At 38.7% G+C, this 1,015,646-nt stretch overlaps 3 protein-coding genes, 2 long non-coding RNA genes and 1 pseudogene across 18 annotated transcripts; all 6 read left to right on the top strand.

Moving 5' to 3' along the window:
• Nucleotides 1-18,728: 18,728 nt before the first annotated feature.
• On the top strand, nucleotides 18,729-19,509 carry LOC110127498 (thyroid transcription factor 1-associated protein 26-like). Its single transcript, XM_020877738.2, is given in 1 exon segment — nucleotides 18,729-19,509. A coding segment is annotated over 1 exon segment (726 nt). The 3' UTR covers nucleotides 19,455-19,509.
• Nucleotides 19,510-75,745: 56,236 nt separating this feature from the next.
• Nucleotides 75,746-168,871, top strand: LEPR (leptin receptor). 7 transcript variants are annotated; one of them, XM_070468018.1, is made up of 20 exons: nucleotides 75,746-76,171; nucleotides 76,482-76,526; nucleotides 96,104-96,175; nucleotides 99,753-100,082; nucleotides 102,246-102,369; nucleotides 120,271-120,479; nucleotides 125,549-125,694; nucleotides 129,226-129,370; nucleotides 135,666-135,956; nucleotides 136,116-136,233; nucleotides 138,929-139,128; nucleotides 141,529-141,677; nucleotides 142,763-142,922; nucleotides 143,039-143,121; nucleotides 146,759-146,975; nucleotides 148,716-148,898; nucleotides 150,303-150,398; nucleotides 152,186-152,288; nucleotides 153,142-153,217; nucleotides 165,761-168,871. In XM_070468018.1, exons 3-20 carry the CDS (start codon nucleotides 96,136-96,138, stop codon nucleotides 166,586-166,588), a joined length of 3,498 nt encoding a protein of 1,165 aa, XP_070324119.1. In that variant the 5' UTR covers nucleotides 75,746-76,171; nucleotides 76,482-76,526; nucleotides 96,104-96,135; the 3' UTR covers nucleotides 166,589-168,871. The 7 variants fall into 7 exon arrangements, with proteins under 7 accessions (XP_070324119.1, XP_070324121.1, XP_070324116.1 ...); XM_070468020.1 differs by lacking the exon at nucleotides 165,761-168,871 and adding an exon at nucleotides 162,206-164,723 and having other exon boundaries at nucleotides 75,753-76,171; XM_070468015.1 differs by having other exon boundaries at nucleotides 76,129-76,171; nucleotides 96,120-96,175.
• On the top strand, nucleotides 90,501-90,665 carry LOC139035392 (U2 spliceosomal RNA; annotated as a pseudogene).
• Nucleotides 168,872-270,097: 101,226 nt separating the features above from the next.
• On the top strand, nucleotides 270,098-907,021 carry PDE4B (phosphodiesterase 4B). 5 transcript variants are annotated; one of them, XM_020877728.2, is made up of 17 exons: nucleotides 270,098-270,259; nucleotides 395,263-395,375; nucleotides 399,489-399,727; nucleotides 756,803-756,997; nucleotides 767,646-767,682; nucleotides 767,815-767,885; nucleotides 780,514-780,563; nucleotides 863,038-863,150; nucleotides 887,876-887,969; nucleotides 893,476-893,654; nucleotides 895,036-895,134; nucleotides 895,281-895,445; nucleotides 897,756-897,855; nucleotides 900,000-900,154; nucleotides 900,280-900,402; nucleotides 901,117-901,299; nucleotides 904,736-907,021. In XM_020877728.2, exons 2-17 carry the CDS (start codon nucleotides 395,334-395,336, stop codon nucleotides 905,099-905,101), a joined length of 2,211 nt encoding a protein of 736 aa, XP_020733387.2. In that variant the 5' UTR covers nucleotides 270,098-270,259; nucleotides 395,263-395,333; the 3' UTR covers nucleotides 905,102-907,021. The 5 variants fall into 5 exon arrangements, with proteins under 5 accessions (XP_020733387.2, XP_020733390.2, XP_070324115.1 ...); XM_020877731.2 differs by lacking the exon at nucleotides 270,098-270,259 and adding an exon at nucleotides 270,814-270,900; XM_070468014.1 differs by lacking the exon at nucleotides 270,098-270,259 and adding an exon at nucleotides 293,352-293,372.
• Nucleotides 907,022-931,419: 24,398 nt separating this feature from the next.
• Nucleotides 931,420-974,975, top strand: LOC110127517 (uncharacterized). Of its 4 annotated transcripts, XR_011487834.1 has the most exons (5): nucleotides 931,420-931,706; nucleotides 932,578-932,763; nucleotides 938,176-938,277; nucleotides 957,557-957,745; nucleotides 973,051-974,975. It is a non-coding gene; the product is annotated as an uncharacterized lncRNA (long non-coding RNA). The 4 variants fall into 4 exon arrangements; XR_011487836.1 differs by lacking the exons at nucleotides 957,557-957,745; nucleotides 973,051-974,975 and adding an exon at nucleotides 941,795-941,849 and having other exon boundaries at nucleotides 931,424-931,706; XR_011487833.1 differs by lacking the exon at nucleotides 973,051-974,975 and having other exon boundaries at nucleotides 931,429-931,706; nucleotides 957,557-957,778.
• Nucleotides 942,275-943,757, top strand: LOC139035217 (uncharacterized). Its single transcript, XR_011487837.1, has 2 exons — nucleotides 942,275-942,608; nucleotides 942,748-943,757. It is a non-coding gene; the product is annotated as an uncharacterized lncRNA (long non-coding RNA).
• Nucleotides 974,976-1,015,646: the final 40,671 nt, after the last annotated feature.

The following is a 1,015,646-nucleotide window of genomic DNA, read 5'->3' as shown; positions in this document are numbered from 1 at the left end:
TTTATGAAAGCTAATTAGAGGCATAATTAGCTACAGGGTTAATACACTTCCTACAAATCTAATGTGGAATGTATGTTGCCTTTATTGTTTAGTCGCTAAGTCGTGTCTGACTCTTTGCAACCCCAGAGACTATAGGCCACTAGTCTCCTCTGTCCATGGGATTTCCCAGGCAAGAATACTAGAGTAGGTTGCTAGTGCTAGCTGCTTTTATAACACCTATATATGTAAATCATACGTAAATGGTAAACATCATTTGTTCAACAAAAATATTTTTGATTCTGTATAAGATTTGATGATCTCATGCTATTTCCTGGCTTTAGTTACTTTTCTAAGCAGCTGACTCATGCGTGTTAATCTCTAGCCCAGACTTCACTAAATCCCAGAACTGTGTATCTGACTGCCAATATCATCTCTCTACTTGGATGCTTAACAGGCATCTCAAACTTAGCATGTCTAGAATCAAAGCTCCTGACGCCGCCTATTTTTTTTTTTTTTTTTTTTGAAGTGACTGTTCATGCACCAGCAGGCCGGGCCAGGGTGGAGGAGTATCTGCCCTTGGGCTCAGGTTATCTGCCATCCCTTGTGCCGGGAACAGCTCATGGAAGGGAGTAAGGGTGAAGTGAAATGAAGTCGCTCAGTCATGTCCGACTCTTTCGACCCTGTGGACTGTAGCCTACCAGGCTCCTCCGTCCATGGGATTCTCCAGGCAAGGATACTGGAGTGGGTTGCCATTTCCTTCTCCACTGACGCCTCCTATTATTCCTGGTTCTCCAGAACAAAAGACCTAGAGTATTTCAAAACATCTCATTACTGCACATCTCCCAGGTACTCCATCAGGGAATCATATTGCTTCTATCTTCAAAATGTCTCCTGCATCAAAACACGTCTTATATTCTTGCTGCTACCAATGGTTCAAGTCACTATGGTCTTATTTAGGTTATTGCTCTGGCCTCCTAACTGGTCTCCCTGCTTTTGTGCTTCCCCACCCCACTTACGGAGAAGGCAATGGCACCCCACTCCAGTACTCTTGCCTGGAAAATCCCATGGACGGAGGAGTCTGGTAGGCTGCAGTCCACGGGGTCACGAAGAGTCAGACACGACTGAGCGTCTTCCCTTTCACTTTTCACTTGTATGCATTGGAGAAGGAAATGGCAACCCACTCCAGTGTTATTGCCTGGAGAATCCCAGGGACGGGGGAGCCTGGTGGGCTGACATCTGTGGGGTTGCAGAGTCGGATACGGCTGAAGTGACTTAGCAGCAGCAGCACCCCACTTCAGACTAGTTTCAACAGAGCCGTAAGAGTCAACCTGTAAAATGTAAATCAGATCAAGTTATCCCTCTGCTCCACTGACTTCCCATCCCACTTCAATAGTAAAATGACAATCCAGTTGTGAAATGGACAAAGCTTCTGAATAGGTATTTCTCCAAAGATGTGCAAATGGCCAATAAGCACATGAAAAGATGCTCAACATCACTAGATATCAGGGAAATGGAAATCGAAAACCGGTATGAGCTTTCATTTCACACCCACTAGAATGGCTAGAAACAAAAAGACAGGCAGTAGCAAGTGTTGACAAGGATAGGATACAGTCAGAGCCCTTGTAAATTGCTGGTGGGAATGCAAAATGATGTAGCCACTATAGAAAATTTTGAAAGTTTCTCAAGATGTTAAACATTGAGTTACCATCTGACCCAGCAAATCCACGACTAGGCATATATCAAGAAAGATGAAAACATATATCACACAAAAACCTGTATACAAATGCTCATAGCGGCATTATTCATAATAGCTCCAAAGTGGAAACAATCCAAATGTCTATTAACTGATGAATGGATGATGTGGTCTATCCATAAAATGGAATATTTTTCAGCCATAAAAAGAGAGGACGTATCAACAAATGCTACAACATGGGTAAAACTTGAAAACATCATGTTAAGTGGGGAAAAAAGTCACAAAAGCCCATATATGATATAATTCTATCTGTATGAAATATCCAGAATAAACGAAGCCGTAGGAACAATGTAGATATGTAGTTGCCAGGGGCTGAGGGAAGAGGGAATGAGGAATGACTGCTCATGGGCATGGGCTTGTTATTTGGGGTGATGAAAATGGTTGGGAATTAGTTGCGATAGTTGCACAGCTTTTGAATATACTAGAAACCAGTGGACTGCACACTTTGAAAAGGTGAATTGTGCAGAAGGTAAATTTCATCTCAACAAGAAAACACAAAAAACAAAGTCAAACAAACAAATGAAAAGAGGAAACAACCTTTCAGGTCTATCACCTGAAAAGTATGGTGCAGACTTATCTTGGGTGATAAAAATATTCTAGATTGATTGTGGTGATGTTTGAACACCTTGTTGACTATGCTGTAAACTCCCTAACTGCACTCTTGAAATGCATGTTATGGTATGTGAACTGTATTTTAGTAATCTGCAAAACATAATGAATGAGTCGATGGACTATGAACTACAGAAAAAGTAAAGGTGTATCAGTTATTCCCATGCTTACCTTTAGGAATACCTTTTAGAAATCCAGCTAATAATAAAACAGTTCAAATACTGAGCTTTAATTTACCAGCATTATAATTTTTCTAGATTTTATAGTATTTGTTTTACTTATCAGATTCTTAAAATTTGAAGTTTTTTGGAAAACACTTTCTTTTTAAAGGAGAACCCCCAAATTGTGTGTCAGGAGCCATAAAATGTAGGATTGTCTCTGGTCATACATAGGACTCACATTTCAGTGGGAAAAGAAAATTAAAAGTTAGATAAAAACAAAATACATGATATGACAGGTGCCATGGAGAAAAACACAGAAGGGGAGGGGTATAAGTAGTATGTGGGTCCTTGCAATGTTAGATTGGGTGACAGGCCTCACTGAAAAAGGCAGCTGAGTTCAGACCTAAGTTCAGTTCAGTTCAGTCACTCAGTCATGTCTGATTCTTTGCAACACAATGAATCACAGCACGCCAGGCCTCCCTGTCCGTCACCAACTCCTGGAGTTTACTCAAACTCATGTCCATCGAGTCGGTGATGCCATCCAGCCATCTCATCCTCTGTTGTCCCCTTCTCCTCCTGCCCCCAATCTCTCCCAGAATCAGGGTCTTTTCCAATGAGTCAACTCTTTGCATGAGGTGGTCAAAGTATTGGAGTTTCAGCTTCAGCATCAGTCCTTCCAATGAATACCCAGGACTGATCTCCTTTAGGATGGATGGGTTGGATCTCCTTGCAGTCCAAGGGACTCTCAAGAATCTTCTCCAACACTACAGTTCAAAACCATCAATTTTTCGGTGCTCAGCTTTCTTCACCATCCAACTCTCACATCCACACATGACCACTGGAAAAACCATAGCCTTGACTAGACGGACCTTTGTTGGCAAAGTAATGTCTCTGCTTTTTAATATGCTATCTAGGTTGGTCATAACTTTCCTTCCAAGGAGTAGGTGTCTTTTAATTTCATGGCTGCAATCACCATCTGCAGTGATTTTGGAGCCCCCCAAGAATAAAGTCTCACAGTTTCCACTGTTTCCCCATCTATTTGCCATGAGGTGATGGGACCAGATGCCATGATCTTAGTTTTCTGAATGTTGAGCTTTAAGCCAGCTTTTTCACTCTCCTCTTTCACTTTCATCAAGAGGCTCTTTAGTTCCTCTTCACTTTCTGCCATAAGGGTGGTGTCATCTGCATATCTGAGGTTATTGATATTTCTCCCGGCAATCTGAATCCAGCTTGTGCTTCTTCCAGCCCAGCATGTCTCATGATGTACTCTGCATATAAATTAAATAAGCAGGGTGACAATATACAGCCTTGACATACTCCTTTCCTATTTGGAACCCGTCTGTTGTTCCATGTCCAGTTCTAACTGTTGCTTCCTGACTTGCATACAGGTTTCTCAAGAGGCAGGTCAGGTGGTCTGGTATTCCCATCTCTTTCAGAACTTCCCACAGTTTATTGTGATCCACACATTCAAAGGTTTTGGCATAGTCAATCAAGCAGAAATAGATGTTTTTCTGGAACTCTCTTGCTTTTTCCATGATCCAGTGGATGTTGGCAATTTGATCTCTGGTTCTTCTGCTTTTTCTAAAACCAGCTTGAACATCTGGAAGTTCACGGTTCATGTACTGCTGAAGCCTGGCTTGGAGAATTTTGAGCATTACTTTACTAGCGTGTGAGATGAGTGCAATTGTGCGGTAGTTTGAGCGTTCTTTGGCATTGCCTTTCTTTGGGACTGGAATGAAAACCGACCGTTTCCAGTCCTGTGAACACTGCCACAGGACTGAGTTTTCCAAATTTGCTGGCATGTTGAGTGCAGCACTTTCACAGTATCATCTTTCAGGATTTGAAATAGCTCAACTGGAATTCCATCACCTCCACTAACTTTGTTCATAGTGATGCTTTAGGAGATGAGAAAGAGAGCTGTATGGATGTGAGGGAGGAGTCAATCTTTGTGCAGATCGTTAATTAGCTCTTTAAGATACTTTTCTAGAAGAGCAAAGTTGGGTTGAAGAGTAAACACATGTTTCATGTGCCAAAGCATCTTCCTGCTCAGCAGCTCTTGAGAATGCTCTGCCCCTTTCCTAAAAAATATGCTTTTATACTTTAACAGAATTGCTAATTTGTTCAGAAAAAAAAACACTCCATTGTTATTTTTAATTGAATGTTTAATATACAATAAAATTATATATTTAGAAACTGGTGATGTTGAATTCTTTTTCATACTTTTTTTATAAAACCTTGCTTTCTCTTTTATGAATTGCCTACATGTCTTTTAGGACATTTATCTTTTTTATTAATTTGTAAGAGTTCTTTACATACTAAGAATCTAAACACTCTCTTTTATATTACATATGTATATTTTTAATCAGATGGTATCATATAAAAGACTAGCAAGAGATAGTCCTGTGAATTTCCTACCTGTAGAAATTTCTGAATTTTGTGTAGCCAAAGATATTAATTTTTCCTAAAAATCTGAATTTGTATGTATTCCTAGAAATGTCTTCTCTACTCTAAGAGAAGAAAAATATTCCCTCCTAGAGCTAGCATAGCTTCATTCATTCACTTAGAATTTACTTTGCTAAATGCTATCAACCAAGAGTATTTTTCCTGATATTTTTAGCTAGGTAGCTCTGCTGGCTAATAAGCTGGTTAAATGATTTAATTTCAAATATCACTTTTAACATATAGTAAAACTTTATATCGATTTAGCTTATTTCTGGGGCTTCCCATGTGACACAGTGGTAAAGAATACACCTGACAATGGTGTATGTGCCAGGAGATGTGAGTTTGATCCCTGGGTCAGCAAGGTTCCCTGGAGAAGGAAACGGCAACCCTCTCCAGCATTCTTGCCTGGGAAACCCCATGGACAGAGGAGCCTGACGGGGCTACATTCCATGGGGTCACAAAAAGTCGGACACAACTTAGCAGCTAAGCAACAGAAGTTTGTGTCTAGAGTTATCTCTTCTGTTCTTTTTGATTGGGCTTCCCTCCTAGCACAGTTGGTAAAGAATTCGCCTGCAATTCAGGAGACCCCAGATTGATTCCTGGGTTGGGAAGATTCCCTGGCTACCCACTCCAGTATTCTTGGGCTTCCCTTGTAGCTCAGCTGGTTAAGAATCCACCTGCAATGCTGGAGACCTGGGTTTGATCCCTGGGTTGGGAAGATCCCTTGGAGAAGGAAAAGGCTTCCCATTCCAGTATTCTGGCCTGGAAAATTCCATGGACTGTATGTGTAGTCCATGGGGTTACAAAGAGTTGGAAGCGACTTTCACTTTCACTTTTTCCTTTTGACTTATCTATTCCTGAGAGAAGGAAATGGCAACCCACTCCAGTATTCTTACCTGGAAAATCCCATGGACGGAGAAGCCTGGTAGGCTATAGTCCATGGGGTCGCAAAGAGTCAGACAGGACTGAGCGACTTTACTTTACTATTTTCCTGAAATGGTGTGCATGCATGCTGTTGCTTCAGCAGTTTCCAACTCTTTGAGACCCTATGGATTATAGCTTGACACGCCCTTCTGTCCATGGGATTTCCCAGGCAAGAATACTGGAGTGGGTTGCCATTTCCTTCTCCAGTGGATCGTCCCAATTCAGGGATTGAACCTCTATCTCCTGCACTGGCAGGCTGATTCTTTACCACTGAGCCGCCTGGGTCTGGTACTACATTTTTAAAATGTGTAGCTTTATAATAAGAACATTTTTGGGACTTCCCTGGCGATCCAGTGGCTAAGGCTCCATGCTTGCTGATGCAGGGGACCTGGGCTGGATTTATGGTCAGGGAACTAGATCCCATTTGCTGCAATGAAGATTAAAGATCCTGTGTGCCACAGCTAAGATCTGGCCCAGCCAAATACATAAATAGTAAATTTTTAATTTTTTTTTAAAGAGCACTTTTAAATTTGATAAAATAAATTTGCATAAGGAATCTGCCTTCAATGCAGGAGATACGTGTTTGATCTCTGGGTTGGGAAGATTCCCTGGAGAAGAAAATGGTGGCATTTTTTTCTGGGAAATCCCATGGACAGAGGAGCCTGGTGGACTACATAGTCCACAGGATCACAAAAGAGTCAAATACGACTTAGCGACTAAACAACAACAATAATTCTTCTTCTTTTTTTAAATTAAGAAAACAATATTAGGTAGCTTTGACATACACAGTTTGAGAAATTAAAAGTATGAATACAATCGTTCTTAATCTAGGAAGTGAAGCTACATGCTAGTTGGGAGTCTGACCAGGTTACCGTCATTGATAAAGAAGAGAGGGTCTAGTTGGAGAGGAAGTCATCCATCTATAGATGAATGAGGCTGTGGCACCTGGTACCTGAATTGTAGCAACTGCTAAGTTAGAGGACTAATTGAAGCAATGTCAGGATCTTTTTGTTTGTTTTCTCTGTCTTCTTCGTTTTATCTTAATATATTTTTTCATGATCTGAAATTGTCCCCGTGCAATTTAAAAATACTGAAAACAGTCAATTCTTATAGGCTTTTTTATTCTAAACCAAATCCATTGGATTACAGATCCCACTGTATTTGAGAAAGCCCAAGTGATAATCCAGGTGCTCAAAAGTTTTTAGAGAATTGTTGAACTCATGTATTTCTGGGCAGCATTAGCAATTATTAATAGAAAAGTTTAATTTTATATGCTTTTTCACATAAAATTGAAAAATTAGGTGAAACTGATTTTGGCTTAGATTTATTTGGACTGAGAAATATTTTAGTTTGGACAAATATAGCTAGCACATAGTAGGAACTCAGTATGAACTAGCAATTTAATGGATAAGGGCTTTCTTAGAGAAGGGTTAGTGGAGTAAGATTAAGTAGCTTTAGCTAAAAATAGGTTTATTTTGTTTAAAGAGATTAGATTGTGACCTATATTTGAGCCTCTGCCTTTCAATCTTTGGCAATTTAGAACTGTGGTTTCTTATTAAAAGTATTTTTAATTGATTTGCAAGTTTGCCTCTTTCACCCCAGTGAGAAATTCTCAAGTTCTTTCTTCTAGCTTGTTTGGGTTTGACACACTCTTAGCAACATGGGAATAAACAGAGTCTGAGTTGATAACTGAATTAAATTAACACACAGATAGACTGGTTTGAATACATGATTTGTTGTACTGTCTTTTCAATTTTCTTAAATAAAATTTTATTGAGACATAATTTACATATCATACAATTTGCCTATTTAGAGTGTGTAATTCAGTGGTTTTTAATCTATTCACAGAGGACTACAGCCAACACTGCAGTCAATTTTAGACCATTTTCATCACTCCAAAAGGAATCCTGTACGCAGTAACAGTCACCCATCCCACACCCCCACCACCACTCCATTGAGCCCTAAGAAACCACTAATCTACCTTCTGTCTTTATGGATTTGCCTATTCTGGATATTTCATATAGATGGAATCATACAGTACATCATCTTTGTGACTGGCTTCTTACACTTAGCAAAATGGTTTCTTTCATTTAAAAAATTTGTGTTGACAAATAAAAATTGCATATATTTAAAGGTGTTTATATGATGTCTTTTTAAATTTAAGCTTTTTATTTTGTATTTGATTAACAATATAGTTTCAGATGAGCAGTGAAGGGATTCAGCCCCTCCTATACATGTATCCATTCTTCCCCAAACTCCCCTCCCCAAAAGGCTGCCACATAACATTGAACAGAGTTCCATGTGCTATACAGTAAATCCTTGTTGGTTATCCATTTTAAAAGTAACCGTGTGGATGTGACCATCCCAAGCCTCCTAACTATCCCTTCTCCCTATCCTTCCCCTCAATAGTCATAAGTTTGTTCTCTAAGTTTGTGAGTCTCTTTCTAGTTTGTAAGTTCATTTGTATTTCTTTTTAGATTTCATGTATAAGGGATGTCATACAATATTTCTTCACTGTCTGACTTACTTCACTCAGTATGATAATCTCTAGGTCCATCCATGTTGCTACAAATGGCATTATTTCATTCTTTTTAATGACTGAGTATTATTCCATTATATATATGTACCACATCTTCCTTATCCATTCCTTTTGTTGATGGACTTTAAGTTGCTTCCAACTTGGCTATAAAATATGATGTTCTGATACTTGTATGCATTATGCAATGATGACCACAATCAATTTAATTAATATATTCACCACCTCACATAGCTAACCATTTGTGTGCGTGTGGGCATATACTGAGAACAGTTGAGATCTATTTTCTTACTGAATTCCAAATATATGATACAGTGCATATGCTCTCAGTTGCTCAGTTGTGTCCAACTCTTTGTGACCTCATGGACTGTAACCAGCCAGGATCCTCTACAAGGAATTTTCCAGGCAAGAATCCTGGAGTGGGTTGCCACTTACTACACTGGGGGATATTCCCAACCCAGGGATCGAACCTGCATGTCTTGCATCTCCTGCATTGGCAGGTGGATTCTTTACCACTGTGTCACCTGGGAAGCCCTATACAATGCAGTAGTATTAACTAGAGTCACTACGCTATACCCTCAGTCTTTGGAAACTGTTTATATTATAACTAAAGGCATGAACCCTTTTATCAACGTATCTCAATTTCTTCACTACACTCCCTCCCCTGCCCCACCCCCAGGTCATGGTTACTACCATTCTACTTTCTCTTCCTATGAGTTTGACATTTTTTTAAATAAAAAAGTCCACATGTAAGTGATACCATACAGTAGTTATCTTTCTCTGCCTGGCTTATTTCACTCATATCATGGTTCATCAATTCTGTTGCAAATGTTAGGACTTCCTTTTTTTCTCCTTGCTGAACAATACTCCATTGTGTATTTATCACATCTTTATACGTTCATCCATTAATGGATACTTAGCTTGTTTTCATATATTAGCCACTGTAAATAATGCCACAATGAACATGGATGTGCAGATAGCCCTTTGAGATTTTGATCTTATTTCGTTTGGATATGCATCCAGGAGTGGGATCGTTGAGTCATCTGGTAGTTCACTTAATTTTTTCAGGAACCACATACTATTTTCCACTATTGTTGTACCATCTTACATTTCAATCAACAATGGATAAGGGTCCCCTTTCCTCCTCATCCTCACCAACATTTTTTATCTCTTGTCTTTTTGATAACAGCCATCCTAACAGATGTTCAGTGATATCTCATGGTGGCTTTATTTTTAATCTATCATTTATCTACTTATTTATGTTTTATTTGGCCTCACTACCCTGCATGTGGATCTCAGTTCCCTGACCAGGGATTGAACCTGTGTCCCCCTGCAGTGGAACTACAGAGTCTTAACCACTGGACCACCAGGGAAGTCCTTCATGGTGATTTTAATTTGCATCTCCCTTATTAATGAAGTTGATTACCTATTGGCCATTTGAATGTCTTCTTTGCAAAAAAAATGTCTATTTTCCCTCTCTCCATTTAAAAAATCAGATTATTTGGCTTTTTTGCTATTGAGCTGTAATAAGCTCTTTATATATTTTGGATATTAATCCCTTATCAGATATATAGTGTTAATCTAAAACAAAAAACCCCCAGTTACTTTATCAACAAATCTGGTTTATTTGGGAGCAGCAGAGAATTGCAAATTGGGACATACAACTATGGCAAACCACATGCAAATCTAACTCTTTTATAGAGGAGTATGGAAAACTGGGAGGGGCTATTATAAACTAAAAGTCCATGGGAGGAAGCTGAGAGTGCATTGGCTGAGGTGTGACAGTTTCTCATTGGCAAAACAGTTGCCAGGCTGAGAAAAGCTCTTTCTCCTGCTAGCTATAGTAAAGGACTGTCACTTCCTGCCAAAGATGCAAGGTACATCTCTTCCTGTTGGGCCCTAAATTGACTTGTGGTACATACATGAGAGCTTCTGCTTCTGGCCTCCTGACCCTGTTTTAGTCAGGTTTCCCTCTGTTAATTTTCATGATGGTCTGCAATTATTTTCTCCCATTCTGTAGGTTGCCTTTTCAATTTATTGCCCTCATAATGTTTAAGATAAATTATCTATTTAAAGTAAACAGATATTTGAGAAATAAAATTTGACAGTGGTGAAGGCTATGAAGAATAAATCAGGAAAAAGGCATAGGGAATGACTTCCAATAAGGGCTGCTTAGTGTGGAGAGAGATGATTATTGAGTAGAGACATGGCTAATGAGAAGGAACAGACATGATGGCTGAAGTGAGTACTTCTGTTTTTTTGTTGTTAATTTGTTTATTCATCCTTTCAATAAACTTTTGTTGAGTTCCTACTGTGTGCGACATATTATTCTAGGAGTTGGAAATAGAGCAGTGAATAAACTATATTTAAAAAGCCTACCCCTAGGCAGCTTACAATTTTTTTGTAAAGTAACAAGGAATAAAGTACATAAATAATTAAAGGGCATGGAATGATAGTGGAAATGCTAAAGTAAAAAACATAAAGAAAGGAAAAGGATAAAGAGAGTGAATGTGCACATAGGTATGGGTGAGTGATGGTTTTCATTTAAGGTACAGTGGCCAGGAAAGACTTACTTAGAAGATGATGTTTGAAGGAAGTGAAGGAAGACTTACATATTTTTGCAGGTGGCAGTGAGGAAAGTTGATCCAAGAAAAATAGCAAGCAGGTACAGATGTCCTGAGGTAGAGCATGCAAGGAGCATGGCTAGGGGAAGAGTGGAAAGAATAAGACAGTATGTATACAGGCTAGACAGATCCTATGGGCCTGATGTATTTAAGGAAATGATTTATGCTTAGAGAGGAGAAGCCATTAGAAGGATCTGAGCAGAAGTAACATGATATGACTTAGCTCTTAATGGGGTTGCTTTCATTGTCATTTAATTCACGCTTTTCTTTTTTTAAAGAAAGAGGAATAAACAGCTTTGCTTTCCCAATAACTGTGTCGCCTTTAAATGAAGAAAAAAAAAAAAAGATCAAAAACTTCGGAAAGCATAAATAAATGCATTTTATTCAGGGACAGACTGCTAAAACAACAAGGGTGAATCACAGTCACAAAGTCAGTTAAGTGCTCAGGAAATGGCTTGGTCCCTAATTAATCACTCGGTGTTGTTAAACGCTGTGGAGATAAATTTAGCTGGCAGTAGGTGGAATGAGATTGGTTCTCATGAAAACATGTTTTCAATAAAGTTGGCCAAAAATGCTGTATAAAACTCAAATAACCCAAACCATGTTCTAATAATGTTGCATTTGGTGTTTCACGTTCCCAGCAGCGACCACTTGAGGCAGGAAGACTGAGGATAACATTTGATTTAGCAGAAGGGGCAAGGTTGCTGCGGTGGGTGAGGGTAGGAGAGAGTCCTGAAATATACAAATGCTTTGGTGTTACCGCCCTCTGGTGGCGATTCTATAAATTGACTTCCGTGGGATTCCGGCCTATTTGCTGTCTAGGCTCACACTTGGTCAAATTCGAACTGTCAATAAAAGGAAAGTGATTTTTTAGTATTAGTCCTTGGATCGCATATATTTAATGCACTTAATAAGTAGGCGGAAAGTCTCTATTTTAATGACTGGCAGCACAATTTTTTCTGAGGAAAAATAACTTTTCGTTTAAACTCAGAGGAGCCTTTTAAGTGTCAAGGGCAGGGACCCTGGACGACGGGAAGGGTTTGAAGTGTTTTGCATAATAAAATTTTGAGAGAAAGCTGGGCTTTGTGGAAGAAAGAGGAAGGAGGTGCAGTTCTAGGGTTGAGGGTGTGGTGGGGAATACATCTGAGGAGAAGGAGTATCCTGGGGAAGAAGACAGAAATCCTGCCTGGAAGGGCTGGAGCTTGAGGTTAAAACAGTGCCCGTGAGACCCTCCTTTGAAGATGACAGTCCAAGGACTTTTACCACAAAGATAGTGAATAATACTGTTTCAGTCATTTGCACGTCAGAGGTGAAACCCTCTGACTTCCACACTGCCTCTCCCTCTGTTGCCTAGACTCACAGTCAAGCCTATGATATACATTGTGAGTGGACTTGTGTTCGGGTACATCCGAGAAGTTGGGGATTGAAGAAAAAGAGAATGATTGCATGCTGGAGTAAACGTGGGCCAAGTGAGGGTGAGAGCTGGTGTGAGTCACAGGGTAAAGATAAAGAAGTCAGAGGTAGGGGATATTTGTATCCTAACGACTGGTTCATGTTATTGTACAGCAGAAGCCAACACAGTGTTGTAAAGTGATTATCCTCCAATTAAAAAATTTTTAAAAAAGAATTCAGAGTAAAATGGACACAGTGAGGCCAGTGGAAGAAGTGTTCAGTCGCTCAGTCATGTCTGACTCTTTGTGACCCCGTGGACTGCAGCATACCAGGCTTCCCTAATCCTCACCATCTCCTGGAGCTTCCTCAAACTCATGTTCATTGAATTGACGATGCCCTCCAATCATCTCATCCTTTGTCCTCCTCTTCTCCTGCCTTCAATCTTTCCCAGCATCAGGGTCTTTTCCAATGAGTCAGTTCTTCGCATCAGGTGGCCAAAGTATTGGAGTTTCAGCTTCAACATCAGTCCTTCCAATGAGCACCCAGGACTGATCTGCCTTTAGGATGGACTGGTTGGATCTCCTTGCAGTCCAAGGGACTGCCAAGAGTCTTCTCTAGCACCGCAGTTCGAAAACATCAATTCTTTGGCACTCAGCCTTTCTTATGGTCCAACTCTCACATCCATACATGACTACTGGAAAAACCATAGCTTTGACTAGATGGACCCTTCAACAGTATGAGAATGAAAAAGTATAAGTAACCCCAAATGCCTTAGAAATACTTGTTAGAGAAAACTCTGCTATACATGGTTGTGAAATAGAATTTATATTTTGTAGAAAGGCAAGAAAAATTTGGGGCTTCTCAAGTGGCACTAATGATAAAGAATTTGCCTGCCAACTCAGGAGACATAAGAGACACAGGTTCAGTCCCTGGGTTGGGAAGATCCCCTGGAGTAGGAAATGGCAACCCACTCCAATTTTCTTGCCTGGGAAGTTTCATGGACAAAGGAGCTCCATGGGCTACAGTGCATGGGGTCACAGATAAAAACTTTTCCCTGCCCTCTTGCCTCTTCTCTCCAGTCTACTGTGCATTGTTTATCTGCATTATGTATTGACCTGACCTTCCCGTTGGCAGAAATGCCTGCTCAATCATAAAAAGCAATATTCTCCTAGCATCAATAAGACAACTCCTTAAAGATAACATTCCTTCTTGATAAGGGGTCACAGGAGCTTAGATCTGGATTAGATGGTTGGCTTAAAAAAATGCACAACGTGAGAATTGTGAATTAAGTTTTATTTGAGGCAAAATGAGGACTGCAGCCTGGGAGATAGCACCTCAGCTAGCTCTGTGAAACTGTTCCAAAGAGATAGAGGGGAAGGACTCTATATATGTGATTTCAGTGAAGGGGGAGTTCATGCAATCAAGCATATATTTTTCCAAAAGGTTTCTGCTGTTCTTGTGAAGCTCCTACCAGTCACTAGAATAGTACCTGGTGCATAGTAGGGACTCAAAAATATTGAAAGGAAGAAAACAAAGGAAGGAGGGGAGAGGAGGAAAGGATGAGTCACTTTAAGTAAGAAGCGTGGTGTTCTAAGTTGCTTCAGTCATGTCCAACTCTTTGGGACCCTATGAACTGTAACCTGCCAGGCTCCTCTGTCCATGAGATTCTCCAGGCAAGAATACTGGAGTGGGTTGCCATTTCCTTCTCAAGGGGAACTTCCTGACCCAGTGATCAAACCCGGGTCTCCTGTATTGCAGGCGGGTTCTTTACCTTCTGAGCCACCAGGGAAGCCCCTGGCTTTGGGGAAGAAGTGTGGCATTGGGTCAAAAAACTATTAAACATTTTAAATTCTTTCATTCCATTGCAGTTTTCACTTTTGCTACCACCCACTTGCTTCATTGTTGTAATACTGTGTTTGCTTCATCCTTTATGGTTTACAAAGTTCTTGCATTTCCATGTTTTCACATAGTCCATGTAACACTATGTGAAAAAGCAGCAGCATCCTTGGGAAAACTCTGGGCTCTCCAGCTTTAGGTAAGAAATAACCTAACTGTTTTTCGGACTCAAATTTTCTAAGTTCAAGAGTAGTGATTTTCCGCTCTACAAATGCCAACTTATATGGACAGTAAGCTAGAAGTGTGGGTTATCTTGCCCTCCCAACTGGTATACTTTTGATAGTGGAAATAGGTGCCGTTCATTATTCTTGGACAGCAAGTGTTGAGACTGTCCGAATTACTATATCTGAGATACAGTAACTATATGCTGTTGTTCAGTCGCTAAGCCATGTCTGACTCTTTGTGACCCCGGGAACTACATCGGGCTTCCCTGTCCTTCACTATCTCCTGGAGTTTGGTCAAACTCATGTCCATTGAGTCAGTGATGCCATCCAACCACCTCATTCTCTGTCGTCTCCTTCTTGTCCTGCCCTCAGTCTTTCCCAACATCAGGGTCTCTTCCAATAAGTTGGTGCTTTGCATTAGGTGGCCAAAGTATTGCAGCTTCAGCTTCAGCATCAGTCCTTCCACTGAGTATTCAGGATTGACTTCCTTTAGGATTGACTGGTTTGATCTTGCAGTCCTGGGGACTCTCAGGAGTCTTCTTTAGCACCACAATTCAAAAGTATTAATTCTTTGATGCTCAGCCTTTTTTATGGTCCAACTCTCATTTCTGTACATGACTACTGGAAAAGACATAGCTTTGAGTATATGGACTTTTGTTGGAAAAGTGATGCCTCTGCTTTTTAATATGTTGTCTAGGTTTGTCATAGTTTTCCTTTCAAGGAGCAAGCATCTTTTAATTTCAAGGCTGCAGTCACTGTCTGCAGTGATTTTGAAGCCAAGAAAGTAAAATCTGTAACTGTTTCCACTTTTTTCCCCTTCTATTTGCCAGGAAATAATGGGACCAGCCCAGATGACTTAGTTTTTTGAATGCTGAGTTTTAAGCCAGCTTTTTCACTCTCCTCTTTCACCTTTATCAAGAGGCTGTTTAGTTCCTCTTTACTTTCTGCCATTAGAGTGGTATCATTTGCATATCTGAGGTTGTTGATATTTCTGCCACAATCTTGATTCCAGCTTGTGATTCATCTAGCCCAGGATTTCCCATGATGTACTCTGCATAGAAATTAAATAAGCAGGGTGACAATATACAGCCTTGATGTACTCCTTTCCCAATTTTAAACCGGTTCATTGTTTCACATCTGGTTCTAACTGTTGCTTCTTGACCATGTATAAGTTTTTCAGGAGGCAGGTAAGGTGGTTTATAGTCCCATCTCTTTAAGAATTTTCTACAGTTTGTTGTAATGCACACAGTCAAAGTCTTTAGCGTAGTCAATGAAGCAGAAGTAGATGTTTTTCCTCAGTTCCCTTGCTTTTTCTATGATCCAACGAATGTTGACAATTTGATTTCTGGTTACTCTGTCTTTTCTAAATCCAGCTTATACATCTGGGAGTTCTCTGTTCACATACTGCTGAAGCCTAACTTGAAGGATTTTGAGCATTACATTGCTAGCATGTGAAATAAGTGCAATTATGCAGGAGTTTGAACATTTTTTGGCATTGTCCTTCTTTGGGATTAGAATGAAAACTGACTTTTTCCAATCTTGTGGCTACTGCTGAGTTTTCCAAATTTGTTGACATCTTGAGTGCAGCACTTTAACAGTGTCATCTTTAAAGATTTGAAATAGATCTGCTGGAATTCCATCATCTCCACTACCTTTGTTCATACCAATGCTTCCTAAGGCCCACTTGACTGCACATTTCCAAGATTCTGGCTCTAGGTGAGTGATCACACCACCGTGGTTATCCAGGTCATTGAGACCTTTTTGTACAGTTCTGTGTATTCTTGCCACCTCTTTTCCATCTCCTCTGCTTCTGCTAGGTCCTTAACTCTACGTAACTCTGTAGACAAATTAACCCTCCTTACAGGCAGCACAGGCCAGAAGGCCTTTATCAAGGTACAGAGATTCTAAATGCTGTCCCTGTTTATGTTTACTGTGTTTCTGAGGAACGCCAACAATAAATAGCTTAATAAAGGTTAGTTAAGATTGAAATTTGCTTTGGTTTTTTGGTAGAAGAAATGCCACTTGCTTAGAGAGGTTAAGTTGCTGCATTTAGGGCCAGGTTGCTGCTGAGTATTCTTCTCCCTGTTGTCCTCATAACCCCAAATGGCATTTCTTTTTTGTGTGCCTAACACAGTGTGGGTTAAGATGACATGGGGAGCTGGCTGTAATTTTACTGTCTTTCTTGAAGTCTTTTATAATGTGAAGATACTAAGTAGATCTGTGGCTGAACTAGGAAGAGTTAGTACTTGTTTTCCTGTGGTGCTTTTGGTGATTACAGTAACCTGATAGAGAATTTTCTTTGCGCCATCTTCACTATATTAGCACGTTTAAGGTCGGCAGTCTCTAACCTGAAAAGGAGCTTCCCTGGAGGTTCGGTGGTAAAGAACTCACCTGCAGTGCAAAAGACATGGGTTTGATCCCTGGGTCAGGAAGATCCCCTGGAGGAAGAAATGGTAACCCACTCCAGTATTCTTGCCTGGGAAACCTCGTGGACAGAGGAGTCTGGCAGGCTACAGTCCATGGGGTCACAAAAGAGATAAGACTTAGTGACTGAACAAGAACAACCTGTCAAGATGTTGACAAGATGTTTTTCTAAAACACATGTTCCATTTCTACAAATAAACAAGAAAATGTCAACTTAAGATTGAAGACTAATTGCTTAATGACATAGTTCATATTAACCTCCTAAGAAGTGAAACTCTTTTAACACTATAAGTGCATAAAGTCTCCAATATGAAGACTTAATACAAAAATGTTAATATTAAGGAGCTGATTCTCTTCAACATTTCAATGCCTAACTAAATATTCTGAGGATAAGTTGTTTTCCAGATAAGAAAAAAATTATGTCATCTCAAGTAATTTGGGGAGAAACTATTTAGCCAAATGAGATTGCATAATGACCAGAGGTATTAGCCGAGGTGCTGGCTGTATTCTTGTCTGGGATACCACTGAGTCTTTTAATTTGGTTAAAAACTTAGGGCAGGGGGATGGGAGAGGAGGCATTTTCTGCATTGAATAGTGTGTGTTTAATTTTGTAATAAAATGCAATTTTGTTATCCAAAGTGGCTGTACCAGTTTGCATCCCTGTCAACAATGTATGAGAGTCCTAGTTCTACATCACTATCAGTACAAGGAATTGACAATAAATAAAAATGTATAATATGGATGATAGGCAACCAAATCTCATTTTCTAATACTATTCTCCAGTAAAAAGAATCAGGTCTTCTAGGACAAATGGTTGATTTTAGCATCATGGAAAGAAATAAAAGGTAATCCTGCTATAGCTGAAGATGTGCCTGAAGTGTCAGAAAGTAAAGAAGTGCTCAAAACAAAGAGAAAAATCCCACAATAATGCAGATGTGTTAAAGTGAAGCTGGAGCTAAGAGAAAGAGCTCCCAATGGCCAATTTTGAGTAACAAACAAACAAAAAAAGAGTAAAATAATAAAGTAATAAGATATTAGATTATAATCCAAAGGATAAAATAAGTGTCCACTGATATACATAATTGATTAAATAAGCAAACAAGCAAATAAAGGGAGAATAGACAAATCTCCTGTATGGAACTCCAAATTATTTCCTTTGTCTTTAGGTCTTTTGTCCTCAAGGAGGTGGGAACATAAATCCTACTCCTGATGCATGAACTGTACATAGTGACTTCCTTCCAAAAAGCACAGTATGGAAAGGAGAGAAAAAGAGAAGCAGCAGAGCTGAAATCTGATAAATACAATCTCAGCCAGGAGGTCAAAGTTTACGTTCATCAATAGTTTACACTCTGGACATGATGCAGTGAGGAAGGTATTTGTCTCTCTGGTCCTCCTCACTGAAACCCACAACCCCAGTCTAGTCTTGATCAAAAACTTCAGTCATCTTCCAGTTTAGGGACATTCTCTAATGTACCTGACCTGCACTTCTCAAATCTGTCAAAGTCATAGAAAACAATGAAAAGTCTGAGAAATTCTGAACCAAGAGGAGATTAAGAAGACATGATAACTAAATGTCATGTGGCTAGAATCTTGAGAACTTCTAGAAAAAGGGCACTAGTTTAAAAGCTAAGGAAATCTGAATCAAGTATGAACTTTAGTTAATTATTCTGTATTAATATTGGTTTACAGTTGTCACAAATGACCCATGTTAATGTAAGCTAGTAATAGCAGTGAAAACTTGGTCTGGGGAACAACCTGTATTATCTTGGCAACTTTTCTGTGAATCCAAAACTATTCTAAAATAGAGGCCTTGGTTGGTGTGCCATGGCGCCCGTGTGGCCGGCACAAAGAGGATGGGCAGGGAGTTTGGGGACGCGTGGAGGGGTTTCACCGGTTGAATTCAGAAATAAGAATGTGAAACGGAAAACGTGGCGACCTAATCATCTGCAAGCCTTCTCGGGGAGCGTTCGAGAAGGACAAGGCTTTGCATTTCGAAGAAAACTCAAGATTCAGCAAACTTATAAGAAATTACTCCGGGGGGAAAAGAAGTCTCAAACACCAAGTGAATCCCCCTTCACAGATTGGTATCCAGATCATCTGAAACATCTTTATTTAGCTGAAGAGGAAAGACTCAGGAAGCAGCTTAGAAAAGCTGACCAGCCTCTGTCAGAAGAACAAGTTGATCAGTCTTTGCCAGAAGACCAAGGTAGCAATGACCAGGCTTTGTCTGAAGACCACTGTAGCATTGAGCAGCCTCAGCCAGAAGAACAGTGTAGCATAAGAATAAACTCCATTAATATTCCAAAGAAAAATAAAAAGAAAACATCAAATCAAAAAGCTCAGGAAGACTATGAGCAGATACAAGGCAAGCGAGCTGCTAAGAAACAAGAATTTGAGAGGAGAAAATAAGAGAGAGAAGAAGCCCAAAGGCTCTACAAGAAGAAGAAAATGGAAGTGTTCAAAATACTGAGCAAAAAGACTAAAAAGGGCCAACCAAATTTGAATTTACAAATGGAGTATCTTCTAAAAAAAATACAAGAAAAAAATTAAGTCAGTTGTTGCCTGACTAATCAACTGTTAAAATATATGCTTGCTATTGAGTTCTTTTGTACATGGGAGTGTCCCTCCTAACATGTAACTAAATTTGTCAACATAAACTAAATGGCCAAGCTATAAAAAAAAAAAACTATTCTAAAATAGAAAGTTTACAGTAATAATGGGTAGTAGAAAAGGAGTAATATAAAAAAAAAAAAAGAAAAGAAAAGGAGTAATAGTTTTGTCTCACAATCTTGGAAAAAAGAGAGTTGGAACACAGTTCACATTGGACTAGTACCTATATTTCTCTCTGGTGTGGGAGGAAGGAGATGACCTTTGTTGGGACAAGGACTGAACCAAAATAGGGTGTGCAGCTTGTTTTTCTTTGCTTTCTCATGGCTCTTCCTGGGAAGGGCTGTAGCTCTATAGAGTCCAGTGTTTTGGAGGATGACATTTAACAGTTCCTTGGTGCAAAAGTTGGTGATGTTCAAACTCAAATGCCTGTAACATCCAGTTAGGTGGACTAAATGAGTAAAGCAAGTTGGTTATAAGAAATTTTGGATGGGACTTGCCTGGTGGTCCAGTGGTTAGGAATCTGCCTTGCAAAGCAGGAGACATGGATTTGACCCCTGGTCAGGAAACTAAGATCAGACATGCTGGGAAGCAGCTTGGCCCACATGTCACAGCGACTAAAGCCTGTGTGCTGCAACTAGAGAGTCTGCTCGCCACAAAAATCCCATGTGATGCAATGAAGGTCTTGCATGCTGCAACTAAGATGTGACACGGGCAAATAAATATATAAAAAAGGAATGTGGGAGCATGAGGAGCTGTAGCAAATAAAAGAAATGAACCAAATAAAAGAAAAAACAGTGGCTACTCAGTCAGTGCTGGCTGATTTTTGCTATTCAGGAAGCTAAGCTAAGATGCCTTCTTTCCTGATATTTTGAAAGAAGCTGTAAATTCAGGTTTTAAAAAGAATAATGTGGAATGGTCTACCTTTTTAACACTGGCAACTAATTTAGATAGTTTTTTAAATATCATGCATACCCAAATTGTGCCCAAGGAAGTAATTCTGTAAATATGGTCATCACACTGCCAGTTGGCAACCACTCTCTATAAACCTGGGCTCCACTGAGCCAGGTGGGTTAATCTAAGGTAACCAGAGCTTTGTGTATAAAATGTGGAGCTAGTCTATGTCCTGGGCTATGACGAGATCAATATGTGGGAATAAATGCCTAAGCTTCTTGAAAGATTTGAACAATGTTGAAGATAGCTGGATGGCCCTGATGGCTAGTAGAGCGAGTAAAGGTCAAGAACTATAACATCACAGGGTTTGTTTAGGGGACTGGATGATTGAGATTCATCGAGAGAAGTTACTGGGCTAGAAAGTTATGTTGGAGCTAGATTATGTTGGGACTGGGCATTTGGACTTGAAGCTGCAGGCAACAGATGACTATCTCTAGGTCATCTCGAAAAAGCACAGAGCAGAAATCAGGCACTATACAGAGAAATGTGACATTAACACCTGGAATTCCTAGACACAAGGAGAAAGCAGAGTATATTAATATATTGAGTCTAGTTTCAATAATTGGGTTTAGATGAGAGTGTTCATTATTGCAATCAGCCAAATTGTGTGTGCGTGTATGTGTGTGTGTGTGCACGTAGTAGTCTCTAGATAAGTGCATAACCTTTCTAACTGGGCTATGCTGGCACATGTGGGCCCTGTCAGATCAGCTCCTGTGGGCAACGCCAGCTTTATAAGAGTAAGCAAACTGTACATTGATTCTCATTCTCACTCCTCTCTTGGTACCTCTTGAACCACTCCAAGGATTATTTCACTGATCCAGAGCTGCCAAAAGGGAGAAACCCATGCCTGACCTGTGCACACAGCACACAGCAGTGATATTTGATGTAAGATTAGGTCAGACTCAGCCAGGAGCCTTTTGAAATACAGCACAGAGCTAACAAAATGAAAAGTTTGTTTAGGGGCAAAACATTTTCCTCTCTTCCTGGCTGTCCCGTCTTACCCTCCCTCAGGCGTCCTTTCCCCTAAATTCTAGTCCATAGTTTTCATTTGAAACTCTTCACATTCTACTTGGCCATTAGGCGAACATTTCTCCCTAAACAAAAGGATTATATTTCAAACTCATTGTTCTAATGCTTTTTTTTTTTAGTATGAATAGAATGCTAGGTTTCTTTTTAACGCTTGCTTTTTAATAGCCCACAGGACGTTGAAATAATACTACTACTACTAATAATAAGACAATAATACTCTCACCTTACCACCGCCATTAAGGAGATACTATATCATTTCTAGGATTTATGATAAGCTCCTTCCATTGTGATTAAAGCACAAAAGCTGGAGGCCAAGAAACTGGCAGCTACGTATTTTAAGTAGAATTTTGCTAATGGTTGGCTGGTCTTTTCTAACAATGAATTAAAGTAGGTGTTTTCCACTCATTGGTTCTAGTTCTCCAGTGAGGCAACTCAGAGCAGCTCTAATTTCATTTCCACACTACAAAAGAGCATTTACTAATAACAGCAACTATTAGCAATCTTCATAAAGTTCTAAAGGAATAGGGTAAGTCCCTAATGGGGCTCTCTCTAATCCCTAGGTTCCTTAGCCAACAAGCCAACAGAAAAAAACATCTGATTTTAGTTGTGGTGATTTACCACTGATAATCCAAAGTTGCTTATGGTTTATAATGAAGATTAAAATTTATAATGAAACCTTTGTATATAATAGGAATTAAATTTTACATGAAAACTTAAATGATGATCATCCCTGATATCGAAATGAGTGTTTCCTGTGTTCAAACAACAGCATGAGGAATGGGTCCTACTCTCACTACAAAGATGTCCAAAGTATTTTGTAATAATTGGATAATTGGCAACATTATCAAGGACAATTTGAAGTCAACTATGATGACGAAAGTGGGTAATTGAGACATCTGATAATCATTTGGGGCAGTAAACAGGATACAAGTGATGATCAAGACAGTCTTTCCAAAATGAGGTTTAGAAACAGCTCTTGAAGACAATTCATATAGTGTTCTTTGTAAGTGGTGATTAAAAAAGACAATACTTGTGATGACTGGTAACCAAGTAATGTTGGGTTTAAGAGCTACCATTTTATAACCAAACTTCCCACTGATATAAAGGTTTCTATTTATTTGTTGCTTTTTTAGAATTATTATTTTTTATTGTGGTATAGTTAATTTGCAATGTTACATAAGTTTCAGGTGTTCAATATAGTGATTCACAATTTTTAAAGTTATCTTGATTTATAGTTATTATAAAATATTACCTATATTCCCTGTGCTGCATAATATATCCTTGTAGCTTATTTATTTTATACATAGTAGTTGGTACCTATTAATTTCCTACCCTTACTTGCTCCTTCTCACTTCCCTCTCCCCACTGGTAACTACTAGTTTGTGTTCTGTACCTGTGAGTCTGTTTCTTTTTTGTTATATTCACTAGTTTGTTTTAATTTTTAGATTCCACATATAAGTGATAACATATAGTATTTACCTTTCTCTATCTGACTTATTTCACTAGCATAGTACCATCCAAATTCATTCATGCTGTTGCAAATGGCAAAATTTTACTCTTTTTTATGGCTCAGTGATATTCCACTGTAAATATATGTAACACATCTTTTTTGTCCACTCATCTGTTGAAGGATACTCAGGTTGCTTCCATATCTTGGCTATTGTAATTAATGGTGCTATGAACCTTGGAGTACATGTGTCTTTTCAAATTTATGTTTTTGTTTTCCTTCAGATATGTACCCAAGAATGGAATTACTGGTTCATTTATTGCTTTGATTACACTTACTTTGCTTCTGTGCAAGGAGAACTATACTTATGGTAGGATCCATTCATTTATTCAGTGATTGCTTATTGAGCACCTTCTCTGTGCTAGGAAGAAAGAGTAAGATGAAGAACACTGTGGACTTGGTCCCTGACCTCAAGAATCTATAGTAAGAATAGAATAACGGGGTCAGCATGCTGAAAAACCAAAAAGCAAAATAGAGATGCAGACATAGAGAACTGGATGCCATGACCTTAGTTTTCTGAATGTTGAGAGCTTTAAGCCAACTTTTTCACTCTCCTCTTTCACTTTCATCAAGAAGCTCTTTAGTTCTTCTTCACTTTCTGCCGTAAGGGTGGTGTCATCTGCATATCTGACATTATTGATATTTCTCCTGGCAATCTTGATTCCAGCTTGTGCTTCCTCCAGCCCAGCATTTCTCATGATATACTGTGCATATAAGTTAAATAAGCAGGGTGACAATATGCAGCCTTGACGTACTCCTTTTCCTATTTGGAACCCATCTGTTGTTCCATGTCCAGTTCTAATTGTTCCTTCCTGACTTGCATACAGGTTTCTCAAGAGGCAGGTCAGGTGGTCTGGTATTCCCATCTCTTTCAGAATTCTCCACAGTTTATTGTGATCCACACATTCAAAGGCTTTGGCATAGTCAATAAAGCAGAAATAGATGTTTTTCTGGAACTCTCTTGCTTTTTCGATGATCCAGCAGATGTTGGCAATTTGACCTCTGGTTCCTCTGCCTTTTCTAAAACCAGCTTGAACATCTGGAAGTTCACAGTTCACATATTGCTGAAGCCTGACTTGGAGAATTTTAAGTTTTACTTTTTTAGCGTGTGAGATGAGTGCAATTGTGCGGTAGTTTGAGCGTTCTTTGCCATTGCCTTTCTTTGGGATTGGAATGAAAACTTCACTTCATGGCAGATAGATGGGGAAACAGTGGAAACAGTGGCTGACTTAATTTTTCTGGGCTCCAAAATCGCTGCCAAAATCATGGTGATTGCAGCCATGAAATTAAAAGACACTTACTCCTTGGAAGAAAAGTTATGACCAACCTAGATAGCATATTAAAAAGCAGAGACATTACTTTGCCAACAAAGGTCCGTTTGGACAAGGCTATGGTTTTTCCAGTGGTCATGTATGGATGTGAGAGTTGGACTGTGAAGAAAGCTAAGCGCCGAGGAATTGATGCTTTTGAACTGTGGTGTTAGAGAAGACTCTTGAGAGTCCCTTGGACTGCAAGGAGATCCAACCAGTCCATCCTAAAGGAGATCAGTCCTGGGTGCTCATTGGAAGGACTGATGTTGAAGCTGAAACTCCAATACTTTGGCCACCTGATGCCAAGAGCTGACTCATTGGAAAAGACCCTGATGCTGGGAAAGATTGAGGGAAGGAGAAGGGGATGACAGAGGATGAGATGGTTGGATGGTATCATTGACTCGATGGACATGAGTTTGGGTGGACTCTGGGAGTTGGTGATGGACAGGGAGTCCTCGTGTGCGGCGGTTCATGGGGTTGCAGAGTCAGACACGACGAGTGACTGAACTGAACTGACACAGAGAACAGACATGTGGACACGGGATGCATAGGGAGGGTAGGATGATTGGAAAATTAGGACTGACTTATATACACCACCAGGTGTGAAATAGAAAGCTACTGGGAACCAGCTGTACAGTGCAGGAAGCTCAGCTCGGTGCTCTGTGAAGACCTAGATGGGCAGGATGTGGGAGGAGGTAGGAGAGAGACCCAAGAGGAGGGGACTTATGTATAAATATAGCTGACTCCCTTTGTTGTACAGCAGAAATTAACACAACACTGTAAAGCAATTATACTCCAATAAAACAAATGAACAAAAAACCAAAAAGCTAATCTTTGAGGCAAACTGGAAACCACTTCTATTTTTTAAGTATGCCCACAGTCTGGTTTAAAATTTCACTTTCCATTGTCTTGACAATACAGGCCCAGGAAGTATTAGGGAAAGCAGTAATGAAATTGTGGCTGGTCTTGTGCCTTTATGATGTTTGCCTTGCTTGTGACCTTTGGGCATGAATGCTTTTGCCCACGTGGCTAGTAAAAAATGATCTGGTTGACTTGTTTTTCTGAAAGACCTTTGCCCAAATCTTTGATGGGCAAACAGAGAATCATGTTTTCAAACAGAAACTATTTACAAATAAAATTCCATATTGTCATACTTTTTAAGTAAGATATGGGCCAAAGTTGAAAAGAGCAAAAGGCAGTAGTGAGGAGCTGAGTTGGACTTTTAATGTTTAGAGGAGACATAACCTATTAGAAATTTAACACTGAGTTATTTTTCTTTGATTTAAAGTCATGAAAAGTTAGAGTGCACGCAGTCATTCAACATATATTTATCAAGCACCTACCATATGCCAAACTCTGCTTATTCTTTATTAACATAACTATAAATATTGAGGAGATAGAGAAGAATAATGCAAGAGTGCTAGGAAGGTCTGGGACACAGCTTTAATGCAGGGAATACAGGGAAGGCTGTATGAGGAAGTAATATCTTTAGGCAGAGACTTGAAGGATAAGTAGAAAATGGTCTTGCCAAGTGTGAAGAGAAGACATTTCCAGGCAGGAGGAGCAGCATGGGACAGAGTATATTTTGACTTTAGTAAATTTCATACTGTGAAAAATTCCCAAAGTCCAACACAGAAATTCAGAAGCCCGTGATATGAGAAAAATCTCATCACTTTACCTGAGGCTGGCCAGAAGTGTATTAGGCAGAGAACATCAAAGAGGTAGATTTCATCTCTCCGACTGGTAAACAAAATGCTTGGAACTGGTCAGTTTGCAATTACTCTTTTTCGTCATCCCAGATGAATTCCCAGACTTTAGTAATCTAGTAAAACTTTTTTCTGCCTTTGTAAATAGAGACGCTACTATGAAATCTGGCTCAGAAGATAAAGCAAAGAGCAGCTAAGGTCTTCAAAACATGGTGTAAATATGAGGAACTCCCAAACAGACATCAAAAACAAAAGAGATAAAAATCAGTTCACCAATGGTGTGTTAGTGTGAGGTAGTAAAATGAAGCAACTCAGACCAGATGCTGTAATTCATAAACAGGGCTGTCATCTAGGAGAAGGTGAAGGGGCAGAGGCCAAAGAAGTTAACATGCGGTCATGCCTTCTGTCCTTTTCCATTTTCACCCTATTCAACTATATTTCTCTGGGTCATTTAGCTGTGGATATCATATCATCTATCGATCTATCACCTACACACACACACACACACATATATTTGTAGTTGTTTAGTTGCTACGTCATATTTGACTCTTTTGCAACATCATGGACTGTAGCCCACCAGGCTCCTCTGTCCATGGAATTCTCCAGGCAAGAATACTGGAGTGGGTTGCCATTTTTTTCTCCAAGGGATCTTTCCGACCAGGGATCAAACCTGCATCTCTTGCATCTCCTGCATTGTTGGCAGACAGATTCTTTTCCAATATGACACCAGGGAAGCCCACATTTTATTTATATATATAAAACCATCATTGACACAAAAATCATCTGCTTAATGATACAAAGATTTCTTGCTAACCTGGAATTATAAATAGTCCTTTATTTTGCCAGATTTCTGAAAAGAGTTCGTCTTTGAGTCCATGGGGAATGGGTAAGATGGTGACAGACTTTCTCCATGTGCTTATCTCACTCCACTGTTGCAGCTTAAATCATGGGGCCTACTGCACCTTGGGAGAAGGAAGAAAGTACGTCTGTTCTTTTTTTTTTTTAACTTTTAATTGTATATTTAACTTTAGTATAGCTGATTAACAATGTGATAGTTTCAGAGAGACAGCAGAGTGATTCAGCCATATATACACGTGTATCCATTCTCCCCCAGACTCCCCTCCCATCCAGGCTGCCGCATAATATTGAGCAGGGTTCCCTAGCACAGGTGTTCCTATTCAGAATCTGAGCTTTAGAAGGGGCGTCAGACACGTGCACCCCAATGTTCATTGCAGCACTGTTTATAATAGCCAGGACATGGAAGCAACCCAGATGCCCATCAGCAGACGAATGGATGAGGAAGCTGTGGTACATATACACCATGGAATATTACTCAGCCATTAAAAAGAATTCATTTGAATCAGTTCTAATGAGATGGATGAAACTGGAGCCCATTATACAGAGCGAAGTAAGCCAGAAAGATAAAGACCATTACAGTATACTAACACATATATATGGACTTTAGAAAGATGGTAACGATAACCCTATATGCAAAAGAGAAAAAGAGATTCAGATGTATAGAACAGACTTGTGGACTCTGGGAGAAGGCGAGGGTGGGATGTTTCAAGAGAACAGCATCGAAACATGTATATTATCTAGGGTGAAACAGATCACCAGCCCAGGTTGGGTACATGAGACAAGTGCTCAGGGCTGGTGCACTGGGAAGACCCAGAGGGATCGGGTGGAGAGGGAGGTGGGAGGGGGGGACCGGGATGGGGAATACATGTAAATCCATGGCTAATTCATTTCAATGTATGACAAAAACCACTGCAATGATGTAATTAGCCTCCAACTTATAAAAATAAATGGAAAAAAAAAAGAAAAAAAAAGGGGGGGGGCGTCAGAGAACACCTCATCTGATGCAGTGCCGTATTTGCCTAAGCACGTATATATTAATAAACTGACCAAGTGTTAGTTGCCCCTCCCCAGCCCGGTATAGCAGTTCACTATTTCTTGAGGCAGCTAATTATCTTTCTGACAGCTGCCATCTTTAAAGGTTCTTAGTATCAAAGTAAAGCCCATTTTCCTTTAACTTCTGCAAAGAGCAGAAATAAGGCTATCTTCTACTTCTAGGGAGCAGAGCTGTCCTAAGGATTTCCGCATGCATTGTTTCCAGTGCCCCCAGTAGCAGTGGCAAGAAGGAATCAACATGCATATTTTATAGATGGGGAAACTGGTGCAAGGTCACACAGTTAAGAGGGGTGGGTCCAGTCTGGTTAAATCTAACATCTAGGCCTCTTCCTCAATACCAGGCATTAGTCTTTTTTCAAATTTGTGTATTTTAAGGCATCTCTTAAACTCTTCTTAGTTGCTTAGCTTGTATCTTATATGCATGCTTTCAAAAGCTCTCTGGAGAAATTGTTACTGTATCTTTATAAAAGGTATATAGAGATCAAAATAAAAATTATTCATTGCCAGAAAGATGCACATGGTACTGCAACAGAGATGTGAGCATTGCAAAGACACTTTCTCGAGTCTTTTATTAATGGAATTTATTCTTTAAAATAGTAGCATATTGATTAAGGCATGTATTTAGGTAGGTTTAACCCCTGGTTTCAACACTGATAAGCTGTTGGACTCTGGACATTTTATTTCTCAAATTATTTAGTTTTCTCACACATAGCATGAGGACTATGATAATGATGTTGTTGATGAATTGTTAGAATTGTTTTAGAACTGTTGTGAGAATTAACATAATATATGTAAAGAACTTACTATGATGCCTACCACTATTTCCAATAAATGATAAACATATCATCTTTTTAAAAAACTTTTTACTTTGTATTGGGATATAGCTGATGAACAATGTTGTGATAGATTCAGGTGAACAGAGAAGGGACTTAGCTATACGTATGTATTTATCCATTCTCTCCCAAATTCCCTTCCCGTTCAGGCTGCCACATAACATAGAGCAAGAGTTCTATATGTTATACAATAGGTCCTTGCTGGTTACCCGTTTTAAATAGACCAGTGTGTACACGTCTATCCCAGACTCCTAACTATCCCTCCCCCGCCCCCATCCTTCCCCCTGTCAACCATAAATTATTTCTCTAAGTCTGTGAGTCTCTTTCTATTTTGTAAGTAAGTTCACTTGTATCATTTTTTTTTTAAGATTCCATATATAAGGGTTGTCATATGATATTTCTCCTCCTCTGTCTGACTTTCTTCACTTAGTATGACACTCTCTAGGTCCATTCATGTTGCTGCAAATGGCATTATTCATTCTTTTTAATGACTGAGTAGTATTTCATAGTATATATATACCCTATCTTTTTATCCTTTCCTCTGTCAGTGAACATTTAGGTTGCTTCCATGTCTTGGCTATTATAAACAGTGCTACAATGAACTTTGGGATGTATAGATCCTTTTGGAAAATATCAGTATTATTACTTCTTTATTTGCAGTAATTCCAAATCCCTATGACTGTTGTCAAGCCAGGCTTACCCTGCACTGTGTCTGTAAATATAAATTTTAGATATACATAAGAGAAAAAATTTTAAATCTGTGTTAAATTTCATCTAGCCAATAGTTCCACCTGGAATCTTGTTTCTTTCAATTCATAAATTAGTAATCATTAGTAATACTTTTCAGTTTTATGTCACCTGAAAATTGTTAAATGTATTTTCAGTGTTTCATCTGAGTTGTTGCTAAAAGTCACTACACAATGAAATCTATGTTTATTTTGATTTAGTTGAGCTATGCTGTTCTGTGTTTGTTCCCATTTAGTTACATGGGTCTCAGGATTTTGAGCTTGTTCTATAGCTAGGTACGGAATTTTCTCTGTGCTTTTCTGTCTGTATCATATACTTGTTCTATCTCTTACTGACCCCTTGAGTTTTAGGCTGCCTATGACCTATGATTCTGTAGATCTCCTGATACTGACATAGCTGAATCTATTAACTAAATTCTGGAAGGGAAATCAGGACACTTGGGGCTGAGCACTCACTTTCCCATCCATGTACTTTCAACTCTCTGCAGCTCCCATCTGTATTCTTGTCAAACTCAGAAAATATTTGTCCTTTCCTTTCTTGCAGTGTTACTGTGAAGAGGAAATAAAAAATGATAAAAAATTAAAGAACACTGTGTCCTTTTAAAAAATGGCAGCATACTATTTACAGAGAAATTCCTCATCTAGTAATTATCAAATCAGCTAAACAACTAAACATTTGCAAAATAAATGTTTGAGCAGGGATGCAGAGATGCAGATGACACCAAGTCTGTGTTTATCATGCATATTTTACTCATAGACCTATACTCACGTGCAGCCTCATTAAACACATATCTAACAGGCTTGATTCTTTCATTTCTTAGTCCACAGCCAGGCAGAGGAGGCAAGTAAATTAAAAGTAGTGAGGTAGGTAAATTGGAAGTACCCAAATCAGGTAAACTGAAAGTAGCAAGAAACAAATGATCATTTTAAAAGAAAAAAAAAAGGAAAAGAGAGATAAAAGAATTATAAAAATTAGAGCCCCCAGAAGTACCAAAGTCTGGGACCATTAAGTAAAGGGGAAAAGTTGTCTTGAATAGATGACTAGGTTTCAAAAACATCACTGGATTATAATCTAGTACTGTAATTGATGTACAGAATGATCACTAATTCCTGTGTTGGACCTGTGTGTGTTTACCTGCCCAGCTTTTATTGTGATTTTCCTTTGGAAATCTACCATTCCCAAGTTTTACTCGGTTCCAGTGGAACCATCACTGAAATGTCCCCTCCCCTCCTGGGTAAGGTTGAGCATATGTTTCAAGCCAGGTCAGTTGAATTGTTTTCTTGCAGGAATTTGGGGGTTGAGCAGAGTAACTCAAAGTTAGGAGAATTGTTTTACCCAGTGGTGGTACCCTGAATAGATGGCCCGTTCTTCCATTCCGCATGGACCCCAGCTTCCTTTGAGATGTAGAGTCCCTAATTCTTCAAGGTTGGTCTTCCAGTTTCCCTTTAACTTGGGGTACTAACCCAAAACACTCCAATAAAGTACTTTTCTTGCTTAAGTTAGCCAAAGGTATTTTGTTTGCTGCTCACAGTGTGTGATCTGTGACTGACTCAGATTCATTTAAGGAAAAGCTCAGTTTTGTTTTATATGCTGCAGTATTTGTAATAAAAATTTAATAATTTCCATATAACTTTGCTAAAATAAAATTTAAGCATTTTAGCATTAAAGGAATATTTTAATAAGAATTTACTAATTTCCTAACCATGTCAGATAAATGAGTTTTAATTTCAGATAGGGTTATAGGTTGGCTCAGGCATTAAAGCGTCTGCCTGCAGTGTGGGAGACTGGGGTTCAATCCCTGGGTTGGGAAGATCCCCTGGAAAAGGAAATGGAAACCCACTCCAGTACTCTTGCCTGGAAAATTCCATGGACTGAGGATCCTGGTAGGCTACAGTCCATGGGGTTGTAAAGAGTTGGACACAACCTAGCGACTTCACTTTATTTCAGACAGATCCAACGAATGATTACATTTTATTTTGATAGCTTGAGTGTATCTTGGTTAATGCCTTTTCTTCTCTGGTTAGCACCTTGTTTAAATGATGATGTCATAGAATGATTTTAGGACACAACTAAAATGGACACCTTTTAGTTGTGGTCAAAATACTTTGAGCACTCTACAAATAATCTGCATCTCTTTTGTGTCCTGTACTAAGTTCTAGGATAAAGCAGTGAACAAGGTGGATGCAGTCCCAGCACTTGAAGAAATTTGTGATCTAATAGCCTCGTACTGTATACAAAATGAAAGGAAGAGCTGCCTTTGCTCACGATCAGCGCATTGTCCATGTCTTTGGCTGGGCATTTCTCCTGCCTAAAAGTCCAATATCTGACCTTTAATCACATCGTATGGTTTGATCCCTAGATTGGGAAGATCCCCTGGAGAAGGGAAAGGTTACCCACTTCTGTATTCTGGCCTGGAGAATTCCATGTACTGTATAGTCCATGGGGTCGCAAACAGTCAGACACGACTGGACAGCTTTCACTCATACCCATCCTTATCCCATTCTTTTTTCAAAGTCTGGGTCAAATAGCTTATTCTCCATTAAGAGTCATACACTAATAACAACTGAACATTTATTGAGGAGGCTGTCAACCTCTTCATTAATTTATTTGTCACAATGCACTATGAAATATTTATATGACTCTTTAGAACACTATTTTATGGGAGTATCAGAAAGATTTAAAGTATCTTAAATGAATTTAAAATATTGAATTCAATATGCTCAGAATTATTGAGATCTTTATTTAGAATTACCTAGAATCTAATTATCTAGAATCTAAAATGTAAGGTGAGAAAGAAACAGTTCTATATCTGACTGTGCATCAGAATTGTCTTGGAGGGCTTTTAAAAAAGAGAGTTATCTGATATTCTCAAAAATTCCCATTAAAAAACACAGGCACACAGACAGAATAGAGCACACAAAAAATTCACCCTAAATCCCACCTTCTTTTTTTTTTTTAAGCATTTATTTATTTATTTATTTGACTGCTTTAGTTCTCAGTTGCAGCATGCAGGATCTGTGTTGTATAATGAGGGATCTTTTGTTGAGGGTTTCAGAAGTTGCAGAACATGAGCTCTGGAGCATTTGGGCTTAGTTGCTCTGAGGAATGTGGCATCTTAGTTCCTGGACTAAGGATCAAACTCAAGTTCCCTGCACTGCAAGGTGGATCCTTAACTACTGAACCACCAAGGAAGTCCTCTATCTTCTACTCCCCTCCCCCTCATCTTAATGATAATCACAAAGAGCACTTGTTGTGTTTCCATTAGGTCTTTCTTTCTTTTTGTAACTATAACCGTTTAAACATAATTTTGGGATAAATGTTACCTTATCCTTGAGATCGCCCCTGACTTCCTTATATTTAAAACTATAACCTACTTTCATTCCTTCTCCATGATGCTTAAGTTATTTTTTCTATAGAATTTCTCAGCTTCTGCTTATTAATGACAATTTAATTCATTTATTTTTCTCCCCCAAAGTGTCTTATTTCCCACTGGCCCTCTCATCTCTGCTGCTAGAATGTCAGTTCCAACAGAGCAGAGAGTTTTGTCTGATTTGTTCATCGCAGTATCTACAGCCCCTAGAAGAGTGGCTGGCATGGAGACAGGGCTTAATAGTCTTTGTCAAATGATAGACAGATGAATGAATGAAATTGCCAAATTGTTCTTCAGAAATGCCACGCTATTTCCACTCCTGCAAGAAGTACAAGGCAGTGTCCACATTAGATATTTTTGTTGGGTAGGACCATGAGGCCTTGCTGGAATCCTTCCTAGGAACTCTGTGGAGGGTATTAGGAGCCAGGAGCCTTGTAATCCTAAAGTAGCTTGCAGTGCCTGGGAACACTTGGCCAACAGCAGGTTGAGGGCAATGCCCTGCAGGAGACTACCTGCCCTCAAAGAAGTTCAATAGGAATATTTTAAAAACATGCCCAGCCAGTTATTGGTTTCAGCATTTGGGCACATAACTTGTCCATGTAAGTTTGGAAACTTGTTTAGGACTATGTCCTGGTTCCTTTAGTTTACGTCTTTCTACCACCACCCAGACTGACTAATTTTTGAACTTTGATGAGTAGAGTACTGCTTTCAGTGCTATTTAGTCATTTCCCACAGCTCTCTATCCCTTTAGAATAGCTTTTAGAGTAACTTGGACCATTTTGGGTAGAGTACATTGGATGACTATTTTTGTGCAACTAAATAAATGGAAGGCTTCTTGGTATTAGTAATGTTCAAAACATGCAATCCACATTCATATTATTCAACTGCAGGTTGTTTTGAAGTCATTCTTTAATTACAGAATTTCCAAATCAGGACCGATATCTGAAAATAGATATTTGGAACTCATTACAGAAAAGATCACGAAGGGCTTTTTATAAAAATGAAGAGGGGAAGCAAAGTTGAGTGGAAAAGCACCAAGGCTAGGACTCAGGAGATCCGAGTCCCACAGGCATCTCTGCCCATTATTAGCCCTGTAAATCCACCTAATTGGTTGGGAAATGGGGTTCATCCTATTTCACAAGCTTTGTTGTGAGGAACTTTATAGTTTCCCACATGCGTATTTTATATATGTGAGTCACAATGAAAACTGTAAAATTATATTACATCTAAAAGGCTGCAAAAATTTTCTTAAACACTGGAGAATGATGGTAGGCCAGTAGAGAAAGAGAATTTGAAGGGTGTTAGAGCTCATTTTCTCAAACTGTTTTGCATAACACACTACTTTAGTGAGAGGTGTTCAGTCAGTTTTTGCTGACTGCCAATAGTACTTCAGTGTCTTATCCTCCATACACATTTATTTTCATGCTTAAGGCCTGCAGTTCAACAACAGTTAGGCTGATCTGGACCAGGCTGCAGTGGGTGGTCTATTTCGAAGTTCTGATCACCAAGAGTTCATTCCAAGTTACTGACTGATTGGGCTCTGTTTGTCATCTTCTCTGTTTGTCATCATACTGGAGAAGTGGCTAACCAGGACAGGTCCTCAAGGCAAAGAAAGAAGTGAAAGACAGAAATTGGTCTGTTCAAGAATATCTAAGGTCTTTGTTCTAGTCATATCCTTAACATTGCATTGACCAAAGCAAGTCATATCTCTAAGCCCAACATCAAGATTTGGAAAGTACATTTCATCTACAGTAAATAGAGAGGGAGTGACTCTTTCCTATATATTAACTCAAACTTTCACAGATGTCCTTTGGAAAAAAATGGGGCATATTTAAAAGAGCTTGGGAACTCCTTAGATATTCTGGACTAAATAAACTTGTTTCTTTTTGCTTTGCATAGTGGATCCAAATTTTTCTGGCCATAGTATCTTTCACCTGCACTTCACGAAGCCTATTTATATTTCATGGGCTAGATGCTTGCTGAATGCACTTTGCAAAATGCTATTCCCAAGTATCAATATCATCAGTTCAGTCACTGAGTCGTGTCCGATTCTTTGTGACTCCATGGATTGCAGCACTCCAGACTTAACCTGTCCATCACCAACTCCCAGAGCTTACTCAGACTCATGTCCAGGGAGCCAGTGATGCCATCCAACCATCTCATCCTCTGTTGTCCCCTTCTCCTCCTGCCTTCAATCTTTCCCAGTATCAGGGTCTTTTCCAATGAGTCAGTTCTTCGCATCAGGTGGCCAAAGTATTGGAGTTTCAGCTTCAGCATCAGTTCTTACAAAGAATATTCAGGACTTATTTCCTTTAGCATGGACTGATTGGATCTCCTTGCAGTCCAAGGGACTCTCAAGAGTCTTCTCCAACACCACAGTTCAAAAGCATCAACTCTTTGGCGCTCAGCTTTCTTTATTGTCCAACTCTCACATCCATACACGACTATTGGAAAAATCATAGCTTTGACCAGACAGACCTTTGTTGGTAAAATAATGTCTCTGCTTTTTAATATGCTGTCTAGGTTAGTCATAGCTTTTCTTTCAAGGAGCAAGTGTCTTTTAATTTCATGGCTGCCGTCACCATCTGCAGCCCCCCAAAATAAAGTCTGTTACTGTTTCCATTGTTTCCCCATCTGTTTGCCATGTATGCAATTAAACAATTGTCAAGTACACTAGCTTTGGATCAGATAGATCTTCCTTTGACTCCTGGCTTTGAAATTATTTTAAGTATCTGGAATTCTTGTGGTAGACAGTAGGTTGTAGTAGAGTTGAGGGTTTTGTTTTTGTTTCAGAACAGAGAATGATTTATTGCAGAGCCATGCACAGAGAATGGGTAATTTTGCTCAGAAAAATCCCAAATTCCCTGAAGGGTTTCAGCAAAGCATTCTTACAGGCAAAGTGAGGGAGTAGGGTTAAGTTTGATTTGGGGAAGTGAAGATGGCTGTGTAACCTATGCTAACATGATGAAAAAGAAAAGACGTGAGCTCTGGTAGGTTAGACCAGAGTGTCGCTGACTGTTTTCATGACAGGTTCTGCACAAACCTAGTAACAAAGAACATTCTGCCATCATGGGGTTAGGTCCTGACTTAGATAATGTAGAGGATAAAGCTTCATCTTGGTGGGAGACATTACAAATGCGTGATTTGTAAGATTTGTTTTTAACCTCTTTCCATTCCCAAATATTTTTCACACCTATTTAATGATGCCTGAGATCTCCACCCAGGTGGCTCAGTGGTAAAGAATTCACCTGCCAGTGCAGGAGACACCGGAGACATGGGCTCGATCCCTGGGTTGGGAAGATTCCCTGGAGGAGGAAATGGTAAACCATTACAGTATTCTTGCCTGGAAAATTCTGTGGACAGAGGAGCCTGGCAGGCTGCTGTCCATAGGGTCATGAAGAGTTGGACATGATTTAGTGACTGAGCACACACACACCAGGTTCTTTCACCAGGAAACAATGCTGTACATTGCATAGTGAGTTAGAAAAGTTTGATTTACTAGTAGGACTAAAACATTCATACCATATACAGAAGTCTAGTCAATGAATCAATTGATACAGGGATTAACTCAAATTGCAGAAGAAGAGTAGGATATTGATAAGAAAATGGACCCAGGAATCTGAAATAGAGTGTGGTATGGAGTGTTTAGATGCCCTTGAAATCACTAAGTTAAAACCCTATGCTCCTGATGTGATGGTATGATGGGGTGGAGGCTTAGGTAGGGAATTGGTATTTGCTGAGATCATGAGAGTAGAACCTTAGTGAATGGGCTTAGTGTCCTTTTAAGGGTCCTAAGAGTCCTAAGAGAGCTTGATTCTCTGCTGGATGCAAGAAGAGGTTGGTCGTCTGTTATCCAGAAGGCCCTCACCAGAACCTGACTGCACTGACACCTGATCCCATGCTTCCAGCCTCCAGAACTGTGAAAAATAAATTTTTATTGTTTAAAAGCCACCCACTTTACGGTATTTTGTTACAGTGCCCCAAGCTGACTAAGACAGAGGGAAAAAACCTCAGATAAAGCATAAGAAAAAAGAAACACACACTGAAAGAACATGTTTGCAGGGCCAGTTGAAGACAAATAGAACTTTGTATTAAGGTGCTTGTCCCAGGCCCAGGCCTGCTTCATGGGATTTAAAGACTTATATTTGTTTAATACTGAGTTCTTTTAAAGGCTCTCTGTTTCCAGAGGATGCATGATGCAGAGAGTTGCTATAGCTTCACAGCATCTTAGTATGTCGGAATAGGTAGGATTTTGAAGACTCTGTATCCCAACACCATAATTTTACAAATGAGAAAATTAAGACACAGAGAAGGAAATAAAGCTCAAAACAATAAGGTACAAAAATTTCTACTTATAAAATAAATTTAAGTACTAGGGATGTAATGTACAACATGACAAATATAAGTGTATATTTGTAATTATGACCAACCTAGATAGCATATTAAAAAGCAGAGACATTACTTTGCCAACAAAGGTCCGTCTGGACAAGGCTGTGGTTTTTCCAGTGGTCATGTATGCATGTGAGAGTTGGACTGTGAAGAAAGCTGAGTGCTGAAGAATTGATGCTTTTGAACTGTGGTGTTGAAGAAGACTCTTGAGAGTCCCTTGGACTGCAAGGAGATCCAACCCATCCATCCTAAAGTAAATCAGTCCTGGGTGTTTATTGGTAGGACTGATGCTGAAGCTGAAACTACAGTAATTTGGCCACCTCATGCCAAGAGTTGACTCATTGGAAAAGACCCTGATGCTGGGAGGGATTGAGGGCAGGAGGAGAAGGGGACGACAGAGGATGAGATGGGTGGATGGCGTCACCGACCTGATGGACATGAGTTCGAGTAAACTCCGGGAGTTGGTGATGGACAGGGAGGCCTGGAGTGCTGAAATTCATGGGGTTGCAAAGAGTCGGACATGACTGAGTGACTGAACTGAACTGACTGAACTGTAGACATATTATCTTTCAGATATGTACCTTTCAAAATAATTCTACAAATAAAACTAATAGAATAAAATATACTAACAAGAAAAAGAAATAGAATTAGAAGGAAAGATGAAATTATAATTATGGGGAATTTATGATAATTTGTACAGAATACAAATTCATTACTAAAATTGATTACAAGTTTAGATAAGTTTGGCAAAAATTAATATATAACAATCTATTGTACTTTTGTACAATAGCAACAAAAACTTAGAAAATGGGCTGAAATTAAGAGGTACAATTCTATCTACAACAGCAATTTTATACACAAACACACTCCTGGGAACTATAAACAACTACTTACAGCATTTAATTCCTTTATAAAAGAATTGATACAATATTATTTGTCTCATAAAATCACACTGACACAAACTGTTACAGGCAAATGTTGTACATAATGTCATATGTTATAATAATGTGTGGGACTTCCCAGGTGGCTCAGTGGTAAAGAATCTGCTTGCCAATGCAGAAGATGTAGGACATGCAGGTTTGATTCCTGGGTCAGGAAGATCCCCTGGAGGAGGAAATGACAACCCATTCTGGTATTCTTGCCTGGGAAATCCCATGGATAAAGGATCCTGTCGGGCTACAGTCCTTGGGGTTGCAAGAGTTGGACAGGATTGAACAATTGTGCATGCATACTAATGTGTAACTTCATCATATATACATACGTGTGTGTGTGTGTGTGTGTGTGTGTGTGTGTGTATATCTCATGCCAGGTCTCCCTGTCCGTCACCAACTCCTGGAGTTTACTCAAACTCATGTCCATTGGGTCAGTGACGCCATCCAACCATGTCATCCTCTGTTGTCCCCTTCTCCTCCTGCCTTCAGTCTTTCCCAGCATCGGGGTCTTTTCAAATGAGTCACTTCTTCACATCAGGTGGGCCAAAGTATTGGAGTTTCAGCTTCAACGTCAGTCCTTCCAATGAACACCCAGGACTGATCTTCTTTAGGATGGACTGGTTGGATCTCCCTACAGTTCAAGGGACTCTCAAGAATCTTCCCCAACACCACAGTTCAAAAGCATCAGTTCTTCGGCACTCAGCTTTCTTTATAGTCCAACTCTCACATCCATACATGACCACCGTAAAAACCATAGCCTTGACTAGATGGACCTTCTTTTGGCAAAGTAATGTCTCTGCTTTTTAATATGCTGTCTAGGTTGGTCATGACTTTCCGCAGTCCATGAGGTTGCAAAATGTTGGACACGAATAAGCGACTGAACTGAACTGAACTGATACATATCATTCATACATATTTTCAAATGTATTTGTGTGTGTGTGTATCTGGCAATTAATTGCATGATTGATATTCAGAATACACACTATTTCTAAAAATCAATGAGGGAAAGACAAAAACCATGAAAATGTAGTGTATTTTGAGTGCTTACTATGGTTCAGGCACTGAACTGGGCTAAGTGCTATGGGTATATTATCTTTCTTAATCATCTGTGTTGTGATTATATTCATTTTACAAATGAGGAAATAGGCATGGAATAAGAGATGAGGAAATCAGGACTCAGACTCACATCTGGTGGAACTGAAGTCTGCATGTAAAAGTCTTGGATTTATTGTCTCCCACTCTTGCCGTAGGAGAGCATTGCACCTTCGGGGGACGTAGATGATCTCCGAGGTTGCTTACGTAAATCCTTTATTGCCATTGCAGGCACACGCACACACACACACACACACACACACACAGAGCCTATTTCCCTTTCTGGTTAGAAATTGCGTCATTTTGCGTGTTTTCTAAAGAACAGATTAGTGTCAATAGATCCTATAGTGCTTCTATTACCAGTTTGTACAGTCAGCCTACAACATTACTCATAAAAATGTTCTTTTGGAGCCACTGTGGATCATTGAGAATATCTGTAATTCTGTCTGTACAGAGAGTACCTCAGAGAGGAATGAGGATGGGGAACAACATAATTAAGCCTGTTGGGAAGCCCTCTCTATGAGAGAAACTGGAGGTTCAGATGTGGGTATTATGATTTTGAACTCTGTTTCCTGATGCTCTGTTTTGGAATCTCAGAGTTGTAAAGGTCCTTAGCCAACATCTTGTTTAAACTTTTCTCCTCTGCCAGCATCACTTTGACAGTATTCCTGATAGTTATTGCCACTTGTGAGAGCTGGGGAGGGAGGTGTAAGCACATATATTTTTCATTTCAGTTTTTGAACTCCACTAACAGTCATTTCCTGACCTTGAACATGCAGTAGCTCCTCTTCGGCCCTCCTGTGCCCACGCAGCAGCCACTCCTTGGAGGTGGAGTATCTCCTCTCGGCTGCCACCCCTGACCTCCAGCGTGGGGTAGTTCCTCTCAGCCACTGCCCCTGACCTCGGACCATCCTAAAGGAGATCAGTCCTGTGTGTTCGTTGGAAGGGCTGATGCTGAAGCTGAAACTCCAGTACTTTGGCCACCTCATGCAAAGAGTTGACACATTGGAAAAGACCCTGATGCTGGGAGGGATTGGGGGCAGGAGGAGAAGGGGACGACAGAGGATGAGATGGCTGGATGGCATCAGCGACTCGATGGGCATGGGTTTGGGTAGACTCCAGCAGTTGGTGATGGACAGGGAGGCCTGGCGTGCTGCGATTCATGGGGTCACAAAGAGTCGGACACTACTGAGAGACTGAACTGAACTGAACAGTTATTTCATTCTTCTGTCTTTGTTTCTGTAGCTTTCACTTTCTGATGAGTTCTGACTTCTAAAGCAGCATAGAATAAATATGTCTTTTATACATGACATATCTTTAATCTTTGAAGAGAGCAATCAGGTTTCTATCCTGAGGCAGGTTTCCTACGGGAGAAATTGGGTCTCATTTTGTGTTCCAGTATCCCTGGAGGAGGGAAAGGCAACCCACTCCAGTGTTCTTTCCTGGAGAATCCCACAGATTGAGGAGCCTGGCAGGCTATAGTCCATGGGATCACAAAGAGTCAGACACAACTGAGAGACTGACACTTTGTGATCCGGTATAACCACAGCATCTAGAACGGTGTGGGAGATAAAGTAGGTACTCATGTCATTTCCTGGTGAATAACTGCATGTTTTTCTACACTAACAGCTTCAAAATCTTGAATAATTCTTCATGAGATATGGCTTCTAAATTTCTCATGGACTTAGTGATCCGTCTATGAACATGGTCTACTTTCTTGAAATCTATTTCTTTGAGTGTGAAACATGACATATGACTATTAACTCTTTCTAAATGTGATCTCTTGGTGGTCATGGACCACATATTATCTGTAGACAGGTAAATGAGTGATTGAATGAATAAGTGCTAAGGGTTGCTTTTGGCAGTTATGGGGAAACATTTGACCCCATCACACTTTGCTACAACTGGTTGGAATAATGGTAAATATTTGATTTCACTTGGGCCAATTAGATTCCTCTCCTGGGGATATGGAATAAAAACCTAAATCTAGGGAGAGGACTTGAAAGGTCTAGCATTGAGGCTAGTTACTACCTCATGGAGCAGAACCAGGAGCAACAGTGCAGTTCCATGGGGAGAAAAACAATCCTATTGAGAAAGGACCACATAGCTGCCTACAAACCACGTGGCTCCCCAGTGACAGGCTCCAGTTTCCATAAGGGTTGGCTGTCTCCACTTAGTGAGATCTCTGAATCCTTACAGTAATCACTGTCCCACTCTGACAGAGGGACACGCGCGCGCACACACACACACACACACACACACCCCTTTATTAAAGGTTGCTTAAGTTAGTTCTATTCCTTCCAAACTATCACTGCATAGAACAGTTTATTCAAGCTAATATAACACTAATTCTTTTTAAAAAAATTTTTATTGGAGTATAGCTGATTTACAATGTTGTATTAGTTTCAGGTATATGGCAAAGTGAATAGTTATATATATACATATGTCCCTCTTTTTAAGACTTTTTTCCCGTATAGGTCATTGAAGAGTATTGAGTAGAGTTCACTGTGCTATACATTTGGTCCTCATTAGCTACCAGTTTTATGTATAGTAGTACGTATGTGTGCATGCTAAGTCACTCAGTCATGTCCAACTCTTGGTGACCCCATGGACTATAGCCTGCCAGGCTCTTCTGTCCATGGGATTCTCCAGGCAAGAATACTGGAGTGGATAACCATTTCCTTTTCCAGGGGATCTTCTCAATCCAGGGATCAAACCCAGGTCTCTTACATTTCCTGCATTGGCAGGTAGGTTCTTTACCACTAGTGCCACCTGGGAAGCCCACAGTAGTGTGTACATGTCAATCCCAATTTCCCAGTTTATTTCTCCCCCTCCGTCCCTCTCTGGTAACCACTGTTGTCGTTGTTCAGTCGTTAAGCTGTGTCTGACTTTATGATCCCATGGGCTGCAGGATGCCAGCCTTCCCTGTTCTTCGCTATCTCCCCGAGTTTACTCAAATTTATTTTCATTGAGTCAGTAACCATAGGTTTCTGTAATATTAGTTCTTGAGCCATATTCTGCACACAGATAACTAAAAGGCCCAGGTGTTTTCACTTGAAGTGCTTCTAAAATGATTGTGTATTTGATCATTTGGGAAAGTTTGGTCATTCACCCACTCTTTCAGCAATAGTGTATTAAGTAACTACTATATGCAAATATGGAGAAGGGAATGGCAACCCACTTTAGTATTCTGGCCTGGAGAATCCCATGGACAGAGGAGCCTGACAGGGCAAAGTCCATGGGGTTGCAAAGAGTCGGACACAGCTGAGCGACTAACACACACACACACACACACACACACACATATGTGAATATACTGTTTATAGTTCAACTATTTCCCTGTTGGTTGTTATTTGTTGTTGCTGACAAGGACCGTTGCCTCTAATAATCTTCCCTTTCTATTCACTTCTTATCAGCAGTGGAAAAACAAACAAACAGGTTACCAAATACCAGGATCGCGAGCAGTAACCAGAAGGATAAGAGTTCTTAAGCTCTTAATGTGGGCATGTACAGGGATAACGCAGTACTCAAAGTACATGATGTTTACTCGATCTATTTTGGGTACAAAGAGAACATTTTGCCTACTTCCTGTTTTTCTCTTAGATTTTGGCTGTTGAAGGTGTAGTAAATAAAGAGTGGATAACAGAGGGTTATGTGTGATTATATATACGTGTGTGTGTGTGTGTGTGTATTTATGTACACACACACACACACACACACAGGCTTTCCAGGTAGCTCAGTGGTAAAGAACCCACTTGCCAAGGCAGGAGCTGCGGGAGACTGGGGTTGGATTCCTGGGTTGGGAGGATCCCCTGGAGGAGGAAATGGCAACCCACTCCTGTATTCTTGCCTGGAAAATTCCACGGACAGAGGAGTCTGGCAGGCTACAGACCATGGAGTCAGTTCAGTTCAGTACAGTTGCTCAGTGGTATCTGACTTTTGCGACCCCATGGACTGCAGCGCACCAGGCTTCTCTGTCCGTCACCAATTCTTGGAGCTTGCTCAAACTCCTTTCTACCAAGTCAGTGATGCCATCCAACCATCTCATCCTCTGTCAGTCCCTTCTCCTCCCACCTTCAATCTTTCCCAGCATCAGGGTCTTTTCCAATGAGTCAGTTCTTCAAATCAGGTGGCCAAAGTATTGGAGTTTCAGCTTCAGTGTCAGTCTTTCCAATGAATATTCAGGACTGATCTCCTTTAGGATTGACTGGTTTTATCTCCTTGCAGTCCGAGAGACTCTCAAGAGTCTTCTCCAACACCACAGTTCCAAAGCATCAATTCTTTGGCACTCAGCTTTCCTTATGGTCCAACTCTCACATTCATACATGACTACTGGAAAAGCCATAACTTTGACTAGACGAAACTTTTTTAGCAAAGTAGTGTCTCTGCTTTTTATTGTACTGTCTAGGTTGGTCATAGCTTTCCTTCCAAGAGCAAGCGTCTTTTAATTTCACGGCTGCAGCCATCATCTGCAGTGATTTGGGAGCCCAGAAAATAAAGTATGTCACTGTTTCCATTGTTTCTCCATCTATTTGCCATGAAGGGATGGGACCAGATGCCACGATCTTAGTTTTCTGAATGTTGAGTTTTAAGCCAAATTTTTCACTCTCCTCTTTCACTTTCATCAAGAGGCTCTTTAGTTTTTTTTTTTTTTTTTTGCTTTCTGCCATAAGGGTGGTGTCATCTGCATGACTGAGGTTATTGATATTTCTCCTGGCAATCTTGATTCCAGCTTGTGCTTCATCCAGCCCAATATTTCGCATGATGTACTCTGCATATAAGTTAAATAACTAAGGTGACAATACACAGCCTTGATATACTCTTTCCCAGTTTGGAACCAGTATGTTGTTCCATGTCCGGTTCTAACTGCTGCCTCTTGACCCACATACAGATTTCTCAGGAGACAGGTAAGGTGGTCTGGTATTCTCATCTCTTGAAGAATTTTCCACAGTTTGTTGTGATCCACACTGTCAAAGGCTTTGGTGTAGTCAATAAAACATAAGTAGATGCTTTTCTGGAATACTCTTGCTTTTTTGATGATCAGTGGATGTTGGCAATTTGATCCCACGGCTACAAGCTCGTCAATGTCTTGGGCTTTCCTCATAGCTCAGTTGGTAAAGAATCTGCCTGTAATGCATGAGACCCCAGTTTGATTCCTGGGTTGGGATGATCTGCTAGAGAAGGGATAGGCTACCCACTTCAGTGTTCTTGGGCTTCCCTTGTGGCTCAGCTGGTAAAGAATCCGCCTGCAATGCGGGAGACCTGGGTTAGATCCCTGGGTTGGAAAGATCCTCTGGAGAAGGGAAAGGTTCCCCACTTTAGTATTCTGGCCTGGAGAATTCCACAGTCCATGGGGTCACAAAGACTCAGACATTACTGTGCAACTGAGCACACACACATGCACGCAGGTAACTACCACTAAGTGCTGTGGCCTATTGCCTATCTCCACATATTAATATATATAAATACATATTTCATATAAATTTCTGGGTAAATACATATACAAAGCTAAGGAAAAACTCAGTAAGGTTTCTACTATACCAGAAATTACCAGTGAGGAAACTTCAATTACATTTAGGGAAATTCATTTGGTTACACTTATGGACTAGCAGCTGTAGTTCTGAAGACTTTTTCCTCTCTGGTAATGCATCATGAATAAAACCGAAGATTAAACTTGGCCCTCCATCTCATTAGTTATTTTAGCCGAATTAACCAATACCCGTATCCAAGTTGTTTTTCTGAAATTTCAACCTGTATTGGACTCTCTTGGCCCCCATCACTGGTAGATTCAGTTTTAGGGGTAAGAGGGGACATGAAGAAGAAAACTTCTTGTAGTCCAAATGGTAGTGTGGTGTTCAAGTTTGTGCTTGGTTCATCCTCCATTTTCATTAGCAATGAAAGCAGTTAGGTCTCTGGGATAAGAGATTTGAATCCTGCCTTTGTCACCTCTTAGCCATACTGCCTTTCTGAAATTCTATTCCCTTTGCATTTCAGTTTCTTTACATCTAAAATGAGATTAACACTACCAGCTTACAGGAATTGCTGTGAGGGTTAAAAGACTTCATATTTCTAAAATAGTTAGCATACTGCCTGGCACCAGCAAGTCTTGAATAGATCACAAGTGTCCACAGTCAATGCTCCTAAAGAGAAATATAGAAAACATTGTATGAGATAGAGGACTGAGAGAAGCATTTCATAAGAGCATGGCACATTTTCTGACAGTTCTCATGTTACTTTAAAAATTCTTAAAAATTTGTCAATGTTCATATAATTTATTCAGAGGCCTATTCTTGGGATAATATGAATTCTCCTATGAGGACTATCCCAGGCTTCTTCTGTGAGAAAAAAATTCCCTTGTGCTTCTTAAATTTCTGTTTTCTTGGTAGAGAAACTGTTTTCCCTAATGCACCATGGGTTTTCCCAATGTTTCTACTTTCAGTCTTAGTAGTTTTAATCTGAGCTGTGGCCAGAATGGTATTTACAGGAAAGAGAAAAGAGAAATAGCAGTTCTTAACAATGAAGAGTTTGAAGACCCTAGATCATTCTACAATAATCTTTTATCCCTTCTTAGGCATTTTGTAGAAAATGGCCCATCCTGTTTATTTTAAATCCTTGGATCTAAGAAAAAGTTATTACTAGCCAACTGCTAAGTCTTTCAAGGTAGAAATGCTTGTATTTAGGTTTGCACCCTCTTGGATGCAGAGATACTTTGACAACAAATGTCTATATAGTCAAAGCTATGGTTTTTTCAGTAGTCATTTACAGATGTGAGAGTTGGACTGAAGAAGGCTGAACACCAAAGAACTGAGACTTTCAAATTTTGGTGCTGGAAAAGACTGTCAAGAATCCCTTTGACTGCAAAGAGATCAAAGCAGTCAATCCTAAAGGAAGTCAATCCTGCAAATTCATTGTAAGAACTGATGCTAAAGCTGAAGCTCCAATACTTTGACCACCTGATGTGAAGAACTGACTCATTGGAAAAGACTCTAATGCTGGGAAAGATTGAAGAAGGAGGCAGCAGAGAATGAGATGGTTAGGTAGCATCATTGACTCAGTGGACATGAGTTTGAGCAAACTCCGGAAGATAATGGAAGACAGAGGAGCCTGACATGCTGTAGTTCATGGGATCACAAAGAGTCAGACATGACGGCGACTGAACAAGAGCAATAAAACAACAAACTCTAGGATGACTTGTGTAGGTACTTTCCAACCTCCCCCCTGAGTGAGTTTCCTCAGACTTAAACTAAGAATCAGAAAGGACTGTGATGATACAGTTGATTTCAGGAGTCTAAATAATTGATCAAGTTCTTGAAATACTGGGCTGAAGCTGTAGAAGAGGCTGAGGAATCTGGATGCCCATCAGTTTTTTTTTCCCCCATCAGATTTTAATAATAAAGATCAAAACAGGGAATTGGATAGACCGGATAATCGCAAAGTTACCGTTCCAAGATAAAAACTGTTGACTGAACAATATACACTTGTACACAGGGGTATGTGATATATTTGTGTTTCCTTACCCCAAATAAGTCTCACTGCTGGTAGTGAGGTCAGCCTGGCTTTCATAATTTGCTGCTGCTTGTTCAGATGTTAAGTGGTTAATGTTTGCTAGGTACTTAAAATATCTTTATGGTATTTCCCTGGCAGTTTACCTGTTAAAACTCCGTGCTTCCAATGCAGGGTATGTGGGTTTGATCCCTGGTTGGAAAACTATTAATAAGATCCCACATGCCAGCATGGTGCAGCCAAAAAAAAAAAAAAAAAAAATCTCTTTATGGTAAATGGTACAAGCAATTAATTTCCAAGTAACACAGAATGTATCAAGAGATTAAAGACTTTAGAAGAGGTCCCATTTCCTAATGCGCCTGTGTCTGTTTGAGCTTAGATTGTAAAAGTTCAGAAAAACCTCAAATTCTCATGTTATTCTGGAGCAAGAAATGCAATTTCTTGGTGAATATTTCACTAAGCAACTCACTTTTGCTATTAATAAATAATAGACTATTAAGATAACCAAATATCATCCTTTACCTGTCCTTTAGTTTAAGATTTCAAAGAGAACTGTTGTCAGATTTATCAATGTGATTCATTCTCTAACATTTTCTCTGCTAGGAGAGAGTCCCTTTCTTTTCTGATTGATCGCCTAGGGGACTCTCTGGTAAAAAGAACAAGCATCCTTTTTAGTAAATAGCCAGATATGACAGTAGGCGTATGTAGATCATCTTGCTTATTTTACCATCCCTCAGGATGGGAATGTTGTGAGCTGGGAACTTTGAGTTTCAGTTTTACCAGCATTTTGCCTTTTAGAAGGTCTCTCTTAGGAGCAAAGTAAAATGGATCGCTTCTAAAATTGTGAGATGAGCTATAAGGCCGCATTTCTATTTAATTAGCTTTTTTTTTTCTTTTTTTCTTCTATTTTCTGTTGAGAGGAAAGGAGTGGGATCTAAGCTATCTATTCATTGATGCATTCAGGTTGCTTAGAATCCTTTTAGGTTAAAAGGATAGGTTCTTAGGGAAGCTATGAACACTGTTTGTGGGCACTCGACAAAGTCCAACTAGACAATCTGTAAATTCAATTTCATGTCAATTATAATCTACTTTTATGCTTCTTTCTGTGCTGTTGGTGTTTACCAAGCTCAACAATAGAAAGACCTCTAATAAGAAAGACTGGCAATAAAATCTTTTCTACTCACAGGTGGAGGTGTGAGACACTATCTTCTTCTTTCCTTCTCAAAGCATCCATAATCCTAATTTCAAAATCATATATTTTTTCCTCCACTTATAATCTAATATCAAATTATATTGATTTTGTCAGTATTTTTTCTATTTGTTCCCCACTTTCCATTACTGTTGTCGTTATCTTAGCCCAAGCTCTCTCACTTCATTCATTCAGTGTTTGCCATTGAATTAGTGCTGAGCCTCTGATGTGCTCAGTTGTCCAATTCTGTGACCCTATGGGCTGTAACCCACCAGGCTCCCCTGTTCATGAAATTCTCCAGGGAAGAGTATTGGAGTGGGTTGCCATTTCCTACTCCAGGGAATCCTTCTGTCCCAGGGATTGAACCAGCGTCTGTTGTGTCCCCTGCATTGGCAGGGGGATTCTTTACCACTGCACCACCTGGGAAGCCCTGATTAAATTTACTTTGGAAAAAAAAAGTTTATTCTGCATTAATTTATTCATTCAACAATATTTATTATTTATGTACTATGTATTAGGGATTAGCAGATAGAAATACCAGCAATGATCAAGATGAAACTTTATGTCAGGTACAATCTTCTTAACTGAGTTACTGCAAAATCCTTCAAATAGGTTTTTTTATGCTGTCTCTCTTCCTACATTACATTAAAAACACTACTGCCAGTTTAATCTTGTTTAATGCTTCATTCTGGCTTGCAAGACTGAGTGTGTGGCCCTAGTCTTCTTTCCAGGGTCATCTCACATTATTCTCTTCATTTTCCTACATTTTGGATAAATCCATTCATCTGCTAGGTATGCTACCATCATCCGTGGCCTTTCCTGGTTTCAGCGGCTCCATTGTTTCTTTTATATGGATTCACCTGCTCTCCCCCTACCCTCCTGCCCCTGTATCCCATATGACAAACTCCATTTACTTTTAAAGCTCACTTTGATGATCATTTTCTTCAGGAAGATTTTCCTGATCTTCCTCCTTCCTCTTTAGCTGATCTTTGGGATTTGTTCTCCAGCATTTATTTTTATTACATAGATACCCAGACTCCCTCTTGACACATTCTGAATTGCTTACCTAACAACATAGAAAGGGAGCTAGACTTGCCCTAAGCAGTTGTTAGCAACTCCCCCAGCTGCTCTCATTTCTGGTACACTCTTGTTCTCTGCCAATTCTCCTTGGACTCTGCCAGTTCTTTGCCCATCTCTGTCCTCGTTTCTCTGCACCGCCACACCAATTCTGGTTTTTAGGTATTCCCACGTGTTCTTTTTGCATGTGATAATTGATTCTTCTTAGTGGAACTTGAATTAGTTTGTGTGTCATGTTTTTCTTAAAGTGGATATTCATAGGTAGTAGTGGTGGTTTAGTTGCTAAATTGTGTCTTTAGTTGAAGCTTGTGACCCCATGGACTATAGCCCACCAGGCTCTTCTGTCCATGGAATTTTCCAGACAAGAATAATGGAGTAGATTGCCATTTTCTCCTCCAGGGGATCTTCCCAACCCAGGGATTGAGTCCATATCTTCTGCATTGCAAGCGGGTTCTTGACTGCTGAGCCACAAGGGAAAGATTCTGCTTTCATTCTAATTCCTTCAAAATCCAATCTTGCCTGGAGCCAAACCAATGCCGACCTTCCACTTTCTATTTCCCCAAGGTGAGGAAGTGATCAATAAGTTATCTTTTCCTCACACTCATTTTTCTTTTTCTTAATTGTGAGAAAAAGCATGTAACATCAAATTTACGATCTTTATCATTTTAAGTGTACAGTTCAGCCGTGTTAAGTATACTCATATTGTTGTGCAACCAATCTTCAGACCTCTCATCTCGCAAACTTTATATTTTTGTATGGCTATTTATTTGCTTGCCTTACCTTGCCTATTAGACCAAAAACTTCTTGAAAGCAAGGCTGTGTTACTGACTTTCATATTCCTTATCAAACTGTCTATTATAATCAATGAATAATTGCTTCACGAAGTTGAATTGACCCAAGTTTCCCCCATGTTCTCATCTAATATGCTCTCCAAGGAAACTCTGACAAACCCTGCTAACAGATCTGGAGTCTGCCATAATGAAATAGAGTGCATCTTGAAAACATTTCCTCTTATGTAAGCCAGGGAGATGAACAACAGTCTGAAGTTGGCCTAAGCAGTGTTGCATCTGCTCAGGAGGTTTTGCTTTTTGGCTTAACAGTTACAGGGCACTGTTGTTTTTCTTCTGGGAGGTGGGAGAGCTGTTTTATTTATTTTAAGAAGGAAGAAAGCCAGGAACACATAATTGAAAGGAAGTTTCTGTGCTGGCATATTATTATTGTAACTAAGATGGTAACACATAAATTGCAACCTCCTTTTGTTTGAAGTGGTTGATGTGAACTGGAGCTTGATATTTCATACTCATAAATTTGCCAAGTGACAAATACTTTCATGATCCCTGTTTTCTAAAAAAAAGTCTCTGAATTTACACTGTATTAGGAATGCGTTTCTTTCCATAGTAGCCTCACAGAATTATACCGTACACGTCACTCAGGTTCTCCAGACTTAGGGAAATCTGTTCTCTCTCTGCTCCCTATCCATATCTCTGAAGGCACTCAGAGGTCTTATGTCTCTTATAGATAGCTCTACTTTCTGATTTCCTGCTTCTGGAATTCTTTTTCTTGTTTGCATTTTGCTTCTTGTGGTTGTTTTCAATCTTCTATCCAACATGTGCCTCAAAGCATTCCATTTTCCTTGATTTCTCAAAAATCCCACTTATGTAAGACAGCCGTCCAGGAGAAATATTTGAATGGAGAAAGAGATAGCACAGAGGCAGAGTTTACTTTACATAATAATGGTACAAAATTTTTAAAAATCAGATTTTAAGTGCTCAGGCCTGGTGCACTGGGAAGACCCAGAGGGATGGGGTGGAGAGGGAGGTAGGAGGGGAGACCGGGATGGGGAATACATGTAAATCCATGGCTAATTCATTTCAATGTATGACAAAAACCACTGCAATGATGTAAAGTAATTAGCCTCCAACAAATAAAAATAAATGGAAGAAAAAAAAAATCAGATTTTAGGTACCTTGTCTTTTAACTTACTTAACCATTTTTCACCACTGGAAATATTCGGGGGACTGACTTCACTCTTCAGTTTCCAGTCTCCTGCAGTATCACTGATTTCTCTCCTCTTTCTTTATTGCTCATCTCTGGGCCCTAACTCTGCTTCTGCATGTTGGTTCTTGGCATATCACAATCCCTCCCAATTTTGTCCTCTGTTGCATCTTTTCCAAACTTTTATCTATCTTGCCCTGGGACTATCATTCCATAGTTAGAATGGCAAATAGCTTTTTGTTTATTTTTACTAAAAAGGTAATTATCTTCCTGAAAGAAATTTAGTTTCTTAAAAAACCTTTTGTTTTAGAACAGTTTTAGGTCCAAATAAAAATTACAAAGATAGTACAGAGAGTTTCCATGTACCTTGTACCCCGTTTCCTTTATTACTAAGATCTTACATTAGTATGGTTCCTTTGTCACAATTGATGCACTGATATTGATATGTGGTTATAATTAAGTCCATACTTTATTCAAATTTCCTTAATATTTTTCTAATGTCCCTTTTCTGTTACAGAATACCATCAGGATACCACATTACATTTAATTGTCACGTGTCCTTAGACTTCATAGCTGTGATAGTTTCTAAGACTATTTTTGACGACCTTGCCAGTTAAGAGAAGTACTGGATAAGTATCTTGTAGAATGTCCCTCAGTTGAGATTGTGTGATGTTTTTCTCATGATTACACTGGAGGTATGTGTGTTTTGGGGGAAAACCATAAAGGTGAAGCGTGATTTTCCAACACATGACTTATCAGTGTGGATGTTGACCCTGATCATTTGGCTGAGATAGTGTTTATTAGGTTTCTCCACAGTGAAATTATTCTCTTTTCCCCCTTTCCATATTGTATTCTTTGGAAGGAAGTTACTATGTGCAGCCTACACTTAAGAAGTGGGGAATTACGCACCATCTCTACATAAATTATTAGAGTCCTTTTGCAGGGTAGATTTGTCCCTTCTCCCTCATTGATTTATTTGTTCAATCATTTATTTTTATCAGTGTGGACTCATGGATATTTATTTTGTGTTCTGATTTATAATCCAATATTACTTTACTTATTTTGTTGCTTAAAGTTTTCCATTTTTGGCCACTGGGAGCTTTTTTCATTGACTTCTGGGCTCCTGGTTCTCTTTGACTTGCTCCTATCATTGTGGGATTTGTAGTTTATTTGTTTTAGAACTTCTTTACTTCCTGGCACTATAAAATATTCTGGAATGTCTTATACATTTCCCACTCTAGCTCTGGAATTATTCATTTCTCCAAGGCTTCTTGGTTCCTTTTAGGTGGTGCAGTGGTAAAGAATCCCTCTGTCAATGCAGGAGTTGAAGGAGATGCAGGTTCAATCCTTGGGTTGGGAAGATCCCTTGGAAGAGGAAATGTTAACCCACTCCAGTATTCTTGCCTGGGAAATTCCATGGACAGAGGAACCTGGTGAGCTCCATCGGGTCACAATGAGTCAGACATGACTGAGTGATTGGGCTTGCATGCATGCATTAGAAACCAAGATCTAGGTGCCAGGTGTGTTCATTGCTACTGGGTTATCATGGCTTCTACGCCGTTTCAGCTGACAGATCAAGGAAATATATGTGTGTGTGCCAACATTGTGTATTGCTGTCATTGTTCAGTCGCTAAGTCATGTCCAACTCTGTGATCCCATAAACTGAATCATGCCAGGCTTCCCTGTCCTTCACTATCTCCAAGAGTTTGCTCAAACTCATGTCCCCTGAGTCAGTGATGCGGTCTGACCATCTCATCCTCTGTCTCCCCCTTCTCCTCTTGCCCTCAGTCTTTCCCAGCATCAGAGTCTTTTCCAATGAGTCGGCTCTTCATATCAGATAGCCAAAGTATTGGAACTTCAGCATCAGCATCAGTCCAGTATACTTATATCTATAAATATTTCTGTTTGTATCCACCTATATGTGTATTAAGCTAAACATGAGTTCATACTAATGTCTCCAGCTCTAATCCATTACCGCATGGATCATCCTAGTCTTCTCCCCTTTATTGTCTGTTACTTCTCACTCAGACATCGAGAAGCCTGGCTCTCACTATCTTCTGTACATTTACTTAATTGTTTAGTTTCAGTATGCATGTAGAGTGGACTTCTCTGGTGGCTCAGATAGTAAAGAGTCTGCCTGCAATGCGGGAGACCCAGGTTTGATCCCTGGGTCAGGAAGATCCCCTGGAGAAGGAAATGGCAACCCACTCCAGTATTCTTGCATGGAAAATCCCATGGATGGAGGAGCCTGGTGGGCTACAGTCCGTGGGGTCACAAAGAGTGAGCGACTAATGCATAATGCAAGCATGTAGAGTAGTTCCAGAATTGTTAAACTGTTCCCCTGGAATACAACTTTATCAGGTAGAGCACAATGTTTGTGCTCAATTTCTTTTGCCTTTTGTATTAAGCCTCCACTCATAGCCAAAGATACTTTAAGGCTGCACCATTCTCCTTAGGAGAAGGCAATGGCAACCCACTCCAGTCCTCTTGCCTGGAAAATCCCATGGATGGAGGAGCCTGGTAGGCTGCAGTCCATGGGGTCGTTAAGAGTTGGACACGACTGAGCGACTTCACTTTCACTTTTCACTTTCACGCATTGGAGAAGGAAATGGCAACTCACTCCCGTGTTCTTGCCTGGAGAATCCCAGGGACGGGGGAGCCTAGTGGGCTGCCGTCTATGGGGTCGCACAGAGTCGGACACGACTGAAGCGACTTAGCAGCAACAGCAGCAGCGGCATTCTCCTTAACTCGATTCAGTGAGATTGTTTCACATGTCTGTAATGTAGTTAGATTGTTTTTGTTCTAAATTTATTTATGAGATTCTCTAAATGATTTCCTAAGATTTGCATACATTTCATTTATCATGCTTAAACTTCTATGGATTTTGACGAACACATAACAAAATGATATTCACAAGAACAATATTGTGAAGGATAATTTTAATGTCCTAAAAAAGACCTTGTGCTTCACCTATTCATTTCTTCCCTCTCTGCCTCTGAATCCCAGGAACTACTGATCTTTTTAATGATCTTTATATTTTCGCTTTTTCCAGATGTCATATAATTAGAATATAGTATATAAAATTTTCAGACTGCCTTGTACTGAACAATATACACTTAACATTAATCTATGTTCTTTTTGTGACTTTATAGCTCATTCTTTTTTTACTGTTGAATAGTATTCTACTGAATGGAGGTACCTATATAATTTTCCTTTTCCCTTAAAGAACTTGTTACAACATTGTTTTGCATCTCCCGTTCTACTGGAGATGAATTCATTCCGTTTTGTTCATTTGAAGTCTTTATTTCTCTTTCACTTTTGAAGTATAATTCCACTGGATATAGAATTCTAGGCTTTGGTTTTTTATTTTCAACACTGACATATTTCATTTCACTCTTGGTTGCATGACTTCTGGTGAAAAGTCCTTTGTCAGTCTTAACTTTTGTTCCCCTGTCTAGGTAGATTGTTTTTTCTCTTTTGGCTTTTTAAAAAATTTTGTCTTTGTCTTCACTTGTCTGTAGTTTGAATATGATCTGCCTTTTTTTTTTTTTTTAAAGAAAAATGTTTTCTTTTTGATATTCACCCCGAGTTTCCTGTGTTTTGGTCTGATGACTTTCATTACTTTTGGAAAATTTTTACCCTTTAGTAATAATGTCTTCTGTTCCAGTATTTCTTTCTTCTCTATCCCCTATTACAGCTTCACAATTATTACCCTTTTGAAGTTGTCCCACAGAAGATCTCAAATATTCTAGTTTTTCATTCTTTTATCCCTTTGAATTTCTGTTTAGGGAGTTTTTATTGACCTGTATTCAAGCTCATTCTTTGCCTGGCTAAGTCTGTTGGTGTGCCCTTTGAAGGCATTCTTCATTTTTACTACAGTGTTTTTGGTTTCTAGCCTTTAAAAAAATTCTTAGAGTTTCCATCTCCCTTCTTACATTAATGACCTCTTACAAGTTTTCTGCTTTTCTTTTTCTTTTATTGCCCTTAATATATTATTCACAGTTGTTTTAAGTTCTTCTCTAACAATTTTAAAATTTGTGTCATATCTGAGTCTGGTTCTGATAATTGTTTTCTCTCTTTAGACTGTGTTTTTCTTGCTATTTGTCATGTAATTTTTTTCTTGAACACTGGGCATGTTATATTCAGTTCAGTTCAGTTCAGTCGTTCAGTAGTGTCCAACTCTTTGTGACCCCATGAACTGCAGCAGGCCAGGCCTCCCTGTCCATCACCAACTCCCAGAGTCCACCCAAATCCGCGTCCATTGAGTCGGTGATGCCATCCAACCATCTCATTCTCTGTCGTCCCCTTCTCCTCCTGCCCCCAATCTCTCCCAGCATCAGGGTCTTTTCAAATGAGTCAGCTCTTCCCATCAGGTGGCCAAAGTATTGGAGTTTCAGCTTCAGCATCAGTCCTTCCAATGAACACCCAGGACTGATCTCCTTCAGGATGGACTGGTTGGATCTCCTTGCAGTCCAGGGACTCTCAAGAGTCTTCTCCAACACCACAGTTGAAAAGCATCAATTCTTCGCCACTCAGCTTTCTTCACAGTCCAACTCTCACAGCCATACATGACCACTGGAAAAACCATAGCCTTGACTAGACAGACTTTTGTTGGCAAAGTAATGTCTCTGCTTTTTAATATGCTGTCTAGGTTGGTCATAACTTTCCTTCTAAGGAGTAAGCGTCTTTTAATTTCATGGCTGGGCAATAGCAACTATAATAAGTAGGCCTTCAGTGTGAGGATTTATATTGATCTGGCTAAGATTTGGGCTGTTTTTATTTATTTAAATTAATTTTTGGGGGGGCTGTTTTTTATATTTTCCACAGCACCATGTACCAGAAACTTCAAATTCCTCTAGTAGTTTCATTTTTGTCTCTACACTCAGTTTAGGGCTTCTCTAAACACTGCTTTTCATAGAGTGTGCTGAGCAGCCATGCCTCTGTGAGACCAACCATAGACGTGAAGGTCAGTTCATTATATCACAGTTCTTTCACTTTAGAAGGATAACGACTACATATTTACTGTAGCTGACATATAGTGGTACTGGCTGACACCCTATAGGCAGGTGTTAGTCTGTTCTTCCTGCCCATAGTGAGGCACTCTATGAGGGCTTAGAGAGTTTTTGATACGCTGACACAGCAGCTGATAAAACACTACATTGGATGAATAGATGCACTTTACAGTAAAGAAGATGTGGAGGTGGGCGTGTAACCATGGGAGCCTTAGTTCTTTCACATTTTGTGCCATTCAGAGGCTGCTGGCCTGATGAAGTGATGCAGTGGCCTTGCAAGCGGCAGGGGTGGTGACAGCGTAGAGATGATACTTTGCAAGGATGGAGTGCTATCCTCTGGGATATACCCTGGATAGCCTCCAGTGATCACTGATAGACCCCCTGCACTAATGGCTTCCTGGGCAGCTCAGTGGGTAAAGAACCTGCTTGCAGTTCAGGAGACATGGGTTTGATCGCTGGATCAGGAAGATCCCCTGGAGAAGGAAATGGCAACCCACTCCACTATTCTTGCCTGGGCTATCCCATGGACAGAAGAATCTTGTGGGCTACAGCCCGTGGGGTCACAAGAATCAGACACGACTTGATGACTAAATCACCACCAACCACCACACCACTGTACTAATGATTGTTATATAGTGCTGTGTCCCCAAATGGTAGAAGACATTAGATGCAAGAGATAGAAGCAGGGATTTCCCAGTTTCCTGTCGCTCCCAGTAGTTGATTTGGTAAATTTATGCTTTTACAGGGCTAGAGTTCCTGTATGTCATGTGTGGAACAATTTTTCAGCAAATCCCACTAAATGTTATGCTTCAGTTAGCTCTGGCTACTTTAGGCTCCTCCTACCAGGAGACAAGCAACAAAAACAAGACGCTGTCCTGGTAGGGATGGTTAATGCCTGGGAATGGTGGGACTTTTGATATTGACATCAGGGAGAAATAAATTTAGCACCCAGATAATCCACTAAGTAGTCTCCTGATGCTCTCCTGCCTAAGTTCACAGTAAATGTCAACTGAAATATCCATGGCCTGAGAAGGAGGGCATGGTAACCAGGGGCTCATACATAAGAATACAAGTCTGGGTCACTCATAAGTTTAGCTCCATAGATCAGCAGAGATGCTAGTTGAGTAAAGGAATTGAGAATAAGTAGAGGAGGGTACGGAGAAGGCAATGGCACCCCACTCCAGTACTCTTGCCGGGAAAGTCCCATGGATGGAGGAGCCTGGTGGGCTGCAGTCCACGGGGTCGCTAAGAGTCGGGCACGACTGAGCAACTTCACTTTTCTTTTCACTTTCATGCATTGGAGAAGGAAATAGCAACCCACTCCAGTGTTCTTGCCTGGAGAATCCCAGGGACAAGGAGCCTGGTGGGCTGCCATCTATGGGGTCGCACAGAGTCGGACACGGCTGAGCAACTTAGCAGCAGCAGCAGCAGCAGGAGAGGGTAATGATAAGAATCAGCTGTGGTCCAGAGACCAGCTGCACTGGTTAGAGCTATAGTTTGTCCCGCCACCCTTCATCTTGAAAGTTTTTCCTAAAGAAAGGACTAACCAGAATCCTGGAAGAGTTCTTCCCAGGTGAGGTAAATTTATTACATGAAGCAAATAGATTCAAGCAGCGCAAGATGTGGATTGTAGTAGATGCTGTGGTACATTGCTCAGATTATACCTTGATAAACAAGACTCTCATCTCTCCAGGTGCCAGGAGTGTTGACATCCCACTGCTGAGTCCAACCTGAAGACTAGACATTGTAGAGAGAAAGCCAACTCACCCAAGACTATGCCTCCACCTCAGGAGCAGCCTGCATCCATGACTGATCACCATGGGCAGTCCCCTCCCCTTGCCTCTGTTAGGGACTTCTCATATGGATCATCCCAGCTTCAGAGTTCTTTATGAAGTTGTCTTGGGCATCTGTGGCAGCTGAATTGCCTTTCTTCTTTCCCAGCTGTCTAACCCGGTTTCCCTCCTTGCTTTACAGGTGATGGTCTGTGGATCACTCCCCAGTAAACCGCCTGCATGTCAGTCTCCATCTCTGTGTCTATTTCCCAGGAATCTCAGTCTTTAACACACAATGAGGGGACCTGAGAATATATAATGATATTTCAGCTTATCTCAGTCTTTTCGTTAATGAGTGAGCTTAAATCTTAAAGGGACAGAATGGTGAGTTGAAGGACAGAAAATCAAGATGATACAGGGAAATGATCAAAGTATCAGAACCTGTGGTAAGAATGAGACAAAAGTAAGAGGATGTTAATCCAACATGGGTCCAGCAGTACTGAGTCCAGACAGATAAAGTATGATGCAGGTCATTCAGGAAATTATTAAGGGTACTGAAAGAGAGTAATAGTGAGGTGAAATATGGACTAGATTGTTGAAAGAAATTTCTGGATTAACTTTACACTAAAACTGAACATGCAAGTGATATCAGCCTGCAATGTCTTGGTGGGTATTTATTTCCCCCAAGGTCTCAGTCTGCCTACTTCTGCTATATAAAGAGTTCTAAAGGGGTATAATGGGAAGCCTCTGTTCCATCCTACATTATTGGGGATAGAAAGGGTAAGTCAGCTGGTGAGGAAGTGAGTATGGGGTTTGGAGAGTTTCTACTTTGTTTGTAGACATTGGAGTGATTTAATCCTTGCTAATATCATGCTTTCTTGGAGTGGGGTGAAAAGCTGGCTCGTCAAAGATTCAGGGTCATGTTGTCCATCTTAATAGAGCCAGAAGTGCTTGGAGAAATCAGCAGTGCTTTCTTCTCTGGCACTTGACACTTTAAATGATGGATTGTTTCCCCTACCTTTTTAATCTCACTATCATTGTAATCAGTTTCTCCTGATCTTAGAGTCTTTGTCTGACAATTCAATAGGCTAATAGAAAATGAGATTTATCACATGGGTGTGTTTTGTGTTGTTCAGTATGACTGTAACCTTCAGAGGGCAGGAATCATGTCTGTTTTGTTCATTGTTGACTGTCCAGCCCTGTGCCAGACTTGGCTATGAGTAAGTAGTCAATAAATTCATTATAAGACACAAAGAATTTAGGCAAGTCATTTAATGTCTAAGATCTTCTGTTTCCACATCTATTGAAGTGGGAGGAAAAGAATTATTTTAACTTCTTCATTATCTATGTGCAGTGTTTTAATATTTGGAAGAAATAATCACATGTAAAATTAATTCTTTTATAAAAAATCTGAATCAAACCATCTAGATTTGAAAGGAAATACCTAGCTCATTCTCGCATGTGGTACAGCAATCTCTTCTGTTGTATTCCTGACAAATAGCTATTCAACTTCTCCTTATATAATTGCAGTGTTTGGCAACCCAGTCTGTTTTAATGAGCTCCCCTGTCAGAGAACTCTAGAGTGGTGATACATGAGATGTGGTCTTAGGACCAGGAGCATCAGCACAACTTGGGATCTAGTTAGAAATGAAGAATCTTGGGTCTCACACCAGGCGTGAATCACAATCTACATTTAACAGGATCCCCTGGTGATTCATCTGCACTTTAAAATTTGAAAACTATTGCCCTAAAGTTTTTGTTTACAGTATCCATCTGAAAGTTTATTCTTTATAGTAACCTCTCATTAATCTCAATTCTGTTTCTTGTAATTTTATATAAATTCAGTCTTTTTTATTCCACGTGACACCTGATCAAATATTTGAAGGCAGAATCCAAATTGTTCTTTGACTGGACTCTTCTCAGATTGTGAAACTTGGGACCCTTCTTCCTGTCCTGAGCTATCTCAAAGTACGTTTGTCCTGCAGGATGGTTTGAATGGGAATATTAGTCTGTAACTGCAGCATTTATGAAAGGAATGGCAGGCTACCTCATCCGTTTGCCCTCAAGACTGGAAGAATGCAATCAACAAGAAAGCACATTTGAGCTGATTATTTACACACAAGCTTCAGGGCATACAAACAGGATGAAACCACTTCTCTTACCAGTACTGATTGTTTCCTACAGATTGTGGCCTTTTCCTAAATTTGCTATCTTTTCAGGGATAGTTCTTCAAGCTCAGTCTTCTCTTTTCTAAACTAAAAACACCCTGTTTATTTAACCACATTTTTTTTTCATTTATTTTTATTAGTTGGAGGCTAATTACTTTACAGTATTGTAGTGGTTTTTGTCATACATTGATGTGAATCAGCCATGGATTTACATGTATTCCCCATCCCGATCCCCCCTCCCACCTCCCTCTCCACCCAATCCCTCTGGGTCTTCCCAGTGCACCAGCCCTGAGCACTTGTCTCATGCATCCAACCTGGGCTGGTGATCTGTTTCACCCTAGATAATATACATTTAACTACATTTTTTATGACAGGAATGGAATGGAAACTTTTTGAGAGAAGGGATGATGTCTTACTTATATATATATATATATACATATGCCCACCAGATTCCTTTGTCCCTGGAATTTTCCAGGCAAGAATACTGGAGAGGGTTGCCATTTCCTGGTCCAGGAGCTCTTCTTGACCAAGAGATTGAACCTGCATCTCTTGCATCTCCTACATTGGCAGGCAGATTCTTTACCACTGCACCACCTGGGAAGCCATATTAACAAGGTGGAATTTGCTTTAAAGGGCATTTAAAAATCTGAGGGGCTTTTCAAGATTTGGGTTGCTCTCCTGGCTAAATAAGCAGTTGAGTATTTCCCCTTATCTCCTTTCCATCAGGCTTTGCTTCCAGATTCCTCTAACTCAGTGAAACCACTTCCTTCATCTGAAATTACTTCTTTGCTAAGTATTAACTATCAAAAAAACTGGGGAGAGTAGTAAGTGTAGAGCAGATGGGTAAACATAATGATCCAAAAGAGAAGGTGGTGAAATACGACATTTTCTCATGTTGGGTATAATAAAGGAAAAAAACAGAGGAATGTGAAACAGAATGGCTCCTTTGCCATGGCAACAATAAATGCATTTATTATATAAACAGAAGGAGAAAAGGCAATTGTTTGGTCCCTGTGCTTTTCTTTCCTAATCCTGTGGTTCTCTGATTTGGGGTTTAGTTTAGATCCCTAAAAATGGCAGTCAGTTACTTGCAATAACATTGATCATTTGCTTAAATAGCCAAGGTGTGCAGGTATACATTTGATTTTAAGATTTTACTATTAAAAATAAATAAATCAAGGATTTCTCTAAAAGCTCATCAAAGAATAGCTTGTTTCCTATGTTGTCAGGCACAGAAGAGTGCCTTCTTAAAAGATTCATATCTTTATTTTATACAATAAACTTACAGTCAGGAATCAATGTACCATTTTCTTCCCAATTCAGCATCATTAGAAAATTGCCTGATTCATTCACATAGGTCTCAAGGTTAAATGGTCACCCGTGAGTGTGTGACAGAGAAACACTAAGTGATTCTATAGTTTAAAATGGAAACCGATGTGCACTTCATAGAGAGTTCGCAAAGGTACTTTCCTTTGCTCTGTCAAAACACACCTGATGTCTTCTGCTACCCGTGGGAAAATGAAAGCTATTAAATGTTTGTGATAGTGAAACATTGTATTTTAGCAGATAGGATAAATGGAGGGGGTGGGGGTAAGGCAGGAAATAGATGGCAAATGAATTGCAATCCAAGAATATAGTACATTTCCCAAAGAGAATGGCTGTGTTTTCACAATGTTCTTCTCTTTCTGGAAGGGATTGTGCAAAACTGGAAAATGTAGCTAAGTTGTCTGAAGAATTCAAATTTTGAAACATAAGCTATAGGATGTATTGGGGTGTTTCTTACACACCTAAACATAATGCTACCTTATGATCCAGAAATTGATTTCTAGGGATTTGCCTAGTTAATTTGAAAATTCAAGTCCACGGACTTCCCTGGCAGTCCAGTGGTTAAGGCTTCACCTTCCGGTGAAGAGGGTGTGGGTTTGATCCCTAGTTGGAGAGCTAGGATCTCACATTCCTTGAGCCCAAATAACCAAAACATAAAACAGAAGCGGTATTGTAACAAATTCAATGAAGACTTTAAAAATGGTCCACATTAAAGAAAGAAAATTCATTCCCTCACAAAAACCTGCCTGTGAAATTTTATAGCAGTTTTATTCCTAATCAACAAAACCTGCAAATAACCAAGATGTCCTCCAATAGGTAAATGGATAAACAAACTGTGTATGAACATACAGTGAAGTACAATTTGGCAATAAAAAAGAATGAGATATTAAGTCCTACAAGATATGGATGAGAATTAACTGCATCTTTCTAAGTGAAAGAAGCCAATCTGAAAGGGCTGTGTACTCCATGACTTCACTGACATTCTGGAAGGACAGAACCAAATAAACAATAAACAGGCCAGTCATTACTGGAGTTTTGGGAGGAAGGAAATTTGAATAGGGGAAGTACAGAGAGTAATGGTGGTGAAATCATTCTGTGTGATACTGTAATTGTGTTTCCTGACACTATGAGTTTGTCAAAACACATAGAACTCTACAGCACAAAGAGTGAGCCTCAATGTATGTGGATTAAAAAAAAACTTACAAGTTTGAAGAATCTCAAGTGGAATACGGATCATGGCAAAATAATATATTTTATAAATGTATGAATAAAACCTCAGTGTAAGGGTTAGGGGAAAAGTTGATTAACCTAAATAACTTTGGAAAAGAGAGGAGTTAAGAAAAACAGTTGTGCATAAACACTGTACTCTAGTTGATGAAGTCTTCCCTGGGTGAATGGGTTCACAATTCTGAAACTACTATAGTTGTATAATGGAATTAAAAAATTAAGTAACTGGATGTCAAATAGTAGGAGCCAGGTTTCTTACTATTGGAGTGAGAATTTATAGGCAAGGAAGGGGAGGAGGCAGGAACCATCCCTATGGATATGGATTAGATTTAGAGACTTAAGTATGAAGTAACTCATGCTTACATTAACATAGAGATGTTTACATATACATATGGGGACATACACACAGACATACACATGTTTATTTTGATTTTTTTTGTCAGCTGAAATGGCCTAGAAGCAAAGTCATATCTATCACCTATATAATTGATTCTAAGACTAATTTTCCAGTAAAAAGAACCAGGAATCCTTGGAGAAATGGATGATTATAAGGAAATTTACAAGATGAACTGGGAGCATCTTACAATGCTATAAAGTATAGAAGTGGTAAAAAAGAATACCCATAGTAATGGGACTTATCAAAGGGGACAAGAGCCAATGGAAGAATTCCTAATGGCCAAAGATGGAACAATTTGAGCAATGAAATAAAGTAGTATTTGATTATAATCTAGAATATGAAATAAATATCCATGAGTCTGTGCCAATATAAATAAGTGATTAAGTAAATAATTGTGAGAGAATAGACAAATCTCCCATGCAGAATTCCAAATAATTTGCATAGATCCTCTGTTCTTAAGGTGGTGGAACAAATCTCTAGTTATTTAAAAAAAAACTTGTTACTTTGCATTGGAGCATAGCTGATTAACAATGTTCTGATAGTTTCAGGTGGACAACAAAGGGACATAGCCACACATATACATGTATCCATTCTAAAGTTCTTTAATTCTTAAGTGTGGATTGTGCATGTCGACTTTCTCCCTAAGAATGCAGTATGGAAAGGAGGGAAAGGGAAACCTTACAGTGGAGAACTCTGACCAACCAGGTGCTCAGGACGGTGATAAGTCGTGTTGGTAGTAGATACTCTTGGTATGATGTGATGAGAGCTTTTTACTTGTGATCTTCCTCCCCACATAACCTACAACCATGGTCTAAGCATGAGAAAAATATTAGACAGATCTGAATTGAGAGATATTGTACAAAATATCTGACAAATACTCCTCATTAGTGTTAAAGACATCAAAAACAAGAAAACTTTGAGAATTTTTCTCAGCCAAGAGGAGCTAACAGAGACATGGTGACTAATTGTAAAGTCAAACCCTGCATGGAATCCTGGAACAAAAAGGAACATGAATTAAACACTAATGAAATCTGAATGAAGTATGGACATTAGTTAAAATTTGTGTATCATAGGGTGAAACAGATCACCAGCCCAGGTTGGGTGCATGAGACAAGTGCCTGGGCCTGGTGCACTGGGAAGAACCAGAGGGATCGGGTGGAGAGGGAGGTGGAAGGGGGGACCGGGATGGGGAATACATGTAAATCCATGGCTAATTCATTTCAATGTATGACATTGAAATTTTGTATGACATTCATTTCAATTTTGTATGACAAAAACCACTGCAATGATGTAAAGTAATTAGCCTCCAACTAATAAAAATAAATGGAAAAAAAATTTGTGTATCAATATTCATTCAGTCACTGTGACAAATGCATCATACCAATGTAAGATGTCAATAGGGAAAAGTGGATATGAGGTATATGGAAACTATAAAGATAGTTCTTTATAACTTTTCTTTAAATCTAAAACCAAAAGAGAACATTTATTTAAAAATTCCTATTCCAAGTTTCACCCTACAATGTTAAATCAGAATATCTGAGATGTGAGCAAAGCATCAGTATTTTATTTCTTTAAGATCCCAAGTGATAACGATATGCAGCACAGTTTGGGAACATCTAGGGCAGACCTCTCTGAGACATTGAGGCTATATTTTGGCATTCCTCAATTCATTTAAAATGGTTCAAACTAAATAAAAGTGTTGCTTCTATTTTATAGGTTTGTGAGGCTGAATTTTTAATAATGAATGTGATAAAAATAAAGTACTGGAACAAGTTGCCCATTTGAGCACCACTTGATGCTACACCATTGACCATGGAGCCACTAATTGACAAATGTATCAAGCATATAATTACAAACAATATTATATCTTAAAATAAAATTTCTCTTGTAATTTTCCTGAAATTGAAATAAAAAAAATTCACACGTGTACTCTTTCCTCTATCTAGTCTCAATCCCCCTCACCAGAGTATATCCTGATGTTCTAGTGGATCCATTTTCCACCGCTTTTTGACCTATTCTGTGCTCCCTGAGGCTGACTCTCTGGATTGCAATATGCAGGGTCCCATGCCCTTTGACTTACAGCTGGGTTCACGCAGGATGGAGGGGATGGACTCTTTCCCTTCCTCATCATAGTTCTAGCAGTGGCTGCATTTGTCGTCGGTCCAGTTCCTGTCATCTCCAGCTCTCACTTAACTCTGGAGACACTGTTCCCTTTCCTTAGCCCTTCAGGCCCCAAGGAAGTAATGGTTTCCTGCTGTGGCTAGTCTCTGGGTAATTCACCCTCTTTTTTGTTGGATTTTTAAAAATTTGCCTAAACCTCTATAAATAGTCTCTTCACTGAAATATTTTTAGTTTCACCCTTAGAAAGTGCCATCTGTGCCCTGTCAGAATTGTGATGGAAACAATCAGTGTATCATTGTCTACTCTTGGTACTTGGAAATGACAACCACTCCCTTAAAAAAAAAAAAAAGTTGAGATAATGGTCTGCCTACTACATTGGCCTTAAACTGTCCTTTATTTTGTGAAGGGATGTGGCTAGGAGAGTACATTATTTTCCCTAAATCTTTACTTGGCAAAGAAAAAGTTGGCAAACATACGCTGGTTCACAACACATTTTTGAAATTTCACTTTTGAAATCCAGAGTGTGGGAACCATTGATCTAAATGAGTATTTGACTTTGAAACATTCAGGGAATTCAGCTGTAACTCATTTTACCACAAGAATCTTACAAATCCAGTGAAAGACGCCAATGTGAAAGTTGTCATGGCAGGCACTCAAGTTACTGGGCTTCAGTTGTTTGTATAACTGATGGTCTCACTCCTGGTAAAGAGGGAAATAGCATCAGGGGAAAACAGAAGGAACTACACAAATTGAAGTGGTTATTTCCTGCATCTTTCAGTATTGCATGTCACTGGAGATCTGATTGGGGAAGGGCTAGAGGAAAAGATATGGGTGCATCTGGAAGTTTTAGCAAGAAGTTGAAGAGACTCTTCCATCATTTGTGCAGTTTTGGTGAGAGTGACCTAGAACTTCTAAATTCACAGATCCAGAAACATCTGATTTTGAACTATTCAAATTCTTTTTTTTATTATAAATAATTACAGAGGCTCATTTATAGATGACTCCATTGCTAAGCAACACATAACTGTTATTAGACGTTTGTGTTTACTGGTGTTTCAAATAAAATGTGTTTCATAATGTCAAGAACAGTCAATTTATAACTGAAACAAAATCTCTGAAGTGCCCTGTTCTTGGTAGAGGAAATAGGGTATATATTTATCACAGTTCAGTCTCCTTGACTTTAAAATTATTCTATGTTGGGAATGAGATATCCTTCTCTGCTGTGTTTTATCACATTTAATTTGGACTGCGAAGGCACTGACATGTTTGGGGTTTGCTTGTTTGTTTGTTTTCATCTGTCTAAAATTATTCTTTTTTTCTTTTATCTTTTTTTTTCCATTTATTTTTATTAGTTGGAGGCTAATTACTTTACATCATTGCAGTGGTTTTTGTCATACATTGAAATGAATTAGCCATGGATTTACATGTATTCCCCATCCCGGTCCCCCCTCCCACCTCCCTCTCCACCCGATCCCTCTGGGTCTTCTTTTTTTCTTTTAATAGAATTTTTATCTTATTTTAATTAATTTATTTTTAATTGAAAGATAATTGCTCTACAGAATTTTGTTGTTTTCTGTCAAACATCAACATGAATTAGCCATAGGTTTTGTTTTTATACTCATTACTTTCTTCTTCATTTAACACAAGAAAGACAAAGCAATCTTTTAAAATTCGTTCTTTCCTTTATATACTTTTAAAAGAGAGTTTTAGAAAGGTCAAATAGCTTTGTCATAGAGAGGAATTTTTTTTTTTTCTCACACAGCCAAAATCCAGACACAATCTATTGTGTACACAGCATGAAACAAGAATTGGTAAACTCAAGGATTTTCTTTCTCTTTACATTTATACACTGAAACAAATTAATATAGAAACTTTAAACCTTGGTATATTTTCTCCTTTATCTGATGGTAAAGACTGATTGATGAAAAGCCTGGTGATGTCAGTAACTATGTTTTCTACCTTGTGGAGAGATTCAGCTGGTAAAAGGGAAGTTACTGATGGTTTCAAGGTTCTTGAAGACCAGCAACACGTCTGCTCTTCCTGTTGTTTGACCATTCAATTTTATCTGATTCCATGGAATAAAAATCCCTCCTTTTGGCTATTATGTTGGGGTAGCTAATTACGACTGAATTAGCTCAAGTAAAAAGAGGGAATTAAGGAGAGATCCTAAGGCAGCTCCAGACTTAGAAAATTCATCAGTGGGGCTTCAGGAAGATGAGAGTAGGCACTCATGCAGGCACCCAGAGCCTAGGACCAGGAGTTAGGTACCATACACACTTTTCCCTCATGTGGCTTCTGTGGAGCAATCATTTGACATATTACCTGCTATATTTTCTTCCCAGTATTTACCCGTTAACCCTCTTCCATTCACGGACATTGTTATGTCCATTGCCATAGAAGGAGATGGTATAGCAGACTGTGTTTGAGTCCCAGAAACAGAAACCAGGAGGCAATTCAAGTTCTGAGCACTAGGAAAGCGTTCCCAAGGTCAGTTCAGGTCAGTCGCTCAGTCGTGTCCGACTCTTTTGACGCCATGAACTGCAGCACGCCAGGCCTCCCTGTCCATCACCAACTGCTGGAGTCCACTCAAACCCATGTCCATCGAGTTGGTGATGCCATCCAGCCATCTCATCCTCTGTCATCCCCTTCTCCTCCTGCCCTTAATCTTTCCCAGCATCAGGGTCTTTTCCAATGAGTCAGCTCTCCGCATCAGGTGGCCAAAGTATTGGAGTTTCAGCTTCAACATCAGTCCTTCCAAGGAACACCCAGGACTGATCTCCTTTAGGATGGACTGATCGGATCTCCTTGCAGTCCAAGGGACTCTCAAGAGTCTTCTCCAACACCACAGTTCTAAAGCATCAATTCTTCGGTGCTCAGCTTTCTTCACCATCTAACTCTCACATCCATACATGACCACTGGAAAAACCATAGCCTTGGCCAGACAGACTTTTGTTGGCAAAGTAGTGTCTCTGCTTTTTAATATGCTATCTAGGTTGATCACAACTTTTCTTCCAAGGAGTAAGCGTCTTTTAATTTCATGGCTGCAATCACTATGTGCAGTGATTTTGGAGCCCTCAAAAATAAAGTCAGCCACTGTTTCCACTGTTTGCCCATCTATTTGCCATGAAGTGATGGGACCAGATGCCATGATCTTAATTTTCTGAATGTTGAGCTTTAAGCCAACTTTTTCACTCTCCTCTTTCACTTTCATCAAGAGGCTCTTCAGTTCTTCTTCACTTTCTGCCATAAGGGTGGTGTCATCTGCATATCTGATGTTATTGATATTTCTCCTGGCAATCTTGATTCCCAAGTTGGGGGGGGGAAGAAGAAGGCCAAGAGGGAAGAAAGGAAAGCTAAATTGGTGTACCACGGAGAAAGAGGCCCTGCACCCATAGATGATTCCATCACTAAGCAGCACACAGTGACCATTTGTATTTATTGGTGTTTTAATTGAATATTTTTCATCCTATCCAGTACAGCCAATCTATAATTGAAATAAAAATTTTGAAGTATCCTGTGAAGTTTGTATCAGAGGACTGAATCCTACGGGGGAGTGGTAACAGGCACTCCCAATGAATCTAGGGGAACTCCAAGAGTTGAGAGAATCACAGAGTAGGAATGGCCACTGCCCTTTAACTCCTAGGTAGAGATGGGGATGGAGAGAAGGCCCTCAACCTATTGGCAGCTCGAGGCCGCATGGGGCAGTACCTAGGAATGGCAGTACAGTACCTAGTACATGTTGTAATGACAGTACAACAGTGACGAAGGCAGTCAAACCTACAGCAGCCTTGTAAAGTTCCAACTTGACTCCCTTAAGGTAAAGGAACAGTAGGATAATTCCTGAGAGGAGCACACAAATGGTTCTGGGCCCTGGAAAGCCTCACCAAGGTACCTATATCCCAGAGAGGTGTTGGTGAGCACGTCAGGGTACTTCAGGAAGGCTTCAAGGGCAAATACGGAGAGTCATTAATCCTGAAGTGACCTTTGGCATGAACTCATGCAGGTCAGCACCTGAAAAACAGACCAGATGAAGAGTCAGATGCCAAATTCAACAGATGACGAGGATCAGTGCCTTTGTTTATCCTGGGCCCTGCTTTCCCTTCCCCTCCACTGTCCCTTGCTTGGAAGTTAAGAGAAAAAAATAGGACCTGGCATTCACTGAGATTTAGTTTCTATCAATTGGTAAAACAGGATTTCACTGAAAAAATTAAGCTCATTGGTGTAAAAAAATATATTGACATTCTTTCTCAACACCTGCTTATATGGTTTGAAATTCAAATTCTGTCTCCTACTGCGGACGATGCTTATTCCTGTGGTAGAGTCTGGCTGCTGGCAGCTGCAGCTCACAACCACAGAGAGTCATATCTGAGGGGACAAGCGCTTCATCTCCCCTTCGACTCCCACCCCAGGGACCCATCCCAGCTTTTATTGGCAAGGCCTCAGGACGACAGCTTTGACTGGCCTTCCTCTAGTCATGGTCCTACCTCAGTGGCCAGTTACAGAGCCAGGAGTGTACGATTCTACCATAGATCTGGCTTGGACGACATGCTTCTGTAGCCTCGGAAGCCAGTGTGCTGTAACCGGCAGCCCCAGCAGGGTCCACGTGCCTGGAGTCAGGGATGAGCAGTTCCTCTGCCAAAAGGAAACACTTTGACCAGAAGAAAAGGAGAAGGGGAGGCGGCTGATGAAATAGTGCATATCCTTCATAATCTGTTTGTATTGGGTACCAGTTTGGTGTCTGTGTGTGCTCTGTGTTCAGATGTGTCCGACTCTTTGTAACCCTATGGACTGCAGCCTGCTAGGCTCCTCTGTCCATGGATTTTCCAGGTAAGAATACTGGAGTGGGTTGCCATTTCCTCCTTCAGGGGTATCTTCCCGACCCAGGGATTGAACCCACGCCCGCATTGACTTCTTTACCACTGAGCTACCCGCTAAACCCTATTAATCTGGTAGGATGATGCTAATAAAGGTTTCCTTAATGCCACATTGGTATGATCAAGGAAGGTAACTAAAATAATCAGCAGGATACTTTGTCATTTACAGCCTAATAGTTTAGCATTAGAACCAGGCCTCTGAAGGGGGAAAAAAAAAAAATAAAGACAAAACCTCCCACAACACTTAGTTTTTTCATTGTAAATGTGTAAATTTTGCAACAGTTTAACTATGAGACTTGGTTTATAGGCTAGCGAATATGCCCTGGTGCTTTTTGCTCCCAAATCCCATTACCCTCTTGCAGAGAACAAAGTGCTTTGTGCTATGGGAAAATTATAACACATGTATACCAATCACCGGGCTTCCCAGGTTGCTCAGTGTTAAAGCATCTGGTTGCCAATGAACACAGGGGATGTGGGTTTGATTGTGGGTCAGGAAGATCCCCTGCAGGAGTAAGTGACAACCCACTCCAGTATTCTTGGCTGAAAAAAATTCCATGGACAGACGAGCCTGGTGTTCAGGCTGCAGTTTGTAGGGAAGCAAAGAATCGGATACGACTGAGCGACTGAGCACACGTGCTTGTACAAATCATCAGGATTATCAGAAATATTGACCACTTTCTCTTAAGATCCATAGGACTTAAATCTGAAAAGTATTTCTATGAAAATTTCATTCAGCTGCATGATTCTGAAGTGATTCTAGTTCATTCACAGCAGCATTTTCGGGCAATGCTGAAATATTGCCAGCACTGTCTGGCAGTAATTTCCCCACATTTATTCTCTTAGTTTACTTGTAGTCTTTCAGATCGAAGAAATAATAATTAATTTGGATTAAGCATGAAATTTGAAGAACTTTGTAATTTCTTTTACACCTTGACGCCCAATTTTGGTAAAGAGGTAAATAGCTAATAAATACGAAGATATAGCATGAAATACTGAACTAATGTAATAAAAGATAAATTCCTTGAGGAAAAGTCATATTTTAGTCCAGGTTCTGTTACTAATTTTAAGATTGGAATGAAAGAAGTTTTATTCTTAGTAGTAAATTGTAAGCAAATAACCTGACTGATTCACCTTTCAACTAGAATTAGATTCTTGGATGAAACTGGAGCCCATTATACAGAACGAAGTAAGCCAGAAAGATAAAGACCATTACAGTATACTAACACATATATATGGACTTTAGAAAGATGGTAACGATAACCCTATATGCAAAACAGAAAAAGAGACTCAGATGTATGGAACAGACTTGTGGACTCTGGGAGAAGGCGAGGGTGGGATGTTTCAGGAGAACAGCATGGAAACATGTATATTATCTAGGGTGAAACGGATAACCAGCTCAGGTTGGGTACATGAGACAAGTGTTCGGGCCTGGTGCACTGGGAAGACCCAGAGGGATCGGGTGGAGAGGGAGGTGGGAGGGGGGACTGGGATGGGGAATACATGTAAATCCATGGCTAATTCATTTCAATGTATAACAAAAACTAGTGTAATGATGTAAAGTAATTAGCCTCCAACTAATAAAAATTAAAAAAAAAAAAATAGAATTAGATTCTTGGTCACAGTTCAAAAGCCACTGAGAGGAAATTCCTTGCTGGTCCAGGATTAGGATACCACGCTTCCACTGCACTAAGATCCTTCATGCCACATGGCATGGCCAGAAAACAAACAAAAATGGCTGCTGTGAAGCTACTGGGTGTTTAGATAGGCTCAAGAATGTATTGTACAGCGTGGAGAATATAGCCAATATTGTGTAATAACTGTAAGTGGAAACTATCCTTTCAAAATTGTGTAAAAATAAAAAAAATAAGACTAAATAGCTGCTATGACTTCCATTGGTATCGTATACCTTTTTAGGTAGTCAGGACTAAAGCAATTTTCCCTTATTTATGTTGGCAGCATTCTAAAGAGCAAAAAAAAAAAAAAAAAACAGGGGGAGGGGATGTTCCAATAGATTAGGAGCTCATTTAGATGAGTTACAGGCAGGGCCTGCTGGCCAGTGAACAGCCCCTGACAGTACCTGGGTTGCCCCAGGCCTTAAGGAGTATCTGAACAACTCTAGTTCCTAGGAACAGATTTCAAAGAATGGATGATTTTACATAGATATTTTCTAATAACTTTTTCCTCTATGAAAGTAACATATGATCATTTTAGATAACTTAGAAAGAGACAAATAGCCAACAAAACAATCTCCGAAATTAGATAATCTAGAGACAGCTACTGGAAACATTTTGGTATATTTCTCATCTTTTTTTCCTGTGCCTCTATAATTTAAAATCCACTGAGATTGTGTTATGTATTTAACTCCTATAATATATATGCCATGGAAAGTTAGAATAAAATTCTCTTTGGTATATGGATTTCAAACAGATTTCAAACAAAATAATCATTGTGAAGTACTTATTCATAAACAAGCTTTTGTTTGTTTTTGTTCTTTTAATTATGCAAATGGAAAACTACAAGATTTGCTTCTTATTCTTCAGTCAAATGCATATTAATTGAGTAATTTCTACATCCAAGATAATGTGATAAACACATGGCCGATTAAAAACAGAATCAAAAATTTAAGACACAACTTTGGCTCTCAGGGCATTTTATTTTACAGATACAACTAACCACTAGATAAATCAGAGAGTGCTTCATTATAAAAGAGACAAAATAAATTTCCAAATGATCATGGGCCAGAAATAGATGAGTTCCAATTTGGGGTTCGGTTAACTGACCCAAGATGGGTCAGTTAAGTCGGTGTATTGGTCAGTTGATCTTGGTATATGGTTAAGATTTCAACCAGCAGATGATGACAGTAGGTAATGGTTGAGGGAAAGGTGATGCAGAATGGAGGAAGAACATTCAGTATGGAACAGAATGAACACTCTAAGTTATTTCGTTAGGGTGAAATCAATTCTCTTCCCATTTCCTGTTTTCCAGTAGTGCACAAGTGACTCACACCTGTCTGGTCATCATATTCTAAGTCACTGGCCATCATGACTGGTTCAGATACGGGCTTGTGACCCACATAAGTCAATGAATGAGATTCAGTTTGGCAGATATTAATACATTGATTGATGCTTTATAATTGTAAGAATAGAAGAATAAGAAGGAAACCTAAAGAGGGAAGAGGTGAACCAGGAGAGAGTGGCATCATTGAAATCATTGTTTGTAAAGAGTTTCAAGAAGTGACAGCAAAAGAGACCCAGATGTATAGAACAGTTTTTTGGACTCTGTGGGAGAGGGTGAGGGTATGACGATTTGGGAGAAGGGCATTGAAACATGTATATAATCAAAAAAGAAAAAAAAAAGAAGTGATGCACCAGTATAATGAAATTAATAGTTGAAACTATCAACCAAGATACTTGGACAAAATATTTTATTCATTTTAACTATGACTTCAGTTATGATTGTTCCCAGCAGGATTTGTATCTGTGTAAATAGTCATATAACGATTTTTTTTTTAAAAGATGAGATAGGTGATCTCGTTATGTTCTTTTTTAAATCAAAGATTTCTTTTTAGGGATTTTTTTCCTTCACTTAGGAAAATACTGAATGAGTCAGGGTGTTAATCTGTTTTGCAATAGTAAATCCTATCTTCTTATTATGGAGATGTTTTTCACTGTGGTGATAATTGCTTAGTTGATTGGTAGTGATTTATTTTTACTCATCTATTTATTCAACAAACTCTTTATCAAGCTTCAGATATGCATCAGACATGGTGCCAGAGGAAATGAGATTCAAATGTGTCCCCTAACCTAGACTGTAAGCTCCATAGGAGCTCATGACTCAGAGCTTGCTGCCTTGCAGACAATCAGTATTGGATCACAGTATCAGAAATCCATATATATGGATGTGGGATGTATTTATATATTAATTTAACAATGGAGAATCTATGCTTGGCTTTCAAATATTGCCTGTGACTCAAACACGAAATAAAGGCTTGGGTCTTTGAACTTCTTTTCCTTACAACAGTTATTCCTCATGAACCCAAGTTTAATGACACTTAATTTTAGCATTTCACAGTACAATAATTCATTATACTTAGTATTGATACAATTTTAAATGGTGGTCCTGGAATGATACTGTGATACCACAGTAGACAATAATTTTGGTACCTATTAGTTAACTAGTTTTAGTGTGTTGAGTGGTGGCTTCTCCCTAACATATGTCCACATCCTAAACTCCAGTACCTGTGACCTTATTTGGAAAAGGGTCTTTGCTGAGCAAATAGGTAAACACTTTTGTGTGTGTGTGTGTGTGTGTGTGTGTGTGTGTATGTGTGTGTGTATGCATGACTACACTGGGTCTTCTAGTTGCTGCACGAGAGCTTCGTTGCTCTAAGACATGTGGGATCTTAGTTCCTGGACCAGGGATCGAATTCACATCCCCTGCATTGGAAGGCGGCTTCTTAACCACTGAATTGCCAGGGAAGCCCCAAGTGAAGATGAGTTGAGATCATCCTGATCATCTGGGTGGTTTCCATATCCAAAGACAAATGTCTTCACAGGAGACAGAAAAGAAGACACAGATACAGAGGAGAAGGCCATGTGAAGATGGACAGAGACTGGAGAGATTTAGCTGTAAGCCAATAGAGTTCTGGAGCCACCAGAAGCTGAATGAGCAAAGGAAGGATTCTCTCCTAAGGCTTTGGGAGGAGTATGGACCTGATAACACACTGACTTTGGACTTCTGGCCTCCAGAACAGTGAACGAATACATTTCTGGTGTATTAAGCATTGAGTCTGTGGTCATTTGTTAAGGCAATCTTAGAAAACTAAAATGCTAGTTCATATAAAATAATTTAGGATTCTGTTGTATTGTTTTATTTTGCAACAATTTGGGGAAGTCAGTATCTCTACTCTAACTCTTGTTTTCATCCAATGAAAATGTTTGTCTCCATTAAAGTGACAGAGGTCCTGGGAGGATATTCCTCTCTGGGGAAAGTTCCATTTACAAAGCTCCTGGCGTTGGCCAAGTAAGAGGCTGGGTCGGGGAGCAGGGAGGCATTGCTCCTGGCTCTACCGGTCTCTGGGCTAAGTTGTCTGTGTCTCTGATGATCCTGTGAGCGTGTTATGCAAGTTCATTTCTAGAGACTTTTGAAAATGAGCCATTCACCCAATCTAGAGTAGTCTACTCCCTTTTATTCTTTCTTCCGCACTCTGTTGGTTTCCTTCATATACTCATCACAATTGGTAATTAGATGAATACTTGCTTGTCATAGCTTCTAGTTCAAGGAAGACCGTAACTGCACTTAGCATGTTGTGCGTCACTCTTAGGGTCTCAACGAAAAATGTATTAATAAATAAACAAATCAGTGAGTGAACACTTTGACTGGAGAACAAAAAAGTGCTTATTCCTTTAGGGTTGGAATCAGACTGGTCAAGGACGGATTTTTTTAAACTTACTATGTCATATGCCATTGAATTTCAAGATTGAAAAGAATCATGCCTTCCTGAGAAGCATGACCAAAGTGCTTGGTTGAATCATTCTTGGCGACAGGAAACTCACTACCTCACCACTTCTGATCTTTCCATTTCGCTCTTCTTTCCCACTCCCCTCAGTTATAGAGATCTTGACTGTAGCATTCTGCACACCTCATGTCCAAAGGCCCGGAAGTCTGGAAGTAGGAGGGACAGAGAGAATCTCAATGCCCAGCCCAGGGTCTGAGAGTCGCGGTTCAGCGTCCGCACGGTAGCTGACTGTTGGGTAAAGTAGCGGTGCCACCTTTCTCGTGGGTTTGCCTGGCCTCTAGGCTTCCCTGCGGGCAGGGGGTCCTTCTTTCCAAACTCCTCGCTTTTCCTCCTCGTGCCAGCCACCAGGGGCAGCCGCATCTCCGCTGCCACCCCCGTCACCTACGCGGCCGCCCTGGCGGCTCGGGGGCCGCTCCTCCGGCCCGGGGAGCGGTGGCGGAGAGCGCTGGGCGCGCAGGCGGCCACCCGGCTCTGCCCCGACCTCTCTCTTCCGACTCCCGCCTCTCTCTCCGCTCCCCTTCGGCCCCTCCTTCCACCCTCCGCTGCCTCCTCTCCCCAGAGAGCTTCCCGGCACCTTCCGCGACGAGTTTGGAGCCGGCCCACCGCAGAGCGCACGGCCGTCCGAGCGCGAGCCCCGCGGGTGTCCGAGCCCCGCGCCGCCGTCATCTTCGCCTCCGCCTGGCTGGGACCTGGGCCTCGAGGTGGGATCCCACCCTCTCTCCGCCCCCCCACCGCCCCCTCTTCCCGCACCTGGCCGGGCGAGGAGCCAGGCGCTCGGGCGCGCGCGGGCGGCCGGAGCCCGCGAGCCACCTGGGGTCCAAGAGGCCGGGGCGGGTCCGGCGGCGTCACCGGAGGGTCGGCGGGGACTCTCGTTCCCCCGGGGCAGGCGCCCCGGAGTTACCCTGGGCGAGGAGCATCGGGGCGCGCGGCCGAGGGCATTCGGCCCAGCCTGGGCGTGAACCTGCCCGACGCCCCCGAAAGGACTTGCCATCCGGCCAACTTCTTTTCCAGGTCTCCTCGCTACTTTGGAAACTGAAGGGACTGCGACGGAAACCAGTAAGCCCTGGGGCCCGGAGGAGGAAAGATTTGTTGGTTTGGATGACAAAAGAAAAATGTGCTGTAGGGGTGGTTTAGCCCAGAGCTTCTGTTTCCACCATCTAAGCTCTCCCCAAGCATATTAATAGAGCAAAACAAAACAAAAAAACCCAATCCCAACAAAAGCACTTATTTAAAGGAACTTGTAGGTGTGAGAAAAAGAGACCCAGCTGAGGAATCACTTTGGAAACCCCAGGTAGGATGAGGCCATTTGAGAAAGTCGTTATTTGGGGTGCTATTTCTAGAACTTGGGTTTGCAAGGACAAGAGGAAACTGGCTCTTTTAAGCCAGAGGGGGTTCATTATATTGAGGGGCTGCCTCGAGTGTCCTCTGTTAACCTTCATTTCCTCTAGTATTAAAGTATGTTGAGACAAATGCTCTTTCAGAGCTCTGGACTGGAAGCCAGAAAATCTGGCTTTTGGTATGATTTATATTTACCGTGACAGCTGTGGTTCATTTAACCTCTTTCAGTCTCCGTTTCCTCATCTGTCAACTTAGAGGGTTGGATTACAATTCTGAGGGTCTCTTGATAATATCTAAGATGTTTCCTAGCTTAAAAATTTATAACTCTTTGACTTTTTAACATTTGCGAACGTTACTAAGTTTATAATTTCATGAAATTAAAAAAAAATCTGTATTGATCTTGGCATTTTTTGTAATATGCACTTATGGTTTATGCGTTTAAGGCTTTTCAACCAAAATTTGAAGAGAAAAACACTTTTTTAGCTTAGAAATATATAGTTTATATGTAATATTTAGATCATCTTTCAGTCTAGCTTAAAGAATCACATTCAACTTGAAGTTAATATTTGCAACACTGCAACAAAAACATGTGGCTTTAGCATAGTACCTATTTACTTTCAGCATGGTATATTTGGAGGAAATAAAAATTGTTTTGGAGGACACCAAAAATTGCAGCTTTCCTGTCAGTTTCTGTTCTTGAACAATGTTTGTTGCTTTTTAGCATGATATTGTGTGCAGAATATTAAAAATTGGTTTCAGAACACTTTAGAGCCTGTCCGAAATTAAGCTCAATAGCATAGATGCCAATTTTAGTAATGGATTTTACTTGTCTTGGAATGAATCCCAGAAAAATAGCAGAGGTTAACTAAACAGATAAGCTAGAAATTAGGAATTGACACACACACAAAGTTGTACAGGAAGTGTGTACTATAAAGTGTCACTGATATTTTTATTTCCTTTTGATAAAAAGCAGACAACAACCAACTGTCTATCCTAACAGACAGAATGTTAGGATAGCTTTTGTTGTTACTTTTAATTCAAAACTATTTGAGGCTTAGTCATCAGTAGTTAGGATAGGTTTATAAATGTCTGTGGCTCTTTTTGATGGTGTTGATCTAAAATAAAATAATGTGCTCACACCCTGCACATGCTCTTTATTCTGTTTGGAAGAGTGGAATAAATGTGAGGCAGTCTTTTATGAGGGCTCCCCAGGTGGCTCTAGCTGTTAAGAACCTGCTTGCCTGTGCAGGAGACATGAGATGATGGCTAGTTCCCTGGGTCAGGAAGATCCATTCAGGAGGGCAGCAACCTACTCCAGTATTCTTGCCTGGAAAATCCCATGGACAGAGGAGCCTGGTGGTCTATAGTTCATAGACTCAAAAAGAGTCGGATTTGACTGAAGTGATTTAGTATGCACCTACTCTTTTATAAACACATTTAAATTTATTTTCCTTGCCTTTTCACCTTTGGACTGGAAGTGCTATCAATTATTCAGGCATTTGTCTTCCATCATAGTCTCTGGTGAAGTAGATGATCATCACCTTTGAAAGAGATACCCAAAGAGTTAAGGAAATTGGTTGTTGAATGAACAGAGAGTAGTAGAACTCAAATATCCTGGCTTCCAGTCTCTTGGAAAACAACTGAAAACAGTGGATGGATCTGCTCACAGTCCAACTCATTCATGGTTTGGGAGAGCCATTCTAGTTGGCAGAAGCTCTACTTCTCTTTTGTAATGAAATTACCGAGAGAAAACAGCCGTGTCTTCAGTTAGATCACTGTTATATAACTAAAAGGTTTGTGTTTGTGAAGGGCAGTATCCCAAGGGGGTCTTAGAAATAGAACTTAAAAAATATCCAGAGAAAGGAAAGAATTGCCTTGGCAGATACTGTACTGCATTTTTCATACTGAGAGCCAAATGCATACTAAAAAACATGTCCTGTGGAGTTAAAAATGAAGAAAAGGGCTTACCGTCTGCTCTAATTCTTCTAATATTTTTATGTGATTTACAAATTCCATTTTTAATTAAATTACAAATGTTCACCTCCTGGACAGACCTAGTACATATAACCTTTTGGTGTTTCAGTTCAAATTTGGTCTGGTTATAATTTGAAGTGTTCCTCCTCAAGTATTTTTTAAAGTTTCTGTAACTCCATAGTGATATTACTTGTTGTCTTTTCACACACATGATTTTATTAATCTGTAAATATTTTGAACTATGACGTATACAGGGAGAAGAGTACATAAAACAAATGTTGGTACTGGTTTACAAATAATGTAGCAAATCATTGTAATCAGTCAGTTCAGTTGCTCAGCTGTGTCCGACTCTTTGTGACCCCACGAACTGCAGCACGCCGGGCTTCCCTGTCCATCACCAACTCCTGGAGCCTGCTCATCTCATGTCCATTGAGTTGGTGATGCCATCCAGGCATCTCATCCTCTGTCATCCCCTTCTCTTCTTGCCTTCAATCTTTCCCAGCATCAGGGGCTTTTCCAGTGAGTCAGTTCTTGTATCAGGTGGCCAAAGTATTGGAATTTCAGCTTCAGCATCAGTCCTTCCAATGAATTTTCAGGACTGATTTCCTTTAGGATTGACTAGTTTGTAATTGTAACTGTTTTTTAATTGTAACAGGTAATTCAAGGCAAATACTCATTATTCACCATACAAATAAGAGAACATGCCAATACCCAGAACCTTTTTGCTTGTTTCTTCCTAATCACAATTTTCCTTTTATTTAAAAAATTATATGCACACAGGAGGCATCCTTTCATAGATTCTCTTGCTTAACATCATGTTTATGAGACTAAGCCATTTCCTCTCCCTTTTAAAGCATTAACTTTTAAAAAGAGATGTCTATATTCCCTATCATTTGATTCCTTTTTCACATTCTCTCTTAAACCTACTTCTGTCACTCTTGCTTTCAGTACTCTGCCCACTGTCACTGGTGACAGCACCTTTCCCAAATTCAGTGGTCAGTTGTCACCTTTGATCTTACGTCACCTGTTGGTAGCATTGTCAGTTATCGCCCTATGCTCTTTGTGATATTTCCTTGTTGGCCTCCAGGACACCATATAGTCTTGATTTTTCCTTCTTCTTCACTAGCCATTACTTTCTGTCCCCTTTGCTGGTCTCTCTTCTGCTCTTAGATTGTCTTCAGCTCTAGTCCTTGGGAGTTCTTTTCTGTCTACACTCTTTGATGATTTCATGCACTCTCTTTATTTGTGCACTGATGACTCCAAAATGATAGATGAAACTTTGAGTTATGTCCCTGAACTTTAGACTTCTGTGTCTAAAGACTTGCCTGCTCAACATTTCCACTTGGATGTCTAGCAGACGTCTCCAGTTCAACATGCTCCAAATGGAATCTTCATCTTACCCAAGCCCTCTCTGCAGCCTTTCCTATCTTCAACCTTCATGTCGTTCAGGCCAAAACCTGGGAGTCATCTTTGATATCTCCCATTCCCTCATATCTTAGATGTACTATGTCAGGAAGTCCTCTTTGGTCTATCTTCAAAATAATTCCTGAATATAGTTACTCTCATCACCTCCATGGCTGCCATCCAAATCTGAGCTGCCGTCATGTCCCACATGGATTATTGTAAGGACTTCCTCACTGGTCTCCCTGCTTTCATCCTTTGCCCTCCATAATCCAGTCTTAAATTGTAATCAGAGCTCTGCTTACAACATGTTGCAGATCATGTCACTTTTTTTCTCTAGAATCTCCAGTCTCAAATGTTCCTTAGAATTACCTACAAAGTGCTATTTTTTTCCTCTTCCTTCTATCTATCTGATTTCATTTTCTTTGCCGTTGCTCTTATTCACTCAGTTCCAGCCACACTGGTCTCCTTGCTATTCTTTGAGTATATCAGAGACCATCTTTGCTCTGACTGGGATACTCTTCTCCCAGATAGCCACGTGACTTAATCTGTTACTTTCACTTCTTTCCAATTTTTGTTCAGTTGTCTCCTTTTCAATGAGGTCTACTCTGGTAATCATATTTTAAATTGCACATCTTACCTTGCAAAACACTTTCCCCTTTCTTAGCTTTTCCTCATGTTGTTACAACATTTAAAAATACTTACTGACTTATTATTAATCATTTTTTTCCTGTCTTATTTTTATTTGAGTGCAGAATTAGAATTTATTAGAATTTATTCACTGTTGTATCCCTAGTACCTGAAACAGAGCCAAGCTGTAAGGGGAGCTTAGTAACTTTTTTGTTGTTGATTGAATGCTGTTGCTGACAGTGACTGTTCATTTTTATTATTGGATATATTTTGTTTTATGAATATAATACTTTTATTTTTTACTCATTGTGATTAAGGATATTTGGATCATTTCTACCCTCTCCTTCCCTTTCTCCCTTTTTTCTTTCCTTCTTTTCTTTTTCTTTTTTTCTCCCTTCCTCCCTCCCTGTCCCTCCTCCCTTCCCCCTCTCTCCTCCTTCCGCCTTCCTCTTCTCCCTCTCTTCTTCCCTCCTTTCCTTCCTTCCCTCTCTCCTTTCTTTCTTTTACTGTGATAAATAAACCACCTATGATTCTTCTTCTCCAAGTGTCATGGTGCTTAGATGTAGGAGTTTCTTTTTGTTGTTCAATTGCTCAGTGACTCTTTGTGACACCATGGACTGCAGCATGCCAGGCTTCCCTGTCCTTCACTATCTCCTGGAGTTTGCTCAAACTCATGTCTGTTGAGTTGGTAATGTCATCAAACCATCTTATCCTCTGTGTCTTTAGAGTAAAAAACTCCTGGTCAAATTACTGTATCACAGGGCTTGCAGATATCAGCTTTATTAGATAATGCCATGCTTTCCCAGCATGTTTCTACCCATTTATATTCCAACTTTCATTCCTCTATATCTCTCCCAAAATTTAGTGTTATCAGAAACTTTAATTTTTGCCCATCTGGTGGGTGTGTATTATCTAATTGCCTTTTGTTTCTTCAATTACTAGTGAGATGGAGCCTAGTATCTGTAAAAATAGACTAGGTTATGTTTTGCTAACAAATTATCCCCAAATCTCATTGACTTAATGTGATAAAGATTTATTTGTCATTCAAGTAAAGTTTCCTCTGGTTTAGGACATCTCTCCAGCACAACTAGTTTCAGAAACTTAGAAGTCTAAATTCAGGAAACTGCTATCATTCTGTATCTGGAACACAGGACTTTCCCAGTTGATGTAGTATGGAGAAAATTGTGGATAATCGTTAACTAACTTTAAATGCCTCCATCTAGAAGTGACATGAATGATTTGCACTCACATTTTAGGTGCAAAAGAAGTCCTAACTTCAAGGAGACAGGGAAGGTTAATCTTCTGTGCTAAAAGGAAAAATAAAGGCGAATAATGTTATCTATTTTTGTGTTAATAAGATACCCCCAAATTTAGTGGCTTAAAACAACAAATACTTACTATTGATATTTTCAGATACCAAGTGTTGACATATGTGTGGGTCTGTTTCTGAGCTTTGTTCTTTTTGTCTCTTTCTGTAATAACCATAGGTTTAAATTGTCTTGCTATCTGGTAAATAGGGGAGTAAATCCTCCCTCTTAGTCCAGTTTTTTCAGGAGTGCTTTAGCATTTCTTGGCCCTTTATCTTTACATATATGTTTTTCAAATCAGCTTATCAAGTTCTAAAAAGTTTGTTAGGAATTTAATGGAGATTCCATTGAGATTGTTTTGAGTCTATAAACAATTAAAAGGAAATTGATACTTTGTAAATATTCAGTTTTAGAATACATGACTGTCTCTCAATATATTTAGATCGTCTCTAACATGACAATATTATAATAATATTATAATAGTATAATTTTTCTCTTAAGAGTCCTTGAACATCTTGTTCTGTTCATTCAGAGAAACTGCGTATTTTTGAGATTATCTTAAATGATATCTTTTCAAACAATTCATTGTCTTTTTGCTACCGCTATTGAGAAATAAACTTGACTTCTAGAAGTATTTTAAAAACAATAGCTTTATTGGACTATAATTCATATATCATAAAATTCATCCTTTTATAGTATACAAATCACTGGTTTTCAGTACATGAACACAGTTATGTAACCGTCACCACTATTTAATTTTAAAGCGTTATTATCATTCCCAAAAGCAACCCCATACTCCTTAGCAGTCACTCCCTATGCTCCCTTCTCTGATCCCTGGAAATTACTGATTTACTTTCTGTGTCTATGGATTGTCTATTCTGGACATTTAATATGAATAAAATCATAAAGCCTTTAGTGAACAGATTCTTTCATTTAGCATGCTATTTTTAAGATTTATCCGTGCTGTATCAGTACTTCATTTATCCATGCTGATCAGTACTTCATTCTTTTTTTTTAATCATAAAAGAATATTTTCTTGGGGTCTACATTAAAAACATGGTTCCATGGAAGTGCTTCATTCTTTTTATGGCCAAATAATAAAGACCCTGATGCTGGGAAAGACTGAGGGCGGGAGAAGAAGGGGACGACAGGGGATGAGATGGTTGGATGGCATCACCAACACAATGGACTTGGGTTTGGGTGGACTCTGGGAGTTGGTGATGGACAGGGAGGCCTTGCGTGCTGCAGTTCATGAGATCGCAAAGAGTCGGACACAACTGAGAGACTGAACTGAACTGAACTGAATATTTTATTATATGGATATACCACATTTTGTTCATTCAGTCATCAGTTGATGAATATTTGGGTAGTTTCCACTTTTTGACTATTATGAATAGTGCTGTTACTAATATTTGCATACAAGTTTTTGTGTGAACATATGTTTTCATCTCTTGGGTATATACCTAGGAGTAGAATTGCTCAGTCATATGGCAACATGATTAACATATGAAAATCTGCCTGTTTTCCAAAGCAGTTTGCAACATTTTATATTCCCACCAGCAGTGTATTAACAGGGGTTTCAATTTCTCCACCTCCTTGTCAACACTTGTTACCATCCAGAATTTTAAGCTATCATAGTGAATGTGAAGTGATACTCATTATGGTTTTGACTTGCATTTTCTGATGACTGATGATCTTGAGCATTTTTTTCATGTGCTTGTTGGCCATGAAAAGATATTTATATATCTTTTTTGAGAAATATTCTTTTCCTGTGTATTAATTGGATTGCTTGTCTATTTTTGTGGTGGTTATAATAGTTCTTTATATAGTGTATGATCTCTTTTAAGATACAGAATTTCAAATATTTTCTCCCATCCTGTGGGTTTTCTCACTTATTTGAGGTATCCTTTGAAGCCCCGAAGTTCTAAGTTTTAATTAAGTCTAGTTTATCTATTTTTATACTTAATTTTGGTGTCATATCTAAAAAGCCATTACCTAATTCAGGGTTGAAGAGTTTTACTTTTATGTTTTACTTATAAGAAAATTATAGTTTTAGCTTTTATCTTTGGGTTTTTGATTACTTTGAATATATAGAATAAAGGAAAGGATCAGTTTCTTTCTTTTGCATGTGGATATCTACTTGTCATAGCACCATTTATTGAAAGGACCATTCTTTCCTCATATCTAGATGTCTTGTTAAAAACCATTTTGCTAAAAATGTAAAGGTTTATTTCTGGACTCTCAGCTTTATTCCGTTGCTCTATTTCTGTCCTTTTATGAGATACCACATTGTCTTGATTCAGTTGAGTTGAGTTCAGTTCAGTTGCTCAGTTGTGTCCGACTCTTTGTGACCCCATCGACTGCAGCACGCCAGGCTTCCCTGTCCATCATCAACTCCTGGAGCTTGCTCAAATTCATGTCCATTGAGTCAGTGATGCCATCCAACCATCTCATCCTCTGTCATCCCCCTTCTCCCGCCTTCAATCTTTCCCAGCATCAGGGTCTTTTCCAAAGAGTCAGTTCTTCACATCAGGTGGCCAAAGAACTGGAGTTTCAGCCTCAGCATCAGTCCTTCCAATGACTATTCAGGACTGATTTCCTTTAGGATGGACTGTTTGGATCTCCTTGAAGTCCAAGGGACTCTCAAGAGTCTTCTCCAACACCACAGTTCAAGAGCATCAATTCTTTAGCACTCAGCTTTCCTGATAGTCCAGCTCTCACATCCATACATGACTACTGGAAAAACCATAGCTTTGACTAGACAGATCTTTGTCAGCAAAGTAATGTCTCTGCTTTTTAATATGCTGTCTAGGTTTGTCATAACTTTTCTTCCAAGGAGCAAGCGTCTTTTAATTTCATGGCTACAGTCACCATCTGCAGTGATTTTAGAGCCCAGGAATATAAAATCTGTCACTGTTTCCATGGTTTCCCCATATATTTGCCATGAAGTGATGGGACCGGATGCCACGGTCTTAGTTTGATTGTCTTGATTACTGTAGCTTTGAAGCAAATTTTGAAATCAGAACTGAATCCTCTAACTTTGTTCTTCTTTTTCAATATTGTTTTAGCTATTCCCTTGTGAATACATATGAATTTTAGAATCAGCTTGTCAATGTCAATACAAAATGTCACTACAAATTTGAAGGGATTAGATTGAACCAAATTCGGAAGTATTACCATCTTAATAAAAGTTCTTTCAGTTTGTGAACATGGGGTGTTTTTCCATTTATTTAGGTATTCTTTAATTTCTTTCAATGATGTTTTATAGTATTCATTGTATAAATAATTGCACTTCTTTTGTTGAAAATGTTCCTAAGTATTTAATTCTTTCTGATGCTATAGGAAATGGAATTGTCTCTTAATTTTATCTCAGATTGTTCATTGTTAATGCACAGAAATAGAAATGATTTTTGTGTATTGATTTTGTATTTTGCAACTTTGCTGAACATATCCAGAAATAGCAAGGATCTAACAGAAGCAGGAGAGGTTAAGAAAAGGTGGCAAGAATGCACAGAACTATACAGAAAAGGTCTTAATGATCTGAACAACATGATGGTGTGGTCACTCACCTAGAGCCAGACATCCTGGAGTCTGAAGTCAAGTGGGCATTAGGAAGTATTACTGTGAACAAAGCTAGTGGAAGTGATGAAATTCTAGATGAGCTATTTAAAATTCTAAAAGATGATGCTGTTAAAATGCTATACTCAGTATGTTAACAAATTGGAAAACTCAGCAGAGACCACAGAACTGGAAAAAGTCAGTTTTCATTCTAGTCCCAAAGAAGGGCAATGCCAAAGAATGTTCAAACTGTCACACAATTGTACTCATTTCACATGCTAGCAAGGTAATGCTCAAAATCTTTCAAGCTAAGCTTCAGCAATACATGAACCAAGAGCTTATAGATGTACAAGCTGGATTTAGAAAAGACAAAGGAACCAGAGAACAAATTGCCAACATCTGTTGGATCATAGAAAAAGCAAGGGAATTCCAGAAAAACATCTACATCTATTTCATGGACTACCTTATAGCCTTTGACTGTGTGGATCACAACAACTGGGAAATTCTGAAAGAGATGGGAATACCAGACCATCTGACCTGCCTCCTGAGAAATCTGTATTCAGGTCAAGAAGCAGCAGTTAGAACTGGACATGGAAAAATGGGCTGGTTCAAAATTGGGAAAGGCGTATGTCAAGGCTGCATATTGTCACCCTGCTTATTTAACTTCTATGCAGAGTACATCATGTGAGATGCTGGGCTGGATGAATCACAAACTGAAATTAGGATTGCAAGGAGAAATATCTACAGTGTCAGATATGCAGATGATACCATTCTAATGGCAAAAAGTGAAGAGGAACTAAAGATCCTCTTGAGGGTAAAAGAGGAGAGTGAAAAAGTTGGTTTAAAACTCTACATTCAAAATACTAGGATTATGGCATCTGGTCCCATGACCTCATGGCAAATAGATGGCGAAAAAGGAGAGGCAGTGACAGATTTTATTTTCTTGGGCTCCAGAATCACTGCGAATGGTGACTGCAGCTATGAAATTAAAAGACACTTGCTCCTTAGAAGAAAAGGTATGACAAATCTAGACAGTATATTGAAAAGCATAGACATTATTTTGCAACAAAGATCCATCTAGTCAAAGCTATGGTTTTTCCAGTAGTCGTGTATGGATGTGAGAGTTGGACCATAAAGAAGACTGAGCACTGAAGAATTGATGCTTTTGAATTATGGTGCTGGAGAAGACTCTTGAGGGTTCCTTGGACAGCAAATAGGTCAAACCAGTCAATCCTAAAGAAAATCAACCCTGAATATTCATTGGAAGGGCTGGTGCTAAAGCTGCAGTACATTGGCTACCTGCTGCCAAGAGCCAACTCATTGGAAAAGACCTTGATGCTGGGATAGATTGAGGGCAGGAGGTGAAGGGGTGACAAAGGATGAGTTGGTTTGGTGACGCAGTGGACATGAGTTTGAACAAACTCTGGGAGATAGTGAAGGACAAGAAGCCTAGAATGCTGTAATTCCTGGGGTTGCAAATGGTCAGACATGACTTAATGACTGAACAACAACAGAAATATTTTTTGTGTGTGAATTCCTTAGTATTTTCTACATATAAGATCATGTCATTTGAGAATATAGTTTTACTTCTCTCTTTCTAATTTAGATGTTTTCTATTTCTTTTTCTTGCTCAATTGCCCCGGCTGAAACCTCTAATTGAATAGAAAGTGCAGGTGAGTAACGTTATCTGATCCTGCTCACTTAGCAGGGAAGTGATCAGTCTTTTCCCATTGAGTATGATGTTAGCCGGGGCTTCCTTGGTGGTTGAGTGGTAAAGAATCTGCCTGCCAAGCAGGAGAAGTGGGTTCTATCCCTGGATCAGAAAGATCCCTTAGGGAAGAAAATGGCAACCCACTCCAGTATTCTTGCCTGTGAAATTCCATGGACGGAAGAGCCTGGCGGGCTACAGCCCATGGGGTCGCAAAGAGTTGGACATGACTTAGTGACTAAGTAACAGCAACAATAATGATGTTAGCTGTGGGTTATTCACATGCAGCCTTATCAAGTTGGAGAAGTTCTATGTCCTGTTGAATGTTTTTGTCATGAAATAGCATTGGAATTTGTCAAATGCTTTTGCTGTTGACTTGTCATGTCTTTTATTGTATTATTATGATTGATCAAACATTGATTTTCATATTTTAAATGGAACTTGCATTCCTGAGGTAAATCATATTTGATTACAGTGTATAATCCTTTTTATACATTGAAGGGCTTGGTTTGCTAGTATTTTTTGCATCTATATTCATAAGAGATATTGGTCTGTAGTTTCTTTTATTGTGATGTCTTTGTCTAGTTTTGGTGTCAGAGTAATACTGGCCTCATATAAGAAGTTGGGAAGTGTTAAAATACTTGGTTTTATGTTTTTCCCCAGCAATTTTAATAAATTTTGTAACTAAGTTAAACAATTTACATATACTTTGGAATTTTCCACTCCTGTTGTCATTCATGAGTAATGGCAATTTTGTTTCTTTCTTTATAATCCCTAATCTTTTCTTACTTCTCTTTCTGCCTTGCATAGGACCTCAGGTATAATGTTGATTTGAAGTGCTCACAGAATAAATCATTTCACATTAAGAATGATGTTTCTTTCTGACTTTGAATTTTCCTCTCAATACTGCTTTCTCTGCGTGAAATTAAGTTTTGAGATGCTTTTTTCATTATCATAAGTTTAAAATGTATTTTAATCTTGATTATATCTTTTTTTGCCCTGTAGATTACCAAAACCAATTTTTCTTATTGTCTATTAGGACATGGCATTTGTGTAGCTATATTTTTGTTATTTTTTTCCTGCCTTAAAAACACTGTGGACAGAGAATGTGGTCTGTATCTGTATGATTTTAGTCTTTGGATTTGTTTGTAACTTGCCTTATGTCTTTGTACGTGATCAGTTTTTGTAAATGTCCCACTGGTGATTAAAAATAATGTGCCAATTGCAGTTTGGAGGAGCTGAGTTCAATGTATGTCAAATTTGTTAATGTTTTTGTTCCAATGTCATTTGTTAATACTATTTCAGTCTCATATATCCTCACGTATTTATGTTTGCTGTTCTATTTTTTTGTTTCTATACATCAATTGATATAAATTTGTTTTATCAGTTCAAATGCACGCACTTAAAAACTTAAATTTAGCACACAATCATTTTATTATTTAGTCACTAAGTCTTGTCGGAGTCTTTTGCAATCCCATGAACTGTAGCCTGCCAGGCTCCTTTGTACATAAGATTTCCCAGGTAAGAATACTGGAGTGGATTGCCATTTCCTTCCCCATCTATTCATTCTTTAAGGAGAAAGTATTAAAAATTTCTACCATATGTGTGGTTATCTATTGTTTTCCTTGTGATACTCTGAGTTTTCACCATATATCAATGTACTTTGAAGCTACATTGTAATAAGCATATGTTATTTTAAAGTTATACTATATGTATGCATTTAAAATTATTATATATTCCTGCTGAATGGAAGCTTTCATTAATTTGGAGTGATTCTCTTTGGTTATATTTCTGTTTCTATAGGGTATTATTAAGGAGATGTTTAAAAATACATATTTATGTGTTTAACAACCTTTTTCAGTAGTTCTGACTTATGGTTATCCTCATGCTTCCAGTTGGCTTTAAAATGAAAACCAGAAACTTGTAACTCTTAAAACCATATTTCTGAGCTTAAACGTGTAATTAAAGTGAGATTTTGTGTTTGTAAGAAATACCAGACACAGAAATGCTGAATTTGCAGTAGAACATCAATGTCAAATTTAAGTACTATGAACTTGTAAGTTTAAAATCTTTTCTAGGATGCAAACACTCAATATCTCTAAGGTAGGCTATGTGAAATGTTTGTGATATTGATTCTCACTGAATGAAAGTCAGCAAGTTGCTTGTTATTTCATAGAACTGCTAGGCTAGATTCATCCCACTTATACAATTTTATGGTACCAATAGAGTGTCTTCTGAAGTGAATACAGGCCACTGTCAGTGTGGGACAGTATTTGTCTGGCTTTGGTGTCTTTAGGTCTAGTTGACTGGGTTAAAGCTATGACTCTGCTTAGCATAGCATGGAGACTTGCTGAGGGGAGAACAGGGTTATGGGAACCATTGTCTGTGTGCCGTGGATGGTCTTTAAGGAGAGAGTCATACATTTGAGAACTATTTTAGTGAAAATTCCTAGTCCCTGTGGTGGTGATGGTTTTAGTCTCTTAAGTCGTGTCGGACTCTTTTGTGACCCCATGAACTGTAGCCCACCAGCCTCCTCTGTCCATGGGATTTCCCAGGCAAGAATACTGGAATGGGTTGCCATTTCCTTCTCTAGGGGATCTTCCTGACCCAGGGATCAAACCCAAATCTCCTCCATTGCAGGCAGATTCTTTACCGCTGAGCCACCAGGGAAACCCTTTCTGGTACCTATCAGTTCAGTCGCTCAGTTGTGTCTGACTCCTTTCAACACCATGGACTGCAGCACGTCAGGCTTCTCTGTCCATCACCAACTCCCAGAGCTTGCCCAAACTCATGTCCATCGAGTCAGTGATGCCATCCAACCATCTCATCCTCTGTCATCCCCATTTCCTCCTGCCTTCAATCTTTCCCAGCATCAAGGTCTTTTCCAAAGAGTCAGTTCTTCACATCAGGTGGCCAAAGTATTGGAGTCAGCTTCAGCATCAGTCCTTCCAATGAATTTTCAGTACTGATTTCCTTTAGGATTAACTGGTTGGATCTCTTTGCAGTCCAAGGGACTCTCAAGAGTCTCCTCCAATACCACAGTTCAAAAGCATCCATTCTTGGGCACTCAGCTTTCTTTATAGTCCAACTCTCACATCCATACATGACTACTGGATCACTTCTTGGCCTTTTGGCTAAGATCAAGTGTAGTATCTGGTACCTGTGGACCTCTTTATTCAAACTAGGGTAATATGGACTAGTAAATAAAAATGACCCAGCTGAAGACACTCTAAAGGGGCATTGTGGCATTGATATTAATTTTAGTCTTTGCCAATTAGAAAATCCAGAAATAGCACAGACTTAAAAATCTGTATATATATATATGTGTGTGTGTGTGTGTGTTTAATAGTGAGTGAGACAGATACAGAGAAGAGGAGGAGGGGAGGGAATGAGGAGAAGAGAGAGAGAGACTGACTGACTCTACTCTGGGGCTAATAATTTCGATAAAGTTTATGGAAATATATAAGTGCTCTATCTGTTTATGCTAGATAATAGCTAAAGATGTGAGCCAAGTACAGATTCTCAGGAGCATCTATAATGGTATTATAATAGGCTTTAAAAATGTGAACTCATGTTTAAGAACAGCTGTTACCAAATAGCTGTTTAGTGAAGGCGTAGGACAACTTAGTTTTTCTCAGAATTATATTTTCTCATTTTACTTTAACTAGCAGCTGTTATTTGGGCGTCTCAACCTAGAAGATAATCAAACAATTGGATTTCTGTATGCACCAACAATATTTCTGAACCAAACTGGTTTCAGCATGAAGGAGATGAAAGAGAAAAAATAGTACACACGCATGTGTGTGTATGTGTTTATGCATAAACATATAGAGAAAACATACTGGCACATACATAGTAAGCACCTGATAATTGCAGTTGCTGTTAGAAGTGGGTTGCTTTGTCCTCCTCCAGGGTATCTTCTCGACCCAGGGATCAAACCCACATCTCTTAAGTCTCCTGCGTGAACAGACGGGTTCTTTACCACTAGTACCACCTGGGAAGCCCAGTTATATTGTTAAGATGTTATCTGTTAGGATTATGATACCCAGGAGGTAGCTGAGTATTTCTCTAGTGACCTGGGTATTTTACAGTGACACTGTTGCTTAAAGCTCTGCTTTGGGGAAGAAAAGCTTTTCATACAGGACAAACAGTATGTAAACATGTTCTTCCTATAAAAAGTAGTCATCTGGAAAAGGGTTTCTTGGTCTTTTGACTAATACTATTCTGAACTTGCAAATCAGTTCTTATGCAAGAATTCCTATTGTCTTTTATCCATACTTTTGGCTGACCTTTGTTTTAACTTTTCGAAGGTTCTGTTAGAAAACCTTTTTAAAAAATGATACTTATGATATGCTTCATATTCCTCCTCATTCTTCAAAGGGCAGTTAAATCCTCACTCCCCTCTGGAATCTGTTATGATTTATCCAAATTAAGAGTAATCTTCAGTTTCTACTAATTACCACTCTTTCTGGTTGTAATTCTTTAAATCTAAGACATTGTGGATTTCTAAGATACACCACCATTTTTGTAGAAAGGAAAAACTCTGCCTATTTATTTTACAGTGCTTTCTTATCATTTAGAATTCTAGGTTTATACCTACTGAAAGAACTCTTTTAGAATTATTTAGATAAAGATTTTTGTTTATATCATACCACTTTCATAAGGAAAATAAAAGCCAAAAGAAATCCATTAAGGAATTCTTTTTCATATTCAGAATCTGGTTTTTCTGAGTCACTTTTCAATGCAGTGTTGTTGATGTCAATATTTTCTTAAATGGTAGCATTCTCTGGATTATCAAGACTATTTGTGATGTTGAACTTCATAAAAGAGTGATTCACCATGGTTTCTGAGATTTTCTTTTATGTTTGTCCATTTTGCAGATTTTATGCTGACTCTATATTGATCTTAGTAAAAGATGTCCACAAAAGGTTTTCAGACAATACTCAGGGCTCATATTCCTTCCTTCCTCAAAAGGTTTTTAAATAGTCTGATGACTGAAATATTGATGGCTAAAAATTGTCTAGTCTGTCATTAGGAAAGTGTTCCAGTTTGTATGTATGCAGTCAGTGACAACTAGATCACAGCTGCTACCAAGCCATAAGTGGTTATAAGATGACATTGATTTTAACAAAGATCCTGGTGTCAGAAGTGTTAAAATATTGTGAATCTTAGAAGAAATATGACTCTACTCTCTCCCTTTTGTATTTCTTGGAGTTCAACTAATATTCCACTTCTGTGAAACTTTAATAAGCTCCTAGGGCTTTGTTAGTAGCTATTTTCTTTGAAATCCAATAGCACCTTTTAATTTAATTAAAAGGACAAAATAATAAGTTTGCATGAAAATAATCCATGCACCCAGTTACAGAAACTTACTGTAATAAAGCACAGCAGTCCCTTACCCCACTCCCTTCACTTTGTTATTCCTGGTTTTGAGAACAACTGACTTGAACCATTTCTGGTTTTAGCTTTTCCTTTGGCTAACTCTGTAAGGCTAAATAATATGCTTATACTGACTTTTTTCTTTTCATTTATAATCTTTAAATAGATACCATGGTAGGAAGAAATTTATCTTAGTAATTTCACCTTTCTCTCTCTCTCCTCCATTATAATTATATTAATTTTCTGACATCTTTTATTGGTTACATTTAAATTCCACAACCTTTTTTTGCTTCATTCACTATAGATAGTTTCTCTTGACTCCTTATTTCAAGAAGTTGAGCTATTTCCACCCTTTGCCTTCTCACCATCTCTCCTTTTATAATTATACCACCCCAATTTTTTATACTACTCCAACTTTGACAACTGTACAGTGAGAACATTGATGATATTTATGTTTAATATTTGTAAATAAATCTTTCATTTTTGTCTATTTATTGGGCCAAAAAGTTGAAAAATCAATAAATAGCAGCATTAATGCTTTTAGAACTCTGTAAGTATTACTCATCACTAGAACCAAGAAGAGTCCTAGAATCATATTTTGCTCAATATGACTCCTAAGCCACCCAATGGAGAATATTCCTAGAATCAAAGTTAAAGGGATCTCCCTTCTTTCAAGTGGATTAATTCCAGCATTTGCTTAAAATTACGCCATATTTTATTTCAGTTCATATTTAGATCAGGAGTTTTTATAAAGCTTTTTTTTTCAGCTAGCTTATTTTTTCTTCTTGGGAGAAGATTTATGAGTCTTATTTATTAATTCTTAATTTTCAGTGTTTTACTCATACTCTTTATTTTTTCGTAATCCATTCCATTCTTCGTTTTGAAGTCTATTTTGAACTCATATTCTTATTTGGACTAGTGGCTTCAATTTTAGACTATGACTTTCTTTTTTCCCTTGTGTTATTCTGATTTCTTGCTTTATTTTCAAATTTTTGCAGCTTCAGAATCGTAGTATGTTTTGAGTTGTCTTCCATTCTCACTGTTATCTGGCCTTTTCCTTCCAGGGGTCACCTGTACTCCATCTGCTATCTGGACAGGTCATTCTCAAGACTGCAGAGCCATCAACTGGCTTGTAGTCAAGCTTTTCAGGATCCCGAATCCCCAGTCCTTTCCTCATTTACTCCTCATTTTGCCAGAACACAGCATAAAGTTACTTCCGAGAAAGAGAGTCACAGGATGTAAATTTTCTAAGTCATTGTGTTATTTAAAATTTATTTGTTTTGTTTGGATACCTTCTTGATTGGCTAATAGAATTTTAATAATTTTCCATCAGTCATTACTAGATAGTTTTCTGTAATTCAGTGTTTTGAGATAAAACATTTGTTTTAATTAGGTTTCATTGCTTTGGTGATTTTTTTCTTCTCCGGAAACGCTTCTTTTCTCTCTGCAATTCTTAAATGATATGTTTAGGAATGGATTTTTGTTTTCCATTCCTTTTTCTTGGAAGTTGCTAGATTTTTTTTTTTTTTTTTTCAGTTTAAAAACTTGTGTCTCATCAGTTCTTGGAAATTTTCTTATATTATTTCACTGATTATTTTCTCTTTAGTCTGTTTTTCTGGAAATGCTATTGGTTTGTTATGAATCACTTGATCTTATTCCCCACCTCCCACCTTGGGGAGGAATTAATTATGCAAATGTGTTTAAATAAAAGAATGGTTATCTTATGTAAGGAAGAACAATATGATCTGTTGGTCACTTAACTCAGTGAATCAGTTGAATTAAAGTGAGTCAAATCAATTATTGGGCTGAATTACTTAGTCATTAGTCAGCTCAGTCAAAACACTTAGTCTAGTGATATGTGTATTTGCAACATACCCTGATTATGAAATTGCCTTCGGGTTTATTCTGTGAGACAATGTTGTATCAGAAAGAGGTAGCATAAAAAAGCTGGGAGGACTTTGCACACATTTAATACCGTTAGATAATGAAGATGCCACACTGAATTGGTTTCTAGAAATCCTTAAGATACATTGTGGGATCAAGTGTGTAAAGAACCAAAATTCTGGTGAAAAACTCAGAGTCTGACAAACAAATTTACTAGACTACCAAATGGTCATACTCACCCATCTTTTTCCTAAGAGTTATTTAAGTTGTGAACTAAACAGGCATGTTTTTCTGTTTGCTTGTCATGTGCTACTGGTTCTCAGATACAATTTATAAGACATGTTTCTCACTTAATACTTTATAATATTCTTTGTGATCAAGCTGTGATTTCTGTTTTAAACTAAAGCCTCTCAGAATCATAAGCAGCTCTGAAAGGGATTGTAGGGATTGATTGTTCTTGAGTCTGATGAGGAAACTGAGATCAAGAATGGTGATGTCCCAAGTCCTACACCTGATTCATCAAAAGAGCCTCAATTGGTATCCAAGACTTCTGATACCTAATTCAGGGCTTTTTACCTCAGATTAATTTTCATATAGTGAACTGAATCCCAAATATAAGATAATAAAAAAGACTGGAACACCAAAAACCTTTAATGTTTCCTTATAAATCTAAGCTAATGTATTTAAATTACACTCTCATTTGATTTCATGACATAGTAGTAAAAATAATCTTATTTGTGGTATATTTCAAATTGGGTAGAATTCATGGGAAAGTTTGAAGTCAACCCTATCATCTGCATGTATGAAGCTGTCAAACTCTCCTTCAATTACCGATAACTTGCTAATGTTAATATTGTATGTGAGCTAGGTCACTTCAGTTGTGCCCGACTCTGCGACAGGGGTTTCCAAAACCATATTGCAAAAGTTTCTCCTCTTCATTGAAAATAAATATGCAGTTCATTACCTATGCTATAATCACTCAGCTTTGTGGTATCACAGTAAAGATAAAGACTATAGGAAATGAAAGGAATTTAAGAATTGAGCGCACACACACACACACACACACACACACACACAAAGTGTGATATTTATGATGTTAGGTCGCCTCTACATATTTAACTGGCATTGTAAGCTTTTTTTGTTTAGTTAAAAATTCAGTCTCATCTATGATCCCTGTCCTGGTTTGTCATGTCATGAAGGAACACTGCCATTTTTTTGATTAAGCCATATATGAATGTATTGCTTATGTTTTAACTCTATAAAGTAGCATGTGCATAGGAATGAACCTATAACTTACAGTTTTACATTCATGTTAAATGCTGATACTGATCCAGAGTATTATTATTGGATTACAATTTAAAGAATTCTTAATTTTAATCCTTTTCCTTTTATATTTTCCCATAGAAGGCTTGTGTACATGTCATTTTTTTTTAATGTGTGTGTACTGGTTTTAGATTTACTGTTTTTTAGGTGTACTTCTCTGAAGATGCTTTGTCAAAAATTCTGTGTGGCTTTGTTACATTGGGGTAAGTTATTTACTTTTAAAATGTCCATATATGAGGTAGAGATTTCACCCTTAAAGATGTTGTTTCATTTAATGGCTGACTAAATTTCCCATTTACAGTTAGGAATTCTCTTGCCCTTGACTAAAAATGCAAACCAAACAAAAATGGAAGTGTGAAAGTGAAAACTCTTCCCAGCCTCCTGGAAACAATGTGATTGGTGTCCTTCCAGAAACATACTCACCCTCCCGACCCCCCACCCCCCCCACCACACTCATATCTCCAGTCACAAAAATAGAATTGGTCTGTCTATTCTGCTTTTTTCCTGCTTAACAGTTTTTCAGTTTATTCTCATAGCTTTTCTTGTTAGTGTTCATTAATATACTTATTTGTTTAATGATTGCATAACAATGAACTGTATGAATGTACCTTATATTATAAACTTATTTGAACAATTCCCATTGTTAGACATTTCTTTTCCTGTAATAAATAATGCTACATTGAAATTCATATACATACATCTTTGTGTATTTGGGAGAGTATTTCTATAGATTAATTTCTGAGGAGGAATTTGTTATGTTGAGTAGTAAACACAAGTTTGAATTTGATGGGTACTGTGAAATCTCCTCCAAGCTCTTTGCCTTTTGCAGTCTGACATGAGTATATGTAAGTGGTAGCACAGACAGTAGAGAACCTGCCTGCAATGCAGAAGACCCGGGTTCAATCCCTGGGTTGCAAAGATCCCTGGAGAAGGGAGTGGCTACCCACTCCAATGTTCTTGCCTGGAGAATCCCATGGACAGAGGAACCTGGTGGGCTACAGTCCATGGCATGGGATCACAAAGTGTCGGACACGACTGATTAACACACATTTGATTGCATTCCTGCCAAAGATACGTGTTATCATTCCTTTACTTGGAAATAACATACAATGACATTTAAATATTTTGATTTTATTTAGCAAATGTAGCATTATTAAATTACAAATATATATATATATATATCAGATGATCATCAAAACTTTAATTCTCTGTATCTAGGACTGGTTTACTTGGTGATAATATTTAAAATGAATGGCTATCATATAGAATAACAGATTTATTCTAAAATGGAAAAGAAATTTCATTTAAATGGTATTCCCCATTATGATTCTGGTAAACAATGACAAGAAAATGTTATAAGGGGATATTATCAAGGGATTGTGTATGCCTTGAGAATTCCCACCTTGACTACCACCAGAAGATTATGTTCAAAAATTAAATGTATACTGGTCTTCCTCCTACTTATTGCGGGAATATCCTGGAGAGAAAGCATTCTTTTAAAATCTTGTTTTAACTTTCTGTGAAGCATAGCAGGCTTCTGTTTGAAAGTAGTCACACAATGCCAGTAACTTTTGAGTATATAGATATGGTTTTCTCAGGTCCACTTATACTTGGGATTTTTTAAAATAGTGAATACCATGGTACTGATGATCCAAGCTTAGTTGAATCTGCAGATGCAGAGGAGTTGTGTATACAGAGGAACTGTGTATAGAGAGGACCAACTACAAGTTAGATGCAGATTTTCCACTGCTTAGAGGGTCAGTGCCCTGAACCTGCCCATTGTACTATTCTCAATGGTTTCTTACAGCATTCTAGAAATATTTTGACTTTTTAAACTCAAATCATCTAATTTAGATTGTGTTCCAAGTCTTTGAAATTAAAGTCAGGCTGTCTTTAACAAAACCACTTCTCCCCCCCCCAGCAACCATTACCTCTGTATCAACTGGTTCTGAGCATCTCTTTGGTTACTCTAGTCTTTAAAGGTGCCCTGAGAAGCTTTCCTATGACTCTTCTATCTTACACATGCTATTGTTTGTTATTGTAGCCATCTATATAGCTACAGAAAATATCCAGGATAATCCTGCTGTTACAAAATTCAGAAAAACTGGACCACAAGGGACTATGAAAGAAAGATAACCTTCTCTCTTATATTCTCTAATTTTTATTAGGTTCCATGGTAATGTTTTACATTGGTTTTTCAAAAGGTTTGTGGTTTGGTCAAGTTTTGTGAATCAGAAGATGTCTGGGGCCTCATTGTATAACATATGACAATACATATCATATGATAACATAAACTTATGCCTTTAGATGAATACTCTGGACTCCTTGCCATTTAGGGTTCATTTTTTGGGAAAGAAATATCATTTGAAAAGGAAGCATGTAAACAAAATAGAATCATCTTTTAATTAAGCTGATTCAGTAGTTACCATGTGACATTCATTATTACATTTTAATTTTCAAATACTTTGAGGGTTTTAGTCTAATTTCAGTTTAGTCAACTGAATCTTCCATGTGCAGCTAGAGAATATAATGTTTTTAATTAGTATTTATTGTTTTGTAAAATGAAAGAAACACCCTAATTTCTTTTCAGTGAGAAGTTCTAATTTCAAAAACACATGTTAGAAGGATTGAGTCCAAAGGATCACAATTGCAATGACAATTCACTTTTGATGATCTTATGATACCTAATTGTTCAGTGTGGGAAAAATAATATTAGTTCCTGTCAGTCATTTTTGTCTTAATTTTTATATCTGATACATATTTTGATTAATATTTATAGAGAGCTCTAGAAACCAAAGTAAGAGTCATTACTTGTGTATTTGAATATTTTTACATGTTTTACTTTTGTAATTTAGCACTTTTGTGACTTGATTTTAAAAATTTCTGTTTTCTTACATTTTAACATTTACCATAGTCTAATTCAAAGGTCTCACTCTATAGACTCCATGCAAAATTCTTAGAATTCTCATTCTGCATTGCTTTGTATATGAGGCAACACAGTTGTTGGATGATTAGAATAACTTGTAAAAGAAAGAATTATGGAGAATTAATTATTTTATTTTCAAACAATTATTTAAAAAAACAAGTATCACTTTTAAGGTTTTCTGTAAGGGTACAGGTTTATAAAATTGTTCTTAATTTTATGGGTGAGTGTTACATTATCTTTAATCAGCAGTGAATGTTTCCTGTAAGAAGTCTGTCATGGTTCATCAATTATTGGAGGATACTAAGGACATATCTTACATGATACCGTATATCTGGAGAATCATGGGCATATTCAGGAAATGATCCAGCTGTTCTGATGTTGAAGACAAACCCTTTCTAAAATCACTCATTGAAAGTAGTGTTAACATTTTGGCATTATTCTCCTTAAGAAATATTAAAACATCACTTTAATATTTGCTTATTTAATTGCACATCCAGATGCCGTTATGCTGGAAGTCCGTTAGAGTAATTTATTTTTTTTGGAAAAGGAAATTGAAATATTTAGCTGTAATTTACTTTCGCTAAAATATAAATATGAGTTGTTAGATTAATGGGGAAAATGAAGTGTGAATTTCCATAAAGGGTTGCTAAAGAGTCAAGTTATCTCTATAAATAAATGTACCCTCTTAAGTATAACTCATTGTTCAGTGGAAGCACAGAGTTATGCACTAGGCACTGATTGAGCACTTAGAAAGTTTAACAATAACTACATCATTTAATCTTAGATACTTCCTATTGATATCATAATCAAAATGATTAATTGCTTTTTTCTGTGTCTCTTAAATGTCCTAACAGAATTTATTTATGTAATAACTGCGTTTAACTTGGCATATCCAATTACTCCCTGGAAATTTAAGTTGTCTTGCATGCCATCAAATACAACATATGACTTCCTCTTTGCTCCTGGAATCTCAAAGAACACTTCAAATTTGAATGGACGTTATGAGGCAGTTGTTGAAACTAAGCTTAATTCAAGTGGTACCTACTTATCTAACTTATCATCCAGAACAACTTTCCACTGTTGTTTTTGGAGCGAGGAAGATAAAAACTGCTCTGTATATGCAGACGACATTGAAGGGAAGGCATTTGTTACAACAGTAAATTCTTTAGTTTTTCAACAAACAGGTAAGTATTTTAATGTTCCAAGCATTAGTTGTTACTTAACTATATTGGATAAAATATTTTCATTCTCTGAAACTTATGTGAAATAGATGTCTCTGGATGTGATTCTGAGCAAATATTACCATTTTTTATTAGTAATAAAATTAGAATTATCATGTGACCAAACTAATAAGTCCCCAATTTTATGTCCCATGAAAATAAAAATGTAAATGAGGGAATTTTTTAACCTTAAGATATATTTTTATAGTCTTCTAAATTTGCTTTAAAATAAAAAAGTATACCTTATTATTTTTAAATAGATAAAATATCAAATGGCAGATAATCCTGTTGAATTAATTAAATTCTAAAGTAAGTAAGGAATCTCAGTAGCCAATGCATATATTTTAAATCACTTTTTTTTGTTGTTTAAGTGTAATGCATACTGAACGTAGCTAACTAATTAATAATTTTGCATCTGGAAATATAAACAACGAAGTTATCTCCAAGCCTTCTGGAAGAGCTAAATAGAACAGAGACAATTGACTTAGCACGATAAACATCTATAATATGAAAATAAAGGCATACATTAATATAGTACTCCTATGTAGGGTTCATCAGAATTTCTCAACCTCAAAATTTTTGACATCGTGGGCCAGGTAATTCTTGGTTATGGGGGACTGTTTTGTGCATTATGCCAATGGCTCAGTGGTAAAGAATCCACCTGCAATGCAGGAGACACAGGAGCCATGGATTTGATCCCTGGGTTGGGAAGATTCCCTGGAGAAGGAAATGACAACCCACTCCAGTGTTCTTGCCTGGAGAATCCTATGGACAGAGGAGCCTGGCGGGCTACAGTCCAGAGGGTCGCAAGCAGTTGGACATGACTGAGCTGCTAAGCTCAAGCACAGGTTGTTTAGAAGCATCCCTGGCTTCCACCCAGTTGATGCCTGTAAAACTCACTCTGCAGTAGTGACAATCAAAACGGATCTCCAAACTTGGCTGCATGTCCCTTGGAGTGCCAAAGCACCGCTGATTAGATGGAAGAAATACTTTGTTGAGATCAGGTTAGGAGTAAGGATAAAGCATAACTGTGCAATAAAATCAGAGTTTTAAAACAAGTTAGAAGTAATACTTCCTAGTGTCTCTGTCTTTAGGCATTTAATTTTAAATGAACTTTTAAAATTTGTAATGGAGCTTAACTTCGCCATTCCAATGATTGTTGGATATATTAAGAGTGGACTTAAAATGTGAAGGTCCTTGTGACTAGCCTTGAAGTGATCCAGAAATGTTAGCACTTTTTTCAGTTATCAAGTGAAATGATTATGATGCTGCAGATTTTAATTTATGTGTAGATCACAGAGTTGGACACAACTGAAGCGACTTCGCAGCAGCAGCAGCAGCAGCAAGGGCTATTAACTATTAGTGAGTTTAATTTTGTGTAACTAAAGTTACTAGGTTAAGTGGTGGTTACTGAGAATTTCCATGTAATTTTCTGCCACATGGGCTATTTACTTCATAAGGCTCAACTTATGCAAAGTCACTACTAGCTAGAAATTCTCCAAATGGGGAAATATGTTAGTATTGCTTAAGATGCTTTAGGTGTTGTATTAAATTAGTCATAATTTTTAGCTGTTGCTGTGCGTGCTTTCTAAATTACAAATCACCAATAGTTTGTCATTGTCAGGTGAATTTTTCAGTATACAGTGAAATATACTCTCATTATTTGTATGTGGGGCCTATAATATTACAATAACAAAAATTTAAGATATGCATCATATTGGTGATTCCAGTGTGAATCACCATGCTTTCCTGCTAATGCAGACACAGAAATGCTGCACTCAATTTGCTGTACTTTGATAGTTCATGTTCTCTTGTCTCTTGGAAAGTGGGGATGAACTGAACGAGGTGAGTTTTGGGGTCTTCTGTCCTACATAAGTGGTTTAAGATTTAAAAAAATTTGAGAAGCAATAATTGAATTTAATTCTCTTACTTTACGAAGAAGGAAACTGAAGGCCAAAGGGACTAAATGGGCACAGACATATGACCAATTAGAGCTTGTTCTTTTTCTCTCAGAATGGACAGTGGTAGTTGTATCAGAACACTGGTAAATTTAATTTAGCCCTTCCCTTTCATTGGGCTGTTCAGAATGTTTTTTTTCAGATTTAATTTAGTTTATTTTTAATTCAGGTGCAAACTGGAACATACAGTGCTGGATGAAAGAGGACTTGAAATTATTCATCTGTTATATTGAGTCATTGTTTAAGAATCCTTTCAAGAATTATGACCTTAAGGTCCATCTTTTATATGTTCTGTAAGTACCAAATAAATAAATTTGGACATTCCCATGACACAATTTTTTTCTGAAATACAAGAGCTTCCATATACAGAAGTAGACTATGAAAGCTCTCCTATCCCTGTATTTGCTTTTATATCAGTGTACATTTCTATATTTTTTGTATGACTTCCTGCTCCATCAAGTTTTCTCTTTACTCCTCATATTGGTTCAGGTAGCAAGACATTGTAGATGTGGATGGGCATATATTTGCAAAAAAGTGTAAACTCAACTCAGAAGTCTTAGGTATTTGACTGAAGAAAGGGGGAAAGTTTATATTTATTTTTCTGGTAGATTTTTCTTTCATATTTGATCTTATTATTGTCTTGAAAATGTATGTGCTTAATATATGTTTGTGCTAGGTAGAGAGCCACAACAGTGGTTTTGAACAGCCATACTTACAATTCTTACAGTAAATACACCATTCAAGTTTTTCTAATAATTCCAGTGATAATACCTACCACTCCTATTTGAATTAAAATAAAATTATTTGGCTGTGCTGCATGGCATGTGGGATGTTAGTTCTGCAACCAGGGACTGAACCTTCAGCCCATGCAGTGGAAACATGGAGTCTTAACCAATGGACATCCAGGGAAGTCCTTGAATTCTAAGTCTTTAAAATTCTTTCTCATTTGTTGTTACTCGCCTCCCTCAGTTCTGCTGTTATTGAGGTGCTATAAATAAGGGGCAAATTGGGGCCTCTGGTGGTCCAGTAGTTAAGACTCTGTGCCCCCAGTGCAGGTGGCATGGGTTCGAGCCCTGATCAGAGAACAGGATGGTGCATCCTAAAAAAAAAAAAAAATTAAGGGGCAATGTGCCAGAAACTGTCCATATAAAGACGAATAGAGACAGAAAGCAGAATGATGGCTGCCGGGGACTAGAGGAGGGGTAATGAAGCATTCTTGTTTAAATGGGTGTAGAATTTCAGTTTGGGAAGATGACAAATGTTCTGAAGTTGAATGGTAAAGATGGTTACCCAACAGTGTGAATGTTCTTAGTGTCACTGAATTTTGTACACTTAAAATGGTATATGTTGTGTACATTTTATCATAGTAAAAATATTTAAAGAACACAGATGTCAAAAAAAGGATGTATTCAGACACTTTACTAAATGTGTGTTTTACTTCAACTTTTTAAAATAACTGGAATAGTTGACTTATATGTTTCTTCTCACTATTTTGCCATATGTTGTCCTATGTATTTATAGACTCCATAGTTAGATAGATCTGTGTTCATAACTGTTACATCTTCTTGATATACTTGCCCATTAACCTTACACAACACTATTCTTTGTTTCGCCTCATGCTTTTAATTTTGAAAATGTATTTGTCTTATATTTAAAAAAAGAATAGTTATAGTCTCTGCTCTTGAGCCATTCATAGGTTAATGATTTGGACAGATAGGTACAAATATGTCTCAAAATAGGGTTTGAATTTTAGTGATTACTGATGTGGGAGCACAAGACTGATGTGAGAGCCTCAGGTGAGGAAGTCTAGTGTACTGGTGGGAAAAGAGAGGGGTGAAGGTTTCCCTGGGAAGGAGACAGCTGCATTGACATTGCAAGGATGAGTGAGCTAATAACCAAATATGAAAAATTTCTGGTGTAAAGGTAAATAAGACAAATTTTAGAAGAACCAAAGCTACTATCATCCTTATTTTTCTACTGATTATCAGACTGTAGTTAATATTTACAACTTAGGTCAAACTGCTGGACTGATTTTTTCTTTTGGCCCTGCCACGTGGCTTACAGGATCTTAGTTCCCTGCCCAGGGAGCAGACCAGCGCCCTCTGCAGTGGAAGTGCTAGATCTCTAACCACTGGACTGCCAGGGGATTCCCCCAACTAATTTTCAACGTCACCCTAGGAGTAGAACGGATAAGAGCCCCCCTGCTGTCTCATCTGGACATTGAGTGTGATCATTTTCACCTTTGATGCTGGTCACTAGATAAGTCTAGAAGTCCCTGCAAACCCCTGCTGCTTTAATGAGTGCAGTTCTCATTGGGGCCAGTGTCTTGAATGGGAGTATCTGATTGGTGAGAATGTGTTATATCTATCTGCCAGTGTTTAAGTCAGTCTAACAGAAGAGTAGCTTTTCCAGGCAGGTGCTGGGGGCAGCTAGTAGGTAAATGTCCACAACAGAAATGACTGGGCTGCAAATCTCGAGAGGCCCAAGAAGCCTAGCTGAGTAGTGAAATGGGGAAGGTGGAGGAGTAATGGGCAATGCACAGCCAAAGAACATCTGAAGAATGGGAAAGAATGAGCTTGCTTTTAGTTTATAGAAAATGACCCAGCAGAGAGAGAAAAATTGAAGATATGGTAGAAGGTGACACATTGAATATTTGTGACAGAGAGTGAATAGTTGAATAAGCAAGTTCCAGAAAAAGATTACAGATGAAGGGTTGGTCTTAAAGCAAAGGAGACTCGCCACAACTTCTGGGTCTTGAGCGAAGAAAGGAAGCACTGTGGTTGATGAGGATATATTTGACCTCTGGGGCATAAAGTTTCCTGCTTTATTTAACCAAAACACATTTTAGCTCAGAGGAACTAATTACAATGAAGTACATTTTTGTGATGGTCTGAATACTTTGGTGGTGATCAAAATCTCACTAGGTGCCATTCGAGAGCATTTCAAATATTATCAGTGAGGTAGGGTAATGTGCCAGTTTGATAGCTCTATGACCATGTGTAAGGATTTATATTTTATAATGTGTAGGTCATAGTTATGTCTGGAGGTCTGCACTTTATGAGAAAGATATTATATATGAATATATCAGAGCATTTCAAAATTGCATAGTAAATTAGTGATAGCTGATAATTTGAACTTTAGTCAGCTAAGTGGTCTTTGGTCTGTTCATCTAAATGGACCCAGAAAAATGAGAAAATTATAATATTAAATAGATTTTTCAACTTGGTCATATGATGAATTTAGTAGATTCTTTCAACTTTCTTTTATTTTGAACACAGGTTACTAAAAATATCAATATAGGAAAACCTGGCCTAATTGCATACCTTTTGAGAAATGTCTTGGTTTTTTTTTCTTTCCACTTATTAAAATAAATAATTTTTATTATTTTTGGCCATACCACGTGGTATGTGGGATCTTTATTCACCAGCCAAGGATTGAACCCTGGTCCCCTGAAGTGGACATGTGGAATCTTAACCACTGGACTGCCAGGGAATTCCCATTTGCCACTTTATTTGTACTCTTCACTGTATAATTTGGTTAATATGTCCATTTTATCAACTGTCATATGCTGTTTCTGGCTTGAATGCTATTTTTGTGTACATCTTTGGGCAATACATCTCCAAATAATTTAAATAACACTCTTCAGCTCAGGAGGAAGAACTGGCCAATATAACAGATGAAACCTCTATGGAATAGGAAATCTATAATGATGATTACTATAGAAAAGTTTTTCATCCAAATCACCTCCCCAAGGCACTAGAGAATTCACAAGAGAACTCTTTCAAATGCTTCTATGTGTAAAGTATATTTTTAAAGGGAACTAAAATCTATTGTTTAAAAGGAATTTAAAGCCTTATAAATATGTCCCTTAAGGAAAAGCATTGTTTGAACTCAGATATTAATGTTTGTCAGAGAATCCAAAAGAGAGCTACAACAGATATTTGCTATTTTGAAATTTTCTCTTAAACCTACAAAGGAAATCTCGTCTTCTTTTGTGAAGTCCGCCTATGAGTACATCAGACACTGAACTGAGTATAGGGAACAGTGTTAAGCAATTCAGACTCAACCCTTGCCCTCTTGGACCTAATAGTAAAGATAAGGAACATAAAGTTTGAAAATGCTGTGATGTAATACATATGGGGACTTGCAGAAACATGTGCTAGGAGTATCTGTTTAGATTATAAAGGAGGGAGAGAAGAATGAACCAGAGAGAATGAAGAGCATTTGCAAAAAACACAGTCAAGTAAAGACATGTGAGAACTTGAAATTCCCAAATGTGTGGCTGGTAAGCTGGGGAATGATGAGAAATCAAGGTGGATAAGTAAGCTAGGATCATGAGGGAGTTTGGGCTTTTGTAACTGCTAACACCTAGTTTACCTTGTCTCTTCAGAATCACTCTTGTCAGCATTCTTGGTGATTTCAGCACCCACCTGGATGGTCTTCAATTTCTTGAAAGCTTTATTTTGACTCTTCTTGTTTTCACCACATCTAGTTCACCCCTTCTCATGGATCTTGCCACTGCTGATAAGCTGAATCTTTTTTATAATTTCAGTTTCAAGGATCCTACTCTGACCATCTCTCCCCCAACCTCTCATATTAGGCTGACTCCCTTTATTACCTCAACCTCCTTCAGTCTAAGCCAAAGTGTTTCTGCTATAATTCTCTCATAAGATCACACAGCCTCCTGGGAATCTTACTAGGGTTCACTCCGTTAGATAAAAGCCCATAGATCCCTTAGAAATAAGCTCTTCCCTGCCTTCCCTTTGATTTTTACTCAGAAGCCATTTCTTAGATTTAACATTGTTTGCCAACTGGAGAGGCTGAAAATTTCACAACTCTCAAGTACTGTTAATAGTTCTTTTGTCTAACACCCCTTTCTCAAGGATTCTCTCTCCTCTTGCAGCAAGAAGGAACAAGAGGCACTTTCAACACTTGTTTGGAAATGCCTGTAGAGAGATCACCAGTTCAGTGGACACCTTCTATTCTGTCCACAGAACTGCAGATGTGTTATGTAGCTTTCGGCCACAACATAGGAAGATCCTATTTCCTCCAGTCTCCAATCACATATTCCTCACTTCCTTTCATGACCACTGGCAGTGTCCTTAAAATGTAGATTTCTGCCAATAGTCTCTTCAAGGTATTTCAGGCTTTCTCCACATGCTTCTCCAAATACTTCCAGCCTCTGTCCATCACCTAGTTCAAAAACCACACCCACATTTTTAGGTATTATAGAAGCACCCCACTTCCAGGTACTGGTATCTTTCTTGGCTATCTATGCCATGTAATAAATTACCCCAAATTTAGTAGCCTAAAACAAAAATCATTCATCATTTCATAGCTTCTATGGGTCTGGAACCCAGCTGTAACATCTGGAGACATCTGCTTCAATGTCTTTCACAGGCTGCCATGCAGATGTCAGCTAGGACTGCAGTTATTTTAAGGTTCAATTTTAGGAGGATCTATTTGCAAGCTCACTCCCTTGGCTTCCAAGTTCCTCATGGACCACTGGTCAGAAAGCTTTGTCTCTCCCTGGCTTTGACAGGAGGCCTCCCTCAGTTCTTTGTCTCATGGATTCTCCATAGAGCACATCACAGTATGGCAGCTGGCTTCCCTTAGAGAGAGCCTGAGAAACTCACTGATGATCTTGCTTCTGGTTTTCACTGGGAAAACAGGAGTGGGGGTGCGAGTTCACATTTTTGCTTTTCTCACCAAAATCTAACAGCCTGCTGATGTCTGTGCCTGTGCAGTTTTCCTAGTCATCTTTAACTGCTAATGTGTTCCACTATAAAATGAACCCTTTCTTCTGTGTTTTGAGTCCCATCCCCTGTTGTCACTCAAGGAATTTGTTCTTGCAATTATTTCCTCTTGTTCCTGCATCATCAAGTTTTCCTCTCAGCCAATACATATGCTGCAATACCTCTCATTTACTTTTGAATTTCTGTTTGAATTGGAATATAATTACTTTACAATGTTTTGTTAGTTTCTGCTGTACTGCAATGTGAATAAGCTCAAATTATAAATATACCTCCTCCCTCTTAAGCCTTCCTCCCACCTCCCCATCGCACCCCTTTAGGTCATAACAGAGCACTGAGCTGAGCTCCCTGCCATATAGCAGCTTCACCCTAGCTATCTCTTTTACACACGATAGTGTGTTTATATCAGTGCCGCTGTCTCAATTCATCCTACCCTCTCCTTCCCCTCCTGTGTCGACAAGTCCATTTTCTACGTCTGTCTCTATTCCTGCCCTACAGATATGTTCATCAGTACCATTTTTCTAGATTCCATATATATGCATTAATATACAATATTTATTTTTCTGTCTCTGACATACTTCACCCTGTATGACAGACTCTAGCTTCATCCAAATCATTACAAATGACTCAATTTCATTTCTTTTTATGGCTGAGCAACGTTCAATTATGTAAATGTGGTATATATATTATATATACCAAACCAAATCAATAACTCCCATTTAAAACATAGATTTCCTTGATCACAAATTTCCAACAAGTAATTACCCAGTCTCACTACTGCCTTTAAAGAAAACCAAGTTTTGAACTATGTAAATACAATTTTCAGAAGTTAATACAAAAAGGTCAATAAAAGTGGCTTCTGGCCATGAGGGAATAATATATTCTGGAATCACTCCTCTGTTATAAATAATTAGAAAACCTGATAAAAGAAGACACATCTATTTTCAGATACTGGACAAAGTCAAAACAGAACAGTGATTCCTGAGAGAAGGAAACAAAGCAAGTTCTATATTATTCAGGTTTTCTGGGCTGGAGGCAACTTCCAGGACATGGTACAAGGTGGGGGAACTCAAACAGAAGCCTACAATATTGCTGAACTGGGGAGACAAGAGAGAGGAGTTCAGAATAAAATGGGGCTTGATTAATGGAGCAGAATACTCAAAGCAGAGAGGTACAGAAGAACTAGCATTCAGTTCAGTTCAGTTCAGTCACTCGGTCAAGTCTGACTCTTTGCAATGCCATGGACTGCAGCACGCCAGGCCTCCCTGTTCATCACCAACTCCCAGAGTTTACTCAAACTCATGTCCATTGAGTCGGTGAGGCCATTCAACCATCTCATCTGCTGTCGTCCCCTTCTCCTCCTGCCTTCAATCTTTCCCAGCATCAGAGTCTTCTCAAATGAGTCAGTTCTTCGCATTAGGTGGCCTAAGTATTGGAGTTTCAGCTTCAACATCAGTCCTTCCAATGAACATTCAGGACTGATCTCCTTTAGGATGGACTGTTTGGATCTCCTTGTAGTCCAAGGGACTCTCAAGAGTCTTCTCCAACACCACAGTTCAAAAGCATTAATTCTTCAGCACTCAGCTTTCTTTACAGTCCAACTCTCACATCCGCTTTCTGCCATAAGGGTGGTGTCATCTGCATATCTGAGGTTATTGATATTTCTCCCGGCAATCTTGATTCCAACTTGTGCGTCTTCCAGCCAAGCATTTCTCATGAGGTACTCTGCATATAAGTTAAATAAGCAAGGTAACAATATACAGCCTTGATGTACTCCTTTCCCTATTTGAAACCAGTCTGCTGTCCCATGTCCAGTTCTAACTATTGCTTCCTGACCTGCATACAGGTTGCTAAAGAGGCAGGTCAGGTGGTCTGGTATTCCCATCTCCTTCAGAATTTTCCACAGTTTATTGTGATCCACACAGTCAAAGGCTTTGGCATAGTCAATAAAGCAGAAATAGATGTTTTTCTGGAACTCTCTTGCTTTTTTCATAATCCAATGGGTGTTGACAATTTGATCTCTGGTTCCTCTGCCTTTTATAAAACCAACTTGAACATCTGGAAGTTCACGGTTCACGTATTGTTGAAGCCTGGTTTGAAGAATTTTGAGCATTATTTTACCAACATGTGAGATGAGTGCAATTGTGCGGTAATTTGAGCATTCTTTGGGATTGCCTTTCTTTGGGAATTAGCATTGGGGTTGCCTTGATTCTTTGTCGAAATACTAGTCCATCCATGATCTTGGGAAAGAAAACTTCTTGAAAAAGAAGTTACTAGAACTGTAAGCTAAGGAATTCCCAGAATTCACACAGGGCCAGGAATAATTAGTTTCTTATAAAGAGATTTGGAGAGTTCTTATTGAAAGGCAAAGGAGAAAAGGAAAGATATAGCCACTGAATGCCCAGTTTCAAAGAATAGCAAGGAGTAATAAGAAAGCCCTCCTCAGTGATCAATGCAAAGAAATAGAGGAAAACAATAGAATGGGAAAGACTAGAGATCTCTTCTAGAAAATTAGAGATAGCAAAGGAACATTTCATGGAAAGATGGGCACAATAAAGGACAGAAATGGTATGGACCTAACAGAAGCAGAAGATATTAAGAACAGGTGGCAAGAATACACAGAAGAACTTTACAAAAAAGATCTTCATGACCCAGATAACCATGATGGTGTGATCACTCACCTCAAGCCAGACATCCTGGAATGTGAAGTCAAGTGGGCCTTAGGAAGAATCACTATGCACAAAACTAGTGGAGGTAATGAAATTCCAGTTGAGCTATTTCAAATCCTAAAAGATGATGCTGTGAAAGTGATGCACTTAATATGTCAGCCAATTTGGAAAACTCAGCAGTGGCCACAGGACTGTAAAATGTCAGTTTTCATTCCAATCCCAAAGAAGGGAAATGCCAAAGAATGTTCAAACTACCGCACAATCGCACTCATGTTACCTGCTAGCAAAGTAATGCTCAGAATTCTCCAAGCCAGGCTTCAACAATACGTGAACCATGAACTTTCAGATGTTCAAGCTGGATTTAGAAAAGGCAGAGGAACCAGGGATCAAATTGTCAATATCCGTGGATCATTGAAAAAGCAAGAGAATTCCAGAAAAATATCTACTTCTGCTTCATTGCTTACGCCAAAGTCTTTGACTTTGAGAATTTTGAGCATTACTTTATTGTGTAAATCACAGCAAACTGGCAAATTCTTCAAAAGATGGGAATACCAGACCACCTCACCTGCCTCCTGAGAGATCTGTGTGCAGGTCAAGAAGTAACAGTTAGACCTGGACATGGAAGAACGGACTGGTTCCATATTGGGAAAGGAGTATGTCAAGGCTGTATATTGTCACCCTGCTTATTTAATTTATATGCAGAGTACATCATGTGAAATGCCAGGCTGGATGAAGCACAAGCTGGAATCAAGATTGCCAGGAGAAATATCAATAACCTCAGATACACAGATGACACCACCCTTATAGCAGAAAGTGAAAAAGAACTAAAGAACCTCTTGATGAAAGTGAAAGAAGAGAATGAACAAGCTGGTTTAAAACTCAACATTCAAAAAACCAAGATCATGGCATCTGGTTGCATCACTTCACAACAAATTGATGGAGAAGCAATGGAAACAATGACAAATTGTATTTCTTGGGCTCCAAAATCACTGCAGATGGTGACTGCAGCCATGAAATTAAAAGATGCTTGCTCCTTGGAAGAAAAGCTATGACAAACCTAGACAGCATATTAAAAAGCAGAGACATTGCTTTGCTGACAAAGGTCTGTCTAGTCAGAGCTGTGGTTTTTCCAGTAGTCATGTATGGATGTAAGAGTTGGACCATAAACAAGGCTGAGTGCTGAAGAATTGATGCCTTTGAATTGTGGTGCTGGAGAAGCTCATGAGAGTCCCTTGGACAGCAAGGAGATCCAACCAGTCAATCGTAAAGGAAATCAACCCTGAATACTCACTGGAAGGACTGATGCTGAAGTTGAAGCTCCAATACTTTGTCCACCTGTTGTGAAGAGCCAGCTCATTGGAAAAGACCCTTAGGCTGCAAAGATTGAGGGCAGGCAGAGAAGGCGGGCAACAGAAAATGAGATGGTTGGATGGCATCACTGACTTAATAGACATGAGTTTGAACAAATTCCAGGAGATAGTGAAGGACACAGGAGCCTGGCATGCTGCAGGCTATGGGGTCACAAAGAATTGGACATGACTTAGTGAACAACAAACAACTTTTTCTAGAAGTGAGAAATCTTGCTTCCCTTTCCAATAATATATTACCCTAGTTGCTTAGTCCTAAAATACACACAAAGTAATTTTGGAATAGCTAAGTTGCCAACATCTGCTGGATCATAGAAAAAACAAGAGAGTTCCAGAAAAACATCTATTTCTGCTTTATTGACTATGCCAATGCCTTTGACTGTGTGGATCACCACAAACTGTGGAAAATTCTGAAATAGATGGGAATACCAGACCACCAGACCAGCCTCTAGAGAAACCTATATGCAGGTCAGGAAGCAACAGTTAGAACTGGACATGGACAACAGACTGGTTCCAAATAGGAAAAGGAGTACGTCAAGGCTGTATATTGTCACCCTGTTTATTTAACTTATGTGCAGAGTACATCATGAGAAACGCTGGGTTGGAAGAAGCACAAGCTGGAACCAAGATTGCTGGGAGAAATATCAATAACCTCAGATGTGCACATGACACCACCCTTATGGCAGAAAGTGAAGAGGAACTAAAAAGCCTCTTGGTGAAAGTGAAAGAGGAGAGTGAAAAAGTTGTCTTAAAGCTCAACATTCAGAAAACTAAGATCATGGCATCTGATCCCATCACTTCATGGGAAGTAGATGGGGAGACAATAGAAACAGTGTCCGACTTTATTTTTTTGGGCTCCAGAATCACTGCAGATGGTGATTGCAGCCATGAGATTAAAAGACGCTTACTCCTTGGAAGGAAAGTTATGACCAACCTAGATAGCATATTAAAAAGCAGAGACATAAAAAAAAAAAAAAAAAAAAAAAGCAGAGACATTACTTTGCCAACAAGAGTCCATCTAGTCAAGGCTATGGTTTTTCCAGCGGTCATGTATGGATGAGAGAGTTGGACTGTGAAGAAAGCTGAGTGCCGAAAAATTGATTCTTTTGAACTGTGGTGTTGGAGAAGACTCTTGAGAGTCCCTTGGACTGCAAGGAGATCCAACCAGTCCATCCTAAAGGAGATCAGTCCTGGGTGTTCATTGGAAGGACTGATGCTGAAGCTGAAACTCCAGTACTTTGGCCACCTCATGGAAAAGACCCTGATGCTGGGAGGGATTGGGGGCAGGAGGAGAAGGGAACTATAGAGGATGAGATGGCTGGATGGTATCGCCGACTCAATGGGCATGAGTTTGAGTAAATTTCGGGAGTTGGTGATGAACAGGGAGGCCTGGCGTGCTGTGATTCATGGGATCGCAAAGTTGGACATGACTGAGCGACTGAACTGAAGCCATACTACCGTAGGAAACAAGCAGGGTAACTAGAGGACAGTGTTTGTGTTGACTCATTTTGTCTTTGCTAATGACAAAGATTACATGATCAAAATACTGTGTAATTAACTAGGATATCCCCTCCCCTTCCACTTCATGTAGTTATGTTGTTAACTTGATATATATTTAGATGCCTTTGCTTTTGTTTGTATTCCTTTTTTATTTTTTTCTTCCTCCATCTCATCGTTGTTGATTTGTTTGGTAGTATCATACAACTGAGAAGTACTTTGTGTTATACAGAATGCTTCTTAAATTTGTCTCCTTGATGAAATTTGTCAGCTTCTCACCTGGACCTAATTCATGAGGTCCGGGCTGGGTTTGCATTTCTCTCAAGTTACAGATGATGCTAATATTATTGGCTTGGGAACCATATTATGAGAGCCTCTGATCTCTGACACTTACGAAACACAGATTCCTATGCTGAATTCCATGGAGGGTCCAGGAATCTAGTTTTAACGAGGCTCCAGGTGATTTTTATGATGAAACTAGTCTGGGATGCTAAACTGTTTCTTGAAATTCCTTTTGATGGGTAAAGTAGATTTTTGGGAGTAACATTTGTATAGTTTACCAGTCTGAGATTTAAAATGTGACTTGATTAAATTATTCACAAAACTAATGCTAAATTTTCCAGTTCATTTTATGGTTTGCCGACTGTGTATTGCTTTCAGTTTATGTTACAGTAAAGAGCATTCATTTGGTGTTACTCCTATAATAATTCAGTGTAGATCTTTCTTAGAGAAGTTTTAAAATACTCATAGAAAAATTTTGGGGGGAATAAGTAACATGACCAAAGTTCAGAGGATAGAATGTGCTTTCTATAAACCACTGTGACTAAAAGGTGAAATTTCACTACTAATTATATATCTAGCTTCTAGTAGAAATATTGCCTGAATTGTGAAATTTGCAAAGAAACCAAATTTAAAATTTATCTGACAACTTTTTTATTATTTTCACTTGCAAGTACAGTTTATTCATATATAGAGGGATTAAATAAATAGTGGCACTAAATTTATGTATGTGAGTACTGGCAATGCATAAAATATTTTGCTGCATAAACATTTTTCAAGAATGACCCAATCAAAAAATGGGCCAAAGAACTCAACAGACATTTCTACAAGGAAGACATACAGATGGCTAACAAACACATGAAAAGATGCTCAACATCACTCATTATCAGAGAAATGCAAATCAAAACCACAATGAGGTACCATTATACGCCAGTCAGGATGGCTGCTATCCAAAAGTCTACAAGCAATAAATGCTGGAGAGGGTGTGGAGAAAAGGGAACCCTCTTACACTGTTGGTGGGAATGCAAATTAGTACAGCCACTATGGAAAACAGTGTGGAGATTTCTTAAAAAGCTGGAAATAGAACTGCCATATGACCCAGCAATTCCACTTCTGGGCATACACACCAAGGAAACCAGATCTGAAAGAGACACGTGCACCCCAATGTTCATCGCAGCACTGTTTATAATAGCCAGGACATGGAAGCAACCCAGATGCCCATCAGCAGACGAATGGATGAGGAAGCTGTGGTACATATACACCATGGAATATTATTCAGCCATTAAAAAGAATTCATTTGAATCAGTTCTAATGAGATGGATGAAACTGGAGCCCATTATACAGAGCGAAGTAAGCCTGAAAGATAAAGACCATTACAGTATACTAACACATATATATGGACTTTAGAAAGATGATAACGATAACCCTATATGCAAAACAGAAAAAGAGACTCAGATGTATAGAACAGACTTGTGGACTCTGGGAGAAGGCGAGGGTGGGATGTTTCAAAAGAACAGCATTGAAACATGTATATTATCTAGGGTGAAACAGATCACTAGCCCAGGTTGGGTACATGAGACAAGTGCTCGGGCCTGGTGCACTGGGAAGACCCAGAGGGATCGGGTGGAGAGGGAGGTGGGAGGGGGGACCGGGATGGGGAATACATGTAAATCCATGGCTAATTCATTTCAATGTATAACAAAAACTACTGTAATGATGTAAAGTAATTAGCCTCCAACTAATAAAAATTAAAAAAAAAAAAAGAAAAAAAAGAAAGAATGTCAGAAATTCTCAAGTTTTGATTATTTTAAGCCAATGTATCGCTTTCTTATTTTAAAAATTTGATCCCCATTTTGATTTACAGTACTTTGAAATTTTGATAATTTAAAAGTAGTATTATCAAAATTTTAAAGTACCTTTTGAAACTCTGTTTTCTGCTTTGAAATGATTTTATTTATTTATTTATTTTATTTTTGGCTGTGCTGTGTCTTTGCTGCTATGTGTGGGCTTTCTCTAGCTGTGGTGAGTGGAGGCTTCTCTTGTAGGTCATGGGCTCTAGAGCATGAGGGCGTCAGTGGTTGTGGCTTACGGGCTTACTTGCCCCTTAGGATGTAGAATCTTCCCAGGTCAGGGATTGAACCCATGTCCCCTACATTGGCAGGTGGATTCTTAACCACTGGGCCACCAGAGAAGTCCTTCAAGTATCATTTGATGTACGTAAATACTCAAAACTTTAAAGAGACTCAGATATATAGAACAGACTTGTGGACTCTGGGAGAAGGCAAGGGTGGGATGTTTCAAGAGAACAGCATTGAAACATGTATATTATCTAGGGTGAAACAGATAACCAGCCCAGGTTGGGTGCATGAGACAAGTGCTCGGGCCTGGTGCACTGGGAAGACCCAGAAGGATCGGGTGGAGAGGGAGGTGGGAGGGGGGACTGGGATGGGGAATACATGTAAATCCATGGCTGATTCATTTCAATGTATGACAAAAACTACTGTAATGATGTAAAGTAATTAGCCTATTTTAAAAAAAAAAGAAAAAAAAATCTTTTGGAAGATAAAAGTAGTTCTTATGTTTCCTTTGACACGTAACAAGGCTGTATAGTCCAGGTTTCACACAAACTTGGAAAAACTTCTACTCTTATAAATGTGAGAAATATCTAATGTTTTCCTCAAGGAAAAAATAATTCAAAATAATTCTGTAATTTTCTAATTTTTGATTTTTTGAAATATTAACAATTCAGATTATAATTATTCTTTAGTTGTGGCCATTAAAATCTTTATTAATCCCTTAAGTAAAATGATAATGGTAACAGTGAACTACTCTTGTGATTATAAGGCATCTTGGATGTAATGAATTGAGTACTGAACATGGAAGCATGAGACTTAAGATGAATTCCAGTCCATGTTCTCTCTGAGCCTCAGTTTTTTACTTGTAAAATAGGTGATATTAGTTCCCTCATAAAGTGGTTTAAAAAATTGATGTAGATAGTGATCCTCAAGGTATTTTGTGTGCTTTATCAGTTCAGTTCAGTATATTATGCTAAATAGTGAAATGTGATGATATATTTAATGTGGTTTCTATATTTTTGAGTCCTTTTTTCATCAAGTAGTCACCAGTTCAGTTCAGTCGCCCAGTCGAGTCCGACTGTTTGTGACCCCATGGACTGCAGCACACCAGGCCTCCCTGTCCATCACCAGCTCCTGGAGTTTACTCAGACTCATGTTCATTAAGTCCATGATGCCATCTAACCATCTCATTCTCTGTCATCCCCTTCTCCTCCCATCTTTAATCTTTCCCAGCATCAAGATCTTTTCAAATGAATGAGGTGGTCAAAGTATTGGAGTTTCAGCTTCAACATCAGTCTTTCCAATGAATATTCAGGACTGATTTCCTTTAGGATGGACTGGTTGGATCTCCTTGCAGTCCAAGGGACTCTCAAGAGTCTCCTCCAACACCACAGTTCAGAAGCATCAGTTTTTCAGCGCTCAGCTTTCTTTATAGTCCAACTCTCAAATCCATACATGACCACTGGAAAAACCATAGCCTTGACTAGACAGACCCTTTTTGGCAAAGTAATGTCTCTTCTTTTTAATATGCTGTCTAGGTTGGTCAAAACTTTTCTTCTAAGGAGTAAGCGTCTTTTAACTTCAACTGTAGTCACCATCTGCAGTAATTTTGGAGTCCCAAAAAATAAAGTCTGACACTGTTTCCACTGTTTCCCCATCTATTTGCCATGAAGTGATGGGACCAGATGCCATGATCTTGGTTTTCTGAATGTTGAGCTTTAGGACAACTTTTTCACTCTCCTCTTTCACTTTCATCAAGAGGTTCTTTAGTTCTTCTTCACTTTCTGCCATAACGGTGGTGTCATCTGCATATCCGAGGTTATTGATATTTCTCCCGGCAATCTTGATTCCAGCTTGTGCTTCCTCCAGCCCAGCATGTCTCATGATGTACTCTGCATAGAAGTTAAATAGGCAGAGTGACGATATATAGCCTTGATGTACTCCTTTTCCTATTTGGAACCAGTCTATTGTTCCATGTCCAGTTCTACCTGTTGCTTCCTGACCTGCATACAAATTTCTCAAGAGCCAGGTCAGGTGGTCTGGTATACTGGTAGTTACCAGTAGGGAGTATAAAATGTTTTTGGCCTATAGCTGGGATAGAAAATCTTTTTTCTTAAAGGTGAAGATAATAAATATTTTAGGCTTTACTCTCCATTCTCTCTGTATCACAACCTTGTAGTCATAGTTACTAATGAATGAATTAGTAAATGAATGAGCATGACTGAGTTTATGGACACTGAAATGTGAATTTTATATAATTTCCATGATTGTGGGATATTCTTCCTTCTTTTTTTAAGCCAGTAGATAATGTAAGAAATGCTTCTTAGCTCATAGGCTGTACAAAAGCAATTGTATTTGGTTTGTGGGGTACAGTTTCCTCACCCCTGAGTTTCATGATGGGGTTATCTGTTGGAGTGATTTGGGAAATTACTGTGTGGAGATTTTTACTAAAAACCCTACAAATTATGAAATACTATGATATATATTGTGGAGTACATGTACTCTATAATACATAATCATTATATATCATTATTATGAATATATACTATGTATACTTTTGTGTATACTGAAATTATAAAGTAAATGAAAATGAGATTGATTAAATAGAACACAGCAGTAAAATGGTAGAGAAACCAGAGTTAATCTCTTTAGGAATCATCCCTATTCTACAAATGTCAACTGTATTTAGAAAAAAATGGCATTGGTGAGACCATCTAAAGTAAGAGTATAATTCTAACTTTTCTTTTTGTTTTAAGAAAGAAAAAAATCACCAGAATTTCCTCTTAAAAATTATTAGTGGGGAATATGTTTTCTGTTCAGTTTTTTTTTGCTTTAAAATTTGGAAGTTTTTCAGTCAAAGCATAATACAAGCTGCAAGCATATTCCTGACATAAAATACTGCATTTATTCAATTTGTTCCATACTCTTTTGATAAAAGATTTTATTTTAATATTTGAAAAACACATAGAAGCGGTGTGATATTTTTAAAAATCACATTTTATTGGAATTGTTTAAAGGTTTAGGTGAAGTTGAAAGTGCTAAGTCATTCTACCTTCAATTCAAAATGGAATTTTGAGTGTATAGCATTTTGAAGTTTTCAAAAACATTTTTTTTTGGCACAGTATTTTTATTTTAAGGTAAAATTTACACATAATAAAATGCACCTTAAATATAAGGTTGATGAATTTTGAGAAGTATGTTCACCTATGTAACCAATATCTTAATCAAATATTTTGCATTTCTCTAATAATTAATGATGGTGAGCCTCTTTTCATGTGTTTTTTGGCCATCTCTATGTCTTCATTGGAGAAATGTCTGTTTATATCTTCTGCCCATTTTTTCATTGACCCTTTTGTTATCTTTTTATCTTTCATAGCATCTTTTGAAGAACAGAAGTTTTTAATGTTGATAAAAATCCAATTATCAATTTGTCATTTTGTGACTCATGCTTTTGTGTCGCATCTAAGAAATTATTATTTAAAACAAAGTCACAAATTTTCCTCCACAGTTTCTTCTGATTCATAGCTTTAAATTCTGCATTTAGATTAATCTATTTTGAATTAATTTTTGAATCTTATGTGAGGTATGGATTAAAGTTGAATTTTTGTGTGAAGGGGGGCATATAGATTTCCCACTGTTTCAGCACAATTTATTGAAAAGATTACTCTTTCTCCACAGAATTGTTTTTGTACCTTTGTAGAAAATTAATTGTCCATATAGGTGTTGGTTTCTTTTGTTCCATTAATCTATTTTTTTCTCTTTACATTCATACTCCTTTGGCTTGATTATTGTAGCTTATTAGCTGTGATTTCTTGTTTTATTATTTTAGTGGTGGCTTTAGGATTTAGAATATAGGTCTTTAACTTAATAAAGTCGAACTGATGTTATACCTCCAACTGACATTTCACCACTACATGTATAGTGGAAGAAATTTATAGCTGTATACTTACACATCTCCCCTTTCGCCAAGTTTGGTATTAATGTCATACATTTTATTTCCACCTATGTTATAAACCCCACACTTTATGGTTATTATTTTTGCTTTAACTAGTCAATAAATATTTATCCTTTAAGTTAAATTTCATTTCTTTGTGTGGAACCAGACTTCTATTTACCATCATTTTCTTTTTGTCCAAAGGACTTCCTTTAGCATTTTTTTTCTCTAAAGAAGTTTTTGCAAGTTTGATTAATGATAAATTCTTTCCATTTTGGTGTGCCTGTAAAAAGCCTTTATTACATGTTTATTTTGAAAGATATTTGTATTGAATATGTGATTTAAAAATCACAATTTTTCTTTCAGTACTTCACTTGCCTCATGTCTTCTTGCTTATATTATTTCTAACTTGCTTTATTGATTCTAACTTATATTGATTGCTAACTTGCTTTAACCCTTATCTTTGTGTCTCTGCTATAATGTAGCTTTTTTTCCCCCGAAGCTCTTTAAGCTGGGTGTGCAGAACAGTTTACCTCAATTTGGATTTTGTGTCCTACATTTTAAATATGTCCAGTGCTTTCACATCTATGTTAATACATAGCTCTTCTTTTCTCACATAGGCTTGACGTGCTAGAAGAGTCACCTCTGCTCCCCCAGACAGGCAGTTTTCAGATTGCTCAGTGTAACTGCAGCGTTCGTGAGTGTTGTGAATGTCGTGTGCCCGTGCCGACAGCCAAGCTCAATAGCACCCTTCTTATGTATTTGAAAATCACATCTGGTGGAGTTGTTTTTCCCTCACCTCCAATGTCAGCTCAGCCCATTAATGTTGGTAAGTTGTGCCTAAGAAAGATAACATTTTTAAATATCAGTGATATAAACAGGTTGAAAATTGTTTACGAGATGTTTCATTAGCGTATCTCATTTTGACCAACACTGTAAGGATGATAAATGTAGTTTTCAGTTCAGTTCAGTTCAGTCGCTCAGTCATGTCTGACTCTTTGCGACTCCATGAATCACAGCATGCCAGGCCTCCCTGTTCATCACCAACTCCCGGAGTCTACCCAAACCCATGTCCATCGAGTCGGTGATGCCATCCAGCCATCTCATCCTCTGTCGTCCCCTTCTCCTCCTGCCCCCAATCCCTCCCAGCATCAGGGTCTTTTTCAGTGAGTCAACTCTTTGCATGAGGTGGCCAAAGTTACTGGAGTTTCAGCTTCAGCATCAGTCCTTCCAGTGAACATCCAGGACTGATCTCCTTTAGGATGGACTGGTTGGATCTCCTTGCAGTCCAAGGGACTCTCAAGAGTCTTCTCCAACACCACAGTTCAAAAGCATCAATTCTTCAGCACTCAGCTTTCTTTACAGTCCAACTCTCACATCCATACATGACCACTGGAAAAACCATAGCCTTGACTAGACAGACTTTTGTTGACAAAGTAATGTCTCTGCTTTTAAATATGCTATCCAGGTTGGTCATAACTTTCCTTCCAAGGAGTAAGCGTCTTTTAATTTCATGACTACAGTCACCATCTGCAGTGATTTTGTAGTCTTAGGGGGTATTAAAAGCAGCTTCTAGAATGATTTAACAACAGTATAGATATTTCTGCAATTGTAACAAATTCATTTTGAAACCAGTTTGATTTCTTTAAATCCTAGGTCAGTCTAATGGATATGTTTTGTTTGATTATTACTTTTTCACATCTCGATAACTATTTCTGAAAATAATTAAAAGCTCTTTTTTAACTTTATGCCTTCAATAAATATTTTTTAGAGACTCATGGGTATCAGTCACTGCTCTAGGAGCTGGGGGAAACAATGGTGAGTGAGACAAAATGCTTGCCTCACGGAACAGGGGCAGACAATATTGGGCAGAGAGAAATAATAAAAACATAAGCAAACTAATTGGCTATACAAATCTTATTAGAAGAAAAACTTATATAATAGAAAAGTGCCCACATTATTAGTGCACATTATTATTGATCAACTTGAATATATAATTATAAATATTCAGTGTATTCAGTTATATTATTCAATGTGAATAATATAGATGAATGTTAAATTATAATTTATTAACTCAGTTTTGTGTGTATGTGTTAAATTATATGTTACATATGATACATAATTTAATAGTGTTACTGTTTTACATTATTGCAAATTCTTTGGGTACTTCTCTTCATCATTGTTTTTGCCATCACTGGAACCAGTTTTTCAGATATCTGACACCATATTCTTTACAACTTCATCCTCACTTCTCTTTAAATACTAAGGGTATAGCATTTTTTGAATCTACATGTGATATCATTTTCAACATTAGAACTTTTAAATAACTTGTCCTTTAGGGGTATATTTGTGATTTCCACATGATTACTGTGATATCCAAGCAATTCAGTCATGATGTTATACCATAGGGAAAAAACAAAAAAAATCTATAGAATGTCATCATCTTCTCTTTTTAAAACCAGTTCGATCAGGTGACTTTTTAGAAGTATTTAGAGCCAACATTGAATTAAGTTGTTTTTAAAAATAAGGTAGTTAAGACAAGGTGCTGTAATAGACTTTATAAGAAACTTTAAAAAATTTGTCTTATTTCAGATAATTTTGGGAAAAAAATCTCTCTTTTTTTTTTTTTTGTATTTGGGTATATGTGATTAAGATCTCAAAATTGAAAGAAATAAAATAAGACAAGTTGTACGATAGAGAATGTCAGGTGTAGGGGTCTATTATTTCAGCTGTGGAAGTCCTCTTTTAGGAAATAGCATTTAAACTGAAAGAAAAAGAGGTAACTATGCAAAAATCCAGAACAAAAGGTGCTCTGAGCAGGAGGAGTAGCACTCACAAAATACCTGGGATAGAATGAGCTCAAAATTTGGAAGAACCAAAGACAGGAGCCTTTTGCTTGGAGTAACTAAGGTAGGAGAACATTCAGAGATGTTGTTAGAGAGTCATCTACATCCAGGTCATACCACAGGCTATGGTTACAAAGTTTGGATTTTATTCTAATTGCAGTGGAAGCTTTTGTATCAGGAGAGTGATGTGATCAGACGTGTGTGTTTGTGTGTGTGTGGGCACATGCAAGCACACATGCGTGCTCATGCACATGTTTAAAATGTATGCTATATTGAAGAAGTAAATTGATGGGGAAGGGAAAAAGGATACTTGCAAGAATGGAAGCAGAGGACTCAGATAGGCAGCTGCCAGAGTTGTCCAGTTGGCTTAGGGTTGTTGCAGTGGAGAAGTAAAGAAATGTTCAGGTTTGGGATCTATTAGGAGATGGTGCTTCCCTCATACTCAGTTGGTAAAGAAGCCGCGTGCAATGCAGGAGACCCCAGTTCAATTACTGGGTTGGGAAGATCCACTGGAGAAGGGATAGGCTACCCACTCCAGTATTCTTGGGCTTCCCTTGTGGCTCAGCTGGTAAAGAGTCTGCCTGCAATGTGGGAGACCTGGGTTCAGTCCCTGGGTTGGGAAGATCCATTGGAGAAGGGAAAGACTAGCCACTCCAGTATTGTGGCCTGGAGAATTCCATGGACTGTATAATCCATGAGGTTGCAAAGAGTTGGACACAACTGAGCAACTTTCACTTTCACTTTTCAGGAGATGGTGCAGACTGAAGGGGATTGGGTATGAAGTGTGAAGGACAGAGAGGAGTCAAGGATGACACTTAGGCTTGGTGTAAGCCTAGGATGACACTTAGGACCTGGTTAGTAGCAGAATAGTGTTACCAAATGGGGATATTGGAGATAATTAAGTGTGTGACTAATTATATTTGAGATGTTTATTAGAAATCAAAGAGACGTTGAGTAGGTAGTTAAATATTTGATTCTAGAGTTCAGGGGAGATACATATTTGGGATTCTCTAGCATCAGATGTTTATGGGATTGTATGAGGTCACGCATTTAGAGTCCAGTGAGAGAAAGATTGAGAGGCAATCAGAGAGAAGAGGAGTAAAGGAATGTGACGGCTGGAAACCAGGTGGACAAAGTATTTCTACTTGTCCGCTACTCAAAGAATAAGCAGTTGGGACACTGCTGAGAGATGGAGTAAAATGTATCAGACAGTTGATGCTGAATTCAGCAAAAAGTAGTAACCTTGGTAAGAGTAGTTTTAGTGGACTGGCAAGAAGGAAGACCTGATCAGAATAGGTTGGTTAGGAAAATGGGATGCAAAATGGAGAGTAAGTAATGCCAGCTCTTTGGAGGAATTTTCCCCTGAAAGAAACCAGTATGTGTGGTCTGGGACTGAGTACCTAGGGGATCCAGGGGAAGATTTATTTTTAGATTTCTAATACAAAGGTGTATGTGTATGCATATAAGAAATGTAAAATAGTTTATAATTTTATGATTTCACTTCTGTTTGGTGTCTGTTTTTTTCTATCTTTTGGGTCATGAATTTCACCTGTTATTTCTAGACTTTAGAGTTTAGCCATTCTTGCTTTAAAGTAACTAAAATTTGTTGTATGTCACAGAGAGTAAAACTTCATTAATTTTGACTTGAGGAAAAGGAAAAAACTGTGACTGAATTCTTGAAATTATGGAATGTGGAAAATATTAATGTGCCATTATTTTTTGAAAATAAAATACAAGTCAGTAAATATTTCAATGTAATGATGATGTCTATGTTTATGAGTAATTCTTGTTAATCGTAAAAATCTTGAAAGCATAGAGATGCACACAGAAGAAAAATGCATCATTTATTTTCTACTATTTTGACATTTTTTCTATTTTAATGCATATTAACACATATCCTTTTATTTGTTCAAATTTTAATGAATTCAAGTATATATGTTGCTTAATGGGCTTCCCTTTAAGCCCATTAAGATGGATTGGATGGTAAAGAATCTGCTGCAGTGTAGGAGACCCGGTTCAGTCCCTGAGTTGGGAAGATCCCCTGGAGAAGGGAATGACTTCCCACTCCAGTATTCTGGCCTGGAGAATTCCAAGGACTATATAGTCCATGGGATCGCAAAGAGTCGGACACGACTGAGCGACTAACACTTTCACTTTCACATTGTTTAATAAACTTTCAAAACTAGCAATATTAAACTTTTTCAACATTCTTCTCTAATATGATTTTAATGACTATAAATTACTCTTAAGGGTATGAACTGTTACTTGTTCAATCAGTTCTTTATTGTAAGATGTTTGTGTTGTTTCTACAGATGATTTAAAGTTTGTTGTATGTTTTAAATTGTATGTTTTAAATTCCACAGCCATAAATCTCCACATATGTATTTACACAAATGCATATGCATACATAAAACACATAGACATATAAACTCAGAAATTAGATGCTGAGTTAAATACACCATTAGGATAAGAACTCTATCTCCATTTCTGGTGACAAGCCAAGTCCTGCTAATACTGTGTTTACTGCATGTAAATTGTGTATGCTATGGGTTATTTGAGTAGGTATGTCTCGATTTGTTGAATTTGAAAATTAATGTTTACTGTTTTACGAACAGATTTACATGAATCTGCATGCGTATATGCATTGATTTTTGCATGCAAAATTTATGTGCATTTTCCAAGTAGTGCTCTGCAAATGCTTGTCCTTGTCATTCACTAAAACGGTGGGTTTCATCAGGGGAGGCTTCAAATAAGTGGGAAAAGCTAGGTTCAAAGTTAAAGTTAAGCAGGGCTTTTTTAATAGCAGGAATTCACATTTGTCAAAATAACATCATTTTCTGATTTATAGTTTTTACCAGGTAGGGAGAAGGAAACGAAAATATATGGATTGCTATGGTAAGGTATAGTAGTAGAATATCTTGGTTCTGTAATTAGCCTTTGGATAAGGACTCCTTAGTTTAAAATATAGGACATGCTAAAAATTCATTTTGACTTCATTTCAAGATTATCATGAAAATAACTTGACTTAAAAGTGTTCTTTTTTTTTCTTAAGTGAAGCCTGATCCACCACTAGGTTTGCGTATGGAAATCACAGACACGGGTAGTTTAAAGATTTCATGGTCCAGCCCAACACTGGTACCATTTCAACTTCAATATCAAGTGAAATATTCAGAGAATTCTACAAAAAATATGAGAAAAGTAAGTATATTTTAGTAAATAAAATGAAAAGTTGAGAAGCAATTAAAGAAAAGGTGAGATGCCCTCCAAGTCCCATAGAGAATGCCTCTGCCTATCAAATGTGTATACTGTTTTTGAGATGATTCAGTCATACTTCAATATCGTACCACTGGCTTTCACTCAAGATCAGCAAAAGAAATGAGCATGTACACAAAATTTCTGTATCTTCTATAAAATTATTTTAGAAAAGCTCTTCAGTGTTACTAAATATCTCTTACATGTGGATCCATGTTGTATTTTGATAAACATGACAAATTTCTCCTAGAATTTACTGCCAGAAAAAGTTCCTTTTCCAAAAGCTTATGTATACTAGATTAATTCTCTTTTTTCCCCCTCACTCTCCTTCTGTCTCGTTAACACAGACAGACAGACACACACACATGACTAGTGACTACAAGAACTCCAGATACAGAACTATTGAATTCATAATCATAGTATTTTCACTTAAAGACCTTCTCGGGCTTTTGATTTTACATGCTGTCCTTATTTTTCTCATTACTCAATATATTTGTTTATATGCAGTCCATGCATTTATACAGTATAGTCTGTCAACCTTTTTTTCAGGAAGTGTTGTGTACCCACTAGGTGTCAAGAACTCAGGATACACTAGTAGAACAGGATAAGGGAAGCTTGGAAGTGCAAGTGGTAGAGGATGGGTTGTAATAATTAGAGGGAGGGGAAGATCTCTTTAAGAAAGTGATATTTGAGCAGGGATCTGAAAGAGGTGGTGATGCAGGGAAATTAGGGTCTAAATAGAGGAAATAGCAATTTAGAGGACCTTAGTTGGATGGGAAGTTGGAGATCAGGGCAGTGAGTGAGATTAAGAGCAGTAGTGGAGGGGTAGGAGAGAAGGAGGAGTCGTGAAAAGCCTCATGGGTCATAACTTTGGCATTTTAATTTGTAAAACTAATTGTTATATAACTTAGAGGTAGAAACTTGTCTTTTTTGATCTGGGCTAATTTTCTAAGACTTGCAGTTTAGTCATTCAGTTGTGTCCGACTCTTTGCGACCCCATGGACTGCAGCATGCCAGGCTTCCCTGTCCGTCATCAGCTCCTGGAGCTTGCTCAAATACATGTCCATCAAGTCGGTGGTGCCATCCAACCATCTCATCCTCTATCATCCTTGTCTCCTCCTGCCTTCCATCTTTCCCAGCATCAGGTTATTTTCCAGTGAGTCAGTTCTTTGTATCAGGTGGCCAAAGTATTGGAGTTTTAGCTTCAGCATCAGTCCTTTCATTGAATATTCAGGACTGATTTTCTTTAGGATTGACTGATTTGATCTCCTTGCAGTCTAAGGGACTCTCGAGTCTTCTCCAATACTTCAGTTCAAAAGCATCAATTCTTCAGCACTTAGCTTTCTTTTTAGTCCAACTCTCACATCCATATATGACTACTGGAAAAACCATAGCTTTGACTAGATGGACGTTTGTCTGCAACGTAATGTCTCTCCTTTTCAATATGCTGTCTAGGTTGGTCATAGCTTTTCTTCCAAGGAGCAAGTGTCTTTTAATTTCATGGCTGCAGTCACCATCTGCAGTGATTTGGAGCCCCCCCCCCCCCCCCAAATAAAGTCTCTTACTGTTTCCATTGTTTCCCCATCTATTTGCCATGAATTGATGGGACCAGATGCCATGATTTTAGTTTTCTGAATGTTGAGCTTTAAGCCAACTTTTTCACTCTTCTCTTTCACTTTCATCAAAAGGCTTGTTTGTTCTTCTTTGCCTTCTCCCATAAGGGTGGTGTCATCTGTGTATCTGATGTTATTGATATTTCTCCTGGCAATCTTGATTCCAACTTGTGCTTCTTCCAGCGCTGCATTTTGCATGATGTACTCTGCACATAAGTTAAATAAGCAGGGTGACAGTATACAGCCTTGACATACTGTTTTCCCTATTTGGAACCAGTCTGTTGTTCCACGTCTAGTTCTAACTGTTGCTTATTGACCTGCATACAGATTTCTTAGGAAGCAGGTTGGGTGATCTGGTATTCCCATCTCTTGAAGAATTTTCCAGTTTGTTGTGATCCACACAGTCAAAGGCTTTGGCATAGTCAATAAAGCAGAAGTAGATTTTTTTTAGAACTCTCTTTCTTTTTTGGTGATCCAAAAGATGTTGGCAATTTGATCACTGGTTCCTCTGCCCTTTCTGAATCCAACTTGAACATCTGGGAGTTCATGGGTGACGTACTGTTGAAGCCTGGCTTGGAGAACTTTGAGCATTACTTTGCTAGCGTGTGAGATGAGTGCAATTGTGTGGTAGTTTGAACATTCTTTGGCATTGCCCTTCTTTAGGATTGGTATGAAAATTGACCTTTTCCAGTCCTTTTCCAGCAGTGGCCACTGCTGAGTTTTTCAAATTTGTTGGCATATTGAATGTAGCACTTTAACAGCATCATTTTTTAGGATTTGAATTAGCTCAACTAGAGTTCCATCACTTCCACTAGCTTTGTTCGTAGTGATGCTTCCTAATACCACTTCTGGATTTTAAATATAGGCAATCTGATATTGTTTAATGTATTGCTGAGGCTTTTTGCCATTTTTGATCTGTGTTGCCCCACAGTCGAATGGGCCAGGAAGTTCAATAACTTCGGAATACCTCATTGGTTGTTTTATGAAGTTACGTCTCTTATATGTTTTCACTCTGGTTTGTAAACTGTATTTTGATTGACTGTAGCTGATCATCATGGAGAAGGAAATGGCAACCCTCCGCAGTATTCTTGCCTAGAGAATTCCATGGACAGAGGAGCCTGGCAGGCTCTAGTCCATGGAGTTGCAAAGAGTCAGACATGACTGAGCAATTAACCCACACAGCTGATCATCAGCCCAGGGTTCTTAAAATTATTCATGCCCTCCTTCTGTGCCCCATTGCTCTAGGAAGGTTTATAGCTCTCTGCCTACCTGTACACCATCTTTTTTTAAAAAAATATTTACTTATTTATTCAGCTGTGTCAGGTCTTAACTGTAGCATGCAGAATCTTTGCTGTGTCATGTGGGATCTTTCATTGTGCTGTGTGGGTTTAGTTGCTGCATGGGATGTGGGATGTTAGTTCCCCAACCAAGGATCAGACCTGTGTCCCCTGCATTGCAGGCAAGTTCTTAACCACTGGATGATCAAGGATGTCCGTGCATTGTAGTCTATTAATATCTTGTATGTTATTGATGTCAGCAAAGGCGTGAAGCTTCCCACTGATTTTAGCTGTTCCTCTCAAAGTTTGAAAAGTCAATATTCATTCTCATTCAGTTAAAAATATATGCTGATTATCACTGTGATTTTTTTTTCCCTTGAACTTACAGGCTTTTAAAAATACCATTGACTAATGTCAGTCAGACGTTTGTTACTGGGTTATTGATCTCTGTTAAATTCCACTGTGTCCAACTAACTCCTCTGTAAGATTTTAATTCTTTGAAATTTGTAGAGGCCTGCTTGTAATCAATTTTGGCAAAGGTTTCACATCAACCTGATGCTCTGGTGTTTTCAAATGATATTTAACAGGCTGATGAGATTGTCTCAGCTACATCTCTGCTAGTAGACAGTGTGCTTCCTGGGTCTTCATATGACGTGCAGGTGAGGAGCAAGAGATTGGATGGCCTGGGACTCTGGAGTGACTGGAGCGCCCTTCTTACCTTTACTACACAAGGTAGGTTTTGTAGGAGTCACTTCTGTTCATAGGGGAGTATGATTCCTGAATTGCCTTTGACATATTATACTTGTCTTAAATTTTGTGGTGGTAAACCAAAAGGAGGAACACTGTATTAACTTCTAATTTAAATTTTGAACAAGGTAATCCTTTAGTGAAAATTTGTGCGAGAGTTCTCTCATTTATGTGCATCCATAACAGTATCTTGCTGAATTACTCTTTCTTACTCAAAAGACAGAGTTGATATAAAAGTTCCAAATTCACAAATTCAGAACACTGCTTGTACTTATGTTTCCTGAATTTACACTTGAAAATCAGATATATTTATTTGGTATAAGTTTTAAATATTAAAGTTTTATTTGAATATTATATGTTATATAATTAAGCAATTCTTTTCACTCCAGATGCTTGCTTTTCAAAGCGTTTACTTTCAGTTTTCATGTTTTTAAAATAATCTTTAACATCAGAAAAACTGCAGTTTATTCACAGCTTCCTCATGGAGTTGAGGTGCAATGTTTTACATAGAGGCCCAGGAGTCTAATGGTGGTAAGCCCTGACACAAGCCAGGCTGTGAATGTAGGAAGGTGGTTCATAGTTCTTTGACTAGTTTTCAGTCTATCAAATTTTCAACATTATTCCCACTCAAACTCACTTAGGTTGATAGTAGATATATGGAGAAAGCAAGTACCGTGTAAAACACTAAACCATGTAAACATGTAAAACACTAAACAGGCTTATTTATTAATTGCTTACTAGTTAAAAATCATTGATTGTTAAAGAGTAAGTGTTAGTAGTAGTTTATTTATTTATTTATTTATTTTTATTATTTTTTTTGTAGGTCTTTGTTGGTTATCCATTTTATTTTATTTTTTTTTCCATTTATTTTTATTAGTTGGAGGCTAATTACTTTACAACATTGCAGTGGTTTTTGTCATACATTGAAATGAATTAGCCATGGATTTACATGTATTCAAGCACTGACTTTGGAGTCTGACAGAATTTTGTCAGAGTCCTGCCCACCTCCCTTATTTGGAAAGTTTCTTAACCTCCCTATACCTCAGTTTCCTCATCTACAGAATAAGGAATTTTTATATGGATAGAATGAAATGATGCACATCAAGTGCTTACTGCAGTGCCTGACTCTTAGTAAGCACTTGTGAAATAGTGGATCATAGTTGATAAATATCAAGCTTGTAAATTGACAAACTCAATATTCAGAATCTCAAAGTCTAATGAAATTTAGAGGCTGACATGATACATACCTAATTGCTTAGCACACATAACACTGTGGGAAGAGCTAAAGTAAGTGCTAAGCATTAGAAGGGATTAATTCTCACTGGAAAAGTCAGGAACTATGAGTGAACAGACTTAGAAGGCAGGAATTTCTCATCTCTATTCCTCAAATAATTATTGAGTATCACAATGTGTGTAATACGATGCTGAAAATTCAACTTTTGTTCTATCTTGAATTGTATATCACTGACTAATAGGTCTTAATGACCAGCTGTGAGATACATAGAGTGGAATGAATTAACAGCATCAAATTTCAATGAATGTCCCATGGAGGTTTTTATATAGTGGGATTGGGTGAAATGGGTGGTGGGGTAGGTAGATGACAGGGGAGGTGGAGGCAGCAGCCCCTGCTCCCATTCTGAATGGCCTATAACTTGTACCTTTATTTTGCTGTCTGGTGAAATGTTTTTCTCTTCCACAAGAAAATGGCTTCATTCTTTGCTGTTTTCTTCTTAATAAGATCTGAGAACTTACCCTCGCTGAAGAAAAGGGAAATTCTAAAAGAATCATGATTGTTTTAAAGTTTTCTGGTGTTCAAGTTATACGTTTATACCTTCCTAGTATAATGATTCTTGGCAATGTTATGTATTCAGTTGGATTAAATGAAATCTTTGATCCAGAATAATTTAATAACTACTTGTATCACATTTCATATAAGGTTTTATTTTGGGTTGTTCAACTTAGGTTCTTAGACCTTCATTGGACATATTTTTAGTTCTGTTTTGCTTTATGCAAAACCCTTTTATACTTCCATTTCTTTCCTAGTTCATATCAGTATCTGTAGGATTAAATTTACTTAGTTTACTAAGATGTTGTATCATATTTTGCTTTCATAATAAACCAGGTATTTTAATATATACTATAAAACACATAAGTACACATGTATATGCCCTTCCATAGGCAAATATTATGGGTTTTGTTTATACGAAGGTGATAAAGGTATGTTTTGTTGTAAACAAGCATTGCCAATTTATTTGCTTGTGCAGTATCCAGCAATTGTTGTTCTTCAGTCGCTAAGTCATGTCTGACTCTTTGTGACTCCAGGGACTGCAGCACTCCAGGCTTCCCTGTTCTTCACTGTCTCCCAGAGTTTGCTCAAATTCGTGTTCATTGAGTTAGTGATGCTATCCAGTCCTCTCATCCTCTGCCACCCACTTCTCCTTTTGCTTTCATTCTTTCCCAGCATCTTTTCCAGTGAATCAGCTATTCTCATCAGGTGGCCAAAGTATTGGAGCTTCAACTTCAACATCAGTCCTTCTAATGAGTATTCAGGGTTAAATGATTTCCTTTAGGATTTACTGGTTTTATCTTCTTCCTGTCCAAGGGACTCTCAAGAGTCTTCTCCAGCACCAGAGTTCAGAAACATCAATTCTTTGGTGCTCAGCCTTCTTGATGGTCCAACTCTCACATCCGTACATGACTATGGAAAAATCATAGCTCTGATTATATGGACCTTTGTCGGCAAAGTGATGTCTTTGCTTTTTAATATGCTGTCTAGGTTTGTCATAGTTTTCCTTCCAAGGAGCAAGCATCTTTTAATTTCTTGGCTGCAGTCACCATCTGCAGTGATTTTGGAGACCAAGAAACAATATTATCATTAATAGCTAGCCTTTTACTTATTCAACACAGATGTGTCCTTTTAGTGACTGTAGACATCCAAACAGAAAAACCTGAAAATGAGGAACGAATGTAGACAGTGAGTAAACAACTACCTCAAAGGCCAGAATTTGTTGATGTAGCAGTGAATGTGAGGTTAAGCTTACTAATGTAACCAAACTTGGATAGCTCAGATGCCATGAGTGATACCATGTGATAATCAAGGGAAAGACAGAAACTTGTCAAATAGAAAGTAGATTAGGACACCGGTAGAGGGGAAGAGAGCTTATACTCTTCAGCATCTCCCAAGCACATTTTTCTATTCCAGTATTATCTGCTGTAATGATGTAATATGTATTAAATCCCAAATAAAAGGTAGAAGTAGATTGAGAACTCCTTCTTGAGTAATAATAATATTGACAATTATAGGGTGCTTCCTGTGTTTCAGGCACTAAGTACTTTGCACATACTAACATTTTATCCTTTCAATGACCTGTGGGATAAGTACTGTTATCCCTCTTTTATATACAAAGAAGTTGAGAATTAGATAGGGTTACGTACTTGCAACAGTTGATAGAATTACAAAATAGCCTAACTCCAAAGTTCATGTTTATAACCACTAGTAAGGCAATTAAGTGCATAATGTATAATTATACAAGATTTCTGGTAGCCCTAAAAATTGACCCTCAAAGGTAGTAAGCAGTAAATTTAATTGTATAGAGCGTTTTATTGGAACACCTCATTTCCTTCATGATTCCTGGTAAATGAGGTTTTAGCATTGCTTAGGTCTTTTGGTTTAGGTTTGCTGAGTTATGCTGGCTGCAGTGTCTGCACTTTATAGTGCTGACTACACTTGAGGCTCATTTCCTGAAAGCTGTGCAACAGCAAAATATGTCTCCAAACTCAGGGACTTCCTATTCCTGTGTAAAGAGATTCGAATCCTTCTCCCCTAAGTCTAGCTACCATTGTCCACTGTCCAGCAAACAGAAACATTCCATGAGATTGAGGCATTAATTTGTTTAGAATGTGTTAGCACACCTGTTTTATTATTTCCAAACACTTATAACAAAGGTTACTTGATGTAAATATTGCTGCAGGCAAAAGACTAATTCTCAGGACCTTTGTAACTGCTACATTTTATTCATTAATGCATTTAAGCTGTACCTACCAAGTGCATAGTTAATAAACATTGACTATTCCTAGTCAAGGAATTCTTAGGGATTCTTTTAAAGTGAATTTAATAGGTTCTTTCTCTATAGCTGCTGGGAGATGCTTTTCAAGGAAAACCCAAGACCTTCCCAGAACTCATGAATATTGCAATTTACATACTAAAAACAACTTTAGAAGTGCTGAATTCCTGTAGTAACTTTATTAACTGCATTCTTGTTGCTGTGAAAGAAGAGGAGAAACAGATATTAGATAATATCTACATTTCTTGTGCAGCTCTTATACCAGGTTAGAGAAAATACTTTTTTCTTAAAAAAAAATAGGTAATCTGCTCCAAGAATTAAAAAATCTATTTTATGGAGCTATGATAAAGACACACATTTTAAAATAATTTAAAATGTTTGATTCATGATTTATGTTCTTTTGAGTAATTTACTAATATTTGTCAATAGAATTTCCTTTTTAAATAGAATTCATTAATGCATATCCTGTAAAGGTATTGATATTTGGTCATGAGAAGAAAATCATTGTTGTCTTAATTAACAAACTGTTATGTAGTAGTATCTCACATGAGAGTAAAAGATAGATATATTTATATTATTTTGAAAATTAAATAGTCAACACATATCAATTTCAATACATTTGTTCAATGTAAATTTTATAGATCATCAGGTTTTTAATAACTTGTTTTTTAAGCTATGTTAGCATTTAATTATATGAAAATGCTGTGACTTTAATTCTGTTTCTCAATTAAGTCTTACTTAGGCTTCAACTTCAAAGTGAAATGCTTTGAGTTTTTATTATCTTTCAAATTAAAGCTTCAATTTAATTTTGGAAATCTTATTTGTACTCTTTTTTTAAAAAACTGAATTGAGACTTTTGAGGCAGTTGGTAATGAGGTGTATGGTAAGTGAGCAATCACCAGTGAAGCCTGAGTGCCACCCTAGGTGAGATTCATAAATATAAGGGCTAACTTCTGTCCAGTAATTTCATGCTATGAAGTTTTTTCCTGTTTATACTTGACTGTAGACATAGCAAATGCAAATATCTTCTATGGATTGTAGATATTAAGACAATGGAGTTTAACATGCTCTTACAGAAAAGATAAAAATAGTAAGAACTAATCAAAGTTTTTGGATTTGTTTTGAGGGTAATTCAAAGGATATATATGGACACAGATATTCATATTCCATCAGCATAAAATAGCTTACCTTAAATTTTACAACTGAAATATCCTGTTTTCGTAATGCACTATGGCAGAAATAATTTCTTCCTGTGTAAACACTCATTTACTTTTATTCTGTTTCTAATTAAAGAAAAGAGAGACTTAACTATGGCTTCCCAGGTGGTGCAATGGTAAAGAATCCACCTGCCAATGCGGGAGACATGGGTTTGATTCCTGGATAGGGAATATAAGTGGCAACCCACTCCAGTACTCTTGCCTGGAGAATTCCATGGACAAAGGAACCTGCAACTGTCCATTGGGTCATGGAGTTGGAGATGACTGAGCACACAAAGAGAAAGAAAATGTTTCCAATAATAGGAGACTGAAATAGCACTAGGGAATAGTGTATAGATGTTAAAAATAATATTTTAGAGAAATATTGATTCCCCTTGTCCTCAACCACACGACACTGGCACTAAATAACTTAAAATGATGTTATAGAACAGTATTTGCAGTTTTGCCTCCTTTATTTACTGGTGTATCATTGATTTTTCATTTCCTAACAAGTTTTCTTATTTAAAGCTATTTCTCTACTTGCTTATTTGAAATTTTCATGTATTTAAATGAGAGAAGGGCTATCACCATTTCTTCTTCAGGATTTTGCTTTGTAGGGATTTGATTCGGAAACTTGCCGAAGGTTCACTGATTCTGAAACCAGAGTCTGATGGAAGACATGCCGTGGTAGAATTAGACGATATTTCATCTTCACTAATTTTCTGCCTATCAACAAGTGACAGTTATTCACTAAAACATATTTTATAATGAATAAATATCTGTTCTTAGAAAATTTTGAAGACATTTATGGACACTAAAGTCATTTGAGAATGAGAATGCTTGGGATGCTTACTAACTATACAGAATGGGCAGCTACAGTTCTGCAGTCTCTCAGCACACTCATTTTATTTGGGGCAGTATAATCCTGAATTCCTGGTGAATCCTTTTTACGTGGTATCAATTACTTACGTGATGGTTTCTTTCTTGATCTTATATCATATCTTTCTTTCCCCATTACAGATGTCATATACTTTCCACCTAAAATTCTGACAACGGTTGGGTCTAATGTTTCTTTTCACTGTATCTATAAAAATGAAAAGAAGATCGTTTCCTCAAAAAAGATTGTTTGGTGGTTGAATTTAGCTGAGAAAATTCCTCAAAGCCAGTATGATGTTGTGGATGATCATATTAGCAAAGTTACTTTTCCCAACTTGAATGCAACCAAACCCCGAGGAAAGTTCACCTATGATGCAGTGTACTGCTGCAATGAGCAAGAGTGCCACCATCGCTATGCTGAGTTATATGTGATTGGTAAGAGCCCCAGGCTTGTCTTCTTTTTTTCCATGAGATACATTTTTATTATAGACTCTATCTTAGAGTCCCATTGAAGATGCTAAGGAAATTTTATTTTCATTAAAAAATGTTTTGGTGTTTTTGCTTTATAGTAATATTTTAATGTGTTTTAAATAGATGTCAATATCAATATATCATGTGAAACTGATGGGTACTTAACTAAAATGACTTGCAGATGGTCACCCAATGCAATCCAATCACTTGCAGGAAGCAATTTGCAGCTGAGGTATCATAGGTATGTATTATTTTTGTTATTTTATTTTTCTGTGGATATGGTGAGATAAACATTTCTTATAAAAATGTCATGATAGTGATAGTCTTGTAGGTTTATTCCTGAAAGAGGAAAGTAGAATATACTTAATTAGGAAATTTTTGAGGAGTTAAATAAATTGGTGATTCTTGAAAAAATTCACACACACAAAGTTGTAATTTGTTTTTACTTCAGATTATTTTTTCTGATGATCAGTTAATTCTCCACAATTGCTTTTAATGTGGGAAAATAATTAATATGTAGTTAATGAATGAAATCCCCAAAACTAATGTCTATACATCTTTAATTTGACTTGGAGAATTGACTAGAGGAAAATATGAAGGATTATAGAAGCCTCATATCATTTGCTGAAGATTAAGGTTTTAGAAAAAATTGGAGGTAGAGAGATTGTGAGAGACAATGTGAGTGGTTTTTATAAATAGGTAAGATTATTTTTTAATTGAACTACAGTTGATTTACAGTGTTGTGCTAGTTTCAAGTGTACTGCAAAGTGATTCAGTTATGCATATATATGTGTGTGTGTGTGTGTGTGTGTGTATTCTTTTTCAGATTCTTTTCATTAGAGGTTATTATAAGATGCTGAATATAGTTCTCTGTGCTACATAGTGAATCCTTGTTGTTTATCTATTTTATAAACAGTAGTATGTGTCTGTTAATCTCAAACTCCTAAATTATTTATTTCTTCCCTCCTTTCCCCTTTGGTAACCATAACTTTGTTTACTTCACAATGCTTAAGCTATTCTAGTAAAGAGTAATTTCATTTGTTTTTTACCCTTCTCTGTTTTAAAAAGAATTCAAGTTCATTGTCTTCCTATAATATTCTCCTTCTCTTTGTAAATGCTTTTATCTAAAATGTGTTGATTAGGACAAGATAGACATATTTTCACTTTTGTAATACTCTTTAGTAATTTTCAAGAATCTGTACTACTCTTAAACTCCCTGTCTCCATTTGTATCAGGACTTTCAGTTTTATAGCGTGTGCTCATTTATTCTTAAAATCTAAAGTTTCTACTTGAAAAACAAACCCATTTTCTCAAATAATGTGTTCTGATCTATTCCTACTGCTACCAATCTATTCTGACGTAGTATTAGAAAAAACGGGTCAATTTCTCCATCTCTCATGTGGGAATAATAGCTGTCTTTATCTTACTTGATATGAGTACTTTAAATCAATAGGATGTTCACTGTATACCACATTACTTTTGTAATCTCTTTACTTTCTTTCCATGACATTTTCAGCGGTGTGTGTGGATGACTGTTCTCTAAGCATTTTGAGTCATTTATCTTCCCTAGTATTTTCAGAAGAACCATGAAACTAGCTGCATATGCTTGGTCGAGTTTTTTTTTATCTCTCTAAGCTTTATTTTCCTAATCTGTACAATGGAACGAATAGTAGGACTTGAAGGGTTTCTGTGAGAATTAATAATATTTTATTTAATTATAATTAATTGATATGATTTCTTCTGGTAAACATTCAATAAATGTTTATATCTATCATAATGATAGTGATGCTAATCTTTGAATTCCAGGTGGACTGCTAATGTGCTTCTGTACCAGATGATGATTCCTCATCCCACTTTCTCATCTAACCTCACCCATCACAGTCTTGCACATATACAAACACATACACAAACTCACACATGGTTGTAATTTTGAGGAAATAGGAAGAAAAAGGTGTCACAAAAAATGGAAAATAAGGGACAGAAAAATATAGATTTTCCATTTTTATGTAACCTCCTTACTCCCATTCCTAAGGAAATAGTAACTGCTACTTTTAGCACTTAACTACTATACTTAAAGCAAATAATGGCAGAAGAGCTATTTCAAAGAAGAGGTGAAATGCTTTATATTCTTTAAGGTAGAGTGTTGATTGGGATGTAGTGATAAAAATATTTTCTTAATTTTCTTCTCTGAGAAAATAAGTGATATACCTGACTATACGCCTGAGTGCTCATTCGTGTCCAACTCTTTGCAACCCCATGGACTGGAGCCCACCAGGCTCCTCTGTCCATGGGATTCTTCAGGCAAGAATACTGGAGTGGGTGCCATTTCCTTCTCCAGGGTATTTCTGCACTGTCTCCTCTGCACTGGCAGGTGAAGTCTTTACCACTGGGGGTCACTTGGGAAGCTCATCTGACTATACGATCCATATATAAGTCAAGAATTGGTATTATTTTAATTATATTGCTTTGAACTAGAATATATTAGGGCCATGTCAATTAAGATATAATTTACTATCAGTTGTGTTTTCAATTTGTGGTAGAATTTAAAGTGCAAGGAATTTACCTTCCTTTCCATCTCAGGAATGTCCCATTATCATTTATGATCTTTATTTTAAAAATGTGATCACTGAGCTATATTGGCATAGCTTCCAAAGTGGTATAAGCCTTATCTCTAATTGGATCCTTCTCTCCTTATTAGAAAATTGTCATTTATTTCAATTGCATACCCACTTACTGTCAAGTGAAATATTTAATAAGCATTTTCTATTTTTATGGAAAGATTGTAATATAGCTGGGAATTAAAAAGTGCCTTTCCAGTAAGAACAACTACTTTTAGATGGAGCAAAAACTGTCTATTTTAAACAAGAAGTCTTCTCAGATATCTTATTGCTTTCATCATTGTTGTGTACTTATTGATTGTTTTTGTGTCTTTTAAGGAGCAGCCTTTACTGTTCTGATGTTCCATCTATTCATCCTGTATCTGAACCCAAAGATTGCCACTTGCAGAGAGATGGTTTTTATGAATGCATATTTCAGCCAATCTTTCTATTATCCGGCTATACAATGTGGATTAGAATTAATCACACGTTGGGCTCACTGGACTCTCCACCAACTTGTGTCCTTCCTGATTCTGTGGGTATGTCAAAAACTATATGTATGTCTTCATTTTTATTAGCAGATTTGGATTCAGACTGATTCAGGGTGACAGTTGAAATTTGCTACTTTCTGATCACACTAGATTAAAAAATTATTTTCCTATTTTCAGTGGGATTGAAAAGATAATCAGCCTTAGACAATTTTACAATTTTTATTTTACTTGTAGCACAATTTTAGCAATAGGAATATGTTTAGCACATAATTTGCTGAGTTATATCAGTTACTGGGTTTGAAATTTGGTACTAATATTATTCTAAATAATACACTATTTTATGTTTTTTCTGAATATATATATGACAGCATCTGATGTTTTTAATCTAAAAGTTTAATTTGGATATTCTGATGGTTTTTGAAATCTGAGTAGTCATGACTCAAGGCTTTAATTTGTAAGGCTGGGTAGGAAGCAGAAGGATTCAAAATAACTCAAGTGAAATAAAGAGAAAATAATCAAGATGATGACATCCATCATAGTATTTTAAAAAGATATTTTAATTTCGAAGGACAAAGAGAACCCTTGGAAATTTTGGTATATTGCTCTAAGTATCACTGTGAAATCTTTGAAAAATGGCCCACTTATGATTGTCCGGCAAAGACAGAAGAGTATCTTTTGATGCTGTATACTATTTTGTTGGGAAATTATACCAAAAATTAATATTAGTCCATTGTATTTTCAGATAATTAATACATATCTGACTTGAAATCTAAATTTTGTTAGATATAGGATGAAATTGTCATAATCAAAAAAAATTTTCTTTCAATATGAAGTCCCAATTAATTGATCTGCCCTCTTCAGGCCTCTCACTAGTTTGGTTCCATTTTAAGTGATTTTATTGTAAGGAGTACTTCTCTGATACTAAATATCCTAGGATAGCAAAGAGTTCTTCTACATCCCTTCCCACAAACATGCACAGATACACCCTCACATCTATTATGTGACAACTGCAGCTTGGATTCAGTTTGATATCTGAACAATATTTGATGTTACTCTTTTCAGTACTAATATAAGGCATTTAAATTGGACTTATATTGCCTACTAAATATTAGAAGACACTGTGAAAATTCAACTTTGGGAATGACAGCTCCGCATTTTACTAGCTTTGTTAACTTGGGCTAGTTGCTTAAATGCTCCGAGACTATTTAATCATCTATAAAATGTGGAAAACTCCTTCTACTTCCCTAAGGTCGGTATTCTGGGGATCACATGAACTATTGTACTTCAGATCATTCCTTGTACAAACTAGGCATTCGTGGAATATATAGATGTGATGTCCATATGATTCAGTCAAGTGCAATCACAGATTTAATGCCTTAGGGTCTTTTGGAAGCTCATACTTCCTTTCTTGAGGAGGAATTATTAATACCTTTTCAAAAGGTAAAAAATTTGTCATCATACTTGTTGGTGAAGAATGTCTTCTTGGCATTTGAGGAATTGAATAAGCATGAGATATTGAGTAATAATAAAACAAAGTTTAGGAGTTTTGGTTATCCACAGTCTGAAGAAGTATTGTTGATGAAGTCTGGAGCTTCAAAGGTTGACACTATTGTGGTTATGCTTTGAGATATTAGTTCCCAAATACACTGAGTTTGAGTATTGTCTTTTACTATTTTTTAAAAAAGCTCTTGCCATCTGGTCCTCTTTGCCTTTGTTTCTACCTTTAAAAAGCTTATTTTCCTCAGACTGTGAGAACCAAGGCTTTACTCTGCAAGACTACCTCTGACCTTAACTAGAAATACCTTTTAACAAACAGTAGAAAAGTTTGAAACCACATGTGTGGAAACGGATGCACTGTATAGTTTTTTGCTTTTAGTTAAAGTTCTATATAGAACAGAGTTTGCTATTAAATTTCTTATGAGTTCAGTATGGTATCTTTTGCATGCAAAGACAATAGCTCCATTTCTAATCAGGTCTTACTATTAATGTGCAGAGTGACATGGACAATGAAATGACCTTTTTTCAATCAATAGCTCTATTTGCAAAATAGACAATCTCTTTCTTATGTATCACATAGAGTTATAGGGGATAAAATTAGACAATGAATAAGAAAATTATGAGAAAGAGATGTTGCTTTATAAATAGAAGGTATGGAAGATTATTGTTGCTAAGTCATGTCTGACTCTTTATGACCCTATGGACTGTAACCTGCCAGGCTCCTCTGTCCATGGCATTTCTCAGGCAAGAATACTGAATTGGGTTGCCATTTCCTTCTCCAGGGTATCTTCCTGACCCAGGGATCAAACTCACATCTCCTGCTTGTTAGGTGGATTCTTTACCACTGAGCCTCCTGGGAAGCCCAGTGGAAGATTATAAAATCATAATAACATTTAAAAACATTGTTACTGTTTAAATTACTGTTACATAATACTTTAAATTTTTTTCCAGTGAAACCACTGCCTCCATCCAGTGTGAGAGCAGAAATTACTGGAAAAATTGGATTATTGAAAATATCTTGGGAAAAGCCAGTCTTTCCAGAGAATAATCTTCAGTTCCAGATTCGCTATGGTTTAAGTGGAAAACAAGTACAATGGAAGGTATTTTTTACCTGGAAATTTCTTCAACTTGCCTCACTAAATATTATTTCTTATAACTGTTTAAGAATTTTATTGCATAAGCTTCATTTTACTGGCATAAAAATACATCCTCCTGTGTTCTCTAGTTCTTTTTGTTAAATTTTTGTTGTTGTTCAGCCGCTCAATCATGTCCAACTCTTTGCGATCCCACTGACTGCAGCACAACAGGCTTCCCTGTCTTCCACTATCTCCCAGTTTGCCTAAGTTCTATCCATTGAGCTGCTAACCCTTTCAACGAATGAAATGTCTTGTGATTGATCATTTCCCAAGGTGTGTTTTATAGAATATTGATCCCATAAAATGTTTCTTGAACAAAGATCACATTAAATAAAGTTTACAAACCTTGCATCACTACATGTCCCTAGTGTAGCATCATGATACTTTGCATGTTAAAGATTTGGAGAAGTCTTGAATTTAAGAGACATTTGTGACTTTATTTCATTCTGTTTCTCAAACTCGTTTTACCAAGGAATCTTTTTCCCTCTAACACACATGTTCCATGGAACACATTTTGGAAGCTGCTTTTATCGAACAACCAGAATGAAACCACAGTGGCAAGTGAATATATGAAACATTTTGTTTTGGTTTCCTGACAGCAGCCTGAAAAACCTAGAAATAACAGGAGCTCCTGTTATATCTAGATCACAGTGATTTCAGCTGAATGTGACAGTTTACCTACTTACTAAAGAGACTGAATATCAGATAGGCCTTATACAGTAGGCCCTATCTAACCACTAGGTTAAAATTATTAAAAGTCTGTGGACAGAGGTTAGCAATAGGGTAAGAGGGTGATTGGGAAGTGAGGTTGCAAGAGAACTCTTGTCCTAGTCTTGTCGTGAGATGGAAATAACAAGATGGCTAAGGCAATCCGTAACTTGAAGGAACTCACATTGCGAGCCTAGTAAATGTCTAAAGTCAGAAAACACAAAGTCAGTTCTCTCTTAGTTTTGGAATAGTGTTAGAGTTTAAAATAAAATGCACCTCAGGGTCTTTTAGCTACATATGTGTTAATAATGATCAATCTAATGATTTGACTTGTTTTACAGATGTTTGAGGTATATGATGCAAAATTAAAATCTGCCAGTCTCCCAGTGCCAGACCTCTGTGCAGTCTATACTGTCCAGGTGCGCTGTAAGAGGCTAGATGGACTGGGATATTGGAGTAATTGGAGCACTCCAGCCCACACAGTTGTCATGGATGTGAAAGGTCTGTAGAGATTTTGTGAAGTGCCTTAAAAATGCCTAAGTGTATGCTTCAAATATGACTGAAAGATAATCCTTCTAAGATCATATGTAAAACATAGGCTCCTTGCCATTTTGCAGTTCCTATCAGAGGACCTGAATTTTGGAGAATAATTAGTGAAGACACCACTAAAAAAGAGAGAAATGTCACTTTGCTTTGGAAGGTATTCCTGATTTTCATGTTATTTAAACTTTTACTTTTATATCTTGAAAGATTTGCTTCATTGTAAAAAGATTTACTCAATAATACCATCTTTATAAACTTTGCAACCCACATTTTTTTCCGTTTGAAGATGTTGATTATAGAGAGCCGAGATGTGGAGTGAAGGAAGCACTGATCTGGAGTTTGGAGACTTTAATTCTGTTTTTTGTTGACATGGTGTAGTTAATCAGTGTTATTTTGAGAGTCACTTAGACCTTTCACCCTCAGTTTCCTCATCTCTATCAACATAAGATTGGACTGGATAATATCTAGTGTTCCTTCAAGTCCAAAAAATTCTGTTAGAGTTTAATCCTAACCTGAGTAAACGTGGCCTTCCCTACATACCTCAAGGACATTGAGATTGTTCTTTCTGTATGATGGCAAATATACAGCAGATATTTCTAAAAACAATGAGTATAGAATTTAGCAATTTTGAAAGCATTCTTTCTCCCAAATTAATTGATTTCTGTCCCAAGTGAATGTATTTATTTTTGTTAGAATTTTCAGGGGATACAAACATTCAATCCTTACAAACATCATTTGTCATTAGGGAAATCCATACTGGAACAACAATGAGATACACTACATACTTTTTAGAATGGTTAAAATCCAAAAAACTCACATAAATTGTTGACTAGAATGTGAAGCAACAGGAACTTTTATTCTTTGCTGGTGGTAATGCATAATTGTACAGCCACTTTGGAATATAGTTTGATAGATTCTAATTGAAAAACCTTTTGTACTTTCATATAATGGAATAATGTCTATGTGTGCTAAGTCGCTAGAGTCCTGTCTGACTCTTTGTAACCTATGGACTGTAGCCCACCAGACTCCTCTCTTCATGGGATTCTCTAGGAAAGAATGAGTTGAGTGGGTTGCCGTGCCCTCCTCCAGGGGATCTTCCTGACTCAGGGATCAAACCTGCATTTCTTACCATTGACAGGCAGGTTCTTTACTACTAGTGCTGCCTGGGAATAATATTCAGTGATAAAAAGAATATAAAGCCACAGAAGGTATGGATGAGTCTTAAATGAATGTTGCTAAGTGCTAGAAGCCTGTGTAAAGGGCTACATTATGATTCCACTTAGATGACATTCAAGAAAAGATAGATGTAACTATAGAAACAGCAAAAAGATCAATGGTTTCCAGCTGTTTGGTTGATAGGGATAGGTTTGAATGGGTGAAGAACAGGGGATTTTTTATGACGGTGAAACTATTTGGTATAATATTGTCCTAGTGAGTACATAGCCTTATGTATTTCTCAAAATTCATAAATCCTTATAAAAAGAAAACTTTAATGTATGCAAATTAAAGATAAATTGTTAGGAGGTTGGAGAATCCTAGGATGGAGTTCAGGCTGCAACAAGAGAATCTAACTGTACTACAAGTGTATGAAACAACCTTACTGAAGGAGTTGGGCAAAAAAGGTCCAGGCCTAAGTAACCTTTTTAATGAGTAGATTCTTAAGAATAAAGTCAAAAGGAACTGTACATAACCATTGTATTCTAGTTGGTAAGTCATTTTTCTCACAAGGTATGGGTTAACAGTTTTGGTATTATTAGATATATAAATTGGAATTGAACAATTAAGTATTGGATGATGGGTGGTAAGAAGGACTCAAGTTTGTTACTGTTGAATTGATTATAGATAAGCAAAGAATGATCCATGTGGTAATGGATTAGGGTATGAATTCATGTTTAGCTTAATGTGGATACAGATAGATTCACTTAGAAATTTTCAGTGGGAAGAACCTCCAACCAAGAATACTCTACCCAGCAAGACTCTTGTTCAGATTTAATGGAGAAATCAAAAGCTTTCCAGGCAAGCAAAGGTTCAGAGAATTCAGCACTATCAAGTCAGCTTTATAACAAATGATAAAAGAGGTTCTCTAGACAGGAAACACAAGTGAAGGAAAAGACCTACACAAAATATAAGCCCTAAACAATTAAGAAAATGGTAATAGATCATACGTATCAATAATTACCTTAATGTAAATGGATTAAATGCACCAACCAAAAGACATAAACTGGCTGGGCGGATGAAAACATATGCATGCATGCACTTCCACTTACCATATCACTCTACTTAATCCCCTAAATTGTATGTGATTATTTTATATTGTTAGGTTAATTATGTTTCCATTACAGCTTATAATTATAGTTCTCTTTTATCTTTTGTGTGGCTATTGATTGAGAAATTTTCGTAGATATGTGTGTATATAGATATAGTACACACACATGCATTTCCTTAATCTGTCAGCTGAGAAAGCCATATTCTGATAGTAAGCAACATTCTCAGATTTGTTTCTAATACTGTTCTCCAATAAAGAAACTAAGGCTCTGTGAAAAAATGCTTGGTAATAGGTCTGGGGCAGGAAATACACAAGATGAGCCTAGAGCAACTTCCAGGACTAGATAGTAAAGAAGTTTATCATCAATTTTACTTGAGGGTTTCAAAAGTAAGCATTTGTATATGAAAACTGACAGATTGTTTAAAAACAAAATGCAACATTTGTATGATTTTTCATTTATTTCTTGCTGTGCTGTGCTTAATTGCTTAGTGGTGTCCAACTCTTTGTGACCCCATGGACTGTAGCCTGCCAGGCTCCTCTGTCCATGGGGATTCTCCAGGCAAGGAGTGGGTTGCCATGCCTTCCTCCAGGGGACCTTCCCAACCCAGGGATTGAACCCAGGTCTCCTGTGTTTCAGACGAATACTTTACCGTCCAAGCCACCAGGGAAGCCCTTATTTTTTGCAGTGGCTGCTAATATCTTCTCACCACCTACCCAGCTTCTTCCAATACTTGCAGCGCTATAGTTATGTGTGTTTGTATTTATGTTTCTCAATTTCTCACTTAGAAGAAGAATCTCAATGACAAAAAAAATGAGAAGCACTGCTCTAGTCTGTTGTATAGTGACAAGCTTTCTAAAGGTTGACAGGGTATTAGTAGCACTTAAATCTTACCTGAAACAGGTGAAGGTGGTGGGGAAAGTGGAATGTATTGTTATGCTGTGTAGGATGGGAGGATAGAATTGTACTAAGAATGTATTTTACACTGGCATCTCAGTGACCTGGTATGATTTTTTTAACTACAGGAGAGACGGTCTGGGGTGCCTTGTACACTGTCCTGATGCTGTCTATGACTTGTAGGGTCAGCATGTCATGGGAAGAAAAAAAATGACCAGTCTTACTAAGATTAATAGAAGTGATTAATTTCATTTTAGCTCTTTCTCGTTGCTGCTTTACAGAAACAGAGGGTTATTCCTTTTTTTTTGCTTTTTAGATGAAGAAACTCTCAACTCCCTATTAGAAAAGTATCCTGTTTATATCCATACTTCATTATCTTCAAATGATTTATTCTCTGAGTCTTAAAGAAAAAAAAAAACATAAGGAGAAAACAAGTTTCCGATGTTCCATAGTCACCCAGACAGCTTCAGGGAGACTGTCAGAGCAGCCCACACCTCAGCCTTGAATTCATCAGGGCTTGCTCTGGTCTGGCCCCTGCCTACCAGTGGGAAATGTTTAATTGGAGTTCTAGGAGCTCAGCTGGTATAAAAGCACTGTAGCCCTTCACCTAATCAACTTTTGTGTTTACTGTAGCCCCTGATGAAAAATGACTCACTGTGCAGTGTAAGAAGATATGTGGTGAAACATCATACTTCCCACAATGGAACGTGGTCGGAAGATGTGGGAAATCACACTAAACTCACTTTCCTTTGGACAGAGCAAGCACATTCTGTTACGGTTCTGGCCATCAATTCAATTGGTGCTTCTTCTGCAAATTTTAATTTAACATTCTCATGGTCTATCAGCAAAGGTAAGAAAAGGTATAGGGTATTAAACCTGTGCTCCTTTTAATATTTAATCTTTGCAAACCCCTCGCATTCTAAATGATCTTCCAAGAAGCCTATGATTCTCTGAATCAGTCTCTTTTTTTACCTTTTATCTCTGCTTTGTCTAAAAAATAATGTAAGAGTATATCCTGATTATGTGATGTGGTCCTTGGCTTTTCACGTGGTAGAACGTGGTAGAACATTGTTGAAATCATACTATAATAAATGTGAATGTTCTGATAAATCTAATACTTAAAACTTCTGGGCCAGTGCAGGTTGTAGGTGAATAAATCTCTCTCTGTCTCTTTATATATGTATATACATATGCATATAATGTGTCCATATATATACACACACATATATTACTAGATAAAATACACATGTGTGTGTCATATATACTACCTATATGTATGTGATAGTATAACATTAGATAGGTACAAGTAATTGCTTAGATTTGAAAATAACTTGTATTTTATTTAATATGTGATGAACCCTCTTTTATTAATTTTGATATATTTGATTAATCAAGGAATTAAGAACCACTTTATATAGGAGCTTGTAGCTTGTATGGTATATTCAAAGTACAATTTTTAATGAAAAATTAAAATTTCACTTCCCTCTACTAATCATGTACCTTCCTGAAATATTTGCTTATTGCTTTACTTAGATGTGTCCTATCATTTATTTAAATCTCAGAATACTTTCTACCTTTTCTAGAGTATTTTATATCCTGCCTTGTATTGTGATTACTTGTGTACATATAGTGTAAACTTTATGTAAGTTTCACAGCATTTGCACTGTATTTTACACTAAAAATATTCTCAATCAGTATGTTCTATTAATAGAAATGTTTGTTTAATGCTGCACCATGCTAGGTGGTAGAAATTCCAATGTGGGTAAAATTATAATGGTCTCACAGAGTTCAACAGATGAGACAGATTTTAATCAAATAATCATATAAGTTAATGCCTATTTACAAACTGAGATGTATGTTCCTAGGAAAGAAATATAATTTTATAAAATAAAAAAAATAGGAGCCTAAACCAGTATTGAAGTTCAGAGAAGTTTTCTTGAGGATGCGGTATAGGAATTGAACTTCCATCAAAAGTGGGAAGAAGTGCTCCCCTGAGAGAGGAACTGTCTGACCAAAAATCCTGCAGCCTAGGAGAGGACTTGGAGGAGGATTGCTAGGGGCGTGTGTGTGTGTGTGTGTGTGTGTGTGTGTGTGTGTGCGTGCGTGCGGGCAGAAAAGCCAGCAGATGTGCTGAGACATGGCCCTTAGGGCATTGTGGGCATGATGAAAATTTTGTCCTCACTTGTGGAAGTCTGGAGGCTTTGCAGTGGAACTCTGTGCAGAGGGTGTTAAAATGATTAGTTTTGTGCTTTGAAAGCATGATTCCATCAGTGGGAGAGAAGAGTTGGGGGGAGTTAGGATGATTAATAGGCTTGTACATTACTACAGAAGAGAACATCTTATGACCATATCCAAAAATCTCTTTTTTGGATTTTAGGTCGAATCTTATTTATCAATAGCATGTATTTGCACATCTCTCTGCTTATATGACTTCTGTGATACAAAAATAATTGCCATGTTTTATATTTATTTGTGTAAATATCTGCCTTCTCTTCCTTCTTCCTTTTTCACTAGGTTGTAAACTCTAAAGGCAGTTTGGAGATTTTCATTAATGTTGAAGTTAAAAGTAAATTTCCTTCTTTCCCCTCAGTAAATATCGTGCAGTCACTCAGTGCTTACCCCTTAAACAGCAGTTGTGTAATTCTTTCCTGGACGCTCTCACCCAGTGATTACAACCTGATGTATTTTATTCTTGAGTGGAAAATTCTGAATGAAGACAGTGAAATTAAATGGCTTAGAATCCCTTCCTCTCTTAAGAAGTATTATGTCCATGGTAAGCTTACTGTATTTTGATAAGTTTTTCCTATGGGTTAATATGACCCTACAGATTATTAATTCAAATAACACAGTCAGTTAATGAAAACTTCAAAAATATAGATAATGCATCTTACTACCTTTAATTCTGTCACCTTGTCACCAGCATTTAATTCTATTTCATTGGTTTTTTACTTAAATATTTATAGTTGTAATCATATTGTATCATTTATAACTTTTCTTCTGGTTGGTTCCTTTGATATATCACAAACATGTTTCTATTTTATCCCCAATCCTTTAACCATTGTTAATGATTATATAGCATTTTACTACAAAATATACTTAAACCATTTATTTGAGAACATTTATGTTGCTTCCAGTTTAATCTTTTTTAAAAAAATGAGTTTTAATGGCTTTTGATATCTCCTGCCAAATTGTTTTCCCAAATTGTATACCAACTTAGGATGCCACTAGCAATGAGTAGGAGGGCCAGGCTAGAGGTCTGATTAATAATTTCCCAAAAGTAGACCAGTTACCCTGTAAGGTGATTAAAGTACAAAATGTAAGTGCACAGTACAGAATCTCCAAGTCTGAGGAAGCTTTGAGCAGGCAAGCGAAGGATTGCTATAGTACTATTTACAATGTCATCCCAAAGGATCATACTTTTCATTCCAGAGACCCTAGAATTTAGCATCAGAGTAAAGAGAAACAAATGACTGATGGAGAGCTAAATTCAGTTCATTATTACCATTGTCTAGGTGGTTACTCTGTGCTTCAAAGGGATTTATCTCTCATGGAGTAATATTTGTGTGTCATTAGCATTTGTGAAAATGATAGATCACCAATAGATCCATTTTGAGCTTTGCTATGGAGATGGCCATTTTCCATAGATCTAGACACTTGGATATGTACAAAGATTCCTGGTCCCCATTCCCAAGTTCTTTACATAGGATCTCCTAAGACTTTAATCTCCCAACTCCCTTGAATAGGGAAGCTGAGTAAACTGAATTCCTATGGAAAGGGAATATTGCTGGCTTTGATCTTGTGGGAAAAGAGGGAGAGCAGATTGTCCTGGAAAGGGAAATGGAACAGCTCATACTCCCCGAACTTGAACAAACTGACTGTCGCTGGAACATGCCTTTGAAAAATTGCAATTTTCTGTCTCTGGGTAAGATTTTTAAAACATTATTTGGAAAATTTTTGGTGTTACTAGGAGAATTCAGAGTGCTCAGATTGTCTTTGAAACTCCTCAATTATATTTCAGTCCATAGATAGCAGTCATCAGTTTTCAATCCAATTTCAATCCATAGATCATCAGTTTTATGTGCATGAAAATATGAGTCACTTAAAACTTTTATGTAGATTTCACTCATTAATATTAATTCAGTAGGGATGACTCTTTAAAATATTTTTTTCTCCTCAGATCATTTTATCCCCATTGAGAAGTATCAGTTCAGTCTTTACCCAATATTTATGGAAGGAGTAGGGAAACCGAAGATAATTGATAGTTTTGCTCAAGGTAAAAATTTTTACTTTTAGTTTCCTTTTACACAGATATGTGGCTTCTTTCTTAGTTAGCAATAATGCTGCCATCTGATTATTCTCTTTCTGATGGAATCATGGAAGAGCCCAGAGTCTTCTATAGATGTGTCATGGGTGACTGTGTTAAGGGTATATGGTCACATGGTGTCATTAAGAATAATCAGGCATGATATTGTGCTCTTGTTATTGTAAGTAACACTTTCAGTCTCAAATTGGGTAGAAAGTTGATTGTTGTTTGGTCGCTAAGTTGTCTCCAACTCTTTGCAACCCCATGGACTGCATCATGCCAGGCTTCCCTGTCCTTCACTATCTCCCAAAGTTTGCTCAAATTCATGTCCATTGAGTCAGTGATGCCATTCAATCATCTCATCCTGTTACCCCCTTCTTCTCTTGCTGTCAGTCTTTCCCAGCGTCAGAGTCTTTTCCAGTGAGTCTGCTCTTCACATCAGAAAATTGATGGAAACAAAAATGGAAATACCCATCTATGCCACAAAATATATCATCACAAAGGTTAATTGAAAAAATATTAATTTGCTGCACAATTAATATAAGCACACCTACCCCGAACAATAAACTTTGACATACTTATGGAATCTTTAAATTTTCATCATCTTCTAAAGGAAAATTTTTTGAAAATAAAACTGGAGAGACAGTTATAGAAAAAATTTCACTGGGTGTCATATTTCTGATTCATCTTACTGTACTTGGAGCGGGAACACTTTGATTTTACTATTATTTTTCAAGTTGTTTTAAAATCTAAGCGACCCAATAATGAAGTTTCAAGAGAGAAATATTTTACTTCGTTTTAGAAGTAAAATAATTATATAACTTCATTCATGTATTGTTCAACAAATATATATTGAACACTGTTCTAAGCATTGGGGATTGAATATTGAACATCAATCTGTGCCCTACATGGAGCTTAAACTCCAGTACTCAAATGACAGATGATAAACAAATAATATAGTGTCATATAGAAATAAGTATATGAAATACAAATAAAAGTAAAATGAAGAGATAGAGTTAAAATGTGGTGCTTTAGTGTGTGTGTTAGTCGCTCAGTCATGTCCTACTCTTTGTGACCCCATGGACTTTAGCCCACCAGGCTTCTCTGTCCATGGAATTTTCTAGGCAAGAATACTGGAGTGGGTTGCTGTTTCCTTCTCCAAGGGATCTTCCCAATTCAGGAATTGAATCCAGGTCTACCCTGCAGGCTTATTCTTTACTGTCTGAGCAGTAATGATGGCCAAAAATGATGGTCTTTTTCTCTAAGAAGGTGATAAGTCCTGCAAGGACAAAGGGGAAGAACATTTGAGCAAGGGGACAGCAAGTGCAAAGACCCTGAAGAGTGAGCATGCTTGGTGGTCCAAGAAGCAACAAAGAAGTCAATGTGTCTGAAGTGAGCAAGATAGAAGTTGATGGGTCTTGTAGATTGCCTTCTCCAGAAGCAGATGACTGATGCAGAGAGCCATCATAACAACTTTAATTGACACTTTGACTCATATAATTGAAAAGTGATCAGATGGAGAGAGCTGGCAGATAAATACTTTTGAGAAAATGTTTTGCTACATTATGAGAAGCATAATTCTGAACAAAATAGTAATTATTTTATGATCAAAACTATACTTACATCTTTCTGATTTTTGTATCTTTAAAGGTCATTCAGATTTATGATAAAATCAGAAAAAGGTCTGTTATGATTTTTGATACAGAAAGATATTACTTCCTCAAGATTCTGAGTTGTGTGAATTTTTTCTTTTTTAGATGATGAAAAACACCAGCATGATGCAGATCTATATGTAATCGTGCCGATAATAATTTCCTCCTCAATCTTATTGCTTGGAACATTGTCAGTATCACATCAAAGGTATTGTATATGGTGTTAAAAATCTCGAGCATATTTAAACCATTTTAAACCCAAATCAGAAACACTAAAATATGCTAAATATTTTATATGTATTCAGTATACAATAAGATGGCATAAGAAGAAAAAGGATTCCTTATTTCAGGAATCCACACTGCATTTTTCTGTCACACATAAGCCTCAGGGAAGAAATTAGATTTTTAAAAAATGTATTTACATTCATGAAATAATAAGCTTATAACAGAAAAGCCTTGGCAGCATATTCTTAGAGGTGACAAGAATGACTTTCAGAATTGTAAATCTAGGTTGAGGACTTTTAGTTGCAAAGATTTATTTGGAACAGTCAATTCACTAATGGTTAGTAGGCATCCTGCTTTTTAAATTTTAGCACTGTGTGGCTCCATTCTGTCTCATTTGAACTGCTTGAATGGTTCTTTATGTGCCCCATCACTCTGTTCTGAGAGGTCCAGACCATTGAGGTTATTTCACACGTGGCAAATCTCTACAGAAATTTTTGTCTTCTAGCAATGAAGAGGGAAAAGTGATTTTAGAATCTGAATTTATCTTCCAGTCAAGTGAGCTGATGGGGCCTGTGCAAAGTATTTAGCACAGGGCTAGGCATACAGTTTTCAACAAATGTTAGCTATTTTTTTAAATTATTATTATAGTGATCATTAACTTTGGTTTAGACAGAAAGTTGGTAGAAATTCTTCCTTGGATAGCATATGAAAGTAAAATTGATCCTACTGTGGCATAAACAGTCTTGTAGACTTCATTTCTAGTTGTTTGCTTATTAACTGTTAACGTTTTCAATGTGAATGTTCTCTAATTCTAATGCCTTGTTTATCCTTTGTAGAATGAAAAAGTTGTTTTGGGAAGATGTTCCAAACCCCAAGAACTGTTCCTGGGCACAAGGACTTAATTTTCAGAAGGTCTTTTTTTCAATTTTTTTTAACCTAAGTATATAATATTTCATTTTAGATGTTGTATACCTTTTAGAACTTCAAACATTTTTAAGGTTCAAAACTTTTTTTTTAAGGATAAGGTTTAAATTTTATTTTATTCAATTCATCTTAGTATGAATCTGTCCAATTTTTTACTTATTTTCATGAATAGGAAGATGCAGGGATTTGAAAACAGGACAAAACAAAATTCAATAGGAAGTTTATCATCTGAATTAACAATATACTTACCTTTCTCCTGTGTCACAGTATATCATAAAACAAATATTAGAATGTTAGGTCAAATCTGATGGAGAACAAATATTTATATATATGTTTTGGGTATAAATTGATTGTCCTTTGGAAAAGGCTGGAATCAATATTTTTAACCCTTGTAATTATCTTCATAATTACTTAAATCAATTACAAACTACATAATCCTTTCCTAAAACACTGCAATCTGAGAGATGCAATTATCATAGTAAAGCTTACATTTTGAAGATAGTCCCTTGCAAGCTACTTATGAAACAATTAGTCAACTCTAATAAGATAATTTGCACTTGTGTCTATTATAGATTTTCTCAGAAAACTCTAGAAGTTAACAAATATATCATTAATTTCCCAAGTTTTCCTTGAAGCAGGCTTGGTTTTCTACCTATAAAACTGGGAAAATAGAATTCAGTTTCATGGCAAAATATCTAAATGATGTTTTGAACAATAATCACACGCGGGTTATTCAGTCTCAGTAATTGTGTCATCGTAGTCACTGTTACAAGTCTTCAGTGGTTTCTTTTTTCTACAAGATCAAGGACAGTCTGTTTAAGCTGGTTCTCCATGACTCCTCTCTACAATCTGTTATCAAGTTATGTCCATTTTTCCTGTCCATGGGCCTTAGTCATGCTGACACTATTTCTCTCATCTCTGTAGACCCCTCTACGTCAGTGAAGAGTTTGCTTTAAGCTCTTTCCCCAAACCTTCTGTGAACAAATGTAGTTCAGAAGAAATTCTGCCCCCTCTAAGTTTTCAGAGCATTTTATTAGTTATTGTGAAGAGTGTTCTGAGTTCTGGGGCTGTTTTTTAAGACCACATATATTATTGAGCTCCTCCTGCTAAATGCAAAATACTAAAGTCAAGATTCACAAAATGCTGATATCTTATAGTTTGTCAATTTATTTATGTGTAGATCATTGAGTTACATATTCTTACATTCATTAAGATTTTTTATTTCAATTTTTGGTATCTTGGTTTCCTCTCCTGTAAAATGAGGTTTAATAGAATTTACCTCATTGAGTTGTTTCAAGGAGTAAAGAAGATGGTACTTCCAAATAGTAGTATCTCAATAAATTATCATTATATTGCATATTTACATGTTTTACATTGTTATTCTTTCAATTACCCCACAGAATAAGTATTAGCATCTCCATTTATAGAGGAAAAAACCCTAAAACTTATACTGGTTAGGTAGCTTGTTTTTGAGTCTGACTTAGTTTACTAATTTGTCTAATTTTTAAGCCTATTCTATTAGTAATTGTTCTCTCTGGCTTTCCTTTTTTTGACCATGACCCTTGGTGAGAAATATGCTTTATCTTACAAACTATTAAATGTATAGATATAAATAATACGCATTTGCAGTGCCCTCTATCTTCAAGATTTTATTTCATTTAAAAAATACTGGTTACAACCCTCTAACTTCATTCACATGCTAATGAATATGATTTGCAATAACAAAATCACTGCTCTACAGTTTACCAATGAACAAGTGAGTGAACAAAATAAGTAATATTGTGGGCAAAACAATGCAAGCAACTAAATTGTAATCTTTCAGCGGAAGAGACAGTGTTTTATCTTCAGACATGGTAGTACTGTAGTTTCACATGTTTACGTGCATACATTATCTTTACAGAAACTTCACTTTGCCTGAATCTAACCAGCCCCACACACATACACTTCTCAGCTATGCCTTACTATAAGCCACAGAATCTCCTTTCATTAAAACAGTCCTGATGATTTTTCAATTAGTAAAATATTTATTCCTCTTCTTTCTCTTCCATTATGAATTCTAACAGTGACATTTATTGTAGTGTTAGTGACATTTCAGCCATGTATATTTATTTGTCATTCATTCATTCCTTTGTTCAACAAGCACATAATGAGAATGAATATTTACATGTAAGTCTAGGATGTTGCTAGGCTCTGGGAAAACAATTTTTAAGATATTGTTCTTACCATCTAGGCAGTGACAGGGAGGTCATAGAGGAATGACTGGTTAAAAGCAGTATAGAATGAACTTGTCTTCTTTTCTCTCTCTAAAATTGTTCATTAATTCATTCCATGCATTTATTCAAGGGATATTTATCAAATAGTTATCCTAATGCCAGTCACTCATCTAGGCCTTGGGGTTAAAATGACGGGAAAATAAAAACTCTTGGAGTGTACAGTCTATGGGAAAGATAAGATTAATCAGTTTATAACTGAAATAACTATATGTGTTATATATAACATATACTATGATAATATTACAAACACTAATAATGATAAACATGTTGTGAAATAAAGGGACCCAGTGTGCTGAGTGTATTGTGTGCGATGGGGGTGGTGAATGAGTGAAGGTAAGGAAGTGACAGTTGAGCTAAGATCTGGCAGATGAACAGTGATCCAGTAGGATTTGTGGTGGAGGGTGAGAGCCCAGGCAAGTCCACCCATGAAAACAATGCCCTGTGGTAGGAAGGACCTTTGCACATTCACAAACTGAAAATAGGGAGGTTAAAAGACAAAGAGTAAAAAGGAGACTATTTTCTTAAATACCGAGTTTTTTTCCTTCTTTGAATATGAGAGGAGTTTTGTAAAAAAAAAAAATCGAAGTACTTATCTAACTAAAAATGTAAACACTTCACCATGTCAGCATATATAAATTCTGGAATAACAATCTTACTGTCTCAGAGAAGCTGAAACACTCAGTCTTCAAAATGGTGAGCTCTGAAATCTCTACGAACCACCAGGAATAATGGCTTCTAAGTGTTTACCAGGGCAGGGAAATGGTCAGCCCACCTCAGCAAAATGTAGTTTGGCCCTGCATCAAGTTTTTCCATTTTCCAGAAAATGCTGGACACAAAAGAATGGAGACTGAGTCAGTGACTCTAAGCTACATGCTACCCCGCTGTGTCATGTAGCTCCCTAAGGAGGAGCATCATGCCACAGCAGATCACCTGGCAGACGTGCGCAATAGACAGAAATATCACCACGTGTCCCCAGGCTCTGGTAAACTGAGAAAGTGTGAAGAATTTCTAAGTAGGGTGGGGGAATGATATTATTTGTAAGATGGATTTTTTTTTTTTTTACTTTTGCAAATATTAGACTTTAAAATCTTGTAAGATATTAAGCATAACTAGCCCTCAAGGTGCTCAGTTTATTACTTGGCTTAACAGGTACTCAGTTAGGAATAGATCAGTTTTTGGAATGTATCAGGAATATTTGAAGAGTAAAGAAGAATGTAATTTCAAAGGTTTTACTGATGATAAAAATCTAATCTGCTAAAAATCAATAACTTCTTAAAATCTCACCTTCTACTTTAATCTCCTAACTAAAAGTACTTTTTTGGGGACAAATAATACAGTATAATTCACATTATATTTCTAAAGAGGACAAGACAATTTACTATCTGATCCAAACTTTCATATTCATATTATTTTACTTAATTTGGTCATAGACCTAATAGCTTTATATTTTCTGATTACAAAACTGAGGTGCAGAGTGATGCAGCAGTTTGTCTTGATCAGACAGCCTGTAGGTGTGAAAACCTTGGTTAAACTCAGGTTTATTGTACTCATTGATACCCTTCCCATCAAGTCCTTATTAACAATGGATTGCTTAATATACTTAATGCCACTAAATTGTGCACTTAAAAATAGTTGAAATAATAAATTTTATGTATATCTTAACACAAAAAAATTGGCAAAGAATCTGAATAGACATTTCTGCAAAGAAGGTCTACAAATAGGCAATAAGGAAAAATGAATATATGGTCAATGTGATAAGGAAAAGATTAGGGAAATGTAAACCAAAAACACAAGATAGCACTTTACACTAGCTAGGATTGTTATAATAAAAACCACAGGTAATAAGTTGGTGAGAATGTGGAGAAATTGGAACTTTCCTGTACTGCCAACTTGAACGTTAAAATGGTACAGCCATTTGCTCTTAATTTTTCTGGCAGGTCACCTTTTTATTTCTAAAAATAAGATATTTATGCCATTATGAGATGTAAATATTTAGCAATTTCTGGCTGTAATGAGGATTTACTTATTATATACATACTTTTTTGCCCCTTCTTTACCCATGCTATTACCATATCATATTGTTAGCCACTTTTTTTTTCAGTTCCTTCAGTAATCAGTCTATAATCTCAGAAGTCTTCTAAAACTCCATTTGTTGTTCCATGAAATACGGACTGTTTCTTAGAACTCCCCCTTTATTAAAATAAAATAAAGACATTAATACTCTTACCTTTCCCTCCGTTTCTCCACTTCCCAATCTTTGTCAACTTTTACTTTACATTTTTCACTTAAGTCAGGGTAGATAACATGTTCTGTGCTATAATTTGTCTGTGAGTTAATTTTAAAAAGTAAAAACCCAATAAACTGTATTTTAATTGTTACGAGTTTATAAATATTTTTCCTTGCAGAGCCAAGTAATATAATGTGATTATATTACCACATTTTGTGGTTCCAGTGACACAAAATAGTTTAAAAAGGTATTTTAGAAACACTCCAACCTGTTGATCTGAATTTTGCCAAATTTTAGTTGCCTTCATTTTTCATTTTTATGTTTTATGTTTGTTTTGCTTTTCCTAGCGCTTCTAATTGCTTCTTATTTTTTTTTTTTTTTTAGCCTTCTTTGTGCTGTATGTGTATGTGCATCTTCACTGCAGATCTGTTCCCCAGGCACTCTGTCCAGGAAATCCTCTATCCTCCTACTGTGATCTGGATTAGGCCTTTTCTAACATTACTACAAGCCGTCCCTCTGAATTTTCCCTTAACTGGTTTCTAGTGGGGGCTTCCCTGATAGCTCAGTTGGTAAGGAATCCACCTGCAATGCAGGAGACCCTGCTTTCATTCTGGTGTCAGGAAGATCCCTGGAGAAGGGAAAAGTGGTTTCTAGTGGAAACTGTTCTCTAGACTTTTTTCTTCCTCTTTTTGATTAACTACTTCCTTACATAACCTGCCAGGAAATATTGTATAAGTTGAAGTCTCTCCAAGCCTGAAATTCTTTTTATTGTGCCTTCCTTTATCGATATTTTGGTGGAATAGCAAGTTCTAGGTTGACAAGCCTTTCCAATAAAACTTTGAGATGATTCCTGCCTTATCCTCTAGAATCTGGTATCACTTCTGAGAAGTCTAGTGCCACTCTGATTTTTACTCCTCACTGGTATCATGCAGTTTTCTTGCTTTTAATATATTATCCCTGTTATTGATGTCCTAAAATTTTAGTGGTAGGTCTAAACCTATTTAGGAAGATTGATTTCAATCTCCTGTCAATTTTAAGAAATGATATTATTTCTTTGATAACTTCCTCTCCCCTTATTTCTTTGGATGTCATTCTAGAATATGTATTAGGTGGATGTTGGACCCTCTGCAAAGATCTATACTTCTTATCTCTTCTCTAATATGTCCTGTTTCTTTGTCTTCTTTTTTTTATGTTTGAGACCTGCCATATCCTGTTCCTTCAGTGCTTCTATTGAACATTTGCTCTTTATAGTTGTAAATTTCTAACTAATCATTTTCAGTGTATCCTGTTCTGACTTTATGCGTGCAATATTTTCTTACTGGAAATACCAATTTAAAGGATCATTCTTTGTTTTAAAAATTCTCTTTCCTTTTATTCCTTGAACTCTCTGTGTCTGCTAGGATCATATTCTCCTCCTGTTTATCTTGGCTTTTTAAAAAATCTCACACTTCCCACACATATGTGGTAACCCTTTGTTTTTCTTTCATATTTAAGAAAGGGATTGCTGCCCTGGATGGGTTAGAAAGGGCTCTGCTAGATGAGGAAAGACATGCTCATAGACACCAATACTCCTCAGCTGCTAGATTCCTCCCCGGATAATTTTTCAATTACTTTTAAGAACAAATCTTCAATTTGAGTGTGGGGAGTATGAAACCTTTTCCATGTGTACTAGAGGGAGTAGAAGAGTCCCATTCCATATAAAGAATTTCCTGTTTTCAGACAAAGGTCTCATTTCTTCCTGTGTTTTTACCTGCCTTTTCTTCACCCCTCCCCCCATCTCCATTATATCAGTTCAGTCAGTTCAGGCATTTGCTTGTGTCCAACTCTTCGCGATCCCATGGACTTCAGCACTCCAGGCTTCCCTGTCTGTCACCAACTCCTGGAGCTTGCTCAAACTCATGTCCATTGAGTCAGTGATGCCATCCAACCATCTCATCCTCTGTCACCCCTTTCTCCTCCTGCCTTCAATCCTTCCCAACATCAGGGTCTTTTCCAGTGAGTCAGTTCTTTGCATCAGGTGGCCGAAGTATTGGAGCTTCAGCTTCAACATCAGTCCTTCCAATGAATATTCAGGACTCATTTCCTTTAGGATTGACTGGTTTGATCTCTTTGCAGTCCAAGGGACTCCCAGGAGTCTTCTCCAATACCACAATTCAAGAGTATCAATTCTTCAGCGATCAGCTTTCTTTATGGTCCAGCTCTCACATCCATACATGACTGTTGGAAAAACCATAGCTTTGACTAGATGGACCTTTGTTGGCAAAGTAATGTCTTTGCTTTTTAATATCCTGTCTAGGTTGGTCATAGCTTTTCTTCCAAGGAGCAAGCGTCTTTTAATTTCATGGCTGCAGTCACCATCTGCAGTGATTTTGGAGCTCAAGAAAATAAAGTCTGTCACTGTTTCCATGGTTTCCCCATCTATTTGCCATGAAGTGATGGGATGGATGCCATGATCTTTGTTTTTTTGAATGTTGCATTTTAAGCCAGCTTTTTCACTCTCCTCTTTCACTTTCATCAAGAGGCTTGTTAGTTCTTCTTTGCTTTCTGCTGTAAGGGTGGTGTCATCTGCATGTCTGAGGGTATTGATATATGAGCTCCACTGTATGCAACAGGGAAAACTGTCTTTCTCTTCAGCTAGGGCTTCCCTAGTGGCTCAGCTGAGTAAAGAATCCGTCTGCAATGCAGGAGACCTGGGTTCGATCCCTGGGTTGGGAAGATCCCCTGGAGAAGGGAAAGGCTAGCCACTCCAGTATTCTGGCCTGGAGAATTCCATGGACTGTATAGCCCACGAGGTCTCAAAGAGTCGGACAGGACTGAGTGACTTTCACTTTCACTTTTCACTTTCCCCCCATCTCCACTATATGCAACAGGGCAAACTGTCTTTCTCTTCAGCTATAGCCCACCTTGGAGGTATTCCAGTCTGCAGCTCATCTCCTTTGGTCTACACGGTCTACGCTCCTCCACTTGTTTTCCATATGTTAGAAATTTGAAATCTCATTCCCTGTTAACCTTCTCAGATTATCTCATTTGATTTATTCATGTACTTTCATTCTAACAGAGCCTCTATAGAGATAAGAAAGAAACATGCAAGCTCAAACTGGCATCTTGAACCACAATACTTTCCTACACCATTTCTCACAATGCTTTAAAAACCAGAATCTTTAACAGCATGCAATCAATTATACTTCAATAAAATAAATGAAACAAATCAAAATTTTTTTAAAAGTTCTGAAATAGGATAAAAAAAATTTTAAACAATGGTTGAAATTCTTGTTGTAGGAAAACATATTGCAGTAAGTAAATAGCCTTGTTGTTCTTCTAATTCAAAACTTTTTTAAACCTCTTTCTTTAGCATTTTGTCTAATCTGTTAGTTTCTTCCTCTAAATCCAAACCATCTACATTTGAGGTGTGTGTGTGTGATCTAACCCTGCTTCTTTGTTGTCTACATTTATGTCTATTTCCACAAAGTGTACTCCCACTTAACAACCTGAATACTTTGGCATGTTTAAACTAAAATCAAATGGATTTTTTTCTTTTGAGTCGAAGACTATCCTAGATTCCACCACCTGTTCTAGTTCTCAAAAGAAGTAGCTTAGCAACCCATAAACTCCTAATACTGTTCTCTTGGATCTGAGGCAGATTGTCCCTGAAATTGCTAGAACAGCCTTGCAGAAGTGTGAGAGAGCTGATGTAGTTTCCTAAAATATGATTTCTGTTTTCTCTATTTTCTTGTCCTTCTTAATATCTATATATGTGCCCTTGGGTCATAATGAACCAGAAGAGATGATAAATTAATCTGCTCAAATCTATCACAGCAAATAGAAAAAGCAAAAGAAAGAACATGTTCTCCTCCCTACTGTGTTTAAAATGTCTTTTCATCTTCCATTGTATTTTAGACATTGTTGGATTAGAAAAACATTCAGAGTCCTCCCTCTAGTTAGCTGTGCAACTTTAAGCCTTGATCGTTTTGTCTATAAAAAAGGGAGAAATGTGGACCAGGTGAAAGTTCTTAGAACTTTTTTCTAGATTAAAAAAAATCATGATAATTTTATTCTTCTTTACTATTTCAAGTCTTCTCTATTTTAATTGAAAAAATTATTTTCAGAAATCTACTACTTTACTCTTTCTTGTTCCAAATTCTCTAATATTTGCTGTAGTTCCTCCGCTTGCTTTTAATTTTCCCAGCTCTTTGTTCTTCTTTGCTTTTACTTATTCTATTATTCCTCTATAGATTTTCTTTTCTGGGATTGCTAAGGCTATCCTTAGAGTGTGATGTTAAGGCATGCCTTAAGAAAATGATAGAGACCACCTTAGTTCAAAATGTTATCGTTTCGTAAAAACGTGCATTACTGTAGTTTAACACAAGAATTTATGATCCACTACCCATGCCTGAAAGAACATCTTTTTGATTTATTTTTTGCTTTCTGAATGTTTTTTATTTTGCTTCCTTATTTTGTTTTATTTTATCTGAACAGAGAACGGACATTCTTTGAAGTCTAATCATGATCACTACCGATGAACCTAATCTGCCAGCTTCCCAACATTCTATAGAGTATTAGAAGATTTTTACATTTTGAAGAAGGGGAGACAATCTAAAAAACATTGGTGAAACTATTGAGAACTAAAATATGGTGGATTATGTTGATTTAGAACTTAAAACAGATGGGTAAATTTGGAGTTCAAGACCTTGATCTCAGTCCAGTTCAGTTTGGATGATGTACTTCTCAGGTCATCTCAAAAGTAGTATTTATGATATATGGCTTTTGATTTGTCCTTTGGTCATGAAACATTAAAAAATATGACTGTTGCTCTCAGCACATATCTATTAGATATCATCAAATTTATTATAAACAGTACTGTAACTACAGCTTCTGACACATAACTTGGCAAATACAATGACTCTAAATATAAAATGTAGCAAAAGTTTTTAGTTTACATCTTATGTCTGAAAATTTCCATTTTATATCCTTTTATAGACACATCAGCCTATAAATTGAACCATTTGGGTATTCTTTATAATGTCTTGGAGCTCTTATATTTACCTAACTCTGATCCATATGGGAATTTTCATTTTAGCCTTGAAAATGACCTAAATGCTAACTTCCATTTCAGATCAAAGACAGTTTGTTCTGGTCGAAGGCCAGTAGAAGTTACAGTTCATTTTGGGATGACCTGATATATCCAGGTCAGATTGACCAGATAAGAAAACACATCAGCTTCCAATTTGGCATCTTTGTGAAATTCTTGACTAAATTTAATTTATTTACACTGAACCACCCAAAACTTCTAGCAGGCAGGGAAATGGGCAGTGATGCAAAAAGGGAGACTCTAAAGCTTTTAGAAATAGCTCAAAGCAAACCTAGGACTTCCCTTCTTGAAAAAAAAGACCACCACTAATGCTAGTGGTGAATTACCCTGTGTGCCTTGCTGCTCACATTCAAAATAAACCAAAGCCTATGTTTGATTAACCCAAATAATATTTAAATATAGGATACATATGCATTACTTACATTTAGATTTCATTCACAGTTTTATTTGAATGTTAAAAAACCTAAAAATCAGGAAGAAGGTGTCCTTTCCCCACTTCATTGACTTTTAATAGATGTCATTGGAATGTAAAATTGAAGTGTGAAAATATGAAAGGATATTAATTCCTTCTAACTGAGTACATATTTAATATGCTCTCAGACTGTTCTAAAATCTTGAAATATTAGACGCATATGGTAATTGAAATGATTTTTTAGTAAACATACTCTTAATAAATGTCTGTGACCCATTGATAAAATATACTTTAATAATATATGGATATGTGTTTGTTGTTGTTGTCTTCCATTATTAGTGAACTCTTTCATCAAATGCATTTGAAGAAGTAAATTGTTTGGTGTAACAGATTAATTACCGATTATGAAGTTTTAGAGGGCATGAAATATGTCAAACATGTCATTTGAAGAACATCTGTGAGTTTGCATGCTATGTGCTATTCTTATTTTTGTTTTCAATGTTAATAGTATGCAGTTCCTTTATTTGTAGATCTTAATTTCTTGGTTCATTTAAATTTTAAGAAAATCAATACATAGATAGTAGGAACCTTAATAAAAAATAAAATGAGCAAAAAATTTTGAAGGAAATTATATAAATTTAATTATATATTTCTCTCAGAAAACAGGAAGAGAAATAGTTTTCTCTTTATACATTATGTTCATATAATAACAGAAAACTTTGTATTAATACAGTATTTGTTATTATGTAGTATTTTAGTCTCTGTATAAATCTATTCCATTATATTTTGTATATTTATTCCTTTATGGTTATAATCACCCATATATTTCATTGAGTTCAACATTATGTTAAATGAATTGTGTTTTTATATGGAATATATTTGCCATTATGAATGTTGATTATATTGTTATTTCAAGCAATATATCTGAATTCATTCTATTAGCTTAAGAATTATAAAATTCAAAATTTTAATTATACGTATAGCATAAAATTGAACACATTTTCTATAGTACTTCATTTAGTTGTGTTAATTTTTCAATCTGCTGTGTCTACAGTTTTATTTTGCATTTATTTTTTCCATATGTTTACACTGTGTGAGTTGAGCTTTTTTGCACATAGATGCTTGCTTGTAGCTGCTTAGCAGGGTTTATTGTAATGTAACCACTGTTCTTATAAAAATATGATGTGCATTTGTTTTGTATCTTTGTCTTCATTCCACATGTCCTTTAGTTTGTATTTTTATGTGAAGTTATTTATAAGGAATGGTTATTTAAAAGTCTGTGATCATCTCTTTCACCTTAATTGTTTTTAGCAAATAGGTATTCTTAGTTCTTATTTTCTGATAGTCATAAATAGATTTTTAGTATGATGTAAGGTAGATAAGATCACATATGGTCTCCTTCATATCATATATTATGTCATGGAGTAGTTATTTTAGCTATCTGTAGCCAAGTTGTATTGCTCCTTTGATTTTTTAAAAAATTTATTTTTTCATTTTTGTCTATGCTGTGTCTTCATTGCTGTGTGGGCTTTTCTCTAGTTGTGGTGAGCAGGGGCTACTCTCTGGTTGTGCTAGGATTTCTCTTTGTGGTGGCTTCTCGTTGCAGAGCATGGGCTCTAGGGTGAGCGGGCTTCAGTAGTTGGAATAGTTGTGGCTCCCGGGGTCTAGAGCGCAGGCTCAATAGTTGTGGCCCATGGGCTTAGCCGCTCCATGGCACGTGGGATCTTTCTGGATCAGGGATGGAACCTGTGTCTCCTGAATTGGCACGTGGATTCTTTACCATTGAACCACCAAGGAAGCCCCGCTCATTTGATTTTGTATCAATTTACCTTTTAAACTTGATGTAAGAGATTTCAGTTTGTGGAAGTGTAATTTGCTATACAAAATTAGAAATTCTTCTAGAGATAACACTTTCTAATTTCAGTGTCCTCAGTCACATCTGACTCTTTGAAACCTCATGGACTATAGCCCATCAGGCTCCTATGTCCATGGCATTTTCCAGGCATGAATACTGGATCCCCTTCTCCAGGGGATCTTCCTGACCCCGGAATCGAACCCACGTCTATTGTGTCTCCTGCACTGGCAGGCAGATTCTTTACCACTAGCACCACCTGGGAAGCCTTTGAGAGCTATGCACTTTCAGATACTATTTAATGTATTCCTTGTACAAAGCTATGAGATAAATATTGAACACAATTTTACAGATGAGGAAATTGAAAGGCAGGGAGGTTAATGTACTTGTCCATGATCACAGAAATGGAAGGACTCAAGTCTTTCTCATCCCTCTTTTAAACAGTATCTTATACTACCCATCCCTTATGACTTTTGATCTATTTATTTCAGTCCAAAAATCAGTTAGTTTGTGGTTTATGATTTAACCACAATTAGTATTTGGTTTATGTGGTTATGATTAGTTTGTGATTTATGTCCTTTCATATAAACTTTCACACTTCCATTTCTTCCATGATATCATAGTGAAGCAAAACAAAAATCAATACAATTGAGGATTAAAATGTGTCTTTTCTTTTAGCCAGAAACATTTGAGCATCTTTTTATCAAGCACACAGAATCAGCAACCTTTGGTCCTCTTCTTTTGGAGCCTGAAACCATTTCAGAAGATATCAGTGTTGATACATCATGGAAAAATAAAGATGAGATGGTGCCAACAACTAGAGATGCTCTACTTTTGACGACTCCAGATCTTGAAAAGGGTTCCATTTGTATTAGTGACCAATGCAGCAGTGCTCAGTTCTCTGAGGCTGAGAGCACAGACATAACCTGTGAGGATGAACGCAGGAGACAGCCCTCTGTTAAATATGCCACCCTGCTCAGCAACTCTAAGTCAGGTGAAACTGAGGAGGAGCAAGAGCTTATAAATAGCTCAGTCAGCAAATGCTTCTTGAGCAACACTTCTCCACCAAAGGATTCTTCCTCTAAGAGATCATGGGAAGTAGAAACCCAGGCATTTTTTATATTGTCAGATCAGCATCCCAATATAATTTCACCACACCTTCCATTCTCAGAAGGCCTGGATGAACTTTTGAAACTTGAGAGAAATTTCCCTGAGGAAAATAATAATGAAAGGCCTGTCTATTATTTAGGAGTCACTTCAATCAAAAAGAGAGAGAGTGATGTGTTTTTGACCAATGAGTCAAGAGTGTTGTCCCCATTCCCAGCCCGCTGTTTATTCACTGACATCAGAATCCTCCAGGACAGTTGCTCACACCTTGTAGAAAATAACTTCAACTTAGGAACTTCTGGTCAGAAGACTTTTGTATCTTACATGCCTCAATTTCAGACTTGTTCCACTCAGACTCAGAAAATAATGGAAAACAAGATGTGTGACCTAACTGTCTAATTTCATTTCAGAAACATCTAAGATTTATGATGTAATTGGGTCATATGAAGGTTAATACATTTCACCATTGGTTAGTAGAGTAGAAAAGAAAACAGAGTCAAGTTTGAAAATGATTGTTCCAGAACTAATGGTAGCTCTACTCACTCAAGTAATACAGACAGAGGGTGGGAGAAAGCCTTCAAGAGCCTAACAATGTAGACTGACTCTTCTAATGATTTTGCTAATCAGCTACAGTGCGACGGTCTCCAGTGACTTTTGTCTAGCTAGCCATAAACCCAATAGTACTATTTTTGGGGACATCGAACCCATGTAGAAGGAGCTGATCATCTGAATTACATTCACATCTGAAAGACTTGACACTAACACTTGTGAAAATGTAAAAAAAGGGTGTGGTTATTTTACCTTGAGTTGTCTTCACTGTGTGCTCAATTACACACACACACACACACACACACACACACACACATGCAATCATACCCAATAGGCATCCTTGTGCATTTTAAAAGTACGTGATGTGTTTGTATTTTTGATATTAGACTGTGTGATTTGAAAGTGTTTTTATTTAACAGACTTACCTTGAGCACTTACTCTGTGATCCACACTCTGCTATATGTTGCAGTTAAATACAGGATATTGCCCTGGGCTAGGGGATATACTTGTAAAGATACACAGGAAATCAGTCTTTATGTATCAAAATTAAGATCTGTACCATAGAATGAGACTACCTATTAGAATGATGATACCCACAAGTATTTTGATAGCAACACGTATTTATGAAAATATACTGTCTGCCTTAACTTTTCTTTGGCTGCCCTGATAGGTCAGTTGGTAAAGAATCTGCCTGCAAAGCAGGATACGCCAGTTTGATTCCTGGGTTGGGAAGATACACTGAGAAGGGATAGGCTACCCACTCCAGTGTTTTTGGGTTTCCCTTGTGACTCAGCTGGTAAAGAATCTGCCTGCAGTGCGGGAGACCTGGGTTCGATACCTGGGTTGGGAAGATGCCTGGAGAAGGGAAAGGCTATCCACTCCAGTATTCTGGCCTGGAGAATTCATGGACTGTATAGTCCATGGGGTCGCAAACAGTTGGACACGACTGAGTGACTTTCACTTCACTAACTTTTCTTTATAAAGATGTTGACATGCTCACTTTCTGATACAGTTAGATAGTTAAATATTACTGTATGTGACTCTGGAGTCCTTGTCTTCCTCATTCCCACTTGCACATACACTATTTTTTTCTCATTTACTGAGCATTCTCCCTATATGTAAACCAACCACTATGCTAATACTTTCCTTACTGCTGTGCTGTGCTTAGTCACTCAGTCGTGTCCTACTCCTTGCGACCCCATGGACTGCATCCTACCAGGCTCTTCCGTCCAAGGGCATTCTCGAGGCAAAAATACTGGAGTGGGTTGCCATACCTTCCACCAGGGGATCTTCGCAATCCAGAGGTCAAACAAAGGTCTCCCACATTGCAGGTGAATTCTTTACCGACTGAGCTAACAGGGAAGCCCCAATACTTTCCTTACTTTAGGTAAATTAATTATCGAAATAACTGTATGAAACATATTCTACTATTGCATTCCTTTTAAAGATTAGAAGATTAAGTAATTTTCCCCAAGATCACAGAGTTAGTGGAATTCAGTTATAAACCCAGAACTTTTTAAGCTAGTGATTATGCTTTTAACCTGTACCTTACATTGTCATCCATTAAAAAAAAAAGATCTGCCTGTTATCTAATAAAATTTCTTTAGTAGAATTCAGACTTAAATTGAAGAAAGTAGGGAAAACCACTAGACCATTCAGGTATGACCTAAATCAAATCCCTTATGATTATACAATGGAAGTGACAAATAGATTCAAGGCATTAGATCTGATAGAGTGCCTGAAGAACTATGGATGGAGGTTCATGACACTGTACAGCAGGCAGTGATCAAGACTATCCCCAAGAAAAAAAAAATGCAAAAAGGCGAAATGGTTTCTGAGGAGGCCTTAAAAATAGCTGTGAAAAGAAGAGATGTGAAAGGCAAAGGAGAAAAGGAAAGATATACCCATTTGAATGAACAAGGAGAGATAAGAAAGCCTTCCTCAGTGATCAATGCAAAGAAATAGAGGGAAACAATAGAATGGACTAGAGATCTCTTCAAGAAAATTAGAGATACCAAGGGAACATTTCATGCAAACATGGGCACAATAAAGGACAGAAATGGTATGGACCTAACAGAAGCAGAAGATATTAAGAACAGGTGGCAAGAATACACAGAAGAACTATACAAAAGAGATCTTTTTTTTTTTTAATTTTATTTTTTTTTCCATTTATTAGTTGGAGGCTAATTACTTTACATCATTACAGTAGTTTTTGTCATACATTGAAATGAATTAGCCATGGATTTACATGTATTCCCCATCCCAGTCCCCCCTCCCACGTCCCTCTCCACCCGATCCCTCTGGGTCTTCCCAGTGCACCAGGCCCGAGCACTTGTCTCATGTACCCAACCTGGGCTGGTGATCTGTTTCACCCTAGATAATATACATGTTTCAATGCTGTTCTCTTGAAACATCCCACCCTCACCTTCTCCCAGAGTCCACAAGTCTGTTCTATACATCTCTTTTTCTGTTTTGCATATAGGGTTATCGTTACCATCTTTCTAAAGTCCATATATATGTGTTAGTATACTGTAATGGTCTTTATCTTTCTGGCTTACTTCGCTCTGTATAATGGGCTCCAGTTTCATCCATCTCATTAGAACTGATTCAAATGAGTTCTTTTTAATGGCTGAATAATATTCCATGGTGTATATGTACCACAGCTTCCTCATCCATTCGTCTGCTGATGGGCATCTGGGTTGCTTCCATGTCCTGGCTATTATAAACAGTGCTGCGATGAACATTGGGGTGCACATGTCTCTTTCAGATCTGGTTTCCTTGGTGTGTATGCCCAGAAGCGGGATTGCTGGGTCATATGGCAGTTCTATTTCCAGCTTTTTAAGGAATCTCCACACTGTTTTCCATAGTGGCTGTACTAATTTGCATTCCCACCAACAGTGTAAGAGGGTTCCCTTTTCTCCACACCCTCTCCAGCATTTATTGCTTGTAGACTTTTGGATAGCAGCCATCCTGACTGGCGTATAATGGTACCTCATTGTGGTTTTGATTTGCATTTCTCTGATAATGAGTGATGTTGAGCATCTTTTCATGTGTTTGTTAGCCATCTGTATGTCTTCCTTGGAGAAATGTCTGTTTAGTTCTTTGGCCCATTTTTTGATTGGGTCATTTATTTTTCTGGAGTTGAGCTGGAGGAGTTGCTTGTATATTTTTGAGATTAATCCTTTGTCTGTTGCTTCGTTTGCTATTATTTTCTCCCAATCTGAGGGCTGTCTTTTCACCTTGCTTATAGTTTCCTTTGTTGTGCAAAAGCTTTTAAGTTTCATTAGGTCCTATACAAAAGAGATCTTCATGACCCAGATAACCACAATGTTGTGATCACTCACCTAGAGCCAGACATCCTCGATTGTGAAGTCACGTGGGCCTTGGGAAGCATTACTACAAACAAAGCTATTGGAGGTGATGAAATTCCAGTTGAGCTATTTCAGATCCTAAAAGATGATGCTGTTAAAGTAATGCACTTTTATGTCAGCCAATTTGGAAAACTCAGCAGTGGCCACAGGACTGGAAAAAGTCAGTTTTCAACCAGTCCCAAAGAAGGGCAATGCCAAAGAATGTTCAAACTACCACACAATTGCACTCATCTCACACGCTAGCAAAGTAATGCTCAAAGTTCTTCAAGCCAGGCTTCAACAGTATGTGAACTGTGAACTTCCAGATGTTCAAGCTGGATTTAGAAAAGACAGAGGAACCAGTGATCAAATTGCCAATATCCGTTGGATCATCGAAAATGCGGGAGAGTTCCAGAAGACCATCTACTTCTGCTTTATGGATTACGCCAAAGCCTTTGACTGTGTAGATCACAACAAACTGCGGAAAATTCTTCAAGAATTTGGGAATCTTGTAATACCAGACCACCTGACCTGCCTCCTGAGAAAACTGTATGCAGGTCAGGAAACAACAGTTAGAACTGGACATGGAACAACAGACTGGTTCCAAATAGGAAAAGGAGTATGTTAAGGCTGTGTACTGTCATCCTGCTTATTTAACTTATATGCAGAGTACATCATGCAAAATGCCAGGCTGAGTGAATCACAATGTGGGATCAAGATTGCCCAAAGAAATATCTATAACCTCAGATATGCAGATGATACCACCCTTATGGCAGAAAGTGAAGAGGAGCTGAAGAGCCTCTTGATGAAAGTGGAAGGAGAGAGTGAAAAAGCTGGCTTAAAACTCAATATTCAAAAAACTAAGATCATGGCATCTGGTCCCATTACTGCATGGCAAATAGATGGGGAAACAATGGAAACAGTGACAAACCTTTATTTTCTTGGGCTCTAAAATCACTGCAGATGTTGACTGCAGCCATGAAATTAAAAGACACTTGCTCCTTGGAAGGAAAGCTATGACTAACTTACACAGCATATTAAAAAGCAAAGACATAACTTTGCCATCAAAGTTCCATTTAGTCAAAGCTATGGTTTTCCAGTAGTCATGTATGGATGTGAGAGTTGGACTGTAAAGAAAGCTGAGTGCTGAAGAATTGATGCTTTTGAACTGTGGTGTTGGAGAAGACTCTTGAGAGTCCCTTGGACTGCAAGGAGATCCAACCAATCAATCCTGAAGGAAATGAGTCCTGAAAATTCATTGGAAGGACTGATGTTGAACCTGAAACTCCAATATTTTGGCCACCTGATGCGAAGAACTGACTCGCTGGAAAAGACCCTCATGCTGGGGAAGATTGAAAGCAGGAGGAGAAGGGGGTGACAGAGGATGAGATGGTTGGATGGCATCACTGACTTGACGGACATGTGTCTGAGCAAGCTCCGGGAACTGGTGATGGGCAGGGAAGCCTAGTGTGGTGCAGTCCATGGAATTGCAGAGTCGAGCAAAGAGACACGACTGAGCAACTGCACTGAACTGAATTGTTAATACTGGATAAAAATTAAGTGAGAATTACACAGATGTTGTCTTTGCCTTTAAAGACTTTAATGTTTATTTTTTTACTCCAGTTCTTGGTATGGCAAAAAAATCTCAAGAAAACATATTGAGTAATAAACTAAGAAACCTGCAGAGACAGTTGTTCAATGGCAGTAAGAATTTCCAGATTATCAGTATCATCAAAATAAATACTTCAGTCCTCAAAACTTTCCCCATGGGCTGTTAAACATCACTGTAAGTGAAAGTCATTCAGTCATTCTGACTCTTTGTGATCCCATAAACTATACAGTCCATGGAATTCTCCAGTCGAGAATACTGGAGTGGGTAGCCTATCCTTTCTGCAGTGGATCTTCCCAACCCAGGAATTGAACTGGGGTCTCCTGCATTGCAGGTGGATTCTTTACCAGCTGAGCTACCAGGGAAGCGCCTGGTAGTCCATGTCTAGTCCATGGGGTCACGAAGAGTCAGACACAACTGAGCAACTTTCACCTTCACTTTCAAACATCACTAGTTTCGTACTTAAACTGAGAGAGGATTCTGCTGATATACTATTTCTGAAGATAAAATTCTACCCCCTTCTCTATTCCGGTTGTGGCCATATGAAATGAATGGTTCTAAAGAGTGACAAAGATCTCAGACCCCAATTGATATTTTTTCACACATTTCATGATCATTTGCCAACATGTAATCAATGAAGCTGTTTCATGTCATAAGCACTATTGAGATATGTCAGGATCTCACATACTCAACCAGTGGCTCTTAGGAGAGAAAGGTAGAGGGCCTGTATCAACTCACTGAATGAGAAATTCTGTACGAAGATAAAGAGAGAAACTTTTTTTCAATTATCTTTAATTGGTTTACAGTTTCAGGAACAGAATTATGGAAATTTTGGTAAAATTAACCATTATTTTTAATACTTCTCATAGAATATACATATATTAAAATTAAATTTTACCCCATTCTGCATGTAAATAGAGATTAAACACCAATCAAGTCTCCTGAGACATGACATCCTCTCATTCTCCCGCGGTTTGGGACCCAGAACAACAAGAAAGAGAAACTGATAAATGCTCCAGTCAGCCTGAGGTTTTGCCATGTGTATGCTGAAGTGAATTCAGAAGTCCCAGGACCACTGGAGTGCTGTAGGTCTGAGTTAAAGGAACTTGGTGACAGCACATTAACCTAAGATCACTGATTCCATTCTGATGCAGCTTTAGTTCCCCAAACAAAAACACTTTAGAAATTGAAATTCCAAGGGAGCCTCCTTAATAGAGAGTGTCCAATGGGTGCAGTTTGGCCTATTGTTATATATAGATTTAGATTAGATCATATTTACATATGGGAAAGAATCTGCCTGCCAATGCAGGAGTTGCAAGAGATGAGGATTCGATCTAGGTCAGGTAGATTCCCTGGAATAGGAACTGGCAACCCACGCCAGTATTCTCACCTGGAGAACTCCATGGACAGAGGAGCCTGGCAGGTTACAGTCCAAGGGGTTGCAAAAAGTCAGACATGACTGAAGCCTGGCATGTTATATATGCTATATATATATATATATGCTATATATAACATGTTATATATATGTGGATTGTAGATTGTGCTGTGTGTGCAATGTCACTTCAGTTGCGTTAGCACCACGTGGGAAACCCAGATTATAGATTAGATCATATTTATTGTCAAGGCTCTAATTTTCATTTTCAAAAGTTCATTTCACTCTACATATTACTGTATATTATTGGGTCTTTATGAAAATTACCATTCAGATGAAAATTTTTAATGTGTATTTGTTTGATTAGATATTCCCTTTTTCTTTGCAAACATTCTGTAAAAAGAATTTTTAAGGGAGAGAGAAGCTGAAGTATAGGTTTGGACTTTTAAACTTAGGATAGATCTCGAATTTTGAGTATTTCATTTAAAGGCTTAAAATTTCAACACAAGCTATGAATCCGTCTTTAAATCTGAACTTCAAGAAAATAAACTCAGAAATTAATAATTTGAGCTAACAGATTAAACAGTTTTGTTTGAAGATAAATCATTTGTCAAGGTTAATGAGATTATAGATCTCCTAGGTTAAAACCCCTAAAAACAAAGAAGGGAAAAAAGACGAGGTATACTTACAAGTATGAATCGTGCATGAGCCAGTTAATGTCATGTCTGATTCTCTGCGACCCCATGGACTGTAGTCCACCAAGCTCCTCTGTCCATGGAATTCTCTAGGCAAGAATACTGGAGCAGGTTGCCATTTCCTTTTCCAGGGGATCTTTCTGACTCAGGGATCAAACCTGAGTCTCCTGAATTGACAGGCGGGTTCTTTGTCACTAGCGCCACCTGGGAAGCCCAATGACTATGAGTGAGTGCTGAGTCACTTTAGTTGTGTCCGACTCTGTGTGACCCCATGGACTGCAGCCTACCAGGTTCCTCTGTCCATGCTATTATCCAGGCAAGAATACTGGAGTGGGTTGCCATTTCCTACTCCAGGGAATCTTCCCAACCCTGTGTCTCTTGTGTCTCCTGCATTGGCAGGCAGGTTCTTTACCACTAGCGCCACTTGGGAAGCCCCAATCAGTATGAGTACAGGCCTCCTATTGGAGCCCTCTGTTCTCCTTTAGAGGTTACATGGTGGCAAGAGGAATAGGAACAGAGGTCTTTTATTTTTAAACCTAGTCTCCAGTAGTAAAAAGACTTGGATGAAATTCCCAAACCAGTGGGTGATGCTGGACTGAGAATAATGTTTTATGACATTCTTCTACCTCCTCTTATTCATTTCCAATAAAATGAACTCCCTCTTTCCAAATATCAAACATATGGTCATATTCTCTTAGGAATATCTGTTTTAACTTCTCAAAAGTTGAGTGGGAAGGTAAACTTCCTCCACAAATTGATACCAGACCCAAAGTTACTTTGGTTGCACAGGATAGAGATGAGGCAGTAAGAGTTGTGGGCTCATGCAGGCTTTGGCAACTTGCTAAATGAATTGAGACATATTGCAACCATATGTCAGGTAGACATGGCTGAAAAAAAAGACCTCTCCAGATTATCTCCTGTAGTTTTTAAAAGATACATGCTCTACTTGTCATCTTTCAAGGGTCATCTTGATAGTTACAGACTCTTCTAAAGTATTTACTATTAAGAAAACACATTCTCAAATTTTAAAACACAAGATTAAAATTGTCCACTCTATTATGTTGAGAAGAATCACATTGGAGAAAAAAATTAAACGTAGTCACCAAAAATGTGAAGAACTGTTTGTAAAAGGAAACTAGGTAAGTCAGTAGTTTTACTTCTTCTTGAACAATTGTTTAAAACAAAAAAGTGTTCCTGCACCTCATTATGATGTTGGGCAAGCAGCTTAGAACACAAGAGACTAAATTAAAACTGAAATATTGTTGCATACATTTGTATGAACATCAAGAAATGGTTTCCATGTGTTTTTATATTGAATGAATTATTTTTATACAAAGTTTATCAATCAATATTGTGGAAAGATGCTGATGTCTGTTTTTCAAAATTAAATATACTTAAGATGTATGGCATTAAATTCAATTTTGTCAGGATCTTTGATAGGATATTTTAAATAACATGCCCATTCAAAATGTCTGAACTGAGAAATAATTTGGGAGATATTTAATTTTATAGTGCAATACTTATATTGTAGATATTGTACTTGTAAAATTTGTCATTAAGTATTTGGCATGCAGTTAACACTTTCTCTTTATTTACAGTTGGTGTTAATAAATGTTATAAACATAAGTGCTGAGATATGCATCACCAGTTGTTCTATACAATTTAATTGTCCTACTTCACCTTTTTGCCCCTAAGTTCATAAAGAAAGATGTGTAAATTCTGATTACTGTGAATTTTTCATCACTATGAATCATAGTGTTGAAATTGATATGAGATCAAATATGAAAAATGGAAAGTGAAAATACAATTCTTATGATTTAAGTTATTTTAGGATTATTTTATCTATTACATGATCACTACTTTCAGGAAAATTTGGAAAATATGACGAAATAATCCTTGTAGTTTATGTGAATAGGTAATATATTAGTTTTATTCATTGTTGGCATTTGTGCTTTTAAAATTCCTACAAACATGTTTTGCCTTTGGAAGGGATTTGAAAGCATTTCAGATCCAAGCATCTCTCTTTATGGTTATTCTCTCTGTATTCTCAATATAACCCCCACACCAAATTCTTGCTGGCATTATAGCCACTTACATGAAAAATTACTCATTTTAAGTAGCAAGAGCTCTTTAGTTTGACTCTTTATTTCCTTAGGAAATCTTAATGTACTGTGATTTGTAGCATTAGTTTCATCACTTAGCTTTCTGGCAATTTGAGTTTGGGTCTAGTATTTGGGTTACTATTCATATATGTTCTCTTTCTTGCTTAATTTTAAAATGTAAATAAAACAAACACATACAAAACATTTCAAACAGTACAGAGAAATATAAAATAAAAAGTGTCGTCTCCTTCCACTCTCAGTCTTTATTTTCTATTCCTCAAAATAACCTGTTATTATTATACCACATACTTTTAAAATTTTATATAATTGGGATCATATTCTTCTTGCTGCTATAAAATTACCCTTTTCCTTAATATTTCTTGGTGATATTTCCATATAAGCTCAAACATACTTCATTATTTTAATGTTTGTTTAGTATTCCATTATATCAAAATACAATTATTTAAGTAAACAGTTCAAAGTTGGTGAACATTTAGGTTGTTTCTTTTACTTTTGGGGGCAACATTGAAGTGAGCATTCTTTTTTTAAAAAAAAAAAAAGATTTATTTATTTGGCTGTGTTGGGTCTTAGTTGCTCCATCACATGTGGGATCTTAGTTCCCCAACCAGGGATTGAACCTGCATCCCTGCATTACACGGCAGACTCAATCACTGGACCACCAGGGAAGTCCCTGAAGTGAGCATTCTTATATATAATTATATCTTGGCATACTTTTTCAAATATACTGTTAGGACTCTTGGTTACAAGTGTAAGAAACCAATTGTAAGTGTCTGAAGTACCTTTTTGCTGTTTTAATTTTAACTTGATGAATGAAATTGAGCATATTTTCATGTTTATAATCCATTTGTTTTTCTCTACCTTCCTATTCATTGCCTAATTTTCTACTGAATTGTTATAATTTTATTGCTTTCTAATCTCTTTTTTCATATATGTGATCTAAATTTTCATAATTGAAATATGATTTATGTACTGTAAAATACACATCTTCACTGTAAGCTTAATGAACTTTCACACATTATCCCCTGAGTAAATACCTGAGTAAAATAGGTAACACACTGCCAAGTAATGGCTGGACTAATTTACATTGCTCTTCTGTTGCTTCATATACCAATTCCTAGTCAGCATTGATATCATCAGTTTTTTAATTTTAGCCATTCTGATGGTTGTAATGGTTTCTTATGGTTTTGGTTTGCACTTCTTTGCTGTGTAATGATTTACAAATCCCTCTCCTACTGTTGTTGCTATTTTGTCATATATTTTATTTCTGTGTATTTCATAAACATCTAAAATATTGTTATACTGATGCCTTAGGCAGTACCTAGTCTTTTAAATTTCCCCTTTGTAGTGTTTGTTTATCACTTCTTTCTTCTTTCTGTTTCCACCTGAGATAATTTTCCTTCATCCTAAAGAACTTTATTGTACTGTGGATCAATTGTGACAAGGCGTTGTTTGGGAAGGTCTATATTTTATCTTCAATTTTGATAGATATTTTTTCTGACTGTTGAATTCTAAGTTGGCAGTATTTTCCATCTTTGCCAGTTGTCATTTTGCTGTCTTCTGGTATGCATGGGTGTTGTTGAGAAGTTAGCCATCATTTAAATTGTTATATCTCTTAAAGTAATATGTCTTTTTGTTTGTTTGCTTGCTTTTAAAATTGTTCTCTTTATCTTTTTTTTTAAAAAGCTTGACTATTATGTGTCTAGATGTGCTTTCTTTTTTACTTGTCCAGGTTGGTATTCACTGAGTTTTTTCAGTGTGAGGGTTGGGGTGTGTGTGTGTGTGTGTGTGTGTGTGTGTGTGTATGCGCGCATGTACACTCAGTTGTGTCTGACTCTTTGTGTCCCCATGGACTGAAGTTCACTAGGCTCCTATGTCCATGGAATTTTCCAGGCAAGAATACTGGAGTGGATTGCCGTTTCCTTCTCCAGGATCTTCCTGGTCCAGGGATCGAGCTTGTGTCTCTTGTGTCTCCTGCATTGGCAGGTGTGTTTATTACTAGGTGAGCCACCAGGAAGCCCATGTATGTATGTATGTCTCCTGAATTGGCTGGCAGGTTTTTTTTTTTTTTACCACTAGTGCCACCTGGGAAACCCTTTTATACCTTGAGGATTTCATTAAATTTTTGTCCAGCATTAGATGTCTTGTGGATGGGGGAGTGTCTATTTGTTCAAGACTCTCTAGCCTACACTCTTTTTCAAAAGAGAACCCCCACTTCCACTTTATATAATACTTTATGTGGTTTTGGACCCCATCTGATTACTTCAAAGTGTTTTATATTTGAGTTGGAGAAGCTCTTTGATTTCAAAGAATAGTTATGTGAATTTAAGGAGACAAGTGTTCATTTTAAATGGAAATAAACTTAGCCAGATAGATCTTCTATGGGATGTTTTCCAATTATTCTGGGAATAATGGAACTGCAAAAGAATCACTTTATAAACCTTACTATTTCAAACCTAATGTAACTTTCCTATACTCAAGAAGTTTTTATATGCAAGAATCTTTCCGGTCATTTGTAGTGAGGTGATGAACCTAGAGTCTGTCATACAGCATGAAGTAAGTCAGAAAGAGAAAAACAAATATTTTATGTTAGTGCATATATATGGAATCTAGAAAAATGGTACTGATGAACCTATTTTCAGGGCAGAAATAGAGATGCAGACATAGAAACATGGGGTGAGGGGAAGGAGAAGGTGGGATGAATTCAGCAAGTAGCACTGACATATTTACACGACCATTTATAAAATAGAGAGGTAATGGGAAGTTCCTGTATAGCACAGGGAGCTTGGCTTGGAGTTCTGTGATGACCTAGAAAGGCGGGATGGGGCAGTGGGAGGGAGGCTCGCGAGGGAGGAGATAACTTCACACGTATAGCAGATTCACGTTGTACAACAGGAACTAACACAACATTGTAGAGCAATTATCCTCCAATTTAAAAAAGAATCTTTCCTACTTGCTTCTTTAGTTTGCTCCAACTGAGCGTAAAATCTTTCATCTTTGCAAAATTGATGTTGTTTGAATGAATGGAGATACTTTAGATTTAATTTTGAAAAATTACACTCTTAGTAGTTACCTGAGGACTGAGTCCCTGGGCTCTAAGCCTGCCTCTTTTTATTTCCCACTGATGATCCATGAGCAACTACTTATCTAGTTAACTACTTCTGCTTGAGATTGGCGCTGGCACTGGAACTGGGAACCTGTCAGAGCCCAAGGCAGCTCCTGGGGATGCTAATTTCATGATCTTTGTCCCAGCACTGGAGCAGGGTGCCTCAGACACCTCTTTTTCTGAATACATGTAAATTCAAGCTCTCCTCTGTATTCCCCTGTCTGAATAACATAGTGACAGAGTTTGACTGGTTCACTAGTTTCCAGCAGTCCTATTAGGCAGTCCTTCGCGCTTGTATGCATGTTGCATACAAGCATACACTTGTATGCCACTGATAACAGCCATTGGATATCAGTGTGAAAAGAATTACCTGTTGCTTCTTCCCTGGGCCAGGGATGGGACAAGGCTTAAAAGTAGAAGGTCACTTTGAGTGCTGTGCACACTAAAGCTCTCTATGCCACTTACGCGTAACATTATCACACCTTTTACACTTCCTAATATCATTGAAACATCAAGTGAAAGGATGGCTGTATCTAACAAATGAGGTTATTTAAATAGGAAAATGCTGAAAGGAAATGAAAGCTTGGTGAAGTGGAAGAGAGGTGCACAGCAGGCAGTTATTCTAAGTTGGGAGGTGTGGGTCTGCAGTCGAGGGCGCTTGAAGTGAGAAATGTCCATTAATTTCTCCAGGGCAACTGTCCATTAATTTCTCCAGGGCAACTGGCCCGTTAGAGTCCTTGCAGCAAATGGACTGCCTCAAATTCCCTAAATAGTCTCGTTTCAGTAACTTCGACAACGTGTGCTCAGCACTGTCTGGTACAAGGCTCTCTGCCCTGCATGCTCTGGTCATGAAAACTGAGCAGAGAAACTGCTCCCAGCTGAGATGTGCAGCTGGACTGAACAGCTCCATCAGATGTGTAGGCCAGACCTGCTGGAGAATAAGGGCATCAGCAGAGGTGTTATAGGGAGTACCTGTCTATGGGGTTGCACTGACGTGACTTAGCTGCAGCATAGCAGAAGAGAGAGAATATTTAGGGAGAATAATCAGGCCTGGAAGGAAGGCATTCATGTGGTGTAGTACCTGAGAGTATAGAGAAGCAGGTCAGCCATTTTACCCTTAACTTCATCAGAAATATGCACACTTAAACCTGGAAAAATATATGATTCTAAAAAATTCCATAGGAGAAAATTAGTTTTCTAAAAATAAAAACTCCTTACAGATATGTAATGTTAATCTTATTTCAAATAGATAATGTATTATATATCATTGTATTATGTATTATGATCATTACTTTTGAAATCTTACCTAGCAAAAGGCTTTCATCTTATCCACCAGGAGGCATATGCCAAGGAATTTACAAATTGAAAAATGAAGCCTTTGGCTTTATAGTGATGGCAAAATGTTAGCTGGAGCTAAAATGTAGCTCTGAATGACTTCATGTGAATCAGGCTAAGATGGTGTTTTTGTAGGTTCATATTGTCTGCTTTATTCCAGCTGGGATATGCATCAACTTCTAGACAACTCACTTGTACCTCTTGTGTCTGCCTTAGGAGCTGGCTAACTAGGTGAGTATTATGACTCATGGCTGGGAAGCCGAGAGGCTGATTCAGTGCCCATGCCCTCTGTCTAAAGTGACTAGTGCAGGTAGTTTTTAAATCCTAAATGGAAAGTATAATTGTTCATTTTGTATAATAACACCAATTCTGCAAAGACTAAAAAGTTTACATACAGTTGTGATGAACTAAAATTCTAAGTAGGAAAGATTATGGCATATACAAATTTGTTGAGCTTCGGAGCTTTGTATTAGATTTGAAAAACTGAGGTTGATAAAGTGACTCTTGCAGCTTTAATATTCTCAGAATATTGAAAAATGCAAAATATTTAGATTATATCCTTTTTCTCCCATGGGTTTTTTGTAGTCAAATAATGATGTAGTCATTCCTTTCTTCCAAAGCTTTGCTATACTAAAAACATCCAATATCAACCAAGGGTGTTCTCTCTACTTAGAACTGTTAAAGGTGGAGATAAAGCTATAATACACAGCTGGACATTTACAAATGGACTGGATATTAGATGATATCTGGGAATTGTTGTTCAATGTTCTTAGGTTATGTAGGAAAATGTCTTCACTCTCAGAAGAGGTATATTGACATTTTAAGGATGAAATGTCAAAATGACTACAACTTACTGTCAAATGATTGCATGTATATGCATGCATACATGTATATAATCTCCTTAGGGATACATATCATTTAAAATGTAGAAAAGTGTAAACAATTATTGAATCTAGGTGGTGGATTTGTGGTGGTGGTGGTGGTGGTTAGTTGCTCAGTCATGTCCTACTCTTGTGACCCCATGGATTGTAGCCTGCCAGGTTTCTCTGTCCACGGGATTTCCCAGGCAAGAAAGTGGAGTGGTTGCCATTTCCTTCTTCAGGGGATCTTCCCAACCCAGGGATCGAACCCACAGACCTGCTTTTACTGCACTGCAGGCAGATTTTTACTGCTGAGCCACCAGGGAAAGCCTGGCGGATTTGTGTGCATTTTATCATTCTTTTAACTTTCTATTTGAAAATTTTATATATATTTTAATAAATATTTTATTTATATTTTATATAAAATGTTGACAGAGAAACATATTTTAAAAAAGAAGATGCTTTTTAAAGCCAGAAGATGCTGGCTAATTACCTTATTAGTCAGCATATTGTGAACCTAACATACATTTTCTTCCCAATAATTTCCTGAATTCCTTATTCCACAGCCATGTACCTATTAAAACTAAGTCATGTCTAAAGTTCATTAGTCCAAGGAATCAGAAAGATATATGTCTCTCAGATGAAGAGGTTATGTTTCAGCTTTGACTTTCTATTAAAAAAAAAAAATTAAGATTGTGGCCAAAACCAGAGTCTGGGAAGCCCGAACTTCATCCAAAGGAGTCATGCTTTGTTGGTGGGGATAAAGTGCTATATGCAAAGAGTCATAGCTTAGAGGGTTAACGTTAGAGATTATTTTCTAAATCATACAGAAAGAGGTCTTGCCTCCCACCATTAGGGTGGGTGAAATAAATTGAAAGTTTCTCATATTATTAAAAAAAAAAACTAGAAATGCTCATTAACTATTGATAATGTGTAACTAACCACACAAAAATGAAAGCATATTTTCATGGGGGTAAAACAAATAGGAACTGAAAACCAACACCATAAGCCCCTGGACTTCCACTGCTGATTCTCTGTGCTGTTTGCTGGTCTAAGTAACACAGGAGCTGTGCTTCACTAGCATCTTGGGGCAAATGAGACACCAGGCCTTTATTCAGTTGGTGGCTCAGACGGTGAAGCGTCTGCCTACAATGTGGGAAACCCAGGTTCAATCCTTGCATCAGGAAGATCTCCTGGAGAAGGAAATGGCAACCGACTCCAGTATTCTTGCCTGGAAAATCCCATGGACAGAAGAACCTGGTAGGCTACAGTCCATGGGGTCGCAAAGAGTTGGATATGACTGAGCGACTTCACTTTCTTTCTTTCTTTCTATTCATTTCAGTTCAGTTGCTCAGTCATGTCTGACTCTTAGTGACCCCATGGACTGCAACACGCCAGGCTTCCCTGTCCATCACCAACTCCCAGAGCTTGCCCAAACTCATGTCCATCGAGTCAGTGATGCCATCCAACCATCTCATCCTCTGTCATTCCCTTCTCCTCCTGCCTTCAGTCTTTCCCAGCAATCAGGCCTTTGGGAGATATATATTTAGAATTAAGTTCAGGTTCCTTGAAGGATTCCACCCCTAGTCAAATTATTAGATAAAACCTTGCTATCACCAATGGGAAAATAACAGTATTTGTTATTTGTCCTAAGATCCTCTATTTGTCCTGAGATCCGAGTGGAAAAGATATTTCCTCTGACAGTTTACAACCAGAGTTCTGTCATTGCACAAGTTTGGGAAATAAATTTCCTCCCTTTGCAAGGTCTGGAACCAACAAGTCAGATGTTAATGTGCATGTACGTGCATGCTAAGTCGCTTCAATCGTGTCTGACTCTGCGACCCTATGGACTGTAGCCTGTCAGGCTTCCCTGTCTATGGGATTTTCCCAGGCAAGAGCACTGAATTGGGTTACCGTGCCCTCTTCCAGGGGATCTTCCTGACCCAGGTATCGAATTATGTCTCTTTTGTCTCCTGTATTGGCAGGCAAGTTCTTTACCACTAGCACCACCTGGGAAGCCCCTAATATGCATGTGGGCCTGTGTAATATTCTCACCAAAATCAAATTCAAAACTACTCAAGAGATACCATCTTCAACACAGACTCCACAGGACTACATAGATTTAAATCAGCCAAACATGAATTCACAGTCCAATATTATGAAACACATGAGGAAACGGCCTTCCAAGAATCGGAGAAAGAAGACAAACATCAAAATTGGACCATTCTTAGATTCCCAAGAATCTCCAGGAAACCTACGGTCTCCTTTAAAGTGACAGATATCACTCTAGACCCTCAAACCTTCATGCGTGTGGATGACTTCATGAAATATAGACATCTTTCCACCCAAATTTGTTGAACAAGTCATAGTTTGTCTTGCTTGAATCTTCATTCTTTTATTCTTTATTTCCTAGCTATCTTCTCTCCTCATTTTATAGTTCACATATACCATTAAACACTCAGAATAACTTGCTGTTTGGGCTTACAGTAGCATTTGTGTCATTTTATTGCTTTTATTAGACTTCCCAGGTGGTACTAATAAGAACCCATCTGCCAATGCAGGAGACATAAGAAATGTGAGGTTGATCCCTGGGTCATGAAGATCCCCTGGAGGAGGAAATGACAAGCTACTCCATTATTCTTGCCTAAAGAATCTCCATGGACAGAGAAGCCTGGCAGGCCATGGTCCACAGGGTCACAAAGAGGCAAACATGACTGAAATAACTTAGCACACAGGCTGGCACGCTGCTTTTATTAAGTGCTGTCTCCTGGTCTCTTCCACACCCGTATCTATTTTTCCCATATCCATTTTGAAGTCAGGAAACCAATTGCACGGCATCACACTGCGTGGTCATTTTCATTCCCAGAGTCCCGTCCCCACTGAGTGCTTCAAGGATGCAGGTGCCCCTCGTGAGGACTTGGTTAGTGCCCTGACGGTCCTCAAGTCCTCTGAGGAGGGTGTGACAAGACAGGGCTGAACAGGTCACCCATAATAGATCCATTCCAACCCATCCATTCCTCTCAGATGTTGGTCTCCTTCTTCAAAAGAAGGTCAAGAAAGTAACAGCCAAACTGTTACCATCCTGAGTCCCAAGAGCTGAGGGGATGGAGTTCCCACCAGAGACCATGTGTGAGAGAGAGACAGACAAACAGACAGAGGGAATTAGCTGCTTTGAGAGGAGCAGTGGGGTCACTGAGGGACACAGAAGGCTGAGGCCTTGCAGCATCCATCAGGGAGGGAGCCGGGGAATAGCCACCTCAACATCGCTCTCCTCACCTCCCTCCACTTTCCTCCGAGAGTTTCAACCAGCCAAACCCAACCTGAGAAAGAGAGCTTGGAGCCCTGTAGATGCTGTCACGTACCTCAGCCTTCGGGGGCAAAGAGAAACCTGGGTGAGAGGGGAGCCTGGATGAGGAAAGGCAGAGAGATGTTTATATCTTCTCTTCAGAAAAGAAGTATCTTTGTAGTTAGTGTCTTTGTTGAAGAAAAAGGTTACATTCCTTCCAGCATGGCAATAGTATTTAAATGTTCAAGCAAGCTGCACTAGTATTTTTTGCTCTTCCTAAAGAAAGCTATATGCAGGTCAGGAAGCAACAGTTAGAACTGGACATGGACCAACAGACTGGTTCCAAATAGGAAAAGGAGCACATCAAGTCTGTATATTGTCACCCTGCTTATTTAACTTCTATGCAGAGTATGTCATGAGAAATGCTGGGCTGGAGGAAGCACAAGCTGGAATCAAGATTGCCAGGGGAAATATCAATAACCTCAGATATGCAGATGACACCACCCTTATGGCAGAAAGTGAAGAGGAACTAAAAAGCCTCTTGATGAAAGTGAAAGAGGAGAGTGAAAAAGCTGGCTTAAAACTCAACAGTATGAAAACTAAGATCATAGCATCTGGTCCCATCACTTCATGGCAAATAGATGGGGAAACAGTGACAGATCTTATTTTGGGGGGCTCTCAAATCACTGAAGATGCTGACTGCAGCCATGAAATTAAAAGATGCTCACTCCTTGGAAGAAAAGCTATGACCAACCTAGACAGCATATTAAAAAGCAGAGACATTACTTTGCCAATGAAGGTCTGTCTAGTCAAAGCTATGGTTTTTCCAGTAGTCAAGTATGGATATGAGAGTTGGACCATAAAGAAAGCTGAGTGCCAAAGAATTGATGCTTTTGAACTGTGGTATTGGAGAAGACTCTTGAGAGTCTCTTGGACAGCAAGGAGACCCAACCAGTCCATCCTGAAGGAAATGAGTCCTGAATATTCATTGGAAGGACTGATGCTGAAGCTGAAACTCCAATACTTTGGCCACTTCATGAGAAGAGCTGATTCACCGGAAAAGACCCTGATGCTGGGAAAGATTGAAGGCAGGAGGAGAAGGGGACGACAGAAGATAAGATAGTTGGATGGCATCACTGACTCAATGGACATGAGTTTGAGTAAACTCTGAGAGTTGGTGATGGACAGGGAGGCCTGGTGTGCTGCAGTCCATGGGGTCACAAAGAGTCGGACACAACTGAATGACTGAACTGAACTGAACTGAACAGCTTACATAAATTTGACCAGTTCCTTGAAAGACACAAATTACTTAATTAGTCAAAAAGAAATAGTTAACCTGACCAGTTCTGTATGTATTAAAGAAATGGAATTTGTCATTGCAAATGTCCCCAAAAGAAAACTCTAGGCCCAGATATTTCCATTGATGAATTCTGCCAACTTAAAGAAAGATATAATACCAATTCTGCACAATCTCTTCCAAAATTTAAAGGAGGAAGAAATATTTGCTGACTCATTTTTATGAGGCTAAAATGCCCCAATACTGAAACAAAAGACATTGCAAGGAAAAAAAAAAAAAAACCACTACACACCCAATATCAACATAAAATCTTCAAGAAAATAGAAACAAATCAAATGTCTTGTGTTTGTACCTTCAGGGTCTATGACAGTATGTGTTACCTAGTAAATCTTTGGTAACTTTTTATTGAATGTCATTTGTTCAGTCACTCAGTCATGTCCAACTCATTGCTACCCCATGGACTGCAGCATGCCACGCTTCCCTGTCCTTCATTATCTCCTGGAGTTTGCTCAAACTCATGTCCCTTGAGTTGATGATGCCATCCAACCATCTCATCCTCTGTGTCCCCTTCTCTTCCTGCCTTCAGTCTTTCTCAGCATCAGGATCTTTTCCAATTACTTGGCTCTTAGTGTTGGGTGGCCAAAGTATTGGAGCTGCAGCTTCAGCATCAGTCCTTCCAATGAATATCCAGGGTTGATTTCATTTAGGATGGACTGGTTTGATATCCTTGCTGTCCAAGGGACTCTCAAGAGTCTTCTCCAACCAAAGCATCAGTTCTTCAGCACTCAGCTTTCTTCATGGTCCAGCTCTCATTGCTAATGCTGGTGTTAGTTGCTCAGTCATGTCTGACTCTTTGTGACCCCACGGACTCTATGGACTGTAGCCTGTCAGGTTCCTCCGTCCATTGGATTCTCCAGGCAAGAATACTGGAATGGGTTTCCATTTCCTTCTTCAGGGGATCTTCCAAAGCCAGGGATCGAACTTGGGTCTCCTGCATTGTAAGCAGATTCTTTACTGTGTGAGCCACAGGGAAGTCAACTCTCATTAGACGTCATTGAACAAGACAGTTTGATGTATTGACATGCTGGCATTGCACAGCAGGGTTAAATTAACAAGGAAAATACTGGTTTAGAACCATTTTCTCTAACTCTTTTAAACTGTTTTAAATGACACCTCTCCCTGTAATAGATGATCTCTTTACTTACCTTGCCTCTCTGTGGTCTTGGCTAGAGCATCATAGCAGGCACTTACTGAGAACTTCCTGTGTGGCTGGTGGTGTACTGGTGATTTATCTCTGTTCTTGTTTTAATCCTTGCAATGGTAAAATCACCAGTGAGAAAATAAATGTAACTTTTCCAATTAAAAACTAGTAAGTGGTTGAGTTAAAAAAAAAAAAAAGGAGTCCAGACCTAATATATAAAGATTGAAAACAGATTGTCAAATAGTGTGATTCTTATAGGAAAGATCTGTCTTGGAATCACAGGATCCCCGGACTCCAAATCTCCAAAGAGTTAGAAGACAATGATGGGAAGATATCTTCAGTGGGCTTCATCAAGTTATCCATGAGGCGAAAGAAGTCGCAAACAATAATATATATAAATATATGATGGTTCCAACCCCTGGCTCTCCCAGAGTCTCCCGCAGCCCTCGGGATTTGAGTTGTTCTCTGCTACCACCTGGTGCTCATCTGTGGGAAGGCAGAAGGAAACCACACTGGTTCTCACTCTGCTGACAATACCAGCCCAGCATTGCAAAGTGACTGCAGCGTCTCCGTCACCTGCAGCTGTTCTCAAGGGGATGGTTTGGAAATCCCTGGCTTGTCTCTATTTATCAGGTGGTTCTGAAAATCCCTGAGTGGAGGGTTTGCTGTTGTTTAGTCCCTAAGTCGTGTCTGACTCTCCTGCAACCCCGTGAACTGTAGCCTGCCAGGCTACTCTGTCCATGGGGTTTCCCAGCAAGAATCTATAGTGGGTTGCCATTTCCTTCTCCAGGGGATCTTCCCGACCCAGAGACTGGACCTGTGTCTCCTGCATTGGTGGGTGGATTCTTTACCACTGAGCCACCAGGGAAGCCCTCTTAGTGAAGGACCTCTCCCCAAAGTCTGATGTTCCGGTCTTCAAACAAGGTGCAGGCAGAGGCCTCTCCCTTGGGTCCCCTGAACCTTTGATATACAGGATGCTTCACCCAGCAGTGCCTGAATGGAGCATAGTGAACATTTTCCAAATAAGAGTTCTTCCATTTTCTCCCCGCCCCTCCCACCCCCACAAAAGAAACAGATAGCCCTTGTAGTCCTCCCCATTTAGAGCACACTTAGACCCTGAAATAGACCCAAGAATCTGGAGCATTCTGCTTGGCATTTAGGACTCCCTTGGCTGAAAATATGTGCCATAGAAGAGAGACTCCCCCCATTTGAGGTGCCTGCCCTACCAGTCTGCAGGCAGCTGACCTGGTGATGCCAAGACTTCAGCTAGGAGGGTTGTTGAGGCCAGCAGGGGACTAAGACTCCAGATGGTGCAGAAGGACTGAAAAACATCCATTAGTCACTTTAGAAGACTGCCTATTATTTTTTCCACCTAAAATCTGGGAGAAACATTATGAAGTAATGTGTGAATGCATATATTCACACGTATACAAAGAATGTAACAGGTCTAATAAAAGACCAAATATCAACAGTACTTATTTGACAAGACAAGGTGATGTGATTATTATTTGCCCTTACTGTATTTTATAGTTCCCACCCTGCCCCCCCCCCCCACAAAGTGAACATTTATTACTGGTGTAACATTTTTTAACCTACCAAAAAAAAAAAATACTTTTTAATCAGAGACCCAGGTACCTTAGGTATTTTGCTGTGGGTAGAATGGATACAGGTCTCCCAGTCAGGAGATGGGAAAGGAGAAAAGAAAAGGCAATTCTGGGGAGTTCCTTGGTGGCCTAGTGGTTAGGATTCTGAGCTTTCTCTGGATTGCCAGGGCTCGGGTTCAATTCCTGGTCTGGGAACTGAGATCCAGCAAACCAGTGCAGCAACCAAAAGGGAAAAAAAAAAAAAGCATTCCTTTTTTCTGATTGCAGCTCTCACATCAGCAGCAGCCTTTCTTATGGCAACACCAGTTTGGCTTGGATGTCAGGTTGCTGGTTCTGGAATCCAGAGAGTTGGCACTCCTCCGTGTCCCCATCCATTTTCATTTCTGCTTCACCCATGATTTCCTACCACTTCCTCGTTCCTAGCCCTCCTTGCTTCCGGTAATTGTTCTGTCCTCACTATGACATCTCTTTCCACTACCTGGTAAAATGATCACGAACAAGTGGCTAGAGACAGGCATTGTTCATTCAGTATTAAGTGAAGGGAGAGAGAGGGGGGGGACAACAAGGACTTGATTTTTTTGCCATTGGAGATGTTGTGAATATCAGAGTTTAAGACTTAATAACCTATACAGTTTAACATGAACTGAGAGGGGCTGAAATCTAGGCTCTCCCTATTAGTAAGTGAAATACCACATGAATGCAGTCAAACCCAGCTTCTCCTCACTCACAACGAGATCTTTTGTTCTCCTCTTCTCCTTTCTGAAAACAGGGCCGTCGCCCTTCCAGAAACCTAAACATAACACCTGAGGGTTATTTTCGTCCCTTCTCCCCATCTAAACAAGTGTTCAGTCTTGAAGATTCTGTCTCTGGGATGTTTGCATCTTCTCTCTTTCCCACTGTGTTTTCCCTGCTCCATCCCAAAGCCTCTGCTCACCCTGTAGCCCTGGCCTCTGAAGACCTTTCATGCTCCCAGTCTGCTCTGGTCCACTCCATCTGACTAAGACGAGGGGCAGTTTTCACCATGCAGCCAAAAGCATTCTCAAGTAGGAGTACCGAAGAATGTCGCCTGCCACATCAGTAAACAAAGGATGCTGCGGCCATCAAGCCATCAGCCACTTCAGACACCCCAGACTGCACCCGGAGGGGGTGAAGAATGAAGGAAGGCAGGATACTGGCCCTAGGTGCACCTCAAAGGAATAATTTCAGTGAGCCTGAGCCCAGTCTCTTGCATCCTCCCATACGTAGAAATGCACTATATTCATTAACTTGAGATGCCTTCTTTAATTAACAGTAACCTTTTTATGTTCCTGTGTTTTCGCTTTTGCAAAATCTCCTTTATATTCTGGCTCTTCCCTCACTTCTTTAGAACAGCCCCTCAGAACTTTCTGAGAGGATGCCTTCTGGACTTAAGTCCTCAGAAGTCTGCCAAATAAAATATAATCTCAAGTTTTAGGTTGTGTATTTTTTTTATCAGTGGACACCCAGTACTGACCAAATACAATCTGAATTTCAAAGCTTGGCATAGATGTCCCTCCACAAGTCAGTCTCAGGCTTATCATCTCCACTTCCCTCCTTGTGACTTTGCTGTTGTTCAGTCTCTGACTCTTTGCAACCCTATGAACTGTAGCATGCTGTGCTTCCCTGTCTCTCACTGTCTCCCAGGGCTTGCTCAAACTCATGGCCATTGAGTCGGTGATGCCATCCAACCGTCTCATCCACTCTCGTCCCTTTCTCTTCCTGCCTTCAATCTTTCCCAGAATCGGGTTCTCTTCCAATAAGTCAGCTCTTTATTGTCCATCAGGTGGACAGAGTATTGGAACTTCAGCTTCAGCCTCGGTCCTTCCAATGAATATTCAGGGTTGATTTCCTTTAAGATTGACTGGTTTGGTCTCCTTGCTGTCAAGAGACTTGAAACTTAGCAGTTAAAATTTAATGATTATGTTCCAGCCACTCAACTTGACACTGAGTCTGTGGACATGAGTGCATCCCCATCAGCAGCATCAAGTCCCATTAGAGAAGCAGCCGCAGTGTAGTGAGTTTTCCAGAGGGAGGCCCAAGGCTAGGATGGAGAGCAGCAGGCTAGGGACAAGGAAGGAATGGAAGTGGCTTGGCAGCTGGAGTGGGCTAAGGGGCTGGGGAACCGTGCACATTTCAGGCGGAGGCAGCAGCTACACAGATGCATGGACTTGCAAGTGTACATGGCAGGTTTAGAACGACTAAAGCAGTTTAAATTCCAGCTGCTTTCCTACTAGGCTTTACCAATAGGAGGCACTAGAAAGGGCTGGAGAGAGAGAAGCGTAAAACTGATGTCTCCTGTTGTCCCTGTTTCTCAAGAGTCATGGACAGCTGGCTCCAGCCTTTCCATGCCCCTTGGGTTCCAGCAGCTGCTGGGTAGTAACCCCTTCAACAGTGAGTGAAACAGCCCTGCTAGTCCTTCACCAGATGAGCCTTAAAATTCCTTGATAAATAGTCCAGGTGGCTGCTGGATTCTCCTTCCGTGGCGGTCTGTGTGCCAGCTTTGCAGAGCTTCCGCTAAGAAGTCTAAATTCCAGGCTCTCAGAATTCCTGCAAGCTCTCTGGTCCTGGAAACACCATAGGTTCCCCAGTTCAAGGAGGAGCTGTGGTTTGCTTCCTGCATTTCTTACTTTCTGGTTATCATCCTGTTCCCCTCTATACTCTCAGTCTGCTGATGCTTGAGTGATCACTCCTGGAACTAGGTTCTTGCTGTTTAAGAAACTTCATGTGTCCCATTTTTATATCATGTTTATGACTAATTCTCTGTAGGGAAAAGTGAATCTTTGAAGGCACTTAGGTAGAAAACTGACTCTTTGATGCAGACCCTATTTTATTCTGTCTTTTGGCAGCATTTGACCCTGTTGATGGGCTTCCCAGGTCGCGCTAGTGGTAAAGAACCAGCCAGCCAATGCAGGAGACGTAAGTGATATGAATTCAATCCCTGGGTCCCTCCAGGGAAGATTCATCTGGAGGAGGGCATGGCAACCCACTCCAGTATTCTTGCCTGGAGAATCCCATGGACAGAGGAGCCTGGTGGCCTATGGCTCTATTGATAACTTTTCCTTCATTTAAACATTACATTATCTTGGCTTCTATCCTGTCATACTCTCATGGTTCCTCAATAGTTTGACTAGATGGATCCAGATGGCAATGGATGAAACTGGGTTTGACTTTGTTACTTCCAGTGATTCAAGTGGGTTATGGTACTTTTGTCCTCCCAGCCTTAAGTTCTGCTGTGAGAGGGCCCAATTCCCACATGAGTGGGAGATTCCTCTCCCATGACATGCCTGTGCACAGTTTTCTGAATTGGAGGCTGTGGCTGCCGCCTTGCCACGCTGGGCTCCTTGTGCACATAACCCATCCAGTAAATAAAAGATTTACTGTGTTGGTTGTCACAGTGGATCCTGATCACCACGATTGCTGCTACACAGTGGGCTGTGGGTACAAAGAAGTGTGTTTGAATTCAGAGAATTCATTGAATTTGTTCAAGCCTCTAGATCAGAAATTAACAAAAAAGTTTTCCTGCAGGGCCAGATAGTAAACATTTTCAGCTTTGCAGAAACATGGTCTCTATTACAACTATTCAGTTCTACTGAGGTAGCTGTCATAGACGAGACATAAATAGACAAGCATGGCTGTGTTCCAAAAAACAAAGTTATTTACAAAAGCAGGCAGCTGGCCTGTGTTTTGGCCTACAGTTTGCTGACTTCTGCTCTAGACTTAACCTCAAGTAACTGAGAGACTAACACACACAGACACAACCAAGAACAAGAGAGCATAGAGGAAGATGTCAAATGGTACCGTGAAGTCAGCATCAGCCAAATCCAGAATGTGAGCAATTTCACAAAACAAATGACATGTTTTCTTCAACAGACACATGATATGAAAACAAAAGAGGAAGACCCTCTCTATATTAAAGTCTAAGAACATGTTAATAAAATTCAATATGTGGAGCTTCAATCATAAAAATTTTTTTTTAGATTATCAGGGAAAATCAAACACAGGAATTGGGAATTACATGATGCTGAAGAATTGAAAAAATTTTACTGGTATGATATTGATATGTGGCATATATGGTGAGGCTGCTGCTGCTAAGTCGCTTCAGTCATGTCCGACTCTGTGCGACCCCATAGAAGGCTGCCCCCCCAGGCTCCTCCGTCCCCATATGAAAAATTTCATAAGATTTTAAAAAGCAGCAAAAATAATTTATATTGAATGAAAATGTTGAAGATGTTTCCACGCCAAATTTCCTGTCACTTTGCACAATCATTATTTAGGTACGCACCAAATGAATAAAAATGTTAGGTGCTCCATTCTTCAACTCCACAACATTCTCAGTTTTCCCAGATGTAGTTGGTTTCTAATCTAAGTCTTTGGGTAAATAATTTATTCTACTAAGTCATAATTTCCACAAGTTTAATCTTTTTTTTTTGAAGCTAAAATTTGCCTGCTGAATATGTAATAAGAGGACATGATAGATGATATCTACATGATATAGATGAGTCTCTCGGTGAAAAATTTAGGGAAAGAAAATGTTCATTCATTTGTTTTTTTTTCCATTTGAATTTCATACACACCCCTTTCTCTGTTCCACACTCCAGACATCCAGTTGTTTTACAGTTGTCTGTTTCCAACATTAATCTTACAGGCCTGGTTCCTAAAAGCATTTGAGCTTGGAGCATTCTGTGACACCTCCTTTCATATCTATAAAGTATTTATCTGTCCTTGCTGAGCTAGCATGTGTAGTTCCATCTCTTGTGTAAAGTTCATCTCTTGTTATAATGTCATCTTTAGATTAGGGAGAGTCTTCAACTTTACCTCCCCTCCCCCATCTTTTTTAAAATTAATTTTTATTGGGGTACAGTTGCTTTACAATGATGTGTTAGTTTGTATTGCACAGCAGAATGGAACAGTTATGCATATACTTACATCCACTTCTTTTTAGATTCCTTTCCCATATAGATTACTACAGGGTAGTGAGTAGAGTTCCCTGTGCCCTTCCCCATTTTTTTTCTTTTTTAGTGTATTGTATTGACTTTTAAGTTTTTAACACCCATGATGAAGATAATAAAGCCCCAGGCCTATGGATTTTTCAAGGACATATCCTGTGGAAAGTCTAGCCTTAAAGGTTTTAACCTTATTCATTATTCAAAACCAGCAAAAGCAGAGAAAAAAAGACTTATTAATTAGAAAGTTGGGTCTGGGCTGAGAAGTTAATTGCCCTCCCTGAATATCCTTTAGTCCAGGTGGGGAGTAGCACAGGCCTCCCCATCTTGAACCTTTAAACTTAGCCCACACAGAACCTCAATCCAACATCAGTTCTCCTTGGCATAACAAGGCAGCTTCTTAGCTCTGAAGCCTCTCTTCCTACCTTCTATCACCTGCTTAATCCTGGGTGGAAGAAAAAAGGCCTTCATTTAACCCAAGAAGGGTGAACATTTTTAAAAATTCATTTGCCTAGAGGGAGACACCTTTGTTTAATTTTGTAGGACTGTCCTAAAGCCAAAAGCTCTAGCTTGCCCAGAGCTTATGAAAATAATCAAGGCCTGAGGAATAAAACATACAGGCTTTAAAATACACAAAGAAAACTGCAAAATTAAAATGAATAAATGAGTAATTAAATGTCTTCTCAGGAAAAGTTCACCACTGAACTGAAAAAATCTTACATATATATTAAATGTAATGTGTAATAATGATAGACCCTCGGGAATCAGAACAGTGACTGGCCTCATAGCACACTCAAAGTGAGATTTTACTCCGCCCTGGAGTTTTGTTGTCCTTCACTCTTAGTGTGGCCCTGTCTTCCCCTTTCTGAGTCTCCATTTCCTCCTCAAGGAAGTAGAAGAGGTTCAGAAGGAAGTCAGAGCCCTGGGTTCAGGAAGACAAATCTTTTCAAGGTCAGAGTTCAGAGCAGTTCTACAACCAGTGGAAGAAGGCTCCTCCCACTCCCACAAGGAACGTCAAGGAGCAATCTCATTCTCACACCTCTGAATCTTAACATCCACCTCACTGGCCCCCACACACTCCCAGAAGTCCGTTAAGCTCTGGGTGCTGTGCAAATGAATTGTCTTGGCTAAAATTGGTTTAAAATTCTGCACAGGACTCTAGCCAGGAGACTTGAATCATATCCCAGAGTGATATTCTGGTTTCATTTGTCATCTCAATGAGTGGCTACCAGGTGGTGTCTTGGTGAAAGAAAAAGAATAAAGCAGTATTTGAAAACAGCCTGTACTTTTTAATATCTCACTTAACAAACCAATGGTAACCAAACACCTACACTCTGCCAGGTTCCTTGTTGCTCCTGTCCCTGCTTTTCCCAAGGCACCAAACCTCTCCTTCCTCAGCCCTTTATTTTCAATCCAAGTGTTTAACACATTGGTTCAGACTGTATCTGAAAGAACAACGGAAAAAGACTGAAGTATCTGCTAGAGTATGCTTGTGTGGAATTCACCTTTGGGTATGTCTCCATTTCATGGAGGCAGTGGGAATAGGATGGTTCTTAGAATCCAAGAGTGTGTGGGGGAAATGCCTGCTTTCCAAGTTATCTGCTGCAGGATCAACTAGGTCACTTAATCTTCTTGAGTTCCAGTTTCATTCTTTAAAAACAGTGATAATTACAATAATACATATACATAATACAATAATTACAATAATAATTACCTAGACAGTATTTGAGGCACTAAATAATATATGTAGGCAAATTGCTGGTCCATTATAGATTCTTAACAAACATTAGATTCTTCCCATCCCTCCAACCTCCAGTATGATCTCACTGCGTATTTCCCTAGGGCTACATAAGTGCTTTTTATTGAAAAACCCAAACTGACTTAATTCTGATGTTACTAAACTCAAGTCCAGCTGCTCACTGCTTGCAAGCCAATACTTGAGAGATAAGTGTTGGCTGGAAAGGAAAGTTTGCTTTGTTCAGGAGACTAGCAGCTTGGGGAAAGGTGGACACGTGTCCATTCTCGTACACATACTACCAGTGGCCAGTGAACAGAAATAAGACAGACAGTATTGTAATCACTAATGGGAATGGACTGGGGGAGACGAAAATGAATTGACCAAATGGAAGGAAAATTGTGTCAACTAAAAACTATAGTCACAACCTGAAAGTAGAGGATTATTTTATTTGGTGGAAATGTTTAGCACTCTGAGCACCCAGGAGACAACATCTCAGTAGTGCTGAGAAAACTGCTCCAAGAAAGTGGGATGGGCAGCCAGGGTATATACAAGTTTGCAACAAAGGGAGCAGGAAGTCTGAACATCAAAGATTAGATATCAAGTTAAAGAATTTAGCATTCTGTTTATGAGAAAATGCAAGACTTTGGGCTCACTGAATTCACTGCTTTCATATGTACCCCAGCTTGCTGTTGTCCAGTTGCTCAGTCATGTCTGACTCTTTGTGACCCCATGGATTGCAGCATGCCAGACTTCCCTGTCCTTCACCATCTCCTGGAGTTTGCTCAAACTCATGTCCATGGAGTCAGTGATGCCATCCAACCATCTCATCCTCTATTGTCCCCCTCTCTTCCTGCCTTCAGTCTTTCCCAGCATCGGGGTTTTTTCCAGTGAGTCAGCTCTTCACATCAAGTGGCTGAGCTATCATGGGCCAAATCCTGTTTCCTCATTCATAAGGGATGACAGATGGCTGCTTCTTGCATTCCTCCAGCTCCTCAGCAATCACTCTCGGGGTGGGGCGGCAGTGGCAGCATCTGTTGGATTGCACTTTTGGGAGTTGTCATTTACTTTTGGAGGTCAGAAATCGCTGATGACTGTGATATTTCTTGTTTATTGATATGGCAGGAGATATTTTCATTTCACAATTGTTTTATGAAAGAAATATATGATCAATATCTCTAAAATAGATAGTTAATAAGGACATACTCTACAGTACAACGAACTCTATCAATACTCTGTAGTGACCTATATTGGAAAAGAATCTGAAAAAAGAGTGGATATGTTTATATGTATAACTGATTCATTTTGCTATATAGCAGAAACTAACGCATTGTAAATCAACTCTTCTCCAATAAAAACTGAAAAAGTATATATAACCAGAAATACCACCAAACATTTGTATTATTTATCTCACCTCTTGGCTTTCACTAGACATGGAATTAATTGCTGTATCCCCAGTTATGTATACATTCAGATTTCACTCACAAAATTTCCACTTTCCAGCAAATGTCTGCATTATTATTACCAAAAGAGACACCCAGGAAGTTCCCTATTTCTAACACAATTTTTCTGAAGAGTAGCTTTGAAATCAGGCAGGACCCTCCTGGTACAAATTTGTTTTTGCATCTCCCATTTCTTGCTTGCAGAAAAAAAGAGTTCTGCTTCCTGGATATTCCCAGAGTATCAAAGGGCAGATTTAAAGAGTTGTGAAAAAGAAAAGGAAGGCAATGCAAAAACAAAGGAGCAACCATTGAAAAACAATAGTGTAGCAGTAAAACATGATCCTAGTTTCTCCTCAAGGGATATACATAACAGTATCTTTGAGTTCTTCAGCATAATCCCAGATGGCTCAACTGGTAAAGAAACTGCCTGCAATGCAGGAGACACAGGGGATGCTGGTGTGATCCCTGGGTCTGAAGATCCCTTGGAGAAGGAAATGGCAACTCACTCCAGTATTTCTGCCTGAAGCCCGTAGGGTCAGGTCACAGAGTTGGACATGACTGAGCCACTTTCACTTCAGCAGGAAATAGGCACCACCACCCCCGCCCCCGCCACCCAAGTGGAGGATGGTAACTTTGGGCCAAGCACAAAAGTCCTGGAACACTGTCCTGTTACTTCACCACTGGCCAATCAGAAGACAGTCTGCTGCTGCTGCTAAGTCACTTTAGTCGCGTCCAACTCTGTGAGACCCCATGGACAGTAGACCACTAGGCTCCTCTGTCCCTGGGATTCTCCAGGCAAGAATAGTGGAGTGGGTTGCCATTTCCTTCTCCAATGCCTGAAAGTGAAAAGGGAAAGTGAAGTCGCTCAGTCGTGTCCGATTCTTAGGGACTCCATGGACTGCAGCCTACCAGGCTCCTCCGTCCACGGGATTTTCCAGACAAGAGTACTGGAGTGGTTGCCATGTCCTTCTCCAGAAGACAGGCTACACAGGGTGAAAGATAGTGAAGACTCTAACCCTCTCCCCAGATGATTAACTGTGATTAACTTCCCCTTTCTCCTTTTAGAAACATTCATGGTTGAGCAGAATCTTCAGAGTTGGTTCTTGGACATGAGTCCACCTTCTCCTGAGATTGCAGGCCTCCTGAGCAAAGCAACCTTTCCTTTCCAACCAACACTTGACTTTCAGTTGGCAGCCAAACTCGAATTTGGTAACATCTTGATTGTACATATGTTGCAGGAAGGGGACCCCTTTCAGGGCTCAGGAACGGTTTCTTGTCTAACACTCAGAAATGAATTATCCCAGCAGACACACATGCTGACAAAGTAAAAGATTTTATTGGGGAGGGGCCCCTGGGTGGAGAGCAGGAGGGTGAGGGAAATCAGGAGGACTGCAGTGCTACATGGCTCACAGTCTCAGGTTTTATGGTGATGGAATTGGTTCCCAGGTTGTCTCTGGCCAATCACTCTGACCCAGGGTCCTTCCTGGTAGTGCGCACATCACTCAGCCAAGATGGATTCCAACAAGGAGGATTCTGGGAGGATATATGGACTGTCATCTCCTATCTACTTTTGACCTTTCCCAAATTCTTCCAGTTGGTGGTGGCTTGTTACCTTACCAGGATCTTCTGTTGTAAAATAATCCATGAAAATGGTTACTGTGGTACCTGGCCAGGGTGGGCATTTTCAGTCAGTGTTTCCCCTAACACATATACATCAAAAGCCTTAAAATGGACATGCTCCTTAACTTGGCAATTCTAATTCTAGGAAATTATTCAAAGGAAATCATAAATGTGCTAAAAAAAATGTATGAACAAGGATGCTATTTATAAATTGATATGGAATGTTATGTAGCTATTAAAAATGTGTTAAAGAAGAATCATGACATAGGAAAATAGTCATAATTAATTTCTATTCTGGAAAACAAGTAGGCCATAAGGCATTTTGATTTTTATAACTCATTGCTTTAAAATCCGGGCTTTATGGAGTCTAGCAAGAAATAGGCAGTTTGTTTAATGATTATTTCTGGATAGTAAAATAGGGAGAAAAGTTTTCCTCTGTCCTCCTAGGTTCTTCTGACTGGTCTAAGAATTGAATTGACAAGAGACTGACTAACAGAAGAAAGTAAAACAAAAGCTTAATAACATGTATATATGGGAGAGTGGGGCTTCCCAAGAGGCGCTAGTGGTAAAGAACCCATTTGCCAATGCAGGAGATGTAAAAAATGCCAGTTCAAGCTCTGGGTGGGGAAGATCTCCTGGAGGAGGGCATGACAGCCCACTCCAGTGTTGTAGCCACGCGTTCCAGGAAACAAAGTCACTCAGAAGCACAATGCAGATAGTGGAGTGCAGTTTATTACATCGGCAGGCCCAAGGCAGAGTCTACTCTTAGCCAAGGACCCCGACCAGTTATTGTGAAAACTTTATATACCCTAAGTGTTCATGCTCAAACCCACCTCCCCAAATTCCTTGAAACTAGTCTGGACAACTTAAAAGAGAGATACGATCAAAGTTAACCCATGATTCACATGTCATAAGCCTAGATAGTTAAACAGTGGACATTTATCAATAGGCTTGTGGTCATACCCTGATAAGCATAATGGGATTTACGACTTTGTTCTGTTACAGAGATAATTAGCATATTCTTTTAGGCAAAGGAGAGTCTATGTACAAGTCCTGAGACTCCTTCATCCGGGGGGATCTTGTTTTCCAGTTTGCATGTCATTTCCATAGATACAGGGCACATAGCTCAAAGTCCATAGTCTGGCCCAAGATGGAGTCCTGTTTTCAAGATGGAACCTGTTCTGTCTGTTTCCTCCTTCACCAGTATTCTTGCCTGAAAAATCCCATGGACAGAGGAGCCTGGCTAGCTACACTTTCATTTTCACTAACTTTCAGTTAGTTTCACTTTCACTAACTTTCACTAGCTACAGTCCATGGGGTCTCACTTTCGGTTAGTTTCACTTTCACTAACTTTCACTAGCTACAGTCCATGGGGGCCTCACTGACTTCCGGTTAGTTTCACTTTCACCAACTTTCACTAGCTACAGTCCATGGGGGCCTCACTGACTTCCGGTTAGTTTCACTTTCACCAACTTTCACTAGCTACAGTCCATGGGGGCCTCACTGACTTCCGGTTAGTTTCACTTTCACCAACTTTCACTAGCTACAGTCCATAGGGTCTCACTAACTTTCAGTTAGTTTCACTTTCACTAACTTTCACTAGCTACAGTCCATAGGGTCTCAGAGTTGGAGCTGACTGAAGCCACTTCGTGTGCACGCACATATATGGGGGAGCAGTAGTAGTAGTGGTGTGTGCTCAACCCTGTCCGACTCTTTTCGCCCCCATGGACTGTAGCCCACCAAGCTCCTCTGTCCATGGGATTTTCCAGGCAAGAATATTGGAGTGGGTTACCATTTCTGACTCAACGATCAAGCCTGTGTCTCTTGAGTTTCCTGCATGGGTAGGCAGATTCTTTACTATAGAATTTGTCATAAAATATGTTTCTTTGGCATATTAATTTTTTTAATATGATAATTTTCTGAGAAACAGCAGACATGGGAAGGACTCTGAAAACCTACTAGAATTTGCTGTTTTGTAAGAAACACATGTCAGGGAAATCACTTGTAAGGGTGTCTCCCGCTCTGTACTTGGAAGAAGAGGATGACCAAATCTCTAGAAACTCTTACTATGAAGAAGACTACAACTTAAATCTGCATTTCAGTCACCCTCATCTGCCACACTTTTCCTAGAAATCTCCTTTAGGTGCTCTCCTCACCCTCAACACTCTCTTTTGTCTTTACCTGAAGATGGTATTTACTGTGAAGGCTTCAACCATTTTGGAGAGTTACTTAGTTTTCCCAAGTATCTTCCACATATGAAAGTGAAAGTGTTAGTCACTCAGTTGTGTCCAACTCTTTGTGACCCTGAGGACTGTAGCTCATGAGGTTACTCTGTCCATGGGATTCTCTAGGCAAAAATACTGGAGTGGGGACTTCCCTGGTAGTCCAGTGGTTAAGATGCTGGCTCCCAATGCAAGGGGCCTGAGTTCAATCCCTGGTCATGGAGCTAGACCCTGCATGCCAAAACTAACAGTTCACATGCTACAACTAAGACCCAGTTCAGCCAAATACATAAATAAAATACAAGATAGATAGATAGATATATAAAGAATATTGGAGTAGGTTGCCATTTCCTTCTCCAGGGGCTCTTCCTGACCCAGGGATCAAATGCATGTCTCTTGAATCTCCTGCATTGGCAGGCTGATTCTTTACTGCTAGTGCCACCTAGGAAGCCTTCACTTACCACAACCTGTTAAAACTGCTGGTTTGCTTCTGTGCACTTTACTCCCTCCTGCACCTTGAGTTTTTGAGGACAACAGGGACTAACTCCTCAGCACTAACCATTCTCAGAGATAAATATTTGCAGAATATATAAAATCGGTCAAGACTTGAGTCAGGAAATAGATGGTATCCAGGTTATACATTTACAATTGGCCTCCTGTTTGCATTTCATGGGGGCACAAAGAAGTGGGCTTCAGCCTGGATGCTTACAACAGTTAGCATTTCTTTAGACAAGAGATAGGTGGGCTTCAGTTAAGGCATTTACAATCAGCCTCCAGCCCTCTGAAATGGAAGCAACAACAGAAACACGGTAAATAGCCAGCCTTTGTCTCTTGCAGAGATCTTAAGGTAATAGTCATAGCAAGGACAAAGAGGGACAAACCCTGTTTGAATAAAGGATTAATGGATCTCTGCTACCCCCTCTTTTGGGACAAGGGATACACTACACATGCACAGAAAGGCTCCTTGTGAGTCAAAAGTCAAGGGATAACATAATGAGTCTTGTTCATCCCAGAAGCCTTCATTTCAAGATCCATCTTGGCTGACGGGTATGTGCACACCCAGTGGAGGGCCCCAGGGTATGGGACCAGAACCCAGATAGTTGGCCTGGAAGAATACACATACCTGGAAGAACTGGCCTATATAAATGACTTAAATACCTTTTTACAATACTTCTCCTCACTGGGGGTGGGGGTGGGGGGATGTCCACACCCTTTCTTTTTTGGGTGTGTATCTCTGCCTTGCTTCTGTATTAACTAAACTGTTTCTCTCTCACCTAGAGCCAGACATCCTGGAGTGCAAAGTCAAGTGGGCCTTAGGAAACATCACTATGAACAAAGCTAGTGGAGGTAATGGAATTCTAGCTGAGCTATTGCAAATCCTAAAAGATGATGCTGTGAAAGTGCTGCACTCAATATGCCAGAAAATTTAGAAAACTCAGCAGTGGCCACAGGACTGGAAAAGGTCAGTTTTCATCCCAATCCCAAAGAAAGGCAATGCCAAAGAATGTTCAAACTACTGCACAACTGCACTCATCTCCCATGCTAGTAAAGTAATGCTCAAAATTCTCCAAGCGAGGCTTCAACAGTACATTCACTGAGAACTTCCAGATGTTCAAGCTGGGTTTAGAAAAGACAGAGGATCAGAGATCAAATTGCCAACATCTGTTGGATGAGAATTCCAGAAAAACGCCTACTTCTGCTTCAGTGACTATGCTAAATCCTTTGATTGTGGGATCACAACAGACTGTAGAAAATTCTTAAAGAGATGAAAATATCAGACCACCTAACCTCCCTCCTGAGAAATCTGTATGCAGGTCAAGAAGCAACAGTTAGAACAGGACATGGAACAACAGACTGGTTCTAAATTGGGAAAGGAGTATGTCAAGGTGGTATATTGTCACTCTCTTTATTTAGCTTATATACAGAGTGAAAGTGTAAGTCACTCAGTCATGTCCAACTCTTTGCCACCCCATGGACTATACAGTCCATGGAATTTTCCAGGCCAGAATACTGGAGTGGGTAGTCTTTTCCTTCTCCAAGTGATCTTCCCAATCCAGGGATCGAACCCAGGTCTCCTGCATTGCAGGTGGATTCTTTGCCAGTTGAGCCACAAGGGAAGTCCATATGCAGAGTACAGAGTACATCATGCGAAATTCCCCGGCTGGATGAAGCACAAGCTGGAATCAAGATTGCTGAGAGAAATATCAATAACCTCAGATATGCAGATGACACCACCCTAATGGCAGAAAGCAAAGAGGAACTAAAGAGCCTCTTGATGAAGTTGAAAGAGGAGAGTGAAAAAAGTGGCTTAAAACTCAGCATTCAAAAAACTAAGATCATGGCATCTGGTCCCATCACTTCATGGCAAATAGATGGGCAAACAGTGGCTGACTTTATTTTGGGGGGCTCCAAAATCACTGCAGATGATGACTGCAGTCATGAAATTAAAAGATGCTTACTCCTTGGCAGGAAAGCAACCTAGGTTATGACCAACCTAGACAGCATATTAAAAAGCAGAAACATTACTTTGCCAACAAATTTACGTCTTGTCAAGGCTATGATTTTTCCAGTGGTCATGTATGGATGTGAGAGTTGGACTCTAAAGAAAGCTGAGCACAGAAGAACTGATGCTTTTGAACTGTGGCATTGAAGAAGATTCTTGAGAGTCCCTTGGACTGCAAGGAGATCCAACCAGTCCATCCTAAAGGAAATCAACACTGAATATTTATTAGAAGTACTGATGCTGAAGCTGAAGCTCCAATACTTTGGCCACCTGATATGAAGAGTCGACTCATTGGAAAAGACCATGATGCTGAGAAAGATTGGAGGCAGGAGGAGAAGGGGATGACAGAGGATGAGATGGTTGGATGACATTACCGACTCAATGGACATGAGTTGGAACAAGCTCCAGGAGTTGGTGATGGATAGGGAAGCCTAGCGTGCTATAGTCCATGAAGTTACGAAGAGTCAGACATGACTGAAATGCCTCTTTACAGTGCTTCTCCTCACTGGGGGAGGGGAGTGTGTCCACACCCTTCTTTTTGGGTGTGCATCTCATCCTTGCTTAATAGTTAATAGACTTAATAGTTAAATAGACTTTCTGTATGTGTTCTCTGACTTGTTGTTGTGCTATGTCTCTAATAATAAACTTTGTACTTGAATTTATAGTTTATGCCTTTTTGATAAATGCATTTTTCACTGGTGGCAAAGGTCCAGAGAAAAATAACTTCTAGCCTCTGGTCTTTGCTGGTCTGGTGGTTAGGATTTCTGGTTCTCATCCAGACTACCCAAGTCTAATTCCTAGACAGGGAATTAAAATCTCAGTTTGCACCACTGCTCACTACTGTCTTCCTGAGTTCAGACTTACCAGTGCTATTAAGTACTGAATGAATATTTATTATAATAGAAAAGAAGTGGAAGGAAGGGGAGGAGAAGGAAGAGAAAGAAAAGGAACAAACAAACAGGAAGAACAGAAAAATGGGTTTGCAGAAATAGTAAAAAAGTATCTGAGGCTTTAGGGCCATACAACAGATGGCCTACTCACCTCCATTTGGTAGAAATCCAATTCAGTGATTTAGAAACAATTTTTTTTTAAAAAAATCAGACTTAAAAAAAAATAAGTGAAATATTGTACTCAAGACAAACATATAAAACAATGACATTAGGATGGAACTTGCTGTATTCATCTGGATAATTCCTAGTCTCATTTGGCCCTACTCCAGCTCTGAGACAGTTCTGAAGAATTGTTAGGATCTGAGAACATTTGAAGCCCCTGACATAATTCATTTCTGGATGAGGGTCACAAGTGTGCCTTTGTGAGTAGAACCCTTATCTCCTATAGGATTAATGTTACAATTTGTGATCTGTTTTTTGAGATCCCATTTCAAACCCTACTAAACCCAAAAACAGTCATTAAAATAAGGGTAAAGAAGATGAAAGAGTTATGTAACATAGTGTTTGTATTAAATATGTTTTCTTTGGAAGATTTTTTTCCTATGTGAGTTTTATTGTCTGACGAATTTATTTAACTTGAGCCTGATAAGCATTCCTACATCAAGTATAGGCCATCTCATCGTTCCTAGGATTTTCAAACTGCTTTCAAAATTAGTATTATTTATGCTGAAATTTTATACAGTCATTTGATATACATGAATGCCTTTGAAAAGCTTCGAATGACATAAGAAAAGGTGTGGAAAATTTTCCAAGGTCACTATCTTCTTCACTGATACCTTACTCAAAACACAGAATGTATCTGACTTCAACCAGCTGTTTTTTTCATTGCTTCAGTAGGCTCCATAATAGAATTATCCAAAGTCATTAGCAAGCATACTTCAAAGTGTGGATCATTACAGTGGGGTTTTATTTATGATAAAGAAGATTACAAAAGCAAGATTTTTCCAGTCAAATTAATATACTGGCTTCAGTCTGCATTTTAGTCTATAGCTACTCTTGAGTGAACAAGTTATAATGTTATTATCAGCCACAACAGGAATGGGTAGGTGTTGAGAATGGTATTTATAGATGATGTGGAGGAGATATTTGTGGAACATAGGTTATGTTTCAAATATCTTCTCTACAGTTTACACATCTGGGATAGGATGTGTAAAGTATAATAGAGCTAGTACAATGACAGGAGGCTAGCTTGTGGTAAATTCATGCCATTAATGAGAAAGGACTCTTCAAGTACCTACCTTATAATCACATATCCTTTAAATAAGGATTGCATTTGTAAATAAAACAACTTTGATATATCTTTGATATTTCAATTGTTTGGTGAATTAGGAAAATATTAAAAACTATCTAAATGCAATCATCATTATTAATTTGACATGCATCAGCAGATTTTTATCCTCAAGAGAACTCTATGAGTAGGTACCATTAATGTCCATTTATAAAACTGGCTCAGAATCTTTGACTTGCCCAAGGTGACACAGCTGGTAAGTGTAGGCCTGGAAAAATTTTACCTTCTTCCCTTTTATGTTCTTTGGCTGGTCTAGTAATTATATTGACATACAACACACTAACAGATGAAAAGTAAATTTAATTTTATATACACGAGAGTCCCAAAGATATGAGACCCAAGGGGACATTGATGCAAGTTGTGCCATCCTGAGCTAAGAAATGGAATAGGGGCCTGGAGTTTAAGGCAGGGAGGAGGAAAATTCACAGTACAATAAAATGAGCAGATGTTTGGTAATTAGATGTCCATCCTACCATTTCAGATTAAAAAGTTAATCTCTGGTCTTAGCTCTTTTTCCCAGGCAGGCCCCCAGTAAAAATTCTTTTAGGGAGTTATGGGAGAAGTAGACATTTTTTCTTGACTCTGCTGATCTTGACTGCCTTCAGCACAAAATAATCCACTGCCAAAGTGGCATATTTTGGGATTGCATATTCTGCTCCCCTTTAGAAGCATGGTCAGAATTCAAACCAGTCCATTTGACTCTGAAGCCCATGCTCTCAACTGCCCTGCTCAATGGATATTTGCAGTGTTTTCCAATTATATCTGTATCTTTATTCATTGTACTAATTCTTCCACAGTCTAGCACATATGCATTTAATAAATGTTTGTCTAGAGAATTAATGAATAAAAAGTGAGTTGAGAATAATCAAAATAATACACCAATTACTTCTTAAATACAACTAGGCTCTACTTACATTTTTTCCATTGTATTGTCAGTAGTAGGTCAAGCCCCCAACTGTTTGGCCTAGACAATTTAAAAACTTGATTGCCTCCAGTCTATTCTCACTGTAGCAACCAGAGACAGCACTCTGAAATGCAACGCTGTTGCCCCTTCACCCTCAGAAAAAAATCTTCGGTGGTTTTCCCTTGCTTCTAGGATCCAGTCCCAAATCCTTAACACTGGATACAAATGCCTTCCGGCCTTATCTCATACTGTGTCCCCCCCGGCCCTCAGCAGTCCCCTGATTGGGCCTTCAGTTCTCACAGTGCTGCTTCTGGCCTCAGAAATTCGCCCATGCTCTTTCATGTGTTGGAAATATACTTTCCCCTTCCCTCCATCCTCTACCTCTAGTAATTCTTCTTTATCCTTTAGATCTCAGGTCAATTGTTCTTGCCCAGAAAAGACCTCCCAGATCCCTGTGTGGTAGTTCCTCAGTGGGATCCAACTCTTGGCCACCTCATGGACTATAGCCCACTAGGCTACTCTGTCCTTGAGGTTCTTTGTCTATATCCATCCCCTTCTCCGGGGGATCTTCCCTTCCTGGGGACTGAACCTGCGTCTCCTTCGTTGCAGGCAGATTCTTTACCTTCTGAGCACAAGGGAAGTGCCCCGCCCCCCACTCCAGACCTCTAAGTCTAGATGAAATCCTAAAATTCCTGCCTTTGGCACCTGGAGATTCTTATTGGCACTGATCGTTACTACAAATTCACATTCATTTGATTTATTTTCCCCATTTAAATGTAACTTCCATGGGGCAGGTCTCTGATTGTTTTTACTCTTTTTTGTGAAGATTGTCAGTGTCTGCCCCACAGTAATCACTCAATAGCTAGTTAACGTTTAAAGGTTTGTTTGAATGTATGAATACAATTAGGGCCTTCCTGATAGCTTAGTTGGTGAAGAATCCACCTGCAATGCCAATGAAGGTGATCCTGGTTCCATTCCTGGGTCTGGAAGATCCCCTGGAGAAGGGATAGGCTACCCACTCCGATATTTTTGGGCTTCTCTTGTGGCTCAGCTGATAAAGAATCCACCAGCAATGCGGGAGACAGGCTTGATCCCTGGGTTGGGAAGATCCTCTGGAGAAGGGAAAGGCTACCCACTCCAGTATTTCTGGACTGGAGAATTCCACCCACTCCAGTGTTTCTGGCCTGGAGAATTCGTGTCGCGTTTGATTCTTTGCAGCCCAGGGGTTGCAAAGATTCAGATGCGATGTGACTTTCATGAATACAATTGGGATATTTCTATTGGACTTTCTCATGTTCCCATCCTTTATTTTTATAATCTAACATTTCTGAAGCAAACATTTTGCATAGGGCACAGTGATGTTTAGAGTGGATTTAAAAACTATTTGCACATCTGTTACCAGGGCTCAAGGCTAGGGAAGCTGCAGAATTAGGATTAGAAAAAGCAAAGCAAAGTGTGACAGGAAGGCCATAAAGGTAAGCCACAGTCCCAGCACAGCTGGATCAGTGTCCACCTGTGAGTTGCCTTCATTCTCTTCTCATGACCACCTTCCATTTTCCTTCAAGTGAGAAAACAGGCAAGTACAAAATGCAGACAGCCTGCTGGCTGCCCAGAGAGTCACTGATTAAAGCTGGAGATGGAACTCTTTTTCTCAGTTTCATTTTCTTGAACCTGATACCAGCTGGGTTTCAAGCTGAGCTACCACACACATTCTGGGAAACTGTTTGCTACCTGATGCTTGAAAAGGATGCCCTTTACTCCTTCGGGTGTGAGAGATGATCAGCTCATTAGGAGGCCAGAGGAAGAAAAAGAGTTTTTCAAATTAAGTGTGCGTCTTTCACGTTCTGCCCAGTTAAAGGGTTAAGAACAGAAGTGTGTGTGGGAGACGGGTAGTGAGGGGTATATGTTGAACAGTGTTGATGCGAAATTCTCTATTTCCCAAGCATCTATCACAGCAAATTTAATTTCACAAAATTCAAATTGTGGATGTCATGCTGGCTCTTGAAGGTGCCACTGGCCTGAAGCTCTGGAGTCTCCCCTCTGCTCTGTCTCTGACCCTTCTGGCTCCGTTTGGAAAAGTAGAATTTAGAGAAGCAGAATGTACATTCCTTCCTTGACTACATTTTTAAAAAGCAAGATTTCTTACCAAAAAAGAACAGGCAGAAGACAAAGAGAAGAAGAAAGTTTTCCTGTACTGGGCACAGAATGTTTATTTTCAAGAACCTTTTAGAACTTACCCTAGAGGGAAGAAAAAATTCAATATGCCGTTATCTTTCTAAAGGGAAAAATGAAATGTGGTAAGATGGCTATTTCTATTTATATATGCACATCATATCTGCCCTGCATGATTAGCACTCTCAAGGAGTAAGAATTTTATTTTTACTTTTTAAAAAAATCCTCTTTTATGATTTGGATTTACAAGTATTAGAATATTAGGTGCTGCCTGGGGTTGAGAGGTTTGGAGTCAAATTATAAAATTTATAAGCTAAATATTTCCTACTCTGATTTTTAGGATACCAGCCAAACAAATTTGTGGAAGCCAGCAGCTCCCCTTCAAAGTAAAGAACATTTACCTTTCTACATTGTCATTATATGTTTTTAAGGGTGATACATTTGGCACATAGCAAAGAATTCATCTGGACCTGCTAGACCATGTCTATCTTGTTCTCTATTGGATTCTCATTATAAAGTATAGAGCCTAGGTCATAGTAGGCCCTCAAGAAAATGTTTTGATGAGATGAGTAATTGATTCAAAGAAAATGATTCTTTCATCATCATTATCACCATCAACACTATCCTCCTGAACACCCAGATTTCGTAAGGGACTCAGAAAGGTCCTTTCTTCCACTCTGCTTAGCTATAGCATCAATGATCATCATCCCGTAGATGAGCACCCAACTCCATCCCTCAGTCTGTGGGTTAGAAGACTTTGTCATATATCATTTCCTCACTAGTGGGTGAAGTCTGGAGTAAATCATGTTGCTCTAAGTCCAGCATCTGTTGTATCTGGATGAAACCTCAGTGTGAAATGCCAGGAGATGCTTAGACCTCCCAGCCTCATTCCTGTGCTTTGGCATCTGTCCCTCTGATACTGTCTTGCAGGGGTTTTGCTACAATAATAGTCAACTGATAAACAGCCTTAGACAGTCTAACTGCAAGTTTCACCTCTGTCTGGTGCCTCCTACCATGCTGGGTGCACAAACTTGACCTTGTAACTCACAGAAATTAACAAATATAACCAAAGCTCACTGAGCATTTATGTACTTGGTATAATTCTAAATGTGTGTCTATTCTAGAATATTTCATCTTCTTAACAACACTGTGAAGAAAGTACTATTTTTACATACTCTTCAAAGATAAGGAGATTGGGTACAGAGAGTCAAAGAAAATTTTCTGTGGTTAAACAGCCACAAGATTCAATGCAGTTTATTTCATTGAAGAGCACATGTTCCTGTATTAATGTCCTAACTAGTATCCTCTTAGGCAGGGAGAATATTCAGCCAATAGTTGCAACCATTACAGGTCGTGACCATTCTGACTGGTTGGGAGTCTGCTCTGCTTCAGTATTTTGAGTATCAGCTCTTCCCTTTGTGAGGGAAGTTGTTGGCCATCTTTTGGAACCTGCTATAGAGCTAAGTTCCATGATGCTTCTCCATCTGGCTCTTGATTTCAATCTTTCTCAATTTGTTCTACACAGTAAGGGTGTATGACTATAGACAATATGGAGAGGAACAAGGCAAGGTCCTTGATCTCAATCTTGTTAAGAGAGGCCATGAGTATCATATAATAGACAGTGCCTAGTTAGAGGTATCTACAAGTGACAAAACACCAGCTCAGAGGTATAGACAAAGCCACACAGAAGCCCAGAGAGGGAAATATCACTGAGACTTCTCATAAAGGAGGTGGACTCACTCACTCAGGTGAGCTGAGTGTTGAGGGAAAATTTGAGTGAATAGTATGAAGAGAGATTGGCATCTTTGGCATCAGCCATTTCTTTTTTTTTTTTTTTTTTTTTTTTTTTTTTTTTTTTTTTTTTTTTTTTTTTTTTTTTTTAAATTTTTATTAGTTGGAGGCTAATTACTTTACATCATTACAGTAGTTTTTGTTATACATTGATATGAATTAGCCATGGATTTACATGTATTCCCCATCCCAGTCCCCCCTCCCACCTCCCTCTCCACCCGATCCCTCTGGGTCTTCCCAGTGCACCAGGCCCGAGCACTAGTCTCATGTACCCAACATGAGCTGGTTATCCGTTTCACCCTAGATAATACACATGTTTCAATGCTGTTCTCCTGAAACATCCCACCCTCGCCTTCTCCCAGAGTCCACAAGTCTGTTCCATACATCTGAGTCTCTTTTTCTGTTTTGCATATAGGGTTATCGTTACCATCTTTCTAAAGTCCATATATATGTGTTAGTATACTGTAATGGTCTTTATCTTTCTGGCTTACTTCGCTCTGTATAATGGGCTCCAGTTTCATCCATCTCATTGGAAGTGATTCAAATGAATTCTTTTTAATGGCTGAGTAATATTCCATGGTGTATATGTACCACAGCTTCCTCATCCATTCGTCTGCTGATGGGCATCTGGGTTGCTTCCATGTCCTGGCTATTATAAACAGTGCATCAGCCATTTCTTAAGTAACTTTAATCCAAAGTGATCCATATGTGCTTGAGACATATTTAGTGGTGGGCTATCCCAGGCCCAACACTATCATTAATTCTGCCATTTTTCTCTTAACATTTTTTTTTCTTTTTTTGAGAGGAAATAATGTCCTTTTCTTTCATAAAACTTCATCTCTGTCAGGTCCCAAGAGACAATTCTGTCTCATTAACTTTCAGTCTGGATCATAAGTTTAAAATATCCAATCCAATATTGATTTTCACTTAGATGATAATTGAAAGGTTGGACTTTGTCTAGTTTATGAGCCACCAGCTTTCAGGGTCTCTACTCTCTGTTTGCCTCCTGACCAAGGAGCCCCTGCTGTTTCTGCCCTTGGCACAGGGCTTCATGATCTTCAAGGGGACTCACTTTTGGGGGGCTTTTGTGGCCTCAATGCAGCGCCCCTGATGCAGGCAATGCTTTGGTGTTTTCTCTCCAGCCCACCTCATCATGCTATCCTAGCCCCTTGTTTCCCAGCTCTCTCTTCAGCAGATTCTCCTTATTGGCGTTCTTCACTCTTCTAGATATTCCTCCAGAAGAGGCTTAACATAGCTCCAGCCTGGCCTTCTCTCTTGTCTGGTTCATATCAGGCCCACAAAGAACAGGCACTTGTGTCTCACCGTGACAGCCTGGGAGTGCTGGCTCCGAGCAATGCAGTGGCTTTTATCTTCTACCGGCAGTTCATTTTCATCTTTCTCACATGAGACTTTAAGGCAACCTTTCTTACTGTTCTTCAATTTTAGATACCTAATTGAAAGCTCTTGTGGAAGCCAGTGAAATCCCCTTCAGTAACTAAAGGGGACAGAGATAAACCGTTTTCTCATTTGGTGGTGTAGGTTGGGGTTTCACAGGAAAGCCAAACTTTTCCCAAAGAAATGTTCTCTATGAGTTCTGTCTTTATATCCACCCTCTCACCCTTTTTATAGGCTGAACTTGCAGTTTGATATCTGCTATGTACCATTGTAGCCAAAATCGAGTTAAAAGATCTCATTTTAACATTATGTTACTATTATTTTTAAAATTAATTTATTTTTAACATTTATTTATTTATTTGGCTGCACCAGGATCTTTAGTTGTGCATGTGAACTCTTGGTTGTGACATGAAGGATCTAGTTCCCTGACCAGGGATCAAACCCGGGCATTGGGAGTGCAAAGTCTTAGCCACTGGACCACCATGGAATTCTCACTATTATTTTTTAATCACAATTGGGGATGGGAAAATCTGCAAAAGTTTACTTTTCCCTTTTGCCATATCAAGGACCTAGAGATTCAGCTAAAGAAAATGTCTGATAATCTCTCCATTTTGAAGAATATTGGTGAAGAATCACCTATATAGAAACAAAAAAGCTGGGTCAAGTTTCAGTCAGAAGAGGGCAGAAATCCCATGTCTTAAATTGGCAGCTCTACTTAAGCTTCTTTTCTATGTTGCTTATTTCATTAACCACTGGGAAACGATGCCAGTATTCAGCCTTAGGGACTTGGTTAAAAGCTTTTTAGATTGATAATTGCAGGATCTTGAAATGAATAGTAGTCTCAGCTTTACCAGTGACTTTGCTGAAAACAAACAATTCTTAATACATATCATTTAACTACAGAAATAATTAGAAATATGCATTTATATTAATTCAAGTTAGAGATGGTTATGAGGCTCCATGATGTTTCAGTAAGTGGAGAACAACCCATAGTTCTTTCATGATTCTCAAAACTGATATTGATCTCTTTCTTTGTCCTTTTAACCCATAGCAACCTCTTTGGTAATAAAAATATGCCCTTTAGGAGTGAATTAGCATAGTATGTAAATACTTGGTATTGATGGAACATAAGTATATAAGAGCTTTTACATAATCCAGGTGGAAGTATAATTGTCATAGCCTTTTCAAAGAATAATTTGATAAAAAAGGCATCAAAAGCCTTAAAAATTTCCTACTCTTAAATCCAGTAATTCTCTTCTAGAAATCTATCTTATAGGAAAAAAAAAAAAAACATGCAAAGGTATTTTTTAAAAGACATTTTTATAAGTTGAAGCAATCTTAATATTCAACAATAAAGATTTACTATATTAACACATATGTATGATGAAAACTTATGGAATCTTTTAAAATTAGAATATGAGTCCATGTTTATCAACACAGACAATGTTGAAATGAAAGCAGGTACAGAGGAATATGTAGAATCAAATATCATTTTTGTTTTACATTTTATATGTTAATGTATGATACACAGGTCAAGAATAACCAATACTGAAATAGTGGTTATCTTTTAGTAGTAGAATTTTGAATGTATTTACCTTTTCTTCTTACTTGTATTTTATAATTTTTCCATTACAGATATGAATCTTGAACACTTAAAAAGAAGAAAGTAATTAGAAGAGGTTTCATGTGGTCCAGAAGCAAGGAAAAAATCCAAAGATAAAAAAATACATCTACCCAACATTAAATACAGATGAGAATAACAGAAAAACAGAGCTTAGTGCTAATGGAAAAGACAAAACTGTAATCTTCTCAATGAATGTTATCGATCTCCTGCTAACCTCATGCTTATGTGCAGCAGAGAGTCCCTGAGATACCTAAGGCAAAAGGATAAGGTAAAAGGAGCTTTAAAAAAAAAAAAATGACACATTTTATATTTGAATGAAGAGTTCAATTAAATTTCCTAGATTCTGAATAAATATCTGTCCCCAATAATTCACCTATTAATGTCAATAGATTTTGAATTCTATTTTATTTTTTAACTGAATTAGGTAAAATTGGTCTTTTAGTTTTTGCATGTTTCTCTTCTAGAAGATATCAGTTATCTTCTAGATATTATCTATGTAATTAACACAGAGCACATGGTGGTTTCATTCTATTTGGGTTCGTTCAGCTAAAGTCTCCTGAATGATCTTTATTCCAAACCCCCATTTGCCATGCAAGTGTATTCTTCTGCAAGGCAAATGTTTCTACGGAAACTATGGAAATGAAAAAGTTCCAAACAAATCATCTCATATCCAAAGGAGAAAATGACACACCCATTAATAACAAATGTGATTATCTCAGGCTCAATGAAGTAAGTTTTCGATGTTACGTTCACAATGGAGACCAGTAATTAAAAGGGATTCCCTAGCTCTGTTCTATATGCCAAAAGAGAAATGTGTTCACATTGTGAGCTGTAAACCATGAAAGGGAGAAAGTGTTTGTGGGAATAAATGGAAAGTCACTAGTAAGTCTCTGTTAAGAAGGTAAGGAAGCTAATGAATTAAGGCCAAACTGACTTCTCAGATTATGTTTATCAAATCTGTTACCTTCCTGCATCAACCCTCTCACCCTCCTTGCTTTCTCTTTTCAGTTCATCTGAGCCTTGGCCTGTAAGAGAAAGAAGTTGTTAATACTTAAATTCTATGGGTAAAATAGCTGACCAACCCAGAATAGGCAGTACAATATAACAGGAGAATGACTGACATCACCTATCAGCAAGGCTTACTATTAAGCCACAATAATCAGCACAGTGCAGTATATGAATAGACCAAAAAAAAAGAATATAGGAAAAGATCAATGGAACAGATTAGAAAGCTCAGAAATAGACCCTCACAGATATAGCCAGTTGATGCCTGATAAAAAAGCAAAAGCAATACAGTGAAGCAAAGACAGTCTCTTCAATAAATGGTGCTTGAATAAATGATATCCATATGCAAGAAAAAAAAGAATCTAGACACAGACCTTACACTCTCATAAAAATTAACTCAAAACGAACCATAGACCTAAATGTAAAGCACAAAAATATAAAACTCCAATCTCTTATAAGGTAATATAGGAGAAAACCTAGATGACCTTGGATATGGTGATGTCTGTTTATGTACACCACCAAAGATATGATACACAAAAGAAACCACTGATAAGCTGGATTTCATTTAAAATTTAAAATATTGCCTTTGTAAAAGACAATGCCAAGGGAATGAGAAGATGAGCCATAGACAGGGAGAAAAATATTTTCAAATGCCATATCTGATAAAGGATAGTTAGCCAAAGTATATACAGAGTTCTTAAAAGGGCTCCCCAGGTGGCTCAGTGGTAAAGAATCCTCCTGCCAATGCAGGAAATGCAGGAGACATGGGTTCAATTCCTGGGTCAGGAAGATCCCCTGGAGAAGGGAATGGCAACTCATTCCAGTATTCTTGCCTAGAGAATTCCATGGACAGAGAAGCCTGGCAGGCTACAGTCTGTGGGGTCACAAAGAGTCAGATGTGACTGAGCAACTAAAGAAAATAACTTCATTGAAAAATGAGTCATAGACCTTAACAAACAGCTCACATGGAAGATACACAAATGGCAAATAAGCATATGAAAAGATGGCCCATATCGTATGTCATCAGGAAAATGAAAATAATGAGATACTGCTGTGCATCTATTAGAATGGCCACGATATGAACACTGACAGCAGCAAATGCTGGTGAGAATGTGGGAAAAGAGTAACTGTCATACAGTACAGTCAGTGCATGCTCAGTCGTGTCTGACTCTTCGGGACTCCATGGACTGTAGCCTGCCAGGCTCCAAATGTAAAATACTATAGTTACTTTGGAAGGCAGTTTGGCAGTTTCTTACAAACTAAACATACTCTTGTCATAAGATCTAGTAATTTTGCTCCTTGGTATTTACTCCAAGAGTTTGAAAACTTATGTCTCTATAAAAATCTGCATCAGGATGTTTATAGCCACTTTGTTCATAATTGCCAAAACTTGGAAGCACTTGAGATGTCCTTTAGTTATTAAATGGACAAATAAATTGTGGAACATCCAGACAATGGAATAGAATTTAGTAATAAAAAGAAACAGTTATCAAGTCATGAAAAGATATGGAAGAATCTGAAATGCATATTGCTAAGTGAAAGAAGTCAGTTTGAAAAGACGGGATGTTTTGATTTCAACTATTTGAGCTCTATGGGCTTCACAGGTGGTGCTGTGCTAGTGGTAAAGAATCTGCCTGCCAATGTGGAACTTGTAAGAGACTCCGGTTCGATCCCTGGGTAAAGAAGATCCTCTGGACTAGGAAATGGCAACCCACTCCAGTCTTCTTGCCTGGGAAATTCCATGGACAAAGGAGTCTGGCAGGCTACAGCCCTTGGTGTCACAAAGAGTCTGGACATGGCTGAGAAACTGAGCACACAAACATTAGATCTCTGGAAAAGTTTAAAATGTAGACAGTAAAAAGATTAATGGTTGCTAGGGAAGAAAATATGAATAGGCAGACCACAGAGGATTTTTAGGGTGGTGAAATAGTCTATATGATATTATAGTGATGGATTCATGTCTATATATGTTTGCCCAAACTCATAGAATGTGCAACACCACTAATTATCTCTAAGGTAAACTATGGACTTTGGGTGATTGTGATGTATAATATAGGTTCAACCTCTGTAAAAAGGTACCACTATTGAGTGGTGTTGATAATGGAGGTGGCTATGCATGCGTAGGAGCAGGGAATGATGGGAAATCTCTATATCTTCTTTTCATTTTTGTTTTGAACCTAAAACTGCTCTGAAAAAGTAAATTAAAAAAACAAAAAGGGAGAGAGAGAAAACTGAACCACACAATCTGGAGCTAAAGTAGGAAGAGAGAACCCTCTCTGTAGAATGGGCTCTATACCAAGTAATATATTCTAAGATTAAAGGATGAAATGACTGATACTTAGTATGTTCACTATATAAACAGTAGCTGAAAAATAATTTGAACAGTTTTTAAGATATATGACAGTTTACCTAATGTTATTTTTGCAAATAAAGTTCATTGGAATGCATTTACTTGTTTATATATGGTCTGCTGCTCTACAATTGCAGAATTCAGTAGTGTGACGGAAACCATTAGGCCTGTAAAGCCTAAAATATTCACTATTCATAGAAAATGATTGCAAGTCACTGATTTAGAAGGGAAAAAATGGTAAGAGCAGATAAGAATACATTGAAATAAAAATGAGAGGGTGCATACATTTCCACATTTTAATTCACAATAAACAGCTCTAAGATCTAAAGTTTCTTGTTTCCCAGAAACACGTATTTTCTCACCATTTTTCATGCCCTGAAATTAATGTGAATGTTACAACAGACTCAAAATAAACTTGTCATCTATCAGATAGAATAAGTGCCACAGTTGTTGTTGCCTATACTTGTATAAATTTAACGTTATGCAGAAGGACTGATGTTGAAGCTAAAACTCCAATACTTTGACCACCTGATGCGAAGAGCTGACTCATTAGAAAAGACCTTGATGCTGGGAAAGATTGAGGACAGGAGGAGAAGGGAATGACAGATGATGAGATGGTTGGATGGCATCTCTGACTCAATGGACATGAGTTAAACTCTGGGAGTTGGTGATGGATAGGGAGGCCTGGTGTGCTGCAGTCCATGGATCACAAAGGGTAGGACATGACTGAGTGACTGAACTGAACTGAGAAAAATCTCTCTAATCCCCTCCACCTTATTGAAGTTATGCATGTGGTTAACAGTATACACTGCGGATGGTGTCTGCAGCCATGAAATTAAAAGACGCTTACTCCTTGGAAGGAAAGTTATGACCAACCTAGATAGCATATTAAAAAGCAGAGACATTACTTTGCCAATGGTCTGTCTAGTCAAAGCTATGGTTTTTCCAGTAGTCAAGTATGGATGTGAGAGTTGGACTGTGAAGAAAGCTGAGCGCCGAAGAATTGATGGTTTTGAACTGTGGTGTTGGAAAAGACTCTTGAGAGTCCCTTGGACTGCAAGGAGATCCAACCAGTCCATCCTAAAGGAGATCAGTCCTGGGTGTTCAATGGAAGGACTGATTCTGAAGCTGAAACTCCAATACTTTGGCCACCTCATGTGAAGAATTGACTCATTGGAAAAGACCCTGATGCTGGGAGGGACTGGGGGCAGGGGGAGAAGGGGACGACAGAGGATGAGATGGCTGGATGGCATCACTCACTCAATGGACATGTTTGAGTAAACTCCAGGAGCTGGTGATGGACAGGAAGGCCTGGTGTGCTGTGATTCATGGGGTCGCAAAGAGTCGGACACGACTGAGCCACTGAACTGGACTGAACAGCACACACTACTCAGTTGTAAAAAAGTGAATTCACTTCTTTACATAAAAATATAAACATTCTAGGAATACGTCCTAAGGAAAAACTGACACATATATAGAGATGAATTTGTAAGGACAGTAAAACAAATGTTGCAGGCTATAAAATAGCAAATGTGATCCAACTTTTATAAAATATATATATGCCTATTTATACATACACATTTCTATCCAATCATCTGTCTGTATGCTCTTCTATCAAATCTGGGAGAAAATACAGTAAAATCTTATCAGGTGTCTCCAAGCTGGGAAATTACTTGAGATTTCTCACTTTTTTTCTTATACTTTCAGTTATTTTCCAATATAATAAAAAGGAATAAAAGCTATTTTCATTAAAAAATAAAAGGCAAATGAAAAATTGAAAATTTTGGTAAAGGATATAGCAAATTATTATCATCCTTCCATATCATGTATTGCAAATCAGCTCCAAGTAGCACTGAAACGTGTACATTACCATATGTAAAATAGAAAGCCAGGGGGAATTTACTGGGCTTCCCCGGTGGCTCAAAAGGTAAAGAATCTGCCTGCTATGTGGGAGACCTGGGTTTGATCCTTGGGTCAAGAAGATCCTCTGGAGAAGGAAATGGCAACCCACTCCAACATTCTTGCCTGAAGAATTTCACGGACAGAGGAGCCTGGTGGAATTTACTGCCTGACACAGGGAGCGCAACCCGGTACTCTGTGACAACGCAGAGGAGTGGGATAGGGTGGAAAGAGGAAGGGAGGTTCAAGAGTGAGGGAGCAAGAGTACACTTATAACTGATTACATTGATGTATGGCAGAAAACAATACAACATCGTAAAGCAATTATCCTCCAATTAAAAGTAAAAATAAATTAAAAAAACCTGACTCTCCAAATAAACACAGTTAAAAATCTTGAAGAAAAAATTCACAAAAGAATAAAAAAGTTAGCTTTCTAATAACCAAAAGAATGCATTAAAATAACCTTTTTCCTAAGGTTTCTCATCACAAGGAAAAAAATATATATATATTTCTATTTCATTAATGTTATATCTATATGAGAAGATGGATATTCATTAAACGTATTGTCATCATCATTTCATGATGTATGTAAGTCAAATCATTATGTCACACACCTTAAGTTTATGCAGTGCTGCATATTTCTCAAATATTGTCTGAGAAATCCCATGGACAGAGGAGACTGGCGGGCTACAGTCCATGGGATTGCAAAAGAGTTAGCCACTAAATAACAATGTCAACTATATCTCAATAAACCCAGACAAAAACAAAATAATAAAATCAAATGAGACTCTTAGTTTTCCCTATCAATGTAGAAAATTACTTTTTAAAGCTAAACAATTCCATGTAGAATATTAGCAAACATTTGGGTGGAACCTCCATTTTTTATTTACACATGGAAGGATTTTAACTCGATTAACACTTCTGGCTTCTTTCTCCCAGCTCTCTCACTGTCCTCTGCTTCCCAAGGGAGAAGGGGTGACTCGGTGTACTTTGGAGAACCAAGAATGTACGTCTAAAGTCTTTCTCTTTTCTGGTTCTGAGCAGGCTCACCTGCAGGAAGCCTCTAATCTTCTATATGTTCAGCTTGCTGGGCAGGACCCCAAAGGGCAGCTTGTGGAAGTGTACTTGGTCCAGGGAGGGAGGCTGTAATCTGACTGGTTTAGAAATCAGATAACAATCCAGTTTGACTGCAAACCTTAAGCATCATCTTCCAGTTCAGCTTTTATCAGTAATAAAACTGATGTTTTTTGTCTTCATTTGTCTGAATCTTGCATCTCTTAAAAGTCTCAGGAGCAAGGGTGAATGGAGAGAAGAACTCATAGACACCACTCAGTTCAGTCAGTCAGTTCAGTCGCTTAGTCATGTCCGACTCTTTGCAACCCCATGAATCGCAGCACACCAGGCCTCCCTGTCCATCACAAACTCCTGGAGTTTACTCAAACTCATGTCCATCGAGTCAGTGATGTCATCCAGCCATCTCTTCCTCTGTCGTCCTCTTCTCCTCCTGCCTCCAATTCCTTCCAGCATCAGGGTCTTTTCCAGTGAGTCAACTCTTCGCATGAGGTGGCCAAAGTATTGGAGTTTCAGCTTCAGAATCAGTCCCTCCAATGAACACCCAGGACTGTATCTCCTTTAGGATGGACTGGTTGGATCTCCTTGCAGTCCAAGAGACTCTCAAGAGTCTTCTCCAACACCACAGTTCTAAAGCATCAATTTTTCAGCACTCAGCTTTCTTCACAGTCCAACTCTCACATCCATACATGACCACTGGAAAAATCATAGCCTTGACTAGATGGACCTTTGTTGGCAAAGTAATGTCTCTGCTTTTTAATATGCTATCTAGGTTGGTCATAACTTTCCTTCCAAGGAGTAAGCGTCTTTTAATTTCATGGCTGCAGTCACCATCTGCAGTGATTTTGGAGCCCCCCAAAATAAAGTCTGACACTGTTTCCACTGTTTCCCCATCTATTTGCCATGAAGTGATGGGACCAGATGCCATGATCTTACTTTTTGAATGTTGAGTTTTAAGCCAGCTTTTTCACTCTCCTCTTTCCCCTTCATCAAGAGGCTCTTTAGTTCCCCTTGGCTTTCTGCCATGAGGGTGGTGTCTTCTGCATATCTGAGGTTATTGATATTTCTCCCGGCAATCTTGATTCCAGCTTGTGCTTCTTCCAGCCCAGCGTTTCTCATGATGTACTCTGCATAGAAGTTAAATAAGCAGGGTGACACTACTAGGGGCAGCTTAAGACAGCCATCTTTCTGGAGGGCAATTTCACATTGTGTTACAAAGGGTTTACCTATTCCTGGGCCACTCTTCTTAAGAACACATGCTAAGAAAGTAATTAGAGGAATGGATGAAATATGTGTATACAAATGTTCGTGAGTGAAAGTCATTCAGTTGTGTCTGACTCTTTGTGACTGCATGGACTGTACAGTCACAAAGAATCAGACTATACAGTCCATGGAATTCTCCATGCCAGAATACTGGACTGGCTAGCCTTTCTCTTCTCGAGGGGATCTTCCCAACCCAGGGATCGAACCCAGGTCTCCCACATGGCAGGCAGATTCTTTACCAGCTGAGCCACCAGGAAAGCCCAAATACAAATGTTTAGTATCATTTTATTTATAATAGCTAAAATTGTTACCAAGAAAAGGGCCCACTTGTCAACACCCATAGAAGCCAATAGTACAGCACTAGCTTTTGAGAAAAGAAAGAGTTATATTGCAAGGTTGACCAACAAGGAGAAAGGATGCAGACTCTCCATCTGGCATTTAGTCAGGTTTTTATAAGAGGAGGAAGGTTGACACATGGAAGTGCTGGTGGACAGGGTTTTGATTGGAAGATTTGGAACTCTGTTATTAATGGTATGATTAAGGGGTTTCAGCACCTGATCTTCCTGGCCAGTGAACTCTTTGCTTCTGAAAGATTCCTGCCTTTAGGCTCTTGTTGTGTCCTAGTTCTTTGGTTACATGGTTGGGGGTGGGAGGTGGGGAGAAGACTTTGGTTCTTGGCATTATTCAAGGTCAAAATTTTCCTCTGTGCATGCTTTTGCTGTATGACTTGCATTTTTAAAAAAATTGTTTTCTCTGAAAAACAGCTCAGTATCTTATTAGAAACAAGAAGGACCAGTTTGGGCTTCTTCTGCAGTTACAAAATTGGAAAAAAAAAACAAACCCAAATATCCAACTACATAGTATAATTAAGAAAAATATATTTGTATGTCATACAATGATATGAAAAATCATATTAGGGAAGAGTATTTTTGGTGGGGGAAGCTGTTCACTATATATTGCTTAATTTTAAAAATGAGCTACAGAATGGTGTATGCAATGTGATATCAACTTTGTAATATATTTATAAATCTTGTAAGTTTGAATTTAAAAATACTGGTAGACTATGGTATTTTTCAGAGAACTAGAACAAATAATTTCATAATTTGTATGGAAATACAAAAAACCTCGAATAGGCAAAGCAATCTTGAGAAAGAAGAATGGGACTGGAGGGATCAACCTGCTTGACTTCAGACTCTACTATAAAGCTACAGTCATCAAGATAGTCTGGTACTAGCACAAAGACAGAAATATATATCAATGGAACAAAATAGGAAGACCAGAGATAAATCCACACACCTATGGACACTTTATCTTTGACAAACGAGGCAAGAATATACAATGGAGAAAAGACAATCTCTTTAACAAGTGGTGCTGGGAAAACTGGTCAATCACCTGTAAAAGAATGAAACTAGAACACTTTCTAACCCCATACATAAAAATAAACTCAAAATGGATTAAAGATCTAAATGTAACACCAGAAACTATAAAACTCCTAGAGGAAAACACAGGCAAAACACTCTCTGACATAAATCACAGCAGGATCCTCTATGACCCACCTCCCAGAGTAATGGAAATAAAAGCAAAAGTAACAAATGGGACCTAATTAAACTTAAAAGCTTTTGCACAATGAAGGAAACTATAAGCATGGTGAAAAGACAGCCTTCGGAATGGGAGAAAATAATAGCAAATGAAGCAACTGACAAAGAATTAATCTCAAAAATGTACAAGCAGCTCATTTCCAAAAAATAAATGACCCAATCAAAAAACTGGCCAAAGAACTAAACAAACATTTCTCCAAAGAAGAAATACAGATGGCTAACAAACACATGAAAAGATGCTCAACATCACTCATTATCAGAGAAATGCAAATCAAAACCACAAAGTACCATGTCATGCCGGTCAGAATGACTACTATCAAAAAGTCTACAAACAATAAATGCTGGAGAGGGTGTGGAGAAAAGGGATCCCTCTTACACTGTTGGTGGAAATGCAAACTAGTACAGCCACTATGGAGAACAGTGTGGAGATTCCTTAAGAAACTGGAAATAGAACTGCCATATGACCCAGCAATCCCGCTGCTGGGCATACACACCAAGGAAACCAGATCTGAAAGAGACACGTGCACCCCAATGTTCATCGCAGCACCGTTTGCAACAGCCAGGACATGGAAGCAACCTAGATGCCCATCAGCAGACGAATGGATAAGGAAGCTGTGGTACTTATACCCAATGGAATATTACTCAGCTATTAAAAAGAATGCATTTGAATCAGTTCTAATGAAATGGATGAAACTGCAGCCTATTATACAGAGTGAAGGAAGTCAGAAAGAAAAACACCAACACAGTATATTAACGCATATATATGGAATTTAGAAGATGATAACAATGACCCTATATGTGAGACAGCAAAAGAGACACAGATGTAAAGAACAGACTTTTGGACTCTGTGGGAGAAGGTGAGAGTGGGATGATCTGAGAGATAGCATGGAAACATGTATATTACCATATGTGAAATAGATTGCCAGTCCAGGTTAGATGCATGAGACAGGGTGCTCAGGGCTGGTGCTCTGGGATGACCCTGAGGGATGGGATGGGGAGGGAGGTGGGAGGGGGGTTCAGGATGGGGACACATGTACACCCATGGCGGATTCATGTCAATGTATGGTAAAAACCACTACAGTATTATAAAGTTGTTAGCCTCCAATTAAAATTTAAAAACTAACTTACAAAAAATATACTGGTAGAATACATGAAAATGATGGTAGTAGTTACTTTTAGATTACAAGAGATAGTTGTCTCTTTTTTGGCTCTTGATTTTCCAAGTTTTGTAATGTACTAATAAAGTAATTAGAAAAATATTATTCAAGTATAACTGAACAGTAGCTGCAGCAAATCAATAACTTTATTATTATTATTTATAAAAAACTCTCTTCCCATTGAATGCCAGTTAGTTAATAACTGTGTTCATGTTTAAAAGAATTTTTAAATATAAAGAAGAAAATTTCTAATTGAAAAGAATGAATTTACTATGGGTCAAAAAGAAGTGGGTTAATGTCCTGGCTTTGTTATTTGTGTGAATTTATATCTTCTAAATCTCAGGGGATTATAATATATATCTTGCAAAACTATGGAGGATGAAAGATCATTTATAAATCAGTGAGCCTGAGATGAAATATGATCTCAACAAATGGTTAATATATTGTTATGAAAGCATGATGATGGCATTTAGAGGAATGGTGGCTTTCACCTGGGGTCTTAAGAAGATGCAAATCCTTTTCCCATAATTCTAGCAGACTTCCTCTTATATTTTATTTGCCAGAGAGATTACCTTTTCTAAGCCTATGTTTGGAAAAAGGAATGAGATGATTTCAGCTGGATTGCACTAATTAGAGTTTACTGAAGACTTTTGAGAGTCCCTTGGACTGCAAGGAGATCAAACCAGTCAATCCTACAGGAAATCAACCCTAAATCTTCATTGGAAGGACTGAGGCTGAAGCTGAAGCTCGAATACTTTGTCCACCTGATGCTAAGAGCTGACTCACTGGAAAAGACCCTGATGCTGGGAAAGACTGAAGGCAAAGGAGAAGATAGGAGCAGAGAATTAGATGGTTAGATAGCATCACCGACTCAATGAACATGAGTCTGAGCAAACTCTGGGAGATGGTAAAGGAAAGGGAAGCCTGGCATGCTGCAGTCCATGGGGGTCACAAAGAACTGGACATGACTTAGTGACTGAACCACAACAACAACTGGAGTTGACTCTCAAGTGGAGTTTCTTCTGAAGCACATGGCTTGGTGGAGTCATGGTGGTTACTTGTACTAAAGCAGAGTTGTTCTAGAAATTAAAAAAAAAAAGTGAGAGTAGTGGGGATTGGGTAAGCAAAGAATAGTGTCTCCTGAAACTTTTACAGAGCTAAACATTTAGCTCTTTTGTTGGAGGGAAAATTATGAGAAAAATTATTCCTGTTAAGATTAGGAGATATACTGAGGAATGAGGAAATACCCAGATGCGAGGGGGAAAGAGGAGAAATTAGAAAAGAATGAGAGAATATAGAAGGGAACTCTTGACACAAGAATGGCTCAACAGAAGTGTTTGCACAGAAGGTGTGAGCCCTGATAAAAGTGGTTCTGGGAAGCCCTCTGGAGAGGAATCAGGGCACAAAAAATTCAAGATTTACAGAGATACGGGGTGCATTTGGGGGAGTATCTAAAGAGAGACGAGAAATAAAGTGGCAGGTAAGAAACAAGAAATAAAAGGGTGAGAAGCCCTGCTGGTCTGTAATGATCAAAGGAAGGTGCTGTTGCTGGGATACCTGTGCAAGGGCTGCTGGGAATCAGATCTCTGGCAGCTCGGCTCTGAAGAGAAAGAGTGGCTCTTAAGTGGCTGACATCCTTTGCGCCTCTGGTCATTACAAATGCAATTTAATGATGAGGAATTCAGCAGAGCTGTGCTTCTGAGGCTATGCATTGTGACTGATTCTTCTGCTTACTGCCTGGTAAGAAAAGTTTCCCATTCTGTTTTACTCCTGACTGAACTTGAAGCTGGAGTACTTAAGTGTGTGAGGTCTCAACATTGCAACGAATAGTATTAGTTCCTCTTCAAATTTTCCCAGAATGTCTGTGTTCAGTTCAGTTCCAGTCAGTTGCTCAGTTGTGTCTGACTCTTTGCAACCCCATGGACTGCAGCATGCCAGATTTCCCTGTTCATCACCAACTCCCAGAGCTTGCTCAAACTCATGTCCTTTGAGTCGGTGATGCCATCCAACCATCTCATCCTTTGTCGTCTCCTTTTCCTCCTGTCTTCAATCTTTCCCAGCATCAGGATGTTGACCAATGAGTCAGTTCTTTGCATCAGGTGGCCAAAGTATTGGAGTTTCAGCTTCAACATCAGTCCTTCCACTGAATATTCAGGACTGATCTCCTTTAGGATGGACTGGTTGGATCTCCTTGCAGTCCAAGGGACTCTCAAGAGTCTTCTCCAACGCCACAGTTCAAAAACATCAACTCTTCATTGCTCAGCCTTCTTTATGGTTCAACTCTCACATCCATATATGACTATTGAAAAAACCATAGCTTTGATTAGATGGATCTTTGTTGGCAAAATAATGTCTCTGTTTTTTTATATGCTGTCCAGGCTTGTCATAGCTTTTCTTCCAAGGAGCAAATGTCTTAATTTTATGGCATCAGTCACCATCTGCAGTGATTTTGGAGCCCAGGAAAATAAAGTCTCTCATGGTCTCCATTGTTTCCCCATTTATTTGGGATGAAATGATGGGACCAGATGCTATGATCATAGTTGTTTGAATGCTGAGTTTTAAGACAGCCTTTTAAGTCTCCTCTTTCACTTTCATCAAGAGGCTTTTTGGTTCCTCTTCACTCTCTGCTATTAGGGTGGTGTCATCTGTGTATCTGAGGTTACTGATATTTCCCCCAGCAATCTTGATTCTAGCTCATTCTTCATTCATTCCAGCATTTCTCATGATGTACTCTGAATATGTTAAATAAGCAGAGTGACAATATACAGCCTTGAGGTACTCCTTTCCCAAACGGAGGCAGTAAGTTGTTCCATACTCGGGTCTAACTGTTGCTTCTTGACCTACATACAGATTTCTCAGGAGACAGGTAAGGTGGTCCCATACTCCCATCTCTTGAAGAATTTTTCAGTTTGTTGTGATCCACAAACTCAAAGGCTTTGGTGTAGTATGAAAACAAAAGTAGATATTTTTCTGGAACTCTCTTGCTCTTTCAATGATCCAAATGGTGTTGCAATTTGATTTCTAGTTCCTCTACCTTTTCTAAACCCAGCTTGAACATCTGGAAGTTCTTGGTTCATGTACTGTTGAAGCCTGGTTTGGAGAATTTTGAGCATTACTTTGCTATCCTGTGAGATGAGTGTAATTATGTGGTAGTTTGAACATTCTTTGGTATTGCCTTTCTGTGGGGAATGAAAACACGTTTTCCAGTCCTGTGGCTACTACCGAGTTTTCCAAGTTTGCTGGCATGTTGAGTGCAGCCCTTTCACAGCATCATGTTTAGGATTTGAAACAGCTCAACTGGAATTCCATCACCTCCACTAGCTTTTGCACAGTGATGCTTTCTGAAGCCCACTTGACTTCACATTCTAGGATGTCTGGCTCTAGGTGAGTAATCACACCGTCCTGGTTACCTGGGTCATGAAGATCTTTTTTGTATAGTTCTTCTGTGTATTCTTGCCACCTCTTCTTAATATCTTCTGCTTAGGTCCATACCATTTCTGTCCTTTATTGTGTCCATCTTTGAAACTCTCCCTTGGTATCTCTAATTTTCTTGAAGAGACCTCTAGTCTTTCCCATTCTATTGTTGTCCTCTATTTCTTTGCATTGATCTCTGAGAAAGGCTTTCTTATCTCTCCTGGCTATTCTTTGGAACTATGCATTCAAATGGGAATATTTTTCCTTTTCTCCTTTGCTTTTCATTTCTCTTCTTTTCACAGCTATTTCTAAGGTCTCCTCAGACAACTATTTTGCCTTTTTGCATTTCTTTTCCTTGGGGATGGTCTTGATCACTGCCTCCTGTACAGTGTCATGAACCTCTGTCCACAGTTCTTCAGTCACTCTGTCTATCAGATCTAATCCCTTGAATCTATTTGTCACTTCCACTGTATAGTCATAAGGGATTTGATTCAGGTCATACCTGAATGGACAAGGGATTTCCCCTACTTTCTTCAATTTAAGTCTGAACATTGCAATAAGGAGTTCATGATGTGAGCCACAGTCAGCTCTTGGTCTTATTTTTGCTGACTGTATGGAGCCCTCATAGTCAACAAAAGAGCCCAAAATGCAGTACTTGGGTGCAATCTCAAAAATGACAGAATGATCTCTGTTCGTTTCCAAGGCAGACCATTCAATATCACAGTAATCCAAGCCTATGCCCTGAGGAGTAAGGCTGAAGAAGCTGACTTTGAACAGTTCTATGAAGACCTACAGGACTTTCTAGAACTAACACCCCCAAAAGATGTCCTTTTCCAGGGGACTGGAATGCAGAAGTAGGAAGTCAAGAAACACCCGGAGTAACAGGAAAATTTTGCCTTGGAGTACAGAATGCAGCAGGGCAAAGGCTAATAGAGTTTTGCCAAGAGAATGCACTGGTCATAGTAAACACCCTCTCCCAACAACACAGAGAAGACTCTACACATGGACATCACCAGATGGTCAATACCGAAATCAGATTGATTATATTCTTTGCAGCCAAAGATGGAGAAGCTCTATATAGTCAGCGAAAACAAGACCAGGAGCTGACTGTGGCTCAGATCATGAACTCCTTATTGCTAAATTCAGACTTTAATTGAAGAAAGTAGGGAAAACCACTAGACCATTCAGGCATGAACTAAATCAAATCCCTTAGGACTATACAGTGGAAGTGACAAATAGATTCAAGGGATTAGATCTGATAGACAGAGTGACTGAAGAACTGTGGACAGAGGTTCATGACACTGTACAGGAGGCAGTGATCAAGACCATCCAAAGAAAAAGAAATGCAAAAAGGCAAAATGGTTGTCTGAAGAGGCCTTACATATAGCTATGAAAAGAAGAGAAGCAAAAGGCAAAGGAGAAAAGGAAACATAAACCCATTTGAATGCAGAGTTCCAAAGAATAGCCAGGAGAGATAAGAAAGCTTTCCTCAGAGATCAATGCAAAGAAATAGAGGAAAAGAATAAAATGGGGAAATCTAGAGATCTTTTCAAGAAAATTACAGATACCAAGGGAACATTTCATGCAAAGATGGGCACAATAAAGGACAGAAATGGTATGGACCTAAGAGAAGCAGAAGATATTAAGAAGAGGTGGCAAGAATACACAGAAGAACTATAAAAAAAAGATCTTCATGACCCAGATAACTAGGATGGTGTGATTGCTCACCTAGAACCAGACATCCTGGAATGCGAAATCAAGTGGGCCTGAGGAAGTATCACTATGAACAAAGCCAGTGGAGGTAATGGAATTCAGGTTGAGCTATTTCAAATTCTAAAAGATGACATTGTGAAAGAGCTGCACTCAATATGCCAGCAAATTTGGAAAACTCAGCAGTGGCCACAGAACTGGAAAAGGTCAGTTTTCATTCCAATCCCAAAGAAAGGCAATGCTAAAGAATGCTCAAACTACCATAAAATTTCACTCATCTCGCACGCTAGCAAAGTAATGCCCAAAATTCCCCCAGCCAAGCTTCAACAGTACGTGAATAGTGAACTTCCAGATCTTCAAGCTGGATTTAGAAAAGGCAGAGGAGCCAGAGATCAAATTGCCAATATCTGCTGGATCATCAAAAAAGGGAGAGAGTTCCCAAAAAATATCTACTTCTGCTTTATTGACTATGCCAAAGTCTTTGACTGTATGGATCACAACAAACTGTGGAAAATTTATCAAGGGGTGGGAATACCAGACCACTTGAACTGCCTCCTGAGAAATTTGTATGTAGGTCAAGAAGCAGCAGTTAGAAATGGACATGGAACAACAGACTGGTTCCAAATCGGGAAAGGAGTACATCAAGGCTGTAAATTGTCACCCTGCTCATTTAGCTTACATGCAGAGTACATCATGAGAAATGCTGGACTGGATAAAGCACAAGCTGGAACCAAGATGGCTGGGAGAAATATCAATAACTTCAGATATGCAGATGACACCACCCTTATGGCAGAAAGCAAAGAGGAACTAAAGAGCCTCTTGATGAAAGTGAAAGAGGAGAGTGAAAAAGTTGGCTTAAAACTCAACATTCAGGAAACTAAGATCATGGCATCTAGTCCCATCACTTCATGGCAAATAGATGGGGAAACAATGAAAACGGTGATAGATTTTATTTTGTGGTGTTCCAAAATTACTACAGATTTTGACTGCAGCCATGAAAATAAAAGACGCTTGCTCCTTGGAAGAAAAGTTATGGCCAACCTTGACAGCATATTAAAAAGGAGAGACATTACTTTGCCAACCAAGGTCCGTCTAGTCAAAGCTATGGTTTTTCCAGTAGTCATGTAGGGATGTGAGAGTTGGACTATAAAGAAGGGTGAGTGCTGAAGAATTTATGCTTTTGAATTGTAGTGTTGGAGAAGAATCTTGAGAGTCCCTTGGACTGCAAGGAGATCCAACTAGTACATCCCAAAGGAAATCAATCCTGAATATTCCATGAAAGGACTGATGCTGAAACTGAAACTTCAATACTTTGGCCACCTGATGCGAAGAGCTGACTCATTTGAAAAGACCCTAATGCTGGGAAAGACTGAAGGTGGGAAGAGAAGGGGACAACAGAGGATGAGATGGTTGGATGGCATCACCAACTCAAAGGACGTGAGTTTGTGTAAGTTCCGGGAGTTGGTGATGGACAGGGAAGCCTGTCGTACTGCAATCCATGGGGTCACATACAGCCAGACAGGACTGAGCAACTGAACTGAACTGAACTGATAGAGCTTCTCCATCTTCAGCTGCAAAGAATATATTGAATCTTAATTCAATATTGACCATCTGGTAATGTGTGTGTGTGTAGAGTCATCTTTTGTGCTATTGGAAGAGGGTGTTTGCTATGATCAGTGTGTTCTCTCGGCAAAAGTCTGTTAGCTTTTGCTTAGCTTCAGTTTGTACTCCAAGACCAAAGTTGCCTGTTATGCCAGGTATCTCTTGACATACTACTTTTACATTCCAGTCCTCTATGATGAAAAGGACATCTTTTTTTGTTTGTTAGTTCTAGAAGGACTTGTAGGTCCTCATAGAACCATTCAACTTCAGCTTCTTCGACATTAGTGGTTGGGACATAGACTTGGATTACTGTGATATTGAATGGTTTGCCTTGGAAATGAACAGAGATCATTCTGTCATTTTTGAGTTTGCACCCAAGTACTGCATTTCGGGCTCTTTTGTTGACTATGAGGGCTGCTCCATTTCTTCTAAGGGATTCTTACCCACAGTTTTAGAGATAATGGTCATCTGAATTAAATTTAATTCAGATATTCAAGAGTATTCATTCTTGCCATTTCTTGTTTGACTACTTCCAATTTACCTTTATTCATAGACCTAACATTCTAGGTCCCTATGCAATACTGTTCTTTACAGCATTGGACTTTACTTCCATCACCAATCACATCCACAGCTGGGCATTGTTTTTGCTTTGGCTCAGCCTCTTCATTCTTTCTGGAGTTATTTCTCCACTGATCTCCAGTAGCATATTGGGCACTTTCTGACCTGGGGAGTTCATCTTTCAGTGTCATATCTTTTTGCCTTTTTATACTGTTCATAGGTTTCTCAAGGAAAGAATAATGAAGTGGTTTGCCATTCCCTTCTCCAGTGGACCACATTTTGTCTGAAGTCTCCACCATGATCCATCTGTTTAGGCAGCTCTATACAACATGGCTTATTGTTTTATTGAGTTAGACAAGGCTGTGATATGTGTGTTCCTAAATCATAAACCACCATTGTGTTCCTCTGGAATACTTTCTGGGAATATTACAGATGCAGATGCTTTCAAGGAGTCTTCCAATCCTCAGATCGTCATCTCCTGTAATTTCTTTATGTTGTATTTTTAGCTTTATAGTTGTTGTTGTTCAGTTGCTAAGTTGTATATGACTATTTGCAAACCCATGGACTGTAGCCCACCAGGCTCCTCTGTCCATGGGATTTCCCAGGTAAGAACACTGGAGTGGTTGCCAGGTGTTTGCATTCAAATGTAGCTGACTTGTCTAAGCATGAGGTTGCAAAAAGATGGAAAAAGTCAGCCTTAGAAAACAGCCCTTTTCTGGTACCTGCTTATTCTATCATTTTGTGAGTTTTTGATTCTCACACATATATTCCCACTGCTATCTCTTGGCTGTTCTTCCATGTTCTGTAACCTGTTTACATTCTATAGATTATCTTTATATCTCACTTCTGTTTTCAAATTTCCATTCAAAATTTTCCTCTACTTCAAGCTCCCATGGATGTCTATAAAAAAGTTTACTGTAACAGCTCTGACTGTCCTGGCCTTAGATGCAGATACTGTAGAAGAAAGCCAGATAGCTGGTATAAATGTTCCAGTGTGGAAAATCTCTTCACCTTTCAGGAGCTAAGCACTGAATATATCCAGAAGATGTGTTATGCTGATTGTTCCTGTTGTTGCTTGTTTATAGGATGTATTTAAATTAGGATTGAAGCACATGTACTACCTGTGAGCTTGGGGAGAAAGTGGGAGAGAGGCTAGTTTTCCTTTGGAAAATCAGAATTCATTACCAGAAGAAGAAAGCACACATGCTGGGCATCCAGAATAATAGGTAATTACCATAATCATCCTCATAGATGTTTCAGTAATTTAGTGGGTTATCAGCTCCAAGTGTTTACATTTCAAACCTGCAATTAGATTTTTGAATCTTGAAATAAATTTCAGATCATGGAGCCTGAGGGTCTTCCCAGGTGGCACTAGTAAAGAACATGCCTACTAATGCAGGAGGCTGTAAGAGACTTGGTGTTCCATCACTGGATTGGGAAGATCCCCTGGAGTAGGAAATGGCACACCACTCCAGTATTCTTGCCTGGAAAATCCCATGGAGAAAGGAACCTGGTGGGCTACAGTCTTCAGGGCTGCAAAGTGTCGGACATGACTGAAGTGACCCTGCATGCACAGAATCTGAGAAACCCTAGTTGTTTTACACTACATGTCTTGGAAACCTCATCTTTCCTCTTGATTTTAAAATTATGTATCTGAAAAGGGCATTATATTTGGCTGACTTAAATTTTAAAAATAAAAAATCATGTTACATTTTTTGAGAGACCAAAGCTATTTTTTCCCTAGATTACAGTATCAAGGAGAGCCCTCACTACACCTCAGTATAAATTACACAAGTACATCAATTTCCATACTTAATTGGAATAATTCCCCAAAATGTAGAATACCAGCCAAAGTGACAAAGCAAGTAGTTTAATATGTATTTAAACTTTACCATGCACGTATAAAGCAATCTAAAGTTTAACTTTCATGTATAAAGCAATCTTTTGAAGAGAGGTGTGGGGCTCATTCCAACCTGTGACTTAGTTTCACTGTATAACAGGGTATAACAGGTTATATTTACTGCAAAAGAATGCTTTAACTAATATTGGGGTGTTATTACACAGAAATTTGTAGTTCTGATTAGAGAACAAATACCATGTGTTTACCTGCTCCACCAAAACATTCTAGTTGTGCACCCTGGACACATACCCTGCTACATGCTTGGCAGTACTCAATCTGGAAATTACTATTATATTAGATAGTCCCCAGATCTGCTCAATAGGAATGGAAGAGATTGTCAATCACATTCAGTCTTGACAACCCTCTTTGCACATTCAAGATTGAGAACTAACGGTCGTAACATCCCTTCTTTGCTAAACACTCAAGGTAGACTAGGTTTTAGTGGATAAGGAAGTCTGTAATCTCAGGTACTCCTTGTTCTTACCCATGGTTGTTTGCAGAGGCCAAAAGGACTCCTCTGAAAGCTGAAAAGCTTGGAGATAGTTTACAGATAACTACTTAGTTAATGGGCTTCCCTGGTAGCTCAGTGGTAAAGAATGCAGGAGATGTGGGTTTTATCCCTGGGTCAGGAAGATTCCTTGCAGAAAGAAATGGCAACCCACTCAAGTATTCTTGCCTGGAAAATTCCATGGACAGAGAGGCCTGGTGAGCTACAGTCCATGGGGTTGCAAAAGAGTAGGAAACCACTTAGCAACTAAATGGCAAACACTTAGTTAATAAAGTAGAATTTCTCTCTCTTCCTTTTTGGGCAACCTGCACTTGGATATCAGACTGTATCTCTGAGGCTTATACCAACTACTTTTATTGTTATTTGTGGTCTCAGTTCTACAATTTTAAGAACTAACGGCTTTCCTTTCTGGTACGGAGATCATTCTTATTTTGTCAAAGCTTTTGAAGGGGATAAGAGAATAGCAGTAATCTGCTGATATAGATTTGGGATATGGATGGTTAACTATGGAGCTTGAAAAGTTTGTCAGTTGCTAAAGTGATAAAATCAAAAGTACTAGCTGATATAGCTTGGAGAGGTTAGAGAAAAAATATCATGCAAATTTTGTATCATGGAAATTTTTTCTTTTCTGGCTTGTGGGAGTATAGCTGCATTACTTGGCACAAAGTAAGTGTTTCATAGATATTGCATGTTGAATGAATGAAATATAAAAACACCATGAACATAGAATAGTCTTATTTTCCACTAAATATGAAAGCATAAAGATGAATCACATAATTTCCTTCTTACTTATTAATCAAATGAGGGAAAAAAGCAGTAAAACAAATAGAAATTAGAAATTAGCAAAAAAATCTAACAGGTAAATAGGGATGACATAACATTTAAAAATATATGGAGCCATAGAAAGAAAGAAGACCTGAGCCTTGTTTTGTTGGCTCCTGATCTGGCTGGCCCAAATTCCACAAAATCACTTCTACTGAAAGAAAAGAGGTCAGTCAAATTCTGATCTTTTATTTTTCCTCTCTTGTCTTGGATAGAATAGAATTAACTTCAAGGACAGGGAGAAAATAGGTAAAGTTAATAACTAGCATATGCTAACTCTGATGAAGTGTACATGCTTCCTATTAAATGGTGGCAATACTAAAAGGCCTGAAGATACCCCTGGTGAATAGATTATACGCCCTCCATGTCAAGTAAATAATGATAAGAGATAGTTGACAGAATGCCAAAAAAGAGGACAAAACTAAGACCATATTACAAAAACTGTGTAAACCAAGATGGTATTTCATGAAACCCATTCCCTATTCTCAAACCACAGTTCAGATAATGTGGGAAGATAATTTTAGAGAATTTGTCAATAGAATATCAGAGAAATGAAATACATGCTCAGAGTAGTCAACATTAGCATTGGATACATGTGAAAAAATTGTGTGGCAACCATGCAAACAATTTATAAATTGGAAGTTTAGAGGAATGAAACATGAAAAAGAAAAACGGACAGCTGAGATTGGAAAGCATATTACTCCAGGGTCAGAAGGCAATCACCTGTGACCATTTTTTGCTATAAAAGGATTAATAAAAGCACACATTTGGTAAAATGAGAGTTCTGGTAAATCAACAGAATAAGATGACACAAGAAATGAGAAAAAGAAAAAAAAAGTGCTACCAAAATAACACCATTACATAATGAGTAAATAAATGGGAAACACCAAGAACAGAATATATATGACTCATATTCAAATTACTGATGTAGAGAAAAGGGAGGAAATGATCACACTGAAGAGAAAAAACATGAAGAGTTTAAGGCAGTTTTAGAGATATTTAGAGGCAAAGAAAAAAGATGACAAAACATAGTTACACTTGGTCTTTTTGAAGCAGAGATGCCATCAAAGAAGCAGAAAAGACCTTCAAGCATTAATGGAAAACAATTTTTGAAATGAAAGAATTAAATCTGAAGATTAATAGGAAAATCGAGTTAGTGACACAGACTGTTTTAAGATCCCTCAAAAATTTAGAAAAAAAGGAAGTAAGAAGTTGAAACCAAAAACCCTTAGAGTTTCTATGCTTCTATAGGATATAGGAGTACTTCTCATGTATTGTTTTCAGCTTTGGGTCTTTGAAATGTTGACATATAAAATCAAAAGTTCTGCTCTTTAATTTGTCCCTGTACATAGGCACAAGAGCTATAGAGTATGACGTAAATCTTAATGGGTAGAGGAATGTGGCTCAGATATTGTAAACAATTCCCTCTATTTTTTATAATTGGTCTGTATTATGTTACAAATTTAATGCCATTATTCTTTTAAAAACTTATACAGAATATAAAAATTTCCCTATTTTCTTATGTATTTATGTATAAAACAGTATCTATTTACAATATCCTTTAAGGAATCCTAAACAAGACAAAAGAACTGAGTTCCTGTATCTATATCTGCCAGCCTTCTGATATGACCATGGACAAGTCACTTACTCTTCTTGTTCATTTTCTTTACCTGTCAAATGGATAAGTATTACTATCCTCTCTTTATAGAAGAGCAAACATGCTTGGAGAGATTTAATGAATTGTCCACACATAGCAAACTTCCTGATTCAAGACGTTGTGACTTACCCATTGTACTACATGTTGAGATAAAATAAATTAATGGTTTGAAAACTGCTTGGAAAACTGTGTATGCAAAGCTTATAGTATCAGTTTTGTGGTGGCATCATAGATGTGGAACTTAGAAGAAGCTTCAAGGATTTTACCTTTTACTTTATTATTTTTTAAATATTAAAGTCAAGTGCATGTTTCTATTGCAATGAAAAAGGATATCTTTCCTATCATTTTAAGGTGTTTTATGTTCTAAACAAGGCTTCCCAGGTGGCTCAGTGGTAAAGAACCTGCCTGCCAAGGCAAGAGACTCTGCTTTGATCCTTGGGTCGGAAAGATCCCCTGGAGAAAGAAAGGGCAACCCACTCCAGTATTCTTGCCTCGGAAATATGGACAGAGGACCCTGGTAGGCTGCAGTCCATGGGGTCGCAAAGAGGCAGACACAACAACAACAAGAACAGTGTTCTAAACAAATTTTGGGGACCAAACACTAGTAATACAGGCGAAAGATGATTTCCTCCTTGTTTAAAAGTGGTAAATAAAGAAACATTTTATTTCTGCCAGGCTCATTTCTGACTCCACGTAATCTTTACACCCCAGCTTTAGCCTTGTAACAGAGGACATGCTTATTTGTCCTCCTTCCTTTGTTTGTTTGTATGAGTGATCTTCATTTATAGTTCTGAGCGCAGAGAGCAGCAAAAGTACATTCACGGGCACAGGGGAAATGATGGCTCTTCCTGCTCCTTCTTTCCACTCCCAAATTGTAGCTGGTTCACCCAACAATAAGAAGGGAAATATGAAAAAAAAAAACAATACAATATAAACAAAAATAAATAAATAAAATTTAAATAAAATAAAATAAGAAAAAAAAAAAAAAAGGGAAATAGAGCTTACTAGCACATCAGTTGGAGAAGGCAATGGCACCCCACTCCAGTCCTCTTGCCTGGAAAATCCCATGGACGGAGGAGCCTGGTGGGCTGCAGTCCATGGGGTCGCGAAGAGTCAGACATGACTGAGCGACTTCACTTTCACTTTTCCTTTCATGCATTGGAGAAGGAAATGGCAACCCACTCCAGTGTTCTTGCCTGGAGAATCCCAGGGACGGGGGAGCCTGGTGGGCTGCTGTCTATGGGGTTGCACAGAGTCGGACACGACTGACGTGACAGCAGCGGCAGCAGCGGCTGCAATAGCAGCACATCAGTACGTGGGATGGAAAGAGAAACCACCAGGAAGAAGGCTTCCAGAAGAAACATTATGATAGGACATTTATTAAATAAAAGTAAACTGAAATGTATCTCATCCTGGGAAATCCAATTAAAATATCCAGCTTGAATGAACTGGGCATTTCCAAGCCAATTCTTGCTTACTTTCCTGAAGCTATCCAGACAACACCAGTTTAAGATCTCTGCAGTGTTGCAAACAAAACAAAACATCACCACTAAAAAAACCCCTATGCTTTCTGTATTCCATTTAAAAACTGTTGTTGTTGAATCATTCATTCATCAATTCATTAATTCATATTGAATTCCATTCATGAATCCATCATTCAGTTCCTACTGTGTGTCAGGTACTAAATTAAATAAGAAATGTTCATTTGCAGCAACATGGATGGACTTAGGATTGTTATACTAAGTGGAGTAAGTCAGACAAAGACAAACATCATATCAAATATCATGTGTTTCCATTATGTGGAATCCAAAAAATGGTCCAAATGAACTTATTTACAAAACAGAAACAGAGTCACAGATTTAGAAAGCAATTTTTTGGTTAGCAGGAGTATGAGGGGGGAGGGATAAATTGGGAGATTGGGGTTGACATATACACACTACTATATGTAAAACAGATAGCTAATAAGGACCTACTGTACAGCACAGGGAACTCTGCTCAATACTCTGTAATGACCTATATGGGCAAAGAATCTAAAACAGAGTGGATATGTGTATATGCATAGCAGAAATTAACACAACACTGTAAATCAACTATAGTCGATATAAATCAACTCCAACAAAGTTAAAACACACATGCGCAAATAATAATAAAATACTAACATAGGCAACAAGGCACTCTGCCTGTTGCTAATGGATGAGACTGATTAGTCTCATAGGACTGATCAATCAGGACTGTCTTGGGTCACCCATGAAGGGCCAGGCTGGCAGGAACTCTGGTGTGGGGTGCATGTAGGGACTTGACTGTTGAATTACCTCTTCCTTGCTCTCACTCTTGCACTCCCTTTCTCCTTTTCCATCTAAACAGCTCCTATTTCTCTCTAGATATTTACTTTGTTCTCCTACTCATGGTCATATACCCACCTCCCCAGGCCAGGAAACTGGGGTCTGTTACCAGGGTAGGAGACAAGGAGAGGAGAAAAGGATACAGGATTATGTAAAGAATAGTTGTCTCAAAGGCAACGTTTCACTAGTGTTCTGTTCAAAGACACGCCATGAGAAAAACCATCTAAAATTATACATTGCCTGTTTAAAAGCAGATGCAATTTCAATTAAAAGCGTGAAAAGCAAATAATCATGAAATCTATAAATGAGGGGAAAAAACTGTCGAAAACAATTTTTCCAATGTCTCGCCAACTCACACTAACCACCAAGACTCAGCTTAATGCCCTGAAGACTGAGTGGGTCCCATCTATTATACTGGTACTCCCAAGCAGTACTAGTACCCTTCTTTCCCCACAATTGACACAATAATAGCTAATTAGTTGCTTGTTTAAAATCTTTCTCGGGTGAGATTAAAATCTCTATGAAAGCAGGGATAAATTCAGAGTCTAACACAAAGTCTGACAGATAGTGAGCACTCAGTAGATGTTAATTTAAAGAATGAAATGAGATGAAAGCAAGAGTTTGATGTAATTCTTGCTAAACTTTGCAAGGAGTTTTTTTTTTTTTAAAAAACTTTATTTTGTAGTGGGGTATAGCAGATTAACAATGTTGTAATAGTTTCAGGGGAACAGCAAACGGACTCAGCCATACATACACATGTAAGGAGTTTTAAACTGATCATTTTCAGTGTTAGCTAAGATACTGAAAGAGGATGTTCTTTTTTTTAAGATTTATTTAGTTATTATATTTTTTGTCCGTGACCAGTCTCTGTTGCTGCATGTGGACCTGCTCTAGCTGTGGCAAGCAGGTGCTATTTTCCTTGCAGTGCTTGGGCTTCTCATTGTGGTGGCTTCTCTTGTGGCCTTTGGTAAATAAGGCTCGTGGGCTCTAGAGCATGAGGTCAGTATTTGCGGTGCAGGGGCTTAACTGTTCTGCTGCATGTGGGTTCTTCCAGGACCAGGGACCAAACCAGTGTACCTTGCATTACAAGGTAGATTCTTAACCACTGGACCACCAGGGAAGCCTGAAAAGGACACTCATATATACTGTTGTGAAATTGTAAATTGATGCCACAGTTCTAGAGGATAATTCGGCAATTGTATCTAGACATCAAAATGTTCATAGCCTTTTATAATTCAGAAATATATCTTAAGGAAATCATCTTATACACAAGGCTATTCTTGCAAATGCAGTAATATTCTCCTTGATATCTTCTTAACCACTCCCATCTCCAGCTTTAAACCTATTTAAATAGAATTTGTCATCCACTATCACTTTTTGTGCAAGTTTTTAAAGATTGTGAATTATTCTCTCTTCCTCTTAAAGATTTGTTCTCCTGACTCATTACCAGTATCTCAAGCACTGCTCTTGCATTGAATCTTAGTGACTTCAATATCTGTATTGAAAAGTCTTTCAAAACCCTGACCTCTCAGTTACTAAACCTCTTCTCCTCCAATGGTTTCTGTCTCCATCCCAGCTGAGATGCCCATTTCCAGGGTTATCTTGTAGACTCCGTCATGCTGCCCAAGAGCATAGTCTCAGTTCTGAGCATCCCAATTCTTTGAATGTCACTTTTGTCTTTACAATTAATTTCCTCTAAGATAGTCTTAGAAAGACTGTGAGAGTTAAAATAATTCTATTCTAACAATTCATAAGCCCCTCCAGGACCTACAACCCACCTGGTCCTTTTCATGGCCTAATTCCTTCATTATTCTGTTCTATTCAATGTTGCTGCATATAGGCATTCTCCTGACTTTTTCTCCCTCTGCTGCACTCAAGTAGCTCAAATAAAATTCTGGTTAAAGCATCTTCTCCAGGTATTCCATCCTTGTATTTGAGCTGCTGAACTGACTGGAGAAACATAAAAAGTTTGGTGACTGACTACTCTCAGTTTAATTTTATGACTTGCAGCCACAAGGGGGCTCTTATTACCTGGCAATTCTACGATTTTACACTCCGCTTTTTACTTCCCATCAGCTTGTTAATCTGTATCATCCTCTCCTTCCTCTTCTCTCACATCTGCTGTTCTTGTTTTCCATATTTGCTTTTGATTTCCCTCCAATGGGGGCTTTTCTTTCCACTCCACAGAAACAGCTTTTATAAAAATCATCAGTGACCACTCTCTCTAGAGCGAATGATCAATTCTTAGTCTTCAGCTTATTTAAGCTGGGCAGGAAGCATCTGATACAGTTAATCATTCCTTTTTGAACCACTTTTTTCACCTTAGCTTCAGAAATAATCCTTCTTTGTGGTTTTCTTCCTACTTCAGTGGTCATGCTGGTCTCTTTTACTCAATTCTCCTCATCTCCTGACTTCTAAATATTTGCATTACCCAGGGACTCAATCTGAACACCTTTTCTCTTTTCTATCTATCCTTGCTTCCAAGGTTATTTTTTCCATCCTATTGGTTTTAAATATCATGTTAATGCTGGTGACTTTTGAATTATTTCTTTATGCCAGACTAGTCCCACAAATTCCAGGCTCAAATACCCAACTGCCTACTCGACCTTTCAGCTTGGGAGTTTAATTTGCATGTCAGTTTTAACAGAACAAAACCTGACCATATGATCCACCTTGCTACTCCCAGTCTCATTAGATGATAGCACTATTTTTTCAGCAGTTAAGGTCTAGCCCTTAAATTTATCACTAAATTCTCTCTTTTCTTCAAATGATTTATTTAGAAAATTGACACCACCTTCAATACCCAGAATCTGACTCCTAACTGGTCTCCCTGTTACCACTGTTATCCCATTTTAGTCCACTCAATACAGCATCCAGAGTGATCTTTTAAAAATGGAAATCTGGTTATATCATTCCTCTGTGTAAAACTCTCCAAGTCTTCCCATCTCCCTCAGGTTGAAAATCTTAGTTTTCACCAATGCTCACTAATATCTGGCCACTAACTCTGAGACCGCTCCTCCTACCATTCACCCATTTGATCCATTTATCATTTACTCCAGTCATTCTGACCTCCTTGTTACTTGAACACATGAGTAAAATCCTATCTTAGGGCATGGGCACTGGCCCTGCTTGAGATGCTTCCCATCAGCTATACAAATAGCTCCTTCCTTAACACATTTTTAAAGTTTTCTATGCAAATAACACATTAGATAAGGCCTTACATTACCAGGCTATTTAAGTTATAACTGATTATTTTTAGAAAACTGTGTTCATATTCTCTACCTTCTATCTTCTGGTAAGGAGAAATGTTATATATAATTCTTACATAACATATTTTTTGCTTGCTTATTATATACTTCACTGGAAATGTAATCTTCATGAGACAGGAATTTTGTCAAATGAATGAATGCAAGTGCTTTAAAGAAGTTGAAGAGTTAGAGATATCTACATATCCAATAATATGATAAAGACTAAATGAATCATGGTGTAACTAAATGATTGAACAAACACATTCATCAAAAGTAAAATTAGAAGACTATTTGGTGAAAGGGAAATGCACTATCTGCTAAATGAAGGAAAATAAAATAATCAAAAATTTCTGTAGAATAGAATAAAAATTCTGTTAAAATTTGCAAACAAAAGTAGTTTGTAAAATAATTTATAATATATAAGTTGTATTAACTTTACAAATACATAAGAATAAAAAGATTGAAAAGAAATACAGCAAAATAATAATGGTGACTACTAATTCTATTGTTGAATATTTCTGCAAAAAGATTAGTTAATGCAATTGGACAAGGTAATTATATTAACAATATAAAATGAAGCAAAAGAGAAAGGAAAACTATCTTTATTGGAAAATGATATGAGTATATAAGGTAGAAAATCTAAGTAAATCTGAAAAACCATTAGAGGCAAGAAGATCACTAAGGTGATGGATTGAAAACTTGTTAAACAAAAATAAATAGCTTTGCAATATATATATTTTTAAAACCCTGTCAAAAAGAAAATAGAATAAAAGCATGGAGATCAGAAGAACGAATATCTAGAAGTAAATCTTAAAAGGAATGTATAAGACCTGTACAAAGAAAATGTTTATGCTCTCTGAGGGAGATAAAAGAACACTTAAGTAAATGAAGAACAAAGATTATGCAATATAAATACTAATAGAACAACAACAAATTTGGAGAATGAAGAAAATAATACTAAAATTTATCTGGAAAAATAAACATTCAAGAATATGCTGAAAAACCCTGGGGAAAAATCAGTGAGGATGGCTTTGACTTGTTATTTAACAAAATATCAAAACAAATTAGACTACAAAAACAAAATCATTTCAGATTAAGAAATAGAAGTTACGTGGAATAGGGTCCATACATAGATTCAAATATATATCAGAATTTATTTTAAGTAAGTTATTTCAAATAAAGTGGAATAAATGGGCTTATTCAATTAATGGTGTTGGAGAAGTTGAATGATAATTTTTAAAAAGATCTTTTACATCAAAAATCAAAAGAAAATATCCACACCAAAAACATTTCAGATGAACCATAATTTTTATATTTATGAAATGATAAAGACTTTTGGATAACTGATGGATAAATTTATTTTAATCTTAAAACTGGGAAGGCTTTCCTAAAAAGGGTATAAAATAAAGAAACCATAAAAAAATAGGAATGACACAAAAGACTGACAAATGGTTGTTTTTTGGGTGTTGGGGCAAACCTTGTAGTTTGCAGGATCTTAGTTCTGCAACCAAGAATTGAACCTTACTCTGAGCAGTGGAATCATGGAGTCCTAACTATTGGACTGTCAGGGAATTCCTACAAAGGGTTTATTCCTTGAATCACACAGCACATCCAAATCAATTGGGAAAAAGAAGAAATATTTAATGGAAAAAGTTAAATGGGATAACAGGAACAGAATGCTTATAGAAAAAAAATTTCCAGTACACATACTGAAAAATGCTCATTCTCACTCACAATAAATTCAAATCACAGTCAAAATAATAATAAGATCACTTTTATTCAACTTTCACAGTAGGATAAGTTACAAACTTTGATAAGACCCAGTGCTTGAGATGGCATGAAGAGTGCTATCATACTTTTGGTGAAAAAGGACTTTATTGTAGCTTGTTTAAATGACAATTTTATAGTCAAACAGCATTTTACGTAAATATGCCTTGTGAATCTAACTGCCAAGAATTTACTCAATGAATATATGTACAAAATTCAATAATATACATAATGATATTTGTAAAAATACTATTATTATTAACAAAATAAAACATAATCATAAATGTCCCTCAGTGGGAAATAAGGTAAATAAAATAAATTTCAAGCAGTAGAATATAATGTTGCTAGGAAAAAAGAATGACATGGCTCATTCCATATATTAGCATGAAAGATCAGCAAAAAAGAAAACTATAGGAAGTATGATGCATTTCCTAATATCAAACTATATCACAAAGTCACAGTAATTAAAATATGGTATTAGTATAAAAACAGATACATAGATCAATGGGACAGAATAGAGAAACTAGAAATAAACCCATGCAACATGGTCAACAAGATTCAACAAAGGCATCAAGAACGTGCAATGGGGGAAGGACAATCTCTTCAATAAATGGTTTGGGGAAACAGGATATTCACATGTAAGAATGAAATTGAAACTTGTACAAAATTCAAATAAAAATGAATAAAAAAAATCTATAGGAATGTTATTGTTTTAAAAATTCATATGTATATTTTGTACAGATAATGAAAAAATATGTATGGAAATATGTACCTTAGTGTTGGCATAAATTTTTCTGAAAATAAACAAAGTATTCCTTGGGAAGAGCAGTTTGTGGGAAATGTATGAGAGAACATAAAATTTTCAATTTCTATATTCTGGATTGTTTGAATATTAAAACCACTTTCATGTTTTATTTTAGTTTTCTTAACAATGTCAGCATACGTTATCTACATTATGGAATAATGCTCTTATTTTACTTTTGTTTTTTCATATATGTAAGAGTTAAAATAATATATCTTCCTTATTTTTTTCTTTTAAATCCCAGTAGCTTTAGTTTGTTTTTGTTTTTCAGTCACTCACTCACTTCTGACTCTTCGCGAACCAATGGACTGAAGCATGCCAGGCTTCCCTGCCCTACACCATCACCCAGAGCTTGCTCAAACTCATGTCCATTGAGCTAGTGATGTTATCCAACCAACTCATCCTCTGTTGTGGCCTTCTCCTCCTGCCTTCTATCTTTCCCAACATGAGGGTCCTTTTCAGTGAGTCAGCTCTTTGCATCAGGTGGCCAAAGTAATGGAGCTTCAGCTTCAGCATCAGTCCTTCCAATGAATATTCAGGACTGATTTCCTTTAGGATTGACTGGTTTGATCTCCTTGCAATTCAAGGGATTCTCAAGAGTCTTCTCCAACACCACAGTTCAAAACCATCAATTCTTTGTTGCTCAGCCTTCTTTATGGTTTAACTCTCACATCCATACATGACTATTGGAAAAACCAAGGTTTTGACTATATAGACTTTTTTTTTGGCAAGGTAATATCTCTGTTTTTTAATATGCTGTCTAGGTTTGTCATAGCTTTACTTCCAAGGAGCAAGTGTCTTTTAATTTCATGGCTGTAGTCACCATCTGCAGTGATTTTGAAAAGAAAATAAAGTGTGTCACTGTTTCCCCATCTATTTTCCATGAAGTGATGAGACCAGATGCCATGATCATAGTTTTTTGAATGTTGACTTTTAGGCCATCTTTTTCACTCCCCTCTTTCAACTTTATCAAGAGGCTTTTTAGTTCCTCTTCACCCGCTGACATAAAGGTGATGTCATCTGCACATCTGAAGTTGTTGATATTTCTCCTGGCAATCTTGATTCCAGTGTGTGCCCCAACCAGCCTGGCATTTTGCATGTATTCTGCATATAAGTTAAATAAACAGGGTGATGATATACAGCCTTGATATACTCCTTTCCCAATTTGAAACCAGTCTTTGTTCCATGTTCGGTTCTGACTGCTGCTTCTTGACCTGCATACAGGTTTCTCAGGAGGAAGTTAAGGTGGTCTGGTATTCCCTTCTCTTTAAGAATTTTCCATGGTTTGTTGTGATCCACAGAGTTAAAGACTTTAGCATAGTCAGTGATGCAGAAGCAGATGTTTTTCTGGAATTCTCTTGCCTTTTCTATAATGCAACAGATGTTGGCAGTTTATCTCTGGGTCCCCTGCCTTTTCTGAATCCAGCTTGAACATCTGGAAGTTCTTGGTTCATGTACTGTTGAAGCCTAGCTTGGAGGATTTTGAGCATGACCTTGCCAGCATGTGAAATGAGTGCAATTGTGTGGTAGTTTGAACATTCTTTGGCATTATCTTTCTTTGGGATTGGAATGAAAATTTACCTTTTCCAGTCCTGTGACCACTGCTGAGTTTTCCAAATTTGCTGGCATATTGAGTGCAGCAGTTCAATAGCATCATCTTTTAGAATTTGAAGTAGCTCAGCTGAAATTCCATTACCTCCACTAGCTTTGTGTATGGTGATGCTTCCTAAGGCCCATTGACTTCATACTCCAAGATGTCTGGCTCTAGGTGAGTGATCACACCATCATGGTTATCTGGATCATTAAGATCTTTTTTTGTATATTCTGTGCATTCTTGCCACCTTTTCTTGATATATTCTGCTTCAGTTAGGTCAATACCATCTGTGTCTTTTATTGTGCCTATTGTTACATGAAGTTTTCCCTTGGTATATCCAATTTTCTTGAAGAAATCTCTAGTTTTTTCCATTCTGTCATTTTCCTCTATTTCTTTGTATTGTTCACTTAAGAAGGCTTTCCTCCTTGCTATTCTTTGGAACTCTGCATTCAGATGGGTATATAATTCCTTTTCTCCTTTGCCTTTTGCTTCTCTTCTTTTCTCAGCTATTTGTAAGGCCTCCTCAGACAACCATTTTGCCCTTTTGCATTTCTTTTTCTTGGGGATGGATTTGATCACTGCCTCCTGTACTATGTTATGAACCTCTATCCATACTTCTTCAAGCATGCTGTCTATCAGATCTAATCCCTTGAATCTATTTCTCATTTCCACTGTAAAATGATAAGGGATTTGTTTACAGACCCAGTAGCTTAGGGTCTGGCTAATTCTACATCCTGTATACCCTTCAAGAAAACTCTATAAAATGCTTATCTATGGTAAATGAGTAGGGGATTCTATGGTAAATGAGTAGGGGATTTTATTCTAAAGAATTTTAGGAGATAGATACCAAAGCAATCAATCTTCAATTTGAAAATTGCTCATCAGTAGCTGCTCTTTCTTTTAATAATCAGATAACAGGAGTAGCTGATGTAAAAGCCACTTGTACATAATGGTATAAAATAATTTTCTCTGTGGTAAAGTGATGTGAATCATACTGTTCTTTATAGTAAAAGAATATGCAATCATCTTATCCAAATAGAATCCAGTTCACTTAAGAACAATTTAAAAGATATAGAATTCCATGCTAGAATATTTTCACTGCCAATTTTTAACTTCTTTTTATTAAAAATAGGCACTAAAAAAAAAAACCTTCACTGATCACATGTTTGAAAGCTAAAGAAAGTGTATTTACCTGGATTTATTGTGGTTTCATCAATAATATGGAAATAAAGGTCTCTCACACACTTTAATTCTTTTAGATTGTCAGAATAACCCTTTGAAATTGGTATTATGATTATTATTTTGTTATCATATTGTTTTTCTGGATGACACCCCGGGGCTTGAAGGACATTAAGTCAATAGGGGAAGGTTTCAGCACCAAGGACAGTGCATGGAACCACAGCCATCAGTAGCACATAGTGAATGAATAACCTGCTATTATCATGCATGCGTGCGCAGTTGCTTCAGTCGTGTCTGACTCTTTGCGACACTATGGACTGTAGCTCACCAATCCTCTCTGTCCATGGGATTCTCCAGGCAAGAATACTGGAGTGGGTTTCCCTTTCCTCCTCCAGAGACTCTTCCTGACCCAGGGATCGAACTTGGGTCTGCCTGCATCTCCTGCTCTGCAGGTGGATTCTTTACCCACTGAGCCCCTGGGAAGCCATAAGGATAAGTAAACCTAGGTCAGAAATAAGGAATATATAATGATCACTGATTATGTGTTATTAACATAATAAGCCTTTTACTTGTGATAACTCATTCAATCTTCATGTAAATCTCATGAGGTGAACACCATTATTACATGATTTGACAAACAGGAAAATAGAATCTGAGTGAGGTTAAGTGAGTTGTTTACGTTCGCCCAGCATAGCCAGGAGCTCCAGGCAGCCCAGATCACCGTTCCTGACATCTCCTCAACCCAGTGTGCACATACCCCGGGCGCCCGTGGAGCAGGCTGTCCAGCAAGCCAGCCGCCTGACTTTTGTCTTGTGCAGCAGACTAGAGATACTGCAGCCCAAGCCATACACAGAAGTTCACTAGGCTTGTGAAGAGGGAGGTCTTTCTAGTTCCCAGTTCCAGACGTACCCACAGGGCCCCTTACTTACACCTCTGCATCCTTATTCATCAGCCTTGGATTGACTGCACCACCGGAAAGTTACTTTTATGGTCTTCTGATGCAGACACCATGTGCTCAGGTCATGTATCACAGCGGTGCTTGTTCCCCTCTGAACTCACTTCCTCTGTGTACCTGCTTCCAGCCTCAGCTTGCCTGCAACCCTTTAGGTTGTTTGTGCTTTATCAGAGACTATGAGCAGTGAAACTCAGGGAGCTTCTTCATTACTTTCTTCACTAAGGTATGAATCACCCTTCCAAGTTTTTCCTTCCTTGATTATTCTCCCTCAAACCTAAAATATCCTTCTTAGTTCTCTTTCCAACCTTATACATACTCATACATGATAGCTGAATAGTTCTTTATGTTTAAATGTGCCTGTTTAAATTACTGTGTAGTTTTTGGCTTCTCAAGGAAATGTACCTATACAGAGGTCTTCAAAGGAGAGTAAAAGCCTAAAAAAGCAGTTGAGAACTCTCCCCAACCATTATTTTAGAACTCAAATATTCAAACTTGACTCACTGGTTATTGGCTTTAAATATTTCTTTGTCTTCCAAACAACTAAGGTAGAAACATATTGATTACTACAATTTACTTACTTTTTGTGAGATGATATACATAAAAATGAACAATAAATAAATAAGGCCTTTTAATCTTATTATATACAAATTATGATTATATTTCTTTAACACAATTCAGGGTTATTTTTTATTTATATTTAAGACAGACATAATAATTAGATATGTTTCTAAATAGTAAGTAAATAGCAAGACAAGAGCTTGCAAATGGCATCCCACTTGATAAGTTTGTTCTACTTCTGTTTTGACAGAATTAATGACATTTCTCATTAGCCAAGGTTGCTGAACTGCAGTCGTGTTTAAGGAATCCCTAACAGTTTAACCTGGTTTGACTTGGATTAATGTAGCATAAAGTATAACATGGGGTCACAAAGAGTTGGACACGACTTAGCGACTGAACAACAACAAAAGTACAAGAGAGCTAAACAGCTTGCTGAGTTTTTAAAGATCACCTTTAGGATATTTAAAGTAGAATGTTTTATTTACTATGGTTATACCCTGCAACTCCTTTTATGTCAATTGTTTTGTTGACCCGTGCTGTAATCCATCAAAAAAAAGCCCCAAGACACTGAGAAAGAGGTGCAAACAAGCAAGGCAATATGTAAGCTCCATTTATTGGAAAGTCCATGCAATGAAGATGACTTAAAGCACAGAACAGTCTAACGTGGGGTCTGTGCTATGTGTCCAGCACTGTGTTAGCTCTTACAGGAAAAGCTCTTATCTCACGGAATCCTGAAAGTCTCACTTATTGTACAGATATTTCTGAATTTTCATTTTGTACAAGACACTACTATTCTAGGTTCAGAAGATATAGCAGTGAACAAAATAGTTCTTGATGCTATACTTGATGCTTCTTGGTGAAGTATGGCAAAGTCAACCAGCTGTCTACCAAAGACTCAACTCCCATTCTAGAAGGCAGAGATATGATTGAATGTTGAGAAGCGGTTACTCAGAGAATGTCTTCCAATTCTCCCTCCTACTTCAACCAGTAGGGTTCATGTGACTGAGTTTTGCCAATAAATGTGGGTATAAATATTGTGTGCTTCTTCCAGGCCTAAGTCATAAAAACCTTCCATATATCCTCCAAGTGCTTTCTCTTTCCCAAGTGACTGACTAGATGTTGTAGTCCAGAACAACCATTAAAGACTACAAAGGCTTCAATGACTGGGTTCTTAAATAAATAATTGGTAACAAGGCATTATCTGATGCAATGTTATCTGACATATTTTATAATGTTCACCTGAGACTTTGATAGAGAAAAGAATTAGAGAGGTAAGGTTGAAAGCAGGAAGACCAAGCAGAAGGATATTGCAATTGTTAAAGTGAAAAGTGATGGTGACTGAGTCCAGGAGGTAGTGGCTAAAGTAGTGGTAGAAGTGATGTGTTTTATTCCTGAACCTGACCTATAAAACCCTCACATTAATTCTACTTGCTACTCCTCCGCAGTCAGATCTTTTGAAGGTACACTTGACTATGATTACCCTCATTTTATGGACAAAGGTATATAAAGGCCCCTCTGGTGGCTCAATGGTAAAGAATCTGCCTGCAATGACAGATTGGGTTTGAGAAACAAAGACAGAGGTTTGACCCCTGGGTTGAGAAGATCCCCTGGAGTAGGAAATGGCAACCCAACCCATTCTTGCTTGGTGGACAGGGGAGTCTGGCAGATTACAGTCCAGGGGGTCTCAAAGAGCCAGACATGACTGAGCATGCATGTGCAGAGATAGATGGTTACATGGTGATGAAAGTGGGACTTCAACATAGGCCAGACTGCATAGCCTGTGTATGGCAGATGATCCTTGAATGAATCACTGTGAGTCTTTTAAAAGCGGCAGTTAAATTTTGGCAAGAAAATGTCTATTTTATTTCATTGTCAAATTGGGAACACTGCAGTGAGTGTAATATACTCAAGCATAATCTTGCTGCTCTTCAGCTTCTGGATCCATCTGCAAAGGCTGGCCAGAGAAACACTTGACTCTGATGTGATTCGATGCCTTAAAACAGAGACTGCCATGAAGAAACTAACACAAATCTTTAGTTGAGCATGGTTTCAGAATAGGCAACCACTGCACTTACTAATGTATGAAAAGAAATATTGATAATGTATGAAGCAAATGGGTTACTTTTCCAAAGGTTTTGAGGCAATTCTGGGAAGATAATATCACACTGGAAACTTATAATTCAGCTCTTTGAGAGATGTGCTTTGATCAAGGAATCTTTTGGTGTCTCATACTTGAGAGTCCTTATATTTATGTAGCAAATTAAAACTTGGTTCTTTGCAGTTTACTGGTGTTACTATGTGGATTTTCTCTCTTTAGCTGTGAAAAATAACATGAAGTAAGCTGGAGGGTATTCCTCCATAGAAGAGGAAATGAAATTAAAGAGAAGTTACAAATTTCGTCTAAAAGAGACCAAATAGAAATGGTACTCGTGTCTGTAAATTTTTACCCCTGAATTCTTTCCTCTATACCACACTGCCTCTCAAATACCACCACCTGGGAATCAGCCTGGCTTTCTTTCTTATGTGGCAAACCAACTCTGATTGCCAGAATCATCCCATGGTAAATGACTTATTATTGTAGAGGAAAATCTACATTATAAACCTCAGAAAATATGAAGAAAGCCCTGTGACTTCAAGAAGTGTTTCACCTTTTTCTTGGTTTATTATTCATACTCAGAGACTATGATCTATACACAGTATGAATCACATTCTGTGCAGTTTTCTGTCTTATTAATTTTATACTCAGTCACCTTTACCTTTTTCACTGCATGCAATAATATTCACTACTGCACACCCAAAATTATTTTGCCATTGTGCTGTGAAATCTCACCCTTTTGAAAACATGGTTGATTTTCAGTCACTAACTGTTTCAGTCACTAACTGAAGTGAAAGTCGCTCAGTCATGTCTCTTTGTGACTGCATGGACTATAGAGTCCATGGAATTCTCCAGGTCAGAATACTGGGTATTCTTTCCCAGTGGGTAGCCTTTCCCTTCTCCAAGGGATCTTCCCAACCTAGGGATTGAACCCAGGTCTTCTGCACTGCAGGCGGATTCTTTACCAGCTGAGCCACAAGGGAAGTCCAAGAATACTGGAGTGGGTAGCCTATCCCTTCTCCAGCAGATCTTCCCAACTCAGGACTTGAACCGGGGTCTCCTGCATTGCAGGCAGATTCTTTACCAACTGAGCTATCAGGGAAGCCCTTTTCAGTCATTAAGTTGTGTCCAACCCTTTTCTCAAGCTCATGTCAATTTAGTTGGTGAGGTCATCCAACCATCTGTCCTCTGCTGCCCCCTTCTCCTTCTGCCTTCTATCTTTCCCCAAATCTCTTCGCATCAGGAGGCCAAAGTATTGGAGCTTCAGCATCAGTCTTTTCAATGAATATTCAGGATATTCACTGTTTTCCTTTAAGATTGACTGCTTTGATCTCTTTGCAGTCCAAAGGACTCACAAGAGACTTCTCCAGCACCACAGTTCAAAAGCATCAATTCTTTGGCACTCACCCATCTTGATGATCTAGCTCTCACATCCATACATGACTACCGGAAAAACCATAGCTTTGACTATATGGACTTTTGTTGGCAAAGTGATAGCTGTTTGGCAAAGTGTTGGCAACTTTGCTGTTGGCAAAGTGATTTGCTTTTTCATAGCTGTCTAGGTTTGTCATGGCTTTTCTTCTAGCAAGCAAGTGTCTTTAAATTTTCTGGCTGCTGTCACTGTCCACAGTGACTTTGGAGCCCAAGAAAATAAAAATTGTCACTGTTTCTACTTTTCCCCCTCTCTGTTTGCCATGAAATGATGGGACCAAATGCATGATCTTCATTTTTTGAATGTTGAGTTTTAAGCCAGCTTTCTCACTCTCTTTCACCTTCATTAAGAGGCTCTTTATTCTCTCTTTGCTTTCTGCCATTAGGGTGGTAACACCTGCATATATGAGATTGTTGATATTTCTCCCAGCAATCTTAATTCCAGCTTGTGCTTCAATCAGCCTGGCATTTTGCATGATGTACTCTGCATGCGGGGGGCTTCCCAGGTGAGGCTGGTGGTAAAGAACCCACCTGCCAATGTAGGAGACATAAGAGATATGGGTTCAATCCCTCGGTTGGGAAGATCCCCTGGAGGAGGAAATGGCAACCCACTCTAGTACACTTGCCTAGAGAATCCTATGGACAGAGAAGCCTGGCGTGCTACAGTCCTTAGGGTTGCAAAGAGTCAGACATGACTGAAGCGACTTAACACGCATACACACACTCTACATACAAGTTAAATAAGCAGCATGACAAAGTTCACCCTTAACGTACTCCTTTCCCAGTTTCGAGCCAGTCTGTTGTCCATGTCCAGAGACATTAGTATATTACTGTTAAAAACTCTGGAGAAGATTCGATAGTATACATATAAATCACATAGGCATTTGTTAGGAATTAATTGCTCTCATATACCAGGAATGTTCAATAAACAGCTGATGAAAAATTGAAGGGTATCTTAGCAGAGATGAATTATCAGAAAAGTGGGATCTTAACTGTGTGACTGGTCTGTTATGAAAGCATAGTGAGCAGTTTACTTCCTTATAAGATCTGACTCCAAGGGAATAAGAAACATTAAACATTTATTTTTTGAAAATAACAATTCTTACAAATAGATCCTGAAAGGAATCATATAATCTTCTTGCTTTTTCCACTGACAAACCTGATACAACATAAAGAATTAACCCAAAACTTATCAATGTCTTTTCTTAGAAGCAGAGGTTAAAACTATAAGTCTTGTTTTCTAAACTCACCAGTCATCATTTTAACTTTCTTTTATTGGCCTATTGGCTTTCTAAGCTTCCAGAGATTTTTTTTTGAGATTAATTTTTAAGCATCTAATCCTTAAATATAATACATAATTTACTGTATAGTCATTGTTTCAAACATTTATAAGGGGCTGTTCACAATATGAAACCACATAAGAACATCACAATAACTCAAAGTAGCCTTTCAAAACACAGCTTTCTTTTATTTTCTTTTCTACTATGCTCTTTCCCTACCCCCGAAGACCATTTATGAAGTCACTTCTTATAAATATCTTTGGAATAAATTAGTGGAAACACTGGCTAGATCTTTCCCTCCTAAGCCTTTTTGACTATATAATCACCAAGAGAGCAAAAATTTTCACTGACTAGGAACAAGAGTCACAAACCACCCAAGCATAGCAAAAGACAGACTATAGGACAATAAAGTATGAGAAGAAAATTACATTTTAATATTCTTTTTATGTTAATAGTCTCTAAACTATTACTGACAATAGTTACAAGGAATTTAAAATGTATTACCTCTGCACATTTATGTTCCCAATGGTTTAGTATAATATGATCTTAATTTTACAGAATTTTTCCAATTCAGTCCTCCAAGATACCATTACTTTGCAGAACAACTAAGAAATAGGTAAGTGCTTACCCAACATACTCTAGATGTTCATCATTAAGCTCTGAAGATCTGCACCTGGAAAACTGAGCTCACTGTACTTAAAAATTAACTGGGTGAGAGGAAAAGTAAGTGTAAGTGCCTTAGAAACAGCTTAGGCGTTTTCTAGAAGAAAGGCCTTGAATTAGGTGTGGGTCAGGAAAAGTTAAGGAGGCAGGTTCAGGATATATGAAAAGGATGAAGAGGAAGCAGAAAGAACTAGTGTCCAATGTTGCATATCCCTGAGTTTGCTTATGCAATTTCATGTTTCTAAGTTTTAAATATCTGAAAAGCCCTGCCCTCTCTGTGGTCTTCCTCTCACAGGTGATTGATTCTCATTTTGCTATAGTATTACTGCATGTATTGAACACTGAAACTGCACCACTCATAGCTCCTTACCTAAGAAACACTCTCCACTCACTGCCATTGATGTCCCCTGGCTTATAGCTAATGAGACCAGGAGAAGAAGAGGGATCTAAAAGATTCCATCCACAGCCCAGCCAAACTCTCTGATGTCTAGTGAAAGTATAGGCCAGGGATTTGGGGTAGAAATCTAGTTCTGGGAGAGAGAGAGCAAAGATGGAAAATAATAAAACTCAAAGGTTGAGTCTAGATCAAGAAAAGACTTGAATACTTATTAATTTTATACAAGGTAAAGGGAGGGGTATCAGAGCAGAAAATGGGCAATCAGAAAAACCATCTAAAATATAGAAACAGGCAAAGAGATTACTGGACATTCCTTCAGGGTGCCACTGCTATGGCTTTTTATTGACTAGGGTATTTTACTACTCAGTGGGAATAGAAGTTAGCTTGTAGCTTTTTGTATGGTATAGAGGCAAATAATTTCCACCAGGGGAACAGATACAGCAAAGTTTACAATCTGTTACCCTGGAAGACATTAACCACTCTTGTATCTAAGCCAGCTATCTTACTCTAGAAATTTTGATTCAATTCCCCATATACATATTGCTCTTCAAATGTTCCTTGGGCCAGTTTTAATATCTTTAATATCCTTCTCATTAATTAACGCATTAAACAACAAAACTTAATATGCTTTTGCTTTGTATTTGTATGAAATCGTGATTTTTTTATCTTTCGAGAATTAGACTTTAACAATTTTGGAGTTCAACCACCAAGGTGTCCAATAAAACTTGCCTGGCAAAAACAGGTGAATTGTGTTGATAGAGGTGTACCCTTTATGGGCTACTAAGCCCACACATATCTCTTCTCGGCTCCCAGAGTGAATTCCCAGTGACTTTGCTGACTCTGTTACCTGTGATGACTCTGTCTTTTTTTCCTATCTAGTTTTGTCCCTTTAATATCCTCCCCTCACAGCTCCACTTGGAGATGATACAGGTCTTTTCTCCACTACCTGAAAGATAACAGAATCCACTTTGTCATTTATGTCTATTAGTGATCTCAAATTAATTAAAAATTTCATGCTAACCAGAAAGAAAAACAGTTGCTTGAAACATAAACCAGAGAGGTTTTGTATTTTTATGTTGACATTTGAGGTGTGACTGACTTGTTAAACAAGCTTAAAATTCTGTTTCTGTGCGCCTGTGATCAGAAAAGTAACTTTCTTGACTGTAGAATATGTTAATAAACTAGATGATTGTCTCTCAAAATACAGGAGCTTTGTTTGGATTCATTTGCTGAGATAAATAAGTGCTTTATGAACTAAAATATTTATCAGATTCACAAATGAGAAACTGAATTTCTAATGAGTGTAAGTGTGTTAGAAAGTGAAGAAGAACTAAAGAGCCTCTTGATGAAAGTGAAAGAGGAGAGTGAAAAAGTTGGCTTAAAGCTCAGCATTCAGAAAACTAAGATCATGGCATCTGGTCCCATCACTCCATGGCAAATAGATGGGGAAACAATGGAAACAGTGGCTGACTTTATTTTGGGGGGCTCTAAAATCACTGCAGATGGTGACTGCAGCCATGAAATTAAAAGATGCTTACTCCTTGGCAGGAAAGTTATGACCAACCTAGACAGCATATTAAAAAGCAGAGACATTATTTTGCCAACAAAGGTCCATCTAGTCAAGGCTATGGTTTTTCCAGTAGTCATGTATGGATGTGAGTGTTGGACTCTAAAGAAAGCTGAGTGCAGAAGAATTGATGCTTTTGAACTGTGGTGTTGGGGAAGACTCTTGAGAGTCCCTTGGACTGCAAGGAGATCCAACCAGTGCATCCTAAAGGAGATCAGTCCTGGGTGTTCATTGGAAGGACTGATGTTGAAGCTGAAACTCCAATACTTTGGCCACCTGATGCGAAGAGCTGACACATTTGAAAAGACCCTGATGCTGGGAAAGATTGAGGGCAGGAGGAGAAGGGGATGACAGAGGATGAGATGGTTGGATGACATCACCAACTCAATGGACATGAGTTTGGGTGAACTCTGGGAGTTGGTGATGGACAGGGAGGCCTGGCGTGCTGCGGTCCATGGGGTCATGAAGAGTCGGACACAACTGAGAGACTGAACTGAACTGTACTGAACTTCCTAAATGTTATTACTTGTAAATAAAGTCTATTTTCCTCCTTTGGGAGGAAATACTACTAAACACAAAACTAGAATTTGACTATCTCTCTAATATAATATTTGGTGTTAGAGCTTTACTATTCAGATAGTCTCCCTAAATAGCAGAAACTTCATATCTCAACAGAATAAACTCTGCCTTTAACTCATCCTTATTCAGCTGTATCATATCCTTGTTTTGTTGTTTTTTTTCTCTTTTTTAAAAAGCCTTATTTATTTTATTTTATTCATCATGTTTTGGCAGTGCTGTGTGCAGGCTTTCTCTAGTGGCAGCGAGTGGGGACTACTCTTCAGTTGTGGTGAATGGGCTTAGTACAGACTCTAGGGCACGGGGGCTTCAACAGTTGTGGTGTATGGGCTTAGTTGCCTCATGGTTTGTGAGATCTTAGCTCCTGGACCAGGGATCAAACCCATGTCCTGAATTGGCAGACAGATCCTTAACCATTGGATCACCAGGGGAATCCCTATTGGTGTTGTTTGTAAAGAACAAAATTTCCTCACTTGTAAAAGAGCTAAGTTTTCATAATGTGCTGATTTGACTACATATATAACCAAGTGTTATTTCTCAGGGATCCAAGATTTAAATTTTATAATTGATGCAAAATCTTATATCTGTTTCAGGAGCACAATATAATGACTTACTGTTTATATGGTCAGTAAAGTGTTAGCCACTCAGTAGTGTCCAACTCTTTATGACCCCATGGACTGTAGCCCATGGGGTTACAGTCTCCTCTGTCCATGGAATTCTCCAGACAAGAACATTTCCTTCTCCAGGGGATCTTCCCAACTCAGGGACTGAACCTGGGTCTCCTGTATATATTGTGAATACTCACCATAATAAATTTAATTAACATCTGTCACTGAACATAGTGACAAATGCTTTTCCTTGTGATGAGAATTTTTAAGATTTACTCTTAGCAGCTTTGAAATGTGATGAGAACTTTTAAGATTTACTCTTAGCAGCTTTCAAATGTGATATAGTCACTGTGCAGTCCATGGGATCCCCTTGACTTATTTATTTTTAACTAAGAATTGGTACTTTTGGACCACTTTCACCCATTTTAACCACCTCTAATTTGTCTTAATCAAACAATCACATCTCTATAGATTTTTTCCTTCTCAAAACTAGATTCTTATTGGAAAAAAAAAAAACAGAAAAGAATCTTAGGATATTTTTCACACCTGAAATTATGTTTGCATTTTCTCAAAAGCCCCTGGAAATTTGCAGAGTTTGTTACTTGCCTCATAAAAATAGGAAAGCTAAAAACAGGTTTGTTTGATTTGTCCCATATTTCTTGTTTAGATTAATACTAGTGTAATTGTTGACTGGGAAGAATTAGAAAAGATGACTAATCTTTCTCAGGTTAAGTGTATACAGAAAGCATGCTATTAATAGGGATATTTCACCAAATTTACAGTTTGTGGGAAGGCTCTGGAGATTTTTCTATGGTTTCATAATGTATAACATGCTCTTATCCTAAAGGAAATTGTCAAATAACTTCCTGAGAAATAGTATTGTACTATCAATAGAAAATTGTACTTTCCTCCATTCTGATATTATTGGCCTTGGGATTAAAATAATCATAACCACTCAGTCTCATTCTCAAACAGGTTTTTGCATCCCTCTGATACTGGCTTAAAGATCCCGCTGTACAAGCGTCAGTATACAATTTATATCTTCAACATATATAGACAGTCTCAGAGTCTTGCAGAAAGGACTGTTCCAGGTACACGGAACAACTGATGCTCTGAAAAATAAAATGTGGGGTAAAGGCCCCCTAGTCGACTTCAGTTAGACAGTTTTCAGACTGCACCAGTGTACTAAGTCAGCATCTTCAGGACTTTTTTCCAGTTCCAAAAGCTGACTACTGACACAAGATCTAGATCCGTAACAGGACTGAAGAGGGAAATTTAATTGTAGTCTGTTTGGATTATTGTTGACATTACTTTTAATATACCATTTTTAAATGACTATATGAGGAAGTTCTATTTCTTTCAATTTAAGCAATTGCTAACCCATTTACTGGGCTTACCTGGTGGCTCAGTGGTAAAGAATCTGCCTGCAGATGCAGGAGACACAGGAGATGAGGGTTCGATCCCTGGGTTGGGAAGATCCCCTGGAGGAGGGCATGGCAACCCACTCCAGTACTCTTGCCTGAGAAAATCTGGGGGACAGAGGAACCAGGTGGGCTATGGTCCATGGGGTCACAGAGTCAGACATAACTGAAGCGACTGAGCATACACAACCCATTTAGTAGACTACAATTTTACAGACTGAAATGAAACATTTAAAAATAGTATTTAATTCTCACTAATCCCTCATACTTTAGCAATAAATATTTTTTGAGTCTTATTTTTCATAGCAATAAAGTTTATATAATCAATAAGAACTTATCCTTTTTTCTATCAGTATATGCTTGACTAATCAATTATGCAACCAAGACTGCACCTGGAGAGCCACATTTGACAGTTCAGTTCAGTTGAATCAGTTCAGTCGCTCAGTCGTGTCCGACTCTTTGTGACCCCATGGACTGCAGCACGCCAGGCCTTCCTGTCCATCACCAACTCCCGGAGTTTACCCAAACTCATGTCCATTGAGTCGGTGATGCCATCCAACCATCTCATCCTCTGTCATCCCCTTCTTCTCCTGCCCTCAATCTTTCCCAGCATCAGGGTCTTTTCAAATGAGTCAGCTCTTCGCATCAGGTGGCCAAGGTATTGGAGTTTCAGCTTCATCATCAGTCCTTCCAATAACACCCGGGACTGATCTCCTTTAGGATGGATTGGTTGGATCTCCTTGCAGTCCAAGGGACTCTCAAGAGTCTTCTCCAGCACCACAGTTCAAAAGCATCAATTCTGTGCTCAGTTTTCTTTAGAGTCCAACACTCACATCCATACATGACTACTGGAAAAACCACAGCCTTGACTGGATGGACTTTGTTGGCAAAGTAATATCTCTGCTTTTGAAAATGCTGTCTAGGTTGGTCATAACTTTCCTTCCAAGGAGTAAGCATATTTTAATTTCATGGCTGCAGTCACCATCTGCAGTGATTTTAGAGCCCCCCAAAATAAAGTCAGCCACTGTTTCCATTATTTCCCCATCTATTTGCTATGAAGTGATGGGACCGGATGCCATGATCTTAGTTTTCTGAATGTTGAGCTTTAAGCCAACTTTTTCACTCTCCTCTTTCACTTTCATCAAGAGGCTCTTTATTTCTTCTTCACTTTCTGCCATAAGGGTGGTGTAAATCTCATTTAGTCAAGTATGACAGGCTGGATGATAAAGAACAAGGGTCAATCTTATATGAGAGGCAATGTGTATACACAGCCCTAAGAAAACTGGTTTGGTACATGGATTAGAGAATTGAGTGACAAAAGGACACTTCTTGGCAGACCACTCTTTAGCAAATTTTGAGGGCCTCAAAAAGAGATGCCACCGAAATTTATAGGCACTGTAGATAAAATCTGGTGAATAGAGTATCCTGGTATTTTTTTTAAGTCTCAGGATAAAGGGCAAATAATAGAGACTTCTAAAAATTCAATACAAGATGCCTTATGAAAATCCCCAGACAGAAGTCAATGATTTTGCATTGGCAGCTATTCAGTTCTGTGCAGCTCTAGATTGGCAGAATAAACTCATGGAGGTCAAATGGTTATTAACATTTTTGTTGGATCTATGTAAATAATCAGACTGAATTTTATGAAACTATCTACTTTGTGATCATGAATGTTATTTTGAGATTATTTATAATCCTCAAGGGAAGACGGTCAAAAAAATCATCTAAAATTTGGAAATAATGATTATTCTGTGTATCAAAATAATCAGTGTGGCGCTGGGTTTGACCATATCTTGACCAAGCTGTCTTATAGTTTGGGAGGAACAGAGATTAATTTATAGACTTTTTTCCCCGTATACCTTTACTAACTGAATTAAATAATATATTTGACACACACATATTTTATATTTGTATGAGAATACAAATTTTTCTAACCTCTTGAAAACTATAGTTTAACACTGATAGTGATAATAAAAGTTCTAGAACAGATCTTTGGTATTGCAATATATTATATTGCTAAATGGAATGAGACTTAACTATGGTCTTAAGAGGCACTTGGCTAACTGTTTAAGGATACAACTTATCAAGAATATCAATAATAGTAAGAATTTTCTTTAAAGAGTACTGTGGGATAGTTAATAGTCTTTGCATATATTACCTATTATTCTCACCACAGCCTACATAGAAAGTATATTCCCACATTCACTGACCAAAAAAAAAAAAAAAAAATTTGAGCATGTGGGTTCGTATTTTTTCAGCATCATAGGTCTAACCTTCTGGCTGTGAAAGCTACCTTACTGCTTCTTGTTCTAGGTCACCGCTGTAGACTGAATTTTGTCCTCCCAAATTCATATGTTGAATCTGTAACCCCAAAGATGATGGCATTTGAGGTGGACCTTTGGGAGAACTTAGGTTTAGATGAAGTCATGAGAATGAGGACTGCATTATGTGACTAGAGATCTTACAGGAGGAGACATCAGAGAGCTTGCTCGTTTCTCTCTCACTCTCCCTCCATTTCCTTCACACATGGTGGAAAAGTCATGTGAGGACATTTGTTTCAGTAAGGAGAGTTCTCACCAGACACCAGCACCACTGCAACGTGATCTCAAACTTCCAGTCTCCAGAACTATGAGGAATAAACATTTAAGTCACTCAGTCCATGGTATTTTGTTGACACCCCAAGCTGACAGTCATCATATAGATACAGAAAACTAGCGCCCAATGACCAGAAATCTGGGTTAGCTTTTGCCATGTCTTAATTCACAGTTGAACTTGGACCTTAACTATAAGCTGCTACACAGACAAATTATAGCTATGCTTCCTCTAGAAGAGTTAGCAGAAGCCAGATGCTTGGCCCAAAGTCCCTCGGCAGATTCTATTTTGGATTAGGCAGAAGCCAAGTGTGACACATGATGGTCACTGGCAGTCTCGGTGCTCATCGTGTTCAACACTGTATTCTACTTACTCTGCATTGTTCACGGCACATGGGAGCATTCAATATGTGTTATTTGTTTGATGAATGTTGACTGAATGAACACAGAGCAAAGTCTCCTTTTCTAATATTAGCCATTAAATAGGCTGATAATATATATTTTCTTTTTTTATTTTTTGAAGGTTTACTTTTCAGTGCTACCATTAGAAATGAGGATGTTTTCTGCCCTTTCCTGCCTACATAGTTAATATGATGATATGTAATTGAGCTCTCTGGGGCTAAATATGCTACATTCAAATTGATTTTTTCATACTACTGCTTCTCATTTGTAGGATTAATAGTGCTTTTGTCCAGACTAAAAATAACTATCCAAAATCATTTGGCAAACATGTATTACTATAAATTCTCATGAAAACGCAAAGAATATGCAAGTTTTCATAAATGTCAGATCATTAGTTAATAAATCCTGTTCAGAATTCTCCATATTCTTAAATAATGACTTATTGCTATGTAGAAAATGGGAGGATTGGGTTCATTTAATTATGGCTAAGTAAATTGATTCTGTTCACTAGTCTGGAAATAAGTGAACGACTCAATTCATGCCAGATGCTTTTCAAGTTTTTTCTCACTTAATTTTCCAATAGTCCTCTGGAGTGTGTATTATTATCATACATATTACAAATGATCACATACTATAGATATCCAAACTCTCTACAAAATCCTGGCAAATTCTACTACCAGAAGACTACTGTAAATCTCCATATAGAGAAGACTGACAACTTTAATGACATTGCTATTGTTCTGGTTCTTCTTGGAGATGAAATGAGTGCACTTACAAATATCAAGTATCATAATCTAATTAGTGCCTTAGAAACCAGGAGGAACTGAAGTATATGTATGAGATAGGTAGTAGAAGGAAACTTGAAGATTGAATTGCCTTGAAGCATGTTTTCACTGTAAAATAGGTCATTGTCTGTTTATACTCGCTTTCCCAAAGAATGGGTTGCAGAGGTGAAAACAGAGCAAGTCTGCAGTTTTCCAGAACACAATATGTTTGATTCTGTTCTTCCAATACTCACAATGACTTTAAGTTTTTGCTGTGTGATTCTCTATGAGATAAGCTGGAGATTCTCCTATGGTTGACCTGATCCGAGGACGATTCTTATTTTCTGCTTAAGAGCCAAGGTTTGAGAACCGCAGACTTGAATTTGTACATTCTTCAAGTTCATTAAGTAGCTAGGTTCACACCTTCTTGCTTTTGAAGTTCATGCTTCAGGCAATTTTGACCTGTAAGTCTAATATAAAAGAACTTTTAAACAGGACATGAGTAAATATATCATTTCTTTAGACATTGTCATCCCTTTTGATACTTGAATATATGATTAATTAATAACAAAGGAAGATTACGCACCTGAAATAACTATGTGAATCATGCCTGCTAACATGATTATACCCTGCATGTGGAAATTAGCTTGACCTATTCATAGAAAGAAAGTACTTGTGGTACTATTATTTTTCTGTGGCACATCACATTTTTTCCCAAATTTAAAGAGAAGATGGCAGATAAACATAATTCACATTGTATCTAATGATTTTAAAATTTATTTTACTTAATACAGACAAAAATTATCATGGTTTTCAAATCAAACAGTACTAAAAATTCACTGAAAAGCTTGTTATCATCTCCCAGAGTTAACTACCTCAGCTTGTTGAATATCCTTTCAGAGATTTTTAAAATGCATATTCAATTCAGACAAATATATATTCTCAATTTAGCCCTTTGTTATCTAAAGGTAACCTAGTGCTTTTTTAACTTAATGATGTACCTTGGAAAAATTTCCATTTCATTACACTTCCTCTTAGGCTTTATATCTGCATAGTAACATACCATTGTATGACTGTGTCTCTGTTTAAAATAAATAAGAAAACCAAACAACAACAACAACAAAAACCCCACATTTGAGTTGTTTCCAGTGTGTTATTTCAAATAATGTAACCACAGATAAATTTCCATATATACTATTTTATGAGTCAGTTTTAATAACTGTCAGTGTATTCATACATATGTTCAGTTTACTTAGTAACTGACATATATTAAAAAATGAGATTTGTGAGTCAGATTGTACATGCATTTTTGATGTTAATTTCTGTGGCTAAATAATTGCCTGCCAGAGTTTAATCTATTTATACTCCCACCACTAATGATTGAGAGTCTACCAAATTCAAATAGTTTATACTAGTTTGTCCTTTACCTTTACTGATAGTGTTTGTTTAATGTTACTTTTCCCTTTTCTTTTTCTTTTTGCCATACAAAACTTTTCTTTTTCTGGGTCAAACTTCAATATACTTGGAATGACTTTGGAATTCGAGTTTTGCCCAAATTTTCCTCTAAATCTTTTCTTCTTAGTTTATTCCACAAAAAATTTAGAATCTGTTTTCTGGTTAAAAAAAAAAAAAGAAAAAAACCAACTTGAGCGAAATTACTTTAAATTTATAAGTTAATTAATGATTTATTTAATTATTATTATAATTAAGGATGTTGAATCTACCTATTTAAAACCATGAAATGTTTTTCCACATGTTCATACTTTCTTCTGTGCCCTTCAGCAGTCTACCAAAGTTTTCTGTCTATAGATCTTATATATTTCCTGCCTAATATTTTTCAATTTTTCAGCATTTTTGTTGCTAATATAAATGAGATATTTTATTCACTATTTTATCTCAGTTCAGTTCAGTTGCTCAGTCATGTCCGACTCTTCACAACCCCATGGACCGCAGCACGCCAGGCCTCCTGGTCATCACGAACTCCAGGAGTCTGCACAAATTCATCTCCATTGAGTCAGTGATGCCATCCGACCATCTCATCCTCTGTCATCCCCTTCTCCTTCACCTTCAATCTTTCCCAGCATCAGGGTCTTTTCCAATGAGTCAGCTCTCCGCATCAGGTGGCCAGAGTATTAGAGTTTCAGCTTCAACATCAGTCCTTCCAGTGAACACTCAGGACTGATCTCCTTTAGGATGGTCTGGTTGGATCTCCTTGCAGTCCAAGGGACTCTCAAGAGTCTTCTCCAACACCACAGTTCAAAAGCATCAATTCTTTGGTGCTCAGCTTTCTTTATAGTCCGACTCTCACATCCATGCATGACTACTGGAAAAACCATAGTCTTGACTAGACGAACCTTTGTTGGCAAAGTAATGTCTCTGCTTTTTAATATGCTGTCTAGGTTGGTCATAGCTTTTCTTCCAAGGAGTAAGCGTCTTTTAATTTCATGGCTGAAATCACCATCTGCAGTGATTTTGGAGCCCCCCCAAATAAACTTAGCCACTGTTTCCACTGTTTCCCAATCTATTTGCCATGAAGTGATGGGACCAGATGCCATGATCTTAGTTTTCTGAATGTTGAGCTTTAAGCCAACTTTTTCACTCTCCTCTTTCACTTTCATCAAGAGGCTCTTTAGTTCTTCTTCACTTTCTTCCATAAGGGTGGTGTCATCTGCATATCTGAGGTTATTGATATTTCTCCCGGCAATCTTGATTCCAGCTTGTGCTTCCTCCAACCCAATGTTTCTCATGATGTACTCTGCATGTAAGTTAAATAAGCAGGGTGACAATATACAGCCTTGACGTACTCCTTTTCCTATTTGGAACCAGTCTGTTCCATGTCAGCTTCTAACTGTTGCTTCTTGACCTGCATACAGATTTCTCAAGAGGCAGGTCAGGTGGTCTGGTATTCCCATCTCTTTCAGAATTTTCCACAGTTTGTGGTGATCCACATAGTCGATGGCTTTGGCGTAGTCAATAAAGCAGAAGTAGATGCTTTTCTGAAACTCTCTTCCTCTTTTGATGATCCAGTGTATGTTGGCAATTTTATCTCTGGTTCCTCTGCCTTTTCTAAAACCATCTTGAACACTGGTTGTGATTTGTATATGTAAAGACTACTTTGATTTATATTGATATACTGTGTATTATTTGAAATAGTTTTCAACTCATTTGATTGGGTTTTCCAGATACTCTTATATTTCCTACATTGTGATGGTTTTATAGCCTTAATTTATGAAAAATGGCCATGGATGAAGCCACAAAAAAAGTTTCAATAAAATCTGAAAATAAAGAATTATGGACACCATTCTATGATCACAATACAATGAAACTAGAAATCAATAGAAAAATCAGAAAAAAGCCTCTCCAACTGGAAATTATAAGCAAAAAATTCTCTTAATACTTCTGAACAAAAATTGAAGGATTTTTATGAAATAATGCTAAAACACTACTTCTCAGAATTCTGTGACACAGCATTAACTTAATTAACTAAGTAAGCACCAACTCAAAAATATAAAAAGAATACTATTAAATAAAAGGAAGCAAAACAGAAGAAAAGAACTAAGTTCTTTAGAAAAAGAAATAAAGGACTTAGGAACAGGAAATGATCTGAATTAATACATAATTCCAGAAGTTGGGTTTTTTATTGTAAAAATAAGATATCTAAAAATATTGTTAATCAAGAAAAAAGATGTAAGCTACTATGTATAAAATAGATAAGCAACAAGGCTACATTGTACAGTACAGGAATATGCAGCCATTATTTTACAATAATTTTAGAGCATAATCTGTAAGTGTACTGAATCACTGTGTTGTAAACCTGAAATTAATATAATGTTGATAATCAATTACACTTCCATTTAAAAAGTAAGAAAAAAGATACAAATATAAAAATTAGAAATAATAAAGGGGTAAGACATAGAAAAAAAGAACGCTAATATAATCCTAATGATTATTCTAATCTACTATAATGGGGCCCCATAATTTTTTTCATTTTTGCACCCTCTAAGAGAAAATTTTATTTTAAGTTCTTCCCAGGGAGAGAAATTAAATTCTAAGGAATAATCTGTCTTGCCTTCACTATCATAAACCAAATTTCTTTATTGCATGTTGTGTACTTTCAACATGTAGATTCAAGTCTTTTTTTAAAATTTCATGAAAATTGTTTCCTAATTTTGCTTGAAAATGTTTTCTCTGTGCCATTGCTAAGGTTTTCTTCTTTAGAGACACTTTATAGGTATGTTGGCTCTGCATTATATTTCTTCAATCACTGTCATTTTTATGAAATACTTTAGAAATATATATCTCATTATTTTCATTTAATTTTGGCCATTCTCTCATATCTGTCTTCCCTGTTTCTTAATTATCCACAGTGCTAATTTCTTTCTGTGTTTCTTCCAATTTGTGCTGTATTCATTTTTATGACAGTTTGTTTTTCTTTTCTTCTTCATACCTAATTTATATCAACTCATTTCAAGTCTCATCTCTCTTCCGTGTTTCTTCATTTATGTTTTGTTATCATCCACAATAGATCATGTTGCTTTTTTTAACATAATAGTAAATATATTTCATTAAGGGAGGCAATATAACTTAAGAGTTACAAGCTATAACTTAAATAAGAGTACAGATAGTGGAGAAAGAATGAGCGAATTTCAATACTGGCTTCTACTCTGTGATTAAGCAAATTATTTAATTTTGTGTACTTTAGTTCCTTTCATATATATATTAATAATAGGAATAACAATGATGTCTAATTCATAGGGTTTGGTTTTTGAGATTCTGTTGAGTTCATATCTATAAAGTGGTTAGAATATTGCCTGGCAATAGTAAACACTATTTAAATTATGATCTATTGTGGTTTTTTTTTTTTTTTTTTCAATTTTCATTGGCTTTTTGGCAACTTTTTCCCTCACCTCTTGGTAAGTTTTGATGCTTCTTTTTAAATTATTATCTTTGTATCCTTTTTGTGTCAATTTCTTCTTTATCATTTCTCACTACTGAATGAATCATATTTTTCTGGTCAGTCCTTGTAGAAAGTTTCTGACATGGAGAATTCAAGGTAGCTTTCCTATTCTCTCAATCAAAAAGTTCTTGCTTTCTGTGGTAGATTGTTATATTAAAGACTTCCAACAATAACACCATTCCATATCCATGCGCTCCCATGTTGACTCTAGTCTTAGCTATATAACTTGCTTTAGCCAATGAGACATTAGCAAACATGACGTGCAGAATTCTGAAAGGGTGTGAACACTGGGGCCTGCCTTATCTCTTGCTGCTGGGAACTCTTCCACCTCCACGTGGAAAAGCCTGAGCTAGCTTTCTGGAAAGAGGCTCCAGGTGTCCAAGCCTTTCTTGTGTGTGTGTGTGTGTGTGTGTGTGTCTGATGGATCATTACTCAGCCGTAAAAAGGAACACATTTGAGTCAGTGCTAATCAGGTGAATGAACCAAGAGCCTATTATACAGAGTGAAGTAAGTCAGAAAAAGAACAAATATTGTATATTAATGCATATATATGGAATCTAGAAAGATGGTACTGATGAACCTATTTACAGGGCAACAGTGGAGATGGGACATGCAGACATAGAGAATAGACTTATGGACACAGAGGGGGTGAGGGGTGAGGAAAGAGAGGGTGGGACAAAGGCAGAAAGTAACATGGAAGCATATACACTACCACGTGTAAAACAGATAACCAATGGGAACTTGGTGTATAACTCAGGGACCTCAAACCCAGGCTCCGTAACAACCTAGAGGAGTGGGAAGGGGTGGGCGGTGGGAGGAAGGTTAAAGGGGCGGGGGGACACATGTATACCTATGACTAGCTCATGTTGAAGGATGGCAGAGGCCAACACAATATTGTGAAGCAATTTTCCTTCAATTAAAAATAAGTAAGTTTGAAAAAAAAAAAACCCAACAGACAGCTTCCAGTAATTATAGGTCTTCTGTAAGCATACTGTCTTTGACTATCTGAAGTAAGTTTGGCTTAGGAGACCTTTTGCTAACAGTTCTGTGCTCCCCAGTTTTTGCAAACAAAGGAACAAGGCTTCTACATCTCACAGTAATTACCTTATCTTTAAGGATTATAGTTTTGCTGACCCTGAGACCTGCTACAGGGTTCCCTGGAAATCCTCTATGCCTTTTATCCCCTCCATGTATGCCTTTTCTGCCTTACATAGTAAGGTTTTGCTCTGGTTCTTGAGTGACAACTGCTTTTGTATTTTATGCTAACTAACCTCCCCCTAACGCCCCACCCAAACTCCCAGGAAATACACCTTTTCTGATGTTTTCTGATATTCCTACTACTGGTTTCCTCTGACTCTCCTTGGGCCTTTTCCATGTGACTTCTGCTCAAACTCAGCTGGCTTTTAGCAATCTTTACAAGTACTTTGGAGTTTGTGAGTAAAATCTATATGTTTGCTGAAAATGGCATTTAACATTTTTTCCCATTCTTGTTGTTAGTTTATATAATTTCTAAGGAGAAGTGGGAAAGACGTTTAAATAGATGACATCATCTTCATACTAGAGTCCATTTAGTTCTTTTTTTTGCAACAATAACCCTTTGGACATATGTTTCTGAAGGTGATATAATAACCTTGTGTGCTTTAGTAATTGTTAATATTTTTCAAGGTTCTAACATTCAGAGAGGGGGAACCTGTCACTCAAACTGGTTCTTTTCTTCCTAGATTGAATCACAATTTAGTTTCCCATCCCACACTATTCGGGCAACAGTCTCTTTATATTTAATAAGTCTGACTAATTAATTGTCACTGAGTTCAGGAAAAAGATTATACTGTCATCATTTTACAGAGACCGTGTCAGAACTAAGACAGCATTGCAGGATTTATTGGCTTCCCTCCAAATGCTCATTGCTTCCATCATATTAATTTTGGCTTTGGGCTCAATTTCAAGCTAGTAGATAGGTAGACGATATAGGATTAAAAGCAACAGGTCCAAGAAGACAGCATCTCAAGTGGGGACGACTGGGTGTTCTACACTGCAAGGGCTAGTGTTTGAAAATGTTTGCTCCAAAACTGTAAAGGGGAAACAGTATAGAGCAGGAATTCATTACGTATCTACATTGAAAAGTTTCTCAAGTACGACTTTGAATGAATGGGTATGTAAAGCTGGTTTGGGTTAATGGATGAATAATAAAAGGTTATATTGCTACTTCTTCGGGATGCCCCTATTTGCCCCTTAGTGCACAGTTCAAAAGGGATCTAATTCCCTAAACCCATTTCCCTTCCAACTAGAAAAAACTCTTTCCATTAATGTAATTTGTGTGTGCTTCTGTTGTGTAATACTGGTCCATTCTGGGCTTTCATATTTGCTTCTCCCACTAGGCTGTGGGCTCCTTCGGTGCAGGAACTCTATCCTAATAATCTCTGGACCCCAGCATCTGGTGCAGTATATTTTGCTTAGTGCAAAATGGGCGTACCCTAATGTTTATTGGAATAAACTGATAAATAGGCCAATTTTATCCATTAGTCTTTCTGGTCTCTAGCTAATTGTAGTGGTTCAACAGGCAAAGTTACTGCATCCTTAATCTTTCTTTTCCTTGCCAGCTTTCTTCTCCCTTCTGTGAATGCAAGGGTAGGACAACGGGAAAAAGAAGACTGTCCTCCCCCACCTCTCTCTCTCTTTCCCTCCTAAGACCCCCACAGCTGGCAGGCCTTCACCCAGCTACGTTCTTTTAAGGTGGGACAATCAGGCTCCCACCTTAAAGGTGCCTGTTGCTCAATCATAGAAAACCTCAAATTGCGCGACCCCCTCCCAGGGCATCTCGATGGGCCACCTCCGCGGTGGTGATCCGACCGGTTGCCTCAACGGCACTGCGCGGATCCACTCCTAGAGCTCCTTTGTGCAGCAGCCGGGCAGTGGGCTCTCACGGTCACACGGGCTCAGTCCACGCAATTGCCCCACTCACTTCCTCGCCTCCCGCTACCCCAAGCTCTGAGGGCTCTCCCTCCGCATCCCCCTTTGTGTAACCTTAGGCTGTGGAGCTTCTAGTACTGTATTCGTGGCAGATGTAGAGCGGGCGACTGACACGTTCCAGGGACGGCGAATCGCAGCGAGCGCGGGCGGTTGGGGGAGGGCGCGTAGTGGCAGACGGCCGCTGGGATTATGAATGGGGGCGGGGGGGGGGGGGCGGCGAGTGTGGGGTTCAAACCAGGATTTTCGGCATCCGGCTTTGGCTAGGCACGCAGGGACTGTTCGTGATCCTTCAGCCCGGCTGGGAAGGGAGATGCCGTGAGCTCCTGGCTAAGAGTGAGGGTTATTTTGCAAAACTCCCTTGGTCTCGTGCCGGCGGAGTACTGCGGGCGGTCGGCGAGGTAGGTGGAGAAGGAAAACAAGCGGGGTGGGGAATCCGGGAGAGGCCAGCCCGCTGGGGACCGTGTGACAGGTGGTGGCCTCAGCAGTTAGAAGCTACCACACTAGAACACAGTCCGTGCAATACGATCCAATTGTTATTCCCCGCGCCGGGCTGAAGAGCGCAGCGCGGCAGACCCAAGTGCCGCCGGCGGCTGTCTCTTCGGAGGAGGGGGCAGTGGGGGGTGGGGGGCAGAGGGGGGATTTAGGGGGCCAGAGGAGGAGAGAAGAGCTCCTGGGCGCATCGCGGCCGCCCGTGCCACCCCGGCGGGGTCCTCCACGCCAGCCGGTCCGCGCGCGCTCCGCAGCCGCCCCCGGCTCGTGCGCCCCTCTCCCCGGCCGCCAGCCCCGCTTCAGCGAATGCGGTCTCCCAGTGGCCGGCCGGGCGGCACGCGAGCGGCGAGCCAGCGTCTCCCCAGCGTCTCCTCGCCGCCTCTCGCGCCCCGTGCAGGGCAGCGCCGGAGGCACGCTTTGCCTCGCACGGAAGAGCTGCGCCCGGCGGAGCTGCGCGGCCGGAGCCCGGGAGTCCAGAGCGCGGCGGCTGCGGCGGTGCACCCGAGCGCCCCGGGCAGGACGAGGGCAGCTTCCGTCAGGGTAGCCTGAGGTAAGGGCTGCCGCGGAGGCTGCGGGTTTATTCCCCTCCTTCTCTTACTTCGTCACACAGGGAAGCTGAAATGGAGAGTGTGGGTACCGTGGGGTTGATAGGGAGCGCGGGGAAAACGGGGCGGCGCGAGGATGGTCTCCTTGACCGTTACGTTCCTACCGCTGGTAGGAAATCCGCCAACCGGCCCTTACTCTTCGCTCGCTCCTTCTCTGCCTCTGCCTCCGGCCCTAGACTGCTTGGCAAGTCCCCGGGAAGGAGAGAGCCAAGGGAGGATGGAGAGAGTCAGAAAGATTCGCTCAGAAGTGGGCGATGAATTGGCGCGCGGTGCCCCGTGATTGACAGCGGGCACGGGGGGAGCTTGAAGTACCCGAGAGTTTCCAGGGCTGCGGCCTCAGGATGGTCCTGCCTGCCTGGTGGTTGGGGCACCAAGTGGGTGCAGTCAGGCCACGGCTTCACGAAAGCTCCGCTCGGAACTTTTAGGAAGCTCCTGTTTGGGGTGGGGTGTTGGATTGTGCTTAGGGCCTGGCCGTTTCTATCCTGTGAGTGTGTGTGTGTTTATGTGCCTGTAGGGTTCCCCCCTCTTCCTTCCTGCCTTCCCTCCTTTACATCTTCCTGTTTTGCTTCCTTCTTTCTCTTTTTCACAGACCACCCCCGCCCCTTCCAAGTGCTGTCTTTCAAAATAATCTGAACCTGCTGTAGTCAATAGCTTTAAACCAAGTATAAAGAAGAGAGCATAGAGGAATAGCTCTTAAATAGTGTGGCGCGTTTTAAAGGCGAATATGTGTATATAAATAGCATATACTAAATTACATATAGTATAATATGTAATATACACACATGCCTGGGTTAGATGTAAAGAAATACTTTGGGACTCTTGCCTAAAGTTACATTACATTTACATTAAGTTTATATCACATGTATATCATGTTACTAAACAGAAATGATAAGTCTGTGCATTTTATGTCTTTAATCTGTTTGAGATACAACTGTTCTTTGAATCAAATTCATCTTTTTAAATTCAGGGGTTTCTGGTTACTTGAAAGCTCTGAGCTACAGTGTAAGAATAAAAGGCATATTGCATTATTTTTGAAGTACAGATGCTGTTTTTTTTAGTGGACCATCCACCCTCCCCATCTTCCTTTTACTAAAAGCTGATTGTTATGCAAATAATATTCATGAAAATAAAAACAATCTGAGGACTTCAAAATGTTTTTAGCTAGACCTGAGGTGTAGGGAGGGGTCTGGAAGTTATCTATGTATGAATTTGACATAAAGTTTGTAAGGTAAATGATTTCACTTTGGGTGAAAGGAAATTCAGCTGTACTTCCCTCTAAGGGTACATCATTTATCTTATGATCTCCCAAGAGAGGAATCCTCTTAATGTCAACATGTGTCTTTAGCATCACAATAGTGTATTCAGCTCTTCAAACCATTAGTTGGATTTGGCATATTTGGCTGTTTCTGTTATTTTTCAACAACAGAATCCCAGTTACACAAAATAAGTAAAGTTGTTAGACTGGCATTTTTGAGAAGGTATGATTGATGCATTGAGGCTATCTATCTGTATATCTATCATCTCTCTATATTTCTCATTACAATTGTGAGGTAATCAAGTTTGCAATATGTCTACTCATGTTTTTCTTCTTAGCCCATTTTCCTTTTATATTTCTGATGACATATTTTACAAAGATAAGTTATATTGAATTTCTCTAGAGGGTAGCCACGTGCATGCTTGTTTCTTATGACTAGACCTGGTTTTGATATGAGGTATAAGATATCAATCATATTTAGTTTTCTGACCTTGGAGTCTTTTGCCTGTACAGAGACAGATATTTGGTAATAGTAGTATAATAATATTAGTACTAATATTATAGTGCTAATAATATAGTACTGCTACTAATAATACTATAACCCAAGTAAGGGTTTGTGTTTGATCAAAATATTAGACACAGAAATGATATTTTCATTTTGGGTTACAAACTGAAGCTTTAACATTGTGAAGGAATAAAGAGTCCCAGGTTGCTCTTGATATCTTATTTGATTTACTTTAATTTGGAAGCAAGAAGTATATGATATAGTCTAGAGTTAGAAAGATTTGGGGGTTTAGTAATTTGGATTATCTTTTATTATTATGGCGTAAAACTTCATTGCTCTTTCTAAGAAAATTCTAGCAGCGGATTTTGGAGAAGGTGTGGGGATGTTGATCACAGGACCCATGCGTTTCCTTGAGCATTGTTTTTTTGCAGTCACCTTGCGGTAACATGGCAGACACTATGATGTGCCAAGTCCCCCTTCAAGGAAGAGCATGTTGCCCCAGCTCTGGGAATGCTACCAGCAGATGGTCTTCAAAGGTCAGTCTCTTTGAGGATTGCCCATTTGGGTCCAGGGTGGCACCACTTTCCAGGGCAGGTCACATCCAGTGACTGATCCACGTGGGAGTAGAGAGGCCTGACCATATCAACCCAACCCCCAGTCAGCCTGAAGGATCATTCGGGCTCTGGAACCACTCGTGGGACTTGCTTTGCAGCACCAAATCTCTCAGCTCATTCTGCTTCCTTCTCTGTTCTCAGATGTTCATAGCAAGGCAGTCCTTAATAAAATTGCAAGCTCAACTTCATCTTGAAGTCAGCTGCCCTGGGAAGCCATCCTGTAGCAACACTTCCTCCCTGCATATTCATTTTGCCAGTTTTAATCTTTTATCTTTTAAAATATAGCATCACTTCTCATTGGAGGACATTTCTGTGGGCCTGTTCCTCTTCTGTCCCTCCTTGTTTTATCATTCTTTCCTGTTAGCGGATTTATAGTTTCTTTAGTCTCTTTTCAGTCCACTGATTTGAGTACTATATACATTTCTATACTTTCGGTAGTAGGTATTTTTATGTTTTTAACATTCATGTTTTAATCAAAATATCTACTGTCTTCTTGGGTAATAAGAGAGTCTTATAATGTTATAATTTCAATCATATGCCATATTTCATAATATTGTTTACTGATATAGTTGTGCCATATTTTTTGCAGCCACTGTGTCATTTTTATATAATTTTTCTTAAAAAAATTTTTAAGGTCAATGCTTATTTTAATTTACCCACATTTTCTGTGTTCACTGTTGCTTCTTGCATCCTTCTTCCTTCTGGATTCAAATTCCTCCTTATAGAAGTGTGTATCTATTTGGTAAGCATATGTAGATGATAAAACTCTCTTCATCTTTTTATTGTTGTTTGTTTGAAACTGTATTTGAACTTAACACTTGAATACTAGAGCAGAATTCTATGTTGACAATTATTTTTTTCATCATTTTGGAGATACTGTCTCTCTTGTTGATCATTAGAAGTTTCTTCATTGCTTTAAGATTACTCTATAAATTAGAATTTTGAGATTAACAGATACACACTACTGTATGTAAAATAGATAAGTGACAAGGACATACTGTATATCACAGGGAATTATATTTAACATCTTGTGATAATGTATAATGGGAAGGAATATGAAAAAGTATATATAAATATAACTGAATCACTTTGCTGTGCATCTGAAACTGACACAACATTGTAAATCAACTGTACTTTAATTAAAAAAAAAGATTACTCTGTCTTTGGTGTTCTGCAGTTTTACTATGGTGTGCACAGGTGTGGGTTTATTTACTGTTTCTTCTTGGAATTTCTTACCTTTAGTCAGATGACTCTTGTGTTTCTTGAATTAAAAATCCACAGTGTATTTCATCATATATTATCTTACCTTTTTTTTTCCCTATTCTTTCCACTAGAATTCTTATGTATATGTTGGACCTTCTTGTTTTATCTCTCATGTCTATTACCTCTGTGTTATTTTCAATTAGGAATTTTTTTTAAAAAAAGCATTTGGGTAATTATTCATAACTATTATTCCTTGATATTTATTGTTTTAATTTCCATTGAGCTATGACTTATTTTTTTATTTCTAGAAGTGCTCTTTGATGCCTTTTCATATGTTTCTGTTTTTTTCCTGAAGTTTTCTGTCATTTTATTATGAACTCTATCCATATTTTGTCTTTTTAATAATTATTGTGTACTTATTTTATAATAAGTCTCAGGTTGTTTTCTTACTTGAAATTCTTCTGGGAGTTAGTTATCCCAGTTGGGTTTGCTGGTTCTTCTAGAACTATACATCCACTTAAAGGGGGATCCTTTCCTCATGAGGTTTGTTATTTGGATTATGAACTCATTTTCAGCTGGGTTTCTGCTTTTGGTTTTTCCCTCCAGTAGCCATATTTTAGCCATATTTTTCCTAGTTTTTGAAAGTTTCCCTGTAGAGTGGTTCTGTGTTTGTTTCTGTAGATTAGCCTGGGAAATTTGCTGGTCTGGGCTCAATAAGATTAAAAAAATATATTAAGTTATAATTGACATGTAATATAATTGACATTTTATTAGTTTCAGGTGTACAACATAATGATTTGATATTTGTGTATACTGTGAAATGATCACCATGTTATGTCTAGTTAACATTTGTAGAATCAGCTTTTACATTAATTTCCTTGCTTGAGATTCCTATATCATGCAGGTGATATAAATTCAAACTGTTTGTGGGGGAGGTGGTTAATTCAAAGAATCCTTTTTCCCCCCTTTTGTGCAGAGCCCCAGGTGACACTTAATGGTAAAGAACCCACCTGGCAATGCAGGAGATGCAAGAGGTGGGTCTGATCCATGGGTCAGGAAGATCCCCTGGAGTAGGAAATAGCAACCCACTCCAGTATTCTTGCCTGGAAAATCCCATGGACAGAGGAGCATGGTGTACTATAGCCCATGGTGTTGCAAAAAGTCAGACAGAACTGAGAGACTGAGTACATGCAGAGCCCCAGGAAGAGACAAACTTTCTTGCTGCTTCCAGAACAAACTTCTATTTCTTATTAAACTGAAAGGTTAACTGTCTCAGGGTTCTTTAGGCAGAGATCTCCGTTCCTTCTTTCCATGGGCCCCAAATAAAATTTATTGTCCCTGAACACAGGTGACATCTCCAGCCTGTAGGCATTCATGCCTGCGTCTAAGTTCTGTATCACTTTGGGTTGCTGTATTACCAGTTTATGTGCCTGCTGGTCCTGTATCTGTTTCCTTTCTTACTAACAGCTACAGATTACCTTTTTCTCTTCAAACTTAACTATTTAACCTATTTAATTTTCCTGGTCTTTAAAAAATCTAAGTATATATGTGTTTATAGCAGAAAGGAGTTTGGTTCATATGAAGTCAGTCTGCCACGCTAGTGGCATAAGATGTCTTTCTGTGACTATATACACTGTGAGAATCAACCCTTTTCAGTTACTTTCTTTTTTCCCCCCACAATATCCTCAAATTATTTTAAAAAGCTTAATTATGCTAGTCCACTTATTTTGGTGACATTAACATTTGTGTTGAGTCCAGGGAAATTGTCTTATAGAGTGTCTCTGAGTATGGATTTGTCTAATGGCTTACTCATTCAATTGGGTTCAGGGTAAACATTTTTAGCAAGAATACTCCTACATCTGTGATGTGTACTTCCTGTTGCGTCACAGCAGGAGAGTCTGTTTGTCCCGTTACATGTGACTAAGATCACTTGAAAGATGGTACCTACAAAATTATTCCTTTTTTTCTTTGAAATTAATATATACTCTGTATATATTATAGTCTCAAAGTATCAGACTATGTGAAAACTAGCTTCCCTACAAATTCACCCAATATTTTTATTAGATTTTTATTTTGAGATAATTATAGATGTACATGCAGTTTGAGAAATAGTACAGAGAGATCCTGTGTACTCTTCATTCCGTGTTCCCCAAGAGTAATATCCTGGATAACTATAATACAATATTATAACCAGGAACCTGACATTGACAGAATCTATAGCTTTTATTCAGATTTAGCAGTTTTATGCTTGTTTGTGTATCAGTTTTTTTTTTTTGTCATCTAGTTACGTCTGACTCTTTGTGCCCCTTGGACTGCAGCATGGCTTCTCTGCCCCTCACCGTCTCCCAGAGTTTCCCAAGTTCATATCCATTGCATCAGTGATGCCATCCAGCCATCTCATGCATTTGCTGTGCTGTGTTTAGTCACTCAGTTGTGTCCGACTCTTTGTGACCCAATGGACTGTAACCCACCAGGCTCCTCTGGTCATAGGGATTCTCTAGGCAAGAATACTAGAGTGGGTTGCCATGCCCTCCTCCAGGCGATCTTCCCAACCCAGGAATCGAACCCAGGTCTCTTGCATTACAGGCAGATTCTTTACCATGTGAGCTACAGGGAAGCCCAAGAATACTGGAATGGGTAACCTATCCCTACTCCAGGGGATCTTCCTGACCCAGGAATTGAACCAGGGTCTCCTGCATTGCAGGTGGATTCTTTACCAGCTGAACTACCAGGGAAGCCCCCTCATGCATTTAGTTCTGTGTAATTTTAGCACATGGGTAGGTTTGTGTATTCACCACCACAGTCAAGATATAGAATAGTTCCAACACCACAAGGAGTTTTTTTTGCTGCCCTTTTAATAACTGCACCCTCCTCCCTTGCACTCACGGCTCCATTCCTAACCTCTGAGAATCACCAATCTGCTCTTTATCTCTACAGATTTGTCATTTCCAAACTGTTATATAAATGGGACCATAGATTATATAAATTTTGAGGTTGTTTTTGTTCTCCATTCACCACCATAATCCCCAGATATTTCAAGATTTTGTACATGTCAATGGTTTATTCCTTTTTTATTGCTGAGTGGTATTTTGTTGTGTGGGCATACCACAGCTTGTTTAGGCATAGAAGGACATTTGAGTTGTTTCCAGTTTTCAGCATTATGATTAAATCTGGTATGTACGTGTATGTGGAGGTGTGTGTGTAGGTGTAAATTTTCACCTCTCTGGGATCAACAATGCCCAGGGTGTGACTGTTGGGTCCTATGTAGTTACACATTTAGTTTTATAAGAAATTGTTTTCCAAAGAAGCTGTCTCTTTACATGCCCACCAGCAATGTATGAATGATCCAATTTCTCTGCATTATGTTTGTCTAACATTTTATTTAATATTATGTTTTCTGTTAGTTTTCTCAGTTTCTTATTCCTTTGTTCCTCTTTTTCTCACCTTCCTGTGAGTTACTCGAACATTTTATAAGATTTCATTTTGATTTGTTTTTAGTGTTTGTGAGTGCATCTCTGTATACTTTTCTCAATGGTTGCTCTGGCTATTACTATTTTTGTTTGGATCTCTTTCCTGTTCCTTCTTTTATAAGTGCTGTTGTTTTGAACGTAGGACAGTGTTATAGTTTTTTTACTTCACTTACTGAATATAAATTAAGCATTTCATATTGGGAAAGAATTTGTGGTTGACAGTTCTTTTCTTTCAGCACTTGAAAAATATGCTACTTCCTTCAGGCTTCCATGGTTTGTGATGAGAAAATTGTTGTCATTTGAGTTGATGGTCTGCTAAAGGCAATGTGCCATTTCCCTGAAGCTTGTTTTAAGATACTTTCCTTGTCTTTAGTTTTTTAGAAGCTTAGTGGTGATGTGTCTTGGTGTGGATTTCTTTGGGTTTATTCCATTTGAGATTTGGTCTTATATCCATAGGTTTGTGTCTTGTACCAAGTTTTTCCTAGCATTATTTCTTCAAGTACACTTCAACTCTGCTGTGTTTCTCCTGTCCTCCTGGGATGTGATGATATGAATGTTGGATCATTTGTTACTGTCCCACAGAACCCTGAGGCTCTCTTTGTCATCTTCTTTTTTTTTTTTTTGGAGGGAGTCCTAAGTTTCTCTCTGTTGTTCAGTTTGGATAAATTATATTGATCTAGTCTCAAATGCACTGATTCTACCCTCTTATCATCTCCACCACTGAGCCCACCCAATGGGTGTTTTATTTTGTTTCTTGTATTTTTTAGCTCTGTAATTGCCATTTGGTTCTTTCTAGCACTTATGTGTCTTTGTTGAAATTTTCCTTTCTTTTTTTTTCCAGAGAATTTGCTTGTTGAAGCACTTTTATAATGGATGCTCTAATATTCTCACTAAAGAATTCTAACATATGATTCATTTTGGTGTTGGTTTTAGTCTATTTTTTTTTTCATTTGAGTTGTGATTGTATCCTTGGTATTTTGGCTACAATATCAAGAGGTTCTGGGTCCTGTTGAACTCTTATACTTTAGCAGACAGTCACCCTGTTTAGATTTAGGACACAAGTCCTGAATTACTTTTGTGGGCTGTAGTTCCAATGACAGTTTAATTTGTGGAGGCTTTGTGGTGCTACTTCAGGTTGCCTGACTTTGTCTGGTGTTTCTGGAGCTCTCAGTGAGCCCTGCTGATGCCCCTGGAAGGGGCAGAAGGGATCTGCCCAGGCCAGTCCTGCTGATGCTTGTAGGTGAGGGAAGGGACTTTTCAGCCTTCAGGGATAAGGAGCACTGCTGGGCCTGGAGCTGGTTGTGGCAGGATTCCCCCTGCCAGTGTGGTGAGGCCATCTGGTGTTGTTGGCTGGACCCCAGTTAGATGTGAGGGAAGAATGTAAGCCTACCTATATCACCTACTGCTAGATTGTGGAGCTGCGGGGGTGGGCTGGAGACTCAGGGCCCACATGACCTGCTGTTGGGTGGGGAGTCATAAGACACCTTCTGCTCTGTTGTTCCTCTAGTCCAGGGCCACTAACTAATCCACCTCCTTTTCAGTGTTCTGAGTACTCCTCTGTTTGCCTGTTTCCTTATTTTCAACATTCATAGTTACATTAAGTGAAGAGGAGGGATGTGTGCTCCATCTTGCCTGCTTCAGAAGCATATGCTTTTTAAAAGCACTCTAACTCCTCAGCCATGTTATCTGTTAATATAGTTGAAAATACTGGTTTGAATTGTGTTTTCCAGTAATTTGCATTTTGTTTCAGTTTAACCACAGTTTAAAAAATCAGCACATATTTTATATTTTGTTTAATTTTAATTTAATTTATTGCTGTAATTGGATAGTTAAATGTTATGTCACATCCTGCCAGTGAAATCTAAGCAAAAATCTATGTATGAAGTATTTTCTATGCTGAATCTTTTTCTCTAAGTTGTCTGAAAGCATTTGAAAAATATCAGTACTTATTATCTGTTGCCATCTCTAGGCAATGCTAAAAAGATCCTATATTAGATGGACTTTAAACAGTAGAGAAAATAAATGATGTTATTTGCATGAGCAACTTGCACAAAAATGATATTTTGTGCAGATTAAGGAAAAGATAACAGGATTCTGTTTTTGACTGTCCTGGTTTATACGACAGTGCTCTCATAGAATTACAACCTTTCTAAACTGAAAGGGAGCTTAGAGATCACCTATTTCGATCCTATTGTTCTATAGTTAAGAAAACTGATACCTTGAAAGGCTATAGGGAGCTTAAGTTCCTTTAATTCAATAATGGCAAGGCTTGTTTATTATAAGTTCTTAGTGTTTCTTAATTTTATATTTTCTTTAAGAAACCAGAAGCACTTTATTTTGAGAAGACAAAATTTTCTATTGAGGCATGGTTTTTCAGTACCTTTTTCTAAAGAGAAAATAATACTTTCATAAGTTGGGATGGCATGATGATATCTTTAAAAAATAAGTATGTTTGAAAATCAGATGAACATATGGACCAATTATCTAGCAAAATTAACATAAACCCAAAGTTTGCATATAATCTTGGAGGTTTATGAAGTCCTAAGGAAGATGCCTAGATTCTATTTTTGTGTTGTTTGTACTGAGTGATATCGGTGGATGGTCTTTCCTGGGACAGCTGACTTGAATGCCTCAGATTGTAGACAGGCTCCCCTTTAAAGGCTTGTGGCACAGTGCATTCTTGTGCTGAGGAATTTTTCTTCCTGAAGGTTCTAGAGAGTCAGGAGGTGAGAAGGCTATAACAGGACCAGCAGATGTTAAAACAGACTGTTGGAGATAAAAACAGGCAACTCAGCCTGCAATACTGCTCCCACCTCCCCCCACCACACACATACAGAGATCTCATGATTCCTTGGAAAGACTCTTTTTCTGCTTCTGTCTTCTTTCACTCTCACTGTATGGAGAAACATTGCCCTTGGAGGTATTTTCACTTCCTCTAGTAAGGCTGCTCTGGTGGTCATTTAAACCTACTTTTACCCATATCACATGTTGTGGGCTCAAAGAAGAGAGCATAGAGTGGCATTTGAAGTATTGACTGGGGACTTTTAAGAGTAAGAACAAAATGACATCCATGGTTTTCTTATATTATGCATCATAATAATTTAGGAGCATAGAATGACGAATGTCTCTAAATTCAGAGATAAGGAAGTGAGAACAGTATTAGAATAGTTATAATTACTTCTAGGAAGCTACCTATATATATTTAAAGTAAGCTACTCTATACTTCTCTGTAACTGGTGCAACTCCGTGGATGAGAAATAAAACCCTGAAATGACTTGAAGTGCCACGATATATACTAGGTGAAAAACTTAATACAGAAAAAGGGGGAGTTGTAGAAAAACAGATAATAGAGTAACAGATTTTTTTCCCTCGTGCTTTTATCTTTTTTACTTATTTATTTAAACAATTTTTATTGGCGTATAGTTGCTTTACATTGCTGTGTTAGTTTCTATGTTACAGCAAAGTGAATTGGCTATACATATACATACATCCCCTCTTTTGGATTTCCTCCCTATTTAGGTTACCACTGAGCATTCAGCAGCGTTCCTGTGCTATACAGTCGGTTGTCATTCGTTTAACAGTGTGTATATATGTCAATCCCAACCTCTTAATTCATCCTACCCCACCTTCCCCCTTGGTATCCATATGTTTGTTCTCAACATCTGTGTACATCTTTTAAAGGAGTTTTGTTATCAGGGTTGCTTTTTAAATAACTAAACAAGTGAGAACTGGGAATCAGAAGCCCTGAGTTTCTGTTCTGCTGTGTCGCTAAGTTGGGTACATGACATCCCTGTGTAAGCCTCAGGGCATAATTAAGACTTTGAACTATGATAATAATTTCTAAGATTCTTTTCAGCATTATAATCTAGTGAAACTTTAGGGAGTATTATTTGATACAGCATTAGGGGAATTTTTGGATAAGCCTGTGCAATTAAGTATAGTCAGTATCTGTGGGTTCTGCATCCATGGATTTAACCAACTGTGGTTGAATGAGAGCTGACCTACTACATGGATGTGGAGTCTATGGATACTGAAGTGCCACTGTACTATGCTGTTATATATGAAGGACTTGATCATTCACAGATGATTTTGGTATCTGTGGGAGTCCTGAAACCAATTCACCCCTCTTCCCCAAACTGAGGGACCACCGTGTTATTCACCCCAGGGAACAAATATTTTTTTAATTTGAACTTATTGTAGTACCTTGATTTGGTCTGAAATTTGCAATGATTAGAGAGGTCATGGTTGAATGAGGACTGCTCAACTATAATTTTTTTAGTTTGAACTTATTGTACCTTGATTTGGTCTGAAATTTGAAATGATTAGCGAGGTCATGGTTGAATGAGGACTGCTCAACTATAATTTTTTTAGTTTGAACTTATTGTACCTTGATTTGGTCTGAAATTTGAAATGATTAGAGAGGTCATGGTTGAATGAGGACTACTCAACTATATGGGAATAACACACCACAATTTGTAGAACAAATACTTTAATGCTGATGGTGAAAATGACAATAGTGATGATACTAATGTGCATGGGTCTAAATATGGTTGGTCTGTATGTGTAATGATATTATAGGTTGCTCATGAAGTGTCCATTCATCATCTTTCTCTTTTATCTGTTATACACATTGAAAAGGAAATTATTAAACTTTCCAGTCTCCCATGAAGCTAGGATTGGCCCACATTACAATGATTAGATGGAGATGTCTGGGGATCATGTACAGTTTTGAAAAGGCAGTTTCTCAAGGAGAAGGCTCTTGCCCTTGACCCTTATAACCTTTTTGCTTTGAGGTGAGCAGCTATCTTGCTAGCATGAGGAATAAAACCACTCACTTAGGATGATGAAGCAAAAAGGAAGAAGTAGCTTGAAGTTTTGATGACATCTTAAAGTAGATTTATCATCTCTGCACTGCCTACCTTCACTTTTATTATTCCATGAGAAGAAAAAAAAAAAAAACAACTCCTATTTATTCCACTATTTATTAGGTTTCCTGTCACTCCCAGCCAAATAGATTCCCAACTGAATATGTAAGCTGATTGTCATGAATTTGGTCTTACATTTTTTGAAGGATAAAATGAATGTTTCTAGATCTTTGTAATTCCTGATCTCGGCCTGCAACATTTAGTATATGGTATAAATATTCTCATTCTGAGGAAGTTTGGGTGTGAAAATTTTGGATAATTTGTAAAATTTTTACTTTATTGTTGATAGCATGAGGAATAGCATAAGACTCAAAGAGTCTCTATTTTGTCTTGCTCAGAGAATATTTCAGATTTTATTCAATGGGTAAAATTTATGTGAGGAAACTATTTCTGTGAGTCACACCTCCTACTTATCTATAATCTTCAGTAAGATGAGGATACAGCTGGAGAATACCAATGAGTCTTAAAATTTTTTTTCCTCATTTGGATTTATAGGCAAAAATGTATAGCAGAGTTGGTTACCCTTTTTAGTCTAGGTTTGTTTTCTTCTGACTTCACACTTTCACATGACTGAGAAATATTTTAAAGCTGGACTTTAGAGGTCAAAGAAGGATAGCCATTCACAGTAAGTGTATATAAAAGATGCAAAATAATTTTTGTGTGACATAGAATCTGTCCACCTTTCATTTGAATTTGCCTTTCTTACGTGTAGGGGATTAATTTTTCCTTACATCATATGATGAGAGAAAAGAATTCAATTGAAATATACTTGTTATTTAATCAAGATTGTATTCATTTAGGAGTAAAAAGTAAAATGTAATAATACAAGTAGGAGTTTATTTGTGTTTTAAATGAAAAAAAATGTTTTATTTTGTATTGGGGTGTAGTTGATTCACAATGTTGTGATAGTTTTCAGTGTACAGCAAAGTGATTTAATTATGCATATTCATATGTGTATTCTTTTTCAGATTCTTTTGCCACATAGGTCATTACAAAGTATTAAGTATAGTTCCCCGTGCTATACAGTAGATTCTTGTTGATTATCTATTTTGCGTATAGTAGTATGCATATGCCAACCCCAACCTCCCAATTCATCCCTCCCCTCCATCTTTCCCCCTTGTCAACCACGCATAGTTTATTTTTTGTATGCCATGAGATATCTGGAGGGAGATAGTACAAAGCTGGAGCAACTGCACCATCCTTGAAGTTATCAAGAATTGAGGCTCGTTGTTTTTAACTCTACCATCATTAGCATATAATTTTCCTTTTTTTGGTGAAAAGACAGTTAGTGAACCTCCAGAATAGCTGCTGTACTATAGACAGGAAGAGGGGCTGGACAAAAAGATAAGGCATGCATCAGATGATAGTCCTTTATTAAATTATTTATTCCACCCTGTAGCATGTGAGATCTTAGTTCCCTGACTAGGGATGATACTGTGCCCCTACATTGGGAGCATGGAGTCTTAACCCTTGGACCACCAGGAAAATCTATAGTCTTTTTAATAAGGAAAATGATAGCACCCAGGAAGATGCATTTGATAGACTTCCACTAATATCTTATTGACCAGAACTGTGTCAGTGGCCATCTCTAATGGCAGGGAGGTCTGAGAAATAAAAGACTTAAAATTTAAAAAAATTTTAACCTGGGAAAATCAGTACCTCCCCAAATGCCAGGATCCCTTTATTATTAAAAAAGAGGGGGAGAATGGATATTGGGTAGTCAACCATCACTGTCATTGCATATGAAGAATATTTTTCAGCTTTAAAAATAATATTCATTGTGTTATGTCAATAATGTATAGCCTGGTGATTTCTTAAAACATTACAGCTTAAAAATAGTTATTAATTATTACTTGCCTTAAAGTCCTAAAAGATTCAGTCCTAGAAGATTCAGTCATTTGAAGTTTTGTATCAGTTGTCACTTTGTGTCAAGAATGGCTGACTGACATGTAAAACTCAAAGTATATATTAATAGTCATTAGGATTAAGCTAATTGTGGGCAGAAAAGGTCATAATTTCCTTCTGTAATGACATCTATAAGTATGCAATTCTGAGATATCAGTGAAAATATGTAATAATATAATTATACTATTATATACTGTAAGATATATTCTTACAATATCATATACAGAATATATATAATTCTATTCATTCATGAAATACTGTTCTTTATTTTTTGTTTAGATTTGCATTTATATACTTAGGGCTATTTTGTTGTCCCAAAAGGTTTAATGACATATATGAATAATATCCAAGAACAGGCATTTATTTTAAAATGAATAAAATTGGCAGAATTGCAGTATTTCTACTTTGCTGTTCTCATTCAGGATATTGACAGAGATATTCTGTAATTGAGGGTTTATTCTTCAATTGATGTAGATACTCTTCATAGAAGCTGTTTATCCACATCAAGTATAATGGATCTTTTCTGGTTAAGTTTTTTCCATTAAAATAGGGTGAGGCAACTGTTCTCACCACACTTCAGAGGAATGGAACAAAGATAAATGGAATAATGGATGTGAAGTGCATTTTTTCCTTTGAACAAGGATGTTACATAAATTCTATTAATAGTATCAGTAATGTGTAAATAAGATAATGGGTGAGCGTTTCCAAAAGTGTGTATCATAACCAGGAATTCTGAGTGTGGTCCTCAGTGCCTGTTTTTTCAAAGAAGAGCAGCATAGCAACACACTCTTACATCCTTGCATTGAAATATCAAAGGTAAGCTTCATTGTGAGGGGAAGAGAATGTATAGAAAGAGTTTAAAAAGAGGGATTTATTAAATAATGCAATATAGTAATAGGTTTTTGTCTAGCTGTAAAAGGTCTTATGACCTACCTAGATAGCATATTAAAAAGCAGAGACATTACTTTGTCAACAAAGGTCCATCTGGTCAAGGCTATGGTTTTTCCAGTGGTCATGTATGGATGTGAGAGTTGGACTGTGAAGAAAGCTGAGCGCAGAAGAATTGATGCTTTTGAACTGTGGTGTTGGAGAAGACTCTTGAGAGTCCCTTGGACTGCAAGGAGATCCACCCAGTCCATCCTAAAGGAGATCAGTCCTGGGTGTCCATTGGAAGGACTGATGCTGGAGCTGAAACTCCAGTACTTTGGCCACCTCATGCGAAGAGTTGATTCATTGGAAAAGACCCTGATGCTGGGAGGGATTGGGGGCAGAAGGAGAAGGGGACGACAGAGGATGAGATGGCTGGATGGCATCACTGACTCGATGGGCATGAGTTTGAGTGAACTCCGGGAGTTGGTGATGGACAGGGAGGCCTGGCGTGCTGCAGTTCATGGGGTCGCAAAGAGTCAGACATGACTGAGTGACTGAACTGATTGAAAAGGTCTTTGGGTCTTTTAAATGGTTAAAGAAATGGGATAACTTGGATTAAAATGTGAACACTGGTTATAACCTAGAATGGAACTTTCAGTGGTTCTATCTGGAAAATAATGAGGCTCTGCTTGACTCATAAAAATCTTCAAAAAAGTTTTTTGTAATATCTCTGTAAAGGTTTTTGTCATCCTGTGGCCCACAATTTTTTTTTTTTGAAAGGGAAGTTTTCCCTTATTTCTGACTTAACCATAATGCTTTTAATGTGCTGACCCCCATTAAGGATGAATTGCATTGTGTGATGATAAGAACCCTTAACTTTGAGCCAGGACTAGGGTTCCTGTCTTAGGTTTGCGCCTAATTTATTTTTGTAACTGGGGAAGTTTTTGAATTGCTTTGTGTGAATAAATACCTTTAGGTTGTATCCATCTTCTCTTGGCTGACCAATTGAGGTCATGGGAAAAAGTCATATTTCTCTGGGAAGAAGGGGCCTTTCATGTCAGTCTTATGTGAAGTGTGTTCAATCGTGAAACTGGCGTGAAAGCTGGTCTGGAAATGGGTACGAGTAAGGAAGTTTGCTTGTTTCTGTCTTATTTACTTGGATGATTTGCGGAAGGTAATGTTTAGGTGTGGGCTCATTGGTAGATGCTAAAGAGACAGTGACTGAAAGTGGAACAAAGTTTGCCTTTTCATTCTGTTCATGGGGTTCTTAAGGCAAGAATACTGAAGTGGTTTGCCGTTCCCTTCTTCAGTGGACCACATTTTGTCAGAACTCTCCACCATGACCTGTCTGTCTGAGGTGGCCCTACGTGGCATGGCTCATGGTTTCATTGAGTTAGACAAGGCTGTGGTCCATGTAATTAGATTGGTTAGTTTTCTGTGATTGTGGTTTTCATTCTGTCCACCCTCTGATGGATAAGGATTAGAGGCCTATGGAAGCTTCCTGATGGGAGAGACTGACTGTGGGGGAAACTGGGCCTTCTTCTGATGGGTGGGGCTAAGCTCAGTAAATCTTTAATCCAATTTTCTGTTGATGGGTGGGACTGTGTTCCCTCCCTGTTGTTTGACCTGAGGCTGAACTATGGTTGGGATAATGAAGATAATGGCAACCTCCTTCAAAAGGACTTGTGGACACACTGTTGTATTCAGTGCCCCTGACCCTACAGCAGGCCACTGTCAACCCACGCCTCTGCTGGAAACTCCGAGACACTCACAGGCAAGTCTGGCTGAGCTTCTTGTGGGGACACTGTTCCTTTCTTCTGGGTCCTGGTGTGCACAGGTTTTGTTTGTGCCCTCCAAGAGTCTGCTTCCCCAGTCCTATGTAAGTTCTGTAATCAAATCCCACTGCCCTCCAATATAAAATTCCATGGGGGTTCTCTGTCCCTTTGCCAGATCCCCAGGTTGGGAAATCTGTTGTGGGTCCTAGAACTTTCTTAACAGTGCAAGCATTTCTTTGGTATAATTGTTCTGCAGTTTGTGGTTCGTCTGCTCGGCAGGTCTATGGTGCGGCTGATGGAGACCTTCTCCAAGAGGGCTTTTGCCACATGCTGTGTGACCCAGGTCTGCTGCACCCAGAGCCCCTGCCTCTGATGGACAGAGCCCCTGCCCCTGCTTTCCTGTTGGACAGGAAAGCCTGGGGTTGCAAAGAGTCGGACATGACTGAGCGACTGAATTGAACTGAAAGTCTGCCAGTTAAGGAAAGCATGTCCTACTTTGTAAAGATTATTCAGGTTATTTTATCTGTGTATCTGTTTATCTATTTATTTACTGGAGCAGTAACTGGCAGCCCACTCCAGTATTTTTGCCTGGAAAATTCCATGGACAAAGGAGCTTAGTGGGCTACAGTCCATGGGATTGCAAAGAATTGAACGTGACTGAATGCGCACACACACACATACACACACATCTATGTATCTATTTATCTATCTATCTTTATTCTAAATCTGTAGAAAGTCTTGTTGTCTTACCTGTTTTATGAAAATTCAGGGGACTGTCCAAGTTTGGCAACAGCTATAGTAAGAAGAGTACCCCCATCTCAAACCAGTGCGGTAATAGCAGTAGCAGCAACAATGATTAACTAGTATGAATTCTCAAGAGAAAGTGTGGAGGAGATTATAGTGGAAAATGAGCAACTGTGGTTGTCAAACAACACGGGAGGTCTAGCTCCATTTTCCAAATGAAGGCTCCTCTTCCACTGCACTGTCAAAGCTTGAGGTTTACTTTTCTTGACGATGGTAGCAGATTCACGGTAGGGTTGCAGTTTTCTCATCTAGAAAATGAGAGGATTAGGCCTGGTTAGTTTCACAGCCATTTTAATTCCTGCCCCTCTCCCTGACTCCCTTATTTTGAAAATATTTTGTCTATCAAACTATTTCAATAGTTGTATCTTTTTAAAGTAATCAGTAACATATAAAGCAGCCCATTAGAGCTTCCAGTTAACATGAGATAAATAGTATTACCTTTTTGGAGAAGTTATAATTCACCCTAAAGCAAACAAATTTTATATTTTTTGTTCATTCAAAAATGCAATAAATGTTGAAACAATTATCAAATTGCTTACTAGCAGTTAAACATGTTATCTCAAAGCAGTGGTTCCCATTGCCCTTCCCCATCTCTGATTCCTTGTTTCTAGAGGCGTCACTGTTTCGGGTAGTTCACTGTTTCATCGTGTTTGACTCCATTTTGTGAGAACAAGATGCTCATGATGCTCTTTCTGGATTTTGTTAGTTTTCTTCTTTATATAGTTAGTTCCTGGTATGACTGATGATACACGTACATTCTCCTACTTTGCTTCCTCAATTTAATTTTTAAATTGTTCTGACAGTAACTTTCACTCATAACTGAATCCTTTAGCATACGGCTATTGTGATATGATTACATTTCCTTTCTTACAAATGTTTTTATTTTCCCATATTTTATGACTGTTTTAATTATTTTATTTTGTTCAGTTTTCAGAGTCTTTCTCACTATTTTACCCTCCAAGTCTCCATCTAAATTGTAAATCTCTTCTTAATATATTTGGTTGAATCTGGCAACATATACGTTCATATTTTTCTTGGGCACATGCATCCTCAAGATGTTCAAACATTGGCTCACTGTTGTCATTTTGGAATCTTTCTTTTCCATCTAAATTAGTTAGGGTAATCTTAGGCGGAAGTAACCAATAGTCCACAAATGAATAATGGTTGAAACACAGCATAAATACATTTCTCACTCAAGTAACACTACTGAGCTCTTCCCGGTGAGTAGGGTGGGGTGCGTCTCTCTTTGCTGCAATCGCTCTGTAGTGCCCTGATGAGAGGCACTACTGTTCTCAGGGTGTGAGCTCCACAGTAGTCACAGTCAACTCCATTTAGTCAAGGCTAGTACATGGAGGCAATCTGGATGTCCACTGGCAGATGAATGGATAAGGAAGTTGTAGTACGTATACACAGAAGAATATTGCTCAGCTATAAAAAGGAACATATTTGTGTCACTTCTAATGAGTTGGATGAACCTACAGCCTATTATACAGAGTGCTGCTGCTGCTGCTGCTGCTAAGTCGCTTCAGTCCTGTCCAACTCTGTGCGACCCCATAGACAGCAGCCCACCAGGCTCCCCCGTCCCTGGGATTCTCCAGGCAAGAACACTGGAGTGGGTTGCCATTTCTTTCTCCAATGCATGAAAATGAAAAGTGAAAGTGAAGTTGCTCAGTCGTGTCCGACTCTTAATGACCTCATGGACTGCAGCCCACCAGGCACCTCCATCCATGGGATTTTCCAGGCAAGAGTACTGAAGGCAACTGGGGTGCCATTACCTTCTCCAATACAGAGTGCAGTCAGTCAGAAAGGGAAAGACAAACATCGTATATTAACACATGTATGTATATATGGAATCTAGAGAGGTGGTACTGATGATCCTGTGTGCAGGGCAGCAAGGGAGACACAGACATAAAGAGCAAGATTTTGGGCTCAGTGTGAGAAGGAGAGGGTGGGATGATTTGAGAGAATAGCATTGAAATGTATACATTACTATATGTAAAATAGATAACCACTGGGAGTTTGATGTATCTTGCAGGACATCTGAAGTCGGTGTTCTCTGACAACCTGGAGGGATGGGCTGGTGAGGGAGGTGAGGGGGAGGTTAAGGAGGGAGGAGACACACATATGCCTATGACTGATTGATGTTCAGTTCAGTTCAGTGCAGTCACTCAGTCATGTCTGACTTTGCAACTGCATGGACTGAAGCACACCAGGCATCCCTGTCCATCACCAACTCCTGGAGCTTGCTCAAACTCATGTCCATCAAGTCAGTGATACCATCCAACCATCTCATCCTCTGTTGTCCCCTTCTCCTCCTGCCTTCAAACTTTCCCAGCATCAGAGTCTTTCCCAATGTGTCAGTTCTTTGCATCAGATGGCCACAGTATTGGAGTTTCAGCTTCAGCATCAGTCCTTCCAATGAATGTTCAGGACTGATCTCCTTTAGGATGGACTGGTTGGATCTCCTTGCAGTCCAAGGGATTCTCAAGAGTCTTCTCCAACACCACAGTTCAAAAGCATCAATTCTTTGGTACTCAGCTTTCTTTATGATTCAACTCTCACATCCACACATGACTACTGGAAAAACCATAGCTTTTACTAAACAGACTGGCAAAGTAAGGTCTCTCCTTTTTAATATGCTCTCTAGGTTTGTCATAGATTTTCTTCCAAGGAGCAAACATCTTTTCATTTCTTGGCTGCAGTCACCATCTGCAGTGATTTTGGAGCCCCAAAAAGTAAATATCTCAATGTTTCCATTGTTTCCCCATTTATTTGCCATGAAATTATGGGACCAGATGCCATGATCTTAGGTTTTTGAATGTTGAGTTTTAAGCCAGCTTTTTTACTCTCTTCTTTCACATCAAGAGGCTCTTTAGTTCTTCGCTTTCAGCTGTAAGGGTGGTGTCACCTGAATATCTGAGGTTACTGATATTTTTCCCAGCAATCTTGATTCCAGCTTGTGCTTCATCCAGCCCGGCATTTCGCATGATGTACTCTGTATATAAGTTAAATAAGCAGGGTGATAATATACAGCCTTGATGTACTCCTTTCCCAATTTGGAACCAGTCCGTTGTTCCATGACTGTTGCTTCTTGACCTGCATACAAATTTCTCAGGAAGCAGGTAAGGTTGTCTGGTATTCCTATCTCTTGAAGAGTTTTCCAGTTTGTTGTGATCCACAGTCAAAGGCTTTGTTGTAGTCAATAAAGCAGAAGTAGATGTTTTTCTGGAACTCTGTCTCTTTTTTGATGATCCAATGGATGTTGCAATTTGATCTCTCGTTCCTCTGCCTTTTCTAAATCCAGTTGAACATCTGGAAGTTCATGGCTCCAGATGTTCAAGTCTGTGTTTGAGAATTTTGAGCATTACTTTGCTCGCGTGTGAGATGAGTGCAATTGTGCAGTAGTTTGAACATCCTTTGACATTGCCTTTCTTTGCGGTTGTAATGAAAACTGACCTTTTCCAGTCCTGTGGCCAATGCTGAGTTTTCCAAATTTGCTGGCAAATTGAGTGCAGCACTTTAATATCATCATCTTTTAGAATTTGTATTAGCTCAACAGGAATTCCATAACCTCCAGTAGCTTTGTTCGTATTGATGCTTCCTAAGGCCGACTTGACTTTGCACTCCAGGATGTCTAGCTCTAGGTGAGTTATCACACCATTGTGGTTATCTGGGTTATTAAGATCTTTTTTGTATAGTTCTGTGTATTCTTGCTGCCTCTTTTTAATATCTTCTGCTTCTGTTAGGTCGATACTATTTGTTTCCTTTATTTTCCCATCTTTGCATGAAATGTTCCCTTGATATCTTTAATTTTCTTGAAGAGATCTCTAGTCTTTCTCATTCTGTTATTTTCTTCTATTTCTTTGCACTGATCATTGAGGAAGGCTTTCTTACCTCTCCTTGCTATTCTTTGGAACTCTGCATTCAGATGGGTATATATTTCCTTTTCTCCTTTGCTTTTAGCTTCTCTTATTTTCTCAGCTATTTGTAAGGCCTCCTCAGACAACCATTTTGCCTTTTTGCATTTCTTTTTCTTGGGGATGGTTTTTATCACTGCCTGTTGTTCAATGTCATGAACCTCCATCCATAGTTCGTCAGGCACTCTGCCTATCAAATCTAATCCCTTGAATCCATTTGTCACTTGAGAACCCTATGAACACCATGAAAAGGCAAAAAGATAGGACACTGAAAGATGAATTCCGCAGGTTGGTAGGTGCCCAATATGCTATGGGAGATCAGTGGAGAAATAACTCCAGAAAGAATGAAGGGATGGAGCCAAAGCAAACCAACGCCCAGTTATAGATGTGACTGGTGATGGAAGTAAAGTCTGATGCTGTAAAGAACATAGGAACCTGGAATGTTAGGTCCATGAAGCAAGGCAAATTGAAAGTGGTCAAACAGGAGATTGCACAAGTGAACATTGACATTTTATGAATCAGTGAACTAAAATGGACTGGAATGGGTGAAATTACCTCAGATGACCATTATATCTACTGCTATGGGCAAGAATCCCTTAGGAGAAATGGAGTAGCCATCATAGTCAACAGAAGAGTCTGAAATGCAGTACTTGGATGCAATCTCAAAAATGACAGAATCATCTCTGTTCATTTCCAAGGCAAACCATTCAATATCACAGTGATCCAAGTCTCCGCCCCGACTAGTAATGCTGAAGAAGCTGAGGTTGAATGGTTGTATGAAGACTTACAGTATTTTCTAGAACTAACACCCCCAGAAAAAGGTCCTTTTCATTATAGGGGACTGGAATGCAAAAGTTGGAAGTCAAGAAATACCTGGAGAAGATTTGGCCTTGAAGTACAAAATGAAGCTAGGTAGAGGCTAACAGAGTTATTCCCAGAGAACACACTGGTCATAGCAAACACCCTCTTCCAACAGCACAAGAGAAGACTCTACACATGCACATCACCAGATGGTCAATACTGAAATCTGATTGATTATATTCTTTGCAGCCAAAGATGGAGAAGCTCTATGCAGTCAACAAAAACAAGACAGGGAGCTGACTGTGGCTCTGATCATCAACCCCTTATTGCCAAATTCAGACTTCAATTCAAGAAAGTAAGGAAAACCATTCAGGTATGACCTAAATCAAATCCCTGATTCATGTTGATATATGGCAAAAACCATTGCAATATTGTAAAGTAATTATCCGCCAATTAAATTTTTTAAAAAGTGAAACTGCATTAAATAATGATGAAAAAAGAATAGAGGTAGTCCTGGAAGTGGCTTACATTCCTCTCACCTGGATCTTTGCCTAGAACTCAGTCTTGTGGCTAAGTCTACAAGAGTGGCTGAGATAAATTTGTCTAGCTGTGAGTCCAGAGAAGAGGGAATGGATTTTGGTGAAGAGCTGATAGTGTCTGCAGTGTAATCATTCTGCAGATTTCTTTACCTCCTTGTTATATTAGGTCCTTTGTTTCCTGATTTCCACATCTCTTGCTTTAACTTGATTTAGTTTCATGTTTTTAGGAATAGAGCATATCCTCCAGTATCTTCCTAAGAATGGGTATCTTGATGGTGAAGCTTTTGAGATATTTTATATCTGAGGATATTTTTATTCTGTTTTACACCTGATGGATAGTTTAACTGGATCTAGGATTCTTTTTACAAGTCATTTTCACTCAGCATTTAAAAGGAAAATTATTGGATTATAGGTTATTTACAATGTTGTGTTAGTTTCAGGTGTATATCAAAGTGAATCAGTTATACATAGGCATGTGTGCTAAGTCACTTCAGTTGTGTCTGATTCTTTGCAACCCTATGGACTGCAACCCACCAAGCTCCTCTGTCTATGGGGATTCTCCAAGCAAGAATATTGGAGTGGGTTGCCATTTCTTTCTCCAAGTTCTACATATAGGTATGTCTATTCTTTTATTTTTTTTTCAGATTCTTTTCCCATATAGGCCATTGTGGAGTACTGAGTAGATTTCCCTGTGCTAGACAGAAAGTTATTAGTTATCTGTTGTATATATAGTAGTATGTATATGTCAATCCCAGTCTCCCCATTTATCCCACCCTTACTTATCCTGGTGACCATAAGTTTGTTTTTTACATCCATGACCCTACTTCTGTTTTGTAAATAAGTTCTTTTTTTTTTTTTTTGATTCCACATATAAGCCATATCATATGATATTTGTCTTTCGGTATCTGACTTAGCTTCACTCAGTATGACAATGTCTAGGTCATCCATGTTGTTGCAAATGGCATTATGTTGTTCTCTTTTACAGCTGACTAACATTGCATTGTATATATGTACCACATTTTCCTTATCTATTCTTCTGTTGATGGACATTTAGGTTACTTCCATGTCCTAGTGCTTCAGTGAACATTGGGGTACATGTATCTTTTTCAGTTATGGTTTTCTCCATGTATATGCCCAGGAGCATGACTGCTAGGTCATATGATAATTCTATTTTTAGTTTTTTAAGAAACCTCCATACTGTTCTCCATAGTGGCTATACCAATCTACATTCTCACCAACAATGTACGAGGCTTCCCTTTGCTCCACACCCTCTCCACCATTTATTGTTTGTAGATTTTTTTGATGATGGCCATTCTGACTCGTATGAGCTGATACCTCATTGTAGTTTTGATTTGTATTTCTCTAATAATTAGTGATGTTGAACATCTTTTCATACGCTTTTCGGCTATCTGTATTTCCCCTTTGGAGAAATGTCTGTTTAGATCTTCTGCCCATTTTTTGATTGAGTTAATTGTTTTTTTGATATTGAGCATGAGCTGTTTGTACATTTTGGGATGTTAATCCTTGTCAGTTGCTTCATTTGCAAATAGTTTCTCCCATTCTGAGAGTTATCAGTTTGTTTTGTTTATGATTTCCTTTGATGTGCCGAAGCTTTTAAGTTTAGTTAGATCCCATTTGTTTATTTTTATTTTTATTTTCATTACTCTAGAAGGTGAATCAAAAAAGATCTTGCTGTGATTTATGTCAAAGAATGCTCTGCCTATGTTTTCCTCTAAGAGTTTTATAGTATATGACCTTACATTTAGGTCTTTAATCCATTTTGAGTTTATTTTTGTGTATGTATTAGGGAGTGTTCTAATTTCGTCCTTTTACATGTACCTGTCCACTTTCCCAGCACCACTTATTGAAGAGACTGTCTTTTCTCCTTTATGTATTCTTACCTCCTTTGTCATAGATTAGATGACCACAGGTGTGTGGGTTTCTGTCTAGGCTTTCTATCCTGTTCTGTTAATCTGTATTTCTGTTTTTGTGCCAGTACTATACTGTTTCGATGTCTAGCTCTCCAGGAAAACATTAAACTTGTCAACATTTGAATCATAGGGATCCCTTAAGAAAAAGATAAAAGGCCTGAGAAAATATTTGAAGAGATCATAGTTGAAAATTTTCCTAACATTGGAAAGGAAATAGTTACCAAAGTCCAAAAAGTGCAGAGAATCCCACACAGGATAAACCCAAGGAGGAACATGCTGAGACACATATTAATCAAACTAGCAAAAGTTAAATACAAAGAAAAATATTAAAAGCAAGAAGGAAAAATGATCAAATGACATATTCAATACAAGAGATTCCCGATAAGGTTATCAGCTGATTTTTTAGCAAAGAAACTCTGCAGGCCAGAAGGGAGAGGCAGGCTATATTTAAAGTGATGAAAAGAAAAACTTACGACTAAGAATATTCTACCCAGCAAGGTTCTCATTTAGAGTTGCCAGAGAAATCAAAAGCTTTACAGACAAGCAAAAGCTCAGAGAATTCAGTACCACCAAACCAGCTTTACAACAAATACTTAAAGGAACATCTTTAGGCAAGAAACACAAGAGAAGAAAACAAAAGAAGGGAAGAAAAAAAAAAACCTACAAAAACAAACCCCAAAGAATTAAGAAAATGGCAGTAGGAACATACATATCAATAATTACTTAAAGTGCAAATGGACTAAATACTTCAACCAAAAGACATAAGACTGGCTGAATGTATACGCAAACAAGACCCATATATTTGCTGTCTACAGAGACCCACTTCAGACCTAGGGACACATACAGACTGAAGTGAGGGCATGGAAAAAGATATTCCATGAGAATGGAAATCAAAAGAAAGCTGGAGTAGCAATGCTCATATCAGATAAAATAGACTTTAAAATAAAGACTATTATAAGAGAGACAAGGAAGGATACTACATAATGATCAAGGGATCTATCTAAGAAGAAGATACAACAATTGTAAATATTTATGCACTCAACATAAGAGCACTTCAATACATAAGGCAAATGCTAAACAGCCGTAAAAGGGGAAATCGACAGTAACGCAATAATGTTGGAGGTCTTTAACACTCTACTTATGTCAGTGGACAGATCATGAGACAGTAAATTAATAAGGAAACACAAATCTTAAATGGCACATAGACCAGGTAGGCTTAATTGACATTTAAAGGACATTACATCCAAAAGCAGCAGAATACACTTTCTTCCCAAGTGCACTCGGAACATTCTCCAGGATAGATCACATCTTAGTTCACAAATCAAGCCTCAGTAAATTTAAGAAAATTGAAATTATGTCAAGCATCTTTTTGGACCATGATGCTATGAGATTAGAAATCAATTACAGAAACAAAACAAAACAAAACTGTAAAAACTCCCTCAGCATTTTGCTGGAGTATTTCAGAGTCTTCTTGGTGCCATTTTAGCCAAAGGGAAGTCTGATGCTATTCCAACTCTTGAGCTTTTAAATGTGAGCTTTTTTTCCTTCCCTAATTTGAAGCTTTTATTTTCATCTTATTATCCTTGGGATTTTGAAATTTCAAGATGATGTACCTGACATGATTTTTAATTGATTATGTAGGGAAATGCTATGGATATTTTCTTTCTGGATATTTGCCTTTCAGTTTTGAGATTTTTTTCTTGTAGTATTTATTTTATCAATAGTAAAGTCAACTTCCCCCTACAATTTAACATCTCAAATTTAGTAGTCAGGATGCATATTAAATTGATGGTTTCTTATAATAACCATCAGTCAGGTGGCAGTAATGACATGGCTGTGTAAAAAAAAAATTCTGTTGACACTTTCTTATTTGATCAGCATCAAAGAATCTTGTGTTCCATGAAACATTGTAAATTCTTTCATTTGGTTTTCTTGATTCTCTTTTTCTAGAAGATCTGCTACTATATTTTATCTAATTGAATCTGCTTTCTGTTGTAAGGTACACCATTATTTTATGTATCACGAAGAAAAATATACTTTCAATTAAACTATAAAATTATTTTATTGTGTTATCACTTGCAATGTTAATTTTATTCTGATTCAAAGAATATGTTTAAACTTAATTAAATATAAAATGTATCATATATTTCTCTGGTGGGTACATAAAACAGAACACTCACTAAAATAAATTGGATAAGTTTCCCTGAAAACGTATCCGTATTCAGAATTCATCTCTCTGAATCCCTTTTGAATTCCAAGTCATTAATGTCTTGGCTCATTCATGAGCATCACTTTGTGTGCCACAAATAGTGCTGGTCCTGAAAAGATGCTTAATAATCATGTAGAGTGAGCTTGCTTTGTGATTCCTTCTTTGAGAACATTGTGAAAAATCCTTTGTTCTCTATTGTTCCTTTTGCTTCCTCACAAGCTTATGGTTTCTAGATGTTAAAAGAGGGTTCCATTATTGTCTCTTGAGTTTCTTGGAACCAAACTAATACGAATTTTGCAGGCTTTCATAAATGTGCAAGTCATGACAACTAGTTTATTACTGGCAGCTTCTCTGAGAATAATTGTGAGATGCTATCGATTCTGAGATGTGTCTGATTTCGTGGCTATAATAATTTGGAAAATGTGCATTGTATTTAGATGTTGAACCTCTAAAAATGTCTTATTTTTTAAAATCCAATTTTCACATCTTATATATTTATATTGTTATAAATTTCCTTAATTGTAAGGAAGAAGAACTTGAATTTTGTCAAGATGAAATGGTAAGGATTCCTGGAAATCTTTGATCTCTAAAAGCAGCACATGTGCCAGAAGATCTACCTGAACTTAGAGGTGATCAAAAAATATGAAGTACCATGTTTATGGTTCAAGCATCCTTTTATAGGTGCCCTGGGGAACTATGCCTAAAAGCAGCAGGAAACATTTTTCCAGCTGTCCTTCTCTAGAGGTTCACAATCATAGTGTACATGCTATAGTGTAACTGGATCTATTCACCCAAATGTAGATTTCCTGCAACTTTATGAATTACTTCATGGTAGTCTATTGAATAAATGCACTGTGCTTTATTTAATCCTTTCTTTAGCATGGATCACTAAACTGCTTCCATTTTAATTTTTGCATTAATCAATGATGTAATAAACATCCAAATATAAATGTTTGTAATTTGTTGAGTTAAGGGCTATACACATTTTAAAGTCTTTTTTACCGCCAAATTGCCTTTCAGAAAGGTTATACCAATTTATATTTTCACCAACTATCCATCAGAATGATCATTTCCACACATCCCTTTAATTCTGAGTTTTGTCAGTCTTTGTTAACATGAGGAGAAAGAAGTGATCTCCTTATTGTTTTCATTTTTTAGAAATTACTTGGAGCCTGAAGAACTTTCTTATGTGCCATGGTGTCCTGTGAAAGAGAAAGAGGCTGCTCGCTCAGGTGGTTGGAGCACAGCAGCTGGAGGGGCTTTGGGGTTGATGTCAGTAGAAGGTATTTGGAAGGGAATGGGTAGTTTCTACTTGCAGGAGGCTTGCAGGGTCTGGGGTACTGTGTGGTTTAAATCCTGTTACCTTGCCAGAGACCCTTGTAATCACCCTCTCTAAATGGCTAGATGCCTTCCAGGTATCATAGGTTTTGTTACTGTGACTGTGATGTTTGTGAGAATATATAGCTGCAACCTTCAGACTGTATGGTCCCCACTAATCCTGAAGAGCAAGTGGTCTTAGGGCAGTAAGTAGGGGAGGTGTAAGTAGGGCTTTGAGTCAATGGAGAGTCCAGAGAGGGTCTACCAAGCTGGAGAAGAGTGCAGATGATATAAAGCAGAATGAGAGAAGTTTGACTCCAGACAATTGTCCATATAGGAGAGGAAGGGCGAGTGCATTTGAAAGGTGAACTGAGGTCACATTGTAGACTTTGAGGCACCTTAAAAGTGAGTTTGTGGAATATGTTCTTTATGTTGAGGGCAGTGAGGATGCCAGGTATGGTGAGTCCTAGTATGGTGAAAATGGACAAATGCCATGATTAGGAAAGTTAATAGCATTAGATGGCACTGGAGATGGATGCGGGCAATCAAAAGGTTGTATTGCTGGGCTTTACATGTATTATGCAGTTGATAAAGCCTAGAACTTTTTCCATTGTGACTGACTTATGTTTAGTGGGACACAGAATCAGGTGAGTGCTTCCAGTTCAGGATTGTTGTTATTCTCTATTTCCCAAAAATGAAAGTAGGAAGTAGTTCATATTTTGACAGACAGGTCAGGCCTTTGGAAGAGGCTGTAACAGAAAGTAAAATAGTTTTTGAACACATCATATGGTAGTTGGGTAGATTCTGGACATATAAAAAGGCAAAATGAGTTCAGAAACTGCATTAGAGAACCCTATAGACTTACCATAAGATCATCTACTTTGCCAAATGGCAGCTAAAGTATAATTGCAGTGGAGCATGCACTCATTAAGCCATTTAGACAAGGAAAGTTTACATGTGTTTCATTTATTTCATTTGTATGGGCATATCTTTTGTACTTGAAATTTTAGACTAAATGACATCTAAACATTGCCTTCATTTGATTGGGAAATCATCTTAAGCACATGGTACAGGATATTTAAAAAGGCCTTAATATTAATAGCTTGTAATTAGATGGTTTATCATTATTTTCATTAAAATTTAAACTGTGTTTTCTGAAATAACATTTATTATGCTCTTAGATATAATCTGCCTTAGCAGTCAGTAACTGAATAAATAATTTCACCTCTGGTATTACTGCCTGACAAACAGTGATTTTCAGAGATGATCATAAAATCTCATTACTGATTATTTTTTAGAGGTAGAATGGCAAATATCTTCTAATAAATTATGCCTTACTCTTGGCTCATTTATGAATAGTTATTGATAGTTATTGCTGTGGATTTATTTTGTGCTCATAAAATGCAGTTACATTTGTAGTTGAAGAATTCAATTTTATTCTTCCAGTAACTGCAGCCAAGAGCTTTATTCTCTTTCAGTCTAGCTAAGTCACTGTGGCATTCCTTGGCCAAAAGGAAGATATTTGTTGAAAGCTGGAGGCTGGTGTGAAAGAAATGCATTGTATGTATAACTTTCCTTTCAAATGCAGAGGACTTCTCCGAGGTGGACTGTTTGTAAATTATGGAGTATTCTAGTCCTTCTCTGTCTAGACTTTCTGCTCTAGCAAAGGCAATTTTTATTATTTGTTTTGACCTCAGTACCTTTATTAAAACCTTTTAAAAAACTCTTTGGGGAGAAGATGGCTAAAATTTATTGAATACCCCTGCCCTCCCCCCAACCCCATAAGCCAGGCACCTTATTCAGTTCTTTACAATGTTGATTCATTTAATTCTTAGTATAATTTTACAGTACAGGTTTTTTATAAACATTTGAAGATGCAAAGAATGTCTGCCAGATTAAATACCTTGCCTAAGTTTATATAGAAATAAATGGTTTATTTTTCCTTTCTCTAATCCAAAGTCTGTACTTCATGTTTTATTATGATCCGGGTACATAAATTATCTCATTTAATCTTCACCCAAACAAAAGAGAATTTTATTTTCACTTGAAAAATGAGGAAACCTAGAGATTCAAAGTTTGAGTAATTTGTTCAGCATCACACAGATCTGGTATTCAAACCTGGGTTCATCAGATTCCAAAGCCTTTGCTCTTACCTACTACATTGCTCTGTTAAATCTTGTCTTTAAAGGTTATGTTTTAAAATTATTATTCCTTTTCACCATTATTTTGAAATTATTGCTATTTTGCTGCTCAAATATGTACACTGCTCACATTTTATGTAGGTGCAATAAGAGCTAATATGGAGGTGCTACAGACTATTAGCGTTCTGTTATGCACTTTTTCTACAATGGGGTTTCTCAACCTCACCACTATTGACATTTAGGGCCAGATGATTCCTTGTTGCTGGGGAGAGAGGGACTGTCCTATGCATTACAGGATGCTTAACAGCATCCCTGGCCTTTTCCAATAGTACCCCACCCCTTTTCTACAGTTGTGACAATCAAAAATCCCTTCAGGCATTGCCAAATATCCTTCGGTGGGGAGAAAGCACCTGAGATGGAGAACCACTTGTCTGCATTATCTCATCTTATCCTCTGAGTCCCCTGTGAAGCTCACACCCTTATGATCTCAGTTTCACACTGGCTGAATAATTGCTCAGGGTCGTTTTGCTGGGCACCTCCAGGATTCAAACTCAAGGCTTACATATAACATTGGGCTAATTTTTGCTTTGTTTCATGGATTATATCTTTAAACTTAGCTTCAGAGTTCTAGAAGGCTTTGGGTGTATAGGATTTTCCTTTTGCCCCAAGGGTGCCTGGAAAGTACTTAATATCATAGTGCTTTGACAGCTGTTCATTAACCAAATGGCCCATTTTATGTGGGGCATATTTAAACAAGTCTTTTAAACAAAATTTAGCTTTGTGCAGTAATTAAGAACAGGTTTGGAATCAGACACATCACAAATTTAAATCTCATCCCTGCCATCTGTTAGTTCTAGGATCCAGGGAAAAGTTTCTGACCTCTTTTAACTTTGGTTTCCTTGTCTGCTTTGGGACTGATAATTCCTCCTGTAGATATTGTGAGAAATAAATATCACCTAGCACAGTACATGGCACGAGGTTTAAAAAATTTTAGTAAATGGTAGCCACTAGTAATACAAATAATCATAACATTACTGATAGAAACACTTTGGATTTTTCCTTTATAATATGAGATTGTTACATATACTTAATTTCAATCAGGTTAAAAAAACATTTTCTTTTGTGTCTGTGGAACAACTTGAAAGTTGCTATTGCATTAGCATTAAATAAAAATTACATAAAATAAACAAGCATTTAGAAGAGAAATGAGGAAAGTAGGGAAGAAACATAAAGTAGAAGAAACAAAAAAACATAGAGCCGTTACATAATATGACATACTGAATTATTTAGGTTTCAACAAATAATTAAGTTTAGTTCATTTTATTTCGGTAAAGGATGATTAGCCCTCTTGGTGGCTCAAAGGGGAACTCTCTTTAGGTGTCAAGAACAGCTGACTTGACTCATCCGTGATCTCAACCCTTAGCCGTCTGCTGGTTTGGCATCTCTTGTTTCCTTCCCCAAGGTTTGACCTTTAGCCGCATTTCCTCTGACTCATTTTTGGGTTCATCTCCTGGCTTTCAGCTTCTGCTCTGAGGATTCCTTCCCTAGGTTCCCAGGTCCTCCAGTTAATTCCCAACTGGGTTTAGTTTCCATACCGGACTCCTTCCTCCATGGAAGACACTCCAAACCCCACCATGCCTGAGCCGCACCAGCTGCTCAGGGCCAGGCTTCCTCACCTTCCGCCACTCCTGTTGGCCCTAAGCCAACTTTAATGAATCCCTTCGGAGCACGATTGCTGTAGTCATTTTGGTTTTAACTATAGGTTGGTGGCGTTGGATTCCCCAGACAGTAATGCCATGATGCAAATTCATTGTTTTTAAGACTCTTGAGGGTATTTTTGTGCTTGCAGTGCTTCTCATTTTTTCACCTTTTGGCACATTTGGGAAATATTGTTTTTTGGGAATGCTGAGATACATAGGTGAAGCTGTTCTTTGTTCCAGGGCCTGCATGTTTATGGGGGGTGACTATCTCAGCCTGCTATACAAAGTGATATTTTATACTGGGAAATCGATAGCACTGGGGATGGGGTGGGAGAATGTAAACAATTATTCTCTAGCCTCTTCACTTTCTATTTAATCTTACCTGCTTTCTGAAAGGCCTAGTCAGCTCTGGAAAAGCTGCCCCAGGAATAAAAAGACCTAAGAATGAGAGTAAGGATACAAATTCCTATAGGGGGCAGTGAGGGGAAAGCTAAATTCACTTGAAGGCATGGTGGGAGGTGTTAGAACTGGAAGGAGACTGGGAACAGGGAGAGTGAGATAGCTACCGATGGAGTCCCAGAGTGAGATCTTGAGGACTTGGAGTATTGTCTACCAAACTGGAGAGGAATGAGCCACTTGTTTTATTAATACAGAAACAACTTGCATGTATATGATGGGCCAGCATTAGAAATACATTTGTGGGCCTGTGTGCTAAGTCGCTTTAGTCTGACTCTTTGTGACCCCATGGACTATAGCTCCAGGCTCTTCTGTCCATGAAACTCTCCAGGCAAGAATACTGGAATGGGTTGTCATGCCCTCCTCGAGGGGATCTTTCTGACCCAGGGATCAAACCCTGAGTTTGATCTATAATATCTATGATATCTCTTATATTGGCAGGTGGGTTCTTTACCACTAATGCCACCTGGGAAGCCTGAGACATACATTTATAACCTCGGCAAATAAAGCTGTAATTACCCCCTTGTCGAATTTTGTCAGGCTACCATTATTACCATTTAGATGTGAGGGGTGTGGGGAAAAAGGAGGTAACAATACTATTCAAGTTACTGTGTTAAATAATTGGGGAGATGGTGTTGTGAGTCACTAAAAAACGGAGCAAGAAAAAGATGCGGTTTTGAGTAGGGAGATGGTGTGTTGAATTTTGAACATCCTGAGTTTGATGTTTGTGCAACATAAAATAAATGTTGTCTGGAGTGTACTTGAAAAGTGGTTCTGGAACTCTCAAGACAGAGTCACATCAGAGAATCCATATTTTAGAAATGAACAATGTAGAGATCCGTACATTTTTGGTTAGGGGTTGGGGATGGGGGGTGGTCCGTGAAAGTGAAAAACTGACAATGCTGCGTGCCAGTGTGGTATTTCAGAGGCAAGGGTCTGCTGTGGATTAAAGGAGTCACTACCTCAGACAGCAAATTAAGACCTGGAGAGTAAATTGGCAGAAATTATTATTTTTAAAGTAAAAGAGGTGAGAATGAAAGATGACTTTTAAAGTTTTTTTTTTCTTTTTTTTTCTTGGTAGTAATGCTAGAGTGTGAAAAGGAATTGGCTTGGGGAAAATATATGATTAGAATATTGAATATGAGTTGGAATTGAACTTTGGAAACTAGTATGTCCCACAGGCAGGAGTGATTGTGGCAGAGGAAAATGAGAGATCTGGAATTTAGATTTGTTAGTGTTCCACATCACAGTGATGTTGGAAGCTGTGTGTGTGTTTGAGTTCTCAGCAAAGGTTTCTAATAAAGAGAGAATCATGCAGAAAGCCAAGTTTTGAGCTCTGGGTAATACCAAGAGTAGAGAGCCAGGTGAACAGAAGGATGAGGGCATTCCGGGCACTTGATGGAAAATTCAGTCGTGAAATGACTAAAGCACCTGGCTTGCCAAATCCTTGCTTGACACAGCTGCTGTTTGATAGAAACAGCTCGAGAGACATATCATCATTCTTTTCCTCCGGTTTTCTAGATTGCTAGTCTTTAAATCTCCTTGCTTCTTTGTCCTTATAATTAATTAAAGCACACTGTCCCAAACTAATAAGTTAGGAATTTGGGGTTAACAGATAAACAGTACTGTGTATAAAATGGATAAACAATAAGGACTTACTGTATAGCAGAGGAAACTTGTATTAATCTATCATGGAAAAGAATCTGAAAAACTTACATATATGTAACTGAGGAAGTATATATATATATATATATATACATATATATATATGTACTTTTATATATATATATAAAAACTGAAGATGTATATATATGAGTCTTATATACATATATATATATATATATATACATTTTGACTCATTTCCAGGGATTCCTGGCTGGTGTTGCTTGAGGACCATCGTGCCTCTCTGTGCCAGGAGCAGAACTTAGCAAGACCTGAGTGAAGTGATGTTGTTCCCAGTTTAGCTTCAGTTCTGGTTCATCAATTGCCCTGCCAGTGGTCTTAAAAATTAGCAGGCACAAATCTGAGAGGATTAGATTAAGGTCAGGGGAAAGCTCAGTCATTGCATGCTTTTTAGTAATAGGACAATCAAATCTTAACACCTAGAGGAAAGAGAAAGAGATGAAGGTGTTAATTACAGAAAACCTGTGTAGGGAGGATACTGGAATAGACCACAGTATCACTGAATTTCCCTCCCTTGTGTGAGGAGGGATCAGAACACAGGGTGACATGAAGCTCTCCCAGAAAAGCCAGAGAAAAGCCTACATCTTTGGAGAGGCTCTTTTATTCCAGGAGTCATCTGGCTGAAAAATTTTGCCCAAAGGGAATAATTCTAGAATGAGATTTCTCAGTGTGGGTCCCAAGTCCTGCACGGCTCCACCATCCACAAAGCTTGCCGGGAAATCAAGGCAAACCTTCATTTCTTCAGCGATCACCTCGAGAACTGCTTTGGAGTTCTCGGAGTGATCCCGACCAGGTGGAGGAATAGACACGTGGCTAATTCCGGAACGCTAGAGCAAAATTATTGACCACAGGGAAAGACCGGATGAAAACCTGCCTTTGCTCCCTGAGGGAAAAGTAGAACCACCGCATCACCATGGGGCTAGAAAAGCCTGTTTGTCAGTTAGTCAAAGTGTCAGAACAACCTCTGCCCTAGGGCAGCATTCACGTGGGCATCTCAGATTATCCTACACTTTCTGACCGGTTTTCTTGCCCAGAGCTGCCCTAGACTGCTTACTGCCTCACAGCAATCAGATGCCCTGCTTTTCTGAAAAGCAGATGTTCAAATCTCCCGGAACAAATGCTTTGGGAGCTGGTGTGGCCTGACTGTCCCACTTGCCAGTACATTATTTGCAGCAGGTCAGCAATGGGGGCAGCAGGCACCCCACAGCCTTTCTGATACTCTTTCCAACTCCACGTCCACGACTGGTGAAAGGTGACTGGTAAAGGACCTAGCTTTTGCCCCTCCCTAAGGGACTGAAGTGACTTAGCAGCAGCAGCAAGGGAAAAGCCAGCCCTGCTTCACATCCTAAAGGCAACTTAGTTTCCTCTCTCATTGACTTCTGGAGCCGGGGTCTCACCCTCAAGGAAGTGCTAGTCACATCTTATCTCTTAATGGCTGAGATGTTGCTATAAACAGAGGCTGACTTTTGGAGATGTTGCCTGGTGTGTAGCCTCCTCCTGGTCACCTCCTGGAGTTGGCATCTCTGAAGGATCCTGAGAGCAGGCATCGCTAGGTCAGTCTGTGGACCACTGTACCTTCTGCTGCGGAGATGAAGGCTCATCCTTGATGCCTTGTGGTGCTGCAGCCAGGAGCGCTGTGCTGTGCATTTTTCTTGTCCTTTTAGCTAACATCTGGTGTGTATCTGCGGGCTCCTGATCACTGAAAGCAAATTGTTCCCCTGAATGAATTTATCAGTGGTTAACTTCAAGAATAATATCAAAATAAGTGAAAATGTACTCATTTTGATGTACACCTGAAACTAACACAACACTGCAAATCAACTATTACTCAATATAAAAGAAAGTTATTTAAAAATTAAAAAAGAGTTCATTAAAAAAGCATGTTGTCATATGTGTCTGTATATAAATATGTGTGTGTGTAATGTAGAGAATACATGAAAACAAAACTTTATAAAAATGAAATAATTCATAAAGAATGAGTTTAATATATATGCTTATAACCAATGGATTATTTGTGCACCTTCTGAAATGTTTTTAAAGCAACTCTATTGAGGTATTTCCTGTATATGATAAATTGCACTCATTTATAATTTGGTGAGTTTTGACAAATGGATTCATTGTGAAACTACCACGGCAATCACAATATTTCTGTTATCTTCAAAAGTTCCCTCCTGCAGTGAGTTGTCCCCCTGCCCCAGTTTGCGGCAACCACTGATCTCCTTTCTTACACTGTAGCTTAGTGTGTAGTTTTAGAATTTGGTATAAATAGAATCACACGGATGTATTCTTTTTGTTTCTTTTTTTCCCTCCACTCAATGTCTTTACTTTTAATTGCTATATGGATATACCATACTTTGTTTATCCATTTACCTATTGATTGGAATTTAGGTTGCTCTCAACAATGGGCTATAACAAATATGCCAGCTACAAACTTTGAAAAAATAAGTCTGTGTGTGGACATATGTTTTCATTTGTCATGGGGAAATACGTAGTCATGGAATAGCTTAGTTGTTCTAGCTTATCAGAAAGTGTATGGCTATACTAAAATTATCACATTTCACATAAAAAAATGTTCATTCATTCTGCATTTGACACACATTTTTGAGCAAACACATTTTGTGCTTTGAGAGCCAAAATTAAATACTGCATCTCCTCTTTTTAGGAATTTAATTTAAGAAATACCAATTTGGAAGTCACTTATAAGATTAAGTTGGTGTTTCTAGTCACTGGAGAATGCAATTATTACTTGTCAAATGATTGGTCATTTTGGGAGAAGAAATTTAACATTCTTGGCTCTGTAAATTAAATAAAAAAGAAGTATAACCAAAATTAAAAATCAAACTGAGATTAAATGCAATATGGTATCCTGGATTGGATCCTGGAGCAGTAAAAGATGTTAGTGGGAAAATGCGTAGACTGTATGTAGGAACTCTGTGCAATCTTTGCCAATTTTCTGTAAGTTTAAACTTATTAGAAAATTTTAAAAAATATTTTAAAGTTTTATTGAGAAATCAAATGCATAATTAAGTTTCTGCTAAATAAAATTATAAGCTGAGAAATAGTGAGCAAAATATTTGATGTGTATATGACAAAGATAGATCCTTACTGAGTAAAAAGCACTTACAATTTAGTAATAAAGTATTAATCTCCTATAAGAAAAATGGGCAAAGGACATAAAGGCTGTCAATAAAATAACTTGTTCATATGGCTTATGTACTGAGTAGCTCATACTTCCCTGACTCATGTTTCCATAGGAACGCATCAGTTTTAGGCCATTTCCCCACGTCTCAGTCCATTTTATGTGGGGAGAATTTACTTATCTGGTTTTAAGGACTTGGGGGGCAAATATCACACGTGAATGGCTTGGCTGTTTTTCTCTTTTCTTTGGATGTACCTCTGCTGCTTTGAATGTGAGAAGAATCTTGGGATACCCAATTGTTATCTAAAGTTAATCCTTTTTTGATCAGGCTAAATATTAAGGAAGTTATTTTTAGGCTAGTTTGTTACACTCCTGCTTAATTTTTAGTGATTATTAACGTGTGTGTGGAAAGTGTTATTAGTTATCCAAAACCCTTATAGCTGATAAACACCTGAAAATATATCAATTCTACATAGTAATTAAAGCAGTGCAATTTAAAACAAAAGGGTACCATTTTTTCTGCTACTAAATTGATAATTTATGAAAGGTTTCATAGAGCTCATATTGAGGAAATTGTTATGAAAGCATCTTTTAAACTGTAGATAGGAATAAAATTTGATATAGTTTTTTTTTCAAAAGCAAATATGTCATTGATTTGTATCAATAATCATAAAAGGTTCATCCTCATTATCATTTTTAGGATAATCTAAGGTAGTAATCTAAGATTTATAAACAGGAATGTCAATCACAGCATGATTTATAATGGGCAAAAATGGGAAGCAGCTTGTCTATAATAAGAAAGTATCGTACTACTTATGATTAAAGTAAAAAAAATGCATTCTTTGAGGCATATTTGAAGATTGAGAAAATGCATATGATCAAGTATAAATTAAATAAGATATAATACCATGTATGTGATCCTACTTTTGTAAGTAGCCTTTGTGAAATAAGTTCTGTAAAAAGCATTTTTCTAATATTGTAATTTGAAAAAGAATTTTGGGACTAAAGAAAAACAAACATTCAGAAACATAGTCATAGAATATCAGGTGAACAGCAGGTATCAGTATCTTCTTTTCTTTTTGTAGATAAATGTGTATATTATATATATGTCTTTTCAATTATATTTTATGTTCTGCTTCTTAGTATAAGGTGTCAGGATGTTGACTATGTCACATGTAGTGGAGAGGTATTTATAAGAATGAAGTGAAGTGAAGTGAAGTCGCTCAGTCGTGTCTGACTCTTTGCGACCCTGTGGACTGTAGCCCACCAGGCTCCTCCATCCATGGAATTCTCCAGGCAAGAATACTGGAGTGGGTTGCTATTTATAAGAATAAAGGAGAGTAAATGTTGAAAAAAAAAAAAAAAAGAATATCAGGTGAGACTATTCTTGTTTTCTGGATTTCCATTTGGGGCTCCAAAACTAAGAACAAAGGTGAATTACAAGGTACCCTGGATAAATGGTTTTCTTTGAGGAGAGTTCAAGTGTTTGGGAAGAGAGCCCAATAAAAGGGATGTTTATGAAGACACCTGCTTCATGGAAAGCATCTAAAGCCAGGTGTCATTATTAATCAGTGAAACAAAATCCAGGAAAATATTGGGGGAAGGATACCAGTCTCTCCCAGCTAACTTATGAGAGATTTGCCCCTTTCACCCTCCTTTGGAGGAGTTAACCTTCAAGAGGAAGGAGGTAGAGTGTCAGGATGCTTCATTTCACTTTACAGCTTTTAAGAGTCAACTCAAATCTAGCTTTCACCAGTGGCCTGGAATAGAAGAACTCTGGATGCAGTTTAACACTGAAATTTTAAAATGAAAGGTTGCTGTTGTTGTTGTTCAGTTGCTCAGTCCTGTCCAACTCTTTGTGACCCCATGGACTGCAGCATGTCAGGCTTCCCTGTCCTGCACTATCTTCCAGAGTTTGCTCAGATTCATGTCCATTGAGTTGGTGATGCCATCCAACCATCTCATCCTCTGTAGTCCCCTTCTCCTCCTGCCTTCAGTTTTTCCCAGCATCATGGTCTTTTCCAATGAGTCGGCTTTTCACATCAGGCGGCTAGAGTATTGGAGCATCACTTCAGCATCACTTCTTGCAATGAATGTTTAGGGTTGATTTCCTTTAGGACTGACTGGTTTGATCTCCTTGCTGTCCAAGTGACTGTCAAGAGTCTTTTCCGGCACCACAATTCAGGGGCATCAGTCCTTTGGTGCTCAGCCTTCTTTATGGTCCATCTCTTATATCCATACACAACTACTGGAAAAACTATGACTTTTATTATATAGACCATTGTCAGCAAAGCGATGTCTCTGCTTTTTAATACACTGCCTAGTAACGATAACCCTATATGCAAAACAGAAAAAGAGACTCAGATGTATAGAACAGACTTGTGGACTCTGGGAGAAGGCGAGGGAGGGATGTTTCAAGAGAACAGCATTGAAACATGCATATTATTTAGGGTGAAACAGATAACCAGCCCAGGTTGGGTGCATGAGACAAGTGCTCGGGCCTGGTGCACTGGGAAGACCCAGAGGGATCGGGTGGAGAGGGAGGTGGGAGGGGGGACCGGGATGGGGAATACATGTAAATCCATGGCTAATTCATTTCAATGTATGACAAAAACCACTACAATGTTGTAAAGTAATTAGCCTCCAACTAATAAAAATAAATGGAAAAAAAATATAATACACTGCCTAAGTTTGTCATAGCTTTCCTTCCAAGGAGCAAGCATCTTTTAAACTCATGGCTGCAGTCACTATTCACAGTGATTTTGGAGCCCAAGGAAATAAAATCTGTCATTGCTTCCACTTTTTCTCTTTTTATTTGCCTTGAAGTGATGGGACCAGATGCCATGATCTTAGTTTTTTTTTTTTTTTTTTAATGAATTTATTTTTTATTGAAGGATAACTGCTTTTCAGAATTTTCTTGTTTTCTGTCAAACCACAACATAAATCAACCATCAGTTCAGTTCAGTTGCTCAGTCATGTCCGACTCTTTGAGACCCCATGAATCACAGCATGCCGGCCTTCCTATCCATCACCAACTCCCGGAGTTCACTCAAACTCATGTCCATTGAGTCGGTGATGCCATCCAGCCATCTAGTCCTCTGTCGTCCCCTTCTCCTCCTGCCCCCAATCCCTCCCAGCACGGGTCTTTTCCAGTGAGTCAACTCGTTACATGAGGTGGCCAAAGTATTGGAGTTTCAGCTTCAGCATCAGTCCTTCCAATGAACACCCAGGACTGATCTCCTTTAAGATGGACTGGTTGGATCTCCTTGCAGTCCAAAGGACTCTCAAGAGTCTGCTCCAACACCACAGTTCAAAAGCATCAATTTTTTGGCGCTCAGCTTTCTTCACAGTCCAACTCTCACATCCATACATGACCACTGGAAAAACCATAGCCTTGACTAGACAGACCTTTGTTGACAAAGTAATGTCTCTGCTTTTTAATATGCTATCTAGGTTGGTCATAACTTTCCTTCCAAGGAGTAAGCATCTTTAAATTTCATGGCTGCAATCACCACCTGCAGTGATTTTGGAGCCCCCCAAAATAAAGTCTGTCACTGTTTCCACTGTTTTCCCATCTATTTGCCATTAATTGATGGGACCAGATGCCATGATCTTAGTTTTCTGAATGTTGAGCTTTAAGCCAACTTTTTCACTCTCCTCTTTCACTTTCATCAAGAGGCTTTTTAGTTCCTCTTCACTTTCTGCCATAAGGGTGGTGTCATCTGCATATCTGAGGTTACTGATATTTCTCCTGGCAATCTTGATGAATGGTTTGCCTTGGAAATGAACAGAGATCATTCTGTTGTTTTTGAGATTGCATCCAAGTAAATGGATGACCATGATGGCTACTCCATTTCTTCTAAGGGATTCCTGCCCACAGTAGTAGATATAATGGTCATCTGAGTTAAATTCACCCATTCCAGTCCATTTTAGTTCGCTGATTCCTAGAATGTCAACATTCACTCTTGCCATCTCCTGTTTGACCACTTCCAATTTGCCTTGATTCATGGACCTAACATTCCAGGTTCCTATGCAATATTGCTCTTTACAACATCGGACCTTGCTTCTATCACCAGTCACATCCACAACTGGGTATTGTTTTTGCTTTGGCTCCATCCCTTCATTCTTTCTGGAGTTATTTCTCCACTGATCTCCGGTAGCATATTGGGCACCTATCGACCTGGAGAGTTCCTCTTTCAGTATCCTATCATTTTTGCCTTCTCATACTGTTCATGGGGTTCTCAAGGCAAGAATACTGAAGTGGTTTGCCATTCCTTTCTCCAGTGGACCACATTTTTCAGACCTCTCCACCATGACCCAGGCATCTTGGGTGGCCCCACATGGCATGGCTTAGTTTCATTGACTTAGGCAAGGCTGTGGTCCTGTGATCAGATTGGCTAGTTTTCTGTGATTATGGTTTTAGTGTGTCTGCCCTCTGATGCCCTCTCTCAGCGCCTACCGTCTTACTTGGGTTTCTCTGATCTTGGATGTGGGGTATCTCTTCACGGCTGCTGCAGCAAAGCGCAGCCGCTGCTCCTTACCTTGGATGAGGGGTATCTCCTCACGGCCGCCCCTCCTGACCTTGAATGTGGAGCAGCTCCTCTTGGCCCTCCTGCGCCTGCGCAGCCACCACTCCTCCGACTGGAGTAGCTCGTCTAGGCCGCGGCCCTTGACCTCAGACGTGGGGTAGCCCCTCTTGGCTGCTCTTGTGCCATCACATCCTGGCGCTCTCGGTTGCCACCCCTGACCTTGGGTGAGGGGTAGCTCCTCTCAGCTGTGCTTCTGCGTGGTCCATTGCAGCCGCAGCGCTTATACATATATCCCCACCCTTTTGAACCTCCCTCCCATCTCCCTCCCCACCCCACCCCTCTAGGTTGATACAGAGACCCTGTTTGAGTTTCCTGAGCCTTACAGCAAATTCCTGTTGGCTATCTATTTTACATATGGTAACGTGAGTTTCCATGTTACTCCTTCCATACATCTCACCCTCTCTTCCCATCTCCCCGTGTCCAAAAGTCTGTTCTCTATGTCTGTTTCTCTGTTCTTGCCCTGTAAATAAATTCTTCAGTGTCATTTTCTAGATTCCTTATATATGCATTAGAATACAGTATTTATCTTTCTTTTTATGGCTTACTTCACTCTTTATAATAGGTTCTAGATTCATCCACCTCATCAGAACTAACTCAAATGCGTTCCTTTTTATGACTGAGTAATATTCCATTGTGTGTATGTACCAAACTTCTTTATCCATTCATCTGTTGGTGGATATCTAGGTTGCTTCCACATTCTAGCTGTTGTAAATAATGCTGCAATGAAAATGGGATACATGTGTCTTTTTCAATTTTGGTTTCCTCAGGATATATGTCCAGGAGTGGGATTGCTGGATCACATGGTGGTTTTATTCCTAGTTTTTAAATGAATCTCCATACAGTCTTCCATAGTGGCTGTATCAATTTACATTCCCACCAAAAGTGCAAGAATATTCCCTTTTCTCCACACTCTCTCCAGCATTTATTGTTTGTAGACTTTCTGATGATGGCCGTTATGACCGGTGTGAGATGATACCTCATTGTAGTTTTGATTTGCGTTTCTCTAATAATGAGCAAAGTTGAGCATCTTTTCATGTGTTTGCTAGCCATCTGTATGTCTTCTTTGGAGAAATGTCTAAGACTTTTTGCACTTTTTGATTGGGTTGTTTGTTTTTCTGGCATTGAGTTGTATATTTTTGAAATTAATCCTTTGTCAGTTGTTTCATTTGCTATTATTTTCTCCCATTCTGAGGGTTGTCTTTTCACCTTGCTTATAGTTTCCTCTGCTGTGTAAAAGCTTTTAAGTTTAATCATGTCCCACTTGTTCATTTTTGTTTTTATTTCCATTACTCTAGGAGGTGGGTCATAGAGGATCTTGCTTTGATTTATGTCATTGAGTGTTCTGCCTGTGTTTTCCTCTAAGAGTTTTATAGTTTCTGGTCTTACACAGAGGTCTTTAATCCATTTTGAGTTTATCTTTGTGTATGTATGGTGTTAGAAAGTGTTCTAATTTCTTTCTTTTACAAGTAACTGTCCAGTTTCCCCAGCACCATTTATTGAAAAGGCTGTCTTTGCCCCATCATACACTCTTGCCTCCTTTGTCAAAAATTAAGTACCCATAGTGCATGTATTTATTTCTGGGCTTTCTATCTTGTTCCATTGGTCTTTATTTCTGTTTTTGTGCCAGTACCATACTGTCTTGATGACTGTAGCTTTGTAGTATAATCTGAAGTTGGGAAGGGTGATTCCTCCAGCTCCATTCTTCTTTCTCAAGACTACTTTGGCTAATCGGGGTCTTTTGTGTTTTCATATGAATTGTGAAATTTTTTGTTCTAGTTCTGTGAAAAATGCCATTGATAATTTGATAGGGATCACAATTGAATCTGTAGATTGTGTTTGTTGGTAGTATAGTCATTTTCACAATATTGATTCTTCCTACCCAGGAACATGGAATATCTCTTCATCTGTTTATGTCTTCTTTGGTCTTTTCATCAGTGTCTTATAATTTCCTGTGTACAGTACTTTTGTTTCCTTAGGTAACTTTATTCCTAGATATTTAATTCTTTTTGTTGCAATGGTGAATTCGATTGATCCCTTAAATACTGTTTCTGATTTTTCATCATTGGTATATCAAATTGATTTGTGTATATTGAAGAATCCTTTCATTCCTGGAATAAACCCAATTTGACCATGGTGTATAAGTTTTTTGATGTGTTGCTGAATTCTGTTTGCTAAAATTTTGTTGAGGATTTTTGCATCTATGTTCATCAGTGATATTGGCCTGTAGTTTGTGTGTGTGTGTGTGTGTGTGTGTGTGTGTGTGTTGTCTTTGGTTTTGGTATCAAGGTGATGGTGGTCTTATAGATTGAGTTTGGAAGTGTTCCTTCCTCTGCAATTTTTTGAAAGAATTTTAGAAGGAAAGGGATTAGCTTTTCTCTAAATGTTTAATAGAATTCTCCTGTGAAGCCATCTGGTCGTGGGCTTTTGTTTTCTGGGAAATTTTTTATCACAGCTTCAATTTCAGTGCTTGTGGTTGGGTTGTTCATAATTTCTGTTTCTTCCTGGTTCAGTCTTGGGAGAATGAACTTTTCTAAGAATCTGTCCATTTCTTCCAGGTTGTCCATTTTATTGCCTTATAGTTGTTCATGATAGTCTCATAATCTTTTGTATTTCTGCATTGTCTGTTGTAACCTCTCCTTTTTTATTTCTAGTTTTGTTGATTTGATTCTTCTCTCTTTTTTCTTGATGAGTCTGGCTAAAGGCTTGTCAATTTTGTTTATCTAATCAAAGAACCACCTTTTAGTTTTATTAATCCTTACTATTGTTTCTTTCATTTCTTTTTAATTTATTTCTGCTTGGATCTTTATTATTTCTTTCCTTTTACTAGTTTTTTTGTTTTTGTTCTTTTTTGTCCAATTGTCTTAGGTGTAAAGTTAGGTTGTCTATTCGATATTTTTCTTGTTTCCTGAGGTAGGATTGTATTGCTATCAACTTCCCTCTTAGAACTGCTTTGGCTGCATCCCATAGGTTTTGAGTTGTCATGTTTTCATTGTCACTTGTTTCTAGAAATTTTTTGATTTCCCTTTTGATTTTTTCAGTAACCTGTTTGTTATTTAGAAACGTGTTGTTTAATCTCCATGTGTTTGTGTTTCTTACAGTTTTTTTTCTTGTATTTGATATCTAGTCTCATAGCATTGTGGTTGGAGAAGATGCTTGATATGATTTCAATTTTCTTAAATTTACTGAGGTTTGATTTGTGACCCAAGATGTGGTCTGTCCTGGAGAATGTTCCATGTGCACTTGAGAAGAAGGTGTATTCTTCTGCATTTGGATGGAATGTCCTGAAGATATCCATGAGATTCATCTCATCTAATGTATCATTTAAGACTTGTGTTTCCTTATTAATTTTCTGTTTTGATGATCTTTCCATGGGGTGAGTGGGGTGTTAAAGTCTCCTACTATTATTGTGTTACTGTCAGTTTCTCCTTTTATGTCTGTTAGTGTTTGTCTTATGTATTGAGGTGCTCCTGTGTTGGTGCATAGATATTTACAATTGTTATGTCTTCCTCTTGGATTGATCCCTTGATCATTATATAGTGTACTTCCTTATCTCTTGTAATACTCTTTATTTTAAGGTCTATTTTGTCTGATATGAGGATTGGTACTCCAGCTTTCTTTTGCTTTCCATTTACATGGAATATATTTTTCCATCTTCTCACTTTTAGTCTATATGTGTCTTGAGGTCTGAAGTGGGTTTCTTGTAGACAGCATATATATGGGTCTTGTTTTTATATCCATTCAGCCAGTCTGTGCCTTTTGGTTGGAGCATTTAATCCATTTGCATTTAAAGTAATTATTGATATATATGTTCCTATTGCCATTTTCTTAATTGTTTTGAGTTGATTTTGTAGATCTTTTTTCTTCTCCTGTATTTTTTGACTATATAACTCCCTTTAACATTTGTTGTAAAGCTGGTTTGGTGGCACTGAATTCTTTTAACTTTTGCTTGTCTGAAAAGCTTTTTATTTCTACATCAATTTTAAATGAGATCCTTGCTGGGTACAGTTATCTTGGTTGTAAATTTTCCCCTTTGAATACTTTAAATGTATTCTGCCATTCCCTTCTGGCCTGTAGAGTTTCTACTGAACGATCATCTGTTACGCATATGGGGTTTCACTTGTATGTTACCTGTTGCTTCTCCCTGGCTGCTTTTAATATTTTTTCTTTCTGTTTAGTCTTTGTTAGTTTGATTATTATGTGTCTTGGTGTGTTTCACCTTGGATTTATCCTGTATGGGACTCTTTGTGCCTCTTGAACATGATTGACTATATCTTTTTCCATGTTGGGGAAATTTTCAACTATGATCTTCAAAAATTTTCTCATACTTTTCCTTGTTCTCATCTTCTTCTGGGACCCCTAAGGTTCGAATGCTGGTGCATTTGATATTGTCCCAGAGGTCTCTGAGAGTGTCCTCAGTTCTTTTCATTCTTTTTACTTTATTCTGCTCTTCAGAAGTTATTTCCACCATTTTATCTTCCAGCTCACTGATTCATTCTTCTGCTTCAGATAGTCTGCTATTGATTCCTCCTAGAGTATTTTTAATTTCAGTAATTGTGTTGCTTGTCTTTGTATGTTTATTCTTTAATTCTTCTAGGTATTTGTTAATTGATTCGTGCATTTTCTCTGTTCTGTTTTCAAGGTTTTTGATCATCTATACTATCATTATTCTGAGTTTTTTTTTAGGTAGCTTGCCTATTTCCTCTTCATCTATTTGGACTTCTGTGTTTCTAGTTTGTTCCTTCATTTGTGTAGTATTCTCTGCCTTCTCATTATTATTTTTTTAAACTTATTCTGTTTGAGGTCTCCTTTCCCAGGCTTCAAGGAAAGTTGAATTCTTTCGTTGAAGAAGGTTGAATTCTTTCTTCCTTTTGGTTTCTGCCCTGCTAAGATTGCTCCAGTGCTTTGTGTAAGCTTGGTATAGGCTGAGGTCCGTGCTGAGCTTTTGTTTATTTGTTTGTTTTCCCTCTGATGGGCAAGGCTGAGTGAGGTGGTAATCATGTCTTCTGGTGATTGGGTTTGTTTTTTTGTTTTGCTTTTGTTGTTTAGATGAGGTGTCCTGCCCAGGGTCCTATTGGTTGTTGGGTGATGCTCAGTCTTGTGTTCAAGTGGTTTCCTCTGTGTGAGTTCTCACTATTTGATGCTCCCCAGGGTTAGTTCTCTGGTCGTCTAGGGTCTTGGAGTCAGTGCTCCCACTCCAAAGGCTCAGGGCTTGGTCTCTGATCAGGAATGAAGATCCCACCAGTGGTTTGTTATGGCATTAAGTGAGGTTAAAACAAAGATCCAAAAATGAGAAACCAAAGATGAACCCCAGACACATGGCAACTACAAAATCAGGCAAATAATATTAAAATAATGGAATATGTACATATACATCTATGAGCAAAGTAAAAACAGCCCAGCAAAAATAGTGTATAGTAGATTGACCCAGCAAACAAAGGAAATAAAAAATTATATTTACCAGTTAAGGACAAAACTAACTAAAGTACAAACTGGAAAACAAAACTAAAGCAAGGTGCCAAGTGGGGAATAAAGCAATGAAAACAAAAACTAAAAAATATGTTGAGAGGAAAGGAAAGGAAGAAAAGAAAGAAAGAATAGATATGCAAAGTTAAATAGAGATAGATAAAGATTTATATACATTAAAGATTAGCTGCAAGGGGAAAAGAATAGTAGGAAAGGTAAACAAGGGAATAAATGTAGAAAAAATAATAACAGGTTTAAAAAAATTTAACATTATAAAAAAGAGAAAAGAAAAAAAAAAAGAAAATTCCACAGAATTGCAAAAGCCCAATGTAGAGGTTTATAACAACAGTAAAAAAATGTAACTGAGGGAAAAAAAGGCTCAAAAGATTAATTGGCTTTCATAGTGCCCATGAAATCAGAGGAGAAACAAAAGAAAAAAAAAAGGAAAATAACCCAAAAGAATCTGCAGAACAAGTCAAAACATAAGAATAATAACTGTTTTTCTTGAGTCACTGCCTTCAGAGTCCTTTTCCTCGCTGGGAGTCACAGTCCACCTCCCCTCCCCAGGATGCCCTCCAACACTGCTGATCTCCGACCTGCTGTGGGGGCAGCTCAGATTCTAATCTGGTCCTACTCCCGTGTGTTCTTGCCTCCAATGTCCACAGCTCAGAGCTAGTGCATTTTCTTTTGTGGGAAAATCCTTGTATAGCTGGTGGGAAGGTTTGGGGTGTTCTTCCTTAGCCACACTGCCCCTGGGTTTCAATTGTGGTTTTATTTCCACCTCTGGATGTGGATCATCCCCTGGGGTTTGCTCCTGAGGCTGCCCCGGAGGGCTTGGGTTTGCCCCTGTGAGGGCCAGGTGTGGAGGTGATGCAGCTGCTTGGGCCGCAGGGGTCCTGGCAGCACCAGGTACTCAGAGGGGTTGGCAGCTAGGGCAGCAGGAAATATGGTGCCCTAGAAGGGTATGGCAACCAGTCCTGGCCAACACACTCCAATATTCTTGCCTGGCGAACCCCCCTCCCTGACAGAGAAGCCTGGCAGGCCAGAGTCTACAGGGTCACAAAGAGTCAGACACTACCGAAGCGACCCTGCGCGCGTAGATGTAAGACTTCTTTTGCCTGTGGCAGCTCTGCCCCAGTGAGAGCCGAGCGTGAGGGTGGAGCAGCTGCTTGGCTTGCGGGGACTCTGGCGGCGCCTAGTGTGCAGGGACACAGACTGCCTCTGCTGCAGGAGCTGTGGACCTATCAGAGTCTTTTTTTGAGCCTCCACTAGCTGGCGATCAGAAGGCCTCTTTGGCCAGTCTTTCTCGGTAGCTCCGCCCATTCAGGCACATAGAGGGCCCCGCCCCCCCCAGCTGGGGTCTTACTCTGTAGTTTGGTGAATCAGTCACTTAAAGGGGCACCCTGGGTGGGGTCCTACTCTGTAGTTTAGTACCTCAGGCGTTTGATGGGCCAGCCTCTCTATTATTCAGCTGCTGATGCTGTCCGAGTTTTGCGTGGTTCTGTATTCTTTGGCCACCTCATAAGAAGAGTTGACTGGAAGAGACCCTGATGCTGGGAGGGATTGGGGGCAGGGGGAGAAGGGGACGACAGAGGGTGAGATGGCTGGATGGCATCACCGACTCGATGGACATGAGTTTGAGTCAACTCCGGGAGTTGGTGATGGACAGGGAGGCCTGGCATGCTGCGATTCATGGGGTCGCAAAGAGTCGGACATGACTGAGCGACTGAACTGAACTGAACTGAACTGAATGTATTCTTTCCCACTGGTCAGGTACTTCTGTCCACTCTCAGCTGGGGTCTGCATGCACTTCTGTGTCTGAAGGTGTATTCCTGATGTATCCATGGAGAGAGATTTACTCCACGTCGACCTACTCCTCCGTCATCTTCCACCCTACAAGTCTATTATTTAAATAAAGATACTCCTAAGTAGTATCTCATGGATTATGAGCTGCACCTTGTTCCAGGTTGGGGTGTTTACAAACTTAGGGGATCATGGACAGGCCTTGTCCTTTCCCAAAAGCCATGCTGGGGGACTGGTAGGACTCCACTGACCAGGTGACCTTTTGCCTCCCAGCCCCAGCAGCCTGCAGGTCATCCTTAGTCCTTAGTTTTTTTTAAAATCTTGAGTTTCAAGGACTGAGCCTGAAATATCAAAGCAAGGCTGTTCTAATAATTGAACATTTATATGTGTGTATCAGTGGATGTCTAATTTTTTGAGGAATACTAGTGCTTTGCAGTGTACACAGGTATTGATTTTATTTTTTGCAATACCAATTGGAAAACTCTAGCCTTCCTTTTTTTATTGCAACTTATTATGTTGGCTGGATTCTATATAAAAATTTACTTTAAAAATAAAAAAAATTGTGTTTGTGCTTTGTACACGTATGAATGAGCAAAAAGGGCTAGAAGAATATACACTGTAAGTAATGATCGCATATCTGTTGGAAGTGGGATTATTTATGCATTATATTCATATATTTAGTCTTCTCTGTATTTTCACTAACAAAGAAGTATAATTTATAATCTTACCATTATATATAAGGATATGTTGTTTGCAAAATTGTAATTAAGCACGATGCTCATTGTGTTACTTTATTTGCATTTTAGAAGGATCCATATACTACTGTCACTCTTAAAAGATTAATACCTCAGGAAAATAAGCTTGTAAGATTCAGATAAACTTGTAAGATTTCTTCTGTCAGATAAAAATATAGGGCCTCTTCTGCTTTATTTACCAGAACTCGAAGCTAAATTCATCACTGTGCTGTCACTGCCACTGCTTTTTCTCTCATCACATCTCATCTAGAATGCCTTGGCTGCCTTCTAACTAGTGTCTGCTCTGGTTTCTTCCACCCTCAAACCTGCCTTCTGAGGGATGTTTCTGGAATACAGGTTTGGCTGTGGTTATTTTCCTGTTAAAGACCAAATCTGGGTCTGGCACATGGAACCCTTCCCCCTTTGACTCCACCTAAACACCATCCTGGGTGTCTGGCTTCTTTCTTTATTAGAATCCTATTCTTTAGGTTTATTAAACTATTTGTAATTTTCCTAGAGTGCTACGATGTTTTTTCATACTTTCTCTTTGCTTCTCATGCTCTTTTTCTCTTCCCTCCTTCATTCTTGCTACTACTGTCTTTCTCTGTGGTAAAAATTTCAGTTTTTCCTTTAATGAGCTTAGGTTTACCTGGCAGAATAATCTATTCCTTTCTTGTATTCCCAGCACCATATGTGCAAAACTGAAGTTTTTTGTTTCTATGTGTGTCTTCCTTATAAACCTGGAGAAGTACTCAAAGGCTAGAACCATGTTTTCCTCAACTAGCTGAGGGCTTGTTATGTAATGGGTGTTTACTATATAAAAGTTAGAAACTTTGTGAACATTGTCTTTTTTAATTCCTAGGAAGTGGAAGCTTAGAGACACATTTGTTGTGTTGTTATTTGCTCATAGAACAGCCTTTGTCTGGAGCATTGCCAGTTGTCACAGCAGAAATAAAAGGCACATGGAGTCACATGGTGGTTTTTGAATATCTGCCCATTTCATTGGCCAAAACAAGTCACATGACCATTCCTAATCACAACAAGATGGGTATATATAATCCTTCTATGAGGATGGCACCCAAGAGAGAAAAATGAGCTATTTGGCAGACATTAATAAAATCTACCACAGGGAACTTTGCCTTTTCAGCACTTACTGCTCTGCCTGGTATGGTGAAGAGCTCAGTATTTGGTGAGTGAATGACTGACTGTCACAAAGCTAGTAGTGTTCCAGGGCTGTGATTGGTTGGTCCCATGTCAGAATGACATGACTCTGAATGACTCTGCTATTTGTATTACTTAGTCTCAGGTACTTACTATTATCTTTTCCTCTAATATATCTCTGCTCCTTCTCTCTTTTGTTTACTTTTATTCTGTCAATAGTAGGAAAATATTTGCATTGATGATTGAAGACGAGAAAGAATGACCTCAGAGGTAGAATGAGGCCAGAGATGCATGGTTTCAGAGAAATTACATTAAGAAAAAAAATTCAGAAAGGAAAGAACAAGAGCAGGATCAAACATATTAATAGAAAGATTGATTAGAGAGAGACTGTAAGATTTGGTTAGAAAAGGTCTTTGCTGTCAGATACTTCAGAGAGGCCAAGGGGGCAAATAAGTGAGTATTTTCAGATTTGATCGGACTGTAAAAGGCAGAATTGATAGTGACAGCATTTATCTTTCAGAGCATTTGGAGACAGAGATCGGGGAGGGAGTGCTGTCAAGATCCTGTATCGGAGAGATATAGGTTTTTCTCTCTGCAGTAAATTCTAGTGGTCTAGTTCTTCATTTTCTCAGGTACACAGAAGAAAATGTATTTAAAAATTAAGAATGGCTTCTATCCATGAATAACCACATTTATCTCCTTGAATGAGTGAAAGAAATCTCAGTAATTCTCTACAGAAAAAAAGTGGACCTTTGTATGTTGTAAGTCAGATAGGCACTTTTTGAAATTCTAGGAATTTATTTTATGGGTAAGGTAAAGTATGAAATCATGAAGATTCATCAAATTCATTAAATTGCTTTCTCACTTTTAAGATTAGATTGTGTATAGTGAGAAGTATGTATTAATACAGGAGATTCAGTGAGGGCAATGAGAATTACCTGATGAGATCTAGGGCAGAGGAATAGCACATGATTTAAGTAAGATGAATCTAGGTTGTATAAAATTTTTCTTAACTTCTTGGATTTAGATTTTAATTCAGCCTGTACTCCTTGATAGCAGAGACTTTGGGGAAATTAATCTCTTTGATTCCTACTTTCTTAATCTACAAATTATTGGAACATTTACCTTGGTATTTTATTTTAGTAAATAATAATATATGTGAAATATTGACAATCAGTGGTAGCTCTGATGATGTACTAATGGGAATAATTGCAGTGATAATTACTCATCCACTTTTAGTTCTTAGGAACTTTGCAGTATTAGAGAGGTTAGAAAGACAGAATTTGATCAGCACTGATTTATTTTTGGATACTTCCTGTATCCCTGTAAGATAAATCAGGGTTAACAATGGTGCATGGAGGTCCCCGGCAAGGGAAATTTCTTTCCCCAGAGCCTCAAAATCCATTTAGCTATTTGAAAACTTAATAAAAAATTTCCGATACCCTGACCATAATTTGCAACCCTTACAGCTTGTGTGAATCCACTGAGGAAAGACATGTTCAGAGCAGTAGACAGGGCACTCTGTCTCTAGTGATGACTCCAACTTGACCACAGCTTGGTCAGACACAGGGAACGTAGCTCATGCTGCCCTTGAAATGAATAAAGTGGTATGTCATTTATAAACAGCAGCCTTTTTATTCTTAAGATTGTGGCAAAGTAGTTACCATAGCAACAGCTATCCCCTCCAATGCAGATAAGTACAAGAATATCCCTTAGTGGAGAAGACTAGAAATTTGGGAGATTCTAATCCTGTTATTATTTATTTAAAAGACTTTTAATTTTAAAGCAGTTTAACAAGTCCTTTTGTCATGTGTTCCTGGAAAGTATCATAGATCCCATAGGCTAGTTTTTGAGGCTGGAGGTTACCTCCTAAAGAAATCTACTTTCTCTAGTCCCGGTCTTCAGTCAGATAAAGATTCTTTATTTAATGAAAATTAACGGCTTTATCCAGTTACCTTCAACAAGTGGTCCTGGTCCTATCTGTACCTTAAATTTATCTTGTTCATGGTTCTCCCTGATTCAGTTCTCCTTCTGAATTCCCTGTTCTGGTTAATGGTACCTCTTTCTCTCTCTAGAAATAGAAGTTCACAATTGAGTGTCATTTGGTACTCCTATCCCACAGCCTAAAATTGTTGACCAATTTTGTTGTCCTAATACAGTGATTCCTAGAATGTGTTGAGAGTCAATTGTGGAGCCTTTTAAAAATACTGCTTCTAAAGTCCATCCCTGGATATGTTGGAGTATGAGTATCTATATTTTATGTTGGGAAGGTTTCATAGATATTGAAGAATCAATACACTATAAAATACAAAAATAGGATGTGGATATAATATACTAGCTTTCTTTTTTCCATTTATTTTTATTAGTTGGAGGCTAATTACAATATTGTAGTGGTTTTTGCCATACATTGACATGAATCAGCCATGGATTTACATGTGTTCCCCTTCCCGATCCCCTCTCCCACCTCCCTCTCCACCCGATCCCTCTGGGTCTTCCCAGTGCACCAGCCCCGAGCACTTGTCTCATGCATCCAACCTGGGCTGGTGATCTGTTTCATCCTTGTTAATATACATGTTTTGATGCTGTTCTCTCTAAACATCCCACCCTCGCAATATACTAGGTTTTTAAAGCTACCATGTACTTCAGGAAGATGGAACATTACCAATAGAGCTGAAGTCTCTTAAGTACTACTGGCCTCCCATTTCTTTCTCCCTCCCTTCAGGGAAATTTCTATTCTGAATATTTGTTTTCCCTTTAGATTTCATTGTAGTTTTCTTACAGATACACATCTTCCTAACCAACATATGTTAAATTTTGTTTGTTGACCTTATATCTATACTATGTGACTTGCCTTTTTTATTCTCCATTATCATTTTGAGATTCATCTATGCTGTTACCTACAGCTGTGGCTCATTTAGTATGCCTCTTACCAGTACAGCCCAGTTTATCCATCCACTGTCCCATGGATAGATATTTAGGTTGTTTTTTTCTTTTTTCCCAGAGGCACATATTATGCAACTTTTAAGGGCATATACCTAGGAGCAGAATTATTGGACTGTATCTTCACATTTACATTTTCAACTTTCCAAAGTAATGCCACATTATTCCCCCTCCATAGTGGTTGTATCTATTTAGTTTCAGCCATACCTGAGAATTTGTGTTGTTCCTTGTTTCTGTCTTCACTTGTTAATGCCCAAGTTTTGGGTTTTGTTTTTCATTTTCATGCCGGAGGATGTAAAGTTGAATCTCACAGTGATTTTAATTTGCCTTTTCTTGATAACTAATGAGGCTGAGCATCTTTTCTTATGTATATTTGCCATTCTTGTTTCTTCTGCAGAATTTGTGTTCTTCTCTTTTGTTGTGCATTTAAATTTTTAAAGTTCCACACGTAATTTGGAAAGTAGACAGGAGTGAGAGTAACTGCCTCTGTGCCTGTCCCTTCCTTATTGTTCAAACACATGTGTTTGCGCGTGTTATACCCTCACCACCTCAGCACATCGCATCTATTTGCAGTACTCCTTTCACTGATCTCTGGGGCATCCAATCTCCCCACCATTAATTCATCTGACCAAGTTCTTTTTCCAGGAACTTGGTTCTGACTGATTATCCAGCTTCTTTGTAGAAACTGTTGCTGACTTCATATTAGCTGCAAATGAAGTCTGAAATTTTTGTGTCTTTTTGATTAATACCTACCTACACCCTGGGTACCTCTACTTTTATCACATACCTATTACTTCTGTCGATCCTAATATCTTGTTAATATCAACATGAGCACCATGATTTCTTCTTCCCATGGCTGCTCCACTGTTGTAATATTTTGTTAATTGTGTATATTTTCTTCATTCTACTTATCACATTCTACCTCGTGTTATCATTATAGGTAATAGTAATTTTTTGTGGATGAATGGAATTGTGGAGTGGAAATAAAACCAAACTTTTAGAATTTTGTCTCCTTTTTTTTCTTTTTTGTTAAGCCAGTCAATTTCTCAAGGTCAAGGACTGTGTGTTATGAATTGTGTGTTTGATTTTTCTTAACTAGAGTATCTTTCACATGTTTAGTGTGAAGATAAAAGAAGGTTATGGGCTTCATTGTTGACAAATATATATATATAAATATTATATAATTTATGTAATAAATTATATATAAATAAATTTATATACATTATATGTAATATATATTATATAATGTTTATATATTTATAAAATATGTTATATACATAGTATATAATATCTAATATATATATTTGACAAATATATAATTTGTCAAAATATATTTTGGCAAATATATTTAAAATTACATAATAAACTGTACCCTTAAGATAAAAGATACTTTTATATATTATTATATACTATATATAATATATATATAATTATATTATTATTATATACAATATATAATAAATAAATATATAATAAAATATATAATATATAATAAAGTAAATAATATCTTAATATATAATATAATTATATGTATGTAATTATAATATATAATATATAATATATAATATATAATATCTTAATATATTATAAATATAATATATATATCTAAAAATATATAAAATATAATATATATATGGGCTTAATTGTTGACAAATATATATATAATATTATACATATATATTGACAAATATATAATTTGTCAAAATATATTTTGGGAAATATATTTAAAATTACATAATAAACTCTACCCTTAAGATAAAAGATACTTTGGAAAAAATTCTCAGTGATGAGAAATAGTAAATATTTTAATGTGTGTTTGTTTAAAGAAAACAGTTTAAATTTATTAGGAATTAAATCTGGTGACTAAGCTTTTTAAGTAATGGGCAGTTTTACTTATAAAAATACTGACTGAGCTCTGTATGCAAAAAATATTGAAGGATTAATTGTGAAGAAATATAAGGGAATAAGCCTCAGTTTCTTATGTGACTTATAAACTGTCCCTAAAGTCATTTATACATACATGTTCCAAAAATATTTCGAGAGATGACATCATCATTGCAATATATATATTCTCCAACAAAACAATCCATATATGTATCTGAAGTGAAGTGAAGTGAAGTCGCTCAGTCATGTCCAACTCTTTGAGGCCCCGTGAACTGTAGCCCACCAGGCTCCTCCGTCCATGGGATTCTCCAGGCAAGAATACTGGAGTGGGTTGCCATTTCTTTCTCCAGGGGATCTTCCTGACTCAGGGATTGAACCCAGCTTTCCCACATTGCAGGCAGGCACTTTAACCTCTGAACCTATATGTCTAATTTATATGAATAGATTCTCTTGTTTAAAACCTTTCTTGTTTTACAATCTCATTTTACAGTGAACATTTCTTCGTAGATTTTTTGTGCTCTCTATCTTGAATGCGACTTCATTGCTTCCTCCTTGGGTCTTCGAGTTGGGTTTGTGTGCACGCCGTGAGGAGGACCAGGTTCAGAAGCTCAGATGAATCAGACTCCTAAGTGATACCCTGTATCATTAGAATGGTCATTTTGAGTGATACCAAAGGTCCAGTAGACCTACCCTATCTCTCAGAGCAGAAGTTGAAGAATGTGAATATTTTCTTTAATGAAATCTCCCAATATCACTTAGATCAGTAGCAGACCTGATTGGCTGGTGACTCCAAAGTATTTCTGCCCCTTTCTTCTTTTATGTCTTGTCCCTTTATATTAGAAGTTAAAATCCAGATGTGATCCAAAGACACTTGGTGGAAAGACTATTGAGAACCTTCTAAGAATGATAATATTCTTCCCGATGAAAAAGATAAGCATAGGAAGAGAGGTCTTTGGCATTCCTTTACTTCTTTCTTGCAATACTGTTGAGATGATGCTATATATGAAATTGTAGCAGTCATCCTGTGACTCCAAGGGCCAAAAGCCTGTGCATGAAGCTCAGGTATGGAGCACCAGAAATGGAAAGAGTCTGGCTCATGATGATTCTATTAAGCAACAGAATGAACCTGGGACATGCCACTTCCACTTGGTAGAAGTAAAAAAAATTGTCTTATTGTTTACTGTTCATTGGATTTTCTGTTATTCGAAGTTGAATACATCCTAGCTGATAGAATCATCCATCTTTAAATCTCATACCTTCTTGAAAACATCTATCTGTCTTTAATTTTAACAACCTCTTGCTGAGGTTTTTGCTATTTGTCCTGAAATGAGCTTCACAAGACTCTCCTTTAATTTCTTTTCCTGAGATTTTATAGCAACTTCTTACTCATTCTTACTTACATCTTTCTGGCACTGGTTGTGAATACTCTTATGATGATGATATTATCATCATTATGGAAATCTGACTCATTAAAGTTTCATCATGTTTTACATCTGGACTGCCATAAAATGTTCTGTTCTCATCTACATGTAGGAATGCCTGGTTTACAAAAGAATTGCTAATTTTACCCCTTTACTGAGATTTAACAAACTCTTCACCTACAGAACAGCTATCTTTCCTGAAGTTCACATTTCTGAGGAATTCATGTGCTTCTTACTTTGGAAAAGTTACCTTATTGGGGCTAGGTTTACTCAGAAATCTGTGTAATACGCCCTTGCAAAATAATTTTAGTAGTGTAAGTGATTATTTTTGTGTCCATGCTTCCTTACTTTCTGTTGGAGTTGAATGGAATTATTGAACTTAAACCAAAGATTTCCAGAGAACATGGGGCTTTTTATTCTAGAGCAGGAGCAGGCAGATTTTTCCTGAAAAGTTTCAGAAAGTAAGTGACTTAGGTTTTGCAGGTCATGCATATGGTCACTTTTGCATATTTTTGTTTTTTGTAGCCCTTTAGAAATGTAAAATTCTTAGCTCATAGTTCATACAAAAGCAAGGCATAGGTTGGATTCTGTCCATGGATTGTAGTTTACCAACTCTTTTTCTAAAAGGTTATCCTGGTATTTAAGGGTAGAAATTTCTGCAACCCTCACTCCCAAATAGAAGTAAAATAGCTGACAGTACTTAATATAAAAGTCAAGAGAGGGAGGAGAGAAAGAAGAGAGGATATTCTAGTATTTAGCATTTATTGAATGTAATAAGCATGAGGTTAACTTTGGGTTCTATCTAGGAATATTGAGACCTGGAAAGAGTATCATTCTCCTCCTTACAACAAGAATAAAGCTTGACAAGCTGCACATTCATGCCTTTTTCTTTCTTTTGTATTTAGACATATTTTCATGGCTTTTCCCATTAGTCATTTTTCTTGGACTTAGAGGTCCCTGAGTAGACTCTGGTGTATATCTTTTGGAGGGGTTATTTCTACTGAGAATTATTTTTGCCATTTGTGGTTTCTTTCTGAAGGTTTAATTCTCAGATGGCAACATCAATTCCACTCATGGTAGTCATAGACAACCTCTTTGAAAGTGTTAGAAGTCAAAATCAGAAGTGGTGGAAAGGTATGTTTTCTTCTTCAGCCAGTGATTTTCAATAGGGAATAATAGGTGAAAGTAGTGGTAAATGTCAGAATTACATGCGGTACTTTTAAAGATCTAATTTTGTACACTCCTGGTTAAAGTTATTAGGGCCATATAAATAGTCTATAGTCCATTGAGAAGAAAGTGTAGTAGCCATAAATACAGCTCATTATTGTTTTCAGTTCTGTTCTTTCTGGGCATAGGAAGTATCCCCTTCTCTGCATTTTCCTTTAACGTGTACCTGTGTCACTTTTGAGGAGGAGTGAAACAAAATGAGCAATGTCATCTGAACTTGGAGAACACTTCATGCGTAAGAAATAAAATTCTGTCCCATTAAACCACTTAGACTTTGGGGATCATTTGTTACTATTGTGTGATCTAGCCTGTCTTTACTAATATGAGGTTATTATAGTGGTGAAAATTTATAAATCGGTCAGTTCAGTTCAGTTGCTCAGTCATGTCTAAGTCTTTGAGACCCTGAGGACTGCAGCATGCAAGACTTCTCAGTCCATTACCAACTCCTGGAGCTTGATTAAACTCATGTCCATCGAGTCGGTGATGCCATCCAACCATCTCATCGCCTATCGTCCCTTTCTCCTCCTGCCTTCAATCTTTCCCAACATCAGGGTCTTTTCCAGTTGAGTCAGTTCTTCGCATCAGGTGGCCAAAGTATTGGAGTTTCAGCTTCAGCATCAGTCCTTCCATGAACACCCAGGACTGATCTCCTTTAGGATGGACTGGTTGGATCTCCTTGCAGTCCATGGGACTCTCAAGAGTCTCTCCAACACCACAGTTCAAAAGCATCAATTCTTCTGCACTCAGCTTTTTTTATAGTCCAACTCTCACATCCATACATGACTACTGGAAAGACCATAGCTTTGAATAGATAGACCTTTGTCTGCAATGTTATGTCTCTGCTTTTTAATATACTTTCTAGATTGGTCATAGCTTTTCTTCCATGCAGCAAGCATCTTTTAATTTCATGGCTGTAGTTGCCATCTCTAGTGATTTTGGAGCCCCCCAATATAAAATCTCTCACTGTTTCCATTGTTTCCCCATCTATTTGCCATGAAGTGATGGGAACCGATACCATAATCTTAGTTTTCTGAATGTTGAGTTTTAAGCCAACTTTTTCACTCTCCTCTTTCACTTTCATCAAGAGGCTTTTTAGTTCTTCACTTTCTGCCATAAGTTTGGTGTCATCTGCATATCTGAGGTTACTGATGTTTCTCCCAGCAGTCTTGATTCCAGCTTGTGCTGCATCCAGCCTGGCATTTCACAAGATGTACTTTGCATATAAGTTGAATAAGCAGGGTGACAATATACCGCCTTGATATACTCCTTTCCAGATTTAGAACCCATCTGTTGTTTCACGTCTGGTTCTAACTGTTGCTTCTTGACCTGCATACAGATTTCTCAGGAAGCAGGTTAGGTGGTCAGGTATTCCCAACTCTTGAATAATTTTCCTCAATTTGTTGTGATCCACACAGTCAAAGGCTTTGGTGTAGTCAATAAAGCAGAACTATATGTTTTTCTGGAACTTTCTTGCTTTTTTGATGGTCCAGTGGATGTTGGCAATTTGATCTCTGGTTCCTCTGCCTTTTCTAAATCCAGCTTGAACATCTGGAAGTTTGTAGTTCACTTACTGTTGAAACCTGGCTTGGCGAATTTTGAGCGTTACTTTGCTAACATGTGAGATGAGTGCAATTGTGCAGTAGTTTGAACATTGTTTGGCACTGCCTTTCTTTGGGATTGGAATGAAAACTGACCTTTTCTAGTCCTGTGGCCACTGCTGCGTTTTCCAAATTTGCTGGCATATTGAGTGCAGCACTTTCACAGCATCATCTTTTAGGATTTGAAATAGTTCAACTGTAATTCCATCACATCCATGAGCTTTGTTCATATTGATGCTTCCTAAGGCCCACTTGACTTTGCGTTTGAGGATATCTGGCTCTAGGTGAGTGATCACACCATCGTGATTATCTGGGTTGTGAAGATCTTTTTTGTATAGTTCTTCCGTGTATTCTTGCCACCTCTTCTTAATATCTTTTGCTTCTGTTAGGTCCATACCATTTATGTCCTTTATTGTGCCCATCTTTGCATGAAATATTCCCTTGGTATCTCTAATTTTCTTGAAGAGATCTCTAGTTTTTCCTATGCTATTGTTTTACTTTATTTCTTTGCAATATAGGAAAATTGGTGGAAGTATATAATATGCAAATATACAAAGTAATATATAAATAAAAAAATATATATAGTTATGGGATTCCCTGGTGACTCAGAAGTAAAGAGTCCACCTGAAATGCAGGAGACCCAGTTTAGTCCCTGAGTTGGGAAGATCCTCTGGAGAAGAGAATGGCAACCCATTCCAGTATTCTTGTCTGGAGAATTCCATGGACAGAGGAGTCTGATAGGTGACAGTCCATGGGGTTGTAGAGATGGTTGACTGAGCAACTAAGACTTTCACTTTCATATATAGATATAGAAGTGGATTTCATTTAGGTTTTAACAATAAAAATATTTTCTCAACTACAAATTTAAGGAGATTTCTCATAGCACCAGTTCAGTTCAGTCGCTCAGTCATGTCCGACTCTTTGTGACCCCATGAATCGCAGCACGCCAGGCCTCCCTGTCCATCACCAACTCCCGGAGTTTACTCAAACTCATGTCCATCGAGTAGGTGATGCCATCCAGCCATATCATCCTCTGTCACCCCCTTCTCCTCCTGCCCCCAATCCCTCCCAGCATCAGGGTCTTTTCCAATGAGTCAACTCTTTCAATGAGGTGACTAAAGTATTGAAGTTTCAGCTTCAGCATCAGTCCTTCCAATGAACACCCAGGACTGATCTCCTTTAAGAGGGACTGGTTGGATCTCCTTGCAGTCCAAGGGACTCTCGAGAGTCTTCTCCAACACCACACTTAAAAGAGCATCAATTCTTCGGCGCTCAGCTTTCTTCACAGTCCAACTCTCACATCCATACATAACCACTGGAAAAACCATAGCCTTGACTAGACGGACCTTTGTTGACAAAGTAATGTCTCTGCTTTTTAATGCTATCTAGCTTGGTCATAACTTTCCTTCCAAGGAGTAAGCGTCTTTTAATTTCATGGCTGCAATCACCAACTGCAGTGATTTTGCAGCCCCCCAAAATAAAGTCTGACACTGTTTCCCCATCTATTTGCCATGAAGTGATGGGACCAGATGCCATGATCTTTGTTTTCTGAATGTTGAGCTTTAAGCCAACTTTCTCACTCTCCTCTTTCACTTTCATCAAGGGACTTTTAAGTTCCTCTTCACTTTCTGCCATAAGGGTGGTGTCATCTGCATAGCTGAGGTTATTGATATTTCTCCCGGCAGTCTGATTCCAGCTTGTGCTTCTTCCAGCCCAGCATTTCTCATGATGTACTCTGCATATAAATTAATAGGCAGGGTGACAACATACAGCCTTGACGTACTCCTTTTCCTATTTGGAACCAGTCTGTTGTTCCATGTCCAGTTCTAACTGTTGCTTCCTGACCAGCACATAGGTTTCTCATAGTATAAAAAGGTATAAATTGTGCATTTACTTAGAGCAGAATGGCTCTCTCTAGCCAGCCTTCCCATCGTTCCCCTCACCAGACTTTGAGGTCTCTGTGATCTTTGGGGCCTATTTTGAACTCCTGAGTCTTAAGAAAGCAAAATTTATAAACCAGCTCAGTAAAAGGAAATACTTTCTCCCAGTCAGAAATATCTAAAGATGGAGGCAGCACTAAAGAGTGAGATGCCATCATGGAAAGTGTTAAAGCATTGATTGATTGTACGGAGTATGTGGTAGAAGACATTCTGTCATCAGCTGGCCATTTCTAGCCTCAGGGTTTCTGATTCTTAGGTCTCTTCCAATGGATAACTGCCTCTATTATTCTTTATATCTTCCTTATTTTTCTTTATGTAATCTATCACTTCTGTTTTCATTCTATTAGAAATCCATCTAGCTATCAATCTATCCAGTACTGTGTTGGAGCCAGCTTATACTAAGTCTAGAGAACCAAATTTTAAATTCAGGAATTTTTGGAGCTAGTTGTTAAACACATACATTATTAAGAGCTAAATCATGTAAACATACAATGAAATGATTTATATTAAAGAACAGGGGATGAGACTAAAAACTCATCATTTCCTAGTTACTTTGCTGTGTTTTACTATTATCAATATTTATGCTTGAGGTTATTTTTATAAATCACATTTGTTGGTGGAAACATACAAAGGTGTGTTACTAAACATCTTTCTCAATTTTGCCTTCAGTGATGTACATTGGTAGCTTGAAATCAGCATGGTGGGAATATTTATAACAGAACTCATCAAACACTACAAGTCAGTCTTCTCTCTGGAGAACGCTAGTTCAACATTTACCATACCCACTGTACCTATCTATATCTCTGCTTCTAGAATTTAAGCTCTATGAGGATGCAGTCTACCTTTGCTGTTGTTCGTCCTCAATGAATGTTTATTTATGGAATGGATTAATGGCAGGGCCAGTGGGAAGTTTAGAACAAGCAAGATGAGAGAAAGCAGGGAACACGCGTGGGAAGGTTTTGATGAGGTGAAAATTGCTTTGTGTTCTTTCAACTGTGCCTGCCTGGGCTATATTATACAGCCAGTACATAGGAAATGAATGGCACCTAACATCATTCTTTTGCAACAAGAATTATCCCACCCAGCCCTCTGAAGAGATCATCCCCAAAGTATCTCTGCACCATTCATAAGTTCCTAAAGGAACTTTGTCATCTTTTCTTTGCGGTGCCGCCGAATGCAGTTGCATTTGCAGGTAGGAGTGCTGATTTTGAGGGCAAGAGACAAAGTCTTCTCTCAGAAAGACCTTAATTCCCAAAACTCATTCAGAGCAAAATCAAAGAAGATAAGGCTGTGAAGTGGATTGCCTGTCAGTGCAGAGAAGCCAGTACAATTAGGTGGCCATAAAGGGTAGCAGAGCAAGGGAAAATAAAGGCAAATCACACCAACCACTTAAACAGGTTTCACTGAAAAGTTCCCTGGCCTGAATTCTATTGGTTATCTTAATGAAGTCAGTAAAGACATCACTTTTGGACCAATTGACCACATAAAAAAATGTTTTCTGAGGATATTTGGACTGCTGTTGACCACGATTCGTGAGCTAGCAATCTGTTAACAGTGTCTGGGCTGCAGACATATTGAATCTGTGTGGGAGTTAAAAAACTCAAATTAGTTTCTCACAATTAAATATCAAGGGATTTGCACTAAATATATGGATTTCTGACTTCTCTTGAAAATTCAGTATATCCAGTAACACCAGATCTGTATTCCCACAAGGCAAAAATCCACTGAAGAATTGGGTTGACCAAAAAGTTCATTCAGATTTTTCTGAAGGTTATGGGAAAACCTGAATGAACTCTTGGACCAACACAGTGGTTTTGCTCTCTTGAGATGGGTCATGCACTCTCCAGCTCATCACCTTCCCTCCCAAGTCTGTGTTCTGACGTCCATATCTGGCCTGCCCTGTTCCATCAGGTTATTTGCTTGGTCCTTGTATTCCTTTGATATTGTTGGATAGCCATTTTCCTGTGATACTGATAACGTTTGATGGTTGGGTGGCTAACAGAGGCTGCGTTCTGTTGTTCAGGAGCCAGTAATCCTGCTAGACAGTTCACCTTCCTGAGTCTCACTGGTCTTAAGTATAAGTGAAATGGTTAGCCGGCATGATCACTAAGGCTTCTTACTGCTCTGACGTTCTGTGCTCGCACTGGATAACCTAGACAGTTATCCTATTTTCTTGCAGTTTTTGTTTCCAACTCGTATTTCTATCTCTATGCTCTTTCTCCATCTCCATCTCTATCATATCATCATCCAAAAGGTTATTTTTCTCTTGCTGTGTATTTTAGACCACGATGCCTAAAGGTTATCTGTGGTAAAGAGAAAGCATGTGGAGCTTGAAGGAAGTAAAGAAATGTGCCGGACTATCCAGTCTATGTTCTCTCTTCTAAGAGAGACGTTGGCTTTGTTTATTAGTGTCTGTATAGGGCTTGAAGCAGACAAAAGTGCTCATTCAAAAAGAGGATTCCAGAACTCAGTGAAAATACTTCTTTTTAAAAAAAATTTCTGCTGTATTTTCTAAGTATAATTTTCTCAAAATATTAAAGAGTTCAGTTGCTAAAAATGTGCATTATATACTTGCCTAAGTTGATATAACAATCAGCCAAGTTTTTGCCATAAGCTGTATGGTGATAGATACCCTGCATGTGTGCTTGCGAAGTTGCTTCAGTCATGTCTGAGCATCAGGCCCCTCTGTCCATGGGATTCTCCAGGAAAGAATACTGGAGTGGGTTGCTGTGCCCTCCTTCAGGAGGTCTTCCTGACCTGGGGACCGAACCCACATCTCTTATGTCTCCTTTACCATTGAGCCACGTGGGAACTCATTTGGATGTAAAACATCCTTATAGAAATGAAATACTTTTTTTTTTTTAGTTTCATAGCTAAATGATATATGCATAAATTAGAAGTGTAACTTTAGCTAGTGAAGACTCTGTATGTAATTTGTATTTAAAATGCCTAGGAATTGACACTTTCTTTCTTACGAAGAAAGATATTTAACCAATGCTTTTGCTATTTTGCAGATTGTTACTATAATTTTCTAGATTATTAAATAAATGTTTATAATGACAAGAAATGTAATTCCTTCTGATTGCAGTGGATAACATTAGAGAATATCTGGAAATAAAAGCTATAGCAGAAATGCATACTTTTAAAATTTAATAAGGTTTCTAATTTAGAAATAATTTTGTTTGCATAATTTACAGTTCGAACCCACTGATTCTTTCTTCTTCCTCTCGATCACTGCATTTTTTTCTTTTCCATTTCTTTATTGCTGGAGCATAACATGCTAGTGATTGATCTAGTCCTGAGAGATGACTGGAAAATACCAGAATACTCTAATTGTATTCATTCCTTTACTTTCTTTTTCTTTTAATAAGAAGAGCATAAAAAAAAATTCTGTTTTTCCTTTTTTTTTTTGAAAAGCTCTTCTAATGTTAATCATTCCTACTGATTTATAACCTTTTGGGTTTCTGTTACTTAAAAATGACCAGTGCAAGCAAAGGTTTGTGCAACCAAAAAAGACCTTATAGCCGATAAATGCTTTTAATAATTTCATTGTGTTGAGTGATGAGCTTAAAATAATTGTACTAGGGAAAATAGCTTATCTCTGAAGACTAGTTGTAACTAGTAGCTTGTGTAGTAGGCATATGTAAGATATGAAATATTGCTCTATCCTTTGGGATTTGGAGGGCTTCCTTGGTGTCTCAGACAGAAGAGAATCTGCCTGCAATGCAGAAGATCTGAGTTTGATCCCTGGGTTGGAAAGATCCCCTGGAGAAGTGAATGGCTACTCACTCCAGTATTCTTGCCTGGAGAATCCAATGGATAGAGGAGCTTGGCAGGCTTCAGTCCATGGGGTCACAAAAAGTCGGACACAACTAAGCAATTAACCCTTTTACTTGGGATTTGTACATAACTAAAATAGCTGAAGTTAAAATCTCATACTTTTGAAGTAAGTCAAAAAGAAAAATACCAATACAGTATATTAATGCATATATATGAAATTTAGAAAGATGGTAATGATGACCCTATATGTGAGACAGCAAAAAGAGACACAGGTATAAAGAACAGACTTTTGGACTCTGTGGGAGAATTTGAGAGAATATCATTGAAACTGTGTATTACTATATGTGAAATAGATCGCCAGTCCAGGTTTGACGCATGAAACAGGGCTCTGAAAGCTGGTGCACTAGGACAACCCTGAGGGATGGCATGGGGAGGGAGGTGGGAGGGGGTTGTGGGGATGCCAAAGCCATTACAATATTGTAAAGTAATTAGCCTCCAGTTAAAATAAATCAATAAATTTTTAAAAAATCTCATACTTTTTACCTTTAGCTTTCCCAGATTAGGTCTCAGTTTGTTTGTTAGATGCTTATTTTTTTGTGATTTTGAATATAGTAAAAAAAGAAGCAAACAAAATGAAGGTAATGTATGTATATGTTATAAAACATTAAACAGAAAAAGGTGACCATCAGAGTTAATAAAGAACTAAACTGGGACATTACCTGGCTGTCCAGTTGCCTGAGTTCAGTACCTTGTCAGGGAACTGACACCCTCAAGCCATGCTACCAAGAAAAAAAAAGAAAAAAGAAAGTTAAACTGTGAAATAATATCATGTCCTTAACAGTCAGTTAGTAAATAGTCTAACACTCAGGAAATAGGAAGAAATTCAAGGCATCAGAATTGGAAATAAAGAAGTAAAATTGTTTCTATTTGCTGATGACATGATTGTATATTTAGACACTCTTAACAAGTCTATCAAAAAACAGTTAGATATAACCAATGAATTCACTAAAGTTGCAGGGTACAAAATTAACATACAAAAATCAGTAGTGTGTGTATATACTAACAGCAAAATTGCCTGGAAAAAGAAGCAAATGATTCTATTTACAAGAAAAAAACAGTTCCATTAGTGGATTTTTCATCAGTAAATATGGTAAAGATTGTGGCTTAAATATATATATATATATATATATATATATATATATATATATATATATATAAATAAAACTATAGAAAGAATGAAAAAGTTGTAATGTAAGCAAAGAAGCTATATCCAGTGTGAAAGTGAAGTCTCTCAGTCGTGTCTAACTTTTTGCAACCCCATGGACTATAGCCCACCAGGCTCCTCTGTCCATGGGATTTGCCAGGCAAGAATACTGGAGTGGGTTGCCATTTCCTTCTCCAGGAGATCTTCCCAACCCAGGGATTGAACCCATGTCTCCCGCATTGTAGGCAGACGCTTTACCGTCTGAGCCACCAAGGAAGTCCTATATTCAGTGTAGCATACTTCAAAATAATTAATTTAAAAGAATAAAAGTTTAAAAAAAAGGAACATGTAGTTATGGTTTTTAAACTTGATGTAAAAAATAATAACTAATTGGATTTTTAAAGAATTATTTTCTTAGGATATTAAAAACATTATCTTGATTTTTTAAAATGAATAGCTATTTTTATTGTAACCTCTTTAAAGTTAAGTTGGATTGTCTTTAGAATTTTTGAATATTATGATTAGCATTAATGATACTAAAATTATTTTTAAAGGCAACAGATTGATGATTCAGTCTAGGAATCAGAAACAGAAATAACAATCTAGGAACAGAAATAACAAGGAAAAAAATTTTCAAGAAAATATGAGACATTTAAGGACATGTGCCACATCTTCTATTGTTTTCAACAAAAACCTTAGGAGTACTCATTAGTTACCACATCCTGTGCTGGGCATCAGATGAATTAGACACACTGTCTCTAAGGACGGATGAACTGACTAGCTTTGTCTCTTGTATGTATATTATTTATCTCTGTGCTTTCAGCACCTAGCACAAAGTTCAGCACCTAAAAAAGCAATCAATATCTGCTAGTTGCACTGAATCAAATTTTTGTTGCCAGAGTGAGAAACCAAGGTTTTGGACTCACTGAGTTGAGTCATGTTTGTTCTCAGAAATTTTGTAAATGGAAGAAAACACAGGTGTAGGATCTCTTGAACTTGCTAGGATGCAAATTATTTGACAGTATTCAAATAATAGCATTGCATTTAAGCATTGATGGTATTAAACATGTCTATTTGTTTTAACACTTAGTATAGTGGAAAGAGCAGGAGTCTGAGGGTAAGATACCTTTGATCTTTGGTCTTGTGCAAGTGCCTACAATCTTTGAACCTGGGAATTTTCATCTCTAACATGAGGGTCAAAGAAAGTTTTTTAATCTGAAGTCACAAATGACCTTAAGGGAGACTTCGAATGACTTTATATGGTATAAAAGATATGTTGATATTTGAGAATATATGATTTTACCTGGAGAATAACTTCAATAGATTCTCAGGAGTCTACACCTAAGTTTTCTTTTTACCATCCAAGTTTAATTTCTGGTCTAAATTATTGCTTAAGTTTATTTTACTTTAAAAAATAGTCTTTAGTGTAACATGCAAAAATTTTGTTCAGCAGATTAAAATTAGGAAAGAAAAAATTTGGCTTGATATTGTACAAGATAAATCCTATTTTGGGTTGTTCTCTATTTCCTACCCTAATTGAATAATTAACCCATCAAGTACCAATGAATATTTATTGATAACCATTATATATTTTTGCTTCCCAAGTGGTGCTAGTGTTAAAGAACCTGCCTGACAATGCAGGAGACATAAGAGACACTGGTTCGAACCCTGGGTTGGGAAGATGCCCTGGAGAAGGAAATGACAACCCACTCCAGTTTATTCTTGCCTGGAGAATCTCATGGACAGAGAAGCCTAGCAGGCTACATACAGTCCATGGGGTCGCAAAGAGTAGGGCATGACTGAAGCAACTTAGCACATGCATTATATATTTTGAGCTGTTGTAGCAAAAGGAAATAGTAAAGTGTTCTCCAGTATTCTTGCCTGGGAAATCCCATGGACAGAGGAGCCTGGTGGGCTTCATGGTCTTGCAGAGAGTCAGACACAACTGAGCACACAGCACATACCATTATCAAAGAACCCAGACTAAAACCCAAAGACTATATCAAGCTAATCTTTCATTTCAGTGTAGTCTTGCAGATGAATGTTACACCATGGAAAATTGCAGGGAAGCTATATTTAAGATATACTGGCTATAAGTGAAGCATTATTTATTCTAACTGAGGTATTAAGGAGATATTTCCAAAGTTTAACCCATTGTGTTAATCCATTCATGCAAGGCAAAATTATGGACTATATATCAAGCACAAAAATATGCACTAAAAAATAATATATGATCTTTCAATGACTCACTCCATGCTAAACATTATGCAAAATAATGAGAACAGAGGCCGGTAAGAATAACCTGTGCCCTCACATAGCTCACAGTCAAAAGGTTATGTGTGTTTCTGTGCTCAGAAACTTACTCATTCCCTTAAGACAGTCCCAGGAGAATCCTTAAGGAAGATACTTAAAAAAGATTAATTTGCTGGCTTCTCCTCCATTATTGGGCTTCACCTTTTGGAGCTAGATACCCCAATTCTTACATGGGAAACTTCACCCATATAGGAATTAAAGTCGTATGTAAAGTACCTAGATACATTGAAGAAGCCTTCACATGGCATCCTCAGAAAATGGGTAGCATCTAGTAGGATGCATGGGAGCTGTGCGAGAGGGCTGAGGAAGGTGGAGGAAGGTGTTCCGGACAGAGGGCATTGAATGTTTTCTAGGCATGGATGTGTGAAAGTACATGATTGTTGGGGAGATTATTAGATTCCTAGGATCTCAATGGTAAAGAATCCGCTTGAGATGCAGAAGACACAGGAGACCCAGGTTCAATTCCTGGTTGGGGAAGATTCCCTGGAGGAGGGCCCAGCAACCCACTCCAGTATTCTTACCTGGAGAACCTCATGGACAGAGGAGCCTGGCAAGCCACGGTCCATAGGGTCTCAAAGAGTCCGACATCGCTAAAGCCATTAAGCACACATGCACAGGATCTATATATACATAAAGAAGCAGGGAAAGATGAGACAGGAGATTTAGGTGGAGGCCATTTCTTAAGGAACCATATCTGTTGTGCTGAGAAGGCCTGGGGATGTCCCAGGGAAATCCCTAAGGAAGATACTTAAAAAGATTCATCCACTGGCTTCTCCTCCATCATTTGACTTCACTCCTGGGAGATTGCTTGAGTGCATACTAAGTTGTGTCTGATTCTTTGTGACCCCCATGGACTGTAGCATTCAGGCTCCTCTGTTCAATGGGTTCTCCAGGCAAGAATAGTTGCCCTTCTCCAGGGGATCTTTCCGACCTGGGGATTGAACCCGTGCCTCCTACATCTCCTGCATTGTCAGGTGACTTCTTTACCACTAGTGTCACCTGGGAAGCTAAATGGGAAACTTTGAACTTTCCTTTCCAAGGTACAGTTATTTAGAGTGCCCATGAAAATTTCCCACCGCTAAAGTCATGGGTGGCCATGAGAGGCACCTCATGTTAACAGTTAAAAACATAAGCTGTATTTTGGACTTGCAGCTTTTTTACTTCCTAGTTATCTGACTTGGGGCATTGTCTGTTAGTATATCTAAATTAGACTTTTATCATCTTAAAAAATAAGGGTAAAATGTCATAAGAAAATACATTTAATCACTTTGTTAAATTATTTTTAAGTCACTAAATGTTGAAAGAGAGAATATATTTTTTCTAAGCTGCTTTTTTCTCCCTTACATTTGCAAATAAGAAGTTTTGTACCCAAACATCATTCTTCCACATTTTTTAAGGATAGAGATATATATTTTTGAAAGCAGTCATCTAAAATTTTCTTTCAGTTAAATATAATTATTCTAAAAATGTCATATCTCTGCATATGCTCGCATGGTAAAATTGAATATTACTTGCTTGTTTCTAGAGTGTGACATAGTGGGAGTAAGACAATTATAGATAATTCTGGTAACAACATTGCCATATAAGGTTTATATGAGTGGATGACTTAGTTAGGTTTTTTGTTTGTTTGTTTCAGGTAGTTGAGTTTTTTTTCTTGGTTTTTATTTTCTGTTTCATCTTGAGGGAAACAAAGTACCATCAAACTGCATGTACCTCAAACATTTCTTGTCTATGTCTTCAATATATAATCACAATGCTTGCTACATCTGAAATACCTGACATCTGACATTCATAAATTGCTTTATAAATGTGGATTTAGGCCTTGTGGACAAGAAGGCAAAAGCAGTCGATAGCGTATGGACATTTATTGGATACTAATGAATGTACTGGTGCTGGAGGGGTGCTGCAGGAACTAACAAAATTGAGAAGGAAGTTTTTTTCTATGCTTTCAAGTAGCCTACAATTTAGCCAGGCAGTCCAAGCACAAGTACTTTTTTGAAGAGGCATAAAAGTAGTGCCCATGGGAATGTGTTCAGAATTGCCTTGGTTATGGGTTACTGAAGAAATGTGTTCTCATCTGGAAACTTGGAAACTGTTGTATTCTCTTAGATAAATGGAAGCTGTCCACTTAAACTGGTTTACTCCTTACCATTAACTGGCAGCTGAAGATGGTTTGCAAACTCATTTTATTTTGAATTTGAAATTCAAAAAAACTGAAACAAAACAAAAACTAATTTGGGTTTCTTATAATCGCTTTTATCATAGGAGTTTTGTTTCAAGACCGCCTAGTAACCAAACCCAAAAGTCTGCTTTTTTTTTAACGTGTATTTAAAAACATGCAGTTATTTTCCATTTGACCATATTCCTTGAAAGAACAGCAACTAAAAAAGGGAAATAAAAAAGAAGCAGAGGGGAGACCCAGAACATTCTATTTTGCTGCTTCTTGGCTCAAAAGTCAGAAAGAAGATGTGTATAGTGGTGGTGGTTTATTTGCTAAGTTGTTTCCAACTCTTGTGACCTCATGGACTGTAGCCTGTTAGGCTCATTTGTCCATGGGATTTCCCAGGCAAGAATGCTGGATTGGTATTTCCTTCTCACTTTATATATATCTCATGTTTAATATTTATTTATACATATTTACATATTAATTTTATATATACACATTTTATATAATGTTTTATATATATATATATATAATGGAATATTACTCAGCCATAAAAAGAAATAATTCCATTTGCAGCAACATGAATGGACCTAGAGATTTTCATACTAAGTAAAGTAAGTCATCCAGAGAGACAGATATCATATAATATCACTTATATGTGAAATTTAAAATATGATACATACTCACAGATGTAGAAGATAAACTTATGGTTACCAAAGGGTAAAGGGGGAAGGATAAATTGGGAATTTGGGATTAACTGATACACACTGCCATATATAAAATAAACAACAAGGACCTACTCTGTAGCACAGGGAACTGTATTCAGTATCTTGTAACAACATATAATAAAAAAGGATCTGAAAAAAATGTGTGTACATATATATATATATATATATATATATATATATATATAATTGAATCACTTTGCTATACACTAGAAACATTGTAAATCAACTATACTTCAATAAGAATTTGTTTTTTGGCTGCACCATGTGGCATGCATGGGATCCAAGTTCCCCGACCAAGCGTGGAACCCTTGCCCCTGCAGTAACAGCACAGAGTCCTAACCACTGAACTGCCAGGGAGGTCCCTAAAAAATATTTCAACAACAATGGTGTGACCAGTTGCACAGCTTTTCAGATTCATAAGCAGAAGAATGGACCAGGTGTTGTTTTCATTATAGAATTGTTAAAGAATTCTGAGGTGAAGGTGATGTGTGAAGCAGCTCTGTTTTGGAGTAGTTCTTAAGTCTTCAGTGGGTTGTAGTTTGACATACACAGTGATAATAAGCCTGAACAATCCCAGTTGTTGAATTTGCAACTGCAATGGAGAGTTCTGCTCAAGCCCCCATCTAACTAAGGGGCTTTTCCACCTATCATTTCTGTGTTCTGTGTTTCTCTGAAATGACAAATTGTTTTCTATTTGTACTGAAACAATTTCTCCTTATCTGGATAATAAATATCTTGGCATCCAACAGAACCTCCAACATAGCATCTTTGGCAATTTTCAGAAGTGAGTTTATATGACAAACTTCTTTCCACAGTTGTCAACACTTGTAAATGATTTGTTAAAGAATATACATTTATTGCAGTATAAATATGAAATACTTTTATTTTCCAAGTCTAAATATTTAACTGTGCTATGTAAAATCCCTGTTAGCATCCCTTAACAATACCTTGAATAAATTCTGTAGCTTTCTATTCATTTTCAGTTATTCGATTTAGTTCAGTCTAGTTTAAAACTCTACTTTCATATCTGAATCAAAGCGCCCTCCTTCTGTACTGAGGACTGGAGCTGTCACCCTTAATTTATTGTAGAGGTGAGGCACATCTGTTTCAGAGAAACCTTCTCCACTTTTTTTATGCCAAGGTTGAGCTCTTTTGGTTTGGGGAAAGGTGGGCAGAATGCAGGAAGGCTGAGATCTTGTTGCGTAGCTGGTTTTATTTTGGTGATGCCATGAAGTGCCTTTGCAGTCATTGTAGTCCATCTTGGATCTGACTGATCCTGGTAGCCCATTAGTTTGCAGGGGTGTCTACACCAGTGCTGTGCATGTGGTCTTTCTTTGGTACTTTATGCTTGTTCCTTTTATCCTCAAGGACCCTTTCAAACTGAGGAAGTCTTATTTTTCTTGAGTTCTACATCTCGCTTCTTTGGATGTGTATCCCATCAGAAAAATCCACGAGAACCCTCAAGATCCTCTCCAGTGCTTCTGATGAGCTTAGAGAATAAAGGGTTCCCTTCTATTCTTCAAAATGCAGAGTACCATAGTGTCTTTAAGCTTTGCTACTCTGGCCACTTCAGTGGGCTTTCTGGCTTCAGAAATCTCTTTTCCAGAAAAAGGTGTCAGACTCTCTGGTCACCTATCCGTGTGACTTTGGGGACTGTGTTCCCTATCATCTTGTTCAACTCTGTGGCAACCCTCAAGCTAGCCTGCCTGTTCCTTTCTCCATTCAGCCAGGATGGATGTCAGGACTTTCTGATCTCTTGTTCTTCCTGAACAAGCCTCTGGGAGCCTCTCTTACTTAGACCCACAGGACAAGGAGAGACTGGCCTCTCTCTATGAGCCCTGCACCCTTCAAAGCTTCTGGGGACAGATAGCAAGCATCAAGAGACTTGGTTGAATATTTAAATATTTGCTAAAGTATATTTCAACAAATGGATATAGGGGAAGATTGTGAGCTTTTAGATCGAGAATGAATCTTCAGGTGAGAATGTATAGGACATGCTTGGACACAAAGAAATATTAATCATCCAGTTTAGTTGTGGCATAGGGAGGTAAGTTGTAGAAAGGAGAAATATTTGGGTTACATTGTTGACAGTCTCGAATGCTAGGTTGAAGAGCTTCAAATTAATTTAATTTAGGGAGAGTAATGAAGACATTAGGCTTCCCTGGTGGTTCAGTAGTAAAGAATCTGCCTGCAGTGCAGGAGATGCAGGTTCGATCCCTGGGTCAGGAAGGTCTCCTGGAGAAGGGAATGTCAACCCACTCCGGTATTCTTGCCTGGGAAATCTCATGGACAGAGGCGCCTGGCGGGCTCCAGTTCTTGCGATCATAAAAGTTTTAGACATGGCTTGGTGACTAAACAACAACAAATGAAGACATTATTTTTAACCAGGAGGGATGAGAATTATGGTTTTTTAAAAACTATTATTTTGTCTTATTATTATTTCCTCAGCCTTCTTCCTACTGGCTGTCCCTCAGTGACGGAATGTAGCAAATGAGACACCTCTGAAGTGGGGGCCTTGTTGAGGCGTCATGGTTTCCCTCAGGTCTCGGTAGCCTGTATGTGCGGGACACGCTGCATTCCCATCCCTGCTTTATTGTCCTTCTCACATCCCTGTAATTATAGCACGTAGGGAGAGAGAGTATTAACAGAAATCCAGAAAGTGCAGCTCCTTTCACATGATGCTGTGCTCTGCTTAGTCATGTCCGACTCTTTGGACCGTAGCCCGCCAGGCTCCTCTGTCCATGGGATTCTCCAGGCAAGAATACCGGAGTGGGTTGCCATTTCCTCCTCCAGGGGATCTTCCTGACCCAGGGATCGAACCTGAGTCTCCTCCATTGGCTGTCGAATTCTTTGCTGCCGTACTACCTGGGAAGCAATATAACATCATCACTCAGTACCAAGTCCTTAGCTTTAAACATCGGGAAACTCAGTTTTGTCATATAATAAGAGTTGAATAAACTCAAGGGGACAACCTCACTGAAATTGAATGAACAGAGACTAAATTATTAACAAATTTTGTGAACTCATTAATTTTCAAATCAACTCTGTTATAATTTTTAAATAGTAAAATGGACGCACTTTTAATGTACAATGTGATGAATTTTAAAAGTGTGTAGACCTGTGAAAAATCAACCAGAGTTAATGTGCAGAACTTTCCATTATCCCTCAGAGTCCCTCTTGCCAACTTCCAGTCACTTCCCACGCCCTACTCTCAGCCTCAGGCAACCACCGACAGGCTTCCTCTCACCGAAGATTAAATCTTCTTTCTAAAGTTCGGTATAAATGGAATCATGTACTATATACTCTTTTGTGGGTGGCCTCTCTTGTTCAACAAAATATTTCTGAGTTTCATTCATGTTGTTTGACATGTCATTAGTTCCTTCATCTTTATTGCTGACTATTATATCAATACACTAAAAATTGTTTAGCTACTTCCCTGATGAGTATTTGAGTTGTTGCCAACTTTTAGCTATTATAAATGAAGCTACTCTGAATGTTTATGTGCAAGCCTTTTTGTGAATGTAAGCATTCATTCTTTCATCAGTAAGTGTGATGTTAGAAGGAGTTTTTGATAGATTCGTCTTCTGTTGCTATGAGAGGTTTAAAACATTTTAAATCAGGAATCTTTTTTCCAGTATCTATTGAAATAATACCATATATTTTATATTATTCATGTGGTGAATTACATTGGTTGGTTTTTGAATGTGAAACTAGCCTTACATTCCTGGGATAAAGCCTTCCTAGTTATGGTGTATACCCTTTTTTGTATATTGCTGGATTGTGTTTCCAAAAATGTTTTGAGTTTTTTGTGTCTACATTCATGAAGGATCTTGATCTGTAGTTTTCTCATTTATTTTCTCTGGCTGGCTAGGGTATCTGAATTATGATGGCTTCATAAAATGTGTTGGAAATATTTCCTCGTATTCAAATATCTAGAGTTTTTATTGCATTAGTATTATGTTCTGCTTAAATATTTGACAGAAATCTTCAGTGAAGCCATCTGGGTTTCAAATTTTTGTTATTTTTAAGATTTTAATAATAAATTCATTTTGTTTAATTTATATAGGATAAACACAAGAAAAGCACACACATCACAATTAAATTTTCCAAAGGCTATGATAATCGTACATACCTAAAAGCAACCAGAGAAAAGTAAGACATATATAGAGAAACAAATATGAGAATGATTACAGACTTCTCAAGCCAGCAGTAAATGGAACAGCCTCTTTAAAGTGAAGAAGATAAACTTTATTAGAACCTAAAATGCACACATTTGTTATCCTGGGTACTGACTTCCTAATACTACTGGGTGGATTGCATTAATGAGTGAAAGCTTTCCTGGTGAGCATGGAATCAATATGAACGTATAGGGAGATGGATATTTTCAAGGGTTTGTTTGCTTCAGCCAAGAAAGTCTTGTGAACACTCAGTTTCACAAGTATGCTCTTCCCAAGTTGCCCCACCTCAGATAATTACAGCCTTGCCTTGCTAGTAGGTCATGCTAAATATCTTGGAGGCATCCTTGATATCTCACTTTCTTTTGCATATCACCTAATCTCTTAGGAAATTCTGTCAGTTCGACCATCAGAATCATCCACTGTCTTCTCATTTCCATCACCATGGTGCTTGTTACCATTAATGGTGCTTGTTATTATTTTGTGCCTAGACTATTACAGCTCCCTGTTTTCTCTACTTTCTAATAACCTGCACATATTCCTCTCCCCAATTTAATGTTGATGTAGTACCAAAGTAATGCTGTTAAAATTCAAGTCAGATCATATTAAGCCTCTGCAATGATTTTCCGTTTGATCCTGAGTAAGATCCAAACTCCTGAGAGTAGTCTATGAGGGCCTATATAGACTAGCCTCAGTTGCTTCTTTTTTCCCATCATATAAACATTCCAGAAACAGCAGTGTCCTTTCCATCTCTCAAACACACCAGGCATGCTTTCACTCCAAGGCTTTAGCATTATCTGTTTTCCTTGTTCTTTGCTTTTTGCATCTGGTATACACATTTCTCCTCTTACCAGCAGCAGGTGTTTATTCAAAGCCACTTTCTTGGATGGGCCTGAAACCTGTTTTATAGAGTGAATTAAATCAGAAAAACATATATTGTATGTTAAGGCACATGTATGGAATCTAGGAATCTAGAAAAGTGGTACAGATGAGCCTGTTTGCAGAACAGAAATAGAGATGCAGAGGTAGAGACATGTGACACAGGTGCAGAAGGGGAGGGTGGGATGAATTGGGATGTTAGGATTGACATATATACACTAACGTGTAAAACTGTGAGCTCTGTAGCGCAGGGAGCTCAGCTGGCTGCTCTGTGGCGACCTAGACGGGAGGGACGGGGAGGAGGCAGTGGAAGGGAGGTTCAAGAGCGAGAGGAGATATATATATGTATACATATAGCGATTCACTTCAATGTACAGCAGAAACCAACACAACATTCTAAAGCAACTATATTCCAATTTAAAGAAGTCACCTTCTCTGTTAGGTCTTCCCTCATCAATCTATTTTTTAGTCACTTAGTCGTGTCTGACTCTTTCGACCTCATGGACTATAGCCTGTCAGGGCCCTCTGTTTATGGAATTCTCCAGGCAAGAATACTGGAGTGGGTACCAGTTCCTTCTCGAGGGAATCTTCCCAACCCAGCATCGAACCTGGGTCCCCTGCATTGCAGGCTGATTCTTTACCGTCTGAGCCACAAGGAAAAATGGCACTAGTGGTGAAGAACATGCCTGCCAATGCAGGAGATGTAAGAGACTCGGGTTTGGTGCCTGGGTTGGGAAGACCCCCCGGAGGAGAGCATGGTGACTCACTCCAGTATTCTTGCCTGGAGAATCCCATGGACAGAGTAGCCTGGCAAGCTATATTCCATAGGGTTGCAAAGAGTTGAATCAACTTCATGAGCACATCAATCTGTTTAGAATTATACCCTCTACCTTTCTGTTAGTCTCCTTCCTTTCTCAATTTTTTTTTCCAGTAGAATTGATCATCATCCAACACAGGCAAATATCTTATTGCTTTTTTGTTTGTTTTCTTTCTGACCTGCCTAGAATGTAATTTTGGTCTGGTTTAATCACTAGACTGTCTCTGTTGCCTAAAACTTCATTGAGAACATCATACACACTCAAGAGGTATTTGTGAAGTAAATGAATGTTTGAAGTCAGTTTTTTTAGTGCCCAGATATTCGTGCCTTGAACACTCAGTATTTCTTTTCCATTGGCTGAGTTTCACAAGAAACTTGCCAGGACCTGACCTGTGATTCCCCCCTTTTTTAAGACTTCCCTTTCTCTTTCTGAGGGCAGTTACACAGTACCCATATTCAGGGTAGAGCATTCTTTTGTTTTCAGACATATTTTCCTGGCTTTGTACATTAGTTATTTTGCATAGACTTGAAAGTGCTCAAGTAGAATCAGGTGTATACCTCTTGGAGGGTGTTATTTCTAGTGAGAATTAATTCATTATTTGTAGTTCCTTTCTGATGGTTTCATTCTCAGATGGCAACTTTAATTTAAGCTTCAGAACTCGTAGTCACCGATAACCTCTTTGCATGTGTTAAAATTGAGTTCAGTCCAGCTGTGAAACATTTGAATTCATATAATCAGTGTTTATCCTTTGCCACCTCCTTGTTATAAATGGTGGTTTGGTGCACAGGCCAACCCACGAAAACCTATTTTACCCTCATGAAGCTGAACAGTAATTCTAATAACATCATTGTACCTACGTGATTTCCAATTTTTTTTTAAATGAGGAAGTCTATCCAATTTCTAAGTGGCTGTGAGGTCTATCTGGCTACTAGTTCCAAGTAATTGATTTCACAAATATTTTCAAAATATAGCTTGATGGCATGTTGGGGATTACATTTACTTGGGAACATTTCATTATCTTGGATAAAATTTGACAGTGTTGATTAAGTGTAGAATATAGGAATAAGAAGTTCAAAAGCATAAAGTTGTAACATTTAGGATTAATTCTGTAGCTTTTTAATCCTTCTCTCATACAAACGTGGCCCTTCTTACCAGCTTGTATACAGAATTCTCTTTCTTTTGTGCCTGTATCACTTGATTAGCAAATCAGAAACTAGGATTGACCATTTTAATATTTAAAAGACCGGCAATTTTGTTAACAGAAGGAGAGAGAACTTACCACGGAATGGCAAAGGACCTCTCTTGCAGTCCTGATTTTGTTTGTCAAGCAATCTTTTAATGGAGAAAACGAGAGACAGGAGATGCCGTTAAGCTCTGAATTCTAATCTGGAACATTTGTGAAGACAATCTATGTTCCTGCCATCATGATACTTAGCTGTGGTCGCTTAGAATCACGCAGTGATCTACAGACAAAAAGAGCCATTTCATCCTCTGGAAGAGTGAGCAAACTTCTAATCTCATGATGAGATTAGACTATGCAGTGTCTCTGGGCTGATTCAGTAACTGCAGTGGATTGTGTACATGTCCCTGTCTTTATTCTCTTCAGCCTTCCTTCTAGTACCTAACAATCCCCATTCCATAGTAGACCGTTACTGAAAGAGATGAGAAGAGGGAGACTCTTGCTTCCATTTGAGACATGTTCATCTTTGGTAGTATGTGAATACTTAGTTTTCTCTGGAACTGTTTGAGTTTTACCACTTACTATACTGCCACACTTTATCATCTGTGTATTTAACCTCAGATATTTGTGTGCTCTCTTCTCTGCTCAGTATTTCTGAAACTAACATTTACAGATACCTGGAACCTTGACAACCTAGCTTTGGTTATTCACAAATATAAGGAGAATGTTTAGATTTTATATTCAATGATGTAAAATAATTTATATAAAATATTCTGAATTATCTGGATACCCATTTTCTGTTGACTTTTCATTTATGTTGGAACAAAGTAAAAGTCAACAGACATCACAATAATTACTGTGAAAGTTTTGCCTTTGTTTGAATTCAGAAAATTGAATCTTCACAGGATACCACTATATAGAAGTCAAATACAAAAGAATGTGTACCCTACCATGTTTATCTTGCATATGAATGTGTTGGGTGATGGGTAGATTCTATCTTTGTACTATTGCAGCATTCTTTCTTTATGCTTTTCAATTCAGTGAAGATATTTTCATAAGCCGTATTTAAGAAACATTGGAATTGCATTTAGGTTCTTTGTCACATAAAATGACCAATTAGTTTCCGAGTTTGCTACTAAAACAGGAAAATTATGAAAATTAATCAATGGTCAAAATATGCTTAAATCAATGATAATCAAGCCAGTAGTAATTGGCATAAAACATATAAATACTGTAGATAAATAGAGCTTTCTACTAAGTTTACTCAGTTTTAGAAAAACATTATATATCATGCTAGCTTAATGTGGTTACATTGATTGGTAATTGTTTTGTAATTTCAGTGAGAGGAAATTTCTCCACTTCCTTATTTCTGTGTGGACATGTACCCATTAAAGAAACATTCCTGCCATCTTATTCCAACCCTCATTCTTATCCAGAGAGGTAGAGTGAATTACCCTGTGGGAAGATAATAAGCATTGATTCATTTATAGATTGTGGCTGCTCAGTAGACCCTAACTTTCTTCAAGTATATTGTCCTGAGATCTAGACTTAGAAGAGCTGAGCAGGTAATGCTTGTCCTAATACTTAGCCATGTTTTTAGTAGCTTTATCAGTATGAAAAACGATGTTTCAATTTCCGTCCGTCTAACTCTTTCTCTGGACTGGATTCTGCCTTGGGAGAAAGAGGAATTAATCATTATTGAGTATCTTAAACCCTGACAATTTTCTTTTAATTTATTTTGTAAATTTGTTTTATTTTTAAGATTTTATGGGGGCAAAATGTAAAGGATTTCATTCCTTTTTATTTTTTATTAGTTGGAGGCTAATTACTTTACAATATTGTAGTGGTTTTTGTCATACATTGACATGAATCAGCCTCATTCCTTTTTAATGTTATATGAATATAAGTAAAATTATAATGAAAATAATTTAAGTCAACCCCAAGAATCCAAGGGACGGGAACCTGGTGGGCTGCCGTCTATGGGGTCGCACAGAGTTGGACATGACTGACGTGACTTAGCAGCAGCAGCAGCAAGAATCCCTGATCATGGTTTTCCTTTCATATGCATCCATATGTCACTTAAGTTAGAAGAAATCTGAGATAAGAGTACTGTCATTAACATTATCAAACTCAAAAAATACTAAAGCAATATCTCTTGAAACTTAAAACATAAAGTGTAAATATTTTTACAATATAGTAGTGATAATAGCTAGTTATAAAGTTTTCCAGCATTCACCATAAAAAAAAAAGCCCAAAAGCAGGTAGGATAGCAATGCCTCAAATCTGTAGAAAGTTATCTGTAGCAAAACTAGCTGCTGAGGTATGAATTCCAAAATATGATCATCCCCTATTGTCCCCTTCTCCTCCTGCCTTCAGTCTTTCCCAGCATCAGGGTCTTTCCCAATGAGTTGGCTCTTCACATCAGGTGGCCAAAGAATTGGAGCTTCAGCTTCAGCATCAGTCCTTCTAATGAATATTCAGCAGTTGAACATCCTACCATGTTCTGGTCCCTAGGAACCCTGCTGTATAGTGAGAGACAGAGAATGGTGAACACTATAATGGTATAACAGGTTTCCCAGGAGGGGCTAGTGGTAAAAAAACCCATGTGCCAATGCAGGTAGATGTAAGAGACCTGGGTTCGATCCCTGGGTTGGGAAGGTCCCCTGGAGAAGGAAATGGCAACCCATTCCAGTTTTCTTGCCTGGGAAATCCCATGGACAGAGGGGCCTGGTGGACTGCAGTCCATAGGGTCACACACAGTTGGACTCAACTGAAGCAACTTAGCATCATAATGGTATAAGAGTGTACCAGGAACAGAGGGAATTCTGAGTGACACTGCTTGGTAGCTAAGGAAGGGCTTCACAGAGTATGAAAATTAGTTTGAGTTTCAAAGAATAACATCCACAAGTGGGTTAACATTTTCCTGCCACTGCCCCCCGCTCTTCCCCATAGCTGGGTTTCGCCATATAGCACTCATTTATTTGAGTCATTGAGTAAATATTTACCAAGTACCTACTATATGACAGGGGCTCTACTAGACCCTGATTCAGTAGGCGAACAGGGTGCCAATCCAGCAGAGACAGTATGGGGAATACTGACGATCTGGGTCAGGGATGGGGAATGGGATGGGATCAGACTTCACAGGTGAAGTCCAAGTTCAAGAGGATTGGGACTCTCAGTCTGATTCTTGGAAGATGCTTTTGTCCTCAGAAATTTGGGGTAGGCTGCTCATAATCAGACAGCTTTGGAAGTGCAAGAGTATAATGCAGGTAGCTAATTTTCCACTTCAGGTATAATCAGTGTCATTTATGTGGGTTCAAATTGCACATGTGTAATCTTGGCAAAGCTTTTCATTCTGTGCCCTTGTTTCCACATTTTTTTTTCATTTATTTTTATTAGTTGGAGGCTAATTACTTTACAACATTGTAGTGGTTTTTGCCATACATTGATATGAATCAGCCATAGATTTACATGTATTCCCCATCCTGATCCCCCCTCCCACCTCCCTCTCCACCCGATCCCTCTGGGTCTTCCCAGTGCACCAGCCCTTGTCTCATGCATCCAACCTGGGCTGGTGATCTGTTTCACGCTTGATAATATACATGTTTCAATGCTGTTCTCTCGAAATATCCCACCCTCGCCTTCTCCCACAGAGTCCAAAAGTCTGTTCTGTACTGTTTCCATATTGTTGAAATGAAAATAAGTGTTACCACCATACAGATTCTTGGGAATATCAAACATAACTCATGTAACTCAAGAATGTTTGTCACTTGGAAAGTGCTCAATAAATATAATCATTTAAAATTTGGGGATCTTGAACCGATGTTAGTTACAACATTTCCAAAAGGATGAAACAGAATGCTACAGAAGGAATTACATGCTACAGAAAGAATTACATGCTACAGAAAGTATTAATTTGTGAGCAGTGATAGTCACCAATCATCGTGGAGTTAAGTTTCAGCTGTCACTTTCCAGTGGTATGAATTTACATCAAGGAGTGTTGGAACTCCACCTTATTTTTCTGAGAGTGAGGTGACAAGGTTCTGGTACATTTTTCAATAGCTAAAATCTATTAAAATCCACTCTTTATAGTTTCTGAGGTGATATTTTTATGAGTTTATTTAAGTCTTAGTAACCAGAGTGCTTGGCTAGAGCTGCACCTATTACTTGCCTTTATCACATTTTTTTTTTTAATGTGGAGTTTTGTGTATTTCATATGAGAGACAATATCCCAGTTTAAGTTATAACTTGTGAGTTTTTAATCATCTCACGGAAATGCTCCCATAAAGGCAATTAGAGCATTTAGTCTTTATCTCCAGAACTTTGCTTTCATTAGAGATGTGAAAATGTGAGTATGGTGGTGGGAAGGATTTGAGAACTGAGACAGCTCAAATATGTCATAAGATTAATTTTAGACTAGGTATTTTTTCTATTCAGTGCTCACTTACTTTCTTAATTTTTATAGTATCATGCTAAGATTTAAAATATCCAAGACATTTTTGACCAGAGAGACAGACTTATTTCCCAAGAGGATTGATTCATTGTGCATTTATATTCTTTTCCAAGCTGAATAAATTTCAGAGCTAGGCCAGGAAATGGGTAAAAGGTTTGCATAGTCTAACCATGTCTGTAGAACAAACATATTCATGTTCTTTGATGCTACTTTGTTTTCAAGTCGTGTCCTGGAATGCCCACAATAGCACATTCTGTTGTTTATTAAGCACAAAGTTATTTTATCAAAGGATATAATTTCTTAATAGTTTTCCACCAGTCCCTTATCTCCCTTGCCACTGGCAAAAAACAGTAGCAGCAACACCAAGCCAAAACTAAACTAAAAATGTAAAGAGTAGAGGGTTTTAAAAATCACTTTCTACTTAGAACACATTAAAATCATCCAGATCATATTTGGGGTTTAATTAAAAAAGATAAATTCCCATCTGGGGTCCTTGATGCACTCCATGGCAAAATATCTTTAAGACTAACAAGAAAATTAGCAAAATTGTTTTAGTACAGTAACTTATCTTTTAAATCACCAATAACTAAAGTTTTTAGTGAGAGGACAGGGACTGAGTTTTCATTTTTCCCATGTAGATCAGATGGTTTAAGTAAATTAACAGTAAGATGAGTATCTTATTGTCACAAATGGGTGTGGCCAAGCCTGTCCTTGTTTAATTGAAAGCCATGAAAGATGATCAGAGAGTACAGTAGTAGATAGCAATATGTTGTGACCTATATAGGTCAAAGTATAAATAATTTTAATGGTCTAAAAGCCAAATTGGTAAGAAAAAAAGTATCTGGGTCAAGACAGTTGTACCTATTAAATTAGAGATGGCTCTATTAGAGGAAGAACCATGCCTTAATCCTAATGTCCAAAGGCAGCACTGCAGCCCTGAAATGTGATCAACATTGAGATTCTGAGCAGACTATTTAGACCAGGAACTGTTTAGACCAGGGGGCTAAGGTTCGAGGTACAGATTTCCTGCCAAGCACAAGATAAAAACTTAGCTATTAGGGTGAGACCTTCAGTCAGAACCCTTCAGATGGCAGAGTAATTTGATGTCCTTTGAGTATGCGTTACATCTTCAGAAATTAAAGACAGAGTTGGTCCTGGATCTGTGGTGCTGAACAAGGACTTGCAGATGAGAATTAAGATCTAAAATATTCCTATTCATGATTTATCCCTTAGTGAATCACAGTTTCTCTTTGCTCTGTTCCTAACTGGTCTGTTAGTTTTGACTGCTAACTAATATATAGGATGGTGGTTAAACAGCCCTTCTGGTTTAAGACATATCCCTTCACTAGATTTGGGACCCAGGTCAGATTGTTTCACTTCTCAAAGCTTCTGTTTCTTTATCTATAGTAAGAGAATAAGAAAATTACTTCACAGGCTGATAGTTAGCATTGATGTAAAACAGTTGGTTTAATGCCAGGCATGGGGTCATTAGAAATTGCACTCTATTTTTATTTCTAATTAGTTTGGCTGAAGGGTTGATACACAGGCATCTGTTGATACACAGCCTTCCATCATCTGACCACTCAGTGGGTCCCTTCCTCTACCTCTTGTCGTGTGCCTGTCAACCTGGCTGAGTTGTGTGACACTTCTATAGTAAGTTTCAATTAAAAAACCTGTAACCGTGCTTGCTGAGAAACGTAACATCTGAATCCTACCTCTAGAGGTCTGTTTAATAGATTAATCAATTTTGCCTAAGCTTTGAATATGATTTTTCTCTTCTGAATACAATATGGGGAGTTTTTTTCCCCCTCTGGGTATAATTCTTTTGTGAAAATGTTGAGCATTGTATTAAGAATAAGATGCAAATATGCTTTTAAAACAGGGATAGGCGAAGTTAAAAATTGTTTTCTAAATGGTTAATTGTTTTGGCTTCATGATTAATTTTATGGAGAAACCCTAAATATATACTATTAAGTTATTGTCCAATTTCTTTTCCCTTATCAAACATGTTTTTAAAAGATTTATCCGGGCCAGATTTAGCCATATTTTAGAAAATGTAAATTTTTTAAAAAGTTGCTGCCTACGCACAAATTATTTAAGGCTTTGTCTGAAATCATTTTAGAAAAATAGTTATGTGTCTGAGTAATGAAATAATGAATGCTTATGTTTATGAGTAATGAAATAACATGTACAATTTATTGAATAATTGTTAATAATTAATGACAATTAAATGCAGTCAAGAAATAGATTCTAGCCTTGAATAATGGACAGTGGTTAAAATGCGATCATGAGAGATACCTCTCAGTAAGGTTGGTGTTTCAGCTGACACTGGGTTCACTGTAACAATGGGAAGTAAAGAAAGAACAGTGGAGGTTTAACTGTACCTTACTTAGTACTTAGATCAAAGAGTTACTAACAATTCAGAAACATAGCAGCCCTGTAATCCTCAGCACTCAATAAATAGATTGCTGAAGTAAAGGTCAGTTTGCTTAATGTCTAGAGAAAAAGAGAAAAAGGCAGCTATTTAGCCATCACAGTTTTCAAAGGAGAAAAGAATGGAGGTGATAATGGATGTGGATTTTTTTCCAATTTTCAACCATTCAGCATGATTCATTGAATACTTATTGCATGCAAAGCACTATGTGCAAAGTACTGTATATTAAGCCTTGTGGAGGGATATGAAAAAAGTATAATAAAAGCATTTGTGTAGCACTTTTCAAGTAAAGAAAATTCTTTCACATACATCATCTCATGTGACCTTGACAACATCCCTGTGAAGAGGAAATACAGATGTGATTGTTTTTCCCACTTAGAGATACAGTTGTTTAAGGTCTTACAAAATTAAATGATTTGTCCAGTCACCTGTAGCATTGGCATCTGGCTCCACATCTTCATCTATGAATATTCATTCATTTAAAAGTATTTACTGTGGTCCTACTATGTGCCAAGCACGGTGCCAAGTGTTGGTGCAATGATAGAAAGCCCTTGCTCTTCCAGAGCTCACAGTCCAGATGGGGAAATGGGAAAATAATAATTCCAAGTAGAAAAAGCTGGGTTCTGTGTGGGTGGTGCAGATGTCAAGTGAAATAAACTGATGGTTTAGAGAGGGAAGTCCCTTTCTCTTCAGCAAAAAATGCAGGGCCTTGACATCATTAGAAACATAGACATAGAGAACAAACATGTAGATACCAAGGGGTGAGAGGGAATGGGGTGGATTGGGAGATCAGTATTGACATATATACACCAGTGTGATAGAACTCAACAGACATTTCTCCAAGGAAGACATACAGATGGCTAACAAACACATGAAAAGATGCTCAACATCACTCATTATCAGAGAAATGCAAATCAAAACCACAATGAGGTACCATTATACGCCAGTCAGGATGGCTGCTATCCAAAAGTCTACAAGCAATACATGCTGGAGAGGGTGTGGAGAAAAGGGAACCCTCTTACACTGTTGGTGGGAATGCAAATTAGTACAGCCACTATGGAAAACAGTGTGGAGATTCCTTAAAAAGCTGGAAATAGAACTGCCATATGACCCAGCAATCCCACTTCTGGGCATACACACCGAGGAAACCAGATCCGAAAGAGACACGTGCACCCCAATGTTCATCACAGCACTGTTTATAATAGCCAGGACATGGAAGCAACCCAGATGCCCATCAGCAGACGAATGGATGAGGAAGCTGTGGTACATATACACCATGGAATATTACTCAGCCATTAAAAAGAATTCATTTGAATCAGTTCTAATGAGATGGATGAAACTGGAGCCCATTATACAGAGCGAAGTAAGCCAGAAAGATAAAGACCATTACAGTATACTAACACATATATATGGACTTTAGAAAGATGGTAATGATAACCCTATATGCAAAACAGAAAAAGAGACTCAGATGTATAGAACAGACTTGTGGACTCTGGGAGAAGGCGAGGGTGGGATGTTTCAAGAGAACAGCATTGAAACATGTATATTATCTAGGGTGAAACAGATCACCAGCCCAGGTTGGGTGCCTGAGACAAGTGCTCGGGCCTGGTGCACTGGGAAGACCCAGAGGGATGGGGTGGAGAGGGAGGTGGGAGGGGGGACCGGGATGGGGAATACATGTAAATCCATGGCTAATTCATTTCAATGTATGACAAAAACTACTGTAATGATGTAAAGCAATTAGCCTCCAACTAATAAAAATAAATGGAAAAAAAAATAGATGACTAATGAGAACATGTCCAACTTTTTCAACCCTGTGGACTATAGCCCGCCAGGCTCCTCTATCCATGGGATTTTTTAGGCAAGAATACTGGAGTGTGTTGTCATTTTCTTCTCCAGGGGATCCTCCAGACCTAGGGATCAAACCCACATCTCCTACATCTCCTGAACTGGCAGGCAGATCATTTACCACTGCGTCACGTGGGAAGTCCATGAAGTTAAATGATACTTGCTCCTTGGAAGAAAAGCTGTGACCAACCTAGGCAGCCTATTAAAAAGAAGAGACATTGCTTTGCCAGCAAAGGTCTGTCTAGTCAAAGCTATGGTTTTCCCGACAGTCATTTATTGATGTGAAAGTTAAACCATAAAGAAGGCTGAATGCTGAAGAATTAATACTTTTGATCTGTGGTGTTGGAGAAGACTTGATGGTCCCTTGGACTGCAAAGAGATCAAAGGATTCAATCCTAAAGGAAATCAGTCCTGAATATTCATTGGAATGACTGATGTTGAAGTTGAAGCTCCAGTACTTTGTCCACTTAATGTGAAGAGCTGACTCATTGGAAAAACCCCTGATTCTGGGAAAGATTGAAGGCAGGAGGAGAAGGGGGTGACAGAGGATGAGATGGTTGGATGGCATCACCAACTCAATGGACATGAGTTTGAGCAAACTCCGGGAGATAGTGAAGGACAGGGGAAGCCTGGCATGCTGCAGTTCATGAGGTCGCAAAGCGTCAGACACGACTGAGCAACTGAACAACAAGGAGAACATATTGTATAGCATAGGGAACTCTGCTTGATGATCTGTGGCGACCTAAGTGGCAAGAAGATCCAAGGAAGAGGGGGATGCAGGTATATGTGTGGCTGATTTGCTATGCTGTCCAGCAAGAAATTAACAACATTGTAGAGCAACTATACTCCAAAAAAAAGACACACACGGCTTTGAAGTTGTGCGTGTGTGTGTGTGTGTGTGTGTGTGTGTGTGTAGGGGGAAGGGGGTCAAGGGCAACAAAATAGACCCCAGAAAGTGTAAGATAAGGAGTTTTTAGGCATTAGAATGGTCTATAAAAAATAATGAAGATAAATATGGTAAGGTGTGATGTGTGGATTATAAAGTGTGAGATAAGAGGCGACAAACTAGTTTTTTTTTTTTTTAAAGATCAGTTTAAAGCATTTATCTTCTAAATTAACTATTTTGCATGAAGCAATTAGTGTAATAGTTATCATAAAACTTTCCTAAATTGTTCTTTTAGAAGACATTTAAAAATATTTGGGGAATTAATTAGAATTTTGATATAAAAGAACTCAATTGAATATATGAAAATGAACAATTATCTTTTGTTATCAAGTTTTTTTTCATGAGATCAGTGACTAAGACTTATTTTCATAGAAGCATTGAGTTCTGCACATGTGTGCTGGGGCTTGACTTGATTTGATACTTCCAAATGGAGCTAGAGATTATTGCCAAATTCTGATAATTTTCTTCTCCATACTTTATTCAAGGAGATTTCTCTCTGACTTTTTTCATTTTTCTTTATATTATATTCTGATCTTCATCCTATTGCAGTTCATTCATTTTCATGGACAAGTAGTTCGGAAATTGATGCAAGGTGGAGTGACAGGATGAATTTTTTCAGATTTAAAGGACAATATAGATAAAAAAGTTTTATTATATTTTCTAAACCTCCATCTTTAAACTGAATTGGTTACTAATGTTTTATTGTAGTTTCTTTTCTGGATTTTCTCATTACTAGTCAGTAATACAGTATGATTTTTTTTGTAATCACAAGCATTTCTTTAAATAATTTAATGCTGTCCATTTTTACAAGAATTCAGTTAACTAAAACATAATCTCTTTTAAAAAGTGTCTGTTGTTTAGGATCATCAATTTTCTTATGAATATCATAGAATACAATGAAAAATACTTAGCATTTTGTCAAATGACCAAAGCAAATATTCACAGATGTGTACATATATATAATATGTGTGTAAAATTTTATTAAGTTGACATTGATTAAATTAGAAGAGTAAAGTGGATGTATATTTTCTTTACTATTAAATCTTTTTTTATTAGTGTCAGTTCATAAGCCTAATCCTTTAGCGTCCTCTTCACTAACTCATTTAAATTATCAGTGGTCAGAGTTCCCAAAATAAATGATCTTAAAATTGTTGATTAATACATATTTATAATTTACTGCACATTGTAGATATGTAGAATTATTAATCATTATTGTGTCTATTTGTAAAATTTGAAATATTTTTGTGGCTGGGAATCATAGTCTGAAAGTATGTTTCTGTGTAACAGTTTCAAATTAACACAATTAACAGAGAAGTTAGTTTTCAGAGTATAAAGTCATTATGAAAAATTTTAGAAAGTACTTAAATAATGAGACAAACTAATTTGTTGAGGATTTGCTATATGACAGGTGTTACCTGAACTCCTTTCATACTTATCTTCAGGTGTATTCTATGAGATGACTATTATTATTTTAGAAATGAAGAAGTTGAAATGTAGAAAACTGATCTGGTTTTTCTCTTCCTCTTGCCTTCCAATCTTTTATCAGTGTTTCTATTGGTTGAACCCAGCCTTAAGCCATCTGTCAGGGCTTCTTGGGAAATAGAGTAGTCAAAGTTCAGTACTCCTGAAAGATACCCCAAACTAGGGAGGGGCGAAGAGTGGCTCCCAGGGCAAACAGGCCCAGAACTAACACATGCCTACTGTGTAGCAAGCACAGGTGTGTGCTGTTGTGGCCAAGGTTTCATATGAAATACTACTTGGTCATTCATTTCTTTAACATTAACTACCTGCTAGGGAATGTGATTAAGATATATATAAAATAAACTGCTTAGTAAGGGAAGAGTTAGGTTCCTAAATAAACACAGACAAAGCATAAATAATAAAAAGTAAATGTATATGAAGAGTGTTACAGAAGAGCAGATGAGAAAAGATTTAATTCAGACCAGAGGAAGCAGAAGTGTGAAAGCTACAGAAAAAGAATGTGGTTTGAGCTGGATTTTAAAAGAAATGGGAACATTGGCTGAAAGCCAGTTAGGTAGGCTTTCAGGCACAGAAAAATCATGAATAGAAACTGAAAGATTTAAAGGGAGTTGTTTATCAAGTACAGTGTTTATAGCTGGAGTACAAAGGATATAAAAGAAACGAGAAGGAATGGTCAATTCCACTTTAACTCAAGGTCACTTTGCATTTGAAGAGTACTGATTCCTAACCAGACTTCAGGACTATTTACCCTTGCAGATTAGTTGCATCCATCTTTCTCTTCTCACTGCTTGCATAGACCAGCGTAGGTCTAATCCTATTCTTGGTCTGAGTATCTTCCGTGCCTTGTATGAGGACTCTGAAATAGAACGACAAAAGGGAAAAATGCAGCTGGCTTGCCTTCGCCAAGCTTATTATATGCTGCTTCTCCAAGTATTCAAATACAAGACAGGAGAAGGTGATGCAATGGCTATATTTGAGATCTGACCAGAAAAGAGAATCTGAACAATAACTCCAGCTATGCTGCTTCAATTTCACTCTGATACCTGGACAGAATGAGTCTCCTGTGATAACAGCCACTGAGGACACCTCTGCTGACTTTTGACTAGCGAGGACTCAGAATTTAAAGAAAAGTGAATCAGGTCAGGACTGAGTATGTGGCCATCCAGATAATGTAAATCTGAGTAGCAAAATATTTCCCTGCCTGTGCTTTCTCTGTTTGCTCCTCCAAATCCATTCTCTGCTCTTGTCTGTGTTCTAGGAAGCTGATCTCTAGGTTTGCCTTTTTGGTGCTCCTATCCTTTGGGATCCTGATTTGATTTTGCTCTTTGGGAAGCATTAGTGGAAGAGGAGAGGGAAGATGAACAGAGTAGAGGTGTTTATTACTCCTTGTCTTCCCTCCCAGACCATAGTTTTGCAGAGGCTGTGTTCCTTTAGCTGTAGTCGGTCCCTTGTTCTTGACTCTCTCTCTTGTGAGATTTCGGTTGCACTGTACCCTTATCCTTTCTGGTGGAGGGGTGATAACAATTCCCCACTGTTGCTAGTCTTCAGCTGCTTAACCATTCTTTGTCAGTTTCCTTAATCCTTCCTATACCTCTGTAAAAGTTCCCTTAAATTACTGGATACTGTGCTGTACCATTGTCAACCTTCCATCAGAACTGATGAATGGCTCTCAGTTCTCTCAGGAATTGCCCTCAGTCATCTGCCTTCTCCATAGTTCTGTTCCCTTCCTGGAGCAGCCTGCATCAAGGACTGATCACGGTGGGGCACAGGACAGCCACAGGCTTATTTGAAACCTTTGTTAGAACTACACTGAGACTCAGCTTCTGCCCCTTCCAGATCTGCTTTCTTTTCCTGAGTTTTAGGAGCATGGATCCTGAGAGTACTCTCTAAAATTGACCTGGAACTCTGATCTCAGACTTCGTATCTGCTTTCACAGAGACCCCAGTTTACAACACTCATTCTTAAAAAAGCATGTGAGCTGGCTGATTCCTGTAAAATATAATTGTCTTTTTTTGCCTGTAGTGATCAATAGGATCCACACTGGGCCTAATTTTTTCCTATACCTTCCCCATTCTTGTCCATAGACTCCTTTATGGTCTTCTCATACTCATGTCAATCTGTGCCCTTGAAATTTATCTAACACTAAGCATTGAAACTACCTTAAACTCTAAATTTATGCCTTGTAAGTCAGAAGATATTTAAAAATATAATAGCATCCAGTATTGTTGAAATTGCTAAGGCACAGATATATATATATATATATATATATATATACTGCTGACAGCATTGTAAATCAAAATAACTCGAGAAAAATGCGTGCCATTGCACATCATTGTGCTATTTGCCTAATAGTCACTTTCCTGAGAATTTATTCTTAAACAATAAAAAGGAAAAACAAATCTGTATCCATAAATTATCATCTTTGTTGAGAGAAGAGACTACCTTTAAATATCTGAAACAAAATACTGAATTTCTTACCATTATAAGGGTGTGAGAGCCTTACATATAAGGCTAAGCCCTTTCTGAGAAAATCATGTATCTGATTTCATGAAATTTTTGAGAAGCTTGGAGTTTAGGTATTTTCAGACCTAAAATAATGCAGAACTGCTTAATGATTGATTGACTATTTGTTGTAGAAGCATAGTTATTAGTGTATGTCTGTTGTTGACCGGTTTTCAAAAGTGTGATCACTGGCTTTTATGATCCTGCTGTGTGGCCCAGTTCCTAATGATAGCTTATGGTGAATGGTGTTAGATTTGTGATCTCAGAAGATTTATCTTTGGTACCAGGGACCAGGCTTGATCACTCAAGAGCTTTTGTGTAGCAGAGTTTTATTAAAGTATGAAGAGGGACAGAGAAAGCTTCTGACACAGATATCAGAAGGGGGACAGAGAGTGTCCCCCTTCTAGTGTTAGCAAGGAAGTTATACACTTTTTAAATTGGTTATTACAATAAATCAAAAGAATGTCTCAATGTTGTAAAGATCTTACTAGACTCACTCCCACAATTTACATTTTAAGATAACAGGATTAGAACTTAACAATAGAAAGATTTTACCAGGCCCACTCCCATAATATACATTCTAAGATATCAAGATTAGTCAGAAGGTTTTCAAGAAGGGCTTCCCTTGTGGTTCAGCTGGTAAAAAAATCTGCCCGCAAATTGGGACACCTGGGTTTGATCCCTGAGTTGGGAAGATCCCCTGGAGAAGGAATAGACTACCCACTCCAGTGTTCTGGCCTGGAACATTCCATGGACTGTATACTCCATAGGGTCTCAAAGAGTTGGACTCGACTGAGCTACATTCACTTTCAAGAAGGCGAAACTGTCCTCAGGCAGGGTGCATTGTTTTATATAATCTTTAGTACAGAGTTTAAACTGAGTTGTTTGTTGTGTAATCATCAGTTTTAAAGAAAAAAACGTTTTATGTGACTAAGACTAAGGAATGTAGAGAAAAAAAGACGTTTGTCCTTTCCTCCTCCTTGAGAATTTCAGACCCTTATCTCCTTCCTCTTTGAGAGCCCCAGACTCCTCTCTTTTCTTTGGGGACCCTGGACTTCTAATCAACCTGCCTATAAATTGACTTTCTCACTAACAGGCCATAGACTGGTACCATGAACACTCTTATGTTATGGGGTGAAAAGAATTAGATGAGATTCCTATGTGAAAGGGCTTTGTAAAACTGAATTGTTATGCAAACTCTATTATTAATATCTTGCCTTTCATATCTTAATATTTATACTATTGGCAATTTATGGCTAATTGCTAAAAAATATAAGACCAAATATAAAGTTTTTTGAAAAATAAAAATACTCCATAGTATCAAGTATGTTTAGAATTGAAATCAAGGAAGGCACATGCTGCTGCTGAAAATATTTTTCTGGTTAACTCAGCATCTGACTGAGAGTTGGCCAGGGGAGGGACAGGGACATCTCCCTAATACACTCTAGCAGGCCTCTCATTATGTGACTACTGTGCTGGTGCGGGCCCTAGAACAGACATGTTGCATCAACATTATGGGTTTTAGTGTTCCTTTGCTCAGAAGTTTCCTTGGTTTGGGGCATTGTGTTCAGTAGATATCCTCGTGGAAAAGCTAGAATTTTGTGTTATTGTGTACTACAGAGTATACAATAACTATTGCTATGAACGATAAATGTAGTGCATATTCCTTCCTGTTTTAGAACCTTCACTGGATTCATAATGCTGCCAAAGGTTAAACATTCCCCAACTAAATCATGCTAAGTTTGAATAGCTATTAATTTGGTTAACCCAATAGTTTTAAAGTTCAGCTATTCACTTCATGGCAAATAGATGAGAAACAGTGGAAATAGTGGCTGACTTTATTTTTCTGGGCTCCAAAATCACTGCAGATGGTGATTGCAGCCATGAAATTAAGACACTTACTCCTTGGAAGGAAAGTTATGACTAACCTAGACAGCATATTGAAAAGCAGAAACTTTATTTTGTCAACAAAGGTCCGTCTAGTCAAGGCTATGGTTTTTCCAGTGGTCATGTATGGATGTGAGAGTTGGACTGTGAAGAAAGCTGAGCGCCGAAGAATTGACACTTTTGAACTGTGGTGTTGGAGAAGACTCTTGAGAGTCCCTTGGACTGCAAGGAGACCCAACCAGTCCATCCTAAAGGAGATCAGTCCTGGGTGTTCATTGGTGGGACTGATGTTGAAGCTGAAACTCCAATACTTTGGCCACCTGATGTGAAGAGGTGACTCATTTTAAAAGACCCTGATGCTGGGAAGGATTGAGGGCAAGAGGAGAAGGGGGTAACAGAGGATGAGATGGTTGGATGGCATCAACGACTCAGTGGACATGGGTTTGGGTGGACTCTGGGAGTTGGTGATGGACAGGGAGGCCTGGCGTGCTGCGATTCATGGGGTCGCAAAGAGTCAGACACCACTGAGTGACTGAACTTAACTGATCTTCAAATTAAATAGCTAATCCATAGATTTAAAAAAAAAACCTTATGACTATCATAAAAAAGGCTACAAATAATAGATGTAGACAGTGTCATGGAGATACTTGCTCCTACACTGTGGGAATTTCAATTGGTGTGGCCACTATGGAAAAGAGTATGGAGATTTCTCAAAAAAACAAACAAACAAACCTAAAATAAAACTATCATATGACCCAACAATTTTACTCCTGGATATTTATCTTAAAAAAAAATGAAAGCTATAATTTGAAAAGATATATGTACCCCAATGTTCTTTGCAGCATTATTTACAATAGCCAAGATATGGAAGCAATTTTAGTATCCAACAGCAGATGAATGGATAAAGAAGATGTAGTCTGCATCTCCTGCATTGGTAGGTATATTCTTTAACACTGTGCCACCTGGGAAGTCCCAGCATGCACAAATACACACACACACACAAATACTTTTACAATACAATGGAATAGTGTACAACCATAAAAAGAATGAAATTTTGCCACTTGCAAAAATATGGGTGGACTCAGAGGGTAGTATACTAAGTCAGCAGTTGGCAACCTTTTTGGCACCAGGGACAGGTTTTGTGGAAGACAGTATTTTAACAGACAGGGGGTGGGATGAAGTGATGGGAATCCCCTGTAAATATACATGAAGCTTCACTCGCTCACCTGCTTCTCACCTCCTGCTGTATGGTCTGTGACTCAAGGCTTAGGGACCCTTGTACTAAGTGAAATAAGCAAGACAGAGAAAGACAAATACTGTGTGATATAATTTATATGTGGGATATAAAGAATAAAACAAATATAGCAAAATATGAATATAGCAAAAAAAAAGAAGAAGATTCATAGAGGGCAAACTAGTGGTTACCAGTGGAGAGAAGGGAAGGGGGAGGGGCAATATAAGGGCAAGGGATTAAGAGGTAAAAATTATTGTCACTTATGGTAAAGAATCTGCCTGCCAATGAAGGAGATGTAAGAGATGCGGGTTCAGTCCCTGGGTGAGGAGGATCTCCTGGAGGAGGAAATGGCAATCCACTCCAATACTCTTGCCAGGAGAATCCCATGGACAGAGCCAGGTGGGCTACAGTCCTTGGCATCGCAAAGAGTGGGACATGACAGTATCTGGGCATAAGATAAATAAACTACAAGGAGAGATAGTACAACACAAGGAATATAGCCAATATTTTATAATAACTATAAATGGAGTATAACCTTAAAATTGCGAATCACTGTGTTGTAAACTTCACATTTATATAGTCTGTACATCAAGTATACCTCAATTAAAAATGTTTTAAAGCCTTAATTTGTACTGTTGAAAATACAAAATGGTTTTCAACTTAGGATGATTTGACTTAACAATTTTTCAACTTTACAATGGTTTGAAAGCGAAATATATTCAGCCACAAGTTTACTTCTGAAATTTAATTTTGATCTTTTCCCAGACTAGTTGTATGCAGTAGGGTACTCTTATGTTGATGGGTGGGGCCAGTGAAGCTCTCACTCAGCCACATGATCATGAAGATAAACAACTGATATACTTGCAACTATTCTATACCTAGATAACTATTCTCTTTTTCACTTTCAGTACAATATTCAATAGATTACATGAGCAATAAATTACATTTTATTTTTATACTTGATCTTAGCCAAAAGGCGGAGAAGCAATCATTTTATTTTTAAAATAGGCTTTGTGTTAGGTGATTTGCCAGATTGTAGGCTAATGTAAGTGTTCTGAGGAAGTTTAAGGTAGACTAGGCTAAGTTACAAGGTTCAGTAGGCTAGGTGTATTAAATGCATTTTTGACTTAAGATATTTTCAGCTTACAATTGGTTTATTGGCACATAACTCCATTATAAATGGAGGAAGATCTGTATGAGCAATTTAGAGTTACTGGAACTGTAAGGGAATTTCTGTAATTTAAAGCTTATGAATTTATTTTCCCTCCTCTGTGGCAAAATCCAGTATCATCTTTGCTTATTTTTCAAATTCAGTTTCAGTTCTTTTACTTAAATAAAACCAAAAAAAGTACTTGCTTTATGTTTGTTTGCATGTTCATGGAAAGGCCATTTCTATGTTCAATCATATGTAATTTATATATGAATGTGTTTGAGTACATTGAGTTATATGTTAATTTAAATACAGTTAAAATCTAAACATTTTTTACTTTGGAAGCTAGAGAGTTCTGAAATTTAAATCAGTGAATACATTAGATACCATAGCAAATGCAAATATTCATATCTCAGTATTACCCCCCCGCCCCAGTAACTCAAGTATCCAAACCAACTTAATTTAAAAAACTAGACATTGTAAAAGATTGAAAAATACATGTTTTCACACACTATTACTGGAGACAGGGTAATACTGATCAATTAAAGAAGAATTGAAGTCTTGTGGCTCAGGATGGTAAAGAATCTGCCTGCCACCTGGAAGACCCGGATTCAATCCTTGGGTCCTGTAGATCCTCTGGAGAAGGGATGGCAACCCAATATTCTTTGCCTGGAGAATCCCAGGAACAGAGGAGCTTGGCAGACCACAGTTCATAGGGTCGCAAAAGTCAGACTCGATTGAAGCAACTTAGCATGCATGTATGCTGTAATCAGAGTTGAGAGAGGTATAGAGTCCCCTGAGAGAGATGAGATTTAAATTGATTTTAAAGAATTTGGATATATGGAGGAGAATGGACATGCAAAAGAAAGAAATGTATGCAACCATCTTGAGGGGAGTTCCATCTACTAAGGGACACCACTTAGATTATTTTTATAGCTTATTGTAAATAGCGCTACAGTGAGCATGGGGATGCATATATCTTCTTGAATTAGTGTGTTCATTTTCTTCAGATAAATACCCAGCATTAAAATTGCTGGATCGTATGGTATGGTGTGCTGCAGTCCATGGGGTTGCAAAGAGTTGGACATGACTGAGCGGCTGAACTGGACTGAACTGAACTGAACTGAACAGTAGTTCTATTTTTAATTTTTTGAGATACTGTTTTTCTACAGTGGCTGCACCAATTTACATCTCCACTAACAGTGTACAAGGGATCCTTTTTCTCCATATCCTTGCCAGCACGTATTATTTCTTATCTTTTTGGTAATAGCCATTCAAATAGGTGTGAGATGATATCTCATTGTGGTTTTGATTTGCATTTCCCTAATGGATTAGTGATGTTGAACATCTTTTTATGTACCTGTTGGTAATCTGTATGTCTTTTTGGAAAATTCAGATCCTCTGCCAGTTTTTAAATTGTTTTCTTTTGCTGTTGAGCTGTTTGAGTTTCTTATATATTTTGGATATTACCCCCTTATCAGATATATTATTTACAAACATTTTCCTTCTTTCAGAAGGTTGTCTTTTCATTTTGTTGATGATCTTCTTTGCTGAAAAGAAGCTTTTTAGTTTGATGTAGTCCACGTTGTTTATTTTTGCTTTGGTTGCCTTTGTTTTGGAGTCATATCCAAAAAATTATTACCAAAACTGATATGAAAGAGGTTACTGCCTATATTTTCTTCTAGTTTTATGGTTTCTGGTCTTACATACTCAAGACTTTAATCCACTTTGAGTTAATTTTTGTGTACAGTGTAAAATAGAAGTCTATTTTCTTTAGTTTCTTTTTTTTTTCCTTTCTTTTTTATTCATGTGATATTTGGTTTTCCTGACGCCATTTATTGAATGTGTTGTTCACTGTATATTCTTGGGTTTTAAAAAAAAAATTTTTTTATATTAAAGTACCATAGATGAGTGTGTTTATTTCTGGGCTCTGTAATCTGTTCCACTGACCTATGTGTCTATTATTGTGTCCAAATCACATGATTTTGATTACTATACCTTTGTAGTATAGTTTGAAATCAGGGAGCATGATTCTTCCAGCTTTGTTCTTCTTTCTCAATATTGTTCTAACTATTTAGGGTCTTTTATGGTTTCATATAAATTTTAGGATTGTTCTGTTTTTATGAAGAATGCCAATAGAATGTTGGTAGGGATTGTATTGAATATGTAGATTGCTTTCAGTAGTATGGGCATTTTAATGATGTTAATTTTTTAAATCCATGAACATAGAATATCTTCACATTTGTTTGTGTCTTTTCAGTTTATTTCATCAATGTCTTATACTTTTCAGTATACAGGTCTTCTACCTCCTTGGCTAAATGTATTCCTATGTATTTTATTCTTTTTTATGCAATTGTAAATGGGAGTGTTTTATTAATTTTGCTTCTCATGGTGTTGTTGTTTAGTTGCTGAGTCATATCTGACTCTTTTGTGACTCCATGGACTAACCCATCAGGCTTCTCTGTCCATGGGATTTCCCAGGCAAGAATACTGGAGTGGGTAGACATTTCCTTCTCCAGGGGATCTTCCTGACCCAGGAATCAAACCCAGGCCTTCTGCATTGCAGGCAGATTTTTTACTACTGAGCCACTGGGGAATCCCTTTGCTTCTGATAGCTTGTTATTAATGTATAGAAATCCAACAGATTTTGTATATTTATTTTGTATCCTGCAACTCTTCTGAATTATTTAATTGGTTCTAACATTTTTTTGATAGAGTCTTTACGATTTTCTGTATACAATGTCATGTCATCTGCAAATAGTGACAGTCTTCCTTCTTCCTTTCCAATTTGGATGACTGTATTTTTATTGCCTAATTCCTCTGGCTTGAACTTCAATAATATGTTGAATAAACAGTGAGAATGCTTCTCTTGTCTTGTTCCTGATCTTAGAAGAAAAACTTTCAGCTTTTCACTGCTGAGTATGATGTTAGCTATGGGTTTGTCGTATGTAACCATTATTATATTATGTTTCCTCTATAATGACTTCATTGGAAGTTTTAAAAATCATAAATCGATATTGAATTTTGTCAAATACTTTTTCTCCATCTATTGAGATGATCATATTATTTTTATTTTTCATTGTGTTAATGCAGTGCCCTAGTTCTTGGTTATCTCCAGAACCTTTGTGATTGTCCAAAAAACTTGTTTCATTTTTAATAGCCCCCAGTTTTTCAGGTTGCACCTAGACTTTTCAGTGTTCCACAGCGGAGTATCTTGGTCAGCATCTAGATTTAGACTGATTGAAAGCCAGGCACTCAGTCAGCAGCTTTTAAAGTATGCAGATATGTACTGTCCTGTGAGACCACAAGAATTAGCCCTAATGACCAACAGACCAGGTCATCTGGAGGTGTCTCCTGTGTAGCAGTGATAAAAATTGAGGTTTCAAGTATGTAAGCTTCTTTTGGGGAGAATCAGTGCTGTAGTGGGGCAGAGAGAGAGCACAAGGATGGTGTCCCTGACCTATGTTTACTGAGAGCCCCTGTGTAGACCTGTAGATGTGCACCATACCTGAAGCCCGCCCCTCAGGCCAAAGTTCCAGATTAATCAAATAGGATTCTTTCACAAAAAACTGGAGATGTGTTTCAGTCTGTGGTTGATTTTGTGCCCTGAGGGTGGTAGGCTGCCAAGGACTGTCTTTTCTATTGTTGCAGTCCCATGGGACCCAGAAATCCCTGGACACAAGAGCCAGGCATTCAGAGACAATCTCAGCTACAAAAACTGGGGCACCAGATATAAATACTGAGGCACAAGACATGGAAGAACTCCCTTTCAAGAGGTGTTGGCATTTTAGAATGCAGCAGAGGGAGACTGCAAAGATAGTGCCCACCTTCTGAAGTCTCTGGACATGTTGACAGTCAGCCCTTCCGTGTGTATTTAATTAGAGGTTGCCCCACTGGCTGTGGCTATGGTGATTAGCTAATAGGCCTCCTTCACAGGAAAACTGAGCTCCAGGATCTGTTACTTCTTTTCTCTTTCAAAATTGCTAAACAGTTTTGAAAAAGGAAAATAGAGGAGTTATAGTAACTAATTTTAGGACAGTGTGATATATGGATAGATACTAAAGACCACTGGGAATTCATGCATATATGATTAAATAATTTTTAGAGTACAGCACCTAAGTAATTCAATGAGGGAAACAATACTGTTTCAACTCTTTTAAGTGCTGGATATTTTAACTTGCATATGGAGAAACATAATCTGGATCATAATTCATGCCACATATTTAAAAAATTCAATTTGGAATTTAGATTTATACAGGAACTGAAATATATATATATATAATTTCTAGTAGAAGATGTATGATAATCTATGTGATCATGGGTTAAACAAAAAATTCTTGTAACACTAAAAAGCACAAAAAAATAAAGAAATAAATTGTAAAATATAAAAACTTTAAAAAAAAAACGTAAAAGAATTGCTTTATAAAAGACACTATCCAGAAAAAAGAGCTACATGCCTTAGCTTTGGAGGAAATATTTGCAAAATACATGTCTGGTATAAAATTAGTTTCTAGAATACATAAATAACTTCTACACATCAGGAAAGAGAAAAATAACCAGGTAAAATTATAAACAAAAGATTTGAACACATAATTCATGAAAGAAGATATATAGATAAAAACACATGAAAATATGCTCAGTTTGGGGGAGAATAGCTATGTGTATACCTACGGCTGACTCCCTTCATTGTACACCTGAAATTATCACAATATTGTTAATTGGCATAGCCCAATACAAAGTAAAAAGTAAAAAAAAAAAAACAACCAAAAATGCAGAATCACTCTGCTGTACACCTGAAACTAACATAACACTGTAAATCAATTATTCTTCAGTAAAAAGATGCTCCATGTTATTCGTAATTAGGGAAATGTAAATCCAAACCATGATAAGATATTATTACACTCCCATTGAATGGTAAAGTAAGAAAACAAACAAAAAATTCCTGATAACCACAAGTTTTGACAAGGATGCAGAGCATTTGGGACTCTTACTCCCTGCTAAGGAGAATGCCAAAAGTTTCGATACTGGTAAACAGCTTGGTAGTCTTTTTTTAATGAAGTTGAATATACACTTATCCAGTGACTCAAATATCCTAGTCCTAGGTATTTACCCAGGATAAATTAAAACATATGTTTTTAACAAATGTTTTATTATATTTGAATGTTTACTGTAACTGTTTTCGTGGTAACCCAAACCCCAGAATAATTCAAATATCTATTAACTAGTTAATGGATAAGCAAGTTGGTACATCCATATTTTGAAATACTATTCAACAGTAACAGTAAAGCTCCTGATACACAGGACAACATGGATTGATCTCAAAAGCATTATCCCAGATGAAAGAAGCTTCACATGAAAGATTGCCTGCTATATTATTTTATTCATATTAAATTGATGATGAGGATGAGGGAGGAGAATATTAAATTGTAGAAAAGGCAAGCTTACAGACAAGAAGCATATTGGAGGGTGCAAGAGCTAGTTGTAGGAGAAGGGATTTATTGCAAATGGGCAAGAGAGTACTCTTTGGGATGATGGAAATCAATATTATATATAATGATCATGTTTATGTTATAGAAATTTGTACATTATTTAGCTTAAAGTTAGCAAATTACAATAGGTTATTTTTACTTTAGGTATGTTGACTGGATAAATATTGGAACAACATGACCTGTCCTGTCTCCCACCACATATAAACATTAATTTCATATGGACCATAATATTTAACATAAACAGTAAGATTATAAAGTCATGTCTAACTCTTTGTGACCCCCTGGACTGTAGCCCACCAGTCTCCTCTGTCCATGAGATTTTCTAGGCAATAATACTGGAGTGGGTTGCTATTTCCTCCTCCAGGGGAACTTCCCAACCCTGCGTCTCTTGTGTCTCCTGCATTGCAGGCAGATTCTTTACCATTGGTGTCAACTGGTAAGATCATAGTATTTAACATAAAGGATAAGATCATAAGATCTAGAAGAACAAATGTGAAAAGGTCTTTGTGACTTTGGATAGTCAAATATCTTAGAGTATAAATGATACCAAATGTAAAAAACAAAAAATTTATAGTGTGAGTTAACTAATTCACTAAAAATTTCTCACTATAAAACACTTTTATTAAACTGAATGGGCATGCTACAAACTGGAGGAGGTATATCTACTGAAGAATATATATCAATATATAATGAATGCCTACAAAAATTAATAATGAAAACACAGATAACTAAATTAAAATAGTCAATGCATTTGATTAGACACTTCATAAAATATGATATACCAAAGGCCAATGACACTTGACGAAGTCATCAACATTACTAATCTTATCAGGCAAATGAAAGTTAAAACCACAATTTGACACCATTTCAAACCTTGTCAAATGTCTAAAGTTAAAAAAATAAAACTGACATTACCAAATGCTGGTGAGAATTTGCAACTACTGGAATTTTCATATTTTGCTGTGGGTTATATAAAATATTAAAATCACTGTGGAAAACTGCTTAGTAGTTTCTTTTAAATTTAAACATACTCTGACTATATTCAGAAATTTCACACCTGGGTAGTTACTAAGAGAAATGAATATATGTGAACACTTAAAACCTGTACAAAACATTTTTAGCAGTTATTCATAAATACCCTCAAATGTAGGAACTCAATTGTTTTTCAATAGGAGAAAGGATAAACAAAGTTTGATATGTTTACAAAGTGGAATACTAATCAGCACTATACATTAAAAAAAGAATGAAGTACTGGTGGATGTGACAAAACAGATGGAACTCAGTGACATTAAGCTGAACAGAAGAAACTAGACATAAGAGAACAGATGTACAATTGCAAATGATATACTGATAGGAATTTTTATTTTTAGAAGTTTTATTAGTGGCTTATTATTTTTTTTTATTAGAATCTACTTTTTTCTAGATTCTTTTTTTACTTTCGAGTCCGTTAACTTTACCAAGAGATGAATGTTATCAGTCACTTTTTCCTGGACCACACTGTAATGTTCTTCAGTGTTCTTTTATTTCTAAACAAGTTGTCTTAAATCATATCCTTAGATATTTGCTTCATATTAATGCCTTTTTTTTTGGTTCCTTTTTCAGAAATATTAATTATGTGTTGCTTGCTTCTTTTTTATCATTATTTCTCTAACCCCTTTAAACTCTTTGTTAATTTCCAATTTACTTAGTGTTCTATTTGTATGTATGTTACCTAATATATTTCAGCATGACCTATTTGGCTTTTTGTTGCTTCCAATTTGGTCTTTTTTTCTGTGTTGATTTTACTATGTACTTCAGTTCTTCATTAAATTCTGTGAATCCATGTATTCATGTTTATCTCCTTTTGATGTTTTACAGGTCATTCACTTGGCAGTTCATTATGGAATGTCTTCTACCAGATATTAGACATTTCTCTCAATTGCTGTGTCTCTTTTATGTAATCTTTTATAGAAGTGATTTCTCTCTCTTGCTCTCTTCCGTCCATATACTCTCTATCTTTACACACACGTGTGTGTCTGTACTAAGCTGTTTCAGACTGTCTGACTCTTTGTGACTGTAGCCCTCCAGGCTCCTCTGTCCAAGGGATTCTCCAGGCAAGAATGCTGGAGTGGGTTGCCGTGCCCTCCTCCAGGGGATCTTCCTGACCCAGGGATCAAACCCATATCTCCTGCATTGCAAGCAGAGTCTTTACTGTCTGAGCCACCAGGGAAACCTGTCTTACGTTGATGGTTGTATAATAATTTTTCAGTATTGTTATTTCCACTTGTCATTCATGAATGGACTGTAGTTTAAAGGACTTGTGATTAATGCCATTTCAGATACTATATTCTTTGATCTTATGATTTGCCCTTTTGTAATGTTTGTAGTATTTGCCTTGTCAAATTCATCCTGATCCCCTGGTTGGATCCCTGGAGACTGTCTTTGCCCTGTGAAGCAGTTGTTGTATTCTCTTGGTAATAAAATTCAGGCATAAATAGCTCTAGAGCACATTTATATAAGGTTGTGTTATTTCAGTTGTGTTTTTTTTTAAATGAAAGAAGTTGAAAGAGGGCATCTTTGTGGTGAGGTGTCAAGAGACTTAACTGAAATGTTTTGATGGGATTGTGATTCAGCAAGCCACTTAATGAGGATCTATTACATTCAAGACCCTGCTAGGCATCTCTCCCTATTTCATTTAATCCTCATGATAACACTGTGAGATAGGAGGCATTGTTCCTGTTTTTATAAAGAAGAACACAGTCTCAGAGAGGTCATGCAAATTGCTAAAATCCCACAGTATAGTATGTGATAAAGTTGGTTTCTCAACCTAGAATTGAATCCAGTTTCAGAGTTCTTTCCTTATAAAACTACTGGCTTGCACTGAAAGTAATTTATATTGGAGAATCTATAAATGCTTATCATTAAAATCAGAAATATTAACTGCTTTCTTCCTTCTAAAGCATACAATATTTTAGCCATGTTTAGTATTGATCATATATGGTTGCAATCACATCAAAAATACATACAATGAATCACTGTTTTTCCATTGATAGACATACAAAATTAGAAGGCTCAAATGACTTATTAAATATTCTGTAATCATTCATTGGGCTCTTACTAGTAGCTGAAGATCAGTGAGAGAAAGTCTTGTTTTATTTGGAAATTGACTACCATCCTTTACATTCCTGATAAAATTTTAGTTATACTACAAGAGCACGTTTCTGATTTGTCTTCTCTGTGAATCCTTTCCTGGTCCTCTTTTGCAGTCTTATATAACCTTCCTGTTTGCTGTTACTATCTCAATAATATATCAGTAACTATTTACATCAATTGTTCAATCCCATTCTGCTACTCTGCTTAGACTGTATAATCTTGAAGAGAGAGATCATGCCTTTTCATCGATGTATTCTCAGTGCCTATTCAGTACATGGCCCTCAATAATGCTCAGCTCAGTTCAGTCGCTCAGTTGTGTCCTACTCTTTGCTACCCCATGAATTGCAGCACACCAGGCCTCCTTGTCCATCACAAACTCCCGGAGTTTACTCAAACTGATGTCCATCGAGTTGGTGATGCCATCCAGCCATCTCATCCTCTGTCGTCCCCTTCTCCACCTGCCCCCAATCCCTCCCAGTATCAGGGTCTTTTCCAATGAGTCAACTCTTCACACGAGGTGGCCAAAGTACTGGAGTTTCAGCTTCAACATCAGTCCTTCCAATGAACACCCAGGACTGATCTCCTTTAGGATGGATTGGTTGGATATCCTTGCAGTCCAAGGGACTCTCAAGAGTCTTCTCCAACACTACAGTTCAAAAGCGTCAATTCTTTGGCGCTCAGCTTTCTTCACAGTCCAACTCTCACATCCATACATGACCACTGGAAAAACCATAGCCTTGACTAGACGGACCTTTGTTGGCAAAGTAATGTCTCTGCTTTTTAATATGCTATCTAGGTTGGCAATAACTTTCCTTCCAAGGAGTAAGCGTCTTTTAATTTCATGGCTGCAATCACCATCTGCAGTGATTTTGGAGCCCCAAAGAAGAAAGTCTGACACTGTTTCCCCATCTATTTCCCATGAAGTGATGGAACCAGATGCCATGATCTTAGTTTTCTGAATGTTGAGCTTTAAGCCAACTTGTTCACTCTCCTCTTTCACTTTAATCAAGAGGCTTTTTAGTTCCTCTTCACTTTCTGCCGTAGGGGTGGTGTCATCTGCATATCTGGGGTTATTGATATTTCTCCCAGCAATCTTGATTCCAGCTTGTGCTTCTTCTAGCCCAGTGTTTCTCATGATGTACTCTGCATATAAGTTAAATAAGCAGGGTGACAATATACAGCCTTGACATACTCCTTTTCCTATTTGGAACCAGTCTGTTGTTCCATGTCCAGTTCTAACTGTTGCTTCCTGACCTGCATATAGGTTTCTCAAGAGGCAGGTCAGGTGGTCTGGTATTCCCATCTCTTTCAGAATTTTCCACAGTTTATTGTGATCCACACAGTCAAAGGCTTTGGCGTAGTCAATAAAGCAGAAATAGATGTTTTTCTGGAACTCTCTTGCTTTTTCGATGACCCAGCAGATGTTGGCAATTTGATCTCTGGTTCCTCTGCCTTTTCTAAAACCAGCTTGAACATCTGGAAGTTCATGGTTCACATATTGCTGAAGCCTGGCTTGGAGAATTTTGAGCATTACTTTACTAGAGTGTGACATGAGTGCAATTGTGTGGTAGTTTGAACATTCTTTGGGATTGGAATGAAAACTGACCTTTTCCAGTCCTGTGGCCACTGCTGAGTTTTCCATATTTGCTGGCATATTGAGTGCAGCACTTTCACAGCATCATCTTTCAGGATTTGAAATAGCTCAACTGGAATTCCATCACCTCCACTAGCTTTGTTTGTAGTGATGCTTTCTAAGGCCCACTTGACTTCACATTCTAGGATGTCTGGCTCTGGGTGAGTGATCACAGCATCATGATTATCTGGGTCGCGATGATCTTTTTTGTACAGTTCTTCTGTGTATTCTTGCCACCTTTTCTTAATATCTTCTGCTCCTGTTAGGTCCATACCATTTCTGTCCTTTATTGAACCCATCTTTGCATGAAATAATGCTCAGTGAATGATTGTCAGATAATTGGTAAATGAATGAGTATTTGAGTACATTGATATATGAATTCATAAATTAATTGCTTTGTCCTGAAGTCTTTTTTGCATGTGTTTTAGCATGATCTTTAAAGTGTCAGTACAGTTTTGATAAAACAAAACAAAAACAAACAACATCCTTTCTGAAAATGCATTCTATGTAAGCCCTAAAAAAAAAAAAAAATTGCTGAAAATTTACCCCAGATTTGAGGAGGCTTCCTTGATAGATCAGAAGAAAAAAAAAATCCTTCAATTTAGAGGTAGTAAATGTAAGCACTGTAATTGGAACAACATTTGGACTAAATCCAGGTTACCAGAATCTTAGTCCTTATTATGCCATTGTTAAGTGGATGGCAAGTCACTTTGATTAGGACTCTATATTTCTTTTGTGAAATGAGGGAACCCCATATGGCAAGTGTTAAAAAATGACACTTGAATAAATAAACTTTGAAAACCTTTGCTCTAAGGAACTGATTGGGGAGGGGTATTATAGGCAATACTGGTTTTCAAGCTTTTCTAACTGACAGAACATCTTATCAAATAAAATCTTCCATGGGACCCCTAAATATAAAATAGGCAAAAATTGAGATTTTATGACTGCCAGCATCTTTGTCTTCTACCTGCTCGGTCTGTCCATTTATTCCATATATATATCAGATATGTTAAGTACTGTTCAAAGTTGTGAATGAGTTCATTCTTACGATGAGGTCTAATCTTGCATCTTTAAAAATGAGAAAGAAATTATAGTTTCTGAATATTATGATAGTTAAAGACCAGTCAATATATTTCTGTATGTTCCTTTATGCTCTGTCAAAACAATGTTACACAGCATTCTGGTATATTCTGCCTTCTGCTCTTGAAAGATTTCCTCTATTTTTCATATGTCAACCTCAATCTGAACCCCTAGTCTTTCAGTATGGCTGGAATAGACTGTTTGGCCCCAAATTAAGTGTCTGTTTGTAAATAGGTGATAATTATGGGCAGAGTTAATATCCCATTCATTCAGTTAAGTCAGTAAATATCATGCCATTAGTTCATTGAGGTCCTGGGAAGATTCCTCACATTTTTGTCATCTTCCTCATAAGAAGTCTGTAATGATGTAGTATTTGTATTTCTGAGAAAGGAGCACACAGAAATTGTGTGTGTGCTTGCTTGCTTAAAATAATAATGAGCTTTGTTACTTCAATCTTCTTCCCGAGAAAAGAAGAATTTTACATGATGATGAGTGTGTGAGTATTTGGGGACTTCCCTGGTGGCTCAGATGATAAAGAATCTGCCTGTAATATGGGAGGTCCAGGTTCAATGAAGAAGATCCCCTGGAGAAGGAAATGGCAATCTGCTCCAGTGTTCTTACCTGGAGAATCCCATGGACAGATGGGCCTAGTGGGCTACAGTCCATGGGATTGCTACGAATCCGACAAGACGGAGTGACTAGTACTTTCACTTTTTTTCTTTTCATGTAAGCATTTGGGATCTTTGAGCCTAAAAAGAAGACTTTGACCAAAATCAGAATCTCCCACGTGTCACACAAAACATGTATGAAAAGCATTATCAGTTCAGTCACTCAGTCGTGTCCAACTCTTTGCGACCCCATGAACGCACGCCAGGCCTCCCTGTCCATCACCAACTCCCGGAGTCCACCCAAACCCATGTCCATCAAGTCGATGATGCCATCCAACCTTCTCATCCTCTGTCGTCTGCTCCTCCTGCCGTCAGTCTTTCCCAGCATCAGGGTCTTTTCCAATGAGTCAGCTCTTCGCATCAGGTGGCCAAAGTATTAGAGTTTCAGCTTCAACATCAGTCCTTCCAATGAACACCCAGGACTGATCTCCTTTAGGATGGACTGGTTGGATCTCCGTGCAGTCCAAGGGATTCTTAAGAGTCTTCTCCAACATCACAGTTCAAAAGTGTCAATTCTTCGGTGCTCAGCTTTCTTCACAGTCCAACTCTCACATCCATACATGACCACTGGAAAAACCATAGCCTTGACTAGACAGACCTTTGTTGGCAAAGTAATGTCTCTGCTTTTTAATATGCTATCTAGGTTGGTCATAACTTTCCTTCCAAAGAGAAAGCGTCTTTTAATTTCATTGCTACAGTCACCATCTGCAGTGATTTTGGAGCCCAGAAAAATAAAGTCAGCCACTGTTTCCACTGTTTCCCAATCTATCTGCCATGAAGTGATGGAACCAGACGCCATGATCTTAGTTTTCTGAATGTTGAGCTTTAAGCCAATTTTTTCATTATACTGATGGGCATGGCACTTGTGAACCAACATCAAGAGTCTTCTGTATTAACTTAAAATTGTTTTTAGATATTGAATCAAAATCTTAATTTAGAAGAAGAAAATACTTGTGAATTCTTGCTCAAGCACAAGAGAAAGCAGAGGCAAATTATTATGCCATTTTAGCTGTTTTAGATCTACAGTTGTTGTTTAGCCTAAATTTTTTTAATTTGATGTAAATTTGTATGAGATTACGTAAGAGTAGCTTTTCATAAGCTCCATATGTTCTGCAAACAGCAAAATCTTATCTCTTTTTTGTTTCATTATTTAAAAAAATATGGTTCTTTTCTTGTCCTGAGATCCCACTTTAATGCTCCACTATCCTCTGTATTTTGGTCTTAAACCAACTTCATTTGCTGCTTGTTCTATAATAAATAATTGTTTGCTGCTTCCCAGAGGCAACAGAGGATAATGGTTAACTGTGTGATCTCTGCAGGCACAGTGCCTGGGTGTGGAATCTGTCTCTATCCTTTCCTGGATGAGTGAGCTTGGATGTGTCATTTACTCCTTCTGTGCTTCAGAGTTCTCCCCTGTAAAATGGAGGCAAAAGTAACTGTGAGAATTACATGGTATGCTGTATTTAGATATCATAGAATGTGCCTTTGTGTGTGCTAAGTCACTTCAGTCTTGTCCAACTCTTTGTGACCCCATGGACTGTAGCCCACCAGGCTCCTCTGTCCATGGGATTCTCCAGGCAAGAATACTGGAGTGGGCTGCCATTTCCTCTTCCAGGGGATCTTCCCAACCCAGGGATCAAACTCACCTCTCTATGTCCCCTGCAGGCAGATACTTTACCCTAGGACCACCTGGGAAGCCCATAGGATGTGCCTGACACAAAGCTAGTGGTGTCCCAATCACAAGGGTAAGAATATATTTCCTGTCAATATTGGTTATTTGTAAGCTGGTATTTGTGGTTTACCAGGCATTCTGGTTCTGTCTCTTCCCCCGCTCCTATCTGCTGCCTTTGGATTATCACAGTTTTAGTGGATCCAGGGAGAGGCAGAGGGCATGCCTATTTTATCCACTCAAACGCTTTCCAGTAAATACTGATTGCTCTGCCCAGGGAGTAAAGTGACTAGCAATATTCACAATGGGCTTCTGTGAGCTCTGCATTCTTACAAATAAATACGTAACTATAATGGGTAGTGTAAATAAGGAAAAAAAGATGTGATAAGACCTTGTGACATGTAGGGGAAGTCAGGAAAGGCTTTTCTGAAGAAATGATATGTAAGTCAAATGCTGAGGAATGAATTAGTCTGGCAAAATGGATGGTTACAATCCTTGCCACGGCCTGGAAGGCATGTTGGTAAACCCTGAATGCACTTTAGCTGAAGCTAAATGAGTTAAAGGGGACAGTGGTGTGGGATAAGGTAGAGGAGCCAGTAGCAGCCAACATAGGAAGCTGAGGCTGCAAAGGCAAACTGGGACCAGATCTGAAAGCACTGATGTGTCATACGAAAGGTTTTGGATTATCCCAAATGTTACAGGAAGCCATGAGGAGTGAAAAGCAGGGAAGTAATAGAAGGAATTTTGCATCTAAAATGAATTTATTCATTTTTATTTTTGGCTGCAGCTCGGGCTTCCTTGCTGTGAGTGGGCTTTCTGTCCTTGCAGGGAGCAGGGGCTGCTCTCACGTTGCAGTGTGTGTCGTGGCTCCTCTTGTGGGGCACAGGCTCAGTGGTGAGCGGACTTCAGTAGCTGCAGCACGTGGGCTGTGTTATTGCAGCTCTCAGGCTCTAGAGCACAGGCTTAGGAGTTTTGCTGTATGGTCTTAGTTGCCCTGTGGCATGTGGGATCCTCCCAGAGCACGGATGGAACCTGTGTCCCCTGCATTGGGAGGTGGACTCCCAACCACTGGACTACCAGGGGCGTCTGGAATTTTGCATTTTTTAAAGATCATTCTGGAAAATGCAGAGAAGGGGAGTAGAAGAGCTTCTTTCTTTGTTCCTTAGTTGCAGTGCCTATAAAGGATTGGAACCTCTTCTTTGAAGCTTTCCTTGATGATTTTTGCCCATAGAGGTGATCTTGACTCATTTGTTCACCTAATGAACCCATTCTAATCCTGTCATAGCAGTCATCACACTGCACTGTGAACCTGACCCATGCCAAGGATGACTACGTATTGTAGAGTGAATAACAACTGATTCATTTCTCTGAAGACTAGACAGTGGGCATTTTAAGGTCAAGGATTATGTCATTCATCTTGTATCACCCACAGCATCTAGTAAGTCTCTTGTCACACAGCAGGTTCTCAATGGTTTTTATTGCTGCTCTGGGGAAACTGAAGGAAAAGAAGTGTCAATATTCATAATGGATGGAAATGGGAATTTTGGATCATAGATGCAATTTAATTTTTTATACCATCATTGAAATTTGATAACATTAATTGGGGTCCTAGAACAGCTGTGATAGGTTTATGGAAGTTACTAAATAGCACTGAAGGTGGAATTAAAATATTTCATTTTGAGCCTGAACAGGTACCCCGGTAACACTTAATTGAGGTAAACATTTTTCATCCATACTGGCCCTTTACAATTGTTTGTAGACTTTCAATGGTTCATTTTAGAGAGAGTAAAAATTCCTTCACTGTTTCTAAATCTTCCCTGATCACATCATCACTTTGGTAAATGATAATTCAGAGATGCAAACCCTCAGATGCCGAGAGAGCTTACAATATAAAATTGTTCATTATTTAAATATATGGCTTGAATTTGTCATTTGAATATAGGACTTCTTTGTTCTTTCCCTCTTATTGAAGATGGAGCCCCAAATGGATGAAAAACAAAGCAATTTATATACTGTCTTATGGCATTTTAAACTATAAAAAGTTAATCAGTGTACTAGTTACTTTTTTCAGAATAGGAAAAATAACTCAGCCCTTGAAAAATTTTCCACTTAGACACTTTTTATTGGAGAGAAACTCACTAGCAAATCCATTAAGACATATACAGTAGAAACATGGGAATTGTTTGTTACTTTCTTGTTCTATTATTGTCAGGAATTAACATTTATCCAAACAAATTGTATAATAAGAATTGTTTCTTTTTTTCTTCTCAGCATCTGTATTGATTTCAAATTTGTGTTCTATTAGCAAGTTAGAACACATTTTATAGTAGAAACTGGTTTTAAGTTTCTGGTTTTAAGTGGCTGTTTGGGAGAGATGTTTTACTCAGAGTAGAATTTAGCCTAGCTACTTTGCAATCTGATGACTATTAAAGGATTCCATTATCTCTCTGTTACTTATAATTCTCTCAGGTTTAGCTAATGATTTAAGTTCATGTTAATTTTTAATACTTTTTCTATTTTATCTCAAAATTTTTGATGCTTATTGCCTAACTAAACAAATGGATTTTTCTATCAGAAATGGCTACATCTAAATTTTGGGTGCTTATAGTTTTAAGAAGTTTTACACAGAATATGTTTTTGGATTACATGTATCTTTTTGATCAACATTTTTTGCTCTCCATTATTTGTATCCCATTACAGCAGTTTTTGAGACAAGCACATTTGTCTCTTCCCAACAGTCAAATCCCAAATCATGCCTAATTGGGAACAAGAGCCCTGAATTTCTGAAAGTTTGATGAGAATCAGTAGATACAAACTGTACCTCCTTTTGCCTTCAGTCTTTCCCAGCATCAGCCTTCTCCAGTGAGTCAGCTTTTTGCATCAGGTGGCCAATGTATTAGAGCTTCAGTATCAGTCCTTCCAATGAATATTCAGGATTGTACTTTATGAATTAGTAAAATTTCCAAAGAATTAGAGGATTGACATAGAAATTGACAACTTCTAACTCTCTCAATTAAGCCCATTAAGAAACAAAAGAAATGCTCGGGACTTCCCAGTGGTCCATAGGTTAAAAATTTGCATTCCAAAGCAGGGTACATGGGTTGGATTCCTGGTTGGGGTACTAAGATCCCACAGGCCAAGGGGCAACTAACCATGCACCAGGGATCCCACGCACCACACCTAGAGAGAAACCTGCTCCTCACAACGAAGATTCCTTAAGCTGCAACTAAGACCTGATGTAGCCAAAATAAACTTATATAAAAAAAGAAATGCTCATGTCCCATTACATTGTCATCTCAAAAATGGACATTTTTACATAAGAAAGAATGATGAGTAGTTCTTCTGTTGAAAAAGAAATGGGGACTGTAATCCCAAACAGAGGACCAAGAAACATCCAGATATCCCACATTCTCCAAGGAGAGCTGTGTATAAAAGTGCCGAGGCAGCTCCCTCTAAGAAGGAACCAGGTGGGTCCTGACATCAGTCATCACTCCAGCAGCCTCCCAATCCTCATTTTAAACTGCCTCTGGGGGAGGGGAGGATGGAATGTGAAGGGGTGATGGAGAAGTGAATTCCTGACCTACTGAAGAACCACTTCTGGAGATGTGGGATATTTTCAATGAAAAGAAGGTCAGCTTCTGTAGCCCTTAGGAAAACAAAAGTGATTTAATGCAGGAAACTGACTACATAAGTATGAATGATGCAAAGGAAAGCAGACGAATGAGATATGCCAAAGGTTAGTGAAGCAGCTACCATTCCAAGTGCAGAGGGAGAAAGGGATGGTGGTATTAGGAAGGTTTAGTGGTGCAAAGGAGGGTCACCACCACAGGAGCTGGAATCACCAAGGGGTCACCCTGAAGCTAGTGAGCAGACGTCTGATGGGGTATATTGTGTAGCTGCTTCGGGGTATGCCAGGATGGAGGGCCAGTGTTGCCTATGCTCCTGAAATAGGGAGAGAGTTCCTTCTCTCTACTTTTCTTCTTTCACTTTCTTCTTCATAATTCCTGTTGTCAACATCTAAAGGAAGCCAGCCAGGGAGAGAATTTGTGAAATACAATTTGCGATGTCTCAGCCTGCACATCGCATAGCAGAGTTTAGAATGGTTGGCTTGGTTCTGGAAGACATTGATAAACAACTGACACAGTATCTCATTTATGCAGAAGACTTCCTGAACCTTTTTTTATATTAATGAATTTATTTATTTGGTTGTATTGGGTCTTAGTTGTGGCATGTGGGATCTTTCATTGTGGTACACTGACTCTCAAGTTGTACTTAATTGTGGAATCTTGGTTCCCTGACCAGGGATCAAACCAGCATTCCCTGCATTGGAAAGTGGATTCTTTTTTTTTTTTTTTTCCCCGCAGTGTAGAAAGCCTTTTATCTACGGACAAGCACACTATATATTTGATCCTTATGACATTGTCGCCTCCATTTTAGGGATGAAGAGATTGAAATTCATGAAGGTTTATAAATACAATTCCATGCATATGCTCACAAACTTCACTCTCACATCGAGGCACAAGCTCTGGCCAAACTGTGATCAGACCCCCAATTGTTTTTCAGTCACTCAGTCATGTCCGACTCTTTGCAACCTGATGGAGTGCAGCACACCAGGCTTCCCTGTCCTTCACTAATTCCCAGAGTTTGCTCAAACTCATGTCCACTGAATCAGTGATGCCTTCCAACCATCTCATCCTTTGTCATCCCCTTCTCCTCCTGCTTTCAATCTTTCCCAGCATCAGGGTCTTTTCTAAAGAGTTGGCTCCTCACTTCAGGTGGCCAAAGGACTGGAGCTTCAGCTTTAGCATCAGCCCTTCCAATGAATATTCAAGACTGATTTCCTTTAGACTCTCAAGAGTCTTCTCCAGCACCACAATTCGAAAGCATTAATGCTTTGGTGCTCAGCCTTCTTTCTGGTCCAAATCTCACATCCATACACAACTACTGGAAAAACCATAGCTTTGACTAGACAGACCTTTGTTGGCAAAGTAATGTCTCTGCTTTTTAGTACACTGTCTAGGTTGGTCACTGCTTTTCTTCCAAGGAGCAAGTGACTTTTAATTTCATGGCTGCAGTCACCATCCACGGTGATTTTGGAACCCAAGAAAATAAAGTCTGTCACTGTTTCCATTGTTTCCCCATTTATTTGCCGTGAAGCGATGGGACTGAAAGCCATGATCTTAGCTTTTTGAAAGTTGAGTTTTAAGCCAGCTTTTTCACTCTCCTCTTTCACCTTATCAAGAGGCTCTTTAGTTCCTCTTCACTTTCTGCCATGAGGGTGGTACCATCTACATATCTGAGGTTACCGATCATTTCTCCCAGCAATCTTGCCCACACTTGACCACCGGGAGCCAGTAGTGTTGGTGTGAGAGTGGCTGCCCCACCTCCTACCTACCAGTAGATTTGGATCTGGGTGTGGAGAGGGAAAAGCTAGCACTAAGAGACCACGGGAGAGGGGCTGTGGCTGGGATTGCTCTTTCAGGATCTGCCAGAAACAGTCCAAACTGGAGCAGGCCCAACGTGCTGCGTGCCAAGCCACTTTAGTCATGTCCGACTCTCTGCAACTCTGTGGAGCCCACCAGACTTCTCTGTCCATGGGATTCTCCAGGCAAGAACACTGGAATGGGTTGCCATGTCCTCCTTCAGGGCATCTTTCCGACCCAGGGATCCACCCTGTATCTCTTATGTCTCCCGCACTGGCAGGCAGGTTCTTTACCACTGGCCCAGGGTTACCAAGAGTCAGGAGCGGAAAACATTGACTGTATACTCCAAATTTACATCACCAGCATATTTAATAACAAGCCACAGGAAGTGACGGGGCGGTGATGAGTCATTGCTGGGGCACCCAAGACCTTCAAATATGGGACACTGGCCTACCGCCTTCAGCAGGGACAAGTCACTAGCCTGTCAGACCACAGCCACCCAGCACCAGAGATGGGACGAGGCCCAGCAGGCACAAGTCTGTCAGCGTTTGCAGCACTGAGCATCCTGAGGATGTGGCCACTTCAGTGCCCAGGACGCACAACAGTTGCCAGGGGGCCCATTCTTTCCTGGGGGGGCTGACCACCCAGGCCCACACCATGAGCACTTCAGGAGGTTGGATGGAGCAGGTCAGAGGCAGCAGCTGTGTGCAGGAATCCCAGGTTGAGGTCTCACCACAGTCCAGGTTTCTCCCAGGCTCTCATCTGTACTGTATATGGATCAAAGGTTCCTTGTGTGGCCGGTAGGACTGGAGGAAAGCGCTCTGGGAGACAGACCATGCCCGGTTTGGGAATCAACATCGCGGCAGGGCTCCCCGCTGCAGACGTCGGGTGCTGGGGGGCCGCTCCCTCAAAGTCTGGCGTGGAGTCCACGGACCGCCGGGAGGCCGCGACCCCCAAACACAGCCGGGCGCCCAGAAGTCGCCGTCCTCATCGCCGCTGGCGCCGCCGGGCTCGCCCTCCCGGGATGAGCGCAGCTCTCGGGCCAGCAGCGCCGTTAAACCCTGGGCGCTGGAAGGTGGATTCTTAAACACTGGCCCCTTTCTGATCTGTTCTTTAGGTCCCTTGAGCTAGGGAGGAGAATTGGAGAAAGATATCAGGGCAGAGAGAAGAGACAGGAGCAAAGCATCTTAACCTTCATTACTTGGGTTAACAAGAATGCTTGAACTTAAATGCACTGTGGCTTGAGCCATCTCGGTTTTACTTCAATCCCAAGAACAGACTTACTCAAGGGGACCCTACCAACAAGAGTTTCAATGTGTACCAATGGGAATGGCAGCTGAGATGAGAATATTTTTTTTTTTTCCCCAGCCAAAGCTCCTACTTATCCCTAAGAAGAGAGCTACCATTTGGACACCTGCTTTAGAGAAGGCGTCAATATATAGTCTCTTTTTGTTAGAGAAGCAGTGACACTCAACAGAGGACTGCAATTAAATGCCCAGTTATATAACAGCACTTTCTTTTTTAGTAACTCTTCCACTCTGCTGTAGTGTGGAAGCAGGTAGAACCTAAAGAAGAGAGGGGAGAGAAGGAATAAAAGAATAGACTCTTCCCTCTTCCCAATCTAAGTCCTACACACTGGCCACAGGTCGTGAACACTGAACTGAGAAAAGGGAAGGAGATGTGGTGTAAAGCCGTTAGTTATAAGTTACATACTTAATTTGAACTGTTGTTAAGGAAGAGGATATAGATTTAACACTGCAGATGGAAAACAGTTATTGGAGAAAAATGAAAACATGTACAAAGTGTTCAGTAGATCAATTATACAAAAAACAAAATTAAACTCCTTTGAGTATCATCTCAGAATAAGGAGAAATCTTTAAACTGAAAAAGATAACTTTATTCAGAACTCAAAGTACTACACTATTTTTCATTTCTTCAAGGTTTGGTCATTTCATCATGGTTTATATCCATAAAGTAGGATTTTAGAATGACTACCATTATTTGTTGAAATTTCTATCAATCAAGAATTACTACTGGTAACTGAAACCTGCTGAAAGAGAAATTTACATGATAGCTGTATCAATCTGTGTCTTTAGATTTTATATCTCTGTGGAAAAGAGGAACATAACGTAATTATATGATGAATACTATAGTCTTAGAAAAATAACAGAATGTTGTGAAAGATTAATATGTTTAAAAGCACTATTTAAGTGGTGAAAGATAAGACTACAGGAAAACTATTCATACATGCCAATATGGAATTTATTGTCATCATACTTGCTCATAACTTTAGGAATTCTTAGAAATACTTCATTTTAATGAAGCATATGGCATTTTATGTATTGAGAAGCAAATTTTGCTAACAGAAGAATAGTTTCAGATTAGGAGAACCTATACTTCTTCTCTATGTTTACATTTGCCTTAAATTTGAGGCCTTGTAAAACATCAGTATCTTTTTAAAATTACTCTTTTTTGTCCTAACATGATTAGGGAGCATGATTCCAGAAAACTGATCAACTTAACTTGTAGTCCAACATCAAAAAAAGAAATAAAAATCACTTTTCTATCTTGAAAAGGTGTGAATAATCAGTTGCATAGTGATTGGTGAAGAGGCTTGGCTTAGAAATAACGTCTTAGTCTGAAACAACAGAGTGTGTGACTGTGAGTTTTCATTACTGCTCTGAGCCTTTATTCCCTCACCTGTCACCATAGTTGTGCCCACCTCATTTGGCTGGCGGCGCTAATGAGACATAATTAGACTCATGTATATGTAGTGCTTAAACTGGCACAAGATGAGTTCTCTATCCATGTTAGTCCAAAGGATAGGCAACTGACACTCAGTTCAGTTCAGTTGCTCAGTCGTGTCTGACTCTTTGCAACCCTGTGGACTGCAGCACTCCAGGCCTCCCTGTCCATCACCAACTTCCGGAGCTTATTCAAACTCATATCCATTGAGCTGGTGACACCATCCAACCATCTCATCCTGTGTCATCCCTTCTCCTCTTACCTTCAATCTTTCCCAGCATCAGGGTCTTTTCCAGTGAGTCAGTTCTTCGTATCAGGTGGCCAGTGTATTGGAGTTTCAGCTTCAGCATCAATCCTTCCAATGAACACCCAGGACTGATTTCCTTTAGGATGGACTTGTTGGATCTCCTTCCTGTCCAAAGGACTCTCAAGAATCTTCTCCAACACCACAGTTCAAAAGTATCAGTTCTTCAGTTCTCAACTTTTTTTATAGTCCAACTCTCACATCCATACATGACTCCTGGAAAAACCATAGCTTTGACTAGAAGGACCTTCGTTGGCAAAATAATGTCTCTGCTTTTGAATATGCTGCCTAGGTTGGTCATAACTTTCCTTCCAAGGAGTAAGTGTCTTTTTAATTCACGGCTGCAGTCACCAACTGCAGTGATTTTGGAGTCCAAAAAAACAAAGTCTACCACTGTTTTCACTGTTTCCCCATCTATTTCTCATGAAGTGATGGAGCCAGATGCCATGATCTTAGTTTTCTGAATGTTAAGTTTTAAACCAACTTTTTCACTCTCCTCTTTCACTTTCATCAAGAGGCTCTTTAGTTCTTCTTCACTTTCTGCAGTGTGATGTCATCTGCGTATCTGAGGTTATTGATATATCTCCTTGCAGTCTTGATTCCAGCTTGTGCTTCATCCATCCCAGCATTTCTCGTGATGTACTCTCCATTTAAGTTGAATAAACAGGGAGACAATATACAGCCTTGACATACTCCTTTTCCTATTTGGAACCAGTCTGTTCCGTGTCAGCTTCTAACTGTTGCTTCTTGACCTGCATACAGATTTCTCAAGAGGCAGGTCAGGTGGTCTGGTATTCCCATCTCTTGAAGAATTTTCCACAGTTTGTTGCAGTCAGCAATAATATGGCACTTATAATCTCCATTTTTCTATTTTATAATGTATCAATAATATATAATGTAATGCTGTTATATTGTATGCTATCAGTATTATATGGGCTTCCTTGGTGGCTCAGACAGTAAAGAATCTGCCTGTAATATGGGAGACCTGGGTCTGATCCCTGGGTTGGGAAGATCCCCTGGATGAAGGCATGCAACTTGCTCCAGTATTCTTGCCTGGAGAATCCCCATGGATAGAGGAGCCTGGCGGGCTACAGTCCATGGGGTCACGAAGAGTTAGACACAACTGAGCGACTAAGCACAGCATATTAATATTATATAGCAGTAGTATAATACAGTCATATAACAGTGTAGTATTAAACAACATTTCTCTGATTTCCCAAACAGAACCACCATTGCCACCCACGAGTGATGACATAGAACTATTTCTGCCTTACAACAGCAACTTGAAATCATGACTGCTGACCTTCTTTTCTAAAAGCCATAAAACCATTCTAAAACTCCCACTAGATTTACTTACTCATTCTCTGACAGTTGTTTATTGAGACCCTGCTTTGTGTCAGCCACTGCACTACACCCTGAGGGGGTATATTTTAAACTAGCCCTCTGGCTTTGTAAAGTTTTTGGACAAATCTGTTTTCAGTCAGGGTCTCCATAGGAAATAGATTGCATTCCCACAGGGAATGAAAGAAAATTTAATGAAGGTCACATTTACAATAGTGTATGCCTTAGCAGCAGCAGGAAATGGCAACCCACTCCAGTATTCTTGCTTGGGAATCCCATGGACAGAGGAGCCTGGTGGGCTATGGTCCATAGGGTTCCCAAGAGTCAGACGCAACTGAAGCCACTTTGCACGTACGCATTGTTTACAAAAGGTGTGGACAGGGTTGAGGATAACCCAAAGGTATAACCAAGCACTATAAGAATAGCAACAGTGGAAAGCTGCCATCAGCTTTATGTTTGAAAGGTGGAGTGGGAGCAGTAGTTAAGGGAAGTTAGGGAAACCTGTCTCCTTAGAGATGGGTGATTGATTATAGGAGCTGTAATCTAGAGAAAGGGCTTTCATTATTGTTGCACCCTGGCCAGTAGAGAGGACCCTTTCTTTCCTCCTGCCTTCCCGCCGTACTTCTCAGGAGCCAGACAGCTAGAGAGCCCATGGACTCAATCTGTGAGGACCAGCCTCCTGTGACACAACCAAGACGGAGAAGGTGTTGGGGTAGATCTCGAGGAGACAAATGTAAACTACTTAGAAAATAATCTCTTCTTCCCTCCTTTATCTTGTTTTTTTGTAACAGGTGCTGGGTTTTGTTTCTGAATGTAAAAGTAATATATTTTATATGTAGAACATTTGGAAAACTGCCTTGTAACTTTTGTAACTTGATTTTGCTTTTTCCTAGCCAGGACATGCTCCCAATTGAAGGCACATGAATCTGTCCAGTCAGCTTTCATACTCAGAGTGTTATAAAACATAAGTTTATTTTCATGGCTAAGACCTCACAAAATACTCTTGCATGCCCCAAATCTACTGATGTTACTCTGGAACATGTTGTCTTTCTGCCTGTCATAAACTTCCTTAGCATGGCATCTTCTTGCATAGTCACAGTCTTAGTACATTAGATTCCTTCCCATATTTTTGCACACCATATTTTTTCTCACTATCTCTGCTAAACAAATTCTACTCATTATTTAAGGCTAAAAGAAAACCTCATTTATTTCCCAGAAACCCAAATATTTTAATATTTAATTATATTCTTTGATTCACCCATTTTACAAATATTTTTGAGAACCTATTAAGTGCATATTTAATATATGTAAGTCTTTCCTGCCAGACTAGACCCAAAATTCTTGAGAGCCATATTTGCCTTGAGCTTCATTTGGATCCTATCATAGCTTTGCTCACTTGTAAGAAAATATTGCTAAGGTCTTTAACCTTCATTTCTGCTGGGGAAGCTTGATCACAGTTCCTTCCTCCTAAAGAGAGCCTCAGAATTTCTATTCCAGTTGTGCTGTTTTATCCTATTTTTAAGTGCATTTCCTGCCAAGCAAAATGGATCACTTTTTTGGCTTGGAAAAGAATATCACAAAAATTTGGAAAATATGGAAAAGAAAGAAAACTTTCTATGCCTCTTATATAATGTTCACTGTTACAGTGTTACACAGCTTCTTTAATATTTTTTCTATGCTTATATTTTTGAGAATTATGAGCATGTATAATACTCATAATTATAATTATGTACACTCATAATTATAATTATGAGTATGTCTAATTTTATATCCTATATATAAAACTTACATCTTGAATCTTGCTTTTTCCTTTAACATAGGGGTATAAACATTTTTTTTTTTCAGGTTCTGCCTCAGAGAGGCACTCAAGATTAAATATAACAGAGATAAAATATATCTGTTATTTGTTGACCTTTGCTAGGTTTCAAGCAGCTTTTAAAAGGGCTCTAAATGCCTGCTTAGTCCTCTTTGGTCAGTGTTAGAAAAGCTCAATAATTGTAATCATTCCTTGGTGTATGATGAGGAAATTCTCTTCCTTGTCATATTGAATTGAACACCTGAAAAGCCTGTGGCGTTCTCTCCCTAGAAGACTTACAAAAGTGAAGTTTCTCCCTCCCCCACTATCTTATCTACTGTCAGTTTTGCTGCCAACTTCTGCATAATATAGTCAAATTATGTGTTAGAAATTCAACCCTGGTTTCCTGGGTGATGGTACAATGCCACTACTTAGTATTCCTAGTCACATAGCCACAATTCCATCACTCTGTTAATCTATATATATCTTCATGTTCGAGAAGCAGACTTTCCAAATCCAGCACGTATTAAGGGTTTTAAATGTACAAAGTAAGAAAACATAGGAGCTTCTGGATCTCAGCATTGATGAAGCCATTTTTTTATTACTAAAAATTATATTTATTTTTTAAACTTTTTTCTTACAGAAAATCTTAAACACACAAAAGTGGGAGGTTTTTGATATTAAGATTTGAGAATCCACTGTCTGGACCAATATTTTTGGATTCAATGATTTCTGCAGTGTATCTTTTCCAGTTCAGTTCTGCAAAGTCAAAACTCTTCATATTCTTTTTTAGACTATTGTATGTCTGAAATGTAAATTTTGGCCTGTTTTAATAGCCTGAGTTTTCATATTCATAAACCAGTGATTCTTTTTCCTCTGGAGTTTGCACAAATAGGGTGCACCCTTAAATTTTGGAAATGTTATTGAGGTTCTTTGTTTCTGAAGTGAATTCTAGTGATCTACACAAAACAAATGTCATGAAGTGTCTGTTTCAAAATGGCCAAACGTTTGTGTGATTTAAACCAGGAAATTCTAGCTCTTTCTACTTCTTGGTTGCTAAATTCTCTGTGATGAATACTTGTATATGTATATATAAGAAGTTTAAACTAACAGTAAAATTGAAATTAAGATTTTTTGGGTCATGCATATTTTTTGTATTGGTTTAGTTTTCCTTTTTATTGGCAGTAGTATCAGTGGATCATGGAGAAGGAAATGGGAACCCACTCCAGTATTCCTGTCTGGAGAATCCCAGGGACTGAGAAGCCTGGTGGGCCACAGTCCATAGGGTCACAAAGAGTCAGACATGACTGAAGTGACTTAGCCTGAATGCATGCATCAATGGATCATATACCTTAAGTTCTAAATGTGCTATGTTTTAATTGTGTTGGCGGTTTAGTCACCAAGTCGTAACACTTATGATCCGATGGACTGTAGCCCGCCAGTCTCCTCTGTCTGTGGGATTTTCCAGGTAAGAATACTGGAGTGGGTTGCCATTTCTTTTCTAGTTTTAGATGTGTTAGTTTGGCCAAATCATTTTTCTGATCCTCTATTCTCTCATTATTAAAAAAAGATGAAAACAATTTCACAGATGGTTATGGGGATCAAATGAAATATTGCTTGGGAAGATACTTTGTAAGTATAAAGCCTTTCACTAATACCTAGTATTTCTATAGTCTTAAAGATCATTGATAATTTGGGAGCCTATTACCCTCTATTCTTGTTCTCTCCCCTTAGATAGCTTTGTCTTGGATTTTTGCATTTTGTGAACCTCTTTTCTCACAGCTTAGCTTTAGTTAGCTTGGTAAATTGTGATATATTTACTTATCCACATGCATTGTATACCTTCAGATCTTAGTGCGGAGAATACCATGTATTTGTATTTAACTAAGGATACCAAGCTGTTCTTTTTTTGTGTGTCTCTTTTCCCTGTAGGCCTTAAAAATTGACAGCGAAGCTGCCCTGAATAGCAGACATCCTGAGAGGGGCTGTTTTTCACCTCTATAATGAAGAAAAGCAGGAGTGTGATGACAGTCACGGCCGATGATGTAAGTTCCAAAAGTCACAGAATTGCCGATTCTATCCACTCTTTGTCTGCCTAATAAAGAAGGCACTCCACAATTCTGTTCCAAGGGCAGGTAAGGTTGTTTAGAAGTACCACTCTGTAGCTAGGTATCTCTGTGATGCTGGATATTGCCAGCCCTTGGACCCAGAACTCTGCGAGGTAGACAGCAGGCATACCACCCTCGTTGCAGCTTGGAAATGGGCTCAATTTGAGCTTTGTGGTTTTTATTTACAAAATACCAGTCTGGAAAATTTTCTTTTCACCTTGCTTTTCACCATTTCTTGATGACTTTCTTGTACATTTTTATCCGTGTACAGCTAATGCTTGAGTCACCTCTTGAGGTGTGGGGTCTTTGACAGCTGTTTGTATTAAGAAGAAATTTGTGAGGTACACATCTTCTAGGACTTAGTTGCTCATTGTGGGCCTCAGACCAGCAGTGCTAGCATCACCTGTGGATTTATTAGAAATACAGAATCTCAGAGCCATACCTTAGACCTATAGATCAAATTTTGTATTAAAAATTTCCCAGGGAGACCAGATATGTACTTTAAGCCCTGCTCTGGGTCCTTTGAAGAAGTCTATAGACATTATTTTCAATAGCTATCATTGCAGTGATTATCCTAATCCTCTCTGAGGTAATGGTTGACACAATCAAAAGACAGGGAAGTTTTCTCAGAAGAATGTGCAGGAAAGAAATGCATATTTGAAGAATACAAACCCCACCTGGAGTGGATTGTTTTTACCTAGATTTGCGCTGTCCAACATGGTAGCCACTAGCAACATGTGACTCTTAAACACTAGTGTGAATCGAGAGGTGCTGTAAATGTGAAATACATTTTGGATCTTGAATTCATAACAGTAAAGATAGAAAAGAGTATAAAATATGTCATTAGTAATTTTTGATATAGATTAAATGTTGAAATGTCAGTATTTTGGACAATCTAGGCTAAGTAATATATACTATTAAAGGTAATTTCATATTTCTTTTTTTAATGGGATTACTAGAATATTTAAAATTATACATTTAGCTCCCATTGTGGCTTGTTCTTTATTTCTAGTAAACAGTAATAATCAAAAACTTTTCACCATGTACCTCAACTTTTCGAATATAGTACAGAAGATCATATCAAATGTTACACACAGCATCTCTTCCCTTACAATGAAAGCAACTTGGCAGATACTATGTTTTATATGCTACACTCTGAAGAAAGATTCACCCTTAAGTCAAGGATGTTTTATTATATTCTTAGTTATTTCAGCTCAGCAAACAGTTACTCAATGATTTAAATGTTCACTTGACATTATTTAGCGCCTCTTATGCACCAAACACTGGTTAGTTCTAGGGATTAGAGTTCTTGTCCCTTTGAAGTCTATATTACAGAGGGGAGGGCATACATAAATCAATAAATTATAAAATAATTCCAGCTATAATAAGAGCTGTACAGAAAAATGAAGTCAGTCAGGGGGGCAAAGAATAACTGGATGATGACTATAAGTGTTTATAGAAGGATGACATGAAGAGATGACATATGGGCAGTGAAGACATATGAGCATCAAAGGAGTGAACTCTGAGAAGATCTGGGGGAGGAGCATTTCTGGCAAAGGGAACAGTGTGATTTCCAGAAGTAACATTCAAATTAATGATTTTTTCCCCTGCAAATCTTTGATCTGATAAATGATATAGTCAACCAGTATCATGCTGGTTAAAATAGGTAAAGAAATCCAAGATCACAAATTCAGTAGTTTAGGACTGACAGAATTAGATTTTGCCTTTGAGGGTGTTAGCAAATTGGGGACAGGAATTATGAGTATGGATTAAGAGCTTGAGGTAATTATATTGATAACGCAACACGGGTTAATGAAATGTTTGTAAAACAATGTTAATGTTTGCAATATTTAACTTAATTTCTAAAAGGCTATTCCATTATGTTCTTTTGTGGCAATGCACTTTCACATTAATTGGAGTCTTTAGAAAAAATGCTTAAAACTCAAAGAATGACTCCAAACCTCTATTTCAAGTATGTTCACAAGTCAGTATGGGAGATATTTTGTGGTAGGTGGTGACTTTGTTACCTTTCAAATAACAAGTATCATATAAGTACCCATTGAGTTTATTCACTGCACTTATACCTGGTTGGTAATATTTACTTTCCTAAAAGAGGAAAAAATATCCAATAACTTTATTATAAGACCATTGTGATTTGTGGTTTAACTAAGTGACATTCTCATTTTTGTTCTTTTGTACAGTATTTCTTGTATAGGTGGTAAAATATTTTCTGAAGATTTTGCTTTCCAGATGATTGGTACTTTCTTTATTTGTATATTTGGAACAAACTGATTTATAAAAGTTCTGACTTTTAGTTTGTTCTTGAATCTCTTTAGGAAAACTTTGTCTCTTCTAAGACTTTCTGTCTCCTCTAGTCTTTTGAGAAAGAAACTTACATATGCTATGTTTTCTTCTCAGCTCTTATTTCTAACACACACAAACACATACACACACAAGTGAGTAAGTGCCAGGCCATGGTAGATTTAATATAATCAGTTACTAAACCAGTTTGTTTGTTTAAACCTAAGGTGGTCCAGTCCCAGTTACTAAACAGTTAAATCCTGGGCACATTCCAGAATATTTCAAACTCTGAAAAATTCTAGATTGTTTGGTCTTCTTCCTCTTACTGAATTGTGGTTCTACTGAATCTTAAATAAGTGGTATTTGAAAACCTTAAGTCAAACAGAAAAAAATCTGATATCCCATTTCCAGGTAGAGAGAGTGGGGCCCCTGAAAATTGTCAGGCCTATGAATGCCCAGATTTTCATCATGAAAATGTGGCTTTGTATAGATGAGATAAGCATAAATAACTAGAATATAAGTCCTACTGCTCTTTGCTGTTGTATGCTCTCAAAGTAGGACTGTGCAAGATTCTAATAGGTGTGCTGCAAATAGTTGTTGAATGATCCCAGCTAGGCCCTTAAACTTGAGTTGATTGTTCTTATATGAGCTAGTATAGGGATGGTTAGAGGAGTGGTAGGTGGAGAACTTTTGCTTGCCTGTTTGTTTCAAAGGCAGTCTAGTTCCAGGCTCTCCTAAATCTATTTTGAAGGGCAGTAGGAAGTACCTGTCTTTTTAAGGGCTACTGAATGCCTTGCAGCTGAGAGATCTTGGTCTGGTGTTAGGACTTCAGTTCTTGCTTAAGATACGAGTGGAAAGTGACAGATAGGACTTTTCAACTCCAAGTGGCTATCAGTGGCTATTTGCGCTGCTTCAACATTTGCTGTCTTTAAGCCAGTATGAACCAGGCAGGGACTGTTTTGGGTCTTCTACTCTCCATGGTACCAGGAACCAGAGTCACCAAGAGATATAGGAAGAATGAACAACTCTTATTGTTGATTATAATTCAGTGCTCTTATTTTCTCACAAATATTTCATTTCATGTCAGTCTTAGGGCACATATTGGACATATGGCAGTTCAATTCAGGACCAGATTAAAGTATATTCTTCTTTTCTTGGACTCTGATATATTTAACGCCCCTCCCCCCACTGACCCTAAACCCCTACAACTCTGAGGAGAACTTTTATGAGAAAAGGAAAAGTCAGTTACCCATCACCCACAATTATGAGTATCTTCCTGGTCTGAGATAGAAAATATTTTTCCTTCAAAGCATTGAGCAAGAAATGTTACACTTTAGCTAGTATAGCTTATTCCCATGTTGCAGAATGATAACATCAATATCCAAAATATATTTTCAGTGAATAGCTTTCATTTTAGCAAGTTAAAAAAGAGACAGAAAAAAAAAGAATACTTTTAAAAAGAGAAGATATTCACAGTCCTAAAGATCACCAAGACTATGCAACTGATATGTTTAAAATTTGAGCATTAACCCGCATGCCTATATGTTTTCTCTTAAGCTTTTGATGTCAGTGTTAGATTCTGATTGTGAGATACTGAAAAAGGACTTCATGAGTGACAGCTTAATCATTTAGTTTCTTTTTTTTTTTTTTTAATCATTTAGTTTCTTATTTTACTAAATTGTGCATCATTTTAAACAATTGAATTTCATTTTCTTTTTCCTCTTTTTTCTTCCCCTGTGGTTCCTCTAGAATGTTAAAGATTATTTTGAATGTAGCTTGAGTAAATCCTACAGTTCTTCTAGTAACACGCTTGGGATCGACCTCTGGAGGGGGAGAAGGTGCTGCTCAGGAAGCTTGCAGTTGCCGCCACTGTCTCAAAGACAGAGCGGAAGGGCAAGGACGCCTGAGGGAGATGGCATTTCCAGACCAACCACGCTTCCTCTGATGACACTGCCAAGCATTGCTATTACAACTGTAACCCAGGAGTGGTGAGTAGCTCCCCGTCTAAATGTCAGCTGGAAGTTTTATTTTCCAGTTACTCCAGATACAATTTTCTTGTTACTAAAATGTTAGTTATCTGTGGAATAACTAAGGCTTTTGACATTTTGAGAATTTGTTTCCCTTTGGGTAGCAAAATGAGACCTTTTAAACAGTGGAGATACTGTCTACTTCTTAAGATTGGGAGGAACCTGTTGAAGAAGGAATGAGATGCATTTTTATTAATGGCAGGGAAAGCAAAATTACTGCCTATGATCTTTTTTTTTTTTTAAACTTCAGTGAATGTTGACATGTTTAATTTAGAAAAGAAAAATCATATAGAATTACCTAAAGGAAATACACATATATGAAATATATAAATCATCTATATTATATATATGAATGAGAAGAGATATTCTTATTGCTATACTCAAAATATTAATTATTATTAGTTTATTTTTACTATAATCCCACTTTAATAATTTCAGCTTATGATTAGATAGTAAATAAAACACTTTTGTAAATCAAAAGAAGAATGAAAATTGTACTATGGGAGATGCTTGGACTTTTTGCAGAATCTATGTTTGTGAAAGAGACTATTTTAATCTAGTGTTGAAACATTAATCAAGTACATATAATTTATGACTGTGGTTAAAATTGTGCCGTGATGTTTCTTCAAATATGTGTTTTTATCACATATTTAATATTTAGCAGTTTCTCTGGTTTTTCTTTTTCCTTTACATAATCCAAATATTTTTCCAAGAATAGCCTGCTTCTATAACATGGAGTCCTGTTCAAATGAAAAATACTTTATATTTTATATAATTTTAAATTATAATAATATGGTGCTTTCAAAATGACTTTTAAAGGCATTTTTTAAGGACGAGAACTAAGCATTAAATCACTGTGCAATATCCTTGCAGTAAATCCTTCAAATCTGTGAGCTTTATTGTGTGCTACATTCCATGACCACATACTGAGCTGCGTACTGCTGATGAGTGGTCCAGTATGTGCTCGCTGAGTGATGCAGGAAAGCTTTTAGTTGGTGGTTATCAAATACACTAAGAATTAGATCGCTGAGACTTCAGGTATCACAGTTACTAGCACGAAATGGTTCACCAAACAGTCTGTATATGATAGAGAAGCGTGTAAAACATTATAAGGGGAATGGGTTAAAATTTTGGAAAGCATTAACTGGCTTCTCCTTAGCTGAATTAACATTACAATAGTCATAACCAATCACTGAGAACTCAAATGGGCATGTGGCTCCCACACCACTTACTCAGTCACATAGCCTATGTGATCAGTCTTGGTTTGCTTCTACATTATGACAGATTTGGAATCTAAAATAGAAATCTACACGGATTTATATTTCAGCAAGTTGGCACCAGTGCAGTAGTACCAGTTGTTACAATATTGAAATACTTCCTGATGTTGGTAAACATATGCTTTCCTGACCTCTGTGATTGTCCTTGTTACTATCCCAGACTCTTCCCCAGAAGGAAATTCTTCACAAACCAACAGTAAAGAGGTGATCAGTTGATGACTAGTATAGCAGGAGCCCAGTTTCGTTGGGCATTGGTGCTTTATCTGTTAAAATAACAGTCTGGATAAAATGTACCTTGCAGTGTTGGAGTTCATTTTACCCAAAGACCTTTTGGGAGTTATGGAATTGTTCTTTCCTTAGAAATATTGAATCCAGGCTCTGACATGTTGGGCATGCTTCTTTGCCTCTCTAAGTTGAATGTGTTCATCTGTACAAAGAGAGTAATTGTACTCAATCTCATGGGCTATTGTAAGGATTAGGTATGGTGATCTCTATAAAATGTCTAGTTTAGTAAAAAGCACATGTTAGGCAATCAACAAACATTAGTTTCTCTTTTCTTGATCATTATGCATTAAAGCCTTTTGAAAATGAGAAACCATGTTTCAAGTATCAGTAGCCTCAAACTGAGTATCAGTAGTTTAGAATGAAATGGAGGATTTACCCATTATCCAGCTTGTCATGCAGTCAGCCAGCACCACATATGAGTAATTAATTTATGTCTTTTTTTCCCCCAATCACCTGGATACTTTTTAAAGTATGAGAGTATTTAGTCACTGACTCCAAATTTATTTTTAAGTATAAGCAACTAAAAGCATTTCAATTCATCCCTTAGAAATATTTCTTTTGGAATATTGATAGTTAAGAGACTGGAGGAATTGCTGGCAGAGGAATTTCATTGAAATACCATTTGATTAGAAGTGAGAAAGTAGGGTTCAGATATCATCAGGGCCATCACTTGATGAAAGGTCCTAGAGATAAGGAATGCAGCCTACAACCCTGTGTGGAAAAGAATTATACTCACCACTTAGAGTGCAGAGAATGTGGAATCAATCTACATGCCTAGATGATGGGTCAGTAAACTTTTTCTGCCAGTTAGTAAATATTTTGGGCTTTGTGGGCTTTATAGCCTCTGTTGTGACTATTCAGCATTGCCAGTGTAGTATGAATGTTGCCATAGACAGTGCATAAATGAATGCAGCTGGGCTCCAGTAAAACTTTATTTATGTAAACAGGCAGGAGGCTAGATTTTGCCTGCCAGTCAGTTTGATGACTTCTGTTCTAGACTAGCAAAAAACCCCCCAAGATATGATGCCCTCTCTGATAGTTGCTTTGACAGTGGTAACTGGGTGAAATGGACCTTGAGTTCCTGGTTGGTGTTCTAAATGTGTCAAAGATCTGGGAATATGTGGTATAGGTCAAGTCTTTAAAGCTAGTGAAGGAATTTAAATGAGAACAAGTAAAAATTACTACCCAGTGTATATAAAGTTAAATATTGGGTTGAACAAAAAGTTCGTTTGGGTTTTTTCTATAAGATGTTATGGAAAAACTTGTACAAACTTTTTGGCCAACCCAATAGAAAAGATTGCTATAAATTTAGCTCTTGTTTGGGGAGAGTACATTGGATGAAGGGAGTTGGCCATCATCACAAGCAAAAGTCCTGGAATAGAAGGAGAGTGATTTGATTTACTGTGGAGAAAGGAAAAGTGAGGACCTGAGTCCAGTTGGGTGAACATTCATCTTGCTACCTTTTGGGTGAACATTCATCTTGCTACCTTTTGGGTGAACTTCGTCATTCCACAACAACTCAAATGAATAAACAGAGATAAACAGAGCTGATACAATTTTCAGAGTTGTGGTGAGAGAGAAAATATTTGCAATGTATGTAGTGTAGTAATTAGCACTTTAGTGGTTATTTTGATATTATTGTTATTTTATTGTTAAATATTGACTAAACAGCCAACATTATGCACTTTTTATTGCTGGGGATTCTGGGGGAATTTCACCACCTGTATTATTAGAACCATCTTGGAAATATGAAAGCAAGATGTTATTTTTATTACTGATAAAGTTGATATTAGAATGTGTACTCCATGTCTGTGGGCAAGTAGATGTCTAACACTGTGCACCATAATTATACAGACTTACCATGCAGTAATAGGAAGTGCTAGTGCTGGGCAGGCAGATCTTGTCCTCAGAGAAAGAATCTACCTCTGTAAAACTTGAACATGGAAGAGTTGTAGAATCCTGCCCAGGTGAGACAGTAGGAAGGAAGGACTGATTTATGCATGTCTACTTTCTCCTCTGGAAAGACCAATGCAGATTAAATTACCTTCTCCCCATGAAAGACTGAGTAAAAAGGGAGAAGGTGGTTAGGAAATGTCAAGATAGTGGCATTTGACTCTTGGAAGACACATCCAAAAGTTGAAAAGATATGTTCTTCCTGACATTCCCCAACCTTTTCCCTTCTTTTCACCTTTAGTCTGGCGTTATACTAGGGACATGGCCAATGCCACATCTCTGGTGGTCTTTATTTTTTTAACAGTTCAAGGAGTTTACTAACCTACCAAATTTATCAGTGTCACCACAACCAAATTAGGAAAATGAGTCAATACTCGGCCTTGACTGTCTATAGTTAAATCTATAATTTTAACTTTCCTCCATAAGGCTCTTAGAACTCTTTGACTCCTTCTAGCCCTTCTTTATTTGCAATTGTTAATTATCTGTTTTTTAATCCGAAAATACACTAGCTCTCTGTTTGGGATCATTTACCTTTTTGCTTGAAGTAAGTCTTTTATCATTGGATCTGGAATATTCTTTGTCATTATCTCTTCAAATATTTCCTCTGTCAACCTTTTGCTCCTCTGCTATTGGACTTTGTATTTTGCATCTATTGGTATGTATTTTGGATCTACTTCTTTATCTTCCATTTCTTTTAATGTCTTTCACACATATGTGGCTAAACAGTATTTGTCTTTCTGGGTTGTATTCTTGTAATTGCTTTTGGTCTGCTTCTGGTTTGCTAATTCTCTTTTCAACTATGTTTAATTTGCTGTTAAACCTATTATATTGCATATGTCAATTTTGATTATTCTATTTTTTATTTTTAAAATTTGTATTTATTTAGCTTTTGAGTGTGAGGGAATTTTACGTAGTTTTCTTTTCCCTACGTGTATTAGTTGACTATTGTTGCATACCTAATAACCCCCAAATGTAATGGCTTAAAATAACAAGCGTGCTTTATCTTCTATTTTCTGTGGGCCAGGAATCTAGTTGTAATCTAGCTGGGTCCCTCTGGCTGGGTCTGTCACAAGGCCAGAGTCAAGTTACTAGCCAGTGCTGCAGTCATTTCAGTGGTTGACTGGGTGGGAGGGACGGCTTCCAAGCTCACTCCCATGGTTTTTGACAGGTTCATGTCCTTGTTGCCTGTTGACTGAAAACATCAGTTTTTGCTGTGTGGACCTCTCTCTTGGGCTACTCATGACATGGCGGTTTGTTTTTTATGGAATAAGGGCTTTTGATAGAGAAAGACCGATAGAAATTAAAATTTTTTTAGTGATATCCCATCACTTTTGCACATTCTATTTGTTAGATCTAGCCCATACAAAGGGGAGGAAGTGTGCAAGGGCCTGCCTATGAGGAGGTGGGCATCATTGAGGACTGCGTTGGAGGTTGCCCATCATATTGCTTCCCAGGTGGTGCTAGTGGTAAAGAACCTGCCTGCCAAAGCAGGAGACATAAGATATGCAGTTTTGATCCCTGGGTCAGGAAGATCCCCTGGAGGATGGCATAGCCACCCATTCCATTCTTGCCTGGAGAATCCCATGGACAGAGGAGCGTGGCAGGCTACAGTCCTTAGGGTCACAAAGAGTGGGACAGGACTGACGTGGCTTAGCACATGCACATCATACTGCAGGTGTTTTCAAGCTTTTAAAATTTTCTCTAAATATAGCAAGAGAAAGGAGAATAGACAAATCCACTATTACATTGTAGACTTCAACACTGCAGAAAACTGATAGACCAAACAAGGAGAAAATCATTAGAAATATATTTGACCTGAACAGCATTATCAGTCAACTTTATTTAATTGAAGTTTTTAGAATACTTCATCCAATAACAACACAATATGCATTCTTCTCAATATTGCATTGAATGCTCACCAAGATGCATCTATTCTGGGCTATAACCCATAGCTTAAAAAATTTAGAATAATTGAATGGTCTGTGTTCTCAGACAATACTGGAATTAAATAAGAAATCAACAACAGAAACATAAATGGGAAGTTCCAAATATTCAGATTAGAAATCCAACTATAAATAATAGACCAAAATAGCCAAAGAGAAATCTCAAGAGAAAATTAAAAGTATTTCAAACTAAGTAAAAATAAAAGTAATATTTACCATAATTATAGAATGCAAAAAGCATTGCTTAAAGGGAACTTTATTTCTATATCCATATCTATCTATATATCTATTTCTATCTCTTCCTGTGCATATATTTGACAAGAACAAAGAACTAAATCAGTAAGCCTTCTGTATAAGAAAACTATAAAGAAAAGGAACAATGTAAGACTCAAGCAAGCAGGTGAAAAACAAAAATTAGAGCAGAAATCAATGCAATTGAAAATAGGAAAAAAATAGAGAAAATCAGTGGACCCAAAAGATGGTGCTTTGTAAAAGTCAATATACTGATAAACTTTTGACCACTTTAGTCAAGAAAAAGAAGAAAAGACATAAATTACCACTTTTAGAAATGAAAGAGAGAACATTACTATTGATTCTCTGGAGATGAAAAAAATAATAAAGGAATACTGTGAGCAACTGTCCCACGTATTAGAAAATTTAGTTGAAATGGACAAATCCCTGTGCTGAGGACGGGAAGTTGCTTCAGTCATGTCTGACTCTCTGCGACCCCATGGACTGAAGCACACCAGGCTTCTCTGTTCATGGGATTCTTGAGGTAAGAATACTGGAGTGGGTTGCCATTTCCTCCTCCAGGGAATCTTCCTGACCCAGGGGTTGAACCTGAGTCTCTTAGGTATCATGCATTGGCAAGCAGTTCTTTTACCACTAGTGCCACCTTGTAGGTGAATTGGTAAGTTGTGGTACATACACACAATGCAGTAATTGATACAGAATATAGTAGGAGGCGCACAGAGAAAGATGAACTTTAGACAACATTAGAAATTTCTTCTTTTGAGACATGTAAATCCAGTGCAGAAAAGAAGGAATGTGTTGGAAATGACAAGGGGAGAAATAGGAGAAACTCATTTCCAAAGATGGAGATCAGTGGTTGTCAAATGTTAGAGTGATTCAGGATCACTTGGATAACTTACTGAAAAACAGATTGCTGAACCCCAACCATAGAGCTGGGACTTTGGGATAGAGCTGGTGATCTGTAGTTCTAATAAGTTCCTAGGTGATACTTGCGGAACTGATCTGGGGACCAGATTTTGAGGACTCTGGCCTAGATTTTCTCAGTCGAGTAGGAGGTTAGGCTGCTGAGAATAAGCGAGTGTGGACCCATTAAGCCAAAGGCATTCATTGTTCCAGATCAGCAAATGTGCATTTTTTTGTCTAGGGACATTTCTTTTTCCTGTGCCTTGCCAGCTGACCTGTCATGGGGCTGAACTTCCAGATGTTTGGTAACAGTACTACTTTAAGAATGCTCACATCTTAATGACGCAACAAAACTACTGTCAGCTGCATTTTCAGTTGGCTAGGAAGAACACAGAGAGAAAGTAGGCAGGGAAACTTTTTTCAGGGTTTTCCTAATGGTACACTTTTTCATAAGAAACAGTTCTGGCTTCTCCTTTGTTATTCCCTCAAAGAAGGGTATAAATATCAGTTTGGTTATCTCCCACCTTCATCTGCCCAAGGGCTGTGCTTTGCTTCTCTAAGTGTTTCAGTTGTGAACATGATGATTCTATTTGGGCCTCTATTAACTTAGGTGTGATGTCCTTAATGTTTGCTGTTCTGATGCTCACCTCTGTTGGGGAGAGCGGTGTCAATTGCCCTGTTGCTGTCTGGAAGGCTGGGAGCAATTTCAACTGTTCTCATTATGACGGAAGGGGACTGCGGTTAATCTGCTGAGGTGGTGGTTCACAAACATGGGGTGTGCTTTTTGTTGCTCCCACAATCTGTCACAAGTTTGCTATCTGATAAGGATTTCAATAAAATATTTTATACTTCGGGGTTGCCTCTTGATTATAGAGCCTAAAGCCCTCTTTTAAATATCAAAATAGCCACAGATGCTGTGCACAAATGACATAGATTCAACAAACACTGGTGTGAAAATGGGAAATTGATGACACTTGTGCTTAGCTCCCACCAGGCTTTACCACCCATTGAAATCTTTGGCAACAGAAACTGCATGTGTAACTCATGCGTCAGGCATTGCAATCTACAGGTCAGCAATTCACGGAGTACCCCCCAGACTTTCCCCATCAGGTATGTGAAATAATGGCCAATGGATATTTAAAATCATGTGTCATCCACTCCATCCCTCATTGCTTATATATTTTATTATCAGCCAGGTCAAATTTATATAAGCATAAACTAGAATTATGTTAAAATATAAATTATAAAGAAAGTAGTTTTAGGATAGAATCTAGTCTCTATGATTGTAATAATTGATGTAATACCATACAGTATAATGTTCTCACTATAATACATACATGATGCCCTTTCCATTTCCTATTTTATTTAACTCCCACAACGACCTTGTGAGGTGGACACTTTTACCTTAAGGTAAAGCAAGAACAAACAACAATGGGTTCAGCTGAATCACAGTCATGGGCATGAGAGGTTTCATGATACAGAAAGACTGTTTTTGACTGTTGATGGCTGATAGCTTTCAGCTCTCCATCTCTCCCCTTTCCTGTTTGCCCCCATTTAGGAAGGATGAGAAAATCTGAATGCTGACTTCCTTGGTGCCTGTGTGAGTTCAAACAGTGCAAAGTCCTGCTCTCTTTGGGAACCCTCATCCTAGCCCTACCCCCTGCCCCTTGTTAATCATAATAAAATCCTAAGTGGCCTTCCACCTCTCTCTCAATTTTGTTTTATCTTAGACAAAACCTGAGCCCTTCTCCTTGGAGAATCCTTTTGCTGTTTACTCTATGAGTAGTAAACTTATTTCATATCTATCCATCATATGTGTCATTCACCCTGACATCCATACATTTCTGGGCAGGGGCTGCCCAACATCCTACAGGGGATGCTATTAACAGATCCCAGATAAAACGGGCTTCTTAGTTTTAGATAAGCTAATAGTGCTTTATTCCTTCAAATATGGGGTCATTTTAGATAACAACAGTAATTAAAAACTCAGGGCTAAGAACTGAAAGATGAACAGGATCTGCTTCTTTTTCTCTTCAGTATAGTCTCATAGAAGGGCAGAGGTGTAAGTTTAAAAATTACAAAATGGTGCTGTTTTATGTGCAAGGTACTGTGGGAATACTGAAGAGTGAGTGACCATTCTTCCTGGGTTGGACAACATGTGTGTAAAGTCGTAAAAGCATGAAAGAGGATGGGATGTTGAAGGGACTATATTTAGTTGTATTTGGCCATGGAACAGGGTGACCCTGGTGAGATACAGTTGGCAAGGACCTTGAAGGCTCTGCTCATATGCTGGATCCAATCCTGAGGATATTGGTAAGTTACTGTAGGACTTTAAAAAATGCAATAAAACAAAAATGTTCTTATTTTAAATAGCTCACTTTGATGGCAGTGTGGTTTTGATATTGAGACAGAAAGGTAATTTAGACTTGCTTTAGTCCAGGTGAGCAATGATGATGGCTGAGTCAGGACAAAGTCTAGGAAAATGGTCAGAGGACACATGTGCTAGGACACTGTTCTAGGAGCTGAGATACTGTGGAATGTAATAGAGAAATTCTCTGTTTTTATGAAGTTTCCTTTCTAAGGAGGTATATGGGGCTTCCCTGGTGGCTCAGATGGTAAAGAATCTACCAGAGTGCAGGAGATGCAGGTTCAATCCCTGAGTCAGAAAGATCCCCGGGAGAAGGGAATGGCTGCCCACCCCAGTATTCTTGTCTGGAGAAATCCATTGATAGAGAAGCCTGGCGGGCTACAGTCCGTGGAGTCACAAAGAATTGGACACGACTGAGCTGACTCCAGGAGTTGGTGATGGACAGGGAGGCCTGGCATGCTGCGGTTCATGGGGTCGCAAAGAGTTGGACACAACTGAGCGACTGAACTGAACTGAGCAACTAAGACTTTCACTTTTTCATAGGAGAGAACTCCTAATATCCATCCTTTCCTTCTTAACAACAACAAGAAAGCTAGCATTGTAACGGAGCACGCGGTTCCCCAGAAAACAGACAGTTCTTTCAAAGCCATTCTTGCAGCTTCCTCTTAGTCTGGCTGGAACCTACATAAACTAGGTTCTGGGAGATCATCCCCCAAATCAACGTCCATTCACTTCCATTTCCCCCGTATCTGTGGACTGGAATGGCTGTGCAGTGGTGAGATTTATTGTACTTTGTGGCCAAGGTAATGCCATGGGCCTGATGGAACAGCAAAGCTGAAGGGCCCTGAGCGTGTGATAGCTTCATAGAGAGCTACCACCCACACTGGGTTTTCATGCAAAGTAAATACAATTCTTTTGTTGTTTTGGGCTTCTCTCTGATACAGTAGCTGAAGCTGCATCATAAATAATACTGGGGGAAGTATATAATTGTAGTGGAGGTTTACATAAAGGGGACGCCCAGATCATGAGTCTCACAAAGGCAGTCATTTAAAAGTATAAATAAGTTATATAAATACGTTGTTTACAGCTGGATCTGTTAAACATAACATATTATTATTCAAAATGACTATTAGCCATACTTTGCATGCAAGGAAGAGTTTTACAGAATGCATTTTACAGAATGCCCAAGCCAGTCAGTTGGTTGTTCCTCAGACAAGAAAGATTCACTTGTACAAGGTACTTACATCTGAGTGTGCCAGCCAGTGTGATGACCGCTGAATATCCCTTCATTATGTCTTCTTATTATGTGATATATTTACTAATCCAATACTAAGTAAAGTGGTTAATTAATTGATAAAGGCATGAGTTTGTTCATGGAGGTGCCATCTAATTACAGTAGTGATTTAAATAAGTAGCAGAACACTACAGAATGATAACAGGAAATAAGCAGGGTGATCTGACAGAGTAATGTGAGCTGAGCCAAAGAATGGCACTAGGATAAGAGAACTATGAAATACTTCCAAGAGGAGATGATATTTGATTGATATCTAAATGATAAAAAGCAGTTAATCTATTAAAAAAGTGGATACAGTCTCTTAATAGGCAAAGGGAATAGAACTATAAAAGCCCTGGGTTAGGAAACAGCCTAGTATATTTGAATAGGAGAGAGGAGACCAGTGTGGCTGGAGCACAGAAAACAAGGGGGAGGAAGATGGAAGTTGGGATTTGAAAGGAGCAGTTAGATCAGATACTCACTTGTAGTCTATTACAAGGAGTTTTGTTTTATTCTAAGAGCAATGAGCAACAACCTCAGATATGCAGATGATATCACTCTAATGGCAGAAAGTGAACAGGAACTAAAGAGCCTTTTGATGAGGGTAAAAGAGAAGATTAAAAAAGCTGGCTTAAAACTCAACATTCATAAAACTAGGATTATGGTATCTGAGCCTATTACTTCATGGCAAGTAGATGGGGGGAAATGGAAACTGGGAAATTTTATTTTCTTGGGCTCCAAAATCACTGTGAATGGTGACTGCAGCCATGACATTAAAAGACACTTGCTCTTTAAAGAAAAGCTATGACAAACCTAGGAAGCACATTAAAAAGCAGTGACATCACTTTGCTGACAAAAGTCCATCTACTCAAAGCTGTGATTTTTCCAGTAGTCATGTTCAGATGTGAAAGCTGGACCATAAAGAAGCCTGAGCATGGAATAACTGTTTCTTTTGAATTGTGGTTCTGGAGAAAATTCTTGAGAGTCCTTTGGACTTCAAGGAGATCAAACCAGTCAACCCTGAAGGAAATCAACCCTGAATATTCATTGGAAAGACTGAAGCTAAAGCTCCAATACTTTGGCCACCTGATGCGAATAACTGGATCGTTGGGAAAGACCCTGATGGTGGGAAAGATTGAGGGCATGAGGAAAAGGGGACAACAGAGAATGGGATGGTTGGGTAGCAGCACTGACTTAATGGACATGAGTTTGAGTAAACTCGGGGAAGTAGTGAAAGACAGGGAAACCCGGCATGCTGCAGTCCATGGGGTCACAAAGATTTGGACATGACTTAGTGAGTGAACAACAAAGAGCAGTGAGAAGTCTTAATGATGTTTTAAACAAATGACAGAATCTGACTTTGAAAGAATAATGTTTTGGGTACAGGTATAATGAATTGTAGGGGCAAAGTGGAAGCAGAGATGAATGCAGAGAAATCATTTGAAGCAGGATGAGGCCAGAAGAGATGGAGAGAAGTGAAGGATTTAATTCATGTTTAGAAGTGGGTTGATAGGGCTTGCTAGGGGATGCATGCAGAGGTCTGGGAAAGGAAGGCATCAACAATCAATTCTATGCTTTTTGCTTGCTATTTGTTGAAATTAGAAATACCGGGGGAAAGATTTTGGGGGGTTTAATCCAAAAGACTCATTTTGGACAAGTTAACTATGAAGGTGCTGATGGTTTGCGATGGCCATTAGCAGTTAGAGGTATATGGGTCTGGGCTTCAGAGGAGAGAGAGAAATTTAATAAGTTATCAGAATAAATATAACATTAACATTTTGATAGTTTTTTTTTGTTTATAAATGCTTCAGACAAACTAAATGTACAGAAAATAATTCAACAAACATTCACCACCTATTGATATACCTGCTGTCTAGACTTAACAAGTGTTGACACTTTGCTTATTTGCTTCAGCCCTCTTAAAAATATGATGTTGCAGATAAAGAGTGAGAGAACATTTCTAAAGATGCTGGGAAGACAGTGGCTTAAATACATTTCATTTCTCATCCTTTCTGATCTCTTCTTCTTCTGCCAGTAGACAGATTCTGGAGGATAAGAAAGAAGCCTTGAATTATGTCACAATCATGCCAAAGATAGAGTGAGAACAAGGAGAAAACACTCAGGCGGCTCCTGTGAAGTGGAGTTATTAGGGAAGACAGACAAAGACTTAAGGCAAAAGCAAAGTACTTGACATTCAAGTACAACATAAAGAAAGACTTTTTGAAATCAAAATCATTTAATATATTCAGCATATAAATTAAAACAATTAAATCTTTGGTATTTTACACAGAGAGACATATACAAACACAGAACTCACACACACATACAGAAGCTAGTAGTTCTGGAAGATGAAATGGTAGAACTATCTCAAATGTCAGAGGAAAATACAAGGACATAAAAATCTTTTCAGAAAAGAAAAAATACTGGAAATTTAGCTCAGTAAGCCCTAATATGTAAGTGATCAGGAGTTGTGGAAGAAGAAAAAGAAATAGATGAAAGGTATGCAATAGTTAAATAATTATCAGACATGTATTTCCCAGAGTTTAAGAAAGACTTGAGTCTGAAAGCTGAGCAGGCTTACAATTCAAGGCAAGATTGATGAAAACAGACTCACATCTAGATACACTGTAGTAAAGTACCTGCATTTTTAAGTACATATAAGAAAACTGTTTTTAAGCTTTCAGCAGGAAATAACAATTCAGGTACAAGAAAAAATGTAAAATGAGATTTGATTATTGATCTTCAACATGAAAAACTAAATAGTAGGAGGAGATAATGTACAGACTAGAAAAAAGACTACAACCTAGAATCTTGTATCCAACCAAGATAGCAAGATGTAATTCACACCTGTGTTAGAGAAAACAGTTGGTTTGATTAATATGAATGACCTTGAGATGGAAAGATTATCCTGAATTATTTGTTGTTGTTGTTCACTTGCTCAGTTGTGTCCTACTCTTTGTGGCTCCATGGACTGTAGCCTGCCAGGCTCCTTGGTGCATGGAATTTCCCAGGCAAGAATATTGGAGTGAAGTGCCATTTCCTTTTCCAGGGGATGTTCCTGATGGGGACTGAACCCATGTTTATTGTGTCTTCTGCACTGGCAGATGGATTCATTACCTCTAGTGCCATGTTAAGTTAAAACTAAGTGGACAGTTGTGGACTATAAGGGAAAGTATAATACATGTAATAAATAAGAATTATGGATGGGCATCCACTATAGAAATAATATGGGAGTCTCTTAAAAAACTAAATATAGAACTACCACGTGGTCCAACAATTTCACTCTGAGGTACTTATTCAGAAAAATGAAAGCACTAATTGGAATATTTGCATATATCCCAATATATGATCATAGCAGCCCTATTTACAATAGCAAAGTTATGCAAGTAAACCAAGTGTCCATCAACAGACAGAGAAAGAAGATGTGGCATACACACACACACACACACACACACACACACACACGTTGTTCTGTTGCTCAGTTGTGTCCAACTCTGTGACCCATGGACTGCAGCATGCCGGGCTTTTCTGTCCATCACCATTTCCCTGAGTTTTCTCAAACCCATGTCCATTGAGTTGGTGATGCCATACAAGCATCACATCCTCTGTCGTCACCTTTGCCTCCTGTCTTCAGTCTTTCCCAGAGTCAGGGTCTTTTCTAATGAGTTGGTTTTCGCATCAGATGACAAAAGTTTTGGCAATTCAGCTTCAACATCAGTCCTTCCAATGAATATTCAGGACTGATTTCCTAAGGATTGACTGGTTTGACCTCCTTGAAGTCCAAGGGACTCTCAGGCGTCTTCTCTAATACCACAGTTCAAAAGGATCAATTCTTCAGCCCTCAGGCTTCTTTATGGGCCAACTCTCACATCCGTACTATTGGAAAAACCATAGCTTTGACTGTACAGACCTTTGTTGGCAAGATAATGTCTTTGCTTTTTAATATGCTTTCTAGGTTTGTCATAGCTTTTCTCCCAAGGAGCAAGGCTCTTTTCATTTCATGACTGTAGTCACCATCTGCAGTGATTTTGGAGCCCAAGAAAATAAAGTCTGTCACTGTTTCCATTGTTTCCCCATCTATTAGTCATGAAGTAATGGGCCCAGATGTCACGATCTTAGTTTTTTGAATGTTGATTTTTAAGTTTTTTCACTCTCCTCTTTCACCTTCATCAAGAGGCTCTTTAGTTCCTCTCCACTTTATGCCATAAGAGTGATGTCATCTGCATATCTGAAGTCATCGATATTTCTCCCGGCCATCTTGATTCCAGCTTGTGCTTCATCTAGCCCGGCACTTCACATGTATACTCTGTATACAATTTAAACAGCAGGGTCAAATATACAGCCTTGACGTACTCCTTTCCTGATTTGGAACCAGTCCATTGTTCCATGCCCAGTTCTAACTGTTGCTTCTTGACCTGCATATAGGTTTCTCAGGAGTCAGGTAAGGTAGTCTGGTATTCCCATCTTTTGAAGAATTTTCCACAGTTTGTTGTGATCCACACAGTCAAAGGCTTTGGTATAGTCAATGAAGCAGAAGTAGATGTTTTTCTGGAATTCTCTTGCTTCTTCTACAATCTAAAGGACTTTTGTCAATTTGATCTCTGGTTCCTCTGCTTTTCTAAACCCAGCTTGAACATCTGTAAGTTCTCGGTTCATGTACTGTTGAAGTTTAGCTTGCAGAATTTTGAGCATTACTTTGCTAGCATGTGAAATGAGTGCAACTGTGTGGTAGTTTGAACATTCTTTGGCATTGCCTTTCTTTGGGATTGGAATGAAAACTGACCTTTTCCAGCCCTGTGGCCATTGCTGAGTTTTCTATTCAGTCATAAATGGAATGAAATTCTGCCATATGAGAAAGATAAAGACCATTACAGTATACTAACACATATATATGGACTTTAGAAAGATGGTAATGATAACCCTATATGCAAAACAGAAAAAGAGACTCAGATGTATAGAACAGACTTGTGGACTCTGGGAGAAGGCGAGGGTGGGATGTTTCAAGAGAACAGCATTGAAACATGTATATTATCTAGGGTGAAACAGATCACCAGCCCAGGTTGGGTGCATGAGACAAGTGCTCGGGCCTGGTGCACTGGGAAGACCCAGAGGGATGGGGTGGAGAGGGAGGTGGGAGGGGGGACCGGGATGGGGAATACATGTAAATCCATGGCTAATTCACTTCAATGTATGACAAAAACTACTGTAATGATGTAAAGTAATTAGCCTCCAACTAATAAAAATAAATGGAAAAAAAAAAAAGTAAACACTGTGAACTGAAAAAAAAAAAAAAGAAAAAGCGTGAGCGGGCTTGGAGGGTGTTATGCTAAGTGAAATCAGTCAGACAAAGACAAATGCTGTGTGATATCACTTATATGTGGAATCTAAAAAAAAAATAGTACACATGGATATATGTAGCAGAAAAGAAACAAACTCACAGATATAGAAAATAAGCTAGTAGTTACCTATGGGGAGAGGGAAGACAAGTGTGTGTGATTAAGTGATATAAACTACTCTGTGTAATATAAATAAGCAGAAGGGTATATTACATATAATATAGGGAATTAGAGCTTTTATGTTTATAATAGCTATTAATAGAGTAAAATTATAAAAATATGAATCACTATATTGTATGTCTGAAATGAATATAATATTGTAAATAATCCAACCAACCAAACAGCCAACCCAGGATTAGCACAAAGGCAAAAAAGAGAGAAGAATGACAGAATGAAAATGACATGGTGAAGGGAAAACTAATAATCAGGAAATAAATATAATAACCATTTTATCATAGCTTGGGAACTGCGGGCTTCGATGGAAGCCCTGCAAAGTTTGCTTCTGAACAGTTGGAAGGTCAGGAAAATACTGTAAAAGACCAATCATATTTGGGGATAGTGAGGCAAGAGAACGTCGCTTGTCTCCCTAATGGTAAAGGACGTAGTAGATATCTTATAGTCACATCACAGTAAAGAAGTTGGTTTGATTATGTGTGCTTGTGCTCAGTCGCTTAGTTGTGTCCGATTCTTTGTGATCCGACAGACTTTACCCACCAGGCCTCTCTGTCCATGGGATTTTCTAGGCAAGGATACTGGAGTGGGTAGCCATTCCCTTTCTCCAGGAGGTCTTCCTGACCATGGGATTGAATCCGGGTCTCCTGCACTGCAGGTGAATTCTTTACTGTCTGAGTGTGTACTATACATAATGTATTTTACTACCACAAGTAATTCCAGTATGATGGGTTATGTGGCCCAAGCAGCCATCCAGGACCTTATGCAGAACGTTTTTTTGTCCTGGGCTCTGCTCAACAGCTTTCTACATCATCTGAAAAACGGATCATAGCAGTATGCTCAAGTGTATTATATGCTGCCTCTCAAAACTAAAGATGCCTATCAAGCATTATAATCCTTTTTCCTGCTAAGAGATGGAAGGTAATAACTTATCCTTTACTTTCAAGTGAATATTGCAGGGTGGCCATAACACTGGACCCCTGTAAACTTCACCTATGTGCCAGACTCCTAAATCTTTCTGAATTTTATTTCCTTCTGAAGCACGTATGTTTTTCTGAGGCATCCAGGAAACTTGCTGCTTCCTGCTCATTGGGTGCAATTAACATAGCATCATCAGTATAGTGGAACAGTGTGATAATCTGCAGAACGTTTGTAGAAGGCTCTTCTGGTAATATTATTACAGAGGGCAGGGGATTTAAAACAGCCCCAAGGTGGCAAGATGGTGGATGTACACTGTTGTCTGTCCATGTGAATTGGAGCTTCTGACTCTCCTCCCTGATAAGAATGAAGATGAAAACAATTGTCAGGACTGTATGCATCTGCTCTAGTAAATATACCACAGGACACAACAGCTGCCGTTGAAGTGACCGCTTGTTTAACTTGTGTTTAGTCCTTAGTTGCTCAGTTGTGTCCGACTGTTTATGACCCCATAGACTGTAGCCCGCCAGACACCTCTGTCCTTGGAGATTCTCTGGGCAAGAATACTGGAGTGGGTTACCATTTCTTTCTCCAATTTGTTGTAGTCCATTGTAACTTTCTGTGGTCTAGCTAACTTTTGCAGAGGCCAGACCTAGTGTGTTAAATAAGGTTATATTGGGGACTACCATTCCTGAGTTCTTTAAGATTTTGAGGGTGCCACTGATTTGAGGTCCTACCTATGAACATACCTTATTTGGAAATATATAATAAGTTAGTTCAGTTTAGTTCAGTTCAGTCGCTCAGTCATGTCTGACTCTTTGTGACCCCATGGACTGCAGCACGCCAGGCTTCTCTGTCCATCACCAACTCCTGGAACTTGCTCAAACTCATGTCCATTGAGTTGCTGATGCCATCCAACCTTCTCATCCTCTGTCGTCCCCTTCTGCTCCCACCTTCAATCTTTTCTAGCATCAAGGTCTTTTCCAATGAGTCAGTTCTTCGCATCAGGTGGCCAAAGTATTGAAGTTTTAGCTTCAATATCAGCCCTTCCAATGAATATTCAGGACTGGTTTCCTTTAGGATGGACTGGTTTAATCTCCTTGCAGTCCAAGGGACTCTCAAGAATCTTCTCCAACACCACAGTTCAAAAGCATCAATTCTTCAGTGCTCAGCTTTCTTTATGGTCCAACTCTCACATAATGAGTTAAGATATACTCATACTAGAGTAGGATGGGCCCTTCAACTAGACCGGTGTCCTTATAAGAAGAAGGAGACTCAGACACAGAGGAAGATAGCTCGAGAGAAGACAGAAGGAGGCAGATGGAAGTTGTGTTGTCACAAGTCAAGGGATGTCTTGGGGCTCCCAGAAGCTGGAAGAGGCCAGGAGAGGTCTCCTATAGAGGCTCTGGAGAGAGCATGACCCTGCTGACACCTTGCTTTCAGACTTCCAGCCCTCAGAATGGTCAGAGGATAAATTTCTGTTGTTTAAAGTCATCCAGTTTATAGTTATTTGTTACAATAGTCCCATGAAACTAATAGAGATGTGATATCAGTTTTAAAACAATTACTATCCTTGTGAAGAGGTGGTGGAGAAATTCCAGGATCTTCTCTTGTCTTTCCTACAAAACTTTACGCTCCAAGGAATAAAGATAGTGTTCTGCCAGTTGCTAAGTATGTTCATCCCAAATGTGCATTTGGAAACCAGGAGAATGACCACTGTGAGACAAACAGGGTTAGGATGCTATTTATCAACTGACTTCCATACACCTCTGCTCTTAAAGCAGAGTTCAATAGCTTTGAGGGATCTGAGCAATCCAGAGGGCTAGCTGTGGTGTCGCAGGGGCTTTCCTTTAGATGATATGTTTTGGGTCAGAGAACTGGACATGTGAACACAAGTTTTCGTTGGGGGTGGCTGACATCAAACATCTCATCAGTTCTTAATCTCTATTGTATATGTGTGTGTCTATACCCTTTTGCACTGCCCATCTATCTTGTCCCTGGGTTTTATGAGCTATTTCCATATATTTATGTGGGTTAGGCCTTGCTGATATTCTGAACCTGCTACATTTGTTTTTTAGTAATTCTGTCCACTTCTCTTCTACTGGTTATGTGCTGCCACCTGGCCTCTGCCATTTCCAGATCCTATTGCTATTAGGGAACACAGTACTGTTACAAATATTCCCAGTTGTCTGTTAAAATTATTGCCTCTATAAAAGGAGTGTCTTCTGTGCCTTCCTAAGAAGAGCTACAGGGTTTTCTGTCTTAGAGGACCTCATGTATACTTCTCTCTGCTTTTTAAACCCTTGCCCCATGTTTTGCTACAGCAATTCTGGCATCTCTACTTTGTTCGGGCTTCTCTAGTGGCTCTGATGGTTAAGAATTTTCCTGCAGTGCAGGAGACCTGGGTTTGATCTCTGGGTAAGGAAGATTCCCTGGAGAAGGGAATGGCTACTCACTTCAGCATTCTTGCCTGGAATATTCCAGGACAGAGGAGCCTGGCAGGCTATAGTCCATGGGGTCGCAAAGAGTCAAACATGACTGAGTGACTTTCACTTCACTACTCTGATTAATATAGGATTTTTTCTCCAGACTTCAAGGGCCTTTGCAACATCCTGTTACAACTACCACTAGGGCCCATGCTAGGGCGTTGAATCTTGTATCACTGGAAAACACTACCACACTGCAAAACCCTCCCTAATCCAGCTTGATTGATCCGTTCCCTCTTGATCTAGCCTTATCAAGGACTGCTCCTGATTCCTGATGGTAATATGTTATCCAAGTCCTGAAGCTTTTTAGGCATATACTTTCTCCTCTGCTTATCTGGCTCTGCATTTCCTGAGTTAGGTTATGCTAAGATTTGATTATAGTTATGAGCCAAGAGGGGAGGTAGAGCCAATCTTGAGAAGTGTAATAAATATCTTCCAAGGCACTTGCCACATTTGAGGCCTTTGTATAACTTCCAAGTGTGTATGTGCGTGTGTGTGTATGTGTCTGTCTGTCTGTCTGCCTGTCTTCCAATGGGGGAGGGGGGGATTGGTGATTTCTTCAGGCTTCCCAGGTGGCCCAGAGTAAAGAATCATCTGCCAATGCAGGAGATGTGTATTCGATCCCTGGGTCAGAAAGATTCCCTGGAGGAGGGCATGGCAACCCACTCTGATATTCTTCACTGGAGAATCCCATGGACAGAGGAGTCTGAAGGGCTACAGTCCATGGGGTCCCAAAGAATCAGATATGACTGAATGACTGAACACACACACGTGGTGATTTCTTCAGGCCCATAGGTTTCAGGGTAACCTCAGGATTTGAGATTCTTAGCCATGTCTTCACGGATATCTCCTTCCCAGTGTCAGGATGCCTCTTCTCTCCTATAGGGCTCTGAGTTTGTGTAAGAGACTTGCCTAGACTGAGATTCAGCCCTCTCTGAAGCTCTGCCAAAAATTAAGTTCTGTCCCTGTTTTGCTATTGATATGACTGCTGTCCAGCTGCAGGAGCAGAAGATCTCTTTGAATGCTACCCAGGAATCCCTTCTGCTCTCACACTTTGATTGAAATTAACAGATCCAAGCCTGTCATTTTTCTCTCTTAAATCAATTATGCTTAGCAACAGCCAACCCATTCCCCAGTTTCATAGTTAGTGTTATAGTAAGTCAAGTGGACCTTAGGAAGCATCACTACGAACAAAGCTAGTGGAGGTGATAGAATTCCAGTTGAGCTATTTCAAACCCTAAAAGATGATGCTGTGAAAGTGCTGTACTCAATATGCCAGTAAATTTGGAAAACTCAGCAGCGGCCACAGGACTGGAAGAGGTCAGTTTTCATTCCAATCCCAAAGAAAGGCAATGCCAAAGAATGTTCAAACTACCGCACAGTTGCACTCATTTCACGTGCTAGCCAAGTAATGCTCAAAATTCTGCAAGCTAGACTTCAACAGTACATGAACCGAGAACTTCCAGATGTTCAAGCTGGATTTAGAAAAGCAGAGGAACCAGAGATCAAATTGACAAAAGTCCTTTAGATTGTAGAAGAAGCAAGAGAATTCCAGAAAAACATCTACTTCTGCTTCATTGACTATACCAAAGCCTTTGACTGTGTGGATCACAACAAACTGTGGAAAATTCTTCAAAAGATGGGAATACCAGACTACCTTACCTGACTCCTGAGAAACCTATATGCAGGTCAAGAAGCAACAGTTAGAACTGGGCATGGAACAATGGACTGGTTCCAAATCAGGAAAGGAGTACATCAAGGCTGTATATTTGACCCTGCTATTTAAATTGTATACAGAGTACAGCATGTGAAGTGCCGGGCTAGATGAATCACAAGCTGGAATCAAGATGGCCGGGAGAAATATCGATGACTTCAGATATGCAGATGACATCACTCTTATGTCATAAAGTGGAGAGGAACTAAAGAGCCTCTTGATGAAGGTGAAAGAGGAGAGTGAAAAAACTTAAAGCTCAACATTCAAAAAATAAGATCGTGGCATCTGGGCCCATTACTTCATGACTAATAGATGGGGAAACAATGGACACAGTGACAGACTTTATTTTCTTGGGCTCCAAAATCACTGCAGATGGTGACTGCAGTCATGAAATGAAAAGACCTTTGCTCTTTGGAAGAAAAGCTACAACAAACCTAGAAATCATATTAAAAAGCAGAGCCATTACTTTGCTGACAGAGGTGTCTAGTCAAAACTGGTTTTTCCAGTAGTTATGTATGGGTGTGAGAGTTGGACTATAAAGAAAGCTGAGTGCCGAAGAATTGATGCTTTTGAACTGTGGTATTGGAGAAGACTCTTGAGAGTCCCTTGGACTGCAAGGAGATTAAACCAGTCCATCCTAAAGGAAATCAGTCCTGAATATTCATTGGAAGGGCTGATACTGAAGCTAAAACTCCAATACTTTGGCCACCTGATGTGAAGAACTGAATCATTGGAAAAGACCCTGATGCTGGGAAAGATTGAAGGCAGGAGAAGAAGGAGATGACAGAGGATGAGATGGTTGGATGGCATCACTGACTCAATGGACATGAGTTTGACTAAACCTCAAAAGTTGGTGATGGACAGGTGAGCCTGATGTGCTGCAGTCCATGGGGTCACAAATAGTTGGACACAACTGAGCAACTGAAATGAACTGAACTGATAGTATTTCCTCAGACCACTGGGCTTCCCACGTAGTGCTAGTGGTAAAGAACCTGCCTGCCAGTGCTAGAGACATAAGAGAGTTGGGTTTGATCCCTGGGTCAAGAAGATCCCTTGGAGAAGGGCATGGCAACCCTCTCTAGTATTCTTACCTGGAGAATCCCATGTACAGAAGAGCTGGGTGGGCTACAGTTCATAATGTCACAAACAGTCGGACACAACTGAAGCGACTTAGCATTACACATGCACACAGACCACTAAAATGCTAAAGGTGTTGCTCCAGCCATTGCATCCCCTTCCACCTGTATCCCATCATGGATGACCACTGGTGGAAACATGAAAGACGCCCTAGCATTCCAAGGACTATCCCCACTTTTATCTGTCAGCAGTGATGGGTTCTTATTGGCATCCAGCAGGAAAATGGTATAATTCCGAATTCCTATCTTTAGAGTCTGATTTCCAGGAACATTTCTGGTATCAACTGTCTTAGATTGGGTTCCTCAGGACAAAACCTGAAGTAAGAACCCATGCTTAAGAAATTTATTTGGAATGAGCCCTCAGTAAGTGAGGAAAACATAGCAGGCGAGGGGAAAGTTGCCAAGTAAGAATGTGCTCTTACACAATGAACTTATCTAGGAAACAGAAACAGACGTAGAGAATAGACTTGTGGTTGCCACCAAGGGGAGTGGGGGAGGTAGGGATTGGGGGTTTGGGATTAGCAGATGTGAAATATTATATGTAGAATGGTTAAACAAAAAGGTCATGCTGTATGCCACAGGGGACTATATTCAACATCCTATGATAAACTGTAATGGAGAAGAATATAAAAATTATATATATATATCACTTTGCTGTACACCCAAAATGAACACAATTTTGTAAATCAACCTTATTTCAGTTAAAGAATGTGATCTCAGTAGAGACTGGCTTCAATCTGATCCCACAAGGTACCCTAGAACATAAGTGACATGACAGAGCTCATGTTCAGGCAAGGGGACCGGCCTTATATGTTTGATGACAGCAGGTCATTGACCAAGTCAACCATGGTGGAGAGTGGAGGGAAGTGTAACCTCTCGGACAAGGTGCTTCCATCTGGTTCAGGAGAATTCTCCGTGTTGTTCTCTCCACTTACAGCAAATGGGAGAGAGGTGCACCAGCCTGAGGAGGCGATCATCCACTACAATAGAGTAGAGCTATTCTGAACTGTAATGATCAGTAAACTTTTTGAGTTTTTCTGTACACAGGGTAAGAAATATGTTTCTTTATTTGGAAATCTGCTCTATGTTTGCGTAAGAAGGTTATATTTATCTTTCCTTCCTTTTTGTGAGATTACGCTCAATCTCATTGGCCATAAATCCCAAATGACTAATTCACCGATTTTGACTAAGGACATTCATGAAAATGAGATATCCTCTCCTTGTCTGCTATCAATTCACCATCTTCAAATTGAGACTATTATTCCCCCCTATGTCCCTTGGTTAATCTCCCTCCTTCTGACTATTACTATACTCTGTGGTAGCCAGAGTGAGAGATTATGAGGACATTATCCCATTTGGAATGGGATGATGTGGTGTGAACAATGCTTTACCTGTTCCTTTTTTATGTGCAATTGAAAATGTCTCTGTACTAGTATAAACTATTTATCAAAAGTGGACAGAAAGTGAAAAAGGAAAGAGAAAATGGAAGATCCAAAGGTAATGTACAAACAGATGAGAGTGAGATTTTTATTTTCTTTTTTTGCAGTTTGAGTTTGGGAATTTGTACTTTTTTGCCAGCAAAATGATGCATAACCTCACTCAGAACTTCAGTCTTCTTGAAGGCTTTAGAAATGTGTCATTGAAGGTGACAAAAAGTGGTTTATGGTTAAAATTCTCCTGTTCTTTACTCTCCAGAACTTACAGTATACAGTGGACTGAGTAGTCTGTGCTCCACAAACACTTGAAAAACGGTGGTGCATGCTAAAGTACTTTGAAAACTATAAAAACTCATGTTAAAATAAGGTGTTATGGCATTGCTTTAAGTGACCTTCTCCAAGGTCTGCACTAAAATTGTCTTTCAACCTATTACCCCGCTTACCCCCATATGTAAATCCTTTGTTTTAACCTGAGATTCCTCCTCCCGCTTGCCACACCCCTTTTCATTTTCTCCTTCCTCGGTATCAAAATTCCACTCATAATTCTAAGCTTGGTTTAAACCTCCAGTCTCAGGAGACAAACCCTGATAGTTCAAGGTTTGGCAACAGACGGTGAATCTCCCTGGGGAAACCATGGCAGATACCTGTTGGTTTCACTCTTGTGTACTGAGATTCTTCTTCCTCAAGGGAACTCTTTTCCTTTGGATGGTGTTCTCAAAGTGTGGTCTTCAAGCTAGAGTATCAGTGTCAGTGGAGAACTGGTTAAAAGGAAAATTACTGGCTCCACCTCAGACCTGTGAAACTAGAAATCTAGGTGTATGACCCACAACCTGTGTTTTTAATAAACCTTCCAGGTGATTCTGAAGTTTGCTAAAGCCTGATAATCACTGTCAGAGGGAGTCTCTCACTGATTGCCTTTGGTACATCCTACTGACCTCAGGCATGTACTCCACCATGTACCTACCATGCAAGCTAAATAACTGTGCCTTAACTGCCATGGCACGGCTGTAACATTTAAACTAACTTTCCTAATGGCTCCATCCATAATAAAAGGAAAATTAATTTTGCCAGTAATGTGTAATTAGATACAGTAGTTCATCAAATATGGAAATGTATTATAGTGGCTAAAAGCAGCAATTTTATAGTCAGATGAACTAGACCTTGAATCCAGCTTCTCACTTAGTCATGTTGACATGAAAGCTCTGCAGTCATAATAATAATGTTGTGAAGATTGAGATGACGAAAGTGAATCAGTTAGCAAAGCACCTGACTCATAGAAAGTATTCAACAAAGAGTAACAAGCTGAATTTTGCTTAGTCATCGTCAATGCATAGCCCCCTCCTTGCAGTGGATATCAGCAATCAACTCTCTGGCCACCTCCATGGGGCTTGGAACATTTTTCACCCTTGGAATTCCAAGGCACGCTCAACATCATCAAGGGTGCTTGAAGTCTAGGCTGAAAGAGATATAGGAATTCTCTCTTCCATATTGACTCCTATAGCCCAATTCCTAATTTATCATCTCAGTGCCCTCCTATCATCTAGGCTGTCATTTTGGGGGAACATCAAGCCCAACCCCAACATTTGCAGAGTTTAGAACAAGAGTCTAACTTGGAGTTCCACACAACATACACTTACATTTATAATTTAACAGAGCAAGCTTAAAAAAAAAATCATCTTATCTGTGGAGGCAGAATAGCAGCCCCTATAATCCCTGTAACCTGTGGGTACATTACCTTATATGATAAAGAGACTTTGCGAGTGTGATTAAGTAAAGACCTTGAGATGGGGAGATTATCCTGAATGATCAGTTGTGCAGTCATCAGGACCCTTTTAAGAGGAAGGCAGGCAAGTCAGAGAAGGAGATGTGACAACAGGCAAAAGTCAGAGTGGTAAGGAATGCAGGCAGACTCTAGAACAGGGGTTTCCAACCCGGGCCGTGGACCACGACTGGTCCTCGGGCTGTTGGAGACCTGGCTGCACCGCAGATGGTGAGTGGCAGGTGAGCGAGGGAAGTTTTGTCTGCTGCTCCCTGTCGGTCCCCATCGCTGGAATTACCACCTGAACCATGACTCCCACCCCCTACCCACACCCTCCCACACTTGTTGTCCATGGAAAAATTGTCTTCCACAAAACTGGTCCCTGTTACCTAAAATGTTGGGGACTGCTGCTTTAGAAGACAGAAAAAGAGATAAATTTCCCCCTAGAATTTTCAGGGAGACCACAGCCTTGCTCTGACCTATTGTGGATTTCTGAACTTCAAAATTGTTCAGTAACACATTGGTGTAATTTTTATAGCAGCATTCTGAAATGAATAGCCCTTTATAACATAACCTTCATAACAAAGAAATTTTAAAAAATGTGTACAAATGCTTTTATAATACTTCACATTAGCAAAATATCAATGGTGATTAAGCCTAATGATTATTTTGCATAGTTAATTATCCAGTGACATTTAAATGAATAATACAATTAATTTTTATTTTTATTCTTATCTATTTTCCTTGCCTTTATTTCCTTGCCTTTATTCCTTGCGTACTTATGAATTACATTTTTCAGGTAGTTTGCTTTTAATAGAAAGTATTGCCAAATCATATCAACTTTTAAAAATTATTGTAGTTATTAGATGATATTTTTGATTATTTACAACATGGAGAAATTTGGCTCTATGAATGCATCGGCTACTGAATTGTCATTAAAACTCTTAAAGACTAATTAGATTTAGAAATAAACCATTAGTTTATATATCATGTTTACACATTTTAAGGGAACTACATATAATAAATTATCATGATCTTGGGAAAAAAACTAAATATTTAACTTAAAATAATTCACTGTCAATTATAACTGTTGTTATCAACATCTATAAAGCAATATCTAGTTGTATAGAACTTTGTCTAAGTTTCTTTTTTTCTTGTTTTTTTAAGGCTGATGCTTAATTTTTTCAAGCCTCTCACTTCAGTTCAAACAATAGCAAGACTTAAAATGGCTAGAATGAGTCCCAAGTTTATTTTGTATGCAAATCTTATCCTTCATCATCATGCAACTGTTTTCATTTTCTTTTTATAGTTTCTTTGTATTTTATTAGAATGTCACTTGTTGCATATTTTGCAGGCAATGTATTTCGATTTAGAAAAATTCTTTTTCAAAAAAGTAGAAAATGCTTTTTATCATTTTTAAAATGAAGTAGCCAGACTCATATCTATTTGTGTTTTTGTTGAAAACACTGCATGAATTGTGAGTACCTCAAGACCATGAGCAGGGACACAGAAAGATGTAAGACAGTGGATGCTTGGCATTACTGGAAAATGAAATGTTATAAGAAAATCTATTGCATTCATTTTATAGGAGAGGACATATTTAAGCAATTTCTGTGGTCCTTCCCCTAAATCATTCCCCAGACTCTGAAGCCTTATCTATCTCAATGTCAGTTATACCACAGAACATAAAATCTTCAGGTTTAAGACACACTGGCCTTTAATTTTGAAGATTCAGAAGAGACATGTAGATAAGTGCATATCCAGGGCGTGGACAGTTTATGAAATTCCCTCGAAAGTCAAGCATGATATGGGGGGATCTTCTACCCTTTTAGGGGATATTCTATTCTCTCTACCCACAGAAATGTGTCTGCCCCCTGTTGCCTGAAATAAATGATGACAACAACCAAGGCATAATCCATGAGCACAGTATAACGAGTGGCACGTGTGTCCTTGTTAACACACACACACACACACACACACACACACACACACACACAGAGTGAAGCATTTAAGTAGGCTGCTCAAGCTTGTATTAACAAAAGCAGGACTTTGGATTCAAGCCCAGCTCTGCTTCACAAAAAGCTCATTCTGATACTCTAGCCTGCTTCCTTAGAGTAGGGATTGCTACTTTTTTCTCTCACTTAATTCCCTAGTATCTCAACCATAATCTTTGTCTCTCAAATCCAGCTCACATTTTTGCTTCTTTGGGGAAGGTCTCCTGATCCCCCTTTCAGTTTTGTAAGCATATTTCTGATGTTACAATTAGCAAATCTATTAATCACCTACTGGATTACATGCTAGTCTACTGATCTCTGAGTTCCTTGAGGACAGGAATTGTGTCTTATTCATTTTTGTATTTTGGAGACCTCACAGCGTTTCTGGAATATGTTAGGAACTGAACAAAGAAGTTTTGACTAAATTAAATGGAATAATAAGGTTATTATTGATCAAAAAATAGATCATTATTATTGATGATCAAGTTATTGATCTAAAAAAAGAAATCTACCTTTCCTATAAATTCAGCAAATAGAGAAACATAAGTATGAGCCTGACATGCAGAAGTCACTGAAATGTCTTTAGGTTCCAGACTGATTAGCTCCAGGGATATTTTAAGAGAGATCCTGAGAAGATTCCCCAGTTTTCTTCAAGGCCCTTCCATGCTGTCAGCAAATTCTTCCTGATATCTAACCTGAAGCAGTACTTTCTAAATGATGTGCTGCAACTCAGAGAGAGCTGCTCTAATTGCCAAAGTTTCAATCTTACCACTGGGGCATATTTAATGTTTGAGAACATCTTAACTCAGCACATTTTGAAGAGCAGTATTTTTAGTTTCTTGGCTGGATGGTCCTGTTTTAATTCAGGAAACAAAAGGTGTTGGTTTAAGTAATGGTGATAGCCTCTCACTGTTTTTCTCTCTGAGGTCTTTCCATCAACTGTTTTCCTTTCCAGACCCAACTGTTTACTTTTTCCCCATGTTCTCAAAGCCACTTCATTTAAAACATGCATATGTTCCTGCTGACACAAACATATGCAGAGTATTACATTATGTATATATGCTATTTTACATGTGTTAATAGATATATAAAGCAATAAATAGATTGTGGTTCCTTGATTTTCTGAGAGTTTCTTCCTTGTGCAGTTCTACAGTGAGAGCAGAATTTCGGTAAATGTTTGTGAAATACCGGAATTAATAAGTGAGATAAAATGAAGTAAGGATTGAAGTAATCTTGCTACCTTTGTTTCTGTTGCTGTATTATGTATACATGTCTCCCTGCAAGATTTTGTTGGAGAGAGATGTACTGACGGCAATGCTGGCATAGAGGGTGTATACCCTGAACTTTACTAGGAAACACAATTTTTTTTCAAAGAGGCTGAAAATGTGCTGTCCTACCAGCAGCGTGTAAAAGTTCCTATATATCTATTCACTCTCTGATCCTTGATATTTTCAGACATCGTGGATTTTACCAACCTAGTTGGTTTATAATATCTCATTATGACTAATTTGTGTTACAAAATTAGTAATGAATTTGAGCAAATTTTCAAATGTTTGTGTGCCATTTTTGACTTTATTTTTTAGAACAGTTTTAGCATTACAACAGAATTGAGAGGATAGTATAGATTTCTCATACATCTTCTCCCGTGCTCCTCACGTACATATTCTCCCCCATTACCAACATCACTCTTCTGAATGGTACTTTTTTTTTTTATCACAAATGGACCTACATTGACACATCATAATCACCCAATGTCCAAATTTCCTCTTAGGGTTCACTTTTTGTGTTGTACATTCTATGGATATAAATCCTTCACTATAGTACACTACAGAGGTTTTGTCCTAAAAATTCTCTGTGTTCTACCTATTCACCCCCCACTTCAAAACCATTGATATTTTTATTGTCTCTATAGTTCTGTATTTTCTAGAAGTCATATAGCTGGAATCATAAATATGTAGCCTTTAAGATTGGCTTCTTTCACTTAGTTATTGCATTTAAAGTTTCTTCATGTCTTTTCATTACTTGAAAGCTTGTTTATTTTTAGTGTTGAAAAATATTCCATTGTCTATATGTCCATATTTATTTACTTTCTACTGGTAGAAATCTTGGTTGCCTCCAAGTTTTGGTGATAAACATCTTTGTGCAGGTTTTGAGTGGACATAACTTTGCAAATCTGTCGGGTAGATATCACTTTGCTGACAAAGGTCCGTATTGTTAAAGGTATGGTTTTTCCAGTAGTCATGCGTGGATGTGAGAGTTAAACCATAAAGACTGTTGAGTGCTGAAGAATTGGTGCTTTCAAATTGTGGTTCTGGAGAAGACTCTTGAGAGTCCTTGGACAGCAAGATCAAACTAAATTCTAAAGGAAATCAACCTTGAATACTCATTGGAAGGACTGATGCTGAAGCTGCAATACTTTGGCCACCTGATGTGAAGAGCCAATTCTTTGGAAAAGACTGAGGGCAGGAGAAGAAGGGGGAGACAGAGGATGAGATGGGTGAATGGCATCACTGACTCAATGGACATGAATTTGAGCAAACTTTAGGAAACAGTGAAGGACAGGGAAACCTGGCGTGCTGCAGTCCATGGGGTCACTAAGAGTTGGACACAACTTAGTGATTGAACTACAACAGGGAATATAATTGCTGAATCATGTTATAAAAATATGTTTTGTTTTGTAAGAAACGGCCAAACAGTCTTTCAAGGTGGCTGTACCATTTTGCATTCCCACCAGCATAAGAGTTTCTATTGCTTCATAGTGTCATTAACACTTTATTTTGTAAGTGTTCTGGATTTTCTCCATTTTAATAGATGTGTAATGGTATCTTGGTTTAATTTGCATTTTTTTCCTGATGACATGTGATCTTTTAATACGCTTGTTTGCCATTTGTATGTCTTCTTTGTTGAGACGGCTGTTAAAATATTTGGTCCATTTTAAAATTAGGTTGTTTATTTTCTCATTGTTGAGTATTAAGAATTCTTTGTATATCTTGGACAACAGTCTTTTAATCAGGTGTCTGTTGCAAATATTTCGTCCCAGTCTGTGGCTTGTCTTCTAATTTTCTTGACATTGTCTTCTGCAGAACAGAAACTTTTAATGATCATGTCATCTATGAATAGAGACAGTTTTCTGTGTTCTTTCCCAATCTGTATACCTTTTGTTTTCTTCATTTGCTTTGTTGAATTAGCAAGGATTTCCAATTCAGTGTTGAAAAAGAGGGATGAGAGGGTACATCATTACTTTATACCTGATTGTTAGTGAGAAAGTTTCAAGTTTCTTATGATTAAATTAGCTGTAGGTTTTTGTAGATAGTTTATCAAGTTGAGAAATTCTCCTCTATTCCTAGTTTACTGGGAGTTTTTATTATAAATAGGTGTACTTTTGGGGATTAAATTTGCTAAATTTTTGTTGAGTAGTTTTGCATATATGTTTATGAGAGCTATAAACTTTGTCTGTAATTTTCTTTTCTTGGTAATTATTTGTCTGTTTTTGGTGTGAGGGTAATACTAGCCTCATAGAATAAGTTAAGAAGCATTTCCCCTGCTTCTATCCTCTGAAAGAAATTGTAGAGAATTGGTATACTTTCTTCCTACATGTTTGGTAGAATTCATCAGGGGACACTTTTAGGCTGGTGCTTTCTGTTTGAAAGGTTATTAATTATTGATTTAGTTTGTTTAATATATATAGGCCTATTCAGGTTATTTCTAGATTCTATGAATTTTGGTAGATTATGTCTTTGAAGGAATTGATCCATTTTGTATACAACGTCAGCTTTGTGGGCATAGACTTATTGCCATTTGTTTTTTATTTCTGTGACATGCTTTTTTGTCTTTTGTCCATTTTTCTGTATCTTTTTTCTCTGTTAGTGATTTTACAGCATTCTTTACATATATCACCAGCCCAGGCTGGATGCATGAGACAAGTGCTCAGGCCTGGTGCACTGGGAAGACCCAGAGGAATCAGGTGGAGAGGGAGGTGGGAGAGGGGATCGGGATGGGGAATACATGTAAATCCATGGCTGGTTCATGTCAATGTATGACAAAAACCACTACAATATTGTAAAGTAATTAGCCTCCAACTAATAAAAATAAATGGAAAAAAAAAGAAAAATGAATAAATACTTGGGCTTTATCAATAAATGTGCTGCAAATGTCTTTAATATAATTTTTTGTACTCCTGATGTAATAAATTTTCTTTAGTGCTAATAATGATAGTCTTTAACTCTTTTTGTCTGGTATTTTGTTTTGGTTTTTTGTCCATCATCTATTTGTCTATGGTGCCTTTTTTTCTATGTACTTTTGTTCAAAATTTGCATGTCTTTATGAGTTAGGGATATGTCTCATAGTGTATAACTGGAATGGTTTTGTTTTTGTTTTTCATTGTGGTCCCATAATCTTTGTTTTTATTCTCCATAATCTTTGTTTTTAAAGGGCAAATTTAAGCCCTTTATAGTCGTTATGATTATTGGTATCATTGGACTTGTTTCTTTCGTATTGTTTTGTTCTCTGTCCTTTTATCTATGAATTTTTCTTCTTTTGATTGATTGAGGCAATTTTCCCTCAATTTTATTCTTTATTTTATACTATTCTTACTGGTTACTTTTAAGCCACAGCCCTCTGAAAAGCCTCAAAGCCTTTAAACACTTTCCTTGCTTATCATGCTATTTTAGTTCTGCCCTATTTTTTTTAAACTTCCCTGGTAGCTCAGATGGTAAAGAATCCACCTGCGATGCAGGAGATTGGCTTCTATCCCTGGTTTGAGAAGATCCCCTGGAGAAGGGAATGGCTACCCACTCCAGTATTCTTGCCTGGAGAATCCCATGGACAGAGGAGCCTGGTGGGTTACTGTCCATAGGATCACAAAGAGTTGGACATGACTGAGTGATCCAAAACTTATTTTTTTTAGCATCTGCCGCATATCGAATAGTCTTCTTATTTTGTTCATTTTTTTGATTAAGCAACACATTTTCCATTTTGTCTGCTCACCATTTCCTTTTCTTGGATATGTTGCCCTGGGATCTTTACTTCTTGAAGTATATCCTTCAGAAGTTCCTTTAGTGAAGGTTTGATAATGGTCTTCATTTGCCTTTACTTTCTCTCTTTCTTAAAAGATTATTTTAATTGATTTAAAATACCACTCTGGCAGTCATTTTCTTTCAGCGGTTCCACCTACTCATTTCTTTTTTCATGTTGTTCGGAAGACTGCTCCCCTGCCTGGCCAGCTGTCCTTTGTAGATGTTCTGTCTTTTTGCTGTAACTGCTTTCTTTTCTAATTAATCTTTTTATTTTGAGATAGCTGTAGATTCACTTATAGTTGAGTACCCTTTACCTAGTACATTATTTACCTAGTTTCTCTTAACTTCTTACAAAATTGCAGTGTAATATCACTCTTCTTTGTAATTTTATTCTGCACTTATTTAAACGTTTTAAACCTAGTAATTCTACATTCTGTGCTGGACAATTCCAACATCTATAGACTCTGGAGATCTCTGACTCTCATTTATTGCAGTTGACCCTAATGTGCTTTATGACCCTTTCATGCGTGCTCAATACTTAATCATGTTATGTGAGAATCTTGCCAGCCTAAGCTGGGATGGCCTCCTTCCAGCGATAATTTGTGTCATGTTTTGCTTGGACTGAGGGATGCCACAGACCCAGGACCATTTTGAGGCCTTAGGAGCCTGTCTTGGTGAAAGACTCACAGGCTTATTTCCTCTCATTCTGCATCCTTCAGCAGTCCTGTTGTGGTCCTTTGCCGTCAAGGCTCCTCTGCCTTTCTCAGTTCTCACTGCTGACTGCTTTCAGTGGCTGCCCTGCTTAAGGCTTATTTGTTTTTAGTGGGGTTTGTGAGCTCAGCAATGTATCACAGATTGGGTCCTACTGAAGATCCAGCTGCCTTGTAGCAGAAGGTCAGTTAAGCTCTTAGGCCACCGTATTTCTGGAAGCAGAAGTACTGGGAAAAAGGTGATGGTGGTTATTGATCTTTGGAATGAGTGTTGTCTTTGTATCATTTGAGTTGTACTGTTACCACAATACAAGACAAACCCTTTTGACCCCCTTCCAGGCCTGAAGCACTCATTTCTCCAGTTGCTGGATACCACGCGCCTCTCCGACTTGCCCTTGGCTGAAGAGGACTGTCGGGTCAGTCTGTATCCAGAGACTACTGATGTATCTGTGTGTGTGTAATTCAGGACACCTCTCGAGGGCCGTCCTAGCTCAGAGTCCCCTGTGAAGTTACCGGAGAACTTCACTGTGATTGTATGTTCTCTGCAAACCCTGCTTTTGTCACTTCCCCACAGGTATTGATCTTACGGGCAATCGCTCCCAGTAAAATCCCTACATGCAAATCTGTCTCAGAATCTACTTTCCTGGAGGAAATTGAACTAAAACAGTCTTGTTTTCAAAATTTTTGGAACTTTCATGGCCCCATAGAATACATAATTAAAATATCTATATGATGTCATGAATTTTAGTCTTGGGAGCCATTTAGAAATAATCTAGTTTTATATCATTCTAAAAAATAAAAAAAATTGAGACCCAGAGTTGAACCATTTCATAAAAGATCATCAGCTCACTTTGTGGTCTCCGTTGTCTCCAAATGAAGGGCACTGACCTCTGACCTCTGTTCTTTAAATTCTATTATTCAGTTGATCTGTGGTTCTGAGCTTTGAGACCAAGGCTCTTGCCAGTCTCTGGTGCTAATTTCCTTCTTTGCCTCTTTGTATAATTTTTTGTTCTTCCATGCTCCTAGCAAGTTTGTTCAAATAATTTTGAGTGTGACCATAAAATAGAGTATAGAAAAGGTAGCCGAGGATATTATAACAAAGAAATTTGATGTATTTTGCTTGCTCGTTTCCTGCAGCATTGTTATTACATTGGGCATGGATGTAGGTGCAGGGCCAGCTTTGTGGGCCTGTGACTGGTCCCAGATTCAGAGGATTCTAGCTGTTGATTTCATGCTATCAGATGCCTTGAAATTCATAATCATTTTTTAACCAGGGGGCCCACATTTTAATTTTTCAATAGGTCTCACAAATAATAACTGGCTCTGGGTAGACAGTTTGGTATAGAAGATGTCAGAAAGATGTGTGGGGTCGAATCATGCCTTTGTCTCTTACATTTTATGATCTTGGTCAAAATTCTTAAACCCTCTGGATCTCTTTCCTCATTGAGAAAATATTGCTGGCAGGGCCTACAAATATTTGAAATTTGCTGTTGAAAAGACTAATTAACAAGTACTATTACAGTAGCTATCATTTTGGGCTTCCCTCATAGCTCATTTGGTAAAGAATTTGCCTGCAATGCAGGAGACTCCGGTTCCAAGATTCCCTGGAGAAGGGATATGCTACCCACTTCAGTATTCTTGGACTTCCTTTGTGGCTCAGCTGGTAAAGAATCCACCTGCAGTGCAGGAGACCTGGTTTGATTCCTGGGTCGGGAAGATCTGCTGGAGAAAGGATAGGCTACCCACTCCAGTATTCTTGGGCTTCTCTTGTGGCTCAGCTAGTAAAGAATCTGCCTGCAATGCAGGAGACCTGGGCTAAATCCCTGGGTTGGGAAGGTCTTCTGGAGAAGGGAAAGGCTACCCACTCCATTATTCTGGCCTGGAGAATTCCAGGACTGTATAGTCCATGGGGAGCTATAATATGAAAAAATTAGAATTAGTGAAGTTAAGTCAGTGGGTTCTGGGGTCAGATTTCCTGGGTTCATGTCTGAGCTTTGTGATTTACCAATGGTGATACCTTGAGTAAGTTCCCTAAACGTTCTTTGTGTCTCATCATAGGATGTATGTGAATATTAAATTAGTTAATTGTAACTTCTTGGCATGGTACCTGGTTTTAGGTATGATACTGGTTTTAGGAAAGATAACCAAACTCTTCTAAAACATGCAAGGTATGAGAGAAGATAATCAAAAGGGTCCTTGGTAGAGAAAGAGGAAAGTTTGGGAACACATGTGAACAATACTGTGGAGAAGGACGTGACAACTACAAACCACAGAATTAACTGTGTTGGTCTGTGCAGCACCTCTACTTAGCATTCGCCTATGGATGGGTCGGTGTGTCCTTGAAGGACAGAGGTAACAATTTTACACAGTTTTACCTAACAGGAAACCTAGATTCCCTGTGGGGGTTGTATACTCATTGTTCTCAATTTTATACTTGACACCTGGTTGGGGTACTTCTTCTGTCATCATTTACCTCATTAGTCACCACAAAATGAGGAAAGCCCAGGATGAGCTCTGAGAGGGAAGTCCAAATTCTTGGAAGATATCTCAGGATGTTCCCAAGGTACAGTGTAGTGAGCAACTAGACTGAAACAAATAAGACTCTCCCACCGAAAAAAGTCTCCCCTGATGGCTCAGTGGGAAAAGAATCCACCTGCAGTGCTGAAGACCCTGGAGACGTGGGTTCAGTCCCTGGGTCGGGAAGATCCCCTGGAGAAGGAAATGGCAACCCACTCCAGTATTCTTGGCTGAAAAATTCTATGGATAGAGGAAACTGGCAGGCTGTCGTCCAAAGGATGGCAAGGAGTTGAACAGCACTAAGGACTCAGCAAGCAGGCCCCCCAGGAAAGCAAGCTTGTCTTTTCTCTGGATTACTCTTTCCCTGCTGCGCACTGAATTGTGCACCCCCAAAATTCCTGTGTTGAATCTCCTAACACCTCCTGTGGTGGCATTTGGAAAAGGCCTTTGGGAGGTAATTAGATTTAGACTCATGAGGGTAGGGTCTTCATGTGGGACTAGTGGCTTTCTAGAATGAGGAAGAGAGATATTTCTCTCCACAAGCCCACACCAAGGACAGGCCATGTGAGGACAGGCAAAGGTAGCTTTCTGCAAGCCAGAGAGAGAGTGCTCCCCAGAACGTGACCATGATCTCTGATCTCAAAGTTCCAGCCTCCAGAACTATGAGAAAATAAATTTGTATCATTAAACCCGCACAGCCTATGACATTTCGTTACAGTAGCCTGAGCTAAGATGATCCCTTTCGACAACTGTCTTCTGTCATGTGTTTTTCCTCCTGTCCTCCTCTGGATGGATGCTCTATGATCACTAATTGAATAATTACCAGAAATATTTATAATTATATTCCATCATGTGATCAGTCATGTCTGACTCTTTGTGACCCCATGGACTGTAGCTCACTAGGCTCCTCTGTCCATGAGATTTTCCATGCAAGAATACTGGAGTAGATTGTCATTTACTTTCCCAGGGAATCTTCCCAACCCAGGGATTGAACCCGCATCTCCTATATCTCCTGTATTGCAAGCAGATTCCTTATCCAGAAATATTTAGCTAAAAATTAATAAATCCTTCCCCATAAGAGTATCAAGAGAGTATTTAGCCTGCTGTTGTGGGTTGAATTGTGTCCCGCAGAGATATGTTGAATCCCCAGTATCCACGGATGTGATTTTATTTGAAAATAAGGTCTTTGCAGATGTGATCAAGGTGAGGTCCTACTGAAGTACCGTGAGACCCCTAGTCCAATGTAACTGGGTTCTTCATAAGAAGAGGAAAAATGCCATGTGAAGACACACACATAGGAAGAAGGCCTGCAGGTGATAGAGGCAGATATTGGAGTGATGCAGCTAAAAGCTAAGGAATGCCAAAGATCTATGGCTACCATCAGAAGTCAAGAAGAGGCAAGGAAGTACTCTACCCAAGATTTCAGAGCCTGGCTGTGCTAACACCTTAACTTCAGAGTTCTACCCTCCATAACTTCTGGAGAATGTATTTATGTATTAAGTCACCCAAGTCTGTGGTACTTTGTTAAGGCTGCCCTAAGAAACAAATTTACATGCCTCCCTTCATGTAATCGGTATTTTATTCTTGCTTTGAATCTGATTTCCTAGTGATTGTCATCAGTAGAATTGCCTTCAAAGCAGAGGAACAAGATACAAAGGCATGAGGACCTTTTAAATTATAGGCATTTTGTGGAATAAAAGATAATCTGAAAAAGAATAGATACATGTATACGTATATCACAACATTCAGAAAACTAAGATCATGGCATCTGGTCCCATTACTTCATGGCAAATAGATGGGGAAACAATGGAAACAGTGACAGACTTTATTTCTGGGGGCTCCAAAATCACTGCAGATGGTGACTGCAACCATGAAATTAAAAGATGCTTGCTCCTTGGAAGAAAAGTTATGACCAACCTAGACAGCATATTAAAAAGCAGAAACATTACTTTGCCAACAAAGGTCTGTCTAGTCAAGGCTATAGTTTTTCCAGTAGTCATATGTGGATGTTGAGAGTTGGACTCTAAAGAAAGCTGAGTGCCGAAGAATTGATGCTTTAGAGCTGTGGTGCTTAAGAAGACTCTTGAGAGTCCCTTGGACAGCAAGGAGATCCAACTAGTCCATCCTAAAGGAAATCAGCCCTGAATATTCATTGGAAGGACTGATGCTGAAGCTGAAACTCCAATATTTTGGCCACCTGATATGAAAGGTGCAAGACCCTGATGCTGAGAAAGATTGAAGGCAGGAGGAGAAGGGGGCAACAGAGGATGAGATGGTTGGATGGCATCACCGACTCGGTGGACATGAGTTTGAGCAAGCTCCGGGAGTTGGTGATGGACAGGGAATCCTGGTGTGCTGCAGTCCATGGGGTTGCAATGAGTCGGACATGATTGAGTGACTGGACTGAACTGAACTGATACATATAACTGAATCTCTTTGCTGTACATCTGAAACTAACACAGCATTCTTAATGACTATACTCCAGTATGAAATGAAAATTTAAAAAAATTTTACTTAAAAAGAAAAGTTGCTGTGGGTGTGGAATCCATCCCACAATACCACCCAGTCTTCCAGGGCCCACCCACTCTTTAACCTGTTAAGTAAACCCAGCCAACCACTAATGAACAAAGTGGTGGTGCTGGTTTAGTCACTAAGTCGTGTTCGACTCTTTGAGACCCAGTAAACAGTAGCCCGCTAGCCTTCTCTGTCCACGGGCTTTCCCGGGCAAGAATACTGGAGTGGTTTGCCATTTCCTCCTCCGAGAGGAAATGATCTTCATGATGCAGGGATCAAACCCAGGTCTCCTGCATTGCAAGCAGATTCTTTACCTCTGAGCCACCAGGGAAGTCCTAATGAACAAAGTGTACATGCATATTTGATGGTGAATGGGTCTAATTCTTGCCTGATTCGTGATGCATGCAAGACCACAGTGTTTGTCTCAGATGTAGAGGGAGCTATGAAAACTAGGAAGGACAGTAAAGATATGTGGTGATTTTACTACATATTTTGTTTGTGGAATCTCACTTCCAATTATGGACATATTCTTTTAAAAATTCTTCTTGGAATGTTTGCCTTTATAACTATGTGTCATTCAGTCTGTCCCAGAAAAGCAGAAATAGCATATTTTCATTTGTTTTATTTTCCAACACAAGAGGGCAGCATTGCAGCATTGTTCATTTCCTGTAGGCCTCACACTTCTGTACTTCGTGTTTAAATACGCAGTGTACCTTTTCCAATTGGATAATCAGTTGAAAATTGCCCAAAGGAGGACCCAGGCTATTTATCCATCACATGACATTTATTTTAATGTTAGTTTTGAAAACAGTACCATCTGATGAGCATTCATGCATTTTATATTTGCTTCATTGTTTCAGATTCTATATTAATAACCCAGTTTCAGGAAGATGAGGTACTTTTGTGATTTGTAGTGTTTGTGTAGGGTAATTGTCTAAAAATCTGAATTCATTTAAATGGCATTTTCAATGACATTACTTGGAAGTGCATTGGGTACCAGGACATAGGCAGTTTGCCACAAAGGATGAGTAACCCACTGGGGAGGGGGGTTTCCTGTTTGCTTGAAACAAGTCTGTGAGAGAGTAAACCTGGTGTCACGGATTCCAGCAGGTCTGTACAGATAAATGGGCTGGGAGATAGGGGGTGGAGAGAGTGCAAGAAAAACAGTAATAATGATGATACGAAGAAGTACCATTTTTGACTCTCTACTTTATCTTTGTTGTTGTTGTTTAGTCGCTAAGTTGTGTCCAACTGTGCAACCCCATGAATTGTAGCATGCCCGGCTTCCCTGTCCTACACTATCTCCTAGAATTTGCCAAAGCTCATGTCCATTGAGTTGGTGATGCTATCAATTTTATCTTAAATCTGTTATTTGCTTAACTATATTGTTCTTAATACTCCTGCATGGTTCCTCTCATTTTTATAGGTGAGAAGGTAGAATCTTAGTTTAGGTAAGTGATTCACCCCTGAATTCATGAAGCTCATGGGTGGCAGCGCTGACTGCCAAACTCAGGTTTCTCCCACTGCTTCATGTTGGCAGTAAAAGAGATTGAATTCAGTGATTCACTGTCAAAAGTTATTGATTTGATATTCAAATTTGATATTCTTCATCCATACCCTATCCACTTCATAGATTTGATTTAGTCTAGACTACTGTGATGGTTAATTTTATGTGTCAGCTTTACTGGTCTAAGGGATGCCCAGATAGCTGGTAAAACATTATTTCTGGATGTGCCTGTGAGGTCGTTTCTGGAAGAGGTTAACATTTGAATCAGGAAAGAAGATAACCCTCACCAATGTAGATGGGTATCATCCAATCCCTTGAGGGTCTGAATAGAACCAAAATGGCAGAAGAAGGACGGATTTCTTTGTTTAAGCTGAAACATCAGCACCCCTCGCTCTTGGGTTTATGGACTAAGACCAGACTTGGCTGGATTACACACTGGTGTTACTGCTTCTCCAACTTGCAGATGGCAGGCATAATATTTTCTAACCCTCATAATGGTGTGAGCCAATTTTTATAATAAATGTCCATATTTTATATGTGTATAAAATATACACATATATAATATATCCATATATATATGTCTACGTATGTTGTTTCTCTAAAAATTTTGACTATGCAGCTACCTTAAGTAAAATAATAAATGCTATATAAGGTCTAAATTTTATTGCTGCATTTATTATTTTTTGCTCTTTGCATCAGAGCAATAATTTAATGCCTTATGTCTGAGAATCTTCATCTCAACAGAATGTGGAGTAGATCCCAGAAGATTCTAGTCCCTTTTAGAATTGTCTTTGACTGTAGGAGTGAATGAGTGACTGAGGAGGGAGCATTTGCTTTAGTGTGGTAGCACAGTGGATTCACATCACACATTTTCTTCTGAGGAGCTTAAGGCAAAGACGGTGGGTTACTATCTTCATTACCTCCCAGTGGCAGATATGAAAGATGGTATCTTAACCTTTGAAGAAGAGAAAACATGTTCACAAGCATCTTTTTGGATGCAAGAACAAATTGCTGAAGTAGATTGTCTGTGATTGTTAATGGTTGAACTCTTTGAACCAGCGTTGTTTGTTCCTGAACCTGGACTGTATCTTTTGAGGTTAACATCACTTTAGAGTCAGGCTTGAATTTTTGTCCCAGGTGTGCCATGGGACACTTTTTGTCCGAGGCTCTTGGCTTTGGGCAAACTCCCTGAGTCTCAGATTCTTCATCTGTGAAAGAAAAATAAGAATAACATAAACTTATTGGAATTATTAAATAGATAGAGTAATTGTGTATATGTACATGTGTATGTAGGCATGTGTATACTTTTTTTTGGTACATGTACCCATTCAGTGTACTCTGCTCTGTGACAAGGGCGCCAGTTTGTAACTAAGCTGCTGCTAAGTCGCTGCAGTCGTGTCCGACTCTGCGACCCCATAGACGGCAGCCCACCAGGCTCCCCCGTCCCTGGGATTCTCCGGGCAAGAACACTGGAGTGGGCTGCCACTTCCTTCTCCAATGCATGAAAGTGAAAAGTCAAAGTGAAGTCGCTCAGTCATGTCCGACTCTTCGCGACCCCGTGGGCTGCAGCCCACCAGGCTCCTCTGTCCATGGGATTTTCCAGGCAAGAGGACTGGAGTGGGCTGCCATTGCCTTCTCTGTCTGTAACTGAACCATCTGTAATTCAGAGCAGTACCCGTTGAGACCACTAGGTGTCTCTAGAGAGCTTGAATTTTATGAGTAGGAAAAAAGATGCTTGTGAACATATTTTATAAACTGTAAAGCTTTGTAAAAAATAAGATTATAATGGTTCCTTCGCTGAACTCAACTTCTATTAATACTTGATATATACCTATGCTTTTGCACTTATCTAGTTAGTTAAAATCTAAACATTGACAGATCACCTAATATATACTAGGGAAATGTTCGTTCACTTTACAATGTGCACTGTTCTAGGGACTGTATATTCAGCTGTGAACAAAGTGGACTAATCTTTTGCCTCTGGAGCTTATATTTGTAAGGTTGACAGTAAGCAGGCACATACACATATGTAGAATGGTAGAATGTTTGGTAATAATATGAAGAAAAATTGAAGCTTGGTAAAATAGAGAATCATAGTGGATGCCATTTTAGGTAATAGATCTTAAAAGTCATCTCTGAGAGGATTAAAACTGAGCAAAAAGCTGAATTAAATAAAGGAATGAGCCACATATATATCCAGAAAAAGTGAGCTCTCATCACAGAGAACAAAAAGTAAAAGGCAAGATGTATGGTTATTATGTTTGAGAAAGAGCAAAGAATTGTGGGCAAATCATGCACATTGATAGGGTTTTCTATGTAATTCATTGTCTTTTGGGGAGACAACATCTATTATAATATTATACCTTTATAGCTCCTTTCTGTAAGTGTATTCATCTAAATATTGTATTACAATAATTAGTATTTATTGAGTACTCATAGTATTCTGAGTTAGTCCTTAGAACCCTACCATATAAATATAATTACCCCCTATTAGCCAGAGACTCTAAAGAGCTTCTTAAGGTAACATATCCAGGAAGTTGGTGAGGCAACACTTTGCCTTGTTTGAAAGTGCAGTAACTCAATGGGAAGACAGATGAGTAAAAAACTAATGAAGTGATAGGAGTAATGGAAAGTTACCAAGAGCAGGTGACATGTGACTTGTGACATGTGACTTGGAGGATAAGGTTGGATTCTTAAAGGAGGAGAAGATGGGGATGAGAGTGGAGAGAGAATCTCCTGGCAGAAAACAAAGCAATGGGGCCTTCAAAGAGCATGGTTTATGGAGGAAATATCACACAGTTGAGTGTAGCTAAAGAATCTGTAGCACTAAGTGTAATAGATACGTTGTGGTGCCTGCAAGTGCCAGGAGGAAGGTCTCCTACCGTGATTAGGAGGAAATGGAACCCTGACCCACATGCAACAGAGTCTCTGTCTTACCAGGGACATAAACCCGTGTGACTTGGCTTGAACATGTGAGATGGCTGACTCAGATTCTCTCTTTCAAAATTTTGAAGCAAAGATACCAAGACTACTGCTAGTCTATGGAGGACCCTAGAAGAGGGAGAATTTGGGGGCTCAGGAAGTTATCTGAGGTCATGTGAAACTGTTCCAAATTGGGAAGGGAGTATGTCAAGGCTGTATGCTGTCACCCTGCTTATTTAACTTATATGCAGAGTACAACATGTGAAATGCCAGGCTGGATGAATTGCAAGCTGGAATCAAGATTGCTGGGAGAAATATCAATAATCTCAGATATGCAGATGATACCACTTTTATGGCAGAAAGCAAAGAGGAACTAAAGAGCCTCTTGATGAAGGTGGAAGAGAAGAGTGAAAAAGCTGGCTTAAACCTCAACATTCAAAAAACTAAGATCATGGCATCTGGTTCCATCACTTCATGGCAAATAGATGGGGGAAAAGTGGAAACAGTGACAGACATTATTTTCTTGGACTCCAAAATCACTGCAGATTGTGACTGCAGCCATGAAATTAAAAGATGCTTGCTCCTTGTCTAAGACCAACTTAGACTATTAAAAAGCAGAGACATTACTTTGCCGACAAAGGCCCATTTAGTTAAAGCTATGGTTTTTCCAGTAGTCATGTATGGATGTGAGTGTTGGATGGTAAAGAAAGCTGAGCACTGAAGAACTGATGCCTTTGAACTGTGGTGTTGGAGGAGACTCTTGAGAGTCTCTTGGATAGCAAGGAGATCTAACCAGTCAATCCTAAAGGAAATCAGTCCTGAATATTCATTGGAAGAACTGATGCTGAAGCTCCAACACTTTGGCCACCTGATGTAAGGAACTGAATCATTTGAAAAGACCCTGATGCTGGGAAAGATTGAAGGCAGGGGGGGAAGGGGACGACAGAGGATGAAATGGTTGAATGGCATCACCGACTCGATGAACATGAGTTTGGGCAAGCTCTGGGAGCTGGTGAAGGACAGGGAACCCTGGTGTGCTGCAGTCTGTGGGGTCACAAAGAATCAGATACCACTGAGCAACTGAACTGAACTGAAACCTGATAAGGTATCTGGCTGTAGAAAAAGTGCCACAAGTGCAGAGATTAGCAAAGATGGAACACCATGAGGTCTCTGAGGAAAAGAAGTGGAGACATCAGCTCTCTAGTTTCTGCTGCATTTACAGTTCTTAACGCTTTAGGGCTCATGAGGCAGTCTAGTTTCTGTCTTGATCCCAGAGATCTCTGTATCCTAAAATTAAGGGGATCATATGATCTGTTATTCAAACTGGAGTATTTTTGAAAGTGAAAGTGGGTACTATTAATAATTATAAACATTATCTGGACGATGACAGATATGAACTGGGATGTAGGCAATGGTGGGTGGGAGAACCATTTCTCTCCAGAAAATGTCAGTGATGATGATGGGAGCAGCAGAACAAAATTTAATTTGTAGTGTTTGCTGATTTCCATGGTATAGATACTACCACCATGGTTGATTCTAAAGTCCCAAGGCAAAATCAGCTGGTTGCAAATTCCTGAAGATTTAATAATCAGCTTCCTCAAGCTGTGACATGTCAGCTCCAGCACACTGGATGCACACTGCCCCACCTATAGTACTCTCTCCACCAGGTCCACTCTCCTTCATTTTCACTTGGGTTTTGTTGACAGCATGTGAGTCTCGCAACTCCAAAAGTACTGATTAGAATAGTGGTGCATTTGGGTGTGAAACTAGTGGGAAGTCTGCTTCCTAGCCTCCCTTCTACCTCCTCCAAGGGACAGACTGCCTGCAGCCTCCTCTCACTTCCAGGTGCCTAACACTGTGAGGAATATGCAGAAGCTGTCAGTAAATACTGCTGATTAATGCTTCCGGGGTCACGCCTTGGCTACCCTAGAGAAGGTTGGTGGTGTTAGGTGGTATTAGTCTTTCCATCATGTCCAATTCTTTGTGACCCCATGGACATAGCCTACCAGGCCCCTCTGTCCTTGGAATTCTCCAGGCCCGAATATAGGAGTGGGTAGCCATTCCCTTCTCCAGGGCATCTTCCCAACCCAGGGATCAAACCTGGGCCTCCTGAATTGCAGGCAGATTCTTTACCATCTCAGCCACCAGAGAAAGTTTACCCAGACGTGGTTTGCAATTTGCCTGTCAGCAGTGGGACAGCACCTTTGTGATAGATTAGCCAACAGCAGCTTCTCAGAGGATTCTGAAACCTGGCCTCTCACATTCTCCCCCAGGGCTGATTGCTGTCAGTTCAACATCCCCTGTCAATCTTTAGCCTTCCATAACTAAATATAGATGGGGTTTATTCATTCAGTGGGTGGAATGGTTATGGTTATAATTTGCTCAGTTGTGTCCAACTCTTTGTGACCCCATGACCTGTAGCCTGCCAGGCACCTCTGTCCATGGGAGTTTTCAGGCAAGAATACTGGAGTGGGTTCTCATTTTTTTCTCCAGGGGATCTTCCCAACCAGGGATCAAATCCAGGTCTTCCACATTGCAGGCAAACTCTACCATCTGAGCCACCAGGGGATCATTATAGCCACGTGGGTTACTAAGTGTCTGATCAAGGTTCCTCTTTAACTTTCTCGTATTGGCCTGAGGCAATGGCTGTCACACTTATTCCTCAGTCTTCATTCTTCAAATAACACAATCCTTGCCTTCCAAAAAGCAAAGTCTCCAAGTTGCTCTGGAAATAAACTGGTTACCCAAGCTTATTAGATGAGCCTTGCTTGTGTAGACACATTCTTACTTGGACTCCATATTTTTCTTTCTTTCCTCCCTTTTTTATTCTTATTTCTGCTTGTGTGTAGGTCTTTATACCTTTTTGAAGAATAGTGAAATATCAGAAGAATTCAGTTTCTAACAGACTTCCTACAAGCAATTTTCCTTGTTTCTGAGCAGTGATAAGGCTGGGAGACAGTCCCTCTGGAAATCCTAAATGTATTAATTAGTTCAATGGTTGATGTTGCTGGGGCAGAATTTATTCCAGGTCAGACACATGTGTGCTCGTATATACACATGCTAATACACAGACACACAATTTGTGTTCCAGCTGTTCTCAGCTGAAATGAAATCAAGAGAAATGACAGTCTGCACTTGTCCTACCACCATCCTTTTTAAGTGAATTGATTAAATAGTTGTTTATTTAAGAAAGTCTTCCCAGTTTATGTGCCATCCAATAAAATAATTATTTTCCAAGGTGAATTATATATATATAAATTAAGGTACAAAATCATACCTGTGTCCAAAGACTCTTAAATATCAGCTTTCCGTACACATGCATCGAGTCAAGAAGGTTAGGATTCACCATTGCTGGTACTTTTGGTTGTGGCAAGAGTTGTTAACTTTTCTAACCTGTGCATGCATGTGTGCTAAGTCGCTTCAGTGATGGCTGACTCTTTGCGGCCCTGGGGACAGTAGCCTGCCTGGCTCATCTGTCCATGGGATTCTCCAGGCAAGAATACTGGAGTGGGTTACCATGCCATCTTCCCGACCCAGGGATTGATCCCATGTCTCTTCTGTCTCCTGCCTTGGCAGCTGATTTCCTTATGACTAGTGCCACCTGGGAAGCCCCTTATAACCTGAAGTGTTATGAAATCAATTCATCACAAAATGTTGTGGACCTACAATGTGTCCATTCATGTCTTTGATAATGTGAAATAATGACATAAATCTAAATAACAAGTGTTCATAAAGTGGTATATAACTGTATGTGTATATCCATGTACATGTATGTATATAAAACTGCTAAAGCAATTTTTACAATTGTGTAGAAGAGCAAAAATTCTGCAGTCTAATAAATAAGTGTGATTTAATTTGCAGTCACTTAATGGATTGTTATCAGACCATTTAAAACTGTGTTGTAGAAGAATATTTGCTGCTGTGGAAAGATATTCAGAACATATTGCCAAGTGGTGAAAATAATCTACAAAACTTTATGGTAACATTTTTACCCATATGGTTATGGTGTGTGGTGTGTGTGTGTGTTTCATAAGACTAGAAAAATGTATACCAACATGATCTGTGAACACTGATTATAGCTGGGTGAAATGATTAAACTGGTTTATGTCCTATTTACATTGCTCATTTTGCTCTGTCTTTACTTCTTGAGCATGCTTCACTATCAAAGTTAAAGGAGAAGTTACTCTTAATGAGCTCATTGAATTTTGAAGGAGGTAGAGTTACACCCAGTTAACTATGAAGTGAGGCATGTATATGTACTAAATATGGAGTAGTATATGTATATATATAAACTTATGGAGGTCTTCCCTGGTGACTCAGTGGTAAAGAATCAGCCTGCAGTGCAGGAGATGCAAGAGAAGTGGGTTTGATTCTGGGGTTGGGAAGATCCCCTGGAGAAGGAAATTGCAACCCACTCAGGTACTCTTGCCTGGGAAATCCAATGGACAGAGGAGCCTGGCTGGCTATAGTCCATGGGGTTGCAAGAGTTGGACATGACTTAGCCACTAAACCTCCATACCACCACCAAACTTATGGAGTAGGGGGCATGTGAGTAATTCATTAAATTCCTGTCCTTCTGTTCAGGGGTACATTTTAGAAAGGTGATTAGGGTAACCTAGAGGAAAGGGTACACCCTAGGTAGCATGAACTGATCCCTGCTTAAAGAGTTAAGGAATCTAACTTATTCCCCTATGGAGCAAGGAGAACAAAGCCTTTACTGTACTATTAATTAGAATTCAGCTTTGCGTAGTCTGTGGTTACAGACTTCAGTGAAATTGGTGCAGGATCCTATTCTCAAAGGGTTACAAAGCACATATTGTTGTCAGAGTAATTCTAGTACAGAAAGATGATATCCTTGGAAAAAAGATAAAATACATTTTATATGGAGCAAACCACATTAGACAATTTCATAGTTTTAAATGTTAAACAGTATTGAACATTTCTAGGAATCTTGTCAACTTTTTAACTTAAAAACAAATGACTTTATTTTCCATAAATGCAAAACAACATATTTTTAACAGTTTATCTGATGGGAAACATTTGAACTGAAATATAACACTGAAATATAACATTTGAACTGAAATAAATACCATGATGGTTCCCAATTAATGGGTCAAGGTAACCAAGAATAAATTTCTATAAAGCAAGCATCCTATCCTATTCAACTTCTCCCCATTGTGCTTGGCACAGTGCCTGACACATGATAGGCATTCACCGGAAGTATGCATACTTGATAGAGCTGGAAAATGTACTTACTTGAATGTCTCCAGTCTGTGCTCACTGTTGAATAGATTAGCATGATGGAAAGAATAATGGATTGAGAGACCAGTGACTTCAGTTTTAATCCCAGCTCATCTGTTAACTCAGGATATGACTTCTCTTTGTGGTTCTAGTTACCTGTTTGCTATAAAGGAGACTGCATAAATGAACTCCAATGGGAGTTTTCTCCATAATTATTAATAAGTACCTAAGGTTCTAAGGGATCCCATGAAGGTTGTTTCCTTTCTCTCCCTATTGCCCAAGCTCTTGCATTTGTTAATGTATTCTACGTGCTTACTGAATGTCTTCTGTGTGTTAGGCATTGTGCTACATCATACAGAATAGGCCTGTAAATAAGACACACACAGTCCTTGAAATTTGGGTCCCTTCCTCCATTGAGAGTTGTATGCCCTCCTACTCAACTGATTATATTTTGAAAAATTTTGCTCATCATTTAACGTATGATGTTATAGTTGTTGTTGAATAATCGCCCCTTTGTGTCCAACTCTTTGCGATTCCATGGACTGCCGCATGTGAGGCCTCCTTGTCCCTCACCATCTCCTGTAGTTTGCCCAAGTTCATGTCCATTGCATTGGTGATGCCATCCAGCGACTTCATCTTTTGACACCCTCTACTCCTGCCCTCAATCTTTCCCAGCATCAGGGACTTTTACAATGGGTCGTTTGTTCGTGTCAGATGATCAAAATACTAGAGCTTCATCTTCAGCATCAGTCCTTCCAACGAGTATTCAGGGTTGATTTTCCGTAAGATTTACTGGTTTGATCCCCTTGCTGTCCATGGAACTCTCAGGACTCTTCTCCAGTACCACAGTTTGAAGGCATCAGTTCTTTGATGTTCTGCCTTCTTTATGGTCCAGCTCTCACAACCGTACATGACCACTGGGAAGACCATAGCCTTGCCTAGCCAGACGTTTGTCAGCAAAGTAATATCTCTGCTTTTCAACACACTGCCTAGGTTTGTTATAGATTTCCTGCCAAGAAGCAATCATCTTCTGATTTCATGACTATAGTCACCATCCACAGTGATTTTTAGAGCCCGAGAAGAGAAAATCTGTCACTACTTCCAGCTTTTCCCCTTTTATTTGCCATGAAATAATGGTGCTGGATGGTGCTGGATGCCATGGCCTTAGTTTTTTTAATATTTAGTTTTAAACCAGCTTTTTCACTCTTCTCCTTCACCCTCATCAAAAGGTTCTTTAATTCCACTTCACTTTCTGCCATTAGAATGGTATCATCTGCATATCTGAGATTGTTGATAATTCTCTCACATAACTTGATTCTAGCTTGTAACTCATCCAGCCTGGCATTTCTCATGATGTGCTCAGAATATAAGCTAAACAGACAGGGTGACAGCAGATAGCCCTATCGTACTGCTTTCTCAATTTGAACCAAGCTGTTGTTCCATACAGGGTTCTAACTGTTGCTTCTTGACCCGTATATGGGTGTCTTAGGAGACAGATAAGATAGTCTGGTATTCCCATCTCGTTAAGAGCTTTCCACAGTTTGTTATGATCCATACAGTCAAAGGCTATAGCATAGTCAATGAAACAGAGGTACATGTTTTTCTGGAGTTCCCTAGCTTTCTCTATGATCCAGTGAATGTTGGCAATTTGATCTCTGGTTCCTCTTCCTTTTCTAAACCCATCTTGAACATCTGTATGTTCTTATTTCACATAATGCTGAAGCCTAGCATGCAGAATTTTTAAGCATGACATTACTAGTATGCTTAAAAAGAGATGGGAATACCAGACCACCTGACCTGCCTCCTGAGAAATCTGTATGCAGGTCAAGAAGCAACAGTTAGAACTGGACATGGAACAACAGACTGGTTCCAAATTGGGAAAGGAGTATGTCAAGGCTGTATATTGTCACCCTGCTTATTTAACTTATATGCAGAGTACATCATGCAAAATTTTGGGCTGGATGAAGCAGAAGCTGGAATCAAGATTGCCGGGAGAAATATCAATAACCTCAGATATGCAGATGACACCACACTTATGGCAGAAAGCAAGGAAGTACTATAGAGCCTCTTGATGAAAGTGAAAGAGGAAAGTGAAAAAGTTGGCTTAAAACTCAACATTCAGAAAACTAAAATCATGGCATCCAGTCCCATCACTTCATGGCAAGTAGATGGGGAAACAATGGAAACAGTGACAGACTTTATTTTTTTGGGGCTCCCAAATCACTACAGATGGTGACTGCAGCCATGAAATTAAAAGACGCTTACTCCTTGCAAGAAAAGTTATGGCTAACTTAGACAGCATATTAAAGAGCAGAGACATTACTTTGCCAACAAAGGTCTGTCTAGTCAAAGCTATGGTTTTTCCAGTAGTCATGTATAGATGTGAGAGTTGGATCATAAAGAAAGTTGAGTGCTGAAGAATTGATGCTTTTGAACTATGGTGTTGGAGAAGACTCTTGAGAGTCCCTTGGACAGCAAGGAGGTCCAACCAGTCCATCATAAAGGAGATCAGTCCTGGGTATTCATTGGAAGGACTGATGCTGAAGCTGCAACTCCAATACTTTGGCCACCTGATGTGAAGAACTGACTCATTTGAAAAGACCCTGATGCTGGGAAAGATTGAAGGCAGGAGGAGAAGAGGGGGGGACAGAGGATGAGATGGTTGGATTGCATCACTGATTCGATGGACCTGAGTTTGAGTAAGCTCTGGGAGTTGGTGAAGGACAGGAAAGCCTGGTGTGCTGCAGTCATGGGATCACAAAGAGTCGGACATGACAGTGACTGAACTGAACTAAACTTACTAGCAAGGGAAGGGAAGTTGCTCAGTGGTGCCCGACTCTGCGACCCCATGGACAGTAGCCTGCACCAAGCTCCTCTATCCATGGGCTTTTCTAGGCAAGAATACTGGTGTGGGTTGCTGTTTAGATGAATGCTATTGTCTGATGCTCAGCACATTCTTTGGTACTACGCTTTTCAGGAATTCGGATGAAGATTGACCTTTTCCAGTCCCATGGCCACTGCTGGGTCTTCCAGATTTGCTAATATGTTGAATGCAACACCTTGATGGCATCATCCTTCAGGGTTTTGAATAGTTCTACTAGAATTCTGTCCCATGCACTAACTTTATTAGCAGCAGTGCTTCCTAAGGCCCACTTGTCTTTGCTCTCCAGAATGTCTAGCTCTGGGTGACTGACCATACCATCATAGTAATCCGGTTCATTAAGATCTTTTTTGTACAGTTTTTTCTGTGTATTCTTTCCATTTCTTCTTGATCTCTTCATTGTCTACTAGGTCACTACCATTTCTGTCCTTTATTGTGCCCATCTTTGAGTAAAATGATCTTATAGTAATCGGAAGTTATTGTTATTGGGGGGATTGTTTGTCATCATAGAGCTCTCTTTGATAAGATAAATGAATTCAGAAAGATTAAACTCATAAATTATATTTGCTTATTTATTGTTTGGACCAAAACAGTGACAAATTTAATGTTTTCCAGTTTTTAGTGACATAGAGAGTATACTTCACATGACAGTTTTGATGTCTTTAAAGTGCAATTTATGAATTATATTTTATAAACTGTCATATTTTCATTGTACCAGAGTAAACTGATGCTTAAAAGGAATATTTTAATGACATAATGAAGGCATGGAAAAAAAGTGAAAGTGTTCATTGCTCAGTCACGTTTGTGACCCCATGGACTGTAGCCTGCCAGACTCCTCTATCCATGGAATTCTTCAGGGAAGAACTCTGGAGTAGGTTGCCATTCGCTCCTCCAGGGGATCTTCCCAACTCAGGAATCAAACCCGGGTCTCCCGTATTACAGGCAGATTCTTTACCATCTGAATCACCAGAAAAGCCCTCCATATTGTTATGTAATTATGATTCAACCTACACACATTTTTCTTTTACTTTAATATTTTTCTTAATGCAAAGTATCTCTATACTTTTATAATATGGATTATACTAAAATAATCATAGGCACATTTGGGCATAGCATAGATCTTTTTATTACATCAATCTCATAGAGAATGTACTGAAATATTCTATCTAGTTTTACTATATAAAACTTTCTCAGGGTAAGTCAGAATAAGCTGACCATGTTGCTGTGACAAAACCCCCAAACTCCCAGAGGCTTAAACCCTATAGATTTTCTTGTTCATCCTACATACTTATCTTGGAAATGGATGAGCTGGACTGATCATAATCCTTCTGGGACATAGGGTGACAATCGCCACCACCTCAAATATTTTCATGGCAAGGGCAAGAGAAGAAAGAGAGCTCTGGAAAGTCTCACCTTGGCAATGAATTATTTGTCTACATCCAGTTGCAAATCATTGGTCAGAATTAGTCACATGCTCCATCATCTCACAGGGGGCCAGAAAGTGTTATCCTACCATCTGGCTCAAAGGAAGACAGCTGGGATCCTTGGTGAGTAACACCAATTACTACCATACACGGTGTGAAAGATTTGTTTTCCGGCATTAGCTTTCTTAATTGTCTTGGGAATCAATTAACTCTTGGTTATCCTAGTCACTTGTTCAGTTGAGAAACCATTTTCTAAAAAATATCAAAGCACTATCTTTTTAAAAAGATCTACTGTGTTATATATATTGCTAAAATTTATCAACATTTTCAAATTTTAGATTTACAGCAACATTTGCAGTCGTATATATTTCTACATCTTGCCCATGGACATTAATCACTTTATTACTATGATTCTCCAAAGCATTGAAAAAGAAATGTTTAGGTTATAATAGAGGTTTTATTTCTTTAATGCTACTTTTCCCTTTTGTGTTTTTATTAGACGCTTTCAGCGTTTTGCTTTGAATTGCTATTTCAGTATTATCCTTTGACAGTACTCTACTAGGTCTTGCTCATTTTCCATTCTAATGCAGTTCTGAGCCAGAGTAGATAGGAGTTTGTTAGAAAACCATTTTAGACTCACAATACTTCTGAATATCAATCGTGAAAGTACACTTCATTGTTCAGCTTTCTTAGGTAAAATAGTAAACAATGTATGAATGGCTTTTACTTCAACTTCAAGCTAAAGCAGTTTTATATTCATTAACAATTTTATTCATTTTATTTACTTACTCAACAAATTTTAATTGTATTCCTAGTATAGTAGGCACTCAAACTGATTTCATTGTATGAATATTATTAAGAATTTATGAGCAGTCACAGATAATTTTCTAAATAAGTTATAATTTGAGTCATAAAGGTTCTATTCTTTTATATGCAGCTGGCAATACATGCATAACAATTGAACCTGCACTCTGAAGGACATGTCCAGTGGCAGGGGCTCCTTCCGTGATCCTTTGCAGAAGAGTGATATACACATGTGAAAGATCAGGGGTCTTCCCAGGTGACACTAGTGGCAAAGAACTCACCTGCCAATGCAGGACACGTAAGAGACGCGGGTTTGATCCCTAGGTTGGGAAGATCCCCTGGAGGAGAGCAATGCAACCCTCTCCAGTATTCTTGCCTTGAGAATGCCATGGACAGAGGAGCCTGGTGGACTGTGGTCCATGAGGTTGCAAAGAGTCAGAAATGACTGAACTGACTCTGCCCTCACACAGGCAGCGATATGATGATATGTTGCCATTAAATGTTCTGGAACCCATACTTTATTCACTTAGTCAGACAGAAGTAACTATATGTCTACACTATGCCTAACTTTTGGGTAGAAACTTAGAATATAAAGATCACTAAAATATCAGCCATATTCTCATGGAGTTCACAGTAAACTGGGGGAAATAGATATATTAATGTGTGATTAACAAGTGTATAAGGTAATAAGATTTAGGGTAAAATGTGGAAAACCAACTTGGAAGTATTGCTAAGATCTTCCAAGACTGAGGTAATCAAGTGATATATACCGAGGTTTTGAGTGGAATTCACGGAGCAGGGAAGGGGAGAGAACACTACAAACATAACCAGTGACATGAGTGATTGAATGCATGTGAAAACATGCAAAGCCCAAGGGCTGTGTACAGACTATGGGGAGTGTTTCGGGAGTGTTGGCAGGAGGTGAAGCTAAAAGAATGCCCTGATCCAGGGAAGAACAGGGGCTTGGCTTGGGTTTGCCTCAGAATAATATATTACTTTTTCAGGATAAGAGAAGAGAGGCGTTACCTAAAGGGACTGGAATTTATCTAGGATCTTTGAAACTTACAAGGCAAGAGAAGAGGACACAGTCAGGTTGATATATTCAGGGATGTAAGTAATTGTAGTGGGAATGGAGAGGGAGAAAAAGCGAGATCTAGAGCCACAGAAAACTTAAATCTTGGTTTCTTCAGCAATTTTCCAGTGACTAGATTCTAGGCTGTTGAGATAGGTGACTAATTCTTGTCCTTTAATTTATAATATTATGACTGTGTGCTTGGAAAACGGCAGCTGGTGCTTTAATAACTTGATTGCTTTCCCTCCGTAAGACATTTCTATTAAATTTTCTTTCAAGTACCAATACCTTTGTTAGAAAGCTGCATACATTTTAACAGCAATCATTGCCTTCCTCAGCTATGTAAATCTGTGTGTTGCTAAGTACTTATGTAGCGATTTCTATTAATAGAGCATAATAGGTATACTGGGGCAATTTCTCAGGGAATTATTTTATGAAGAGCCTCATGTGACTCAAATGCAGGAACCTGTCAGTGAATAGATGTCACATATGTAACCATCGATAGTTCGAAGAGTGATACATAGATGAAGTGAAATAAAAGTGCTGAGAATGATATTTATTTCAACTATTTCAAAAGTAGAATATAATAGTCCCTGAAAGTGTTCAGAGAGGATGCTGTTATCAGCAGTATTAGCTATTTTTGACAAATCAAGAATAAAAATGAGCAAGAATGATTAGCACTAACATTGACTAACTCTAAACAATTATCTCTAGAAGGCCTAAGTAGGTGTTTTGCTATATTCTTATATAATAATGTATAATTTGAGAGATTTCAGAAATTAACATCATTATTAATGAAGCAAAGTAGGTCATGATCTCTTCTTCTTTTGGACTTTTCAATGCAATGTTTTGAATCTTATGAATATAAAAGCCTTTAACTGTGGTACCAAGAAACATCCACTATTGTTGCTTCTCTCTGTTATGAAATCATACTATTTTTTCCAGCCAGACTGGGTAGATACTACAGTACAAAAACTTTGTGAAAGTATTATTACTGTGTATTTGTTGGACTTTTTGTTTCTTTTAAACTGATATACTTGATTTTTAAGTTTCTGAGCATTTAGATCCCTTGTACTTTCACATAAAATGTTTTGATGCTTACATTTTGTGGTCAGATTGCCAATTGTTTTACAAATCAGTTAGAAGGCTTCTCTGGTGCCTCACTGGTAAGGAATTGATGCTGGAGACGCGGTTCGATCCCCGGATTGGAAAGATCCCCTGAAGAAGGAAATGACAACTCACTCTAATATTCTTGCCTGGAAAATTCCTTGGACAGTAGGACTGGTGGGCTACAGTCCATGGGGTCACAAAGAATCAGACATGACTGAGTGAGCATGCACCTTCATGGCCACTTAAATGATCGGCTCCCCAAAATTTAAGAGATTATTCCTTCTTGTCTTCTGTGTGTGTTTGTACAGTTCCCTAGAGGATCATATCATACTATATTACACGGAAGATTTTTTTTTGGTCATTTGGATTGTGTGTTTATTATAGATCTTGAGATCTCAGGAAATCCATGTATCTTTACCTTTTAAGTTTTATTTTTTTTTCTACAATATTTTATAGGTGTTGATTATTTAGGAAGAGATGTAGTAAAGTGTAATATTTTCCTGAAGAAGGGACAGTTTGTAATCTTCTAGGTCAATCTTTCTGGGATCAGAGAAGGTTTGGCAAAAAAATCATGATATTTTTCAATTGGTGAGTGTGAAATTGGGTAAGACAGAATCAACCTGAAGGTCTGTAATATTTACCAAAATATAGGTAAATATTTGATATACCCCAACTTACTGTTTCTGCCTATTTCTGGACAATATTTTCAATTATTTCCCCTTGTTTAGTTGCAATTATACTATAACTAGTTTTCTTACCTTTTCAGTGAAGAGAGGAGGTGATAACCTATTCTTATCTTTAGTTTCTCTAGGACCAAACATTTACTGAATGCCCATTTTGTGGCATAAAGCTGATTGTGACAAATTATTGCCCTAGGGAATTTCTAGTCTGGTGAATATTTTGTCTTGTATGTTCTTTTGATTGTATTTAAGTAAAGTTCTAGGAGCAAAGTGTTCTTTTGGCTGCAAATCTATTCCTCATGTTTTTATCAGAAACCCCAGAGCTAGCTAGCTTTGAGCATTAGCTAATTGACAATATTGGAAAAAATATCAGCTCCAGAACCAAGACCTTTTCTCATTACTTGGAAACCACACAGAATTATTCCTTAATATAGTTCCCCTTCCACAGAACTAAACTGAAGGTGAAAAGATGTCAGAGAAATCCTTTAATTCATCATTATGAATGGATGTAGGTTTACTTATCTAAGTATTCAAACTCAGTGGCCCTGTAGTAGATATGTATAAAATAATATATGTTATATTTTATAGAGTAATTGATTATTAGAGAAGACTTTCTATTTGGAGGAAGAAGTTTGGAATGAGACAGCTAGGTTTGAATTGAACTTTCAGGAATTATTAGTTTTCAGCTTTGAACCTTACTTCTTAGAACATGAGTTTCTTTAAGTGTACAATGGGAGATAAAAATATGTTTGTGCAAAGCTATTTTAATATCTGCAGAGCAACTAGAACACAGTAGACACTTCAGAATTGGTAGCTTTTTGCCTTTTGTTGTTAACTCATTTCGAATGAATATCTAAGTGCTATTATGAACAAAAGATAACAAGAAGATATTATGGGAGGGATGCAGAGAGAAACAAAACAAGATGTGTCTTTGAAGGAGTTTCCCACAATTTGGGTGGGGTGACAGACGCATTCATCCATCAAAGAATTCTGAAATAATCCTAATATAACACATAAAAATAATGCAAAATCATAGGGAAGAGAAGGAATAATTTTTATGTCATAGAATGGAAATTCTATGTTATCACTGTCCTCTCTCCAAATCTCTATAAGAAATCTCTTCCCTGAATGTAGATGTGATAAAATACTTTCTTTTGAAAAAGACTATTTTTCAGAGTAGTTTCAGGTTTACGACAAAACCGAAAGAGAGGTACAGAGATTTTTTCTACACCCCATGCCCCCACACATACATAGCATCCCTCAGCATCAGTTTCATTTAGAAAATGGTACACTTCTTTTTACCAAGGATGAACGTACATTGGCATATCATAATCACCCCTCAGAAGTCTATGGCTTTCCTTAAAGTTTACTCTTGGTGTTGTACATTGTGTGTCTGCACATCACAGTATCATGCAGAGTATTTTCACTCCTCTAAAAAGCCCTGTATTCTGCCTATTAATCTCTACCACCCATTCTACCTCTGGTAGCCACTGATCTTTTTATTATCTCCATAGTTTTGCCTTTCTCCAGAATGTTGGATTCATACAGCATATAGCCTTTTCAGGTTGGCTTCTTTCACTTAGTAATATTCAAGGTTCCAATGAAATGCTTTGAGTAAAGCCAAATATGTTCTTGAGTAATTGGTAATAACTGGTATTACCAATAACTGGTCCAACTGTAACAATAGGACTGTGCTTGTAATTATCATGTATTGCTTCAATTCTATATTATCTCCAGTAGGCCCCAATCTTTAAAATCTTTAAGTTGGCTTGTTGTGTAGGAAGTACTCAGATGTAGGCATAATTAGAGGTGCTCACTGTTGGCCGCTGCACTGCTTAGGTACTTCATCCTGACCCATGGCAGACCTTACTAATTGATCACGGCATTCTTTCCCATTGAGTGCAGCCTCCCCATCTGGGTCTCCACATTTCAGACAGTCACATCAATTGATTTGATTTGACACCTGCAATAACATCTGTGTGTTATCCTATGTATGTCTTGGGGGTTGAGAATGTCCCTGCTTACTATCTTCACTGAAGGCAGATTTCTCTAGCCTAGTAAATCTACGTTTAGGAAATTGACCTCTTATTTATTTCTGTATTTCCCTCCTTTTCAACTCATTATATGCTTGAATTCCATGAGATCAACTCTGAAGATATCAGGAAATATCATGGTCCACAAACATCGGTGTGCATCATAGTTATCTGAAGACTGGTTACAGCACATTGCAGATCTCACCATCAGGGTTTCTGATCCAGGGTAGCAATCTTTTAACAACAGGTCCAGGATACTGTTTAGGAAATAAAACCACAAATGATGCTGGTTATGCAGGTTATGGAACCACACTTGGAAAAACACTAGTGTAGTGAAAAGAACACAGAAAAACACACAGAAAGACCTTAGGGCATCATTGCTAGTGCTCTGACCTTGAATAAGTTTCCTAAGATATTTGGGCCTCAAATTATTTACCTATAAACTTTTCTCTGTAATATAGCCTATTTCATGGAATTATGTTAAGTGCTACATGAAATAATATTTTAAGCACTTAGTGAAAATAACCCCTTAACATGTTTATTTTCTTTGTGTGCTTTTTTGGTACTTTGTAATTGAAAAAAAAATCAGATTGAGCATGTTTTTGGATACTGTAGGGAAATAGAGACAGTCATGCCTTGTCCTTGCTCTTTCTTCCATGAAATGTTATGGAGTCTAATCTTCACAGCCTCATTCTATATTATTTTAAAGATAGTTTTGCTTTGCTTTGAAAATCTTGCCTTAGGCTCTGAGGAGAAAGTTTTATTTAGGAAGGTGGGCAAGTGGTAACTTAGCAGGGAACTATGTATAAAAACCAAGGAGCCGCATGGAGGCTGGAATTTCCCTCTTTACAGGGAATACTTTAAAATGAGGGAGTTCCCAGGTGGTCCAGTGATTAAGGATCCACCTTCCAATGTAGGGGACACAGATTTGATCCCGGAGGGGAACTAAAATCCCACATGCCTTGGGGCATCTAAGCCCAAGAGCCACAGTTACTGAGCCTGCACACTCTAGAGCCCCTGCTACTTATTAATAGAAGCCTGTGCACCGCAAAGAGATGCCCAGGTGCAGCACCAAAGACCCAGTGCAGCCAAAAAAAGTGAATTTGGTCATGTCTGTAACAGTTTTTCAATCCTTCAAGGGAGTGTACTATCTAAATATATGTACCAGATTGCATCGCAAATGCAGTGCCATTTACAATTTAAATTATAATTTGTTAATTTACATGAATTACCCTGTAACATACTTGATAGGAACATTTACATCTTACAGGCAAGAAACTGAGAAACAGAAAGTTGAAGGAATTGCCTGATGATGATGAAGAAGCTGTTATATGTTAGATCTCAAAGCAAGACCCTGCTGAATAATTCACTCACTTAGGTCATTCTCTTACTTGATTGCTCTTCAGTTTACCAGGGGTTTAATTTGTTTCCAATAAGCGTTTTCACCTACAGATTTTGTAAACATAGACTACTATATGTTTTGTGCTTAGTAATCTTAATAAAAAGCATCAAGATTACTCTTTAGGAAATATAATGTTATCTGTGGCAAAATAGTTCTTAATTATAATGCAGTGTTTCTGGATGGTATAAATGATAGCCTAGAATGGAAAGGAGGATTACTCTGCTTACTGTAAATCTCCTTGACAACAAGCTCAATGTTTTGAATACTGAATCATTTAGAATGTTATGCAGATTTAAGGGTCTTTCACCTTAGCATCTCATTTCCTTATATATGTCTGGGTTTTTAGTAGGTGATTTTCAGAATCCCTTAAAATATTCTCTGTATTTATTTTTGTCACCTAATTCAGTTATATTTGAAATGTTTCTCTAATTTTCATCATCATCATCATTACGACATTTCTCATAGTATTTACTGAGATATGAGAAACTAAAGATCAAGTTCAAGAAATATTTTGATTGCCAAAGTGGAGCTCATTATTGGAACTCCAGTCTGAACAAGGGAAGTCATTCACACATGCTGGGTCTTCCCACCTAAGGGACATATATTCCTGCTTGGATCGTTCATATCCCACCCCTGCTCAAGCTTGCTTCTTATTTTGAGATGAAAAGAAGCCCTCTCAGTGTACAGTATTCTGTGCAGATTGCCGTCTTGCCTTTGGCGGAGCTCCTGTTCTGTGAATCATGCTTTTGCATACAGTGTTACCATTGTGCGGACTGAATCCTGCTGGGTGGCGGTGGTTCAGCTGCTCTGATGGGAAGGTCACAAGTTCATGTCTGCTTTGCCTTGTGTCTAGCAAGAAGTGCTCCGGCTAAGCCTTAGATGTTTGCAGTATTCCTCTGCATATTGAAGGTTTGACTTTCAGTGGTACCCTTGTAGTAGTGGCTAAAAAGTCATTCGGAGTGGTTAATTCAAGACAAGTCTTCTTCTTGCTTTTGCTCTGTCATTCTGAGCATGTCTTTCAGCATCTCTTTGCAGTGACCGTAAGAATTGATTTGTACGGACCTCACTGAGGTGACTGAGGAGGAGACAGATGGTGCTTAATTGGAGCACAGAGTAAATGCTGTTGCTAGTTAACTAAGTGACTTTTATTTACTAACCGGACATGTATTAAACTCCTGTTATATGCCAGGCACTATTTTGCATGCTGGTGTCAGTTTGAAAAATAAAACTAAAGGAATCTGTCCTCACTGATTATAGTGGGAGTGACAGACAATAACAAAGTCAGAGAGCCACAGATGCTGTTAGAAGAAGAAACTAGGTAAGGTGGACAGGAAGATGGGGTACTCTCGCAGGAGAAGATGTATGACTAGGTCTGAAGGAAACAGAGAAGGAACTGTAGAAGGATCTAGAGAAAGTTTTCCAAGGAGAGGTAAAAGCAAATAGCCTCTCAGGTGAGTGTACCTCAGCACATGATGAGCTGTGTGTCAGCATTTATTTGAAATAGAGATGTTTTGTTAATAAAGAGCATATATATCTACATAAAATACACTTGAAAATATTACATCAAGAAAGAAAAAGAGCCATTGCCATTTTATAGATGTGGTATCAGGGAGGCATAAAATAACATTTTCTGTTACAAATCTTTTTCCCAGGGGAGCCATCACAGGGTTAAAATGATATATTTCACACATAATGTACTGTAACTGCTTTTTTAACAACTGAAAATGTACTGAAAATGCTGTTTTGACTGTCTATCTTTAGTCCTCAGCTGTTGCTGTCACGATTCAGAAATTTGGATCCCTGCCTTAAAAGGCACATTTCCTTAGCTGTAAAAAATAATCTGATGGAGTCTGCAGCTGTAATCATAGCCTGTGATTTTAAAACACAAATCATCTGCTATAAAGGGGATAGGGCATTTCTTTTCTTTTTTTTATTTGGTTTTCATTTATATTCTCAATATGGCTAACTTTGAGTTTGTTTATATTTTCGTGAAATGAAATTTTCTTTGGCTTCTGTATTTGGCAAGTGGAACCCATTAATTTTAGTGGATACTGTACCAATCGAGTCCCAAAATGTGTCTAAAAATCTAGAAAACTGAAACAAGAAATGGTGCTCGGCACAGTTTGGAAGGATAATTAAAGAATCCCTAGGTTTTATTTTGGCAGCTGGTGTGAAGAGACACCTTTGAGGACTGTCAGAGAGTGGACTTGCTTTCCAAAAAATGGAAAAATTAGGAGAGGTTAAACAACAGCAGTATCATTAGGAATTTGGTCTTCCACTTCTAAAATTTCTAAATTACCAAAAATAAAATGAAAATATTGGTTATGGCTAATGTAGCACAAATGAAGCAGTTTAAAATCTGAGTATAGAATTTGCAAAATCAGTGCAGTTTTCATACCAAAACAGTTCCTAGTAATAACTGCCAACTGAATGAAGTTTCTTGCCTGGGAGTCCCCAAAAAATAACTATCAAGAGTGTTTATTAGAAGCTGAAACAGGCGAAGAAGAGAATCATAGGAGATAGTTCTATCTTTAATATTTAAGATCATAAAGAAAAGGAGGTATATAAGACAATTTTTTAGTTTTTAACTGCACATGAAGGTAAAACAAATTCTCATTTTGAGTTGCAATGAATGAATACCCTAAGGCACATTAAACCAATATCCCTTCTTTCAAAATTGACTCGAAACTGGCATAGGTGCATTCAGACAAGATAATTTAAAAAATAACTAATTGGTGAAATGTATTGTTGGTTGGGTGAAATTAATCATTTTTGTTGCATATTCAAATTATTTTGTATTGTACTGAAATATGGCATTTATAGAGAAGCAGGTCTAGTTTCAGGTATAACACAGTTGGAGCCAACAGGTTTTTGTACAACCAATTTTTATATTTAGGGCATATCCTTATGTTTCCTTTGTGATGTTATATAGTAGATTAAAGCATTAGTTTTGAATTTCAGTGACTTTGGGTTCAAATCCTTACTGCCCGGGTCATCTTGGATAGTTCATCCTTCATGTCTTTAATTCAGTTTCTTTATCTGTAAAGGGTATATTTACAGATACACCTTATAAAGGGTATATATACAGATATAGTCTTTGAGAGTTGGACCATAAAGAAAGCTGAGTGCACCGAAGAATTGATACTTTTGAACTGTGGTGTTGGAGAAGACTCTTGAGAGTCCCTTGGACTGCAAGGAGATCAAACCAGTCAATCCTAAAGGAAATCAGTCCTGAATATTCATTCGAAGAACTGATGCTGAAGCTGAAACTCCAATACTTTGGCTACCTGATGCGGAGAACTGACTCATTTGAAAAGACCCTGATGCTGGGAAAGATTGAAGGTAGCAGGAGAAGGGGACGACAGAAGATGAGATGGTTGGATGGCACGGCTGACTCGATGGACATGAGCTTGAGCAAGCTCTGGGAGCTGGTGATGGACAGGGAAGCCTGCCGTGCTGCAGTCCGTGGGGTCACAGAGTCGGACATGACTGAGCAACTGAACTGAAAGGATATATTATATATTTCAAAGGGGTTTTGTGAGGTTTAAATATGGGAATCATGCATGCTGAAGTACCTAATATATAGTCCACTCTCAGTGACTACTAGTGATATCTTAATCCTTGACTTTCTTTTTTTCCTTCTGCCTCCCACTTGAGAGAGGCCTGGAAAAGATCTTTTTTTTCACAGCCCTTAGAAGGAACCAACTCTGCTTGATTTTGTACTTATAGCCTCCAAAACTGTGAGAAAATAAATTTATGTTATTTAACCACTCAGTCAGCAATACTTTCTTACAACAGCTCTGGCAAACTAATATAGATTGTAGTACCAGGAAGTAGGCTGCTGCTGTAACAAGTACTTAAAATATGGGAGTGGCATTGAAATTGAATTGTGGATAGAGGCAGGAAGAGACACTTGATGGAGACAGCCTAGATTGCCTTGAGGAGATTTGGTATGTCAATGTTAGAAGTACTTCTGTTGAGATCACAGATGAAAATGAGGAACATGTTCTTGAATACACGGTAAAGTGGCAAAAAACTTGTCTGAACCATGTTCTCATTTTTGGTAGGTGGGAAGTAGAAATCATGGGTGACAAGCGGATTTGTAATTGAGGAGATTTCTAAGCAAGTGTTGAAGGTATGATTTGGTTTCCTTTTTCTGCTAATAGTAAAATTCAAGAGTAGAGAGAGAAATTGAAAAATGAATTGTTAAACAAAAAGTAAGCAGGACTTGAAAACGTGGAAAATTCTCAGCCTATTCCTATTGCAAAATAAGAGAAAATATGTTCTAGAGAGAACATCAAAGATGTGACTGGACAGCTGTTTGTCAAGGAAATTAGGCATGTGACCCATGGATCTGATCAACTGTCTTAGAAGAAGTTAAGAATAGAGATGTGTTATTCAGCAAGGATCTATGGGAGACTCCCGTCTGATAGTTGAGACCCCCATGGGTTGCTCAGGAGACCAACAAGTTTTATGAGAAATTTATATCAAAGGAAACATTGCCAGCTTGGAGTGAAGGGAGACAGAGTCAGGATGAAATGAAGGAAGGCTCTCAGACTTCTGGGGTACCACAAGCAATAGAGCCTAATAGAGTCTGAGAGATCTATCCAGGTGCAAATGTGTCATCTTGCAAGAAAAGTGAATATTGACCTTGAAAGCAATTCAGAAGCCAGCAGATGCTCCTGACACCACAGGCCAAGAGGAAACAAGCCCATGACGGTCGGGCAGTCTCCTCCTCAGTTTCTGAAGATGGGGCCACTTTCTTAGTTTCAGGGTGGAGTCACCTTCTTGGTTTCAGAGGGCAGAGTCCCCACTGCTCAGGGCTGAGGGGATGGGGTGGCCACCCTAGTGAGCCCAAAGGATAGAGCATTGGGCCAAGAGGATTATTCTCAAGTGTCACATTCTCATCAATTTGTCCTAGAAAGTTTCAAACTTGATTGGGACCTTTTTCTTCCTTAAAATTGATCCTTTTTGGAGTGGGAATGTCTATCCTATGTCTGTCCCCTCATTGTTGTCTGATAGAAAGGAGCTTTGCCCCAGGATGAATCTTGCCTTGAGTTTTACACATAACTGATTTGACTGACTTAAATGATTTGAGAATTAGAGTTGATGCCAGAATAGTTAAGAGTTTTGGAGACTTTAAAATGGAGTGAGTATATTTCGTATGTGAGGACATGAATTTTAAAGAGTCAGAGAGTGGAATGGGGGCTTCCCTGGTGGCTCAGTGGTAAAGAATCTGCCTGCCAAGCAGGAAATGTGGGTTTTATACCTGGGTCAAAAGATCCCTGGAGAAGGAAATGACAACCCACTTTAGTATTCTTGCCTGGGAAATCCCATGGACAGAGGTGCCTGCTAGGCTATAGTTCATGGGGTCTCAAAAGAGTTGGACACAACTTAATGAATAAACAACAGTACAAGGGTGGGATGTTATGCACTGAAATGTATCCCACCTCAGGTTCATATGTTGAAGTCCTAAGTGCCGTAACCTTAGAACATGACCTTATTTGGAAACAGGATCTTTACAGAGGTAATCAAGTTCAACTAAGGTCACTAAGTTGGATTCTAATCCAACAGTAATGGTGTTCTTAATAAAAAGGGAAAATTTGGACAGCAAGACATACATAAAGTGAAGATGATGTGAAGAGATATAGGGTGAAGATGGTCATCCACAAGCCAAGGAGAGTGACATGTGAGAGAACAGGTCTTTCTTTCACAGCCCTCAAAAGGCACCAACTCTGTCAACATGTTGACTTTGGATCTCAGGCTCTAGAACTGCAAGGCAATAAATTTCTGTTGTTTAAACCACCCAGTCTGTGGTACTTTGTTACAGCAGCCCTAGCAAACTAATATACCTTCTCTCATTGCTATTGTATATGCCAGGGTTTCAGTCTAAGTGTTATTTTAAGAAGATACATGTGTTTGATAAGGAAAGTAAAAAGATGTGTATTTATTTTGAATGGAGAATAAATGTGTTGGAAGATACATCTTTGAAGGGCATTCAGATGACTTATTCTTGGTAATTCAAGGTGACCAAACTAAAATTAATAGGAGGATATTGAGAGTCAGACTTTGGTTCAATAGAAAGGAAAACTACTTGCCATTTATAATTAAAATGGGACAGAAATTTCCTGTATGCCAGTCGGAATTCAAGGAGAGTTGAAACAAATACCAAAAAAGATATATTGATTGTGAATAAGCACACAAAAAGAAAATCATAGTAACCATAAACTAAAAACAGCATGAGATACCACTGCAGATCTATCAGAATGACTAAAGTAAATAATAGTGAAAAGAAGTGCTGGCAAGTCTGCGGAGCAACTGCAAACTCTCATAGAGTGCTGATGGAAATGCAAAATGATGCAACCATTCTGGAAAACATTTTTCCAGAATGTCAAACAAAGATTGACATTTTGCTGTAAAGATGATTGCACAGTTACTCTATAAGTCAACAATCCCAAACCTGAGTAATTACAAAGAGGAATGACAGCATATATTTATATAAGACCTGTATGTGAATGTTTATTAACAGCTCTATTTATAATTGTCCCAAGTTGGAAACAACTCAGTGTTCTTAAATGGATAAACAAACTGTGGTACATCCATGTAGCTGAATACTATTTAGCAATGAAAAGGAACTAGTTATTAATAAATGTATCATCTTGGCTAAAGTTCAGAGACATTTTCTGAGTGAAAGAATGTTGTCTCAAAGACTCAGTTCTGTGTGATTTCATGTATATGACATTATTGAAAGGACAAAATTATAGTGGTGGAGAGTAGAGTAGGGCTTGCCATCATTTAGGAGTGGGAAGAGAATATGACTATAAAGTTACAGAACTGGAGAGATTTTGGGGGGATGATAGAACTGCTATGTATTTTGATTGTAGTCATAGTTACCCGAATCTATATATATATGCTAAATTTTACAGAACAATGCACCAAAAATGTTACTCATATTGCATGATACATTTAAAAATAAAAGAAATAAAAGAGTAGCCAAGGGAACTTTACAAAAATATTTATTTTGTTTAGAAGTCTTTGCTACAAGGCTCAGCATGCTTATGTAAATGTGTCTCCAATCTTGAATTTTACATATGCTAATATTACAGTATTGATGATACAAAATATTTTTATGAAATTAAGTTTGAGTTATTTCTTAATACCAGAACTTCATAGTTGGTCTTGATAGATAAAATTCTATTTTTAGATTATAAGTCCAACAGTCAGCATTAATAAGAACACTAAGTTAAAAAATGAATATGAACAGATTGAAAATTAAAAGAATGTGTAACAAATAAACAGAACTTGAAATTAAGTGACCCAATGTTGATCCAACCCACTATTTTGGAAACATTTTCCACGTTTCTGTGTATTCGGTATCATTTCAAAATTCATACAATTAAAATAACAATTTAGGAAAATTGTCTTTAGCTTTCAAATATATGCTTAAACATGAAATGGATCCCTGGAAATTATTCTCTTTTTAAGAGCAGTGGGATGAATTTCACTTAATTTTCATGTTTGCTGTACTCTTTCTGTGCTCTCTGTAGTATCATAGCTATTTGGTCTTACAGAGATAATTATTTACATTTAAAAATTTAATCATAAAGATCCAAGTAGACATAAATGAAAAAGAAATGAAAGAAATGATAGCAAAGATTAATAAAACTAAAAGCTAGTTCTTTGAGAAGATAAACAAAATTGACAAACCTTTCCAACTCATCAAGAAAAAAAGAGAGAAAAATCAAATCAACAAATTTAGAAATAAAAAGGGAGAGATTACAACAGACAATGCAGAAATACAAAGGATTACAAGAGACTATTATGAACAACTACGTGGCAATAAAATGGATAACCTGGAAGAAATGGAGATTCTTAGAAAAGTTCAATCTTCCAAGACTGAGTCAGGAAGAAATAGAAATTATGAACAACCCAATTACAAGCACTGAAATTGAAACTGTGATCAAAAATCTCCCAAAAAACAAAAGTCCAGGACCAGATGGCTTCACAGAAGAATTCTATCAAACATTTAGAGAAGAGCTAATGCCTATCCTTCTAAAACTCTTTCCAAAAAATTGCAGAGGAAGGAACACTTCCCAACTCATCCTGATACCAAAACCAGACAAAGACAACACAAAAAAAGAAAACCACAGGCTGGTATCACTGATGAACATAGACGCAAAAATCCTCAACAAAATTTTAGGAAACAGAATTCAGCAACACGTCTAAAAGGTCATATACCATGATCAACTTGGGTTTATTCCAGGAATGCAAGGATTCTTCAATATATGCAAATCAATCAAAGTGATATACCATATTAACAAATTGAAAGATAAAAATCATATCTCATCTCAACATATGCAGAAAAAGCCTTTGACAAAATCCAGCACCCATTTATGATTAAAACTCTTCAAAAAATGGGTTTGGAAAGAACCTACCTCAACATAATAAAGGCCATATATAATAAGCCTATGGCAAACATTATTTTCAATGGTGAAAAACTGAAAGCATTCCCCCTAAGATCAGGAACAAGACAAGGGTATCTACTTTCACTGCTATTATTCAACATAGTAGCTAGGAAGTCCTAACTACAGCAATCAGAGAAGAAAAAGAGACAAAAGGAATCCAGATCAGAAAAGAAGTAAAACTCTCACTGTTTGCAGATGACATGATACTGTACATAGAAAACCCTAAAAATAGTGTCAGAAAATTACTAGAGCTCATCAGTGAATTTAGCAAAGTTGCAGGATACAAAATCCATACACAGAAATCACTTGAATTTCTGTATACTAATGATGAAAGATCAGAAAGAGAATTTAAGGAATCAATCCCATTCACCATTGCAACAAAAAGAAATAGGAATAAACTTACTTGAGACAAAAGAACTGTACACAGAAAATTATAAGACGCTGATGAAAGAAATCAAAGATGACATAAACAGTTGAAGAGATATTCCATGTTCCTGGGTAGGAAGAATCAATATTGTGAAAATGACTATACTACCACCAAACACAATCTACAGATTCAGTGCAATCCCTATCAAATTATCAATGGCATTTTTCACAGAACTGGAACAAAAAAATTCACAATTCATATGGAAACACAAAAGACCCTGAATAGCCAAAGCAGTCTTGAGAAGAATGGAGCTGGAGGAATCAATCTTCCTGACTTCAGATTATACTACAAAGCTACAGTCATCAAGACAGTATGATACTGGCACAAAAACAAAAACATAGACCAATTGAGCAAGATAGAAAGCCCAGAAATAAACTCATGAACCTATGGGTACCTTAGTTTTGACAAAGGAGGCAATGGGGCAAAGACAGCCTCTTCAATAAATGGTGCTGGGAAAACTGGACAACTACATTGTAAAAGAATGAAATTAGAACAGTTCCTAACACCATACACAAAGATAAACTAAAAAAGGATTAAAGACCTACATGTAAAACCAGAAACTATAAAACTCTTAGAGGAAAACACAGGCAGAACACTCAATGACATAAATCAAAGCAAGATCCTCTGTGACCCACCTCCTAGACTAAGGGAAATAAAAGTAAACAAGTGGGACCTGATTAAACTTAAAAGCTTTTGCACAGCAGAGGAAAGTATATGCAAGGTGAAAAGACAACCCTCAGAATGGGAGAAAATAATAGTAAATGAAACAACTGACAAAGGGTTAATTTCAAAAATATACAACTCAATGCCAGAAAAACAAATGACCCAATCAAAAAGTGCAAAAAAGACTTAAACAGACATTTCTCCAAAGAAGACATACAGATGGCTAACAAACACATGAAAAGATGCTCAACTTTGCTCATTGGAGAAATGCAAATCAAAACTATAATGAGATATCATCTCACACCAGTCAGAACAGCCATGGTCAAAAAGTCTACAAACAATAAATGCTGGAGAGGGTGTGGAGAAAAGGGAATGCTCTTACACTTTGGTGGGAATGTAAATTGATACAGCCACTATGGAAGACGGTATGGAGATTCCTTAAAAAACTAGGAATAAAACCACCATATGACCCTGAAATCCCACTCTAAGGCATATACCCTGAGGGAAAAAAAATTGAAAAAGACACATGTATCCCATTTTTCATTGCAGCACTGTTTACAATAGCTAGAACATGGAAGTAACCTAGATGTCCATCGACAGATGAATGGATAAGGAAGTTCTGGTACATATGCATAATGGAATATTACTCAGCCATAAAAAGGGAATGTGTTTGAATCAGTTCTGATGAGGTGAAAGAACCTAGAACCTATTATACAGAGTGAAGTGAGTCAGAAAGAGAAAGATAAATATTGTATTGTAACACACATATACAGAATCTAGAAAAATGGTACTGAAGAATTTATTTACGGGGTAACAGTGGAGAAACAGACATAGAGAATAGACTTATGGACATGGGGAGAGGGGAGGAGAGGTTGAGATGTATGGAAGGAGTAACGTGGAAACTTACATTACAAACTTACGTTTTACATAAGTAAAATAGATAGCCAACAGGAGCTTGCTGTATGGCTCAGGAAACTCAAAACAGGGGCTCTGTATCAACCCAGAGGGGTGGGATGGGGGGGAGATGGGAGACGGTTTAAAAGGGAAAGGATATATGTATACCTATGGCTGATTCATGTTGAGGTTTGACAGAAAACAGCAAAATTCTATAAAGCAATTATCCTTCAATAAAAAAATAAAAAGAAAAAAAATTTTAAAAATTAAACCATAAATTGATACTATACTATTTTTTCTTACAGATTTCATAGAAGACTGCTGATAGGGTAGAAAGTAATGAAAAGATGAAAGCTCATTTTACAGAAAGAGGTTTTCCCAATTGTGCCTTTGTTTTTCAACATATATGTCCCTAATAGCCTATTCATCTGAAATCACCCTTTTAGATAATTTGCTGACAGGTTAGTATTTTCCTTGGAAACTGGGGTACCCTTTTTTGATGCAGATTTTAAAACACCTACCATGGGAATAGTCTCTCTCCTCGCATTTATGTATCTGATTCATTCTTGTTAATATATCTTGATGTTAACAGTGACCTAGGAAATAAAGAGAGGAGCTACCTTAGTATTTTTGCCTGTACAGTCTTCCTTCACAGAATGTGCCTTGCGAAAGAAGCTCCATATTACTCTGTCAAAACCAGAAGCAGTGTGAGGACAGGGCATAGCAAATCTCTCCTACCTGTATACCGCCTAATGGAAAGAAATTGCAATGCATAGGTATTCTGCTTTTACATTGCAGTGAAGATGTTGATAATAATGATAGCAGTAATAATAATAATAATAATAATAATATTTTAAAAAGCAAAGAAATGTTAGTTAAAATGGCAAAACATAGTCAGCCTTCTATGATTTAGGAAGTTCTATTTGGAATCCTGTGTTGATCAGGAATAAGAAGTTATAATATTGACTGGACTAGCTTTCAAGACAATAAGAAAAATATGAGACTAACAGGATAACATGATTTGGGACACCATATTGGTTTTCTATTTATATTTTCAACCAATAAATACAAACCAATCAGGATGAAATCACAGGCTCTGGAGATACAAAGATAAAAAGAATAGTACAGACCCTTAGAGAGCTCATAGGTCAGTTCAGGATACAAATGAAAATATGTGATGTAATATACTGTGACACTGAGAGATGAATCCAGTGCTGGTGGAGTGCAATTGGGGTGGAACAGCTGGCTCTGCCTATGAAAGTTGGAAAAGATTCCACTGAAGAGTTTTCATGTGAATTTCGCCTTAGTAGATGAGACATAGTGTTATGGCAAAAAAGAAAAGTAACACTTCAGGCAGTGAAAACTTCATAATAATGCACAAAATCATGAGTTACTGCTTAATGATGCTATCATTCTTGCTCTCATTTGAGAGAGAGATATTTTATCTTTCTTTTGCCTACTGCCTCTTATCCCCGCTTGTCTCATTCTGCACTGAGGAGATCATTGTTTTCTTCATCCAACAAATGTTTACTTACATACCTACCATGTGGTCACTGCACTTCTGAGTATTGGGATTATTGTTCAGTCGTTCAGTCACATTTGACTCTTTGCAACCCCATGAACTGAAGCATGCCAGGCTTCCCTGTCCTTCACTATCTTTCAGTGTTTGCTCAAACTCAGGTCCATTGAGTTGATGATGTCATCCAACCATCTCATCCTCTGTCCCCTGCTTCTTCTCCTGCCCTCAACCTTTCCCAGCATAAAGGTCTTTTCCAATGAGTCAGCTGCTCTTATGAAACTTTGCATTCTAAGGGGAGTAAATGATGGTAGATAAGTAATACAAGCAAATATTATGAAAACAAATGGAGCCAAATGGGGGAGGCATTGTAGTTTTAAATAGAATGATAAGACATCCTCAAGCAAGTGATCTTTGGGCAAACGGTGGAAGAAGATGAAGGAACATACTGTGTAGATGAACCTGGAAGAGGAAACTTTTGTGATATGTTCAGTGAACAGAAATGAGGCCAGTGAGGCTGCAGCAGAGAGAGCCAGGGGGAGAGTGGAAGGAGATGAAGTCCAAGAGATAATGAGGTGAGAATGGAGAAAGCCTAGTGCCTTCTAGGCCATTATGTGGGATTCAGCTTTTATTCTTGAGTGTAATGTGGGTCCATTGAAAGGTCTTTCTTTCTTGAATAGGACTCTTTAAGAACCTTATGATACCATGCTCAAGCTTCTAGAGTATAAGCTTCCCACCTCCTCCCTAGGATTCAGGTGATATTGCAAGTAGTTCAGGAAGAACATTTTTCTGAAGCATCAGTTTACTAATGGTGTGTAATTAAATTGTATCATATGGATAAAAGTGAAACATTGCTATCATCATGTAAAGATAGCATGCTAGATAATTTCAGACTCAGGGACATTAGAACATGTGAACCTATGCTTTTGGTGACATGCCTAGACCATCCAGGAGCCTGCATCCCCTCTTCTGTCTCATGAGCTATCTTCTGTTATAAAAAGCTTGATGTAGGATCAACTTCTCAAGTGTTGTGCAGTTTTGTGCCTTGATGTTCTCATCTGAAATGGGCAATATAATGTGCATTTGATCTACAAAATTTATTGGTATCCACTCTGTGCCAAAAGTCTGTTCTATGTTCTAGAAATAGACAAGACTCAGCCCAGCCCTACAGGACATCATAGTTTAATATCATGAGGAAGTCCAACAAGGATTTCAACAGCTCTTGTCTGATGTATTTGTAATGAGGGTGAGATGAAATACTTTATTAAAAATACTTATAAAACTATCTGGCACCCAGGAGGTATGTAATGTGTTAACTCTTTCTTTGTAATCTCTTAATTTTTAACAGTAGTAAGCTAACTGTTCACTTCCAAGATGGCTAGACAACTATTTACATTCAATTGAAGTTGTCTCTTCTTCAGTCAAGTTAGAATTATTCTATAGTTCTGCTTCTTCTAACTGAGATAGAGCAGTTAGGAGTTGCCATCTGTGGTGAGCTGGGTTTTCAGTTGAAAGAGGCTACAGTTGTTTCTTGGTATTCTGCTAAACGACAACAAAAATTCACTTACTAGCTTATCCAACTGAAGGAAGAGCTTGTGTATCTTCAATTGAATAGAGCCAAATGGCTGTGCTCAGATGGTGTGTTGTTTTTGAAAAACTGAATAGTGATATAAATTAAGATAAAATAAATAATAATTTAATTGTAAATATTGATAGCCTTAAATCTGTTTCTTTTTAAAAAGAAACCACTGAATAAACTGTGTTTTCAAATATCCAGCTTTGTATTTACAGTAAATGTGGATCATGTTATTTTGTGTTTGATATTGTTATGTATACTATTATTACACAGAATCTAGTTTTGTGTTCCATATAATACTTCAGTTTTATAATGACAGTTAAAGATTGGTTACTCAGTTCAGAGAAAATGTATTTCAAGGTTAACTTTTAAATCCTGAAAGGCATTGAATATAAAAAGAGTGTTATTATTTTTATTTAAAATAATTTGATTACAAAGCTGTTACCTTTAAAAGACATTTTAACAATGTTATAGTACTTGCACTATAAGTTTATTTTGTTTGGTTGAAATTAATTTGCTTCCCATTTCAATTTAATGAAAAATCATGTTCAATTTATCCAAAATAGTTATAACTAATACATGATTGAATGTTATGGGCCATATAACTCTATTCTGATCCATGAATGATACTTTATTATGATAATTCTTGACTCATTGCTTTGTTAGGATGTGGATATCAGGAATTTCATTATTTAAAATTGAAACTAGCTGCAATTGGAATTCTCAAGGGCAATTATGTCTACATTAATAGACTCGCTTACTCATTTCTCCTTTTGAGGTGCGAAGGGCTAAGCATTACATGTAAATAGAGGACTTTTCCCTGTGGTTCTTTAGCTCCTTTCTAGGCACTCAGAGGGCACATCAATTCTATTTTCTTTTTCCTTGGCTTTTTCTCCTGTTTGGCTCTCTCTCTCGAAACAGTATTTTCTCTACTGAACTATTGAAGGGTGCTATTTGCTCTTACTGTGGTTTTTGTTTTACATTTTCTTAGATACCTTCTCCTGACTTAGATGCCTTCTCCTGATGATCTCAGTAGTCATCTTTGATTTCAGTATTTAACACAATATCAAGTTTTTCTATAGCATATTGACTCTAGAAACAAACTTTCCTGCATGTGTCTGTAAATGTGCATTTCCTTTTCTCAGAGGTAATTAAATTCAGGCTTTAAAATAGTCTGTTAACTTTTAGGTTTTGTATTTCAATTAGCTGTCTTTGGCATTTATAAATGTTGTTTAGAGTAGATAGAATTAATTGACTACATTTCTTTCTTTCTTTTTTTGTTTTTTAAGTTACGAAAGAATCATAACACACTTACAGAAGATTTGGCAAATACAGAACAAAGTTACATACAGTTTCATGATATATTACAATTATTTTTTAAGTAGGTAAATTGAGATTTTTACTTGGAGTTTCTGTATGAAACTCTCAAAAGTTAATAAAATTAATCGAGAGAAAAGTAGACGGAAAAAACACTACTGACCCAACTCAACATAGAGCCAGACTCTTTACCAGCTGAGCTACCAGGGAAGCCCTAAATTTATACAATTTTTACACAATAGCAGTTTGCAAATTCTATTCAAGTTTCCACAAACTATAGACCAGGAGACATTGGAGCACATCCAGGGACATAAAACAAGGTGTAAAAATTTCATGGTCTAAAAAGGTATTGAAATTAAAGAATCTGTTCTCTTATCACTGTGGAATTATGTTAGAAATCAATATCAAAAGATATTTGAGAGTAATTCTCATATTTTCAAGTGTAATATGATATTTATCAAAAGAAATATTTGACTTAGCCACTGAAAGCCTCAATAGAGTTAAAAGATCGAAAAACGCAGAGGGGAATGGCAGAGAAGAAGCACTTAAATGAGAAATTAATATCAAAATGAGAAACTAGTATCAGAGGTACTTAAATATCCATGTACTTGGAAATTAAACATCCACTTTTAAATTATGGGTGTATCTAAGAAGCTATAACAAGGAAAATTAGAAAATGTTTGTAACGGCATAAAAACAAAAAGAGAATTTATTAGAATTTGTTGCACACAGCTGAAGCTGCTCAGTGTATATCTTGAATAAGGTGTGAAAACAAACAGTGGACACTAGCATAAAATTTTTTGAAATTTGAACGAAATCTGCACTTTAGTTAATACTGTATCACATGTTAATTTCCTGTTTTTCCTTTTTTTACAACGTTGCTCAGTTACTTTAGTCATGTCCCACTTCTTTCGACTCTGTGGACTGTAGCCCGTCAGGCTCTTTCTCTGTCCATGGTGGGTTCCAGAGTCCTGTTGATAGCCACTCAACAGCTAGTTTCAGTTTTGGTCTTGACTTTACATAGTTTTGAAATTCATTTTCTTAGGATGATTCTTAAAATTTCTTTAACTGGGATATTGACTGGCATGGTATGCAAAGTGAAAGAATAATGTGAAATGTCACATAATGTCACATAAGTTGACAATAAGAATTAGAAAGTAATTGTAATTCTACCACTATTCTGCTTTTGGTAAGTTTATGTCAACATTTCCTTATTTGAATCCAAGTTCACACACAGCTAAATCTGGGTTGTGAAATTTGCTGTAATTTTGTGAGAGGTAAAAATCCCTAAAATGCTTATTGTGTTTTGGCAGCCTTTAAAAGTGAATAAGAGAAAGACTTCAAATTGCTAATTCATTTTTTTGCAAATAAGTCACTCTGAATATTGACAGTATCACATATTCTCACATTCCAGTTTTGTATCCCATTATTGTTGGAAAAAGTTTGACTTTGTTTTCATAATGCAGTAAATAATAGATAGTTTTAACTACATTTTTCTCCCATGACATTACTAGACATTACTAACAATTCATTCTCAAATAGAGCAGTTGAAATATCTTCAAATATATAAAGTGCATGTGCTAGGGCTTAGCAGGAAAATTGACTATGTTAACCTCTCTTATCATATAATGGAAGAACACTCAATTGGGAATCAGAAAGCCTGGGTTTTAGCTTTCCTCTAATATCAACTACAAAAAAGGACTTTGGACAAGTCATTGAAAGTTTCTAAGTCTATGTCCTTGTCTTTAAAATGAGGAGCCAGACAAGGTGATTACAGGGATTCCCTCAAATTTTGAAATTCCATGACTTTGCTTTTGTTCAATAATATACTTTTACTGTATTGTTGCCCTACTGATATCTTTCCAAGACAATACATATAAGTGAGGAGTTCAAATCCTTCCTGTTAGGTTTAAACCATTCCTCAAGGGCTGAAGTGGAGCTTATTTTTTTTCCTGTGCACAGGTCATAGTCTGTTCTTATTCAGCCTTTAGATATTTAACCAGAGTATTTGACACATATAAATGATTTTATTATAAAGGTGAAAGTTTTCACACATTAGAGAAAAAATAAATTTCTTGCTTTCTCACCGAAGTCTTACTGTGAATCATTCCTGAACTGTCACTCTTGCTGGCTAACCCTAATTCTGCTTTGTCAAATTTGTGTGAGATCCGGCTGGCCTGGTAAGAGATGATGCAGGTACAGAGTTTCACAGCATCTGTATACTTAAGCACCACACTAGTCTTTTTACTTATTTTAAAGTGTAGAAGCTGCATGCCCCTATATTTCTAAATGAGACTTCAGGTTCCAATGATCTGCTTTGGAATTTGAGACATTTTTGGGGGCTCCCCTACCCCTATATCTCACTGGCATGCCCTTGTGAACCAAGTGCACACACACAGACACTATTGTGTACATCTACCTGTATGTGTGTGTGCACACACACGTGTGCATGATGCTTGACTTTAGACCCTGCAGTTATAATGGGGAGCATTCATTTCTCCTGGTTGTTACCTCCATTTCCATTCTAGAGAACTTTGACTTTCGGAAGTGACTTTACATCTAACAGAGAGTGGCTGCTGTGGGCACCTCAGGGACAATGAATTTAAGCAGAAGAATGAAGGTAATTTTTATTGGATTAAAGATTAGTCTTTAAATTCCTTAGGGGAATGAACCAAATCTAATGTTTTTCTGTTATGTTTCCAAACCTAATATTTTCCTGACTCTTTTTATACTGTAGTTTGGTATCTTCTGGAGAGGAGAGAGGAAAAAAAGCTTTAGCAAATCAGCTCTTTCATTCAGAAATGGAATTTGGGGAGTCTGTTTTAGCTAGACTTTTTGACAATCTGATTTAATGTTTTTGCTGATGATCGAGTGGCTTCACAAATGTGAAAATCTGGGTGATGGAGGGTGTTGTTGAGGGGGAAACAGAATGCAGTTGTTTAAATAGTCCTGGGCCAATAAGCGTTTGGTAGGTGGAGTTACTGTTGTATGCATTACAGAGAAAGATAATTCTGAATGAAGACTTTAAACATCACACATGCTGGCTGGGCTCTGGTTCTATGCATTGTGCAAACAAAAATGAGTGACTCAGTGACTAGGTTTGGCTTACTATCCATTAGTGGATGCAGCATGTTTGAAAAGACTTCTTTAAAAAAAAAAATGCATGTAAAGGATTTATCAGAAGCCCTCATGAATATTTCATGAGTTGATATATTCAGCTGAATGAATTCAGCGAGTGTCAGTGTGTAGCTTGCAGACAAACCTCATCCACAAGGAGGCTACTGACATAGGAAGCACTTTGGCGCATTTTCAGAGGCAAAGCCAGGCTGATAAAGCTCCTTGTGACAGGCTGACTTGCCATTCTTCGATTATGCTGCTCCTGCTCTAAGCAGCTCCTACTTTGGAGCCACAGCTTCCTAAATTAAACTGGGAACAGTTTGCAGACTTACCAGCCTCCTAACCTGCAGCTGTGTCTCTGCTATGTTTGAGATTTTTGTTTTGGATGGTGAAAGCCAGCACTCCATATAAGACATGACAGCAAAAGATTCTTCAAAAGAACTTACTGCTTCTGAATCTGAGGTTTGCATAAAGACTTTCAAGGAGCAAATGCACTTAGAACTTGAGCTTCCGAGACTACCAGCAAACAGACCTACATCTCCTAAAATTTCTCCACGCAGTTCGCCAAGGAACTCACCCTGCTTTTTCAGAAAGTTGCTGGTGAATAAAAGCATTCGGCAGCGTCGTCGCTTCACTGTGGCTCATACATGGTAAGAAGGGATTTGGTGGTCTTTGGAGTGCTTTTGACTGGCAACAGTGATTTGGAAATGTAGCCAATGGAATATTTGAATTTTGTTCATAATACAGATCTCAAGTGTGAGGTGAGTGGAGGGCAGGTCAGCTGAAGAATACATAGTGTGTGTTCATATCACTGTGCCTAGCTGTTTCCAGATAAAAAAAGGCTCTCACTGGAGAGAGTCTTTAAAATTCCTGCTTATTAAAAACACCTAGCTAATTCTAGGGCAACTGAGTATTGAAGGAGTTTTAAAATTCAGTTTTTAATCTCTGTGGAGGTGATTGGTCACTTTGTGTGTGTGTGTTTTTCTGTTGATCTTGATGAGTTTTTCTGATAGTATATTTTTGGTACAAGAATAAAGGATTCAATCTTGAATTTGTTTAAGACAATGTATAAAGTCAAAGTTAATTTATGGCATTGCTGTATTGTAGTATGTCAACTAGTGATTTTGATTTATTGCCTCTGTCTTTACACTTGTCAAGGAAAGGGAAAACTAAGTTCCCAATTCTGAAATTATGTGATTAATTAATTTAATTTATGATTCAAATTGGTATTACCTTTGAGATTCTTATTGTAAAAAAAGTGACTTAAAATTTATAGATAATAATAAATAAACTCCCAATTTACTTGGGAATACCAAGTAAATAAATCCAAGAGCCCTCTATAAAAACTGTACTGAGCCTTTAATATATGTAATATTCTATATACGACAGAGTAGTTTCCTTAAACCAGTATAATAACAAAGCACAAGGGAAAGCACAAAAGAAATTGAACTTTAATTGCAAAAGCTAGGCTTTTTCAGATTTCTTTGAATATTATACTTTCTTTCAGATTAAGATACCCTTCAAAATTGGGTACCTATAATTTTTATTTAATAGAGACCTTAGCAGTGAAGGGAGCTATTACCTCTTAAGGATAATTCTAACACACTGATTTTGACTGCATCTTAGATTGCCAGCCAACATTATAAACTGAGGAGATCCAGTTTTTGAAAATTATTATTTACTTGAATTCTGTTTTTTACTCATTTGAAATGTTTGTCTGCCTGATCTACTGCACAGTATATTGGCAAATTCAAGTTATCCCTAGAAATATGTAGCTTGCCTTTGATGGACACCACATGTTAAGGCCAGTATTCATGTTTTACCTAGCTAAAAATGATATGGTTATTTTTGTTTTCTGACAATGCAGTGTTATTCACTTAATTGTTTTATTGGTGAACTTTTTTTTGATCACCTTTTTGATGAGTTAAATCATATTATTTAACTATAATCTCATACTTGTAGAGTACATGTGATTAATTTCTCAAAACTGACCAGTGGTAGCATTTGTACAGAGAAGATTTATATGTAAGGAGGTACTTGCTTTGAAGAAGTTCTCTCTCCTGATTTACCCCACCCCTAAAGTGTGTGTATTTTCATATAGTTTGCTAAGTAGTATGACTGAATAGGAGAAAGGGATATAGTTATATTGCTACTTAGTTCTCATAAAAGGAATAAAGGTGAAAAACATATAATTAGTTGACTCATGTTTTACTAATTTGTTTACTAATTTTACTAATTGGTTAATATTAAACCATTATTTTGACTAGACGGACATTTAATTTTAACTAACTGATTCTCAGATAATGGTGAATCTTCATAAAACCTTGGTAATATTTCTTTATTATAGAGTGCCTGAATATAACAACATGACCTTTCTTTTACTCAGAATAGATTTTTGATGTAGTAGAAAGGTACAGTTGTAAATACTGATTTTTTTTCAAAAGAACCCAAAGTTTAAAATGACTAAAGAGCCAGTTTCTTGCATTATACAAATTTTCTTGCAGCAAATTTCAAAAAGAGCAACAAAATGGTATTTGAGATAACTTACGCTACTAAAGTGATCTTCTTCTAGCTGAGTTAAAACAAAAATTTCCACAAATTGCCAAAAATAAAAAAAAAGCACACATGACTTTGATATGATGTACCATAAGTTAAAAGAATCCATTAATCTTCAAACTTACAAAATAACTTTAGTTTGATGGTGATTCATTTTCACCCATTTTTACCTCCCAGCTTACACACTCTTCTTGTATTTCTTAGTAAAGGTATATCATCGTTTCTTTTAACTTCTGATTAAGTCTCTATTTATGTTTATTTTTTCTCAGTGCATATTTAATATTTTTCAATTTTTTTTATGGAGCATTCAATGAAATTTTCTTTTCATAAAATACAAGCATATGTATTTAAATGACTTTTCACTAACCTTAAAAATTATGTACTCCTTTTTAAACAGCATCATATGTAATTTAAATGAGGAAATAAGAGCATAAGTACTTTATTTTTGCCTCTTTGTCATGATGAAATGTAACCATTCTTTTCATGATCAACAATTAGTATTTTCCAAACCATGCATTTAAGTTAGAAATTCCAAGATATGCACTTAGAAGTCTCTAAAAACATGTTATTACTTTACAGTAGACAGTAGACGTCTTTTAAAAAGACTGGATTGTTTTGATTCCAGCATTGAAATTAAAGTAATTTTCATGATGAGCTAAACAATGCAGAGGATGCAGTTTATATCTAAACCCACTGAACAGCTTTTTTAAATCTTCAGTTATTTGTAGATTTCATTTTTTTTTTCAGATGAATGTATAGTTCTGATTTTGAAAACCCAAGTTATGAAGTGTGGGTTAATGGCAGAAGATTTAAGAAACACTTGTGAAATACTGACTCTGTGATCCTTTTTAAAATATCTGAACAAAGATAAATATTCAGTGTTTTATCACTAATCAGAGTATTGACGCAGTCCTAAATCTGGAAGGAATTTGGGTGATTTATCTAGTTGCTTTCTTTTACTCTTGGGCAGGCCCACAGTTACTCCATCTTTGACATATGGGAATCTAGCCTATTTTTAAGACTGGGAAAAAAGTTCTAGAACCTCACTTAGTACACAGTGTTACTACTTAATAGTCCTGGTATTGAAAATTACGTTGGTCTTCGATGGATATTAAGAAAAGACTTATAAGTACTTGCATGAAAATGAAGATAATTATTAACCAGTCCCAGGATTTTTTTTTTTCTCTCAACATATATAATTGAGCTCTGCTGTGAGCAAGAAAAGAAAAAACCGCTGATTCGATCCATGTGGATTCCAACATCTCCTATATTTTCGGTTCTTTACTAGGATGTTCACACGTATTATCTCATTTAAGTTTTATTAGGAGAATAGGAATACTCTAATATTACATGCTGCATTTATAAAACTGTTCTGAATTGCTTTAGTTTCTTCCAAGTATTTCTATTCCCTTTGTTATTATTTGACTGTGTACCATTATCCCAAATTTCTAAATTCTCCTTTGAATTCTGAAGCCCAAAAGTGGACACTCAAATCCATGTTAGTTGATATGAGACAATATAGATTGTTAAAAAATGTGTCCTACACTGCAAAGCATCAATGGAATATAAAGTATTGGTGAACAAGGAGAAGGGAAAATTTATCCCTAACCCCTAATCAGGGATGAAAACTCCTGAGACATAACATTATCCTTCTTGTCTTATGTGGTCTGCTTGTTCTTTTTTTTTTCCAAATTTGAACTTTTTATTTTGTATCAGGATATAACAATTAGCAATGTTGTGTGGCCTGCTTGTTCTAGACTTATACTTGCCACCTGTAGCTTTGTCAACCTTCTCTCCTTTGCTCATGTTCCAACCTCAGTTATCAGTTCTCCGACATCATCAGCAGCGTGATGCTCTCTGATGGAAGCTACTGGTGATGGTCCTGAATCCATTTCAGGCCTACCACATTGCTCTTGAAGAGCAAGTGCATTGGTGAACACCACCACTCTCTGTTTGTCTGTTCATGCTTGCACATGGGATATGCTTCACAGAGGACAGTATACTTTCAGAGTTAGTATTAGAAAACAAGTCCTGTTTTTTGTTTTTTTTCCCCAATTCCCCATTTAGTTCTACCTAGACCTTGGAAATATTTCCTCATTTTTATTAAAGGTTCATGAAATGTGAACTTTTGTGCCTAATATTTGACCGCAAAAGTATGAAATGACGTAGTTCATACTCTAAAGGAACTTACTTATACTTGATAAGACAAAGCTAGAATAACTGGAGAAGAGTAAAAAGAAAATGTTTAATAATATATGTTTAACCTTTCTCTAAAGCTTTGCACACATTTACTGCCTTATACAATTTAGTCCTAGTTTGTGAGCTAAATCTAAATCTGTGCCTTGTGTTATTTCTTATATTTCCTGAATTATTTCCTAGCAGTATGGAAAATTTTTGAAAAATATCTGTGTCTTTAAGTACTTACTGATTGAACATTTGGTTGAACAGAACATCTGTTGAAAGCCTACCATGCTCTGGGTGCTACTCTGGGAGAAAGAGTCCTTACCTTCAAAGAATGCTCATGCCCCATGGAAGACAAACGTGGGCATTAAGAATTAATCAACGGTATGTGTGTAATGCTAATGAAGAATGACACTTAACTTGTAAGAGCACAAGAAGAGATAAATACTGCTAGAGAGTGAGTCAATGTGTTAGAGAAGGTTTGGAGAGGAGATGACATTTGTGTGGGGTCTTGAAGAATGATTAGTTTTTCAGGAGAAGAGTGGGCAGGAAGGGTAATTTTTTTTGGTCAAAGTGACAATAATAAAATTCTATCAACCAATAACAGTAATAATAACTCACAGTTATTTTGTACTTAAAATGCATCTGACATTATTTTAAATTATTAGCTTATTTTTGTGCCATGATGTATGGCAAAAACCATTGCAATATTACAAAGTAATTATCTACCAGTTAAATAAATAAGTAAACAAAACAAGCAAAAATGTCCAGATTATGTACTGATATTTCCATTTTATTGGAAAGGGGATGAAGCATAGGGAGGACAGGTAATTTGCCCAAGAGTACACAGCAAGTAAGGGGCTGAGTTGGGATTTGACTCAGAGGATGGTGGAAAGTGAGTAAAGTTCATTGGAGTTTTATACCCTTAGGTGCAAGGTAGGAGAGATAGGAAGTCAGGCTCTGCTTGGAGATTGGAGTCACACTCTAGGGCTTCCAGTATCGTGAACAAGACTCGGCGATTTATCCCATCATCAGCGGGGAGCCACTGGAAGGCTATGAGAAGGGGGTTGCCTTAAATAGCTTTTACTTTGGAAAGGGCTTTGCAGGCATTGTGGAGAATGGATTGGAAGGTGAGAGGATTTAGAAGCATGGGGAAAAGGGAGAATGTTCATTTGAGAGATAATGACTTCTAATTATTGAGTATGTTCCATAGCATCAAAACTATGCTTATAACATTCTTTATGACTTAACAAATTATGGTTTATGGAAACTGGGAGGAAAAGCATGTAAATTCTGTATGCCTTGCATTTATCACCTCCAGCATGGTGCTATGCATAGTTCTAGTTAATGCGCTAAATCCAAATGCATCAAAGAATCTTAGCAAAGGTGCTAGGGAGGATGAAAACCGATTAGCTCAGTCCTAATTTATTAGAGGTGCTTTGTGTTGTGTTTGTGTATAATCCCGATGAGTTTTTTATAGAAATTATCTATGTCCTCAATCTGATCTCAATGACAGTGGAAATCTATGCCTCATAGCCCTATTCTATTGCTTTAATCAGGGCAACTGTTTTCTCAGTAATGCAAGTCTGTAAATGGTGTTTTTCTGGCCTTTTAGTGTGTGCAAGTCTTCAATATATTGGGTTTTAAAAATACTTACTGGAAAAAGGGCTTTGAAAGTAGTGATGACAAACCCCCTGCCGGGATACTCACTGGAAGGTGACCCAGTAGGCATACCAACTGCCCAACTGCTAAAGTTAAAGTCTTTTGTGAAATTCCCTTTGCTTTCTTTTCCCATTCTTCCTTCTTTTGTTGACTCCCAGTTTTTAATCCGTGGATGTTTATTGTGCTTCCTTCTCTAGCATCACTGTCAAGACACCTGCAACATTATACTTGAAGTATTTAAATGATTCCCAGAAAAGTATCTAAAATGCTTGCCCTGGTTTACAGGGCCCTACATTTTCTGGCTCCAGAATACCTGTGACCTCATCTCCTGTTCCCCAGCCATGTTAGGCTCTTTTCTGGTCTTCAACAAACCTTGTATGTTTCTACTTCCGGGCCTTTGCTTGATGTTGCTTCTGCCTGGAAGTCTAGTTCCCTAGATGTTGACGTGGTTCACTATCTCACATCCATTCCTGGCTTCTACTCAAACCTCACTTGGTAGAGAGGCTTCTGCTGACCCCTTCTTTTAAAAAAGCGCTGTTTGCTTTCTTGTTCCTTGTTTTGCTTTCTTTATCTTCTTGGGTGTTATTACCTGGAAATAATTTTCTAGAAAAGACACACTTGTCTGTATGTTGTTTTTCTCTTCTATTGTCTACCAATTTAGCACAATTGCATGAGAGCAGGTGTTCTGTCTTGTTTACTATATCCCGGGCACCTGAAGAAAGGCTGGCACTTGGTATATATTTGACGAAAAATAAAAGAAAAATGAATGTAGTCCTTGTGTCCTATTTTTTTTTTGTTGTTGTTCTTCTGGCACTTTCCCTTTAGCGTGTTATGAAGGAGGAGAAAAGGAAGCTTAGTTGACACTCTATAAGCACCCTCACTCCATCCGTCTCTTAGTAGTTGTATTCCCTTCTTGCTGGTAGGGCTATTCCAACTTGCTTTCTGTTTTGTGTTCTGTGATATCGTAGGTACAACTTTAATCATGATATCTCACTAGAGGCTAAGTGTTTTACATGGTAGCCTATTTAATTAAGCCGCTGTGTACAAATCACACTACCTAGCCTGTAGTGCTGTAAAGTAAATATTTGTCTGTAGCACTGTACAATTATTATTTGGTTATTCCTCATGCATCAACAGCACACCAAATAGGTGGTGTTTCAGCTTAGGAAAGCTCTACATATCTCTTATTAACAATCTGAGTGGAAGCATCATAGAGACAAACCTATTTGTTATTTGTCCTTTAAAATATCGGCATATTATTTATTAGAATGCATAATTATTGATCATTTCCTACTAATGCAGCATCTAAAAAATATTAAACTTTCTGAGCTTTCGATAGAATTTTCCTGGGGAACTTGGAAGGAAGAGTCCATTGCTTGCAGAGTAAGGAAATTGTGAATTAATAACCATTGTATTCTAGAAAAGACATCCTTAGGAGCAAAAATCCTCACTTGGTTTTGTTTCATTTTTTTCTGAACTGAGAGGTTGGGACCTCTGTCACTCCTAGTAATTTGTTTGACAGAGATATGTTTGACTCCCACTGTGTATTTTAAGTTAAAAAAAATAGAAGTAATTTGTTGACCTTCTCAAATTGCTTGAAGTTCTTCTTGCTAGAACTTAGACGTTTTGTCTTTGAGGAAGAATACGAATGACTGCTTCTCTCGACCTTTTGTGGAAAAGAACACTTGTCACTATGCATGCTCTCCTGACTGACAGCTTATCCCCTCCTTCACCCTGTACCCTCACAACGTCAACCCCAGCAAATAACGCAGATTGTAAATAAAGGGGGAGGGGTAATGTGGCTTTCAGAAAAACTGCTTTCAAACTATATTTTGTGAAGCATTAGTGTTCTAGGACCCATTTTGGGAATTCCTTGAAAAATAAGGTAGTGATGATCTTTTTGCTGGTCCTGGGTCCAAACAAAGAAACATGGATGAATCTGGGGAAATTTCAGGAAATTTGGGGGAGTACAGATTCCATAATCTCCAAGTGTCTGAAAAACCACCAGTGTAAGAGATAAAGCAGTAGATAAAAAATTTCTGGGTAGCTATGCTTGATAGAGTCATAGAAATTTTCAGACATTAAAATTATATGCATCTAAGATGTCCAGGAATGGCAGCAGAATAAATGAGGAGGGTGGACATAATTTGGGTCAAGGAGAGGTTACTGGTAGTGAGGATTTAAAATTTCAAAACCTTGAAAGAATAGTAGTAGTATAATGAAACCTTCTACTTTGATTTACTGATTGTTAATGGTTTTCCATATTTACTCTATCTCTGTACCTCTCTCCATATTTAAATGCTTATATGTACTTTCTTTAGTTTCAAAGGAGTGCACTTGGATGGAAAGCATTAGTTTTGAGTAAAAAAAAACACCTCATTTTAAAGTATAATTATTTACATTTCATCAGCGTGTTCTCATATCATAATTTGAGTTTAATTCTTAATAATTGACCAATATCCTGACTAGTTATAAAAAGTTTATGGCCCATTTTTTAAAGTAAACTATTGAAGCAGTGAAGGGTGGTTGTTGTTCAGTTGCTCAGTCATGTCCAACTCTTTGCAACCCCATGGACTGCAGCATGCCAGGCCTCTATACCGTTCACTGTCTCCTGGAATTTGCTCAGATTTATGTCCATTGAGTTGGTGATGCTATTTAGCCATCTCGTCCTCTCCTGCCCCCTTCTCCTTTTGCCTTCAATCTTCCCCAGCATCAGGACTTTTTCAGTGAGTTGGCTCTTTGCATCAGGTGGCCAAAGTATTGGAGCTTCAGCTTCAGTCCTTCCAATAAATATTTAGGGTTGCTTTCCTTTAAGATTGACTAATTTGATCTCCTTGCAGTCCAAAGGACTCTCAAGAGTCTTTTCCAGCACAATTTTAAAGCATCAGTTTGTTGGTGCCCAGACCTCTTTATTGTCCAACTGTCACATCCATACATGACTACTGGAAAAACCATAGTTTTGATTATATGGACCTTTGTTGGCAAAGCCAACTGCCTCTGCTTTTTAATATGCTGTCTCAATTTGTCTTAGCATTTATTCCAAGGAGCAAGTATCTTCTAATTGCATGGCTGCAGTCACAGTCTGCAGTGATTTTGGAGACCAAGAAAAGGAAATCTGTCACTGCTTCCACTTTCCCCCATCTATTTGCCATGAAGTAATGGGACCAGATGCCGTGATCTTAGTTTTTTGAATGTTGAATTTTAAGCCAGCTTTTTTTCACTCTCCTCTTTCACCCTCATCAAGAGGCTCTCTAGTTCCTCATCACTTTCTGCCATTAGAGTGGTATCATCTGCATATCTGAGATTGTTGATGTTTCTCCTTGCAGTCTTGATTCTAGCTTGTGATTCATCCAGCCCAGCATTTCACATGATGTACTCTGAATAAAAGTTAAAAAGCAGGCTGACAGTGTATAGTCTTGACACACTCCTTTCCCAATTTGGAACCAATCCATTGTTCCATGTCCTTGATTCATGACCTAGCATTCCAGGTTCCTATGCAATATTGTTCTTTACATCATTGGACTTTACTTTCACCACCAGACACATCCAAAACTGAGAGTCATTTCTGCTTTAGCACAGCTGCTTTATTCTTTCTAGAGCCATTAGTAATTGCCGTCAGCTCTTCACCAGTAGCATACTGGACACTTAGCTACCTGGGGGGGCTCATTCTGGTATCATATATTTTTGCCTTTGCATACTGTTCATGGTCTTTTCACGGCAAGAATACTGGAGTGGTTTGCCATTCACTCCTTCAGTGGATGACTTTTTTGTCAGAACTCTCTAGTATGACTTGTTTGTCTTGGGTGGACCCGCATGGCATGGCTCATCGTCCCATTGAGTTATACAAGCCCCTTTGCAATGACAAGGCTGGGACACATGAAGGGGCATGGAAGATTAGAGATATCTATAATATTAATAGTTTATAAGTAATCTTGGTGACAAATTGTTGGTTTTAGGTACTTGAAACTAAGAGGATGGGTGTCTGTAGCATTTATTTTTTTCTTCCCTCCAAAAGAGATGTTACTTCTTTCTATAAAACTGTAAGATATAACATTAATATGGAAAACTATATTTCTTAATATAGTACAGATGAACTTCTGTCATTATATAATTTTGATGTTATCTTCAATTTTATTTTTGCTGTTGATCTTTTTTTATGTTATATTATTTGGAGTCAAGTAAGTTAGGTTTGGTTTTAATATTTTGTCTTGAATTGCTATTGAAATTTTAGACCAGTTAATTCTCTGTCTTGGACCTCAGTTCCTTCATTTGTAAAGTGGAGAAAATAGCCTCATATTTAAATATTTTCAAATGTTAATTTAATTTAAGCATGTATTTGTTAACTCTCCTGCTATCTACCTACGCATCCCACTATCTATCTACTCCTAAGATAATATATGAGAGTACTTAGTGAAATACTTCATGCACTATGTCACATAATAGATACTACTGTTTAATTATCTTACTAAATCTCTAAACATATGCAAACATTCACATTATTGTCAGTCTTGGTTGGTGAAGCAGAAATTATTTTTCATTATCTGAAAAGCATAGCTGGGTATTAAATATGCTAGTTTGGAAGAGTCAAAGTGCACTTGCATTTGTAAAAAATAATTTTATAATATTCACAGTGTGACCATTACTGAGGAAACAAAATATCATTCATTTATTTTCATGTGATAATCACATTCTAATGAACCAAGCTAAATTGTATTGAAACGCATATCAGAAGATTCAGTGTGAATAGCTTACATTCCTAATAAGAAACTTTATAGCCTTGTTTGGCTGCTATCAGCAACATATTTTTAAAAGCCATGTGCAAAAGAGATAGGAACAGAAGCACTTTGATGTAATTCCATCCACTTGCACCAATAAGCTTGAGAGCAAAAAGAAAAAAATAAGCATGAGAAGTTGCCTTGTCTATTTCAGGATCTTACATATAAAAAGCCAATATAGGATTCAGTGAACAAATGCCTTGGAAAAATTCCAGTGTCATCAAAAACTCATTTTTCTCAAAATCTCTCCTTGCTACTCTTCATTTTTATGCACAAATTAATAAGTACAGACTGTTTGTCACAGCACAGAGAATCTGAGAGTACTTTTGTGGCTTATTTGGGCCACAGTTACCTCAGCAGTCAATTTATACAGGAAGCCTCTTTTTCATCATCAGAGCTATTTAGGCCTCCTGAAGGAAGGTCTAGGAAGGTAGGACAAAGAAACTCAGGGATCCAAGTCTTTCTTGCTGATGATGTCTTAACTGCCCAAGATTTCCTCCTGAGATGTTACCATTGAAATTCACAGGTGGATTTTAACTTGCTGGGGATAATCATGGCCTTTGTCCTTACCTAGAGCTATTTAGGCCTCCTGAAGGAAGGTCTAGGAAGGTAGGACAAAGAAACTCAGGGATCCAAGTCTTTCTTGCTGATGATGTCTTAACTGCCCAAGATTTCCTCCTGAGATGTTACCATTGAAATTCACAGGTGGATTTTAACTTGCTGGGGATAATCATGGCCTTTGTCCTTACCTATCATCCTGCTCAGCCAGGACTGAGCTCACCCAGAAAATATGGTTGTGTCTCTAACATGCTCATATTTACCAAAACAGCATGAGTCTTTAGGAGGCTGGGTGGTGCAAAGAGCACAGCATTTGAATCCCAACTCCACCTTTAACTAGATGTAGGTTTTAAGAAAACCATTTAACCTTAGTTCCTCTTCCTGCTTCTGCAAAATTAGAAAAAGACTACTTGCGTCTCATTAGGTCACTGTGAAGACTGAAAGAAGTATGTGTGTACTGTGCTTAGCACAGTCCTTGGCCAATGACAGGTAATCAGCAGACTTCATCCACTACTGTATCCAGAGCTTATGATTTCAAATAAAAATTATAATATATGTATAGTGATATAAACTAAATATTTGTATAGCATGGTTTAATTAAATAAGTTTTTATTGAGCAATGCTGTACATATTAAATACATTCTTTTTAGACCACTTAGATATTACTTAGTTTCACAGGATGGTATGTTATCTTAAAGCCCAAATTAAATGTTCTTACAACAGTAAAATAAAATTTAAAAAGAAAAACAAATCACTATGCAATATGGGGTTTACTCACTCTCATTTTTCACAGAGATGGCTGCAAATGACTTTGGCCATAAAATGCTCTTTATTCTTTAAAATTCCTGTTATCTTCCTGAATTTGGTGCTTGTCTCCATTAATGAAACTAGATGCTAATGAAACACTTTTTCTCTAAGTGAATTTAAATCAATTACTGTTAAAAATATAGTGTTATTTTCGAAGTGCCAGAATGTGCCTGCAGTTGTTTTCCCTAGTCAGTAGAATCCAACCTCCTAGTGATTTGTTTACATAAGAAAGTTTATTCACAAGAGGCGATGAGAAAAGAGCTTAAGACCTAGAGTCCTAGACTCTAGACATGCATCCTGGCGCCACCACTTACAAACTGTTTTGCTTTGTCTTGTTTTGTTTTTAGAGTGGCAAAGGGATAGTCATTTAACCTTTTAGACCTGCAACTTACTCAGCAGTATAGATAAAGCAATTATTTCCCTATTCATATATGATATTTATAAAATTAATTAGAACAATTGAAATACACAAAGGATTGGAACTTATTTTCTGGAAGAAGAGGAAATATGTTTATAGAGCCGAAAGTAATGATAAGCTATTGCTAATGAGTACAAAATGCTGCAGGTGTATTTGGGTTGTATGTAAAGAACATGGTGTTAATAAACATGATTAAATACCATGAGCATTGCCTTATAAACATTTTATTTTACAGAAAGAGGAGGAGTTTCTGGTGTATGGGACCATTTAAGGAAGAGGCAGTGTGGAGATGGGGGCTAGACAAAGTGGTACCTCTGGGTCTTACTACCCTCATTGGTCTTTCCATAACTTTCATGCTTCCTGCAGAAAGATAACAGAAAGCTCAGAAATTAATATTCAGTCCAGGGAAAGTTGTATTTAACCCTTATCCAGATGACTTCACAGCATTTAAGTCAAATTGCTCTGTTTATCTTGGTTGTTTCCAGGAATATTTAGGGATGAAAGCAGAAATAAAGGTTATGGCTTCTCTTTTGACAAAGACTTCCTTTCCACATTATCACTGATCAGGTTGATTCTGTCTCTGAGCAACTGAAGACAGTAAAAGATTATATCTTTAAGACAAGGGGTTCTCTGTTCAAGTGAATTTGTACACCACTGAAAAATGACTGTCCACATAAACTCAAAGTTTTGTGACAGTGCAAAATAAAATAAAACACTTTCAGGCTTCCAAAGAATTATGCCAAGTTTCTGATTCTGTCTAAATTAATAAAAATAAGATTTTTAGGAACCTATCTGGCAATTGTAGATTAAATTAAGCAGCTGCTTCATCTGAATAAAGCTTTGCAGAGTCTAATATTATGAAAGAGCTATCTTTTATAAACACAGTACTTGCTTGGGATTCAGTGGATTTGGGTTTTAATGCCAGCAGCATCCCAAATGCCCAGTAAGCCCATATGCATACATTTGCCATTGGTAGCTTTTTTTGTCAAGAGGGATTAATAATTACCTGGGCCTACCATCCTTACTTTATGCATTATGGTATGAATATTGAATGCCAGTGGTTATAGAGTGCTTTGGTGTTCTGTAGAGTGACTTGGCAAAGACATTCAGAAGAAAAAAAAAAGGCTTCTAAGTAGTTTTATACATACCAGATTTTTGAAAATGTGACTCAGCTTTAAAATGCATTAATAGATTTTATATTTTATGTGAACCCTAAAAATGGCTTTGCCAAGTATTTAGTACTTGGGAAGTTAGGACGTTTATATTTAGAGTTTGAATTAATTCTTTGTAGCATGCATTTTTTCTTTTTTTTATTCCAATAAACCAATGTATATGGTTGAATGATGCAAATATAATATGCCTTGCCATTAAAAATCTCTAGTCAAACCCAAAAATGTATATAATAATTCAGTATGTGAAATCACTTTATTTGATAGATACAAGTGTTAAAAGTATACAAGTATAAAATAATAATGCTCTCTCATGACTTCTGAGAGGTGTCAACCTAATTATGAAACTAAAAATCTATAGCTCAATGGTGGTGCTCCCCTTTCCCAAATGCCTGTGAACCTTGAATCAGCATCTATTATGATGACTTATTTTCTTGAGAGTCAATCGGTATACGTATAGTGAGCTGTACTTGGCAATCTGATATACCAGTATGAGGTCAGGGGTAAGCAGACTGCTGGTGTGAGCAAGCAGAAAATATGCTCTAAGAGAGAAAGGAGCAAGATAGAAATATTTTAATTTTATGAAAAAAAACAAAGCAATAATATAAAAATGATACCACATACACCTTATATTATTTAATGCTCACCTCTATTTAAAATGGGGAAACTGAGATTCATGAGGTCAACTGACCAATACTAGGTAACCAAGCTCCAGAGTGGTAACCAAGAATTAGCCCATGTGTTCTGATTTAGAGTTACACCTCTTATATATTGACAAGGCTCACAGATTCAGTGAACTTTACACAACCCATTCCACTCCCTGCTCAACCCCCAACTCCCAGCTCCTATGGGAAAACATCTAGAGTTATCATACTCTCATGTCCCCTTATTAAAAGCCTTCTCACAGTGAGGGCTGACAAGTTCATTTGCACTTAAGAGTATTTGACTCATGGGTTTTAATGTGTTATTCTATTTTTCGAAATAAACATTAAACCAGGCGAATTAATCTCTGCTTGTAGAGTTTGACACTTTAGATAGCAGAGGCAAAGGAAATATTTGAAAGGATAAAAGGTCGTTTCCCAGTCCCCTCAGGGCCTGGGACACAGAGGATGGGCTGATTGTCCCAGGCATGTAATTGTGTTTGCAAACCTTTTGTTCATTCACCAAATTATTCATACCAGCTACCTGTTCCATACCCATGTTTCCTGGCTTCCTTCCTATCTCTGGGGATCAGCTCTGTGTACATGGTTAAGGCCAGTCCCTCCCTTCTCACCCTCAAAGGACTTTGCTCTTGCACTTGTCCTTGCTGTCTCTTGTGTCATTGGTTTTCCATCCTATTAGATTATGTCTATCTGGCTATAAACATTTAAAGCTCTGTCCTTTCAAACGCCCTCTTTGACCCTATGCATGCCTCTATCTATTACCCCATATCTGTTCCCCTTTACAGTGAAACTCTCCAAAATAATAGTCTATAGGCTATAGACAGACATATAGACATATAGACTATATAATAGTTTATATGTCTCATTATACTTTGGCCACTTGATGCGAAGAGCTGACTCGTTGGAAAAGACCCTTAATTCTGAGAAAGATTGAAGGCAGAAGGAGAAGAGGGTGACAGAGGATGAGATGGTTGGATGGCATCACAGATTAAGTGGACATGAAATCGGGCAAACTCCAGGAGATGGAGGCCTGGCCTGCTGCAGTCCATGCGGTTGCAAAGAGTCAGACGCAACTTGGGGACTGAACAACAAGTCCTTTTTTGAAAACTTCAAGTTTTGCCCTCACAACTCCATTGAAAGTGTTCTTATTGAGGTTATGAAATCCATGTGACAAATCAAATGATTAAATAGCAATCCTCATCTTGCTCAGCTCATCAACACCATATCACACAGTTGGTTATGTCTTCTTTCTTGAAACATTGCCTTCACTTGGCTTCCTGGACACTCTAATCTCTTTCCTTTCTTAAAGGATGTTCTTTCTCAATTTCCTCAGCTGGTTCCTCTCCCCAAACTCTAAACATTGGAATATCCCCAGAGGAATGTGGTCTCTCTCTGTTTTGTCTGCACCACTCCCTAGGCCAAGTATCTCCCTTAGATTTATGACTTTAAATAATATCTGTGCACTGATGATTACAGTTTGTATCTTTAGATAGACTCTCTGAACTCCAGACCTATGTACCTGTCCAACAGCCTTCTTGACAGCAAAACTGAGCACATCCAAACCTGACATCTTGATTTTCACCCCCGACATCCCACCCTTTTTGCAGTCTGTTCCCAGTCTTCTCCATTGCAATGGTAAAATGCAATTCCATTTTTTTTTTTTCCTGATTGTTCAGGCCAGAAATCTTGGAGTCTTCCATGGCTCCTGATTTTCTCTGATATTTCATATTCCAAATGCATCAACAAATTCTATCAGCTCTGCTTTTGCAATGTCTTCAGAATCTGACTACTTCTCATCACGACTGCTGCCATTCTGATCCAGGTTACCATTATCTCATACCTGGATTATTTAATTAACCTCTTGCCTGATTCTCCTGCTTTCCACCCTTTCCTCCTTATAATGTATTCCCCACACAGCTGCCACAGTGATTCTTTATAACATGTGAGCGATTGTGCCACTACTCTATTCCGAATCCTTCAAGGGTAGCCTGTGTCACTCAGAATGTATGCGCCATAGGTGCAAGGCCCTGTTGATCTTGCCTGTTACTTCTCAGACTCCCTTCTCCCCTGACACCATTCCAGACACGCTGATATACTTGCTGGCCCTCAAACAGTCTCAGCAGCATCCCTTCTCAGGGTCTCGGCCTTTTTTGTTGTCAAAAAAGAATATCTCCTAGATATCTGTATGGCCTTCTTCCTTTTTTCAGATCATTGCTCGAATTCATCTCATTGGAGAGAATCTTCCTGACCATGAATATAAAACCAATATAAAATAGCCTTCCTCTTATCCTTAGGTCTGCTTTGATTTCTTTATACCACATATCCATACCTGATGTATAGCTCTACATCATTGTCTGTATGTAGATATCTACACCCACAGCTATATTCATGTCTATATTTACATCGTCTCTATCAATCCATCATCTATCTTATTGTCTGCCTTTTCCCACTAGAATATAAACTCCATAGTGATAGAGACTTTGTGTATTTTGCTCATTGTAAATCCATAATACAAGCTAGTACATTGATGTTGTTCAGTCGCTAAGTCATGTCTGATTTTGTGACCTGTGTCCTCCACTATTTTCCAGATATTGCTCAGATTCATGTCAGTTAGCCAGCTATGCTACATAAAAACCAGAACTTTGACTAGATAGACATTTGTCAGCAAAGTGTTAGCTCTGTTTTTTAATATGCTGTTTAGGTTTGTCATAGCTTTTCTTCCAAGGAGCAAGTGTCTTTTAATTTCATGGCTACAGTCACTGTCCACATTGATTCTGGAGCCAAAGAAAATAAAATCTGTCACTGCTTTTACTTTTCCCCCTTTCATTTGCCATGAAGTGATGGGACAAGATGCCATGATCTTAGTTTTTTGAATGTTGAGTTTTAAGCCAGCTTTTTCACTCTCCTCTTTTACTCTCATCAAGAGGTTCTTTAGCTCCTCTTCACTTTCTGCCATAAGGGTGGTGTCATCTGCATATCTGAGGTTGTTGATATTTCTCCCAGCAATCTTGATTCCACCTTGTGATTCATCCAGCCTGGCATTTTGCATGATGTACTCTGCATCGAAGTTAAATAAGCAGGGTAACAATATAAGCCTTGATGTACTCCTTTCCCAATTTGAAACCAGTCTGTTACTCCATGTCTGGTTCTAACTGTTTCTTGATCCACATACAGGTTTTCCAGGAGATAGGTAAGGTGGTCTGGTATTCCCATCCCTTTAAGGATTTTCCACAGTTTGTTGTGATCTACACAGTCAAAGGCTTGCACATAGTTGGCAGTTAATATGTATTTGTTGAATGAATGAATGAATAAAAAATGAATTGGGCAGACTGTCTGGGTATCTTCCAGGTTTAAGCACTGAGTCCTCAAGTTGAATAGAAGAGAGAAATGTGAACAGATTCCTTAAAATACAATGATAAATAATTGTAGTGATAAGTTATAATAGTAAAAATAACTCCCCCTCAAAGAAGGAATTTTATATGCAAATATACATTTTTAAAAATTAAAAAACCATAAAATTTGATAATAGATTAGAATGAGAGAGTTGAGAGATCTACAGGCAATATAGAAAGTATATTGAACTTATAATGAGAAGACTTTAATTCCTATTCTGATTACATTATTTACTAGTTGTGTGATCTTAGACAAATAAATAGCCTAGTCTTTTCCTCCCATTATACCCACTAGGCCATCAACTTTATTTTTGTGAAGATTAAGTCAAATAATATGATGCATAATAGGCATTGAGTTGATATTATTTTTCTTTGTTCCCACATGCAATAATTCCCTTTACACTCACAGGTTAGCCCTCTATTATCTGTTTTACTCCTTTATTATTTCTCAATTACTTTCTAAATTTCTACCTCATTGACTGTCTTCTGTTTTCTTCCAACAAGAATTTTTAGCATCATGTGACAATATAATCAACCTCACCAGCCTGTGAAAGATTAATCCACCTTCTCTCCTTGCTTTCAGTTCAGTTCAGTTCAGTCATTCAGTCGTGTCTGACTCTTTGTGACCCCATGAACCGCAGCACGCCAGGCCTCCTTGCTTTACCTATATACATATAAACTGGTGAGTCCTTTAGCTATATTTCTAAGGGCAGAAAGTTGAATCAATCCTCAGAACTATAGGACAGTAATATATGTATATTTTTTCTTTAATTGATCAAACCAATCAGTCCTAAAGGAAATCAGTCCTGAATATTCGTTGAAAGGACTGATGCTGAAGCTGAAGCTTTAATACTTTGTCCACGTGATGTGAAGAGCTGACTCGTTAGAAAATACCCTGATGCTGGGAAAGATAGCAGGCAGGAGAAGAAGGGGATGACAGAGCATGAGATGGTTGGATGACATCACCAACTCAATGGACATGAGCTTGAGCAAGCTCCGGGGGATGATTAAGGACAGGGAAACCTGGCATGCTGCAGTCCATGGGGTTGCAAAGAGTCATACACGACTGAGTGACTGAACAGCAACATTCTTTAATTGGAAGTATGTTTATTCGACTCACACTAGAACAGTGGTTCTTATCATGCCATTAATATGTCATGAATCAGTGAGAGTGAAAAGGGTATTCACAGAGTAAATGCAGTGTGAATTGCACCTAAGTATAAATTACCATGCCATTTCCCCCTGCCCAGGCTACTAAAACAACAACATGAGTATTTTTAAGACAGAGTATCACAATTGTAAATGTTTTTTGTAGGACATTATGTAGAAGAAAAAAGAAAAAAATATTGGAAGTAATTCTATATCTGTTTTTTTTATTGGAAAGGATTTTATATTATTTTGTTTTTGTTTCCAGTTTTATCAATGTATAATTGACATATACCATTTATACAATGGCACAATATATGTACATATGCTAAAGTATACAGCATATTGATTTTATATATGTATATGTTTCAAAACAACTACCATAATGATTTAGTCTTTTTTACTTGCATGCTATCTGGCAAGTGACTACTTAACTGATTTTCTTAATTTTTTTCTCTCTAAGGTATCTATGTTTTTGTTGTACATGAGACACACTTATTTTTATCCCTGTTTTACCCTTGGGATATTGGCAAGGCAGAGGGTGATATAATAATATAACATCCAAAATTATAAGATATGAGGAAACTCACACACACACTGTTTGTCAAACAGTTAGAATATTTCTAAAAACATGAATGGATGTATAATAGAAATTAATCAAAATGAAAGACAACCCATTTTTTTGTTTTTTATAAACAGAGAACTTATATATGATTTTCAAGGTTATGGTAGTTAAAACTTATTTGTTCTAGGTACTCAGTTGAGAAATTGATGGTTAATTAAAGACTAGAATTTATAAGTGTTTTCCTTTTTCTATTATAATTATGGCAAATATCAAGAGTTATCCATGGGGTCGCAAAGAGTTGAACACGACTGTGTGACTGAACTGAACTGAACTCATCAAGAGTTATGTCTTCCCACTTTTTGCCGGGGTCCAAAGCCTGTCTCTTAAACTTCTATGCAAGACGTTTTTATCCAAGTTTTCACCAGTTGGAAACTCTTAAGGGTTGTTTAGTTTTCAATGAAAGAATCTTTGATGGAGTTTATGTCCTAAATATTTTCTGGTTTTGCAGTAGCATACATCAGACATTGCTATTGTGTTTGGATTGGGATTTTCATTTTTAACATCTTCTCAATTCTCTAGGCATTTATTGTTTCCATCTGGTTCTCATAAAAGATTTCACATTTGTGATGCAGCTCAGGCTCCTGCCCAGAGAGCATCATTGTAATTCTATCCATGACTCCGGTTTGATAGAGTAAATACATTTTTAACTTTGCATTTTGTTGTTTTTACTTTTTTTCTTCTTTCTTAAACAACACTTGATTTTAGTGATATATTTATTTCTCTTTGGAAACAATCAGTGTGCACACTGGGCCAAGGTGCTCGCACCCCACTGCCTTCTGTGCAGCTCAAAGCTGGGAGGGCAGGAGAAAGAACTACACTGAGAGTCCAGTACAAGAAAACTTCGCAGTTGTCACACTTCCTTTGCATTAAACACGCTGTTCTCAGTCATCTCAGATGGAGGGGATATTTTCAAAGACTCTAAAAAACATTTTCTTGAAATAGCCCACAACTAGGAATTCCCCTTTCACCGTTAAGTAGTAGGTTCTAGGGCACAGTTCAAGCAATGTTCAAGTTTCTAGCGAAGTCTTTTGTATTTAGTTAGGTGCTCAGCACATGTTTGTGAATTTGTTTGGTGAGTACTTACATAGCTCTTAATACATGCCCAGCTCTCATAGCTTCAATAATATTAAATCATTTAATTCTTATAGGAACTTTATGAAAAAGGTATTATTAGTATCCCCATTTTAAGGATGAGGAAACTGAGGCAAAAAAGCAAAATGACCACTGTTAGCAAGCAGCAGAGCCAGAATTCAAACCTACATAGTCAGGTCTGAGTCTGTGTTCTAAACTACTTAACTATGTGATGATTAATTTGGAAATCAGCTGCAGATTTCCAAAAATCAAATATTACTTTCCCAGAATTGAATTACACACTCTAACTCCCTCAGTGCTATGCTTGACCTAGAGTTGGCATTGGATGGATGTTTGTTTACACAAATGTTTAATTAAGATGATTCAGTTTGACATACTTTGAAATGATGATTCAGTTTGACATTCTTTGAAATAGGCAGAACCAAAGGCAAATCACAGTTACCCAGTGCAGAGGCTGCTCTTTGTTCAAAGGGGCCACTGGGCCCTAGTATCTAATAATAACCCATACTTGTGGCCCTAATACTACTAGGATGATGCTTTGCTTCTTGGATTTCCAGATCTGAGAGAATTGTCTTCATTTTACGAATTGCTCTTTTCTGATGCAATTTTTAAAAATTAGCTGTGGTGAAATACATATAACAGAATTTACCATCTTAAGTATTTCTAAGCGTATTGTTCCACAGTGTACATTCATTTTGTTTTGTAACCAATTTCCAGGACTTTTTTTGCAAAATGAAAACTTTATACCCATTAAACAACAAGTCCCTACTCTCCCTTCCTTAGAAGGGAAACCTTTGGAAACCATTATATTTTATCTATTCATTACCTGTGGACCTTTTGGTCTCATGCTCTCACTGACTAGCTGATGTGAATAGCACTGCTGTGAACATGGGTGTACCTATATCTCTTTGAGACCCTGATTTCAATTTTGGGGGTATATGCTCAGAAGTAGAATTATTGTGTTTTATAATAATTCTATTTTAAATTCTTTGAATAGCCCTCATACTGTTTTCTCTAATGGCTGCACCATTTTACATTCCCACCAACAATGTACAAGTGTTCCACTTTTTTCTACAACCTTGCCAACATTTATTATTTTCTGGGTCTTTTTTTGACAGTGAATGTCCTAATGAGTATAAGAGGTATCTAATAGCTCACTGTAGATACTACAGTGCAAATTTGATTTGCATTTACTTAATAGAGACTGAACAAAATTTCATTTGTTTTTTTGGCCATTTGTATGTCTTGGAGAAATGTCTATTCAAGTCTTTTGCCCATTCTTTAAGTTGCATTGTTTTTTGTTGTTGTTGAACACTTTTTATTAATATATTATGGATGTTAATTCCAAATCTGATAGGATTTGCAAATGTTTTCTCCCATTTTGTAGGCTGCCTTTCCACTCTGTTGAGTGTGTCCTTTGATGCACAAATGTTTCACTTTCTGATGTAGTTTAATTTTACTTTTGTTGCCTGTGCTTTTAGTGTCATAGCTAAGAAAATGTTGCCAAATCTAAAGTCATAAAACATTCCCCTGTGTTTTCTTCTAGGAGTTTTGCAATCATAGCTCTTATGTTTAGGTTTTGATTCACTGTAAGTTGATTTTTTTCTTTTTCTTTTTTTGTATTGTGTAAGGTAAATGTCCAGCTTCATTCTTTTACATGTGAATATCTGGTTTTCTCAGCTCTGTTTGTTGAAAAGACTGATGGATATTTAAGTGAAATGTAAGTCACATAGCTATAAACCTGTAGTTCTTCTCATACTTTGGTCCAAACCACAGTGGATTTAGAAGGAATTATTTCTAGATTTCTTTTTTAACAAGAGCAGTTTTATACCCCAGTGACATTTAACAATATCTGGAGATTTTTTTGGTCATCACATTTTGGGGTGGGAGTGTCACGCAGTTGTTATTGGTTTGTAGTGAGTGGCAGCCAGAGAAGCTGCTATAAGATACAACTCTGCTACAAGGAATTATTGGGTCTCTAGCATCAATAGTGCTGAGCTTGAGAAACTTTAGCCTAGAGTATAGTGGAGAAAGGTAATATTGTGGATCCAGAAAATTGAGGAATCCTCTTTTATGTCACTAAAGGCTTGACAGTGATGATTGCAGTGGTGACTGCCTCAGGAACAATTATATAGGCTGCTGTTATATAGACAGTCACTCAGTTGTGTCTGACTCTTTGTGACCCCATGGACTGCAGCACTCCAGGCTTTCCTGTCCATCAGCATCTCCTGGAGTTTGCTCAAACTCATGTCCATTGAGTTGGTGATGCCATCCAACCATCTTGTCCTCTGTCATCCCCTTCTCCTCCTGCCTTCAATCTTTCCCAGCATCAGGGTCTTTTCTAATGAGTCTGCTTTTCCCATCAGGTAGCCAAAGTATTAGAGCTTCAGCTCCAGCATCAGTCCTTCCAATGAATATTCAGGGTTGATTTCCTTTAGGACTGACTGGTTTGACATAGGCTCAGTTCAGTTCAGCCGCTCAGTCGTGTCCGACTCTTTGCGACCCCATGAATCGCAGCACGCCAGGCCTCCCTGTCCATCACCAACTCCTGGAGTTCATTCAAACCCATATCCATTGAGTCGGTGATGCCATCCAGCCATCTCATCCTCTATCATCCCCTTCTCCTCCTACCCCCAATCCCTCCCAGCATCACTGTCTTTTCCAGTGAGTCAACTCTTCGCATCAGGTGGCCAGAGTATTGGAGTTTCAGCTTCAACATCAGTCCTTCCAATGAACACCCAGGACTGATCTCCTTTAGGATGGATTGGTTGGATCTCCTTGCAGTCCATGGGACTCTCAAGAGTCTTCTCCAACACCATAGTTCAAAAGCATCAATTTTTCGGCACTCAGCTTTCTTCACAGTCCAACTCTCACATCCATACATGACACTGGAAAAACCATAGCCTTGACCAGATGGACCTTTGTTGGCAAAGTAATGTCTCTGCTTTTTAATATGCTGTCTAGGTTGGTCATAACTTTCCTTCCAAGGAGTAAGCATCTTTTAATTTCATAGCTGCAATCACCATCTGCAGTGATTTTGGAGCCCCCAAAAATAAAGTCTGACACTGTTTCCACTGTCTCCCCATCTATTTGCCATGAAGTGATGGGACCAGATGCCATGATCTTAGTTTCTTGACATAGGTAGGTGGCTTTAAAAAAGACCTGAATTTCATAAATATCTAGTTAGATTTTGACAATGGAATACTATTTTGCGTTTTATTTTTCCCTTCAAGATAGTCCTTTTTCACTTTCTTTCACTATGACTTTTCTCATTCATACATTCCTTTTCACTTTTCAGTCAGGAAGCAAATGTTTAATGGTAGTGTTGATCCTAGAATGTTGGGTGCTATTAGATTCTATAATGGCCAAAGATTACAGGAAGGCCCATAGCTTGCCTTGGCCCAGCTACTCCTCCTACTTTTGAGTTAGTTTGGGAGAAAAGTACCCAAAGGACAGTATAAATTGGAAATAGATTATTTTGTAATAACCAGGACTTGTATCTAAAATGCCAAAGCTCATCTCCTTGCCAAACTGAGTTTCAGCCTAGGGTAATTTTATATATGGTTGGGAGAAGCTTCATTGAGTAGATCATGATTGAGCTGAGATCTGACTGGCTAAAAGTTTCTGTTATTGTTGTTTGCTTGCTATGTTGTGTCTAACTCTGAGACCCCATGGAATGCAGCATGGAGTTTGCAAACTCCCAGAGTTTGCTCAAACTCATGCCCATTGTGTTGGTGATGCTATCCAACCATCTCATCCTTTGTTGCCACATCCTTGTTCTGCCCTCAATCTTTCCCAGCATCAGGGTCTTTTCCAATGAGTCAGCTCTTCACATCAGATGGCCAAACTGTTGGAGCTTCAGCATCAGTCCTTCCAATGAATATTCAGGGTTGACTTGACTTCCTTTAGGATTGACTGGTTTTATATCCTTGCAATCCAAGGGACCCTCAAGAGTCTTCTCCAGCACCACAATTCAAAAGTATCAATTCTTTGGCGCTCAGCCTTCCTTACGGTACAGCTCTCACATCTGTACATGACTATTGAAAAAACCATAGCTTTGACTCTACGGACCTTTGTTGGCTTTTTAATATGTTGTCTAGGTTTGTCAAAGCTTTCCTTTCAAGGAGTAAGAATCTTTTAATGTCTTTTAATTTAATAGTCTCTAACTAGGAGAAAATTTGGAAGACCAATTCCATCAGAAAGAACAGAAAATTACAATTTAAAAGGCTTTCAGGTGGGAACATGGCTTGGCATGTTTAAGAACTAGAAATAAGGCCAATGAAGCTGATGATATAAGAAAGTTAGTATGACAGCAGTGTGATATGACAGAGATCAATTTATTATTTCCTCCTGTGGCAAAGAGAAAAGGGTTGGTTAAAGCATCCCCTGTGATAGGGAAAATAGCTGGGCACTCCTCTCAACTTTGGAGACCTATAGTTGAGAAGCCTGTCAGGAGTTGGTTTTGTATTGTACAGTTGGTTCATATTATTCACTATTCTTAAGATACCCATGCACTGATTAACCAAAAATTACCAAGCACTTGCTATATTCCAAGTGCTCTGCTATGATTAAGCATTGGAAAAACTGAGATAAACAGTACAAAATGCTTATGTCAAGGAATTCTTGCTTGTTTGTAGTTGGACAGTTTGATAGAACTCTTCTGATTACCATGTGACCTGGTGTAGGTTATTTAACCTCTCTGTGTCTGTGTATAATTATCTATAAAATGAGGAGCTTGTTGTAGCTACTCGATGGAGCTTCTGTGAGAATGAAGTTAATACATTGAAAGCATTTTAAATGGCTCCTGACATAATAATCACTCAGTGCCTACTAGCTACTACTGTTGTGATTATTTTATGGAGTAGCAGAAAGAGATAGTTTAATTCAGTCCCAAAAGTTAGGAAAGTTTAAAAGGAAAAAAATGAGATTTGAATTCATTCATTCATTGATATGCTTATTTAATAAAGATGTATTGAATACCTACTATGCCTCAGACACTGTTTTTCCACATACTCTTATTGTATTGCCTGCATTATCTTTGCCATTATTATTTCACTGTCAGACTTTAGCATCTGTATCATCCTTTTCAATGGACTTAACTTTAGTGGAGGGAAGAATATAGATACTAGAAACATAAGCCATAAATAATTTTTAGGTAAAATTGTGAACTGTGATATCAAGTGTAATTCAGTCAGTGAGAAGAAAAAATGCCAAGAATATCTAAAAGGAATAAAAGATGACTAAATGGCCTAGCCATGTGGGATAATACAAGAGAAATAAGAAATACAAGATAACATAAGAAGAAGTGGAATGATCAAGAATATTCCACAGTATATTTATCCAAGTAAGATCAGTTGAGGGCCCACTGTGTGCTGAGGCAAAATACAAATATGTATGATAATAATAAAAAGATTTTTTGATATACACTGTGATCTAAGGTTAAAATACTAAAATACTATAGTATATACTATAGTATAAAATACTATAGTAACATAACCTCATAGTTTATACTGATGGAACTACTTTATAAAGTAGTTGAAAGTTGAAAATGTAATTTTTGCTCTTTTGTGGAGTAATTATTTTCTTAAATTAATGTAAGAGTTCTTATTTTCACAGTCAAATGCATCCAGATGTGATGACATATAGTTTTGATGACCTGGTTAACACTGAAAAAACTTTTCAGTGTCACTGGAGCTGGAAGCTGCTGCATATTTTATTTTGATATTATTGAAATGAAAACTAAATTATTAGTGCTTTTCCTAGCCTAGAAATCATTATGGAACTGAAGCCTAATTTGTTTAAAAACAATTTTTAGAGTATGTTTATGGTTTACGTAGTTATTTAAATGCCCCATGCAGATTTACGGGATGCTCCAGCAAATGTTTTAGAAAATTATTTTCAATATATCACAGTCTTTGTGCAATCCATTGCAAATCAGTGACGTATGGGAATTTCTTTGCTTCCAGAAACATAATTAGGTATTTATGCCTATAACCATACCCATACATTTTTTTTTCCCTTTTATTCTACTGTATAGCACTAACCTGAGTCTAAGCTGTAAATCTATTCAGATCTGGTTTGGAGGGCTAGTTAGATAATACATTCAGAGAGTTGCAGGAGCTAAGTGTACTTCTCTGGTTCATTTGTATGTATCACTTAAGTCTCGGGGTTGGCTTCTTCTATTTAGGTCAGCCAAACAATAAGAATTCAGTGAGTGGTCACTCATGACAGACCTGCCCTAGACTGTGTACAAAGAATTCAAAGAAGAATTCATTATTCATTATGAAAAGATTCATTGATAAACTGAGGCACAATTTCTCTTTTAAGAGTTTTCATTAGTATTGGGGAGACTAGACATATATATATATATTTTAAATGCCTATTGGAAACTTGATCTGGAAATTTCACTGCTGGTCAGTAGTGCATCTAGCTGGGCCAGTTGCAAGAACATGTTGTAATAAAGTCAGGATAATGGATGCACTGTAACATTTTGCTAGGTATAGTAGGATGCAGATTAGGGCAGGTGTCTGGCACTGTAATAGTGGAAAGTGAAAGTGTTAGTTGCTCAGTTGTGTCTGACTCTTTGCAACCCCATGGACTGTAACCTGTCAGACTCCTGTCAATGGAAATTTCCAAGCAAGTATACTGGAGTAGGTAGCCATTCCCTTCTCCAGGGGATCTTCCCCACCCAGGGAATATAGTGTAAGTCACATAAAAAAATGAGTATTTAAGTAAGCAAGTAAATAAGTAAGTAAACACTATCACCTAAAGAACACAGAGAAACATGACTGTCACCTTTGGGTGAGTAGAGTGAGTGGATCTAGTCCTTTGGTACCTTGGAGAGCTCTCAATAACCTCTGACCGATTTTGTGTAAGGTCCTACTGACTCTTTTTGTCCTTCTAGGCCTAGGCCTACATGATTAGGTTTATCATCGTGGTGGAACTAAAATTTAGTCACTACAGCTATACTTCAATTAGCTGTGATTAGGCTGCATGGTGCCAGGATAGCACCTTCATCCTATTAAAACTTTTGGCCTTCTCACTGGATCATGAGCAGTGTTTGGGGGTTTCTCAAAGGTTCCAATGTACTGAGAAGGACAAATAAGCTTATCATGGGCTCACATTGTGGGCATGCTTTCTTTCCAGGGCAAGGATCCTGTTTTTGACTCAGACAGGAGAAGTGTTGCCAAGGACGAGGTGGCATATGCTCAGTTCCAATTAGTGTGAAGACAGTAAACACTATAAAAGCTCAGAGAAGGAAGTTGTTACTAAGGGTGATAGAACCCATGAAAGACTGCACAATCACTGGCCCTGTAGCAATGAAAGTTCAGACACCTGGGGAGAGGGAGCGGGAATTCCAAGTGGAGAAAATGGTTAGCATTAACATTCCATTAATTTCTGAGAAAGACAATTACAAGGCAAAGTCTTTATCTTTAAATTGCCTGTAATCCACCTGTGCAGGAAAAGAAACACAGAAGCCTGAATGAACATTAGAATAATTACCAGTTATGTGGTAAAAGAATAAAGAGGTAGAGTATAAATGCAGTCATGATGCTTAAGAGATAAAGTCTTAGGAATAAAGGCCTGATGTAGAGAGGGCTAATTAGGGCAGTGTTGAGATTAGTCTTCTGACCTGAGTTACTGTTTTGTTTCTTATAATGTTGTTGTTGTTGTTTAGTCTCTAAGTTGTGTCTAACTCTTCTGCAGCCCCATGGAACCTGCCAGGTTTCTCTGTCCGTGGGATTTCCCAGGCAAGAATACTGGAGTGGGTAGCCATTTCTTTCTCCAGGGGATCTTTCTGTCCCAGGAGTTGAACCTGCATCTCCTACCTTGGCAGACTGATTCTTTACTACTGAGCCACCTGGAAAGCCTGGCTCTTATCTTAGTACTTCAAAAATAGATGTTATGTTTATTTACCTGGAGAATTGGTCTCAGGAAGAAATACTGGTAAAATAAAGGCAAAAACTCTTGTATTCAGGAAGATTTCAAATATGTGTATTTTGATCGTGACTTCTGTGAGTTATTTCAGCCTGAGTTTAGTTTTGAGCTCTTCTGCTGCTTCCTCACTAGTGCCAGTGCTGCTGTCTGCCTCTTGGCTCTTTGGTTCTCCACTCCAGGAGATTCTCCATACATGGTAGAATAGAGTTGCTTGTCCTTCCAGAGCATGCTAGAGGATAGAAAAATAATCATTGATAGGTACAAATGATAGAAAAACTCTACTTCAGTAGTATTCAGTTAGATCTTTTACCAAGCCATTTTCAGAATGTCTCTAAAAATCATTCAGTTGAACCTCAATACATCTTGGAGTTGAAAATGTTTCAGAGATTGCCTCACTTACTCCTTACCCAATCAGGTAGCCTTTCAACCTGCATCACATCTCTGGCAGCTGGTCACCAGGCTCTGTGTGAACATTTTCAAAGATGGGAGGCTCACTACCCAAGGAAGCTGTTCCACTGTTGACTAATTTTAACACTTGGAAAGGTCTTGCATTAAGCTAGCATCTGTATCCAAGACTTGAAATCAGTTGTGCCAATTTCTAGGGAAGCTATGCCAAAGTAGGTCAATTCATATATTTATTCAGCAAAATTTATTGGGCATTTAATGTGTGCAAGGAATTTTCTAGACCTCCAAATGCTTAAATTATGAATAAGTATATAATGATTTTCCTAGTGAGAAGAAAGATTTTTAATAAATGCTTTTTGTATCAGTAGATGGATGGTTAGATGAATAAATTATAGTGTTTTCTCTTTTTTATTATGAAATAAACTTTTTCTGTGTAAATAAATTTGATGTGTTTCTTGATAAATGAAGAATGTGAGATTGAGCGTATTAATATCTCCTAGAGGGATATTATTATTTATTTTATTGCATGCTGCAGTATAAAAAATTCAGGCAAGTTAGTATATATGTATTTATTTAAGATACATATTATAATTATAAGTATGAAATACTGGACTAAAGTATTATGTGTTTATCCTAAGGAGGCATATTTTAAAATATTTTATGCAAATGCATATATGTATATAAATAGTTTATTCCTATATCTCAGTATCTCAATAAAATGCCTTTCATTTCCCACTTTGAAGACCATGTGTATGACAGAGAGTTAAGATTTATGGCTTTATTAGCTTTTCAAATATTTATATAGTCTCTCAGTTAGCATGTCAAGTGTGCATTACATCTTTGTTCTTTCTGTTACAAGTCCAGTGAATGTAATGTGGTAACAGTTCAGATTTGGTTCAAGGACATATTAAAACTCACCAAGTTTAAAAACATAGGCTTTAAGAGAATATTAAGAGAGCTAGGGAACTTTAAGGAAGGCTAGGACAGAAGTAATGCCTGAAAAACAAAAAAAAATTATAAGAAAGCTGTATTAATATAGAAGTACTACAGAAAAAAAAAACCTCACTGTAGCAGTGAATAAAAAGAAGTAAAACTCTGAAATAATGCCAAAAAGCTAACATTTTGGTTTCTTCAAGGGCATTATAATCAATTTGGAGTACCACATATAGTAGAAATCTAGGATTTTTTTTAAAGGTAGATATTTTCAAAGAACAAAATTGTACAGAGCTGAAATGTAAGTAATGAAATACAAGGAAAGAAAAAAAAAAAAAGGAAGTAATCCAAGTCTATGCCCCGACCAGTAATGCTAAAGAAGCTGAAGTTGAACGATTCTATGAAGACCTACAAGACCTTCTAAAACGAAACCAAAAAAAGATGTCCTCTTCATTATAGGGGACTAGAATGCAAAAGTAGGAAAGCAAGAGATACCTGGAGAAACAGGCAAATTTGGCCATAGAGTACAAAATGAAGCAGGTCAAAGGTTAACAGAGTTTTGCCAAGAGAACAGAATGGTCATAACAAACACCCTCTTCCAACAACACAAGAAAAGACTCTACACATGGACATCACCAGATAGTCAATACAGAAATCAGATTGATTATATTCTTTGCAGCCAAAGATGGAGAAGTTCTATACAGTCAGCAAAAACAAAACTGGGACCTGACTGTGGCTCAGATCATGAACCCTTTATTGCCAAATCCAGACTTCAATTGAAGAAATCAGGGAAAACCACTAGACCATTCAAGTATGACCTAAATCAAATCCCTTATGATTATACAGTGGAAGTGAGAAATCGATTCAAGGGATTAGATCTGATAGACAGAGTACCTGAAGACCTATGGATGGAGGTTCATGACATTGTACAGGAGGAAGGGATTGAGATCATCCCCAAGAAAAAGAAATTCAGGAAGGCAAAATGGTTGTCTGAGAAGACTTACAGATAGCTGAGAAAAGAAGAGAGGCTAAAGGCAAAGGAGAAAAGGAAAGATACAGCCATTTGAATGCAGAGTTCCAAAGAATAGCTAGGAGAGGTAAGAAAGCCTTCCTTAGCAATCAGTGCAAATAAATAGAGGAAAACAATAGAATGGGAAAGGTTAGAGATCTCTTCAAGAAAATTAGAGATACCAAGGGAACTTTTCATGCAAAGATGGGAGCAGTAAAGGACAGAAATGGTATGGACCTAACAGAAGCAGAAGATATTAAGAAGAGGTGGCAAGAATACGCAAAAGAACTATACAAAAAAGATCTTCATGACCCAGATAACCACGATGGTGTGATCATTCACTTAGAGCCAGATATCCTCGAAAATGTGAAAATCATGTGGGACTTAGGAAGCATCACTACGAACAAAGCTAGCGAAGGTGATGGAATTCCAGTTGAGGTATTTCAAATCCTAAAAGATGATGCTGTGAAAGTGCTGCACTCCTTATGCCAGCAAGTTTGGAAAACTCAGCAGTGGCCACAGGACTGGAAAAGGTCAGTGTTCATTCCAATCTCAAAGAAAAGCATGCCAAAGAATGTTTAAACTACCGCACAATTGCACTCATCTCACATGCTAGCAAAGTAATGCTCAAATTTCTCCAAGTCAGGCTTCAACAGTACGTGAACTATGAATTTCCAGATGTTCAAGCTGGATTTAGAAAAGGCAGAGGAACCAGAGATCAAATTGTCAACATCCACTAGATCATAGAAAAAGCAAGACAGTCCAGAAAAACATCTATTTTTGCTTAATTGACTATGCCAAAGCCTTTGACTGTATCACAACAAACTGCGAAAATTCTTAAAGAGATGGGAATACCTGGCCACCTGACCCGTCTCCTGTGAAATCTGTATGCAGGTCTAGAAGCAACAGTTAGAATGGAACACGGAACAAGAGACTGGTTCCAAATCAGGAAAGGAGTACGTCAAGGCTGTATATTGTCACCCTGCTTATTTGACTTATATGCAGAGTACATCATGTGAAATGCTGGGTTGGATGAAGCACAAGCTGGAATCAGGATGGCCGGGAGAAATATCAATAACTTCAGATATGCAGATGACACCACCCTTATGGCAGAAAGTGAAGAACTAAAAAACCTCTTGATGAAAGTGAAAGAGGAGAAGGAAAAAGTTGGTTTAAAGCTCAACATTCAGAAAACTAAGATCATGGCATCCAATCCCATCACTTTGTGGCAAATAGATGGGGAAACAATGGAAATAGTAAGAGACTTTATTTTCTTGGGCTCCAAAATCACTGAAGATTGTGACTGCAGCCATGAAACTAAAAGACTGTTACTCCTTGGAAGAAAAGCTATGACAAACCTAGGCAGCATGTTAAAAAGCAGAGAAAAAGATTTGTCTAGTCAAAGCTATGGTTTTTCCAGTAGTCATGTATGGATGAGAGTTGGACTATAATGAAAGTTGAGTGCTGAAGAATTGATTATTTTGAACTTGTGGTGTTGGAGAAGACTCTTGAGAGTCCCTTGGACTGCAAGGAGATCCAACCAGTCCATCCCAAAGGATATCAGTTCTGAATGTTCATTGGAAGGACTGATGTTGAAGCTGAAACTCCAGTACTTTGGCCACCTTATGTGAAGAGCTGACTCATTTGAAAAGACCCTGGTGCTGGGAAAGATTGAAGGCAGGAGGAGAAGGGGACGATACAGGATGAGATGGTTGGATGGCATCACCAACTCAATGGACATGAGTTTGAGTAAGACTCAAACTCCCATCACCGGGAGTTGGTGATGGACAGGGAGGCCTGGCGTGCTGCAGTCCATGGGGGTCACAAAGAGTCAGACACGACTGAGTGATTGAACTGAACTGAATACCTTTCTACCTTTCTTTCCTAATATCTTCTATGTCAATTAAAGTTATCACACTATAAATTTAGCAGAGTTGTAAAGGAACTAATTTCTTTCCAGACTGACGCTTTCACGAGTTTCCTAATTTTGTTTATGGCATCGCCACCCTCTAAGTCTCCCTAGCTACATGTTTTAAACACTACTTTCTCTCCCCCATTTCACAACTAATTAGTTACCAAATCTGATTCTCTGTTTGCAAATCCAGCTAGCAAATTAGTCTGTCTTCTTAGGCACAGTAAACACTTAAATCTTTACCAACAATAGAAGTTTTATGCTTTTAGTTTCATTGTCAGTGCTGGGAAATTAAATGTCAATCTTAGGATGGCAAATAGATTTAGATTAGCAATTTTATTCTTAGTGTTAGTTTTGAAGAATCTTGTCAAATATATATGTTTTAGAATATAAACACTGATGTACTTTTTTTCTGATTGATGTTTTATTGTTTTCATTCTTTTTATTCAGTGTTACAACTCTTGAAAAAGAATTTTAAATAGCAATGGCTTTTGATTGGTGTTGTTTTATAAAATAAATATGTGAATGCAAGTTTAGTTTTTTACTTATACAAACCTGGGAGATGCCCTTGAAGTATCAATGCCAGGTTTTTTTTTTTTTTTTTTTTTCTCAAGAGTTTAACTTGTATGTTGACAAGGATCATGAAGGTGATAAGAAGTCAGGGTTATACTTTCTGCTTTGATATACCTGACTTTGGGCCTTGGGTAAATAATCAGTCTCAGTCAGAAATAGAGCTTGGACTTGATCATGTCAATGACTCCTTTCTAGATCTAGACAATGCTGTGTCTCATTTCTCTATCTTCCCACATCACCCTGATTAGGTGAGGTCTATAGGATGGCAGCATGGCTTAGATTAAGCCCTCGGGCCTTGGAGTCTGGAAATTTGGGTATATATCCTGGTTCTGTCAGCTCTGACACCAAGGAAAGGGTGCTTACTTTTCTCTGTCTTTGTTTCCTGGCCTATAAAATGGGATTAATAATTGTGAGAATTCTACCAGTTAATATATAAAAGGCTCTGAGGATCCAGGCTAGCACATAAAACTACTATTTCTTTGCTATTATTGATATTCTTATGAAGCATTCAACATGGTTCTGGCGTGTAGTATGTACTCAAAAGTATTTGCTGTTACTCTTATTGCCAGATATTCCATTCCAATTTCTATAAGCAGTATCTCAGACTTTGGCCACAAAGAAAAATAGATGAGAGTATATGCTTTTAACACAAATCTGTGCTTTTTTAGCTCAGCAAAGAAACCGAGACAATGAGCTGGGCAAATGGGCTTGTGAGGGAAGGTGTGCGTTTCATCTGGTAATGCCGTAACATATGCCTATAAGGGACTACTATATAAGACATAGCTGAATAAGCTTGCTTTTTCTTTTCCCCAACTTCAAACCAAGATTTGCTTTGACTAATACTATCAGTTTGTGGCCAAGTGTTACTGTGAAAGTGCATATTTAACTTTGTGACCATTATTTTACCTATTATCTTTGTGTACTTCTTTAGTGGGCTTCCCTGGTGGTTCAGACTCTCGGTAAAAGAATCTGCCTGCAATGCAGGCCACCTAGGTTTGATCCCTTTGTCAGGAAGATCCCCTGGAGAAGGGCATGACAACCCATTCCAGTATGCTTTCCTGGAGAATCCCATGGACAGAGGAGCCTGGAGGACTACAGTTCATGGGGTCACAAAGAGTCGGACACAACTGAGCAACTAACACACATGCGCTCTATTAGTATTATAAGCTAGTGAAATTTGAAGCTGTATAATTATATAGGAAGATTGCTCTAAGCTGGTGGAATGTAAATTTAAACAAGAGAGTGCCTGGAAACATTTTGAGATAAATATGGTTTACATTACACATATTTTAGAGCAAATATTTTTCTATGTTACCATTGTTTAATGTTTTAGATTAGAAGATGGAGGATGAAGAAGAGTCTGTTGATTCTTCTTTCTTAAACTATGACAATCTCAATATCTACTTATATACAATATTTATGAATGGTATTTTACTTTTCCAGATAATTATAAGACTTGCTACCATAATTTGGACAAAATTTCTTGTTAATTACCATCATAACATAATGAAATCATATGCTTACATCTAGACATAAAATCATGAAATATTTTAACTATTAAATTTATATATTATTTTATAATCTTAACTTTAAAATGACCAGTTTTAAGTTTCTCATCTGGTGATAATAATGATAAGTTATGTTTGCTAGATATACAAAAGTATTTTCAATGGGTATCCCATTTTTATTTTTCATCAGAAATTATTAACTCTAATTTAAGAAAATTCAGAGAAATTAAGTGACATAGTCAAATGCAGTAATAAAATTAGTATTTAAATCTGGGCTTCTGATGGCAAATACTGTATTTTCAGATATTTAAAATAAGTAGATTGAAATAGTTAATTAGAGAATCATGGCTGAGGACATAATGCTCTTTTGACACAGATTAATGAGATAGGAATTATTATCACTTCTTTTTTTTTGGTATTACTTTACAAAAAGGACAATGGAAAGGGGAATGGGACAGGAAACAAAGTTGAAGAGGGAAATTGATTCATAATCAATATGTATGGTTTATCCACAAGAAATGCTATATCCCATTGGTAAAAATTTGGTGCAGTATGCCAAAAAGAAAAAATCAATTCACATTTTTTTAAATTGAAAAAGTTTTGAAATTGATAATGTAGAAGAAATATAAAATGTCTCAGTGACCCATATATTTACTTTTATGTGTGTGCATTTGGCTATTTGCCTGTTATTCCAGAATTGGGCACAGCCTGCAAGTAAATTAGAGAAGACTTGTTTTTATTTTTAATTATTGATCAGCTGCCTGTAAGATTCATTTTCTATTAATGCGGAGGTGGGATTGTGTTTTTCCTTTCTCTTTAGTTCTTGATGAACCCCATATGGTTCTGGCGCTCAGTGCTCTTTAATAATTCAAGCTTATCATGGAAAAAAGTCAAGTTAAAAAAATCTACAGCAGTGGTTCTCAAAGTATTTTTTCCTATTAGCAGTAGAAATAGTTCTTCAAGTTAAATTATAATCTAGACTCAAACTTTTAAAAGCATATTTAAGCAGAACTGCTTGGTTTGCATATGAGAAGACTATGACCCTCTTGTTCCCTCAACTTTCCATCCCTCTGTGATGGCCCCAGAAGTGGCTCCTTTAAAGCCTGGGCATCCATTGAACAGAATTAGAAATATATTGATGTGGATGCTAAAATGATTAGATAGAATTAGCCCTGGCTCAGGGCTGAAACAGACCAGATCTGAATGTAAACCATCACCATACTACCAACTGGCCTTATTACCTTGAGCAATTTTATTACATGTTGTTACATCCTCAGCAAAAACGAAGATAAAATGGTGCCCACTTCGTAAAACTGTTCTAAGAATTGAAGTAATACATTATAAAGTGCTTTGCACATATTATTACTAATGTCAATATTTAATCATCTCTTCTAAGACATTCTCTACACTGTTGCAGTGTTGGCAGCATAATGAAGCGGTAAAGATAATGCTGCTCACAGTAATTATGACTTTCTTGATGAGAGACATGAATATTTCAAATTATAATCCTGAGACACTACAGTTTATGTTTTTTTTTCAACTCAGGTTTGTGTGAAGACATATGTAAAATGCACCCTCTTTGAATAATAAACTGTAAAATATCCTTTAAGATACTGAACTGGTGAAAATCTTTAGATATGATCTAATTTTCTTTGATGGTATGTACAGTTAAAATAATTTCATAAGGGCAAGATGGCATACCTTAACCTTTCCATGTGCAAATAGGCTGTCAATTCCATTCAGGGTGGGCCTCTGAAACAGAGGTTGCTATGTCATGGTATCATTATTCAATTCTTAATAAGCAATCCATTTTGCTTTATGCCTTCCCTCCTCACTTTCTTCTCCCCTTTCCTTATTTCTGTTTTCTGCACACACTGTGTTTTAATTACGAAGCAAAAAATAAAATGGGTGTTCCAACCTAAGATGGTGGTGGGTGGCTGTCCAAAAATAATTGGACCTTCTATTATCAAATGTCACTTTAATCTCAGTACTATGCAAACTAAAACTTTTAGCAAAAGCATGAAGTGAGGGCCCTCTGGGAGAAGCTACCCTCCATGGCCACGTGGACAGATCGAAGCAGTGAGCGCTTCGCTCCCACTCTGCCTGTGCCCACCAGACCATCTTGCTTTCCACTGGGTCCGTCACCCAGTCCCTGACCCTGGCTCTTCTTGCTCATCCTTTCTTATGGCTCACTGGCTTCTTGGAGAGCTGCACTTAGCTCTAACGGGGTAGGGCCTATTCACCACTGACTCCCAGGACTAATGCATACAATTCTCCTGTTTATTGAATGAATTAAAAAGATTTCTTCTTTTAAAATATACATGCCTCTGAGAAGTAGTATATAGTCATACCTTGGAGATATTCCTGGCTGGGTTCCAGACTACCATAACAAAGCAAATATGGCAATAAAGGTAGTCAAAATTTTTTTTTGGTTTCCCAGTGCATATAAAAATTATGTTTACACTATCCTGTAATCTATTTAAGTATTCAATAGTATTTTGTCTGAAAACAGTATATATCCCTTATTAGAAATACTTTATTGCTGCAAATGCTAACCATTATGTGAGCTTTCAGCAAGTCATAATCTTTTTACTGGTAGAGAGTCCTGCCTCAATGTTGTGACTGCTGGCTGATCAGGATGATGACTGCTGAATGTTGGGGCAGGCTGTATTTCTCAAGGTAAGACATTGAAGTTTGCCACATCAATTGACTCTTCCTTCCAAGAAGTGATTGCTGGGTATCATGCAATTTTTTGGTAGCATTTTATCCACAGTAGAATTTTTTCAAAATTGTATTCAATCCTCTAGGCCCTGTGGTTGCTTAATCAATTAAATTTATGTAATAGCCTAAATCATTTGTTGTCATTTCAACAGTCTTCACTGCATTTTTACCAGCAGTTGGTTCACTCTCAAGAAACCACTTTCTTTGCCCATCCATAAGACTCAACTCCTCATCGTTCAAGTTTTAATCATGAGATAGTAGCAGTTTAGTACATCTTCAGATTCTACTTCTAATTCTAGTTCTCTTGCTATTTCCTCCACGTTCTCAGTTACTACTTCTACTGAAGTCTTGAACCTTTCAAAGTCATCCATGAATCATGACTTTTTAGTGGCATCTAGAATGGTGAGTCCTTTCCAGAAGCTTTTCAGTTGACTGTCCTTATCCATCAGAGGAATCATTATTTTGGGTAGCTATAGCTTTATAAAATGTTTCTTAAATAATAAGGCTTGAAAGTCAAAATTATTCTTTGATACATGGACTGCAGAATGGGTATTATGTTTGGAGGCATGAAAACAACATTAATCTTTTTGCACATCTCCATCAGAGCTCTTGGGTGACCAGGTACATTGTCAATGAGCAGTAATTGACAAAAATAAAGATGAATAAGTCGCAACAGTAGGCTTAAAATATTCAATAAATCATGTACACAGATGTGCTGCCATCTAGGCTTTGTTATTGCATTTATAGATCACAAGCATAGTAGATTTAGCATAGTTCTTAAGGGCTTTAAGCTTTTTGAAATGTTAAATGATCATTGGCTTCAACTTAATGTCCCCAGCTGCATTAGCCCCTAACAAGAGAGTCAGACTGTTCTTTGAAGCTTTGATGCCAGGTATTGACTTCTTCTCTCTAACTGTGAGAAGTCCTGATGGCATCTTCTTCCAATACAAGGCTGTTTTGTCTACACTGAAAATCTGTTGTTTAGTATAAGCACCTTCATTAATTATCTTAGCTAGATCTTCTGGGTGATTAGTTGCAGCTTCTACAACAGCGCTTGCTGTTTACCCTGAGCTCTTATGTTATGCCGACAGCTTCTTTCCTTAAACTTCATGAATCTGACTCTGCTAACTTCAGACTTTTCTTCTGCAGCTTCCTCACTGCTCTTAGCCTGCATAGCATTGAAGAGAGTTAGGGCTTTGCTCTGGATTAGACTTTGACTTAAAGGGAATGTTGTAGTTGGTTAGATCCTCTATCCAGACCACTGAAACTTCGTCCATATCAGCAATAAGACTTTAACTTTTTTGTCATTTGTGTATTCACTGGAGCAGCACTTTTAATATCCTTCAAAAACTTTTCCTTTGCATTTACAACTTGGGTAACTGGTACGGGAGACCTAGATTTCTGCCTATGTCAACTTTGAACATTCCTTCCTCACTCAACTTTACATTTCTAATTTTTGATTTAAAGTAGGGGCTGTTTAACTCTTCCTTTCATTTGAACACTTAGAAGTCATTGGAGGGTTATTAGTTGGCCTAATTTCAATATTATTCTATCCCTGAGAATAGGGAGGAGAGGGAGAGAGATTGAAGAACAGCTGATCTTTGAAGCAGTCATACAGAACACTTATGTTTATTATGTTTGTTGTCTGATATGGGCCTGGTTTGTGACTCCAGAAACCAATTATGATAGTAAAGGTCACTGACCACAGGTCACCATAGCAAATATAATAATAAAGAACAAGTTTGAAATACTGCAGAATAACCAAAGTGTGACACAGAGACATGAAGGGATCACATGCTGTTGGCAAAATGGTGCTGATAGACTTGCTCAGTGCAGAGTTGCCACAAAACTTCTATTTTTAAAAAGCACAATATCTGTGAGGCTCAATAAAAAGAAGTGTAATAAAACTATATATACCTGTACTTGAGGGTATACTTTGATTTTTAGTTAGAACATTAGCTGGAATATGTTAGCAGCCAGCTGAAAGCAAGGCAAACCCAGGAAAGATGCCAGAAAGCAGTAGATATGCCAAAGAGGAGACATAAGCACCAGAGCTGGAAAAATGGAAGGAGCAGGAGAGGAGGCTGAAAGTAAATTTCTTTCTTTCTGTTTTTTTTGTTGTTGTTGTCGTTGTTGTTTTGGCCTTAAGCGTTCCATTAAAATCATCTTGTGCTTCTTGGACAAGTTATCAATATTAGACTTTGGTTAATTAGCATTTCAAAGAGGTAGAGAGAATGGGTGAGGATTCTGTGAATCACTGGCTCTAATGAATGACAGCTTGACTAAGCCAGTGACACAGGTCCCAGCCCCATCTCTGTGCTGTACTTCTTGAAATTTTCTCCCTAATCTCAAACTTTCTGTGCCTGTCATTCTGTTTTATCAAACTCTTCTTGCTTCTTCTACTGAATCCTCTGTTTTCCTAATCTTTCTGTTTTTACAGTTATCCATCACCACCTTTGTGAATTAGCTTTTTCTCTCCTCTCGCTCTTTTTTTTCCCTTTAAGTGGTTTCCCTACCCTTAACTCTTATCTATATGTGACTGTTGGATTGAATGTTAAACATACTACTTGTAGTTACTTCGTAAAGACTTACAAGCCCTAATTTCCCCCTAAATAAAAAGTGGATTGAAAGCTTTACATTTCATATTTTAAAGAGAGAAATGAATTTTTTCTATGTAATCAACTCCTCCTTTGGACTTTAGGTTGGGATATTTCAGTGGGAAAACAATCATCAGCCTTAATTTATGATGTTATTTTAATGTTATTAAACAGTGAACTTAATTTATTCATAGTATCATGAGCTATGGCCTGGTTACCTGGCCTTCTAACTTTATGCACAAATTTTTATAAATTGGCTTGACTACAGAAAATATTCTTTGAAATATATACCAAACATTTAAAAGAGAGAAAGCATTCAGACACCAAACAATTCTATACAAACCTCTGTCTGCCTATAAATTCATTAAACTCACTCAGCACCTTTGTTCTTTTTCCTTCTATGTTTTAAGAGACCTTTACTTTCCTGTAAAGTAACCCTTAACATTTCTTGGAACTCATGCTGCACGTGCTGAATCTTAGAAGTGACCATCAGTTAATTCAGTTGCTCAGTCGTGTACGACTCTTTGCAACACCATGAATTGTAGCGTGCCAACCTTCCCTGTTCCATCACCAGATCTTAGATCTTGCTTAAACTCATGTCCATTGAGTCGGTGATGCCATCCAACCGTCTCATCCTCTGTCATCCCCTTCTCCTCCTGCCTTCAATCTTTCCCAGCCTCAGGGTCTTTTCTAATGAGTCAGTTCTTCACATCAGGTGGCCAAAGTATTGGGGCTTCAGCTTCAGCATCAGTCCTTCCAATGAATGTTCAGGACTGATTTCTTTTAGGATTGACTCGTTTGATCTCTTTGCAGTCCAAGGGACTTTCAAGAGTCTTCTCCAATACCACAGTCTAAAAACATCAGTTCTTTGGTGCTCAGCTTTTTTTGTGGTCCAACTCTCACATCCATTCATGACTACTGGAAAAACCATAGCCTTGACTAGACGGACCTTCGTTGGCAAAGTAATGTCTCTGCTTTTTAATATGCTGTCTAGGTTGGTCATAGCTTTTCTTCCAAGGAGTAAGCGTCTTTTAATATCATGGCTGCAGTCACCATCTGCAGTGATTTTGGAGCCAAATAAAATAAAGTCTGTTGTTTCCCCATCTATTTGCCGTGAAGTGATGGGAAAAGATATCGTGATCTTAGTTTTTTGAATGTTGAGTTTTAAGCCAGCTTTTTCACTCTCTTCTTTCACCTTCATCAAGAGGCTCTTTAGTTCCTCTTTTCTTTCTGTCAGTCATTCTTCACCTCAGTTCTATCAAGGAGAAGAAGTGGGTGCTTTTCAAACAGAAATAACAATGCCAGTCCAATTGAGATGCTTCCTGGGAGAAAAGAGACAGTAGAAGGTATGGTCAAAAGTTTAGAACCGGAGCAGGGACAGGGGATGGGGTAGAGTGGGGGGGACACTAGAGCAGATGGAACTGAACAGAGGTAGAAATAAAAAGGAAATGTGGGCACTTCTATTTCTACGTCTATTCAGTTCCATCTGCTCTAGTGCCCACCTCCTCTCCTAAACTTTTGATCTTACAGTCTACTGTCTCTTTTCTCCCAGGAAACCTCTCAACCGGACTGGCGTTGTTATTTCTGTTTGCTAAAGCATCCATTCCCTCTCCTTGATAGAACCGAGGTGAAGAATTGCTTAAACTTTTTCACTTTCAGGTCACCATTCTGTCTCCTTCTCTGGTATCTTCTCTTTGCTGGAGAGGAGCTTCTTAATTTATCTGAATCCTTTAGGAACCTTATTGCATCTTCGTCTTCTAATACTTCCTTGCATTATGCTCTTAGTCTATGTAGTTTGGATCATTTCTTGGTGTCTATTTCAAACATGAGTTAAACTAAAATTGAAATTTTGTTTTAATTAAAGGCTGTCATCATTTTCAACAATAAAAATATTTTTAAAAATTTTGAGTTGCAGCAAAAATAGCTTTTGAAGGGTATTTTTATTATTGGTGGAAGATTGTAAATCAGATAAATGTTATTGAAAAGAGAGCAAAACATATTGAAACTTCCCTTTTATCTTTACTTAATATGTGTCTAAATTGTATGGTAAACCACAAACAGAAGTGGTAAACAAAATAAAAGGCTTTTTATTTTTTAAGAATTTTGAAAGATTTATACCATTTGGATAGAGAAAAATTGGTAAGGATCTTCCAGGAGCTCAGACAGCAGGAGTAGCAGGGCTTTAGGTTGTAGGATAAAATTGGTACATGTTGGTATGTTACATTGCTAGAATAAGATGTGTGCAGTGGGTAGGATTCGTTGATTCAATCAGTCATATATTTAAAATATTATCTAGCTGCACTTACCTTGTCCCCATCAGTATATTAGGTTTTGGAATTTCAGTGATATTTAAAAACAAATGACATAAAATATATTCCTATGTAGGCATTAGTTGAATAATTGCATAAGAATTTAATGGTAAACCATGTAATATATGTTTTGCAAGGAAAGAATTTGAATTTATAAAAGTATACACCTGGAGGTCTTGGTATATAGAGTGTGGGATCAGAGAATTTCATGATGAAGGGACATTGACCTAACATCTAAGGTGGGATGAAGAGAAAATTCTTTTTCTTTTGCTTTAAGATTGGCATCCCACTACAGGGAGTAGTTGAAAATATGGAGGAAAGGAAGATGTCTGTAACGTATCCAAAATGGTAGAAGTTGAACATGAAGTTGTTGGATTTCAGATGGGGTTTCACATTTTGGTGGCATTTCTACGATGGTGGAAATAGTTGAGATTGTTTAGCAAATAGACTCTTGAGCTGGGAGTGAACTGATGAAGGCATTGCTTTAAGAATCTGGTGGCAATGGATTGTTGAGTGATTACAGTAGGAAAAGTTCAGATGGAAGATTGCTGCGTGGAAACAGGCATGGAGTAACAAGGTCAGGAATTAAGAGAGCTTAAAGTCTGTATGAAAAATATCCTGTATGCTTTCTTGGTTTTTGTGACACTTTTTCACTCCTTTTTTTTTTTTTTTAATAGAGTTGAGTGTGTGTATTGCAGAAGTCATATATTTAGTAAAATCTCTTCTTATTCCCTCAGGAAGAGTTATAGCTGCTTCCCAGAATTCCACAGCTTTCTATTTCTACCTCTATTAGCACATACTTCATGAAGCAATTAATTATTTATGTTCTTGTTCTCTGAGTAAAACTGTTAACTTCCCATGAGCTGAGAGTTGTTATTTATTTTACGGAGGGCACCTAAGGTTGAATTTGGAAAGTAATGGGCACGCTGTGGCTACAGTTAATGATTGACTGAGTAACTGAAAGAATAGGGTCAACATTTATATTGTCTACATTTTCCACATGCTGCATGTCTTGTTGCCTAGCTTCTTAGTGTATCTTTAAGCAATAGACTTTATAATTTGGAAAGAGTACTTTTCTTGTTGAAATCAGTTGCATGCCCAAAGAAAAAGCATTACATTTTAAGACACAAAGAGTGAGTGGTAAATGATTTCTCTAAAAGTTTATTTATTTAGGTTTTAGTATGCTACATGCCAAGACATTTTCTGTTTTTCCATTCTGAGTAGCTGATTCAGAGGTTGCCAAAGATGGTGTTCGCTCTCTCTGTCTGATTTATCTCTATCTATCTATTTATCTATATATCATTTATCTCTATCCTCTCTCCACCTGTCTACCTATCTCCACATGTATATATACTCTGAAGGCAGATAAACATGGGTTTTAATCTTGACTTCACTAAACTATAATTCAGAAAGGCCATGTAGTCACAAAGTCAGTTTCTGAATCTCAAGAAAGGTAACTAATTTCTCCTGTCTTGTGGAGTTTATTGCAGGATTAGAAATATCTATCAAGAATTTCATAATTGGTATGCAATACAAAGTAGATATTATCTTGTTACATTTTGTGGTATTATTGTTTTCCATATTTTCATAACTGAGTTACTCAATGTTTTCTAATCAACTTTGGTGAATATTTGAGAGAACAGTCTGAGTTCAGATGTTTCTTCTTTAAGAATGGAACGTTGGGAGGATGTGGCTGGGATTCTGCACTCCCCTCTCTCTATCAGATCCACACTGGAACCTTCAGGATGGAGGGTGAGATGGAGACTCCTGTCATGGAAGGTGGTTGACCATCTGTACATTTGCTGTTCCTAGGACACTATGTTCATCTTTCAGCCTTTTCAATTAGGAAGACTTATACTGGCAGGAAAATTGATTCTTGATATTTAGTTTTGTCTCTGCCCAACTCCTAGCAAGTAAACCTAGCAGAGGGCATCCAGGACACTGAGGCCCTCATTGTCATTAAATAGAGAAACCGGTACCCTGTTCTCTTCAAAGGAACCTTAGAGTCTCTTAAAGTGGTGCTTAATTCTCTTTCCTTCCTTTGCCAGCAGGAAGAAGGGGGCTAGAGGCACAAAAGCACGTGTCTTTCGATTCCCAAAGAGAAAGTCTATGGAGAGGGAGGAGGATGTTAACATTCTTTGCTGCATTAGGAAATTAAAATGACAGGTGACTCTTCTCTTGAGAAGCTAGACAACTACCTAGGGAAAAAGGTTTTTTGCTTTGGGTTGCCTTTTAATAAGAAGAATGTACTCAGGCACAGGGTATTAGGAAACAAAAAATAGATAAGGGGTTTGACGAAATGACTGGGAATAAAAGCAGGTGCATTTCTTGTACATCAGACTCAAAAAAAGTCATCTTAAGGTATCTGAGACTTTTCTGAATGCAGGTTTAAATAAGTAACTTTATTCAGGGAATGAAAATGTTGATCAGACAGAGAAAAGATGAAGGTGGATTTGCAGTCTGGGCCCATTTCTAGGGAGGACCTCAGGTGTTGTTCTAAAGGAGCCGTTTGGGAGTCAGCCTTGAGCTCAGGGTGGGGGCTGCTCAGGTGACACAGTGGTAAAGAATACGCCCGCCGATGCAGGAGTCGCAGGTGACGTGGGTTTGACCCCTGGGTTGGGAAGATTCCCTTGAGTAGGAAAGGGCAACCCACTCTCAATTTTAACTTTAATTAATTAGAAAGATGTATAGGGTTTGATTTCCCGTTTTCCGAGAAACTGTCATTCATGGAGTTTACTGATCATGCAATTAGTTCCTTCTAATCAACTGTTAATTTTTAATCCCACATAGCTTCAAGTAAGTATTAAAATTATTTTTGTAGACATTGGAATGATTCATAGAGCTATTACATTTATTTATTTTATTTTTATTTTTTTTTATTCATCTTTCTTTTTTTTTTTTCCATTTATTTTTATTAGTTGGAGGCTAATTACTTTACATCATTGCAGTGGTTTTTGTCATACATTGAAATGAATTAGCCATGGATTTACATGTATTCCCCATCCCGGTCCCCCCTCCCACCTCCCTCTCCACCCCATCCCTCTGGGTCTTCCCAGTGCACCAGGCCCGAGCACTTGTCTCATGCACCCAACCTGGGCTGGTGATCTGTTTCACCCTAGATAATATACATGTTTCGATGCTGTTCTCTTGAAATATCCCACCCTCGCCTTCTCCCAGAGTCCACAAGTCTGTTCTATACATCTGAGTCTCTCTTTTTCTGTCTTGCATATAGGGTTATCGTTACCATCTTTCTAAATTCCATATATATGTGTTAGTATACTGTAATGGTCTTTATCTTTCTGGCTTACTTCGCTCTGTATAATGGACTCCAGTTTCATCCATCTCATTAGAACTGATTCAAATGAATTATTTTTAATGGCTGAGTAATATTCCATGGTGTATATGTACCACAGCTTCCTCATCCATTCATCTGCTGATGGGCACCTAGGTTGCTTCCATGTCTTGGCTATTATAAACAGTGCTGCGATGAACATTGGGGTGCACGTGTCTCTTTCAGATCTGGTTTCCTTGGTGTGTATGCCCAGAAGTGGGATTGCTGGGTCATATGGCAGTTCTATTTTCAGCTTTTAAAGAAATCTCCACACTGTTTTCCATAGTGCCTGTACTAATTTGCATTCCCACCAATAGTGTAAGAGGGTTCCCTTTTCTCCACACCCTCTCCAGCATTTATTGCTTGTAGACTTTGGATAGCAGCCATCCTGACTGGCGTGTAATGGTACTTCATTGTGGTTTTGATTTGCATTTCTCTGATAATGAGTGATGTTGAGCATCTTTTCATGTGTTTTTTAGCCATCTGTATGTCTTCCTTGGAGAACTGTCTGTTTAGTTCTTTGGCCCATTTTTTGATTGGGTCATTTATTTTTCTGGAGTTGAGCTGGAGGAGTTGCTTGTATATTTTTGAGATTAATCCTTTGTCTGTTGCTTCATTTGCTATTATTTTCTCCCAATCTGAGGGCTGTCTTTTCACCTTGCTTAGAGTTTCCTTTGTTGTGCAAAAGCTTTTAAGTTTCATTAGGTCCCATTTGTTTATTTTTGCTTTTGTTTCTAAAATTCTGGGATGTGGGTCATGGAGGATCCTGCTGTGATTTATGTCGGAGAGTGTTTTGCCTATGTTCTCCTCTAGGAGTTTTATAGTTTCTGGTATTACATTTAGATCTTTAATCCATTTTGAGTTTATTTTTGTGTATTGTGTTAGAAAGTGTTCTAGTTTCATTCTTTTACAGGTGGTTGACCAGTTTTCCCAGCACCACTTGTTAAAGAGGTTGTCTTTTTTCCATTGTATATCCTTGCCTCCTTTGTCGAAGATAAGGTGACCATAGGTTCGTGGATTTATCTCTGGGCTTTCTATTCTGTTCCGTTGATCTATGTTTCTGTCTTTGTGCTAGTACCATACTGTCTTGATGACTGTGGCTTTGTAGTAGAGTCTGAAGTCAGGCAGGTTGATTCCTCCAGTTCCATTCTTCTTTCTCAAGGTTACTTTGGCTATTCGAGGTTTTTTGTATTTTCATAGAGCTATTACATTTAAGTAGCTTTTAAAATGTTTTAATATTTTTATTTTCAAGCCAAAACAGCATAAAGTGTACCTTATTCATGTTTTTTCCAAAGAAAGGAATTTATATTACTGCTGTTAAGCATAGTGTAATTCATAATTAACTATGATTAATTCATAATTCATCTAATAACACTAAAAGATGAAAAGTAATAATGCATTTGTTTATTTATCTAAAGAAAGTGTATGTTGAGGCTCATCATATTTTAATATACTGAATTATTACTACATACATATGGCAGTGATTCTTCTCATGTGTCTGAAATACTTTTTTGAATGAGAAATTTATTTACTGAAGTTGAGGAATTGAATAAATTAGAATAAAGCAGAAAGCATGGCTAGAGCTGGGAAAACAGAATTGTAGGGAACAACACAGTTTCAATTCAGAGTCCCTCACTTAATAGCCCTGAGAACTTAGTTGCTTGACATTCCTGTGCCCCTATTTCCTGAAGTGAAACAGATTGATAATGTTACCTAGTTCACAGTGTTAAGAAGCTTGAAAGAGATAATGGGTGGAAAGCAGTCAGCCCTGTTCCTAGCACACAAAGGATACTCAATAAAGCACCAATTCTCTTTTTTTCATATAGTCACTCCTCTTGAGGAAGTGTATTGCCATGTTTTTTCTTAATCTGGCAGTCTGTATTTAAGAAGCGGTTTCATGGGCATTGAAAAGTTTTTGATCTTTTAAAGAACGAAAATTTTTATTGAAAAGACTGATTATTTTGTATTACCAAAAATAGATATAATTACTAATATAAAAATAGACTGGATAGTGATCATAGTTAATGATATTTCTTATGTACTTGAAAGTTGCTATAAGAGTAAATCTTAAATGCTGCCACCATAAAAAGAATTGGTAACTATGTGACGTGATGAAAGTGTTAGCTAATGCTATGATGGTAGTCATTTTGCAGTATATTGGTATGTCAACTGTACACCTTAAATATGGGCTTCCTTGGTGACTCAGTGGTTAAGAATCTGCCTGCCAATGCAAGAAACATGGGTTCTATCCCTCAGTTCAGTTCAGTTCAGTCGCTCAGTCGTATCTGACTCTTTGCGACCCCATGAATCACAGCACGCCAGGCCTCCCTGTCCATCACAAACTCCCGGAGTTTACTCAAACTCATGCCCATTGAGTCGGTGATGCCATCCAGCCATCTCATCCTCTGTTGTCCCCTTCTCCTCCTGCCCTCAATCCCTCCCAGCATCATGGTCTTTTCCAATGAGTCAACTCTTCACATGAGGTGGCCAGAGTATTGGAGTGTCAGCTTCAGCATCAGTCCTTCCAATGAACACCCAGGACTGATCTCCTTTAGGATGGACTGGTTGGATCTCCTTGCAGTCCAAGGGACTCTCAAGAGTCTTCTCCAACACCACAGTTCAAAAGCATCAATTCTTCGGCACTCAGCTTTCTTCACAGTCCAACTCTCACATCCATACATGACCACTGGAAAAACCATAGCCTTGAGCAGACGGACCTTTGTTGGCAAAGTAATGTCTCTGCTTTTTAATATGCTGTCTAGGTTGGTCATAACTTTCCTTCTAAGGAGTAAGCATCTTTTAATTTCATGGCTGCAATCACCATCTGCAGTGATTTTGGAGCCCCAAAAAATAAAAGTCTGACACTGTTTCCACTGTCTCCCCGTCTATTTCCCATGAGATGATGGGACCAGATGCCATGATCTTATTTTTCTGAATGTTAAGCTTTAAGCCAACTTTTTCACTCTCCTCTTTCACTTTCATCAAGAGGCTTTTTAGTTCCTCTTTACTTTCTGCCATAATGGTGGTGTCATCTGCATATCTGAGGGTACTGATATTTCTCCCAGCAATCTTGATCCCAGCTTGTGCTTCTTCCAGCCCAGCATTTCTCATGATGTACTCTGCATATAAGTTAAATAAGCAGGGTGACAATATACAGCCTTGACGTACTCCTTTTCCTATTTGGTACCAGTCTGTTGTTCCATATCCAGTTCTAACTGTTGCTTCCTGACCTGCATAAAAGATTCTCAAGAGGCAGGTCAGGTGGCCTAGTATTCCCATCTCCTTCAGAGTTTTCCACAGTTTATTGTGATCCACACAGTTGAAGGCTTTGGCATAGTCAATAAAGCAGAAATAGATGTTTTTCTGGAACTCTCCTGCTTTTTTGATGATCCAGCAGATATTGGCAATTTGATCTCTGTTTCCTCTGCCTTTTCTAAAACCAGCTTGAACATCTGGAAGTTCTCAGTTCACGTATTGCTGACACCTGGCTTGGAGAATTTTGAGCGTTACTTTACTAGCGTGTGAAATGAGTGCAATTGTGCAGTAGTTTGAGCATTCTTTGGGATTGCCTTTCTCAGGGATTGGAATGAAAATGGACCTTTTCCAGTCCTGCGGCCACTGTTGAGTTTTCCAAATTTGCTGGCATATTGAGTGCAGCACTTTCACAGCATCATCTTCCAGGATTTGAAATAGCTCAATTGGAATTCCATCACATCCACTAGCTTTGTTTGTAGTGATGCTTTCTAAGGCCTTCTTGACTTCACATTCCAGATGTCTGTCTCTAGGTGAGTGATCACACCATTGTGATTATCTGGGTCGCTGGGAAGATTCCCTGAAGAAGGGCATGGCAACCCACTCCAGTATCCTACCTGGGAAATCCCATGCAGAGGAGCCTGGCGGGCTCCAGTCTGTGGGGATGCAAAAGAGTTGGACATGACTGAGCAGCTAAAATAACAAGCAACACCTTAAATGTACATATGCTATTCAACAGTTATGTCTCGATAAACCTGGAAAAATTAATTGGATGTATTACTTAAAAATATTTGACTATGTAATACCTCTGAAATTTCTAAATGGTATCAATAGCATGAGTCCAACAACTAATGAATCAAATTGGAACTATACTCTAGCAATGGTATAATTTGTCACAATGTAATCTTCAACATTAACTATTTTCTTACTGTGTGAAATTCATGTGTTCTTTAAAAAAATCTGCAGTTATGAAAAAACTGATGTCTTTTGAGTTTGGCACTTTGGGTTGAGCTTTAAGAGGCCTCATAAAAGAAAAAGGGGCCAGATGGATCAGAGTGCCTATTGTGTGTTCTGCTGAATATCCACATGTGTTAGTGCTTTTGGAATAAAAATGTCTGAAGCCCGGCCTTTAACAATAGCTCTTTAGAGCTTTTAAAAGAAGGAAAGGAAACTAAAGATAATTTCTTTGAATTGTGACCATAGAGTGCAGTTATAAAATAAAGTGAAATGGAGAAGTCAGCTAATTGGATTCATTCCACTATTTCAGTTAATCTGTGTTGAATCTGAGCTCAACTGGTCGAGTGGCTTTACATGACAGCCCTCCAAGTAAATGGAAAATTTCCTGAGCTCATGCTGGTTAAGAAACAGAAGCCCTCTTTGAAAGCAGTGCAAAACTCAGCAGTTTGGGTTTCATTGAACTGGTTTAGTGGTTTCAACTTATATAACTTCCATATGGAAACTTAAAGCGAACATAGAAACTTAATCCTCCTATTGTATTACCTGAGAGCAGCTACTATTTCAGGGGTCTCTGCTCAAGTGCTCTGAAGACTTTCTTTCGGGAAAAATTGGATTTCCTTCCCAAAGATCAACAGAACCAGTCACATTTATGTAAACTGATTTCTAATAGCAGTGAAAAGAAATCCAGTTTAGTGTCCTATTCAAAGTTCAGGAACACTTAGAACTAGTTCACCTAAAAATCAGTAAAGGGTCTAAACAGAACCAGACAGATATCAACATTGTTCTCTGTAATGAAATTTGGATGGTGCAGTAATTTTGTTTTTCTTTCTTTTTTTTTTTTTCCATTTATTTTTATTAGTTGGAGGCTAATTACTTTACAACATTGCAGTGGTTTTTGTCATACATTGAAATGAATTAGCTATGGATTTACATGTATTCCCCATCCCGGTCCCCCCTCCCACCTCCAATTTTGTTTTTCTTTTGCAGTAGTCCAGAGACAAATGATGGGTTTCCCTGGTGGCACTAGTGGTAAAGAACCCACCTGCTAATGCAGGAAACCTAAGAGATGCTGACTCCATCTCTGGGTTGGGAAGATCCCCTGGAGGAGGGCATGGCAACTCACTCTAGTATTCATGCTTGGAGAAGCTCGTGGACGGAGGAACCTGGAGGGCTACAGTCCACGGGGTCTGAGAGTTGGACACGACTGAAGCAACTTGGAATGCATGCACAGAGACTAATGACAAAATTAGGCTGAACATTGTACATTACAGTCAGCTGGGGACAATGATTGGCAAGGACTAAGGATGTAGTCTTTAAATTAAAATAAAAATCTATTTCTCAGTTGATTACAGGAAGGCTTCCTTGTGGCTCAGATGGTAAGGAATCTGCCTGCAATATGGGAGACCCAGGTTGTACCTGGGTGGGGAAGATCCCATGGAGAAGGAAATGGTAATCCACTCCAATATTCTTGCTTAGAGAATTCCATGGCCAGAGGAGTCTGGTGGGCTACAGTCCATGGGGCACAAAGAGTCAGACCCGACTGATCAACTACACTTTCACTATAGGACGGCAGGCTTTCCTGGTGACTCAGATAGTAAAGAATCTGCCCACAATGTGAGAGAGCTGAGTTCAATCCTTGGGTTGGGAAGTTCCACTGGGAAAGGGAATGGCTACCCACTCCAGTGTTCTTGCCTGCAGAATTCCGTGGACAGAGGAGCCTGGTGGGCTACAGTCTATGGGGTCGCAAATAGTCAGATACTACTGTGCAACTAACACTTTTCTCTTGGAAAGAGAGCACTGAGAGTCACCTTGAGGGTTGAACAAGCATTATGCTAAACTTCTTAAATCATTTTCTCCTGTAATTTTCTTCCCAACTCTATAGGGTAGGAATTATTTTAGCCTCATTTTAGCTTCTGAAGAAAATTATTGAGAGATGCAGTGTCTTCTGAGGGTCATACAGCTGAAAAGGGGTGGATTCAGGATTGAATCTCAGGTGTGTCTCAAGCTCTTTCAAACATATCAAATGCTATTTTGAGGAGTTCATAATTTATCTCTCAACTGTATGATTTTAAAAATTATTAGAGTAGTAATCTAGTAATAATCTAGTAGTAATCTAGATTACTACTAGTAATCTATCCTCAAAATATTGACAGTTATATTAAAAATTATTTCAAAAGCCTTTGCATACCTAGAAGTTTTGACTACTGCTTTGAATAAGTTTTTACATAGGCGGATGTCTGTTGTGAAATGAGAAAACTTATGTTTTAAAAGAAAAAAAATAATGTGCCATTTGATGACTCAACAGTGTTTCCATCTGCTTGTTTCAATTGCCTTAGCAGGCAATATAATATAAACTCAGTATTTTTAAAGTAAACATTTAAAAGATTGGCTATATCTTTTATTAGATAAAACTTTCTGGAACAACAGAGGGCAAAGAAATTTGAGAAAATTGATATTTTATGCTAATTATGTTTGACTATATATTATCTGATATTATATTAAAGTCAAACTCACATGCCCAGCAAAGTTGCATTACATTTCTTTTATCCTTTGAGAGATAAAAATGAGATATTCTACGTAGCTAAAACAGAATTTTAACTCTAAGAGGCAAAGATGCTATTGAATAAAAATTTCTATAAAAAAATTCCATCTTGTTACCGACCTTATGTTTTTATATCCTGGGTAAAGTTTTACCTTTCCTTGATCTTTGTCATCATTATGTACATCAACTATTGAATTATTCTATTAATTGCCACTGATGCAACTTTTATGAAACATAGCCTTCAGTAACTACTGGTTCTAGCTTTAAAAAAACACAGAAAATTACATTATCCATTTCCTTGTAATAATGATATATTTTAAAGTCCCTTTACCTGGAATAACCTATCAATATGTGTATTTGACCCACTTGTATTCTAATTTCAACCACATAGTATAGGTGAAGCTCCTGCCAGGTGTATGATGTATATCTGAAGATAGAGATTTAACTCAGGACTTTTGACTCTTTCCAGACTGATCTTTTATCTCCTTTAGCTCTTTTCCTTCATTTTAGAAGCTCAAAATAGTGATTAGTGTCAAATTTCTGTTTCTTCTGTTTTGAAGCCTAATCTAACTCCTCTTGCTTCCCAAAGACAATGTTGATTCCCAAAGAGAAGGCATCCCTAATTCAAATTCCTATGATCCATTAAATAACTCTCCCACCACATTTTCATTAAACTGATTCATATCACAAATTTCTTTTACCAAAATATTTTCCTAATGTGTGCCTCATAATTTTGTTTATATATGTAGCTGGAAATTCATCAAGCATTAAAGTATCTACGATATGGGAGGCACTCTCTCAGATGCTGTACAAAGATATCTAAGAGGTACATTCAATTCCCAAGATACATTAAGGTAGGGGACAAAGACATAAAGATGTATATATATGGATTATTGTAAAAAGATATAAGATTTAACCAAAGAAGAGATGTTCTTGCAAAATGAGTCTTGAAGAAAGTGAATGAGAGTAAATGGGAGTGAATACGACAGGCAGTGGGACAAGGGACATGGAAACTTATGTTGTTCTCAGATAACTGTGTGAAGTTGTACAATGCTGAGCAGAGAAGTGAGAAAGATGGCAGGTGTAAGGAGAGCAGGCTGTGGAGTGGGAACCAGATCAAGTCTGGCTGGAAGCCATGTTGGGGAATTGGACTTGATTTTTGTACATGGTGGGGGTCCTACTGGAATGTTTTTAATTTAGTTAGATTATTTTCTAATGGCAGTATGAATAGACACTTGAAAAGGGCAAAACTAAAGGCAGGGAGACCAGTTAAGAAGTGAGTACAAATGACCTAAGCTGGATACAGTGAAGACTTGGACTAAGTCTGTGGTGACAGAGTAGGGGGGAGGAGACAGTTTAGAGAAATACTCAATAAAGTCTTAAATGACAGAGAGTTCTAAATGTTTACCAAGAACAGAACAAATCCAGGTTTTGTGGGGCCTGAAACTTACACAATTTATGAAAAAGAATGCAAAATTATGGATTCAAAATGAAGTACAAAAGTAAACATTTACTTAAAATTAGGAAAGAAACCACAAAGTTGCACATTTTGAGAGCATGCCAGAAACCATAAACCTCACAAAATTAAGAGAGATATATCTCAATAAGCACAAACTAAATGTTTTTCCCACCTCAACTTTCCTTTAGCCATATCCAAAACCTGGCTGTACCGATTTTAAATATCTCCCAACACAAAGAAATATGACAGAGATAAAAACCAGAGCAGAGGGGACAGAATCAGGAGAAAGTAGAACACCCAAAACATTTTGTCCCTGGTGATAAATTGAGTACTCAAGGTTGGTGAGCAATCAGCATAGATATATATATTATTCTAGTTTTTCTTAGCTGCACAAAGTATTTTCAACTTTTTTATCTGGAATATTCTGAATTATCAGGAATTGTATGTTTTTGGCCTTAAGAATAGAATAATGACTATTAGTGTTAACAGTGAGGTGTGAGAAAGACTATCCAACAAAGAAAAGAATTGTACCATTGCTTCACAAAGATGTGCTGTCTCTCTCCAGTATTTATTCTTTTAGTATCTTACTGAATTAAGATACCTGCAGTATTCACATATATTGGACTCTGATATGAATCACTCTTAAAGAATGTACTCTTGAAGAACAATAAACTTGACACCATAATGCGTCAATGCAAATAAACTTCTCTGCACTTAAGATAATTTTATCCAGTTTGAGATCTATAAGTGAAAATGAGATAGCAGAACTAAGAGTGAGATGATTTTGTAAATTGCTTTATTTAGAGAATAGCAAATGTTAGCATTGCAGTAGTAATTCCCGGATTTTGTTTGTAATTGTGAGTCAACTAGTCATTCATTGAGAAATGGGGCAAGATTTGGTGAAATATGAAATTCACGAAGCTTTCTATCTCTACTTTGAGAGACAGTACATCTTTGGGATTAAGGGTAAGGACCCTAGAACCTAACTGATTGAGTTGGGCTCTCAGCTTCACTGCTGACTGGTTGTATTTAACCTCTTTGGGCCTCAGTTTTGTAATCTGTTAAGTGGGTGTTAATAATACCCACCTTTCTGGGTTGTTGAGTGAATGATAAGTAACAATGGATATAAAGATCTTAGAAGCAATACCTGACACATAATAATAAGCATGATGTAAGTGTTTGCTATTTTTGTTTTCCAAAGAGAAGGCACCATAGTTTTCCTTAGAATGCTTTGTAAGTCCCTGTATAACTGAGTGGTTAAGATTTTCTGACTTTATTGCTGGCCGTTGCACCAGGTATGTGTTTCTTAAACTGTTCCATATGGGTGTTCTGAGATAAATTATGGTGCCCAGTAAAGGTTGAGCTGAGTCAAATTAAATGTTTTAGAGGTAATAGAAATTTCTAAGTAGTTTTTCGTGCCCCAGATTGTAACTCCACATGGTACAGACATGGACTCTGAAGATGATTGAACAATAACTTTTTTGTTTGAGAGGACTGCAGGAATACTGTTAATGGATTTTCACTGGCTGTAATCTACTATGCTAAGACTTGCCTACTTTGGATTGTGCACATTCAGGCCCTTTGAAGAGGCAGATTGGAAGTGCCAATCAAACAAATTACACCCCAGCATCCACTGTCCTGCCCTCACAGGGAAGCGTTGCTTGTTTATTTAACATTTGTGACCTTGTTAATAAAAAAAAAGAACCTTAATACTGGGGATGGTGATGGCCACTACTTGGTGTAAATAGGACTAAAAAGCTAAGTGACAAATGAGTCATTTCCAAGGGTGTGCACATCTGTTATGTTCTTTGGATTGTGGCTGGAGCTGTCCTTGGCAGACCATTGTCACTTTCAGATTTGCTTCCAGTATCCTGTTTTGATCACCGCATCCCAGCAACTTGTTCCTTAACTTAGGCAGAAAGTGCACTTTCCTCATTGCTGCTCCTTTAGCACCATTCTCTGAAGACAAGGTTTAGGTGACTGCCAGCATCACTTCCCTTGCCTTTTGATCACTAAAATTCCATTATCTAGGCATCACTTGTATTTATGAGTAAACTTTTCCCTTTGAGCCACCCCCATTCTCAAAGGCTTCTAGATGAGCCGTTTCCTGACAGCTAAAGAGCAATCAACTCCACTATCCTCCTACATAACAATGAGTAATCTTTTCTGCAGTCAATATTGCAGGCTCCCACGAGTGTACCCTCTTATGACTTGGGGATGATAGAAAAGAAACTTGACCAGATATTATCAGATTTGGAACAGTGGAACAGTATGAATATGGTATTCAATATGCTTTTTAATAACTGTGTGGAACGTGTAGCTATCAAAGAAGGTAGTCAAGAAGAAATAAACCATTCATAAGTGGTGATATAGTGATGAAAGCAACCTTGTGATTGTCTAGTCTGGTTTCTTTATTCAGTAGTTGTGGAAGGTAAGGAGTTAACTTGCTCAAGAGCATGCATTTAGTCAAGGAGCTGCGGTAATTCTGGAATAGCTTTCTGATTCACATCCCAGTGTTCTTCATTCTCAAACACTTTATATCTGATAATATGTTTGAAAATACCTAAATGTTTTTGGCTGGGAGGCTACTTGTAGTTTCCTTTTTTCCTTGTTATGTCAGAGGACACATAAGAAGTACCCTTTTTACATGTCAGTTAGTCAGTGATGGAGTGAGGGAATAAGTATAGACTTTTCATATTTAAGTTATATTGTTGAGGGAGGGGAGAAAATTCTCTAGTTAATTAATTCTAGATCCATCTTGAGTCTTTCTGCTACAATTGCTGCAGTAATGGATTGACCCACTGAACTGTGGAGCGTTTATTAGATTCTCTATCTCTTATATTTGAATTATTTTTTAGAAAATTATTTACTTGTGATTTGGGGAGAGGAAAGAGTATAAACCTTGGATAAATAATTTAAGTTCTACTCCAAGTTCCACTCTGAACCTGAAGCCTGATCATGAGTGAGTCATTTTACCAGTTTTGGCCTCATTTTTTTTCTTTCGGTTATGAACAGGAAAAGCTACCTGTCCTTGAATGTTACTACTGTCATGTCAGTTAGCCTCACGCATTTCATACATTTCCAATGCTTGATTGTTGGAAGAAAGACTAGGGCAGGAGTTTGGCATCTGCGATTGTGCTATCAACTGATGGGCTTTAAAATAAGAGTCCTATGTTTTGAGTAACAAAAAGACCATCGCAGGGTTTCTCACTCAACAATAAGAGAATGCTGAAGAGAATTTCTGAGTAAGAGCACTGAGATATTTTTGGAGGTTTTTCAATTAGGCCTCTATTTCATCTTAAAAACTAAAACTCATGTAATTAAAATGTGGCTGATTTGTGTTAAAAATAGTGTATTAGCATATGTTCTAAAACTAGAACACAAGCATGGGTTTTCTAAATCTTTCAAGGGAATAGAGCAGGAAATTAGAGTTATTGAGCATAACTCATACTCATTTGCAATGTGATCTGGGTCTTCCTGAAAGAATAACAGGGAAGGCATTGGGGTGAGTGGCTCTGGATACTAGTGATGCCAAGAACTTTCTTTCAGTTTTTCTTAGCCCTTGGTATTCCACTGTTTTGTACCTCATCAAAGTGTCTTTCACTTTTCTTTTTCAAAAATTCAAATCGAGCCCTTAGTTACTCTCTGCCTCGAGGATGGAAAAATATATTTAAGATTTCCCATACTAATGCTGAATATTAAAAGTAGTGTGAAAAGCCCACGTAAAGAAATAAAAATATATTTGAAAATGCTTCTAGAAGTACAACTTGAAATGGAGGTTTTTTTGAGGATTAGGCAACAACAACAACAACAAAAATCTCTTTTGACTAGGTTTTTCTTGTTCAGTGCTTTGTCATTCTAGACTTATGGAGACAGATGTCCACCCAATGAATTAAAAAAGACAGGATGTTCATTGTCATTTAAAGAAACATTGAGAAAATTAAATTCTGCTCCCCCCCATAAATCATAAGTTCAATTGAGAATATATGTTTAATTCAAATCAGTAGAAAATCTATTGTTTGTTACTAATGACTCAGCTACTCAAATGATCTATTGTATCAGTGTCCAGTGGCAGGAAGGAGGCTTTGTGCAGTATCGTTGTAACCATGACATTAGTGACATCATTTAGTAGAAACAGAATTTGGACCATTTGGGAAACAAAGCAATGGCTTCTTTGCTTGATTCTGTGAAAACCCAATGAATACTAAGAGAGTATAATGGGCAATGTTGATTTCTCTGCAAATATTTACCAGTGTTATATATGTACACATACATATGTACATAATAAAATGTTTTACTTAAATTTTCATGCTTATCCTGAGATTCACAGTGTTCCATAGTCTCTAAATAATGTTGCCCTTGTATTGCAAAGCCGTGCTTTACTTTGAAAGCAATACCTTTGGATTATATAGAGTATTGATTCAACAGGGCCTAGAAAACACACAAGATTGGTTCTACTCTGAGGTATGCCTTTGTTTAAAAAAAAAAAGAATCCCTTCAGCTTTTCCTTTCTTGACCTCACTAATAATAATGAAAGAAAGGGAGGATATTCTATGAGGCTGTATCAGTCAGCAGTGTAGGGAGATCCGTGAGGGAAGCATCATTGTTACCATAGAAATGAATGCTGCTCCTGTCAGGGGCATACAAAGGACAGACTGAACATTGAGGAGCGGAAAAGCAATGGGAAGAAAGGGGGCCATCCAGTGAGAATGGGAGAAACTGTACTGAATTAATTTATTGGGGAAAGAACAGCATGAATCAGGGTGGGGGACCTAGATCCTGAAAACCCCCAAGGAAAATGTGATAAACAGTATCACAGTTCGGGTGGAAAGTGCAAAGAAAAGGTGATTTCTACTTTTAAAAATTAAAATTTTGGGACTTCCTTGGTGGGGCCTAGTGGTTAGGATTCTTGGGCTCACTCCCTGGTCTGAGAACTAAGATCTTACAAGCTGTGTGGTGCTGCTGCCTCCAGAAAAAACAAAACAAACAACAAAAGAACTTTTAATTTTCTTTTAAATTAGATACATTCTATATTTTTACCTTTAAAGCTACTTCTTTACTCCTGAGGTTTTCTTAAAAATTAAGCTTGGAAGAAAACAAAATGAGGAAAATATTACCATTTGTCCTAGACTGTGTATTTTAAGGGCTTCCCAGGTGGCTCAGTGGTAAAAAAAAAAAATCCACCTGCCAATGCAGGAGATGTGAGCTCAAACCCTGGGTCAGGAAGATCCCCTGGAGAAGGAAATGGCAACTCACTTCAGTATTTCTTGTCTGGGAAATACCATAGATAGAGGAGCCTGGCAGACTACAATCCATGTGATCACAAAAGAGTTGAACATGTCTTGGTGACTAAAGAGCACTTGTATTTTAATCCTGAATTCTTTTCTTCCTTGTCTTGGAATTTGGGGCTAGTCACTTGACCATTCCTTAAATCAGGGTGTTAAATAATACCAACCTCACATTTAATGGGTTAATGTATGAGAGAACCAAATTCAAACCCCAGGCCATGGAGTGAACATTTTTAATTGGAGGAAAAGTTTAGGGAATGGGATCTGAGATATAAATCATTAAAATCAATATAAATCATTTTGCATGTTTGAGAATGAAGAGAAAAAGTAGGATAAAAAGTTTTTTTTTCTCCATCATCTCTGTCTGGAAAAAAGAGAAAGACCTGTTCATGTCTGGTAACCATGGATAGAGATAGAAAACATGCACATGTGAATATATAAGTGGATGGTAATTTACAAAAGGAATTAATAAAATGCTATTAAAATGTTACTTCTAGCCTTCAGAAAGATCTTAACGGGCTTACTACTTTCATTTATTTGCTAATTTGGGTAGATTGTCAAAGTAAAATTGTATTTTAAGTGTTTATTCATGCCCTGAATAGAATGAAAGGGTGATATTTTTATAAAATTTGATATATCTCCTGGAAAATGTTTATCTATAGATTAATATTATTTATGTACTATGGTGAACATGGTGATATGCCATCCAGATACTCCTCCAAAGAAAATTTTGTCTCAGCTCTGGCCTTCTCATTCTACGATCATGCCATTCCCAGAGCAGCCCACTTTCATGGTCGATGAAGATTGGGAGTACGAGTCCAGGCATTTTTACTCAATATAAAGCAACTTTGATGTCCACTGGAGTTGACCAAGGCAGTAGGAGGGTCTGAACTGAAGCTCAGTTTCTCTTTCTGCCAATCCTGCTTCCTTCCCCTCCTTTCCACAGATGTTCAGTCCAAAAGCACTCCTTAATAAACATCCTGCATGCTAAACTCCATCTCAGAATCTGATTTCTGGAGAACCTAACTGGCTTCATGAACTTCTTTCTATTGCATGCAAATTCTCATATGGACATATTTTTTGTGCATAAAATAAAAAAGTCAGTTTTCAAATGTCCAGATACCATCAAATTATCTGTCTCATATTCTTTTAAGAATTCACAAAGCAAATAAGTAATGCTGGTAAAATTTCAGTTTGCTTATGTTTTCCATGCAGAGTCTTAGCTACTAAAGGGTTCTAAGAAAATACCTAATTACATTTAGAGGATTTAGGGAGACCCTGGTCTTCCCATATGGTGCTAGTGATAAAGAACCCGCCTGCCAATCTTAGGAGACGTAAGAGATGCAAGTTTGATCCCTGGTTTGGGAAGATGTCTTGGAGGAGGGCATGGCAACCCACTCTAGTATTCTTACCTGGAGAATCCCATGGACAGAGGAGCCTGGTGGCCTACAGTCCATAGGGTTGCAAAGAGTTGGACATGACTGAAGCGACTTAGCATGCATGCACACAGGGGGCCCACTAAATGCACGCAAATAGATGAGAAAGCTGGAGCCTAGAGGGGTTAAAGGACACACTCTAGGTATTACTGTCATACTAGAGGTTAGAACACAAGGCAGTTTACTACTCCTTCCTTAGCTTCCTGTGATCAGAGATTTTTTTTTTTCATCTTTTTTCTCTATTTCTTTTTCTGTTTCTCAAGCCCAGTTTCTCTCCTCATCATCCTAAGCCATAGCTGTTTACCACAAACGTAAAATCCTTTTAGAGAAATGATTGGGAGTGTGATGTGTGTAGGAAGTATACAAAGGGAACATATAGCTCTTGTAACTGTCAGCTTGTAACTGTGCTCAAAACTGATCAAATTGGAGGGTGCTTTCTGAATTCCATGGCATGAAGCAGGTCTCTATGATGATATTAGCCCTTCTTCCTCTGAGAATGCAGGAGAAAGACTGAAGGACAGCTTCTTCACTTCACATTTAGGACCTTCTTTCCATGGGCACAAGAATTATATTCAGTATTTCTTGGGATTTAGAGTCAACAAAGTAGAGATATTTCAGTTTAGATAAATATATTATTTCAGAGACCATGTTAGCCTTTGCAGTGTGGAAAAGACAGTTCATTTATTGCTAACTGTGTTCTGGTGGGATGGTCTGGCTATTTTCTGTATTTATTTCATTTCTACTGATCTCTAAGTAGTTGAGATCCATTTATCCTTCCTATAATACCTTAATAATATTTTCATAACTGTTCAGCATTGTACAAAATGCTTTTATTTATAAACATTAAATGTTTATCAAATAAATAATACCATACATGTAAATTCAGATACTAGAGAAGGGAGTTATGTATAATTTTACCTAATGTTTACTGACAGTAGCCATGTGAGGTAGATATGATCATCTTCATTTTCAGATAAGAAATCTAAGGTTCATCAAGTTTGTGGTGGTTACTACTTGAACCTGCTGTTTGTTATGTCCCAGACATGCTCTAAGAGCTTTACATATATTAATTATTTATTGCTCTGAATGGCTCCATTAAAATAGGCCTGATTATCATCACTGGCATTTTGCAGATGAGAAAACAGATACACAGAAATGAGGTAACCTGGCCAAGGTCTTACCAGGGGTTAATGATGAACGGGATTCAGCACAGGTTGGGTGACTGGCCTTCCTGATTTGCCCAGGACTGAGGGGTTTCCAAGGAAATAGGGACTTTCATTGTTAAGACTGCAGTAGCCCCTGGAAAATTGAAAGAGTTTGTCAGAGTAGATCAAGGTTGTCTGTGCAATTGCTTACACTTTTAAGTATTTAACTCTTCTGTCTCTCAGGTAGAAGTTGGTGCGTTCAGAGTTTGAACCTTTCTCTTGTGATTCTGAAGCTTGCCTTTTCTCTTTCCATCCTGTGGCCATGTTTTGTAATGTGATTTTTGTATTAACTTGTAATGTACTAATTTGCACCAACTTGTAATGTGTTTGGATAGGTGGTCATAGGCCTCATATTTGTTATTATTCCTTTGTTTTACAAGCTCTGTTGAGGTATAATTGGTATATACAACTGCATATATTTAATGTATATATTTTATGAACTTGGGCATATACATACACCTGTGAAAACTTTATCACTACAATTAAGATAATAAATATATCTAATACTTTCAGAAATTCCTTGTGCCCTTAAAAAAAAATAAGTTCTAGAGATCTCTCATACAACATAGGGTCTATAGTTAACAATATTGTATTGTGTGACTTGAAAAATGTTAAGAGTGTATTGCTCATGTTATGATTCTTAATTAACTTCATCTCATTTTTGGGCAGGTCGTTTATTTTTCTTATGCTCTGGTTTCTCCCAGGCTTATTACTCATTTTACCTAAGTCACTGGAACTTACAGTATGGATTGATGCCTTATTTTCCCCCTCCCATGGGTCACTTCCGAATGACACCCTGCTCACATATACCCTACTTTTGTTTCACTTACCCCCGTGGCTCTGGAACACATGATGCAGGCATTCAGTGTCCGCAGGTGACTCTCAGCATCCTCTCATGTCGTGTCGGCCCCTCTTCGGCTCCTCTTTAAGTGATGTTGTTTTCCTTATTCCCTCCACTGTCACTGCCTTCTTAGTCAGTGTCATGGTATCTCCCTATAAGAGAGGACCAATAAAACTATCTTAGGTCCTAGAAGAGAGAAAATATGTATTATGTTTTCATGGCCATCTTCATAGAGAAGATATTAATCAAGCCAAGTTTTGAGGAGTGCAAACACTTTAGATGAGCATCACTAAAATCAAAAGCTTGATTTTACTGATCTTGATTTTGATACTGAGAAAGAATTACAGTCTAGGAACTAAGGAATATTAGTTTTTTAATTGCATGATCTTAACCATAAGTAACTTAACCATTGACTGTCTTAATTAACAAGTTTTTATAGCTTCTGTGTTTGAAGGTAGTGTTTCGTAAATGCCTGGTGACTGATAGTACATAATTGTATTGGAGGTTGCCTTAGCATTGTAAAGAGTATACGTGAAACACTTACTCGGTGAATAACTTTTGATTAGCACATGTTTACCTTCTCTGAATCTCAGTTATCATCTGGCTAGCAATATCTGTTGCATAGAGTTATTGTGAGGACAAAAACAGAGAAAGTGTTTATTAATAATATAGCTAATTTGATGCCTGACACAAAATAGCTAATATTAGTCTTAGCAAAAAACATTATCATTCTATTCATGGATAAAAGCACATTAAAAACAACTGATTTTTATGCATCTTTCAATAGCCTGATAAATAGATGGGAATTGTTGACTGTGGTTAGTACTCTAGGTCAATAATAGGACACTATTTTTAAACATATCCCACTCTTTCCCTCTATAACTGTGCCTTTTTTTGTGTAGGTTTGGATTTATGTAGGTGCTTTTTCCCTTTGCCTCAATTCTAGATTTTAACAGGCCAGTTATAGTTTTTACTTTTTAAAGCTTACTTTTCCACCTAAAATGATGTGTTTGAAACCTGAACATGGATAGGAGATGAAATGTTGTGATATAAAATAAATCATTGCAACAAAAACCCTGAAAAATTGTGTGTTTAAATATGCTAATATATTAGATTTTTAACATTGAGGTTGATAGGGAGTTTCAGATTAAATATTTTGTCCTCAAAAAGGTAAATATCAGAAATGGTTCAGTGCTCAACAGTTTGAGTTCATATTTCAGCAGAGCTACCACTTGTTTAATATAAATACGTGATTTTTCTGGCTACACTTCTCTTAGGATGAAAAAATAAAGGCCAAAGTGGCTTTAACTATATTTTGCCTATGATTGTTTCAATTTTATTATTCAGATGCATTTTATAATCAGGTGTGTACATGTTATTTTATCTCTGATATCTAACATTTTTTTCTCATTCTCTACAATGTAGGAAGTATTGGGCTGAGGGAACTTCTGAAGGCAATAAGAAACAGATAGCTAGGGGGAATTAAAACTTTCAATTTCAACTTAAATTACTATCTTTATGTGATCTCTATTTTTTCAGACACTTGGCCTGGTACAGAAAAAGGGAAAGAGAGACAAAGAGAGAATGAAAGAGAGGGGAAAAAACGAGAGAGAGAGTGAGAGAAGAAGAGAGGGAGAAAGAGATATATAGCCTTTCAGAGGTAAATATAGCATATTTCGCTTTCTCCTGTGATCAGAGAGGTATGAGACTATAGCTGAATGACCAGAGATGTAATGTAGTTGGCTTTGGAAATGGAGGAAGGTAGCTGTGTGTCAAGGATGCAGGTAACATTTAGAAGCTGGAAAAGATAAGGAGATGGATTCCCCCTAGAGCTTCCAGAAAGGAACATAGCCTTGCTATCACCTGACACAATGAGACTTGTGTCAGCTGTCTGACTTCCAGAACTGTAAGATAACAAATTTGCATTGTTTAACCACTAAATTTGTCATAATTTGTTAGGGCAGTAATAAAAATTAATATAAGCATGTACACGTTTCATATCACATTGAAGGAAGTACAGTTGTTTATTGTTTTTAATTTATTTGATTTACTTCTACCATGTTCTCTTATGTTACATATATAATACATATTCAAATCACCATCCCATATGAAGTGAAAAGCAAGGAACAGAGGGAAAGGTACATCCAATTTAACGCAGAGTTCCAAAAAATAGCTAGAAGAGACAAGCAGGCCCTCTTCAATGAACAATGCTTAATAATTGAAGAAAATAACAAAAGGGGAAAGATTAGAGATCTCTTCAGGAAAACTGGAAACATCAAGGGAGCATTTCTCCTAAAGATGGACATAATAAAGAATAAAAATGGTCAAGACCTAGTAGACACTGAAGAGATCAAGAAGAGATGGAAGGAATACACAGAAGAACTATATAAAAAGATCTTAATGAACTGGATTACTCTGATGGTGTGGTTAGTCACCCAGAGCCAGACATTCTGGAGTGTGAAGTCAAGAAGTCAAGTGGGCCTTAAGAAGCACTGCTGTTAATAAAGCTAGTAGATGTGATGAAATCCCAGCAGAACTATTCAGATCCCTAAAGAATGATGCCATCAAAGTTTTGCATTCATTATGTTAGCAAATCTGGAAGATCCAGCTTTGGTCACAGGATTGGAAAGGTCAATCCTCATCCCAATTCCCAAGAGGTGTAGCTCACCAAAGAATGTGCTAATCACAGGACAGTTGCACTCATCTCCCATGCTCATAAGGTCATACTTAAATCGTGCTTGGTACACTTTAGCATTATGCGAACCAAGAACTTTCAGATGTCAAGCTGGGTTTAGAAAAGGAAGAGAACTAGAGATCAAATTGCCAACATTCGCTAGATTATAGAGAAAGCAAGGGAATTTCAGAAAAACATCTATTTCCATTTCATCAACTATGCTAAAGCCTTTGACTGTGTGGATCATGACAAACCGTGGAAAGCTCTTAGAGAGATGGGAATACCAGACCATCTTACCTGTCTTCTGAGAAACATATATGCAGGTCAAGAAGCAACAGTTAGAACCCTGTAAGGAACAGCTGGTTGGTTCAAGATTGAGAAAGGAGTATGACAGGTCTGTCTGCTCTCACCTCAGCTATATGCTGAGCACGTCATGAGAAATGCCAGGCTGGATGAGTTAAAAGCTGGAATCAAGATAGGGAGGACGGACATCAACAATCTCAGATAGGTGGATGATCAGTCTAAAGGCAGAAAGGGAAGAGGAACTACAGAGCCTCTTGATGAGGGTGAAGGAAAGTGAAAGAGCTGGTTTAAGACTAAATATTAAAAAAACCCAAGATCATGACATCCAGTCCCACTACTGCATGGCAAATAGAAGGGGAATAGGTGAAAGTAGTGATGATTTCCTCTTCTTGGGTTGCAAAATCACAGTGGACATTGACTGTAGCCATGAAATCATAAGACAATTGCTTCTTGGCAGGGAAAGGATAACAAACCTAGACAGTGTGTTGAAAAGCAGAGACATTACTCTGCTGACAAAGGTCCGATTAGTCTATGCTATGTCTTTGCATAGTTTATGCATAGTCTTAGTCAAGGCTGTAGTCTTCCCACTGGTCGTGTATGGTTGCGACAGCTGGACCACAAAGAACTCAGGATGCCAAAGAATTGATGCCTTCGAACTGTGGTGCTGGAAAAGACTCCTGTAAGTCCCTTGAACAGCAAGGAGATCAAAGCAGTCAATCTTAAGGGAGATCAACCCTGACTATTCACTGGAAGGACTGATGCCAAGGCTGAAGCTCCAGTATTTAGGTTATCTGTTGCAAACAGATGACTCATTGGAAAAGTCCTTGATGCTGGGAAAGATTGAAGGCAGAGGCGAGGAGAGCATCAGAGGATGAGAACACTGGATGGCATCACCAATGCAATGGACATGAACTTGGGCAAACTCCGGGAGATGGTGAGAGGCAAGGAGGCCTGGAGTGCTGCATTCCATGATGTCTCAAAGTGTTGGATGTGCCTTGGCGACTGAACAAAAACAACAATGTAAGACAGATTTGTTATGGAAACTCTCAGTTTGCTGTATCATGAAAATTCACTGAGGGAATTATATGCTTCATTCAGTGAATATTTATAGAGTAATCTATATGCTAGAAACTCTGCTAAGTGGCAGAGATACTGAAAAGAGTAATAGCCGTTCAGATCTTCTGCCTGTTTTTTAATTGAGTTGTTTGGTTTTTGAAACTGATTTGTATGAGCTCTTTATGTGGTTTGGATATTAACCCTTTATAAAACATATCATTTGCAGATACTTCTCCTATTAAATAGGTTGCTTTTTCATTTTGTTGCTGGTTTCATTTGCTGTGCAAAACCTTATAAGTTTGGTTAGATTCCATTTGTTTAGTTTTTGCTCTTCCTTTTTTTGCCAAAAAAAAAAAAAAAAAATTGCTAAGACATGTCAAAGAGTACACTGCTAGTTTTCTTCCAGAAATTCTATGACTTCATTTATGCTTTTAATCCATTTTGAATTTATTTTTGCACATATTGTGAAAAACTGTCCAAAGAAGTCATATAGTTGGCCAACAAGCACATGAAAAAATGCTCAATACCAATCATCAGGGAAATGCAAATTGACACTACAGTGAAATATTACCTCACACCTATCAGAACAGCTGTTATCAAAAAGACAACAAATAATAAATGTTGGCAAAGATGTGGAAAAAAACTGTTGGTGGGAATGTAAATTTGTACAGCCTCCTTGGGAAATAGTATGGAGGTTCCTCAAAAATTAATATGATCAATTCCACTTCTAGGTGTATATCAAAAAATGAAAATGCTTATTTGAAAAGATATACACACCCAATATTCATAGCAGCACTATTTATAATAGCCAAGATATGGAAGCAACCCAAGCGACCATCAATAGATGAATGAATAAAGAAGATGTGGTATATTCTTTATATATATATATAAAACATACACACTGAAATACTACTGAGTCATCTCAGCCTATAAAAGGATAAATTTGCTATTTGGAACAATATGATGGACTTGGAGAGTATTGTGCATAGTGAAATAAGTCATTCAAAGACAAATGCTATGTTTTCACTTATATGTGGAATCTGAAAATAGAACCAATGAATGAATTTAGCAAAACAGAAACAAACTCACAGATGTGGAGAGCAAACTAGCGATTACCAGTGGGGAGAGGGCTTGACAGAGGGGCAAGATAGAGGAAGAAGATTAAGAGGTACAAACTACTGGGTATAAAGTAAGTAAGATACAAGATTGCAACGTACACCACAGTGAACATAGACAATTTGTATTCTTGCCTGGAGAATCTCCATGGACAGAAGAGCCTGGTGGTCTACAGTCCATGGGGTCTCAAAGAGTCAGACACGACTGAGCAACTAAACATAAGCATACAAACACAACACAATGGAATATAATCTATTAAATTATTGAGCCACTGTATTGTGCATCTGAAATTAATCTAGTATTATATATAAACTATAATGTGCCAGTGTGCCTGTTCAGTCATGTCTGATTGTGACGCCATGGACTGTAGTACCAGGCTCCTCTGTCCATGGAATTTTCCAGGCAATAGTATTGAAATGGGTTGCCATTTCCTCTTACCAACTCAGGGTTCAAACCCCATGTCTTGCAACTACTGCATTGGCAGGCAGATTCTTTACCACTGGGCCACTGGAGAAACTCCTATGTAAATTTAAAAAGAAAAGCCATTTTCTTACTATATTAAGTTTAGTTCAATTCAGTTTCTCAGGTGTGTCCAAGTCTTTGCAACCACATAGACTGCAGCACACCAGGCTTCCCTGTCCATCGCCAACTCCTGGAGCTTGCTCAAACTCATGCCCATCGAGTCAGTGATGCCATCCAGCCATCTCATCCTCTGTCGCCCCTTTCTCCTCCTGCCTTCAATCTTTCCCAAACTTTCAATCTTCTCCAGTAGGTTCAGTTCTTTGTATCAGGTGACCAAAGTATTGGAGCTTCAGCTTCAGTATCAGTCCTTCCAATGAATATTCAGGGCTGATTTCCGTTAGGATTGGCTGGTTTGATCTCTTTGCAGTAGAAGGGACTCTAGAGTCTTCTTCAACATCACAGTTCAAAAGCATCAGTTCTTCGGCACCAAGCTTTCTTTATAGTCCAACTCTTATATCCATACATGGCTACTGAAAAAACCACAGCGTTGACTAGATGGACCTTTGTTGGCAAATTAATGTTTCTATTTTTAATATACTGTTTAGGTTTGTCATAGCTTTTCTTCCAAGGAGTAAGCATCTTTTAATTTCATGGCTGCAGTCACCATCAGCAGTGATTTTGGAGTCCAAGACATTAAAAACTCTCACTGTTTCCATTGTTTCCCCATCTATTTGCCATCAAGTGATGGGACCAGATGCCATTATCTTAGTATTTTGAATGTTGAGTTTTAAGCCAGTTTTTTTCTGAAATAGAAACTCTCCCCTTTCACTTTCATCAGGAGGTTCTTCAGTTCCTCTTTACTTTCTGCCATAAGGGTGGTGTCATCTGTATATCTGAGGTTACTGATATTTCTCCTGGCAGTCTTTATTCCAGCTTGTGCTTCATCCAGCCTGGCATTTCTCATGATGTACTCTGCATATAAGGTAAATAAGCAAGGTGACAATATACAGCCTTGATGTACTCTTTTCCCAATTTGGAACCAGTCCCTTGTTCCATGTGCAGTTCTAATTGTTGCTTCTTGACCTGCATACAGATTTCTCAGGAGGCAGGTCAGGTGGTCTGGTATTCCCATCTCTTTAAGAATTTTCCACACTTTGTTGTGATCCACACAGTCAAAAACTTTGGTGTAGTCAATGAAGCAGAAATAGATGTTTTTCTGATATTCTCTTGCTTTTTCTATGATCCAGCAGATGTTGGCAGTTTGATCTCTGGTTTCCTCTGCCTTTTCTAAATCCAGCTTGAACATCTGGTAGTTCATGGTTCATGTACTGTTGAAGCCTGACTTGGAGAATTTTGAGCTAGTGTATGAGATGAGTGCAGTTGTGTGGTAGTTTGAACATTGTTTGGCATTGTCTTTCTTTGGGATTGGAATTAAAGCTGACCTTTCCAGTCCTCTGGCCACTGCTGAGTTTTCCAAATTTGCTGACATATTGAGTGCAGCACTTTCACTGCATCATCTTTTAGAACTTGAAATAGCTCAGCTGAAATTCTATCACCTCCACTAGCTTTGTTCATAGTAATGCTTCCTAAGGCCCACTTGACTTCACATTCCAGGATGTCTGGTTCTAGGTTTGTGATCACACCATGGTGGTTATCTGAGTTGTGAAGATCTTTTTTGTACAGTTCTTCTGTGTATTCTTGCCACCTCTTCTTAATATCTTCTGCTTCTGTTAGGTCCATACCATTTCTGTCCTTTATTGTTCCCATCTTTGCATGAAAACTTCCCTTGGTATCTCTGATTTTCTTGAAGAGATCTCTAGTCTTTCCCATTCTATTGTTTTCCTCTATTTCTTTGCATTGATCACTGATGAAGGGTTTCTCATCTCTCCTTGCTATTCTTTAGAACTCTGCATTTAGATGGGTATATCTTTTCTTTTCTCCTTTGCCTTTAGCGTCTCTTCTTTTCTCAGCTATTATAAGTCTTCCTCGGACAACCATTTTGCCTTTTTGCGTTTCTTTTTCTTGGGGATGGTCTTGATCACTGCCTCCTGTACAATGTCATGAGCCTCTGTCCATAGTTCTTCAGGCACTCTGTCTATCAGATCTAATCCCTTGAATCTATTTGTCACTTCCACTTCCTTAATCGTAAGGGATTTGATTTAGGTCATACCTGAATGGTCTAGTGGTTTTCCCTATTTTCTTATTTAAGTCTGAATTTTTCAATAAGGAGTTCATGATATGAGCCACAGTCAACTCCTTGTCTTGTTTTTGCTGGCTGTGTAGAGCTTCTCCCTCTTTGGCTCCAAAGAATATAATCAGTCTGATTATGGTATTGACCATCTGGTGATGTCCATGTGTAGAGTCTTTTCTTGTGTTGTTGGAAGAGGGTGTTTGCTATGACCAGTGCATTTTCTTGGCAAAACTCTGTTAGCCATTTCCCTGCTTCATTTTGTATTCCAAGGCCAAATTTGCCTGTTACTCCAGGTATCTCTTGACTTCCTACTTTTGCATTCCAATCCCCTAATGATGAAAGGTACTTATTTTTTTGGTGTTAGTTCTAGAAGGTCTTGTAGGTACTCATAAAACTGTTCAACTTCAGCATAGACTTGTATTACTGTGATATTGATTGATTTGCCTTGGAAATGAACATAGATCTTTCTGTCGTTTTTGAGGTTGCACCCAAGTAACTGCATTTCAGACTCTTTTGTTGACTATGAGGGCTAATCCATTTCTTCTAAGGGACTCTTGCCCATAGTAATAGATATAATGGTCATCTGAATTAAATTCACCCATTTCAGTCCATTTTCGTTTTCACTGATTCCTAAAATGTCAATGTTCACTCCTGCCATCTCCTGTCTGACCACTTCCAATTTGCCTTGATTCATGGGCCTAACATTCCAGGTTCCTGTGCAGTATTGTTCTTCACAGCGTTGAACTTTACTTCCATCACAGGTCACATCCACAACTTGGCGTTGTTTTCACTTTGGCTTCGTCTCTTCATTTTTTCTGAAGTTATTTCTCTACTCTTCTCCAGTAGCATATTGGGCACCTACCGATCTGGGGAGTTCATCTTTCAGTGTCCTACCTTTTTGCCTTTTCATACTGTTTATGGAGTTCTCAAGGCAAGAATACTAAAGTGTTTTTCCATTCCCTTCTCCAGTGGACCATGTTTTGTCAGAACTTTCCACCATGACCTGTCCATCTTGGGTGGCCCTACATGGCATGGCACATAGTTAATTGAGTTAGAAAAGGCTGTGGTCCATATGATCAGTTTGGTTGGTTTTCTGTGATTGTGGTATTCATTCTGTCTTTCCTCTAATGAATAAGAATAAGAGGCTATGGAAGCTTCCTGATGGTCTACTAAATTATACAACATTAGTCATGCCGGACTTCCCCCTCCCTTGTTTTTTTTTGTTACTTATTCATTTACTTATTGAAGTATATTTGATAAATAGTATTATATTCATTTCAGATATACAGCCTTTTTTTCCATTTATTTTTATTAGTTGGAGGCTAATTACTTTACAATATTGTAGTAGCCTTTTAGATTGCATATTTCTTAAGTATAATGATTCATTCTTCCTTTGTTTCCACTTAGCATTGTTCTAGCCTTATGACAGCATAAGCCATTTTTAAAAGATGGGAATTTTTCAGAAGCTAGGATTTTTATATATACTCATGTATTTTAAAATTTCCCCATATAATGTGGAATCAGGAGAGAGCTCTCTCTCTCTCTCTCTCTCTCTCTTTTATTTTTTTTGGTTTATTGCATTGTTTTTAAGGTACCTCTTACAGTGGAATCTCAGGGAAGTTAAAACAATTTTTGGCTAAAGCAGGGGTGAGCAAGGAAAAAGTCCAAATAGAATTCCAAGTCTAGATACACATTTGTAATCCAGCCCTGACTTCAGAAACACTTTTTAAGTAAGTTATTCTGTGAAAACTAAATCATAAATGACAGTTCTTCCAAGATTAATTCTTAAACTACTATGACATAATACATTTCATGAATGCCAATGGCTCTTATTTGATTCAGAAGGGACAACAACCAGTAAATGATGTCCTGTGGTTCTCAATCTGGCTGTATTTGTCACTGTACTCTGAAGCTTCAGGAATAAGATTTGTAACACTAGTGAGTATAAAACATTTCTTTAATGTTATTGATACTACTTCTAAATCTTTGGGAATTGTGCAAAAATGGGAGAAAAAAAAATATCAGTTCAGTTCAGTCACTCAGTCATGTCCGACTCTTTGCGACCCCATGAATCGCAGCACGTCAGGCCTCCCTGTCCATCACCAACTCCTGGAGTCTACCCAAACCTATGCCCATCGAGTCGGTGATGCCATCCAGCCATCTCATCTTCTGTCGTCCCCTTCTCCTCCTGCCCTCAATCCCTTCCAGCATCAGGGTCTTTTCCAATGAGTCAACTCTTTGCATCAGGTGGCCAAAGTATTGGAATGTCAGCTTTAGCATCAGTCCTTCCAATGAACACCCAGGACTGATCTCCTTTAGGATGGACTGGTTGGATCTCCTTGCAGTCCAAGGGACTCTCAAGAGTCTTCTCCAACACCACAGTTCAAAAGCATCAATTTTTCAGCACTCAGCTTTCTTCACAGTCCAACTCTCACATCCATTCATGACCACTGGAAAAACCATAGCTTTGACCAGATGGACCTTTGTTGGCAAAGTAATGTCTCTGCTTTTTAATATGCTGTCTAGGTTGGTCATAACTTTCCTTCTAAGGAGTAAGCATCTTTTAATTTCATGGCTGCAATCACCATCTGCAGTGATTTTGGAGCCCAAAAAAATAGTCTGCCACTGTTTCCACTGTTTCCCCATCTATTTCCCATGAAGTGATGGGACCAGATGCCATGGGCTTAGTTTTCTGAATGTTGAGCTTTAAGCCAACTTTTTCACTCTCCTCTTTCACTTTCATCAAGAGGCTTTTTAGTTCCTCTTCACTTTCTGCCATAATGGTGGTGTCATCTGCATATCTGAGGTTATTGATATTTCTCCCAGCAATCTGGATTCCAGTTTCTGCTTCTTCCAGCCCAGCGTTTCTCATGATGTACTCTGCATATAAGTTAAATAAGCCGGGTGACAATATATAGCCTTGACTTACTCCTTTTCCTATTTGGAACCGGTCTGTTATTCCATGTCCAGTTCTAACTGTTGCTTCCTGACCTGCATATAGGTTTCTCAAGAGGCAGGTCAGGTGGTCTGGTATTCCCATATCTTTCAGAATTTTCCACAATTTATTGTGATCCACACAGTCAAAGGCTTTGGCGTAGTCAATAAAGCAGAAATAGATGTTTTTCTGGAACTCTCTTGCTTTTTCGATGATCCATTGGATGTTGGCAATTTGATCTCTGGTTCCTCTGCCTTTCCTAAAACCAGCTTGAACATCTGGAACTTCACAGTTCACATATTGCTGAAGCCTGGCTTGGAGAATTTTGAGCTTTACTTTACTAGCATGCGAGATGAGTGAAGTAAATTTTTAAGAGTTTTAGCATGTTATGAGATTTGTTCTTTTATTTAAAATATATTATAAAATAGCTTTTTTTTCCCTGAAAGAACATCCAGAGAGATGTAGGATTCTGTCTGTGCTGTCTAACATGGTAGCCACTATCCACATATGTGACTGTGAGCACTTCAAATATTGTTGGTCCAAACTGAGATATTTATATAAATATAAAGTATGCACCAGATTTTGAGACTTCATATTAAAGAAAATATAATGTACAATATCTCAAAGTAAGTTTTGTATAGATTATATATTGAAATGATAATATTTTGGATCTATTTGGCTAAGGAAGTATGTTATTAAAATTAATTTTCCTTGTTTCTTTGTTTCTTTTAATGTGGCTACTAGAACATTTACAATGTGTTTTCCTTTTGTGTCTCATATTCTTCTGGACGATGATGCTTTATTTATTTATTTTGAAATTTACTTGGATCATTTGTTATAATTTTATTCCTGTTTCTTACTTTGGAAATATGCATGTGTTTTTCACTTTTTAATTTTATATTGGAATATAGTTGAGTAACAGTGTTGTGGCAGTTTCAGATGTACAGCAAAGTGATTCAGTTTATATGTATATGTGTGTGTGTGTGTGTGTGTGTATGCATACACACACACATGTATTCACTCCTTTTTGAATTCTTTTCCCATTTAGGTTGTCACATAATCATGAGCAGAGTTCCCTGTGTTATACAGTAGGTCCTTGTTTGGACAATGCTGCTTTAGATCACTGAATCTGTCATTTCAGCTCTAGGAGAATATAGCAACCATGTTTGAATTCTTGAATATTAAGTGTCTCTTGCTTGTGAGGCCACCCCCGCTTGGCCCTTTCCCCTCTTCCTGATCCTGGAATAAGGGTATCTTTCTTGGTGAGAGACAGATTAATAGGTAAAATAGATGTAAGAGAAATATTAGAGCATCAGTGATATGCCATGTGCCATATGAATATTCACTGGAAGGAATGATGCGGAAGCTGAAGCTCCAATACTTTGGTCACCTGATGCGAAGAACTGACTCATTGGAAAATACCCTGATGCTGGCAAAGATTGAAGGCAGGAAGAAAAGGGAATGAGAGAGGATGAGATGGTTGGATGCCATCACTGATGCGGTGGACATGAGTTTGAGTAGGCTCTGGGAGTTGGTGATGGACAGGGAAGCCTAGCATGCTGCAGTCCATGGGGTTGCAAAGAGTTGGACACGACTGAGTGACTGAACTGAACTGATATGCCATCAAAAGAGTAGATAGAAGTGGGCAGCATATTCTGTCAGCTGCAAGTAGGTTGTTTTTCCTTTTTCAAGAAAACTCTAGAATCCATCCCTTGAAAATGAGAGTCTGTTTAATCCCCTGGTAAAGATTAGGTTATGTCTGCAGCCAAAACTGTGGACCTCATAGAATATTAAAATGACGAATTTTAACCTTATTTGAGAGGAAAGAACTGGGTGAGATGAATTAAATATTGTGATTTTGTACTGTCTTCTGATTTGATAGCGACTGAAATTGATTTATAATATAGCATTTATTATTTTATTGCAGTTCTGTGCTTACAGCATGGGGGAGTGTTTATTTAAGTAGCCATACTTTCTAAAGAAGGAGCCAAACATCTGACATCTCCTGGACATCAGTTCAAACTATCCTCCCACTGAGAGTAAAGACCTCTTAGTTTCATGAAGAAGAGGATGGAGAGGAGGCTGAGTTATAAAATCTCTAAGCTTTTGTTCAACATTAAGATTTTTTTCCTTTTCTTTTTTCAAGGCTTTGTTGCAGTCCTGTGAACTACACTGTATAGAATTAATGAAAGATAGTATTGTTATCATGTAATCTGTTGGAATCTTATTATTTTATTTAAGTAAATACACTAGAGGAAACCAAGAGTTTTGTGTTAGCAAAAAGGGAGACATTTTCAATAACCTCTTACTGCTTATGAACATATGTTTTAGACGTTCTTAATTATCTCCAGGGAGAGAAGGACATAATAGTGATGTTCACAAGGAAGCAATTTAAGTGGTCACATTTGGTTCCCCAAATGGATCTTTGCTTGTTTTAGGAGCAGAAATGGGGGGTGGGGAGTGCTAATTCATCTAGTTTGCAAAATGTTGAATGCGTCAGCCATTTTAGCATTGCTAATATTCCATTCCCTGAGCCATGAAAATGGATAATTTTGCCTAACCAATTAAATGAAATGCTGTAATGTCTTGGTTAAGATATAAAGGCAGGAGTTGCTATGGGTTTCTTTGTTGTTGTTGTTTTTAGTCCAAGTCGTATCCAACTCTTTTGTGACCTCATGGACTATAACCTACCAGGCTCCTTTGTTCATGCCATTCTCTAGGAAAGAATACTGGAATGGGTTGCCATTTCCTTCTCCAGGGGATCTTCCCTACCCAGGGGTTGAAGCTGCACCTCCTGCATTAGCAAGCAGATTCTTTACTACTGAGCCACCAGGGAAGCCCCTGGGTTTCTTTTTAAAATGCATTTTTCCTATTCGACAGATAAACTGTTGGATGCTAATCAAGGGAACTGTAGTAGCTATAGCACCTAAAGATGGTATTCCATCCATCAGCACCATGGAGTGTTTACAGAAGAGGCTTTGAAGCGTCTACCGGGGGAGTCAATTTAGAGATGCTGTATAGATCTCTTCCAAGAATTTAGAATGCTTTCAGACAGTATAGAAGTTTGACTTGTCCTATATGGTGGCTTAGTGGTAAAGAATCCCCCTGCCAATGCAGGGGACTTGGGTTCAATCCCTGAATTGGGAAGATACCTGGAGAAGGAAATAGCAACTCAATCCAGTATTCTTGCCTGGGAAATCCCATGGACAGAGGAGCCTGGTGGGCTACCATCCATGGGTTCACAAAATAATCAGACACGACTTAGCCACTAAACAACAACATATATCTTCAAGTGAATTAGGAAAAAGAGATGGTCTTAAAAGATGAGAGAACTTTCTTTTAAGTTCGCCCAAGAGAATCCTGGTAACTCGGTAAAAAAATCTGCCTGCAATGCAGGAGACCCCTGGTTCAATTCCTGGATCAGGAAGATCCCCTGGAGAAGGAATGGGCTACCCATTCCAGTATTCTTGGGCTTCCCTGGTGGCCTGCAATGTGGGAGATCTGGGTCCATTCCCTGGGTTGGGAAGATCCCCTGGAGGAGGGCATGGCAACCCACTCCAGTATTCTTGCCTGGAGACTTCTCATGGACAGAGGAGCCTGGCGGGCTGCAGTCCATAGAGTTGCAAAGAGTCGGACACGACTGAGCAACTAAGCACCAGAGAATCCTAATAAATAGAAATAACAGTGAAATTGGTGATGCTTGGACATACGGCCTATCCATGAAAGGATGTGTTTAAGCAGAGGATGGACAGTGGTTTATAAAGTATCCTGTAGTGGAATTTCAACCTTTGGATTGAATTTAATAGGATATTAGACAGACTAACTTTCAAAAACCTTTCAGTGTTAAGATTACATGAAAAGCAGTAGTTACTGTGTGTTACAAGGTTTTTCTAAAAAGAAAACTTCTGGTATCTGGATTACATTATCCTTTGCAAGTTCTATGAAATACATTTTTATGTTTTAAACTGTTGACTATTTATATTAAAATTTACATCTACACTTGAGTGCAATGAAGAACATGTTTATTAGCATGGATCTCTATATTCTAGAAAAATCACTTTTGATGACAGGTGACTAAGAAGTGTAGGTGTTTATGCAGCCCTCCCACACATAGCAGAACCTGGAAGCTGATAGTTGTGTTGGTATAGCTATTCTGCACACTGACCTGATTAAAATATCAATCAGCTAAGACCTTGTGAGACTTATTTGCACACAGCTGTTTCATAGGAGATAGCATTTGTTTTGTGCCCTTGTGATTTTACACAGTGAGGATTTGAGAGACCAAACTTAAAACCCTCTCAAAACTGTGAAGATGGGAATATGTCTATAGTCTAGTTTCTTACTAAGTTGGCATGACAAGATATTAGAGCAAAGGAGAAGGTGAAAATCTCCTCTTTCATTGGTTTTCAACCCTGATTATCCCTTGGAATTGCGGGAGATTAAAAATTAAATTCAAATCTGGACCACATCCTCAGGGATTTTTTGCTTGGACTAAAGTGGTTATTGGGCTCTGGTTTAGGGTGGTTTTTTTTTTTTTTTTTTTGACAGCTCCCCAGGTAATTCTAATGTGTAATCAAGGTTGGGAAGCAATAATCTTTTCTAACTTTTTCATTTCCTTAATAGGGATATTAGGACTTAGAGAAATAGTTCTCAAAAGCTTTGATGTTTATAACACACTCTTAAAAGTTGTAGGTTTGGGCAGTACCCTTGAGGGAACCAGAAGACTGAAAACCGCTCGAAACCACAAAGTGATAGTTAGAACGCAGCACACTCTCTTATTGCAGTATAATGATGACTCACAGTGTCCACAGAAGCATCCCTGATCATTGTCCTGGTGTCCTGGTCAACTTTGTCAACAATTCTTTACTGTCCTGACTGTGCGCTCTTATATATTCACAGTCAAATTCTTGCGGCTTCTCCAAACATATGACCTTTCTTTGTTGCCGGCTTCTTATTCACTCATAATTGCAATAAGCTTTACTATCCTTGAAACCCAATTCCATGACCTGCCTTGTTCAACAATTTGTCTAATGGAATTTCGTTCTTCCATTCATCACTGGAGTTGTGGTAGTGAGAAAGAAGCAAACACAGTTCTTGTCTTCCTGGAACTTATAGATTTTAATCAAATAATCATTTATACAAATGTAAAATTGTGTCTATAACAAGTACAAAGAAGATGGGCATCTCTGTGAGAAGATGTAAAGCAAGGATTTGACCAAATTAGAGAAGTCTGGACAAGGTCTCCTTGATGAAGAGAAACATGAGCAGGATTTAACTAAGCAAAAAGTGAAAGCGAAGATCATTCCTGATGTAAGATATTAAATGTTTTACTCTAAGAATTTCTATTCAGTTGCAGCAAAGTATAATTTTATATGTTGATCAAATTTAGCTGAATACCTCAGAATGGTTTGAATGTCAGAAGATTTCAATTAGGAATGTAACAAATATAATGTGTTGAAGTGAAACTTGTTTAGAAATGATTAGGTCAGTGAAAAATTGTTTATTGATATTGTTAACTATTGAAATTACACAAATACTAAGGGATAATGTTTTATAAATGGCCTTGGAATCAGGGATGATAAAAAATTTTGCATACATAATTGCATTTGTCTCAATAGATTTCAGCATTTTTGATAAGGAGTTTTCAAAAAATAATCAACCTGCCCTGACACTGTAATGAAATATGGTGCTTATGATGGTTTTTTAAAGTATACTATGTTTTTTTTTAATTCAGTTTAAGCCCCTAGGATGTTCTATTTGTTCTGTCTAATTTTATGAATAAGTTAGTTTCTCCAATGTACTTAACGATTATTTATAAGAAGGTAGACCTGCTAAATTATCCCTGAACAAAATGCCCAAGTCTTCCATAAATTTAAGGAAGGGCAGAAAATAATGGATCAGCAATTCTTGGGCCTTTCTATTGAGACCACATGAGGGATGATACAGTTCTTGAGTATACATTATAGATCCAATAGTTAAATGTCCACTTCTGTTTCTTCTGATCATGAAAGCATATAAGAATGCATGTAAGTGAGAAGAGTCTTATAGAGCTATTTTTGATACTTGCATTAAAATAGATACCTGTGTGGTTTTTTTTTTCATTTATTTTTATTAGTTGGAGGCTAATTACTTTACAATATTGTAGTGGTTTTTGTCATACATTGAAATGAATTAGCCATGGAGTTACATGTATTCCCCATCCCGATCCCCACTCCCACCTCCCTCTCCACCCGATTCCTCTGGGTCTTCCCAGTGCACCAGGCCTGAGCACTTGTCTCATGCATCCAACCTGGGCTGGTGATCTGTTTCACCCTAGATAATATACATGTTTCAATACCTGTGTTTTAAACTTCTATATCTTCTTAAATAATATTTGATCCACCTCACTCTTAAACATAGTTCAACATTTATTCATTTCAGCTCTGTCTTAAAAGTTAAGGGATAGTTTTCTCTTTTAACATCAAATTCAAATATCTTATAAATAATGGTAAGAGAATCTTTATTCTAACAAGTAGGCCATTGAGCTGGTGTTCATTGCTCATGTTCATTTCTATAAAGAAATCTCCAGCTGGGTCTTTTTGGTAGCTTCAGTGAGACAGTGTTCTCTAGAAAGTATTACCACCTTCTCTCTGAACTAACATGACTCTCAGAGGTGATGGGTGTTGCCTTAAACTAACAGGGACTGAAGATACACACACACACACACACACACACACACACACGCTCACACTCCACCACCCCCACCCCCAGACATCACACTTTATTCATTTATCTGTCAATGGACATTGAGTTTGCACCCATGTCTTGGCTATTGTAAATAATGCTGCTATGAACACTGGGGTGCATGCATCTTTTCAATTTATAGTTTTCTCTGGATATATGCCCAGGAATGGGAGTGCAGGATTATATGGTAGCTCTATTTTTAGTTTTTTAAAAAGGAACCTCCATACTGTTCTCCATAGTGGCTGAACCAGCTTCCATGTTACCAACCTATTCATTCCTTAAATACAACTCCAATGTTACTTTTTCTTAAGGCTTCCTTTATGTCTTCAAGGAAGTATTAGCTACTCCCATCAACTTTGTACTCAGTCCATAGCTCTTCTGTATGTTATGTTCTCTGTTTTACAATTTATTTACCTTCACATGAAACTTGGACTCCTCAAAGCTAGGCACCTGACAAAGGTTTAATCTATTCATGTACGTTATAGTATAGTTTTTGGCATGGATTACATTCCTGAGAAAGGTTTACTGAAGTAAACAATTGGGTAGGTGCATGAATGAGTGTGAGTGAAGATGAAAGGCCTTTTGTTCTCACTGGGAAGCTGCAGCAGATTAAACAGGTGTTAAGGACAATGGGTTTCTGCCTTGAACTGTGCAAATGCTCAGTATACAAAGAATATCGCTAGAGTCTTGCTTTAATGAGCAATAAAAATATCTAACATCTTAGGCCCTGGTAACAAGAGACCATAAAAAATCAAGGTGGAGGACCCTCAGACCCTGGTGATGTCAGCCTGAGTTTGAACAGTTTTGTGAAGGATGGCATTTTGATGACTGTGAGAACAAGGCTTTATTTTTTGAAGTGTCTCAGTGATATGAGTTGAGATGAAAGTCTGGGAGCTAGGAGCATCTGACTTACAACCTTCTGGTTGGTTTCTTAAATATGTGCACCTAGGAGTATCTAGAGCCTGTTTCCTATACATTGGCTATTACCTTGAACTTCCTAATACCGAGCTGTCTTGATGCTGTTTATTATTCTGGTTACCTTTACAATTTTGAAAACCTTGAGTCCTGAGAAAAATTATTTAAGTCCTTGGCTAGTGAGCTGACTAGCTACTAAGCCTACAACATAAAGAGGATAAGGGGTTATTGTCTAGGTGCTCTTTGGGGTGTCCAGTAGACAATTCTGCAACATCTCTCATTTCTTTGCTTTCCTGCTCCAGCCCACTTTCCCAGGGTACCACCAAGCTACCACATATGTTGTCCCTGAGGTCTTAGAAGCCCTCCAGGCACTGTTGTACCTATCTGACATACTATTATGGATAAATGGTTTAGTTAGTATTTTTTCAAGCCCTAGAATAACTTAGCGTATATACCAAATAGAGAAACTATTTTTTTTTAAGCACATTGAATAAAGGAGTGTTTATTTTTTCCTTTTGGTATGTTAATTTTCTAAATTTCAAAGTAGACAATTTCTAAATGTTTTAAAATAAATGAACTCTCAAAGCTCAGATCAGAAGCTGACAGTTTTGTAGATGATGCTTTTGCAGAATGTAATCCATAAAGAACATCCAGTCTGTTTACTACCGAAACGAATCAGAACTGTCGATGCCGAACATCCTAATGAGGTTTCAGAAAGGTCAGGCTTAACAATAGAGCCACCCAAAGTTGAGTCAGTGCTTTTCTCCTGAGAGTAATGAGATAACTTGTGGAAAAAAAAAATGTTGAGGTACAATTAAGCAGAATTAGATTTTCATGCTCCTAAAGATTATTCATTTGGAGGTTTCACCTGGATTTCTGCTAGCCTTTGTTAGAGAGACAGAGCAAAAATAGAACTCAAATCAGATGGTTGTAGTGGGGAGATCTTAGTGAAGGAACTTCTTACAGAGATGTGGTCAAGGGAGGAGACAAGTGATGGTTTATGAGACAAGAGAGCCTAACAACAGTGGGAAACTGGGTCTGAAGGATCAGGAAGTGAGAGTGTCAATGGCTGTGAGCTGAAACTGAAGAGCCCTACTCTTAGGAGGAAAACCTGCCTATGGAAATGGAAGGTCATGATGAATTAAAAAGGAAACCAAAGGACAAGAAAGTAAACAAAAGACAAATAAGCAGCTCAGAGCTAGAAGGACATGCAGAAGAAAATAGACGGCCTCTTTTGCACTCTCGGTTCCTGCTGGAACCAAATGGTTCCTTCCATTTGGTCACATCCAAATGGAAGCCAAGCGACACTTTCTCCTCAGACTGCTGATCAGAAGTTGTCTCACAGGTTCTTATCTTTGTGATCTGTTATTTTCTGGGACTCTGGTCTATTTTTTCCTACTTTCCATATGGAACTCTATAGTTGCAGTATGCCTTACTGCTTTCTTGCATTTTGCATTCTCATCCCCTATCTTTATTAGAATGTTACACTACAATATTGTAAAGTAATTAGCCTCCTACTAATAAAAATAAATGGAAAAAAAAAGAATGTTACACCATATATTTGAACCTGAATGCCAACTCCTATTACTAGCATTTGTTTAAAAAATAATCTGAATAAAATTTATGTGTTTGGTATTTCTTACAGAATTAGAGGGTTAAAAAAACACTTTCCCCTGTTAGTTTCAGATGTACTATTTTGTACGATTCATACCCTCTGAGTCTTTTTGGTTATTTAGCTTTATTGAGGCTTTCAATGGCTAAGTCAAAGATCTTTCCTGGTAAAGGTGATAGTGCATTTGAAAATATGAGGATTATTCTCAAGTATCTTTTGATATTGATTTCCAACATAATTCCACAGTGCTAAGAGAACAGACTCTATATGACTTCAGTGCCTTTAGATCATGAAATTTTTGTACCTTGTTAAATGCCTATGTTCCAGTGTCTCCTGGTTTATAGTTTATGGGAACTTAAATAGAATTTGTATCCAGCTATTGGGTGAAAATTGTATAAATCTTAATTGTATTGAATTGGTTCATAGTGCTTTTCAGGTCTACTCTATCCTACTTTTCTGTCTATTCATCCTATTAATTTTTGAGAGTTTTATATTGGAACTCCAACTAAAAAATTTAATTTATCTACTTAATAAAATAATTATAATCTGTAGTGGAACTATATGTAACTTTGTTATGTACTTTCCAAGTCTCCTATACATGTGTTATCATATTTTATGATTTAAAAAATAAAAAAGAAAAGAAAAAATAGTGATTCGGTATTTTTATAGATAATACCTCATTTAAAGTTATTATAAAATATTGGTTATATGTTTAAAACACACACACACACAAACTTTCCAGAAAAATCTGCAGTTTTTTTTCCCTGGATTATTTTTGCTTTTCCCATATTATAACTCTGAAACATGAATTTGGAAATAAAGTAAGCATTTTGGTTGCTTTAAAATATACATATAATTTGCTGATATATTTTCCAGCATTTACATAGAGATAGATTTCAAGGTTAATGTGTTAAATTTATTTTTTAAGCATAAGGGAAATTCCTTATGGTTTCAGTAATATAAACAAGAGATTAAAATCAACTTGTTCTTAGTTCACATCACTCTTTTATTATTTCACCCATTGACTCATTCATGGAACAGATTATTTATTGAGTGACTGTTACCATATGTCATTGAATATAAATCATTATTAGTTTTAATGAATATCCTGATTTTGGAAATATTAAAATGTGATAAAAGTACATTTTAGAATTGTTGAAATAATCTTTGTGTGGGTATATTTATATTTAAAGTAGCTTGAGTTGGGAAATAGCTTATGATCTAGAATTTCTAACCAAAGGGAAACAAAATAAAACAAAAGAAAAAATTATTATCTGGGTCCAGGGTGTCATTTTTTGTATGCTGATCTTCTTTTTTAAGTTAAGTATATTTTATATTTTAAGTAAGTGTATTTTATATATTTTATGTAGGAGCTGTGCTATATTTCTTTGACATTCTCTTCAGTGTGATTATACAGTATTATCATAGATGTTAATGATAGAAGACGCTTTAGAAATCATTGAGTAAATCTAGTCCAAACTCCTCCTTTATGGAAGAGGGAATCAGAGTGATGGATTAGACTTGTCCTGGTTATTTAGCTAGTTTAAGTGGAGTGGAGACTGAAATCCATTTCTCAAATTCATGGTTCAGTATTTTATTCATTATCTAGTGCAGCTTTTAAGCAGCAAATAATCAGTGAATAATAACACATGTGCTCACTGTTTCGTCATTAGTTTCCAGGATTAAACTTCAATATAAATGCTTCACTTAGGTGTTAGAGTTTTAATGTCATTAATCATAGTACAAAAAGGTTTAGTGATGGCTTTGCTTCACTTTTAGGTGCACTTGTGTGTTAATGGTTTTTATTTTAGAAAAACTTCATCCAGTTTTTGTTATACTGAATGGTTTACCCAGTCTTCTTTTGGGTGCCTTTGTTCTTCCTTACAGGAACAAGAATTAGAATGAAAGTGATAAACATGATAAGCAACTTGTATGTTTAAAACATATAATATGTATAAGTAATTTGATCATTTATTTATTAATCCAATCCTTACCATGCATTTAATTTTCATTTTCATTGATGAGTATTCTCATTTCCTTAATTAATTTTATTGTACTTACTAATGAGATTTCTACTCCTCCACTTCCTCAGTTAATTATTCACTTTGAAGTCACATAGATATAGTGGAAATTAAAAAGAAATATGTATTGGACACATTGAATCAACATGTTTTGTCACAAGAACTGCTCTGCTCTAATGTGCTTTTAATCCACTGCTTTCAAATATATAATCTTCTACATTTACTTTTGTGTCATTGATTACATGAAAAGAAAACCTTGCCCTGAAGTCTCGCAAATTGTTGAATAGTATTTTTTATACAGATTCTTAAGTGTTCAAAGACAAATTATTTTCAGCATAAGTAGGAAATGATTGGTAGTATTTCTGTTGAATAAACAAAACTGATTTTGCCTTTGAGTTTAACTCCCATACTTCGGCACTAAACTTTGTTGAAATGTTAATGTAGATGTGATGTGTCAACATTCAGAAAATGGAAATCAAATTGGAAAGTTCCAGGTGGAGGCATAGATTTCTTAAAAGTGGCAGAATATAAATATGCATGTAAATACCAGTTGACTCTCTTCATTCTGATCACGAAGCTAAAGCTTCATGTCCATTTCTGCTTTTCAATCCCTTATAGCTTACATCTCTTGTTCACTCTCCTCAACTAATCTCCTGAAGACACAGCACATGCCACTCAGTAACTAAGAATGTTAGTTTTGGAGTTACAAAGACTTAAATATGAATCTTGGCTCAGACTCCTAAGTAGACATATGACTTTAGGTATGCTGCTTGATCCAAGACTCAGCTGTCTTATATGTAAAATATAATAGAACTTCACAAAATTACTGGGACTGTTTGACAGGAAAATGAAAGTAATTTGTTGTTCAGTGCATAACATATGATACATTTGAGCTGCTGTTTTTATTTTGTACTGTTTACACAGAATAAATGAAATTCCTAGTGCTGGGGAACACATAAGGTAGGGCAACCAGAAGTCAGTGTCTTCAGGGGGCTGTATGTTTGATAGTTCTTGTCTCACTAAAAAGCCGGGAGTGAAACAACTTAGAGAACTCTCACTGGAAGAATAACACAGAGCAGAAATACAGCTCAAAACCAGTGAAGCTATTTCTAGGAAATGAGGGTAAGAGCCAGTAATGGAGGTGTGTGTAGCAGCTATCATAAAGAATCTGCCTGAAATGCAGGAGACCTTCAGCACGGCAGGAGATGCAGGTTCAGTCCCTGGGATCGGGAAGATTCCCTGGAGAAAAAAACGGCAACCCATTCTAGTATTCTTGCTTATGAAATTCCGTGGACAGAGGAGACTGGCAGGCTATGGTCCATTGTGTTGCAAAGAGTTGGACATAACTGCAGTGACTGAGCACCAAAGCACACCTTTACAAGATTGTGAACTCTTTCGAAACAAATGCCACCATTTACTCTGAGTCATATTCACAGGTACTCAGCTCAAGTGCCTGTAACATACAGGGCAAGCGCTCAATAATTATGTTAAGCTAGATTGATTAACATGTTTGCGTACACTTCTTTTTTCAGGAGGAAAAGGTCTGTTGCAATTTTTAGTTGAAATATATGAGTGTTCATGTTACTATATATAGTCTATAACTTCATGGAGGAAAGGCTTTGAGGGTGGAAAAGACAGATTTGCAAGGTAGAGAAAAAAGAAGGTATCAATATATATGGGAGGATGGCAGAGGGAGAGGTAGATAGAATGGGAAATTGGGGGTAGTGAAGGTGGTAAAATGAAACACAACATGACAATAAGCCACTTAAAAATAATTTGTCCTGACATGCTGGCTAATCTAAATTAATATTTTCAGAAAATTTTTTCTTTTTGGTTCATTTTTTGGAAAAGTGGTAATTTAAGCTTAGAGAAAAAGTAGGTAAGTTCAGATTTCCATGGAAACAATTATCATAAAATATTGATTGATGAGGATATTAGGAAGCAGGTAAGGAAAGAGATAGTTGCCATGGAAACATGGACATTCAGAGAAATGCACTTGAAGACATTCCATCTTATTTTTTTAGCTAAATATCTGATTAATCTAAAATTGCTACATCTTAATAATTTATTTTTAATATTTCTTGAGATTTATTTAAGAATATTTTTATATCTTAGTAAGTTTTAGTCACAGAAATTTAAGGAATATTTTTATTTCAATTTTATAAGATCACTTTCATGATTATAAGATCTTTTTAAAAAGGATATATTTACTTGAGAAGATATAAAAGCACTATTTTATAAACATGAATCTATTAATTTCTTTAAAGCATTCTCTTTAGAGTATAAAGTCATGTTAATAATGACAGTTTATGAAATTTCAATGATTGCTTTTAATTGGTACTGAATAGCAGCATGAAATATAAATATTAAGAGATGAGCACTCCTAGTTATTATGGTACAATAGAGACAGGCTCACTTTTTCTCTAAACAAATTTTTATTTAAATTTTATTGAAATATAATTGATTTACAATATCATATTAGTTTCAGTTGTACAGCAAAGTGATTCAGTTTTATACACATATATGTGAATTATTAATATATCTATTATTTTTACATTCTCTTCCATTATAGGTTGTAACAAGATATTGAGTATAGTTCCACCTGCAATACAGTAGGTCCTTGTTGGTTATCTATTTTATATATAGTACTGTATATATTTTAAGTTCTCATAACTGAGATTTTGAGATCCTTTTGGGGTTTAGAGTTTTATTTTGGTTATTTTGACTGCCAATATACTGTTGAAACATGAGGAAGTTTCTATTATGTATAATACATTTGTAGCAGAGGAATATGTAGAAATTAGATGATTGAAAAAATCCCTTGTACATAAAAATGCAAAACAAAGAAATTTGAATTGATTAAGCAAGATATTAAAATTTAGTGTTACCTGTGCATTTTTAGGATTCAAGATTTAAAGTTCCTTTTGCTGAGTACTTTAGATAATATATCCTAAGTTATTCCTTACTTTTTAGTCCTGTAAAACTGAAATGTAAAGATCTTACAAAGAATACCTGATTTCCTGCCAGATATTACTATACCTTAAGTGTCACACTTAGATTGAATTGCCTTTTTGACAACTGCTTTCCCCTCCAAGCTGTCTGTCACCTCTTGTCATTTTCTTTGTCATTCAAAATTTAGTGTTTGAACAGGAGAGCGTGTAGACCTCTTGTGGATGCCTCCCATGTTATAACTGATCTTTTGTACCTGAAAAATATGTACAAGAAAAGCCTCATTAGATGCTGTAAGGCTAGGTATTATCCACAACCTTAGGAAAATACAGCATGTTGATTTCTCACACACTACAGGCAACTGAAAAACTCTTGTTTTCTTAAGGTCTTACAGCTGTATAGGTAGAAGGAAATTGGAGGTGAACTTGTCCGACTCTTACATTTCAAATGGGAAAACACTGAGATACAAAGAGATTAGGTGATGAATTTAAAGCCGTGTCTCCTGTTTGTCCATGTAGTGTTCTCTCCATAGCCCCAGTAGATTTCCAAGGCATGGCTTGGGATACTTGAGCCTATGGTCTCATCTCTACTGTTGTTTTTTAGTCACTAAGTCTTGTCTGACTCTTTTGCGACCCAGTTGACTGTAGCCCACAAGGCTCGTCTGTCCATGGGATTTTTCTAGGTAAGAATACTGAAACGGGTTGCCATTTCCTTCTGCAGGGGATCTTCCTGACCCAGGGATCGAATCAGAGTCTCCTGCATTGGCAGGTGGACTCTTTACTACTGAGTGACCAGAGTAGCCCATTAACCTACTGCTCAGTTCAGTTCAGTCATTCAGTTGTGTCCAACTCTTTGCGACCCCATGGACTTCAGCACGCCAGGCTTCCCTGTCCATCAACAACTCCCAGAGCTTGCTCAAACTCATGTCCATAGTGACAGTGAAGCCATCAAACCATCTCATCCTCTGTTATCACCTTCTCCTCCTGCCTTCAATCTTTCCCAGCATCAGGATCTTTTCTAAGGAATCAGTTCTTCGCATCAGGTGGCCACAAGTATTGAAGTTTCAGCTTCAGCATCAGTCCTTCCAATGAATGTTTAGGACTGATTAGGATTGGCTGGTTTGATCTCCTTGCAGTCCAAGGGATTGTCAGGAGTCTTCTCCACACCACAGTTCAAAAGCATCAATTCTTCAGTGCTCAGCTTTTTTTATAGTCCAACTCTCATATCCCTACATGACTATAGGAAAAACCATAGCTTTGACTAGACGGACCTTTGTTGGTAAAGTAATGTCTCTATATTTTCATACTCTGTCTAGGTTGGTCAAAGCTTTTCTTCCAAGGAGCAAGAGTCTTAATTTCATGGCTGCAGTCACCATCTGCAGTGATTTTGGGGCCCCCCCAAAAATAAAGTCTCTCACTGTTTTCATTGTTTCCCCATCTATTTGCAATGAAGTGATGGGACCGGATGCCGTTACTTAATATTTTGAATATTGAGTTTTAAGCCAGCTTTTTTACTCTCCTCTTTCACTTCCATCAGGAGGCTCTTTAGTTCCTCTTCACTTTCTGCCATAAGGGTGGTGTCATCTGCATATCTGAGGTTGTCGATATTTCTCCCCGCAATCTGTTTCCAGTTTGTGCTTCATCCAGCCCGGCGTTTTGCATGATGTATTCTGTGTATAAGTTAAATAAGCAGGGTGACAATATACAGCCTTGACGTACTCCTTTCCCAATTTGGAACCAGTATGATGTTGTTCCATGTCTGGTTCTAACTGTTGCTTCTTGACGTGCATACAGATTTCTCAGGAGGCAGGTAAGGTGGTTTGGTATTCCCATCTCTTTCTTTTTTTTTTAAAGATTATTTATTTATAGCTGCGCTGGGCCTTTATTGCTGCGTGTGGGCTTTCTCCAGTTGCAGAGAGTGGGGGCTCCTCTCCTGTTGCCAGGCATGGGCTCTAGGGACACGGGCTTCACTAGTTGCAGCTCATCGGCTCAGCAGCTGTGGTGTCCAGGCTTACTGGTCCTGCAGTGTGTGGGGATCTTCCTGGACCAGGGTTCAAACCCACGTCCCCTGCATTGGCAGGCTGATTCTTTACCACTAAGCCATCAGGGAAGCCCACCAACACTTGCTGTTTTCTGTTTTTTTCATTCTTATCATCCTACTGGATGTGAAGTGGTATCTCATTGTGGTTTGACTTGCATTTTCCTAATCGTCTTTGGAGAAATGTCTTTTCTTTTTTTTTTTTTTTTTTAATTTGTTTTATTTATTTATTTATTTATTTTTGGTATTCCCATCTCTTAAAGAATTTTCCACAGTTTGCTGTGATCCACACAGTCAAATGCTTTGGCATAGTCAATAAAGCAGAAGGAGATGTTTTACTGGTATTCTCTTGCTTTTTCAATGATCCAACAGATGTTCATAATTTGATCTCTGCTTATTCTGCCTTTTCTTAATCCAGCTTTAATGTTTGGAAGTTCTCAGTTCATGTACTGTTGAAGCCTAACTTGGGAAAATTTTGAGCATTACTTGACTAGTGTGTGAGATGGGTGCAATTGTGCAGTTGTTTGAACATTTTTTCATATTGCCTTTCTTTGGGATTGGAATGAAAACTGACCTTTTCTAGCCCTGTGACCACTAGTGAGTTTTCCAAATTTGCTGACATATTTAGTGCAGCACTTTAATAGCATCATCTTTTAGGATTTAAAATAACTTAGTTAAAATTCCATCACCTCCACTAGCTTTGTTCACAGTGATGCTTCCTAAGGCCCACTTGACTTCACACTCTACAATGTCTGCCTCTAGGTGAATGAGCACATCACTGTAGTTATTTGGGTCATTAAGGTCATTTTTGTATAGTTCTTCTGTATATTCTTGCTACCTCCTCTTAATATCTTCTGCTTCGTTAGGTCTATCACGTATCAATAAGTACTTGAAATGTAAAGGGACCAAGAGTTCCAATCAAAAGGCATATAGAGTGGCTGAATGGATACAAATGCAAGACCCATATATGCTGCCTACAAGGGACTCACTTCATATCTAAAGACTCACACAGACTGAAAGTGATGGGATGGAAAGAGGTGTTCCATGCAAATAGAAATTGAAGAAAGCCAGGGTACCAACACTTATATGAGACAAAGATTAAAGACAATTTTTATTGGGGTATAGTTGATAAACAATGTTGTGCTAGTCTTAGGTGTAAAGCAAAGTGAATCAGTTATACATATACATATATCTACTGCTTTTTTAGATCTCTGCCTGTATAGACTATCATACAGAGTAATGAGCAGAGTATTCTGTGCTATAAAATCAGTTCAGTTCAGTCGCTCAAGGTGTATGACTCTTTGCGACTCCATCAACTGCAGCATGCCAGGACTCCCTGTCCATCACCAACTCCCAGAGTTTACCCAAACTCATGTCCATTGAGTCAGTGATGCCATCCAACCACTTCATCCTCTGTCATCCCCTTCCTCCTACCTTCAATCTTTCCCAACATCAGGGTCTTTTCAAAGGAGTCAGTTATTGGCATCAGGTGGCCAAAGAATTGGAGTTTCAGCTTCAACATCAGTCCGCCCAATGAATATTCAGGACTGATTTCCTTTAGGATGGACTGGTTGGATCTCCTTGCAGTCCAAGGGACTCTCAAGAGTCTTCTCCAACACCACAGTTCAAAAGCATCAATTCTTCGGTGCTCAGCTTTCTTTTTAGTCCAACTCACATCCATACGTGACTCTTGGGAAAACCATAGCCTTGATGAGATGGACCTTCATTGGCAAAGTAATGTCTCTGCTTTTTAATATGCTGTCTAGGTTGGTCATAACTTTTCTTCCAAGGAGTAAGCATCTTTTAATTTCATGGCTGCAATCACCATCTGTAGTGATTTTGGAGCCTCCCAAAATAAAGTCTGTCACTGTTTCCACTGTTTCCCCATCTATTTGCCATAAGTGATGGGACCAGATGCCATGGTCTTAGTTTTCTGAATGTTGAGATTTAAGCTAACTTCTTTATTCTTCTCTTTTACTTCCATCAAGAGGCTGTAGTTCTTCTTAGTTTTCTGCCAGAAGGGTGGTGTCAGCTGCATATCTGAGGTTATTGATATTTCTCCTGGCCATCTTGATTCCAACTTGTGCTTCATACAGCCCAGCATTTCTCATGATGTACTCTGCATATAAGTTAAATAAGCAAGGTGACAATACACAGCCCTGACGTACTCCTTTCCCAAACTGGAACCAGTCTGTTGTTTCTTGTGCAGTTCTAACTATTGCTTCTTGACCTGCATACAGATTTCTCAGGAGGCAGGTAAGGTGGTCTAGTATTCCCATCTCTTGAAGAATTTTCCACAGTTTGCTGTGATCCACAGAGTCAAAGCTTTTGGTATAGTCAATAAAGCAGAAGAATATATTTTTCAAGAACTCTCTTGCTTTTTTGGTGATCCAAGGGATATTGGCTATTTAATCTCTGGTTCCTCTGCCTTTTCTAAATCAGATTGAACACCTGGAAGTTCATGGTTCATGTACTATTGAAATGTGGCTTGGAGAACTTTGAGCATCACTTTGCTAGCATATGAGATGAATGCAATTGTGCAGTAGTTTGAGCATTCTTTAGTATTGTCTTTCTTTGGGATTGGAATGAACACTGACATTTTCCAGTCGGTGGCCACTGCTGAGTTTTCCAAGTTTGCTGACATATTGAGTGCAGCACTTTCAGCATCATCTTTTAGGATTTGAAATACCTCAGCTGGAATTCCATCACCTTCACTAGCTTTGTTTGTAGTGATGCTTCCTAAGGCCCACTTGACTTTGCATTCTAAGATGTCTGGCTCTAGGTGAATGATCACACCATCGTGATTATCTGAGTCATGAAGATCTATTTTGTTTAGTTCTTCTGTGTATTTTTGCCACCTCTTCTTAATATCTACTGCTTCTTTTAGGTCCATACCATTTCTGTCTTTTATTGCTCCAATCGTTGCATGAAAAGTTCCCTTGGTGTCTCTAATTTTCTTGAAGAGATCTCTAGCCTTTCCCATTCTATTATTTTCCTCCATTTCTTTGCCTTGATCACTAAGGAAGGCTTTCTTATCTCTCCTTGCTATTATTTGGGACTCTGCATTCAAATGGGTATATCTTTCCTTTTCTCCTTTACCTTTCCCTTCTCTTCTTTTTGCAGCTATTTGTAAGGCCTCTTCAGACAACCATTTTATCTTTTTGCATTTCTTCTTGAGAATGGTCTTGATCACTGCCTCTTGTACCATGTCACGAATCTTGGTCCATAGTTCTTCAGGTACTCTATCAGATATAATCCCTTGAATCTATTTGTCACTGCCACTGTATAATCGTAAGGGATTTGATTTAGGTCATACCTGAATGGTCTAGTGGTTTTCTCCTACTTTTTTCAATTTAAGTCTGAATTTGTCAATGAGGAGCCATGGTCTGAGCCACAGTCAGCTCCTGGTCTTCTTGTTGCTGACTGTATAGATAGAGCTTCTCCATCTTTGGCTGCAAAGAATATAATCAATTTGATTTCTGAATTGACAATCTGGTGATGTCCATATGTAGAGTCTTCTCTTGTGTTGTTGGAAGAGGGTGTTTGCTATGACCAGTGCGTTATCTTGGCAAAACTCTATTAGCCTTTGCCCTGCTTCATTCTGTATTGCAGGCCAAAATTTGCCTGTTACTCCAGGTATCTCTTGACTTCCTACTTTTGCATTCTAGTTCCCTATAAATAAAAAAAAAATCCAATTGAAAAGGAAGAAGTAAAACTCACTGTTGGCAGATGACGTGAAACTATACATAGAATATCTTAAAGATGCCACCAAATAGCTATCGGTGCTCATCAATGAATCTGGTAAAATTGCAGGATACAAAATTAATATATAGAAATCTGTTGCATTTCTATACAAGAGAAATTGATGAAACAATCCCATTTATGGTTGCATCAAAGAGAATAAAATGTTTGGGAATAAACCTACCTAAGGAGGTAAAAGATCTATGCTTGGAATGATATTAGACACTGATGAAATAAATTGAAGATGACACAAACATGTTCATGGATTGGAAGAATTAATATTGTTAAAATGACAATACTACCCAAGGCAATCTACAGGTTCAATGCAATCTTATCAAAATATCAATGAAAATATCCATAGACATAGAACAAATAATTAGAAAATTTGTATGGAAACACAAAAGAATTTGAATAGTCAAAAGCTGTCTTGAGAAAGAAGGACAGAGCAGGAAGTATCATACACCCTGAATTCAGACTATACTACAAAGCTACAGTAATCAAAACAGAATGGTACTGGCACAAAAAGGCACATGGATCAATGGAACAGAATAGAGTGCCCAAAAATAAACCCTACTTTTATGATCAATTAATCTATGATGAAAGAAGATTTTGAAATATAGAAAAGACAGTTTCCTCAATAAGTGATGCTGGAAAATTTTACAGCTACATGTAAAAGAATGAAAGAATGTTTATCATACTACCATATACAAAAGTAAACTCAAAGTATATTAAAGGCCTAAACCTAAGACTAGAAAAATCCTAGGAGAAATGTACACAGAACATTGATGTAAATTGTAGCAGTTTTTTGGATCTGTCCTCTAAGGCAAAGGAAACAAAGCAAAAATAAACAAATGGGACCTAAGTAAACTTAAATTTTTTTTAGTTTAAATCATTAATAAAATAAAAATAAAGCCTGATGAATGGGAGAAAAAAATTGCAAGTAATATAACCCATAAGAGGTTAATGTAAAAAATAAACAAACAGTTCATACAACTCAATATCCAAAAAAAGAAACATCCCAATTAAGAAATGAGCAGAAGACCTGAATAGACATTTTTCAATAAAGACATACAGACAGCCAATGGGCACTTGAGAAGATGCTTACCATTGCTTAATGATCAGAAAACTGCAAATCACAGCCTTGGTGAGATATCACTTCATACCTTTCGGAATGGCTGTTATCAAAAAGACTACAAGTCAGAAATGTTGGTGAAGTTGTGGAGAAAAGGGAACCCTTGTGCAACACTGATAGAAATGTTAATTGATTTATTCACTGTGGAAAATAATATAGCATTTCCTTAAAAACTAAACATGGATTACCATATGATCCAGCAATTCCACTCCTGGGTATATATCCAAATAAAGCAAAAACACTAATTCAAAATGATATATGCACCTCAGTGTTCATAACAGTGTTATTTACAGTAGGCAAAGTACAGAAGCAATCGTAAGTGTACATTGTAGACAAATGGATAAAGATGTGTATATCTATATCTATCTATCTATCTATATATATATATATATATATATATATATATATATATATGGACCTGAAGGGTATTATGCTTAGTGAAGTGAGTCAGACAGAGAAAGATACTCATATCACTTACATCACATTTCTTTACCAGCCTCTTCAGACCCAATTTCCCTGTTCCTACTTCCTGTCCCTTCTCTGCTATATAATGGTATGACTATGTCTCCCCCTTAAGCTTTTTGAAAAAATTATTTACAGCCATCTCTAAGTTTTCATTGGCAACAAGCCCAATAGGAGACCAAATAACATGCTGTTCCCTAAATCAAATATAATTTAAACTGCATCCATAGAAGTGTGGATTTCAGAACTCTGGAAATCCTTCTCTGGCACTTTTGTGGACTGAATTTGGAACTCTGAGCCTCATTTTTGATGCTGATCCTGAGGACATTAACAAATGAGAAAGCATCCCAGGAAGGGTGTGAAGATTGTTTAATGCTATGGAAACCATAGCACAGAAAGAAAGAGTTGAAAAACATTTTATATAAAGAAGAGTAGACACAGGATTATAGGAAGGTCATTTTTAAACAGAAAGAGGCTGTTAATGCAGAGTGGAATGATCCTTAGGAAAATCAAGCCCAGAACCCTACAGACGTTGCTTTTATTTTGTGGTGCTATAAGTAAAGCATAAACAAATACCACCTGCTTTTTAGGCAGGCATCTCTGCCCATCTGAGACTCACTGCCTATGTTAGAAAAGATTCTGGAGATGTGATTGCTCATTGTTACATCCTTAGGAGAAGGGTTAGAAGTCCTCTGGTTTAATGAATTCGATTGTGCACTTATAATGGCAAACATATCCAAATGTTTTCTTGGTCAGAAAATATCATTAGTTAATATGACAACAGCTCATTTTAATCAGGTAATGCTTTCTTTCACTCAATAATTATTTGATATTCATTCACATAGTCCTGATTAAGCCATCCACCTATGTAAGAGAAGCTTATGGAGCAAAGATACTTTGATGAAAGAGAACAAATACTGTGCATTTAGAGAAACTAAGTCCTGTAAATAATGCCTTTAAAAAAATTATACTAGAATACACATAATATTTACCATTTTAACCTCTTTAAAGTATAAAATCCAGTGGATTTTAGTACATTCACAGTGTTTTGTAACTACCATCACTCTAGTTCCAGAACATTTTCATCACTCTGAGAGGAAAGGAAACATATATCCATTAATACAGTCACTCTTCATTTCTCCCTCCTCCAGCCTCTAGCTACTACTATCTTGCTTTCTATTTCTGTCTCTATGAATTTGCCTATTCTGGATATTTCATATAAATGGAATCATACAATATGTGGTCTTTTGTGTCTGGCTTCTTTCATGCAGGGAGTATTCAAAGTTCATTTGTGATGTAACGTGTATCCGTACTTCATTTCTTTGTATGGCTGAATCATATAGTCCATTGTATAGATATACTGCATTTTATCTGTCCATCAGTTGATGGACAGTTGAATTGTATCCACATTTTGATTACTGTGAATAGTCCTGCTATGAACATTTTTGTGCAAGTTCTTGTTTAGTTGGCCATTTTATGTTGTTTATATGTCTACTTAGGGATGGAATTAGATGATAATTTTTTAACTTACTGAAGAACCTCTTTTTCTTTTTAAAGTGAGACGTCAGGCTTTCTGTTTTCTAGTTTGCCTATCATTTGTTGAATTATGAAAGGTTGTCAGTATGTGATTCCCACTTCTTTAGAACTTTAGCAATAACAGTGACCAAAATCTCATAAATAAATTTTTAGGAAATGTATAAATCTATAGAAGGATTTCTGCAGTCCTCAAGCTAGCATTTTCTATCATTCCTTGTTTGCAAGGTGTTGTGCAAATGGGGTCCTGAATCTCTGCTTCCAAGTTGGTCTCTATACCATACACTGGGTTAAGGACATCCAGGCCTTGAGCTGGTTAAACCCTGGCTCTTGCTAGTGTTGACCAGGTAGAAATGTGCTCTCATATTTTGATTTTTTTCAGAAGAGACTAGAAATCTAGATCTTATATAATATTCTAATTTTTAAATTTGGCAACTTATTCACATAAATAAGTAAATAACACAACCAGTGAACCAACTAATGAACCAACCAACGAGCCAGTGTGAACCAAACAAAACGAGCCTTGGAGTTAGATTAGGCTACTAGTGTCATGAGTGTGCTCAGTCATGTCTGACTCTGCAACCCTATGCACTGTAGCTAGCCAGACTCCTCTGTCCATGAGGTTTTCCAGGCAAGAATACTGTAATGGAGTGCCATTTCCTTCTCCAAGGGACCTTCCCAATCCAGGGATCAAACCTGCATCTCCTGCATTGGCAGGTGAATTCTTTACCACTATACCACCTGGGAATTGGATTTGATTTGGCTAACAGGCCATCAGTTTACTACTTTTGCTCTGCTTTTCTTTATGGATATACCATTACTCAGAGCATTATAATAACAATAAAGCCAATAATAACTAGTGCATTTATTCCAAATACCACATTCCAGGTACAAGTCCAAGCATTTGACACATGTCAACTTAATTCTCATGACAATTCAACAAGGTAGGTGTTAGTTTATCATTATTTCTGAAGAACACTTCTCAGAGTACTTCAGTTAGTTACTTATGAATTTAATTTTGCTTTGTATACTATAGGCAACTTATGGGCAGGGACCATTCTTTATTTATACTTATGATCCCAGAACTGAGTCTAGTGCCAAGTATATGTAGATATTCTCTAAATTTCAGTTAAGTGAATGAATGAATTGTATCTGTCTCCAAGAATCATATAATTCTTGTCTGCTCTGAGATAGTAGAATTAGTCACTAACATTTAAGGATTTCTATGTGCTTAGGAAATTGTCAGCCACATACGAGAGCTTTTAGGTTAATTTTAATAAAGCCCACACTATGAAGTTTCTGTATCTCTAGAAAAACTTTCTGATTCTAATCCTACCTCTGTTAGTTATAATTTGTGTGCTCTTGATCAAATCACAAGCCTCTATGTACCTCATTTTTATTGTCATCAGAACGGTGACATTGATATAATGATAGTCATGTCCTCATGGTTACCATGGGCTCTGTCTTATTCAAGCAATTTGTAGGAATGATATCTCTTAATGATATCTAGCTCCTGGACTTTGTGAGGATTAAATGAGTTAATTCATGTAAGGGTTTCTACTTTGCTTACCACACAGTGAGCATTCAGCAGAGTTAGCTATTACATTTATGTCCATTTTACCAAAGAGGAAATTTAGTGGTAGATTGAGTAAATTGTCTAAGGTTACATGACTAGCAGACTGCAGGATTTGGATTCAGATCACTGCCTACCTGGATTAAAGATTCTTTCCTTCGCCACCATGTGTACTGCCCAACTCCCAGAATATTCCTTGCCTTTCCCCATTTCTCTGTAGCATCTATATTTTAGTCCCTAGATGTATGGCCAAAATTAGCTCTCTCTCCCTTCTCTGACCTTCTTTGTTATTTATTGGGCAATTCATTTTGTACAAAACTGTGTCATTTCCCCCTATTGTTATATTAATCTATATTTTAAATCTTATAGACTTTAGCTCTTGTGTTTCTTTTCTATGACACAGCCTAGCAAAGAACACAGTGCATGAGGGGTAGAACCACTTTATAACTTGAAGAAGAGAATTCCTATACTCTAGAGGTGTGAGTCACTTACAGCTTTGGAGAGAGTGAACAGTAGCAGAAGGAAAGTGGCATCACCCATGAATTCACTTACTCTTGCTTACTCTTGCAAGAAGTGTTTTTGGTTTTAGAGCCTCTACTAGGTGCTATAATAGACTCATTCCCTGTCTCCGAGGAGCTTGGCCACAGGTATATTCAGATCAGAATGATGATCAAAAGTGTGATGAATTTTGTAACCAGGTAACCTACACACCTTTCTCATATACTGCATGCTGCTTCCCCTCAAACAGACTGGAAAATTAAAATGTGTGCTTGGAGCATTTCATTATCTCTGAGTTGTCTGAATCTCTCAGCCTCTGTCTTCTTTTGGTCTTGGTCTTTCTCATCTCCATTTAAAACTTTCTTAGTGGACTCGGACACTAAGTGTCCACTAAGTGGACAGCCATTATTTCTGGTTAAAATATCACTTTTCTTTTTTGGTTAAAAACTCCTGCTGATTGGGTCATGGTTGGATAGGTGACCCTGTTGATGACTTAAAGGAGCTTGACAATTCTGACCTTTGATCTTAGTTGTTTTATGTACCAGGTAGCCTGTAGGTTCCATGTGAAATATGTCATGTAAACCTGCTGGAGCTCTAAATTCCCCATGGATATTCCACAGGGTAGTTAATCAAGTGTACTGTACATAGTTTTTGTACTGAACCTATAAAGCCACATGTGATGCAGCTCAACAAATGACAGTGAATTAAAAAAGAAAACTGCAGACTGCACAAACTGATTAAGAGAATGGAGAGGATTATTTAGAGAAAAGATTAGAGGAGCTAATTACACACAGCTTGACTGAACAGAAACTAAAGCGGGAGTTAATGACTCTTTCATATTGTTTGAAGATGCTGAATGTTGAAGAGGAAAAAATATTTTATGTAATACAATGAAATGTTATTAAGAGCAATGAGGCAGAATTGAGAATGAGAATATTTAAATGAAGTACATGTGAACTCTACTAAAGATAAAATTTATTAAATTATGAGACAATTATAAGACAGAAGCCTCTCCTTGAAGAAATAAAAATAAGCATTTAAAGTGGGCTAAAAAGTTTTCTTAAAAATAATTTTAATATTTGTCAGGCAGTTTAAATGACATGCTTTTTTTTTTCATATTTATTAGTCTTCAATTTAAGCAATCATTTTTTCCAACAAAGACCCATTCTGTCCCACACATTTCTACATTGTGTCTCCTATAAAATCCTAGGTCGTTAACCATGTGAGAGAGGTCCAGTGTTGCAATATTAAAACAGTTGCCTTTTAGGATTTTGTTTCATTGTGTATGCTAAGTTCTTCAGTCATGTCTGACTCTTTGCAACCTCATGAGCTGTAGCCCTCCAAGCTTCTCTAGATCCATGGGATTCTCCAGGCAAGAATACTGGAGTGGGGTGCCATCCCCTCCTCCAAGGGGTCTTCCTGACCCAGGATCAAACCCTTGTCTCCTAAGTCCCCTGCATTGGCAGGCAGGTTCTCTACTACTAGCGCCACCCGGCTGGCAGTGGTGCCACAGTAAAGAACCTGCCTGCGATGCTGAAGACCTCGGTTTCACCCCCAGGTCAGGAAGATTCCCTGGAGAAGGACATGGCACCCCACTCCAGTATTCTTGCTTGAGAAATCCCATGGACAGGGGAGCCCAGTGGGCTGTAGTCCACAGGGTCACAGTCGGATAGGACTTAGCGACTAAACAAGTCAGTCATGGTATGAAACAAAATACAGTGGTTAATGAATACTTAAAAAAAAAAAAATTGTTCCATTGGTATGGTCCTAAGAATAATGGTCCTAACAGCTGTTGACAAGGGTATAACACTTAGATATTTCTATGCCATTGTGTTTTCCTTTTCCAAATGAGAAAGTTATTCCACATTACACAGGAAAATTGTGACAAATTGTTACTAACAAGCCTCCTAAACCATCATGAAAGGACAAATGGAACATGTCTGTACTGTAAGTTGTTAAAAACTTAATAAACAAAATGAACTTAAGTAAATACTATGACAAAACCTCCTTCGAAAGGTCCCACACTGCTGCATCAGTGCCCCCGACCCTGCGGCAGGTCACCGCTGACTCACGCCTCTGCTGTAGACTCCTAGACACTCACAGGCAAGTCTGGGTCAGTGTCTTGTGGGGTCACAGCTCCTTTCTCCTGAGTCCTGGTGCACACAAGGTTTTGTTTGTACTATGTTCAAGCTGGATTTAGAAAAGGCAGAGGAACCAGAGATCAAACTGCCAACATCTGTTGGATCATTGAAAAAGCAAGAGAATACCAGAAAAACACCTACTTCTGCTTTATTGATTATGCCAAAGCCTTTGACTGTGTAGATCACAACAAATTGTGGAAAATACTTCAAGAGATGGGAATACCAGACCACCTTACCTGCCTCTTGAGAAATCTGTATGCAGGTCAGGAAGCAACAGTTAGAACTGGACATGGAACAGCAGACTGGTTCCAAATCAGGAAAGGAGTACATCAAGGCTGTATATTGTCACCCTGCTTATTTAACTTCTGTGCAGAGTACATCATGAGAAATGCTGGGCTGGATGAAGCACAAGCTGGAATCAAGATTCCTGGGAGAAATATCAATAACCTCAGATATGCAGATGATACCACACTTATGGCAGAAAGCGAAGAAATACTAAAGAGCCTATTGATGAAAGTGAAAGAGGAGAGTGAAAAGACTGGCTTAAAACTCAATATTCAAAAAACTAAGATCATGGCATCCAGTCCCATCACTTTATGGCAAGTAAATGGAAAAACAATGGAAACTGTGACAGACCTTATTTATTTTGGCTCCAAAATCACTGCAAATGGTGACTGTAGCCATGAAATTAAAAGACACTTGCTCCTTAGAAGAAATACTATGACCAACCTAGACAGCATATTAAAAAGCAGAGACATTACTTTGATGACAAAGGTCTGTATAGTCAAAAGTTCTGGTTTTTCCACTCGTCATGTATGGATGTGAGAGTTGGACCATAAAGAAAACTGAGCACTGAAGAATTGATGCTTTTGAACTATAGTGTTGGAGAAGACTCTCTCTAAAGAGAGAGTCCCTTGGACTGCAAGGAGATCACCAGTCAATCCTAAAGGAAATCAGTCCTGAATATTCATTGGAAGGACTGATGCTGAAGCTGAAGCTCCAATACTTTGTCCACCTGATGTGAAGAGCTGACTCATTTGAAAAGACCCTGATGCTGGGAAAGATTGAAGGCAGGAGAAGGGGACGACAGAGGATGAGATGGTTGGATTGTATCACTGACTCAATGGACATGAGTTTGAGCAAACTCTGGGAGTTGGTGATGGACAGGGAAGCCTGGTGTGCTGCAGTCCATGGGATCACAAAGAGTTGGACATGACTGGGTGACTGAACTGAAGCTGATGAAAAATCAACCAGTTAAAGAATTCTGTCATCTTTTTAGTGTTTGAGAAGATGAGAAGATAGTTGCTTACATAAATCTTACATGAGTAAGATCATGGTATTAAGAAAAAAAAAGGGGTGGTGGGTGGGAGGAGCCCTGATTCTTGATTACCTGAGTAAAATTCAGAAAGTAATCATTGAAAATATTGGAAAAGATTTTGGTGCTTGGTTTTTATTGCTGAGATAGCCTGAACTCATAGGAAAAATAATAGGAAGTCTAGCTTATGATGAGAAATGTGGAAAACAAAGTGAGGGTGCAGGGAATGTCTTCACCAAAGTGCCCCCAACTGCTGACAAAGAGGCTTCCTTTGAGAGGCAACATGGAGGTGGCCCCTGTGTGCATTACTGGCAGATTCTCTCCAGTTTTCTTATCCCTTATGGGAATGTTGTTGATGTTTAGTGAGAAAGAGGTCTCTCATATTACAGTTCGTTCTTAGTGCAGATCTTCTGAATCTTCCTCTGTTTTTTCCTCATGGTCTTCCTGATTCATTGTTATTGAATATCACAGGGTTTTCTGTATGGTCTTTCCCCCATGTGAGTAAATTCTGTTTCAATCTATTATTTTTCTTCATAACAATTGTTGTGCAGTCTTCAAGTGGTAGAGCTTCTAACATTGGCATTATTGTTGTTCAGTCACTCAATTGTGTCCAAGTCTTTGCAACCCCATGGATTGCAGCAGGCCAAGCTTCCCTGTCCTTTACTATCTCCTGGAGTTTGCTCAAACTCGTATCCATTGAGTTGGTGATATTATTCACCCATCTCATTCTATGTCACCCCTTTCTCGTTCTGCCATCAATCTTTCCCAGCATCACGGTCTTTTCCAATGAGTTGGCTCTTCGAATCAGGTTGCATCAAAATATTGGAGTTTCAGCTTCAGCATTAGTCCTTCCAATGAATATTCAGGGTTGATTTACTTTAGGATTGCCTGGTTTGATCTCCTTGCAGTTCAGAAGCCCTTTATCCCAGCTATTTTGTGGCCTACATTTTTCTTCATAAAATTTCAACAAAGTTCAGTTTAGAACATGTTAAGTCATATTAAAAATAGAACTCATTGAAATATATATATTAATCATCATCTATGTGTACTAATTTCTAAGGTAGAGTAAATAGTATATGATACATATGTCAAGAATAAAGAAAATTGTATCTATGGAATTAGCAGTTCTATGATGTTGGTGATTCAAAAGGAAACTACATTTTTTTGGTAGAGAACTTGGAGTAGTGGGACGTGTTCTGCCTATGATGGTAGCATTGAAAGGATCTGTGTTTCTATTCTCCTGTTGCTTAACCTTGAACTAGTCACCTCTCTGAGCCTTGATTTCCACATTGATAAACGAGGGTTAATAAAACCTTTCTTTCTAAAAGTTATTAGATGTTTATTTCTTCCACTTAATCATGTAAGCATCTGCCAGTGAATTACTTAACACCCGTGCAAATCTTAATCTTCTAACCTGTAAACTAGAAATAACATTATGCTTACTTCATAGAGCTCTGAGGATTTAATGAGCTAAGATATGTAAGTACTTAGAATAATGTCTGGCACAAACCAAATATTAGAAAAGTATTTATTATTATTACAGCATCAAATGAGGATTAAAAATTGTTTTTATAAATATTATGGGAGAAATTATATTATAGTGACTGAGGAGCTGGATTTAGAGTATAGAAAATAAGATTGTGTCACATAAACTTAGTATCTTACTTTTAAGCTCTGTCTTAGGAGGGTTACTTAACCTCATGAAGCCCAATTTTTATCACTTGCAAAATGGGGATAACAATCACAACCAATATCTACCAGATGCATCTGCAGTATTTTAAGAGTTTGTGTCATTATCTCATTTAATTATAATTATTCCTACAATTGCTTAAGCTGAGTATTATTAATAAACCCATTTAACACATGAGAAGACTGAAGTATAGAATAGTTAAATAGCTACATAGAGTAGCTAATAAATGATAATGATGGGATTTGAATCAAAGTACTTGAAAGTCTGGAGTCCTTGACCCATGGGTTGATCACCATGTTATTATCCTGCCCTCAAAGATGATAATACTATAATACCTCTTAGTATTATTGTGAGAACTAAATAAATGAATCCAAGTAAAGGGTTTAGTCCTGACACATGAAAAATGCTCAGTACGTGATAGCTCTTATTAAGGGACATGATCATTATATTGGGTTGACCAAAAAGTTTGTTCTGGTTTTTCTATAACATCTTACAGAAAAACCAGAACAAACCTTTTTGTCAACCGAATAATGTGGTTTGTAAGTCTTAAGGCTGTGCCATATGGAAGCAATTGTTCATCAGTAGTCAGAGACATAACTGTGTTAACAGATTTGAATCTCAGTCTCTTCCTAACTGTAACCTTGGTCAACTTAACTTAGTTTTTTTTTTTCTCATCCCTCTATTAGACAGGGGAAAAGCACCTACAGATGCCAGTTACTCACCCACTGTCTCTCATCTCCAGCATCCCTCCTGCCCCTACCTTTTATTTTACCATACTGAAGGTGGAACTCAGTGGACCACATTTCTCAAACTCGCTGATTAGCATTCTGAGCACCAACTGTTTAGAGACTTTTCCTCTGAGTCTGTAGGTTCTGTTAACCCCACATCTTCCCTTTTTCTCCAGCCTGAGGACTTCTTGCACTTACTAATACCTGCTTTACCTCTGCATGCTTTCTTCTCTTTCAACCACCTAATACCTGTGCTAATTCCCTAGTTTTGGAATATCTACCTGGTCTTCATTTTAATGACAGGGCCCATACAAAAATACACACTCCTAGGGTTCCTGTGAAAATCAACTAGAATAATGTTGCAAAAATTACTTACTTTAGAGCCTGGCATAAAGCAGACATTTAAGAAGTGATGATCTCTAGCATTATCTGGAGATAGAATTGGCAGAACTTGTCTATTTCTAGATTGGTTCAGGCCCTGTAAGCAGTGTGAGCCATACTGTTCCATACTTTAATGATGAGGAGCCAGATCCTGAGCAACCAGAATGAACACAACACGAGGTTGTGGATGGGAGACCTGAGAGTTGAGTATATTGCTCTTGGCCAGTTGGGTGTTGCAAAGGTTTACCCTGAGGGACTGGAGGTATATATTAAGCCTGTCCTTTTTAGTAGAAACCCAATAATGTATATGGAGACGTGTACACTTTAGAAATGTACCTGACATATTTGTTGTTGTTCAGTTGCTCAGTCATGTCGAACTCTTTGCAACCCCCATGGACTGTAGTACTACCTGACATATATTGAGGACCTATTCACTGTCAGAGAAACAGATTTGGGACAATCTAAATCATCAGCCTAGTGTTAAAAGTGTTAGTCGCTCAGTCATGTTCGACGCTTTGCGTCCTCATAGACCATAGCCCACCAGGCTCCTCTGTCCATGGAATTCGTCAGGCAAGAATACTAGAGTGGGTAGCCATTCCCTACTCCAGGAGATCTTCCCGACCCAGAGACTGAACCCATGTCTCCTGCTTGGCAGGCGGATTCTTTACCCTCTGAGCCATGAGAGAAGGCATGTACCTGACACATTCAGTTCAGTTCAGTTCAGTTGCTCAGTCATGTCTGACTTTTTGCCACCCCATGGAATGCAGCACGCCAGGCCTCCCTGTCCATCGCCAACTCCCGGAGTTTACTCAAACTCATGTCTATTGAGTCGGTGATGCCATCCAACCATCTCATCCTCTGTCGTCCCCGTCTCCTCTCGCCTTCAATCTTTCCCAGCATCAGGGTCTTTTCAAATGAGTCAGCTCTTTGCATGAGGTGGCCAAAGTATTGGAGTTTCAGCTTCAGCATCAGTCCTTCCAGTGAATATTCAGGACTGATTTCCTTTAGGATGTACCTGACACATAGTGAGGATCTATTCACTGTTAGAGAACAAGATTTGGAGAAATCTAAATCATCAACCTAGGGCCTCATCGATTCTTTTTTTTGGGGGGGGGCGCTCATCTGTTCTTCCCCATCAGTTTCTATAGCTTGCATAGTGAATGCATAAATAACTGATATTCATAAATATGTCCCTGAGTCATCGTCTAGAGTAATGGTTCACAATCCTGGTTTTACATTATAATCATCTGAGGCACTTAAAATAAAAAAGAAAGCCTGATGTTCTTGGCCTAAGCTTCAGAGATTCTAATTTAATTCATGTGGGGGAGGGCAGAAAATGGATATTTTTTAAAAGTTCTCCAGTTGATTCTAAGATGCAACCAAATCTGTGATTTAAAGATGAATTATATATTTCACATACCATTATTAACATGGTAAAAGACCATATATGCATGCATGCTAAGTCACTTCAGTCATGTCGGACTCTTTGCGACCATGTAGACTGTAGCCCACCAGGCTTCTCTGTCCATGAGATTCTGCAGACAAGAATACTGGAGTGGGTTGCCATGCCCTCTTCCAGGGGATCTTCCCAACCCAGGAATTGAACCCATGTCTCTTGTGTCTTCTGCATTGCAGGTGGATTCTTTACCTACTGAGCCACCTGGGGAACCCAGAAAACCATATAGTTTGCATTTTAAAATATTTTCATTGTAAAATTTCTTTATTTGAGGAATGGAGGGGCTTTCTCTTAGCTTCCTGGGAAACTGAGTAATGTTCATTGTCTTAGATTCTCCTCCATAACTGTTTCCTCTGTGTACATTTGGTCTGTTGCTGCTCTTTTTACAGCATAGAGATATACCTAGAATACTTCATAGAACTAGTTCTAGTTTAGTAACTCAATAATTCTTTAAAAAATTTTTTTTAAATTGAGGTATAGTTGATTTACAACACTACTAGTTTTAGGTATACAACATAGTGATTCATATTTTTATAGATTTTGCTCATTTAAAATTATAAAATATTGTCTGTATTCCCTTGCTGTAGAGTATATTCTTGAAGTTTATTTTATACATAGTAATTCGTATTTCTTAATCCCCTATCCATATTTTGGCCCTCCCCCTTCTCTCTCCCCACTGTTTACCACTAGTTTGTTCTCTGTATCCATGAGTCTGTTTCTGTTTTCTTATATTCACTAGTCTGTTTTATTTCTTAGATTCCACATATAAGTAATAGCATACAGTATTTTTATTTTTCAACATGACCTGTTTCACTAGACATGATACCTCCAGATCCATCCATGTTGTTGCAAATGTCAAAATGTCCTTTTTTTTCTGGCTCAATAGTATTCCACTGTATATAAGTATACCACCTCCCCTGTTTCCATTCTTCTGCTGATGGACATTTATGTTCTATATCTGGGCTATAGTAAATAATACTGCTATGAACATTGGTGTGAATATTTTTTTTTCTTGAATTATTGTTTTCATTTTCTTAGGATATATACCCAGGAGTGGAATTGCTGGTTCATATGGTAGTTTTAGTTTGTTGAGGAAGCTCCATACTGTTTTCCACAGTGGCTGAGCCAATTCATATTTCCACCAATAATGTATAAATGTTCCCTTTTCTCCATATGTTTGCCATCATTATTAGTAGTCTTTTTGATACTAGCCTTTGTGACAGGTGTGAGGTGATATCTCATCGTGGTTTTGAGTTGCATTTCTCTGGTAATTAGTGATGTTGAGCATCTTTTCATGTTCCTGTTGGCCATCTGTATGTCTTCTTTGGGAAAAGGCCTATTCAGATTTTCTGCCCTTTGTCTAATCAGGCTGGTTGTTTTTTGATACTGAGCAATCCACTCCAGTATTCTTATTGTATGAGATGTTTATATATTTTTGATATTAACCCCTTGTTGGTAATATCATTTGCAAATATTTTTCTCCATTTCAGCATGCTGTCCTTAAATTTTGTCAGTGGTTTCCTTTGCTGCAACTCAGGAATTCTGAATGCAATTGAAATTCTTTACTACAGAACAATTCTATATGGGAATGAAAAGGGCAATGTGTGTTTAGCTACAGGTACTCTAGATGTGTCTGCTAAAATGGCATGTGTTCACTTCACAAGTCATTTATTTTAAAGTATTATCAGATGCCTGGAAAGGGGGATTTTTCCAAAGTATTTTCTAAAATAGTTTTGAAATCGGCTACTGCAATTTATATAATCTTATAATAGAGAAAAGTGTATTCTCACAAAGAAGTAAGAAATAAAATCAGAGGTGCTTTGGACAAAGAAATATCGTAGCATTCATTCTCACTTTCCAAATAGTAACTGTTATTAATATATATCTTCCTTGCATGCTTGATCAGCTGCAATTTTGTAGTTTATCTTTTACTGTTGTCTTTTCGGCTTATTTTTCCTGTCACATGTACTTTCTTCTACTTGTTTTTCTTATCCTTGAGAACATGGAAGCACCTTTTTCTTTCTAGGGACCTTACTTACCCACAGTAGGAGATCAACATATGTGAATATCTACCTGTGGAACTGATATGAAGGATAAATGTTTATGAAGTGCAAGTTGTACCACAGTTAACTGGCTTCCATTTCTTCTGCCTTTCTTTTGACGTGGCTTTGTTTTTCTAAGGCTCACTCCCACTTTTCTGAGTAAGTGCACAGGCTTTGGCAGTGGAAGACGTAGGTTTGAACCCTGGCTCTGTCATTTTCTAGTTAAGCAACCTTGGGTAAATTGCCTGAATTTGAAGTGCTTCATTTTAAATGCAGATAAAACAGTATCTAGTCTATGTTAGGAATTTTGTTAGGATTGGAATAAGATATTTAATGTAAATAAAGGTTTACAAAATGCTCAATAGAAAGTGCTCAGATTTGGTCAACTATAGAGATATGGATGGACCTAGAGACCATCATAAAGATTGAAGTAAGTCAGAAATACAAAAGCAAATATCATGTAATAATGCATATATGTTGAATCTAGAAAACATGGTATAGATGACCTTATTTGCAAAACAGAATAGAGACACAGATGTGAGAACAAACCTATGTGCACTTAAATGGGAAAGGGAGTAGGGTGGAATGAATTTGGAGATTGAGATTGATTTATGTACACTATTGATGCTTTGTACAAAATAGATAATGATAACATAGTGTATAGCATGGAACCCTACTTTGTATTCTGTGGTGATCTAAGTGGGACGAAACCCCAGAAAGAGGAGATATATGTATACATATAGCTTGTTCACTTTGCTGTGCAGTAGAAACTTAACACAAATTGTGAAGCAACTATACTCTAATGAAAATTAATTTTAAAAAGATAAAGAAACCATGAACCCTTTCACCAGTAGCCAAATGGAAGCTTAGCTAACATGGTGTACAGTATATAGTAAAAGGTAGATGTTTTCTTCAGTATGTTTTGTTTATTATGTTTGCCAAACTAACTGGTGTTATCCTAGTGAATTTATTCCATTTTTATAAATAACGTATATCACATTAAAAAAAGTGCTCAGGGCATGTTCACTATTTTTATTTGTGGCAGTCATTGATGTTATTTATTTATTCATTGAGTTTATTTTCCATGAATAAAATTCATTCATGAATTTATTATTCACTAATGAAATGCATTTTAAAATATCATGATTATCTTCTATGCTTGAAATACCATTCAAGGCACTGCACTGGTGAGGCAGATAGAAATGTTGTTTTCCCTTGCAGAATTCAGGATTCAGTGGGAGATAAACAGAAACAACTGGCAATTTGTAGGACAATCACTGTGATTAGGCTTGACCTTTGACTCATCATCTCCCTTATGGAGTCAGTCACGAAATCCTTTCTAAAGAAAGTAAAGAAATAGTTTCTTTAAAGTGTTTCTAAGCCTCCCCTTTGTAGTCCTCTGACACCTCCCTTATCCTGTACTTTGTCACTTTCTGCCTGTCATCCAACAGCTTTCACATTAGTGTCCATGCCTGTAGTATTTTTTCCTTCACTCTCGTCCTCCTTGACCACATTAATCCTCTTTAAACACTGCTTTCATCATGTCACTGCCCTGTTCAGTAACTCAAATAGCTCGTTTGTTACTCTTCTATCAAGTCCAAAGTTATCTGCTAACTTACCAGACCCACCCACCATTTGTCCCCAGCTCTGTGTAATTATGTTTTCCACTTCTCACAGCAGAGCAGCTGCTATAGGAGGAAGGAATCTGTGTGCCAGAGACACTAAATCTCACCTCCAGACTTCTTACCATTCTCATGGAAATGACTTCTTTTGAGTGCTTAACATGTGCCAGATGTTGTATAGCTGTTTTACAATTTATCTCTAATTCTTGAAAAAGTGAGACTCTTAGTAGATATCATTATCCTGATTTACACATCAGGAGAAGGATTCTGAGAGGGATCCTTCAGATTCCTCTAAGGAACTTACCCATGTGAAGCCAGGATCCAAACTCATCTCTGTTTCACCTTAAATTTCTTTTCTGTTCCTTGTGCTCTACCCCATGCTGTGCTCTATATTATACTCTATACTTCATTTGATCCAGAATGTCCTCATTCCCATTCTGTTAATCTAAAGCCTTAAATTCTCTCAATGACATAGTGCAAGTTCAAGTCCTATCTCTTTCAGAAAATGTCTAATTCTTCTTGCCTTTGTTAATGCAAGGCTTACCTGATAGCTCAGTTGGTAAAGAATCTGCCTGCAGTTCAGGAAACCCTGGTTTGATTCCTGGGTTAGGAAGACCCTCTGGAGGGATAGGCTACCCACTCCAGTATCCTGGCCTGGTGAATTCCATGAACTGTATAGTCCATGGAATCCCAAAGAGTCGGACACAACTGAGTGACTTTCACTTTTACTTTGTTCCTGCAAGTTCATATGCCCAACGCACAGTGAGGCCAAACAAATTGAAACGTGGGGCTTCCCAGCTGGTGCAGTGGTAAAGAATCCACCGGTCAGCTCAGGAGATACCAGAGACGCAGTTTCAATCCCTGGACTGGGAAGATTCCCTGGAGGAGAAAATGGCAACCCACTCCAGTATTCTTGCCTGGAGAATTCCATGAACAGAGGAGCCTGGTGGGCTACAGTCCATGAGGTCACAGAGTCAGATACAATTGAGTAACAGCATACGCACAATGAGCACAGTTTGGATGCAAGGAGACAGGTCACTCTTGCCCTTGTCGACTGAAAAAATGCACACCTTGAGAGTTGCGAGTTAAGGTTTATTTGGGGCAAAATGAGGACTGTAGCCTGGGAAGTAGCACATCAGATAGCTCTGAGAGACTGCTCCAAAGCATCAGTGAGGGAAGGTCAATATATAAGGTTTTGGTGAAGGAAGAGTTCAATACCATTAAGCACTCATTTTACACAATTTTTTGTTAGTCATGAGGATCTGATGTCACCCTGGATTTAGTGCTTCTCTAGATATGAGGAGATGCAAGGATTGAGATCATAAAATCTGTTCCTAAGAACATCCAACTATCTAAAGACCTGTCCCACTGGAGCACGGAGTGCCTCACTCCACCCTGAACTCCCTTAGGGGTTGTTGAAGATCAATAGCTGTAGCAGCATGGAGCTCTCCATAGAAGCAGATGGCAAATGTCTTTGTTGTTTAGTCGTCGACAATGCTCTTGGTAAGTGCCAATTTATAGGTGACACCCTAAAATACCACTAACTCCTCGAAGAGTTTTGGCAAAGCATTTCTGAAAGCCTGGTGAGGGAGGTGAGGTGCATGAACTGTATAGTCCATGGAGTCACAAAGAGTGACTAAGAGAATAAGATCATGCACAGTTTTTGACTGGCTGGTAATGAGGAAACTGGGTGGTGTCACCTGTGTTAACAATAGCCTTTAGGTTCCAGGAGGCCTGGGGCTCTGTACTCAAGGTCATCAGGTAGTTAATGTCTTCAGTTTGGTGGGGTGTTTTTACACTGGCAAAACAACTTGGGAAATTTGCATCAAATACTATTATCTAGGTTCTTCAGAAAGAAACTACAGCTGAGGATTTGGGGAAAGACTTGTCCTAGGAAGGCCTCATAAGATCCTGCTCAATTACACCTTCATTGATTTCCTTCATCTTTGAACTCCTGCACTGTTCACCGTCAATACCACTGTGTTGCTAGCATTTCGCATTGCACTGTGTTCTGTGGTTCTATATATGCCAGTCTTACCTTTCTCTAGCTGCATTGTAAGTACCTTAAGAGCAAGCATTTTGTCTTGCTTTAAAATCCCTCAGATGAGTTGCAATTTTTCTGAGCATCAGTCGGTATGAAATACATGCTTGTTTGATAGAACCATTTGTCATGCTTAGCCTTTGAGTTATCTTAGACCCAGATGAGCAGGACAGAAATAAGTCAAGAGTAAACTTTCATTCAGTTAAAAAGAAAAATATTAAGACACTCTATAAGAAATACAGAGGCTTCCCAGGTGGCACAGTGGTAAAGAATCTGCCTGCCCGTGCAGGAGATGGGGGTTTGATCCCTGGGTCAGGAAGATCCCCTGGAGAAGGAAATGTCAACCTGCTCCAGTATTCTTGCTTGGAAAATTCCATGGACAGAGGATCCTGGTGGGCTGCTGTCCATGGGGTCACAAAGAGTCAGATAGGACTGAGTGACTGAGCATACACATAAGAGCATATAAGAGATATGAGAAATACAATAAGAGTATTTATATGAAATAAAATAGAAAAACTGATGACAAAGTTGCTGGGAATATGACTTAAAACATATAACATAATACTAGAGAGAGGCTCTGCTTCTTGGCAGTCAAAGGCAAAAACGGAAACCTCTCTTAGAAAATCCAGTGTCCATGTGATGAAAAACAAATCAATTGCTCATAAACAGTAAATCTATTTTTGGTATCAAGACCAGACAGAAATTTCTCCCCAAGGAAAAGATAAGAGGAAATTGAGTAGATTAGTGAATATCTGGGCAACATAACAGTAGTTACAATAAAGGATTTCATAGGAATTTTTCTAATAATGACCCTGAGTCTAGCCAGTGACATCATAGCAATGAAGCAAAAAACAGTAAGAACATTGGAGTACACGTGTCTCTTTCAATTCTGGTTTCCTCAGTGTGTATGTCCAGCAGTGGGATTGCTGGGTCATATGACAGTTCTATTTCCAGTTTTTAAAGGATTCTCCACATTGTTCTCCATAGTGGCTGTAATAGTTTGCATTCCTACCAACAGTGTAAGAGGTTTCCCTTTCCTCTGCACCCTCTCCAGCATTAATTGTCTGTAGACTTTTTGACAGCAGCCATTCTGACCCGTGAGATGGTACCTCATTGTGGTTTTGATTTGCATTTCTCTGATAATGAGTGATGTTGAGCATCTTTTCATGTGTTTGTTAGCCATCTGTATGTCTTCTTTGGAGAAATGTCTATTTAGTTCTTTGGCCCATTTTTTGATTGGATCATTTATTTTTCTGGTATTGAGCTGCATGATGATCTGCTTGTGTATTTTTGAGATTAATTCTTTATCAGTTGCTTGATTTGCTATTATTTTCTTCCATTCTGAAGGCCGTCTTTTCACCTTGCTTATGTTTTCCTTCTGGAGAAGGCAATGGCAACCCATTCCAATACTCTTGCCTGGAAAACCCCATGGGCAGAGGAGCCTGGTGGGCTGCAGTCCATGGGGTTGCGAAAAGTCGGACACGACTGAGCGATTTCACTTTCACTTTTCACTTTCATGCATTGGAGAAGGAAATGGCAGCCCATTCCAGTATTCTTGCCTGGAGAATCCCAGGGACAGTGGAGCCTGGTGAGCTGCTGTCTATGGGGTCGCACAGAGTCGGACACGACTGGAGCGACTTAGCAGCAGCAGCAGCAGCAGCAGCAGCATAGTTTCCTTCGTTGTGCAAAATCTTTTAAGTTTAAATAGATCTCATTTGTTTATTTTTGCTTTTATTTCCATTACTCTGGGAGGTGGGTCACAGAGGATCCTGCTGTGATTTATGTCAGAAAGTGTTTTGCCTGTGTGTTCCTCTAGGAATTTTATAGTTTCTGGTCTTACATTTAGATCTTTAATCCATTTTGAGTTTATTTTTGTGTATGGTGTTAGAAAGTTTTCTAGTTTCATTCTTTTATAGGTGGTTGACCAGTTTTCCCAGTACCACTTGTTAAAGAGATCGTCTTTTCTCCATTTATATTCTTGCCTCCTTTGTCAAAGATAAGGTGTCCATAGGTGCATGGATTTATCTCTTGGCTTTCTATTTTGTTCCATTGATCTATATGTCTGTCTTTGTGCCATTACCACACTGTCTTGATGACTGTAACTTTGTAGTGTAGTCTAAAGTCAGGCAGGTTGATTCTTCCAGTTCCATTCTTCTTTCTCAAGATTGCTTTGGCTATTCAAGGTTTTATGTATTTCCATACAAATTGTGAAATTATTTGTTCTGGTTCTGTGAAAAATACCATTGGTAGCTTAATAGAGATTGCATTGACTCTATAGATTCAATTGCTTTGGGTAGTATACTCATTTTCACTGTATTGATTTTTCTGATCCATGAGCATGGTATATTTCTCCATCTACTTGTGTCATCTTTGATTTCTTTCATCAGTGTTTTATAGTTTTCTATATATAGGTCTTTTGTTTCTTTAGGTAGCTTTATTCCTAAGTATTTTATTCTTTTCATCACAATGGTGAATGAACTTATTTCCTTAATTTCTCTTTCTGTTTTCTCATTGTTAGTGTATAGGGATGCAAGGGATTTCTCTATGCTAATTTTATATCCTGCAACTTTACTATATTCATTGATTAGCTCTAGTAATTTTCTAGTGGTGTCTTTAGGGTTTTCTATGTAGAGGATCATGTCATCTGAAAACAGTGAGAGTTTTACAATAGTTAGGACATAGAAGCAACCTAGATGTCCATCAGCAGACGAATGGATAGGAAAGCTGTTGTGTATATACACAATGGAATATTGCTCAGCTATTAAAAAGAACACATTTGAATCAGTTCTAATGAGGTAGATTAAACTGGAGCCTATTATACAGAGTGAAGTAAGTCAGAAAGAAAAAGAACAGTGCAGTATATTAATGCATATATATGGGATTTAGAAAGATGGTAACAATGACCCTATATGTGAGAGAGCAAAAGAGACACAGGTGTAAAGAACAGACTTTTGGACTCTGTGGGAGAAGGCGAGGGTGAAATGATTTGAGAGAATAGCACTGAAGCATGTATATTACCATATGTGAAATAGATCACCAGTCCACGTTTGATGCATGAAACAGAGCACTCAAAGCTGGTGTACTGGGTCAACCATGAGAGATGGGATGGGGAGGGAGGTGGGGGAGGTTCCCAATGGGGTACACATGTACACCCATGGGTGATTCATGTCAGTGTATGGCAAAAACCACTACAATATTGTAAAGTAATTAACCTCCAATTAAAATAGATAAAATAATTTAAAAAAATAGTAAGAAATAATTCTCACATGGCAAGCAGGGAAATGCTGTGGCTTTAGCCCCCAAAACTCTCATCCTACTGAAGGGCTAAGTATCTAACTGTTAGAGAAAATGCTGTCCAGGTGAATACTCTAGAAGTCTTGAGGCTTATATATGGAAGTTGGAGGATGGCATGCATCCAGTGGGATCAGGTATGGTAGATCTCACCTGTTTTTCCAGATAAGTGTTATTCTCTTCGTTCTCCTGGAAACTGTGTCTGGAGTTTTGATAGAAATTCAGACTGTAATTGGGATAGATTCTCCCTGATGGAAACTAGGCAAAGTGTCAGAGCCACACCATTTTCATTTTGGCTAGAAACATAGTACTAATTAAGAATTGTGTGTTAGCACTGCCATGAACACAGAGTTAGGGCAGAAATGGTGAAGGATGTGGGATTAGCTGGATGAATTTGTCATCTGCTGATTCACTCAAATCAGGATATATAAAGTGTAGGATTAGTGGGATGGGGCTGAAAATGTATGAATGCTGGGACCTTGTTCTTATTGACTTATGGGTGGTTCTCAGCATGTATAACAGAACCACTTAGAGCTGCGTATCAGCATGCACACTCCTGTGCCCCATCCAGGTACATCCAGGACCTACTGAGTCAGTAGCTTTGGCATAGGTCTTGGGGAGCTGCATGTTTTACAAATTCCCAAGTGATTGTCAAATAAGCTAAGATTTAAGAACCAGTGATTTAGGGACTAAGTAGGGTAGAACCTACAGGTTGCAGGTATAAGTATCTGTCCTTAGAAAATCCTTAGACTGACTTTGAGCTGACATTAGACACAGAGTAATTTTAGTGAGACTTAAAGGATTGGATTCCATTAAATTTTGTATGAAGCATAGGATGATGAAGTGGTTTGGAACAAGTCATTGAGTTTAAAAAAAGGATTTTTATGAGAAAAGTACAGACAGGGAAATTTAGAAGTTCTCTTAATATTGGGAGAAGGTACAAATTTAATGAATGGGGAAGTTTTAATGTGAGCTAGCAGAGCTTCCTGCCATGTACCTTCATAGGAAGCAGCTCTAAGAGCATCTGAGGAGCTTTATTTTGGGAGAAGGGGAATCTAGAGTGGTTCTACAAGCAGCGAGGGAAATGATAACTTGGCAGAAGATGAAAACAGAACAATAGGTTGCCATCATAAGCAGAATGTCTGGGCACTCTTATTCCAGAAACTTCTCCTGGGTTCTGGATGCACTTTGCCAGCATAAGCACAAAGATCTGGGTCATACAGTGCACATTATCCTTGGTCTTGACAGGTGAGGCGGAAGTATGACAGGCTTTGTTTGCATTAGCCTCAAAAATAGGTGTTTTGACTGCAAGTTTATGCAGCTGTCGTTCATGATGAGGGGCTCAGCCCACGCTGCTGCTTGTTGTGTTATTGTTTCATTTATTTGTTGTAGTGATTTTAAATAGAGAAAGGAAGGAATTGGGGAAAAGGCTTGAACCAAAGCAATCAGGCAACTTCAATAATGAAAAGCTACCCAAGCTTTTGCCATCGGAAATCTATGCAATCCCACTGCTAATGCTACTCTCGCTATAGGGATTCATCGAGCCAATTTTATCAGCTCAGCAGGGTTCAGAGCCTTTCTTCTCTGAAGAGAAAAAAGGAGAATTATCACCAGGGTAATGAAACACACCCCTCCCACGTTTATGGAGTGTTTTATTAAAAGCATGTTGCTTTGGTCTCACATACCAGTTGCAATAAATGAGTATAAAATGCCAGAACAGTTCTCAAGGGAAATGCTTTCCTTTTTGCTAATTTAAAATTCCTCAAAGAGCATGCAGTCAGGTGTGATGTTAATATTTGGGCTCTTTGCTACCTGAGATTTTTATAAAGGGGTTCATCAGTGCAGTATTGCAAAGGATCAGCAGAGTTTGGGAGCCACCTGACCAAGATCAGCACTTCACCATGACCTTCTTTCAGGAAGGTCATTTTAGCAACATTTTTAGCATTCTGCACTTTCTGATATCCCAACCCCTCAAGCTTATTTTCTTATTTAATCATTCAGTTCAGTTCAGTCGCTCAGTCTTGTCCAACTCTTTGCGGCCCCATGAAGCGCAGCACACCAGACCTGCGTCACCAACTCCCAGAGTTTACTCAAACTCATGTCCATCGAGTAGGTGATGCCATCCAGCCATCTCCTCCTCTGTTGTCCCCTTCTCCTCCTGCCCTCAATCCCTCCCAGCATCAGGGTCTTTTCCAATGAGTCAACTCTTCACATGAGGTAGCCGAAGTATTGGAGTTTCAGCTTCAGCATCAGTCCTTCCAATGAACACCCAGGACTAATCTCCTTTAGGATAGGCTGGTTGGATCTCCTTGCAGTCCAAGGGACCCTCAAGAGTCTTCTCCAACACCACAGTTCAAAACCATCAGTTTTTCGGTGCTCAGCTTTCTTCACAGTCCAACTCTCATATCCATACATGACACTGGAAAAACCATAGCCTTGACTAGACGGACCTTTGTTGGCAAAACAATATCTCTGCTTTTTAATATGCTATCTAGGTTGGTCATAACTTTCCTTCCAAGGAGTAAGCATCTTTTAATTTCATGGCTGCAGTCACCATCAACAGTGATTTTGGAGCCCCCCAAAATAAAGTCTGACACTGTTTCCACTGTTTCCTCATCAGTTTCCCAAGAAGTGATGGGACCAGATGACATGATCTTAGTTTTCTGAATGTTGAGCTTTAAGCCAACTTTTTCCCTCTCCTCTTTCACTTTCAACAAGAGGCTTTTTAGTTCCTCTTCACTTTCTGCTATAATTGTGGTGTCATCTGTATATCTGAGGTTATTGATATTTCTCCCAGCAATCTTGATTCCAGCTTGTGCTTCTTCCAGCCCAGCATTTCACTAATTTAATCATTAGTGAATTCTAATTAATGAACAGACCAGAAGCCTTGTGCTTACTGATATTGCTAATAATCATCATTTTTTCTATCTTAAACTTCTATTTTGCCAGTGACATGTTCACAATTTGCTTAGTTTCTAAAACTTTTAACCAAACAGTATTGTTTGTACATCTCACCGTTAGTTCCCTCCAATTAGCATTTCATTCTTCAGCTCATCTCCATCCTAAGTCTTCCAAAACTTTAGGGCCTATGTTAAGTTCTAGGGCAATTAACTCCTATCACACCATGTAGTCTAGCAGAGGAGATAGATTTGTAAAGAAATAATTCTAATACAGTATAATAAGAATGATAATAGAGTTGTTTGAAGAGCGAAGTGTAATTGAGAAAAGCGATATTTTTGTTAGATCATAAAAAAATTTAATGGAAATTCACCAGACAGTGTAGAGACAGGTACTCATGCCAGGGAGAGACCTGAAAGTACAAGGGAACAGAGTTATGGATGTTTGGGATGTTCAAAGAATGACTGGTAGCTTCATGCCAGTGAAGTGTGGGTTGACAGACTAAAGAGGAAGCCATAACTCAGACAGTAAAAGAATCTGTCTGCAATGCAGGAGACTTGAAATTCAATCCCTCGGTTGGGAAAATCCCATACAGAAGGAAATGACTATCAACTCCAGTATTCTTGCCTAGAGAATTCCATGGCCAGAGGAGACTGAGGGGCCACAGTCCATGGAATCGCAAAAGAATCAGACATGACTGAGCAATTAACACTAGGTTTCACACAGTTGGGCTTGAACTTTTTTCTGTGAATATTAACAGCTGTTGGGCTTTCAAGTAAGGAGACCATCTTTTAAGGAGCATCTTAGAAAGATGACATTGGCAGAAATATGCAAAATGATTCGAAGTGAACCAGACTAGAGTCAAGGAGATCAGCTAAGAGGCTATGGCAATAGTTCTGAAAATAGCTGAGAGGAACTACAAATTAGGCCAAGTTTGATCTTTGCTCAAGAGAACTTAGTAGTTAGCTGTCTGAGGCAGAGAGAAGAAAGGGAAGAGAACGCAGGAATCTGAGCTTTTTAACTTGGGATATTTGCTGGGGCTGTGTCAGTTCAGATAAGGAACATGTGACTATGTTCCTGAGTTATATTTTAAGGACAAGAAATTATTAAGTTCAGTTTTGGAATAATGAGTTACAAGTACCCTGGATATCCAAGTGGAAATGTCTAGTATTTAGTTAGATGAAGGGGCCTGGAGCTTAGAAAGAAAGTTTTGACAGGAGACCTGGATTGAAAATGTGGGTACTTCTTATTGGCCTGCCTGAATCATGACTTTATAATGCTATTAATAAGCCTATTCATGCAGCTTCATTACATAGATGGTTCCTTGCGAGGTTCTACTCTCATAAATCTTAACTATTTTTATAACTTGCTGAGTCAAATCTACTCTAGGCTATACTTTTATTTCTGTATTTTTTTCACCCTAAATGAAATGGAGACTTGTCTATTTATCTTTGTTTCCAATATCATACTACTGAGTATTCAACAAGGTAAAGTGGAGAAAATTTGGACTTAGAGGCCTGGTAATCACCAGGGCTTTTCATAAAGGTTTCAGTTCTTCTGCCTGGAGCAGTAGGATTAAAATCCTTCTCCCCCGTAAGTTAGATTTAGCTCAGTGACCAGCTCTTAGCTCCTGGAATGCAAGTAGGCAGACTGTGTCATTTCTAGGCAGAAGCTATAAGATTTAGTTTACGAATTAGCACATCTGCAGTCTTAGAGACAGGAACCCTTGTCTGCTAGGGTCACTGTGTGACTATAATAAGCAGAGCTCCTCCATGTGACCCACTTTAGACAGGTAGCATGAGTGAATGACAAAATTTCCTGCCTTAAGCCACTGAGCTTGTTTTTCTCAAAGTATACACTAACCAGTCTAACTAACTAGACATAAGCATAAGTCCTGGCTCTGTTACTAATTAACTCTTACACAACTTGCCTGAAGAGCAAGTTCTTCATTTTTGAAGTAAGAATAGTGATTCTGAGGTTGCCAGAGCTCTATAAAGTACCTTATAAATAGTAGCCATTCATACATTGCAGTTTTTTAAATCTTTATAATAGTTCCTCATTTTTAGCATACTGATTTTGTAATACCTTATGGTCATTTCCCTCTCAGATTTGTTGGACTCAGGTATCTTAAATATGTTTTCTGTATGTTTACCTGAGTTCTTGCTACAGTAGGGGAACGAGAAAGGGACAAGGACAGGACCAGCTTGGCCATGCCAGCATAGACCATCTCATGGGTATGCTATTTATTAATGGTTTTATCATTAGTGCTGTGCAGACAGTTCACCTGCAGTCTCCCCAGATTTTTCATCTTGTGTATGAAGATGAAGTTTTTTTTAAAAAGTACCATATAAAGTACATATAAAGTACTAAATCAGTCATCTTGCTGAGATTGCATCTGAGATAATCCCATAGACTTCTTGAAGATTTATAAACTGTTTAGTGATATCCCAGCTCTTTTCAAGCTAAACAAAAACAAGCTTATTTGTGTGTGTTTTCTGAAATACACAAATAGTTTCTTAACTATTCTGTTTATTTCCAGTGTTATCTTACCCCAAAACTTGTCATTTGGGTAAATTATCTATCAAAATTATCAACCATCAAAATTATCTACCAGGATCTGATTATCAGCTTATATCATCTCCCTTATTTAAAACTCTCCAGAGATAAGTGATCTCTCCTTATCCCTGAGATCAGGAGATCCCCTGCATTAGGGCAGAAACCCACTCTAGTACTTTTGCCTGGAGAATCCCATGGACAGAGGCATCTGGAGAGCTACAGTCCATAGGTTCACAAAGGGTCAGACATGACAGAAATGACTTAACATGCACTCCGGGGTCCCATAGGATCACTGCCTACAGGATACAATTTATGGAAGATTTTTATTCATTTGAATATCAACAGGAAATCTAAATCTACATTTAGAGAGGCATACAATAGACCCTTCATTTAGGTGGCTGACAAATCTAACTCTTAGAAAGCAGAAGGGATATCAGAATTGCATCCCATAAATTTATTTTGAAAAACATAAATTGGTGATATGAGGGAGATGGCAACTTTGGGACGAAATGATCTTGGCAAACATAGAGATAAAAGAACTGGAGAAAAAAAGAGTGTGAATAAGGTAAATGTAGTTCTAGAATAGTAGAAAGAATTACCTTGAAAGTTAGCTTTGAAGCATATAAAAGGAAGTATCATTTCCTGTGATTGCATGCTCAGGCTATAAATCCTATTGTTTCCAGGAATGGTAGGGGCTAGAAATATATTCAGAGACTAAACAGGTTTAGATAGATTTACAAATGCATCACTAATAATTCTATGTGGGGAAGGATAGATGACAGGAAAACAAGTATGATATTAGAAGGAAACTTTGGGTCACTTTATTTTCTAAAAGAGAACTTGGATGGTTCAGAAGCTTGGCCAGGGTTAGCCATTTCTTTGTCCTTATATTGTATCATCACAATTTAATTTAAAATTTTTAGGAAGGAGGCATGGACTTCTACTCTCCTTAAAGCATACTAGAGATTGTTGGAAGTCATAGGTCTGAAAATATTCAATTACAAATGTGCATGTTTTTTAAAATAATCTGTCCCTCAGTTGGGGTGACAGTTGCTGTCACTACATCCCTTCCCTAGGTGGCTAAATGAATTGGGCAAGGGAAGAATTTGTGTACTGAAGCCCAGACTCACACAAGAGACAGTGTCCATTTCCTGCAGCACCCTGTGGTGGCCCCTGTTCTACCTGTGTGATGGCCTTTCAGAAAGGACAAATGCTTCCCCTTAGGAGAAGAGATTTAACTGGCAATTAAAGAGACATCCTAGGTTGAAAAAAAAGTAACTATAACTTCATAATTTTATTTTCCTAGCATCTGTTCTATTCAAGCCAAGCCTACTGTGGTGATCTTCATGGAGACAATTCAGTGGTTTCCTAGCAACCAAGTTTCCTGTGGTTTCCTTGGTTATAAGCAACGACATAACTCTTGTGGGCAACTTCAAAAGCTCAGAAGAAAACTCTCCTTCTAAAGAATGAGGTTCCAAAAAATTCAGGTTACTGCTCACTGTGTTACTGTGTTTATAAGGAAGAGCTCTTTCCCGATGGGCATTAATAACCCTAATAAATGATTATGTGGAAATTGCAAAGTAAAATCACATGTTAGATTGTACATTGTTTTCATGGTATGCCTGATCCTAAATTTTTTCTGAAATTAGGATACCTTATCACTTCTAATTGACCACTATCCATAGACATACCCAGCAGATGAAATTTAGACACTTAATAATTACATGAGGCATCATTTCTGAAGAAAGCAGAGTTGAAGTTGCCCAGGAGTAGAATCCAGTAACATTGCTTTGTTTTCACTGATAAAGTATAATTTAGAGGCTTAGATGGATGGCATTGTGAAAGGGCTGCTGGTGGACCCCGTTAAATAACTGTTATCTTATACTAAACAGTAAATTTCCAGTGCCAGCATGATCAACATTAACCATTTCTATGTACTTATGTTTTCCTCCTATATTCATTTCTAAAGAATAACTATACTGGGTAGCTGTATTCACTGGTGATATATCTAAAATCCACAATATGGCAACAGAAGAAGAAAATACAAGCTTATACAATTAGAAATAGAATTTGTGCTACACAGACTCTGCATCTTTTCATCCTCAGTGGTTATCATAGAATATGGCTTGTGATAAACAATGAAAGATTGAATTAATGACCATAAGTCAGCAACTTTTTTACTTTTTCCAGTGAAAATTAAAAATTTTATATGGAGATCATCAGGCTATATTAATGAATGTTTACAAAACAGAAAAATATAATGAAATCTGTATATAATAATTTTAATCTTGATTCAGTCTGTTCCTTTGCATCAGTTCGGTTCAATTCAGTTGCTCAGTCATGTCCAACTCTTTGATACCCCATGGACTGCAGCATGCCAGGCATCCTTGTCCATCGCCAACTCCCGGAGTTTACTCAAACTCATGTCCATTGAGTTGGTGATGCCATCCATCCATCTCATCCTCTATTGTCCCCTTCTCCTCCCGCCTTCAATCTCTCCCAGCATCAGGGTCTTTTCAAATGAATCAGTTCTTCACATCAGGTGGCCAAAGTATAGGAGTTTGAGCTTCAACATCAGTCCTTCCAATGAATATTCAGGACTGATTTCCTTTAGGATTGACTGGCTGGATCTCCTTGCAGTCCAAGGGACTCTCAAGAGTCTTCTCCAACACCACAGTTCAAAAGCATCAATTCTTTGGCACTAAGCTTTCTTTATAGTCCAACTCTCATATCCATACATGACCACTGGAAAAACCATAGCTTTGACTATATGGACTTTTGTTGGCAAAGTAATGTCTCTGCTTTTTAATATGCTGTCTAGTTTGGTCATAACTTTTCTTCCAAGGAGCAAGCATCTTTAATTTCATGACTGCAGTCACCACCTGCAGTGATTTTGGAGCCGTCCAAAATCAAGTTTGTCACTGTTTCCACTGTTTCCCCATCTATTTGCCATCAAGTGATGGGACCAGATGCCATGATCTTAGTTTTCTGAATGTTGAGTTTTAAGTCAACTTTTTCACTCACCTCTTTCACTTTCATCAAGAGGCCCTTTAGTTCTTCACTTTCTATCATAAGAATGGTGTCATCTGCATATCTGAGGTTATTGATATTTCTCCTGGCAATCTTGATTCCAGCTTGTGCTTCTTCTAGCCCAGCGTTTCTCGTGATGTACTCTGCATATAAGTTAAATAAGCAGGGTGACAATATACAGCCTTGATGTACTCTTCCTATCTGGAACCAGTCTGTTGTTCCATGTCCAGTTCTATCTGTTGCTTCCTGACCTGTATATAGATTTCCTTGCATATTATCTGTTTATTCTTTCAGATATTTATCATGGACCTACTATGTATCTGTCTGTGTTTTAAGTGCTCAGAGTATAATGGTAAATAAAGTAAACATGATTCCTGACTCAAAGAGCTTGAAAAAATGAAGTTATTGGGAATTACAAATGAATTAAATGATAGTACAAACAAAGGGGCTTCCAGGTGGCGCAGTGGTAAAGAATCTGCCTGCCAATGCAGGAGCGCAAGAGATGCAGGTTCAATCCCTGAGTCAGGAAGTTCCCCTGAAGGAGGAAATGGCAACCTGTTTCAATATTCTTGCCTGGAAAATTCCATGGGCAGAGGAACCTGGTGGGCTACAGCCTGTGGGTTACAAAGAGTCAGACACGACTAAGCATGCATGCACATACGTACAAACACAAATAAAAATATAACTTTCATCAGTACTATAAAGAGAAGATACAATATGTAGTGGGTTTAACAAAGACATCTGTTTTGATTCAAGGGTCAGGGAAAATGGCTGAGAAGAAGTAACATTTAAGTTAAGAAATGAAGGGTTGAAGGGTTGGATAGGCATAAGGAAAGAAAAGATGGATGGAAATAGTATAGACAGAGGAAAGAACATTTGCAAAGGACCTGTGAGAATTGAAAGGAACCCAAAAAAGTCCAGGGAGACTGGAGTTGAGAAAGTAGAAGTGAACCTAGAACAGGAGCAGATTTCCGTCAAGAAAGATTCAAAGATCCCTGAACTGGTCTTCTTGGACAAATTCAGCACTTAGGAGAAACAGTTTAGAAAAAGTTTGGGAACTTTGCACATAGTTGCACTTTAATATTTAGAGTAATAAATATATTTTAGAAATCACTTAAAACCTTGCTATGAGGGTGAAAATGTAATTCTGAGGTTATAGAGATAGTTGAGTAGCTGTAGGGTAGGGCTGGTGGTGTGACTGTGACATTTGAACAGACTGTACTAGTGGGCCAGGTTTTTATGGTATAACAAAGGCCAGACAGTAGCTTCAATAATCCAGGCAGGAAGGCTGGAGGCCAAACACTCAGAGTCAGGCAAAGAGCACATCAATAGATGAGGGGATAAAAAGCAGCATTCATTAAAGATGATTTTAGAGCAGATGCTCTAGGACTTCACCTAATTTTAACAACTGCAAGGCAAGATGGGTATTATTTTACCTTCCCATCCCCTCCCCCCCAATAATGTTAAGAGATTGAGGAATAGGGACAGTAAATAACATACCTTGCATGGCATAATAGCCTAAAGCTGAGATTAGGATCTAGGATGTTCTTGGGTTTTAAAAGCTGTGCTTTCTGTTTTCAGCATGATATATCATATTTCTAATTTTTTGTGCTGTAGTTTAGGTCAAAGTGTCTTGTTATCAATATGCCCTTTCTGTAGTGGCCAACAATAATGAGAGAGGCAAAGACTTACCCTAGTCTGTCTTACTTGAAACTTCTAGAAAATGGATGACACTAAACCTAATCTAGCTGAAGTGAATATCTTCTTTAACTTTTTTCATACAAGCATTTATTTATGTACTTATTTTTCAAGCAACTTTATTGAATTATCCTTAAAATTGCTTGTTTAGCAAGCATTTTGAAATGGGCCTATTTGTAATTTGATGTTTTAGTTCTGTACCAAGAGGAATAGTGACAAATCAGTTTATCTCTATGCCCCTTAAATTTTAGAGTCAAACATTTAGAACCAGAACAAACCAAGGCATCATTTGGAACTTTGAGGTTCATTCATACATTCAATGATTTCTAAAATTGTTCTTCTGTTCAATGCAAGGTACAGTTCTAGGTATTGTGTATACTCCATTGAACAAAGTCATTGAAATTCTAGGAAAACGCACATACACACATATGCAACACACATTAAAAAATCATTATAACTCATAGTCAGGGCATGAGAAATATATGAAGTAAAACCAATGGATGAGAGCAATAAAAGGTGGTTAGGGAAGAACTTTCTGAGGAAGTGACATCTGATCAGAGACCTTAGGGAAGGTAAGAGATGCTGTATGAGTCAAGAGAATTCCAGACAGAAAGAATAGAAAATACACTGACTCTGAAAGAGGTAGCAGCTTGATATGTCAGAAGAAGGGCTGCCCTTTAGATTTTATAAAAACTTAATGGTTAACGACTTTTCAAAATAACAAACTGAGATTATAGTCATTGCCTAACAGAAGAGCCTTTCAAAGATCTCTCACTTACCTAATGAACTAATGAGTCCCTGCAGCAGAAGGCATATCCACCCAAACTAGGTTTCTTTCAGTTGGGACAGTTGTATTAAAAGAAGTTGCTTTTTAACATTTTAGCACTGGGCTTCCCTGGTTGCTCAAAGAGTAGAGAATCTGCCTGCAGTGCAGGAGACGGGTTCGAGCCCAGAGTCGGGATGATCCCCCGGAGAAGGAGATGGCAACCCATTCCAGTACCCTTGCCCGGAGAGTTCCATGAACAGAGGAGCCTGGTAGGCCACTCTTATGGGGTCACAAAGAGTTGAAGCACCACTGAGTGATTAACTTTCCCTTTTTCTTTTTAGCGTTAGGATTTAATCGACTGAAAACTAAAAATCACTGTTAGCTTATAAACTTTGCAAACCACTTTGGAATTTTTAAGGCAAAAACACAAATTCAGAGGGAAAATGGTTTACTATTGGTGCACAATAATTTATAAATTTTAGAATTATAGAACTGCAAATTTAAAGTGATTGCCAAAGTCATCTAGAAACACAATAATATAATAGCACAAAAATAATAGCTAACAACAGTTATAGAGCCACCATAATTCTAAATGTCTAAATCATATCAACTTATTTTTCCTCACTACCTTTGGGGAAGTTGAGACAGATAGAGGTTAAGTAGTGTCCCCCAAGTCACACAACAGATAAGCAATGCACCTGGGGAGTTTGACTGCAGAATCTTTGCATACTAGACAGTATGAAGAAATTGAGACTGGTGATTTAGTAAAATCTTTCAGAGGCAGAGGTGGAATTTTAGCCTTATCCTAATGACCCTAGAATTTGTGTTCTTGGTCACTACTTTGGGTTATAGTGTATCATCAGTCCTTGGAGAACATCCAGCCTTAACTCTATCTTGGGAGTGAATGCTATCTTGTAGAATGTATATGGGCTTTTTGAACTAGGAGAATCTTTATTTAAATCTAATTCAGTACTTAATAGCTTGCAATCTTGAGTAAGTTACTTCTCTAAATATTAGTTTGCTTATCTATAAAATTTGGATAATCATCCTTTGGATTATCTCCTTGTAGAGATAATCTCTCTACAATCATTCGTTGTAGAGAGAAAGGAATGATGCAAAATGCCTGATGCAGCACTGAGTACATATGAAGTAATTTAAAAGAGTGGTGAAGCAACTTAAAGTGGTGCAGTTATTATTATAGAGAGGAAACTAAAATCAGAGAAGTATATCACATAACTAACTAGTGGAGGAATATTCAGGTTACAGATCAGGATTCCTGATTTCTGTATTTCTTGCATTGATCCAAAGGACTTAATTGTGATAAGGTTCATAGAAAAATAACCTGCCAGCTTTTATATATGTGTCTTGCTATTCCAGTTCAGAATCAGTGGCATTATTTCCTAGAACTAATTTACTGAACTTGAAGTTGGAACCTAAACCACTTTTATATTATGTATGTCATGGATTGCTGTGTAATGTAACTTATATTAGTTTCGCTTTCCCTTTAGATTGTAAAATTCTTATACAGGAGTGTTTCTTGTTTGTTTGTTTTTGTATTTCTTCCCTATTCTTGAGCTTTGCTTTCCGGGGTGGGAGAAAAGGTCTTTTATGTGAGCAGACTCACAAATCGACTACTTTTCTTTTTTAAAAACATTAGCTTTACATATCTTATATACAATAAACTCTGCCAACTTTGAATGTATGATTTAGTGAGTTTTGATAAAAGTGTACAGTTGTGTAACCACCACCACAATCATAATATGGAACTACCTTGTCCAAAATGGTAGCCACTAGTCACTTGTGGTATAGATCACTTAAAATATAGCTGAGTGAGTGAAGTCGCTCAGTCGTGTTCGACTCTTTGTGACCCCATGGACTGTAGTCTACCATGCTCCTCCATCCATGGGATTTTCCAGGCAAGAGTACTGGAGTGGGGTGCCATTTCCTTCTCCAGAGGATCTTCCCGACCCAGGGATCAGGTCTCCCGCATCGTAGGCAGACACTTTACCATCTGAGCCACCAGGGAAACCTAAAATGTGGCTAGTCCTAATTAAATTGTGCTTTGTAGTTGTTCGTCGCTGTTAAGTTGCTAAGTCATATCCAGCTCTTTACAACTCCATGGACTGAAGCATGCAATGCTTCCCTGTCCATTACTATCTCCTGGAGTTTGCTCACACTCATGTCCATTGAATTGGTGATGCCATCCAACCATCTCATCCTCTGTCACCCCCTTCTCCTCCAGCCCTCAATCTTTCCCAGCATCAGGGTCTTGTCTAGTGAGTCAGTTCTTCACATCAGGTGGCTTCAGCATCAGTCTTTCCAAATATTCAAGGTTGATTTCCTTTAGGATTGACTGGTTTGATATCCTTACTGTCTAAGGGAGTCTCAAAAGTCTTCTCCAGCACCACAATTCAAAATCATCAATTTTTCGGCACTCAGCCTTCTTTATTATCCAACTCTCATATCCATACATGACTACTGGAAAAGTCATAGCTTTGACTATATAGACCTTTGTTGGCAGAGTGATGTTTCTGTTTTTTAATACACTGTCTAGGTTTGTTATAGCTCTTCTTCCAAGGAGTAAAGCATCTATTAATTTTGTGGCTGCAGTCACCATCCGTAGTGATTTTGGAGCCCAAGAAAATGAAATTTGTCACTGTTTCCACTTTTTCTTCACCTATTTTGCCATGAAGTGGTGGGACCAGATGCCATGATCTTAGTTTTATGAATGTTGAGTTTTAAGTCAGCTTTTTCACTCTACTCTTTCACCCTCATTTAAGTGTGAAATATACAAAGGCTTCAAAAGCTTAGTATGAAAGAAGTTGAAATATCTCATTAATAATTTATGTGAATTGTTCATTGAAAATATTTAGATATCTCAAATTAAATAAAAATATAATACTAAAATTAATTTGACCTCTTCCCATTCGCTTTTTTAACATGGCTAGTACTGTTGCTGTTCAGTTGCTAAGCGATGTCCAACTCTGCAACCCCATGAAGTGCAGCACACCAGGCTCCTTTGTCCTCCACTATCTCCTGGAGTTTGCTTAAATTCATATCCATTGAGTCGGTGATGCTATCTATCTCATCCTCTCCCATCCTTCTCAAGTGTAACTAGTGGTAAAGAATCCACCTGCCAATGCAGGAGTCACAAGGGATGGGGTTTGATCTCTGGGTCAGGAAGATCCTCTGGAGGAGAGCATGGCAACTCACTCCAGTGTTCTTACCTGGGAAATTGCCTGAACAGAGGATTCTGGTGGTCTACAGTCCACAGGGTGGCAAAGAATTGGACATGACTGGGCGCGCGCGCACACACACACACACACACACACACACACACACACATAATGTAGCTAGTAGAATATTTAAATTATGTCTATGATCTATGCATGTGTGCATGCTCATTCAGATCTGAGTCTTTGCAACCCCATGGACTGTAGTCTGCCAAACTCCTCGATCCATGGAATTTTCCAGGCAAGAATACTGGAATAGGTTGCCATTTCCTATTCCAGGGAAATTACATGTATAGCTGTCCCTATATTTCTATTGGACAATGCTTATGTACAACCTTGCCATCACCCCTAAAAGCACCCCTCTTGCCACTTTGCAGTCAGTCTCCTTCTCAGCCCTCTGCAATCACTGGGATTCTTTCTATCACTGTAGTTTTGCCTTTTCTAGAACACCAAACAAATGAAGTCATAGTGTACTTTTGTATCTGTTTTTTTTGTATCTGGTCTTTTGTGTCTGGTTTCTTTCATCGAACGTAATGCTTTTCAGATTTGTCTTGTGTTGTTATGAATCAGAAGTTTGCTCCTTTATTGTTGAGTGGTATTTATGGAGGGATATTCCACAATATTTTAATCTACTTAGCTGGTGAATATTTGGGTTGTTTCCAGGTTTTGACTATTGTAATAAAGCCCATTCTATTGTTTTCCTCCATTTCTTTGCAGTGATCACTGAGGAAGGCTTTCTGATCTCTCCTTGGCATTCTTTGGAACTCTGCATTCAAATGGGTATATTTTTCCTTTTCTCCTTTGTCTTTCCCTTCCCTTCTTTTCACAGCTATTTGTAAGGCCTCCTCAGACAGCCATTTTGCTTATTTGCATTTCTTTTTCTTGGGGATGGTCTTGATCCCTGTCTCCTTTATAATGTCATGGACCTCGATCCATAGTTCTTCAGACACTCTTATCAGATCTAATCCCTTGAATCTATTTGACACTTCCACTTCCTTAATCATAAGGGATTTTGATTTAGATCATACCTGAATGGTCTACTGGTTTTCCCTGCTTTCTTCAATTTAAGTCTGAATTTGGCAATAAGGAGTTCATAATCTGAGCCACAGTCAGCTCCCAGTATTATTTTTGCTGACTATATAGATAGAGCTTCTCCATCTTTGGATGCAAAGAATATAATCAGTCTGATTTCAGTATTGACCACCTGGTGATGTCCATATGTAGAGTCTTCTCTTGTTTTGTTGGAAGAGGGTGTTTGCTATGACCAGGGCATTCTTTTGGCAGAACTCTTTTAGCCTTTTCCCTGCTTCACTCTGTACTCCAAGGCCAAATTTGCCTGTTACTCCAAGTATCTCTTGACTTCCTCCTTTTGCATTCTAGTCCCCTATAGTGATGGAGAAGGCGATGACACCCCACTCCAGTACTCTTGCCTGGAAAATCCCATGGATGGAGGAGCCTGGAAGGCTGCAGTCCATGGGGTTGCGAAGAGTCAGACATGACTGTGCAACTTCACTTTCACTTTTAACTTTCATGCACTGGAGAAGGAAATGGCAACCCACTCCAGTGTTCTTGCCTGGAGAATCCCAGGGACAGGGGAGCTTGGTGGGCTGCCATCTATAGGGTCACACAGAGTTGGCCACGACTGAAGCGACCTAGCAGCAGCAGCAGCCCCTATAATGAAAAGGGCATCTTCTTTGGGTTTTAGTTCTCAAAGATCTTATAGGTCTTCACAGAACCATTTAACTTCAGCTTCTTTAGCGTTATTGGTTGGGGCATAGACTTGCATTACTGTGATATTGAATGGTTTGCCTTGGAAAGGAACAGAGATCATTCTGTCATTTTGGAGACTGCATCCAAGTACTGCATTTTGGACTCTTCTGTTGACTGTGATGACTACTCCACTTCTTCTAAGGGATTCTTGCCCACAGTAGTAGATATAATGGTTATCTGAGTTAAATTCACCCATTCCAGTCCACTTTAGTTTGCTGATTCCTAAAATGTCCATGTTCACTCTTGCCATCTCCTGTCTGACCACTTCCAGTTGGCCTTGATTCATGGACCTAACTTTCCAGGCCTTGATTCATGGACCTAACTTTCCAGGTCTTCACAGCATCGGACCTTACTTTCATCACCAGTCCCATCCACAACCGAGTGTTGTTTTTGCTTTGGCTCTGTCCCTTCATTCTTTCTGGAGTTATTTCTCCACTTATCTCCAGTAGCATTTTGGGAACCTACTGACCTGGAGAGTTCATCTTTCAGTGTCCTATCTTTTTGCGTTTTCATACTGTTCATGAGGTTCTCAAGGCAAAAATACTGAAGTGGTTTGCCATTCCCTTCTCCAGTGGACAACGTTTTGTCAGACCTCTCCACCATGATCCATCCATCTTGGGTGACCCTACATGGCATGGCCTACTTTCATCGAGTTATTCAAGGCTGTGGTCCATGTGATCAAATTGGTTAATTTGATTGTGGTTTTCATTCTGTCTGCCCTCTGATGGAGAAGGATAAGAGGCTTATGGAAGCCTCTTGATGGGAGAGATTGACTGAAGGGGAAACTGTGTCTTGCCTGTGAGTGTCCAAGAGTCTCTGATGGAGGCCTGGGTTGGTGGTAGCCTGCTTCAGGGTTGCGGGCACTGAGTGCATCAGTGGGTGCATGGGACCTTTTGAAGGAGGTCGCCATTATCTTCAATACTTCCACCATAGTTTGGCCTCAGGTCAAGTAACAGGGAGGGAACACAGCCCCACCCTTCAACAGAAAATTGGATTAAATATGTACTGAGCATGACCCTGCCCATCAGAGCAAGACACATCATCTTCCTGGGGGCCAGATCCATGATTTCCCTCTAGTCAAAGCTATGGTTTTTCCAGTAGTCATGTATGGATGTGAGAGTTGGACTATAAAGAAAACTGAGCACCTAAGAATTGATGCTTTTGAACTGTGGTATTGGAGAAAACTCTTGAGAGCCCCTTGGACAGCAAGGAGATCCAACCAGTCCATCCTAAAGGAGATCAGTCCTGGGTGTTCATTGGAAGGACTGATGCTGAAACTGAAACTACTTTGGCCACCTGATGCAAAGAACTGACTCATTTGAAAAGACCCTGATGCTGGGAAAGGTTGAAGGCAGAAGGAGAAGGGGATGACAGAGGATGAGATGGTTGGATGGCATCACTGACTCAATGGACATGAGTTTGAGTGAGCTCTGGGAGTTGTTGATGGACAGAGAGGTCTGGCGTGCTGCATTCCATGGGGTTACAGAGTCGGACACGACTGAGTGACTGAACTGAATAAAGCTGCTATGGACATGTGAGCACAACTCTATATGCACATGCTTTCATGACTATTAGGTAAATATATCAGGATGGGTTTATTGGATGGTGTATGGTGAGTATGGATTCAGTTTTAGAAGAACCTGCTAAGCTATTTTCCAAAGGGCTTGTACCACTTTGCAATTCCACTAGCAGTGTATGATGTTCCAAGGGTTCCACATTTTCATCAGCTTGATATATATTATCGTTCTCAAAATTGTACCCATTCTGGTGAATATCTATGGTATCTCATTGCTGTTTTAGTTTATATTTTCCTATGACTAGTGATGTTGAGGATATTTTCATGTTCTTATTGGCCATTTACATTTATTCTTCAGTGAAATGTATCGTTCAAACATTTTGCCTTTTTAAAAAATGTTATTTATTTTCTGATTGAGTTGAAAAAGTAAAGGATTCTTTATATATACTGAATTTGATATTTTCTATTTTTGTGTAATTAAGTTCAGTTATATTTTTCTTCTGCAGTGTTTACTTTGCTGGCAGTAGAATCTAGTATATCTTTTCATTTCAGATATTGAAATTTTCATCTGTAAATTTCCACCTGGCTCGTTGTTATACCTTACATTTTTTCTTCCTTATGTTTGTGTTTTCCTTTATATCCTGAAACAAATGGAGCATATTTATAGTAGTTTTTTAAAAAGATCTTTCTCTGCAAATGCCATTATCTCTGTTATTTCTGGATTTTTTTATTGATTGATCTCTCCCCTGTTTATTGATTTTATTTTCCTCCCTTTTTATTGATGCTGTACATTTTGGGTTTTACATGGTTTGCTGCTGGGGTTTGTTGTGCCTATTTAAATAGTGATAGACTTTTTTTCTGGCATAGTTAAGCTTCTTGGAATCAGTTTTATTCTTTTGAAGTTTACTTTTGAACTAGTAAAAACAGGTTCATCGTAGCCTTTAGTCAAAAGTTAATTGACCTTAACTGTTATGGTGATAACTAAATGATGTTTCATATCCGTCCTCCATGTCATCACACTGGATGATGGAATATGGGTTGTGATTAACTCTGCATAAACACTAAGAATTGTCCAGACTGGGGTTCATCCTTCAGTCTTGGGTAGTTTCCTCTGACATAATTGCTTATCAGAATTCAGTCAGACTCAGTGGGCAACCCTCAGTGGATCCCTGAAGCTCCATCTCTGTACTGCTTCTTTATCTCTATGCGATACTTTGTCTTGCAATGTCCAACCCCCTTGCCTTCCCTCAACTCTGATCTCAACTCAGTGAGAATGCTGTGAGTCTGTCTGGATTCTTTCTGAACTGCAGCCAGGCAGCTATCTTTGGATATAGCCGGGGCTTTCATTGGATTCACCTGGCTTATTTTACCTTCTCTAAGGAATCAAAGTTGGTCCATTGCTCTATATATTTTGTCCATTTTTCTTGTTGTTTGAGGTGGGGGGATTATTTGTTATTCCAATATGGTCAGAGGCGGAAGTCCAAATACTTTAACTTTGAAATCAAACATCATCTTTTAAACCTATACGTATTGCATATGCACCCGGAGTGTTTCCTTTCCCTCACCAGCTTAGAATCTTAACCCTGCTGATAAGTCTTCCAGGGGTTAGTTGAATTGTTATTCGCTAGAATCCAAGAAAAATACACTTAAGAATATTAATAGATTAATATTTTAAGAAAGGTAGTCTACAGATTATAATGAATATACTTGCTTTAAAATTTTTGCATTCCATTTCTATATCAAGTTAGTCCACTAAAAAACATTTTAACTGGAATACTTTCATTTAATTCTTCCATAAATGAATTAATTCAGCTGCATAAGGCTTATAGCTTTCATGAAAGCCTTATAAAAACATATTGCATCTTCTGTTTTAAACATGCAAACACACACACATTGAAACTTTAATTACTCTAATATACCTCACATCATTTTTTTGCTTCTATGGTTGCTAAGAAGCTCTGAACTAAATTTGATTCTCAGACCTTTTGTTTCTGACTTGATGAAAATCTTGAACAATTTGAAAGAATAAATAGATGCCATTTAATATATTTTTATAGTTTTGACTCTTATTTCAACTGTGTTGTTTCTATTCACTTTTTATGTTTTTATGTTATCATGGCAACCCACTCCAATATTCTTGCCTGGAAAATTTCATGGATAGAGGATCCTGGTTAGACTACAGTCTCTGGGGTCACAAAGAGTCAGACATGACTGAGCACGTACACACACATATAATAGCAGAATATACATTTTTAAAGAATAGAGTGTTTTTTTTTTAATCTTTACAATGCTGAACACATAGTTGGCATTCAGTAAATCCTAATAAAATTGAAGTCCATTGCTGATAGATGAAAGCTAGTGAACATATCCTTTCTTCCTTTTTTTGAATTCTAAAGTAGCAGATATTGAATTTATTAGTCAATTTATCTCAGTGCCAAGCACACATGGCTCCTACACTGTGCAAAATATTGTGGTGGGTGATGGGTGATAAACTGAGGGATGTGGTCTCTGTCCTCAGGAACAATTGCTCCAGAATTCTTTTCTTTATTGATGTTATCAGAACAGAGTTATTTCTTTGCTTGGAATGACAAATGAGTGACACACCTCACCTAGATCATATCCTGTCTTATTCCCTGCTTCATTTAAATCCATCCTTGCTTAAATGTCACTCCATTGAAGATGTCTTCACTGACCATTTTTCCTAAAATGAAAGTACCCCTTTATTCTCTTACTCTGCTTTATGTTTCTTCATAGGTTTTGATCCTAAAATAGTGCCTTGTAAAGTAAATGTTTAATAAGTATTTGCTTTGTCAACCAATGATGAATAAAAGAAAATGAATTCTTTATTCAGATGATTACAGATCTTTTAAGTTTAAACTGCTGCTTGCTAGAACTTCCCACTGATGGCCAGCTGTACTAGACATCACTAAGAATACAGTCTCCAAATTCACTGTTGTTTGTGTGGGGTGTTCTAGGTGTAGATTTTAATTGCACATTTCCCAAAAAGCGTTAGTGCTGAATTAAGATGCCTAAATCTTTCACTGTTAACTATCTATGGTTAAGTTAAATTCCAAGCTTTTAGTTTTTATACTTTGATTCTAGTAACTAATTCAAAAAGACCCTGGTTGTTTTACATATTAAGAAGATCTTTTAGAGTTTTTTGTTTGTTTTTAAGGAAAAAATATACCATTACTCTGCTTTGAATTTATTGTATACTTTCAGAGAGAAGTGTGTCCGTCTAAGTGTTATTTCAAATGTTATGAAAAATGTAGCTAGTTCCAGACACACTTAATCCTGTAATTCAGAAATTATCATTCTAGCAGTTCATGGGGAGTGATGGGATTAATTTTGCTGTGAGTATAGTCAGTAAAGTGAACAGGATTGTTATACTTAGAATAGTTGATGTTTTAGAAGGTTACCTTTAAGGTCTTTTAATCATATATTTCCAACTTGTGAGAAAGTATCTGAGGTTATTCTAACATCTTTTTTCTGAAATGCCCTCAAAATAGATCTCTTTTTGTATATTTTGATTTGACTTACACGTTTTTTAATATGGTTCAACAAAATGAAGCAAACCAATATCTTTTATTATTAGATATAGAAGGGATCTGCAAGATCATTTAGGTCTACTTCTTCAATTTACAAAAACAAACAAACAAAAAAAAACAACTGAGCCTGACTTTTCCTATGTCAAAACATGACTTTCTCCAAGACATAAAGTTAATGATGGTCAGGACTAGAAATCAGAAACTTCCTGCCCAGTTTACTAACATGCCGAACTTCTTTGACTCCAAATTCTTTGGATATTATGCCTGAAGTATTGTTTCAATGGTAACATTTTCCTCTTGGGGTAGATATTCCAGAGAATAAATCAACAGTCCACTTTTTAGGACATCAGTTACATTAAAGGAAAGTTCTTTATGATTCTCCATGAAAATATTTTCTAAAATAGATAAATGAAGGTTTGTCATTAGCAATTGAGTAAAATCACATTGCCCACCCGCTCCCCCTAACCCCAGATTATTTAGTTTAGTTGTAAGAGTGAATTGTTAATATATTTGTAAATTGTTGATTTTGTTAAAAATTGTCATCTGATTCTAGAGAATCACTGTGACTCTTCATGGAAAGATTAAAATGAGTTGTTGATATTGTTGAGTAAGAGAAATCTCTGCCTTATGCATATTTCTTCATATTGCTTCTTTCTTCTATAGATCTTGATGAAACTCGAGTACCAGAAACAAGGTTGATGTTGAACAGGTTTCTCCAAAAAGCTGGAACTTTAAAAAAGATTTTGAACTTTAGCTTTCATCAAAGTTCCTGGTCTTACCTTGTTTATTCTTTATCTTAAACTTCTGAAATGAGGCCAGCATGTCTGCTGCTGAAAAATGGCCTTAGAGTTCCTCTTTTCGTGAAGTTGTATATTTGCCTGTACATATCCACAGCCATAGAGTTTAGACATTGATTTAGCATGATAAAGCTCTGGAAGAAGACTTGGCTTTTCTAGTGAAAATCACGATAACCTTTTTTCCTTTGTACTTATAGTTTCCAGTAAGATATTAAAACCACAGAGAAAAACAAGCCAATAAGTACACATAAATAATGTAATTCCGTAACACTGAGTTGGAATGATAGCCATTAAACCTAAATGAATCAGCTATATAGATATATTTCCCCTTGTGCAATCTAACAAACATTTTAGGCTTCCAAGTGGTCTCTGAGTGAAATTCACTTTTCATTACAAAATCTGTTTATATTAAAGCATATGCTCCATTTCTTTCCAGAAAATGGGAAATCATAGCCTACTATGAATGCATAAAAACATGCCAGCACAACACATACACGTTAAATTAAGATGGATAGGTATCATTCATTATTTTCAATGTGCACTTGAAATGAGAAAAGCATAGTAATGAACTTAGGTGGTTAATACGAACACATTTCCCACTATTTATTCAAGATTGTGTTGTACAGTGACCTCTAAAACTATTTTTGCCTTTGTGCTTTAAAAAAAATGTTTTAAGCTGTTCCAGTCATTTAGAAAACAGCAAAAAATACCTGCCTTCCCTTGAGAATTCATGACAAGTCTAGCATGGCAACCAAAAGACTTTATTTGTTGAGTCCTTGCCTCAGGAGATGGTATGCTGTCATGCAGATGCATTCATTTCAGGCAGAACACCACATTATTTGATGGTATTTATCTCTGTAGGAGCTTTCCTTTTATGAAATGGGTAAAACAAGTCTTTCTGAAAACAAATGGGATACTGTTGAATGCAAAACTGTTCTAAGCTACCAGGTGAAAATGGTCAATCTCAGTTGCATAAGCATCAACCTAAGAAAATAAAGGGTATTTTGCAGTTCTTGTTGCTATGAAGTAAATATCAATATAAAACAGCAAGTGCAAATCTTGAAACTTACTGTAAAATGTTCAGAGGTTTCATTTGTACCTTTTAAATAAGATGCACATTCATTTTAATATCTGTTGTTAATGATGATGTAGTGTTACTAAATAAGCATTTAATGAGCATAGTATCAAAACATTCAATTTCTACTTACAGAGCAATTTTAAATTATTATGATGCAACTGGAAAATCAAGTCAAATGATTTGATATAATTTTTAATGAAATTATCTTACCTAATTTTTAGTTTTTTGGTCATTTTAAGTCAAACCATTGGTCATATAAAAAGTCTCTGTTCTCACAGCATTACCTCTGTCCCATTGTGAAAATGAAAGTCGCTCAGTTGTGTCCGATGCTTTGTGACCCCATATACTACTCAGTCCCTGGAATTCTTCAGGCCAGAATACTGTAGTGGGTAGCCTATCCCTTCTCCAGCAGATCCTCCTCACCTAAGAATTGAACTGCAGTCCCTGCAGTGCAGGTGGATTCTTTACTAGCTGGTGACCAGGGAAATCCTTTGTCCTATTAGTTTCCTCATCAACCATTTTTTTTTCTGCTCAATGTCTTGATTGTAGTTCTTAACAGTATATGGAGAAATGAAATCAGTATTGACCCAAATAACCAAGTTTTTAAAAAATATCTCTTGCTAATCATTGCACCTGATAATTAAAGAGGAAGGTAATAGAGTTAGTGAAACTACTTTAGACAATCTTGTTGAAGATATATCTTCCATACTGATAGATCTCTCAGGAAACTTCTTAAAATTACATTGGTTTCTTAGAGTTTCTTTGCCAATTATATTGGAGAAAACACATATGACTGGTGATGATGGGATAATTCTTTGAGTGAGCATAATAGTAGTGTGTATGTGAAATTAAAGTGAAAGTGAAGTCGCTCAGTCGTGTCCGACTCTTTGTGACCCCATGGATTGTAGACCACCAGGCTTCTCCGTCCATGTGATTTTCCAGGCAAGAGTACTGGAGTGGGTTGCCATTTCCTTCTCCAATTAAAAGGCCATGTTAATATTGCTAGAATTTTCGCATTAGGTAAAATGCGAAATAGCTGTTTTCTTAAGCTATCAGGGGTCAAATCTGGGACTCTTTCTAAAATGATAAATGGATGACTCAGTTAATTTCTGTGGAGTACTAGAAAAGAGACATTTTGATTTGTCTAGTTGCAGAATGATCAAGCCATTTACTGTCAACACTTTTTAATTGAAAAGCTACCTTAATATAAATTTCCAGCACTAGATACCATATAAACCCAATTGTTCTAGCATAAAGTTTGAAAGTGTTATTAATGCAGATCAATATTGGTGAAGAAGGTCTTGATTTTTAAATTTTTAAATCATTATTTAAACCTAGATTTTTAGTAAAGAGCAGAAATTGATGAGAATGTGAGACAATAGTGCCAATGGACATAGTCAAAACAGTACCTTCTGTCACATTTCTAAGTATGGACATGTGAATGGAGGTGTTTGGAGGAGCTTTGACTCCTCACTGCCTCCAACTTGACCAGCTTTAACTGTATTGGGAGAGTTCCAATGTGTAGGTATTGCCAGGAACTAGAAGAGGGCAATGGATGAATTGACTCCACAAACCATGTCTCCAACTCTTCAGTATGATTTTCTGAGATAAGGTATGAAAAAGCACATAGCCTGATACCTGGCATACAGTAAGTTCCAAATACATGGTAGATATTACTAAGGGTAGTAGTAATGTTTAATGACTAAGAAGCATGGATTCTGAAGTCAAACCAAGTGCATTTTCATCTTCTACCATAACCAGCTGGATAAACTTGGAAATACTGTTTAACTTCTGTGAAGCTTACAAGATAATAATAGTTTCTACCTCACATAATTATCAGAAAAACAAATGAATGAATACATAGAAAGCAAATAAAACAATGTATGTAGTAAGCACTCAAGTTAAATATCAGCTGTTTCTACCACAACTACAACTATGATGATGACAACAACTGTTCCCGATACTACCACGGATACTACAGCTACTGTTATCTTTCCTATCTTGTTAGGAATTGGCTGGATTGAGATTTTGGATAGCAGCATTAGATAAGTCACAAGCTGATTAATATGACCAATTTGGACAGGGCTGAATCTTACTTTGTAACACCTTTGAATCAAGTCTGGGAAAAACAACGTTAAAATGAACATTAACCTATGTGAGAAAGCAAGCACTTTTATAAACGTTAGCAAAGAATTTATGAGTAAATGATGAAATGATGCTCTTTGGATCAAAGGTTTAAGGTGTGCCAAATTCTTATCAAGAGAAAAGACCTGAACACCAGGATTCATGAAGAAAAGCCTTATATGATATGAACTTTGAAACAGTTTTCTAGCAGTGACTTGGGGTGTTTTAAAAGAATTGATTTGTTTCTTTTTTACTGTGGTAAAATATGCATAACATAAAAGTTACCATTTTAACCATCCTCAAGTGTACAGTTCAGTGGTACTAAGTACTTTCACATTGTTGTGTGACCATCACCGCCACCCACCTCCAGAGCATTTCCATACTCCCAAACTGAAACTCTACCCATTAAATAGCATCTCCCCATCCTTCTTCCCCCTAACCACTCGCAACCACCGTTCTACTGTCTATCTCTATGAATTTGATTAGGTACTCATGTAAATGGAATCATATAGTATTTGTCCTCTTGTATCTGGCTTATCTCACTTAGCATAATGTTTTCATCATTCACTCACATTGTAGTACTTGTCAGGATCTCATTCTTTCCAAAGGCTTAATCATATTACATTGTAGGCTCTTTTCATGGCTCAGCAGTAAAGAATTTGTCTACAGTGCAGGAGATACAAGAGACATGGGTTCAGTCTCTGGGTCAGGAAAATCCCTTGGAGGAGGAAATGACAACACACTCTATTAATTTTTCCTGGAGAATTCCATGGACAGAAGAGCCTGGTGGGCTACAGTTCATGGGGTCTCAAAGAGTCGAACATGACTGAGCATGACGCGTGATCTTACGTTGCTTACCTGTTTATCTGTGGGACACTTGACTTACTTTCTTCTTTCCATATTTTGGCCTTTATAAATACTGCTATGAGCACTGATATACCAGTTTCTCTTTTAAGACTACTATTTAACTTAGGCTTCCTATGAACTTTCTCCCATAATAGCTTCAGTTAGTGAGCTTTTTCTTATCTCATATGTTTGATATTAGAATGGTACCTTAAAGCAGTACTTACTAAACTTTAGTATGCATCAGAATCACCTATTTAGAGAGCTTGAGAGATACAGATTGCTGGTCCGGACCCCAGAATTTCTGATCCAGTAGGTCTAGAGTAGGGCCTGAAAATGTGTTCTCCTAACACATCACTTAATGACGCTGTTACTGTTGGTCTGGGGACCACGCTTTAAGAGCCATTGCCTTGTAGCTTTGTCTTAGTTGATAAAAAATACTCTCTGGGGTTGATTTCATCACTAACTTTGTCACTTTGAGCAAGCTACTTTCTCTCTCTTCATCTAAAAACTGAAGTGGTATACTAATATATGTGAACTTTCCTCTAATCTAAAATTTTATGTATAAATGTATTAGCCAAGATCTTAATGGGAAAACAGATAGTGGTCCCAAATTAGGATAATTGGAGGAGATTTATAAAAAGATTTATGTTCAAAGGTGCGTCAAGGAAAAGGCAATGGCACCCCATTCCAGTACTCTTGCCTGAAAAATCCCATGGATGGGGGAGCATGGTAGGCTGCAGCCCATGGGGTCACTAAGAGTCGGACACGACTGAGCAACTTCACTTTCACTTTTCACTTTCATGCACTGGAGAAGGAAATGGCAACTCACTCCTGTGTTCTTGCCTGGAGAATCCCAGGGACGGTGGAGCCTGGTGGGCTGCCATCTCTGGGGTCTCACAGAGTCGGATACGGCTGAAGCAACTTAGCAGCAGCAGCAGTGCGTCAAGGAGGCCAGTAAGGATACTTCAGCAGCCCAGGTTAGTAAATGCCCTTACTGTCCCTAAGCTTCAAGAGGAGAGAAGAAGAAGTTTGAGAAGGAAGGTTGAGTAGAGATAGTCATCTAAGGAGGTGAGCCTTTAAGCAGTCCTTGTTGATCTCTTGGATATAAGCCTGGAGAATAAATGCCTCTCCAGTTCTGCCTCCACTCCCCACCAGCTGAACACAAAGAGAAGTTGAGGCAAGACAGACAGTCAGTCATGGTGGGCACCCTTTGGTAGCATAAAGCAGAGTGGGGAAGGGTGGAGTGGGCATGTGGTGGGAGCAAGCAGAGTACCCAGCACAACAGAACTGTAAATAGAAGAAGTGAGAGTGCATGCTCAGTTGTGTCTGACTCTTTGCAACCCCATGAACTGTAGCCCCCCAGGCTCCTCTGTCCATAGGATTTCCCAGGTAAGAATACTGGAGCAGCTTGCCATTTTCTTCTCCAGGGGATCTTTTCAATGCAGGGATTGAACCTGCATCTCCTGTGACTCCTGCATTGGCGGGCAGATTCTTTACCATTGAGCCACCTGGAAAGCCCAAATAGAAGAAGCAACTGCTAGAAATCTATCATAATAAGTTGCCTTTAAAAAATCACAGTTAATTTTTTTTCTGTTGCCACTACAATGTCTCAAAACATGATCTTAAATTATGTTTCTTTGCCTTTTCAGCCCCAAGTGAGCATAATTGTCATGTCTAACAGATGTTGATTAGTCATAATCATTATAGTCTAGGGCTTTGTTTATGTCACAGAAACATTTGCAGGTGTGATTACAAGTAGAATGAGACTTGGAGGAGAAGGGCACAGCCTCCGCTTGATTTCAGCTTTCTCACTGACAGTAGATCAACAAGTGATATGTTCATAAGATCCATATGGCTTGGTCTGATTTGTAGTTGATTAAAGGGCTCCTACTTTCTTTGACCAGGTATTTTTGTATCATCTGATTACGGTTCTCTATCAAAAGAGAGAAATTCAGAGTTCACAACAATCACCATTTCCTACTTTAATGAAGCAACTGAGCATCCCCAGCATCATTGGCAGGACTAATCTTTTATACTGGAAACCCACAATTTATGTGTTTATCTAAGAATGGATTCAAGACAAGTAAAATGACCAAAGAGAGAATATGAGTTAAGCTGATCACTATATACATTGAGTAAGTATTATAGGCAAATAATTGACTGAGATGCTGGAAGAAATACAAAGAACTATAACTACTTTTTATATTTACTTTGTAAAGTAAGTAGTTATTCCTGTAACTACTTTGAGTCATATTTATGACCTTAAGTTTGTTTGTAGAGAAAAAGGAGACATGTTTGAAAAAGTCAAAATAGTTGTAAAGAGATTGTAATCCTCCCTAACTCTTCTAAGTTGGATGTTCTTGTGTTGCTTCCTTTTACAGAATTCATTATAAGTTATAATCACATATTTGGAGAAGTTATTTATTGAATGTCTGTCTCACTCCAGATCTTAATAAGAATAGAGTTATATAATAATTTATCCCTCCAATGGGGCATTGGGGCTTCCCTGGTGGCTCAGATGGTAAAGAATCTGCCTGTAATGCAAGAGATATGTTCAGTTCCTCGGTCTGGGAGATTCCTTGGAGAAGGGAATAGATACTCATTCCAGTATTCTTGCCTGGAGAATCCCATGGACAGAGGAGCCTGGTGGACTATAGTCTGTGGGGTTGCAAAGAGTCGGACACAGTTGAGCGACTAAGCGGGCATGCACATGCCAATGGTAATGTCTGTTGGTAAACTGGTAAATGTAAACATTGACAAATGTCTGTTGGTAAATGTCTCTTGAATGAGTTAATCAAATAACCATATAGACACAGCAAAAATAAGTCGTAAGGTTAATACTTGAAAGTGGAAAAGAAAAGATTTGCTGGCTGTCTACTGGGAGCCAGAGACTGCATAGATCTCATTTAATTGACCTAGTCAGGATGACGATCATAAAGAAGGAAGTGAGGATGCACCTAACTGCATGATATGGCCTTGCCACTCTTACTGCCTGATTATTATACAGATTCACTCTCCCTTTGTCTCTGCAGTTATGCGCATTTCCTCACATGCCTCTGGCATTGATGCATCCACACCGTGTCATTTTGAAACATTTTGAAGTGTTTCCCGGTTTATGGAGGAACTGATAAATCTCCATAGCACCTCTGGGGAGAGTGTGGTATCCTCCCCACTTTAAAAAGGAGGATAGAGCCACAGAAACGTGATGACCTTCCTAAGATGATGCAGCAAGTGCGTAGCAGAACAGAACTTAGCGGAGCCTTCCACTTCCAGATCTAGTGGGGCTGCAAGCAGTACGCTGGTGCTCTTGCTTGCTTCTAGTGACTGGGACGGCATCTGAAGTGGCCAAGTTTCCTTTTTGTTCCTCCTCTCCCTTGATGTTAAGCTTTTGAGACAAAATTGGGGTTCACATTTAGAATTCACAAGTACTGAAAGGAGCTTTCCCCTGTGGTTTTGAATGAGATGTACCAGTAGCATGCAAAAAGGTTAAACTGTTTACAGAACTAGAACATTTTGCACAGCAGAAAAAAGATCCGGGCGTTGCATTGCTGTGTTGCTCCAGATGTCTTATGCTTTGAGCTGCTTTATTTGCATTTGGTATTTCAAAGCTTGTGATCAATTTACAATTATAATTGCCATCAAAATTTTTCTTGAACTAGCATTTTGTGAAGGAAAACATCAATTTACATTATTTTACAGAGTTGGAAAATATCTAATGATTTGTAAAACAAAATTGGGTTTCATCAAGACGAGTGAGTACAAAATTGCTGTTGCTGCTCTGTGTTGAAATCATTTCCTAATACAAGATCCTGTTATTTTCATACATGTGTTTTACATTCACTGTGCTAGTCCGTAATAAGATAATTTTAATCATTGAATTATACAGCTGCTCTAAGAGAATGAAGAGCCCAAATGTGAAGAAGAAAGCGAAACATTTGATTTTAAAATGTGCATAGAATGTCTGTCTAAGCAACACTTGTAACTCGATCAACTGTGAGCCTAATTCCATTTTAGGTGGTTCTTACTTCTTATGTCTTTTTAAAAATGCAAAAATGTACTCACTACAAACAATATCAATAGAGTTATTGTCAGTGAGATTGAGAAATTCCAATAAATATGTTTCCTTAAACTCTAATAATAGCAGACAGAAAAGAGATATAAATTATGCATTGAATATATTGTTTTGAGAATTGATAGACAATAATAAACATTTATTAAGTACTTTGTGTTAGGCACTGTGCTAAGAACATTATATGCATAATTCATTTAATGCTTACAAAAGTCTTTTGAGGGTAAGCACTTCTACTCTTATGAACCCTTTCTCAAAAATGAGGAAACTGAAGTTAGGGTGTTTAAGTTGCCTAAGGTTTTACCTCTTCTTGCCAGTAAGAGGTAGATAAAACATCAAATAATACAGTAGATTTTAAAATGAAAGTGAAATCAAAGAAAATGCAAAAAGTACTAATGCCTATTCCTGAATTTTATTACTAGTCTGATAAAAATAAAATAATTGATGTGCAAATTATACAAGCTTAGCATGAGAAAGAAACTTAGATTGAAACCTCTTTGAAAACAGAATCTGTGTCTAATTCATTTTTGGATCTCCTTTCATACAGTATCCCACAGGAAATATTGAATTGAATTGTGTCCAACTCAAAGCCTTCCAAGGTTAGGGAGTTTGTGATCCAATCTGTACTTGAGAAGTTCTAGGCATTAAAAATTATTTTATCTGTTAGGTAGCAATCTTTCTCACCATAATTTCCCCTCGTTGAAATTGTCTGATTGTGGAGCAAAAAGGAATATGATAAATATTGATAATATTGGTATAAAAAATGGATAAGATTCATACTGAGCTATCAGCAGTCTAATGTTAGTTTAAACTTCTGACCTACAGTGACTTACTTCAAAGAAATGGTTCTCCTCTCTTGCTTACTTTTGGGTCACCTGGGAAAGCACTTAAAAATTATCAATGCCCAGATCCCAGCTAAGATCAGATAAACTGAATATCTGGAGATGATCCAAACATCAGAATTTTTTTAAACATGTCCTCAGGTAATCCTAATTGGCCAGAATTGAAAATCACTCTTTTAGAAAAACACACACTACATATGAAGTATTATTGTCAGGCAAGAAGCAACCTAGCTGCCCAGTCAAGACAATCTAGAATGGCATAATTTTTGTGAATTCATCAAGACTTGGAATCCAAAATTGATTCTAACACTGCATAGGAGTTAATCAAACCCTAGGAAATTGGTAGTATGTTAATCAAATACAAAATTGTCTGCTATAGAATACAGAATGCTGAGATTGTGGAGACTGTATATTAGGCACATCCATTGTCTGAAAATCCCTTTCTCTGTTGTGACTAGTTGGTTAATGTATTTATTAAATTGTTGCTCTGAATGACTGGAATCTGAGCAAAAAGGATCAGGTGCTGGCATATTTTGCTTAAGGTGTAGGAATCCTGATAAAATGTTCCTTCCTTAAAAACTAATGCCAATGCTCTTTTGTACAAATTCTGATGTCCAATAGGTTCAGAACTGTATTCTTGAAACTGTCCCCTGGATATTCTAAATTAACAGTGCCAAATCTACTTCTTTGACTCCAAAGAAGCATTTAGCATTGGCAACAGTCTATTTCTATTGTATTTCCCTGATTGTATTAGTAAGGGTTCTAGAACTCTTAGAGCATAGACTATAGAACGCTCATCCAATGGCAGAAGATAAGAAATCTGGAGGGATGAACAAACATTAGAAGAGAAGTTAATTCTTAATCTATTTTTCTGCTGAGACAGTCATCAAGAGGGATGCTCACTTGCATGGGCATACCTAATATTGAAAACTTTGTCCAATTATCTGGTTCCTGTTTCTTTATCTGGGGCTCTCACATGTTTAAGCTTTCCTCAAATGTGTGATGATTCTTGATTGTCCTTTTATATTTAGGAACAAATCAGTAAAGGAATTCCATGTGGAGAAGCAGGTGTAGCTTTAGGAAAATCAGACAGAGCGAGTGGACAGGAGGCTGAACTGGGTACTTAGTGCTGAGCTCTGCTTCCATCCTCAGCACCACACACGCATGCTGGAACCTTCACCACACAGGTTAGTCTAGTTCTTTTAAGGAGCTCTTTGAGTTTAGTCTCAGGATCTGGGATGGAGGTATAATTATCTAACTCTATAAAAAGACTTTTAACTGCTTTTTCCAGTTTTCCAGCCTAGGACTCATTCTGACTCCTTTTTCAGCTGCAGTCCCTAGAATGTCACTAGTCTGCATTACTTCTTGTCCTGCTTCATCATTTATCACTCCTCAGTCCAGTTTTCATCTTCCAAATACTGATGGCAGATTCCTGTCCCCCTTCAGTGTATCACTGTGTATTCATCAGACTTTTGAAAATTCCATTTTTGTTTTTAAAATATCTAAGGAGGGAAAGAAGACAAACACTTGTGTGTAAAGTAAAACAGACCTTCAGGAAAATTGTGAATGTAGGCTGAAGCATGGATAAGTAGATGTAGATAACGCGCAACCCCAGCTGCTCTAGCTGTATTCTGTCTCCTTGTTCTTCTCAAGAAGCTCTTACTAATTGCAAAAAAATAAAAAGAAAGATTGTTGGTAGTATAGAGTTTTTTTTTTTAACTTCTCGAATCAAATTCATGGATACAGGTACTTGAGTGTTAATGAGAAACTCCTTCTGACCCTCTTCACAACTGTTTGTGAATAGCCACCCAGTTGTAACACTAATTTAAAAATAATTTCATTAGAAAACTCGAGAGTCAAGAAGATCTTCACAACCTATAATTATGGGAATTATCTGGCAACATTTAATACTAGTAGATGGAAGATTGTACTTGAGTGCAGGAAAGTTAGCAGATGAAGTGTACAGGTAGGAAGAGATGCAGTGGTAAGAATTTACTTCAACATTAAGCTTCCAAGGATACAACTATTTCTAAATTATTTTACATCCCCTACCCTCCCCAGATAGCTCAGTGGTAAAGAATCTGCCTGCCAATGCAGGAGACTCAGGAAACATGGATTCGATCCCTGAGTTGGAAGATGCCCTGGAGTAGGAAGTGGCAACCCACTTCAGTTTTCTTGCCTGGAGAGTTCCATGGACAAAGAAGCCTGGGGGGCTACTGTTGATGGAGTTGCAAAGAGTGGGGCATGGATGAGCTACTGAGCTCTCTTGCACAGACTAGACCCTCCTATAGCATTTAGTTCAGAGCTTTATCCACAGTTAGTACTCAGTTTTCCATTGATCAATTGAATTAGTTTCCAGGACCCTGGCAGCCACTACCATAAAATATTAGGGCTGGATGGAATTTATCAGATTATCTAGTTTTTTCTTGATTGTAAGACATTTTTCTTTTTATATATCGTCCTTGCTGAAAAGAGAATGTGTATGAAAACTGGGATACACAGGTAATGCATTAGTGATTATATAGAACCAAAAATGTTGTTATATCTCTTACATTGATGAATTGTCTCAAAGTTGGCCATTTAAGAACTAAGTAGATACATCCTTGCTTGTTTCTAACGTGCCATGTTTTTTTCTTCCCTCTCTCCTTTTGCACATGCTTTTATCATTGCCTGGAATGCCTATTTCTTCTTCCTGTCTTGGTGAATTCCTCACTGATTTTTTTCAAAACCAGTTCAGATATTATCTCTTTGGTGAAACTTTCTCGGATCCTCACAGAAACAACTAATGCTATCTTCATCTTTATTTATAATAGTCTTCAACTTTTTCATTTTAAGTAGCAAAATTCATCCAGAGAAATGACTTGGGTTTTCAAGACTTCACATTATCAAGGCCTCAGAGAACCAAGAGGAGTCTCATTTAAGACCCACCCTAGTAGCTCAGACAGTAAAGCATCTGCCTACAATGCAGGAGACCTGGGTTCAATCCCTGGGTCGGGAAGATTCCCTTGGAGAAAGAAATAGCAACCCACTCCAGTATTCATGCCTGGAAAATCCCATGGACCGAGGAGCCTGGGGGGCTACAGTCCATGGGGTCGCAGAGAGTCGGACACGACTGAGCGACTTCACTACTTCACTTTAATCTCCATGAATCTAGCTGGGTGAATCTAGCCCACCTGGGTTCTGAATAGTTTCTGTTTGGGTTGAATTCTAATGATATTTGAGGAGAATATAGGGGAGTTGAAAAGCTCAGGAGTTCATTGTAAGGGGGTTTTCAGAAGACTTCTTCACCATGCAGGTCCTATATGTGCAGAAACACAGTAATGTGTTTTTTCACTGTGATTTTGGCCAGTGAGTTGCTCTATACAGAGGCAGTTGGTACATTTAGTCCTGCAGAATCAAGTAGGACATGACCCTTTAAGGCGTTTAGTCTGAGGCAGAACACACAGAAAAACTGCTAGTGCATTTGGTCACATGTACAGATAGCTGAGCATATCCTCATATTACAAGGAGGACAGAAAGATATTTACTTGTTTCTCAGTGGGGAAGAACCTGTCTGCTGGTGCTGAAGACATAAGAGACATGGGTTCAATCCCTGGGTTGGGAAGATCCCCTGCCGAGGGGAGTTGCAGTATTGTCGCCTGGAGAATCCCATGGACAGAAGAGCATGGGGGGCTACAGTCCATGGGGTCACAAAGAATTGGACATGCCTGAGCGACTTAGCGCACATACATGCAAATAGCTGAGTATATCCTCATATTATAGGGAGGACAGAAAGATATTTACTTGTTTCTCAGGAGAAATGTTGTCTCTAGCATTCTCCATCACCAGTAAGAAAGCATTTCTATGTCCCAAGACTGTGCTTTTTAAAAGATGTTACTGCCATAGTTCCCAGTTCTCTATTCCTGGCACAGACTTGTGCTGGGATTTTCAAGGTGCAGTGGGAGCTCTGCAGGAAGCTCTGGAATGTGGACAGTAATCACTGTTAGTGGGATGAATTGTGTTCCCCCAAAAGATGTCAGTATGCCAGAAAATATGGAAAACTCAGCAGTGGCCACAGGACTGGAAAAGGTCAGTTTTCATTCCAATCCCAAAGAAGGGAAATGCCAAAGAATGTTCAAACTACTACACAGTTGCACGCATTTCATATGCTAGAAAAGTAATGCTTGAAATTCTCCAAGCTAGGCTTCAGTAGTATGTGAACCGAGAACTTCCAGATGTTCAAGCTGGATTTAGAAAAGCAGAGGAACCAAAGATCAAATTGCCAACATCCTTTGGATCATAGAAAAAGGAAGAGAGTTCCAGAAAAACATCTATTTCTGCTTCATTGACTATGCTAAAGCCTTTGACTGTGTGGATCACAGCAAACTGTGGGAAATTCTTCAAGTGATGGGAATGCCAGATCCCCTTAACTGCCTCCTGAGAAATCTGTATGCAGGTTAAGAAGCAACAGTTAGAACTGGACATGGAAAAATGGACTGGTTCCAAGTCAGGAAAGGAGTACATCAAGGCTATATATTGTCACCCTGCTTATTTAACTTATATGCAGAGTGTATCATATGAAATGCTGGGCTGGATGAAGCACAAGCTGGAATCAAGATTGCTGTGAGAAATTTCAATAACCTCAGATATGCAAATGACACCACCCTTATGGCAGAAAGCAAAGAGGAACTAAAGAACCTCTTGATGAAGGTGAAAGAGGAGAGTGAAAAATCTGACTTAAAACTCAACATTCAAAAAACTAATCATGGCATCTGGCTCCATCACTTCATGGCAAATAGATGGAGGAAAAGTGGAAATAGTGACAGACTTTATTTTGGGAGGCTCCAAAATCACAGCAGATGGTCACTGCAGCCTTGAAATTAAAAGATGCTTGCTCCTTGGAAGAAAAGCTATGACCAACCTAGACAGCATATTAAAAAACAGAGACGTTACTTTACCAGCCAAGGTCCATGTAGTCAAAGCTATGCGTTTTCCAGTAGTCATGTATGGATGTGAGAGTTGGACTATAAAGAAAGCTGAGCACTGAATAATTGATTCTTTTTAATTGTGGTGTTGGACAAGACTCTTGAGGGTCCTTTGGACTGCATGGAGATCCAACTAGTCCATCCTAAAGGAAATCAGTCCTGAATATTCGTTGGAAGAACTGATGCTGAAGCTGAAACTCCAATACTTTGGCCACCTGATGCGAAGAGCTGACTCATTAGAAAAGACCCTCATGCTGTGGAAGATTGAAGACAGGAGGAGAAGGGGACAATAGAGGATGAGATGGTTGGATGGCATCACTGACTCAATGGACATGAGTTTGAACAAGCTCTGGGAGATGGTGAAGGATGGGGAAGCCTGACATGCTGCAGTCCATGGGGTTGCAGAGTCATACGTGACTGAATGACTGAACAACAACAAAAAGATGTCACAGTTCTAGCACCCAGGACCAGTGAATGCACCTTACCTGGAAATGGGATCTTTGCAGATGATAAGTTAAGATAACGATCATTAAAGTAAATCCTAATCCAATATAACTGTGTCCTTATGAAAAGGGAGAATTTAGGCAGAGACAGATGCAGGGAGAGATGACTCCATGAAGACATGGTGCGAATGCCATCTATAGGCCAAAGAGCACCTGAGGCTACCAGAAGCTAGGGGAAAGGCATGGAATTGAATCTCCCACATAGCACTCAGAAGAATTCACCCTGCTGACACCACGAGTTTGGACTTCTAGTCCCGGGGACGTTGAGACAATAAATTTCCATGTTTAAACCCCACAGATACCATGGCTAAGAGCCATTGTACCCTTCTCCAGTCTCCTGGAGAAATTTACTTTACTTCCTTCCTGTGCCCTGGAAGTGATGGAAAGAGTTATAGTAAAGACTCCCTGCATTTTATGTAAACATCATAGATCTCTGACCTTCTGTCTTTTCATCACACCTGCCTGAAAATTTCAGGTCTCATAGTCTAAGCTGGTGATCATAGCTTGAATTCAGCACACAAATGGGTTTTATTTGTTTGCACAGTGTTTGATTAAAGGAATTCAGCACACAAATGGGTTTTATTTGTCTGCACAGTGTTTGATTAAAGTAAAAAAAATAATCATAACACTTAGTTGCAAAGATATAAGAATTGCAATATTTCACATCAAAATTTGAATTTCTGGCACAGCAGGCTGGCATTCCCATGCAGTAATGATGAGCTATTTCCAGCTTGTTTCCAATGAGTGGTGATCACTTTTGAAGAGTTCACTTTCCACTTCCACTGCCTCCATCCCTCTCTCTTCTTCCTGCATCAGGCCCAGTGCTGGCTTCTGTCACAGATACTATCACCATGGGTCCTATAGGTGTTTGAGTTTATGGCTTCAGTAGACATCATTATGAGAACTATTTGTTTGCTTATTAATTCTTCTGGGAGTCTAGAACTTAATTTAAGTCATTTTAGATGCTGGGAAAGATTGAAAGCAAAAGGAGAAGAGGGCAGCAGAGGATGAGATGGTTAGATAGCATCACTGACTCAGTGCATATGAATTTGAATAAACTCCAGGAGGTGGTGAAAGACTGGGAAGCCTGGAGTGCTGCAGTCCACAGGGTCACAAAGATTTGGACAGAACTTGGCAACTAAGCAATGTTGATATATACCCTGTAATGAGTATGTATATGCCCCAATAGTGGAATATATATGGTGGAAATTAAGCAAATATTTATTCAAAGTCTAGTTTGTCCACTCTCTCAAAATCAATCCTTTAAGTACCATGAGGTTTCTAAAGGTAGATCAAACAGTGATGCTGCCTCAGAGGTTACAGTCTGCCCTGAAGAAGTAAGATGTTGAATCATCCATGTAAGAGAGTCAAGAAAAAAATGAAAAGTGTAAAGACAAAGCAGAGGAAGTTAAACAAATGCAGACAAAGTTAAACACAAATTCAGAGGAAGGAAAGTACCCTTCTGGCTGGAGCCACCAAAAGGAACCATCAGGAAAATTTTGTAGTGGGAGTGGGGGGTGTTTTAACTGGGACTTGGAGAGTGTGGAATTTGGCCAAACATGAAGAAAACTGAGCATTTGTGTGGGGAAGTACGGGATAATTTGAGAAATAATAAATAGTTCAATTTGCCTGAGCTGAGGGAAGTTATGGAGAACAAGATAGACAGGATTACTTGGAGCCATCTAATCATAACAGGAATGTCAGGCTTAAGGTCAGGCAGTGGTGAGTTATGAGTCTCTTAAAGGAACTCTGTTTATTCTTTGGCTAAGAATAGGAAAGAATAACTAAGATTTAGACAAGAAGGTTGTGCCTTAACCTCTGTTGCTCAAGAAGAAAACTAGCCATTTAACGTTTGCATCTAGTGGATGCATGGTGGAAAATTTCCCTTCGTTTACTTATTCTTTTGTTAGGAGTGGTTTTCAGGGAATGGGTCCAACGCAGTTCCTGGTAGGTGGTCCTAAAGAGGTAACGCGGCATTATTTCTGCTGCAAGGACACCTCCCCGGGTTTCTCACGTGAGTGTGTCAGTGTGCCTCACTTTCCCAGGAGCATTCTCAGTGACTTACTGAGCTTCACAGCTGTTCATTGAGAGATCTCATCTGTCATTTTGAAATTTGAATTAAATTCTTTCCTCTGACCTTTTTCTATCTCTATTCCACCCACCCAGTGTTGCTCCACTCTCCCTCCTAGCTCTTTCTGTTCCCTCCTTCCCTTTCTTTCTTTGTTCCCCATTCTTTCTCCCCTTCCTCTTCCTATCCTCTCTTCCTCCTTTCTCCCTTCCTGATTCCTTTGTGCCTTTCAAAATCACTGCAGATGGTGACTGCAGCCATGAAACTAAAAGATGCTTACTCCTTGGAAGGAAAGTTATGACCAACCTAGACAGCATATTCAAAAGCAGAGACATTACTTTGTCAACAAAGGTCTGCCTAGTCAAGGCTATGGCTTTTCCAGTGGTCATGTGTGGATGTGAGAGTTGGACTGTGAAGAAAGCTGAGTGCCGAAAAATTGATGCTTTTGAACTGTGGTGTTGGAGAAGACTCTTGAGAGTCCCTTGGACTGCAAGGAGATCCAACCAGTCCATCCTAAAAGATATCAGTCCTGGGTGTTCATTGGAAGGACTGATGCTGAAGCTGAAACTCCAGTACTTTGGCCACCTCATGCGAAGAGTTGACTCATTGGAAAAGACCCTGATGTTGGGAGGGATTGGGGGCAGGAGGAGAAGGGGATGACAGAGGATGAGATGGCTAGATGGTATCACTGACTCGATGGATATGAGTTTGGGTAAACTCCGGGAGCTGGCAATGGACAGGGAGGCCTGGCATGCTGTGATTCATGGGATCGCAAAGAGTCAGACATGACTAAGCGACTGAACTGAACTGAACATAATGCAGAGGTTAAGAAGAATAACTTTGGAGTCACATGGCCTGGATTATAATCCTAGAGCACCTACTGACTAATTGTGAAACCCTGAGATAGCTGTTTAGCTTTCTTCAAACCTCAGTTTTCTCATCCGCAAGATAGGATAATAATACTCATCTCATATGGAGCTTGACAATATTTATATATTAATACATGCAAAGCACTTAGAACAGAGCATGGCACATGTTAAGTACACAGTGTTAGCTAGTATTAACTCAGTTTTAGCTTGTTATTGTTCTCATTGAAGATGGGCTCTTTCTAAAATATGGAAAGAAATTATGCTATTTATTATTTAATTTTAGACCTAAGAGATCTATTTTGATATTGAAAAAAAATTATGAAATGACAAATAGAGTCTATAACAAAGGTTCGGATAATGAAAACCATGGGTTATTGGAGGATGACTGATAAATAGGTTAATTTTACAAATATAACCAACATTAGATCACTTTTAGGAGAATATAGCTGTGTTGTAGATACCTTCTTCTAGTCTCTTGAGAAAGAGAAACTTTTCTGTGATATGACATATTTTATACATAAGGCCTGAGGGCTCTTGGGTTTCTTTGGGATTTTTCAAGAGCCATATGATTTGACCATTTATCCAATTTCTTTTTTCTTTTTTCTTTATGGGAATAGCCAGCCTATCATACCTTGACATTTGAAAAGGTCAGTATTTTTCCACATGCTAGTAAGCATGTTCTACTTAAAATATTTGGAACAATGAAGTTCTGAGACATCTTTGTTAGGACAGTGATTTTTAGCAAAAGAAAAATATCACAACTTAAGCTTGTTCTAGTAAGTGTGAATTCAACAGGTATGATAATTGAAATCCTAATAGATTTGATAAGAAAGTATATGAATGTAACATTTTGATACCATTTGAAGGCTTTCCCTCTAGAGTACCTTTGTATATCTGTGTACCTTGCTTCCTGAAATACTTATGTTCATCAACTTTTTCAGATATTGATTTTTCAAGTGAAGTGTGGAATATGAATGGGAGTGGAGCCTGCCTTCCTGCCTTCCTTCCTCTCTTCCTTTCTCCCTCCCTCCCATTTCTTCTTTCCATCTTGTGTTGATTTTTCTTTTTCAAAATCTCTAGTATCATTCTATTTCTTTTAAATTTGTAAAGTGAAGTGAAAGTCGTTAAGTTGTGTCCAACTCTTTGTGACCCCATAGACTACAGCTCATGGAATTCTCCATGCCAGAAAATACTGGAGTGGGTAACCTTTTCCTTCTCCAGGAGATCTTCCCAACCCAGGGATCGAACCCAGGTCTCCTGCATTGCAGGCGGATTCTTTACCAGCTGAGCCACAAGGGAAGCCAAAGAATACTGGAGTGGATAGCCTATCCCTTCCCCATCAGATACTCCCAGCCCAGGAATTCAACCAGGGTCTCCTGCATTGCAAGTGGATTCTTTAACAACTGAGCTATCAGTTCAGTTCTCTGCGACCCCATGAATCGCAGCATGCCAGGCCTCCCTGTCCATCACCAACTCCCGGAGTCTACCCAAACCCATGCCCATTGAGTCGGTGATGCCATCCAGCCATCTCATCCTCTGCCATCCCCTTCTCCTCCTGCCCCCAATCCTTCCCAGCATCAGAGTCTTTTCCAATGAGTCAACTCTTTGCATCAGGTGGCCAAAGTACTGAAGTTTCAGCTTCAGCATCAGTCCTTCCAGTGAACACCCAGGACTGATCTCCTTTAAGATGGACTGGTTGGATCTCCTTGCAGTCCAAGGGACTCTCAAGTCTTTTCCAACACCATAGTTCAAAAGCATCAATTTTTCGGCACTCAGCTTTCTTCACAGTCCAACTCTCACATCGATGCATGGCCACTGGAAAAACCATAGCCTTGACCAGACGGACCTTTGTTGGCAAAGTAATGTCTCTGCTTTTGAATATGCTGTCTAGGTTGGTCATAACTTTCCTTCCAAGGAGTAAGCATCTTTTAATTTCATGGCTGCAATCACCATCTGCAGTGATTTTGGAGCCCCAAAAAACAAAGTCTGACACTGTTTCCACTGTCTCCCCATCTATTTCCCATGAGGTGGTGGAACCAGATGCCATGATCTTCGTTTTCTGAATGTTGAGCTTTAAGCTAACTTTTTCAGTCTCATCTTTCACTCTCATCAAGAGGCTTTTTAGTTCCTCTTCACTTTCTGCCATAAGGGTGGTGTCATCTGCATATCTGAGGTTATTGATATTTCTCCAGCAATCTTGATTCCAGCTTGTGCTTTATCCAGCCCAGCGCTTCTTGTGATGTACTCCACATATAAGTTAAATAAGCAGGGTGACAATATACAGCCTTGACATACTCCTTTTCCTATTTGGAACCAGTCTGTTGTTCCATGTCCAGTTCTAACTGAGCTATCAGGGAAGTCCAAAACTTTTAAATGTTGCCATTAAATAATTATTGCAGAGACCTTTGCCCTCTGCTCACTGTCAGTTCATCAAATAAAGCATATTAGTTGTGTTTATATGTGAAAGTGAAAAGTGAAAGTGTTAGTCACTCAGTTATGTCTGAGTCTTTGCAACCTTACAGATTGTAGCCCACCAGGCTCCTCTGTCCTTGGAATTCTCCAGGCAAGAGTACTGGAGTGTGTTGCCATGCCCTCCTCCAGGGAATCTTCCTGAACCTAGAGATTGAACCCATGCCTCCTGCTTGGCAGACAGATTCTTTACCATCTGAGTGCTCAGGGAAGCACAATCTATTAAATTGTGAGTGCCTTTGTGTGTTATTGCTCTGTTGTGTCTGAATCTTTGCAACCCCATGGATTGTAGCCTACCAGGCTCCTCTGTCCATGGGATTCTCCAGGCAAGAATACTAGAGTGGGTTGCCATCACCTTTCATAGTACCTGGAAGTCACAGGGACATGTGATCATGAGTGATCCCTTGGCCTGGCTGTGGCTTTGTTGCTTAACTTGTACACTTGGATAATGATTCTCACCCTCTCTGTCTACCTCACCAGGTCGTCATATCATTACAACAATAACAACAACATGACTTCTGCTCAGCTCCTAAACAATTTTAAAATGTTTCCTTGTACAAAGTGATGAATGTGAAAGTCCTTTGAAATAAAGATGCAAATCAAATGCAAGGTATTGTTTTCATTAATAAGTTTAAGGCAAACTTAAGAAGTCTGTGTGATGCCATTAAGCGTTTAATTTTATTTATCAAATTATGGATTCATCCCATGAGAGGTGATGTGTGAAACAGCATGTGTGAAGCAGGATTAGCATAATGCATAAATGCTGTTCCAGGAGAGTTGGGAAGGCATCAAAAATGCCTACTTTTGCCATAACTTGAAATAGAAAAATGATCATGCTTCTTGGTTAGTTCTGAAGAGCTAACAGATTGACAGTCATATGAAAAAGATTTAATTTTAGACTGATGCAATTTAGATAAAATATATAAGTGTTCTGGTGTTAGAACATGTGTACTTGCTTTAAGTTTTATTCATTTGGACATTTTGTGTACCTATGAGTACAGTACTCCTATTTCAATGATATTCAAGTAGATGTTAGAATAATGGAAAGTATTATTGTTTTAAATACCTTTAGGAATCACCTGATAAGTTTATTTATGGGGAAACTGAAAGCTGGAAAGGTGAATGAATTTGCTATGTCCACATAGCTTTTCAGTGGCTGAGCCAGACTCTTTTTATATATTGCCCCTTACTTTGCCTATAATAATTACAGTTATGACTAGTTTAAGCTTCCTCAGGGCAGGTATTTTGGCCCATCCATCCATCCATCCATCCATCTATCTGTCAAGAATTTATAAACAGTAAAATGAAAACCCGTATGTGTTAACACTGTGTTAAGTATTGGAGATGCAGTGGTAAATCAGAGGAGGGGGCTGATTCCAAGGAGTTTGTAGTCTTACAGGAAAGAGAAAGGGAGAGAGGTTGAGGGCGAAGAAGAGGAGAGGTTGAGGGTGGGGAAGAATGTCCATAATTACAATACAATATTAAAAAATGTAGCAAATATCAGAGCCACTAACAGACAATAAAGAAAAAGGTGAATGATTGCTCTGCAGAACAAGTCAGAGAAGGATTTTGAGAAGAGATATTTGAGTTGGGTTGTGAAATATGGTCAATTCCTTACCCAGCAAAATATCTTCAATTTCTTGAATATATAATTGAATAATCAAGACTTGATGACTTTCTAATATGCCTCTGCTGTTACTAACATCAGATACAAATAAAGAGTTTCAGAGATTGAAGCTTTCAGTACAGTATTTGCTTTATGGACTCCCCCCTTTTTTTTGAATTTTCTTGGCCCATGATAACATTTCTTCATTACAACCCCACCTTATTAAGATAACAACTTTAGTCTTATAAAACTTAAGTTGTTTCAGAAGACCTAGGACAAAGCAATAAAATGTTTGTTTATTTTCAAAACAACCAAAAATAAAAACAAAGAACTGTCCTTAAAACTCCCTTTTACAGAAGAATTCCAATGAATACACATCGAAGGAATGAGAGAAACAGAAAGTCACCATTAAAACCTTGCAGTAATAGCTGTAGGCAAGATCCACCAATAGACACTAAAACTGTTTGTTGTTTAGTTGCTAAGTCCTGTCCAACTCTTTTGTGACCCCATGGACTATAGCCCACCAGGCGCCTCTGTCCATGGTATTTCTCAGGCAAGAATACTGGAGTGGGTTGCCATTTCTTCCTCCAGAGAATCTTCCTGACCCAGGGATCGAACCTGCTTCTTCTGCACTAGCAGGCAAATTCTTTACTGCACCACCTGGGAAGCCCAAAGGATGAAGGGTACTCAGCAACTGTCTACTACTTTGCCACTTTCCTTTAAGTTTAAATTTATTTCAAAGTCAAAGCTTTAAAGATAATTCTGTCTATACATTGTGAACACTTCTCAGTGATTTGAACTTTGAAGACAGGGTAAAATGTTGAAAGTCATTTCATTAAAGAAAGTGTCAAAACACTAAGAAAGGAGGCATTTCTGTAGCATTTTTTTCTAGAGTTTAAATAAAATTTAATTAAAGTATATGATCACTTTTATTAAAGTAATCATTTGAGCCAGAGAAATATCAGAATTAGTTATAACTTCTTTAGTGACCTCCCCCCATATTTTGATTTTTACACTACAAATAGTATATAATACAAAAAAAGAAAGTCTGTGATTTCTCAAGTATATCCAGAAGGTTGATTCTGTAAAAAAAGAAAAAGACTACAGAAAGGCAAATAATATATGATATCACTTATATGTGCACTATAAAATAATGGTTCAATAACGTATTTACAAAATAGAAATAGACTCACAGACATAGGAAACAAATTTATGGTTACCAACAGGGAAAGTGATGGAGGGATCAATTTGAAATTTGTGATTAACAGATATATACTACTGTATATAAAATAGATAAACAAGGACCTACTGTATAGCACAGGGAACCATATTTAATATCTTGCAATAACCTATAATGGAAAAGAATCTGAAAAAAAGAATACCTACATATATATGTATATATACAAATATAAATATGTATATAATTCATGTATATGTATATTTAATGTGTATACCTATATGTACATATATATGTAAAGCTGAATCACTTTGCTATGTACCTAAAACACTCAAATCAATTATAATTCAATATAAAATTTTAAAATAAATAAAAACTCTATGCATGGGGGGGGGGAAAGCAAAGGATGTAAGACCCCCTTGCCTGCACCCTTTACCAAAAAAAACAGATTTTGTTTCCATATAGAAAACATTTTGATTTGAGATTATTGGCCGATTGTCAGAGTACTGACTTCCTCGTGATGAAACTTTCTGATAATATTTGTTACTCAACTTGTGTCTTTCTTAGGTTTTTCTCTTTGACCATCAGCTGATGATTTGAACTGAGGGGTTTTCTAAGCTATTGAAGCATGAGTGCTTAGGTAATTATATTTCAGTGTTTAGAATTCCAGATGTCTGTCTATACTTCTAAAACATGTAAAGGTTTATGTGTTTGACCTTAACTGAGCTAACTGGGTTTTATTGTACATGACTTCTAATAATATCATGTGTTTGAAAATTCCACTAGTTTAAAACAGGTAGATTCTGGGCCTAATTACTAAATTTTCATTGCTTGAATTTGTGTGCAATGAAGGTGAAAGGGTTTGTTTCCAAGGAAACAAATGCACTCCATTTTTGTCACATAAAATGTTTTCTGCAAGAAAATTCCATAATCAGTCTCCAGGGAGATACTATGTCATAAGATAGCTCTCACTGGAGATTTCTCCAAAGAAACATTTTATTTTTGTTCCCTTGAAAATCAGCCTGTATTAGTGTAATTGAGAATGTATTGGGTTTCAAAAAAATTAACAACAGAACCATTGTTATCACCTTATTAGAGTCATAAAATGTACAGTTCCAGGAGAATGTGATTTTCCTCTGGCCATTAAGTTTCATTTATATTGGAGTCTAAATAGCATGTATTTGAGATGTTCACTTGAGAAGAAACAGCCTGTTCAAAGGATATTTCTCACGCTGAGGGCTGAAGAAGAACTTCACTCTTTATCAATTATTATTCGAGGTTAAAAGTGGCTGCTTTTTCTTAAGAAATTTGAAAACAATATAAGTAGCCTGACTTCGTATACCCTAATGATTGAACAGCAAGTAAAACTCTGAAGGAAGTAGATTCAGCTCACAAAGGTCCAAGGCTCTGTTCTGACACATCTCTTGTGGCGGTCGTCTGTCTTACCCATGTTAGTACCTGAGTTTAGTGACACTGTTATTCATCTTGCAGTGTGGACTTGGGATAGAATAAGTAGCACAAAAATGTTTCATAATGGAAAGAAAGAATTAACTAATTATACAGTAAGAAGGCAAATTTTGGGGGGAGACAATTAAATCACTGAGATATTATTCAGGGTGGACATGGCATAATGGTCAAAATTAGAAGCTATAGCTCTGTTCCTTACAAATTCTCAGCAAGTCACTTAAACCTCTCTATAAATGTGGGAATAAGTATTTATCTCATACAATTGTTAATTAATATGCTTAAAAATATATTCATTAGAGGAACTTCTTTAAAATATGGGATTTGTTCCATGAAGAGGAGTGTAAATTCTTACTTTGTAAAAGAAACAACTGCATAACATGACTTTCTCTTGATTCAGATGTATAACATTTGCTTCTATGGCAAATCTCATATATGGGCCTGCTGAAATGAAATAATTAGAAACTATTGCTTGTGAGCTAGCCTGAGAACCTAAAAAACAGAAGTGATTTTTGAAAAATTCTATAAACGATTAGACTTCAGTCAGCCTCACCCTGATGCTAAAAATCCCCCAAATTCTGTTTTCAAAGGTTCAACATGCGGCCTAACTTAATCTACTTAGTCAAGTCCTTTCTATAACTTAGAAGTGCAGGTAAGCAATCAAATAAAATGGGAAAATGAATCAGTTTGTAAAATGGGGACAGGTCCTTCATGGTAGATGCAACAGAGCCTCTCTGAAAAGTTGTCTTTGTTGTCATATTTTATGGAAGAGTGACATAGGTCATAGACAATAGCACATGGGAAATAGCAAATACAACAAAATGTGGCATCAGTAAAACATTTATTCATTTTTCTTTTGTTCATTCATATGGCAAATTTTTATTGTCATTTAAGTGTCTGGGACTAGGCTAAAGATGCTTTCAACACACAAGATTTCATTTGGTATCACATGAATTCTGGCAAAGAAATATGACTAACCCCACATAGCTGATGCTGTGGGGCACCATCCAGACATCTTTAAGGGCCAAAGCAATCATTCCCCCAGCTGACCCCAAGTATTAGCAGTTGAAGCTTCTTGCCTGACTCCCTATCAGGAGTTGCTATCAACCAAAGACAGCTACCTTGTCCAGGTCACACTTCCTTCTATGGGTAGCCTGTATCCAGTGGCTGATTGATAGGGATTATCAAGATTCAATACCTAGTCTCAACGTCACTGAAAGGCCATCCCAGCTCCAAGGCATCAATAGGCTCAGCTGAGGCCTCTGTTGCAGCATCACAGTTCATCTACTCTGCCCAGTCCTTTTTCTCCACCCCTTATTGTGTGATGTTCTCTAAAGCATTGGCCCACAAATCTCCTGCAAACAAATAGTAAAGACTCAAAATCTATTAGAAATAATCCTCTTTTGGGTCTGTTTAGTCAAAGGTCCATATAGTCAAAGCTATGGTTTTTCCGGTAGTCATGTATGGATGTGAGAGTTGGACCATAAAGAAAGTTGAATGCTGAAGAATTGATACTTTTGAACTGTGGTGTGGGAGAAGACTCTTGAGAGTCCATAGAACTACAAGGAGATCAAACCAGTCAATCCTAAAGGAAATCAATCCTGAATATTCATTGGAAGGACTGATGCTGATGCTGAAGCTCCAATACTTTGACCACCTGATGCAAAAAACTGATCATTAGAAAAGACCCTGATGCTGAGAAAGATTGAAGGCAGGATGAGAAAGGGGAAGCACAGGATGAGATGGTTGATGGCGTCACCGACACGATGGACATGAGTTTGAGAAAGCTCCAGGTGTTGGCGATGGATAGGGAAGTCTGGCGTGCTTCAGTCCATGGGGCCACAAAGAGTCGGACACAACTGAGTGACTGAACTGAACTGAGGTTTGTTTAATTTCTTAGTCCCAAACTGACAATATGATGCTTTCTGAATTGGTCTAAAGGGTTGTGCAGCACTAATTCTGAAGGCAGAGAGATGTGTTGAAATGTCACCATTAGCAGGAAGAGGACAGAAGCTAGTAGACAGATAAAACTTGGTGAAAACATTGCCAACTGGAGGCAAGCATTTACTTCCTTTGTTCTACGGGGACCTTGTTAATAAGCCAATTCCTAGATATGCATTTATTGTTTTCAATATGTCACCAAAAATTGAATAGTCAAAATGAGGAGCTGTAAACAACATAAAATATTTATGGGAAATCATGTTTTTTTTAAAAAAGAAACTGTTAGTAATATAGAAAACAGATTCTTAATTTACAATAGGTATGGATATGAGAAAACAAATCAGCATTTCTATCAAACAATATTTATATTGTTTAATATGACAATAAGAAAATGCCTATGAAAATGTAAAATCAAATTTTATGCCACTATTAACCTCTAGAATTTTGTGAATCCCAAATATTTATTAATACCCAAGGAAAGGATGATGATTTAACATTTTGAATTTTTCTGATAATAATAAGAAATTAATTCAGTTAAGAAATATTTATTGAGTGCCTGCTGGGTGCCAAACACTGTTCTGAAGAGTGAATGGGAGGCATGGTCCTTGTCATTTCATGTTACTTTATTCCAGGGGGATATAGACAGCTAACATTTTACCTTATACCAGAGGCACACAGACAACCAACGTCTTACCCTATACCAGGGGTAAACAGACTTCCAACACCTTACATTACACTAGGGGTACCTAAACAGCCAGTAACTTGTCTTATACTTGGACTGGACAGCCAACACCTTGCCTTATACCAGGGGCTCACAGACAGCCAATAAGTAAATAAACAAACATATAAACGATGTTAATCTGTGAACTGACATCTCAATGGTTAAGGGTCAGCCACTTCAGTATCTGTGAGAAGGATCTTCAGGCAAAAGACCCATGCAGAACCCTATGAGGGAATGAAGGGAACTTTGAAAAGAAGGCAGGATGGCTGGAGCAGAGCAAGAGATGTGGAGAGTATAGAGGAGGCTCCGGGGTTAAGTGAGGGCCAGGTTACTGGTGGACCATGAAAGAGAGTTTCAATTTTATTCTAAGTGTGATAATTCATTAGCATATATTAAACAATGGAGTAACATGACCTTATTTGTATCTTTATGAGATTGTCCCAACTTGGAGTGGCCCTGGAAAACGTGGGCTTATCCAGTAGCCCCGAAAGCACTAGTTAGTGTCACGGGTGAAAGAAGAGATGGTGAAGCAGGCAGTACAGTGAGCAGGGAGATGAGACCCAACCTCTTTCAAATTCCAGCTCCGATTCTTCCATACCAGAAGTTATCCTCTGAGTCCCAGTTTCCGCATATGTGAAAGAATGAAATGACTCATGTGCGGTGCCTGACACAGGGTAGATGTTTCATATTTGTAACAGAGACGAATGCAGAGCATAGCACTGAATGAATACTGATGTAACTATGCTGACTTTTCTCTGATCTTTTGTTGTGCTAGAAAGGCCTAGACATAAACTCTGACCTTTCTTAAAGAGAAAAACAATTGTTTTATTGGCCTTTTGGCTTCAAAGAGAGTTAGAAGTGAAAGGCTGCTGAGTCTATGAGACTGGAATGTTTCTGGTTTTCACATTGCCTTGAAATCCTCTACCTCCAGCTGAATGTTTTTGTTGTCTCCAGGTCACGCAACCCTAGATAGCAGCCTGGGCTGACACGACTGACGTACGCTGTGTGTGCATTTGCATTTAATATTCCTCTTCTTTGCTTTAGAAATGATTCAAGAACAAAGCACTAGGGAAGACCTAAGTTGTCTAACTTTTTAAACAGGCTTTTCAGGTTTAGGGTAATTCAGATACAACTCAGAAGCAGCAGCAGCAGCATAGCGTGAAAATATTATCTTTGGAAAATCTATTCCTCTGAGTGGCAATTTGGGTGCAAGACTTAATACAATCAGGGTTCTTTGCTTTAGAGGGTATGCATCAAAGGCAAGGTGTGCCAGTGAGCCTTCTAATATTGCCATTTGGTGATTTTTAAAAATTTTATTTTATTGAAGTATAGTTGATTTACAATGTTGTATTAATTTCTTCTGTAAAGAAAAGCAATTTAATTATTCATGTGCATGTGCGCTAAGTTGCTTTAGTCGTGTCTGACTTTTTGCGACCCCATGGACTGAGGAGCCTGCCAGGCTCCTCTGTGGAATTTTCCAAGCGAAAATACTGGAATGGGTTGCCATTTCCTTCTCCAGTATGACTATAGGGCAACCTTGTCTTTGGCCACTGGACCCTGCAGATCGGCTTGACCATGTAAAGAAGCCTATTGTCCCTGTCCTCATAGTTTGTTTAGGTTTGGCATTCTTTTGTTGCTTCCTTGCCATGCATGTGGCCCAGGAATCTTAAGCTAGTTTTCCTCCGATCCTGTGTGCATAGAAACCCCAGGAAGCCATCTTCCTCCTGGGGTCTTGCCAGCTTCCTGGTGATACTGCTGAAGAACAGACCTCAGGGCTTCTGTCCTCTCAGGAATCTGGCCTCAGGTGGTGAGGAGAGTTGGTAGCTGGGGTTGAGCCCCTCTCTTTTTTCCCATTATCTACTGTCCTAAAAGCATTCTGCCTTTCCTCATTTCTCCCTTGAGACAGTGAGCTCAGAGCCTACCTCTTAATTCAATGAATTTAGAGAACAGGGAAAAGGCAGGGAGGGAAAAGCGTAGGTTGTTGTCTCAAATATCATATAGACAAAACTGGAAAAAAAAAAAAAAGACTGCCATGAAAGAATAGAAATCTTTTCTAAGATGAGATAGAGATCCTGATGAATATGTTAAAACCAAAAGAACAGCTTTCTTGTTGTGCCAGAATCATGCTGGCTTCCTACAGAAAACATACTCTGATTCAGCCTGAGAAACAATTGTATCTCCAGTGGAGAGTTACAGACTTGGCACTGTGGAGTCACTTTGGATAATCCAATGTCCTGATGCTGGGAAAGATTGAGGGCAGAAGGAGAAGGGGACGACAGAGGATGAGATGGTTGGATGGCATCACCGACTCAATGGACATGGGTTTGGGTGGACTCCGGGAGTTGGTGATGGACAGGGAGGCCTGGCGTGCTGAGGTTCATGGGATCGCAGAGTTGGACACGACTGAGCGACTGAACTGAACTGAACTCATGTCATTATGTGGTAGCTTAAAAACGTCTTTATTTAATAATAGGATGCACTAAGATACAACTGGTATAGAAAGTAGCATATTTCCCAGTGGTCCAGTGGTTCTTTACCTCATCTCTTCACACTCAAACAACCCTAGTTTCTTTTATTTTTATTATAATTTGATTCTTTTTTTTTTTTTTTTGGTATTTCAGAGCTGGAGAAAAAGCCTGTTAACAGTATCAGAGACTTCATGCCTTATTTCACATATGTATTTAGGTTTAGCACCCAAAGATGCCATTGTGGTGGAGTGGGCTAAACATGGATCCTAGCCCTAAAATACATAGATACATATCTCTTGCTACACTTAATGCCCTTGGTTGTCATTAGCAGGTTCATTGTGCTATCTAAGGCTCATAAAATAGGAATTTAAATGTCTACTTCATAATTATATTCTGTAAGCTGAAGCTCCTCTTCACTTTCTGCCATAAGGGTGGTGTCATCTGCATATCTGAGGTTATTGACATTTCTCCTGGCCATCTTGATTCCAGCTTGCTTACTCCTTGGGAGGAAAGTTATGACCAACCTAGATAGCATATTAAAAAGCAGAGACATTACTTTGCCAACAAAGGTCCGTCTAGTCAAGGCTATGGTTTTTCCATTGGTCACATATGGATGTGAGAGTTGGACTGTGAAGAAAGATGAGGGCCGAAGAATTGATGCTTTTGAACTGTGGTGTTGGAGAAGACTCTTAAGAGTCCCTTGGACTGCAAGGAGGTCCAACCTGTCCATCCTAAAGGAGATAAGTCCTGGGTGTTCATTGGAAGGACTGATGCTGAAGCTGAAACTCCAATATTTTGGTTACCTCATGTGAAAAATTGGCTCATTGGAAAAGACCCTGATGCTGGAAGGGATTGGAGGCAGAAGGAGAAGGGGACGACAGAGGATGAGATGGCTGGATGGCATCACCGACTTGATGGACATGAGTTTGAGTAAACTCCAGGAGTTGGTGATGGACAGGGAGGCCTGACGTGCTGCGATTCATGGGGTCGCAAAGAGTCGGACATGACTGAGCGACTAAACTGAACTGAAGCTAAAGCTCCAATACTTTGGCTCCCTGATGTGAAGAGCCAATTCATTGGAAAGGACCCTGATCCTGGGAAAGACTGAAGGCAATAGGAGATGAGAGCAGCGGAGGATGTCATGGTTAAATAGTATCACTGACTCAGTGGGCATGAATTTAAACAAACTCTAGGAGATAGTGAAGGACAGAGGAACCTAGTGTGCTACAGTCTATGGGGTCACAAAGAGGTGAACATGACTTAGTGACTAAGCAACAACAACAAATTTTGTTCTGAGAGTCAAATGAAATAATATGGTGAAAGGAGGTAAAAACTTTTATACAATTTCTTCCTTTTTTTCAAAAGTGTTTGTTACACATGTGCCACATGCCAAACACTTTGCTTTGTAGCTATACAGATAAGATATAATCAGTTCCCTCCAGAAATATAATATGATAAAGGAGAATGATAAATATAAAGATACAGTGTGAGGCAGTATCTGCAGATACAGAACCGTGTCACATCATGTATAAGAGAGGTAGCTAAATAGTCTGTATAAGGAAAAATAATGCTAGAATGGGCTTTCTGAAGGAATTGATACCGAAATTGGGTCTTAGAGGAAGAAGAGTTTGATGGTATGAGGTGGGTTGGTGACAAAAACATTCTACTTTATCAATAACAGAACAGGACAGTAAAGCAGCAAATGCCCAGGCATTGATGTGTGTTGGTAGAAGCAGAGAATTCAGACATATCTGTATGGCTAAGTATACAATTTGAAGCAAAATGTAAGTAGAGATGAAAACAGAGAAGTAGTTAAGAGCCAGAATACTCTGATAAGAGAATTTTTCAGGTGCTGAGAAATCACCAAAGGGTCAATACCATCAGATTTTTATTTTAAATAGATAACCACAATGCAGGGCTTCATTGATTCAGCTGTAGATGAACATATCAAGAACAGTAGTCCAACGAAAACAGGGATGAAGACTTGAGTTAGCACAATGGCATTGAGAATAGATTGTTAAGAACAGAGCAATGCTTAGTAATTGATTTGGCTGTTGGAGATATTGACATAAATGGAAATCAAAGATGGAAATCAAGGTTGATCCCATCTGAGAAAAATAGAGGTAAAAATAAGTTTAGGCAAGGAAGAGTTCAGATTGAACATGTATTACTTAAGGCATCCAGGTGAAGATGTGTAGTTGAATGTTAGAGTTTTGAACATGAAGCCCAGAGAAGAGTCTGGGCCAGTAATATAGATGTATTCATTATATTTAATACATGCAAGAGACAGTAAATTGAGAGACAGTAGTCTTTGAGCTCTTTTGGTCACTTTTAGTTCCCCAGGTAGTCTCATTTAGTAGTGAACATATCTGATCTCATGTAGTAGTTGAAATTTCAAATCTGCATTTAAAGTAAAAGTTCCTGCCTTACTGTATTGTGAGCAGACAATAGATGGAAGGAAGGAGAAAACTAAGGATCAGAAAATCTCTCTTGACTGGCACCAGTATAATCTGGTATCGGGTTGCTGTGGTTGTTCCAGATGTTTCAAGGTGATTCTTTCCCTTTTGAGCACTTCCGTGGACGCATGGGGGAGTTGTATACTGAGCTATGCTGACTACACACACCAGCAGTTTGACTCCTTTGACTCATTACTTATCCCTCCTCCCTGTCCTCACCTCTGCACTTTCAGTTTGTGAGGATACATTAGTACAACTCTAACCTAAGATGTGCTTCCCACTTTCAGTTCTGCTCAGGTACTATAGAACTTCTCTTTAGAACATGGTACTAGTTGACATCTGTTGTCTTGGGGGGCCTCAGTCAAAACTCAAATAGATTGAATCCCACTTTCAGCTCCTGTTTCAGAGATGTGCGAATTATTTCATTAGAAGTTATAACTGAAATGTTTAGACTCCCACCTCCCTTAGGAAAATGCTCATGAGAAAAGACAAGTGAATAGGGGCAGATTGCTAGTGGAAACCATCATTCGTAAAGTGAGCTGAGGCAGAGAAGGAGAGAGACAGAAACGATAGTCATCAAGGTAAGAGAACCAGGAGAGGAAGGAGTCACAGAAATTGTAGACTGGGTTTCAAGAAGGATGGCATACTTAGCATATCAGATACGTGTGAATAGATAAGAACTAGAATAACAAAATGTTAGATTTAGCAATTAGGAGATCAGTCATTACCAAATCAAGCAAATACAGTAAAAGAAGGGGAAGGGGTAAAGCCTTTTAAGAAGTCCAGATGAAAGAGGAGAGATCTTAGATGTTAGAGGAATGTGGGATTAAGGACTTTGGAATGAAAGACTTAAGCAGGCTCATGGGCTGAGGGAAATCAGGCATTAGTGAGGGGTGATTTAAACATACAGGAAAGAGAGACGATAACTGCTGGTAAACAGGTAAACCTGATTGCTTCTCTGTGTGTGAGTGATCACACCATCATGATTATCTGTGTCATGAAGATCTTTTTTGTATAGTTCTTCTGTGTATTTTTGCCACCTTTTCTTAATGTCTTCTGCTTCTGTTAGGTCCATACTGTTTCTGTCCTTTATTGTGCCCATCTTTGCATGAAATGTTACCTTGGTATCTCTGATTTTCTTGAAGAGATCTCTAACCTTTCCCATTCTATTGTTTTCCTTTATTTCTTTGCATTGATTACTGAGGAAGGCTTTCTTATCTCTCCTTGCTATTCTTTGGAACTCTGCATTCAAATGGGTATATCTTTCCTTTTCTCCTTTGCCTTTTGCTTCTTTTCTTTTCACAGCTATGTGGCCTCTTTAGACAGCCATTTTGCCTTTTTGCATTTCTTTTTCTTGGGGATTTTCTTGATCACTGCCTCCTGTACAATGTCATAAACCTCTGTTCATAGTTCTTCAGGTACTCTATCAGATCTAATCCCTTGAATCTATTTGTCACTTCCACTTCCTTAATCATAAGGGATTTGATTTAGGTCATACCTGAATGGTCTAGTGGTTTTCCCTACTTTCTTCAATTTAAGTCTGAATTTGGTGATAAGGAGCTCATGATCTGAGCCAAAGTCAGCTCCCAGTCTTGTTTTTGCTGACTGTATAGATAGAGCTTCTCCATCTTTGGTTGCAAAAAATATAATCAGTCTGATTTCTGTATTGACCATCTGGTGATGTCCATGTGTAGAGTCTTCTCATGTGTTGTTGGAAGAGGGTGTTTGCTATGACCAGTGCATTCTCTTGGCAAAACTCTATTAGCCTTTACCCTGCTTCATTCTGTACTCCAAGGCCAAATTTGCCTGTTACTCCAGGTATCTCTTGACTTCCTACTTTTGCATTCCAGTCCTCTGTAATGAAAAGGAAATATTTTAGAGGTGTTCATTCTAGAAGGTCTTGTAGGTCTTCATAGATCCATTCATATTCAGCTTCTTCAGCATTACTGGTTGGGGCATAGACTTGGATTACTGTGATATTGAATGGTTTGCCTTGGAAAGGAACAGAGATCATTCTGTCGTTTTTGAGATTGCCTCCAAGTACTGCATTTTGGAGTCTTCTGTTGACTATAATGGCTACTCCATTTCTTCTAAGGGATTCTTGCCCACAGTAGTAGATATAATGGTAGTTAAATTCACCCATTCCGGTACATTTTAGTTCACTCATTCCTAAAATGTCGATGTTCACTCATGCCATCTCCTGTTTGACCACTTCCAATTTGCCTTGATTCATGCACCTAACATTCCAGATTCCTATGCAATATTGCTCTTTACAGCACTGGACTTTACTTCCATCACCTGTTGCATCCACAACTGGGTGTTGTTTTTGCTTTGGTTCCGTCTCTTCATTCTTTCTGAAGTTATTTCTCCATTCTTCTCCAGTAATCAACCGTACTCCAATATAAAATTAAAGTCTTCAAAAAGCAAGCAGCTGAGGGTCTTTATCCCTTTTTCTTCCAAGGAAGTTCTTTAATCACCGCTAATGATTTCCTGGATTTCTCATTAACTTATCCACGTATCAAAGGTGTGTTGGGAGGACAGTTTGTATCAGGATCCAAAGGGTCTGGGCACAGCCTCTGCATTAGGTTTTTATTGCTGATGTAATGAATTATCACAAATTGAGTGACTTAGAGCAGCACTTATTATTTCAGAATTTTGTATATCAGAATTCCGAGTGCAGCTTGGTTGAACTGGTTCTGCTGCTTAGACTCCCAAGTTAGAATCAATGTATCAGCACGACTGCTTTCCTTTTGGAGGGGAGGGTCTGGGGCTGAAATTCATGCAGCTTCTTGACAGAATCAGTCCCTTGTAGCTGTAGGACTGTGGTCCTTGTTTATTTGTGCTGAAGGTCAGTCAGGAGCCTCTATTAATCCCTTAGTGGACTTGTTGCACTGTCCCCTCCATTCTCAAACCAGCGAAACCTCATCCTTCTCACACTTCAAATCCCCCAGAGTTTGCCTTCTGCTTTATCTCCCTCCAGCCTCCAGTCGAAGAGCATTCTCTGTTTTTAAGGACTCACCTTGATTAGATTGGGCTCACCACAGTCATACAAGATCATCTTCCTACTTTAAAGTCCATAACCTTAATTATGTCTATTATATCTTAATTATATTCTATCTAACATATCTAATTGTTTTGTATCTTTTGCCTTTTGATGTAACATATTCACAAATTCTGGAGTATTTGGATATGGGCATCTTTGAAGGTCCTTCTTCTTTCTACACCCTCCCTCATGAAACGATAGGGCTTCTTACTCAGAACAGCCACTGGAGTGATTCTTTCTGTAAGAATACATGTCTGCTCCAGGGCCAGATACTTGCTGTCTCTCCTGCTCTAGCTAGAAAAGAGGTGGACACAATATTGGGGAAAATAAATTTTCATCAGGCATCCCATTGTATATATACTAGGTATAGTATATACCTATCTTGACCTGTATGAGACACTTAGTATTAATAAATGGTAGTCGGCGTAACACTGTTGACAGCAATGATTTGCCTACATTTGACATAAGACTCAATGCTAGTGACTGAAGCAGATTCAAAGCAAATAAAACATAGCCCCTGCCTAGGAAAAATAACAGTTATACAGATGCATATATGGGACAAATGAAATGGAAAATGCTTTGAGAAGTGGTGCTCCTTTTCCTCTTGGTGATGTTCCTGATGCTCCTTTTAAACTGTTCTTGTTTGTTGTTGTTGTTGTTGTCTAGTCACTAAGTTGTGTCCCAGTCTTTGCGACCCCATAGGAACGCTTCTTACACAAAAAAGAAGTGATGGGAAGGGTGGAGAGTAATTGGTTAACATGCAGTTTGTCCTGGCTGGTGCTCACACTCTGCAGAGCCAATCTGGTAAGCCCAGAAAGGCCAGCTACTTGATGAAATCCCCTCAGAGAGGGCCAGAAACTGAGAAAAGGTCAGCAAAGCTTCTCAGATTTAAAAATAGAGAGCCAGGAAACAAAAGATTCAATGCAACTTTTACAACTACAAATTAAATGCAAAGAATGACACATCATTACATAAGCAGCATAAAATATAATTTAAATGTCAAAAGAGCTGAAGCTTCTTTAATCATGTGAGGAGAAAAAATGGTAAAATGTGTTAAATGTCTCCATTTGTACTCTACAAAAAAAGTGAAAAGTAAAAATGGCATTGTTTTATAATGCAAAAATAAAAAAATCAGTTGTGTGTTTTTACTGTTTATAGGAATCTTTATGTTTATTTTGTCCAACTTTATTTTTTTTTCCCAACTTTAAAAATATCTGTCTTTTAAAAGTTCTTTTGACTTTCAGGAACTGTGGATATATTTGAATACAAGGAGGTATCATTCAGCTTATGACAGTGCTTGAATGTGATATGTGTGCTCATTAAAGTTAGAGTTAAGGTTTAGATATGTGAAGGGTACATTTTCATTGGAAAGAGTAGGCGTGTTACAGATTGCTCTTGCTCTACTACTTGGAATATGATTTCACATACATTTTGCTCCCTTGAAAATTAGCTTTGTGGCAGTTGGTTTCCCTACTTCTGCCACCCACTTACATTTTAGATCTCTGTTTTGAAGCTTGTGAGATATATTTAAAAACATCATATTAACATTTTAGGTCTCTGTCTGGATACAGTGGTTTCACATATGCTGTTCTTCAACAGATGCAGAATTTTACTAGCTTTTCGTTGTCAAGGATGTCAATCTAATCAGAGTTAAATATGTACACACATATGTGTATGTGTTTGTGTGTGAGAGTATATATTTATATATATATGCTATAGTTTAGGAATTTTACTCTTCATTCATTTCAGCTCAGTTCAGGTCAGTCGCTCAGTCATGTCTGACTCTTTGTGATCCCATGGACTGCAGCATGCCAGGCCTCCCTGTCCTTCACCAACTCCCAGAGTTTATTCAAACTCCTGTCCATTGAGTTGGTGGTGCCATCCAACCACTTCATTCTCTGTTGCCCCCTTCTCCTCCTGCCTTCAATCTTTCCCAACATCAGGATCTTTTTCAGAGAGTCAGTTCTTCCCATCAGATGGCCAGAGTATTGGAGTTTCAGCATCAGTCCTACCAATGAATATTCAGGACTGATTTCCTTTAGGATGGACAGGTTGGCTCTCCTTGCAGTCCAAGGGACTCTCAAGAGTCTTCTCCAACACCTTTCAACACCTTTCTCAACAGCATCTTCATTCATTTAGTAAACTTTTATTAAGCTCCTACTGTGTTCTTTTTAGTCGCCTGAGCACTGAGAATGCTAAGGTTTATTAAGACACAAGATCCTGGTCTCGAGCACTCAGAACTCAGGTTGAGAGAAACCTGGAATAGTGTATTCTGGAAAATGCTGTCCTAGTGGCCAGTGGTGCATGTAGAGAGCTTTGGGAATGAATACACAGAGAGAAACCTACCCTAAATTAGGGCAGAAAGATTTGAGCCAGTGTTCCTGGAGATAACTTTATTTTAATGAACCAGTCTTTAGAAGTAATTTCTTTATTTAGGTCTCTGATATTTTCGATATCTTATTCCCCAGTTTATTGGAGAATGAGATAAAAGGGAAAGGAGATTGAGTTAGAAAAAAAAAAAAGAGAGTGAAGAACTATCTCAGAATCTTTCTGTGATTTGCCTTGGGATATAACTTCCATTCCGGGTGACTGTTTTTCGCTCTGGGTTTCTTAGAAGCAAGGAGTAGGGATCATTCCCACGCTTATAGGAGAAACCACAACATAATATATAATTCTCTCTGGGTCTATGAGAGGCAAGGCATGAACGACATTTTAAACAATTGCCTTAGAGCAGCATTTCCTCAGCCAGTCTTGGTTGGTGATAGTGGTTGCATGAACTTCCCTTCCAGGTCAGTCATTGCTCCAACTAGGAAAGCAACACAAGGTGTTATGCACCTGAGGTATCATGAAAACAGCAATTAAATAGAAACAATTCTATGTAACCTCTAAAAAAGTCAGTAAAAGATAGTGCTATAAAAGATTCAAAGTCACTTCTGCCAGTTCACAAGTTGCTTCACAAGGCTCTCCCCCAAATTAGAAAAGCTCTTATATAATCCTTTGCCAAGAATTTAGTATGGAAATATTTCTGATAAAGAAAACCATAGGAAGAACTTGAATTTTATTGCAGTATGCCAACACACTCACAGTGTGTGTGTGTGTTTTTAAACAGAAAACAACAATAGAAAGCAAGCTCAATAGAATTTATTTACAAGAACACCTGCTTTAAAAATAACCCTACTGTTCGGAAGAAACAATTTCTGAACTATTTTGTTTTTCTACATGGAAAAAATCCACAAATGAATTGAAAATTGTCAAGTTGCTGTTAGTTGTATACACAAAATTTGCCTTGTGGGCCCAGCTGTATATTTAATTTGTAGTGTCAGGGTCATAATCCAATGTTATGCTATTATAATATTGTAAGACACACACACACACACACACACACACACACATATAAAATCTTACTAAAAAACCTGAAATGAGTTTTTGGCCAGCCCAATATATCCGTCCTACAGAATAGAAGTACTAGAAGGAAGAAACATTTGAGGGTTGTCTTCAACATTCACATTAGCCACCAGGAAAAATCTCTAAAGAAAACCTCCCAGCATCAGGGAATGGATGAATAACATGGAGAATAGCTGAGACGGAGAGATAGTTCCCTTCAAATTTCATGCTTTGCATATGTGTTAAAGCAAGTATTTATAATGTAGATGCACAGTGAGAATCTCAATGCAGAAGCCAGGTAGTAATTTAGAAAAAGAAGCACAGAAAATGCTTCAAGAATCAAGGAAAAAATCACGTTAGTATGTTGTAGTTGTTGTTCAGTCGAACAGTCGTGTCTGAGTCTTTGCGACCCCATGGACTGCAGCATGCCAGGCTTCCCTGTCCCTTCCCCATCTCCCAGAGCTTGCTCAAAATTATGTCCATTGAGTTGGGGATGCCATTTAACCATCTCATCCTCTGTTGTCCCCTTCTCCTCCTGCCTTCAGGCTTTCCCAGCATCAAGGTCTTTTCTAATGAGCCAGCCCTTTGCATCAGGTGGCCAAAATATTGGAGCTTGAGCTTCAGCATCAGTCCTTCCAATGAATATTAAGGGTTGATTTCCTTTAGGATTGACTGCTTTGATTTCTTTGCAATCCAAGGGACTCGCAAGAATCTTCTTCAGCACCACAATTTGAAAGCATCAGTTCTTTAATACTCAGCCTGCTTTATGGTCAAACTCTCACATCCATGCATGGCTACTGGAAAAACCATACCTTTAACTATATGAACCTTTTTTTGGCAAACTAATGTCTCTGCTTTTTAATACATCATAGATGTTTGTCATAGCTTTTTCCCCAAGGAACAAGAATCTTTTAATTTCATGGCCACAGTCACCTTCTGCAGTGATTTTGCAGCCCAAGAAAATAAAGTCTGTCACTGTTTCCATTGTCTCCTCATCTATTTGCCATGAAGTAATGGGACTGGATGCCCTGAGTTTTTTTGAATGCTGAGTTTTAAGCCAGCTTTTTCACCCTCCTCTTTCACCTTCACAAAGAGGCTCTCTAGTTACTGTTCACTTTCTGCCATATGGATGGTATCATCTGCATATCTGAGGTTATTGCTGTTTCTCCTGGCCATCTTGATTCCAGCTTGTGCTTCATCCAGCCTGACATTTTGCATGACATACTCTGCATATAAGTTAAATAAGCAGGGTGATAATACATAGACTTGATGTACTCCTTTCCCAATTTTGAACCAGTCCATTGTTCCATGTCCGGTTCTAATTGTTGCTTCTTGACCTGCATACAAATTTCTTAGGAGGCAGGTCAGGTAGTCTGGTATTCCCATCTCTTGAAGAATTTTCCACAGTTTGTTGTGCTCCACACAGTCAAAGGCTTTGGCATAGTCAATAATGCAGAAGTAGATGTTTTTCTGGAACTTTCTCGCTTTTTCGATGATGATGTTGGCAATTTGATCTCTGGTTCCTCTGCCTTTTCTAAATCCAGCTTGAACATTTGGAATTTCACAGTTCATGTACTATTGAAGTCTAGCTTGGAGGATTTTGCCCATGACTTTGCTAACATGTGAAATGAGTGTAATTGTGCAGTAGTCTGAGCATTCTTTGGCATTGCCTTTCTTTGGGACTGGAATGAAAACTGACCTTTTCCAGTCCTGTGGCCACTGCTGAGTTTTGCAAATTTGCTGACATATTGAATGCAGCACTTTCACAGCATCATCTTTTAGAATTTGAAATAGCTCAACTGGAATTCCATCACCTCCACTAGCTTTGTTTGTAGTGATGCTTCCTAAGGCCCATTTGACTTCACAGTCCAGGATGTCTAGCTCTAGGTGAGTGATTACACCATGTTATCCGGGTCATCAAGATTGTTTTTGTATAGTTCTTCTGTGTATTCTTGCCTCTTCTTAATATCTTCTGCTTCTGTTTTGTCCATACTGTTTCTGTCCTTTATTGTGCCCATCTTTGTGTGAAATGTTCCGTCCATATCTCTCATTTTCTTGAAGAGATCTCTAGTCTTTCCCATTCTATTCTTTTCCTCTATTTCTTTGCATTGATTGCTGAGGAAGGCTTTCTTATTTCTCCTTGCTGTTCTTTGGAACTCTGCATTAAGATGGGTATATCTTTCCTTTTTTCCTTTGCCTTTTGCTTTTCTTCTGTTCTCAGCTATTTGTAAGGTCTCATCAGCAACCATTCTGCCATTTGCATTTCTTTTTCTTGGCAGTGGTTTTGATCACTTCCTCCTGTACAATATTATGTACCTCCGTCCATAGTTCTTCAGGCAATCTTTCTATCAGATCTAATCCCTTGAATCTATTTGTCACTTCCACTGTATAATCATAAGGGATTTGATTTAGGGCATACCAGAATGGCCTAGTGGTTTTCCCTACTTTTTTCAATTTAAGTCTGAATTTTGCAATAATGAGTTTATGATTTGAGCCACAATCAGCTCCCTGTCTTGTTTTTGCAGACTGCATAGAGCTTCTCCATCATCAGCTTCAAAGAATATAATCAGTTTGATTTCAGCATTGACCATCTGATGATGTCCATGTGTAGAGTTGTCTCTTGGAGGGTGTTTGCTCTGACCAGTGCTTTCTCTTGGCAAAACTCTGTTAGCCTTTGTCATGCTTCATTTTGTACTCCAAGGCCAAACTTGCCTGTTACTCCAGGTATCTCTTGACTCTCTACTTTTGCATTCCAGTCCTGTCTGATGAAAAGGACATCTTTTTTTCACATTAGTATAAAATATACTTTTGAGGAGCTACTATTTTGCCAAACACTGAGTTGCAATAGAATATAAGACATAGCCCTTATCTTCAAGATTTTGCCTTCCAATGAGGAAAAGTGGTTCATCTACAACTAATTATACCCTAATACAGTCTAACCCATTAGTACACTAAAACGTTGATTAATTCTCATTAGGAGAAGTAAGAAGGCTTCACTGAGTAGGGAACATTTGAGTAGCGCCTTGACAAATACGGAGGATATCAATGGGCAGAGAAGAAAATAGAGGCAATAATAGGTCCAGATCCAGCATTAGATCTGGAATCCAAGGTAACATTCTGTGTATGGTCAAAACATTAAGAAGTGAGATAGGATAATGAGACTAACAACAATGGTTAATTGGAACAGGGCAATGTAGTCAGAAGACCCTTGACACTCTGCCAGCCAGGGTGCTTCTAAGATAGATGGTAGTATAGAAGATACTACTAGGTGTCCAACTTGTATCCATCCCCTTTTTTCTCCTTATTAATAGGGACCTAATTCTAATTTAGGAGGCAAAGTTCTGCATAAAATACCTTACCTTCTCAAAACTCCCTTGTATCCAGGGATGGATATATAACTTAGTTTGGACTACTAAGATATAAGCAGAAGTTTCTCAGGATATTTTTAAGAGGGAACACAGCTGACATCTGTATTTTTCATATTGACTTTGCATTTCTGTCCACCCATCTCAGGGAGATGAATAGTTATTTCACAACTAGGGTGGCAAAAGTCTTACACTTAGGATCATAGAGCAGGAAGGAGCATGGTTCTCAAGCAATAACTCTGGTTTACCTACCCTGGACCCCTTGTTATGGGAGAAAAATAAACTAATTTGTTTGATCCCCTGTGGCTAGGTTCCTATTAATGCAGCTAAGTTCAGTCCTGATTGATAGAGATGGCTTGTAGGGGAAAGCAAAAATAATTGAAAAAAAAGTAAGAGCAATTCTAACAATTGCAAGCCCCAAGAATTGTGAGGGTGGAAGCAGACCAGCACCAGCCTTGAGCACCCCAACCCCATGCCCATGCAGACAGGCCACCCACCGGTGGTTGACAGCAACTCTGCATTCCCCATCCCAAGGCCATGTAGCCAATGACATGGAGAGCCTACTGTGCCATCCAGCGGGTTGGCAGCCGCCACATGAAGCACGGCTTTCCAGATAGCTGGGCAGCGGGCCAATCCCACCAACCAGTATGTCCATAGCAGTCAGCCTGCCACAACAGAAGGGTGAATGGAGCCCACGTAGAAAGTACTCCTAGAACATATAGCTCTGATGACCGTAGGGGATAGTGCTGTTGAATCCAATTGGATATCTTCTATGTAAGGTCTCTTCTCCTAGATCAGGAAATGTAATCAACCTACCTGATACAAAGAAAGAAACACAAGGTAGTGGACAAAATGATAGACAGAGGAATACATTCCAAATGAAGAAATAAGACAAAAGCTCAGAAAAAGAACTAAAATTTAGAGGTAAGAAATCTACTGGATAAAGAGTTCAAGGTAATGATTGTAAAGGTGCTCATTGAGCTCAAGAGAAGGATGGAGGAACACAGTGAAAATGAGAGTTTCAGCAGTTAGCAAACGTAAAGAAGAATTAAATGGAGCTGAAGAAAACAATAACTGAAAAAAAAAAAACTAGAAAGAATCAACAGCTGATTCGATGATACGAAGGAATGGATCAGGAATCTGGAATACAGAGTAGTGTAATCATTTAAGCTAACCAGAAAAAAAGAATTAAAAACATGATAGTTTAAGAGACTTCTGGAATAAAACAAAGTGTACTAACTTTCACATTATGAGTCCAGGAAGAAGAGAGAGAGAAAGGGGCAGAACTACTTTGAAAATGTAGAGTTGAGCTGCCAAGTTCTTTGGCGTGTGGCTGGTTGGTCTGAAATTCTTGCAAGATGCCGTTGCTGAAGCTGTTGACATACTCATTACCTACTTTAACAACTGTCAGAGAAACATGATGGGGTAAGGCGGTGCTTTTTTAAAATCGTTCATAGACTTCTGTAAAATGCAAGATAAAGTTATTATAACAGTGAAAAAAAAAAAAGAAAATGTAGAGTTGTTAGAATGAACTTAAGTGATCACCAACTTAAAATAATTACATATATTTATACATGAACCTTATGGTAACCACAAACCAAAAACCTATGATAGATACACCTACCAAAAAAAAAAAAGGAAAAGGAATCTAAACATAACACTAAAAATAGTCATCAAATCATAAGAGAAGAGAGCAAAAGAAAAAAGAAATGAAAAAGTATGAAAACAACCAGAAAACAGTGTACAAAATGGCAGTAAGCACATACCTATCAATAATTTAAATATAAATGGACTAAATGATCCAATCAAAAGGACCTAGAGTGGTTGGCTAAAACAAAAACAAAAACACCCATATATATGCTGCCTGTAGGAAACTTATTTCGGGTGTAAAGATGCACGCAGACTGAAAGTGAGAGAATTTGGAAAAGTATTCCATACAAGTGGAAGCAAAAAGAAATCTTGAGTAGCAATGCTTATGTCAGACAAAATTCACTTTAAAGCAAATACTGTAATAAGAGACAAAGAAGGACATAGCATGATTAAAAAAAAGATCACTCCAACAACAGGATATAGCAATTAAAAAAAAAAATATATATATATATATACCCATTATAGGAGCTCCTAAATAAATGAAGCAGATATTAGAAGATATAAAGGAAGAAACTGACCCAATAACAGTATGAAAATTTAACATTCCACTTACGTCAATGGACAGATCATTTAGGCAGAACATCAGTAAGAAAACACTAGCCTTAAATGACACATCAGCCCAGATTAAATTAATAGATATACAGACCATTTCATCCAAAGCAGCAGAATAAGCATTCTTTTCAAGCACACGTGTAGTGTAACATTTTCCTGGGTAGATCACATGCAAGACCAGAAAACTTCTGAGTTTTTGCCTGAGGAGAACAAAAACATTAATTTGAAAAGATATCTATCCCAGTGTTCATTGCACAGTATTTGGAAGCAACCTAAGTGTCCATTGGAAGCAAACTAAGTGTCCATTGATATCTGAACAGATAAAGAAAATATGGAATATATATACACACAATATATACACACACACACACACACACAGTTATGTTACTTAGCCTTAAAAGTGAAATTGTGCCATTTGTGACAACATAGATGGATCTAGAAGGGATTATGCCAAGCAAAATAGATCAAAGATAAAAGTGTATAATCTCATTTATATGTGGAATCTAAGGAACAAAGCGAACAGATAAACAAACAAAACAAAACAAAAATAGACTCCTAGATTCAGAGAAGAAACTGGTGCTTGGCCAGAGGGGAGAGTTGTGGGGGGGGGGGGGTGGGTGGACAATATAGTTGAAGAGGATTAAGGGATACAAGCTTTCAGTTATAAAATAAATAAAGCCCAGGGGATGTAACATACAGCATAAAAAATGTCATAACTTTGTATGGGATGGATTGTTACTAGACTTATCATACTGATCATTTCATAATGTATGCAAATGTCAAGTCTGTATGGAGTATACCTGAAACTAACATACTATTGTATGTCAACACTATTTCAACAGAAAAAATTCTGTGAGGATAGAGAAAAGTAAACTTTCCTGATCTTAAATCAGTACTTAGCAGAAGTTCCAGTTCCTCTTTTCTTTCCTGTTGAACTATCACGCATTCTTAGAACATCCATCCATTCATCATTTAAATAAATGTGTATGGTGCACTTGCTATATGTCAGGCATTGTGCTAGGTTCCAGGGATACAAAAACAGTTATGATGTGGCTCCTCAGGAAGCACATGATCCAGTGAAAATGAGTATCAAATTTAATCACAGGGACTTCCCTGGTTTTCCAGTGGTTAAGAACTCACCTTGCAATGCAGGGGACATGGGTTGGATCCCTGGTCAGGGAACTAAGATCCCACATGCCTTGGAGTAACTAACCCCATGCACCACAACTACTAAAGCCCACATACCAGAGCTAGCGATTCTGTGCATCTCAAAGAAAGCTCCTGCATGAGACAATGAAGATCCCACATGCCACAACTAAGACCTGATGCAGCCAAATAAATACAATAAATTAATATTAAAAAATTTAATCATAAGTCTGGATTTGAAAATGGGACCTGAAAAATTTCTGAAATTCTAACATAGAATAAATTATTCTCTTTCAGCTGCACTAACAATTTGAAGCTTAAATTGGTTACTGATACATTAGTACCACAGAAGAAAAGGGGCCTTCATGTTTTATTACTAGTGATCTTGAGTTAAGGAAACACACAGTTAGCATCTTTCTAAAGGAAAACGAATTAAGTAGCTGAAGACAGAATGTCTTAGAAGACACGTAAATGCCACCCCTGGACAGTTATGGATGGCTACACTGCTTTGATAAAATTCTAAACACGCTAATCTCCACTTTTTCAAACCACTGCACCCCACCAAACATCTAACTTCTTAAGGCAGTAAAATGGACTAGTGTGTGTCATAGAACCTCTTTATGCCCTGATAATACTCTGTTGTTTAGTTGCCAAGTCTTGTCAACTCTTTTGCAACCCCATGGATTATAACCCGCCAGGCTCCACTGTCCATGGGATTTCCCAGGCAAGAATAGTGGAGTAGGTTGCCACTTCTTTCTCTAGGGATCTTCCTGACTCAGGGATTGAACCCACATCTCCTGCATTGGCAGACTGATTCTTTACTGCTGAGCCACCTGGTAAGTGCCTGATAAATACTCAAATACACAAAAAGAAATCCACTGCTAGCTCTTAAAATAAACATTTAATTTGAATATTAATACATAACTTTCAAGACATTCAGAAAACATTATTGGCCACCTATTATGTACCTGAACCTGTGTTAAGTGATGAGAAGACAGAGTGGCATGTTGCTTGTCCTCAAGCTCCTGGGAACCTGTACATGCAAAAGGAAGCAAGCAGGTAGCAGTTTCCAGAGCAAGCACCTAGCAGAGCTGCAGAAGGTTGCATGCATGTTACTTAGTAGGAAGCCTAACAGCTTTGATGGTATCAGAGCCCAAGAGAATCTTGTGAATAGTGTAACTCAAGCAGTTTTAGTGAGGCTCCTGCAACAATGAGTAAGACTATTATTTCTCTGCCCAGATATTTGTGGACCTTACTACAAATAGGTGGAGGAGAGCACTCACATATGTAACTTGAGGTTCTCTTAGTTCTCATATACTGAAAAAGTCAAAACGTGGGTCTTTGATGGAAGGAAGGGCACCTCATTATCCCTCTTTGTATGATGTATGCAGTGTGTTTTGAGATCTTGAGTCTCAGGGATTTCTGAAAGTCATTTTCAAGCTTTTTCTTTAAGTAACCATCTTGTGGTCTTCATTTGATGGTAAATGATTTCTGTAAATGCTTTTATGCCTTTTAATTGCTTGCCCTTTAAGAAATGTGGAATAAGATAAAATGAAGAAGGTGCCTTTCCAGCTGTTTCATTGCTCCTTTGCTTCCCACAGTGGGTTGTTGTGCTTTTTGGGACAGATACTGAATATTGTTTTCCTCCTAATTATTTCCACAGAGGGATAGTAGCAGCTCTCTGACATTGAGTGATGATCCCTGCTATTATTAAGATTTTGTGAGTGTGTGTTTTGAAAATGGTGTCACTGATATATGACTGCAATTTTGTTTCATTTCACAAAAGTCAGTAAGGATAGAAAAACGTTTGACAGGCCAACCCGTCCATCCCCCTACTCATTTCCAGAAGTGACTTCCTGAAACCTGCTGTTAGATATTCTTATCCTTTTTTGTTGTTGCTGACAACACAATAATAAGAATATATTAAAACCACTCATCCTGAACAAAACTTGGGAGAAGGCCATATCCTAGGTAGCATGACTTTTAGGGACTTGTCTACTAAGACTGTCATCTAGATGAACAGCTGAGTAATCACCACTGTTGCATGACTCCAGGGGGCAGTGTTTGAATCAGTCTACCTGGATGGTGCCCTTGACACTGTGCAGTAAATAATCCACACAGTCAAACCTCACAGCTTTGAGCTAAGATACTCGAAAGCTGCCCACCTTAGCATCATACATTTTGGGAGTCTGCTTGCTTTCCCCAAAGACTCAAGGTTATATATTAAAGTTTCATCTAAATTTTGACCCTATTCTAAGTGCTCAATTTTTTACCATAGAGGCAAATGAATGTCCCAGAAAAACTCACTGTATTTAAAATCCTGTACTTTCTTATACCCATTGCACAGTAAAAATGATGGGTAAACACAAAGGATGACTTCTCTGTTGAGTTGCTGTGGGCAACTCCAGGGTCTGGAAATTCAACCTTTTTTGATTTGTGAATCTGTGCTTTCCAGGCTACATTAATGAACCAGCCAATAGTCCTGACATAGGTGGACAGGCTCTGAGGCCCAAGTCAGCCAATTTGTGTGGGAAGGAATAATTCATGTGGAAGAAAAAACAAGAATAACATCTAAGTTTGCTCAGTATATTATACTTTACAAAGTTCTCTGACACTAGACTGAGCTTCTTTAAGTCAAAGACCATTGTAAATTCATTATGTCATGGTTCAAAGTAAATTCTCAGTAAAGATTTATTGAGCTAATTAACATTTGTTTCTGACCCTCCTTACAGCACTGTAAGTTAGGAAATGCTGCTGTTTTTCAGATAATGGATTGGAGGTTGAGAGTCAACTTGCTCAAGATAGTGTTAGTTCATGGCAGAACTGGGAGAGGGAATGTGAACCCATGCCCACTGGTGCATCAGCAATGCACCGTCCATGGCCCTAGTTACCTTCCACTCGCCTGCATTCATGCTGTCCTCTCCATAACCACACAATTTCAAGGTCCGCATAAATTGCATTGTCTTTTCTGGTTCAAATATCTGGTTTAGAGTAAAAGCTTTTTTCTAAATTTGTTAAATCTTCTTGTCATGTTGGATTCAGTCAAACTTCAGGATAGAATGAACAAATTATAGATGGCAATAATAGAGTGCTTCCAGGCGGATATTTTTTACTTACTTCTTACCTACTTTATTCTGCTTCTCGACATTCCACTCAGAACTGTTTTAAATCACCCAGGAAGAAAAACTAGAATAAAAAAGTCTGACATGCAGTAGGAGCTCTGTCCTGATGGGTATCTAATGACTTTTATTACTCTGTCATTTGAGGCTATAATTATTTGCACTCTACCAATATAATTATACTAAATTTTGCAGAAAGACAATAGAAAATGAGAATATGTTTTCTTCTCTTTCTGAGATGGCAATCTTATCTGTATCATTAAAGGAATACATTCACTCAAATGTAAAAATTCGTACCAGCTTTCATGGAATTTCCTATGATCTACTTCCTTATGTCTAAATCCTATCTATTTTTCAAGGTTGCTGAAATCCCCTTCTTCCTTAAGCTTTCTATAGCAATTCTACCTCCCAATAGTAACTTCCATATCTGACATCAGCACATTTTTGTTTTGGCATCTTTATTTGATGTATAACTCACATGCCATAAATGTATCCTTATAAAGCATGCAATTGAATCATTTTTAGTATATTCACATAACTATGCAATTATCACCAAAATCTAAGTTTAAAATATTCCATCCCCCAAAATGCACCCTGTGTTAGCATTTATTTTCTATTAGCATTCACTCTCCAATCTCCCTCTCTTCAGCTCTAGGCAATCACTAATTAGCTGTCTACCTCTATGGATTTGCCTACTCTAGACATTTCATGCATTAATAAATGGCACAATACATGTGATCTTCTGTGACTAACATCATTCACTTAATATATTTTCAGATATATTCATGTTGTAGCATGCATTGACATGTCATTTCTTTTTATCACTGAATAATATTCCATTGTATGGATATACCACTTTTTGTTTATCTGCTTAGCAATAGATGGGTTGTTTATAATTTTTGGCTCTGCTGCGATTCATGGTGTTGCAAAGAGTCGGACACGACTGAGCGACTGAGCTGAACTGAACTGAGGAAGGGGATTGCTAGGTCTTACAATAATTTTTTGAGAAATTGCCAAACATTTCTAAAGTGGCTAAGCCATTTTATAATCCCACCAGAAGTGAATGAGGGTTCTAATATCTTTACATCCTCACCAACACTTGTTATTGCCATTCATTATTATTTAGCTATCCTAGTGGGAGTAGATAGTATCTAATTGTGTTTTCATATGTGTCTCTCTTTAATAATGACTATATCTTTTATGTGCTCATGAACATTTCTATATAATTTTTTGCAAATTGTCTTTTAAAATGAGTTTTTATTAATTAATTGAGTTCTTTATTTGACACAGATATATGCAGTTATCAGTTATAATATTTGAAAATATTTTATCCCATTCTATTTGTCTTTTTACTTTCTTGATGGTATCATTTGTACACATTAATTTTGGTGTGGTCAAATTTCTATTTTTATCTTTTATCACTTATGCTTTTGGTATCATATCTAAGACACAACTGTGAAACTGAGGTCATGAAAACAATAGAACAGTGTTTTGTTTGGAAAATTTTAAGTTTTTAGTTTCATATTTGGGTCTATGACACATTTTGAGTTAATTATTAAATAGGTGGTAGGTAGGGGTCCAACCTTACTAATTTAAATGGGGTAACTGGTTTTCTTAGCACCCTTTGTTGAAAAGACTATTCTTTCCCCCATTGAACTATCTTGATATCCTTGTAGAAAATCGGTTAACCACAGATGGATGAATTTATTTCTGTATTCTCAATTATATTCCACTTATCTATGTCTGTCCTTATGGTAATACCATACTGTCTTGATTACAAGTTAAGTTTTCCTTTCATGACATTTAACACAATTTATTGTATACATTTGTTTTATCAGTATACAGCATATAAGAAGTAAGCTTCATCCCTAATCCTATTAGATTTAAAATTTTTGTTTTGTTTTTAATTTTTATTGAAATATAGTTGATTTACAATGTTGTGTTTGTTTCAGGTATATAGCAAAATAATTCCATCCTAAATATATATCTACACAGTTTCCTTTATAGGTTATTACAAGATATTGAGTATGGTTCCTTGAGCTATACAGTAAGTCCTTGTTGATTATCTATTTTATATATAGTAGTACGTGTATTTTGAACCCAAACTCCCAATTTATCCCCCCTTCCTTTTTGCTAGCCATGTTTGTTTCATATGTTTGTGAGTCTATTTCTGTTTTGTAAGTAAGTTTATTTGATCATTTTTTATATTCCACATATAAGTGGTATCATACAAGTTAAGTTTTGAAATTGGAAGTATGAATCCTCCACCTTTGTTTTTCAAAGTTTTTTTGACAATGTGAAATCTCTTGTAATTTTATATGAATTTTAGAATCAGTTTTTCTGTTTATGTAAAGAAAGAAGCCTTTGGGATTTTGATGGAAATTTCATTGAATTTGTAGATCACTTTAGGGAGTGTTGTCATGTTAACAATGTTCAGTTTTCCAATCAGTAAACTTGGCATGTACCTTCTATTTATTTAATTCTTTAATTTTTTAAGTAACATTTCATAGTTTTCAATATACAAGTCTTACATTTCCTTGATGTGCTAGTCTGTTAAGGATACTATAACAAAATATCACCAACTGCTGATGTTTTTTTTCTGCTGCGGCTGATCAGTCTCTATGTCATGTCCAACTCTTTGGCAAACCCATGGACTGTAGTCTGCCAGACTCCTCTGTCCATGGGATTTCCCAGGCAAGAATACTAGAGTGGGGTGTCATTTCCTTCTCTGGGGAATCTTCCTGACACAGGAATTGAACCCATGTCTCCTGCTTGGCAGGCAGATTCTTTACCACTGAGCTACCTAGAAAAGCCACCACCAGCAGAGTGCCATATAAACAACAGAAATGTACTGCTGACGGTTCTGGAGGCTGGGACGTCTAAGATCAGTGTACCAGCATGGTTGCTTTCTTGTGAGGGCCCATGTCCTGTTCATAGCCAGCATCTTCTCACTGTGCTCTCAACGGTAGTAGAGGGTAGAGGTCTCACAGGAGTCTTTTTCATGTGGCACTGATCCCACTGGTAAGAGCTTCACTCTCATGATGTAAGCATCTTCCAAAGGGCCCATTTAGTAGTACCATCATGTGTGAGGCTTAGGATGTCAATATATGAGTTTTGGGAGGATGCAAACATTCAGACCATATCACTTGATCAAATTTGTTCCTAAATATTTTATTCTTTGTGATGTCATTGTAAATGAAATTGTTCTCTTAATTTGATTTTCTGATTGTTTATTGCTAGTGTATAGAAATTGATTTTTCAATGCTGTTCTCTTGAAACATCCCACCCTCGCCTTCTCCCAGAGTCCACAAGTCTGTTCTATACATCTGAGTCTCTGGGCATGAGACAAGTGCTCGGGCCTGGTGCACTGGGAAGACCCAGAGGGATCAGGTGGAGAGGGAGGTGGGAGGGGGGACTGGGATGGGGAATACATGTAAATCCATGGCTAATTCATTTCAATGTATGACAAAAACTACTGTAATGATGTAAAGTAATTAGCCTCCAACTAATAAAAATAAATGGAAAAAAAAAAGAAATTGATTTTTGCATATTCTTCTTATATTCTGAAACCTGACTGAACTCATTTATTAGCTTTAATAGTTTTCTAGCAAATTCCTTAAGATTTTCTATTTTTATCACCAAATAGAGATGTTTCTACTTCTTTCTTTCCAATCATGGTGACTTTTATTTCTTTTTCTTGCCTTATTGTACTGACTAAAACCCCCAATACAATGTTGAACAGAAGTGGTAAGAGCAGACATCCTTTTATTGTTTCTGATTATAAGGGGAAATCCTTTAGTTTCTCACTGTTAAATATGAAGATAGCTGTAGGGTTTTCATAAATTAAGGCAGTTTCCTCCTATTCCTAGTTTGCTGAGTGTTTGTGCTGTGAAATTATTTTGGAATTTGTCATATGCTTTTACTGTCTTTTTTGAGATGATTGCTTGATTTTTATTCTTCACCTTATGAATATTGTATATTAATTTATTTTTATATGTTAAACCAACCTTGGATTCCTGGATTAAATTCCACTTTTATGCTAACACTTCTTATATGTTGCTGAATTCAGTTTTCTAGTATGTTGTTAAGAATTTTTGCATCTTGCATTTTGCATCCCTTGCATTCGTAAGGGAATATAATTTTCTCTTCTGGTGATACCTTTGAGTGGTTTTGAAAGTAGGGTTACTAGCTTCACAGAATGAGTTGTAAAGTGTTTTCCTCTTCTTTTATTTTATTTTTTTGGAAGGGCTTAATAAGAATTTGTGTAAACACTTAAATGTTTAGGAGAATGTAACAGTGAAGTCATCCGGTCCTGGACTTTTCTTTGTTGGGTGTTTTGGGGTCAGAGGATTTATAGGCAAAGAGGACAGGAAGATATACTGGATTTTGACTGGTTTTTTTTTTTTTTCAGAAACAAAAAGCCAAAGTAGCTGGAACTGAAGTGATTCCTCATTGCCTGCATGTTGAAATTTAATCTCTTTAGCTTGGTTCCTTACTCTTCCTAATGGGGAACTTGCTTAACCTCTCCAGCCTCATTCATCTCTTGTCACTACTTCTCTCATACTGTAAGCATCATCTATGCTGAACGAATGATAATAAGTTATTCTCTTCCAGGCACTATGTTAAGTCTGTAACACAATCTCAGTTAGCCATTCACTTTCCCAGAAATTAAAGCCCTTCTTATTTCATGACTTTATCCACAAAGTTCCCACTTCCACAATGACTATGCCATTTGTTCATCCCTGCTGTATCCCTGCTTCAGTCTTGTGCAGTTACCAAACACCTACTCATGGTTTAAGAATCAACTCAAAAAAGAAAAAAAGACTCAAGTGTCACTCTCACTATAAAGACTTTTTAAAAACATCAGTCAGTGGGATTTGGAAGACAATCTTTTTGTTGAAAACTGGGTACTAGTTCTCTTTTTTTAAAACTTGCAGTATAGTAATATATAATATTGTGTTAAAGAGTACAGCAAAGTGATTCCGTTTGATGTATTTTTTCCAGAGTATTTTACCATTATAGATTATTACAAGATATCAAATACATTTCCCTGTACTATGCAGTCCTTGTTGCTTATCTTTAATCTCATAATTTATCCCTTGCCCCATCCCTTTCTCCCCTTTGGTAATCATAAGTTTTTATTTCTATTTTTATAAATCTGTCTCTGTTTTGTATATAGATTCATTTGTTTATTTTTTTAGATTCCACATAAGAGTGGTATCATATAATGTTTGTCTTTCTCTGTTTGACACTAAGTATAATATTCTCTAGGTCCCTCATGTTGCTGCAAATGTCAGTATTTCATTCTTTTGGTGGATGAGTAATATTTCATTGTATGTATACGTGTGTGTGTGTGTGTGTGTACATACATGTAATCCAACATCTTCTTAAGTCAATCATCTGTAGCGGGGTCCTTGGGGTTTTTCCCATGTCTTGGCTATTGTAAATAGTGCTTCTATGAGGATGCATGCATCTTCTCTAATTGGAGTTTTCATCTTTTCCAGCTATATGCCCAGGAGTGGAGTTGCTGTGATAACTCTATATTTAGTTTTTTAAGGAAACTCCATACAGTTTTCCACAGTGATTGCAACAATTTACATTGCCACCAACAGTGTAGGAAGGTTTCCTTTTTTCCACACCCTCTCCAACATTTTTTATTTGTAGACTTATTGATGACAGCCATTCTGACTAGTATGAGGTGATATCTCACTGCAGTTTTGATTTGCATTTCTCTAATATTAATAAGTAGTGTTGTTGAACATCTTTTCATGTACCTATTGGCTACCTGTATGTCTTTGGAGAAATATCTATTTATGTCTACCCACTTGTTGATTGCATTTTTTTTTATATTGAGTTGTGTAAACTATTTGATATTTTAGATATTATTCCCTTATTGGGATTTACATATATTTTCTCACATTCCATATGTTGTCTTTTTGATTTGTTGATTTATTTCCTTTGATCTTCAAAAGATTTTAAGTTTAATTAGGTCCCATTTGTTTATTTTTGCTTTTATTTCTTTTGCCTCAGGAGACTGACCTAAGAAAATATTACTGTGATTTATGTAATATATTATGTAATAATATTTTGCCTATGTTCCTTTTCTAGGAGTTTTATGATATCATGTCTGGTATTTGGGTTGTTAAACCATTTTGAGTTTATTTTTGTATGTGATATGAGGATGTGGTCTAACTTCATTGATTTACATGAGGCTGTCCAACTTTCCCAGTAGCACTTTCTGAAGAGACTGTCTTTCCTCCATTGTATATTCTTGCTTCCTTTGTTAAAGATTAATTGACCATCGGTGTGTAGGTTTACTTCTGGGCTCTCTATTCTGTTCCATTGATCCATATGTCTGTTTTTGTGCCAATACCAGCTGTGTTGATTACTGTAGTTTTGTCATGTTGACTGAAGTCTAGAAGGATCATGTCTCCAGTTTTGTCCTTTTTCCTCAGGATTTCTTTGACAATTCTGGATCTTTTTTGGTTCCATATAAATGTTCTAGTTCTGTGGACAATTTGATAGGGATTGCATTGATCCCTGGTGGCTCAGATAGTAAAGAATCCGCCTGCAATGTAGGAGACCTGGGTTCAATCCCTGCGTTGGGAAGGTCCCCTGGAGAAGAGCATGGCAACCCACTCCAGGATTCTTGCCTGGAGAATCCGCATGGACAGAGGAGCCTGGCAGTCTACAGTCTGTGGGGCCACAGAGTCAGGCACAGCTTAGCGACTAAGCATTAAATCTGTATATAGCTTTGGGTAGTGTGGTCATTTTCATAATATTAATTCTTTCAGTCGAAGAGCAGGGGATTTCTTTTGTCTCTTTGAATCATGTTCATTTTCCTTTATCAGTGTTTTATAGTTTTCAGCATATTGGCCTTTCATCACCTTGGTTAAATTTGTTTCTGAGTATTTTATTTTTTGATGTGGTTTTAAACAGGATTTTTAAAACTTTCGATTTCTGATTTTTTATTTTTAGTGTAAAGAAGTCTAACAGATTCCTGTATATTAATCTTGTATCCTGCAACCTTGCTGAACTCCGTTACTCTAACAACTTTTGTGTGGCTACTTCAGAGTTCTCTCTCTATGGTATCATGTCATCTGCAAATAGTGACAGTATTACCTCTTCCCTTCTGATTTGTATACCTTTTCTTTCTTTCTTTCTTTCTTTCTTTTTGTCTTATCACTATGACTAGGACTTCCAATACTATGTTGAACAGAAGTGATGAGAGTGGGCATTCTTGTCTTGTTCCTAAATTTAGCAGAAAGGCTTTCAGCTTTTCACCTTTGAGTATTATGTTGGTTGTGGGTTTGTTATAAATGGCTTTCATTATGTTGAAATATGTTTCCTCTATACCCACTTTGATGAGAGATTTTATCATGAATGGATGTTGATTTTGTCAAATGCTTTTTCTGTGTCTGTTGAGACAATCCTGCGTTTTTTGTCTATCCTTTTGTTGATGTGGAGTATCACACTGATTGATTTGCATATGCTAAACCATCCTTGCAACCCTGAAATGAATTCAACTGGATTATGGTGTATGATCCTTATGTAATGTCGGATTCATTATGCTAATATTTTGTTGAAGATATTTGTATCTATCAAAATAAAGACTTTTTTATGTTCCCAAATGAAATATCAGTGAAGAGCATCTAACAAATTTGAGTACTTTTTGTTAATCTGCTATTCTTGTGTACTATAAATAATTGATGGCAATAACCAAATTTGATTCATCTCTTTATCTCAAGTCTAGTAGAGTGCCTGTCACATAGTAAGCATTCAACAAATATTTGTTAAACTAATAGACCAACCTAGCTATCTAAAATGGGTTTTTATCCAGCATTGTATATAGCTGAGATGTTATTATGCTTCTCTGTGCTTCTCACAGCACCTGATATGATACTGATAAGTGCTCATTGAAGTTAACTCAGCTGAATGACAATTTAATATTATAATTTCAGTAACACATTTTGAACCCTTCAGTAAAAAGGCACCATAAAACTTCAAAGTAGCTATAGAAAATAGAGATGATAAAAATCTATTTGGATGACATCTTTTATTGAAAATACAGAAACAAATCTGTTGTGTTTTCAAACATAATTACACTTGAATATTTTCAGTGTAATGGAGCTGTGTTTGGGGATTCTGGTTATCATCACAACACTACTTGATACTAGGAGAGGGGAAATTCATTTTAGAAGCTTTTCAGTGACAAGTTTTGTTTTCTGTTTCTGGAAGCTATCCCCAGTGCTGTTTACTTAAATGTCTTGGAATATGGAAAACTAAGTGTCATTGTAGGGTCCCCAGTGGGAGGAGCACATTTAGTATACTTTACATTCTCCCTCTGTCACCAGACATAGGGAGCAATTGGAGTGGCAGCATTACCTGTAGTACCAATGACAATACATCACTGCTTCCTAAGTAAGGTCTGCTTTTTAGCATTAATATTTGGAGTTTAGTCAGAATTTTCCAGAGAAACAGAAATAATAGGATATATATATGTGAATCCATAGTGAAGAACAGGGAAGCCTGGCATGCTGCAGTCCATGGGGTCACAAAGAGTCAGACATGACTTAGAGATTAAACAGCAGCATATATTTATGTATCTGGAGGGTTTTTTTTCTTTCTTTTTTTTTTTTTTTAAGGAATTGACTCACGTGATTATGGGAACTGGCAAATCCAAAGTTTGTAGGGCTGGCCAGCAGGCTAGATACCCAGGCTAGATTGATAATACAGTCATAAGACTGAAATAGAAGGCTGGAAACTCAGGTAGGTGTTAATGCAGCAGCTTTGAGGAAGGATATTCTGGAAACCTGCTCTTGCTCTTAAAGCCTTTGATTGCTTAGATGAGGCCCAACTCACACTATTGGGGGTAATGTCCTTTTTTTTTTTTTTTCTTCCATTTATTTTTATTTGTTGGAGGCTAATTACTTTACAACATTGCAGTGGTTTTTGTCATACATTGAAATGAATTAGCCATGGATTTACATGTATTCCCCATCCCGGTCCCCCCTCCCACCTCCCTCTCCACCCCATCCCTCTGGGTCTTCCCAGTGCACCAGGCCTGAGCACTTGTCTCATGCATCCAACCTGGGCTGGTGATCTATTTCACCCTAGATATACATGTTTCGATGCTGTTCTCTTGAAACATCCCGCCCTCGCCTTCTCCCATAGAGTCCACAAGTCTGTTCTATACATCTGAGTCTCTTTTTTCTTTTTTTGCATATAAGGTTATCGTTACCATCTTTCTAAATTCCATATATATGTGTTAGTATACTGTAATGGTCTTTATCTTTCTGGCTTACTTCGCTCTGTATAATGGGTTCCAGTTTCACCCATCTCATTAGAACTGATTCAAATGAATTCTTTTTGATGGCTGAGTAATATTCCATGGTGTATATGTACCACAGCTTCCTCATCCATTCGTCTGCTGATGGGCATCTAGGTTGCTTCCATGACCTGGCTATTATAAACAGTGCTGCGATGAACATTGGGGTGCACGTGTCTCTTTCAGATCTGGTTTCCTCAGTGTGTATGCCTAGAAGTGGTATTGCTGGGTCATATGGCAGATCTATTTCCAGCTTTTTAAGGAATCTCCACACTGTTTTCCATAGTGGCTGTACTAATTTGCATTCCCACCAACAGTGTAAGAAGGTTCCCTTTTCTCCACACCCTCTCCAGCATTTATTGCTTGTAAACTTTTGGATAGCAGCCATCCTGACTGGTGTATAATGGTACCTCATTGTGGTTTTGATTTGCATTTCTCTGATAATGAGTGATGTTGAGCATCTTTTCATGTGTTTTTTAGCCATCCGTATGTCTTCCTTGGAGAACTGTCTGTTTAGTTCTTTGGCCCATTTTTTGATTGGGTCATTTATTTTTCTGGAGTTGAGCTGGAGGAGTTGCTTGTATATATTTGAGATTAATCCTTTGTCTGTTGCTTCATTTGCTATTATTTTCTCCCAATCTGAGGGCTGTCTTTTCACCTTACTTATAGTATCCTTTGTTGTGCAAAAGCTTTTAAGTTTCATTAGGTCCCATTTGTTTATTTTTGCTTTTGTTTCTAAAATTCTGGGGTGTGGGTCATAGAGGATCCTGCTGTGATTTATGTCGGAGAGTGTTTTGCCTATGTTCTCCTCTAGGAGTTTTATAGTTTCTGGTCTTACATTTAGATCTTTAATCCATTTTGAGTTTATTTTTGTGTATGGTGTTAGAAAGTGTTCTAATTTCATTCTTTTACAGGTGGTTGACCAGTTTTCCCAGCACCACTTGTTAAAGAGGTTGTCTTTTTTCCATTGTATATCCTTGCCTCCTTTGTCAAAGATAAGGTGACCATAGGTTCGTGGATTTATCTCTGGGCTTTCTATTCTGTTCCATTGATCTATATTTCTGTCTTTGTGCCAGTACCATACTGTCTTGATGACTGTGGCTTTGTAGTAGAGTCTAAAGTCAGGCAGGTTGATTCCTCCAGTTCCATTCTTCTTTCTCAAGGTTACTTTGGCTATTCGAGGTTTTTTGTATTTCCATACAAACTGTGAAATTATTTGTTCTAGTTCTGTGAAAAATACCGTTGGTAGTTTGATAGGGATTGCATTGAATCTATAGATTGCTTTGGGTAGAATAGCCATTTTGACAATAGTGATTCTTCCAATCCATGAACACAGTATATTTCTCCATCTGTTTGTGTCCTCCTTGATTTCTTTCATCAGTGTTTTATAGTTTTCTATGTATAGGTCTTTTGTTTCTTTAGGTAGATATACTCCTAAGTATTTTATTCTTTTTGTTGCAATGGTGAATGGTATTGATTCCTTAATTTCTCTTTCTGTTTTCTCATTGTTAGTGTATAGGAATGCAAGAGATTTCTGTGTGTTAATTTTATATCCTGCAACTTTACTGTATTCATTGATTAGCTCTAGTAATTTTCTGGTGGAGTCTTTAGGGTTTTCTATGTAGAGGATCATGTCATCTGCAAACAGCGAGAGTTTCACTTCTTCTTTTCCTATCTGGATTCCTTTTACTTCTTCTTCTGCCCTGATTGCTGTGGCCAGCACTTCCAAAGTAATGTCCTTTACTTAAAGTCAACTGACACTAGATGTTAACTACATCTACAATACACCTCAGAGATGCATAGATCAGTGTTTGATTAAATATTGATTCTGTAGCTTAGTCAAGTTGATACAAAAAGCAAATCATTACAAAGTTTTTTGTCACTTGGGCCTGCCTCTCTCCCATTTCACAACTTTGCATGCCTTTTTATGCCCCATATAAGACTCCTCCTCACACCCCACACTTCCCTGCCTTCTGGTGCCTTTGCTGCCCACCCCATGCCCCCTGTAGAGTCTTTCTACTTCTCTATATCAGCTATCAGATTCCTCCTTTTTTCCCTTTAGACCCAATGCAAATACCCTTTGCCTTCACAAATCTTGGCCACTTTCCTGTTTAGACATCATCTCTCCTTCTCTTAAACCCCCAACAGATTTCCTGGCAGTGCAGTCAACCTTGGCTTCATATTATTCTAAAATGTATTCACAGCAACCACCCTCCTCCCTGTGGCCCGAAGGAATAAAAAACCTCATGCTTTTTTGTTTTGTCTCAAATTTTTTATCATCTCTGTGGTGTATAGAGTTTTCATTCATGTACTGATTTTTATACTTCCTCTGTGTCAGGCCCTGTGCTAACCACCCAGGTAAGTAAAGATCAATTAGACAAGTTTTCAGCACTTTGAGAGTTTATAGCCCAGTAAGGAGAGTGAATAAGTAACCTGTGGGTGTCCATAAGTATTTGTTGAACTGAATCACTTCCTGCTGTAGAGGTGTGATCACTTTCCCATCAGTGTCTCCTAACCTTAATCCTCCTACATACAGACATTAGCCAGAGCAGACAGCCGGCTGGTAGTGGGCTGGAAATTCTGTCCTCTTAAAACCTGTAAAGGAATATTGTGTGTGGTGTGATCCGAGGAGCATCAAAGCAGTCAACTAATCCAGAAATAGCTCTGTTGCTAAGATGTGTAATGCTTGATATACCACCATTGGGAATCCTCTCATGTGGGTTTGGAGTTATCCAGTCTCCAAATGTATCTGGGAGATATTACTTAATACATGATATCTCCTGATATCTCCTTCAAAATTCCTTTTTCCTTCTTTAGCTCTGTATCATCTCCTTTAAGGAGATGGCCCTCCCTAACTGGCCCTCCCTGAAGGCTCTCACCACCTTGAGGAGTTAGGGGTTTCTGTTCTGGGTTCCCACAGCACCCTGCCTATTACAACATACATTTTCCATCCTTTATTGTTCAGCTGTTTGTTATTTGCCCAAGCTGCCCCCTAGACTGATCTCTTAAAGGGAAAAGGGGAACCTTCACCTCTGTTATCCCAACATTTAGCATAGTAGCAGACACACAGTGGGATGCTCTGGAAGGATTCCTGGTATGACTAAGTGGTTCTTTGGCAGAAAGAGCCCTGTGCACATCTAGAGGATAGGCTGGATGAAAGGGAATCAAAGGGCAAAGATAGAGGGCATTTAAGAGTTCTTAAGGAAACCCCTTTAGTGCCTGGGGCATCCTTCATCCTGCTTTTTGCTGTTGTCCACTTGTTGCTTTCATTCATGGATAAAGCACTTTGTGAATTAAACATGCTCTTTTCTTTTGTTCTATGAAACAATCTAAAGCACTGTCAGCTGGCAGGGTGTTTTTCTCAAAGCATTTGTTGAGTGTAAAAGTGGCTACACATGCTTCACTTATAAAAGCAAAATACTTTCAAAGTATCTTTTATTTTTGCTTGAATTGAGAACATAAACCTTTTCTCCTGCTTGTCTCTCCCATCCTCCACCCTTTGCCTTTGCTCAAAGTATAAGCTAGTAAACATGGTCAACAAAGTATTTCTTTCCAAGTCCTCTGTGGCTGCAAGAAACACAGACATATGCAAGTTTTCTCAAGTAATAGGGCTAGCATTTTTAAGGTGCATGTAGATCGGAGCTGAAGCCAAGATGCCCTCAGAGTCTTACATTCTTATCTGTTTCTCTCTCATTAGCTGACTGAGCTCTATATTTCTCACGATGTCTCCTCTGTAGATATGCTCCATTTGCCTCTTGCTCCTCCTCCCCTACATGTCTCTTCTCTTTTCTCATATCTACTGTGTACCTATAATTTCTTCTCTTTCACAACTTCAAGTGACCAATCATGGCTACCCCAGATGCTGACTACCTTATGACGTTTAAGTTTCAAAAACATATGCCTCCCAATAGCCTCTGGTTCATAAAAATTTTAATTTTTCCACAAATGTATTTTTCAAATTAATTTTTAGCAGATTTGATCCACAGATTGGTTAATTTTCCATAATGCAATCATGAGTCAGTCCTATATTATAACTACCTGTCAGTTATTGTGTATGTGTGTGTGTCTGACTCTTTGGGACCACAGGGACTATAGCCTGCCAGGCTCCTCTGTCCATGGAATTTTCCAGGCAAGAATACTGATGTGATTTACCATTTCCTACTCCAGGAAATCTTCCCAAACCAGGGATAGAACCTGCATCTCTTGAGTCTCCTGAATTGTCAAGCAGATTCTTTACTACTGCCATTTGGGAAGCCCATCAGTTATTACCACTAGGTTATTTATTATATGTTTATGTTAAAATGTATATTATACTTCATTCTGTTCGTATATTTATTTTAAAATATAAATGTAATATAGTTATTACTACTAGGGCAGAGTTAAATTTTCTCTTATTTTCCCCAGAACCCAGCACAATTCCTGGCACCCTATAGGTACTCCAGATATTGAATGCATGGATAAATGAGTCTCCTGACACCCTTGCTTCTCACTCACCCTCTTCTAATGCACCTTCAAAGAAGTAATCATTCCAGAACACCAATCAAACCATGATAGTCCCTGTTTAAAATTACTAATGACTTTGATCATCCAAATCAGTATTAGGGTATTTATTGCCTACTTCTCTAGCTTTATCTCCCCCCAACTCAATTTCTTGTCCTTATATTTTTATAAAGCCAAAGTCATTCATGAAATATGCTGTTCCATATCTTGCCTTTGTACATGGAAGAATCAACAGAAATGCAAAGTATAGGACAGAGCAAGGAGGGTCTTGGAGATAGGTTGATAAGATATCTAAATGCTTTAGGAAAGGAAAGTGAAAGTTGCTCAGTTGTGTCCGACTCTTTGTGACCCCATAGACCATACAGCCCATGAAATTCTCCAGGCCAGAATACTGGAGTAAGTAGCTGTTCCCTTGTCCAGGAGATCTTCCTAACCAATGGATTGAACCCTGGTCTCTCTCATTACACGTGACTTCTTTACCGCCATGGATTAAGCCCAGGTCTCCGTCATTACAGGCAGATTCTTTACCAGCTGAGCTGCCAGGGAAGACCAGGAATACTGGAGTGGGTAGCCTATCCCTTCTCCAGGGGATCGTCCCAACCCAGTAGTTGAACCAAGGTCTCCTGCATTGTAGGTGAATTCATTACCAGCTGAGCTACCAGGGAAGCCCCTAAATGCTTTAACTAATGTATAAATCTCACAAAACTTATCACTGCCTTCTACATAATAAGCATTTGGTATGTTCTTATTAGAGTGGATTAAAAAGTGGCATTCATGGTTTTAAGATCCAGTAGGAATGAGTGAATGAAAGAAACCTAAAAGGATGAGTTCATTGGCACATGAAGAGTTTCATCTTTTCTCAAACTCAATAGCTGTTATTGTGACTAACAAAGCAACTCTTGTGAGTTGAACACTAACAAGAAGTAATGAGTGTTTATGATGTCATCATAAATATTTATAAAAGGGACATGATGCAGTGTTTTATGAGATGTATATTATGAAAGGTTAGACTGTGAATGTTCATTTAAATTAAATTATGAAACACCTGAAACTTGTATAGTGTTTTCTGATTTACAGAGCACACTCACATTGATTATCTTATTTAAATTTCAATTTCTCAACCTCCATTGGACCATTATCTTCAGAGTGTAAACATTCTATAATATTTCCATCCTTAAGGTTGCCTCTCTGAACCTCATATTCCCCATCAGAAACAATTGCTATGTGTCTTCTTTTTTACAGCAAAGCCCATGAGCTGTGGCTGTCTCCCTCTGCTTTCTCATCTGACATTCTCTCCTTGGTCAACTCAGATCTGATTTCCATTCCCACAACTCCACTGAAATTGCTTTTATTCAGATAATTAGGAACCTATACCTTATCTATTTACTCCCTCCTCTTCAAAACATTCTTCACTTGTCTTCAGGCACAGTATATTGCCCTGGTTTCTAACTCCTCACTGGCTCATCCTCCTCCATCTTGTCGTAGTCTACACTTACTCCTAAGGTAATCTCAACCAAATCCTGGTTTTTAATATTGTCTGCAACCTGGTGACTCCCACATTAATATCTTCAACCCAGTTTGCTCCTTAAGGTTCCAAATTTGTGTATCCTAGAGTCTTCTCAACTCTCTCTCTAGATAAGCATCTCAAGCTTGCATTTCTAAAACAAAATTCTGGAAAATCCTGTTCTAGTACTAGTGCTCCCCTTCTTGAGAAGTGGTACTAAATTCATCCAGGTGCCCTAGCCAAGCCAAGCATCTAGATGTCATTGTTAATGCATCTTTCTTCAGGCCCACTATTTTATCAATCAATAAGTCTTCACTGATTCTATCTTATGATATTACCTGCAATCTGATCACTTATTACCATCTCTGCCTCTACCAGTCTAGGCAAAGCCAACATTATCACCAGCATGGACTTCTGAAATACCCTTCTAACTGGGCTTTCTGCTCACTTTCTTTCCCCTAGTTATTCTGTTCTCCACTGAACTAACAGCCAAGGTAGTCGTTTTAAGTATAAAACCACTCAGGATTCCTTTCTCATTCTATTTAAACTAATAAAAATAAATGAATAAATAAATAAATAAATGGGAAAAAAAACCCTCACAGTTTCTTTCAGAACCTATGATGTCTACTTCTTCCTTTCCAGGTTTACTTCTACCTTAAGGTATTGGCACTTACTAGTCCTGTCTGGAATATTCTTTTACCACATTTTTCCATGATTCACTACCTGAATTCCTTCTGATTTTACTCAGTTATCCTCCCCCACAATTCCATGTCCCTTAACTCACTTTATTTTTCCTTAATCACATACTTGTCAATATATATTTGCTTAATTCATTATCACCCCTATATTTCTCAGAAGAACATCAGTCCATCCGTTGTATTATTTCAAGAGGCCCACCCAACAAATATTTGCTGAATGAGAGAATGAGACTCGAATATAAATCCTTTGATTAGAGATTGAGTACTTTTTTCCCTAACCCTAAAGAAAAGTGATCATCTTTGCATTTTTTGATATCTCCAGAATATTCTGAGGAAACATTTTGAGAACCTTGACTTCAGATTCTTCTAGATAAATGAGGATTCATTGTATTAGTGCAATGATGTAATTGCAGGTTGGGTTGGTGTGGTGCAGACTTGTGAAAGGAACATCGGTAGCATTCCATTGGCACAGAGTCACCTCACACTAATGCTCCACTCTGTATATCTGTGCATAATGCCAAAAGTGGCAGGAAAAAAAGCACCCTAAAAAGTAAGAATTCTTAGATTTAAAATTCTGACACTAAGTACAGTGTGTTATTTCCACGTTACAGATGTAAACCTTTCTCTAAGTTACAGAGAAATTAAATTGTTTGTTACCTGTTAATTGGAAAAATGTGATTTGAATTTAGATCTGTGGGTATCTGACTACTGCCCCCTCCTCTGTTGTCCACCACATCGCATTGCCACAGCTTTCTACTCCTCTAAAGGAGCTAGCACTGAGCCAATACTTTAACACCAGCACAGTCTGCTTAAGGATTTGTTACTGCTGTTATTCTTTTGCTTTTTGATGGAGATAAGTATCGAATATAGTTATAGGGAAACATTTCTAGCTAGCCAAGTGGCCCCACATGTCTCTGCTTAAGTTTCTTTATTTGCAAAATGACCAAGCTGGATTCGGTGACCTCTGAGATAATTTTTTTCTCATGGAAAGTTTTCTAAAGATCTTAGTGCCTCTGAAGATCTAATTATACTGACTGTGCCTCTGAGATTTATTTAAATATGAAAACAAAGAACCATCAAGAGGAGGTTTTCCATTAGCCTTCATGATCAGAAGCCAAGTTGGCTTCCAGCCCTCCAGCAATAATTCCAGAATGGTGCTGTCAGAACATCAATATGTTATTATTTCCAGATCAGAGTCCTATCCTAAAGTACACATGTGCACTGTCAGGAAGGAATTTTAAAATATCCAGGTACATCGGATCTTTTGAAAGATGAAAGACCCAGTTCTTTTCTTTTCTTGAAAATTATACTACATACTCCCAAATCATAAAAACACGTTATTTTGGAATGGTTCCTATGAGTACCTTTCTTGGCATTCAAATTGGGTGCTTGACAACCCCCACAGAACATCTGGAGCTCTCTAGATGACCATACTGAGAGGTGGAATCAGTGTGGTGAAGCTCATTTCAGCACAGACATGCACAAACAGGCACAGGTGTGCAAACTTGAGCAGAAACACACACACACATGCACACAGAGTGGCCTTTGTTTTCTTTGGAGTCTGTTCTTAGGCTGGGAAATTGTCTCCCGTGGACGCCTTTGATATCAGCCAAGTCTAAAGTATTGGGATCATCTTACTCTGAGTGTGTTTGTAGTTTAACACTCTATTCTTTGAATAAGAAAATCAGTTCATGTTTTTAGAATCTTTTTGCTAAAGAGATTTGCTGCAGAAATTCAAATTATTTTTCAATTCATATTTATATAGTCTTTTATTGTTTACCAAGGGTTTGCACTGCAAACTAAGTTATCTACCAAACCTGTGAAGGTGGTGGCACTATTATTTATGTGCTGTGCTTAGTCACTCAGTTGTGTCCAACTCTTTGCAATCCCATGAACTATAGAGCGCAAGGCTCCTCTGTCCATGAGGATTCTCCTGGCAAGAATACTGGAGTGAGTTGCCATGCCCTCCTCCAGGGGATCTTCCCAACCCAGGGATGAACCCAGGGGTCCCGCAGTGCAGGTTTCTTTACCATCTGAGCCACCAGGGAAGCCCCGCTATTAAAGATGAAGACTCTGATGGTATCCATGGCTCAGCCTGGGACATATAGCTAATAAGTGGTGGAGCTTCTGATAGCACCGAGCAAGGGCTTTAAAGCCAAGTATATCCAGGCTGGACTCCTAAGTTCTCACAGTGGTTATATGACCTCCAGTAGGAAACTTCATCTCTTGCATCTTTGATTCCATTATCTTAAAAATGGAGCTAATGATATCAAAATTACATAAGCTTCTTTGGAGAATTAAATAAGAAACCATATAAAGCCCTTAACACTCATCACTGCCAATGTGGGTACTTATCAATGCCAAGTAGGTATTCATCATATGACTCTAGTTTTAATCCAAGAGCTTTAACTGCTGAGAAAAACAGTGCTCTAGTCAGAGTTGGAATCATGGGGGCCTTTGTAATCTCCACACTTTTATTGCATTGAATAGTCAGGGCTGAGGTGCTTTGAGATTCTAAGGATTTTCCACGGCCTCAGTTTACACTTAATTGAAAACTAATGCACGGGACAAGCTGTGCTCTCACAAAGTTCTTTAGTGGTAAGGTTCATGGACTTATCTACTTTGCATCCTATCATTCTGGTGACACTTTAATGTCACACACATGTAGAACCTAACCATCTGTGCTCCCAGGCAAGGGTAAGCAGCTGTTCCATAGTCTGTTGATGCTCCCATCTGGGATTAGTATCTAACAGAGCAGGTACATTTTGTTAGAACATAAAGCGGACCTCAGATAAACCAACTAGTTTCCCTCTGTTCTGTGACTATAGATCTCAGCCTGCTGCCCAATCTATCCTGGTTTCTGGTCACAGTGCATGGATGATGTGGTGCTGGACCCAAGGTAAACTGAGAAATGACTCAAGGTTTACTAGTAATTAGGATAATGTATAGATGAATTACCTATTGTGTTCCTGTTTGTGAGACACAGAAGACCCAGTTCAACATGACTTGAAGTCAGTTAGCCATACTGTAGTTATGGGTAGTTTATCGACCTTCTCGTGGTTTCAGTTTTCAATATTTTAAATAGAGGTAATAATATGGAGATGTTATATGGATTAAGTGACAATAAGTTCAAAGTGCTTACTTAACCCAATGTTTGTCATACAGTAAATAGTCAGTGAAATGAACCATTTTTATTGCCATTGATTTTCTTGTTGAGGCTCAGAAGCAAAATACAACTTCCCATATTTATAACCACCATGAAAATTTTTTCAAGCAGTTTATTTATAAACATTCTCAAGAACTATAATTTCTTACTAGAAGAGCACAACTTTGAAGTAAAATAAAAATTGTGCTCAAATTTCTTTACTGCTTCCTACTAGCTAAAGGATTGAGCAGCTTAATTCTTCATGAGATTAATCTGCATAATGGAATTAACAATACCTTCCTCAAATGGTATTGTGAGTGGTAGATAAGATTGCTTGGGTGGCAATACCTAGCATATGCCTGATACACTGATGTTTGTTGAGACTGAATCTGGATCTCAGTTTCCTTATCTATAAAATGAAAATTAGATATTTACCCCCAGAAGACTGTAGTGAGGATTAAATGCAACAAAATATGTGAAAGCACTTTGTAAAACTCCAAAGTACAATGAAAAGGTATTATTTCATCATTATTATTAATCTCATTACTATCATTTAAAATAATACTAGTATTACTAATATAAAAATAATAGTAAATAATTAATGATAATAAGTAATAATAATCATTGCTTATTACTACTGTTAATCATTATTATTTTTACTATTTCTAGGTCAACTAGTATAGAGTCTTTTTTTCATATCAAATAAATCCTACCCATGTAAGGAGATGGCTTGAAAATAATTTTTCAAATTCTTTAGCCCGTAAGTTTTCGTTCACAGCCACATTCATTGAAAGATACTTGAACCAATAAAATCACATTTCAGTATGTAAAATTGTTTGTGAGTGAAATGCATTTTTTGGGTTTCCCTGGTGGCTCAGACAATGAAGCATCTGCCTGCAATGTGGGAGAACTGGGTTCACTCCCTGGGTTGGGAACATCCTCTGGAGAAGGAAATGGCAACTCATTCCAATACTCTTGCCTGGAAAATTCCATGGATGGAAGAGCCTGGTAGGCTACAGTCCATGGGATCTCAAAGAGTCAGACACGACTGAGCAGCTTCACTCTTTTTGAAATGATTTTTTAATGTCATTGAAAAAACTAGTGAGGTTTAAAATTAGTGAAATAAAACTAGTGTGCCCTATTTAAGTACTTAAAACTGCCTAGCTGCCTTTCACAGTTCAGATTTTCAGTGCCAGTCTGGGAAGATCTGTACCAGGCACTGGTGCATGACTTATTACTGAATGAAAAACAGCCTGCCCAGGCAAAGTTGTTTGGTGTCTTTCATGCTAAGAGCTGTTGATGGATGGCCTACGTGTCTCAATGCTATCAGTTAACATTTTTTTCCCCTGTAGCTTTTCCTCCTTGTGAGCCTTAAGCACAAATTTTAAGTTGTGTTGGTCTGTAAGTATGCAAGTCTCTGTCATTATTTTTCTTCCATTTATTTCCTGATGTAGCCCAGCCCCCTCAGCTGGAAACTGGGGTACACTCTATCACTAAGACATGCTTTAGTAGAAATCCAAAAGAAAGCCACTTTGCAGGCATAATCCTAGAGTAATGCATTTTGTATGTACATTCTTTTTTTCCCATTGTGAGGAATTACTACTACCACTAGTTAAGCTTTTATGAAAAGATGAACAATCTCTGTTATAGGTAGCAGGGCTTCCTGCACATGAAATACAGAGTCAGAGGATTTAGGTTTGGACTCTGAGATGTTCTAGCAGAATGACAGTGAGCTTAGTTTCTTCAACTTGCTTGTGAATTCTTGTGTTGCCAGTCTCATTAATTATGCCCTTGGGCTTCACTGAGATCATGAACTTTTGTGCTTCCTGGGACATCGTTAAGAAGAGGAAAGACAATTATTAGAATGGGAGAAAACATTTGTAAATTATATATCAGATAAAGGATTTATTTGCAGAATATATGAAGAATTCTCACACACTAGCAAAGTAATGCTCAAAATTCTCCAAGCCAGATTTAAACAGTACGTGAACCGTAAACTTTCAGATGTTCAAGCTGGATTTAGAAAACGCAGAGGAACCAGAGATCAAATTGCCAACATCTGCTAGATTGTCGAAAAAGCAAGAAAGTTCCAGAAAAAACATCTACTTTTGCTTCACTGATTATGCCAAAGCCTTTGACTGTGTGGGTCACACAAACTGTGGAAAATTCTTCAAGAGATGGAAATACCAGACCACCTGACCTCCCTCCTGAGAAATGTGTATGTAGGTCAAGAAGCAACAGTTAGAACTGGACATGGAACAACAGACTGGTTCCAAATAGGAAAAGGAGTACGTCAAGGCTGTATGTTGTCACCCTGCTTATTTAACTTATATGCAGAGTACATCATGAGAAACGCTGGGCTGGATGAAGCACAAGCTGGAATCAAGATTGCTGTGAGAAATATCAATAACCTCAGATATGAAGATGACACCATCCTTATGGCAGAAAGTGAAGAAGAACTAAAGAGCCTCTTGATGAAAGTGAAAGAGAAGAGTGAAAAAGTTGGCTTAAAGTTCAACATTCAGAAAACCAAGATCATGGCATCTAGTCCCATCACTTCATGGCAAATAGACGTGGAAACAATGGAAACAGTGACAGACTTTTAGGGGGCTCCAAAATCACTGCAGATAGCAACTGAAATTAAAAGACGCTTGCTCCTTGGAAGAAAAGCTATGACCAACCTAGACAGCCTATTAAAAAGCAAAGACATTACTTTACCAACAAAGCTCCATCTAGTCAAAGCTATGGTTTTTCCAGTAGTCATGTATGGATGTGAGAGTTGGACAGTAAAGAAACCTGAGCACTGAAGAATTGATGCTTTTGAACTGTGTTAGAGAAGACTCTTGTGAGTCCCTTGGACAGCAAGGAGATCCAACCCATCAATCATAAAGGAAATCAGTCCTGACTATTCATTGGAAGGACTCATGCTGAAGCTAAAACTGAAACTCAATACTTTGGCCACCTGATGTGAAGAACCAACTCATTGGAAAAGCCCCTGATGCTGGGAAAGATTGAAGGTGGGAGGAGAAGGGGATAACAGAGGATGAGATGGTTGGATGGCGTCACTGATGCGATGGACATGAGTTTGAGTTGACTCCGGGAGTCGTTGATGGACAGGGAGCCCTGGCGTGCTGCAGTCCATGGGGTCATAAAGAGTCGGATGTGACTGAGCGACTGAACTGAACTTAAAACAACAATAAAAAGTCAAATAATCCAACTTGAAAACAGGCAAAGTATTTGAATAGACATTTTTCTAAAGAAAATGCACAAATGGCCAAAAACCACATGAAAACATGCTGATCATTATTTATTAGAAAAAGGCAAATCAAAACCACAGTGAGATACCTGTTCACACCCACTAAAATGGCGATAAAAAAGATAAACAATAACAAATGTTGCAGAGGATGTAGAGAAATTAGGCTCCTCAGACATTATTTTTTTTTAATTTTTATTGAAATATAGTTGTTTTACAATGCTGTGTTTGTCCCAGGTGTATAGCAAAGTGATGCAGTTATACATATACAGACATATATCTATATTTATATCCTTTTTTACATTCTTTTCCATTATATATTAATACAAGATATTGAATACAGTTCTCTGTGCTGTATAGTAGGTCCTTGTTGGTTGTCTACTCCACGTATAGTAGTGTATATAATCCCAAACTCTTAATTTATTCTTCCTGTAAGTTTGTTTTTTGATTCTATTTCTATTTTGTAAATAAGTTCAACTCCATATTAAGTGCACATCATATATTTGCTGTTCTCTGTCTGACTTAAATTGCAATAATTTTGACTATTTCTAAGTCCATCCATTTTGCTACAGATGGCATTATTTCATCCCCTTATGGCTGAGTAATATTCCATTGTTTATATGTACCATACCTTCTTTATCCATTCATCTATTGATGGACATTTAGGTTGCTTCCTTGTCCTGGCCATTGTAAATAGTGCTGCTATGAACATTGGGGTGCATATAGTTTTTCAAAATATAGTTTTCTTCACATATATGCTCAGAAGTGGGATCTCTGGATCATACAATAGCTCTAGTTTTAGTTTTTAAGGAATTTCCATACTATTCTGCCTAATTGCTGCACCAATTTATATTCCCACCAACAATATAGATGGGGAAGCTTCAGACATTCCTGATGACACAGAAAAATGGTACAGCCATTTTGGCAATGATTTGAGTATTCCTCAAAATGTAAAGCATAGAGTTATGATATGACTCAGCAATTTCACTCCTAGGTATATCCAGAAAAAATGCAAGCATACTTTTGCACAAAATCTTTTATGTGAGTGTTCATAGGAGCTTTATTGATACAAAATAGCCAAAAAGTGGAAACAACAGAAGTGGCAATCAACATATATTCATTTCTGTGATATAAGCATAAATGGAATATTTTTTGCAAAAAAGAGGAACAAAGTACTGATACATGCGCAACATGAATGAACCTTAAAAACTTTATGGTATAAGTGAAAATAGTTACATATTTTATGATTACAGTTACATGAAATTTTCAGAATAGGCAAATCCATAGAAACAGAAGGCTGGTTAGTGACTGCCAAGGACTAGGGAGAGAGGTAAGTGGAGATGAGATTCCTTTTCAGTATGATGAAAATGTTCTAAAACTGGGTAATGGTGATGGTGGCACAACAGTAAATAAATTAAAAGATTTGAATTGGACACTTGATAAAGTTGAATTTTATGGCATGTGAATTATATCTCAATAAAGCTGTTATTTAAAAAAATAAGGAACATAAGTTTTTGGTAATCCTATGGAATTGAAACAGAATATAAGGTACCTTTCTTTTCTGTTTCTAAAAGTAAGAGCATAGTCTCTTGTGGGAGTTGTGGTGGTGAATTAGGCATATATCTTTCAAATTCCCCTTATCAAGTTTTACTAGATCAGTTCAGTTCAGTCACTCAGTCATGTCTGCCTCTTTGTGACCCCATGGACTGCAGCACACCAGGCCTCTCTGTCCATCACCAACTCCAGGAGCTTGCTCAAACTCATATCCATCAAGTCGGTGATGCCATCCAACCATCTCATCCTTTGTCGTCCCATTCTCCTCCTGCCTTCAATCTTTCCCAGCATCAGGGTCTTTTCCAATGAGTCAGTTCTTCACATCAGGTGGCCAAAGTACTGGAGTTTCAGCTTCAGCATGAGTCCTTCCAATGAATATTTAGGACTGATTTCCTTTAGGATTGACTGGTTCGATCTTCTTGCAGTCCAAGGGACTCTCAAGAGTCTTCTCCAACACCACAGTTCAAAAGCATCAATTCTTCAGTGCTCAGATTTCTTTACTGTCCAACTCTCACATCCATAGATGACTACTGGAAAAACCATAGCTTTGAATAGACAGATCTTTGTCGGCAAAGTAATGTCTCTGCTTTTTAATATGCTGTCTAGGTTTGTCATAGTTTTTCTTCCAAGGAGCAAGCATCTTTTAATTTCATGGCTGCAGTAACCATCTGCAGTGATTTTGAAGCCCAAGATAATAGTCTCTCACTGTTTCCATGGTTTCCCCATCTATTTGCCATGAAATGATGGGACCGGCTGCCATGATCTTAGTTTTTTGAATGTTGTGTTTTAAGCCAGCTTTTTCACTCTCCTCTTTCATTATCATCAGGAAGCTCTTTATTTCCTCTTTGCTTTCTGTAAGGATAGTGTCATCTGCATTTCTGAGGTTATTGATATTTCTCCCTGCATTCTTGATTCCAGCTTGTGCTTCATCCAGTCTAGCCTTTGATAATTTTATATTTCCTTCATAATCTAAAAACAATCCTTTTTAGCACTTTCAAAAGCCGTCATGCTGTCTGATTGTTGAATGAACTACATTCCTCCATGCTGCTCTCTTCTGTTTAGTCCTTCTCAACAGTTATATTCCTCTCTAAACCACAAGAGACTATAAAGGCTTTTCCTATAGGAGATCTACCGGAGCATTCATTCTGACCCAACATATATTTTCGTAAAAATTTTCATAAAAATTTGTTTAATTATGAACTGGGCCAACTACCTTCTTTGTTGCTAGCTATAAGCTTGTGAATTCACACTTGTTTTTACTCATTTATTAATGAATTCATTTTTCAACAAACATTAATTGAGCACCTGCTTTGTGCTAGGTAATAAAGTAGGTTCTGGCAGTGAAACATCAGGAATCTTGTTTCTCTTGGAGTCACGTTGTAGTGGGAGGATACAGAGGATACAAACATTAAACAAATTAGGTATGTGAGAAGCTGATGAATGCTGTGCACAAAAACAACAGCGCAAGGCAGAGAGAGTGCCAGGACTTGGGTGGTCAGGGTAGGTCTCGGTCACAAGGCCAAGAGAATACCCACTGAAAACTTCTTGAGACAGAGGCGTACCTGACAAGTTTTAGGAACAGCAAAGGGCCAGCGTAAGTTCAGAGTGAGGAAGAGGGTGCCTAGTGAGCAGCAGGATTAGGAAGACCATGGGAATTGTATCTAAACCCTTGTACACCATTGGAAGGGCTTTGATTCCCAACTGGAATAAAGGGGAACCAACTGGAAGGTGCTGGACTGATGAATAATGTGACCTGAGTTAGGTTTTCAAAGAATTACCCTGACTACTGTTTTGACAATAGACTGTAGTGGGGCCAGGACACAAGAGGAAGTCTAGTTAGAAAACTGCTTTTCATGTTAAGCTTTGATCACCTGTGAATATATTTATATATGCCTATATATGTATATTTATACCTTATATATAAAAATTTATACCTGTAGCTGCCTTGCATAGAATGAATTCTGTCTTAAGGTCAGCTTCTCTGAGACATAGTGAGGCTTGGGTAGTTGAAATGTGAAGGCAAATCTGAAATAATGAAACCAAATAGCCCATTAGAAGCACAGATTTAGTTAAAATACAGGATTATTAAAGGATGTTAAATATAACTAAGTCTTATAATAAGAGACAAAGGGGAAACCACGAAGACACGTCTCATCTCCTCATTTGATTGCAAACCAGTGTTTGTCAGTATGAGCCTTAGCCATGATCACATTCCACTTGGAGATCCGGAATGCTGAGATCCTTGTCTTCTCTGTTGAATGTCTTTGGGGTATAATTTGTCACTCTGGGAGATGCCTTTAGTTCTTCAGTGTCTGAGGATTTTTGAACCTGTTACTGCTGTGCAGTGTTAATAATGATCCCAGTGGCAGTTAAGGTCTATTGTATCTGCTTAAAGGCCAGTCTTCCTGGGCCAGAGGTGGAAGTTTAAATAGCCACCAGTGTGCTTAGAGCAGTCAGGGATGTTGATCCCAAACCTGGGCAAAATAGAATTTGTATTCCAGTCACACTGTTATTTCTTTGTGTAACATAGACATTTTCTTTGCTCTGTAATCTCCTGTGATGAAAAGGACTTATAATCTCTCCGGGGTTTTCGCCTTTGTTGTGGTCTAACATATGTCATTCAGGAAATCTGACCCTGTGTGTTAGGTGTTCTTTCATCGTGCCCCGAATGGGCTGAACAACACAGAACGCGTCAGACAGGAGGTTTGATAGCTCCAAACGCAATGCAAAATGTAGGAGAGAGGCTTGTATTTGATTAATCTGATCACTACCTCAGTTAAAAGGAAACCCGAAAACATGCTGACACATCACCAAGCATGGAGGAGAAAATGCAAAATGAGAGAGAAAACAGAGGATACTGTTTAAAGGGAGATTTTTCAGCAATCTTAGCAACTCAGATGCTTTCCTTTTCTGAGGTAAACTGGAAGAAATGCTCCACGCACCCATGGGAAGCTATCATTCAGATGTGACTGCAGATTGATTTTCTCATTTGATGTCTAAAGGAAACTACTGATGATGTTCCAGTTGAATGCTTACATGTTGATTGCTAGGTCATTTGTATTCATATTGAAAATGATATCTACTCTGCACTGGGAAGTGGCATGCCATCGGAAAGAAAATTAAAAGGACAAAGAGCTAAGCAATAGCTATGTGGCAGCAAGAACACAGGGAGATTAATGAAAATGAACTAAGTTCCTGAGTGCTGGGATCCTGAGAGAACCCCAGCCCTTCAGGATGTTGCATGTTGGAGATTTACCTCCTCCCCGGAGACATTCATGGATATGGTAGGTGTTGGTAATGTTGTGAGCAACAAACTTTATCTGACAGTTTAGAAATGGAGCTGGGACATGGTTTCATATTTAAAATCACTGAATAATAAGAAATCAAATATAAGCCAAAAGACTAAGGAAAATGCTATGCTTTGTAAAATCATGTGATTTTTTTTTTTAGAAAAAATAATCTGAGTACCTTCATATATTAAACGTTCTCTACATTATCTTCTTTTACTTTTATTTTTTTAGGCTATAGGAGTAGATAGTGAATTGAGTGAAATTTTTCTGTAAGAATAAATTATCTGTTTTCCCAGGCCATGGTAAAATTTGTGAATGATATCATTTAGAGAATCATTTTTCTCTACTTGAAGTTGAAAGTAGACTTTCTAAAAAGCTTTCCTTTATTAGACTCTTACAAAAAGAAATATAAGAAAATGAACAGGTACTAGAAATTGTAAAGGTTTTTTAACCATTCTCAAATATATATACTTTTATGTGACTAATGAATAGTCACAAGATATTTTTTAAATCTTGTTGTTTAGAGCTATGGGAAAAGGTAAACTACTTTGCATTGTTTATGTATTTCATTGTCTATGAACTGTGTCTTCATTTTGAGAGTTAAAACAGTAAGAAACATGGAATTCTGGGTACATGGGAATCAATGTGTATCACAAACTAGAACCAAACAGCGCTTTATGTGATTTTTACACTGATTTTCCCTGGTGTCATCTCACAGCCCCATATCGACATATACATCAAAATAGAGAAATATGAGCATATATTTTAAACATAGTCATTGCTTATTTGGGGATTTTATCTTCCAGTTCTCTGAATGCCAGGCTCTCCAGAAGACAGGAATTAGAGCTGGCATAATTTTTTGCCCAGTGCCTAGCATAGCCTCCAGGCAGTTCATTCAACAAATACATTTGATAAGTAAATCAGAGAAGAAAAATACTTTCAACTCTGAGCATAATTAGTTCTCATAAATCAGACCACAATTTTTCCTGATCATATTTTTATCCTATGGTCAATTGAAAATTAAGGGGTCATAAAAAGGAAAAGGAACTTAAGAGTTTTTAATCTTCCCATCAAAATGGAATTCATAAGAGGTTTGGGTCAAAAAAGAACCTCTTTGACCCTATTTTAATATAACTCCAGTTGAAGGCAGCCATGAACTCTATGGGTATAACTTTAGTGGTCTGTAAAGAAATTTAAATGAGGTACTTTCTCAAAACTGGAAAATACTTGGTTAAACAGTTAAACAGGCTTCTTAATGCTTTCAGAGCTGTGATATACAACTAATGTCATTGTGAATTTCTAAAAGAGAATCTATTTGTAAAGGGAAAAAGTATTTTGAATTTATCTAACCACAAAACCTTTTTTGGGAGTGGTATGTGTTAGTCGGTCAGTCGTGCCCAACTCTGCATCCCCATGGACTGTAGTCTGCGAGGCTCCCCTCTCCATGGGATTTCCCAGGTGAGAATACTGGAGTGGATGGCCGGGAGTGGAGCAAGCTATTAATATCTTAATAGAATCTCTGGGAAACAGTTTGCATGATGTGATATTGTTTCAATGAAATAAACACTGCCTAGAGAACCCATCAGTGTGGGTGAAACATCTGAGCTTCATTGTTTACCAACTTTATGAGCTTGGGGCCTGTCTGAGCACTAATTTTCTTATTTATAAATTAAGTTATAGTGCTTCCTTTGAAATGTTGTGACAGTTAAATGGTGTGATGTGAATCACTTAACACCTTTATTGGCACATATCTAGTACTCAATAAATGCTAAGTTACGTTAAGAATAATATATGAAAAATATTATCAGTATTATGTGTCTGATTGTGGTATTTAAATGAGATGAAAAGTACTTAGTGCAGGACCTGCACTAAATAATTAGTTCAACAAATATAGGCCTTTTATCTCTTTATCTCATCACCTTATGTATTTATAAATTGGTGGTGTTTTGCTAAAAATCCAGTGGGCTCCTTTTAGTTATGATATGCTGTTCAAATTAACTTTTAAAAAATTTCACTTAACTATTAATAGGGTTGATTCATTCATCTTTCCAGCATACATTTACTGAGCACTTACTATGCACCTAAGTACTGTACTAGGCTTCTGGGATCTAAAGTTGTGTGACCATCAGATAGAGAGAACCCTCAAAAAAATCACTGTTTATAAATAAATATGTTAAAACAATAGTGTATGCTATAGCCTGCCTTGGCTTCACCTAGATCAGATGAAGGCATGAAGAAGGTGACTCATAACTGGAATTCTGATGGCTAAGTAGGCCATAACTAGACCGAGTCAGAAGAAAGACCTTCTAGGCATAACACAGCTGAGCATGATTCATTTGGGGCAAAGCTGCTGTTGTTCCAAATCATAAGGGGAGTGGTTGCCTGAGACAATGTAGAAAAGACAGATAGGAGTAGATAAGCATTCCTGATGACTTCAGCTTTAACCTGAAAGCTGTGAGGGACCGTTAAGGGGCTTAAAGTAGGGAAGAACATAGGTCAGTGTGTGGGGCCAGTCTGGAGGCAGAGACTGATTTGAGTATTTTCTCTGAAAGCAAAGAGCACTTCTATAGAAGTAGAATCGTACTCGATTTTGTAGGAAAGAATTCAGTCAAGTGCTGCTAAACACACAAAACTCTATTTGTGTTTATAATAATCTTTGAGATGACCCAATGACTCAGTCAATTTGCAATGATAAAAATGGAACTCACAATTAAACTGTTCAATTGTACCTTGTAAAATGTTTCCAAGTTCAACACTAAAGGCTTGGAAAGTTGCATTGAGTACCCTTATAGGCCCTCTACCTGGTAAGATTTATCTCTTTTTATCAACTCCCTAAGAGTTAAGTGTAAAGTTATTTTTCTATTTGAGCTTATTTGACTTACATAATTTTTTAGTTATTTTACTGACATTTTTTGCCCTATTGAGCTATAGTTAATGGTGAATTCAATGAGAAAATAAAATTGAGCTCTACATTTTCAGTTACATTTTCAATGTTTAATTATATGTACATATCATGTAAATGCACTAAAGGAACTAAACTTAAAGGAACCCTAGGGGAAAACCTTTATATATAAGAAAATTATTTTTATAGTAAAATTACTGTCTAATTTATTTGTTTTATGTACACATATTTGTACTAGATGGTTCCTTAAAACAGGGCACATATATTTAATATGTTTAGTAGGTGGGATTATGGGCTTAACTTTAACCTGTGTTGGCTCCCAAAGCAATCATATTAGAAGCTAAGTTACAGGTTTGTAAATATTTCCAGAAATCAGTATTTGTTTCTTCTTTGAAATGATAGAAAATCTATAGAGCTTGACAGAGTGTATTTGTCACTGGTAAACAACAGACAGAAACTAACGTTCAAGAGCTGATTTTTGACAGCCATTAGGCTACAATTCTGTGTGCAATTATGTTGTGAAAGATACTCTTTTTTTTCTTTTTTAAAGCTCAGAGAAGGCTCTTTGCTTTAATTACCCAAAAGAAAAAAGTGTGCCGAAGACTGGGTCCCTGTGATGAAGTTATAACAAAAGTCAGTAAAATTTGAATTCAAATTCACAAAAATTCAAATACATTATCTTTTACTAGTAGTCACTGATAGGTACAGAGAACAGAGAAACTCATTTCAATCAACATAGTTTATTTAGCTGGAATATAAACACCCATGCCTTCTAAAAGTGTATATTCATGATTTTTTTTTCTGAGTTGTAGACATTATACTACTCCTGAGACTTTCACCATAGCAGTAGCAGTATGAGTGAATTTTGATAAGGAAAACTGTATATAATGTTTGAAGAATTACCTTACTTCTTGTTCCCTATGCTATTTAAAGGAACCGCATACAGCATGCTCAAGCAAAAACACACATTTCTAAGTAAGACTAATCTATTGATCATCACATATTTGCTGTGCTCAACATGAAGCTAAGTGGTGGGGCTATGCAAGAGAAGTGTGAATGCATTTGCCTTAGATTTGGGGTAGAGAAATTTTTTTCCATGAAATCATGTCCTTGAAAAATCAGTAGAGAAAAGTTCAAGAAGTAATGCCTTCTTATTTAGTATCAACAGCTATGTAGTACTTTGTATTATACACTGGTTAAAGGCAGATGGTTCAGTTATCAGTTTAGTAGAAGATCTAATATTACCCTGACAGTTGATTGCAGAAATGGATGTTAGCCTGCTCCTAAACGTTCCTTTATATCAGAAATGCAACTTCCTCTTTGATTGCATGATTGAATAAATGAACACAAGGTTCTCTGAGGTGAAGATGGACTGAAGAAAAGTCTAAGACCACTGGCAAAGAAGCAGTCTGCTAATCTGATAGATAATGTCTTGAGAGGGTCCACTCTGCAAAACCACAGATCTGATACTGCAGTGGGGCATGGCTTATGAGGACTTCCCGCTCTTAGACTACCCCCTGCCTTAAATTGCAAGTCCCCAAAGGAATCTCTGTCCGCTGTGCCAGTCACAGTAACTTAGTCAGAGGGCTGACTTCCTTCTCAGAGTAACACAGTAATTTAATTTTCTTGTGATAATTAGAAGCTTGAAGAAAATAAACATCATAACTAAACTCAACATCCAAATGATTATAGCACAGATAAAATTTTCAAAGATAATCAAGCTACAAAATTAGTATTTCTATCCAGGCTATTTGTATCAACTAATTAAAAGTTTGCTTTTGAATTGCTATGCCTGCCAAATTGGCTATTAGTTAAACAATGCCATTATATTTCACATAAAATAGTTTTATTTCAAGCATAGTCTTTCTTAAGTTTATGTCCAAACTTTGGTGCAGATTGTGTGCAAGGAAGCATCCAGTCATAGCTAACCTTGCAACTAATCTTTCTCTTCCTTATTACAGAATAAAACTGCATCCTGTCTTTGACTGTATATTCATTGAAGGTGTAACTTGATTATGCTCTGTCCTGGGTGGCCTGGTGATTCAATACTTACTAAGAATTTGTCTTTGCTAGTTCCTAACTTGGAGGAATTTGTCTTCCACTGAGACAGACATGTGTCTTCAATTAGAAGACAATCATAAATACCATAAAAGAGCTACAATAAAGCTCCATGTGGCCTTAGGAGAGCTAGCACAGTCTTCATAGAGAAGGTGATTGACCTTGGTCTGTTAGGATGACAAGAAGGCATTCCGGAAACAGAGAAAAGCAAATCCAAAGGCATGAAGATAGATATGGGCATGACTGGCCCAGGGAAAAATAAAGTCTACACTATGGCTTATGTGTATTATTATATTTTTTCTCCATTTCTCCCACATCACCCACACCTCATGGGGGGACAGTGTGAACTTCATAAAGGCAGGGAATTTTGTGTTTGGTTAATGAATATATCCTACATGTGCAGAACAGTGTCTGAAGTGAAGTTGTTCAGTTGTGTCTGACTCTTTGTTACCCTGTGGTGTGTAGCCCACCAGGCTCCTCTGTTCATGGGATTTTCCAGGCAAGAATACTGGAGTGAGTTGCCATTTCCTTCTCCAGGTGCTCTTCCCAACCCAGGGATTGAACCCAGGTCTCCCGCATTGCAGGCAGATGCTTTAACCTCTGAGCCACCAAGTGTCTCAGTTCAGTTCAGTTCAGTTCAGTCGCTCAGTCGTGTCTGACTCTTTGCGACCCCATGAATCACAGCACGCCACGCCTCCCTGTCCATCACCAACACCCAGAGATTACTCAAACTCATGTCCATCGAGTCGGTGATGCCATCCAGCCATCTCATCCTCTGTCGTCCCCTTCTCCTCCTGCCCCCAATCCCTCCCAGCATCAGGGTCTTTTCCAATGAGTCAACTCTTCGCATGATGTGGCCAAAGTACCAAGTGTCTAGCACATAGTAAATGGTTGATAAATGCTTAAACGTTTAAGACTGCATGAATGTGTATGTGTGTATGAGCTGGGTAATTGTGTGACTTGGGATTTAGGCATCTCCATGATTTCAAGTGACTTTGAAGAAACCAGCTTTGGTCTTTGATCTTCTTACCCCCTGGTGAATGCTTGACCTCAAGGAGGATTTTATTTTGAAACTAAAAATCACTCTGTAACCTTTATTCTTATAGCAACAGAGTTTTAAAGCCCTGAAAGAGCTTTTTTGTCATTGAGAAGTATCAAAAGCTTCAGACAGGAATAAGTCAAGTTTAGGCTTGTGTCTATAGCATGTTGAAGCCAGATAATAAATATTCAGGCTCTGTGACATTTTAGGAAACCTTGTTCAAAAATACTTAGTGTAGGCCTGTGGTGTTGATTTCTAAGTAAGCAAGAGGAATGCCCTGTGGCCTTTCTTAATGGTGGGGTATGCTGATGGCTCAGTAAGCAAAGCTTTGAAAGAGTTGTCACAAGCTTCAGTAGGCATTCTTGCTGTGAAAAATCCAAAATATTTAGTCATATAGTTAAAAATAACTTTCTATGCTACAAAGAACCAGTCTTGGAATTACAATTCAGACTTTAAAACACTATAAAGTCTCATCACAATGCCTACAATTATTTTTTAAGACAGTTAAAGAAAGAGATGATCTATGCATCTCTTATTCTCCTATTTGTTATTCATTATAGTGACATATTCTGAAATTACCATGTAACGGTTTTCCCTGTCCTCCCCAAAAAGCTTGAAATAAAATACTATAGTATATCACTTAGAAATATTAAATATTTGTGTGCTCAGTTGTTCTGTTGTGTCCACCTCTTTGCAACCCCATGAACTATAGCCCACCTGGCTCCTCTGTCCATGAAATTTTCCGTGCAAAAATACTGGAGTGAGATGCCATTTCCTTCTCCAGGGATTAAATGTTTACTCTATGCCAGTTTAGGATACTTTATATGTAGTTATTTATTCTTCATAATAAACCATGAGATAAGCTGTCATCCCTTCTTACAGATTAAATGCTGAGGCTTCTGTGTGTGTGCCTAGTCACTCAGTTGTGTCCAGCTCTTTGTGACCCCATGGACTATAGCCCTCCAGGCCCCTTTGTTCATGGGATTCTCCAGGTAAGAATTCTGGAGTGGGTAGCCATTTCCTTCTCCAAAGGATCTTCCCAACCCAGGGATGAACCCAGGTCTCCTGCTTTGCCGGCCGATTCTTTACCATCTGAGCCACCAGGGAAGCTCCCTGAGGCTTGGATAGTATTAATTTGCCCATTTACATGGAACATCTTGTAAGCAGAATTTGAATACAAATTCTAGTCTGTATAACTTTAAAACTCTTACTCTTCATATCACATATTAAAGACAATTTATATAAGTATTGATTTCTTGATGGCTAATGGCAGTGCTTTTATTATTTATAAATTTATACATATTTGCATTTTATTTAATGAATATATTTAAATTCTTTTGTGGCTTTTATTAACAGAAAAACAATATCTGTTTCCCAGTTTACATAGCATATTTGGTATGTTTGACCAAAAATATTTTAATTGCTTACAAGAGCAACAGTCCAAAAATTTTTATGGTACTCATACTGTGGACAAGAAGGTGCTATATAGGTATACTGTGTGCTGAAACTGATGTAAATAAAGGAAAGATCCCTCCAAGACATTATATTTGTTTGGAAGATGAAGCATATATGCTCAATAACCTAGTTTCTGCCTATCAATAACCTGTCAGAAAAAATCCAGTTTCATTTTTTACTGCTTTGATTAATTCAAAGTCACTAATTCATTAGTGTTTGCCAGCCTTACCAGGGAAACTCACCCTGTGTATTTTTTTAAATATCAAAATAGCATCAAATGGTGAACTGGTCAATGCCAGACTATTTAGGTATCTGCTCTGCCTACTTATTCTTTTCTTTTTTATCTGCACTTTATATTAGTGAGACAAAGACAGTGAGACTGGACTTTGTATTAGAACGCAGAATACAGTGGAGGCTAGGAACCGCACACCGAGACAAGTTGCGTGGAGATGACCCAGTAGTATGGTGTGAGAGTGAGATCTCGCCAGTGACAAAAAGGGCCATCCATCATGGTCACACACCAAAATGTGTTAGAAGGAAAGAAGCATACCATAGCAGATGCTCAATAAAAATAAACGAATCTGTTTGTTCACCATTAAATTTGCAATGTCTAGCATGACACGGTTGTCAATCAATATTTGCTGAATGAATGAGTAAATGATCAAGGATGCTCAGATCATTTGGATACCAGTAGTTGTCAGTGAATGATTAATAACTTCCTTCACAGACTGTTGTGGACTTTGGTCTCTGGCATCACTGCAATTCCTGGATTGAAATGGTAAGCTATACTATTCTTTAGAAGAACTGGGGACACTCAGAGTGTGTGGATTTTGAATCTGAATCTGATTCTCAAACTTCTAGTATCCTTTCTCATGGCTGCAGAATCCAGTACCTGTTTCCTCAATCAAAACAGCATCTGGGGGAAAGAAATTGGACCTAATTGCCCAAGAGTCTCCCTAAAGATCCATCTTTGTTCTACAGGAAAAATTCTAAAATCTCTTCTTGTTAAAGACAGTCAACTGAAATGATAGATACTAATGTTTATTGATTCATTCAGAATTAAATTGATTCATTCAGAATTAAAAAGACAAACAGCATGCCATTCTGTGCCTCGCTAGGAGATACATAGAAATAAACAATAGGTATTCATTACTCTTCAGGACTCATTCTTGGTTAGGGAATAAGAAGACATGTGAGCAAATGCATGTCTTGCAATCTGGTTAAGTGTCTGTCATAATAAAAATGTGAAATAATAAGCATTAGATGGTAAAGGGCAGCAAATATGGAAATATGAAATAGCACAGATAATTGTGAGAACTGAATGACACAAGTAAGAATTAAAGGTCCCATCAAGAGGATAAAGCTAGAAAATTAGTCAAGCTGCATAGCATATAGGATCTTCTGTGACTTGCACAATTTTTTTTACGTAAAAGCTTGGAGAAGTCATGGAAGTTTTTAAGCAGAGAGTGATATGGCTAGATTGTTCTTTGAAACAGTGATTCCCAACCCTTTCGGCATCTGGGACCTGTTTTGTGGAAGACAGTGTTTCCATGGGCCAGAAGGAAGGGGTGGCTTTCAGATGATTCGAGTGCATTACACTTATTGTGCACTTTCTTTCTATTATTATTACATCAGCTCACCTCAGATCGTTGGGTATTAGATGCTAGAGGTTGGACCCCTGCTTTAAAGGGATGGTCTTGTAAGTAAAGCTCAAAGCAAGGGAACTGGTTAGGAGTCTATGTGGTAATCCAGGCAAGAGATGATTATTACATAAACTAGGTCCTCGGTGGCCAGATAAAGAGAAAACCAATTCAAGAAAGGTAAAAGAGGTAGACGCCTCCAGGCTGGGAGACCAGCCCCTCGGCGACCTCCATGACCTTGGCAAGGTTCGATGACCTCTTGCTGATTAGGTCTGATTTCCCCCAGCTGTGAAAGAGCCCCACTCTGCTCTTATTGGTAATGGTAGAGATGATTAGATGGGAAGGTAAGAATGATTCTCAAGTTGCCAGCTTGGTTTACCCCAGGGCATTTTGTGTTATTTTTGGCATGTGTGTGTGTGTGTGTGTTGATTGCCTAGCATAGTACTTGGCACTGAAGCACAATAATACACATTTTAAAGAAACATCTAAAAATAATATCTGTCACATTTAGAATCCTTAAAAGATGTTTATTCATGTGTCATTTCATTTCATTATCATTTCTCAGATTGAGTCATTCAAGGACACGTATCTAGATGGAGCTGGGATATAAACCCACATCCACCAGGCCTTGGTGCCCATGTCATTACAATTATGCTGACTGAAAAGAATGGATACAGGGATGACGAATCTCATGGTGGGAGAAAATTTAGGGCTAGATCAGTTAGGAAGCTCAACCTTGTAAATAGTATACAAGATATTTGGTAGCTTTAGATATTATTTATTGTCGGTTTCGCAGCTAAATGAAGGAAAGGGGGTGGAAAAAAGAAACTTATTGTTGAAATCTAAATAATAAAGAACACTTTTTGTACATTATACTTGGGTAAACGTGACTAATTACCAAGGCATTTGTTATTCTAGCTAACCTAAACTCTTAGTGCTGGGCTAAACACATGTTCTCTTTTATAGTCCTCATTGAAATAGTCAGTATCCTGCATCATGGCCTTTCCTAGTTTTGGAATCTGTTATTAGGTTAGAGAAATATACATCATATAAAATATTACCTGGTGTGATGCTTCCCAGATACTGGCAGTTGCTGAAGAATATTGTTTATATTTCTTGGTTTGGGCCATTTTGACTTTCTAGACTGCATGGCTGTGAATCTCATTCAGTTTGATCACATCACCATTAGACTGACTTTGGTATTTTCTCCCTGACTTTCACCCCTAGTTTTCACTCTCATCCACTTTGCACTTATTTTTATCACCAGTATTGTGTTTGCCAACAAACTTTCCAGAAATCACGGAGAAGTAGGTCAGCAGTCAGTTTTGTTTTCTTCCTTCTGGGGAGAGTGTCCTATGCCTAGCTCTTCTAGGTAACTTTGAAAACAAAAATCTGTTGTAAGGGTGTATATTGGTTAGATTTGCTAAGATTAGTCTTGGGTGTTGTTAGTAGTTTAAAGTTGTCTTCTTTAAAAAGAGAGAGCGAGAGACAGAGGGATAGAGAGATGAAGACCTTTACTTTAAAACTATGTAATTAGATTAAGTGCTGTATTTTTTTCAGATTTCAATATGCTATTTTATATTCAGGCAAGGAAGACTATTCCTAAAAAGACACTCTTAAAAGTCAGTAAATAATATGTTGTGCTTAACAAACAGAAGAGCAGTGGGCTTTGTTTTCTTCTTTTTGGTTTTATTTTGAATGTTTTTGAAAGAAATGTGAATTCACAGGATGCTGGTTTCCTTTCTGTGGGTGGTTCCCTTGGTTTTGTTGTTGTTTTCTAAATAATAGTAAAGGTTTGCTATAGATAAATAGATAGATACACCTATGTTTTCTCCTGGATATCTGGACATTTCTTAGAAACTGGCTGAAGTTTATCATTCGGCTTTTGTTAGTATTCTCAAAAGAGTCCATAATTTGTTTTGAATTTTTTATACAAAAAATATATAGAGAATGATCTTTAATAAGCTGATAATTGAACCACTAAAGGAAAGAACTCTCATATTTAAATTAAATATTTTAGTAAACATTCTCTTGTTTAATTTAGTTTTAATTGCATTATTAATTGTCATGAACAAGATATTCCTAGGAAAAAAGCTGAGCAGCTCATCTAATTGCAGCTTTTACTGCTTTGAATGATAAAGTGTCTTTGATTTGGTGCTGAGCCAAGAGGGCTTGGTTGATAATATCTGTCTCAGATGTCACCCTGGGAGAAAAGAATAAAACCTCAGTAGACAGTGCATTGCAGCTGTCTCCGCTGCTCCAATTTCTCTGCCCCATTGACGTCATTGCGAGGTTTCAAACTAGTCCATGGTGTCTAGTATACCTGCAGAAAAATGAAATGAAGGAAAAGAAAAACACTGATTCAGAACCCAGCCCTCACTCCAAAGACATAGCTGTTGTATTTTCTCAGATGATGGGAAGACTTTTTTTCTCCTTCCCCGCATTAAAAAAAAAAATTATTAAAATGTCATCAGCTATCCAGAAATGTGGGAAAGCCTCAGATAAGGAATGCTGGATAAGCCCTTCTCAAATCAGATTGTGTCTCAATGTCCAGGGTTTTGTCCATTTGTCCAGGGTTCTCAGATATCATAAACTGCATCCAGTTTGTCTCTACCATCGGGGATATCTAAAGCAGAAAGTGACCTGGGAAATGGCTTTCCTTGGGTGCAGGGCTGATCTAACTGCTCAGCCTAGTTCCAGCTCCCTGTCCTCTGGCCTCTCTTTATACATAGTCTTTTGTGTTGAGTTATAAATGAGGGGTGACAAAAGATCATGATATGAGCACAGAGCACAGCTACTGTATTTTCTAAGGAATATGACAGACTCTCATTGTTATATTTTTAAAATGAATATAGCAAAGAGAAAATATACAAGAGGAAGTAAAAGACAAAAAATAACCCTTTGGCAATTTTAAAGCTGGTTTGTCAGCTTAATACATTAAATATATAACTCTAAGCCTCAAAATAATTTATTATAGGGAATCTTTTCTACATGCTGTAGCATAGCAACTTAGAGACTGGCTGAGCATTAACGTTAAAAATATGTGTCCAGATGCTGGTTTGTTTCTTTTGTTGGCTAATCGGACTGCTGGCAGAAGGCGAATGCACTCCAGTTCCCTTCTTAGACACACCTGTCCTCCTTCTCCACTGGGAATGGCAAAGCAGGACTCAGAAGTACCAGGAAGTTTCCATTTCTTATTGAGCCAACAAGCTGCATGACATGCAGTTGGAAAAACAACTGAATATCTATATAACATTTGAAGTTTACAAAACAGTCCTTCCATTTTTCATTTTAAGTCTGACAACCCTGTGAGGTTAATAATATTCAATTCAGTTCAGTCACTCAGTCGTGTCTGACTCTTTGTGACGCCATGGACTGCAGCACACCAAGCCTCCCTGTCCATCACCAACTTTTGGAGTTTAGCCAAGCTCATGTACATTGAGTCAGTGATGCCATCCAACCATCTCATCCTCTGTCGTCCCCTTCTTGTCCTGCCTTCGATCTTTCCCAGCATCAGGATCTTTTCAGTGAGTCAGCTCTTCACATCAGGTGGCCAAAGTATTGGAGTTCCAGCTTCAACATCAGTCCTTCCAATGAATATTTCGGACTGATTTCCTTTAGGATGGACTGGTTGGATCTCCTTGCTGTCTTGAGGGACTCTCAAGAGTCTTCTCCAACACCACAGTTCAAAAGCATCAATTCTTTGGTGCTCAGCTTTCTTTATAGTCCAACTCTCATATCCATACATGACTATTGGAAAAACCATAGCCTTGACTAGACAGACTTTTCTTGGCAAAATAACGTCTCTGTTTTTTAATATGCTGTCTAGGTTGGTCATAACTTTTCTTCCAAGGATCAAGTGTCTTTTAATTTCATGGCTGCAGTCACTATCTGCAGTGATTTTGGAGCCCCAAAATTAAAGTCTGTCACTGTTTCCATTGTTTCTCCATATTTGCCATGAAGTGATGGGACTAGATGCCATAATCTTTGTTTTCTGAATGTTGAACTTTAAGCCAGGTTTTTCACTGTCCTCTTTCACTTTCATCAATAGGCTCTTTACTTCTTCACTTTCTGCCATAAGGATGGTGTCATCTTCATACCTGAGGTTATTGATATTTCTCATAGCAATCTTGATCCCAGCTTATGCTTCATCCAGTGCAGCGTTTCTCATGATTTACTCTGCATATGGGTTAAATAAGCAGGGTGACAGTATACAGCCTTGATGTACTCCTTTCCCTATTTGGAACCAGTCTTTTGTTCCATGTCCAGTTCTAACTATTGCTTCCTGACCTGCATACAGATTTCTGAGGAGGCAGGTCAAGTGGTCTGGTATTCTCATTTCTTTCCAAATTTTCCACAGTTTATTGTGATCCACACAGTCAAAGGCTTTGGCATAGTCAATAAAGCAGGAATAGAAGTTTTTTCTGGAACTCTCTTGCTTTTTCAATGATCCAGCGGATGTTGGCAATTTGATCTCTGGTTCCTCTGCCTTTTCTAAATCCAGCTTAATAATAACATAGTTGGCATCATTTTATAGATGAGGAGACAGCTTCAACCAGGTTAAAAGGAAAAATAAAAGAATCTTGTCTGAGGTACTCATCTTGTAAAAGGCTAGGCTGAGATTGAAATCACAATTTTTGAAATTCTACCTTCATCCTCTGCATTCCTTGTCATATATGCAATGATGTAGCAGTTTTTGATCCTATGTTGTCACTTTTGAAATCACTTCAACTTGGCAGGTATATATTGACCACTTAGGGCTTCCCAGGTGGCACTAGTGGTAAAGAACCTGCCTGACTATGTAGGATACTTACAAGACATGGGTTTGGTTCCTGGGTCGGGAAGATTCCCCGGAGAACACTGCAACCCACTCCAGTTTTCTCGCTTGGAGAATCCCATGAACAGAAGAGTCTGGCAAGCTACGGTCAATGGGTTGCAAAGAGCCTAACACACTTTAAGTGACTTAGCATGAATGCTTTGACAATTTACCTTTTGTTTAAGGTAAAAGTTATGTAAGACATAGTTGTTGGCCTTAGGGAACTTAGAATATTGAGTATAAGACATGGATCCAAATATTACTAGGCAAAATAAGATAGCTGTATAAGACAAAGTGATGTTATCTGATCAGTGTATCTGGAATGAAGTAGCCTTTCACATAAATACCAAGAAACATGATATATCCATAGATAAAGTTGGTGGGTGTGGCCATGTGGCCCAAGGGACCTGCATGAATAGAGTCAAATAGTCAAGATGGTCTGAGAATTGACAGCAATGATACAAAGGGTCTTATTTTCAACTGAAGGCTGGGATCTCATCAAAGTTCAGTTGGAGTCATTAGTGATATACTTTAAATACCAGGGTGAGGAGTTTGTAATGCTTGAATGATTGCTGGACTGGATGAAGCACAAGCTGGGATCAAGATTGCTATGAGAAATATCAATAACCTCAGATATGAAGATGACACCATCCTTATGGCAGAAAGTGAAGAAGAACTAAAGAGCCTCTTGATGAAAGTGAAAGAGGAGAGTGAAAAAGTCAGCTTAAAGTTCAACATTCAGAATACAAAGATCATGGCATCCGGTCCCATCACTTCACGGCAAATAGATGGGGAAACAATGGAAACAGTGACAGACTTTAATTTTGGGGCTCCAAAATCACTGCAGATAGTGACTGCAGCCATGAAATTAAAAGACGCTTGATCCTTGGAAGAAAAGTTATGACCAACCTAGACAGTTTATTAAAAAGCAGAGACATTACTTTGCTGACAAAGGTCTGTTTAGTCAAAGCTATGGTTTTTCCAGTAGTCATGTATGGATGTGAAGAGTTGAACTATAAAGAAAGCTGAGTGCCATAGAATTGATGCTTGTGAACTATGGTGATGAAGAAGATTCTTGAGAGTCCCTTGGACAGCAAGGAGATCCAACCAGTCCATCCTAAAGGAAATCAGTCCGAAATATTCATTGGAAGGACTGATGTTGAAGCTGAAACTCCAATACTTTGGCCACCTGATGTGAAGAGCTGACTCATTTGAAAAGACCCTGATGCTGGGAAAGATTAAATGCAGGAGGAAAAGGGGTCGACAGAGGATGAGATGGTTGGATGGCATCACCGACTCAATGGACATAAGTTTGAGTAAGCTCCGGGAGTTGGTGTTGGACAGGGAGGCCTGGTGTGCTGCAGTCCATGGGGTTGCAAAGAGTCAGAGATGACTGAGCGACTGAACTGATACTGATACTGATACCTGAATGGTCTAGTGGTTTTCCCCACTTTCTTCAGTTTAAGTCTGAATTTGGCAATAAGGAGTTCATGATCTGAGCCACAGTCAGCTCCCAGTCTTGTTTGTGCTGACTGTATAGAGCTTCTCCATCTTTGGCTGCAAAGAATATAATCAATCTGATTTTGGTGTTGGCCATCTGGTGATGTCCATGTGTAGAATCTTCTCTTGTGTTTTTGGAAGAGGGTGTTTACTCTGACCAGGGCGTTCTCTTGGCAAAACTCTATTAGCTTTGCCCTGCTTCATTTCGTACTCCAAGGCCAAATTACTCCAAGTTACTCCAGGTGTTTCTTGACTTCCTACTTTTGCATTCTAGTCCTCTATAATGAAAAGGACATCTCTTTGGGGTGTTAGTTCCAAAAGATCTTGTAGTTCTTCATAGAACCATTCAACTTCAGCTTCTTCAGCATTACTGGTCAGGATTACTGGACTTAGATTACCGTGATATTGAATGGTTTGCCTTGTTAATGAACAGAAATCATTCTGTCGTTTTTCAGATTGCATCCAAGTACTGTATTTCGGACTCTTGTTTTCTATGATGGCTACTCCATTTCTTCTCAGAATCAAGTACTACATAAATATTTTCAATATTATCAAGTTGTGAATTAGGTTTTTTAGTGTATTTTTATTCTGATAAAGGGTTTCCTTGGTGGCTCAGTGGTAAAGAATCCATCTGTTAATGCAGGAGACATAGGAGATGAGGGTTCAATTCCTAGGTCAGGAAGATCCCGTGGAGGAGGAAATGGCAACCCACTCCCGTATTCTGACTTGGAAAATGCTATGGACAGAGGAGCCTGGTGGGCTACAGGGTTGCAAAGAGTCTGGCACGACTTAGCCACTGAGTATGCACACACACATCTTCTTTGAGGTTATTTAGATGAGTGATAGAGCATAGGTGATTTGTCCTACATATCTAAAAGTCTCAGAACTTATTTATACTGCTGATCTGTGGATTATATTGATATTACAAGTAAGATATTTTTACCATGTGTACTTAAAAATTAGCAGACATTAAGACTCTTACCTCACATCCAAGCAAATGTGAACCATATAATTAGGTTATTATCTGTTCAATAGAAACCCTGAGGATTTTGATAATGACCACCTATTAATGTCTGCCTTTTGTCAAATGGGAATCCAGATGGAAACCAAAGTGAGGATTTGAGAACATTACCTGGATAATTATCTTTGAGGAACTGTGTTAGTAAAAATAAGAGGAGAATAAAATGGCCTTCTTATGTTGATAATTGCCCCCAACAAATTACAGATTTACTGAAAAAGTTTTACCCAGCAAGTAGTTACTGATGTGCCAGGCATGGTGCCTGGAATAATTGTCTTTCTCTCTCTCAGACTCTTATATTTTGTAATCCTTTCTGTCCAACTGAATTAAGATGAAACAAATAAGAGACAAATTTGATCAGTGACTTCTTTTTGCCTATATAATTTTAGTTAAAAAAAGTTATTTAGGGATCATGAACCTCCATTGTCTTGTTGCTTAAAATTTAGACTCAACTGATACAATGGAATTTTCTGAGAAGCCTTTCCAAATTCCTCCCACCGCTCTTCCCGATTCTCCCCCATCCTCTCAACCTGTACTGTCCTTTCTGCTCTCTCTGCCATGTCACATTGTATTTATCAATTTGTTTCTTTTAACTCTAGACCGTGAAACCTTGGCGGAGCTGTTTCCTTCATTCTTATATCCATGGCACTTAGTAGAGCCTCTGACATAGGTTAGCTCCACGGGAAATGCAGAAATTGTCAAACTGAACTTTTGACCCTGAAGACATGGATTTCATGGCTTTAGGGGAGGGGAGAGGAGGTTTTCCTAAGAGAGAGCTCTTTTAGATCTGTTATGCCTAATGGAAAGCCTGTGTCTCTCATCACCTCTCAGGGTAACTTTCTGAGTGTTGAAGTGTATGGGAATAATAATAGTAACAACAACAATAACAATAGCACCTGTAGTTTACTGAGCTCTTAGTGTTTGCAAGGCCTGTACTAAGCATTTAACACATTATAATAATATCTTGGTCAACCTAGGTATATCTTCATTTTACAGAAGGGGAAACAAACAGGTTAAACTACTTGACCAAGGCCACAGAAACATTAGCTGTTGGAAAAGTTAAGATTAACCTGTTTTTCTGCCTCTAAAGCCTACTCTTAAAGGGGGAAATTGGCTAGTGAGCATCAATCAAATCCATTAAAGAAGATATGGATTTGATATGGATTTTACAGAATATGGTAATTACATATGAATGGAATGACTTACATATATGTAAAGTGCAAGAAGATACATGATTTTTTTTTATTTATTTATATTGGAATATAGTTGATTATGTTGTATTAGTTTCAGGTATATAGCAAAGTGATTCAATTATACATATATGTGTATATATTCTTTTTCAAATTCTTTTCCCACTTAGGTTATTACAGAATATTAAGCAGAGTTCCCTTTACTGTACAGTAGGTCCTTGTAGGCTATCTATTTTAAATATAGTATGTGTACATGTCAATCTCAAACTCCCAATCTATCCCCCCACAAAGAGAAAAGTCAGATGTTTCCACAACAAAGGAATTTCAAGTTGTCTTGTCTTTTAGCATTTGGATATATTTGGAAACATGATTGTTTTTAAACTATCCTTTGGTTCTTTCAAGATGAAAAATATGCTTTTAAAAACAGATACTTATAGGGAGTCAAAAGACTTGAATTCTGATCTCAGCTTTGTATTCTGCTAACCTATGTGATCCTGCACTAATGACTTAAAAGAGTCTGATCCTGTTTCTTTGCTATTGAATAAATGAACTGGGTGGAGTCATACCTTGGATTCATCATATTCCATATCTTCCTCTGCTATGCTTGGTTTGCTTCTGAGAAACCTCTGAAACTCAATATCAACTTAATTTGCTGAGAAAAAACTTGTGGGGATATTTGTAAGGAGGATATTATTACTCAGAGCTTTATAATGACAATCTCCACTGGGTTTCTCCATGGTTTGAGGTGGAAATGAAATCATGAGTATGACAACATTTTATTAAATATTAGCACTTTCCTACATTAGGCATTTTAACCCTCATAAAAAATGATCAAAACAATTTTGAATTTTTTGTAGCTGACACTTGAAGGAAAACCATAAATTGTGATTACTGTTTATGTGGAACTATTAGCAAAATGAAAGGGAGACGTTAGGTACTGTAACTTTAGCATCAAATGGTCTTTTGCCACAAAAAGATGCTTTCAGGGGCTGAGATCATCATAGTGAGAGAGTTATTATGCTGAAAAGAACTTTGAGGAGCCGTCTATCTGGTTCACCTTTCTGCCTGGGGCCATGTCACATTTGAGCTATAAAAAGAGATTAGAAATCATTTTTGTTTTTAAGGGAGATTCCATAACTTCCCCTGGTATCCTTCTCCAGTAACTGACAATCTCACCTGTCAGCAAATCATTTTTTAGAAGTAACCTAAATCTCTAGGGCTTCAGTTTGAATTCATTTTCTTCCATTCTTAGAGGTAAAACACAGCTGGTGTAATAACTCCTCATGTACATGAAGATTGTTATCAAGATGTTATTCTGCTCTCATCTGAAAGCCAAATTCCTTCAACCTTTTTTCATAAGTTCTTTTGCCTAACCCTTAATCACCTTCCTTTTACACATGTAAGCTCTCCCCAAGTCTTCATCTTCTTAGTTGTGAGACCCAGGGTAAGGGTAATATATAACCGCATATTTAGCATTTATATCTTGGGAATTGCTTAGCTGAAAGTCATACATGAACTTGATAATTTGGATTTTGTTTCTAGTTAAGCTAACATATACTGAAAACTTTTCCTTTTAACATTTGAAAGGCAAAGCATTGTATTAAAGGCAACAGAAATTACAAGGGTGCACATTGCCTTAAAAATCTCAGATTTACAAAACCATAAACTAAAAACTAGTAAATTAAAAGTGACTGATTTAAAAAAATTTTTTTGGCCATTTCCCCCACATCTGTATTCCCAAGCTAAACAGAAGTTTGATGTAGTATGAGAGGAATAAACTGTGGTATCAACTTCAGTCTCAGTCCTGGATGTAACTGGATTCAATGGGCAAGTGTATTCTAACTTATAAGATTTACTTACCTAGTATGTTACATATGATGATAATAATAAAAGTAGTGAACTCCTTGAAAGCTCAGACTATTTCTTATTTTTTTGCTGTATCTCTCAGGCCTAGCCCAATTCATATTACTGACTAATGATCACTTAATGTTTGAATTTTACAGAGGAGTTGCTTATGAGAATTAAATGAGATTTATATATATGAAACTATTTTGTCAACTACTGAACTCTATATAACAGTAAGTCATTGCTATTAATTTTTAAAAAGTCATTACTAGTAGTGAAATTTTAAAAAATTCAACTAAACTGATTTGTACTCATCTTTTCAGAACATTTCTGCTATCTGTGGTGTATCTTATAAAAATTTGATAAAGATGTGTTTCCTGAAATGAATAATCAATAGTGCATAGCTTATTGATTGGAGTTTAACCCTCAGTCTTTTCTAGTGAGAAATCTGAAAATGACAAATGAACTCAAAATGTGACTAAGGTGGCCTCCTGTAGCCAACCTAGTCGCCCTGGCACCAGAATAGAGCTACTCTGAAAAATTTATAGTTTTCTAGGGGTCCTGTGATCACTTCCCAGGTGGCTCAAAGATTCCACCTGCCAACCCAGGAGCTGCAGGAGATGCAGGTTCAACCTCTGGGTCGAGGAGATTCCCTGGAGAAGGAAATGGCAACCCACGTCAATATTTTTGCCTGGGAAACCCCATGGACGGAGGAGCCTGGTGGACTATAGTATAGGGGGTTGCAATAGTTGTCCGTGACCTTCCGTACATTTCCCTATGTAGGAAAGAATATTAGTGATGTCATTGACTGACAAAATCACCTAAAGGTTTAAATAACATTGTTTTGTTTATTAACAGCGTTAAAGGAGTTTTTTAGGTACTTCACCTTCTTCTATGGGGAACATTGACAGAGGACCAGAGGAGTCACATAGGGAAAATTTTTATGTCAGAGACTTAAAAGTTTGATCATAGTTAGATCTTTCGAAAGAGCAACTTCCTCTATCTTTATACTTGACTTACAAGCTTGTGCTTGTAAATCAAAGTGATTCAGGTTGAGATCCTAGCTCTGCCATGTAAGTAGACCCTTGGCAAAATTACCCAGATCTCTAATCTGTTTTTTTTTTTTTTTTTCTTTTCTGTGAAACGAGAAGTACATTACCAAGTTCTTAAGTCTCCTGGAACTATTGGATCTTGGGGAATTTCATTACCTTCTTCACTTCTGTTATCCTCTTTTGCCTGTCTTGTTAATAAGAACTGGTTAGTTAATACAACTTATAAAACTAGTACATTCAGTGGATTTTAAAAGACCCCTGAAAGAAGAGGCTGAAACTTTGATAAAGCATTTTATTGAATTTCTTCCCGAGAGGGCTGTTGATCATTTGGTAATGACACAAAGCCATGAAGCTCCAGGAATATGTTCTTTTTTGAGGAACTAAGTTTAAAAAAAAATTATATAAAAGTGAAAATTGATTACAGCCTGCCAAGGCCAAACAGTATGGGGAAAAAATTCTGGACTAAGAATAAGGAGGCCTACATTTGGAGCCAGCTTTGCCACAAATTAGATAACCTTGGACAAGTCACTTTTTTTTTTTACTGGATCTTAATTACTTCATCTTTGAAATGAGAGAATTATATCCAAGGCCTTCCTGTATCAACAGACTAGGTACTGAGTTTAAGACATTGTTACTCTTTCAAAGAGATACTGCCTAAAGCACTAAAGAGTTGAGGGTTGTTTTGCCATCACAACTTCAGACATGAAGGACTTCTGCAAAGTGGCATGTCCCTTAGGCCAGCACATCTCTGTAGGGAAAATATCAGGTGCCCCAGTCTGAGCACGAGAAGATTCTATAGGCAGTCCATCCCCTCACATTTGTTTTCTACTTGAAGATTGTACTATTTTGATTGGTAAGAAAGTTTATCACTAGTCAGAAATGTGGAAAGAACAATAACAACAAAAAGAACACTAAGCAGAAGTTCAAGGTAAAGAAAATGATAGAAAGAGGTTGAAAGCCATATAAATCTGAAATCAGAAAAATAATTTACTCTGCTAAAGCAAATTTCAGAGATTGAAGTCTGAATCCGCTTTTTTGTTGCTGCAGTCTCTGTTGAATTTAGCAAATACAAATAACACTCTCAGTAATTAAATGTTCAGGGAGCTGGAAGGATATAGATATTTGTGACTCTCCCACTTATGGCCTAAGTTAGATCTCTTTATTTGGAATAAAAAATAAATTTGAAAATTGTATTTTTATTCTTTATCCATATACTTCGCACTTGAAAATGGATCATGTCTAATTGTATGCTTGGCCCTAGAACCATATGTTTGGCCATAACAGATGATCAATCAACTCATTTCACCTACCCAAAGAGCAAACTAATTTATAGATGTTAATATCTCATAGCTAGCAGCTGTCTTTCCTCCTGGTAAAGAGGGCAAGAAAATCAGCCAGACATACATAGTGTTTATTGCTTTATAAGCAGAATATTCAGGAATGGTGTTTCTCACAGTAAAAATTAAATTGAAATATTCCACAGATATGCCACCTAAACTACAGTGAGGAAACTGTCTTTGCTCTTTTCCTGTTGCTGATGAGGAAGGATACAAAACCTGAAGAGCTTTGGTTTCTTCAGAATCTGTTGTTTGCGACTTGGAGTTCATATTTTGTATAAATTTATTTTTTTCACTCAAAAGATTAAAATAAAGAAAAAACTAAAACTTAAGATTAAGGTAAACAAGAAATGCATAGACAACATTTTGAATCCCTAACTTCTCATCCTGAAAGTATTCAAAATGCACTAGCATTCGATTTGAGAAGGAAAAGGAAGACCCTACTGCTGTATATTTCTGTTCAAAATGTACTGCTGTTACACTGGAAGAGGAAGGAACAGGCTTCTGTTGGGTTGGCAAGTTAGTGTGCTTGAATGGAATCAAGAGAAGTGGGCCAAGGAAATCACACTGCTTTTAGGACTTTTCTTTGCAGAGAGCTTTTTTGGACCAAGTCCACAAGTGCTGCAGTAAGTACTCAGTTACACGAAGAATGAGAGTGGAGACCAAGTAGGCTGTGGCTTTGTATTAACACTATTAATGCTACGATCCTTAGTTCGAATCTAGAGACCTAGTAGCAAACCAAGTGTCTAATATCCTGCAAGGAGCCTCAGGCCCCTTTCCCAGTGAGTCTTGAGAGTGAAAGTGAAGTCACTCGGTCGTGTCTGACTCTTTGCAACCCCATGGACTACAGCCCACCAGACTCCTCCATCCTTGGAATTTTCTAGGCAAGAATACTGGAATGGGTTGCCATTTCCTTCTCCAGGGAATCTTCCCAACCTAGGGATCGAACCCGGTCTCCCGCGTTGCGGGCAGGCGCTTTACCATCTGAGCCACCAGGGAATCCCAAGTCTTGGGTGTAGAGGTCATTAATTAAACCTTATCCAAAAATCCACTCTTCTGAGCGATTGCAAAATAGTTGCTGTTAGAGTTCTGTATCTTAACTTTACACTCACTCATCATGGTATTATTATTAATTTATATTTTGTGTATGAAATAAGCAGAAAAGTCATACAACTAGTAAATGGCCCTTTCCAGTCACAGTTGCAAACTCTATTTTCTTGCATCTATGCCCTGTTGCCTTCCCTGTTATTTTTCTACATTCAGATAGGCTGACTAGGGGCTTCCAGGCAGTTCAGTGGTTAAAGACTCTGCACTTTCAATGCATCAGGGAGGTGGGTTCGACCCCTGATCAAAGAACTAAGACCCCCTCATTCTTCATGGACTGGTCAAAAAGAGAAATAGAGAGACTGAGTGACTCTGTTCTTCAAGACACAATAGTAATTAATATCTATCCTCCTGCTGGGATCTTTGTAGACACATACAGTGACTGCAAGGGCACAGGGGGAAGGTGAGAAAGGGAGCTGGAGCAACCTATTAGGAGTCAGTTAATAAACTGTCATCTTCCAAGGTCACTGGTGGCAGTAGTATGGCTTCCAAATGGTTGGGCACGGCCACTTTGTTCCCAGAACCTCTGCCATTCCTCACCGTGGCCTGTGCTGCCTGCCATCCTCATACCTGTGTATTTTCTCTCTGGGACCTCTTTTAATTTCTCCTTCCAATCCAGTTTCCTTCAGGGAGACTTGTAATATACCCCATACAAGTGAAATCTGCTTCTGGGTTAGGTTCAGATGACCTCCCAGAAGGTTTGTGTTTCAGGATCCCTGGATGTTCAGAAGCAGGAGTTGCTTGGCCTGGAGCACAGATAGAACTTCTGGGAGCCATGCAGCCCAGCTCGCATGACAGTATCTCCCATTGACCAGAGAATAGTTGAGTCTAGTCACCCTGAGAAGAAAGTGAAGAGGGCAGGAAGAATGTAGAAGTCTTGGTCATGTTAGATGTATAATCATTTCCTAGCTTAAAAATTTTTTTTTTGAGTGGGATAATAATAATCAATACTATGAAATGTGGATCATTTATCATGAAGACCTTCTTTCATTTTGCCAGCAGCTGGCTTGGTTCAGCAATATGCTTGCTGGGCATCTCTTCACAGGTAAAGAGGTTGATTAGCTCCATAGCTGAGATCTGACCCAGCTAGTCCAACCATGACTAGAGTCTACAGGGGAACCTGTAGGGCAGAGAGTGAGGAATTTCAGAGGCTGTGTGATCCTCCATCTCAGGGCCTGGTTTTCATTTTATCTTTGAATTTCTCGTATATGAGTCTAAAACGTAAATTAAACTAAAGATGGGTTATAGGGCTAAATATGAGCAAGGTTCTCTATTATAGCATATTTTAGGATGGACTAATTAGACAACAGCTTACCCCTGCTACCCTTTAGCATTTTCTTGTTTGTATTTCTCAGACAAAACATGCAAGGTTGAGTTCACTTTTTGGTAAAGGATTACCAAGGTTTATAGCAAAAGGAGGTCTTACAATTTTTTTAGCTATAAACTTTGCTGAAAAATAATAATGGAAATGAGTAAATAAGCATAATTTATGGGGCAAAAATTTATACATTTTCAATTTCTTTTTGAGATAAATGGAAGGGTAAAAGATCTTTTTGCCAATTTTATTGAGAAATAATTGATATACATTGCTAGAAGTTGAGAGTGTACTGTTTGATGTTACATATACTGTGAAAAAATTACTCCACTAGGTTCAGCTAGCTTCTAAAAATATTATCTTTATTTTTAGAATAATTTGTTTATAGTCATGTTATTACTTTATTACCAATAAATTTTTAGTCTTGAGTGCTGTAATGTATTCTTAATAATATGTAGATTTGCAATGAGGTTGTTATAATATTTACTGATTAAAACTCAGCAACAAGATTAGAGCAAATGAAATGTTTCCTACTGTAATATATGATGTTAGTCTTAAGAATTTAAAAACTAAACCCCAATTATTTACACAGATGGCATTTTGCTATCATAAATATTTATGAAACTACAGGTCACTGAAGATATACATTAATTTCCTGCCAGTGAAGGCCAACAATTTAAGGCATATGAAAAACATTTCAAAAGAGAAATTTCTTATATTTTTAATAATAGCTTAACCCTGTTGCTGATCTTGTTATTGGCAAGAGTCTCAGAAACTGAATCAGAGTTTGGAGTTTCTAAATTTTTTAAACATTACTAGGAAATATAGTCTGCTTAATTTCTTATATGATACACAATGGGGGAAAAAAAAAACTAATCTAGGATGTCGTCCCAGTTGTAATGGTGAGTCATTCTCTGCAGCACTCATAATAATAGAGGAGTCTATTTTTTCCTGTTCTCTGAGCCTTGCACAATGAAGCCATGCAGAAATTATATAATTATTCCTCCTGGATGGATTTTCTTATTGGTTTGTAATTACAAAATACTCTTTGAGTACTTTTGTATCCTGAAATTAAGTCTTCAGCATTGCATGAAGAAACCATAAGGTTTGATCTCAGCTTGTTTATCCTCTTTGTATTTGATTTTACCAATTAATAGGGTAGCTTTCTAGGTGTTAAAATGTGACTTCTTTATCTTTTGTGTGGCTCAACTATTTAGACTAATTTTGAATAAAACCTAAGGGAAACCTCTTATTTTCACAGTCATATGGTGTATTTCTTCTACTAATTATAACTCTTTCCTGTAAAAATTAAATAGCCTATGTTGTTAATGTTCCATGCTCTCTAGGTGTGCCTCCTTCAGTATTTCCTGTCACTTTTGATCATTGCTGACGAATGGTTGCTAATCACTCCTGTCGTTTTCTCTGAAAGGAGGCTTGAGAAGAAGTTCAGGTTCCTATATACAAGCTATTATCGGTACTACCTGCTCTCACTCTCCCTTTCCCCCACCCCAGCTAACAACTGTTAAGGGTGTATTATGTCCCAGATGATAAGTGTAAAAAAATGAATGAATCCTCAAAAGATTCATGGTCTAGGTGGCACCTACTCCCAGTGAGCTTCTAACTAGCACCTGCCAGTTTCAGCTAGAGATGCCCATGCAAATTATTACTGAGAATAAGCGCTTAACTCCCTGAAGATTCTCCTGGGAAGATTCTGAAGGTAATTGTCATGGGCAGCTCTGATATTCTTTCTCTTCAGAAGATTCTCATTTCTTTGTATCGATACCTGTAGACATGGAGAGCCTAAAATATGCTTTGTCATAGTAAATTTATAGTTATAACCAGAGCCATATACAGGGCTTTCTCACTTCTCTAAAGTCATTCTAATTTTACAGAACAGGACTTATTCTGTATGTTGTTTAAAATAAAGCTATCAAAAATAACAAGTAGACTACAATGGATGGGTCCATTAAATAAATGCAGAGAAAACATCAGTTTAGTAATTACAAAATTATATTATGCTCAATGTTTTGACTGTATTATCTCACTTAAAAATTCTCACAGCAACCGTTTGAAGTGGGTGTTGTATGTACTCCCATTTACAGATGAAAATCTGAAGCTTGGGAAGGGAACTTGCATGTTCAAAGCTCTTACTTGGTAAATAGCAGTGGGCTAGGATTGTCTTGACTCCAAAGAACATGCTCCAACCCTGCATAGCTTCAGACTCACCAGAATTCTGTTATGCTCAACAGTGTATGCCAGATATGAATCCTCAGTCTCATGTCATAAGTTTAGAACCTTTTTTCATGTGTTCCACAGATAGTGATAATTCAGTCTAATTATGCTTTCTTGCCCCACAGCAATCTACATGCAAGCAGTTGCTAATTCTACTTTCCTCAGAAGTAAGCTAGTGTGTAGCTTTACCCAGAGCACCATGAATTCAATTCAGTAGTGTATGGAAACTTGAGTCTTGAGTTTCTACTGTGTGCTAGATAGTTTCAGGTTATCTCCTTTAATCCTCATTGTGAAATATGTGAGGATTTCAATACTCTAAAACCTGAGGTAAAGTAGTCAAGATTATAGCTACAAAATGAAGGGAATGTCTTAGATTCATATTCAGCTGTTTAATTTCAAAATCCATACAAACTACAGTGTTCAATCAGAACTTATGTTTACTATGGGCTTCTCCAATGGCTCAGTAGTAAAGAATCTGCCTACAATGCAAGAGATGTAGGTTCAATCCCTGGGTCAGGAAGATGCCCTGGAGAAAGAAATGGCAACCCACTCCGGTAGTCTTGCCTGAGAAATCCCACAGACAGAGGAGCCTGGTTGGCTATAGTCCATGGGGTCGCAAAAGAGTTGGACATGACTTAGAGACTAAACAACAATGAAATGTTTACCACACATTTGTGTTTGTCCAGTTCATAAGTTCATGAGTTTTCTAATCAACTTTGTTGAGATATAGTGTATGTACAATTAAATGAGTATTTCTAAGACTGATGTATTTGATGAGACTTGAAAATTGTATATATCATTGGAACCACCACTCCTCCCAAGCTATACAGCATTTCCATCATCCAGTATATTGCTTTGTGCCCCTTTAAAGTCTTTCCCTCCCCCTTACCTCAGGCTACCATTGATGTGATGGTTGTTAGTACAGATTAGTTTCTGCCAGCTCTAGAACTTTATGTAAAAGAAAATGTATAGTATATGCTCTCATGCAACATAATATTGTGTGAGATTCACACATATGGTTGCATATATCAGTAGTGCATTGTTTATTACTAAATAGTGGTCCATTTTATTGATACATGATATTTTTTTCTTCCATTTGCCTGATGATGGATAATATGGTTGTGTCCAGTTAGGGACTATTACAAATCAAGCTGCTGTGAATGTTCACATCCCAGGTTTATGGCCTCATGAGCTTCATTAATCCAAAAATATTTCTTGAACTCTACATGCATCTTGAGGGATGCTCTGATTGCCCTTCATACAAGCCCAACCTCATGGAACATAACATGGACTTCAGCCAATTTCTGAAGCTCATGATTATTGCTGGCATTTTTTCTCACAGATATTTGGTTATGCATTTACACTGACTTCCATTTGCACTACAATGTGTTCTTCTGATTGATTGCTTTGCTTCCATGTGAGTGATATTTATCACTGTATCTATCAGTCAGGCTTCTTAGTTCCAAGATTCTGAAATCAATCTGGGCTCCCTTATAAAGTAGATGAATTTATGGAAAAGATATATGGTAGTTTGTGCAGTCACCAAGAACCTACATGACAAGGTTTATCAAATAGGCAGGGAAAAGGAAAGTTAGGCAGCTTCCAGGACCACAGCCAAGGTCCCTTTGCCTTTAGAAGGCTGCTCCTAAGAAACTTCCAAGGGGTTCATTGATATGGGCTGAGAAAGAGTAGAACAGCAGGAGTAAGCACACTAGAGGTGTGACCTGAAAGCCTTGCCTTCTCTCACTCTGAGACTTGCTCAGAACAAGAAGCCTTCAAGTCACTGGTCAAGTGAGTTTAGCCTGAGCATCATAATATGGTATATATTGCCTCCAAAGTCTACGGAGGCCCCAAAGTTTTGTTCCTCTCTCTTGGTGGTGGCTCAGTCAAGCCTCGTTTTACAGACATGGGTTTTTATTATTGTTCTTGTTTCCAATTAAATCAATAAGGGCCATAATTGGCTCTATCTATTTATTTCAGCCTCAGAGACCCTGTAATTAATTAGTCTGTATTTCTATGGACACTATTTCATTGCACATCATTGAATTCTCTAAAGGAAATCTCCTTTTTGAGCAAGCTGTAAAAAGCTTCTGGAGGCTGAACTAGATGTACTTCAGTGGCACAAACTTGTCCATCAAACAAAAATTGTCCTAAGAAAGGACTGAGGTACCTTAGTCAGAGAGATTTTGTTGTCCTCCCTGGGAGGTCCTTTCCAGGTATTGCCTTCTGGCTAAGAATAATTAGTCCTACAGTTTCTTTCAATGTGCACCCTGAGATGCCCATTAAGTCTGCAAATAGGACTCTTCGTGCCCAGGTACAGTATCCAGGTGTTCCGTGTGCAGTCTTAATCCCTAGATCCTTGCTACGTTCTTGTGACATTTCTGACTTTATTTTTTCTCTCAGTGTTATATATGTTTATAAATAAGTGAGATATAATTTATATATAGTGTTTTCAAGGTCTATAATAAAATGACTTGACTTAGATATATTGCAAAATGATTACCACCTCAGTTTAGTTAATATCCATCACATCAAATAGTTTAAAAAAGGAGAGAAAAAAAAACCTTTTTCTTTTCCTTTGTGATGAGAACTTTTAGGATCTACACTCTTGACCATTTTCAAATATATCATACAAGAGTGTTAACTACAATCATCATGTTGCTCATCATATCTCCAGGACTTATTTATTTTGTAACTGGAACTTTGTACCTTTTGATGACCTTCCCCCAGCATTTGTTATATAGCAACTTCACCTAAGCAATATAAGCATTATTACTGCAGAAAAATAGGTTTCAAAGTGACCTAATGTAATTCATGCTCTCCATTCTGAAAACTGAATTCGAAAACAATAAGCAACCATATATAGTAAAGTCATTTTTTTTTCTTCTTCCTGCTTACTGGTGACTCTGTGTGGCTGGACTTACCTATATTAATTTATTTTTGGTCCATTGCACTTTCACCAGGCGTTTACTGGCTTGGGATTTAAGGACCTTGGTGGCTTTGGTCTCCAGTGGAGAGAGAGAGCAGCTCTGCTTTCATTCATTCATTTCTTCATCACATTGCCCTGATTGACTTCCTTGGAAATGCAAATAATGATCTGATTATCTCATTCTTATCTGTATAAATCTTTTTATGCTCTCCCATCAGGCAGGAGAACAGTTTGAACTAATTATCATGACCAAGAGTTTCTCCATAATATCACCCTGCCTAACTTTATAGCCTTTTTCAGTGACCATACAGATGCCTACTATACAAAAATAGCATTTCTGTGCTAAAAAATTGAAATGTCCCCCTAAACATACCTGTGGCAAGCGATATATTATGATCTTGGTGATGATACAATGAAAATTAAGCAACATCTCTCTTCCTCTGTTTTATGCCTGGTCCATGAATTGTTCCCTAACTCCAAAAGTGGACCAACCATTTTCTTCAGGAACCTATATTTCTGGGATCAGCACTATGTTTAGACTTTAAGAGAGAAAGAAGCTTCTGTTTAGACAAAAATACAAAATTAAAATAATTTCCACCTAGAGACTGTCGTACAGAGTGAAGTCAGAAAGAGAAGAACATATATTGTGAAATAACACTTATACGTGGAATCCAGAAAAATGGTACAAATGGACTTATGTATAAAGCAAAAATAGAGACATAGGTGTAGAGAGCAACCCTATGGACACCAAGGAGGAAAAAGGGGGGTGGGATGAATTGGGATATTGGATTGACATATAGATACTTTTATATGTGAGATAGATGATTAATGAGAGCCTACTGTGTAGCACAGGGAACTCTACTCAGTGCTGACCTAAATGAGTGGTGAGCTAAATGGGAATGAAATCTAAAAAAGAGGGGATATGTGTATACATATGACTGATTCACTTTGCCTTACAGTGGAAACTAAGGCAACATTGTAAAGCAACTATACTTTAGTAGTGAAAGTGAAAGTCATTCAGTAGTGTTTGAATCTTTGCAAACCCTGGACTATACAGTCCATGGAATTCTCCAGGCCAGAATACTGGAGTGGGTAGCCTTCCCCTTCTCCAACGGATCTTCCCAACCCAGAGATCGAACCCAGGTCTCCCGCATTGCAGACGTATTCTTTATCAGCTGAGCCACCAAGGAAGGCCAAGAATATCGGAGGGGGTGGCCTAATCCCTTCACAAGTGAATCTTCCCAACCCAGGAATCAAACCAGGGTCTCCTACATTGCAGGCAGATTCTTTACCAACTGAGATATCCGGAAAGCCCCTACTTTAGTAATACTTAACTACTTTACTAATAGTTAACTGAAAAATAACTCCCAGATCTTTTATTCATCCCCTACTTTCCCTTCTGATGTTTTCATTTTGTTTTGTTTTGTTTTTCCCATAACTTTCATTGATTTGTGGAGAGGAAGGAGACAGTGGAGGAAAGGGAAATTAAAGAGACGAGAAAAGGAAATGAGTCTGATCTACTGAGCACTTACTCTTGGTCAGATATTGGGCTATAAGTGTTTTTTGTACATTTTCACATCAATTCTAAGATACACATTTTTCTTAAATATTAACATCCCATAAGCTGTCTTAAAATCAATAATGCCTTATAGCCAACAAAATATGCTTTGCTTAATCCAAGCATTATGTCGATTAAATTTTACAGATCAAGACTTTGTAATCAGAGAAATTATTCCTTCCAAGTCACAAGTAGCAGAATCAGGGTTCAAGCTCAGGTCTGAGTAATTTCAAAAACCAATGACAAATCATTACTTTAATTGGAGATAAATGCCAACAATTCCTTATGACAAATTCAGGATACAAAATAATCACAACTGGCTAGGGCAGCTCAATGCAAAATTTGGCCAGGATTGAAGGGAATGAATAACAGTAGGAGGGTAGGAGCAAGAATAAGGCACACCTGCTAGAACAGAACAGTTACTGCCGGGGGTTAGAGGTGAGAAGGTGAACAGCTGTAGATAAGGAGGAAAGCAGGAAGTCTAGACTTTTTAGTAACAAGCAAGAAACCTGCTGTGATGGGTGAGGGAAGTTTAGTAAGAGGTAATAGGGTGTTTTGACAAGTTGACAGAGCCCAGGAGGTGGAAAGCTCAACACAGGCAGTGTATAAAGATGCAGACAGAAGGTCTCAGAGATCTTCAGCAGGTCACAGGAAACACATCCGTGGGAAGGTTATAGTTTGCAAATATTTTCACTCTAGAAGCTAAGAGTTCTGACAGTCAGTGAAGAACGTGGTTTTTTCTAGCATAGTACATGAGACTAAATCCTGGGGCAGGAAGATGCCAGGAAGGAGATGAGAGAGCCAGTGGGTATGATCATGCAAAGCATCCTGGGCTGGGTTTCTTTTTGTTGTTGTTGTTCATTTTATTTTATTTATTTATTTTTCATTTATTTTTATTAGTTGGAGGCTAATTACTTTACAATATTGTAGTGGGTTTTGTCATACATTGATATGAATCAGCCATGGTTTTACATGTATTCCCCATCCTGATCCCCCCTCCCACCTCCCTCTCTACCCGCTCTCTCTGGGTCTTCCCTGGGCTGGGTTTCTAAAACAGATAACCAACAAGGATCTACTCCACAGGACAGGGAAATAGACTCAATATTTTGTAATAACCTATAAGAGAAAAGAATCTGAAAAAAAAAGATATATATATATATGTATGTATAACTGAATCACTTTGCTGTACATCTAAAACTAAAACAGCATTGTAAATCAACCATAGTTCAATTTTTAAAAAGGAGGGTTGACGAAGAAGTTGACTCTGTGCCCCATCTCATAAGGTGCTGGACTGGGAGGAGAAGTGAAGGAGTAAAAGTTAGATGTCTCACCAGCAGTGAGGAGAGGAAAACATTGGACATGAAATTGGATTTGTAAAGTAGCATAAACTATACTACTAAAGCTGCTTGCAAAGCTATGGGGTCTGCCCTGGCTGTTATTCAACTGTCACAGCAAATGAAGCTTTCAAAAGTACACTTGAAGAAAGGAATTAGAAAAAAAAGTCATTATTGTTTGTCCCTAACAGAGTTGATATTTTACTGTCAACAGACTACACTAATGTTCTACAGTGGTACCACAGTATTAAACTATGAACATTCAGCTAAATGTCTGAATTTCCTGCATTACTTTCATGAACTCAATTCCAGTATATCAAACAAGTTAGCCCTTAAATCAGCATGTTACTTTTAACAAAAGCATACTTTATTATTAGAGAAAGCAATGAAATTTGACCATGAGTCTGCTTTCCTAAGACATCCCTGAAAATGTCTTAAAGCATAGTCAACTGTTAGCTAGGGACACAATCTGGCATGTTCATTTCTCAACAGTCAGCCCATGGTATGCAAGAGAAGAAAGGAAAAGGGATCTGAAAAAGGGATCATTTTAGCCACAGCAATGACGAGGCTATTTGGAGAAGTCTATCTTGGAGGTAGTACAGTCATTAATTTGCCCAATTCTTTTTGAATTTGACTGTGACTATCTGGACTGCATGTTCCCAACTCAACCTCATTCCTTATGCACAGCAAAATGAGTTGAGGACAAATCATGGCCCCAGATCCAGCGCCAACTACAAATTCCCTTCCTTTTGAAATTGATCTTTGAACTTAGATTACTCTCTTCTTATGCCATCCTATCAGCTTCATTTGCTCCAAGTTTATTCTTCCAATGTGAAAAATAAGGCAGGTCATTAAGTCCAAGAGGAGGAAAGCAATACTTTGTAGTGGTCTTAGCTCACCCTCTCTAGGCCCTTGTCCATGTGGATGCCGTTGGTGTCCACGTTTAATCTACTGGATCACATTGTATCTAGGGCTTTCCTGGTGGCTCAGCAGTAAAGAATCTGCCTGTATGCAGGAGACACAGGAGATGCACGTTTGATCCCTGAGTTGGGACTATCCCTTGGGAATGGCAACCCACTCCAATATTCTTGCCTGAAAAATGCCATGGACAGAGGAGCCTGGCAGGCTACAGTTCATGGGAGTATGATTGAGTGACCAAGCACAGAACAAAGGACGCAGTAAGAGATGTTGAGGTGCTTACGGTCTGGCCAGAGTGGGAAGTAGTCACTAGTGCTAGTCTGAAAGGAACAGGAGGAGCAAACAGCGTTAGGACAGTGTAACATGAAACCACCATCAGAACTGCAGTGCCACTCTGGAAAGATCAGGGAAAGAAATGCTCTAGCATCTTTCTCCTGCCTGCCTATCTCCATTTATTGCCTTCCGTTGCCTTCTCCCTTTTGGGAGAAGAGAATCTAGGGTTCAGCCCCATAGATCACAAGAAGGATGGAGAATGGATTAGAGTGTAGGTAGGGGAAGAGAGAAGCAAATGGAGAATAATCAATCTAACTATTTTGGTTATTTATATGGTTTAGTTTATTATTTTTATTAGTTTTCCATTTCTTATTAGAATACTTTATAATGAAAATTTTTATCTCTTCTCAAGGGCCGGGTCTTGTCATGCAGTTGTTATTATCCTAACATTCCTGGCACTGGAACTGCACCTGGGTTTTTCTAAACAATATGTCATTTACTCTTTGTTGTAACCATGAGGTGAATATATTACTGACTCCATTTTGTAGATGAAAAACTGCAGCTGAGAGAAGATAAACCTTCTCAAGTTCTCATAACAATAAATGACAGAACTGAAATTTGCATCCAAGACTTCTGATGCCCAATCCATTTTCCTTTTCATGCACCATGAAATGATGGGTGAAACTGGATCAAGTCCAACAGACATGCATTTATGCCTCCACTCAAACACTTATCCACCCATCCATGCCTCCACCCACCATCTACCCTTCAATCCATCCATTCATTCATCCCTTCATTCCTTTTCTATACTCCTTTGGGGAATATTCTGAAATGAGGAAATGCACATTAAGTTACTGACTACTGTTATGTCACATCTTTATGTGACCTTGAGCAAGTCTCATTAACTATCTGAGCCTCAGATTTTTCACTGGAAAATACAAGAACTGGCCTAGATTAGTGGTTTTAAACTTATTAACCACAAGAAACTTTTTAAAAAGTAAGATCCTTCTTAGAAACTTAAATAAAATTAATGAAATTGCAGTTTTCTGTATGTGAAACCTAGAGAATAGATGCCTGGAATCCTGCTAAGTGTTTTCTTGGATCCTGACCACACCCTGGTGGCTCAGCAGTAAAATAATCTGCCTGCAGTGCAGGAGATGCAGACACACGTTCGAACCCTGGGTCAGAGGGATTCCCCTGGAGGAGCAAATGGCAACCTGCTCCAGTGTTCTTGCCTGGGAAATCCCATGGACAGAGGAGCGTGGCAGGCTGCAGTCTGTGGAGTCTCAAAGAGTCAGACAGGACTTAGCACCTGAGCACACACACAGCGCCACCTGGGTTCACCCTCAAAGATCTCCATAGAGTGCAGGTAGACAACACTGGGGCACTCCTGATTTCTAAAACCCAACCCAGCTCTCAGCAGTGTGTGGATCTGTAACTGGGCTCCTAACACTGTAAACACGAGCGGGGAGAGGGGCTCTGGCCACGTTTCCACTAGTAATTAATAGCAGCACACTAGGTATAATTTCTAGACGATAAGGAGAAAGAGGATGTTTATAACTCCTCAAGATACCAAGTTTTTCAGCTAATTTGTGAACTCACTGGATTTTTCCAGACCTAAACTTATGAGAGACTATCCTCTGTGATTCTATTTTCCTTCTCTTCCATTTCTAAATTACATTCTCATCCTTAAATTGTAGTGCCGCATTGTTGTTTTTTTTTTTTCAAAATGTAACCAATGAATAGGTTATAAAATTGAAGAGTGTAAATGTTTCCAACTCTAGACAGAAAATGATGTATATTTCTTCTACTGTAATTCAGGTAAAAAAAAAGTAAAAGAGGAAAATTGCCTTTAAAGTTCCAAAAATATAATTTTGTATGTGTCTGGAATCTACTAGGAGAAGCAGTCATGTCTGCTGAATAAAGTTTTAGCTCTTTATATTACCCTCTTCTGTTAAACAGCAGATTTCTTGTGAAAAAAAGATGTGAAAGAACTTCCCTAGTGCCTCGTATAGCAAAGAACTTGGCTGCAATGCGGGAAGCCTGGGTGCCATCTTTGGGTTTGGAAGATCTCCTAGAGAAGGGAATGGCAACCCACTCCAGTATTCTTGCCTAGAGAATCATGTGGACAGAGGAGCCAGGTGGGCTATGGTCCTGAGGGTCACAAAGAGTCAGACATGACTGAAGCAACTTAGGATGGACAGATGGATGATGAACATGGTGTCTGTTTATTAAATAACTCAAATTAGGGAGGGGGGATCAGGATGGGCAACACATGTAAATCCATGGCTGATTCATGTCAATGTATGGCAAAAACCACTACAATATTGTAAAGTAATTAGCCTCCAACTAATAAAAATAAATGAAAAAAATAACTCAAATTAATTTGGGCTATTATGCACATAATTTGAGATATCATGAGATAACTTTCTGGAGGCACCATTAGAAAAGAGCCTTGGATGATGGCTTGGATTTCACGGATGGGAAAGGAAAAGTGCTTTCCAAGCAGTAGAATAATAAGCAAGATCCTAAGGCAGGAAACTGAATTGTAGACATGGGATTGGACAAATTCTGCATAGTTTCTGGTTAAGATTTAAGAAAAAAAGACCAAAAAGCAAATAAAAAAGAAGTACAGCTGGAGAAGTATGTTGAGGCCAGATCACTGAGACCTTTCACTAGCTAGTAAGGATTATGATAAGCCATGGGAAGGCAATGAAAAATGTTAAGGATGGTGGTGGTTTAGTTAGAAATAGGTCACAGAAATATTAAGCTGACAATATTATAATACATGGATTGACAAGGGAGAAATTAAAGATAGGAAGAACACTGGGGACGCAGCAGTAGCCTGGTAATAACCCACTGAATACCTCTGTAAGGCTGTTGGGTGGAAGTTGATAGGATGTTTGTATCCAGTGCATGGGAAATTCAGGAAAATTCAGTCCCCATCCGAAACAGTAGCTCCTAACTATTAGATAGAGGACTAGACAGAAGCTAGGATACTCCCAGTCAGGGCCCGCTTAGTTCTCACATGAAAAGAGAGACAGAATATCCTATAAAGTTCAAGGACAGAGTCATTAGGCCAGGAATTACTGACCTCTCTCTGTCTCAACTGTCTGGAAAGTGCACTGGAGGAAGATAGAGAGATGACTCAGTAGCCACACTTGGCAGCATTTCCATTTGCTAAAAAGTTATGTTGCTCTTAGACAATCAATCCTTTTTAATATCAGTGTTCACTGCCCTACCCTGCCTCTAGCCCAACAAATTTTAGTCTATGACCCTCGTGGCACCTCTTTTCTATCCTTCAGAAATGCTGTGATCTTGGAGGAAATAATCTTTCAGATCCTCAGGCATATATTATTCTACCACTGGACCATGATGATTTGCAAGCAAAAATACTATTTCCTCATCTTAGCATTCTTAACATGTAGTATAGGACCTAATAATTGATAGAATTAAAGAAATTGTGTTTGATTGCTTACATAAAGTAATAACAATAGCAATAGCCATCTTTTTAAAAAACCTGTTTCAAGTTTTAACTGTGAGATTCAATCATGTTTTTTATAGAAGAATCGTGCTTTCATTGCATTTATGAATGTGTACCATTTCTGCCAACAGCATTTGATAGCATCAGTATTTTATCTCTTCAGATTGAGTAAATAAAGTCAAATTACCTCTCACTTAGGGGCTGCTAACATGTAGGCGTCCCTTTCCCACAAATGGAGAACTTAATTATATACAGGCTCAAGAAAGATAAGTCACTGGAAGATTCTTTTTCTAACATGGTTTCCCCCAGAATATGATCCAGCGGCAAGGGTAGCATAATGGCAGGCTGCAGGTACCAGTGGACATGTATTATGTCCTAATATAAGTTGCACGATTCTTGTCTAATTCTGTTAGCTGCTACTAAGGATGAATTGCTTTTTTCTTGCTGCCATGGAAGTTTCTCAGGTTGAAACTGATGAGTAAACCATCACAGAGAGAGATTTTATAGTTGACTCAAATCATTTCACTTGTAAAGCATTTTCCTAAGTTGTGGTTTCAGTTATGATGCTTCGTCTCTATCGTTTCCGTTTCAAAGTGTGCTGTCCCTATTCTGCCTGTGAAGACCACGTCATGGGGAAAACTGAAATCCACAGTCACAAAGCACAACGTTAGCCCTTCCTTTGTCCCTGGTTTACCTTTGGATTCTACACCCCATTTTCAGGCTGAAAGCTATTTTAATGATCTGGGTTGGGCAATGACATTTGAGGAGGTGTTACTTCATCTGGCACTGCAATACAGAGATTAAATTATCCAAATAAAATTCTCCTTAATGGGCTCATTTCCATTTGCCAAAAATGATGCTCTCAAAAATGGTGGTTGGAATCTTCAGGTTAAGCACTGGCAGGAAGACTGCTGTTGAGGAAGGGACCTGCATGACCCTGCAGAAGGACAGGATCAGACAAAAGCTAGAGATGGAGATGGGCCTCATCCTCAACAGAAAATCAGAGTGTGAAAGTGCAGTAGAACTTCTGGACACCAGGACTTGGAAGGACCAAAGACTACATCCTCTGCATGATCCTGTAAACCTTTGTCATTTCTCAGGAGCTTCCCTGACGGCTCATATAGTAAAGAATCCGCCTACAATGCAGGAGACGAGGGTTTAACCCCTGGGTCAGGAAGGTCCCCTGGGTAAGGGAATGGCTACCCACTGCAGTATTCTTGCCTGGAGAATCCCATGGACAGCGGAGCCTGGAGGGCTACCGTCCACAGGGTCACAAAGGGTCAGACACGACTGAGCAACTAACACTTTCACTTTGTCATTTCTCTAGCTTATTATTTTTATGATTCCTTGATAGTTTTTCAGTTGTGATTGGCATCAAAACCCTTAAAACTAGAAAGACTTATTTATTTTCCAAGACAGTGTCAACTAAAAAAATAAGCGAAAACTAAAAGTTGAGAGTTAGTTTTTTTTTTGGGGGGGGGAGGTTAGGACTCGAGTCTGGGAGACAGTATCTCAGACAACCCCAAAGAGCTGACTCTGAGGAGGCAGGGGAGGGGACAGACTATATACAAGTTTGCAGCAAGGGGCAGATAATCTGAATATTAAAAGATTGCTGTTAATTAAGAGAAAACTGAATCTCTCACATGACGAGATTAACTATTTTCTATGTATGGGAAGATGCAAACATCCAGGCTTGCTGAAATCATTTCTTTCACATGCATCTAGCTATCTGGGGCCAATCCTTTCTTTATTGTTCATGTAATAATTCCTTGTTTACCATAAGAGGTCACAAATGTGGCAGATGGCCACCTCTCACATCCCAATAGCTCCTCAGTATTTATGGGAAGGAAATAGCTGATGGCTTCCAAATAGATGGCTTTGTTTCACCTGGGCTCAGAAATTTGCATTTCAAAAAGGCTTGTTTACTGGTAGTGCTTAGAACAGAAAATATTTCATTTTACAACATCATGGAATTTGGGGCTGAGGAAGCCACATACTCCAAGCCAGTTTGGGGAGAGAAATTCATGAAGGATCACAGAAGCTACCTAACGACAGGACAAAAATGAAGTAAAAGGAAGGAAGCAGGGAGGGACTTCCCTGGTGGTCCAGTAGTTAAGAATCCGCCTTGCAGTGCAGGGATCTCTTTTGGATTTAACCCCTGGTTGGGGAACTAAGATCCCACATGCCTCGGAGCAACTAAGCCTGAACACTACAACTAGAGTCCGTGCGTTGCAGGGAAAGATCCCCCATGATGCAACGAAGATTCTGCATGCTGCAACTAAGACCTGATGTAGCCAAATAAGTAAATAAGTAAGTAAACAAATAAGGAAGGAAGCAGGGAGTGCAGGAATGTCGAGCCTTGGAGGTGGTCTGAGGTGAGGCAAAACAGCCAAAAAACTCACAAGATCTAATGTTGTCCTTAGTACAGAAAGACAAGAGAAGAGGAACTGATAAACAGAATGCTGTTTGATCCCCTTCTATTTCAAAGCATTGCAGCTTAGATTAATATTCAGTACTTCTTTGTTCAGGTACTTTTTTCTTTGCCTCACCTCCTCTCCTATCCATTAGAGACAGAGAGGAAAAAAAAAACAAACATGTTACAGTTTCCAAATTGTCTCTCCTTAAATTCCTAGGGATAAATTGGGAGACATTCAGGACCCTGGCACATCAAGTCCTCTTAATGCAGCATGAAATTGAGGGGCTTTTAATATGGATATTAGTTATCCAAACTGATTATTGAAATTGTAAAGAAGCTTTGTATGCTGCTTGCAGGCTAAAGTGGCTGATGACAGCGGAATCTTTTGCATTATAAATTAGAATGGATGCTCCATTTTTTGAGTCATTGCTTTTTCAGGTTGTTAATTTATCTTTTTATCTGTGATTTATCCTTCCTCACTCGCATTCTTAAACTGCATTTCCCTCTGCTATTATTTTGTAATGGCATAGACTTGGCTTTACTGTGACTGGTTTGGCAAATTTATAGCTTTAGAAAGGTGTCTTATAATTGTTGCTGAGAGCCTTGCTGGAGATGGGTAATGACATCGATTGTGATTGATAGTCCTTTGAAGGAGAATGAGTTGAAAATGTTGCCAGGGCTCCAGGGGATAATATAAACTTGATCTCTTCATTTATTTTTCCAATTAAGCCTTGTCTATTTCTGTCCAAAGTGGTAAACAGACATATTGTTTTTACTGCAACTAGTAGCAGCAGTAGCAATAACAATATTTATATATATGTATTAATATATAGTTAGAGTTTTTTAGTTTTTATAACAGATACTGATTTTAACTAACTCAAGCAAATGGGATTTATTGAAAAGATATTGAGAGCTCCTACAATTGTTGGGGCTTTTCCAGGCAGGTAAAGAAACTGCCTGCCAATGTGGGAGATGTAAGAGACGCAACACAGATCCCTGGGTTGGGAAGATGCTCTGGAAAAGGAAATGACAACTGGGTCCCTTATTCTTGCCTGGAAAGTTCCATGGGCAGAGGAGCCTGGCGTGCTACAGTTTATGGGGCTGCAAAGAATCGGACACTACAATTGTTGGAAGCTTGGAAAGCCAGCCCTGAAAATAGGCAAGAAAGAAGGAAGCCCTGGAGGAAAGAGGCAGAACCCTCCAGGAGAGCCTTCCAAACAGAACCTTCTAATAAAGACCACCCCACCAGGGTGAAAAAGAACTCTATCCATTTTTAGCTTCTTTTTCCCTCCAGCTGGGATTTAAATTTCAAGAGTGGGACATCTTGTTTAGCCAGATTATGTATTAATAATTGTTATGTCAACTGACTTTCTTTAATAAAGGAGATGAAATTGCTTAAGGGTAAGTTAAGATATTGTTAAGAATGGAATGCAGGCTTGGCAACCAAAAAATAAATCCAATATATTTTACTTTTCATAGAAAAACTAAAATGTATTAATCAACAATTAATCTTTGTAACAACACTATGAGAAGTGTTGTATTAAGACTGTTCTATAGATTATATAATTTAGAATTTTAAAAAAATATATAATTCAAAATTCTCCCAAGAATGTAGCAATTAAATGACAGAATCATATTTAAGAACAAATCTCCTGTTTATGTATAGTATCTTATGTTCTTTCCTCTCTGGCTCTCCTATTCTGTGGTTCCTTGATATTCAAACAGATAAGATCTTTGAAGAACTTCAGTTCCAAAATCTTTTCTTCTTTCCTCTCTCTGATTATCTCACCTTCCATCACCATCCCTTGCATATTTCTTAGTTCTGGTCTTCCTCTGTTACCATTAAAACTCCAAGCTTTCCTTCATCACTCTGACATTGAGCCACATATGGCCAGACCCATCCCCCAGTATGAAGCAATCTTCCCACCATACCTCTGGAACTCAGTCAGAGAATCATCAAGGATTCTCGTATTCTTTGTCCTTCAGCCTACTATTCCCTTTCCTTGTTCTGACACTGTCCGGATCTCCCCTGGCCACTGAGCTATCCTTGCAGTGCCCTCAAGAGATAGTACCTTTTTTCCTCCCATATTCTATGCACTAGAGAGCCTAGAGAGAGACTTCCTCCTTACTTTTCATTGCTGTTTTGGACCATTTTATTACCCTTCTCTCTTGAAAAACCTGGCTCCTTTGAAGTACATGCCATCAGACTATATCACCCACTACTCTTCCTGAGTGTAGGCATAAACTGACCTCTGGGTCACTACTAATTTTTTGAATATTGAAGCAGTTGACTCACTCTTCCTCTCCATTATAAATTTTGTCATGATTTTCAATGACTTCCACATTCATGTATACAATCCATTCAATATTCTGGTCTCACAGTCACTTGCTATCACTTTGAATAACCTTTTCCTCCACACCAACTAAGTCATCTTCTCTCCCATGTTCATCCTTCATTTACCAATAACTGAACTGTCCCCAGAATCTTGATGTCGAGTACCCACTCTCAGACTCCCACTTTCTGTCTCCTACCTCATTAGTCTGTCCCCTACTGCTTAGGCTGAACCCCATGATGACTTCTAATTCACTGGCCTACCACCTTCCCTCAGCAGCTCACACACACATCCCTCATTTCTTTCTGTACCCAGCTTAGACTTCAGGGTTTATCATTAAAATCACTCCTTTATAAACATCTTAAGCTGCCCACCATACTCATGGTCAACATTTCAGAACTGGTTAGACCAGCTCTTCACCCACCCAACATCCACACAAGAAAGAGCAGCTGAACCTGGCTGGAGAGTAACATTCAACCATGTTCCTTTAATTCATTCTAAATTAATGACCACAGATCTCAGATGAGCTGTCAGCAATACTCAGCAAGCTTACTTCATGTTTCAGGTCAGTTCACTCTCCCCGTCTCTAAAACAACTACTTCACACCATTTCATCACTCCTGAAACCTGCAGAACCATGTTCATCTATTTCACTCTTACTGAGAAAATAGAAGAAATCATAGGAGAGCTAAATCATCTAACTGTCCCCAAATCTAGCAATGCCCTCTGCCCTTTCTTGGGAGACAGTCCATGAACCCAGTCCAGCCTCTCCACTGTAGACTAGACCCCAGCCCCTCTTGCCTTCTCCAGGACTTCACAACTACATCTCTCTCTTCGTGTACCTTAATCATCATTTTCTCCTTTCAAGCACTCAAGCATGCCATTAAAGACAGCAAATGGACTCCACAGCCTCCTCCAGTGACTGTTGTATTTCTGCCCTCCCCTTCACAGCAAAACTCTTTAAAAAGCTGGCTTTATTTCCTCCCCTCTCATTCTCACTTCAGTCCACTTCAATCAGGTTTTTGTTAACTACTCTCAAATGGAAACCAAATGGAAATTAGAAAGGGAATGGAAATGGAAATTCTCATATGGAAAAATTAGCATTTTTCCCTTTTTCCAACACCTATAGTGTATGATCAATCTTCATTTTACTCTACTCAGTACATAATATTTCTAAAAACTATTGCAATCTTAATGTAAGCTCAAATATTTTTCACCCTCACATTTTATAATAGGAGATCATGAGTAATAGGAATTCTTTTATACTCATCAAGGGGATTTGAACTGAATTAAGTGAAGAATGGCTGTTTCTCCTTGGGTGTGGATGCACCAACTCTCATGGGATTTTCCTGATAACTTTGAAGCAAGATATATACAGATCCAACCAGGATGCATCAAGACTTGAGTTCTAGAAACTATAAACTGAGTATTTGGGTCCAGCAACCAGAGAAGGGATAGCTGATACTTAACCTAGCTATGAAATCTTTTTACAAGCACCCTATTTAAAGCCTAACTACTTTTGGGGGCTCTCACTTCCTTATCTGTGAGATCTCTGTGTACATGGGAAAAAAGTTAAAATCTTAACATCAAAAATAAATTAATAAATTAAATGAAAGCACCTTGTTTAACTAATGTAAATTCATACTATTTTTGTCTCCAGTTTTATTTTACTTGTGAGTAGATATTTCAATCCCTTATTTTCCTTTGAAGATAGTTTGTTTTCATGGATTTTGTAAATTTTCCCATCAGTATATTTCCCACCAGAGAGAAATAACACATTCATTTTATGTGTCATGTTTAAAGAAAGACTAGGTAGCTGGATGATTCCTTCTGTTGATGCAATCACTACAGATCTAGGACAAAATTATTTTTCTGGAAAGCAGTTGCTCATTTGCAAACTAAAATCCATAAAGAAAGCTGAGCATCAAAGAATCGAAGCTTTCAGATTGTGGTGTTGGAGAAGACTCTTGAGAGTCCTTTGGACAGCAAGGAGATCCAACCAGTCAATCCTAAAGGAAATCAGCCTTGACTATTCATTGGAAGGGCTGATGCTGAAGCTGAAGCTCCAATACTTTGGCCACCTGATGTGAAGAGCTGATTCACTGGAAAAGACCCTGATGCTGGGAAAGATTAGGTCAGGAGGAGAAGGGGGCAACAAAGGATGAGATGGCTGGATGGCATCTCTGACTCAGTGCACATGAGTTTGACCAAACTCTGGAAGATAGTGAAGGACAGGGAGGCCTGGTGTGCTGCACTCCATGGGGTTGCCAAGACTGGGACATGACTTAGCAACTGAACAACAGCTCTAAAATCCAGGGTCATTCTATCTCTAGGTTTTCATGTCTTCAAACTTGTGGAATTGGTGAGGATGGGCCATGAGGTGAAATGGTAGACTGCAGGGATTGTAAATTCCAAAGACCTTTGGATTTGGCCAGTAAAGTTTTTATTTTTAATTTTTTTACATTGAGTATGTATCCAGTTCTCCAAGATACCAATAGTTTCGACCTATTATCTGATATTCAGCTAATCAGTCAATAAATCAATAAATTTAACAGATCTTTGTTGAAGCTCTTCTACGTGTCATTCAATGTACTAGGCCCTGCAGGGAATAAGAAAGGACAGGGTCTCAGATCTCATGAGGCTTACGTTCTACTGGAGAAAGACTGATGAAAATGAGTCAATAAATCAAGCAACAGGAAAAATTCCAATAATGATAAGAACATAATGAAGTAAATAAAATAAGATGATGCTGTGTTGATGTTTGTGAGAGGAAGTGATAATATAGATGGAATAGATCAGGAAGGCCTTCCTGAGATGACATTTTCTCTGAGGCCTCAATGATATGAAGAGCCAGGGACAGAGGATGGTAAACAAAGCCAGCAGCAAGAGCAAGACCCCATGGCAGGAAGAGTTTGGTTTGTTCAAGGAAGGTCAATGCAACTAGAAATTTAATGAGCAAGAGCGACACTGGTTTAAAATAAGGTCAGAAGCAGAGAGTAGATCACAGAGAGTCATATAAGCTATATTAAGGATGTGGGGTTTTATTCTAAACATGATGAACAGCTATCTGGTGTTTATATATATATATATATATATATATATATATATATATACACCAGATATACACTTTAAGTATATATATTTAAAGTTTATTCTGGTTGCTATGGGTAAAACTGGTTATAGGAGCCAAAAATGGAAACAGGAAGACCAGTGAGTACTGAAAATAAAATAATCCAGATAACAAATAATGTTAGCTTAAAATCATGGTTGGAACTGTGAATCTGAATAGAATATACAAACATGGGATAAATACTGTAAATAGAACCATTGAGCCTTACTGATGATTTGGATGTATCAGATGAGGAAAAGGGAGAGATCAAGGACAATTCCTGGGTTTTTGGCTTAAGCAACTGACAGATGACAATGCCATTAATTGATATGGGAAGCTAAATGACTAAAGGAGAAACAGGTTTAGTTGGGGAAATAAAGGATTCTGTTTCGGCCATGTGAAATCTAAGATGCCCGTTTGACACTCCCGTGTAAATGGGTCAGCACTGGATATAGGAATCACAGCATGAATTTACATTGCCCCTAAGGGCTTCTTAGTTTGTTACTCTAGTTAAGAACATTCATTCAGGAGTAAAAAAAAAATCTTTGTATGAATCCAGGTTCTGCTGCTTCCCAGCTCTCTGACCTTGAGCAAGATTGTCAAGTTGTCCGAACATCACTATCCTCTTTTATAAGAAAAAAAAAAAAAAGAGCGCTTAAAATATTATATACCTGATCAATTGATTAGGAAGGTTTAATTTATTAATTTAAGCATGCATGCTATGCATACTAAGTTGTTTCAGTCATGTCAGACTCTTTGCAACTCTATTGACTATAGCCTGCCAGGCTCCTCTGTCGAGTCTTGGAATTCTCCAAGCAAGGATACTAGAGTGTGTTGCCATTTCCTCCTCCAAGGGATCATCCCAACCCAGGGATCGAACCCTCATCTCTTAATTTTCCTATATTGGTAGGTGGGTTCTTTACCATAGCGCCTCATCAAATGACTGAAAAGATTAAATATGTTAATTTATGCATAGTGCTTAACAAAATTCCTGGAATTTAGAATTCGTAGATTCTATTTACCTGGCTGAGAAATTTCCATTCTATTACTAGGTTTCTGGCAGTTTTTTAAAATCAGGAATGAATGTTTAATTTTATATTTTTTCCTACATCTACTAGGATGATCATATTTCTTATCTTCTATTAATATGAATTACTTTGATTAACTTTTGAGTGTTTATAACAACCTTGGATAAAGTTGTTTAATTTGGATAAGTTGTTAACTTCCTTGGATAAGCCCCCTTGATTATAGTTGCTCTCCTTTTTATATATTATTTGATACATAATGTATCTATTAGGTATTAGTTCTTTGAACATTTATTGTCATGCCTTTTATTTTAATAGTTTTAAGGATCTGTTACCTTTGTCTTGCTTTTTTTCTGTGATGCCTTTTATATACTGAATACATTAATTATTTCACCTAAATCTCCCCAAACTTCTCACATTGACTGGATCAGATAAATATCACTGTATAGGAGACTGAGAACAGATATATGCAAATACAAATTTATCATTCACTTTTCAAAAAACTATGAGCATCCTTTTACAGACTACTCTTGATTTAGCAATCTGGGAAACATTCATACGAACCTGAAGTGTATATCTCTCCACTTATATCCAGCTGCCGAGTTGACATCTCTTCCTCGATGTCTGTCATCTCAAACTTAATGTGATCTGGTCTTCACCCCCAGGCCCAAAACTGGTTTCTTCCCCTGTCTTCCTCATTTCAGAAAATGGATGACATCTCAGTCTTTCTTTTTTTTTTTCCATTTATTTTTATTAGTTGGAGGCTAATTACTTTACAACATTGCAGTGGTTTTTGTCATACATTGAAATGAATTAGCCATGGATTTACATGTATTCCCCATCCCGTCCCCCCTCCCACCTCCCTCTCCACCCGATCCCTCTGGGTCTTCCCAGTGCACCAGGCCCGAGCACTTGTCTCATGCATCCAGGCATCATTGGCCCTGTCTTTCTCACACATGCTTTATGAAAGCCTTATATAAAACAGCCCCCTACCTTCATCTCCTGCTCTCCCCCTCGCTTACTTTGCTCCAGCTACACTGGCCTATTTGCTGGTATTCAACTATGCTAAGTGAAATAAGAGACGAGAACAAACTAGTGGGGAGAAGGAAAGGGGGAGAGTTAACATAGGGGTAGGGAGTAAAGATACAAACTACTTGATATAAAATAATCTACAAGGATAAATTGTATAACATTTATTGTTATAAATTGTATAACAATATTGACTATGGCCAATATTTTATAATAACTATCAATGGAGTATGACCTTTAAAAATTGTGAGTCACTGTATTGTTCTTCTGTAACATATAATAGTCTATAGCAACTGTCCTTCAATTAAAAAAATAAATCAGGGATGTTCTTGCCTTCAGACCATTTGCCTTCCAGTTTCTTCAGCCAAATATTCCCTCAGAATCTGCTTTGCTAACCAGATCACTCTGTTTAAAACTGCAGCTCTCCTGGAACTGTGTTCTTTCTCCTCTTGGCCTTTCCCTCACCTTCCCTCACTTTCTTTTCCAGAAAAGGAATCATACTGTGTTGCCTCCAGGGACAGCATAAGGTTTGTTTCTACTCTAGATGTTTTTGATCGTCTTGAGAGGTACTTTAACTCCCTGAAGCCAGTTCTCTGGGGTCACATTTTCAGCCCAGTTAAGGTCTGTTGGTTCTCTGCTTTCTGACTCAGCACCATGACATCAACCAGGGGTATTTCCAGATACAAGCAAGACTCCCTACAGAAGTGGCTGAACAGTGAGGGCTGTCTTTGTCTCATGGAACAGGAACATCAGAAGTAGATGATCCAGGACCTTATGTTACCCAGTGGAGTCCTTTTATCTTCTTTTCCTGCCGTCCTGGTCCTTCTCCTCAAAACCATACGATTGGTTACTGTCTGTGCATTGAATTCCCTGTTCCAGGGGACAAAAAGGGGAGGAAAATAGTAGAAAGCAAAGGATAAAGAGCTGTCCTAGGTAGAAAGTTTTGTCTTCTCCAGGTGGAACGTTTGAAATTGCTGATTTTCAACCTTAAAAAATAAGTTTTTATGTCTGACCTAAGATTTAGGAAGGAACCCCTTTCCCAGAGACCTGCACCTACATCTCATTGGCCAAAACGATGTCACCTGGACACTCTTAGTCTCAAAGCAGAGTAAACTAAGATGGTGTGAGCCTCTGGGGCAGCCAGTCCCATGCCTCCCTTACAGTCTGGCTCTTTCTGAGTCGTTTATCTTCCAAGACTCTGTTCAGTCTCCTGCTTTGTGTTACTGTCCTCAGAGCCTATGCTACTGGGTGGACGCCACACTTTCGCAGATCTAAGGATTCTCAGCTCTTTGCTGAATTCCTGCTCCACACTTCGACAGCTTCTAAGACCACATGAAAAATTTGGGGTCTGCTATGTGGTAGCTACAAATCTTGGGAAACTACATTTTAGGAGTAGGGGCAGGTAATGATAAAATCTCAGGTCTGCTATCTAAAACCATATTTTCATTTCTGTTCTACATTTTTCCTGTGTTGGCATTGCTAGCAAACTGTAGAACTGAACATCTACATTTTTACACATATTTTTCAATCTGACCCTTTAGTTTTTTCTGCTGTCATGATTCTGCACATAAGGAAAGTAACGTTCGGAAGAGTTAAATCCAAGGCCTCTCTTTTAGTTAGCAAATGGCAGAGCTTCTGTTCAGACCCACATCTGTCTGTCTCATTCTGAGCCTCTGCATGATCCATTACATTAAACTGCTTCTGAGGAGAGCTTTTCCAGGGCAATCATTTCCCACTGTATACAGGACCCCTTGAGTCACTCTGAGTATTTCTTAATGGGGCTGACAATACAGAGAAGCTTAGCAGTCTCTAGGCAGTCACTCCCATAGCTAGAGCTGCCGAATTCTCCTTAACTCTTGGGCTTTCCATCCCTTACCTCGTCCCTTGCTCACACGTGGCTCTAAATTTGTGAAAATGTCAGGAAGCATATTCCAGACGGAAGGATAGTCTAGGAAATAGGAACAGCAGAAGCAGAAGCAAGTCATATGGCTCTGGGAGAGTGTGTAATTCATCTTGACTGAAGCACAGATAAGTGATCCAAGCAGAGAAGGTCAGGTTCAAGTCACACCATTAGAACCTTGACTGCCTGATAGAAGAGTCTGAACTGTCTTCTGAGTCTGCATTAGTGATGTATTGGAGTATTTGGTGTAGAACTAAATTGCGCTTTGTATTTTGTGCTGAAATTTAAAGAAAACAATTATTTGCAAAGTGCCTTGAGTACCCACAGACATGATAATCCCACTGAAGGAATTATTAAGGGATGTTTGAGAGTACCCTGCCGTTTTCTGTCATATTTTTTCTAAGGTAACAATGAAATTTATAGTTTGTGCATCTGGAGAACTATTAGCCTAAAAACAGAAAAAAAAATCAACTATTCCCAAACTCAATTTTCCTAATAAGAATAAAAGTTGCTTCTACTTATATTAAACAGTCAATGTGTGACCTTAACCATCTCCCAATTCTGTATTAAAATATTTCAATAGTTGTAAAACCTGTGTGGAGAAATAGGAAGTGTATTATGGCTTCCTTGTCTAGTGTAGGATGATCATAATTCCAAATAGAACTTAAAAAGAAATGTTAAAGAATATTCAAGAAGTTAAATGACTCATTTATAAAATTGAGAAGGAAACATGCAAGAAACTCAGCTAGATTGCATAAGGTGGCAGCTTTTATTTGTCCAGTAATGCCACATTTCTGAGGTGGCACAGAACACGGTACATCCATCTGTGAGTCAGAGATATGTGAGTCATAAACACTACGTGAAGAGCCCTCTGTCCTTTTGATTACTGAAACTGATGTTTTGGTTTGACTGGGTAATTTACCAGTAAGTTAAGATAATTGAGTATTAAAGAGGAAATCCATGTTGAGAGAATTGTTTGTGAAAAGATAAAACAAGGAAATGGGATTATTGACAGAACTGAGAAAACATATTCAGGGGATGTCTTTATCAAATAAATCAGCCCTTCCAATGACTTGTTTAACTGTTCTGAGTCAGTCAAAGCATGAAAAAGTAGGAGAAGCAACTGAAAAGGAGAGAATGCTTTGCCAGTTTGTTTTTTCAAAACTTAAATTTGGAGGCAATGCTTGTTGCTATTCTTTAAAAGATGGATTTGTAAAGTAACAATGCCCTTTCCAAAATAAGGAGTCATGAATTGCTATCTGAAGAGGAAAGTGAATTCACATTGGCTGAAAAATTAAATCTTCTCTATCTACTTCAAAACATGGATCCTGTAATTCTCTTTTGAAGGGATTGCTCTGGGGAAAAAGCTGAAACCCGTCATAGTGAATTAGGGCTCTCATTCTCCTTGTGAGGGTCAGGTGTGAGGTAAAAAGGATCCTCAGGGTTCCCCAAGGAGACTGTGCTGGTAAGGCCACCTCCACCCACAAGCCTGACTGGCCCCACACTAACCTTGGCTTTGGGGAAGGGGAAGAGTCACTGCCCACCCTGATGAGGGCAAACTGTGACCTGCTCAGAGGTATTTGGTTTAAATTACAGGAAGATTTAATTTCCAAAAATAATGGCAAGGAACAGCAAAGCCTGGAGACTTTGCTTAAGCTCTAATAGAATCATGATACCATTTATTTTTGGAACGTTGACATCTCTGAAACTCTTCAGATGCAAAATCAATGCTAAGTAGTTTTATAGAAATTGGATGCATTTTACATAAAATTACCACCAGAGCTGAGGACAGTGATGCATAAAAGCAGTGCAGACAGTGTCTCGAATACACTGAAAAGCACAGTCTGGGCCCCTCTCTGGCATCTACACCACATTTTTAAACATTTGTCCTTTAAATAGTCTTTGTTCCTCTTGAAGTTTCCAGCTTTGTCTAGTTAGTAAGCCTCTCGGCCATTCATTGTACTGTTATTACATTGTTTTAAACACATTAGTGCATCATTAGTGAACAGGTAATATTTTATACCATGATAAGAGCAATGATAAAATCACAAAGGAAATGAGTGTAGATAAAGACAAGACAAATTTCTGAGCTGAGACCAGGGACTGTCCAACATGTAGACTTAGGAAAGACAAAGAGGAAGAAGAGCAGGAGAAGATGATATCTTGAAAGTCAAAATAAGAGAGATTTATGTCAAATGCTCCTGACATTTTGAGAAAGATGGTACCTAAGAATTGATCATTGGTTTGGGCAAGATGTAAGACACTGATGATCTTGACAGAAGGAATTTCCTATGAAGTACTGTGGATCAAATCTTCATTATGGTGTGTTAAGAAGAACATAAATGTTGAGGAAATGGAGACAGCAAAGAGAGACAAAGTTTTGAAGTGTTTTGCTTTTAAAAAAAAGGTCCAAAAAAGTAAGATGGAGAGATATGTGTAAGGCAATAGATTGTGTTTTTTTTTTAAGTTTATTCCTTTTTATTGCTAAATGGTATTGCATTGTATGAATATTTTATAATTTGTTTATCCATTCACTTCTTACATTTAGGTTGCTTCCATTTTTTACTATAACAAAGTTGCAATGAGTTTTTGACATAGACAATCATATTATCTATGAACAGAAACAATTTTACTTCCTTTTTTTCTAGTAAAGATGCTTTTATATCTTTGTCTTGCCTGTTGAACTGACTAGAACCTCTAGTAAAATTCTAAATAGAAGTGATGAGAACAGACATTCTTTTCCCCTAATTTTAATGGGAAATAATTCAGTCTTTCACTCTTAAGTATGATGTTAGATGTAGCATTTTTCTTTTTAGATTCTTTTTAGAATTCATAGATTCTATTTACCTGGTTGAGAAATTTCCATTCTATTACTAGGTTTCTGGCAGTTTTTTTTAACCAGGAATGGATGTTTAATTTTATATTTTTTTCCCTACATCTACTAGGATGATCATATTTCTTATCTTCTGTCTATTAATATGAATTACTTTGATTAACTTTTGAGTGTTTATAACAACCTTGGATAAAGTTGTTTAACTTGGATAAGTTAGCTTCCTTGGATAAAGCCCCCTTGATCATAGTTGTCCTCCTTTTTTCTATATTGTTTGACTCAATTTGCTATAATTTTGTTGAGTACTTTTGCATGTGTGTTCATGGTGGAAATTACAGTTTTCTTTTCTTGGGTTGTCTTTGTCTAATTTTAGTATCAGAGAAATGCTGACCTTATATAGTGAGTTGGGAAGCATTCCTTCTTCTTTAATTTTCTGAACGAGTATGTAGAATTAGTATTATCACTTCTTTAGATTTTTGGCAGACTTCACCCGGGAAGCCATCTGGGCTTGCAGTTTTCTTTGTGGGAATGTTTTACATATTAAAATGCAATTTCTGTAATAGATACAGGCCTATCACAGTGTCTCTTTCTTCTTGAGTAACCTTTGGTAACTTGTTTTCAAGAAATTTACCCATTTCAGCTTTTGTCAAATTGGTTGTCATATTTCGATATTATTTTTATAATACCTTTAGAATCTGTACTGATGTCTCCTCTCTCATTCCTAATATTGTTAATCCATATGGTCTCTTTCTTTCCCCTGATAAATCTGGCTGAATGTCTGTCAGTTTTGGTGGTTACACAAAGAACATATTTTGGCTTCACTGATTCTCTCTCTCTCTTCCTCTATTCCATTTCCACTGTTACCTCTCCTCCCTCCTTCCCCTCCTCCTCCTCCTTCTTCTGCTTACTTTGGGTTTCATTTGCTCTTGTTTCCCCTAGTTTCTTAACCTAGAAAGTGAGGTCATTTATTTTATTCATTTCTAATAAAAATTTGGCACTATAGATTTCCCTGCTTTAGCTGCATCCCACAGATTTTGATATGTCATATTTTTACATTTAATTCAGTTAAAAATACTGTTTCTCTTTGGATTTTATCTTTAACTATGAGTTATTTAGAATGTGTAATTTCAAATACATGGATTTATTAGCATTCTGGTGTGATTTCTAATTAAATTTCACTCTGATCAAAGGACATAGCTTGTATACTTGAGTTCTTAAAAGCCTATTGAACTTGTTTTATGGCCTAGAATATTAGCTATCTTGGTAAATGTCCATGTGCACTTGAAAAGACTGTGTATTCAGTTGTTGCTGAGTGTAGCTCTCTGTCAGTCAACTAGGTCACATTGATAGTGTTTTTTGAGTCTTCTATATATTTTGGGGGCTTCTATTTGATCCATCAATTATTGAGGTTATGCTTGTAAATTGCTCTACTTGTCCTTTTTTGTTTCATGCATTTTGAAATACTATTGTTAGGCACAACAGTTGTTAGAATTGTTATATCCTCTTTACGGATTGTCTCCTTTATCATTGTGAAATGCCCCTCTATCCTGTTAGTAGTCTTTGCTCTGAAATCTATTTGTTCTTTTAATATGACCATTCTAGATTTCCTTTGATTAGTGTTATCGTGATATATCTTTATTCATTCTTTTCCCTTTAATTTATTTGTGTCTCTGTATTTAAAGTGACTTCTTATAGGCACCATATATTTGAGTCATGCTCTTTTATCCATTTTGAAAATGTCTGCCTTTCAATTATGGTGTTAAGACCACTTACATTTAAAGAGACTGTTAGTATGGTCAAGTTTAAAGTTGCCGTGTTGATATTTATTTTCTGTTTGTCTTATCTGTACATTATATACTTCTTTTGCTCCTTCTCTGCTCTGCTTTGTTCTCTGCTCCTTCTCTGGAAAATAGAGAAGGACAGGGAAGGCTGGTGTGCTGCGGTCCATGGAGTCACAAAGGGCTGGACATGACCGAGCAACTAAACAACAGCAGGTGCTCTGTTTTGGGTAATTAAGTATTTTGTGCTTCCACCTTATTTCCTTAGGTGTAGCGCTTCATTAAAAAAAAGAAAAATTAATGGTTACTCTAGGGCTTCCCTGGTGACTCAGATGGTAAAGAATCTGCCTGCAATGTGACAGACCCAGGTTTGATCCCTGGGTCGGGAAGATCCCCTGGAGAAGCGAATGGCTACCCATTCCAGTATTGTTGCCTGGAGAATTCCATGGACAGAGGAGCCTGGTGGGCTATAATCCATGGAGTCGCAAAGAGTCGGACCTGACTGAGTGACTAACGCTTTCACACTTTCACTTGGAGATTCTGGTGTAAGTTTTAGCTTACCACAGTCTTCCTTTAAGCAGGACCTATAGTATAATAGCTTTTCCACAATAATTTCTATTTCTCCCTTTGCCTTTGTGCACTTACTGTTACACGGCTTACTTCTACATGTGTCGTAAATATCAAATATATGATTGTTTTTTGGCTTCTCAGTCAATTATAGTTTTCAGATATTTTAATAAGAAGCAAAAAACCCTTTGTTTTTTTGTGTAGATTCAAAGTTTCATCTGATATTTTCCTTCTGCCTGAAGGATTTTCTTTACCGTTTCTTATACTTCAAGTCTGCTGATGATGAATTCTTTCACTATCTGGTGGAAGTCTTTTTGTTATTTTTTCTTGTGGATTTTTTATTGTGCTTAGATATAAATCTTTAAAGTTTGATTATTTGCTGGTATGCAAAATGGAAAGTGATGCAGGAGCAAATAAAGCAGCACTGTCTTTGAATAGGGAGGAAGTGTGGGGTTCAGAACAGAAGACTTGGCTTCACATATAATCATGGCGTTTTACTGATGGTCACAAGAGGAGAGACCGAGCAGATATTTGTTGATAGGAGTGAGCTGACTGAATTTGTTAATGGTTCCAGTCAAACTGAGTTTAAATCCAAGACCCAGCATTCAGTAGCTGAGTGGTCTTCAGCAAAGTATTTAAATCCTTTGAACTTCAGTTTTCACATCCACAGAATCATGTTAATATCTTCCCCACAGAGTGATTATAGCAATGAAATGAGTTAATGTCTACCAAACACATAACATGTAGCCGGGCACACACACTGTGTAAGAAAAAGAAAAAAAAGTGTCACCTTTTTAATTTTACTGCCAAAGTCAAGGAGAAAAGATCCTGTGACCTCATTTTTCTACCTCTATTTCTCTTATCTTCCTTCTCTCACCCCTCCCTCCTTCCCAAAAGAACATATTTAAAACTCAAATACCAGGCTGTCTGCAGGTGCAGTGTTCAAGACTGATAACATTTGGAGGCCAGATGTTAACTGACGTAAACACTATTAAGTGCTCTGTGGACCGGAGGCTGAGGCAATGATTTCCAATTTTATGATTATTTGAGTTAATAGCAAACCATACTGCCACTCCCTCCACCCTCCTGCCTCCACCAAAAAGGAGGTATATAGCCTATTTGTTCCCAAGAGAATGTAATTTTTTGAAATACAAAGTTCTTGAAATATTAAGTAATGGCATTTCACAAGCTTAGGATTGGAAAGGCAGCCTCAGTGCAGACCTCAACACCTACTCGAAGTTCTCTCTAAAAGGTCAAGGACTTGTGAAATTTGATCTTAGAACTAGTTTCATTTTCTGAAATAAGTCCAAAGTAATAATCACAAAAAATGCTTCAAACCTATAACAAGTTTTTATGCCAACTGATATTTTCAATTTGAACTTCCTAAGGATTCGTGTGGGCGAATGCCAATGACAGGAAATCAATAAATGAGTCCTTCTCCTAATGAAGAAGTATTGTTTTTAAAATGGCAATTAGTAGGATCTGCTATGAATCAATAAGTTGATTGTTGGTGTTTAATATACTTACACACTCATTTATTTATTCATTAATCCACTGAATAGATATTGGTCCAGAACTAGCAATATGTCCTAGGCACATTGCCAGGCACTAGTTAACACACTGGTAAATACAACAAATGATCCTCATGAAGCTTGGAGTTTTATGCAAAAGGAAGACAATTTCAAAACAATGAGCAGACAAATAGATGTAGCAAAAAAATTGTAGTAGTACTATGATGCAAAGAGGCCCTATTTAAACAATGGGTTGGGGAAGGAATTTTTAGTAGGTGCCTTAATCCAAGGATTAAAGAATGAGAAGAAAGAAGCCATACAGAGTGGAGGAGATAATAAGCAAAGAGCAGCATTTATTCATTCATTCAACAAATATTTGTTCAGCACTTTCTGTAAGCCAGAAACTGTTCAAAGCAAAGAAAATATACCAGTGAACAAACACACATGCAAAACTGCTGATGTGGGAAAGGATTTGACGTCTTTCTGGAACAGAAAAGACATCCTTGAAGCTGAATCATACTGAGCAGAAGAGGGGAGTGCAAACTGAGGTGGCAGGGGCAGGGGCAATACTATGTAGGGATTTGTAATCCAGGTAAGGAGTTTGGATTTTATGCCAAATGCTATGACATGATTTGCTGTATGTGTTATGGAGTTGCTATTGCTATTGTGTGGAGAAAGTGTTGGAGGATGAAGGGAGGGTTTTAGCAAGGAGATTCATAGGGTGGCTACGCTAGTTCAAGTGAGATTTTAATGCCCTAAAACAGTGGTAGCAGCAGAGATAGAGTGTACAGTTTTGAGGAAGGAAGGATAGGACTTATTGATCAACAGAAAAAGAAGAAGGGGTGTTGAGGAAAGATGATTCAGCTGAATAGATGGTGGCTTCATTTACCACAATGAAGAAGACTAGGTAAATGGATGGAGGAGGTTTAATCTAAAGATTAAGATAAATTCAAGTTTTCTGGCCCAAGTTTTAAATAATAAAATCAATACAATTTGAAAAAGTGAAAATCAGTATCTCATGGGATTAACATGTCCCCCATTACTGGAGTGTATACAAGCATACCAAATGACCATTTACCTACAATATTTTAGCTATAGATTTCAAGCAGAATTCTGTAACTGGTTTCCAGATGGTATGTGAGAATTTATAAAAGAAAGCAACAGTTTCTTGAAGCCATCACTGGTTGAGTAAAAAATGGCTTTCCTAAATCAATCTCATTTCTCTCAACGGTGATTTCACTTGCCTTTGAACTACTGGAAGCTGGCACTGTATTTCTTAATAAATGTCTTATTTCATTAATAATTGGGTTTATAATTGTCAGGGCTACCAAACTTATAAATGAGAGTATTTATATCTTGTTAAGACACCATTTGAATATCTTTTACGATAACCTTTTAGGAAAAGTAGTGAATATAGACTGAGAAATATTGAGCTGGTAAGGTAAATTTTACATCCTAAGTGCAACTAGGTCAGTAGCAACAGAAAGAAGTAAGTTCTCAACCTTATGGTAAGTCTCCACCCTCCCACACCACTGCTTTATAAAGTCGACATACAAAACACATTCCCTCACAGAAGAATGAGAATTCTTCTCATCTGGGAAACCCCTACCTTTCCTGAGAATCACTGCCTTTACTGTTATTCTGTCTTGGAAAGTATTAGTGGATAGAAGTTTGAGAGTGAGTTTGCCAGATTTTAGCCCTAATTAGGAAACATAGAGAAACATATACTTTATAACATTTTTATTTCTGAAAATTATTTTTTACCTGGAAAGAGACAGGCAGATCACTTTGTAAGCATGTTAGAAATAATTTTCTTATAATTGTGAGGTAGGTCTGTTTATATTTGGTACTAGTTTTCTTGTACATCAAATCATATAGGAATAGCACAGTGTGAAGTTACTAAAGGATCATTAAAATATGGTCCTAAGCATTTGAAACAAATATTTTTAAATGACCCTCATTTCATAATCTCATTAGAAAAATTAGGCATTGGTATTACTTTTTAATTGATGCATTTCTTTAGTGAAATGTTAACAAACTGAGAAAGGATCTCAAACAACAAATAAATGAACTTGCAACATAGAGTCCTCAGCCAAAGGAACATCAAGAGGAATATTCATGTCATTTCCATCCCTAACACCATCAACATCAAGGAATGAGGATGATAATTGACAAGCAGGATCATTTGCCTTTTTCTCAGGCTTCCTTGGTGTTTCAGACCGTAAAGAGTCCACCTGCAATGCAGGAGACCCAGGTTTGATCCCTGGGTTAGGAAGATGCCCTGGAGAAGGAAACGACTACACACTCCAGTATCCTTGCCTGGAGAATTCCATGGACAGAGGAGCCTGGAGGGCTACAGTCCACGGGGTCGCAAAGAATCACGCATGACTGAATAACACACTGGGCTCGGTGCTTTATGGAAAGTATTACAGCCTTCTTTGCAGGTGGTATTTGGTACCAAACTCCTCCTTCTTCTTTTCAGGGTGATCACAGCAGAGGGCAGGAGATGACTCCACATGCCCACACCATGTACATTTGCTTTTTTTGGAAAAGTACATCTGTGCAGTCTGTGGAGGGCATCAAAGAGGAGTTAGAATAAGATACTTGGTTTCAAACCATTCATTCCTTCATTTTGTTTATTCATTAGACATTTGCTAAGTACTTCTGATAGGCATGACCCTTAGCAATGGAATAAATAATATGAAAAAGAGGTTCTGTGTCTCTGAGTTTCACAGCCCTTTGTGGGCAGATAAGATTGCTAAAAATTCTGCTGGACAAGTGCTAGTGGAGAGATACATCAGTAGATAGATATCAATGCAGAGATAGCCGTATGAGACAATGGAACAACTAACTGAACTCAGGGAAAAGGAAAATTATATCACTGTCTTACTAAATGTCTCCATATTTAAGCCCAAATATCATTTGATCCAATTTTTTTAGTTTAAAAGGGTGTGTAAATGGAGATTGGGAAAAAACCCAGTAACACAGTTTGTTACTACCTCTGTCTGGTTTCAACTCAAAGGACATCATCTGAGGAAGGTGGAAGGTGTGCCCAGTATAGACAGTCTATGCAGCTGTGTAGAGTGGGCCTGCTGACACCCAAACCAGAAACATTCTTCTCCATACCTGTGTCTGCCATGCTATTATGCTTTATCTTCTTCATAGCTTTTATCACTCTCTGAAATTATCACATTTGACTTATTTATTGTCCATCCCTCCCCACAAGAACCTTGTCTGTCTTACACATTGTTGAATTCTCAGGTTTCGAACAACTTCTTGCTTCATGAATATTTGTTGAGTGAATGAATTATCACAACAATATAAAACCACATTAAATCACACTTGAGAACCAATATTTCTCCCATTTTGAAAATCTCTGTAAGATATGTTTAGGTGGCGCTAGGGGTGAAGAACCCACCTGCCAATTTAGGAGACATGAGAGACACAGGTTCAATCCCTGGGTTGGGAAGATCCCCTGGAAGAGGGTATGGCAACCCATTCCGGTATTCTTGCCTGGAGAATCCCATGGACAGAGGAGCCTGGAGGCTATAGTACAGAGGGTTGCAAAGAGTCAGACACAACTGAAGTGACTTAACACACAAGCATGCACGTAAGATATTTGATCTCAGACACATCTTAGAGATCCTCTATGGATTCATGTCTTCATTCATTTCAGTGGGGGAAAGACTAAGGCGTGGGTGTAGGGGCGCATACAGAGAGTCCCTGTTTCACGTCAAGTTATTTTTCCTCAGAGCAGGAACTGGAAGTCAGGGCTCCAGAATCCCAGGGCTCTTTGGCACTACTCTGCTCCCTCTGTCTAAACCTCTCTGTAGGGAGAGTAGATTTGGAGTATTGCAGTGGATGTAATTTTCAAAGGTCCTAGGAGAAAAAGAAAGCCAAGCTAAGCTGCTTTTGCAATTCGGATGAGTTGAACAGAATAGTTCTCTTTACTACTCTAAGGGAGGGAAGTCGAGACTTCAGAACTGGATTTTTAGGGCAAGACTGGGACATTCTGCTGTAACTATGGCCAGAGATCTGCCTGCTTTCAGCAGAGACATGGGCTCTGCCTCGTGCTGGCTGTGATTTTGCACAGTTAAGTCCTTCATTTGAAATTAGGACTCACTGCAGCTTGCAAATTAATTCTATAAAGGTGGGTCACTGTCACTGTGGGCAAAATGCATGCCCCTCTGTAGCTTCCCCATCCATAGGGACCAGATAGCACATTGAGGTGATAGCTAATCTAAGTATATAAGGGAATGGTATATTTTATTAAAGTGATAAGCAAGCATTAGAAGGTGTTAGTTTCTGAGTATAACTGAGGGAAATATTTTCCAAGAGAACTTTAAAGAAACACCGCATTTTTCAAGAATATACCACTACCCCAAACACACACATCCAAACATACACAATAGCCAAACATATATCTTATGATGCACAAAAAAGTTCTCCAAAGCTGCAACTCTTGGCGTGGAATTCCTGACACACTGCAGGGAGGTTGGGGAAAGTGGACCCTCTCGATTCCATCTGGGGACTCCTCTAAGGTCTTTACCTGCTGGAGGTTTTAATCCAAATAGAAATGGCTTTTTGTCAGATAAGAGATAAAAACTGGTGAGATGTATTCGTTCAATAAATGTTTGTAGGATGCCTTCTGGCATGAAACTCAATTCTAAGCCCTAGGAATACAAAATGAATAAGGCTTAGTCCCTGCTTCAAGGTCACAGTCTAGTGGAGTGAAAGAGATAAGTAAACAGAGAAATCCAATCCAGTGTGGTAGGTTCTGGGATCAGAAAGGGTCTTTGGGGACACGGAACAGAGCGCCCTGAGTGCAGTTGACAGGATGTAATTAAAAGAGGCCACATTTGGGAACTTTTCAAATGAAGTTTCACATTTTGGAGCCTTCTGTTTTCTCCTTTTGGAAATGAGGGGAGGAAAATCAGCAAAGAGTTGTGAAAATTCGATGATGTATTACCTAGAGAAGGAATGAGTTGTCAAAGAAAAGTCTCCTCTGATTCAGAAATGAATGATTCCTAGGATGTTGCTTCAAGACTCTTTGTTACAGAAATTGGGGTATGCACAGGTAATTAAGGATCTAGAAACAACCACCCTGGGGACAATTGCAGGCAATTCTGCAACCACCTGGCTTAACTTGAATTCTTGAAAGTACAGCTTCTCTTGGTGTAATAAAAGGTTTCATGTACACCTTGTGCTTCTGTTCCTTATCCCCGATTTTTCCTCCCAGGCTTATGAATAAGGCTTTAGTCCTATTTCTCCCTTGGAGACTGGCAAGCTGCCCCACCTTCTCTGGTTGGAGGCTGGGGAAGCTGTAGCTGTCTTCTGCCACCTGCTGGCTCCCTGTTAGCACCAGTGCAGGGCTGACTTTGCGTGGACTCCCAGGGAATGGAATCCATTAGGGGAGAAAGAGGGGCAGAGAAGGTTCCTGATTTTATTAAAAAGAAAGAGATGAGAAGATGGCAGACAGAAGCTGGTATAGGAAGACTTTTCTCATCATGGGGGTTTGTCATAAAGCTATCACCGTCTCAAACATCTAAGCCAGTGATTTTTCTGTATAAACTTGTTTTGTTCAGGGAGAACAGAGCTTTTTATTTTTTTTTTATTTTTACTTTTAGGTCATTGTCTCACAAAACTTATCAAATAAGGTAATGCCGCACCTGCATAGACTCATTTGAAGGAAACAGCAGAAACACCTGCCAGTGGGAATTGAGATTGAGGGTAGGGAGGCAGGAAGAGGGAAGGTACATGAGAAACATTTCACAGTGAATTGCAGTATTCTTTCGCTGGTTCAGCCAGCATTTTTAAAGACCTGCTATTTATAAGGCTCTAATCCAGATGCCTTGGCTCAGTTCAGTTGCTCAGTCGTGTCCAGCTATTTGCAAACCCCATGGACTGCAGCACATCAGGTTCCCCTGTCCATCACCAACTCCCAGAGCTTGCTCAAACTCATGTCCATCCAGTCGGTAATGCCATCCACCATCTCATCCTCTGTCTTCCCCTTCTCCTCCTGCCTTCAGTCTTTCCCATTATCAGGGTCTTTTCCAGTGAGTCAATTCTTCTCATCAGGTGAACAACATATTGGAGCTTCAGCTTCAGCATCAGTCCTTCCAATGAATATTCAGGACTCATTTCCTTTAAGATTGACTGGTTTGATCTCCTTGCAGTCCAAGGGACTCTCAAGAGTCTTCACCAACACCACAGTTCAAAAGCATCAATTCTCTGGCACTCAGCTTTCTTTATGGTCCAGCTCTCACTTCCATACGTGACTACTGGAAAAAGCTTAGCTTTGACTAGACAGACCTTTGTCAGCAAAGTAATGTCTCTGTTTTTAATATGCTCTCTAGGTTAGTCATAGCTTTTCTTCCAGGGAGTAAGCATCTTTTAATTTTACGGCTTCAGTCACCATCTGCAGTGATTTTGAAGCCCCCCCCAAAATAGTCTGCCACTATTTCCATTGTTTCCCCATCTATTTGCCATGAAGTGATGGAAACAGATGCCATGATCTTAGTTTTCTGAATGTTGAGTTTTCAGCCAGCTTTTTCACTCTCCTTCACTTTCATCAAGAGGCTCTTTAGTTCCTCTTTGATTTCTGCCATAAGGGTGGTGTCATCTGCATATCTGAAGTTATTTATGTTTCTCCCAGCAATCTTGATTCCAGTTTGTGCTTCATCCAGCCCAGCATTTCACATGATGTACTCTGCATATAAGTTAAATAAACAGGGTGACAACATACAGCCTTGACATATTCTTTTCTCAATTTGGAACCAGTCTGTTGTTCCATGTTCAGTTCTAGCTGTTGCTTCTTGACCTGCACACAGATTTCTCAGGAGGCAGGTCAGGTGGTCTGGTATTCCCATCTCTTTAAGAATTTTCCATAGTTTGTTGTGATCCATACAGTCAAAGGCTTTGGCATAGTCAATAAAGCAGAAGTAGACATTTTTCTAGAACTCCCTTGCTTTTTCTATGACCCAACAGATGTTGGCATTTGATTCCTGGTTCCTCTGCCTTTTCTAAATCCAGCTTGAACATCTGGAAGTTCTTGGTTCCTGTACTGTTGAAGCCTCGCTTGGAGAATTTTGAGCATTACTTTGCTAGCGTGTGAGATGAGTGCAAAAGAATCCGCCTGTCAATGCAGGAGACATGGGTTCAATTCCTGAGTCAAGAAGATTCCCTGGAGGAGGAAATGGCAACCCACTCCAGTATTCTTGCCTGGAAAATCCCATGGACAGAGAAGCCGGGTGAAATGTGTTCATGGGGTCGCTAAGTGTTAGATACATCTTAGCGAGTAAACAAAAACAACAAATCCAGAGGCCCGGGATACAAAAGTGAGTAGTATTGGGTTCCTTCTCTTTTGGGGTTAAGAATCTATCGGATAGCAGCTAGATAAGAGGATGGTTAAATAAAGGGAGAATTAAATAGAGATCATAAGTATTGTGATCATGTATTACTATAAAGGCATCTAGTGGAGCACAGAGAAGGAGCATGTATCTAGACCAAAGTGGTAGCTGCAATGTTAGAAAATATTTACTGGAGGAAGTGATATGAGCTGAATTTGAAGTAGTGACTTATTGGAAACAGTGGGGAGAAGGGCATTCCAGTTATTGGGAGCACCACCTCCCACATGCAGCATCACCCACTACCACCACTGCTTTGGGAAGCTGAGACCTCTAGAATCAAAGCAGGAAAAAGTTGTTAAAATATTAGGTCTTAGATAACAAGTGATTGATTCAGTCCAGGGTGATCTGCCAAAGCATGCAGAATCATGTGGGACGGCAGGATACAGAATCCTGGACGTCAGAGGGCAGGACTGGTGGTGGGGAGCTTGTTTCTGATCCTTGGGAAAAGGTTGCTTTTCATACTATTTCAGTCCATATGCTGGAGATGGGCAGGTACCGTCAAATACTCATGTCCATGACATCCTCTCAATCTATCTGAAACTTCTCAGTGAACTCATCCAAATATTGAAATACTTGTAAGCTCAAAGATATCAATGATCATGTTATTTAAAATTGTAAATTAATGGCCTACAATAGGGAAAATGCCTCAAGAGGTTTGGAACAACTTTTTGGTGAACCATTAAGTTCCATAGGCATGGAAAATGATGATTCTGGAAACAGTGCAGTGTGTGAAGAAAAAAAAAAAAAACTTGTGAAAAAAATCATGATTTAAGCCTGCAGGAAAAATATTAATACTCAGAAAGAAAATATTAAACTGATAATGTTTTTTCTCTGTTGTTTACATTTTATAGCATATCCTTAGTTACTTTTATGATAATATTTTTTAATATAATGCAGCTTAACGGTGAAATATGGCTTCCCTGGTGGTGTCAGTGGTAAAGAACCTGCCTGCCAATGCAGGAGATGTAAGAAATTCAGGTTCGATCCCTGGGTCAGGTAGATCCCCTTGAGGAGGGCCTGGCAACCCACTCCTGTATTCTTGCCCAGAGAATCCCATGGACAGAGGAGCCTGGTGGGCTACAGTCCATAGAGTCACAAAAAGTTGGATATGACTGAAGTGACTTAGCACGCACGCAAAGGTGAAATATGGGTGCTGATTAAGGCAGAGGCAACAAACCCTAAATAAATAATTACCCTTTTGTACGTTTGTTTCCGATATTTCAGATTCCGCTTTCCCCCTAATTGTATTTCAGTTTGTGTGGTATATTTGCTTTGCTTGTTAAGTCTGTCCTGTATCTTGCCCTTGCCCACACCCCTCTTCCCAGCCTGGATCTGTGGGATGCATTGTGATGTCTGTCTGCTAATTTTGCTGTGACTGGGGCTGGGTCTGGTTGGTGATTCATATTTGTTCCTAAGTTGTACATCTGTGTTGGTTGCTTTGAAACATGCCCCAGGGAATATGAAAGGCTGTTTGTCTCCCTGAAACTGCTTCTTTGCCCCCAGGGAATTCTTCTTTGGCTTCTGAATTCTGGCAAGCTCTTCTATGAATTTAGACAGGGTAAAGAAGAAAGAAAAAAGAAAACGAAGGGAAGCAACAGGGAGAGAGTTTTAATGTGTGGGTCTAGTCCCTGCTTACCTGGCAGGACCAAACCTCCTAGATATAAAAATTGGGGGGCACATGCTTTGTGACATCTACTTAAAAGGTAATACGTGTGGGCTTATTTCTTCCCACTAGGAATGCCTGCAGCAGGAAAGAGGGCAGACCGAGCCCTGATGGAAACCCTCAATGGAAAAAGTTCTGAGAGTTTGGTAGGCATACCCACTTGGAAAGTCTTCTAAGAGTTTAGCACAGATATACACAGAAGTGACATTCATAATATTTAATGACTGGTACCACATGGACACTGACCAATTAAATGGACACAGGCCACCGTGCTGAAGCTGGAGGCCCCCTGCTGTTCCAGACATCAACCCTTTAGTTATTGGATAACCAGGAGGTCCAGCAGCTCCTGGAGGGTCTGGGGGCAGGGGCTGGCTGCAAGCTGTTACCAAAGTATTTCAGTGTTTTAATACCCATTAAGGATATATAGACAGAGACCAAATGAATTACCTCATGGTTACTCATAAAAGTTCCAAGCTTATGCCCACTCTTAAGCTTTATGTAGCCCCATCTTTACCTATTAAGAGCCTGCCCTCTTTGTCTTAAAGAAGAGTTCAGAGCCGACGTCAAGACCTAGTCATACTGCAGGCTCCAGGTGGCACAAAGACGTCCTTATCCACAAAGCAGCTCTTTATTTTGCTCAATGAGTAGTATAGATCTCACCCAAGGGAAATTTGTAAGTCAGCTTACATTATATTTTCACTTGCTGCAATATATTTGCCTTACAACATAGCTTTACCTCCGGGCAGGCTGGCAAACAGGCTGAAATGTGTGAGTGATTGCCCACCTGCCTGCTTGCCTGCAGAGTCTGAAAGACCGTCCCATCCCAGACCATGAGCCTGCTGTGAAAATCCGTCTGCAGGACCATGAAAGCCCGAATGCATATATTGGATTGTTACGGCTCTTCCTTGTCCTCTTCATGGGAGATTCTCACTTGCTGCTTCTTATCAGACACCTAGAGGCTGCTGGTTGGCTAAAAGCAGCTTCTCGGAATGGTCTCTGGGGAAGCATTATAACCCCGGGTTCTCTCGTTTCTTCTTCCCCTGTTTCAGTGAAACCTACAGCTTCAGCATAGTTTGCTGCCTCTCCGGCCTTCACTCCAGATAACGGCCAGGGTTGCTCATAATACAACTGACTCTCTACATACCAAGCACAACTTTTGTCTGAATGTAGAGACTGAAAGGAAATCTCACCCTACCCAGAAAGCCATTCAAGAGTTCTGTGCTCACAGAAGTCTGAGGTTGTAGAAGACTGAGTTGAAAGCTTGGATTTTCCAATTCTCCTTGCGTATATACTAGCCTGTGCCTTTGTGCAGGCATTTAAATCTCTCGAAGCCTCATCTCCCGCAAATGTAGAGTGGAGTCATACTGTGGAGTTCACAGGGTCATGATAAAGATTGTAAATGAAATAATAAGTGAGAAAGCCATCTGTAAACTAAAAACATCCACCACAAGAGCACAGGCTGTAAGAACTAGTGAACAGAAAAGAATCACAAATGTAGAAGTAAATCATGGCAGCTGGATGAATATGAGGTAAGCCCACTACTGTGGTCCAGCCTGGAAAAGAGAGCATCCTGTAACTTCTCCAACACCTTTCTGCAGAGCTGGAGCTGAAGAGCAGTGTATGATCTAGAGAAATGCTAGGCAAGAGGGTTACTGCCAGTCTGAGGTTATGCATGCAGGAAAAATACATAGAGGATGGTGGAAAGCATGGGGAAGACAGGGTACCTAAGGTAATACCAGGACTGGGAGAGAGAAAATAGAGAAAATGTCTACCGCTTCCGCCTGTGTGGTCATTGCTCAGAATTGGTTCAAATAAATCTGGACTTGAGCGTACCATTCCAGAGTGAGGGAGACTGACCAGAAATCTCAACGATCCTCTTCCGCTTGAGTCAGTAGCCGCATCCTCTCTCCTCCAGAAAGAAAGCTCTGCTGCCCTGAAGGCTTATTTGGCATTATTAGATTAATTAAGTCATTTTCTGTGCTTAAACTTGAGTGTGAATGGTAAGTCGCAGACTGGGCCTCCCGTTTAATCAGCCAGTGGATGTTTTCAGAATAGCACTTTGTTCCTAAAAACATTCAGAAATATGCACCTTGTCTCTTTAATGAGACTGTGATATTTATTTATGGCAGAAAGAAGTCTCCCAGCTAAGAAGACTCATTCAAGTGATAGTTGAGTGTCTGGCACTTAGAGTTGTGTTAGATGCTGTATCTGGAGTCGCTTATTACCAGTTCATTTTATGAATTTGTTCAAGTTACTCGTGCCGCCGAAAGGCCGTGCGACTTTGTGCTGGGGGTCAAATCCTGGCTCCACTCTTTGCTAATGACTAAACGTCTGTGGACTGTTCCCTTTATATAGAATAGAGGATTAGATGACTTTTTGTATAAAAGAGAATGAGGATGACTGCAACTCAGAGCTGTTTGGAGATGCAAAACTTTCGGTGACTTGTGAAATGCTGTGTAAAGTGCCCGGCGCGTGGTTCTCCATGCGTGTATGTCAGCTGCCCTTCTTCCTGGTTCTCATGTGACTACGTTTTTTTTCTTTCTCTTTAAGCTTTGATGTGGAAAATGGCCCTTCCCCAGGTCGGAGCCCACTGGACCCCCAGGCCAGCTCCTCTTCTGGGCTGGTTCTTCATGCCACCTTTCCCGGGCACAGCCAGCGCAGAGAGTCCTTTCTGTACAGATCAGACAGCGACTATGACTTGTCACCCAAGGCGATGTCGAGAAACTCTTCACTTCCAAGTGAGCAGTAAGTACAAGCTGTCTGGCTCCCTGTCTCACACTTACCTCACCTATAACACATCAGAGGAGCAACACTGTTCCCCTTTAACACAAGGGAAGAGAGGGAAAAAAAGTGAACAGGAGCAGAGATGACAATGATAACCACTTTAAGGGCATATATGCTCTCTTGAGTGAGAAATGTATAGCTAGGGTCCACAAGAGTGTTTAAAAACCTTAAGCACAGTGTTCGCTTTACTTATGTTATTGATACTTTTTTAAGCTTTTGATTTTATATTGGAGTACAGCCAATCAACAATATTGTGATAGTTTCAGGTGGACAACAAAGGGACTCAGTCATATATATACATGTATCCATTCTCCCCCGAACCTCCCTCCCATCCAGGCTGCCACATAACATTGAGCAGAGTTTCCTGTGCTAAACAGTAGGACCTTGTTAGTTATTCATTTTAAATATAGCACCTTGGACCCAAACTCCCTAAGTATCTCTTTCCCCTATTCTCCCCTCCCCGCTGAAGTTCATTCTCTAATACTTAAAAAAAAAGCATTTATTCAGCTTCATTTCCTGAACTGCTGAATTGTTTATGGCACGAAAACCTTAAAACTTTTATGCAAACCACAATCTAACTTTGCAAGGCATGCACAGTTTACATCAGGCTATAGCAGAGAAGGAAAACAGTGGTTGGTGACATGCAACTTCTCTGAGTGGCCTTTGCTGGGTAACATTTAGTAAGCTGTCATCTAGTCACATGTCTGTGTCCCTTCTCTGGAACCTTGACACAGTGCCCACTTATTGCCTGGCTCCTGGGTGAGACAGGACACACTTCCACCACCCTATTAAGCATGCCTGATGTTTCTGTTTTGCTGCTATTAACTGGAGATCTCTAATTTTTATTTAAAGAACAGCGACAGGGTTGTTACTTATTTATTAAGTTTCTGAAACCAAATAAAGTTTGATGATGGAATGCAAGCCTTAAAAGGTTTCTGGGCACATGTACAATTATTTTTAATATCATATGGTATAAAAATATCAGTAGCTCCCTAAAGTCTCCAGACTGGAAAATTCCACTGGGCTCTCCTCAGTTGTTGGGAAGGAAGCTAAGAAGGGTCACCCTTTTGTGAAAGGGGCATAGGGCGTTTTAAACCTACCAGTAAGAAAATATGCCCCAGGGCACTTCTACCAGCTAATTTTAATAAAAGCATGTGCTCAGTCGCTCAGTCGTGTCCAGCTCTTTGCCATCATATAGACTATAGCCCACCAGGCTCCTCTACCCATGGAATTCTCCAAGCAAGAATACTGGAGTGGGTTGCCGTTTCCTCCTCCAGGGGATTTTCCCAACCCAGGAATAGAACCCAAGTCTCCTGCATCTTCTGCATTGGCAGGTGGATTCTTTACCACTGAGCCATCTAGGAAGCCCTTAGTAGAAGCACTCCTGCCCTAAAACATCTCAATCATGGGTGGACCAAAACTCATTTGGCTAATATTTACTGAAGCTCGGGGCTTCCCTATGGCTCAGTTGCTAAAGAATCTGCCTGCAATGAGGGAGACCTGGGTTTGATCCCTGGGAAGACCCCCTGGAGAAGGGAAAGGCTACTCCCTCCAGTGTTCTGAACTGGAGAATTGCATGGACTGGGGTCACAGAGTCAGACACAACTGAGCGACTTTTACTTTCACTTTCTCTACTGAAGCTCACCTATGTTCCAGGCAGTGTGCCAGGCTCTGGGAGTAAAAGATGAACAGAATAGTGGAAAAATCACAGAGAAGTTAAGAAATAAATGGTATTCTCAAAAAAGTTGCACGTTCTCAGGAAGGTTACAGTTACATAAGAAAGAGGAACTCTGGTGCTGTGTGGAAGGAAGCATTCAGTGAGTGCATACCATGGAACCCTGTTTATTTACATAAATATGATCTCGTTTAATGTTTGCAGCAGTCCTGTCAGGCAGGCAGCATTATTATCTCTTTTCTATAGAGGATGAAACAGAGATTCTGAGACATTGAGAAACCTACCCCTCCCATCTGACTGTGTCCCTTGCTATTATCCCTTGATGTGGATAAGATGGACTCTGCCTATGCTTTTCAAACTGCAAAGTAGAATCTACTGAGAGGTGGAAAACGTGAATGCAGGGTAGAGGTAACCTCTTTGCTGTGGATCACGTAGCGCTAAGGAAGTTTCTGACCAAGGCTCAAATGGGGACTTTGACAGTGAACATACCTGGACCAAACAAACACCTTTCACCTTTCACCTTTCTCTTCCCTGGGCAGAAGATGTGCCAAGCTGGAGGTAATTAGAGCTTCATTCACAGTGTTTCATGGGAGAAAGACTAACTTTGGACAGCAGCTAGTGGCTCCCCCAGACTCATGACAAATAGCTTGATGTGTCTCCGGGCCACTCAGAGGCTTCCCAGCAGATTCGAACCAAATTTCAAATTAAACTCCACCAATTCCTTACTTACAATCAAAAGGTTATAGAAATTTTGAACTTGAAGAGATCTTAAAGGTCACAGTTCAACTCAGTCTATAGCTATAGAAACAGACATCTAGTTCTGAATGACTCTGTATCCAGGGTCCCTAATATTAATGGTTAGCCTCTTTTCAACCAGCAAAAATTTCCCCTAGCTTTAGAACCTATATAGTGTTGCCAACTTTAGATTTAGACAGGTAAGAATTATATAAGCAAGATAACTGGTATCATTCTCACTTAAAAAAAAAAAAAGAAAAAACTTTAAAACATAGGGCACACTTTCAAAATAAAGAATAGTCCTTCCCAAGAAAACAGATCTGGCAACATGATATCATCCTGTCAAAGATACTGATAACAAGATATATTAACATTTTTGAGTGAATAAAAATAGCACACAATGTTGTTTTGCAAATATTTAAACATGACAGTAAAACTTTAATATATTTGTCAGTTTAGGAATTTATATTTCTCAACAAAGCAAGAAGTAGGACTTGAATATCCAGATTCTTCTGGAATTTCATTTTATCTGGACTACAGTGGAAAATCCAGTTTTACACAGGTGTGTGCTAAGTCACTTCAGTTATGTCCAACTGTTTGTGACCCCATGGACCATAGCCCACCAGGCTCCTCTGTCCATGGAGTTCTCCAGGCAAGAGTACTGGAGTGGATTGCCATTTCCTCCTCCAGGGGATCTTCCCAATCCAGGGATCAAACCCGGGTCTCCTGTATTGTAGGCAGATTTACACAGATATCTTGAGCTAAACTGAAATCATGCTCTCAAAGCTATTTGACCCAACTATTAATCTTCAGGATGACTTGACATAAATAGAGGAACCGCAGTCCCTGAACCTCTTGCTGCTTCTCCTGCCTTCTATTCACAAAGTCAAGAGAAAGAAGGATAATAATAGAGCTGGAATCTTCACGTGAAGGCTGTGGGGTGAGGGCTGCAGCATGTTCCCCACTCAGGAGTCTTCATATCAAGCACAGAACAGCCATGAATTTACATAAGAGGTAGAACATCCTGCATAATTCCTTGGCATTAAATCTTAACAGTAGAGACAATGCTGTCTTTTTACAGCTTTTCATCTGAACTCTTTCAGGAAGAAAAATATAAGCAGGGAGAATGAATAAACAGATACTAAGTAAAAATGTGAATGGAAAATTAAAAGTGGCTTTAACATACAGCAACAAAAGAGAGATTGAAATAAGGGTTTCTAGTAAAGAAAACTAGATGACCATCGGATCCCAAAAGGAAATTCCCCATGCTTTCCTAGATGTGGCAATAATTTATTGGTCTCTGTTCAGTTCCTGTGTTGTAGTCATCTTTAATGGAGTGCGTCTATATACCAAGATACAGATTTCCCTAAGGGAACATAAGGTATTAGGAATTGGGAAGGCCGGTTATACTGTCCAAAACTTTAGAGGAACCAACCTGGGCAGGACCAACTTTTGATTATCCACCAGTATAGCCACAGGGAAGGAAGATCCCTGTTTCCTTTGTTTAGGCATCCTATTTGCAGTCTTATACAGACAAGTTTTTAAAGACACTGTTGATGTGAGAAGTGATCTCTAAAGAGTGCAGTCACAGGAAATGAGATCTGAAAACCAAGAGGAAAAGTAGAAATAACAGCCCACTTAAATTTAAGACCTGTTTATTGATGGGCTACCAAAAAAGTACAATGTGGTATCTAAGACTTGAGTTACAGCCATTATACCTACTAGCACCATAACTTTAAGACACTGAATGTTTTTCATAGTGTCTAAATTATCTATAAGTAAAAAAACACATTTATTAAGCATTTCCTATACACTATTTAAAGTATTTACGTATTTTAACTCATTTATTCTCCCTAATGCATGGATACTATAATTCAGTATTATAGTACTATCATTGTTTTGGTACTATAATTGTCTTGGTGGTACTATAATTGTCTTGGTGGTACTATAATTGTCTTGGTACTATAATTGTCTTGTCTTAAAAAGGAGAACATTGGAGCACAGAGAGGTTAAGTAATTTGCCCAGTAAACAGGGAAACACAACTCAAATTCAGGGAATCTAGATGACTAAATCATATGGATATTCGGTACATAAACAGACTAAATAATGATGAAAAATTAAAATAATGATAGAAATCTCTGCTCTGCCTACCTTTCCAGCTATTACAAAAGTTATATCCATCCTTCCTTTGAATAAAAATTTGCTTCCATTTAGACACCTTGCAAGCAAATGAGACATCTTCTGTGTCTTCAAGGGAGCTAAAATCTTAGTAAGTCAATGTGCTGTACTTAGTCACTCAGTCATGTCCTACTTTTTGCGACTCCATGGACTGTAGCCCACCAGGCTCCTCTGTCCATGGGATTCTCCAGGCAAGAATACTGAAGTGGGTTGCCATGGCCTCCTCCAGGGGATCTTCCCCACCCAGGGATCAAACCTGGGTCTGCCGCATTGCAGGCAGATTCTTTACTGACTGAGCCAAGCCAATAGGTAGTTGTAATACCTTCAGAAAAGGGCAGTGGTAGAAAGGGATGCCCAGGACTTTGAGAGATCTGGCCCGGCAAAGTGAGAGGCCTACTTTGAGGAGTTACAGCTAAGCTAGAGGAATCAGCAGAAGGGTGCGCAGGAAGAAAGGCCATGTGCTCACTAACTCTAGTTCTCAAGAATGCTTTGGGGAAGCACAGCTCAGTGTGGCTCAGGCAAAGAATGTGAAAGGATGAGGAAGTGGTGAGAGACACACTAGAGAAGTAAGCAGGCCCCTCACCAGGAAGGGCCTGTGTGAGGACTTAACATTTATGCTGCAGGCAAGCAGCCTGGAGCTACCAAAGGCTTTTAAGCAGGAAAATACATAGGCAGACACAAAAGTTTTAAAAGATAACTCTGATTGCAATCTAAAGAACAGTTTGGAGGGTGTACAAATCCTAAAGCTATTTCCAAGAGCCAAATGGAAGGGGCTTTGGTAATTTACATAACAAAGGATGGATTCTATGTTAGAAATGACTCTTTGTGACTGTGACCCCATGGACTGTAGCCTACCAGGATCCTCCATCCATGGGATTTTCCAGGCAAGAGTACTGGAGTGGGTTGCCATTTCCTTCTCCAGAGGATCTTCCCAACCCAGGGATCGAACCTGGGTCTCTGGCATTGTAGGCAGACACTTTTACCCTCTGAGCCACCAGGGAAGTCTTAGAACAGATCCAGTGGGTAATTAATCAATATTTGCAAGTTAGGATCCACAGACGGTGGTGGTTGACTGTGGGATGAGGGAGAGGGAGGTTTCAGACTTGACTAACGAGATCAGTACTTGCACCATTCCCTAAGGTCAAGAACATTCCCTTACCACGAAATAAGACACATGAAAATGCTTTGTAAACTGTAAAGTACAATATAAATATTAGTACTGTTGATTTTAATAGGGGCAGAAATGACTATCTTAAAGAAGTTCTCACCAGCTGGAAAAATAGACCTGCAATTCTTTAATTATAATAATGATGATACCTACTACTAATGAGACTAACTATAATTGAATAACAAAAGTGCTTTTATGTGCCAAGCACTGTTGTAAGAGTGGTACCTACATAATAACTTATTTAAATCTCACAACGTGTTGTGAAAGGCATAGAGTGGTTGCCTAAAGTCTCATAGTTTGTAATAGTGCAGCTGAGAAGCAAACCAAAGGCCATCTGGATGCAAAAGCTGTACTCTTAACTACAGTAGTATATTATACAGTATAGTCTGTTTCTCTGAGATAGCCTAAAATCAGTGTTACAAAAAAAGTACAAGTAAAATTCTGCATGTAGATAGGAAACAGAGAAAGGTGAAACTGATAAAATCCAGAGTGTAGCAGTAGGAAGAAGAATTTTTGCTTTCTAGAAAAGTATTTCATTGTTGAGCGCAGACCCATGCTCAATTAAGACCCACAGAGTTGTTGTTTAGTTGCTAAACTGTGTCTGAGACCCCGTGGACTATTGCCTGCCAGGCTCCTCTGTCCATGGGATCTTCCAGGCAAGAATACTGGAGTGGGCTGGCATTTCCTTCCAGGAAATGGGCATCTTTCTGGCCCAGAAATCGAACCCAAGCCTCCTGCATTGGCAGGCAGATTCTTTATCACTGAGCCACCGGCGAAGCCCATTAAGACCCTCAGAGAACTTGTCTCCAATTAGCCTACAGAATTGTAATGTTCTAGTATTGTCACTAGATGGTGCTCGTGCCATGGTTCTGAATATCTGGCCTTGTTCCTGCGGGATATTGCCCTCTCTAGTGGTTTGGGCAACTAACAACTATATCAGTTTTTATAGGAGCAAGTATCAAGTATTTTGTTACATTCATGCCCTTTTCTTATCCATATATCAAATTATGATTTTAAACATTTGGACTAATTTTATAAATTATCTGGCTGTACTCAAATAGAAGTTTTTTCTTTGTTTTCTTATCTACAGATTATCTGATCGTTTCTATAGCAGTTAGTCTGACACACAGCATTAGCTTTTACAGTTCAGATTCTTCAAGGGACCCAGTGCTCAGGATGTGAAAATTCATCCCTTGCCTCTGAATGTTCTACTCTCATAAATTTCAGAAGTTTCATAATACTAAAGTGATTTTAATGCGGGGCCCTCTCTGAATGTTTTAGTTCAATTCAGTTCAGTTCAGCCACTCAGTCATGTCCAACTCTGAGACCCCATGGACTGCAGCACACCAGGCCTCTCTGTTCATCACCAACTCCTGGAGTTAACTCAAAATCATGTCATTGAGTTGATGATGTCATCCAACCATCTCATCCTCTGTCGTCCCCTTCTCCTCCCACCCTCAATCTTTCCCAGCATCAGGGTCTTTTCAAATGAGTCAGTTCTTCGCATCAGGTGGCCAAAGTATTGGAGTTTCAGCTTCAGCATCAGTCCTTCCAATGAACACCCAGGACTGATCTCCTTTAGGATGGACTGGTTGGATCTCCTTGCAGTCCAAGGGACTCTCAAGAGTCTTCTCCAATGCCACAGTTCAAAAGCATCAATTCTTAGGTGCTCAGTTTTCTTTATGGTCTAACTCTCACAACCATATATGACTACTGGAAAAACCATAGCTTTGACTAGACTTACCTTTGTTAGCAAAGTAATGTCTCTGGTTTTTAATATGCTGTCTATGTTGGTCATAACTTTTCTTCCAAGGAGCAAGCATCTTTTAATTTCATGGCTGCAGTCACCATCTGCAGTGATTTTGGAGCTCAAAAAAAAAAATGAAGTCTGCCACTGTTTCCATTCTTTCCACATCTATTTGCCATGAAGTGATGGGACCAGATGCCATGGTCTTAATTTTCTGAATGTGGAGCCTGGGCTACCTGCTGTGGGTCCACACCTGAGCTCCACACCCGCTGAGCCCATGCTGGCCCAAGCCCCTGTGCACTGCCGCCCAGGCTTTGCACTCACTCACTGTCTTTGCATTTTTTAAACTTCCCTTTAATCATTAGTTTGTACAGTTCTAGTAGCTCCCTATTCACGCAACAATATATCTGCTTTCGGCACTATTTATGTGTGAGATTTGCTCTTATTATTTAACTTTCTGGGAATTTAGATTCCAGAAATCCAGGAACCATAGTGATCTCCTTAAGTCTAACACTATCACTGTATTCCCAACTCACCCAGATGTCTTCTGAACAATATGAACTTCACAGCAGAAATCTGAACAAATAGTAGGCTATTTCACCCATCTGAAGTTCAAGTTCATCCCCCAAGAAAAGCTTGGGAAGGGGCAGTTCTTGTAACATCTCACCACCCTGCATTTATTACAACTGCATGTCTCTTCACTCTTACTCTGTCTCTCGTTTTCGCTCCTCTCCAAGAATCCTGAGGTTCTTCATTCGGATCTCTCTGTATACTCCCATCCATGCAGCCACTCTCTGCCATTGCTTCAGTGGTCCCCACTATTGTAAGTCAGCCCTAAGTCTCTAGCTCTAATCCCCATATTCTAGTCTTCCCACTTGCTCTTTCCACCAGGATATCAATGAGTATCTTAAAACAATGTGTGAGAAACTGACACACCTCCACCAACTCCTCCTCACTTTTTTATTTCTACTCATGACTTCACTATTTTCCCAGATATCTGTTCTAAAATTGAAAATAGTATTTCTGTATGAACCCTATCCAACTAATGCCAAGTCCTTGGCAACAAGTTCAGGGTTTCTTCCAGTTGTCTTTGCTTGTTTCTTCCTCTGCCTCACCAAAGTCTTCTCATCTGAGTGGCAGCAATGTCCTTCCAACCACTCTTCTTGGCTCTGGCCTCGCTCCTGTCTATCTCTCATGCCCATAGCATTTTGCTTTCTAAAGCACTTTTCTGTTCGCCTGTCTCACCGCGAACCTCGTTTCTTCTGCAGAGTTAAGCACCAACTCCACAGCTTTGTTCACAATGTCCATAATATGAGAGTGGGGGACCTTCGAGCATTGTCCTCTGCAAATGTCTGTCATGTACTCAGCTCTGTCCTGACAACCACCAAGCATCTCTAGGTCCAGTATTTTCCCATTTCAGTGCCTCAATCTTGCATTGCTCTCATTAGAAGCATCTACCATCCCTACCTTTTAAAGCCTGTACTTCCAAATTCATCTCGAATACCACCTGTTCAATCAAGCCTTTCTTGCCTTGTCTGATCTGTAATTATCACGTCTCCTTTGTACCCCCATTAAGTATCAATTGTTTGATTTCTCATTCTGTATTTATATGAGTTATACTATCTACTTCAGTGTTTTGGATATTTTTTTGTCTCCTGTTTTAATTTGAGGGGATCACGAACTCTGTATAATTCAGTCAATCATGCAGGGCCATCATAAAACAGGAAAACATAATAGTTAAAAGCACAGATTTTTGGAATCCAATAGTCTTAGTTCTTCCACTTATTAACTATGTGCTGGTTAAGCAATGGCTTACCTACTCTGAGCTTTGATATTATCTTTAAAATAGGCCTAAGATTAGCTGCTGCAAGTCTTCTTACAAGAGTTAAAGGAGGTTTCATGCAGGACCTGACAGATGGGGATCACTCAAAGAATGCTTAGTCCTGTCAATGTTCTTTTTATAGTCACTGTACAAAGCAGATGCACAGAAAGTTTCCAAGATGAAATTGAAGGGAGGCTTCTAGCTAAAGACCACAGTAGAAAGGAAAATATTGTACTAAATGAAACCCTAAAATAAAAACTCACACTAGAGAAGAGGTCCCCAAGGATACAGGTGTTATCCAAGCCTGGATCCCAAGGCCTCACCTGATGCCTGGTGCTGGGCGGATGCTTAATAACCATTGGTTGCCCTCCCATAGCTAGCGAATAAATGCCGTATTTGTGCAGTGGTCGTGAATACAGAGCAGATGATCAGACAGTGAAGGAAACTCATTGTCCACCACCTTCTGCGCGATTCATGATTCACCCTGTGATAGCAAATTGGCCCGATTGTGTGTCTGCAGCTCAGGCCAGCATGTCCTCTAATGGTTTTAATGAAGATCTTACTGCACGTGGATTTAAGATTTATCAAGGCCTGTGCCAGAGAGAGAAGTCTCTTCTGAAAACACACTTCTGAGTATTCCCAAGTACAGAATTTACATGGCTCAGCTCAAACAAATCTCTGGGACATGTGAGAGACAATGATATGATAATAGTAGGTTCAGTCCCTACACTCCCTTAAAAGCTTTTCCTTGGGTACTTTAAGAAAAAAGTTATATTAAAAACAAAAGTAATGGGATTCCCAGACAGAAATCTGTGTTTAAATGGCATTAAGGCTGTGGTTCAAATCAACAAAAGCCAGGAAATCCAAAGTTAACCTTTATCCAGACTGTTAGGCCATTTTTTCCAGCCCTGTGTGTGCCTGTGAGCAGCCCTCCCTTTGAATTTCCTGGCTCTGGCGACCAAAATCCACAAATCGCTTTGAATTACAGTTCTCCGGGTCTGCTATTTAATGAGAATATACCCTGAAGATATAAACTTACTTGCAAGTGTTTTTATGTGTCACCACTGTAAATCTAGGAGCTATGAACCTGGTGGGTTTTTCTTTTTTCTTTCAAGTTCCTAAAATTCCCATCTCTGCTTACATCAGTCCTGCCTTATATCAAGGTAGAATGACTTGTCTAACATTCGTGTTGCTCACACCAGTGAAGTTTAATGACAGTTTCTTTGTCATAGTTATAATGCAAATACATTTTAAAGTATTTTTTTTTCCTCTCTTTTCACCAGACATGGCGATGACTTGATTGTAACACCTTTTGCCCAGGTATGTATCATGCTGGCCTGGCTCATTCTCACTCTGTCCCCGGGTATAGTTTCTAAGAGTGGCCTGTGAACCTACCTATCCCTCTCCTTTTGTTCCTAACCACTCCTAACTGTGGAAATATTTTCCTTTTAGGTCCTCGCCAGCTTGCGAAGTGTGAGAAACAACTTCACTCTGCTGACAAACCTTCATGGAACATCCAATAAGTAAGCACACACGTTTGTGAAGTTATGAATCCCTTCCAAAAGGTGAAACACTAAATATCGCTAACACACACACAAACACACAACTTAACACTAATGAATGGAAATTTGGCCTCCTAGCTAGGTTAGGATACATGATAAAATTTGAAAGTAGAATGGATCACCATAATATTTTAGAACTGGTATCACTTCATGGCAAATAGATGGGGAAACAGTGGGAAACAGTGGCTGACTATTTTTCTGGGCTCCAAAATCACTGCAGATGGTGATTGCAGCCATGAAATTAAAAGACGCTTACTCCTTAGAGGGTAAGTTATGACCAACCTAGACAGCATATTGAAAAGCAGAGACATTATTTTGTCAACAAAGGTCCATCTAGTCAAGGCTATGGTTTTTCCAGTAGTCATGTATGGATGTGAGAGTTGTACTATAAAGAAAGCTGAGCACCAGAGAATTGATGCTTTTGAACTGTGGTGTTGGAGAAGACTCTTGAGAGTCCCTTGGACTGCAAGGAGATCCAACCAGTCCATCCTAAAGGAGATCAGTCCTGGGTGTTCATTGGAAGGACTGATGCTGAAGCTGAAACTCCAATACTTTGGCCATCTGATGCAAAGAACTGACTCATTTGAAAAGACCCTGATGCTGGGAAAGATTGAGGGTGGGAGGAGAAGGGGACGACAGAGGATGAGATGGCTGAATGGCATCACCGACTCAATGGACACAGGTTTCAGTGAATTCCAGGAGTTGGTGATGGACAGGGAGGCCTGGCGCGTGCTGCAGTTCATGGGGTTGCAAAGAGTCAGACACGACTGAGTTGAACTGAAGACGTTAGAAATTAGTCCAGATCTTATTAATCTTTGTATCTTTAACACTTAGTAGACAAGAGTTTAACAAATGAAAGGATGAGATTTTTTTTCCTTTTTCCTTTTTCCTTTTTTATTTACTGCTCGAAAATATGAATACTCACCAGTAAAGACCATAAATTCTATTAAAATTCTTTTGGACTAAGCTATTAATGAGTTCAGACATGCAAACTTAAGATTAAAAGTAACAAAAGCTCAGGTCCAAGTTGCCTTTGTTTTGGTAATATATAAACAGATGCATGCCATTTGATGAGTAAGAGTAGCATTATCCTCTCTTCTGTCCTTAAGAAGCTACATAAACTTGGCCATTTCAACTAACATGGCTGAACTGTGGTCTCCTTATCTGTTAAATGAAAGGTTTGAACTGATCATACTGCAGTAGCTTTCTCCTCCAAAATCATTTCAATCTGTGGGTCTAAGTGCTATGTAGTGCACTATCCAGCCATTTAACAATCATCGCAGAAATCAGAAGGTCATAGAACCAAACTTCCCTGGTGTTTCAGTGGATAGAGTCTGCCTACCAATGCAGCGGACACAAGTTTGATCCCTGATCCAGGAAGATTTTACGTGTTGTGGAGCAAATGAATTCCGTTCGTAACAACTACTGAGTCCATGTGCCGCAACTACTGAAGCCTGTGGGCCTAAAACCTGTGCTCTGCCACAAAGAAGCCGTCATAATGAGAAGCCTGCATCCCTCAAGAAAGAATAGCAATGAAGTGTAGCCCCTGCTCACGGCAACTAGAGAAATTCGTGTGCAGCAAGGAAGACCTAGCACAACCAAAAATAAATAGTTTTTTTTTTTTTTTTAAAAAAAAGGAGATCATAGAACTCGTGATCCTGGAATGGTAGGGCCAGAGGAGAACTTTGACACCATTGATTCAGCAGCTTTGTTTTACAGAAGGAGAAATAAGGCCCTCAGAAATCCAGCAAGTTGTTAACAACCACATCATAGGCTAAAGACACACCAGGACAAAACCCTGAATCTTCTGATTTTTCTAAGCTAGTGTTCACCCTGTAGGAAATCCTGTCTCTCCAGTCTTTCTGAAATTATTCTTGAACTGTCTATTTCTTTTATCTAAATTTTTATTGAATGGAGTTATTAAAAGTAAGAGTAGACCCTACTTTGAAAGCTAACTTTTCCTTTCACTGTTCTATCATTTTTCATGGGGGCTTCCTGTGAGATGGTCCTGCATATTCCTATGGAGTTTTCCCCATCATGTTTCTCCTCCTCTAAGTTATTCTCTGAAGTGCCACCATAAGAATCTTTTTCACTACTGTGTGACTGTGTCACTTTCCAGCTTCAGTGGTTCACTGTCTAATCATTAAGATGAATGCAGGTGCTTGGCCCCAAGGTGTCTTGTGATCTAACTCAAGCTAGTTGGATTGATAGTTGATTGAGTTTATATTGGATACAGTATACAGGAAAGCTAGAAGCTTTCCCAACCTCATTTGCAGTGGTGAACTGAGTGAAAGGCACTCGATCATCTCTGACTCTTTGTGACCCCATGGACTATACAGTCCATGGAATTCTCCAGGCCAGAATACTGGAGTGGGTAGCCTTTCCCTTCTCCAGGGGATCTTACCAACCCAGGGATAGAACCCAGGTCTCCAGATTCTTTACTAGCTGAGCCACAAGGAAAGCCCTCATTTGCAGAGGTGCTCTGTGTTTATTATTAAATAATTATCTCAACAAGAATTTATTTAGATACTATTCATCCATGCATTTTTGTTTGTACTTAACAAATATGTATTGAGTACCACCTTGTACCAGGCACTAGTGATATAATAGTGAGCAGAACATACAAGTTTTCTCCCCTTTTCAGGATTTTCATTCTAATGGGACGTGCCCAGAGGTACAGAGGTGTACGATCAGACCAGGAGTCTGGCCACATGATATCACATTCTAACAACTGCGTCATGTTTGTTCCCTGCATGTTCTGTTCTATATCCTAACCATGGACTTACTGTTCTCACTTCCTAAAGTGTCTCTCACCACCTTCCATTGATTGTTCCACTGAATCTTGCTTGTCCTTTATAACACACCTCTGTGTCACCTTCACCAGGATGCTTCCCCTGACCCTGTCAAGCCTGGCTGAGCACCCTTCAGTGGCCTCAGAACACTCTGCAAATCATGTATGGATCTTTGCCACCACTACTGCTAGGCCGTGTGTCTTGTAAGGACCCTTGAAAATTACATTTACTTTTCCTTGACTCTCTAAGAATTAGCAGAACACCTGACAAATAGTGTTTGCTCCATAAGTATTCATCATTAATTCTCTGAATTAATAATTGTTAGAGAAATGTTTAGAAAATTACTTTTTCAAAAGCGATCCTTTCTGTTTCCCCACTTTTTTTTCTTTACAGAATATGGCTTCTGGGGCCTTATTTATCACTTCCTAACTCAATTCTACCTATTTAAAATTATGTGACTTGGGGAAATTATTTCACCTCTCTGGAGCTCAGTTTCCCAGTCTGTAAACAGCATTGTTATGAGAATGAAATTTGTTGATATTTGTAAAGCATTTATAACAACTTATAGCACATGGTAAGTGCTCAATAAATGTGACTTATTGTAAGTGATGGTTACATTTCTGTTGCTGAAGCCGGAAATAGTGTGACACTTTGGAGTTTTCACGTTCATTATCTCAGTTATCATCACTGTAAATAAGATTTGTGATGTGACAGGCGTGTTGCCTCTGCTCAATGGACAAGGAGCCAGAGCTCAGGGAAATCAAATGCTTAGTGCAAAAACAGCTCACTTCTGGGGCCATGCCAAACCAGTGTTGAAGCCTGGCTTCCTAATTCTTGCTGTGCTCTTTTGTAAGGAAAACGTAATTTTTTCCTTCCTATGTAGTGAGAAGCCTAGTTTTTCCCGCCTGGGTTTTGTCTTCCTGTGAATCTTCTTTACTCTCCACACAAAACACTTCACTTCTGATGCGTCTGGTCACCAATCCATGGAGATTTTCCCCCACAATTACAAGCAAATGTTGGACACCAACTGGATGTCTGAAAGTTTAATTCAATCCCAACACTGTCTGCATGGAGATAGCATCAGATCCCACAGATTAAGGGCTCAGTCCCACAAGATTGCACACTGCCTTCCTCCCCACTTTTCAGACACTAGTCACAAGCTCAGATTATCATCTGTGCTTCTTATTGCACCAGCTATAGATTCTAATGAATCTATATCTATTCTATTTCAACCTGTATCTATATCTAATTTATTCTAACACACACCTCCCCCAGGCCTCATTAATTTGCCTGAGCTGCTCACAGAATCTAAGGAAACACTTACATATGTTTACCAGTTTATTAAAGGATATGATAGAGGATACAGGTCAACGGCCTGATGAAAAGAGAACACAGGTCCAAGCCCGAGAGGGCCCTGAGCACAGGAGTGTCTATCCTCATGGAGCTGGGGTGTATCACCCTCCTGGTGTGGATGTGTTTGCCAGCTTGGAAGCTCTCTGATACCTGTATTATTAGGATTTGAAGGAGGTTTCTTCACATAGTCATGATCAATTATTAACTCCGTTCCCAGCCCTTCTCTCATTTCTGGAGGATGAGGGATATGGCTGAAAATTCTAAGCTTCTACTCATGTCTCAGTATTTCAGGTGACCACTCCCATCCAGTCACCAGGATGCAGAGTCACCTCTTTAGAGCAAAAGATGCTCCCAGTGCTCTTCTTGCTTAGGAAATACAGGAGTTTTGGGAGCTCTGTATCAGGAAGCAAGGCAGAGACATATATATATATATATATATATATATATATATATATATATTTTATTATCTCACATCTTTCCATTTACTACACCTATTCATTCTTCTGCATTATGGGATGAAATTTCTGAAGGTTTTGGGACAGAGTCATTTAAGAACTTATGGAATAGCTGAAGGTCAGAGAGCCTGAGGCAGAGACATGAGCTGGGAGAGGGTTTCAAGAATTAAAATATGAAGAGTGAAACCCTGAACCAAGATGATGGAGGTGGGAATTGGGGAAGAAGTGGTGAATAAAGGTACATTCCAAAGGCTTCTTTAGTATAGCAGGACCCCAAACCACCACACTGCACAGCTCCAGGGAGAAGAGGTATGGGGGGTGATGTGATGGAATGTTTTCAGTTACTGTTTTCTTAGCATGGGCTTGGAGGTCTTTCCTCTTTGAAAGTACCAGGGAATTCCTTCTAACCCTGCTGATTAGGTGGCATTAATGGTAAAGAATCAGCCAGCTAATGCAGGAGACTCAGGAGACAAGGGTTCAATCCCTGGGTCAGGAAGATCCCCTGAAGGAGGGCATGGCAATCCACTCCAGTATTCTTGCTTGGAGAATCCCATGAACAGAGGAGCCTGGCAGGTTACAGTCCATGGGGTCCCAAAGAGTCAGACACGACTGAGCAACCAAGTATGCACACACGCACTGATGATTACAGGCTGTCAGCTGAAGCAGTTTCTGGGGAATCAGATTTTTCCATAGCCTTGGGTTTGAACCACATACACATGCCGAGTTGGCATACACAGAGTGCCCTAGGACCGTAGCTGCCGTACAGAGAGCTCATCCAGAGCTGAGGACTGAGGACTCAGGCTGAGGACTGCCCTCCGAACCATGGCCCTTTGTGTCACCTCTGGTTCAAAGCACACTCAGCAAATGTAATAGATCCCCAGCAGTAGGAAAGTTGCATCTAATCTGGTGTCATTGTTGTTCAGTTGCTCAGTTGTGTCCAACTCTTTGCGACCCCATGACTGCAGCACACCAGGCTTCCCTGTCTTTCACCATCTCCTGGAGCTTGCTCAAATTCATGTCCATTGAGTTGGTGATGCCATCTAACCAGCCCATCTTCTGTCATCCCTTTCTCCTCCTGCCCTCAATCTTTCCCAGCATCAGGGTCTTTTCGAGCGAGTTGGCTCTTCACATCAGATGGCCAGAGAATTGGAGCTTTAGCTTCAGCATCAGTCCTTCCAATGAATATGACTAATGGTCATTCCCAAATTCATACCCATATTTGTACAGAGTTGATCCTCCTATTAAGTTCAAGTACTTCCTTAAAATCACCACCAACCAACATGTCCTTCACTAGAGCTTCACTAAAGGGAGCTGAGATTGCTTTGGTCTAGCTCAGGCTCAGAAGTGAACATTGGGGCAGCCTGGCAGGGGCAGGTTGGAAAACTGAGGGCCCATTTAATGCACTTCATTCTATTCCCAGTCAATACCATCAAACAAATAAAGACAACTGAAGACAAAAATATCTATTAGGAATGTATCCACCAGACCAAGAGGATTGTCCTTCCCACCCCAACCCTGATATTCACTGATCTCAACAACTGAAACAGCAAGGTTCATGGAACCCAGAAGTTGCTTTCTGGGATGTTTGACTTGGGTTCCTGAGAGCCATTCCTTGATTTGAATGTAACATTTAAGTAATAATTATATCCTTAGAATGGTTTTCATAAGACATCTGGGTAGTGTGTGTGTGCTTTCTTTTTAATATGAAAAGGAACTCCCACATAGAACTATACTTTTCACAAGTCAAGATTTCCTTTATCTCTTGGCTCTTTGCTTAGTATAAAAGCAGTCCATTGTCTGAGCTTTACCACCCAAAGGGTGAAAAATCTCAGAGTTCCTGTTGAGGTGATTTCCTTGCACTTCCATGAAATGTTTTATTGAGGGCTGCTTGATTGGGCTTGTATTTCTTGGCTTCAAATTGAAACCTATATTTCCTTTGTCCCAGGAATTTTGAAACTTAAGGCTTTCATTTAGAGTTAATTCAGATAAGCATTCCCTAAAGCATTTACTGGCTTTAAACAGACTGCTGGAGAAATCACATGTGAATAAGAATGCCTACCATTCAGCAGTCTGATAACCAGGGAATAGAGCTGGAGCAAAGTGGTGTCCCTCATCATCCAGCTCTGTCACTAACATCACTCCTATCACTGGTAGCTCCCAGGAGATCACGTTACATCACCGTATTAACATTCTTCCAAAGTGTAATTAAATCAACATTATATGAAATCTTTGAAAAAGAATTAATAGCCACTGAAATTTTTTTTCAGTATATATCTGAAGTATCTTTCATTGCTTTGTGTCCTTTGGCATGGGACTTAAATTAGCTGAGAATAATAAAATCTTGAGCATTCAGAGCTGGAAAGAACCTAGCCAAATTTCCTCAGAGTGAGGGAGGAAATATATGTAAAACCTCTCACACAGGAGCTGGCACATTGTAAATTAGCAGTAAATGTTACTTGCTGCCTGTTCTCCCCAAGTGAGGAAGAAACAGAATTTCAGTGAGTTGCCCAGGGCTATATAGTTAGAAGGTGCCAGAACCAGGATTAGAATTCCTGTCTTCTTATTCATAGTCCAACTCTTTTTCCACTGTGCTATTCACGGCTGGAAAGTATTAACTGCTGTGGCCATATTATCCTCCCTATTAATATCACCACCTTCACAACCCAGGCATAGAACTTATGATTATTCCATAAGTTAGGGACCTTTGGACTCACAATGGCCATTTTCTTCTGGCACTCTCATGCCCCAGAGGCAATACTGCACCCACAAGACATCATTCGTTCATTTAAAATGTATTGAGCTTCTTCTTTGTACCGGGTCTTGAGAAAAAGTGACAAACCTTTATAAATGTTGTTGTTGTTTAGTTGCTAAGACCCCATAGACTGTAGCCCTCCAGGTTCCTCTGTCCATGGGATTTCCCAGGCAAGAATAGTGGAGTGGGACGCCATTTCCTTCTCCAGGGGATCTTCCCGATCCAGGTAGTCCTTGTTTTTCCAAAGCTTACACACACAGATGCTTACCTGAATTAATAGCTGTAAATAAAAGTTTTATTTTCAAAATAACTGCTAGGACAAAGGAATTTATTTAAATTGTGTAGTTTTTAAGAAGTTACTGGAAGAATCAGGTGCAATGCATTGCTGTACTTTTAAGGAAGCAGAGATTGCCAATATTTAGGGTCTCTTATTTCTATGTCTCTTTTGGCAGACATTTTCTTTGGAACTCAGGAAGATAGATAAAATAAAAATATTTAAAATATATTATTAATCTAATCAACACCTATCAACTACCTATATTGTATCCAATATTTTGCCAGTTCCAGGGTTACAAAGGTGAATGAGATTCAGCCTTTGCTTAAATGTCTCACAGGTGAGTTGAGGAGATGGGAAAATGGGAATTGTAGTGCAGGAAGAGCAGCACCAGGGTGAGACAAGCATGGAAAAGTACAAGTAACACAATGACTAGTCAGAGGAGGGAAGATGTCTCTGACGAGGTGATGCTGCAGTGCAGTCCTAGGACATGTGAAGGAGTTTGCCACTTAAAGAGGAGAGAATAGTGGTCAACTGAGCCAAACAGATCCAAAAGACACAGCAACACAAACATGTTCTGTGTCTGAGGAATAGTGAGCGGTATGGAGAACTAAGGCTATATGGAAAAAGAAAACCAGATAAAACATTCATATGGTACTAGGCTTCTCAAATCATTTGCACATCGTATAGTTTTCCAGTATTTATGGAGCTCTTCCTACTCTTCACAAGGCAAGTTGGTAGGTCCTGCAGAAGGCATATGGAAAGGGATAATAACTGGACCTCATCATCAATGGGTCATAGATTAGACATGGGGATAGTCCATGACCATATGAGTTGTAACATGACAAAATAACTCTAAAGGTACAAATACAGTGCCAGGGGAGATTAGTGGAAGGGTCATTTTTAGCTAAAAGAATGATATTTTCAAGAAGGCAGAAATGTTCCTCTTTTCTTCTAGGTTTTCCTGACTGGTCTAAGAATTAAGTTGACATGAGACAGATTGATAAGAGAAAGTCAAACAAATGTCTCATAACATGTGTGTATGGAACAGACCCAGGAAAACTGAGTGATGACAAGATGGCTAAAACCCTCACCTTAAGCAGCATTTTCAGCTAAAGACAAAAGAGAATATTGTGGGGTAGGGGGTTGGGACTTGAAAAGGAAGGAAGGCAATTGACATGGAAATGGAAAAGCAAATGTTTGGTAAATAAATGTTTCCTGGGCCATATGGAGACAGACAGTGACACATAGAATGGAATTTTGAAAAACAGACTCTCCTGGGTTCCTCCCTGTCTAGCATACCTAGTTCATACTACTCTTATCTATTGTGATAGCTCTGTTCCTCTATTGACATTCCTTTAGTCCGTGAAGGGAAAGCTCAGTCTTTTGGGCCTTTTCAGCTTGAAATCATCCACATGCTAAGAGACATTTGGGGTAGCAAGTTTTCCTCCTCATAACCACATTCCTTGGAGAAGGTGGCATTTGAAGGTGTGATTCTGGATACCAGGTCTTTTTTTCTTCCCCACACATCCAAGCACCAGCTGGGTGTCCTATAAGTCAATAAAGTTCTAACATGATTTACTTGGAGATAGTGTCAGACCCCACAGGTTAAGGGCCCAGTCCTATGAGACTGTGCCCCCAACACACACACACACACACACACACACACACACACACTTCAGACCCCATTGGCAAGCCCAGATACTTGTAGGTTATCTGATCCACTGGCTATAGGTTGGAAGTTCCCATGACCCCTTCCTTGGGTTCAATTAACTTACTAGAAGGTCCCACAGAGCTTAGAGCAACATTTTACTTACTAGATCACAGCTTTGTTATAAATGGATATGACTCAGGAGTAGCCAGATAGAGGAGGTTCTGGGGTTGGGGGGTAGGGGGGGAGGGAGGAGAGGATGGCAAAGCTTCCAAGCTCTCTGAGTGCATCATTCTTTCTGAATGATGTTCACCAACCCAGGCTTTTTGAGTTTTTATGAAAGCTTCATTACAGATGTATGATTGATTAAATTATTGGCCACTGATGGTAGAACTCAGTTTCCAGCCTCTCTCCCCTCTCCAGAGGTTCCAGGTGGGCCTAAAGTTCAAACTCTCTAATCGCATGATCAGGTAGTCTGGCACCTAGCCTCCTCCTTAGGTTACCTACTTGCTGGTCCAAAGGTCACTTCATTAACATGTCAAAAGACACAAATCAAAGATGGCTTTCCTCACTTTGTTGTTGTTCATTTGATAAGTTGTCTCCAAGTCTTTGCACTCCCATAGACTGCAGCACAACAGGCTCCCCTGTCTTTCACTATCTCCAGGAGTTTGCTCAAACTCGTCTATTGAGTCGGTGATGCCATTCAACCATCTCATCTTCTGTCATCCCCTTCTCTTCCTGCCCTCAGTCCTTCCAATGAATATTCAGGGTTGATTTCCTCTAGGATTGACTGGTTTGATTGACTGGTTTCCTCTCCTCACTTAGGAAACTCTTAGGATTTTAGGAGCTCTGTGCCAAGAATTGAGCCAAAGACCAAATATATATGTGTGTGTGTGTGTGTGTGTGTGTGTACGTATGCATAGTCAAAGCTATGGTTTTTCCAGCAGTCATGTATGAGTGTGAGACTTGGAACATAAAAAAAGCTGAGCACTGAGGAATTAATGCTTTCGAATTATGGTGCTGGAGAAGTCTCTTGAGAGTCCCTTGGACTTGCAAGGGAAAGGGTCAGTTTTCATTCCAATCCCAAAGAAAGGCAATGCCAAAGAGTGTTCAAACTGCCTTACAAGTGTGCTCGTTTCACATACTAGCAAAGTAATGCTCAAAATCCTTCAAGCTAAGCTTCAACAATATGTGAACCAAGAACTTCCAGATGTAAAAACTTGATTTAGAAAAGGTAGAGGAACGAGAGATCAAATTGCCAACATCCATTGGATCATAGAAAAATGCAAGAGAATTCTAGAAAAATATCTACTTCTGCTTCATTGACTACACTAAAGCCTTTAACTGTGTGGATCACAACAAACTGGAAATTCTTAAAGAGATGAGAATACCAGACCACCTTATCTGCCTCCTGAGAAACCTGTGTTTAGGTCAAGAAGCAACAGTTAGAACCAGACTTAGAACAAAAGACTGGTTCAAAATTGAGAAAGGAGAATGTCAAGGCTATATATTGTCACCCTGCTTATTCAACTTATATGCAGAGAACATCATGTGACATGGTGGGCTAGCTAAAGCTCAAGCTGGAATCAATATTGCCAGGAGAAATATAAACAGCCTCAGATATGCAGATGATATCATCCTAATGGCCAAAAGTGAAGAGGAACTAAAGAGCCTTTAGATGAAGGTGAAAGAGGAGAGTGAAAAAGCTGGCTTAGAACTCAGCTTTCATAAAACTAAGACTATGGCATCCAGTCCCATCACTTCATAGCCAATAGATGGGGAAATAATAGAAACAGTAGCAGACTTCATTTTCTTGGGCTCCAAAATCACAGGATGGTGACTGCAGCCATGAAATTAAAAGGTACTTGCTCCTTGGAAGAAAAGCTATGACAAACCTAGACAGCATATTAAAAAACAGAGACATCACTTTGCCAACAAAAGTCCATATAGTCAAAGCTATTGTTTTTCCAGTAGTCAGGTCTGGATGTGAGAACTGTACCATAAAGAAGGCTGAGCACCAAAGAATTAATGATTTTGAACTGTGGTGCTGGAGAAGACTCTTGAGAGTCCTCTTGGACAGCAAGGAGATCAAACCTGTCAATCCTAAAGGAAATAAATCCTGAATATTCATTGGAAGGACTGAAGTTGGAGCTCCATTATTTTGACCACCATATGTGAAGAGCCAACTCATTGGAAAAGACCCTGATGCTGGGAAAGGTTGAGGGCAGGAGAAGAAGGGGACAACAGAGGATGAGTTGGTTGGATGGCGTCACCGATTCAATGGACATGAGTTTGAGCATACTCTGGGAGATGGTGAAGGACAGGGAAGCCTGGTGTGCTGCAGTCCATGGGGATGCAAAGAGTCAGACAGGACTGAGCAACTGAACAGCAACAGCAACAAGGTCAGCAGCATCAGCATCACTTGGAATGAGTTAGAAATGCAGACCCTTAAGGCCAACGCCGGCAGACTGAACCAGAAACCCTAGAAGTAAGGTTCAGCAGTGTGTCTTAATCAGCTCTCCAGGTGACTCTATGCACCCTAAAGCTTGAGGGCCACTGCTCAGTCCTGTTTCAGGGATGCACCGGGAATCCTGGAGAGCCTGGCAAAGCATGAGAAGGATGGCAAGAAAATTAGGGTTTGTGGGGCAGGGGATATAAAAGATGAATAAAGAAGAAATAAAAGCAAGAAAGAAAAGGAGAAAGAACCCCTGTATTTGTGCTGCAAGGGTTTATCTGCTTGCTTCATCTGACTCTCAACTTGAGCAGGCTTGCTTTGTGATGTAGAAAAATGCCTAGTTCTACCAAGAAAAGACCTTTCCGTAAATTAAGCCAGTTGGATTACTGTTCCTAATGGCTCTGTGATCTTTGGTAAGTGACTTCACTTCTCCCGCTCTCAGGTTCCTAAGGTGTAAAAATGGGAGACCTAGCCCTCCAAGGGTTCCTCTCCTTCAAGTATTGCCCAAAGAAGTTGAGATTTGCTCTTACATTTGATGTCATTTCTGATCAAGTGTATCATCTTCAAGGGCCACCCGGGGCAGGGAAATGTAAAACTGAATGACTGGTTAGGGACTGGAGTAAATGACTTCCTTCCTGGAGTGTTGGAGCATCCAGGAGGCTGGGCAGAGGGAAATTCCAGGCCATCTGGATGTGAGAATCACAGTCATCACCCGAGTTACAGGAGCCTGCCTTCCGGAGATGTCATGATGTCACTTGATAGCTCGTTCTGACCTGGAAAACTCCTCAGTGACCAGGGGGTGCAGGGAAGGGTATTCTTGCAGAGACTCAGGCCTTCTCTTCTCTCCCTCTCCACAGGAGGTCTCCAGCTGCTGGTCAGCCCTCTGTCTCCAGAGTCAACCTGCCAGGTAAGCCGTGTCATCAGGCTTATCTCCATATTTCAAAATAATAAATGTACCTCTTTTCTAGACCCTTTTCTAGAAAAATTGCATTTGTTTGCTCCCAATCTGCCTCTTGGTGACTTTTTTCAAAGGCAGACTGGAACTTTACTGCAGTCCACATGAAACCAAATGAAAAACAGCATTAAATAACTTTCCCATCGTATGCATGCCTCCGATTTCAGAATGTGATGGATGTGTGGTCATGCTGCTTCCCGGAACCAGAGCCGGAGTGCAACCTTGACCTCAGCTTGCCGGCCCCAGTGAACTCCGGAGGAGCTAACCTCAAAGGCCCCAGGTGCCCCCTCACTGGCCCGAGGGCCCCACAGTGAATGTTAGTGGTTTTCCTCTTAGCGTCAGCTATATATCCCACTTGAATCTACATCCTCTCCAGGTGTGAAACCAAAAGCTTTTTCCAGGTCACAAATCATTTCCCTTGGAGGTCGTCCAACTTTGTTCCTCAAAGGTGTTTTTTTTTAAAAAAGAAACCTAACCTCTCGTTTTGTTAATACTGTGCATATGCTTCTCATGTGGAGTTGAGAGCTGCAGAGAGGAAGGGCCACCTTGAAGGAACATCTATCTTGGAGATGTGTTGGGCATGAAATTCTTCTTACATAAGATGCAACCAGTTAGATGACATTGTTTTAAAGTGCAAAATGGAGTTTTCCCTCTTAAATCTCTCCCACTAGTAGAGCAGTGGACTTGAGTAGAACCGCAGGAGAAACAAGATGAACTCATGATGAGATCACCTAACACTTAATGTTGCCTCATAGGCATTTGTATTTCTATTTAACACCTAACATTGCCTCATAGGTTTCTGTATTACCCTTTGCTTTATTCTTTTGATCTTCCTTGCTCAGATGCTGTGTTTTCTTGCTGGTATGATGGTCATACATATAACAGAAATAATACACAAGTCCAACTTTTAAAAGTAGAGAACAAAAGCTGGAGGTCCCATTGGCTCATTGGCTTCTGAAGTATTTATGGTACATGCTTTAAAAAATATTTTTGTGAGAAAAAGATTGAGAACAAGAATAAAAGGAAGATATTAAGTAAGATCAAGTCCCAAGACATGAAATTAAAGAAAATGCTAATCTATCCATGAACTTTAAAAACCTTGATGTGCTGATGTACTATTTCCTTTAGAAGTTTTATGAAAAAAACTAAATAACTAGAGTGTTTTAACACATAACTGGTGTTACATACTTGGAGATCAAAGCCGGTAGTTTTGAAACTCCTATCATTTCATCATCTTGGCCCACTCATAAGACACTGTCACTCCCATTTCTATTAGCCAAATTTCCCAAGATGCTTTTGACAGCAATTTAAATCTTTAAACTATGTTTTCTTTTTCTTATAATAAATACTGACAAACATTAGGAAAATATGTGATGTTTAGAATTCTATAAATTAGCTCATTAACCAAAGATGCTGTTGGAAAGATCATGTTGTGATTATTGGCACAATAACTATAGCTTGGCAACTGGAAAGTTCTTTTGCTAAATTCTTTTAAAACAATGGAGCAAAGAAATGACAATAATACTTAGGCAATTTGTTTTTGTCTGTCTTTGTGGCAAACTACAAAAATCCTGACTTTTCATTGGGAAGAGAATATAGTGATACCAATTATTACGTAATTATAGGTTTCAAAACCTTCTTAACGCTTAACCACAGTCAAAAAAGGAAGGAGGACACACACATCCTGTGTTTTGTTCTTATTATCAGCTTAAATAAGTCAAGCAGATTTTTCCTGTTATTTTAATATTTATCAGCATATGACAAAGAGGTGTGTTTAAATAGAAACTTTAAAGGGGAATGAAAAACAAGTGGCTTACAGCACACAAAAAAATTGAAAACTGGGGTGCTGCTTTAAAAAATGATTTATCATGATAATGAGATTAGGTTTTCATTTATTAGCACTGATGCTGACCTTATGCGTTTCTATTGAAATCTAAGATAAAAGATACATGAAACCCACAATAATTTAAACAGATTTAACAATAACCAGTTGTTGTGAAAGTCTGGCTGACTTAGGTAACTATATTCTTGTACAAAAAGCAAGTTTAAGACAGTGATAGAGAAAAGCCAGAGGAAACCTTTGTTTTACTTTTAAAAACATTTTTTAAAATGCATCTAAATGAAAGGAATGAAATTTATTTTCAAAGTTATTTGTCAAAAACCGCAGTTAAACTGGTACATTTGCTCTTATAAATTGATCAGTAACTGAATAAATTCATGAGGGAAATCAAATCTAGCCTCTCAGTCTGCAATACCTTTTTCCTCAGTGTTTAAAAAAAAAAAATCAGTGTAATTGTTGCCTTTTTTTTGTGCTATGGAAACAATTCCATTCTAGGAGATACTACAATTTGTGGCTTATATGCCTCCTTCATTGGAGCTTCTTGAAGGCAGGGGCTGTCTATACCGTATTCATCTCCTTATCATTTAAGATGCTTCTGCATAGTTATTTTCACATAGTAGGAAGATAGGTAAAAATTAAATTGAGCAGGAGAACTACATAAAGTTTGGGGACTCTATCTTAAGGAAAAAGCTCACAAATTAAATTTTAATGATGAGTCAGTATTTTATCTCCATGGTTATGAAAGGTATTCAACTGCATGTTTTTACTATTTAAAAAAAATTCAGTTATTACATCAAAATTGAAAGAAGTTTGAAACACTCTATAGGTGCACGATCTAAATCTCTATGGTTATTCTTATAGGTTTCAAATGAAAAAAGTTAAATCTAAACATTTGACATTTTGTACTTTAAATAGGAAAGCCAGAGTAGAATAATAGAGGATTTAAAACCCAGAAAATAGAGCAATGTGGAAATCATATGCTCCTGCATTAAGGAGAAAATGTAGTAAATCCTCCTGGGAGTGTTGAAAATGTTAATGCTGTGAAGTTTAATGAGCATCTCAATTTTTATCACATTTTGCCTTTTCACTGGCATGAATTCCAGGCCTTTCCTACATGATGTGTAAGGATTGGAACAGAAAGGGCAAAAAATAGAACTGAAAGAAGAACACTCCAACACAAGGCAGGAGCTAGGGTTCTGTCATCTGTATACATTCAAAATGGAAAGTTGAAGTAATTCTTAGGATATCAGGCCCCCAAATTGTTTTCAAAAGAAAGATAATTGAGGAAAATCAATGTGTGTGTGTGTGTGATAAATGTTCCAATTTTTCTGCCCAAACCATCCCTTGCTTTTGCATGGATTTCAGTAGTGATCACTGGTACGTCATGAAAGGAAGAAGCTACTGAAAGGATAAATTATTAAGTGTTCACTGCCTTTACAGAATGATGTTTGCTTTGCAAAAGGGTTAGGGAAGTATTCCTTTTAATGGCCAGTACTTCTGAGTATTATAAATGTGACTTGATTTTTAATAATATGTGTCATATATAACATATTATATGATATTGCATATTATATTGAGATGGCATCACCAACTCAATGGGCCTGAGTTTGAGCAATCTCCAGGTGATAGAGAAGGACAGGGAAGCCTGGCATGCTACAGTCCATGGGTTTGCAAAGAATCAGACACGACTGAGCAACTGAACAACAAAATCATATATAGAACACTTTAGCAGCCAAATCAATGAGTAAGGTGAGATATTTGATGCTAATTTTCTTCTTCCAAAATTTACTAATGAATGTATTTGAGCAGGAACATCACCCATGTAACGTTATAAACAACAGCCCCCAAGGCCATGGGTCATCGGAAATGACAGCAAACTGTGTCACAAAGATGACTAGAGAATTGCATTGAGGACTTCAGGCTAGACTGCTGCCGACCTGAAGTCTTTCTCAGCATGGCTATCCACAATCTCGATTCATGGGGATTTTCAACACTGGTCAGTTAGATGCATTACAAGAAAAGCCTGTGAATGGAGAAATAGGATGAGATAATATAGGGCTTTCCAGTAAGTCTGAAATAGGTTGGCCTAAGTGAGAAACAGACTTAATTAATATTTTTTTAGTGCTCATGGGAATCCATTCCTTCTGAAACATGTCCTCTAGGACACTCTAGGGAGGAAATGGCTTTTTACTGGTTGATAAAACAGAAGAAACTTTCTCCTAAGAAGCCTGTTTCTCAGTATGAATTCCTTCCATGTCTTTGCTTGATTATGAATATCCCCCTGGAGGTTTGTGTGGGTGTGTCAGACACAGGGTCTATTTGAGGAGCAAACAAGAGGCTCCATGAGTTACCTTGGAGTAACTCAAAAAGTAAGAAACTCAGAAAGGCATGACCTGGATTCATTTCTCATTCTTTGCCAGAGCAGCCAGAGCCTAGGCTGAGAGATGGACTGTGTGTGCATGAGTGAAGGGCTCTCTGAGAAACACAGCAGTAGCCTGAGAGCTGATCTGAGTCAGATGACTGGAAATGAAGCCCAACACAAGCAGAACTTGGTTTTCACATTAAGCAAGAAATGTCAAGCAGGGTTACAACACTTATGAACAAACACTAATAAAATCAATTTTGTTACCACAGGCTGTGGCCACCATGACAAAGGAGGAATTGGAGGGAATTACAAAGAAAAGGGGGCTTCCCAGGCGGCTCTAGTGGCAAAGAACCTGCCTGCCAGTGAAGGAGACTGAAGAGACATGGGTTCAGTCCCTGGGTCAGGAAGATCCCTTGCAGGAGAGCATGGCAGCCCACTCCAGTACTCTTACCTGGAGAATCCCATGGACAGAGGAGCCTGGCGGGCTACAGTCCATGGGGTCGCAAAAAGTCAGACACAACTCCAGCAACTTAGCAGGCGTGCACAAAGAAAAAGAAAGAATGAGAGAGAGAGAAAGCAAGGAAGGAAAGGAGAAAAATTAAAAGCTAATAATGTCAGATTATTTTTTTCTTTGTTCTGAATGTTGTATGGTCTGGACTATTGGGATAATTGCCTTAAGTATTCACCTTGAGTGTTTAGGCAGTCTGCATACAAAATGTTAGGGCACATGCACTAGAAAAGCCCTTGTCATTCTGAGAATAATTTCCCAAATGGCTGTTTTATAAGAATTGCTTTTGTCTAAATTAGCTGTCCTGTATAAGTTTACCTCCGTGCATCAACACTGAGCTATTTTAATGGATTTGCAGTTATTCCATATGTGTCTAAAATTAGGTAAGGGTAGGTTGCAAAAAAACCACTGACAAGTGAACTAAAGTGCTAATAGTTAAAGTGCTACCCTTGAGCAAACATTACCAAAAATAATACCCTGCTTATTAATGGCTATTCCACTAGTTGGAAATTAATTTCTAAATTTAGTGTGAATGTTTCTTCCCAATTAAATGGAACTGATGAGACCCCTAGCATCTCATCTCTCACTTGCTACCAAAAAGACTGGAGTCCATTCCACCTTGACTCCACTTCGTGTTTTTGTACTGCTGAGAAACACCATCCACCCACCCCCCCCGAAAGTTGGAATCATGCATGTTAGTAAGTATTTCAGTTATGCTATTGACGTCAATGGAGTCATTAAATAGATTGCTGGCCCTCCCAGAGGCAAATCACTGCCAGGGACCTAGATACAGACACGTTTTTTACAAAGACAACCATCAGGTTTTGCTACAGCAGTGCGCCAGAGAAAGGGAAAAGTTTATACTGTAGCAGACCTATCTCCAACACAGTTTTTTTCTTTCTTTTGCATTTTAGTTCCGGCCTTTCTTTCTCTGTGGTTACAGTAGGTTCTGGTAGATTCATAGGTATTGTTGCCTGAAGCTTTTGTGTGCTAAACCATCTCCTGTCATTGAGACTCCAAAGGGAGACACCCCACTTTTAAAAATGTATCACCTTTAGCTGTACACAGCCTATTCTGGTGTTTATCTGGTGGCATAAGTTATCTAGGCAACTCACTATTGTCTGCCTGTAAGATTTTGCTTGGTAGTCGCCTGAATAAGACAGTTTCCTGCACACACATACACACTCGCACCCCCTCACACACAGTTTTGTGCTTTCTGCTACTTCTACGTGGCTTCTAGCTTGCAGCCCCTCATCTGTGAAGCAATCTCTATGCAGCCTGCATGCTGCTGTAGCGCTGGGGCTCTGAGCACAGGGTGAAGGAGGAGGCTGGGAAGAAAGAATCACTTCTCTCAGCCACCTCATCTGCGGAGTCCTGCCGAAGGCAGGAGACTGCCCACAAGCCTGTGTCCTCCCAAACCCCAGCTGCTGCCTGCCTCAAGCCTGGTCTTGCAGCTCCCAGGCGTGTCGGAGAGAGCCCTTCAGGAAACAGCTGTCTCTTTCTGGGTATTCTTGACAGCTCTATTAACCTGGAGAGCCCCGGGACTCAGAGCCAAATCTTCCCCTCACACCTGGACTTTCTCCCTCCCCCTCCCGGCCTCAGAGTTGGAACCAGCTTGAGCAGACAGCTTTCTTCATATCTGGTTGTCCAACCCACCATGTTGGCTTAGCACTCATCTCGCTGCCTCGCCCTGTCCCTTTCCTCCCTGCCCGCCTTATCAGTAAGTGTATACATACTTCTCAGCAAGTAGGCACAGCACTGCCAGACATCCAGTCACCTTTAGTAACCCCTTTGGGTCCATCTGGAGGCCCAGACCCATCCCCCCTTCCGCCGCTGCTCTTTTCCCATATTCCAGGCTTTAGTGGCTCTTCACTGTCTTTAATATCTCCTTGCCTCCCACAGACAATTCTTAGAGTCATTTCCTCTGATCATACCCCCTCCTTCCCTTCTCGATTTCCTCTCCTTCAGTTTAATGCTTCACTTTCCCTTCCTAAGCCATTGTAGGGACCCTACAACTTGGTTTATTGTCTTTCATCTTTCCCCACTTCAATCCACTCTTCGTGCTGGTACTAGAATGATTCTTTTAAAACCCAGTTATGCTGTTTTCTGAGTTGGTTAACCTTCACCTTCAGGATAAGACCCTTACTTCTTACCAGTTATGCCAAGTCTTCCAGAATGTTGCTTCTAATTCCTTGTTTGTCGTTGTCTCCCCCCTGCCCCCGCACACAGCTGATGGCTGAGATGCACTGAACATACTGTCCTTCGACTACACCAGGGTCTTCTTGCCTTCCTGCCTTTGTGCATGCTGTTCCCTCTGCCTGAGTTGCCCTTTCCCGAAAATATTCACATATTCAGCTCAGGGATTTTCTTACCTTGTCATGGTGAATGAGTTCTTTATTGTCTCTGGTTATTGGATTGAACTAAATATATAGTCTCAATGCAGAGCCTGATATCTAGTATATGCTTAGTAAATACGAGTTCCTTTGGTTTGTGGTTTAGTCATTATGTCCGACTCTTTGAGACCCTATGGACTGTAGCCTGCCAGACTCCTCTGTCCATGGGAATTTCAAGGCAAGAATACTGAAGTGGGTTACCATTTCCTTCTCCAGGGGATCATCCCAACCCAGGGATCGAATCTGGGTCTCCTGCACTGTGGGTGGACTCCAGAGTTCCTGTTATCTATTCCCATCTGGAAAGTGCATTTTTGTCATTCAGATCTCAGCATATATGCCATCTTCTGCAACTCACCCAAATCACTCTCAATTATTATCTTAATTATTACCTCAAAATCCCAATTATTGTACTTGTCATGTGTGTGTGTGTGCTCAGTTGTGTCTGCCTCTTTGTGACCCCATGGACTATAGCCCTCCAGGCTCTTCTGTCCATGGAATTTTCCAGGCAAGAATACTGGAGTGGGTTGCCATTTCTTACTCCAGAGGATCTTCCCGACTCAGGGATCAAACCTGTATCTTGGCCAGTCGATTCTTTACCACTGCACTTATCATATTATGCTGTAATTTTTATTTTCATTTTCTCTTCTTCTAAACTAAGAGTGTCCCAAATCAAGTATAAGTCCTCTTTTTTTATGTCACCAGTTTATAGAATAAAGTCTGGAACGTAGTAGATGCTTACTAAATGTTTGTGAAATGAACAAAGACAGATGAGTAAATGCTCATTCCTGAATCAGAAAGGACTGGAATGATGCTGAGGCTAATAGTTGGCCTCACTCAGTCAAGCTTAATTATCTTCTGGCTCTCAGGCATATGTACCAGCACTCCTGGCTAATCTTGACTACAGACAACTTTTCTTCCCTTAAAATGAACTCTTTATTATCCATCACTTCAGCAAGAAGTGACAGTGTTAAAAGAAATGAAAAAAATGAAAACAACTAAACATGACCAGTTTCTCATGCTATACTATGCTCTTACTGTCTAGCCCAGAGCCTGCCTGACACAAGGTAGGTACTCACCATATTGAGTCAAGTTAGCTTGAGATCATGGGTCAGCCTTTCAGAAAACTGAGACTCACTTTTCTTATGTGGAAGATGGCTATCTTAGCATTCTATCTCATAAGAATTCTGTATGGACTGAGAAAAACTCTGCATAGCGATTAACAGTAAAGGTTCTGGAGCCAGACTTCCTCCCTCAAATCTCAGCTCCACCACTGTGTGACCTTAGGACAATGTCCCAGTTGTCTCCTCTCCAGAATTGGGATGGATATTGTACAGAGCGTATATATTGGTTATAAGAATTGAATACACAAACCAATGGGAAACACTTAGAATAGCTCCTGGCACTTCGAAAGTGTCAATATTAGTGTCGGTATTATAAGTATTATGTAACACACTTCCCATAGCACCCAGGACAGAGCAGCTGGTCAGTATGTGACAGGTGAGAGCCCAGGCCTGCTGGCATTAGTAGGAAACCAAAACAGAAAGCTTTGTTGAGATCTTTTTAAAATTTTCTGACCAACTTCTCTTTCATAGTAATACAATCTAGAAAGCAATCTCTTTTTTGAAAGATTTTTACCCCCTGAAACCATGAAACTTGCTTACATGGAAATAGATTTAGAGCTGAAGGTAGGATTCTCCAGAACATACAGTGGAAAGTTCAGAGGGCTAGTGGCAGAATGGACCTGTTCCCCAATGTAACTGGACACAAATGTGGCTCTTTCTCTTAGAAACAGACTGCAAGAAGAATGTCAAACTAGCATGCTAATAAACATGGACAGAGGAGTCTGGCAGGCTACAGTCCATAGGGTCACAAAGAGTCGGGCAAGACTGAAGTGACTTAGCATGCATGTACAAACTGGATCTTGGGGCTTCCCAGGTGGTGCTAGTGGTAAAAAAAAAATCCACCTGCCAATGCAGGAGATGCAAGAGACACGGGTTTGATTCCTGAGCCAGGAAGATCCCCTGGAGGAGGTCATGACAACCCACTCCAGTGTTATTCCCTGGAAAATCCTATGGACAGATGAGCATGGCGGGCTACAGTCCATCGGGTCGCAGAGTCGAACATAACTGAGGCGACTCAGCACACAGGTGAAAACCAGATCTTAGTTAAGTGAAAGTTTTCTTTTGCATAAATCTGAGAGGACTTCACTTCACTTTGTAGTATAGAATAATTACAGCTACACAACCATCATGGTTGTACATAAATGCGTGTTCAGGTCTGGGTACGAGCCTGCAGGGGTGCAGGTTCTTCACAGCAACATGAGCTGGTGCAAAGTTTCTGTTTGGGGAGAACCCACTAGCAGAGTCAGCATCGCAGGGGCTTTGACTCCATTTGGAAAGACTTTTATGCCCCTCTCAATACCCCCATGCCACCTACCCACTTCTCTCCTTTTTATCGGGAGGGAGGGAGATGAGAACATCAGGTTGACCTAGAGAGGGATAGATATGGACGTTGGGAGATGAAGGAGGAAGGAAGAGGACCATCTGTGTTCCCTTTTCTCCCTCCTGCATCCTTAAGACCAAGTAACCCTGGGGGATGGGGCAGGGTAAATTCGACTTGCTTGCTTCTCATCAAACCCTGGCCATCAGTTTACAGAGTTGCCTCCAGAGCTGTTCTCGGAAGCCAGGAGCATTTCAGGGAACAGCACTTTCACCAGAGAGAAGAGAAACAAAGCAGGGACTGTCCCCTTGAAAAAGAGAACAGGCAACAGAACTCACTGGATCTTTGTCTTGGTTTATTGTCTTGACTTACTCCAAGTTGGAGCTGTTGACAGGGACCGAAAGTGACCCTTCTGAGGGAGGTTTGTGTACTTTTCCCACCCACTTCTTGACTGTGTTCTCAGAGTGAGCTGGGTCCATGGCGACTGTCCAGCTCATTTGATCGGTGGAGACAGCTAGGTCAGCTAATGCAGCCTTTGGCCCTGCCGCTCAGTTGCTCTTTGGGCTTCATGTCCTAGGGTCTAGTGTGGCTGGCACTGCTTGTCCAGTACACTAGATCGTTTCCAACAGCCCACAGGCCTGCCTCTGATCCCAGGAGAGGAACTCCTGGTATTGCCGGGCACTGTGTTCACCCTCAGCAAACATCATTTTCTCGCCTCATTCTCCCAACTGAACTGTTTGGCTGTGGTCCCTGTTTCACAGATTTAGAAAAGGAGGCTCAGCGGATGTATGGGGCTTACTCAAGACCACACAGTTAGTGAGTGATCAAGTGAGAACTGAAACCTAGATCTGTGTTTCTTAAAAACCCATGCATGGCCTTCCCTCTAGTCTAGACCATGCTGCCTGGCCTCCACCACCCTCTAAACCTTTGATGTTATAACGAACGGAAAGTGGGTGATGAGAATTTCACAACAGGAGAGCGATTTAAAAAGCTGAGCTATCTGCAGCCTCAATAAGACTATATAATAGAGAATTTTCCTTAATTCTTTTGTCATCTGTCTGTTTTATTGTAAAGTGTAACTGTTAAGAGAAATATTTCATAATGTCTATTATTCATGTATTCAATAAGCATCTATTATTTACCTACTGTTTATGAGACACTGTGCTAAACACTGGGAATACAATAATGTTAATGAATTCAGATGCTGACCTTGTGGAGCTTACAGCCCAGGAAATATGAAATGAATACACATGTGACCATACATTTGATTATCACTTTGGAGAAAAGTATTATTATACATTTGATTATCATTGGAGAGAAGTACAGAATGCTGTATAATATTGCCTCAGTTTTTCACCTGTGAAAATGGGAAGAGTACTCGTACTTCCCATAAGGATTGTTATAAAATTGAAATGGTATTATAAGTAAACCATTTAGAATGTTGTCTACCACCTAGTTTTATTTCCTGTTTGCTCTGATTATCATTACCCTTGGTTATCCTTGGGATTAATGTTGATGAGGGGACAGGGAAGCCTTCTGTAAATGAATGACTTGAATTTGAGACCTAATCATTCAGTAGGAGCTGGGTGGGTGAAGACAGTAATTAATACTTAAAAGGTGCTGCGAACAGAGACCTGGATTAATAAGAGTGACAGTTAATAGACTAAGGCCAGAGAGGTTCAAAGAGCTCAGATGGCGCAGAGCATTTGTAAGCCATGGTTGAATGTGTAGCTTTTATTCTAAATCCAGTTGGGGAGCCATTAAAGGATTTTTGAGGAGGAGGTTGACATGATCTAGTTGGAGCTCTAAATACAGCACTTCCTGAGACACTGGTCTACATTCCCTGCACCGCATATGTGCTCCCTGACCCCTATACTTTCTGTGTCAAGATATTCAGCACCTCACCATTTTGTCTACCTGCATGGTTAAGAAGGCAAGCTCAGGAGCCACACTGTCTGAGTTTATAATGGTTCTGGTTCTATTCCTTTTTTTCTGTACAATTGTAGATAGTTTATTCAATGTCTCTGGGACTTGGTTTCCTCGTCTGTACAATGGGGATAATAATAGGAACTTTGGCATAGGATTCTATTGTTAGGAGAGCTAAATTATTTTATTTTATGTAAAATGTCTAGAACAGTGACTGTTTACTCACAGTTGTGTCTGAGCTCTTTGTGACCCCATGGACTGTAGCCTGCCAGGCTCCTCTGTTCATGGAATTCCCCAGGCAAGAATACTGGAATGAGTAGCCATTCCTTTCTCCAGGGAATCTTCCTGACCCAGGGATTGAACCTGGGTCTCTTGAATTGCAGGTGGACTCTTTACCTTTGGAGCCACCAGGGCACTCAGAAAGCACTAAATAAATTCTAATATTCTTAATGTATCATAACTATATATTTTCTTTGTTGCTTACACCATTAGCTGTATGCTCAGTGCTTGGCACAGGGCAGATACTCAAATAATACTTATTGAAAAAAAAAAGAATGAACAATGAAAGAGAGGTAGTACAACAAATTGTAAGTAAAAGGAGAGAAAGATGGCGTATCTATGCATGGAAAAATGGGCTTCCTTGAGTCAGGGGTAGATTCTGATAAGGAGGAGCCTACTTATAGGAGGGGCTTCCCAGGTGGCTCAGTGGTGGAGAATCCCCCTGCCTATGCAGGAGACAGGGGTTCGATGCCTGGGTCGGGAAGATCCCCTAGAGAGGGAAATTGTAACCCACTCCAGTTTTCTTGTCTGGAATATTTCTTGGACATAGGAAACTGTCAAGCTCCAGTCCATGGGATTGCGAAGAGTCAGACACAACTGAGGCTGAGTGCCTGAGCGTGAACACGCACACACTCACGGGTGACAGAGAAACTGAGTGACTTGCAGCTTCCTGGCTGCTCCAGCTTAGGGGAACTTGAAACAATATCTGCAGCACAAAAGTTTGTTTCAGAATCTGAGGTGACAATCTGGATTGCCATCTGCACGGAAAGAAAATTGGGCTCATTAAAGAGCTGCTTCATCTTCCTGAGCTGTGTGATGTCTCTGAAGGCAACGGCAAGGCTGGCCCTCCTGAGCTTCCTGTGTGCTGGCTTTGGAAGGACAGTCCCACCGAGGAGCCAGTCATCCTATGGAGTGCAGGTCACCATGATTTCCTTTATCCCTGCGTTGCTAATAGGGCCTCAGGCTAACAGAGACCAGGTTCTAGGAAGTCAGCACACACCTGAAGTGTGGAGCATAAGCATGCGGTGAGGCTCTTCACGTATTTGTGCAGCTGGGCAGTCTTAGGCACTCAGATCCTTTACGTCTCCGTGCAGAGTACCTGCCCAAATAAACAATGAAATCTTCAGCTCTCCAAATCCTCCAGCTCGACGCCAAGTGCATGCGTGCGTGCATGTGCATGCTGGTTTGCTACTTTTTTATCCCAGGGGAAAATAAAGGGTTCTTCCATGCTTTTTGTCAACACAAAGGGCATCTACCCTCACGGACCTGGTTTTCCAGTATTTCTTTCTTTCTCATCACAGGTTTGACCAGCCTGTCTCTCTTCACCCTCAGATCATTTCTAGGCCTCCCTCTGATTTATCCCTCTCTCCATGCCCCTCAAACGTCTAAACCACCTTCCTTGCAGTCCTTTGTTTTTTGGCTGCACTAACCAGGGACCAATTCTAGCCCCCTGCAGTGGAAGCTCGGAGTCCTAACCACTGGACCACCAGAGAATTTCCAGTCACCATAATCTGACTCAAAATTGACCTGTGGAAAGCCTCATGCACTTAGTCCTGCCTAAAGATGCTTACTCCTTGGAAGGAAAGTTATCACCAGCCTAGACAGCATATTAAAAAGCAGAAACATTACTTTGCCAACAAAGGTCTGTCTAGTCAAGGCTATGATTTTTCCAGTGGTCATGTATGGATGTGAGAGTTGGACTATAAAGAAAGCTGAGCACTGAAGAATTGATGCTTTTGAACTGTGGTGTTGGAGAAGACTCTTGAGAGCACCTAAGACTGCAAGGAGATCCAGCCAGTCCATCATAAAGGAGATCAGTCCTGGGTGTTCATTGGAAGGTTCAAGGAATGAACATCAGTTCATTCAACTGATGTTGAAGCTGAAACTCCAATACTTTGGCTACCTGATATGAAAGAGCTGACTCATTGGAAAAGACCCTGATGTTGGGAAAGATTGAAGGCAGGAGGAGAAGGAGATGACAGAGGATGAGATGGCTGGATGGCATCACCGACTCAACAGACATGAGTTTGAGTAAACTCTGGGAGTTGGTGATGGACAGGGAGGCCTGGCATGCTGTAGCCCATGGGGTCACAAAGAGTCAGACACAACTGAGTGACTGAACTGAACTGAACTGAATGACCTAATTGCCTACTTTGATTACATTATATTGAACTATGCATGTTCCATGTTGCTTTTTAAAAGCATCATAGTTGTTTAGACCATCAGTTCAGTTCAGTCACTCAGTCGTGTCTGACTCTTTGCAACCCCAAGGACTGCAGCATGCAGTCTTCCCAGTCCATCACCAACTCCAAGAGTTTACTCAAGCTCATGTCCATTGAGTCGGTGATACCATGCAACCATCTCATCCTCTGTCATCTCCTTCTCCTCCTGCCTTCAATCTTTCCCAGCATCATGGTCTTTTCAAATGAATCAGTTCTTCACCTCAGGTGGCCAAAATATTGCAGTTTCAGCTTCAGCATCAGTCCTTCCAATGAATATTCAGGACCAATTTCCTTTAGGATTGACTGGCTGTATCTCCTTGCAGTCCAAAGGACTCTCAAGAGTCTTCTCCAACACCACAGTTCAAAAGCATCAATTCTTCAGTGCTCAGCTTTCTTTATAGTCCAACTCTCATATCCATACACGGCTACTGGAAAAACCATGGCTTTGACTAGATGGACCTTTGTTGACAAAGTAATGTCTCTGCTTTTTAATATGCTGTCTAGGTTGGTCATAACTTTTCTCCCAAGGAGCGTCTTTTAATTCCATGACTGCAATCACCATCTGCAGTGATTTTGGAGCCCAAAAAACATCTGTCACTGTTTCCACTGTTTCCCATCTATTTGCCATGAAGTGTTGGGACCAGATGCCATGATCTTGGTTTTCTGAATGTTGAGTTTTAAGCCAGCTTTTTCACTCTCCTCTTTCACTTTCATCAAGAGGCTCTTTAGTTCTTCTTTGCTTTCTGCCATAAGTGTGGTGTCATCTGCATATCTGAGGTTATTGATATTTCTCCTGGACATCTTGAGTCCAGCTTGTGCTTCATCCAGTCCAGCATTTCTCATGTTGTACTCTGCATATAAGTTAAATAAGCAAGGTGACAATATACAGCCTTGATGTACTCCTTTCCCAATTTTGAACCAGGATGCTGTTCCATGTCTAGTTTAACTGCTGCTTATTGACCTGCATACAGATTTCTCAGGAGGCAGGTCAGGTTGTCTGGTATTCCCATCTCTTGAAAAATTTTCCATAGTTTCTTATGATCCACACAGTCAAAGGCTTTGGCATAGTCAATAAAGCGGAAGTAGATGTTTTTCTGGAACTCTTGCTTTTTCAGATCCAACAGATGTTGGCAATTTGGTCTCTGGTTCCTCTGCCTTTTCTAAATCCGGCTTGAACAATTTGGAAGTTCACAGTTCATGTACTGTTGAAGCCTCGCTTAGAGAATTTTGAGCATTACTTTGCTAGCGTGTGAGATGAGTGCAATTGTGCAGTAGTTTGAGCACTCTTTAGCATTGCCTTTCTTTGGGATTGGAATGAAAACTGACATTTTCCAGTCCTGTGGCCACTGCTGAGTTTTCCAAATTTGCTGACATATTGAGTGCAGCACTTTCACAGCATCATCTTTTTGGATTTGAAATAGCTCAACTGGAATTCCATTACCTCCACTAGCTTTGTTCATAGTGCTGCTTCCTAAGACCCACTTGACTTCACATTCCAGGATGTCTGGTTCTAGATGAGTGATCACACCATCATGATTATCTGCGTCATGAAGATCTTTTTTGTATAGTTCTGTGTATTCTTGCCCCCTCTTCTTAATTTCCCCTTCTGTTAGGTCCATACCATTTCTGTCCTTTATTGTGCCCATCTTTGCATGAAATATTCCCTTGGTATTTCTAGTTTTCTTGAAGAGCTCTCTAGTCTTTCCCATTCTATTGTTATCCTCCATTTCTTTTCATTGATCACGGAGGAAGGCTTTCTTATCTCTCCTTGCTATTCTTTGGAACTCCTGCATTCAAATGGGTATATTTTTCCTTTTCTCCTTTGCCTTTCACTTCTGTTCTTTTCACAGTTGTTTTTAATGCCTCCTCAGACAAACTTTTTGCCTTTCTAGGCCATGGGCCTAAGTTTTTTCTACATCATTTATTCATTTGTGTAGGCTTTTATGTATTTCTTATGCTTTTTTTTTTTTTAATGGACTATCACCAAGCCCAGGGGAGGGGAAGTACTAATTTGAGTAAGACACAACATCTGGTCTTTATTGTGCCCTGAATGGGAATAAAGCTCTAGACAAAAAGCTATATGAAGATATTTTTCCATATCATTCAAGATTCTCCAAAGAAACAGAACCAGTAGGTGACTATGTTTATACATATGTATATGTACATATTAGGCTAACCAAAACATTTGTTTGGGTTTTTCCATAGGTTGTTACAGAAAAATCCAAACTTTTTGGCCAACCCTATGATTTATTTTGAGGATTGGCTCTTGTAGACTCTTTGCGACTGCACAGAGACAGGAGCCCACCAGGCTTCTCTGTCCGTGGAAATGGGTAGCCAGTCCCTTCTCCAGAGGAGCTTCCTGACCCAGGGTCTCCTGCTTTGCAGGTGGATTCTTACCATCTGAGCCACCATTCAGCATCCATGCATGTGTGCGTGCCTGCTAAGTAGCCTCAGTTGTGTCTCTTTGTGACCCATGGACTGTAGCCCACCAAGCTCCTCTGTCCATGGGATTCTCCAAGCAAGAATACTGGAGTGGGTTGCTGTGCTGTCTTTCAGGGGATCTTCCCAACCTAGAGATCAAGCCCGTGTCTCCTATGTTTTCTGCATTGGCACTGGTGCCACCTGGGAAGCCCTATTTTGAGAATTTGCCTCATGTAGTTGCAGCAAGTTTGAAATCCACAGAGCATGCTAGAAAGTCAGACAAAAGTTAATGCTTCAGTCTTGAGGCAGAGTCTGTCCTTTACTCAAAACCTCCATTTTTGTTCTTAAGACCAACTGACTGGCCAAGGCCCACCAACATTAGCTGAAGAATATCTTTTACTTGAAGTCCACTGATTGTGGATGTTAATCACATCTACAGAATTCTCTCACAACAACATCTACATTTGGTGTGGATTAAATAGCTAGTTCCTAGTCAAGTTGACACATAAAACTTATCATCACAAGGACTACCAACAAACAAAAATTCCATCTTGGAAATCTTACTAAAATTGTGCCCAGCTCTACTTAAAATCAACTATATAAGATCCAGAAAAATAAAACTCTTTACATTTCTTCTGAGTAACTGAGACTATTCTTCAAAGCACATTAAAATAAGGACTTCCCTCATGGTCCAGTGGTTAAGATGCTATGCTTCCAATGCAGGGGGTGCAGGTTCAATCCCTGGTTGGGGAACTAAAATCCCACATGCCACTGGGTACAAACACAGTAAAATAACCATGCTGCTCAGCTCACAAAATTGTTTTGAAAACCATATGATAGTATGAAATAACAGAAGTGCAAAGTGGTGAGATTTTGAATCCAGGCAGTGGCAGCCCAGAGTCTTATATTGGTGACACTACCTCACCATTCTCCTCACAATTCTCTCCACTGAGTGGCTGTGAGAGAAAAGAGAAAACCCTGAGTTTCTCAAGATGTGTAAGAAAGCCAGTCAGTTTGTGCGCCATTTCTGGAGACTGCAGCCAATGATCTTAGACTTAATAGGGAGACATATCTCAAAAGAAGTTAATTTTGGCCTGAAATATCTCAGGGTGATGGGAGTGGAGAAGTGAGGTGGGAATCCTCTTTGTGCATAGTACTTATTTCTACCAAATGTGGTTTGAAGCATTCATATCCTCTTACACAATATAGAAATTTGACCATCAACCCTATTCTCCACGTCTTTCTTGGGACTCCTTCCTTGTCGAAAGTGCATTGACTTATGTATGCTACTGGGGCTTCTCAGGGAGTGCTAGTGGTAAAGAACCCACCTGCCAATGGAGGAAACATAAGAGCAAGGGGTTTGATCCCTGGGTTGGGAAATTCCCCTGGAGGAGGGCATGGCAACCCACTCCAGTATTCTTGACTGGAGAATCCCATGGACAGAGGAGCCTGGCAGGTGGGCTGCAGTCCATGGGTAGCAAAGAGTCGGATACGACTGAAGCAACTTGGCACACACATGTGTAAAATAGCTAGTGGGAAGCTGCTGTCTAACACAGGGAGCTCAGCTTGGTGCTGTGTTATGACCTAGAGGGGAAAGATGGGGAGGAGGGAAGTAGGAGGTTCAGGAGGGAGAGGGTATGTGTACACATACAGTTGATTCATGTTGTTATACAACAGAAACTAATGCAACATTGTAAAGCAATTATACTCCAATAATAAAATGAAAACAAAAAATAAAGCAGTAGAAAGTGAATAAAATAAAATCTCCATTATTGCCATTTCCCTCTGAGTCCTGTGCTCCTGTCACTGAGAAAGCAGATATTCAAAACTGAGGCCTCCAGCCCCTGAGCGGAGCATTTTTGCACCAGGCAGCTCTCCACACCCTGTTTACAGGCTTGTGTTCACCAGGCTTCCAAGTGGATGCTCTCAACTCTGCATCTCAGTAAGATCCCTGGTAATTTAATTCCAAGGCGTGTGGCTGCTATACCTGCTCCCTGTCTAGAATGCCTCAGACCTACAGGCCTGCCTTCATGGTGCAATTTCCTCCTAATTCTCTTTTATCTTCTGATAAAGAATTACTTTCACTGAATTATTTACCTGTTGATACTTTCTGAGTTAAGGAATTAGCATTTCACTAAGCTCCCCCTACCCCCACCAAATCTTACCTTTCCCTCAGGTTTTGAGTAACTTGTTTTACTCAAGTTCTAAAAACCTTGACCTCTAGCTCCTCTTTTTCTGCAGCACTGGAATGTGCTCCTTTTTTTCTATTTCCTAATTTGTTGGAGGAATCCTTCCTCGCATCCCTGAGGGCTTCCCAGGTGGCACAGTGGTAAAGAATCTGCCTGCCAATGCAGGAGACACAGTTTCAGTCCTGTGGTCGGGTCGGGAAGATTCCCTGGAATAGGAAATGGCAACCTACTCCAGTATTCTTGCCTGGAAATTTCCATGGATGGAGGAACCTAGCGGGCTACAGTCCATGGGATCAGAAAACGTCGGACACGACTGAAATGCACGTATACATTTATAAATATAAATCCCTGCCTGACTCCTCAAGTTTCTGTGGAGGAAATTCTCTTCAGTCTGACAGGAACCAGTCTTTTTTCCACCACTCTGTGCTACCAGGGCAGAAAGCAAAGGCAGATTACAGTGGGTGGAGTTTACAAGAGAGATTTTTGTGTCTGGGAGCCATATGCCCCATTAGAGATATGGCAGAAAGTAGCAGGGGGTTCTTTACCAGCTGAGCTTCCAGAGAAGGGGTTTATTCTGCCTTCCCCTGTTGGAAGAGCCCTTGTCCAGATATATGTGGACAGTTTAACTTAGGATTCTCTCATTCAGCAGAAGGGTGGACATGGGAAATTCTGAGATGTTTTTGCATTGGGAGTATCAATGATAGAACAGTGGTTTGATTAATTAGCTTTATCTCTATAACTGCCCCCAAACTGTATGTTTCCAGAAAACTCTTGATAAAGCATGTGTTTCAATTACAGGGCATGGGGTGGAAGTGTTAACATACTATTTGACCCCTACTAAGTTTGCTATTAGCAACTCTGCACATGAGAGCTCTTTTCTCATGTTGATGAGTTCATCATCAACTCCGTGTAGAATCCATATTATTATCCCTTTTTCGAATCAGTGAAATCATGCCTCAGTGAGGGGGTAACTAGCAATATCAGTTCAGTTCAGTTCAGTTGCTCAGTCGTGTCCAACTCTTTGTGACCCCATGAACCGCAGCACGCCAGGCCTCCCTGTCCATCACCAACTCCCGGAGTTTACTCAAAATCATGTCCCTCAAGTTGGTGATGCCATCCAGCCATCTCATCCTCTGTCATCCCCTTCTCCTCCTGCCCCCAATCCCTCCCAGCATCAGGGTCTTTTCCAATGAGTCAAGTCTTCGCAGGAGGTGGCCAAAGTATTGGAGTTTCAGCTTCAGCATCAGTCCTTCCAATGAACACCCAGGACTGATCTGCTTTAGGATGGACTGGATGGGTCTCCTTGCAGTCCAATGGACTCTCAAGAGTCTTCTCCAACACCACAGTTCAAAAGCATCAATTCTTCAGCACTCAGCTTTCTTCACAGTCCAACTCTCATATCCATCCATGACTACTAGAAAAACCATAGCCTTGACTAGATGGACCTTTGTTGGCAAAGTAATGTCTCTGCTTTTTAATATGCTATCTAGGTTGGTCATAACTTTCCTTCCAAGAAGTAAGCGTCTTTTAATTTCATGGCCACAGTCACCATCTGCAGTGATTTGGATACTTAATTAGTAACAAAGGACGTTTTACCCTGGCTTGTTTCCAAAGATATACTTAGCACTAGCCCTCTGTGTCATCTGGTAAGTAAAAGTGCTTCAGGTGATGGCTACACTGGTACCTGCCTTAAAGGTACATACTCCTTGGGTTTGGTGTTTCCGTCTGCTACTTCAATCATGTTCAGCTTTCTCCAGAAAATACTTTCTTGTTTCTGTGCTACATTTAATTTATGTCTTTCTCTGGATTCTTGGTGAGAAAATCTAGAGGAAAATGTGATTCAAGCCCGTGTCTTCCTCTGTTCTAGGAATAAGTCTTCTTCATTGAGATATATTCCTTTTGGGTATTGGGAAGGACGTCCTAAGAGTGAGAGGAGGCATTACTCACCGCTGGAAAGATATCCCCAGTCTCTTACATCACAAGGAGAGAGAGTTTGATTTCAGATCTGTAGTGAAACTGGGGTGTGCCTCACTTGAACACAAGGAGGCAGCTGTCCAATTCTAGGCTGGCTCTGGAAAGTCCCGTTTTAAATAATTTGCTTCTTATGGTGTTTTGTTCAACTTCCCTACCTCAAATGAAACTGTGTGACTTAAATGAAAGAGCACTGGGCTGGAACTCAGGAAACTGAAGTTTAGTATTGCTACCAACCAGGTGTGTGACCTGAGGTAAATCTTTTAACCTCAGACTTAGTCATCTTTATTTTGAATTCTTTTGAGTCTTTGAGTTTAGAATTCAATCTTACAGAATTTTCAAACTTCCAAAATGGCTCCTGGCCCAGAAATGGTGGTGTGTGGGTGTTGGGATGGATGAATTTTTGTCCAAGAAGAAACAGCTCCTGAGCTAGTTACTGGTGAATCTGAAGTTCAAGCTAAGGTCTCATGGGTTTGGCTCCAAAACCTGGGCTTCTTCCACCACTTCCCACTCTGACTTTGGCTATATTATTGTTGCATAACACAGTGTATCTTTATTATTTTCCTAACCCCTGCCAGCCGTCGTTGGCACAGAGAATAACAAGTGGTCATCAAGTCCTTATGAGTGCTGGGAAAATAAAAATGAAGGGGTTGTGGCCCCTCACTTCAGGTTAAAAGCATTCTCATAGGGAGAGTCTGGAGCCAGACTGCCTGATTTGGATCCCAGCTCTACTACTTAATAAGATAATGACTTCTTAAACCTTCTTTATATTTCAGAGTCTTCATTGTAATTTTCTTCATCTTAATACCTTCCTCTCAGAGTTGTTAATGAAGATTCAGTGAGTTACTTCATATAAAACACTTAAAATAGTGCCAGTCCCAGGGTAGTGACTGAATACAAAACGTTGTTCTTGTTACTGTTATATACTCTCTATGTATACCTATTGACTTGATCACGTGAGCCCTCTGGAAAAAAAGTGTTAACAGTAAGCCAATGGGAAGAAGAGTCATTCTTAAAGGAGAAACCTCTTTTAGAACTCTGAAATCAGACGAGAGAGCACTTTCTAATTTCATTTATTTTCTAAAGTAATTTTTATTGGAATATAGTTGCTTTATAATGTTGTGTTAGTTTCTACAGCATAACGAAATGAATCAGTCACACGTATACACATACCCCCTCCCTTTAGGACTTCTTCCCATCAGATCACCACATGCCTTAAGTAGAATTCCCTGTGCTATAGAGTATGTGCTCATTAGTTATCTATTTTGTACATAGTATCAATAGTGTTTATGTGGAGCACTCCCTACTTTTAATGGGTTACCTGTGTCAGATGGAGTGAGAGCACCTCATGCTCTCATTCACTCACCCTCTCATTCATTCACTCATTTCACTCTGAAAGCACCCAGTGGATACCCACCATTATGTGAATCAGACATTGTTTTGGGTGATGGGTACACAGGAGTTAATAAAATAGTTTCCTCTCTGGAGGAGCTCAGTCTTGTGGGGTAGACAAACATACATGGATATATAAAAGCCTGTGATAAGAGTTTGCCAGAAGCATGAGTGTTCTGGACACTTCTGTCCTCTAAAGAAACCACACTCTGTATCGTGCTATACCTAGGAATTTTATAAATAAATTTTTATTGAATTTTTTAAATATTAGTACTTCCCAGAGCTGGATCATTCATTACACAGCTAGGCTTATTTCAGTCATGTCAGCTAAAGTCAGTGTGTTCATTGAGTACCTGTTATAACCAAGTGGATTAGAAAACTCCTTGTTAATTTTTTCCTGAGCCACTAAAATAGGAAAGGAGAGGAGATTTGATTTAAACTCTGCCTTGCTGAATGGATAAGATCTCATAGGGGGAAAAGTTGAAAAATACCATTCAAGAAGGCAGATCATGCTCAAACAAAGGTATAGTGGCCCAAAGAGTATAGGCTGGATTAGTGCAACAAAGTCACCTTGAAAGATTCATGAACGAAGGTTAGGGTGAGGTTGTGTGGTGGGAGAGTAGGAAGGGAATATTGGTGGGAAAATAATACGGGGCTTTGTATACCTAGCAGACAAGCTGAAAGTTTATTTTACGTGCAGCACGGAGCCACTGATGATATTTGTCTGGGAGGAGATCATGTTGTCAGAGCTGCACTCCTCAGGATGGTTAATGTGGTATGTTTGCTATGGTGGTGAGAAAAAGTGCCAGGCTTGGAGTTAGAAATCATGCAAGAAAGATCTAGTTCGTCCATTGATTAGCTGTGTGATCTTGAGCAAGTTGATACTCTTTCTGAGCTTTATTTTAGCCTCCTCACCTACATGGTAAACAAAATGAGAAGTGAAAGTGAAGTCATTCAGTCGTGTCCAACTCTTTGCAACCCTGTGGACTGTAGCCTACCATGCTCCTCTGTCCATGGGGTTTTCCAGGCAAGAGTACTGGAGTCTTGGTTGCCATTTCCTTCTCCAGGGTAAACAAAGTGAAAGCTCCTTAAAAGAACAGCAGCAACAACAACCACCACACAATTGCCATTGATCATTACTCTCTGTGCAGCATTGGGCTGGGCCATTTCTGTGTAATACTTAAGCCTCAAAACACCTCTCTGTGAGTTCTTCAAAGGTCAAACAGAGGTTTACCATATATCCCACCAATTCCACAGTTAGGTATCTTTACAGAGAACTGAAGACACACATCCACACGAAGTTTTGAATACAAATGTTCTTAGCGGCATTATTTACAATAGATAAAAAAGTGGTACAATAGCTAAAAGAGTGAGATGGCTGGATGGCATCACTGACTCAATGGACATGAGTTTGAGTAAGCTCCGGAAGTTGGTGATGGACAGGGAAGCCTGGCGTGCTGCAGTCCATGGGGTCGTAGAGTCAGACATGACTGAGCGACTGAACTGAACTGATCTGGAAAAAGTGGAAACAACCCCAACTGCCCATCAGCTGTGAATAGATAGACAAAAATGATACATCATGGAAATGTTATTTACCAGTAGAGGGGAGCAAACTAAGGCTACCTACTATATGCAACATGGATGAACCTCAAAAGTATTATACTCAGTGAAAGAAGGTGACATGAAATACTCCATATTGTATGATGCCATAATTGTATTTCATTTGCATGAAATATCCAGAAAAAGCACAGATATAAAAACAAAACATGGGGCAGGGGCAGGAGACAGGGATTAACAGTAAAAGTTCATGTGGGCTCATACTGGGCTGTTAAAAATGGCTTTAAGCTGATTTATGATGATGTTCACACAACTTAGTAAATCTACTAAAAATCATTAAATTATATACTTGAAAAATGTGAAGTATATGATATGCAAAATAAGCCTCAAATTTTTCTTGGAACCAAAACAACTCTATTAAGTAGTTACTGTTCTTATTCCTATTTTATAGATGAAGCTATTGACTTTCTCAGTCTCCCCTGAAGAATAGAAAAGTAATGGCTGTGTTACCTAAACTTACTATGGTTATCATTTCACAGTGTGTACATGTATCAGTCATCATGGTATACACCTTAAACATACACAGTGTTGCATGTCAACTATGGCTCAGTAAAACTGGGGGAAGAAGTAGTGGAGATGGGAATGGAAACTTTTTCTGCCTGATTGAGCCCATGCCCTTGGCTACTGTTTATGCTGTACCCTTTCTTCTGTCACAAAGTGGTTATAAGAATTAAATTACATGTAGAACACATTTGACCACATTATATGCAGAGTGGATGTGTGCTCAGCTCTCAGAAAATCTTAGCTGATTCTGATTAGGACAGTCATTGACCAGATGAATTGGAGGTGTTTTGAGAGGACACCTAGTCAAGGGCTGTACAGTGGTCCAGACAGGAGCCTGCCCAGGATATAATCAGGAGGAAAGAACAGAAGATGTAGAAGAGGAAGCCCAGCTAGGGTTATGCTCTTACTCGTCACATATTTTAACTTCTCTAAGTAAACATGTAGGAAGCTTGGCTCTATTATGAGTTAAGACAAAGAACAGAGCTCTTTCTTTCCTTCAGCAAACAGCTGACACACGTTCCCATCATAAATTTTGTAATTCAGGATGTAAAACCAAATCCAACAACCAAGCCATCCAGAAGGTTAAATAAATAAATGCTAAATAAATAAATGTAGGTGTTGTCCCTTGTAGGTGTTGCCCATGTTTCTCTACAGAAGACGCCATGTGCTTCTCTGTTCATTGAAGTCTACTAGTCCATTTCTTTCTGCATATATTTGGGCAGACAGCCTACTCAGAGTTGTGAGTTGAAACTTGAAGGAGTTGAAACTGTGGGGATGTTTTGTTCTACATTTTCCCATCAAGAGCACCACCATTAATAATAATTCTGAATCACAGGTGAGAGATCACACCTAACATCTCTTCTCTTATTTTGCAACGCTATTAAAACTCAAAAGGCAGAAATGTAGCCCACAGCCTTGGCAGATGCAGGACTTGGTGACTGAATGGGACTTTTCCTGAGTTACTTTCTGTGGCTGATGCTTTGTGACCCAGATGTGTCTGCCACATGGAGAAACTTTAATTATTAATAAAAGCACATTCCCCCCCCAAATAAACAAGACCACATGGCAAACAGTGGTATTTGCTCTGTATACATTTGAGTTGGTTTTTCATCATTTCCAAGGACCAAGACCCAGGGTGTTTCCCATTGCTCTGGTGAAAAGAAAAAAAAAAGTAAGAATTCAGTTCGCCTATTTTGGCAATTTAAACATGGGACAATTTGTGGTCACCCAGTCAGGACTTCTCATTCCGGAGGGCTCGTTAGCAGCAAATGGGGCTGTGAGGTTCCCTGGGGAGGACAATATTGAATCTGGAAGTGCCTAGGACCTAGGCCATGTGGTAAGGAGATGATTTAGAGCACCTCCTGGTTTTATGACATTCAGTCTTTGAGTCACAGTCTCACAAAGAGCCAGGAAAAGCTAGTGTGTGTCTGCCATGATAATTAAGTGTTCATGTTTGAAGATGCTTGAAGAAATCTTAAATGTAGCAAAACTACTTCTGCCAGTTTTGTTCACTGCTTGAAGAGCTCACCCAGTCAGAATTCATTCAAGATCCCTTTATTGGACACTGATGCTGTGTGGAGCACAGTCCCAAACACTGTGAATAATATTAGAGTCCCAGTCTTCTAGGAGATTTCTGTGAGTGAGGCAGGGACTATTTCAGTGTGAAGCATTTAGCTATTTAAAAGTTAATAGTAAAAGTAATAAGTGGTAGTTTCCTTCTCAGTGAAGCATTTTAGAGATGCCCCACTTCCACCAACTGTGTGTGAAGAAGGTTCCTATCTGAACTCAATTTCATGTAACTCTATTAGAATGGGATCATAGGAAGGTCATAAATTTTGGAGTCAAAAGTACCTAAATCTAAATTCCCCATTGCCTGGAATATTACTCAGCCATTAAAAAGAATGAAATAATGCCATTTGCAACAACATGGATGGGCCTAGAGACTATCATACTAAGTGAAGTAAGTCGGACAGAAAATGAGAAATATCATATGACATCCCTTATATATAATCTGAAACTAAATTATACAAATAAATTTATTTACAAAACAAAAACAGACTCACAGACTTGGATAAGGAATTTATAGTTGCCTAGGTGGAATTAAAAGACGCTTACTCCTTGGAAGGAAAGTTATGACCAACCTAGACAGCATATTAAAAAGCAGAGACATTACTTTGCCAACAAAGGTCTGTCTAGTCCAGGCTATGGTTTTTCCAGTGGTCATGTATGGATGTGAGAGTTGTACTGTGAAGAAAGCTGAGTGCCGAAGAATTGATGCTTTTAAACTATGGTGTTGGAGAAGACTCTTAAGAGTACCTTGGACTGCAGGGAGATCCAACCAGTTCATCCTAATGGAGATCAGTCCTGGGTGTTACTGGAAGGACTGATGCTGAAGCTGAAATGCCAATACTTTGGCCACCTCCTGCGAAGACTTGACTCATTGGAAAAGACCCTGATGCTGGGAGGGATTGGGGGCAGGAGGAGAAGGGGACGACAGAGGATGAGATGGCTGGATGGCATCACCGACTTGAGGGACATGATTTTGAGTAATCTCCGGGAGTTGGTGATGGACAGGGAAACCTGGCGTGCTGCGATTCATGAGGTCGCAAAGAGGACGCGGCTGAGCAACTGAACTGAACTGAACTTAGGGGGAAGGATGGCGGGGAAGAGATAGTTAGGGAGTTTTGGATCGACAGGACACACCTGCTATATTTTAAATGGACAACCAACAAGGACCTATAGCACAGGGAACTCTGCTCAATGTTATGTGGTAGCCTGGATGGCGGGGAGTTTTGGGGAGAATGGACACATGTGTATGTATGGTTGAGTCCCTTTGCTGTCCACTTGAAAATATCACAGCATTGTTAATTGATTATATGCCTATGTAACATAAAAAGTATTTTTAAAAATAAAATAAATTCCTCATTGCCCATGAATTACCTGATGGTAAGCTCCCAGAGGACAGGTTTGTTTAAACGGAGTGTATCTTAAACTCAGCACAGTGCCTGATATTCACTAAAGACTCTGTAAATATCTACTGTTGAATACCTGAATGAATTATGAAACCCTAGCAAAGTTAACCTGTGAGTCCACAGTTCCCCTGGGTGTTCAGGAATGATCACATTTGCTTGATGGGCTTTGGGAAATTGTCTAGAATGATGTTTGAGGATGGAGACTCTGGAGTCCCATTGTTCAGGCCCAAGTTCTGACCTGTCATTTATTAATTCTCTGGTTTTGAGCAATTAACTTGTCTTTGCCTCAGTTTCCCACACTATCACATAAGGCTAATAGTATTAATATTACCAAACTCTTAGGTTTGTTGTGAGGATTAAGTTAATGGACATCTGTATAGCCCTCAGTCTAGGACCTGGCACATAGTTTGTGCTATAAAAAAATCTTTGTAAAATAAAGATAAAATATAAATAGAAAGTGGGTTTGCATGGGAATTAATGAGTGTTGGTGTTGTAAAATGCTTAACATAGCCTGGTTCAAAAGGTGCTAAATAAATGTTAGTTCAAAGAACTTTATGTTTGAACCTCATTTCCTAAGCCAGTGCCTGGCTCATTAAAAAATGCACAACATGGAATATAATTATTAAGAGAGTGCTGTAAGTTTTCTGAGGATCATGAGAACCTTGTAGGTTAGCAATACTGAGAGAGGTTTCATCAAGGACAGAGAATTAAAGTCGGCTCTTGGTTAGGGATTAAACAGGGTTAGGGAGTTCACTACTGAGCGAATTCACTTTCACTTTTCACTTTCATTCACTGGAGAAGGAAATGGCAACCCACTCCAGTGTTCTTGCCTGGAAATCCCAGGGACAGGGGAGCCTGGTGGGCTGATGTCTATGGGGTCGCACAGAGTCGGGCACGACTGAAGTGACTTAGCAGCAGCAGCAGGGAGTTCACACAGGAGGCAGATAATCTGCATATGCTGGAGGGAGGAAAAATCCAATAAGTCATGAGATGCTCTATCATCAACAGGATTTGGCACTAATTTCTGGGAGAATAACTTGTCATGGTCCATCTTTTTAAATGAGTTTGGCCAAAACACTGCTTCAATTCTAGGGCTTCAACAGCTCAGATTAATGCTTTGATGACTGCTTACTTATTTTTTGGGCAAGTATTTTGTAGATTCCACTATGCATCAGGCAGTTTACTGGGAAGTGGTGAATAAAATAGAAATGAACCTTACCCCTTTTGGACCAGGAGGGAGATACAGACTATAAATGGAAAAGTAAACAAATTTTGATAAGTGCTTTGAAGGACATTAAGAGGGTATAGAGGTAAAAAATAGTGGGAGGGAAGGGAAGTTGTTTAGATGGGAAAATGAGGAAATGTCTCTCCAAACACATGGTGTTTCACCTGAAGCTAGAAAACTAGGAAGCGAAGGAGGACTATTCCAGGCATGGGAATGGAATATTCAAAGATGTTGAGCTTGGTGTATTTCAGAAAGAAGGCCAGTGTGCCTGGAGTAGAGTGACTTGTGAGAAAAGGGTAGAAAATGAGATTGGAGACGGGCAAGGGCTTGAACTTGTAGGGTCTTATAAAGGATGGTAAGGAGACAGAACCAAATTAAAGTGAATTGGGAAGGCACCAACAAATAGAAGGGAAAACATATAACTTTTAAAGGCTCTCTTAGACATCAATGTAGATAGTAAATTGGATTGGAAAAAAGAGAAAGTGAGAGAAACAATGAGGCAGTCTAGGTAAAGAGGTGATGCTTGCTTAGTCCTGGATGGTAGAGAGGCGGGGATAGAAAGATGTGGACAGATTTGCAATGTGTTTTTGAGTTGGGATAGACAAGACTTGTTAATGGATTGGATGGAGAAGGGTAAAAGTAGAAACATTTAAGAGAATGAAAAGGGTCAAGAAGGCTTCTGGCTTGAGCCACTCTATGGTGTTGTTGCCATTGACTAAAATGGATAAGATCAGAGGAAATTTTGGGAGGTGGTGGGAGAAGAAGTTAAAAAATTGGCTTTAGCTGCCAATTTTGAGTAGGATGATGTCTCCTTGAGTAGATGTCAGGTCACCGTAAGAGAGGTTAGACTAGAGATCCAAATTTAGAGTTTTCAGTTTATAAATTGGGAATAAATCCGTGGGCTTGAGTGAGAGTCTAGAGAGCATGTCCAAGTCCAGGAAGAAGGACAGCATTAAGACATTGAGTAAAGGAGGAGGGGATCGGATCAGGAAGAAGACTGGGATGGAATGATCAGAGAGCTAAGAGGAAACTCTGGTGGGTGTAGTGTCACAGAACCTGAGTGAGGAGAGTACTTTGGGAAGGAGATGGCCATCAGCCTTACTGAAGTGATACTGAGGATAGAGAAGTGGCCACTGGTTTTGCCAACACAGAAGTCATTGATGATCTTGACAAGAGTGGGTTTGCGGGACTTATAAGGATAGAAGCCAGATTCACAGTAGGTTGGACACTTGAGAAAGGTAAAGTATATGTTATGTTGCTGAAAAACTCAGAGACAAGGAAAGAGAAAGGGAATAATCAAAAGAAACCCAGAACAGGTCAAGGGCAGTGGGAGCCAGAAAGCAGGTTGAGGGCTTACCTTTTGGCCAGAGTGGGAACACCTTTTTGGATGAAAGAGGGAAGGGGAGGAAATGAGTGTAGACACAGGAAATAATCACCACCATTATAGCTAATATTTATTGAGTTTACATTGCCAGGTAATGTTCTATGTAATTTTCATTCAACACATTTCATCCTCAAAACAATCTTACGAGATAGGTTCATACACATGGTCAATCAAAACTCAGGGAGTTCTTTCTCATCTGATAGTGTGAACTGTGGAATGGAAGACAGATGGGAGGTTTGAGAAGGGGAAAGGTAGGACATAGTGTCACAGAAAGGAAGGGGACCCAGTGGGACTTCCAGGCAGTCCTGAGAGTTCATTTGAGATTTTAAATCATGAATAAAAAGCAAATCTAACATAAAATTCAAATGAGTCTTCAACAGCATTCAGCAGTCATACTTCAGTGGCCTGACTTAATTGATGCTTAATTTAGAAACAGGGTAAATTTCCAATGCCAGGAGTAATAAAATACACTAGAATCCCCTACTAGCCCTTAATAAACTTTCATGAAACTGCTTTGGAGACTTGGCCACAAGGAGACTTCCCCTAACCCCACCAAACTCCATGCCCCCACTCAGAGGGAGGAAACACAGCCTCCATGAGAGAATGAACTTCAGCAACCCACCAGCATGATGATAGAAATCAACTGGCTGAGTTTGACTCTTAAACCTAGAAGAAATCCAAGCTGGATGCTCTGTCTCACTGTACCTCACAGTTTGCCAGATTTCCATCAACAACAAGGGTACCTCCCTTACCTGAGAAATCACCATCAGCTCTCCCCACTGTCAAGATCTCATGAGTGGAGAAGGGGTAGCCGTGGTGGTTTAGTCGCTAAGTCATGTCTGGCTCTCATGACTCCATGGATTGTAGCCTGCTGGGCTCCTCTGTGCATGGAGCTCTCCAGGCAAGAATAGTGGAGTGGGTTGCCATTTCCTTCTCCAGGGGATCTTCCCCACACAGCGATCAAACCTGGGTCTCCTGCTTTGCAGGCAGATTCTTTACCAACTGAACCATGAGGGAAGGAGAAGGGGTACAAAATCTTTACTTGACACAGAAAGTTTTGGACTGACAACAAATCATAGTAGCTAAGATTTATTGAATACTTAATCTATATCAGGATCTGGGCAAAGTACTCTTCTTATATGTGCTGTCCCTTAATCTTGAAAATGACACAGTGAGGTATGTATTGTTATAATGTCCATATTATAGATAAGAAAAATGAGCTTCAAGGAGATTAAATAATGTTTCTAGTATCAGGAAGTTATCAAGTGGAGAAGCCAAAAGCTGGATCGAGGAAGCCTGACTCCAGAATCTAGGCTCTTTAAACAGGTACGTTATAACAGTAAAATCAGTGAGCAGTGTTGCCAGACCAATCTACTGTGCATATTCATGTTACCACACCCTACCACCATTCTGTAAATTTTATTCAAAAATATATGAGTTTTGTTTTCAACTCTATTAAGACCTGTTTCTACTCTCCCATGTTCTCAAAATAAGGAACTGATGCTATGGAGCTAAGCATAGAATTGATGGCTTTTATTCAAATTTCCCTCCTTTCATAGCAACCAGCCTGTTAAAGAGAAGAGTTTATGGCTGTTGGCTTTTGCAAGCCTGGTGACCTGTGCTAAGACAATTTCCCCTGAAATGAAAGGTGTTGACATGTGTAACACAGCATAAGTTGAGCTCCCTGGGCCCTAAGGACTGGCAATGACCTGATCTTTTCCCACCATGTAATTATGAGTTGAAAATTGTTCTTTACAAAAAATTCCCAGATAATTGAATTCAATTTGCAAATTTTAGTCTCAATATCTGGGCATCTTCACTGTCTAGGTTATTTGTGAATATAGTAATAATATACTACCATTACAATAATGGTAAAAGCCAACAACAGGTCAAATGCTTACTCTGGGTCAGCTCAGGGCTTTATTTGCCCTTTTCATGTATAATAAATACTTAGCAGAAACTATTATTAACACTATTTTGAAGATAAAATGAGATGGAGACGGGTTAAGTAACTAGTCCAAGGTCACATAGTTACTAAAAGGTAAAATGAGAACTGAAAGCTTTTGAAGGCCAAGTCATCATTTGGAGACAGTGGACCATGGAAACAGACCAAAGCTTCAGCCCTTAGCAGTTTGAAAGATAAAGTTTACAAAACTGACTTTGCAAGGATGACAGAACAATCCACATAAAGCATCGAGTACATACCTGCCAGGATAAGTAGGTTCTCGCTGAATGGTAGCTATGGTTTTTGAATAGAATGAGCTAGAGAGTTGAATAAGGATCCCATCATTTTGATCACTGTAATCAGTGGACATATGTATTTCAAATACCCACCCAGTATAAAATACACTCTTCTCTCCTTATTGTTTTAAGTGTCCAAGTTACTCAGGTAATCAACGCTACCTCCCCTTCCTTCTAGCTTTGCGGATGTGGTCTGTGCCTGAGACTCCCTCAGACACACTAGTTCTACATCATTTGAAAAATAGCATACGTATTTCTGTTGTCCTCTGTTCTTTCTAAATAAATTTTAATGAATTCAAGATACTCTTCCAAAGCTTTAGGTATAGATGGCTGCAATGGGCCAGAGTTCCCCGGGGGTAAGATGAAAAACAAACCCAGCTCGAACAGCCTGGTGACCCAGTAGCCTAGACCTGCCATAATAACCTATTTGGGGATACCATGGTAATCTGGTCTGTGGCATTTGGCTGAGTGGTTCCAATTGTGACATATGATGATTCAAGTTTACTCATGTACACACCAGAACTTCACAAAATGACCTTTCTGAGGTCCCTGAGGTTAGGGTGGGAGGCGGGAGGAGCACCGAGGCACTCTAAACAAAGCAGCTTTGTTTTTACACCACTTGTTTGGACAAGTGTCCCCTCATGTGCAGCAGCTATTTGCTGCCGGGCTTTTGGCAGAATGACTAAAATGGGATAGAAATTAAGGACACATTCTGAAGTCCCCTGGAAAATCACCCTCTCCCTTTCCGGCAAATGTCAGCCAGGCAAATCATAATTCAGATGATGATTTCTTGTCATTCATGTCCTTAGTCACTCTTTTCCTTTATGGGTATTTTCAAGGTGGTTGGATTGGATACTTCAGCATCTGCTGTATGTATCCTTTACCAGGCCTATGGAGGATCAAGCCTGCAGTAAAATCATATATCATCTTTGGGACTCATCCTCCTGGTCTGTAAAATGGAGAATTAGACTATATCAGTGATTCCCAAGTTTTATATGTATTTAATAAAAACTATTCAATATTACATTTTTCATTTTGAAAAGAAAGGAAAAATATCTTCAGAAACCTCAGAAAATAAGGCTTCACAAACTCTTCTTAGCCAGTAGAGATATAAAAAGCATCGAATCCCAAGAAAAGAGTCATCTGAATCTATATAAGGGCAAGTTATGTGATATTTTTATGTTCTTAACCTTATAAAATTCGTTGAAAATTTTAAAAAATGGTTGAGAAACTCTGGACCAGATAATCTCTAAGGTTGTTTTCCAATTCAGGAAGTCTATGCTTCTACAAAATCACCTCTCAATAAGAACTTGTGTTTTTATAGCTCAGAGAAAAGAAATGTATTCTTAAAGGACAATAAATCATTAGGGCTTGCTTGAGAGATTATCAGTCATTTCCAGCACTGACTTCTGATTGTTGTTTCATAAACTAATGTGTGTGCCGACCCACAAAACCCAATTTCTGACTAATTCTACTGATACTGGCCAGTGATCTAATTAATTTAGACCCAAAGTGAATTTTTGACTTGATTTATCAATCTCTGTCTTACTAGCCTAAATTAGCCAGATAATTTAGTGAAGTATTTATTAAACTACTTCAGTTAATTTTCTCCTTAACTCTGGTGCTTTGCAGACCAATGAGTCATAAATTTAAAAGAAAGAAATAGTAACATCTTAAGTTATTTCTTTTTTAAAGCTATACTTATGTAGATTTTCTTTGCATATGAACTTTTTTATTATCGTTAATTCTGAATGATGAGACAAGCAGATTAAGCACTGTAGAAGAAAAAGTGAAGAGCTGAGAAACTGGCCAGAAATTGAATTAGAAGAGAAAGCGAGGAATAAAATCCAAACAAAAATTTAGGGAAAATCCCTGTGTAAAGGAAAAGAATACAAAGATACAACACAGGGTGTGCTTCATGACTCAAATGTGCTGGCTGTGTACCTGGGTGATTCATTTGGTGGAAAACATAGCTGGGTCAGAGAATTTTTGCTGGCCCCAAACTTACTTAGAGTCATTTGAAGCTTCACTGTGTGTGCATATTTTTTTCTCACTTCTTCAAAATGGAAATATTAATTGCTTTTCAGAAATAGCCCTGGTCATTGGAGTTTACCTCTATGAGCACTTGAGATTTAGAATTAGACCATGGACTTTGGAGTATGCAAAGTATTTAAGAAACTGGGACAGATTAGTTTCAAGTGACCTCTCTTTGTCTCCTGCAGGAATAGACAGTAGATTCCACCAGGGAGCCTTATTGCATAGGTCCAAAGGGATAGTCTGCTCCTGGGAAGATGTAGTGGTTCAACTTTTTGGATCATGACTCGCAGTAAGACGTACATTTTACATGGATCTAGAAAGATAGTACTGATGAACCTATTTGCTGGGCAGCGATGGAGATGCTGCAGATATAGAGAACAGACTTGTGGCCACAGTGGTGGAAGGAGTGGGTAGGATGAATTGAGAGAGTGGCATCAAAACATATACATTAACACATGTAAAATAGATAATCAGTGGGAATTTGCCATATGACTCAGGGAGCTCAAACCCAATGCTCTGTGACAACCTAGAGGGGTAGGATGGGGTGGGAGGTGGGAGAAAGGTTCAAGGGGCGGGAGGACGTGTGTGTACCTGTGGCTGATTCATGTTGATGTATGGCAGAAACCAACACAACATTGTAAAGCAATTATCCTCCAATTAAAAATAAATTTAAAGAAGACATACACTTTATACCAAGACTTAGTTCCCACATATGCGTGTGTTTTCTAAAACACTATCTTACTACCTGCCACTTTCTATTCTAGTCTAGTCATTTGTTGTTTAAATAAATACTGCCCAAGACCCATTACATAGGTTTCATAACTTATTACTGGATTTCTACGTATGTTCCCCAGTTTCTTTTCTATCTGTGACACCTCCCCCCAAACATGCACACGTTGCTCAAATACAGTACAGCTCATTTTCAGAAGCATCCCACTCACACCCCACCCGGCACGTTGAAATACTTGCAGTTTCTTGAGCATCATGCTGTCTTTCACTTCCCTGCACATGTCATTCTCTGTCTCTACTCAAAGCACTTTACAGTTTTCTCACTCCACCTCCCTTTTCTGCACCAAGCTAGCTCCATCTGCTTAAGACCCAACCCAGGGCTCAACAGTCCTTCCTCTCAGGCTGTGTTGACCTGCTTTCTGCTCTCTCCAGAGAATCCTGGAGACATCCTTGTCTTTATCTCAGCTTCACTGTGCTGTATTATGACAGTCCATTTATATGCTTTTCTTTCCCACTAGACTCCTTGAAAGCAAAGGCCATGCCTTATATTTCCAGGAACTGGTCTAAGGTTTGACACATACCTGGCTCATAAATTATGGATGGATGAGAGCCTGCCTATTGGTTAGCACACAATAGCGAATTGCTGCCTCCTTGGTAAGTTGTAGTGTGCTTACCACAAGCATGAATTTGGTGTTCTTTAATGGAGAATATGGGCTTCACAAGTGACGTTAGTGGTAAAGAACTCACCTGCCAATGCAGGAGAGTCTCATAAGAGATGCGGGTTCCATCCCCAGATCAGGAAGATCCGCTGGAGAAGGGCATGGCAATGGAGAATTCCATGGACAGAAGTCTGGTGGGCTACAGTCCATGGAGTCGCAAAGAGTTAAGACTCAACCTAGCATACACACACACAATGGAGAATCCACTGCACCTAAGTTGCAGTGGATGTGCTAACCCTCAGTTGAATCTTTTTTCTGTTGCTCTAAGATATGGTGTAGCAAAGTGAGTGAAAACTCAGGCTTTGAAGCTGCCCAAAACTGGATTTGAATTTTGACTCATTGGTTACATCCTCTATGACCTTAAGCAAGTTACTCATTTTTCCCTGGTGGTCCAGTGGTTAAGACTCCATGCTTCCAATGCTGGGGCATGAGTTTGATCCCTGGTTAGAGAACTAAGATCCCACATGCCTTGTGACCCCTTCTCCCCACCCCCCCCCAAAAAAAGCATAAAATATAATAACTTTAAAAAAAAAAATCTCAGTTTCCTCATCTGCAGTAATGACTGTCTATGGCTGTTGTGTAGATGTTAACTAAAGGGATATAAGCTCCGTGAGGGCAGGAATTTTTGTCACCTTAGTACCTTCTCATGGACTTAGAAAACTGGCTGGCACATATTTGTTGCATCGGTGAATATTGTACTGCTCTTAACAGGCCCTCAGTAATTCAAAACCACTCTTAAACCTGTATCTTGTCAAAAATTTTGCACAGAATTCCTTGCAATATATACATAAATCCTTATAACTTCTTTGATCAGAAGTTAGGCTTATACCTATGAGGTGACACTTTCATACCCTGCCATTCAGTGACTCAGATGCAGGCAGAAACATTTGTCTTCTGGAAGAATGTTGTATTTCATGCTGTTAGTCTAGAATGAAGCTTAGTCAATTCAAGGTTGGTTGATTTTCTAGGGGTTCTTCAGTTCTGTTTTTGAATTACCATGTATGGGCCTTTGGTTCTTTCTTCTTGTCTTGTCTCTTTCTTGTTAGATGTCCATGAACCGTATCATCATTCACTGCATGTTAGTTAGAGTCACATAGATTCTGATTCAGGGTCTTGGGAAATATGACTGAATTTTTCAGTGTTCCTAGACTTGTTTCATTCTCTTCCTCTACAAAGATCTTGTGTAAGATCCATAAGGATGGAAAATCCATTATTACCTAATGTCCTTACTGTGTCCCATTTCCATGAATGGATGTTTGTATTCCTAGGTTTCATTTTGGGCCTTTCCCATTTTCAGAACTTTATAAGTAACTTGTTGTGCCGCATAATGAAAGTTTTGTTTTAAGCTTTTTTGAATTTCATTAGCTCACGGTCATCTCTCAATACTACATTTCTACCAGAAAAATAAAACAAAGAGACAGATTTTAAAAAGCAACTCTCAAAGTCTTCCACAAAATAGGACAAATAAAATGATGTTATTGTTTCATTTTTATAGTCTATCCAAACAATAAGAATGAAAAGAGATCCACATCAGAATGTTCTAATCTTCACTTTCTCATGCCCCAAAGCCACTTCATTGTAGTATTTTCTGCAGAATCTGTTAAGTAGTAGGCCAGATTATTAGTCCATTATGGTTGTTTACCTTATATTTCACATGGTGATAACAGGGTTGTCTTACTCCATTATATGTAAAAGTCTGCCAAACACTATTTTACTCATTTGTTAGTGAACTTAAGTGTGAATTCCAAAGTGTGTTCCTTATTATAAATTTCTCAGATGTACAATAAGAGAGTATATACAAAAAAGAATGGTAAATCCTGTGAAACTATATTAGTGTAATGTCTTAAGCCCATCTACAGAACAATGTAATAATATACTTTTGTTCTCTTACTGCCTTCTGTTCTCAAAGTTAAAACTACCCCTAAGTCATTGTGGCTCAGCTGGTAAAGAATCTACCTGCAATGCGGGATCCCTGGGTTGGGAAGATCCCCTGGAGAAGGGAAAGGCTACCCACTCCAGTATTCTGGCCTGGGGAATTCCATGGACTCTATAGTCCGTGAGGTCGCATAGAGTCAGACACAACTGAGCAACTTTCACTTTCACTTTTCACTTAAGTCATTATGGTCATGTCAGGCTAGGTGGGACTTTTCATTACATTTTTGAAAGTAGGAGGAGGACTATCTTGGGGGGCAGGTAGAAGGCACATTTTGATAAGTGGAATTAAGAGAAGAAACTTTCTTGACTAATAGGTTGGTTTTGGTTAACTAACTACATATTAGTTAGTTAACCAGCTGAGTTAGTTGGTTCAGTGATGGAGGACAGATAGACCACAGAAGGGAAGAGCTTTCTGAAGAAAAGAGGAAGATTAACATCTATGGAACACTTACTATGTGCTAGGTGTTTCACAGTCTTTTACATCCTTACACAGAAATTCTGGGGGAAATTATTGCATTAAATCAAAGATATGCTGTCCATAACAAAAATTCAGTCATCTGTCCAAAGTCATATGACTCTTATGGGGCAGGGTCCAAATTTGAACTCAAACTTTCACACCTTAGGATCTTTCCACAAACAACAGCCTTAGAATACTCCAATAAACATGTATGTGGCCAGTCAGGTGAATGTTGCCCCTGACATCTTTTAGATTTCCACTTTACAAACATTTCTTAACAAACTGAGAAGTTTCACACAATGGAACTGAGACATTCATCTCTGCTTGCTAACTTGAATGTCCCTCTGAGTGCATCACTGTAGCCCTTTACTTGGATATAAAAACATTTAGTAAAGTGGAAAGCACTGTGTTCATCATGGCAGCCATCCCTATAGTACTTTTTAATAATAGTAAAGTTGATTGCAGATGAAAAGAACAAGGAAAAATAACATGCTCTAGTATAAACTCCTAATCATATGAATATTAAAATCCAACAAAATGCATACTGAGGGCATTTGCTCCTTTGCACAAACACAGGCATCCAGAAGAATATCTTCTCTCTAGTATTCTGCTTTTATCTTCAGCCATGTAAGACTTTCAAGAGTCCCATTTCTTTTCTCAGAGTGACAGGCTCATCCTACAACAAGCAGAGTGACCAGCTAAAGCCAACGGCTTCCTTGAATAAATTCATTTTCAGGTGATTTTGGTTCCCGTCTTCACAAGATTTCCTGAGACACTGATCATGGAAGGGAATATTACCCATTTAGTTCTGGGCACTCAGTCAGTACTCAGACCTCATTCCTGGCTGCAGCCTGGAACATCACTTCTGGCTGGATTCACTCCTCTTTGCCTACCAAGGAGAGATCAGCCAGTTCACTGCACTTTATCAATTATGGGCTGCTGATTTATCCAGTGTTCTCATTTCACATGTGAGGGACAGAGATTTGGAGTGACTTCTGTCTGCTCACATAGCTGTTGATAGAATGTGGGCTAGCATCCACATTTGACTCCCAGTCCAGAGCTCTTTCCATTCCCCAGTCACTCACTTATTAAGACATTCATCAAACATGTATTAGATGCCTACACTGTATAAGTAGCTGTGACTACAGGTGAATTAAGACATATACTCTGAGCTCAAGGCCTTTACCCTTTTTTATGTTTTTGGTTTCCAAAGGCTCTGAGTTCCATTAAGAAGAGGACTCTATGCCAGGGCACTCTCTTTACCTTGGATGGACTAGGCAATCACAACTGGTCACGTACTGCTCCATTTCTAGTATCCAAATGTATTATTCATAAACGAGTTATTTTCTAGTTTTCTAAAATTTTTATTGGGGCTTCTCACCCAAACATGACATTATTGATAAGTTAACAGTTAAATGGATGAGCTCTGAAGATTAAGCCACTAATACCTCAGAAAGACTCCATTTTCTCCCTAGTAAAAAGTAACATGGATATGTATTCATGTGTGTGCCTGTGTGTGCATAGGGTATAATACTCTGAAACACTCAGAAGAAAACTGTTTGTTCATGAATGGGCCACAGTGCAAGCCTACAGATATCTTCTAGACCTCACAGTGACTTCCACATATACCTATATCAGGTTAGCAGATTTTATTCAACTGATAATTTTTTAATAATTTAAGCACACTTTCCCCCCATTAATTTAAGGACCCATTTTGAAGCTTTTTCATTTGACCAGCGAGTATTTCCTGAGAGTCTGCTGTATTACCAGTCTGTAAAGGTTTGCGTTTTGGGAGACTGAATCAGAGATCATGGTCCTTAGGTAACATTTATGCTTCTTGTAGCTGTCATTCTTGCTCCAGCGTATCCTGAAGTAAAGCAGACTAATGATATCTCCATGTCACAGAGGAGGAAGCTGAGGCCCAGAGAAGTTTAGTGACATGCCAAGATCCTCAGTACTAGTGAGCAATAGGGCTGAGGCTACATTGCCAGTCTTTTTGCCACTGGAAAGTATCCTTTTATTTTAACTACACCAGATTACCTGCCCATTTCAAAAACAAGGGAGATATTGGAGAAAAATTTCTGCAAACACGTAAGTGTGACCTCATGATAGAATAATAACAATGAAATGAAAATGTTAAAGTTCATTTTAAGTGCTACCTAAAACTAGGTCGGGAATGTGTTCCACAGCCTTTCCTCTGCAAGGACATAAATAAGTTCCTTTCCCAAATGACAGGTTTGGGTTTTACACCCATGAGTTATTACAAAGACCTTTTTCTTACAGGGATCCCTGCTCAACTTCTCCTAAAGAATGACTATATGAGAGATATACATGTAATAACTTCACTGGGTGTTTATAACTCGAGAGAAAGCTCCTGCTAAAGTTTGGCGCTTACTACTCATCCAGCTGATTAACTTTGTCTGGGAAGTGATCACCCAAAAGCAGGGAGAGATTAGGACACTGCTTCACTGGGTGAAAGTGCAGAAGGCTAAACTGCTCCCAGATTGCATTTCAGTGTCCCTGTACTTATTTCTGCAGGACTTGAGAAGGTCCTGAAACAGAAGGGACCCTTTGACTTTGGAGGCAGGAGTTGATAGAAATACACAGTTCATCCACAAGCCAGACGCCCTTAGCATCACCCCCTAACTGGGTGACACTTACAGGACTCTTCCCCATGGGTTTCCACATTTGTCAAATGAGCAAGAAAGACAAAAAATTACAGATTGCCCAGTTTTGTAAGTTTCCCTAAAGGTCACCTTGTTGTGTTAGGGGCTTCCCTGGTGGCTCAAATGGTAAAGAATCTGCCTGCAATGTAGAAAACCTGGGTTTGATCCCTGGGTCAGGAAGATTCCCCTGGAGAAGGAAATGGCAAACCACTCCTGTATTCTTGCCTAGAGAATCCCATGGACTGCTACATATTACATGGGCTATGGTGCCATGCAGCCTGGGAGAATCTAAAACTCTGGTCTTTTGGCTCTTGATCATTGTATTTGATTTATTTTCAGCAGATAACATTAAAATTAGCTTGCATTTGCTGAGCCGATCTGGATGGGCAACGGCAGGTGGAAACTGGGAGTGGCCCAGGCAGTGTCAGGAATTAGAGTAATAATCCTTTGCCTTTTAGAGATTACAAAGTGCTTTCCTACACATTGTGTCATTGAATTCCTTCAAGTCTTTCAAGGACACATATTCTAAGCCCAATTTAACAAATGAGAAAATTGATGTTCTGAAAAGTTAAAGGAATGGCCATAGTTCACACATACACACACACACACCAAATGGTAGCAATATAAAAAGTAGAATATTCATGTTGATTCCCATAACATTGTAAAGTAATTAGCCTCCAATTAAAATAAATAAATTAATTAAAATGAATAAAAATTAACAAAAAAATGTCCAAAGCCCTTGTTTCCTTATGCAACATACCAGAGAGTGATGGGAACCTACCAGAAAGATTTGTAGCTGTATTCAGATATATGCAACTGTTTATAGCATATTATCAACATGGGGTATCCTTTGTGGGGTTTTAGAACCTCATTTTTTGGTTTCTCTCTGCTATTCCTCTTGATCTGTGTAGCTCTTTCAGTTTATCACTTAGGTACCACTTCCTCCAAGAAGTCCCCAAGACTTTGTTAGGTGACCATTCTGTAGTCTTGCATGGTACCAGTGATTATCACTACTTCATCTTCACTACTCAAATTACCCATAATGGAATATAACTGTCTAGGCACTAAAACTAGTTATTTATAAGTCATTCGCTAATGTTTATTTTTTCACCATTTAACCTCAACATAGCATGATAGACTCTTTCTGGATAAATATTTCTTGAATGAATGGAGGAGATGGAAAGCTCTTTTAAAGCCATCTAAAGCAGTACCATTTCCAGGAGGAAGCTCTCAGGAAACCAAACTCTAGCCATTTGCCTAAAATGTTTGGTTATTCCCAGAAGTAAGACTTAGAGTTGGGTGAGGACTAGAAGTGTGATAAGGATGGAAATTAGCGTTTATGTAACTATATGGGGAAAGAGGTGAAAGGGGTTATTTTGGGAGTTACTGGAAAACTTAGCCATGACACCCTGCCTGCTCATATGTCTGCTGCTATTGCTGGGAACCAAGCTTCATACCAATCCACTAACCGTCAGATATCAGTTTCTGAGAAGAGACTTGAACTTGCTGTGTGGTTATTTATAACTATATCTTCCTGTTCTCTGCCAGGTTAGAAGACCCTACAATACCACTGATTTATGTTATCAGAACCACATATAGATAGAGTATAATAAATATGATAGATGATGAGCAAGGTCTAGGACTCACAAGTCATGTAAATATAGAACCCAGCACTTTAACATAGAACCTGTATATCCCAAATCCTTTCAAGTATCTGGAAATTAATGAATGCCTAAGTGTAATCATCATAGAAAATGAATTAGTTGAGTCTTGGCAATGAGGCCATTTCTGCAATGGCAGAATCTTAAAGGACTTGTAGTGCTTGATGAGAGTTGATATTAGAGACACAATGCTAAACTTCCAGTGAAAGCAGTACTAGGCAGTGTGTAAACAAAGGGGCATGGCTGTGTTCCACTTAAACTTTATTTATAAAAATAGGAAGTGAACTGTGTTTGGTTCCCCAGAGTTTCCTGATTCTGGTATCAATTATAGCTAGCAACTCCTAGTTTTACAATTTTGTTTCCCTCTAAAAATTCTTCCTTTATTCTCCATTGTCTACAAGTTGGAAGACAAATCCCTTAACTCTGTTCCAATCTGAGCAGTACTTTTATGCTACCTGATAGTTTATGTTCTTTTTCTTCTCATTGTGCTCCATTCACATTGTTCTGTGCTAATAATACCATACTTAATGCTTTCTGCTTACCAAATCCTACCCATCTTTTGTGGAAGAAGTTCTCAAATAGGGTAGAGGGATTAAATTAGAACCATCTGGAGACCTTTTTGACATTAAAATCTACTGTGGGCAGGAATCCCTTAGGAGAAATGGAGTAGCCATCATGGTCAACAAAAGAGTCTGAAATGCAGTACTTGGATGCAATCTCAAAAACGACAGAATGATCTGTGTTCATTTCCAAGGCAAATCATTCAGTATCACAGTAATCCAAGCCTATGACCCAACCAGTAACACTGAAGAAGCTGAAGTTGAATGGTTCTATGAAGACCTACAAAACCTTTTAGAACTAACACCCAAAAAAGATGTCCTTTTCATTATAGGGGACTGGAATGCAAAAGTAGGAAATCAAGAAACACTTGGAGTAACAGGTAAATTTGCCTTGGAGTACAGAATGAAGCAGGGCAAAGGCTAATAGAGTTTTGCCAAGAGAACACACTGGTCATAGCAAACACCCTCTTCCAACAACACAAGAGAAGACTCTACACATGGACATCACCAGATGGTGAACATCGAAGTCAGATTGATTATATTCTTTGCAGCCAAAGATGGAGAAGCTCTATACAGTCAGCAAAAACACAACCGGGAGCTGACTGTGGCTCAGATCATGAACTCCTTATTGCCAAATTCAGACTGAAATTGAAGAAAGTAGGGAAAACCACTAGACCATTCAGGTATGACCTAAATCAAATCCCTTATGACTATACAGTGGAAGTGAGAAATAGATTCAAGGGACTAGATCTGATAGACCGAGTGCCTGATGAACTATGGACGGAGGTTCGTGACACTGAACAGGAGACAGAGATAAAGACCATCCCCATGGAAAAGAAATACAAAAAGGCAAAATGGTTGTCTGGGGAGGCGTTACAAATACCTGTGAAAAGAAGAGAAGTGAAAAGCAAAGGAGAAAAGGAAAGATATTCCCATTTGAACGCAGAGTTCCAAAGAATAGCCAGGAGGGATAAGAAAGCCTTCCTCAGTGATCAGTGCAAAGAAATAGAGGAAAGCAACAGAATGGGAAAGACTAGAGATCTCTTCAAGAAAATCAGAGATACCAAGGGAACATTTCATGCAAAGATGGGCTCAATAAAGGACAGAAATGGTATAGACCTAACAGAAGCATAAGATATTAAGAAGAGGTGGCAAGAATACACAGAAGAACTGTACAGAAAAGATCTCCACAACCCAGATAAACCGTGGTGTGCTCACTCACCTAGAGTCAGACATCCTGGAATGTGAAGTTAACTGGGCCTTAGAAAGCATCACTACGAACAAAGCTAGTGGAGGTGATGGAATTCCAGTTGAGCTATTTCAAATCCTGAAAGATGATGCTGTGAAAGTGCTGCATTCAACATGCCAGCAAATTTGGAAAACTCAGCAGTGGCCACGGGATTGGAAAAGGTCAGTTTTCATTCCAATCCCAAAGAAAGGCAATCCCAAAGAATGCTCAAATACCACATGATTGCACTCATCTCACACTCTAGTAAAGTAATGCTCAAAATTCTCCAAGCCAGTCTTTAGCAATACGTGAACCATGAACTTCCAAATTGTTCAAGCTGGATTTAGAAAAGGTAGAGGAACCAGAGACCAAATTGCCAACATCCGCTGGATCATCAAAAAAGCAAAAGAGTTCCAGAAAAACATCTATTTCTGCTTTATTGACTATGCCAAAGCCTTTGACTGTGTGGATCACAATCAACTGTGGAAAATCCTGAAAGAGATGGGAATCCCAAACTACCTGATCTGCCTCTTGAGAAACCTATACGCAGGTCAGGAAGCAACCTTTAGAACTGGACATGGAACAACAGACTGGATCCAAATAGGAAAAGGAGTACATCAAGGTTGTATATTGTCACCCTGCTTATTTAACTTATATGCAGAGTACATCATGAGAAACGCTGGGCTGGAGGAAGCACAAGCTGGAATCAAGTTTGCCGGGAGAAATATCAATAACCTCAGATATACAGATGACACCACCCTTATGGCAGAAAGTGAAGAGGAACTAAAAAGCCTCTTGATGAAAGTGAAAGAGGAGAGTGAAAAAGTTGGCTTAAATCTCAACATTCAGAAAACTAAGATCATGGCATCTGGTCCCATCACTTCATGGGAAATAGATGGGAAACAGTGGAAACAGTGTCAGACTTTATTTTTTGGGCTCCAAAATCACTGCAGATGATAACTGCAGCCATGAAATTAAAAGATGCTTGCTCCTTGGAAGGAAAGTTATGACCAACCTAGACAGCATATTAAAAAGCAAAGACATTACTTTGCCAACAAAGGTCCATCTAGTCAAGGCTATGATTTTTCCAGTGGTCATGTATGGATGTGAGAGTTGGACTATAAAGAAAGCTGAGCACCAAAGAACGGATGGTTTCAAACTATGGTGTTGGAGAAGACTCTTGAGAGTCCCTTGGACTGCAAGGAGATCCAACCAGACCATCCTAAAGGAGATTAGTCCTGGGTGTTCATTGGAAGGATTGATGCTGAACCTGAAACTCCAATACTTTGGCCACCTGATGCAAAGAGCTGACTCATTGGAAAAGACCCTGATGCTGGGGAAATTGAGGGCAGGAGAAGGGGATGACAGAGGATGAGATGGCTGGATGGCATCACCAATTCGTGATGGACACGAGTTTGGGTAAACTCTAGGAGTTGGTGATGGACAGGGAGGCCTGGCGTGGTGCAATTCATGGGGTCGCAAAGAGTTGAACACGACTGAGCAACTGAATTTAACTGACTGATAGTACTTATCAACCACCATAAATTCTGATTGGCCCAGCAAGGAGGGGGAGTGGGCTTAAGAATGGATAGCTTAAGAATGTTCCTAAGCTTATCAGGTGATATACACCCTCCCCCAAACCACTATTGGATGGCATTTCTAAAATCCCACTTCCTCCAAGAAGCCTTTCTTCACCACTTTAGCCCACACTCAGCTTTCTTCTTTTGGAGCCCAGTAGTCTTCTTTGACTAAAACATTCATTTTTAGCACTTACTGTATTTTTGTTTGTTTAAGAGTTTCATACATCTGCTATGATTGTCCTAGGTGCTGGATTATAGCAGTGAACGGAATAGTAAAGACCCTTCCCTCTGAAGAATACAGTCTAGTGATAGAGAGAGGCAATCACCATGTGCCCAGAAGAGTGGAGAAGATACTTGCAGATAACGGAAAGAAAACAAGCTAATGGGGTAAAGAGTGACCAGAGAGGGCAACTGGAAAGATAAGAAGGTGCTATGTTTGATAGGAGAGTCAAAGGGTTTTACATCATCTATAACTGAACTAAAATCTGAGTGTAGAAACCTTGGGGAAAGGAATTATAAGCCAAGGGATCAGCATCTTATCTTTCCTTTCTCTGAAAATACCATTGAATGTATGATGTTGGAATAGTCAGCCTCACAGATAGTTAAGAACAGTTCCCTCATTTAGGGCTGCCAAACAAGATGCAGGATTCCAGCTAAAATTGAATTTCATATAAATAACAAATAATTGTTTAGTATAAGAACTAAAAAATTACTTATCTGAAATTGAAATTTAACTGGCTGTCTTTGTTTTGGGGTTTCTCTTCTTTTTTATTTGGTTAAATTGGACACTTCTACATTTTACTCATAAGAAAAGTAATCCAGGGCAATTTATGTTTGATATCATCCAGTTACTTGGAGCCAAGTTGGAACAAACTGAATCTAAAGCAGAAGCAATTCAATTTGATGGTGATATGTTAGAAAATCTTATATTGTTTCCTAATTGTCTCCTCGGGTAGTAATTTGTCTCCCCCACTACTCCTTAAGGGCATGTCTCCTGTGATTTTTATTTTTTTGTCATACACTGAGTACAATATTAAATACTTAATTTATCCTTTTATCCCCCTTCTGTTGTGAGCCTGCAATAGAAATACAGACCTGAGTGCAAAGGGGGCATGGCCTCTGCTCTACAGACAATAGGAAAAATGAGTTTATATAAGTCGCTTTTAATCAGCTACAAATATGATTGAAGGTCACCAAGAATGTGATGTCAGTGCCATCTGAGCAGGGAGAGAGGGCTTCCAGATGTGTGATTCAAGGGAGACTTAAAGTAGAAGGTACCATCTGACTTGGGGCTTGATTGATGGCAAGGATTTCAATTAGGGATTACAGAGAATATCGTACAGGCAGAGAAAACAGCACAAACCAAGACAGAGTAGTGAAAATAACAGTACTTGTTTGGGGAACAAATCAATCTCTGTGTTTGCAGCTGAGATTTAGGTAAAGGAGAAGAGTAGGTGATGTTAGACTTGGCTTATAAAGATCTCTGAACATCAGATAAAGGTATTTGGTTGTGTTAGAAAAATCATGTGAGTCATTAGAGATGTTTGAGCCGGCATTTGATGTAATATGAGCCATATGTGAAGAAAATCTATCTTTTGATGGTATAAAACATGGAGACCAGTGAGCTGGTGACTGCAAAAATTCTGGTTGGTTAAACGACGGCTTGACTATAATTTATAATGAGAGAAAGGAAAAGATGGGCTAGATGCAATAGATATTTTTGAGGTAGAACTCTCTGAATCTGCCAACTGGCGGGTTATAGAAATTGAGAAAAAAGGACACATGGTAGATAAAGCTGAGATTTTAAATTTAGATAACTACTAAATGGTGGTACCCTTAATTAAAATATAGAAGTCAGGGGAAAGGGCAGATTGTAGGTAGGAAGAAGATAATGGCTTTATCTTTTTAAACATAGCATTATAGAATTTCACAGCTATGAAAGTCATTATGATTATGCCCAATCCCTTTGTCTCACTGAGAAGAAAATCCAGTAAGAATAAATAGCTTGCCTATGATTGCTCTCTAGGTTAGTGAAATAACCAGTCTGGGAAATCAAATGCCCCGAACAGTGTTTATTCCATAAAATGACCTATTTTATGATAAGTTTGAGTTTGTAGAAGTAGAATAATAATGTGGTAAGTTGCCTTAGTCAGTTGGAAATGTAGATGTGGCACTTCAGTAATAGATCAGGGCCAACAATTTGGGAACTATCAAAATAAAAATAACATTTAAAAATGTTGAACTAAGTGGGGTTGCCAAAGGAGAGATCAGAGTTGCAAAGTTAAGTGTGACATGTCCATGGATACTAAGGAGTACCCACTAAATTTCACATTTAGGGTTCTTGAGAGAGAACACAGTTGCCGTTGAAAGACAGTAGAAGCAGGACTACAAACATTGAAGTTTGAGGGACTGGAGAGGAAGTGGAACTAGAACTTAAAGTTATTTCTCTGGAAGGTGGCAATAAAAGAAAGTTGGGATAATGTTGAAACAGGACCTAAAGAAAAACTTTTATGTTGTTGTAGGATGAATGAAACATAAATGATCACGTAGATAAAAACAGTGAACATCATGGAGAACAAATGCTAAAGGTGTGTAAATGAGTGAGAGTAAGACTAAAACTGGACTGGCTCAGTGGTAAAAAATTCACCTGAAATGCAGGAGATGTGGCTTCGATCCCTAGGTGAGGAAGATTCACTGGAGAAGGAAATGGCAACCCACTACAGTATTCTTGCCTGGGAAATCCCATGGACAGAGAGCCTGGTGGTCTACAGTTCATGGGGTCACAAAAAAGTTGGACATGATCTAGCGACTAAACAACAAAACTACTACACATAACTGAAATTAGCAAGGTCCTGGGGGGGGGGGGGGGGATTGAGATGGAAAAGAAAAACAAAACAAAAGGAGGAGAAACACTGAAATGGATAGGTAAACATGAAGATAAAGAAGCCTCCTGAGGCATAAAAGGGGTGAAGCTGGTGGAATTCAAATTGACCTTTATCTTACCAGTGAAGTAGGAAATTGGATCTTTGGTAAAAGTGAGAGGGTAGATAGATCTGGGAATGGAAATTTGTAAGCAGTGGGAATGTTTTCATATACAACTATGGGAAATCAGTAGGGAGATGATAAAACTGCATTTAGAACCCTGCTGAGATTAGAGTAAGGCATTTGTGGTAGATTTAATTAAGCTAGTGTGGATGCTTTTCAACTATAGCAGCAGAAGAGAAAATATAGACAATGGGAATCTCCCAGGAATTCCCAGGTAGTGGGGAATATTGTTGTTTTATTTATTACTGTTGATGGGATTCATGTTAGATGAAGATTCAAGCAGACTGGGCAGGGTGGGGATGAGTTAAGGGCAAAGGTCAGATTTCCAGGATTGCCTTTATGCTAGGATTTCTAACGGCTTTTGCACGCATTATTTCATCTAATCCTCATGATGAGTAATCATAACCTTTTGAAGCAACCTTATGAAGCAGCCTTTATTTCCCCAGTTTTACAGGTAGAAATCCTTAAAGTCACATTAAACAAGCAACTGCTCAAAGATTCACAGTTGTAAATGTCAGCCTTTTCTTCTTCAAGCCATTGTTGGCTTTGCTCTCTGGTAGCCATGAAAAAATACAAAATTGGGCAGATAAGGTTGAGGCTAGTTGAGAAATTTCAGAATTAAAGGTAGAACACTGCCCACTGAGAAGTTTCAAAGGAAAATGGAGTGTTAGTTGCTCAGTCATGTCCAACGCTTTGCAACCCTATAGACTGTAGCCCACCAGGCTCCTCTGTCCATGGGATTTCCCAGGCAAAAATACTGGAGTGGGTTGCCCTTCCCTTCTTCAAGTGGTCTTCCCCACCCAGGGATCTAACCTGAGTCTCCTGCATTGAAGACAGATGATTTATGCTCTGAGCCACAAGGGAAACAGACGTGATGGAAAAAACAAGATGATAGTGATAGGTGTCAAGGCCCAAGAAGTTAGAGAGTTATTTTTCCCCAGAAACATTTTATTGAAATGCAATAAATGTACACACATCACAAGTGTAGAAGTCAGTGAATTTTTATAAAATGAGTATACCCATGCAGTCAGTATCCACAACAAGAAATGCATCGTCAGCCCCACAAAAGGCCCTCTCAAGTCCCCTCCTAGTCACAACCCCCCTCAAGGTAAGCACTATCTTGACTTCTAACATCACAGATTCATTTTTGCCTCTTGTGAACTTTATATAAATTAACTCATATTTTTATGTGCTTTTTAATATTTTATTTCTGTTGTTCAACATTTACATTTATGAGATTCATCCCTGTTGTTTCATGTGGCAATTGCTCTGATTTAAACACCATACAGCCTTGCAAACCTTGTACCACCTTCTCTAGTGGTCAGAGTCTGATAATGTAAGACAGAGAAACAAAACGTTATTTACCTTTCTTTTCTTTTTTTAAAAAATTTATTTATTTATTTTAATTGGAGGCTAATTACAATACTGTAGTGTTTTTGCCATACATTGACATGAATCAGCCATGGGTATTCAGGTGTCCCCCATCCTGAGCACCCCCCCCCACCTCCCTCCCCATCCCATCCTTCAAGGTCATCCCAGGGCACCAGCTCTGAGTGCCGTGTCTCATGCATCAGACCTGGACTGGTGATCTATTTCACATATGGTAATATACATGTTTCAATGCTATTCTCTCTTTTTTTTTCCATTTACTTTTATTAGTTGGAGGCTAATTACAACATTGCAGTGGTTTTTGTCATACATTGAAATGAATTAGCCATGGATTTACATGTATTCCCCATCCCGGTCCCCCCTCCCACCTCCCTCTCCACCCGATCCCTCTGGGGCTTCCCAGTGCACCAGGCCTGAGCACTTGTCTCATGCATCCAACCTGGGCTGGTGATCTGTTTCACCCTAGATAATATACATGTTTCGATGCTGTTCTCTTGAAACATCCCACCCTCGCCTTCTCCCACAGAGTCCACAAGTCTGTTCTTTACATCTGTGTTTCTTTTGCTGTCTCCCATATAGGGTCATCATTACCATCTTTCTAAATTCCATATATATGCGTTAGTATACTGTATTGGTGTTTTTCTTTCTGACTTACTTCACTCTGTATGATAGGCTCCAGTTTCATCCATCTCATTAGAATTGATTCAAATGTATTCTTTTTAATGGCTGAGTAATATTCCATTGTGTATATGTACCACGGCTTTCTTATCCATTTGTCTGCCGATGGACATCTAGGTTGCTTCCATGTCCTGGCTATTATAAATTGTGCTGCAATGAACATTGGGGTACACATGTCTCTTTCAATTCTGGTTTCCTTGGTGTGTATGCCCAGCAGTGGGATTTCTGGCTCGTATGGGAGTTCTATTTCCAGTTTTTTAAGGAATCTCCACACTGTTCTCCATAGTGGCTGTACTAGTTTGCATTCCCACCAACAGCGTAAGAGGGTTCCCTTTTCTCCATACCCTCTCCAGCGTTTATTGTTTGTAGACTTTTTGATAGCAGCCATTCTGACCAGCATGAGATGGTACTTCATTGTGGTTTTGATTTGCATTTCTCTGATAATTAGTGATGTTGAGCATCTTTTCATGTGTTTGTTAGCCATCTGCATGTCTTCTTTGGAGAAATGTCTGTTTAGTTCTTTGGCCCATTTTTTGATTGGGTCGCTTATGTTTCTGGAATTGAGCTACATGAACTGCTTGTATATTTTTGAGATCAATTCTTTGTCAGTTTCTTCATTTGCTATTATTTTCTCCCATTCTGAAGGCTGTCTTTTCACCTTGCTTATAGTTTCCTTTGTTGTGCAAAAGCTTTTAAGTTTCATTAGATCTCATTTGTTTATTTTGGCTTTTATTTCCATTACTCTGGGAGGTGGGTCAAAGAGGATCCTGCTGTGATTTATGTCAGAGAGTGTTCTGCCTATGTTTTCTTCTAGGAGTTTTATACTTTCTGATCTTATGTTTAGATCTTTAATCCATTTTCAGTTTATTTTTGTGTATGGTGTTAGAAAGTTTTCTAGTTTCATTCTTTTACAAGTGGTTGACCAGTTTTCCCAACATCACTTGTTAAAGAGGTTGTCTTTTCTCCATTATGTATTCTATCTCCTTTGTCAAAGATAAGGTGTCCATAGGTGCGTGGATTTATCTCTGGGCTTTCTATTTTCTTCCATTGATCTATATTTCTGTCTTTGTGCCAGTACCATATTGTCTTAATAACTGTAGCTTTGTAGTATAGTTTGAGGTCAGGCAGGTTGATTCCTCCTGTTCCATTTTTCTTTCTCAAGATTGCCTTGGCTATTCGAGGTTTTTTGTATTTCCATACAAATTGTGAAATTATTTGTTCTAGTTCTGTGAAAAATACTGTTGGTAGTTTGATAGATATTGCATTGAATCTATAGATTGCTTTGGGTAGTGTACTCATTTTCACTATATTGATTTTTCCCATCTATGAACATGGTATATTTCTCCATATATTTGTGTCCTCTTTGATTTCTTTCATCAGTGGTTTCTATATATAGGTCTTTTGTTTCTTTAAATAGATTTATTCATAGGTATTTTATTCTTCTCATCTCAATGGTGAATGAACTTGTTTCCTCAATTTCTCTTTCTGCTTTCTCATTGTTAGTGTATAGGAATGCAAGGGATTTCTGTGTATTAATTTTATATCCTGCAACTTTACTATATTCATTGATTAGCTCTAGTAATTTTCTGGTGGTGTCTTTGGGGTTTTCTATGTAGAGGATCATGTCATCTGTAAACAGAGAAAGTTTTACTTCTTTTTTTTCAATCTGGATTCCTTTTATTTCTTTTTATTTTCTGATTGCTGTGGCTAAAACTTCCAAAACTATGTTGAATAACAGTGGTGAGAGTGGGCACACTTGTCTTGTTCCTGACTTTAGGGGAAATGCTTTCAATTTTTCACCATTGAGGATAATTTTGCTGTGGGTTTATCATACATGGCTTTTATTATGTTTAGGTATGTTCCTTCTATGCCTGCTTTCTGGAGGGTTTTCATCATTAATGGATATTGAATTTTGTCAAAGGCTTTCTCTGCATCTATTGAGATAATCATATGGTTTTTATCTTTCAATTTGTTAATGTGGTGTATCACATTGATGGATTTGCAAATGTTGAAGAATCCTTGCATCCCAGGGATAAAGCCCACTTGGTCATGATGTATGATCTTTGTAATATATTGTTGGATTCTATTTGCTAGAATTTTGTTAAGGATTTTTGCATCTATGTTCATCAGTGATATTGGCCTGTAGTTTTCTTTTTTGGTGGCGTCTTTGTCTGGTTTTGGTATTAGGGTGATGGTGGCCTCATAGAATGAGTTTGGCAGTTTACCTTCCTCTGCAACTTTCTGGAAGAGTTTGAGTAGGATAGGTGTTAGCTCTTCTCTAAATTTTTGGTAGAATTCACCTGTGAAGCCATCTGGTCCTGGGCTTTTGTGTGTTGGAAGATTTTTTATTACAGTTGCTATTTCCATGCTTGTGATGGGTCTGTTAAGATTTTCTATTTCTTCCTGGATCAGTTTTGGAAGGCTATACTTTTCTAAGAATTTGTCCATTTCTTCAAGTTGTCCATTTTATTGCCATATAGTTGCTGATAGTAGTCTCTTATGATCCTTTGTATTTCTGTGTTGTCTGTTGTGATTTCTCCATTTTCATTTCTAATTTTGTTGATTTGATTCTTCTCTCTTTTTTTCTTGATGAGTCTGGCTAATGGTTTGTCTATTTTATTTATCTTCTCAATTAACAAGCTTTTAGTTTTGTTGATTTTTGCTATAGTCTCCTTTGTTTCTTTTTCATTTATTTCTGCTCTAATTTTTATGACTTTTTTCCTTCTACTAACCCTGAGGTTCTTCATTTCTTCTATTTCTAGCTGCTTTAGGTGTAAAGTTAGGTTATTTATTTGATTTTTCTCTTATTTCTTGAGGTAAACTTGTACTGCATTGAACCTTCCCCTTAGCATTGCTTTTACTGAATACCATGGGTTTGGGGTTTTCATGTTTTCATTTTCAAACGTTTCTATGTATACTTTGATTTCTTTTTTTAATTTATTCTGTTATTTGTCAGTCACTCAGCAGTGTGTTGTTTCACCTTCATCAGTTCAGTTCAGTTCAGTTCAGTCGCTCAGTCATGTCTGACTCTTTGCAACCCCATGAACCGCAACACACCAGGCCTCTCTGTACATCACCAACTCCTGGAGTCCACCCACACCCATGTCCATTGAGTCAGTGATGCCATCCAGCCATCTCATCTTCTGCCATCCCCTTCTCCTCCTGCCCTCAATCTTTCCCAGCATCAGGGTCTTTTCCAATGAGTCAAGTCTTCGCAGGAGGTGGCCAAAGTATTGGAGTTTCAGCTTCAGCATCAGTCCTTCCAATGAACACCCAGGACTGATCTCCTTTAGGATGGACTGGTTGGATCTCCTTGCAGTCCAAGGGACTCTCAAGAGTCTTCTCCAACACCACAGTTTGAAAGCATCAGTTCTTTGGTGCTCAGCTTTCTTTATAGCCCAACTCTCACACGCATACATGACCACTGGAAAAACCATAACCTTGACTAGATGGACCTTTGTTGGCAAAGTAATGCCTCTGCTTTTTAATATGCTATCTAGGTTAGTCATAACTTGCCTTCCAAGGAGTAAGCATCTTTTAATTTCATGGCTGCAATCACCATCTGCAGTGATTTTGGAGCCCAAAAAAATAAAGTCAGCCACTGTTTCCACTGTTAGTAATGGGACCAGATGCCATGATCTTTGTTTTCTGAATGTTGAGCTTTAAGCCAACTTTTTCATTCTCCTCTTTCACTTTCATCAAGAGGCTCTTTAGTTCTTCTTCACTTTCTGCCATAAGAGTAGTGTCATCTGCATATCTAAGGTTATTGATATTTCTCCTGGTAATCTTGATTCCAGCTGGTGCTTCCTCCAGCCCAGCATTTCTCATGATGTACTCTGCATATAAGTTAAATAAGCATGGTGACAATATACAGCCTTGATGTACTCCTTTTCCTATTTGGATCCAGTCTGTTGTTCCATGTCCAGTTCTAACGGTTGCTTCCTGACCTTCACATAGGTTTCTCAAGAGACAGGTCAGGTGGTCTGGTATTCTCCTCTCTTTCAGAATTTTCCACAGTTTCTTGTGATCCACACAGTCAAAGGCTTTGGCATAGTCAATAAAGCAGAAGTAGGTGTATTTCTGGAACTCTCTTGCTTTTTCAACGATCCAGTGTATGTTGGCAATTTGATCTCTTGTTCTTCTGCCTTTTCTAAAACCAGCTTGAACATCTGGAAGTTCACGGTTCATGTGTTTCTGAAGCCCAGCTTGGAGAATTTTGAGCATTACTTTACTAGCATGTGAGATGAGTGCAATTGTGCGGTAGTTTGAGCATTCTTTGGCATTGCCTTTCTTTGGGATTGGAATGAAATTAACCTTCATACGTTTGTATTTTTAATAGTTTTTTTTTCCCTGTAGTTGACGTCTAATCTTACTGCTTCATGATCAGAAAAGATGTTTGAGATGATTTCAATTTTTTGAATATACCAAGGCTAGATCTATGGCCCAGGATATGATCTATCCTGGAGAATGTTCCATGTGGACTTGAGGAAAAGGTGAAATTCATTGTTTGGGGGTGAAATATCCTATAGATACCAATTAGGTCTACATGGTCCATTGTATCATTTAAAGTTTGTGTTTCCTTCATAATTTTCTGTTTAGTTGATCCATCCATAGGTGTGAGTGGGGTATTAAAGTCTCCCACTATTATTGTGTACTGTTAATTTCCCCTTTCATACTTGTTAGCATTTGCCTTACATAATGTGATGCTTCTATGTTGGATGCATATATATTTATAATTGTTATATCTTCTTCTTGGATTGATCTTTTGATCATTATGTAGTGTCCTTCTTTGTCTCTTTTCATGGCCTTTATTTCAAAGTCTATTTTATCTGATATGAGTATTGCTACTTCTGTTTTCTTTTGGTCTCCATTTGCATGAAATATCTTTTTCCAGCCCTTCACTTTCAGTCTGTATGTGTCCCTTGTTTTGAGGTGGGTCTCTTGTAGACAGCATATATAGGGGTCTTCTTTTGTATCCATTCAGCCAGTCTTTGTCTTTTGGTTGGGGCATTCAACTCATTTACATTTAGGGTAATTATTGATAAGTATGATCCCATTGCCATTTACTTTGTTGTTTTGGGGTTGAGTTTATAAACCTTTTCTGTGTTTCCTGTCTAGAGAAGATTCTTTCACATTTGTTGAAGAGCTGGTTTGGTGGTACTGAATTCTCTCAGCTTCGTCTTGTCTGTAAAGCTTCTGTTTTCTCCTTCATATTTGAGTGAGATCCTTGCTGGGTATAGTAATCTGGGGTGTAGGTTTTTCTCTTTCATCACTTTAAGTATGTCCTGCCATTCCCTTCTGGTCTGAAAGACCAGAAAGATTGGCTGTTTTCCTTAAGGGAATCCCCTGTGTGTTATTTGCTGCTTTTCCCTTGATGCTTTTAATATTTTCTCTTTGTGTTTGATCTTTATTAATTTGATTAATATGTGTCTTGGGGTGTTTCACCTTGGATTTATCCTGTTTAGGACCCTCTGTGTTTCTTGGACTTGGATGGTTATTTCCTTCTCCATTTTAGGGAAGTTTTCAACTAGTATCTCCTCAAGTATTTTCTCATGGCCTTTCTTTTTGTCTTCTTTTTCTGGGACTCCTATGATTTCAATGTTGTAACATTTAACATTGTCTCAGAGGTCTCTGAGGTTTTCCTCATTTCTTTTACTTCTTCTTTCATTTTTCTTTTCTGCTTCATTTATTTCCACCATTCTATCTTCCACCTCACTTAGCCTATCTTCTGTCTCAGTTATTCTACTATTGGTTCCATCCAGAGTGCTTTTGATCTCAGTTATTGCATTATTCATTATTGATCGACTCTTTTTTATTTCTTCTAGGTCCTTGTTAAACATTTCTTGCATCTTCTCAATCCTTGTCTCTAGTCTATGTATCTGTAACTCCATTTTGTTTTCAAGATTTTGGATCATTTTTACTATCATTATTCTGAATTCTTTTTCACATAGACTTTCTATCTCCTCCTCTTTTGTTTGGTTTGGTGGGCATTTATCATGTTCCTTTACCTGCTGAATATTTCTCTGCCTATTCATTTTGTTTGGATTGCTCTGTTTGGGGTGGCCTTTACGTATGCTGGAAGTTTGTGGTTCCTCTTTATTGTGGAGGTTACTACCTGTGGGTGGGGTTGGACGAGTGGCTTGTCAAGGTTTCCTGGTTAGGGAAGCTTGCATCTGTGTTCTGGTGGGTGGCGTTGGATCTGTTCTCCCTGGAGTGCAGTGAAGTGTCCAGTAGTGAATTTTGAGGTGTCTATGGGTTTGGTGTGACTTTGGGCAGCCTGCATTTTAATGCTCAGGACTATGTTCCTGCGTTGCTGGAGAATTACTGTGGTATGTCTTGCTCTGAAACTTGTTGGCTCTTGGGTGGAGCTTGGTTTCAGTGTAGGTATGGAGGCTTTTGGATGACCTCTTGTCAGTTAATGCTTCCTGGAGTCAGGAGTTCTCTGATGTTGTCAAGTTTTGGATTTAAGCCTCCTGCCTGTGGCTTTCAGTCTTACTCTTACAGTAGCCTCAAGACTTCTCCATCCATACAGCACTGATGATAAAACATATAGGTTAATGGTGAAAAGATTCTCCACAGTGAGGGACACTCATAGAGGTTCACAGAGTTACATGGAGAAGAGAAGAGGGAGGAGGGAGATAAAGGCGACCAGGAGGAGAAGAGGGGAAATCAAAAGGGGAGGGAGCAATCTAGTCAGTAATCAATTCTTTATGTGTTTTCCACAGTCTGAAACACCCAGAGAGGTCCACGGAGTTACATAGAGAAGAGAAGAGGGAGGAGGGAGATAGAGGTGACCAGGAGGAGGAGAGGGGCAGTCAAAAGGGGAGAGACCAATCTAGCCAGTAATCAGTTCCCTAAGTGTCCTCCACAGCCCGGAACACCCAGAGAGATTCACAGAGTTAAGTAGAGAAGAGAAGGGGGAGGGAGGAGATGGAGGTGACCTAGGAGAGAAAAGGGAGAGTCAAAAGGGGAGAGAGCAATGAAGCCAGTAATCACACCCCTGCTTTCAAAGAGAATGGGCTGCCTCTCTGGGTTCCCGGTGTTCTCCGCCAGTGTTCAGAAATCGTTTTGTGGAAGTTGCTCAGCATCCAAATGATCTTTTGATGAATTTGTTGGAGAGAAAGGGGTCTTCCTCTCCTATTCTTAGGACTGCCTCTTTTTGCCTTTCTTTTCTATGTGCTTTCTTGGGGTATATAGTTGGCAAGACTTGATAGATACGTGTCTGATATATACAAAGTCTTGCCAAATTGCATTTAGATGTGATTTGCATAAAATATATAAGAAAGTTCTTTATGATCTATTCCATAGCACTACATACAGTCTTATCCTCAGAAAAGCAGGCTCAAAATGTTCTATGAAGTTTACAGAAACATTGTCAACACAGTAAAGAGGATAGGGTTTAATGAATGTACTGGCATTTTGAAAGAAAAAAATGTATTATTATGAGGATTGGGATTCACTGGACTATTCTTAGTTGTTTGGAAATTACTTACACAGAGTCCTGGAAGAAGATTTAAGGAAACACCAGTTGCCATTTGGTCGTTTCTCTCCGGGAAGGCCCTATGTTAGCCATGCTGCAATCCAAATATAAATAACTGGATACATTTTAAGACACATGACACAATGTTCTGAAAAATAATGCCTCAGAAATTTAGATGAGTACGTGATTAGCATGGCAAAGAGGTTTAAGAAAACTCCAAGTTACTCACTTCCCTTGAGACTAAGTTTTTTCTTCTATAAAATGGAAATAATGCCCCATCTCACTCTCTGGCTGCCATGAGAATCAGATGATGGATTTATGAGAAAGCACTTTTCAAACTGTAAGGTGAGTATTTGGTATGATTTGTATAGGCCATTTTACAGCCTTTTCAGTTGCTCATTGCATGCTAAAAAGAAAGAAGGATAGCCAGATTGGAAGCATCACAGATTATATAGCAGGAGAATGAAGGGTTATGCCTCTGGGGTCAGACAGTCCTGGGTGGGAGTATAGGCTCTGCCCTGGACTGGTTGCCCCATGGCCTCAGGCAAATTATTTAACCTTCTCCACTCACAGATTCATCTCTAGAGTAGAGATAGTCACACTGCTTGCCTTTGGAAAGAGGAGTAGATAATTGTCAGCAAAACACTCCTGTGGCACCTTACGCATAGAATACACCCAGTAAATAGTCAATTACTGTAATTCTATAACAACAGCATAAGAATACTATAATACCTTCAAGTAGCTAGTTGGTGCCATGGATGTATACAAGTCATCTTTAAAATGTTGATCTCTTGGGGTCCTGGTTTGTGGTCTCATTAGTTAGAGGCACCTCTGCAAGGTTGAGAGTAGAGGACAAGCAGGGGACCACGAGGCTGGTGGGCACTGGCAGGATGCAGGTTTGAAGGCACCTCCTATGGGATGACTTCTGATGAGATGAACCGCTCTCTCCCTCTCCAGCCTACTGCTCCAGGTAAGCTCGTGTCCTCTGCTCCTCACGAGTCAGAATAGTAGAATATCGGAGCTAGAAGAGGCCCTGGATATCATCTGTTTCAACACGGGATTTGCTACAGAAATGGAACTGAGAGGCTGAGGGGCTTACTGGGTGAACTGGTGATAAAACTTGGACTGGAATCCAGAGCTCCCTGCTCCCAGTTCAGAGGTCTTTTTTTCTACCCCATACCACTCTTAAGAAGTGGTTTCACCTCCCCTCCCAGTGCAAATACAGGATTACCTCCTTCAGAGTTGGACCTGAATCTGATTCCTCATGGAATCCCCAGGTAATGTTTTGCATGTGATAGTTGCTCAGAAAAAATATTTTTAAATGGTATCAATTTTCTGGGATACTCTCTCCTCATGTTCAGTTTTTAGAATCAGGGATCAAACTTAAAGATCATCTTTAAATGACCTGGTTCATTCCTCTCTGCTGCTATATATGCACATATCCACTTTCTAGGGAGTGTCCTTCTCTATTTCTTCTGGGCCTACAAGCCATCTTTCCTCTGCTCTTTCACTGCTCTGGCCTAGAGCTCTGTGTTTGTGCTTATGGTGACAAAGCACAGCAGAGTGGTCAAGAGTGTGAAATGGGGAATTAAGACAGAAGAGGGACTGGCTACAAATTACAAGGTACTTAATGACTCTAAAGTTATGTTTCCTTCCCTGTAAAATAAGGAAGATAAATATCTACATCATACGATGTTAAATGTTAATATATAGCACAGAGAGTGCTCAATAAGTGTCTTAGTTTTAGGTTGTATGACAGTTTGCACAATGAAGTGTCTGCCTCCCCTGCCAAACTATGATCTTCTTCAGGTCCAGAACCTTCCTAGTTAACTTTATATCCATGGGGCCTTGGACAATGTTGTCTGGTACATAGTAAATACTCCTTGTTTCCAGAAAGGAGAGAGGAAGAGAAGGCAGGGAAGGAAGAGCAATTCTGAGATGCAGATGAACTCCCAATCTTAAGACACTGAAGACCTGGGTTCCGGCCCAACTCCTCCAGCTTCAAGCTGGGGTGTCAGCCTAGTCACTTAGTGCCTGTGAAATTCAGATCCTCCTCCACAAAATGGTATTTGTTGTTTGCTCGCTAAGTCCTATCCAACTCTTTTGCAACCCCATGAGCTGTAGCCCACCAGGTTCCTCTGTTCATGGGATTTCCCAGGCAAGAATACTGAGTGGATTTCTATTTCCTCCTCCAGGGGATCTTCCTGACCCAGGGATCAAACCCATGTCTCCTGCATTGGCAGACAGATTCTTTACTACTGAGCCACCAGGGAATCTCCAGCTAAATGGAAGTTTGCTATTCCTCACTGCATAGCATCCATAAGTGGATCATTTGAGACAGTGTATGTTAGGATGTTTTGTACATTGTAGTGTACTTCCCATATTTATGGTGAGAATTCTTATTGTTGTGAGATCTGCCTTCACTGTCTCCTGGCTTTTACTATTAATCAGGTAGCCACTGGGCAGGGACCTGGCTATGGAGAAGAAGGCACTGTGTCAGCTGCTTGAGGAAGTCTTTGCTTTCAGGATGTTTGCAGTGTGGAAGGGAGGTTGGAACCATGGCCTCCCCCCACACCACGGAAGGCAGTTTGAGAGGGCTCTTGGGCAGAGGCCCTTGACCTCAGTTGACCTACCTCTATGAGTGCCCAGCAGTGGTGGCTGTGTCTGAAATGACCCCTCCCAGCACTGCCAGGCCTGCCCGAGCTCGTCTTTGGCTTGCTGCTTCCTTTGTCAAATGCCATCGGCATCATGTTCTCATTTCCCTCATAACACACATTTCAGAGCAGCAAACTGTATTCCCTGTGACGTAAATGGTACAGTGGCATAGCAGAGGGCAAGGGGGTGGCCAGCTGCGGGCAGAAGAGAAAGTCAGGGGCTGATGTCTGACAACCCACTTCCCCACTCTGAGCTTGCATACAGGACCTGCTCTGGGACTTTCATCTACACCCTCACACACACAAGTTCTCTTTCCTGAGGTCTACATCCCCAAGTGTATAAGTCTGGGAGCCCCCGGAGAAACACAAATCAAGGGAAATTTTGTTACAATGCCTCTTATACAGAGAGCCATAAAGCCTGTTTGATGTAAAAGAGGCTCCTTATTCTAGACACTCCCTGAAGCATTGCCTAATTTCCCCACATCCAAATCCAGATTTCTTTAACCTTCCCTTTTCTTTTAAATGAGGCACTAAAATGGTTGTTACACCTGAGTTCTTAACTCTTGAGGCTGGAGAGTTTCTCCATAATGTTTAGAAGATTTAGCTCACGTGCATATTGTATTAGTTATCGACAGCCTTTGTAAGGAATTTCACAAACTTCATTGCTTAAAAGGTTTTAGCAGGGATGTGTTCCTCTCTGGAATCTCTAGGGGAAAATCCATCTTCTTGCCTTTTCCAGCTTCTAGAGGCTGCCTGCATTCCTTGGCTCCTGGCCCTCTTCCATATTCAAAGCCAGAAGTGGTCAGTTGAATATTTCTCACATTCCATCATTCAGACACTGACTCATCTATCTTCCTCTTCCACATTTAAGAATGCTTATACATTAGGCCCACCTAGATAACCTAAAATAATATTTTTATTTTAGGGTTAACTTGTTAGCAGTGTGTGTGCTCCATCATGTCTGACTCTTTGTGACTCCATCGACTGTAACCTGCCAGGCTCTTCTGCCCATGGAATTTTCCAGGCAAGAATACTAGACTGTGTCGCCATTTCCTAATCCAGGGCATCTTCCCAACCCAGGGATTGAACACGTGTCTCTTGCATCTCCTGCATTGACAGGTGGATTCTTTACAACTGTGCCACCTGAGAAGCCCATTAGCAACTTTATTTTCATCAAGAAACTTAATCCTCTTTTGCCGGGTAGTATAGTATATTTGTAGGTTGCAAGGATTAAGATGCGCACCTTTGTTCTTTCTCCCAGAGGTGATGTCAGTATCTCAGGATGTCTCTGCAGTAATGATTGGCAAATATGGCCCGTGGGGTGGATACTTGTTTTTGCAAATAAAGGTTCATTGGAACACAGCCAAATGCATCTGTTTTTGTATTATCTGTGACCATTTTCATGCATAAATAGCAGAATCTAATATTTGCAACTCAGACCATGTGGCTCACAAGCCTAGAATAATTACTATCTGGTCCTTTTTAAAGTTTACTGACTTTTGCTCTCTAACACTTCATATATCTCTTATTCTAACTATAACTCTAGAGAATATCACTCAAGGGCCTCGTGGATGTTTTCTTCATGTTTTTCACTTCCCTACCCCCTCTACACATACTTTTAACATTCCAAGCAGTGCTCTGCTTGCCTCTCCTGCTGTTCCCTCTCTCCCTTAATTATGATAAAACTACTAAACTCTTATAGTAATGCCAAACACTGTCTTGTATCATCTCTTTATTTCCATATATGCTATTCCTTTTGCTTATAAAGTATATTTCTTTCTTTTTCTATTTCTTACCAGGCAAACTCCTATTCATCCTTTAAAACCTTTCCAAGGTATAGCTTCCTCCCGGAAGCCTCCTCTACCACTCCTACACAAGGAGAAGCAGTTACTCCTATTTTCAAAATATTCTTTCTTTTCTGTAAGTGCCTCAATGTCAGTGATTGCTCTATTTACCCTTCTGGCATCCTCTGTGCCTAGCATGGGGACTGACATCTGTTATGTATCCACAAATACTAGTTTAATTGAATGGTACTTTAACTGTTGCCAGTCAGAGATGAGACACAGTAAAGTGGTAACAATAGGTTCTGTAAAAATTCAAAACTGGTCCCTGCTGTTTCACAGAGGGAATGGCTGCATGATCTTGGAGATGTCAGTTCAGTTCTCCTGGCCTCAGTTTCATCACCTATGAACCAAGGAGTTGGTTTAAATATGATGGGTCTCTTGGGCGTCTTCCAGCTTTAATGGTCCTCTCTGTGGAGAACTTGGCCTTCTACCTTGCAGATGTTGAGAAGAGAGAAAAATCTCCTGCTTTGGGCTTATCCCTTACAGAACTAGAAATCACCCAAGACTTGTATCACTCTTAGCTTTGCTTTGACTGTGTTGCAACTGGGAACTGAGGAGATGGGGGAGGAGAAAGTGGAGGAGAGCAAGGAGTTGATGAGATAATCTGGAGGAATCTTATATTTGTTACCGATCTTTCTCTAGGAATCAATTAGAAGATAGACACAAGCCCTGGAAAGTCATGGACAGGGAGTGTGTGCTCATAATTCCCAGCTCATAATGCTTGGCAACAATCCACGCTTGGAGCTCAGTCCACACCCCAAGTCCTTACAGTTATATGGGTATCACATCAAACTCCAAGCAGTCCAAATTAACATTTCCCCACCTACCCTAACTCCCTCATATCAGTCATTGGTTTTGTTCTTGTGTCCACTCCAAGAATAGAAACTGTAGCTCCACCTTCCTCTCCCTGGAACCTTTTGGACACCTTCCTCTCTCTGGTCATCTCTTATTGAGAACAACATACATTTTTGCCTTATTATGAATGGTATATATACACACACACACACACATATATATATATATGTTTTTTTTTTTTTTCCTTTCCAGATGTTACTTAGAACTCATCTCTTCCATTCTGTTGTCACTACCTTATCTAGCCTCGATTGTTTTCAATTTATATCCCTACAATTGGGTCTTCCTGGGATCCCTAACTCTAGCTACTTCCCATTGAGAGTCATCTTACATATTCCTGTTGGCCAAATTGTCCTAAATTCCCTCTTTCCTCGTGCTTTTCCCTTCCTCAAGAGCCTCCAGGAGTTCCTTGCTGCTCCTACATCAAGTCCAGAGTCCTCCACTTCACAGTCTGCTCCCCCTTACTCTCTAATCATTTTTCTTCAACACCCCCTGCATTTCATTTTGGACTGCACATATTTTCATCTCTGATCACCTTTATTTGGCTCTTAACTCAATTAAGTTCAGCACACGACAGCAAACCTATATTAAGCAACTGCTCTGTTCAAAGCACAAGCATGCCTTTGCTGCCCCAACTCCTCGTTGGGTAATCCAGCCCACAGTCCACTGTGTGTCCTTGCTGGTTGCCTTCTGTGCCTGAACATCCCTGCTCCTGGCCCAGATCACACATTCCTTGAGGACAGCAACAACCTGTCTTTTGCTTCTTTGTGCCCCAACTGGGGCCTATTATTGAGCTCAGACCCTCAGGCCACCTCTTCAGCCTCATTCACCGTTTCCCTGTTCTGTCATCTATACATTGATGGTAATGCAATTCTACCTCCCAAGCTTGTTTTGAAGATCAGAAATATTTTGTTCAGGCAGACTCTCAATTGGTGGTGGCTCTGATTAACATTATCCGTATCCATCCTTCCCATGATCCTCAGTTTTTGATGCATAAGCTCTTGAGTATTTGGAGTTAGAGAAAGTAACCAAAGGAATTTTATCTCAATGACGAGACGTAGAAATTGTTCTTGAGCCTAAGTCTTAATCAGAACATTCCACCGTGAACCTATAAATTATTATAGGCTATCACACTCATTTTACTTGTCTATAAGGCACACATTTATTAAGTGCTTGTTGTTTACCAGGCTCTGCTCAAGGCTTGCCGTTAGCAGTCTCAGTGGCTGTGTTTGTAGATGAGTCATTCCCTCTTCCTCATTTCAGACCCAGTCCTCTGTACGTAAGAGGAAGTGTGGTATAGGAACACGCAGCTTGAAGGTTTCTCTGCAGGCTTGGTCCTGAGCTTTGGCCATGTGAAATTCACTCACTCCCCACCTCTCCAGTCCTTCTCTTGAGGCTGTGGTCCTAGGTGCCAGCTGGGGCCTTCTGTCTGCTGGCTGCCCAGGCTATTCAGTTTCAGAAAAATAATTTCACATCCAAACTACAACTATTTGAAATTCATTCAAAGTATAGCAGTATTTCATTCATTCAATAAATTCAATCAGTGAATAAATTCAATTCAGTAAATGTTTACTAAATGAAAGCAATCGCTGAACAAGACTGATTTAATCTCAAAATGTCTGTTGTATGTTTCTGCAAATAAATTTTGTGGTATAATCTACTTTGTAAAAGATCAGTATTCCCTTGTTTACTATTTCGAATAATACTAGTTGTCATAATTCAAGGAAGCCTTTTAAACTAAATTACATGACAGTGTGTGATAAATGCTAGAAGAACCACCAGAGCAGAAACAAAACAAACTACAGGAAACCTCAGCTAATAGGAAAACAACTTCAAAAAATTAACATTGGAGTCAATTACCCAGATTATACCACTTTTAAGACTGTTCTGAACCTGTGTTAAATGGATACATGTGTGAAACTGGCAAAACAAGAGTCCAGAAATGTCAGAGTGACATGGAAAACATCTACAGTCCTTGTTTGTAAGTGTGTGTCCAGGGGGAGATTGAGCCAATATTTTCTACCTTGCCTGCGCATTTATGTTGGCGGGATTTCCCTGGTAAATATTGGTTTTTACCAGACACTGAAATCTTTAATCACATTTAACAAACACTGCATTATGCTGTGTTAGACACTTCATTAGAAAAGGAGAAATACGGAAACACAACTGATAGCTACAATCTTTCAAGAGTCAAAAGGAAAAAATTGGAATCAAGTAAAATTCTTTAGAGGCAGAAACGCCAAAAAAACCATTGCTGAAATACAACATTTTGTTTTTCTAAAGTCTGGAGCTGAGTCCAGTTAAGTGACGTAGTTTACAAACCAGGGGAAATTAGGGTAGGAACGGAAATACTGCTAAATTAGGAGAAATTGGTCAAAGGAAGGCAGGCTAGCTGTGACACACACAATGTTGGCTTCTTTCTCAGATTCTCAAACAATTCTTGTTTGCTACTGTGTCCAATTGGGTTGCCATGAAACCTGAGGCCTAATTTTATATTTGTGTGCTATTCAGAAGTTCTGAATCTGTCACATAAAGCAACTGCTCATCTACCTGCAAACAAGGCTGCAGAAAAGGTACTGTTAACTTTCCTACCACATATGCACATGAGCATGCCTGTGTGCACATACATACACATACACACAACCCCAGTCTCCCCACACACATACATACACACAACCCCAACCCCCAAGAGTCACTTAGTTTTATTCACTTTGTGCCTTCAGTCACATCCAGTGGTTCTTACAGAATCATCCAAGAATCCATAAATCACCTAGGGAGCCTGTGAATCTCCCATGACATTCCTTCCTCCCATCCTCCCCACCTCTACACTTCCTAAATCCCCACCTCTCTCATCTCAGACACAGCCCTGAATTGTTTAGATGTTTCTAAGGATGTCTTCGGGAGGACTGGTTGTTTTTATCTCTGAAGCCTATGATTATGTCTGCTTAATTAAGTCATTGCATCCCACCTTTTAGGGCAGATGATGATAAGATTTGAAAGAAGCAGGGACCCGGGGAGATGAGTAGTCTGCCCCACTGAAGTAGCCTAAGGGAAATACTGTTTTTGTTTGTTTGTTTCCTTTTCCTTTTTTCCTTTTATTCCCCTAAGTTTTCATCAGCTCCCAGGAGAGACTGAAGAGGTGAGACGCCCAGGAAAATGAACAACTCAGATAGGGTGGTTATCGCCAGAGGTGGCCAATGATGGCGGTCACCTGAAGCAATTCTAAGGACAAATCCCCAGAGCCTACCCCAGAAAGACTGGTTCATTACCTCGGGGGGATTTCACCTAGGGAGCACCCCCAAGGAGATTCAGGTGAAGCTCTTTCACAAACTGGCCTAGTGATGGAGTATCAACTTTAGGTTCAGGCTGGATTACGAACTGAGCTCCCCCGTGTCCCTAGTGTGACTTTGGGCAGGTTGTGCAGTCTCATTAAGCCTCAGTTTACTCACCTATAATAAAGGATTAGTAACTATTTCACGGGGTTGTCGCAAAGATTAAATGAGATAATATTTAAAGTCTCTCATATGCAACTTGACTTATACTAGGTCACAAATAAAGTGAAGTCAATCCAAATGTCTCTTTGGGACTTACCCAACTGAGGCAGCCACTAAAGCCTTCCAAAAGACCGTGTGTGTGTGTGTGTGTGTGTGTGTGTGTGTGCACGTGTGTGTGTGCGCGTGTGTGTGTGTGCGTGCGTGTGTGCACTCACTCAACCGTGTCCGACTCTCTCCAGCTATAGTCCTCCAGGCTCCTCTGTCTGTGGAATTTTCCAGGCAAGAATACTGAAGCAGGTTGCCATTTTCTCCTCCAGGGGATCTTCCAGACCCAGGGATCAAACCCGTTTCTCTTGTGTCTCCTGCACTCCAGGCAGATTCTTTACCACTTCCCAGGCACCTGGGAAGCCTTAGGGGTAGACTAAATCTGCATTTTGACTCCACTAAATCTGTGGTTCTCAGGGAGCTACTGCATTTCTCTGTTTCTCATCTGCAAAATAAAATGATCTATTATATATATAAAATAATGGGTCATGAAATGATAAGATTAAAGTAGTTCATGCATGTATAGTGCTTAAAAACTTTGGGAGTGGATAAATAATAACTGCAATCATTATCCTTCTTACCACCTCTTCTAAAGTGAGCATTTGGGCGGGAATGAATGTTGGCCTTGGAGTATTCAAGTAGTGGCAATAGCTTTATGGTCTAGAACAGTGCTATCCAATTGGTGTTATATATAATGCAAAGCTCATTGATAATGTAAAAATTTTTAGTAAACACATAAAAAGAAATAGGTGCAACTAATTTTAATAATATATTTTACTCAATTCAATATATCCAAAATATGATAACTTGACATGTCAAATATAAAACTTTATGGAGATATTTGACATGACTTTTCTATACAAAGTCTGAAATCCAATGTCTTTGTTATACCTGCAGCACCTCTCCCAGCAGACCTAGCCACATTCTGAGAGCTCAATAGCAATACATAATTTGTAACTACTATACTAGATGGTGCAGACATTCCAGATTCTCAAGCAAGTCCCCTCACCTTGATGAGCCTCAGTATTCCCATTTGTAAAAATTGAGAGAATTTCCATGACTTTGTTTCTAAAAGAAAATGAACACACTTGAAAACTCTTTGTCAACTAGACAAGACCATATGTAGTAGGCTTGGGATCTCTTTTCTTCTTACCAACTAGCTTTTTCTGCAAATAATAATCCCTGATAATAATAATTTATCAAGTGCTTATTCTCTTCTCCATCCTACTATCCTTACATCTATCAGATCAATAATTCATCTGAAAGGCTGCACTGCAGTAGCAAGAGCATGGAACGTGAGACAAAAAGCCTATGCTCAAATCCCCAGGTTCTGTGTTTACTACTTATAGGACTTGGAGTGAGACATTTAAACTCCCTAAACTTCAGTCTCTTCCTGTTAAAACAGAGACCATACATCTCTCAAAAGGCATGATGAGGACTTAAAAAGACTACGGCTGAAAAAGATCTATGACTGCAAAACATTACACAACTGGACTTCGGTATTGAGATATTTATAAGCCACTGTGTGCCACTCTTCTGTTAAACAGTTTTCAATGTCTCCCCACTGTCTGACAAATAAAGTCAGATTCCTTAGTCTAGCATGAAAAGCTCACCAAGATCTGGCCCTGACCATTATACTTTTGCAAATCTATTCCACTCTGCATCCTTGCTGAAACCCAGGGTTCTAACCAAATAGGACTATTATACTTGTTCTCCCAAACAGGACAGAATGGTGTGGCATGGTTCTAATTTCATACCTTAGTGCATGCTGTTTATTGTCTTAACCTCAGCTTTTCCATCTCTCAGAATTCCATCCATTCGTCTTTACCTGGCCTGCGAGTCTCTCCTGGTCTTCCTTTCCCCTATGTCTTTAAGGTCTACCTGTGCTGCCTCTGAACTTTATTTGTACCTTCCATACAACGATTGTCAAAAGCAATTTGGAATTCTAGTTTTGCTTAGTGCGCCGACACCTGCAGCTGTTTTTGGGGGGTTAAATAACTAATTCTGCATGTGATTTTGCAGAGGTCCCTTTGACAGACAGAATGTCCCCTATATTAAAATAAGCCAGCTAGAAATCTAATCAAAATATGCATGCAAAAGAAATGGAGCTTATGCACTGTGGTTACATTGACTAAATCAGCAAAAGGAAGGTGGTTTGTTTGGAGACTAATGAAAAATGAAACAAGAGCAAGAATTCCTGATATACTTCTCCAGTATTATTCAGTAGGCAAGACTCCATTCCTTTGGGCAGTGGATATCCCATCTATTGATATTTTGGGCAAGTCAGCAGTTCAAGCAGTATTCTTTTGAGCTTCTGCTAGGTAAAGATACACTGTGCTGCATTGAAGAGCAGCCAAAAACTTATGTTCCTTGCTCTCAAGAAGTCATAGGTGAAATAAGCCAAGAGAAAGAATTCTAATGACATGGTCAGTTGGAAGTAAGAGTCTTGAACATGGTAGTTGCGAGAGGTGAGAGGAAGGGAGCTTAATCCAACCTCAGGAAGTATGGGAAGCTTTGGAGAAGAGATAACTCTATGCTGAATCCTAAACGATAAGTGTTAGCCAGGTGGACAGCTGGAAAGAGCACGTCAGGCCAATGGAAACGCTTGAGCTAAGCATGTCAGGCTTGAGTAAAGCAGACCTTTAAACCATCCAGCCAACTCCCCTGCTCTGATTTCACATTTGCCAAGCAATCTTATGATTAGAACTTGGTCTCCTATATCAAGGAATGTGTAATGACCAGAGCGTATGAAAAGCTTCCTTTAAATTGTTTGTAAATGAATTCATTGGTCTCTGATTTCTCATTGTACTCTTGTGAGTTGGACTTGTATAAGAAAAATCAAGTTAAAATACACTGGCAGAAATCACGTCTGATCTGAAAAGCTGAGATAACAGAGGGTTTTGATCATTAACCAATTACCACTATCCTAGGGATCATATAGTTTCAGCTCATAAATATCTCAAATACATTTGCCTCTCTCCATCTGCAATGCTTCATTGTAATTCTAGCCATCACTATCTCCTGCATAGGTTAAGGCAATAAAATAAGTTATTACTAGCCACTGGCATGAATACTTTCAAGGCTGATTACTGTTCTAAGTGCTATAATGTGAATTACTTCACTTAATCCTCATAACCACCCCACCAGAAAGATATACATCCCCCAATTTTAGAAATGAGGAAATTAAGACTCAGAAAAATTAAGTAACTCACCCAAGTTCACACTGCTAACAAAATAAATGACAGAGCCAGAAAGTAAACTTAGCTGTCTTCCTCCATATCCTGAGCTTTTAAATACTATTTAGCTAGCCTCCTTGCAGTTATTCCCATCTTCCAGTTCATTCTCTAGGTTGCACGGAGAGTGATATATTTTACATGCAAATTTGGCTAGGCCACTCCAAGTTTCTCTCCGTGGCCTTCCATAGCTATGTAGAACCTGATCTAAACTCACGTCAGTCTTTTTCTTTTGGTGTGTTCCTGCCACATGGATAGATCTCAGTCCGTGGAGCATGCCCTGATGTTTTTCCAGCTTGGAATTCTTTCTTTCCTCTTGGCACCTAATTCTTATTCCATCAAATCTTGTAAGTTATGCTTTCCCTAAACTTTCTATCACATCCCACTTCTCAAACTTTTGAGTCCTGTTATCCTTGTTATAAATTCTTAGAACACTCTAAAAATTTTAGTAACTTCCTTTCCAATTGTAATTCAGTAAGTTTTTGTATAATTGTCTCTTCCTGCTAGAATCTAGGCTTCAAGTAAGCAAAAACTATGTTTATAGAATTCACCATTGTACCCTTGGAGTTTCATGCTGCACCTATAACATGATGTAGGAAAGAAAGTGTAAGTCACTCAGCTGTGTCTGATTCTTTACAGTCCCATGGACTGTAGCCCACCAGGCTTCTCTGTCCATGGAATTCTCCAGGCAAGAATACTGGAGTAGGTTGCCATTTCCTTCTACCACATAATAGGTGCTCAAAGAATCCACTCATTACATAAATATTTGTTGTCTCCAGTATTCTTGCCTGGGAAATCCCATGGACAGAGGAGCCTGGTGGGTTATGGCCCATAGGGTTGCAAGGAGTAGGACGCAACTGAAGTGAATGAGCACATATTCTTCATAAATATTTCCTGTATTAGAAAAATAATTGGACACCAACTGACCTCTATGACTGAAGGCTTTCTTGTATCATTGCCTTTAACACTAACATGGGTAGATAATTAAGCTCCTTGGGCACCCTTTCACATTGGTGGTACATGTTGTTACCTGAATGAGTACAGACTCTCATTGGTAAGTAAAGCCAAAGTCAGAGTCCTTCTGGACATCAGGCTTTGGCAAGGGTAAGGACACTGAAAGGGAATGAAGTTATGAGGCTGGCACGTCAGAGACAGTTTCTCCTTGTGCAATCTTACCTGGGGTGAAAGAAGAGAAAGTTGGGCCATTTGTTTGTAACAGACCTCATGGCTTAGCCGAAAAGATCCTGGAATTCAGAATCAGAGAACTTTGGTTTTCCTTCTGCCGCCTTCCTTTCTCTGTTCTCTCTCCCTCCCTCTTCATCTCTCATCTCTCTCTCTCTGTCTTTTATCAGATGACTTTGAGCAAATTATTAAACATCTCCAGGCCTCAGATTTCTCACATGCATAATGGAAAATCTATGTCATAATAATAATGCTTTCTATCTCATGGGGTTTATTTTTCAAGGAAAAAATGAGATCTGCAAGCGAAAGCACTTGGTAAACTGTCAAGTTGTATATACAAAAGCTAGTTGTGACTGGTGTTTTTTTTAACTCATATTCTTAGAAGAGTTTGCTAAGGAGATCAGCATCAAAATGACCTACTTTTCACTGTGCTTTCCCTTGAGGGCAGTGAACCTCTTCTGTGAATCCACCCAGAGTGAAATCCCTGTCACATGCAATTGCAAAGTCCCTCATATTTATAAAGACACATTAACGAAGTCCTGCCTAAAGAAAAGCCATTTGGGGCTCACAGATAGCCTTTGGAAGAACTGTGTGAGTGTTCTCCAGTTCCTGGGGTTTGTTCTAAGAATGTTTTATTCAAGTTTAAATCAACAGCCTTCTGGAAAAATTGCACTCTGACACAAGTGCATGTCATTTACCAAAGAGTGATCAAAAGAAAATATCTACCTTTGGACTTAATGAAAAGAAAAGCTATTGTTAATTGTCAGGGGGAAAAACTAAACATCATAACCAAGACCACTAAACAAATAGGCTTATAGCCCTAACCAAACTGTTTTAAATAAAAAAAGAGGCTCATTTCACTCATTTCATATGTGAAATATTTTTACATTTTAATGAATACTTATTGCATTTTGTGGAGGAACCAAGGAGTGAAACAAGTCTGCTAACTTCAAACCCCTTGGAATCTAGGAGAGACATCTACAGGGCTAGAATCTTATGGAAAAACCTAGTTTTTAGCTGGATGTAGAGAATCCAATTCATACACACTTCTCACTTCCAAGAATCAGAAGAAGGTTTTTTAGAATTTTCTCCATCAAGGACTCCTTTAACATTTTTCCCAAGGGAGCCCTTGCTTTAGAAATTTTATCTACAAAAATTGCATTTAAACATAACAGTGAGTCTACCAAATTAATTTTATTGTTATTTTATGGAGACTTGCTTAACGTTATTTCAGTTATTTAATGATATTCTCAATGTGGAGGTCTTGGGATGCTTTCCTTCCAACATCAAGAGTTTACTTTGTTTTGAGGTTCAAAGTGCAGGCTTTGCTGTGACCAGGGCAAGCTTCACGCTAGCTTGCCCTGACATCCATATGCCACTGGATCATTGCAAAAGGTCATTGTGTAGTTTGGGTATTGATCAAAGGTACGCAGCGTGGTGATGAAGGGAGCTGAAATTCAGCCCTTGCCTCACTTCCCGAGCTTTCTGCTCAAGGGCTATGTCTGCTAACAGAAATCAAGTTTTTCTGATTTTCACAAAGGCACTGTACAAGCTAGGGGTGGGGAGCAAGGGAGAGAAGGAAGATGATAAGGCACCCAGTTTTACAGAATGAGAATTTTGAAGATGGAAAAGTGTGCAATGAACACCTCTTCTTCATTGCTGTGGCCTTAGCAGGAAGCTTGAGGTGTGCTAGACACTCAATGCGTATTTTGTGGAATAAATGAGTGAACAAGTGAATTTCTTATACATTTCTCGACATCTAAATGTCCTCTAATTGGGTGTGTCAATTGGGATTGGGTGAATGCAGAATGACAAATTCGGCAAGTTCTTTATTTTAGAAGTGAAAACCAATCAGCTCTAACCTATCAAGAATCAGTTTCCTACCTAAGATCATACATCTAGAGGCAGACTTTAGGATTTCATGGCCATTTTATATGTCTTCCCCTACCACTAAACCGCAGGGCCAGAGCAAAACTCTACCAACTCAGCTATCAAATGTATGGCCATCTACTCTCAGCAACGGGCTTCCCAGGTGGCTCAGTGGTAAAGAAACCCCCTGCCAATGCAGGAGACCCAGGTTCAATCCTTGGGTCAGGAAGATCACCTGGAGGAAGAAATGGCAACCCACTAGAGTATTCTTGCCTGGAGAATTCCATGGACAGAGGAACCTGGCAGGCTACAGTCCAGGGCGTCACAAAGAGTCAGGCACAACTGAGTGACGGAGTACTCACACACCCTCAGGAAAGTGGCCAGGACAAGTTAGAGGCTTGTGGGCAGTTGGAATAGAGGAAAATGTTCCTGGCAGGTACTAAGCTCCATATCAAAGCCTTGGCATGCCTTGCTTCACTTAATTCTCATAGCTAGGTCACAGCACTAGTAAATGAATTGTAGAGTCAGGCTCTGTAGACAGCCGGGCCAAACATTAACATGTTCCACTGAATTTTGAGTTGGTAAGAGCATCCTGGTCTATGCAATGTCAAAACCAATATCCTTTTCAGCTGCATGTGATTTATTCAAATTCTGTTTCTACCCATTGCTATGGTTCAACGAAAGGAAAAGAAACATGCTTTTTAGAAACTCTGTTCCTTTTTTTTTTTTTTTTTCTTTTTAAACTGGAGTTTCCCTAGGTGAGCCTATCTGTTGAATACATACACAAAACATCAAGAAGACAGGGAAAAGTACACAAATCACAGGTGTAGAAATCAGGGAATTTTCATAAAATGAACAGACTCTTGTAATTAGTATCTAGACTAAGAAGTACATCATTGCCAGACCCATGGAAGTCCCCCTCCAGTTCTTGCCTGGTTGCTAACCCTCCAAGGGAACCACTATCTTGACTTCTAACATCATAGATTCATTTTTGCCTCTTTGGAATTTTATATAAATTGCACAACATTTTATGTGCTTTTTAACCTCTGGCTTCTTTTACTCAACATTTACATTCATGAGATTCCTCTCTGTCTTTGCCTGTAGCAATTGTTCTGATTGATCTAACCACCACACAATTTTGAAAATAATACCACCTTCTCTAATGAAAAGAGTCTGACTATGTGAGGCAGAGAAACAAAACTGTAAAAGTCACTCAGTCGTGTCCAACTCTCTGCGACCCCATGGACTGTATAGACTGTATAGGACTGTATAGTCCATGGAATTCTCTAGGCCAGAATACTGGAGTGGGTAGCCTATCCCTTCTCCAGGGGATCTTCCCAACCCAGGGATCAAATGCAGGTCTACCGCATTACAGGCGGATTCTTTACCAGCTGAACCACAGGGAAGCCCAAGAATACTGGAGTGAGTAGCCTATCCCTTCCCCAGGGGATCTTAATGAACCCAGGAATCGAACTGGGGTCTCCTGCATTGCAGGTGTATTCTTTACCAACTGAGCTATCAGGGAAGAGAAACAAAAGGTTATTTATATTTCTTTTCTATGCCCTGTCTTGGGGTAGAAAGTCTGGGAATCTTGACAGACTGGTTTCTGATATCTACAAAGGTGTGTTAAAATTGCATTTAGAATGATCCCTTATATCAGGAATCTGAAATACTCTAATTCATAGAAGCTGAGGGTAGTAGTTACCAGGGGCTGGGTGAACAGGGATTGGAGAGGTGTTGATTAAAAGGTATATAGTTTCAGATCCTCAAAGTGAATAAAATCCTAGAGACCTGCTATATAGCATGATACCTATGGCTAAGCATACTGTATGATATATGTAAAGATTAGTTAAAATAGATCTTCTTTAAATGTTCTTATCACACATGTGTACACACACACACATACACAAAGAAGGAGGGAGGAAACTTTTAGAGGAGATGGTTAAGTTTATGAGATTATTCATGGTGATAGTTTCACAGGTATTTACTTATCTTCAAACTCATCAAGATGTATGCATGAAACATGTCCAGCTTTTTTATATGCCAATCATATCTCAATAAAAAACAAACTGCATTTAGATATAGTTTATAGAAAATTTATACTGGGGTGTATTGTGATGCTTTCATCTGCTGATTATATGAATTTGGGACCTCTCTGAGACCCAGTTTTCTCATCTGTATTGAGAAACCCTCATTCCGAGGGCTTCTAAGCCAAATGATATAATTATGTAAAGGCCCTCCATCTTGATTTTTTCCCAGAGATCAGTAATAAGATCCTGCTTTCCTGCACAGAGTGTGGGGCCAACTTTTAGGGCATCTGAGGTCTGTTACCAGCTGGACCATTGACTTCATCACTGCTCAAAATCTGGTTCCCTGCTTTCCAGCTCTGAGCAGCTTGCTGTTTGTGGCTGAGGTTTCTCATTGCCCTTTCCTTGTGCCCTTTTCTGCGTCTCTCCCATCCAGTACCTCTCTTCTAGCACACATAGACATACGCACACATGTTCTACTGAATTTGCATGAAAAAAAACTGGGAATACTGAAATATGAGCTAAATATTAGCTGAGCTGGAAAATTATTAAAGCAGAAGAGGGGAGATCATTGACTAAAAAAGAAAAATGTTACACAACAGTTTGTACAATGTTGCCTATTTTCCTTTCTTTTTTTTCTTTTTGGCCATGCTGCATGGCTTGTGGGATCTTAGTTTCTCAACCAGGGATCAAACCCTGGGCCCTTAGCATTGAAAGCATGGAAGCCTAACCACTGGACCACTGGGGAATTCCAAGTGTTGTCTATTTTTGACTATATACATGCATACATGAAAGGGTATACACAGGGGAATAACAATAGTATTATCATTTCAAATATTTTGCTACTCTATAATTTTCTAGTTGTCTCCAATGCACCTATATCCACTCTATAATAATAAATGTGATATTTATAAAATGTGCATTAAACTTAAAGGTAGAGTCTGGTTTTGTGTGAGTTCTCCTATTTTAGCTTCCCTGTAAGAACAGTGTAAGTATTCTTCTTATGTTCACTTTCCAGATAGAAAAATGTAGTCTCAGCAAACTTAGGTAACTTGCCTGAGGTTACCCACAGAAACAAGAGGCGGGACCAGAACCAAGCCAGTCTTCTGAGTAAATATTGCACAGTAAATATTTTGCTAATAGCTGTGTTAGGTGGATCAGAAAAGGGAAGAAGAGACTTGAGAAATGACAACATTCAGGAAAGCAATTACACAATTTGAAATAGAAAGACCCAAGGGTAAGATGCCACTGTAGACACAGCAATTTCAGGAATGCATGGATTTCCAGTCCTGTAGTGAATCCTCTATTTTATTGACCAAGCTATGGTCTTGTCCCGGAAATCTTGCTCTGTTAATTTAGCCTGTGATTTAGCTTGTGCCTTAAGGTGCATTAGAGATAGTCATACCTCTTCAGTGTTTATTGCACAGAGATGTTGCAAGGATTAAGGGGTAGTGTGCCTGGCGCTCCTTTGAGGAAAGAGCTTTATGAATGCCATGTTTATTTACCAGATTAATATTAATTATAATTATTCATTCAGCCTTTCTTCCTATTTCTCAGCATCAAATGCAATACTTATCAGACCCACAGAAGGAAGTAAATCTTTTGTCACTCTTGTTGAAGTGAAAGAGGAAGAGAAGGGAAACAGAAGGGAGGTTATCCCAGCTCCTTCTTCCCTCTGAAAATTCTTGACAAGTAGGGTCACCCCATGACCATACATGGTCCTATTACCTGCTCTTATCCTCTTGAGACTTGCTTCTGAGGTGCTAAGCATCCTTCCTTCCCGGAGTCATTTTTGTAAGAAAAGGAACATAACCAGCTTTGTGGGCACGTGACCCACACAGCTGCACAGGGCTCCTCCCTCCAAAGACCTTATAGTCAGTCTTGAAACTTGTGACGATTTTATCTTTCATCTGTTTTGTGAGTAAAGTCTGATGGGAAAATGGAGCATAGATTCTGGTGACTTGGAGCATCAGCTCATGCTGTGCCCCCTCTCCTGCCACCTGCCTGTCTCCCCTGGCAGTATTCTCAGCAGCCGTTTCCCTGATCCTTGTCACCCTGGGGCTCCTCCAGCACCCCTCCTCCTCCCCCATCCCAGGACCGCTGCTGCCGTCCAGTCCCAGTGAGGGCCTCTCCAAGTGCAGAGAGGCTTTGAGTTGGACATGGATGCCTCGCAACAGCTTAGGTGAGGCATGGGAGCAGCTGTCCCTGCCCTGGGCCAGCATGGTGGTACCTCAGTAGACATGGCCCACGTTTGATCCTCTTGTCCACCCCAACCAAGGTATCTAGTGCATCCTTGTGCAGAGGCTGTAGCCTGTTTTCTGGGGCTTGGGGCATTGGCACCATGGCAAAGGGAAACGTCTTAATTCCCCAGAGCCTGCCCAGGCCTGGGGCATGAAACACAGTTTGGAAGTTGGCAGGTAGTTGCCCTCCAGCAACTGGTAAGTTGTGCATGTGCCCTAAGTCAGAGGCTGCAGGGTCTCTGGGGTCCTACAAGGGTCTGCACTCTCCTCCTAATATCCCTCTGCCTGAAGTAACATGATTTTAAAGAGTAAATGAAACACACTGTGCCATTCATTAATTGTGACAAATGTGCCATTTTAAGATATTAACTATAGGGAACCCTGGATATGGGGTAGATACAAAGTCTCTATTATCTCTGCAATATTTATGTAAATCTAGAACTATTTTATAATAAGCAGTTTACTTAGAAAAAACAATACCTCCACAATAGGTTGAGAGAGAGCAACTTCAGAAAAAAGAAAAAAGCTTCACATTTTAAGACCTTTCACAGCACTTCTTCCTGCTTTTTGAACAAGGGACTGTGCATTCCATTTTTCACTGGGCCCAGATAATTATGGAACTGATTCGGACTATAAAACCTCTTATTGAATATGCAGTTCTTCTATCTCTCTTTTCTTTCCTCCCTATCCTCACAAAACAGGTTTGGGGGGTTCCTTTGATTGTCGCTAATAATTATACTTCTGTGTACTGATTACCTACTAAGAACTGGTTATCCTCTGAGATGGGGCTCCCCTGGTGCCTGCAATGCAAGAGACCAGGGTTCGATCCCTGGTTCAGGAAGATCCCCTGGAGAAGGGAATGTCTACCCACTCCAGTATTCTTGCCTGGAGAATCCCATGGACAGAGGAACCTGGTGGGCTGCAGTCCACAGGGCCACAGAGGATTGGACATGACTGAGTGACTAACATATACACACACACATCATGGAGATATTTTATATACTTTATCTCATTTAGCCCCTTTATAACTTTATGAGATAGATATTCTCCTTATTTGAAGATGTGGGAAATAGAGTTCCAGGATCATGCAGTAAGTGGTAGGAGAGAAAGTCAAAATGCCTGCGGTTCACTGCAAAGCTGGTGCTCTTTCCTCAGTGCTCCAGATGCATCCTCAGCCCCCAGGTACCCAATATTTGCATGCTGCTTGGGCAGGCACTTTGGTTTCCATTCCTCTGAGTATCTACTGAGAGTCTACTAGGTACAAGCATGAGATCTGGTGCTGGAGCCACAGAGTTCTAGTGTGGAGGCCAGCCTGAGCTGCACTGATCCTTTCCTTTGGCTGTACCGATAAGTAGCTGGGCTGTGATGCCCCCATCCTTAACCCACTCTGACATCTGTGCCTCCTGCCTTAGTTACTGGGATAAGAAGGCTCTCAAAAGAGGCATAAAGAAAGCCTTGACAATGGATGAAGAATCTGGGAAGGAGCAAATTTTCATTTACTTCAAAATTTAACTTTTTACCTAAAAAATATCGTGAATGACCAGAATAAGAGAAAACAGGGGAGTAAGATCCTACCATATCCGTTGGCCAGTCACTGGCACCTCACTATTTTTTTTTCTAATATTTATTTTTATTTATTTGGCTGTGCTTGGTCTTAGTTGCAGCACCCAGGATCTTCAGTTGCAGCATGGGAACTCTTAGTTGCAGCATGTGAGATCTAGTTCCCTGACCGGGGATTGAACCAGGGTCCCCTGTATTGGGAGCATGGGGTCTTAGCCACTGGACTACCAGAGAAGTCCCTGGCATCTCACTCTTGTCCCAACTCTAGGAGCATGTGTGTGCTCTTTCTGTATAATAGACAAGGAATGAGTTGTGGAGATGGCACTTAATTGATAGATCATTGAAGACTTTTCCTCTTTCTTCAGGGCTTCACTTCTATCCTTGCTATTTTTCTTTTTTTTTTCTCATTTATTTTTATTAGTTGGAGGCTAATTACTTCACAACATTGCAGTGGGTTTTGTCATACATTGACATGAATCAGCCATGGATTTACATGTATTTCCCATCCCGATCCCCCCTCCCACCTCCCTCCCTACCCGATTCCTTTGGGTCTTCCCAGTGCACCAGGCCCGAACACTTGTCTCATGCATCCAACCTGAGCTGGTGATCTGTTTCACTATAGATAATATACATGTTTCGATGCTATTCTCTCGAAACATCCCACCCTCGCCTTCTCCCACAGAGTCCAAAAGTCTGTTCTGTACATCTGTGTCTCTTTTTCTGTTTTGCATATAGGGTTATCATTACCATCTTTCTAAATTCCATATATATGTGTTAGTATGCTGTAATGTTCTTTATCTTTCTGGCTTACTTCACTCTGTATAATGGGCTCTAGTTTCATCCATCTCATTAGAATTGATTCAGATGAATTCTTTTTAATGGCTGAGTAATATTCCATGGTGTATATGTACCACAGCTTCCTCATCCATTCGTCTGCTGATGGGCATCTAGGTTGCTTCCATGTCCTGGCTATTATAAACAGTGCTGCGATGAACATTGGGGTGCACATGTCTCTTTCAGATCTGGTTTCCTCGGTGTGTATGCCCAGGAGTGGGATTGCTGGGTCATATGGCAGTCCTATTTCCAGTTTTTTAAGGAATCTCCACACTGTTCTCCATAGCGGCTGTACTAGTTTGCATTCCCACCAACAGTGTAAGAAGGATCCCTTTTCTCCACACCCTCTCCAGCATTTATTGCTTGTAGACTTTTGGATAGCAGCCATCCTGACTGGCATGTAATGGTACCTCGTTGTGGTTTTGATTTGCATTTCTCTGATTTGTGAGTGGACATCTGATCCCTTTTTTCCTCTTCCTGAAAGAGAAATGTAACTTATCATCCCATAGTTGTTTTGTGCATCAGTCTATTCAAAATGCTCCACACAAGCTGCTCAGCTCACTCCCCACCATCCTCGTGAATGTGTGATCTTAATTACTGAGAACCACGGACTGTGATGTGGAAGATACCAGGGTGGTGAAGCCTGAGGAATTAGGAAGTGGCTGGACTTTTTTACGAGAGGTCTGGAGAGAGAACCGGAGAGTTCTGTCACTTCAGGAAAAGCTTCCTTAGATGAAGTGCTCTTCTGGAAGGAAACAGAGAAGAGGGGGTGTTTCAGACACACTATAGAGAGTCAATGAGGAGATGCTTTGTGTTGAAGCAGCTTGGCAAAATTGAGGAAGAAAGGAGGGAAAGGATGTGTGAGTCTGGCTTGAAATGAGTTTTACTGAAAACACCTCAATTCTGGTCTGCACATTTCTGAGGAGTGTGAAAAAAATGGAGGAAGTCACCTCCAGTGGTTTTGTGGCTTTTTAAGTGTGACATACAGGATATTGAGTTTTAACCCCTGGTTTCCCTGAAGGGTAACCATATGTGGGGGATAAACAAAACACCTATTCTTTGAAATGTGCATCTGCGCCAAGTGGTTCCAGCCACTTGGAATCTCTCTTCTGTTTATTCCCCTTTCTGCTTCAAGTGTGAGTGTCACACACATAAAATTACTCAAATAATAATAATAATAAAACTATGTGGTCTCCCTGGGAGTTCTGTATGAACATATAAAAATGTATTCTAAATATGACAGGAATATGTGAGTCTTTTCTTTATAATAGAATTTCATGTGAGATTTTTAATTTTATTAGTGTCTACTGTGTGCTTCCATTCCAGAAAGCTCTGTAGACTTAAAGGATGTTGTTCCCCTCAATATAAGTCACGTATGCAGGAGAGCCCGAAGAGTTTTTCTATAGCTGTCTGTAGCATCATTAGTTCATCTAGCATTTATAAAATTAATTTCAGTGCTTATTGAGATAGGGTTCTTAAGTCAGTAGCCTTCCGTGTTAGCTTAGACTCACAAACTTTGGGGTATGGAATGACATACTGCAAACACTTAAAAAGAGTTTCATTACCCAGCAAAAATATGAACTTAAAAGCAATGCTGTATTTTTTTTTTCTTAACAGACCACTGAGAAATATTTACAGAAAGCCTAGATTCCTATGGTAACAAATCTGAGCCCCCAGCTTTCATCAAAAAATCTGCCACAGTCACATCTGGCTCCACCTAAAAGTCCGGTTCAGAATTTCCCTGTGATCCTGGGAGTTGCAGAAGAGAAGTTTTAGCTTTGTTTAGTATAACAAGAATTGCCTAGACTCTAGGGCCAATAAATGTGTTCACGTAAAACTCCAGACAGTGTCTCCGAGACCGAAGCCTTATCGGGGAGACCTCATTTTGCCTCGACTTAAACGGAGACTCAGAAGAGAGGAGGGCTAGCCTTCTCCCCTCGCTTGCGTTGGTCAGTGTCTGCTGAATTGAAAGTTATTCCAACATTTGCACATTTCCCCGGAATGAATGAATGCACAGGCCTTCCAATGTAACTGTCAGTTTCCCCCTCCACTTTTCGGTTGTACTTTTCATTTAGAAGAAAAGCCAGATGAGAAAACGCTTTCCTCATTTCTCCTCTAGATTGCAAACACTCAGAAATGACATCACGCACCCTAAAGAATCCCGAGATGACTAAGGCACAGAGAGCCTGAGAAAACTGACTGCTTCTGCCTTTAGTTTTAGGACTCATGTATGCAGATGAGCTTTTAAGAGCCGGTTCCCCGCCTTCTTCCTCAGAGGAAGTTTCTTGGTAGATCGCAGACACTTCATCTAGCCCGGGGGCGGGGGGCGTGAAAACTTGGCACCAGCCATCCCGGGCAGAGCACCACGGTGATTTGTTCTCCTGGTGGAGAGAGCTGGAAGGAAGGAGTCGGCGCGCAAATAATGAAGGAGCACGGGGCCACCTTCAGTAGCGCCGGGATCAGCGGCGGCAGCGGTGACTCGGCTATGGACAGTCTGCAGCCGCTCCAGCCTAACTACATGTCTGTGTGTTTGTTTGCAGAAGAATCTTATCAAAAATTAGCAATGGAAACGCTAGAGGAACTGGACTGGTGCTTAGACCAGCTAGAGACCATACAGACCTACCGCTCTGTTAGTGAGATGGCATCTAACAAGGTAAGAGATGACCGTTTTATTCAAGAAAGTGCTACCGCGCGGCGAGCTGTGGACTCCCCTGGCCTCTGCCAGCTGCAGAGGTGCACGGGGACTCGACTGTCAGCTTTGTCGATCTGCCTCCAATGATTCTGTTTGAAAATGCCACTCTTCGCTTGTGTCTTGGTGCTTCAGCCCAAGCTCTTATCCTCAGTACAATTCCCAGAAACCAAACCTTTTTCTTATTGATGTCTTTTGGAATGTGTTTAAGGTGAGAAGTGTTTATGAAGTATACAAATCACTATACAAGTGAAAAAAATTTTTTGTTTTGTATCTGAATGAACCCATAGGTGAAATTGTTGTGTTGCAATCAAGTGTTATATATATGTGTTTTTTGAACAAGAAAATAATGCGACTTCTGTATAGCATTGGCGAGAATGATTTGCCCTGAAGTTTCCTAAATTCTGAAATTCTCAGAAGGACGTTCTGGGATTCTCAAACCTTTCTTTTCTGATGCTGGTATGACCTAAGATTAAAAAAAGAAGCAATATACTTTGTCTCCAAAAAAGAAAATTACTTTTTAAAAGTTTGCTGCTTTGCATAGTGGAATCATTTGAAATGAAGTTCCACTCATTTGCAAAGAAATAGTTTTATGTACAGTGCCCAGACAAAATTTAGTGTTGGGGAGCTTTAATTATCTACCATTATATCATTTGTTTAAGTAACACCTGGATTTAGAGTGCTGATTTATGAAGTGAGAGTTGTTGCTTTTTGTTTGTATTTTTCTCTCAGAGAATGTTAACTATATACATATACATATGAATGTATGTGTATTTGTCTATTATTTTAATTGAAATCTTAACACTGCAGCCTCATAAATACACATTTCAAAATCCCCAAACATCCTAGCCTGAGGTATTATCTTTTGTCTTAAGAGTTCTGGGGATGGGAAGAGACTTTGCTTCACACCTGCCAAAAGCCCTTTCCAGCCCTGAATGTGCGTCCCTGCTCCTTTTTCCTGGGGTTAAAAGGATTGCCTTCCTATCAAGACTTGCTGGCTCCTGCTCAAAGGATCTGAGCAGAGGAAGCATCACATCCCAAAGTTTAGTGGGGGTGCACAGAGAGTGGACTTTTCTTACTCTTGTTTGTTGGTTAATGAAAGGGCAAAGAAAAAAAAAGTCTCTCTCAAAGTCTAGTTCAGATTCAAGTTGGAAAAAAAGAGGTTTGAGGTTTAACTATTTATTGACTTTTCTCTGAATTTCTCAATTGAAGCTAAATTCTGGGTTTTTCCAGGCTGTTGTAAATCTCAACCAACTGCTTCCCCATGAGAAGGGCTTAACTGTGTAACTTCTCCAAACCACACTGGAGTCCGTGTACACAGAAGGAGTCTCACACAGGCTCTAGCCCCCTTTGAAGAATTCATAGAGTCTCTGTTTGCATTTTGTGATCATTGATAGGTATGCAAGATGTAGATTCAGTGTTTAGGGGTAGTTTTTTTTTAGCAAGTTTCATCATAAAGGATACGTTGAACTTTCTTCTAGAGTCACTAAGATAAAGTAGGTACCTAGCTTTAGAGGAAGAAAAAGCTAGGTACCTCATTGAAAAGCTGCAAATTGCCATGAGTTTTATTTTTGAATGTTGGTGCCTTGTGGATTCTACCCGCTTTAGTGTCTGGAGTGCTGAAATTAGATATTGTGTGTCTTGCAAATTTATTATAAATAATTTCATATTCAATGTATAGTTCATGAGACACTGACACCAGGGGCCATGTAGGTCCTAGTGAGAATTCTAAATGCTTCGGGCTTCCGCTTCTCTTTATGGTGTCATGTGCAGGAAGCAATGAAAGTTGAATAGAGCTAACCCTAAAGAAAGGGCTAAACCTTAATGTTGACACAGTTAGTTTAAGTAGAAGGCATGCAGCTTTACCTGTTTCTAGAGCTACATTGGAGAGGTTATAGGGCAAAGCAATTACCCTGTGATGAATAATGCCCAGCTGACAGGAGAAGTCAATTTCAGTTTTTACAAAGATCTCTCTCTTTTTACTTAGCCACTTACCCCCAACCCCAAAGTCCTGATTATCCAGATAATCATCTCAGGTGAAGCTTAAGTCATAGCACATATAATGTAATATAATGAGAATATTTTTATGGCCACCAAAAAGAACTTGATTTATACCAGTTTAGGGGGAACTGAATTATCTGTGGTAAAATTAAAATTCCATATTCAGTTTTAAATATTGTCAAAATTATTTGAGTATTTCATCTGAACTGCTGTTTAAAATTATCATCATCATTGTGTAGTCTTTTTTGGTCATCTTTGGCTTACTCTCAGTGAATAAAGGAACTGTGGCAAATCTCTCAGTTATAGACTTGGAAGTAAGTGTGAAGATATTCTACACTGGAAGTATGTGAAAAGCATGGGCTTCGGAGTCAAAAGATTATGGTTGAAATCCTGTTTCTGTCATTTATTAGCTACTTGGCCTTGGCCAACTTACTTAACTGCTCTAAGACCTAGTTTTCTTCTGTAAAATGGGATAAAAGTGGTATACCTATCTTGCTGAGGTTGTTATGAAGACTGAGATTATGCATCTGAAGCACTTAGCAAGGCCCCTGATATGTAGGAAAAGTTCAAGAAGTGATAACTTATTAATAGCATCCACTGTTGCTAAGTGTGCTAAGTGGCTTGAGTCGTATCCGACTCTGTGTGACCCTATGAACTGTATCCCCAACAGGCTCCTCTGTCCATGGGATTCTCCAGGCAAGAATACTGGAGTTGGTTGCCATACCCTTCTCCAGGGGATCTTCCCAACCCAAGGATCGAACCTGCATCTTTTTGTCTCCTGCATTGGCAGGCGGGCTCTTTACCACAAGCGCCACATAGGAAGCATACACTACATCTTTGCAAAAACAATATGTTTCTCTAGTTGTGATCAGCTAAGTGACTGCTGAGTTTTGTTTGCAGCTTCTGAACTTACATAAGAGTGGTGATGGGAGAGCCAGTGTTTTGCTTTAGTGTTTGGAGATTAGATGTATGCCAGTCAAAATGCAAATGGTAGAATATTCCATCTAGTAGAGGAAAAGCAAGTGTCTATATTCAGTTCATCTGGCTTGGGATGTATTTGTTTGTTTATTGTTTTTTCTTAACCTTTTTGAAGAAAGCTGTGACTCAAATATTCCAACTATCCCAAGTGAACTTCAGGGCTCAGAGAGTTAGATAAGAAACTGTTTCTATGACTTCTCCTTAGCCCAAATTTCCCTCATCCTTTAGGCCCAATGGAATTCCAGAATTACAGAGAAAGATGAGCCAGGTGGCTCAGTATTGTTGATTATTTTCCCCCCAAGAATTACAACAAAATGGAACAGATTAAGCAGGAGTTTTACGAGGCAAAGACATTGTCTTTCAAGATGAGAAGAATGTCTAGTGAAGCTTCTGCCAGTAGCCCGAGTTCAGCTAGATGTGTGAGAGCTGTTTTCTGTAACCACAGCTTGCCTGATTACATTTATTCATTAATTTTTGTTTTAAATTTTATCGCCTCCTGAATTAGAATTGTCTTGCACTTCAGTGAAATGCATCAGAGCCTGAGTTCCTCAGTGGCAAAACAGTCAGATGTTTTGAAAACAGGATGCTTGGGCTCCACATTAGAAAAAGAGGAACGGAAAGAGAAACAGTATAGAAAGGAAGAAAGCAAATAACCTCAGCAGGATCCCCAGCCCAACAACGGCATAAACACTGACCTATCTTCCTGACCTTCACTGTGGCTCAGTTCCTGACCTCGTGTCACCAAAGCCAACCGACGTCATTGGAGGAGGAGAGGGGGAATGGCGCAGCTGCTCTGAGGGTGACTAGAATTTCCTGTCTCCTTCCTGACACACGCAGGCAGAAAAGTACAGAGTTACAACAACAGTGGCGGAGGAAGGACCGACACAGAACGGTCCCAGTGAGGTGGCGTTGTGACTGGCAGAGAAGAGGGAGGTTTGACTGGGAAGCAGAGTTTCTTGCCTAAAATTTTCAGGTGAAAAATGTCAAAAGGGTCATTTGTACCTGACATGTTTAATGTTTTTCAAAAGATGAACAGACTGTGATATGCACTAAGGAGCTATGTTCAAGCAGTTGGTCGCTGATCTAACTTTCTCCTAAAGTCCACCATTTCTCAACCAGCTTTGCTCTGGGGCTATTTTATGTATAGTACAAGATTTGAGCCTTATCTGTGAAAATGGAGGTTCTGCTGTTATAAAGAAAAGACCCGAATAGTATCAGTACTTCTTTACAATAGAGCATCAGGACCCAGCCTTTCAGTAAATATTTGCTAAGGAAGTCTGTAAGATGGCAAAGGGAGATAGAGGGACCTTTTTCTCTAAGGGCACCAGAAAGTCTTCTACAGACAGCATCACAGGGGGAATGAGTCCTCTCGGCTATGCAGGTTTATTTTTCTGCTTCTTCAGGTGGGGCTGTACTATAGCACCAAATGTTAAACCAACTAATTGCCTGTGCCCTTGGGGCGGGAGGGATTAAAATCATAGAATTCTGCCAGCCTGGAGCCTCCTGGGACCCAAGATGCATGTCACTGAAATATGACCATGATAGGTTGATTTCCTTACCGTTGGTGAGTCATTCTCTATCTACTTGTATAGTCAATAGGATGGGAAATGTTGGATCTAGCAGAACTGAAAAAGGATAGACCTTATTGGTCAACAAATTCATCTCACACCTCTGTTAGGAAGGTGATAAGCCAATGACCATTTATTGAAAGGGATTAATTCCACTTTGCCCCAAATTAAATGACATGATTAGAAGAGTGCCCCTCTTGCGGCCGGAGGAGTCCTCTTCCTAGACCCTGTGCTTATAGAGAGCCTCGCCTAGTCTTCGTCCAGCTATGCTCTGCTCCAGGGGGTGAAGAGGCTGCTGGGTCGAGGTAGCACCTGTGTTACCCCTACTGGTCTATACTGCATCCACTAGACTCCCACATTTCTGCTCAAATGGCTTTGAACTCACTTCCAGGGTCTATTCAGGCCTGTTTCCTGGATGTGCTGCAGGAAAGCATAACTTTAGGTCCAAGGAGTGGCCAAGAAGCAGCAGTTTGGCTTGAGAGAGTTGTGTGGGAGAAGTTTAGACATGCTGGCTATCCAAGCAGAGAGTGTACTTATCGGGGTACCCACATACAAGGCCCCTGACAGTACTGGGACATGGAGAGAGAACGGGGTAGGGCATGGTCCAGAAGCTGGATCCCCCTGCACTACCGTATCCGAGGCATTCAGGATTTCTAAATTCAGTCTGATCTTCCTTAGGAAGGGATGTCTCTTAAGGTAGGTGTATTGGAGGTAGCTTAGTTTATAGTCTTATATATTTAGACTTATGATATGTGACCCCACAAATGTTAGAGATGACGTTGGATTAGAGGGCAGAACACAATAAAAATCAGTTCTTATGGCCAAGTAGGGGACTTATACATTGTTTTGATCCAACTTTTCTTTCTTGCTTGCTCAGATGTATGTAAGTACTGGGGGCAACAAAGTGGAAAGAGCCTGGGAATAAGCCATGAGTTTGAGTTCTAGCTCTGTCTTTATTGAGATGTATTATCTTAAACAACTGAATCATTTTGAATCTTTGCCTTTTCTTAACAACAACAAAAGCATTGTTGGAGAAGACTATCTCCATGGTCTACTTCAGTTGTAGTGTTTATTGATGGAACAATAATAGTAAACAACCAATCTACTTTTTTAAGTGAATATTTTGTGTGCAGACACTGCTAATCTATCAATACATTCTATCATTAATACTCATAGAAACTTTTGAAATAGGTACTGTTCTTATCCCCATTATACAGATGAGTAGAGTGAGGCTTAGAGAGTTGAAATGAATTATCTAAGGTAAAGATTAGAGCCAGGATTCGTACCCAGGGCCATCTGACTCACTACTCATGATCCCAATAGGACAGATAAATATAGAGATATAGAGATACTGAATTACTCTTACAAGGAAATGTTATTGTGGTTTCTGGGAGGTGTTACTCTTCCAACTCTAGCCATCACTGATGGTAATTCTGATTCAAAATTCTAATCTGCAGATACCATATTCTGGGCTTGTGAAAGTGTTAGTCGCTCAGTCATGTCCAACTTTTTGCAACCCATGAATTGTAACCCACCAGGCTCCTCTGTCCATGGAATTCTCCAGTCAAGGATAGTGGAATGAGTAGCCATTCCCTTCTCCAGGGGATCTTTCCAACCCAGGGGTCAAACCCACATCTCCTTTATTGCAGGTGGATTCTTTACCATCTGAACCACAGGGAAATCCACTGGGCTTGTAGACCAGCCATTAATAACCTCCAGCTCTTGGCTGGGAAGCAGTGTCTGTTAACATAAAAAAGGGGGAAGAATAATATAGTTGTATAAAATGGTTGTAAAGCACCCAGAAAACTGTAAATAATGATATTAAACTAATCTACTGCATCAGTTTGCTAAATTCAAGATCTCTAACATGGCCTAAGAAAGATAGTAAAGTTTTGTTTAAAGGACTTTAGCCTACCCTCTAATTCCCTTTTTACCTATTCTCCCCCAAATAAAAAGAAAATGGAGAGAGGCTATTATTGGTATATTTAAATTTTCATTATGATTAAAATAGGGCTTCCCTGACAGCTCAACTGGTAAAGAATCCACCTGATATGGGGGAGGCCTGGGTTTGATTAGTGGGTTGGGAAGATCTGCTGGAGAAGGGATAGGCTACCCACTCCAGTATTCTTGGGCTTCCTTGGTGGCTTAGCTGGTAAAGAATCCACCTGCAATGTGGGAGACCTGGCTTCGATCCCTGGGTTGGGAAGATCCCCTGGAAAAGGGAATGGCTACCCACTCCAGTAATAGGGGCAATTTCTTCCTATACAATGTCCTTTCAGTGCGTGCAGTATGACCATAAAACTGAAGAGCATTGCTTCTGTAGCAGTAATTAATACAGGGAAATTTCCTACAAGTAACATAGAGACTGTCTTCCTTGGATTTGTTTTCATACAAAGATGAAATCGAAATTTAACTTGTTTTTTCTTTATCCAATATTATTTCAGTCATTCTTTCTTTGACAAAATAGAGTTGTATTATTGAGTTTAATTCAGTGTTCCACATTCTACTCTAATTAAAACTTAAAGATTTGGAAAGTTGTTTAGTGCTTTGTAATAAATTCAATCTCTAATCTATTTCACTTAATTTAAATATTTCTGCATTGATATTTACAGAACCATTGCCTTCACTGAATTCTAATCCATTAAGTTTAATCTTTCTGCTTAACTCACTTGAAAGTCCCCAAGTGAACACATCTCTAAAAAACAAGCAGAAATGTGATGCACCTATTTGCAGGGCAGCAATAGAGAACAGATTACGAGCACAGCGGGGGAAGGAGACAGTGGGATGAATTGAGAAAGTAGCATTGACATATACACACTACCATGTGTAAAATAGATAGCTAGTGGGAATTTGCTGTAGGACGCAGGGAGCTCAGCCCGGTGCTTTGTGACAACCTAGAAGGGTGTGATAAAGTGGGAGTTGGGAAGGAGTCTCAAGAGGTAGAGGAAATATGTATGTGTATGGCTGATTCTTGTTGGTGTCTGGCAGAAACCAATACAACATTGTAAAGCAGTTATCCTCCAATTAAAAATAAATAAATTTTAAAAAAAAACAAGCAGAAATGAAGTGAAAGAACATTATCTTTGAGTGGTGTACCTCTGGCTAGCAGGTGAGATATTCTCAAAATAGAATAAATAAGTCATTTTAAGGGGAATCTTTCTCTCCATATTAAAAAATAATAATTATTATATTTAGAGTACAATTTAAATCTAGAACACTAGTTTTGAAAAATATAAGTACACTATGTCAATGGAATAAAGCTCTGTTTTGCATCTTTTTATACTTACTTCTCATCTATTTTTTTTTCCTTTAGAGTGTGTGCCAGTCTAGAAGTTTCCCCAAATCCATACCATTGTTACCTGTGAAATAAAAGGCCAAGGGTGGAGCTTGCTTTTGTGCTATTCTCCTAAAACATCTTCCTTCTAAGTAAAAGTGTGCTCAGCAAGTCAAGATAGCTCAGCCCTGGAAGCTAGGACTTACCAAACGAGAAGATGCCAGGACAAACTTGTGCCGTGGTCAGTGGATTTCACACTCCAGAAGGCTCTATGCCAGTTGTTGTGCATCTCTGCACATCCCTCCACGTTAGCATTTTTCAGGGACCTGCCAGCCCCTCTCTGTCTTGCCCACTTGTACGTGATGTTTCCCTCAACTGGTGCCAAGCTGTTTAGTCTCTTGGATATTTTACTGTAACTTCCTTTGTTTGATTTACTTTAAAGTAGCCAAGTATTTCCACAAAGAAAGGGCTGTTACGTTATTTAGAAATGAAGAAGACAGTAAAACTCCTGTTTCTTTTGTTTCTGTTGTGGGAAGTGACTGATAATCTTTTTCTCTTTAGAAAGTGCTTGATAATTTTTTTCTCTCTGTGAAAGTAGAGTTTAAAAGCTATAAATCAGGCAGTTCCACCCGTGAATCACATGTTTCCTTCAGTTAATTACTTGCCATTTCAAATGCTTCAGAGATTGAAGTACAGTGAACTTATTGAAAAGAAAATACATCTCCATGACTCAATTTCATCTTTTTTTTTAAGCTATTCAAAATATGGTCATCTTAAAAACGGTCATTTAAAACTCTCTGTGGTCTAGTTCCCTTCACTCTTTGCTAACAGCATAGTGCATAATGTTATAACCCTCAGCAAATTATAAAAATGAAATTTGAGTACAGATACTAGGAGGTAAAATGATGTATCCAGTTTTAAGAATTTACCTTTAAGACAAGAGGTTTTAGCATTTTATATCTGAAAATTTTAAACAGTTGTTTTGGGCACAGTAAGAAGAGGTATTGTTGTTAAATAAAGATGTCTGTCTAACCCTACCACATAGGCTGTGTGATAAAACTAATCAGACAGGGTGAAGTGGAGTGTTAATTTGGCAACTATCTACTGTTTTTGGTCAGAATGGATGGTAAAAGTTAATAAACCTAACCAAAGAAGATCTGAATATATTCTTTTTTGTTATAGTCTATGTGGTTGCATTTGACAAAATTCTAGAACCTTGAGCCCAAAAGGACCCATAGATATCTGTCTGAAGACTTCATTTTATAGATGAGGATTATTAAAAACTGAGGATTAAATATCCAATATGCTCCAAAGATCTTTGCAAAATGTAAAACACAATCTAAATGAAAATTAATTTTATTATGGCATTACTTCTCCAGGGTCATCAGGTTAATTAATGGACGACTGAGGTACAAAATCTAACTTGCTCTTCATCTTCAGCAAAAAGCTGATTAAGCTTAATAAAGACATGGGACATTCCTTCCTTAGTTTTAATTTGCATTGATTTTTAACCTTCTCATTGTCTTTCTCATTACCTTTCCTGAATAAAAGTTATCCATGTCTTAATCATTTCAAATAAAGAGAACTTATTTAGTATTCCTGAAACTTTTGTGATCAAAATCTAGCAGGAAATAGTTGGAGCAAGTTACTTTAAATGCCCCTGACATTGATTGTTTTGTTATGCTTCTCTTTGTTTTTTGCTATTTCAACTTCTGAATTATTATGAATAATAATATATCTGATTTAATATATCATCAGATAAAAAAATCTCATTAAGGCAACCAGGATTAACATTTTTATTTTTGTGTAACTGAAATGGTACCCCACAGATAATTTATTTTCAACTTTTTCAGTTAACATAATCATGTATTTCTTCATTCTTTTCTTAGATTCCCATATATGAAATTAACGGATTAAAGGACAATATTTTTAAAACTTTTGATACTCATTTGCTTTTCCACTGATCCCAATGCCAAAGTTTAAGTAGTAAAAACCCTGTGATTTGCATAACTGCGCTCAACTTCTTTCTATTTCCTCCTTTCCTCTCTCTGAAATTGAAGGTGATAAACTGGAAAGTTTTACCAACTGGTGAAAAAATAGTCAATGTTTCAATTCTCTCTGCTGCTTAACAGAGCTATTAGTTTAGGAAGTAGAAATGAAGACAGTTATCTCAGATTGACTCTATCCCTGCACCCCAGAATGTTTCTGCCCAGTGGCCTAAATTATGCAAAGCTCTCTCAACTCAAACATGCTTTCTGGATTCTTGAGTTGTGTTACCAACATCTTGGTGAAGCTTGGTTTAACAGTGTTGGCAGCTACATATTTACAAACAATATTGATGTAATTAATGCTTTGTCAACATTTGAAATCAAATAAACCTCACTTATAGTAGATAGAGATACATTTTGATTTGTCTAGGTAGCTCAAAATGAATTTTGATGTTTCTAGATATCTGAATTAAGCAAATTGCAAATATCTTGCAGTAAAACATCGATGAATTTTAAGCTATTAACCTAAATCCTTAAAATGAGAAGATGCAGGAAAAAATGAAGGGAAAATGACTTGGAAAGAACTGATCCTCTGGCTTGTAGTAGCCCCACTACCCTATTTGTGGTTTTGCTTTCTACTATTTCAGTAACCCGTGGTCAACAGCAGTCCAGAAATATTAAATGGAAAATTCCAGAAGTAAACAATTTATAAGTTTTAAATTGTGCGCTGTTCTGATTAGTATGGTGAAATCACGCACTGTCCCACTCCACCCACTCAGAGGCACGTGATTCACCCCTTTATCCAACATATCCTGCCCATAGGAGGGCCATCCGATCAACTGTTCTGATATCTCAGTGCTTGTTTTCAAATGGCCTTTATTTTACATTTTACATAATAATGGTCCCAAATGCCTAAGACAAGTCATAAAATGTGCTTCCTTTAAGTGAAAAGGTAAAAATTCTTGAGTTAATAAGGAAAAGAAAAAGAATTTTATCTGAGGTAGCTAAGATCTATGGTAAGAACAAATCTTCTGTTGGTGAAATTGTGAAAAATAAAAGAAATATTGTGCCAGTTTTACTCCTCAAGCTGCAAAAGCTATGGCCACAGTGTGTGATAAGTGCTTAATTGAGATGGAGAAAGCACTAAATTTATACAATATTTCGAGAGACTGCATTCACGTCACTTTTATTACACTATATTATAATTGTTCTATTTTAGTGTTATTTACTATTGTTAATCTCTTACTGTGCCTAATTGTAAATTAAACTTTATCATTGGTAAAAGAAAAAGCATTTTATGTACAGAGTTCAGTACAGTCTTCGGTTTCACGCATCTACCAGGAGTCTTGGAACATATCCTCCACTGATACAAGGGGACTACTGGATAGTATTTACTAGGGGAAATTATTCCATGCCTAAAATATACTTAATAGTCTAACCTTAGCTCTTTTGATATTTACTCATTGCTAACCATTACTTATTAAGTAGGACAAAGTGAGTATGTAATGTAGGAAATGAAATTTTCTGAATGAATAAGAAAGCTTAGTTTTTTGGCCATTGTTATGAGATATACAGAACTTGAATTTGAAAACTAAAAAAATGTAAAAGATTTCATTTCTGGAGGTGAAAGTGGGGAGAAGAGATTATTTAATAGCCAGGATAATCATTTAAGTATAAGAAAAGAACTGACAGAGTTGAAAAATATAGTCTAAAATTTGAGTAGCTCTTGTTCACAGCAGTGAACTTCTAACTTCCTCTCTACCCTCTATCTGCTCAATATCAGCAGACCTATTGAAAGTAAGGAAGTTTTATGATAACTTGAGAATGAAGAGATGTAGACTTTACCCCTCTTTTGGTATTTTGTTGCCTAGAAAACCCCTCTTGGCTCAAATACATCATAGGTCTTCTAGACTTCTTGACTCTTTTTTTGAAATCCTGCCTTAGCTACTTTGACTTGAATCAAATTTTCATAGACCATTTTCTTAGCTATCTTACCAGTTAGTATCATAGCTAACATTTTCATTATCTGGGGTTTTATTTATATCTGTTTCAAACTGCAAGCTCTTGACTCCTGAAATTGTGCTTTAAATTTTTGAGGCTTCATATTTGCTTTGGGTAGTGGAGCTAAAAATTATCAAGGAGGCATAGCTCTACTTCTGTCTTATGGTCAGAACAGAAGTGAAAAGCAAATGAAGGCTTTGGCCAGTTGATGGTAATTGGTTTGGTGGTGGTGGTTTTCTTTGGAAAAGCTCTCTGCAGTTCTACTTGATTTGGTCACTTAGGAAATGTGTTGGCTTGAAGAATTTTGATAACTTACCGTGGTTTTGACCAACACTAGGACAGGTAATGATTTCACTAGTGGGCACAGCACTTTAAAGATGGGAAATTTTTTTTTTGCATTTTCAAAAACTTTAAATTCATGGAACATGCTTAGATTATCCAGGGGTAATGTGCATTTCTGGCATCCTTTTGCACACCAACTTGATTGTGAGAAGCTAGGGACTTTCTGATGGGTCACTAATGAGATGGACTCCAACTCCTGCTGTAATAGCCCAGAAGGGTCAGTTTCATTGGCCAGATGCTACCCATCTACCAAGATGAAAGGGCACAGTGCCTTCTTCCCTCTCTCAGCTCCTGTCCATTGTGATCGCTGATACTGGCTCCATTCTGTAATTGGTCAGAATGATTTAGCTAGATCTGCATTTATTGATGCAATGGGTATGTTTTTTTGGCAAGGACCAGTACATTACTTGTGTTCTTGACAAGATGAACTGCCACAGAATTTTTTCCTGCTGCATTGTAACACACTCAGGATCTAGTTACACAACATTCATTTGCATCTTCCTTAACAATTGCATGGGAGCTTCCATGACCATATCTCAAGATTAATCAGTACTGTTTTCCAAACACTTTACAATCAGTATAATCTAATTTCAAGGCATTCATTTTGTTTTGCTTGCAATAATTTAAAATGCTCCTTTACTAGTAATCTTCTTTTATGTGTTTGAGGCATTAAGGTAAGGTCATCGTTGAATGCTATATAAGTAAAATATTAACAGTAAAATTTTCAAACTAATAAAGGTCATAGACTGCTTTTCAAAAAAGTCTTTCTAGGGCCCTTGATAAATTGTAAAATTGGAGAACTTCGCCAAAAATAAACAAACAAAACACATGACTTCTGGGCAAGAATGGATTATTTTTAGAATAAGATAAATATATTGAGTAAAAAATGAGCTTTTTCATAAAGGTAATGAATAAGGAGGAGATATTAGTAAGTAATAATTCAAGAGAGGTTTTTCTTCTTTGACCACTTCTTTTCAAATCTAACAATGTGAGCCAGGACAGCACTTTCCCAAGAACTCTGGTTCTGCTGAGTGAACGTTAATTATGGGGCCATGTAGAGATTTTTAAGAATCATGTCTTCACTTATAGCTTATTTGCTCTTACATCTTCCTGAGGTTCCAGGATAGAGCATTACATAAAGATCCACTCTCTTTAAGTGTATAGCTGTTTGATATTTTTGTGTTATCAGATCCCAGATAGCATGGTAAGGAAAGCTATCTCAAGAGCACTTTGCTTCTTATACAGCAGTGTCATTTATGTTGTCTCATCTGATGATCACCAAGAAGAAAGTATTATTATATCTCCGTATTCAATGTGAAACCAAGATGCAAGCTGATGTGTCCAAGATCCTCAGACACTAAATCATGGTGCTTTGAATCAAATCTATTCTCTTTGCTTCAAAGTCAAATGACTTAAAAATAATAATTAAAGGGAAATTCACAAGGTGACATTTTATTTTTCTATGACTTGCTAACAAAACATATAATCAAAGAATTTTAAAGTTAGCAATTCAACCAATCCTTATTACTGTTCAGACCTCAGCTTAGATGGTATCTCTTTAGAGAGACCATTTTTATTGTGATTATCCTAACTCAGTAGCTTATTTGTTTTAAAATTTGCTGTCACAATTTATGATTTTTTACTTTTGTTGTTGTTATAGGACTTCTTTTTTTTTTCACTAATCCCTTGTCTTTGACTCTAATGTTATTGGTGACATGAATTGTTTCTACCTAGTTCATTACTATAGATCTGGCATTTGGAATAGCTCTAGACATGTGGTAGGCATTCAAGTAAATATTTGTTGGATCAATTGCATGAAGGCTGGGCTTCCTTGATGTCTCTGGTGGTAAAGAATCTGCCTGCAATGTGGGAGACCTGGGTTCGATTCCTGGGTTGAGAAGATCCCTTGGAGAAGGGAATGGCTACCCACTCCAATATTCTTGTCTGGAAAATTCCATGGAGAGAAGAGCCTGGTGAGCTTCAGTACATGGGGTCCCAAAGAGTTGGGCTTGGTTGAGCGACTAAACCTTTCACACACTTGGAAGCTTAATTTGTTGAGAACTAGCTATGTTATTTGTAGCAAATCTATTAGAACCCAAGAATTCTGTTTCCTTTTGCACTATACCATGCTACACATAGGTGCTTCCTATAACCAATACTAGTTTTCCTTATTGTTAACTTTGTTCAGAGGTCCCCATCTGGTTCACAGTGACTCTTCAAAGTACCCTCAGAAGCAAGAAAACTTTGTACAGGAGCCTTCTCCCAAATCAATCAGATAACAGAGAACAAAGTCTTAGAAATATTGCTCTTTCTTTGTAAGCAGAAATATGAAGCACATTTTTACTGTTGTTTGGTTTGACACTGGAGTATTCAGCTTATTTTTCTCTTGGAAAATCTGCATTCTGTGAACAAGAATATAAACTCTATAGAGACTGACAGTAGTCACTGCACACTCAATTGGGAGCATTAGGTGGATACATGTCATGTCTAAAATACAACCATATCTGCTGTGTCTAAAGCATAGAAGCTTAGTCCTTACGCCATTATTGGTTGTACTTTTCCTTCCTGACATATTGCTGATACTCCTCTTATCCCTACCCTGGCCATATATTCAGTTCAGATGTGCTGCTGGATTGACCTCAACTGCGGAAGTCTGAATTAAATCCATATTTAGTGCAGTTATCACCTTATGTCAAGCAGTCAGTCTGTGACCATTCATAGCTTCTGTTTAATACTAGATAACTTCTGAAGTCTCTTAATTTCCCGAAATTGGCTAAGTCATGAAATCATGAAAGGCTAGATTTGAAACAGCTGGACATCTCCAAAATAAACCTTCTGACGGTATGGCTTTAACACAAGGCCATGTTGAGTTACAGCTTCATCTGACAGGCTTCATCTATCTCTGGCAATTCTGGTTTGCACTCCTTAGACTAGTGAATAATCTAAATGTCAACCAGCAAGCCAGAACTTCTATGAGTAACTCATGGGTCACATAATCTGTATGACATAGCACTGCATCACACCTGCAGCTGCATATCAGGGGAATGCTCTAGTTAATTTCTTGTCAACAATGAAAGGAGTTTAGGTGCTGAAGAGCCAACTGAAACCTCCACCCAGATGCAAATCAACTGAAAAAGATGCCAGGAGCTCAGATTCTTTTAAAATTCAGAGACAAAATTCAGTTTTAAGTGCGAATTCTACAAAGGTCTCATACGCTTTGGCAACCACTGTATATATAATTTTCTAACCTTCTCGTTTTAAAGGTAGAAGAACATTCTCCAAGAAGCTCAACAACTTGCCAAGTTTCTCAGTCTAAGTTACAATATAGGATTTTATTTTCAGACCTAGTTGGATACTCAGCTGATCCTATGTCATGGTATTATGATGTTGAGTCTATTGTTAGAGTTTTATTTATGCTGTTAGACCCCACTGGTAAAGCCATCCTATAATCAGAACCCTTTCTACTTCATGTATAATCTACACATCCAACTCTGAAACTATTTTTATAAGTCTTTCATGCTCCAACAAACTTAAACATCTGGGAGTGCACTGTATGGACACCTGTTCAAAGTATCCATTCATCTTTTACAAATTTTAGTCGCTAATAACAGAAAAGACAAAATGTAAAACAAGTTGACTATCTTTTTTGAAGATAAATTACTTAAGACAATTCATCCTTTAAGGTTTAAAAATATACTCAAATCTCTAATCTGTGGCAGATTCTTCTCAATTTGCAAGTACATATTCTAGTATAGGGATTATCAAAATACTAAAACAGTGTATATTTATTCAAGGAAGAAAAGGATATTTCAGTGTCATCTGGGGATTTTCTTTCTTTATTTGATGGTCCCTAGAGTTAATCTTGAAAATTTCCAAACTAGGGGGTTGTCCCAAACCTGGGAAGCAGTGATTCCCAGGGCAAGTTTTGAAGTATCCTGTTGTCTTTTATCTCAAAGAGCATATGATGATGGGTAGCAGAAATCAATATAATTAACATTAAACACAATATGTGCCACATAATGTGTTTAAAATAGGTATAGTAGTAATCTCAAAAATCAACTATGGTAGATTTTTATGGGCAAAAATACTGAAAATTTTAATCAGGCAATATTTAATACAGGATTTTAAACAACACAGAGAATGTCATAGGATAAAATTGGAAATCAGTTCTTAAAGAGAGTCATGACCAGTCCTTATGGGGATGATTTTCTTGTTCTGGGGTATTGCTTTCAAGTTAAATATGAAGGCCTTCAAGCACATATCATGTTTTCCACTAGTCAAGAGATGGCATTAGACTGAACTGTCCATGGGTCTGATCCATGGTAAGATTTCTAATTTAAAAAATGTAACAAGTTGTAGAACCTCTGGCTGTGAAATGGTTCAAAGGAAACCTTGGTCATCTACTTTGGAATCATGTTAACATCCCATGGCCTTAGAACTGGCTTTAGAAGCTTGAGGTTAAATATTAACCATCTTGCACAGAAAAAGTGATAGAAGGCTTAAATGTAAAAGCAAAAGAGTAACTAAATAGTGTACCTTGATTCCTCGATTTTTTCAATTGCTACAGTGATTTTTATCATCTGTAAAAAAAATAAATAAATAAATAAAGCCTATGCTGTATTTAGTTATCAGGCCAGCATCCCAAATCTGCCATAGCCCCTTTTTTTTTGGGGGGGGAGGGGGTCTGTCACTATTAACAACCAGATTAAAAGGGAAAACTCAAGTACATAAATTGAAATTATGAAGCTCCAGTAACAGTTGCAGATGTTTCTCATCAAAAGGAAAGACTTCTATCAAAAAGAACAAGTTTGAATATTTTAAATTATCTAAGAATATACTATACCTCCAAACCTGACACATTATGAGTGTTATGACTTTGAAATCCAATCTCTTTAAAAGATATTTGGTACATGTAATATCTGGTACATATTTATACTAAAAAGAAACATTTGTTGTTTATCTGAAATTTAAATTTAACTCAGTATCTTGGATATTTATTTCCTAAATCTAGAAACCCTACATATGTGAAAGCATAAATATGCTCACATACTGTATTTATAAGCTATAAATTATAGTTATATAATTTATAGTTAAATGCATATAAGTTATAGTTAAATGCATAGTGAAAATATGGTTTTAGATACAAAAATAGTGTCTTTTGTCTATTTAATTGTGTCATTGAGTTACTCTCAGAGTTAGGGGAAGGTTAGTTCATGAAAAATTTCTCTAAATATTTTTATGAGGATTACTTTAGGTCTAGGGAAAGTCAATTTTTTAGCTTCCCAATATGTGCCAAATCTCCCCTTGAAAAGTTTTTAGAAAATCTTTAAAAACAAAATCAAGCAGCAAAAAGTATAGATAAACAGATGGGTAAGAAGAGACAACTAATGATTTTGAGAACTGTTCAAGACCTAGTATCAAGTTGTAGAGCAATTATATACAAAGTTGTATTTAAATTATTCTCATGTTTTTCAGTTCTACATATGAAAGTGCCAATGGTTTGTCTCTACCTTGACTTTTAAAACATCACTTGAACAGATACTAGTCCTCTAACCAGCAAATGGAATTTACTCCATTTTAGCTTCATCCTAAATGCCAGTGTTTTGCTACAAAATTATGGTAGAGGTTTCCATGATTGTTTTTCATTGCATACTTATTTATTGTGGATTATGATGTTACTGTACAGTTAAGAAGAGAATCACTCAATTCTAATATGTTTAGATGTTTTTCTTTCTAATCTGGCACATGGACAGTAAGAATGACTTAGCTATATTCCTTGGAGCACCAGGGATTTACTCCAGGTATTAATACAGCAGTATGTGTCTGCTAGAATGCCCAACCATGGAATTGTCAACTTAAAAAAAAAATGCACACCATCAAAGATGTGAGTTAAGTTTTATTTGAGACTAAATGCAGACTGCACCTAGGGAGACAATACTTCAGATGGCTCTGGGAAACTGCTTCAAAGAAGCAGAAGGAAAGGTCAGTATATATACATATGTGATTTTGGTGAAGGGGGAATACATACAATTGAGCACATATTTTTCCAGAAAGTTTCTGCTTATCCCATGGAGTTTTCTGCTAGTCACGAGAAGCAGTCATCACTATGAAGGATTTTGGTGCTTTTATAGATATGAGGAGATACAAGAATTGGGCTCATAAAATCAGCTCCTGAAAATCTTTAACTATCTGAAGACCTGTCCTGCCAAGTTTTCCCTAAGCACAGAGTGTCTCATTTCTACTGTCGCCCTGAACCCCCTTTAGGGGGTATTGAAGGTCACCAGCTGCAGCAGCATGTGATTTAATCCTGTAGAGGTAGATGGCAAGTGCCAATTTGTAGTTAACAGAACTATATAGTCTCTAGTTAAGTAGATATTAATAGACAATGGCAGGTTATTCCTTTATTAACCCCATTACCAACTCACTCAGTTCAATTCCATTTGCCTCTTAAATAGAACAAACATGTCATCAAAGAAATTGGACAGCAAGTTCAAACAGCTGATAGAGTTCATAGGGAAAGACAAAAAGGACCCAAGAGATGAGATGCACATTGTCAGATAATCTGAAATGTAAAGAACTGTGGAAACTGTGAGTTTATAAAGTTTTAGAAAAAGTACACTGTATTCCCATTTTTATTGTTCTTTTTTAAATCAGATTTTGCAAAGAAAACTGTTTAGGAATCAAGTCCTTCACCTTCTTTGGGTCTTCTTCATTTTTTTCTCATGTAAAATTAGGAATATGGAAGATGCAATTTTTTTTTAATCAAGAAGAACCTGAGAAATTCACCATTTTACAACTATTAGCACCAAGAATTTAATTGATCTTTACCCAAGATCATACATCTGGCCAGTGCCAGAACTAAAAGATGAGCTTGTCTTACTTCCATTTCTTGCTGAGCTGGGCCCCCAGTTTCAACTGCCTCCTACGGCTAGCATTCTACTAGCATTCCATCATTTCAGGCAGAATTTTAAGCCTCTTCACTTTTCCTGATGCCCGGGAATTCTTATTAAGTTATGACTAACTAAGTGTAAAATATGAGTCAAAATTTAGTCCCTAATAAAGTCATTGTGACTTTAATGACTTTGGCAGTTGTTTCATACTGCAAAAACAGGAAGATCTCACACAATAAGGCGCCTGTCTCACAGATGGGCTCCTGCGCAGACGGCCACCCACAAGGGTGACTTCGGGGGCTGTCTTCCTCTCTGGAGCACCTTTTTTTCATCTGTACAATTTCATCTACTTACTTTATCTTAAGGTTGTCAATGAGAGCAAAGTACCTGGTTTATCTAGTCTTTGATAGGCTGAAGAGTAGTTTTGATCACTGAAAACTCACTCTTAAGTGATTTCTAGGTCCCCCTAACAAGCTCAGATTAGTTTTAAAAATAACCTTCTTATGTGCTTGATACTAGCCTCTTATATTATTACTCTCCTAGATGGTTTTATACTCAGAAAGATAGAATCACCAAGTTTTAGAACAGGGATGAATTTCTGAGATCATTCTAATCCTGCCTTCTTGTGTGATCAATTTAACTAAGAGCTTTTCAAGAGAGTTTCTAGCCTGCCTGTGGATCTTTGCACAAAGCCCAAACTAGTCCTCTGATGAGAAATATAGTAAAGTGATGAAGTGTTCCATCCTTAAGGAGAAATTGGCTTGGAAAAAAATACTCTTTGTATGTAGCATTGAAGCTAAAGAAAAATTGAAGCCATGAAACCAAATGTTTACATCAAGTGTAATTGAATTTCAGCTTTTGCTAGTCTATATATTTTAAATAACTTCCTATTATAAAGCTATCCTACTAAAAAAAAAAAAAATCACGTATGATTTTACAGAGGAGGTGTATACTAGGCAAATAATATCAAATCATTTAAATTGAGAATGCTATGTTTTTCTTTTTCTGAAAATATCACAGTAATCTCTGGCAGCATTCACGAATCTAGTGTTGGGTGTAAGCTTAAGGAAGCATGGGAAGAATTTGGATTACTAAGGGTTCATTCACAAAGTTTGCTTGTCTCTGTTGCAAAGAGGCTTTGCCATTTCCTCTGGGACCTTATTTCTAGGTGAGCTCTAACAGGGTTCTCTTGTGAAGGCAGATTCTTAACAGAAAACTATAATAGGATCTGTGTACCTTAGGTTGTAGAGACACGTTTGTCTTTGAAATAGTGTGCTTCTGCTTGTGGATATAATGTCTAATTCCTTTTCAATCTTGTAACTCCTGGGGCCACACTGTCCCTCAGGAACTATTTAATCTTCTTATCTGGACTGAACAATCAACTTGATAAGGAGACAGGGAGACTCCAAGGGTCTTGGGATATAAAACCTTGGAGGGAGGATAACCACTTCTCTTCCTTTGTTGGTGACTTTTTCTTAAGGACTGAAGCATTTCCGATTTGGGTTGTTTTTCTCAGTAATGTTAAGAGAGTTTTGTTTTCTGGGAAATTTTGGTTGCTGGTAAACCAAGCTGCTGTCCAGACTGTAGGAGGCAGCCACAGAATGCATCATAGACTCTTGACAGGTTTGGGCTGAGATCCTAAAATCATGCATCACTCTCATTTTGTATATAAGAGCTAAGGTGACTTCACCAGACTGCTATCTGTTATCAAGAGCTGAGAATGAACGTCTAGATTCATCTACTATATCACAGCTGCCTCTGGCTCAACAGAAACAACTCCCTTATGGGAATCAGATGCTGAAAATCCCACTAAGCCAAGCTCCCTAACTCTCTCCCCAGCCTAAACCCCAAATATAAGCTATCCCGTTCCTTGATGTGTCTCATCGTGCAGCCCGCTCTTAGCATACTCTGCATACTCTGCATCTCTGTAAGAGATACCCCCGTCTGCTCCTCCGTGGCAGTGTCTGCCTTAATTTGAACCCAGCTCAATATAAGTGGGCCATTCATTCATAAATGCTTTTTGATGACAGCAGTGATGGCCTTTAGTCGAACCCTCCCTTAGGAAGGAGAGAAACTGTTGCTAAACAATATTTAAAGGATGGGGTCAGTTTCTAACACTGAGTGACCTCCATCTGCAGACTTCATCATGTTATGGTTGCCTTAAGGTGACGTTGGGTTTCGGTGGCACTGTCATGCCCTTAGCAAGACGCTCATGTTGTTTGTTGTTTAGTCACTAAGTCTTGTCCAACTCTTCTGTGACCCCATGGACTGTAGCCTGCCAGGCTCCTCTATACATGGTACTTCCCAGGCAAGAATACTGGAGTGGGTTGCCATTTCCTTCTCCAGGGGATCTTCCAGACCCAGGGATGGAACCTGCATCTCCTGCCCTGCAGGTGGATTCTTTACCACTGATCCACCAGGGAAGCCCTAAAGGCTCACGGAAGAACTAACTTAGGCAGGAGAAGGAGAGAGGCAGTTTTCACCTGTTACTTCCATGGGTTCCCGGACCCTCTGTGAGCTCTGCAGGAAAGGTGAGCAGTCTGATTTACTCTCAGCTCTGTATCTTAGAGCCACCTCCCTGTTCCCACGCTGGGACTGATTGACACTGTATAGCAACAGGATCCTCTGGCAATGAGAGGAAATAGGAAAAACGTAAGAAGGGAAGTCTCTCCTAGTCTATTATGATTGAATTTCTACCTGCTCTTATATTCAGAACTGAGGGGCCAATGTGGCCAATAAAGAGTAGGCCCCACCCTCACCTGAAGTTAACTGCAGTGGTTAAGGAAGAGGCCCTGATATATCTGATTATTTCTACTTGGGTGAAACCGGTTTAAAGCATGAAAAGTGTTTTTTGTTTGTTTGGAGGAGGTTTTGTTTTTGTGTTTTTGCTGCTATATCCTCAATGCGTTGCTTGGCATGTCTCGGGTGCCATTAAATATTTATGAAATACATGGGATGAAACAACATTATTCAACTAGTACGAACCTGACTGATGCCAAGATCTTCCTAAGTTTTTCCAAGAGATTAAAGGAACTAAAATGAAGATGATTGTGTGAATGTTGCATTTGGCTAAGTCTAACGTAGAGACATGATTAAAGATATCATCTGTCTCTATGTTTTCTACAAGATATTTTTTGCAGTGTTCCTAGTAAAGTTTGTTTCTTTGCCAAAATACAGCTGATCCATCAGAGCACAGAAACCTGTCTTTTTCAGTTTCTAAGTCTTTAGTGTAAGTGCCTGTCTTCTGAGAACTGAAAATGAGAGGCGATTATGACTGAGTGGTTGTGTCTGAAAAAATAAAGAACTTAGAACTTACACCTGAAAGTTCTGATTCACCTGGAGTTCAAATTGCAGAGTGGTTCAATAAGTAAAACACACTAGCTCAGATGATTAATTCAGAGATTTCTGGTGACTGTCACTAACATTTGTATCATGGGAGGGAAGACCCACATGTCCACCAGCAGGGTTCCCCAGAAAGAGGGCGATAGTACATGCCACTTTGAGGACAGTTCCTAGAGCGGTGAGCCAGAGGACCACAGTACTGACTTGCATTGGCTTCACCTCGAAAAGCGTGGTATCCTGGGCACAGGCAGTGGCGTGAAGTGGGCCTGGATGCTTGATGCGAAGCCATTGCCAGTGCAGGATGCTCATTTGAAAGGGGAATACCTCACAGGAAAGAGCCAATTGCAATTGCGTGCAGGGCTGTTGCCATGGTGCTTCGCTATTGCTTTAACACGCTGTACTTGAACTCCTGGAAGTCCGGGGGGAGGAGGGGAGTAGGATGGGCCTGGGTGGGGAATCCCACTGCAGAGCTCTAGCCTCTGACTTTCTTCATGCCTGTGATCTTTCTGAAGCTGACAAGGTGTGAGAGAGAGAGAAAGAAAGAGACACCATAGGAAAGAATTCCTCAACACGCTCCATATTGCAAAAACAAAACAAAATAAAGATTAATTTAACTCTTAAATATTTTCTTCATGAATTAGAAGATGTAACACTGAAATACCCAAACAGCACAGTCATTCATAACCCCGAATAATTCTCCATTCATGCAGCAAACGATAGCTTGTATTTCCTAACACACTCCAGATCCTAAATGGAAAGGTTAAATGTGTTTAATTCATTTGTCGAATGCAGTCTCATGTGCATATTAATGAGCGGATGGAGGACAGAGAATTGCATTCTGTGTACGAAGTACTTTTAAAATTAAATAGATTAATTCCCAATCATTTCATTGTGAAAGAAGTCTAAATGCACTGACCTGCCACTGGTGTGCAAAAAATCCTCCTAAAAGCTAGCTTAAAAAAATATTCTCATATTCTGAAAGTCTAATTTGAAAATCAGCCACAGTTTTAACTTTTTCAACGTTCAGGAATAATAAAACACACCATCACTTGGAAACCCTTAAATCGGCTGAGCTCTATGCAAAGGCTGTGTCTGCAATGTCCGTGTCTCCGCAGTGGAGAGGGTTAAGAACACCTAGATGAAATGGGGGAGGGTACAGACTTCGGATTCCTTAAATATTCATGGAGCTTCCTCCATTTTAATCTTCTCCTTTTAAAAAGATGGCTGTGTTTCCCAGCCTGGCATCCCCTCAGGAAAGAAGACTTGCTCCTTCCTTGCAGAGTTCAGCTGAGCAGGACTAATCTAGAGTGGAAACCCCTTCGGCCACCAGGACTATTCATAATTCATAAGTGTTGCAAACCAGCCAGCTGAATGCATTTGGACAGACTCTTGCTCCTTCGTGCAATTCCTGATTTCATTACTCTCTCTGCCAGGAAAGAAGCAGGGAGCACAGGCGAAGATGGGCTTTGTTTGGATTAGGAAATGCCCTAAATTTTGGAGGCTTTGTCTTTCATAAGTTTTGATTATTTCACCACTGAATCTGCAAGGCTTTCCCGGTCCTGTTGGGACTGCTGTCAGAACTGTGAATTCTTTCAAAGGGATTTGTGGACTGTGGCAAGGAGTGCTTTCCAAAATGCCTGAGGCAAACTATTTGTTATCTGTATCTTGGGGTTACATCAAGGTGGGTTAATTTGATTCCATTATCTTTGGTAGCATGTGAAACCTTTACAGCTGTGTGTTTTCTGTGAAGTAGAAAAGCCTCTGTAATGATTTAACTGTGTTATCACTTAGCCTGCTGAGGCGGCTTATTGTGAAGTAAGGACATGTTATATTGTATTTAAATAGACTGTGCAGTATTTTAACCCTGTTCCTTTTACTCATCTCTATTTTTAAAGGATGCTTATCTTTTCTTTTGTCTTCCCTTGAATTTTTCACATTTAATCACCTCTTACTGTATAGGTTATTAAATTATATTTTAGAGTTAATTTTCAATAAATATATTTTAAAATGTGGTTACATTTTTAACTGAAATTATCTTAACTGCTATTAAAATTCCTTTTCCTATGTTTACATCTTCAAAAGAAATCAGATGTTAATTCTAAGACATCCTGAGAAAACCTCTTTTTTCTAAGGTGACGTTGGAACAATTTCACATTAAGGGGATATTGTATTTTGTAGAAACAGAGTTATTTATCTAATGGTATCTGCCTACCCAGCCTCTTGGTTCTTAATAAAGTTGGAAGCATCTAAAATAATAATTTGCTATTTATTGGGTGGTTAATACATTTTTGTTCTTCATAAACAGTTCAAAAGAATGCTGAACCGGGAGCTGACACACCTTTCAGAAATGAGCCGATCAGGGAACCAGGTGTCTGAATACATTTCAAATACTTTCTTAGGTAAGATATTCACCAAGAAAACTGTTCCATAACTGAATTTTTTTTTAATATTAATTTCTGCAACCTATCTGGAAATATTACTATGTGAGTTTGGAACTGGGTTAAGTCACAGAAAAGCAAATCCATTTAAAATAAGAACTAAAGACAACCTTTAAGGTAAAAAAAAAAAAAAGCAAGAAAGAGAGAAAAGAAAGCAAGAAGGTTTTGTTTAAAAAAATGAATTAAAATATCCATCAGAGAGAGAAGGTTATTATGGGATAATTGAATTTATATAGACCTCAGGTCACTATCTACCCACCCACCTTCATCTCTGTCAAGACCTCTGAAAGGGTGGGAGTGGGGGGTTGTGATCATCCAAACCTTAGGGACAATTCCAATTGGCTCCTCTGATGTGGTATTCTTTCAATTCTTCCAATAACTGGGCTTTGAGCAAAAGGTGATTTGACCCATGATAATAGGCTTTGGAAACTGTTTGACTATTGCTTTGCTAAGGTGTTTCTTAAAGATAAATTGGAGGAGGGCAGAAAGAATCATCACCTCTATGAAAGAGTTGCCCTTCCGCAAGCGGCATGCTTATCTCCCTGATTTCATACTTAACCTTTTATCCTCTGCCTTCACATTGCTAGTATTTTAAAATGTGGCACTGACAGGAAGGGTTTGCAGCCATGCCTGGTAACTACTGTCATGCATCCTGTTTGATTGCTAGGAATTTCTAATCTTGTGTTTAAAGCCATTCCATTGCATATTTTTCTTAAATCAGGCCTGCAGGATCTGCCCATCTGTACTTCAAAGTGAATGGGTAGAATTTAGACCCTGATCCTGTTGACTTTCAATTACCACTGCACTATGCTTATTTAGCAGAATTCCATTTTCCAGGGAAATGACCTGTTCTTACAGTTGAACATTATACCTCCCTTCTTTTTGGCATTGCTACATATCCTTATATCAGTGAACATTGCCTGGACATCTTATGGAAACACATACCTCTTCTAGTTTTATTTTAAAAAACATTTCTATTTCCCTAACACCAAAGCAGTTCCTGCTATCAGCAGATCAGTCTTTGATCAGCCTAATACAAAGCTCACAGCACTTCTCTGTGGCCAGTGGGCATTGGCGTGATTGACAAGTGCCTTTCCAACTATTTCCACTGTGTGGGTGTCTACAGCACCTGGTTTTCTCCAGCAGAAGTTGCAACAACCTTTGTCAGAGAATAGAGAAAAGATTTTTTCATATAGCCTAGCTCCAAGAGGAGCTAGAATCTAATCGAAAAGAAAGCATTATATACTGATCCTTATCTTCTCCATTATTCCCACTTTACTCCTTTGAAGACAGGCATCTTCTCCGTCCATTTTAAATATGCTCTGCTCTGTGAAACACCCGATCATTTTTCATAACCTAGGGACTGTTTTAGGGACATTTTACAGGTTAATGACTATGGTAAAGAAGAATAAAATCAGTAGGTGCAAAACTCACTTTTGTTTGTGTAAACATGGCATGTTAAGATACCAAGGTTTGTCTGACTTCTCAAAAGAGACTCTGGGCACTGGAGGAAAGCTGCAGGAATCTCTGAGCCTGTCATCACCCAAGGCTGCACCTAAGCATCCTCTTTACTTGTCGCCTCTTTCACTAATGGCTTACCAAGGACCATGAGAATATTTTAGTAAACCAATTATTCTTATTTTAGCATCGAAGACTATCAAGTGAGAAAGCTGAGAAGATAATAAAAATGAGTTCTCAGTCTCAACACTGCATCTCAAGAACTAAGAACTGTCAATTCTGTTGAATATTTCATTTGCTATTGAGGCATATCTCTTGAGGAAAGCCTATCATCTGGCTTCTCATTACTCCAAAATTAAATTATCAAGAGCAGGTTGTTTGAGGAAGGCTGTTAGTATCTCAGTCCTTACGCACCTAGCATTTGGAGGGTGTTGAGTGTGAGCATGTGTTTGTGTGTGCATTTGTATACATGAATGTGTGCATATACAAGGTAGGCCTGATCAAACTAGACAGATGGATAAAAATTTTAAATATTCTTCAGAAAATTTAGGGAGAAAAAAGTCCATCATATAAGCAAAAGATTCATCAGCTACCTCAGTTGTAAACTGGGAATATTGGAGTAGATGACATCCTCAGTTCATTCCAGCTCTCACTTTCTGTGACTCTGGTATGGATGGAGTTTATCGTCTTACTAAGACAAACCTGTCAACCCAGACTCTTTGGAATGGATTGTAGGCTTATAGTTTGATAATATTCAAAAGCAAACAAACCTTGTTTCCAAATAGCAAGCATAAGACATGGAACTTTACCTTCTGTCCTATGAGCATGGTGGGTATTCCTGGAGGACTATGAAGTCTTCTTCATAAAATGTCAGATCTGAAAAGGACTTTAATGGCTTCATCTAGTTCCCTCATTTTCCAAGAAAGAGAGCTGAGGAACAGAAGGCAACTTAGTTTGACCAAATTAATTTGTTGGCTAAAATGTTCCAGAGTTAGAACTAGGACTTTGCTCTCTTGACTCCTAAATCTAAATACCTGTCACTTCTTTGGGAAAGAAGGTTATTAGGCTGTCAGAACATATAGAAGAAAATCGCCTTTAAGTAATAGATATATTCTTTGGAGAAAAATCTTTATGAATCAGGATTGCTGTACCTAATGATAAAATATTTTATTAACAGCTTCCAGTAATATAAAAGGCTCTTAGAGCACAGATCCAAGAGTAAAAAATGATAAGACCTTATTGATTACAGTTAAACTTGAAGAGCAATATTGCAATAAGAGTCATTGAAAGTTACAATATGTCAGCCAGGACAGAGGGAAACCCCCCACTGCAGGGATCTGTGAAACTTGTGTTGTTTCATTTAAGAGGATGGTATCCAGATGAACAGCCTGAAAGGCAGGTGAGAGACAATCAGTGCAGGCACTCTGTGATGCTGACATAGGATAATGGGCTCAAGTTGCTGGTACAGAAGGAAGTAAGGAGTCAGGGGGAAGAAGCATAGATTAAAGCAAGATCCTTAGATATGATATTACAATTTAGTTAGTATTGCTACAAACAGAGCAAAGTCACCCCTTTAAATCCCTGACTTACTGTCAAGGATTGAAAATCTTTCCTACATCTTGAAAATCTTGAAAAAGAACTTAGGAATTTTGCAGGATTAAATGCTGCAACCTAGCTAAGAAAGCACCTCCAATGATGTCATTATCAGAGTTTTGATGTGACCATTTCTTGCTTCTGTTTATTTACTTATTTATTTTGTACAGTTCCACTGTTTCCACATTGTAATCTGATCATTCTATAAATGTAAATTCAAGAAGTGTTTATTATGATTCTTTGAGTGTCTGTTTCAGGTTATTTCCGTATGGCACTGGCTAAGCATTTAATAGAGGAAATTCAGAGTAGGGAAACCCATCAGTTGTTCCAATGCCTGCATAGGGAAACACCCATTAATGTCAAAATGGTATTCTCTGTGGGTAATGGGTTTCTTCTTTATTGTAACATTCCAGACAGAGTAGTGGTTTGGCTCAATGACTCGCTGTTGCAGGGAATCTTTAATTAAACACAGAGAAAAAGCTGCTAGTTTCACTACAGATTTTTGTATCTGCCTTGGCACAGAAGAATCCAACAGCTTCTTTAACCAGAATGGTAAAGAATGACATTAGGAGAGGCAGGGGCTATAGTGGCCTTTTAGCAAAAGTAGTCATTATTAAGAGTGAGGTGACAGGGAGAAAAGAAAATTCAAAAATAATGCCATATATGGTTTTATGCCAAAGACTGAAAGACCAGAAAGAGATTTTAATGGGAACCTTAAGGGGCCTGGGTTCTATGCTATTAAATCACTGTCTGGAACAAGGTAATTGCAAAATAAATATCTGTTGAATAAATTGCCCTTTGAGCTTGGGAAAGTTGCTGACCATCTGAAAACTGAGTGTGTGGGATTATTATTGGTTCCCAAACCTGGCTCTGACCATCAGAGTCTCTTGGGCAGCATATTTAAAAAAAATTGGTTCAGTAGGACTGGGTGGGGCTCATAAGTCTGTATTTTTCAAAAGTTCCCTGGGTGATGCTAAACCATGTTGGAAACCCCTAAACTAATCAAGATGACCACTAAAATTCCTCCCTAAGGTAGAGTCATAGGCTGATGAATCAAGGAGTTGGGGGACACCCAGAGACAGCACTGAGATTCCAGGGGTAGAGAAAAGCCTTGCTCCAGCCCTGCAACCAGGTGCCCAGGGTCCAGAACAGCTGCTTCCATGTCTGTCTCTGGGCTCACTTTGCTCTGATGAGTTGTCCACAAGGTCCTGTGAGCAGGCAGAGGTCTCTAGGGAGAACATGTGACTATGCCATCAGCTGCCAGAGTTGAAAGCAAATCATCTAGATCCCAGCAGGCCATCTGGAAACGTGTCATTTTCAAATGGGGAAGTTGTCTTTGGATTCATTTTCGCTGAAACAAGTAGAGATAAATGTAGGAACTTTTGGAAGCTGCATTAACTCTTTCAGCCACAGCGTCTCATTTAGTTCAGTGACGTAGCTGTCGAGTGCTTTAATAAATGATAGCCTCGGTGCACCCACAGGCATATCTGTGGCCTGAGAGAGTTGATGCGTTTTGCAGAACTCTCTGGATCCATCCATCCCCCTGTGAAGTGAGATAGAATATTTGATTGCTGATGTTTTTAATCTCATGATATAGAAGAAAGAGCTTCTGAGCAGGTAGACATGTTTCTGTCACTAACCCTAGCTCTCCTATTATCTTGTTGTAGCAGAATTTTTTAATAGATTAAATGAGATGATTATAAATATTTAACATGCATATTTTAATAAATGTAATGCCTGTTACAAATGAGAGGCATTGTTATTATTTATTCCTGGGATTCATAGATTCAAGTCATGAAGTAATACTGAAAGTATTGTCTTTGTCTAAACCTCAAATGGTAATAAACCAAAGCTTTAATCATTCAAAGATTATAAACCATTCATTTTTCTAATATATATATGCCACTCATCTAAACTGAACCCAGCTACAGTTATATGGATCTTAAATACAAATATAACAAAGTTAGCAAAACATAAAGCCTGTGCTTTATTAACCTGGGCTTGGGTACATGGAAATTTTTTATTATATACACAGACAAGTTATTAGAAATTTACATATAAATGTTGATGTCACACCTTGAAAATGTATGAGTGTAATTCCCCCAAATCACCCTGCAAACAGAAGACCTGGGATTGAGTTCCACCTGTCATTCTTGAACAAGTGATTTAGCTCCTCTGGACTTCAGTTTGCTGCTTTCAAGATTAAATCACCTATCACAGGATGGTCCTGGAGGTCAAGTGAGATAGTGCTAGGACAGCCCTTCCTAAGGTGTGCTATCCATGACAGAACCATTAGAAGTTGTTTTGAATATTGCAGTGGGTTTTCACTGGCACACAGGGGTTCTCATTGGCACACAGGGGTTCTCATTGGCATGCAGGGACTGAAAAACCAATTTTCTTGTTGTTGTTATTGCAGACAAACAGAATGACGTGGAGATTCCATCTCCCACCCAGAAAGACAGGGAGAAAAAGAAAAAGCAACAGCTCATGACACAGATAAGTGGAGTGAAAAAACTGATGCATAGTTCAAGCTTAAATAATACAAGCATCTCACGCTTTGGAGTCAACACGGAAAATGAAGATCATCTAGCCAAGGTGTGTACAAGCTGGGTGTGTGCATGTGTAGCACTGCTTTACAGGAGACAGATGTCCAAAACCTCCTATTAGAAAATGGTAGTGGCCGCTTTTGCTTTATTGTTAAATAGTATGATGAGGCTGATGTACCCTCTTTTTCCATTGCTGTACACCTAAAGACCCTTTTCTTATACCAAAAGACCAGATTTTGCCCTGAGTTGGGTCCATTAACTCACAAATGGAGAATCTTGTTGAACACATATTAGGAGAATCCAAGGTAAGGGCAGTAGGCAGGACTGAATTATCCCAGAGGATATTTCAGAGACTGTATGCCAAGGATCAGTAAGAAAATATGCACTGATTAGCAGAAATGGAGAAGAAATGAGAGAAATTGACAGCAGTGACTCTTGCTTGAGCCTAAAACCTAGTAGTGGAGGAAGGCTCAGAAAGAACTCATACCCCCTCTTGGAGGCTATACAAGGTGACTTTTCAGCCTTGTGAGAATACGAAATGAGATCAAATGAACATTCAGTGAGGGGGCAGCTGAAACATGTCATTAGAGGAAGGTTGATTACATATCGGACCAAGACTCTACAGAGAGCCTGTATCCCTAGTGTGTGCATGCTAAGTCGCTTCAGTCATGTCTGACTCTATAGCCCTTTGGACTGTAGCCCACCAGGGCTCCTCTGTCTATGGGATTCTCCAGGCAAGAATACTGGAGTGGGTTGCCATACCCTCCTCCCCCTGCATCCCTTACTCTGGGCAATAATTAATAATAGAACAAATTGCTCCTTTAATCAGATAATCTTGGAATAATCCTACAATACAGGATGGAATGATGTTTCTTCCAAGTCTTTCTGTAGCCAAGAAGCTCTAGGAGATAATGGGTGACTAGCATCTTCATGACCTTTTACACTAAATTAGGGTTGATTCGCACACATTCTAGCAGCTAAGTCTCCTTGACCTGGTTCTCAGTGATAATTACCAAAGGGCAGAGGAGTTTTCTAGCTGAGATTGTTTTCTAGTTGGTACTGATGGACCAGTGAGCAGAGAAGAGGAGCTACAGGGAAATAGGGCTAGGATGACCTCTGATCACTTGCACCTACTTCTGAGAGCAACATTGGTTGAGGACTGACATGGCAGAAAAATTATAGGCCAGCAGCCAAATTTACAAATAGACACACACTCTCCCTCTTCTGAAAAATATATACGAAAACATGTAATTAGCATGAAGAGGACACCCAGCCTCCTCGACCATTCCATTTTCAAATGTTCATGTAACTGGAACACTAAGTAGATACTCTATAGACTTAGTCAACTTGTGTCCCCAAAATAAATGAAAACAATGAGGCCTGCTAACAAAAGTGTTTTTATTTCTAAATTTCTCTCATTTTGATGACAGGAGCTGGAAGACCTGAACAAATGGGGCCTTAACATCTTCAATGTGGCTGGATATTCACATAATAGGCCCCTAACATGCATCATGTATGCCATATTCCAGGTGAGTAAACAGGAGTGAATGTTGGTTATCCATTTGGATGTTCTTTATGTTTTTTTTTTTTTCCATCCCAGTTTACCTTTCTGATTTGGCTTTTCTTCATTTTTGGACATCCACTTATTTATTTTCTAACCCATTTTGCTGTATAGGAAAGAGACCTCCTGAAGACATTCAAAATCTCATCTGACACCTTTGTTACCTACATGATGACTTTGGAAGACCATTACCATGCAGATGTGGCATACCATAACAGCCTACACGCTGCTGATGTGGCCCAGTCAACCCATGTTCTTCTTTCTACGCCAGCTTTAGACGTGAGTAGTTATGATCTGTCTTGCATACCTTGCCCATCCTCTGAAAAATACCGTAGAAAGTATGATATATAGAGAGAAATAATGTAATTAGATGATTGTACATACTTGAACTGGCTCTTTATATTATGTATAACATGTATCAATCAGGTTATTAATATAAATGGATGACATTTCTACTTGCTTTCTGGTATTAGGGTAGCCTTTCCTTTGCCTCTTTCACATTTGAAAAAATATTTAATTATCAAGCAGGGAGCTTTATTTTTCATTGTGTCTCCAGTACCTAATAAGTGTCTAGTTTGAAATCTAGTGTATAGTCTGTATGTGCTGATCTGAACTGCCACCCCATCCCCGGCACTGTGAGAGAAAGCACAGAAATATAATATAAAATGTTACCAGTAGTTTCTATCAGGCTTCCCGGTGGCTCAGATGGTGGGTGAAGAATCCGCCTGCTATATGGGAGTCTGGGTTCAATCCCTGGGTTGGGAAGATTCCCTGGAGGAGGGCATGGCAACCCACTCCAATATTCTTCTGGAGGATCCCCATGGACAGAGGAGCCTGGTCGGTTACAGTCCATGGGGTCACAGAGAGTCAGACACAACTGAGTGACTAAGTACATAGTTCCTATTAGTAATAAGCATAGGCTTATTATAAGCATATATATAATATATATTCATATATAATATAATTGTATAATTATATTGTAATTATATAAGTATATCATTATATCATATATTATATAAATTAATAATTATAATAATATTATATAATATATATTATACTATATATATGTAATATATATAAACATATATATTATGCTTAGTATAAGCATAATAAGAATAGGCTTATTCTCCTAAGAGTTTGTAAAACTGATTCTATGTATTAAAGGAAAAGTAACTGAAAATCTAGAACTGAGGAATTAATAATGCTGAAGCAAATAGAGACAGCATTCCATCTTGTCTGATATCTTGCTAGAGGGTGGCTGTGGCTGCTCCCCTCGCTGACAGTACATTTATATATATCAGTATATGCAGCCAGGGCGTCCAGCAGGCCATACTCTCGCTTGACAGATGGCAGTGGTTAGGTATTTCCAAAATGTGCAGGCCCACCCAGGAAGGGACTGTCTACGCCCTAGCCCAGACCGCTTTTTCAGCTTGGAGGGTGAAGAAAGATTAAACTGACCCCTGCTCTATTGCTTGGGTTCCATATATTCTGAGAAATGTAATCGAAGAAGTTAAGACTGTTTTATTTCCCTGAAGGAAAAGAGCAATAGTATTTTTATGTCCGTGTATCACACGGTGGGACAATAGTTTATCAACTATCTATCGCTGCTATTACTATGTGGCTGGGGCTTCCCTGGAAGCTCAGTCAGCAAGGAATCTGCCTGCAATACAGGAGATCTGGGTTCGATCCCTGGGTTGGGACGATCCCCAATATTCTTGCCTGGGAAATCCCGTGGACAGAGGAGCCTGACAGGCTCCAGTCCATGGGGTCACAAGTATTGGACATGACTTAGCAACTAAACCACCACCACTGTGTGGCTAGAAATTGATTGTGAGTGCCACAGATGTTTAGAGAAGAAAGAGTTTAATGTGTGTGTGCATAATTTGATTTGAAGGATCAGAGATGTAAGTAACCCCAAAGGATAATGAAAGACATTTCAGCCAGAGGAAGACATTTTAGCCAGAAGCAAGTTATACCTAAATAAATACTAAGTTTAAATCATTGTGTACAGGTGGGGCAGAGAAGGCTTCACAGGAGTTGAGTACTGGGCATCAGGTCTCACTTATTAGAAATGTTCTCATATTCTGTCTAGAGTAAACACTGAGTGGATAGGTATTTATTGAATGTATGAATGAATAAGTAAGAAAGCTTCTGACCACACTACAAGGTTAGATTTTTGAAAACAACTTATTGGCAGTCTTATAAATCTGGAATTTGGCCTTACTCAGCCTGAAAACATACACAGGTTTTTATGTCTCTGGGCAGAGCCAGTCTGACTTGCTTGTTTGACCTGTATGTGCTCGTGTTACATAAGCACTATCCTGCAGTACCACTTATCCAAGAAACAAACATCAGGTGCCACCTGATCTTTTACCATAAGCATTCCCCGAGCCACGGCCTGCAGGCTTGATGTGCATATTAAGAGACCTTGTGATGATGGACAGAATCTGCATTTAATTGAATTAGTATATTGAGAGATTATGTAAATCAACAAACCACATGAATGAAATGGGGTACCTCAGTGTGAAACTGAATCTGCAGGCTAGGCTAATGGAACATGGAATTCAATGAGCTCATTTTGCTCTGCAGGCCGTCTTCACAGATTTGGAAATTCTGGCCGCCATTTTTGCAGCTGCTATCCATGACGTTGATCATCCTGGAGTCTCCAATCAGTTTCTCATCAACACAAGTGAGTTCACCACGAGAATAGTCATTCAAGATAATTGTATGATTCACTGCTTCATTTTTTTTTCCTCCTGATGTTTTCATTATGGATAATAATAAGAGTAATAATGAGGTCATCCTTCCATTCCACTAGACTAGTTAGACCTTTCCTGGATACTGTGTCCAGTCTAGCAACATCATTTTGAGCTGCATGGAGAACTTGGGAAAGGTCAGAGGGGACCCATAAAAAGCACTCAATGTTTGGAAAATACAATATGTGAGGAAAGAGTAACTGATGTGGAATTATCTAGCAAGGACAAGGAAAGGCTTGGGAATAATGTGGTAATAATTTTCAGGATTATGCAGTGCTCTCACAGAGAGCATGGTGTCCCACTAGTGTCCCTTTCTACAGAAGAAGCAGGTCCAAATGTTGGCTCTGAGCATGCGAGCCTCCAAATAGAAATAAGATTCCAGAAAAAACACTAGAATAGGCTTCTACAATTCAGGGTGGACGGCTGGGTCATTAAAAGTCTCCCACCCTCTCTTCCAACTGCAAAGGTTTGATTATGGACTGGTCAGTAATATGGATTGGTCTGACTTAAGTGACGTTCAGGGTTGGTCCAACCTTAGGATCCCAAGCCCTACTTGAAGCTTTTATCATGCTCAAAACATTCAGTATCCATGCTAATGAAAACCCATCATTTTCCCCAGCACTTCTGAATGCTGAAAACCTAAGTACTTTTCTCTTCTGAGAATATTGTTATCTTGTTGTGGTCAAGATTAACATCAAGTGCTGACAGTTTTAAGAAATGTTGGAGCTACTTGTTGTCAAAGAGCCCTTATCATCCTTTATCATCAGAATATTTGAATGACTAGGTATGAGGTGCCTTGTTTATTTTACCTCATTTTTCCATTGAAAGAACATAAACTTTGGGCAGCTACTTGTCTGTGTAGGTTATATCAGCTGGTGTATTGTGGCATCATGAGTCATCCCATATATAGGCCAGTTCACACAGAAAAATGGCCTTTATGCCAGAGCCATGTACAGCATTACAATACAAAACAGCCAGCTTGCAGATCTAGGCCCTTGATCACAGGATGAACGAGACAAGAGTGCTGAAATGACTTCACATTTCCCACCACCTTTTCTGAAGATGTAACTCAAAGCACAGTTAAAACAATGATTTATGACTAATAGCACCTACTGCTAGTAACATATTATCATCACTTGACTATTATTCTTGATTAGGAGAAAACGTTGCTTCATGAGTTTGATGACCGTGTTCTCAACAACAGATCTGTTCTGTTTGAACAGGTGCTGTTCAAAGGATGCCTGTGATTTTTCTGTGTGAAAGGCAGGCTAGAAGCTGTAGTTTAGGTATCCAGATAATGCAATTTCTGGCGTTATAGGGCCCTAGGGCAGTTAGCATCACTGACTCGATGGACATGGGTTTGAGTAAACTCCAGGAGCTGGTGATGGACAGGGAGGCCTGGCGTGCTGCGATTCATGGGGTTGCAAAGAGTCAGACACGACTGAGCAACTGAACTGAACTGAACTGAGGGCATAAAATGGGACATCAAGATTGCTGTAAAAAATTATTGTTTTGTTACCATATTTATTAAAAAACTCCAAAAAGCTATATTATTTGGATAAAGTAAAAATTTAAACTCACACCATTATCTTCTTCGAAAATCCAAAACTCACAATTGACAGAGCTGGGAAATATATCAAAAAGTGAAATAATGTGAAAAATTGTAATACCTTGGATAAAATTTAGTGACATTTTCAGTGTATTCTTTTCTGAAGTACAAAATATGTGAAGACATGAAGTTACAAACTGAGATTAAAATAGGATTTAATTGCTTGGAAATGCCCTTACCTAAAATGTCAATCTTCAACTGAAGTGAAAAAGAGAAAAAGGATTTTAAAAATACTATGACTTTTAATCAAAAAGAACATTTATATGCTAATATCTACTAGAAGCTTTTTTTGTTGTTTAGAAACTGATTCTTTTTAGAGGGAGTCTCTTTCTTTAAGGGAAAATGACATATAGGGTCTTGGTTCTTGAAATCATTTGGAGAGAACTTGCTCTGATTTCATACTGAGGTAATGTCACTGTTTGAATTGTATCCCTTTTCATTAAATCATCATTCTTCCTTGTTTACTAGATTCAGAACTTGCTTTGATGTATAATGATGAGTCTGTGTTGGAAAACCATCACCTTGCCGTGGGTTTCAAACTGCTCCAAGAAGAACACTGTGACATCTTCCAGAATCTCACCAAGAAGCAACGTCAAACACTCAGGAAGATGGTTATTGATATGGTAAGACTTTGGCCTCCCTGTGATCCTCACTTACTTTTACTTCTGTGGGAAGAGAAAATCCATTCTCCTTGATAAACTGAGTTCCTTGAGAGTTTTCTGTTCTTTTCTTTTTTTTTTAACCCCAGGTCTTAGCAACTGATATGTCCAAACACATGAGCCTGCTGGCAGACCTGAAGACAATGGTAGAAACAAAGAAAGTTACAAGTTCTGGTGTTCTTCTCCTGGACAACTATACTGATCGTATACAGGTATTGGATGGAAGCCTTCCATTCAACACAAAGCCACACCAAACTAAATGAAACAACAACTAAAAAAAGAAAACAAATTTACTTAGTTGCATGTTCTAGGTTACTATTACAACTTCAGGCTCATATTAAGAACAAGCAAAGGAAAATGGATATTCAAATTGATCCTCTAATTTACAAGGAAAAACAGAACTCTACTTATTGAGTTGCTTAATTCTAAAAATAAACAGCAAAATCTCATTGTAATAGGGTGTACGTGACTGCTGATCCTAAAAGCTCATGTTTGGATATAAATCCCACTGACTTGAACTTTGTCAGGTCTGTTTTGGTTATACAAATTGCCCTCAGCTGGTCTCCTCTTTCCACAAGTGGAAAATATGAAGACATCTACTTTGAGTAATTCTTTGCATTTTTTCCAAACTGAGGAAAAGAAACTATGGCATCAGTATCTGACCTCTCATGTCCCTTCCAATTTTTAAATTCAGTGACTGTCAATCAAAGAAGACACATTTTCCCTTTTGGGACACTAATAATGGCAAATAACCAACTCTGGCCAGCACCATCGTAATCTTGCCATTTTGGTGCAAACACCATAATTATAATGCAACTAAAATGTTCTTAGGTCTGGTACCAAGTGTACTAGTACAAGAGGGATGAGATGTTCTAGTAGTATTTATAACCTAATTTTATGGGATTTTCAAAACTTGATGATTTCAGGTCCTTCGCAACATGGTACACTGTGCAGACCTGAGCAACCCCACCAAGTCCCTGGAATTGTATCGACAGTGGACAGACCGCATCATGGAGGAATTTTTCCAGCAGGGAGACAAAGAGCGGGAGAGGGGAATGGAGATCAGCCCCATGTGTGATAAGCACACAGCTTCCGTGGAAAAATCCCAGGTATCTAATATAAGGTTTTTAAGGTTTCTGTAGGCTCTGCTGGTGTTTGAACTGGAGGACTCTTTCTAGCTATTTTCTCTTAAATATTTATATTTATATTTATATATATATGTATTTATATATATTTATATTTATATGTATTTATATATATGTATTTATATATATATACACACACACACACATATACATGGGCTTCCTGGGTGGCAGCATTAGTGGTAAAGAATCACTTGCTAATGCAGGAGACACAAAAGACATGGGTTCAATCCCTGAGTCAAAAAGATTCCCTGGAGTAGGAAATGGCAACCTGCTCCAGTATTCTTACCTGGACAATTCCATGGGTAGAGGAGCCTGGTGGGCTATATTTCATGGGGCCACAGTGAGTCAAACACAACAGAGCAACTAAGCAGCAATATATATATATGTGTGTATATATATATATGTGTATATATATATACATGTATACATATATATGTGGGTGTGAAATTATAAGGAAGCAACTACTTATTTAGTTTCATTATACTCATGGCTCATTTGCCTTCTCCATTACACTCAATTTAACAGTGAGGGGAGAAAGCGGTCTTCAGAAAACCCATCAAAGTTTGGACGGTGTATCCTCAGTTTAGATCAGTATCTATGACCCTAGCAAATCCAACTGAGTTAACCGAATGCTGCCATCTCCACCCCATCCCTCCAGGTTTCCCCCAGCTCCATCTTTACCCTTGTTTCCTGAACCTTTTTTCACTGTCCAGAATCATGCACAGTGCCACCATCACCAGAGGTGGCGAATCTCTTTCCTACATATCTCTTCTGCCTCATGGTCAAAGTCCTGTGCTGTGTCCCAAATATGCATATTTTATACACACACAGACACACACACACACACACGGGCTTCCCAGGTGGCACTAATGGTAAAGAATCCACCTGTCAAGGCAGGAGACATAAAAGACTTGGGTTTGATCTATAGATCCAAGTTTGCATCTACACTTCTGAGAATAGGCTGACATCTTTTGGTTGCATGCAAAGTTACAAACTCCCTCTGTGCTGGAGGTACATTACACTGTAGTCAGGGAGATGCGGAGATGCCCCTAGAGGAAAAATATGTAGCACTAGAAAGTATCGATATCCTTACTAGGATTCAGGGCCAGCTGAGATGCTATTTTTTTCAGAAACAAATGACCTGAGCCAGGTAGTCATAATTCAGATTGTGTCTCTAGGCTGCCTTTATCACAAAATCATTCAGACTATTTTTTGTTAGTGTTTATCCTCTTTCTCCACTACTTTCTACCCCCAAATTTGCATGTAGTTGTAATATCAGTATATAATTCCTTTGCAGTTATCACTGTGTTGCTTTTTTTAGAAAACCAATCAAAATTTAAAGTCTATAAAAGTGTCTGTAAGTCTAATATGCCATAAAAACATGTCACATTAAGTTAAGGCCAATTCAAAATCCTCATGCCTTAATTAGAATAAGCTATTTGTGAATTAGTTAATAATTAGCCTACTGTCCTTTGATTAGCAACATAGGGGTATGGTATATAGGTGATGTTCTGTGTGGTTTTCCACAAATTTTCATATACATTATCCCATTTGAACCTCCAAACAGCCTCTTGAGACAGACATAGCAGGTATTTTTGCAGGGTGTCAGGTGAATAAGCTAGCCTCTTGGTTCAGTTCACCAGCTCATCCCTGCCCTCCACCCAAAGCACTCTCCATCACTGTGAACAGGTTTCCCTGTTTCCATGACATTGTGGTCCACTGTGGCATTTCCACAGATGGGCTTTGGTGAGCATTGTCTGAGTGAACTGGTAATGAAACCCTTGACTTGGTGCTCTTCAAATTTGTAGTGTTCTCTCACCCCAGGGTCTAGGAAATAAGCAACTAGAAGCTGCCTTTCTTATAAATGCTGAACATTTGGCAAAAGCAAAACAAATGAAGAAAAAAAATGGCTGCACTGTAGTTCAGCTGATTGAATTTTCTCCATTGCCGTGAGCTTTTTTTTTTTCAAATCCCTGGAAAACATGTTGAAAATAGTATTTTAAAACCCTTAAACACACGTAAAGAATTAAAAGAGAGGAAAGAAGAGTGGGTGGAAGAGAAATATTTGAATCATCTACAGTCAGTCTTATAACCAGTGCAGATCAGAGATTCCCTGACTTTGGTGTGAATTCTGTTAATGCTAGGGAAACACCAGAGAAAAGAATGAAAGAAAGAGAGAAAGAGAGGAAGGAAGGAAAGAAAATAGGTAGATAAGAGTCATGCATGGCTAAGGTTCTTTGATATGGTACAACTTGGATGTATGAAATAACTGGCCCAAATCCAGAATATTAACAAAGAGGTTTCCAGCAGTGTGGAAAGTTAGCCCTGTAATGCCCCATGGGTGCACAGAAGCTGCCCTTGCTCATCTACCCCTGAATCCTGACCCAGCATCTCTCCAGTTCCTCAGACCATAACAGGGGAATTCCATTCCCTCATTCAACTAGTGCCTGTTCTTTCTCTCAACCTGCTCCCACCCCCAGTGTTTCCTGTTTGTCCCGCAGTGGACGGGTCAGCATTAGGCCACAGAGCCGGCACATGCAGGATGCATAGCCCCTTTGTAAACCATAACAGAACCATGAGCTTCATGTTTCTTCACAGGAACACTAGCAAAGGAACTGCTTAATTGTCCTTATTTTTTCCTTCTTTCTCCCAATGGAAATGATGGTGTGCCCTCTGGATCTAAAACAATTGCAGACATGTCCACAGAGGGGATATTTATTTGTTTAAGAGCTTGAAGTATTTTCAAGTGTTTTACCTACGTCGTCTACAAACCAAAAGCATTCCACAGGACTTGAGACATGCCAGAGTCATCCTGGGCTGGCTCCCTTTCATTTTAAAACCGCGGCATATTTTAAAGTTATCAGGGAAAGAATGTTGAGTCAGAGCTCAGTGGACCAGGGGCTTCCTTCTTCAAAGAATGACTCACAGAATCCAAGGAGTGACAAAGTCATTCCCAGCCAGGGTTATATCCAGACTTCTTATTTGGCACACATCAGAGGAAAAGTAATCAGTTCTAGTGAGACCAACACAAGGCTTTGGAATCAAAGTTGGGACTGAGTCCCAGCTCCACCACTTACTGGCTCTGTGACCTCTGACAAGATATTTCTGAACCTCAGTGAGTCTCACTGAACCTCAGTGAGTCTCCTCAGTTTTCCTTTGTGAATGGTGAATATCCATTCTCAATCTGGGATTAAGAACTATAATGCATATATTGCCTTTAGTGCAGGATGCACCATATAGTAAATGCCCAAACAACAGAATCTGGTATTATTTGATCTTTGTTGGGTTGTTGTGTGTGTGTGTGTGTGTAATTTTTTTTTTCCTCTTGCAAACCAGGGCAGCTTGTTTGGTTTTCCAGGGCCCATCACAATAACAGAGATGTAACTTTATTTTCTTTCAGGTGGGTTTCATCGACTACATCGTCCATCCCCTGTGGGAGACCTGGGCGGACCTGGTGCAACCTGATGCCCAGGACATTCTGGATACTTTAGAAGATAACAGGAACTGGTACCAGAGCATGATACCCCAGAGCCCCTCCCCACCTCTGGACGAGCAGAACAGAGACTGCCAAGGCCTGATGGAGAAGTTTCAGTTTGAACTAACCCTCGAAGAGGAGGATTCTGAAGGCCCCGAAAAAGATGGCGAGGGCCACAGCTATTTTGGCAGCACAAAGACGCTCTGTGTGATCGATCCGGAAAATAGGGGTCCTCTGGGAGAGACTGAGGTAGATATCACCACAGAAGACAAGTCCCCGACCGACACATAATCTCCCTCTTCATGCGGAGATGAACATTCCACCCTTGACAAGCATGCCAGCTATATGGTAGGGCCAGCCCACCATGGGGGCCGAGGCCCGCACGGGACAAGGGCCATGTGGCCTTTCCAGTTACTTGAGTTTGGAGCCAGAATGCAAGACCGTGAAGCAAATAGCAGCGGCCCAGGAAATTCCACGGTTGACTTGCCTTGCTCGCAAGCTGAGTGGAGAGCTGAAGCTTTCTGTGGTTCTGGAGGCCAGCTGTGCATCACGACCGAATAGCTTGAAAGTGGAAGACACCAAACTGAGAGATTTTTCTGCACTATGTTTTGGGCATCTGTCCCCTCTGGTGACTGAACTGACTAATAATGTCATTTCTTAATCTGCTTACCTGTCCCCTTGTCTGCCAACCTGTGTGCCTTTTTTGTAAAACATTTTCACGTGTTTAAAATCCTGTTGAATACCTAGAATTTAGTATCAGCTTCTACACAGATAAGCATTACAAGCTGACAAAAACTTTTTTGACTCTTTCTGAGGGGAAAAAAAAAGGAAAGTAAATTGTCTTCCTTCTTTCTTGGGCAATATCTTTTACTCAACTACAGTTACTTTTGCAAATAGAAAGGCTACACTTCTAACCACATTCAACTTCCTTCCCCTATGGTCCCAAACAAGTCCTCAGTTGCCCTTATAACAGATCTCTGCCTGCCTGCTCTGAACAGTACTTTTTCTCCTCTAGAATTGCACTTCTTTGCTGTAAACAGAATAAAGTTGAACAGACTAAGGGGTAGGAATGGGTAGTTGTCTTGTTCACAGCAACAGTCTGTGTAGAATTCAGCTTCACAAGGCAATTGCCCTGTTGGGTCCTGAACCCCTGTGTGGCTGGGGTTGCACAATCCCCATCCTGTTCTCTTGCTCCCCTCTTCATGCTCACACCAGTTACACTGTTTCCAATTTAATGCTGCCGTCTTTCTCTTGCACTGCCTTCTGTGCTAACACCTCCATTTCTGTTTATAACCGTGTATTTATTACTTAATGTATATAATGTAATGTTTTGTAAGTTATTAATTTATATATCTAACATTGCCTGCCAATGGTGGTGTTCAATTTGTGTAGAAGACTCTGCCTAAGAGTTGCAACTTTTCTTGTAACGTTTTGTATTGTGTATTATTATATAACCTGAGCATCGCTGAAGAGATGTCCCCCTCGCCAGTTGGGTCTGCCCTTTTCCTGGTCCGAGTTGCTAATACTGCGCAACTCCTTCATGAACTGGTTTTGAAAACAGGATTCTCACATTAGATACTAATGGTTTCTACTGAGCTTTTACTTTTGTATAGTTTGATGGGGCGCGGAGGCAGTGGGCTGTGGTTTTTACCCCTGTTCTATTCAAATCTGTACACACGAGTTGAGTTTTAACTGAGTTCTACTATAATTGAGGCTTCAGTTTAACAAGAAACACTACATTTGGTTTAACAAGCAACTCACCAATCATTCTTCTGAGAGTCCCCAAACTACTGACTTTGAAGAGAAAGCTCCCAGCCTGCCATTAAGCAGGAATGTCAATGTTCCAATTAATTACTAAAGAAAACAATAAAACAATGTGAACTTTACAATGAAATGTGAACTGACATAGTAAATTATGCAAATGTGAAGCTTCTGATAACACTTGTTAGACCTCTGACTGGCTTCAGTCTCTGTAAAATCTATTTCATGCTTTCAGTTCAGCATTGTGACTCAGTACTTCAAGAAATGGCACAACTGTGCATGACCAATGGGTTTCTATGTCTATGAACACTGCTTATTTCAGGTGGACATTTTATTGTTTTCCAAAGTTTCTCACAATGTATGTTATAGTATTATTATTATTATATATTGTGCTCAAATGCATTCTTAAGAGACTTTTATATGAGGTGAATAAACAAAAGCATGATTAGACTGTAGGCCCAATTATTTCATGGTTAGTTCTGATGCATTAAAAGCAGATATTTTTTTCTCTTCTCTCCTACCATACCCCACAAAGAAAACCACCCAGTTAGCTTGGCCAACATCACACCTAAAGTTTCATAATCTGTGTCCAAAAAGTCCCCTAGCTTGGAACATTTACTTTTTTAGCAACTGTTCGACAAGGTTGGTGGTGCAAGAAGGGAGATGGCAAACTAGAAGAAACAAAGCCCCTTTAATAATCTGAAGAGTTTAATCTGCTAGATGAATAAAGGTAACCTCCCCCTTTGTTGGACCCTCTAGAAAAGTGAATCCTAGACTCACAGAACGTTAGCTTGATGTAGTCAGATAGTCCTATTGATTCATTTGACACATGAAGAATCTGAGGCCTAAAGAGTCACAATAAAGCACAATGCAAGGAGTGCTGGCTGACACTCATGGTCACCTCAGTGATCCATGGAGTCTCCTGTTGACTATATGGTTATGCTTTTCTTTCTGCAAAGAACTATGTAAATATCATAAGGAAAATAACACTTTGTTGAAAAAGTCAACTTAAAAAAAATTTATCCTGAGAAAGTTGTGTGTGTGTGTGTTGACAAAAGCTGCAAATGAGAATCAGTGGTAGCCCATGATATTTAAACCACAAAGGGAAGTGGTTGTGAACAAGGAAGGGGTCTGCTCTAGAAGAACTCCACTCAATAAACTGAAATTACTGTATTTCTTTTTGAAAATGACTGAAGTTGAGCCACTGTTTCAGAACCAACTTGCCTGCTGGTTCCAAGGCAGTGTTTATAGCTCTTTGCCACCATCCTGATTTCTGATTGCACCTGTCCATCTCTAAGCTTTTACAGATTGAGTGACAAGTGAATTGGTTAGAATAGCCACAAGTGTGACTTCAAAATATCTAGAGCTATAAATATTTATAAATATTTGCAAGTCTGTTCCTACAGAGTAGTTCCTAACCTTTGGTTCAAAATTAGAATCATCTGGAGAATAAATATTTTGAAAAATACTGATGTTTGAGTTCCATTCTCACTCCCAAATTTCTATTTGAATTGGTCTTGGGTGGAGCCCAAGTCATTGGATTTTTTAGTCTCCCCAGGTAATTCTAACATATAACCTGAATGGAGAATCAACTGCTTCAGAAAAGAGAAGCGCTGTTGTAGATAAGGCTTTTGTTTCAGTCTGTTCAGGCTGCTATAACAAAATTCCAGACTGTGTATCTTAAAAGCAAGAGAAATTTATCTCTCATAGTTCTAGAGGCTGGGAAGACAAAGATTAATATACTAGCAAGATCACTTCCTGCTTCATAGCTGGTGCCTGCTCACCTGGTGAAGGGGCTGGAGAGATCTCTGTGTCCTCTTTCACAAAAGGCACCAATCCCATCCATGAGGGCTCCACACTCATGACTGAGACACCTCCCAAAAGTGCTACCTCCTAATGCTATTATCTTTGGGATTTTGAATTTCAACATTTAAATTTTGGGGAAACAAACATTCAGAAAATAACAGCTTTCTCTCACCCCAGCTGTCTTCAGACACTCTGCACTCACCATGGCCATGCTCTGGTTCAAGTACAGAAATAAGGGGAGGGATGAGGTGAGTAAACTCTGCACTCCCAGGGCTTACAATGTGCTGTTGTGCTCATCACTTGCCTTCCAGATCGTAAAATCATAGTCATGTTCTCAGGAAAACCACAGTGGAGGTCAGTCTAAAAGAAAGTTCATCTTCTGGTTCCAAAACATAGACCATAAGTGTAATTGTCCTCCCACTCGATGGCCGGGAGCTACTGTAGAAGCAGAAGTTACTGAGGCATCTTTGCCAAGGCTGAGAGCGATAACTTTTGCTTAAGAAAATGCACATGAGCTAAAGACTGATTTACAGACTTAGGAACTGTCAGAGTTGGAAACACACACACATACATGCTGGATGGTGTTTCCCTGACTTACTCCCACAAGCTTATTTTGATATAAATAAATTGGAGGTCATTGTAATTCTCAGTCCACTAAAGGAAGCCTAATGGGGTCCATATGAAGGGAGGTGGTTTACTGTATTGATTCTGGAGCCAAATGACCTGGGTTCAAATTCTAACTCCTTCATTTATTACCTGTCCTGCCATAAATAAGTCACTTGCTTACTGGGCTGGAGTATAATGGGGATTATAAATCTGTCAGATGGGGATAATAAACCCAGGGCTTTTTCTACAATTTCATTGCTACTTCTCTGAGCTTCATGTTGTTCAAGAATGATGAAATCACTGATTATATGAGCTTTAAAACCTATGAGCCAGGATGGACATAGATGTCTGGCAAATCCTATTTATCAACCCATGATTTGTGCAGCCTGTGCCCCTTACCAAGGATTCTCCACCCTAATTTTCTCTTACATCCTTCAAGGTTCATATCAGGTGACCTCTAACGAGACATTTCGCTGATCCCTAAGGTTGGGATAAGGTCACTTTATCTGAGATTCCAGAACATCTCGTGCTTTGACATTAATTAACTGTATAACCCTGGGCAAGGTCCTTAACTCCCCTGGGCCTCAACTTTATCATCTGTAAAATGGAGATAATTATAATGATACCTAGCTCATAATGGATTATGTGAGAATTACACAATCTGATATACATAAAGTTCTAAGAAATGTTATAACTATTAATACCTATTACTATATATTTAAGTTAGGTTTTTGTCATTCCCTAAAGACTATAACTCATTGAAATCAGAAGTTGGATCTTATTCCCTATTGAACTTTAAGTACCCAATCCAATTTCTGGAATAAACATACATTGGGCAAACTAAAGTGAATCAAGTAGTTTTGTGAAAGAGTGAAAGACCTGGAAAAGGTCTCAGGCTTTCCAAAACCAAAAGCCTCAGGCTTTCCAAACCAAAAAAGGTATTGATCTCAGAGCCCTGAAATTATAAGCTATATAATTTCAGAACCAAAGTTTCCTCAGAGATGTTCTGGTCTATGCCTTTCCTTTTAGAAATAAAGGAATTGAGGCCCAAAGGTGGCCAGTGACCTGCTTGAGATGACAGAGTATGTTAGTGTCACAGGTTTGCCATAACCAAGTACCACAAGCTGGATAGTTTAAACAATTGAAATGTTTTGTCTCATAGTCCCAGAGGCTAGAGGTCCAAGGTCACGATGTCAAGGTCAATTTCTGTTGAGGACTTCGAGGGAGGATCTGTTTTTGCCTCTCCTCTAGCTTTGGGCGATTTGCTGGCAGGCTTTGGCATTTTTATCCTGTAGATGCAGCACCCAAATCTCTGCCTTCATGCTCACATGATGTTGTCTCAGTGTGCACATCCATGTCCAAATTTCACTTTTGATAAGTCACCAGTCGTACCACGTTAAGGGTCCACTCTGCTGCTATATCACTTTAAGGAGCTATATCTGCCAGAACTGTATTTTCAAACAAAGTCACATTCTGAAGTATTGGAGTTGGTCAAAAAGTTCATTCTGGTTTTTCTATAATGTCTTAGGGAAGAATCCAAATGAACTTTTTGGCCAATGCAATACTAGGGGCTGGCCTTCCCCAATGGCTCAGCAGTGAAGAACCTGACTGCAATGCAGGAGATGCAGAAGACCCTGGTTCGATCCCTGTGTGGGGAAGATTGCCTGGAGAAGAGGAAAGGCAACCCACTCCAGTGTTCTTGCCTGGAGAATCCCATGGACAGAGGAACCTGGTGGGTACAGTCCATAGGGTTGAAAAGGGTGGGACAGGACTGAAGCAACTGAGCACAGAACAGTATGCTAGGGGTTAGGACTTCAACATATAAATTTGAGGGGGATGTAATGCAAACCATAACATACAGTTGCTCACTAGAAGATTTCCTGATTCCTTCCAAAGGGATATTTCTGCAGCATCATGGAATCTGAGGGTCTTAGACATCCATTTGACTTCTTTGCATCTTTGTTGTTGTTCAGTTGCTCAGGCATGTCCAGCTCTTTGCAATCCCATGGACTGAAGCATGTCAGGCTTCCCTGTCCTTCACCATCTCCCGGAGCTTGCTCAAACTAACGTCTATTGAGTCAGTGATGCCAACCAACCATCTCATCCTCTGTCTTCCCCTACTCCTCCTGCCTTCAATCTTTCCCAGCATCAGGGGCTTTTCCAATGAGTCAGCTCTTCACATCAGTTGGCCAAAGTATTGGAGTGTCAGATTCAGCTTCAGTCCTTCCAGTGAATATTCAGGGTTGATTTCCTTTAGGATTAACTGGTTTAATCTCCTTGCAGTCCAAGGGACTCTCAAGAGTTTTCCCCAACACCACCACAGTTCAAAAGCATCAATTCTTTGGCCCTCAGCCTTCTTTGTGGTCCAACTCTCACATCCATACATGACTACTGGAAAAACCATAGCTTTGACTAGGCAGACCTTTGTCAGCAAAGTGACGTCTCTGCTTTTTAATTCACTGCCTAGGTTTGTCATACCTTTTCTTCCAAGGAGCAAGCATCTTTTCATTTCATGGCTGCAGTCATTATCTGCAGTGATTTTGGAGCCCAAGAAAATAAAGTCTGTCACTATTTCCATTGTTTCCCCGTCTATTTGCCATGAAGTGATGGGATCGGATGCCATGATCTTCATTTTTTTAATGTTGAGCTCTAAGCCAGCATTTCACTCTCCTCTTTCACCTTCATCAAGAGGCTCTTTAGTTCCCCTTCAATTTCTATCATTAAGGTGGTGTCATCTGCATATTTGAGGTTATGATATTTCTCCTGACAATCTTGATTCTGGCTTGAGCTTCATCCCCACCCCCCCAGAATTTCATATGATGTACTCTGTATATAAGTTAAATAAGCAGTGGGAAAATAAACAGCCTTAAGGTAACTCTTTCCCAATTTTGAACCAGTCCATTGTTCCATGTCAGTTTTATCAGGAGGCAGGTAAGGTGGTCTGGTATTCCCATCTTTCTTAGAATTTTCCACAGTTTGTTAAAGAATGAACTGTAAAAAAAAAAAAAAAAAAAGAAAAGAAAAAAGAATGAACTGTAAGTTTGAGACAGTACTGTTCAGTTATAAAAAGTATAATTTCTCGATACGAAGGTGTTTTTGTTTTCTTAAGGTTTTTCGGAGTTCTTCAAACAAATTAATCATTTCCTTGGTGTAGCTTGATGCCACATGGAGAGGCCATGGAGAAGGAGAAGCAGGATCGTGGGGTAGACGGAAAAACACAGCCCTGGAGTTAAGAGCTTAGGCTCCAATAGTAAACTGATTCCAGTTCAAATCCCTGCTCTTCAACTTCTTAGCTATATACTGTAGGTAAATACTTAGCTACTTCAAGCCAAAGTTTTACCCACATTAAAGTGAGGATTTTGTAAAGACTAGTGAATAATGCATCTAAACTGCATGTGTCAGCCATTGTATCACAGATATCAGCTAAAGTTCATTTTTTCTACAAATATTTATAGAGTGGCCAGTTGTATGCCAGGCAATGTGTGATGAACCAGACAGACAAAGGCCCTGTCCTTATAAAGTTTATATTTTAGAGGGAGAGAAAATAAAAAATAAATGAAAAGATAAATAATATAGTATTGGGTAGCATTGCATGTTGGTGAGAGACAGTGGTTAAGAGCAGTGTCTTTGGGAGTTCAACTACCTGGTTTGGAATCCCAGCTTCTCCCATTATTAATGGTCTGGATTGGGGTACAGCAAATACAAAGGCCCTGAAAATATAGTGTGCCTAATGCTGCTGCTGCTAAGTCACCTCAGTCATGTCCAACTCTGTGCGACCCCATAGACAGCAGCCCACCAGACTCCCCTGTCCCTGGGATTCTCCAGGCAAGAACACTGGAGTGGGTTGCCATTTCCTTCTCCAATGCGTGAAAGTGAAAAGTGAAAGTGAAGTCATTCAGTCATGTTGGACTCTTCAGGACCCCATGGACTGCAGCCCACCAGGCTCCTCCATCCATGGGATTTTCCAGGCAAGAGTACTGCAGTGGGGTGCCATTGCCTTCTCTGATAGTGTGCCAGTCAACCGCAAAGAGCAGCAAGAAGGCCAGGGAAGGCAGAGGAATAGAAAACAAAGTTGGTAGCCAGGTCACAGGGAGCCCTTGTGCTATTGTAAAGATTTGGGTAAGTCACTGGACAGTTCTAAGCAGGGAAGTGAGATGACTGGACCCACATCTCTACAAATTAATTCTGTGTGGAAAATAAAGAATATTGAGACACATGCAGAATCAGGCAGACCAGCTAGGAGGCTCCCGAAAGTGTCTTCTGAAGTGACAGGAAACTTAAGATCAGTAGTGGTAGAGGCATTGAGTTGGAAGATTTAGGGTAGATTTTTATTTTTTTTTAAATGATCCACAGCCTGGTATTAGTGTTATTATTTTATTTTTTGCCATGCTGCATGGCAGGTGGGATCTTAGTTCCCTGACTGACCAGGGATCAAACCCATGCTCCCTGCAGTGGAAGCACAGAGTCCTAACCACTTGACCACCAGGAGATTTCCTGGTGGTAGATTTTCAAAGCAGAGCCATCAATACTTGCTTTTGGATTTGAAAATGAAACCACAGAGAAGTAAAAAAGATCCCATAGCCTGAGCAATCCGCTGAATGGTGGGAATATTTCCTGTAATAGAGAGCTTCTGGGGAGGAAGAGATTTAGGTGAAGGACTCTTGACATTTGAGGTGCTTTTTTCTCACCCAAGTGGAGATGTTGAAGAGGCAGTCAGGTGTATGCCTTTGAAGTTCAGGGCAGGGTTCCTGAGAATCCTCAACGCTGAGGGCCCTGTCAATGAGGAGGCTCCCGGTTCACTTGGCCTTGTGTCCATCTGGGATAACTCTGTTTTACGCCAAATTATCCTTCACCCACAATGTGACCTCTTGCGTAGCTTCTTCAAGGAAGCTGCCCATACACAGTATTTTGTGATTTCATAGAATTTTCTAGAAACTACAGGGTGTCTGGGAGGTCAGTTCCAATAGCACACTGCTTTCTCCTGCCGCAGAGCTGCCTCATTTCTCCTTTCCACTCTCTCTTCCAACTCATTGAACCTCCCTCTCAAGAGCAAAACCAGTTACTTTCCCTGGCTTCTGTCACAAGGTCAGCATTCATATTTTATGGGTGTAGCTTGATTGGGGGGAATCTCACCACCCAAACCAAAGAGCTTCCGATCGATATTTTATTTAAAAAGGTATTTTGTAAAAATACATACATTGGTCTCCCAAAAGAAATTCAGATATAAGAATCTTTCTGCCTCTTGTTATTTCCTCAAGTAAAAGTGGGAGGGCTCAGTCATAGCCTTTCTGAGAGGTGCATGAGGAGAAGACAAAACTCAAGCATCTGCTTGTAGCACCAGCGGCTCCCCACCTCAAGCCCAACCCTGCCCACAAGCTTGACCAGATTTGCATGGATGCTGAGCTTTGTCCTCTGGCATTGCTCAGTAGTTGGGACTTCAGAGTTCGGGGGAGTGATTTTTACCAGATCTCTTCCTTTTTCCCCTTCAAATTTTACCTGATCCCTGTGTGTGAGTGCTCAGTCACTTCAGTTGTGTCCAACTCTTTGCAACCCCATGGACTGTAGCCCACCAGGCTCCTCTGTCCATGGGATTCTCCAGGCAAGAATCCTGGAGTGGTTGCCACTTCCTCCTCCAGGGGATCTTCCCAACCCAGGGATCAAACCCAGATTGCTGGCATTTGAAGGCAGATTCTTTACCACTGAGCCACCTGGGAAGCCCACCTTATCTCTACAAGGTCATCAAATTCTTCTTCGTGTCTTTGATAGAAAAATTCATTGCTTGTGTGAATGTTCTTTGGGTCTCTTGCTTTGCCCCAGGCAGCTCTGACATCTCTCTGCAGTTCAGAGCCCTGAGAGCAGGTGGAGAGAGTAAGCGGAAATGTATATAAATGCTGCCCCTTCACTCACTCTCAGATCCTGCTTTGTGTTTGCTGAGTGCTGTATTTAATATCCCAAGATAGGATTTTATTGTACAGCATGGGCCCTCAAATCAAGTCCGTTGTCTAGTGCTTAGAAAGAAAGAAAAAATTTTTAAATAATTTGTTATAACACCAGGGGATTAAAAAAAAAAAAACTTGGCTATTCTGGATGCTTTGAATTACAGCATGTCATGTCAGATAAAGCAGATAAAGTTATTATCAACAGTAGCCATGTATGTATTTATTTTGTCTTTTAATCAAGCATCCAAGTAAGACATGACTCCACAGTTTCTCTGGTTTCCCACATGAAAATCCCAAGAAGAGCCAGGTCAGAATACATGAGATCAGGCAATTGGAACCTCTATGAGGGCAGAGACAGTGTTTGGTGTCTTGCCTTCCCTTTCCAGAGTGCATTGCACTGTGCCAGGCACAGAGTTGATGTTCAAACAATTTTTGAATAAATTTGATGCTGAGGACAGTAAAACCACACTTAACAGGAAGATGAGACAAATGTACCCAGAAGGCAAGTTGACTCTGAATCTCTAGTGTGAACCACTAGTGTGTGATGCTGTATTTTCAGATCTGTCTGCCTACTCAGCACTGAGTCCCTCAAGGAAGGAAAATGTTTTTTTGTTTGTTTGTTTGCTTCATCTTGTCTTCCTCCCCAACAATCACTCCTTTCATTCCCAGTGAAAGGAGTGTCCTGTGATAAGGTAGAAAACTTTGTTATTGAAATTATTTCGGAAATACGTCTGTGGGTTTTAGGGAAGATGTAGAGTACCCTGGGGAAAGCAGAGCTTGACAAACCTGTGTTCCAGGCCTTGTATGCCCTCTCAGCTGTGGGAATTTGGGCAAATCATTTAAATTTTCCAAGCCTAAATTTTCTCCTGTTTAAAATAGGCAGTCAAAAACAGAATCAAAAGAGCATTACACATAGTGGGTTCTCAACAAATCTTTATTGTCTGGATGTGTGTTCTCATGGATGGAAGGATTAAAAATCATCTCTCTTTGAAAACATAATACAGCAGTATGTTTTGATTAAGGTTCAATAAATCAAGATTTGGTTAATTGAGATTTTTCCAAACATAACTTATGATTCCATCCAAACATAATTTACAATTCTAGAAAGATAAATGCTCTCACTCCAACTCACCAATAGGGGATTGTGCAGACACTGATAGACTCATTGAAATGGAAAGAATTGTAGAAATCACACTAGCCCATATTCTTCCAATGCTGACTGCAAGCTTGCAGAGAACTTAGCAAGATTCTTCTGAGATGACATGAACTGTTAGGTTTTTGAGATGGAATCAAATTGTACACTTCTAGAGCCCTCACTCTGGCTTACTTTTTCCTTCTGCAGCCAAATAATGTGTATAATTTCTCTTCTAATTTCTTGTCCCAATTGAAAATAGGAAGCAAACTTTCAGCATCTGTGACTACGTGAACTTGGGAAAGGTTATATAACCTCTCTGTGCCTCAGTTTCCTTATCTGTAAAATAGAAACAATAACGACAGAACCTGTGTTGAAGATAACTATGAAGCTTAAATGAATAGGACTGTAAAATATTCAGGACAGTGTCTGTTCTGTAGTATACATTAACACATATTAACTGTATGTAGCTGGAGGTAGCATGGCTTCCTATATTGTAGTTCCTTCAAACACATTCCTTATGACTTAAATTCATCATTCGGGTCTGATCATCCTGGGTTTGCACACATCCACCGTGTTCCCTGAGGATGAGTGTCCAGAAACACTATATTCCAGCCTCAATGGAGCACATTGTGACTCTTGCCCTTCTTTGTTCTGGGCACAGGTCCAGAGCCCAGATCGTACTCACTTGGGGAGAAGTCAGTGACTCACCCTGGTGATTCACAAGGTGCTTACAGGCAAACAAGCCCTTCACACCTTTTCACAGGAACCACGGTGAAACAGTGGCTCCTACTTTCTGTGCTTGTCCAATTGAGTTTCTGCAACTTGGTGCATCATTTACACTTAAATGACAATGTTTTATCTGAAAAATCAGTGAGTTAAAGGAAAGAGGGTTTTCTGTTTGGGCGTCAGACTGACCTCTGTGTCAATCCCAGCTCTAGTAGTATGTTTTGAGAACTTAGAGAAGGTACCTAACTTGTTTGATCTTCAGTTTCCTTTTCTGTAAAATGGAGGAGTGATAGCCATACCAAAGGATGATTTAGAAAGACATAACTAATGCAAACAGTCTGGCACATTCAGGCATGCCATAAATGAGAATTATTAATAATACTAATACCCTATTATGATGGTTAAATGAGACAATATATATGTGGGGAAAAAAATCTGCATGTTGTAGGTTTTAATCCCCAAACCAAATTACTTTTAACCTAAAAATAATTTTGAATTCTGATTCTGATCATCTATTAGCTATGGGCCCACCCTAGCCCTTGCAATTGTAATCTATATCATCAATAATCACGTATTCTATATTTTCATTTACATTGTTAGTAAAAATGTTAACCAGAAATACATACGTGCTCAGTCGTGTCCACCTCTTTGTGATCCCATGAACTGTAGCCTGCCAGGCTCTTCTATCCATGGAATTTTCCAGGCCAGAATACTGGAGTGGGTGCCATTTCCTCCTCCAGGGAATCCTCTTGACCCAGGATTTGAACCCCTGCCTTCTGTGTCTCCTACATTGGCAGACAGATTCTTTACTTCTCCATCACCTGGGAAGCTCCAAAATGGAGGTGTGTTAAGCCACAAACAGTCTTCCAGATCAGCACTGATCCATTTTTCAGTGTTTCATAGGTGGTCAGTCAATTATAAATTCAGCTCTGTATACCATTTATCTATGTTTAAAAACATATCAGAAAAATGTGATCAAACTCTTATCTGAAATTCAGACATATTTTTTCTAAAGCATTTCCCTCCTTGGTGCAATCTACTAAACCCTAACTAACTGGGAGAAGTGATTATTACAAAATGACATTCTTAGGGGGCTCATGCTAGTCACTTTCCTGTCAATGTTCTACACATAGAATTCTTAATTTATTATATGTCCTACATATAATTCTTAACTTATTCTAGAATTTTCCATACAACTGATGTCACACTCAGCAATTTGTACTGATGGGTTCTATCTTTCTTTGTAATGATTGAGATAATATCTGTCCACCACACACCCCCAGATGCCCAGATGCATGACATATTTTGTGTTCTCTCTGATTTCTCAGAGATCACCAATCATGAGTCAAAAGGACATTGGTAAGGCCTTTTAACATCCTGGGAAATCATGTACCTAGAGACATGAAACCACAAGAATGTTCTTCTAACACCTCTGTGCTTCATTTGGCAGATCTAACAGAAGAGCATGGGGAAGAGGGGCAGGAAGGGTTTTCTGCCAGGAAGAAGGAAGAGCACAGGAAAAGAGCAGAGATACAAAAAAGGTATCACTGAAGCTCATCCATATACTCATTCATCCCACAAGTATTTATTGAGTGCCTACTATTGGGCCAGATGCTGTAATAGACAATGGAGGTACAGAGAAATTTAAACAAATAAAAGCCCTACTCACATTAAATGAAAAAGAAATCACCTAAGCCTTCTTGTATAGGAAGCTTTGTGTGATTATAAAAACAATTTGTGCTAAAGCCCTGGAGCAGGAGAGAGCAGAGGACCTGAAAGAAGGCCAGTTTGACTTGAGATGGTGGCTGGTGAGGCAGGCACAGGCCAGATCTCATAGAGTATTTTAAGGATTTTGCTCTTCCTTAAACACAATGAGAACCATCAAAAATTTTATGTAGAGGGGCAATACATTCAAACCTGAATTTTGGAAAGATCACTGATGACAGAAGGATCACTGATGACAGATCATCTGATGACAGATCCTGAGAGGACAATAAAAATTTGGGAGATAATTTAGCAGGTGACTGTAGTAGTCCAACAAAAATGAGATGATGTCTTGGCTTAGGATGAAACTGCAGAGATGGATAGAAACGCTTGAATGTGGAGCAATTTAGGCCTTGCATTTACAGATGCTGGTGACAGATGATATGAGGAAGGAAGAGGGAGAAAAGACTAAAGGAAAAATCCCAAGTCTTTGGTTTCTACTATTAGAAAGATAGTGGAGTTGTTTTCTGAAAAAAAGGAACTCTAGGGAAGATCCTCTGGGGAAGGAAATGGCAACCCACTCCAGTATTCTTGCCTGAGAAATCCCATGAACAGAGGAGCCTGGTGGGCTACAGTCCAAGAGGTCACAAAGATTCAGACACAACTGAGCGACTGAACATGCACTCAGGGAAGAACAGTTTTGAGGAGGTATGACTCTAGGTCGGGGTGTGTTGACTTTTAGTTTGGTTGTCTTAGTGATATCCAAGTGCATGTGAAGAGGATAGTTGAGTATGACAGCTTGCAACTCAGAAAGCCTGGGCTAAGAGGTACCCATAAATCATCCATATGGTAACTGAAGCCACAGGCTGTCCTAGGAAAACAGTGTATAGTGAGAAAAGAGGGCTGAGGGTACCACTAATCTTTAAAGAACTCTGTTATTCAATGAGAGAATATAAAAAGGATAGGCCTGTAAAGAATAAGAAAGAGAAATCAAAGAACTGGGGAGTGTATGAAGGGAATCTGGTGAATTCTCCTGAGACAATAAGCAGAAGAAGTAAATAAGCAAAGAAAAATGTTTGTTTTATTTAGAATTGGGGGTATTACTGGTGAACTTAGATTATTTTCAGTGAAGTGATAGCCTCGTAGTCAGTTTTCAGTGAATAAAGAATGAGGAAAGTTTAAAAAAAAAAACATGAGGACAGTGAGACCAGACAAGAACTCTCAGAAATGAAGAAGATTGAGAGGGACTGAGTGAAGGAAGGGGGATCATTGCTAGTGTCTTCTCAGGAAGGCAGAGTGGTGTGGTCCACAGTACTAGTGAAGAGATCAGTCTTAGAAGAAAAGCCACTTTGTCCACTAAAACAGAAAAGGAGGGGACAGGTATAAGTGGATTTGTGAGTTCAGTGAAGGGATGTTAAAAGATTTTCTTTCTTCTGGTAACTCTGATTTTCTTTCAGCAAAAGAACATTGTCCTTTCACACCAGCCAGTTATTTTAACCAAAAGGAACATTTAGTCAAAATCAAGTATATACACTTTCAGAGGATACTAAAGGAACTCAGCCATCCATTTGTTGGAGGAAAACCAGAGTATTGAGCCTGAAGAAATGATAACTCCACTTGGAGAAGGGAAATAGAAGCAGTGCTTAAATATGTAAGTAATTTTTATGTAAAAAAAAAAAATGAGTTTGTTCTTAATTACAGTAAGAATGGGACCCAGGTCAATGGAAGATATAGAAAGCCTTGTTTGGGCTCAGGATTATGATAAGATGGATTTTCTAATTGTTCTTGTTGTCCAAAGATGTAATAGTATGATCAAATGTGGTGAGTTGAAGATACTAGAAGTAGTTTCTCAAGGAGACATTTACTTGTTGGGACTGATGCAAAGGGACTGATGTAAAAAGGAAAATTCAAGCCTGAGACGGGAGACTAGATGTTGAGAGTTTCTCTTTCTTTGGCTGTTTTTCTCTCCCTTACAACATGAAGGCTATTTGCTATCTCCTTCTTCAGCGTTACATTTATTCTCCCTGAGAAGACAGAAAAAATAGGAAAATAGCAAAGAAAGAGAAAATAACAAAGATAGAAAGCAAGAGGACAGCAAAGAAAGAAAGTGACAATTATTAGGCTGGAGTTTTCCCATAATTTATAATATGTCCAAACTATTGCTGAGCTCTAAGACTCCCTGTCATTCCTTGACTGTGTGCACATCTATGTGTGTGTGTGTGTGTGTGTGTGTGTGTGTGTGTGTTTAATTTGGCTTGATTTTCATCAGAGCTTTGAATACTCCCTTAATTTTCTACCTAGCTTATTCTCATTGTTTTCTTGCTAAGCATATATCCACATTCATCAAGTGGCTTTCTTGACTCTTCTCTTGTGGTCTCAAACTTTTGTGTTCATCCTGGGAAAGCTGTTCCTCTTTCTAACATTCTTTATGCCTATATATAAACTGAGCTCTTCAGAGAGCACCTTTGTGAAGTCACATTAGTTTTTCTCATTTCCTTTCTAAAAACCAAGAATAATGGCCATTTGTATAGCACTTGATAACATTATAGTATCCATCCATAGCCATCACTGCAGTTGATTATTACAAAGACTCCTTGAGATACAAGTTATGTGCCATCCAGCTCTGACAACATCACCACTACTGTGGTCACCATTGTAATAATCTCCACCAACTCAGTTTTAAAGATAGAGGCCTGGAGAAAATTAAGAATGTGCTTAAGCCATTTCACTGAACCAATGAAAAGCAGACACTCAGAGATGTGCAGGATCCAAAAAGTCTACACTTTTTCTTTACATAAAGCTGCTGCCCTAGGACTGTGTCTTCAGCTAGGGTAAATATGAAGTTGGCATGGTCACTTTCTCCAAAACTGCCTGCTATTTCCTCCTTAGCGTGTTCTTCCTCTTTGCTTATAATTACGTGGAATTTCAGTTCTCTTCCTCACTTCCTTAATTATAAAGAATTTTTATTGAATTATTGAATAAACTTTCTGGGACAGTCTCCTGTATGAAATTCTCTTGAATATTAACATTTCTTAGGTAGTCTGAGCCATCTCCTCTGAGTAAAATTATTCTGCCTCTTTGAGCTCTCCGTGTCTAAATTATCCATCTTAGAGGCATATAAATACCTACCTTGACAGTGCATCTAACCTTTTAGTCTGTTGGTCAGTCAGTCAATCAAAAACTATTTACTGAGTGCCTGACATATGCCAAGAACTATCCAGGCTTTTAGGGTACATTGGTTAAAAACCAAAGAAATACATAACCCATGTAGAGAAGCATTAACCAAATGATTGCAAAAATAAGTGTAAGTTATGTGAGAATTTGTCTTTTAGTCCTTTGTTAGCTTTTTAATTTTTTCCTTTGTTAGGTCTTTTGCAGTCTATATGACAAACCTACCCTAGAAACTTCTGTCTTTACTGTACTTTTTAACATACAACTTTTCTACAACATACCTTGCTCTCTTAGAAACCATCTTACCCATTTTACTAGCACAAAGAACTTTAATTAGAAGGCAACTTTGAAATTAGCCAGGCTGGTATTTCTGAAACTTGAATGTGTATACTAATCTGTTGGTAATCTATTAAAACACAGATTCTGAATCAGTAGATCTTGGGTGAGGCATGAGATTTTGTGTTTTTTAGCAAGCTCTCAGATGCTGCTGCTGCTGCTGGATAGCACTTTGAATATCAAAGATCTAGTCCTCTGGCATACAATGAGGAGTATCCATCAGAATATCTTGCTTTTGCAAAACATAGATTCTGAGTCAGACTTTTGCTGGAACTGGTACATATGAAATTTGAAAAAGCAGTCTTAGACTTCCACTTCCAGTTAATATAAATTAACTGGGCTTACCATCTTGTCTGAAACAACCAAAAGAAAAAACAACTGACAAATTATGATACAATGATTTTCAAAACTCTGGACATTAGTCAATGAAGGGGAGTGTCTCTGAGAAACAGGAAACAAATGAGGTTAGCCCAATAGTTTCCCTTGAAAGAATTTCCAAGATATGTAACCCAAGCAAAGCCCAGCTGACTCCCCAAGTTGAAGAGATAGAACCAAGAGCCAGAGGAGAGCAAGGTGGCTAGAGTTCTTAGGAAGAGAAAAGAGGGGACTTCATAGAGAACTTCAGAGGTCTACAGAAAGCCCTTCTCAAGTATATGGCAGAGTATTGATCACCACAGACCTGTGACAAAACAACCCAAGTCAAAGGTAAGATTTATTGGAATGGATAAGAGATAATGGTCCCCTGTGTTCACACAGAGTTGGTAAGAATGCCTGTACCTACCCACTAGATTGAAAAAGTTCATGATTCATGGGGCATCAGTTAGGGGACTCAGGAAGAACTGTCTCTGGTAAGGAATAATTAGCCTCAAATAAAGCACTATTACAGTCTCATTTAATAAATCTTAAAAGATCATAGGATCACAGTATTACCAAGTAAATTAACTGCATTGCAGAATAAAGCTCAAAAATGGTAACAGAAATACAAATTATCCAGCACCAAACAAGGTAAAATTCAAAATGTGTGGCATCTAATAAAAATTTACCAGACATGGAAAAAAGAGAATATAACACATAATGAGGGTAAAAATCAATCAAACAAAACTAGCAGAAATGTTACAGTTAGGAGATAGAAATATAGTTGAAACTGTATTCCTTATCTCAAAATATTAAGGAGAGGTAAGAAAGATATTGTTGTTCAGTCGTGTCTGACTCTTTGTGACCTCATGAACATGACTGAGCGACTGAACTGAACTGAACTGAACTGAAAAACAGCCAATGAGGGTGGAACAAGGAATTAGGTAATGTACAGAGGAGCAAAGATAAACATGTTAACAGATTTCTTGTCAGAAATAATGGAAGCAAAGAGATAATGGAACAACATTTTTAAAGTACTGAAAGAAGAACTGTTATCCCAGAATTCTATACCAAGTGAAAATACCTCTCAAAATGAAAGAGAAATAAAAGATTTTTTCATATATACAAAAGGTGAAAGAGCAGACTCATTCTATAAGAAATTTTAAAGGAAATTCTCAAGCAAATGGGAAAAGAGACCATATGGAAACTTGAAGCTATACCAAGAAATTAAGAGCACCAGAAATGACAACTATACCACTAAATATATACTTTTAATTTTTAAAAATCTCTTCAAAAGATAATTGACTCTTTAAGCGATAGTGAAAACAATATAGCATGGAGTTTACAAGATAATCCATATAAGGATGCTTACATTGCTAAAAACTTTAGATTCAATGGGTAATATTAACTAAAATGTATTGAAGTTTTACATATAATAACTCATCTATACCCTACCATAACCCAATGTGATAGATACCTATATGAGCCCAATTTTATTGATGAGAAAACTAGGAGACAAGCTAATGAAGAGTAGAGATAGGATATAAACCCAGGAGTTCAGACCTGGAGTCTTTATGCTTAGCCACTATACATACACCCCTCTCTTTTTTTTTTGTTCATTTTCATTAATTAGAGATTTACTCTTTTTAAGATCTTCTAAGTTAAAAATCTTTTGACCTCACTTAGCACATCTAAGGGGTCTTGATTGTTTCTCTCAAAATATTATTTGGGGTCTGGGCTTACCTTATTCTTTACACACACACACACACACACACACACACATGTAGTACTAGGAAAATAGAGATTTAGAAAACAATCTTTGAGTTCACTGAGCCCACAGTTAGTGGGGGCAAAGTGGGGGTGGGAGGCAGGTAAGAGAACCTTTCTGCCGTGCAGAAAGTAAAAGATTAGCAGAAAACAGAGGATATTTTGAAATCAGAGAAAGAAGCTTTTGCTAGGTCTTCTAAGGAAGCTGGAAAAGCTGTGGCAAGTATTCTTGGAAGAGCTGATTAGAATTCTGCAGTTGCTTCACAAATTAGTCTGTCTTTTAAGATTTGATTTAAATCATGCATGTCTGTGCTTGGCGAGCATGTACACTTGTGTGCAGCTGCCTGACACAAGGGATTGGCAAAGAAAAAGTACCAAAACATTTGATAAATCAACAAAATTTGCACACACACATGTCCATTTAACCACCAAAAACTGTCTTTAGCTTTTTATTTCGTGCCTTTATTTCTCTCCACACTTTGCGACACCCCCAGCTGACATGGCTTGCATCTGATGGTTGAAACTTCTTAACTCAGTCGGCTGCTGCTGCTGCTGATGCCAAATCGCTTCAGTCGTGTCCGACTCTGTGTGACCCCGTAGACGGCAGCCCACCAGGCTCCCCCGTCCCTGGGATTCCTGAGGCAAAAACACTGGAGTGGGTTGCCATTTCCTTCTCCAATGCATGAAAGGGAAAAGTGAAAGTGAAGGCGTTCAGTCGTGCCCGACTCTTAGCAACCCCATGGACTGCAGCCTACCAGGCTCCTCCATCCACGGGATTTTCCAAGCAAGAGGACTGGAGTGGGGTGCCATTGCCTTCTCCATAACTCAGTCTGGCTTACAAAATTCTTCCCAACACACCTGCCTTTGTGGCTATAATCATTTTCAAGGGCTGCTGTAACAAATGGCCACAAACTTGGTCACTTGCAACAGTGGAAACTTATGGAAATTTATTCTCTAACAGCCTGGATGCCAGGATTCTAAGATGAAGTCATTGGCAGGGATGTGCTCTCAGGAAGAATCTTTCTTGCATCTTTCAGTTTCTGCCCTCTCCTTGATTGTGGGTTTATAACTCCGGTCTCTGCTTGTCTTCACATGGCTTCCTCTTCTGTGTTGTTTTCTCTTCTCTCTTATCTGGACAACTGTCAGTGGATTTAGGACCCTGATAATCCAGGATGGTCTCATCTTGAGATCTTAATTATATCTACAAAGACCCTTTTCCCTAGTAAGGTCACATTCACAGCTTCTGGGGGCTCAAGATGGTCATAGTTTTGGGGGAACCCACAATTCACCTCACTTTAGAGGCGTTTGCAGCAGGGTCAGGACTAGAGTGAAGAGAGTGAGGCACTCAACTCAGCTGCAAAATTGAATGGGGCACCAAACCAAACTCAGAAAGATAAATAATGATAGAAATAAATATTTCAATATAACATCTTCCCCCAAATCAAAATGAAAGCCAAAAGTCAATAATATAAAAATATTAATATTTTAAATAAAGACAAAATCAATGCTTTTTTATTTTCCTTTCTAACATGGCTTAGCTTGCCACTCACTTCCAGAAACAGACAAGTCTCTGATCCACAGCAAGGACTAGCTGAGCCAGATCCACCATTTCCCCCGTCACAATTTAGATCACGCTTCCCAGAAACACCACTCTGGGGAGCTTTACTCTGGAGACCAGGCCACTAGGCACTGGTCTTCTCACTTTTAAAGCAGGCTTATTTGTCTTATGAATTGTGCAAACACCTCCTGAGAAGCTAATTAAAATGGAAGCCCATGCTGCCAAATCCGGGAAGCCTCCAAATAAGCATGGTGAGGCTGCCAGAAAGTGTTATTAATACACACACCCAACCTCTCACTGTGGCTTAAGGGGGCAGAGGACTCAGAAGGACAAACTCAGAAAGGTGACTTTAAGGTGGAAGGTGCTGAGCCCCACTGTCAAGCCCAGCACGAGGCGGAGGGAGGGGGCACTGGATTCGTGCGGAAATGAGTATTTGACTGCTGGTGGGTGGATGGAATTTAGGAACAGGAGTAAAACTGAACCCCCTGCTTCCTAGCACCAGTAGGAAGAAAAAATGCTATTTCCATGTAATTTGTATGCTATCATCTCAAGCTAAATGATTACTATTGATTGTGTAACCCTAAGTGGAAACAGTCATGTTTAATGCTAAATAATCAGAGTGAAATGGTAACCACAGAAAACATGTCGTAAGGAGCAAGGGGAGAATGGCTACCTCTAGATGTATGGCTGAGTCCCTTTGCCATTCACCTGGAGCTATCACAACATTGTTAGTTGGCTAAACTTCAATATAAAATAAAGTCTTTAAAAATATGATCACATTACAAGAGTACAGAAAAAGTACTTCAAAATCTGTAGGAACATACTTAAGAAAAAATAGGAACTATAAGGAAGAAAATAGGAACTTAAGGGCATCAAGGAATACTTTCCTCAGTGACACTATATTATACTCCTGACTGATAAATTCGGTATCATAAAAACCTAAATTTACCTCAAATTCACATATGAACTTAATGTAATTTAAAAAAAGAATCAGTGGCAGTTTTTTGAAGGAAGTTAGAAAACTGATGTTAAAATTCACCTGAAAGATCAAAGCTATGAGAATAACTGAAGACCTTTCGAAAGAAAAAGTATAGACAACATGAACTTCCAGGTAATTAAAGTATAAAACTGTATACTGTAATATAATAATATCACAGTATATAATATTAATATATAATATAGATGGTGTATGTAATATATAAAACTGTAATAATTGAGACAAGGGACTGTGTTACAGGATAAGAAAATGGACATGTATAACAGAAGAGAAAGCCTAAAAACAGAACTGTTTATGTATAAAATTTCAATATGTGATAGAGACTTCATATCAAATCAGCTTTGAAAGGAAGTCTTGAGTAATATTGTTCAAACCTGGAGCTATTTATTTTGGATAAAAGTAGATTCAAATTCCATATTATATATTATTTATATATTTTATAAATTTAAATCTGTTATAGAATTAAAGGTAGAAATGAATTATAAGAAATTACAGGAAGCTCTCTGATCTCAAGGTGGAGCTAGATGTTCTATGCATAAAAACAAGGAAAGAAACTATAAAAGAAAAGATTGATCAGTTCTTCTCCATTAAATTTAAAATATGTGTTTTCAAATTTACTATAAATAGGGAATTCCCTGGCAGTCCAGTGGTTAGGACTCCAGGTTTTCACTGCTAAAGGCTGGGGTTCAATCTCTAGTCAGGGAACTCAGATCCTGGAAGCACACGGCCCGCCCCCTCACCCAAAATTACCATATACAAAAATAAAGGAAACAATAAATATAGATAATATATGTCACATATACAAAAGGCAAAGAATATAATTCCTTATGTAATAGTCTTCCCAAAGATCAATAAGGGATGGTTTTTATACTCAAAATCAATAAGCAGTTCTCAAAAATCAATAAAAAGAAATGAGAAGTACCAAAAAAGTGAGTTAAACTCATAATAATAGAATTCATTTTAAAAAGAAAATAAATGGCCAGTTATTATGTGAAAAATATTAGCCTTACAAGTAACAAAATAAATGCAAGTTACAGTAACAATGAGATATCATTTCTCAAATTGACAATGAAAAAAAAATCAAAACCACTGCTGATATTGCAATGAAATTAGTACTCATATTGCCATATACTCAATTCTGGCAGAAGTAGCAATCAATACAAGTCTTCTGAAAGGAATCTGGGTACGTGCTAAGTCACTTCAGTTGTGTCTGACTACCTGACCATGTAGCCCACTAGGCTCCTCTGTCCACGGGGATTCTTCAGACAAGAATACTGGAGTGGGTTGCTATATCCTCCTCAGGAATTTGGGTACTATATATCAAAAGCCTAAAAATAATTCTAATCCTTTAATTTATCAATTCTGTTTTTAAATAGAACTAAGGAAATGATTTAAGCATACACATGGATTTAGAGATATTCATTCTATAATATCACATATAACCTATTCATTGTAATATTAAATTGGAGAAAAGCTTAAAATGGTCTCAACATCCAACACTATGAAAACAATTAAATGATGGGATTCTATGATGCCATCAAATATTATCAAAATTAAATATTTTTAAAAATATTTAATTATATAATATATTTAAGTTTAAATTTATGAAAAACTGTATAATGAATACATAAAACAACAGAAAAACATTAAACACACAAAAGTATACAATAAAAAAAGAATAATTGACACCGATACATGAAGTTTTTCTGAGGGATAAGATTTCTACTGGCTTGTTGTACAATTTTCTGTTATTCAGATTTTCTATAATTAGAGTGCACTATTCTATAATCAGATAAAAGAAGAAAAGAATAAAAAATATTTAAGATTCTTTATCATCAGCTAATCGGATGTTAGCACTTAAAAGGGCATTAGCAAGAACCAGATCCAATTCCCTCATTTTTCAGATAAAGAAATCAAACACCCAGAAAACTGATAATTAGAGAGGCAAGCATGTCTGAAGCCCAGACTATTTCAGAGGGTCCCTTTGCAATCACGTTTCTCTTGGGGACTTGCAAGGCCAATGGAAAATTTCCCATTCATCTCTGGCCATTCCTGAGAGATACATTAAGACCAGAAAGTGGAGGGTATAACCACAACCCATGGACTGTGAGAAGTCAAAACCAGGGGTGGACAGTGGAGGGAGGAGGAGATGAACAATGCAAGGCCCAATCCCTACAGAGGATGAGCAACTGTTGATCAGGAGAGGGTGAACCGGCCCATGAATTAGCTGCAGATCCTGGGGGACCATCACCAGAGTCATCAAATGCCTCCAACCTCAGGCCCAGGCAGCCCGGACAGTCTCAGCGGGAAGATCTGGATTGCCAAGACCACATCCCTGCCCTGGCTGTGCATTTCCTCCTTGCACGTCTGAGGATGGCCAGCTAACCAACCTATAGTTTCAAAAGAAAAAGGTGAAGCTGAGACTAAACCAGGAAAGGAAGTGACGGAACATTGCTGAGAAGAATTCTCAACTATGAGGAAAATCTTCCGGAAAGGCTAAAAGGAGTCCTGGTTCACAGTGCTTGGTTGAGAGCTACCACCTCAGCTCATGGGTGTCAGATGTGCTTGGGTGGTAGATGAGCTTAGAACTGGAGGACTGTGTTCATGTTCCCACTCCACCACTTCCTAGTGATGATGGGCAAGTTACTTATCCTTGCCAAGCCTCCATTTTCTCATACATAAAATGAGAATAAAAATAATCCCTATCTTGTGGGGTTATGAAGAAGATAAAAATGAGATACTACATAAAGCATGAGAAACACTGAACTATCATTATCTTTTCTTTCTCTTTTCATCTTCCTGGAGGCCAGATCCATGATTTCTGTCTAGTCAAAGCTATGGTTTTTCCAGTATATGTGAGAGTTGGACCATAAAGAAAGCTGAGCACTGAAGAATTGATGCTTTTGAACTGTGATGTTGGAGAAGACTCTTGAGAATCCTTTGGACTGCAAGGAGATTCAACCAGTCAATCCTAAAGGAAATCAGTCCTGAATATTCATCGGAAGGACTGATGCTGAGGCTGAAACTCCAATACCTTGGCCACCTGATGCGAAGAACTGACTCATTGGAAAAGACCCTGATGCTGGGAAAGATTGAAGGTGGGAGGAGAAGGGAATGACAGAGGATGAGATGGTTGAATGGCATCATCAACTCAATGGACATGAGTTTGTGTCAGTTCTGGGAGTTGGTGATGGACAGGGAAGCCTGGCGTACTGCAGTCCAAAGAGTCGGGCATGACTGAGTGACTGAACTGAACTAGAGGAGGGGAGTAAAGGAATAAGTAAACAGCTACTTACTGAGTCTCTGCCCTGCGTGTTACACTGATTGCCCTCTTAATCTTCCCCAGGGCCCCTGAGAAAGGCATTAAGATTTCTCATTTGCAGAGAAGTTATAACTCAGAGAAGCTAGGATGCTTGTGTAAGATCTAACTTGAAGCAGAGAATTCTATTTTCTTCCAAAATTACTGCACGATCCAGGAGTCAGCCTTCCCCCAGCCCATGCTGCCTTACCACGCCCTAATCCCCCCCCACACACTCCATGCCAGGGCCCCTACACACCTGTGGCCATGGGAACAGGGCTCCTCACCCCTCATGCACCCGGACCTGGAAGACGGCCCTGGCCAAGCTGACCCAGGCCAGGACAGAGCCAGACATGCCATCCCTGAGCTCAGAATGGCTTGCGAGTCACAGGCACCCTGTTGACAGAGAGACACCACACCCAGAGTCCACAGCCTAGGAAAATACAGGGGTTCGGAGGAAAGCACTGATCAAAAAACTGTGTGTGTGCTTCTAGCCCACAGGAGCCGAAGGAAGCCTGTCGGGGTAGAGAGAATCCAGAGGAAGGAGAGGCTAGGAAGGATGTTTGTAAGTCAGGATGGCGATTTGTGTGTGTGTGTGTGTGTGTGTGTGTGTGTGTGTGTGTGTGTGTGTGAAGTCCATGGTGGGGTGGAGAGTTGGGGGAGACCTCGTCAGTGAACTAAGTTCCCACACGCCATACAACATGGCCAAAAAAATTTAAAAAAAAAAGACTCCCCAGCATGGCTTAGCCCTTTCACTCTAAGTAAGATACTGAGGTTCAGACATGCCAGAGAAAGGCTGCATTGCATGGTGGAAGAGCTGGGCTTGTCATTCTCTGAGATCTTTGTTCCAATTCTAGTTTCTTTACTTACTTTGCTGTGTGAACTAGGTCCTAGATTGGAGAAGAAAATGGCAACCCACTCCAGTATTCTTGCCTGGGAAATCCCATGGACAGAGGAGCCAAAGAATCAGACACAATTAAATACTAGGTCCTAGATGGGTACCAACACTACTATAACTCACATTCATGGAGTGCTTACTAAAGAGTGAAGCCCTGCCGTAAGCTCTGAATATTTGCTACCCCGCTGAATCCTTAGAATAACCCCAGGGATACAATCTATTACGCACTCCCTTTTGCGGCTGAAACTAAGGCACTGTGCAGACCCCCACCTCCTCTTGGGGCTCAGAGTGCTCAGCATATATCCTGAGGCACCTTGGGTGAACTCTTGTCCTTTATAGGGCAAAAGAGTCTGACGATCAAAAGGCCAAGGTCAGAAAAAAAATTTTTTTTTTCTATTAAAACCACTTCTCTGGGTAAAGCTGTATGAAGGAGGTTCCTAGAGGGACATTCACAAAGGTTCTGAAGCCCAGTCTGCTAAATCTGGTCACCAAGACTCCCTCCGGTTCATAAGAGTGGTGCTCGCCTCCCCCAGGCTGGGCTCTGATTTCCGGAACCTTGGGCTCAGCCCTCTCGGAGCCTCAGAAGTGTTGAAACTCTGTAGAATTCAGGGGAAGTCTGGGCTGGGTCAGAGCCTGTGTATTTATCCCTCTGGGAGTTTCCAGCTTTGTGTGGGCTCAATGTCAACAATTTTTATCCGAGAAACTCTAGAGCTGGTTAAGGGCCAAAGTTCTCTTTACCCAGCCCAGGTTATTGGCAAGAAAACTCTCAGCTAACATTTTTATGAAAGAAAGAGATGTGATTGTCATGAGAGGAGAAGGCCAGCATTTGTCTGATGCCAGGTAAGTGCAGGACTTTTACATTCGTCCTCTCACTTGGCTCTCATCCTGGAGGCGAGGGTGGGGGGCACGATACCCATTTCAGACAAGGGAGAACTGAGCTGGCCAGGTCACCCGGGGAATAGTAAAACTGGGAGATGTTTCTCTTTCCAAAGCTAATGATCTTTTCACTGCCTATGATTTCTTTCTATTTTGTCAGCTAACAGACAATAACATGTAGTGGTGTAAGAGTATAAACAAACTGGGTTTATGATGATAGTTAGCTATGTGACTTTGTTACTTCATCTCTCTGAACCTCAGTTTCCTCATATGTAAAACGAAGCTGATAATACTGGTGCTTTCTTCATAGGGCTCTTATAAGTTTAAAATAGATTAATATAGGCGGAATGTTTAGACTGTGGTCTGTAACATAGTGTCAACCAGTTTAATCTTTTAACTTGACTGAAGGAACACACTGGTGTTTTCCCAGCTATGTAGTGTACCCTGGGGGAAGGAAGAATTCTCGTTCATTAAGTGAGTCTCTGTGCTGGGAGGGTGCTTTGGATTCATTAACCCGTGGTGCCTCCCCAGGAATCGTATGAGTGAGGGATTTTACAGATGAGGAAATTGAGGACTCGAGAAGTTAAGCCACGTGACAACTGCTGCACTGCCACCGAGTATTAGAGCTGGAACTCAAAGCCTGGTCCCAGACTTCCACTTTCTCCTTTCTACTTCCACTTTCTCCTTCTACTTTCTCTGTCCATGCCTCTGGATGGAAGTGGTATAGTCCAACAAGAGAGCGTGTGTGTCCATGTGACTAGGGGCCTGCCGGGAAAAGATGGGTGGTCATTTGCCTGGTGTGGCCCCAATTCACAAAAGCATTATTTCCTGACAGAGCCTCTGCATGTTTATGGGAAACTGGCCATTCAGGAGACTCCTGTAATGATTTGAAATTTGAAGACCCTGCACTGTGTTTGCTTATTGTCTGCCTACTATGTGTCAGACACTGAGTCTATGAAATTCAATGGAGAAGTGATAGAATTGATTCAAAAATGCAATGAATGCACAGTCATAAACTATGGTAAGTTGCATGAAATAAAGTTCTAGAGTGTTAAAAGCAGTAGATGGCGTGGGGGTCTGACCTGATCTAGCTGGGGCTCAAGAGACAGCATACGGAGATCTAAAGGAAGAGAAGATCACCAGGTAAAGGAGAGGATAAATGTTTCAGAGGGTAAGAGCAGCATATGCAAAGGCCCTGTGTGGCAAAGGAGCAGGGACTCTTTGAGGAAATGAAAGATCCCTATGTGCCCAGAGGACAGAAATAGAGGGAAAAAGAGACTCAGGATGAGGTTGTAAAGCTAGGAAGGGGCCAGAGTTATAAAATCTCAGTGAGCACATAGAATTAGTTTGCTCTAAGAGAATGGGAAGGAATTTAGTTAAAAAGAATTAAGATTTTGTGTGGAACTTCCCTAGTGGTCCAATAGCTAAAACTCTATTTCGTGTTCCCAGTGCAGGGGACCCAAGTTCAATAGGGAACTAGAAAGAGTTTTCATGCCACAACTAAAGATCTCATGTGCTGCAAATAAGACCCAGCACAGCCAAATAAATAAATAGTTTTTTAAAAAAGAATTAAAATTTCTGATAGATTGTAAAGATTCCTCTGTTGAGGATATGGTTTATGTAAGAGTGCCCATCAAATTGTGAAGAGATGACAAAGTCTTCTGCTTGCCTGCCAGCTTTGAAAGGTAATGAGCGGCCATGGGAATAATGTGCTGGAGACACTGTGGGTGTATCTGAATCCAGGGGGAATAAGTATTGCCGGCCACTAATGATGGAGGCCTGGGGTAGCCCAGAGCTGGCTGCTCTAACTTAGGAGGCTGTATAAAGCACAATACCCACTCCAGTGTTCTTGCCTGGAGAATCCCAGGGATGGGGGAGCCTGGTGGACTGCCGTCTATGGGGATGCACAGGGTCGGACACGAATGAATTGACTTAGCAGCAGTAGCATAAAGCACAGTGGCTCAGACTGACCCAGGTTTGAATCACACCTCTGCCGCTTGCTGTCTGTCAGAATGTAGGCAGCTTACTTAATAACTCAGAAGCTCTGCTTCCCAAGCTGTAAAATAAACAAAGCAGCACTCACCTGCAAGAGATTTTGTGAGGATTATAGGAATTAAAATGTTAAACAATCCAGTTCAAGATGGACTCCATAATACTAAGCTTCCTTAGTATATAAAGGAAATTGCTGAGTATAATCATGGAATAATAAAAGTTGAAATTACCTTAGAGTGAGAAAAAAGGAAAAAAAATAGAAAGGCCAATTTATTTCATCCTTTCACAACAGATTTTTGACCTGTTTTCTGCGTACTGTGAAAACTCTTAGCACAGGGAACTGACAACCAACACATAGGCTGTGTTGAATCAGGCTTCTAGGATACAGAAGAAAGTTTTGGAGAATACAAGTTGGCTTCAAGTATGAATGCTGTGCAACAATCTTCATAGAAAAAACAAAGTGGGCAGTTTGGTTCATTTGTGTTCATTTACCGGGTTTGATAAATGGGATGTAAACCAAGGCACCAAAATCTTAGACACTGAAGCAAATGTGTCTGTGCACCCAGAAGGCCAGCAAACAGGAAGTAGACAGGAGACTGTTGGATAACTTAAACACATTGAGAAAGTAAGAGGTTGGGGATGCCGAAGAATTAAGAGGGGATTAGTGAAGAGGATTGCTTCAGAGAAAGCTGTTAGTAAGCTGTCAATGCCTGCCACCCGCAGGGTTTCCAAATATATATAACTGGAAATAAGCAAGGACTAGAAAAAAGAGCATAAAGTTTAACTTCCTGCCTTTCAAATACATAAGTGTCATATCCCACAGAGTTGAGAAAGGTTGCAGTTCTGAGAAGGGAGCCATGTTTCTATGATCTTTGACAAGTATGGAGCAAGGTTCCATAAGACTGGAAATAAGCAGTTTCTAATTTTCCAAAAGTTGAATTTTGAAATGATAAGACTACGCCTCTGGGCAAAACCCTAGAGTATATTTCTAAACATTTAGGCATGACAATGATCATCACTAGAAGCCAGCACTTGTCTGAGAGGATTACTGGAGGAGCCTGGCCAGGATCATGCTAAAAAATGTATTCTGATTTCAGAGGGAGATTTGACAATTAGGTTCATTATAGAGACATCAGTGTAATGATAAGCCAGGGTCATAGCTGATAACCAATTTACTCACATACCTTCATGGCTTATTGGTCTAGAGGAGTAACCTTGGACTCTCAACATACAGCTGTGGTTCTCAGTCCTGGCTAATAGAAGAAGTTTTAAAACACGTCAATACCTGGCTGTATGCTCGGAGACTGAGTTTGCTCGTCTATCATTCCCATGAGTTATTTGCAAGTATCAACAACTCTCTAGCATTCTAATGTACAAAGGTTTAGCTCTGCTTCCTTAGTGTTGTCTTCTTGGTCATAGAATCACAATATATTTTTAAAAAACACATTGAATGAAGACAGAGAAGCCAAATGTATTATAGTTCTAAGTTTTTATTTGCTTATTTTAAAGTTAATTCCATCACTTCCTATGTTTAAAGTGATGGAATTACATTTAAAATAAGCAAATAAATACTCTCAACAAGCTAGAAAGTTAAGCAGAGAAGAGACCCTAACAAAATGAAATGTTATAGAAATAGCATGCAAATAAAGTGAGTCAACACATGTAAAGAGCTTAGAGCAGAATCAGGCACATAATATGTGCATCGCTCAGTATCGCTGCAACATCCAACCCTCTTATTGTATGAGGTTGGTGCTATCTCCTTGTTAGAAAAACTGAGGCCCAAAGAACACACCATCCTGCACCAAGGTCATGGGTAAGTGGCAAAGTGAGTAGGAGTGAAGCTCAGTCCTGACTCCAGTGCCCAAGCTCGTGTTTACTATCCTAGGCATTAGGGCTCAATTTGGTTTTAGGGCTGAAAGAGGTGTTTTCACTTTATATCACTTTATGTATTTTAGACACAGAGGTTAATTTTGCCCAAGGGCACGTAGACAGTAGGAAAGTGAGGACTTGGAAATAAGTTTAATTTAAACACACACACAAATGATGGGAGAAAAAAAAATGAAGGGAGAGAGGGGAAAAAGGAAAGGAAGGCAGGCAAGAAGGCAATTCCTGTGTTGAGGGACCTTGCCAGAGCAAAAGAAATCTGGGAAGGTTCTGGCTTATCCCACAGAAATGGAATGCATTAGTAGAGAGTTCTGGTTCTGATTAAGGAAAGCCCAAGGAAGCTTCTGGGAAGTGGAAGTCGCTCAGTTGTGCCTGACTCTTTATGATCCCATGGACTGTACTGTTCATGGAATTCTCCAGGCCAGAATACCAGAGTGGGTAGCCTTTCCCTTCTCCAGTGGATCTTCCAAACCCAGGGATTGAATCTAGGTCTCCTGCATTGCAGGCAGATTCTTTACCAGCTAAGCCACAAGGGAAGCCCAAGAATACTGGAGTGGGTAGCCTATCCCTCCTCCAGGGGATCTTCCCGACCCAGGACTCGAACTGGGGTTGTCTGCATTGCAAGTGGATTCTTTACCAACTGGGCTATCAGGGAAGCCTGAAGCTTCTGGGAAATGCTCACAAAGAGGTCCTTCGATGTGCTCACAGACAATATTGGATTTTTTCTGAACTGAAAAGTTCCATTAAACAGAACAGGAGCGCTCCTTTCAAGGAGAGTGTTAAGGGGTAGGAGTTGAAGTTTATGTTCATTGGCAGAGCAAAATTACAGCCCAGAGTTATGGAGATGGATATTGCAGATGTTTTATCACAAAACACCAAACCTTTGACAAGGAGCTAGTTCAGAAGAACTACGTAACATGAGTGGTGGCTAGTGCCTGCCTCCACTTGTTAAGGAAGAATCTTTAGCCCCAGAGAGTATACCCCAAGGGTTAGGAGTCCCTGGAGGGGATCCCACATCTACGCATGAATGAGGGTTTTTTTGGGGGGGGAGGATTACCATGTTGCTTCTACGCCATTTTTCTTCTTCTCTTTCAGTCTCTTTCCATGAGACTTCCATTCCATGTGATGGAGTTGCTTCATTCACTAGTGAGCATGTAGATTAAATGAGATGACACATAGTAGGCACTCAACAAATTAAAGTTAGTTATGATAACAGCATCAATAATGGAGAAAACAACTCTTCTGAACTTTTCTACTGATTTAAACTACAAGGCCACAGAAATTAGGAGAGACCTGTAGAAGCTAGTTTGGAATACTGGAAGGAAAGATAATTTTTTCCTATTGATGACAGTGATTCAGTCTGCAAATGTAGGAAGACAACCCAGTCAGGATGCAATGATTCCAGGCATGAGTCACTATAGTAACAGGGTCTCTTAAACAGACTAATGGTGGACACTTGATCTAGAGGTCAGATTCCTCCAGGCTGACCTTCTCAGCTCCAACCACCTTGGAGAATGAGGTTAAAGATAGCAATGCTTTAGAGGGTGTGTTCTGAGGGTCAGGTCCTGAGCTAAGTGCTGTAGACAGATATGTGACCTCACTTAGGTCTCACAGCAGCCTGTGAAGCCAGAACTCTTATTATCACCCCTATTAGATAGAGGGGAAATAAACAGTCTATGGAATGAAAGAAACTGCCCAAGAATCAGTTTTCTGATCCTAAGATATGCCTTTAACTCCTTTTGACACCTTAGAAATCTCTGGCAGATACAGAGTACCCATACCTGTAGGAGATCCTCTTCCTCCTCCCCTCACTGGCTCAGACCCAAGACCATCCCTACATCTTGGCCCCCTCCAGTTCCAGCCAGGGTGATTTCCCTCTTGTGTGAGTCTTTGTGAAGGACAAATTTAGCTTCCTGCTCCTACATCTTTGCTTCTGAACCAGATGGAAGTCTCATATGACTCTGAGTCTCGGGTCCCCGGGGAGAGCGTGTGCAAACACCAGCTGCCACTGCAGCTCCTTCTGCACACCCAGTGTTGGAGGGGCCCAGATCCGTGCTCTGAGGGGCTGAGCACCCTGGTCCCTTTTGGGTGCAAAAGTGACATCTGGAGGTCATCCTGCCTTGGTCAAGGTGACTACTTCTTGGCATGAAAAGTCAGAGTCCCTCTCAGCATTCCTAGCACATGCATGCTTGCCGTGTTGCTTCAGTCATGTCTAACTCTTTGCAACCCCATGGACTGTAGCCCACCAGGCTTCTCTGTTCATGGGATTCTATAGGCAAGAATACTGGAATAGGTTGCTGTGCCCTACCCCAGGGGATCTTCCCTACCCAGGGATCAAACCCAACTGGGTATCTTACAGCTCCTGCATTGGCAGGCAGGTTCTTTTTTTTTTTTGGCAGGCACGTTCTTTACCACTAATGCCACCTGGGAAGCCCTATTCCTAGCACAGATAGGCCTAATGTTGGGGGAAAAACTATCAGCAAGAGGTGGTGCAGCCGGATGGTACTTATTCTCCCATCTCAGCTGATTTTCCTAATTTCCTTTCTCCGGGATGGAGGCCGCATCCACCAAAGTCAACTCCTCCTACTGGCAAGAAGCTCAGCAGAACCTGCACATGCACTTTTGAGGAAGAAACCTTGATCAGTCCCCCAGGTTTGAGGTGAGATTTCCCCTCCAGTTTTCCATGTAGGTCTTTGAAAAGCTTTGTCTAATTGAGTTGCCCTATGCGTGTCTCAAACTCCCCAATCCTGCATCATGTATATAAGAGGTCTGCCACTCCTCTGAATCCTCACGGCCTTCGAGAAAATATGTGCCTTGATCCCATGTTACTTTAAAGTTTCCGTGGAGAATTCCTAGAGTCTGTATTAAGGGTTTCAGAGGAAGATAACTTTGATCTTTTAAAGTTGGGAACTAATCCAACAGTTCTGTAATCACTAAAGTGGGCTCAAAGGCATTCAGAGGATAGATGGAGCCTTGGAGTCCATAAATGCCGTCTTACACTGAGGGTCCAAGAGAGTTGGCCTGTCTGAGTCAAGATCAATTTTATACTGAAAGATCAAGAGCATCCTATTCTCTCCTCGAGTCTGGGGACTTTGCCCATATGACAGCAAGCTTTGGATAGTGTCTCAGGTTTTCTTGGTAGAGGAATCATACAGCCTCTGCAGATCATTTCTCTAATTCCTTGAAGTTCTGTTTTTCTTGAGCTCAGGCTAATAGCCGACCCACTTCTGTCAGGAAATTGCTTGATCGTGGGCGTCTGCAAGCAGTGAGACGAGGCTACGTGACCACTGCTCTGAGACTCCATCCTCCTTCTCGTTCCTGCTACCACCAGATGGTCCTGAGATAATGCCACGTCTTTCCTGCAAGAAACAACATTCATGAACCATTCTGCCAATCCCCACTGATAGTTTTGGGAATGCAATTCCTCAGCCTCTCCCCTCTTGTCATCATTTCCCCTGTCTTATCTTCAGAGGGCTGGGGGACCTGAGCTGGTCTCTTTCCAAGGAGAATCAATCATCTCATGTCTGGCGCTCAGGGGTCTCACGTAGCTGATATAAATGTGCAGTCTGGGAGTTCCGGCTTGCCCATGGAGGCTTACAATGTGCGTGTGACTAGGCTATCATTCTCAAAATTATTTATGATACCAATCTTACTCCTTCTATCTTAAGATTCATGTTCTTTAGTCAAACAAATCAAACAAGTGGAGTTCTTGCCTCTCACAATTCCCCTGGGAGACTAAAAACAAGATGATGTTAGCTCATAAACTTGGCTTCCAGCCAAGCTTTGATCTCTGATCCCAGCCCTTCCCTTGGTCCTCAGCATGACTCTAGCCACAGTTAGCCAACATCTCTTTCTAGCTCTGCTGATGACAGAAGAGGCAAGGAGTGGAGCTTATTGAATCAATAGTTACTGTTCCTGGATATTAATTAGTAGGAGAGAGAAAAAGACCTCAGAGGTGAGATCATTGTTAGCTGGAAGAAAAAGCTGGCAGAAATAGATGGCACAATTATCCTGTATCATTCAGCTTTTTAAGTGTAAAACCAATGGCTGACATGCAAAGGCCCGAGGGTTTCAAACCCAGAGACTATGGAAGATACTTTGAATGCATGGCTTGACATAGGCGAATTTGGGCACTTGTAGATTTCATATTTGAGGTTTCAGTTATTTTCATGCTACCCTCTAAAGGCTGTATCATACCACCGTTTAAAATTTTTGCCAAGGCACAAATTTGTATTACACTATGAAAAGTAAGTCATCTAGCAAATGAGTGAGTTTAGCTGATGGCCTGGCATCAGATTCTCTATGGTGCTTTATCTCCACTTACCACATGATTTCACTACATTCTCACAAAAAGTCCTGTTGGGCAGATATTATTACCCTTCTTTCATAGATGAATGTATAGGAGATTGTGAAAATGAGGATTTGAGAAAATTTCAGGAAGTATCTCATTTGCATGTCAAGAATCTGCTGGGCTAACTTTCTTCTTCTCTACTTGAAACAATCCAGCCAAAAGAAAAGACATAAGTGCAATAATTTGGAGAATGTCTTATAACTGAAGCATCAACTGAGGCCTCTGTAGACTATAAAATCTCATTTGATCTGCTACAACCTTCCATTCTGCCATCCACAAGAGCTTCCTCCCAGAGTTATCTGCCAGCCCTCTGTGCCTTAGGCTCATATGATTAGCTTCCCTGAAGACAAGTACTACCTTTATTACTTTAGAAATATACCCTGGCCAACGGCAACCCACTCCAGTGTTCTTGCCTGGAGAATCCCAGGGACAGGGGAGCCCAGTGGGCTGTTGTCTATGGGGTCACACAGAGTCAGACACGATTGAAGCAACTTAGCAGCAGCAGCAGCAACCCTGTCAAAGGTTTCTGTAAAAATCCAAATGTTTTAGGGTTTTGTAGACTTCGTAGAATTTTGGTGGGGGACAGGGGTTGGTAAAGAAGAGATACATGAAGAAGCACACAGCGGGCCACCTTTTCACTCGCCCTCCCTCCTTTCCCTTTTTTGTAAGCTCATTCTCCAAGCCCTGTGAGAGCTACAAGTCATCCTCTCTTTTACACAATCCTTGGTCTTTCTCTCTAAAACAGCACCAGCCAACTCTTAGACCTCAAGAGGCTTAGACTGCCCTCAAGAGAGGCTATCAAAGTGTTTTCCTGTGAAAATGTTCTTGTATCTGCTACTGAAAAAATAAAACTTTCCCCCTTTGGTGATTTGACCATGAGAATGATCCTAAAATGGAACAGGTTGCCCTAGGAAATAGGGAGATTGATTTCTCCAAGCCAAACACGTGAGCACTATTTAGGGAGACATGAAGAAAGATTTAGATGGATGATTATACCAAGTTATCTTTAAGATCCTTCCAACCCAGAAATCCTTTACTAGAAAAGCTCTGAGCACTTCCAAACTCTGACAGCAGGGATTCGAGTCCATGCTTATCTCTCTCTGGCTGCAGGAAGGTGGGTACAGCATTTAATCCCCTCCACTACTCATTCCCCACAACAGTAAAATGTTGGTGATAATTAATAAATGACAAGAGGTTTCTCAGTTATTTAGCACAATGCTGCTACATAGCCATAGCATCTTAAAAGAGGGCTGCTGGTATTATTTGTATTTCACTGTCACTAATGTTTTGTTTGGTTGGGTTATCCTAGTCAAGGAGGCAGAATTTAATGAAAACTCAATTAAGAGTAAAAAGAAAGAAACTCTAGTACCACATTTGCTACTTATAACCTGAGTGGTGTTAAACAGACCATGTGACTGATCTGGGCCTCAGTTTCTTCTTTGAAACTGTAGGGGGGTGATCAGGATCCTCCTTGACTACTTTGCACAATTGTCATGAGAGTGACAGGAGGAAATTCAGGTACCTGTGTCCCAAAAACTTTAATTACCTTAAAAATTGGTCCAAATGACAGTTTGCCGCTTCTGCCTTAGATATCTGTCCCAGATTTTCTGAGTTCTTTTATCCCTAGTGCTTGTCTCGGACCCACAAAGGCATGCCAGCTAATTCATGGTTTTTGAGAAATAACCCCAAATCTTCCCTCAATCCCTCCTCCCTCACTCCCTTGAAAAGCTTACTGTTCAGTGGTCCCCACTCTCTGCTGGTTCAAGAATTTATTAAAGATTTTGCAAGCTACCATTCTCTGAGAATATATTTGCATTTTCAATAGGAGTCTTCTAGAGGCATGATCAGAGAAGGCACTGGCAACCCACTCCAGTACTCTTTTTTTTTTTTATGTTCTATGACTTTGCTTTTTTTTTTTTTCCATTTATTTTTATTAGTTGGAGGCTAATCACTTCACATCATTACAGTAGTTTTTGTCATACATTGAAATGAATCAGCCATGGATTTACATGTATTCCCTATCCCGGTCCCCCCTCCCACCTCCCTCTCCACCTGAACCCTCTGGGTCTTCCCAGTGCACCAGGCCCGAGCACTTGTCTCATGCACCCAACCTGGGCTGGTGATCTGTTTCACCCTAGATAATATACATGTTTCAATGCTGTTCTCTTGAAACATCCCACCCTCGCCTTCTCCCAGAGTCCACAAGTCTGTTCTATACATCTGAGTCTCTTCTGTTTTGCATATAGGGTTATCGTTACCATCTTTCTATATTCCATACATATGTGTTAGTATACTGTAAACTCTTGCCTGGAGAATCCCAAGGACGGAGGAGCCTGGTAGGCTGCAGTCCATGGGGTCACAAAGAGTTGGACACGACTGAGCGACTTCTCTTTCACTTTTCATTTTCATGCATTGGAGAAGGAAATGGTAACCCACTGCAGTGTTCTTGCCTGGAGAATCCCAGGGATGGGGGAGCCTGGTGGACGGCCCGCTATGGGGTCGCACAGAGTCAGACATGACTGAAGTGACTTAGCAGCAGAGGCATGATCTCATAAGCCAACAGGAAGTTAAAGATGGAATTATTTTAGAGAAGGTGGATCTACTGGGTCCGTGCTAAAAACAGCCTACTTCATCTAGAGGTAAGTCAATTTCACTCTGTTTTGTGTCCGACTGGAACGTCCATCCAAAGGCTCTGTTGATCAGCTGTGAGATCTACAGACTCTCATATCCTTGGAACAGCTTTCATTTTATACCAACCTATCTCTTCTTTATGGACAGAAGCAGAGGCATGGCCAGATGATCGTGAGACTTCCCTTCTGATTCTTGGAATTGAATATCAAAGAGATCACAAGCAAAGTAACTACAACTCTTTCTCATTTCTTCAACAACAAACATTCACTAGAACTCCTGCAGTAAACCAGGCACATTGCCAGAATCTGAGCATGCAAAGCTGAATAAATGCAAACATAGCCTTAACCAGGATGCCAACCTTTGGACGTGAAACTAAAGTAAAGGACCACTAATTACCAATATTTGAAAGAAAAAAAAAAAAGAACAATAACTTTTTACATGCAGTTTCTCATTTGTTTTTCAAATAACTCCATAATCTAATAAATGATCTTTCCATTCAACGTAGGAGGCATCTGAGGCTTGGAGGACTTGAGGAATTTGCTTAATGTCAAAAAATCATTCAACAGGAGAGCTGGAATTTGAGAGGGCAGGTACATTAAGTGAGTCACTCCTCCTTAGTCTCTGCCATTCATCTTTGGGATTCTGGGCCTGTATAAATCATATAAATCACACTGGCTCAAACCAGTGTGAACCAAACAAAAGTACATGTTATATGATCAACTCACCCTAGTCCATCTCATATATCAGATGCCCTCTGTTCTTAGCTCCTTGCTCTCTGCACTGTAAGCTAGGCTCACGCAAATGCAAAGTATGGCTTTGCATGCTCAAAATACTCAGTACAGACCTTGAGGGGTGTGTTACCTGCTTGCATCATTATCTTCCTCTTTATCAAAAGAATCCTGATTTCACAGTACCTTTTAGAACTAAAATGGGGGAGTCATGAATAAAACCAGAAGTCTAGTATTAGAACAGTCTTGAAGCTCCTGGGCCTCTTAACTAGAGACAATAACTTAGTCAGAGGACTTTTAGCTCCTCATTCAGGTCCAGAGAGGACTGTAGCTATCTGCAGTTTCCATGACAACCAGTTTCTATAAGTAGATCTGCCCCAAGCACAACAGAAGCTTGTAATCAGTTCTTAATAAATGTTCACAAATGGCTGATTGATGACTGGAAATATATCTGTCATCTCCAGTGAGCAGTTTACTCATTCCCAACAGTGAGTTCATAAGCATTTCTTCTACATTAGAGGGAAATTTACCCTAGTGTCCATGGACACTAATAGAAGCAGATTTAAATAAGCTTTGCCTGTGCTGTTATTATTCAACTCTTTCTTAAAATAGTCTTTCACTAGAATTTCTTTAGCCCAACCAATATTTCCATATCAAAACAGTATATCTTTGGTTCTTCCTCCCCAACTCCACCTGCTATTGCAGTAGTTCCAGTTTCCTCAGACTCCTCTCTGTTCATTCTGGGAGTCCCCAGGATGTTGCCCATCTCATGTAGTGCTCTTGGCTACCCTTTTCCTGTTTTCCTGTCAAGGCTTGTAGCACTGCTGTCTTCTGCCATGACCAATGCCAAGGACTCCATACTATGATTTTGTTTCTGGAGCATGGTGATCTCTCCCTTCCAGAAGTGAGCTGACACTGGCTTGGACAGTAGTCCTTCATAGGGACATGGGGGGCCCAAACCCCTGGTCCTCCATATAAGCCTGGAACTGTGTCCTAGGACAACTACACCTTAGACTGTCAAGCTGCAACCCTTGCTATTGCATTAGCTTTGGCAGCATGTGGTTGTGTACACACTAGTCTGGATTTGACCAAAGAGATGATGCTAAGTGTGCAGGCAACATTTGGGTCTCTTTCATTCCTAGTATAAGTAGTTAAGCTAATGCTACTACTCATTCATAGAGTGATTAGAGGAAGGAGAACTGAGCTTATTTACTCCTTCTCCTTGTAAAAGGAATTCGGAGCCTTTTTCCAAATTGGGAGCCTGTTTCCAAAGTGGGAGACAGTCCCTTGGTGGACCTGAGGGGCATAATTTCTCTAGCAGACGTGAGACAACACATCTGACAAGTGAGTTTATAAGGGCAATGGAACAGATTATTTGAAAGGAAGGTTCTTTCGGATGCCACATGTATTTGTTATTCCCTGCCTTGGTCCATATAGCAGTTGATGCAGCTGTTAGGCATATTTTAAAAGAGTAAAAGAAATTTAAACAAGATGCACATATAAATAAAAAAGGCAGGGACTTCCTTGGCCATCCAGTGGTTAAGATTTTGCACTTCCACTGCATGGGGCAAGGGTTTGATCCCTGCTCAGGGATCAAAATCCCACAAGCCTCAAGATCCAGCCAAAGTGCAGAATAACTTTGGAATTCCCTCATAGTCCAAGAGTTAGGACTCTCTGTGTTTATTGCTAAGGCCCAAGCTCAATCCCTGGTTGAGAACTAAGATTCCATAAGCTGTATGGAAAGTAAAAAAGAGGCCAAAAGTAAAAAAGACAAACATAATTGGGGCATAAAATGGAGTTGAAATGAGGCTGAAGCAAAAATGTCACTCAAGAGGCTTTAAGTTTCCTAGCATTGATACACAAAAAGAAAACCTAATGTTATGGGATCCCTAGATTTCTCAGGATTTGTTTTAAATTTCTTAAGAAAAGATGGCTATTCTGATACCTGATATAAATAAATTGCTCTCAAGAGATCTTGTCAAATGAGCAGCATGAGTAATTCTAGAAAATGTAGTTTAGGAAACCAAGAAAACCACTCTATGGGCAAAGGGCGATTGTAAGCACACAAATCACAATGCTTGATAATGGAAGATGAAAGGAGTCCCAGCCAGAGACTGTAGGGTCCACCCTCTTCTCTCCGCCTCCTGCAGGCCTCTCCCCCGCATGTTTTTCCCTTCCCATCTGGCACTCCTCTTTCTAACCTCCCTTCCCCCCATATTTTTTTTTTTTAATGTCAGTGGCTCTATCCTTCTACTAATATCCTTCTGCTTCAGTGAAATTGCTTCCTCTTCTTGTCCTAAAGTTCAGGAAGAATGTTGCAAGTTATGTGCCTTAAGGCTTTGAGTCAGACCTATGTTTCAGCTTAATCTCTATCCCTAAATATTTAGCAAGTTTACTGAGTTCTAGCTAAGGCTATCTCATCTAGTCTTCAGATTTGAAATTTCAGCTGTATACTCATCTCCCACATTTGTAGATCTGGTCCTGACCTCACCCTGAAATTCCAACTCTTACATCCATCTATCCAATGCTTCTCAACATCACCTCTCAGATGATGATAGTCATGGTAGTCTCTCAAAATGTCCGTATGCAAGTACCATGAAGTCTAAGTCTTTCCTCTGAAGGTCTCCTGTCCAAGTCTTCTGTACCTCATGAAATAGTAGCTCCATTTACGCAGTTACCCAAGTGAAGTTGCTTAGTCGTGTCTGATTCTTTGCGACCCTGTGGACTGTAGCCTACCAGGCTCCTCCATCCATGCAATTTTCCAGGCAAGAATACTGGAGTGGGTTGCCATTTCCTTCTCCAGGGGATCTTCCTGACCCAGGGATCGAACCCAGATCTCTCACATTGTAAGCAGACTCTTTACCGTCTGAGCCACCAGGGGAGTTACCACCCAGTTACCCAGGTCATTTCTTTTCCCATCCCCATTTGAATACATTTGGAAACCAATCTGCTTCACCTTCAAAACAAACCCCCAAATTCAGCCATTTCTTTTTATCCCCGATACCCCAGTCCAAGTTCTCTCTCCTGTTTAACTGTTAAAATACCTACATAACCTCCCTATGTCAAATCTTCCTCCAGCCCCCAGCTAACTTCCACACTGCCCCTACCATAATCTAGTTGAAGCTAAAGCATATCATGGCATTCCTTTCAAAACCCCTCAGTGCTAGCAAGCATGCTAAGTCACCTCAGTAGTTGTGTCCAACTCTTTGCGACCCTATGGACTGTAGCCCACCAGGCTCCTCTGTCCATGGAAATCTCCAGGCGAGAATACTGGAGTGGGTTGCCTTGCCCTTCCCCAGGGTATCTTCCCAACCAAGGGATCAAATCTGAGTCTCTTGTATCTCCTGCATTGACAGGTAGATTCTTTTTTTTTTCCATTTACTTTTATTAGTTGGAGGCTAATTACTTTACAATATTGTAGTGGTTTTTGCCTTACATTGACATGAATCAGCCATGGATTTACATGTATTCCCCATCCCTATCCCCCCTCCCACCTCCCTCTCCAACCGATCCCTCTGGGTCTTCCCAGTGCACCAGGCCCGAGCACTTGTCTCATGCATCCAACCTGGGCTGGTGATCTGTTTCACCCTTGATAGTATACTTCTTTCAATGCTGTTCTCTCTGAACATCCCACCCTTGCCTTCTCCCACAGAGTCCAAAAGTCTGTTCTGTACATCTGTGTCTCTTTTTCTGTTTTGCATGTAGGGTTATCGTTACTATCTTTCTAAATTCCATATATATGTGTTAGTATACTGTATTGGTCTTTATCTTTCTGGCATGCTTCACTCTATATAATGGGCTGCAGTTTTATCCATCTCATTAGAACTGATTCAAAAGAATTATTTTTAATGGCTGAGTAATATTCCATAGTGTATATGTACCACAACTTCCTTATCCATTCGTCTGCTGATGGGCATCTAGGTTGCTTCCATGTCCTGGCTATTATAAACAATGCAGCGATGAACACTGAGGTACATGTGTCTCTTTCAGATCTGGTTTCCTCGGTGTGTATGCCCAGAAGTGGGATTGCTGGGTCATATGACAGTTCTATTTCCAGTTTTTTAAGGAATCTCCACATTGTTCTCCATGGTGGCTGTATTAGTTTGCAATCCCACCAACAGTGTGAGAGGGTTCCCTTTTCTCCACACCCTCTCCAGCATTTATTGCTTATAGACTTTTGGGTAGCAGCCATCCTGACTGGTGTGTAATGGTACCTCGCTGAGGTTTTGATTTGCATTTCTTTGATAATGAGTGATGTTGAGCATCTTTTCATGTGTTTGTTAGCCATCTGTATGTCTTCTTTGGAAAAATGTCTGTTTAGATCTTTGGCCCATTTTTTTATTGGGTCATTTATTTTTCTGGAATTGAGCTGCAGGAGTTGCTTGTATATTTTTGAGATTAATCCTTTGTCTGTTTCTTCATTTGCTATTATTTTCTGATCACTAGCACCACCTAGGTAAAACTTAAATTCCGTATCAGGGAGTGATTTCAAGGCTGTCTGTATGTGACCTTCCCTATCTCTCTGAACTCATCTCTAACCACTTTCCCCTTTATTTGTTACAAGCTAGCCATACTGGTTTTGTTATTCCCAGAACAGGCCAAGTTTACTCCCACCTCAGGGCCTTTGCACTTGTCATTCATACCTCCTAGAGCATGGTTCACCAGGTTTTCTTAGGAGTCATTCTCTCCTTCAATCTGGTGTATCAAATGCTGTCTTTGTAAAGAGGCCTTCCCTCATCATCACCTGCCCCATTACTCTATCCCCCCCTTTTGCTTTATTTTTCCTCGTAGCGCATATTGCTTTCTGTTATTTTATACACTTCTTTATTTGTTGATTGCCTGTCTCCCTCAGGCAGATTGTAAGTTCCATGAGGCAGGGACCTTGTCCGTCTTGTTCCAACAGCACCCTCAGCACCCAGTGACAGACTGGCACATTAGATGAATTTAATGCATCATTGTTGAGTAACCATGTGAATGTGCCAGACCCACAGTGGAAGTTGGTGTCTGTTAAATGAGTGAATAAACATCACATGTGCTGGGGATATAACAGGAAACAGGCCTCCTGTATGCTCATGGCACTTAGCAGAAAAGGCAGCCAATAAGTACATAATAACAATAAAATAGCCCCTGGTGGCTCAGTGGTAAAAGTATCCACATGCCAGTGCAGGAGACACAGGTTTGATCCTTGGGTTGGGAAGAGCCCCTGGAATAGGAAATGGCAACCCATTCTAGTGTTCTTGCTTGGGAAATTCCATGGACAGAGGAGCCTGGGGGTCTCCTGGAGTCCCAAAAGAGTCAGATTCAGTGACTAAACAATAGCAACAAACCATAAAATACGGAGAGTGCTATGATAGAGGAAGTTCAAGGAAGTAGGAATACCTGTAATTTAATCTGGTATAGAATTTAGCACATTAATGTTATGGTCCTAAGAAACTAACCTGTCCCAGCCCTAGTGTCTACCTATATGAAATGGGGATACTAAAAGTATCAGTTGTGCAGCAAGGAAGAAAATAAAAATGTTGGTAAAATGCCTAGCACCTAATATATGCTCAGTCAGTTACAGCTATTATTGCTGCTATAAGATATTACTACCTGATATACGTCATAGAACCCCCAGCATCTTTTTTTTTTAATGGAATACTGTTGCTTTTAAATGTTGTGTTAGTTTCTGCCGTACAACACAGTGAACCAGCTGTATATATAATACACCCCTTCCCTCTTGGACTCCTCCCACCCACCCCCATCCCACCTATCCTGTGAACCACCTTCCTATGTTTGGGAGAGTAGTTTACCTTCTGAATTCTGCTCTGCCAAGTTAGAAGCCAGAGTCTCTTTTTAGCCTTTCTTGAAGCTCAAAGCCTTTGCCTGTGTGGATCACAATAAACTGTGGAAAATTCTGAAAAAAATTGGAATACCAGACCACCTGACCTGCCTCTTGAGAAACCTGTATGCAGGTCAGGAAGCAACAGTTACAATTGGACATGGAACAGACAGGTTCCAAATAGGAAAAGGAGTATGTCAAGGCTGTATATTGTCACCCTGCTTATTCAACTTCTATGCAGAGTACATCATGAGGAATTCTGGGCTGGAAGAAGTACAAGCTGGAATCAAGATTGCCAGGAGAAATATCAATAACCTCAGATATGCAGATGACACCACCCTTATGGCAGAAAGTGAAGAGGAACTAAAAAGCCTCTTGATGAAAGTGAAAGAGGAGAGTGAAAAAGTTGGTTTAAAGCTCAACATTCAGAAAACTAAGATCATGGCATCTGGTCCCATCACTTCATGGCAAATAGATGGGGAAACAGTGGAAACAGTGGCTGACTTTATTTTTCTGGGCTCCAAAATCACTGCAGATGGTGATTGCAGCCATGAAATTAAAAGACGCTTACTCCTTGGAAGGAAAGTTATGACCAACCTAGACAGCATATTGAAAAGTAGACATTACTTTGTCAACAAAGGTCTGTCTAGTCAAGGCTAAGGTTTTTCCAGTGGTCATGTATGGAAGTGAGAGTTGGACTATAAAGAAAGCTGAGCGCTGAAGAATTGATGATTTTGAACTGTGGTGTTGTAGAAGACTCTTGAGAGTCCCTTGGACTGCAAGGAGATCCAACCAGTCCATCCTAAGAGAGATCAGTCCTGGGTGTTCATTGGTAGGACTGATGTTGAAGCTGAAACTCCAATACTTTGGCCATCTGATGCGAAGAGCTGACTCATTTGAGAAGACCCTGATGCTGGGAAAGATTGAGGGCAGGAGGAGAAGGGGATGGCAGAAGATGAGATGGTTGGATGGCATCACCGACTCAATGGACATGAGTTTGGGTGAACTCTGGGAATTGGTGATGGACAGGGAGGCTTGGTGTGCTACAGTTCATGGGGTCACAAAGTGTCGGACACGACTGAGCGCCTGAACTGAACTGAACTGAAGCTCAAATGTCCATACATAAATCTGCATTTCCCCTAGCAACCTCTTGCTCTTTGATTAGGAAGAGAGCAATGTGACGATGCAGACCTCCCATGGGCTCCATCTTTTAACAAAAAGGTGGCTGGAGTGCCCAGGCTTGGAGTACAGCATTGGCTGAGCTCTGACATTCTTGATCTAACATCATCACTGTAGGCTGAGGTAGTAGTCCCCAGTCATGAAGGTATAAACAGCTAATCTGCAGGGTGTCTGGGTGTTCTTTCTGGCTGAATAGCACCTCATCCTGATTTTTTGCAACTTACCCCCTGGAGATCTTGTGAGCTCCCTAAGATTCTCAGTAAATTCCTTTTTTACTTAAGCTAGTTAGGGTGGGTTCATGTGGTTGCAGCGAAGGACCCAAGTGACACATAGATCAGCCAAATAATTAAGTGATTGAGGACCCCATGCTGTGCACACCACGTTGGCTTGTACAGGCCAAGGGTATTGAGGAAGGGACCCTCAGATAAAGGGGCATTGTATCTCAAAGGTAATCTCCTCCATGCAGCCTTTCCTGATGGCAGCTGAAGAAGAGTCTTCCTCCGTCTTCTGCCTCTCATATGATTGAGGCCACTTATTAGCACTTGTCATAACCACCTGTCCTGAAACATATTATAATCTGTCACATTCTTATCTTCCCTTTCAGTCTGCATTTACTCAGGTTTCACTGAGCACCTATTATGCACCAAGCATTAAATTTTAGAGTTTCTCCAGATAACTAACCTGCAAGCAACAACTAAAAGGCGCTGTGATGTTAGGTCCATAAGGTGTTAGGTTAACAAAATAATGTAATGTCCAAATGCTGAGATCAGACTGACCAAGGTACAAATTCTGGCTCTGACACTAGGTGGTGATTTTTGTTGAACTGCTTAATCTCTTAAGCCTCAATTTCCTCATCTATAAAATAAAGATAATAATGATTAATACATAAGGTGAGCTTCCAAGGTGGCGCAGTGGTAAAGAATGTGCCTGCCAATTCAGGAGATACAAGAGATGCAGATTCGATCCCTGTGTTGGGAAAATCCCTTAGAGTAGGAAATAACAACCCACGCCAGTATTCCTGCCTGGAAAATCCCCATGGACAGAGGAACCTGGCGGGCTACAGTCCGTGGAGTCACAAAGAGTCAGACATGACTGAGCACAGCACATACACACAATACATAAGCTGGTTGTGAAAATTATGTAACATAATATATACGGTTCTTTATAATGTTCTATAAATGTTATTACATTAACAACAACAAATACATCTGATGATGCCAGGAAATCCTTCACAGAGAGGAAAGGGCTTGTGTTATTACTTAGAGGAAGCTTTCTTAATCCAAGCAGGCAGATACACCTGTTCATTTTGTTTCTTGGTCAACAATTAATCATTTTGAATAAATGCTTTCTTGTAACATCCTGGGATGAGGAGTATCCTGTTTTGGTTCTTGTATTTTGCCAACAGAGAAAAATGTCAGAAGTTAATTGGCTCAGTCAAGTGCATACTAGCTTTGTTGTTTAAACAGAGAATGCATTCTGTGGGAAAAGGATGTACAGTAAGTCTGTGTCGAATACCAGCTCTGCGCACAGCCTGGGGAGGATACAGAAACACGTAACTACTAGGAGATGCCACTGTGCTCAAGGCGGGTGAGGAGACCGAGATGCACAATGTAGGGAGAAATGTTACAATGATCATTTCGTCGTGTTGGGCTAGCTAAAGAAATCAAAGGGGTGGTCAGAAAAGACATCCTAAAGGAGGTAAACTTTAAAGCTGTTCTTCAAAATTGAATAGAATTTAGACAGTGGGTACAGAGTAGTCAACAGGAGAGTTTAAGGAGGAAATCATGTTGTGAGCAAAGCTTTGTTAATGATTACACACAGGCTCATTCAGGAGACTCAGCAGTCAGATTCTCTTAGCCCAGAGCATTCCTAAGTCCCATGGAAGACAAAGACGTGGAGACACTTGCTTGATTAAGAAGTTTGGGTTTCATCCTACAGACAACCAGTCCCCTTTGTGTAGTTCTGATGAGATGTTAAGAATATATGCAGACTCTAATAATAGGACATGAAAGACAAAATAATGGAATCAGGAATTCAAATCAGAAGTCATTGCTATCATCCTTACATAAAACTGGTTTTGCTGTGGCATTAAAGGAAACGGATGGATGAGGCAGATAATTTGCCTGAGTAATCACTAACGCTTGGTGATTGTTTAACTACAGGGAGAGATGAACAATCCACACAATATGAGCAGAAGGGGCCCTCACTCTTTCAGTATTTCTGAAAGTGTTTTCCGCAGACCACTTCTAGCAGAATTACTTGGGTGCTTGTTAAAAAATCAGATTCCTGTGCCTTATTTCAACCTACTATATCAGAATAATAGGGACCAAGATCCCCATGAGTATTCATTTTAACCCCAAGTGATTTTTCTTTTATGAAATTCAAACAGTTTAATCATACTTGTACACCAAGGTAGAATATTTTACTAAAACTATCTGCTTGAAAAATAGAAAGAAATTGAATGTATAAACTGATTAGTTCCTCTATTTCTTATACAAATATGTTAAGATGTGTTCATTCTTATTTGTATTTAATATGATGAACCTGTATTATACCAAACCCATTTTTATACTCAAATCTTCCCAGTCATCCTTAATGCCTATTAAAAGATTGAGAGTCATCTGTCTTAGAGATTATTTGACCATTTGATTTTGTTTTGAAGATGTGGAAATAAGTTTAAAGAGGTCAAGTGACTTTCCCAAGGTCACCTGTATTGAGGATGAGATCTTCTAACTCACAGGCCTGACTTGTTCTGCCCTGCCATTCAAGATTGATATCTGAGGGCTAGGTATTGCATGGAAGGTACTATTTCCTCACTTTCAAAGTGAGGTGGTGGAAAGGCTAAGACATAATGGATGTTGGTGTGGCTGCCTTAGAATTTCAGCAAGCTGATGTCTACCTGTCCTGTCAGACACAGCACAGTCAAATAAATATTTATAAATATATTTTAATAAAAAAAGGACTTTGAGAAGAAAATTATTAACTCAAGGTAAAAATGTGTTTATAAGCCCATTTCTGGGCTTACATTATGGACTCTAGTGTGCGGTTTCCTGGGGTAACACCTCTACCGTAACTGGTGAGCAGTGTTCTGAGGTTTCCCACATCCTGCGTTCTGATAGGCCTTCACTAGCAACACCTCCTCTATCCTGTTCTTTCACTGTCCACCTCCCTTTTTCTGGGGACAGAGTGGGGAATATAGCAGAAGTGAGTCGAGTCAGGTTTCCTAAAACAAGGGGAGTCTTAACAGGTATTTGCTCTTGGGGTGCACAGAGAAGGGTCAAAGACTCAGAAGACCAGGGAAGCTTGCGGCTTGGCTATTCTACTTGTAATGGGGTTTTTATATAAATAGCTTGCATTCATTCAAGGGAAAACAGCAAAAAACATTTTCCCAGCTTCAAAATGGATAAAAGCAGAAAGGGAGAGGAGAGGGATTTTTTTTAACTCTAAAAAATAATTTACAACATGAATATCCTAAATATGAGTTACCTAAGAGAAACAAGAACTGTTTAAATTAAAAAGATAGAACATTTCCGCTCACCTTTTGCAATGTCCCCATTATATAATGCAATCAAGCTCTACGGCCTTACTTCTGTCTCAGCATTTCTCAATCAGATAATCTCAGAGTGCTTGTTAAAGTGCAGATCTGTAGGCTTCAGTCCAAACCAACTGATTTAGAATTACTTGCCAAAATAGGTTAAACAAGTTTCTAATGAGCTTCTCGTGCACCCTGGAGTTTGAAAACCACTGCATGTCCCTTCCAGCACTTAAAATTATTTCCATTTTTTTTCCTCAGATAAAATGATGTGTTATTTTGACCTCTTGGATTTTTGTAACCTTTGGGTCACAGTGTCTCCTTACAAGGTCACCAAGATCTACTGCTCACCATAAGACCCAGCCAAAGATACTAGAGGGAGTACAATGCAAATATTGCCTCATATTCTCTGCTATAAATCTTCACCCTCCTCTCTTCCTGCTGCAACTTTCTTCACAGAGACGCAGCAGTAAAACACACCCGCCTTTTAAATTTCCTTTCTCATGTGTGTCAAAGCTTGAGAAACACTGCCTTCTCCATGGTAGGTGCTGAATAAGCCAACATCTGTAACTAGTAGGCTGGTCCCATGAGGGATTTGTGGTGAATGAGTCACTGGGAAGAAGGAAGACAGAGACGGGGGAAATGACAAGAAATGAAGGAGCTACATGGCTGTGGTACCAGGAGCCAGAGAGTTAGCTTCCGGCCCCAGCTCTGTCATTAACTTGTGACCTGGGGTGACTCACACCCTTCTCTGAGCCACGGGGTACTCACCTGGAACCAGGAAGAAGTCTCTAAGGCAGAGCTTTCCCCAAGCTGTGCGCCACATTACAAGGTGCGCTCCAGTGGAGTGCCACAAACGGATTCCAAGTACGCTGTGAGTTAGTCTCTCAACACTCAAGTGCCTGGTGGGGCTTGCAGTAACAGGCTCTGGAGCCAGGTGCCTCTAACTAAAAGGGGTCTTCTCGCCACTCTTTGTGGAGTGATCTTAGCAGGGTGGTTCAAGGACCACCCTCATAGTCTCCAGAGACGGCAACTAGCACATTGTGACGTATTTACCATGTGTTGCTTCACCATGAGGCCCTGAATGCAGCCAAGAAAGTGCTCCTCAGCCTGAAAATTTCAACAGTTGTATTCAGAATATCACTAACCATCCTAGATAAAGTCTGAAGACCAGCAGGGAGTTTATTGCCAGATCCCTAGAGCTTGGAGCTTAGGCCAAGATGCAGCTAGCTGGGGATAGATAAGTGCAGAAATTGGTGGGGCTTTCTGGTCTCTTCAGAGACAAATGGTAACCCAGGATTTCTGTCTTCACATGTATCAGATTCTCTTGTCCACCTGCAGCTGATGGACAAGAAGTCTGTTTAGTGGTTTTCATGCTGGCTGCTGGTGAAAATGTGCTCATAGAGTACATATGCAATATAGAAACTCAACCTTTATTGTTGTTTTGAAACAGAAGATAGATAAAAGTTCAAATCTGAAATACTTTGGCTTTATCATAAGACATTATTTGTATAAGAAAAGGATAAGCTATTAAGTTCTTTAATTTCAAAAGTTATAAATCTTCTATTGAATGTAAACAATGATTTAATTGTTTTGCATCATCTGCTTATATGACTGAAGTTTCTTGCTGGTAGAGACTACTAAAAATTTGAAGTGATCATCATTAAAATATCTTGATCAGCATTGTATAAAACCATTTAAAGCTTAATATATTCTGTAAAAAGATATGTCACTGAAAGTAAGTTCAAATTGCTCATTTAGAGTTTTGAAATGATTTCATTTAGAATTTTTATATAAATTTAAATATTTAATACTTTATATCATATTTTTCCTATAAATGTATAAAGTGTCATGACTTTTTTCATTGAACCTTACATAAAATTATTCTCAGATTCCTTCCAGTTTACTTTTTGTCCTACATAATTATTTTCATTCTTTTATGCACACAGGGTGTAAGGGGATTGTATACAGTGTCCTAGGGCAGTGGTTTTCAACCAGGGGTGATTTTATCCCCACCCCCAAGGGTATTTGATATCATCTTGAAACATTATTGGTAATCACCACGGGGGAGCTGTTTACTGGCATCTAGCAGGTAGACCAAGGATGCTGCTAACCACCCTGCATTGCCCAGAACAGTCCTTCACAAAGAGAATTATTGCACCTTAAATATCAGTAGTGTCAAGGCTAGAAACTCTGTTCAGGAGGTCCCTAAAGTTCTATGATTCTGACCTATAATTGTTCTTGTTCAGGGATTATGATTAGTGATCACGGATATGGCTAAGGATGACCAGCTCTAATCTCCTAACTGCATGTATAATCACCAACCCAGAAGGCAAATAAAACATGGAGGCAGAGCTTCCTGTCTATTAACTGGAAATCCGCCGCAGATATCTGTTTGAGATGGTATACATTTCAAGCAGCAGATGTGTAACTTCTGTGAATATAAGCTAGAAACCCCAGGTACACATCTTCTCTCGTTTTGTTTTAAAATTTCATATTCTGGAAATAGCTTTTTTGTTCCATTGAACTGGCACCTATCTTACTTTTCAAAAACTGCCCCCTCCTCAATCCAAGTATCACCAGGTTTGGCTTGGTGGGATGTGTCTCCCAAAAGGCAGAGATTTGCATGAAAGCTTTTCAGCTCATTCCCCTACCCCCAAATCTTCATCCCCACTGTTCCCAGCTACAGTGGCTTTTGGAAATTGAAGTCATCCTGTATGTAGCCATTAACACCTTACCTTCAGGGCTAGACAAACCTTCTGCACATTCCTCTTTAATATATCCTCCCTGTTGAATTTGTAGTACTTCAAGATAATTCAAGTGATGGAAGATTCAAGCAATCTGGGTGGCCAAACTCCTTTATCACTATGACTCCTACCATCCCCTCAGTCAATTTTTACAACAGATTCACACACCTGCCACCTGCTACCAAGATTATGTTTAATGGAGTATTGTGTTCTCAGTCATTCAATCATGTCTCATTCTTTTCGGCCCCATAGACTGTAGCCTGCCAGGCTCCTCTGTCTATGGAATTTTCCAAGCAAAAATACTGGAGTGGGTTGCCATTTCCTACTCCAGGGGATCTTCCCAACCCAGGGATTGAACCCATGTCTCTTGAGTCTTCTGCATTGGCAGGTGGATTCTTTACCACTGCACCACCTGGGAAGCTCCCTTAATGGAGTATTAGATACTTAACTTTATCCTAGGATTAACTGAGGATGGCAATTCTGCTAATCCCTCCTCTTGGGGAGAAGAAATATCAGTAGTCCCAGGATCTATGTCTATGTGACATATATAAGCAAGTCATTCAAGGCTTCACTTTGCTCCAGTGTAGAGAGCAGTACCAGGTAGGAGGCTGTTGAAATTCATTCCAACTTAGGGAATAATGGAAAAAGCACTGAGAAATTTTGAAAAATATGTCAGTATTAGGAAATGCATGTTTTATGGTATTGACTTGTTGCTAATGGTGTCATTTCCACTGAAATGAGGAAGTTGGTTTTTACAGTTGGAGTCAGGAAGTAGTTTACATCCTCTGTAGGGTTTAGAGTCCCTGGAAGATAATGGTCATTGATGCGACCTGTGATAGCACTTAAGCATTGAAGAAATCAATCTATTAATTCACTTAAGGAATATATGTTAGACCTCTAGTATGCTCTTTGAGAACAAAAAAAAAAAAAATGTGTTTCTGTTTTGCAGAGGAGAACATGAAGGCACCAGATGGTTAAAGGGACTGCAAGCAACCCCACAGCTCTGACCAAGGACGAACAGGAAGGGCAGCAGGCTACAACGAAATGTGTCCCGAACAGTTAAAATCTGTGCAGTTCTCAGTTCCATGGCTTGAATCCTGCCTGTGTGCTTCTCTGGCTACGAATGCAGCTGTTGAAGGTGAATACTCATTATTAAATGCTTTATTATTCATAGTGTTAAGTTATTGATCAGAAATAAGAACTTATCGTCATTTTTTAAACAATCGATTTATTGTTTTGCTTGTTTAAAAATACTTCTGACCTTTTCCTGACACTTCTAGGTCATCCTCACCAGAAGGACAACATCCAATATTCCTCCACAATGTATCCAATATTTCTCCCCCTTTCATTTCCCTCCCATTTTTAGCAGATGAGTTGCAATATCAAACTGCAACACATGATGGGGGTTTGAACTATGGACACTGACAGTCCAGGTAAGAAAATGTGTCCTGCTGGGGTGCATCCCAGTTTGCAGGCCTCCCTTTCTGCCTTCTTTCACAAGGCTCCCTCGGGTGGGGTTCTGTTACTCACACACTAGATCTGAGCCTCTGTTGTTGTCGTTGCTGTCGTGTCCGACTCTTTGCCACCTCATGGACTACAGCACGCCAGGCTTCCCTGTCCTTCACCATCTCCCAGAGCTTGCTCCAACTCATGTCCATTGAGTTGATGATGCCATCCAACCATCTCATCCTCTGTCGCCCCCTTCTCCTGCCCTCAATACCCTGCTAGTGTTGGCAAAACAACGCAACCAGAAATGTGTTCAGGGAACTGTCTCCAGCTTGCGTACTGGTTAAAGATCTCTGTCCTCACCAGCACTTTTTATTGTCCATCTTTTTTAGGTTTTTAGTAGTATCACACTCTAGTTTTAATTTACATCTCCCTATTCTTGCCCAGGAAATCCAATGGACAGAGGAGACTGGCGGGCTACAGTCCACTGGGTCACAAACAGCTGGACATGATTCAGTGACTGAGCATGCACGAAATGGTTAATGATGTTAAGCAATTTTTCAAGCTCTACTTTTCAATGACTATATCTGTATCTATTGGGTGGGCCAAAAGGTTCATTTGGGTTTTTCTGTAACATCTTACGGAAAAATCAGAGCAAAATTTTTTGGCCAACTCAATATATCTACATCTCCTTTGGTGAAGTGACTTGAATATATGTATGACCAAGTCTTTTATCAGATACATGATTTGCAAACATCTTCTATTAGGCTGCAGACTGTCTTTCCATCCTCTTAACAGAATTTTTCAAAGATCACCTGTCTTAAAATTTGATGAAATCTAAATTGTCAATTTTTTATTTTTGCATATTATGCTTTTGATGTCATACCTAAGAAGACTTTGCCTAACCCGAGGTCATAAAAATCTCCCGTGTTCCAGAGGTTTAGAGGTTGTGTTGTTTTAGGTTTTAAATTTACATCTATGATTCATTTGGAGTTATTTTTTTGTATATTGTACACAACGCACCAAACTTCATTTTCTTCATATGGATATTTACTTGCTCCATTACCACTTGTTGAAGATTATCCTTTCTCCACTCATTTCCTCTGTGCCTCATCAAAAATCAGTTATCGTATACACGTGGTCTATTTCTGGACACTCTGTTTTGATCCACTGATCAATTTGCCTATAATGGTGCCAGTATGGTACTGTTTTCATTACTGTAACTTTATAATAAGTTCAAAATCAGGTAGCCCTACTCCTCCAACTTGACTCTTCTGTTTCAAAGTTGCTTGGGCTATTTTGAGCCATTTGCATTTCCGTTTGAACTTCACAGTCAAATGCTCACTTCTACAGAAACTGCTCCGGGAGCCCACCCTTCTTCTCTCCCCGCTGTGCCACACCTGGACTCTGGGAGATAACTCGGCTGAAGGAGGACACACCTCATCTATTTCTCATATCTCACGTAGCACTGTCCTTCACTGTTTGATGTCCAGTGCCTTGAAAACACCATTTCACATATTTTGCCTTTTTTCCTTTTGGTTGTTTCAGGCAGAAGGGTAAATCTAGTTCCTGTAGCCCCATCTTAGCCATCAGCAGACTTGTGGTTACAATTGTTTGTTATCTTTTAGATTAACACACTCAACTCTGTACAGAAAAGACATCATGTCGGAAATAACTTCAGCATACTCTTGACATCAGAAAATGTATGAGACACAGATGAAACACCACTGGCTCTGAATTGATAACTGTTTATATGGTGATGAGTATAATGAAACTAATTATACTTCAAAAAAGAAAAAGGTTTTTGTATGGACTCGACATTTTCTATAAAAATTTCCAATGCAAAGGTATTAATATCTGCCTGTCTCATGATATTATTGTGAGGATTAAATGTGGAATTATATGTAAAGTGCTTAGCACTATGCTTAGAACTTAATGAAGAGTAGCTATTAATACTACATAATGGTATGAAAGCAGCCAGCAAAGATATACAAAAGTCTGAGCTAAAAATCTTTCATAAAGAGAATTACTTGGTGGTCCAGTGGTTAGAGTTTGTGGCTTTCACGCTTGGGCCTGGGTTCGATCCCTGGCTGGTAACTAAGACCCTGCAAAACATGAGGCAAGGCCGAAAAAAAAACCTTTCATAAACAACTGATAAAAGGTTCTTCCTTAAGTATGGTTGCAGCAGTGCTCTCTGGGGCGAAGGAGATTCAGTTTGGGTATCTCCCCCTATTGGGTATCTCCCCCTACAGGAAGTCTCCTAAACCCAGCAACTAAGTTCAGCGCCTTCTCTCTGAAGTGCCATAACATCGTTTTCCAAGCACTCCCAAAGCACTTACACATAGTCTGATGGCTCTCCGTTTGTGTGTCTGCCTCACATCTCCTGATATCTCCTTACATTCAATCCATGGGATTCTGCAGGCACGAGTACTGGAGTGAGTTGCCATTTTCTATCCCAGGGGATTTCCCTGGCCTAGGGATTGAACCCATGTCTCTTCTGTCTCCTGCATTGGCAAGCAGGTTCTTTTCCACTAGCACCACCTGGGAAACCCCAAGTTCACTAAAAGAAATGGGTATTTTTTTCAGTTGGGTTTCCCAGGTGGCACAGTGGTAAAGAATCTGCCGGCCACTGCAGGATATGCAGGGGACACAGGTTCAATTCCTGGGTTGGGAATATCCTGTGGAGAAGGAAATGACAACCCACTCCAGTATTCTTGCCTGAAAAATTCCATGAACAGAGGAGCCTGGCAGGCTACAGTCCATGGGGTCATAAAGAGTGGGACATGACTGAGTAACTGAGCACACATTTTTTCAATGAATTATACTACCACGAAGCTCGGCACCTCTCCAGTCCTTCTCCAAAGACCTCCTCCTGAGTGGTGGCTTCTCTGAGCCAGGCAGCCAGAGCTTGGGGTGACAGGAAGGAGATGATGCCAAGGGAGGGGCACTGAGGGTGGGCACAGACCTGCCCGTTGCTGCCCTCACACCAGTCAGAGCCCTGCATCCTCTTAGCCCACATGCAGTCTGAGCTAGGTGAAACATTCAATCAAGAAGTGAAGGAACTTAGAACCGTGGAATGAATGTTAGTACTGGAAGGGCCATTGAGATCGTTGAACTTTGCAGTTTGTTCAAATTTTCTTCTGAAAGAGAGTAACATTCTTAAAAACCAACCAAAAGACAAAAAAAGAAAAAAATAGAAAGGGTTTTGTTTTCTATCCGCATAACTGACATGGAACTATTCTGGTTGAAAGGGCTGGAAGGAACGGTCCTTTTCTTTTTTTCCAAACTTAAAACTTTTTATTTTGTATTGGGGTATATCCAGGTGGTGCTAGTGGTAGAGAACCTACCTGCCAATGCAGGAGACTCAAGAGACTCGGATTTGATCCCTGGGTCAGGAAGATCCCCTGGAGGAGGGCATGACAACCCCTTCCTGTATTCTTGCCTGGAGAATACCGTGAACAGAGGAGCCTGGCCAGCTACCGTTCATGAGATTGCAAAGTCAGACATGACTGAAGCAACTTAGCACACGCAGCACACATAGTGAACTAGGGGGGCTCCCCAGGGGGCTCCAGTGGTAAACAGCCCTGGAGAATCCCGTGGGAGAGGAACCTGGTGGGCTACCGTCCACTGGATCGCAAAGAGTTGGACACGACTGAAGCGACTTAGCACACAGCCAGTTAACACCGCTGTGGTAGTTTCAGGTGAACAGCAAAGGGAGTCAGCCATACGTACACATGTATCCATTTTCCCCTAAACTCCTCTCCCATGGGAGGAACAGTCTTTCTCTCATTCCCATTTTGCCTATCCTCTAAATACACACACACACACACACACACACACACACACACACTTTGTCAGTTGAAGGCATCTCTCAAGAATTCTTAGGTCACTGACAAACAATAGCACAATTTGAAAATCATTGCTCAAGTTGAACATTTTCACTTTGAAGAAAGTTATAAGGGGATGTTGCTTCTGGGAGCCAAAGCCTAGAATTCCTGGCTTCCTCTCTTTCTTTTAATTAATCGACACTGCCGCTCTTTACAAAAACGACAAAATTCTCCGTAGATGTGTCCATCTTTGGAGTGTCAGAGCTGTAGAAATCTTCCCAGTGTGGATCCAGTTTTAGCAGAAGTGCTGCTGGAAAAATCACTGCCTTGAGGAATTAATCAGAGGAAAGGATGAACAGGCAGAACAAGAGGATTTTTAGGATGGTGAAAAATATCCTGCATGATATTATCAGGATGGACACATATTATTATACATCTGATGAAATGAACAGCAGAATGAGCAACACTGAATCCTAATGTAAACTTGAGACTTTAGGTGATCTTGATGTGTCCATGTAAGTTCATCAATTGTAACGAATGTACCACTTTGGTAGGGAATATGTTGATAATCGGAGGCAATGCATGTGTGGGGGCTTCCCAGGTGGCACTAGTGGTAAAGAACCGGCCTGCCAATGCAGGAGACACAAGAGATGCAGGTTCAAACCCTGGGTCCGGAAGATTCCCTGGAAAAGGGCCTGGCAACTCACTCCAGTATTCTTACCTGGAAAATTCCACTGAGAAAGGATCCTGCTACAGTCTATAGGGTCTAAAGGGCTACAGGGCTACAGTCTATAGGGTCACTAAGAGTTAGACCTACTGAAGCTACTTAGCATGCTTATATGCATGTGTGGAGTAAAGGATACATAGGACATCTCTATGTCTTAATTTTGCTGTCAACCTAAATTGCTCTAAAAAGATAAGTTGTTAAAAGTTGTTTAAAAAAAAAAAGGATGGTCAGAAATGTTTTCAGCTTTTCTCAGAAAGAAAAGTCTGCATGATGTCCAGATTGCGGTGGTTTGAAAAGCAGAGAGAGAAAAATCTCTGTTAGAAGGCCCCAAAGCATCAGAAGCTGCAGTGTGTATTTGTGAGTGGTTTTATGGCACCACCCAGTGGCAGAAAGCAGAATTGTCACCAACGCTCAAAAATAAGATTCAAGAATGCTTACTTTATAAAAAATTTTCAATCAACAAATATTCATTTGAAAACATCTAAATATGTCTGACTTTACTCTATCCACTGGGAGTATAGCAAATGTTATTTACAAAAACCTAAACACTGATTTCAGAAATATCTGTCCATCTTATTTTTATAGGAATCCCTAATCAGCTGTCTGCACTACAAAAAGGTCAGCCAGGCCTCTAAGGTTGCTAAAACAGATCTCCCTCCTAACTCCTTAACCTACAGTGACTGCAGGCTTTCTCAGAGTCTACAAAATTGAGAACTTTTAAACCCCAAGCTTGTGGTGTGGACATTTGTGGGGAAGCAAGACTTTTACAAAAATTCCCTTGTAATATTACCAACCAGATGATATTAGTTTAAGAAAGCTTTCTTGAGTCTTGGGGAGTAAGGCATCTAGATTTGGTTCATTCCCATGGAATCCTGAAAACAGGTAAACTGTTATGTGTTCAGGACACAAAAAGTATTTGATCAACTGGTAAATTTTCCTTCCTTCCAACGTATCATTCCACTTTGTGAGTGCTGATCAGATTCAAGTTGGAAGGAACTATGGCTTGAACCCAAAATAAGCAGGGAAGATGTCTTTGATGGACTCCCTGGGTTGCTTGGACAGGCCAAAGAGTCTGCTTCTAGTAGAGCTCTTACTCTGCCATTTTCTTTGGATTTTTTTCTGAGTCTGATTCATAGACCATTGAATAAATCTGAAAAGTTTCTTCGTTCCTAGTAATCAGTTATAATTTTTTTTAAAAATTGGTTTTCAGTTGCATAAATAACTTGGAAAAGTCATTTCATCCCTCTGACCTTCATTTCTTTCTTTAGAAAAATAGTGTGAAATAATCAGAAAGAGATAATTAGAAAACATGTTATATTCCTAGAGAATATATGCAGAAATTTTTAGAGTTTCAGACAATCCACACTCAGCCTGCCTGGAAAGCTACTTTATCAAAGAAAGGTTTGGTTTTCAATTTCTGGGAATATGATCAACTAGTTACATTAAAGGGCCTTCCAGATAAAATATAGTTAGAAGATGAATTACACTAACACAGTAAACTAATGTCCATGTATTGCTGCACTTATTAGAGTGAAGGAAATTCCTGAGGGTCAAAGAACTAAGTGAACAGTAATAGTAACAGCTAGCAGGAATTAAGTGAGGAGAGGAGGGAGCTCATCTCATAAGATGAGATGGCCTGGAAGGAAATGTTCACATCCTTGTAACCAACATGCCCAACATAGACTCTTGAGATTCTTGTAGATTTCATTCAATAGAATATAATCCACAATTTAAACACACACACAAGAAATAATTGAGAGGCAGCAGAAACAATAAAGTGCTTCCCAGGTGGCACTAGTTGGTAAAGAATCTGCCTGCCAATGCCGGAGACACAGGAGATGGGGTTTTGATCCCTGGGTGGGGAAGCTCCCCCAGAGAAGGAAATGGCAACCCACTCCAGTGTTCTTGCCTGGAGAATCCCATGAACAGAGGAGCCTGGTGGGCCGAATCCATGGGGTTGGAAAGAGTTGGACAAGATCGAGCAGCACCAGAAACAATAAATAGAAGACTTAGACATTCCAAAAACTTCAGATGGAATGATCTGATGAAACTGTGAAATAAGCATGTGTAAAATGTTCGAAGAAATAAGAGAGAAAATAAAAACTGAGAAACAAAAAATTGAACATTAAAAAAAGATAAGACAGGTTTTAGAACTAAGTAAGAGTAGTAGATTTCAAATACACACACATATCTCAGTGGCTGAATGGAACAGAAAATTAAACAGATCTGAAGAGGCAATGAGTTGGAAAATATAACTTGAAGGAATTACCTGTAAGGTAGTCTAGAGAGAAAAAGAGGTTATATATATAAATAGAAGACCAAGAGATACAGATCATGGAAAGTAAATTTTAACATAACTAATTGGAGTCATGGAAGTAAAAATTGGTATGCAAGTGGGAGGGAGCCTTAAAACATAGCCATTGAGAGGGTGGACCCTGCAGTCACATGGCCAGAACTCACAAGCTGGCTCTCCCATTTCTCAGCTTTGTGATTAGAGATAAGTATCGTAAGCTCATTGCAACTATTAAGTATGGACAATAAGAGCTTCTGTGGTGTTGTAAGCATTAAATTAGTTATTACACATTAAACACTTAGAATATTGCTTCACATAAAAAAATTTTTTTTAAATCTTGCCCAGTAATTCATAATTTTTTTCAGCCAAAGACACGAAAGTGTTGTAACTATTTGATCCTCTGAATCTCGTTACATGTGTGCTCAACTGCTTTAGTCATGTCTGCACTCTTTGTGATGCCCATCAGGCTCCTGTGTCCATGGGATTTCCTAGGCAAGAATACTGGAGTGGGTTGCCATTTATTCCTCCAGGGATCTTCCCGACCCAGGGATCAAACCCTAGTCTCCTGTGTCTCTTGCTTTGGCAAGCAGATTCTTTACCTCTGAGCCATCTGGGAAACAAAGTGACCATGTCCGTTATACAGACCGTAAGAACAACTTAAGAACCAAAGTGTGTCCCCATGAGTAGGAATTCATAGTCTTTCACTAGTATCAATACACACACACACACACACACATATATATATATATATATATATATATATAAAGCATCCAATGTCTTGCATTTTTATCTGGAAGTCAAATGATATAGCTAGGAACAAGCTTAACCTTTGGGGAGAAATGTTTAGTCAAATGCCACAGTTTTTATCCAAGAAGTTCCTTTGCTTCAATTTTTTAACAAATAGATGCCTTCCTCAAAGACTGTGTATTAAACTTCTAGGGCTATTGTAACAAAAACCACAGTCTGAGTGGCTTAAAACATAGGAATTAATTTCCTCACATCTTGAAAGCTTGAGTTGTAAGAACAAGTTGTCGGCAGGGCTGGTGTCTCCTGAGACCTCCTTCCATGGCCCCAGATGGCCCACAGATGGCTGTCTTCTCCATGTCTTTCCACGGTCATCCCTCTGTGCATCGTGTGACCAAATCTCTTAGAAGGACACCAGTAGTATTGGGTTAGGACCTACCCTAATGAGCTCATTTTAACTTAACTAGTCCTTCAAAGACTCAATGCAATCACTTTGAAATACTGAAAGTTAGAACTTGAGCATATGAATTTTGGTTGGACACAACACCACAATTTTGCTTGCCCATAACCAATGGTGCCATACATCCAAGAGAAATAACTTGGCTGGGCTAAATTGGTTGGATCTGACTAAAAGATGAAACTTATTTGAACCTCCACATTGTTCTCATCAGGAGGCTGGATACAGTGGGCTACTCAAAAAAGAATGACACATCCTTAGATTTAAGGAGATGATCAGCCACAAGGGAGAATTTTCTCACAGATTCTTTACTCTGAGTCTTGGAATCTCCCAGATTCCTTGATTCAAAGATAGGTCTTATGTCTTCAATGGATACAGAGGGCCCTGGAAGCCCCATGAAGTAAGGCTGCCCTACAGTTTCTTACCAAGTGAAGGAGGCTAGAAAGTCAACAGATTAAGGTGCTTCACTTGATATCTTAGCGTCCAGTTCTTTAACAAAACCTCATACAGTGCATTTGCCTATGTATGTGTATGTGTGTGTTCTTCCTTTTTCTTTTTTTAATTGTTGTTCAGTTGCTCAGTCATGTCCAACTCATTGCCACTCCATGAACTGCAGCATGCCAGGCTTCCCTGTCCTTCGCTATCTCCTGGAGTTTGCTCAAATTCATGTCCATAGAGTCAGTGATGCTATCTAACCACATCATCCTCTGTCGCCCACTTTTCCTCCTGCCCTCAATCTTTCCCAGTATCAGGGTTTTTTCCAATGAGTTGCTCTTCGCATCAGGTGGCCAAAATATTGGAGTTTTAGCTTCAGCATCAGTCCTTCCATTGAATATTCAGAGCTGATTTCCTTTAGGGCGGATTGGTTTGATCTCCATGCTGTCCAAGGGACTCTCAAGAGTCTTCTCCAGCACCACAATTTGAAAGCATCAGTGGTTGCACTCAGCATTTTTCATGGTCCAACTATCACATTCATACATGACTACTGGAAAAGCCATATCTTTGACTGGACGACCTTTGTCAGCAAAGTGATGTTTCTACTTTTTAATACGCTGTCTAGGTTTGTCATCGCTTTTCTTTCAAGAAGCAAGTGTCTTTTAATTTCATGGCTGCAGTCACACTGTCCACAGTGATTTTGGAGCCCATACTGGGGCAAAATATACATAATATAAAATTTAATTTTGACCATTTTACATGTAAAGCTTAGTTGTATTAAGTACATTAATGCATCATCATCCCCAAGTGAAACTTGATTCTCATTAAACAATAGTTCTCCATTCTTCCCTCCTTGCCTCCAGTCCTTGATAGCCACTATTCTATTTTCTGTCTCTGTGAATTAGGTCAAATTCTATGCAACTCTTTACAGGTAGAATTACATCACATTTGCTGTTTTGTGCTTGGCTTATTTAATTTAAAGTTTGTAAGTTTCATGAATGTTGTAGCATATATTAGAATTTCACTCCTTTGTAAAACCGAATATTATTCCACTGTGGGACTTCCCAGGTAGCACAGTGGTAAAGAATCCACCTGCTGATGCAGGTGATGTGGGTTTGATCCCTGGGTGGGGAAGATCCCCTGGAGATGGAAATGGCAACCCACTCCAGTATTCTTGCCTGGATAATCCCATGGACAGAGGAGCCTGGAGGGCTACAGAGTTAGACATGACTTAGTGACCAAACAACAACATTCCATTTTATGTGTATACCACATTTTATTTATCAACTCATTCATCAACAGACATTTGGGCCTATAGTCTAATAAAAAATATATTTAGTTTTTATCCCTGGTTCTTGGCACAGATCTCCTGATGCATTAGGAATTTCCTGAGTGATAAAAATGTCTTTTGTTATCCACAAGAAGCCCCTTTTGAACACCCCTACATCTATGCTAATTAAATGACCTAGGTAAGGGCCCTAGATAGGGTCGGGATGGGGCTTCCCTGGTGGCTCAGGGCTAAACAATCCACCTGCAATGTGGGAGACACAGAAGATGACGGTTCAGTCCCTAGGTCAGGAGGATCCCCTGGAGAAGGAAATGGCAACCCACTCCAATATTCTTGCGGGAAAATCCCATGGACAGAGGAGCCTGGTGGGCTACAGTCCATGGGGTTGAGAAAAGTCAGACATGACTTAGCACACACACCTGGGGCTGTTCAACAAAAAGAAAAAGTGATTATAGGTGTGGAACTTTCAGCCTGTTCCCCTGCCCACTGGTAAAGGGGGCCGGGCATTAAAACTCCATAAAAACTCTGGAACAACTTGGGAGAGAGCCCTCACCAGAGCCTGAGAGTACTAGTCCTCTGACCTTGGACTTTCAGTCTCCAGAACTAGAAGAAATACATTTTTGTTGTTTATAAGCCACCCAGTCTATGGTAGTTTATTATAGCAGCTCAAGAAGACAAAGACCAGTTCCTTATCTATAAATGGAGATACAATCACAGTCACCACAGGGCATTGTGAAGATTAAATGGTTTACCTGTATATCATCAATTCTAAGAATACTTCATTTTTTTCATGTTATAACAACTGTAAATCAAGATGATCTGTCAGTGAATGGGGCTTCCACTTGGGGATGGCCACACAGTGGTCCTGATGAAGTTGCTATTAATATCTGTTGCTGATGAGCTAAGACTTCTGCTGCTCCACGTGGAGAGTCAGTACATCTGGCATCACTCCAGGTGTCAGGCCACAAGTTGTCTCAGGACTATATTAGAAGCAATATGCATCCCGATTGTTGGAAAATGTTCTTCTTATAAGGTCCAGAAAGCTCCAGTGTAAAAATGAGAATGGCTGTCAGTGGGCTGGAAGAAACCCACGAAACTGGAATTTTGAAGTAGAAACTCTTAATAGTTGGTCTCCAAAGATAAATGAGTTTTAGAAAAATGTTAAATGATCTATTTCACCTGTATCTTCTTTTTTATGTATGAACAATGGTGATCTCTAATTTAAAAAATACATTAAGTGCCATTTTGATTAGTATAAAATAAAATTCAGAATGCAGGAAAGTATTATTCAAATTTAATTAACAGCATATTTTTCTTAGTGGCTCGTAAAATAGTAATTATCTTACAAATGATGTATTAGCATCAATGAAATACGGGTGAATCTTTTAGAATAGTGACTATTTCTAAGTAAAAGAAGTCAGTAGTCATTCTGAAAATCTATATACTGTAGGATTCCATCTATATGAAATTCTGAAAGAGGTAAAACTGTAGAGACAGTAAAAAGATCAGTGGATGCCAGGGTCTAGGTGGAGAGAGCAGGATAAATAGGTGAAGCACAGAGGATTTTTAGAGTAGTGAAACTGTTCTGTTATGGTACTATAACATTGGATATATATCATCATACATTTGACCCAATCCAAAGTACAACACCAAGAGTGAACCCCAATGTAAAATATGAACTTTGGTTCAATTTAGTTGAATACTTAACATTTACGTTCACCAACATGTACCCTCCAGTGGGGGATGTTTACACTGGGGAAGGCATACACACATTGTACATGGGAAATCTCTGTACCTTTGTTTTATTTTGCTGTGAGCCTAAAACTGTTCTGAAAAAATTATATCTACTTAAAAAAAAAAAAAACAACCTGAAGTCCTGGAATAAGCTTAGATTTTTAAGAATATTTTCCTGATCATTTTTTCCCCACTCCATTGTTTTATTCATCCCCTATCAAACACACAAAAAAGTAAATAAAAACATTAGGAGATATTAAAAAACCTCCAGGGTGAGAAGAAAGAGCTCTAAAAAATTCAGAAAAGAAACTGGTGCTGGGTTTGGAAAAGTGGCACTGACTCCTGTCATCATGCCTTCATTTCAGAGAGGTGAATGTAGGGGATGATAGTGCCCTGAGAAATGTGAGGGTGTAAGACTAGTGAAGGCCTGTGCTTCGCTTCCCACTTCTACTGGGAGTCAGGGAGCAGCTGTGGAGTTTGCAATTTCATCATGGTTATGGGAGAAGAGAAAAGGTGCAGTGTGAGGATCCCAGGCCAATGGTCCAGAGGGGTCCTCTGAGCTCCTGCACTCAGTGAGAAGAGCAATGTTCCTGGTGTAGCCAAGAGGATTGTGCATGTGACACTGAAAGTCAGAGGCACTAGGGGTACCTGGGGGCCAAGACAGTTCCTGCATCTTGCTGTGTCAGGAGGCTCTGAGGAACCACAGAGACCTGGGTGCCATATCAGAGGGGAAAAGACTGAGGAAAAAGTGCAGGGACAATACTTTCCCTAATCATCTAAGAAAGCCAAAGATGTCAAAATTTATCTGAGTTGGTAACATGTGTCCTGTTACTGATGGAGCAGGGACTTGAGGAAGAAACTAGGTTTAGTTCTAAGGGAAAATTTTTTACTTTCTATACATATCTAAGTATGTGGCTTGAAAATTCTTACCTGCTCTGTGCATAAATCCTTAGATATATTCTTATTTGGAGGAATTATGGATGAGGAGCAGTGTGCTTGGTCGCTTCAGTCGTGTCCAACTCATTGCGACTCCATGGACTGCAGCCTGCAGGGTTCCTCTGTCCATGGGATTTCCCAGGCAAGAATACTGAAGTGGGTTGCCATTTCCTTCTCTGGGGGATCTTCTCTACTCAGGGATCAAACACGTGTCTCTTCAGTTCAGTTCAGTTCAGTTGCTTAGTCGTGTCCAACTTTTTGCGATCCCATGGACTGCAGCACTCCAGGCTTCCCTGTCCATCACCAACTCCCAGAGCTTGTTCAAACTCTTGTCTATCAAATCGGTGATGCCATTCAACCATCTCATCCTCTGTTGTCCCCTTCTCCTCCTGCCTTCAATCTTTTCCAGCATCTGGGTCTTTTCCAGTAAGTCAGTTCTTCACATCAGGTGGCCGAAGTACTGGAGCTTCAGCTTCAGCATCAGTCATTCCAATGAATATTCAGGACTGATTTCTTTAAGATTGACTGGTTTGAGCAATCCCACTTCCGGGCATACACATAGAGGAAACCAGATCTGAAAGAGACACGTGCACCCCAATGTTCATCACAGCACTGTTTATAATAGCCAGGACATGGAAGCAACCTAGATGTCCATCAGCAGACGAATGGATAAGGAAGCTGTGGTACATATACACCATGGACTATTACTCAGCCATTAAAAAGAATTCATTTGAATCAGTTCTAATGAGATGGATGAAACTGGAATTATACAGAGTGAAGTATGCCACTCTGTGGCATAAAGACCAATACAGTATACTAACGCATATATATGGAATTTAGAAAGATGGTAACGATAACCCTATGCCACTCTGTGGCATAAAGACCAATACAGTATACTAATGCATATATATGGAATTTAGAAAGATGGTAACGATAACCCTATATGCAAAACAGAAAAAGAGACACAGATGTACAGAACAGACTTTCGGACTCTGTGGGAGAAGGCGAGGGTGGGATGTTTTGAGAGAACGGCATCGAGATGTGTATACTCTCAACAGTGAAACAGATCACCAGCCCAGTTTGGATGCATGAGGCAAGTGCTCAGGGCTGGTGCACTGGGAAGACCCAAAGGGATCGGTTGGAGAGGGAGGTGGGAGGGGTGATCGGGATGGAAACACATGTAAATCCATGGCTGATTCATGTCAATGTATGGCAAAAACCACTACAATATTGTAAAGTAATTAGCCTCCAACTAATAAATAAAAATAAATAAAAAAAAAAGAAATTATACATATGAAAAAAAAAGAAGATTGACTGGTTTGATCTCCTTGCTGTCCAAGGGACTCTTTAGAGTCTTCTCCAACACCACAGTTCAAAAGCATTAATTCTTCGGTTCTCAGCTTTCTTTATAGTCCAACTCTCACATCCATACATGACTACTGGATAAACCATAGCTTTGACTAGACAGACCTTTGTCAACAAAGCAATGTTTCTGCTTCTTAATATGCTGTCTAGGTTGGTCATAGCTATTCTTCCAAAGAGCAAGCATCTTTTAATTTCATGGCTGCAGTCACCAGCTGCAGTCATTTTGGAGCCCCCCACCAAAAATTAAGTCTTCTGAGGCTTCTGGTACTCTACTTCCCCTTTTTTATCCCCAAATTTATAATAAAATTTTGCTTGAGTGTTCAGTCCTATGTCACCTGGAATAAGAGCATATGAAGTGAGAGGTCCAGTATCCTTGCTTGGACAGGAGTGTGAAAGCATTGTAGGTCAGCATGGAGAGTCAGGGACAATCTGTGACTGACCCCAGAGGGAAAGATGGATCTCTGGGACAGGCTTGTGCTTCTTCTCCAGTCACCCATCACTGCTGAAGGAGTCTTCTTTTGGTTCCAACCTAGAAAGCTATGGATTTTATATTTACTGAGAAAGGAAGTTTTTCATTTGTGTTTAACTTTCATTCATTTAAACAGAGGAATTCTCTATGCCAGATAACAGGCTAGGGATGCAGAGAGAGAGGAGAGCGAGGAACCCAGTGAGAAGAGAAAAGCATTAGTTCAATAATTGACTAATAAGCACAGTTACATCATGGGGTAAGTGCTACCGCGTTATCACAGTTACGGTGTAACAGGTTCCCCCGACCACCCCGTTTGCTTCACTGTGATGCTCTTTACTACCTGGTAGCAAGTGTGTGTGTGTGTGTGTGTGTGTGTGTGTGTGTGAGTGCACATGCGCATGTGAGGATCTGCACGTGAGAATACAATCTCAGTCCTTTATCTTAACTAATATCTTTGCCTAGATGCAAAAGGATTTCCTTAGTCCAAGATTTGCTATCTCACAAATGGAAAGGTATGCATTTCTCATTCTATGAGCGAGAAAGACTGTGAATTCTCTTTCAGATTACTCTCTGTATCAACAAGATCTGATTACATCACAAATCACCTAAGAGCAAGCCCTCTACCTAAGATTATTTTCTCTTGAGATAACATATACTTCTTGTGAGTTACAAGGTTAACGTCTTTGACCTGTTAACATAATTTTTGATCTTTCTTCTTACAGAATAATAATCCTGGCAGGATACTGTTCAGAAACATCTGACCTCCGCATAAACTAGGTTATCCGACTTTGTCTAGGGCATTAGTTATAGGCATTGCTAATAAACAATGCCTGCGAATCTAAAGACTGTATCATTGAAAGAGGATCTAGAGACTCCACCTGGAAACACCCAAACTTGATGATTCAACTATTTGTCTGTTTGATTCTGTTGGTTCAGTTATTTATTCATGAAAATGTACACAGCGTCACCTACCATGCATGCCATATGATGGTAAAGAGAAATGTTCTGGTGTTGTTCACAATCTAGCTGACTCTTTATTGTAAACATATAAACAGTCAGTGTTTACTAGCTGTGACATTCAAGAGATACATTCTTCTTCTTGTACACATTGCTTCTGTCCTAACAATGTACTACTGCCACTGCTAAGTCACTTCAGTCTTGTCCGACTCTGTGCGACCCCATCCCTAGGATCCTCCAGGCAAGAACACTGGAGTGGGTTGCCATTTCCCTCTCCAATGCATGAAAGTGAAAAGTGAAAGTAAAGTCGCTCAGTCATGTCCGACTCTTCGCGACCCCATGGACTGCAGCCTACCAGACTCCTCTGTCCATGGGATTTTCCAGGCAAGAGTACTGGAGTGGGGTGACATTGCCTTTTCCGACTAACAATGTAAGAGGTCTGTTATTCAGCAGTTGATTGCAAGTTTCCCAGTTACTCTTGATGATGGAGAAGAACACAGAGAAACAGGATTCTTTACCTTATTACTGACTCTCCCTTGTGTGGGATAAGCGGGTCCACAGGTGCTCTGGGAACCCATTAAAATAAAAGCACACTTATGAAAAGTGCAGTCAAAAGAAAGAACTGTATTTCTTAGCATATGACCCAGTCTTCAACTTGTTGTTCTATTCATCTCGAACTGATTTCTAACAGGAGAGTTCATGGAAATAGTATCAGAAATGCTCATCTCAGCACAGATGCTGGCAAAATTCTCCCCATACAGAACTCGACTCTAATTGAATAAAATTAACCCTGAGCTGAGAAACTTGCGATTTCCTGGAAAGTCTTTAATGTTGGAACTTGAGATCCAATTCCACTGCATTTAACTGCATGTTAATAGTGTTTTGTTTCAATGGGATGAATCTTAAGTGCTGTTGGCTTAGTTTTTGAGAGTTTCTTGAGTGTTCTTAAGCCTTGGAATGGTGCTCAGAAAAATCTGTCTTTAGTGTGCTGGATGGAATCTTGATAAAAAAGCCAACACACTTAAACTGCTTTTATTGAAATTTAATATCAAGTTGAAAATAGACTATAGATGGAGTGTCATGCCTTGTTCTGGGTATTGTTACTTCAACAGTGATGCTGACAGTTCTAAAATGTAAGGTACAGGAAGTGTCACCCAGGAAGGAATCTAGAAAGAAAGTTTCACAAATGATTGTTGAGACAATACTGGACATTTTCCCCGAAGAAATGAAGATTCCAGGTTGATGAAGATGTCAGGAGGAAGGAAAAACAGAGTTACAAAGAACTGGTTTTCTCCAAAAGGCTACATAAAGACTACATAAAGGAGGGAGTTTCTAGTAGGCAAAGTTGGGGATCTAAAATTAGAGGAAAAAAACCAGGGGTATTCAAATATAGAAAGGATTGACCCTCAAAACAGAATCCATCCCAAGCTCTTATATTCCATTTGAAGCTAGGAACTCCATTCCCTATAATCTGTAAAACCAGAGGAAGTAAATCTGATTTAGGTACAGAAGGTTAACGTATTAGACTTGGGTACACCTGAGTGTACACCCCTATAACTTCTTGGGTATAAATATGAGTAAGAAATGTACTTTATCTGAACCTGAGTTCTATAATTTTAAAAATAGAAAACATTTTTCTTCTGTATGTTTGCTTTGTAATGAATGAATAAAGTTTCGTATGTCAATGGTCTATTGAAACGTTTGACACATAGAAAGCACTCCTGAGTAACTTGGAGGGTCACTTCCAGTTTTAAGAATCCCAAATTCTGAGAATGGCGCAGGGGGTACAGCATAATTTTTGCTAAATACCTTTTTCTATCTTATATACATTATAGATCTATCTAAGCATGTTACTTATTGGCTTGGAGTACACTGTGTTCAAATCTGTGACCAGAGTTTCTGAAATCAATGTGAGATTACTTGGGAGATGTTTAGTGTTCGTGATGTTTAGGATTCATGATGTGTTCATGAATGTTTAGATGTTTAGTGTTGATGATGTTTAGATGTTTAGGATTCATGAGTGAGCTCCAATTAGGATGGCTTGTTTGGCTTTGACTTCAGTACTGGGGTAAGGGGTGGGGGAGGAGAATCTCACAGTACTTTACTGCTTCTTGGGATGTCAGGGTTTGTGTTTTGGATTTCCTATAAAATAGCTCAATTGGACAAGTCATTTCGCCTCTGAGAAACTCAAATTCTTTATCACTAAAACAAGGATGTTGATTAGATAATCATTAAAAACATCCCTATTTATAAAAGTAATAGGATTTTACTATATGACCAACTCTGTCAATACTTTTCTAGAAAGGAGAGAGTGGAGAATGCCATTTGAATTCCAAAAAACTTTATGATGGCAGAGAATTAGGGAGAAAAATTGGGAAAGTGTTCATTGGAAACTAATACAAAGAAAAGTAAATGGTACAAATTCCAGTTTAGAAAAATATCAAATTTGGATTACCTGAGAGACTTCAATGGCTTCTCTGGCGGCTCAGACAATAATGAATCTGCCTGCCAGTGTTGGAGACCCAGGCTTTGTCCCTGGGTTCAGAAGATCTCCTGGAGAAGGGAATCGCTACCCACTCCAGTATTCTTGCCTGGGAAACCCCATGGACAGAGGAGTCTGGCAGGTTACAGTCCATGAGGTTGCAAAGAGTCGGACATGTGACTGAGTTACTAAGTGCGTGCGTGCACACACACACACACACACACACACACACACACACACAAGAAACTTCAAATATCCTTGATCTGGGAAGTAAATAAAGAAGAATGAAAAGAGATGCGCAGGATGTTCTGGAAGACCCAAATCATGTATAGCTTGGTCAGAAAAACTTTCAAGGTCCCTTGTTGATAGAGGAAGATGGGTTTGCCAGATAGACCAGGAGAGAAGGCATATGGGACTCAGGTCCAAGTGTGTGAGCAAGGACATGCTATACATCACAAGTAGCAAGCGGGCCCAGTATGCCAAGAGGTCCAGATGTGTGTAAAAAAATTAGAAAAGGTGTGAAGTGGGAGAAGAAATAGGATCAGAGCCAGAAAATAAGTGTTTATCATTCTCCTCTCAAAAAACATTTAGAAATGTGTAATTATGCAAGAGCATTGGTAAGTACTGTACAAAAAGCAAAAACAAAAATGAATTCCTTTCTTTCGTACCTTCCTTCCAAAAGTGATGACCATCCCGCAGTGCTAGGGAGGACTGACCTTGTGTGAGGTACATCAGATGTTGAAATCCTCACTCAAGGCTGCAGGCCATCCCTTCTCTGCACAATTTCATAGCTTTTGGAACCCCAGTCTATGCCCAATTTATTCATATTCCCAGTCCCCTGAAAATGTGATCCATCCTACTTGGGCTCCCTGATTCAACAGGTGACCCAGGCTAATATTCTTGGTGCCATCCTCAAGAATCTCAGCCAAACTCAGGACACACTGCTTCACTATGTTCCTTTCTCAGCTTTGCTGTCTTCTAGTTCTCTCTTTCCTTGTTCAGAGTGATGAAGGGTCAGATTAATAAGCCACTGCGGGCTCAGTCACTCAGTCGTGTCCGACTCTTTGCGACCCCATGGAATGTAGCCCTCCAGACTCCTCTGTCCGTGAGATTTCCCCGGCAAGAGTACCGGAGTGGGTATCCCTTTCCTTCTCCAGGGGTCTTCTGACCCAGTGCTGGAACCCGTGTCCCCTGCATTGACAGGCAGATTCTTTAGCACTGGCACCGCCTGGGAAGCCCATTAAGCCACTAGGCAAGCCAACATCTGAGGAGGGAATGAGGTCTCCTCTGTTGCTCGCACCCCCACCCTGCGTGAGTATCCTCCCAGAGTCGGGAAGGAGGAAGTGAAGCGACCAGCCCCCAAACAGTCACTTCCCAAAAAGTCCGCTGCTTTCCCTCAACAACTAGAGTTTGAGCATTTGGGGACCTCCCACAAAGCCCTTCAGGCACGCTTCCACATGCCCATTGTTCGACAGACTTTGCCATCTTTTGCCTTTAAACTTTGGACCCTAATTGCCCACTTGATTTCTTATACTGTTTTGAAAGCTTCATGGTGTCTGTAACAAAACACATGGTTCACACGTTTTGCCTTTTAGGCAAGGATTGCTATCCACTCCCTTAATTGTTCAATGGAAGTGCTGAGGTCCAAAGACATGAAGGGGTCTGTTTAGGATCACATATTTGTTATTGGAAACTAGAATCATATCAGTTAGGATGCTCTTGGCTACAGAAAACCCTACTCTAACCTGGGTTAAGCAGTAACAGAATGCATTGCATTGTGTAACTCGAGGTCCAGGGATGGGATGGTCAACAAAAAGGCACCATGAAGAGCTCTGACTGTATCACTCTGCTCTTCTCTCTGCCTGCCATTATACCAAGTGTCAGCTTTGGGTCAGACTCACATCCCCCAAACTCTCAACATGCCTGCTCACTGTAACTGTGGCAAAAATAACTTCCTTATTCTTGTCTAACCAGTGAAAGAAATTCTTTCCTCCAATCATAGAATGAAAGTTCTTTGAACCTGATTGAACCAAACTAATCGTGTACTCAATCCTGCACCAATACAGCCCCAAGGATGTAGGTGCCCTGATTAGCTTAAACCTGGGTCCCTGAATAAATCGCTAGCAAGGGGATAGAATTACTCTAATTCGCTTAGTTGTTAAGATCCATTTGCTGGAGTGCAGATAAGTTCAGCTTCCTGAGACACGTATGACTGTTAAAGATTGGTGACAGGCAATTATCCAAACAAAATTAGGAAGGACAGAATGGATACTGTGTAAGCAACAAACAGCGTCGACCATAGGAACCCAGGGACTCAGTATATTCCAGTCCCATGCTGACTGACTGATATGAAGGAAGAAAGACGAAGAACTCTAGAGTTTGTGCTTCAAAGAGTACCACACTTAAAACAGACAGCATGTGATCTTTCCTATGAGTAATGATGCTGAGACAGTCCAAACAGAAAATAGCTAATGAGAAAGCATCCATTTTATTCTGCTGCCAAGACCATGCCATCTGTTATGACATCACAGGTGGATACAGCTGCACATTTTATCTTGTGAAGTTGCCAAGGCAACGGAGTCTGACCATGACAGTAGCGTAAGGTGGCAGCATAGAAACAGACTTTCCTTTTTTCAATATTTTTTTTCAGTGTGAAAACCAATTTAGAATAAAATAAAATTTATTGTTGGAGAATCTTTTAGACACCCAGAGATAGGTCAGCCAGAGAAAAGGTAACTAATTTTTAAATTCATATTTTTAGACATTCTTCAGTAGGTTAAAATGATCAATAAATTAATATGAGATTAATATGAGATGGATCTCACTTGCTTTGTTTAACTTCTTCATCTAACTCTATTTTACTTTTTGAATTTCTTATCAATAAGACAAAGGTCTGTGCAGATCTGGCTTTTTTTCTCTTGATTTTTTTTTTCCTCTATCAAATTCTGCCTAGCTCTCTTTTAGCTATCTGATGAGACTTATTCAACACATTTTCTGAACTTATATTGCACAGTGACTATCATAGAACTAGATAAATAGAAGGTATTCAATTATACTTCTTTGTGACTTGCTCTTTCCTTATGTTTCCTTGTTTTATTTTCTATTCCACCTCCAGTTTTCTAAATTTATTTTTCTTATTTGCTTCTTTTTAGTAGAGATTTGTCCAAAACTAATAATGGAATGAAAATGTAGTTTACAAAATACCATCAATCTCATTAAAGAAACCTGACTTACACTCTTTACCAGCCCATGATGTAATTTGGTATATACCTCTTTCATTTTTCCGATTAGTGACTGAACTTTTCATATACCCTTATAAGCAGCAGAAAGCCCAGTGTCGTCTCCTTGAGGCTTTAGCACCAATTCTGCAAGAAATATGGGGCTTTCTCATTCATTTATTCATAGAAAAAATATTATGAAGTGACCATTGTGTGCTAGACACTGTTCCAAGTGCTGGAGATACAATTGTGGAAGAGTTTTGTCCTCAGATACTTTTAGATAGAGAGAACTAGGAAATCCATGCCTCCGAACACTGACGCTTTGATCATTTCTGTGTGGTTCACTGCTGAGCACTCACTCTAGTGAGAACAGGTTAGAACCTGTTCACCATCAGGTGATACCTTTCCTTGTCCAGATTCTTAACCAGTGTTAACACTGAAGTGTTAGCACCTCACCCTGAGGTCCAGAGTTGTTATGAAAGTGAAAGTGAAGTCACTCAGTTGTGTCCGACTCTTTGCGACCCCATGGACTGTAGCCTACCATGCTCCTCCGTCCATGGGATTTTCCAGGCAAGAGTACTGGAGTGGGTTGCTATTTCCTTCTCAAGAGGAACTTCCTGACCCAGGTATCAAGCCCAGGTCTCCGGCATTGTAGACAGATGCTTTACCCTCTGAGCCACCAGGCAAGTCCAGGGTTTACCTAATAGCTCAGTTGGTAAAGAGTTGTTATACCTTAGTTCAAATTCACAGCCATTTTCTCCAAAGCTTATAATAGAACCAGGAAAAAAAAAATCTTGAAGGAGTTGTATTTGTGTGAAATGATTCAGTTAACTTAATTTTTTAAAGTAACTCTTGCCATGGCTTCAACTTTTTATAGTGATCATGAATCAAATTTGTAAACAAACAAACAAAAGGACAACTGAAAATAATACATCTAGAGACTTCTAGTCTCCATTAGGATATAGAAAGCTGAGAGAATGTTGCTCCTAATTTACAATAGAAGATTCCAGAAAATCCAATAAAATTCTGAGATCTTTTAGGACAACATGGACAGGGGAGAAAAGCACAAATCCTGCTCAGACCCTTCTCCCCTAAGGACCAAATACTTAAGTTGTCAGTAGAAAGACAGCAGACCCTCTTGCTTCCAGAGCACAGGTAAAGACTCATTTTAGCTGTAGCAAAGAAAACAGACAAAAAACCTCTATGATTAGAGGATGGACAGCAAACTGGACCTGGCCCAGACCATTTGAGGTCTGCTATTTTTGGGGAAGGGTAAGATCACTAAATCCAAACTCTGAGACCCTTGGATATAGAGCCTGTCTCGGAATGAGGCAGAAGCAGGGCAATAGAGAACACCTCCCAAACCCCACTATCACTGCTGTGCTGGCCACCACCAAGTACTAAGCAATAGCAGTCTACTGCTGGGTGAAAGACAGTATTGGAGAGACACTTTCTGTGACATGCAGATACACAGGAAAGAGGCAAAGCTGAGGGCAGAGCAGGGACATGACAAAACCACCTGGTAAACCAGCCCCCCACTTTAAGCACAGATAATACTAGAGGATGAGATGGTTAGATGGCATCACTGACTCCATGGACATGAATGTGAGTATACTAAGGAAGACAGTGGAGGACAGAGGAGCCTGGAGTGCTGCAGTCCATGAGGATGCAAAGAGCTGGGTGCTACTTAGGGACTAAGCAACAATAGCAACAACACCAGGGAAACGAAGCTGGTGGGGCACTGAAGCAACAACAAAAGGGAAACGAGTTGAGTCTCTGATCGCACTGACTCAAACCCCAGATGTTACTCCTATTTGCAAGCACTTCTTGTTGTTGCTCAGTCTCTGAGTCGTGTCTGACTTTTTGCTATCCCATAGATTGCAGCATGCCAGGCTTCCCTGTCTTTTACCATTTCCTGGAGCTTGCTCAAACTCATGTCCACTGAGTCAGTAATTATTTGCAAGCATAAATAATATTTATACTACACTTTCTACTGTTCTATTTGTTTTATCTAGCTTGCAATATAAAGATAAAAATAACCACTGTCAGGAGACAAAATGATCAATAGGACCATACTCAGTGATTACCCAGGTACTGGGGCTATCAACTAGGAATATAAATCAATAATGATTAATATATTAAATACTCTAGTAGAAAAGATGCACACCATGCGTGAACATAAGGGAAATATCAACCTAGAGAACTGAATACTGAAATAGGATGTCAAATAGAAATGCTTGAAATAAAGGACATGGGTAGCAGAGATAAAGGGCAATTTAATGGATCCATCATGAAAATCAATATATTTTTTAAATGGAAACAAGCTTCCCTGAGTATTTTTCAATGCATTAATACATGCATGGCAGAAAGAGTGGGCTGGGGTCTCCTATCCCTCAAAAAAAACATTAAAAACAAAACAGGTGCATCACTTAATTGAAAGAACTTAACGTCAAATCACTTTGGAACATCCAAAGAAACCATCCCAAAGGAAACTAATATTGCTCCTTTATGATAAACCTTTTGTCTATATTCCTCTAAGAAAATGACTGCAAGATCAGGGAAACACCTTGATAGTTGAAGAAATTTTCCTTTATGTTGCAGGTTTAGACTACACTGCTCACCCAGGTGGTGCTAGTGGTAAAGAACCAGCCTGTCAATGAAGGAGACAAGAGGAAAACAACAGAATGGGAAAAACTAGAGATCTCTTCAAGAAAATTAGAGATACTAAGGGAACATTTCTTGCAAAGATGGGCTCAATAAAGGACAGAAATGATATGGATCTAACAGAAGCTGAAGATATTAAGACAAGATGGCAAGAATACACAAAAGAACTATACAGAAAAGATCTTCATGACCCAGATAACCACAATGGTGTGATCACTCACCTAGAGTCAGACACCCTGGAATGTGAAGTCAAGTGGGCCTTAAGAAACATCACTATGAACAAAGGTAGTGAAGGTGATGGAATTACAGTTCAGCTATTTCAAACCCTAAAAGATGATGCTATAAAAGTGCTGTACTCAATATGCAAGCAAATTTGGAAAACTCAGCAATGGCCACAGGACTAGAAAAGGTCAGTTTTCATTCCAATCCCAAAGAAAGGCAATGCCAAAGAATGTTCAAACTACCACACAATTACACTCATCTAACATTCTAGCAAAGTAATGTTTAAAATTCTCCAAGCCAGGCTTCAACAGTATTGAACTGTGAACTTCCAGATACTCAAGCTAGATTTAGAAAAGGCAGACAGATCAGAATTCAAATTGTCAACATCTGTTGGATCATAGAAAAAGCAAGAGAGTTCCAGAAAACCACCTACTTCTGCTTTATTGACTATGCCAAAGCCTTTGACTGTGTGGATCACAAAAAACTGTGGAAAATTCTGAAAGAGATGAGAATACCAGACCACCTTACCTGCCTCCTGAGAAATCTGTATGCAAGTCAAGAAGCAACAGTTAGAACCAGACATGGAACAACAGACTGGTTCCAACTTGGGAAAGGAGTACGTCAAGGCTGTATACACCCTGCTTATTTAATTTATTTGCAGAATACACCATGTGAAATGCCGGGCTGGATGAAGCGCAAGCTAGAACCAAGATGTCTGGGAGAAACATCAGTAACCTCAGATATGCAGATAACACCACCCTTATGGCAGAAAGCAAAGAAGTACTATAGAGCCTCTTGATGAAAGTGAAAGAGGAGAGTGAAAAAGTTGTGTTAAAACTCAGCAAAGAACTAAGATCATGGCATCTGGTCCCATCTTTTCATGGCAAATAGATGGGGAAACAATGGAAACAGTGACAGACTTTATTGTTTTTTTCAAAATTTTGGATAGTGTAGAAATAAATTATCTGGTAGATTACAAGGAAATATTTTTTGAAAACTTAAGTGAGTTAACATTTGTTCTTAATAAAAAATTAAAACAGGTTTATAATATGTTTATTATTATGGGATGTTCCAAAACTTAGAACATCATGTGGTCTAGTTTCTTATATTCTCAGAGAATCCAAAAATACAGAAAGAATTGTTCAACATAACAGAAGACGAGTTGAAGAGATGGGCTTCCCTGGTGGTTTAGACAGTAAAGAATCTGTCTGCAATGCAGGAGACCTGGGGTTGATCCCTAGGTTAGGAAGATCCCCTGGAGAAGGGGAGGGTTCTGCATGGCAACCCACTCTGGTATTCTTGCCTGGAGAATCCCCATGGACAGAGGAGCCTGGTGGGCTACAGTCCATGGGTCGCAAAGAGCTGGACATGACTAAGCAACTAAACATAGTACAGTAGAACAAATAGAACTGAAATTCAGTCCTCTTGACACCAGTCCAGGCCTTGGTTGCCTAGTATAATGTTTATTACCAGTTGCCTGTCTTTTAGGGTTCCCATACGCTTTAAATATAAAAATCTAAAACAGTTTATGAATCAAGTTAATGTTACTTGTGGTATTCTATTAAAACATAGCTTATCATTTTAACTTTATATTATTTTGCAACTGGAGATGTAACTAATGTATTAGAGAATCCTTAATAGTTGCTATTAACTGATACATAGTGTGTTTGTAAAGTAGAAAGACAGGATCTTCCCTGGTGGCTCGGTGGTAAAGAATCCACCTGCCAATGCAGGAGACAAGGGCTTGATCCGTGGTTCAGGAAGATCCCACACACCATGCCTCAAAACAACTAAGCCTGTGCTCTAGAGCCTGGGAACCACACAATTGAGCCCAGACATCACAACTACTGAAGCCCGTGCACCCTAGAGCCTGAGCTTTTCAACAAGAGAAGACACCATAATGAGAAGCCAGCACATTGCAACCAAGAGCAGACCCCACTCACCACAACCAGAGGAAAGGCCCAGGCAACAACGAAGACTTATCACAGCCAAAAATAAATAAATAAGTGAATGATTCTTTTTTAAATGTAGTGAGATAAGAGGAGAAAGGATAGTTCCTTGTTTAGAAAAAGGTAAAGTTGGGAGATTATGACAGTTCCCAATTTGTCGGATGAAGTTTTATGGATTATCATACATCAGATGATCACATAATAAATGGCTGAACTGAATTGCTCTGGGCCAAGGGTTTGATGAAGAAATCTTCAAGGCAGGATGAAGATGATGGCACAGAAAGAATATTATGTAAGTTTGCCTGGGAGAAGCAAGTGGATTGGGCAGAAAAAAGGAGATAAGGAAAGAGAGGAAGCTAATTTACTTAAATGTCAGCCTAGAAGGTTTTCAATTCTTTCAAGTAGCCAACCATCCCTATTAGTTTATCTGCCTGGAATAATGCACCGTCTGACAAGGCTGCATCTCCAGGCGCACTGCAGCCGGCAATAGCTCTTTGCTAAATTCTTGGATAAACAATTGTTAATGAGCAAGTTCAATCATTACACAGGAAGAGAAAAATGAAAATAATGATGTGGGCAGAAAGCCTCTGCCAGAATAGTCTTTGGACTAAATTACAGAAAGTGGACTGGACCATGAGACATGATAAAATCTTCATAGAGAAGATGGCAGGCATGGTCATTACAGTGGGATAAGGGAAAATCAATCTGTCAACAGAGGCTGGAGAAAGCTTTAATTGGTATTTTTGAAGGACTGAGCAAGCTCAGATGTGATTCTGACTGGCGTGAGAATCAAAGGGTTCTCATCCGAGGGGTGGAGTGTGTCCCTGGGAGTTGCCTTAATAAGGGGGAACATGCCAACTGTGAATTACATACTGGGTCTAGTCAGTTTGTTGTTACTAGAAAAAAGTAGTGGGCTAGGCAGAGAAACCAAGGCATAGATACAGGTCTTGGACTGGGATAGTCACAAAAGTGCTGGAAGGAAAAAATTTTGAAGCTACTAGGGTACTCAGGGTTGACTCAGAACGCTGAAGCTGAGTCTATGGCACCAAAGGCCACCAGCTTCGGTGCACTGGATGAGTAGTGAATTGAGAGTTAAAAGCATTTGTTCTAAATCCTGGCTTTGCTGTTTACCAGCTCTGAGACTTTAGGGAAGAAAAATAAATTTCTTTGAGCCTCAGTTTCCCTATTTGTAAAATGAGGTCATGCCTAACTCATAGACTTTATCAAGATGATTAACGGAAATACTATTTTAGTTCATAGTTCAGTGTGTAGCATGTAGTAAGTATTCAGGAAATGGTCAATATTATTATTTTAATTTTTTTTTTTACAGGCAGGAGCAAATAGGTCCTAGTTAGGACTGACTTAACTAGATGAGTTTGGCTGACAGTGGTACCATAAGTTATAGAAGATCAAGGCAAAAAAATTGAGGAATTTAGATATGCAATCTGTGACTTAACCGTCAAGGAGATCATCTTTGAGTGCATCTGTTTTGTTAATGCCGTCTTAAAAATTATTGACAAAAATGGAATATGGAAACTTCATGTCCCAGTCTCTGCAAAGTTTTATTTTAAGGTTCAAACAAGGTTCAAAGTTAGCATTTCATTTCAAGGTTCTATTGGATCTGCTTTACTCAGTAGAGATGAGCCATTTAAACCATTGGAATGTGAGTACACTGATATTGCTGAATACTCTAAAAAAAACTTGGATGAGAATTTAGTTGTTAAGTCATTAATCAGTTTCCCTGCAATTTTGTGCCAATTATCAGTTGACATACCAAAATCATACTTCAAGCAATGGAGAAAATATACTACAGACCAATTTGTAATGTCTATACCATTACAAATTTATGGGAGCTAAATAAATAAGACATTAATGTGCTTGAGAATATGAGAGATTTTAAAAGATATTTACAAATGTAAGTCAAAGTTAACCTCACTTAGGATTAGAAATTTAGGATTTCTATCTCCCCAAAAGTTGTGACATGGATACACAGTGTTAACAATAATAGTGACAGGAAAATCAATTTTAGATTAATTTGGCAAAGAAGGAAGAAAAAAACAAAACCATAGACCAGGGGTCTGTTCCAAACTCTTTCTGAAATGCATAGAACTGTAGCACTCTTGCTATGCCAAAGGCAAGTCAAAGATATGGAATTCATTTATCCATCCATCAACAAAACATTGAGTATTTATGGCAACTGGGGAAACAAGTGAATACAAGAGACAAAGTGCCTGCCCTCCTAGAGCTTATATTCTATGGCACAGAGACAGACAATAAACAAACAGAGAACCCAAATATATAATATAATTCAAGCAGAGATTTTTTTAAAAGTTAAGACAAAAGCAGCAGAGTAGGGTTAGAAGACTAACGGGAGACTGGTTTTTATAGATAGCATGTCAGGGGCAGGCTCTCTATGGAGGCGGCAGGTGAAGTAACCGGAATAAAGTGAGAAAGTGAATCTAGCAGAAGCCAGGCTAGGCAGGGTCCTCTAAGCAATTCCACTGATCTCTATCCTGCCAAACAGAAGCTTCTTTCTTGCCAGTGATGCCACTTGGTGGGGCAGTCCCATAAATCCCAGTTTTTCCAAAGATGCAACCAGAGACACACTCGTATTCTGCTATGTACTCTGCCACCTTTGTCACCACCCAGTTTTCACCTCTTTCTACTGCCATCAGTATTTTAATACTAGTGGCCTGTCCCTAAGGATTTAGCAGCTCAACTATTTAAGTATTATAGATAGGTAAGTGTCCATTTCTTATGAGTCTGAAAAAATAAATTTATATATATGTACACACACACAACTCCATTCCAGGATGTTGGGCTCTAGGTGAGTGATCACACCATCATGATTATCTGTGTCGTGAAGATGTTTTTAGTATAGTTCTTCTCTGTATTCTTGCCACCTCTTCTTAATATCTTCTGATTCTGCTAGGTCCATACCATTTCTGTTCTTTATTGAGCCCATCTTTGCATGAAATGTTCCCTTGGTATCTCTAATTGTCTTGAAGAGATCTCTAGTCTTTCCTATTTTATTGTTTTCCTCTATTTCTTTGCATTGATTACTTAGGAAGGCTATCTTATCTCTCCTTGCTATTCTTCGGAACTCTGCATTCAAATGGGAATATCTTTCCTTTTCTCCTTTGCTTTTTGCTTCTCTTCTTTTCACAGCTATTTGTAAGCTCTCCTCAGACAGCCATTTTGCTTTTTTGCATTTCTTTTCCATGGGGATGGTCTTGATCCCTGCCTCCTGTACAATGTCGCGAACCTCAGTCCATAGTTCATCAGGCACTCTGTCTATCAGATCTAGTCCCTTAAATCTATTTCTCACTTCCACTGTATAATCATAAGTGATTTGATTTAAGTCATACCTGAATGGTCTCGTGGTTTTCCCCACTTTCTTCAATTTAAGTCTGAATTTGGCAATAAGGAGTTCATGATCTGAGCCACAGTCAGCTCCCGGTCTTGTTTTTGCTGACTGTATAGAGCTTTTCCATTTTTGGCTGCAAAGAATATAATCAATCTGATTTTAGTGTTGGCCATCTAGTGATGTCCCTGTGTCCATGATATCCTGGAATGTGAAGTCAAGTGGGCCTTAGGAAGTATCACTACAAAGAAAGCTAGTGGAGGTGGTGGAATTCCAGCTGAGCTATTTCAAATCCTAAAAGATGATGCTGTGAAAGTGCTGCACTGAATATGCCAGCAAATTTGGAAAACTAAGCAGTGGCCACAGGACTAGAAAAGGTCAGTTTTCATTCCAATCCGAAAGAAAGACAATGCCAAAGAATGCTCAAACTACTGCACTATTGCACTCATCTCACATGCTCGCAAAGTAATGCTCAAAATTCTCCAAGCCTGGCTTCAGCAATACGTGATCCATGAACTTCCAGATGTTCAAGCTGGTTTTAGAAAAGGCAGAGGAGCAAGAGATAAAATTGCCAACATTCGCTGGATCATAGAAAAAGCAAGAGAGCTCCAGAAAAACATCTATTTCTGCTTTATTGACTATGCCAAAGCCTTTGACTGTGTGGATCACCATAAACTGTGGAAAATTCTGAAAGAGATGGGAATACCAGACCACCTGACCTGCCTCTTGAGAAACCTATATGCAGGTCAGGAAGCAACAGTTAGAACTGAACATGGAACAACAGACTGGTTCCAAATAGGAAAAGGAGTACATCAAGGCTGTATATTATCACCCTGCTTATTTAATTTATATGCAGAGTACATCATGAGAAACACTGGGCTAGAGGAAGCACCAGCTGGAATCAAGATTGCTTGGAGAAATATCAATAACCTCAGATATACAGATGATACCACGCTTATGGCAGAAAGTGAAGAAGAACTAAAGAGCCTCTTGATGAAATTGAAAGAGGAGAGTGAAAAGGTTGGCTTAAAGTTCAACATTCAGACAACTAAGATCATGGCATCCGGTCCCATCACTTCATGGCAAATAGATGGGGGAAACAGTGGAAACAGTGTCAGATTTTATTTTGGGGGGCTCCAAAATCACTGCAGATTGTGGTTGCAGCCATGCAATTAAAAGACGCTTACTCCTTTGAAGGAAAGTTATGACTAGCCTAGACAGCATATTAAAAAGCAGAGACATTGCTTTGCCAACAAAGGTCTGTCTAGTCAAGGCTATGGTTTTTCCAGTGGTCATGTATGGATGTGAGAGTTGGACTATAAAAAAGGCTGAGTGCAGAAGAATTGATGCTTTTGAACTGTGGTGTTGGAGGATACTCTTGAGAGACCCTTAGACAGCAAGGAGATCCAACCAGTCCATCCTAAAGGAAATCAGTCTTAGGTGTTCATTGGAAAGACTGATGTTGAAGCTGAAACTCCAATACTTTGATCACCTGATGCAAGAGCTGACTCATTTGAAAAGACCCTGATATTGGGCAAGATTGAAGGCAGGAGGAGAAGGGGACAACAGAGGGAGAGATGGTTAGATGACATTACCGACTCAATGGACATGAGTTTGGGTAAACTCTGGGAGTTGGTAATGGATGGAGAGGCCTGGTGTGCTGAGGTTCGTGGGGTTGCAAAGAGTCAGACACAACTGACGGACTGAACTGATACAACTCCATGGACTGTAGCCCACCAGGCTTCTCTGTCCATGGGATTTCCCAGGCAAGAATACTGGAGTGGCTTTCCATTCCCTTCTCCAGGGGATCTTCCTGACCTGGGGATCGAACCCAGGTCTCCCACATTGCAGGCAGATTCTTTATCATCTGAGCCACCAGGGAAGTCCATATATATGGGCACTTACCTTTTTACTTATTCATTTTATGTACATATATATGCAGGAGTGAGTTTAGGTAGTTTGAAGGGTCTTCTATATTAGAGAATTTTCAAAGTTGTTTTGGTAGCAGAGCTCCTTTCTTGAACCTATCTTATGTAAAATAGATGATACACTCTACATCACAGAAAAAAGAACTGCTCTGCCTGACACGAGGCAGAGGTCTCAGAGATGGGATTGCCTGGCAAATACTTGGGCTTCTCTCAAAGCCCTTGAAGCATGGTCTCCTTGGAACAAAAAGAGAGATTAAGTTCACAGAGGGTGGTTGGTTTGTCTGTGTGTTTTTTAAGATGTTCAACATTTAATCTTTGAGTTTCTGGTCAGTGCAAGGCACTGCCCAATAAATTGAGGGCAAGAGTAAAGAATGGAGAAGGGATGAAATGAAATCATGTATTGATCACAATTTTGAAGAGATAAGCAGTGAGATACAATGGTTAAAAACATGAGATTTGAGCCATAATGTTTCAGAGCTTAGGTCTGTCACTTTTTAGCAGTGTAGTCTTCAAGGACTTGGTCCTTCATCACATTATTACTTGTCCCTATTATGTAGTTATCTCCAAACATGGATAAATCATACCCTTTCTCAAAAACAGCTTTACTAGATTGAACAATAAGGATATAACACAATGAGGCTGCTATATTAGAATCAGGAATCCATAGGATATTCTAGCACCCAGTGGATTATTCTATATTGGACCTGTTTTGCAGTTATTCCTGGATCCTTGTTACTTCTTGTCTCTAGAAAGGTATCTAGATAAAAGACTTGGGCCTTTAACATGTTAGATGAGATCAAGTCCCTCTGTCCCTGGCCTTAGAAATTCAAAAGTTCCTTTGCAAGGCTTGGTTTTTAAAAATAACTTTCTGGAAGGCAAAGATAGTCTATTCAAAGACCAATACCCCTTCCCAGATCTGTCTCTGTTAGCAGGCTGGTGGAGGGACTGGTAGAGAGGACTCACATGGTTGATCCTGCATTTTTGACATCACTTACATAGCAGATGCACTTCATTCAGGCATGAAGAAACACTTTTGCTTTGGCATTAGAAATAGACCAATTCCTTGATAACAGGTATGAAGTCTGCCCATCTGGCAGATAAAGAAATGGGAAGGGTTCACATACCATAAGGTACCTGTGGGAACATAGTGTGTGAATCCATGAGTATGTACAGAGCCAGGTAAAGACGGCAGATGAAAGCTAAAAGAAGCCCCTTTGATCAGTATGCTTATCTTATAATGATGAGAGAATTAAATAAAAGTATGCATTCATCTGACAATGGACATTTCAGTTGCTTCCATATCCTGGCTATTATAAATAGTGCTACAATGGACGTTTGGGTGCATATGTCATAGATGAATGGGTAAAGAAGATGTGTACATATATACAATGGAATGTTACTCGGCCATTAAATGGAACAAGATTGGGTCATTTGAAGAGATGTGGGTGGACCTAGAATCTGTCATACAGAATGAAGTAAGTCAGAAATAGAAAAGCAAATGTATATTAATGCATATATGTGGAATCTAAAAAATGTACAGATGAACCTTTCCGCAGGGCAGGAAGAAAGACACAGATGTAGAGAACAGACACGTGGACACAGGGTGGGGGAGGGGGCTTCAGATGAGTTGGGAGGAGATTGACATAAATACATAACCATGTGTAAAGTAGATAGCTATGGGAACCTGCAGTTATAGGACAAGGAGCTCAGCACAGCGCTCTGTGGTGACCTAGATGGGTGGGACTGAGGCCAGTGAGAGGAAGGTCCAGGAGGGAGGAGATACATGTATACATATAGCAGATTCACTTTGTTGTACAGGAGAAACCAAAAACAACACTGTAAAGCAACTATACCCCAATAAAAAAAGTATGCCTATAAAGTAGTTACACACTACTTTGCATATAGTAAACATTCCAAACAACAACCATAAAGCATACTTATGTAGGTCAGGAGAGATCTGATAGCAAGTGACAGAACCTCAGTTTAAAGACCTTAACCAAAAAGGATGTTTTTTATGTGTCAGAAAGACAGGAATCACTATATATCATCTGAGGGAATAATATATAGGAAACAATTTCAGAGATTTAGAAGGCTGAAAGGGGGAAAAGTGAACAGAGATGGTAAGTGCAGGAAGAAACTACCTCCTTCAGGTCAGAGGACCAAAACAGAAGGAGTGTGTTTCTAGAACCCTGGATCTCAGAGCAGTGACTGTGGAGATGATGCTTAGACTTTGAGAAAGGGGCAATTTCCACCCCAGCTCTCTGAGAGGCTGTGATAAATCAGCTACTGGAGTGCCAAAGAAGGTGGAAGCTGTGGTAAACTGTCACTGCTGGGAAGCTGGTAATAATAACAGCCAGAGAATGGAAAAGAAGACCGTGCTCTTTTGGGGCCTTCTTATTGCCCTCTATGCCTACTGTAAGCTATCAATGAGTCATCTAGCATAGGGGTCTGAGAAATGCAAGGTGTAGACTATAGAATGGTAGGTTGGAGCTAAGAGACAACACATAACTAATTGGCAAATTGTCTAATGGAATGCAAGGAAGGTTCAATCCAGAAACTGCTGGAACCAGAACTTGGATGTTGCCCACATTTTATGTTGCTTCTCTAGCATCTCCTTTTCACTGCTCATCAGCTTAGGCAGTACTGTTCTCTGTGGAAACACATGGCAGCCAACCTACATCTCCCAAATCTGACTCCCAACAATTTTGGCCTCAAGAAAAAACATATTTTTTTCTCTTAATTCTAGTTTAAAAAAAAATCTAAGACTCTGATGAATAAACTTCCAATTAGAGGTGGGAGCCCCACCTAGACCAGTCAAGTGTGAAACCATAAGAACAAAGGAACTGCACTGAAAATATCATAGCAGATGTTAAAGGAATCAAGTTGGTACAATCAAGTGGCAGGATAGGGATCCTGAACAGACAAAACAAAAGATATTCCCTACAGTGGTAGAAAGGGATGTAAAAGAGGAAAAAATGTTATGGAGTGGGAGCAGCAGAGATTGGAGAAAGCTTCTTAAATGGCTGATCATAGAGGTGAGTCTTGAAGCAAAGGGCCCATGGAAACTGGAAGAGGATGGAAGGGGCTTCAAGGAGGAAGGAACATTGAATGAAAAGCTTAGGAGACCAAAAAATTCACAAGATGTATAGAGCTCATAAAGTGCTTAGTAAAAGTTGAAAATCTAGATTAGAGACAAGCATGAAATACCAGGCTAAACTCTATGTTATTTACTCTTCAGATATAGAGACTTAGGGGCAAGGAGTTCTACGCTGAAGAGATATACGAAGGATGAAAGTAAGGAGGAGGAAGGGGAAGTAGAGATATAAGGAGGAGGAAGCACAGCTCATAGAAGCTATTGCTACACATCATTCTATGTCTTAGGGATTTGCCCAGATGAATTGAAACTATAACTAAATTATGCTTGCTTTCATTATAGTCTTGCTTTAGTATGACCTTGAGCCAAATTTGCAGCCTTTTTGAATTTCAGATATATTTCCTCTTCAAAGGTAGAATGAATAAAACTGTGCTGGATGACTAAGATAATGTTTATGAAATACTTGACTCTGGGGAAGTAGTGATGAGTCTATCTTAAACTTAGAAGTCACACGGAGTACTTCTATTTTGCTATATTTCAGTGATGGGTCACTAACTAATATTTGAGGAGATTAAGCATTCCCACAAGAATCAGACTCACAGTCTAAGATTTCAGATGTACCTCTGTTCTGCTCCCAGGAGTGGGTTAGTTAACTCAGGTACAAAGTGTAGTTAACTGTGTAGTACCTGTGTGGTTAACTCAGGTACAAAGTCCCATTATGACTCCTTTCTTTCCCCCCACTTCCTTTTGGCCTAAATCCCACTAACAACTGCGCCAGAGTGAGAAGAGGAAGAGAGAGATATAATCAGTGAGATGTAGTTCAAACTATATTATGTTTGTTCTTCAAGATTTTCAAGAATTTGGGAACAGGTACAGCAACAAAACAAGATAATAGAGCCTTAGGTTGCCACATATTAGCTCATGACCAGGAGCCTCATCCGAGTCTGTTTTTTTAACCTTTTTAGTGAGAATAATAATAACAATTACATCTCACATAATATAAGGACAAAATAAGGCAATATTTACAATTTTTAAAAATCACTTCTAAGGATCCTCTGACCAGCATGAAAGGAGCTGAGGGCAAGATCCCCCACATTTAACTACTTTGGTTCAGCTGACCTTTGCTGACCTCTCCGCTCAGAGTCTCTCACCTGTTCCATCACCAGATTTAGAGGTTATCAGCCTCAGAAGGGCTTCCTGGTGGCTCAGATGGTAAAGAGTCTGCCTGCAGTGCAGGAGACCCAGGTTAAATCCCTGGGTTGGGAAGATCCCCTGGAGAAGCAAATGGCAACCCACTCCAGTATTCTTGCCTGAGAATTCCATGGACAGAGGAGCCTGGATGGCTACAGTCCATGGGGTCAAGTCAAGTCGTACACAACTGAGCGACTAATACACACACACACACACACATATACACACACAGGCTCAGAAGGGCTCAAGTTCAAAAACAAGGATGTTCAAATTTCTAAGTGTCCCAAGTCTGAGAAGGACTCAGAACTTAAAAAGGTTAGGGGTACTTTGGGGGCATCTTCAGCTGTCCTATGGATGAATCAACTTGAGTGAAACAGCTAGGACTGATAATTGGCAAGAACAAATTGATTAACTGGAAGAGAATAGGCCTAAAAACATATGAATAAAGATATAGCAATCTTATCTGTTTCTTAACAAAATGTATCCATTGCAGTCAAGCTGTGCCTTGACTTTGCGCCTTTGTCATAAGCAAACAGAATTGTATACAAAGATATGGGCTTCCCTGGGGGCTCAGCAGTAAAGAATCTGCCTGCAATACAGGAGCCACATAAGACACAGGCTCGATCCCTGGGTCAGGAAAATCCCCTGGATGAGGGCATAGAAACCCACTCCAATATTCTTACTTGGAGAATCCCATGGACAGAGGAGCCTGGAAGGATACAGTCCATAGTGTCTGTCCACAGAATTGGACACGACTGAAGCAACTTAGCACGCACACATGCAAAGATAATTGCCTAAAAATATTCATGTTCATATCAAAATAAATACCAAAACTAGTGGATTCATTATTTAAATGTTAGCACTTCAATCAGAAAATTTTCTATATATACAATAGAATTTTGATTTTTAAATGTATTGTATGTACAATGCATGCAAAGTATCACAGATACAAAGTTTTTATGTATAATGGAATTTTACTGAAATTTTAGTAGAAAATTGTGTTGATGAGGAATCAATAGATACAGTGTAGGACAGGAAGCAATTTCCAGTTCAAAAGCAGATGTTAGATCTAGAAAGCTGGCAACCGTCAATCTTGCATTTCTTTTCAGTTTCTCACTGGCTCTGCTGCTCAGCGTACCCACAGCCTCCTACCATGCTGCTAGACCTCCCTGATATCTAAGCGACTGAATTTCCTTCTTCTTTTTCAGAAAGAATATGTAATTCATTCTCCACCCTACACTTACACATCTCAATTTTTTACTGTGTAATTGTGTTGGCAGCGTATGATAATGTTACCTATTGTCACCAGAAAGACCCACCAACTGCTTTTCCTCCTCCTTTTCAGCAAATAAACCAGAATAATCACCTACCAACTAGATAAGAATTTTGCCATTAATCTAGAAGGCAGGAGTAACTGCAGTCAGTTTTTAATTTTTAATAGCATTTCTTCTACTTGCTAAATAAATACATATATTTATACCAGAGATTTATCAATACATTTCCCTGGAAAGGATTACTGAAAAAAACTATTTTTTGTTTCACGTAAGTATTTCTTACATGCAAAAATTTCTACATGAAAGATGCAATTGGAAAACAAACCAAAAGGCTTTTTGATTATTTTTTTGAAAATGCTCCTAAATTGTACTAAAATACTATCCTGCATTTGTAATCCTGATGGTGAAATACTGGAAGTCTGAAATGAACATGATGGGTAGTGCTTTGAACTAATGATCGCTGTCAATTTATGCTATTGTCATTCATTTGTCTCTCCTAAAAGAGATGACACATGCAGAAAAAGACTCTGAGAGCTCTACCTCATTAGAAAAGAATATGTGTGCATGTGTTTGTGCGTGTGTGTTTATAAAGGAATGGCTCTGAAACTTGGAGTAAACTGCATGTATAATGTAACTGATCATATAGACTTCAATTTTATCAGTACCTCACTTCTTCCTATTACAAGCCTATCCTCAATCATATTACTCTCTTCATTTTTTTCTTATCTACCTAGTGATGCCATTTAACTAGCAGTATTTATTCACTCTTAAACAGCTAGAGGATTCTACTCCAAACCCCATATTCAAATCCAGAAGAGAAAAAAGCTACACAATTTTGCTGTTTCCTTGTCTACTTGAAATTGAATTTTCTCATTTTCTTGAATTATATCTTTGAATAACATTTGGATCGTTGTTGTCGTCACTCAGTTGTGTCCCACTCTTTGTGATCCCATGGGCTGTAGCAGCCAGGCTTCCCATCCTCCACTATCTCCCAGAATCTGCCAAACTCATGTCTGTTGAGTCGATGATGCCATCCAACCATTTCATCCTCTGTCGCCCCCTTCTCCTCCTGCCTTCAATCTTTCCCAGCATCTGTGTCTTTTCCAATGAGTCAGTTGCCCAGAGTATTGGAGCTTCAGCTTCAGCATCAGTCCTTCCAATGAATATTCAGGACTGATTTCCTTTAGGATTGATTGACTTGATTTCCTTTCAGTCAAAGGGACTCTCAAGAATCTTCTCCAACACCACAGTTCAAAAGCATCAATTCTTCAGTGCTCAGCTTTCTTTATGGCCCAACTCTCACATCCACATATGACCACTGGAAACACCATAGCTTTGACTAGACAGACCTTTGTCATCAGTTATGTCTCATCTTCTTAAAACACTGTCTAGGTTTGTCATAGCTTTTCTTCCAAGGAGCAAGCATCTTTTAATTTCATGACTGCATTGACAGTCTGCAGTGATTTTGAAGCCCAAGAAAATAATCTGTCACTATTTCCCTTTTTTCTCCATCTATTTGCCATGAAGTGATGGGACCAGACGCCATGTCCCTAGTTTTTGAATGCTGAGTTTTAAGCCAGGTTTTTCACTCTCTTCTTTCACCTTTATCAAGAGACTCTTTAGTTCCTCTTTACTTTCTGTGATTAGGGTAGGTTGTGAAAAGGAGGGAAGGAATAGAAAGATAGAAAATCTGGGACCAACTTCAGGAAGTATTTACTTAGCTGTGTGATCTAGTAAAACAATGCAGGGTTTTTTTTTGTCAAAGAAAACTGAGCATCTCCTCTGACTCCACCAGTTTCTTGCCGCGTGCTAAGTCACTTCAGTTGTGTCCGACTCTTTGTGACCCTATGGACTGTAGCCTGCCAGGCTGCTCTGTCCTTGGGGATTCTCTAGGCAAGAATATTGCAGTGGGTTGTTATACTCTCCTCCAGGGGATCTTCCCAACCCAGGCATTGAAGCTGAGTCTCTTCCATCTCCTACCCTGGCAGGTGAGTTCTTTAACACTAGCACCACCTGGGAACCCCAATTTCTTGCTATGTAACCACAAATATGTCATTAAAACTGAGTCTTGGTTTCCTCACTGTTAAATGGAGATGGTATACCTACGTGGCTGAGTTATTATGAAGATTAGAGGTAATATATCCAAATGAAAACTATTATTTTTATATCCACATCATGTCTCCAATATCAAATATGTCCCCTAATTTAAACTCCAATTTTAAATATTCAGTATAACTTTGGACAAGCAACTTGATTTCTCTTGCTTCAGCTTTCTCATCTCTGATATAGGAATACTGGTATTTCTCCCTTGCCTCCAATTCCCCTTTCTTTATTAAAAAATAATGCAAGTGAGAAGTTGTGCTTGTTCTAGATGCAAAAAATGCTTATTTTATTTCTCACAATTCATTTAATTAACTGACTGTTTACATATTTACCATCTAGGATTGCTGTGAGAATTAAATAAGTGATGCATGTAAAGAAACTTTATCTTCCTTATGCCATGAGACTCAGTTGCTGACTTTTGATTTGGAAAATATTTTTAAGTGTAGGCATAATACAGCTATTTTTTTTCCCCATCAAGATCCAGGAGGGCTCCTTTGAGCTGTCTGTACTTAACCATTTGCAGGAACAACATGGACACACTGGCTTCAAGGCTTCTCTAACATTTGTTCTCTGTCTTCAGAATGATTCAAAGCTGCTTGAATTATTTCATTGCTAAAAACTCTCTGTTCATCATAGACACACCAAGGTCCTTTAGCATGCTTGGCCAAAAACACTAAAACCCAGTCTATGGAAACACAGAAGCTGAGAAAGGACAGTGGTTCATTACCCCTGGCAGAGAGATGGCACTGAGTATACAGTCTGCTCAAACTCCAGTCTGGCTCTCCTGGTAACTAGCTTGACATCTCCAGACTAAGCATGTTAATGTATAGATGTTACCTGTGATTTAGAGGCAAGAAGAGATCATTAATCAGATTTTCAGTTGTCTAATTATATTATAAAAATTGACTTTTCTGCCATGGCTAGTTTCTGAGTCGTCTTAGGGAGAGAAAACAGAGCAGAGAAGTATGCCTCTCTTACATCTATGTAAAATGATAACTGCAGATTTTAGGGGGAAAACAAATAAACCAAGTTAGGATTTGGGAGTAATAAAGCAAAGGTGAGTTATAATGAGAGTTATCCAATTAGAATTCTATGGGGGATAAAAAATAATACCCCATCAAGTTCTCTATCACAAAAGACATTCATTTAAGGCCTGCAATTGTGAATAATTGTTCCAAACAAACATTTGCATGAGGTCACAATAAGTGGCATGTAAGCAATCATTTAATGAAATGAACCATAAAGAATAAGATAACCAGTTCTAACATCAACTATAAATGAACTTCCCGCTTGATTTTTCTTCTTGTAGAACGGTGAGAAATGGAGACCAGGTGATGGATAAAAATAAAATTGAGGTGTGTGTACACTAAAGCAACATCTCTTAACTAGAGGCCAAGTGGTAGGTCACCTGAATTGTTAACAATAGAGTGTAACTGACTAGAGTTAATGTTTATGGCAGTATGTACAATAGAAGCTGTATTCTTATTTCATTCATGAATCTCAGAGGTTTAGCTTAGACTCTATTTATTATTAGTTCTTAATAGTTATTTGAGTTTTAAAAATTATGAAAGAGATCTGTTTTTCTTTTGTAGTTTAAATAAAATAGAATACAGGAAAGTTTAAAGAAAACTTTAAACATTAATAATAATCCCAGGACACAGAAATGACCACTTTTGCTGTCTTGTATATTTCATTCTAATCTTTTTTTCTTTGCATAGAACTAAATTGCAAAATGAGCATTATTCTCTTTCTATAAAAATTCATATCCTGCCTTTTTCATACAGATTGTTATTTCAGGGCCAGAGTTAACAAATTTGGTTGTCCGTAATACTCAGAGCAGTTTAGAAACAGGAAACTGGAAGAGAGATTTGAGGACCATTAAAAAGAACTATGTTCTCAACTGTCAAATGAAGTTTTGAGAGTACAGAAAGTTTGAAAAATATTTGAGTGAATAAAATAATAATAAAATAATAAAAATCTCAGGATTAGAAGGGAACTCAGAGAATATGTAATTCAACACTTGTGCAAATGTTTAATTCCTTCTGAGTCACCATTGCTGAAGGATACCTTAGTCACAAAAACCACTTCCCCATGGAGCTCATTCCAGTTTCACAGTCATTATGTTAGGGCAGTACTAGTGTCTGACACAAGTAATCTAGTCAAATAAGTTAGTGAAGTAAAACTCAAAGTAGATTAGCTGACTGGTAGCAGAACCCCTCTCTGAGCACTGATTCGGGGCACAGGCTTCTTTCACCATTGACACCTAGCTTCCAAGGCCTTTAGAATCATCCTTATCAAGCCAGTGGAGGGAGAAAGAGCATGAAAGATTGTACAAGGAAGATATATATGGACCAGACCTGAAACAGCAGCCATCACATTCCATTGGTCAGAACTTGATCACATGAACTCACCTAACTGCAAAGGAGACTAGGAAATGTTGTCTAACTATGTGTTCAGGATGAGAAGAAACAGGTTTGGTAAATGGCCAGTCAGTTGATATCATAGTGTCATTCATCAGAAAGCTCATTATTATGTTGAGCCAAAATCCCATATGGATTGGTTCTATCCCTAAGACAACATGAAACAATTGTAATCCCTCTTCAACAAGAAACCCCTTCAAATGTTTAAAAAATGATTTTATATCTCTCATATATCTTCTTTTTCTTCCATCCATATACCCCAAATTTCTTCAATTTCTTTTTGTGACATTACTGTTAACATAGTCATTTGGGATACATAGTACATATGTTAGTACCCCACAAAGGCATGAAATTTTTAGGCATAATGACTAATATGCACAATAAAACTTTATAGTTATCTATAAATAATTTAAGCACAGACTTAAAATAGGTCTCACTGAAAAATTATTAAAATAGAATCCACAGTTTTAAAAAGGTAAGCTTCATGTAACAATATGTTGCCATTGGGCTTGTTGGCTCCATCTCAGTATCAATTAAGGCACTTGTACTATATATATCAGAATGGCAAAATGAGCCTGAGATAGAATTTTCCCTCCATATGCTTCCATGTGAAAGTTTAGAAACTACTACAGGTCTCTTTAATCCTCATTCAAATCAAAGACAAACATGAGGTGAGACAGAAAAAATTGGGAAGGGAAGTATCTTTTGAGAAGTGAATTTGCCTTGCTGTGAATCTCTACCTGACCCCTATGGAATAGAAGTTCAGTTACAATTTTCTTACCTCAATCCTAATGAGGAGATCTTCCGGGGCACCACTTGGAGACATTATATGTGTCAAGGAGAACACTAGTGTCTAAGAAAGCAAGAGGATGGAGGGCTCAGTAAAAGGTGGCAAAGGGGTTAACTCATTAGTTTAGGGACCCAGAATTAGAAAAGCACTGTTACATTGGGACCAGTTTTTATGTCAGAGTTTATCAGAGCAAATGATGCAGGAATGCATTCTGAGGATGGTGGCAGCCACATAGGACAGTATCAGTATATCATCTTCTTGGGTCCAATTCAATAAAGTGAGCTGGAGGGGTAAGAAGATATCTGGGAGCTGAAGAAGCATGCATCTTCCTAGGTCAAAAGAGATGGAAGAGAATACCATCAGCACAGCACCTCCATGTATGCGCTTAGTTGCTCAGTCATGTCTGACTCTTTGAGAAACTTTGGATTGTCTCCTTGGGATTCTCTAGGCAAGAATACTGGAATGGGTTGCCATGCACTCCTCAGAGGGATCTTCCCGATCCAGGAATTGAACCCATGTCTTCTGCATCTCCTGCATTGTAGGCAGATTCTTTATTTGCTGAGCCATCAGGGAAGCCTCCTCACAGAAGCCTTCATAGAGCCCACAAAAGCACTCCAAGAGAAAGTCAACCTTAATTATCAGTCAGGACCAATTTAACCATGTTTCAGGGCCGTAAGTCTTCCTGGGGGCTCAGACAGTAAAGAATCTGCCTGCAATACAGGAGACCAGGATTTGATCCCTGGGTCAGGAAAATCCCCTGGAGAAGGAAATGGCAACTCACTCCAGTATTCTTGCCTGGGAAATCCCATGGACAGAGGAACTCAACAGGCTACAGTCCATGGGGTCGCAAAGAGTCAGACACGAATGAAGCAAATAACACTAACTAAAGGGCCATAGGACACAAAGCTACGCAGCCAAATAAAAACTGTCCAGTCTCCTTACCTCACTTCCCTTCCATGCTGGTTCCATTCAGGCATCTGGAAAATTCACTAACATGGAGCACCTGCTTCCCAGATGATTCTAGATAAAAGGGATTTCGTGTAGCCCCAGGATCTGTGACTCAAAATGGATAAGTAGAAAGACTCCTATGTTAAAACAGGATTGGCTAATGGTTGGGTAACAAGTAACCCCAGAAACCTTAGTGGTCTTACACATAAAAGTTTATTTATCACTCGTAATGTTTCCTTTAAATCAGACAGATTTTCAAGGCTGTTCCCTTTCAAGCTGGGATCCAGTCTTCTTCCAATTTGTGGCTACACCATCTGGAAAAAAAAAAAATAGCTTTCAAAGATGCAAAAGAGAGAACTTCCAGAGTTGACACCCACTCTCAAATGTGCTGTGTCACAGACTACTGTCCAGAATTAGTCATATGGGTCCACTTAACCGTGAGTGCCTGGAACATGTTTCTTTAAGCCTAGGGAAGAAAGGAAAGCTGGGTACAATGGGCACTAGTTATCCCCAGCACAAGGTTCCTGAACAACGATTGCAGTGTACATAAAAGGACGTTTAATGCTACATCACTGGAAGGGGCATAATGTCCGTGATCCTTCCCAGTTGGAGATCCAGTTTTCAGCTCATGTCCCTCTTAAGAAGTGACTCTTCTCACCAAAGAGAGAGAAATGCAAAAATACACACTATAGAGAAGATACACAACCTGAAGAGTGAACCCTCATATAGAGAGGTGAGAGTAGTCAGGTTACCAAGAATGTTGCAGGTTTAAGTAATACAGACATGTATTATTACTGGGTTAACAAATATTAATGACTGGTAAGTTTCAAAGTGTGTTTGAAGGAACATTCTCCAAAGAAAGCTGTGATGAAAATTTTGATGTGCATATTAAGAGTTATCATTAAACAGAGACATATAAAATAATGATGAGTGTCTTGAAAGATTGGAAATATATAATTATAATAAGACTGGTTACCTGATTAAGTATACTCAATATGCCCAACAGTGGGCAAAATGTTTTATAAACATTTTATTCTTATTGCAAACCAAAGAGTGTATTATTATCCCAATTTTATAGATGAAGAAAGATGAGGTAAAGACCATTTGAATTAGGATTCTTACAGTTGCAAGCAACAGGAACTCTTTTGCTTAAACAATATGGAAATACAATATCTCACTTAGCATCAAATCCAGAGGTCCAGGGGTAGGGCAAACTCCAGGAATTGTCTTTATTGTGTTACCAGAACCCCAAGTTTCCATCTTTTCCTTTTGCCACCTACAGCATTAGTTAATTCCCCTTTTGATCATAAGATAGCTGCCATTAGGAGATGCTTCCTAATTAACATCCAGAAGGAGAAAGAAACTTGCTTTCCCTTTCTCAGAAGCCACCTGTTTCACATTAGACTAGTGGTTCTCAACTGGGAATAATTATTCCTCCCAAAGGAAATTTGGCAATGTCTGGAGACATTCTTAGTTGTTACGACAGGAAGCAGAGGCATTGTTAGCTTCTAGTGGGTAGGAATGCTGTTACAGGATAGTGTCCCACAACAAAATATTACTCAATACAAAATATCAATTGTGCTGGGGTTGAGAAACCTTGCCTTAGACTAAAGCTTCATCAGACCAAGAAGCACATTTGTGCCCACATGCAGCGAAGTGCCTGACACATAGAAACTATGTGGTAAATATTTGCTTAAAAATTGATGGAATAAATTTGATCCTCATGATCATTCTTTGCTATAGGCAAGATATCATTATTTTCTCTTTCTCTCTTTATTTTTTTTTTTTTTGAAGAAAAGGATATTTATGTCCAGAGAGCTTAGTTGTTTAATTGCTAAGTCGTGTCCGACTCTTTGTGACCCCGTGGACTGTAGCCCACCAGGCTTCTCTCCATGGGATTCTCTAGGCAAGAATACTGGAGTGGGTTGCCATTTCCTTCTCCAGGGGATCTTCCCAACCTAGGGATTGAACCCACATATCCTGCATTTGCAGGAGGATTCTTAACCACTGGGCCACCAGAGAAGCCCCAAAGAATCTGAACTGGTGCTATTAGTTAAGAAGGGGTCCTAGTTGTTTTGGTTTTTTTTTAAAGTGTGTTAATCTAGTTTTAAAAGCACAGCCATCTAAAAGTAGGTATCATCTTGCTCTTCACAATGTTATACCAAGGGGTAGGCGGGGAAATCAGAGAGCATAAGTGCCTAACAGAATCAAAAATTCACAGAATCAAGATATCCAACTTTTCCAAAAATATCTAATAGTATCTTTTCCACTTCTAGCAGTATTTTCTAATAGTATTCTTTCTTTTTTCTTTTCTATGATTCTCTAGCAGCATAGATCTTGGTCTAAGATTACTCTCAGCTAGTTTCCAAGAAGCCAAGGTTCAAGTTGCCACATACAGATCATTGGTTCCCAAAGCCAAGTTCCCTCAGCCTTATACAACTTTCTCTAGATACAGGTCCACACTCAACTTAAAAACCATTACTGCAGTCTATCTACACTATGAACCACTGTCCTTGGTCCCAGGGACTGTGAAGCTACTCTAGTCTTTCTCTTTAATGCAGGCCTGGGATCTCAACTCTACCTAAGATTTTAGCTAAAGCTTTTTTAATCTCCTGTTCTTGCTAAGTTTCCTTCTCTCTATTATGAAAAGAATTTGAGTTTGAATGATCCACTGGAAGGTGGCGTAAGCTGTTCACTCCCTTGATCTGATTCTGGGGGTTCCTGTAAAAAACTCCATATACTGAATAAAAGCTTAGATGAGTGTCCATGATCTGGGTTATGTGAGTACGTCAAATGTTGGAGAGTTTCTGAGAATTAGAAAGAGCCTTGAAGACAAGATTGCTTAGAGCAAAGACTTTTTTTTTCATTTATTTTTATTAGTTGGAGGCTAATTACTTTACAATATTGTAGTGGGTTTTGTCATACGTTGACATGAATCAGCCATGGAGTTACATGTATTCCCCATCCCAGTCCCCCCTCCCACCTCCCTCTCCACCCGATTCCTCTGGGTCTTCCCAGTGCACCAGGCCCAAGCACTTGTCTCATGCATCCAACCTGGGCTGGTGATCTGTTTCACCATAGATAATATACATGTTTCGATGCTGTTCTCTCGAAACATCCCACCCTTGCCTTCTCCCACAGAGTCCAAAAGTCTGTTCTGTACATCTGTGTCTCTTTTTCTGTTTTGCATATAGGGTTATCGTTACCATCTTTCTAAATTCCATATATATGTGTTAGTATGCTATAATGTTCTTTATCTTTCTGGCTCACTTCACTCTGTATTCTGGGCATACACACTGAGGAAACCAGATCTGAAAGAGACACGTGCACCCCAATGTTCATCGCAGCACTGTTTATAAGAGCAAAGACTTTTAATTCCTCCATGTTTTGTCATCCCAGCCTTTCCCAAGAGACTGTTGATGTGATGGAATAGGGAATATATACTATCCATTGCTGTTCAGTTCAGTTCAGTTGCTCAGTTATGTCCAACTCTTTGAGACCATTTGGACTGTTGCCACCAGGCTCCTGTGTCTGTGGAATTTTCTAGGCAAGAATACTGGAGTGGGTTGCCATTTCCTCCTCCAGGGGATCTTCCCAACCCCGGACTTGGACCCACATCTCCTGTGTGTCCTGCCTTGCAGGCAGATTCTTTATCCAGTAAACCATCAGAATCTTAGCACTCACAGTTTATTCATGAATTAAATTATTTGTGAGCAGCCTTAAAGTCTTCTAACATGGACTAGCAAGAAATTTTCCTGGACCATTTGTTTGAATGATAACCTAGGAATGATTTACTAAGCTTAGAAAGCCATTGACCCAGTGAGATTAGCAGATCCCTCTTACTTTGATGTTGTTTTGCTCTAGAGATCTTTTTGAAACACAAAAATGAAGTGATTTACTCAAAGGATACATAATTAGATTAAGTTAGGTCTATTAGAAAGATTAAAACAAACAAAAGTCTTCCATTCATAGTCTCTGGAGGCAGGCAGGACAAGACTCAAATTCTAATTCTTCCTCCTACTAGCTATCTGCCATTGGGAAGGTACTTAAACTCTTGGTACTCAGTTTTCTTACTATAAAATGGAGATAAAACCATCTATCTCATAAGGTGTTATGCCGATTAAAGAAATACTACATCTGTGGTCCTTAGCAAAACACCTGGCACAGAGTAAGAGCTCAACAAATGACTGTAATTCTTATCTATCTGTATTTCCATGTCCATTTCCCTTTTGAAGTAACATGGCCTTAAAAACCCTACTTAAACTTTCCCTGGTTTATACACAGCTGTGCATGGGAAACTAGGCAAGAAGTCTGCGTCTAAGATTAGAACTGAGCATTAGAGGTGGAACAGCACCCTCCTGAGGACAAAGCAAGTTAGGCAGCTGCTTCCAGCTCAGGAGTCACTGGAAGACGGGCTGCAGCCCAGGAAGAGAGAGTTGACGATGGAAGATTCAATTCGGCTGTCACACACGCTGAGACCAGAACCAGCCACAAAATTGACAGGACCTAGTGCAGAACGTGGGGCCCCTTGTTGAACGATTCTCCCGAATTTCAAGAAAGCAATAGCAGAGCGTTAAGCCAAGTATGGGACCCTTTGACCTCTGTGTGATTGCCGAGGTTACATGCCCGTGAACCTGGCCTTGTCTAGCAGTGCCTCTCTTCATTTCAATTCTTGGAGAAACAGGATTTAGTTCTTACTGAAATCAATGAATCTCATGCATCGTCCTAAATCAATAACACTGAGTTTCAATTTGGGACTTTTCTGGGAGGCATATTCGGAATGGCTGTTTCTTTTTTTGGGATATTTGTGTCTGTAAATAAACTCTACATGCATTCTCTTTTTGGCATTGCTATGTTCACACGTGTTAATAAGAATAAAATCTCTCCATAAATATAATTAATTTTAGAATTTATTTCCTTTTAAAGGCCTTTCTAAATGAAAAATACCAAATTTGGCATAATGGCTACCTCTGAGGAAGGAGGGAAGTGAGGAGACTTTGGGGAGAACTTCTGGGAAGGGCTTCAGCTTTATCTAAACTATTTCTTTCCCAAACCTAAAGACATTTTCAAGTCTAATAAGCTGGGTGGTAAGTACATATATGTTAACCTATTAAAATCTGTAAGCTTTTATAATAATTTTTGCAATATTTTACACCAAACGTATTTCCAAAGATCCTAAACCAAAGAAATTATCGTTTTAAAATTTAATTTGGAAGAGTTAAGACAAGAGTTTAAATTCCAATTATGCCGTGTAGCATGGTTCCTAACCTGGAACATATTACCTTAGCTTCCTATGCTTCCTTCTATTCTCTTCTCCTAAATTAAGAAGGTTGAACATAAGATACCTTTTAGACTCTTAATCTTTGTTTCTATGAAGCAAAGTATATGTTAGAATATAATTTGAATTGAATTGTAATTTAGGGATGTTGATTCAATGAGGATGATTGCTTGTGAAGTGGTGGGGGAAAATGTGGTAAACTGCAATAAATTTAAATGACAACTCAAAAGAACCCTCCAATATGTAAATATTTTTCTTTTTCTGAGATTCACTTTTAAGAATAGCTTTAGCAATCTTGTACAGTCATTCGGCTAAAATATCATCTATGTATTTGACATGGTCTTAAAAACTCAAATGCCTATAGATGAACTGATAAGTAATTTGGTTAAAGAGGCCAGGTGTGACACAAGGGAGTGGTGGGGATTGCAACAGATTAGTGTATCCTGTTTGATGGGGCAGTCATCGTTCAACTTCACTGGATTTTTCCGGCCTGTTAGTTTGAGTCCGATGTTGACAAAACTTTCCTTTTTTGAAAATTATTTTTGACTTATCCTTCCATTTCATGATTACCCAACAATTATTTTATTTATTTCTTAATTTTGGCCATGCAGCATGTGGGACTTAGTTACCCATGTGCCTTGCATTGGAAGCATGAAGTCTTCACTGACAGGGAAGTCTCAAAACTTTCCATTTTTAAAGAGAAGGTGGAAGCCTAGATTTTTATGAAATTTCTTCCATTTTTATTTGTTGACAACTAATGCGAACTTTTTTAAAGTGTATTGTCCATCAGATAAAAATTGATCAATAGACTTGATTTATTAATGGTTCTGGTGCTTTACTGGCCTAAACCTCTAAGCTAAAATGTTTTTCTTGGTCTTTATGCTCAGTTCATGGGAAATAGATGGGAAAACAGTGAAAACAGTGTCAGACTTCATTATTTTGGGCTCCAAAATCACTGCAGATGGTGATTGCAGCCATGAAATTAAAAGATGCTTACTCCTTGGAAGGAAAGTTGTGACCAACCTAGATAGCATATTAAAAAGCAGAGACATTACTTTGCCAACAAAGGTCCATCTAGTCAAGGCTATGGTTTTTCCAGTGGTCATGTATGGATGTGAGAGTTGGACTGTGAAGAAAGCTGAGCACCAAAAAATTGATGCTATGGTTTTTCCAGTGGTCATGTATGGATGTGAGAGTTGGACTGTGAAGAAAGCTGAGCACCAAAAAATTGATGCTTTTGAACTATGGTGTTGGAGAAGACTCTTGAGAGTCCCTTGGACTGCAACGAGATCCAACCAGTCCATCTTGAAGGAGATCACTCCTGGTTGTTCATCAGAAGGACTGATACTAAAGCTGAAACTCCAATATTTCGGCCACCTGATGCGAAGAGCTGACTCATTGGAAAAGACTCTGATGCTGGGAGTGATCGGGGGCAGGAGGAGAAGGGGATGACAGAAGATGAGATGGCTGGATGGCATCACCGACTTGATGGACATGGGTTTGAGTAAACTCCAGGAGTTGGTGATGGACAGGGAGGCCTGGTGTGCTGCAGTTCATGGGGTCACAAAGAGTCAGACACGACTGAGCTACTGAACTGAACTGATCTGATGCTCAGTTCTGAGGTTTTCAGTAATATTTCTATTGTGTCTAATGGAATTACAGCTGTTATCTACTGACACCCAGGTTATCACACCACATTTTTTGACAATTTCAGCCCCTGGCTCACGTTCACACTCTCCATACTACTTATATCTTAACTCTTGGTGATTTCAATATGTGCCTATGCAGTGCTTTCACAGTATGTCTGCTCAAAACCTTAATGTCTCTCTCCTGATGATCTTGCTATCCACCCTAACTCAGCCTCCTCAGGATCCCAGTCAAACTGTAGACCTTGTCAAGATTGTTACCTGCTACCCAATCATCATCTCATTCCACTCTGATCACCATTTTTCATCTTTTCAGCTTATTTTCTCTCCCCTAGCTGTTAGTTCCAATGATCTTTGACTCTTCAAGTCTTCTTTAATCAATTGATCCTTCTACCTTTTCACTATTTCCCATGGTTCACTACCTTCTCTTGCCTCCTATCCAGCTTAAGACTCCAAGGTCAATATTTGTACTCACTTGTGCAGATCCAGTTCCTTGCCCATCTCTCTTATCATCTTACCTGCAGGCAAAGCTACAACCCTGGCTAAATCCATCTTTCCTCTATTCCATATCCACATGTCAGCTGGAGGTGCTGAGGGGAAAATAGTCAATTGAGCTGATAGAAATCACCTCAAATTGTTGACCAAGAACCTCAAGTGGGTCCTTTATAGTTCCAGTCAGTTGTCCTATTTCCCCAGTTACTACGAGCAATGTGTGGGAAATGCTGGTAGTAAGAGTGCATGTGTACAGTGTATAAAAAAAGGAAATGAATGTTTAAAATTAGTAGTGAAAAGCTTATGAATATTGCAAATGGATGAATCTGCAGTAAAATGAGAAGGAAAGAGTCTGAAGGACAGAGTTTAGATCATGCCAGTGCTTCAGCGAGATAGGATAATAAATACAGTGCTTCAGCAAGATGGGAAGAAGGTTATGAGCAAAAGGAATAAACTTCTACATGCATGACTTCAGCACCCATGCCGTAAGCCCCCTAGTCTATATTCATTGAGGAGAAGGTTCAAAGTTTGCTATGAGACTAAAGACTCAACAAGGAGAAAAGGCTCTTGATAGAAAGAAGTTCTTGTGCAGCTCTTGACAGTGCAGTGGTTCAATACTTGCTGGACTCTAAAGATCAAAGGAGTGATGAGGAGGCAGACACTAGGATATTCTGTGTTTGCCTTGAGACCATCATTGTGTGAGATGTGTGTCTGTGTCTGTGTGTTGAGGGGGGAATTAGTGGTCAACAGCCTTTGTTAATATTTAATGCAGATAAAACTGATCTATTTTGGCAAAAGTTCCCTGAGACAATATCCAGTTTGAACTTGGCTTTAAAACTGTGCAGGGACAAATCACACCTCAGTTTGATTAGAACTGCCTCAAGGAAATACATGTAAAAACCCCTTCCAACATGTCATAGATATAAACAAGTAGATTCAGAAATAGCCCTTGGAACCTAATCTGATTTGTATTTTTTAAAGGAAAGCTTCTATAATAACAGCAACAATAACTAAAACAATCACTTGTTAGTTATTTTAGTGGTTTCTTTCTTTTTGCAGGGAAGGGGGCACCATGTGGCATGCAGGATCTTAGTTCCCCAGCGGGGAATGAAACTGTACCCCCTGCATTGGGAGCATGGAGTCTTAACCACTGAACCGCTAAGGAAGTCCTGTTTAGTGATTTATTATGTTTATTATTCATAGCACTAGACTGTAAGAATCTTGAGTAAAGAAATTATACTTACTGTCTTTGTATTCCTAGCATCTAGCAATCTACTAGACATTCAGAAAATATACATACATTAAATGAATCATGGATAATCACTAATAACACACCTATCAACAAATTCTTAGATATCGACAACAAAAAATTCCAAGAATGTACCTACATTATAGGTAGAAAGTTTTAAAATGTTAAACTTGAGAGATTTTCAAGTTCAAGGGTAGAAAAAGAATGGGTGTTGGACTTCTTTCTCAGTTAAACAAAACCCTGCTCTTCTCTGAGTATTTTGGTTAATTAAAAATTGTTTTGCATTTTAAATTAACTTTTTGAAAGTCCAATAGTGTACAAATGCTGTTCATTGTACTCAGTCCAGTTCCACCATGAACATTAAAGGAGGTTAAAGGAAGAAGAAACAAGGTGCTCAATGTCTTTTTAGATACTGAGAACCGTTTATACGTATATAAAAAAGTGCCTACTCCTTCACTCACGTGTCTTCATTTCTGAACTGTCCTGTTTCATCCTTTATTATCTTCCTTTTTCACAGGATTGCCAGACAGACCTGTGATCCAGGCAGATTTGAAGAATAGGTGTTCCTGTCACATGAGCTTAGGCAACATACTCACACATGAAATTTCTGTGTTGCCTCAATTTCCTTATTTGTAAACTCAGTTAAAATTTTCAGTTGCCTTCTATATCCCAGGAACTGGGCTTGGAGATTCACAAAGATGATCTTAATTCATCTTCATGAGAATTCTATAGGGTAGTCATTCTTAGTCTCATTTTAAAGAAGAGAAACCTGGGGCCTCTGAAAACAAACTTGGATTGCTTTTGTTTACATCTTTAAGAAACAGTCATCCAAGAAAAAATTGGGGGTCATCTCAGTATACCGCATCTTCCAGACCCCCGTATCACAAGTGTGTGATAATATGTACTATTTTAAGAAAAGTCTATGTACAAGATTTAGGTATACAAAGAAGTTATACACTCAGAACTGAAAACCTCCCTTCAGTTCAACTGCTTCATTTCCCAAATGTGTAAATTGAAATACAGGAAGCTTAAGTCACCTGCCCAAGGCTGTCTAACAAGATAGCAAGTGAGGTGGAAGTAGAACCAAGCTCTTCTGATGGTCTATTGGCACTCCTTTCTTTATATCATGCTGTCAGTTTTGCAAGGGATGGTGGCGTGGGCCTATCAATGACACCTCATCAAATATTTACTGAGCACCTATTATGTATCAGGCACTGTGATGTAATGGTAAGCAAAACAGTTATAGTCTCTGTTCTCCTGGGACTTATAGTTCAGTGGGAGTTAGAGTTATTTATAAATAACGGCACAAGTATAAAGTACACACTATGATTATATATATATATATATATATATATATATATATATATCTGATGGGGTAGACCAGATCTATGGGAAGTCAGGTGAAAATCTCCGAGGATGTGATGCTTCAACTAAAATCAAAGTGGTGGGATCACAGAGTGAAGGAAATACAAAAAGGCTTCTATCTGCAGCTACCATGAAGACTTAGTTTTCAAAAGCCCAGAGGATTAGCAAAGCCAAATCAAGTTTAAACACATAACCCCCCAGCTCAGTCCAGAAACATGGTTTTCCAAACCAGTGAGTGTAATGTTCTGAAAAACAAAGCTAAGAAAAATACTGAAATCAAATTTAACTTTGAATCAAACGTAACTGAGCAGTTATGTTTGGAATATGATCCACGAAGGCCAGGAAGGGTATTCAGAAGCACTTTGGTCAAACAAGCAAGAATTGAAACACCAGGTCTGTTAAAGGTGGCAAAGTTTAATAACAAAGATTCATGAGTATTTGTAAAATGGGTGGATGTGCTGCATTTGTTTTTGTCAGCTTGACACTGTCACCACCATTCCATTTTAAAGTTAAGAACTACGTTACCCAGAATTCCCTTATCTGTAAGTTTCTGGGTTAGCATTTGCCAGTGAAAGTATTTGCATGAGATCTGGAAAACAGGAGTAAAGAGAAGCTCTTTTATTTAGAGCAGCCTAGCATTCATACATGTCAGGCTTTCAAAGGTCTTTTGAAGGTTTTACTTTTAAGTCACAGTGGTTTGCAGACTTCTCAAGTGGCAGCTTTCCTTCTCTGTTCCAGGGCTTTCATTTATGTCACGGTGAAAGTTTCTCCAGGTCTTCTGCTTTAGTATATGAGATATCCCAGATGCCCAGATCATTCTGTTCTGTAAAATCTAATTAATATACTAAAGCACTTATTTTCATAGTTCTTCTTGTAACTCTGTTATCCCAACCAAACCCAAACTAATGCAACTCTCTATATTCAAAGTAGTCCTAAAGGCACAGAAACTTGTAAATGGAGTCTTGTGTTGGTTCTTTGACTTGATTAGATTTAAAAGTATTAATAACCTTCATTTTCAATGGTAATGAGTCATTAGTATAGTTTAAGGCAGGTGGTAGCAAAACAGTCATTTCAATAAGCACTGTAGTCACAGGGAGGCAAGTTCTTGTAGGATTCAAAGCTATAAGCTGCTGCAATAGAACACTGTAATGAAATAACATGCATAAGAACTTTCAGATGGATTGGTTGCTTCTAAATATAATAGAGAATGTGGGTAGGGTGGGGAGCTGCACTTAGGGCTCTAAAATTCCAGCTCAAAGCTAGATAAATAGTCAGAAAACTTCTATGACTATCCAACAGGAAGCCCCATTTCCTATAGCCTCAGAGGTGAAATTTCTAACAACCAAATCCAAAGTTTTATTCGCTCATGTTAAATTTAGGGCATCAATTAATGAGCATATCTGGCTGTATTTTAATCAAACAGAGGACCTGGAATTTCTAAATTCCCCTGAGCTTCCCTTGCCAATAGAAGCAGCCTTTCCTTCTCTAGGTAAGAGAGTTAGGTTCCTCTTGCCTACAGAACCCATAATGACCAATTCAGAGAGAGCTTCCTAGTAGGTGAATGCTGATCCTTAAGACCAGCCCCAACAAAGAGTATGGAGGTCCCTTAGAGAATTAAAAATAGAATTACCATATGATCTAACAATACCACTCCCAGGCATATACTGGGGCAAAACTAATTCAGAAAGATAGCATGCACTTCTGTATTCACATCAGCACTATTCACAATACACAAAACATGGGAGCAACCTAAATGTCCACTGACAGAAGAGTGGATAAAGAAAACGTGGTACATATACATACAATGGAATGGGCTTCCCAGGTGGTGCTAGGGGTAAAGAACCTGCCTGCCAATGCAGGAAATGTAAGAGATGCAGGTTCAATCCCTGGGTTGGGAAGATCCGCTGGAGGAGGGCATGACTACCCACTCCAGTATTCTTGCCTGGAGAATCCCATGGACAGAGGAGCCTGGAGGATTATGGTTCATAGGGTTACAAAGAGTCAGACATGACTGAAACGACTTCACGCAGCACATATACAAAGGAATACTACTCAGCCATAAAAATGAGCAAAATAATGCTGTTTGCAGAAACATGGATGCAACTAGAAATTATCATGCTAAGTGAATTAAGTCAGAAAGAGAAAGAAAAATACCATATGATATCACCTATGTTGTGCTGTGCTGTGCCTAGCTGCTCAGTCATTTCCGACTCTTTGTGAGCCGATGGACTGTAGCCTGCCAGGTTCCTTTGCTCATGGGATTCTCCAGGCAAGAATACTGGAGTGGGTTGCCATGCCCCCCTCCAGGGGATCTTCCCAACCCAGAGATTGAACCAGCCATCTCCTTCATTGGCAGGCAGATTCTTTACTACTGAGCTACCTGGGAAGCCTGTGGAATAGTATAGGGCAAGGTTTTTCAGTTTTAGCACTATTGATATTTTGGAGCCAGATAATTTTTTGTTAGAGACCGGGAGATTGTGCATGGTAGAATGTTTAAAAGTATCCCTAGCCACTACCGAGTACATGCCAGGAGCACCTCCTCCAATTTGTGACAACCAAAAATGTCTCTAGACGTTGTCAAATGTCCCTAAAGGGAAGCAAAATTGGTTTCAGTTGAGAATCAGTGCTACAGAAGAAGGTATCTGAAGGCTTATGGAGATTTGAAAGCTGAAGTAGGTTTATTATGAGTGGCCTACTTTTATATTGGGGCTTCCCTGGTGGTTCAGTTGGTTAAAAATCCACCTGCAATGTAGGAGACCTGAGTTTGATTCCTGCGTTGGGAAGATCCCCTGGAGAAAGGAACAGATACCCACTCCAATATTCTGGCCTGGAGAATTCCATGCACAGAGGAGCGTGGCAGGCTACAGTCCAAGGGGTTGCAAAGAGTCAGACATGACTTAGCAACTTTCACTTTCACTTACTGTTATATCACCTAAGCAGGTCCAGACTACATACCCTTCATCAAGGCTTTGAGATATTAATTAGTAAAGGCAATGTCAGCATCCTGGAAAGGATCTGTAGTGGCAATTGTCTGCAAGAAAAGCAAGAGATGCTGCCGTGGAAATAGGAACTCTGAATTCTATTGAGTGTTGAAACCTGAGTGACAAGATGCAAGAAGTAAACAGAATGATTTTGCTTGTATAGATCTTATTGGCGGCTAAATTATGATGGGATCCCTAGGAGCATGGTGAACCACCTACTTCATTTGTATAAGCAAGACATACAGAGAACAAAACTCAATCTTATAACAGAGGTCTGAAATGAATTGATATAATAGACGGTCATGTTTCCTTAACAAATTCCCAGACTTGAGCCAAATCACAGACTCAGAACCCTTTATAAAAGGGAGAGAATAGGTGTGGAAGGAGAATAATGGCTTTCCAAAGATGCCCGCATCTTAACTCCCAGAACAGGTGAATGTGTCATGTTACATGGCAAAGGGAAACCAGGTTGCAGAACAAAAGTTTCTAATTAGTTGACCTTAAAATAAGGATATGATCCCGGATTATCTGAGTGAGACCAATGTAATCAAACGGTTCTTAAAAAATGAAAGAGGGAGACCAAAGAATTAGAACCATAGAGATGTCATTGCAAGCAAGATTCTACTGGTCCCTGCTGTTTTTTTTTTTTTTAATTCTAGCTATAAATTTTAATACTATATTTTAAAATAAGTCCCAGTCATGGAGCTAATGTACAAACATCACGAAAGTTAAAGTTGCTCAGTCATGTCCTACTCTTTGCAACCCCATGGACTATATAGTCCATGGAATTCTCTAGGACAGAATACTGGAGTGGGTAGCCTTTCCCTTCTCCAGGGGATCTTCCCGACACAGGGGTACAACCCAGGTCTCCCACATTGCAGGTGGATTCTTTACCAGCTGAGCCACAAGAGAAGCCCAAGAATACTGGAGTGGGTAGCCTTTCCCTTCTCCAGGGGATCTTCCCAACACAGGGGTACAACCCAGGTCTCCCGCATTGCAGGCGGATTCTTTACTAGCTGAGCCAGCAGGGAAGCCAAACAACATCATAGAATATCCAGAAAATAAAGATAATGTTAAAACAGTATATTAAAGAATTTATGATGTTTCTCTAAAGCAGCACTTGGAGGAAAATAAATTGTTTTCAATACCTAGAGCAACATGCAAACAGAAAATGACTAATACTGACTCAGATATTCTAAAATTTTTGAATAAAGAACAGAAAATTTTTAAAAATTATTAGAAGAGAATTTAATGAATATGACAACAGAAAAACTAAAGCAGATAATTTGAGGCTTTGAAGCAATAAGTTGCCTTGCATGGTAGAGAAGTAGTAAGAAAATTCATAAGACTGAAGCAGTGAGGATAAAAAAGAGGTTGGAAAACACGAGTTCAGAGAATAGAAGTGCCCATCATGAAGGGTGTTGCAAGTGACAGAGCAGACTTTGGCTGTTGCTTTGAGAGTGGGCTTCTGGAAATTAGAGAGGAGGATCAACTCAAATGTTAATACAGTAATCCAGGGGAGAGAAGATGGTGGTAAACAGAGATGATAAAGCACAGGTAACTTGTGGATGTATTTTGAAGTAGGGCCAATAGGATTTAGTGTTGAAACTATTTTGAGAGAAATAAGGAGAAAAGGATGGATGACGTCACTCGCCCAAACAGGTAGAATGCAGATTTCAGTGACTGAGATGAAGAAAAGTAGA

Source organism: Odocoileus virginianus, chromosome 5 (assembly GCF_023699985.2).
Source record: "Odocoileus virginianus isolate 20LAN1187 ecotype Illinois chromosome 5, Ovbor_1.2, whole genome shotgun sequence".
Taxonomy (NCBI): domain Eukaryota; kingdom Metazoa; phylum Chordata; class Mammalia; order Artiodactyla; family Cervidae; genus Odocoileus; species Odocoileus virginianus.
The sequence above is the reverse complement of the archived record's forward strand: the minus strand, read 5'-3'. Positions and strand labels throughout refer to the sequence as shown.

What these genes read in the sequence shown, in the direction of transcription:
- LEPR (XM_070468018.1), top strand. Translation starts at nt 96,136, where the DNA reads ATGCTTTGTCAAAAATTCTGTGTGGCTTTGTTACATTGGG. An exon ending in GTCCATCTTTTATATGTTCT is followed by an intron (nt 102,370 to 120,270) that starts GTAAGTACCAAA and finishes TTTCTCACATAG; the next exon opens with GCTTGACGTGCTAGAAGAGT. An exon ending in TAAGAAGTATTATGTCCATG is followed by an intron (nt 148,899 to 150,302) that starts GTAAGCTTACTG and finishes TTTTCTCCTCAG; the next exon opens with ATCATTTTATCCCCATTGAG.
- PDE4B (XM_020877728.2), top strand. Translation starts at nt 395,334, where the DNA reads ATGAAGAAAAGCAGGAGTGTGATGACAGTCACGGCCGATGAT. An exon ending in CTCCAGAGTCAACCTGCCAG is followed by an intron (nt 780,564 to 863,037) that starts GTAAGCCGTGTC and finishes GTTTGTTTGCAG; the next exon opens with AAGAATCTTATCAAAAATTA. An exon ending in ACTATACTGATCGTATACAG is followed by an intron (nt 900,403 to 901,116) that starts GTATTGGATGGA and finishes TGATGATTTCAG; the next exon opens with GTCCTTCGCAACATGGTACA.